At 37.3% G+C, this 1134553-nt stretch overlaps 34 protein-coding genes, 3 long non-coding RNA genes and 1 other non-coding gene across 74 annotated transcripts; 20 read left to right on the top strand and 18 right to left on the bottom strand.

Moving 5' to 3' along the window:
• Window positions 1-1579: 1579 nt before the first annotated feature.
• Window positions 1580-7659, bottom strand: LOC132905917 (uncharacterized). Its single transcript, XM_060957659.1, has 5 exons — window positions 5650-7659; window positions 4434-4706; window positions 4043-4169; window positions 3611-3769; window positions 1580-2097 (listed from the first exon to the last, which is right to left on the bottom strand). Exons 1-5 carry the CDS (start codon window positions 6739-6741, stop codon window positions 1976-1978), a joined length of 1773 nt encoding a protein of 590 aa, XP_060813642.1. The 5' UTR covers window positions 6742-7659; the 3' UTR covers window positions 1580-1975.
• A 467-nt stretch (window positions 7660-8126) lies between these two features.
• Window positions 8127-11388, top strand: LOC132905925 (protein takeout-like). Its single transcript, XM_060957677.1, has 3 exons — window positions 8127-8306; window positions 8994-9234; window positions 9836-11388. The coding sequence occupies exons 1-3, from the start codon at window positions 8231-8233 to the stop codon at window positions 10275-10277; spliced, it is 759 nt and encodes a 252-aa protein (XP_060813660.1). The 5' UTR covers window positions 8127-8230; the 3' UTR covers window positions 10278-11388.
• A 2938-nt stretch (window positions 11389-14326) lies between these two features.
• LOC132906484 (uncharacterized) lies at window positions 14327-22934 on the top strand. The gene is made up of 4 exons (XM_060958715.1): window positions 14327-14846; window positions 19728-19820; window positions 20272-20553; window positions 21628-22934. The coding sequence occupies exons 1-4, from the start codon at window positions 14729-14731 to the stop codon at window positions 21930-21932; spliced, it is 798 nt and encodes a 265-aa protein (XP_060814698.1). The 5' UTR covers window positions 14327-14728; the 3' UTR covers window positions 21933-22934.
• A 285-nt stretch (window positions 22935-23219) lies between these two features.
• On the top strand, window positions 23220-35484 carry LOC132906483 (MFS-type transporter SLC18B1-like). The gene is made up of 8 exons (XM_060958714.1): window positions 23220-24005; window positions 29860-29955; window positions 31085-31375; window positions 31800-31920; window positions 32004-32227; window positions 32394-32569; window positions 33578-33746; window positions 34558-35484. The coding sequence occupies exons 1-8, from the start codon at window positions 23895-23897 to the stop codon at window positions 34858-34860; spliced, it is 1491 nt and encodes a 496-aa protein (XP_060814697.1). The 5' UTR covers window positions 23220-23894; the 3' UTR covers window positions 34861-35484.
• Window positions 35485-40585: 5101 nt separating this feature from the next.
• Window positions 40586-97059, top strand: LOC132905916 (titin homolog). The gene is made up of 10 exons (XM_060957658.1): window positions 40586-40878; window positions 79419-79844; window positions 82314-82479; window positions 85775-85899; window positions 86045-92749; window positions 93508-93916; window positions 94449-94868; window positions 95196-95397; window positions 95485-95679; window positions 95875-97059. Exons 2-10 carry the CDS (start codon window positions 79499-79501, stop codon window positions 96052-96054), a joined length of 8748 nt encoding a protein of 2915 aa, XP_060813641.1. The 5' UTR covers window positions 40586-40878; window positions 79419-79498; the 3' UTR covers window positions 96055-97059.
• Window positions 97060-97129: 70 nt separating this feature from the next.
• Window positions 97130-98789, bottom strand: LOC132905936 (uncharacterized). Its single transcript, XM_060957688.1, has 2 exons — window positions 98126-98789; window positions 97130-97777 (listed from the first exon to the last, which is right to left on the bottom strand). The coding sequence occupies exon 2, from the start codon at window positions 97774-97776 to the stop codon at window positions 97210-97212; it is 567 nt and encodes a 188-aa protein (XP_060813671.1). The 5' UTR covers window position 97777; window positions 98126-98789; the 3' UTR covers window positions 97130-97209.
• Window positions 98790-98953: 164 nt separating this feature from the next.
• LOC132905920 (heparan-sulfate 6-O-sulfotransferase 1-B) lies at window positions 98954-106653 on the top strand. The gene is made up of 4 exons (XM_060957663.1): window positions 98954-99501; window positions 100220-100623; window positions 101017-101196; window positions 102412-106653. The coding sequence occupies exons 1-4, from the start codon at window positions 99063-99065 to the stop codon at window positions 102727-102729; spliced, it is 1341 nt and encodes a 446-aa protein (XP_060813646.1). The 5' UTR covers window positions 98954-99062; the 3' UTR covers window positions 102730-106653.
• A 142-nt stretch (window positions 106654-106795) lies between these two features.
• Window positions 106796-108224, bottom strand: LOC132905935 (SPRY domain-containing protein 7). Its single transcript, XM_060957687.1, has 4 exons — window positions 107885-108224; window positions 107352-107629; window positions 107189-107291; window positions 106796-107116 (listed from the first exon to the last, which is right to left on the bottom strand). Exons 1-4 carry the CDS (start codon window positions 107988-107990, stop codon window positions 107019-107021), a joined length of 585 nt encoding a protein of 194 aa, XP_060813670.1. The 5' UTR covers window positions 107991-108224; the 3' UTR covers window positions 106796-107018.
• A 374-nt stretch (window positions 108225-108598) lies between these two features.
• On the bottom strand, window positions 108599-109316 carry LOC132905938 (large ribosomal subunit protein eL33). Its single transcript, XM_060957690.1, has 3 exons — window positions 109029-109316; window positions 108746-108904; window positions 108599-108668 (listed from the first exon to the last, which is right to left on the bottom strand). Exons 1-3 carry the CDS (start codon window positions 109284-109286, stop codon window positions 108645-108647), a joined length of 441 nt encoding a protein of 146 aa, XP_060813673.1. The 5' UTR covers window positions 109287-109316; the 3' UTR covers window positions 108599-108644.
• A 22514-nt stretch (window positions 109317-131830) lies between these two features.
• On the top strand, window positions 131831-505844 carry LOC132906223 (neuroligin-4, Y-linked-like). 8 transcript variants are annotated; one of them, XM_060958211.1, is made up of 14 exons: window positions 131831-131926; window positions 371802-371875; window positions 406887-406963; window positions 420324-420509; window positions 462969-463379; window positions 463829-464139; window positions 476184-476481; window positions 479781-479933; window positions 481662-481862; window positions 495470-495662; window positions 497189-497633; window positions 501655-501928; window positions 502079-502225; window positions 502582-505844. In XM_060958211.1, exons 6-14 carry the CDS (start codon window positions 463945-463947, stop codon window positions 503226-503228), a joined length of 2553 nt encoding a protein of 850 aa, XP_060814194.1. In that variant the 5' UTR covers window positions 131831-131926; window positions 371802-371875; window positions 406887-406963; window positions 420324-420509; window positions 462969-463379; window positions 463829-463944; the 3' UTR covers window positions 503229-505844. The 8 variants fall into 8 exon arrangements, with proteins under 8 accessions (XP_060814194.1, XP_060814192.1, XP_060814193.1 ...); XM_060958209.1 differs by lacking the exon at window positions 131831-131926 and adding an exon at window positions 263430-263936; XM_060958210.1 differs by lacking the exons at window positions 131831-131926; window positions 406887-406963 and adding an exon at window positions 263430-263936.
• LOC132906489 (AP-1 complex subunit mu-1-like) lies at window positions 450829-452830 on the bottom strand. Its single transcript, XM_060958723.1, has one exon. The coding sequence runs from the start codon at window positions 452778-452780 to the stop codon at window positions 451512-451514; it is 1269 nt and encodes a 422-aa protein (XP_060814706.1). The 5' UTR covers window positions 452781-452830; the 3' UTR covers window positions 450829-451511.
• Window positions 456398-458901, bottom strand: LOC132906488 (AP-1 complex subunit mu-1-like). 2 transcript variants are annotated; one of them, XM_060958720.1, is made up of 2 exons: window positions 458763-458901; window positions 456398-458409 (listed from the first exon to the last, which is right to left on the bottom strand). In XM_060958720.1, exon 2 carries the CDS (start codon window positions 458390-458392, stop codon window positions 457124-457126), a length of 1269 nt encoding a protein of 422 aa, XP_060814703.1. In that variant the 5' UTR covers window positions 458393-458409; window positions 458763-458901; the 3' UTR covers window positions 456398-457123. The 2 variants fall into 2 exon arrangements, with proteins under 2 accessions (XP_060814703.1, XP_060814705.1); XM_060958722.1 differs by having other exon boundaries at window positions 456398-458426; window positions 458763-458899.
• An 89-nt stretch (window positions 505845-505933) lies between the features above and the next one.
• LOC132906224 (la protein homolog) lies at window positions 505934-508263 on the bottom strand. The gene is made up of 7 exons (XM_060958217.1): window positions 508007-508263; window positions 507458-507811; window positions 507212-507354; window positions 507032-507131; window positions 506707-506955; window positions 506499-506619; window positions 505934-506287 (listed from the first exon to the last, which is right to left on the bottom strand). Exons 1-7 carry the CDS (start codon window positions 508205-508207, stop codon window positions 506199-506201), a joined length of 1257 nt encoding a protein of 418 aa, XP_060814200.1. The 5' UTR covers window positions 508208-508263; the 3' UTR covers window positions 505934-506198.
• Window positions 506356-506440, bottom strand: LOC132906593 (small nucleolar RNA U6-53/MBII-28). Its single transcript, XR_009658008.1, has one exon. It is a non-coding gene; the product is annotated as a small nucleolar RNA U6-53/MBII-28 (small nucleolar RNA).
• Window positions 508264-509329: 1066 nt separating the features above from the next.
• Window positions 509330-511540, top strand: LOC132906172 (translationally-controlled tumor protein homolog). Its single transcript, XM_060958090.1, has 5 exons — window positions 509330-509467; window positions 510018-510088; window positions 510220-510407; window positions 510494-510764; window positions 511081-511540. Exons 1-4 carry the CDS (start codon window positions 509440-509442, stop codon window positions 510723-510725), a joined length of 519 nt encoding a protein of 172 aa, XP_060814073.1. The 5' UTR covers window positions 509330-509439; the 3' UTR covers window positions 510726-510764; window positions 511081-511540.
• An 81-nt stretch (window positions 511541-511621) lies between these two features.
• LOC132906171 (retinoic acid receptor RXR-alpha-B) lies at window positions 511622-580582 on the bottom strand. 8 transcript variants are annotated; one of them, XM_060958087.1, is made up of 7 exons: window positions 557413-557813; window positions 549764-550130; window positions 527698-527827; window positions 526996-527157; window positions 518932-519238; window positions 517571-517857; window positions 511622-517075 (listed from the first exon to the last, which is right to left on the bottom strand). In XM_060958087.1, exons 2-7 carry the CDS (start codon window positions 549846-549848, stop codon window positions 516802-516804), a joined length of 1245 nt encoding a protein of 414 aa, XP_060814070.1. In that variant the 5' UTR covers window positions 549849-550130; window positions 557413-557813; the 3' UTR covers window positions 511622-516801. The 8 variants fall into 8 exon arrangements, with proteins under 8 accessions (XP_060814070.1, XP_060814066.1, XP_060814069.1 ...); XM_060958083.1 differs by having other exon boundaries at window positions 517571-517896; window positions 557446-557809; XM_060958086.1 differs by having other exon boundaries at window positions 517571-517896; window positions 526996-527133; window positions 557413-557809.
• Window positions 559894-562243, top strand: LOC132906173 (uncharacterized). Its single transcript, XR_009657945.1, has 2 exons — window positions 559894-560646; window positions 560795-562243. It is a non-coding gene; the product is annotated as an uncharacterized LOC132906173 (long non-coding RNA).
• Window positions 580583-581147: 565 nt separating the features above from the next.
• LOC132906542 (integrator complex subunit 15) lies at window positions 581148-582867 on the top strand. The gene is made up of 4 exons (XM_060958827.1): window positions 581148-581484; window positions 581568-582189; window positions 582261-582562; window positions 582636-582867. The coding sequence occupies exons 1-4, from the start codon at window positions 581406-581408 to the stop codon at window positions 582722-582724; spliced, it is 1092 nt and encodes a 363-aa protein (XP_060814810.1). The 5' UTR covers window positions 581148-581405; the 3' UTR covers window positions 582725-582867.
• On the bottom strand, window positions 582739-589461 carry LOC132906544 (ribosomal RNA-processing protein 7 homolog A). 4 transcript variants are annotated; one of them, XM_060958832.1, is made up of 5 exons: window positions 589344-589461; window positions 583863-583920; window positions 583451-583783; window positions 583062-583364; window positions 582739-582982 (listed from the first exon to the last, which is right to left on the bottom strand). In XM_060958832.1, the coding sequence occupies exons 2-5, from the start codon at window positions 583915-583917 to the stop codon at window positions 582897-582899; spliced, it is 777 nt and encodes a 258-aa protein (XP_060814815.1). In that variant the 5' UTR covers window positions 583918-583920; window positions 589344-589461; the 3' UTR covers window positions 582739-582896. The 4 variants fall into 4 exon arrangements, with proteins under 4 accessions (XP_060814815.1, XP_060814816.1, XP_060814814.1 ...); XM_060958833.1 differs by lacking the exon at window positions 589344-589461 and adding an exon at window positions 588161-588170; XM_060958831.1 differs by lacking the exon at window positions 589344-589461 and adding an exon at window positions 587525-587607.
• LOC132906539 (transmembrane protein 145-like) lies at window positions 585622-588301 on the top strand. Of its 2 annotated transcripts, XM_060958825.1 has the most exons (5): window positions 585622-585788; window positions 586157-586583; window positions 586649-587238; window positions 587359-587630; window positions 588186-588301. In XM_060958825.1, exons 1-4 carry the CDS (start codon window positions 585693-585695, stop codon window positions 587626-587628), a joined length of 1383 nt encoding a protein of 460 aa, XP_060814808.1. In that variant the 5' UTR covers window positions 585622-585692; the 3' UTR covers window positions 587629-587630; window positions 588186-588301. The 2 variants fall into 2 exon arrangements, with proteins under 2 accessions (XP_060814808.1, XP_060814807.1); XM_060958824.1 differs by lacking the exon at window positions 588186-588301 and having other exon boundaries at window positions 587359-587816.
• Window positions 586623-589348, bottom strand: LOC132906545 (FAD-linked sulfhydryl oxidase ALR). Of its 3 annotated transcripts, none has more exons than XM_060958835.1 (3): window positions 589278-589348; window positions 588788-588973; window positions 586623-588615 (listed from the first exon to the last, which is right to left on the bottom strand). In XM_060958835.1, exons 2-3 carry the CDS (start codon window positions 588869-588871, stop codon window positions 588223-588225), a joined length of 477 nt encoding a protein of 158 aa, XP_060814818.1. In that variant the 5' UTR covers window positions 588872-588973; window positions 589278-589348; the 3' UTR covers window positions 586623-588222. The 3 variants fall into 3 exon arrangements, with proteins under 3 accessions (XP_060814818.1, XP_060814817.1, XP_060814819.1); XM_060958834.1 differs by having other exon boundaries at window positions 589170-589308; XM_060958836.1 differs by lacking the exon at window positions 589278-589348 and having other exon boundaries at window positions 588788-589045.
• On the top strand, window positions 588374-588668 carry LOC132906555 (uncharacterized). Its single transcript, XR_009657996.1, has 2 exons — window positions 588374-588505; window positions 588585-588668. It is a non-coding gene; the product is annotated as an uncharacterized LOC132906555 (long non-coding RNA).
• LOC132906537 (uncharacterized) lies at window positions 589449-591952 on the top strand. The gene is made up of 8 exons (XM_060958822.1): window positions 589449-589641; window positions 589719-590213; window positions 590300-590508; window positions 590588-590661; window positions 590736-590847; window positions 590908-590970; window positions 591050-591207; window positions 591281-591952. Exons 1-8 carry the CDS (start codon window positions 589449-589451, stop codon window positions 591411-591413), a joined length of 1437 nt encoding a protein of 478 aa, XP_060814805.1. The 3' UTR covers window positions 591414-591952.
• Window positions 591873-596115, bottom strand: LOC132906531 (uncharacterized). 2 transcript variants are annotated; one of them, XM_060958808.1, is made up of 4 exons: window positions 595387-596115; window positions 594547-594899; window positions 594242-594453; window positions 591873-594143 (listed from the first exon to the last, which is right to left on the bottom strand). In XM_060958808.1, exons 2-4 carry the CDS (start codon window positions 594826-594828, stop codon window positions 592985-592987), a joined length of 1653 nt encoding a protein of 550 aa, XP_060814791.1. In that variant the 5' UTR covers window positions 594829-594899; window positions 595387-596115; the 3' UTR covers window positions 591873-592984. The 2 variants fall into 2 exon arrangements, with proteins under 2 accessions (XP_060814791.1, XP_060814790.1); XM_060958807.1 differs by lacking the exon at window positions 595387-596115 and having other exon boundaries at window positions 594547-595003.
• Window positions 596116-596286: 171 nt separating this feature from the next.
• LOC132906527 (calcium-transporting ATPase type 2C member 1) lies at window positions 596287-607498 on the top strand. The gene is made up of 17 exons (XM_060958800.1): window positions 596287-596546; window positions 598150-598480; window positions 600401-600601; window positions 600689-600778; window positions 600867-600964; window positions 601355-601613; window positions 601695-602031; window positions 602114-602502; window positions 602592-602748; window positions 602815-602985; window positions 603069-603384; window positions 603461-603646; window positions 603735-603882; window positions 603956-604051; window positions 604129-604270; window positions 604355-604447; window positions 607263-607498. Exons 2-17 carry the CDS (start codon window positions 598370-598372, stop codon window positions 607316-607318), a joined length of 2850 nt encoding a protein of 949 aa, XP_060814783.1. The 5' UTR covers window positions 596287-596546; window positions 598150-598369; the 3' UTR covers window positions 607319-607498.
• On the bottom strand, window positions 604072-606613 carry LOC132906552 (uncharacterized). Its single transcript, XM_060958846.1, has 3 exons — window positions 606274-606613; window positions 605782-605894; window positions 604072-605527 (listed from the first exon to the last, which is right to left on the bottom strand). The coding sequence occupies exons 1-3, from the start codon at window positions 606289-606291 to the stop codon at window positions 605410-605412; spliced, it is 249 nt and encodes an 82-aa protein (XP_060814829.1). The 5' UTR covers window positions 606292-606613; the 3' UTR covers window positions 604072-605409.
• Window positions 606965-608220, bottom strand: LOC132906554 (uncharacterized). Its single transcript, XM_060958847.1, has 3 exons — window positions 608086-608220; window positions 607277-607408; window positions 606965-607155 (listed from the first exon to the last, which is right to left on the bottom strand). Exons 1-3 carry the CDS (start codon window positions 608104-608106, stop codon window positions 606991-606993), a joined length of 318 nt encoding a protein of 105 aa, XP_060814830.1. The 5' UTR covers window positions 608107-608220; the 3' UTR covers window positions 606965-606990.
• Window positions 608221-608336: 116 nt separating this feature from the next.
• LOC132906551 (uncharacterized) lies at window positions 608337-609010 on the top strand. The gene is made up of 2 exons (XM_060958845.1): window positions 608337-608521; window positions 608613-609010. The coding sequence occupies exons 1-2, from the start codon at window positions 608486-608488 to the stop codon at window positions 608982-608984; spliced, it is 408 nt and encodes a 135-aa protein (XP_060814828.1). The 5' UTR covers window positions 608337-608485; the 3' UTR covers window positions 608985-609010.
• On the bottom strand, window positions 608581-613706 carry LOC132906538 (beta-1,3-glucan-binding protein 1). The gene is made up of 8 exons (XM_060958823.1): window positions 613486-613706; window positions 611790-612017; window positions 611496-611707; window positions 611199-611335; window positions 610953-611119; window positions 609930-610264; window positions 609268-609369; window positions 608581-609195 (listed from the first exon to the last, which is right to left on the bottom strand). Exons 1-8 carry the CDS (start codon window positions 613628-613630, stop codon window positions 609094-609096), a joined length of 1428 nt encoding a protein of 475 aa, XP_060814806.1. The 5' UTR covers window positions 613631-613706; the 3' UTR covers window positions 608581-609093.
• Window positions 613707-615803: 2097 nt separating this feature from the next.
• On the top strand, window positions 615804-628240 carry LOC132906525 (uncharacterized). Of its 3 annotated transcripts, none has more exons than XM_060958787.1 (17): window positions 615804-615915; window positions 616059-616230; window positions 618194-618410; window positions 618649-618762; window positions 618831-619325; window positions 619451-623864; window positions 624028-624097; window positions 624234-624305; window positions 625328-625517; window positions 625595-625711; window positions 625801-625977; window positions 626062-626229; window positions 626300-626392; window positions 626525-626567; window positions 626659-626771; window positions 626844-626974; window positions 627841-628240. In XM_060958787.1, exons 3-17 carry the CDS (start codon window positions 618273-618275, stop codon window positions 627857-627859), a joined length of 6354 nt encoding a protein of 2117 aa, XP_060814770.1. In that variant the 5' UTR covers window positions 615804-615915; window positions 616059-616230; window positions 618194-618272; the 3' UTR covers window positions 627860-628240. The 3 variants fall into 3 exon arrangements, with proteins under 3 accessions (XP_060814770.1, XP_060814771.1, XP_060814769.1); XM_060958788.1 differs by having other exon boundaries at window positions 615860-616230; window positions 619451-622106; window positions 622167-623864; XM_060958786.1 differs by having other exon boundaries at window positions 615860-616230.
• Window positions 628241-628775: 535 nt separating this feature from the next.
• LOC132906529 (signal recognition particle receptor subunit alpha homolog) lies at window positions 628776-632619 on the top strand. Of its 2 annotated transcripts, XM_060958801.1 has the most exons (8): window positions 628777-629051; window positions 629242-629611; window positions 630039-630080; window positions 630345-630486; window positions 630566-630704; window positions 630792-631324; window positions 631412-631826; window positions 631908-632619. In XM_060958801.1, the coding sequence occupies exons 1-8, from the start codon at window positions 628935-628937 to the stop codon at window positions 632031-632033; spliced, it is 1884 nt and encodes a 627-aa protein (XP_060814784.1). In that variant the 5' UTR covers window positions 628777-628934; the 3' UTR covers window positions 632034-632619. The 2 variants fall into 2 exon arrangements, with proteins under 2 accessions (XP_060814785.1, XP_060814784.1); XM_060958802.1 differs by lacking the exon at window positions 630039-630080 and having other exon boundaries at window positions 628776-629051.
• Window positions 632170-676273, bottom strand: LOC132906536 (ammonium transporter Rh type B). Of its 4 annotated transcripts, none has more exons than XM_060958819.1 (11): window positions 676084-676273; window positions 663273-663411; window positions 661773-661832; window positions 646750-646936; window positions 641871-642021; window positions 640282-640429; window positions 639207-639425; window positions 639034-639116; window positions 634571-634714; window positions 633209-633374; window positions 632170-632847 (listed from the first exon to the last, which is right to left on the bottom strand). In XM_060958819.1, exons 2-11 carry the CDS (start codon window positions 663406-663408, stop codon window positions 632702-632704), a joined length of 1440 nt encoding a protein of 479 aa, XP_060814802.1. In that variant the 5' UTR covers window positions 663409-663411; window positions 676084-676273; the 3' UTR covers window positions 632170-632701. The 4 variants fall into 4 exon arrangements, with proteins under 4 accessions (XP_060814802.1, XP_060814801.1, XP_060814804.1 ...); XM_060958818.1 differs by lacking the exon at window positions 676084-676273 and adding an exon at window positions 665902-666092; XM_060958821.1 differs by lacking the exons at window positions 661773-661832; window positions 663273-663411 and having other exon boundaries at window positions 676084-676271.
• On the top strand, window positions 634671-639426 carry LOC132906556 (uncharacterized). The gene is made up of 2 exons (XR_009657997.1): window positions 634671-634783; window positions 639195-639426. It is a non-coding gene; the product is annotated as an uncharacterized LOC132906556 (long non-coding RNA).
• Window positions 676274-689088: 12815 nt separating the features above from the next.
• On the bottom strand, window positions 689089-873680 carry LOC132906533 (connectin). The gene is made up of 6 exons (XM_060958810.1): window positions 873179-873680; window positions 847369-847445; window positions 815200-815768; window positions 809908-810401; window positions 691768-691953; window positions 689089-689394 (listed from the first exon to the last, which is right to left on the bottom strand). Exons 3-6 carry the CDS (start codon window positions 815742-815744, stop codon window positions 689150-689152), a joined length of 1470 nt encoding a protein of 489 aa, XP_060814793.1. The 5' UTR covers window positions 815745-815768; window positions 847369-847445; window positions 873179-873680; the 3' UTR covers window positions 689089-689149.
• A 166941-nt stretch (window positions 873681-1040621) lies between these two features.
• LOC132906435 (myotubularin-related protein 9) lies at window positions 1040622-1043851 on the top strand. 2 transcript variants are annotated; one of them, XM_060958612.1, is made up of 7 exons: window positions 1040625-1041134; window positions 1041228-1041393; window positions 1041480-1041772; window positions 1041852-1041955; window positions 1042108-1042412; window positions 1042500-1042823; window positions 1042919-1043851. In XM_060958612.1, the coding sequence occupies exons 1-7, from the start codon at window positions 1040979-1040981 to the stop codon at window positions 1043317-1043319; spliced, it is 1749 nt and encodes a 582-aa protein (XP_060814595.1). In that variant the 5' UTR covers window positions 1040625-1040978; the 3' UTR covers window positions 1043320-1043851. The 2 variants fall into 2 exon arrangements, with proteins under 2 accessions (XP_060814596.1, XP_060814595.1); XM_060958613.1 differs by lacking the exon at window positions 1042500-1042823 and having other exon boundaries at window positions 1040622-1041134.
• A 4462-nt stretch (window positions 1043852-1048313) lies between these two features.
• On the top strand, window positions 1048314-1106689 carry LOC132906534 (glycogen synthase kinase-3 beta-like). Of its 7 annotated transcripts, none has more exons than XM_060958814.1 (9): window positions 1048314-1050191; window positions 1068067-1068099; window positions 1098061-1098251; window positions 1099166-1099249; window positions 1099966-1100004; window positions 1101118-1101228; window positions 1101653-1101890; window positions 1102813-1103006; window positions 1104990-1106689. In XM_060958814.1, the coding sequence occupies exons 1-9, from the start codon at window positions 1050107-1050109 to the stop codon at window positions 1105359-1105361; spliced, it is 1347 nt and encodes a 448-aa protein (XP_060814797.1). In that variant the 5' UTR covers window positions 1048314-1050106; the 3' UTR covers window positions 1105362-1106689. The 7 variants fall into 7 exon arrangements, with proteins under 7 accessions (XP_060814797.1, XP_060814796.1, XP_060814798.1 ...); XM_060958813.1 differs by having other exon boundaries at window positions 1068067-1068098; window positions 1098039-1098251; XM_060958816.1 differs by lacking the exon at window positions 1048314-1050191 and adding an exon at window positions 1050476-1050493.
• An 8244-nt stretch (window positions 1106690-1114933) lies between these two features.
• On the bottom strand, window positions 1114934-1120116 carry LOC132906543 (leucine-rich repeat-containing protein 58). Of its 2 annotated transcripts, none has more exons than XM_060958828.1 (5): window positions 1119951-1120116; window positions 1117456-1117969; window positions 1116826-1117042; window positions 1116406-1116595; window positions 1114934-1115523 (listed from the first exon to the last, which is right to left on the bottom strand). In XM_060958828.1, exons 2-5 carry the CDS (start codon window positions 1117926-1117928, stop codon window positions 1115360-1115362), a joined length of 1044 nt encoding a protein of 347 aa, XP_060814811.1. In that variant the 5' UTR covers window positions 1117929-1117969; window positions 1119951-1120116; the 3' UTR covers window positions 1114934-1115359. The 2 variants fall into 2 exon arrangements, with proteins under 2 accessions (XP_060814811.1, XP_060814812.1); XM_060958829.1 differs by lacking the exon at window positions 1119951-1120116 and adding an exon at window positions 1118891-1119044.
• Window positions 1120117-1121547: 1431 nt separating this feature from the next.
• Window positions 1121548-1124305, top strand: LOC132906532 (mitochondrial ribonuclease P catalytic subunit). The gene is made up of 4 exons (XM_060958809.1): window positions 1121548-1122956; window positions 1123038-1123284; window positions 1123413-1123540; window positions 1123621-1124305. Exons 1-4 carry the CDS (start codon window positions 1122118-1122120, stop codon window positions 1123937-1123939), a joined length of 1533 nt encoding a protein of 510 aa, XP_060814792.1. The 5' UTR covers window positions 1121548-1122117; the 3' UTR covers window positions 1123940-1124305.
• Window positions 1124306-1134553: the final 10248 nt, after the last annotated feature.

The raw sequence follows: 1134553 nt of genomic DNA on the forward strand, positions 1-1134553 counted from the left end.
ATTATATGCATTTTGTTAAGAGTATATATTTCTATTTCGTAATGTAGATTCTACATTTCCTTTACTCTATCACTATTACCATCATTGTACGTAACAGTGTAACCATATTCCGCAATTCAGTTCTAGCTTTATAACGTATTCACCGTATAAATATTATCTATATTAATTGTATTAACCCTTTTAAATGTATATTGCACAATCCAAGTTAGATCGTTGTGCGATCAATAAACGCACGAGCCACTGTCTTGGTACGAGTTACATTTAATTCATTCTTTTTTGCATCGTTCATGTTCCGTTGTTCAAATACCTAACGATCTAACGATCTACATATCCGTATAACGCATAATTGCTATTTGGTCGACACGGTTTTGACCAGCGATCAAAAAGAGAACGAGAGCTTGAAAAAATTTAGCACGTATGACGTGTGCCACATTCTAATGCAATTACTTGTCTCTCGAAAGGAAACCATTTCCAAGTCCCTGAATATTATATTTCCATTTTAACGCTAAAACTACCAGACTAAGGAGAAACGACTAATTCGTAATCTTCAGAAACTTTATAAATTTACTACGATGCATTTTTTGAAGATTCGAACGATCCTTTATAAAGTATATGCATATTGGCTTATTAATTTAATTTTTTAATTACTCTTTACTCACTTAAAAATTACTCTTTAATTTTTTATTTACTACTGGTATATTACTTTTTATATTATCAAGCGTCACGCTAATGTTTCTCGCGTTAAAAGGTCCAAAAACGTAGCCATCATTTCTCTTGATTTACAGCATTGCAAAAATCAATAGCTAATCGATATTACTTCGTGTTATTCGGCTATGCGTCATAAGGAAAGCGTTGAGACATTATTTACCACTCACTATACCCTAATTACGTGTAATAATTCTCTGCAACGATATTCTAATATTCTGTTAAAAATGATATTGATATTCTAAAGTTAACAGTATAACACTAAAATCTAATTCTAAGGAAACTTAGGAAATGCAGACCAGCGATAAAATTGCACGATCGATTAAAAAACGAAAAGCGTAAAGAAAAATCGCTGCAGCCTCCAGATTTTGTGAAATTTCTACACGTTTCACAACTACTTTCCCCGAGTCGATGAACGTTATTGCAACTCGTTGAATTTTCCAAATGCGATTATGTAAAATCCGACGGATCCCAACTGGTTTCGCGATGGTGCCGCGTATGGTGTAAACGGCACGTAACGTTCGGGAACCCGTTTGCAAATCGCACCACTGCAATCACACGGTGACACAACTCGGGGAACGTGATCGGCTATGCAGAGGAGTTTTCGGTTTCTGCGGCTAAAGGTCGTGAGATAACGCGTGAACCGGGTCGTTTCCATATTGAACGAGCTGACAGTTTTGTTTTTTAGCAACGAAGGGACATGATGATTTAACAGTCTAAGTACAAACTCTACGAACTAAGCTAGATTGACTTGTGGTATATAAATTATAAGGTATTTCTAATACGCGTATGTAATGTAAAACATGTGTGTAATAAATATACGTATAAACTCGAATATAACGTTAAAACAAGAGCTACGTTGTAAAAGATAAAATAGAATATAACGTTACTAATAAATTAATCGGCTCTGTAACTATGAACGGAAACAAATAAATAAGTAAATAAATAGAAGCATGCAATTATCGATTAATATCTCGAACGATTATTTAAGAAACCTAACGTTGAAGGAAATAAAAATATTTGCCTAAGTGGAGTCTGTAAATCTTTCGGTAATTCGATGCTAAAAATTCATAGGAAATTCCTTAAACCTGTGCTATCTTTTTGAACCTGTGTGTGCTTTTTTCTTTCTCTTTTTCTTTTTTTTTTTTTTTTTTACACAATCATCTTGAAACAATTGTTTTGAGCATTATGCATTAAGGTATTTTATACGATATAAACCTGTAAGAATGACAAAAGTCCAATTGAATGGTAGAATGTCCTCGACACCGCTTTAATTGACCGGAAGGTTTTTGTACATCCTATAAATCATCGCGTCCGCCGTTTTGTCGTTGAGGGCCTTGGTAGCCAGGTCATCGGCAAGCATGGCGGCTACCGCTTCTGCAGCCATCAAACCTATGGTCGAAAGTCAATCGTGAATCTATGATTAAGCGAGTTAATACGCTGGATGTCGCGCATGGATGGTCATGGGGTGCATTAAGACGTCCATTGAAAGTGGACACACTTTTACTTCGCTCGATCGATGTCAATACACCCAACCACTTTTACTTTCTTCCATTGTTTCCTAGTAACGTGCGCGAAATGTGCATTTCTTTCGATAGCGAGCGAAATAATCCATCGCGACAACGGAATTAGTGAAATCGATTAGTTCTCGTGGAATAGTTGATCCATAATAATTATGAAAATGTTTGTCGGATATTTATACAAGCTATGTTTTATGCATTTATGGGAGACTTGAAGATATAATCCATAGAAGGCACATGATATGGGAAACTATATAAAATATCTAAATTAGAGTATTGATCGTAATATCTAAAGAATTTTTTTTTTTTTATTTTTATTTTGGTTTTTTTAAGAATTTGTCCTGAAGGACATTTGGTAAAGTGTTATATCTTATTGGTGAAAAAAAATAAGATAAAAATAAATATAGCATGTGGGTGGCTACCCCCAGCGGGGTGCCAGCTTCGTTTTTTCTAAGTTATATCTTTTATGATATCTAAAGAGTGCAACAAATTCTTCTATAGGTTTCTTATGTATACGTCGATCTCGTTTTTCTTACATGTAAGAATACTAATTTGCATAATTGTCCACAGGCTACCTACGAAAGATTATGAGGATATTTTTAATAATTAGACGCGAAGATGTTTGTGAATTTATGGTTTACGGAAATTTAAATATTTGTTAATTGACCGAATAAAGCTACAATTTAAAATAGATCGATTGTAAGAAGAATTCAATGAACGTATTTTTACGTTGATTCCTTTCAAAGGAAACGTTTTTCTTTCTATGATTCTCATATTTTATGTAATTATACGCATGCCTGCCACGTTCCACGATTTTAACATGCAGCATACATCTTCGGTCGTCGATATTCAACCGCAACTTTTTAGATCTATTCACGTTGTTTTCCTCTATAAAGTCCCACTTTTTCCGGCGTTTTTCACGACGTCTGCTAATTAAGGAAGAATACCGGTTGTATGACGTAACGAGGACAGATGAAAAGCTTTTACGTAATGTTCCGTAATTGCTTTGTTCCCACCGTTTGCCACTTACAGGCAAAATAAATATTTGCTCGAGTACGTAATACGTTACTGTTATTAATTCCATCTTTGATCTAATAATCATTTTTAATCAATAATTTGTGGCAATAATTTTTTAACGACCAATTTTATTTCTACTTTCGCGTTATATATTTACTTCGAGTTGAAATTTAATTTGCGACGCGTTATATTTTTGTGGCTGTTTTAGATCTATCACTTTGGTTTATTTATTATTTATTTTTGTTTATTAAAATCTTCCTTCAAAGAAATGCTATATTTAGTATGACATGTTAATATAATATATTATGCGAGTCAGATTTAATTAGAAGAGTCAATGATTAGACAAGATATAAACACAAAAAACTCACTGTGACTGAGAATGGACTTTACTGGTCCCTCTTCGTTCATTCCTTGAAGAGAGACATTTTGCTTCCTGGAAATCAATTTGCTTCTTGCTGCGCGAACAATTAACGCATCCTGTCCACTGGCTTTTTTCAGTTCGATCGTGAAGTCGCCAACAACATCGGCTGCACTCGTTCGAATCAACAAATATTATTTTAAAAACATCGACTAACTTTTCTAATTATCCTTCTCCGCTTAGAGTAGTTCTTTTAATTCTTTCTTAATCTTTAACATTATCGTCATTCTCGTTGTAACTATAAATTTCCTATCATAAAACTTGTTTTTCACGAGAAAATTTCCATCATAACTAAAAATATTACGTACTAGGAGAAAGTAACGATCAAGAACCAAGACTTTTTTCCCGCAACCAATAAACTTGACACAAAGAACACACTCACTGAAGTTGCCATTCAGCTGCCCGTTTCCTCTCACTAGTTCCTGGCCAACTTTACCCATCAGATGATAATCGGATTTCACGCGAAGCAGAGGAATTCTGATTTTCATGATGACGTGCATAACATCGTCCTTGGAAATCGGTAGAAAAGAAATTGAAAGATAATTAAAGACGTTACTGAGAATGATAATAAATAGAATGATAGAATTCGGTAGAATAACAATTCGGATTAATTATTTAAAATAAGAAAGGACCATGTCGATTTGAAAATCCGTAAGAAATCCTTCTCAAGTTCTAATTAACGACAAAAAAGTAAAAAGAAAGGAAAATAACGCCATGACCAAAGCAAGCAGAGATACGAATTGCACACTAAGAAGAACATAGCGTGTACTTACATCGGTATCGTTCCCTCTATGAGCACGCTTGTATCTAGCCCCTTGAGCAAGTTTCTCTTCCCCAGGATTCTTTCGATCCATTCCACCATAATGATAGACCAATTGCATCCCTTCTTCGAAGTATCCTTGCTTCTCCTGATAGTTTTTCGCGTATCTAGACAAACCATCCAATCTCTTCGCCTCTATGGCCGCCTTAACCGCGTCGTTCCTCTTCGTCAAGGATTCTCCCTCGGTACAGTTGCGACTAATAACTCGTTTATTCTCGAGGATATCCTGTTTACATCGGTTAACTACTTTACTGCAGCTTAGCAACAAGATGAAGGTATATATACATAGCAATATCTATTTATAATAGTAAATTGCTATTACGGCGTTTACGAATAATGAGGCTGACGTTAAATTGTTGGTTCGAGTACCTGATAATTTTCTGATGATTAAATGCTGACTCTGATAAACGTACGTATTATTACCCTTTTCTAAAGTCTTTTCGACCAGCTTCCCAGAAAGAAAATTTTAAGATTTCACAGAGTTTAAAAATTTGTCTAGCGGTTTATTTCAGAAATTTTGCTGTTCTTAACAGTTTAAGAATTTTCTACTATTTCTTAGGAACTTTTAACGCTTCCGTAGGATTTTTCAAAATGTCCTGTAAATTACATTCGAGAGTTTCTCGATACCGTTTCGAAGATTTTCCGCGCAACTTTTACAAATTTCCATAGAATGTTTCTACAAATCATCATACGTTTTCATAGATTTCTGGCTGGATTTTTAACGTATTAAAAAATTCGTTTCATCGTGATGGTAATTTTACTTGTTTACGAGACGTTGGTCCTAACATAATCGCAGGGAAAATAATTCTGCAATTCTACCTACTATTTGAAATTAACGTATCTACGACAGTAGGTTCACACGTATCTTCAAACGCTGCTATTTAACGTAGAATTGTTATACTATCTCTCTACCTAATCGCATTAGTATAGCGGCATACTATTTATTAAATACCAGGAAGTTATAGAAAAATGAATGTTATCCCTTTTTATTTGACTTTCTAGCGGAAGCTTGCAACATCAAAGGCAGGAAGAGGAGTCGATTAACTTACAGGAAACACGTAGGAAAATCGTTATCATCGACTTTTCTACGAAATTAGCAAATCAAACATCTCTTCGAAAGAATATTACAAAAATCTTCGTTCCCTCAACGGGTAAAATCATTTCGTTACCTTTGAAGCATCCTTCGTACCAAACACTCTTGCATCCCCCTTAGACTTCATTCTGTCGTTTCCAAAACGCCTCACGCCGCCATTGCGGTTCTCATCTGCGTAAACTATATCGATATAACCTGGCTGTTCCTCTAGACGTTTCGATTCTTTACCATGCGCCTGTTCTCTGCTAATTTGTCCAGGAACAAATCTCTGACCCGTCACTGTACTCTCCACGTTCTCCGATGCCGAAGTCTCAACATCCTCGTGACGTTGCTCGGTTCTTCCCCTAGCGAAATTCTCTCTTCTATGACTCTGTCCGCCGTGTTCTTTGTTCCGACCATCATAAGGACCCGATCTGGATCTATCGTAATCCTCTTTCTGCTCGGAATTCTTTGAGTTGAAACCAGAATTTATTGCGCTCATCGCATAAATCATTTGAACGTCCGAAGGATACCTCAGGTTCTCTATAATTCGACTGGTGTCCGATTTTGAGAGAACCTTTGCGTCTTCCATGCTGTAAGTCCCAAATCCAGATTCTTGATGCAGTTTGTGATTATTCCGAGGACGATCAGTCGCTGGTTCCTTCATCTTCTCCGCTTGAATCTTCATCAAGAAGGGATCGTATTGTCTGAGTCTTTCGAAACGACTCTCTTGCTCCCTGGCACTAGCCACGAACTTGTTCTCTTGATTAGTGGCAGAGACAATGGCCTCGAAGCTTTCATTTTGCTCTTTAGGTTCTTTGATTAATGTATGGAATCTGTATCTGACGGAGTCCAGATCTCTCAGGTCGCTGTAGCTCACGTAGCCAGCTTCTAGCTCGCTGAGGTTCGATTTCAATCGACCTCGAGCTATGTGGATGCTGTCCAGTGTGGATCCGTTTAGTCCAGCGATCTCCACGTTCCGAAGAATTATTCTATAACTGGTATTTCCTTCGGATTGATCCACTTTGATTACCGGCACCTTTAGAGGATCTAGCTTGCCAGCTTTAGAGAATCCTCCTGATAAAAGCTTCGCCCACAGTTGTTGAGACATTTCCAGCAAGGATCCCTGACAGTTCGCCAGGGTCAGCAGACCCAGAGCTAGGAACGTGATAGCTATAACCTTCGTCATCGCGTGTATTTATTTCTTGAACCCTTTCTCGCTACCGTATATTCAGTTCTTTAGCACTCGAGTACTTCTAAGTATCTTTAAATACTATTTTTTAAATATTTCAATCGAATATTTCGAAATAGCTCTTCAGAAGCAAAGAATCTTCAAAGGAAGCGCACCAAAGTATCATAGGAGTTTTATATCATAACATTTCTAAGCGTTATGATTGAACGTTTAGAATCTCATAGCTGAAGAATCAGAAGTCTTCGGAGAAGTTTCTATTCCACGCTTTTCACCTCCCAGACGTAGACAGGCTTAAACACCAAGAGAACAACGATGGCAACCACGATGAAGACCAGAAGGAAGCAGAAGAGGGCGGCGCACATCAACACTTTGGCACCTGAACCGATGATTCGTTCTTCTTCCAGGCTGTTCTCGATTAATCCAAGACTAAAGTCAAGTCAACAAGATCCTTCACGATCATTACTATCACTGGTTAGTGTCGTCCGACGGTTGTCCTTAAGGCGTGTGCTCGTGCAAAAGCAGCAATCGCGTGTGGATGATGCGTTTTATACAGCAGCGTGGAAGGGCATCGGATCTGGGCCATGGACCACTCTGATTCTTCTGATACTCGTTAACTAGGTGTTCTTTCTAGTTGTCTATACAACTTCTTTTCTTTCTTCTTCTAGCGACTCGAACATCGCGTTTCGCCCTCGATGCGACGTAATAGGGGGCAAGGTCTTTCCCCGACCTTAAGTGGAAGACATTATGGCCGCAAATAGCGCACCACCGGAGTTGTTCGCTGTTGCGTAATAGCTTGTTCTTAAATGTACATCGCAGTATGTGGTAGCCGCGACATGACGCTTAATGGGGAGCGTAGTTATGCTTTGTTCAATGATTCGGTGGGAAGGTTGGGAAAAATATGGGGGGCAGGGAAATGGGGAGGTGCGACGAACTTGGTTTTTGGGTGAAGGTGAGGCTAAGTTTTATAATAAATATACCATCGAAGGTTTCCTTCGAATTTTTATCTAGATTCCAACATGCTGATCTATTTTCGTGTATTTTGTTACGCCTGGGTGAAAATTTGTTAGATTTAGGTATTTTTATGAGCGCGATGTAACAATCGTATTATTATCGCAAAGAAATAAAGGTCAAATAAAAATGTATCTTATTATTTCAAGTCGGTGTAAAAGCTTGGTACTTTGATGGAAAATTAATATCCGATTAAAAACATTCGCAAGGGAACGTTCGTTAAGAAGATTCGAAAAAATATTTTTTATTTCTCGAGTCAATGAATTAATTTGCGAGGAAATTCAGTGGACACGAAGGAATAACAAGTGCGATAAAATTGACACAAGACCAATATCGGAACATTAAATTGCGTAACCCGTAAAAGGAACTGCAGGTGTAATAGAAATGACGATGTCAGCGGATTGGCAATCAATAACACGTTGGCAATTTTCGATGGCACAAAATTATTTCGCGATCGAACATCGTCGTGACAACAACAATGCGGTTCTACGGATTTTTCTTAATACTTTTGGTGACAAGTCGCTTGTCGATTTCTTTACTTGTTCCAGAAATCCGTAAGTACCCTATTTTTCTTATAAATGTCGCTACACAATTTTTACTGTATCTTCTTTTTTTTTTTTTCATGCCATAGTAATATTTACACTATTTGACTGAAACTATATATTTTCTAAGATTAATCCAGAGCAATTTTATTCGCCAAAGCAATTTATGGCGGTATTTTAAATTAAAACGAAATATTTGCTTCTTAAATATTTCACTGCGACATGACATAACGACATATTTTGCCGCGATAAATTCTTAAAACACCCGGTATGCAGGCGTTATCATTGCAAACTGGAACACTTGCATTTAATTCACGATGAATCGTACAGAAAATCATGCGATCTAAGTGTACAAAGAATTCAGGTCTAACTTGAATTCTGGACGAGATCGAAGGCTAATAAACAGCGAACATAATACTTGGATTTTTCTTGTAACGAAGGGAAAACACCTGCTTTATTTATAATCGATGAAAATGAAATATTTCGTGCGAATTTTTATATATAGTATGATATAAATTTATAATATAAATAAATTAATTATAATTAAATTTATTATTTTATGTATAGTATAATTCGAATCGTTTCTTTTTCGCACATTTTATATAAGTAACGCATAAAAATGGAGTATTTATCGAATAAGACATCGAATTTTATTTTTCATTTTGAATCAATGAAATAAAACAATGCGGTTCCTTTTAGCATCGTTCTTGAAGATATGTCATCAAAGTGATCCATTCCTCGACGACTGTATAATGCAAAGTGTCGTTTCCTTGAAACCGTATTTAAGAAATGGAATAACAGCTCTTGGGATTCCAGCGTGTGAACCGCTTCGCTTAGAAGAGGTCCGAATTGACCAAAGTTCCGGTCCAATCTATATTCACGCGAGGTATAACAACGTGTCCATTTATGGTGGCACTAACTTCATACCTAAGAGCATCAGGTATGTCCTTGCATTTCAATCGATATCTCTATGTATTTTTCTTCCTTTCTATAACTCACACATCGCTCGAAAGACGTACAATATATTGGGTCCACAAAAGATATAACCTAGCAAACATGAAGATGGTACCCCGCTGGGGGTAGCCACCCACATGCTATATTTTATTTTTATTTTTTTTTTTTTTTACCAAGAAGATATAATACTTTACCAAATGTCCTGAAGGATAAATTGTAAAAACCAAAATAAACTAAAAAAATATATATATTGGGTTGGCAACTAAGTGATTGCGGATTTTATCAATAGGTGGTATTGGCAAAATCCGCAACCACTTGATTGCCAATACAATAGTTTGTAATTCCTCGTATATCGATTTTTCCGGCTTTGATCATTCGTCGGTGAACTTCATATTTAATTGCAATAATTTTCATCATCTTTCGCCTGTACCGTGTCATACCTGGATTAATGAAAAACTAACGAACCATGCGTCACTAATCCCCTAAAAAATTAAAATAACAAAGAATAAACCATTTTCTTAAAAAACGAATAATTCTCGTAATCTTAAGCATTTAGATTAACTGCACGAATAATATCTTTTTACCAGCTTCGACTTAGACAAAAATATAGTACACCTGGAACTCTACATTCCACGACTGGAAATGGTAGCGAATTACATCATGGGTGGTAGAATTATAATGCTACCAATCACAGGAAATGGTATCGGATATGGAAACTTCACAGACATCGATGCCATTGTCGTTCTACAGTTGGAACGTTATCGTAACGAGAGAACAGGGTTGATTCATCAGAAGGTGGAGGACATTTATGTCGATTTTGAGATCGGCCATGCCACTGTGCGCTTAGATAATTTGTTCAACGGCGACAAAACGCTTTCAGCCGCCATGAATCTTTTCCTCAACGAGAACTGGAGCACGGTGATAACGGAAATAAGGCCGAAATTGGAGGAAACCGTTGCCATGTTGGTCACGAATTTCACGAATACGATTTTCTCGGTGTTTCCGGAGGATGTATTATTGCCACCTTGAAGTAAAATATATATTTTTTTCTCCTGTAAACATGTTAATGCGATGTATCGATTGATTTTGTAAGTTTTTCTAAATTTTTATATTTTGTTTTTAAATACTGTTTTCGAAGTTGTGATAAAATTACAAATTGCAGTTATTTCTATTTTCTCTTAAAAATTTCTAAACATTTTTTCAAGGTAGTTTTCAAATTTCTTTCAACGCTTCTCTGGTTATTTGAAAATACGTAATTAGTATTCGATAATTAATTTTACAGTTTCCTACAACTCGTGAGCCTAAACGAAGATAACCACACGACGAGCGTGTAAATCGTAGAACAGCATTGTAGGCGCTAATAAAAGTCCTCGCTCAATTTTATACCGAAGGCAAATCGTTATATCACATTCTACTTGTATTCTTATTAGAGTTCTATAATAAATAGGAAATAAAACTATCTCGTTTCTAGATTATAAATTTTCTTACTTCGAAACTTCAATTTTTGAAAGATATATTAACAGTAGATTCTCAAATGGTGTCGGAAAATAAAAGCAATTACATATGTACGATATTATTTTAGTACACGATAAATAAGACTTGAATGTTGATCTTTCTGATTAATTTCTGATTGAATTTTACAACGATACAAGTTCGTTTAACTTACATTTGTTATTTCAGGAATTTAAATAGATACATATGTATGGTTTTATAAATACGAACGAGGCTCTTTGTTTAAATAATATTTTGTCCGCGGCAGATTTGAATTACGAATCGAGGGTCGTAATTCTTTGCTGCTCAACTATTGTCGACTATAGTAACGATACCATTGCGAAAGACGCTGCGAAGAAATTAAAGACTGAGAAATCAACGGGTCTGTTGATGTAATTTTAGGTCAGCGATCGGTTGCTTTTAAAAATTATTAATTCACGAGACATTTATATTATCCTGTTTCCTTTCAGCGTCGATCATTGCCATTGGTATTACCGAAAAGATCATAACTGCACGAATGATTATGTGCGTGAGAACTGTTTTTGTTGCTGCAATGTTCCAATGCATTTGCTTCGTTTTCTTTGCTCGAGATAAGAAATTATTTAGAAAATTCAGACATTAGAAAATTAAGAAAAACATAGTTTTATAAAACTTTTATTTTATTTAATTTATTTTATTTTATTTAATAAAGTTTACGAAATATTGACCTTTCTAAACAGTCCACGAGAATCAGTAATTCCCTTTGCAGTTGTGTACCGGTGTCTCAAAAAAATAGCCTTTAAAAGCCTTTCGTTCATCTTCGCGAAAATATGTATAGTCACGTTCGAGCGAATGTACCGCGGCCGACTACAATGTGACGCATTTCTAAGTGATCCTCGGTGGGAATTTGCATATATTTCGAAACACCTTTGGAATTCTTATAATACGTTTGACATTTTCAATAATCGATGCACGATGCTATTACCAAGCAATGGTCGAAACAGTTTCATGAATATCACAGGGTATAGTACTCGTTATTGCAATTGTATAGTTGAATAATCGTTACGAGATCTGTTTGCATTTAATTTAATTATTGGTAGTAGATAATTAATACTCCTGTCTTCTTTTCCATTATAATCTTCTTTTGAATTTGAAATTCGTAATTTTTTATTATTACTATTGCTTGTTTTATTACATGTTTCCTTTTGTCGTTCGTATCGTACACTTATACTGAGAAACTTTAGAAAAATTACCATTTCCATATCCTTCTCAATGTTGCTTATTTCCAATAGCAGAGCTGTTCTTCCGTTTCTAAAGTATTTATGTATATTTATAAAAATCTCGTATTACAAAGCATCGATGTCGACATTTGGTTTCTTACGAGTTACAAATTGGGCAACAGCGACAAGTTCTTTCGGAATTTCTTCAAACACCGTGAAACATCCGAAAGTTTCAAGGTGCCCAAGCGACTAGCTGGATCATTAAAACCGGAATGGGTTCGTGAAATATTTGCTCATATAACGTTTATGTCTTCCTTTGCTAAAAGTGGAAAATTCAACAAATTAAATCTTGTTTCTGATATTTAAAAGGAAAATATTTGCGTAATATTTCCTTAATATTTTTTATCAAAGATATTTACTTAAAACTGTATTTGAATAATTTAAATTATCCAAACTAACGAAAGTTAATAATTAGGGACGAATTAAATAAAAGACCGTGTTCACTTAGTTAACTAAATTCTTTCAATTTTTCAAACAAAATCTTACATTTTCTAGCGGTAAGTATATCCATTTAAGGCAGATTCGTAAAGTAAAAAATTAAATTATTCCTTTCTAATATCTCTATCTACGCAATTTAATTAAATTTAATTAAGGATCATACGTGAAATATGAATTTCTGATCGTAAACTTCTGAAAATAAATTGCTGGCTCGGATATATATTTATTCTATCAGATTGGAAGAAGTCTTGCAAAATGTAGCTTTCCTCGTTGCTTATTTCCGAGTAATTTGTCAAGCATGCAGCGCACGATCCCTATCAAGGACCAATTCGAAAAGACAATGCCGCATTATATATTCATGGCCAGCTATGCAACGAACATCGTGACTTACTATTATCAGCCATTAATACTTCTCGCCAGAGGCTTAAAATAAACTATCAATTTTTACATAATACTTTCAACCATTAAATTTCTGTTTCTTTTCTAATTTTATCCCAATCCATTTATTACACATAATTCATATTCAAGCATTTTCTGTTCAATCACTCTGGCAGTAAAATTAGTTCGACGAGTTAAAATTTAGTTCAATTTAATCTTATCGCATCCTGCCTAATTTAATCGATGCTAAGAAAGGAAACAACGACAATTTTATTAAATTTTATTAAGAAGAATCACACGTCGAAGAAATTAGGATTTACGAAGACAATATTTATCGATATAAAAGAAAAGAAAATTCGTAAACAATTGGTTTAAGGATAAGAACGGTTAAGAAGGACTTCATAGAAAATTTCAATGTTCGTCGTCCTTGCAATCTCGAAGAAACAAACGATGATGTATGTTTCTCAATAAAATTTCGCTTGCTATAACCTCGATCCCTCTCCTATAGAAGCCAACCTAAACGTTTCATTTATTACACAATATTTCACGCACTGAACAATTACTCGCACGAACATCTATTTTTCCTCTAATTTCGACGATTCTCCAAAACTGACTTTCGTCATTTATGAAAACGTAGAAGACAATGGCGCGGAACAAAATGAGCGAAATTACAAAGAAGAGCAGGAGTAAGCGAAACAAGGTGGTTTCACAATGAGCATTCTCCATCTGTTTGAATTAATATCATTAAAATACTCGTAATAGGTCGTTCGGATGATGTGGAGCTCTCGCAATGATCCAACGAAACGCGATTACGCAAATTATACTGTTCATTCGGCAGTGCATAGGTATATGCTTCTCTGGGTCCGACTGTTATGTTTCCTCGACACCATGTTGCGTAACGTTAAACTCCTAAAATTAAATGTCGTTTATAACAGGTAAATTCGATTAGAAAATTGCACGGTTCCGATAATTCTAATATAACGAAGGTTCACGGTTTATCGAACCACATAAGCGTGTAATAATAGACTTGCGACAGAAATGTGTGACGGTAAATTGCAGACAAATTTCTTTCTTATTCACAGTATCGCAATAGCGCTGTTAGTCGTACGACAGACGAATATTATGACTTTTTAAATAACGCGACAGGATAATTAATTTAAATTGAAAATATGTTATAGACACGGTATTCGTTGATATTCAGACGATGTTAATCGTTACTTTAACCTATGATCGATGCTGTAATTAATTCCATTTCATTAACGATATTTCAATTACCAACCAGGTAAAATATTGTTTTACTTCGGGTAAGATATTCGTACGAAATGGAAATAAAAGGAATACGAAAACACGGGAGCATCCGATGAATTATGTTTCAATTTTGATCAGAAACTTATTTTTCTAGTTACAAAATAAAAAGTATCGATTACACCTGTGAGAAATAAAAAGTAGAGTCGAATACGATGGCGTTTAAAGCCGAACAGAAGTCAGAGTAGGGGAACCCTCGCATATAAGACAGAATACGAAGAGAACGCGTGTTTAGTTTACGAGAATCGATCCATTCAGCTACCACCCTGATCCCTCGCTTCCATTCACCATTTTTCTTTAGACATCTCGTGTTTCTTTTAGAAAAAGATTAAAAGATCCCTAAATTATCGAAAATTAAAACAAAGAAACAAATTGATCAAAAGAACAGTGAATTGGTGTACCGAAACGGTTAATAAAACTTACAAAGTGTATTCGTCGACAAATTAAAAAGAGACCATCGACTATTGGATATTTAAAATAGAATTTTTAAGTCGCACCTTAACGTTCGAAGTTACTGCACAAATTTAGAAATATTTCAAAATACGTACAACGTGCAGGACCAATTGAAAATCTACCAGGGGACCTCGATCGAGGTCGAAGTTCTCCAGAATGTTACAACAGCGAGGGATAATCTGTGCGGTGATATTTGGACTGTTCTCTGGAAAATTCGCGTCCTCTGACAAGGAGCGAAACAATCCTGCGCCGAACGAGCCGGACTTCGAGATACGTAAGCCTCTTTAGTGCCTCTTTTACGCTACGGTGGAACTTTGTTCACGCAAACTCCGTTTACCGAGGATGTACGCGAATTTAACGAAATCTTCGTTGAATCTCCTCGTTCGAACGTGCGTTTCTACGATATAAAGGAAAAGTCACAAGTGCGTGGAGGATCAGTGAATTCCCATTACGAACTGCAATTCGAATAAGTAGAATTCTAATTTTGTGAGGCGCACGTGTCTCGATCACTTTCTTATCAACTCTGTAAAGTAATCTGTTAACGAAATTCATTTTTGATATAATTTAACGGTAACAATCGATCGATAAAATAATTAATTGGCGACTAAAAATCGACGGACGTTTGAGAGTTAATGAAACAAATGTCGTTATGCAATCACTTTCCACGATATTACGATGACTCAAGAGTCGACTCTTATTTAGACGAACGTTGGGTAATAATTAGAGGGTGTTGGAAATTCCGGAATTGTATGAAAGATGACAGGCGTTATTCTCGATTAGTTGGCAGCTACGTTTAACAAGAGCGTACGTAACTAGCGTAGAATGAAGTTAAATCACGTTACGAACGAGTAATTATTACTCGTATTTTCCTTCTACGACCATTGAGCGTATCTACCTTTCTCTTTCCACGCGGATGGCAATTGTGGGAAACGATTATATCGCGAAAGCGTATTGCATCGCACGCGTTTCCCTTTGTTATCAAATCCTTTCGTTTTCTCGAGGAATCGAGGCTTCTGTGCAACACTTTGACCGTGTCGGTTGTCCGATTATTTTCATTTCCTCTTGGATGTTTATTGGAGACAGCTTAAATTAGAGAATTTCGCTGAGAGGATTTAAAGCGAGATTGAAGAAACGCGTGGGTAGTATAGGTGTACGTGTGTGAAAATTGCTACGTAATTTTGACTGACAGTGAGTTGATTATTCGATTATTTAACGTTTCGTTAGTTCGAGAATAAAATTGCAGATTTTCATAAGATTTTTAACGAAACTGAAGAATTCTCACTAACTATAGCACGCGATTATTTATCTTCTCCATAGAAAATTCTTTTTAAAACTGTAATTGAGGAACTGTGATTTTCACGTAGAATTTTCGACGAGTCTATCGTTTGTTGCTCCTTGAGGAAGTTTCTTTTGAAAATCAAATCGAAGAATTGCGAGGTCTGTTATAGAGTTTTAATCGATGGCGTATCGATTGTTCGATTATTTTCGTTTCTTTTCCAAGACTTTTCTTCGCCGTGGAATTAGAGATTCTTATTGCGATAAGAAACGTAAGACGAACGAATACCTACAAATTGAATCGGACATTTTTCTTGACATATTCCTGGCATGATACTTTCTCTTTCTACGTAGGTAGAGCACGAGGAAATTGCACATTAGTTGTGGAATGCTAGCGAATTTTCTAGTTGCGTCGTTCCATCGAACGAAGGTCGAGCTTTCAAACTCGTTTCGAAAACCACCGACGCTTCATCGTCGAATTTACGACGCCAATTCACAGTACGCTGTTCAATGTATTCCTTTGAAAAACCGGTAAAATATTGTTTCATTTGATTCTTTCGAGCAAACAGAAGCGCATATTCGTAAAATGAACGAAAAATCAATTCCGTTAACCATTTAGTCCTACGAAATCACTCGACGGTTTAAAATTCTTGTCGCAATTGTGTTGTTCGCAAAAATTGTAAAAGCTCCTCTTGGTCCTAAACCGAACTCTGTCAAAAATTCGATCGCACGAAACTGTCGAAAAGCCTCGGTCTCTACCCTCCAACCCCTCTCGCGGTCCTTAAGAATTACCTGTTGCTGTTAAACGCAACGTCGTCGTTCTACTTCGATAAGAGTTGCAATTTAAAATTCCTGGATCGTAGAGAGGCCAGCTGAACCGGACAAGCGAACGTTTGAAAACGTCAAAGGTATCGTTGGTCAGCGCGTCCGACGTAATGGTAGCGAGCATGGCGTAACGGCTCTCGATGGCGTGGCGAAGGTTATGTCAGAGATTGCATAACGGGTCCGTGGATCGACGGTAATCGGCCGGAGAAAGTGGCGACGCGGTCGACGCTTACGTAGAGCCGGTCTTACGATGGCGTATCTTCGACCAACCGCTTACACGCTCGTCTTCGCGCCAGTCCGACCCTTCCTGCGATTCCTCGAGAGTGAAAGCCTATACACGCAACCGGGACGGTGCATCGAACGGTCCAGATTGTTTCTTTGGTCGTGGACCTTGTATGGCACGTTGCCGATTTTGTTGATTTTCGCTGTTCCTCAAAAAGGTGACATCGATCGTCCATTTTTCTAGACTTTCGTATGACACGTACGAATAAATATTTTGAATAGAGTACGAGTTTAGATCTGAGTGTGCTTAGTCGACGTAGCAAACAATTGTTGGAATATTAGCTTTTCTATGTTCGCGATAAAATTTACAGGTACGATGCTAAGGTAACGTGATAATTTATGGGAAGTTTTAGTATAAATTAATCTTGGTATTTATCGGTTATATTGTTCGAAGGTAATTAATATATGCTCATTGTATCACAGTTTCTCCGGGCGCTAAGTATCGATGATTTCCTACTATTGCATTCGTGACGCTGTATATTAGGTTGTCCGAAAAGTTTCCTTCGTTTTATGAGGAAATAATAGACGCACAACGTTTCTTGTTTTATATTATTTTGTCGAATTACGATCTATTTTGTTATGTTAAGATAAACACCGTGACATTTCACAGACTTGGCTTCACGTTTGTATAAAGGTACGCTGTTGTAAGAAATACGTTTGCGAAAGAAAGACACTTTTCATACAACACACTTTTTGAACTATTAACATATTCGGTGTTATACCAGCGTGCATGGATTTTGGTTCAAATATGTCGAAGACTAAAACTGACTTACCTCTATTTACATTTAATTCCATCGCTTCAAACTGGTTAAAGCTTCGGATATTTCTTAACGATGGACGAACAATGTTGCGTCGAAAGTGACCTAAGAACGTAACAGGATTAAAGTATTCCATAAAATTCCAAATGTTACAACATCGGGCCATTGCGCGTTATTCTCGACCATTACAGCAATGCGTCAAACGAATCTAACGTAAGAACCGATACGTTTGTATTTAATGGCGTAAATTTCTAGCCAATATAGAGCATTTTATGATTTAACGATTATTCAACGAGTAAACGAACTATTCTCGAGCCAAATGAGAATAAAAGTAAGGAAACTAGTAAATCTCAATATAAACGTTAAGTCTATCAGCTCTTTGTATCCTTTTGTAACGTGTAGCGAAAAAGAAAATAGTGAAAACCAAGCGTCGTAAATTTTCTCCACTGATGTAACGTATAATCATTGTGATTGGTTCTCGTTCGATGTTTTAAAGAATTTGTTGGCATAAACGCAGTTCCTACGTTAGAGGGAAATACATCACGTCATGTATTCAGGCAAATTGTTCGATCTCATAAAAGATATAACTTAGAAAAAACGAAGCTGGCACCTCACTGAGGGTAGCCACCCACATGCTATATTTATTTTTATTTTATTTTTTTTTTTCACCAATAAGATATAACACTTTAAATCACAAATGTCCTTCAGGACAAACTGTAAAAAAACCAAAATAAAATAAAAAAAAAAATTGTTCGATGACGAAACGAGGAAAAATTCCAATATAAAAAGACGTTTTTAAATGAAGTAACTCCTTATAATTTTTTTTTTTTTTATTTTATTTTGGTTATTTTACAATTTGTCCTTGCGGACATTTGGTAAAGTGTTATATCTTGTTGGTGAAGAAAAAAAAATATAAATAAAAAATAATATAGCATGTGGGCGACTACCCCCAGCGGGGTGCCAGCTTCGTTTTTTTTTCTAAGTTATATATTTTATGAACTCCTTATAATGCTACGTAATAGGTTGTCCGAAAAGTTTCTTTCGTTTTATGAGGAAATAATAAACGCGCAACGTTTTTTGCTTTATATTATTTTGTCGAATTACGTACGATCGATTTTGTTCCGTTGAGATAAACACCGCGGCATTTCACAGACTTGGTTTCGCGTTTGTACGAAGCTGCATTGTTGTAAAATACACGTTTGCGAAAGAAAGACACTTTCCGGACAACCTAATGATTTCAAGGTTGTGCGTATTCAAGTACCTATATCTTATACATTTTATCTCCTTGGTTGATATTGTACCATTGCGTCATTGCTTCAATATTAGTGCGTAGAAATTAAAATTCTACAAGTTCTCCGTTACGCATAGAAAATTTACATTTATTTATCTATAAGAATCGATTTAAGAACTTTTAAGGAATTCTCTGAGCGTCGAATTGGATTGTATGTCAAGATCGACCGTAGGTGCTTTGCATTTCTACGAGGAAAAAGCACATGGTTAGCGTCATTTGTAAAATGAATAACAAGAAAGATAACAAAATCTCTACAAATTTCCAGGATAGACGCAAAATTGAAAGGATGAAAAGTTTGGAATACATGTAATTCACGTACGCTTCGTCGATTATCTTTTCCGCCAACATGCGTTTCTAAAACAAACGGAAAGTTCTTCGAGCATTAAACAAAGAGCTTCGTAATTAAATTAAAAGCCTGGAAACGCAAAAGCCAAATTAAACGCTTTCAGAGGCATACATAGTGGTTAAATAATTATAAAACGCCTGATAACAGCTCGGTGAATGATTAGCTAGCAAATTGGCGCACTAGAAAAATTAGGTTCGTTTGCCGAGAAGATCGGAAGTGAGAGTGGTTGCATAAAGGTACCGGAAGTAGGAAGACACGCGATAATTTAACAACCGAAGTTAGGATCGCGTGACTGAAAATTTCACGGGTCTGCCGTCGTGTAAAAATAATTGTTCGATTTTCTGAATTTATTCTTCCAAAATTTGTCCTTTTCCACAGCCGAGTACATATTACCGTGCAGTAGGTCAGATCCGAAGATAGACGCATGCTTTCAGAAAACTTTGAACCATCTGCAGCCGTATTTACTTAAGGGTAAGTGGAAGATCAAGTTTCAAGACTGAACTCTTTGCGTTGAATCGAAGCGAGTATTACCATTGCACGTCGAGGTGAATCGACTCTTTCAAAAATGAAGAGTACGCTACTGAATTGCATTAGAGCGAAGGTGTGTTGTGTAATAGATTTCTGTACATCGGTTTAATCGCTACGTACAATATTTTAGTATTTATATAATCTGCGATTAATAAGCGCGTGTAATTTGAAGTTCTTATATAAACTAGCGGCCTTTCCATCACTTTGAAAGCTCGCCTCATTCGTGTCCTTTTCCCAAATATCTCTTCGTACATCGGTCGTACTAAAACGCTAATCGATTAGAAGCTTCGTTATACCTTTTTACAGACAAACAGAATTGCTATTATAATATATCCATAAAAAGAAAGAGAGAAAGAGTTAATTATTTTCATTACACGGAATTCCACTTTCTTAGGTATTCCTGATCTGGATTTACCTCCGATCGAACCACTGATCATCCCGGAATTAGGAATGGAGAACGGCCAAGGAGCTGTTCGTATTAAAGCGCTGTTCTCTAATATCACCGTCATAGGAGCGGGAAATTATACGATTTCGAAAACACGAATCGACATACAGACATATAGACTCGATCTTCATTTGGCATTCCCAAAGATCGAACTTGAAGGCCGCTACGAAGTGGTAGGAAACGTGCTGCTCTTCCCTATTCAAAGCCATGGGGAATTTTGGGCGCTTTTTGGTGAGTCGATTACATTTCTAAAACTCTGCTCGAGAGTTTTCGAAAATTTTCTACCCAAGTTCTATTAACGCTGGAACTACCGATAGTTAACGCGAAGCTATTTCTACCAAAACCAGTGAAAATGATTGGTCTTTAAAAAATACGTAATAGTAGAATATTTTTATATTTATTGATTTATTACTTCCTTGCGGAAGGAATTCCATATTGTATAGTACATTTTATTACATATTATTAGTACATATTATTAATCCATCTGGGACCATGATCTCTAAACGAGGGTTGACACGTTTATAAAATTGTCGAACCAGTCATTTTCACTGCTGTGGTATTTCTAATATTAGTATGTAGCGATCCAGCGATCGATTTGGAATAACTGACATCATCATCTTGAATGATAAAATAAAAATAAAAATAAATTTTTGATAAAAAATTGAAAAACGAAAATTAATAAAATTAAAATTAAAATAAGCAATAAAAATTTGAAAAACGTGTTGCAAGTTGTAGAAGACGAGAAAACTGGTTAATTGGGCTTCGACATAAAAGATATAACTTAGAAAAAACGAAGCTGGCACCCCGCTGGGGGTAGCCGCCCACATGCTATATTTATTTTTTATTTTTATTTTTTTTTCTTCACCAACAAGATATAACACTTTACCAAATGTCCGTAAGGACAAATTGTAAAATAACCAAAATAAAATAAAAAAAAAAAAAAATTGGGACGTACCAGTCATTCAGGCTGGTATTGGTATAAGTAGCCTTGATATAAAATTATTTTCAGCTTGGATACATAAAAAAGAAAATAGAATTCGTTACATTATTCTTTTAGTTATCGTTGCGAAAGTCATTACATCAGCGTGGAAGAAAATATAATAACGCGAAGTATGAATTTTAAAATAAAATTGTCAAACCGGTCAATTTGACTTGGTGTGGTAGTTCTAGTGTTAAACACACACGCACACACATATATATATATCCGCAAAATATTTGTTTCTCCCGTATACCCTTGGAGGACAAAGTTTGAAAAATCTGGTTCTCGGATAATGCTAGAAAAATCCAGGGAAATGTGTTTTCCAGGCGACGTTCAAGCCATCGCTCGTGTCCAAGGAGCAGAGGTGATCCGCGATGGGATTCGTTACTTGGAAGTGGCACGAATGCTGATCGATTTCAGCCTGGGTCGAGCACGATTCCGCGTGGTCGATCAGTTAAACGGTGACAACGTGATCGGTCAGGCGATGAATCAGTTCCTGAACCAGAACGCGAAGGAAATCATCGAAGAAATGAGACCAGCCGCCAGTGCCAGCATCGCCAAACACTTTAAGAATTTCCTTGGCAAAGCCTTGACCAAGATCCCGTTAAAAGTTTGGCTTCGTGACACGTAGTTTCTTCAAATCGTTCCTTTCTATGAACGTTATAGAAGAAAGTCGCGCTTTTTCATTATTTTCAAGCGCGATTTAAACGTGGAACGGACGAACCGTGTTGAACGTGAAACAGAAGAACGATCGAAAGTCGAAGATGGATTTCGCTGGACTAAATTCGTATGTATCGTGCATTTCTGTGCATTTTATCGTCGATGGTAGGTAAGAAGATCAACGGAGAGAAATTTTTTGTGGGAATTATCGAGTTGTGAATACTGTTGTTGTTCGGTTAGTGTTAGGGTGGAACTTTGATTGCTTGAACCGTAGTTGAAGGATAATTTATTCCAAATGTATTGTAGCGTATAGAATATAGAAAAAGTTTACGAGTCGTCATCGTAATTTTGATTCGTTTATTCTGATCAGTTTGATATTCTCGTTACTTTTTACTTTCCTTTATATTTTTTTCTTTTTTTTTTTTTTTTGTAAGTTTTAAGTACTTTTCAAGGTACTTTCAATGTTTTACTGCTTTTTCGTAATTTTTAAATTTTCTGTTCAAACAATCTTCGTTACACCGTATTACTTTCTGCTGCTTTTAATAAGAAAGCAAACTTATAGCGTAATATACTTATCGTTAATTTCAATATGCAATGATCTCTCGCTTAACTTTTGCGTTGTCTTATTTCCTGCTTTATAAGGAGAAAGGAAAATAAAAGAACTCTATCAGCGTGTTTGGGTAAATAATTTATCACGCGACTGACTAGGACATTCTAGATAAGTTGTGAAGACGAGTCTCGAGATTTCAAGATAATTAAATTTTCTGTGTACATTGTATAATATAGCTGCCAATTTTCTGACAGTTTCTTATTTACAAAGGTATATTATGAAAATAAGTTGACGGTATTCGTCGCGTCTTAGTTATATGGAAATATTTGTGAATCGTATATTTTCATCGTGACTGTCGCGTTTACGTTTATGAAACATATTATACTTGGTTTATATACACGTTAATACATCCTACGAACGAAACTTTTTATAGAATTTCAATACACTAGCTAACCAGAATTTCCTTTCCATACGTTCCATAAATCGATCGAGGGGGTAATTTTTGATCGAACGGCCAATCGAATTTTCTTTCCCGATACTTTACAAATCATCACGAAAGATAAACATCTCCAAATTTCTTCTATAGATTCGAACACCAACCAATCATGTGTATTTTCCAAAGGTTTCTTAAATTAATAAGACAACAATTCTTAGATATAAATCAAAATAAAAATCGTCAAAGCCTCCGCTACTTTCCTTTATCCGTACATTGAACTAATATTTTCTTACAAAATATAATCAATCATCGTTGTCGTCGCTATATCAAATGAATCATATTTCCTTAGAATTCTCACAAATCTTCGATAAAAAAGAAAAAAGAAAAACTAAAAAATTCCCTTATTGCGTCCACGAACGATCCCCGAAGGAAGAGAGAAAAAAGGAAGAAAATTCCTTCATACGTCGACCAACGATCCATTAGCACGATCACGAAGCAATTGAAACAAGAAACGAAACGTAGAGGTTGTTTAACGTTGGCTGATAATGGAAATTAGAATCGTGGTAGGCTGGTAGAATGCGTATCGTTCGACCTCTAACCCTGCTTCGTTCTCCCTCTTTGTCTCTTCTGTCGCTTGCCAAAGATTCCCCTGTTGAAAAGTAACTGGTTTCTTGGATAGTCGAGTCACAAGCGTTTCGAGATCAAACCGGGAACGAGCGTGTGCCGCTGTTACACGTTCGCGTACGTTCGTCGTTTGCAACGACAAATCGGTGATAAGGGTGAGCCGAACGATCAACGGTCAGTCGAGGACCGATCGATTCCGGTGTTGGTGGATTCTGATGCAACGCGACGAAGACGATTTGTAACGCGGGAACCGTCGAGACAGAGGATCGTGAAAGCCATTGGTGTTGTCTTTCGAAGGAAGTTGTTGGGAAAGGAAGGACAAGATGATGGCTCAATTCACCAAGAGGCAATGGCTCACACTGATCGTCATCAGCATCGCCGATTTCGCGAACGCGATCTGTGTATCGCTACAGGCGCCGTTTTATCCGCAGGAGGTGAGTAGAAAGACCGTAGGAAATCGAGGGAATTTCTACTTTCGTTCGAGTTGAACATGCGTGAACGCAGATGTTGATCATTGTAGTTTAGTATTGTTTGTAAACAATTTGCTTGGACGCCATCTTTAAGTAAATTAAAGGCCTTCGTGGGTCAAAGTCAACCTTGTTGACCTTATTATCAGCGAACGAATTGAAAACAACTGTTCCTTCAAGTTAGTAATTAGTTTCTTCTTACAAAATGCTCTTCCTAATCTTTTTCGATTTCTATCGTTATTGTTAATTGGAAGAACAAGTAATAAAAGATCGTAGTATAGTTATTGATTGCAATTTGATATCTTGTAGAAACTCGAGTAACCTCGTAAACGCAATATAATTTCAATGATTCCTAGCGAAACGATAACACCGCGATCACGTTCGATGCTATTTGTGGAAGGAAGAATGCTATGATAAATGAAAATTATCGTTACAACGATACAGTTCAATTCGTTCAACTTGTTGACGAGCAACCTAAAACTCGATGTTTCGTCGCTATCGGATTTGTTTTATCAAACCGTGTCGACAAAAGCGGATCGGATGCTGGAAAAACACATTTGAGAAAATGTGTCGAGAAAACGCTGAAAAGATACGAACGAGGAAAAGAAATCACATACGTTGATAAGTTGTTTTGTCACGGAGAGAACGTTTTCCATAATAATCACCGCTTATCGATCTGTCTGGCTAAGGGTTAAATATCGATGCTCGAGTACGAGTTATCAATTTACGTGGTTCATTAAGAAACATAAACGCGATGCACGCGACGTTTGCTGAAAAATCTACGATAATTCTGCAAACAAGAATCACGTTGTCGAGGAACATTCAGGGGCATGGTGCAAAAAAATGAAAAATATCATCGTTCCTTGCCGAGATTTACCTCTATATATTTCGTTGTTTATGCAGAATCGTTCTACGTAGTTAATTAATCATATAAAAATAAAGAAATCCATAATCCATAATCCATAAAGAGCTACAAGGATGGTCCTTGGGAATTCGCGATCGTTTGTCCGACGGTACAAAATTCAGTGAAGAAATTATCCCGATAATACACGAAGTTTGTTCGATCCGATTGAAGCGTTTGGGGGAAATTAATCGCATCGTCAGTGACAGGCTAACATAAATCGGGACGCAATTACCAATTAATGCAGCACGCATGATCTGTCGAGTCATTAATTTAATCAGCTGTGTTTGAAAAATGCGAAGAAAGAGTCCCAGTTTTTGGCATCGATGTTTATTCGACGAATTTTTATTATGATAATATTGTTTGCGCGTTTAGGCATCGTTTAATAAAATTACAATTTTTCTTTAAATAATTTTGCGCGTACGATTCATGGAGATACAACATTTGTACATTCGTAAATTCGTACAAATTGTGCAATGTAGACGTAAAAATGTCTCGTTGTGGCGTCGTTTACGTCAGTCAGATTTGAAAGTTTATCGATACTACAATTTCTTTTTTTTTTAATATTTATAAATAAATCTGTAATTCTGCTCGAAAACAAGTAATCTTTCTTTTACAAAGACGAACGATGGCTTAAGTCTCGTAAATTATATTACATTCTTCGTATGCTTGGTAAAAAAGATTGTAAGGGAAATATGCAAAATAACAAATTGCGTGGAATATAGCGGAAGTTTCTCTTTTGCTACGCGGAAATTGTAACGTTATCTAAATTATTGAAATTGTTTTTTGAGCTCATTGATCTATTAAAATTGCATCGTCGACAGTTAAAATGTTGAAAAAAAAAAAATACTGTATTGCGTATTGTTAACATTTTGATACATCATATATTCCCGTAACTGTTAAATTTAAATGGCTACGATTCTATTCGAAAATAATATTAATTAAGAAAGATCGAAATATCACGAAGTATTCAATTTTACAAACTTAGATACAAAAGCTTCTTTTTGTGTCCAGGTATTAAATTCAAGTACTTTAATCCGAGGTTTACGCTCTAAACATATTTGGCTTAACAAAATGAGACCCTTCGATATTAAAAACAAACAAATTCCGCCAATCAAGGAAAAAGTATTAAGAAAACCCTGATGAAACTGATCACAACCATTACCAATGCTTGCGTGATGTTACTTTTTCTAAATTCTTCCACATATCTCGTCGTTTGTTGTTTATATATAATAAAATTAAAGAAAATACAAATTTTAGATGTGAAAGTTCAAGAGATACGACGCGAATTAAAATGTTGCCTTTGATAATCACTGATAACTTAAAATCCATGATTTATCTCTTAACTTGCTTGCTTCTTGGTTGAATATCATTCCAAGTATAGAACTAAATAATACAAATACAGTAATTCAACTTATAAAAAAGAATTCATTTTTGTTCTCTGTTCTCAATGATTCAAACTGAATAGCAGCAAACGTAATTTTTGAGCAAACTTTGTGTATTATCAGGATAATTTCTTCGCTGAATTTTGTATCGTCGGACAAAATTCAAAATAGAACAACAACTTCCCAGTATGTAAATTGAAATGGATCATCCAGTAAACGAATTGTGTAATGCATAAATATATCGCACTGTAATCTCAGAAATACAAAACGTAAACGATAAACGTTTAAATCTCTTTAACTATAGATGCTAATGACATTTTCCGATGATAAACTAATGTACGAACTTTTGTATCGCTGCTGATTTTCTGCTTAGAAATTTCGATTCGAACAAAGCTATCGTCTGTTCTCATTTTCTTCTTTGAAATCAATGAATCACCTTTATACGTTTATATAACGCTAATTAGAGGAAATAATTTCAAATTGGCTTAGGAAATTTCGAAGATTAAAACGTTGAATCTGATATTAAGAAATTTCACAGGATTAAAACGTAGAAATTGATTAAATTAAAATCCACGTACCCATTAAAATCTTCGTAGATGATGTAAGATAGTTTGAAGTAAACAAGTTAGTTCAAAGTAACTGTAAAAAGGATGTTCGCGATGAAACACGCGAAGCTTACGTGTAAATGATAATTCTGGAACGATAATCGGTCGTGCCACAAATGAATTAGCCATGAGTTAGACGTTGCTAATTATGGAATACTGAAATAACAGTATTTTCTCGATGATTCACATCTCAGACAGGGCGAGAGTTATCGATGACGCATACTCGTATACTAAGCATTTTATGTATGATTCTAGATTGACATTATCTAATGATGTTACGCACCAAGGAATAGAACAGAATGTTGCGTTTCCTACGAAACTATCCTAATTTGTTTTCTAATTGTATTTGTAGAAAAAAAAATTTTTTCTTTAACGAACTTTCTTTTCGGTCTTTCTTACATTTCTAACTCTTCGTTTTCACATCTTAGGAACTGATTAAATTCGTTTATCGTGTAAAATCCTACTTTCATTTTATTACTTTCGTAAATATACTTGCTTGTATGAAAATACATCGTAAACATCAGCATATCACAGTGATGTGACTTTTGGATATTTAACCAAAGATAAAGATTTACTTGTCCGCTTTTCGAGATTTCTAGTCTTGTATCGATCTCTCAACTGCTTTCCCAGTCCTCTTTTAAACGATATTTACGTACCGAAAAATGATCTTAGATTGGATGTTCCGATAACTACCATAAAAAGTAATTTATAAATATTGAAAGGAAAATAATAAATACCTTTTTAAATTAAATAATTTGTAGACTAAAAAGTTACGTTATTTATACGTGATATATATAACATATATCTTCCTGCTACGTATCTTTGTAATTATGCTATCCTCTGTAAGTAAGAATTACTTCTCTTTGTTATCTCTTGTTATTGTTAGAGTTCTATTTTAGAATACACTGCCACTCATAATGAAGGCAGATAATTCATGTTTCGATCTCTATTCCAGATTTTCAGGAAGTCTTCATTATAGTACTACACATATGTGCGCATAATCCCATTGTACGTGTGCTAAACACTTTAATTAGAATACAATTGGATGTACACAACGCAGCACGTGCAGATTCTAATTATCTCTTGCAAAGATATTAGAGAAATATGAATGGTAATTTAGATACAAGGAAGCAACTAACAACGAGCCTCGTTTTAACGACGATTAAAACATAGATACAAACGAATACAAGTCAATTCTGTCTCTAACGACGATGATGTTTCTTCGCGTGTTTATAGGAATTTTATTAAAAGAGAAAATAAAATAACGTTTTGCAAGTGCGCCGTTGCCTTAAGGATAAAGTTAAAGAATAGGGAAAAGTAAATTTATGAAATGGGTAAATAACATTGGATCGAAATAATAATTTTTGCAAGAAATTCTATATTTTTCATGAAGATTAAAAATGAAAATTACGCATCGTACGAGGACTTGAAAATTTTGAAATGGTTGAATGCCAGGGAAAGCTTCCAAGCTCCTCGAAAAATAATAAATTTTAAATTATTCTAATAAATCTCAAAGTATTATATGTATATAACATTACGTATCGTATAATATGAAATAGGAAAATATCTATTTGTAGATGTAATTTTCAATTTATAAAAGCAATATCCTTTTCACGATCTCCTGTCTACGTTTCTAAGTCAAACCAAGGATTTAACGCATCCTAATCACGTTATTTACTCCTGTAACACGAAATACATGATTCTTGTCGATCAACGAGTCTTTTCATTGTCAGAACCTGCTATCGCAACGATTAACACTCTGCAAGCGAGGATTTCACGAATGAAAGAGCAACGGAGCAACGTACACGCGTTTAAAAATTAACTTTGATCATTTTCATCGACTGATACACCGTTTCTGCGATTTATAATTTGTCTGTGGCAGACAAGACACCGTGTGATATGATTACACGCGTATAACAGATGATTATTCGTCGGAGTGGAGCACAAACATTCGACTAAAAGTCAAACGGACCAATCCAAGCGCGAATTCTCATCAGCTTTTATAACCATAGCAAAATTCTCCTCGTAAATTTCATTGAACACTGTTCCTTATCTTATTCCGATTAAATTAATAGCTACATCGTTTAGAGTACAAATTTCTTTAAGCTAATCATCCAATTTAAATATATTTATGCACTTACATATATTCTAAATTTGTTAATCTTAACTTTGAAGCATAAAGATTATATGCTTTTTCTGAATATTTTATCAAGCTATATTTAGGTAAAGATGATTTGGTCTGAGAAGATGTCAAAAAAGCGTAACACAAAATCGTGCACGTTATACATATATAATTTTGAAATGTTATATACGTATAATACTTTGAGATTTATTAGAATAATTTAAAATTTATTATTTTTCGAGGAGCTTGGAAGCTTTCCCTGGCATTCAACCATTTCAAAATTTTCAAGTCTTCGTACGATACGTAATGTTATATACATATAATACTTTGAGATTTATTAGAATAATTTAAAATTTATTATTTTTCGAGGAGCTTGGAAGCCTTTCCTGGCATTCAACCATTTCAAAATTTTCAAGTCTTCGTACGATGCGTAATTTTCATTTTCAATCTTCATGAAAAATATAGAATTTCTTGCAAAAATTATTATTTCGATCCAAGCATCAGCAACAACGAGCCTACTGTTAAGAACCCAATGGCAGAAGATTTCCTTGCTTTCTGAAATCGTTTCCTATCCACGTTCGTGATTCTCTGCTGCTGTGAAGTGTCTAAAGTTTATCGGCATTTATCATGGCCAGCGTTAATTGCAGTCGAACGCGTGATAATGCGACGAAATGCGTAGTAATAACACGGAATCGTCTAACATTTCGTATTCCTTGACGTAAAATCAAAAATTTGTATGAAAAATTGCACCCGTTTATTATACTTTGATCGATTGTAATTGATCATTTTCTTATCTGTTTATTTGCAGGCTGAGAAAAAGGGAGCATCCCCATCAGAATATGGATTGGTCTTTGGAATTTTCGAGTTCATCGTCTTTATCATCAGTCCCGTTTATGGACAATACGTGAGTAAAATAATTATTATACCATAATTTTTTATTGATCCTTGGATAATATTTATAACAGTTAATTATTATACACGAACATATATAAAAAAATCTTCATTCCATTATATTTAGAATTTTAAAATTTACTCGTCAAATATATTACTTTCTTTATTTTGAAATCTTTTTTTTTAGTTAGCAACAGAAAGTTTAGTCAAATTTTTGAGAATTTTTGAGAAATTTTACACTGATTTTATTTTTGCTATGACAAAGAGAAAGAAACCAGATATAAATATAAATTATACTTATAGTTGAAAAAGCATATTCAAAATGTATGTGTATAAGAGAGACGTTGGTTCAAAAAATTGACAAGGATTGAAAAAAAAACAATTAAGTGACCAATTCTGTTTCTTTCAAATCCTAAAGTCTTAAAGATGTAGGAAGAAACGAGACCCTAAACGACGACAGTTTCGTTTACTTAGATGTCGGAGATTGCCTACTTTTAGGCGGTCACTTTTATCAGCGCTGTTTTTCCCTTTACTCTGATGAAATACTGGGGCAATCACGTTCATGAGTCTAAATAAAGCTATTAAATTAAAATGAACGAAAGAAAGAAAGCGTCTAAAATTAATCAATCGTTTGATCTGTGCACTCAACTATAAATCCTTAAACTTTCTTCTTATTATTATTTACGGGGAAAAAAATCCCTTTTTCAATAAAAGGGTATCTTTATCGGTAAGAAAGAAGAGAATAACGCGATCAAAAGGTCTGAACGATAAAATATCGCCCGTCAGCTATCAAAACACATCCACCATAGCTACTCGTATTTCTACTCATAACAAATCTATTTTTCGCTTTGAACTATGCTTGGTTCAGTGTTGAAATCAGAGAAACGCGTAACTACTGATTTATAATTTGTTTTGACGAACAAGGAAATCAAGTTTTAGAATTCTAAATGTAGAGATATAATTTTAGACTTTTGTTATTCGTCAGGTTTTCTATTTTTACGATTTAAAAGGAAGTTAGAGGAAATGGATTTTACTTACATTACCTACATACTAGAATATTTGTCTAACTTTTTATCTATTTTCATCTACTTTTCTCCAAGTACTTCAACGTTCATTGCATTCACTGCCGTTCACGTGCTTAGTTACATCGAATCGGACCAAAACTATTGTTCAACGGCGGCATCCTGACGACAGGAACCTGCGCCATCGTCTTCGGTCTGCTGGACAAGGTGAACGGCCATTATCCCTTTATAGTCCTTTCGTTCGTGATTAGAATCGTCGAGGCTATAGGAAATGCGGCATTTCTCACTGCCAGCTTCGCCATTATCGCCAAGGAATTCCCGGATAACGTCGCTACCACCTTTGCCAGCTTGGAAACATTTTTTGGCCTGGGTCTCATTGTCGGACCAACTGTTGGCGGTGCTCTTTATCAGGTAGACCAATGAGCTTCCAAATATTTTTTGTGTCGATCTACTGTTTTTCTTGAAATCCATTAAGGGTAGTACCTCGTGAATTATTCGAAGATGTTTGATCCTTTTTACTCGGAATGGTTAAGGTTAAGACCTTGGGTTACTAGCCTTAAATAAAATCTAGCTGTTCCAACTTAAAATAGCGAGCCTTTTACGATTTACTCGGAGAAAGAAGTCGACCATACAGAACCTTTTCTATGTTAGGATGATTTTTTTGTCCTTTTAACGAATGAGTATCGTTGTAACGACTAATCGGATATCAGAATTTTCTCTTATTCAAGAAATTTAATAAATTTAATAGAATACACATGGATTATTAAATTGGATAATTAAAAATCGATATATGAATACAGGATGTGTAATCTGTTTGTCAATATTTTCAATACAGGTCGGTGGATATACGACGCCATTTGTTGTCTTAGGATCAGCCCTCTTTACGACTGCAGTTATGACCATTTTTATCCTACCGGTTCACACTAACAGCAGCGAAGCAGCTCACAGTACAATAGGTAAGGTTTTAACAATTAATTATTATAGAAGAGAAAATAGCAGAGATACAGATAAATATTGTGAATTTAAAATATCTTTACAGGCGTGACGAAGGCGTTGAGAATTCCAGGCGTATTGATCGCCACATCATCCATAATCGCGACAAGCATGAGCATAGGATTTTTACAAGCTACCCTTGAACCACATTTAAGGCAATTTAACTTGAGCCCTATCGTTCTGGGCTTAATGTTTGTCATTAACGGTGGCATTTATGCCATTACCGCTCCTGCGTGGGGTTGGCTCTGCGATAAGCATTCACATCCAAAAGTAACTATCGAAATGTTGCACTAATTAATCATTAATCACCCTACTAATGCTACTCGATCTTTGCTAATTTAAAAGTCCTTGTATTTTACGATTTTCTACATCAATTTATCTCATTCGCAATTTTCAATCATATGTGATTTAATTTCAATTTAAATTAAATTTTCAGGTGGCCACCGTAGCCGGATGCATTCTCGTGGTTGTAGGATTTTGTTTAGTAGGTCCAGCACCTTTCATACCGTGTTCGACTATGCTTTGGATGACAATTTGTGGTCTGGTAGTTCACGGCTTAGGCATGGCTGCACAACTGGTTGCCAGTTTCACGGATGCATTGAGAACATCGATGTACGTTAACATAACAAATTATTAATTCTCTATCATGTCTGTTTGCATTTAGATATATTTACAGCTATTTTTAATAATGGACATTAACCCTACATGGCTGAACTCGTTCTTGTGCATAAAGAACCACAATAAAAATTCTGCTTTTTTAGAATACACAAATTTAAAAGTGTAAACTCAAGTGCTTGTAACTTTGAAATTGGAAAGGGAATTGTGAAAAATACATTGAGATTAGTAAAAAGTGTTAGAATTAACAAATTGGTAATGAATTACGCGTATTAAGATTTGTAGTTCAAGTTTTTAACAGAAGTTTTTGATGTACGTTAACATAACAAATTATTAATTCTCTATCTTGTCTGTTTGCATTTAGATATATTTACAGCTATTTTTAATAATGGACATTAACCCTACATAGCTGAACTCGTTCTTGTGCATAAAGAACCACAATAAAAATTCTGCTTTTTTAGAATACACAAATTTAAAGATGTAAACTCAAGTGCTTGTAACTTTGAAATTGAAAAGGGAATTGTGAAAAATACATTGAGATTAGTAAAAAGCGTTAGAATTAACAAATTGGTAATGAATTACGTGTATTAAAATTTGTAGTTCAAGTTTTTAACAGAAGTTTTTGATGTACGTTAACATAACAAATTATTAATTCTCTATCTTGTCTGTTTGCATTTAGATATATTTACAGCTATTTTTAATAACGAACATTAACCCTATATAGCTGAACTCTTTCTTGTACATAAAGAACCACAATTAAAATTTAGAATGAATTTCAAAATACACAAATTTAAAAATGTAAACTCAAGTGCTTGTAACTTTGAAATTGAAAAGGGAGTTGTGAAAAATACATTGAGATTAGTAAAAAGTGTTAGAATTAACAAATTGGTAATGAATTACGTGTATTAAAATTTGTAGTTCAAGTTTTTAACAGAAGTTTTTGAACAGAAATTATAACTACTTGATTGTGGTTTGATTATTGGAAATGATGTTTGTAATGTTTAGACAATACGGATTTTCAAATAATCTGGAGACCTATGGCCTGATCAGTGGACTATGGACCAGCACGTTTGCTCTTGGAGCATTTATTGGTCCAAGCGTAGCAGGAATTTTACTGGACAATATTGGATTTCGAAATGCTACTATGTTCATCGTGTTTCTTCACATGCTTGTGGTAAGATATCATTTCTCTAATGGCAACGATTAAATTTAAACCCTTCCTCTCTAGTAATAAAAATTAAATTTAAAACTTTCCTCCTCCCCCTAGTAACAAAAATTAATTTTGGAGCTTCTTAATTATTCGATAACGATCTCTCATAGCTGAATTTTAATATCGATATTTGAGATCCTTGTGAAAAGAGTTCCAAAGTGATCAAAATAATCGCACCAATCAAATTCCCATCAAATTCAACGCTTAACGACACGTTCCAAGAAATTCTATAGACACCCGACTGTTATACACTCGGATCTTCATTACGATGTTGCGAACACAGAGCAGACTTCTGAGAAATAGGTCCCAGATGAAAAAGATAAAAATTGCGCGGCCTTGCCGGCCGGAATTACACTCTAAAAGGAGGAATGTGAATGAAAGTCGTAGAAAACGATTTCACTAGGTAGAATGATTTAGAACGACGCATCGTTTGAAAGAGTGTGCGTGTCTCTTCCCAAAGCCAACACATCTTAACGATTTAAAGGCCAATTCCATTCTTTTGAAAAATAAAAATATACGTATCTTAATACATCGTGCATATCTTAATTAACAATCGTAATCCTTACAGATTAAACATACAATTATATTCTGGAATATTCTTAACGTGTTCTCACTGTCTTACTCAAAATGTTTCTTCTTTACATTCGAAGGCAGAGATCACAGGTTTTATTTACCTATCGTAAAAGATGGTCGCGATTGAAGGAAGGATAGAAAACACTGCCTTGCAACGATCTTCAGATCGATTTTAAATAAAAATTCACGGGTTATCTTTCAGGGCGTGATGGCGGCTGTGTTCTTGAGCGTTTGCACACAAAGACATAAACCATACACAGAGATCAGCACGACGGAAGACTTAAGGATACCGTTGACGGACAGCGAGCGTTCGCGGAGCGGAAGTCATCGTCATGTTCGCGGTCAGGGCGTGCCGATCGATAGGCCCAGCGGCATGAACTCCCTGATCGTGTGCAACAGTTATTCGAACAGAGCCGGTGCTTGGTCCCGAGCATCGTACAGCGGCCGTTATTCCCATAGTTATGGTTCTATCGAGACGAAAAGGTATCTAGAGTTGACTACGTGATGGCTGCAGCCATTCAATGACACACGGACAGGAAAATCTCGGACAGGGTCGTGCCCGGCAGTATTGTCATGCTTCGTGAGTCTAACTCAACGTTTGGGAAAGCCTCTTCGGTCGTATTTACGAGGGTCGAAAGATTTATAACGGAATACGTTTTGATTCTCTCGTTTAGTAACAGATAGTAACTAATGAATAAAAATGATTAAAAAGAAACGCAAGGTTATCGATGCCGAGGAACAAAATTATTGAAAAATGCTTAAATTGAAATAATTTTAATAATCGAAATAATTTTATACATTACCAGTCGAAACTTTGAAACTGATACGAGTTTTATTATTTTAGAAAACTTTTTGATAAAAAATTGTACGCGGTAGAAATGGGTTCACGTGTGAAATATAATTCTTATTTATTTAACTTGTGTTTACATGATAAATACATTGAATAGAATTAATTTGCTTAGCAGAAACTTTTAACTATTCTTATGCGGGTGAAATTGCCTTACGAATTCATCTAACTCGATTATTGAGTAACCTAAAAGAATTTATCGTCACAAGGAAAGTGTCAAAAACATTTTTATCGAACGATCGAATTTAGGATGTGTCGTTTCTTTATGAGGAAGTAAAGAAAACACGCTTCTGCCTTCCGTCACTCATCTCCAATCGAAGAAATGGCAGATTTGAAGGGATACGAGGATTACTAAAGACACAGAGTTATGCCTCAGACGTCTCAAACAGTATTCTCAGGATGCAGATGCAGGACACATTTCTACGCTTGAAGTGTCAAGTGTGATCGATCGAGAACAGCTATTTTTAACGAAACGGAAAATTTTGAAAAGAAGTGAAATCACTTATATTTCACTGATAAATAAAGCAATAGATTAGAAGATAATTATTTTCCTAACAAAGAATTTAATTTTTATCGTCGTTGATGAACTTTTACTCGCAGTTAATAAGAGGCACGACCCTAAAACGGAAATCTCATGTACAAACAAAATCTTTTTGATGAAGAACATGTTAATATCGACGAAAGTTTGTTCCTATCGAATTTTCATTGCATTAAAACCACCAAAGACAAATTACGAAAGGATTGTACTTACATACACTCGCGCATAATTTTAATTGTTATCGCCATTAATGTACTACGTCGATGATATCTTTTCGGTTATGTTAGATATCATAGAATAATTATATTTCAACGTATCTTTAATAAAAACAACATTTTTATTTAATATTCTGTGTATCGCTGTCATTGATGAATCTTCTACTTAACATAAAACGTTAAGTTTCATAAAAAGTAGCCGTTCACGCAACTCGAGTCGTGACTTACATCCAACATAGATTTTCACTCTCGATCGCGAGTAACGCGTCGCGTTTTCTACATACCCTTAAAATTCCAAGGCATTTGCGCATTCGCGACACACCCACGCACGTATGTGAATTCTTTTGGAACAATAGCGATCCTGGTCTGACGCCGCTTGCGCGACGCTGCGTGCACGTGCATGTGCAACGACACCCATGGAAATCGATAGTTTCTCTGTCGATGATTCACCTCACCAGCACTGGTCATCCAGAGTTCCAAGTAAAACTAGTTCCCTGTTCTCATCTTATTTTACTTTTACAACTAAATTGAAAACTTACTACAACATATAGATAAGGCTTTATAAAACGATATTGTTACATTAAACAGCGTTCCTTGCTATCGAATATATTTATAGAAGTCAAACTATTTTGTATTTCATTCTATTGAATGATATTTTTATATTGAATAATAACTTTATAGACGGACGTTTCTTTTAGTCAGGTTTTTAGCCAGTTCTACATTTTTAAACCACTTACGTAATGATGTTACCTCGCTCAATGACTATCAACCTTTGATAGAAAATTTGAAAGAGAGACAGTTTTTTGGCGTGGCATCCACCAATTGCCAGACAGGTGGGAAAAATGTATAGCTAGCGATGGGCAATATTTCGGATAAAATATTTTTAATCATTTTCATACAACAAACGTGTATTTTCTTATATAAAAATTCCGGTTTCATATTTACATACCTGGTATGGTATACAGATTTTTTTTTATTTGGTAGAATTTTTTTCTTTATTATAATTCTCATTGAGAATTATAAGTAAATTATTCTGGCGTGGTACTATAACTTGGATAACAAGTGTTTATAGTATGTTTGTTCTAGTTCAATCTAATGCTTAAATCTAAGGGCTAATGTCTTTTCAGTCTGCGGATCTGATCCGTCGTGTCAAGTAATTGGGTAACTGATGGGTTTTAGTGGTTGTTAACTCCTTTATTATATCTGTTACTGAATCTGGATATTTCTTCTTTAACTATGGGTATCTTAATGGTATACAAATGATTACGATTAAATCGACACGACGAAAAGGAAAGTAATGTTTCTACCTAATAATAGAAATTTTCCCAAAAATGCCCAAGACTAATTTTCTTCTTCTAATCTAATCGCGAAAACGTCACTTTGACAGGTTTGATAGCTTTGTTTTAAGAGTAAGTATCGACAAGATACGTACAATTCTTGATCAACAGTAATTTTATCCAACGTTCAAAGTCTACTGTACTGGATCCACTCTGGTATTATCGAAGCGTGTGCACCGGTAGTTTCTGATTTAAGACGACAGCGAACGCGTCGCGTCCCGCTACTTCCGGTTCGACGTCCGATAACCCGATCGTAAATTTCGCCAGCGAGTCACCCCCGCGCGAATTCGCAGCTCGTAAAGCAACACGTACGCGCTTATAATCGTGACTGTATTCCCTCTTACGTATTCCACTCGGTTCTGTTTTGTTCTCTTCTATTCGCCGGTGTGCATCGACTCGCCCGGAAATTACTCTGTTCTCCGTGTGACGCGGCGTTTCTCCCGAGGCACGTGCGAATTTATCCCGCCATTAAATACTGCAGACGCTCGTTGAATCGTGTGTCACGATTCTGTCACCGATCTGTCACCAAGTTCAGTCAAAGTTTAGTCTACTGAACTACTCTACCACGTTAGAAGATAAACGTGGAAGTAATAAATATGGAAGTGATAAACGATCAAGCCTGAGAGATCGATAAGACGAAAAAGGAATGTCAAAGAAAACGGTAGATACAAATTAGAAAAGGCAAATTAACAGACGCATACAGAAGGAGGGTTTGAAGACGATGAACGCTGCACGAGGCGATCGTAATTATTTTTTCAACACACAAACGAGCACGAAAGCGAACCGAAGGTACGAAAGGAAGAGGAATGAATTATTAACGTACGGTGAGGTCAACGATGTGCATCCAACTGTCCGTTGATGCAGCTTAGTCCCTTTTCCTCTCGGTTTCTTCTCCTTTCCCCTCGCTTTTTTCAACGAACAAATGCGAAATTCTTTCAGATAGAACGTATCGTCTAAGAATCGAGGAAGAAGCAGCACGGTCGAGGGCACAGCTACCGAGATGATCATCTGATCGATGATTCTTTTTTCTCTTTCCTTTGTTTGCACATTTGTAACCACACAGTTTCCTCTACTTTGATATTTATTATATCATTAGCGTTAAGAATATCAGAATTTCCTCCAATCCAATAACACACCTCTTTATATCATAAAAACATTTTTCACATCTTGCGAACAATTGCTAAAATACAATCTAGTTTAACTATTATACTTTTATTTTAATTGCCTATTTGTGTAGTTTCTATTTCTATTATTCGCGTATTAGCATAGTGAATTCGTTAGCCGAGGACAATTAAAGTTAATGGTAGCGACTTTATGTAATCAGACGTTACACGCTGTCCAACGGTGAAACAATTACGTAAGCATCGACAAAATGTTTCGAAAATTTATAACGACGATCAAGAGCTCGCGTATGCGGGGAAAGCTAGCGACAAAAGTACGAATTTATTGTTCCATTATGTCCAATATATATCGTCCAATTATGTCTGAAAATGTATTACTATTATGCTTAACCACGTAATTACCGGGCGGACGCAAACGAAACGTAATGGGCCGTACGATTAACTTGCGTAATGCGAAGAAAAATTTGCAAAAAAAGTGAATGATTTACGCAAACCATGTAACAGTTCTGAGTTTTTCTTGGAACAACGATCGTAGAACATTTCCATGTTATGTTTAATTCCTTATTCATCAACTTTTTATTTAGAATGAAAAACAAAAGTGGCGCCGCATAAGAGAAAATTGCTGGCAGAATTCAACACCGAGGAGTATGTTTGTCTCTGCGCAGTGAATTGGGACTTTTATGAGATTCAAAAGATTTATTACAGTGGAGATTACACCAAGTATCGGGTATTTTAAGCACATTAAAAACCGCTTTATGATTTATATTATTTTACTGAAATTAAGGAATAATCTTGACGATAACTTTTCATACGACGATCATATCGATTCTTCGTAGCAACATTTTCATTCAAAGGAAAGTAAGCTAGTTAAAATATCGTAGAATCAAGTTCTCCAAGACCCGAGAAACCAGAAATCATAAACAAGCGGAAGAGATCATTCTTACGCCAATGCGGCGCCAGGATTAGGCGAACGAGAATATCCACAGGTGAATAGTGTTCAGAATGAAAAGGAACAGGTTCACGAAGGGGGTTGGCCGGTAATCCTGTACGTCCTCGATAATAATTTTGAGTGCTCCGGAGATTATTATACACTGTACACTGTACTAGTTTCAAGGAACACTTCCAAATTACACCTCGAGATAGTAAATTATGAAAGGGAAACGTAATAAAATCGTGGTCAGGATGTCCCGATGTCGTGATGTTTAAAATATCGTAGAGAAAAAGAGCGGAAATAATTACATAAGACATTGCAAGGGTAGTAATCAAAATTACATAGTAATTTCGAGTAAACATATTTCAATATACTTCATTAGGTAAACAATATATTTGTTTTTACGTTAAGTTGCATCTGATTCATAATAAATAATTTGTTAGAAGATTGTGCAACAGACTAAAGCTAACAGATAATATTCATATATTCAGCTTAATTACATTTTAAATATGTAAACTACTACTTTAGAAACAAATTGCAGCATATAGAAATTGCATTGAATCTTTATAGACACTTTAACCTTTTGAAAGATACGAACACATATAGGAAAACCTAATACATGTTCCTTCGATTCAAGCGTCATTTCAAAAAATACAAAACAATAATATACGAGCACTACGTTTTTCAGAGATTTCAAAATATATACCAAATATTGTCTATCCTGTTTAATATCTGAAACTATACTTTAAATAAAAACGACCGAGAGATAAGAAACTCCCTTCAGCTTTGATAAATTCGTTCCTAAAAGAATTAAACCCTCGGAACAATAGAAATAAACGATATAAATAAATAAAATAAAATAAATAAAGAACCATGAATGAAATTAGACCAAAGGAACATCGATCCTCCTTCTGCAATTTCCTCCAAACATTCAAATAAATTCCACAGCTTCCACCGTCGCAATTCACTGAATTCGACGTAAAAGCCCTGCTTATTGAAAAAAAATCCCTTCTTACGCCACTGTAATAAACACCGGCTGAATCGGGTGTCAGATGAAGTGCTGCCACCTGAGCAGGAAAATCCGCAGGTGGACGAATCGGGTGTGCATGGGACGTCGTGAAAACAAGCAGGTCCACGTAAGAGGGTTGCCGGTTGGTTCCCCCACCATGAGACCCAATTCTCCATGGTGGGGGTTTCTCGACGCATGCGCACGCTGTCCTGGGTCCTGTGACCGAGAGCAGCGGCCAGTTCGGGGGCCCAAAGTCTGTTTCCATCGCGAGGGAAGGCCTCGGATCGCGCTCGTCTCGTCAGCGTCCGGTCAGTCCGTGTTTTCCCGCGTTTCTTTCGTCACGTCGCGATTTTTCACCCCGAAATTGGTCGTCGTAAACTGCTCGCGCGAGTGTACACGTGATCCAAAGGATATCAGAGAGACACTCACGGTGGAACTTGTTCAATACGTTTCAAAGGATCCAGAAACGATCGTTGTGTTTACCAGTGTGCCAAGTGTCATGGGGATCTAGGAACGCCGGCGAGGGTGAGTCTGTTCGCGCTACTGGAAATTTTGCGTTCTACGGTAAATTCTCGGATACTCTGCAATTGAGATTGAGAACGTTTAACGAGTGATCGATATTGGTGATCGTTGATTTTATCGAAACAGGAAGACGTGTGTTTTTCTGTCATGTCGAAGGTAGATCCTTTGAGAAAAATCACTCGTGGTACAAGTTGGTCGATGTTTGTACATATATACATTAATTATAAGGATGTTCGTATCAGATAGTAGGATGAGAGTAGGTGTTGCCGTTATGCTCGTAACAGCAGGCACCCTACGGAAACGAGTTAAGGTCTAGGAATTAATTTCATTGAGTTCCCTGCTGCAAATGAGCTGCGCTGTAACAAAGAAAGTGGCTGGCAGGAGCACTGACCGGTTATTCGAATGCACGATACGGTGATAAAGTCGACGATCTTTCGCTTCTAAACGCCCTTTGTTCAGTCTGTGTTGCATAAAAATGCAAAGTGCGTTAGATCGAACAGACTATATAGAGACGCAGAAGTCTCTTTACACGGAATGATTATAGCGTAGCTAAAAATAGACAGTCTCGTGTCATGGAAAATCTTAATTAGGGTCGTAATGTCAAACCAAACGATGCGAGTTGCTGTTGCGATTAGTATTTATAAGAAAATCGGAAAGTTGCTGGAGACAATTTTCTCTCTCGCGATACTTTTAATGATACCTCAAATCTAATAATTATCTGCATAATTACACTACGTGGTCTGATAATCGTAAGTTCCATTTAATTAGGTGCTATAGTAGGATTTAAAAAAAAATCCTAGCCATAAGAATTACTATCACGATGCTCGTAAACTTAAATAATTAAAGAACATTTTTTAAAGCAATATATAGGAATGTAACGAAAATATGAGATGTTCTTAAATGTTACTGTTTCCCCAGTAATTTAATTTAAGACGAAGGTCTATAAAATTTACTTTCAAGCTTACCGGGCGTCATCATCTGGCCTTAACTAACTGCTTATAAGCCTCTTCAATGATCAACGATCCAAGACGACTCTTACTACTTCCTTAAGATTCTCAAGGATACTTGGAGTAGAATTTCACGATGTAGAACAGATGCTGAAAATCATTTCAATTACATTTCAAGATTATTTCATTGATCTTTCCAACGTTAATAAACAAGTCCAATGACAAATCTTTTTAAGCTGATCGATAAAATTGCCCGTATTGTTCGGTAAACAACTATGGCGAAGTTATGGCTTTGCATGGGTTAGGCAAACGATCGGAGGATCGGTTAGGACATTTGAAATTGTGATTCCAGGCGTGTCCGGGAAGGGGAGGTTAGGCCGAACGGACGGACGTGTTCCTTTCTACGTGCGTCTCTGTATAGATGGAGTCGTGCTAGGCTAATACGCCGAACGAATGCGTTGCGGCTAGATGGTGGAATCTTAAGTGTCTTCTAAGTGTCCTGAGATCTCTTTCGTAGGATAAAGAACCCAACAGTGCATAGGCTCTAGAGGAATTATCGTATGTGTGCCATGGCTAGGGGAAGCAATTACTGGAATCGAATGCTTATATCTTCTTATACTTTCTTCAATTTGCTTCATTTGTTTGAATGCGTAGAATTTTTAGACGGTGGGAACATTTACGTAATCTCCTCTTTTTGAACTTAAGGGCGTGTTATGAAATTTTTAGAGATATGTAAAAATTCATTTGCAAAAGTTGTATAATACTTGATCCTGTTGAATTCCTTCAGCTACTTCCAATTCAATCGCATGTTTCTGTGGCTAAAATGTTCCCTTAAATTTGAAGATAAAACAGAGGAATCGTTACCGATACGCGCAATCTCGCGTTGCATAAAAATGTTCTCAAAACGTTAAAAGTTTTTATTTGCTGAAACAGTAATGAGATCGAGGCTTAAAAATTCGAGAAATACAACGCGGTTAACGACGTTGTCAATTTCGTTAGAAAAGTTTCAGCGAATTTTAGGCTAATTTGGAAAAAAGTTTTCTTGGCTATTAACAGTTACACCCGTTAAGTAGAGTCTAAATCGATGGCAATTAGCAGAAAACCAGGATTTTCTTAAATATTAATAATTATCTGCTTGTAAAGGAATCGCAGGTATAGGGTAATACGTTGAAAATTAAGATTTTCTTGGCTATGGTAATTATCTGTCAGAGTGAGTTGTAAGTTGTTACCCAGTTTGTACATTAACTTTGTATATCCCTATCTACAGATCTACGTATATAGTAGATACACGCAGTAAATTTAACTTGTATATCTTATCAGAAGGAAAAGATAATTTTCACATGGAATTGGTCGACGAAATGAATTTAAATATTCCACTTCTATAAAAGATAGAAAATATATCTTCTTATAGCGTTTGGCATCTGTGATCTTCGTAACAGAGAAATCGATCAAAAATTTATCCGTCTTGTCTCACTGCATGTTCCAACCACCCACTGAATATCCGTCGCACTACATCACGAGCCGATCCTGCAGAAACAAAAATTTCCTCGCCATTCACGCCGACACCATTATTCATCAATCGTGTTCCTGGCGAAATTTCGCCAGGCTTTGGACTTCGAGGCCGGTCCGTGGCTCGCTCAATCGTTTCCATGTGTTTTGCATATGAGATCGAAAGTGTGTACGTGGTGCACACGGAACGTGGGGAAACGCTTTGTTGTATTGGTGACGTGCTCGTGTGTGTAGAGTAGCCATGAAATGCAGTCGAACCGGCTGTAGAAGACGCGTGCATCGTGGCCCAGGCAGAGCTGTGAGCTTCGTGGGTCCAGTGTTCACGGGATACGCTGGTTGCGGATTTTTTAAAGATCTTCCTTGTTACGGATCGGAAACGGGGGTTCGAACGTAAATAAAAGATCCGCGGTTCGCCTTGATGTCTGAAATTCCATCGACCTCCGCGTCAACTCGCGCGCGCGGGCGTACATGGTGAAAAGGCTTTCGTCGAATTCATTAGGAAAAGGAAATACCCTGGCGAATCTGTGGTTTGCTCACGATGTTTGCGCTTCTCCTTTTTTTCCGTTTATTCCGAGCCTTTTTCATTTTTCTTCTTGGTCCCTTGAAAATGATTTTGACTCTTAAAGAAATGTCATTGAAGCAGTTTCTCGACTTGAAAACAACCACTGCTTCTAACAAAATCTCTCGTTCGACCGATTTCTCGACGTTTCAACGAATTCTACCTGTAACGAAGCTCCGTCGAGCCAATTCTTCGAACAGAAGCTGGCCTTTTTACCTTCAAAGAAATCTCATTCGATCTTTGCTTTTCAGCTCCAAAATGACTTCTACCTACGGCGAAATTTTATTCGACAAATTTTACCAATTTCAACGATTGCAGACTTTTCACAATTGTTCGAATTTAAAATCCCTTTTTCCGAACGATTCGCTTTACACACATACGTAAGATGGCAGTCTTTGTGCGTTGTTTTGGCGTATGGTCGAAACGCCACGAAGCAGCAAAGAAAACGAGAAGAGAAGGGAGTGAAAAGAAAGAAAGAAGAGAACGAACCGACTAAGAAAGCCGACGTAGGAAAGTCGTTGCACTGCGAACAGCTCAAGATCCATGATGCTGCGCCACGCGGCGAACAATGGACTCTGACGTCACTTCGAGGCTACACCTGCGGCGCTACACTTGTATGTGCAACGAGCCACCGACAAACCACCCCGCGGAGCGTGCTCCGATTCACAGCGGCCTGTTCGATTTCAAAACGGCCACCGGATCGAAAATAGCCGGCTACGTGCGTATGTGCCTTGCCACGGTTATGCTTCGCTGTTTATCGAACACCGCGGGTAATACGAGCTTCGTTCTTGCCTCGAAGGAGAAAACGAGACTCGATCTTACAATCTTAGAACGTTACGATGGGTCTGTCGAGATGTTAGAAACGAACATTTTAATTGTACGTAGATTTTTTAAAGAGGAGAATTCAATTTTAGGTCCGTTTGATATTAGAAGTTGAAATTCTAATTACCCAAAAAGGTACTTGAACGTTAATTTTCACAAATACAATACGAATGATTCTTCAACGGGAACTGTAAATGGAAAATGTTCCAAGAAACCCTTTGTATTTGCTAGTTTTTTTCCTCGAAAATAAGTATCCATTATATCGATCCAGAACGATTTACGGTACACTTTTGCGAGTGAAGCAATCAAACTTCATTTCGTCTGTTATGTTGGCTAAAAGAGCGAACCGACTTGCGTCCGTAGGCTAACGAGGAAAATCATTTCTGTGGGGACTTTCATAACGATGAAACGATTTGAACGAATATAATGATCGGTCACAATCGTGGCTCGTACCGTTCGATTATGTAAAAGTTCGTATAAAGACCGTGTCGAATTGTGATCTGAAACGTGTTCCATACGCAATAGTATTTACGTAAGCACGCACGTACGACGATCAATCGCAAAAGGAACATTTATTAACATCGATGCATCTGAAAATGGAAAGCGTTCATCCAAACGCGTTGCACGTAATGTTTTATAACAAACGTTATCACGTTTGTTATGTCATGAGATAGTTGGTTGACGCGAATTATTTGTAACTACGATAAACGTTTCTTTTCCGTTAGAGATATTTCTAGTTGCAAATGGTTACGGGTAAATTGTAATTTAAAATAAACGATTCTCATTTACTTTATGTAATGTATGCACATATATATGCATTTACAATTTCGACGATTCGATAAATGTCTCATTTTTTCTTTCATTTTTCACTCGAAAGACGTACATTTTTTAGTAATTTCAATCTACTGTTTTTACTAATACTTTTTAGAAGTAGATACTAATACTTTTAATTACTAATATACTAATACTTTTACTAGTAGATATTAATTTATTAATACCTCTTAAATAGGTCTCCTGTTTTTACTAATACTTTTTAGAAGTAGATACTAATACTTTTAATTACTAATATACTAATACTTTTACTAGTAGATATTAATTTATTAATACTTCTTAAATAGGTCTCCTGTTTTTACTAATACTTTTTAGAAGTAGAATAGAGAATATTTTTGAGCTATTTTAATTCCAAAAGTTCAGTCTAATTTAATCTTGAAATTGTTTAAACGACCACCATTTCTGAATCACACGATATTATATTTTCAACCAGTACAGGTATCTAATCTTTCGAGCTTCTTGAATACGTTCTATCCGCATTCTTCATCCTGTTTGGTATGCTGTTCATATCCTGTTCGACAATACGCAAGTAATCAAACCGATAAACGTTCAGTCATTTATAACGCGTTACTTTATCTCGCAATTATGGCTGATTCGCAAGATTTTCCTCTAAAAAACGCAGTAAAAGGGGCCGAGCGAATAACGAAGGACTTTCAAGTAAGACACGAATCGATTCATTGTAGTTCTAAAATATTCATCAACTATCATATGTTTTCACCTATGTGGAGAAATATCCAACGATCGAGTAAGAAGACTTTCATTTAATCTCCGATCTTAAATTTTTAATTTCTAATTTTATATTGATTATTTTTAATCGATAATTTGACAGATTCATCAAAGTAGAGATATCCTCAAAAAAATATTATTCGAAACACGAAATGATTTTCTACTATTTCACAGGGAGATCCGCTCAATCGGTTTCATTTTACACGTAAACCGTTGAACTCGAAAGATCGTCCTCCTTTTTCGAAAAGAGGTCTTGTCCAACTCAAATTCCAGATGTTCTTTTTTTATCAAATTCTACGCAAACAACTTTTCAAAGTCAAAACTATTCCTACGTAGAAAGAAATGTTAATCCAAACGATAGGTGAACGAAGGCGGTCCGAAAGCATACGATCACATTTTTCGCGTATCGTTGTAGGACACGACGTTTTTCGTACGCATCGATCGAGTAAGGGGAGACTTTCACCATTTAAAATTCGTCTGGTTGGCAGAGGCGAGTCATCGTTCAGCCAGTTCCACCGACCGGATCGAGAAGGAGGCCTCGCTAAATACCTTATTACTTTTGAATTAACATATCGGTACCAAGGTAACAGGACTTCTTCGAGAGCTCGGTCGCGGATTCTTCGGCGATCGTTGGACCGGCAGGAGCCGCTATTTTTTGGGTCACCAGAGAGCTTCCCCTTGTTTGACGTTTACACTTTTAACAGGTTGACCGCCACGTGAATTTTAGGTGCATGTACATTTTGCCCTGCGAGAAAATCTAACAGATTGAAACATACTGCGGAGTAACGTTTAATTTGTGCACTCGTTTTCACGCAAAGTTACCTAAGCTGTTATCGAACCATCGTTGAAAATTTCTTACACGCAACAATTTCTCTATTTGAGAATATCTTCGCGTGTCGCTTCATTTTGTCTTTTAACGAAATAAACGACGTGTTTGAAATGAAGTGGAAATGAAATCCACTTGAAATCGCACAAGTAAGACAAGCGATCGCTGTCAAGTCAGTGACGGAGAAAAGGTACGCGGCTGAAAAGAAATCCGCGGAAATCGGGACGAGTCGAATCGAGAACACGCGTTCCAAGAATACTCGGACACCTTCGGTATCGTTAGAACAAACTGTTGACTTGGTGGATTCAACTCATTTCTAATTATCGGTTACCTTACTACGGTGGGAAATTATACCTGTTGTTAATATTTCAAGCTTTTGCACAAATTTCAATGTGAAGTCGTAAAAGATATCCAAAGAATGGAAATTCGGATCGATTAAATTGTGTGATATTTTCGCTAAGTATTTTCAGAAAATAAAGGTATTAGAAAAAACAAAAAAACCTGATGCTAGGGTTAAACTTTAATTCTGAAATATTAGACATTCTCTCGATTACAGAAAAATACCAGCGGCTTATCGAACTCACTTTCATCGAAGACACGCTAAATGGACTGAAAGAAAAATCTTGTTCCATTCCATTGTCTCATCGAGACAATGAAAAAAAAAAAAAAAAAAACGGCTCGTCGAAACGAGACAAGGATGGAATATACGCAGAAACGAATATCCATCGCGCATCACGAAACGAAACGGCAATTACCATAGTCGGATAGGGGAGACACTAACTGAAAAACGGCGAGTCGTACTCGAAAGTAACCAGCTGCGTTGATAGAAACTCAAATGAAAGCTGCTAAGTGAGTAATCAAGCAACAGGAGGATTTCTTCTGTCCATCCATGGGGCGCAACAGGTTTTTCTCCCGCCTAGAAATCCCCCAGTCACGAGGTCTAATCGTGATCGATCCTTTTAGTCGTAATATTCGAGAAGACAAGGGAAACGTTCGTTTAGCTATATTGTCTATCATGAATAATTTTAAATTTTACACAGATGCCGCGTACGAAGGGTTTGCGACATATATAACAATTTACGCTCGAGAACGTTCGTTCCTTCGAAGAAGAAACGTTTGAGGATTCAGCATAATTACATTCGATGGTTTTATCGCTTTAGTTTATTTGGCAATATCGTTGGAATTGAAATAATCGTTTCGTTCGTATAACTTTCAATTAAATTCGTTCGTAGAATTTTTCCAAAATATTTCAACTCGTACTGAAACGGTTCGACCACGTAAAGCCACAAGAACAGGTTGTGAAAGGCCGAAGGATCTCATTCCACAACCGCGACCTCCGATAACTATACAGTATATAGCAACTAGACCAGCGGACAATCGTTGTCCTCGAACGGTTCCATTAGACGAAGAGACAGTTAGGTTGCGTTGTCGGTTGATTACGATTGCATCAACATCTTCCTGTCTGCACGCGTTGTGGAGCTCTCGTTTCCATCTGGTTCCGTGACGTTCCAGTTTCCGTGGAAACGGTAATCGTTGTTCGACGCGAGGGGTGTCAGGAAGAAGACGAGAAGGAAGAAGAAAAACAAAGGGAAACGTCCTTGACGTTACCGTTAGGGCAAAAAAAGGTTGATCAAGTCGCGTTCACACTTGCCACGAGTCGAAATGGGAATGTTAATGGCTGCGTTTCAGCTTCCGGTTGAGTTAGCGCTTCCACGGAATCGTGTTTTCCGCATTCAGATCGAACGATGTAGAAATAAATGGAGAAATAAACGAATAATTATATAAAACATCAGCGGTAATAAAATTTTGCCATTAAATTTATCGCTGGATTATCATCAATTGATCTATACGATTCGAACATCTAATAATCACGTTTTACGCAAATATTAATCACTTTGGCGAGATAATTACCATACAATTGTCAACATTTTCAAGAGTCAACGAAACCACCAATAAGTAGCACGACACAAAAGCACGATCCCTCAGATAACATAGAACATAATTACGTGGTTTAAGTAACGAAATTATCATTAAGAGTAATTTAACAATGAAAGATACTTAGCGAGTAATGAACGTTTAATCGCCAAGGAAAAATGGTCACTGAATTTTGCTGCAAATTACTTTTGATTAATTAGAATCTGATAAGTATACTGCCAACTACGACTCTCGTCTCTAATTATACTGATCATTGAGTGACTTCCAAGTCTCTCGTTTCCTTCCTCTCTTAATTTTACCTGTTTGCTTGTCTAACGATGAAGAATGTCGTTGATCGTCCGACTAATCGTATCTAACCGGATTGTACGAATCGTTTGATCGAACAACACGAAGAAACTGACCTCGATGATGTCATGGAAACTACGTAGAGAAAGATGTTCAGCTTTCCTCGCGATAATACGCGACTGTTTCTGATTAATCGACGATTTCTTGTTCTCGTATCCTTCTTCTGGCATCAATGTCGTCGTACATGATCGAACGTTTCACATAAGAAAGAGCTAATGAAATACGAGGAAAGTATAGAACATTTGATCGTGAAATATCCTCCTTATCTGTTTTAAATATCTACTCTGTAAAAAATTGATCTATGTTCTACCAAACGAAAGAGAATAAAACTGATCGAACGAATTAAATTAACCTTTCCATAGTGGAATTGTCGCGGTTACATCGATGTAGCCGTCCTTGATGATGCAGCCGAGATTCCATTAAAGGTTGAGCCGAGCTTTCTCCGAGTATAAGTCATTCCGAATTCCTGGCAATCGCGAACGAGCACGGTAACCACAACTCGAAAGTGCATTCGAATTCCTGCTTTTCCCCTTGCACGCGAAAATTATCGAGAATTTTCCTTTTACCACATAAACTGTTTCTCTTTCTTTTTCTAACGAAGAAAGTTTCGCTTTTACGTATACAGTTCCCAGGATGATTAAAATCAATCGAACTTCGTAGTCGCTTTCGTACAGAGTTACTTTCGATTATTTATTTCCTGTATTATTCATAAAAGAGAATAAAGATATCGGATAGGTAAAATAATACGTTTCACGAAACATCGATAGGTATAAGAAATTTACCATTGCGGATAATTGGCGTGAAATTTAATGGTGTGGTACTTTTAGTTGCTTTATTATCTACCCAGTGACTCTGTGTTTTCATGTGTAAATCATTTTTCTGTGGGTGAACGCCGATGGTAGTAAATAATACGATTCGGTATTGTTGTAAAAGAAATTTATTAGGAAATGATTAATAAGCTAGTTAATGCCAAATTTATGAAGCGTCAAACAACAGGCGTTGCAGAATTATAAACGGATCACTTTGGTTTTGTCTAATCATCGTTACGTCAGATCATCGCTTCATTTTTTAATTCTATCCCACCTCTTTAAAATTATGTCGCGATATGTATATTTTCCATATTTTATTTTATTTATTTATCACCGTGTTGCTATGTGATTCTAAAACTAGTACCGTAGAAAGTGGTCTATTTAACTTTCAATTTTCAAATTAACGCAAAATACTGCGACTGTTTTCTTATCGTCTTTTTCCATAAGAGGATTAACTTAAGAAAACTAAATTTAAATCTCTTGTTGGTATAATAATTGACTTATATAAAAAGTTAGTCAATCTATAGGCAAAATGATAGTTACAATTTATTATCGTTAATTTACGTAACGGTTACGATGTTATAATTTATATATATTTTTCTTGTCACTTATTATACGGACAATCCATCACAGCTGTCTTCCTACTTTCAAAATATCTTTCTATTTTTAATTCGCGTAACTGTAATTGCCCGCATGTTCTTATTTCCCTAACAGGTCAACCGTTGATGACGGAAGTTCAACAAACGTGCACGACGCACCTAGTTATTTCGATTGTATAACCTACTCTCGTCTTTCGCGACCACCTCTCGTGCAGGCATTCAAGATCGTTCCACATATTCCCACAGGAATTCCCTCGAAATGCCATTCTTTCCTTTACAATACGTTATCACAGAAGAGACCTCGATTATAGTACCAAACCAGCCTATTTTACCCTCTCAAGGAACGCCAGATAACCAAATTGCTTTCCCAGCGATAAAACCAACGTTCGTTGCTTTCAACTCTTTACAACAGCCGACCGATATTCGTCCTGGCGGGATTACCCGGATTACTAATCTCCTTCGACGTTAGTAATTAAAATTTTATATATAGAATCCGCGTAAGAAACCGCGGTTTAACATTGCAAAATTAATATACTCGTAAAAGTTCGCACAGGTATCTCGTAGTCTAATAGCGAACATTCTAAACGTATCGAGTACAAGGATTCGCCACTTGCGAAGAAGCTGACGCGCAAAGTCCATAGACCGTCGCACCTTCGAGACGGATCCAATTCATAGAAACCATCGTCGAAGGTGATCTTTCGCATCTTGGAACTTTTTACTCTCTCGAATCTTGACGCGATCTCTCCTCTTTCTCTCGACCAACGGCTCGAGCAACCTGGACGAGAGATCTATTGTCCGATCGGCTGAGATCGTATTGTCAGTCGTGGGGAACTGAATTCTCTGGCCAGTGGAACGAAACTGTAACGCCAGCTCGGTTGTTGGACCGCATGCCTACAGCCGATCGGACATTGGCAGCATGCAAGTGAAAGTGTCGCCCGGGTCCCATTCTCTGTACGCTGAAACGCGCACGGTTCGCGTGTACACACGCCTGCCTGTTGCTAGAAATCCGCCATGCCTGTCTCTGTTGCCATAGCGAGCTAGTCGAGCACTATGATACCATCCTGTATTCCTGTTCCTGTTCTCGCGTTCCGCCCGGTATCGCGTGTCCATATGCAACTATGGTGAGAAAAGTGGACCCGGCTCGACGAAAAGGTGTTGATCTTCTCCCATAAAAGCGGTCGGGTTCGATGCACCGATGGTGTACGTGTGCTGCTTTAACCCCTTAACGTACGTGCAATTTTCTCGAGCCAACCAGTTGAAATTTTATTCTAAGCGGGATTATTTCTTGGTTAAATAATACATCAATAGTATACAATAATACAATACTGTAGCTTGCGTTGTTAATAGAATAGAACGCAAGCTACGAAGTGAAAGAAAGCAAGTGTTTCTATAAATACGGAAACGCTATCGTTTATTAGTACAAAGAATGGTTTGCTGCTCCTGTGCGCACGTTAAAGGATGAGGTAGCTTCTTGCAGGAATATTAGAGGTAGTGTATGGTTTTCAAGAACGCGATAGGAAGATTGGGTTTTGTAGGATCATAGGGCTTCTTGGATGAAGTTTCTTTCTTCGTTTTAGGGGGCGATTTTGGTTAGATGGAATTATTGGACGGGAGTGTAATTTTAGATCCATACTTGAGGTACGATTCATACTTAATTTCATAGCTATTAAATATCACGAAGGAATCCGGAGAACAGTAAAGAACAAAATTACTAGTATTCGGAATTTCGTATCGACCCCTGCGTTAGGATGATCGATTCGTTGAAATGATCGTGTCCAAACTTGGACAATATGTTACACTAATCTATAGCAATTTCACCTCCAACTCCGTTTCACAATCTCTCCTTTCGCAATATCCATCGTATGACCACACAGTCGTACGAACCAGTTTCAGACCAACGTTTGCTTGTTCCATCGAATACGAAAGGATTAGGATAGCTTAACGATAACGGAAGCAAAATTACTCGTACTGAAGAAGACGCAAAATTAATTCTGTCGATCACCGTTATATCGTACAAAGTTTGTGGAAGTAAGAGGAGAAGGGCGGCGATTCGAAAGCCTGTTCGACATCGAGTCATAAATTCTAAACGATCGCTTTCCATAATAGTAGCGCAGTTTTGCCGATCTTAGATGAATATGGCGGCAATGATAAATGATCCAATCCGAATTGCATTAAATTACTTTCTATCGAGGAAAAAATATTTTTCTCCTTATATTTGGATTTGTAGTAATTGGCAAATTACTGATGTTCATGCATCTACGAGAAATTGGAAAATATAGAAAATGCGCATGATACGATGTAAAAATATATAAAATATCCAAGCTACGATGTTTTTTTGTAATATTCGGTAGAGACGGTAATTTTCTATCCAGATAATTTCCATTTTTTTTTTAAGCGATTCCTACAAATACGAATTTGCATAATTATCTACGGTCTAGTAATTAGAAATGAAAGATATGCCGTATAAATAGCGTAGTTATCTTACTAAATAAATGGAAATTTCTTTTACCGAAGGTTTCGTCGTCGAATTCTAACGTAGAAACTGGTTCAAAAAAAAAAAAAAAAAAAAAGAAAAAACGTTAAGGAAGTCGGAAATCAGTGATTCGAGTCGCAGATTTAATTCCAGACGCGACCGATGCAACTCGAATCGAATTCCAAGTGTAATCCACTTAAGAAACACCCTGCGAGACGACGTTCTCCGAGCGATTTGCAGAATATGCAAGCGGCATAACGCCTACAACCGTGCTGGATTGCACGCTCACGGACGGCCTTGAAAATTGCGAAACCGCTCGAAGCGGAAACCGAAAGCGCAACCTCGAGGCTCCATAGAACGGTTTCTAAACTCTCGGCGTCGTGAGCGACTCCCTGTCTCCTACGAACGTGTTGCACTCTTGTATCGTTAGGAGCTATTTTATTACGACAAAAGGACGTGCAAAACGGTTAACGATCTTCGATCTGGAAGAAATAATTGGATGAGCCGGTATTATTAACGTGCAAACGTAATACTCGTGAGAGCTATTGTTTTATGTTGAGACCGGATCCCGATGGCTATTTCAGATTCTTATAATAGACTACATAATATAACGAGGTTACTGCATCGATTGATGCGGTTACGTACAGGGCCGTGTGCATTTGAGATGCTTTTCAAATTAAATTGAGAATAAAGTATCGGATTGTCCGCAATATTTGTAACGTGAGTTGCAACAACGATGGAAAGAAATAAATGCGACAAAGAGAAATGATTAGTTCAACGATAAAAATAGTAACAGACAGGAAGAAAAAAAGTAACAGAGTAACTATGAAGACGATGAAAATGTGAAAGCACAAAAAATAAATAAATACTCGACCAGCAGATTACGAAGCTATTCTCGAATGTGAACGTCCTTCGAATTCCTAGGATAATCTCAGAAAAATTGAACCAGATCACAAAGATTAGATAATGTTACTGTTATGTACGAGAATAATTATTGTAAATCAAGGCAGTGCACTCCGATGGAACGGTGCCAGGAATCCTGACACGCAGTTATAATGGAAAATTCATTCGTCGAGAGAGGAAAAGAACGAAGCTGGATCTCAGATGCGAATAGCCGATAGGAAGACAAATTGTTTCCACGTGAATCAGCCATGAATCCAATGTGGACATATGGAATCCAGTCGTGGGTAGTGCGTGTGTAAACCCTGGCACACCATCCGCAATATTCTAATAGGTTTTATTCGAAGCGTAAAATAATATATAATAATATTATCTCAATCATGCGAAAGGTTCCAGTTTTGATTTATCTATAAAGTTGTTCGAAACTTGGTAGCAGCCAGCATCAGGTATAGTTTCGTATTGGCGAGCAAAAGTTAGCTATTGAACTCGAGGAAGCCTTCGTTATTCATGAAGCTAGGTCGCCTTGTGCGGGCACGACGATTAATTAACACCGGTGATTACTAATTAGAGAGCATACTGTGTGTGAGATGGCGTTTAATATTAACAATGCTAACGATTCCCAACGACTCGTACACATTTAAATACAAAATCCTCTTCTGTTCGTTAAACACGAACGAATCGAACGTAAAAAACAAATTTATGCGGTACGCTGGAACATTCGCCTATTATTCTCGATGGTTGAAATTCTATGGAAAAACCATGCTCGATTCATTGGGCTTATGGTCGCTACCATTCGTAATCGAGATGGTCATGAATATTGAGTAGATAACAGGGAATTGTTTCTCGCGTGCACGCGCGTTTTAATTTCGTTCCATTTATTTATGAGCTAACTGTGTTTCGTAATAGTTTATTAGCTGAGTTCGTGCATTTTGTGTTTTATATTGCCCTCGTATTTGGTGGAAATTAATTATTCTGTATAGAAATTGTTCGAGATAATATCGCGAAAATATTAATTGGGAAATTTAGGTAGTGGGATTACAAATGACGAAATTTTCTGACGATTATAGTTACGACGATATCAGTTACGATTTGATTTGATTTTCTCTACCAGAAACAATTTTCTTTATCAAATCAATAAACTTTCTTCTAATAAGACTTTTTTTATTATTATTATTTAATTTGTACTTTACAATTTGTTCAGGTGGACATTTGGTAAATTTTTCTGACTTAATTGCTAAATAGCACGTGGGTGGCTACCCCCAGCGGGATACCATCTTCGAGTTTGACTATTTTATTTCTTCAGCGAGGTCAGTGGGGTGTTTTCTTTTTGATCTTCTTTCTATCAGAGTAATAAGACTTGGACAACGTAATTACAAAGAATTTACGTACAAGTACAGGTTTAAAGAAAATTCCATTACTTAGAAACGGATTTCATTACATAGAAACAGATTTCATTAGTGAATGAAGGCGTAGCGGCGATTTCAAGGCCGCTTTCACCTTCCTCAACGAAATACCATATTTTTCTACCCTCTGGTTAATGAAGAGTCGATTCAAGGTCATTAAGTAAAAGGCACTTAACAGTTCACGGTTCTTACCAACTGCAGGCGGAAAATGTGACGAAGCACTGTTACACATGAATCAAACATGTTAATGAAATAGCTTCGACCGAGCTTACGGAGAATATCTGATAAATTCTAAAATGGGAAGATAATTACCTAGAAGATAAATAATACTGCAATGGCAATGAACGTTTCGTTCATTCGCAAACCGATTGTAAGTTTGTTTAATCGAACGTGTAACGCAATCTTTCCTTCGGACGACATTTGTGGAAGCTCGTTAAATATTTGTACAGATGTAATTGATACAACAAAACCACGATACACTGAACAAGGAAACTGGTAAAAAGATAGTTGAAATCCCTAGAACATTTCCTCTTAGAATACTAAAATAAAATAAAACTAATAATAAAATAAAACTAAATAAAATAAAACAAGTAATAAACAATAAATTTCGAGAGAAACATAGCTCGACAGCTACAATTTTTTCATTTCTACAACCGATAAATCATTAACCAAATAATTTCTCCTTATTATACCTACTTCCTTGTGAACATACAATTCCCAAATGTATATCACGTTTATTAATCAACGAATATTAACCGTTTACCTATCGATATTCTGTAAGAACAAAATTAGATAGTTCAGACAGTTTCAATCCATCGTAAACTGAAATTCGCTTGACATTTCGTAGCTGTTCCGTCTTACTGTTCGCGTTTTGACCAAGCCATTGAATTGGTCACGTTCATTTTTAAAATACCCCTCTGTGTTCATCGGTGGCCGACTTTGGTCTAGCAGAGAGAAAGGTCAGTTCCAAGAACCGTAAATTCTATACCTAATACCAGAATCCCTAAATATATCGGTTACATTCTTTCAGAATCGCCCTAACACGTACCCTACTTCTCGTTATTGCCATGTGCTCGCCATCACAGCTTGTTTATGGTGTCAAGTGTTTCTTTTACCGTGACGACGTCTTAATTTCTGGCAGGACCCTACTTTGGAATTAGTTGGAAAACTTAAATGCTGACGGACGAAACGAGTGCCTTTTTCTTAAATATATAGATATAGTTTACTTATTAGAAGTTTCCTTTGGATATATCGAAAGATATGAGGATTTACCGCCGGATAAAAACGCAGATTGCGATCCATCGGTGAGTCACGCGCCGATTTAAACGTGTTAAGTATCAATGCCTGTTTGTTTTGAAAAGACCGCTAGAAATGGTTAATATTTAATCGATACTGTGAAAAAAGAAAGCTCATTAAAGGACCCTATCCTTTAGCTTTTTACTCAAAACGCAGCCTGATGCGTCAAACTTTAAATAAGATCAGAATAATCTCTATGTTTCTCCTATCGCTTTCCCTGTAATACGTGCCTTTCAAAGTGCTAAGTATGCCTGGCATCGAGATCTTTGTTAAGTTACACGCTAATTTTCTACGGTATTGGCATGGTAACCGCCCGTATTATCGCAGAGCTACCGCGATTCTATGTGGTACACCGGTTACATAACCCTGGCATTCGTGCGATGAAAACGAAGGAAACGATGAACCGCGGCGCGGGAGAAGAAGTTAATTGAAAATGGCAAAGTACGTTCGTTTGGACTGATCGCGAGGCAGCAGGTTACGAGCCGTTTCTCATACGTCAACGAACTTCTATCGTTCATAACTTAACGGTAAATTATTAGTCCTTCGTTTCTGAAGAACTGCTTGCTCTGCCGGAACAGAAGCGTGGCTAACAATAAGAAAGGTGCAGGATATTTCACGCGTCGTCATGCTACACAAAGAGCTGGAAAGATGATTAGATAAAGGAATGCGGGTTATTTCTGGATTGATTATTTCTGATGGATCGAACGCAAAACAGTATTGTACGTAATAGAAGCATGATCGTCGAGTCTCATATGGAATTTTGAAATGTATTACAACGAATATCATAAATAAAAAGGAAAATCAACTTAACCGTAACATTTACTTCCATTCTTCTCTAAGAGATAACGTTTACTCCTCTAGATAGAATATGCTTTTTTCAACCGACTCTCTCTTTCTCACGCATGAACGACCTTTCAGTGGCATTTCCACGACATTTTTCCGTGCATATTTCGCGCGTGCAGTATCCAACGACGCAAGAATGTTGCATCGACGGCTATGAACGAACGCGGAAGCGTTTTCTGGAAAGTACGTCGAATCGTGTAGCGGTGTGACGAACGGTGCTCGCGTTCAATCATCGCCGGGGCAACAGGCCGCAAGAAAGATAATTCCTCGATTAGGAATCGACCGTTTGTCTCGTGTTACCTCGACCGTGAAATGGCAATTTTCAAGGCTACCATGGGTGTTCCAGTCCCGATGATACGTTCCTGGGCAAAAAGAACCCTCATGTAAATTGTGTGTCGTTCGCTTGCGGTATACCTCGAGGAACGTTGATCTCTTAATATCGACGTTGATGCACCAACAGATACAGATTTATGATGGAAAAACATGGTGGAAACGTCGTTATTCAAATTGGTTTTTCGAACCGATGGTATACGAGAGATTCTGGAAAATTTTATAACGCGACAACTCGAAACAAGAAGACAACGCACGTGTTTTCTTTTCGTGCGTGTGTATGTATCAGAGTGTGTCTATACGCTTCAACATATTTACGATTTACGACGAGATCGGAGAGAATGCAAATTTTTTTTTTTATTTGAAAGTATTTTACAATCAATTCTCATTGAGAATTATAAGTAAATTATTTTGGCGTGGTGCTGTAACTTGGATTATAAGAATTTATAGTATCTTTGATTCCAGTTGAATCTAATGCTTCAATCTAAAGGGTAATGTCTTTTTAGTCTGCGAATCTGATCCGTCGTGTCAAGTAATTGGATAACTAATGGGTTTTGATGGTTGTTAACTCTTGTATTATATCTGTTACTGAATTTGGATATTTCTTCTTTAACCGTGGGTATCTTAAGGTCGCGACCTGATTCCTCGTTGAAAGGAGTCCGTTTCCACTGCCTGAAGCACTATCGTCGTCTATTACCTTGTCAGGTTCAAAATAATGCTCGTCGTCGCTACTATCGCTATCGGGCATGTACTTTCTGCGTATTTTAGGCATCGTGTATGAGGTATTATAAAAAATATATAAAACATAAAAAACTTGCCGATTCGTCTGGTATTGCCAATGAAAAATTCCTTTTTTTTTTTATTTGGAAGTATTTTACAATCAATTCTCATTGAGAATTATAAGTAAGTTACTTTGGCGTGGTACTGTAACTTGGATTATAAGAGTTTATAGTATGTTTGATTCTAGTTGAATCTAATGCTTCAATCTAAAGGGTATTGTCTTTTTAGTCTACGGATCTGATCCGTAGTGTCAAGTAACTGGGTAACTAATGGGTTTTGATGGTTGTTAACTCTTGTATTACATCTGTTGAGAATACAATGGAAACGTTATTATTAAAGGCGATCTTTTTTTAACACGATGAATACGTAAAAGGTTCCAGAGAGAGTTGTACAGAGTGTCAACTTGAAAGCGTCGCGACAAAGATGATGTAAAAAATGTTTTTAGAGCGCTTGGAGCGTGTAATACCCGTAAAAAACGAAGGTATGTAAATTGTTCCTTTTTTTAACGTAATGGTTTTAAGCAGTTCTAAAGAGTTTCGTTGCGTTTCAATTTTTAAAACCGTCACGCCGAAGACGATGTAAAAACCGTTGTTTTTTTTTTTTTTTTTTAAAGGATCGGAGCGTGTAACGTGGGAACGAAAGAGTAGAAGCGCGAAAAAGGAGTCTTTACGAGTCGCTGGTTCTTCTCATTTTGCGAGAGACGAGAATGAGACGAGAACTGAATGAAGAGAGGTTCCCTGTTGCACTTGAAGCATGGACTTCTCGGCGTAATTAAAGATTGTCTTTTGCATAAAACGAGCGAGGAAACGTTAGAATTAACAGTTATAACCTGTATCGTCCGTTTCAATGGATTTACCGCTTGGATCGCAACAACGATCGCTTCCAAAACGTTTCTGTTATTTCTTTTCGATGTTTATCGCTTTGACATTTTTATGGAATTTTTAAATGTGAAATGAAATTCGAAATTTTTGACGGGTTCATATACAGAATAGCAAAATGACGATTTTAAATGGCAGACGTACTTTAAGGAGGCTTAACGAGTCGGCAGAACTTTAACGAAGCGTAATTGAACAGGAAGACTACGTTTAATTATGCCGAATATTTATCAGCTAGACGTCGCAGTCGACGATATGCCTTCGCCAGTTTAGAATTATCTAAAAAAAAAAAAAATTATAAATTGAAAAATTTGTTGTACCCGCGTAGCTATTCTCGTTATTCAAACACATTTACAATCGATAGAACGTATAGAGCTATGCTTAACAGCTCCTATGCATTTTAAATAAGAAATCTGATGCTTTCACTATTCGAATTCCTATAAGCAAGTACCTAATACGATTCTCAATTTCCAATTACGAGTTACGTTTCATAGAACATTGATAAAATATAAATATATAGCCGAATGTTGAGAAACAACGGAGATTTTTTGTAATTCTTAAGAAGAATGACATTTTTAGGAAGATATAAACGTATTATTATTAAGTTTTACAAGTAGTTTCAATAAATTTTTGTCACATTATTGACTCGTAGCCTGGCAAGAATATAAAATTCTGACTAACAGCTGTTCCGATATTTATGAATATTGATAAACCTTTGTCGTGAGAATTTTTTCGAAACTCCAACGATGTGATAGGACTCTGTTCGATTAATAAGCGAAGGAGACGTTACACCTTCATCCTGAATGAAATCGAAAACGATCGTCAAGAGCCCCGCCTATCTAGCATTCGCGCGCTAGACTCGTCCAGCATGCAGCAAGGTCGTTTTGTCTTTTCCTCTCTCTCTCTGCTTTAGTCAGTGTGCACTTTCATTTCGAGGCAAACCGTCGGTGTCTTTCGCGACCGTTTATGGCTATTAAATTAAATTCCACGTCCGTCAGCCAGTTGGAGTCGTAGCCGGTCGAACTGCAGAATGCAGAATGCACGTACGAGAGCGTATGCGCGCCTGGCCATTAGTCAAGTTTTATCGGAATCGCGGCTGAACTACTGTCCAGACCTCGGAAGAGAAATTCTCGGCTGTTTCGCGCGACCACAGCGTTCACTTTACGTTCAGAAGCTCTATTAGGTTGTCCGAAAAGTTTCTTTCGTTTCGTAAGGTGATAATAGACGAACAACAATTTCTGTTTTATATTATTTTATCGAATTAGGTATGATCCATTTCGTTCTATTTCTATTATTACGTTCGTGCATAGATCAATAAACTAATATAAAAAAAAAACATTGTGTGTGTATTATTTCCTTATAAAACGAAAGAAACTTTTAAGACAAGCTAATATTTTGACTCGATAATAATTCGAACGATAACAATCCTCTGGGATTTTGAACTGGTATCATCGGGCAATGAAATATTACAAGTTATAGATGCTAATAAATTTTCTTACACGAAAGTAGGAAGTTTGGGAATAAAGCGAGTAAAATTTCACAGGATTCGCAAATTGCGAGTTACAAGTCGAACGATCGTTCTATTTAATTTAAAATTGGAAAATTGTAGAAGCTGTTTGCATGACGGAAGTTTGTAATTTACAACTTATCGTTGGTGAATTATTATTGCTAATATTAGTTAGTATAGTCTGTAATTTAAAGTGGCCAATTATTATGGAGAAAGAAACGATAGAAAATATGGGATATAAATCGGAGGAATTTATGACTTCTTTGAACAGGTTTTGGATGGAGTAGCCATGGCCGAGCATTTGGACTTTCACAAGTCGAATAATTTCATACTCGTTGCGTGATCGATTTCGCCAATATTATCTCCGGAACTTTCAATAGAATGTTTTTCGTTGTTCGAACTATTCGTACAGCTTCTAAGAAACTTTAAACTTTTGTAGCTTTTACCATCGAACTTAAGATGCTGCTTTCGACTGCTATTTTACGCGTTTTAATAATATTCGTGTATTATATTAAAGACGAGCAAAAGTGTCCTCATATTTGTAAGCAGCAACGTAAGTATATTTCTAGAAGAGAAGGGAATCGAACTTGGAATTGCATAGCTTATCGCAATGTTGTGACGTACAGTTGTGATTTCTCGTTGAATTATTTATTACGAAAGTTTGTAGCCGCGTGTAGCGAATCTAAGGACCCAAAGTCGATTGCGCTGCATAGTTTTTTATGCAATATGCTCGCGTATTTGATATCGATCTAATTATTATTCCCATACACGCGGAAAACGCAGTATTTTTTTCGATCAACGGTGAAAGTCGTATTGTTACGAAATTTGGTCGATACGTTTGCGCAAATGAGTTTGATATTCGAAAACTGACAGGCGATAGATGGGCGAAAGACTATAGAAAGGTGAGGTTTAATCCTTCGCTAGGTGAGTAATATTCGAGTTCACTCTTATTGATTCGTATCTGTTAAGTTGTTTTCTAGTTGAGCTATCAATCAAATTTCAATGAGAAAATGGATATGTTTAAACTGACATAAATGTTGTACGCGAAATAAACAACCATTTTTCGTAATTCTTATTAAATAATAATTCTACGAGTAATAATTTTTGTTATAACAGACTACGGATGATGTGGTACTCAAATATGAAATTTGAATAACAATAAATTTTGATGTATCTTTTTATAACAACGAGAAAGGTTTACATTTATCTACCTTTCATGTATGCGGTGCATACTGTTCTAGTATCGAATAGGTTACAAAATTCTGGACTTTAGATGTATTTCTAGAGGAACTATAGCAAGTAGTAGTTTCATCTTTACATAGTGCATATAGCGTATGACTCGGTGACAAATAGAGTTTAAATTCTAGCCGCAGTATGTTCCACCCACACTCGAACACACGCAGGACATATTTACATATCCGCTGTATCATACTGTTCGACGACGAATGGTTCTTAGATCCCAGATACGGTATACCTCTTGGGACACTGTACGATTTCTGTACACCCCTGATGTATATTGTAGAATCTAAAGATCTATGTACTTCTAAAAGTATTACACAAAGAAAGAGTATAAAAGAAATGTAAAAAGAGAGCGAATAGAAATCTAAAGTGGTCGAAACCTACGCGCATTAATAAACAAATAAGACAAACTTCCAAACAACTGGTACATTTATATGAGATCGTATAAAATTAAATCTACCTTCAAAGCTGTTTAAAGAAGAACGATCAGCCTAGAAATATCTCTATCTCTACCTATTTATCAAACAACTGAAAGACATCTCGAGAGAAACGTACACATCTTAATGACAAAAGAGATCGGAAGCAAGTGGTATTATATGTTTGAAAAACCACACCTGGTACGTGACGCTTGCATATTTACTCCGCATATTACGCACCGCCATGTTATGGACGAACACGAACGCATACAAACGGGTACCCACGCGTGTTCCTGAAGCATGCAAGGGAGATCTTTGACGTGTGTGGGTTGGCAAGGCCCCTGGAGGCTGTACAACGAGCTACCGGCACCGCGAGTCTACCTGTCCCACTTTCTAATCAAACTGATCCAGCCTGGTCCAGCTTGCTCGGTTTCTGTCTACAGATCGGATGTTCTTTCGAATATCTCCCTTGGCTCCAGACGACCGAACCGCTCCAATTCTATCCGCGAATCGTATTTCCAGCTGTTTACGCTTTCCGTGTGAGAATATTCGATAAAGCGTATATTCTTGGAAGAGAGAAACGGTCGATTAAAGTGAACGCGAATCAAGTTGGGAATGTACTTTGGTACACGGGGCTTTAGTAGCTTCTAAATAACTTTGTGTTGATATCAATCTCCTCGGTAATTTGCAACTTTAAAGGCATCCTTTGAACGAAGATTCTCCGGATATATAAATTTCCGGGCGATTACGAAGAATTAGACTCACCAAGATAGATATTAGTCATTGGGATTTCTTTATGAAACAACAATCCTTATTCCTTCCGTCATGCAAGTACAAACGACTGGCAGAATCATAGCAAGGAAACTAGCTGACTAGATTGGAATTTCCAATAAAAAGGATGGATTGTATCCTGATAATTAATTGGCGCGTAACCAACGGTTTCGAGAAACGAACGAATTACATACAAATTGCATTAGAAAATAAAAAATTTCTTGAAATAGACGCAGCGTGTTTTTTCGAATCGTTGAACAGGATATCTCTGATCGATGTAACTAATTGCCCATTTAAGCATAACTTCTTCGCATGCTGCTTCTTTATCGCAGCGGGAAACTGTGAAGATATATTTAACGGCAAACGCAAAACATCCTCCGTGAAAAAGGTCGTCCGTTATGAATTTTGTTTAAGCACGAGCGAAACGTAAGTGGAATCGTCGGAACGGTGATTTACTTGCAGACAGGGAAAGAATTATTCTAGAATTAATCTTTATTCTCGATTCGACTGATGAGTTTGAGGAATGTTAAAAACGGTTCCTTATTCTTTGTTTGCGATTAGAAGGTAGGTTTTTATGCGTTTTCATGAATTAATTTACAATCAACGATGGTGTATCCTATAACGAATTTCAGTATGAGTTTCCTATTACGTATGTATTTGTAATTTTGTCGTAGAAATTTAGAACTGGGAAATCAACAAACGCAAGCATTTAGACATTTAGAAATTCGGGAATCAAGAAATTCCGAAATTTAAAAATTCGATAAGTCAATAATGTAGAGGTTCAGAAGTATTACACGAATTCAAGCATTTAAAAATTTAGAAACTGGAGAAATAAAGAGTTTGGAATTAAGAAAATGAGGAATTGGCCGGTTAAAAGTTAAAACTCCGTAAACTAAAAATCTGCAATCTTTTACTAAACATTGACAATATGATCAAAGTACGGTCGATATGCATGCGTTCCGACACGCCACAGCTCATAATTCTTTCCAAGGAGAAAGGGATTGGTTAACTAAACTCGCTTTCCATGTACAATACCGACGATTTAATTAAAATTATAGACTATCGCAACTCGTTGACTTCCTGTGTATTTTACGAACACCTTTCCAGAGTTGTTAATTTTTAACTAAAAACCCATTGCAACGAATCCTTGCAACAATCTACTACGTCAGTTAAAAACAGATGGAAGCTGGTAAGTGAGCAGTTTGAAAATAATTTCGCTTATAGACTACTATTTCCTACTAAACGGTAATTTATCTCTCAAGTTCAATTAGTCTTGAAGATCTTTTATGACTTTAAATTAATCGTTTCACTTCATTATGATTAATACGAAGATAACGGATATTAAGTCGACAAAATGTTCTTTGAAAATTTAAATTGAAGACATTACATTTATCGGAAGAATCTTTCCCACTGCTAATACATTCAAGACAATTAAGATATGTATTTTTTAATTTGCTCGCCGTATTACAAATTATGCACGGCTACTGAAATGTCTTAAGTTGTTCGTGCCTATTTTTATCGCTCCGTGTTTCCTCCACGATTGGTATTTCTGATTAGCGAGGAGGAATGTTTATCTTTGTACACGTGTCTCGATACTTTTCGCTGTTCGTTTCGAAAGGTTCGAATGTTTAAAATATTGGCAGGATGGATCTACGAATGCCACTTCCATCGGCGAAAAGATTATCCGGCCGAAGAGGAAAAGAATTTTGATAAAAACAAAATAAGAACTCGTTTAAAAGAAAAATCGGAGATAGGGTTCGAGTACCGAGCCCAAAACGATCGAAGGACTTTAATGGCGAAAAATTGGCCGCAAATTAGCGTCATTTTGATATCGTGACACCGGTGTGCGTGTGCAACGAACCTAACAGAACCTAACGAAATAATGAGTATGCGCATAATTATTGATTTCAGTGAAGCAGCGAGGCTGATTCCATCAAAGCATTCAACCTTCATTACACTTAGCCACGCACATCGCTTCGAAAGTAACGCGAACAGTGTTGCAATTAGAAACGTAATTTGAAAGGGAAACTGCTATTTTGAAAACGAAAACGACACTACAAATGAGATCCCTTCGCCTCTGCATACCAATCTATGTTCAATTCAAACATTTCTATTCGCTCGAGATCGCGATACTAACATGACAGCCAAGGTAAGGGAAAATAAAGCTGTGATTCAACTTTTGACAAAGATACAAAGTTTACAAATTTCTACATTTTACAGAAAAAATTTAATCTGCCATAACAGTTTCGTTTATCGTTGCGTATTCGACAGATCGAGCTAATTCGTCGCTAGAATTGCGAACACTAATAACGATAATATTATTAATGATATATTTGGAAACGTTCATTTGTATATTAAATCTCGATTTGATAGCTCGTGTCTTTAGTTGAGAAACGACCAGTTGCTACGGTAAATAACCAGGTTCAGTGATCTATTTCAACGTTGATTCGCTATTTCCAGGATTCTAGATGAACAGAGTTACATAATTATTCCGGCAAAGATATTTAACAACTCGGCCATTTGCGATAGCCGACAATAATAAAGAACAAGTTCTGTTACCAAGCGCCATATCGGCACAGGTTGTTCGGAACTTTTCCCTTGGCAAATACAGTTCTACTCTAGACGCGTGTGCATAACCGGCCGGAATGCGAATACCTTTTTTCTTCTTTCGTCCTTTTTTATTTCATCGCAAAACGACCAACATGCCGGTGTTTTATTTATACGCTCGAAAGGCTACGCACGTCCATGCTTATGAGCAGCGTATATTGTTCATGCGTGGCATGTAGGTAGACACCGACGTAGATATGTAAAAATTCAGGGCGATCATGCGTAACAATGATTCAATGTGATTTCTTCCACCGTATAGGTGTAAATAACGAAGATGCAGGAAATTCTATTCTCGTCCATTCCATTTCAATATATAAAATTACCTTTCTTATTAAAATTAGAGTGTAACACTTGAGAAAAGGTTAATCGTTTTAACGTGCAATTGAACGAAGGAATTTTAACGTATAATTTCATAAACTACCACGGTATTTTAGAGTAGGCGTATGAAACAGAGCCTCGATCACTTCCTACCGCGGTAACGTAATGTATCATTGTTCTTTGTCGGATCGATGGTATTCGCGCGTCAACGTTCTTCGGAGACTTCAACGCGTGGTAGACGAGTAACCAGTGATTTCAATGACGAGTTCATTACAGACCGCGACAATAGATTGTCAACGTTGTTTAACACGACAGGGAAGCTACCATTTTTCACAACTCCAAGGCATATTTATTCTCTTATTTTTATAAAATTTCTTTTACTTTCATATTTTTTTTTTTTTTTTTTTTTAATAAGCGTTGCAAATACAAGTATGTACAATATTTATATAGACGAAGAACATATAATCAGAGTACTTTTCACATACATTTTGTTTGTTTTACTCTTTGCCCCGAACAATCGAGTGAGCGGAAGTTGCTTAATTCGATCTGAACGAACAATCGGAAATATTTTACTGTATGATCAACTATCGTCACGTAAATTTTGACCTTATTCATAAGGAAATTTCCTTTCTGCTTTTACTAACCAAGTTATCCACACTGCAGTTCATTAACGCTTCATTGTAAATTTATCCTGCAATTTAAAATAAATTTCACCTGGACATCGCCTGCCATTGAATACTGCGTTCAGTGTGCCATCGGTGACCCACGACACTTTCCACAAGCAAAACTTTCATCGTATGAACTCAATTTGAATTCTCCTATCCGACAACGGAATGTAATAAAGTAAACAGAATAAAACGAAATAAATCATACGTTATAACACAACTTTCCTAATTCTAAAATCTTACCCATTTTCTAGATATTTTATCATTAAAACGTAAATCATTAATATGATATAGCATAAACAAAAAGCCAATTTTGTTTTCTACCAATAATCTTAAATAATATCATTTTTTAAATCCTCTATATGTAAAATATTTTACAATAACGATATTCTCATCCGTAGTATTTTATAAAATCTAAAAATAAATATTTTATACAATGCTGAATAACGTCTATTCGCAAGTTATAATTTTCATTTCACGCTTGTCTATTTATTTACAACATGTCGATACAAAGACGTTTTCATCGCTATATACGTGGATCATTAGACGTTTTCGGAAACATTCGAAAAGTATCGAGGATTTAACGCAGCTGCTAGAGACAAGATTTGAACCGACTGACAAATAAACGCGATAGACTCGACGAGAGAGAAAAGAATGTCGCTCGATGTAAATTAATCGTTCATCCATGAAGTTTACCTTGTTGATGCTAGTTTATAGATACGTAATTACGAGCAAACGTGACCTCGTAAATTCGGATTATTTCTAGTTCGATGTTGTCGTATGCTAATTCGAACGAGAGATTGCAATTCTGCTAGTAGACTCGATCGAATGCCATGATAGTTCGAGCTACTTTTACTCTTTGCTATTAAATTTGTCGAACGTGTATCGAGTTAGTTAAACAGGTTGCTTTCGAGTTTTATTAAATTATTGATTTAAACTTATATATCAACAACACATCATAGAGCCATCCTATATGTTAATGTATATGGTAGAAATTTTCTGTTTTAGAATATACGAAAAATTAAGTAGCTATCGAAGCTGATGGAAATTTGATATTTGTTGCAATATCAGATAAGGGCTATTGAAATTTATTGTTTATTGTAAAATTATCATTTGCCATTTACTACGCATAGATATTTTTAACAACCTTTGTATGAATGATTTATAATTTCGGTACTCGTGGAAATTGGATCTAAGATAATAGAATAGATAAATATTTCTTAATTTCGATTCATCACACATCGATCACTCTGAGACTCACCTCTATTTGTGTCACTCATTTTCAGTCAACCACGATTCACGCTTGCAGCATACGCACGGAATTCTCTCGACTTCTAAAACGAAGCAATCGTTCTTTTTAAAATTTCTTTCATTCATAAAAGAATATTTTTTAGTAAGTAATTTTTATTAAGATACGTAAAATAACGATGTATAATATTAGTAATATAGAGGATTTAAAAAATGATATTATTTAAGATTATTGGTACAAAACAAAATTGGCTTTTTGTTTATGCTATATCATATTAATGATTTACGTTTTAATGATAAAATATTCAAGGCTGAAATCAAGTTTATCGTTATCGATAGTTCAACGTTGTTAACTCGACTCATAAAACCGGAACTTCGAGTCCTTGCATCTATCTGTTGACTGTTAGACTTGACCATGCTACGATATGTGTCATTTTATAAGAATATACGTACAAATATATACCCGGAATATTAAAGTTCAATAGCACGTTACTTTGCTGTAAAAATAATGTAGATTAATTATAGATTGGAGTAAATTATTACTTGAATAACCTGATTTAATATGTTTTGCGAAGGAGAAGAACTTACTTTATTCTCATTCGATAATTAACAGCCTGTACTACTCTATAGTAATTTATAATTTAAAATGGAAATATACGATATTATAATATCGTTGCCTCGAGAAAATTCGCCGCGAGACCTGTTTTTATTTACACGGTATTACTTTAACAGCGTATAATACAAGTACGGTGATGATACAATGCGCATCCACACTCGTCGGTGGTTGGGCAGCGACTCTCTTTTTAAATATTCGCGGACATTGACAAAATGTGTGGTAACTTCATATCGTCGTAACAATACGTTGGAATATTTTCCACTTTTCTACAATATGTCGCTGCTGTTCGTTTATAGGCACGATTTGATTATGTCACTGAGGCGAAACTTTATACTGATCCGTCCTCTTGCAAACCAGATGATGGAGATTATTGGAGTACTGTTACATCGGACGTATCCAACTGCGTTCTACGAAAAACATATTTGTATCGAAAGAATGAAAAATAATTGCATCGGAGTACTTAGTCGGAGCTTCGATTCTGCCCTTTGCTTCATTTTCTATAATCTCATACGTTTCATCACGTCAATTCAGATTCTAGGCATCGATTAAAACCAAAATTTCTACTTGAAATTCTAACGAAAATTAGATCCTATTTTCTACAATGACAGCCCCAAGCAAGAATAATGCTGCTTCGATCACGAGCACGATATTAATTCTGAAATTGCTAAACGGTACCAAACAGATTAAAGTTCCCCAGAAAATGAAGCGCGATCTCGGTCAGAGAGCAATTCCATTGCACAGAGACAGGTACACGAGCACGTTGCGTGGGTGTACGTATTGTCTCGCGAGGAATGTAGAAAGTAAAGTATCTTGGGTAACACAAGACCCCTTCCTTCTTTGTAGAAGCAAGAGTATAGGTTGTCGAGTGGCGAGGATGCGCCTTGCAGAGTCCAACACTATCATCATCATCATCATCATCATCCAGGCTGTCGACCGGCTTCGTGCGGTAGAAAGGTCATTCGGAACGGCTGACTGCGAGTACAGCCGGTGCATTCATTAGAAAACAACATTTACTTAGGCTAATTCCAAATTTTCTTACGTTTATTATGAAACTTTTCAGAAATATCGTATTTCTTTGTCAGAGAGTCACGTGTATGCGTGAGAGAGAAAGAGAGAGAGAGAAGTGGTTTTTAGATGTAGGAAGTGGAATAAATGTCAGAGGGCAAAATTGAATAATTTTACGATCGCTGTTCTTTGTAGATTAATGTTACGAAAGTGTCTGTGTATCAGATACAGAAACTTTCGTTTAAGAATCCATTGTAAAAATTATTCCGAAATCTGAGCGTGTCTAGAAATGAAATTTCGTCATTTCGACATTTTTTTAACAATTCCAGTTTACCAGTTAAGAATGAAACTAGAGTCAAAGGATAACCATTGGCTAAAATTGAAGACAATTCGTAGACGTCTTGTTTTATTTAAGAACTTTAACATACACGCTTTAACAGAAATAAAATCAAACATAAATGAAACATAATTTGCAAGCCTATAATTAACTGGAATTCACGAAGAAAACAGATTCAATTGAAAATTAAATTTCAGCGATGTAGCATCAGTGTCTTGGACATAAATATACCTATAGTTCGCAGGAACTTATTATTTAAAATTAGAAGCGACCCAGCAGTGGATATCGTAAAATATTTGAAGAAAATCAAAAATTTAATTTCACTTTAATACAAAAATTTTGGAGACGACAGATATATTCAAATTACAAAATGCAATACTCTCGTTGAATTAATAACGTACCTCAGAATGTACTATAGACGAAATAAATTTCAAGTAGAAAATATAAAATTAGTCGGTGATTTTGAGGATGATCAGATCGATGCGCCGTAAAGTAAACCTCTGACATTTAGGAAATCCTGGAGAGCATCGTTGCACAATACATGCATCGACAAGCGCATAGAACGTAGCTCTGTCTTTTGTGGCACGTGTAATTTATGCGTTCGCAGACTAGTTTTTAACACGTTCTTTCTTTTTCCAAAGTTTCACTCGTAGCCAAACTTCCATGGTACTGTGCATCGAATCTATTAGAATGACTGTTATTTACAAGCTTTCACCGCTTTTACTTTCCTCCTATGCATCGAAATCGTCGATTAAAAATCGATATTCTTACCATCGTGAAATTATATTCAACCATCAATCGAATATCCTAAAATTTTCTCTATAAAACTTTTTTACTACATAACGTTACATTAGAATTCTTTGTTTCATCAGACTGTCAATCTTTTCCCAAAATTTATATGAAAAATGTAGCTTCTCTCTCTCTCTCAAATAATTATCTCGACAGTCAATTTGAAACCGGTAGAACACCTTTTTGAGACCTTGACTATCCCCGAATTTTTTATTTTGATTTTATTCCTAGACTGTGTATGTGTATGCAAATGCATATTTGTATGAACGCAACTAAAGAAATAGAATCTATGGAGAGATTCGCTTCGTCCATTAAATATTATATTTCGGATACTCGATCAAAGATCGAGAATGATAAATTGGCATTGACGATCTCATTTTTGAGGAAATAAAATTCGGAAAAATTTGACTAATTGTAATTTTTTTATTCCTCGGTTTCTCGTTTTAAGCTCTAGAGTTTCTCTCTGACTTCACTTTTTACACGTTTAAATTTCTGATAAATAAATAGAAGTCTCCGCATTGTCGAATAATACGATATCGCATCAACGAATAATAAATAAATAGTTGCAAATATAAAGTAAAGTAGAAAAAGAGCGGGCAATTATAAACTCTCGTTGTTTAAACGGTGGAAAATTGCATTTAAAAGTTAATTACCGGTTGGTCTAGGCAGCTTGTTAAGCAACGATTACCGTGCAGTCGCGTGTAATTAAAAAGCACGACTGTTGGCACACTTTTGACGCACACTTCAAAAAATGGCCAGTTTTTCATTGTTATCCTCGTTCGAGGGTAACGTACAATAGGGTGGTTATGTTATCGGGAAGCATGAAATTGAACGGTTACGACGGTTGTAATTAAGCATACAATAGTTTGTAACCGGTCGTTCGTTTGCCTTTCAGACACTATGAAATTTTGCGCTTGAACAATGCCAGTAATTACGGATTCCTATGGATTTTCTTCCTGTGTTTATCCTTCTGAGATCGGTTAAACTGACGAACGGCTTTGATATTATCTTTCAAGAGGATATCGTGGTTTATAATTTTAGGATCGTACGATTATTTTTGATCAAAATATTTTCACTGATTGGCTGCCAGGTATTTTATCAGCGGAGGAATTGTCGAACGATGATATTATTTTATAGGCATTTCTACAAAGATAAATTTAATATTCGCAAACGCCTGATAATGTAACTTTTTATTTTATCACTTCGCTTTCACTCTCTATGTAGCGGTGGTATTTACGATGCAAAATTAAATACGTTCGAATCTACCGATCGCTGTTGACCCAGTCACCGTACTTCACAGTCCGTATTCCAAGGATAAAAAAATCGCTACGATCGTATCAAAATGGCGCGAGTGACGGGGAGCAGCGGTTCCGGCTGTTTTCTCACTGTCCAGATTCCTTCGAAATCAGTAGAACGTCGTAGGCGCCTGAAACAACCGTCTAAAACAGAATCTTCTTGGAATCGTTTCCAATCTCCGAGGAACGTTTTGCACGCGGCTTGTACCAAAAGACGGATCGTGTAATTGCGTGTGAAACGATCGTAGGAACTCGCATGGAAGTAAAGGAACTTGGAACGGTGGGCGTGCGGCCAGGAAAAGGGTGGATAGTTACAGTCGCGTTTCAACGTTTCTCTAATGGTCATTCTCTACGGTACTGGCTTTGTCTAATAATACCGACGCTGGTGTATAGATTCACGTAAGATAATATCCTCTTCTCGAATGACGAGAATTCCACGCGAGGAAAACTCGTCGAGATCACGGAACCCGCTGTAATGAAACGTTCGCTTCTCCAAGCCGGAATCGCGCTCGCTTTCCTCCCACTTTGCCTTCCTATTCTTTTTTCTCTTTCGTTTACATACAGTGACCGACACGAATATTTCCACAATTACTATAAAATCTTTCATGCGTACTCTGCCGATCATAATCTTCAAATTATCCATTCGCGATCTTCATCTTCAAGTTACTTCTGACTGTTGATAAAAAAAGAAAAAAAGTCAGACGGTAATTATGTGAAAACTAATATTGTACTTTTAACGTATTTGCTTCGGTAATATTCCTGAAATTTCCAAAAACTCGTTACCAAACGTCGGAAAATTTTCCAATTACTGTAATAACAAGCCATCGTTGTTTTAACAATTATCGCTATTAAATTTCCAGACAAAAGGCTGGTTTCACGAAAATATCTCGTTTTAGTAGTTTCACTCATCTGCATGCCAGTTTCTTTCGTTTCACTTGGGACGAAGACCAGGCTCGTACATAGATCGTTCGCATTCGAGTAATTATCAGCGGTCGATCGACTCGCGATCTTTCAGGTACGTCGAGATCTCAGTTTCTCTCTTCGCCTCTGGCGTACTCGCACGCGAGACAATACGGCCCAGCATTTTTGCACGCGCGTGCATGTGCGACGCTCGAACGCCTTCGCGCTTTCTTTCGTCGCGCTCTTCGTTACGTCATTGCTCGTCGCTTAACATCGCTAGGATTCCTCTTCTATGAGGCGTGTCTCCTATTCACTCGCCATTTACAACGTCGACCGTAAAAAAAAAAAGGAAGAAGGAAAAGTAGGATGAATATTTTAAGAATTCGCTAGGAGGATGCGAACGTTTCGAAGGAATTATTAAATATCAAGAACTTTCTACGACGAGTATAACCAAGATGGAAAATTTAAATAACCTACGATCTAAAGAAAAAAAAAAAAAAAAAAAAGGAAGAAGATAGAAAAAGCTAATATGAATGAGTCTCTGAAATACATTCGATGTTCGTAATTATTCGATAATAACTACGAAACAAAAGATCGTGCGAATGTATAACAATTACAATTACCAAAAGAAGCGATCATAATGAGAACGAACTGGTTTGTAAAAGGAAGCATTATCCTCGACTAACGATTTCCAAGTTGCAGAAAGGGTTTCGAGATTCGTCGTTAAAGGACATTCTCGGAGTGGACATTGATTACAATTTACGAGGTTCGCCTGCTGATAATGTTTCGCTCTGGCGAGTCCAAAGACTTTCACCTTGATCGTAATCGACAGGAAACCTTGCGCAACTTTTCTGCATTATCTATGCATACCAACCGTCCGATCAAAAACGAAATTCAACCACGCTCTATTAGCACACCCTCTTTGTCTGCTGTACGATAGCGTTCGGTATTTTTCACGCGTCGATCGTTCGCGGAAATTCGGCGCGTTTCGACAGGCGATCGCTCGTGCGTGCAGCGAATTCACGAATAGTTACGTCGATCCGTTTTCTTCTTATTTCATTCGTGTTTTGTAGTTTGCCAGATTCGAATACAACATACACACATATATATCTATATCTATATATATAAAGAGAAAAAAAAAAATATATATATATATACACCAACCAGCATCAAGAGATTCGAAAGAATCACATTCTCCATCAACGATACAACCTACCTAACCAACCGAAACAACGAAGCAAGATTTCGATTTCTCTTTTCACAAGCTTCTTCCATCAGAAAGTCACAAAACATTTCCAACTGTGGGACCTGGCCGGACCTCTAACCCGTGGAATCGTGATCCGCGATTACGTTACCAATTACGATGAGCCGGCAGTTAAATGGAAAACGGCGACCAAACCAGTGGGATTATGTCACTTGAGAAGAGCGGAGCTTTGGCGAAGTCGACCTGGGTGGACGCTGAACGCGAGCTCTCCGAGGAGAGGACTCCACTCTGGCCCCGGGGTGAATCAGTCCTTTGTGCTTGCCTCTCTCAGGGTCAACCGCTTTCGGTGCAGTATATGCCTGCAACGTTTACACGTACACGCGCGAACACGGCCGTCCGTCTGACCGTGGTATATAGGGTGTGCCGTAAGTTCCAATCAAAATTTCTACCCCTCAGAGGTGAAGAAATTTCAATTTAAATTCTCGCCATTTAATATTTAATTCATCGAAACGACTATCTACGAAACGTAACAGAGTTGCGATTTTACTCAAGCAATTGGTAAATTTTAAATTTCGCCGTGTATATGGTACCTCGTCCTCGGTAACGTTGATCCTACGCTTTCTTCTGTGTTTCGCCACTTTCGATCTCGTTTTTTAAGTTCCCAGGCGGAACTCCAACCTTTCGTCGGAGGATGAAAAAGAAATCGTCCGGTATATTCCGAAAAACCTTTATGTATCTTCCAGCTAAAGATACTATTGCCTGAGATTGAGCGAGTAATTTAGCGAAAATAAAATAGCAATGTAGCTTTTTAGGTTTATTCGATTCGCGCTGTGTACTAGGTTGTCCGAAAAGTATCTTTCTATCGCAAACGTGTTTTCTGCGACAGTGCACCTTAGTATAAACGCGAAAGCAAGTCTGTGAAATGTCGCGGTGTTTATCTCAACAGAACAAAATCGATCGTGCGTAATTCGACAAAATAATATAAAATAAAAAACGTTGTGCGTCTATTGTTTCCTCATAAAATGAAAGAAACTTTTCGGACAACCTAATATATCCTAGTGGCAAGGATTTGTTAACCTTCCCTTATCGCCGGAGGAAGTACCAGCGTCGTAGCACCTTTTTCGCTCAACACAAAGGGCTTCTGCGTTGTTGGGTCAAATTTGACTCAGACTACACGAAATAGCTAACAGCAAACGATTATACTGTAGAATTTTCAGCTGCAGTTATATAGCTTCTCTTTAAAGATGGTAGAGTAATATGTACTTTTTTGTAAGTGTAGCTTAAATCAATTGTATGAGTTTCTTTCTTAGATTGGTTTGTATCAAATTATGAGGTTTAATTCTTGGTGATTTTCAAATTGTCATAATGAAAGGGTTCCCGACAGAGACAAAGATCGTGCCGCTCGAGAGCGGCTTTTTAGGAGCCGTAACTTATTCTGCTCCCTTTTTTGTCTCGAGCCTTTTCGTTGGCGCGACGTTTCAGCAAAATCGAGGAAAAAAAAAGACCGGAGGAGACCGTGACTCCCGCTAAAGGGCGCTGGGAGGTTCGCAGGAAACGAAACGGTGGCGAAGAAGGAATACCGAGAGCTTAGACGAGGGACTGATACAGTATATTCTTAAAAATATCGCAAATTTTCAAATTACAACTTTTGGTTCAGGCTACGAGGAATTCCAAATCTTCTGCTTGAAAATTTTTATTTCAAATTCTTTTGTTTCAAATCTTCCATTCAAAATTGAAAATCTTCGTTTTGTTATTTAATATTCCTGAGTGAAACGTAAAAAGTGAAAGACATATTTGATACGGGAAGAAAAACATGTAATTCGACCTTGAAACAAGATTTTGCTTTTACCACAAAAAGTCTCTCAGTCTTCTTGCAACGAAAAGACGAGATTATACAAATTATAAAAAATCGTGGAAAGATAAATCCTACTGAAAAACGAAGTCGTTTAAAAGATAAGGATATGTAGAGTGTAAGACGCAAGAAACGTGTGGACAGGATGTCTCACGGTTCTCACGTCCGTCTCGTTCATCTTGTGCGAAGTTTTGAAAATTGCTTCACCACTGACGTCATCACACCGGACTGACGTTAGCGACTGCAAGCATTTGGCGTGTTTCTTGCGCGGATGCAATTTGATGCACTTTAACCCTTTGCAACCAGAATTTTCTTTGATTATGGGAAAAAGGAATCACAATTTGAAAAGTAATCAGAAAACAGTTGCTCTCGTAAGAAATGAGCTATTGAAATCCAAACTCGCGATCGTTTCAACTGGTTAGGATTGTAAGTTTATGTAATAGTTTTCTTAACTTTATGTTATGAAATATATATATATATATATATATATATATATGAAATTCACGATGTGTTACACTCTGGTTATTTACAATATTTTAATCTCAGGTAAAAGTGTTTCCGAATTATTCGTTCGTCTAAGATCTATTTCTGTTACATAATTCTAAAGTCATCAATTCAGACAATTACACGTGCACCGATTACCATATTGCAATTACTACCAAACATCTAGAATAGTTTTGCATAATATCGTTATAATTATGCGAATACAAAGAGCTTGAAAATAATTCACGAAGCAAACCTAACCTTAAATGGCCTTATCCTTTAACGATTCCCTCTTCTAACGCGATGGCTGATAAACAAGCGCCTGTCCGTAGTTAGAAAGCCCTATCCGCCGCGATCGCAATATATATATAGGAAAGAAAAGAATTATGGGATTTAATTAAACTGCAGTACAGACACCGTGACCATTATACGACGGTGTAATTGGTATCACGTCCAGGTTGATACGAGCAGCAGTTGCGAGCCTGCGATAATAATAAACGCGATTCTACGATCCGCCTAAGGCTACTTAGCGATAACTTGAAAACACGTTGATCGATGTTGTATATATAGAATAAAAAATAAAAAAAAAGGAAGAAAAACGATTGAATATTCACGGAACGATAAAAACTGTTTTTCTCGACCATTTAACCGTAGGCCGCGTCGATAAAATAGGAAATTAACAAGTAAACAGAACGGCGGATGATATTACAGAATGTTTCTCTTTTAATTGAAAAGTTTAATCGTAACATCGATTTATCGAGTAATTGAAGCGCGCGTGAATCCGAAAAATTTCGGTCACTGTAGTTCGTTGTTTATTGAATTTAGTATTATTTAGAATTTCCAAGTAACAACTTAAATACACGACCGCGTTAATGAATGACGTATAAAGTGAGAAATAAACGAGTAAACAATCAGAGAATGATGAATAATGCTGGAGAATATATTATCTTTAATTGAAAGTCGAAAGGAATTTATTATAACATTTAACATTTTCAATCGCATTGAGCGATCGAAACGCAACGAACGTGGAAAATTCGGTCTCTTTCTTTCATCGACTGTACATTGAATTTCGTCAGCAAAAAAGATCGGATCGACTTACGTCCAGTTTCTCCGACGATAAATTACACACCACAATCCGAAATCGGTCATCGAGAAGCTGCTTACTCAACGAAGAGACGGAAACTACGAAATGCGTTTCCGATATCGATTACAATGCTCGTTGAAGGGCGCAGCGATTTTTCTGCGTGAAGTGACATAGCAGATTATTTTTTAAGAGAATTTAACAGCGAACAAAATAGATTTCGCTGTTAAAATATTTAAATTAGAAAAATTGTATAGCATTTTGTTTATTTGATATTATACAAATTAGAGAATATTATTTGGTATATTATAATATAAATAATCGTATATCATAAATTTTAAGATACTTGGTTAATATTAATAGCTATACTTTAGAGAACACGCGAGTCGACAATTTTTAATGATACCAGTTAAAAGATTGTATCACCTTGACATAAAAAGAGAAATTAATTGAAATCAAAACAGAAATCTCATTATAACTCGAAAATAAAATAAATAATTTACGACTGACTCTGTACGTTTTCCAGCAACTGCACTTCATTCTCCATCTTTCAAAACGGAACACTCTACATCACTGCCATTCCCTAATGGATTTCCTTATGTAACTCGATTTCTTTCTATGCATCATCAGCAGATCCGAAAAAAATCAACTCAATCAGATGAAACAGACATTTTTCACATATAACGCAGCATCAATCTTCTTCCTCGACCGTACCTTAACTAAAACAGTCTGACAATGCTAGAATAAAATCTCCAAACTCTTTTAGATACAAAGGTCATGAAACGTTTTAACTACTATACAAGATGAAACAGTGGTCATAATAATAGCCAGGCAGAAGATGATTCTATGTGAAGAAACGAATAAAACACGTGGAATAAAATTCTTCCGTTCAAGGCCTCAATTTCAAGAGAACAAAGTTTAAACCTGTCTAACTACGAACTGGTCTGCTACGTACTTCCACGCGCACGATACGTTTTCGAATTTATTTTTCTCGAAAATAGGAGCGTCTTACGAAAACATTGTATTCTACATTTTTTACTTATTTTCATATTGATAATTTCTGACTTTTGTTCGTCGGTCTGGAATTTGCCAAATTTAAGTTTGCTCGTCAAATCTGCAAAGTCGAGTTTTCAGAAAACGTAACTTCCGATGAACAAACATCAAATCTTTTTCTTACATTTTCACGTGGAATCACCCTCTGACCGATTGTTCCACGATTACGATCCCATCCTGTATATGCAAGAAATCTTTGAGTCTTTTGTTTTACACGTTTGACAATTAAGAAGTAAAAACAGATTTGCCATCATTTTGCAGACTACTTATATTTACGATATAACGTTGGCAATGCAAATTCTCGTATTTCAACGGTATTCTTATTTCTTAAAATTTGCCTATTTCACAGAATCGAGACGCATGAGAGTCGATACCGGGTGATCGTGATCACCTGAGGGCCCAGCAGTTTTCGGCGAGGCATATCACGAGATGGCGGACGATGGTATAGATAATCCGGCGTTCGCCAACGAGGATGATCGCGCGACCGATTTGAAACAGGACAATGACCAACATCAAGTGACCTTGGATCAGGATCACAAGACGGAGGACGGTCCTGTGGAGAATGGGCATCATCGGACGCAATTCGTGTCGCAGCAATACGTGGAGGCCGGAAGGACCAGCCCTGATCCACATTACAGAACCGAGACAAAGATCGAGCTGCCCGACAGCAACGACAAGACCGTCGTCGAGCCGAAAATGAACGGCGTTCATGGGAATGGAAATAACAATGACGCTAGTTTCTTGAATAACAGCGCGACCAGCGTGCAGATCAATGGTAAGTTTCTTATTAATAACTGTTAATTGTTCCCAGACTTCCTTGCGTGTTAATTTACTAATAATATTAGTGAACAGATTTTTATATTTGTACAATTGCATCGTTGAGTATATCTTAAATCTTCCATTGGACTCAGGTTTGGTATTAAACGTTTTAATGTGAAATTTTAAAATTTCATTATTATCTGAAACCTACTGAAAACAAACTCCATACTTCATCCAATTCACACGGAAAAACTAATCGACGATGAAAAGCCTGGTAAACGATCGTTGCCACGGTTCGTTCAATTCCATTTTCTTTTTTTCTCCACTTCTGCAACATGTTTCAAGAGAGATCGTTTAAGAAGCAACAAAACGAGAGAAGGGAAAAGAACGAAAAAGGAGCGGACTTTACGTAAGCGGAGACCGCAGGCTCTACGTCCAACACGGAGAAAATTCTTCGCGACAAAAAGCGAACACGTGGCGACCTGCGTTGCATTTTTCCTCTCGTTTTGCACGCAGAAAGAGCCGCGTGCAATCCGCGTGACGCAAAGCGTAACCGCGATCGACCGCTTTTCTACGACCAACTTCTGTCCACGATTAGGAAAACGGTCGCTCGAGAATCACATAAATTTCGTTTACATGCGTTCGATGAATAAAACATTAGCTGGAAGTAAACGATGAGACATAGACAACAATTGTTAGACTGCAACGTAGTCGCTTCGATCGAATCAGAATTATTTATTCTAAGCACGAAATTCTACATTTTAAGACTAGAATTATTTAATGCGATTGCAGTAAGTTGATTAATTGAATTCCTTTACGAAAGTTTGAACTCTTCAATTTATTACGTTTAAGTTATTCTAAGTCTATTGAACGAATTAAGAAATTTGCATTTGATTCCTCAAGTAAAATTCAACGTTAAAATAATACATATAATGATCGGTATGATATGAATGGAGTATTAGGCTGAGCAAAATGTTCTTTGACTGTCCTTAGGAAAATTTAGAGTCTTGCGTATAAGTATAAAAAAAACTTTATTGCATAATAAATGGAATATTCTTTAGTAATTTATATTTGAAGGATGTATAATTCATATAAAATAAACCAGTTGTTGGAAATTTTGTAATATCTGTAGAAAATGATAAAGTTGTTCTTTATCAGATCGAACAGCAATATCTATTTCAAGTTTCAAACATACATAAAACTTGAAAACAAAGAAGAGCGTTATAGAAATGGTGGTCGCTGTTACTGAAATCTGCGTTGATCGCTCGATTTTACCAGATATGATCAGGACGAGCCGAACTTTCGATCGTTAATTACTACCACCACCACCAACAATACGGACAGTTCTCGAAGAAAAAGTTGTTCGAGGTCGGTGAAACGCAGAAAGTATATGAAAGGTCTCCTACATAATTGTTAAAGCTTGTAAAATACGTAAAATAATTGTAAAAAAAAACGTACATTTACGTTTGAGACAATGGGTCCCTAAATCGTTTGTTAAAAATGGCTGGATAAAGTAGCATGGCAAACAAAGGAATTGTTATCTGTGATGAAAATCTTCCAAACATTGTCATAGATTTAGAGCCTTCTCGAATTAACTTTCACTCGATAAATGAATTATTGTGTTCTGTGTAATATTTGTCTTGAAACGTGAAACAAGCCGCTAAAACCAACTTTTCCGTTATATAATTGTTAGTATAAAAAGTTAAAGGATATGTCAACTATTCCCAGGATATGTCAATTATTTTCTGCTCATATAATGGAACATACTTTCTTTGCTACGCAAAGTTATGATCGAAGGACGTTACTCAATAAAAGTATATTGACTTTTGAACCACGTCCGAGTAAACATGTAATTAACCAACTTCTTTCTCTATAAACAACGACTTTGCAGCACGCGAGGTTCCGCCCCATAAATAAATACTTTAATGCCACGTGTAATTTCCACACCTGTAAATTACATAACCCCTAAGGCACTATACGCATGCGTGTGATTGAGTATAAGTTTGAGATCACTATACTCGCAGTTGTACTAGAAAAAAGGGGAAGAAATCTATTTGAAGAATGACTGATAGCCATGAATGTGTAATATATTATTACTTACTAATTACATAAAATAATGTCTAGTTAGGTTACACAAATGATACTTCATGCCTTGGAACTGTGACTTAATGATCATTTTATAACACCATTGAATAATTGTTAGTAGCTCTTAAATACTAAAGTTTCACAAATCTAATAATGAAACGGGCTTTTCCGGCCTTTTTCACTGATTTTTCCGTGATATACGAGGAAGAGTAGAATATTCACATGGATAAAGGCTCGCCTTTTCCGTTGCGTTAGGATATATTTCTTCAATTTGACTTCTTTGGTACATCTGAACACCTTGAAATTGGACAAGCCACTGATTGAAATTTCTTTCAATGAAAATTCTACGCTGATCTCAATTTCTACAATCGATATTTTAATAATTTTCTATTATCGATAGACACTGGAAAAAAGGAGCAAATCGAAGCAGTAAACTTGGAACTGGTCTCGATGAGGCCTTACGCGGGCAACAATCTACAGACGAAGGGTCAAGAAGCTTGCGAGGTACCAGCTGATCCCTACGAGGAGTACTTCGTTCCAGTGAACGAGCATCGAAAGTACATCAGGTAACGAACGGCTGAAAAATATTCTTCTACTCTCTGTGTTCTCTTCCTGGCTACTGTTTAACATTCGATCGTGTTCACCAGTCCGGGGCGTTGCGAGATCGCTCGATTTTTTTTAGCGAAAAAATATAATAAACGAATATCAAGAGGATTGGGCAGAATAGAATAACCAGGCGGATGTATTAATCTTTTTGAAAATAATCCTCTAGTTCGCATAAACATGAAACCTGATTTCGTTGACATTTTAATATTCATCTCGCGTCTTTTACGCGTCCTCCATTTCTCCGTCTGCTACACACGTTAACGTATTCCTAGATTTTACGCGTTTACAGTGGAATCTAAATTAAGCAAGCAGGAATTTAAAGCGTTTCGGAAACAAGCGCCTCAAATAAGAATTTACAAAACTCGTCGTTGTTTCAACAATCGAGAAGTAGCACCATTAATTTTCCGTATTAATAGACACCAATAGAATTAAACAATTAATTAATTATTCTCATAATTAGTAAAATAGAAATCGATAATTATTTTAATATCGCATAATTCGTTCCAAGTAAGAAAATGATTCAAATGATTGCAAATATATAGTAATAAAGAAAATGCAATTGCATCGATTAAAAAAGAAACAAAAATATCGCGGATACTGGCGGAGCGAACGGAGGTCCTCGGATGTTGCGGATTACATTCACCCACGGAGTTTGCGAAACGAACGTGTCACAATGTTTCATAGCAGAACGCAGGAGTGATGACCGTCTTTCGTCAGAAATAGATCCATGCATTGACCACGAATTATCTTATACTCCGTTATGAATCATTTTTATTCCGATTACCTTAGTGATAACAACAATGATAATAATTTTTGGCGATGTTCCCATGACGGCAACAAAAATAAAAAGATTTACGATATAAGAAGGCAGCCACAAAACTATTCACAGCATAACAAAACATCAAATATTTCCGTATCTTTGTGTCTGACACCAAATTATTAATGAAATATTACAAGTTATCGATATTGATACATTTTCTTGTATATATAACAAATAAGAAATAAAATTTTACAAATTCCGGGTTGTATAATCATCCTATACGACGTAAAATTGTAAAATTATGGGAATGAATCTGAAATACAAGAAATTTTTGCGCCAAAGATATAAATGTTTCTTAAATTGTTTATTCTGAATTCTTCGTTATTTTATTACACAATTTTTTAAACGATATTTTGGTCTGCAAGAACTGAGTAGTGTTGCGTAGTTGTTCCTTTCTTTCTTTGTCTTTTATTGCTCGCTTCTCGTTTGAGATTAGCATCGAGATGATTTAAAAAGCATATGTATTTCGAAGATCTTTTTACAAAAAATTACAACAAGTTGATTTATGTTGTTTGCCCGTTTAGCACGGTCATATGAAATACCTTCGCGAGGCTACGAGTTATATGCGAATGTTATCAACTTGCTAGAAAAGCAAGAGTAGTGTGTTGGTAACAGAGAAGTGCACGGAGAAATAGTTGGAGCATTATTTTTCGTACGGAGCATATACGAACGATGTTTATTAATTGTGATTTTCATAAATAACACTTTTGCTAGTCTTTCTATCATCTTCCTTTCTCGTAATGCATTGCATCACTAGAGACGAACGAACCACAATCAGTATAAGAATGATACAAATGCGAGATAAAAGTATTATGTAGGATATCTAATTTATCTCGAGGAAAAATAGTACAAATACTTTTGTTTATAATAGTCAGAACACCTAATGTTGTAGCAATAATATCTAATACAAATTTTAGTCACTTATATCACTCCTCCTATGACGTTCTCAAATATGAACATATCAAATCTCACATTATCACCTATGCGAAATCCCAGCTCACAAAACCCGATAAAAGGACAAAAACCAAAGATGGAATTACTCTTACAACAATACCTTCACCCATTAATACACATCAAAATTAATCAAAATTTCTCCCAATAAATCAAGATTAACGATAAAAGATGATGAAAGATATAGAGAAACAAAGTCTTCGAAGCTGCATCTGATCGCACAAACCATGAAACAGAGTACATGCTCCATGCGAGATCGTTCGCCTAGCGGCCTAGCGTAACGTTAGAGCCACAGCATTCAGCTTCACCGCCGCTGACCGCGAGGTTACAGCTCACACGAAACAAACACATACATATATACACAGATACAGGCACACAGAGACATACGTACATATACGTATACATAGAGGCCAGCAGCAAGCTGAGTAGAGAGTTAGAGACGGTGTTTTCTGTTGTCACGATACCTAGCAGGGGTCCCGAGGCCGAGGTTGAAACAACCGTGGCTGGAGTGCGTTTTGATTTGGGCCCCGGCGTCGGCCGTGAGGGACTCAGCCTGAGAGACCCTGCCGCCGGACTGGTCGACTATTCCCACTGGCTGACAGCCCTCAGGTACATTGAAGGATGCTTACGAGGATGAGGAACGGGGGAGAGAGAGGCTGCTGATCGATGAACGAAATGGTGGATGCGCACGATTCGCGAACTAACCCGCTTACACCCCTGCTACTCGCCCTATTTTTCTTGTATTTTTCCCTTTTTTTAATCAGCGATAGCAATGGCTGAGCCTGATGATACATATATATGTATAAGCGACAGAATGCCACAAGCAATTCACAAATTTCCACCTTGCAAAATGCACCGGGATGATATACTAGAAAACAGTTACGATGAATAAGCTGAAGAATGTCAGTCTGTTATACTTTTCTTTCTTTTCTTTTTTTTTTTTTTTGTATGCGTGTGACAGGTGCTTCAGGATTCACGAATCTTGTAATTGCTACACACAGCATCATCATCATCATCATCATTATCATCATCATCCTCATCATCATCATCAAAGAGTCGATACACTCTAATAGGCATTTACTCGCAAAGAAACGATTACAACACTACGTCAGAAGCAGACTCCCCACGCGTGGACACTGACCGCTAATATTCGATCGTGGCGATAAAACGGACCGATTGATTCGAAAACCGAAAATGATTTTTGAATCAAAGTTTAAGAGTCGAGAGGGTTGATAGAACACGATGGATTATGGGTATGGAAGAACTTTAGTTTCGGAATAAAGATTAGATGATCGCGATGAGTCATTTAGAATATGGTGTCCGTTCGTCTAGGGAAGCTTCTAATACCATGGTCGCTGAAGAAGGTCTCGAAACATTGACAAGCACAGTGCTGTATAAAATACGCTTCTTTTGGGTCTAGGATGGGGGTGAATCGATAAAGTTAGTAACTATTGTTGTTAACTATGGATGAAACTGTGTTACAGAGGCGAGAAACTTTATGTAACGAAGGACAAGAGATCGAGAAGTTCGTATTGGAGAAGGATGGCTTGCTGGGGATGTGGACTGATGGTTCTATTGGTAGCGGTCATCATTGCCATTTTGGCCGGAAGTAAGTGTCTTTTGAAGCATATAGTTTCTCTAAACTCTGTTAGATTGTTTATTTTTGAAGATACGGAATGTAATATATAGTTAGAAACAATTTTTTAAGCAGTTGAAACCCTACATAACTAAATAATGGATTGATTCTGCCCTAGCTGGAGTAATCCTAACGCAAGAAGTCTCAGAACCCTTGGAAAATCTCCAGCAAACCAATTCCCGGCAATTTGGTGACGTACGAACTGCAGGAAGTCAAGAGTACGTGAAAGATCCGCCATCGAGTCCACCACCTGCGACTTCAAGCTTCCCACCCTGGCCAACTACCGATGAAACCATTTACAACACCGTTCCAAGTGCTTTAGACGGTGTATTAAAGCTAGACGACTTCCACTGGGACAATGATTTCAGCAATCCAAAGTCGAGAGTGTACAGACAAGTCAGCTCAGAGATAGAGGAATATTTGAAGAATATGTTACAACAACCCCCAAACAATACAATAGTCATCAAGGTATACGACATAAACAGGGATGGTGAAGTGAGGTTTAGGATAAGCTACCCGCCACGTTCAATGCCCGAAGAAATGCAACAGCTGATCGAGCAAACGTTACAGAAGAGTGACAACATAATTGGACAATATCATTTGAATAGTTTAAGAGTGAATAAATTGGTTGATCAGTGTCAGAGTGGAAATCTTCAGTGTTCAGAAAGGTGCGAATACGATTACTCTAAAGCTCTGTTTGTTTGCTCCTGTGGAGTTGGAAAGATATTGGACAGTGATCAAAAGAACTGCATTGATGAAAATGATTTGAGCAATGTAGAAATGGATGATGAGATACCGGAATCTAATACGGAAGTGGTGCATGATTATGTTCAAGGAAGGAGTAGAGGCCCTGGTACTGTATTTGAACCTAGAAGGCCTGATGATTGGGATCATTTGGACTTTAGTACCGAGTCAACGCATAATAGACATGCCTCGCCGCAAGGTAATGAACATGAGTTTCATGTACAACCACATGATTCTTCGTCAGGACCAGAGCCTACACAGATGACTACGACGGAACAGAATCGTGAGTTTAATGGGGAATCTGATCCAATAAACTGGATGCATGATCATTCAGCACATGGTCACTCGACTCCTGACCATTCAACGCATGATCACTCAAATCATGATCATTCAGTACATGAGCAATCGGAATACGATTATTCTACTCATGATCATTCAGCACATGACCACTCGATGCATGACCAATCAGAAGATGACCATTCGATGCGCGAATATTCGAGTCAGAACCCTACTGAATCAAAAATTGAACCAGAATCTAGTTTTAAACCGGAACCTTCTGTGGAACCAGAACCTTCTTCTAAGCCTGAAGCTTCGACAGAACCTTCTTCTAAGCCTGAAGCTTCGACAGAACCTGAACCTTCTGCGGAACCAGAACCATCTGTGGAACCGGAACCTTCTGCGGAACCAGAACCTTCTGCGGAACCAGAACCATCTGTGGAACCGGAACCTTCTGCGGAACCCGAACCTTCTGCGGAACCGGAACCTTCTGCGGAACCGGAACCTTCTGCGGAACCCGAACCTTCTGTGGAACCCGAACCTTCTGCGGAACCGGAACCTTCTGCGGAACCAGAACCTTCTGCGGAACCAGAACCATCTCCGGAATCAGAACCTTCTGCGGAACCAGAACCTTCTGTGGAACCAGAACCATCTACGGAAGCAGGACCATCTGCTGAGTCTGAACCTTCTGCGGAATCAAAACCATCTCCGGAATCTGAACCTTCTGCGGAACCAAAACCATCTCCGGAATCTGAACCTTCTACGGAACCAGAACCATCTGCTGAGTCTGAATCTTCTGCGGAACTAAAGCCATCTGCTGAGCCTGAACCTTCTGCCGAGCTAAGGCCAAATGTTGAACCCGAATTTTCTGTTGAGCCAGAGCCTTCCACAGAACCAGAACCATCTGCAGAGCCAGAGCCTTCTGTACAGCCAGAGTCTACCTCTCAACCAGAATCTCCTGCAGAGGCAGAGCCTTCTTCTCAATCAGGATCTCCTGCAGAAACACAGCCCTCTTCTCAACCAGAACCTTCTGCAACACCAAAGTTTTCTTCTGAATCAGAGTCTTCCACGGAGCCAATGCCTTCTCAACCAGAGTCTCCCGCAGAAGCAGAACTTCCTTCTCAATCAGAGCCTCCTACAGAGCCAGAACCTGCTGCGGAGCCAGAGTCCTCTTCTCAACCAGAACCTTCTGCAGAACCAGAGCCCTCTTCTCAACCAGAGCCTGCTGCAGAGCCAGAGCCCTCTTCTCAACCAGAACCTTCTGCAGAACCAGAGCCCTCTTCTCAACCAGAACTTTCTGCAGAACCAGTTCTTTCTTCTGAAACAGAATCTCCTGCGGTGCCAGAATCTACTTCTCAACCAGAACCTCCCACTAAACCAAAGTCTCCAACTAATTTAGAAGTAAACAATATCGAATCTCCTAACACAGAAACTATGGCCAATATCGAACCAGAGTCTTCTACTGAATCCAAACCTTCAATTGAAGTGGAATCTTCTCTTAAACACCAGCCATCAGCTGAAGCAGAATCTTCAACTGAAGTAACGCCAATTGCTGAACCAAACCCTACTAATGACTCAGAATCTTCAACAAAATCTGTAGTAACTGAACATCCTGAATTATCTTCTCAGTTAGACTTTACTGCCAGACCTGAAAAACTTGGAACTGAAACTGCTATAGAACATGAATTACCAATTTCATCAACCACAGAACCCGAATTTCCCATCGATGAAGAGTCTCATCAAAATATACCTGCTGTTATAGAACATTCTACCGAAATGCAAAACACAATGGGACCAATAGAGTCCGCAGAAGAAACTTCTGGTAAAACAGAATCCTCTACTGAATCTACGACTACGAATAAAATGTCTGTTGAAACAATTACCGAGTCAACTAACACTGAATTACCTAGTATGACGAAGGAAGCAGAATCTCCAGTTGAATTTGCGACTACAATATCTATGACTGAGAAAGAAATGGTAAATACTTTTACATCTAACGCTCCTATAAATATAGGGTCAGAAACTACAATATCAATGATGCCTGAAGAAACCACATTGCCAAGTAATGAGAAATCTGTCGATGAAATAGCAAGTAACGATACACCCTTACCAGTGATACCTTTGATGCCTAATACCGAAGAGGCTGTAATGTCAAATCATTCCGAGGATCATTTCGAATCAACTGTTACGACAATGGATACTGCAATGGTGAAGGATGATAGTAAAGATAAAACAACAACAATGACCTCTATTAAGATGGATATAGAAGAAACAGAGAAGGTTGAACACGGCACTGAGACCAACATGTCACAGGATGAAGCAACTGAAGCTACTACAATGAATATAAGTAAGGAGGAGTCTGAAATTATGAACTCTTCGTCCGAATCTAATTCTGTTTCTCTGTCTAGCACACAGTCCTCAGTTTCTGCGGAATTCACTCTAAAACCTGAAACGACTCCTCTTGTAGTAGATAACAAATCAGAAAACGTCACTGAAATAAATACCATCGTAGAGAACAGTAGTACAGAAGCAAGTAACGAAGTACCTAAATCAATATCATCTGGCGAATCTTCAGTTGTGCCAGAATCATTTATGCATGAAACCAACGAAACTAACATTATTGAGCACATGCCAACGACTGTCTTTCCTAAATTACCAAAAAATTTTGGTCACAATGTAGAACCATTGTTAGAACCTCTTAAAAACAATACAGGAGAGGAACACATTATGTTAATTCCAAAAACTGAATATACAGCAGAAATACATGATCCTCATGCGATCATTCCTCAACTAATTCCTGAACAAAGCGTCCAATCTTCTAATACATCCTCAAGCGGTGTTCCTGAAGGTTCAATCGTAGAAAATAAAATTCAATCTTCTACAGAAGCTATTCAAACAGTTCTACACCGTTCCACGATTCATCCTGAACAGAATGTAGTTTCCTCGGGTGATTCCCTTCGTTATGACGACAATTTAGATCATTCGACCAATCATCCTCTCCATCCAGCAATGTTCCCTGAAAACGCAATTGAACAAACTACAGAGAAATTTGATCCAGCTTATGATAAACACGTAGACGATATGTCTCCCTTCTTGCCAGATATTCAAAAGGAAAAAGAAGTGAAGAAAGCTCCCAGCTTGGATAAAGATGAGCAGGATGTACCCAATCCTTTCGAAGGACACGTTGAAGATGTTGTTACTTACAAATCCACGGAACAAAGTATGAATGAAACTAACGCGAAGGATTCTCTGAATGATGTTCACGTAGAAACACATGATGTCAAAATACCCGAAGAACAGGAAGAGGAAAAGAATAATGTGAAAAATGTGATGACTGGAAATGAAGTGGGTCGTGGTTTCAAGAGTGATGGCTTGGACGTTGTTGAAATTAATAACACGGACTCTGGAATTCAAAATGGGCTACAAAATTATGATATTATCAAGCCAACTAAGGATGAAGAGTATGCTATAAATGAGAAGGAGAGTAGAGAAAGTTCCAAGGAAGATGAAGAGGCGTTAAGAGTAATACCATTGGAAGAACAGCTCAAGGAAACTGAAGCCACTGCGAATAATGCAGATAAGAATAAATCAGGAACCACAACAGAATCTAACGTAGTTACCACTATTCCAACGGAAGAAAATGAAAAACAATCAAAAGATTCTATGAATAATGTTACTGCTTCTGAGAAACCTGAAGAAAACGCTGTAGAAGATCAATACAACGATATAAACGACGATACTTTGTCCAAAGGGTATCAACAGGATGAATCAGAGATACGAGAGAAAGTTCAGGATGGATCTGATAAATTAACAGCAAATGATGACGAGAAATCATCCAGGGTGACAGATATACCTTACACAAACGATAACATGAATGTTACAACGAATGATACTGAAAGTGTTCCGGATAACCATACAGAGGATGCTAAATTAACCACGCAAATACCAGTGTTACCATTGGAGATACAGCAAGAAATGTCTACAACTGAAAAAATCGAAAGCACAACTGTAACCGAAGAGAATCCTCGAAAAGACAATAATACAGAACATGAGAATAGCGTTCAGGTTAGTATGGAGGATACCACGACAGTTCAGGTACCGACAACTCACATGATGCCAGTAGAAACCAAAACCACTGCTCAGGTACCAATATTGCCAGAAGAACTGCAAACTACTGAAAGCGACGTATTGTTAACCACCTCCACAACGAAACCAGACGCTGAAGTGAAAGCTAGTGATTTAGAAAATGTACGTTCTAATAATACGGAAGTTGAACAGAAGGACTCTTCAAAAACTAATACTGATGAGATGAATAATAATTCGACTGAGGATTTGGTAACTAGTGGTGATGAAAAAGTGAATGCTCAGAATGGCACTGACGATCTGATGACCAGTGCAGTGGAACATGTAGGCAACACAAGTATTAATAACACATTGTTAGAACCAAATATTTCAGTACTAAATAATACAAGTGAGGAAAATGTGACTACAGTGAACGTAGAGAAAAATATGCAGAAGAATTTAACAGATGATTCAACAGAATTACATAAACAGACGTCCGAGAGTTCCAATAGGACAGAGGATATCAGACCAGTTACTGAGATATTGGAAGATGACACAGAGCCTATAGGATTCGATTATAAAATACATTTTATCACTACTACACCTAAGGCTATGTTACCTAACTTGGATGCGGACGAATTGTCGGAAGAAAACTTACGAGTGATTCCATTGGAGAAGAGTTTGGAAGTGAAGAAAAAGTCAGTGGACAAGAAAGTTACTGATAAGTACAAGTACAAGAAGGAGAAGGAATTGAACTTGGAAGAGGGCGAGGGTGAAAATACATTAACAGAGATTCCGGAATCGGCTACGATATTTTCTACTGAAATACCACAAATATTTGCTGAAAAGGAAAAAGCTCAAGAAGAGAACCATACTGCAACTAATACAGACATCCACGTAGAAGAAAATTCTGCACCTGTTCCACAATTGAAGATCATCGAAACGACCAGCGGATCAAATCAAATAAATGTACAAACGTCCGAAACCTCTTCTAATGAAAAAGAGAATCTGAATGATAAAACAAGCATAACAGTCCCAGACAGTTCAAAGAAATATCCTAGCTTCATACCGGTTTCGGAGAAGATAGAAGAGCCAGAACCGGTTACAGAGCCGTTCGTAGTTTTCCGAAACTTCAATTTCCATCGACCAGGTGTAGACTTTACAACAGAAAATCCAGTAATCGGTGAACCGTCTAACGAAGGCCATACAGCTATAGAACCAGGACAAGTGATCGAAATAAATGGAGAACCGAACCAGACAGGTTCACAGCCTTCGGTGTTTCCTTCGAATCAATCGTCGATAGCGTCGATTGCACAGGAAGCAAATCACGTTGCGAAAGAGAGCACTGATACGACAGTCCCACCGTCCGCGCAAACTAAATTACCGGATGCAGTTGTGGAAAGTACTAGCCATATTGATGTTTCTTTCCTCAATATCCCTCCAAGTACTGTTTTCTCGAAATGTACAACTGGCCAGTTCCAATGTGTCAATGGAACATCCAGGGATGGCGCATACTGCGTGAAACTATCAGCGAAATGCGACTCTGAGAATGATTGTTCCGATGGTTCGGATGAATTAAATTGTAAGGAGGAAGGTTGTCCAGGGAACTTTCAGTGCGCAAGCGGTCAATGTCTAAAGCGAGACCTGGTGTGCAATAAAATTGTCGACTGCGACGATGGAAGCGATGAAAAGAATTGCGAAGAATGGAAGTGCCAATTCGATGAATTTAGATGTCCCAGTGGTAAGTTTTTGGAATGTATACTATCATGTGTATTCGAGTGAAATACTGAAACGCTACGACTTCATAACTAGAAAATAGAAGTAATGAAAAACATACAATTTATGCTAAATATCAATAACTATCTTAATACTTATGGACCGTGATATTTTTATATGAGGGATCATTAAATGCAAATTAGAAGGACAATTATCGGTGGAAAAAAGTGAAAGGAAAAACTTGGTATAATATACGATCGATTTAATGACTTGTAGTTTAATATTCAATACAGGTTTCGTAATAATTTGAACGAAGAATGTTCAAATATCGGACGAGATGTTTCTTTCCTAGCACGGGTTATCGGTGTCACTAGTTATCATTCGAGAAAATTGCTTCATCTTTTAGAGTATTTGGAACTACCGGATGCTTCTCGAAATTGTAAAAATAGATTGAAAGAAGCTCTGTCTGTTCTGTAATAAATTGTGGCTATTTGTTTTATCTGCTCGACTGACAACCCATTTAATTTGTTTCGCAAGTATCGTGTTTACTCTGAGATATATTTTTAAATCCACGATAGACTAATCTAGGACAAAAGTTGTTCTTATTTAAAGCAGGATCAAATTCATCGTCAATTTCGCGTTCAAAATTAATTTGTTATTTTTATTCCTGAGTTATATATAGAACTTGAAATTAAGTTGAATCACCAAAAAATAACAAATAAATAATAATACAATAGAACACGAATTTTTTAAAACTTATATTATAATTATTTCTAATTTTAGGAAGATGCATCCCAGGCATCTGGCAATGCGATGGTCGACCAGACTGCGAGGATCACCGAGATGAATACAACTGTGCCGAAAGTTGTGGAAACAACGAGTATCTTTGCCCAACAGAAAAATGGTGCATACCATTAACGTGGCACTGCAACGGAATTGAAGAATGTGCTAATGGAGAGGACGAAAAATTATGCGATTGCGCTCTTGATCAGTTCAAGTGTCAAACAGGCGGATGTGTACCTGAAAATCAAGTCTGTGATGGGATAGAACATTGTCCTGATCATTCTGACGAATGGAACTGTTTAATGACAAATATGACTATGGAGAAAAAGTCATCGGATGGACAAGAAGAAGATAACATCGAGAATAGTGGTGTTCAAGAATTTGGTGAAAGTTCTTTATTAAAAATAAGGTAAAAAAATATTGAAATTGGAATTACAAATCTTGGATTAAAAATCAAATAATCAAAAAAAAAGTTCGAAGAATTTTTAGTTGAGACTGGAATTCATTACTTTCCTGTTGAGAAAGTATAAAAATGGCATAGTGATTTTTTTAATATTCTGACGTATTTTATTCCGCTTCAATATTAGAAGTAATCTGTCGTAGTCGAACAAGACCAGATCATCTCCTCTTTTCACGTTTCAAACCACTCCATTCATAAAGTATATCTAGTCTTATCAAATATCAGTGTTTAACTAACTCCAAGGGCAGTCTGTATATTTTTTAATCTACCGCTATCGACAAGTAAAACATTTAGCTTAATGAAATTTCATTTCGCAATTCTATTCCAAGGCTTAATTCAATAATTTTAAACTTAATTAGATTTCTAATCATCTGATTAAACAAATAATATTTATCCATCTGTATCAGTTGAAGTTACAAAGCTATTATTGTTAATTAAATTAAGAAAATAACAAATCAACTAGGACGTTATATTTTTTCAGACAATACAACGGCGAATATCGTCTTGTGTGCTCCGACGGATGGAGCGAAGAATTTAGCAACTCTTACTGCCAATCTCTAGGATTCGCTGGTTCTGAGAGCACAGAGCTCCAGACATGGGATAAAATCCAGAAGATACTCAGACTAAAGTTGAATCCCAACCATCGTGCGCCATTAGTCACAAATTTGGAACAAGTAGAATTCTGCATCTCTGACAAGGTCGTGCAGATATCCTGCCAAGAATTTTCTTGCGGTTCTGACTATGGCGAGGGACCAACTGCCAGATTGGTTGGCGGAACACCAGCCAGTGAAGGACAATGGTCCAGCGTGGCCTTGCTAAAGGAACCTAAACACGGTGCTGCTTGCACGGCAAGCATACTGGGACCTATGCATGTGCTTGCCAGTTATTCCTGTATTCACAGGTAAATCATTCGATTAAGAGATTCATAATCTAAAAAAAAATCAAGGAAATCATTTCCTTTTTATTGTCAACTCTAGCAATAATAATAATAAGTTTTTTCGACTAATTTCATATATCACATTTATCACTTTTTAGAAATACAAATTAAAGATTTGGAAAACTTACAGTTAATTCCATTAACACTTATTTTGAAGATTTCTTGCTTCAATGGTTTAACAGAAAGTGGATGAAATTCAGAATTTTTCTACGAAGATGTACTAGATTGTCGATCCGAAGTCGAATCTCGAACGAAATTTAATTACAAAGATATATTTTTTATTTTGTTTAGATATAAGCAAAGTAGTGGGTGGCAACTTTTCACCGGTGAAAACCTATTAAAAGCACATCCCGTGAGGAACATCATTCCCTACCCGCAAGTGAAATACAATCAATTTTTATACAACAATGACATCGCGTTAGTTGAACTCGAGAAGCCTCTAACTTTCTCAAGGAACGTTAGCGCCGTTTGCCTTCCGAAACATCCTATTCAAGTTCGTATTACGAATATTTGGTATCAAGAATATTTGAAAATATAGACAAAGCGTTTAAAATATATGTGTCTTTTTTATTAATTTTAGCCGAGACAGATATGCGTCATGGCAGGATGGGGATTCTCTGCGAATGGCGAAGTGGATTTACAAAAATATTTGAACTTCCTACCATTGCCAACGTTAGACTCTGAGAAGTGCAATGCAACTAGCCATTATGCAGGGTTCATCACAAAGGACAATATATGTGCTGGATTCACTGATACGAATAAAGGACCTTGCTACGTAAGATTTCTAATTTTCTCATATTAAAAGGAGTATAACGAAAATAACGATATCTATCAGCCTATGAAGTTCCTTTTAAATTATTAACCCAAGTGTCTTGTACTTTCCTAACTTGCATTTTCTAACTCTACCTTTTAACAAACTGAATAATTCATTTATGTTTATATCTATATTTGTATTTTGTTTTTCTCTCAGAACGACGAAGGAGCACCTCTAATGTGTGAAACTGGCGGAGGATCGGTCAGATGGGAAATTCAAGGGCTACTGAGTCACCACAGCAGATGCTCGAGAGGTCATCCGGCAATTTACTCTAGCGTGGAGCCAGCATTATTTTGGTTACGAAACTCCGTACCCGCTTTGCAAACGCAAAGTTAAAGTGCTATAAACGTGATTACGTTCTTTTCACGAGGATGCGCGAGCATTAGATGAATTTTAATTTGATTTAAAACGAATCGACGACAACGATACACTGGAACGAACGAACAGTAGAAACGAAATAAAGAAATTCATTGGAAGGGGAACTATCAGGTTGAATGTTGAAGTTCCTGTTAAAATTCACGAGAGATAAAAGCTATGTACTTAATTTATATCCGTCTGTATTTTTCAAACGGTATGTTCCTATTTAAATGCGAAGAACGCGTTCAACAGATAATAATACAATTGCGGCCATAATTGATTCTGCATGAGAAAAAGGTGTTCTGAATCGTGATCTTTTTTTCTGTCTCTATAATACCGATTAGGTAGTGCAATATTCCGTGACGAGTTTTTGCGCTATATATAAGAAATAAAAATTATGACGGAGGTACATATAATTGGCGATACATGATATTTACAATTAAGACATTTGTAAATACTGTATAAAGTGACTGTTTAATATGCTTAACATTGTAAGAGAATTTTTTACAAGTTAGCGAAATAGGTCTCTTAAGAATGCTGTTCTATACATATGAAAAGATGTGGAACGTTTAATACACTCGTTTACTCTGCTGAATAATCAAGGTTTCATGTAACAACTATTTCTAATGGATTCTTGCTGACATACACTTTGCAGTTTACTATGTCAGAGAGATATTAACAAAGGTCTAGTGTTACTGATTAGTGTAATGTCCATGCGAATCATTTAAATCCCTTATTAGATTCAAAAGAGTAACAGCAATATGAAAATATTTATTGGAAAGGAGAGACCATCAGATAAATACACCCAATTATTCAATCAACAGTTTGTCTCAGAGATCCTAAAGAAGGATTCCTGAAATGAACGACGGTATAGGTTAAGAAATAGATAGGGTTATATAAATGTATATAATATATAAGTGTTTTAATAAAATACATTGTTACGAAGAGATACAATAATAAAATATGTTTATGTATGCATAGTCATTGATGAATGCGTAAGTATTTTTACATGCTAAGATAAAAAATAAATGTATTTTAAATGAATACAAAGCTGTTTTATTTTAAATATAAATAATTTTATTCGTGAAATAATAAATAACAACTTTTCTTACGAATTATTTATGCAATCCTTTCTTAATCTAATTGTTTTTTGGGTATTTTTGCTATTTCAGCTGCTGTCACGATAGCATCTATAGTAATTAATGATTTTGAAATACTAGTTATCACTTCATTGTACTTGGAAAAAACTTCATTTATATGGTTATTTAATCCTTGAGTATCTTCATATAATTTAAGATATGACAAATTCAAATCATTGAGTTTATTTGTCAATTCTGGAACATTTTTTAAACGATCAGTTTCTAACACGGGCACTAGTTCTTGCACCTGTTTCAACATTTCATAATTCTGCTTGATTTCTGGTGCCATTGCTAGTAACAATTGAACTTTAGCCTCTATTGGTATTTCAGAACTTTCAATTATCGGATCTAGATAATTATTTAATTCTGGTAATCGTTTTATCATTAGATTTGCTTTTTCTCGTCCCGACATTGCAGATGAGATCAGCATATTCACATGTATAATATTATCGATTACAGGATTCTCCAATGTAATATCATTAGTTTCATTTTTCTTTGCAAGTCCATATATCTGTTTTTCTAATTCCATAATTCTATCCTCGAGCAATTCGATGGTTGTCATTCTAAATGTCAAACAAAAAACCACTATGAATTGCTTATGCATATATTTCCACTAATGATCCATGAATTAAGAAATAAATACAAGGTTAACATAATGGACTATAAATTTCTAAAAAATACTTATCTGTATGTGTCTTGTCAGAAAAATAGAAAGAATAAAATGGAATCAAGAGTGAAACTTTGTACTCATAACTATTTCCACTGTATTTTTAACTATAACAATTAGTATATAAGCAACAATTAAATCGAATATTGCTTCAGATATTTATTAACAAGTCACCAACGTATCACTTCCTAATTAATTTAAAAAAGCTTGCAATAAATATAAATTTATATAACAAAATACTTACTTGTAAAAATTTCAGAGTTCCAAAAATATAACCAATTTACACAACAAACTTGTATGATGTGACAGTAACTCAAGATAAAAATTTTGACAGATGAAATTAGGTTATAACAGATTATAGGCTAAGTATGTAAGTGTAGACTCGACTACAGTCTGAAGTGATGCAATATGTGGTCGCTTCCGTTTGTATTGCAACATACTTCACAGCGATCGAAAAAAGGCGCTAAGCTGAATGTATTGATAATTTTGAATTTTTATGTAATTAAACCCTATTAACCTCATTACCTTCTAATATTATTTAAACACAATAAACGATTAAATGTATATCATAGCTTTCATATAAATAATATATGCAACGACCAAATTTCTTTAAAATCAAACATCGATATGATCATTTCGTCGCGCAGATATCAACAATTTCTTACAAATAAATTCGGATAAAAACTATCATACATTCAATATGTAAAGAATAAAACATATTCATATATCTTAATTTTCCCTATAGAAAGGAGATATTCATAAGAAAAGAATCATAATCATTATCGTCTCCGAAAATGATCATTCATAGCACGCAGCTGTGAAACTTACCCGAAACCCTCGATGCAAAAAGACAAAAGATATTGCTTTAAATAGACGCACGGTGGTAGAGTGCATAATGTGTATATAGGCGGCTGCAGCCGTGTACACTCGGTAAGTTTGCACTTTTAAATAAACTCACGATCTCCCCTCTTCACTTAGAGAAACTGTTACAGACGAATACCAGACAATGTCCATAAGAGAATCGCGGCGGGGCGACGCGACGATTGTATGACGAAGGCGCGTGGTAGGGATACGGAGTATCTGTCATGGCCGACGTTCTCTGGGAGAGTAGTTTTAGTCAGGCCGCATCGGCGAGCGGTACGCGGTGTGTTTAGTGGTGAAAAAAAACATGGGGCGCGATAATGGGCAGACGGTCAAGCGAAGAAGGCGTTAGCGTACTCTCGGTCCTGGTAAAGGACGATTTATGCGAGAGGTCCGCGACGATGGAGTCACGAGCACGGAGGACTCGGTTACGTAGCGTTGTAGGGATATGTTTGTTTCTCGCGCTCACGGGCATCATTTATCTCGGCTACTTCTGTCCCGATCACGTCTGTGCTCTCACGAGCCGCGAGATCAAGGAGTCCGTGAGATTGTCCGAGGGTCTGTCCGCTGGTCCCGGCTCCGGTTTGTCTTCCGTTTCCGTCGAATTCGACAAAAATGGCCTGCTCTCGGTACATCCTGCCTTTAGATTGCAGAGTATTCAAGGGAGCCTTGGTTACGACGATGTGTTTACCAATGATACCTTTCAGTTTGACATCAATGGTCACGATGTCATCGTTTTCTTGCACATTCAGAAAACTGGTAAGTTGAGTTTGCATTGTTGTTTAATTCGTTTCTTTTTTTGTCTTAGGTGTCCATGTGTGTCAATCCTCCCCATTTTATTTTTGTTGAATGCACTTTATGAAAAATGTGCAATTGAAATTTTTATGAAAATAAAATTTTGTTATATGCAAAGATATTTATTTCAGTCAAGATATAAATTTTTTTTCCATGACTGTTATGTTTATTTATATGTTTAACAAAGTTTGATTATCTGTAAATTTGCTGACAACAGAAAAATTGGATACAATTACATAGACCAGCTATTGCAGAGATTATAGACTGCATAAACATATTTTTTATTGATTTTTCAATTTTCTTTGAACTAATGGTAACCAATCCTATGGCTTAATAAAAACAATGCAACATCCCTTCTGACCATTGTACAACTGAATCTTTGCATTATTCATTAGACACTGTGAAACCTTCAAGCTGTATCTTAGAAGGAGAAAGAACAATTCAGGGATGTTGCCCTGTTTAATATGCTATGCATGTATATCTGTGTTTCCTTTTTGTTTTCCATGTGCATACCTCCCATAAGCTTCTCTTTATCAACATACAGAATAATAGGATATGCATGTCATGAACATTTGTTTAAATTATTAATATACATATATATATAAAGTAATAAAAGTACTAAGAAAGTTAAAATATTTGAAAATTATGTTTGTTAATTTTTTGATGTTTCTTTATGTTACAGGAGGTACATTGTTTGGAAAGCACTTAGTTAGAGATTTAGATCTGCAAAAACCATGTTCTTGTCAAAGAAGACGCAAGCGTTGTTTTTGTTTCCGTCCAAATCGCAATGAAAATTGGCTTTTTTCACGATATTCTACCGGTTGGAAGTGTGGTCTACATGCTGACTGGACAGAATTGACTAGCTGTGTTGATACAGAATTAAATAAAATCGAAGGGGATGGCATAAAACGTAGATACTTTTATATAACTATAATAAGGGATCCTGTTGCACGGTATCTGTCTGAGTTTAGACACGTACAAAGAGGTGCAACATGGAGAGGAGCTCGACATTGGTGTGGAGGAACTCAAGCAAATATACCACAGTGTTATCCTGGATCTAGTTGGCAAGGGGTATCTTTGGAACAGGTAATATTACATTTATTGATTTTATTGATATTTGGTAATCTGTAAGCATTTTATATATTAGTATTCTTATGAATTCATCATAGTGATCTCTTTCATAAGTAAAACGTTAAGTATGTTATCTGAAAGGCTTTCACATTTAGAAACACATTAAGATAAAGTATTTCTCCTTATCTTTATTTTTCTTTCTCTAAATAGATACAATTTTTCCTTCTTGTATAGATATGTTCTCTGCTATAAAAGCAGTAATTATTTCATTGTTATAATATTTTAAAACATAAGAATTTATTTACATTGATTCTGGACAATAAATATCATAAACGTAAAAAAGCTATATAACGATAATGGGACAAAATTTTATTTAAAATTTAAACCTTTTTGACAACATTTATGTAGTTTATGGCGTGTCCATATAATTTGGCAAGTAACCGTCAAACAAGAATGTTGGCTGATCTATCAATTGTTGGTTGTTACAATTCTACGCTCAGCAGCTTGGAGAGAGATCGTCTCATGTTGGCTAGTGCTAAGCACAATTTGCAATTCATGCCTTTCTTCATGTTGACTGAATACCAGAAAGTAAGAACTAATTTTTTTGTTGATAATTAAATGCATGTTCATATATGTTGTACTGATTGTATGTTCATATATTTTAGCATTGCCATTTTGTTAGTACTGTAATAATCTTTATAAATATCGTTAAGAAATTATTTTTAATTTTAGTTGTTGTCTTGCAATATAAGAAAATTTAAACCAATCTATCGATTAAAATTTTTTTAATATTTTATTTTATCATATTAATACTTATTATATCGTTTTTAATTTATTTGTAAATTTTCGTACGTCAACTATTTAAATTTTGGAAGTTATTTATTTTGGCTACTAAATTGCTTGGACCGCCTGTATTAATAAGAGATTCTATGTTTTACCTAACAATTATCTCTTGGAAAGTAGTTCTTAATGTAAATATTTGTCTTACCTACCCGTACATGAACGATAAATATGCTTATAAATATTCCACGCTTTTAACGTTCCGGTCTTAAAAAGATATTTTCTCGTCTAAAATGCATGTTGATGAAAATTATATTTTTATCTCATTGTTATTTAATGCATCTGACATATTCATAATATTTAATATCGGAAAAAGTATAGAGAGATTTTGAAAATCGACTTAATACGAAAAACACGAAACGAAGCGATTATATAAGTTCTGCTTTATGTAAGTTAATGCGTTTTTAGCACTATTTGTACTATCAAACTCTGATCTTCTAATACGTCGTAATTTTTAAATTGTCACGCTATTGTGAACTTAATACTAACTAATATGTATGCATTTTATTAAAACGCATTTAAATTGTGTTAGATCATTACGCTACTACTTAATAGGAGAAAATTGTATGTCACGGATTTTCGCTTATCATACAAAAAGAATAATGCTTTATTTTAAAAAAACATTAAAAAATGTTCTATTTGTATATGCTTCTTTTAACAAAAAAAAAATTAAAAATTAGTACAATTGCTAAACTACGCGGAAATCTTTAAAATCCTCTTTAATTTTTTAAACTTAGTTATATCGATGTATATATATTTCTAGAAATGACTTTTGAAAAAATTAAAAAATTTAAAAGAAATTAGTATATAAGTATAAGATTCTGTATTATCGATTTGCTTTTATACGACGAGTTGAAATTTTTAATTTCTTCGCGAAATTCGTTGCACGCTATATAAAAAATTCGCATTTTATACGTTTACCTAGGTGCGTACATATTATAAAATTAAATTAAAATCGAATAGGTGGGACAGTATTCCTTTGAAGAAACATTCGGAATGAGATTTGCCGTTGCGTTTGAACAACATAACGCGACGTTAAGCGCTGCCACAATGGCTACCCTAAGCACGGAGCAGTTAGATGCTGTGCGTAGATTAAACAGACTGGATCTGGAACTGTATGATTTCGCAAAAAATCTTGCGTTCCAAAGGTTCAAACGACTTAGAGATCGCGATCCATACTTTGTACAACGATTTCAACACCTTGGAGAATTACCTTCTAGGCAAAGTGCAACGGAATTCAATTGGGATTCTGTCATAGAAGATACTACAGATGTTGAATGATATGTAAGTATGTTGCTGATAGATAATGATCGATGCTTTGTATTCATGGCCGAGCGAGAAAAATGTTGCTCTGAATCTGAGTATCTCAGGGAATCATCCTTGAAAGAAAAAAGAAATTTTACATAGAATTATTATATGCGGCAGTGGTCTGCATAGAACTTACCAAAAGTGTTTATAGAAAATAATGTGGATAAGACCAAAGAGAGCCCAGAGAGGATCTTGGAATATATCCTTGGAATCCTCTTTCGGTAGCTATATATGAAATGAAATATATAATCACACAAATTTTTTTATGATTTATATAATGTTCATAATTTTTTTTAAAGAGTTCTTCCATTTAATGCAACTTTTGCTGCTTAAAATATATCACATTTAAACTTGGATTTTGTTAACGTTTTTACTTCGTATAAGGTGAAAGCTTGCAAACAGATTTTTTTAATGCGTGTTACGAAGTCAATTCTAGGGAAAAGATACTATAATTATTTCTTGAATGCATTCTTACTACTTACATGAAAAAATCTAATAAGATTAGGAAAAAATGTTAACTTTAATATGTTTTGCAAAGATATAAATGTCTAGTATTTCATATGATACTCAATATTTTATATGTATTTGTTTTAGTATTCTTCACAAGTGATAAAAATTAGTTCTATTATTTAATAATAAAAATTGAAGCCGTGAATTCCAAAATAGCACAAGTCCATCAATCAATATCTCGAGAAAATCAATCTTTTTTAATTCATTATCGATTTTGTTGATTTTTTGCTGTAAGTATCAATTGCGCATACATTTTCATTATATATATGTACATATATATATATATTTTTTTAATCGTTATTAGATAATCGTGTTCTTTGTAAGAATTTTCGTAAAACCGTAAACTTGTGCTGTTTTGGAAATTATCGAGTAATTTATTATTGTACTTTCAGCCAACTTATTAAAAAAATGGTATTTAACAAAAAAACATGTTTATTCGCTGACCCAAATTTTACTGCGTGAGTCATCATTCTAGATTTCTCGGTAAATCTATATTTCTGTAATAAGGTTTCGAAGCATGTGCGATGATTTGAGTTCACCGGCCGGCACTTTGCAAGTTTTAATGACATCTTATCATTGTAAGCATTTTACGCACTAAAAGTTGAAACTGGTGTTTTCTTTAAATTAGAATAACTGCGTGATTAGTTGTCTCATCGATGTGTCATTGTCGTTGAAAATTGTCGTGCTGGATGACATATTTGCATTATTTTAAAATGTTATTAGATAGATTTGAGTAAATTAAAAACAATTATGTCAATGACTCATATAGTGTGAAACAGTGGACTTGTGCTGCTTTGGAATCCATGGCTTCAATTACTAATATGAATCGATACATAATCTTGTTGCTTTATTTTTTCGTTTCTACGATTAAATTTACTTTCGACACATACCGTATATGATGTAAATTCTACAATAGTGGTATCTTTAATCGTTATTCTATGGCAAATTAAAAGTATCGTTTAAGAAATGTAATTATGCCTGCTTCTGTTTAAAAAGAATTTAAAAGAAATGAAATATTTCTTACTTAAAAATTACATCTGAGGTTATAAATTACATTACGATGGATATTCCTAATTAACACGTGAAAGAGATAATAAAAGTGACATAATATACAGCATGTATAAAAATCTCTATTTATAGCGGTTTTCAATGGAAGGATAAATATTACAAATTAATTTTGTAAATATATCTAAAAGTCTATATTTTTTAATAGAATCATTTGCAGTGTTATTTGAATAAAGTGGTAATAGGATTAATAAAAGCGATTTATATAGCTTAAGTGATAAACTGTTCATGTGAATGTTGGAATGAATGATCATTGGATAAACGTGTTTAATATTAGATGCTGATTATTTGACGGTGTAACTGTTCACAAAGATCATGTTGTTTTAGCACACATTCCTTTCAGTTAAATTGTTTTAATTTGTTACTTACATGCAAACATTGAAAGAATCGTATTTACAGCTTAATCAATCCTTCGTTCAAAGGTAATAATTATTGCATTACAAAATTAAGTAAATCACGTTAAGTTGAAAAGATCATGTACTTGTTTAATGTGTTAGAATCACACGTGCAATAAGACTCAATGGGTTACCATTATAAATATTTCATCCAGTCATCAAATAAATGTAATATATTCTATGTACATTAGATATATTTAGATAACTAGCATTAAATCATTGCGAAGCAAGATGCAAAAGCTCTCTTTAGCAGCGTATTCGTCGATTACGTAAGTGATCCACGAACGTTTCCAAACTTGTTCAGCGATTAATAGAAATGCGTGGCACACGTAAACTTTCACAAATGTTCAGAAACGTTCGTGAGCGTTGCCGATGTCGTCGTATAATTACATTTCAAATGAAATTCGTTATCATTTGTGTCTAGTGGAAAAAAAGAGAACATCATCGACGAAAAAAGTTCACGGATGTTGTTGTTGTTCGTTAGCATTTATGTAGACCAGTGTTCGTCATAAATGCTATGTAATATAATGCTTATGTAATATCTTCAAATGCTCACAAACATTTATGAACATTGTATGCGTCCGGTGAATACGTGGGTTTTAACGTGTACTATTAGTCTTCTGTACGATTACCACCTTTATTTGTAAGTTGAATCATAAAATGAGTGCCATGAGTGATGTAAAACAAATGGATCTGTTCTTTTAGCTTTGCTATTAGAAATGGTTTATATTAACTAGAAAAGCATATCGTCTTTTCCAACGTTCTTAAATTTCAGGCTTTCTGTGGCCTATGTTAAATGTGTTTCTTTTTTGTTGACTTGTGGTTGATAATAGTATCAATTTAATTTTTGACAAAACGAAGTATATTGTCTTTGGAGTATTATTTAAAAGTGTAGACAAGAATTAATTTGGTACTATTATCATTCAGGCGTGAACAACTTATGGGCAATCTATTTATAAATATATATATATAATATTAAGCATGTAATATGATTAACGATAATGATCATTTAAAAGTAACGTTAAGGACCAAAGATTTAATAAGTTTTTACAAAAATGCAGAGAGCTTGTTAAAAGCAATTGTAAAAAGGAAACTTTTATATGTTCTTAAACAAAGTGATCATTATAATTGCAATAAGTGAAAAGATGTATTTCAAGATCTTTCCACTTGATACATAGGTACAATAATATAATTAGGAGGTATCTACTTGGATGAAAACACAAATGATTGTTTAAGCAACTGATGCACAGAAACAGATTTTTAGCAATATATCGCTATTTTCGCGTACTTGCCTTCGCTATACGCTAACATCTTCGAAATAATTCAGAAATGATCGAACTTAAATCACACAGGGTGTGCAGTATTTTAAAATTAACATCACATATTTAAGAACGTCGTGTATTATTTTATCGAATCTTTTAAGTTTCACTAATTACATGTATCTCTGCCATTTTTTCATCGTGTTAGTATGTTTATCTCATTACGTGTGCAACAGGATGCTTGTGACTATAACATTTATGGGATTGATAGTTACTTGCATTATCAGCATTGTAAAAATGAACTCATACTTGTCAGATTAGCGTGAATGAAAGGCTAGCTTTAATATGTAATATGAAATTTTTAGCATGAATTTAAGTTGTAATAAAAAAAAAAAAAAAGAATAATAAGAACAAAAATCCATGACAGTAGCCTAATAAAGCAAAATATAGGCCTAAGCCAATGGTACCTTATGTAAGCCAGCCAGTGTACATACCATACCATTAAATCATTAAGGAACAATAAATTGTTGTGTACACAATATTATATACAATCTTATACAGACATATAAATATATATATATATATATTATATAAAAATATTATATGTAAGTTGTACACATATTTAAAATTATGTTATTTGATTATTAAACAATTATACAAAAACTATATATATATGTAGTTATATTAAAATATACCAAATTCAAATTAGCTTAGGTTACATTTGTTAATATTATCATTATAGTATTATAAGCATTAATTCTTATAGATATCATTCTACAGGAATAATAAAAAAGAAAGATAAAGGCAAGATATAAATTAAAATGTTTATTTTGCAATTGTTAATTAAATATATTTGTACATTATTAAGAGAAATATTTCTTATTCATAATGCTATATTTCAAGAATTTCTGTCTAGATTAGAATAATTTTTGATTCCATATTTTAATGTTAGACAGATATAGGATGGACATACAATGCTTTGAGTGCCAAGGTATAAAGAGATTGACACTTATAATAAGTAGGAATGTCTTTGCTAGAGTAATGATTGCTCTAGCATAATTTTTTCAAAACCTGTGGGTGGGGGATGAATAAAGTTATCCAAAATTAAGTCTAAAATGGCCCCATCATCCACTATAAAGAAAGATTTTTTTTTTTTTAACTTGTTAAAACATTACTATATTCTTTTAGTTTGAAAATAATTACCATAGAGTACTGGATACACGGTTCCCTTTATACCCATTACTGGAGCACCTATCGGTTTTCCATTTAAGTAGAAATTAAGTTCTATGTGGTCATAAGACACACCCTGATGAACAAAAGGTTATTAATTTATGAACTGATATATCCCCCTGTAATTTGTACTTACGATAATATCTCCTTCTTGGACTGGACTTTGAATCTTATGTATTTCTTGCTGATTATGCCTTACGATAGAATCAAAATTGAGAGCCCAACTTTCTTTATCATTTCCTCCAGTTGTAACGTTCAGATCTGTAGATCTAGTGGCTAATCCAATGGCCCATATACCACCTTGTTGTATTTTAATTTCAAAATAACTTTTACTTTGGACAAGAGGAGCATTTGTTAAGGCACCACCACGACCACACACTCTTAGACCATTTTTTACTATCACAACTTCATGTCCTACACCAATTGGATAATATTTTGCTTAAGCACTGCTATTTCTCGTAAAATTTCTTATCGTTAGTATAGATTACGTAAAAACAGAACTCTCGTTATGACCGGAATACATAAATATCATCAGTGACACTAAGTGCACATCCTTATCTTGCGGAACGGTTAAAAACGTAAATTTTATGCAAATACAATGATATGAGTACTGTTAACGTCTCAAACACTATTATTAACGTTATTTTAGTAATAGAAGGTAAAAATTACCCATGTAGGATGTATCTAAAGATATAGGATTTGGTCCTCTCTTCTGTGTTTGAGTTGCGGCGAAGCCAAGGCCGTCAAAACAGTTTCTCAAACAGCAAAACATCATCTTTGTCCTCTTTCCTTTTCGGTTTGTTTAGATGAAAGCACAAAGCATTGTGACACTGTTAGGAGAAAAATCCTCTTTTCTCCCGTATAATGAAACGAACGAATCGCGTTATTTACTTCGATTACGCCGAAAATATTACACACCATACAGCACGCAGATATGATAGTAAGTTAGTGCTGTGCGTGTTTCAACGTAGAGATTGCACTTTAAGCTTCAGTGTGTAGGTAGATGCGTAGATGACAGAAAATGGCTTCCTCCCAAATTTATGCAATCAATATTAATTTTTTATTTACCTTTTACAGGTATGTTTCATTTTTTATTTAATGTAATATCAGGAACTGCTTTTAATTTTAAATATTGTCGTATTAACTAAAATATGCTACATATATTATATGTATGAAATTTAAGGTTATATCAAACCATCTCATAATTTATGACTCTGTTGGAATCAAATTCAAGCATTAAATTTTTAGTTAAAATTGTAATTACAATTGAAACTTGATTTAATATTAAAATTTGAGTAGGTTTAATATTTATTAAATATCATAGATAGTAATAAAAGATAAAGGAGAAAACAAGAAAAGAGAGAAAAACACTATATTTAGTACCAAACTGGTTATTTATTTACTTATTTTATACAACATAAAAATTTATTTAAATCCGACTGGGATAAAGCATCTGTAATAAAATAACGATATTAGCAAATTCATATTTATATATTACATAACTAGTTAACTAATCATTAAATAACTTACAATTCTAATACGGTGGCCCATAGCTTTAGCTGGCAGATTCTTCTTAAACTTAGCACGCACTGAACCACTGGTTCCATGTGGCCGGGTTACTTTACCCCAAATAGCCCTAATTTTTGTTTTCCTACTTTTCTTGCCAGGAACAGGTGTCTTATTCTTTGCCTATGAACAATTAACATATCACGATTGTTTGACTTGTATCCATGACTATATATCGATCCATATTCTCATGTACCACGGTACGAAATTGAAATAAAAGAATTAATGCAAACATAATAGAAGTTACCTTATATACATAAACACATCGTTTTCCTACATAAAAGTCTGAATCCCCTTTAGTCCTCGCTCCTTCGACTTTAAGTAACGCTGTGTGTTCATGTTGATTACGAAGCCCTCGTTTATATCCAGTGAAAATGGCCTTTGCATAAAGACGTCCGTGTCTTTTGAAAGGTCTCTTTTTTAAAGGAGGAGGCTCTACTGGCTTCTCCTTTGGTTTCTTGACTGCTTTTGTTTTCGCCTTTGATTCAGTAGGTGCGTCTGCCATCTCTAACAGAAGAAATCACATTTGTAAAATTTGGAATTATATTGCAATAATAAATTTTATTGCGCAAAAATCCATCTTTGATTAAAATAATCACACGTTATGACATGATTATTAAATAAGATCTAAAATTAATGCACTACTATAGGTTATGTTAAAGTAATATTTGAATTCTAGACAAGAAACAAAATAATATTTCACTTTAGTATTGAAACAAAATATTTGTAACGCGGTCATTTTATAGAATTCATGGAAAAGTATCTAGCGTTAAAATATTGGAATTTCACAACAAAGTACACGCTTTTGTTGTTGTACGACTGGAAATACCATGCAGAGATAGATACTCTTAATCCATTGAGATCAATACGAAATAAGCCGAATATCACACTGAGAATAATTATATGGCTTTACGAAACAATTAACAACAGTTTGTAACTATTATTAATCTGTCAATTTCATTAATTATATATATTTTAAATAATAAATACGAGAGTCTGACACTACAAAACGTACCGTACGGTATATCGTGAACTAAAAGAAACAGGAAGCTGAAGCCCTCTTACGACAAGAGTATAAAACACTCTGCTCGATTAGGGGCCATGTGGTATTATCAATCGAGTACTAGCTTTGTGCAGAAACAGCAGATGCCGTTGAGTGTTCCATAACGTGGCAAACGGTGTAAATTAATGAAGATTTAAATCGGATTTAATCATGATTTAATACTCGATTATTGTTTGAAATTATATAGTAATTATAACAGACGAGAATCGGATTGTCCAGCAATTAAGAATAGCTACGATGCAGGTAAACATTCAAGTTTGTGTGAAATTAAGAACGTAGGAAATCTTCATATATTATTATTTTAGTATGTAATAACCTATAAATTTTTAAATTTTATTACGAGCTATACATTTAGAGACTTTTTAAATATTTTTCTCTTAACTTGTTTCCCAGTTCAACAATTTATTATTTGTTGAATTATAGCTGATTATACATATGTACATGATACATTATATATAATATACTATATCATGAATGGAACGAATATGTATATAAAATTTTACAAGATACTAGATTTGTGCTACATGTACGTCGTTGGTACGATTACCATACAAGTTTAATAATTTAAGTTTTAATTTTGAATATTAACGATTTATGTTAAGAATGATAACTTATATTACATATCTAACAAGCTCTAGTCATACTCGGTATTTTTATGAAAATAATAAGCATTTCAATGCATATATATATGTCGGAGATGAAAGTACACCGGGCCCCCCCCCATTGGAATTATTTGGAAAAGCCCGAATACTGTAGCATTTACGAAATAACCCAGACACAGTCATTCGAAATTTGAGACAATGAGTTTAGGCTCGAGGCGACATCCGGTCGCCGAGCGTAGCCACGGTCACGGGATGAACGTTTCACATAACAGAGACATAAAATAACATAGCTTTCCTTTAAAGAATTGGCAGTACAGACACTTGACAATAAGACATTCCAGCGGCCCCGCAGCTCGCCACGCACAGACCCCATTCTTTGGGCCAGATGATCGCCAGATGCCGATGCATCGTTTACAGTTTATGTTCAGATAGCCTGAGGAACCGTTATAAATCTTAGGACCTAGTTAACTAAAGTCCTTCAGATTGACAAACAGTCTTTGTTCCATCAGCCTGTAAATCTGTCACCTATTGCGAGAAGTTACGGGAAAGCCTGATTTGGTCACGTACGGCGTTGCCTGCTAGGAACTCTCTCTCTAGGGCGGCTAGCATCCTTTTCCAACCGCCAACATAGAAATTGACCAATTAACAGCAGCGCCTATTTCCCTCACCCTCCGAGTGGAGGCTTTCTTTGACGAATCCGATGATCTCGTGCCCTTAGGCACACCCCGTCATAGTTTTCCTCTGCAGCGTCGTCGCGACGGAAATTCATTCTTTTCTGGCAATCCGATTAGCTAAGAGTCAATCAAGCGTTCCTAGTATCACGAGTAGTAAGTTGAGTACGACTTAGACTTTGAAGCAAAGTATATTCGTTATCCCGTTGACCGTGGATTCGCTATATCGAACCTAGGGCCATTGTCATTAGCGTCCAGTTACCGCGTCCGATTGTCAATCTTGTATCAGCCATACTTGTGTAATAAATATCTGTGCGACAACCATGAACAACACTGGTGAAGACTCATTAAACGCCCCTAACGTCAACCCGACATCAGAAGTGGGATCACCACCGTCTACAATTAAGGAGCAGCTTCTGGCCATCGCAAGTGAATTGAAAAAGCAAGAGGCGGGTGCGGAACCTAAGGAAGTATCACCACCGTCTACAATTTCGAAGCGGCTTCTGGCTGTCTTGAGTCAATGGGAGGAGCCAGGGGTGAGTGTGGAACATAAGGACATATCATTACCGACGTTCAATCCCGATATCGCGGGTACCGACCCTGTCGCATGGTGCTCACTTGCCAGTTGTCTCATGGAAGGAAGGCCCATGCGATATAATGAGTTACTTCGCACCGTGAGTCAAGCGCTGAAGGGCACTGCCGCGGGGTGGCTCGCGCAGGTGCCGGTCAATGCAAGCCTTACTTGGTCAAAATTTAAAGAACTTTTTCTTACGCGCTTTGGTGGTATCGAAACGACAACCGAAGCTCTAATGAAGATGGTAGCCGAACCTCGGCTGGAAGTTGAATCCATAGGGACCTATGGTGTTCGTCTCTGTTCCCTCCTTGGGGCAAGGTGGGATCATCTGGATGCGATCGAGATAGTCCACGCCACCGTTCTTTATCACCTGAGTCTGCTCGATGAACGTGTCGAGAAACTAGCGCTTACAAGCGACATCAAGACTCGGGATCAATTTTTGATGGAAATGAAAGCTTTCCACTACGCGAAGAAGAGGCCGGCGCCTTCGTCAGGAAATCCGTCGACGGGCCCCGAAGTTAAACGGCAGAAGATACCTGACCCCCGGATCAGGTGTCGTCACTGTGGTATTCCCGGGCATAAGATAGCGGAGTGTCGTACGAGAATGAGAACCGAGAGACAGGAGAAAAGCCGACCGGCTGGATCGTCCAAGGTGTCATGCTTCAAGTGTCGCGGAGAGGGCCACATCGCATCCAACTGCCCGCTGCTGCAGAAAACAAATCGCAACCCCGTTAACGAACGTCGAGTCAACTCCTGCGTGGTTGAGTCTTCAACTGGTAACTTAAGCCATCTGGGTGAGTCGTTCTCGTTTTATTTCGATTCTGGAGCCGAATGTTCGCTAATCAAAGAGTCCATAGCCTCGAAGTTTTCCGGCAAAAGAACGACCGACGTAGTAGTAATGCGAGGGATAGGAAATCACCGTATTAATTGCACGTCTCAAATTGCATCCATAGTACGTATTAATGGTTTTGCGTTGGAGATAATTTTTCACATCCTTGCCGACGGCTATCTAAATTACGACATCATGATAGGCCGCGAAATTTTGAGCCAGGGTTTTAACGTCAATATTACCCAAAATAGCCTCAGTATTTGCAGGGCAAAAGCTGTCAATGTTTACAATATAACCGCCGAAAGTAAAATCGATATTAATGGGGTCGACACCGAGGTGTTCGGTAAAGACAAAGACCGATTGATCTCCATCCTCGAAGAATTCAAAAGTTCATTTATTACGGGTTTCCCGCGTGCACGAGTAAATACGGGACAGTTAGAGATACGTCTGATCGATCCTAATATCACCGTACAAAGAAGCCCCTACAGGCTTAGCGAGGCAGAGCGAAGCATAGTGCGCGAACGAATAAGCGAATTAATTAAGGCAGAAATTATAAGGCCTAGTAACTCACCGTTCGCGAGCCCTATGTTACTCGTAAAGAAGAAGGACGGCTCGGATATGTTGTGCGTAGATTTTCGAGAGCTAAACAAAAATACGGTCGCGGACCGATATCCTCTACCTCTTATCGCGGATCAAATCGCGAGATTGCAAAGGGCGAAGTACTTCATTAGCCTCGACATGGCCAGCGGGTTCCATCAAATCCCCATTCATCCCAATTCGACAGAATATACAGCGTTTGTCACCCCCGACGGGCAGTACGAGTATACGACGATGCCGTTTGGATTGAAAAACGCACCGTCCGTTTTCCAGAGGGCTATCCTCAATGCCTTGGGCGGCCTCGCCCACTCGTACGTTGTTGTCTACCTGGATGACGTCCTAATCATCGCTGAATCGGTAGACCAGGCTCTAGAAAGATTACCCATCGTACTAGGTACCCTCGTAAACGCCGGGTTCTCCTTCAATTTTTCGAAGTGTTCCTTTCTCAAGACGTCTGTACTTTATCTCGGGTACGTAGTTCATAACGGAGAAGTTCGCCCAAATCCGGGTAAAATACAAGCCTTGAGTTCTCTACCGGCACCAACGACCGTCGCTCAACTTAGGCAGTTCATAGGTTTAGCCTCCTATTTCCGAAAATTCGTCCCTAAATTTTCGCAGGTAATGAAACCATTGTACGCACTTACCTCCGGTATTAAAAACCTAACTTGGACAGATAGACACGAAACCATAAGGCAAAAGATAATTTCCATCCTGACCAACGAGCCGGTGTTGATGATATTTGACCCGAATTACCCGATAGAATTACATACTGACGCTAGTTCGGACGGATACGGCGCTATTTTAATGCACAAAATCGACGGCAGAAACCGAGTAATAGAATATTACAGTAAGAGAACGAGCCCCGCGGAATCCAGATATCATTCATATGAACTAGAGACCCTGGCAGTTGTAAACGCCGTTAAACAGTTTCGCCACTATTTACACGGACGGGAATTTCTCGTTGTCACTGATTGTAACTCGTTAAAAGCAGCTCGTAATAAAGTAAGTCTAAGTGACAGGGTTCATAGGTGGTGGGCTTACTTGCAAACTTTCACTTTCGACATTATGTATCGAGAAGGCAAACGAATGGCCCACGTAGATTTCTTCTCGCGTAATCTTGTAGACACCGACCGCGCCCCCACCAACAAGATCGAAGAAAAGAAAATTAATCTGGCCGAAATCTCGGAAGATTGGCTACTAGCGGAACAACGTCGCGACCCTCAAATTTCTGAAATCGTCAACAAACTGCGAAACGACGAGCTCGCGGAAGACATTGCGATTACTTACGAGTTACGATCCGGTACCCTTTACCGTAAAATACAAAGGAGAGGCAAGACCCTCTGCCTGCCCATCGTACCAAGAGGGTTTAGGTGGTCCGTCATTAACCACATACACCAGTCAATTATGCACTTAGGTTGGGATAAAACGCTCGAGAAACTGTACGAGTATTACTGGTTCGAAGGGATGGCGAAATATGTTCGCAAATTCGTAGAGAACTGTCATGCTTGTCAGATTTCTAAGGCGAATTCAGGCAAAGTGCAAGTTGAATTACATCCCATACCTAAGACTAGCATACCTTGGCATACCATTCACGTAGACATAACGGGAAAGCTGAGCGGCAAGAACGACTCGAAAGAATACGTCATTGTCCTGATCGATGCCTTTACCAAATTTGTATACTTACACCACACTCGTAAAATAGACTCACTTAGCACCGTTAAGGCACTTAAGTCCGCCATATTTCTATTCGGCAGTCCCTCTCGGATAATAGCGGATCAAGGGCGATGTTTTACCGGCAAAGAATTTCAAGATTTTTGTCGGGATAAACAAATTAAACTCCACCTAATAGCAACCGGTGCTAGTAGAGCGAATGGACAGGTAGAGCGTACTATGGGTACATTAAAGAATATGTTTACAACGGTAGAAACGACCGGGCGATCATGGCAAGACGCAATCGGCGAAATACAGTTAGCTTTAAATTGCACCACTCATCGTGTGACTAAATCGAGTCCGCTAGAATTATTAATTGGTAAAACAGCGAGACCCTACGGGTTACTACTATTTGAAAATACCGAAGAAAAGGAAATAGATATCTGCAACGTAAGACAACAGGCCATACGAAATATGGAAGATAGCGCTAAGTACGATAAGGAAAGATTCGATAAAACGAAAGCCAAAGTAGTTAAATTCAATCTCGGTGACTTTGTATTAAAGAAAAACGAGGAAAGGAACCAAACGAAACTAGATCCGAAATTTAGCGGTCCATTTGTGATAGCGGAAATTTTGGAAGGAGATAGGTACATTTTAAAAACACTAGACGGCAAACGGTCATATAAATACAGTCATGATAGGTTAAAGAAAATGCCAGATAGTCGCGTTCCTACTGAGTTGGACGTCTGCGGTGATGACGAGAACAGTGACCATGACGATGCGAGTACCTTGGTCTCAGAGGATCATTCTGACCACAGCACTTAGCAGAAAGAGTTTGCATATGCCAGTGTGGCGATATGGCAAAGGACAATGTCTTCATACATGTCCAGTGCGGTAATCAGGTGTCGGATCGAACATAGTGGCTCACATACGCCTTACGGGGGGCATACGGCTCAAACAAAGTAAGTGCGGGATCAACACACCGTTACCGAATTCGATTCAAGTATCATGGAAATAACATCTAACGCAGTGTGGCGATATGGCAAAGGACAATGTCTTCATACATGTCCAGTGCGGTAATCAGGTGTCGGATCGAACATAGTGGCTCACATACGCCTTACGGGGGGCATACGGCTCAAACAAAGTAAGTGCGGGATCAACACACCGTTACCGAATTCAATTCAAGTATCGTTAACACTACGGAGATAACATCTAACATAGTGTTTGAATAAAAGCTCAGTGTGGTATCATGATCCAGAGAACTGAGGGTCGTCCAGGTGCGAGATCGAGAATGGTCCATCATGTCATTACGCCCAGACTGATGATTCACAAAATGCGACTAGCGCTTCGAATATCAATCGTAACGTTACGGGTTTCCACTCTCTTTTAACTCTTTCGTTATCAAACGTCCGACCAGAATTTTTGCTGTCGAACTGGACCCTTGACCTATTTTGACACTTAACTAAATTGTAAATAACGACAGTTATATCGAGTCTAACATTGGGAAAATCCAATATTCTAGATACACCCGAGGACGTGTGATAGTCAGGATGGCCGTGTCGGAGATGAAAGTACACCGGGCCCCCCCCCATTGGAATTATTTGGAAAAGCCCGAATACTGTAGCATTTACGAAATAACCCAGACACAGTCATTCGAAATTTGAGACAATGAGTTTAGGCTCGAGGCGACATCCGGTCGCCGAGCGTAGCCACGGTCACGGGATGAACGTTTCACATAACAGAGACATAAAATAACATAGCTTTCCTTTAAAGAATTGGCAGTACAGACACTTGACAATAAGACATTCCAGCGGCCCCGCAGCTCGCCACGCACAGACCCCATTCTTTGGGCCAGATGATCGCCAGATGCCGATGCATCGTTTACAGTTTATGTTCAGATAGCCTGAGGAACCGTTATAAATCTTAGGACCTAGTTAACTAAAGTCCTTCAGATTGACAAACAGTCTTTGTTCCATCAGCCTGTAAATCTGTCACCTATTGCGAGAAGTTACGGGAAAGCCTGATTTGGTCACGTACGGCGTTGCCTGCTAGGAACTCTCTCTCTAGGGCGGCTAGCATCCTTTTCCAACCGCCAACATAGAAATTGACCAATTAACAGCAGCGCCTATTTCCCTCACCCTCCGAGTGGAGGCTTTCTTTGACGAATCCGATGATCTCGTGCCCTTAGGCACACCCCGTCATAGTTTTCCTCTGCAGCGTCGTCGCGACGGAAATTCATTCTTTTCTGGCAATCCGATTAGCTAAGAGTCAATCAAGCGTTCCTAGTATCACGAGTAGTAAGTTGAGTACGACTTAGACTTTGAAGCAAAGTATATTCGTTATCCCGTTGACCGTGGATTCGCTATATCGAACCTAGGGCCATTGTCATTAGCGTCCAGTTACCGCGTCCGATTGTCAATCTTGTATCAGCCATACTTGTGTAATAAATATCTGTGCGACAACCATGAACAACACTGGTGAAGACTCATTAAACGCCCCTAACGTCAACCCGACATATATAATTATATATAAAAAGATTGATCATCCATTGTTTGAACTCGCTTTCATTTAAATCGGTATGCTACCGTAATATTTCTTATATTTTTTTTAAATCATGCTAATATTTTTTAGAATAAAAGATATTTCAATTCTTTACATCTACCTAGAATTTCCGATTCGATCAAGAAATTAAAATTCGGGGTTCACTTGGAAGTGAGTGTTTTGGAATTAATGATTAATATCTTGCAACATACATAGAGTATGTCTAAAATACACGAATAGAATTTAGACGTTTGTTTTACAATATATTCAAGGTATGTAAAAACGATGCAGAAGATCACAGATGAAGTTTCTCACCGTGGCAATGAGAATACTATCCCTTCCATAACCATTTGAAAATTACTCCTTTGTAGTTTCCATTTTTTCCGTTGAATGCTCGTGTCGCTTCGCCAAGCACAAAGCGCGAATGAGATATCGCACGACGCTCTTTGCTCGCATTTTTCTACGTGATTAAAGTCAAGAATATTGTGTACAGTCCAAATAACGGACGCTTTGTTCCGCGAAATTAGCACGTACTGGCGAGCCAATTCAGCGACATGGACACGTCCCGCGGAAACCGGGGAGGGAATGGTATGAAAGCAACGATTCATCGATTTTATAGTACGACCCTTTTTGCTCTCGCTGAGATCGAATATATCGTAGCGCAAGTAACTCGTTTGTTATTTCGCAATACGCAGTACACAGTTCCGAGCGATACCAAAATCGCAATGAAAAACGAGGGAGGGTAAATTTTGTGAAAATCTGCAGTTCGTTTTAAAAATCGTTGCAAGGCTACAAATCTCTAATTAATCACCGAGAAGAGAAGCTCTCGAACTTTATTCCATCTTACAGGAATCATTAAACTAAAGCAAACCACTCGACACTTTGCAAACATTCGCACGAACCTCGCTCCGAAACAACGAAAAATTCCACTTTGCCTGCGCAAGCCAGTGGAAAAAAGCGCGAAGAACAAGAACAACATAAAAGCGGAGAATATTTCGTTTCCAATGAGAGTCCGCTCTTTACGATCCGCATTGTTCGCAGACGTGCTCGAGCGTTTTACGCCGATGGAGCGTACTTAAAACCACCGATATAAAAGCGTACGTTTATTTTTTGCGTTAAATCTGGCAGGCGAGCCCTTCGTCAGTCCTGCGAGCCCGTCCAATTCAATTCACGCGAACTTTCGATTCCTTTCGTTACGTCCTTTCGGTCTTAGGCTGGGATTTCTCGTAAGCGCGAGCGTCTAGACGCTTACATTCGCTGTTTTCGATTACATGCAGCGTTCTTGGCCGAAGAGAATTTTTTAACCTAAACATCCAAAGACCGGCTAATGCGTATGCGCGTAAGAATTTGCATATTTGATTACTTGGACGTGTTCGCGTTCGGAACGACAGTTCGTCGGAACACGTATACACTGTAACGGTATTTTAACGCATAGACAAACGCGTCTGACGTTTATGGGAAATCCTAGCTTTATTTCTTCGCGACGACAGTTTCTTCGCGTCGCGACAGCCTAACCCCCTCAGATATAATATTTTAGGATAAAAGCCGGCCAGGGAAGAAGTAAAATCGCAGAACAACGCCAGGTCGGTGGATTTATGTGGTTCGTGCGCGGGTCAAGAACAAGATTTACGATCGAAGGGACGCCCATTGCGGCGATCTCGAGGATGGCATTCAGAATCGCGAGAATTATCGGGCAATGTTCATCATGCTCACCGTTTCTCTAAATTTCTTTGATACATAAGACAGGATTCTATGAACTTCGTGGTTTCCCGAGGAGGAGAAATAGTTTTGGCGTAGTAAGTTTGGAACTCGGATTTTTGTCGAGCATCTTGCGATCTCTGGATTACTTCCGGTTGGTTACGTCGTTGCATTGTGGTAAAAGCGGGTTGCACGTGTTCGAAATGGCGCAAGTAGCTTAAGAAGATACATACGTTGAAGGCACGTATGTGTAAGTAATGGTGCTGGTAATGGGAATTTGTTGTGTAATATAGTTGCGTGGGCGTATGGAAGAATGGAAGCGTAGAATGTGATAGTTTGGGTGAAAGATGAAGGTTGATGCGTTAAGGTCTACTTTGTTACTACCGTGAGATTCAAACTTGGTTTACATGGAAATAATTTTCACTTACGATATATCTTATCTTAAATGGGTTATTCGTTTATTACATATAATTGTAAATTATGTATTAACAATTAACAATTATAACAATTCTTTGGTCCGTCATTTGAGAAATTGTTCGTTCATTTCTGTCACTGATACATACAATTTTCATCTGTACGAGTAACATCAACTCTTTCTTTTAATCTATATATCTTTAATTTCTTTCACGATAATTCACGATCTACTTGTAAATTGAAAAACTATCGTTCCGCAATCTACATACACGTGGCGTGCCAGAGATCTCTTAAAATACACGTCTGACGATCCGAAAACTCACGAGAATCGTTTAAAAACATCTCTCAAAATAAAAGAATCGGCAATAACGAAAGAAATCCAGATATTTCTATTACTTATATTTACAATCAATACCAATATTCCATTCTATTTCGCGAACAATTTTAAACTATAATCACTACCACAGACACCCTGTGAATTACATTCATAAGTTATTCCGTTCAATGTCCAATACTGTCAATATTCCCGATTCATCGCGGAACCTGTACACTAAACAGAAAGCCAGCTAGCTCAAACGACCTGATACAATGGCGCTTCTATTACGATTAAACAATATAAGCGCATCTTTCTCTGCTCCAAGACTCCGCTGCGATGGCAGCCTTCAATTTCACGCGTCGAACGTGTCAACGCTTGGATCGATCAATACAATCGCTGGCGATCTCGTTCCATCGGGAAGCATATCGAAGTCTCGCGTGATCGTCGCGGCAGCGGCGAACTGTTTGCTGAAATTCTCGTTTCTCGTCAGGCTGAATCAAAGAGTGAGAAATATATACAGGGTGTCTCATATTCGTGGCTCTTCAGCTTTCCAGGGGAGAGGTGAAAAAGCGAACTGAAGCGTTTACGAAAGGTCGGAACAAGATGCTACTGACAACACGTTTGAAATTCGAAGAATCGCGAACATATAAACGTTGATTACAGACAAAAGTGTTTTGCACGTATTTTGCGACAACCTGTAGAAAGAGAGAGGGAGAGACGAGCATCAAGACGCGGATACACGCGTATCAGATTCGGCGCTCGTTTTATGCGTTACACAGTGGCGAATAATCGGAGCGGAAATTCAGCAGGCATTGTTTCTGCTGGCGCAGTTCACTCGATGCCGCAGACTCTGTCATTCGAGCCGGTCGTTGCTGCTCGTCATCGTCATTATCATTGTTATCAACCCCCTCCGGTCGACGTCGTCGTCGTCTGCGCCCGCTAGATACGCGACAAATGACGATTTCACCGGCTGAAACAGAGAGAACCTATTTCATTTTTCTTCTGGGAGTTGTTCTCTTCTTCTTTCGGTTTCTATCTCCCTGCGGTGATCGTTTTCTCCTCGATATCTCGTCTTCCCGTCGATCGTCTTTATCTCGCTCGCCGCAAGAGAACTTTTTGCGGTTGCTCTTGGATCACACGTCGTTAGGTTAAGGTTTAAGCACGATCCTCGCTGATTTTCGGGTGATTTTTAAAGTCGATTTTCGGTCGATTCGAAAGCCATTTCTGATTGCTAGAGGAACAAGTTCGTAGGTACAGTTATATCTCGTGTTTCGAGGGATCGCGCGGTAATTCGGCGAAAGAAGCAGCAGAACGATCGTGAATCGTAGGAGTTTTTATTCCGCTTTCCTCGGTGAAAGTTAAGAACAGGGTTATCACGCGATCCCGATACTAAAAATGTAAAATTTGTAAAAGCAGATCTTAGTACGAGGCAATGTAATTCTATACGATCCTATTCAACTATAGGAAACTAATTTAATTACTATTATGTAACGATTACCGTGCACCGGCATCTTCCATTTAATTAACTAACACACGCTCTTACGTCGTCTCCGAACATTTGATCTAACATTGCTACTAAATTATTACGTCCAATAGCCATCGTAAATGTTTCAAATCTAAAAGGTACACCGTCTTTCAAAGTATGCAACCGTGGCGGCACTCGACGACAAATACCGCCACTCGACACCAACTAGAACCGGACGACGATAGCGCTCCTGTGTTTGCGACCAAGTTTTCAGGGCAGAGATAGGAAGAAAAAAAATAATATCATATATAAGCACCGCTCTACAGCGATTTAAATGCAAATTATAAATTGTTATGCCAAAAAAAGAAAAAAAAAAAAATGTAATTCCGACACACATAACATCGTATGGCTATGTCGTACCGACACGTATCGGTACTTTTGCCTAATCCACCTCACAACCGATATTCATCGTTTATTATGAATACCATACATATGTAATAATCATTTTTCTGGGTCAGTACACATTATGAAAAAAAAGACGACGATAGCGCAGTGGTTAGCGCCTTTGGTTACGAACATTCGGGACCCGGGGTTCGAATCCCGGCGCCCCATAATCTTGTGGTATTTTCTTCCACGATACAATAATTAGAAGAAAATACAGCCAACACCCCAGACAAGCGACATCAACAGCCACCAACAACTACTACAACTATTACAGCCTTATACACCTCACAACTATTTCGATCTTCGAATTCACGTTCTAAATTCCTCCTTACTTCTAACACCATCGACAACCTCGTTCTCCTACAATCGTAGTCCCCAGCCCTGTTCGATTCATTGAACCTGTCTTCGTCGCTCTTCGATCGTCCCATCTTCGTCGGGATGCTTTTGTGCGTCTCCGTCCCACCCTCTCGAGGGACGCAGGAAACAATGTCATCTATCTTCCGCTGTGATCCACGTCCGGTGCATCGTGGCGAAATTACCGGTACTAATACACAGTACCGTCGTGTCGCCGGGCCACGTGCATTCACGGCATTCACACACGTAGCCGGTCCAACTGGTCCAGATGTACCTACTTATCTGCGTGTATCCTCCCCCGGCGCCGCTTTTCCGGAACCACGAGGTGACGCCAGCAGGACGCCATGTTGTCGCGAGACACCTGATAGCGTTGCATTTCCGCGGAGACGTACCTGTGCTTCTGGATCGCGTCTCTTTTTCTTTTTTTCGTCGATGCGACGTTGTGGTCGTGCGATTGTTTGCGATCCGAGAGTGATTTATGGTGTTTGATAGAGGAGGGAGGAGAGGTGAAAGGAACGTCATGAGATAGGGACAGAAGTTTGGTTACAGGATATTGGGTTTGTCCGTACATCGAGTTGAAGTATTTTAGTTGGAACTCGTAGTTGAAGTTTGAAATTAAATGCACGCGCTGTATAAAATAATACGCGATACACGTGTTTCGTTTATTTCAGATGAATGAAAATTTATAGCCAATAAATTCAATGATTCTTCGATATAGTCGATCAATTTCGACCGTACGATTCGTTGATGATTCTTCGATGTTTCAGTGTGATTTATGACGTTTAATGAGAGGATGAGAGGGATTTGCAGGGTAAAAGGGATGGATCGAATATCGGTAAGCGATTTGAAAATCTGAGCAAATTGCAGTCCACTGTATATCGTATTGAAATATTTCGTATACACGAGTTCACATGATATTAGCATCCAGGCAACTTTCGAATAAGTTGTCTCGCGCAAAGTTTCGAGAATGTAGTTTTTCGAGTAGAAGTGCCCTAAAAGTAACTAACTGCACGCTCTAGAAGGAACTAACCTAATTTCTCCTTTGAAGAGGCAGGAGTAGAATTCTTTAGGCACTCCTGTTGAATTTATCGTCGAATGTAATGTCCCGGCATTATATATACGACACGGAAGGGCTTCGTACGTTCACAATTTTATCTATCCATCTTTATGGGCACTTCTCCTTGTCTTAAAAGCACCTGAGAGAAGTTCGTAAAGGCCGTGCACGTAAAGTTTCCACTAAGATAATGGCCATGATATGACTTTATCATGAAGCAGTTGTGTTACTTAAAAATTCTCATATTGCAGACAAGTGTTTCCTTGCTGTTGTCATGGCCTAACGTTTCGCGATTGCGGTTATTTCGACAAGAATTCGTGAAGAAATATTATCGTCTATATAGTTCATGCAGGAGAAATAGAATTTCCTTGAATTTTACTAAACAGTCTTAGTAATAAACTTAGAATAAAAATCGAAAGAAGACGAAACGATAGTATTTTGTAATCAACCGTTAAGCAGTGACAGTCTTCTGAAAGTTCTCCTTTAGTAGCTCAAAGTATAGAGTCGAGAATAATAATTGTTAATGGGTTGTTTTATGCAGGTGCTTAATTTCCTCTAGCAACTTTCTCGACTAGCTTTACTGTCGTTATAATTTTTAATTTAATTAATCAGGAACTTCTTGCACGAAACGCGGGTAATGCTCTTTTGATTTTTAGACTAACTGTGACCTGAAATTACAGATGGCAAGAAACAGCCATAGTTATCATTAACACGAACCTCGAAACTTAATATTTATCGAAAAAGAGAAATAGTCATCTTATCCATATGATTTAACCAAATTCCCTGCTTTACTGATACAGCGTATAATCGACTGTTTAAATTTTGTAGGCTTCGAGTACAGTAAAAAATAATAAATCTACGTCTCTTTGGCTGCAGTCAAGTTTCAGGGGTGAAATTACAGTGTCAGAGGGTTAAACATCGATAACAAACGTTCGTACGATAAATATCTTACCAAAACCATAGCCATTTCGCGTTCAGTTCTGCAAACGGTATCCAGAAACGAGTCGCATCGAAATAAAACGTATATACTTAAAAGCAAAGGGAAAGGGATAAAGATATAAATCGGTCGGAAGGATGTAGAACCGACGATGCCAGCCAAGATAGATTCAAGGGACGAATCCCTCTAACATTGCATTTCCGCTCGCCTGCTCCTTGTGGACAGTTCGAAACGGGATCCATCAGCCAGATCAGAGCCAGGATCGATAATACCATCCGCGGATACAAGGACGAGCTGTCATAAACTTAAAAAGAGTATGTCGGGCACGTATGACGAGAACCATCGGGATCCATATGCGGCTATACTTCTTCGTACGTGCCAGAAGGTAGATAGTAGTGTGTATGGCGGAAGTGGAAGGCACCGCAGGCCTCGAGAAAGCTCGAAAAAGAAAATGCGAGTTACATTTCTTTTCTGTACCCCCGAGAGATTCAATATTTCACCCCTTAGCGTCGGTAAAAGATCCTTACGCTCGAACTTTCCACGAGAAATTCACCCTTTTCCATCTCAGTTTCTTCGTGTTCGCCCTTCCGGTACTCGCGTACATGCACACGTACGTTCGCAAATGTGTGCACGTTTGTAGCGATCGAAAGTTTGAACAGAAGTCTCGTTCGCGCTAGTAACTTCCGGTTGATTCGTTTCGTGACCCAGATAGGCGCGAGACGATGATTTAATTTGTACGTTCGGACGGTACTCGCGTGCTTTTCAATGAATTTGGAAATTACGACGGTGGTCTTAGGAGATTGGTCGGGCGTTTCTTCATCTTACGTAGCGTTTAAACGGGTCCTTTTTTTTTTGTAAATTGATAAAAAGAGTTCGGTGATTCTACTTGTATATAATTCAACGAAGGGTAAAAATTCACGCACACGTTCTTACTACGCTACAAACGCGAAAGAGCGAAGGAAACTTCGCGAAACATTTCCACCGTCTGAACAACGATTCATGAATACCACTTACTCGTTCAACCCCCAACAAAACAACACGCGAAGCAACATTTCACCCCTATAAACCGAAACTTCTTCCCGGTATATACCGTGTATCTATATCGCTTTGCAGCGCCATTTTGCTCGCCGTAATCGTTACAGGTTGATTTATCGACACGTGGCTTCAAATGCGATTATATCGCCGTTCAACTCTTCCGGTTGTAAGAAACGTTCTACAGTGGTACGAGGAAACGGATGAACCTAGTGCCACGTATTCCGGTCTCGTGCAACCGTTTAACGTTCTTACCACACTAGGTGCAGGCTACAGCTGTAGCTTGCTTATTCGGCTAGGAATTATAGGAATTTCGGCGCACCCTTTCGCCCTGTGTTCCCTACCATTCATTCGCAGTCAGTCCATTGGCGAATAAGTACGAGTTTCCAACAACCAGCTCTCACGGTTCAACGTCGAAATTAATAGTGGACCGTTGTTAAAAATGAAGGGGCGAGCATGCGATCAATTCTAGAATTCCACTGATAAGAATAACGTTTGCGAGCATCTGTAATCGCGTTGTACGGCCCATCCTCTGATTTTTCAGGATTTTGAGGATATCGCGTGTATAGGCTTATCGCGTTGCAATTTGTCGTTGTTCGTTAGCGGAGTTTCGTTGAAAGAGATTCGATCGAAGAATTTTTATACAGCTTATTAGTATTGATCGAGAGATTCGCGTTTACTAAATAATATTAGAATTTAATCTTAAAGTTAAGATTAATAATCTGTGGAAGACACAATGTTTATGTTCAAATAATATTCAGTGATGTTTATTAAACAGAACTACGGAACCTGATGTATATAAGTGAGTAATATAATTAACAAAGTATGCAAGAATTGTTGATCGTTGGCCAGTTACTCTCAGACTAGACGTTTTTTTTTTTTTTTTTTTTAAATAGTTTATTTAGCCAATATTTGATTTTTTGTACATTTTTGAGATTCACAATAAACAATGAATTGAGTATAGTGTGTTTAGGCAAAAGTACCGATACGCGTCGGTACGACGTAGCCATGGTCTAATATGTGTCGTGGATTTTCGGTTTTTGCGTTTATTTTTTTGTTTTTTTGGGTTTAAGTCGCATTGGTGCGTGATTTTTGTGTATTCTTGTGTGTGTTGTATTTTGTCCTGAAACTTGGCCGCAAAACAGGACTCCTCGGTGTATTACTTTTATGCGTTGTGGGATTTTGGGGGGGGGGGTGATGAGAGGAAAGGGGAGGGGGGTGTTAAATTATATTATTTACAATGATTACAGTATTTACATATTTACAGTACTTACATCTAGGTTACACGGTGGTAGTAATGGTTTTTTGTAGAATTGGTAGTTTTCACTTATATTTTCTTATGGGTTTGGAATCCACCAATATTTTTTTGTGTTTCTTCTGTGTTTGTCTTTAGTGTCTTTTTGGGGGAGGGCCATGTTGTACCTCCACCTGGTGTCTGCAGTCAGTCCGTTTAAGTTTTCTCTCAGACTAGACGTAGGTAGTGACCCATGATCCCTTAAATATTTTGAACGCCACTCTCTACAGTAATGAGTATGACCTGTGTAAGTGTCCTGTTCAAATGCATGTGTGGGTGCTGTGTAAGAATATTTGTGTAAGAATATTTCCAACAAATAATATTTTCCAAGCGACAAATAATAAATAATAATACTTACCTTAAATCCTGTTTGTCTATTATTCTTTCGTCTATTTCTATGGATGTTGTGTAAAAATTGATACTGCGACCATAGATAAAAGTTATTGTATTCCCTGGATATACCGTGATCTATGACGAACTTTTTGGAACTACGACCTCCGCAACGCGAGGTTAAAGCATATTGTTGTAGGGTAATGTTTCTTTTTAAGAGAAGGGAAGTAGTTCTTGGCAAACGGAGACATCGCGAGGCAAAAGCAAGTGTCTGGCTCGGATCGAGTTAAGAGGAGGATAGACTCGTTGGTTGCTCCAGGCATGACATTATAAAGGAACGATAAAACGTCGCTGAAATAGGTAGATATGTTTTCAGTCGACTCGTATGCTTTATTAAACGGAAGGACGATCTTTTTTGCTTCTTATTGTTCGAATATAGAACACTTCTTGAGATTATCCTCTCTCAATCTGCTCGAAAGAATCGAAAATAGCATGTTACAAGCATTTCACGATCGTCTCAACTTCATCAACTTAACTTTTTAACGCTCGAACTGCGTCAAGGTCTCCTTTATTTCTTTTCTATTCTTCAAACGGTAGAAATGTAAGTAGTTTGCTAGTTCGCTGTGTTTTAACTTCCACTCTTTACACGCTTCATAGTGATTTCAATCGATCAGACAGCGTTGTCCAAGTTGTCGTCCAAGTACTGGTTCGCTTCCTGGAAGCTCAAAGAGCCGTTCGAATAATACGATCCTCCGTTTCCGCCGCGGGAAATGGAACATATTGTCGTTGCAAGCATAATATTTGGCGTGGTGGCCATAATAAGATCAGAATAGGTTACCTCGAGGACATTGAGGGCAACTTGCGCCTTCCGTTGCTACCTTACATAATAGCGAACCTCTACCTTCTGACGTAATTAGCGCAGTAACAGTAGCAATTGAAACGAGCATTAAAATTAAAATAGGATATTCTAAAGATTATCAGACGAACGAAGGTATTCGACATATTCGAAGGATTAAACGAAAAGAATTTGGACTTTCGCGGACCTTTGATGAGAACTTTCACGCGGTACTCCGTCGAACTCTGAACTTTGAACGTCGATCGACGATTCATTAATTTTTCCTATTCGTTCTTTTCTCCTGATAAATCAAATGTCTTTCTTTTTAACAGTTAAACTTACCTTTGAACTCGTTTTTTTTATCTTTTTCTCTATGCTCGTTCTCTCAACTCGTTCATATCCCCGTTGCTAGACAGTATGCTCGTTTCTCCGTAAATCCTTTTCTTCTTTTTTCTTCTTACGGTTCTATCGTTTGTACTTGTCCTTTTCTTTTTAATTCGAAAGCATAGCAGAGGATGGCCACGGAATAAAAAAAAATGGCCGGTAATTTACGACGGTTCTCCCGTGACACTTTACGCGCGTAGCATTGCTCGTCCGTTCTATTTATAAAGCGAATATCATACATCACGATTTCTTCAATTACCGAGCGGATTTTATGGCTGCCGCGCTGCTTTGTGGCGATTCGAACCACCGGATGTTCGTGCAGCTTTCATGGCCACGCGATGTTGCACGACATCGCCCGAAAAATCTTTGAAATCCTTCGAAGGGTTACAGTGCGCTGTACGTCATACTTTCGAAAGATTGATGATTTCCTGCAAACTATCTAGTTTATCCGGTTTCCGGACGATGTCGCAATTAGTTACGATACTAAGATCGCGTGTATCGAGAAAAATCGACGACGCCTTGACAAATTCTTCTCCCTCCGTTGTTTTATCTTCGGAGCTTGGATTCTCAAAAATCTGTAAAATCGACAAAGAATTTTCCCTTTTTAAAATTCTCCGTCTCCTCCGAAGACGATAGACGTAAAACGAAGTACGAAAGAAGAGAATTGCTTTGTTGGGCATTCTACCTTTCTTTTGTTTTTTAAAATCTTTTGTTGGATGTCTGACCTTTCTCTAAAGCATCTTGATCTCATCTATATTTCTGTAACTTCAAACTGTCCTCTTCCCAAATCCAGGATTTCAGCCCCAAGTTTCCGAGATCGTAACTTACGAGCTGCGACGGTAGTCAGGGATCGCGTCAACGCTAGTTACAAGCATAAAAGCAACTTCCTCGCTAGTAACGCGAACAGGTTGTCGCGTGGCGAAATCTGAGGAACGAGCGTGCCGGTTGTGCGTCCAAACTCTCAACGAAAATGCCATAACGGACGAAGAAACGGGTATGCTCGATGCACATTGTTTCGACGGCGTGTGAAACGCGTCGAGGTATCTTTTCGACGCGGTGAAACTCGGTTCAGGGACCGGTAACATTGATAAAATTCTGCCCTGTGATCATCGTTGTTCGTGGCGACGACGGCTGGCTATTTTGCATATGCAGCTCGCTCGCGTTTTACGACTCGGCCCGAATTACGTCTGACAATGTGTCTCCTGGAGTGGAACGATGTCGTCGTGACGTTGTTCGTGTAATTTGCAGATGTGTTGCCGCGTTACACCAACAATGGAGAACGGCTGGTTATGGTGGCAAGTAGTTTCGAAGAAGAACGAACCGGTTGCTCGTGTGCATTCCATTTTCCTTCGAAATTACTATTGTTAGTCCCTTGGCTTACAAATATATTTCTCTGTGTTCAACGTACCGAATTGTTACATTTTATCAATCGACATAATCTAACACCTGTTCAGTGACGGTGTATCTTCGATGGCCGTTGAAGGTTTTCGAGTCTTTTTTTAATTTCTGGAAAGAAAGGAGCAAGAAGACTAAATAAATTCATAGATATTTACGATCTTTTTCCTTTCCAGACATAACTCGTGGTTTCAGAAAGCTCTATCCTAAAAGGTCAAGCTTTTAAGCTTTTGTACAATTTATGAGTCTTGTTAGCTTGAGCGTGACCAGAGAGAATGCTTGCGAGGACCAGATACCAGAATCGCTTGTATCGTAGCTTTAGAGGATGAAATTGGTCTTTTCCCAGGAATTCGTCCAGATTCTTTTCGCCGGATTTTGTTTGATCTTGTATGGAGACAACGTTTCATTGATTTTTAACATACGACGTATAAGTTCGTTTTGTCACCACCGTCGTATCATTTACGTTTCATATCGATCGAAGATGAAGCTTCTCCTCGATTTTTATCGTCATGAATTTTCCTATTATCAAAAGGTTACGATATGAAAATCGTCTCTCCTTTGAATTTAAAAAATCAAGGCGTTGAATTTTCATCGACTTTGTCATACTTTTTATTTCGCTACATTTTCCTCTCAACGTGAAAGTTCCGCTACATGATCTTTTTCTGCTTTAAATTAAAAAATATTGAATCCTTGAATTATCACGATAACTCAAAGTAATCGCGTGAAATGGTATTTCAAGCTTCGAGCCGTCAAACAAACAATCCAGATCGCGGTGAACAAAAATCACTGGAGGGTAAAGGAAACAGGTTGAAGTGTGACGCGCCTCCACCAAGCATGCTAAACCATTTTTCCCGTTGAGTTATCGTTGCATCGCGTCGAGTGACGGTCATGATTGTTGTTCGGGGGGACAATATGTTACCGCGTGTCCATTTGTAACGATATTTTCCAGGTCTCCACCGCGTGACATTTCTCTCAACGCGTCTACGCGAGTATTTTTAGTATAGGCAACCAGTAGGCTATCCGTCCTTCCTTCGAGTCTCCTCTCGAAAATTTACTTTCTTGTTAGAATCTTTCTGTTGGAGACTTAGGTTACTATATATATAAGAATCATATTTATTCATTTATACGATTAAAATTCTCCATTTGATGAACGTTCGTCGATTCAAAGACGTAGAATCATCGTATGACATCATCGTGACGTGTCATTTTTACACACATGGAACGTTAATTTATATCAGATCGTCCGAAAAGTGTCTTTCTTTTACAGATACGTCTTTCACAACGACGCATCTTTACGCAAACATGAAACCTAATCTGTCGAACGTGTGATCTTTATTTTGATAGAACAAAATGGATCATAGGTAATTCGACAAAATAATATAAAACGTAAACGTCGTGCATCTATTATTTTCTTATAAAACGAAAGAAACTTTTCGAACGTCCTAGTAGTAATGTTCGAGTACATTTACTTTGCTCGACGAATATTACAATTTTTTTTTTATTTTATTTTGGTTATTTTACAATTTGTCCTTATGGACATTTGGTAAAGTGTTATATCTTGTTGGTGAAGAAAAAAAAAAAAAAAAATAAAAAATAAATATAGCATGTGGGCGGCTACCCCCAGCGGGGTGCCAGCTTCGTTTTTTCTAAGTTATATCTTTTATGAGGTCTATTGGGTGTTTCTTTTTTAGTCTTCTTGCGATATTTGTTGTGTTGCACGTTTCAGCTGCCAGCTGATTCGAGTGTGTTTCTATTCTTAAGATTCACAACAAGATACAGAGTAAGAATAAGAATATTACAATTTTTCTTTCTTTTTTTTTTATTTTGGTTATTTTACAATTTGTCCTTGCGGACATTTGGTAAAGTGTTATATCTTGTTGGTGAAAAAAAAAAATATAAATAAAAAATAAATATAGCATGTGGGCGGCTACTCCCAGCGGGGTGCCAGCTTCGTTTTTTTTTCTAAGTTATATCTTTTATGTATATTACAATTTGAAGTAAATTTAGTTGGAGAATATTTTGTAGCGCGGTATCATATTGTATCGATAATACTAATCGATATGAATAAATAAATCAGACAAATTATTAGTAACGAGGATTTTTTGATTTCTAATTTATTGACTTTTTGCGAATTTACAAATTTGCAATGTTTCGTGACTGTGTATTCATTTTGATTGACAAATATTATAATTTCACGTAGAATTGTTTGGAGAGTATTCTGCGATGTAATATTATATTCCAATATTATTTGAAGTGTTCTTTGATTTTCAACGTGTTGATAAGCTATGCAACTGATTTCAATTTGATCGAGGAATATTGTAATTCGACATGAAATTATTTGGGCAATATTCTGTACAATATTATACCGCGATAATTATTCCAAGTTCTCTTTGGATTTTTAATTGATCGATATTTTCAAGGTTTATTGATTTAGGATATTTCACTATTTAGAAATATTAATATTCAGTTAAGTGAGTATCTAGGGAGGAATTTATGTTTTAAAATTTATCCTTAATCACGCGGAGAAAAAATATTGGCATTGAACAATTTTTCTGTTACTTTTGTTCCAGTTTGCCAGAATTTTACGTAGAAGCTCGTTACAGAAGATTTAATACCACGATTACCTCAAGAACTTATCTGGAACGGTGTTATCTTTACTGCAACTGGTAAGAGCAATAATAAAATGATCCTCCTTTTTTCTTATATATCTACTCTACTAACAAAGAATTTGGAATCACCTTCTCTATCCAAATGCTATTAACCGAAATTACTGGTATTAACGATATTAATTAATCATTCAAAATTGATACTACAGATATGGAGATACTAATTTCTCTTTGAAAATGATATTAACGTTATCACTCGTTAATTCGAAATTAAAGCACATATTAATAGCATTCTCTGAAATTGGCTAAATTCGTGGTTGCACATAAAAGATATAACTTGGAAAAAACGAAGCTGGCACCCCGCTGGGGGTAGCCACCCACATGCTATATTTATTTTTATTTTATTTTTTATTTTCACCAATAAGATATAACACTTTACCAAATGTCCATAAGGACAAATTGTAAAAAAAACCAAAATAAAATAAAAAAAAAAATTCGTGGTTGCTTGTTCTTAAATACTCGTTTCTCAAATAGATCTTGTTGAAGTAATTACTTCAAGAAAAACTCTACATCTTTATTTTTAGCTAGAAAAAATTACCGAATGTCCAGCTGGACAAATTGTAAAGTACAAATTAATTTAATAAAAAAAAATCTTTATTTCTGTATACCCGTATTTTGTATATCCACCTGGAGACCGGTGTTAAGAAGAGGATAGAATTTAGTGAAATAAAAAATTCAGAAAACAAGAAGAGGTGCATATTATTGTGCCCTTGAATATAAATGTTGTTTTGGGTTACAAGTGCTAGAAACAAAGGAGCTATAAGTAAATTTCTATTGCTGTTTCTTGTAGCCTTCAGCTACAGCTACACACCAAGGTTAACTTTTTGGTAATGTCCTTTGCTATAAATATACGAACGTGCTCCTTATCGTCCTTCCTGTTGTATTGTAACATTGAAAGAGTGAGGATCTGGATCAGCATACACTATACCTGTACTTATACCTTTATTTATTTCGATATATTTTTCTATTACAAATTCATCCACTCGTTCCTCTATCGGTGAACCTCAACAGATCTAAAAGTTGTCCAATCGCAATTATTTATATGTATAAAAAGATACGCATTGAAACCCGATTGTTCTACCGTTGATGAAAAATGCTGCATCGTTAAAATATTAGTTTATCTCTCTATCGATTTTTTAAAATTCTCCGGTTACGAAATAATTCGATGGCTCGTTATCGACGTAACGAAGAATCTGCATTAATAAATAAACGCACACAGTCGCAAAGTTGTACGAAATGCCCAGGGACGAAGGGGCATCAATTAGGATTCAATGAAACTAATTGTCCAGCTTCAGTTTCGTCCTTGATTTTTCGCGTTTTCCATCGGCTATCGACTTTCTCGAGAGCGGTCGCTCATTCCTAACCGATCACGATGTGGATTAACAAGACGAACGTGATGAATGGAGAGCTTTATTCGTTACGGGCAGTGAAACTTTTTTTCCCCTTTGCCGCCTGCGAATCGATTTGTCGACCGGCACAGACATCGTCACCGCGAAACTAGATTTATTGCAGCTTCCTGTCGGTTGCGTTTGTTTCTCGTCTTCTTCCTCATTCTGGTTTTTTAATACTCTTTCTTTGTCACCAATCGATGGTGGAAATAGTTCGGGGACAACGGCTGTAATGTCCCTACTGATTTACAAGTTTCTTGAAATTACGCCTCACAGATCGCTCGAATGCGAAATTGCGATTATCGTGCAACCTGTAAATACTAATTTCTGTTTTTGCGAATATTTCGGACACCAAGGCCGGGCGGCGGTAACGCGCATAGAGAAAAATTGCGCGGAATGATAATATGTTTCATAATATTAGGTTGTCCGAAAAGTTTCTTTCGTTTCACCTAAGGTGATAGTAGATGAACAACGATTTCTGTTTTATATTATTTTATTGAATTAGGTATGATCCATTTCGTTATATTTCTATTATTATGTTCGTGCATAATTCAATAAAATAATATAAAACAGAAAACACTGTGCGTCTACTATTTCCTTATAGAACGAAAGAAACTTTTCGGACAACCTGATATACTCGAAGGTCATGAAAATGGGCGAGATGCAACCCGATGTAAATAATTAGCATAAAATACACTAATAATATTAATGACCGAATTTGTAACTCGTGAAATTCTAAAGACTGTTAACGCAACTAAAATTTTGCAACTTACAACTCGCAACTAATCGCTTTGCTACTGTTATTTTGTTAAATTATAGTGCAATAAAGTACAGTTAATAGAGGAAATTAAATATACCAACAAGATAACATGTTTGAAGTACACTGTAGAAAACAAAGGAATAAGAAATTCCGGTAGTCTTTGTTATTTGAAATAATGGAACATCCTGTTGCATTTATTTGGTAAATTGTTGCAGTTTCGTATTTTTCATCCGCGCATCTCGACGTCTCCGTTTTATTGTACACGCGAAGAAAAAATATCTGTATCTTCTTGAATAGAGGAACCGTCCTCTGGCGCGATACAGAGTTTTTATGAGTCCTGAACGGAATAAAAATAAAATTTAACGAAGAAGCGACGTAGGTTATTAATTGAACAGCATTTTTCCCTTGTTCTCTGGTAGTGAGCAATATTTCCTCAACCGAATAACCAGTACAATAAAACAAAATTGGTTTAATAAAAAATGGCAGGAAGAGCAAATCGAGAAAGAATTATTCGTTGTCTCTTTTGGTAATAAAGGCGAAATTTAATATCGTATGCAACAAACATACAACAAGGCAAACATAGTTATTAATTGAAAAATTTTATTTCGTTTTGTAAATCGACTATTGTATTTTCGGCGCAACAAAATTCGAACACCCTTGTCATTCGTAATATTCGGTCAAGAGCGAAAAGTGGCACGAGTTCCTTAAACGTTTTAAATGAAAACTTGTAAATTGTAAAGGAACGTTAAATTGTAAATATTTCTTCGATCTACCAGCGGAGATAATCGAGATTGTTTATATTCCTTCGAGAGAAAAATTTCCAAATGGAGTTTCACCTTTGAGTATCTTCGAACGGAGTATTTAATTTTTATCGAAACAACTTTGATACGCCGGAAATAAAAAAAAGAATTTTTCGAAAGCCTGAGACGATAAAAAATTCGCCCTTGGAACAGGTGATTCGGTTCACCTGTTAAAAATTGCGATAAAGAAGGACTAGCAGTGGAAATACCTGCGACGTGTCTTTCGCAAGATGTACATTTTACCTATAAGCTTTTTATCCGCGATCTTGAACCCACGAAGACGACAGGATAAAATAAGTTGTTAAGCTAAACTTTCATAGCTTGATATGGCAGTTTGAAAATGGCTAATATAATCTATCAAGCGTGACGAAGATCTACAGCTAGAGGAAAGGATAGTCCATGATAAAGGAGAAAAATAAATTGACGAAACGTAGTTGAAATTTTAGCCACGAGGTGAAAGTGTGCTTGAAATTGAAAATTGTTGACCTGTCTTGCAACGCGCGTGCTTATTTTGTTTCTCTTTTCAACCTTTCTCACGTGGAACGTGCACCCTGGACAGCTCGAAAAGCCATCGTCGTCGTATCTTCGACGTTACGCTCGTTGAAAACTCGTTTGACGAGAGGTAGGTCGAAACAAAAATGGAGCGTTTTTCGAGGATAGAAGATTTTCAGACGCTTTGTTCCTCGATAGTAGGACTTTTCATAGAAGTGCTGCGAACACTTTTTTCCCATGGTATGTATCGACTCGTTCGTTGTTAAAAAATTCGAGATAGATAGCTGCGAATAACCGAGAAAATATTTCTAATGCGAAGATAGACATCTCGATCGAGCTATTTTCTTTTATTTATCTCACGTACCTTGATTCCATTAATCACGACCGTCTCGTAAATCTAATCAACCAACGGAGAAACAATTTTACCGCGACAAAATTTATCAAAGCACGAATATCTCTGCGTATAACGATAGCCCAAAACAATTAATTCGGAATGCGAAGCAAAACTGTACAGTGGCAAGAGCAACAAGAACCTAACCCTTTACCTTAAACGTGGAATCCGAACTTTCTTCTTGAAGCGTAAAACACTATGGCGCAGCTTCGATGTAGTCGCGTTTGCAGCCGCGACAGAGATGAATATCGTCGTCTTATCGGTGCAGCGGGACACGTGTATCATCCCTGAGCAAGCTCGGAGTGGTCGCGATGCCTGCAGATGGCCCGGCATGATAAGTGACCCTAGTGTCGCGGGACTTGGGCTACTTATTTTCCCCGGAGGGGATGACATTACAACGACTACGGCTACGACGAAACGAACGAGGCCGCGGCCAGAGGGGCTTGCAACCTGGCGAGAAACAGAGAGAGAGAGAGAGGGTGTCGGTGGAAAAAGCGTGGGAAGAAAAAGGGGGAAGTTGAAAAGAGGAAGGGAAAAAGAGGCACGCCGATGTTTCCGTACGAATGGAAACGGGCACGCGATAGAAAAGGCCGGGTCTCTCCAATTTGCTGAGAGCTCTCCATCTCCCCGTGGCTCGTTCTCTGTTTCACTCCTCACCCTGGCTTCTCCTCGAGTTTCCCTTTCTCTCTCACGTTTGTTCGTTCGTTCGTTCTTTCGCCTACTTCGGCCCACGTTCACCTTTCTTTCGTTCGTGTGCGTTCACACTTCATCTCCTCGGCTATCTTATTACGCCTGTACCACCACCTTGCCTCCTCCAGGATTTCTCTTCGGTTTTTCGTTTTCTTGCGCACCGTTCGACCGAGTTGGCAAACTAAATACTCCGACCGGTTCACTGGCGCCTGCTGACATGTTTGCGAGATACTTCCTTCAAACTATTTCATCGAACATAGCCCGTGATTGCGACGTGTTTCGAAGATCCGCGGACGAGCAGTATGGGATACTTTTCGTAAATGCGACAGATAGTACTCGGCATTGCTTGAATATCGCAGCTAGTATCGCGGATACTTTGTAACGTTGGTGCCACCTGACCGCAGGATTTCTATGGCGAGTGGCAGAGTGGTTGTTAGGATACTGCGGATATTTATGTAAATTCCTATTTCTATAAACGTAATTGAATGTAAACTGAAATAGAGATTTATTGTTTCGCCTGCTAAATATCGTAACACGCGATTTACGATGGATATTTCGTATATCTTTCGATGGTATTGCGCGTGTCTTGCAAATTTTTGTATCTTCGCCATAAATGCATAAATATCAGTGTGATTATCAGGAAAAATTAGATCTCGATTTATTTTTGGAAAATTTGTAGATTTAAGAAATCTCAACTGTGTTAACCGACTGAAGGAAGATCTCAAATAAGATGCAGTCTTAACGCAACGTTGTTCCTTAATGGGATAAAAGAAACTATTTTTTATTAAATTTTCACGACCTTCCAGGCTATAGTGTTTCACTGAATCTCCTCTAACGCGGTTGAAGTTTTAATTTACGGACAGCTTCTACTAACAAGCAAAACATGCTTGATGACGCCAGGCAATAAAATTTAACGTCGTCCAGGTGTCGACGCGAACAGTAGCTCGAATTACTTAAATTGCTAAATTACGCCCGAGGATAGGAACAATAAAGATCTACAACAATAAGAATCTAATTCCGTTTTAACAGCTCGAATTATGCAATTTGCGTTCGACTAACTAGGTTGAAGCGTTCGTGCAAGATTACGTCGACGATACAAAGTGTCTTCTATCCATTTTGTCGCTTCTATCGCGTGTTAGATGTTACAACGGATAGGAAAGGATCGCCAATAAGGTTTATCGGAGTTTGATTCGACCTTTTTCCTTCAGCCTGGTATCCAAGTGCTCGTCCATATCACAAAACACGAGGTGGAGAGACCATAAACGAAGCAAATCCCATTTCTGACGACTAGGCCGAGAGAAGAATAGATCGTGAGGTTTATTGGACCAAGATTCGAAGGTTTGTCCATCGTTTGTTCGACGACTCCATTTTTAGATCGCTTGATAGAGTTGTTCAGACAGTTGGATATCTTTTTTCTTCTTATTTCGGTATACGAGTGATTGATTTCTTTAATATCGTCCACTCTATGGTCTTTAAGTGTTTTTGTGCCCTTCATAGTGTTCGGAATTTTGAGTGGCCGTCCGTTTATGGCTCGGACGACCTCTATTCCTTCTATAGAAAATTCCGAATTACATGTCCTCCCTGAGCTGTAAACCTAATGACTCCGAGGTCAGATAAAAATCCCCGGGGGAAGCCCAGCCGGAAAGGCACGATGAACAGACGAAACCCAACGGCTGGTAGGGAGGATCAGCAACGTAGGAGGACAGTTCATCAACAGACATCGTATCGTGCGGGTGAAATATTCCACTCTCAACAAGATCTTACCACCGCCGTGTTCATAACATCACACTTTACTTTTATACAAGTGCAAATACAGTGTCAGATTACTCCAACATTCGATCTATTAAACCTCCTCCGCCTTGAGCGTTAATTCATTCGAGGTACGCGATATCGACCGATCGGTTTGACCTGACCGGTTGCTCGTTAGTCGAGAATTCGCAATACATAGAATATTTTGAAGCTCGTATCCTAAAACTTTTTTTTTATGAAGAAATACCTCGATATCGCGGATAATTTTAATAGCCATTGGTACAGCTGAAATGTATTACTGTCGAGGTTATTAGATGTACGAACAGAGGAACGCGTGGATAAATTGTAAAGTAGAAAATATATTTTAATACAGAAGTGTAAGTACAAGTAGGAATATAATTCGAGCTGGTCCAGATCCGCACGCTAGTGTAACGTCAAGCACATCAGCTACCAGGCCGCACGCCGAAAGCAAGATTGCAAACAGGATGTCTACACATTCTTGCTGTTTACCCTCAATATTCTTAATGACCCATCATTTTTTATTTTTTTTTTTTATTTGCGTTTATTTTACAATCAATTCTCGTTAGAGAATTTTAAGTAAATTTATCTGACGTGGTACTATGACGTGATTAATAGGTGTTTATAGTATGTTTGATTCTATTTGAATCTAGTGCTTAGGTCTAAGGTGTAATGTCCTTTTAGCCTGCGGATCTGTTCCGACGTGTTGAGTAGTTGAGTAATTAGAGGGTTTTGGTGGTTGTTAACTCTTGAGCTGTGTCTATTGCTGAATTTGGATAATTGTTCTTTGACTGTGGGTATCTTGAGATCGTGATGTGTCGTTTCGTTGGTGACGTGCCAAGGTGCGTCTATCAGGGATCTTGAGGTTTTCGATTGGAATCGTTGAAGAATTTCTATGTTGGAATTACTCGCTGTTCCCCATAGTTGGATTCCATAGGTCCAAACAGGTTTCAATATGGCTTTGTATAATGTAATTTTACTTTGCGCGTTCAAGTTGGAACGTCGGCCGATGAGCCATGTCAATCTTCTGTCCAGAGTCATGCCCAGATATCTGACTGACTCTCTATCTGGAATAGGTATGTTGTTTATCGTCACCTGTGGGCAAGTTTGTTTCGTAGCGTGAAAGTTATGTGGCTAGATCTGTTTTCGTTGACTTAATGATCCACCATAAAACCATTTTCATAGTTAAGGTCCTTCAGACCAAAAACAAGCGCTCTTTATAGTTTTGCCTATTACGGGAAAGTCAGTTTTTCTCACGTTCAGGTATCTTCCGTTAGCAACTTCCTCTCAAGGGCGATTACCACCCTCCCTCACCCACCAACTCAGAAAATCAGCCAATTGACATCGAAGTCTATCTCCCTCACTCTCCTACTGAAAATTTATCCTTAACAAATCAGCTCTTTTCGTGTCCTTAGACCCACCCATCGCTAGCTTTCCTCTGCCACAACATCGTCACTAAACTTCACTGATTCTCCAACTTTCGAACAGTCAACTTCTTAGTGTAATTTATACGTGCCAATTTAATTGTAATTATTAAGTACATAATAAAGTGCGATAAAAAAAAAGATAGTTAATAGTTGTGTTTCGGCTCAATCTTCTTATATTTTATAATCTGAGTTGTGACTTGTGATTTTACGTGACACTAGCAGTGTTACGCTGTGACCGAAAGCCCCGAAGCCATCGTCGCCTGTCTACTGTCTATGGTCTGCCTTCGTCCCAGTCTATTGTCTATACGCTGTCGATGGCTCCAGTGCTCGAGAAAACTAAAAAGACCAGATGTAGAGTTTTCTTAGAAGTGGTGATCACTTCAACAATATCACACAGTTGAAGATTACTGTTGAGGTTATTAGGTGTGTGAACAGAGGAACGTGTGGATAAATTGTAAAGTAGAAAACATATTTTAATACAGAAGTAAGTACAAGTAGGAATATAATTTGAGCTGGTCCAGATCCGCATGCTAGCAGTGTTACCCTATGACCGAAAGCTCTGAGACCTTCGTCGCCTGTCTACAGTTTACGGTCTGCCTTCGTCCCAGTCTATTGTCTATACGCTGTCGATGGCTCCAGTGCTCGAGAAAACTAAAAAGACCAGATGTAGAGTTTTCTTAGAAGTGGTGATCACTTCAACAATATCACACAGTTGAAGATTACTGTTGAGGTTATTAGGTGTGTGAAGAGAGGAACGTGTGGATAAATTGTAAAGTAGAAAACATATTTTAATACAGAAGTAAGTACAAGTAGGAATATAATTTGAGCTGGTGTAGATTCGCAGACTAGCAGTGTTACCCTTTGACTGAAAGCCCCGTCGCCTGTCTACTGTCTATGATCTGCCTTCGTCCCAGTCTTTTGTATACAACGCTGTCGATGGCTTCAATGCTTGAGAAAACTAAAAAGACCAGATGTAGAGTTTTCTTAGAAGTGGTGATCACTTCAACAATATCACACAGTTGAAGATTACTGTTGAGGTTATTAGGTGTGTGAAGAGAGGAACGTGTGGATAAATTGTAAAGTAGAAAACATATTTTAATACAGAAGTAAGTACAAGTAGGAATATAATTTGAGCTGGTGTAGATTCGCAGACTAGCAGTGTTACCCTTTGACTGAAAGCCCCGTCGCCTGTCTACTGTCTATGATCTGCCTTCGTCCCAGTCTTTTGTATACAACGCTGTCGATGGCTTCAATGCTTGAGAAAACTAAAAAGACCAGATGTAGAGTTTTCTTAGAAGTGGTGATCACTTCAACAATATCACACAGTTGAAGATTACTGTTGAGGTTATTAGGTGTGTGAACAGAGGAACGTGTGGATAAATTGTAAAGTAGAAAACATATTTTAATACAGAAGTAAGTACAAGTAGGAATATAATTTGAGCTGGTCCATGCTAGTAGTGTTACCCTATGACTGAAAGCCCCGTCGCCTGACTACTGTCTATGGTCTACCTTCGTTCCAGTCTAGTGTCTATACGCTGTCGATGGCTCCAGTGCTCGAGAAAACTAAAAGGACCAGATGTAGAGTTTTCTCAGAAGTGGTGACCACTTCAATAATTACGAATGTGAATTTAAACGGAATTAACATTTGATCGTATTCGTTGAATTTTCGTAACGCGGCGTTAAATTTGTAGAAAAATGCTAGGTTTAGATTCTCAGAAGCAGATAGGTGGTGGTTTTATCGGATATTGCTTAGAGACGTGGTCCATGGGTAGCATGAGCGAGATAACAATAGCGTTCGTTTTAAGCGTGTTCCTTAGAATCTCACGAGGACGAGGAAAGAAGCCGGGGTTCGGCAGAAATTTCTGTAAAAGCCACTCAAGGCGCCGGAAGTGAAGCACGTTAAGCGATGTTTCCTCACGATTCTTCAATTTTCCCCTTGTTTTTCATCGAGTGCTCTCGAAAAGGCACGGAACGTGGATGGAAAATTAAGTTGCGATTTTACAATCGATAAAACGATTCGGTGGGACGCGTGACCGAAAGATTTTCCAATTTTCCTCACCTTTCAATTTTTTCCTTTATCTTGTTTCTTTTATCAGTTTGATTTACCGATAAATAAATCGAGTTTAAATTTAATATTGACGTAATTATCGTTTCTCTCACAATGGAGTTTGAATGGAAAGCTCGAGTTACATCGAAAATTGAAATTGAAAGAAGGAAGATGTTAAAGGAAGACCATAGTGGAAAAGTCACGTTTGCGCTTTTAACACGGGAACAAATTTCAAATTCTGAACATCTAAATAAGATCGGGAAACGTCAAAGAATCGTTGCAAGCATCGCCATCCTAATCCCTGTGGCGTTGCTTCGTGCCACTTGCTTTATTTAAAAGCTCTCTTCTCCCGGTGAAAGCAGTTCGCGAAAGCTACCCTTATTCCATTCCTTTCCTCGATTCAAGCTGTTCCTCCCAAGAGACGAACAGTTAATTTGTAAATCTCCGCTAAGTGCACGATCGAATGGCTCCGTTCGTCTGGCGAGACTCGAGACGATCGTCTCTCGCTTTTGAGGGCGAACGGAAGCCTCTCTTTGCCGTGATTTCACCGTATCAATAGGCAGTAACTACGAAGTTGGTCCTTTGACCATCAGTTTCGTCTCGTTACGGGCGAAATTCGAGCTGGTCAAGCGACTTGTTTTGAGAAATCCTCGAGGAAAACGAAGCAGTTGCCTTGCCAGCCAACTAGAGTCATCGAATTTTCAATTACGTGGCTGGTTTGCGTGGTTGCAAACGATTAGCGATACGCGTGAGTGAAGCTTCGCGTAACAAAACTTTGCTAAACAGAATTTTGTAAACGGAGAATCAAGAATTTAATCCGCTGCTGCACGAAACTATTTCAGACTTATGAGAACCAGGGTAATATTTTTTTATTACCTTGGGTTGGATAAATTCAAGCTTGTTTCGACGAGACACTGTTCGTCGTATGATTTACAATTAAATTTGATAGAAATAAACAATCAGAAGCGAAAAGAGTTTTATTTGAACGAACTGGTTGCACAATTCGTTGGGAATTCAAAGGGCACGTTTCCTGTTTTTCTCGCTCATTCATTGGTTTGGCTTCAAAGTGAAAAGGTAGCTCCTGCGACGACAAAACATTTCAGAAAATTTCATTGAAATTTACAATGCGAACTTTGAAGCACCGTTGCCAAGAAATATCGCGAATAAAGCGAAATCTTAATAAAAAATCTTTTCTACATCATCGAATAACAACGTGACTGTGCTCTAACAAAAGAGGAAGAAATTGAATAATTGAAGATCTTTATCATAGTTCACTCCCTCCGTTATCTTGAAAATTGTTTTTGTTTCGTTTTAATATTATTAAATATCATTTAAGTATAATGAGAAATTTTTAGTTTAAAAAAAGTCTAGTATACCTGCTTGTAAATCGAAAACGAAATTAACTCGATTCACCGAAATTGATCTGAAAATATTCTATGTTTCTTTATGCCGAAACACTGCACCAAAATTGCAATTAAATAACAATCGCCCAAACAAGGATTAGATCCAGCCAGAAGAGCGACCGACTTAATTGATTAATTTCTACCGCATCCATCCATTCTAAAGATTCTAGTTTCGCCCATAACGTTCCCTTGTTCGAGTGGAAACTTCTCGACGTTGTGTAAGAAGTCGTTCATCATCCTGACACATAATTGACCTTTCACCTAAAGAATTATAGCTCGATGTCGGCTATAGTTACAATCGAGATTGGTTGCGGTTACATCGAACCTCCATTTTTACGATCTAATCTAGCGATTCTAATCCACAGTTTCCGCCTAATCGACCTGTATTTTTATCATACGTTTGCTAACTTTTAATTTCTCGTTGACAGATGACTCTTTCAACCGCTCGTTTAAACCAGAAAATAATAACGAAACAATAAAGTCTAAAGCAAAAATTCTTTTCTACGAAACGTTGCACCATATAATCACAGAGGACGTCCGTAAGCTTCTGGTTTCGAGCGAACTAACGTTCGAAGGGAGAAAGAAACTGCGAGTTGAAAGGAGAAAGTGACCTCGTAAAGAGAAACTGTTATCATAGTTATGGAGATGCTGCATCAACCTTTTCCAACATCTTTTGCGCCTGTAACGAATGCAATCGCTGCGCTTTCTATGCGTTGATACGGGGTGGCAGAAGACAAACACACGGCCGGGATCCGGAGGTAAGAAAATTGAGAACGACGCGACGTCCTCGAGGAAAGAAGGTCGTCTCGCCAGCGTCTGCATACGCTTACGGCTGGTTACGCTGTGTTTACTCGAGACCGTGTCCCCCGGGAATACAGGATATGAGGAGTCGCGGTTCAGCCTGCCAACGATTTCTATATCGATTCCGCCCTTCTCTGCCAGCCGGCGTATACCTGTTTCGTAGCTGAAAGAGAGAAGTTTGCATGGAGATGGCGAAGAGGCAAAGGTGGATCGCGCGGAGCGGAAACTTTGCTGTTCTGCCCTTCGAATGGAATATCTTTTGAGGGGTTGTGGGCTGGCGCGCACCATGTTCAAGTAGCTGATCGATGGAAGTTGGAATTTTATGGGTATACTGGGTGATTGATAGGTATCGGTTAACAAAAGAAAAAAGAAAAAGACAAAAGACAAAAGTTCGTTAGTTCTGAACGGGGAAGCAATTAGTACAATCGAAGGGTCGATAACTACGCTATACGCATAATTTTCCTTTATGAGGTGCTATCGTTGTGTATTTTTTAAATAGCGTCACGGGTATTCTTTTATCGGTGTTCTCGTAACGTGTAACGATTCATTGGTTGCGTCATTGTCATTAAGATTTTGATAAAGAGGATCGTTTTATCAGCAACGGTAACAAGAGAAATAGAAGTAACAGGAAAACCAAAAGAGTCCGTGACACTCTCTGTGACTATCTCTAGGCGCCGTCGGGCGGAAGGAATTAAATTGAAAAATCACAGCCGCGGGGTTGGCTCGCTTTGTCAGGTCAGATTACGCGGCTGTCTGGTCGAGATTATTCCCTCGATACGAGAGAGAAAGAGAGGAGACTGAGCGTTGCCTCGTTCACGAGGAATAAACCAAGCTCGATTAAGAAGATCGGAACGGAATTGCACTCTTCCGATGCAACGTCCTGGAGAAGGTCGTCGAGTTGACGCGGTGAAGTGGCTTTCCTAGGGGGGAACAGGAAGGTCAGGTTTTATCTTCGCTTGGAATTCCATCGCCTCGCCGCCCTTATCCATTCCGTAGCCACCCTTTCGTTCGAATTCTCGTTCTTCCGAGTACGTAGGCGAACGGTTTTTCCGTTCGAAATTCGGTCGGCGCTCCGCAATCTCGAATTTGCATCTCGTTCCAGCGACGCGGTCGGATCTGAGAATCGGCCGGGGGAATACGACGAGCTCTTTTCCGCGGATCGACGCACAGAGGGGGTGGTTAGAGGGGCGAAAGTTGACGGAAAGAAGGAGATTAGAATTGGTACGGGCCAACGGGGCTCGATCGAACGGTATAAGAAATAGACTTTTATTATCAGTTTTACTAAAAAGTAAGGAGATTTGGTAGCGCGGAAATTTTCAAAAAGCGTAGCTTCACCGAAAGTGACGTGACTTATCGACGATTAAAAAGTACCAGTCGATGGGCGAAAAGACGTTTAAGAAATTAGGATAAACGATAGTTGGAACAGGCTACTTTATCCGTTTAGATTTTTATCAGCTTTTCTATTCGTATGTCATCTTTCTGCGTTTAATTATTGTATCAAGTATCAACGAACGTTGTATGATGTAAACTCAACAAATGAGTCTTTTTTATCATTCTCTCTTTTTTCTAATTTTTCACAAATACACAGTGCGCGTACAATTTCTGCGCGGTTAAATAGCGTATAAGTAACGATGATTTTCTTGCGAGGAAGTTGATAGAAATTTTTATCGCGCACCGTCTTAAGAGAGCTGAGCTAAGAGCCTTAAATGTATGTAGTCTTTAAGACTGAATAATATAGTGAGTTAAATTTGCACTTTGTCATCTACTTCTAAGGCTTATTACGATGCCAGGTGATAAAACGCAGCTTTTCTTGATTAATTAGAAGATTTGCAGTTATTAAATGTGCAGATCCACGAACAGATCCACGAGTTCTTAAGTATGAAGTATTTCTGCTGTAGAAGTAATTGCATTAAAGTTTATTTCGCGATTTTTCTTCGATATCTTACGGAGGAGAAACGTATACTTGAAAATATTCTAAACCGTAAATATACTTCAATTATTACTCAGCCAATAAATCGTCTGAATTATTATCGAACGTAAAAAGAAAAAACACTCGAGGATCTTACTTTTAATTGTTGCTTATCACGATTAGCTTCTTCCAATAATTTTACAAACTATAAATATTCACAATTGTATTAATTGATAATTTTGTTATGAATAAATAAATATATTTTATAAATAATCGTAAAGGAACGCGACTTTGGCTAATATTTTGTTAAATAATATTTCAATTTTCACAACTCTTCGTACCAACATCTCATCGATCAAAATTTCATTTAACTGTATCCTTTCGTTTCGTCCCGGAAACGGAAGACCGTGGTTCTTAGTTCGATGCACGTCATGAAATTCAGAACGAAAGGCGGAGTGGCACACCGGCATGAAAATATTTCAAACTATGCGAAACATTTCTCAATAACAGGCCGCCTTTGCCAGCACGCGAGTCGAGTGTTCTCGTGTCCAGGCTGGTTTCGCCTGTATGATGATCGTACGACGTGCAACACGAAGGAAACATAGTGCTTGTTTCGTGTGTCGTTCTTCAGGTACTTCCCTTACGGCTGCATATACGTCTTTGTGACGATATTACTTTAGGAACGACGCGGATGTAATGAAAATTTTGGTAATTTATGATAATAGGAATATCTAAAGTATCATTGGTTAAAAGCTTCCACTTATTCAGTAACAAGATACATTTAGAGCTGGTTCTTTCAGACAAACTGTCATTGATGACGGGTATGTGCATGTAAGTAAATAAATAAGCAATTAGAGTATTTTTGACACCAACTACTATGCCGTGGACTGACTTTTTATCGAAGTTAATACACGTGTAAACTCACTAGAGTTCACGTGGGATAGGGACTCTTTTTGTTTTACGGATAGCACGACTTTCTTTGTTTCACGGACAGAGCGACCCTCTTTTGCTTTACGGACAACCATTTTGAGAGACACTCGTTTCCCAAACGGACGGACAGAGAACAACATCGGAGATAGACAAGATCACAGAATAATTATTTAAAATATTGAAGATCGACGGAGAAAGATCAGTAGCTCAGGACGTTGAAAATCGATTCTCGATTTTCAGGTAAACATTGTACAGAACTTGTTATTTCTCGTTTATGTAATTTATCGTTATTTATTGTTATAGATTCATATCAATTGTTGTTCACTTCTGTATTTTATTTAAATACTTTCACGATAAATCTCGATTTTCAGACTTCAGAATCGATCACCTGAATTATCCCGAGAGTTACGATCTTACATACGTATTATATTTTAAATTATGTATAAAAAGATATTCAATACTCTTAAACACAAAAATAAATCTACCTTTTGTTTTATAAATAAGATCTTGTACTCTGATGCAGTACAATTTTATTTAAAGTCAAAATCGATCTGCTCTAATAAATATTTCGTATACTTCTAATAAGTTTGAAATTAAGAAATAGAATTATTTTGTAGGTTTAAGAAAACACCATTTTTAGAATTCTAATTAATCCGATTGTAACGTAGATTGATCTTAAGATGGGACGAAGAAGTAACGAGGTTCAATTTACCAGCGATCAAGATTCAGCTAGGATCTAATTTCGAATTAACTTGATTCTTGTGTAGATTTAAGCAAGGTCCAATTGCGATGATAGTAGAATAGCCGAATCGTCATAATCGAAATCCCGCGACTCCTGAATCAACATAATTACGATCCAACTCAAACGTAACCAAATTCTAATCTAAACAGAGATCCAACCCAGGTCTAATTCGTGTTTAATACTTCGATCGAAATCTTGATCGTAACTTTGCGAAGTTGAGTTTAGACCAAGTCTGAGCGTGCCTGGGAATTTAATCCAATTTTCACGTTTCACTAATTCGAATCTGCTTTAAATTCATTAAACACGGAGTTAACTCCATAATATGACATATCGGTAGATTTTCTGTTTCCATAAGTATGATTAATTAATAATAATAATAATAATAATAATAATAATAATAATAATAATAATAATAATAATAATAATAATAATAATAATAATATTGTTATTAATATTGGCTTATGATCGCTGTTATTTTCATTGAAATATCCTTTGAAATTAAAAATTTCAAGCAAGACTATCCATCAATAACTATATTTGGCGCGATATAAAACAATTATTTGGCAATTAGGTAAATTCGCTGTAATTTGAAGAGTCTGTTTCAGTGAGTAGATACGAACATGAATTTGCTATTTCCATATTATTTAATGTCTTTATCCGGTATAACAGTATTTTCTCATGACATCGTCGCGAGTGCTTTCAATATACGGCTTATCCGTGAAATGTTTGCCTTTCATCTTGGCCTTGCCGCAACAAGCCTGGATCTTTTAACACGAAATTAATCCACGTTAGCATATCGATCAGTAATTTTCACGATGTCAATATTTTAATATTATTACACGTTATAAATTTGGTTGAAATAGATCGTTCGAGTCATCGAAAATTTCTCGACGAGACAAATTTTATTTGGTAAAATTTTACTTTATCCTACGCTATACAGCATCTTGATTTTTGGAGATACCTATAATTTATCCGAAAGTCGTTTTCACTCGGACTAATTAGCAGAATTACCAGGTTACGCGGCTGTGTAATTAAATTAAATTAATCGCCAGTGAATATTATAAGCTTGTTGGACGTACCAGTCGATTTGAAAACGAGTCTGCAAACTTATCGCTTATCTGCTATCAAATCGTTTAATGCCGTTTCGGTAAATGACGGACACTGATCCAGAAGGATACGTTTATGCACAGTCGTTTGAGTAGGAAACGAGATTTTCTTTCTTTAATGTTTGTACTCTCACGATTTTATCTTTGTTTTGTTCTACCGCGTGAATTTTCTCTTTTATTTCCATCAACTGTGACTTTGCACGAAATCTTATCTATAAGATGTAATTAATTTTTACTATTAAACAGCTTTTCAAATCGTCTCTCTCGCGTCATAAAGTCTTATATAAGAAATTCCTCTTTTTGTCTTTGTCCTATTTGTGCTGTACGCTGCAATATTAATGTGCACGTTATAAAAACATAATTATTTTCAAATTACTCGTGGTGTACAAGCTGGATGATTATTAAAAAGTGGCGTTTCTAGTCTGTGACATATAATCGGTGCACCAAAGTAGCCCTGGAACCTTGTCTCTGCGAAATATATTGCATAACGTATTTCGTAGGTTGCATATTTTGCATAATTCGCGTTTTGCATATTCCACTTAGATGCTGTATGCACGAATGATATCGCATATTTCGGACGATGTTAAGCATATGCATCTCGCGGAATCAGTTTTGTCGTTCATCTCCAACGCGATAACACGCGTCCACCATTAACCGCGTAACGGGTGTTCCGTAACTATCGATTCAGGAATATCCTGAAAAGTAGAGAAATTGATGAAAATTTCGCAGAAATCAAATTATTTTGATTCTCTCTTTAGTTTTTCTCCGTATCCTTCAAGCATAATATTTTTCGATGCGAATAGTAGCTGCGTCGTTTTAAATTAATTTTTAGTAGCTTTTCAACTATTTGCAATTCAATCGTGAACAGGAGAATGTTCTATTTGCTATATGTTAGATATGTAAATTAATTTAATGCTTCCAGACCGATTTTACGTAATTTTTCACATAAGTTAGTGCTTTTAATTTAAATATTCCCTCGCCCTATGAGTTTTGCCATAATTCGGCTTACAGTAATACTACAGTAATGATATTATTAACTTTTAATTATTATTTCTATTTTTCATTTAATATTCCGTAAAAACTTGAATTTTCTTTTATATATTTAATAAGTAGATCGTTTGAAATTGTTATAGGCAATCCAAAATGATATTAAATTCAATATTGCACATTTACATATGACATATAACCGAGTATTACATTTTTTTTCTTTTTTTTTTATAAATTGATAACAAAGTTACAAGAATACTGCAAATATTCAGTTAGGAGAAATTGTTACAATTTTTGGGACAAATCTATGCGATATACGATCAAACAACAGCGGAAACGAAAGAAAGACACAGGCTTCATTGCGTAGTGAGTTTTGGCCTATCACGGATGTGGAGTTCGACAATTAGTCCCTGTTATTCGCATTCGCGTCGAATGATCGTTTTAACGGGCATTTCGATAAAATCGCCAGGGCGATCCTTTTGATTAGAGAGACGCCATTCAACGCGGCATAACCGTCGAATTTCCTGACTCTGTCTACAATTTTAGCGCGGTCAGGGAATTACAGAGGCCGCGGACGCGTGTTAAATTAACAAAGGCCGCGTCATAACGAAGTGACAGTGCCGCCATGCAGGAAACAATCGGCAAATTGTGTGGTTCAAAATGTTTCATCGGACCCACGAAAACATTCTGAGGGCAGCAAGATGAATATTCCGTAGCACCAAGTCACGACAATGTATAATAATTTCGGTAAGCTTTGTCGTGCAGCGGATAACTCGGATGAAAGGGATGGTTCCATATTTGTTACGATATTTACACAGTAGGTAAAACAAATCTCTCTCCGTCTATTCATTTTTTAATTTTAATTCTATTTCGTAACAACACGAACATGCGTAAATGTACGCGCGATGTAATATTCTACTAATAATCACGTTCTAATAATAATATCGTCCTTTCAAATTTCTTCAAAACGACCTTGCAATCGTTCCAAATTAATCGAATAATAAGTCAAACTGATAGGAAATCGGCAATTCATCGATCGACAAGTCGTGTCACATTATTGGTCCGTATCCAGCGAAAGTCACGCGTGCAAGGCCGACACACGCACGAAAGGGGAGGGGGTGGGGTTAACGGGATCGATATCGAACTTTCCGCAACGTGACGGCAACGCGTAACGAGGCCCGACGTAACACGACTACGACGACCAACGACGACGGGACGACGACGGCAAAGTGGATTGTCCGTGATTCATGCATCGATGATTGGCGCAATTGTCATGTCAACGAGCAGCCCCGTGGCCGCTTTGATTCACTCATCGCGACCGTTCCACGTGAAACTACGGAATTCCATTAACGACGTCGCTTGTCACCATTTCGTCATGGCCAGTCTGACCCACTCCAAGCGGCCTGGCCTGTCCACTTGTTTTACGTCGTTGTAAAACAATTTCCTCGCAGTTTCTATCTTTTATTATTCTTCGAACGAACGAGTTTCTTTACTTTTCGCTTCCTTTTTATTCGATTCGGTCGTATCGTCGTACCTACGTCCAGCTCATTAACGACAAGCTTCACTCGGTTTTCTTTAGATTTCAGACTTTGTCTGTAGCTTGTGCGACGTTGAGTACTCGTACGCTGTGGACTGCAGATTTTTTTAAGCTGAAGAGAAAGCGCACGCTGAATAAATTTGAATATTTTTGCTATCGAACGTATATATGCGTCCGTAGTTGAAATCGAATGATTTTGTGAAACTACATATACGCGAAAATCCCTTCGATCAATTTATGCGAAACTTGGATATTATATACTATTTACATTTACGATTCTATTTACCTAAACCCAAGGAACCTGAATTCTCCGCGATCCCTTTGAGACTGTAGCAATATTTCGTTCGGTATATTTGTCCACTGCAGCTAAAATAACCAATATTTTAATAAAGCGATATTCCTCGGAATGTACTTACTGTCGAAAGGTAAAGGTAAAGAACCTGATACGAGTCTATCGTTATCGTCGATATTAACGAAAATTCTTGATTTCGTTTCCAATCAGGAAAAAAGAATTTAACCTTATCATTGACTGTCTGTAATTATAGAATTAATATAAAATGGTGAGCATATAAATAGGAGAAAGACAACTGAACTTATTTAGCAATTATCGTGCGAAATAAATAATCGAAAGCGAATATAAAGCGAACACAAAATATAAATTCTTAAATTCTTTATTATACAAAATCATGAAAACACGAAACTGACTTACGAAGGGTAGATTGTTGGAAGTTCAGAAGTTCTACAAGTTCTACGAGCAACGTGTTCACAGATAACAAGTTAAAAGCAACAAGATTTGCGTGTAGGATATGCGGAAAATTCAGAAATTGCCTATGCCTCGCAGTTTGTCTAAACTTTTCTGAAAATTTGTAACGACGTTCCTGTCAAGTGTGAATTATTAAAACGTTTAAAGCGATTAAAATTAAGATTTCCTTAAGAGATCGAATCTTACAATTATGTGGAAATTCAGTGTTTTACGCAAGTCTAATATTAGACGGTAATCCATTGTATTTTTTCTATTCGAATTATTCGTTATTCGAAATACGTTTGAAGTGAAAATAAAATATTTTCAAAGAGAGATTTTATAATGGACTCGTGTCTTTTGAAAGTGCCAATGTCTTTAACATTTTAAAGCAACCTTTGTATTGTTTAATGGAACTATATATACGTAAATTTTCCTATAATTTATTCGATAGAACGATGACTATCTTGGAATCGTAGAAAGAATTTCCATCCTCGAAGAATGTTCGTTGTAAGACGTATTCCTCGAAGCGTGAAACAACATATTTCTAAATAACAACTAGTTATTTAGAATCTAACTCTGACAATGAAGTAATTCTATCGAAACAGGGCAATGATCGGCCTGTAATATATTCATTCGTGAAATGTTTAAATTTACTACAATAAATTTTATTTCAAACAACCTTTGAAATAACAAATATTCAGGAATCCATTCTGATAAGGAAATAATTTTGTACTCACGTTTTTACGTCACGAGTCACTCCACAATACAGGGTGAACCACGCAACCGAGCCGAGTTAGTAGCTGCGATTTCGTCGAAGATAAAGAAAAATCAGAGAAAATTGAAATATCTTTCAAACCAAGCATTTCTCGACCAAGCACCTTAATACTTTTTTGCAGAGAATTTTGTAGACAGAGAAAAATACATCGTTAGTGCGTGGTTAATAAAAAATGATAAAGTTCCACTTAAAAAATGAGTGGAATTACACCTTTTCCATGTGTTAATTTTTTTTTTTTTTTTATTTTATTTTGGTTATTTTACAATTTGTCCTTGCTGACATTTGGTAAAGTGTTATATCTTGTTGGTGAAGAATAAAAAAAAAATATAAATAAAAAAATAATATAGCATGTGGGCGGCTACCCCCAGCGGGGTGCCAGCCTCGTTTCTTTTTTCTAAGTTATATCTTTTATGAGGTCTATTGGGTGTTTCCTTTTTAGTCTTCTTGCGATATTTGTTGTGTTGCACGTTTCAGCTGCCAGCTGGTTCGGGTGTGTTTCTATTCTTGTTCTGTATCTTGTTGCGAATCTGGTAATCTCCTCCTTGACCGTTGGTATTCCGAGGTCTTTCCTTATGTCCTCGTTTCTAACGTACCACGGGGATGTGTTAATGTACACTAAAAAAGAAAAGAGTACCTGCGAACATAGACTTATCGTGCCATTCAATTTTTCTTTCCACGATTTTCCTCTATCTTCAACGAAATCGAAGCTACAGCCGAGCCCAGTTGCTCGGTTCACCCTATATATTCAACGAATTCTTTAACTTCATAACCCTTCCGACCTCAAATTTACTTAAACGCCACTTTATCGAAAAGATCGATAAAAATTCTCGAGTTCTGTAGATTACCAATTTTCTCCTTGCGTCGAAGAGAAAACTACACTCGTCTATATCTCTGCTTCGCAAATTTTTAATCTCAGATTTTTCTGAAAATGTCCCTTCACCCTCTCCTACCACCTGTTCACATAGAAATCAAGCTCGATCCCGAAATCCATAGCTTCTTACCCATACACTCGACGCGCGGCTCAGAATCCAACATCCAAATCGCATCCGCCTCGTTCTTAAGCGACCATCGCGCTCCATTATACTCGCGATGCCCGACGAAGATTGCTTCAAGCGGTCTCGTCATCGGTCCTGGAGCTTTCCTAATAGCTTCTCCCTCTGCTGAATCTCGTTCGGGGATTACTCGAGCCGTTGGTGCCGGAAGATTCGACGGTTTCTCGAACGCCGTATTTCCGGCCTTGGCTCGATTTCTTCGATCCTGCAATCATCGGGAAAACAGCGCGCGATCGACTTTGTTAAGGACCCGGACACACGTGTATAACACGTGTCTAGAGCCATTTTGTGCAGTCGATCCTCTAGATTTTTGTAGTTGATGAAAAGATCAAAGGATCATTTAATGTAATGATTTATCAATGTTTATAAATTCTTTGGGCATGAATTTATCAAAGTTGGAAAATGGTAACTTTTCCTTTTATCGTGTTTTTTTACAGATATATCGTACATATACGTATAAACGCTACAAATAAGACAAATATACCGCTTTTCGGTTAAGACGTCGAATCTACTAAAGCTGAAGCGTCGATTTGTCGAAGTGTCCATTCCGGAAATAATTTCGAAGCGACGATTTGTAATAAACATAAGACAAAGAAACTCAGAGTAATAGTTTCGGTATATTGCCACGATGGATACCGGTATCACAGTGTTGCGATACTATAGCATTGTAGTATTGTGCCATTAGATTGTAACAGTATTGTAGCATTATGGCGTTATGGCATTGTACCATTGTAGCGTTATACCATGTAGAAGGCCACGTCCATAATCCTTGTACTACCATGTTTAGATCATAATATTGAAGGCTTTAGATATATGCTATGAATATAATCGCATGAACCACAATTTCGGTAAATTGTAGCAAAATATCTCTCTAAATAGAGATATAATATCCATTAAAATCAAACGTGGTACGTCTTATCTAGTAATATTCTGTATTCTTAAAGATAAAATGGAAATTGAGGTGAAATTTATCAAGTCGCTATAATTTAGTCATCGACGAACGAATATGAGAAACGTTCTTTCTGTGTTTTCAAAATTTAATAAAAGATCGAACAAATAATTAAAATTAAAAATGTACTTCGGTATTCTCCATCCTTCAATTTTAACTCTCCATCCACGTATTTGGTTGTTTCTCATCAGTAACGTTAAATAATTTTTCATTTTTTCCATATTCCTTTTAAATGTTGCTTTGCTTCGAAAAATCAAGGTAACGTGTAACACAGAAAAACGATTGGATATTCTAGAAACTCGAAAGAGTATTTAAGAATTTTGGAGGAATTTTCTAAAACGCAAATATCTAAAACAAAATTGCATGAATTTAAACGACTACAGAGGACGTCGCGAAAAGATAAGGTTGCAGACGGTGGATTAAAAAGGCAATTAATAAAATTTGACACGTTACAATATTTCGATCATAAATATCCTACTTACATAAAATACTATTCATATACATATTACATATATGTAATTTGATTATTTGCCAGTAGTATGTCTGAATGATACAAAAAATAATGTTGTCCATCGTTTTTTTTTTTTATTATTTTATTTTGGTTATTTTACAATTTGTCCTTATGGACATTTGGTAAAGTGTTATATCTTATTGGTGAAGAAAAAAAAAAAAAAAATAAAAATAAATATAGCATGTGGGTGGCTACCCCCAACGGGGTGCCAGCTTCGTTTTTTCTAAGTTATATCTTTTATGATGTTGTCCATCGTGTATAATATTATCGTACGAATAAATACATACAGACGGCATGCGGCATTCAAGCATCGTTATTCCTCTGTGCTGCGAAACCGACGCGACGTGTTCCATTTGTTTTCGTGCACGTGAGTTACCTACAAACTTTCGATATACATCGGATATATTGTTTATGCCAGAATTGATCGGTAGAAGTTGCGTTTAAATCGTCGGTTAAAGGATTCCGAGTTCCTTCCATATTCGAGCAATCTTTTTCATAACTCTTCATATATGAAAACTTACTACTGCACTTTGTAATATCGCAAAATTTGAGATTCAGTAGTTGCACGGTATTTTTAATATCTGGTATTCATTGTTGAAAACGTTTAGTAGCTTTTTATTTATCACTTACGTATTTTATAATATGGTAAAATTAACAATTTACAATTTTCATGTTATTAACGCTTTTTAATATGTGAATTTCACTGTCGAAAACGTTTAATAAGCCTTTGTTATTCCTTTATATATATCACAATATTGCAATATTTAATTTACAACTTCCATATTATTTGTATGAATTACATGAATTTTAATTGTTGAACATTTTCATTAACTCTTTATTTATCTAAACCCGTGTTATGTCATAATAATATAAAATATGAAATCCACGATGTTTCGTATTATCGTCACTGTGTGAATTTTTGATTTTGAACGTTTTATTTTTCAACGTATGTCTTCCAAAATTTGTTCGATTTTGGAAATTTTGTGAACGTTATAGTATCGAATAAAATGGAAGAACTATCTAAAGTATAATCGGCTTTAGAGAGGATTTAATGCATTGTAATCGCTGTTAATTACTCTTATCGAATTGACAGAATAATTTACAGTAATCTAAGTGTAGTCCCAATTCCCCTGACGCATGGCTGCGTATCTGTTATCACGCTAAGATATCGGCAAAACCAGAATCCTTTTGTGATTTGTGATCCATGATCTTGTCGTTCGATAAGTAGTTTGCAACCGTTGATAATAATTAGGAAAAATTATTTGGTAAAATCCCTTGCTCCTGTGTAGTTGCTATTCCGATGTTTTACAATTCGATGAATTTATTTCCTACAGTCGAGAAAATACCTCCAGGTCGAATTATATTCCTCTGCTGCTATAACGACCATCTAACGTTATTATACATTCTTTTTTCTTTAGAATTGGCAAAGAAATTATACTTCTTTGTGTCGTAATCGATATTCGATATTGTCCAATATTCTGAAAAATTCTTTTGAAAGAATGATCGAGATGCGTAACACGCGTCTTCATATCGCGATAAATACTCGATATTTTGAAAAATCTCTTCGGTTTCTAATAATAGCGAAAGAATCATTATTTTTCTTCTTAAGAAAAAAAAAGAAAAAAAAAGAAAAGAAGTAAAAGTAATAGAGAAATTTAAGACAGTAAATATTTTAATAAACATTTTATTGTTGAATATTTTTCTATTTAAAAAGTGAGTAATTAAAAGTCCTATGCCAACAAGACGTCTTCAGTTTATGGGTTTCTCAAGAAATAAAAAAAAATTTGTTAATTTTGGCGAGGGACCAAACGAGGAGCTTGGATAGAGGTGTCTGTTCCAGCTTGAATCCTGCACTTTCTAACTTTTAAAACGCTCCATCCTGTACGCGCTATCTCGATGAATCCATTGTCTAACGCTTTCAAGCTTCCCGTGTAAACAATCGTTGTTTACTTCCGGAACTTTGGAAACTAGAATCCCCGGCTGGTTGGCATTTAAACTTCGCAAAGACAGATTGAAAGTTGCTGTCGATCTATGAGCTTACGTGCACTTCGATCTACATACTCGATACGAGGGCCATCTAATGCGCAGCCTGTTAAAGATCAGATTTAATATAATCGTTATTTTAGAAGCTTAATATAATCGCGAAAAATTATAAAGAAGAGCTCGATATATTTTTATTTTCTTGATTTCAATTTTTTATTTCAATGTTACGTCGACTGGTGTTTACTTCTTTTTGCTCAAGTGGATAATGTGAAAGTTATTATTTACTTTTATTTTCATTAATACAAAATAGAAAGAAATATGATTATCGATGATGAAAGAAATTTTGTTCGCCGAAACGTGACGCGTAACGATCTCCTATCGCGATAAAATATAAAATTTATTTCCTAACTTTAATATCGATTATTACGTGGACTAATGTACGCAGAAAAGATTTGTCGGAAATTGTATCGAAAACAGGGAAGATACGAAAGTCTTTTCCTTAAAATGCTGAAACAGGTACTCGATAAAGCAGGATCGAAAGCAGTCAACCGAAATTTATATCTAGTCTCCTGAATCGATTCAATCGAGTCATGAATGTCAATTTCTCTGTAAAATTCCAGCGTAAGGGCTGCTTAAGCGATATAGCTACTTCTATTTTTCGTGCCTCGTATCAGGGTATACTATCCATTCTCCGATATTACAACGTGTATTAATCAAAGAACAATTTTTTTCCGAATAAAGTCGCAGAATCGTTATTTTCCAATGGTTTGCACGTTTCTTCGTTTCGATATTCTTTCGCTCGTCGCTCTAAAACGTCCTAAATCACAGCACAGGGATTTTCGAACGTGTTCTTTTTTCTTTGTTATTAAACATTTGAAACGAGGAAGCCGGGCGAGGTTCACGTTATTTCTTATTCCAATACTTCCCACATCATACGCTATTATTTAGAAATATAATTGAAATTTGCATTCTGTCACCGTATTATATTGCAATTGTTCTTACATTTATTACAGTTCTTACAATTTTCCTTTTTTTTCTATTGCTAAAAGTCCTCCTATGATACTCTTACGATATTTTCTAGATTGCTGTAACTCCATTTTTTAATTTTTCGCGTTAAAAAAAAAGATAGATAATCTTTAAATCTGATGCTGCTGCTTGACGTTTTTATTCAGATTCTCGCTATAAAAATCACTTTCGACCACAGACCTCTTCAGTTGACAGTGCATACTGTATGTGCACTATACGCTGGAAAGTTGGGATGAAATGACACGAAGCTTTTGCATAATAAAATCCAGCGGAACTTTTATCCTTTCGTTTCACGAAATATTGATACATCGTCACGGAGAGACGCTGTCCGAGTTTCGTTGAGCGCACCGCGCGATAATCGAGCATCGACCAGATTCAGTCGATCCATTGACTGGTTCGATCGGCCTTCGCGAATCGACAGGATCATGATAATTTATAGCAGTGGGCCGCGTTTAATCCTGCCGACACGTATCCGGCTCCTGGATTCGCACGCGGCTACGTTCTCGAGGGGCTGGGCCCTCGTGTCACTTACAAATTACGAGCTGCTTTTACACGGCCGCTGCTAGAAACTTCCTAGCGGATTAACGCGAACGTGTAAACCGTTCGGCCACGTTCGACAGATTAACGGATTAAGCCGAATTCCGCTACAATGACGAGCAATTACTGGCCGTGTAACTCTCTTTCTCATTCTAGTCGCTCCTACGTTACTACTTGGCTCTGTGGCTGTCATCGCGTTTGCGTTTTCTCGATTCTTCACCGGCAATTCCTGACTGCTCGGATCTCTTATCTCTTTGGATTATCTAAACACATATCTCGTCATACATGTAATAATAAATTAGGTAATAAAATTCATAGAATAACCAACGAATTAATAGAACGAATAAAATTCAATCTAGAGATATTACAGAACGAACAATTTAGAATATTCTAATGAATCTCGTAAATAGGAAATTACATTGAAGATGTTGGAAATAAACTAGCGATGCGAGATCAAACGACTGCAGTCATTAAATCTAGAAATTGTGAAAGATTAATCCTCACTGTTTCCTACTTTGCCTTTGTGATAATTTATACATGGATTAGTGAATTTTAATGGAAGCACGTGACCAAGGGCAGAAGCACGTGGCGGAAGAGCTTCGTTCGAACGTTATTGGATCTGGCCGTAATCTGGTCGGTGGATTTCGCGCGGCTTCCGGTTTGGCGCGGTTCCCGCGACTTCCTCATAGAAGCTGTTAGTCGAATTATCCGGCTATACCATCGTCGAACTTTCGCCATGAAACTCTTGGCCACGTACAGTAACAAGACACGAGGAAAGATCGAACGATCGAACATCTTCTACGTGATATTCTTTCTCTTTTCTTTTCTTTCTTGTAAACGCTTTGCAAATTGCTGACGGCGCTTTCTAAAGACTTGGAAAATTCCGCGGAACCTTCTCGACTATCGAGGATCGACTTAACCTAATTGGGAACAGCGCGAAAGGATGGAATAACGGAAGAGATTGCAGAGTATAAGAGGATTTCTAAACGATTTCTCGTTACTTGCAAGAAGGGAACTTTGTAAAATGACTTAAGCTACTGTGGATATTGATTTTTTCCAACGTCGAAACTACCGGCGAATTCTTTATACGTATCATTTGTATTTGGAGAAAAGATTTGTCGTGCACAGTTTCGTTGATAAAATCGTCGATCGTTCCACTTTATTAATGATTCAAACAGATTTAGAATTTTATTTCCAGAGAATGAATTACGATTTACAAATATCCTGAACGATAACCCGAACCAACCCCCGTTGCGAACTCGCTATTCTTCTATTAAGAAGTAGAAGAAGTATAGCCCCACTAATCCCCGCAAACTAAACAAAGTCAAGGACGAGTTAAAAGAGGCAGCAAGCAAATAGACAAAAATCATCGGACAAAATCCAGAGGAATCGCATGGAACCTATCGAAAGCAGCCCGGAATCTCCGTAAAGCCAGTCCCTCTATCCCAACGCAAACATCTTCGTTCCATGGTACTCGATCTCTTCCACCCCTAAAGCGACGTCTTCCGGTTCGATTCTTTAGCTACACTTCTACCATTCCCCGACCGCTTCCGGTTCGACACGTGTACACGAAAGGCTGCAAGAGGGTGGACGACGAAGTTGACCATCGACGACAGAGTTAAACGGGAAGTTCCGAAAGTTTACGAGACGGTGGCGTATTTGTCGAGGGATTCGGGGGCTCGACGATGCAAGACAGGTTAAACCGAGAGAGGCCAGAATCCAACCTCCGCCGTATCTCTGGCGGAAGTTATCCGGCTCCCCGGGGGAGGCGAACGGTAACTACCGCGAAATTGCATCGTCTCGATGATCGGTGAACGGAAACTCGACCCCGTGTACACTTCGGTTTAGGGCAAACTATCTTCGATGCTTGGCTATCGTTGACGTACTCCCTGTACCGCGAACGTATGGCCGACATTGTCGTCGAAATCGTGACCGTTTGGGTGTCGTAGGAGGTTTGTCAGTGGCACGGTGTGGACACTGGTGGTTGAGTTATGGTCGTTTTGTCCCATGCTTGATGAATTTATAGAGGTATGCGGCGCGCTGGTATTTGCAGGATGGAAATTTGTCCGGGTAAGGTGTATCGTTGAAGTGTTTGGTTACCGTTAGTACCGTGACTTGTCGTTAGAAACTGATGAGCTTGAAGATTGTCAAAATTCGTATCTCTAGCGAGCGTGAGCGTGAGTGTGTGTAGTGAGTGTGTGAGGAAAAATTGAATTTCACAGATGAAATTATAATTGAATCGCAGGGGACGTTGTATCATTAGGGTGTTTGGTCACCCTTAGTACCGCGACTTGGTGGTTGATGGGCTTCGAGATCGTCAAAATTCGTTTCTTCCAGATATGTATGAGCGGGAGAGATATTGATTACGTGTGAGAAATAATTGCATCGCGATAGATTTTTTGATTAAACAAATAAGAACGAATATAGAAGTTCTAACGTATGTTTGTTTTGAATTAGCACGAGAAAATTAAATTTCAATTGTCGGCTTATCATAAAAGATATAACTTAGAAAAAACGAAGCTGGCACCCCGCTGGGGGTAGCCACCCACATGCTACATTTATTTTTATTTTATTTTTTTTTTCTTCACCAATAAGATATAACACTTTACCAAATGTCCATAAGGACAAATTGTAAAAAATCAAAATAAAATAAAAAAAAAAGAAAATTCTCGGCTTAGATCCGTTTCAAATGTTTTAACGATTTTGTTGTTAACGCAACACTGTTAATTTATTTATACAGACAAAAATCGAGTAGCACGAAAGATTGATCACCTAATAACGACTTGGAGTAAAATTTACTTTTTGAAATTATTATACGAATACGATGTATAAGAAATGATGATTTATACGTATAAGGAGTCGTGTTTTATTATTTTATCCGGTTATTGCAAATGGAAATTGCTGGTATACCGATCTATTTCCCACCGATTAATCATTGTCAACCGCGATTCGTTTCCTGTCTCCGCCCAGCTCACTAAATTCGAACCAGACACTGTCAATGAAAAGCAAATTGACGACCACGGTATAACTTTGACTCTCGGCGACCTGCTCGCGATTAATGGGTCACTGGCTTCATTTTCAGATTTGTCGAATAAACTATCCGTTTGTGTACAGAGCTTACGATCTTTATTTTCTCCATAAATTCGTCGAATCTATGCAGTTAGACAATCTTATTTTTCAATCCATTTTTGACACCAGATACATACCTTAATCGTATCTAATTTACTTTGATTTCTAAACGTTCAATTAATTTAAGTTCTCGTTGAAATTTTAATCAGATTTTTTAACCAGAAGCTTTTACGACGGAGAATTAAAAATTAATAAAAATAATGTAATATTTGCCTTGTCTGAAAACCGGTTAATAGTTACGGTAATAATAATTTTACATTATTCTTTTCTGTTTCCTCTCTCTTCACCTTTCCCATTTTGAAGAGAGAGAACAAATTCTAGGTTAAATATTTTCGTTTTTCCGGAAACTTTGCTGGTTCAAGGAATTAGGTATATGCTAATTTTAAGAGAGTAGAACAGCGTTTTATGTAAGCAGCGGTTACTTAAATATTCTGGATCTTTTAAAACTTTAAGCTAACTGATTTGTGGCTCTTGTTATAGACGTTATACGCAGAAGTTGCAATTTTTTGTTTATGCTATTGCCAACTTCGTTAATATTCTTCTGGATATTTCTAGCAAATTCAAATACACGAATACACACAGAGTACTATCTCTCCACGTACTGTACGTAAATATATAAAATACCTTAAGTATACACGCTAGAATATTCAGTGGACTACGCGAATCTTTATTTCAGTTCCATTTTTTTAGTCGCATTTGCACAAATACGAATTTGCATAAGATAACGCAAATTACATATCGAAAATGTTCTATCCGTGGCAACTTCGATATGCACCGAAAATAAGAGTCGACTCGTATTTGCATGAAAATTTCAAAATTAGAAAATTTTCTAGGAAAGATATAGGCTAGCCGTGAAAGAACGTTAGCCCTGAATTTTAAAAAATGTAAAAATTCATATAAAGAGAGAACGAAAAGAATATTGCTTAGTGTAATTTTCTCTTGAAAAGTTTTGGATATACTGCGTGAAAGTTAAAAATTCCTATGCCATGATTACCACTGCTTTAATGAACGACACAGGGTTGGATGGAAGGGAAATCAGCTGACAGTCGGTTAACAAAACGTGGATGCAAATGAAATCGACCCGCGAGTCAATATCGAACCACAGCGAATCCACCAAGCTTTCTGCGAAATTTTTACAAATTGCATTGCATCGCGTTCCTACGAATTCCACTCTATGAAAAGTTTTCTCTTTTTTCTAGTAAATTTCAGTGGAATTGGATTGTAGCTATATTCGGTTAATTGCCTCGTTTTCGTGGAAAAATTACAAAAGGAACGAAAGCCACGTGGAAAAAATATATTAAGTCCATTTTTGTGTTTCACTTACAATTAATCAATGGCTATAAGGAAAAGCTAATTTTCATACGGAATTGGTCGGCAACGTATTAAATTTTAAAATTGCTCCGCTATGAAAGACGAGAATTATCATGTTTTTCACGTGCGATTTTCAAACGAGGAAGATTATTTCGCTAGTAAAGGAATGCACATTTTTTGATTTTTTTCTTTTCAAACGGATGAATTCGCGAAAAACAAAACAGAATTTGGAGATGTTTCGTGCAGTTTCATGCGGAGATAGCAAATCGGAGTAACGCATGGAAAACATTGGAATTACCGCAGGCCTTTGAAGTTTGAAAATTTTCGGAAATACCAATTTTCAAGTGACGTACTTTGATCAAATTGTGAAATTCTGTACACCATCGTTCCGGAATATTGAAGTTTGATAGCATTAAAACAGAATACTGCGATTTTTGACGTTTCAATTAAGTGAAATATGTAATCCTGACTAGACAACATTACGGTAAAATAGTAATTTTTCTTTCTTCTTCCTTTTTAATTTTCTCTTACTACGTTCAAAATAGATTTGTCGTGATTCTCTTTGCATTTCATAATTTCTCGTTACAATCTCTTAATGAACAACTTATTTAAATTTACGTGACATTCTCGTCTCGCAGAACCGTTACCGAAGCTCTTATAGAAACCTATGAATTACCTTATAGAAATGTATTACATCTTAGAAATACTATAAAAATTCAATCTCCAAAACACCTAAAAAAAAAAAGAAAAAAAAATAAAAAATTCATCTCGCATTTTGCCATAAAATCTCGTCACGGTATCAATAAGTCTTCCATCACGCAACGACATCGATTTTAACGAAAACAATTTACTTCGTGCCACTGTTACAAGATTCGCCAGTTTACAGGACACGTTATTTATAGTCTATGGAGCCGTCTACGCGAGTTCGAACGAACTTTCGTAAGAATTAGACGGCCGATGGGAGAGCAGGGAAAACTGTCGATGTCACGCGCTCAACTTCTTGGCAAATAAGTTTCGCGACGCGTTAAACGGCGAGTTTAGGACAGGCTGCCGGCCCCGTCTCAACTCAATTTCACCGATCGTTAGGAAGTTTCGTAAGAATTCCCGTCCGGCTTAACCGCGTCAACGAATCAAGGGAAATCGCGTTAGTTAAAAGTTGCTGCCCCTTCCTTCTTGTCTTCTTTCTCGATACATAGTTCCCTGGTCAATGTCGAGGGGACGGGTTTTCTATGAAGGAAGTTCAATTTAGATAAATCTTCCGGTTTCTTCGATGAGTTTCCTTAACGCTGCGATACTCTTTCTTTACTTACTATTTTCTTTAGAAAAATTTTACGTTAGCGGTTCGATGCTCGCTTCTTTTTCTTTGACTTCTCTTGGGAAAACGGAACTTCTTTCAGAGATCCTATCGTTGTGATAAAAATGCTGGCAATATTTGGGAAAGAAAGCAGAGGAAATGGAGTAGACGAGGGGAAAAAATATATAGAACGAGAAAAACTATGTTGGAATTCTTTTTTTTCAGGAAGAATCGTGTAGATAGAATCTTTTTAGGATAAAATATCTCGCCTCTTCTGCTTCCCCTACACCGTCCAATTCTTCGGCAGGAAATTTACAAGTACAGATGAGAGAAAATTTAAATAATTGATCGTCAATTTGCATTCTATGGTAGTTCAATGAACGCAATGCAGCAAAGGTAAATAGAATTTTCAAAGTATCGTTATGCGGCAGTTTCGAGATATGCGCATTGAGCCAATAATAAAAATACATTCCTGCATTGTGGATCATTGCCTTTTATTTTTGCGACGAACGCTACTACGGACCAATAACGGGATCGATCGTATCCTTGTTTTTACCAATCGGAATTTTGAAATTCACGCTGCTGGAAATCGTTTAAAGAACAGCATTTCCCAACGATGCAATTAAAATTCCCCAGTCGACACCCAATGCCACGTTAACTTTTTACTATCGCGATTGACAAACCACGTTTCAACATCTCAACCAAGTCAACGCGTGGTTGCTCGAATAATAATCTGCTGGAAATAATGGAACACGCATCTGGTAGGTACAGAGCGATATTTTGGAAATTTAGTGCAAATGCAAGTCGTTTTTTCGATGTTGCAACGTTAGATAGAATTTTGATATCAGATTTTAATCAATTTGGCACGTGGGCGACGAACATGCGGATCCTGATTTTGTACAAATATGACGCTGAACGTCAAGTTGTTGAATTAATAACAGAGTTTTTATTTTATTGCCACTTATTACTAATATAGTTAATGGAGAATTCAATTTACTAGAAAAATCTTTGTGTTTCCGAACATTGAATTTGATTGCATCGCTGACCGTTACAATGGTCGATCGATAAATCGCGTATCGAGTGTTCTGTTCCGGTGAACGTACGGTAATTCGCATGAAGTAATTAAACATACATCGATGTAAATAATATTTCGCGCTGAACAAGAGTCGCCGATGAGCGTAAATAAACATTACGTTCCGCGTAATTTCAAGTAATTTCATCGTTTAGTTATTCGCTAGTCCTGTTGCGAGCGCGTGCATATGCACACAAACGCACACACAGACAGAGGGAATTTAACGATAAATCCCGCGATAAATTACAGTCAGCCAGCTTGCAAAATAACGCAGTTTATGTATATAAATTCATTGAGGAACGCGACGACGTAATGACCGCTGGGAAAACTAGAACGTATCGGTGTAACGCGATAATCGACCCATCGAACTTACGAAAATTCGATCGCGCCAGTTCGATGCTTCGATAAGTTAATACGCGGGGATTGTTTGTAAATCCGATGGTTATGAATCGGCTCGATGGAATATCGAACGTGTTTCGTTGAATTTACCTTCCGATTCCAGCTGTGCCGATACTTTCTATCCATTTCTAGATTTTTATTCCATGTATATATGTTTGCCAGATTGGGCTCGAAACAGAGTTCGCACTATTTTTGTTTTCAGCCGCTTTCATTCCGTGTCTATTGTTACAAGATTGCGTTTGATATAGAGTTTCGCATTATTTTCGTTTTCACTGCTTTTTATTTGACATTTATGGCTATTATTCTGCGCTATATTTTTTCGCCTTTTGTGCCTTGCCTTGCTTTCCAGCTACCTTAACTTTCCCTAAGTTGGACAATATCAAATTTTGTTACTGAACGTCGTTGGTATATTCAATTCATTAAATTTTCTTTCAGCGATTTCAGCCTTCAAAACGAAGAACCGAGTGCAACAGGAAAGTTAAACGAACGATTGCCAATAATAGCGTTGAGAGTCGTGGATCTTAATCGTCGAAATAAATGTATAGGAACGCTTAGATTACGCTTAGAATTGATATGGAAATAGTTTCAGATTTGTTTGATATGTGATTTACAAGATATTCGTCGATACATATTTGCACGCGTCTCAGCATCTCTTTGTCTCACCATCTTCATTACCACACTACCAGCGGAACAGTTGCATTCGCCTGTTTCACGAGACGTTGCGCATACTCGTATATATATGTGACTACTACGCGGCTAATGTAGCGTAGCACACAAAATTACACATATCTCGATAAATAGTTTCAGATATTATATTTCAATAGCAAAAGCATAGGTGTTTCAACGACATCGTAGTATTTGCAGGAATAAATTGCAGCGACGAGTGAAAGCGTATTTATTTCAAGCGAAAAGGTTGACGTATACGACGTATATTGCGATCTAGTCATTTATTATTCTCTTTTCTCAATAGTAGGAATGTAAATCTCTCTTTAAGATGGGAAAATTTCTATGAGACGAGTACACGTTTGATATTGCAATGCGTGTAGGTTGTCTTGGAGAATAATCGGCAACCGGTCAGCTCAGGTTGGATTAGCCGTAACTTAACGTAGTAAAATCGAGTTAACGAAGGCCGTTAACATTATCCGATGGCCATCGGATGAACGAGCACAGCTCTAGAGCGCGGCCTAACACACTTAAACCTGCTAATTACTTAACACACCTGTTCTGCACGCCGCGCAACCCTTTATCGCGTAGCTTATCCAGAATCGATCGATTATTCTGTCTCTCGGTACGGATCCTTTGGGAATGAAATTTTCTTTCGTCGCTAAATACTGCCCCGTTTGAACTGTGCACTCTGATTCGAGATAACATCGTGGACTATAATTATAAGCTTCAACCGCGAGAAATTTTTACCACCCACGCCGAATGGAATCGATGATTTTTTCTTCCATCTACAAAATAGATAGATATTTGTGCATTTATGGAGAATGTGAAGGCCTACAAACGTACAGAAATTATACGATATTTGTTCCAAGCGTACATTTCACAGCAATTCGGCGAGTATTTGAACGATCAGTTACATTAATAAGTTACGATATTTAATCATCTTTAGTACTAGTTATTATACGTTTAATGCAGCCACTCGTCTTTGAGCGGTTTCACATTTTATCCATTTTCATTGTAATTATATCGTGGCCATCAAATTTCAAAGAAATTTCACACGTACTAATGTATTACGAAATATTTTCTATGGTAAGTGTGGGATATCTTTGTGAACCAGCGTATCGTTCAAACTATTTCGAACGAAAGATGGCACGTGAAAGCAAAATTGACTTGACATCGGAACACGATAATGATCCGAGGGACATAATCCTTGTCGACAAGTTCTCGGTGGTTTTAAACATCAAACAATGCAGTCAGCGACGAGCGTTGGCCGACTGTAACCATTTAGCGTTACCTGGTCAACCGTTTAATTGATTAACCGGTTACACTATTAACGGCGACACCATCGATTGTCCCCTCTAGTGGCATCATCGCAATCTATCCCGATGAAACGGTTCATTGATGCTTAGCTGCGATACTACTCGTTATATTCCGTGAAATCGATCCCATTTCACGTCATGATGTGTTCCATAATTGCCACTGCGATCGGTATTTGCACTTGCGAGCAAGTATGCAAGTATAGAAGTATAGAAACAAGAGAGTCTTTTCTCTGTTTCTTTCTTATCAATGGCGTAATCTACGTACATATCTACGAAAGATATTTAGATTCGGTAGGTATATCATTTAGAGGAGGAATATTGTGAGAAAATGCGCTGAAATATTTGACTTTTGGTTATCTTGAGTAACCAAACGTTTCATGAAATAATGATTTTGTTAAAAATCCTGAAATATATTTGGTAATTACAGAAATCCCATATCGGTCATTCTCACGGATTTCGTAGTTAAAAAGGTAAAAAAAAGGAGCGAAGTTTTCGTGAATTGCGATGTTCTTCTTGCTAATTAATAAAATTTTAACTTTTAAAAATTAGAACATCTCCATTCCAATAATCAATTTTTACAGATATCTTAAAATTAACAATTTTTAACATATGATATTCTTGTAGCGAAATGTATAAACAGAAAACGTAAAAATATAAACCGCCCTCCAATGATTACTGTTTTATTTTATTCGAAGCGAATATTGGAGGATCTGCGCGTTTATATCGACTCGAAAGGAGCATCGAGAACCGTGGAAGCTCGTTCCAATTTCCATTACCCGAAGATCTCTCTGGAGCTTGACCTAATACATATCCTCGATATACCGGATGTACCTTTAGATGTAAACACGTAGTTGATCTGGTAGGCTGCGCAAATTAAACTTTGATTAGATCGAATATAATCGAGCTTCTGTCGGATTCTCTGCGTCTCTGCTGTTCGTTGACAATGCTATTTGTCTCTCGTTTATGCGAAATATAATTCATGCGATATATAACGAATATGTTTTGAACGTGAAACATGTCGAGCTCAAAATTTTGATCTATATCAATACGAAGAAACGACCAACACTTTGTCTAGAAGATTAGTATTATCATTACTATTATATTACTATTATATAGTATTATCATTACTGTTATATAAAATTAGTACTATTAATATAACAATTCTTTTTATATTAACAAAGTATCCGCTCAGGCATTTAACATTAAGAAAAATTCGCTTCAAACTTCAATCCCTTCGACCTATTTAAGAAAATTTTATCTTCCCTATCCTTTTCTACCTCTAAATCACTTTCAATCATCTCCTCGATCAATTTACATTTACATTCGATAAATACAAATTATATCCACCACAATTGCCTGCAACCCAAATTGAATTTCAAATACTCAGAAGTAATGGAAAAGCCAATTTATCTATGTATCTTCTCGTTTAATAACACGAACGTTTCAAACATAGCGTTTCAAACCCATCAAAATTCCCCTATCTTCATTTCTTTCCCTAAATCACTTATAAACTCGACGATCGATCCAATCACGACCACTTTCCCATTTACCACTCACTCATTGGTTCCAATAAAATTTCATGGAGATTCGCGTGAAGGAGGCCTCCACAACGATCGTTCCCTTGACCAGTTAGGAACTCGAGGCTCGTTCCAGCCTATCAAGCGAATAGGCGATCGTACGCGCGTAACACGTCCAGCATACGTCTAGTGAACGGTGTTGGTGCAACGTCGAGAGGATTATGTCCTGTTCGAGAAACGACCGGGTAGCGCACACACTAGGCCCCTTCATCCTCTTCGCGTTTTGCTTCTCTGTGTTTCATGCAAATGCGGCCTGATGCCGTTTAATGCCTCCGACAACCGGTAAAATAGTTTTCCAATATGATCAACCCCTTTTGCGGTTGCACTTCATCGTTTCGCTGTTTTACTCTCTAAAACGAGTATGAGTAGCAAACGTCGAACGAGGCTTCGGTGTTGAATTCGCAAAGAAGCCGGCCGAACTGGTTGCAGAATATCGGATACGACGTCGGCAAGCCGCAGTACATAGCCGGTATTTGATATCCAAGCTATTATCAGATAATATCGTGATACTGATACGCGTTAGAAATTCTATGGTCTAATGATATTGATTAATTTTGAAAGGAAACTTTGACGGTCGGCGAAGAAGGTTTGCGTTGAAACAAACGTGTTGGTTCGGAGTTTGATAGATTTGCGCGTAAAGTGAACCGAGCTACACTCTTTCCGAGTTTGTATTTATTGCATTCATTTATTCCAATAAGCTGCGTTAATCATAGAAAAATAGAGGAGTCCTTTCCAAATCAAATTCAAATAACGAAATTGGACGATGCGGTGAGAATATTCCGTGCTCGCATTAAACGACGAATTACGCATTAGGTTTGTCGAATCCATTTTTGTTCTTGTTGAAGTGATCGTTACTTCTAAGAAAACATAAAAGATATAACTTAGAAAAAACGAAGCTGGCACCCCGCTGGGGGTAGCCACCCACATGCTATATTTATTTTTATTTTTATTTCTTTTTTTTTCACTAATAAGATATAATACTTTACCAAATGTCCATAAGGACAAATTGTAAAAAACCAAAATAAAATAAAAAAAAAAAACTTCTAAGAAAACTACATCTGGTCTTCGATCATAAAAGATATAACTTAGAAAAAACGAAGCTGGCACCCCGCTGGGGGTAGCCACCCACATGCTATATTTATTTTTTATTTTATTTTTCTTCACCAATAAGATATAACACTTTACCAAATGTCCATAAGGACAAATTGTAAAAAACCAAAATAAAATAAAAAAAAGAAAAAAAAAACTTCTAAGAAAACTCTACATCTGATCTTCGATCATAAAAGATATAACTTAGAAAAAACGAAGCTGGCACCCCGCTGGGGGTAGCCACCCACATGCTATATTTATTTTTATTTTATTTTATTTTTTTTCACCAATAAGATATAATACTTTACCAAATGTCCATAAGGACAAATTGTAAAATAACCAAATTAAAAAAAAAAAAAAATCTGGTCTTCGGTTTTCTCAAGCGCTAAGGTCATCGATAGCGCATAGACAAAAGAATGCGTCGATGACAGACCATAAGCGGTACACGCGCGACGTTGGCTTCAGGGTTCTTTTAGTCTCAGGGTAACATTGCTAGATCTGGACCAGCTTACATTGTATTCCACACTTTGTACTTTAATATTCACAATATATATATACTTACAATACCTTTCAATTTACCCACGCGTTTCTTTAATTTCACATACATCGAATAACCTTAACAGTTCCCAATGCGTCGAACATGATTCTGACTCAATGTTATTCTTCTCTTACCTTCTCTCTAGTTTTTCATCGTATAAATTCCATAATCTCTCCCTTAATCATTTTCTCAGTTACACTCGATACATATGCTTTATTATTTCCATAATTTCGCCAGATCATCGCAGTTACAAACAATTATCCCCGAGAATACTAACTGTCACCCTTATTTTCGAGTTAGATACAACGCTCGTCGAAAGCAATTAAAAAATTCGAAAGAGTAGCAAGCGTTTTACGCCGTAATAAGCGTGCTTTTCGTATTTTGTAAGTATGCAATCATAAGTCTTCGGTATTACGCGTCATGCACTCGCTCTTTGCTATTCATGTATGCGCAAAGACGATCACGTAAACGAGTTGGTAGTTTGCGCACGGTGAAGTTCAGTTAGGCAACTAGCTCGTAAATCTCCGTTCGCTCAGAACTCGGGATTACCTTCGAGGACTCATTAGAGCCGGAATTGCCTCCTTATTTGGGATCATCCTTCTTCGCGTGAAACTGCCAACGCGCGACTTTCTCATCGAGATATAATGAAACTTTAACTAATGAGCGAACAGCGGAATAGAGTCGTCAATTCTGTTAGTCACTCGGTTAGTCGTAATTCTTAAGTCACCTAACGTTTCTTGCATATCGATACTTTAGAGGCGTCGTTGAAAATTGTATGGAAACAAACAGCAGCTGAGATTTACCGAAAGCAAATTGCCTTTATTACGGTGTTCCAGTTTTCTGATAGATTTCAGGCAGGCAAGGGAAAGGTTACTTGCTTGAAAAATTATCTGCGTGGAATATAATTGTAATTGATTTAATGAGGCAAGAAAGAAGTAGGAGTTTCGAAGAAAAAGGAAAAAGCCGTGGTAATGGGAATACTTGAGGAAAATTGATTTTATTCGCCAAGCTGATCTTTGTTTGATGGCTTTAAATGGGGGCTTTTTATTTGGAAATTAATGGCGAGATGGTGAACGGAAGTTTAAGCAGAGAGAAAGAGAGAATTATTGATATCAGAGTTGAATTATAAGAAGTAAACGCGAAGTTTCCGGAAAGTATTGCTTCACGATCGGAGGAAAGTGAGAGTATAAAGTTCGTTAAATGCGAATACACACGCTATTCGAAAGAAATTAACTGTAATATAAACGTAGAATAGAATGAATCAAATGGAATGAAAACTTAGCGTAACCCAAAGGTAATTAACCTCTGTAACTTGAGTGTAACACATATACCGTATACTATGCGTCTTAGCATGTTTTAGGTAGATTAGGATAAATAAATCGTCATCCTGTTTTTGGGTACATAACTGACTTGTTTTAACTTACAATTAGATTTATTTGTATATAATTTATCTTACCAGATCTAATTTACCCTATTCCTATTTCAGTACATACCTAGCTAGATTTAGCAAAGATTAATTGAAATTTAACTCGTGTTCGTCTAATTTAAAGTTAATTTAGATTTACAGGAGAACATACTTCATTGTTGCCAAGCTGTTTAATTACTTCCCTTAACGTTTCCGCTGCTACCGACGCGCGAGTTTCTTTACATAAAATTTTAATAACAATAATATTTCAATAAGAATAGATGCTCCTTTATCAAAAATTAGAAAATATTTTACAAAAATCGTTTCCAGTAAGAATGAAAATAACGGCAGAATATATTCTACGAATAGAGAATATATTTAATACTTGTTAAATGTTTTATCGGTTTTGTAAGAGAGAACGGAGAAAGAAATTGGAGTTCCGGAATGGCTGAAAAGAATAGAAAAAACAATAAGGAATGGACCGGAAAGATAATACAGTACTAGAAAGGAAATAGAAAAGGGGAAAAAATATTTTACTATCCTTGCGTAACATCGAACTATAACTTTAATAAAATACTTAATTATAATTTTTCCCTCCGTTAATAGCATTTCAAAGTTACGTATTCGCGTGTTTGTCAATTCTCGCGTTACATCATGCAGACAACCAAGCAAATAAACCCATCAAACTTCTCACAAACCGGAGTAGATCATCTGCAAGGCTCACAACTTGCCTCCATCCTCTCAGAACTCAGAAATTGGTTCAGTTGGCAGGAATTGCCAACTTCCGACAGACCAGGTTATTCTCCGGATAAACCGAGATTTTTGATTTTCCACCGCATTGAGACTCCCTTCTTCATCTACCTTTTCCAATTCTCTTCCTCCTCTTTCTTGCCTTGTTAACTCGTAAACAGCAATAAGTTTTAAGCACAAAGACCAAAGTTTTAAACACATATCTGGAACAGTTTCTATCTCCCTTCCATTTGCAAACAGATAATACATCCAATTGTTATTTAGCTTTTTCTCGTTAGAAACTTCAGAGAATAGAAAATTATTTAAATTCGCGTGTAGTTACATATACTACGCAAAAGCGATTCTCGTTGCTTTTTATGTTTATTTATTCCTCGAGCGAAAGATCTCTATATTACGATGGATCTTCAGAGAAACTCGGTTACCGATATTCAATCATCCCCTAAGATCTCCAATAATTTTCCTTCGGATTTCTCCTGAAAGTTACGGTTTATTGGAACTTCGTATCGTTTTCATATTTTTAAAAAATCTTTTTCGAGAAAGTAACTGTTGGCGTCATGGTACTAGAACGTTCTTCTTAAAGGAACCTCTTCCTCGACGTTGATTTGCTACGTTTACGATTCTGTCACGATATCACGTAAACAGGAAGATATCAACAGACGTTCGCAAGATGGTTCCCTGTATGGAAAGGTTTGGTAAATTTGGATCGAGAATCGAGGGCAACATACCTGATGTCACTGTGTTGAAAACACGATGATGTACGTGTAATAACGTCGTCTGTCTCGATTCTTCGTCTTTCTTTCTTGTTATCGGCTATGTTTGACGGGATTTCTCGATTCGATGACATGGACATCGATAACGAAAAATATTATGGGACTGATCGACTTCCTTCGAGAAATTTAAGGATTCCTTTTGCTAGAAAAATTGTGGGTTTGTCGAGTCGTATTATGTGCTTTTGATGCAGGACGAATTAATATTATATTAATTACGAAGAGTGTAAATGTATTATACTTTGCAAGATGAATTTACAAAGTTTCAATTTATAATAACTTTTATCGTCATCGAAGAACAGGACAGATTCTTTTCTAATTTTGTCATGAATTTATCATTTGCTCGTGTCGTGAATTTATCATTTTCATCGTTTAATTCGTTATTAGAAGGAAAAACAGAAACGAGAAGATGTGAAACAGCCTACACATTTCTTCGTACAACGTATTTTGCCAACAGCATTTGTTACGATAATCTGAAAAGTTAAAAATCAGTACGTCGCGTCGTCGTGCGCCATCGAAAGAACTTGTAACGTAAGTTTAATCATTTTAACGTGGAGGGGAACGTGTAATAAGGACGCACAATTACGCAACGGCGGCGTCCTGTTCTCAAGCTGCTTTCCATCGCGTTCTCCACGATTCCACGAAGTTTTAATTGTTTCTAATCTTAACGCGGATCACGGCTTTTGCGGTGAACTTAATTTTCTGGCCGCGTTACAAACGAGAACGGGAGAATTCGAGGATCCTCCGGACAAATTCTTCGGAATTTCTCACGAAACAACCGTTCTTTAATCACGTCCGCGATTATTTTCATCGTTGGACCACGAAATTCGCCGAGTTACCTCTGGAACGCTCTTCAGACTCGTTTCGAATTTTCAATTGTTTTCCATTTAAGATGTTCGAGCCGAGATTGTAAAGGGCAAAAATCAAACGATATCTTCCAAAAATAATCGGACTGCTTACGAAATTGTCTAAAATAGAAAAGATTCAAATGAATTGAAAAATTAAATTCTGACGTTTCATGTACATTGTCTTTTTTATTTTTCTCTTCCGTTGTTCTCTTCTTCCATTTACGATGTTTTATGTCTTCTCAAGGATGGAGCCTAGGAATTAAATCTCCGAAGTTCAATTATACATTTTTTTATATTTTTGAATTTGCTCTTTTTTATTTTTATCACGGCGGAAATGGTTTTTGAAATTGCAGTTTCAAAGTTTTTTATTTGTTTCGATATTGGAGTTCATATCGCGAGGATTGAAGCGTTTAATGAAATTTTTTTTAATCCTGCAGGCTATTTTTTCGTGTGCCGAAGTTTTGAGAATTTTTTAAATCGCTGCTTGAACATTTGAAAATGTGACCTCCTGCGACTGTGCATGTACAACGAAAACGAAGATGAGTTTCTAAAGCGTTTTGGTCCCAAGTTTCGACCAACGAATCTTGAAATAACTGTACAGTTATCGGAAACCAGTTATAGAAAATTCTTTCCAACATAAAATAGCAGGACATTTCCGAAAAATTACTTTTGGAAAAATCGAACAATTCTCAATTTGCTATTTTGAAAGTTTCATCAAAATTATTTCTTTCGCTTTGGAATTCAATAGACTATACCAATCGTCGATTAAGCATGATCGCTCGAGTTTTTAGAAAATGTTGCAAATGTTGTAATAAAATACAACAGCGCGTTAGCACTTTTCGCAGCCGCTGTAATTTCGTCTTACTTCGGAAGACTATGACAACTAACCTGTCCCGTTGTTTTATATCGTCGGCCGGAGAATCGTGGCGAAGAAAACGTTCGGTGACGCGTTTACGTTGCACGTGTACGCCCGACGTTTCGTCGTTGAATCTCTCAAGCCTGGCTCGACAAAGGCGGAGACATCAAGCGGTGCAAGCTTTGCAGCTGGGCGTATAAAAGCAAGAAACAGCCGGCAGAAGAAAAAGTCTGTGACAAAACGAAAGAAACGAAGAAAAAGGGAAGAAGGCGGTGAAGGGATAAAGGAGGATGGAGGACGAGCAGGCTCACCTATCTCTTCTTTCAATAAGATTCCGCGTGAACGGTAGCTCATGCCAGACGCGGAGTCATGCCGGCATATTGAGTATTCGAGCTGCCTCCTTTTCCCCGATTTTTTCTCTTATTTTCTTTTCTCTTTTCCTTCGATCTCCTCCCGCCTTCTGTTACTTTTCTATTCTTCGGTATATTCGGCGAGAAAAGGATCGCCACGGTGATCCTCGTCGATTTGCCAAAACGGCACATCTGGCCTACTATTTTCGCAAGTTAGCGGCCTCGAGCGTATAGCGCATCTTGCTTTCAAGAAAACGATTTCTCCTTTTCGTTGATTTATCGCGTTGTCGTGGAATTTTCCGCTATTGTATCGCTATTGAAATTTCCCTCTCCTACTCGGTGTTCGAAAGTACAGTTACTTCAAAATTCTTTGTTCGAAAGCCAACATATTTCAGATATAAATCGTTCGATTCAGTTGGTGCTGATTTCAAAGTGGTTCATAGTATCAAATAAATATTTCTATTTGTAGATAGAATATACGAGCTTGGCACAATGATTTTTTTTTTTTTTTAATTACAAATCTTGGAAACGTTACTAGAAATTCGATGGCAACTTTATTTGTAACAATTTTTTTTTAAAGGATCGATAGGGTTGGAACGTAAGATTTGGAGTTGCTGAGATGCAGTTCGGCGCACGAGAGGATTCTTTCCTTTGATTTTGGATGTAGCTCTTTCTGGAGGTTTGGTTTTGAGGATTTTGTAGCTCTTTCGATTCTAAAGGTAGCTTCTGTGGCTGTGCTTCTGCGATTCTATAGTAATGATCGAAGTTGAGATTCTATACATCAAAGTAATGAATTAGAAATAGAAAAGTGTTCGTCGTAAGGTACAATAGAACATTTTTACGATATATTTAACATTTCGAAGAATAAATAAATGAAATGGTGGGATAAGAAAAGAAGAGATTGCCAAGGGATTTAATAGGAAGCTTAGAAATCAAATTAATTTTAGATACACGAAACATCTAGCGATTGTTGTTAAAATCCAGTTAACTGTATTTCCTATAAAACGTATTTTTCATCGACTAGCAGAAATTCATCTTTCAAATTAATAGCCCGTTGCACTTGGAAACTTGAAATCAATTTTTCTCACGTGCCAACCTTCTTCCCTTTTCTACACACAGTTTCGTTTATCTTTGATTAACGGCAACGCATCTGTGGCTTTTATTTCAATCTTACTTACCGGCGTACAGGTTATTACTTCCTATCGAATACCCAACATCGATCTTTGATTAAATCTCTAATTAATTTCACGTGCATTCTTAAAAACAAGGTATTAGTTTGTCCAAAAAATTTCTTTCGTTTTATGAGGAAACAATAGACGCACATCGTTTTGTGTTTTATATTATTCTGTCAAATTACGTACAATCCGTTTTCTTCTGTCGAGATGAACACCGTGACATTTCACAGACTTGCTTTCACGTTTGTACGAAACTGCACTGTTGTAAAAAACACGTTTGCGACCGAAACAACCTAATATATATGTCTCCTCTGCTTTCTTTTCTCCCAAGCAAATAACTCAAAGTATTATCCTAAGTATAAAGTTGTATAGCGTTAGAATTTAATCTGGAAGTTAAGGTTAATAACCTTGTGGAAGACACAATGTTTGTGATGAAATAATATTCAGTGATGTTTATTAAACAGAATCTACAGAACCTGATGTATACAAGCGTGTGATACAACAACGTGTGCAAGAATCGTTGATCGTTGGCCAGTTACTTTCAGACTAGACCAGGTAGTGACCCATGATCCCTTAAATACTTTGAGCCCCACTCTCTATACGGTAATGAACATGACCTGTGTAAGTGTCCTGTTCAAATACCTGAGTGGGTGTCTGTGTATGGGTACTTATCCCTAAGCGTGAAATATCGTTGTATTCCAACATATAGAAATACAAAAAATACGCCCTTTATTTCCCTAAATGTATAAATTTAGATAAGAAGGCAAAGATATGTCTCAATCGTACAACTCTATTCAGATCGGTCAGAATCTTTCAAATAATTCGCCCAACCCCGTTTACATTCTTATCTCTTTGAATTTCAAACGAATCAGCAAACGACACCAAAGATACATTATCTACAAACTCCAAAGCCTTCTCTGGCCTTTTGATCCATCTGAACGTTTCACTCGCAACCCCAATCAGTTCCATGTCATATATCTTCGTCGATAATCTCTCTTCGCCGATTGTAAGAGCACAGTACGAAATCTTATCAAACCACGTTATCCTAGACACGGAGGATCAATGATAGCAGAAAGATCGGTTCACGAAGAAGTATCGTAAATGATACGTTGCGGGGTTGTCTTACGGGTCGTTCCACGCCAAATCGATCACTTCGTATTCGATGTCTGGGATTTTATCGTAATCCGTACGAAAATAGGGTGGCTGCGAGTCATCAAAATAAAGACATCAAAATAAATTCTCTGTATCAATAGAGATAGAAAGCTCCAATCCGTGGCATTTTTTCTTCTTTTTTTTTTTTTTTTTTTTTTTTTGGATATAAAGTATCTTCGCAAGAGAATTTGTTAGCTTGTGAATGCGTTTTGCTCGTGATAAGGGTGGCATTATTCGTTCGACGATGAATGATTGGCCGGCGGAGATCGAAAGACTGTTACAAATTCGTCGCTAAACACGCGTCACCGTTAGACATTTTTCGAGAAAATTCAATATGTTCAAGCATGTTCAATCCATCAACCGACTCGGCTGTCGCCCCCTCGTGTTCTGCGTGAAATATTTCTGGCCGCGACGTTATCAGGTGCTTTTTCTCGTTATTAAGGATTGTCACGTCAGGAAGGAAGGACGGGAAGAGGTATTGATTTGGGTAGAGAGTTGTCACGGATGTTTTTGGCGAGGGAAGAAAGATGGAACGATTATTTGCATTATTTCGTTAGATACGTCTGTTCCAAACGAGTTCGACCTTCAGATTCCTAACAATCTAATAAATCAGTTATACATCTTCCACTTATTCTTATCATCGTTCTCTTCTGCCCTAGATTCTTTTCTTCTCTGTATTCTCCCAGTTTAGTAGATTTTATCTTTACGTCATTTTCTTCCTCTACAGATTCCCAATAATCGTCTCTGTGATTTTCTAACTGTCTTTCTCTAATTTGTCAGCTGTGTATGGTTCAATCTTCTTAGAAATTTGACACGTAAATGTAAACATACATCGGAACTTTACATTTACGTAATCATTTCGTGGAATTAATATTACATAAAATTATTTGAAATTACTTAATCAGAATAATTATTTAAAATTATTAAAGAAAGTGCAATTTAGCATTCGGAATTTGGCGAGGGATTAACGTTGAGCTGATAAACTTTATGAGCAGGTTAATGTCGGAGGAAGTAAACTGTGCATTATATCGCGTGGTGTACAAACGATGTTGCGGGGTGGTCAAGTTTGGGGGCAGAGGTAAACGTTGGCAAGCAACATTTTGCGAACCGTCAGAATCGTCGTGTCCACGATCATCGTCCATGGTAAGCGTGCTGCGAACAGATAATGTCGAGGAAATTAGCTATCGGTACACCTGACCGATCCTCTATGTCGCGCCTGGATCACCGTAATTCTGCTGAATCCCGTTACAACGTATCGATCTACGATCTCACGGTGAACGAGCTAGTCGTGAGCTGGAAGTTAGATAAGAGCGTGAACGATCACCGAATAATGTCCGGAACTATATATTTTACGACATTGCCACTACTCGTGGACAGAGGCTGAGACAAAGCCTATAGAAAAGCTCGCCTGTGAGATCGCATTGAGTACGTTCTGTAGTATGTAATTCTTGGTGCATCGAATTCAAAGGAGCTTCACGCATTGTTCTATGTTACATTTTTTACAATTTTAGTCGTAAACATTTGCCTGACAAGGAAGTAGAAAATGGTAGATACGTAGGTATTTTATTTAGCAGCGGTAACTCAAGTTTGAGGAATCATAAAAGATATAACTTAGAAAAAAAACGAAGCTGGTACCCCGTTGGGGGTAGCCGCCCACATGCTATATTATTTTTTATTTATATTTTTTTTTCTTCACCAACAAGATATAACACTTTACCAAATGTCCGCAAGGACAAATTGTAAAATAACCAAAATAAAATAAAAAAAAAAAAAAAGTTTGAGGATTGAAATCGTCGTGAAAAGTACGGTCTCTTAAGAGCTAACTGGAAATGGGTAACGATTAATATTTATTTGAATCTAGAAATATTCTGTAGCAAATGTAAACGAACCGATGGGAAGGTATTGCTCGGAGACAGAATTCGTTTATTGTATATTTTATAATTTCACGTTGGGGGTGAACCGGAAACTTTCAGGTCCCGTAGCAACGTTTACGCGCGGCAGACGATAAAAATTCGAGGGAAACTTTTAATTTACAACTTCCGAAAGGGACAACACGGGTTTGCCCGAAACTTTTCAACTCGAACTTGCTAACTTTCTCTTTTTCTCTTTCTTCGTTGCTTTTTTCTTTTTTTACCCCCTCACCGTCCCTGGTGTGTAAAAGTATTTTCGAACTACACTCGTGAAATTGTCCTTCGACGCAGTTACGAGGATTTTTCGAAACCGAGACTTCCAAGGTGAAACAAAATTTTAAGCGAGAACTTTAAATGGAATTCCCTTGTTATCGCCTGCTCGGGGTAAGTTTTCCTTCGGACCATCGTTTCATCGATTTAGTAGATCGTTCAGTTTTTCGTTTCCCACTAATTCGCAGGCTAAATTTGACGAAACTTCTCTATGGAGACTGGCTCGATTGTAAGTCAAATCTCGAGGAACACGCGCAGAAAAGGTATCTTCGCGGTGATGTTGTTCTTAAGGCATGCTTCATTAGCCTCTGTCTGGCTAGACGAACGTGATTTCAAGCTCTTTGCTTCAATATTGTTTTGCAGCGTACGATGATAGCAATTTCGAAGAGGTAAATCTAAAACGTGAATTAAACCGGAAAATTTAGAATCAATGAAAAGCGTGAAACCAGCGACCAGATATTCATAAAAATGTAATCAAATAACGAAATTCCGAATCGATTAAAAACACGAATCACAGAAAAATATTTTGAGTCGCGTAATTGCGAATTAATTGAAAATTAATAAATTTGGAATTCATCAAAACTGTAAATCGGATCATAAAATTTCGAATTAATTACGGGTATGAATCAAATCGGAAAATATCGAGAAGATGAAAAATGGGAATCGTTCTTTGAGGAATCTGGCGATCGTGTCGAATTGAATTCGTACATTTAATTGCATCGCGATCGATAGTATCCTTGAATTTTTAATTTTTTAAAGATTTAACTAGATTTCACAGTTCTTTTGCTTCGTCTATTTCAAAGTCAGCAGTATATCGTACTACGTTTTGAAATTGTATCTTTTTTTCGACGGGGGCGTTTGTTTCATCAATCTGCGTTCTTTCTATTTTTATCCGTGGTTTTTGCGTTATAGACCAATCTTTGGGGATTTTCTATTTTTTCTTCTTTCAAGTTTGTTTCTATTTTTGAGGTTGAATTTTTCCGTCGTCTGGGGATTGTTTTCTCCTTTATTTGCGCTGCTTTTTGAGAGAGTATCGTTTAAATTCATCGGTAAACTTAATTCGTATGCCTTGTCACCTGCATAACCTGACAAATTATATCGCATAAAATACGAAGAAACCACACAAAGGCAACAACAGCGTTTACTATACTAATGTCGTGTCCATCCCTGTTTTGCACCGTGCACGGAACCATAAAGGATTCACGAAACGCAGTTAACTGCTTGGAAACGGCCGTTGCGCCGACTCGTTAAGAGGCTTTGCTCGACAAAGCAGCTTTCTATTTTGCGACCATCCCTGGAAAATGTATTGTTTTCCACCGGACGAGATTCTCTTTTCCAACCCCCACTGGAAATCCGTCTAATGGGTTCCTGGACGAGCGTTCCGCACGGAAGAAATCAGTCTGGTTGATCGAAGTCCTTTGGCGTTCAGTGAAATTCTCTGAACGAATCGTGGATCGTTGATCGCTACGGTTAATGAAAAACATGGAATCGAGGCTACGAATATGGTAGAGAAATCAAGAAGCTAAAATGCCAAGAAATGTAAATCTTAAAAGCGAAGAATTTTAATTGTCTTAAGAAAATAATTTATCGCTTAAGTGCTATAAATTTTCGCAGTTTATCGTCTTTGTCACGGTTATCTCGGAATATAGCGATAGGATAATTATATTTTGCGTATCAATTCGCATACCATAGCCATCAAAACTATAACTAAGCAGTAGCAACATACCTGTGAGACGGCATCTAGCGATAACCCCTCCATAGGAACCAAACCCTTGATATAAAAAGCTCTCCCAAGTCAACACTCGACATTCCCATTCCTATTCTGTTCTGTTAATGTAACATTCTGTATCGTTACTCTGTCAGTTTATAATAAATTTTGAAACAACTATCATAATTGGAGTACGAATCCCTCACCTTACGTGCGGAACGTGAAATAATCTCGAACCGGCGCGACATCTTCAGATTTAGGGGAAATAAATAAATAAATAAATAAATAATAGTGAAATAGTAAATAATAATAAAAATAAAAATAAATAATAATAAAATAAAAATAAATAGTAAAACATCTGAATTTTTACGCATTACATAAACAACGTACATACTTGTTACGTTAAATTTAAGTTACGCGATGCATCGCAGAATTTAAATTCGGTTATTTTTGTTATTAACACGGTAGTTCCATGTTCTTCAGATAGTTTAGTATAATTTTGTCAGTAGATAAATATTTCGTATGGATTATTAAAATTGCTACGAGTGAAGTTATTACACGATTCGGTAGAAAAGTATCGAATTGTTCGTTGTTCATTTTTATATGTATAATCCGACTTTATATGCACACATTTTTATTCCCTTGAAATTACGGTTTATACATGAAATTATCATGCGACTGAATGAGAGAAGATTTTACTATATTGCAAGCATACATCGTTAATTGACATTTACATAATACGATTTGGGGATATGTGGGAATTTTTATCTCTCTAGAATCATGATTTATGGATGGGCTTGCTGAACAGCTAAATTACTCATGCTATGCTACAAGCACTAACATTTGCTATATTTTTTATATTACACTATTAAACACTTCAAACACCACACTGGATACATCTTTGGCCTTTGATCCTATATATTCATAGTTTTCTCTTTTGCTTCTATAAATTAATATCCTGAACTTTTTTCCAATTCTGGACACAGTCACATGGTACTTTATGGTATCCTGCTGGAGGTAGCTATCCACGTGTTATTTAGCAATTAAGTTAGAAAAATTTACCCAATGTCCAGCTGGATAAATTGTGAAGTACAAATTAAATAATAAAAAAATAGAAATTTTCTTATGTTCAATTTTCGAAGTGAGAAATAAAATAGTCAAACTCAAAGATGGTATTCCTGTGAAGGTAGCTATCCACATGTTATTTAGCAATTAAGTTAGAAAAATTTACCGAATGTCCAGCTGGACAAATTGTAAAGTACAAATTAAATAATAAAAAAATAGAAATTTTCTTATGTTCAATTTTCTAAGCAAGAAATAAAATAGTCAAACTCAAAGATGGTATTCCGCTGGGGGTAGTCATCCACATGTAATTTAGCAATTAAGTTAGAAAAATTTACCGAATGTCCAGCTGGATAAATTGTAAAGTACAAATTAAATAATAAAAAAATAGAAATTTTCTTATATTCAATTTTCTAAGTGAGAAATAAAATAGTCAAACTTAAAGATGGTATTCCGCTGGGGGTAGTCATCCACATGTAATTTAGCAATTAAGTTAGAAAAATTTACCGAATGTCCAGCTGGACAAATTGTGAAGTACAAATTAAATAATAATAAAAAAAAATAATACTTACGAACTAACGATCGTATGAGTTAATTCCAGACATCTAATAATTCCCGTAACGATTAAACCATTAACCCTTCACACTCCGAATTTTATTTCAATTTCCTCACCAGCAGCTCCCAACGCTTTTAATGAAATTTTACGTGTTTTAATTGAAATTTACTTTAACTAAACGATAAGGCAATTTAAATAAATAAAGGAAGAAACGAATTCGCTTAAATACCAGTTTCATTCACACTACTGTTGTATTTTGTAATTTTGATGTGTATGATAATCTTGAAACAATTTCAGGGATACAATCCTGGTTTTCTTTCGCACAAAAAAAGATGGGACTCAAAGAATATCGAGTGAGACTCCCTCCTTAAAGGAGCTCCTGAGGTAAAAACTGATGTCGAGTCACATAAGACAAAAGAGTGCAAAGGGTTGGCCATTTCGATATCTCTTCGTGCGTATACCTTGAAAACACACAGAATTGGCAAAATATACTCAGGTAGACGATAATATACACGATAGCTACGTAATTCACAACGACTCATTTTTATATTGTATAATTGTGTCTCGACTATCGTCGCTATGAAAGACAACGAGAAAGGTGAACAGGAAGATCGCAACATCGAAAACAGAGCATCCACTGTACCGTAAACTGATCTCGTACTTGCAATTCCTTTCAGGCGAGTTCTTACGCAGAAGCAACGTTTGAATGCTCGGTAATTCTAAACGCCCAGCTACCGACCTGATTACATATTCCGATATTCGCATCGAATGGCACAAGTATCGGCCGTTTTGGCCTGTGTGCTGACTAATAGCGGCGTTTACAAGCCGTTTGGAATATTATCAATCGACGCGACGTCCTCCGTAATTCGTGGCGAACACGGCTTCCGAGTTAATCGAACGCAGCCGTTCCTGGTAATTGATCGGGCAGCAAACGTGGTTCCCAGAAAATATAGTTTCATGTTTGTAGATTTTAACGATTCGGGTGAATTTGTTGCACTTGTTCGAAGTTTCGATCGAACTCGAATCTTTGGTGAATCGAATTGCGTCCCATGTTCGTTTCTATTAAATTGTATAATATGTGGATATTTATGAATTTTTGGCAAACTTGAGATTTCGAAAATTTAGGAAATACATACAACATAGTGTGAGAATATGTAACATATACAAAGGGCAGTTATCGTAATATTTATCGGATGAAACGAATTTCTATTTGGAATTTATTTTTTCAGTCGTGTTTGTAAAAATGCGATATTGTAAAGCAATTTGTATGAAGGATTTACGACAGAGAGGAAACCGCGATATCGACGAGGCCGTAGCGCGTGAAAATTCCTTCATAATGAGACGTTTGCATGGATCAGCCGCTCGAAATTAATATCAACTCCTTTAACACGGGATTTAATGAAGTGTATTTAAACAGAGATTGAATTTTAAATTAAACCGGCGAGCCTTTCATTCAACGGCTGGCATTTTTGTTCGATGAAAGCGCGTTTAACGAGAATTTCGAGGCGTGAACCCTAGCGAAACTTTGAGTTCAGTACGAACGGCCGCCGAGTAATCGATTCTGAGAAGTTCAACGGCGATAATAATTGAAGGAGAATATAGCGATTCATTGGCGCGATTGAAGTAATTCTCAATCGTGTTGTCTGTTGTTTCGCTTTGTAACTTAATTATTGAAAAATTAATCGTTTAATTGTTATTTAAATTCACTGCCTGCTTCCTTTTCAAAAGGTATTTTCTAATTAATTCTCTGGGTTAGGTAAACGATCGAAGTTGGAAATATTTATTTCTTAGGTGCGCAAAATATCTTTGACTTTTTATCGATTGTTTATCCAATCATTTGACTTTCTGTGCGTTAATACAGCTTCAACGAATTTTATATCGAGTGACATAAATCAGTAGGAAGTAAAAACTGGTGGACGATCATAGAATACCGAATTAGATTCAAGCTGAATTACTTAACTAATATATCAACTATTTCAATTGCAAACTGTTAATTGAATTGCCAAAATCAGAGTGGACTATCTGTCGAATGGAACTGGCAGGTCTAACGAAATTGTCCAAAATCATTGCCTCGGTTCATCGAGCTCAACAAAAATATTAGCGCTTTATCAAACGATCTTCTTTTTTGTGTTTATTTATGCCAAGATAGTCTTTTATATATTGAATGTAATTCACTTAAACTATGAATTAGCATAAGGTGTGTGAGGCAAAGGTACCGATACTCGACGGTACGACGTAGCCATGCTATATTATGTGTCGCAGTTCTTACAGTTTTTTGTGTTTTTCATTCTTGTGTTTTTGGATTTAAGCCGTTGGGGAGCGGAGCTTTTGTGTATTCTTGTCTATGTTGTATTTTTCGTCCTGAAACTTGGCCGCAAAACAGGACTATCAAACGATCGTTTCTTTTTCTTCTCCAAAAAAAAAAAAAAAAAAAAAAAAAAGGAAAAATTAATCGAAAATAGGAAACGATTATTTCTTATCTTCGTAAAACTGCTGCAATTGTACAAGATTTTACACAATTGCTAGAATTTTACATCGCCGTTGTTGAAGTGATCGTCACTTCTGAGAAAACTCTACATCTGGTCTTCGGTTTCTCAAGCGCCTAAGGTCTTCGAAAGCGCATAGACAAAAGAATGCGTCGAGGAAAGACCATAAGCGGTACACGTCCGACGTTGGTTTCGGCAGTTGTTTCAGTCTCAGGGTAACGTTGCTAGCGAGAGGATCTGGATCGGCTTACATAGTACCACATATTTTGTAATTTACTATTCGCAATATATATACTTTCAATACCTTGCAGTTTGCCCACGCATTTCTTTAATTCCATCCACTGAATAACCTTAACAGCCGTTAATCAAGAAGTACCAATATAAAAATAAAACTCGAACTAAAGAAATAGAAATGGAAAATATATGAAGAAATACGTAACATAAAGAGAAATAAAAACTTTTGTGTACATGGAGATTTAAATTTCCAAATATTGCACCGTCGTAAATTTATAAAATTCGTCAGAAAAATTACGATTTTGATTATTTCGTCCATTCTAGAATCTCTAATGTTAAATAAGATGAAATTTTACGAGATAAATTAGTTTACGCTTTTCTTAACTACGGTTTTTCGCTTTCACAGGACTATTAATAAAATATAGATCATTATCTCACCGGTGATCGACTAATTTCACAGTAATTTTTCATCGGCCATGTTTCCGCGATGCCAAGATATCATCGTCACGTTATTCTCCATTGAATAATATCTATCCTCTGGCTGGGCGAGCGCGAGGAAGATGTATCGATATAATAATCGATCAGAACGTCCCACTGAGTTTATAAATATCGTACTTGAAACGTATCGCGATTTTTATCGTCCTAGTCCATCGAAAGAATAATTTTTTAGGAATATAGGGTGGTTCATTATCGAGAAGCTTGTTAGTTGTTTTAATTAAGTATTAATAAAAAGCAGACATCCCTTAAAAGACGCATACTGTCTTGGGCTTTGAAATTAAACTGACCAATAAATAATTAAATTAAATCGATAAAATTCATTGTTTCAGGTTTATGAACATTACCAGTTGTAGAATTTAAAGTTTCTTGGAATTGAGCTTCTTTTGAAAGTAATTTACGCATTAAAAAATGTCTAGATAGAATGGAGGATCTTCTCAATTTTCCTAAAATATTACGTATGTTAAATTTGTTAAATTTGTTAAATTTTTATGGCATTCTATTTGTAAATAATAAAGTTTACATTTTTCGTAATATTAGTAGTGGGATATTGATACAGTGTAGATGGTTCACGTCTCGTAGATCTATTCATTTTAATTAAAATTTCAATGAGTATGCGTCATTTGTACTCTCTTGATGAAATAAGCTACGAAAATTTCGAGAATCTGGTGTCCTACAAATGAAACAAACATTGTAACAACAATTTGTAACTTTACAAATTTTTCTCCCGTGTATTGCCTTTTGTTTTATTATTTATTTCTTTTCATGTATGCACGATAAATTTCTGTTTTTATTCTTTCTCTGCGTTACGCCTTTGACAGGATACACTGTGCTTTTAAGGATTTCTGACACATTTATCCAAATTCTTTGAGATTATTATCTCTATCCAGGAAAAGACGCGTAGCTACGATAATTAGCGATAAACGTTTCGCATGATCTAAAGCCAATAGCAAACCTAAACCGTTACGCCGTTACGTAATTAACAGTAAATTCAAATTAGCGCGCATTATTGTGCGATTAATATGGACATTGACAGATGTCCATGCATGACAAATAGCACGCCTTTCAATTAAACCTGCAACATCACTTACCACAGATCCTGAAGTGGCATTAGAAGCACAATTTTAGAATTCTTAGTTATTCGTTATTTGATATTCGAGTTTTATAATTGAATAGTTAGAAGAATTTTACTGCTGCAGAAGTAGTTCACGAAAATACTTTTTGGGAGAACTTCTTTACTGACATCTGGCTTGAAAGGAAAAGAAGAAGATTAGAAAAAGTTCGTAGAGTATGTCATTTAAAATTGCTAGCAAATTATTAAAAATAATTTTCTATAGAAATTTTGCGAAGAACGAAAGAAATTAAAAAATGTCTATTATTTTTTATTATTTATTACTCGTAATCCTCTTGTCTTGCTGCCCGTGAGTTTACTTTTAAATTATTTATTTGAGCAAATTATTTGAATAAATAAAATGCAAGTGAACAATGATATTTGCTTTTGTAATATTTGGATAGTATTGTTGTTGTCCATTGGACAATAGAGTGTAAAAACCCATTGTTTAATCACGATCTCGTTAATTTAATACACGCAAACCGTTTGCAATAAATTTCGCGTTCTCGAAATTAACATTTCCTATCTCTCTGGTAGAGTTGAAATACCATAGATAAAACGTGTTTTATCGTACACGATATAATATCTGTAACAAATAACAGCAAGTTTATTCTGCTTTTGAAATTAGCAAAAAGCACTTACTTTTTATTTCCGAAGACTTTATTTGCACAACAGTGATGATTTATAATAGTACTTGACAATTAATTATCTTTATTTTGAAAAAGAAGGATATTTTAGGTTTACGTATCTTTTTTTCGTTTTTTGCTTATCCTCCGTAGCTTTCCCATCATTTTTCACGAAAGTGTCACTCCTATGCCGTCCTCGTCTTAATTGATCGATAAAAACTGGATGTCAAGGCACACGATACTTCAAAACGTTTCGATGGTAGGGTTGGTTCTAAGACTTTAAGAACCGAAGGTTCACAAATGTATATATATAATATATATAATAAAAAGATATATAGTATATAAATATGAATATTAAATATATATGTCGGAGATGAAAGGACATCGGGGGCTTTCTTTTGGAATGATTGGGAGGGCCCCCGATACTTTACTCCAGACTTTTTATCATAGCTGTACTTAAATAATAAAACCTGAGAAATAGTTGTTTACGACTGAAACTGAGTATGGGAGATTAATGACAGTGGGCTTAGGCTCGAAGTGACATAATGGATCGCTAAACTTAGTCACGGTCACGGGAGGGACGTGTACCTAACAGAGGTATGGAGTAATTAAATAGCTCTCTTTAAAAACAAAGATTGACTCGAGGGGTACAGAGAGGTACGGAGGGGAGTATATAAGGGTAGTTCCACTTGGACTGAGATTCAGTCAGACAAGTTCTACTTGTACCGTGGACAAGTACGTTGAGTCACACCCGAATCGTGAATCAGTAAGTTGAGTGCGACTTAGATTGTGGAAGAAATCGCATTCGTCATTCCGTTGACCGAGGATTCGTTATCGAGTCTAAGATCATTGCCATTCACATCTCGAATTTTTAATTACCACGGTTACTTGTCAAATTCTGTCACAATCATAATCGTACTAGTAAATATCTTCGCTCTTGCATGACAACAATGTCTAATCCGAAGAAAGATTCGTTACACGCTCCTAACTCTAGTGATAATCCGACAGGTATATATTTATATTTATTTATAACAGATAATTTCATTTTCTTTTTATTCGTGCGTATTTGAACTGGTGTTCTTTGTGCTGTTTCTTTTAATTTTCATAAGCTCCAAGTACATTTGTTATTGTTATTGAAGTTTTCGTTTTATTCTATCCGAGTGTATGATTATCTTCTCGCTAATGTATTTTCCACAATTCAAAATCGAGCAACAATAGAGCGATCGAGAAACGTTTTCACGTAACAACAACTCGATACACGATGCGATTTGTAATTAATGTCGCAATCTCGTGTCGACGAGGTAACTACGTCGAGTGGAGCGAGATTCCGTTTGAAATTACTCTTGTTTCAAGAACGGAACAAAGCAATAGTTGCCGCGATTCCGCGATGTCCGCTTCGATGCATCCCTCTTGCTCTGATTCGTCGTGGTTTTACATTTTTAATAATGTTTCCGGTGCCCGTGATATTAAATTGCGAACATTAACTCTTATAACGCCGTCCTGTTTCTACCTACCATCCTCATTTCGTCGGTTGTTTCATAATTTGCCGGTTATTCCCTTTGAAATCGCCACAATTTGCTTTGTCTCGCGGATATTGACTTTTAGATTTCGCCGAGCGAAAAAATACGAAACCGTCGGACGTGATTCTTGGATATTGCGAAGAGAATGTCACGATGACGCGTTTATTTTTCCTTCGTGATCGAGAAAGTAGTTTGTAACTCGTTTAGTCGTAGTTACGATCGATCGGTGATCATTTCTGACTGGTCACCTTCGTTTCATCGTCAAATCAACTTTGGCAATATTATAATTATAAGATAATTGCATCGTGTGATTTAATTATTAATTTACTTACATATAATTATATTTCTCATAAAGTGACTTTTAATATAGTTTAACACAGTTCTAAGTCCGAAACTAATACCGTAGAAACGTAGATTTAATTTCAGCTTGTAAAAATGATAAAAGTTATAAAAGCGATTGTTACAATTAATTGTTAAAATTCTCAGTTGATAATAAAAATGCACAAATTATCGTTTTTGATCGTATTGCAATAGAAAAATTACGATAATTTTCATTACGTCTGCATAGATCGTCTTTCGGCCAACCTCGTTAACAGTATGTTTATTTAGCTATATGTACGTCTGTTTTTGATATCTATCTTTAGTTTAGCCTTATTTTTAAGTAGATTTTAGATCCAAGATCTAGATTAACTTAATTTGGAGTCTCACCTTTGGACACCTTTGGAACTTAGTCTTCGCTTCGAGCTTCAGTTTTAAACCTTAATCTCGTGGCTTAATTTTAAGTCCTATGTTACTTTCAAGCTTTACCTTCGAGTCTTAATTTTTAGTCACATTGTTAGATCTTAGTTTTGGTACGCTTGTGGAGATATTGGGTTGGAAACTAAGTGATTGCGGATTTTGTCAATACCACCTAATGACAAAACCCGCAATCTTTTAGTTGCCAACTTAGATATGTTTATTCACAGAAGCAACATTTTGCTAATCTTTCTGCTCTTTTCGTTGGTCTGTATAAATTTGAAATTCTTTGAAATTTGTTAGAAGCAAAAGGGAAACAGCTATTAGCGTTGCTACTGAATTTAAACAGGAGAAGAAATGAAATCTTTCTTATAAATTCGAAGGATTCCGATCAAATGCTAATAAAATAGACGGAAGTTTCTTACATTTCTCGCAAGCGTTTAAAAAAAGTCAAACCATTCTCATCGAATACGCGATCGAGCAAAGGAGATTAATTGGACGAATTATTGGCAAACTCTGGCCGAGTTGGAATCGTTAATATCTCGAACGGCGCAACTAGGCACGTTTTCATGTGATTAAAGCGTCTGGTTGGCGTGTTCTGGCGTAGAAACGAGTGTGATTAGAAACGCGATAATGACGCGTGGCGCGGACCGCGTGACGTGTTCACCACTGGCAGGGGCTGATCGTGAACCGGCGATAGACAAACACGATGACGAATAACTAAAATTACACGATTGTCGTCACGCTGTTCGTTACATTAACGATTTACGGTCGCACACGTTCCATGACGACTATTTATAACGATGCCGGCCACACCGGAATGTATGGATCATTGTTACCCACGTGAATACATTATGATAATCACCGGGACCGCTTGGTATATGCTAAACAACTGCTCGAACCGATAAACGTGCCTTCGCGCCAAAACGGCATCTATAATCCGGTTTATTTGACTCGACTGATAATCGCGATCGAGATTGTTAAGTTGGGATTCGATTCGAGGAAGTTGTACGATGCCGCTGTGCGGTAGTTTCCGTATTGATTATTGATTGTTGTAGTTGCTGCACAGTCGGTATAGTTTAATGTTACCGGTATGGATGCTTGGTAGCAGGAACTCGTTGATTTTCGACCGATAGGCCGCGAGTGAAATCGCTGGCAGATATTGTTCGTAGCGATGGGCTTAACCCTTTGAGCGCCGCGTTGTTCGACGTTACTCTTTACGAAGAAGCACACCGTGGGCTGCGTATTTTTTACGAAAGTGCGTAAGTTGAGCAGACTGAATTTTCATTGGAAAATTATTCATGTTGGAATACAACGATATTACACGCATAGGCACAAATACTTTTATGCAGACACCCACACAGGCATTTGAACAGGACACTTACACAGGTCATACTCGTTACTGTATAGAGAGTGGGGTTCAAAGTATTTAAGGGATCATGGGTCACTACCCAAGTCTAGTCTGAAAGTCACTGGCCAACAATCAACAATTCTTGCATACTTTGTTAATTATATCACTCGCTTATATACATCTGGTTCTGTAGTTCTGTTTAATAAATATCACTGAATATTATTTTAACATAAACATTGTGTCTTCCACGGATTATTAATCTTAACTTTAAGATTAAATTCTAACAATTGATTGTAACTAAAATAAATTATGTAGTGACCTGAAAAGCCTTAACAACTATTTATTTCATTAAGCAATAATGACAGGAACAATACAAAAGTTTTCAATTATATCTTTTAAATTGAAAATTTAATAATTTTGTATATCTCAAAGCAGAGTTCAATGCAGTCAGTCCTGTGATTATGTTTAGCGCAAACAGCGCATCTTCGTCGTGAAGAATGTTTATTATTTTCTTTAGTTATGCAGGATGTAGGGAAATGCTTCTCCGTTAACCGAAATGGAAGCTCGTCCGAATGAACTCTTCCTCCTTTAGCCTCTACTTTGCGTGCTGAGTATTTTTGTAAAATATCTTTTACGAGAAGCAGATGTAAATTTTCAAATGTTCCAGTTTTATTATTGGTACTTTTATAAAGAATATATCCAATATATATAGCGAGGTCTAAGAGGTGGAAAGAATGTTTTTATACCTAAATTGAATGGTTATGTGAGAACGCATATATGCGTCCATAGCCTAAATTGATGGGTTGTGTGAGAACGCACATATGCGTTCATAGCGCTAGAATTGAAGCGACGCATGAGTTGACGGAAGATTTGAATCGGGAGAGACTCATATTATCGTACCTTGGGATACCAACGTTATTTGGTTTGTAAAGGTAAACGAACGAATATTTGTAATCGGAGTTACATTTCAACTTTTTATATTAGGTTGTCCGAAAAGTGTATTTCTTTTACAGACACGTCTGTATTACATTATTACGACTGTATTAATATTACACATGGCAACATTTTGTTGTTAGAGATTTTACTTATCGATAATAAATAACTATGTTACTATTTATTAAATACGATGGTACGAAACCATATTAATAATAATTCATTAAAAGTAATGAATGACAGCCTCAAAAATAGCACGCGCCCCCTTAAATAATTTAAACATTGTTGTTGATTATTGATTATTTCGTTGGATTAAATTCGAACTATATACTTTACACATTGCGTGCGTCCTGTGATGTATTTTTGCACCTTCAAATTTCTCACAATATAAAAGATATAACTTAGAAAAAAAACGAAGCTGGCACCCTGCTGGGGGTAGCCACCCACATGCTATATTTATTTTTATTTTTTTTTTTTTCTTCACCAATAAGATATAACACTTTACCAAATGTCCATAAGGACAAATTGTAAAATAACCAAAATAAAATAAAAAAAAAAAAGAAAATTTCTCACAAATACATGAAAGTTCACAGTATACTTATAAATGATATTAACTCCCAAGATATTAGGTTGTCCGAAAAGTGTCTTTCTTTTACAGACACGTCTGTATTACATTATTACGTCTGTATTAATATTACACATGGCAACATTTTGTTGTTAGAGATTTTACTTATCGATAATAAATAACTATGTTACTATTTATTAAATACGATGGTACGAAACCATATTAATAATAATTCATTAAAAATAATGAATGACAGCCTCAAAAATAGCACGCGCCACCTTAAATAATTTAAACATTGTTGTTGATTATTGATTATTTCGTTGGCTTAAATTCGAACTATATACTTTACACATTGCGTGCGTCCTGTGATGTATTTTTGCACCTTCAAATTTCTCACAAATACATAAAAGTTCACAGTATACTTATAAATGATATTAACTGCCAAGATATTAGGTTGTCCGAAAAGTGTCTTTCCTTTACAGACACGTCTTTTACAACGATTCATCTTCATATAAACATGAAACCTAATCTATCAAACGTTGTGATCTTTATCTTGATAGAACAAAATGGATCGTGTGTATGGATCAGATAATATAAAACGGATAATGTTGAGCATCAATTATTTCCTTCTAAAGCGAAAGAAACTTTTCGGACGACCTAATAATAACACCGGTCGATACAAATAAATAAACGAACGTGCTCTCTAGGACAGTCGTTACAGCGAGTCATTATAGAGAGTTATACAATCGAATAGCGAGCGTAGAATTGAACGGTAACATTGAGCAACGATTACGACCGACATACTATCTCTGTACTTGTACTTGCAGTGATTTTAATATACACTTACTATTACAATTTTATCACTCGTCTCTTAATTAATCCAACCAAGACGTTTAATATCCACCTCAGAATGAATTGGAAAAATGAATCTTTTAATAGAAAAAAAAAAAAAAACAATTATAGTAAAGTCTAACGAAGTGTCTAACTAATACGAACGAAACAGGAAATGTATATATATATTTTTTGGAGGAATCGATTAAAGGTGTTCGTAATTATTTCTTGAGTACGAAGAGAAGTAGAAATAGTTAAATAAATCAGAAGCTTCATATAGGATTCTAGATGAAGAGGTGTCGCATCGTTTGTGGTCACTCTGGCTGCGGTTCCAGAGATATTGGTTCCCATTTGCATTTCAGTAGACGATGCGGGGACCTGCTAATGCTATTTGCGGTTGTTTTAGCTGGTGGTTGCTAGTTAAAAATGTATTGTAAATGTAAAAGCGTAATTGATAAATCTTTTGAAACAAAACTTTCTTACTAATCCAATATTTAACATACGAGTACATTATTATTGACATATGTATAATTTTCTGTGCTAGACTAGATTAGCTGTGCAGTAGTGATACTTGTATGTGAATATCAGTGTGTGGAAGCATGTGGCGTCTCGAAAACAAATGAATGTAAACTGTTCAGTCGGGTATGGGAGAAAATGCTGAGACGCGTGCAAGTGTGTATCGATAAATATCTTTGAAATCGCTTATCAAATAGATATATAATTATTGTAATATAAATTCTAAGTGTAAATTTAGCGTTCCTATACCATTATTTCGGCTATTAAGATCGAAATTTCTCAACAATAATAATTCGATTTTTAAACAAGATATATTCGTAAAGGACTCTTTATATCGCGAGTAACAGACTATTTTCATTTGACTTATAGGTGGAATTTGTGTGCGGGACAAATTTGTTATGATCGAACAAATGCGTCACATTTCAATGCGCGGCGCCTCGAAAACAAAGGAATGTAAACTATTCAGTCGGTTCAGTCGGGTATGGAAGAAAATGCCGAGACGCGTGCAATGTGTATCGATAAATATCTTTGAAATCGCTTATCAAATAAATATATAATTATTCTAATATAAATTCTAAGTGTAAATTTAGCGTTCCTATACCATTATTTCGGCTATTAAGATCCAAAATTCTCAACAATTATATGTATAATATACTATTGTAGTATCGTGGACAGATTGTCTAAGAAATATCGAATGAACTATAAACAATGTTGCGAGAAAGCCTAAGTGCCGACAGGCCGAAAAGGTCTGCAAACTTCAATGGACCAAGCGGTACATCAATGTGTTGTCGGTCCTTTGGTCGATCAAAGCAGAAAGACGAATTAACAGGCAGTCGTGAGTTGAGAAGTTAGCGTTGTCAGTGTCACGTAAAATAAAAAAGAGAAATCAAAGATGAAAAATAAAAGATAAAAGTAAAGAAATAAAAAGAGAGAATTTATTTCTTAACACTTGGTTTACGCTAACTACAATTTACTTCTGAACTCCAGTCGCGACTTTTCAAGACTGAAGCTCTTACAGCTTGACTTTCGGCGGAATCCGATTCTTTTTCTTCGTCATCCCTCAATATCCCCGCTATCCACGCGTTTGTTAGGCGTTCTCGAACATTCGGCGAAAGAACCGTTGGGACATCGAGGGTTCATTAGGCACCTCGCCACATCTTTATTTCCGTCATCAGCCCATCGGCCCATCGATATGATGGTCTCTGATATGGATTGTGATGTGGTTGACGTTACATCGGCGTTGTCAAGGAGAGTGGTCAGCGTGAAAAAGGAGCGTTGGAACCGTTGTAACGAGAGGAGTGAGTAACGAATGATGACTGCGTGTATACAGACTGACGGAGCATCGTACTTGATTTTGTGTTGGTGTGAACGATATTGAAACAAATCGTACCGTTACCAAACCTACTAACACTATACTTTCTCACATTATGCAATGTAAAGTATATACAGTCTATGCACTCTACGTGCGCTTTTCGTTATCTCTGGTTCATCTAGTCGTTCGCGCGCTTTTTGTCAAGCGCATTATTCGCGACTCGTGAAGAATACAGAGAGGCAAATACGCGTCGATTGTTTATCCGTGAACTCGCTCGAGTGAAAAGCTTGCACCCGGAGATACAAGAGCGCCTGGTATTCTTCGACAAACAATGAACTTTCTCTCCGCTTTTACTTATTCTCTTTCTCTGTTCGTCGATCGTCGTCGAAATCGAGTCGAAGTAGATTTGGACGATGCCGGGTCGGACGTAATTGGCGCAACATTGTTGTGCAAATAACAGAAGCTACAAAACGCCTCGACTACAAATCGCATTAGCGGGCCTTCTCTGGCCTCCGTCGATCGAGTCAGTCGAGTCGACCGATCGAATCAATATTCAAATTCGTTCCTGTTGACAAACGGATTTACATACAAACCTCGTCTGGTCGCGGCCTTCAATCGATTAGCGTACGTCCATCGTTGGTTCGCTATTGTCAGCGTTCCTGTTTTCGTTTCAGAACGTTAGGATCTTTAAAGGATTAAAAGAAATTGCAGCCAAATTGTGCAAGGAAAATTAACGCGTTATCGACGAGAAACGTTTTTGTCCACGTTCTCAGATTTGTTAACGCGGAGGGAGAGAGACACAAATCGATGTTTTCCATTTGATTTGATTTGACGTGTCTTCAAAAAATATGCGAAAATTGAGGTAAAATATATTTCACAATACGTCACCAACAATGTGCTAACATGCTTGTTCACGAGATCGACTAAGTCCAAAAAAGTTGAAAAATACAGGAATGTAGTGATGTCACGAACAGTGTTTTATTTATTTTTTTTTTAAATGTATCTTGGTTTATGTCATCTTTTTGCGACGAATAAACTTACAGAAGTATACGAGTTATTTATTCTTTGAGAATTGTATATTAACTCGCGTGCTCATCAATCAAGTTATCAAGCGAATAAAGAGTGTCAGTTTGGTTTCTGAGAAGCTCATATTGCGAACCAAATATTTTGTTGCTGATCGATAGTATTCAGCAACGTATTATTCACCGTTATAGCCAATAATATTTTTTAAACGTACAGGTAGAAATAAAAGAAACTTTAAGAAACGACGATGATTCTATAATGAAATTTATTGTTAAATTTGATTATTATACAAAAGCAATTACACAAGAAGTGATCATTTACACATGTGGTCATGGAAATTTAATAGTCCAGTGAAATTCAGCGAGTTGAAACGAGAATCGGGTGAAATCACGCGTCTGCCTTTGAAGGACCGCAAATTAATCATAGCACGGTTTCAAACAACGCAGCGAGCACAAATTAATATTAATTTAATGGCCGTATATATATGTTATATATATATACATGTATATGCATCCGTATATCTACCTGTTCCATTTACTTTTATTAATACTAAATTAACAAATTATTTTTCCCACTCGATTACAACAGATTAAGCATTTTTCTTTTTACAAAAAAAAGGGAACATTTTTATTTAATTTTACCGTTTGCATTGCGTAATCGATTTATTGAATTACTCTGCTTTTAAGTTCATAGAACATGATTTGGTTCGTAGAACATTTTTTGAAAATGAATGCTCGCGAAGCTTGGAAATTCGATCGATTCCGCGGAACAATATAAATTCATTTGCATCTCCGCGTTTAATTTAATCTGTATTCTAGCGAAGATAAATCAGTCTTCACTGTGGTCTCGCCAGGAATTTCTGTAATGAACAACCGGATAAAATTCGAACGATTTGCATCGAGAACGCTCGAAACGAATGCTACCACAAACTTCCCAGATTTTAATTTATTTCGTTGCTCATTGGTTTCGTTTTGTTCCTTCTGTTTCTGAAAGTTCCGCGTCGAATCACGTTGTTTGATTAATTTCAGAAGTTCTTGTTTGATGCTTATAATTGCGTGTAATATCCAGTATGTTTAATTTTAACTCTTACGCGATTAACAGAATATACGTGGTTCGTGTACCTTTCAGAAATTACTAAATTGACAATAATTTGTGAAACAGACATTTAAACAAACTTTATTTTTTTAAACGTACGAATCGGTCAAGTGACTCTAAAGCTTTAGTTTTTGCCGATGAAGCGTTATGTTTGCATTGGATTTATGTCACAGTTGAAGTAGCTAAAAGATTTGGAAAAATCTATCGGTTGATCGAAAATTCCTAATAAGAATCTAAGTGTAGAGTTTCAATTCGACATTTACTTTATTGCTTCATGTTTTCTTGTTTTATCTTTATTTCAATCTTCTATAGTCTTTTTACTTAGAGCTAGGTACTTCTACATACACACTCTCTATATAAATATTTATATTTCTAACAGGGAACCTAAAACTATTGTTTATAGCGTTATTATATTTTTTATAATTTTATTTAATCTATATTTAATTGTATATTTTTCGACTATATTTTTGAACTTGTTTCGTAGCTTGTAAGAAATAGTTGACACGAAACAGATATTATAAACGTGGAATATGCGTAAGCTATTCTTGTTATTTGTTAGCTAACGATATATTTCAATATTTTAGTATTCTACAAAGTATGGGTTTTAAAAAATAAATCCGAAGAAATAACTCTCTGGTGAAAGGACGTAGAACATTTTTACGAGGTTATATGCTTATCCATGCATTTTTATCAAAGGCTACCAACAACTATACACAAATTATTAGCAGGTGCATGTGTGCACGTGTGCTAATTAAAATGCATATTATGCATTCTATCGCATGCTATCGTTGAAACCTCAAATAAATGCATAAAATTAATGGGATTTACATTCTTACTATAAGGTAACATGCATACCGCAGCTTGGGTCTTTGGTCTTGGAGCATATAAATCTTTCATGTATAATTAATCAAAATTACACACAAAATATTTAACTGCTGTCGTTTCATCTAATTTAAGAAAAATCATGAAAACCGAAGTCGATATTCGCAGATGTCCAATAGAAAGAAGTTCGTAAAACTTTCTCCAGCAACTCTAAACGTTTTAATCACGCGACCTGATCGTATCTGGTAACAATGCACGAGATCTTCACGCTCGAATTTCATCGGCCGTGTATTCGGTTTAGAAGCATCGCGAGGAATCGTCGCAGGGGTTAATCTTGCTACGAAAGCGGATAATCCACGCGCTACGCATAAATTTCAGCTGCTTACGTGCCGGAAACGCAACGATGGGGCCGTCGTAAATCTCCAGGCATCGCACTTTAATGGACTGTTTAACAAAGTCGGTGGTACGCGCGAGGAAAGAGCGTGCGAGCTGAAAAAGCTCGTTTCGAAAGGCTCGTTCGAGCCGGTTCAACGTGCACACTCACACGCGCATACATAGAAATTACGTATAGACGGTATAACACACAAGTGTATGTTGGAAAGTAACTTTGCCGGAACTCATGTCGTGTGTATCGACGTTGGACGCGATCGAGTTAAGGAAAGTTCGGTCGACGCGATATTTAAGGTGAACGCAAGGTTAACGAGCCGGAAAGATGGATCTGTCTTCGAAGATAACGGATGCTCTGCTTCCGGGCTGAAGTGGATTTCGAAAGTGTGCTTCCAATGAACGCCACTTTCTTGAGAAGTCGATGGTTAATTGAGTGAGAATGGATGGAACACGAAATGTTCACACGCAAGGAAGATCTTCGTTTTGAACGAGAAAAACATTCTTTTGATGTAAATGGTCTTGCAAAAATAAAAGAAGAGATTATACTGCTGGTGTTGGTTGATGTTTGCTTATTTTAGAGCCTGAATTCTTATTAGCTTAAGGATTAATGTTGTCATTATACTTAAGGACCAATGGTTAAACCTGATCGTTAAGTAGTTTCGAGCTGAAATTAGAGTAGTTAGCTATAGGTGGTAGAGAGTAGTGCACGTGTCTGACTGGTGACTGATTAGTGCTACTTAAAAGGCAGAAATCTAGATTCCTTGTTCGTTTACAATCTCTAGTTACACTTTGACGTTTAATTAGGTTTATCTGTCTTCTTACGCTTACTTCGTACACTACTGATATATTGTTTTATGCTAGCATAAACATTCATAATGATCTAATAATAATAATAAAAATCCAATTTAAGTTTACTCCTGTTTCACTTAATCCATCCAAGCTAATTATTACAAAGAGAACAGCGCAGATACAGCAAAATATTAAAATTCGAGTTGAGTCGTTTAAGTATGAAATATCCGTTTGATAAAATCTCCAACGAAACAGTTACACATTTAACTCGACAAATCGATTCAATGAACCACAGAAATTCACCATTTCGCTCGTCTTATTCCCGATCAATATTTCCGTTTTGAAACTTTTCATTCGAAAGCTGTTTCGTCAAAAGACCTCAACCACCCCGAAACACCGTCCACATTCAACTCCGATTTACCAAACAAATTATCAGCTTAACGACGCCACTCAACAGTATCAGACCGACGAGTTCTTAGTGTCCAGTCGTTGGACGATCCCGAGAGATAAGTTTCGCGGTAAGTTTTGTTAAGCTGTTCGCTCGCAGGTGGACCGTAAGGGCGGCCCGAGTTATTGGGTTACGCTAACTTCCGGTAACTTGGTTCGGTCGAGACGGGTCACGTTCTGACCAGGGTTCAGACATGATTGAGCCAATCACGGTCTCGGTCTGAAGCAGCTTGATTTTTCGCCTGGACAGATCCGTTGAAATGCTTTCGCTTGCAGATCGGCCGTGTTCAGTGACACGAATCTGCCCCAGGCGAGAGTTCCCCCATGGAAAATCGCCTACCGAACGATTCGGTGACCGTAAGACTTTATGGGCATTATTCCGACCCTCTCGCTTGTTCAACCTGTTCAAAGAATATTTCGATGTTTCGAGAGAAGATTTTCCTGCACAGTTGTATCGTATAAAGGACGAAGGATATAAAGGAGATGGAAGGACGACGATTTGTAAGTGAAAATCGTGGATTCCTTTGCGAGTACATAAATATAATAGTATTTTAGACGATTGAGAAGGTAAGATGGTAATACCAACGACTTTTTTTCCGTCTATTTCGAGAAATTGGAATTTTTTCAATTATTAGAAAGGATACAGGGACGGAATAAGGTACAACGCTTAACTTTGCATTGTAATGACAAAAACTTAGGGGACGAAAGAAGCACAGCGCTTCGTTAGGAGTCTTAACTAGAGGTTAGACTATAAAGAAACGAAATACTTTGTTAGGAAGAGTATTTGCATGCGAAGGAAAATTAGATTTTCCGGAAGTATCGAAGTATCCGTTTCGCTCGAGTGGTGGAGTATATAGATAAGGAAAAATAGGAGATATGACGAAAAGTGGGGAAAAAGTAGAATTCTCAGCACTCTTGGCATTCCATGCATTTTATCCAACTTTCCTCTGATACGAAGTAAACGTGCGTTTTTACAAGAATAAATAAAATTAATTCCATTAAATAATTATCTTATTCCGTATAATTTAAACTAACACTTTGATCGAAACGCGTACCTCAAACGTCATAATTTTCCATACAAAATTAATTCTCCGTGAAACCAGTACAGTAGCTCGTTATAATTGTATTCTACAATTTAATAATTGCAAAAAGAGTCCTGTCTGTTTTCGAATTGTCACGTTATATGAACCAGTATAGTTAACAATTATTCCAACATATGTAGTAGCGTGTATATGTAGTATCGTGGACGAAAGGCCTAAGAGATATCGCGCGAACTATAAACAATGTCGCGAGAAAGCCGAAGTGCCGACAGGCACAACGATGTATCGTCCTTCGATCGAATAGTTTCGCGGAAAAGGTCTGCGTGATCCTGGCCATGAGCGGTTGCGGAACACGTGTGTGGTGGGGCTAAGACAAAAGACAAAGGGATGCTACGGGAGAATAACGAATTAAGAGTCAGTGTCAGTGGAGAAGTCAGAGAGTGTGAATCGAGAATTCAGGGAGTGCGAGTTGTGTTGTCGATATAGAGTTGCTGGTGTAGTCGAGAGAGTGTGGTCCGCACGAGAGAGATATCGTTGGATCCGAGAGTTGCAAATTAATCATTGCATTGTCTAGTAACACTATGGATCTGAATCAGCATAAACTTATACATTATACTTATACCTTTAATTATTTCAATTTACTTTTCTATTATTTACATCGCGACCTTAAGATATCCACAGTTAAAGAAGAAATATCCAAATTCAGTAACAGATATAATATAAGAGTTAACAACCACCAAAACCCATTAGTTACCCAATTACTTGACACGACGGATCAGATTCGCAGACTAAAAAGAGATTACCTTTAGATTAAAGCATTGGATTCAACTAGAATCAAACATACTATAAACTCTTATAATCCAAGATACAGTATCACGCCAAAGTAATTTACTTATAATTCTCAATGAGAATTGATTGTAAAATACTTTTAAATAAAAAAAGAAGAAATTTTTCATTGGCAATACCAGACGAATCGGCAAGTTTTTTATGTTTTATATATTTTTTATAATACCTTATACACGATGCCTAAAATATGCAGAAAGGACATGTCCGATAGCGATAGTAGCGACGACGAACATTATTTTGAACCTGACAAGGTAATAGACGACGATAGTGCTTCAGGCAGTGGAAACGGACTCCCTTCAACGAGGAATCGGATCGCGATCTTAAGATACCCACGGTTAAAGAAGAAATATCCAAATTCAGTAACAGATATAATATAAGAGTTAACAACCACCAAAACCCATTAGTTACCCAATTACTTGACACGACGGATCAGATCTGCAGACTAAAAAGAGACTACCTTTAGATTTAAGCATTGGATTCAACTAGAATCAAACATACTATAAACTCTTATAATCCAAGATACAGTACCACGCCAAAATAATTTACTTAAAATTCTGTATGAGAATTTGTTGAAGTAGTCATCACTTTTAAGAAAACTCTACATCTGGTCTTTAGTTTTCTCAAGCACTGAATCCATCGACAGCATATAGACAAAAGACTGTGTCGCAGGCAAACCATAAACAGTAGACAGGCGACGATGGCTTCAGGGTTTTCAGTCATAGGGTAACACTGCTAGCGTGCGGATCTGGACCAGCTCAATTATATTCCGAACTTTGTATTTGCACTTCGGTATTTAAAATATATATTTTCTACCTTACAATTTATCTAATAACCTCAACAGAATTGATTGTAAATAGTCTACTAAATTAAATTAAAAAAGTGTCAATGGAGAAGCCAGAGAATGTGAATCGAGGAGTTAGGGAGATAGTGTTGCTAACCTTGTCGAGAGAGTGTGGTCCGCGTGATAGTTGGATCCGTGTTGACGAGAGTTGCAAATTAACTATCTAATTGTCCTAATTATAATACGTTATAAACAATCATCGTTTCCTGTTTAACCAACGTCTGTTTAATTCATTTATTGTAAATAAACTAATTGTAGTAAAGATCCTACATATATTTATTTATATCTTCGTTGTATCTTCCGTCTTATAATCCATTGCTTGGTATCTGGTCAGAAACAGCCGGTATAAAAATCTCTGTAATACGTTGTCTACGTATAAAACTAATAATATCGCAAACACTATCGGTGGTAAAAAAACTCGAAGCACCGAGGGGAAAAGTTCAGCAGTGGCCATACTTTCTGTACTTTCTCTTTTCTCGTTTCGTGCAAATAACGAGGTCACTGTTATTCGTGGTACTTTACGTTGGTGGCGAAGGAGAAAGAGGCTGAAACTTTCCGTCCGCGAATAACTGTCCGGGCAATCTTACTTCCTCCCCTTGTGCCCTATGGTGGATGGGCGGCGGTATTATCGCGAAGTTTTCGTGGCGAAATAACTCGGTGTGGACGCGTCGCGGGACAAAAGTGTCAACGAAATAATAAAGAGCGGTGGGCAGACGGGTTGAAGTGGCCGACAGTCGGCGAATGGAGGTCAAAAGCTTGCCTTAATAAAAATAGACGCGTCCGAGATTGAAACAGCTACCGCGAACGAGCACAAGGAACATGGGAAACAGCGAGTTTATAATTGAAACTCTACCATGTTGCTTTTTGGCGCGGATGGTTTCCGTGGTATGTCCATTCTATTTTTCTTAGTTAATTCTTTCAGCGTTGAAATGTGTGATGTCGCCCGTTTATTATACGTTATCCACTTATTAGGATGAATCATAACCTGGACCAAATGCTTTCTCTCTTTTTATACAAATAAATATATATCTATTTCTCATGATAATTCAAGCCACTTCGCGTTATCGCTTCTGAATGAATTCTCAAACCACACATTTTTTCTGTCCGTTTGTTAAAACTAAAATTTTTAGAAACCTATAAAGTGCGTTTTAAATCAAGTATGTATTAGGTTGCACGAAAAGTGTCTTCCTTTTACAGACCCATCTTTTATAACGATGCATCTTTATACAAACATGAAACCTAATCTGTCGAACGTTGTGATCTTTATTTTGATAGAACAAAATGGATCATAGGTAATTCGATAAAATAATATAAAACGAATAATGTTGTGCATCCATTATTTCCTTATAAAACGAAAGAAACTTTTCGGACGACCTAATAAATATTTTTTATTTTTACAAGCGTTGGAAAGAACTGCATTTAATCCTTTTAGAAGAGTGGAAGAATTGTAAAAATTTTGTCCGGTTTTAGACGAAGTAATTATCAAAATCTATCCGAGTAGCATAAAGCAACACTGTTCGTTTCCACGCTGCTTTCTACTCGCTTATTAATTAACGTGGCTGACTCGGCGTTTAAGAAGAAAGCAGTAGTTGTAATTTACGGGCAACGAAAGATTGCAAAAAGCCATGGTACACGTATTGTCGTCGAGTTTGATCATCTTTGTAATTGAACGACGCAAGAAGCGTGTAACGTAGAATAGAAACCGGGAAAAATCAATATTTCGTTAGTTTTATTCTTTTTATTCGTCGTTTCTGGATCAAAGGTTTAAATCGATTTAGGCGTATTCGATCGGGAGCAAGTTATTATACGTAGTATTGAATTTTTCTTTTTTAAAGAATATTTTTCATGAAAATATCGAATAAAACTTTAGGTGTACTTTACATTGCAATAATCCAGGAAATGATATTCGTTCGTTTTTTCGAAATAACTTGGGCGAGTGCAAACATTCATTGAAAACGCGTTTCAAATAAAAATATTTCAAAACAAGCTATGAGATATTGCGCAAATATTTCAACCCATTTTTTTAAAGGTTTTTCGTAACTATATTAAATCATGTTAAACGAAGGGTTTGATTCGTATTCAGAGAAGTATATACGTGTTATACAAACGTGTGAAACAATCGAGGGGTTTTAAGTAAACGGTTTTACTGTATTTCGACTTTGCTTCTTTACCAACATTTTTTAATTAATTGCAAAAATCATGCGACGTAATAGCACTTGCTGATTCAAGAATGCTATTTTATAACTAAGAAAGCATCTAAAGATTCCTTATCTGCCTCCTTAAATTTTTAAATCTACTAATAGTTAATACATACTATGTTGAAACGAAACTAAACATTTCAAACAAGAAACTAAAAATAAAATTATCACTAAACAGTTTGGACGCGTTCGTTTCCTATAATTTTTTGTTCTATTGCGATATATAACATAAACATATTATTTGGAATAATAAAAAGAACAATCAAAATGTTTATTGTATCATAGAATATTCGGTTACCGCATCAACACGTTGGTTAATTAGAATTGCATTTCTGGTGCATGAAATGCAACTTGCATGAAGCGCAACTTGCACGAAGCACAAACAAACGATCATTTATTGTGTGGCAACTTTGGGCGCAGTTTATGGTGGTGGATGTCTAATGATTACCAGTTACGTAATTACGTTCCATGAAGCTGGAAAACATGCCTCAATTATTGCTGCTAATATCACCGCTATTAACGTTAATATTACACATGGCAATATTTTATTGTTAGAGATTTTACTTATCGATAATAAATAATTATGTTATTATTTATTAAATACGATAGTACGAAACCATATTAATGGGAAATTCGATGAACGACAGCCTCGGAAATAGCACGCGTCCCTTAAATAATTTAAACGTTGTTGTCGATTATTGATTATTTCGTTGAATTAAATTCGACGTATATATTAGGTTGTCCGAAAAGGGTTTTTCTTTTACAGACACGTCTTTTACAACGACGCATGTTTATACAAACATAAAACTTAATCTGTCGAACGTTGTAATCTTTATCTTGATATAACAAAATGTATCATGGGTAATTCGATAAAATAATATAAAACGCAAAATGTTGTGCATCCACTATTTTCTTATAAAACGAAAGAAACTTTTCGGACGACCTAATACATATGGCTTCGATTAACATTGGGTATTATATAAAAATATGGTACTGTATAGCGTAAATTAATTTATTGGAATAATATACAACAAAAAATCAATATATTATACTATTTTACTCAATGTAGTTTTATCGAACAATATAAAATAAAACTAAGGTACCTTTACGTTTCGCCCCCAATTTTTAGACGTCCATTGTTCCCTCTGGATGTTCTATTAGATTATACACAGCTTCACTCGAAGCCACTTCTCGAAGAAGCTCGGTTCATATCGAAAAATCCAGGTGAATTGAGCGAGTGGAGTTTCGTTGCGCGAACTTCTCGAAGCGGTTTAATAATCTTGCTAATAGCCACGAGATAATAGCCATTTCTTCTCCGACAACTTATTTTAACAAAGTGAAGTTTCTTCTTTCATCGCGCATATAGGTGGCGTCGAGAATAACGCCAACGGCACAACGAAATAATTTAGTATAATACGCTAAGTGCAGGGAAGAAAATTTTTCGCGAGAGTTTATTGCTTTAAAAATGTCTGAAAAATATTTTTTGTAGCTTCTTCCTTAGTAACGATAATTGGATTATTAGAATGTGAACGTTTTCAATTTTCGTAGATTTTTTAAATTAAGGGATTCAAAGTTTCCCGGCGCCTTTCTCGCCCATGAGTTTTTCAAAGAAAACTTTTCTTCTAACCGTTTCCTATGTACCAATCGGATTATTGCAGTATGAAAATTTCCAACTTTTGTGATTCTTTTAAATTAAAAAATTTGCATTCTCTCAAATTCTTTTTCCTTCAGAAATAACTTAATATAGTCATTACTTGCAATTACGTTATTTTAAGGTGATCATCGTATCCAAATTTGCAGACTTTTTCTTGCAATTGGAACTTCTTTTAATTAGAAATTATCTACTTTATTACTGCGTCTAATAATTGTACGATCGCATGCTAAAAATGTAAGACTTTGTCGATATCTTTGTTAATTAACGAATGTGTGTTCTTATACACAAAACTTCTTTTTTTACAAAATTATCAAAAACTGTTTATCGTTTAAAATATTGTTCATTTTATAGAATACACGACAGCGATGTAAAAAAATAAGAGCAAGCGAATGAAATACGTTACTTTTAAATACCGATGAAAAATATTGCAATAAATTATGAATATTATAAACTCCAATCTGACTAAGCTTTCTACTGCAAATCATAAACTTCTTTAATAAAGCCAAACTTCTTTGCCAAATATTCAAAACGCTAACCAATTTTTCGCTCGCCGTACGTGCTTAGTTCTTATATCCCGGGGAAAATAATAGAGCGAGGATAAGAAAGGAAAATCACGATAGACAGGAACAGCTTTAGAGAATGGAGACGATTTAACGTGGATAGAAAGAAAGTAGAAGGTGGAGAGCATGGATACAGGTGGATAAATAAATGTCTTTATTGGACGTAGATGAGGTAGTAATATGTTTCGCTCGTAGATTTTCCAGATGAGAAAAGTATTTCTCGGTATATATCGTGATCCGGAAACTGCTTGCTTGGAAACATCGTTATATATAGAAAAATTTATCTCGTAAGCGTTTCAGAACTACGATATAGAGACACCGTTCGATCGAACTTATTTCAATTTTTAAAATAAATCGCGAAAATGTGACGAGTAGTCCAATATAGGTATCCAGGTAATTTAATTTGTTTTATCACCCGTTTAATATTCCATTTCTCGCGACTTATATTTGATTCGTATAAATTTATAATTACGGAAAACGAAATCGTTTTTCCAACGAGTCGAAACAACCATTCCGAATACGATTATAACTGTACGAAATTAGATATCGTGAATTAATTCTGGTCATTTGTAACATGATACTTAATAACGCAACTCTGGCGTAAGAATAAATAAGGGAAAAGAAGGTAGAGATGATCGAAGCAAACGAAATTGTAGGAACGAAACGTTGATGGGAAGCGAGTAAACGCGAAACGATCGACTCGCTTCCCATTACGGTTTATTTATCCACGTAAATTTTATTTCGCCAGGGGCATCTTCGTCATTCCCGTATTTTTCCGTCATCGTGTTCAACGACTCTTCCTTCCATCCCTCCAGTCAAGTCTTTTTTTTCATTCATTTTTCTCCTCTTGTCCTGTCGTTTTCCTCCATCGTTACATTTTTATCGCTCGCGTAGGATTTACGGTCGATGAAATTTTTTGCGTCCGGCCATTACTAAGAGATTTGTTCCAGAAGGGCAATTAGAAGCGGAAAACACCGTTCTCTGCTGACTATTAAACGTTTCCACGTCCAAACACGGATGGTTTTAATTAAGCGGCTAAGATATACGCGATCCTGTACGAATTTACGCGCACTTGTCTGTTTGGCCTTCCCTCTTCCGGTTCGTTTTTCGTTCCCGCAGCTCTTGCAGTATGAGGTAATCCATGGAAATTTACAGAGGTCTTTAAGTCATGGCTTCGCTTAGTCCGCGTTTCTTTAGAAGATACAGGGCTTTGCATCGATCGAAGCTGAACAAATCAATTATATTTATATTTGTTGGAGGACTAAAAAGTACGTAACGCGAGATCGATGTGTAATTTATTAACTTTTAATTTCGTGATGATTACCAGATTTCAGATATTTATGCATCTATGGCAAATGGAAATATGCTCTTCACAGTATTAATGATATTGCAAAATACTTGGTGAGATACTTGACACGTATAATTTTATGCATAAAGAATATTAATCGAACATGTATGGAATATAAAATATAAAAAGTTAAAAAGGAAATAGTAAACGACGCAAATAATCGCGAATAAAAATCGTAAAAATGAAATTCGTCGATTTGTTTGTTCGTCTTTTCCTCCTTGTTTTTACATTTTGACTAGGAAATAGGGAATTTTCGCGATACGAGCGAACGGTTAGGAAATAAAAAAAAAAAAAAGGAAAAAGGAGAAAAAAACGAAGGATCATCGGTAGCGCGCGGTTATCGCGAAGAAAACTGTCTGGAAAGTAATTTCCGCGGAGGACGCGACGTAATGTAATCCCGAAGTTCCATCGCTGGTTTTATCGCCGTTCGTACAGCGCTGTCATAAATAACGTCGAGAACGGACATTTTAAAACAGGCTTGTCGGAGACCGCCACTGGAGAAATTGAAACGAAACGGGTGAGGGGATCGAGTAACGCACGTGTTTTTATTATTATAATAAATCATTTGAACGAGCCTCGTGTTCCGCGATTAATCGTTCCAAGCTTCCTCAATTTCGAATCTTCGCGATTAAACGTCTTGCTACATTTTTAGACGAAATCTTTTATATGTCGAGATCACTTTTATATATCAATTTTTTTTTTATTTTTATTTTGATTTTTACAATTTGTCCTGAAGTACATTTGGTAAAGTGTTATATCTCATTGGTAAATAAAAAAAATAAAATAAAATAAATATAGCATGTGGGTGGCTACCCCCAGCGGGGTGCCAGCTTCGTGTTTTCTAAGTTATATCTTTTGTGAAAAAATATTAACTATATAAGTTGAATCTGAAAACGATTAATTAAAAAAAAACTATTTTAAGTTTAATTTTAAAAATTAATACGATAAGAGATGCTTCGCTTTCGATCATCGAAATGTCACGCGCCAAAGCTACACATTTTTCGCGTTTTATGGTCTTTCAAATTCGAAAGTCGTCAAAATTTACCGTCTCTAAAAGAGAAATTTCCACGAAACGGTGTCGTATTCTGTTTCCTAGATCTTCGTACGATGCGACGCCGTTCCATGGAAAACGGAAGTGGGCGGTTGGTCGTTCCCAGGCGTTACGGAATCGCTGTTTTCCTCTTTCCGCGTACAATTTCGGGGATTCTAAAGGTTTGTGAAAACAACGCGTACCCGTTAGACCGAGGAAGACATAAATTAGCGTGGCCAGGAGCGCGCTCGACTAACGTTGTTATGCGACCACTGGCAGGAACGCGGACCTGACAACTTTCGCCATTAATCGCCGCCCGGAACGCTCGTCGTCCACTGCTCTCGACTAATTAATAATTACTGAATCATATCGTCGCCATGCTTCACGCGGTTCAGGCAGCGACAAATCGCCCTGGCTTCGTTCTGTTTTCGTTATTTCGTTGAAATAGGATATTTCGATCGATTAGAAGATTATCCATTGAAGTTTTCATCTTCGAAGGAAAAAAAGACTTCTTAAAGATTCTTATTTATATTCATTTGTTTATGTCGTCAGGACTCGTAAAGATATTGGTATACATTTCTCGAACGTTCTAAATTAGAGATATTGTTACGTCGCGTGAGATGGTCCATGCGACGTCCCTCATGGTCTGGCCGCCAAGGCCTACACATCGTTACACTGACCCGCGATAAACCTAAGGAACCACCATAAACTGAACCTTTTTAGCTTAATTTCTATTCATATAAGTATTTTCGGTTTATGCATGGTCCTTAAAACAGTCCTTATGTTTGTTGCACGCTCTTACAAATTACGGAGAAAGCGTATGTTCGTCTAGCGAGATAGCAGGTTTTTCCCATGAACAAGGACACCCATGAACCACATCTGCAGGAGACTTTCTCCTCGTATTTTTATTTATTAACGTTGGCTATAACCAATGGGCATCGCGGTTCATTACCCTCGCTTTTTTACCGAAAAGTCTGAACAACGAATCGGCGTTCTTAGTTCAAAAAGGCACACCCACACCGAGCTTTCCTCCTTAATAGTACGAGACGGGTCTTCTACCCTTCTTCCAATCTTCGTGCAGTCGAGTCAACGGTCTTATCCTTAGAGCAGTCATCTACTGTTTTTTCCATCTCAGCGCAGTCATCCACTATTGCTACACATTTAGATCAGTCGAATCTATCGTTCTTTCAATCTCGACGTAGTCATCTACCGTTGCTGCAAACTTAGGCCTCGCTACGGTCTACGCGACATTGACTTAATCTACTTTTTGCTTATACGAAGCAACTAGCAAGTATATCTTCCGACACGACGCAATAATAAGTGTAATAAATTGTTGAAAATATAAATCTTATAAAACTGTTGATTACAGTTTTATTACGCAACAAACACCCCTATTATCCCTCGAGAAATAAGGGGATCGACCTGTTCGTGGTGTCGATCGTTATAATCGTAACGGGAATTTGCGACTCCCGTTGACGCGCTTCAACGCGATCGGACGAAAAATATAATCGTTGGAAAGTTCCTATTCCATAGAACTTCAACATTTCCTAGTATCATAAAGTATATTATAATCGTGAGGATCTATAATCACGAAGGTTTATTCAAAATATCCTTATCGAAATTTCCTCTTCCGCGTTATTCACTTATAGCTCGATCTATTCCGTTTAAATTCACCGCGTGTAATTCCCTGTAAACGCTGAAGGAGCATTAACAAACACCATGAAACGGAACGAGAGGTCGACAGATGAAAAGGGCAGAGGGAGGTTCAAGTAGCGAATCCATCGCGACGCGTATTACCTAAATCCTTCGTTCGTTCAAAATTTCGACCTGATTTAATGGTCCAATTAGCATGGATAGTCATGCATCGATATCTTTGTAAATACGCACTTCACTCATTAACGATGCAAAATCCCTTCGGTGGCCGCGATATTACGAACGAAAATCAGCGATTCGTCCTCCCCGCTGAGCCAAGCCGCCACTTGATTCGGATTTAACCGAAAGTGGAACGACGTAATTTTCATAATAAAGCACGTGATTCCGCCCTACACTATCGAGAGATCGCGTTACACTCGGTTACATCGAGCAATTAGTTTAACGAATTCGTTGTCTTTTCGATGCATGGGAGGCAGAGTTTCGATTGCGGTTGTTGCGTAACGCGAATGAATTACAGTTCTCGTATCTCGATCGGCAAATTCAGTTCGTTTTTCCTTTACTTTTAACGCTCAGACGTTATTATGTTAATAATTACGGCGGTGAAGAAGCAGTGGAAAGAAGATTTCTTATGATTAAAATTATTCGTTAGAAATAAAACGACGAAAATAAGTTGTAAGGCACGGTATTATTCGTTACACTCATCGAAAAGAGACTTCGTGTATTTTTAAGCCTAATTTGTTATTGTTAACTTTCGTTAGCTGTTTTATATGTTTAACAGATTTATCGAATTTGAGGAAAGCACGAAAGAATTCTTGCTGATATGATCTCTCGCCTTAAGAGTGTTATTTATAGAAACAAGAGTGAGATTGCAAATAACAAATTCGAGGATCACAGCAGAATCATATTATGATATCTTTATTGTTAGACTCGGCAGCCTCGATTCAACCTGAATTTCGTACACCATTTTTCCAATTGTTTTTGTCACATTCGTCTGCGAAACTTGTGACATTGATGAAATTAGAGCAATAGTAATGATAATAATAATGTTGAACTACAGAGGTGTTTCCATTCCAAAGGTTATTATTACTCAACAGAATGTTATTATGCAAATTTGTATGCTATTAATTACAGCTCTATGCTGTGGTCACAGGTTGTTCCGTAATTGATTCGATTAAACATAAATCTATTAGCGGTTTGCGGCGGGAGCTTGTAATTGATTTATGTATAATAAGAAAAACACAATACATTGCGCGACGTGTATTTCGCAGTCAATTGCTTTATCATAGCAGTTCTAATATAAATACGAGTATATATATTATATTCGATATATTCGATCGAATAGGCATAGCTATTTATGTTGTATATTAATTTTTTACTAGATATATGTCGGCAATAAATATTTTGAAATTTCTATATACATTTTCAGATTGGTTTGAAATTTTACCCGTATAATCATGACGATCATTTTTCACTGCAGTGCTAACGAAAATTTTAAATGTTTTATACAACGCGACACGATATAGACACAAAAGTTTTTTATAAAGTGAAAAGCGAAGAGGCGTCGAAATACCTTTCGATCAACACCAGTGTAGAAGAAGGAGTTTTGTAATTTCAACCGTCATCGTTTTAATTATCTACGAATGGCATTATATTTCACAGTCATTTTTCAAATTATTCGTAGTACGAACGGGCCGAGTTCATTTTTCAAGGTAGCACAGTGGAAGAGCACAATGGAACCGATACAATCAAGGATTTTACGCTTTCATTGCGTGGATTTATCAAATTTTCATTCCCAATCCGCCGTAGCCGGACTTAATGTCACCGTACCGCTATAAAACGGCTCGAACTATTATTTTTCACGTTTCACGAACAGACCGCTCGTCGACGTGAAATGCCTCTCTATTCGAGTGGAACATCGAATCTCGTCTTTCCGGATTATGATAGAATCGCCGTGCCGTGGCGATTATATTTGTCGTTTAATCTCTTAAAAAATGGCCAAAGCGCCATCTAATAGTGATTAATCGCAGAATCATGCAAATATAAATCCTGCGGCTCGTTCCTTTAACGTTGTAGCTGTACGGTATTTCCTGACGCAAGAGTGGACAACTATATAGAATTAGCATTTTTTGAACGGGGATTAGAATCTCACAGAATCAATAATATGAGTTAATATTTACCGCCTTTCCAATATCTAAAATACAATATTTTGAGATTTAGTTTGAATCTGACAACGGGCAATATTTTCTAAGAAAACTAGCGGACAGTTGTTCGCTTTTTACAAGATGTAATTTAATTATAAAATTCGAGATAGTTATCGTAGTATATTTTCAAGAGCCATTAAGTAATATAAAAGTTGCTGTTCGTACTTTTATAGAATCGTTTAAACATTTCAAAGTTTCTTGTCCTTAAGTTACTTAATTATCGAGTTATATGTCAAATAAGAAAGCCTCTTAGAAACTTTTAATATATAATTGGACGACCAAACGAACTTATCTGTAAGCAATGTTCGATGTTAATTACACGAACAGCCTCGTTCGAAGAGATTACAATCTTCGCGCCTTCCCCATAATATCTCCCAATCCGTGTAAAATTTTAGGAATTTTAACACGCTCCGAAAATATGAAATTGAAGCTTTTGCTCTTTTTCGTCTGTTGCATCTACGATAGAACGTCTGGCAAGAATACGACACCTGTCATCTTGAGAACGAGACAAATAAAATATAATTATCATAGATGTACTTAATTGAGCTGGTGGATATGTGAGTTGAAGTATTTAATGCGCGATTTATATACGATCTAAATTTAACGTATAATTTAGATTAATAAATTTAAATTAATAACATGTGTGATTAATCTAAACAGATATTGCATCTAGTCGTTAATTTACTATTGATATATATCCAAGTATAGCAATCATTATTGTAATACAATTCCATATTTATACAATATTATTACTATCAATCTAGATAGAGGAAAGGAAAAGAGTTTAGAGTTTAGTTAGATAGATATAAGGGAGGAGACAATAAGGTGATAACGCCATAAGAAGGAGAAAATGTAAAAAGCATGATTAAGTAAAAAAAAAAAATGTAAAACCGAAAATTCGTCCAAAGCCGAAAGGCACGGACAAAATAAAAATACATAATAAATAAATTATTACTATCAATCTAGAGAGAGAAAAGGAAAAGAGTTTAGAGTTTAGTTAGATAGATATAAGGGAGGAGTCAATAAGGTGATAACGTCACAACAAGGAGAAAATGTAAAAAGTATGATTAAGTAAAAAAAAAGATGTAAAACCGAAAATTCGTCCAAAGCCAAAAGATACGGACTAAATAAAAATACATAATAAATAAATCATTACTATCAATCTAGATAGAGAAAAGGAAAAGAGTTTAGAGTCTAGTTAGATAGATATAAGGGAGGAGTCAATAAGGTGATAACGCCATAAGAAGGAGAAAATGTAAAACGCATGATTAAGTAAAAAAAAAAAAGATGTAAAACCGAAAATTCGTCCAAAGCCGAAAGACACGGACTAAATAAAAATACATAACAAATAAATCATTACTATCAATCTAGAGAGAGAAAAGAAAAAGAGTTTAGAGTTTAGTTAGATAGATATAAGGGAGGAGTCAATAAGGTGATAACGCCATAAGAAGGAGAAAATGTAAAGAGCGTGATTAGGCAAAAAAAAAGATGTAAAACCGAAAATTCGTCCAAAGCCGAAAGGCACGGACAAAATAAAAATACATAATAAATAAATTATTACTATCAATCTAGAGAGAGAAAAGGAAAAGAGTTTAGAGTTTAGTTAGATAGATATAAGGGAGGAGTCAATAAGGTGATAACGCCATAAGAAGGAGAAAATGTAAAAAGTATGATTAAGTAAAAAAAAAGATGTAAAACCGAAAATTCGTCCAAAGCCAAAAGATACGGACTAAATAAAAATACATAATAAATAAATCATTACTATCAATCTAGATAGAGAAAAGGAAAAGAGTTTAGAGTCTAGTTAGATAGATATAAGGGAGGAGTCAATAAGGTGATAACGCCATAAGAAGGAGAAAATGTAAAAAGCACGATTAAGCAAAAAATAAAAGATGTAAAACCGAAAATTCGTCCAAAGCCGAAAGATACGGACTAAATAAAAATACATAATAAATAAATCATTACTATCAATCTAGATAGAGAAAAGGAAAAGAGTTTAGAGTTTAGTTAGATAGATATAAGGGAGGAGGCAATAAAGTGTGATAACGCCATAAGAAGGAGAAAATGTAAAGAGCGTGATTAGGCAAAAAAAAAAAGATGTAAAACCGAAAATTCGTCCAAAGTCGAAAGGCACGGACCAAGTAAAAATACATAAGAAATAAATTATTACTATCAATCTAGATAGAGAAAAGGAAAAGAGTTTAGAGTTTAGTTAGATAGATATAAGGGAGGAGTCAATAAGGTGATAACGCCATAAGAAGGAGAAAATGTAAAAAGCACGATTAAGCAAAAAATAAAAGATGTAAAACCGAAAATTCGTCCAAAGTCGAAAGGCACGGACCAAGTAAAAATAAATAATAAATATATTATTACTATCAATCTATCCAAACGTTTGAACATCCCGTAGAACAACCTACACAATTCTCGCTTCACCTTCGTTGCTGACAATAATATTTTTAGAATTAAAATCCATTGCAATGCAATGTTGTTTTATTTGGTAGGAAATCGCGAAGCAATTTCCACCATCATCCAGACATCATCGAATACACAGCTGGTAAATTCATATATCATCTCTGACCATATCTCTTCTTCGCTATCATTTACTCTATCACATCGTGTACCTGCGCAAACAGAGAATTCCGTAGAAATTACAGGGCGAAACAAGCAGAAATTCACCGCCTGGCTGATATTTCGTTTTCCTTCGATATTAAACGCAACTCGTTGCAACCCTCATCCGTCTTCGTTATTCGAATTTTCTAGCGCGTTACGTCGGCGCATTTTTCGTTCGTCCACGTCCACCTCTTTGTTCGTGACACGCACCGGACATTCGGCTAAATGGGACGCAACGACGGGACCGGGACGGTTAGACCGAAGAAATTGCATTCTTCCATGGACTTTCTTCCCAGGGAAAAGTTGGCCCTTTGGATCCGTGGTCGTCCCAGCTGCGGTTTCGTAAATTGCTTCGACAATAACTCACCGAGTTTCGCCGTTAGAGCACCGAGGAAATTCCATCCCTTCGTCGGTGTTCCGCACGATTGTAATTTATGCCGGGTCGTCCGACGTCTCTCTGATCCGTACGGTATTTTAACGACGCGATTACGTTCGCGTTCCTTGCCGCCCACTTGCCCTATCGCTTTATGACTCGTCTTCCAGCAGCTCTAGAAGCTTGTTAAAATGTTTTCGAAATGGAGGCTTCTTGCTTCGGCAGCTGGACGATATAGTCTGATAAATTTCTACCAATATCGAGCTATAATAGTCGACTCTTAGGCAAAGCAAAGACGGCTATAATTCATTTGCGGAATTATTGAATCGATGAAATTGATTCTCTCGCTAATAATCTATCGTCGTAATAATTATAAGTCTCAAGGATTTATAGTTTTCGATGTGTTCGTACGACACACGAGCTGCACGATGAAACGGTCAATTTATATATTTAAACACAGGTAGATTTTCACAAATGCGAATAAAATGACAAAGTTGAATATAATATGAAATGGAGACGTCGATAAACGATTGCCGCGTCTCAAACTCAATTAAAATTTTGATACGGTTGATCGATTCGACAGCGGTGTTTCATAAAATTTTCGTTTTGGCATCTATCGACAGCAATCGTATTTAGTGTTCAATTAATTGGCTATAAAATACGAAACATTAAAAGTTGATCCTAAAAAGCAACCTCGTGGATTGTTTCTCGTTTGTTTTATAAACGTCTACTTGCCCCTTTTTTCAGGGCAAGTCGGCAGGGCATTAAATTTCAAGTTGGATCCATAGCATTAGCTCTTGAGATTGCGCTGGAAAGACGGGCTAACGAAAGGTGATTAAAAAGAATTTAATCTGCTCCCGTGGATGAGGGATTTAGCGCTCCGCTGTTGGTGGAACTTGTTAGCCGGATATCGTTGAGATAGGTAGGCAAGAAGATTGGTTATTTCGTAAAGCTCGAAGATCGTTCGTATCGATGTTTTTAAATGTAGATATCGTGGCTCCTTTTACAGATGTTTCGCTGATCATCGAGCTACCAAGACTATCAAGAACGTACGAGGACCTCGGGCAAATAACGCTTCGACGTCGAATTTTTAGTTAGATAAAACAACGAATATCTTTATAACTCTAACGCTAATAAATGTTTTCAAAAACTAAATCGCATTATGGACGATTCAAGAAATTTGCAACAAACTCTTCTAAATAAAAGCGGATCTTGCGCGTCGTTTTCTCCGCTTTTCGCATCTTAAAAAACAACGTGACTGTATCACTCTCTTCGTTTATTTCGTTTAGATTTTTATGTTTTCTGTTTACATTGTTTCATTGTTTGCTCTTTGATTAATCGCTAAAATATTTGTTTAGTAACCGTCGATAAAAATGATTAAAGGGAAGAGAAGAAAAACAAGAAACGAACCCTTATAATTCGGTGGTACTAAGATGCGCTTTTAAATCTAAATTAAGGATCGCAAAATAAAAAAAAAAAATTTCTAGCCGGTGGGAGTGGCGGTCAGAATGGAATTGGTGGTATGTATACAGGGGTTGCTGTAGAACAAGGGTTTGTCACTCGAATCGGTGCGGACGAATAACTCTGCTCGTAAGGGCTCACCCTTCCAAGAGAAGATTAAGAGGGATGATAGGTGGAAAGGGGGTGCTTCTGTAAGCACGTTTCGTGTGCTTCCCTTTGGGTTACTTTACGATGAAAATGGGAGTGTTTTCATGGAAGAATAGGTTAAGTTTCGATGGTCACGTTAATGCGAATGACTTTTTCCGAGGGTATTTTTTAGGGGATGTTTTTTGGTACGGATGACGAGGGTTCGTTGGAGATTGGATTTTACGTTTATGATTCTATAGAGATCATTATACAGTTTTATACGGAACGACGTTTGTTTTGAAATACGATTAAAATGATAAACGCGAGTTTGGAAGAACATAAAGGGATTTGCGACGATAAAATTTGCAATGTTCGAGTCTGCTTAGTATAATTTTCAATTTTATATACTTTTTCTGATTGATTCTTCTTTGTTTTCCAATCTGAGAGATAAAACTTGTATGGAAGAGATCGGAGCGAGAATTGTATGAAAAAAGGTCTTAAGAAATTCTAAATCTCCTTTTTTTAACCAAAGCAACCGCTCCAAACGTAATATGAAATAAAATAAATTTGATAGTTAAGATGGACGAATTAATGTCAAGATCGATATTGCTACTTTATGATAATTAATTTGAAACGACGATTACTCGAACCAGAGACCAGACAGCCATTAATTAATCGTCATTCGTAATTGATCGTCGTCTAATTGAAGTGGACTAATCGTCATACATCGTTCTGAGATATATCCATTTGGCCGACGAATTTCAAAATCCGTCACTGTGGCAGAATCGAATTTCGATTTCACGCTCAACTGGCAGCTTCTTGCGCGGTTGCCTTGGCGAACATTTGCAAAGGCCGTTTCCAATGCGTGCAGCTATATCGCGGATGCATCCGTCGCAGACACGTAAAGGCGATACAAGAGGATCTCGGCTAACGGAGTTTCAGTTTCCGGATTTTCGATTATCCGAACGTCTATTATCCGCGCTCTTCAATTATCCCCTATGTGCTCACCCACAAGTATATAATATCCTTGCCAGTCGATATTTGGCCCACTTTTCGCGCCCCCTTCGTAATATATTACGTTTATACAGTCGTCTCTAAAAATCTTAGACTATTTACCGTATAAATATGTTTTGTTTGAATGAATGAACGTTGTTGAGGTGATTACTTCGAGAAAAACTCTATATCTTTATTTTTGTATATCCGTGACATGGAGACAGCTGTTACGCAGAAAATAGAATTTAGTGAAACAAAAAATATTCTAAATAAGGAGAGGTGCACATTATTGTGCCCTTGAATATAAATTGTGTTTTGGGTTACAAGGTCTAGAAACAAAAGAGCTATAAGTAGATTTCTATTTATGTTTCTTAGTTAGAGCTACAAGGTTAACTTTTTTGGTAATGTCCTTTGCTATAAATATATGAACGTGTTTCCTTCTATTGTATTGTATTATATGTATTGCATAATCTAATGTTTCTTAGCTAGAGCTACAAGGTTAACTTCTTGGTAATGTCCTTTGCTATAAATATATGACCGTGTTCCCTTCTATTGTATTGTATTATATTGTATAATCTAATGTTTCTTAACTAGAGCTACAAGGTTAACTTTTTTGGTAATGTCCATTGCTATAAATATATGAACGCGTTCCTTTCTATTGTATTGTATAATCTAATGTTTCTTAGCTAGAGTTACAAGGTTAACTTTTTTGGTAATGCCCTTTGCTATAAATATATGAACGTGTTTCCTTCTATTGTATTGTATTGTATTGCATAATCTAATGTTTCTTAACTAGAGCTACAAGGTTAACTTTGTTGGTAATGTCCTTTGCTGTAAATATATGAACGTGTTCCCTTCTATTGTATTGTATTGTATTGTATAATCTAATGTTTTTTATCTAGAGCTACAGGGTTAACTTTTTTGGTAATGTCTTTTGCTATAAATATATGAACGTGTTCCCTATCGATTCTATTGTATTGTAACACTATGAGAGTAAGGATCTGGATCAGCATAAACTTATACATTTATTTATTTATTTATTTCAATATATCTTTCTATTACAAATTCATCCACTAGTTCTTCTATCAGTCAACATCAACAACTGTAAAAACGCGTGCCTGTGAAATTTTGCTTAAAAATTACAAGAATATTCATTTGTGAGATTTTACATCGATTGTCAATTCCAACTGTCAATTCCGCATCATCCAAATTAACGTTGTAATTAACATTGTTTTATTCATAGACGTTGGAGAATTTTATTTTAGCCGTTGGTCTTTTTCCCCGAAAAGTTCTTTCGAACGTGAACGATCGATTCCCAAGGCAGCCGGGTGAAAGTTACGAGACCGGAATCAAGCTCGTCATCCGGAAGTCGATGGGTGCAGCGTTTCCCGAGGGAAAAGCTCGTCGCGATACGACCGAGCGTCGCGTCGATTAAACCGGCTAATCGAGACTCGACTAAACCGATTAAATCTAAGTCCATCGTCTAAACGAAGCTTAAACATCGCACAGCGTAGAAATCTCGGGCTATCCACGTTAGTGATCTTATAATAGCGTCGAAACATGTACAATACTTTCACAAAACACTTGCACGTGTTGGAACTTTATCGATATTGAGATACGTATAATTTTGTGTGCTGTACTAGATTAGCCACGTAGTAGTAACACACGTATGTGAGTATGAGTGTATGGAAGTATGTGTGTGCACAGTGTCTCGAAAAACAGACGAATGCAACTGTTCCGTTAGTAGCGTAGTATAGAAGATAGCGAGACAAAGAGAGCGCTGAGACGCGTGCAAATGTATATCCACGAAGATTCTGGAAATCGTTTATTAAATAAATCTGAAACTATTTTAATATAAATTCTAAGTGTAATCGAAGTGTTCCTTTACTGTTATTTCGGCGATTAAGATCCACGATTCTCAACAATCGATCGTACGTGTGTTACATGGAAATGAACTTCTAGATAACCGTTCTTGTGTGTTCATAGAGAAACGTTTGCTCGTTTATGATTCTTCCTTGTTAGCAAATTTTTTGAAACGACTACCATCGCATGAGGTCGTTTGGGTGAAACTGGCAGAGAAAAGGAACTCGAAAATGCAGATTAGTTTTGCTTAATGCGAAAAAGAGAATGAGAGAAAGTACTGAATTAGTTTCTTAAAAAATTATTCGACGATGTCCACGATGATGGTGTTGAGAAAATGTTATGTAAAATGTAAATGATTTTCGAATAATCAGTAAGAACGTTCTAAAGTTCAGACAGGTTTTATTTCACTGTGGCAATAAAATAAAATACATTCTCTGAATTCCATTCAAATTACGAAGGTATGATAGACCTAGACTCTTAAGCGTACAGTTTTCTATGGATCTCCCATGCCAAAAATTCGAAATAATAGTTTACCCTAATAATGTCAATGAAAGTAAAAAAGAAACAAATATACACGAGAGGAACTGGAAAAATATTGTTTCGTCGATGAGAAATTGCACTAAGTAGAAATAAAATAAAGTTTCCTCTATGCATATAAATTCTGAAGTGAAAATTAAACGAATTTTTCTCGATAACATATAAATTCGAAAATATTGGTAAAATTTCCAAAAAGTTCGCCAGACACAGCGAAACAAGCGTAGAAATGTCTCGAATCGCAATTTCTTTCAAAGTTAACACCTCGATAAACGCGAGCGTTGGGTTTTGGGATAAAAGTTTCGTTCGTGGTCACATTTTCGCGGGGCATATCATGTTCGTCTTTGTTCGACGATTCTGCAGTTCGCGACCAACTTTTCGCGTATTCCCACCACGTGTTCTCCTGCATTTCACTTTCTCTCTCCCTTTCTTTCTCTCTGACACGATCGTTCGTCCATGTAGCTCGTATTCTTTCATCTAAAAGAGAAAAGTATTTACGAAAGCTACCCGCTACACGACGAAGGCAAAGCTTGGTCGAAAAACAAAAATTGTCTAACGGCGCGGAATTTATGCGCGATTTATGCGCGATTTAACGAAAACTAGAAAAAATAAACGTCGATAAGGGACAACGTGGTTTTTTTCTCGATTAAAAGACGGAAACTGAAGCGCGGGATTCTTGGTTTTTGTTATTATAAGATATTATTACATTACAGAGATTTTTGACAAGGAATTCATGTTATACGAGATGTGAATTTTTAAGACTGATCGATTTAGGGGCTATTCTTTTGTATTTAGCATTTTTACTATATTCTACAATTTCTATTAAATTTTCTCAATTAAGATATCCTATTTTTTAAGATTAATATTAATCTACTTGTTTTGAGCATTCGTAGTTTTAAAGCTTAAAAACTAGCGTTGCTTTTTAGAATTTTTAGCCAAGCGAGAATTAACATCGCGAAATATACAAATATTGCGACAGGTTGGTTAACTATGAAAAAGAAATGACTACGTTATTAACAAACAAAACGAGGTACGCTTTAAACACCTTATAAAAATGTAAGTAAACACCACATGTTGCCTAATACACACGAAGAGGAGAAGACACCTAAAACGGTTCTCTTTCTTCAAGAGAAAAGACACGTTTACGTATGTATATATCTACGTGTATGTTTAAAAATGCATAAAACTACAACAAACGCACTCCACCCATAAGTCAACAAGCATTAACAGCGAAATCAGTTCTATCAGCCACCTTCCACTATCAAATTCGTCCCTAACGAAACGTTGATCGCACTGCATTCGGTTAACAGGCGCCATTGGATGGCAAATATTTATCATTGCGAAAAGTTAATTGTTGCTCAGGATAAACAGTGACGTTCCATTGATAACGATCGATTGCCAATGATCGATGGCCGACGAATAATCGCGTGCACGAATAAACACCATAGCATGGTTCACCGTCAGTGCTGCACCTTTTGCACGTGTCGCGACCTCGACGCGTGTTTTACGAGCAAGATGAAACCGATAACGCGGAGGAGCTTTTTCCGCTTGGCGCTTTGCCCGCGACATAGCGTTAATCTTTCCAGGGAAAAAGTTAACAATGATTTAAACGGTGCATGGAACGAAACGACGAGGAGAAATGGGGTTGCAACGGGGTGGATGATGATAGGGGACGCTCAGGTGCGAACGACGAAGAGGAAACGAGCCACGAAGCGAGTTTTTATTCCACGTCGATTTTATTACGCTTGCTTGTTGCTGGTCTTGCTGGTTTTACTGGTTTCATGGTGGAAGCAGGCTTGTGCCAGACTATTTTAAATTATTCGTGCGGGTGAAGCAGGTAATTCGTGTTCCGCGGTGGTTTATGCAGATTTCGAAGACTTTGGAGATTTTTCTTGGTTACGTCTTTTTTCCCCAAGTTTTCTTTTCTATCGGACCAGTTTTAATCTCTACCGAGGTTATTTTGTATTACATTATGGAATTTCTTGGTAACCTTCCAAAGATTTTTCTTTTTTTTTTTTGCTACTTATTTTGTATTTTATTATAGAAGATGCAACGCGGGATGAGCTATAAATTACAAATCGGTGTGTTCGTGTTTTCAATCGATAGGAACGACTGTGATATTTTTCTACTCGACTCTTCCATCGAACATAATTTCCTTTGCAGGAAATTAGAAGATGTTGGGCCAGTTACCATCGATTCTATAACGTGAGCCCTGTAATCGAGTAATATGTTTCGAGGGGAAGCACCGCAAGCGAATCTTGGGTGATACAGAAGCAAAGTTTTGTGACAAAGGTTGCTGGTATCTTGAACGGAACCTCTGCTGGATGTAAGAGATTCGGAAAAGGAGAAGAACGGCAATAACCAGCGTTATCTCCTTACACTCGTGCGAACATGGCGGTATCTTTCGAAGCTTTTATCGTTCGACGTAAGAATCGAAATTTCTCTGGAGTCGCGGTAGGAATTTAAATTAAAATGGGCCCGTGGTAATGGCAGTGGCATATTCGAGCAGCGTAATCTCTCGCTCAGACGTTATTCGAACACGGAAGAAGCTTTCCTGGTATCTCGGAAATTTCTTGATAAGACGAAGGTAGGGATGAAGATCTTTCGCTACTAAAACTCAAGGTCCATGTGGTTTCTTGTCACAATTCTTTGACGATACGTTCCAAAATATGAGAGATTCGAAAGCGAAGAGATTAAAAAGTATCACCATATCGCTTGAAACTGTGGAATAAGTCCAGCCTTAAAATGGAATTTTTTAAATTAACGTCTCCATTTATTATTTATAAGCTGCGATGCATTTCCATTTTTATATCGGAGGATCGAAGAAACGGGACGAAATATCTGCAGAATAACAGCTAGCGACTTCTTTTCGCCCGATTGCTCATCCGCTTTTCCTCATTAGAGAAGCTTGCTGGCGGGTGCTATCATCTTCGTAATACTCCTCGATATCATGAAAATAAGCTCCTATAAGTTCCGTTTCTTCCTTTTTTCAATCGGAACGGTTTTAATAATCCCATTAAAATTCAATGACGATTCGTCGCGAAAGCCACGATTTCCCTCGCAGCGTCTTGAAATTCTTACTTCCGTGACACACGGTACGTTGTATTTCAAATAAACAAAATATAATACGCGTAATATAATAAAAAAAAATGTTCTTCTTATCCAAATCATCTGCATCTTCTCATCGAAAATTCTTCGCAAAATCCACTAAAATCCTCCAATTCTCCTATAAAATTCCGGAACTTCATTTCAAACCATGCCGACAATAAGAAGTCGAGGGCAACCCCTCCGTATCCATCGAAACTTCTTTCCATCCGAAGAGCACAACAAAAGCATCATGCGAACGCATTATCCGCCATCTGGTTCATCCTTCCTGAGCCAATCGAAACCTCCTCTCGGAGATCTCGCGGTCGTAGCTCAGCAACGGGAATCGCGCGAACCTAATTTCGCGGGTATTGAGGCTCAATCGACGGGAAGATTCTCGGCAGCGTTTCGAGTCGGACGAAAATAAAGAATGTGCCGAAGCCAGGCCAGCGTTGGATAAGCGTGGACGGTTGTTTTTGTTGCGTCCGTTGACGTGGTCGGCCGTCGTTCCACTTGCGATCGTGTTTCTACCAGAAGCCACACCAGGGTTAACGACAGCTTGCACGGGACAAAAGCGTCCTATGCGCCGTATTTTCATGTACAGCCATCCTCCTTTATCACGGAACCCGTTATAAAGTGTAGTCGCGACGCCTTTGCCGCTGTCTCGACGAGCAACGATCGTTTGTTCGTCGTTTGCTCGTCGCGAGTGTTATCGAAGGATTTATGATTCTTCCGTATAATGGAGAATTCGTGGAAAATGCGTGGGCTTCCATTCCTTTTTTCCCTACATTCTTTACCTTTAATACGATCTCGTATTGTGTTGCTGGAGAATCCGCGCTTCTGAATGGAATTGTATGGAACTTAAGGGTACGCGAAAGGGTCGTTTGCAGAGTTCTGTTCGGTCGATAAAATCGTAGATTAGCGCTAGGTAAATGTATTATCGTAATGGTTCTTGTTAAAAAAATTTTAAAATGTTAAAAAAAGACGCGAGAGATCGAAGGAAGTTTTAATATAAGATTGACGATATAAAGGGTTAAAGGTAATGTTAATGTTAAAGTAATTACTTCAAAAAAAAACTCTACACCTTTTCCTGAACATGAACTGCGCTGTTACGAAGAGAATAGAATTTAGTGAAACAAAAAATCCAAAAGGTGCATATTATCGTGCCCTTGACATTACAAGGTCTAGAAACAAAAGAGCTGTAAGTAGATTCCTATTGCTGTTTCTTGTAGCCTTCAGCTACAGCTACACACCAAGGTGACTTTTTGGTAATGTCCTTCGTTATAAATATATGAACGTGCTCCCTATCCTTCTTTCTATTGTATCGTAACACTGTAAGAGTGAGGATCTGGATCAACATACGCTATACCTGTAATTATTTCAATATATTTTTCTATTACAAATTCATCCACTCGTTCCTCTATGAGTCAACCTCGATAGTTAATTTTAAAAATTATTAATCGACAGGCTGGAGGATTGAAAAAATGTCGGAGTTGGAAGCGAGTTAAATCTTTGTTTAAATCCTTCCGAAGTCTTAGATATACGGAAACTTGTTCCCGTAGTATTAGTAAGTAGTAGTAGTAAGGTGTAAAAGTTGGACTTTGTTATAAGTATCTAAGTGTCTGATATATCGTAATATATTATACATAAATTATAATTATTATTACGGTATTATAATTATTATAGCTACTAATATTTTAATTATAATATATTTGAATATATTAAATTTTAATATATGTATTTTAAAATTACGAAACTGTCCTTTCCTTATGACTTTATTCGCAATCGAACTGACATATTATTAAATTCTTATCGTTGAAATTCCAATTATCCTTCCGAATGGAATTCAATATACCGATCATTGTCATTTTCCTCTTTCTTCGTCCGAGTAAATTATAATGTCCGTTATTTCTGTTTATTCACAACGTTCCCCTCTCCTTGCAAGCTTCATTATCTCTCCACTGAAAGATGTCGTCCTTCGTTTTGACTGATATTTACGAACACCGGCTTATCATCGGCTCGACCTGTGAAATTCTATCCTGCTAGTAGAATCGGACGTTAAAAGTCAGACGGGTTGAGTTACGGAATTTAATAAGCATTCGGGCACGTAATACGCGTTTATTTGACTGAACGACGATCGTCGTAAATAAGAAAAAAGGAAACTGTACCTGTAGTGCATGGTATGCATTTAAGAACAAGAATTTATGGTCTTGAACGAAGAAATTTTATTTCCATTGGAAATTCTTATATCAGAATTGTATCGTAACCGGTATATCTTACGAATTCTTCTGAGATTCTTATGACAATGAATTGTTTAAAATAACAATATCCTCTAGTCATATTCGTTATCCAAAAATACAGAACTTTCCCGTTCATATTCTCGCTCAAATTGTACTCACCAAATCGTATACTATTACTACCACTTCTATAGTTGTAATAATTTTCCGGGTATTAGACATTATTAAAATATATTTACTATTCTGAAGTTATTATAAATTTAGGAAAGTATTAGTCTTTCAATTTTGTCACTCTCTCAAACAGCGTAGTAAGCACCCCTACGATTCACTTTTTCTTCTTACTTTTTTTTTACCAAATTAAATATTTATAAAATAATTATAACGTCTTATTATAAAGTGGAATATCTCAAATTTGTCAATCTTCAATCTGAATGTAACCTTCGTCATCGCTCCAATATTTCTTCCCATATTCATTAGCATTTCCTTCGAGAAATATGCCAGTAAATATAATAATCTCTTGATATTAATTTCGAACAAACAACTTGATCGATAACGTTTTCCGTATTCCAGCAGCCGTAAATATGCGAACAGATCCGCGCTCAGATTATGCAAATCGTTTAGCCGACCGGGTTACACTCGTAAAGCCCATTACAAGAAAAATCAAATTGCTCTCGCGTACTCTCCAGCGGTTTCCTCTCCTCCACTCGTCTCTTTCACGCCATGCATCGTGGATATTAAACATTCATATTCTCCTGGGCGTGAACTTTAAAAATTCTCTCATGAATGTCAAACTTTCTACTAACGCCACGCGAGAGAAACTCCTTTTTTCGTTTTCTCTCTCTCTCTCTCTCTCTTTCTCTCTCCCTCTTTCTTTCCACCTATTTGATTTAAGTATCATAAAACCCGGTCCAGATACGTTCGAATCGAGAAACGTCGTTCTTTTTCCAACGCGAAATGACGCTATTTATACGAGATGTTGATAATTTATGGAACATTGAAATCTTCTAATTAGTTGCAATCACTACTAAATGCAAATTTGCTGTCGATTTTTCATTCGGAGATTTACAAAGAAACATCGTAAACTGATAATCACCAATCACGGTGAAACTTTGGTGTCCGGTAGTTTTTGAAAAAACAGTTCAGCATATATTTTTTATTAACAAATTGCTTCCAATTTTTTCGGTATAAAATTGTTATTTTCTATGTTGCTTTAGACAATATTGATTTTAGGATACAAAATATTTATACATTTATTTACCGCTGAAACACTGTTCTTTTACTACTCAAATGTAGCAGAGGAAAAATACGAACACGGTTCCATAAAAAGAAATATTTTTAAAAACATGTATTAAAAGTGCAACGAACGAAAAAGAAAAATAAAAAAAATACACATGCGAAGAAATCCATTTTATTAACACACGAAAAAAGAGAAGATAAAACGATACGAATTTTTCACAAACGCATGTACAAAGAAATACATATAAAACATAAAACACATTTTTCTTAATACTAAAACTGTCTAAAGATGCATATACGTTATCGCATTAATTTTGTCCTGCCACCTATGTGTTTTTATCACTTGGAAATTTCGTTATTTGCCAAATGTAATCGTCAGATTTTTCATTGAAAAAATTCGAGACTTGTAACGGTAACAAACTAAATAATTCTAACGTTTGATGGTTCATTGCTTAAGGAACATCCGAAACTTGGAATCAAAAGATTCATTCGCATCATCTCGTGCAATAGAAATAGAACTTTTCACTCAAGTTTTCCAAACAGTCTGTAAAAAATAGATGGAAAGTAACGTTCCTGAAGCTTCTCGTACCGAGTTCTCGCATTAAAGTTAAAATTGCCTCGGTCCCTTTCCTCTTGCAAAGTGAACAATTCCACGACAAGGAATATAATGGAAGAATCGTTAATTTACAATTAAACGAGGGCATCGATCGTTTCGTGGTCGAAAGAACGATGGGTCAAGAGGATATACCGCGACGAACACGGCGCGTAAATCTCACACAGCTTTTAAATTGTTGAAATTTGAGACCCGGTAATGTTTGCGAGGATCGTTGAAAATAATTAATCGGTTACGTTCGGCTGCGAAGAAGGTTCGATCGAATTGACGAATCCGCGAAAGGCGATCCAAACCAGAGAATAGATTTATTCGGCGTGAAATTAATCGGCGGAACAGCTGGGGAAGAACTGGGATTTATTTAGCGTTCGCTTGATCCGTTCTAAGGCTCTTACGTGTCTGCGAATCGAGTAACGACGACAAAAGGGATGGAGGAAACAAGAAGATTGTTTTAGGTATTGAATTATTATTCCTCCTGAGAAACAGTTATACAATCTATGTACGTGTAATAAATTAGCTCTTTCTTATTTCTTCTTTTTACTGAGATTATCTGAAATAACGAACAGTTATGTATATGAACTATTGTTGAAGTGATCACCACTTCTAAGAAAACTCTACATCTGGTCTTTTTAGTTTTCTCAAGCATTGAAGCCATCGACAGCGTTGTAGACAAAAGACTGGGACGAAGGCAGACCATAGACAGTAGACAGGTGATGATGGCATCAGGGCTTTGGGTCATAGGGTAACACTGCTAACTTGCGAATCTGGACCAGCTCAAATTATATTCCTATTTGTACTTACACTTCTGTATTAAAATATGTTTTCTACTTTACAATTTATTCACACGTTCCTCTGTTCACACATCTAATAACCTCAACAGTAATCTTCGACTGTGTGATATTGTTGAAGTGATCACCATTTCTAAGAAAGCTCTACATCTGGTCTTTTTAGTTTCCTCAAACACTGAAGCCATCAACAGCTTATAGAAAAAAGACTGGGACGAAGGCAGACCATAAAAAGTAGATAGGCGACGTTGGCTTCAGGGCTTTCAGTCATAGGGTAACACTACTAGCATGCGGATCTGGACCAGCTCAAATTATATTCCTATTTGTATTTACACTTCTGTATTAAAATATGTTTTCTACTTTACAATTTATCCACGCGTTCCTCTGTTCACACATCTAATAACCTCAAGAGTAATCTTCGACTGTGTGACATTGTTGAAGTGATCACCACTTCTAAGAAAACTCTACATCTGGTCTTTTTAGTTTTCTCAAACACTGAAGCCATCGACAGTGTCACGTCGGAGACACAAGAAATCACGAAATCTATAGATCGCCGGTAATCTCCTCTCGTCGCAGTTCGAACGTTTCACGAATAAGGTGAAGAAATTGAACTTCGTATACGATAATGGAATTTATTATATAAATCCACTAGTGTGACGGTTGAAAGTGCTACAACAGAATAATGCGTCGAGCGCTAATTTAAGAGGGTTTTTATATTGAGGTTTTAGTCCCTTTGAAGGGTTTATCGTCGGCTGTGTATCAGAGGCGGCTATTTCGTTACTGTCTGGTTATTGTTTCGATAGCTGTGGTATGCAGGATGTTTCGTCTACCCGATTACTGAGCGGGTGGCCTTCTTGAGCGTGTGACAACAGCGTATAGACAAAAGGCAGACCATAGACAGTAGACAAGCGACGATGGCTTCGGGGCTTTCGGTCATAGGGTAACACTACTAGCGTGCGGATCTGGACCAGCTCAAATTATATTCCTACTTGTACTTACACTTCTGCATTAAAATATAGTTTTTGCTTTACAATTTATCTACGCGTTCCTCTGTTCATACATCTAATAACTTGAACAAAAATGAATTTAAAGTTAAATAAAAATGTAGCGAGAATGACAACGGTAATTCGAACTTGAGGAAATAAGACAGCAGAGACTTAGAAACTAGAAGAAACAGAAAGTTTATGGATCGTATTGTTCGTAATATTATTAGTCACCGTGATATAATAATTGTCACGGTATTGTGGTTTCTTTCGTTTGAAAAATATTTTTGTTTCAGTATAATTTAGATTTTGCTAAAAAGTTACAGGTAAGTGTTTCACAGGTAACAGGTGTAAAATATTAGCTTTTTTTAAGAGAATTACTGTTTCTTTAAGTAAAATTATTGGTTCGTGCTAGAAACAGGAATAAAGACGCGACAGATATAAGTTGACGACGTAAATGTTAAGGTGGCAATTAGTTTCTTGTTTTCGAAGGGCTAGCGTAGAAATTTGTTAATTTTCTATCCTTGGTCAGTCTAGCGAAAAGAGCAACCGTGTTCAATCGGACTGCTACTAACTGCTACTTAATTACAGGCAACGGTAATTTGCGAGGCAACTTAATTAGATCCATCCACCGCTTCGAGTTTCATCAGATCTGTCCTCCTATATAAGGTTAATTTCCACAAATTAATCAGTCTCGAAATCCTTATCTTATTTCATAAAACTAACTTCACCATTACGGATCGAATTTTCAACGTTTTACATAAAGTTAATAATATTCTATAAAATTATGCAATGATAATATTGTCTAATAAATATTTTAAACAAGAAGGATAGGTTTTTCTAAGACCTAAAAAAAAAAAAAAAAGAAAAAGAAAAAGAGGAAAATCAAATTAAGATTTGCCTGAAGCCACAATTATTGTTTCAAAAATTACACAACACTCCAATTCAAACGGAAGATTTAAAATTATTCTTTAAAAAATCGGATCTTCAAAGATTAATACAAAGAGAATACAAAACTTAAGAAATGTAAGCAAAACTCTACGTATTAAAATTACGTAAAAATAATAAAATTGTATTCAAGATCACAAAATAAAATTCAACTTTATTCAAAATTTTACAAAGTTTCTGCTACTCGGTTTTACAATAGAGGAAGAATTTTTATCTGAAGCACAAAGACGATAAAGTAACGTGAAATAGTTCAATCCTGGAAGCAGTTGAAGCTCGAAAAATTTTTTTAGTACGCGCGATTCCACGTGTTCGTTCAACAAGCAACGATGAGACTTAACTTCGCTTTTGAAGGGGAAGGGAAAAAGAACTCTTACGGACAGGAACATAATTTCCTACGTGTTATCGCGATAACGAGAACCCAGAAGAAAAGTAACGAGGACAGAATTGAGAATCAGTCAATGTTGAACCCGTTCGACTTAAAATAAGATTAAGTTCTTTAAGAGGACTTATCTTAATGCGTTCCATTGCTGTTCGAACCGGTTGCAAATGATTAAGAAAATCCTATTAGAAGAATGGGAAAACTTGTCGAAGCTAATTCACGTAATTATAAAACGAAGTTTTTCAAAGGAAAAATTTTAATTTCCTATTAGTTACGTGACTTGGGAATATCTCTTAAATATAAGTTGAAATTCACGTAGTATTATTATACTAAGAAAGAATGATATTTCTTGTCTGTGAAAAATTCAAAATTTGTCGGAAATGCAAGAAATCCTGACAAAATATTAATAATTTTTTTTTATATATTTTTTTGCATATTCCTCCAGAAAAATTTTATTACGTTGTAAAAGCATTCGGCAATAAAAAGAGCACTTTTGCCAGGACAAAGAAGATAACACGTTATTCCGGCGATTGCTGTGCAATAAATGCACGGATAAACGATCCAACTAGAGTTAAGCTGCTCAGGGAATTTCGCGGATTACTTTTCATTCAACTTAATGGCCGAAGGGGCTAGCAGAAAATGAGAACTATGTAACATCGTTCATAAGATTAATCAGATTCGCGTATCGAGCAATAGTTAACGATCCACGTTGAGAGTAAGTAACATGCTAAACGCTAAGCAAGTAAAACCTAATTTCGTCTTTCATTCGCTATCTTTCTTTGCGAATGGATCGGGTACGATAACGTTTATATCGCGCTGGTGTATCGAAACATTGGTACAAAGAAAAAAGAGCACAAAGAAAAGATATTAATCGTTGATTATATTCCTTAAGCTTTTAATGGAATTATTATTAAAAATATCGAATTCGTCCAATTGTGGAATCCAAAATGAATTATCAGAAATTAATTTTGTTCAGATCTTGTTAGCTTCGGGTTAATCAGAACGGATTAATTTTGAGTAAAATTTTGATGAATTCGAACGAAAAATTAATTACCACGAATTAATTTTAATTAAGATGATTTCAATTCTAATGAATATAAATTTAATATTGAACATTTCGAATGTACAAATATAACGATTAAATTAAAATCAGGAATCGATGTTTCAACGAATTGATATGTTTAAGCTATTGATTATATTAATGACGAGTTAATTCGCATTTCCCAGTGAACCGCTTGTAGAGATTTAAAGGAAATTAGTATCGCGAGCGAGTGGAAGATTTTGTGAGAATGAAATTTTAGGCAAACAAGATACCCAGACACGAAGGAAATTTTCTAATTGTAACAGGAAACATTTTACTTAAGTGAAAACTTTTATCAGGAGAGAAATTTCAAGCGTTCCATCGTATTTTAACGAGGGTTCCCGTTGCCTTTTTTATCTGTTCCCCTTACGTTTAAAAAAGCACTAAGCCCTACCGTATTACCATGTTATATTATAATATATTCGAATTTTGATTTGTCATAATTTATTATCTATCTTATTATACTACATTATGACATATTTTTTTATCACAGTCTACTTTATGCTCCCCTACACCTATTGTTATTTACTGCCCCTGTGTCACCATATTCCGACGTAATTCTATTGGTTTGCGGTTACTTTGGTATTTGGTTTCTTCAGGGATCTCGTTATTGCTTGCGGGTCTACTCTCCTAGGTATAGTGACCTTATTTTCATGCTTCCCTTTTACGAAATTTGTCGGTTCCATATTTGCTCCTCCGTGTTTTTGTTCTTTCTGTTTGTGTCCACTTTCTGTTTTTTGAGCATCTTCGGCTCGACCTTTCTGTACACGAGACATTTGATTAATATATGGGTCGTATTTTCCAGTTCCCCTGTGTCACACATCCTGCATGGCAAGTTTTCTTCTACTCTGTGCCTTAACCCGGTTTCTCGTGTTGTTGTCCACCTTAATTTTCCTAACACTCTTAGTCGTGTCGTTCTATGCTTAGCCAATAGAGAAGCGCTCGTCGTTACGTACTCGGCCCTTTCGAATATTTCCATATCTTCGATACTTTTGTAAGTTTCGATATACGCGGATCCTAGTATTCTATTCTTATCCTTCTCGATTAGTTTTTCCACGCTTTCTTCCAGTATTTCCTGTTGAATTTCTTCCTGCACCATTGTTTCTGGAGTGTTATTGAGTTCACAGCCGTAGCGTTGTAGTTTCTTTCTTACTTGTGTGACCTAGTTTCCGTTTTTTGTCCGGTGATTTTCTGTCCACTTCTTTTAGTATTTCCCCACATCTTTTGGGGAATATTTTCCCCGAGGAATTTTCAAACTTACATTTTAAAGGAAAAGATTTATGTAAATGAAAATTTTACGAGGAACAAATCCTACATGAATAGAAAATTCGGGGAAGGAAAAAGGATTTCTGTGTCGACCAACGGTGGATCTTACGGTAAAGTTAACAATCTTTTGAAGGAATAAAAAATGGGGAAATATTTCGTATAAAAATTTGACAATTTGCTTTCCATGGAAACAAAAGTATAAAATATCGATGAACTTCAGAAGCTGCAACTGATCTATACTTTACTTCTCTCATTACATCCTGAATAATTTTACCTGGAGTCTCTCTAATTTCTGAAAAGGACCAACTTCGCTTCGTAGAAGGTAAAAAAGCTCCGTTGATTGAAAAATTAATCAGCTTCGGCTACATCGACTGAAAGTAGCTGTTTTTCTTCGTGGCCAACGACCATTAGTTATTAACAGTGGTACTTTGTGGTTGAAACTTGGACGTAGAACTTTTTGCTGTATATCTGTTTTTACTATTTGTCTTCTTCATATTATCGACTTCGTCGGTCCAATTTACTTTCTTATTAAACTCGTACTTGGTTGGCGAACCAGGTGAGAAGTCGTTTAATCAGATAATCAAATTACCTTTTGGGAACTATGATTCAAGATTTATCCACGATCGAAATAACAAGAAATTCGTTGATTAAAAATTTTCCTTTATACGCATCCCAAGAGAAAATCCTATCCCTGCAGGAAATCTCAAATTCGATCAAACTTTCTTCCAAATATCCGAACGAACCTTATCCAACCAATGAAATTAAACTCAAAACCAATAAGAGTACCTCTCGCTCTAACTTTACGATATCTCATTTTTAAATAAAATTCCTGCCTTGTGAAATGAAGAGAATAAAATCGACAGGATATCTGAGAGATAGCAGGAGGTGTGCTTTTGACAACGCACTTTGTTTCGTGTCGATCGGTTGATTGGTTCCGGAGATAGCTCCGTTAGAATCACAGCGTGTCCGAGCACCAGGGAGGGTGAATGACAGCGGAATTTCAGGAAGACGCCGTGACCTACATTTTTTCCGCGAATCGCGTACGATGCGCCGATGGTGGGGAAAAGCGTAGACTCAGCGTCTGTCGCTGACCAGCGTACACGTGGCGAGCGTTAAGGCAGGTTAGGGAGGAGCAGCGAGCGAAAGGCTGAAGCGAGCAACGAGGGTGGCGATAGAGAAACGCTTGAAATTGTATCTCGCTAGAGAAGAGAATATCTCCGGAATTGAAAGTCATATCGAAACGAGGTAAACGGCATTTTAAAGGGAATGATATGCTCTTGCTAGAAGCGTAAAAAATATTTCGATTACATCGTGGCAAGTTAAAGTAATATTGGGGTAAAAAGAATGAAAGAATAATTTGACTTCTTCGATATTTAGTGTTAGTAAATTGGCATATGTCGGGATTCTATTTACAATATAACCGAAATTCGATTAGGTGGATCGTTTGTTTTAATTAGAAATGTCTCCAGTGTTTCGAGACGAGAAAACGCTTCTGCGTTAAACACACCATTAAATGTTCAGAGTCGACGAAATTGAGATAAGTAGCTTTATGTGTATATTATGTTTAAAAAGCGAATGGAAATATCGTAAATTCAGAAATTTTCATATTAAACACGACTGTATACCATACTCCGATACGAGTAGAATTGCAGTGGATGGAACCACCGGTGATTTTACCAGAACTAATTCGAAATCTTCCTCTGAAACGTAAAAGGAAGAATATCGTTTCGTCAAAATCTGGAAAGCTTGTAAAGCCCAGGCTACGCTGTCTACCTTGGCAGAATTTCCTAATGCTTCGTTACACAGCTCCAGGAGACACGAGTATTCCAACTGTCATGCGTGTCTGAGGAATCATCGTTCTTGCGTAAGAGGATTTCTCCTGTTTCGTTTTACATCCGACTGCTTTCCTCGTTTTGCCCACGTGTTCATGGAAAATTGCGTTAGAAATGGAAAATGGTAAGAAACGCCGTGGATGGATTACACGGGGGTTTTCCGCGCAAAGCATGGATAGTATAGAGAAAATGGATTTGCCGCGGGCCATGCGAGTGCTTATTCTTCCAACATGGGGCGTGGCCGTGTAATCGTTGGGATTTTTACCGGAAGGCGGCATGTCGTAAGGCTATGTATGTTCAAAAAATATTGACCCTTCGCACCGTTCCTTTCGTCCGTCGTTCCAAGGGGGAACGTAAAAGCCAAGTCTCGGACGATATCGAAGAAAATTGTCAACTGTTTCTATCGTTGCAGCTGTCCGTATTTTGCTGCCCTTTTCCAATGAATTGCGTTTAGCTTCGTATAACGTTTACGTTACGAAAATCTCAGATATATCGGTGACGGTGAAATATGCCTGCAGTTCATCGTTAACGTATTTAGATCAATGGAAACGACGTTTCTATGTTTCTTTTTTTACGTGCTTATCCACGTATGTGTAGAGTCGCGTGCAATACGAAGAAATAATTTGGGAAAATTGAACGTTTTTTGAATTTAGATAAAATAAAAGAGAAAGATTTGGGAAGATACGTAACGTTGGTGTCCACCGGTTAGCTAAATATCAATTAACGCATTCGGCAACATAATTGGGACGCGCGTACGACTGGCTTTTGTCCCGTCACCTTGAAAGCCCCTGTTCCTCTACGACAATTCCGTCTCTTTCTCTTTGCTCACCACCCGTTATACGATGCACCGGGTATCGTTATCAGAATCGCGGAATATGCATTCGCGGACGTTCTGTTTCCGCGCGTCTACCCGTATATTCGCATACATCCGAGAGACAATGGGGTTCGCGAAGTGGCGACTGAATGAGAATCGCGACCGCCATAGTCTCGCTTTTCAATTTTCCTGCTGCTGCTTGCCTCGAAACACGTGGTCACGTGTTTTTAATATTCCCCATGCTTCATTTTCTTCTCATTTCCATCGATGAGTTTCGGAAAGTTGCGCATGAGAGATATTTTGGATATTCTAATTAACTATCGATTTTTATCCATATAATGGCTAATCGTCTATTCGAATACTTTTGCAATTTTTGCAAAATACATGCTGCCAATAAATATCTTGTATACGTATGCGTATTTCTTCTTTCCTTTTTTCCGTTTCAAACTTTAACGATATAATTATGATAATTGCATCTCATCGCGACACTAGTGAAATTTCAAAACGTTTCGCATAACGCTTATACTTATAGCGTATAATAATACTTTAGCGAGCCACTGTAGACACAAAAGAGATTTCAAACGTTTTCATTAACATATTTCCCTTTCGAACATTTTCTTCCCTCGTCGTTTTCCACCTGTTCATCTCGTCCTACTTATTTCTTTTTCGTTGTTTGTGCTGGCGATTGATGGAAAGAAGGACTCTGGAAATTTATAAAGAAAAGTCGGATATCGGCCTTACGCCGCGAGGCGTCGAGAGTCTTTTCGACGAAATATTCGACGAGATGGCTTTCCATCGGATCAAGTTCAATATGTACTCTCGAATCTGAATTGATTCCAACCCATCCTTGTGCCAACGTAGCCGTTGTTTCGACGGAATCGAGTGATACTCGTGAACGCGGGGCATCTCGTTTGATGCACCCACGGAGAGAAGTTTGCTTGATGCGGCGTCGAAGTTTCCATCGATCACCTCTAGCGTCTGAAAATGATAAAATGGAGAGAAAGTTTCGACTTTACTCGAAAGGGAAAAGTTGCAGGTTTCTTATTCCTTTTTCTAATGAGAAGAGTAGGTTCGTAATCGTTTATGCGAATAATTCTGTCGATGATATTAATAATATAATAGATAATTAATGACAGAAAAGGAAGAAAAATCTGTCAATATGATATGAAAACTCTAACTTATTAAAAGAGATTTTTTTGTCGCGAATCTCTAAATCTTTATCGGTATGTGCATATGCATACAGTAATCTATTTTGTAACGTTGTATTTTAAAATTAAAGTTAAAAGATTTCATATCTGCAAGTTGCAAAGAATATACGTTATTAAGGTTTAATTTAAACCACAGTTTTATCAAATTAAAAATTTTGCCATTTGCATTATTTTTCTTTTGAATTTTCCTTTCTCATTCTCTCTAATTGTAATGTTATTATGGTTCAGTGAAATTTTATTAAATGATATTGTAAAACAATCTCGCATAAGGTAGTCAGAATTACGCGAATTATATTTTAGCTCAACTTTTATCATCAAAGTATAAAATATAACATGAATCGAAACTATATAAAATAAATCTTAAAAGCAAAACAAACAAATATTTGCATAAAACGGATGGATCAATTTCCTCTGCGAGATCCTTTCTTAGTCTTCGATAACTGTACTAATATTTCTCTTTTCCTCTCATCGATATGCATCACATCGTGTTTCTTATTTCGTGCTTCGCACTTTCTTCCTACTTTTCGAACTTTCTCTTCATCTATTTTTCTCTCGTTCCTAAGTCGTTGCTTCTTTCCCGTAATGCTTTCACAGTTCACCGTTTCCCTTATTTTCGTCACGATCTCGGTACTTTTGTTCGAACTACCTTCTTTCCTCTTACCTACTCAGCTTAACTCTTGATTCTTATCTTCTCAATTCTTTCTACATGTACCCTGTACTTTGTTTTATTCGCAGATCGCGTGTTACCGTGTCCATTTACCGACATAACTCACTTTTTTCTCTCTAGGCTTGGAAACACCGCTACCTCGATTGTTTCATTTGAATTCACTTAAATTGTCGTGTTCCAAGTTTAAAAAGCCAATTTTTCTACCTTCGAGCCGAATATGAAACTTTGCTTCAACTTCGAGTTTAATAGCCAGCAGTTTGATGGAATTAAAATTATTTTCCACCAGAGTCGGCGAATTATTTTTGCATTAATATTCAACGCCGCGCTTCATTACGAATGTCGTTGTTTTTAGCTCCGAAGCGAACAAAAACCTACGCTTAAATTTGAAGTTTCGTAGGATTAAAATAATATTCTGTATTTTATTCAGTGTTCTGAATTCTGTATCATAAACTAACAGAGTTCGATTGTTTAGTTTCGACAAGCAACAAAACCAGCTCTTTTCAGAGTTTCCACATTTACATAACATTTACGTAACACACACATAATGAGATAGCATTCGAGATGTTCCATCGAATATGTTTTGGTAGCTACTACTTTGCTGGATGCTTTCATCTCTTCGAAATACGCGTGAAATATTTTTGCAGAAAGAACATTGTACGTAGGTTTCGTCAAAACTTGCGTTTCAAATTCGCAGATGTTCTCTTGTCGGTATAAATCTCGCTAAAAAGACCTTTCAAAGGATTAATAACGATGGTGCCACAGTACCAAGCGCGAACACGATCAACCATACTGAACTCTTCCTCCGCCATTGAAAAAACATCCCGAGTAAAAAGACCACCCTTTAATTCTTGTTAAATCTCCGTGCACGACTAGCATGTTACTAGTAGGAACTTAAAACAAACAAACAAACAAAAAAAGAATAGAAACTCGACCATGCACCGATGACACGCGTTCGCAGATTACACGAACTCGCTGTGAAGTTGGCGCGACAAATTCGTTGGAAATTCGTGCACCCAACCCTCGCACCCACGGCTCGTCTCTCTGTTGAAACGTCCGTCTGAAACGCACGAAGAGGTCGCGGAGAGCATGTAAAACGTCAGAAGCCATCAATATGCATAACCTGCAGAACGACCAAACATACACGAGGATATCGAAGCGCGAGTTTCTCTCGTGCGATAGCGAAGGGTTGAAAAGGGGCGAGAGCCGTTCGTTCGGTGTCGAGGTAACGCGTTTTGCATTTCCTTTGACCCTTAAATTTGGCACCGGCAAACTTGACGACGTGGCCGTCGAAAGTGTTTCCTCGTCGCAGCTTTCCCCGGGCATTTCCCCTTCGTTTTTCTCGTTTCAACCGTCGAGTTGGCTGCTTCCTTTGCAACCCTATTTTTCACCGATCACGCTCCAAGGTAAGTGGAATTACGAGGCTTCTGATCATCTTGGATAACCACGGAGGTTTCTTCCGTGGATCTTTTCTTCTATGCTAGATTCGTGAAATTCGAGTTTGTGGGTTGGAATGGATGGCGCGGGGTTGGGGAATTGGCCTTTGTCGGAGAATTTGTTCCGACTCCGGTTTTATTCGGTTTCGTCGAAGCGATGGATGGTTAGGTTGTGTTACGTTGATTTCTCTCGATGCTCAAATACGTTTTTTCTTATTGTTAAGTAAATATCGTATTGTTAAGTACGTCGGCTTGATAGAAGTGACATTTTCAAAAAATTCTTACTTTCGACGTATCCGTGTAACCGTGCAAGAAGCCACCCTAAAAGTGAACTTTTTACTTGCACAAGAGTGTTACAATTATTTAGCGAAATTGTAGTAGTTAGTCTTCTTTCGCGGTAGGAAGCAACACACGAGCCTGTCATAAGCCACCAGCCATTAATCAAGTGAATCAGTTGAAAGGCAGAAAATACGATGATGGCGCAAACGCTATATTTTTTAATTTACCTTGAAATCTCCTACCATTTACGTCATTTTCTACGAATAAACGAAGTCACGGAAGTAAGTCGTTTATGAGATCAGATAAGTCATTAATGAAATTGAAAAGTTGACCAAAAGTGAAGTTGATCCTTGAGAGAATTGGGAGGAAGGTGAACGAAGTTGAAGTTTGGCAAGAGGCGCACGTATAAGTAGGTAATATCTAATTTAATAATTTAATAATTAATAATCCTCATTTTCAAGCTTATTATTAAATAAGTACTTTGAACAGGAGAGGAAAGGAAACATCCAGGAATGTAATTTGTAATTAATTTGACTTTATTTGTTCTGTTTTTCTTTTTCCAAAGCTAATGGGAAATAACAAGGAGTGATATTGATCGGACAGTGAATGTTTCTCGGAGAAAAAGCAAAGTTTTGTGCATTTATGGCGATTGGAAATGGAAAAGGTTCTTTCGTTATTCAATTAAGAGATTGGAAAGTTTCGACTGGTTTCTTAAAGCAAAGAGAGAGCCGTTACTTTCTTTCGCTTGATTATTTGTTAAACAGTTAACTTCGATGCATTGTCAGATTATTATTTAGTCCATTACGTTAATTTAATGAAACGGATACCGAGGAGACTAGTTTCTAACATTCTGTTACAAGGAAACAATTTTTTACAGCCAGTGCAATCTTCGAATGCTTTACTCGCAATAAAATTTCGATTCGTCACTGAAATGAAAATTGTAAAAATTAAAACGTGATTGTTCCGACCATAGAAAAATTCCGAAGCTCGCGAAAGCCAAGCCAACCGTCTAAAGCTCCTCTGTATTCACGGAATTAAATTACTGTGCAACTCACAAGCTGACTATTTCGAATTCCACAACAAATTCTTTCGACAGAAGGAATAATAAATGAAAAACTGTTTTTTAAAAACATTCGATTATTACATTTGAGTAAAATTTACAGCCATTTGTACAGCTAATCTCCAGACTAGTTGATACAATTTTTTAAATTTCTACATAATAATATTCTCTTAAAAAATAGCTGACAGTGAAACGTAAATGAAACGTATTCGTAGAAATACAGAGTGGAATCGTAGCGTGTAAACGCTAGCAACGTAAATTGTACATAAATTACAGGATTCTCAGGACAACGATATCTCTGGAATACATTTATTCGCAGATGACAGCTCCACGTAATTGCATCGACGCCCTTACGTGGATTTTAGCCGCGCTTTCCTTAAGGGTGCTTTTCATTAATCACGCTGCACCGTTCCCTTATCTTCGTTGCCGGTTGCACGTTAAAAGCGTTCGCCCGATAATTTCATTCCATCGCAATTACGTATCTACGTATAATGTGTGGCCGTGTTCGAAAACGAAAAACGTTGACGTCGCTTTCGGCTAAACCGCGATTTTCGTCTCTAGAACAGGTTGCTCCTTTTTGCCTCGTCGTTCGAACGTCGAACAATTTCGTATTTCCAGGAAACGAACTATGTGCTCGATAAACCGAGAACTGTTTCTGAATTTTAATGCTAATGAGCGGACAGACGTGCGGTATTGATATTAACGGTATAAAACAGGAATTCGATAGTAATTTCAGGTACGTATACTTTTGGTCGCATCACGCTTTACGCTTTGATAGAATTTGTGAAAGTGTTTGGATTCTTTTTGTATTGGAACGTGAAATTTCGAATGTTTCGGTGCTGGAATTTTTGAAATTTAAAAAATTTCAAACGTTCCAGTGTATTTGCGTTCCTCGACTTTTAAATATTTGTATTTTTCTATCATTCTGTGGACATCGGAATGTTTGAATTTTTGAAATGTTGGTTCCAAACTTTTAGAATTTTAAATGTATCTTTCATCTAACTTGTAAATATTTGACATTTTTTTACCTTTAACTTTTATCTTCGATGTTTGAATTTTTACGATATTTCTTTAGAATTTCCGTAAAATTCGAAACGTTCCAATATCTTAATATCTATTATCTTTGTCTTTTAAGCGTTTCAACATTTTCTTAACTTTAAACACACAAATTTTTGAAACAGTACTTCCGAACGTTTTAATTTTCGAACCATCGACTATCTCGCTTTGAAATGTCGATTGTTACGTTCGAGTTTCTTCTAATATTTGAATTATATTGTCTTCTGTAAATGTAGTTTGCCTCAATTAAAAAAATTACTTCGATACAGATGGGAAGATGTGCCCCGAAGCACCCTGTGAGCTTTCTTCGTGCTTCTTTTACGACAAATTGAGGTCGACTGATTCGAATAAGTTAACTTCTTTACTCGAAGGTATTAAGTGGAAAGCTCTTCCCTTTCTTGAGTAGAAAAAATTCAATAAAGTGGTTGAAAACGCCTCGTTTCACTGAGAAACTCTGTTTTATTCTTGATTTAATACAGAACATATACAGCTTATTATGTTCGTTAATATCGTAAATTAATCGTCAATTTACAAACCGAGAATCGGAGTACAAAATTCTGCTCCTTGCACAGATTGAAATAGTAGAAGCGTTGTAAATTGAAAGTTTCCTTCTTTTTTTTAAGAATAAATACAAGTAAAGTGAAGAATTCAAGAACAATCTATAAAAAAATATATGTTTAAAATTAAGACAAAATAAAGATTATTTTCATTGCACGTTGCAATAATGGAAGAAATTTTGTTAATTCTGTTTGAATCGTGGATTTAATTTTAATGACTTAATTTTAAGTTTTAATCAAATTTCGACTAATTTATCGCAAATTCGATCATATTTGAATTTCGCTACTCGAAGTTTTAATCAATTTTCACCGACTCCACACCAAATTTTAATCAAATTTTAAATTTAATTGAAATTTTAATCAAGCTTTAATAACAGTGTCCCAAATTTTAACCCTGTTTTAATAATTCCATTGCAAATTCCAATGATTGTACTCCCAGTGAGTGCCAGTCGAGATTAAAAATTAAAATTATACATCACCGTCATCTAATCCACGTATCAACACATTTAATAATTTTGCTTTAAACTTTCATCCATGTTTAACAACTCCACCACAAATTTCAACTCAGATTTTAATCCAAACAAACAGATTTTTCACTAAAGTGAAAAATTTACTTTGGATTTCGAGCTTTAGCAATTCCATTTTACATTCTAATTCATTTCCAGCAATTCTATTTCATATCCTGACAATCGGCAACGTTAAAGCGATGATTAAACACTGCCAACGTTTGTCCTAAGCTCTTAATATCAGTTTATTCTAACGATTCTATTCCAAACGTCGATAATCCACTTTCAAGCATTAACCAGAATTTAAAATAACAATTAAACACCGTCGATATTTCTAGATAAAAAAAGTCTATTAAAACTCTATTAGAAAAAAAATCCCTTGATTTTTTAATTTCACCATCTACCACGATCGTGCTCCAAGCAAATTGTCGGAATAGGGGAAACTGAAAAAATCCCTTTAAGTCTATTTTATCTGCATCTCTTTCTTCGGATGATCGAAAGATCGAGGAGCCAGCGTGGAGCCGGCAACCGGACGAGCTCAATGGTCCGCGATAGGAAAATGGCGCGACGGAAAGTAACGATCTCTCGAATCCATTCTCGTTACAGCGTGAAACGAGGCTGACGTGACGTCGACCAAGGCTAGTTTCGTCCGGAAGAAGCGCTCCTTAGGGACCAGCTATTTCGACGGAGCCAATCGGCCTGTCTCCTTGCGTGAAGCTTGACGATCCATAACGCAATTTTTCCAGCAACCGGTGACTTTCTCTATCTACAGAAACGTGTTGTTCTTTATATAGAAAAATGTCTTCTTTCTTTCTATACTTTTATCGAAATTCAAGTTTAATATCAAAGATAATAATAGTTTCGATACGACAATCCATCGACGACGTATTGAACTTTAAAATTACTCTTCTACAAAAGGCGAGAAACGTAGTGTAGCATCGGGAAATACTAATAATTGACGATGGTTTGTTTACGAATATATGGATTGTACAGATGTCGATTAAACAGAAGAAACGATGGTTATTTAACGTACTATACTTTATACAACTCAATAATTAATTTGCAATTCTCGTCACAACGGATACAACGCTCTCTCTCTATCTCACGCGGACCACACTCTCTCGATAACGATAGTGTTACGTAAAATAAAAAAAGGAAATCGAAGATGAAAATAAAAAAATAAAAAAAGAATTTGTTTCTCAACACTTGTTTTACACTAATTATAATTTACTTTTGAACTCTAGGCGCGACTGAGATTCTCACAACTTGACTCTCGATGGAATCCGGTTCCCTTTTCTTTGTCACCCTTCAATATCCACACTATCCACGCGTTTGTTAGGCGTCCGCGGCCTTTGCCACGCACGTGTAACATCAACCACATCTCAATCCGCGTCAGAGACCAGGCCGCGCTTCGGAACCGATGGGCTGATGACGGCAATAAAGAAGAACAATGTATGTCGCCGCAGCGAGGTGCCTAACGAACCCTCGATATCCCGACGATCCTTTCGCCGAATGTTCGAGAACGCCTAACAAACGCGTGGATAGTGGGGATATTGAGGGATGACGGAGAAAAAGTATCGGATTCCGCCGAAAGTCAAATAGCTGTAAGAGCTTCAGTCTTGAAAAGTTGCGGCTGGAGTTCAGAAGTGAATCGTAGTTAGTGTAAACCAAGTGCTAAGAAATAAATTCTCTCTTTTTATTTCTTCATTTTTATCTTTTATTTTTCGTCTTCGATTTCTCTTTTTTATTTTACGTGACACACGTCTTCTTCTCGGAGATTCGGCGAAAGGACCGTTGGGATATAGAAGGTTCGTCAGGCACTTCGCTTCGGCGACATACATCGTCGCCGAGTGCCACCACATCTTTATTTCCGTCATCATCCCATCGGTTCCGAAGCGCGGCCTGGTCTCTGATGTGGTTGGCGTCACACTAGCAATTGTCGCGTAATTTTAAATGATAATCAATTCATTCAGTAAATGGCTGCCTTTATTGGTAACACAGTTAGGTTTTTCGTACAAAAAGATTACACGAACTGTCGCAGACCCGTCTCGTACCATCAGGGAGGAAAGCTCGGTGTGGGTGTGCCCTTTTTAACTAAGAACGCGGATTCGTCGTTCACACTTTTCGGTGGAAAAATGAGGGTAACGATCCGCGATGCCCATTGGTTAATAAATGAAACTATGAAGACAAAGAAAAGCAGATGTAGCTCATGGGCATCCTTGTTCATGGGAAAAGCCTGCTATTTCGCTAGACACCTGCTTTCTCCGTAATTGGTAAGAGCGTGCAAAAACATAAGGACCATCCGTAAACCGAAAATACTTATATGAATAGAAATGAAACTAAACAGATTCGGTTTATGGCATTTTCTTAGGTTTGTTGCGGGTCAGTGTAACAATGTGTAGGTCTTGGTGGCCAGACCGCGAGGAACCTCGCAAGGACCATCGCGTTTGGCGTAACACGTGGCAAGCAGAACTCGATCCGTGACACTACCTCGACAACGCAACTCGCACTCTCTAACTTCTCGATTCACACTCTCTGGACATAAAAGATATAACTTAGAAAAAACGAAGCTGGCACTCCGCTGGGATAACACTTTACCAAATGTCCATAAGGACAAATTGTAAAATAACCAAAATAAAAAAAAAAAAAAAACACTCTCTGGCTTCTCCACTAACACTGACTGTGAATTTGTCTTTTTGCATTAGCATCCCTTGGGCCTGTCGGCACCTCGGCTCGCGACGATATTTATGGTTTACTCGATATTTTTTCGGGATTTTTGTCCACTACTACAGTAGCTTGTGACAATTTTTAGCTGCGATCTCGGATCGTGTATCTGGATAAGGAAATTTGACAAATTTATAAACACGAAATCGATCGATTTGACTTGTGAGAGGCTCGTACGATATCTTCGCGTAAAAGATTCTTCTTCTCGTTTGAAGATAAACGAAAATAGAAAATTATGGAGGATAGGAATGTGACGAGTTCTATGGTGGTCGTGAAAATGTGAACGGGTGATGAGAAACGTCAAGGTAATATGCTAGCATTTTATGACAGGTGTAAACGCATTCCTTCGTGCCTTTGGTACATCTACGACGTAGTTTGAAACGGGGACAGAGATCTGTGCGGCAAACTGCTCGTTCGATGGTTTACGGGCGTGCCGTGGTCGCGGTTCTGCGGATGGCTATGGGAGATTAAATGGACGACAGCTGCAGGTGGAAGAGGTTCGCGGTTGAATTTACGCGAGGGCAGCGCTCACTGCTTTTTGGGATAAAAGGAATTCCGAGTTTCAGTATTTTGGATATTTGCGTTAGAAGGATTCGTAGAAAATAGATAAGAATTGCGAGATAATGTCGATCTCGTCGTGAGATCTGTGAATACAATTTGGAATTCTCTGAATTATCTAAAGAAATTTCAGTATCTTTGTTTTACCTTTATTTAAGCCTATATGAATTTCTCTCTTCCAAAGCCAAACTGATCAATTTCACTTTTCGTAAGTATTTGAATTTTATTATTTTGATACGCTCATTTCAATTATTTAGATTCATCGAGTCATTTCATACGATATGTTAGAAATAGACTGTGGATATTAATACAAAGTCATATTTTTGTGAATATAATTTAAAAAATGAAAGCCAAACGATTCTTTCACTTACTAATTATCGTGACAAGAACTATATACTTTACACATTGCGTGCGTCCTGTGATGTATTTTTGCACCTTCAAATTTCTCACAAATTCATAAAAGTCCACAGTATACGTATAAATGATATTAACTCCCAAGATATTAGGTTGTCCGGAAAGTGGCTTTCTTTTACAGACACGTCTTTTACAACGATGCATTTTTATACAAACGTGAAACCTAATCCGTCGGACGTTGTGATCTTTATTTTGATAGAGTAAAATGGATCATACGTAATTCGATAAAATAATATAAAACGGAAAATGTGTATCCCTTATTTCCTTATAAAACGAAAGAAACTTGTTGAGAATTGTGGATCTTAATAAAAGTAAAGGAACATTAAGGTTACACTTAGAATTCATATTAAAATAGTTTTAGATTTATTCAATAAACGATTTCCAGGATCTTCGTCGATATTCATTTGCACGCCTCTCGGCACTCTGTTTGTCTCACCATCTTTCATACCACACTGCCAATTAAACAGTTACATTCGTCTGTTTTTCTTCTGTAGTGACACACTCATATTCACAACTTAGAAAACACGAAGTTGGCACCCCGCTGGGGGTAGCCACCCACATGCTATATTTATTTTTATTTTATTTTTTTTTATTACCAATGAGATATAACACTTTACCAAATGTCCTTCAGGACAAATTGTAAAAAACCAAAATAATTTAATCTAGCACACAAAATTATACATATTTCAATAAAACTTTTAATAAATTGAAAAGAAACGATACCTGTAACATCACCACGTCCCTATTTTCCAATTTAACCACTTAATCAAAGTGTTTTCTCAGCTGTTCGTAATAAGCCTGATCACCATCGATGAAAGCAAAACGTGTCTTAATATATTCATATAAGCTAGTAGACGATCGTAGTCCTCGATAATGGTCGTTCTTCGTGGCAGACGATTTTGTAATTCGAGTAATTAGTCGCGGAACAACGGCTACAGACGAGAGCCGAGTCGACTCGTTGGAGATGGAACTCGAGAGAGGCAGGAGAACGCAGGACATCCGGTCTTAGCTAGGAAGGGTGGGAATGTACGAAAGAAGAGGATGAAGAAACAGCGAGTTTAAGAGCAACGGGAGAAGTTAAGTCGAAGTATCATTAGGTAACCTGGTGGAGGTTGTTTCGGTTAATGAGGTACACCTGGCGCAGCCAAACGAACGTGTAAGCTGCTTCTTATTCTTTCATCTTGTCGTTTTTTCTTCCTTTCCTTTTTTTCTTTTACGTTTAACGTTACGCCAATGTACAAGAACTACATATGTACGCTGCTGGGTAGATTGAATTTTTCTTCCGGTTTACCGTGCAAGTTCTTGTTTCAGCGACGTTGTTTACTGTTCGTCGGAAGATCGAAGATTAAATCCATTCAAAAATCGTCTTATAATAAGGGATGAAAATGTACGGACAAGGAGGGGTGGAACGTTTATATTTAGATTCCTTAGTTACGTTAGAAAAAATATGAAACTGCGTAAATATTCTCGGGCTACTAGGAAATTTCTAGAATGCACAGTTATTGCAAATCGACCAAAGTGTCCGGATACTTCCGAAACGGTGGTAACGTAGCAAACGCGTTAACCCCTGTTGGGAAGCTTACTTTTGCTCTAGTAGAGCTATATACATAATTTTCTTGCCTACCTCGCTATATACGATACACACGTGCCTCTAGAACGAAATCGAGACGATACGGGCAGGCTGTGAGCGTGTAGGCGAGTTACTGGAGATTGCATTTACCAATTACCAGGGAAACTGTATCGGATTATTATTCATTGGTTGGCTAGCCAACGTTAAATAATAAAATTCACTCGAATCGGCGATGTTTTCGCGGCGAAACGCCAGCGTTTAGGCTTTCGTTTTTCGACCTCGAATTTTTCCAATCGCCGGCTAACTCGATTAACATGAAATACAAATAATTCAGCGACCATGAAACGACCGGTTTAAAACGATTTTCAATGGCTTTTGAAATTGTTTTACCAGCGAAACGAAGAACGACGTTAAAATATTTCAAAGGATCTCATTATTATTTGACGTTTATTTGTAAGCGAATTGTAACTACTTTACAAATTATATCGAGCAATACAGCTTCGCCAAGTCGTACTTTCTTTTCATGCTTTGCGTCATTGTTTCCTCCTTTATTTTATCGCTTTTTCCATAGCCGATGTTCGTTCTTGGAAAATTCATTGTTCATTAATCATTGTTCATTAATCTTTCTTCATTAACGTTTGGAAATAATTTCTTCGCTTTCGGTGAACTTCATTGACGATACTTTTCGGTAAAATTGACGATTTAATAATGGATCGCCACTTTTGGAGAATCTTTAGTTCAGTGATCATCGTAAGTGGATCGCGTTTTTTTCTTTTTTGCATTTATAGAAAATTTGAAACTGCAAACCTGCATGGAATACTCTGCGTAATATGAAAAAGCATATAAAATATCCAAAGCGTACCGCCTTTTGTAATATTTGATGGGTAAAACAATTTTCCATTCCGAGGTTCTACTTTTTTTTTTTATTATATTCTCAAAAATATGAGTGTGCATAAAAATCTGCCATTTAGTTACAGTCCATCAATTACAACGAGTAGACGAATAATACTACGTTCGAAGAGAATAACGAAAGTTAGACTAAAAGACTCTCGATTGGGAAAGATTTAAGCGAGGTAACCAGCAGGTCAACCAAGGTTGCCCGTTCGTTTTGGCGCAACAAGTGCCTTTTTCGCAGCGTCTCGTAAAATCGTCGTGCGAGCCCGATCGTTATCCAGAAAATTAATCAACCACGTCTGGCGTGGCGGAAGGGCTCGCGGTAACCCTAGAAGCTAACGAGGTGAAACTTCGTTAGCCTTAAAGCGCGAACCTCGAGATTCCTGGTATCACGAGCCTCGTGCCTCTTCTACGTTGTAATAACGACACCGCCTCGTTAACTGGCAACAGTCAAAGAAACGTCACTTCTTTGGATTTCCATAAATTCGATCATCCGAAGGAAGGAAAAAGAAGACGATGGCGATAACCGATTTAGACGTAGACAATTTTTCCACATCCTGAATATCGTTTATAATTTTTTAACTTGTCCGAAATTTTTCGTGATTGACGTTTACGTGCTACGCTTTTCGTTATTTTTCCGTGAAGTTTAAAACGAAATTGCACATCATCGAAAGCTACGAACGCTTGCCAATTTGACTTCGGCGCAGAACGCGAGACTCACTTGCTATTTTGTGACAGCAGTCGTAGAAACGAGCAGCTCAGTGACGAATTAACGAGAGTACTTTGCGGCAATTGGATCTTCGTAATCGATTCTACAGCGACTAGTTTAATCGATCGTGAGTCGCGTAACTCACGATTGCGTAGGCTAATGGATCGAAACTTCCTTAACTCTGTAGCATCGAAACCCGTTTCTGATGATTTCTAATTTCGTGTAAATGTCTGCGAAAGTCGATATTCGGCTTATCGTCGATCTTGTCGAGAATTGTGCATCTTAATCAGAACTTATATTTTATACATTGCGTGCGTCCTGTGATGTATTTTTGCACCTTCAAATTTCTCACAAATACATAAAAGTTCACAGTATACTCATAAATGATATTAACTCCCAAGATATTAGGTTATCCGGAAAGTGGCTTTCTTTTACAGACACATCTTTTACAGCGATGCATTTTTATACAAACGTGAAACCTAATCCGTCGGACGTTGCGATCTTTATTTTGATAGAGTAAAATGGATCATACGTAATTCGATAAAATAATATAAAACGGAAAATGTGTATCCATAATTTCCTTATAAAACGAAAGAAACTTGTTGAAAATTGTGCATCTTAATCGCCGAAATAAATGTATAGAAACACTTAGATTACACTTAGAATTGATACCAAAATAGTTTCAGATTTATTTAATATGTGATTTGCAAGATATTCATCGATACATATTTGCATGCCTCTCAGTATTCTCTTTGTCTCGTCATCTTCTTTACCACACTGCCAACGGGACAGTTGCATTCTTGTGTTCTACGAGACGCTGTGCACGCACATACTCCCACACACTCATACTCACATATGTGTGTCACTAATATGCTACATAAAAGATATAACTTAGAAAAAACGAAGCTGGCACCCCGCTGGGGGTAGCCGCCCACACGCTATATTTATTTTTTAGTTTTATTTTTTTTTTTCTTCACCAACAAGATATAACACTTTACCAAATGTCCATAAGGACAAACTGTAAAATAACCAAAATAAAATTAAAAAAAAAAAACTACTACGCTACTACAAAATTACACATATCTCAATAGATCTGTTTGAATATCTCCGAATATCTTTGGAATTGTAACATTTCTCGAAAAAATTCTCTCTAAGTGTGTCAACATCGGCCAATGTAGTTATTAATTTACATCAACACAATCTTTCGAGCGAACAGGTTTGCATGCGTTGTTGGGTAGACACTTGATAGAGGCATCGGAGTGGATCCACTGGGCCAGCAGAATGTCGATCAGAGTCTGTAGATATTTTGATGAGATTCCTTTTGAAGCGACGTATCCTTAACCCATGCCGCTTTCGAGGCCTATCAAAGCGGAATGTAATAATTTGCGTGCGCGGAACAGCTGCATACATACGCGTCTAGCTACACCCGCCACGATATGCATAATATACTACAGACTCTCGTATGTATAGATATCATTGATATCACACAGGCCACCTATATATGCACGTCAACCCCTAAACACGTGATTAACCCCTTTACCTCATCGAGCATAGTAGCTAGCGACAAAAGATAAATCCACAAACCACTGTACTTACTTTCGCTTTCGTGCTAATCAACTGCGTATAACACGTTTAGATAGACGTTGAAAGGCGATAGTTTCAGCGCTAATAAAAATCTGAATATTTCAACAAATTCTAAATTAAACGGTCTAGTCTTCTCGCACAAACTTACGTTCGTCAAATTCGTAAACTGCAAACTCAAGTTTCGTCTGGAACGTAAATTCACACGCAGTATCCTCAACTTTCATCCGATTGTTACGTTAGTAAATAGTACAAGTGTTCTTGATTTGTGCATAAAGAAAGCAGGAACAAAGGGATGGAAAAAGCGCGGAATACGCTTGTTCGAGTGTAAAACTACTATGCCCCACCTACGGAGGATGCAAATACGGTCTCGTATAATTCAGCCGACGAAGAAGCGTCCAACGGTTTATGTGCACTTCTGCGAGGTTGGCAACAAATCGCGAGCAGACTCGCGTATTTTCCATGTAACGTGAAATTACTCTGCCAGCAAGTTGCACACTCCGGCCTCGATAGCGCTCGCTGCCCGCGTCCGACGATATTGCGAAACGCGAGTTACGCACGGAGCTTCTGTAAATCTCGACGTACAGGCCGATTAAAACGTAACAACGGGGCTCCTTGCGTTTGTGTGAGGAGACGTGTGACTCTAGCAAGTAAATGCCGAGATTTGTAGCTCATTCGTTTGCCAAAGGAAAACGAAGATACAAGTCTCAGAGTTTACACCCTTAATTGAAGTTTCGGCTGATTGTAACGAGAAGCAGTATCGTTATAATCGGTTATACATTTTTGGTATAACGAGATTAAATAGCCTCATAGCTTATAATTATAAATTATAGCGATACGTATGTACTTGGTCACGAGAGTATTTCAATATTCACTGTAGAAAACTTTTACGTGTATGTCGTGTTTGTTAGGTGAAACATTTGAAAATTTCATTAGCGTCGTTATGAGACAGAACTGTCGCGACTATAAATATTTTAAACATTTATAATTAGCGATCGAGTTTAAACACTTTTGTCATCTGTCGGAAATACGTACTTGTGTCAAATATTTTATAATTTTTATAGAAATGGCTGTCTCGTTACAGTGCTATTGAAAGCCATTGTAGATATAGTAGATGTAAGTGTGTCAATGACGAAGGATCGTCACAGAAGTAATGCAAATTCGTGGCACATGAGTGTTAGTCGAGATCCTATGAAACGTACGTAGTTAATATGCACGTGCCAAAGTGTGAACGTGCGACAGTCATTCACGGGAAACACCGTGTGTTGTGCATCGCGTACAACTTGTTTATAGGATGGTACGTGTACGTTACAGACTGTACTCAAGAACCTATTGCAAGGTTCGAATTACAAATTTTACAATTTTCTAAAATATTTTTATAATAATTCATGCGAAGCGTATATAAAATTTTATTCTACAATTCCAGATCTTTGGCCGGTAGTGCGTTAAAATCGTGTTTTTGACGCGACACCCTATATTTTATGTAGTTGTGGGAAATTTAAAAGTGCAAAAGTATCCAGAATATATATAATATGCAAAAATGCAAAAGGTTCTATTTATTTTCGATCATACATTTTCTAAAATATTTTTATAATAATTCATGCGAAGCGTATGTAAAATTTTGTTCTATAATTCCAGATCTTTGGCCGGTAGTGCGTTAAAATCGTGTCTTTGACGCGACACCCTATATTTTATGTAGTTGTGGGAAATTTGAAAGTGCAAAAGTATCCAGAATATATATAATATGCAAAAATGCAAAAGGTTCTGTTTATTTTAGATCATACATTTTCTAAAATATTTTTATAATAATTCATGCGAAGCGTATGTAAAATTTTGTTCTATAATTCCAGATCTTTGGCCGGTAGTGCGTTAAAATCGTATCTTTGACGCGACACCCTATATTTTATGTAGTTGTGGAAAATTTAGAAGTGCGAAAGTATCCAGAATATATATAATGTGCAAAAATGCAAAAGGTTCTATTTATTTTCGATCATACATTTTCTAAAATATTTTTATAATAATTCATGCGAAGCGTATGTAAAATTTTGTTCTATAATTCCAGATCTTTGGCCGGTAGTGCGTTAAAATCGTGTTTTTGACGCGACACCCTATATTTTATGTAGTTGTGGGAAATTTGTAAGTGCAAAAGTATCCAGAATATATATAATGTGCAAAAATGCAAAAGGTTCTATTTATTTTCGATCATACTCAAAAAAAGCATGAATTTGCATAAAGCATCCACAGTTTGTTGATACGTATATAATTCATCTACACGAGAGTCAATGTAGATTTATTTTACATCAAGGATGATTTATTTTCACTCTGAACTACATTAGCCAACCCAGCAGTTACTCAATTTACTAGACACTTCACCAACTCATTAAATCTACTCTATATATATGTATACGTTTTGGAATGTTTGGGCAGGTACCCGATACTTTAGTCCAGACTTTTCATTATAGCTGTACTTAAGTAATGAAAACTGGAAAATAGTTGTTTACGATTGAATCTGAGTATGTGTGCCTGAGATTAATAACAGTGGGCTTACGGGTAGCTAAACGTAGCCACGGTCACGGGAGGGACGTGTACCTAACAGAGGTATGGAGTAATTAAATAGCTCTCCTTAAAAACAAAGATTGACCCGAGGCTTACAGAGAGGTACGGAGAAGAGTATATAAGTGCAGTTCCACTTGGACTGAGATTCAGTCAGACAAGTTCTACTTGTACCGTGGACAACTACGTTGAGTCACATCCGAATCGTAGATCAGTAAGTTGAGTGCGACTTAGATTGTGGAAGAAATCGCATTCGTCATCCCGTTGACCGTGGATTCGTTATCGAGTCTAAGATCATTGCCATTTACATCTCAAATTTTTAATTACCACGGTTACTTGTCAAATTCTGTCACAATCATAATCGTACTAGTAAATATCTTCGCTCTTGCATGACAACAATGTCTAATCCGAAGAAAGATTCGTTACACATCCTTAACCCTAATGATAACCCGACATATAACTTCTTTTGTCTGATAACGATCAAATAACGTGTTAGTACAAATCCGTAACAAAAGAAGGACGAAATAGTAGATCAGCAGTTTGAAATAAATACGAAGAGGGTCATTTTCTTGCAGCGGAGCCAAGCTGACAAGTAAGGACGATAGCCAACAGCTCATAAGCTGCCGGGTTCGTCACTTCTTTGCTTCACACCATAGTCATTAACTTATAATATTACAGTTTTTATATTAACCTTCTCTGTCTTATAATTATATCATGTAATAAAGTCTTATCATTATTGCTATTACCATGTACAGCTCATAAACTGTGCAATACCTTATAAAGCGTGCTCTTAAATATATCATTCGCGACATGTTCGCCGTCACATTTTTTACGACACACTAATGAGCGGCGTCCAGATTCCAATTCTTTTTATAACTCGGGTCAGTATAATGAAAACAGGGTCAACGAGTTCCAAATGAGGACTTTAAACTATTTTAGAAATTGTAAAAAAAGAAAATAGTGGGAGGAAATATACAATTAAAAAAATATATATTAATATAAAAATAGACGAATAGTTCTCAGCACAGCAAAAAGAATTATGCAAAGAGTAAACCATTAAAGACCAACACCATGTTCGTGTAATATTTCATTTGCAAATTGTTTTTGGTCGATTGACTCGAATGAATTCAGCTTTCTAATATTAGAAAAAGAATTCCAAGAATTTTACTACATTTTTATCAGCACTTCCCCTTTCGTCAAGACAAATCAACCTGTGTTAACTGTTGGAATACAACGATATTACACGCATAGACATAAATACTCTTACATAGACACCCACACAGGCATTTGAACAGGACCTTACACAGGTCATACTCATTACTGTATAGAGAGTGGGGTTCAAAATATTTAAGGAATCGTGGGTCACTACCTACGTCTAGTCTGAGAGTAACTGGCCAACGATCAACAATTCTTGCATGCATTGTTAATTATATCACTCGCTTATATACATTTGGTTCTGTAGTTCTGTTTAATAAACATCACTGAATATTATTTTAACATAAACGTTGTGTCTTCCACAGATTATTAATCTTAACTTCAAGATTAAATTCTAACATTAACCAATTTCTACTTATGCACTAGCGACGAAATAACTCTTTGAAAACGGAATTATCGGTTGCAAAAAAGACAGCAAAGCAGACAGCAAGCAAACATTCAAAGAGACAATAACATGGTTACTCCCTCTCACGAAGCAATCACTCGACAGCAGAGAAGAACTATTCAGCCACTTTGACTTTCGTTCTTCGCTTTCTCCATTCACTTCACGCTTTTCAATTCACAATTTCGCAAGGTTGCAACGGTAGAGTCGAAGTGCACTCGAGTTCCAGCTGGTTAACGCGGCAAGCGGCTGACGAAAGACGCGACAACATGCCAATGCGTGTGGCGGAATCGCGAGCGCTGCACCGGAAACGTCGAATGGAACACAGGTCGCGTCGTTTGGACATGGGGAACGAAGCGGAAGTTCTTCCTACGGCACGACAGTCTCTTAGACGCGTGCACGCTACTTTCTAGAAAAGAGTAAACACCTGTACGCGTGGCTGGCAACAGCATCGAATTAGGGAGAGACGGTTCGACGATTGTTGCAGTTACCGTTTCACTGAGAATTCAGATTGACAGTGTCCCTTTTCGATCCTTAAACAGCATCTTTTCGCTGAAGGAGCTTTATGTTGTGTATGTCGGTGATTCGTCGTTAATGGTCGTGTACATATGAGCAAACTTTGATCTTGTAGAGCATTAGAAGTTCACTTCAAATTACTTTAATTTAAGAAATGCAATAACTCATACATATACAAGATAATAGAGCACGTGAACTTCCTTGAAATTATTCTACTGTGTTTGAAGAAGCTCCATTGTACAACTTCCTTGCTCATTAAACGTAGGAACTTTCTTCGTGCTATTTAACAGACACGGTTTAGTTTCCTCTTAGAATTCTAAGGTGTCCCGTTTGAAAAGTTTCGTCGCAAAGCTTTCAAATTTTGATTTAATTCGAAGGATTGCATCGTGCAATCTCGAAAATCGAAAGCTCGCAAAATCCTTCTGGGGTATTCGGAAAATAACTCACGAATATAACGATAACTATCGTCGTATTAAATGTTAAACATTTATGAGAAATTAAAAAATGCAAAAATGCGTAGAATGCGCATAATATGCAAAAGTATATAAAATATAAATTTATAATATTTGCCGGGTGAAAAAAATCTCTACCTAGATCTTATTCTTTTAGTAACGTTTGTAAAGATGTAGGCTTGCGCGAATATCTACGATCTAGTATTACAATAATAACTAAAATGATTTAATAAAAAATGAAACTCTATGTGCGAGGTCGAAGAATATCGTTTAGTTACAAGAATGAACAGGCGAAGTAACGATAAAGCATTTACACGTAGTCCAAAGAATTTCATAATGGAGCATAACATGGAGTATCGAGGGAAGTATGTGCATGAAAAATACCTGTGAAATCAGATTCTTTGTAGAAAGAGATAGGCACGCGAGACGTGCTCTGTTCGCAATATACGACGTACAAAGTATACTAGTGCACATCCTCTTTGAAACAGTATCATCGGTTGCTTCCTCATCTTCTGATATCAGAACGTTGTTCTTTTTATCTGCAGAAGTTATTTACTCCAATTCTTTTTTATTACATATATATTGGTAAGGATACGAGATATTCTTTTGGTTTATGACTAACTAAAGCTACAACTATTTCACACACACACACAATATTTTCAAGGGATAAGAGTATTCTATGTCGTTATATATGTATAGGTTATTATTTAAAAAACGGAAAATTTGATAAGGTTTATTTTTATCACGAGTCTTTCAATTTTAGTGCATAATTTTATGAACTTCGTACCAAGATGATAGCGTGGAGATTATGTGGCGATGTAGATAGTAAAATTTTCAAGAATATCGTCCAGCTTGGAAGTACCGTGCTTTGTGAGCGTCGATCCGGGGTGTAATTTTGGTTATCATAAACGGATGACGATCATAAAGCATCGACTGGTATCTGTGTCATCTTTAGATCCTTGATCAACCTGGCTTCTGCGATAGTATACTATTCTGTTAAAGGAAGATCGTTTGTTGAAGGATAATATTACTACATGTCTATCCTTTAATATTGAATGTGCAAAATATAATTATTCGTTGTTTGTACAGCGTTCATTTTAAGTAATATGGTATAAAAGAACGATACATATATAAAATTAAATATCTTTAATTAAATAATCTAATTTTCTATGAAAACTGTCGAGAGTGTGGGTTTCGTATATTCTTTTCGCATCACACTTTTAGTACGACCTTGTTACTTTGAAACATTTTGGACACGTGTCACGTCGCGTGTAGATACTCATTACTGTTGGTAAAAGTATAAGGTAGATGGCGTAACTGAAAATCTAATGAAATATTTTAATTATTCCATTCTAGTTTTCCAGAATTCCAAAATTTCAATCTCGGAAACAACGGCGCCTAAAATATTCCTCCATTTATATTCTCTAAAATTTCAATTTGATCTTCGAATTTTCTTATCGTAGAGGGCAATCTTCCAATTCTAATCCAATACTTTAATTAAAAGAATCGCTTTCTTCCAATTTCTTGTTCGATAGACTCTACCTTGAATTCTAGAAAAAATATTGCTTCGCGAAGTTGAAAATCACGTTTCGTTGCGAGAACGTGGAAATTCAAATTAACATATGACCAAAGGAGTCACGTACTGTGCTCTAAATCCGAGTCGAGTCCAAGCAAGAACTCGCGAACAACCTCGTACTTCACGCGTGCCACTTTAAGTCCCTACACGCCTGCAGAATTCACGACGGGGCTGCACGATTGCGTGACATGCACATATACGCAGCGGGTAAACGCTCGTGGCTGCGCTAATCCGATGGTTTCTTCCCGCTAAGTTCGAATCCTGCTGCGAACTCGTAATCTTAGCCCTACACGAGTTCCCAATACGCTTCCCGATGCAGTTTCCTTCTCAGCGCTGAGGTATCACGCTGTTTTCGCTTCTTTTCTTATTCCTACTCTGTTTTATCTCAGTCTTAATTTTACCCAAACTGCGATTCTTTAGAAACTCCGTGTTGTAATGGAAGATAACGCGAAACATAGCTTATATCGTATTTAGTATAACTTTGTATCTTTTTATTGGATGGCGAGGAGAGGGCGAATGAATTTTACCTGTTAGAGGAACTCTATCTATTATCAATGAAATATTTCGGATTATTTGTGACGCGATAAATGTTTTGATTCAAGATTGGTTTGCATTGAAGAGATTTTTGGTAGAAAGATAAAGTAGAACGTAGCTTACATTGGATTTTATATAACTTCGTACCTTCATTTTTAGTGGAGTAAGTTGCCGGATGTTAGGATACCACGAAGGAAGTTCTCAGAGTCTACGTACAGCTAGTAAAATATTTGTTATTATTTATGGCAGATGCATTTCGAAAGTGGTTGGTGGTTTTGACGTGCATCCAGAAGTATTTTGGTAGAAAGATAAGGTGGAATATAGCTGATATCGTATTTTATGTAACTCTGTATCCTTTTCTTTTACGATAAGGGTAGACTATGCAGGTGCGTGAACACTGTGAGCACATTGCGACGATTTTTTTGACGTTACTTGTAAAATACTTTTGATTATGAACGATACCGGGCACCGTGAACATTTTTGGGAAGTAATTAGTGGTTTTGATGTTAATCTACACGTAGTTGGACGTAGCACATATACTCCGTAGATATTGATGATAATAGTTGAAGTACCTACTAAGCTGAATCAGTGGCAGAACTGTAGACGCTGGTGCAACTAGAGAAGTACATGCATAATTTCAAAGTTGTTGCATTTGTGTATACAATATACATACACATATACGTTAGACGTGCATAGTGGATCTGAAATTTAGACTAGACTTTGGGATCCACTTTATTCGAGAATAATTTGATATTGTACTAATATTCTTAAAAAGTAACTATTAATAGTGGCACAAAAGCATGGTCTCTAGATATTTTTATAAAACATTAAAAACTTCCCGGTCTAAAAAGTTCTATCGAAACTTTATCAGTTTGACCAAACAGCAAACACCTCGTCACAGTAATCATACAATAGCCTGTTATCTAATTTATGTATGATAATATCATCACGATCAACCTAATAAATAAGGCAATTTTAGTTTTCTCTATAATTCAGCTCCAGAGTCAAGTAATAATCTTTAACTAAAATCCTGAACCTATCTGTTTCTTAATTAAACTTGGAAATCACAGATATCATCTCACCAGCATTTACCAATAGATTATCTAAGCATCGTTGCAATGGTTAAATATTCCATTCTTCCTTTCTCAATGATTTAAAGAAGAAATCGATCGATCAACTAATCTCATCCAGCTGAATCTGCTCATCGATCAACTCGCCCATCACCGCGCCTGACACTTATCAATACCCCATACAAATTCATCATCAACAACCAAACATCGCACCCCCTGTCCCTTCAGCCTGTCCAAAGAAATCGACCCATCGTAGCGATCACGCTGCAATAGAATGTTTATGTCTATAAATCTCGCCATCGGCCTGTATGACACTCGGTAACACGGCATATACAAATCTACCACCAATAATCAAACAACCACCCCCATACCTGTCTCTCTTTACCCAATTGAACCAAGTCCGTTTCTACATCCTCTCGACGAACCTCATCCCCTTCCGATTTCTATACGCTTCTGTATCGGCGCGAGTTAACCCGATGGATTCCGGCACGGTCGCACGGCGTGGCGCGTACGCGCGAGCATAAGCCGCGTTGTCGGCGAGGCGTACGGACGGACGTACGGACGGACGTCGGATCGATCCGGTGGCAGAGGGGTTGTGGAGGCGGAGGGGCAGTTGGCGCGTTCAAGGGGTGGGCTAGCACACACAGTAAGAGGAATGGAGGGAGTGGTGGTCTGGTGAAGAAGGACGGAGATCCTTGGAAGCGGTGCGCCGTCGCAACGGCAGGACCGTCGTCGTCGGGACCAGGCGAGAGCTTCGCCTGGTGGGGGTGAGACGAATGTTCCGTCTCGTTCCCACGAGCGTTTCCCCTCTGCAACCTAGCAGGTTGTGTTCTCGTGTCGCGTTGCACAGTCAGTTCATTCTTTCCTGTGTTTTCGCCCCTCTACTTTCAGCTGTTCAACCAAGTGTCTCTCTTTAGCTTAGATCTTAGGCTCGTCTCTCTTCCTCGTTGACCACCACCACCACCACGTCCATTTCCCCTACGCGCGATCCTCTTTGTCCCTCTCGCAGGTCGACCATCTCTTCGTATCCCTGTTCCTCGCCGATCTTCATCCCCGTCGCGCTCGCTAACCGTCGATCTCGGTTCGTTTCACGTGTCCCTGCTCCTCTCGCCACAGACAGACTCTTCCTATCTCTCTCGTCCACCCCCACTGACGAGGTCTCGCTCGCGCGCCGCTGGCAGCCCTGCAAAAACAAGCATACGGCAATCCCCAGTAGCACCCTGGTACACAGACCAGGCCAGAACGTCACACCGGGTGGCACTGGCAGCAGGTGTAACGTGGCCGTTATCCTCCGCGTCTCCACGTCACACACGGCCACGTCGTGTCACGTGCTAGCCAACCGTCACGCGACTCGTCGAATACACTTTCACCTGGACCACTCGATTTATCCCGAAATCGGCCACGATCACCGTTGTCCGTTCTCCATTCAGGATTCTTTGGATGGTCTAGCTCGGTTTTGCTTGGCTTGGTCTGACCTGGCTTCGCTTGAACTAAGATCGAATTGCCTGAGGCCTTGAGATACGTTCAAGATGTTTCTGTCTCTAAAATCTGTGGTTCCTTTCCAACCTTTGTGACACGATTGTGAAACGCGAACGAACGTGAATGAACGATCATCTTATGGATCGTTTGGCCAGTTGATACGCGAGTCTCGTGTATGAGAAACTCGTGACTGGTTGGTGGGACGTCCAAGCATTGTGGTTCCGAGTGATAGCAGTTGGTTTACGACGTGAGTTGCAGACGTGTTTGGTGGGACGATTTGTGAGGGATGTTTGATGATACTCGGGGGTCTGACTCGGGACTCCGTTTCGAGAAGTTGGCGAGGAACTGTAGGGAACGTTCGACGTCTATTGGGAACCATAGTATGTTATCAAAGACAAGAATATTTAATATTTATTGAATTATTCTCCGGTACCATAAGTAGCAGTACTGTATGTTCTTCTGTGAATGACTGATTTCTCCAGTGATTCCAGTCGACTAAATTATGTTTACCAAGAAATAACAACTATTAAACGCTGTAGATAAAAGGTAAGAAGACTCTCGTAAAAGAGACAATTATACATATACAAAAACAGAAGAGAAACTCAAGTTGCCATTGAATTTCGGCAACCATATCCATCGAAAATATTTAACAAGAGAACGTTGCAAGTGTAAAATAATAACTAAATAACTAACGAAAGTAGTTAAGAGAGGAATTGGTCAGACCTGAATACAAGCTTAAACGGTTTCCATCTTCCCTGAAAAGAAATCTCATCACCTGCGCGGTTAATCCCCCATAAAGTGTACACGTGTTTGAGGGAAATTGACGCATGTGGATAGAGCGACGATACATGGAGTAGTTTTCGAGTGATCGAGCCGATTGGATGATATTTTCGCGAGGTACGCAGGTCAGGGAAAATTAAGTGGCGGACGAACGTGCGGCGAGGTGTTGGTTTCAGTTGGTCGGCGGACGTCGCAAGCCACGGTTCTCGAAGAAAAAAAGGAACGAGAGATGTAGTGTGTGTAGGTGCGTGGTGGTGCAATTTGTTTACCCGGGGGCGTGTGTTGACGGGAAGTGGCGGTGTTTGTCACGTTTCCGGATGTGAATAGAAACGGGACCCTGTCTCGTTTTGGACAACAGATTATCGCGAGCATGAGGAACGGATACGTTCGACTGAGACGATCTGTTTGCGATACTCGATCGGTAAGATTCCTCTTTGCAGAGTTAATTTCTACTTTCATTGATGTTTTCGTGGTTAATTTGTCGTTACAGGTAATTGGAAAATTTTGTGTTTTATAATAATTTTGACTGTTGGTTCAAATATCGAATGTGAATCTTTTGACGGGTAGAGAAATTGTTAGAAATGTTGGAATTGTTACAGAATGAGATGTAGATTGAATATTAAAATGATAATTTACTATTTCAGACTGATGTTTCGTTGATTAATCTGTCATCGAAGGTATTTGAATAAGTTTGCTCTTCGTGATATTAATTTACGTTTGAAAAGAGTTGCACTTTTAAATGAAGGGAGAGAATGCTTAAGATCGAACCTTTAAATGATTTTCGTTCCTTGATTGGTTTAAATATCAGAAATGGATTTATCAATGAAAAAAGACATTTGTTGGAAATGTATTAAGCTGAATTTTTAAAAAAGCAATTTTAAATCATTTTATATAAATTAAGAGATAAATTAAAAACGAATTTGATATGAATCGAATTTCATAATTTTATAATATTTAACTTACACATCTAGTATCATCTATACAGGTGTATATATTCATAAATAAATTTGTAATTTTAAAATTTCTTTAATTTTAATATATTTCAGCTCTTGAAACAATCTTCTGTATCAATTATCCTATTATTATTATTACTATTCACGAGTATTTGATTTCTTAACAGAAATATATAACAGTAGAGATAGAAACCTTTCTTGAAATTCCATATCGCAAATTACATTTTCCGTTATCGAATTATTTAACCCACCCTCCATCCAGCAATACGAATCTCCAAAATTTTAATTATCTTTCGAGAATTGTAATTCAATCTAGTAATTTCCATCGTTGCTAACGATCGTGTTTCAATTTTGGAAATATCAAAATCTAACCTTCTCCACTGGTGTAAATAACTAAAACAATTTTAATTAATTTTAAACGATCTACTGCAAATAATTCACGGTAATTCTACGATGTATTAGCAATCGTAATTAATATGATTAAAACGTTGGTCCTTTCCCACCCAGTGAAAATTAATCATTTACAAAGTGCTGGTGCGACACGATTTGCTTGATTCGCTTCATTTATTTAAAATTAGTCGCATCAAAACTCCACCATATTACAAACAACTCTATGTCATTTCCAATTGCACCGATATTCATCAACGTGGATTCGCCGAAACACTCCAAGTTCCTGCGAATTTTACGGTTTTGCAGATATGTCGATGGGTCCACGATTATTTAAATACTAAAATCTGGTAAATCGACGTCCATTCCAATTTCAGTTTAGAACGATCCGAATAAAATATAAAATGCATATACCCAGCTGTGGAATAATCAAACAGTGAATTTTATATAAAACAGTAATTGGCCATTCTGTATAGTTGTTTCAGTTTATTTTTCGTATTTCCAAATAGTAATCGTTTTTGTTCTGTGCTGAATAAATCGTACGAAGGGTTGACTTTTTGCGATTAGAATTTCGTTGAACTATGTATAAAGGAATTGCAATCGATAACAGCTTTTTAACTTGGTTGGCAAATATAAATTGCCATAGACAAATTAGTTGCTTGATTGATAAATTCAGTTTAATTGGAATATCAATAAAATAATACAATCTATGGAGAATTTAAAAGTTTATTTATACTGGCTTTCTCCAAATTGTTTGGAATATTAAAATTTATGAATGATACCTGTTTAATGCATAAAATAAAGATATTAATTTATATTTTATTCCAAGAATCAGAAATAATTTCAAAAAGATGAAAGATTCAAGATAATAGCCGGTAATAACTATTAGGTCGCAACTTTTTCATACCTCCACATAATTATATTTAAATTAATGGAAATTAATATGCTTCCTTTGACAGATAAAGATGAAAGGATGATATTTAATTATATTTTAATGAAAATTCATTGCTACGAAATTTTTCTACAAACGAGATTCACGTATGTATATCTGAAATTAAATATGAATAAAAATAGCATGCATTCATACGTATGTACAGAAGAGTGCTCTTACAAATGTAATGAACTTTTCCTAGAAATTGCAAGTCAGCTACTTTTATTATTTCATTCTTTTCCTAATAACAAAACCCTTTTAAATTTAGATTCGTTTACATCTGAACATGATCACTAAAGGAAACATCGTTTATTCAAACTCTGATATTTTTATAAATTCGCGGAATTTTTACAAGAAATTATGCGTTGATCCTTTGTGTTGCTTCGTTGCTTCCCAACGGCGAAATTATTAATTGCGTCGTATGAGCAAGAAAATTAGAAAATATTGTCCATTCATGTGCTCACAGAAATACACTTTTATAAAATTACAAAGCCGTCCATTTCGCTATCTTATTAATATCCATAGTACGCTATGCTCTTCGTGGACACGAAAATGGAAATGACAAATTTTGATACGTTTATAACCACATGCATTTGCAAACAAAAATGTAGGAGCAGTTTTGTTTACCAGTCGAGTCGCTCCCAAAATCGGTGAATACTTTTCTACTCTCCTAATTTTCTCTTCAATTTCTATTGGCCTCGTAAGGAAGTTTCTTGAACGGGGTTGACTTTGTTCACGACTGATCAGCAGTGGGATGCTTCTTACCACGGTAACGATAAAGAAAGGTCATATTTCCCTATTATTCTTTCAACGTGAAGGAGTAACAGGTAGAAGTTGGGAAACTACGTCGATTCTAATCGAAGTCGAGTTTCTCGTTCAATTTGTATAGAGTGGTTTACGTGTGACAACGGGGATAGCAGAAATTCGTAGTTGTTTCTTGACAAAAATTGAATTTATAGACAAGAAAGAGATGTGTCGTAATAATAGTGTCACTTTTATTATTGTTGTTATTTCTGTATTTAGAGGTAGGATCGCAATAGCAATTATTTTATTCTTTGGATAAATCTATCACACCGTTTTGAGTCGAAAAACCTTTATTACTGTTGAGGTTATTAGACATGTGAACAGAGAAACGCGTGGATAAATTGTAAAGTAGAAAACATATTTTAATACAGAAGTAAGTACAAGTAGAAATATAATTTGAGCTGGTCCAGATCCGCACGCTAGCAGGTTACCCTATGACTGAAAGCCCCGTTGCCTGTCTACTGTTTATAGTCTGCCTTCGTCCCAGTCTTTTGTCTATACGCTGTCGATGGCTTCAGTGCTTGAGAAAACTAAAAAGACCAAATGTAGAGTTTTCTTAGAAGTGGTGACCACTTCAACAATATCACACAGTTAAAGATTACTGCTGAGGTTATTAGGTGTGTGAACAGAGGAACGCGTGGATAAATTGTAAAGTAGAAAACATATTTTAATACAGAAGTGTAAGTACAAGTAGAAATATAATTTGAGCTGATCCAGATCCGCATGCTAGTAGTGTTACCCTATGATTGAAAGCCCCGTCGCCTGACTACTGTCTATGGTCTGCCTTCGTTCCAGTCTTTTGTCTATACGCTGTCGATGGCTTCAGTGTTTGAGAAAACTAAACAGACCAGATGTAGAGTTTTCTTAGAAGTGGTGATCACTTCAACAATATCACACAGTTGAAGATTACTGCTGAGGTTATTAGGTGTGTGAACAGAGGAACGCGTGGATAAATTGTAAAGTAGAAAACATATTTTAATACAGAAGTGTAAGTACAAGTAGAAATATAATTTGAGCTGGTCCAGATCCGCACACTAGTAGTGTTACCCTATGATTGAAAGCCCCGTCGCCTGACTACTGTCTATAGTCTGCCTTCGTCCCAGTCTTTTGTCTATACGCTGTCGATGGCTTCAGTGCTTGAGAAAACTGAAAAGACCAGATGTAGAGTTTTCTTAGAGGCGGCAATTACACTTTCTTACATGGACTAGGGATAAAAAACAAAAGAATATTTTAAACCTATCGATTAAATCTATCGATTATATCTAGAACTATGTTCTAGTTACTATTTATCGTAATTAGTGCATCTGCATATGGATGGCGAACGCGAACTCACATTGTCATTTTCAACAATTATCTTTTATTCTTTTCTGTTTTTATCTTGCAATACTACACTTACATACTGGTGGACCGTCGTTGAATCGATCCGATCGGTCGATCGGAAAAACTGGCCGACTGGCTAAGTTCGTTCGTCTCTGAATACAAAATCCAGCAATTCAATTTCCGTGACTGCTTATCGATTGCATGTATCCGCCGTTTCGCTTTTATTCCGTTTAACGCTTGAACAGTGGCGTTCCTCGTCGCGCACGCTCTTTGAAATTATCGTGGCTTAGAGCGAGACTGGTCTTAATGAAACTGGTTGAGGATGTTTGTGATCGTGCGTGTCTCGCGAATCGAGAGAAATCGAGCTGTGCTTCCAGCTAGTATCGGTTTGATTTTCGCGAGATAATATGGGAACTCGATACAGCGAGTGATTTCGTTTATTATCACACTTCGTTTAATTCTTCAAGAACAAGATATACCGATACAACTTACGACAGCAAATCGTTTGTTTTCGAAACTACGACCACGTAACCCGCGTCGATATAAATGTAAAAAATTGAAAAATCAACGAACAGAAAATTCAACGAGCTTTCACCGCACCTAGATCCAGCTAAGAGCTTCTTAACACATTGCGTACGGTATTCTGCGCGCTCAACGCGCTCCCAGGGCCCGCATATTTTTCATCGGCACAGATCTATCGATGTACCGGCTATACTGACTGATTGTTTTTACATGCTTGGAATATCAACATTCAGTTTTTTCGCTAACCGTCTGTCACAAGAGTGTGCAAGGCTTCATTACTCTGGTAACATAACGAAAACATTTGTCTCTGGTTGCTCGAGTCACAGATTCAGTGGAAAAAACATAAAAACGAGATATCTCGTGACCCGGCCATAACGGTCGATTTGCTAAAAACGAGATATCTCTTGACCCGTACGTAACGTGTTAATACGCAAATAAAATTTCTCCAATCGTCTAAAACCGTATTATCAACGTGAAAAATTGATCCTGCCTCCGTCTCTCGTTTTCGGCAAAAAATCCCAGGAAAAGTTCGGTTCTGCTTGTCTCGAAACAAGATTTCGAGAGCCGACAGACCGAGGCAGCGGTGGCTGGCAGGTGTCATCGATCGACAAAGGGAAAGTTCAACGAGCTGCAGCGTGAAGTTCGCGGCCAATTTCCCGGCGATCCCGGGCTCACGAGCGAGCTGCGATCTTGCCGTGGCTCGAACACGAAGCTGATATCGCTGCCACCAGTCAGCTTTTCATTATCGTCGCACAGACGTCAACTGCTTCACTATGGGATCGAGTGTTCCCTAATTAAGCCGGCCGGATACCGCACTCTTCTTCGTTCCATGTCAACCGCGAGCTTGCCACGTGGCTGCTCGCTCGTTGAACAAACGTCGTCGTTTAACCTCGTGGGAAACCAGCCTTTTCGTCGCCGAAGAATCCTATTTTCTTTATGCAAACATCGCTGTCATGTGTCTTCAGAGACACGTTGCGTCTTACACGTCAGATTATTCGATATTTTCTTGGATTTTTAGCGAAGGATACAGGCGATTACTAGATCGCGGATTTTTCTGCAAATTCATATTTCTGAGAAAATAATTAGAAAGCTCGGACCCGGGCTGTGATTAGTTTCATCCTATCAAATATTATAGCAGTCGTTGTATTTTGAATATTTTATACATTTCTGTGTATTGCATTCTGCGTATTCTACGAATTTTTTGTCGTTAAAATATGCACAAAAATCCGCGGTTCAATGATTACGGACCTTCTTAAACAATAATTTAGTAACTGATGGTACTAGAGTATTGATAAATGGTAAGTTGTGAATCGTAAATACGAACACTTTTCGGAATTTTACAATTTTGTAATTTGTAATTGAAAATCGGTGGAGTGTACAAAGTGGAACATTGTAAACTAATGATATTACATGGAATTAAATTGTACACGTTCGGTTGATAAATTTCTGAACAAAGTTTAAAGTTTAATTCGACACGGGTGAAACAGACTATCGTGCACTTACTCGTGTGCAATTGTACATCGATTTATATATATTCACGCGCTTGATCCGTGCATACGTTATACCGATTAAACGGAGAATAATAAACCGTGGATACGTGATCTAATTACCATAATTGTCGATTTGATTATGCCGAATAAAGATTTATTGTGTACGAATTAGTTCCTATGTACGAGACAGTATAAATTAGTGAATTAATTATGTAGATAAACCCGAATCGTTGTTGTTTTTCATTAAAACACATCAATTTCGTTTTAGCTCCATCTACGTTCTCCTGGCGTCCAGGAAAATTATCCGTTTGCTCATTCCAAGTATTGAAAAGAGCTATTAAAATTATAACAAATCAGAATTTCTTTATTCCCTGTAAGTAACTCGAGTCATATAATTTAAGGGTTGGCTTTCGTAGGATTAAATATTTTAATTGAATTAGTCTCCATTCGAGATACAAGTTTTAAATAGATATTTTACTTATTTCTTTTTAAAGAAGATTTTCTGTAAAGAACGCCTACAATGTCACTCATAATTAATATCCATTTATAATTAAAATACACGGACAAATCGTAAAAGTTTTAAGATAAGATTCTAAGATTTAAATCTATGATTTGAATAAACTCCAAACTGTTTCACCCTAATAACTGACAAATTATCTAATATAGGCAAATTATAAAATTATAAAATTACACAAATTTTTAGGTATTTCACTAAAATAATAGGGAAATTAAAATATGTTTTCCAGCGATACTCCGTCTCGACATTATATAAGAAATATCCATAAGCGGTGGCAATGATTTACGAAAATTCGATAAAGAATCCGGCCAATTGCACCGCAACGCGTTACGTAAAATTTCCAAGCATCGCAATTTATTCGTACGTCTCACTTTCGCCCACCTCTGCCTTCAAAATTCCACAAATCCCCAACCACGGTCAAACGTTGCCGGAGAAGACCAAAGAACATCCCATTTACTCGACGGAATCACAGAACTCGTTTACCTCGCTGTATCCACGAAACGTCTCCGCGAAATGTAGCAGGTGTCGCCGAGAGGCGGAAAAACGAGTCCGTCTCTTGTATCCGGGCCTGTTCTCCTCGTGATCAAAATGGATATGGACGTGGAAAAACGGCGTCGAGACGCTTGGACCGTTCGTACCGGGAAACATCAGGTGCGGAGTTTATGTAAGATAATTTCCACGAGACGAACATTCGTCAGTGTCGCACAACGGAAGAAGAAGCTTTATAATAGGTTTTCGATTCGAGAAATTCGACGAATTTCAACGACAAAGATATCCTTGAAATATGAGCAGAATTAGAAACTTGAACGATGTGCGAGGGTTGCGTAAAATATTATGCTAGAAGTGTTCCTTTCTGGCATTTTTAATTTCTTTTTTATTACATTTCTTTACTTACCGTCTTAATTCTTTGTTTCTTTCGATGCTTTATTTGGTGTTCTTGTTGGAATTCGATGTTCTTTCTTGAAGTTTCTAGGTGGTTAAATTCTTGTTGAGAAAAATGATCGTGGAAAGTCTTAAGAATTCTTTGATTCGTGTCTCCTCTTAAATTTTATTTTTGGTAATTTGCGACAATACAGCGAAGAAGATACTGTCCTCTATTCTTCCACAAAAATTTGTCTAGCATGCATAAGCAGTTAGAAATTACGTAGACTTTGGGAGTCTACTACTCCGATCATAAGATATTTTCAATTACTTCGTCGTTTTGTTCGTTTATTCCAAAACATTTTCTTCCAGGAAGCTTCATATTCTCTGGTCTGTTGTTTCATAGAACTACCCTTCTTTCGTCCATATCCTTTGTTTGGCGATATTTCTGCCCCAACAGAAATTAGCAGATTTGATTTTTACAGGTAGTTCATTAAAAATCCGATCGTAAAATTTCTTTTATTTTCTGGATACTAAATTACGAATAATAAATTTTTCATTAAAATTTTTAAGAACAACTTGGGTCGAACTAACAAAAATTGTAATTAATTTCATTAAAATTGACTTGATTCTAAACTCGACAGATTTCGACCAAAAACGAACCCTCGATCACGCGTCTAATCTACTTTTCACCCCTGTCACAGTCTAAAATACTCCGACCATTTAATTTCCACGCCATTAAAACTTCATTATTATTAAAACGTTGAAAACACAGGACTCGATCGTTCAGCATATTCAAACCTGTTCTCAAACCTTTTTTCCCCCTGTGCGTAGCACGCTGCTTTGGTCAACGTTCGACAAAGGGGGAGAAAAATGGGGATTACAAATTGCAGCGATCTCTGACTATAGGTTCGCCGCGTTCCCAGAAATGGAAGGGAAATTGATTTTTTATCGCTGACTGAATAACTGCGTTTCCACGGAATCCTGGTGTTGTCGGTTTTGCGAAATAGAGAATAGGTATTGTTGCCTTTTTCCAGAGGGTGTGAACCGCTGGGGTACTGGGGTGTGTCGGGGGAAATTGCGTTAGGGAATATTTTAAAGCCACCAAGGCTATTACACCAAGACCTATCGCGATGAAATATTTACGATTTTCTATACCGACTTAATTTCAAAACGTTGAGTCACTTTTCTCTGTAGATTGTTTCTTATTCGTACATAGATTATATTTGATTTATCATTCTCTTTCGTTTATTCTCACAGATTAATCGCAATTGATTATTATTTGTCGTTATTTTTATATTACAGTTTTGTCATCTCGTTCATTTTCATTCTACCCCTCTTCGCTGTAAAGATTAATTATTAATTAAAGGACTTGTTTGAATAATTAATGAACTACCTGTAAAAATCAAATCTGCTAATTTCTGTTGGGGCAGAAATATCGTAGTTCTATGAAACAACAGACCAGAGAATATGAAGCTTCCTGGAAGAAAATGTTTTGGAATAAACGAACAAAACGACGAAGTAATTGAAAATATCTTCGCTCCAACACGGCCGATCAGCAAAATCCTCCTCTTAAAATACAAAATCGAGGGAAATGAAATTTCTCGTGCGAACATTGGCACGCGTCAATACGACAGAGTATGGACGATGGACGGAAAATCCTTTCAAGATTCAAATTTAATCCAGAATTCTCGGTAATCACGAAAAATGAATTAAAACGTATTTTTCGAGTGCGCTCTAATCCCCGAAGAAAATCCTGTCGTGCAATAAATATCGTCGGGACAGTTCGAAATCGACGTCTCGACAGGCGGCCCTTGACCGCTCGTTAAACGAATTTTTTGCGCGTTTTTCGTAGTCTCAATTAAGGGAGGCAGTTCCACGTGATAGCCACGCTTTATCTCGCGTTCCTTCGACCAGAGGAAACCACGAGCAAAAGCTCGGAAAGACGCGTTTAACCGCGCGGACTTTAGCTGCGAGTAGGATTTTCCTGGCTTAACAACGTGACTCGGTTAGTTGCTTCGCTGCACTCTGTCCAGCTAGTTAAACGAGCTACACCTTTGTCTTAACGCAAAGATATATTTATTTAGACGTACGAGTGAAATTAGTCGATCTCCTCCGTTCTTCCCTTCCGAATTTCTAGAATTTTTTTTAATCTGTTTCTTTAGAATCTTTTTTTTTAATTGCAATGGAGAAAATTGTGATGGTTTTTGATATTTTAATACGGTCTGAGGTGTGACAAGAATAATTTCATTAATATCACAATTTAATGGTTAGAGACTTTATTTATTGTAATGGGAACTATATTCGTAGAATTTGGATACAAGGTGATTTTTTTTTTTTTTTTTTTTTTTTTAGATAGGAAGAAGTATTTTGTAATTCGTAAAATTACATTTCGTAACACTACGCTCTTTGCCTTTGAATCTTCCAAATCTCGTTTCTGTAACTGCATACTCTGTAGCTGTAACATCTATAACTTTGAACTCGAAGGCTTTAAATTTCATAACCTGAACCTTATAATTCTGGTCCTGCGAGTATAGCTCTATAACTTTTAACCCTATAACCCTAAACTCCGTAACTGTAAACCCTATAACCCTAAACGCTGTAACTTGTAACCCTATAATCCTAACTCTGTAACTCGGAATCCTGTAACCTATGAACTTTCAAATTCCAGGTCGTGAATTTACAATCAGAAACTTTTGAACCCAATAAATACAACATACGATACCCTTTGTACCGCTTAAAAAATTCGTGAAATAGTTTTGAAGATAATATCAATTTTCTTATCATCAATGAAAATAGTTCTCTCGAGAAAAAAGGAGAAGAAGAAAAAAAAAACAGAAAAGAAGATGGATTATGGGTAAAGTTTTATCTTTGGTCTTGCTGGACGAAAACTCGAAAAAGTCAATGCACGAACCTGATTTATATGCTGACAAAAGTCGCGTTTATTCGGCAACGTCTACTTTCAACAAACAAAAAAGTTGTTTCATTCCGGCAGGCGATGGATCACGAAGTTCCGAAAGTATTTTATAATGACAACTTAAGGGTTGCGTGCTGCAATATTCAAGCCGCAATTTCTGTAAGAGCTCCGGCACACGATATCGTGTTACTCGGTGGTTGCGATCGCGTTGGCACAGCCTGCCTGATGGTGTTTCATTATCGAGTTTCAGATAGAGTGATATTTCAAGGATATTATGACCATAAATTAAGACTTGTTCTCTTCATACTTCGAAATTTTCCCGTTACTTTCCATCGCAGCCTCGTCGGGGGAGAACCGTGTGTAAATCAGCAGATTGAACATTATTTTCTTCGTGGTTTCTTTTTGAAAATTATTAACCTACAAGTAACGTACAGTGGCTACGGTATGAAAGACATTACGGTACAAATCGCTGCTAATAAAAATCTGAGGAAGAAATAAAGCGTTTCTTTTAAAAGAATTCCATCGACAGAAAAAGAGTTTGTGTGTAAATAATTTAGTATTCTATGCATAGTCATAAACAGGGAGTGGCGACAAAATAAAAGCATTTTTGCTTGAAAGTTTACTTCAAAATACACGATATATACTTTTAACTTGGTGAAATTTTATTCTTCACCACGATTTATGCTTTCATTCATTTGTGACAGATTTATAAATAGATATATATCCTGAGATTAGTTTGATATTTTGATATTGGAATCAATTTCGTGTATCAAGCGACAGTTCTATGGCATATTTTTATAAGAAATAACTTTTACTCGATATCGATCATTAAAGATTTTTCCGAATTATTTATATTATATCTCATAGAGTTTCAAAAACATGGAAAATTGTATAAAATACCATTGAAAGATATTAAATATAAAATGTACGACTGAAAACAAAAGCCTAATATCACGTTCAGGAAAGCTTTCGAAAAATTTCCTGGCTTTTAATTTTCATGGCTAATTTTCATGGCTGAGAGAGGCTTATCCGTGGCGCTGGCAAATATATTTATGCATCCACGTAACCATAACTCATCACGGTCATCGAGAAACCTGAAAATTTCCAGATATTAAAACTTGCGCTTTAATTTACCGCTTTGTTCGATGCTTTCGAGTAGCGGAGGCGTAATAGCAACGATGTTTTCGAGCGTAACAGTTTCTTCTTTGGTAATTATGGTTAATTGCGAGTTGAATGAATTGCGATAATATTCCAACGGCTAGGAATAGACGTTTATACTATTTTAGAGAGATACGCTTGAATTATGTACAGGTATCTCTTCGTGTTGTACTTTCAGGCATTTGCATTTATCTTAAATTTTTACTTTATTTTCTAAAATTTGTATGACCTTTCTCACCCTCTAATTCTTATTTCTTTTTTAACATTTTCACGTTTATCGTACGTCTAAATAACGAAAGCTACAATGTTATACAGAGAACGAAGTTGGCGGTACAGTGATAAAATTATTCGCAGCAAAGGCTACATAAAGAGAAAGTTTCTAGGATCAGCATCGTCAATTCTATAAAACACATCTAGGAAACAGTTTGTTTAATTTGCTATAAATACGTGATTTAGTTCGTACGACCGACCCATGCGTCATTAGCCACGTCGCTACTGAATCGAATAAAACAAATAAATTTGCATGAAAACAGGCAAGTTATCGTACTCGACAATGTCGAAATTAATACAATACATAAGAAACAGAAGAATCGTAAACTTTGAAAAAAGAATACAAACATAAAATACTTCCAAATACTAAAATAAACTAATCAAATTTAATCCATACGTATGTGTACATATAACTCTTGATATTCCCAGCAAATGCTATTAATTTCCGACAAATATCGTAAAGCACAAAGATAAAGAAGAGATCTCACGGGACGCTAATCCTCCCTAACAAGTATCCGTAAGCCCGTAGAAACCGCGCAAGGTGTCCCCGGGAAAGTTGAAGACACCTTGCGGGGCGTGTAAAATCCTTGGCAGCGAGTTACGAAGATAGCATCGGCGCGGAGAATATAATTGAACGTCGAGTGTAAAGGGGTTCCGCGTGTGCAAAGGCACGATGATGGAAAAAGAAGAAAATATAGCGTAAAAGAGACAGCGACAGAGACAGCGGGAAGGAGAGGAGCGAAGAGGAGACGAGGGACTCGCCTTTTAAAAGGGGCACGAAAACGATGTCTCGTTGCTCTCGAAAAAGCCGAGTGAGTGGCAACCTCGACGACGACGATAATGATTTATTAATAAGGCCGGGATGGCCGGGGACAAGTATAAGATCTCAAAGAGGGAAAAAAAGCCTGTCTCCTTCCCCTTCATCTATCTTTCTCTCTCTCCTCGAGGGGCAAAGTTGTCTTTGTGCCCGGTCGCTGGCACGTTTCCTTCCTTTTTGCCGCGACGACACGGCGCACTAGGTCGATGGAACAGGACGGCGAAGAGGAGATAAAAGAGGACGAGGAACGCCCCGAGCTTTCTGATTCCCTGCTGCACACTCGACAGACGTCTTACACGCCCCCGTCAACGGTTAACTTCATATTTGTTGACGGCACGGACGGATAATGCGAGTAGTCTGGCCGCGGCTCAACACTCACCCCAGTCGGGACTACTTGCTCGGATGAGCGTAGTTTTTAGCCAATCTTGATTATGTCGTTCAGACACGCTTCGCTGATTTCAGACTCAATTTGCAGCATCTTGTCGTCTTGACGCTTTTAAGCGGTTCAAATTTTTGGATAATTCATCGTTCGAACGTGAGATAGGTCATCGTTTGTATGTAAGTTCTTATTTCCTTTATGGTGCCCACTTGGTCCTGGATCAAGAACGATGTTCGTCGATTTGGATTTTAATTTTTGTTAATGCTTCAAGCTGTGGGATAATTTATCGTTTAAACAGATAAACGACGTACGTAGATTGCGTGAGATTTGTAATTCCTTGACGAAGATGTTTGATCGTGGTTGAAAAACATGGTCGATTACGTCGATTAGATTCGTTGAGTGGTTGAACGTTTCGTAGATAATATATCGTTTAAGTACGAAGCGAATATTTCAATATTTTAATAATCCGTTAGAAGATGATACTTTGAAATATGCTATAGATTACCAGGTTAAATATTGGACTCTTTGGAGTTTAAAAATTGAACTCCTTAGAGTTTAAAGCGACTGAATTTTGTTTCTTAAAAGTAGGATGAGTAGACTAAGGACACTTGCTGCATACGAGAGACTAATTATTAACCAGTTCGGTACAGCTTTTAGCGACCCTCGACACGAACAGCGCAGTTTTTTTAGAAATTCTTGACTCACTTTCCGAGACCAAGTGACTCGGTTATTGTTGCGGAACAAGTGGCATCTTAAGATGTTATTGATCCATACAAATTGAGCGCTCTTCTCATCGAGATATCTGAATTTAGTTCGTATAAATACTTTCATGTTCGGATTTAAGTAGAGTTTCTCGAATCTTGAAATACCATTTGTTATACTTTTACTTAAAAAAAGACGCTTCGCGTGAAATTGCTCTCTCGACAGAAATTAGAAGCTCCGCGTTATCTGTCTCGGGTACGATCGATCACTGAAAGCCGCATTTTCTGCTTCGTGGCGTATTTAAATTTAGCTTTTTAAGCTCGAACGACGAACACAGGAAACCACATTATCCCAGAGTAATTATTTTACACAACACCTAAACATAAAATCAATCCTTAAATATTCTTGTTTGTTAATAGAACTCGCAGCTATAAACTGAATGAACGTTTTCAAAAATTGTTCACCACGAGAGAAGCGAAGAAAATTTCCAACGTAATATATACAAGCTATTTATCTTCACATTTTTAGACATCCTCATATTTCATCTGGCGTGTATTCTTTCTTCTCAAACGTTGTCTCGAATATTGACAAAATCGAAATCGAGTTGATCAACAAACCAGTGTTAATACCAAAAAATAAAAACTCTCACCTAAATGGTGGACTTTATTCTCGCAGCAGAGTCCTAATCACTTCATCGCCCGCTAAAATATTAAACGGAGTTTTCAACAGAGCAGCGTGGAATTTTCACCGGTTTTGAAATATACATTGAAATTGAAAGGCAGTCGGCTAGTTTGCGTGCAGTTCCGCCTCGGCACCACAAAGACTTTTAATAAAGAGGCACACGTTAGAAGCGGGTCTGCGTTCTCTCTTGCCACGAGAGCTTCGTTTTTCACAACTAATTGACTCGCGCCACTTCGCTTTTAATTATCTCGACTCAATCTCCCTTTTTCGTCGTAAACACCGTGCGTGCGAGCACGCGGCCATTTCTCTCGAATTAAATATGAATGCGTCAGAGCACAGGACTGAACACGTGAATAACTATGATCGCGAAGAGTACGTGGTTCAGAGTTACTTAATTTTCTATAATATTTTCCATGGATATCGAGTCAATGTGTTTTACATACGACATCTCGAGCCGACTGTCAGCTTCACGAGTCTTTGATGTTACGAATGTTTGTGAAATTCGTGAAAGTTGTCGCTCGTGAGATGGCACCAAAGGGATATTGTTCTTCGAGAGTGGTGAAGTGCTCGACGAGTTCGCCTTATTCTCCTGCCATCTCGACCAACTTACATGTAGAGTGGCGGTAAATCTTACGACCTCGTTGATCGATTTCATCTGAAATTCGCCTGCAGATATGGAACAAGGATCTGGGAATTTGTCGAAATTCGATGATTTTGAAAAATTGAGAGAACAATTTGCAGGTGAACATATACGATCGGTTTACGGTGTACGAAGATTCTTCGAAGACGAAAGGAACCCACAGGAATTAGAGACGAAGAAAAGATATTGATGCAAAATTATATAAAAGAAATTGTAATATATTGAAATAGAAAGTTGGGAATTAAAAACTGGAAAAGTTAGATATCGAAAGTTAGAAACATAGTGAATTGGAAATTATAGTAAGCGTAAAATGGGAGGTAAAAATTGGGAATTGGGAATTGAGAATTCTAACACTGAGTTGAAAAATTGCGAAAGTTGGGAATTACAAAAATTCTGAATTGAAAATGCTAAAAATTATGAATCGCAAATTATAAAAGTTGTAAAATACAGCGATAATTATATCATTGAAGCTTCATAACTGTTACAAATTTTTTTACAATCTTTTATTACCGATAATTTCCTTTCCGAATAATTTAAAATACCACAATTTTTCCAAATGAAAATTCATGTTCCATAAACGTCGAAGAAAGATACGTAATTAACAAGCTGATATACCATTTTCGATACTTTTCGCTTACAAAACCAGAATAAAAGAAGCAAAAGGAAAGAAGTGGGAGAGAAAGAAAAAATTGTACGGTCAGGATAAAGAAAGGCATTTTAATATACGGCTACGAAAATATGCAAAGGGTGGAGATACAACGAATAAAAGTGCGGTGTTTCCTGAACAAACGGAAATTAATTAGCAAAAATACACCAAGAGAATTCGCGCTGTGGATAGGAATATCGCATGAACGGAGCTGCGGGGCGACGATAACGTCGATCTGGTTCACGTGCAATTAAACCATATGCGTGAAAATAAATTTAACGATTCATATTATGGCCGATGCCTGATTAAACGCATCATCGGTGAGAAAAAGATAAATTCTGATGTCGTGTACGAACGCCGGATGAATTTATCGAGAAGGAATTACGCGCTCCCTGGAGAAATACTCGAATAAAATATGTTCATTTCGTTGGCATTATTTATCGTACTTTAATTGCGTTATTATTCTGTTTATACGAGTGAAATTAATCATTGAGGTTTCTTTGTTAGCTGTTGAGAATTGTTGGAAATTGTAATAGTTGGATTGCGACCAACACAATGGTACATTACTTGTAATAGCGTAGCAGTTGATCAAGTAATAATAGCATGGTAGTTGACGAAAGTTCAAACAGAATAGCGATTATGTTCATTTGCGGTGAGAATAGTTCGAATTGTCTTTAAATAGAACGATTAAAATTCTACCAATATGTAAGAAGAGAGATACGTTTCTTTCGCGTAAATTGACTTTAGACGTTTTTGGAGAAATATACAACTGTCACAGAAATTTATATCAAAAGGCTAAGAAACATAGAATACGATTTTATGAGAATTTATATTCTTGGTAATTTTGTTGGATCATGGAGTTACACGAGGGTTGGATAAGTGAGATTAATTTATGGCTCGGATCGCGAGATCAAGCGGCGGAAATATCGACACGCGTTACCGGTGAAAAGCACGCGAGGCTATATCATGCAAGACAAGACCCCCTATTATACGTCTATGATAGCTCTGTGTGACACCCGGTAATTTGAGTGTCCATTCTCTGTGAAACTCGAACCGTATTGTTTAGGACATCAAGCGGAAATGAGATTCTAATACCGACTGATCACTTTTTCCGCCTCTGGCGATATCTCGTTTCGGTGTTTAAACGTAACTACTTGATCATAAACAACAGTCAAACACAGTTACGTCGGATCGTATGTGTTCGCAGGAAACGCCCGTATAAACGTTGATTAGAATTTTTATCGCGGAGCTTGCTATTTTCTAAGGAAGTCAATTTCGTTCTTTTTATTTTCGTTCTCAGAACTTAGCCTGGAAATTTCCGAAAAATTAACTTCCATATTTCTCTGTATATTGTTCGCGGTTTTTACCCTTGAAGTTTGGCTTTTTTAAAACTAGGATCCTTGTCCTTTTTACAGTTTGTAGGATTTTCGTTTTAAAACTTGAAACTTTTTCAAAAATTGCTTTCGATGTTTTCGTACAATCTTTATGATTTCTAGTTTGACGTTTGATAATCCATGGAACTTGATATTTTGCATTTTCCATGGAGAAAATTCTTTTTAGCACTTGTAATCAACAATATATAGGATGTCCGGGGTGAAAAAGCGGCGGAAGAGACCGATAGAAGTAGAACAGTCGATTCGTTGCTGCTGATACCGCAAATTGAGTTCATCTGCCATCGCTTCTGGATGGTTTTCAACCAAGGGGAACGCTAGAATTACAATGTCCTCGCGATCCATGGTCGCAGGAATAACTTCCGCGAAACGAGAAAGTTGCGTTTCACTCGATTTCTACTGGCGTTGTTAGAATGTTTGTCCTGCGATAGTCGTCCAACTATCTTCGATGCTCTCGACGAACGTGAATTGACTTTTTCCTCGTGAAACTTATGCGAAGTCATTGAAACGATTCGGATAGATATCCATAGGAAAAGAAACAATTCGAGTACTTGGAAAGGAATTTCTAATATACGAATAATTTATACGAATAATTATAATAAATAATAGTAAAAGAAGCGAGTTTCGAGATACTTGAATCACACTGTCGCATCGTCTGCATTCGACAGAATCTTTAACGCACGTCACAGAAATGAAAATACACGGAAACCTGACAAGACAACCGCGATGACAGCGCGAAGAGATACCGAGAATGGAAAAAATGAGTTTGAAGCCAGCCAGGGAAACCAGCTGATTTTTTCTGAGAGAGAAGCCACTCGGTGAGGGCAATTAGCATAATAAACGAAGTCGCGAATAAAAGAAGGCCGTGACCAACGACGTGGTCGGTCTCGTGATTAGGACAACAAAGAGTGGCGGGGGTGGCTTATCTGCTGGGCGAAATGTCAATTAACGCCGAGTCAGTGGTAGCTTGTGAAGCGTCGGTCGACGATAGAGAAGCTGGTTTTCGTGCCAGGAAGCTTCGAACTCGCGCCACGTCTCGTTTTTTTACAGTCGTTCGTTAGCTACTGGCTGCCTCGACTCGCGTCCAGAGTCGAAACGTATCCCTTTCCTATTTCCTTTTCCTCTTCCCTGTTTTCTTCATTTTTCTATTTCTCGAATCTACTCGAAATTAGCTTAATTTCGTTTGCTCCGCCTGATTTTGACGGATGGCTAAGTTTATTCCAGGCGAGAACTGGGTTGCGTATCGCGAACTTGCGAATGTCGCTAGAGGAAGTGCTTAGAAGATTTCGGGGGGCGTGTTGAAGGAGCTCTTGCACTCTGAGAATCGTATGTTAGAAACAGGGTAGACGTTGAATTTGGATGGTAGGGAAACGCGATGGGAAGGTTTGTAGGGATTAGAGGAAGTATAGCGAAAGTGGTCGTTGTGATTAAAGTGGCTGTTTGCAGGTTGTGTTATGCAGGTGTCGAAAATAGTTCGATTTACAAGCGATAAAATTCTGAGATTGAATTGCAAAATCACTTCGCAGCAAACTTTTTACGAAATTTCAAATCATTTGACGAAACAAAAGCGTTCTTTTATTGTTTAATTATAACTAAGAACTGTCTTTCATTTTCCGATCCAAATCTTCCGTCGAAATAAAATCATGTAAAGTAATGTTTAAATTATGTGTTATAAGGAAGCATGGAAAGGACGATGTTCTTTCAAACGAAAGATTTATTTGATCTACTTCATCAATTAAAGTACTCATTTACGTGGGTATTGGTGAACTATACCTTTCAGTCCATTGACGCTTCTCCTTGATGTGGTGGCGGCCCTAGCAGTCGCCACCAAAGGATTTCCCTTTGAAATTCCTGTTAAGTTAGCTTCAGACTGGTAATCGATTCCTTCACTTACAGGGTGTCTTATTGTACTCGGTGAATAATCGAATAGAAAGTCCTTTACGGAACGCGATTATGAAAAATAATGTACCTTCTAATTTCGCTTAACATTCATTTTTCAAATTAATTAACATTTTCATTAATAACTTAATAGAAAAACCTAAAAATGTTATATAGAAAAGTATATATATAAATAAATGATAATATAGTCTCGTAAATAATCGAAATTTTTTTCATTTTATTCTCCAACTACTTCGCTCCGCCATTTTCTTCGCCTCGTATGTTTCAACCTCCATCATTTCCTTCCTACACGACTTATAGCATTATTTCTTGCATTTTTATTTATTTCCCAAGTGAACCATCTACCATGCCAAGATTCAGAAGGAATCCTTTACGACAAGAGAATTCGAATTAATTTTCTCGGCAGTCAGTGACAACGGGGTCAGCGCCGCTTGGTTCCCATGTATCGTTCCCTATGCAATAAAATAATTTCAATTGCAAATACACGACGCGGTCGCGTCGTATGAAATTTAAATAGGACAATTAGCCCGCGCGTTACGCTTTTCTTTTTCTTCACGGTACGGGTAACGCTTCTTCTCGCCCTGGAGGATGCGCATCCCCGAACGAACACACCGCATTAATTATTCATATCAGTTGCACGCCTGAGAATAACGCTCTCCTGGACCGTGCCTTTTCCTTTTTCTTTCTTTTTGTGCCTCCAGTTTCGTCGTTTCTCTTTGCCGCGGTATAACGTATTTCTCAGCGGAGGTCGTTTCGTGAACGGACGCTTAATAAGGATGATCTTTCGAGAATTTCGTTCATGGATGCATAAATCGACGGCATAATTAGTGTATTAATAGTAAAGAGCGCTCGAGCATAGTTGAAAAGACTAGAGTTCCTGCGGAGAAATTTTTCCTTCCTTTCTGAAAAAAATTCTAGAGATAGCTGGAAGAGGGGTTTAATATATCATGAAATCACAAATAGAGAGATTAAGAATATGGTATATTCAAATCGGGCACGTAATTGGACAGAAAGGAACTTCGTTATTCAATTTGAAAAATTCATCGTTTATAGTATTATATTCGAGAAAAGTTGGGGGATATTGAATTCGCAAAAGATTCGCGAAACCAGTATACGGATCGACCACTTGACGGCAAAATATATGAGATAAGTTAAAGATGAATCCAGGAAGTACATGAATGTCTGCCTTCTCCTAATTGCACGGTTCAAAGGGTCTGCTTCTAATGTCGAGCTACTTACGTCCATGAAACGCTCTATATGGAAGTAATAAGGAGCTTACGGATCAGTGAGTCTTCGGTTACAAAAGCCATATCGATCAAACGGACGGGAAAAGTCGAATGGTTCTTCGTTGGATTCGGATCGTGGAATCGTCGGATTCTTGGATGTGATTCAATCCCAAAGTAGCCAGATATTTTTCACTGGAGGGAGAATATGGAAACTTCAAAGCAAAATATGAACGGACACAAGGAATATTGATGAATGGCTATGGAACGCGTTTGATACAGAACGGGTGTTAGAGAAACAAAAAGAATTTTTGATAGAAAGGATCGATGGAATATTTCGAAGCTTTTTGACGAGTCGAATATTGAAAATTTTATTTGATTCATCGATTTTTAAGATGTAATTGACACTTCATATTTTACTTTATACGGTTTATATAATTTATTTATTGTACTATCTATAATATTATACGGGACATCCGATTTTATGTGTCTCTTGTCAATGATTTTTATTCTTGTTTATAAATGTAATAAAAATGAAATTTTATTCATAAGTTTCAGAAAATGTAGCACTTTAATTTCATTATAAAGCTACGGAAACTGTACGAATTCAAGACATGTTAATATACAAAATTTATTCTTACAGGAAATTCAAATACATGTTCTTCGACTACTCTGAAATTAAAAACATCCTTATGCAGCATCTCTAAGCTACTGTATTTCTTCGCCTTACTTTCACATTTAAACTCATTATTCCTTTAAAAGCAACCATAAAAGGCAGAGATCGTTGAAAGTAGCTATGAAAGGCAGAGAAACCCATCGCAACTTAATTAAACGTCCTCGCGATGAAACAACTTACAGCCACCGATATCTATAAATCGACAAAGTAAAATTTAACGTTTTTCTTCAGTGAGATGTCTAAAGGTTTTGCAGGATCTCCAATCCGCGATATCAAAAGCCACGGACGGTAAACAAGAAACAAGAACAGACAGAATCCATCTATCCAGCGAACCGAGTGTCTCTTTGAATTCCGGGTCAAAAGTTGACCCTTCAAACCCAAAAAGGCGCAAAGGGCGGCTTTGATCGCAAGAACTACTCCTGTTTCTTATCGTTTTTGCGTTTACCAGCGGCTGAAACTGCTGTCGAGCATCGTTTCTCAGTCGCTTCGACTGGCTCCTGTAAACCGACCAACGAGACGTTCTCTCCGCGACGGAAAAAGATACGCTTGCAAGAAAATTTTATTTAATTTTAAAGCTAGGCAATATTTTTTAACAAATTCGTCAAAGCGCATAAATTGAAATCTTTCTCTTAAAACGATCGCGTGATTTTCAGAAATAAAAATGTTTACCTTCGTCGTAATATCCTTATTCCTAATTACCTCCCTTCCAGTTTCTCGATTAAAATAAATTTCTCGAATTGTCGCTGCAAATCCATCAAAATATCCGAATACTCGCGGAACGTTAATCCCTTCTACAATCCACACTTTTTCTTGATGATTCTCAACTTCTCGTACAATATATTTATTACGTCGTAAACACTTGTTTTATGAACATGCAATGCTGATCCTGTGCATTATCTTCAAGCAATTACGTAAATGTCTCTTGTATCATATTTTTCGTCTTATTCTAGGATCTTGTAAATAATATCACTCTGAACTACATGCTTTCTTCACGAAGCTTCCCTCCGTTGTTTTCTTCGTCCACAATCATTTTTCTCTTTCTCTTTAAACGAACCGCCCTAAAAGCGGGCGTCGCCCTCGGCTGTTTTTCGCGGGCCACCCTCTAATTGACCCAGTTCGCGGGATAAGTATCTTTACCATATATAGTTGGCATGGAAAGTTGACTTTCCGCAGTCTTCTTGTTTTCTTCATACTTGTCAGAGTTTTAGGCGGATAGAATTTTTGGAGATTAAAAGATGAAATTGTTTCTGCAAGATACGCGTTGTATACAGCTGCTACGAAAGGTATTGACACATCTCTTATTTTCCAATACAGCATTTTTCCTCGATATTACTAAATGATAGAAAATTTTTAATGTGTCTCTTCCTGTTTTCTGGCTATTCGCTAAAATTGTAATTTTATTCGTTTTAGTCCTGAAAGAGATTTTGTTAGAATTTAATCTTAAAGTTAAGATAAATAATGTGTGAAAGACACAATGTTTATGTTAAAATAATATTCGGTGATATTTATCAAACAGAACTACGGAACCAAATGTATACAAGCGAATGATATAATTAACAACGTATGCAAGAATTGTTGATTGTTGGCCAGTTACGTTCAGACTAGACTTAGGTAATGACCCATGATCCCTTAAATATTTTGAACCCCACTCTCTATACAGCAATAAGTATGACCTGTGTAAGTGTCCTGTTCAAATGCCTGTGTAGGTGTCTGTATAAGAGTATTTGTGTCCATGTGTGTAATATCGTTGTATTCCAACAGATTTGATGATTCTGATTCTGTAATATTCCTTTACGATACTTTCTTCTGTCACATAGTTCCGAATGGAAAGTATTAATTTTAATTAAAAATTTCTCTGCGAACGTAAACGAATTTCTATCGATTGAATATTTTATTCATTTTTGTTGAAACTCTACTATCTCGTAGGAGGCAGGTCGAGAATCTCGTGCTCTCAAAATTCACTTAAAGAACACCTAACTAAACAGAAATAAACGAACTGATCAACACACTGGTCAACCTGTGCAAAGTGTACATAAAGACAATCTGAGGTAGTCGGTTTAACTTTAACTATAGTTGCATCTAAGTCAACCGTAGTTCAAATTATCTGGAATTGGTTTCGCTCTTCATTGATCGTCGACAGTTTAAACGAATAATTATCGAAATTTAGCAACTTCGTATTAAAATTCAAAATAAGTTGTCCGAAAAGTGTCTTTCTTTCGCAAACGTATTTTTTACAATAGTGCACCTTCGTACGAACGTGAAAGCAAGTCTGTGAAATGTCGCGGTGTTTATCTCAACAGAACAAAATCGATCGTACGTAATTCGACAAAATAATATAAAACAAAAATCCTTGTGCGTCTATTATTTCCTCGCACAACGAAAGAAACTTTTCGGACAACCTAATGCATAACGACGATTTTACATTACAGGTATTATTAACACAGTAGAGGAATTTACATTTCCAACAGGAAATATTTCTATCTTCTTGTAAATCATTCTACGTATCGTTTTAAAACGAAGAATTTTCTCTTTCGTATACGATCTTTGTTCCCGATTTATTGATGATATTTAAGAATCATGTAACATATCTATAGGAAATTCGATCCCAATTATAATTTTTCCAAAACTTTTAGGAAATAAAAAAGCTTGTTCTATTATTCTATATACGTTCGAACATTCGTCTCGGAATAACGATGTTCCTCGCAACTGTCCATATAATCCCAGACGAAGAATAACGAGACAAGACAGAAGCATGGACCGTTACGCGCGATAATTAACGTCGAATTCGTACATATGTAGAGAATTGTGTGCGCGAGCCGAATGCCGGCTCGAATAAAACAACGAGGAGAAAGGTAGGAGGAAAAGAGAATAATTCGTTTGCTTTTGAAACCGACGTGGCTTTTCCCCGTGGCCCGATGGTAACGGAGGGTTAAGTAAAGTAATAACCGAGTAACCGTTTAACTCGCAGTGTGTACAAGTATAGCAGAGAGAATGAAAGAGAGTAAGAGAAGGCGTCGTCTCAGTTTCTATTTTATCCGTGAACGAAACACGAGTCTAAAGAGATGAAACGCGTCCCGCGAATTAGAATGCAAATTAACGACGTCGTGTAACTGGGAATTTAAATCATTTTTTGTTGGACATCTTTTATGGAATTCCTGCCGCTATTTTATATAATAATATTGCCATTGTGAATGATAATTCCATGAGAGTAGTTGGTGCGTGAAAATTAACAGCGGATTCGGATAGGAGGGAGGAACTGGCAAGTGAATAAAATGAAATTTTTATAATGTAAATGATGAAATGTAAAAGTGGTACAAAGCACGTATAATTGAAAAACGTGAGAATATAGAGGGATAGTACTTTTTGTATTTATTCTTCGTAATTATGGTAAAACGAAGGGATTGGACGTAACGTGAAACGTGGTGCGAAAGGTGTCGTTAATATGGTATTTCGAATGAGTGTATAATATGGAATAGATGCCGTTTAGGATAAAATAATAATAACCCTAAGAATCCGTCTACAAGGTTACAACGATTCAAGTATCTCTTATTTTTTAGAAAAATTAAAAGAACAATTCTTCGATAAAAATCCTTCTTTAAAGTTCGATCTAAATGAAACACAAAATCAACCATTCGCTTAGAAAAGTTTCTCATTCACTCTACATATAAATATTCAATGTTCTCTTTCAAAAAAAAAAAAAAAACAACATCCCTAAAATCCTGCTATTGCCCAAACGATCGATTCTCGTAAGAGAAAAGACAAACTCGCAGGTCGTCTTTAAGCTCGTTCACACCGGATTCTCTGGTACTTTTTTCCCCGTAGGAGACAAAAAGGAGCGAAGGAAGAAGGGTCCTGCCCATATCGATCGACAAGGTTCCTCGACGATGGAAATTCTAAGCTGACCCTGATCGATACCCAGCCGTCTACGAGCCGCACGGCGTTCGTTCCATCGCAGATTTATTCGTCGCTGTTGGCCGCTTTATTCTCTTCTCCGCAATGCAACCGATTATTTCTTCGCCTAGCGACAAAGCAGCCACCATTTCCCAAGGATTACGCGTTCTTTTCGGATTAAACAGTGGATTTATCGACATGTTTTTTCGTTGGTTGAAAACAGGCTTAGTAAGTTCAAGTTGGATTGAATTGGCTATCTTTGGTTTAGGCTGGTCGACGATGGATTCTGTGTGAAATCACCACACATATCTAGTTGATATTCTGAAGTATTTCCAAGGTCTTGTGGAAATTATGACGGTCTTATGACCGAGAGTCGAGTTAAATGGAGTTTTGACAGAGTGATAGAATGATTCTTTTTTGAAGCTTCGAAGAGAAGTTTGTTTTTAAGCCGCAGAAGAAGAAAACGTTTCTAAGCTGCAGTTTAAAATAAACGTATTTGGATAGTTCTTAGATTATTTGTATTTTTTCAATATATTCATTGGTATGTTTAATACTGTTTTACTACAATATATTTACATGACGATATTTTCTTGTTTTATTTTTGTATTACTTCTTGAAGCCATTCTCAAGCTATTTCTTTAAACCATTTATTGGAACATTTACTTGCTGTATTTTTAGATTTCTATCTAAACAGATTACCTCTTAAGCCATTGACTCGGCCCATTCTGAAGCTACCTATGAACTGAAAATATCGATAATTTATTTTTACACGCGATCAAACACGCTCTAAATAATCTAATACAACATCGCCGCTTTAAGCTTCCAAAAGGAATATTTTTAATCTTTGCCAGGCACCAGAGAACCTTACCGATCTTCCTGCAATATTTTCTTAACGATTTTCTATCGCCGCGTGATCCTGTGTCGAACGATTTCTCCTCGAGTAGAAAAATTCAACTATAAAATGGGAAATTCCATGGTGCCAGTTAATACGAAAACAAAAGCTTACGAAGACACGAGAGCATATATCGCTGCCGGTTTTCTAATTTAAAGAAATTAATAGGTTGGACGTTATCTAAACGAGGGCCAGGACAAAAGCTCGTGGAAGCTGGTAACCGAGGTGAATTCCAGCCACCACAATTCAGCTTCTTGGCTCAATAAAAGAAACGCTGGCAGATACGTTCTTTATGTGCTCGTCAGATAAGTCGTGCTCGATGGAGGGTTAACAAAACAAAGCGTGGGAGGGAACCCGAGCTCAGTCAACATGTTTAGGAAATAGAAGAAGTTGGCCGTGACATCGGGACACCCGATATATCTGTCGATTTTTCACCCGCAGCCGTGACGTCGAACGAATGACGACAAGCTTCTTTCAAATCGCACGAATCCAGATTTTACCATTGTCTTTCTTTCTTCCTTTTTGTCAGCAGTTACACGATAAAAATAAAATAACGATTAATAGAAGAATATAAGTTAGAATTGTAGTACAGTGTAGTTGTCAGTTTGAAAAAAATTGAATTGTAATGGAACGTGCTGCAAACAACTTATTTCATCAATAAAATCGCCATCCTTTTTCAAGATGTACACAGGCAAAGTTTATAATAAACATCGTTTATTCTTTCCACATTTACGCGTACATTCTATGAAAATTAAATCAATGCCTCGAATAGATCGATCGTTCCGATTGTAACGATCTAAATGTGAATATTAAAGAAGAATAAAAAATAGGAATTTTTAAATTAAATAATTTTTTAATTTTACATCTTTCTACCTTCTGCGTAATGTATTTTTATGCTGGAAATACTTGTGCTGGAAGCAAGGAGATTAAAAAGATACACGGGAAATTATAAACGTCAGTGTAAATTTAACTTTTTCGATTATTTCAATGGAGCTGTTTAAGTTGGATAGGTTCTCTACAGTTAGTTTTAGTTATATATTTGTTGCAAGCTCGCTCGTGCTTAAGGAAGAAACTTCAAACTTGAGGGAGATAGGATTTTTATATTTTAAATGTTTCCTTTGAGAAGTTTTATAAGCTAATCGGTTTAGAAGAATTTTTTCCCCACTTTTTAACCTCTTTTGATAACTTTACAATTTACATGGGAAACCGTTAACTCGAATCAGCCTTTGGATTAATTATGAAAGTCGAAATGAATCCGAGGGATTCTGGGATGTACAGACGTTCTGTGATAATAAATTGGTGAATTTGTCGTAATGTCGTTACATTTATTACATTTGTGTCACATTTGCGTTGTTTGACATATTTATTTTCCCTTATGAATGGATTTATATTTTACGTGCATTTTACATTTTCAATTTCATGCCATTATTTCCCTTTATTGTTTCATTTTATTCTTCTTTAAACCATATCCATAATTTCAAAAAAGGTAATCTTTTTTTACTTAAAAAGATAATCAGATTGTCCATCGTGTCAATCTAAAAACGTAATAAATTTTCTATAAATGTATAAATAAATAAATAAAAGTGAACATCAATCGAAGAACGCGTTAAACGTTCTATAACATATTCTATGATACTTCCTGCAATGAAAACTAAAACCAACTGAAAAACTATATTTTTAACGTATGTATCTATAGCTAATTATTAAAAAAATTCTTCAATTATCTCATGTTTTTTAAATGACCAATCAGCGCTGCATCTATCAAAATGAAAGAGCCTGAAAAACGATTTACTTTTCCGTGATAAAACAAAAGTGGGAAAAGGGAAGATGATTAGTAAAACATCTCCGATACTTCGTAGAGAATAAGGCAAGCTCTGAAACTATCGATTATCTCGTTCGAGCGGAGCCGATCCTTCAATTACATCGACCGAACGTAATTTCCTCTCTCCTTACATTTAACGAGTGAAAGTTACAGGCACCACCCACTCCCTTGATCAGACACAATTTCCTTCCCCTGTCTTCTCCACCCGTTGTTCCAGTTCGCGACATCCCTTCGATTGTCCATTACCATCCACGTCATTCACGGTGTTCATACAATTAGATCGAAATTCCCGGTTATACATCGGGCGAGGTCGACACGGTTTGGAGAATCAGTAACCAATCGATGACCAAAGTTGCTGCTCAGCGTTCTGCAACACTCTGCAAATTGCTCGACTGGGACGCGGAACATCAACAAAGAGCTAATCTCGTGCGATACGTGGTACTGACGATTAGAATTTCATTGTGGAGCAAGGGATATTGATCTGTATTATTTCGATTGGCAAGGGCAGAGAAAATTTGGTACAAAGAGACGGATGATCTAGAAAGAAGCGAACAGTTTCTGCGCTTTTTTATATTTTCAGATTCGGACACATCGATTTTTCTATATTTACGTAAAACTTGTTGGCTGCTAGAATTCATTCACGGTATTCGCACGATGTTCGTTCCCAGCTTCTGAAGAATCAAACAAAATTAAAACCTCGAACATCCTCAACAGAGAGGAAAAGAAAAACATCTCTGAAATAACGCCATACATAAAGCGACATCCGAGAAAGACCAACAAAACCTTCGCCAAAGCGAAACCGCAGAAAAGTTGAAGCGAATCAAACGCGTCGAAGAAAAAGAGGATCTCTGACCGTGAACAAGATGAAGTAAAAAGTAAAAAAATCAAACAAGAAGAATGGAAGGGTGGACAGTTGCGGTGGCATTGGCGAACGATCGATCGAATATTCCTCTCTCGTCAGGCGAAATACCTGAATTAATGTTCGAACTCGTCCCTTGGCGCATGGTCCTTCCGTTTCATAGCTGGTCGGCGAGCTCTCACGTGTCGAGGTGACAAAGGCTCGTGGTGCGCCGTTCTTCTCTTGCAGTCGAGCTTTCAATTACCCGGCAATTCCCGACGACGTCCGTTTAATTTCTCCTCTCTCGCGCACGCAGTTTCCCCGCAGTTTGCCGTCTTCGTTCCGTTCCAACCGTCTCTCCCCTGTTTTCGTTCTACTACCTCTCGGCTCTGTCTCCGCCTCGTGGCACAATGTTGAACGATAAATTTTCAAACATCAGACTCAAGCCTGTTTTAACCCTTCCCACTATTCAATTTTCGTGTGTCCTTTTTGGCTCGAGATTCGACGTACGTCTCTCTGCGCTGTTTTTATCAGTTCCTGCGCTTAGGTGGATTTCATGGTGTAGGGTTTGATTTTAAACGTTAGTTGGGACGGATTAATCGTAGACGAGTTAAAGAGACATTTTTCATGGATTTAGAGTCGAAGAAGCTTCGTTTCGGCGCAATGGAATGGCGAAAGCGTCTAGATAGATGGAAAAGCAAACGTTTGAGTAAGTTACGACGGGTGAATTGTCTTCGTAAATTCATTTAGATTAGATAAGTTTCTTCGTTCTACTCTGAAAATAACAACGCGCGATAGTTCTAGTTTAAAACAGTCAGTCGACATTGTCGTCGATCAGATTGCTACTCTGCTAAAGATTGGAATGAGAATCTAGTAGTAATAGTGGTAGTAGTATAGAAGAAGAATCGAGAGTTCACAAGATTACTAGCGTAAATGATAAAATCTTTAATTTGCGAAAATTGTGGGTATGATAAACCCTTCGATTTATGATATCGAATCACACTCGTGGCTTTGTTCGAGGATCAAATATAACGAAGACAAACGATATTTTTGTACAAAAATTTCAGTTTATTTCCAAATTACAAACTGTATAATTACGAATTGATAGATTATGTATAATATTTCGATGTTTTGCGTCAGATATAGCGATAAACCGATGGCTAACATGGGCAAACGTTTGAAGAGAAGAAAGTTACATAGATAAATATTTTAAATGAAGATAAATTCTATATATCCGTAGTTATACCTGTCCTTATCTAATTCTTAAAACAAGCATTTCGATAAATAGAGATTGTTAATATTATTCCAGAATTCTCGTACGTTTCATTTATGTCACTCTCGTACTACTTACATGTCATCCTTTTAAATATTTTTATAAGTTGAATTACGATTACAAATATCTGCAACCTGTCGACTCTTTGAAATTAAGGTTGCTTCTGTGTGTCTGACTTACACGCGTTTCTACTACTTAAACATCAACTTTTTCAATATTTCTCTATAATTTGCAGTAAGATTTAATGAAAACGCACCAGGTACACGATAACTACAAACGTCCGAGACTCGTCAATTCTTCGAAAGTGCATTCACTTTTACGCGTCTCGGTTATACTACTTTTGTACTACTTAAACATAAACTTTTATATTTCTTTATAACGTGCGAGGAAATTTCATGAAAACGCATTGAGCGCTCGATGTTGGACATATCTGTGATTTATTTGTTTACTGGAACACGAAAATACGATTGTCAACGAAACGCTGGCAGCGGTGCAGTAGTAACGAGCCGCGTATAGTCAGACATGGAATTTTGGAAGGGCCTTGGCTACATTGATTATGCATGAAACACACGTTGAACCTATAACGTCTGGCAGCGAAATATCAATCTAAAGTTTGCCAATAAACGTCGGTTTACATCCTGGCCGTTGTTTGAAATTTGTTGCAAAATAAATTTATCGGGAATGTGCGGCGCGAATTTATGCTTCGCGTTTGTCGCGCCTGATGGTGTGTGACTGCTCGAGGTAAACTGCCATCCAGTCGAATATCAATAGCTTTTTATATTTACATGCTAATGCGAAAATATAATCGAGAAACTCGATATTTAGCAATAAAATTTGATGCAACATTCGTTACGAGGTATTAATCGTTTGTAAAATAGGTACGTTTTATCGGAACACGATCGCGAGCAAGTATCGGAAGATTAATATATTCTAATAGAACTTAACGGAGGACTTGGCGAGTTAATACCAAGCCTTCAATAAACTGAAGTTCACGAAATATCAAGTTCTCAGCCTCTAATCTTAAGCTTGTGCTCGAGTAACAAACACACCGGAAGCAATCAAACTACAGTCACTTAGCCAACACTGCGAAATCACATAAGCTCCTACTAGACTCCCTAATCAGTGCAACGTAGCAGCTTCTACCTAAAACTATCGAGGCTTCTTCATCGCTTATCCTTTTACGATCCAGCAAATTTTCGCTAGGCAATTTCGATTAGATATTACGTGACAGACAATGTACTATCATTCTCATCGATCCTTAGACTATCTTTAGCACAAATTATACGTGTATTATCATTGTACGTTTAATAGTACTGTTCTTCGCTTATACTAACGTTTTACTAAACGTATATTTGCAATAATAATCTCTATACGTTTCTCTATACATTTTCGGATTAATTTCAAATGTGATTAATATAATCGCGACGATGGTGTGCTGTTACTAGCGAAATTTTAGAAGATTTCCCATAATATACGATGTACTATATCACTATGTGATATTCGAACACTTTCGTGTAGCTGATTCATCAACAGCAGTTTCTCTAGAGTCGACAAAGAATATGACTTTTCCTTCCAATCTCAATTACGTCCAGCTTCGATTCGCCGAATTGTACCAAACCCTATAACGAGAGAGAGAGAGAGAGAGAGAGAGAGAGAGAGAGAGAGAGAGAGAGGAAATCGTAATGGTAGGTTCTCAAAAACAGAGAACCAGCCTCGTATCGTAAACTTGGTCCACTTTGGCGTGCTCCCGACAAAAACATCGTCTGCGAGGGCGCGACGTCGCGCAATAAAACAACCCGTCTACGAACTGGTTCGTGTACCCAAAACAATTCAGAGATACCAGACGTTGCTGGACCGAGAGAGAAAATAAAGGGGAAATAGAGGGGAAATAGAGAGGAAATAGCGAGGGAAGGTGATACATTCGTAAATAATAGTAGTCGCAGAGGTTTAGCCGTGCGTTCATAAATATTTCCTACTGCGTGGGCATATCTAAATCCGCAACGACTCGCGTGCAACTGGAACGGTCCTTGTATCTCCGCGTCACGATCCTTTTTGCCGCTCAGGATCACGAGATAATTTTATTTATCGTTGTTTCGAAGACTGTTTTTTGAAAACATTTGCAAACTGATAACTGTAACGTTACGTAAATTTGGCGAATCTGTGTAATCGAGCGGATGATCGAGGTAGAAGACGAATCCTGATCCAGCTTTAGAAGATCGACGAATAATCGAAGAATTAAAAGAATTTTGATCAAACTCGTTTTCATATCTTTTACCAGCTTTGTCCTTCGTAATATTGAAACGCATTCGCAAGATTTGCAACATCGTATCGACAATACATTGATCGGCTAGAAGGCCTCTTACGTACGATAACGTTGAGAACCTGAAATATCGAGAATAATATCGATCGTCCGAACGCTCCTTAATACGAAACGTGGAGCAAACACAACGAAAGCAGCTTGTACTTCTATCGAAGCTCCGTTTTGCTTTTAGATGACTTCATCTTCAAATTGCACGACATTCTAGTAATTGCTACGATCTTTAAAGGCTAAGTGTACTTCAAATTTTTCCAATTACCTATTTCAGAGAGAATTTTTCAGCACAAAGTTAGCAGTGTGCCAAATGAGAAACATGAGTGAATTGCTCATAACAGTCACGCAGCTACTTCTCATTTCCATTAGCGCAACGCTGTATCTAACGTACGTGTAAGATATTTATTCCAGTGTTTAAAACTACGTATCTCGCTACATTTCCATATTTTTATCGGAATTCAACTTCGTTTCGTTCATTTCTTCATTTATATTTCAAAATTAATCAAAATCGTAAAGAAATTATAAGGTGGATTTCGCAGGGTCTGTTGCTCTTCCATCGTTAATTTTCTATGAATTATTTTTACTTTTACCACCTTTAAATATTAATCAAGAACATTTGTAAGTTTTGAGAGTAATTTCATCCATTTGTTTAACTAGCATTTAATTTGAACTTGATAAAAGTTTTTAAAAAATTGACAGGGTGAAGGAATGACGACTGGAAGCTTAGCTCAAAACATTTAGGACATATGGTATACTCTATGTATTTTTTTAAACAGAAAATAAAGCAACAATGGTAACAGAAAGTATTTACTTCGGTTTATCTGCAAGGTCTAATGCAAAAATTTCAACCAAATTCTAAATCACAGAAATTGTATAAATTAAGAATAAACAAATTTAATTTCTAAATAGGGAAGATGGTACAGAAAACAAGAGAGAATACGTGATAACATATCCATTGTTTGATAAAAAAGAAAACGAAACGAGTTGTAAAACGACCTAATAAATCCATTCATTTTTTTTTTTTTAAATTTCCTGCTGCACCATTCAACCAACCAAGACGTTATACGCTCACGCAGCCGTATGGCGAAAAATTAACTCATTTCGCTTTTTTCCACCGTCCAGAACGTTCCGACAAACGCACAACCGAAACGAAAAACGCTGAACAGAGCGAAAAAGCAAAAACAAAGTGACGATCAGTGGCGCGTGTGAAAGGCTCGTCAAAAGCGAAAAGAACGTATCCACCGCACCGGCGGCGTTGTTCGCGATATCGTGCGCGTGGAATCGAACGTCGATCGCCGGGAGAAAAAAGCAACAAAGAGAAAAGGAAACTGTCATCGACTGCTCGCCGTTTTCCGAAGGCTTTTCGACGGCTGTCGTCGCCGTCATCGTTTGACGTCCGTCCGATCTTCGGATCAGAACTCGCTGAATTTCAGACAAGGCACACGCGAAGGGATGGAAGAAGAGAACACGAGAACGAAGAAGAAAATAAAGGAGGGATCGTCGATCGAACGAACGAAACAGAGGCTCGCCTTTGGCACAGTTTTAGCGATCCTCGACGAGATACACCCTTGGACAAAAAGATAGCACATGTGTGCTATCATTAATTTCTCATAGATAGAGTCCGAATTTCCCAAGTTTGACGAATGGCATATAAACAGTACCTTGTAGTAATAAGGTATATGAGCTTGAAACTGTATCTTCGCTATTCCTCTTGTATTTATCAACAATGATTGTGAAATCCGGTCGGCGAAATGATAGCACACCAAGCATTTTGTTTCCATTCCTTAGTATTTCTGTGTATTCTGAGTGGTGTAGACGTAGTGAAAAGTAGAAGAATTTCATTAGAAACCTTACAAATTTCGATTCAAACAATGGGACGTGGAAAACAGCTAAATAGTGAAGAGATTCAAACAGTTTTGAAATTAAAGAAAGAAAACTTTACTATTTCTAAAATTGCAAAAGTTCTCAGTAGAAGTCGGAAAGTCATTTATAATTTACTGAAAGATGTAAATAATTATGGAACAAAAAAAAGCAGTGGGAGACCTTCCGCGATTAGTACTCGTGAAAAACGTGCAATTTTACGTGCCGCGTCAAATTCGCTTCTCACGTCACGTGAAATTGCAGAAAAAGTTGGCGTAAAAACTAATCCTCGGAATGTCAGACGTGTACTACAACAATCCGCGCACATAAAGCGGATGAAATTAAAACGAAGACCAGCTCTAAAGCAGATTCACAAGGAGCATCGATTATATTTTGCAAAAGAACATATACGGTGGAACAAGAAGTGGAGGAAAGTTATATTTACAGATAAAAAAAGATTTAATTTAGATGGCCCAGATGGATTCAATTTTTACTATCATGATGTAAGAAAAAAAAAATTGTCACAAATACGGCGTCAAATGGGTGGAGGTAGCATTATGCTTTGGGCAGGTATTGGGTATAACGGAAAGACTGATTTAATATCAATTCGCAGCAAGATGAATGCTATAACCTATCGTAATTTGATACAAAATCAAATTGCAAAGTACGCAACACATATTGCGAGACAAGATTTTATTTTTCAGCAAGATAATGCTGCAGTTCACACCGCTAAGGTTGTGAAAGAATATTTTTCAACAGAAAATATTGCAGTTTTGGACTGGCCTGCATGCTCCCCCGATTTAAACATAATCGAAAACTGTTGGAGTAAATTAAGCAATGCCGTTTATAGAGAAAATAGGCAATTTGAAAGTATTAATCAGTTAAAAAAGTGCCTTGAAGAGGAATGGAGAAATATATCGCTGGATTATATTAGAAAACTATATCGTTCTTTGCCGAAACGAATGCTGGAGGTGGTGGAGAATAAGGGAGGATCCACACATTATTAAATTTTAAAAGGTTTTTTATTTTTGTACAATTTAGTAGATAATAAACACTACAACTTTTGAAAGTGTGCTATCATTTCGCCGACCGGATTTCACAATCATTGTTGATAAATACAAGAGGAATAGCGAAGATACAGTTTCAAGCTCATATACCTTATTACTACAAGGTACTGTTTATATGCCATTCGTCAAACTTGGGAAATTCGGACTCTATCTATGAGAAATTAATGATAGCACACATGTGCTATCTTTTTGTCCAAGGGTGTAAACGGAATGGCGAAGTGAGAGCAAAAGTGCAGAGGAGAGCTCGACGAGTCGAGGGATCGATAGGATGATGCGTGTGGATGGTCGAGTAGTCGTAAAAGCGAATTTATTTTGTGTGCTGTGTTTCGTTGGCTGTCTCTCTCTCTCCCTTTCTCTTCCTCTGACTGTTATAGTTTGCTGCAGAATTTGTTTTTACATACAGTGGTTCGCGAAAGTATTTAAACACTTACCATAGAAAACTTTTATGTATACAGGGTGGCTCGCTTGATATTACCACCTTTATTTTTGAGATTATTGTCGAAGTAACTATTTCAAGAAAAACTCTACATCTTTATTTATGTATATCCGTGACCTGGAGATTGTTATTACGCAGAAATTGTAAATAAGGAGAGGTGCATATTATTGTACCCTTGAATATACATTATGTTTTGGGTTGCAAGGTCTAGGGACAAAGGAACTAATAAATAAATTTCTATTTATGTTCCTTGTAGCCTCTAGCCAAAGCTGTAAGGTTAACTTTTTTGGTAATGTCGTTTTGCCATAAATATATGAACGTGCTCTCTATTTTTCCATTGTATTGTAACACTAAGAAAGTAAGGATCTGAATCAGCATAAACTTATACCTTGAATTATTTCAATATACTTTTCCATTACAAAGTCACCACTCGTTCCTCAATCAGTCAACCTCAACCTCAACAATTATTATCATTCCCAACGAGAAATGTTTGAATGGATGTTGAATGGTTTCGAGAGATGCATATTTTGATGTTATTGGTTTCTTCGTGGATGGACTTACGAAGGTCAGCTTTGAATTTTAAATAGAGTTGTATATTTGTTAATACGCCAATCGATGCAGTTCATCTTCCCCTACACAAAGGTGTTTATATCTGTTTATATCGAAAAATCATTAGTTTAAGAGATACCCTAACTTTAATTTGTCAAATTCAATGTATGAAAGGTAAGAAAAAATGCGAAACGTAGTGCCGAGTGTACGTTGTCTTCGAAACCATCCAACTTCCACCCAAACGTTTCTCTCTGCGAAGAACAATAATGACAGAAGGCAAGATGGTAATGTCAGGTGAGACATTCCGTACATCGTGTGTGTTGTGTAAAACACTTTGAAATTTCACTGGCACTGTGACAAGGCAAGACTACGTATCGCAATTATATTGGTAAAGTTGAAAACAAATCTGGAAAAATATGCATAGAAATTGGAAGATATTTAGTACAAGTAAAAATCGCAAAAGTATGTAAACAGTCAATTTTTAGAAGCGTTCTTTTCATACCATTTACAGTCGAATACATTCTACGACTCAACTATCATTCTCATAACTATCGTTTCACTTAATCCTGGCATTGCTGCCAATTTCATCCATTTGACAAGTTTCCAATTATAGTTGCTAACGACATTACTCTAAAATTCACAGATAGCGTAGTACAGGTTTCTAAAATAAAATTTTCAATTTGAAGAAATCAAATCTTTAGGACAATTCTAATGCCTCGACCGTCGTAATAATTCAATTTAATCCCATTCTCGCTATCAATTTCATTTATATAACAAGTTTCAACTGTCCCATAATCAAACGGTTACATCGACCGGTGTGATTTATATAAAACTCTGTCTAGAAGCTTTCATTGTTACGCGATCCTTGCAGTAGGTCCTCTCATCGTCGATTCATCGAACAATCGAAACGTTGTTTACTATGCGGAAACGGCGGCCGCGAATTTCTTTGAATAACGCGGCCGTTCCCTAGTCCTTTCGCCATTGTCACACATGTGCCCATTGTTTCCGGTTATGGAAATGTCGATCGCATCGCCGCGGTCATAAAATCGCTCGAGAATAACCTTTGTTTGCCATGGGGCTGTTATATTTTTTTCTCTCCAACGTTTGTTTCGCACAGTCCTCGCGTGAATTGCAAACTAAGGCACCGCGCCGATGCCAGTACCTGCAACGTTTCGTTTTCCCGCTAGTGGATTTCGAAAGCTACCTTCGGAAGAAAGTAACTTCGGGAGCAAACTGTTGGAAATGCAAGGGAAATATTTATCGGTGTCCCAAAATTAAAGGAGAAAGAGATAAAATGAAATCAGATAGAGATCCGAACGAGTGAATTTGAGACAGGCTAGTTGAAAATGATACTTTGATCTTAGAGAAACAAGAAGCTCGTGGTAAGCTTGTGAGTTACTCAGAAAGCATAGAAACTGTTGAGAATTGTGGATCGTAATTGTTAAGGTTATTCGATGTATGTGGAATTAAAGAAACGCGTGGGTAAATTGTAATGTATTGTAAGTATATATATATTGTGAATATTAAAGTACAAAGTTTTTCTTTTTTACTTTATTTTGGTTTTTACAATTTGTCCTGAAGGACATTTGATTTGGTAAAGTGTTATATCTCATTGGTAAATAAAAAAAATAAAATAAAATAAATATAGCATGTGGGTGGCTACCCCCAGCGGGGTGCCAGCTTCGTGTTTTCTAAGTTATACCTTTTATGTAAAGTACAAAGTGTAGAATACAACGTAAGCTGGTTCAGATCCGCACGCTAGTGTCACACACTCAAGGAAACCATCCGCTCGGTAACCAGATAGACCGAACACCCTGCATGCCACATCTGTTGAAACAATAACTAAAAAGGCCCCTCCAAAGGGACTAGACCCTCGGTAGAGGGAGCTTCCTAAACCAGCGCTAAAACAGTCCGTTGTAGCATCTCGAGTCAGTCTGTCCTAACATTCCGAACCACGCTGTTGCAACCGTGACTCTGTCAGATTTCTGCAATAAATCTCATTGTCGCGTACGAAGTTCTATTTTCTTCACCCTATTCGTGGAAGAATCATTTTGTTCGAACCGCGACGCGAGGAGATCACCGGCGATCCGTTAATTTCGCGATCTTTTGTGTCTCCGACGTGACACTAGCAATGTTACCTTGAGACTAAAAGAACCCTGAAGCCAACGTCGCACGTTACCGCTTATGGTCTGTCATCGACGCATTCTTTTGTCTATGCGCTATCGATGACCTTAGCGCTTGAGAAAACCGAAGACCAGATGTAGAGTTTTCTTAGAAGTTTTTTTTTTTATAGTTTATTTTGGTTTTTACAATTTGTCCTGAAGGACATTTGGTTTGATAAAGTGTTATATCTCATTGGTAAATAAAAAAAATAAAATAAAATAAATATAGCATGTGGGTGGCTACCCCCAGCGGGGTGCCAGTTTCGTGTTTTCTAAGTTATATCTTTTATGACTTTTCTTAGAAGTGGCGATCACTTCAACAGTAATCACTGAAATAAATATGTAGGAACATTTCCGTTACATATAGGGATGATAATAAAATAGTTTTGCATTTATTTAATATGTGATTTACAAGATGCTCGTGGATATCCATTACACGTTTTCCAACGCTCTTCTAGTCTCTCTTTTTACCCTGCGTACGGAACAGACATTCTTTTGTTCTACGGAACGCTGCGCACGCACATACTCAAACACATATATGCGTATTACTACTACACGGCTGATTCGACGTAGCGCACAAAATTACATATATTTCAATAGAAACCATTGAAATGCACATCACGAGTTGAAAAAACGCCACGAGAGAGAAAATATTAGGTTGTTCCAAAAGTATCTTTCGTTTTACAAGGAAACAATAGACAGATCCATTTTCTTCTATCACAAAATGGATCACACAAAATTCGATAAAATAATATATATAAAAAAACGTTCTCCATCTATCATTTCCTTATAAAACGAAAGAAACCTAATATTATACGTCGATGCATATTTGTACTTTAGAAAGTCTTTAGAAAATGTTATAATCGTTTCAGTTGTTTCCTTCCATAGATACTTTGTCCTTTAAATACTCTCTATATTACGTAAACCATTGAAATCTATTGCGAATTTAAAGAAATATACCTAATTGAAGAAAGAATTACCATTTCTACATAGAATCGTGCAGTTAGCTCTACATGCGAATTTACCTTACACGTTTATAAAACTATTCACCAAAACCGCTTTGTAACACGTAACGAGTGTCAGCCCAACGAAAGCAAAACGCGGAACGGGAGAATTTCAGTGGAATCGGCGGTCGAACGAAGGTTTCGCCGTCCCTGGCCACTCTTCGAACCATTTAAAGGTTAATTACGCTGCATCAAGATCTAATTGGGAGCAGTTCTGTCGAGACCAGGTTGAATCTCGCTGCCATGGAAATAGACAATGACGTGAATGCGTTTGCGGTCATGGCACGTGTTGCACGCAGCGTAACTCCGTTTCAGGAACCTTTTTCACGATCAAAGCGGCTGATTCCTTGCATTTCGTGATACCGTTAGATACCCGTTCGTCTGGCGATCTATCAACGATTACCAAATTTTGGTTGTCAATTGGCAAAAGCTAATAACCATTTAATGGAGGATTAATTTCCTCTTTGATATTAGCGCAAAGCGAGGTTAATTTGCGCCTGAACAAAGATAAAGAGACGTCGATTCTAATGGTTGTTCATGGCGGAATTGCGAAGGAATTTTAAGAATTGTCCTATTGGCAATCTCCGATTTTATTCTATACGCGATAGTTTTCAAGATTTTATAAAAATACGCAAAGAAAGTTTGAATTAGTTGAATCTGAAGACCACGAGGAAAATACGCGATAAGCACGTCCCTGTTTATTTTCTGACTCGACGTGATGTAAAAAGAAGGATAGTTAACAAAGCTTGTTAATTAATAAGAATCTACATAATCGTAATTTGAATATTTAGTAAGATTCGAATATTCGAATCCGACGTAGCTAATTTAAAAAGTCCATCGTTTCGCGAGCGTCGAAAATATTTCTACAAAAACAACCTACATACACACAAAGTGCAAATTAAATTGGATAGTTCCATTTTCAGATGAATCCAACTTTTTCCACCCCATTTACCAAACGATAAAGATACGAAATGAGCAAGCGTAAACGTAATCAAATAAATCGAAAAGCCGTGGCTATAGAATAACCTCATAAATAAATAAAACGAGTCATAAATGAATTACCAGTCTCTGTTTCACACGATCGAGAATCCATTCTACTTTCTTTCAGTTTCAAGGCGAACAACCTAGATGTTTCATCTTCCGTTGCATCTTCTTTTTCTCTCCTTTTTTTCTTTTCGTCTCGTCGTTCTTTTTATTTTATATGAAAACCGAATCTTCGGTAAATAACGTACAACTCGGAAATGTGCAGTATTCTCTCATATATGATAATATATCGTTCAGTAAAGTCAAAGTTGTCAACGCAGGCAGACAACCGATTGAATTATTTCCCGTTTCCCAATGACGTTCTTCGCATTCGAAGCGAATTAAATTCAATCAAATGTAAAATAGGTCGTAAATCAACGGGACGCGTGGTTCGGGTTAAATTCGTTATATCGATATGTTTAAAAAAGGTCACACGATAGATAAAAGTCGAAACAAAGGGGAAAAGGCTAAGCAATCGCTCCGCACGGCCGTATTGATTGGTATTCCAGACTCGATTATGCTCTATTGAAATACAATTGCGAAATAAAGGATTTACCGAGTGAGTATTACGATTCTTCTTTTCCTTTTGTATCGCGTGAACACACGATTATAATTGTTATTACAACTAATGACAATTTCGTAATCCATTGTAATCCGTAATCGACACGTAGTATAATACATTAAATATAAACGAACCGCTAATTTGAAGATTTATGAAATCTACGATAACAGGATTGTTAAAATAATATTTCGCATGTGTTTTTCTCCCGCAATTCTTCTGCGTGTAATGTAGTAAAAAAAATATACTTATTTTCGTAGTTTTTATGATATTCGCCTGTTTCAAAAATTCCCAATTCCGTTCTCTTCCAGATCATTTAACTTCGAATCACGCGATTTTCTCTCTTTTTCGAACGATTTATTTCGAAAAGCCGCGGGACGGAATGGCAAATACTGCGATCAACACGTTCCTAAATTTCTAACGAAATCAACGGAAATTCATCGTCGTCCGAAAGTCGGCGCCATTTCCGGCTATCCAGTTTTCTCGCTGTGGCGCAAAAAAGAATACGAGATTGTCGTTCGACATCGATACGCAAATCGGAGAAATTATTCACGACCTACATTTCTTTACGTCCACGTTTATTCGCAGCGTTTCAGATATCGATTATCGCGTGAGCAAATATTCAGGCCGAATCCACCACTTGCCAAAGCGTAATCTTTCCTTTTGATTCGTTGTCGAGTGTCTCATCCCATTCCCCTCTCCTTTGAATCTACCAGACTTGAATATTATTTCGATAAAATGTTTGGACATGATTATTTACATAAATGATGTATTATCTTGTTTTTGTTCGATGCTATTCCGAAATAATTGTACGGTAATTTATTTGCATAAATAAATGAGCCTTCTTGGAGTTATTTGATTATTTAATTATCGAATAAAATAATTTCTTGTTTTACAGTGGAATCTCGAATATCAGAATAACAATTATTATACGATTATTAAAATCGTATCAAGATCACAGGAGAAAAATACGACAGGCACGTTTTATTTATTATATGTTTAATTTTATGATTAAATTATACATTTTATTTTGAAACTCTACGAGCAAAAAGCAGTATTTTAGTATAAGATAAGAAAGAAGTGGAAAGAAGTTGTTAGATACAAAGATATAATTAATACGGTTATTTATGAGACAAAGGTATAACTGTGTTTTAATATCTCTGATATTCTATTATCTTCCAAAATTTTAAAGCTACGACAAGCGACATCGTAAAAATGACGAAGTGGGTGGAAAAATACACGTTTATTCCTCTTTCCCAATTTTTGCTACATGCGATTAATGAACATACTGAATTGTAAAATTGCTCCTCTATAAAAGATAGAAAATATGATTTATCGTATTCTCGTCCCATAGTTTTCGTGTATGAACAAGAAAATTACCAATTCTAAAACGTTATATGAAACAATCTGTACAAATAAAAGTGTTTATTGAAAAATGAAAAGATTTAGAAAATTGATAAAACGAAATCCGACATTTCATATCTCTGATATAATAAAGCCTCGATTATCGATAAGTTATCGATTATTTGAACGTTCATTGATGGGAAATTTGAAGATGAGCGTTTACATAAAAAGAGTATAAAGAGCTTGGGTATAATAGTAGAAACGTTTAATTGTATTAAAATCTCGGAAGAATTAAAAACTTCAAGTTATATCATACTTTACGTAAAAGAATTGATTAAAGTAATTTGAGAACGATTTATTTGATTTTATCGTAAGGTTATTTCTATAGTAAAAATAATAAAGTATTTGAAATGGTTTTATTTCAATTCGAAATAAACTTTACCCAAGCATATCATTAACGCCATCCCTTATTTACAGTAGCGGACAAAAGTTTAAGACGAAATGGAAGAAATAAATAATTGATTTACTTTCCATAAAAAATATAAATACGGTGTTCTACTTTTGGTATTAACTAATTGTACATTTGTTTGTACACTTAGAAAAAAAATTTCATTTTGATATTTTGCTCAATAGCTAAGTTATAAAAAAGGAACGAAATCTGTATAATATTTCGTCGGTCAAAAGTTTAAGACTATACAAAAAATATTAATTTTTGGTTAAAAAATATACACAATTTTTGTTTAAATTCAATATTTTGTTCAATATCCGTTATTTCTTATCCCTTCGGTACATCTTCTTGGCATAGAATCTATTAATTTTTTATATTAATCTACCGTAATATTATTCCAGGCTGTTTCAATCGTAGAGTAAAGTTCATTTAAATTTTTCGGTTTATAACCTTGTACTGTCTTTTTTATGATGCTTCACAAATTCTCGATTGGGTTAATGTCTGGTGATTGCGACGGCCACGGCAGCACGGTGATATTTTCTTCTTGAAAAAACTGTTTCACAACCCGAGCCGTGTGCTTCGGATCATTATCATTTTGAAAAATAAAATCATCACTCATATTGTTGCGTGCAAAAGGTAACATTGTGTTCTTGAGTATGTCCTTGTATTGAAAACGGTCCATAATTCCATTGATACGACATATCGGACCAGGGCCGCTTCGAGAAAAACACGCCCACACCATAACGTTGCCACCACCATGTTTAAGAGTTTTTAAAACGCACTGTGTTTTCAAACTTTCGCCAATTCGACGTCTAACGTACCGTATCCCGTCAGAACAGACGCGATTGAATTTCGATTCGTCAGAAAACAATACCTTTTGCCAATCTTCACTTGTCCAATGCTTATGAGCTTTAGCAAATGCAAGTCGTCTTTTTCGATTCCTAGAACTCAGCAGTGGTTTCTTTTGGGGTTTTCGTCCTCTTAAGTTAAAGTCTTCTAATCTTCTCCTAACAGTTCTAGCACTAATTTGTGTATCGTTTTCATAGTTTATCTCCGCAGCAATATTATTTGCACTACGAAAACGATCCTTTTCGCTCAATCGATGAATCCGGCGATCCATTTTCGGTGTTGTTTTCCGTGGTCTTCCGTTTTTCGGTTGATCGCAATACATGCCTGTCTTTAAACATTTATACCAAGCTTGTTTACAAGCTGTTTCTGACCTGTTCACTATATTTGCTATTTCGGTGAAGGTTTTACTTTGCTTTCGCAGCCTTACGATTTGTTCCCTTTCGTTTTCAAGTAAATTCTTTGATTTACCCATAGTCTGTTCCTACCTAAATGAATTTTAAGCAATAAAAGGTACACTAAACAATGATTTTGACATTCCAGAATCAAAATGTTCAAAAACTGTACTCGTACTCACGTTTTACACAGATCGTCTTAAACTAATGTCCACTGTTTCCAAGTGCTAGGCGGTAACTAACTGTTGTAACTCCTACATTGTTTGTATTTAACAACTGACTGTCTGAGGTTACGAAGGTCAAACATACAGCTACGTTATTCCAAAGAGACAAACCGAATAGAAGAACAATATGCGTATAAGATGTTTGTAATCCGGTTTACAAATCATCGTCTTAAACTTTTGTCCGCTACTGTATATCTGTGTCTCGTTAACCTGCAATTTCATTTTATTTCGTTTGCCAATCTTGTTTCTTTTCTTCGTTATTATTCGGGCGATCGTCGATTTCTTTCCTGGCTTTTTACCTATTGTTCGTATGTTTTTATGCTTTATGTAGGAATAATTCTGATAATTCTAAATAAGATGAAAAAATTCGTAAAAATATTTGTACAAGGATGAACGTAATGTAACGAAGAGGGAAGAATATCTCTTTGTTCAAAGCGTGAATGTATGAAAAGTGTAATTCTGATCGATTTATCAGAAATCCAAATGAGGAGAAAGGAATGATAAAAGAGGTTTGACGGTTGAATTCGGCATATGTGAGGTAAATTTGTTATTAACTTTTATACTAAAGCAATCGAGGGTACGCGGTGAATGTTATATTATTGTTTACAAAGTCAGTCGATTCTTGGTTGAAGAGAGAAACCGAGCGAAGATGGAAGAACAATAGAAGCAGATTAATTAAGAGTAGGGAGTAAACTATAGTATCGAAGTGTAGTAAAGCTCGTGTTACGATTCACACCTGAACAAAGCTTTTGTTGACGCAGCCAAATGAATTACACGAATAGATCGTATTATTCCGAATGAGGGAGATGAAGAAACAATAAGAAGAAATAAATATTTTTAATGTTCGTAGCTGAATTATAACAAACAATAAAACAATGATTACAAAACGCGTAAGAGAAGACAAATATTACAACTAAACAAAAATGCTACGCGGATGAAAACATAAAATGACGCAAAAGGATTGACTCCAAAAAATAAATAAATAAATAAATAAATAAATACTAAATACAAGTGAATACTTTTTACGAATTTCTAACGAATCAAACCGTAAATAAATGTGATTAAATAATGAAAATGTATGAACATTCGCAGTGCAAAAATAGCCTGCGTATCCGAAGCGTTCCTTTATACCTTTTTAGGATTATTTACAATTAGTTAGATACTAATTAATATAAAATATATGATGCAACGCAACACAAGGTTCAAAGAATAATTATTCCGATTCAAAACGAGGAAAACAAACGTCCAATAAATTTTCCTTCTGCGAGTATACCTTCCAACTATATTTTACCTTAATGATTGAAGCTTATCACGGAATCGTATAATTAATGAATCGTGTTACACAACACGCAGCCGTTATGACGGGTTTGTTAATCACTGAAAATACGTACGCTTAATCACGATCGATAACGCCATAGGAAACAAGGTTGTTTTTCACGTTCGACGCTAAAGGCATGCAAAATAAATGCCTCCATCGATTACCAAAGATGGTGGGGTTAAGAGTGATTTAAAAAAGAAAAGAAAAAAAGAAGAAAAATCGATGAAGCAAACGATAAATAACGTTTACTTTATCAGTGTACTATTTTTACGAAATATATGTGTCGATTATACATTAGACGTGACATGAAAAAGATATATTTTGTCAAACCGTGTCTATGGAACGAAAAAAATTGATAGAGCTGCTCAAAAACCATAGCCAATCGTTTTCTCGCGATTGTTATATCGTTGATATAATCCGACAAGATTTACTGGGTATTTTTTGAAAGATTTTTTGCATCCGTTGAATATAAATCAATGTCGAATACGTGATAAGCTTTTCGTCAGATTTGTAAAGATTTTAAGCAGTTGGAAAATTTATTTTTCTGATTTAGTCTTGATTAAGGTAATCTATTATTATTTGTCCGAATAATATTAGCGATAGTAAATTTAATTTAATTTTGATTTATTTAGCTGTTTTAATTAATCGCTGTTACTGGTATTCTAAGAGAAATAAATTTTGAAAATATTATAGAGGACAAGTTTTTTCGTTTGATATTTACGACTCTGTGCCTTTCTCATTCTGTCGATGCTTTTTTCATTTTTATACTCAGGTAATGTATATTACCATCGAAAAGCGAAGCATATTCGTTTCGAGGTTTTAACAAATTTCTGGTAAAGTGCCTTTGAAATTTCATAGGAATGAAAAAAATTTCACCTAAAAGATATTATTATATCTTTTCTAATAAAAAGGATCTTGCATCGCTTCAAAAAGTACTATAAAGGAGACACTTCTGAAAGGCTCAAGTGTTCCACGTTTGCCAACGAAAGTCAGAACGAAAAGTCTAAAAAGATTACTGGCAAACGCAACTTCGTTTTAAAGATATTCATCTTATTTTTTTGTAAATCTATCGAATTCTTAACAATTCAATCTCACATTTGAGCTCTTCCGCTTTGGCTTATTTTTAGCCGAATCGTACATTTCTATAGTCCGGCAATTTTTTAAATTTGAAAAAAATATGAAAGAATCATTGTCGATATGCGTGATTGTACATTTCAATTTTATACCAGAGGTTTTTTAAAAAAATATGAAAAGTTCTTTTATCGACTGAAAGGAAAGCGAGATTGAAACATAAAAAATTGAAGGATCGTAGTAACATTAACACATTGTTGACGATGTGCGGCGAAATAAATTTCCCCTCAGTTCCCGCATATTTTTGAAAAATACGTTAACGTTTATAAAACGAGAAACGTTTATTCGCGTCTCACGTTCTCGACGTTTAACAAACTAAAAACGTCGATTCATGTTTTCCGTTAACAATGCGTTGCAATAATTCATACTGAACGATCACGTATAAATTCAAATATATATATAAAGAAACAAAGAAAAACTTCTCCTTCTGCCACTTTTGAATCACGAGTTCATCGTTGAAGAGGCGTATACATTTCAGAGCACATTCTGCATAAAATAAGAAGCCTGATCGTGGCACATCACTTGCTTGGCGTTATTTCTACTTATCTGTAGCAAGATCTACGTACAGTCTGCGAGTAACGACCTGGCGAGGAGACTAGTGCGTCGCTCTAGCTGCTCGAGCAAGACTTTTAGAGGTTCGCGAGACGTTCACGATGGAGAAGTCTGCTTAATGAATTCGTCGTTCCTTTGTGCGTTGAACTGGCGCAACGAAAAGGACTTGACCAACGAAATTTGTGGTTTGGCTTGAGATTTATCTTCTCGTTGCCGCACGCCAAAGTCGAATGTTGTACAAGAGTGATTGAAGAGGAAATTTGTTTCTATTTAAGGTAAATATTAAAGTGGTATCGTTGGCAGATCGTTGGGAAAATTGAAACGGACGAGATCGGTAAAAGTTTGCAGACGTTTCCTAGAGAAGCTATCGTTTAGAATTTTGAAAATTAGAGCAGTAAAGGATCACCGAAAGTGGAATTAATTGATTCAAAGGAAAATATGCTTTATTTTACGACTATAACGAGTAATTCACTGGCCCATTGCAAGAAAGATAAATGAAGCTGTCTCTTAACAAATTTCAAATATAACTTATTAACAAATATAACTATTTCGTATTAGAAACTGATAGAGGAACGAGTGGATGAATTTGTACTAGAAAAATATATTGAAGTAAGTATAGGTATAAATATAAGTACAAGTATAGTGTATGCTGATCCAGATCCCCTCTCTTACAGTGTTACAATACAATAGGAAGAAGGAGATCTAGGGAGCACGTTTATATATTTATAGCAAAGGACATTACCAAAAAGTCACCTTGGCGTGTAGCTGTAGCTGAAGGCTACAAGAAACAGCAATAGAAATCTACTTACAGCTCTTTTGTTTCTAGACCTTGCAATCGAAAACAAAATCTATATTCAAGGGCACAATAATATGCATCTCTTATTTTGAATCTTTTCACGAAATTTTGTTCTCTTCTTAACACGTCAAGGATATACAAAAGAAAAGGTGTAGAGTTGTTCTTGAAGTAATTACTTCAACAATAAAAATTTATTTTTGCAGTGCGAAGGGTCGATAATCCCAGGTCTGATAAAACTTTAATCCGCTCTTAATTTGAGCTCATCGCTACTGACGATCAGCACGCTCTATCCCATTATCCTATAGCCTTGTAACGCAAAGATAATTATTGGTCTTGATGCGAAGACTGGTATTAGGTTCGATTCCATCGGCGGAACGATGTTTACAAAGGTGTCGGTTGATGACTGCAAGGTCCCGAGTGATTTTATCCGCGTCACGAACGACGTCGATAGAGGAAAGTATCCCTGTTCCTAAACTTGCACGCAATCTCGGCGAAATTAGCGTCGTTTGGAAGTCAGGCGCCGCAAACGATCCAGAAATCGGTAGAACTTGGAAAATTGTCGTTTAAGTTTAAAGAGTGTTTGTTGCTATAGCTTCGGTCTGGTGGTGTAATTGTACGTACTTTTAATGGAAAGGATCGCGTCGAGTCACCGAATTACGGAATTAATGGAACGTTTCGTAGATTTGTAAATTAGTGAATTTGAAACGGAGTGATGGAGTAGATACGCAGATGAGAAAATTGGTTAATGGAATATGATGTATGTAGGATTTTGTTAGTGGTGTAAATGGAATATATATAAGTAATCGATACAATTTGAATGGTTTTGGAAAGTTAGAAGGATCGAGTAGGAATTAAGGAAATGAACGTAGCTGAAGAACAAAATTATACGGCCAGAAGGAATAAAAAGATAAAGCAGTAGAGGAATAAACTAGGAAGAAAGTAGTTACACGAACAATGATTAAAACGTGTTTGCTTTGTCATAGAAATTTCGTGTTTATTTTCATCGACTACGTAAATTACGAGTATGTTCGTTTCTGGCGCTTATTATTTCATTAATCCAATAATCGATTCTAGAACACCTGCCGGGCACAAATGTAACAAAGCTGCGGAACACTCGGAAAATCAATTCTACCTCGAATTTATCAGAGCGCTAACGTGAATGTTCGTCGATCCTTTTCGGCCGTTCCCTTCGTTTCGCAAAATGAGCGAACGCGGTCGAACGAAGAACGATTCGTACAATTATTCCCGAGAACGTTTAATAATTCATAATTATGACAGTCATAACAATCAACGGTGGGAATTACTTATTTTAATGCGTGACAAACAATCGGTAATTCGTATACGTAACAACCATGTACAGTTAGTGAAATACCAAATATTATCATCAGGCTGGAAATTTGCTATATTGATATATTGCAAATGATTAATTTCCGGGTAGTAACAGGACTAACGCTAACGACGAGTGTTTGATATTATAATGTACAAGAAAAGTACAGTAAAGTAAAATTTCGCTCAGATTAATTAAATTATTTAGAATACGTTCAATTTTTCGCACATTTTCCCGACCTATTTATAAACAGCCGTGTTCGTTTCGTGTCCGAACAGTGTCCGAGCGTTTATTTCGTTAATATCTATATACTACTGCTGGCCATCGGAGATATAATCGAGGTAAACGTGCCAGTCAGTTTGAAGTCAGACGCGATATAGATTCGTACAACAAAATATCGTTTTCGATTGAAGATCGAGCTGTAATAACTTTTGAACGAAGAGGAGGGAACAGAAGTAAAGCAACAAGGGAAGAAAAGACGATTTAGTGTGCATCCGTTATGGCAAATCCGTAAAAAGAAGGAAAATTTCGTATTTGGATTGGCAATTAAGCGATTGCCTAATGACAAAATCCGCAATCACTTCTTTTTACGGATTTGCCATAGCGGATACACACTAAATCGTCTTTTCTTCCTTTGTTGCTTTGCTTCTACTGCTTTCTCTTCGTTCAAAAGTTATTACAGCTCAGTCTTCAATTGAAAACGATATTTTGTTGTACGAATCTATGTCACGTGTTACTTCAAACTGACTAACAATACAAGCAATTAATAATATAAACAAGAGTTTTATGAATATTTCAGAATGACACAATATTTTTAGAACATTTCACTGCGTAATATCAATTTTGTAGCGTCACACACAAGCGAGATATATTTAGATACGTTTATATAAGTTTGTGCTGTGACCATTGCCTTTCGTGATCAGGTCGGCAAACGGAAAAAATATCGCAGACAACCAAATGCGATCGAGAGACGTCTGGCTCACTGTTACGTATAAAACTATGGTAACCGAATCGAATCTGGCGCACGACCGGACACGGCACAGTTGTATATAAATGGATCTTTATATGCGCGATGATAAATCGTCATATGATCATGTGAGATTTATTCTTCTGACGTGTGACCCACCGGTGATGTACGCTGCCTGATGGAAGAATAGAATGTGACCTACCGGTGGATCACGCTGCGCCGGGTCGAACATGTTAAATTTAAGTGACTTGGCTTCAGAATAAAATAAAATTGTAATAAAAAAATATAAGGTCGAAGGAGATAGTTACGCACAGTGAGGGACAGAAGTAAATATATTCGTACGTTATACGTACGTTCTTATGGAGATACAGGGGGTTATGAACGCGTTTGAACACTTAAGACAGAAAATTTGTATGTATTGGGTTGTCTCAAAAGTTCCTTTCGTTTTATAAGGAAGTAGTAGATGCACAACGTTTTTTGTTTTATGTTACTTTATTGAATTATGTTCCATCCATTTTATTCTATTGCCACAAAATGGATCATACATAAATCCATAAAATAACATAAAATAAAAAATGTTGTGCATCTATTATTTCACGTATGAAACGAAAGGAACTTTTCGAACAATCTAATATATGTATGTTACATAAAGCATTTCGACATTTCACCTATGTGTCTATAAATTTCGTACTACATTGTGCTGTTTCTAGAATTATTTTTAACGTTATTCAGAATTTCGTATTTTAATACTTTTTTTAATTTTAATACTTTTTTAATTTTAATACTTAGAACGATATAATGTTCTAAACCATAATCTTATTCGGTGTTGAAACTGTTTTGTGCCTCCAGCTCTTCACTCTTCCGGAGATAGCGGAAGAAAAATTCCTGCATTATCCATGCGATATCCGCATTCTACGAGAGTTATCGTAAAATTCTGGTGGAGGATCGATGATTTTATGGAACGTATGTCGCTTTAAAAAATCGTCGTCACGATAACTTAAGGAAGCTGTCGTCTGCGTTCGATAACCGGGTTAGATATCGACACGCGTGATATATACCGCGAGAAATCGTTGCGCACAGAGTCCCACTTAAATTCAATCGAACGAACCATATCCCCGAGGAGCTGGCAAAGAATAATACTTCCGTGGGGAAGTGCATTTGTATTCCAACCTAGCAACCAGTACTTCTAAAAGGTTCGAAGAAGAGGCGGTCAACCCTTGTCAAATGATCGTATAAATTTTACTTTTCAAACGAGTTTGCGAATCATGATAATAACGTAGTCGAATAACGAAAATGACGGAAACTCGAACATAATTGATAGATATTTATGCATTCATGGTGACTTTCAAGGTGTTCAAATGTACAGAACGCACATAATGTGCAAAAATATACGCAATCGGTTAAAAAAGTCTATATGCCTCCTGTAGATTTGACGTGTCGTAATTAACACGTTAGCAAACATTTTTGGCAATAAATTTTATATTAATTGAACTTTTCATTATAATATAATGATCGCCAGGATGCGAGTTTTTATGAATCGATGTGAAATTTCAGGATGCAAAATTAATAATAACCGTTCTAAATGACAACAATTTTATGAATCACCGGTAACCATCATCAATGACGGAATCTACTTGGAAACTTGGTGTCTTGAAAGGGTTGAGAGCTAAGAATATAATTCAGGCATGTATCGCGTTTGGGTATCATTTTGACGATGAACAATTCATTACGCGTATTCAAAAAGGTAGCAATTATACACTGAGCAGCTACATACTTTAATATTAGGTCCTTGCTTCAGAAAGCTTCTCAATTATCACTAAGGACAAGAGAAACAAATTAATAGTTTATTTAACAATTTGTCGATCTTTGTATTTTAATTATGTGCTTTGATTGAATTCGACTAACCGACTGAGTATATGGGAATATTGTAGTTGTAATTTGTGGAATTGATTTCATTGATCCCTCGAGGCTATTCTTGGCTATAGATGTTCGATTTTCTCCAGAGCTCTGGTTTAACTAGGTTTGGATCTTCCTGGCTTTCCCTTCCTCTTTTTCGTTCTTGGGTTTCTTCGACGTTTTCTAATTGTTCCTAGTACCTCCTGACTATTTTGAAATTTCGTTTATCATTTGCTATCTTGCTTCCTTTTTATTTGTCCTGGCCTTTCTTTCGATTTTCCCCGATTTTTCATTTTTATCGATTTTCTTTAACTTTTAACTACTTTTATAATTTTAACCATTACGGTACGACCTCTTTTAGATCTCCACCTCTACCTAAATCTCTTTCGTTTCCCTCGTCGTTTCTCAGCTCTTTCCAATCCCCCTAAGCTTCATTTCCTAGCTCTTCCTACCCTTCTCATTCTCTCTTATAGCTCCATCCAAACTCTACTTTCTTTTCGCACCCTCTCCTCTTTTCACTTAAATACAGCTTCTCTGGCTATTCTTGGATTTTATTTCCTCCTTTCCTTAATTCAAAAAATTTCCCGGGAACAATTGTTGAAAAATGTCAATTTCCATTCAAGCGAGGATAATCGATAGGTGAAAGATAATGATCGCCAGGATGCGAGTTTTTATGAATCGATGTGAAATTTCAGGATGCAAAATTACGAATAACCGTTCTAAATGACAACAATTTTATGGATCACCGGTAACCATTATCAATGAGGGAATTTACTTGGAAACTTGGTGTCTTGAAAGGGTTGAGAGCTCAGGATATAATTCAGGCATGTATCGCGTTTGGGTATCATTTTGGCGATGAAACAAGGATCGACGACGATTCCAATGGAAACAGTAAACTAGTTACTGGATCAGTTCGGCGAGAGAAGATTAATTAAACGAACCACTTAGTCGGAATTAGAGATCGCAATTCTGGAAGTTTTGCAATGCAAATAGATACAGGAATCGGACGAGGTGTGACGTTGAATCAACGGTTAACACTCTCACGGGATAAAAGCAGAAACTGTTATCCCTACATCTCTGTGATCTTCCGAAGCGACGATTTACTCGCGCTGCTGCTTAAATCAAATGATCTGTATTAATTAGTTATCGATCAGAGCGAGTGATATGCGACGTGATACACTCGGTGTACTATGTTGGTGTATTCCCTACCAGAGAGAGAGAGAGAGAGAGAGAGAGAGAGAGAGAGAGAGGGAGAAAGGGAGAGAGTAATTTGGGCAAATTAATAATTTGCGAGTTTTACTAATTTTTGTACTACACATTTCTTTATCTCGTCAACAACAGCTGACTATATTGTACGGTACACACCATGGGCTATATAGGGTGTACAGAGTATATATTTATTTTGTTGCACTGCTTTACCACTTAAACCGTTCTTTGTCCGCGTCTGCAATTGTACGTAGCGAACGTGTTAGATCCTTGTTCGAGGTTCTCATTCGATTAAACAAAAACACGATACAAATCCATGGGGGTTGAGTATTAAGAAAACAAGGAAGTTACCGCAGGAATGGGATACAGACCAGAATGCGGCGAAAGATTCGAAAATGGGACAACGCTGGGGGCTTGTCGTCCGGGTGAATTCCTGTGGCTAGCGTTCGCTGTGGCGCTGGTAAAAGACGAGGCGAGAAACGACGACGAGGAATGTCTGCGGTGCCAGCTGCGGAAACGTAATTTCTCGGTACGTTGCCATCGGCGAAGCTTCTTCGTGGCAGCGCACCGCTCTCTGCCACACCGAACTAGCTCTTTCAACGCGAACCGAAAGTGTCAAGCGGAGGGAATCGTTGGAACACGTCGTCTACCTTCCCTTTTCCATTCCTCGTTTTTCTCCCTACCGCCTCTAACCCCTCGTTCTCCGACCCCAACCCTCCTCTTTCTTTCCACGCTTCTATGAATTCTTCCTTTTTTATTTCTCCGCCCTTCCTTCCACCTTCCTTCCTTCGTTTTCTGTTTTTGGTTCGTTTGCTTGCTTCATTTTCCGCACGTTTTGCTCGTTTTCTGCACAGTTTTCTTGCGTTTCTTCGATTTCCCTCTTGACTTTTACAGTCTCTGGTTTCCTCACCGTCCCTTTTTCTCTTTGCGAGGAAGTTCTCGTTGCGGTTCTTCCGCGTTGTTTGCAAGGCTGTTTATTCCAATTTGCTCGCGTTGGTTCTTTTAAATTTCTCGCTTGAAATTGGCTTTATCTTTCATGTTGATTACCAATAATAGCTTGCGCACTTGCGAGTGTCAAATAGTCGTTGCTTATGCAAATCGTGAAATTTTAAGAGCGTTTGAACGTAAGAAACCTGATTTTAAGTATATCTGTGGTGAGTATCACGACGCGCTATCTCTACACCTCAGAATTAAAGTAGTATACAGTTAAAAGGAAATTTAATTTACCGTTTGTTTCTATTTCTATCTGATTATTTGTATATATACTATATATATATTTATAAATTAATATTATAAATATTTATATATATTTATATTATTTGCATACAGGAAAACGTTGATCGCTCAAGGATCGATTACTAAGGTTCCGATTATTTGAACTCTCGATTAAGCAGGAATTGATTTTCCCATTGTCGATTACCCGAGTGTATACTTAGCTACTTACAATTACAAATAAGACACAGAACGTTTGCGTTAGAATCATGGCGAAACCATTAAAGTGGAAAGCATCTAAAATAAATCTGAAAATTTTCTTATATCTTTATCTATTAATATTTCCATTAAAACAATATTATTTATAAATTACTGAAACGGTTTAAAAAATTCCACTTGGCTTATTACAACATTGCAACCTGTGAGATGCGCGAAGAACATATGATTTTTTGAACGAACACTTCGTAGATGGCACGCGAAGAACGTTGAAAAATTCAGACCCATGTCTCATGGAGACGTCAGGTCATCGTAAAGCGAATGTCGTCAACGAATGCAAAGTCGGCGAAAGAAACGCGTCTTCTTCGAGTGTCGTAAATAGCAGACGTTCCCAGAACATTTTACATTTTCTTTTCTTCGCCGACGAAATATATCTCGAATGCAAACCTTTGTATTTTTAAATACCGTTATTCGAAACGATTACAAAAAAGTATTTCAACAAACCAAGGTTTTTTTTTTTTTTTTTTTATTTTATTTTATTTTGGTTATTTTACAATTTGTCCTTGCGGACATTTGGTAAAGTGTTATATCTTGTTGGTGAAGAAAAAAAAAATATAAATAAAAAATAATATAGCATGTGGGCGGCTACCCCCAGCGGGGTACCAGCTTCGTTTTTTTTCTAAGTTATATCTTTTATGAGGTCTATTGGGTAACAAACCAAGGTAAAACCAAGATTAAAATGCATTTCCAATTTTTATTTCGCCTTGTATTTCGTTCAAATAGGTTTTTGTCTGATAGCGAGGCACGTACTCGTTACATCGAGAAGAAAGACGAACAACTTGGAAATAAGTCGTCCGCCCATAGATTCAACGAATACGCGCGATCCAAACAGCGAAGAGCATCGACGAATTTTGCGCTTGCGAAAGGCTTTTCAACGATTGATAGATACCTGTGGTAGATGGTGGTTGCAGGTGCGAGGTAATGGATATATCGGTTTGTCAGTGTGGTACGATTAATCGGCAGAATCGTGACAAGGCCGCGCAACATTTGTAACCTGCTTAGAAAAATTGCCCGCTGTAAATTGTATCGTTTCGTTGTTTCGTGAATTTTTATGCAAACCAGTAATATCTCCTCGATTATCGAATAACCATGAAGTTGCTCGAATTGGAATAAAATACATCTTATTACTTATCTTCTTCTCTTCTCTTTCATTTTCTTGTTTGTATATATTTATTCAAAGAATAAAATTATATTAATAAATATCGAGTTTGTAAAGTTTTCGTAGCTTCATAATGCTACTGACAGGTATTATATGCCTAGGAAAATATTCAGAAATTTTCATGATTTAGAAGAAGATAGTTTATCGTAATGCTGTAGGCACTTCAATTTCTTCAAATTTTGTGAAAACGCAGAATCTACGTAAAAGAAGAAATAACGAAGAAAGAGGTATAGAGCAAATGTTTGAAATACTTTTAACCGCGATATCAAATAATAGAATTCTATCGTGTAAAATGACTGAAAAGAAAATGTGAATGAAATGTTGTGTTAACATAATGTTAGTCCTGAATGTGCGAAGATAGACCTAACAAAAATTCACTTGATTCTATTAACTTTCAATTGCGCGATCGTAAAGTTTTCTGCTTAAGTTTAATACTAAATCGTCCGTAGATACAATTTAATCCATAAAATATAATATTTAATTTTCAGGAAGCCGAGCGAAGTAAACTTGAAAGATAAACAGCAATTATTAATTAGAAGTGGTAGCATAATATTAGGGTGAACGCTATATCGACTGTACTGGATGGTCTACCAATTAATACTAATTAATAGAATACCGATAGTCTGGACATGCAACCAAAGGGTCAACTCAAACAGGTTGTTAATAACCACATGAACCAAGCATGCAGTTATAACACTTTGTATAATACAATTTCGAAGTTTCATATTCTCTGTTCTATTCTTTGACAACGAATTATCAATAAATGCAGAACCAGGTGTATCGAATAACGTTGCTCGTTAAACCTGCATTTTGGAACTTCAAAGTTACATTCCTCAAATATCTATATAATATTTTATTTCATCTTACTTTACTGTTTTTTAACGTAACACACTGCTATAACTCACCTGTACTAAACAATTTTTTCCTAACAATATATTTTTCATATACTCAGCGTCTACATGCATTTAGATATTTGTATGTTTAGACTTCATTCATTCTTGTCTTATTAGATAATTACACGATCCCATTTAAACTATCGTACCCTGTATATCTACGTTTACTGGTTATGCACCGTAGCAACCGATACACGTAATTGCGGTATTCACGCTGAAAAAATAATAACGTTGCTACCAAGACTACCGTAATGGATCAACGTTTTCAACTCGTAGTTGGCTTCTTATTCATCGCAGACGTATTGTATGCACACAGAGGAAATTATCCGGTAAAATAATCAGACCGCCATCCCGTGAATCACAACGTAGGAACGCAGGATATACGCCGCATTAAAACTTAATTAAAGTCCAGTACAGGCGGCTGAGTGGGATTTTTAATGGTCGTAATCAACGGCCACCTAATTTCCTTCGCGGCGAACGAGGCTCGGTAATCGATACCGGAAGCTGGCGGGCGAATTCGTCTCGTTCGCTGAGAAATATCGCGATGCAATTTGGAAAGCGCCGCGCGAAATGCCCGGAGACAAATCGTCGTGGTGGCCATTTTTCTATGGCGAGAGACGCGCCATGGCCCCCACGGAGGCAGTTTCGAGAAACATTGATTAATTCGAACCGAGTGGCTGCTTTTTCTCCACGAGATACTGGTGTATACATTAAACCAGGCATTCGGTTTCCTGTCCCTTGAAATTATACGTATCGATATTATGGAGATTGAAATTACAGCGACTAAAATAAAATTTTTAATGTGAAAAGAGTTTTTATCAATTAGACTAGTGGACTGAATAACTGATTAACTGATTAAAGTTTCGTTTTTCCGGAGAATTTATTAATTTCGAGAATTTTTGCGTTTTACCCCCTTGTAGGTACTCCGAAGGTTTTCATATTACAAAATGGCTAATTAATAAATAATCAACCCCATTAGCTTCGTTACATTACCTGGAAGCATCTAAAAGCTTCCTGCGTTATACTCGAAGAACATCTTGCACGCATATGCGAACAAAACAATAAACGAAGGAAAACTTCGATCTGTCTAATGTGTGTAAAGATGTCGTATCACAAATACACACAAATTACTACGTAAAAGTTAGAACGTATCAACAATCCGATGCCAAGGCATGCTAACAAAAAGTTCTTATTAAGTTTGAACTCCGAGGGCAAAAAGAATTGAAAAACGAAGGAAGAGGACTTTGAGACGCCGAGAAGGAAATCACCGAGAAACGAGCGCACCTCTTTATTACGCGTTGTCGAAGAGCACGGTAAACGTCTATGGCATGTGTTCAAATATTTTGCCACGGAGCTGCTTGCAGGCACCGCAAGCTCGAAGCAGGGCCTAGTTACTGGCCGCGTAACGCGGCCACGTGTATTTCTAGCTTGAAACGAGTGGCTCTACCGTTCTTGTAATCCCGTATACTGACGGAAAAATTTGCATCGTGACACACGGTTCAGCTGCCCGCTTACTTTCGCTGCAGGGAACGAGACTGCCACGAGAGGGAAAAGGGAAAGGGAGAACTGGGTCGACGATTGGGTTTTTCCGACCTCGGGCAAGGATTGGGAACGTGCGATTTTAGAACAAGATGGCTGGATTTGCTCGTGCAACGGAAATATAGACGTTGCTTGTACAATGTTATATTAAAGAATTTTTTTCTTTCTCATAATATTCATATATCGTGCTGTTTCTCTTTTCCGGCTAGGAATGATTTTATTAAATATATTATTGTTATAGATTGTTTAATAAGAGGATATAAGCTTCTGGTTATGCGATATTACGCAAAGTGAAGTGGATGTTTAAAGAGAAAGAATTTATGAAACAATCGAGAACGCGTAGGTGTAGATACGGGATATATTATTTGAAAGTAAATCAGACGATATTGCATCAATTGAAAATATTCATCCGTATTATTTAATTTCATACATTTATTTAATACATCTCTTTAACGATCTGCCATTGTCGTTCACTCTGAGATTTTATGATTAAAAGTTAAGAACTTCTCACGCAATTCTGTAATAAAGAATTCTCAAATTATTTGTAAAAAGAGAGTCGCAATTTTCAGCTTCTACTCTCATAGTCTAGGATCGATAGAAACCATCGCTTCGGTCAAATAGATGGGAACTTCTATATCGGATGCTATTACCACCTGACGATCACGGTATAAACGTTCTTATAATTGGAAGCTGATCAGCCGTAAAATTGCGTCTTACGTACGGTTTCAAAAACGACCTATACTATTGCATGCCTGAAATCTATCCGCGAAAACGGGATGTTCATTATGAAAATTACTGGTGTTAGTTTTATCTACAGTTTCCATTTTTATCGCGCCACTAATTACGAGCTGCTAGAACGATGGAAGAGAAAGCAAAAGCCGAGGTGGAGTTCGCGCGAAAGAGGTTTTCGTTTTCCTAGAAAAGAATTACCACGTAACAGAAATCCCCTTCAACGATACAGATGTCCTCGCAAGCTTTTTTCCACTCGCGCAGATCCACGAAGACGAAAGTATGTCGAGAGGATGTCGCGGTTGAAAACAACGCAACAATTATTTTCACTTTTATTTTACCAGCGTATCTCGTTTCGGTCGTTGCGAACAATTCCTTTAAACGTTATTTGAAGACAGAAATCTACGTGATAGTAAATGAATTTCCTGGATATATTCGAAGTAATTCCACTCGAGTATTAACACATATTCGACATATTCTACACTTACGAAGTCTCATACCAAAACAAAGTCTACGTAATCTCTCGGTAAACAGAAAATGAACATAAATATAATAAACAGAAAGACGAAGATTATACTAAAAAGCATCGTCTGTTCCTCGCCCTACGTCCCGTGCTTAAGATATTTCAGCTGAAAGACCGCTAGAGAAATATTTTGGTTGCTTTGCGTTAAAAACAGCGAACGCGGCCTCGCTTACTGTACATAATGCATCTACACGTGGAAATTGTACAAACACATAGAACTAGGGACAGAGAAGAGAACTCAAAACGAGTATTGCGACTCTTCTTGTAATCTCCGGCGTGATGGGGACGGGGATGCTGGCGGGGTGGTGGAGAAATTTGCATCGCGAGACAATAGCGATGCTAGAAGTTCCCGTGTACTTTCCGTTTGCGTACACGGCCAAAAAGTAGGCCGTCCGGCAAAAATGAATGGCCTCTTTGTCATTTAAATACGATCGTTTCCAGTTCCTTTTTCGGGGTTGCACGCGTTCACTCGCCTACTTGCTGCAAAGAAATCATATCGTTGATCGTCGCTAAGTACAGTTTGGAGTACTGTGACTTTTTTATTTTGCTTATTTAGGATACATAGGATACACTTCTCATCTTTCTGATCGATTCATCATCTTTGAATATTTTGTCAGAGTCATGATTCTGCGTAACATTTTCCTATGCATATAGTTGTAGTTTAGTTTTCGTTTTAAAATATGAAATAATTTATCTTGTTCAGTAGTATGAAAGATTTAAATTACGTTTGGGTTTTTCAATGTCAGCAACTATACGTATTTATCCCATTTCTCAGCAGTTGAAGAGAAGATTAAGAAAGAATGATACAGTATTTGTGATCCATGGAAAGAATGATACAGTATTTGTTGATATTTGATGAGAAATAAATGATTTGATAAAGGAAATGAGGCTTTTTTACATACTGCTTTTGAATATTTCAGTTCTTGCATTATACGTATTGATTAATTCAAGCTATACGTGCGATGCAATTTAAAAGCAGAAAATTCTGAAAAAGAATAATCTGAATTATTTCCGAGTTTTAATCAAAATGCACTATACACTACACAATGTACATGGACGAATAAACGAGAACACGTGAAATATTTTAAAACATTTTAAGCGTGTAGAAGGTAAATATTTTAAACACGTAAAACATTTCAGAACACGTAAAACACGACTTTACCAGAAAATTAGTTAATTTTACCTCCATAATGTTCTAGTTTAGATATACAGATTAATTCAAAATACAGAAACCATATCACGAATAGGAAATTAATCTGAAAAGAATTTATCTTTTAATACGCTTAATTACAAAACTCGAAATTGTACATTTAATTCTTATATTTGTACCAGTTTATCTTATATTCTACCTATGATGATCTTTTTAACAAAACGTGATATAATCAAAGAGAAACACGTGGTTTAAAATTCTTTCGCATCAGACTTTACATAAGAGAAGATCAATTTAGGTGGTGCATGGAACATTCCAGATATTAATTCACAGCGACTCACCCTGTATGTTAGATAAATATAATTATTCGTGTTCAGTGAACTGTTTCGTTCAGTGGGGTAACCAATTCATTCGAGTCAGTCGCTCATGAAATTTATGCATTCGCGTTTGCGCGAGTGTTAGAACCACCGGTTCTGGGTTATTCTCTTATTCCCTGAAAATTCTTCCCTTTATTCATTCCTTCTTCCCTGGGGGATGATTAAATTTACTCGCAAACACCGGCAAATGAAAAGCTCCATAATTAACGATACTTCGAAATATTTCCATTAACAAAATATTACGAAATTACCAAACGATATAACCGCGAAATTTTACATATTTTTGTACAACGTTTTGTATTTAACATTTGAGTATCACGGGTGTAGATATCGTTTCTTTCAAAGATTTAATCTTCCCACAAACGATTATTTTTATTATACTATTATTTTATATTTTCATATGTACTGTATTTTGATGTTAACTCGAATGCCTGAATATTAAAAAAAATCTCAAAATATCCAATCATTGCTTGTCTTAGAAGCCACATAGAAGTCAAGAATTTGAAAAAGTCAACTTACAATTAGAAATAAAATAGAGATCTGAGAAATACTTTCGAAACGAAAGGAAGCCAAGGAAATTGACGTATTGAAATATTAGGTCGTCCAGAAAGTGTCTTTCTTTCACAAACGTGTTTTTTACGATAATGAACCTTCGTACAAACTCGAAACGGAGTCTGTGAAATGTCGCGGTGTTTATCTCAACGGAACAAAATGATTCGTACGTAATTCGACAAAATAATATAAAACAAAAAACGTGGTGCGTTTATTATTTCCTTGTAAAACGAAAGAAGCTTTTCGGACAAGCATTTTCCAATTAACGACACGATTAGCATAGATTTCGGTATTGTCGTAATTAAAAAACAAACGAGTGTAAACTTTTATGCAACAATTTTTAGAATACTTGATAGATTTAACTAATTCAACGATAAGCGTAACAAAAGCATTTTTCTTAATATCCACGTCTGACCAACGATACTTCACGATTACCTTGCCCGTTAGAAAAGATTCAGTGCATCTATGGGGGTGAATTTACGCGTTGGCCAGGACAGGGGAAATTAAATGTCGATAGAAATGCTGATTTAGTCGGTGGAACGTTTCTACGGTCGCGTATGAAACCGTGTCTGGACTCTGGTAGATAACTAAAATTCAACGTTTATTCAAGCATCAATTTGAAAGGGTTCGACGTGCTCCTCGATCACTCGTCTCCGAGGAGCTGGCTGCCAGAAATCATCTTCACGAGATCGAACATACGTCAAAATCCACATAATTTCCTTCGCAAAATGACGGCCGAAGATATTTGAGTTTCCAGGAAAAATTGCTTCAAGTCTTTCTATTAACTCGGTAATTTAATTTTTAATTTCTTATCGGTTCATTGGCGACTGCAAGTAAAGAATATTGGTATTGTTATACATTTTCGACTTTGGATCATTTCGGATTTGGATTTCGAAAATGGATCATTACGGATTATCGAGTATTATAACGCGATATACGGGGATTGCGTTAAGTCTTCCAGCACTCAGACGGTATCCGAGTAATTTAACGGATTTGCAAGGCCATGTATTTTTTTCATAAACCTTAGAATTTCCAAACTGTCATGCGACCAACCCAACTTTAGATTCCTGCGACATAACCCGGATCCTCTCGAATATTCCACAGGGTTGTACGTTCCACTACCTCGACGTATCCAGTCTCGGGTCCTCGTCCAACTGCACAACGTGCAATGGAAGGGTGGCTGCGAGGTATTAAAAATGTTGAAAGAGCGTATTTTCAGCAGAATATCAATCCTAACTCGGTAGAATCTCGATCGTAGCTCGGAAAAGTCAAGTTAAATCGCTATCTCTCTGCAAATCTTTTTAACGTCGCGAAATCGTTTAAGTATCGCGGTAACATCACAATCGCTCCAAACATACGCGTATCCCTAACTAGCTCGAAGATAATTCTAAATTATGAAGCTGGCCACGAAGTTCAGTTTCTCTGTCAAAATTCTAATTCTCATAAATATCACGACCGCTCAGTTTTAATTCCCGATTAGCCATCCGATCTCAACAAATAGCAAACGTACGGCAAAAGATCGTGTACCTGTTCTGCGACGTTTTGTACATCAAATCCTAAAAAGATAAAAACAAACGAGAAGTTATCTTAGAGAACGACGACCAAGTCTTGGCTGAAACTGTATATTACGATCCATACTTCGACAGTAAATCGTTTGTTTCAAAAATATAAAATTCTCTATTCGAGTTTTACTCTTAATAAAAACAGATGTAGAAAAATATTTTTTAAATAATCTACGATGCATGCAGTCCATCGATGTGTATTCTAAATATACCAAGCGTACGTCCATCGATCGTTCGTTGCACAAGTCATTTAACGCGTTCCATTTGCAGTAGAAATCATGGAAAAAAGAATCGAAAGAATGGTCGAATTAGAAGAAACGTCCGATTCGGCCGATCCATTAAGAAAAATTAGCATACGCTCGGCGTGAGTCGCGCGCTATCGCGAGCAATGATACGGAAGCGGGAATTATTTTCTCTAATCCAATTAGCGGCACGATAAAAGCTTACGCCCTAGTTACTGTCCGGCAATCGGTCTTCATTAGCCAGACCAACTTTTCCTCGAGCTTAGCTGAAATTAAGCTCGCACGCTGCGTGCTAATCGCGCGATAACGAATCGCTTTGGAAACGGGATCTGGCCGGTTCGAACGACCAAACGAAAATCGTTTTTGTTGCTTTCCAGCTGTTCTCGTTAATCCTCGAACGATGGGAACGAAGTTTGAACTTAGCGCACCGGATTTTCGAAGTGACGCGTTTCGAGCTGGTCAGATTGATGCACTGTTGGGAGATCAAGCTCGTAGTTTGGTCGGAAAGGTGGTTTAAGGTGTGAATAAATGTAATTTGCCCGGTGTGTTGAAAACCGTGACGAAGTCTGAAGATCTGTTTGCTTCAGGATAATAACAAGGAATTTTAATATTAATCGTTTCACTGCGCGATAAAGTAATGGAACGATGAATTTCAATTCTCCTCCTTTCTTATAGTTATTAGGAAGATGTTGGTACTTTGGGCAAAATTAATGTTAACTTTTATTCTATCGAATATATTATGCTATACTGTTGGACTCCAATTTTACATATAATACGTTTAAGAACACACGGACGCATTTAAGAATACACGTACAGGTGTCAGTACATTTTTTAGGTGATTGAAAAACGAAGCTTCGTCGTAAAATGCTTGGTAACAGTAATGAGTACTTCTGCTGTTTTTAAATTTGCCTACTACATAGACGCGCGAAATGAAATCAAATCACTAAATTCAATCGCTCATAAAGTTTCGAAGTTCATATAAATGGAAGATGAATTTATTTGCACGTTGAAATGAGAAATCATTTTGTGTGAATATATGAAGATAGATAGACAGACGTGTAGATGTGTAAATATCGTATCCACGCAGAATTCATTGTTCGATATTAAATAGCAAACGGGAGATATAAACGTAAAACATTGACGACTGATACAGATTAATCACATCCAATTACATACATATATGCCAGTTCAATGGACACCAGCCTGCATATTCGAGGAATCTAAATTTCAATTTGAATTGTATCCTTTATTAGATTAGCTGGAAATTACGCGTAGTTGAACTACAAATAAATTTTCAATTCGGTAATATAAAGTCAAATAACCTTCCTCCAGTCGTGCATAATGAAGCATAAATTTTAGAAAATTTTTTAATTTATTACATATAGATATAAACTCTTAACTTATACATATAAATAAACTCAAGACAGGACTGTGGAATGCTAATAACCGTAATAAAACAATTGGGTATTTTAACGATATACCAAAAATCGTTACCAAATCTACTATATATTAAAAAACGATTAAATGAATTTTTCTTCTGCTTGTCTTCTTTTGTTTATTTTCCCATTTTTCATCCACATATACGTATGGACTTTTATTTTCTATGTACACATATATTGGTTTTATATCCGTCCTATGAATAATGCTAATGAACAATACTTTTATACTCTTCTAAATGTGAACATTTTGAAAAATATTAAATATCCCTGAATTTGTTGTAAAATATCTTATTGCACGAAGTATTCATAGAATATTTTATACTTTTATATAATACGATAAAATTTTTATAAAATTCGATCGAAACAAGTCCCTAAACGTTATTTACATCGTAGAACTAATTTTATTAAATATTTTTTAATAATTTTTAATGACATAAAAATGTCAAGAGACGCTTTCTACATTCAAAAATAATATCTTGGTAAATTCGAGGATCGTAAAATTAAGCGAGCAACGCGATCGTAGATGAATATTGAAAAATTCTTCCTTCTTGCTGTATACCATCCTAACCATTCTTTAGCCAATCCCCATGAACTATCTGCCGAGACGTACTTCACGTTCAATTAAATCCCTCGAAGTTTATGACCAACATATTCGTTCTGAATAAGTTCTCGAAATACGATCATTGATGATAATAAATCGTAAGAATATGATAGTTCAAGATGGAATGGTAGAGACATAAGTTATTATTACCATTATACTAACGTCATAAATGAAATACTGAGAAAGTCTTAAACATTTTATATTCGAGAAATTACCGATTTTAATAGACACAAGAAGAATATATTTCAAATAGGAGAGCTTTGTGATATCTACTGTCGTCGTCGTCTTGAAACATTTATAATATGCTAGCTGCGTGTAACCTTTTGAATCTTTCGAATCTTGAAGTTGGGGGATTGGATCCTTTTCTAACGGACTGGATCTCTACAAAATTATTTTTTTTTTTTTCAGTATTCATATTTTAATTTGGTCGAAGCCCTCGCATATTCAAATTTCACTTTCGAATCGTTTCAGTTCTGCTATATAAATCAAGTTACAAGTACACTCGCTGTATAATAATTACCAAACAATTACTACTCATAGACGATGAGTTTCAAAATGTAAGTGATTTATAGATTAACGAGGTATTTAAAAGTTTATAAAACATTTCAGTTTTGAAGGGTAAACACAATTTGATGTAACGACTTGATAACCAAGATTCTACGAAATTATCAGGAAACCGAAACTTTGTCTTAAAGTTAACCGAAGAATCCGTTAATAAAGCAATATCTCCTCCCTACTTCGAAACATCTCACGGTAACAACTATGTATTCGGATAGTTTCCACGGGAAATTTATTCACGCTTCGTCAAGCTAAACAATGCAGATGCAATTAAGTCGCGACACTCTTTACGTTGTTTACCGCGCGCTTAACGATCTCACTAAATGCCCGGATCTTTTTATTACGCTCAATAAAAGTTGCTTCAGCCGTGAGAACTTCGGCTAACGTTTCAGCACTTAATTTACAAAGGTGCCATGAATTCTTATGGTTCCACGCGATTCACCCGTAAAATTCAAAGTATTAACGGCCGTGGACGAGGTCATAAATGCCATTTCAGCAGCAATGTTTCGATAACCCGCGTTAATTGAACGAAAGTTTTAATGTCATTGCAAAACGGTTGCTATGAATTATGAGAGTATAGCACGATATTTTATACGTGGAACCGTAGGGACTCCAAGTTATTGGCCAGCAATTTATATAGATCATATTAAGCAGAACGGTCGCAAATTATTTTTTCTTGTAGAAACTTTTACCGCCTATTTAAAGTTTCATCTTCCATTTTCTTTCTTTTTCCTGCATTTTTCATTACCGACGAAACAAGTTATATCTCTCGTCTTCAGCAGCCTGCTCAGCAGGAAATATGCGAAGAAATTTCGATTTCGAAAATCCTACAGAAGTCGAAGCACGAGGAGTCGATGCAATTTCTCACAAACACGCACAATGCGAAGGGTGAGAAGGAGGAAGAAGGATCCTTGTCTGCATTTTAAACGTGGATTTCAATTACGTCGGCTGGTTCGTGACATAATCTTCGCGGGCAGGACACGACAGGGTTCAAGGAAAAAAGCTCGCCATCGCTTACTGTCGTGCTCCCACGACGATTCCGTATCCTGAATACTTAAAAGGAGTCGCGAACCCACTTTGAATTGTAAAACAAACCAAAGCGATACCGCCGAACTGCTTTCCCCCCTCTTCTTCTCCTACTTTTCCGATGCTTTCTTCTTCCTCGTTGTACGAAGTATCGCAACGGAAAACAAAATCTCCGCTTGGATTTTAATGGTCCTCTCGACGACGACGACGACGACGAGAATGATCTTCGAGAGTGATCTCGTCGAAGCTCTGGATCGGAGAATATTTTGCTGTTACTGAATAGAGTGTTCAGCGAGGAGGTCAGTAGGGATTGTACCTCGAGTTCGAGATGTTCGTTCGTACGTTCTTGCACCGGATCGAGCGCTAGGGTGAAGTAAGAGAGTTTGTTAGGAGATTTGGCTTTTTCTGGATGTGGGTGAAAGAGTTTGGGGTGTTAAATTTGCAAGTTTCAATGTACTTGTTAAACGGATGGTACGTTTATACTGTACGTGTGAAAGTGTATGCGAGCGTCGAAGGACGTCCAGGTCTCAGTTGAGACAAAGGGGATTAAAAGCGGTTAAAAGTGATTAGAAGCGATCAGAAAAAAATAAACAAACCAAGCGGGTAGGTTATCGAGTCCTTCAGAGAGTTACGTACATGTAGAACTGAATAATCTGTAAATAAATTTTAAACTATTTACTTATTTGTTTTTCCAAATCCTCTCTATACCTTAACAATACTTTTCGAGGGTAATTCAGGAACAATTGATATTTCGAAGCGAGAACATTTTTGGAGCGTTTCTTTCGCGTTCTCAGGAACCTTTGTATCTTTAAGACTTTCTAGAAAGCTCGCGTTTGTTATTTGGAACATGATAGTTTATAATTGTTGAAATACGTATAATTGTATGTGCTAGACTAGATTGACCGCGTAGTGGTGATACATGTATGTGAATATGAGTGTATGGAATTATGTGCGTGCGCGGCGCCTCGAAAACAAAGGAATGTAAACTGTTCAGTTAATAGTCTGGTACGGAAGAAATTGCTGAGACGCGTGCAAGTGTGTATCGATAAATATCTTTGAAATCGCTTATCAAATAAATATATAATTATTCTAATATAAATTCTAAGTGCAAATTTAGCGTTCCTATACCATTATTTCGGCTACTAAGATCGAAAATTCTCAACAATAATAATTCGATTTTTAAACAAGATATATTCGTAGAGGACTCTTTATATCACGAGTAACAGACTATTTTCATTTGACTTATAGGTGGAATTTGTGTGCGGGACAAATTTGTTATGATCGAACAAATGCGTCACATTTCGATGCGCGGTGTCTCGAAAACAAAGGAATGTAAACTGTTCAGTTAATAGTCTGGTACGGAAGAAATTGCTGAGACGCGTACAAGTGTGTATCGATAAATATCTTTGAAATCCTTTATCATATAAATATATAATTATTGTAATATAAATTCTAAGTGTAAATTTAGCGTTCCTATACCATTATTTCGGCTATTAGATCGAAAATTCTCAACAATAATAATTCGATTTTTAAACAAGATACATTCGTAGAAGACTCTTTATATCGCGAGTAACAGATTATTTTCATTTGACTTATAGGTGGAATTTGTGTGCGGGACAAATTTGTTATGATCGAACAAATGCGTCACATTTCGATGCGCGGCGCTTCAAAAACAAAGGAATGTAAACTGTTCAGTTAACAGTCTGGTACGGAAGAAATCGCTGAGACGCGTGCAAGTGTGTATCGATGAATATCTTTGAAATCGCTTATCAATTAAATATATAATTATTGTAATATAAATTCTAAGTGTAAATTTAGCGTTCCTATACCATTATTTCGGCTATTAAGATCGAAAATTCTCAACAATAATAATTCGATTTTTAAACAAGATGTATTCGTAGAGGACTCTTTATATCGCGACTAACAGACTATTTTCATTTAACTTATAGGTGGAATTTGTGTGCGGGACAAATTTGTTATGATCAAACAAATGTGTCACATTTCGGTGCGCGGCGTCTCGAAAACAAAGGAATGTAAACTGTTCAGTTAATAGTCTGGTATGGAAGAAATTGCTGAGACGCGTGCAAGTGTGTATCGATGAATATCTTTGAAATCGCTTATCAAATAAATATATAATTATTGTAATATAAATTCTAAGTGTAAATTTAGCGTTCCTATACCATTATTTCAGTTATTAAGATCGAAAATTCTCAACAATAATAATTCGATTTTTAAACAAGATACATTCGTAGAAGACTCTTTATATCGCGAGTAGCAGATTATTTTCATTTGACTTATAGGTGGAATTTGTGTGCGGAACAAATTTGTTATGATCAAACAAATGTGTCACATTTCGGTGCGCGGTGTCTCGAAAACAAAGGAATGTAAACTGTTCAGTTAATAGTCTGGTACGGAAGAAATTGCTGAGACGCGTACAAGTGTGTATCGATAAATATCTTTGAAATCGTTTATCATATAAATATATAATTATTGTAATATAAATTCTAAGTGTAAATTTAGCGTTCCTGTACCATTATTTCAGCTATTAAGATCGAAAATTCTCAACAATAATAATTCGATTTTTAAACAAGATATATTCGTAGAAGACTCTTTATATCGCGAGTAACAGACTATTTTCATTTGACTTATAGGTGGAATTTGTGTGCGGGACAAATTTGTTATGATCGAACAAATGCGTCACATTTCGATGCGCGGCAAACGATGCGGGTGTACAGAAATCCCGCGGGAATCTCTGTGTAGCTATCCGGCTATGTAGCTGCACGGTTTTTCGCAGTTGATGAGCTTCGCCGACAAATGACTCTCAGGTTCGTCTTTATTATACGGTTGTACCGTGGCGATGAGAACGCCGCGGATGGTCGATTTGCTTTCCGAGGGAAAAGGAGGATCGATCGAGCGCAGACCAGAGGTCCGCCGCATGCGTGTCGCGATCGCCGAAACTTCATAAACTATGCGAAGTCTCGTCACGTTTGAGGAACATGGGATCGATCCAAGGAGTTGCAGACTAGCGATAACCGCAACGTGGCCACGAAACAGTTTCAAATGTATGAAGTTTCCTGTATATCTGAATTCCGGCCCGCTTTTTGCCGATCGCCCAGAGTTATGCGGTATTCCGCCTGACTTTCCGCTTTTTACACGAATTCTTTTATCAGTTTCTGTCGTCTGTTCGTGCGGAAGGACTAGGACACGATCTTGTTTGCTCTTCATTCGAATACAGTTACAAATCAGTTTTCTTATTTTTATAAACATATCAAGATTTTGTTTTCAACCTTCACTTCTTCTATTGATCGTTTATTTACTTTTGTAATGTCTGCGAGATATATACTTGTACTAAAAATATCTTGTGATCTTTATATATATTTTCCGATTCGTTTCAAACGAATAAAATCGCGATGGTGGAATCTCATAACAGTGACGATGAAATTTCGAAACGTTTCATATAACACATACAGTATAGTTACAAAAAGTATCTAGAACTGTTGCAATACTATCGCGAGCCCGTATACGAAATAAATTTAACAAAATTCGAGGAAAAGTCTTCCCAAAAGGCCAGTACCAGCTTTCGCGTCTCTGTTCTCGGGTTACATCAATCCCTGTGTCTGATTGTATTCCGGTTGAACGTGGTTTTCCATTGACGGAAACGAAGAAAACCAACGTTTGGAAAGGGGTGTGGCGAAGTTAAAAAGATGAAAGAAAACGAGGCGAAGAGAACGAAGACATTAATCATTGGAACAATATGTTATGCTTCAAAGTCAAATGCAATATTTCCTGTCGTACAGATGGAAACAGAACCGTGTGTCTCTTGTCTCGTGTAAAATAAACTATCCGACTGTTTTTCCTCCAAGCCGAACCTGCCCAGTCACGCTACCTGATAGCAAATATTCACGTTTCGACGGTTTGCGTGAAATGCGATTTATAAGTTCTATTTATTATGACCTCGCTAAAAGTTCTACGTACGAATTGCAAATCAGAATCCTTGATATCATTCAACATGGCGAATTTGACTTCTTACGATCGGTAAAAAGGGTCTTTAAGAGTCGCAGTGATCGATCAGTGTCAAGAAAGTTTATTGGTTAGTTTCGGATCAATCGCAAGGTATAAATTTGAATTGTAAAGTAGCAAATAAAATGGAATAATAAATATTATAAGCAATTGTTAATCAATTTATAATTTCACTAATTTTGTACGATCCTGCTATAGTTTTAGGCTTCTCAGAAATCTTTTTAATTTTCCAAAAATTACTTTTCCTGATAAACGATAAACATCATTTCCTTTCAAGCACGTTTCTTAATTTTCAGCTTTCTTATCTTTGGTAGATTTGCGAATGTTCTACGTGTTGCTCGACGCAGCTCCCTAATTAATGAAACTTGTCGTTGGTATACAACTTGGAGAATCCATCTTAACGCCACACAACACTCGCGTCGCTTCAAATGGAATACGAAACAACGTAACCACACAAGACCATCTCTACGCTCCAAGTCATACTGCAAAAGATTCACAATTAACTCTAATTAATTTCCAACTCGATCATACGCGAAGGGAACTGAAAATTAAAAGGGAGAAACGCTCTGACATACCGTAAGCAAGCTGCGGTCAGACACTTGCTAGAATTGCAATTACTCACGCGTCTCATTTGCGTAAAACAAAGTTGCCACACCCTTCGTATCGTGTCGCTACTTTACCACAATATTACTGTTTACTAACTATACCGGCATACATTTACGCTATACAGTTAGTGTGACACAAAGATACAAGCAAGATATTCCATAAGTTTTGCATAAGCCTTTAAAATTATTATTATCTGAACCATTAGGAAGGTTTCGCGTGGACAAGTCTGAATCTATGTGTTTTTCGAGAAGTTCGACGCTACTTATGTAAAACAGCCCGGTTTTCACCAAGCAGATAAAAACAAAAAGTATCCAAGTTTGATAAAAAGAATTTTGGGTTCTCAGAAGTTCATATACAAAAATGTGATTCGCGATCTTATTAGTATTTTCATGCTATTTATTTTCAGTAATATAATCTCACTATCCTATATAGTAGTATCGTATATAGATAATGTATGAACAACAGTTTCTGTTTTATATTATTTTATTGAATTACGTATGATACATTTCGTTATATTTCTATTATTATGTTCGTGCATAATTCAATAAACTAATATAAAACAAAAAACATCATGCGACTATTATTTCCTTATTAAACGAAAGAAACTTTCCGAACAACCTAATACGTCTATTAGCGACGCTATTACATCCACACTGCACACTGTACGCAACTATTTGTGTCAAATACACCCTTCTTCCTTATTTGTTAATTATCCGTCGTTACCGCACGGATTCTCAGAGAACGACTTGCATTCACGGAAATTCCAATTTAATACGCGACCCTTGGTCGCGGTTACTCAAGTAATTTCAATTTAACTTTTTAATTATAAGTCGACACTCGGAGATAGGTCGTCGCAAGGCTTGTACATTTTGTTGCCTACGGCCGACAACGTCCTGTAATTTACCGCGAACCAAATTTAATACCGAAAAGCCATCTGTTCGTGATTTCAGAGTCCCTTGGCTACGAAGAATGGGAACCGAGGGTGAGTTTCGTTCTAGTTTCTCGCCACGTACCACGGGAAATTTGAAAAATTTTAATCTTTCAAAGCTGTCCTTCTTACCACGATGAACGATCTATAAGGAGGAAGCTTAGGACTCTGTTTCAACGTCGTCAATTTTTCTCTCACAGTCAAGTATAAAATGTAATGGTATACAATTTTTAAGTATCGTCGCTGAATAACGTGAAAGCAAACAGATTTGTCACGCGTTTGTCAGAGAAAAGCTAAAACACCGTCCCCTATCGACTTATTAAATGATATTTTTATTAGGCTGAGTAGATATTGAGAAATTGTATAGCTACGTGTGTAGAACGGACCTGTTTAATTAATAAAGTTAGTGTTTGCTCGGTGGGTGTGATAACTAGCATTCTGCTGGTTTTGTGTCAATACGGCGTTTAGGCTGATCGTTGATTTATGGTAGCGATATATTCGTTACTTCAGTTTCTGTTTCGAAACTGTAACAAGTTTGCACGAAGAATAATTTGCCTTGTTCGTTCACTCGACTCCAGACTTATTAAGTTACTTCGAATGTACGTTTCGAAAATTGTATCCCTGTGGCAAGCCAGAGTTTCGCTTTAACGTTCACCAAATTAAGTTTACTTTTAATCGAAATGCGAAATACAGCCACTCTATGTACCAAGACCACTTCGTACCAAGATATCAAAAATCTTACTGTTTTAAAGTTTCTCAAGCTAAAGGGAAGATGGAAAAATCGACGTCGAGAAATGTAGAATTTCATAATTGAAAATAGTGGCAATCGATGTTTGGCTCGCGCGAAGATTTCTTCCCACGTATCGAGATGCAAATTGCAGTTAATACGAATTCACCAGAGTAGAAACCAAGCAATGTCAGGGAAAATTTGTTTTGCCGCTTTAACGCGTTGTTTCGTGGCTCAGGGAGAAGAGTTCAAGGTGGTTGGTCGCGGAAAAAAGGATGCACTTTTGAGGGAACATAGTGTAACGATGTTAAAAAGGGCAATACTTTTTCGTGGCCAAGCAACGTGGACCGTCGCGGTGTGTAACATTATTCCAAGGACGTTGTTTTGCGCGTGTCTCGGTGCTGTTTCAAAAGTGTCGCAATTATGAAATCGTAACCTCTTTTGCGCGTGTCCGGAACTTTTCTTTTTCGTAATACCAACTTCCTTTCTACTTCAATCAGCAAATAAAATATTTCGACGATTGAATGCATGGACAAAGGAAATGCAAACGCGTACGTTTCGGCGAAATTTATTTTTGAAGAAAGCGTTTCCGGTATTTTACTGCACAGTAACATTAGACGATTTTGAAAGGATTGGGCGTGAAAGAGAAAATTCGTGATATTTTCGTATACAGACTGGAGCACAAAAATATTTGGACACTTATCGTAGGAAAATTTTGTGAACATATTATACGTGTGTGTTACACATTTTTTTGAAATTTTACTGGTGGGACCATCAGGATCGTATTGGTAAAACTTGAAACTAATCTGAAAATGTATTACATTAAAATATCTTGTAGATTTTATATATATTTTTAGTTTTGTTTCAAACTTTGATGTAGTAAAATCTGCCCACTTTAATTCGCTTAATCTTCCATAATCTAAACGATACAAAGTGTGTTTTATTATAGTACCAACAAATTTCGAAATGTTTCGTATATCACACACGATACTATTCGCTAAACAATTCTCTTTTTTTTATTGTTCAGTGAACAATACTTCCGTGAACCATGTGTTGCGATATTTCGCTTCTTTCCTTTTATCATACATACTGGAGTGATAAATATTCATGATGCTAGTATGTCTGTGTCATTCAGTGGAAAACAAGACATCGATGTGCATAAACGAGGATATATGTATAGGCGAATTTCAAAAATTACTGAACCGAAAAAAAAAACAGAAACGTGAAAAAAGTGTTATCGTTGAAATGATACACCGATCGGGCGTCGAACAATGATAAAAAAAAAGAGGAAAAAATTTGAAAAGGAAGGAGGACTCAATTGTCCATGACGAACGTGAAAAAGCGTGAAACGTAATGGCGTCGATACAGCCGAAATAACGTTTCGAGAACGTAACTGAAAATTGTTAGCCGGGATGAGCGGCGTTTCATAAAGTTTCTCTACCCTGATGGGGTTGCTAGTTTTCAGAAAGTTTTACATAAAAGTTGAAAAAACGAAGAGCAAAAATAATTTCGTAAAAAATTTCACAATTTTACTATATCGATTATTACGCTCGATTTTTTCTTGTAATTCTAACAATACATTTGCATAGAATATCGGTAAAATAGTTGGAAAAATTTATTCTACCGTTCCCTTTCCTTATTTTATTATCCTTCTCTTTATCTGTTTTCATTAAACAATTTTATTTTGACACGTTTCTTTTCCCGGTGGAAACTAAAGCGAGATTGAGACATAAAAAATTCAAGCACCGCGGCACCGTTAAAACAGACATCACGATAAATCCTCACGTCCAATCGACAAATCCACCATTCACGTTTTAACCTCGCAAACTTGAGGCTATCAGATGTGAAATCGCGATAAGACGCGGTGACAATCGATAGTTCGCTCAGGATTCACTCAACGGCCAATGTTTCAATATTTGACGCGGTTTGCAGCTGTTGAATAAATAGCGGCTCTTCGTAGCGGCTAAGTGCGCTCGTGTTTTATCTACATCTTGCATCAAGTTGGCTAAACGGTTTTCGTATTCGAAACGGAGTAACATCGTGGTACAGCGAAGATGTATTGTCACCTGTGTATGCAGGTGTTCGTACGGTGAATGGTTCGCGATTAGAATCAAGTTTGAGGGAGTAACGTGTCGTAACGCTCCACTGTTGACAGGGTTAATTGCGTAGGTTGTGCGTAAATGTTTATTCGTGGACGCGAAGATATCAACTGGTTTAAGCTCTTGACATTTACAGCGTGAATCGTTTAAATACCTCGCTCTGCTATCTCTCATAAGCTACGTAAAATAGAAAATCAGGCGTTTCAGAAGACGCGTCGAGCAGATCTTTTATCTTCCTAAAGTTTTCTGCTTCATCGTACAGTAGAATACAGTAGATTGGGAAACATTCTGCGTAGGATCAAAGTTAGAAAAGTGGGGTCACTGGAATGGAATTCGAGGGAAGATTCGATATAAAACATTGTACGAAAGATCGTAGAAAAAGACGCGATATTATAAGATGAAACAGTGTGATTGTTAGGATCGTGTCATAAACACTGGATGTAAGTATTGGGTTGGCAACTAAGTGATTGAGGATTTTGTCATTAGCTGATATTGCCAAAGTCCGCAATCACTTAGTTGTCAACCCAATGCATATGTGGCTGCATTCAACGACGGAACTTGCCGATGGCTTTGCGACACAAAGTGCTATACCATCAAAGCGTAAGGCTGACATGCCCGATGTACCATCGATATCCCTACGGTCCTTCCGCCCAATATTCGGAAGAATGCATACGCGGCAACGGTCGCGGACGTCTAACAAACGCGTGCATAGTGAGGATATCGAGGAGCAACAAAGAAAAGAATCCGTTTAAGAAACAAAAGATTCCCTCCGTTTCGAACAGCAAAGTGTCAAGGGTCTAGCGTTACAGCAAAGTGCGAAGGGTCTAGCGTAACAGCGAAGCAAACACATTGGAGAAGCGTGATTGTTGATTGTTAATTGTTAAATAAACTATATTGTTGAACATCAAGAGTATTTCTTGGTCACTTGCATCTAAAACCACTTCACATATACAAAATATCGTTGAGGGTGTATTAAACTTGCATAAAGTTCCAGTTCCGATCTCGCATTACCTCGATGCCTAAATCTCTATCTAACGCAGATAAAGGAACATTCTATGCACCTCTGTATTTGTTTATAATTTGTTATATATGTCGGAGATGAAGGGACGCCGGAGCCTCTCTTTCGGAATATATGGGAAGGTCCCCGATACTTTAGTCCAGACTTTCTATCATAATAGTACATAAACAATAAAACTGAGAAATAGCTGTTTATGAGTCAAGTCAATTATGATTATCCGAGATTAATGACAGTGGGCTTGGACTCGAAGTGACATAATGGGTCACTGAACGTAGCCACGGTCACGGGAGGGACGTGTACCTAACAGAGATATAAAGTAATTAAATAACTCTCCTTAAAAACAGGGATTGACATGAGGAATACGGAGAGGAGTATATAAGGGCAGTTTCACTTGGACCGAGGTGCAATCCGATAAGTTCGACTAGCCCAGTGAACGCGTACATCGAGTTCCTAATCGCGACCGTCATCCCGTTGATTGTATTCGTTATTGTAAGAAATGTGGATCTTTGGTGCCGAAATAATGTTGAAGGAACATTGAATATACACTGGGGTGTAATATTAGAATAATAATATATTTATTACAAGAAGGATTTCTCACTTATTCTTCGATTCACACTTGCATGCGTCTCCGCACTTTCTCTACACTCGACAGCTGACCGACCCTTCCTAACAGTTATCGAACCTAAATTCATCGTCATAGGCATCTCGATCACTCTATCGTCGATATCACTTGTTAACCTTTGTAATACATTCCCATAAACAAACATGATCTGGTATGAGACAACTATGGACAATTCGCAGCAAAACTCATCACACGCCCCGTTTTCCAAAGATGATCCGACATATATAATATTTATATTTATATTACGTTAGATTATTCATTATATGTAACAGTATGACGGTAGAATTCTGCTCAGTCTGAATTTGATTATAGTTGGCCAATGGACGCGTGACAGTAACGAAAGGAATCAATAAATGAAACGGTCTGGTTTAACATCACCTTTGCGATGGTATAAACGTCGAAAATTTTGAACGTCGACGGATGTGATTTCCAACGGCCACGGACCATTTGCCGTGAAGTGGCCGAAATAAAAACGGAATTGCGCGGCATCGAAAACGTGTCCCGGAAATTTTATAACCGATAGCGCGCCGGTTTCTTTATGCTGGCCGTAAAATCCTCCATTGGAAGTGGGATGAACGCGTCGACGGAATGTTAAGAGCTACGATGCCCGAGGAATTGTTTAATTAAACTAAACGCGGCCCGTTACTGGGTAAAAGTACGGGCCTCGTTAATTTCAACCGCCGCTACGCGGCAACTTGAAATTCTACGTTGTCTACTTTATCGCCGGGACATTCTGGGAATTATTAGAGGGGAATTTAGCGCGATCTTGATGAAAGTTTAATTGTCCGGATTGCACAAGCGAGTGCAAGAAGGATTTCATCGTTGATGTAATCGTGGAAACAAGCTTGCAAGTGATTTGTTTCGAAGGGTGAATTTTGTCTGAAGCCCGCGAAGCGAAGTTCCAGCTTTTGCGAACGGAACGTTAGAGCTCTGAGAATCGTTATCAAAATTCCGCGAATAGGATACTAAATATAGTTCGTTTGGATTTCGAAGAACATGGTTTGCGGCATTACCTGTGCTTTCAAAAGCAACTGTAGGGGAAAGGAATTTCGATTTGATAACTACATCGTCCTTCGTTCTTTTGCAGCGATTAAAAAACTGAAAAAATCCATTTCTACCTGAAACAAACGGTCTGAAATTAACCAAAATTGAGATTATAAAGCAAAAATATAGCGAATATTGCGAAGGATTTAAATAGAACTTCAAATCTGAAACATCGTGCATCGAATAACGAACAAAATCACCTCTAGCACTAGCAAACTGTCCCTGAAACAGTTCCGTTCGAATCTAACCACAATGTGGCAGTGTCCTCCAATCAAGACCAGTAGTCGACCAAAAAGTCCCGCCATTATCAACCACTCATTCGTCAGCCATAAAGGGTAACCAACCCTCGGTAGAGGAATTAACGAACTCCGACAAACTCTGCTGAGAGGATCCAACGTGTTCCACTTCCTCTATCCTTCTGCTCTGCTCTTGATGCACGTCTAAAGGATCGTGACCAGCTTCGAAACGCAAAAATCAAACTAGCAGAAGATCAAATAGGACAGCTACGTTCTCCGATGTAAAGACCAGACAGATGTCCAGCTACAAACGTACATCAAACACGCAAAATCCAATGTAAGTTGGCACGTGACATGTGTATGAATGTGTACTTGTAACTGCAGGTTCGTGCTCCGTGCTGTCTTTGACGCGTAAGAAGTCTCAATATCGTGAGTATAGTGGAATTCATGTAGTCCAGCTATATATTGAATGTTTCCTTTCTTTTATAAGAAGATTTTTTTTGTTATAAGCGTGGAAAATTTATCGAATAAATGTTTAAAATGTTTTAGGTAAAACCAATAAGTATTTCAGATAGTACTTCTTATTGGATTACTCTGTATGTATTGTAGTATGGTGGACAAAAAGGCCTAAAAATATCGGGTGAACCATAAACATTGTCGCGAGCCGAGGTGCCGAGGCCCAACAATGTGTCACGTAAAATAAAAAAGAGAAATCGAAGACGAAAAATAAAAGATAAAAATAAAGAAATAAAAAGAGAGAATTTATTTCTTAGCACTTGGTTTACGCTAACTACGATTCACTTCCGAACTCCAGACGCGACTTTTCCAGACCGAAGCTCTTACAACTACTTGGCTTTCGGCGGAATCCCATTCTTTTTCTCCGTCATCCCTCGATATCCCCACTATCCACACGTTTGTTAGACGTTCTCGAACATTCGGCGAAAGGACCGTTGGGATATCGAGGGTTCGTTAGGCACCTCACTTCGGCGACATACATTGTCGCCGTCACGTCTTTATTTCCGTCATCAGCTCATCGGTTCCGAAGCGCGGCTTGGTCCCCGATGCGGACTAAGATGTGGTTGATGTTACGAATGTGTCGTCGGTCCTTCGGTTGAATAATTTCGTAGAAAAAGGCCTACGTGATTCTGGCCACGAGCGGTTGCGTAACACGTGCGTGGTGAGACTAAAACAAAGGGACAAAAGGGATGCTAAGGCAGAAAGAGAAATTCACAGGCAGCGTCAGTGGAGAAGTCAGAGAGCGCGAGTTGCGTTGTCGAGAGAGTATGGTCCGCGAGAGAGAAAGAGAGAGAGAGAGCGTTGGATCCGTTGCGAGGAGAGTTGCAAATTAATTATTGAATTGTCTAAAGTATAGCGCGTTATTGTGATTAGTTCACGTTAAATAACCATCGTTTCCTGTCTAATCAACATGTCCAGCTACAAACGTACATCAAACACGCAAAATCCAATGTAAGTTGGCACGTGACATGTGTATGAATGTGTACTTGTAACTGCAGGTTCGTGCTCCGTGCTGTCTTTGACGCGTAAGAAGTCTCAATATCGTGAGTATAGTGGAATTCATGTAGTCCAGCTATATATTGAATGTTTCCTTTCTTTTATAAGATTTTTTTTTTTTATAAGCGTGGAAAATTTATCGAATAAACGTTTAAAATGTTTTAGTTAAAACCAATAAGTATTTCAGATAGCATCAATCCATATGTTCTTAAATAAACCGTCATTTATTATTAAGTAGTATCCTCCGATATTATAGTATGTAACTTTGCAAAAAAGTAAAGCAGTCGAACAAACAACCGTAGGTTCATCAATTACGAATGTCTGCCGTAAAATATACCTGAAAACGTTTCAGAAATCTCAACGAGCGAATTTGCATTCCAATTAATTTCGCCGTTGCTCGGGTATAATATTTTAACGCTGGTAAAAACCTGCATTACGCGAACTTGCCCCGGCGTTATAATCGATATCAGGAATCAACCTATTAGATCGTTGAAATGGCCAAAGTTTTTGCTTCTATCGGTAATTTCAGAACGGCGAAAACTTTCGAGAGCTACGATCCAATTTGAATCTTGTGTTTTTGAACGTAACTATAACCATCGGAACGTATATACCAGTAGCAGAAAAAACAACTCCTAGATTTGTTACAGAAAGAAGAAAAGAGAGGACTTTATACTTAAATTTCCAATTTTTCTCCATTTTCTTTCTCTTTCTTTCACTCTATATATATATAGATATATATATATATCTTTTTCTCTCTCGCTCTTTTTTATTCATGACAATAACAGTAGCGGAACAGGAATTTCATAGACGTCGAAAAACCGAGCGCTGGAAAACGAACTATTCACCATCGTTCGTACGTTCGGTTTGATCCATTTCATTCTATTGTTCCATACGTGAGGCATAAGATATTAAAGGGAAAAAGGAAAGGGAAAAATTAGTCCGTTTCTACGTTTCCTTTGTGAAAGAAAAAAAAAATTACCAGTAGATTTTCGAATTTCATTGGACCATCAAACTGTTAAATATCAATATCTAGGTATTCTCGATCGTACATGCTACCTTAGCAAGGTATTCAGAGATTAAACCGAATTTCTACTATATCGTACTTTATCGTATTTTATAAACTCGGAGCTTTACATTGTAAAAACATTTTCTTGAATAAATCCCTGCTTGAAATTTGAACCGACGATAAAGAGCTCTCTGAAGCTGGAATGTACGAAAAGTTATAATAAATCTCTGGCTTCAACGCATCGTAACATGTCTATATTTCGGTTTATCGTTGCTTCTATCGTTATGAGATTTCTCCTAATGAAAATCAATCATTTAGAATCTGTTAAATACATTATAGTAGTTCGATTATTTTTAGATACTAGGAAAACTTCAGGTACAGAAGATTCAGAGTTAAAATCGAACTTCTACTCCCATTTTATCGCATTCTATCGTGAATCCATATCGTAAAAAAATTCCCGAGAATAAATTCCCAACTGAAATCCAATTCAACGGCGAATAGAATTTCTAAAACGCGACACACGGATGCGAAAACCCATTCAAATTCTCTCCGCCATTTGCTCTTTAAAACTAAATCGTCTAAAGACCACCGTATAGCGTTGGCTGTATCATTGCCGTTTAGAGTTGTGTGTAGAAAAAAAAAAAAAAGAAAAAGACACTTCGATAACCAGCTGCAGTTCGAAATATAAAAAATATTTCCACTTCCCGTGGGAGGATGACCCACGGTCGTGGGTGATAGAAAACGAACTGGAGGACGAAATGAACGCAGCGACCGTAGTTTCTCCTTTGAATTCGCTCGATTGCGCGCGGATTAACGTTGGCCGGGGCGAAAAAGAAACGCGTCGCCGCGGGAAAATGTCAATATCAACGGTGGTGGCGAAAGAGGATGGCGAACGTAAAGGTAGAAAAAAAGAAGAGAAATGAGGAGAAATGAAAAGAAAAGGAGGAAGGAAAAGGAAGGGGGAGAAAAACGACGAAGGAAAACGAGACGCGGAGCGAGAGTGAATAATTCTCGCGTTTCACGGCGCGGCGTGGCGTGTCTCGACGAACACCGCATTTTCTCGAGGCTGGTTCGCTCGCGAGTTCGCTGCTCCTTCAGAGCGGAGGCGTTTAAGCGGCTTAATTCCCAATAAGCTGCAAAGCTGATCTCCGCTGAATTCGCCATCCTCGCGTCACCACGCCGGTCAGCTCAGCCTCTCGTTGTTTCGCGTGATTTTTAACGATTTAATTCTGGACAGTGCGAAATAAACGAATTTGAAAATTATACCTCTTCTTCTTTATTCCTGTTTCTGTTGCCATTCAAGTAAAGGCGTCTTTGTATTCAGGAGAAATTTGGAAGTGCACAATACACGAGCTGCATGTTTAAAGCTGATATACTATTGTAGTATCATAAATAATTATGATTTATTTGCAATGAATAGATTGTACAAATGTTGATTAAACAGGAAGACGATGGTTGTTTAACTTGAACTAATCACGATAACGTACTACAATTTAGACAACTAAATAGTTAATTTGCAACTCTCGTCACCATTGATCCAACGCTCTCGACAACTGGCTCCTCTGGCTTTTCCACTAACACTGACTGTTAATTTGTCTTTCTGCCTTAGCATCCCTTTTATCCCTTTGTCTTAGCCCCACCACGCGCGTGTTCCGCAACCGCTCGTGGTCAGGGTCACAGTCTTCTTCTACGAAACTATTCAATTGAAGGACCAACGACGCATTGATAGGCCTGTGGGCACCTCGGCTTTCTCGCGACAATGTTTATGGTTTACCCGATATCTCTTAGGCCTTTTGTTCGCGATACTACACTATGAATTTTAGGAACTTTTGTATTAACGTCGCTTACCATAATGGCAATACTTCTTATATTTCTTATTAAACGTATCAGATGTATAGAACTAAAGATCGATATAAAATTCTAAAGACGTCCAGCAAGCTTAAGTTTCGCTACTACCATTCGGAATATTGATACGTTGAAACTTGAAAGTAGAGACAACTTCGGTAGACGCGACCGGTGCTGGAACATTATCTGGAACAGGCGCGTTTGCGAGGAAACTTGGCCAAGAACAACACACAGAAAAGATATCTCCCGAACCAGCCTGATCTCCGTCTGAAGCATTCCGAACATTCTTCTGGTTGCTTTGTCTTCGATTCGTAGCTACGAACCTCGTATAATGACGAAAAAACATTGTACCGACGAAAACGAAAGAAGAACCACGAAAGGCAACAAAAGTTGCCTCTCGTTTGAATCCAGCCTACCCGCAACATTTTAAGACTAATAAACGAGCGAATCAGCAGTCCTGCTCCTACTCCGAGCCTGCGTTATCTTTCCATTCAACGTGGAGAACTGAAGATCTGAAATCGTCTGGTTAATGTTTCCCTGCTCGATAACGTAGCATGTAATGTGTCTTCTTCGATTTAAAAGTTGTTCTACATTGGCTCGCGAAGGTATTCGGAAACTTGTAACGATAAGCGAGTGTGGATATTTATGCAAATTCATATTTTTGTGAATATAATTTAAAAAATGGAACCTAAATATTTTCCATATTTTTCGACATTATATGAATTTTTGTACCGTCAAATTTCCCATAAATACAAATAGAAATCCGCGCTTTATTTATGACAGAATATACGAAACGAAACAATTTCTATGTACGTAGAATTATTAATTATCGATGTTTGTAATAATTGTGGAATTTTATCTTAACTACTGCTCTTTTAATTCATTTCTTCATTACTCTCGCAATTATCCTTTAATTATCTTTTAATTTCGATATCTGAACTTCTCCCTTTGACGAACTCTTTTTACTTCACAAAATCGGAATGAGACAATTTACCTGTAATTATTATTGCGATATTCTTTCAGTTATTTACGCTTCCATTTCTCATTCTAATATATTTTTCCTGGTCTTTGCGATTTACACGGATATCAATCTAATATACGTGTAAAATATTATCCAAACTCGACGTGATATAAAATTATTTTTATTCCTGTACAAATAATTATACAACATCAACAAAACGTATATTCTCTCTAAATTACATTTTTTCCATAAATATCGTGCCGACCTTGATCTTTTAATAACACCGAACCGAAAGAGTAGAAGTTGAGATCTCGTTTATCATAAATCGCACGGTGAAAAATGATAGCGAAAAGCATCGGAAAAATAAAAGCACGACAGATACACGAAACATATTGCTTCTGAAAGTAAGAAATGGGTTAACTTGTGGCTACCAGAGAAACTAGTAGTCTGCCGTGTTTTTCAGCCGGACCTCGAGGGTAATTGACTTGCGGAGAACTCAAAATCTTGTCGAGAAGTTTCCACTGGCTTCTTTTCGGTCGTGTGAGCGAGGATTCTTAAACAGTCGAAAGTATTATGACGCTGTTCGGGATAAGAGTTATGAAGTTTCCCGTACATCCAACCAGTCGGTATTCGTCGAACTTCTGTACAGCGTTCTCGCGAACCAAGAAGAGAAAACGTAAAATCACGAGGAGTGAATGGAACGTTAGTGTTAGCTTCTAGGGAAGAGAAAGTGAGTACGCTGGGTTACCGAACACGACGTAATCGTGGAAAGTTGCTGGGAACACGGATAAGTCGATTAACGGAACGAAGCTTTTGGATTATTCCGATAGCGCAGCTACGGTCCGTTTAACTGAATGATCGTGTTCTTCAAGAATAGTATTGTGAATCTTAGCTTTGCGAAAGAAAACCTTGTCTTATTCAGCTACAGACGTTTACATTTGCTTACAGTTTCCAATGAAATTTCTCTAGAAACTTTCTAAACCTAGACATTTTCCGCATTAAATTAGTCGCCTTTCTCTGGGCAAGAATTTAACGCGCTAAATTAAAGAATAAAGTAAATGGAGGAACCATTCGACGTATAAGCCAGTGTTAGTCGAACGATTCGATGGAAAACTCGGAGGAAAATCCGTTGGAAGTGTCGCGTATAGCGAACATCGATTGCACCGGTGTTCGGCGAAGATAACGACGGGCCAGCGAAAAATAATATTAATCCATTGAGTATGCATTATTCATAAGACGACACACGCTGTGTGCAGATAGAATGTCGGTTTATCTGAAACACGTGCACACGTACGCACACGCGAGCCAACCAGCTAGCGAAATGAACGTTAGCGAAGGAAAAAGGAACAGGCAGAAACAGAGGTAGGAACGGCGGAAAAGACTGTTCCTCGTCACGTAACAGAGTTTCGAGAGTTTTAACTCGATCATGCCCGCTGCTGATGGATCGGATAAGTTGGCAGGGTCCGCGATTTATTTTCCTCCGCGGGAAAAGAAGGCGAATTAGGTATTCGACGAAGGTGACTCGTGGAACGAGCTAGCTATTCATTCTTTTCCTCGAACCCCGTGCACGAAAAACTCTACCATCCTCGCGAGTTACGTTTCCACGCGGCGAGATTTATTATACGAGGAAACTTCGTCCAAAACCGTGGATTTTATTTCGTTGTTACCTCACGCAGCAACGAGCTATGTGTGTAAGAGCTATGTATATATATAGGTGTGCAGAAGAGTGGAAGAAAACGAATTGTTAAAGTTTGTTAAGTCCAGTTTACAGCATGGAACGATCGATGTTTGTGATTTAAAGCGATTTAAAAGCTACGACGTAAGCTTCGGCTTCCGTACATTTCGTTGGAATATTTAGAACGAAACGAACGTTACGAATGTTCGATGATTCATTGTTCGAGTCATTGTTCGTTTTATCGTATCGTATCGTGTTAGAGGAGAAAAGAATTTCTCGATGAACGTAAGAAACGTAATCGAGTCTGTGGAACAGTGTAGAGCGGGTAGTTCGTATTAATCGACGTTGTAATTAAACCATGCACCAGCCGCCCTTTAATATCCAGCCTTTGAGTACTCGATCGAGAGACTGGTTCTTGGTTTTGTCCGTAAGGGTTGATTAAGCCTGCAGATTGAGTTGAATATTTCAAAGAGTGAATTTGGAAATTCAAAAAGGGCCACGTAAACGTGTAATCTGAAAGGAAATATTAGATTTCGCGAGTCCGACGATGTGCAGATTAAAAATTCGAAAACTTCCAGATTCGAAGTTTCTAAAATTCAAAAGATCATTTACTACACTTTTCACATCCTTTACCATTTGTACGAACCAACCAAATTTATGCACACCAATTATATACATATTATTAAAATATACTATATATATATATATATATATATATATATATTTATTTACACTTATAAAATCTCATAGTACAACATATATGTCGGATTATAGTTAGATTTAGGGGCCTGTAATAAATTTTCATTCGGACTGGCCATCGTTGCTGTACAATAGAGATTATATTTACTGGTATAAATATGATTTTTTACAAAGTTTGACAAATAATCGTGCTGATTAGACACTCGAGATGTTAATGACAAAGTTCTTAGGTTCAATAACGAATCCACGATCAACGGGGTAACTCTCTGTTAAACGTAGAATGTATTTCGAAGCACAAAATGACGTTCGCTGTGACGCTCGGTATATACTGCACGTAAAGACGATGTGAAAACTCTCCAAGGTTTTTTTTTATTTTATTTTGGTTATTTTACAATTTGTCCTTATGGACATTTGGTAAGGTGTTATATCTTATTGGTGAAGAAAAAAAAATAAAATAAAAATAAATATAGCATGTGGGTGGCTACCCCCAGCGGGGTGCCAGCTTCGTTTTTTCTAAATTATATCTTTTAAGGTGATCGCAAGAATAAAAGATCGATGAAAACTTTCCTTTGCTTACGATCGCGTTCGTTTTGCTGAATATTGGCCGAGGATAGCAACAAAATTCCAGCCGCCGTTGCTAGCCAGACCTGCGTAGCAGCGGCATTGTTAATTGTTAATACAACGTGTGTCTCATAATATTGGCATTTCTCTGTCAGTAAAAACGTGCATCCCGTGACCGTGGCTACGTTCAGCGACCAGTTGTATCACTCGAGTCCAAGCCCACTGTCACAAATCTCGGGCAAACATAATCGAATTGAACCATAACAACTACTTCTAAGTTTTATTATTTACGTACAGCTATAATAAGTAGTCTAGACTATAATATTGGGGATCTTCGCAAAAGTTCCACAAGAAAGGCCCCGATGTCCTTTCATCTCTGACATATATAACATATATTTGTTGAAACAAATTTCTGTTTCTATTGATTTATAGTTATTCCACGTTCTCGGTTACGTCCATAGACATACGAGTTTGCGTACGATTCTTTGTATTTACTTAAAAAATTAATACTTTCGAGCTATATCGAAAGAAAGATTCGCAACTACTTTGGAAACTCGTAAAATGGAAATACAGTGCGTAGAAGGACAAGGACATACTACGAGAAGCCTTGCTTTTTCATCCAAGTAACAAAATTTCAATTTTTTTTTTAAATTCATCACTGGACATCCCTTTCTTCGAGACGAACGAGAGAAAATTTCTCCCGTCATAATCGATTTTACCAAAAAGTGCGGAAGATACAGGCTGACTGGCACGAGACGACGCGGTTGGCAAATTCGATAAGAGAAACTTCAGCTCGGACGTGGCTGGAATAATTTTCCGAAGCACCGTGAAACCATCCCTAACAAGATCTCTCCCAACGAGAGAAAAAAATACGTCAAGCAAGGGAATGGGTGTTTAGGAAGATCTCGTTGACATAATCGAACGTATTCTCTGGAGATGTGTAACCTCGGAAGATCTGTCAGGTAAACAGGATGTCGGTACACACGTTTGTTATGCATGCACCGGATATGCATACGATGGTTGAAGGATGCATATGTAATCTCGCGTGAATATGCAGCGTGACGCGATTACTGGTGGCAGCCAGAGCTCGAATTTGCCGCGACAGTGCATTTTTGCGATTGTTCCGTCATGATATGCGCGAAAGAATATCGTGCAATGTCCGTTAGTAAAATTTGTTGTGTGTGTGTGTCTGGTTGACAGAAAGTTGACGCAAGATGCTCGTTATATAGACAATGACCACATGCTACCTTATCTTCTTGCGAGATATTTCAGTGATCGAAGAAGACAATGTTTCCAAGGATAATGATATGCTCTGTGAATACACGTAGATACAGTACACGTAGATAATTTTATCACGTGGATAAGAACTGCTCAGAAATGTATAAAATGTGATGCTGTGAGTTATTGACACACATTGACATAAGTCTTTAAATTACCTATGCATATATCCACGTTAACGGTGCAACATCTCGCGATACATTCCAAGTATTATGGAATAATATGCACGTGTATTTTCCAAATTGTAGAAATAGAAATTCCTAGGATTTCGTCGAACTCGCCTCCCCATTTATGGGTTAATAACGCTATTTATTTGATATTAGGTTGTCCGAAAAGTCTTTTACAACGATGCATCTTTATACAAACGTGAAACCTAATCCGTCGAACGTTGTGATCTTTATTTTGATAGAACAAAATGGACCACACGTAATTCGATAAAATATAAAACGGAAAATATTGTGTATCCATTATTTCCTTATAAAACGAAAGAAGCTTTTCGGACGGCCTAATATTTGTTCCTGGGGGTATGAAACGCCTGATCCTTAAATTTCCCCTCTTTTCCGAAGCTACCCTTCCCGAAATACAAATCAGTCGTACCAAAGTTTGCTGTTTCACAGAATCTGTACTCTAGCCTCGTACATTACCCCTTCGATATTTTTGTCGCGCTCGGAACGAACGATATAACGCGACGCACGTGACAAGTTCTCCTAATTAAACTATATCGTTGTTGAATAATTTTCCGATCGTATTCGATACGAGCTCGTTTCACGGTGAAAAATTAGCAGGGACAAACAACGACAATCTCGACCAAGGCGATCCTGATATTAAATTTTCCTCGAAGCAATTTTGAAGAAGAGAGAAGCTTCTACGTAAATTTCGAAGGAGAACGAATTCCGCTGAAGAAATTTTTCAGCTGCCTCTCTACGTCTCTTTCGCTACCATGTCGAGTTGAAGGAGACGTACCGTTTGATGAATGGTTCTGATGGATAGTAGGATTACGATCATCCTTCATCGAAATTGTTCGTTACTCTGAAACTGCACCAGCTTCTTGACTGGATCGTGTTACTAATTCCTTGGTGATTCCAGGATTTTTCACCTCGACGGTTTTTATTGATTCGAATGGTGAGTAATCGAGAGGATTCTCGATTTATCGGGTTAGTTCGTTTCGTGTTTGATGAAGTTCTTCGTTCCGTGCAAGATTTTTTCTTGATAGATTTTTCCAAAGTCCGTCGTCCGGCGATAGAGTTTTCTATTCTAATGGATTTATTACCCGATAGACGATTATATAAATTAAGCGAGAGATTAAAAAACTGAAGAATATTATCACATATATAAAATATAATACGAGTATAATAAAAATAGAAACTAAGTAAACGTATCACTTTTAAATTTGAATAGAATACCATCTGATAAAATAACTGATAAAACTAAAAATCTTCCTTCTACCGTGCTTAAAATTTACGTAGAAGCTCTTTGCAAGAGTAGAGGAGATTTAATATTGCGATCGCGCAGCTGGCTCATCGCAGGAGTGCATTATCGTTGATGCAATTCGTGAGAGTGATAATAAAACAAACACCCCTTTCGTTATTATACGCCGTTTTCTTATACACCTCTGATAAGAAATTCTGCCATGAACCTTGTAAAAAGTAATTTTTTATTCGATCGGTCCTCGATGTCCGTAAATACAAAAACAATAATGAAATATAATTGTGAGATATTTATTTAATAGTAAAAACGAGTCAATAGAGTGTTATTTTATTTCGTTATTTATATCATTCTGTAACATTGAATATACTTCTTATCATTTTATTTAATATTTCACGATTTAATAATTCACACGAAAGTCCATCTGCGATCCAATATCCCCGTAAAATGATAAAAAAGTTGGCATTCGAGCGTTTTAGCGTTAACCACTGAAAAGTTTTCATCGATGAATCAGCCCATTCAATTCCCTATTAACTCTCTGCATCGTTACAAACGTTTCGTCCTCTCCTTCGCATCCTTCGCGAAAAGCTTGCTCGTATTTTTCCAAAAAAAGACCTATTTTGTTCAATATCGCGTTTCATTTGCCGCGTATAAAGCACAGCTCTACAGAGATGTAGAGACAAAAGGTATCTCGGCAAGTGGCGAAATTTCACCGAATTCCAAATCGACGATTGATTAATCGTTAAATAATCGTGCTAGACTGCCTGCAATTTTAACGCGTTCAGGAAGCTTTAAAGCGGAGGATGTGGGCCGAGAATTTTCCGGAATTTACGACTCCCTTTCATGACCCCATTCTTGAGCAGCGGCGCTCTCTTCGTGCATCCTGCAGCTGCATCCTAACCAGAACCTTTTCTCTGCCTGTGAAAATGCATCAAAGGGACGTCTGGTCTCTCTGCGATCCACTCTACCGAAGATTCGCCGAGAATCTTCCTTAGCTATTCGCTAAATCTCACGATCGTCCTGCGATTCTTCCGTTTGCTCTTTCGCGCCCTCGTCTTCCCTTGCTTCGTTACAATTCCCTTTTCTTCCTTATTTTCGCCCGATATCTGTTATTAACGTAAATTATTAACTTGTCCACAAGCCAATTCTTTGCTCGAGGAATTTATAAGTCGTACTGTGTTCCGTAAATTTTCAAACTTTGCGCAACGAACTTAAATCGTCAAATCTCCGTCTGTAGCCGAGCTTATCGATCGTATTTTCTGCTTAAGAAATTCTTCGCCGTGGCAAAGCTCTGGTAAATATTGAAAAAAATTCAAGGCATTGTAACGAAAACGATAAATCCTCTGTCCAATTAACGACCTGAAAATTCCGGCGTCTCTGAGGTCGGTTCATTAAAAATTACAACAAAAACCACGAAATTTTTCCTTTTTCTTTTTTCCATCTTCTTTCTTTCTGCAATCATTAACTGGCTCGAATCTACACGGTCTCCCGTATAGTTATACGGGGAACCTCCGCATTCAAGTCACGCGAACACGCAATATTCACGCTGCGATACTCATTCTGTTTCTATTTCTCTCTCATCAAGAATGATTGATGCGAAACAATATTAAATGTAATAATGTTGCACGCAAAAATTATTTGTTAGAATCAAAGGAACGGTCGAGTCTCGCGTTCCTCCATACGCGCCCGGTAAAACGAAGAATCAGATATCGAATTTGTTTCTGTCGTGTCTCGATGTTCAACAAATCGTTCGATAAAAAGGACAATTTCTTTAACGCTGCTATGTTTCTACGTATCAGTACCGTTACGAATATTGTTCATATATTTAGGTATATCGCGTGTGAACGTATGTTATCCTTTTATACGAAATCCAGTTGTGGGCCACTTGTTCGTTAGAGTAACTTACAGCTCGCGTGCTACGGAATGCAAATCGTCGCGTTATCGTCCGGTATTTCCAGCGCGCTAACAAGCCGCTGGCCTGATAGTACGACCGTTTGATAACGCGTTTGTATCGGCTAATTGAACGATAACAGAGAGGTCCAAGCGTATTACAACATTTTAGCGACGTGCTCCGGACTGCTAATCGCCGGCTTTGTGAAATGTAACCGGCTATTTTGCCAGAAATCGCAGTATCGAGTTAAATGCAACGATTAAGGGTACGAGAGATCGCGGCTTGTCTTTCGTTTCGATGCTGCACTATCTGTTTCTTAAGGTAAATTATTTCGATAGATAAGGGAACTGTGCATTAAAGACTTCCGAATAGTTACAGGAAGATAAGATTTCGAAATTAAGAAAAGCAATGTTTCTTTTACTTTATTTGCGTTTATTTTACAATCAATTCTCGTTGGAGAATTTTAAGTAAATTTATCTGACGTGGTACTATGACACGATTAATAAGTGTTTATAGTATGTTTGATTCTATTTGAATCTAGTGCTTAGGTCTAAAGTGTAATGTCTTTTCAGCCTGCGGATCTGTTCCGACGTGTCGAGTATTTGAGTAATTAGAGGGTTTTGGTGGTTGTTAACTCTTGTGTTACGTCTATTGCTGAATTTTGATATTTCTTCTTTGACTGTGGGTATCTCGAGGTCGTGATGTACCGTTTCATTGGTGACGTGCCAAGGTGCGTCTATCAGGGATCTTGAGGTTTTCGATTGGAATCGTTGGAGAATTTCTATGTTGGAATTACTCGCTGTTCCCCATAGTTGGATTCCATAGGTCCAAACAGGTTTCAGTATGACCTTGTATAATGTAATTTTACCTTGCGTGTTTAAGTTGGAACGTCGGCCGATGAGCCAGTAGAATTTTTTAAATTTTGCTTTGAGTCGCTTGGTTTTATCTAAGATCTATGTTGTTTCCATGTCAATCTTCTGTCCAGTTCTGGTAGAAATTCGCGAGAGAACCCGGGGCACCCCTCCAAAACGTAAGGCTGGCCACCGTGGAGTTTTTAGTCGGTAAGAGTCTGACACTACTCGACCGGTGCGATGCAACGGCGAGTGTCCATGAGGATTTCTCCACGTACAAAAAAAAAAAAAAAAAAAAAAAATCTTCTGTCCAGAGTCATGCCCGGATATCTGACCGAAAGAAAGGCTCTAGGCAGAAAATCATTTCCGATAAAAAAAATTATCAACTTATTGAAATTATATCGTATCGTCGTCGGAAATGAGCGTATGTTGGAAATTTCAGCTTTCTAACTGGTCGAGAAATGGGTGAAATTCCGCTTACGAGATTCCATCCAAAGAGACTCGTTAGTACAATGACGTTAATACAAATCTATTAAGGTATATTTCAAAAACACATAATTTTAGGTAACAGGTCGTTAAGCAATTTTTGAAAGAGCACGAGAATTTTCCAGACCAACTTGTCAATATACTCTGTTCTTGCTAAGCAAAGTCGACAAACATATTAAGACTATAACTCGCGGATTTTTTTCGATCCGTAAAATCGTCGGAACGATTACAACGACGCTGTACCGGTGACATGGAACGATATTAAATTTACAGAATGTTCGACGTCGTCGTTATAACAGGCTAGATTTACGTCGTTCCAGCGCGCCACATTTACGTCGAAATAAAATGTCACCCGGAAAACGTAACTCGTCCGACGCGACACCGTAACGTACAAGCGTTTTTTCTTTCCCTTTGTTTAGTCTGCTCTTTTATTTCCGTTACTCTTTTACTTCCTTTTTTCTATCCTTTTCTTTATGTTTCTTTTTTTTTTTTCATTTATTACTGCAGAACTTTTAATAGTCAGTCGGACGAACGATAATTTATCTCGATGCGTAAAATACGCGATACAACCGTGATAACTAATTATGAGTTATTAACCGCCAAGTAATATCGTTAGCAGGATCGTGAAGGTAGAAAAGTTGGCCAGCTATTGTTCGTGAAATATAATTGACTCAGAAACTGCATTACTCCGCAATATTTAATTCCTTCCTGTGTATATTGTATTTCGTTACGTCGATATAATTCGGGTCACCGATTCCTTTCAACCTTCCTGTTACCTTTTACCTCTTTTTTTTTTTTCGTTTCTTAATTGTCTATTTCGTAGAGAGGTAGAAATAGTTTTAGGAATATGCGTATGTATGTCGAATTTTATATTTAAATAAAAAGTAAGAGAATTTGTCCAACGTCGATAGGCAGAGTCTTTCTTAATCAAAGTCCGAGCAGTGAAATAACATGTATGGAGAATTTACGTAAAGCGAACATTATCAAAGGAACGTAGGTAAAGTGAGTCACAGGTCGAGGAAAAAGTTCTATAATTTGAAAAGAGGATAGTTGATCGCTCGGTCTCTTCAAACTTTACAACATTGCAAGATTTAAATGGAAAAACAGCAACGAAAGTCGAGCAAGAAGAAATGATTAGATTGTCCTAAAAGTTTCTTTCGTTTTATAAGGAAATAATAGACGCACATTGTTTTCTGTCTTGTATTATTTTATTGAATTATGCACGAACATAATAATAGAGATATAACGAAATGGATCACACGTAATTCAATAAAATAATATAAAACAAAAATTGTTGTTCATCTATTATCACTTTATGAAACGAAAGAAACTTCCCGGACAATCTAATACACACGTTAGGTATATGCTGCGTTTACGAGACGTCGACCCTTTAAACAACTTTCGAAAATGTCTCGTTCGAAATATCCTTAACGAAATTACTTGTGCTATTACTCAGGATGGCGATCGTATTTGACAGAGAAAATGATGAACTTTTGTAACTGGAAACGAGAGATGTCGCGCCTTCAAACTCGAGTCGATTACCGGAAACTGTTACAAGTCGATGACTTTCTCGTTAAACGAACTGTAACCAGGATCGCCTGTAACCGTATCTCAAATAGCAATCTTAGTTGCGAAGCTGGATCTTCGCTTTCAAATCCCAACATCGAGAAAAACATATTCTCTCGTCGTTCAACTTACACACAAGCTCATTTACACTGCGAACGTTTCCGTAATTAATTTTCTGTGCCGTGAGTCGCGTATTACCAGTCATAAACTCGCGACCTATCCAAACTATCTAGCCCACGTTTCCGAGGAAAACGCTTTTCCCACCCTTTCTCCACGCGAGATTCGTTAATCATCCCCTTGGCTCTCTCGGTGAATCCACCGTAAGGAAGCTGAGTATATCGAGGACTGATCGATAATTCGCAGCGGTTGGGGCGTTCCGTGACGATCCTTCAAAAGTTTCGTGCACGAAATTGAGAAATTAAACCGACAGGATGGTGAGAACGGAGGGATGGGGTTTATAAGCGGGCCATGGGGGTTGGATGTTCCAGCGAAGAAGCCACGACATCTCCGGATGCGAAGTCGGTAATTTATTTCGTATCGCGGCATCTGAATCGCAAATTGTCCGGGCTTATGTGGACCTCGTTAATTCCATTAAACAAATTAGATTTTTTATCATATAATTTCAAAGTAGCAATTGAGTTAATCGAAAACCAAAGTGATTCTAATCCATTTTCTGGAATTTTTTTAATGTCAGTGATAGAAGAGATAATTGGTGTCTGATTTTTCAAAGATCAAAGAATTAATTCTTGGATGGAATTGAACAAATATCTTCGATAACTTTGATAAACTTGACGATTTTTTCAAATAACGATTTTTTCTCTAACGAATAAAAGAGAGTTTGTTAATAAATTTCAGAATTCCAGAATATTTGCTCTTTCGGAGAACGACAAAAATTGACAGGGATTGTCTTTTATACGAAACCTTAGATTATTATATAAAATATTTTTTAATATAGCGGGGATGGATCTCGAACGGCTTAGCTTATGAATTTCAGAATAATAATTCAAATAAATTTCAGATCGAATATAGAATAAATTTAATTAATGAATTTGACGTAGAATTGTGTCGTTAATTCCAAAAGACGATATTGTTCTCGAATGAATTATATTTCACGATGATAAAGTTAAACGTACAGAAATTTTTATTCATCTAATTATCCGATTATCAGTTTCTAATAAATGAAATTAATTTATATCCCCATGAATCAAATTCGGTATTATTAAATGCCATATATAATCGACATCATTGATTTCGACTTTATCGAAGAGAATAATTGATAATTGCAGCAACAAGATTTGTATACAATTTTTAACGAAGGGAAACAAAACATAATAGTAAACGCTAGACGGAGAACGTGATCGAGAGATCAAGCGGTAAGCGATATTTAATGGAAAAATCGGCTTTATGTTGAATTTTAATAACGTTGGAATAATCGAGAAAGGTTAATTAGCACGAAGTGAATTTTAGACCTTTGATTAAACTTTGGATCGTACTTCGCTTCTTTTGACGTAATCTGTATGGTCTTTTGTTGGTACTTTTTGAAGTTAGAATAGCGCGAGGTAATAAAGAGGAGCGTATTGTGGAACCAATGTGACTATAATATAAGGCGAATTTAGAAGTTTTAATTATGGCTTAAGATACTTATTAATCTTATCAAAAAATTGTATGCAAATTTACTCGAGGATTATAGGAGAGATTTTGAGTTCTTAATTACGGCTTGAATCGCTATATGCTACTTCATGAAGCGAATAGTATGACGTTTAATTAAAAAGTAGACACGACCAAAAAAGTAAATAGATCGAGTTTTCATTTTTCATTAAACCACGAAGCTCGCGCAAAATAGACAAAACTCTTTTACAACGATTGACATATTGTAAAGTCTTAAAGTAAGAATATTAATTTTTATTCGATCTGGTAGCTTCTAAAAATAAAATATACCGTTGTTGCGTTACACGCGTTAATGGCAAACTAGCAATTGTTCAGTTGTTGATTCAAAAAATTATTTACGTGGCAGCTGGCCAATTAACTCGAAGTTTAACGTTGCGAAAATAAATGCGAATCGGCGAAAATTTATCGTTACTGTTTTATACAGCCGTGTAATCACCGCGATAATTACATTATAATTGCACGGAAAGTCGGTCGCGTATTTCGTTAAAAAATAAACCGTGCAATTTCCACTCAATGAACTAATTTTCGGTTATTTCGAGCACGACTGTGATGAAATTTTGTTTATAGACTATCGTTCTATTCTTTTGTAAACGTTATTCGAAAATCCACTCTCGCGGTAACAAACAACGTATTGTATTACGATTCGGTATGTTACACCAATATGCTACACGTGCTGGTTGCTTATTGAAAAGATGTGTACTTTAAAGTTTGGCAATTATGTAGATACTACGGTTATTACGTCTAGGAAGAGGATTATGAGATATTCGGAACTTGAAAAGACACTTATCCCTTCAGCATCCTCGGTTATGACTCTTGTTACATTGTTACTTACAATTAGCTTCAACTCACTGTACAATGAAAAATTATTGTCGTTCCTAAACATTTACGGTACGATGGTTATCAGAAAATGGACAAAGTATCTTTTCTTATATAGGGAATAATTACGATACTTTGCAAATATCGTAAAATTCCAAAGGCGAAGGATTAAAGTTCCTAACCGAGGTATTACAAAACAAAATGAAATTCATAACCAAAGAAAACATGGCGTAGTTAATTTTGAACAAATTTCAATCTGGAAGAAAATTAAATTTTCTCGCTTGCAGATTAAATCCAAGTATAAAGCGGAACTCCGTTTATCATTCGCGAAATATATAATCAATTTGTAAAATCGTTCCAAAACCTTGCGTTACGTGTACGAAACCGTCGTTTCGACTCATTTCTTTCGAAAAAAGTTCAGTAAAATGATTAGGAAATCGATGCACGAGCGAAATCGAACGAAACATATTTGTAATACGGCCAAAAACGAAACAAGAGCTTTCGTAAACCGCGTTCTTGAAATATTTACCGAAACGTCGCCGCAATTGCGCTAGTTCCAACAGCAAGTTCCATTGTGGTTGCAGTGCAAATTTACTTTTAACGGGGGGTTACAGCTGCCGGATGGACAGACAACTTTTAACGACATGGTTATCGCCATTATTGGTTACATATTGGCCGTTAAACCCGATCAGTTATAAAGCAGATTGAACTGGTGCCAGTATTTTGACGCTTGCTAATCCCTCCGCCGCGTTTCGAATAATTTAAGCGCTTAAGAGACGCGAGTTCGTTGTATCGCGCCGTTTCAACGCCATTTCGACCGTCGACCCGCCCTTTCAACTCGAACCGGAATTACGTGATGCGTATACACTCGCGGGAAACTCTGGTCCCTTTTCCGGTCCCTGGCAATTCAACGCTAGGCGCCATTCAATCTCGAAACGTTTGCGTTTCGCACTTCGGGGCGCGACGTTTCGTTAAATGTCTCAACGTCTTTCTGTATGCTCGTAGCTTTTTCTATTTCCTTTTGGCAAAGTACGGAAAAGGGAGTGAAAAGTTGAGAAAGTTCGCGTTAATGAGAAATAATTGGAAAAATGTTGTTCCGCGATGTTTTCCTTCCAAGAAATTTAATTAAAATACGTTGCTAGTGAATCGTAATTCGTGAATTTTGAAGTAATATTCATTTGACTTGGACAGTTTATTTCGCAAATGTTTCAAGAATATAGAATATTTCGCAAATATTACGGCGTTTCGTATTTCTCGAAAAATTATTTTCCCACTTAGAGTTTTCTCAATTTCCCAGGTTTTATGGCGGACAGGAAAGTTAAACGCAAGTAAAAATTAACTGCAACTAACGATTTATGGGAATAACGAACGTTTTGTTTGACACAAAAATAGTAAAAAGTACGAGACGAAGATTAAACGGCGAAGTATCGGGAGGGAAATACGCGAACGATTGTATTTGACTCGGAAATCCGTCAAAATCAACCGAAGCAACGAAGCAGAAGGGAAATTCGATTTGAATTTGGCCAAGTTTAGATTCGCTTGGCCTAACCTGCTATAACGAGGTCGTCGAATCTGAAAGGCACGTGAAACGATCTATACTTTCGATGGAAAATCGATATGCTTGTGAAACAGCCGGCCCAAGAGAACTCTCGAGTTTATAATACAGGCTGTTTCAGCCGTTACAAGTGCCGGTTAACGAGTTCTCCGTTAAGAAACGTTTTGCTCCTTCCTTTGTTGCAAAGAAACCGTACAGCCTTCGTTTCTTTCAAGGACGTGATAAAAATATTCGATTTTAACGTGCTTTACATTTACCGGCGGTTAAAATTCTGTAATATACGAAAGATATATACGTGCAACGCGATATCATAAGTACACTGTGAATATTTATGCATTTATAGGTTTAGACGTGCAAAAATGTAGAAAATTCGTATAATACGAGAAAATATGTAAAATATTTAAAATTTATTACGCCATTTAGTGAATAAAACGAACATTACCGGCCAGAATTTTTACAATTTATATTGCTACAGGTTTGTTCGAGGCGTTTCATTAATTTTGTAATCTTTTTTATCCTTTCCTCGGTTATTTAATTTATTTTATCATTTATTTTTAAGCACTCGCCATTCTCGTTTACCCGTAAGAAGTCCACGCTCGTTTTACACATAGCAGAGTAATACACGTGCTTTGTCGCTGAAAATACGATAAACCGAGGTTAACTGGTCGATTCGATGTTCGAGCGGAAATTTCGCGGAACCACGTTCGGTTACATTAACTTCGATAATGGGTTGCGCGTAATTTTTACGGAAAATTTTTATGAAAATTTCCAAGTTGCCTGAAAGTTAAACACCAGCCGCTTGATTTTTTTCATTACGACTTGGGCGAAGTCTTGCCTGAAACTAAACCACTCGACCATACCGACCAGTTACCAACGGCAGTTCAACATTTTTTGAACTTTCTTCTCTGGCCGTACTTGCATCGCTTTATCATATTATCTGCTTAACGTTTGTTTTTCTACATTACGCGATAAGCACGTCATCCTTGTTTCGTTTATCGTTCGCGAGGCCTAAGGTTCTACGCGATTGGCAACTGTATATACGTAAGTGTTATATATATATGTCGGATCATCTTTGGAAAACGGTGCGTGTGATGAGTCTTGCTGCGAGTTGTCCATGGTTGTCTCATACCGGATGATGTTTATTTATGGGAATGTATTACAAAAGTTAACAAGTGATATCGACGATTGTGTCACAGGTGAAATTCGAGCAGCTATATGATAAACCAAAATTCCTTATCACGTGTGACCGTCCGGTCAGCATCCGTTCTCAGCCGCCTGGGTGGTCACTCTAACCCTTCTCCGAAATACATGATAAGTACGACCAAAGACTTCTCCCACTCCAACGAATAAAAGAATATAAAATATGCTCCCTTCAAAATCATCCAGCTAGTCTAAAAAAAATTCTTAACTAACTCAAGTACCAAAATTGTATCATCGCGAACCGAAAATAATACTGTACAAATTGAGAAAAAAATAAAAAACTCGATCTCCTGTTCGGAAATTGACAAGTTTCTTGTTTTATCTTAATTTTTACGCGACAATTGCGTGGTCGAGGTGTCTATGACGATGAATTTAGGTTCGGTAACGAATACACGGTCAACGGGATGACGGTCGCGATTAGGAACTCGATACACGCGTTCACTGGGCTAGTCGAACTTATCGGATTGCACCTCGGTCCAAGTGGAACTGCCCTTATACACTCCTCTTCGTATTCCTCATGTCAATCTCTGTTTTTAAGGAAAGTTATTTAATTACTTTATACCTCTGTTAGGTACACGTCCCTCCCGTGACCGTGGCTACGTTCAGTGACCCATTATGTCACTCGAGTCCAAGCCCACTGTCATAAATCTCGGATAATCATAATTGACATGACTCATAAACAGCTATTTCTCAGTTTTACTGTTTAAGTACGGTTATAATAAAAAGTCTGGACTAAAGTATCGGGGACCTTCGCAAATATTCCGAAAGAAAGGCTGAGGTGTCCTTTCATCTCCGACATATTTATTTATAAATTTATGGGAAATTGGAAGATGCAAAGATATAAAAGTCCTCGTTCCGATATATTTATACCTTTCAGTAATTTAAATATTTATAATGTTTACGCTACTATACTTCTCGATTCGCCCAACAACGAAAATGCTAATTTCGGCGATACTTTAAGTCGCCAAACCCCTCTTTTTCATTCTAACATGACTTTTAGCGAGGTAACCGAGCAACGCCTATAATGTCTGGCCTAAACGAGAGCGAGGAATTCGCGTTCCTTTTCAAAAGGACTCTTTCTTCTGGATTATGGCGTCACTTCTTAAAGAAAGAAAGAGGGGAAGAGAGCAAAAGGAAGGAAGAGTCGGCTCTAAGAACGACGTGGTCGCTCTATAGTTGAACGAGATCCGCAAAAGGAACCGCATTCATCAAGATTCTTTTCTCCGTTGGTTATGTGGGAACGGCTGAACAAAAGCCTGGAAAATATTAATTTAATGCCAGGACGAAAATTATGCGTCGTAGTGAATCAACCTCCTCTCTCTTCTTTTGTCCAAAAAGTACCTCTCCTGGATGCGTGGTCTTCTTCTGTTACCGGTCAACCAGATCGACGTGACCGTCGATAAAATTTCTGCTCGACTTTCGCACAAGCAACGAACGAACCGCGAAATTAAACGCTAACAGACTATTGTCCACGTCCAAGAGAAAGAAATATTTGTAGAAACATCAAAGAGTTTGAGAGCGTTAAACGAAATGCAGATTGAGAAATGTTTACGAGTGAAAAACGATTATTCTGAAACAAACGTGGTTTCTTTGAGCGTCGAATAATTTCTTCGAATTCAGTTTAAAAATGAGACAGAAGCATCGAAATTGGATCGAAGCGGAGTTTATGACTTGCAGACCCGTTCGATGAAGCCAACGAACCTCGTTCCTCGATACGTTTAATTTGTGTAGGAGAGTCGTCGAACGATATTTTCTGATAAATAAAAGGAAATCTTGTCGTTGTCTAGCCCCAAGTCTCGTCTGCTCTCGTTAAATGGCACAAAAGATAGCATTCCGTTTCTGATTTATAATACTTCCACGGCATAATTTCAATTCGTTTGCAATAAAACACGACCGAACTTTTTAACCCTGGCATTCAACGGCTGAAACGCGGCGTTCAATTCAAAAGGGAACAAAAGAGAAACGTGTTTATAAATTTTCCAACGAGACGCGTTAGCGCGTACAATATGCCTGTTCCTCTTGCTTTCGGATCGACACTTTTGTTTCCCCTGATTTAAACCAGTTCGAACAGACCTTGCGAAACCAACCTTTAAAATTCATTATACTCTTTTATTCAAGCGTTTCTTTATACCAGTCCTGAGTACTGGTTGAGATTGAAAATTACAGTACCAATACGTTCTCCGCGATCGTGCGACTTACGCTTATAAAATATTCTACTCGCGTAAATCAAGGAAGTTTTCATTTTCCAATTAAAGTTGGACGACTCACGCGGAACCATATGGAAGACTTACATCCTATTCGCGCGAGAATATGAAAATTGTCGAGGAAAGTTCTGCCATTTCTACATTTGCAGCTTCTTAAGAATACCTTGCAGAAGTCAAATTTTCGCGTCGAGATCAGAAGGAGCCGGGAAGTTCGCAGTTATCGTTAGAAGCGCGACATCCAGGTGAAACTGTGTACGTGCCAAGTATACTTACGAACTTCTGGCAAAGTCGAATCGGCCAAATTAACTCGTTACCAAACCATGACATAATAAAATCTATTCCGAACCGTCATCTCTCTGGTATCGTATACAACGTCTAGATTAAAGTCAAAATTGTTACCAAGGAATAAAGGGAACCAGCAAATATTCCATTCCCTAGTGATACTTCTTGAGAATTGTGGATCTTAATTGCTGAAATAAAAGTAAAGGAACATTAAGACTACACTTAGAATTTATATTAAAATAGTTTTAGATTTATTCATTAAACGATTTCCAGGATCTTCGTGGATATTCATTTGCACGCCTCTCGGCACTCTCTTTGTCTCACCATCTTCCATACCACACTACCAACGGGACAGTTACGTTCGTCTGTTTTTCGAGACGCCGCGCACACACATACTTCCACACACTTGTGACGGCACTCGACAGAAAATAATACCTCCTCAAATTGGGGATCTCAACGTGATCGACAGCAAAAAGAGGTGTGATCGTGATAGCGCTACAGAGACTTACTTCCATCATCGCGAATCTACGACTGTGGCTGGACCTACATCGCTACGACGAACACGGAACGGCCCTTTTATCTTCAGCGAACCTCGACTCTTCACCTCCGATCGACGCGCAAAACAGGTGACAGGATACGAGACGATGACCAAGCCAGGAGTAATGAGACCAGTGCAAAGTCCATGCAATCACCACCAGCACGTCATACTAAAAAAGAGGAGCAAATGCCTACAACCGCACGCGGAACGCCTCGCAACCTACCAACAGGTATCCACCGCCACATCGAAGACTTTGCGCAACATCTGCATGGGTTTGACAACAAACAGCTGACGCTTTACAATACATAAGAAAAGAAACGTTATCACTGGTAAAGGGGTACTGTGGCGGCACTCGACAGCAAATAATACCTCACACTCATATTCACATACGTGTGTCACTACTAAACGGCCAATGTAATCTAGCACACAAAATTATACATATCTCAACAATACTAATTCAAATCGCCGTAACGTCGTCGAAATCAGAGTAATCCTTCTCTTTCGCAGAGAGTGGGGAAAGAAATACGATCGTGCGTCACTGAAAAGTGTTATCGAATTAGAATCGTTATCGAGAACAAATGGCTAGAAACTAGACTAACGATCATCGCAGCCTATCCTCTGGTCTATCCTTATTGGCCCATTCTGCGCTACCTCGACGATTTTGGCTGCATGACTCGCATACTTCAACCAGATCGTATCAAGCATCGATATATCGAGTCGGTCTTTATCTCGAGGATGGATGTTTGTTCTTTGTCCATATCGAGGAAACTAGAGTCGTTGGAAAGATGTGAGAAACATTGTGTGGTAACGAGAAAAGTGGAGTTGAAGAGCGATTAAGATGCTTTCAGGGAAATTCAGTGATGAAGATGCAAGAAACACGTCGTTAAGGAGGTGAAAATTTAAGAAAATTCGAAGCTAAGGTCACCGGGAACATTATGCAGGAAGAGAAGTGGAACGATTGTAAATGAGAAGAACTTTCGAGATAAAAATGTTTTCGAAGATACTTGAGGGATGTAAAGTAGGCGATTAAGGTGATATATGATTTTGTGTATCCGCTAATAAAGTTGAAATTTCAAAGAAACTTAACGAGAAAATTACTTGAAATTATATTTTCAGTGATGTTACAGCCCGGAAGAATGTGAAGATTGTAAAGATAAAACGTGTTTCTAACGTTATTTTATAATTTACAAACTTAATTATGAAATAAAGGGAAGAAGACGGAATAAGATAAAAATTTGAATAAATTTTCTATAAGTAGAAAATAGTGGAACCAAGAGGTGTTTTAGATATCCTGAATATGGAAACAGTGGAATTACGAAGCAGCGAAAGGAAGTCTGCATAAAACCAACGTTTAACTACATCCAGTTGCGCGATAAAGAAATAAATACCGAATGATATGAAAATTTAAATTAATGTTGCTACTATTAGTATTAATATTAAATTTAATTTAAAAATATTTATAATACTAAATCGTCATTACTATTAATATATTAGTATTAAATAACTAATAATTTTGAATTGGAATCAATTAGTAATTTCCAAATGATGGAATCTCTGTGCTATTCCATAAATCTCTGTGAATAAAATAGTCGCACAAAACATTTCTTGGTAGAAGATTACGCTTGTAGAACTCACCAACGAACGAAAATTCTAATTAAGTATCTGGAACTGGGTTAAGGTGCTAAGGTTTTTCTTTGCCATTTTATGCAACTATAACACAAACTTCGCAATTTCTCGTATCTTCTAACTTTAATTACAAAATAGATCTTGGCAACCGGCTGCCGCCGGTCCCTGCAAACTTATAAACTCGCCTAACTCGATAATTACATAAGTTTCAACATTCATTACGCAACTTTTAACGTGTACCTTTGTGTTTCATAATGTTATCAAATTTGTCGGTAATTTAATTACGCGATATCTGCTACAATTTTGTGGCGCGTTAGCGTGCGTCAACGTTGTTGTTTAACAATGTCTCGTCCACATTCAAAAACATATACATCTACGACGAGATGGAACTAGGAAACGTTAAATATTCGTGCTACGCTCGAGTGCAAAGATAACTTGCGCCAACGATACAACTTTTTACTATTGTTCTTAACTTTTATACCGTAAATATCACGTTACTTTCATAATTATAATTCAACTCGAAAAAATTCTTCTGTTTTTCCTTCGTCGGTTCGATACGTCGCGACACCCGCGGCGAACTATTAGCAATCAAATTCTTAATTGGTTTCACTCGCTATGAATTAATTATGAAATGCGATGTACGTGCTGCAATACTCGTTAACGAGCTATTTCGTACGCTAATAACGAACTACAAGCCGTCGAAGTGGTCGCGAATTTAATTCGAAAACGGGTTAAGGAATTACGATACAAACTAATTCCGATGGAGATGTTCTCCGATGCAAACTTGCAACAACACCGATCGAAATACCAAATACGTTAGCACTTGACGTGGTATTCGACAAATATTAGGCTATCCGATGTTACCGTATGTCGAAAGTATCGCATATGGCGCGAGTCACATTTCCATAATGGGAATGGCGACAGAGGTTGTGGCAGAAGAACGAACGATTAATCATATCACACAGCTGGAAAATGTCGGATAACTTTGATCCCCTTTGAATACGCCTGATTTACCGCCGGGGATGATACGTGTCGATACATTTCGCCCGCGTTATCACTTGCTGCAATTCATAGCGAGATGCGTGACAAAAAGATGAGAAAGTGGAACATACGATTCTAAACAATTTCTTGATTAATTTTATAAAATATTTTCCTACGTGTTACGTAGAAATTTTGTAATTAATCTGTTTGAGATCAAGAAACAAAATTATATAACAAAATTATACGATTCAATTGTAATTTATATATTGCTTCGACAAGATATAAAAAATATATTATTAGAATACTAGATACAGTAGTATATTACAAAGCTGTTACATGTAATGTTACAATAATCAAAGATTAAACAAAATTTCTATAATTTAAGAAAGTGGATTTTTTATCGCTCAGGCACGTTCGCGTTATAACGTAAGATATAATACAAGAATCTCAGATATGCATAGATGTAGCAATTCTTAGCTATTCTACAACGATTTCAGACGTAATTTGCTAATCTAACCATACACCATCCAATTCTACATGCTCAATCGCGTAATTCCTCTATGCCACTTGCCAGACTACATATCATTCCCGTTCTTCTCATCTGACTGCGGACGTATTCTGTTCTACTATGCTGACGAGATATACCAGCATTATTCTACTCGTTTGACTATATAAGATTATGATGCTATTTATCTAACTAAACACGATCCTCGCTCTGCTTGGCCCGCCACGTAACGTCTTCGTGCTAGTTGCCTGGCTACGTATATCCATGCCATCGTCTGATCAAATACCGCGCATAATCTACTTGTCTGACCACATACTAGCTGTAACACGCTAGTTTGGTTACACACTGTATATAATCTAGTTGTTTGATCGTACGCCGAAATACGGTACTTGTTTCAAAGTTTCGTGCACCTCTGGTTGCTTGTTCGACCGTGCACACACCTGTTCTATTCGATTCTAAAGTTCTCTGTCGCGCCATAAACGTTTCTGTTCTACACGTCTTGCCACATACAATTCTGCACCGCTTACCTGACCGCGTACGCTCCCGTAAATGACTTACCAAATATTAGTTCCAAATAAACTTTTTATTAAATCTGATCGGTATTACGTTCTAACTTTCTCTGTTTCGTGAGTCTTTTGTTTAAAATATTTGTCAAAAATTAAAGATTAAAAATTAACCGATAGTTTTATACAGATTTTATAAAATTCGGAATAAACGTATTTCAAATGAAAATCTTGTACCTCGACAGAAAGAAGAAGAAGAAGAAGAAGGATATTTATTTTCAACCGTAGCAGAGTATTTAACGCTAGATAAGGTTTCAGAAATAGCACGTAATTCAGCTTTCTTTTCCTAATCTAAATAAAAACTGATAAGTGCCGACTTCATTTCACTGCAACATTACTTTATCATTATCCTAAATACACTACACGTTCCATTCGTTCGTACTTGCCTACCCATACATCGTTCAACTCTATCTCGCGATAACTCAGGCTCGTACGTCAAGCGGCTGACAAGATATCGCCTCGTACTACTTGCCTGACAAAACGTAATTCATTACTATTTTACAAGGATAAAATCTAACATTATCGTTACCTTCAAATAGAATTTTAAACATAGTATACACTCGTATTGCGCGTCGTAATTTCTTTTGCTTTTAATTTTTAATTGCACACGCGCCTCTCGTAATACGCGAAGCATAAAACGCAAAACGTAAGGAAGTTTGGATAAATACGAAATAGTCGTTGAGGCTCGGTTACGAGGACATACACGCGGCATGCAATGGCCAGGCTGACGTGCTTCTGAAAATTATAAATTCCAGCTCATATTTTATTGCGCGAGGGATGAAAAGTCGTGCAGACGCATCTGGCGTGAACGGTCGGGTCCGCAGTGGCAAAAGGCATAATTTGTCGGACGACAAGGGCGGTGCGCGTCGGGCCAGTGAAATTTTTAATTCCTTGCGAGGAAACGCGGAGAAAAGCCGGGGCTCGTTTGTTGCCGGGCAATTACTCCTGTGCAATACGGCATAATGGATGCGTGGAGACGTAGAAAAACGACTAGACAGAAAGAACAGTTACGCTACCGCTCCGGAGTATCTGCACATTTGCTTGCTTCTCTTAAGATGTACTTTAATTACGAGATTACGGACGAATCAAACTACGATACTTTCGTCGTTTACGACCATCGCATCTACGGTGTAGTAGACAAAAGTGTTCGAATACTTTTCGCAGGAGACTTTTATGCATAGTTTTGCTCATAAGCGTTAGAACAGCTACCGATTGGTCATTAATTTGTACACTTTGGTAAAATTCACATACTATTGCTATGAATCGTTTAAATGTCCGAATACTTAAGAGTGCAGCCTTTTCGCATAAGAAACTTGAATATTTTTCTCGTATCAAACGAGGGAACACGATGATATTTTTCCACGATTTTCGTGAAAGAGGGTTAACAAATCTGATTTAACAAAATTAAGCCAGCGCACCGTACGGAGCTTAGAGTTTAAGGAAGAAATGAACTTATGGAACAGGATTTTACTCTGCAAAGCGGTGCAAGTGGCTGGGAGTTAAAAAATTAATTTTTTCCCCGGTAGGATTAAAGCAAATGTCTACGCCTTTCGTTGGATAAAATCTTGGTCTCTTTTTCCTTTCCATACAAAAGTTCTTTTTTAATATTTACGTTATTCGCGTTGTTTCAGCAACTCTTTACCCGTTTCTCGTTGCCGGCACGGGTTTCCGTAATTACTTCCACCAATAGATTTTCATTTGACGGGACGCTAGCCGCAAATTGAGCAGCTGATTCGTTGCGGTGGCTTTAATGAAAACATATTTCGCATATTTCAAATTTTCTATGTAAATATTTTTCGGCTATCGATCGAAGACCACACGGACAATGTACGACAAGTTCGTTCTCGTTGATTTTCTGACATTTGTGTCGCTTGTTAATTAAAAAGAATTACTTTTTAATTCGTATAAAATAATCGAAACTGAATGAATATTAACATAGATATATACGTAACAGTTGATGTTAGTAATACTTTTTAAATGTTCAATTTAAATGTAAACGATAACGACGCATATTTGACCTCGAAATCAAACTGAAAGATATTTTGTACGTGAAATTCAAACACAAATGAAATATTTGTTAATAAAATATGGTAGTAAATATTTGTTAAAGATAACTTTGTGGCTTTATTGCAGAAATAGCGAGTAAAATTCCAGGAGAAACGAAGATAGCAAAAGAAAAGGGGGATTTATCGTGCGTTTCCAACCTGGTAAGTTTCAATGCCAGCCATATATCATTCTACAATAGCAAAATAATATTTTTCGACACAATACGTTAACATTGTTAACAAAATGAAAAATTCTAAACATTATCTGCATCTACCTTTTCCTTTCTGTCTGCTTAAAACTTCTCTGTAACGTTTCAAAGTATTACACAGAACTTGAAAGAAGTTACGAAAAAATTGTCGCGCTCGTACATCACCCTATTCTATCTATTGTTTCGCTAACAAAAGTTTTCCTACGTTGACACGTAGGATTCCATTACATTTCCCTCGAAACGTATCCAACGTGAGAAAGGAACAATCCTGTATGATGTACGACGAGAATATTCCGATTTCGAGCGTTACGTACGCGACCAAGGAAAACTCGTGTCCCGTTTCACATCTGCGGCCCTCGAATTTCACCGAAATTCTCGCACCTATGTCTCCGAGCCTCGAAACAACCTTCTATCGTCCGTTGTTCGTCTACGACTCGATTACGACGCGATAAAAGTGGACTAGCCGAGGAAAATTTACGCCATCGCGTCGCTATTAAGAAGCTGTCGAAGTTAATAGCGGCAATTCGTTTTTGGCTACAGTCGACTCCCAACTTTCTCGTTCACTTCCTCCTACCCCTCGCTTCCCTTTGACTTTAACTCCGCCAGAAACCAGCCAGTTACCGTAACAGCTTCTCTCGAGAAGTCGGACGACACACTTGCCTTTTCCACTTGCCGCCACTGTGACTGCTTCAACTACTGAAATACTCTCGTCGCAGTTCCTCGGGTACAGGACAAATACGATTGAATAATATTGTTTACGTTTGAGCATAGTTAATTTTTTGCCGATTACAGAAGCATGGAATTCTGAAGGATATTCGAATATGTAAAAAGTGATTTTTTTAATAATTCTTGCAGAATAAATACGAACAACGAATACACAATCCTGTTAACGAACGAGTATATTTGATTCTTTAGTGGTTAAAGAAGGAGTAGAATTCTGAAGAAGGAAGTGGAAGATCCGATGTATGAGATATTGAATAAAGCAATGTCAATTATATTTCATGACTAGAGGCTAAGAACGAAGACTGGCGTTACATTTAAAGCCTTTTCCAAGCTATGGTTAACTTTAATTGTAAATTCTCTCTGTCAAGCTCTCTCTAAAATTCCATTTCCCAAATATGTTCTTACAACTTTTTACTCTTTGACATCAACAATTATTTATTCTTCCTTTACCCCTTGCACTCGACCAAGACTATTCCTACACCATGATATCGTAGTATTAACTAATTTTGTATATCGCAGTATATTCAACTAATTTTGAAAGATTTACATCTTCAAACCCAACAGATTGTTTCCATTTTCCATTTGTTTATATCGAAAATCGCCTTATTTATATTCAACAGCGCAATTGATAAGTAAAATTTGTCAGCCTGTAGATCACGATGAAATAATTTAATGAAAGGTTCGAAAGTGATTCGCGTCACATGGACGTGGAATTTTATACCGCTGGAAGGATCCAACTCACATAAACTGCGAACAATTTCATCGTGATCTCGATTAATTCGGTCGTTTCTAGATTTCCGGGATTCTCAAGGATGAAGAGACGGGAGGGGCTTGTAATTGAACAGAGTCCAATGCATGTCGGATAGCCAGAATTTTCAGGCGGCCACCTAATTCAACGCGAATCGATGTCTCGAGTTGAAACCGATGCCAGGAGGCCGGCACAATCCAGGAAACGGGTTTCCCTGCATTTCAGACACTCCTACGTGCTTCCCGCTAACAGATTGCCTGTGTTCTCCGAATCGACGCGCTTAGCTTAGGATTATTTAGCTTTGGGATTGAATGCTGATTTGGCGCAATGGTATCGGTGAGCAGTTTCGTTCGAACGAACGTTTCGTGGATGACGCTATAGCTTATGTGGTTTCGTTTTACGACGAAAGATAAATCGTTTGGACTTGTAATTTAAAGTGACAGGGTACAGATTCTATGGAAATTTTATAGAATAATATACACTGTAAAAATACCATTATCATTGCCAATGTGTTGGTCGCCGTATTTCTTCGTTTTTCGTTGAAACAATTATTTACGTAAACTGGAACAATATATTCGAATGTGATAATCCATCGACACGCAATAATACCGCAACGAATGAAAGCGATATACAATTCGTAAAAAAACGAAATTTTAATTTCTTTATCCGTAGATAACGATCGTTCTATAGAAAATTGGAAAGCAGCATCGGCGTTATCCAATTTTTGGAAGTTTAAACGTTTCCAATGGCAAGAGTGATCTCCTTTAATAGCACCAGAGGGAAATTGCACGTGCTCGTCCCCGTTGAAAATTTCGAGCGCAGCAAAGTGTAATACAATGCGCGTGTTAAAATGAACGCTCACGTTCCGTATAAATCCGGCCAATTTTTCCCAGGATCGCGTACGCAATAAACATTGATCAGGCTCGTTCTTTAGCCCGTGACGCTATAAAATACCGTGAAAACGAATACGAAAATCGGTCGTTCGATCGATCGTCGTTTTGCATTCTCCGTTCGAAAGCCTATGCTTTAAGACGCGCACGTGCTGTGGAAACACATGTGTTTTGGCAGATTTTCCCCTTTTCAAGAATTCAATATTTGGTAGATATAACAGTAGGAAGGACATTGTTCGAATAAAATCCAATGGTACAAAAATCCAATGCGATAATGTACGGTGTCATTGTATTTTCCTTTGCAACGTCCCGAAAAACCTTCCTAATTTCTTCAAACGGACGAAACTTTAAGATGAAACGTTAGGACCCGAAGAAGAGCGAAAAAGAACACTCGTTAAACGGACGAAAGGGTGGCGCCAAAACAGAAGCAATCGTAAAGTCGTCAACGTGAAATAGGAAATGCTCTTTCTCCATCGATCTGCATAAAATGGAATTTCAGTTGCGTGTTATTGAAACGAACGAAGAACTGTGATCGGCGCAGGTTATTCAGAAGTTTATACGTCTCGATGGCATTGTATCTGGCATCTATTATTTCGAACCGGCACCGATAGGCCATGCCAAAGTGGCCTGGCAGCATTGAAAGATCAACACACGTTATTATGTATCATGTACACGTATTATGTATGTAGTCCTTACGGCTAACTCGCACAGGGTCGTACTACTAGCTAGCTGACTACGAGGTAACTTCGGTTTTCTCCAGTTGGCGATCAGCTCCGGCCACTGTACCAGGACTCTTACAATTCCCAGCTAGGACAACACAATGCATACAGAGAAGGGAAACTACTTTATGCGGAACTCGAGGTACGCGGGGAAATTGCATTTATAGCGGAGCACCGAGGAACTGCACGTATGTCTCTGTTGTGGACAGTTGTTGTAATTGTTTGATTTATATGAAAATTGGAAACACAGCATGAGCTGACCTCTCCGGTGACTGACGTAATAAGTCTGGGTTTGTTGTACGCTGATTCTACTTAAGGGAATCTCGATGGCTGTCCGATTTAGTCGAATTTATTTCTATACCATTATCGATTTCCGTGAAAAGAATTGCGAATGATCGTGTTGCAAAATTTTATTCACAAAGTACGATCATCTTAAAAATCGTTTAAAGTAAAATGAAAGAAGAAAAGATTCGTCGATTCAATTACGAATATCTCATTCCTGTCTTTGATTTACCACATCTGTACCGTTTTATTCGAATTTGATTTCATTAGTATCGCGAAATAAGATTTTAAACACGGAGAAAATACAAAAAAAAGGCTACAGAAACTTGCATAGAATTTTTACATAAAGGTTACTGGAATAGAATTTTTTTTGCATAGAATTTTCCTAAAAATTTTCTATTCACGCAACGAATATAAAGCGAAATACTATAGAAACTTCAATAAAATTTCCATATAAAGGGATTTTTTTATATTTCATATTCTCTTCGTGGTTGTTTCCCCGTTGAAACTATTTTATCTGGAATTAGTATTGGAAATGGTATTATCGAAATCAATAACGTCAATGTCAATATGACGTTAGAATGGTGAACGTTGAGAAACACGAACGATACGACTACTCGGCTTACGGCCGACGAAAACGCGGGATTTCGACCATGCGCGGTTTTCAAGCCAGCAAATCATTGCGGGGAAACGTAGGACAGTGTGCAATTACATCAAGCTTTAGTGAACTAACCCATGGTTGCCCGGACGATTGGAAATCCCCGGGTCAGGTACGTGGCGTCGACCACCTACGTACTATTAGGTGCTCACCTAGCTGGATCGTGCACACGCGATTTAGCCGGACGTTGTAGATAAATTTCTGCAGACGCCTGACCATTCCCCCAGACCCGTAATCCTCCGATTACACGATCAAATCGGCAGCAACATAAAAAGTAAGGGCCTCTTGTTCGCTTTTAATGAGTTAGCCCGAAAGAACGATCGCTTTCCGATTTTCCCTGAGATTTCCTTGGAAACACACCATTGCGAACAAAATATAACTCCGTTTTATTCATACGGTTTTGTTTCACTGACGGTGACGTTGTTCGCTCTTTAAATTAATCCATTGTGTATCACGGGAGGAGCACGCGCAGGTTGTCAGACATAGTAACGTAAATTTCAAAGCTTAAACGTTATCACACAGAACGTGGTTTGAAATATTTGTCTCGTATAAAAAGATTTAGAGATTGGGCCGGAAGGCATAATCGTTATACCGTTGGATCGAGCTACTTGTCGCGTTAAGTTCATGGTACGCGTATTGATTAATTTATATCGTCTAGAGACATCCTGCTTTAGACTAAGAACTTCTAATCTCAATGGAAGCCTGTAACACAGCTGAAGATAATTCCTATAATTAATCTTCTTACGTGGGATTTGCTTCGAGATGCAACAAATAATTTAGAAATAATATTCGGAATTCCTATGGAGGGAAAGTCAAAAATACGCCTATTGTTTCGTATTAAACGCAGATTTCTAATATCATTAAGAAAATATACAATATATATAATAGACATTATAATACAATAGACATACAGACAGGAGATTGTCTCTCAAACGAAAGAAGAATCTTTTAAAAGCTTCATCCATACGACCCGAACCAAAGCTGCCCTTACAGGAAAAAGAACAAAATATCTTTCTCTCGCATATAGCATAAGCACCAGCGATATATGTATAGCGAATAAACACGAAGACAAGCCAACTGCGATTTTTTCCAAGCGTGATATCAACTTGCCGGACAATCGTACCATACGAGGCAGCGTTTCCAGACGGCGGACGTCGACAATAAGCACACGCGCGCAACGGTATAAAAACGCGATTAACCCCGGGTCGAGCCGTAATCGCGAGTCATAAATAAAATCGCATCACGCGTAATATCTGCTCGTACGAATCGCTGGCCGTGACTAATGTCCTGCCTCGTTAGATGCAAAGCCGGCTCGTTTGCGGATTACTGGCGTCTTTTGTGTTGGCACGAATCGGCCAGCGCCGTAACCAAAGGGAGAACTAAAAAAAAAAAAAAAGAAAAAAAAGAAAATGGAGCGAAACGAAGGAAAGAAGGGAACACTCCGTTAACCTAAGTCTACATCCTTCAGCGTGGCAATAAAGACGGCTAAGCGAATAACGAAACAGAAACCACGAGAACATTTCGCAGGGAACCTTAGCCAACGTTTGCCGGATGCTAGAATGCCAAAGGACCTTGGAATGCGTACAAACTGCTTGGATAAGGAGAGCACACGTTGGTGCTGGTGTCATGGAAGCTTCTCTTTGAGCTGCTGATGCGTTACGGAGTTCCGTATTGCGAAAGTATAACGGAGAAGAACAATAGAAAAGCTTCTCGAAAATAGAAGAAATAGGGGAGCATACGGGTAGCAAAGGCGCTTCCAATGAAAACTGGGAGAAATGTGTCGTGTTTGGTGAATAACTCCGAAATGAAACATCAAACACATTGAACGAAACTATCGGTATATGCTGAATCGCGTATTGTATTTCTATTTGTATCCGCTATATTTTGCTGCCGAGTATGCACGCTTAAAATAGATACATTTGTACGTTGGATAGATACGAGGTTCCTACGTCTTTGCATTTGGCGCGTTGCGTCATCATCGATGATGAGACGAATTATTATCCGTATATCGTATATTCATCGAACTTTGTCTCTGTGTCGCGATTAATTCTTTTATCAAATATATTCAGTCTCAAGATTGTATATAGTGGTGTTATTACTTATTCCAAATCGATGAGCAAGGACGCTTGTGTCTGTACCAAACGAATTGATCGCTGCCGATATCCCTGCAAACCTCCTAAACCAGTTCCTCCGAACACGAAAACATTCGAAAACGATCGAAACTCGCAGCTTACCGAAGTAAATCGAAGCCGACAAACAATGTGTCAAAACATCAAACAGCCGCCTGGACCGGAACGATAACAATTAACCGTCGTTAATTCCCGCTAACGAGGGACAATATTGGCGAACAGGCGGCTAGAAGTTCGCCGGAGAGTCAATCCAATTAGCGAACGCTGCGATCTCGTCTTGGAGGTCGCGTAGCGACGCAATGCCATCCAACATCCGTCGTATAAATTCGAGCTTCCCACTCGAACGTCGCTCGAGGCCGTGGTAGTTCACCGTCGCGTCGTTTTCGCTTGCATCCGGTGCGATTCGCCTCGAGGCAGCGAAGAGTCTCGGAACTTGCATTGTAAACCAAAGGGGAATTGGCCAGGAAGCTCCGAATTTCTGTCTTTAGTCACGTAGTCGAAGGACGATCCGTAGCTTTGTTAAGCAGCCTGTCCTTGGCTCCTGCGAAATCTTCCTCCGAAGCGGATACAAACAATACCTTGTGGGGATTTGTCTCGATTGCCCCCGTAATAGTTCGCTACTACCCTCTGTGATCGTTTATGCGAACCGTTTGGCTTAAATTTGATAGTTTATTTGGTAGTTTATTAGACTGGCTGTTGGCGTAGAGTGTTTGCATTCGGATTATAGGATAGTTGGCGTTGTATCGCAGCATTATGGAATAATGTAAATTATTATTTATCAAAAGACACAATATATGTGCTTAGTATAGATTCTCACGTTATAAATTATCCTAAACCAATAGTATCATGAGTTTCCAATGATCTCCAAAAGCTGTATTATATATTTACTGCCTATCGTTTGTTGAGTCTCGTCCAATAATTAATAGAACAGAATAACGCGAACCAATGGTACTATAAATTCCCAGCGTGTTTCGAAATTTATCGAAGGATATTTCGAAGGACGCAGGATATTCGTCCTTAATAGATTCTCGCGTTAGAAGTTTTACTGCAACCGTCATCTTAATATCATTAGCAAGAGATTCGGTACATCTACGAAACGACGTTTGGGAAAGTCTGATTACAAGCGAACGATTCTCAAGCTTTCGGCTATTGACGAACGAGATTCCACGGGATATTTAAATTTAGTTCTTTGAGTACGTAATTGAAATTTACCGAATTCACAGACTCAATGAGACCATGACTGAAACAGTTCGTTGGCGAATAGTATGACAGTGCGTAAATGATATTAAGTAAAGGAAGTTCCTCCACGAATTTGTACTTTAACTGCGTGATATTAGATAAGAGCAAGTGGAATCTTCATAACTGACGTTTAGTTCGAAGCACTGAATATCTCAGAATGGATATTGAATTTCAGTTCGTTTCAGGCACGTCGGAACCGTGGAAATCTGATTAGAAGAATTACAGAAACACTCTGTATGCATCTTGAAATAGTAATCGAGGAAACGTGGAAAAGCGGCTTGAACAATTATTAATACATGTAATGAGCACATACGTGTAATACAGCCGAATAAAATCTATTAAGAGAAGAAGACTAGAAAAATAAAGATAAATGGAGAAATATAAACCTTCGTCCCTCGAAATGGCAAATAAGGTGAATTAATTTAAAGAGGAAGTTTAAAAAATTATTTATTCTTATTTCGCGCACGATCGTTATTTGTTCCAGAATATACCTCTTTTAATGGAGGAAAAAATTGTGAAGCTAGATAAAAACGAAAAAAAAAGATGAAAACTGCTATTCGCTATAACAGGAGGTAGCAAAACGCGTTCGTCGAAGGTATTCGTCATATTCTCGATGGAACTGTTGATTGACGAGGAAAGTCACTTCTGATGGTGAATTTTCTGGGATGCATTTCAATCTATCTGCCTTTTCCGGCTGTCTATTATTCCGAATAGAAGGAATCCTTCAGCGGTAAATGGATGGTATACATAAGTCTCGGTCGAAAGGAAATTCCACGGATGAGAGCGGTTACGTGACTAAAAACTGGCTGTCCGTATGCACGGTATCGAGAAAAAGTTTCCGATAATTTTCCCTATTCCTTGTAGAAGCTACCTTTACGAGCTATTTTTATGACGTGTCTTCCTCTTTATCAAAATCGGGGCCCATCGACGATACGTAATTTTTTAAGTTGGAACTCTTCAGATGCGTTTGGATTATTTTATCCGTTAACTAATTTTTATTACAACAGCGTTAGACTCTTTTACCTCGCATTTTTACTAGCGTAAATTAGTTAATAAATGTAAAATTACTTTCCACGTTGATCTTTTCTAAAACAAGAAGGTAGGCTAACGAAAAAATTTTATATCGATCAGGCATTAAGTTTATAAGACACGCTCGACTTTACGTGTACTTTAACGAGTGATTGACCAATTAAACGATAAATGTATTTATTTTTTATAAATATTTTTATACAAAAAACCTGACCTACAACTTTAGCGGAACGAGTTCAAACGAATATTTCGATGTAGGAATAATCTGGCTTGATTTATATGCGATTTTCTCTGTATGAACAAACAGGAAGATTGAACGTCGCTAAGAGTATTCACAGCAAAAGTGGATGCACCTAAGCGAACAGCGTATAGTACGTGCAGAATTAACTGCTAGCTACCGATAACTTCATGCTCGTGCGCATGACTAACGTCATTACACCGTGGATGAGCAACGAAGACGCGATCAAAAGAGATAACGCCCGTAGACCTCGATCCCGCTGGAAGATTTTGTCGTTACGATAAACGCAACCGATGCACAGTCAGCTGGTGCATGAAGCTAATGCTGCATACACGATGTCCCATTTTAGTCCGTAAATAGATGTATACCATCGTTAGAAGCCATTCTACGAGAGGCACGATTATCAAACGATTGAAATAAAAGCAAGACTTCTTTTAAGGCATACGGAAATACGGAAAGCAACTTGGATAATTTAAGATCGCGAAATTGTTTAAACTTTCTTAGTAGAGAAAAAGGAATAAGTATGTACAGTTGCGATAAAATGTAGAACTTGCTCCATTCTCTTAATGTCTAGAATTAAACTTTATAAATGCCTTTCTAAGGTCTTGTTTGAGCGATTCACAAAGAAAAGAATATTTATTCGTGTTGAGAATTGTGGGTCTTAATTGCCGAAATAAAAGTAGAGGAACACTAAGGTTACACTTAGAGTTCATATTAAAATAGTTTTAGATTTATTTAATAAACGATTTCCAGGATCTTCGTCGATATACATTCGCACGCGACTCGGCACTCTTTTTGTCTCACCATCTTCTATACAACACTGCCAACGGAACAGTTGCATTCTTCTGTTTTACGAGACGCTGTGCACGTACATATTTCCACTCATATTCACATACGTGTGTCACTACTACGCGGCCAATCTAGTCTAGCGCATAAAATTATACGTATCTGAGTACTTTTTTTTTTTTTTTTTTTTTTTTTTTAACGTTTATTGTCCAAGAAGATGAGTATTACATGTGTATGTTATTCACAATAAACAATGAATTTCGGTTGTAGGGTGGATTAGGCAAAAGTACCGATACGCGTCGGTACGACGTAGCCATGGTCTAATATGTGTCGTGGGTTTTCGGTTTTTGCGTTTATTTTTTTGTTTTTTTGGGTTTAAGTCGCATTGGTGCGTGATTTTTGAGTATTCTTGTGTGTGTTGTATTTTGTCCTGAAACTTGGCCGCAAAACAGGACTCCTCGGTGTATTACTTTTATGCGTTGTGGGATTTTGGGGGGGGGTGAGTGGGAAGGGGAGGGGGGAACGTATCTGAGTACAATTCTGTTAAAGTGAGCGTCACTTCTGAGAAGTTTTCTCAAGCGCTGAGGCCATCGATAGCGCATGGACAAAAAAATGCGTCGAGGACAGACCATAAGCGGTACGTATGCGACGTTGGCTTCAGGGTTCTTTCAGTCTCAGGGTAACATTGCTAGCGAGAGGATTTGGATCGGCTTACATTGTATTTCACATTTTGTACTTTATTATTCACAATATATATATATGCTTACAATACCTTACAATTTACACACGCATTTCTTTAATTCCACATACACCGAATAACCTTAACAAATTCAATAATAAGATCTAGAAAATATCGATACAACGAAATCGTACACTCACACCGTAAAATAGTCTTCCTGTTAAATGTGACATCCGCGATGCAAGACTATCGATCACCCACATAATCATAGAGCGTCCTATATACAACGAGGGAAGGTAGAGGTATAACGTGGACGATAATCTTAAGGATATCCCCTCATCGATCCCGTTCCAACAAAAGACCGTCGGATTTCGTAAAATTACGATATTGAAGAGAATTTAGTAATCCATCGAATATAAAAATAAACGCTAATCGCGATAAGTAGACGATATCACTTCAAACAGAATAAATTTTTTTTTTTTATTTTATTTTGGTTATTTTACAATTTGTCCTTGTGGACATTTGGTAAAGTGTTATATCTTGTTGGTGAAGAAAAAAAAATATAAATAAAAAATAAATATAGCATGTGGGCGGCTACCCCCAGCGGGGTGCCAGCTTCGTTTTTTCTAAGTTATATCTTTTATGAAAACAGAATAAATGTAATTAATAATTTCTTAGAAATTCTACAAAGTATCTACGATATCGCTATGATAAATATCAATAAGTATGCAGAATAGAAGACAAATATCCAGCCCATCCATTAACAAAATTCCACGCGAAATCGACGCATAATGCTCTGCAGGTTCCCCTGGAGTCCTATTCAAGCACTCAGCGAGAGGCGTTCATTCAAAACTCTAACAAGTCTCGCAGGCCGAGCACGTAGCGCGTAATTCACTATACTTTTCTCGTGGTAGTTTCCACGAAGCTCGTCCCGACTCGCGGCCAGTTGCCCCATTGTCTTCTACCATCGTCGATGATCTCCTCCCACCGTTTCCTTTATCTTTTAACCGTGGAGGGAAAACTTCTTGGCGCGTTTATCAGCGCAACAATGACGGCGAATATCGGCGAGTGGATGCGTTTTCATAAGTTGCTGGGCGCTGATATTAAGAGGAGAGGCTTCCGGTAAATTTATAGGTAACCGGTTAACGACCGCGTGAAACGCATCGGATCGCTGACGGAACGTTCCTTCGCGCTTGCGGAACGTTAACGTTTATTATCGTCGTGGACGTCGCGTTTGAACGTTTCCTCGAAATGGACGATCATTAGCGATAAGGCACGATGAGAGAAGCTTTCGAGAAAATGAACTAAGCCTCGTGCTGGCATTTCTTTTTTCTCCGAAGGTGTTTTTCTCTCTGGTTAATGCAAGTGCTTTGGATGGCGCTGGCTTATGGTTTCGGCTATTGTATAGAGTGCTTGAGATGCGATAACAGGGCGATCTTGTGGATCGAAACACCAAGAACTGTGTATCGTAGATGTTTTATAATATTACGGTTTCAGGTGAAAACATCTTGATAAAGGTAGAATGGCGGATGAAAAAAGAACCGGAAGTAGAGTTTTTTTAACGAGGAAAATACAATAGTAGTGTGATAAAGGTAGGTAGCGAGTCCATGAATCGTTATTGGAGTTACATGTTCCACTGTTGCGTTATAAATGTACATGGCGCGGATGTAAACGAGCTATTAAAAATCCGCCTGATGCATTCGACGAAGCGTTTGAGATCGCGATTCTGCCAGTAATCGAATATCGCTGTAATTTAACGACAATTCGATCGTTGCGAAAGGGAGCTTGAACCGTGGGAAAAAATGCAGAATATTCAAGGAGTTGAAGATCGTTACGAAATCGACCTTTCTCCAACTGCTTACTGTTCGCTTGAAAATGTTGCCATTTTCATTTCAATCTCTCGCAGGGACTCAACGATGTATTTCTAGACGGATCCAATTTCCAACGCGAAATCTGCTTTAAAAAATGCACATTTTCCGTCCCTTCGCTGTTATCATGCAACGAAATAAATCTTTCTGTTTACGTATAAATTTGTAATAATTACTACCTCATCTCGTTTCACCAAAATTTCATAGAAAGGATAGAAAGCGACGAAAATTCTCGATGAAAGTTCGCGCGTCGACAAAAGCAAAACCTTTTTTCTAGCAAAATTACAAGGGACTGGAATCGAAGCTTTGCACGAAACGACGTTCCACGAGAAAAGAAAGAAACAGTGTAGCAAAATATTGCGAAACACCGGCAGCAGAATGCTGGATTTGCAAACGTCGCGTAATTACAAAACAGTCTGATGCAGTGGCTATTATTAGAGGCAAAGTAGAGGCACGGTCATTCGTTTCGCTTCAATTATCACGGTTTTCGATAGAAGGAATGTGAGAACCGACGAACCTCGTTGAAGATCGTACGAGTTGGCACGCTTTCGTAAATTGCTTCCTCTTACGGGTATTAGACGAGAGCTTCCGGCGAATTTCAGAGAATCCCGATGAACTGAATCTTGATTACGCTCACAATTTCGATCATTCCGTCGTCGTCCGAGCCGCGGAATATTTCGCCGAGCGAATGAGCTCGTTACTCGCGAGTCACGATACCGAGCGAATTCGTGTACAATCGTGCAATGGATACAGAATTGGTCGCAGAATATTTGTACAAAGAGAGAATCGTTTGTTCAGGAACCCGCCGTCTCGTTTTCCCAATGTTTCTTCCAGAGAAAAGCAAATAACGTTCGAAAGGAAACGTGAATTTTAGTTTTTATTGTCGGTTCTGCGACGCTTCGAATCAACTTTGGTTGAATCGTGCTTTTCTGTCGTTAACAATTTTTTTAATTTTCAGAAAAATACTGAAAGATCGTTATCGATGTGCGTTACTTTTCGTTACAACGTTATGCCCAAGATTTTCACGAGGCGAGATCGAGGCGTACATTTTTGAGGACACGAGAGTTAAAAATGATGAAAAATAATTTTACTTCGTACGAGAGAATCATTTCCTTCGACCTATGTTTCGAGTCTTTGAAGTTTCTATAGGAATTGGATGAGTGGTTTTTAGAAACTCGATGCAACAGAAAGTTTATCGACTTTATCCTTTTTATTATAGCATATCAAGAGCACCGAGAAGAGACACGATAAGACAATTTTTGTCAGCCTTTTTATTATAAAGACATCCACCGTCGTTACCTTGATGTAACGTCGTTGAAGAGAAAAATAACCCGAGGCTAGAGAAACACGCCTTTTAACGGTAGCTCATAAGTCCATGCAGTTTTGTAAAATGCCAAAGATGCGTTTAATATCACCGCGATCGATATGTTTCGACGAAATGATAAATTACAGATTTAATTCTCATAATGAACAGTTGAAAATCAAAGTTCCACTATTTCGCGTGTAAAGCGTATTTGTTAAATTTGATCCAAAAAGGAACGATATATTAAAACGAACGTTACCAACGTAAATCCGTTAATCAGACAAGTCTAAAAGAGCCGACTAAACGACACGAAACTGCAGAAGCTTCGTTTCATCGAAACATTTTCCACGACGTTGATCATGAAAATTGTTTACTTTTCAAGCTTGCGATTTCCATGAAAATCGTCAGATTAATTTTACCAGACGCCTGGAGGGTTGCAGCCAGAGGGTGGAAACGAATAGAGGGAGAAACGAGAGGAAATTTCACGATTCCCACCGTGAAATTCTCTCGCTGGTTCGTGTTGCGCGAAAGGAACGCGTCTCCTTATTTCGAGGTTCTAGCGGAGTAATGGTGTTTTCCGTGTAGTTGGCCTGAAATTTTCGCTAGTCAAAAATTTCACGCTACGACGAGGTAACAGCCGCGAATAAAAGCTCGACGATGCTTTGACAAACCATCTCTGCCTGTCTCGATCGATATCGAGGTCGAAAACTGGCTTCAATAATTGGCCGCCTACCCTGAAACCCTTTAATTGACACCGAAAAAATAGAATCTGATACTTGGAATTTGGTTTCTGGCCATTTATTGCTGCACTCTGACTGTTTGGGGCTGAACCTACACAACTGTACAAAACGCGCATAACGTCTGGAAATATATATATATATAAAATATTCAAAATAGAGAATTCGTTGTTCCGTTAATTCTGTAAAAATTAAAAAAATCATCCGAACGATCATCATCTCCATGCGATTAAAAATAATCGAAACTTGACCGACTAATTAGGAATTATTAGTTAATTAGGAATGCTTCCCAAGAGATATAATTTGTAAGTAATCTCTCCGATTCTGAAAATGCAAAAATCTTCTTTTCGTCTAATTCCTTGAATATTCCAATCTTTACGAATGAAATGCTATTATTTTTCACACAGATCACCTAAATATTTCGCTTCGTTTCATTTGAGAGTAACATCAATACACGTCACATCCATGAGAGAAAATCCATAAGGGCAAATTAAAACAGAATGCCTGCAATGTTAAAAATAACCGAGCTGCAAAAGCATGTCAAAACAATTCCATGAATCCTCAGTAAAATATCACCGTGCGCCATTCTACCTTCCAACGCTGTATTCGTCATCAATTTCCTGCATAACATTGTTCAAAATTTGTTTTTATCCAGAAAGTAGAACAACAAAAGAACGAAGGAAACAGCAAAAAATTTCACAAGTAAATATACACTACTCGTCGTATAGTTCATCGATGAAAAAATTGAATTCGTCAAATTTATCTAACGATCGCCGAAAAAATTGTTAGATAAAATGTAAAGTGGTGGACATTTCGGTAGAACTGCGTTCTCTCCGGCGATATTAAGCGGGTACTTTGCTTCTCGATTTATACTGGCATGTTTAACACGATTGTTGCATCACGCTGCAATAACAAAAGCGCGACTGCATCAGAAAGTTGTGATAAACATTTATGATATTTCACATAATACGCCGAGAGGGAGAGAGAGAGAGAGATTCACCGTGTTTTATTGCAAAACAACGTCGCGTTTACGCGGCTACGCTTTGTTTTCGAGAAAACACGTGAAATATCGTACCTTCTCTCACCTTTCGTAGTGAAAAATTAATAAATATTAATAACACAGGCGAGAAAGGTATCGAAGGGTAGCTTGGTGCTAGTAAAAAGCAAAAAGTAAAATACAAGGATGCATAATTATAAAGATTACTCGGAAAGCGTAAAAAATATGCATAGTAAATCTATATGTTACTTTTGTCGTGAAAATCGACAAATGCGAAGCTGAGTGGATTTTGATGGATTTATTGTTCCTAAAGGGATGCAAATGGACTCCCTTTCGAATAGAAATCTGAATGTTTTTATGCATTACCTGGTACTGTTTTGTTGTCGATGAAACAGAATAAATAATATGAAATGTGAAAATGTAATACGAATTCGACGGATATTACATTTTCCCGATGTACGTGATGCCTGTTTTATGAAACTGGAATATTTCTACAAGAATAGTTTTAAATAATGGATTACTATTCTTTCCTTGTTTTATAGCGACAGGCTGTGTGACAAATCTGTGTCTTCGCGAAAGATCAAAATTCTCCTTGTTACAAATCGTAATCGTTTCTTGTTAATGTATATTAACAAGCAAGTGAGTACTTGTTAGTAGTAAATGCCAAAAATATATGAAGATTATTATGCGGAGAAAAATCCCTTGATTTAATGGAAATACTTCGCTTAGCAATATTTTCAGTTCGATTTTCTAATTTTACTATTTACAGAAATATGTGTTTGCATGAACATGCACAGTCTGATAATAGCATTCCACTGGCTTGTTTACGCGACTTCTCATACTTTGCACATCGTTCGAACGACAAAGCGAACAGAGAGAACACTCGACGTTCGCGTACGAGAACGACTCATACTGGGAATTGGATGCACTTTGAACCTTCGAAAACGTCTTGTCGACGATCCCGGGCAGCGTGAAATTCGGCCGCGTCTCAAAGAAGCACAACGAACGTCGAAGAATTTAATACGACAGCTGGACCATCGAGATAGAGAGAGGAGAGACTACCGTCTCCTGAGTTTCTTCGATCTTTCTCGGCGGATTTTCGATACCGTGGCGAGTGCACTTCAGTTTCCGGGGAAACGGCGATTTTCCTTTCGATTTCCTGGCCAGCCCATAATGTCAGCGTAGATCGCAGTTAGAAGTGGCGGCACGATTGGAAATTGAACCCGGTGAAAGGGTGGAAGCGGTACGCGAGGTCACCGTGCGTATAATATGGCAAGCGAGAATCCAACGATTCGATTTGTTAAACAACGAATTTATTTGTGATAACAATTTTACAGTTCAAATGTCTTGAAATTAGATTACGACAGATACATTTGCTTTTTAATGGTATAACGTTTTACCTTCTATACGAAGATAGCGATATTTAAAAATGTTCACGTAGAACTAAATATTCGCAGAGTTATTTCATTGGTTAAAAATACAAGTTGGTTCGTGTGAAATTACGAGGAAAGGAAAAAAAGGATTTTTATAGGCTCAACAGGTTCTTCGAAATTTACGAAAGAATGGGCAAAATGGTTGGCAGAGATGGGAAATAAAACAGGCATTGAAAAATTCATGCACGAGTCGAGCGAACGTTTAAAAATAACGTTGCGAACTGGTCTCTACCGGAACGACAAGCTGATTTTTCGGCGAATGGATGGAAGACAGAATTATTAACCGGCCGCGGAATATTGATGCGGCCATGTGTTACTTCGTTTCACGAACTACGATTTGCGTTTCGAAAAACTAATTTCGCCTCGTGCACGGCAGGCGTGATGAACAGCGAGGACTTCATTCCGGCTAGTAAATTTACGAGGAACACGGCGCGTGTGACGTGGTGATCTTCCACTTCCGGCTATCGTTCTCCAAACCTTCCGCGAATAATCCAACAAAATGGATGTTGCAAGAAAATTCATCGTACTATAAATTTTCTTTAAATTTCCCTTCAGAATGTAAAACTTTATCCAGTTGAATATACCACCGATAAAGTATAAAATAATATTCAACAAGTTCGAAATGTTAAAAGTTATTTTATTGTTCGGAATTCTTTCTTTTTTTTTTTTTTTTATTTTAATTTTGAACGAAAATGTATATTCGGAGGAAATAGAGCATCGTTGAAATTTGACGTAAATTCTTCAACGTCTTCGTATTCTATACTTTCGTTTACCGTGATAATGTATTGCGAGGACATGAATCATAATTAGTCAAAACAATAGGCCCGAGGACATAATAACGTATAAATTATCGTGGTTATGAGAAGCCCTAGGGGTTCCAGGGCAATCTGTTAACCAGCAGGGACTTAATTTAATGGACTCCCAGTATCGTCATAGTTTGCACGCTTGATATTTCCTAACGAGCTGACACAGAGTCTCGGTCTCGAGCTAATACCCAGAGTCGAAAATGTCTGAGCCGCTATAGCTAATGTCGCGAACTATTCACGGTGTCTGAAAGTATGTACGCGTCCATGGGATAAAATTCCAGTCACGGAATGTACCATGGTATCGGGTAACCCTTACCATGTATGCGACGTTAATACCTTTGTAATTCTCATGGAAAACCATGTGATAGATATGAGTAAGAGAAAATCGAATTTTCGAGGAACCAGGTACCGTTTTAAACAAATTTGACTGCTTGATGTAGCGGTTAATATTCGAGAATAGCGCTTTTGATTGGAAATATGACTATCTGGTATGAAATTGTACAATTATAAAATTTCTTCCGCGGTAATATTATTCTATCAATCAGAATTTTCATTGGCGAAAAGTATAACGTAGCTAATTCATTGATGTAATAATAAGAATATAATGAAAATAAAATGGCATAATAAAATTAATTTGGCGGTGTTCCTCTAACATTCTGTTAATTATAATTTTCAGAAATTAGTAGAAAATTATGGAGTAGGAAAATTTGATGTAGTAATCAGAAGATGATGAATATTAAATAACACGATGAAATAGAATTCTCAGTGCAATGATGATATTTCATTAATTATAATTTCATCTATTTAGAGAAAATTTTGACGTAGAAATGTTTGACGAAATAACGATAATTCGATGAATAGTAATAAGAAATATTAATAATTAACATAAATATTAATAAACGTTATTAGCTGATATGTACGTGCTAACTGGCGAAGAACATGGCTTCCAGCGTAAAATACCAAACTCAAGGTGAACGTAACAAAGGAGGATAGGAAGTTTACACAAGTTCGTGAACTAGTCCCCATTTACAGATCCATCTTCCGGTCGTAGTTTGTTCCCAGAGCAAATGTTCGTTTAAACTGGCAACCAGTCCTGCTAGTTTTCCTACATTTCGATGTCAGTTTAAATGAGCACCAACCCTGGAACACTGTTAAACGCGCGGTACATAATTTATCTTCTCGCTGCCTTATGCGTTCCTTTCCAAATGTACCTATATTCCTGTGTCCCTCAAATTGCACGCTGAATTTTTTTTTACCGAAACGTCAAGCCAACGTAACGTACTGCAACGAAAAAATGCCGCACTTTTCATGAAATTTAACTCTTATTAGCTACGGGCGAATAAAAATTTATACCGAGAAAATTAAAATATAAAATATACGTAAACATATATGTAGAGCGCAAGGCATATTTTACACAAAGTCTGAGATTCCCATAAACGCAGCGTTGTAGATCTATAAAATTCTTATGAAAAATTACAAATTGATCGGTTCGATTACTCTTGTACGAAACTTTTCTGAAAAACTACGAATCTGTCATTTCGTCCAATTTTGAAGCAAAGCGTATGACTTTCCATTTATATTTTCATTCGTATCTTCGTTCGTTTCTATTTCCTTGGAATAAAATTAGCGGCCTGTTTGAAAATTCTTTTTGATCCCGTTTGAAGAAAATCTTAGAGTGGGTGAAACTTAAGTAGACCCGCAGAGTTCTAATCGGAAAAGATTTTCACGATCTCATAAACAACTTGGTCCTCGGCTCGCTGAAGCACGAGTTAAAATTAATGGTCACCGGCAAAAACTCGAATCCTCTAATCTCCGTGACTCTACATTATTCATCGGCTTTTCGTAGCGTCCTTTATTTTCTATTAAAAGCCATGCCACTGGTCGGCTTTATTCGGTCACATAGACTTACGTATAATCGTTCAGATGTCATCCTACGTAGATAGATCGATACGTTGAAAAATTGTCACGTGGCGAATTTAAAGATAACGCTTTACACTTTCATCGTGTAACGACGTTAAACTGAAAGATTATTGAATGAAAAATGGACGGATTTTGTTCGCATTATCTCGCAACACGTAGCATTACATCTTTCATACTGTAATACCATTTTCATATATGGAAGTATAGTAGTAATAAGTTTTACGGCGATTTATGAGTAAAAGGGAAAGGAATTCGATCGTAAAAATATGAAAAAATGTAGGAATATTAATTTATATTAGTACGGAAAAATATTTATATAATATCCTGTTTGAACATCGTGTTTTTCTATGTTAAAAAAAACAAGATAAAGCCCTATCTACGATAAATTCTCCTAGAAGCAATTCATTAACCTTAAGCTACCTTATCAATTTTATCAACGTCGCTTGTAATTCACAAATTTTCATAATGTAACGTCTATCTTCGCTGTTTCGTATATTCGCGATAAACAATCCCGAAATCTTCTTCGAAAAGAAATACTCGGTAAGACTATCGTGGTATTAATCCAATTATAACTAAATTCTCCCAAGATCAATACACAAATCTCAAACTGCCCTCAACTTAACTAAATCACTCGCGAGCTCACGAATTTTCTTCAAGCCTTTGCACAAACAGCAACGCTGCTGATAAATTTGCCCCAATCGTCGGTAAACCTGAACTTAGTGACCAATAATCCAGTTCACAGACATTTTCGCTTATTTAAAGAACAATAAGAAGGATTTATTCGACGCGATTTCCAACCGATTCTCTGAAAAACAGGTTGAACTTACGGCGCGAACGATGGAAAGGAAGAAAAAAAAAAAGCGTGGTACAGATGGTAAATAGAACAAAAGAGCTGGTTCCGAGGGCTTCGTAAACCGCTTTCCCGCGAACGATATTAACGACTGGCCGGTGTGCCGCAGAATTTATAGCGCTAAAGCAGCCTGCAGGCCTCCAAGAACCGCTAATACTAAAGATAAACTCGTGCACACGAGCTGGTGCTCTCTCGTTACCTGGAAAACGCGACCAGTTCTTCCGTCCAGGGGTTAACTTGGTTTTGATATTTGCACCCATCCAAGTCAGAGCACGTGAAAGTTGCATTGAAATTTATCGGGCAGATCCAGTCGTTACACTGGAAACTATGGAATCGCGTTTAAGATATACTGACATTGTTTGATAGAACAAGCGATTTGGTTAAAGTAGGGATAGTTTGCGTTTTACGGGTTTGTTCGAGGAGCATGTGACTATAGCTCGGTATAAAAGTAGTTTTAATGACGGTGAGTATTATTTGTTCTCCTTCTTCCTTTAATTCTCTTTTTAAATATACTTTCATGCACTATGAAAGTGTCTTTCTTTCGCAAACGTGTTTCTTACAACAATGCACCTTCGTACAAACGCGAAACGGAGTCTGTGAAATGTCGCGGTGTTTATCTCAACGGAACAAAATGGATCGTACGTAATTGGACAAAATGATATAAAACAAAAAAAGTAGTGCGTCTATTATTTTGTCATACAACGAAAGAAACTTCTCGGACGACCTAATACATAGATCTCGCATACTGATATTTATAAAAAGACTCTAAGGACGTAGCAGCACACCGGAACGTAAATACTGAAAACTAGATCCTTTTAATATTTTAATAACGTAATCCGCTTTGCAATCCTTTACGAGCAAATTCGTTCTTCGCGCAACAAAATTACATTCTTTTTTTCGCTGGTATCGCGGTGCAACTCGATGAACTGGAAGTCACACATTTTAATTTTAAAATGGACCACGCTTCGCGTCCAACTTCCGGCGGTGAAAAGTTGAGAGGTTTCGGCAGTAATCCCCGTTAGTCGTGTTCGGGTTTAATGTCACGGGGGTAGGGAAGGGTAACCGACGTGTTCTATTCGATCTTTCGAACTGAATTCACCGTGATCGAAATGGCCGCGATCGTTCGTTATTTCGTCGATGAATATGCAAGCAGTAGCTCGAAGGATTAAATTCCCAACGAACGAAGAGTGCCCCGAGGACTCGTACAACAGAAACAGTTTCGACAAACGTTGTCGACGATCAGCGATGAAGGTTGATTGACGATTGGAGGGGAAGGTATTATGAAAAATGTTCAACCACAGACACATTCGATTCGTTCGTGTCGATGATTTACTGTTTTACCAGACATGATTATTTCCTATATCAAAGTCTCTCATTTTTTAACAAATAGTATGGTAGAAATGGCCGAGTGAGACTTTTGGGTGGTCGAGTGAAAAATTATTCGGTTGTCGAATTTTATAGTAATATTTAAGTAAACTCTGTGATGCGATACAATACGCGTATGTTGATAAATATTCAAATTAACGACGAGTTCACGAGTAGGAATATATCATATTCTTCAAATTAAATTGTTTACGCAATGATCTATATTGCAGTTTCTATTCTATCTATTCTATCCATTTACAAATTAAATTTACAGTTCATGTAACTACATTTCATTATTTACATTTACTAATAAATTATTATTATAGAACACTAGATGAAAATAAGAGAAAATATTTCAATTTGCCCCATCGATAACCCAATTGCCAGTTACACGAGTCACGTGAGTCACATCGGTCACGTTTCAACTAATAAATAAATTCCGAGGGATGGCAGATCGAACGGTAGTGCTGTACGACATCGAGAACTGATTTGCTCATCGATATCGCCAAAAAACCAGCTCCATTCGATTGTTTATTTTAATCTTTCTCTTATCTCTTTTCCCCTTAAAACTTACCATCCAACCTTCTCGTTTCATTTCCACTATTTCATTTTCACTCATCGAACATTCCACGACCGATGTTTTATTATTTACGAGGAAACTGGCGTACGTACACTATGCAAAAGTCACTTTTAAACATGCAATTCGACGACCTGAATCCATCTATTATTCGAGGTAATCACGAGCAATTCACTCGCTCCAAGGATTTACTTTCAATCGTGTTGAATATTTTAAAACTTCGTACCGATAGACCGACAGCAATCGTATCCAGCTAATTAATGATTCGTTAAACGATCATTGAGTTGGAATCGAAAGCTCAGGAGCTTACATTTCTCTTTCGAAAATAAATTTCCATGTTTGCTATTATCTATCATTGTTTCAATCACAGGTGCAGCTGTGGAAAAGTTGGAACGAACCAGCTCGATCGAAGGGTCTTTCTCCGTAATTTTTCTATAGCCTGAAGTTTCTGTCTGACTTGTTAGTTGGATAATAAGTAAGATAGCTATTTTTCTGCCGACTTTACATTGTTGCGAGTTGTTAGATAATTTTACAAACTCGAGGGAAGTTTAAATTTTACAATAATCTTTGTTACGTTTCGTTGCACGGAATTGATTTACTTAGCGATACTTGAGAAGCGTTAATTTCAATCAAAAAACATTTTTTTTTAAATTTGCAAAAAGTACATATAACATCTTCGAATATTCCGAGTTATGCTTATGATTATCGTACAATTTTTGATAAATAGTTTCTTCAAAAATATTGTACAGTAAATAGTATAGCGAAAGTAGAGTGGAAATTTATAAAATATCGCATTGACCTGTCGTTTTTTATTTTCTTTAATCGCACAATTAAAATGTGGGAAATAATCGAGACACAAATAAACAGTTTTTCCTCTCATATTTGTCCACAAGATTGTATATAAATTCAACGAATGATACTCGAAATAATTCTCTGAAGATTTGCAATTATTTTATAAACTACTCTAACAATAAGTTCTTATTTCTATTGAAAATTATAAGACTTGCCTTAAGACTTTATTCATTCTCAGACAAAAGCCGATGCCTGGTATAAGTCCTAATTCCTGAACTAAAGATGGCTCGCTCGCAATTTAATCCCTGAAACAATCATTATTTGATCGTTAACGTGGAAGAGAGGCGTAGTATCAGGAAACAATCCTAAACGAGCAACACCATCTGCCTGGATTCTCATCATCGATCGCCATTTTGCCAGCATATTCGTTCTCACACAGCTGGAAGAAGTTACGAGGAACACTTGTAACTTCTGTTTCGATCCAACTTGCTCAACAGCCAGATATTGCCGCTATCATCCTCCGACCGAGAACATTACTAAGGAAAACAAATTCCTCAAATCCTGAAGTTGACACTTTATTTACAGTATACAGTAGAATTTCCAAGAAATTGACCAACAGAATTTTTTCAAACAAACTTTTCCATTTCGAATTTTTCTTACTCCTATCTACTTTTTGAATTTATCATCCAGTTTTAATATATACTTTACTTTAACATACTTGCACGTAGTACAGGTCGTTTTCTTTTTTTCAACTACTTGTACGTCGTATGGAAATATCCTCTTTTTAGTCATTGAGTGGCATAAAAGTCAGAAAATCAGCAAATATGGACGTATCGTGCTTTTTTTCTCTGCGTGGCCTTCGTATAGAGAGTTCCGTTTATCGAAACCGAATGAACGTATGTGAAATATGAATAAACTATAACGAGTAATTGAATTAAATTGTGAAAGGTGGTAGCGAGCAACGAAAAATATGGCAAACCGGAAGATTCGAAAAATCAGATTGAGATTAAATGAAAACTGACAAACACCGTTATATTTACTCGGTTCGACAGGCATCGGCGCTTTTAATCGCGAAATCGACGTTTATCGAAGGAACCAGCCGGGTAATATGTCCACGGCAATTTGCTCGAAAATCGGATATTTTAATCCCCATTAGTCCCTATGACACGAGGTATCGATGATTTATCGGAGCGTACATTTTTCACGATACCCTTAATTAGCCCCGGCCCAATCGATACGTCCGCGTTTTAACATATTTGGCTGGATCTCGCGATCCGGCTGGCTAGCTCGCCAGCCAATGCTCTCTCGAACTAATTACGCGTGCACGCGCGCGATCGTTTCGCTCCGATGATACTCGCGGCCAGATAAATTTGTCAGCGAAACGACCGATTGTGCGCCACCCCGGCCAAGATTTTATAAGCGTCGCCTCGTTGCTGCCCGATTATCGCACGCGTTCCGACAATGACAAATGTTTCCACGCTTTTCCACCGAGCTTTGTCGGCCGCTGTGCATATCCTGAAAGCGTTACAGCTACGTTCGGATTACCTGCATTCCAATCGACTTAAATTTAAATCCTACGAAACTACTTTACTCCTTTGCACGCGGATTAATCGAATCGGCAGATCGAGCAAACGTTACAATCTCAAAAATGTTTCGTAATATAATTAGTAATTTCTAGCTTTAATCGTTTCTAGACACGCGTGAAAATTATCGAGCGATTCTCTAGCTTCTCTCGGAGAAACCTTAAGTTTTCCAAGATTCAAGCACAGCGAGAATCTGATCTTCCATTCGTTCATCTAGAATTTATTCTATATACCCATAGTGATTCGTGAAGGTATTTGAACACTGATAAAAACATTTTACGTACTGTACGAAACATTTTGGAACTTCGTTAGATGGAAATTAGCTAATTGAATTAACCGTAACGAGATTCTACTATCACGGCAAAGTTTAAAACAAACCTGTAAAACGTACGTAGACGTTACAAGATATCTGCTGCAAGCATGTATTTCGCAGGGATTGGAAAAATACTTAAATAACCGATCGTCCATTATATTAACGATACGTGATACGTCAGCTACTTTGAATTCGCAGCGATGAAACAGACACGAAAAAAAAAGTATAGAAGAAAGATTAAAAGCTTTTGAAGGAGAAGAAGACGCCCACTTACGTGGATAGATTAACAATGTTCTGTCGAATCTCACGGTATTTGATCTTGAATGGTTCGCCACAAAGATAACCAGACTAGCCGTAATTGCAGTCTTACGAGGGGATCCGCCATAAGGTGTGCTAGGATAGCTGGCACTCGTCATCTCTCGACATTCTCCGCGTCACGAATCATTAATAATTCCCCCTGCCATTAGCTGACACTTTAAGCTGTTTAATCGTGCAGCACAGCCGGCTTTCCACGACGTTTCTCAACGTGAATTAATTAAGACACCGACCGACTGTGTAATAATTAAAATTTCCATACGAAAATCAAGAGACATCAGAAAGTGTGGAAAGAGGCGAGGATGACGAGGCAGCACGAGCTGTCGAGTCGAGAGACAGCCGTTATGCGAAGATTGTGAGAAGAAAAAGAAACAAGGCATCGCCGAAGGGTGATACCGACAGGTCGAACAGGAGCCTACAGACATTATTCACCCTCCATTGCATAAAAATAATAGGTCGCGTGAAATCTCAGGCGATGATGAAGGAGAACTTACGTTGGGTGATTTTCAAATGATGACTTGCACGATTATTATGAAAGTGTTTGGGTTGTAATAATATTCGAAGAGAGTTGCGCGTTTTTTTCAAATATTTTTCAGATTAAATTATAATAGAATGAAATTAACCCTTCAGTGATATTATCATTGGGTCGCAACTGGCACATTACCAAGTTCACTTTCGGATTGAATCGGGGTATTTCATTTTGCAGTAATTAACCTTCGTTTGGATTCTAATCTTTTAACCGTAAATACCATTGGTTGACTATAATATTATGTAGAGAATCTAATCTCGAGCTCAAACGACCAACTATATCGGAGTATCGGTTAAAAGTTGATAATTAATCTCGCAAGAAATATATTTGTAAGGTCAATGATCTTAGATCATAGATATTTGATCAGCTAAAAAAATGCCATTCTTTCACAGCAAATTTTTGCTCGGAAACAATTTGAGATAGATCTACCGTATTAATTACGTCCAACGATTCTTCGTTTATCACGTGACTCGGTCATTCGAGTGTTTATTTTTCCTTTTTCTTAGCGATGGTCACGTGACGGTGTCCATTATACCCCGTGAAAACGAAGGTGGATTCCGTGTATTTCACATGGGAAAATACGACGTACGTGAAAAAAGGGCCATAAAGAAAGGGAAGAAGCTTTCAGGATTTTAGACGATCCAACGTCTTTTAGAGGATCCACATGATTAATTATCCGCAAGATTTGATTAACCTCCAGGATAGAGTGTTGATTACGGCGTTCTCCGCCAAGTCAGTCCTCCGCCATAAAATTCTTTACTGGAAGAAGTTTAAGCATTAATTAGTCATATAAAAGTTCATCGTCCCATTATATCCTTTGACTCTAACAAGAATAAGATATCCCGCTGATAATTTTATCGCTTTCATTGCAAGTAAAAATTTGTATCAACGTCTTCTGGGTTTCGCTTGTTAGAAAAAACGAATTCCTTCGCTTTTGTGTGAACAGTACAACCATGTAAGTTAAGAGTCATGGTAATCGAGCAAGATGAAATATTTCTACCTGATAAATTAACAATTTCTTAAATACGGTGTTCAAATAAAAGACGAATAAATTCACAATATTCAAATAGATGTGATTTCTGGAATTCAAAGTCGTTCAGACAATACTTAATCACGATTTTACGTTCATTTGATGACGGTTTTTCTATGTTCGATCTATACCACTGAACGATTTTTATGGAGCACAGACGGAAAAGACTGAAATAACGACTTTTCTTAAATTTATTCATTAGCGAAACGATCGAACTAAAATTGAAATAACCAATTCATCATTAGGTAACGTGCTTTGTTTTTCGCAATGTAGACGGACAAATTATTTGGCAACACTATCGATTAGCAATCGTCACATTTGCAACTCTTACTGTGGATCTCTATTCAGATAAATGATTATCATAAATTACGATCTCATCGAGTATCAATTAATCTCTCGTTCAAAGGGTGTATTTTCGATGATCAACAAACATCAGATTACTGGGAAATAGCCGGTGATTGGTTAAAAACAAACAGTTTGAAATTAATCCTTACCGTTTAATTGCGTTTGTATAAGCTTAAAGGGTTGTTAGAAATTCCAGGAAATAATTATAGAATCAAACTAATCGTGTTATTTAAGGTTTAATATTCGTTAAAATATTTATTAAGATCGACAAGTATTTGTCTGGAACATTTTCGTCTCATCGTACCGAATATAATACTTAAAAAATTACTTACATAGACTCGTTGTAGTGAACAACCTGTATGCTTTAATAACAATAAAAACATAATACCATTGACAACAACAAGCTACTGAGAGCTGCGTTAGCAATAAACCCTTGCAGTCATTGCAAACAGACAGTCCTTTTCCCGGTAAATAAATGCGGACGACCGATTCGAACGCATGGACGCGTGCACGGCACGCAGATTGCGCGAACACAAGATTTTAATTGCGTTCCCGACCCAATCGGCGTGGATCTAATTACGACAATTATCGCGTGTACAGGCATACAGAAAGTGGAGAGAGAGAGAGAGAGAGAGAGATGAAAAGAGGTCACTTGGATCGCTTTGTTGGCGTCGCGTTCGATCGCAAAAATACCATGTTATTTAAATTATACACGGCCATTGGCTTGATTTCTCTCTTCCTCTTTCTCACTACGATCGATCGATAAGCGATTTCACCATCGTCGCCAAACTATTGGCCGTTTAGACGACCACTTTATTGCAATCGTGGGAAAAATGACGGGCATGGTAGGCCTCTAATCAATCCGACTCTACGCTTGTCTATGTCTACCTACAGATGTTTATGAAAATAATCGAATATTAATTGAAAACTTTTATGTGTATATTACAAGAAACATTCTGAAATTTCATAGCGCAGTGACTCGATTATCGTGATTACAACTTGGTAAGGTTTTCAACTATTGAAAGGGTCGCCACTTCTAAGAAAACTCTACATCTGGTCTTTAGTTTTCTCAAGCACCGAAGCCATCGACAGCGCATAGACAAAAGTCTGCGTCGAAGACCATAAGCGGTACATACGCAACGTTGGCTTCAGGGGTTTTCAGTCATAGGGTAACGCTGCTAGCGTGCGGATCTGGACCAGCTCACATTGTATTCCAAACTTTGTACTTTCACTTTAATATTCAATATATATTTTTCTTCTACCTTACAATTTATCCACGCTTTCCTTTGTATCCAAATACATCCAATAACCTTAACATCAACGAATCTGAAAATACGTGTAAAAATTGTGAGAAACTCGGTACAAGCACGTACGTACGTACAATCGGTTAGGAAAAGTGGAATACGACGTCAAACTTTGGTCTCTTGTTTCTGGAACACCCTGTATACCATATCTGTAAGCGTATGTGTTTGAAAAGATGCGTGTTCGTGAGAGGTCACGATTCGTCATATTATAGAAAACAGATTAAACCATGGCTTCGATGTCACGCGGATCGTTCTTTCACGTTCCCTCTGGTGTTTCGTATTTTTTCCTTTTTCTCTTCGTTTTATTCCTTTCTTTTTTCGTTTTTACTTTTTTGCAACAAGTGAACGCGAACGCCTGCAGTGTTTATGGAACGGATTATGCGTACGGGTAATATGGATTGCTCCAGGGTTGCGGGAGTTTTTCTACGGGACAGAAATTCGGTTGATACTTTCTCTCCTACTAGTGTATCCAATATTTTTTCGACAAAGTATCGCAGAACCGTTTTTGTCCTCGGAATTATCGCAGACACCGTCGATGGTTTTTGATATTTTTGGACACAATGGGATTGAACGGCACTGGTGTCGATCAAATACCGCTGCAGCTATGCGTTTTTTTTTTTGAGAGGGGGGGGGGATGGAATTGCGTATGAATTTACGCATGAACTTCTGTGCAGCTTTTTCTATGTAGTGGAAGGAAGTTCTCGATTTTTCCACGTAGACCGTTTTGAAATATTTCTATTTTTGTAATTACCTTGAAAACATAAAAAAACATTTGTAAAGTATGCTTTGGTTAACCATGCATGTGCTAACGGTATTTTGTACTTTGTGCCTCGAATAAAACTAGCGACAGAAAATCAGTATAACACAATTCAGAACCGAAACGATTAAAATGCAATGACAAAATAGCGCAACGGTAAAATAAACGAAACGATGGAATTATTCGCTATCGGACGGTGGATTTCCTTGTTGAAAAAGCTTCGTTCCAATCTTCATTAGTATACGTAGGTTGAAACTCGGTTGCTTAACGAATGCGCATATTTCCCAGGATTTAGGATTCGCGCGACAAGAAGCACCGAGAGAAAAACTCGTTAGATCGCCCGGCAACAACAGTTTCTCGAGTGCAATCGGTTTTGGGCTGGAGAATTTCGACCCGGACCGGTTGATTAAATTTTTCCACGACTAAATAAAATATCAGGCCGGTCTTCTTGGCCGACTGACTGGACAGGAAATGCAGATTAAGCCAACGGTCGATCCCAGATTGTTCGCTATTGGAAATTGAACGACCGATACCTCCTCCGAGGTCGATTCGTTTATCCGGTAAAACCGTTGCACAGTCAACAAAAAGGAAGTATTTCTCTCTCCCTCTCTCCCTATATATATAGTTCGTTTATTCTACAAACATTTTATCGGACCGTATATAAGGATATTGACTCGTCTGCCACCGATTAATCAGAGTTTCGGGGTTATATCGTTGATCGAAAATGTTAAAAAGATAAAATCTTGAAAAGTTGATTTCTAAAGGTGGAAAATTTGGTGGAAGTTTGGAGAATAGTTGCTCTCTTTAGGTTTCGTGAATGAAGGTAGACAGAATTTTTTGGGAAATTACTTTCTTAATAAAGTTACTTTCTTATAAAAGTGACGAATTTCGAGCTTTCTTCTCGCGATTAATAAAAAAATGCTAATGTTTCTGAAAATAATGACGTTGATTTTTATTGAAACTAATTCAGAATTAGAAGTAGACTTCCGCTACTATTTTTAGGCTGAAAATAACTTTTAATTCTAATCTTGGCATCACTCCGAGGTACATTTGATCGCTTGTCGAAGACGAATAAACGTCGTTGCGAAATAAGACGTGACACTGAAAATCTTCGTACTTCTCGTAAAATTATTTTTCAATCGTCTGAAAAACCTTTCGAAGAAAGGAACGTTTTCCAAGGAAACGAATAGATATCATAAAATAAAGCGCAAAATCGACGGAATAAGCTTCCTTGACCCTATTCCAAGGTAAATTTGCTCGATTATCGAAGAATGAACGACACTTGAAAATGAGGCACGACCCTGAAAATCGGCGGTCTTTTCGGCATCGCTTCCGGTTGCATTACCGCAACCAAGCGCATCCCCTCGGGATTACAGGAACTGCCGGCAGTGGCAGATTGCTCGGCAAATAGGATTGTGCAGCCAAACAACTAGCAGCAGTTACGAGAGAGATTGGTATCGCGAAACGATGCCGGAGTGTATGTATACGAGTGTGGATGGCGAGAGGGGTTGGGGATAGTTAAATCGACTGGAGTTTTTCCGTATTTGCATTCGCCTCGAAACCAGCGAAAAGACATTCGTGGAACACGAGGCCACGAACTGTCGGAAGCGCGAATAACTTTCGCCCGGAGGGCAGCCCTCGCGGAATTGTTTCCCCTTCCGGTTAACCTTACGCGATACGGTGGTCCAATTCTCGTTCGTTTACGACGAGCACGTGCTTCCCATGGAGTACCTCGGAACGACTACAAATGCCACCCCTTTATGCGAATACGAGCATTATTCTTCCCCAACTTTTTTTCCTTTTTTTTTTCTTTTTTTTTTTAATAATAATCCCGAGCAAGTGTTTTTACGATTTTTTAAAAGTGTAGCCAAATGGTTAAGAACGGAGAAATGTAAAAACAGAGAGGTGCTTCCGAATTTAATTAAAAGGAACAATTCAAAAATGTTCAAATTTAATAAATATTGTTAATGAATTTTCGTGGAGAATTGATACAATCGCTGAAATGGAAACACCAATCGTGCAGATGTGAATAATAAAAAGGGAAACAGAGAGAATAATCATCGAGATATTCTGTTGCAGTTTCCATGGCAAGTGTTTCTATGCAGACTAATTTGCAGGGAAATAAAGTTTTAATGCGTATAACGATAATCGACTGCGTACAAAATGTGCAACGACAAGCTATTCTTATCTTCTCCTTTATTATTGCTCTTCTTATTTGATGCACTTGATCTTTCTTCCCTAGAGAAATAGCAGCTGTCTTGGTGAAAAGTGCTCGTTAAAAGCATCACGCGCTTGATATATTTTTTTAAATTACAGATACATCTCGCGAAGTAGCATGAACGTCATGGGACGGGCGTGATACATTTGCCGTTCCCTACGCGATTCTTTTTAATTCTAATTTTTCCCAGACAGAAGAAGATTTAGCATCCACTTCCTCGGAGGAACAGAATGAAATGGGACGCAATAATTTATAACGGCATTTGTTGATATAAACAAGGAGAAAGAAAAACAGAAACGAGATATGTCATCGGCCATTAAAATCGATTTTATATGTCGTATAATAAATATAAGCGTGAAATTTGTGTTTCATATTTGCTTCGCGAAAATTTCATCGTTTCGTCGCCATTCAAATTTGGAAAACCGGTGAAAAAGTTACGGATTATAAATTCAAAACGTAAAATATAATACATGTTAATGAAATCTATTGAAAGAATATGAAAACATTGATAAATTTTACAGATTCTGTATGCACAGATTGTTACAGGATCGCAATGCTAAATTCATAAAGCTAACATCGTATCACCGTTCCGTTACAACAGCGATGTAATTGCTGCAAATTGCCAAATAAATGCTATACTATAAATGCTACTCTCGTAAAGCTTCGTAATTTTAGATGACAGTGACATTGTTCACTATCCGCTTCGGTGAGTGTTGGTCGCGTCGCGGACATACTTAAATCTAACTAGAAAAATAAACAACGTTGTATAACCCAAGATAAAATAGATAAAAGCACAATATGTAGCACTGTGTATCTTGCAACTATTGTCGAAAACGTTTTTCATATCATTCGTACTTTTCCAAATATTTGAACGCAATTTTTCCAGTTAAACAGGATATGCCATATGTATTTTGAAACGTTAAAACTAACGGACAAAATTCTAAAAGCTAAAATCTAACGAAACTTTAAATTGATCCCACGTTTACGAAACTGTTGAAGTGATCGCCACTTCTAAGAAAACTCTACATTTGGTCTTCGGTTTTCCCAAGCGCCGAAGCCATCGATAGCGCATAGACAAAAGAATGCGTCGATGACAGACAATAAGCGGTACATGTGCGACGTTGGCTTCGGGGTTCTTTTAACATTGCTAGCGTGCGGATCTGAACCAGCTTACATTGTATTCCACACTTTGTACTTTAATATTCACAATATATATATATATATACTTACAATACCTTACAATTTACCTACGCGTTTCTTTGACATCAAATAACCTTAACAGAAACAAAGCTTCCCGCACAGGAAACCGAAATTACCCAAAATAAAGACGACACATCGTTCAATTATTACGGCAGCTCGATTCATCATCGTGTCAAGGTGTTCGCCGCACAGTCGCGTAACAAACCTCGAAGACGGTCCCATTCTCGTCTATATTCCTCCCTCGCGGCGAACCGCCCCATAACGTCTAAGAACGTTAATCTTCGTGCCAGAATACCGTAACCGGTGATCAGATAGCGTCGTTGCACAAAGGGACACGAACGAGAATGGCGGTGATCGTGAGGAGGTGTAGCTTATGTCCATCGGCTGGCCTACCTCGTTTCTACGATCCGGCCAAGTCGCCTAGCTTCGAGGATGCCCATAATGCATGAGATTGTCAGCGTACAGAGACATCGCGTCGCGTCGGTGTCGGACGAGCCAACCAGTCGCGTGTAGCCGAATGTTGGCGGGCTGACCGTGCCAAGCCAGGAAGGAAATATCGATCGATTGTGCCCACTTACTTCCGTTGTCCTGGACGATGCTTCCGAACGGGGCTGGACGCGAATGCACAGTGTGAAATGCGGCCTCCGTCAGAACCGGACGTTTGGATTTCACGGGGTCGGAAACGTACTGTCGCTTCGGCAAATGCTTCCCGTATTCATCAAGATACGATCCTTTCGTTAACACGGTTCTTCTTTTACATAGGTTCGATGCATTGTCTTTGGTGGATTTACAAGGAAAATGTGTAGACCATTTTCGGATATCATCGATATTGTCTGTTGTCATCGAGTTCTTCTGTTTGGTAGTTTAAGCGTTCGTTATTTACTATTCGGATACTGTCTTCGGGTTCTTTTTAATATCGCAGATCGACCTTTAGATAGAATAATTAGATAGAACAGCATTAAATAGAATATTACCTTTATTATTGTTGAGGTTATTAGATGTATGAACAGAGGAACGCGTGGATAAATTGTAAAGTAGAAAATAATTTTTAATACAGAAGTGTAAATACAAGTAGGAATATAATTTGAACTGGTCCAGATGCGCATGCTAACAGTGTTACCCTATGACCGAAAGCCCCGAAGCCATCGTCGCCTGTCTACTGTCTATGGTCTCCCTTCGTTCCAGTCTATCGTTTATACGCTGTCGATGGCTTCAGTGCTTGAGAAAACTAAAAAGACCAGATGTAGAGTTTTCTTAGAAGTGGTGACTACTTTGACAATTATTAAAATATTATCATTTAGTTTTTCTTCTTTAATTTTCGGTACTGAGATACGAGAAAATATTCATGGAACATATAAAGTACATTTAAATAAAAAGAAACGAATATAACTCGTAATTTTACGCGCGTACTATCGCATAAACTCGTTTATTTCGAAATTTATCATACTTTCAAAGAATATGACACTGCGTAGTACATCTTTACTTTCACGCATTTCATACAAGTCATGCAAAGTTTAAGATAATCGTTATTTTATTGCTTAAAGCTGCTAGCTCGCTTCATGGGCGCTTAAATTTAGAAATGTAATTGCACGTTGCCTACTAAAGATGCGCTGTGGTCAGCGTATATTATATTAAGAAAGTAAAAGTTGGTCTTAGCGCTGGTATCCTGAGTATGGAATTTAATAGACGGTAGTAGCTCTGATAACTCTCTCAGCACACTTTGTAACAACATTGAAATTTTTAGAAATTTTTTATCGACGAATATTATACTGTAAAGTTCGAAAGTTTATATATTATATATAATATTATTAACTGGAAAGTTTGAAACCTTCGAAACTTCCATGAAACAAAACTTTGATCCTTGGCTACTATCTATAATATAATAGAATTTATTTCCACATTGCTATATTCTGGTACATACACTTTGTTCTTTACTTATGTCTGACCAAACCTATCCTGCATTCCCTTTAATCTTCCAAGGGAAACAATCAATTTCCCCCCGTATAAAATCACTCTCGAATCACGTCAACTTCCTAAGTGTTTACTCTGGAACTGAATTAAGACAGAGGAGAATAAGATCGTTTGATCGCGCACAACTTTGATGAAAGTATTGTTATACGGTAAAAAGGATATAATTTGCTGAAAACGAAAAGTAAATTACGAAAGAGATGAAAACAATATTTTTTTTCAGTAGCTCGCGGCATTTCAACAAATTTATTAAACAAATTCAAATTCCAACAGCTTTGTGTTCATGAACAAGGAATAAATGTTGCTCCTATATTTCCCATATAATGGACGGCGTTCGCGTGTTCGGGTTACTGCAAACCGCAGTTAGTGTCTTTATTCGATATTGGCGCATCGAAAGCACCAAGAAATTGTGGGAACAATTTTGACGCCATTACGCTGTCCCGTAGTCCATCTTAATTTCCTTCGAGGCCCTTCGAGGTGATTCCGAGTGGACTACGAGCCACTCGTAACTTCTCCAAGTGTCTCCCTTTACGACGCATCGTAACGTTTCCTCGCAATTCTCCTCCGCATCGACCATTTTCTTAGTTCTCCGAGTGGATTCAGTTGTATTCAAGACAGTTACTTCTCGTTTCAGTGATTAATTGTTGCGGCGTGTAATTGGATGTATTCGATGGCAGTCCATGCGAGTATCTTATACCAATTCGACACAAAGTGAGTTATGAAAACATTCACAGTATACATTTGCTAATTTCCGTGATAATTCAAAACGGTAATTTGTACGTTTGTATTCCGTTCTCGCCACGAGACAGTTATAGAGTATGGAAAGATTCTATAGAATTAAACGAGTAGTATAGATAACCCGTTTGGCGGATAAGTAGTATAAAACCGTATATGATCAGACGTACTTAAGGTTGTTCGTTCGCGATTTTTTAATAGAAATGTCATGTGTTCTTACTTTGATATATCATACAATCCTCGCAATGCGATGAATACCATGTATATAACGTAACAGGTTCTTCTATTACTTTTTATAAACATATCAAGTAAACATATTTCGCTGTACGAAACATTGACAATATATTTGATCATTTCTGTGTGATTCATTTACATAACATGAAGTTACATTCCATGAAACGCGTACATTACTTAACGAACTCGTTACACAACCTAATAATCTGAGAGTTATAACTAATTAGTTCATTGGTATACGAACCAGCCCTATGCCACAAGTAATACAGGAACCACGCCTCGTCAGACAAACAATACAGGAACCATATCAAGACAGACAATTAATATAGGGCCTGTGCCTTGTCACATAAACACTGTCACACGGCGTACCTTGTCAGACAAGTAGCGAATAGTAATCATATCCTGTCACGCAAGTACCGTAGGCCATACGTGGTCAGATAAACAATATATACGTATGTATCAGGACAGATAATTAGTATAGGAATCATAGCCCATCGCGTAAATGATACAGTCTCTATCTGTTTATAAAAGTGCAAATACCACAAGTATAGATACCTAAATATTTTTTATAAAAGATGTTGAAGTAATTACTTAAAAAAAAAAAAAAAAAAAAAACTACACTTTTCTTTTGTATATTCGTGACCTGGAGACCATTGTTACGAAGGAAACAGAAAGATACAAAACAAGGAGAGGTGCATATTATTGTGCCCTTGAATATAAATTTTGTTTTGGGTTACAAGGTCTAGAAACGAAAGAGCTATAAGTAGATTTCTATCGCTGCTTCTTGTAACCTTTATGTTGAGGTTATTAGATGTATGTAAATACAAAGGAAAACGTGGATAAATTGTAACGTAGGAAATATATATTTTAAAACTAAAGTGTAAATACAAAGTTCAGAATATAATATGAGCTGATCCCGATCCGCACGCTAGCAGTGTTACCCTATGACTGAAAACCCTGAAGCCAACGTCGCCTATCTACTGTTTATGGTTTACCTTCGACCCAGTCTTTTGTTTAATTAAAAGGCCAGATGTAGAGTTTTCTTAGAAGTGGTGACCACTTCAACACTTTAGCTAGACCTACACACCAAGGTTAACTTTTTGGTAATGTCCTTTGCTATAAATATACGAACGTGCTCCCTATCGTCCTTCCTATTGAATTGTAACACTGAAAGAGTGAAGATCTGGATCAGCATACACCATACTTATACTTATACCTATACTTATTTCAATATATCTTTCTATCACAAATTCATCCACGCGTTCCTCTATCAATCAACTTCAACAAAAGACCGTAACTCAAATTTAAACAGCTCCGATCTTCTATGACCTAACGACGCTTGTGTCACATTAGGAGATTAAAATAGCTTCGATTGTACAAAGGCAAGGCGTGAAAATTTCCAGTATCACGACAAGAGTTTCCACTTCCCTATTTTTTCTTTCACGAACGAGATTTCGTAATTTCTCTTACGTATCCCGATGTCGCGTCGAAAGAAAGGCTTTTCGTGTAATTCACAGTGCAATACCGGGGACTGTTTCGCGCGAATTACGCCAGTGAATTCGAGACGCGTGCAATTTTAACGCGTTCACGAAGCGTAGTCGGCTGGCATAACAAACTACCAAGCCGCCGTTACTCTTACACCGTCGTCCTGACGACGCGACGAAAAGCTCCGACCGAAAGTTCGCTCGACGACAAAGGAGCCAGCCACTCGCTAGAATCGGAACGCGCTTATAATGGGAATTCGGAAACAATGCCACCCGCTATCGAACCGGTCGCATTCATGCAACGGGTGCTCGAAAACTTCCGGCCGAATTTAATATTCCGTCAACACGCTCGACGTCCGAGTTTCGTACTCGAAAATGATCGTTGAATACTTTATCGTGACAGAAATATCGTTCATAATTCGAAAACATCAGAAACCTCTTGCATAATAATTTATCAGCTGGCGGTATTGACGAATCGATAAGTTTAATTAGATCGTAGATTATAGACTTTTCTTTTACAATTTTTTTAATTTCTCGTTAGCTAATTGTAAGATAATCAAGTGACATTTAATTCGTAAAATCTATTTCAAAATTTCATTCCATTAGAAATACGCGTTACTCTCTTTCATGATTTTATTATTTTAATTATAATTTATAATAATTGTAATTTATAAAATTTACCTATCGCTGACAATATTAGTTCATTTGTATCAAATGCCTAAAGAGCTGTCCAGAAATTTTCCACGTGATACTGGTATTTTGATTTGATAACATTAATATAGTTATGTAAGACGACTAAAAAGTTGTTTAGAAACTTTCGGAAATCTTTCCCATTGGATTGTTCGTTAATTAATAGCAGAAGAATGTAAACGGCGACTCGAAATTATTGAACAGTCAAATTAGAAACTGTACAAAATTTACACGATTCTGTATAGATCGAAGCTTTCTAGCTTGCTACGTGAATCATTTTCAATATATAGGGTGACCCAAGTTTAATCAAACTTCACCAGTGTATTCTATGAGTAGAAACAAGAAAACAAAATGTAACATAAACATAGGTTCACAAACGTTTTATTATCACGCTTTATTCTACAGAAACAATGCTGAGTTGTGTTTAAATTTCAAAATACAATGCCGCGTTTCGAATGCAAGCTTGACATCGTAAAGAGATTGAGTTTATCACTCTCCGAATTTCATGTTTATCTTGCTTCGGTCCAGTGAATTCATCGTTAATCCCTTCTATCAGTTCTTGTCACGAATTGACTCTTGTACGATACACAATCGTTTTCACCGTTCCCCACAAATAAAAGTGAGGTATAAAATCTGGCGATCTCGCGAGCCAAACAATGTATCTTCCCAGACCAATCAATCTTCCATGATAATGTTTGTCTAGTCGTTCGTACGTCTCGTCTCTCTATTAATTTTAACTTTCGTCCTTTTGTTATAACCTTTTTATTAAATGTTTGCAGGCCTGTGTTTATATAAAGTCTTCAACTTACTCTTACTCATAGAACATATTGGTGACGTTTGATCGTTTAAATCTAGGACACCCTGTGTATAGAAAAGCATCATATAACCATCGTAAAATATATAAAGATCGTATAACCATCGTCTATTTGTATGTATAACGTCTACCATCAATATGCTGCAATGAAAATATATTTACTAATGGATACAAAATCGAATATGAAAACATTCCCCATTTTCATTCATTCAAAATACACATGAACCTGATACCTATCAAACCATACGCTATTTATTTATCCACCCAACGAAGCGCCGAAGCACAGTTATTACTCGTAAACGTGCACATTTGCTGTAGGTAGAGCTTTCAACGTATCATGTACGCAAAACAACCCAGTCCAAATTTCCACTAATAAATCCAATTCCTTGTCATTCAAAAATTAGAGAAAAATCTTGCCAGATAACATTTAACTTTCGACAACTCTCTCGCGTATTAGAACGCGATATTAAATCGCATATATGTTATTAAATCGCAAAATTAAACAAATCACAGATATACATATATCGTAAATACTTTCACGAGTAGATTGGGAATCTCTATGCAAATTTATATTTTTGCGAATATAATATAAAAAGCCAGTCTAATTACAACGTAATTATAATTCTACGTATTCTAGTATCTTCAAATTTTCCATAAATCCATAGAAATTAGAAGAGCATTCGCGAGCACCGTACGTATTGGGTAATAATTTGAACAGCCTGTGACGATATTCTTCATTTTAATGATTGATTTTAATAATATCGATGACAGGAGCGTCGCAGTCGTAGAAGGGAAATTAGAGAGATTGAACAGTTTCGCCTCCTCCTGGAATTGAAATAAATTTCCTTGTTGAAAGTTTCGATACGGGGTCGAAACAATTTGGAAAGCCGGTTGTCGGCATCCGATAATCCAGAATCTCGTTCCGGGGAACGTTCTATCGACGACACAGAACTCTCGGGCGGAAGTTCGCGCGCCAATAATCCGTGCGTTACGCGAACTCGGCCGCGCAGATACGTACACGGTTCACGGTTTTCGTGCACGCCATAAAGGAAGCTTATGCGGCACGAAACTTTCCGACGACGGCCGATATCAATTTGCTTAACGATAGCCAAGTTTTCGTTCGCTCGAGATACGCTTCTGGAACGGCGATGGTCGGCGATACTGCAGGAAAATCGGCCATCGTGTGCGGACGTGCCTAACTTGTACAGTCCGCGTGAGCATAACTTTCACGGAGAGGGGGGGAAAATTTGCGATGGGATGCCATTGCTAGCCTTTTCGCCATCACTCGACTAGTTGTGGAATTGCGAGCTCTTTTCGAAATACACGAGCAATGGAGCAAGAAATGAAAGGGATTGTGGAAAATGATCGACAAAGGGACGTTCGAGAAACGTTAGGACAAAATTGATACGTATGAAATGTCTCTTTTTTATTTAAATAAAATTTTAACGTGTAAAGAGTACAGAGTAGTGCTGGAAACAGCGAATATTTTTGGTCATTTATCTTTTTTCATGTGCATGTTTTATACGTTGTTTCATCCCCTACAAAGTTTTCTAAATATTACTGGTCTTAACTATACCTTTGGCTTCCAGAAAACTTTAACAATTTGCTACCGCATCATATTAGAGTTGCTCGTATTTCGTTAGAAGGTCACGTTTCAATCAGAAAATATTATTCTCCTGTAATCTTCATGTATTCTTCAAAACATCATTATTAAAAGAATAATGTAAGTAAGAAAAGGTAATTATTCGTGAAACAGATCTCAAGAAGATTATTAATTGATCTCTATCATCTTGACAATAAACAAGATATCCTTGTTATAATTTAATGGGTAACCCTGAGGTTCTAAATGTCTGAATGTACAAGTTCGTATAATATTAAAACAGAAAAAAGCAAACTGTTGTTAAAAAATATCGAGAAGAATATCGAGGAATTTTCAAATCATTCAACTCTGTTATTAAAAAGTTCACTTTTCTCTCCGTTTCACTAAAAAGGTAACGATCGATAGTTAGCAATATAAACACGAATAATTTCTGAATCAATTTTCATACATTTTAACGACTTTGAAAATTTATACAACTTCCCTAAGTACTTTTTATAATTTAAAAGTAGCTAAATTTTGTGTTGAATAACTATAAGTAACCGGTAAAAATACATCTCCATTATTATACTGTTTAATATACAAAACATCTGTCTATCATTGCTATACTATAAAATGTATAAATAACATGTTTAATATTAGGTTTTCCCAAAAGTTTCTCTCCTTTTATATGAAAATAATTGATGCACAACATTTCCTGTTTTATATTATGTTATTGAATTATATATGACGCATTTTGTTCTACTACGTATATTACGTCGCGTGAGATGGTCCGTGCGACGTCCCTCATAGTCTGGCCGGCAAGGCCTACACATCGTTACACTGATCCGCGATAAACCTAAGGAATCACCATAAACCGAATCTTTCCACCTTAATCTTTATTCATATAAGTATTTTCGGTTTATGGATGGTCCTTAAAACAGTCCTTATGTTTATTGCACGCTTTTACAAATTACGGAGAAAGCGGATATTTGTCTAGCGGAATAGCAGGTTTCTCCCATGAACAAGGACACCCATGAGCCATATCTGCAGGAGACTTTCTCCTCGTATTTTTATTTATTAACGTTGGCTATAACCAATGGGCATCGCGGATCGTTACCCTCGCTTTTTTACCGAAAAGTCTGAACAACGAATCCGCGTTCTTAGTTCAAAAAGGCACATCCACACCGAGCTTTCCTCCCTAATAGTACGAGAAGGGTCTACTACTGTTCTTCCAATCTTCGTGCAGTCGAGTCAACGGTCTTATCCTTAGAGCAGTCATCTACTGTTTTTTCCATCTCAGCGCAGTCATCTACTATTGCTACACATTTACATCAGTCGAATCTATCGTTCTTTCAATCTCGACGTAATCATCTACCGTTGCTGCAAACTTAGGCCTCGCTACGGTCTACGCGACATTGACTTAATCTACTTTTTGCTTATACGAAGCAACTAGCAAGTATATCTTCCGACACGACGCAATAATAAGTGTAATAAATTGTTGAAAATATAAATCTTATAAAACTGTTGATTACAGTTTTATTACACAACAAACACCACTATTATCCCACGAGAAATAAGGGGATTGACATGTTCGTGGTGTCGATTGTTATAATCGTAACAGGAATTTACGACTCCCGTTGACGCGCTTCAACGCGATCACGTCTCCCCACGGCTGGACGAAAAAGCAACGTTGTTCTATTTACATTTGACTGATTAGGTTTCATGTTTGTGTAAACATTGCCAGATAAAGCAGCTGCGTACAGATGACGAAAGACGCTTTCGGGACAACCTAATACGTGCATACATAATCACACAATAATCATACTATAGTCTACATCATAGACAATATAAAAGTTTTTATAGACTATGATCTTAAACAGAAAAGTTAGTTTGCCGAATCGTCAAAGAGATTACTGTAATTCACGAGCTTGAAAAATTCGGCAGTCGCTTTTATCGCAACTGCGAACGAAGGACGCGAGAGTTTATGCTCCACTCGAACTTGATATTTTATTATTTTCGTTTTATTCGGAAAGTTACGCGCGAGAAAAATCTGCTGCGCGACGTTGTTCGACGTACGCGCGTCGAACTGTACAATAAAATTTTACGGTGTACCAACCGTGCAATGCGACTGACAGCAGTTACATCTACTATTTGATTTAAGACAGCGAAATAGGTCATCAGAGATCATTCGATTTATTATTTAGTGCGTATAATTCAATGTATACTGTGTTATCTATTATCTATAGTAAATTTATTCATTTATAGTCGTAAAATATACTATCTAGAACTGCTTACTATTAATTTAGTAATAATTTTCATTCATTAGAAGCATTTACAGAAACAGAAATTTCAGTATACACGCTTAAATAAAATATGCAATAAAAGTTTAAGATCACTTTTATATCGATAACTCGACGAGTAACTATAATTTTAGAAGATCTATAATAATTTTCGTAATACTTTTCGCTTATATCTGCGGAGATGAATGTTTTACGATAAGCGCTTCGGAAGTAAAATAATTTTGTAGTATCGGGAATAATAAATAATGATTTATGATTTATTCACGAACGAATGAATTGATACAGATGTTGATTAGATAGGAAACGATGGTTGTTTAACGCGAACTAATCACAATAACGTACTATACTTTAGAGACCTCAATAATTAATTTGCAACTCTCGTCACAACGGGTCCAACGCTCACTCTCTCACGCGGACCATACTCTTTCGACAACACTAGCAGCACTGTCCCGACAACGCTAGCAACACTGTCTCGACAACGCTAGCAACACTGTCTCGACAACGCTAGCAACACTGTCTCGACAACGCAACTCGCATTCTTTGACTTCTCGATTCACACCCTCTGACTTCTCCACTGACACTGACTGTGAATTTGTCTTTCTGCCTTAGCATCCCTTTTGTCCCTTTGTCTTAGTCTCACCACGCACGTGTTACGCAACCGTTCGTGACCAGACTCGCGTAGGCCTTTTTTTCTACGAAACTCGTCGACTGGATGACCGAGGACACATTGATGGGCCTGTCGGCATCTCGGCTCGCGACAATGTTTATGGCTTACCTGATATTTCTTTTACCTTTTGTCCACGATACTACAATTTTCGTATCGATAATTGAATGACTCTGAAGGTTAATTAACACTTGAGAGAATCCAGCGATACTACAACTGCTTTTTGGGTCGCAATATCTATTTAATTCTAGGTACTCTGCGTTTATACGTATGCGTAGTATGTGAAAGACAGTATGTACGCAATTTGGTGTGTGCGCGTGAACGTAACCAAATATATAGAGAGCAAACGTATGCATCTACTTATACTTGCGCGTGCAAACACGCGCAGCAGCTACGATATAGCTGCGAACACTTGGATATGCGTTACCAATATTTGTATGCACAAACAGGCTGGCATTGTTACGGAAGCAATTCTAGCAAATGAAGAATTTTACTTCAAAGAGATTGAAACGATGTACCATGCGAACGAGGAAATCAAATTTTTCTTTCAACTGAAACCTGCTTCCGTTGATGGGAATATGAAAGAAATATAGCTACAAAGGATACGAATAATCTTTCTGTCTCTCGATCTTCCAAATGTATCCGTAGAAGTGAATGAAATTCGTAACGAAAGTTCTGTTCTCAGTTTAGAAACGCCCTGTATACGGATACAGTTCCACACGGATACTAACTACATTTTCATGAACGACATACACATTCGTACGCATAACCGCAGGTGTAATTCATGCATGTGCGCATTCACATGGACGTGTTGTAACCGCATGATTTATCGTCTTACGTGCCCGGACGAACTCTCGGTCCACTTCTATCATCGGTTTCCCCCGATCGTTGCCTCCAACCGTTTTCGTTCTCCTCCCCAGTGGCGTGGCCGGAAAAGATGACTGATTTCCACTACTATCGAAATTCCTCGTGGGGAACAGGTAACACGAAGTATGAGATAAAAAAGCAACGAAAATGATTAACTTGTGGCGATTCTGGAACATGAGCTGATTCGACGATGAATTCAATCGAACTTACAGTATCATTCGAACCTGACCTTTCTCGTTTTTAACGACGTGTATTCCAACTACGAAATAAAGGCAAAACGTACTCGTTTCAGTCGAAGGGAACCGATACGATATCGCGTAACGATATCATATCACCTAATATCAAACAAATACGAAACAAACGAAACACTCGACGATCGATCGTCGATTAATACCTAAACCCAAGGATCCATTCATCTTCGATAGCTATCGTCACGACATCGATCTCAAACGTCCTTATGTATCCATGATACTACTATAATGACCAACCATAACCACCAAGTGACCTTAAGTATCAGAAACGTGCCTTCGATCACCTACGTGATCCGACCGAATGACAAGATGATCATTGTACGGTTCTCGAGCGATCTCGAGTGCGAAGAATACGATTTTCAAGGCCTCAAAGCTTCGATTGCTGGACTTAAAGTACACGATATTTTTTCATTTTTTCGTTATCATATTAAATACCGGTGGCGTCTCATAATATACAACAAGTTTGATTATTCTGTCGAAAATTCAAGAAAGAATTCGAAGACGTTGAACCTTGGGTATCTGAGATAGCTCTCGGCGTCACCAGGCAAACATATTTTTGACAAAGTACCTTGAGTTTTCACCTTCGTTCGGATGAGACGTTATGTAAAAGTGGAAGTTGTTCCGAGCATTCTCGAATATCTTTCCTTTCGCGTAAGCCTTAACGCGGAGGAAGACTCCGTTGAATCTACCGTGAAAGATTCTGGCCACGTTTTACAGCTTCAGTTTTACGCCATTCTTTCCCCCATGCCATTTCTCCCTTTTCCTTTTATTCTCTCCCTCTCTTTCTCTCTATCGTTGCGACCTGAAATTCCGAAGTCCTACTCGAGATGCCTTTTCATTTAGAATTTAATGTTTCAAATGTCCCCCCTTGCCCTGGCCTCGGTTTCAGTCACGGGTTCTACGAACCCTTCGAGAAAACGAGGTCGTGGTATAAAAGATATTGTAGTAGAACAAAGGGGAGAGGGAAAGATGTGAAGTAGAAGGTAGGACTGGAGAGAGTCGTTGAGAAAGTTTTTATCGGGCAAACGAATGGACGTTCTCTTGATCGATTTTCCCGATCGATGAAGTGCCGCCCCTCCTCCTTCGTACTATCCCTGTCACTTCCGTGTCCTTTTAACGGCTGTGGACTTATCTGATATTTTACTTTACTGTTTGAGCGTTCACTGAATTTATATATCCTCTTTCACTTTACTTCTTTTTCTTGTTATTCTTTTCGAAAAATCACGTAACTCCGTAAAAATACCACTGTACAACACTCTAGGATTTGTGAAACAGTTACGACTCTATCGTGTGAGATAACAGATTTCTATCGCGAAACATCGAAATTTATACGGGAAATTTAAAATACTACGAACATGATCTCTAAGTGCGAACTTGTTGATTTCACCATTTCGTAATTGATAAGATGCCAATGAAAAATAATAAATTCTAAATATGCAGTTTGAGACACGAAAATTTACATAAATAATTCAAAATTCCAGGCAACAATATCTCAAACTTCCTGATTTCGTAACTAATTAATCCTCGCCTGTAATATCTAATTCCCATCTCCCCTACTTAGCTAATCGTATAATCTATAACTAATCATAATACTCGAGCGACTCTATAATTTAGTACATACAGTCTCGAAGACAGTCTTGCCTTGAAACTAACATCGGAATGCATATTGGCGATACTTGAGTCGTTAATCAGTTAATCCAGGACGAGGTAGACACGAGAATTGTATAATTATATCGATTACTCGGCGATTATACACGCTGCAAGGAAATAGGCGTTCGAATGTAATCAAATTCGAAATCGATATGATAATTGATTGGCGAACGTGTAATAGAATTGTCAGTGTGTCGCGATGTGCATAGAAATCTAGATTGCCGAGCCATAATAGCTGATACACACTCAAGAAGTATTTTTATATACACTTTTTAGCCACGGTCAACGAATCGCGACAACGACTACTTTCGCGACAAAGATATACCAATAATCGTAGCTTTTATTTAGCCGAAATGGCTCGTCCATGGCGAACACACTGGTCTCATGTTGGAAAATGATTCTCCGATACTGTTACGAGCAGATTTCACACATACACCCTCGCGTTTGTTCTGCCTGATGCGAATTTTAAAATAATACCGCCACCCCGCTTCAAATTCTTGCTAATAAACGAACTGTACTTTGATCATACTCGCTGTGGACTCGCTATATAGGAAATACTTGCACCGAGAAATATACCTGTACCGAATAATATAACAATTTTTGATCAACCATGGATTCTTCGTAAAAGGCGAATGAAATTTCTTTAATTTTTACGTTTAAGAGAGAAGGTGCAATTGCTCCCCAACAGCATATATAACTGTAATTTATTCATATTAGGTTGTCTGGGAAGTTTCTTTCGTTTTGTAGAGAAATAATAGACGCACGATGCTGTTTGTTTTACATTAATTTATTGAATTATGTAGGAACATAATAATAGAGATATAACGAAATGGATCATACCTGATTCAATAAAATGATATAAAACAGAAATTGTTGTTCATCTATTATCACCTTACGAAACGAAAGAAACTTTTTGGACAATCTGATATAAACGGAATCTGAACGCATATATATCTATGTACTTATTATACAATCTCGAGTAGACAAAATTTTTGGAAAGAGGAAATTAGGAGGATAACGTTAAATTTTCTAAATTGTATGAAATTTCTTATAAACGCAGAAGAAATAACGAATTATGGTAATAACGAATATGATTAAAGGAAGACTGAAAAAAAATATTGAAAGTCGAGTAAGAATAATTCTCTGAAATGCTTTCGTCTGGTGATCGAGGAGAGCATCGTTGATCACTGGCTTCGTTTCCCCTTGCGTCGTCAACGTTCCTTCGATGCTTTTATTCGATGTCGTAAAGCAAGCTTAACATGTCACTTGGCCCGATATAGGGCCGGGTAGGAATGCGCCGAATGAATTGTGGCTTGATCCAACATCAATATTGATTAAGTACACAACGAAGGAGAAGTGTAACTTTTCTCTCGAGGCAACACCCTTACGATGCCTGACACATAATACTCGGATTAAATCTGCAGTGTCTTTAGGTGTAACTGATGAGACTGGCTCAAGGAATCGCGCGAAACATTACTTCTCAGACTGAAAGAAGCTCCTAATACTCTTCGATCAAAGTCTAGATTAAAAGAACAAGCTCTACTAGCTACGGAAAATACGAGGGAACAAGGAATATTGACAAGTCGTAGTACTCTCTTATATCTTAAATTCACGTTAAACCGAAATACCACTTATTTCCAAATATTAAACTTTAAAATATGATAACCTTTTTATTAAAATTCACTATAAGACTCGCGAAGTTCCTCGTTCTTTTACAATTGCAAATGAGATTTTTCGTGAGAGAATTTCGTTCACAGAAAGCTTTAAAAGAGATATTTTACGTGTATGTCTAATTTTCATAACGTAAATTCATCCCGTTCATATATGTGTTATATATACATCATGACATACATAAAAACTCATTTCGTGAAATATTTCACGAACTATATTTTCCCTCGAATCTATGAATATATTTGTGTTTTTCAGTATGAATATTCTTTCGTGTAAAAATATTTAAAAAAATGGTGTGTTTCAAGATACAGAATGTCCTCCGTTTAGCGTGCCCGTAGATGACATGTCTCACGAACAGATTTTTATCTGAATTTATGGCCGAGATATCTCGCACCTTAATGAAAAGACACGCGAGATGTCTCGTCCATAACTCCACATGAACAACGCTACGTAGCAAGATATCTCATCCAACACATCGCATGAACGACATTGCGCCACGAAATATCTCCTCCTTAGATGCAAAACAGCTTAATTTATTGCTACGTCATCTCTCCAAAGAAATGCTTGCGAATATAACTTTTAATTAAATAGAGAAATAAAATTTTAGTCTCTAAATTTCTTCGGCATTTCTCTTGATCTTCAAAGCTGTTGTATGTTCAAGTAAGTAAGACGAAACCTAGTCTTACTGTTACCTAAAAATTGGTTTCAGTTTTAAAAGATGTTAGAACGAAAGTCACCCATCAAACATTGAAACTGAAATCTTCGTGTTCGTTCGTTTTGCATATTTTAAATAATATATTCTATACATCTTTTGCAATAGCTTGCAAAAAGTATTTACACGCGACTGTATTTATTATTGAGATATAGATGAATATAGAAGATGATCGAACGCAACATAGATAAACAAAGCTAGAGCAATTCCCTCAGAAATAATTTATGTTTCTAAATATGTTGCTATTGTTTATCCCATTGCTACTACTTATTATAATTTATGTTGCTAAATTCGTAACGATCTCTCTACGATCGAATCGTAGTCGGTCCTCTTTTCCTGAACGCAAATGGTTGCGCAACGATTCGGCCAATCCCCATGCCGGTTTGCCAAGAATAACGGGGCCGTTTCATTTTGTTGCAGCGACGACATGCTTCACGCCGAGAATCGTGTCGAGTAGATAGTGAAAGGACATTTAATTCCACGTCGTGGCACGTAGCAGAGTCGGTGCAGGACACTGTCGGTAGCGAAGGGAAATCCACGGATCTCGTGCCTAGCATGTCTGGGGAATGGACACTTAGAGAGCTTTATGAATCGTGCGCGACGCCGGTAAGTGAAGCGTTTATTTCTGCCTTAATCGCTGCGTTTGTCTCTGGTGATAAACAACCGAAGCCTTGTCTTTTCCCGCAAGCTTACATCGTTCCCAGACAAGTGTCCATTTATTCCGAGAGAGCGAAATGAGTCGAGCAGTAAATTTCTCTCGGTCCCCCTCGTTGCCTCTCAATCTGTCCTGCCTTGCGATTTTACTTGGTTTCGCCGGAGCCTAGCCTTCGACCACCATGGAAAATTGCGTCCCCGATCCTTCAGACACAACTACGATGGATCGTTTCTCAAGCATTCTGTTCACCGTTTAAGAAAGAATCTACGTTGGATTAAAGATTATTCTCTCGTTTTCAAGATGCTTGTTTTATGTGATTAACGATAAAGTGGCTGACTCAAGTGTTTCATCACGTACCGCAGAATAGTGTTAAGCATATTGTAAGATCTTTGCTACAATTAGTTTATTTACAATAAATGGATTAAACGGATGTTGATTAAGCAGGAAACAATGGTTGTTTAACGCGAACTAATCACAATAACGTATTAGAATTAAGACAACTAGATAGTTCATTTGCAACTCTCGTCACCACGGATCCAACGCTCTCTCTTACGCGGACCATACTCTTTCGACAACGCATCAACACTCTCTTGACAACGCAATTCCCACTCTCTGACTTCTCTATTTACACTCTTTGACTTCTCAACTAACACTGACTGTTAATTCGTCCTTTTCCCCTAGCATCGCTTTGTCCTTTGACTTTGTTGAGAATTTCGGATCTTAATAGCCGAAATAATGATATAGGAACACTAAATTTACACTTGGAATTTATATTAGAATAATTATATGTCGGGTTATCGTTAAGACTTGGGTTAGAGGTGTGTAATGAATCTTCACCGGAATTATTCATCGCTTTCACACAATCGAGGTAGCGTTTATTAACACAAGTATGAAGGTTACAAGATTGGCAAGTGGCCGCGGTAATTAGACATTAATGACAATGACCTTAGGTTCGATAACGAATCCGCGGTCAACGGGATAACAGATGTACTTTGCTCCAAAGTCTAGGTCGGACACAACTTACTTCTCGCGATACAAGGATTACTTGACTAACTCTTTTGTTGAGATATGTATAATTTTCTGTGCTGGACTGGGTTAAATGCGTATTAGAGTTACTTGTGTGTGAGTATCAGTGTGTGGATACATGTGTGTAAGCGTCAGAGGGCGTCCAGGCCTTTGATAGGACAAAACACGATTGGCAGTGATATAGAAGCATCTGGAAGAGTCGGTTAGCAGTCGAGTGTAGAGAAAGTGCTGAGACGCATGCAAGTGTGAATCGATGAATATATGAGAAATCGTCCATGAAATAAATACATTATTATTTTAATATTAATCCCCAGTGTATATTCAGTATTCCTATAACATTATTTCGGCACCAAAGATCCACAATTCTCAACATCTTTATTGAAACGTTTATTCACCGATAGTAGATAACTGACACTAGATAACTGACTAACGAGACTGCAAGAAAGGGAATGACTTTACGTCACGATGACGCTACAGAGGAAAACTACGATGGGGTGTGCCTAAGGGCACGAGATCATCGGATTCGTCGAGGAAAGCCTCCGCTCGGAAGGTGAGGGAAATGGACGTTGCTGTTAATTGGTTAATTTCTATGTTGGTGGTTAGAAAAGGATGCTAGCCGCCCTTGAGAGAAAGTTCCTAGGGGGAAGCGTCGTACGTAAGGAAAGCAGATCTCCCGTATCTTCCCGTAATAGGAGACAGATTTACGGGCTGATGGAATAAATTTGAAGGACCTTAGTTAACTAAATCCTAAGATTTGTAGCGGGTTCTCAGGCTAGCTGAACATATACTGCGAATGTGGCGAATCTGGCGATCATCTTGCCCGAAGAATAGGTTCTGTGTGTGACGAGCCACGGGGCCGTTGGAATGTTTACTGTTAAGTGTCGGTACGGCTAATTCATTAAAGGAGAGCTACGCAATTCTATACCTCTGTTAGGTGAAACGTTCTTCCCGTGACCGCGGTTACGTTCGGCGACTAGTTGTCGCCTCGAGCTTAAGCTCATTATCTCAAGACTCGAACAATTGTGTTTGGGTTATTTTGTAAAGGCCACAGTATTGGGGGTTTTCCAAGGAATTCCAAGGGGGGACCCGGTGTTCTTTCATCTCCGACATATATATTTATTTGATAAATGATTTCAAAGATATTCATCGATACATACTTGCACGCGTCTCAGCACTTTCTTCCATATCGGACTGTCAACCGACTGAACAGTTTACATTCGTTTGTTTTCGAGACGCCGCGCACACACATGCTTCTACACACTGATATTCACATACAAGTAATACTACTACGCATCTAACCTAATCTAGCACATAAAATTATACATATCTCGATAGTCTTAGCCCCACCACGCAGGTGTTCCGTAACCGCTTGTCACGTAAAATCACAAGTCACAACTCAGATTATAAAAATATAAGAAGGTTGAGCCGAAACACAACTATCAACTTTCTTTTTATCGCACTTTATTATGCACTTAATAACTGCAGTTTAGTATATACTGAGTTAGCACGTATAAATTACACTAAGGGTAGAAACACGGTAAAAAGATGTTGACTGTTCGAAAGTTAGAGAATCAGTAAAGTTTAGTGACGATGTTGTGGCGGAGGAAAGCTAGCGATGGGTGGGTCTAAGGACACGAAAAGAGCTGATTTGTTAAGGATAAGTTTTCATTAATAGACTTCGCTGTCAATTGGCTGATTTTCTAAGTTGGTGAGTGAGGAAAGATGCTAACCGCCCTTGAGAGAAAGTTGCTAACGGTAGATACCGAACGTGAGAAAAACTGACCTTCCCGTATCTTCTCGTAGTAGGCAAAAATATAAAGAACGCTTGTTTTTGGCCTGAAGGACTTTAACTATGAAAATGGTTTTATGCTGGGTCCTTAAGAATATTGAGAGTACGCGGCAAGGATGTGTAGACATCTGGTTGTCATCTTGCTCTCGGCGTGCGGCCTGGTCCCTGATATGTGCTTGACGTTACACGCTCGTGGCCAGGGTCACGCAGGTCTTTTCCGCGAAACTATTCGATCGAAGGACGATACATCGTTGGGCCTGTCGACACTTTAGTTTTCTCGCGACATTGTTTATAGTTCGCCCGATATCTCTTAGGCTTTTCGTTCACGATACTACAATATATAACGAGAGTTGATGGATCAATCTAAAGATACGACTAAATTATGTCGAACTACGTTCACATAGAATGGAAGAAAAGAAAAATTCGATATTTACTGTTGTCTACAATTACCAAAACAGCATCGTTAAGGATAAAATACAGATATCCGTCACAAGTAGTATAGCTAATGGTTGAAGTAGTTTGTACCGCTTCAAGGCGGCTGCGTGTGTCTGACTTATGCTATACATTTCTACTGTACAGTTATCTATTGTCACCGGCTACGTGGAAACACATTTAGCCCGTTCTCTATTATCTCTGCACAGCACCAAGTTTCCATTATTTATGCGTTTTACTACCAGCAAAGTTTACAGTCGATGCAGTTAACAGTTGTTGTAGTTTGCGCCCGCGGCTGACTTATCCCGTACCATTCTACCGGCGCCTTCTCTGATTATATCTATGATCGCGAAGGCGAAAATGTATCAGAAACTATTTGTTTCGTCCTCGTAGAAATTCTTACGCGAAACAATCTCGATGAGTGCCGATTCATTTAATCACAATAGACGTTTTATCAAAATTCGTATTAAACGAGGTTCGATCGATCGAAGGGAAAGCAAGCTGAAAAGAAATTTTCGTATTATCCGATTTCTAAAGTTTCTACCGTTTTACTGCTCGACGCTTAATAATAAATCGAAGTACTTTATACTTAACGTAAACTGCAACGGCGCAACAGCCGTTTTCATTTCGTTCGAGGCGTGAAACAAAACGCGTATGATCTACGCGAGCAACAGGTTACCATAGAATTTTTCGAGAAAGTCTAAAATTGGAATTTTCTCGCTACAAATCTCTCTACTCCGACAATGTTGATTTCAAGTTTCTCGGCAAATAACAAGGATTTAAAATCCCCGCATCTTTTCATATTGTATTGCGCGTTTCGACTTATCTCGTTTTCCATAACGTCGTCGATAACGATAATCAGAAAGAGAATACGAAAAAACCACGTAACCGGATTACCGATAACGAATACAGGCTTCACAATAAGGATACGATAAGGAAAGTTCCAAAAGAAGGTTTAACGTTACTTCATAAAGCGGTGAGTGTTTCTCCACTATTCAGTTAAAGGCATAAAAGCCAAGAGAAAAGGGGCGTGGCTGAATACCTCCGTAAATGAAGGATTATTCTTCCTGCTTGATAAACCAGCGAGGGCCCCGCAATGAAACTCGGTCGCGTTTATTAAAACAAAGTTAAGTCCCGTAAGCATAGCCCGGCTAAGAGAATCGAAAACAAGCGGACAGTAAATTTGCGTTATCTCCTCATCTCCTTGAAAATCCTCTTTCCCATCCCGGGGACGGATTTCCCGTTAGTTTGCCGAGGAGAACGCGGATAGGAAATTACGTCTGTAATATTACCTGTTACAGACTATTGGCTCTTATTCCGGTCTGAACGATAACTTTGTACGGCCTCAAATGCCATTCGCCGCAAGAAATATGGAAGGTCTTTCGGGAATAAAGCACCTTCAGCATTTTCGGTCTCCACCGATGCAACAGTGGCTCTCAAACTATTCTCAAACTTTCATTTGTAAATATTCCAAGAAATATTGTATAAAAAATATCTCGAGGAGAAAATTGTTTAAAGTGGAATTTTGTTAAGGATAAGATAGTATTTTTTATCTTTTCTTAATTCGTGGCTTGTTAACCCCTTCTTTGACAAATTCAAATTGTTAACGAATTTTTTTAAAAAGAATTTCACGCTATCGACTCAATGAAGAATCGTATAACATGGTAAAAGCTTTGGAAAGTATTTAAGAATTTTGTCAAACTTTTTTAAAGTCTAAGACAATTGAATACTCAAGCTTGGGTCGTAAACGAATCAGTTCATCTACGGATTATGTAAATTTATATCTATTTGCCTACGAAGTTAATGGAGAATATCGTAACAGAATTCCTTAAATCTTTTTATACCGATACATTTTCAATTTAAAGATATAAGATACTTGTATTTATATAATTTTTAAGATACTCGAATACGATTTACGCTCTTCCAATTTGGATGATAATCGATAAAAAGATTCGTACGTAAGAGATGTACTAACAAATACATTTTAGCAAAATTCTTGCTATAATTCTTTATTGCTTTTTTCCTCCTCGAAATTGTCGTTCAAGAAAAAATTACAAGCACGTTGAATTACTTGTTACAGCAGCTTTATTAGTTATCGAAGCTCGAAGTAAATGAAGTAAACCGAGGGAAAAAAGAAAACGGAAAGAGCCGTTGGTGTAATCTAATTTGCTGATGCGACAAGAAGAAGAGTCTAAATTGGTGGGAATGGGGTAAAAAGCGGCATCGATCGATTCACGCGGGAAAATTGGAAATACCTTGGTCCAATCTCGAATCAAACTGTTCTGCGGTGAATCAAGATAAGGAGGATCTCTCCTTACTCCACTCGGAAATGTCGACGTTTAAGATCGTTCGGAAGGATCTCTTAAAATTTCTCAGAGTGTCACCGTAAATTCATCGATTGTACTGCACAGTGAAGACACGAATCATCCGCATTCCCTTTTTCAATCGGCTGCATTTTTACGAGCTCTTTTACGGATAAATAAGCTTTCGGAGATATTCGATAGAAAGTCTTAGATTAATTTAGCAAACTTACGAATACTTGTGAGATAAGAGAAAGAAGATTTGGAGTTTTGCACTTCTTAATTCGACCATTACGAAATGGATAAAATTCCACAGTTCTTTCTTTTTTCTTTTTCTACGCCTCCAAAGCAAACCTTCTTTTGACGAGGAGAAAAAAAAACGGATTCCAACCAAGGATTCGTATTTCAGTATTTCACAATGGCAAGGAAAAAACCGAGACGAAAGTACTGAGGGAAAATACGAGGATATGTTAGAGGATTTTCTTTATGCTTGTACGTCTGATAGAAGGATACAAGACAGCGTGTGGATCGAAAAGATCCAAGATATATATAACGTATGGTATATTAATATTTAATAATCGGAAAGGAGAAAAGCTCAGCGGGATACATATCGCACCGCATGCATATTGAACATATAGAGACGCGAACTATAGAAGAGGAGAAGAGATGTACAAATGGCAGAAATGTGATAGCAAAGTTGAAAATATGAACCTTTTACTTTCGTGGCATAGCTAGATCGAAATATACGTGCTTGAATAACTCACACGTTCTGTCTCCGAGAAGAATACAATTTTGTACTTGTACACATACCACAATGAAAAATCTTGCTTGTTAAATAAAAATGGTAACGAAAAGAATATTTGCATATATAGTACCTCGGAAAAATTAGATAAAGAAAAACTTAAAGAAAAAAGCACAGATAATTATTAATAGAAATTGGTATACAACATAAACGTATAATTAGTACTCACCCTACAATACATATTCGTATCGTGGTTTTCTAATATAACGAATAATTAATTGTGAATAATTGACAAAATACTTTGACGATATTTACCAAGTTTATGTTTGCAACAAATATCTCGCAACTTCTCTATGCATTTTCAGACTCATTTCAAATTTTATCGATACAATCATGATATCGTACAAAATGCTAATGAAATTTCAAAAGGTTTTATACAACGCATAATGATATATTCGTCACAAGCTTCTACAAGTTTTAAATAGTTTCGCGAACAAATGCACCGTATACATTATAAAACGATGCAGGTCATAATATTTTTCTCGACTTTATCGTAATCGCTAATTGATTCATTGAAAACATAATTATTTAAACCAATGGGATTGAAACGGTTCAGAATTCAAAATTATCTTTCCATTAACATTTTTCACCCTTTTCCTTCTGTCGATGCAATTAATTACTACATTTTATATTTATGAAATTATCAACGATATCCATTGCTCGTCGATTGTCAAGTTGTCATTGAGTACGATAACAATTAAGATAATTAATTGCCGTTCCGTTATTCATGCAATTTTCCAGTTCCTTCCCTCCTCTGTTTCCACTTTGTTCGATCAATGTGCGAGAACTCTCAGAGAGAATCGATATATTCATCCTGTTTCAGTTCTTCAATGCGAAAAATGAATTAACTCGTTATTCGAATCTCGTCGATTCGTATCGACATAATAAATAAAATCGTGCTTTATTTTCTTTTTAACTAATACCCGGACACTTGTTTATTTTCGACAAGATTTATTTTAACAAATCAGAATGCAATGATTTTACTCTTCAAAATCGTTACTATTATGCATAATAGCATACTAATAGCTATATACAGATAAAAGAAAATTTTCACAATTCCTATGAAGACACATCGTTCCAGTTCTTACCTCGCAACACTCACATTTTCTGTCGGATCATTGGATTTTCATTAAAATCCAACTCGAATCATAGCTATGCATTACGACGCACGAGACGACTACAATCATCCTGATTCATTTCTAAGATTCATTTCCCAAGAAATTCCTTAAGTTACACGTTACAATCCGGCTCGAAAGTGGCACTGTAAAATGGTAAACATCCTGAACAATTCACCAGGCGTTGTTCCAGAATTGGAAACCAGAAATCCTCTGTTTACGCTCCGAGATTCTCGGGTCTGTGAATTTCCCGCCGTATAGCCCCACCCCGATCGCCCTACTATCGTCCCTTTCGGATAAGAATTCTAATATCGCGCCGCCCACCCGGGACTTTTAGCTCAGTCTTGTTTTTGCGTTCGACTTTGGTGCCTCGTAGTATAATTCTTCCATGTCTTTTTTTTTAATATTTCATTCAGTGGATTTATTTAGTGGTATAATTAGTGTATCATTAATATATTAGTGTACCGGTGTACATGTTACGTCTTCGTACAATCAACGACATGGTGAGTTTTACTTTATATTGTTTGTAACTATCTCTTTCATGAGAAAATACTGTCTTGTATATTAAACGAATTTCAAATTTAAGGAGACATTCGTTTAAATAAATTAAAAAATATTTCTCTATTGATTAATATATAAAAGTAATATTGAACATTGTGATTGATCAGGTATATTTCTTATACAGAATTATTAATATACTTAATATATATTAGTGTGACGTTTAAAATTACGTAATTTTCATAAGCAGAATAAGTAATTTAATAAGGCGGCATGTGAAAATTTTGCAATTGGAAATACGCAGAAAATCGTAAGACCTCTTGCAATGCCGGCAGCTAATAAAATATACTACTACTATTAGTATTCTTAGTAAAATTATTAATAGCATGAATATTGTTTTGTATCATAAATAAGTTTCAAATATCACAGGAAATTTATTCAAGTGATCAATGATTAATACACATGTACGTAAAATAAAAATGAAACATTTCTTCATATTCCAAATTGATCGTATCTTATGCTAATATTAAATTATTAACATTTTTTACAATTATTGACAGTTTAACGTAATAACGGAATTCTTGATATGGAAATGTACAATGTCAAATATCGCTATACAAATTTATGACATCGGATATTACTTGTTGCGTTCGAACGTTACACACGCGACCTAAACACGTTCTCGCGTGATTCCCTCATAACCGAATCTCTGTTTATCTATCGATCGAGAGCCCAACGACATTGCACGCGCGCGAACAATACAAAACACAAAACAAATTCAATCAGTAGATGACATAAGGAAAGCGAACAGGCTGGACATAAACGTTATCGTAAATTCATCAAACCTCGAACAGCAACGAGAAGAAAAGCCGGAGAAAGCGAGGCTAGTCTGCGTCTGGCAGTCTCACAATCAATCTCCAACCCCTGTCTCACCCTCTGCAATCCTTTTTCCTGATCCCAAAAGCTCGAGGAGTTCGCGAGTGGACAATGAATACACTCCTTTCGTGCAGAACACGAGTGGGTTTGAAAAAAAAAATAGAGAAAAGGAGTGTATAAAAAGGGAAGAGGGATTGGTTGAAAATAAAAAGAAAATCGAAGTGGCCGGATTTCGTGTTGCCATTCTTTGACACGAAATCATTGACAGGTCTCGCGCCGAATCGACACAACTTTTCCTTCGGTCAAACAAGTCAATGTTTACAGGGAACAACAAAGGGAAGGCCGATATACGGAGGGATGTATGTAAGTAGTTTTGAGACGTCTAGCTACATTTACACTGGGAACACGGTGTCTCTTTAACTACCATCGCCTCGTATAATCGACGTTCAACCCCTCTTCCTTCATCTTGTTCAACCTGCTCTCGTAGAAAGCTTGGCAACCTAAATGAGATGCCGCCCGATCCCGGTTTCACTCGGAGCACTTTCACCATCCTCCTGGCTTGTGCCAACGAATATATTCTCGTATGCATTCTCAGAAGGATACATCGAGGGATTGGAACGAGAGGCAGGCGGAGATAATGAGTACAGGGTAATTTATATGAGCATTGATTTTGAATGGAGCGTGTGGAGAGAACTGAACAGTATTATGTAAGACAGTGATATTTAGGCTACTGAATTGGGTGAAAGTTGTTTCTGAAATCGAATGAATTCGATTTTTTAATGCTATGCTGCTAATACTGATCTGATTTCGACTAGGACCAAAGATGAAACGTAAAAAATTATTTGTTTTCGTCATTCTCTATTTTCGTTGATCGTAAAGTAACGAAATTTGTTTCCTATGAAAGAAAACTTGTAGAATTGATATTTGTGTGAAGTATTACATTTCGTGCAATTTTTTCTAGAATATTTTATGATAATTAAATCTTTGAAAGATACATAGAAATATAATAATTATAATAGTAGCTAGTTATTAGATCTTATCCTGTGGATATTCCGTATCTTTAAAACATATTTTGCGCAGTGAATAAAACATCAGAAAACTATCCGATTAAAATTCGAATTCCAGTTGGAGAATGAAACTGCGATAAAACATACGAATTATTCTTCCCAACTTCCATTTGTCAAGTCTTGGACGAAATATTGTAAACATGCTCTTATAACTGTATCAGAGATGGATGGAGTATATGAAGCTTTTCTCTTACGGACGAAGTTCATTAACGATACCTTCGAGTTGCCAGTCTTTTCTTCTTGTTCCGAGTTAAAGGAGTGAAACTCGTACTGCGATTTTAATGAGATTTACCCCATCTTACCAGCGTCGAGACTAAAATCTTTAACCTTCTACATCTTTCCTTCTCCGTTAGTCAAGAAAAAGCAAAAAAGGACTGCCAGCTAATTCGTTTAACACAGAAATTTTTGTACTTTTAATTTGCATGAAACTTATCCAATCTGACGTATAAAAAGACTACGATATCCTCGACTTACAAAAACAGAAGTAATTTTACAGTCGTTTCAAAGTCTTGGAAACTACTGACACAAACCGTAGATTTTTCATAAAATTTTCATAACTTCATTGTCAAATGTGATACTATAGCTACAGTAGCGGACAAAAGTTTAAGACGATGATTTGTAAACCGGATTACAAACATCTTATACGCATATTGTTCTTCTATTCGGTTTGTCTCTTTGGAATAACGTAGCTGTATGTTTGACCTTCGTAACCTCAGACAGTCAGTTGTTAAATACAAACAATGTAGGAGTTACAACAGTTAGTTACCGCCTAGCACTTGGAAACAGTGGACATTAGTTTAAGACGATCTGTGTAAAACGTGAGTACGAGTACAGTTTTTGAACATTTTGATTCTGGAATGTCAAAATCATTGTTTAGTGTACCTTTTATTGCTTAAAATTCATTTAGGTAGGAACAGACTATGGGTAAATCAAAGAATTTACTTGAAAACGAAAGGGAACAAATCGTAAGGCTGCGAAAGCAAAGTAAAACCTTCACCGAAATAGCAAATATAGTGAACAGGTCAGAAACAGCTTGTAAACAAGCTTGGTATAAATGTTTAAAGACAGGCATGTATTGCGATCAACCGAAAAACGGAAGACCACGGAAAACAACACCGAAAATGGATCGCCGGATTCATCGATTGAGCGAAAAGGATCGTTTTCGTAGTGCAAATAATATTGCTGCGGAGATAAACTATGAAAACGATACACAAATTAGTGCTAGAACTGTTAGGAGAAGATTAGAAGACTTTAACTTAAGAGGACGAAAACCCCAAAAGAAACCACTGCTGAGTTCTAGGAATCGAAAAAGACGACTTGCATTTGCTAAAGCTCATAAGCATTGGACAAGTGAAGATTGGCAAAAGGTATTGTTTTCTGACGAATCGAAATTCAATCGCGTCTGTTCTGACGGGATACGGTACGTTAGACGTCGAATTGGCGAAAGTTTGAAAACACAGTGCGTTTTAAAAACTCTTAAACATGGTGGTGGCAACGTTATGGTGTGGGCGTGTTTTTCTCGAAGCGGCCCTGGTCCGATATGTCGTATCAATGGAATTATGGACCGTTTTCAATACAAGGACATACTCAAGAACACAATGTTACCTTTTGCACGCAACAATATGAGTGATGATTTTATTTTTCAAAATGATAATGATCCGAAGCACACGGCTCGGGTTGTGAAACAGTTTTTTCAAGAAGAAAATATCACCGTGCTGCCGTGGCCGTCGCAATCACCAGACATTAACCCAATCGAGAATTTGTGAAGCATCATAAAAAAGACAGTACAAGGTTATAAACCGAAAAATTTAAATGAACTTTACTCTACGATTGAAACAGCCTGGAATAATATTACGGTAGATTAATATAAAAAATTAATAGATTCTATGCCAAGAAGATGTACCGAAGGGATAAGAAATAACGGATATTGAACAAAATATTGAATTTAAACAAAAATTGTGTATATTTTTTAACCAAAAATTAATATTTTTTGTATAGTCTTAAACTTTTGACCGACGAAATATTATACAGATTTCGTTCCTTTTTTATAACTTAGCTATTGAGCAAAATATCAAAATGAAATTTTTTTTCTAAGTGTACAAACAAATGTACAATTAGTTAATACCAAAAGTAGAACACCGTATTTATATTTTTTATGGAAAGTAAATCAATTATTTATTTCTTCCATTTCGTCTTAAACTTTTGTCCGCTACTGTACATAGGTACTTACAAAGATATACATGTACATGTATAGGTAACCACGTAATCCAAAGAGAAACTAGAATCGAGATAATAAAAATCTCCAATCATCGAAAGAAACGCTTCTTACTAATGACTTGAAAAGATATGAAAATTTCAGATTAGAAACAAGCATACAGATAAAACAGACTATAGTTATTACTGTGAAGATAAAAGCAACGAATACGCCTTCGTTATCACGAATCTTCTGTGGCATTAAAACGGATTAGCGTCGAAGTATGCAAAGCTGAATCTGTCTTTTACGTCAAAGGGCATCGTTTTTCCAGACGGAAAATTCTGTTCATTTACCATGGACAAGAAAAGAAAGTTACTACTCGTATAGTCGTCTTAATATAATTTAAACCTTAAAGGATTATGAAAATATTTAATATCATGAGGATTTAAATGGTATTGCGTAAAAATTATTTTCAAACGAATTATAACAGCTTGTATCACGCTTAATGATTTTGATGAGTAAAAGAAACATAAATCCTTGGGGAATTACTAAGACAAAATCTCTTTGAAAATATTCAAAGAAGTAAAACGATCATCTTTTGCAATATTTTGCAACGTCTTTCTGTTGAAGAATTCATTTTTCCTACAAAGTTTTTTCTATTTAACTCTCTCGATTAACTTTTTCCCTCGTTATTAGTGGCTTGTTCCAGATAGACCAGAGACGTTTATCGTAAAATGTATAATTCCAAGAAACCAATATTCTGTATTAATTTCTAGCAATATCCCATGAAAATCAGTGATTTAACTAAAAGCCTTGCTGCGATAATGAAGCCTTTCGTAATATTAAAAATTTCCATGTGTTTTCCTCTTATACATAGATACGCGGTATTAAAAATTGTTCAAAGCGAAAATCATTGAATACAGTGAACGGTAGATCTCGATTCTTCCCGATTTCCATTCTCGGAAACTGGTTATTTAAAAAATCGAACGACAGATATTGGCGACGTGACATCTCGGATCCTTTTCTTTGAACGAAGTGAAACGTTATTAATGTCGTACTGAATTCGAGGCCACCTCGAAAGCATTTGCATGAACTGGAAATGGGGAACTCTCGTTTACGAGTACGATCGCATCATACGCCGATATTAAAAAGTACCATCTCTTCAAAATTATTTCTAAATTATTAAAAATAACCAAGATACGAGCATATACGACGACTCACGAAAGTTACTTGAACATTTATTATTGACAATTTTTATAAATTTATTATCATACAAAACTTTTTGAAATTTACTTAGCGATACAGTGTAATGGTAGAGTAATTAACTATTTAATAATTTTGTGACTTTTTTTAAATGTACCTTTACAATAAATATCTTTAACTTTTATGTATATTTTCGAATTTGTTTCAAACTCTCTCAATGTGAGTGACCATGATGGTTATATCATGTCGCAACTCGTGCAAAATATTTTATATAATATACATACTCACAAAAAGTTTCTACAAGTGTTGAAATATTTTTGTGGGTCGCCGTATATGTATAATCCTGATCAAATATATGAAATTACGAGTTCTAGATTAAAAATAAATTTTATTCTGTATCTAGAAATAGGGAGAATCGAACGACCGAACTCGCGGAGCGTATTTAATATTTGAGTTATTGAAATTACACGGAATAGAGATCGCTTTGGGCTCGTTCTCTCGTATCTATTTCGCTGCAAAAGCAGGATTACGAGCGATGGGGAATATTATTTTCTCTATAATAATCATCAATCTATTCTGGCGCACTTTGTCGAGTCTATTAAAAGATATACAGGGTGCTTGTCGCATTGTTATCCAATATTCTTTAACGCAAATGTCATGACCAATAAAAAAATCTTTAAATGTAATCGAATATTCAAAATTTCCAGACTTTCCATATTTTCAATTCTCGGTTTATTAAAAATTCCCAAATTTCTAAATATTCATATTAAATTTTAAATATTATGCTATTTCTTAAAAATTGAAATCTAGAATCATACATTATTTTTCTAAGAACTGTATTTCTTTATTCTTATAACTTCCAACTGTGGTAAATTTAAAAATGAGGTACTTATATATTCCATTTTTTACAAATCACCCTGTATATATAGTTTACAGCATCGAGTTCCGATAAAAACTCGAGAATTAAAGCCACGCGTTTTTCCTCGTTTGCTTGTAATGAAGAACGGTGATATTTTTCTTGTTCCCATTTTTTTCCCTTCTCTTCTGTTTGTTCGTTTTCTTTATCGTTCGCGTTTAATTAGAATCAACGATCGAAAAAAATGCAGAGAATGTGAATTCTTACCGTGAAATATATATCGCCTGATATTTTAAACCCCGTTGCTCCCTCGAATGTCTCGAAATTGCAGCGAAGATGGTGATTCAAGTTGACGTCTTAATAACACAATTTTCCCCTCGCTTGAAAATAAGCGGCGTAAAATCGTTCTCCGTCAACACGAGTGGCAGCCATTAAAATGTTTCTGCTGAAAGGATAGCGAATTAATAAAAGCAAAACATCGACAGTAAAATATAAAAACTGTCCTTCTTCTTCCCTACTCTTTTTCAAAGGGGGAAGTGTAAGCCAATTTACTCTAAAAAGTAACCTCTATTATGTTTGCGAAATAAACAAAGTTAAGTTGTAAGATTAGATTGTGACAAAAGTTAACCTCTTACAGTTTTATTTTTTAAAAACACTTTTATATTATTTCTATGGATTCTGTAAAACGTCAAGTAACGTTAATTAATTAATTAATCATTAGTAGAATTAATTAATAGAATTAATTATTAGAATTAATTAATAATACTTGTCAGAAATGAAACAGAAATCTCTGATAAACGGAAGAAAAACGGTATATTTGTAACAAATTGGGATAACCTTAGTTTTATATTTAAGAATCTATCTTCAAACTATTCTTAACACGTCAGTATATCGATACTGATATGCATAATTTATCAACTTTGATTAAAGCAAATCTTTGATATACATACCTAACCGTATACGTTTTTGATGACAGTTTCTCGAACGAAAAACTATGGTCATCACATATATGCTTCATACTTGCATTTACACTGTATTTACACGTACCACACTATATCCTACCTATCACATTTCAATTAAATTATTACTTTCTCGCGAATTTTTATGAAAAATAACATTTAGTCTAAGGAAAATTTGATCAAATTATGGAAAGCAAACCGTGCTTGCCTTGCAATCCGACGTAACTTTCCCGCGCTTTTAGCGTCACTTTAGCAAATTTGAGTCGGCTTTGCTCCTTTCGGGTATCTTCGGAAACTTTCGATTTCCGTAGGACGCTGCAGTAGCCATGTAATATCCAATTCGCGTAGTTTGTTCTGTCGGTTGCAATACTTGTGATGTTTTTTTGGAAAATCACGCATTAATTATGATTGAATTCTCGTAATTCATAAAGCATCAGTGTTTTTCTGTATGTACTAACTCATTTTACCGTGTTTAAACGCGTATAAACCGTGGTTTAATACATAAAATAATATGTAGTAACAAAAGTTGTGTTTTGTATGACATTACAAGAAGCATCTCTCGTTCCACAATATTTCAACAAAATGACGATAACATAGCCAGTGAATCTTCACAATCTTCAGCTCCTAGTTTATTCCAGGTACATACATTCATTTTCCTCGCTTAATCAGTTCCACTATATATACGTATATATGTGCGTGTGCTATCCGAAAGAGGTTAGTTTGATAAGCAAATTTTAAAAGATATTTTTGTGACATTTCATTGACATTATTTTGTCTCAAATTTATAAAGATCAGTTTGAAAAATTCTAACTACCAATACTTAACGACTGCGACATTATTTCAACACTCAGCTTTTAGCTGATTTAGGATATATTAATTTTTTTCGCTTCATCATTTCGATTAAACATACGTACTGCACATATATATAATTATCATATAGAAGAGGTTAGTTTGATGATTCAACTTTAGAAAGTAAGTATCTTTAATAAACAAAAGCATAAACAAAACAGATATTTCTATTACGTATTGTATCATTCACATTATTTTCTTTCAAAATTATAGAGCCATACTCAGAAATACAAACAAACATTCATTAAAAAGTTCTTTTATACAAACATTCGCGTTCGTTCATATTATCTAAAAAAAAACTAACTCCTTTCTAACTTTCCCAACCACCCAAGAGCAAGAAAGGATAATCCCAACGCTCTTTACTATGCATTACATTTAGTCTTCCACGCAAGTTTCATAATCCCTTGGTTTTTCCGTGGCGAATCAGAGGTCCGTAAATCAAAATTTTACGGGTGCGAGAATAAAGTGGTTGACTTTAAAAGGGAGGCCAGACTTTGTTGAACGTGACAGTATATACGTGTTCGCAAGTTTTGTCGAAAGCGACAAAGATCTCTGGAAGAGGGTGGTCTAGGACATGCGCGTGCTCGCGCCCTCGCGCCCCCGCAATGATTCGTAACTAAATGCAAATGCGTGTGGGCACTGCAGTAAATGCAAATGCAATGAGACGTAGTCGTCGCCATCTCGACTTTAAGCTGAGCTAATGCATTCAAGTGCAACGAAAGCAACGCGGTTCGTCGACCCTCCGGTCTTGGTAAGCTGCAACCTTCGTGCAAAGTCCCAACTACGTCACTCTATTTAATTACCACTGCTTCCGAGTGCCTCTGATAACGCGTTTAAGGGGCGTATTTTCTCTCGTGAAACTTTAGCAGAGATCACGGATACCTGTTACGATACGTCGATCGAAGGAGGATCTCCTTTTTTCTTCTTACTTCGAGCGAAAGAACTTTTACACGTGACCCATCGTCCCAGAAATTTCCAAGAGAAAACACGGCAACGTGATTACTCCTTGATAAATGAGATTAAGGAAGCGAAGGATTATTTAGTATGTTATTTTGACAAATTTTTTATGTAATATTTTTCAACATCGTGTTGAATTTCGTTACTCGTACGAATCCATTAATCGTAGAAAACTTCGTGTGGCAAAGAAAATATACGTTTATTTATGAAAGTTCGAAAGTATAATCATGTTTTTGATAAATAAGGTCGAAAAAGGAAGGTATTGCGCAAGATTTTAAGTAAAGTGAATCACAACTTTTTGTATTCTTCAATAGCCACGCTGTTAAGTTCTGGAAAAATTTCAGAAATTTTGATGGCAGGATTTCATTAATAGATTTCATCGATCAGAAAAAACTTAATTTAGATCATGAAAACTTTTGCCTGTTAATAAGTTAATTAAATTCCTGAATACATGACTAACCAGAACGAGTTAGAGATATCAATCATTTGGGATAGAAATATGGTCATAACTTAGTGTTTCAATCTACATCGACCTAAACCACTTCAACTTATTCCATCTCTAATAATCTCCACTTTAAGTTTGTAACTTTATAATCTACCTGCCTAAAATGATTATTGTAACTCATCAATAAATTCCTCTTTAAAACAACATATTATATTATGCTTTATTTAGAATTTTATATATTTCGTTTATATCGAAGAAATAAAAATTCCATAAGAAAGGATTCCATAGGAAAAATCAAAATCTCTCGCTTTTTGATTGGTTTACTTTAAATTCTCTCGGTTAATCGCTCGTCGGACGAATCAGTTCGAAAACTAACAGTCAACAATTTTCGACGTTGGTCAGAGGCGTATTATTTTGTACCTCTTTTTTCACCATTCTCTGCCATCCTATCGACGAGAGAGAAAAAAACCAAAGCGTGAACCAATAAATCGAAGTGTCCATAGAATACTGATGGTTATTAGCAAATTTAGTGCAAGCTAGATCCCGCCGCAATTCCCATGTTTAACGTGGACCGACACATTATTCGAGCGTAGGTAATTTGTCGACGTTTACACGCATGCAAATATACGTGGTACGTCCGTACGTACATAGCAGGCCGCCGCAGCATTTATCTGAAGTTCGATTATCTGACAGCGTTCCTGTAATAACTAACCTGGCCTGGATGGAATTTCCACTAATCGACCGTGACGGTAATGGAAATAAATGAATCCCTCCAACATTGCAACCTTTATTAGATTCGGGACGCGAGACTTTGCAACATGAACAGGATCCACAGTTTACATATTTTTCTTTTATAATATCATCCAGTCTGGTAGCTCGAACAACCTATTTTTAACTTTTCGTCGCAATATTGATTTTTATCAACCACTTAATGATATATACAGACATGAATTGTTCTTAGTTTAGCCGATTATTTTAGTCCTTGACTTGTATGAGTATGATAGCTACGATATCTTATGTACATATTAAAATATCTAAATATTTTATACAAAATATATGTACATACATTTGCATTATAAAATTTTTTATTATAAAATATCGATCATTTTCGATTTCGACCTTAATTACGAGGTTGGGCCGAATCGATGAATATATAATTACACTTCTTAAACTCTTATACATATTAAAAATTTGAGATTTTGCAGTTGAACGTCTATACCGAATCTCTTGCTATTTTTGTTAGTAATCTTCTTTACTTGCGCAGACTCGTGAAAGAGTTTTAAAATTCATAGAGTATTCTTGGAAAATATTCAAAATTCCGATAAACTTGGTAAGGAAACAGGTTTATGTTTCTTCGGCACTTTAATTATACCCGAAAGCATCGTCGATTCATCGTCGCGCAGCCGGAAATTATTATCGGCCCATCTAATTCGTAATATCATCGTATCCGGCTGGCGTCGCGTTTATTTCCATAACGCGCGTCGCGACGTCGACAATCGACGCCGCGCCGCTACGTTGCCCGTGTGCTGTGCTGCTGCGGCCTCTTTGCCGCGTATTTGCATACGCCGCGATACTCGAATGCATTAACTCTCGAGTTTAACGTCGAAGAGCCTCCGACGTCTCCAAACTGCTCTCTATTTGCATTTCCCAATGTCCGTGGTCGCGTTGCAACGACAAAACGAGCTGACGTAATGAGCATCCCTTCTTTCCTTCATGGTTACCACGAACGAACAAAATCGTCTCCCTTTCTTGGAAATTTTAACATTTTTCTTTTCTTTTTTTTTTTCTTGCAAATTAATGAGAATTTTCGTATGTATTTAATTTCTCACTTCTCTTAAATTATATATATCAACGCGTACTTTAATTTGGAAATATTCGTTGAAATTCTACTGTTCTGCTGATTTTCCTTTAATGTCGTCGAGATTTAAAGATCGCCCGATGTAAACTTCTTATCCATTAGTGGTTTAAAAGTTGGAGGATAACGAAAGAATAAAGGCTAAGGTAGATTAATAAAGGAAATAAATAGATCGATGCTTTTACGTTAAAGGAACTGCAAGATTTTATGAATGTTTCAATGTGGTTTGGTTGGTGGCAAATTGAGTCTGGCTCGCAGACACTTGATATTTTGTGAAAGTTAGGATAAGTTCGTTAAGTTGGAGAGTTGATCTAGTTGAAGCTCAGGTGCTTGAAACCCTGAAGTGCTTTGTCGAGTATGGTATTAACTATCAAAGTACGGCAATTTAATGAAATTTTCGCGGTACGATAAGGGGAAGTGAAAGATTTGAAAGATTCAATACGCTCTGAATCCAAACGCACTTCGTACTTCGGTATACACCCGTCCCTCGATTTACGCAAAGTATCCGTTCCACGTGGATTCGTTTTACGCGAATGAAAATCACGTAAATAAAGTCTGTCAGTAGCAGAAAAGAAATGTGTACACGTACGATGACTAGCGAAACGTAGTGTACCTTTATTCTTATCTCATACAGCACTGACGCGACCGACCGCGTACATTAAGATCGCGCGTAAAAACTACCTCGTAAATCGTGTTATAATCTACCGCGTAACACAAGTGCCGCATAGATCGAGGGATCAGTGTAATTACACGTTGATAAGTAAATAACAACGTCGAGTGTCGTATTATCGAGAAATAATTACACGTAGCTATGAGAGTAAAAAACGTCAGGCGATCTTATTCGAAGGACAATGATTATTTTATTTATTCTAACTCTGTAATAAATCATTTTCTTCTGTATAATCTGCGGAATTCGCTGTACCAATTTGGCGTCGTTTTATTGAGCCGCCCGTACAATAAAAGTCATTCATTCGCGTTTGATATTCCAGAATTTTAATAACTCTGAATAGAGAACGACTTTAAGCATCGTTGTAACAGTCGAATGAAAGGTTGGAGATGTTACAGAGAACGAAAAGGGATGACGAATAATGCGAAAGATGGTCGTATTAAGAGTGGAAAGGGTGGAAATGGAGTTCGTGGTACCGTTGCAACGTCACAAAGCGTCATTGTGCAACGTTTTCTTTCCCTTCGTCGAATGTAAATGCCACGGAACGGTATCTATAAATATTTGCTGGCGTTTCTCTTACTAATGAGAACCGCCGTGAAAGCTATCTGATTCAGAAGGTTTCCAAGGGAAATGAAGAATAGACGGGGGTGGTGAGGCACCGACAGATTTTTATCGCCACCATAACGCCCACGGAGAGAAGAACACGCCGTCCTCGCGATCATAATGTCATTTGCATGGCAAAATTGAAATGTTAAAATGCAAATGGACGCGTGCAAATCACCGACCGAAATGCAACACATTTTTCGACTCCGAGGTACCGTGCAGATCTCGCGAAACATTTTCGAGCCGTCGTTTATCCCTCGAGAGGGAATTAGAAGAAACTAAATATATTATGATTGCATTTCTAAGTAAGATGGAATTTTGTTACGGACAAAGACTATTGTATATTTCTTAATTAAGAAAGAAGCTCGTGGTGGAGAATATTTTTCCTTCTTACGCAGAAAATCTTACAAATTTTTGCGCAATTTGTCAGTTGTGTTCTCGATCATCGTGATTCTTATAAACAGAAACAACTGTGTCTTTCTACTGCTTCTTTTTAATTTAGCAAAGAGGATTGCGGTAAATATTTGCCAGCCAAATACCTATAACGTTATATTTATACAACGGTATTATTCGCCTGCATAATGCACCGCCAACAATACATAAACTTGCAAACAGTACATAAACTTGTAAAACACCCCCTATACAAACATATTTGAAATTCCTGCCTGTTCTTGCTACTCTATCGCGCGACCTCTGTCTTTGATCCCCCGACTTCTCTTTATTCTCCATTGTAATCTCCAATTGTCACTAAATTATACCAACAATTACCAAAGCGCTTTACACGAACCAACCATCATAGTTTCAATTCACCAACTCTCGTTAACAGCCTCCCTCCCAACGTTCAAAACCCGAGCGTAACTTCTCGCGTGATTGCTCTGCAGTCACAAATGACTGTACGATAGCTAAAAACAGCGCAGACAGGCAGAGTCTAGGAAATCTCTGGCAGACTTCGCAGGAATCCCCGAATTAAGCGATCCCAACGTGACAGATACGTTGGAGATTATTTCACGAGGTCCAGGGGCTTACGAAGAAAAACGAAGCGCCTTCGAGAGGCATCGATCCGGTATGGCAGAACAGCGGAAACAACTCGTAACCCCGAGAACGTAATTTGCAATCAGATGTCGAAGCTCCAAGCACGGGGGGGCGAAAACAAGGAAGCTCGATTGGCTGGGAGCCAGTGACGGATCCCGCGGTCTTCCCGAAGGGGTGGCGTTTTGTCACTCTTGTCAGTCCGTGGAACAGACACGAGCTCGTCTATCGTGGATGCTTAACACCCATCCACCTGAAATTCTCTTCTTCTCCCGCGTTCTTCTTCTTCTTTCTCTTTTCCCCTTTTTTCTCTCTTTCTCTTCCCCTTTCGGTCTTTTTTTCGCTTTTTCCTCCGAAAGAACGTTGGAGGATAAATCACAGCGGGGCACGCGATTTGCGGCCTCGCCTTTTCCCAAATGACTCGGGTAAATGCCGGTTTTTCCGAGAAATCCGGGTAATTCGGGAATCTCGTTTCGAAGCTAGGCCACCGACTCGCTTTTCTTCGGTTTTACGTAGCCACCACGGTGCACTGCCTCTTGCCGAGTCCTATCGATCGATAACGAGCTAGAGAATCTCTTCGTGTCATTCGCATACATTTTTACCCAACCAGTCCTCTCTCTGGGGAGGATTGCAACGGTAAAGGGTAAATTGCGAGTGATTCTATCCCTTCCTTTTCCCATCCTACGAAATTGCCTGGCCATTTTTGGCAAAAAGCTTGTATCTAAATCGTATTTTGTCAGGGACTATCGTCGCGCAGTATACTAACGCGTTTATAAGCTCGCTATCTCGAAACGTTCCATAACGTGTCACGCGTGAAAATATAGACGGAATTTTATCCTCGAGAATTGCTGAAAAAGAACGTCTACTTCCTCGAAAGGACAAGATTAAAATTTTCAAACTGCAGCTTGACTCAGCCTTTAGCTAAGCTTAACAACCCTTTGACAGCTTAACGCGTAAAAATCTACCTTTCGCCGATAGAACGTACAAGTTTTCAGCCGAAAAACAGGTCCGAAGCAGAAACGCAACACGCGAGATATAATACAGAAATTGCTATAAAGCGTAGTTACGGTATAGTTGAAACGAGACACATTCGCGAGGTTAATTAGACGCGGGAAACAGCGTAGGGTAGTACAGGGATTCGACAAAAACTGCAACTTCCGCCGGATCTCGGCTGTAATCGAGTGGCAGAAAATTAGGGAGTTCGTTTCTTTGGACCGGTTTGCCAGGGGATAGAAGGGAAAAGGGTAGCGTTTTTTCGAGCACTTTTAAGGCGGTTGTCCCGGTTCTCTCCACAGTCACGAACCACCGCGGCCAGCAGGGAAGGGAATTTTTTTCGGCCGGATCCCCGTAATTCAAGGTAGTATCTCCACAGTGAGGGAAACCGCGGCCCGTTTCTCTACGATTTTATACGCCCAAGCACGCATATATAAACTCCTTTCATGGCGCGACGGGCAACGGCAACAAGCCAGAGCCTCGTTTTCAACGCCAACATTTGAGACTTAAACGTACATATACTTTTATTTATCACGGGGCCGTGGCAAGCGTGTCTCTCGAGAACCGCGAAATGAACGTCACTTAATTTACGCGCTGTCTGACGTTTTCATACATGCTCAACCACCGCTCAACTGTCCCAGTTCGTCGAGCTTCCTCTGAAAGCGGCTTAGCTCCGCGTTTAAAACGCCACCCTTTTGCTCACCTAGTCTTTCCCGAGCCTTTGAACAGGTTTTCGATAGAACGGTGAATTCCTTGTGAAATTCGTGTTTTTTGAATTTGATGGAAAGGCGAAAGAGAGCTAGAAAGAGAAAGAGAGAGAGGAAGAGTGGTACGAGCGAACTCACAGGTTTTCAAAACCGGGGGTGCATTGAAGTCTGACGCATCGCCATTAATCACCGGTTGTTTTGCCGAGGCCGTCTTAACGCGCTATCAGGAACTCTAAAATGGCGTGGCGTTATGACGTCGAATTTTGTGCAAAGCACCGGGAAAACAGGATATTAAGGCGCTTAACTGCGCGAGAGAAAAGGCGCGGAGGTTGGCTTCGTGTTATTAAGAGAAAAAGTTTACACACTGGTGAAATATTGTTTGCGTTTGCGAAACGAAAAGAAACGTGTAGGCGGAATGGGAAAAATTTCATAACCGAATCCGTGGAATCCTTTAGGTATCTTGGACATTTGTTTCTCTTTCAAGATCCTTCGTTGTCCGACTACTTTGCACTTAAGTTACTTTCAAACGCTGGCTGATTAGTTTCCATTTGTAACATCGTAAGAGACGTTTAGTAGGAAAGTTTCGAAGCATGATTTTCTATTCAATTTCATCAGAATCTTCGTAAATCTGAATTATCTTGAATTTTTTACCTCATAATCCAGGAGAGCAGCGTTTCTACCTACCTTCGTCAAATCTCGCTTCTAACCCAAGGATACAGAAATGAATAAACAAGCAATGTCTGGCAAAGTTTTGACACTTTTAGATTCGCGAGACGCTGCCACGTGTCACTTACCACCGGGACCAGGCAGCGTGCATCCACTTCCGCCATGGAAACGGATGACTTTCGGGATTCAAAAGCGGAGTATTTCTAGCGCTGTAACTTCGCGCCAACACTTTGTACACAAGGTACATAAACTCGGCTTGAATTACGAATAGCAAACTCCTCTGGAACGTATTTCTGTGAATGTACACCAAACAGCTCGGAAGTTATCCACGGGTTTTGCGATTCATATTCCTGTAATTCAATGGATCCCTCGGAATTTAAGCGACATCGCGAGATACCGTTCCCCAGGAATCGCTGAAATTAAGTCCAAATTGCAGTGCTAATTCGTTTTACGACAAAACAATTTTCGCTCTACGTTACTCGTGCATATAGAAATGTATAAATTCGATTTGACGTACTACTTTTCATACGGAGAAGCGCTTACAGCAAAGACTTTAAGATGAAAAAGCCGGTCGCTCGACGAACCTGGCCGAGCGAAGAATTCAAAAGATTTCCAACGAATTTAATTCCATTTTTGCTCATGTTTCGGTAACAATGGGCCATTAACAAAATTTAAAAAGAACTTTCTTCCAATCCATTCGACTCGATATACTTTTTCAAAAATCACGTAGACCCTAAACACCGCCATAAGTCCTCTCAAATTTAAGACCAAAAAGCCGGTCGCTCGACGAACCTGGCCGAGCGAAGAATTCAAAAGATTTCCAACGAATTTAATTCCATTTTTGCTCTTGTTTCGGTAACAAGGGGCTATTAACAAAATTTAAAAAGAACTTTCTTCCAATCCATTCGACTCGATATACTTTTTCCAAAATCACGTAGACCCTAAACACCGCCATAAGTCCTCTCAAATTTAAGATGAAAAAGCCGGTCGCTCGACGAACCTGGCCGAGCGAAGAATTCAAAAGATTTCCAACGAATTTAATTCCATTTTTGCTCATGTTTCGATAACAAAGAGCTATTAACAAAATTTAAAAAGAACTCTCTTCCAATCCATTCGACTCGATATACTTTTCCCAAAATCACGTAGACCCTAAACACCGTCATAAGTCCTATCAAATTTAAGATCAAAAAGCTGGTCGCTCGACGAACCTGGCCGAGCGAAGAATTCAAAAGATTTCCAACGAATTTAATTCCATTTTTGCTCTTGTTTCGGTAACAAGGAGCTATTAACAGAATTTAAAAAAAACTTTCTTCCAATCCATTCGATTCGATATACTTTTCCCAAAATCACGTAGACCCTAAACACCGCCATAAGTCTTCTCAAATTTAAGATCAAAAAGCCGGTCACTCGACGAACCTGGCCGAGCGAAGAATTCAAAAGATTTCCAACGAATTTAATTCCATTTTTGCTCATGTTTCGGTAACAATGGGCCATTAACAAAATTTAAAAAGATCTTTCTTCCAATCCATTCGACTCGATATACTCTTTCAAAAATCACGTAGACCATAAACACCGCCATAAGTCCTCTCAAATTTAAGATCAAAAAGCCGGTCACTAGACGAACCTGGCCGAGCGAAGAATTCAAAAGATTTCCAACGAATTTAATTCCATTTTTGCTCATGTTTCGGTAACAATGGGCCATTAACAAAATTTAAAAAGATCTTTCTTCCAATCCATTCGACTCGATATACTCTTTCAAAAATCACGTAGACCATAAACACCGCCATAAGTCCTCTCAAATTTAAGATCAAAAAGCCGGTCACTAGACGAACCTGGCCGAGCGAAGAATTCAAAAGATTTCCAACGAATTTAATTCCATCTTTGCTCTTGTTTCGGTAACAAGGAGCTATTAACAGAATTTAAAAAAAACTTTCTTCCAATCCATTCGACTCGATATACTTTTTCCAAAATCACGTAGACCCTAAACACCGCCATAAGTCCTCTCAAGTTAATCATCGCGATGTCAAGTATTTCCATTTACTAACGTAATATCTCTCGTATCGTTACGCGATCGAGTCCTCGGAGTAGCAGCATCCTCAATCCCAACAACGACACCGTCTAAATCTCCGTTTCCGGCGAGTTTTGCAGTCGTAGCCGCAAGTCCCTCGAGAAAAACGCAACTTTGGGCGTCCTTTTTTTTCCCCTTATTCTCCAGCCTGTACTATAAGTCGCATTTTTATTCGTCCCCCGATGTATCCAGTCGACCTGACAACCGCTATATATTTCCCCGCGAAGTTTTAATATCCTGCGGCGGAGACGACCAGACGTCTGCCATGGATCTCGCGACAGGATCTCGGATGCAACTTTTAAATCGGCCTCGCTAGAATTCCCGTAGAATCCCAGGGCAATTCCGGGGCCGATCGAGAGGCCGATGCTCCACGAGACGTGTGCAACCGATCCCCTAAGGGGTTGCACGCGTACCTCGTACCTCGTTCACCGCCACTTTCCAGTCTGATTTCCTCGGTGAATTTGCTTTTTCTATTAAAGGAACGTTAAGGGTGAAAGGGGAACCATGAAATTGAGCCTCAACCTCTATCTCCTCTGTAAGATCGATCGAGCGACGAGTGGCACGCGTCACCGCTCAAAGGGAGATTACAGATTCTTAATTCGAATCGATTTCCTTCGTTTTCACGCTGATAATGATATGGCCTAAGTGTTTGGTCGTGGCTTACGTGAGATTGCTTGCGTGTACTTGAGGATTACGCTCGTACATTTCGGATTTGTTTGATGCTCGTTGTTCTTATCGGACAAATCCCTGAATAAATAATAGATGGTTTTTGGTGCTGTTGGTATGATTTTAATTGAGAAACGCGATCGAGATACGGTATTTACGTAAGTGTATTTTTAGTAAAGATAAATGTAGAGAATAATATAGGATAAATTATAATATATAGTGTTAGTAAGTTTGGTAACGGTATGATTTATTTCAATATCGTTGACGCCATTAGTTTATATGCACGCAGTCATCATTAGTCACTAACTCGTCTCGTCACAACGGCTCTCTTTCACACCGACCACACTCCTTGACGTCGCTAACGACACTCTTCGACAAAGCTGGCAACACTATAGGAACTTGCTGGCAACACTAAAGCCCGCTGGCAACACTAAAGCTCGCTGGCAACACTAAAGCTCGCTGGCAACACTAAAGCCCCGCTGGCAACACTATAGGAGCTCACTGGCAACACTATAGGAGCTCACTGGCAACACTAAAGCCCGCTGGTAACACTATAGGAGCTCGCTGGCAACACTATAGGAGCTCGCTGGCAACACTAAAGCCCCGCTGGCAACACTATAGGAGCTCACTGGCAACACTATAGGAGCTCACTGGCAACACTATAGCAGCTCACTGGCAACACTAAAGCCCGCTGGCAACACTATAGGAGCTCGCTGGCAACACTATAGGAGCTCGCTGGCAACACTATAGGAGCTCGCTGGCAACACTATAGGAGCTCGCTGGCAACACTATAGGAGCTCGCTGGCAACACTATAGGAGCTCGCTGGCAACACTATAGGAGCTCGCTGGCAACACTAAAGCCCGCTGGTAACACTAAAGCCCCGCTGGCAACACTAAAGCCCCTCAACTCACTAACGGCTGCCTTTTAACCTGGTGGCCCGCACATATCCCATAGTCAAGTAGAGTTGAGAGTCTTAATTACTCATGGTTTTCGCCCGATACTACAATAATATATATCTGTATTCGTTTAATGAATTTTGTTTGGAGAAAATCATGATGATTAATTTTGTATTTCTAATAGTTTACGAATATATACGTATAGTAATTTGTCTTAATATCTACACGGTATATTTAATTATATACAGATATATTACAAGCCTAGTAGCTCTAACGATAAAGGAAATAATAATCCTCCAATTGAAAAACAATTTCACGAAATAACTTCGCGAGGCCACACTTCCATTTAAGAAACAAAAAAGAAACGAAAAAGGGTTAAGGGAAAGAAACGAAAGAATCATTTCGCTCCAATAATTTGCAATCCTTAATGGGTTTCGGATGGCTCGCCGGCTTTGCATGCTTTCTCTCAACCTTTTTCAAGATACACAATATGAACAACGTGTACGAAACAGGTAATATCATCTTCCAAATGAAAATATCGACATGTTTTATCCCCCTTAGTTAAACCCTGCTATTCACTATTTTTTCGTATTTTTTCCTTCGTCAAGATATGTTAGAACATTTATAATTTCCCATGTTCTTTGCCTTTTAACCAAAGGAAAGGGATAAACTCTTTCTCTTCGAACAGCTAAAAGCGCCTTTGAAGTTTTCTTCAATTTGACAATCGTAGATAAGATAGATATTTTAATTAAGGAGAGTAGGAGATTCCTCAAGACTCGTTCAGAATAGTCAAATTACTTGAATCCAAGCTGTATGAGTTCGAGTGACTTGATTTCAAGAAGATACTTAATATACATTTTCTAAAGAGTAATTAATTATAACATTAACAAAACGTCCAATAGAAGTGTTATACATTACGAAACGTGACTGATCATAAAATTTAAAAAAGCTCGAGTTACGACAAACTCGTTGTAATTCGTAACTTGTTACTTGTAAAATTTCGCTAATAAATCGTTAATTGGTAATAATTGCGCAAGATGGTCCACCTATCCATCCGTATCACGAACACCACGATAAAGGATCTCGACTATAAATTACCCTTCTTTGTGGTATAATAAAGAATTTATATATAGATTTCTCTTTCGAAGCATCACCGTGCGAACCGATAAGCTGAAAATTGCAGTTCCCCATGGAAAACTCGTGGAGTATACATTAACCTTTATTGATCACATCTCTGCCTGAAGACTGCGATATAATACAGCTGCATACTCGTACTATTATAAATATCTATGTACGTGTGAGTATATAAACGCGCATACCGTAGGAGGAAATTTCGAATAAACGCGTTGTCGTAAATATCCTTCGATGTGCTAGCCGATGTTGCGAATTGATACACAAATTCCAGATGCAAAGCGATGAAAAAAGAGAAAAGGGAAATAACTGACATACCCCAGGAACATTTATTGTGTTGTCTAGTGAGAATTACGTTTAGGGCGTAAACCATAGGTCGTAGATAATGTTAAGATACGTAAAATAATTAGATTAATCGGGAAATTTTGATGCTTTCGTTCTTTGGAAGAGAAGATATCGATTGAAGATTACGGAAGAGAAACGTCACTGCAAGTACGTTTTTGTTAATTTTCTGATTTTAATACCATGTTACGGTTAAAGAATGATATTTTAACGTTTAATACTTTGCGTTAATATCGTTGTTAACAAAAAGTGAACTTCGCGTTCAAAAGACCAGTCTATAAGAATTCTCATGTACACAAAGAGCTACGTAATACACGGTAAAATTATTCAAAAATACTTTATCCCGCGATAACGGAGAGTCGTTATCAGTTCCTCGCACGTATCTAATACATAACACAAACCACGTAACGAAACCATTGTAGAACTTGTTCAACATTCTAGTCACGATAGCCAAGCTAAGAGAAGAATTCTTAAAAATTGCCAAATAAATATAAAGAATCCCTTTAAGATGTAGAACGGGTCGATCTGGTTGTTCTCGATGATCTTTTTTTTTTTATTTTCTTCATCTTCTTCTGATACGTTTGCGCACGTATATACTCTGGCGAGATGCGTTTCGAAATTCCTTGCAGGATCAGCAATTTCCATAAAATTATTACACAGCGTGCACACCACCGAAATTTGCATAGCGTGACCGTGTCGCGGCCGCGCGAATAAAAAAGACTCGCTGCGTTTCGCTCTAATCGGGTTTCCGTGTCCTACCGTCTGTTCGCGCGATTCAACGTAGTCCACAGTAGAATATTTACAGATTTTCCAAGGGAAACCACATCGAGCGTAATGTTTTCACGATTTTTCTATACCACCGTCTTTGATTCCCTTCGAAGCTATCAAACGAATTCACGATATAATCTTTTTGCGAATAGAAGTATCATAGGTAGGCAGCCTTTTAACTTCGAATGACTTCCGTTCAACTCGATAGTCAGGTTTATTCGAGACCTTGCGAATGTAGATTTTATCGAAGTTGAATTAAACAAGTAAATAGGAGGAAATGATTCTGTTTATTAGGATGTTTCTTTTAGAACGTGATGTGTTCTTTTTTTTCTGGATTATAAGAAAGTAAAATTGATGAGCGAGTCAGGTCAGTTTTAAAGGAAATATCGAATATGTACTTGATAATAAATAATAGAAAAAACTTTTGAACTGAAATTTTGCTTCTCATAAAACTGTTTATTTTTAAACCAATAAAAGATGGATTTTTCGAGATAATAAAAAGAGCATAGATAGATTTTGTTAAAAATTTAATAAATCTTCTGTGTATCTTAAATTATTATTATAATAAAAACAATATTATTATTCGTTGTCATACTGACATACAATAATAAGTCTATAATACTATTACAGATTATGTTAGTACAGGAAAACGCCTATTAATTCGTTAACAATTCCATGAAAACATTCAAATACAATTATTTTCTATATATTTACAATTTTTCTTTTTCTTTTTTACATTGGATAATTTCGTTGGAATACACATTTATAACATAGGATCAAAACGTATTACAACTAGTAAATTAAGTACATACTTTGCATTTGCATAGTTTATAGTACTATGAGAGGAAATTATTGCAAGTGTTCCTAAAAAATTATATACAGAACATGAAGAACACGAAAAAAATGTTAAAGTGTCAAAACTGCAAAAGGAATTGAAATCATACTAAGTGTGTCAGATAAAGATCAATGACGATAAATTACTAGTCAATATCGCAAACACTAGTTTTACATTCTATAAAATCTCAGTTTTTATACGGATCATAATCGTTTCCGAAACTTGCCATAAATTTCATTGTAAATGTGTTCGGAAGCGTACCAAGCGTAGCAAACCGACTAGTTTTCACTTTTATATCTACGATTAACATTGGCGTAACATGTTAAAAATGTCTTTTCCCTTCAAAAATTTCTTACGTTTAATTTGTCCTCAGCTGGTAATCTCCATTTTGCGTGATATACCGCACCCATGGTAGTGCCTGATACCCGCTCTTTTCTATAATTTTCAAATAACGCACTTGGATTCCAGAAGTAGTGAAATACGGAATTTCAAATTTTACTTGAATCGGTGGCTTTCCTTCCACGTCTTCCCCAATGACAGATGGTAGACCAAAGTGTGCCCTCATCAGATATTCTTTACCACCAGGAAACGACTTAATGAACCAAGTTATTGCACTCTGCTCTGGTGAATATTTAACACTACCAATGGTAGTCCTAAATTTGGGAGAGTCTGCATCGTTGGGTACTGGGATTACTATTTCTACATTGTTGGCCGTAGAACGCCTCTTAAATTGCGATCTCGCTTTTATCATGTATTCTACCCTACTGTGGGCATGCCTCTCAATGACAGATTCGATCCATATCAGAGGTTTTACGTGTGTATTCAGTCTGTAAGACATTAATTCAAACTCTCCATCCGGAGGAATGAATGAAATTGTTCTGTCGTTCTCGAATCTAGACAATCTGACACACTGATGGAATTTCACATCTTCCAATTCGACAGATTTGGACTTTCCACGGCCTGTAGATTCGAATAATACTTTGTCATTAAGACCAAGTCTTAATTCCGGCATTCCAGACAAATAAACTCTCATCTTTATCGCACCCACAATTTCAGAACTTAAAACATTTCCATTAGCATTTGCAAGAAGATTCACGGACTCTATCACGTCTAGAAACACTTCATTTTTACGGTATTTTATACCTTCTGATCTCCAGGATACAGCATTAGTCACAGCCATGGGAATGCGCGGTTGAATTTCAAGTTTATGACCTTCCTGCGTAATGTACTCTTGTAATATCTTACTATCGGTGGTTTGCGGATAACCAAAGTCTATTAATTCATCTAGAAGTTCATAAATGACTACAAAATTATCTCGTATGCTTTCTTCTTCCAATTCCTTGAAATATTCTTGCATCACTTGCACCAGTTTATGCAGGAATACAAATACTAAAGAAATATTTGCATTCTTCTTCGTAGTGGATACAATATACAAATTATTGTACTTTATATATGCATATGTGCATTCTGCGGTTTGTATAATCGGAGTAAGGTTGCCCTCCTCCTCGCGTTCCATTACGAGAGGCATGAACTTTTCTATAACACCCGTTTCTATGTCTCCACGATAATTTCGTGAGATCAAAACCTTTCCCTTCACGTCTAAAATATATATCGCAGACGTCGACATCTTGAAAATTTGTTATACTGCAATTAAAAAAAAAACCTAACCGTTATCCTAATAAGCCAATCTTTACTAAAAATGTCAAATGCGAACGTTCGATAAACCGAGTATGAAAAATACGTGATAGAGGTTATGTTATCAAACAAAAGTACACAAATTAAAGGAAGAGTTCAGTGCAAAATTTACAATACGATGCGCAAACTTTATATTAAAATCGTAATGTAAAGAACTACTAGAAGAACGAATGAGAAATATATCCATGAAAAGTTTTAGTTTGACATCTATGGTACGTCAAAAACACTATGAATTTCAGGGAAAAATTTGTCATATATATAGGTACTTACTACGTGTCCCTGCAATTCCTGAAGAAATGTTAACCTTTAGATTATTTACATCGAAGATAATTTCTCTTATAAATGAATAACAGAAGAGATGTTATTGACAAAAAAGAGGCAGCCCCTCCCAGTTGCTTGAGTGCCACTGTGGCACTACCTGAAGTTGCTGGCTACGAATGTAGGAGGTGCGAGCCGTAATCGAGGCGCATGCGTTGCTAACTTCTATTTCTATTACTGCTATCTTTACTCTCTTCCCTTATTTTCATTTAAAAATTGTCCGATCGTTATCTTTCCAACTTTATTGGTTTTATTGATAAAAAGACATAATTTGTAATACTCTCAGAAAGAAAGCATTGATAATTATTGCTAAATTGACGAATTAAGAAATTCATATCGACCTTAAATCAAATTATTGATACTTTCGCTCAGTTTCGCATTACATTTCGTGGTTTAACATTTTTGCATAAAATTACAATAGAATTTTTCTAAGGTAATGCCCGTTGGTTCATTATCATAATTATTGTAATTTTATTCTAAGCATTTTATCTTATCTTCGACTAAAAAGATGTTGTTAACCTTATCATTCCTTATAGCCTATTTAGTCATTTTTATCTAAAAAATTCTTCACAAATATGAAAACGGTATACCGCCATCATAAATTAATAGCTATGACTACGAGTTTCGTAAGAACACTTTAAATCTTGGATTATAAAAGTTACTAGTAAATTGATATTCTGTTTATGTATAACTTTTCATTAAAATCGTATTAATCCAAATATATATACCTATTATTCTGCGGAAAGAACAATTGGAAAATAGTTTTGTTTACATACTGCGCAGCATATACTCGTCAGTATTTTCTGGAAACTAAATAAATAGTAATATAAAAATTTAAATATTATTATATCTCCTAACAATACGAACATTTAATTATTAGACTCAAATAAACAAACAATGGCATCATTTTGACCCATTTAAACAAAAATCACATTTGACAATAACATTTTTCACAAAACCTTACAAAATGACTGTTACTTTTGATCCCTGACTATTGTAATCTTCTAATTCTTCAGATTTCATTAATTTTTTTAAATTCAAGACGTAATTTACGAACATACAGCAAAGTAAAGGAGGTATAAGCTTGACGCGATGTTTCAAGAAAAAATCTACCAGGTTCGCGAATTCCAACGTTACATAGGAGCACAATGGCCATCGGTGTTACGTAATAAAAGTGTAGTGCACCGAAGTAGGCAATTGTTCGGCACAAAAGCGCATCGATGACCCCACGGTGCGGTGCGCTCGCTATAAAATATAAAAGGACGAGGGAGAGGTAACTGAACCTCGTTTGACTACGTGAGCTTTGAAAGGAGAACGGAAAGTAGAAGATGGCGCGGGAACCGACCGACCAGTCGCTGTTACCCCTTCCTCTCCATGAAACTGCGTACAACGATCGAAGCCTTTCAATTTTAATTAAAATGTAATTTACGATGTCGTTCTACCGATAAAGTATAAAACCGTGACTTAAACCGTGAAGAGGGCTTCCGAGAAAAAAGTTCTATCGATCGAATCCTCTTCGTCCTTCCTTTCATTGCATTTTATTGAAATTTGATATTTAACGTTATGAAAATCTGGCGATGTAGTCACTAGTGTATCGCACATGTACTTTTCACGATTAAAAATGTAAGCTACAAAGTCATCCTGGGATCTTTAATTTTTATACAAGTACAAGGTGCAAGATACAACGCGACAAAGTCTGGCTAGAAGTTAAAATTTCGAGCAGTTAAAATTTCAAACCAAATTAACCAAATGGTAGTTTATAAAGTCTATTTTTGTAAGTACATTTTATTATATTTTGAATTTCATTTTTATATAATAAAACGATAACACAAATCTTGCGTTATTTCGTCTAGAAAATTTTCCACTCTAAAAACTGAATAAAAAAGGAAAAAATAATGTCTGGCTTCTGGAACAGTGCAGTGTAAAGATACTAAATAGAGGATTCCAGCAATAAAAGAAATAACAAGAGTAATAAAAAAAGTATATTTTTCATACATCAATAATAGGAACAAACCAGTGGTAGCATAAACGAGAATATACTTGAGATCAAAAACTGACGATGTCGTAAATAATAAAAATAATAAAAGAAATATATCATATGTAATATCCGCAATAAAAGTAAAACAGTAGCATCACAGACAAAAATATTATATAACAGAAGTTCAGAAACGATGACTTCAACGAATTAATAAAAGTGATACAAAAATATATAAACCATGACACTAACATTACTAGTATAGAAAATCTCATAAAGAACGCGTAATATCGTTAGTTTGATTTTACTATTTAAAAAAACACTGCTCGAAACAAGCGAGTAAATAGATTAAATCGAAAAACAATGTGTTTACATTTAAAAATCCGTGCAGCCAGCTTGTTTCCACGATAACACAATTACGCTGCATCAAGTGTTTTCGCACGTTAACCAATCTCTTTCGCTATTTTATCCGAGAGGGAAAAATAGAGGAAGCAGCCAACGTATGGAGAACCGGGAAACTGCTGACCGAGTCTCATCAACGAAATCAGAAATTTCACCGTAAGAGAGAACGTAACCGATCGTGGCAAACGGCACAAATGTATTTGCCGTATAGATGGACAAATATTGTTTCCTCCTTCCGTAATAATCGTTAACTTGGAGATGGTTTATTTGATTGACTCTAGATCGTCTGCATCCCGCCCGAATCCAACTACGAGAAAGATATTTACTAGGGCGATCGACTCGTCCTGAATCCCAGCACTGTTTGCACGAAATTCCGCGAGAAATTCCATCGTAATTGAACGAGACCGTCTCGATTATAAAGTCAAATCATCAATGAAGTAGAGGATAGCAACTCTTCCACCGCTAGGGAATGCATTTTCTTTCCTCCTTCTTGTCCCTCCATTCTAATTTTCTCTCTGTTCCTCTACAAATCTTCTACAGTTTTCTTCAGACGTGATTTCCTTCAACTGAGTAAATAGTCGGTCGTGGACAGAGATGGTAAATAAACGGTCTATATGTTAAGGTACGAAATGAAAGAGTGAAATGTGCACAAAAGGAATGTAGCTCCATCGAATTAAATCTAACAAAAATTTGAAATGATTTAGCAGATAAAAGGATTTCGAACTTACAAATCTTTAATAAAATCATATTTAGTTTCATGATGAACTTTGATTAGTGTGGATACTGTATCTAAAACTTAATGAAAAATTGGGATTTATAATAAGAAAATTGGGGATAATAAGAAAAAACATAGATAGTTTCTATTAAAAATTTAATACATCTCAATGTCTTAAATAACTAATACATTGTTTACAATAATAACAACATTATTATCTCTTGTCATACTGATATACAATAATAAACTTGTAATACTATTGGAACTTACACATATATTAATACCGGAAAATGCTTATAATTCATTAACAATTCCATGAAGACGTTCAAATACTATGGTTTCCTACATATTTACAATTCTTCTCTTTTTTTATACTGGGTAATTTAATGTATACTATAGTTGCCCCTGTATGTGGAAAATACTATTTGTAGTACATATTTGCAATATGGAATGGGAAAAACGTACAGTAAATAAATTAAGTACATCGCCTTTGCGATTTCTGGTAGTATAAGAGGAGAATATTGAAAATGTTCCTAAGAAATTATATACAAAACATGAAGAAAATGTACAAAATATTAGCGCGTATTAAAATTGCAAAAATGATTAAAATTACAATAAATCCGACAAATAAAGATCAATGACGATAAATTATTGGTCAATATCGCAAACTCTAGTTTTACATTCTAGAAGATCTTAATTTCTATACAGATCACGATCGTTTCCGAAAATTACCATAAAATTAATTGTAAACATTCGGAAGCATACTAAGCGTAGCAAACCGACTAGTTTTCACCTTTGCATTTCTGATTAACATTAACGTAACGTGTAAAAAATTCTGCCTTTTTCCTTCACAAATTTCTTACGTTTAATTCGTTCTCAGCTGGTAATCTCCATTTTGCGTGATATACCGCACCCATGGTAGTGCCTGATACCCGCTCTTTTCTATAATTTTCAAATAACGCACTTGGATTCCAGAAGTAGTGAAATACGGAATCTCAAATTTTACTTGAATCGGTGGTTTCCCTTCCACGTCTTCCCCAATGACAGATGGTAGACCAAAGTGTGCCCTCATCAGATATTCTTTACCACCAGGAAACGACTTAATGAACCAAGTTATTGCACTCTGCTCTGGTGAATATTTAACACTACCAATGGTAGTCTTAAATTTGGGAGAATCTGCATCGTTGGGTACTGGGATTACTATTTCTACATTGTTGGCCGTAGAACGTCTCTTAAATTGCGATCTCGCTTTTACCATGTATTCTACCCTGCTGTGAGCATGCCTTTCAATGACAGATTCGATCCATATCAGAGGTTTTACGTGTGTATTCAGTCTGTAAGACATTAATTCAAACTCTCCATCCGGAGGAATAAAAGAAATTGTTCTGTCGTTCTCGAATCTAGACAATCTGACACACTGATGGAATTTCACATCTTCCAATTCGACAGATTTGGACTTTCCACGGCCTGTAGATTCGAATAATACTTTGTCGTTAAGACCAAGTCTTAATTCCGGCATTCCAGACAAATAAACTCTCATCTTTATCGCACCCACAATTTCAGAACTTAAAACATTTCCATTAGCATTTGCAAGAAGATTCACGGACTCTATCACGTCTAGAAACACTTCATTTTTACGATATTTTATACCTTCTGATCTCCAGGATACAGCATTAGTCACAGCCATGGGAATGCGCGGTTGAATTTCAAGTTTATGACCTTCCTGCGTAATGTACTCTTGTAATATCTTACTATCGGTGGTTTGCGGATAACCAAAGTCTATTAATTCATCTAGAAGTTCATAAATGACTACAAAATTATCTCGTATGCTTTCTTCTTCCAATTCCTTGAAATATTCTTGCATCACTTGCACCAGTTTATGCAAGAATACGAATACTAAGGAAATGTTTGCATTCTTCTTTGTAGTGGATACAATATACAAATTATTGTACTTTATATATGCATATGTGCATTCTGCGGTTTGTATAATCGGAGTAAGGTTGCCCTCCTCCTCGCGTTCCATTACGAGAGGCATGAACTTTTCTATAACACCCGTTTCTATGTCTCCACGATAATTTCGTGAGATCAAAACCTTTCCCTTCACGTCTAAAATATATATCGCAGACGTCGACATCTTGAAAATTTGTTATACTGCAATTAAAAAAAACCTAACCGTTATCCTAATAAGCCAATCTTTACTAAAAATGTGAAATTGCGAAGAGGAAGGAAAAGGAATGTCAAATGCGAACGTTCGATAAACCGAGTGTGGAAAATATGTGCTAGAGGTTATGTTATTAAACAAAAGTACACAAATTAAAGGAAGAATTCCGTGCAGAATTTAAAATACGATGCACAAAATTTATACCAAAATCATAATGTAAAAAACTACTAGAAGAACGGATGAGAAGTGTATCCATGGAAAGTTTTAATTTGACATCTATGGTACGGTAATAACACTGGATATGAATTTCAGGGAAAAATTTATCACATATATAAGTACTTACATATTCTGGCAATTCGTTCAGGAATGTTAGCGTTTCGATTATTTACATAAAAAAGAATTTCTCTTATAGAAGATTCACAGACGAAGTTTTATTGACAGAAAAACCCTCCCCTCCCAATTGCTTCAGTAACACTGCGGAGTGCCAGTGCTCTGAAGTTGCTCGATACGAAACATAATCGAGGCGCATGCGTTGCTAACTTCGTGCTAAATATCGACCCGCTCCTCTTCCGAATCATTCAAACACTTTATAGACGGCAATATTTAGTAGGAAGTATTTTGTTCGAATAGTAAAACGCGCTATCATTTCAACTTTATTGCCACAATAAAAAAGATAATTTGATAGTCTCGCTAAAGAGAAAAGCACCAGTGAGACTACTGAATTGACGAATTAAAATTTATGTCGATCGTAAATCAAATTACCAATACTTCCACTTTGTTGGTGGCATTGGTCACGTTGCACACGTTTTAACGTTTTTTCGTAAAATTGCAATAGAATTTTTCCAGGGTGTTACACGTTGTCTTATTCTCATAATCATTATCAATTTTTAAATAATAATTACATCAGCTTTCCTTAATTACCTTCAGCTAAATATATATCTTGTTATAAACCTTATCTTTCAATAAATTGGAACTTTATTTTTCGAAACCCTTACATTATCATAAAGATAACCTATTTAGTAATTTATCAAATTTCATCATTAAAATTTCCAAATGTTTTCTATAACGCACATAATATATTCTTTATAAATAAATCTTTTGTAGTAAAAGTTCAAATACTACTTTAAGCCAGTGTACATAAACATCGGCAGTTAATCACGAACATGAAATTCGTTTTGCACGAAGACGTCAGCCAAGAATCTTGTCACAAGTATTCTTCCTCAGCCATATCCCATCACTCTTTCCTTCGAGTCAGCTTCAAATTTCCCCGCAGAACAACAATCTTCCCGCTCCCATTCGCCTTGCTTCCGCTGTTTCCCCGGGTTTTGCACCATTTTGTTGCTGTTTCTCTCGCCTTTATTCCCCGGCGAGCATGCGGTCGCAAAGCAATCCCGTCGGTTCTCGGGCTGTCGATTTCCGTGGATGAAACGTCAATCCCAAGATAAAGTGGCGGAATACAGGGGCAGGATCTCGCGGCTGTATTACGCGCGCTCGAACCAACCCCCTCTATTCGGGGATGCAGAGGCTTGAAAGTTAGAGCCGCTCAGGGAATCCGACGCGACCGATAATTGAGACTCGGAATTAAATTAGCGGAACTTCGAATCCTCGACCGGCGGGCTCGTCCCTTCGGTGACTTGGCCGGAAATGCGTTCAGCTGCCTCAATCCTGTTTCCCTCGATCAAATCGTTAGGCGAACTGCTTTCCCTTTCTGATAGCCCGTCAACGCGCCAATGGGAGTGCAATTGAATTAAAAGGGCGCGATGGAGAGTTGGACGGAGATCGTTTATTGACCCATTCGAAACCAACGACACATCATGCGCGTTCTACGTTATTTCATTAATACAACTGATAATACGTTATATACATTGGTTCATGAAAGTATTTAAACACTTGTAACAGAACATTTTTAGGTCCATGTTGTATATGCTATACGAAACATTTTGCAATTTCTCTAAACAATTTTCATTTCACTCAATTCATACCGTAGACTAGCTTTTTTATCGAGTAGGTACATATATGTTTGTAATGAGCACCTTGTAATCTAATAAATTTTGAGATCGTCTTTAAAATTAAATAATATCACGATGACAATCGATTCGAAATATTTTAAAGAAATTAATATTATCGTTAACATTTATATATTCGCATTATATGTAAAAATTTGCAAATTAACGCACCAGTCTGATGGGAAATTCTATTTAATACGTATTAACTTCCGGAAAACAGGTGTTCTCCATAAAGATTTGCTTTGAAGAGCTAAAAACCTCGCTTACCAGTGCAATATCCCGCCGTACTTATGTACAACTTTTCAGTATGAATTCCCTTAAACCCTGAAACACCATCAAAGCTTTGAGAGTCGTGTCCGTTTTATACGCGCTTTTCCACATATTTTTCAAGAAAACCAGAATCATTAGCCCGATCTCACCGGGAAAGAGATTGTTTTCTCGAGCATCAAAGAGATTTTTCCATTCTGCGGCTAGCTGAGAACGTTGCTGGTCCTTTAGAAGAAAATCCATTAGGATTCTCAAAGAGTCTTCCTCCGTTAACGCGAAACACTCCAGGTATTTGCATGCGTTCCAGCTTAATTTTTCATGGTACAAATGAAAAAAGTTCGAGTTCGATTAATAATAAATTTCTCCCAGGGTGGTATCGTGTTCGAAGGGACCATAGTAAATGTTAATCTACGAGAAGGAGACACGCGACGTTTCTTTTTATCACTGGACGAAGCCTGAAAGCTTTATGAAACTCGCGAGGAGTTACATTAACGATAAAGTTGACAAATCGTTTTGTTAGCGGCATGAATAAATCGTTCCAAATCGTGTTCTCGTGGGCTCGCTCATTCTTTACACTCGAATGCACCCTTAACTACGTAGGTACGCCCTTATCTGGAATTTTCGATGAACACGCGAATACCACGTAATCGAGGATCAGTGAATTTCGGAAGAATTTTCTTAGAATTAAAAAAGGAGAATCTCTCACGACGAATAAATAAAAATAAATGTTTTATCGACTAATTTGGAACGTATTTAAAACGCAATAATGCTAAATATAAATAATAAGTATGTAATAAAATAATACAAGGAATAATACGTATCAAAAGTTTTATTCTCGTGAAAAATTACAAGCGAGGATAAAGGGAAAGAAATTACCTCCTGGATGTAAAAAGACCTATCGACGCCCGTGGGAGAGTTAATTATTTAATTAGAGGAAAATAATGAAAAGAAGGTAAGGTGCCTGATTGTTACATCCTTTCTCTTTTAACTCTATAACTCTTTATTTGGATCGCATTGTATTAATTTAATTATGTAATGACAGGCTTGCAAAGGTAACAAGAAAAAGCTCGAACGAAAGCTTTTACGGAATCGCCTGTAAATCTATCTGGCTCGAAGCATTCTAATAATTGAAATTACGATCCAGTTAAAATTCGCCTCCTGTTCAAACACTGACATTTAAAGCAATTAACAATTGTTGTACTGTGAAACGTAGAATTCAGTTCTCATTTACCGATACGCAACTAATGAATACGTACGGATATTATTTATTACGTACGCTCACTTCTCGTTTGCCCACTTTTTAATTCCTACTTTCCTCTCGTCTGCCAAAGGAAAATATTACAGAGGCTTAAAAACGTCCAATTTAAATTTTCCAAATTACCATAGAATAATTAAGTTTATTTATTCATATGTACGAAATCCAAATTTACAAAGAAACAACCACGAATGAAAATAAGCACATTATAATACATACACAGGATTCTACGTAGTTATCATTAGACTATGGAGTTTTGTGCATTTATGGAAAAGTTAAAGGCGCAAGACTGCACTAAATGTACGCGATGTACGAACGTATATAAAATACATAAAATGTAATTTACGTATTACGTTCTAAGTAAAAGTATTTAGTAAGTGTAAATGTTCCAATTATATTTATCACGATTTGCATAAATATTCTCGGTCTATTTGTCGCGAAAATTGAAAATTGAAACATTTGAAATCGCTACTTATGAGAAGACGAAGCATCCGGTACGGGCTAATCTTGCTCTTTTCGCTCGAAGCTCGTCCAATCTTCCACCACGATCCGGCGCAGCTTGTCAGCCTTAAAGATTTATCTCGCAGCGCGAAAGATTGCTCGTTGCAAGCCTACGTACAGTCGATAGGAGCGATATAGCGAAATTGTGAACTTGAGCGTTTAGTAACGACATCCACCGATGATGTAACCGCGTCTAACATCTGTAGTTACCAGAATCTTCGACTTTCATTGAAAATTCGAACACGCGTTGTTCCGAATCTCAAATTATCAAGATTTATTTAAAAAGAAATAGAGAAATGCAGCTTGGAGAAGAGGAAGTAACATAGTGCAGATATGTACAGCTAGTTGAGAATGAGAATGGCGGTCCAATGGAAAAGACAGGCATGGAGTGGCACTGATTGCTCCGAGAAAACTTGCTTTCCCTCAGGGCATCCCTCTGATCAAGCTTCTCACCTCTCTCCCCCTAACATCCCTTCTTCTACATACAACTGGACTCACGTTCGCCTTCTCTTGGTTTCAGATCGCCGCTCGGTTTTAGCGATTCAGAAACAGCCACGTCGATTTCGGAAAGAACCACGACCAGGGTCGTGCAGCCAGGAGAATTCTCATGGAAACGGGAAAAAAGTATTCAGGCTGGGCCATGTTCTTCCCTCCTGTGTTCGGGGGATGTTTTGAGTGCAATTTAACTTGCACAGCGGAAAGAGTGGGTTAGGAAAGGAAGGTAGGAACAGGCAAAAAAGAAGCAGAAGTGGCTGGCTGAATCTCAGCCGCGGGCCACGCGAGCTGCAACTACTCAAAGACGTTTTGCATAACGAAGTTACGAAGCGATTCGTTGGCGAAGAACGTTGTATGGCCTACGAAATAACTCGAGACTCGTCCCGCTGATTGAAAGTACCTCTAGAACATTGTATCGCTTCCGGTGACGGCTGAGGTAAGTCTCTCGATGCAATCTTGACGGAGTTATAAGACGCGTGGAGAAAATTGCCGCGGGTTATTTTTTCAAATAAATCGAGCATCTCGTGGAACGAAGATGATCTTGGTTAATTGTTGACGTAAATGCAGTTGGAAGTATATTTATGGGAAAAATTTATGAAAAAGTAGCCCTTTCGTTTTACTGATAGTGCTTTTATTGGGAACGTTATTACGTTAGGCTTTATGATATACTATATGAAACAATTTTATATTGTACATTAGATCGTTATTACTGCAGGTAACTAATTCTAGTAATTAGTTCACGTGTGTCATGACGCGAAAAAGGTCGAATATCGTTGGTACAGAGTCACAATTACGCTGTAGCCTGTGCGAATAAAAAAGAATCGATACGACAACCGATACGCAACAAAATATTTGTTGAAAAGCGAAATTATTTCTAATGTTTAGAATTAAGCGAAGGTGATCTCGGCGAGCGGTCGGCAGACCTTCGAGGCCGTGGCTGAAGTCGTGTTCGACGGTTATGCTGCTGGCGTCGCTTCGAGTGGCCGCCAGCAAATGCTGTCATGCTCTTGCCATGCCAGCCGGCGGCCAGGAAGAGGCCGCTGGTCACGAGGTCCTTGAGCAAATCGAAAAGCTGCCTCGTGTTGATTATTATCCTCGTGTTGATCGGTCGCGAGGTATCGCGAGCTGCCACGCAGATCCGCTACGCTTCGCGCATCGTCGAGACCAAGAGCGGACAGATACGTGGGATTCTTCAGGTATGTATCGATTTTCTTCTCTTCGAAAGTCATTCGTCCGAACAAACGAGCCTGTGGCTCAGCCGAATATCGATTTCAAGGGTTGCCAAACGGATGGGCAATGTTTTAAGCAATACGATCCTATTATACGATAATCCACCGTTTAATTATTTTTTGGAGCTATCGAATATTTGTATCGTTATTAAGTTTAAACATATATTATCGAAAGTGTATCTTTATAAAATTTTGGAAGATTGTTTGAATTTGTTAAAGTACGGAAAACAGAAGGCTTTGAAATTAACGATGAAATCACGTTTCGTCGCAATTTAAGGCCAATTAAAGACACAGGCAACTATTAATATTCTTGTTACCGAAGGTTTTGGTACTGAATATTCTTCATTATTGTACTTATTGTTATTATTAAAGTTGTTATTATATAGTTTTTATGATCTCAGAACATGGAGTTCCTTTTGTAAGATAATAACAGATCGATAAATATAAAAATATTCTACCATTACGTATTTTTTAAAGACCAGTCATTTTAGCTTTGGTGGAGATAGCTACATCTCAAATGCCGGTAGTTCTAGTGTTAAAACGTGCAAAAGATATGTGACATATTTGCTTCGGTTCTAACAGCTTGATTTTAAAACCAGGTTTATTCTCAAAATTCGAGTTGTCGCAGAGGTAAGAATCTTTCCTCTGCGTTATTCTTTGACTCCATCTTTTTGGACAGATCCAAGTATCCAAACAACAGTAACATCACCCTCTCGATGCTATCAAGTAGGAGATAAAAAGCAACGTATTCGAAGTTTTCTCAACTCGTACGTCCGAAGAATGAAAATAAAACAGAAAAGGAGGAAGGATCGATCATACTATCAGATGGTTTACATATTGAATACATAACCCTTGTGCACGTAGGGAGCCTGAAAGAGTCCGTTGTAACGCAGATTGCGTCACGAAAACTGGATCAGTCGGCGAATAAAATTCCCGTTAAAGCGTTAAAAATCTGTGTGAAGGTGGTGGATTCTCGATAAAGAGAGCAGATTCACTGTGTCCTGGTTGTAAAGCATGCGATCGTATAAATAATTTCCCAACGCGATAACTATGTATCGCATCGCGTTTAAGCTCAGAAATCTTTGCCGCGGTATTCATGGAATATTTGAGTACATCGATTTCTGCCATTTTAGCGGCGCGGCGAAGCACACTGGCCCCAAAGGGTGGGAGAGACTATCGAACGAAATGGTTACCTGGGCTAGGAATAGAGTTTGAATATCCGATGCAGTGGAAATATGAATCCGAGACCGCGAATATGGATACTGGAAAAATTCTCTCCACCGCCAAACGTCTTACTTTCTTGCAGCTAGTTTTTAGTCGTTTTTGTTCGTTCTCGTAGCTCTGATCCTGTGGAACGAACCGTGATGGAAATTAAGATTATAGTTCCGATCTTGAAAATGATTTTTTGGAATCTTCGAAGATGATACGGATGCTTGGTTTATCGTAGGACATCGTGTGTGATTATTGTATAAATCAGTAGAATGCAACGTGCAGCGTAGCTACTAGTCTTCTACGTTCCTTGTATGTATATTATAGTACTGATTAGTATAGGAAACCATATAAAATAGTATACTTAAGATTCTAGATCTATAACTTCTTTATTCGTGAAACAAATTAATTTATTAAACACCTTAACAATGAAAATAAAATTTCCACGTCGTTTTTCTGATCAAGAAATACACGCGTAGATTAAATAGTTTCCCTAAATCAGTCTTTTACATCGATTTTATGATTTTGACGCGATAATTGGCATACGTATTTGAAATGCTCTTTTACTAAAATACTTTGAGAAGTTTCCCTGCTATTTCCCCTTTTTCGAGATCCTGTCCAATCGCTGTTTCGAATTACAATAAAAATTCCACGTGACATAATTCCATTACCTAACAAATTTATTCTCGTACAAATCGTCTATCGATTTCAGCCAAATATTTATCACAGTTCGCCAATTGGATTGCAATGACACGCAATAACTACGTTCGCTAGCACAATAGAACGTCGGTAACTTCTAATTGCATTTGTAGAGTTTTCAAAATTTTTCATATAGAAAACATAAAACGTAAATAACATACCGAATACGGGTGTCATACATATCCATAGACAGCAGCGCTGCAATAAATATTTTCTATAATTTAGTTCACCAATATTACTTCCATCATCCAGACAAACTCATCGGTTCATTTCAATTATCCTCCATTCAGTTCCTTTCTTTGTTTTTCTTTTTTCTTTTCACTCGAACGACACTTCATCGCTCTGCTTGTATACAAAATAAAAGGTGTGCTTTTCAGAGAATTGTTTTTTTTAAACATCGGTGTCGTCGCGTCTATCATTTGAAAAGGAAATATTCGTGTCGGATTTTTACGACGTCAATCAACCGGCAAAAACGACGCCAACTTGACGTTTACTGCGACAATCGCCACGTCGCGTCGCGCTGCGAGACGTGAATTGCGTTTAATAGATATTCATATCGACAAGGGAAAGGATCGATGGACGTCGAATGATTTTATAGGCAATCCAGTACTGTGACGAAAGCGGACAGCCAATTTCGCGAGCGTGAAAAGTATCCGCCGATTGTCGAGCACCTTTTATTCAATCTTTTATCCGACCCTCTTTCCGCCAGTTTAAGCAATTCAAGCGATAGCAAGCATCGTCGTTTTTGAATTTTAAATCTTTCTCTTTTATATCGGGTAACGTAGAGCACTCGAACGCTTGCTCGATAATACTTGAGATCGTTGATAGAAAATCAGTATATCGGCCATTGAAGTTTCAAGCTATTGGATATTTTTAGACCAACTGATTTACGAACTCGAGATTATAAACCGAATCTGAATTTTATATATCACCGAGCAAAAGTTTAAAGTCGCTACGTGTCCCATAAAGTCAAACAATTTTTAATCCTGCAACACTCTTTAACTTATTTCCCATCCAATTATATTTTTTCTGGCAATAAAAAATATCTTCGGTTACAACTAAATAAAAATTATTATTATCGATATGTATATTCTCGCTTCAATTTTACGTTAAACATCTTTTTGAAACGTACAAATTCAAAGATCGTAGCAGAGTCAAGAGCCAATTCAGAATTTCGCTACCTCGGAACACTCGTTTGAAATTAGAATTCTGACGAACAAACGTATCGCTCTACTACCTTTTCTTTTTCAACCGCGGAAGAATGACGATCGTGGAATGAATAACGAATAACGGGTCAAGCTCGTTCTCGCAAATCTTCCCTTAGAAACGATCGTATTTACAGATCGGTAGGGCAACGCGCTACGCCGACGTAGCGAAACGATTGACATTGCGACGTTTCTCTCTTGTAGCACTCAATCGCGCGAAATGGAGCGAGCCAGGCGAACGAGAAACGAGCGAGTTGCAGCGCGTAATGTAAAGACCAGCAGGCGTCCCGGGCGAAAAACTTTTCTCGTTATCCATCCATCCAACGGGACTGGCCAGGCTAAAAACGCTCGGTAAATTACGGGTCCGCAGTTCAGCCGGAACGACCGCGCGCTCCCTCGTTTCCGTTCCGCGCGGAATCGCGCAAGATTTGACACCGTTCTCGTTGATTCTTTTTGCTCGAAACCGCCCTAACCTTCTGACGGCTATCGTTGGTTTTGCACGGTGAATTTCAGACACGAAGAATAAGAATTTTCTACGTGTCTTCGACAAATAGCTTGGTAAGCTTTTTTTTAGATGTAAGCCAAAGAATATGATCGTAAGGGAAGCGAATAATACGTGACAGATTTAGAATTTACTCTGGATTTTTGTATCGTACCAAACAGTGTTTTCGTACTATGATGTTGTTTTACCATAAATACGATGGATTTTCTTTGAAAATTTAATATTATTGATCATCGCAGTTAAAAATTCTGTTTACCAATTCCTTTCAGAAGCTTTTTAAAAGCACTCGTATTAAGTATTAATATTGAACATCCCATAGACGTTTATAGTGTGAAATATTGGAATATTAAAAATTTATACAACGGAAAGATCCTACTAAAACGTTGAAATTTTCCGTTTAAACCCATTTTTAAATCGATTATTAAATTTTTACGTATATATCGCCTAAAATAGTAAACAATTCTCTTTGATACCTCGACCGTGTACATAATTTTTTCGGTTGGAAAATTAAACGCCTAAGCGCAAACACAAGGAACGAACATTTCATTGGTCTAAAGTAGTCGAAGGAAGGACTAAGGACATACGTGCTAAAACTGACCGTATATTCAAGCTAAATAACACGTTCTGCTATTTAACAAGTCCCTCTTCATACTCTGAAGACTCTATTATAGCTCGTAGGCTATTTTTCTTTCTTCATCGGCTACCCCTCGTTTAAATACGCTCTTCTCTTTTACCCGATCTATTACGGGACGAAGCAATTTTTTTGCCAGTCAGTCCTGGCCAGTAGGAATTGTTCGAATTCCACTTGACGGGGTTAAAACTTTTCCATGCGCCACCGCGATAATGAGAATTACGATCACGTCTGCACGCGGATGGTTTCGAGGCAAAATTGCCGCCTGCAAAAAGGAATTATAATGATTCGCCGATTAGGCAGTCGCCTCACGTATACACCGGATTGCGTATCTCTCTTTCCTACGATGCTCGAAAGGACAAAGAGTGTAATAAGTGTGTTGTCTGGATCTTGATTCGGCTACGCTATACAAACTTAAGGTACATACCGTTGTCCTAAATTCGATGTATAGCGAACAAGGAAATTCTATAGGTCGAAACGAAAATCAAGAATAACAAAATTACTTTGCAGATAGCACTTTCGACAAAATCAAGTTTAAAAACTTGTCACGTATAGACGAATTTGCATAATCGCAACTAGAGAGAACAGATAATCGATAGGAGATTATTCTAATACGACCCCACTGAATATCCAGGTTTATTAACTTGATGGATAATTAACTGTTGAAGTACTTTTTTGATCTCTGCCAAGTACGTACTTGCATCTATAATACTATATAGCTTGTAGTTTCAATATGTCGTTATAGTCTCATAACAATGCTAATGTAATTTCAAAATATTTCCTATAACACGCCCGATATATTCGTAAAAGGTATTTTCAAGTACGTAGTCGAATTTTTCCGTGAACCTTTGCGCACGTACCTGTGTATATTCACAAAATATAATACTTAAAATGATTCGGTTGGCAACTAAATGATTGCGGATTTTGTCATTGCCACCTAACATTTCACTAGTCTAAAGTAGCTGAAAGAAGGACTAAGAATATGCGTACTAAAACTGATAGTATATTCAAGCTAAATAACACGTTTTACTATTAGGTGATAATTACAAAATCCGCTATCACTTCGTTGCCAAGCCAATATATCATATATATTAATATATATATATATATATTAGAGAACAACCTTGCTACATATACCAACCACTCTAGTTCTCTCAAAACAGTACAATTTATAAATAAAAACGAACTCTTATCAACCGTTCAATAAATTCACACTTTCTAAACACCTTATTATACCATGCTTCGTAATTCACGATAAAAATTGTTCATAATTTCATGGCGAATAACGCTTTTCGTTACTATCGATCGTATTACGTTAATCACGGGGTAATTACGGAGTTACGTTAGTCCGTCGCTCAAACAGTCTAATATGTGCACGGTGCACATGCCGCAGTCTGACAATAATAATGGTCGGCCGGTAATACCAACATAATTACGGAACGATGACATTACGTTAGCTACCCGGAACGATGGACATCGTATACACGTTGAACGTTGCTTGCCAGTAACTATGACCTACTAATAAAATATTTAACAGTTTACATGTCAATTGCTGATGACACGCGGTACAGTCGAGGCAGCTGTCGCATCGCTGAGATTTTATGCATGATAAACTGACTTGCAAGTGGAAATGAAAATGTCTCGTCGAATTTTCCGTAGCGACGCGTTCAAAACTCGTGGCTACTTCGCGTGGATTTTTATGCTTCGGTGGAAAATTTGCAACGAATGACGATCGTATCGTGAATGAGTTACGAAAGGATTTACGTCTTTCAAGAAATTTAAGAGCCAAGTTATCGATGATCGTTAATAAAGGAAAGAACAATTAAGAGGTACGAAAGATCGGTATCAACAGATTGTTAGAATAGGAGAGAATTTTTAAAGTTTAGCAATCGTAAATTGAATTTTAAGACGTAAAGAGAGTAAAAGAAGAGAAACAGGGTACACTTTTTAAAGGATTTTGTTTTAAATTAGGTAATTAGAATGTTTGGAAAAGATGATATTAAAGGATCGTTGAAATAAGAAAGAATTTTTAGAGTTGGAAGATTATAAGCTTAATCAAAATAATAAAAAGATGGGAGAATGGTCAGACAGAAAGAAAAGTAGATTTTTAAGGGATCTTACGTTAAGGTCACCTAGCGCTACTTACCGTTTCCTTAACGCAAAATCATTCTGCTCCTCCCAAGGTATTCGAGCTTTTTTTCTAACCGTCTCCAATTTCCATTAGACTCACGAAGTTCGACTTTCCCTCCCCAACGAATTAAATTTACGAGAATTCGAGGGTAATACGGCCGGAACCATATCTCGAGGAACAGTGTAATTTCACAGGATACGGGCCGTGTGTACGAGATCTTTCTTTCTTTCATGAGGGCATTAGCGGAAAATTGCTCGGCTCGAAGCGGGGCAGCATAAGTACAGCTTCTCCATAAACTAAGAAAGCATCGTCTCGGATTTTCTAGTCGATCTATTTATCGCCGTAGCCCAGATCTGCTCTTTAATTCTTAAGCACGACCTTTCGACGCGTTCGTGCGTCTATGAACGCATTACGCAGTCCAAGTTGCACTAAGCGCGCGCTATTTTTTTTTTTTTTTTACTCTCGCGCTTTAATACGAGCTTTCAGCGTTATTCTTCTTTTCCTTTTTCCACTTCCTCTTTCTTTTTCTACCATTTTTTCCCCTCTCGAGGACAATGAAATATTTTTGTCCGGAGCACAACAGCGCGCAAATATTTGTGGTTTTCCTGCGGGCTCGCGAGATATTGGCGCGAAAATATATTTCGAAAATTATTTTAATGTCGTTGGTACTCGAGCGCGACGACATCTCTTTTCACTGGGAAATTGCCATGGAAATATGCATTTTTTCAAATTGACGTAATAAAGAGGCTGTCCATTGCGATTGTTTGAACGTTTTAGAAAGATAGTTCACGCGTTGTTGTATGGTCGTTTCGAGGGGATTTTTCACGGGTCTCTCTCGTCTCGTCACCACAAAATGGAATTTTTTCATTCAACACCGCGAGAGTTGGCGTCAATTTTTGCTCCCAACGGTTTTCAAAAATTATTCGCGGATTAAAAAGTATAGAAGGAAGCGCTTTTATATCACATGTAAGGGCTATCCGAATGAAGGCAAACTCGTATCACTAATAGTGTTTCAGTTTTTCGTGCCAACGCGAGCGTATAATTTATTTTACCGTATATACATACAAATCCCTTTAATTTTCTGATCTTTATGAAATTTTAGTATAAAACGTATTCGAAATTTTAATTACGCGCCAAATTTATAAAAGTTTCCAGTAATTATATTTAACGTTACCGTTGGTCCGTTCGTTTTTCTATTTAATTTTCAATTTCGTTTGACAATGAGTGCGTTTTAATAAACGTTTCTATAAAATTACAATAATTTATTTTTATAATAGATTGTAGAAAATATAAGAATAATAAACAAATAATAAAAGAACGAAGTAAATTGAAATACATTAAACGAGGAAATAGTGCAACAATATTGTAACAGTGATATAAGTCCATCTACGATCAGACGTATCACTAGCAGAGTAAGTGATACAAATATCGTTCTAAAGCATCTTATTTTTCGCGTGTTCGTAAAATATTTTAATCGACCATTTTTACAACACGTTCTTCCGCGTTTTATGCGTTTCAAGTGTCGCAGCGATGGTAAACCAGAGCACGGAGCACACATCGGAATCCGACTCGTTACAAACTTCAAAATCAACGCATCGAGCGCTCGATTTTCCTGGAATCAAAGTCTCGCAACAAACCGACATGAAAGCGAAAAAAGGGCCAGAAAGAGCACAGGCAGAGCCAAGATAAAAGAATAAACAGAGAGAGATGATAATTGCGTGGGTGTACCAACAGAAATCAATCGCGCGACGACGAGGGAAATCAATGACCCCGCGGGAATAAATAACGCATCAACAACGTTGCTTCATAGACGTTTTCGCCAGCACGAACGCTGATTGTCGACGCTGCAACGCCAGGTGAAGGTCGTTAATTTTTTACGGACTCGAAAACACAAGCGCGAACGAGGTCGAATCGAATCGTCAGGACGCTTTTTTTCATTTAAATATTTTCTCCATCCTCGTCGATTTTTCCCCGCAATCGAACATTCGCTCCCGTTACAATTACCTTTTTCTCTCTTCTTTGCGTGCTTTCTTTTCTCTTTTTTAAATAAAATCGCGAACCGAACTTAATCGGTGCTCGTGGTTTCAAAATTAACGCGAAGTCGTCAGTTTCCGAGCATTGGTACGCGTGGTATATTTTTGCTCATCGAGCTCTCGTTGTTTCCGAACGTCATGGAAAAGCGTTACTTTTTGATGGACCTGTTTGATTACCGGGCTTATAGAATTTCCGCACACGAATATTTTCACAATCGGAAAAACCGGAGGGAAGAGCGGCGAAGAAAGAACAGAAGCAGCGGCTGAATAAAAGCGGAAGATAAAAGAGAAGCGACAAAGGATAAAAGTGGAATAAAGAAACAAGGAAAGAAAGGGAGAAAATTAAGACGACAAAGAAAGAAAGCATTTGATTCGTTTGAACTTAATTTATTTTGGGACGTCAAATTGACAATGGTGAAAAATCCAAGCATTGAAATGTCCTACTTAAGTAGAAAATGGAAAGTGGACAGGAATGATGTAAAAATAATTTTAAACGAATTTATCATTTTTCATTTTTTCGTAGTATATTACATTCTTATCAATATCAGTTCCATGACACTGATATTATAAATCCTCGATAAAAACTTATCTTCCATTATAAAATTCCTTTCGACGGCGTTCAAGATAGAAAATGCCATAATTATAGAGGGCTGGAGGGTAGAAACAAGGCCGAGGGGCAAGAATTTTTTTCACGTCTTTCCAACATTGTCAGCTTGCTCTCTTTATCATTCTCCGGGTAACATCGCGAATCCTCCAGTTAATGGGAATTCGTGATTTTGAACTCGATGCAGCTCCATCGTCCTTCTCAATAGGGGTGGAAGAGAAGAGGCGAAAGTTCGCCTCTCACGGCCACCAACCGGAGGTGCAATTAACGTCGACGCGCACCAAACGAGATTTATTAGCCCTTCTGGTATAATTGCTTCCAAGAATGTCAATGTTTTCTCCATCCCTTTTCTCTTCTTCTTCTTTTTTCTTTCTCTCCCATTCTCCTTCTCTCTCTCTCTCTCTCTCTCTCTCTCTCTCTCTCTCTCTGTCTCTGCGCAATTACATCTAGCGAAAGCAATTATCGAGTTTCGTTAACGGCCACACGCAAACGTCTCGCGAATTTATACCGTTCTCTGAAGCGATTGATTGGAAATAAAAATGTTTGTACCTCAACTTTGTATCCATAGTTTCATGTATCCACGATAAATATACATAGGCGTTTAGAAACATGCGGAGAGTGTGAAAAAAGCGGTGGAAACAGCATCGAATATGCATATATGTATGCGAGTACAATTGCTCGCAAAAGTATTCGAACACTCGCCGTAGAAAATTTTTATAAATTGCATGTGTCATTTGAATTTCAACTTCGATACGACATTGTAATTATATTGGTCGAAGCGAAGCAAAAGTCACGGTACATAGCGCGGAGAAAAGCTTAATAGCGCATAGTGTAATGGTAAAATAGTCTGTCAAAGTTCGAAAATCTTTAAATTACTATTAGTTATTAAATTAAAAAATCTTTTCTACGATAATTCTTGTCTTTTTTTCGTCAAATTTCTGCCTTCCTAAAAGAAAGCTTCGGTTGTTCGAAAGGAGAGACAGAAATCGATCGTTCGATGAGACAAACTGCGATGCCCGTGGATTGCCGGGAATCCAGCAGATCTTCTCGTCAAGCAGAGATAATCGAAACGCAGGGGGTAATTAGGTAATTAGTTTTCGGAACAGGAACATCCGAGCCACGTTTATGTACATAAAATAGAGGATTTACATCTAACTGTGTGTTCCCGGGCAGAGATATTACCGCTAGAGATCTCGCTATCTGGTCTGCGCACACCGAATTCAAGTAACGAGGTACTTTTGTGGTTATTAGTGTCTGTCGAAATTCATATAGCTAATCGAAAATCCCATCTATCGGCGAATGTGATTTCAGGATCGTATCTATGAATTATTAGAAACTTATGTATACAGTGGCGAATAAAAGACAGTTTCAAATTATCGCTACTTTTCTTTACTAGTTTTACTAACTTTTCTACTAGACATTTTTTACTATTTTCATAAGCTATCTACAAATTTTTAAATACTTTCTTCGATTACCGAACATCTCATACATTACAGACGTCTCGTGCGTGAAGTTGATAAAATCATCCAAGCTTTCATTTCTTTGATATATATTTTTTGGCAATACATAGTACCTCGTGTATCTGTCGCAGGATTTGAACAGCAGACACTTTTTACTACTTTCATAAGCTATCTACAAATTTTTAAATACTTTCTTCGATTACCGAACATCTCATACGTTACAGACGTCTCGTGCGTGAAGTTGATAAAATCATCCAAGTTTTTATTCCTTTGATATATATTTTTTGGCAATACATAGTACCTCGTGTATCTGTCGCAGGATTTGAACAGCAGACACTTTTCTACTAGACATTTTTTACTATTGTCATAAGCTATCTACAAATTTTTAAATTCTTTCTTCGATTACCGAACATCTCATACGTTACAGACGTCTCGTGCGTGAAGTTGATAAAATCATCCAAGTTTTCATTCCTTTGATATATATTTTTTGGCAATACATAGAATCTCGTGTATCTGTCGCAGGATTTGAACAGCAGACACTTTTCTACTAGACATTTTTTACTACTTTCATAAGCTATCTACAAATTTTTAAATACTTTCTTCGATTACCGAACATCTCATACGTTACAGACGTCTCGTGCGTGAAGTTGATAAAATCATCCAAGTTTTTATTCCTTTGATATATATTTTTTGGCAATACATAGTACCTCGTGTATCTGTCGCAGGATTTGAACAGCAGACACTTTTCTACTAGACATTTTTTACTATTGTCATAAGCTATCTACAAATTTTTAAATTCTTTCTTCGATTACCGAACATCTCATACGTTACAGACGTTTCGTGCGTGAAGTTGATAAAATCATCCAAGCTTTCATTCCTTTGATATATATTTTTTGGCAATACATAGTACCTCGTGTATCTGTCGCAGGATTTGAACAGCAGACACTTTTCTACTAGGCATTTTTTACTATTTTCTTAAGCTATCTACAAATTTTTAAATACTTTCTTCGATTACCGAACATCTCATACGTTACAGACGTTCCGTACGTGAAGTTGATAAAATCGTCCAAGCTTTCATTCCTTTGATATATATTTTTTGGCAATACATAGTACCTCGTGTATCTGTCGCAGGATTTGAACAGCAGACACTTTTCTACTAGGCATTTTTTACTATTTTCTTAAGCTATCTACAAATTTTTAAATACTTTCTTCGATTACCGAACATCTCATACGTTACAGACGTCTCGTGCGTGAAGTTGATAAAATCATCCAAGTTTTTATTCCTTTGATATATATTTTTTGGCAATACATAGTACCTCGTGTATCTGTCGCAGGATTTGAACAGCAGACACTTTTCTACTAGACATTTTTTACTACTTTCATAAGCTATCTACAAATTTTTAAATACTTTCTTCGATTACCCAACATCTCATACGTTACAGACGTTTCGTGCGTGAAGTTGATAAAATCATCCAAGCTTTCATTCCTTTGATATATATTTTTTGGCAATACATAGTACCTCGTGTATCTGTCGCAGGATTTGAACAGCAGACACTTAGATCCCGTAGAAGTGTTCCGGGGTATACCGTACGCGGCACCTCCCGTAGGAGATTTACGTTTTCGACCACCGATATCGCCGATCCCCTGGGACGGTATCAAACTGGCGGATTCCTTCGGCGCGGTTTGCCCCCAGCACTTTCCGGACATCAGCAATGACACAGCTGCTTTGTTGCAAATGCCTCTAGGCAGATACCAACAGCTGAAACGTTTGTACATGTTCCTGACCAACCAGAGCGAGGACTGCCTGTTTTTGAACCTGTACATACCCGGCAGTGGTAAGTAGAAGAAAACTCTGTGTTACGTTTCTCCTTTCCTTTCTTCTTGTTTTTACTTGTGTAACAAGCCTACTTTAATCATTTTTATATTTTATTACTTTCTAGATGTTGAGAAAGAAATATCAACATCTAGAATATACAGCGGAAACAGTGCTTTTGCAACTAATCGTGAAACGCATTGTTTGAATAACCGAATAATTTTACTTTTATATAGAAAAAGGACAATTCACGTTTTTATCACAGTTGAAAATAAATCACAGGAAAGCGCTTTATTACATTGGAACAAAAAAATTGTCTCTTTTTCATAAGTAACACTGTGGAACTCCTCTTTCCATTTTTCCTCTCCTTTCTGTCTGCTCCTTTTTTTCTTTTTTCTTTTTTTTTGGTTCATTGCGTAATTAACAAACTTATATCCAACATTCGCGGAAAAACGCCAGGGAAACGTCACGAGTTGCTGACATAACGTTAATGAGGGAGAATAAAAGGAAAGACGAGGGAATATGTGTCGCGCATTAAGTATCTAATTAAACGCGCGAATCTCGCCTTTATATTCGCAAGATTCCAGGTGTAATGCTCGTAATTAATTAGCACGCGTTAATAACACACGGCCAGGAAATTTCGAGCCTGCCACCTATCGTCTGTTTATGGAATAATACGATATTACGAAACAAGTTACTTCCTCGAGTAATTAGTTCCCAAGTAATTACGACCTTTATGCCTGGTATTGTCGCGAAAGTAAAAGCCGCCTCGTATATCATTCGATGAACGTCGTAGTCGAATTTACGAGAGCAAATTCACGTCGGTCGAATTTACATCAGCGTTGAAAATTCACTGCGATCTACTAATTTTTTAATAAATTTCTATCGACGAATACTTGGATATATGGTGAAAAATAATTTTCATATGGTCAGCAAATTTTTTTAATTAATTATAACGTACGGTTCTTGTACGAGCTTCCCCTAAACTCCAAAGAGTTTGCACCTGCTTACATTTAGACGTGTTTCTGAACGAACGACTACTCTTGTTCCGCATCTATAGATTACTCGATGGGAAGAAAAAAAGAGAAATAACGTGTGAACACGGAGGACGAAATTGCACGATGAAAAGTTGAGATTGGAATTAAAAGTTTGCCTTTCGTGGTCTTCCCCGGGAATTTGATGGCAGGGAAATACGCATTTGTTATGTAATAACGTGTTTCAACATGGGATAAAGTAGATTGCAAATGAAGTAATAATAAACAAGAGAAAAGTATAAAGAAGAGAAAATAAGAATTAGTAACAAGATACAATGGAAATACTCGAAATTACAAGAACACTTTTTTTTCACACGAAATGCAATTTCTATGCAAACACGCGTATAACGTATATGACTCTCGTTGGAATTATACATCGTAAATAGATATAGAGTAACGGTATATCTTAGTCGTGGCCAATTCTGGTCTTAATCAACCACGCATTACCGCGCCAGGTCTTCTCTCCATTCGGAAAAAAAGCCGGTTCACGATAACGAGCGAAATACTCGTTTTATTTTCCCTCTGTTTCACCACACAAACCGTGTATCATCCCAATCAACGATTTAGCCGAATTTTTTCCACCGGTGTCTCTCCCTCGTACACGATGCAACACAAGTTGGGGTGGAAAGGGGGATGGTTGTTACGTAATCGAGGAAATCGCGAGGGAGCTTCACCGTTGTTGTTTCGCCGTTTTCGATCAGGCGAGCCGCTGCCAATTAAATCGGTCGAGCGGATTGTAACGCGATAGAGAAATTGAATTTTCGACGAAACCAATAAAACCGTCGTCGCCCGCTAATCGCTTCGCGTCCGTTTCCGCTATAGCAACCGGTTAAAGAGCGATTTGGCCGTGATTGGAGCGCGATTAACGATACCTGACCAACGTGATATTACGGTGACAAGTAAACGGATAACAGGCGGAATTAATCGTGCAGAAAATCGATTTCGATCGACCATTGAATCTCTTCTAGTGTTCTAAAAATTCCTAAAAGAAAGAAACCAGAATACAGTTGATTTATATTTTTCGCGCGAAACAGAGTGGAATTTTCGTTATGGAATTTTTTTTATGACGTGATAATGATTTTTGAGTTCGAAGGTATATACGATGCTTCAGTTTAGTTTGCCTGGAAGTTTTATTTTACATACTCGTCAGAGTTTATTTTACGATGTACTTGATGGTAGTTTTTATGATACGGTTTGCGGTTATGGAAGGAATTTATTATCTGCATAAACTTCGTACAGGTTCCTGTAAGCGTGAACAAATCGATATACGTATGTACACGGGGATAATGTAATATTTGAATTTGTCATAAATTTCTCTTCGTTTATTACGACAAAACAGATTTTGATTATTGGGTATTGAAAATTATCGTAGTACTCTAAATCAAATAGACGAAATAATTCTTGGCATAAAGTGAAAATGTTTGCTTGTTTCAAGGAAGAAAACTATTCTTTCCTGTAGTACTTCGATTTCTTTACAAAAAGAGGAACACGTAAAATTGCAATAAAACCATATAATCTAAGATAGACAAATATGAATAATATTTCTTAATAATGAAAATGTGTTAAAGGATACATGCAAAATGTAACGTAATAAAATTATATTTTCCAAGTTAATAAACACAAGCTCTACGCGTGGAGAAATGCAGAAGTTATTGCAACGTAACTCACCATTACTAGGGGTAACAAGCCGTGCACTTGGAGCAAACTGACACCACGCTGTTCCGGACGTAAAACCACCCCTTGCGTCTAATGAATTTAAATCCAGCCAATTCAACCTGCTCGTCGTTCTTCCTCGGTCTGAGAGTTTCCCTTATGAAATCGCCCAACGATCTCTTATCATTTAATTACGCGTTGTTTCACGGTAGAAGGACACTTTTGGAGGTGGCGTTAATGATGAACGACGTGTTTTCGAAATATATGGGCTACGTGAATGCAGGCCGGATTATTACCATGGTAATAAATCATTGTAAGATCGATTGATCTCGATAACGAGGTAATGGCTTGAGTTGTCAAGGTAAATCGAATGTTACGTTACGTATTAAAGATCTGACTCGCGCATCTCTTCGACGAATCAGCTTGTGATTCGTTAATTAAAATGACATCGTTAAATGGAAATATTATATCGCTTCGTCAAAAATATTTCTTCAAAATATATTAATATAGGGAGGAGATACCGAGATTTTGTGAAATACTATTAGAACAGATTACGATATTTTAATAATGATACACATATAATCGCGATATTAATAATAGTAGATTTCAGAATTGAAATTATGAAATTCCATAGGGTCTCGAGGACTAGAAGCACCATACGCCGTGATGGTGTACGTTCACGGTGAAAGTTTCGAATGGGGAACGGGAAACATCTACGATGGGTCCGTTTTGGCAAGCGCTGGACACGTCATAGTAATCACCCTTAATTATCGTCTTGGAATCTTAGGTATGTATCATTTTTATACATATAACGAGAATTATAATTTTTAACCAACGAATAAATCGCTTCTTTCCACGGTGATATTATTACAGTTATGATAAATAGCCAAGACAATATTTTTGAGATTCAGATACGTGTACACGTAATATCAAAATTACGCAACGACGACATATAGACGCATTCAAGTTGCAGGCTTTGCCATTATTTTCCTTAATCGATCGCACATAAAATCCGAAGAAAAAAGCACGTGTATTCGCGTAACGCCATTTTTATTCGCGAAAACTGAAAACGTAAAATGAAAGTAAAAAACTGTAAGTTCTCATGAATAATGCAGGGTAAATAAGAAAACACAAATAAAGCAGGAACACCGAATAAATAATTCATCCAACTCGGATGAATTCTTATTCCCCAAAAGCTTGCTCATTATTCATTTGCCGCGTTAAACTCTGTCCAAACGAAACGTACACACGTGCACGGTTCTATGGCAGAAACACAAACGACACAGTCGCATTATTTAACGTTATAATTGCGCGCGTCCAACGGTCGTATAAATCCATCCGATAGCGGATTAATATTTTACGGTTCCTTTAGTATATTCAATTACGGTATCCGCGAATGTAGAAACGAACTGTTCCCTATGGTATCCGTTTTCCTGTAATCGAACGGCACTCAGATATCCGGCATAACTTTGTCGTGGAATTAAGCACGATAAAAAAAAGATAGATCTCATTTGCGATATAAATTGTATTTTAATTGTATATCATTTTATGATATGAAACCGAATAACGATAAATTACGATAACGATAGAAATAATAAATAAGAGAAGATTTATTTTTAGTATGTAATTGACCGGATTATTATTGTATCTGTTGAGATTATTAGATGTATGTCAACAAAGGACCGCCTTACAATGGATAAATTGTAAGGTAGAAAATATATCTTAAATACTGAAGTGTAAATATAAGTCGGAATATAATTGAGCTGGTCCAGATCCACAGGTTAGCAGTGTTACCCTGTGACCGAAAACCCTGAAGCCATCGTCGCCTGTCTACAGTTTATGGTCTGCCTTCTTCCCAGTCTTTTGTCTATGCGCTGTCGATGGCTTCAGTGCTTGAGAAAACTAAAAAGACCAAATGTAGAGGTTTCTTAGAAGTGGTAATCACTTCAACAATATCACACAGTCGAAGATTACTGTTGAGGTTATTAGATGTGTGAACAGAGGGACGCGTGGATAAATTGTAAGGTAGAAAATATATCTTAAATACTGAAGTGTAAATACAAGTCGGAATATAATTGAGCTGGTCCAGATCCACAGGCTAGCAGTGTTACCCTGTGACCGAAAACCCTGAAGCCATCGTCGCCTGTCTACAGTTTATGGTTTGCCTTCGTCCCAGTCTTTTGTCTATGCGCTGTCGATAGCTTCAGTGCTTGAGAAAACTAAAAAGGTGTAGAGTTTTCTTGGAAGTGGTGACCACTTCAACGATATCGAATATAGATCCTTTATCGTATAAGGTTTCAAATTAGTTAATAAGTTCCTAATGATTCATCAGATACACATAACTTTCGTAAATGTATTAATATCTACGAATAAATAGTAAGAGAATCGAGGAATATTCAAAGATAGAAATAAGAGTAAATTTTTACTCAAATGGAAAAGAAAATTAACATAATATTGTACATATTTTTTTGAAAAAAAAATAAGGTAGAGTCAAGTATGGTTGGCCATGTTCCAGGTTTCTTGAGGACTCGTCCGTATCCAGACAGAACGCCAGGATCTGGTGGAAATCTGGCCTTGAAGGATATCGCTATGGGATTACGCTGGGTACGTGAAAATATCGCTGCTTTTGGAGGCGATCCGACAAAAATCACGTTGATTGGACACGATACTGGAGCTGCGCTTGTGAACCTCCTTCTACTTGCTCCTTATGGCAAGGGTGAGCGAATTGAATTTTATTCTGTGCAATACTCGCAGCAAGATAAAAAGACACACGAACGCGTTATTTCTAAAGAAACGCCTCGTCTTTCCTCTCCTCTATCCTACGCGTTATCAAACACGCGAAGGCGACGTCAAAAATTAAACTTTCTGCCTCGTATTAGAGAGAAACTGCAAGAGTTGAGAGTTAGACTTAATGTATGATATATTCCTGAACATCTTTTATATAATATTTCTTCATAATTCTTGATAAAATAGGATCTTTACTCGCTCATTTAACCCTCCTACTATCCTCCAACTTTTCTATTTCAATCTTGCTCTCATTCTGGCAAACAAACAAGATTTGCAATGTTTCAGCAAGATGTCTAACGTGTACAATTGAAACAAGAAATCACGCGTATCGGTAAGAGTATTTTAAGAGCTTGAGATACTTATTAACATTAGAAAATTATAATTGGACTGAAAATGAAAGAACGCGGAAAGATAAAACAAAAACACACACATTTTTCCTAATTCGTTTTTTCAAAGAAAGGCTTTCTCTCCGATAAAATATTCATTTTTCTTCTGCCTCGTATTAGAGAGAAATTGCAAGAGTTGAGAGTTAGACTTAATGTATGATATATTCCTGAACATCTTTTATATAATATTTCCTCATAATTCTTGATAAAATAGGATCTTTACTCGCTCATTTAACCCTCCTACTATCCTCCAACTTTTCTATTTCAATCTTGCTCTCATTCTGACAAACAAACAAGATTTGCAATGTTTCAGCAAGATGTCTAACGTGTACAATTGAAACAAGAAATCACGCGTATCGGTAAGAGTATTTTAAGAGTTTGAGATACTTGTTAACATTAGAAAATTATAATTGGACTGAAAATGAAAGAACGCGGGAAGATAAAAAAACACACACACACACATTTTTCCTAATTCGTTTTTTCAGAGAAAGGCTTTCTCTCCGATAAAATATTCGTTTCTCTTCTGCCTTGTGTTACACATTACAGAATACAGCAACACAGTGATATAATCTGGAATTCCGATGAGCATTAAACGCTTGTTTTCCAAAAACTAAACACATTCGGCCGTGTCGAAGACAAATTGCGAGAGTCGGAAAGCCGACCACGATGACGAAGGACCGTACAATAACAAGCGGCATGGATGAAAATCGATTCGAAATAGAGCAGAAATATCGCGTGTCGGTCGCGATTAGGCGAAATCCTGGCTAGCCGACACTCGATAGATTAATCGGCAAGAGATTAGTCTGGCAAACCCGACCGGATCGACGATCGAGATAGTACGACATCTCACGTGGGATGGGAGCAGGGGACAAAGGGAAGAGGGATGAAAAAAATCGTGCGTATTGATCTCGCGTGGATAGTGACAAATTACGTGGCTTCGTTTTATTCCTCGAGAACCGAAAATGTATTTTTTATTGCACTCTCTCTCTGTAGTACAGATTGGACGTTCCACTTTTTGGCTTTAACTACTGGAATTTGGTTTTTCATAGTTGGTGGGATTTACCCGATGGGATCGCGATATTCCTGGTATTTTTTCATTCGCTTTGCTTTGTGCGATTAGTGTACAGTTAAGAAGAGAAAATGGGTTTCAATGAAAAGAAATGATGTTTCGTTTGCCATTTTTGGAAAATGGTGAAACCGGTACTGTCAGTTGATGAAATGGTTCGTTAATTGTTGGTTAAGTTAGACTACGTTCCTGAAGCTAATTCAATTTGTCCGGAGATTGGTTTAATTTGGATTTCGATTATCGATGAAAGGTTTATCAAACCTTTACAATTTTTATGTTAAATATCATTTAGATAGAACAGTTGGTTCTTGTTATAATTAATTCACTGAGAATTGTCCGACGTTGAAGGATTTGAACAAAATGAGAACAGATAACCACAGAAACGTCGACGTGCTTCTAAGAAAAATATACATGCTCAGCTGAAGTGCAACGTAAATGTTCGTAAAGTATAATATTCCTATAGAAACTCAAGCAACGCGTAGCAACGTTAATTATACTTTGAAACTGCGCTGACCCGCGAAATAAAGCACGTTTATTTATCAACGAATAATTAAAAGCACACCACGTGTGCTCCTGTTATTACTTTATTTTCTGCCTGGCAAGAACATTGACACTTCCTCTCGAAGTTCTCGTTCATATTAAGACGCACTAGAGATCGATTATTCCCCTTGTTTGTTGTCGATGGAAAATAATCTATCATCGCACCTGTTTCTCTTTAATGATAGTTTGCGAAAATATTCTCTAACATAATGAAATACTAGAATGTGAATAACTGAAAACAGAATTTCAGTAACAACAATAAACCCAAAGGAAAGAAATATCAAAAAGAAAGGGATTCCAGAAATAAAATATAATAGCCAAAGGAATTCTGACAAAGAAGAAATACCGAAAACGCTGAAGCAGAAATACCGATAAAATAAAAGACCTCTGAGCAATAGTCGCAGCAGTAAGAAAAATACCAACGATAAAAGGACCGTTCAAAACTAACAAAAGATACCATTTTCGCAATTAATAATACGACGAGTTACGTTTAAAGACTTCTCAGGGAAAGAAGGATATTCAAATCTCGAAGATTTTCTAAGAGACCGAGATATATGCGGGGGAAATCCGTGAAGAGCAGCATTAGCGTATTCAATAGCAGGTAAACCATCAGGCACTCGATACCGCATTAGTTTCAACTACAAGATCCACCCGAAAGGAACGACGAAATTTAAAACCGAAATCCACTCGGTGAATACCGTGGAGCTGTAGCACTGTAACAGGACTAAACCGTACGTACCACTACCGTGGCACTCGAGGATGCATTTTGTTACAAGTCGATATCCGAATCGGTTTTCGAGATACGAAGCACGAAAATCGGAGCACGTCGAGTGCACGGAGAGCGTTGAATGGTGGGTGAAATTTCGTGACCCACTTCTTTCCTTTGGAAATGCGTACGCGTCGCCCTTATAATAGTAGGGAAAAAAAGCGCTGACTCGGCGGCTGTCACCGACCACTGCATACGTGCCAGGCTTGGGACAGGTCAGTAAGCGCGAGAGAGGACAGCCGTAAAGGAACAGCAAAAATGATGTTTCCTTCGACAATATCTTCGGGACAAGAAATCGTATCATCGTGAAACGGAGAGCATTTTAAAAAGTACGGTTTCGAAGGAGAATGCAGCAGAGGTTTTAATGTCTTCGATGGCTTCACAAAATATCGTTAGGATTACAGCGAAGAATTTTTTCCTCCATAAAAGGAGATTTTCATAGCTCGGTGTATTTTTCTAGGTTACTCAAAGTATATCTATTTTCCTCTCAAATTCCAAGTCGAAAAGTGTTCGAGTGAAACTCTCGGTAATTATAAATAAACATTAAAAGTGTTCGCATTCGTAAGGGGTTCGACGCTCCATAATTATGTACATCGCAGCTGGTTATGCAAATTCCTATTTCTAAGGGGTACTGCTTGATATTATAACGAGTACTATACGAATACCTTTGCGTATTGGGTGTACTTTTGCACCATTAAATTTGTCATATAAGCAAAATTATCCAAAGTAATAACTTTAACAACCACACGCTCGATACGACGATAAAACTTCTCGGCAAGAAAAAGATACAGAAGAATGGTAAATTCTCTTCGTTTTTGTTCGATTACGAAGAAAGCCCTTGAAATCGCGTATACAAAATACACGAAAAACGTCCGTAAGAAACGAATGTTTCGTAGCCTCGGCAACAGGCCGTAATTTCCTGGAACTTCCTCGAAATTCACCAGTTGGAAATGGCGTCAACGGGAGCGAGACAGAAGCATAAAAGTCGAGGCGCGCATCAGCTTGATTCCTCGATTTCCAGCATCACCATCGGCCGAGTGGATTTTTACCCGCGTTTCCACGACGCGTCGGAAGAGCCTCGTTGCCTCGTTTTATTCACAGGAAGTCGCTCGTTGCTGGCGTATCGAGGTCGAAAAAGCGAGCAAAGAAAGAAAGAGAAATAGGAACGGCGGTTGAAGAGTTGCCGTGTTGCAACCTTGGGCAACGAAGGAAAAGCTGTTTTCCTCCTTTTCCTGCCAGCTTCTGGAACGGAGACAGCGTGTTCCCGGAGCTGCAAAGGCCAGGCCGAAGATGTAAACTGTTTGGTAACATTTCCGGTGCAACCGGAACCCGGCTGGAAATGGCCGAGAAGCGGCATGGATCCTGTTCAGACAGCCGCAAGCATTCGAAGCAACTCTCTCTCGCGTCTGTCCTGTCTGTTTGTTTTATCCCGTTCCGACCGCCGTGGCGTCTGGTTCTCTGAACACGAGAACGCTTCATACAGTGCTAGGACTTGAAGCATCTCTCGCTTTGTTGCTCGGTATATAATGGCCGTTTGTATTGACGAAGGAATGTGCTTTTCAGCGGTTTCAAAGTATACGTGCAATTTGCATAACACGGTCCTTTCGCAGCTTTTCTAACGCTAATACTATCAACACAATGGTGGTTAGAATGGTTGATTTGTAATTAAAAATTCGTCATAGCAATTTTATACACTCGCAACGGTGTATTTTTGAGAATTCAAACGATATTTCACTTTAGAAGCTTATATCGTGTCGCATTCAAGTTGTACAATTTTAACACCATTGCGGTATCGAATATAACGATAATTTTTAAATAATCGCATTTGTATAATCGCGTAAATGCTTCATTCTCTATATTACTCCGATTATCGTTGATCTCGCAAAATACAGCATCGTAAACGCTCTTGCAAGAAAATTTCTACTAGAGTTACGTTAAAACGGGAATTACTGGTCTAAAAACTTCAGCAGCCACTATACATGATATAATACGCTGAAATACCAATACCACTTCTTTGAACAAAAATCGACCAGCAAAAACTCTTTTAAGATAAAATACATGTTAATAGAATTCTCTTAGACTTACAACTTTTTTTTTAAATAGATACAATATTCTTCAAAGATCTAACAAAAGTGATCAATCGATCCAAGTGGATTTCAGTCTCTTCTGGCCTCACTTTTCCACCATGCAAAGTCGTTTAAGTCGTGTGTCCACCTAATATTTCGCTGGTTTGTCACGAATTTCTTTAATTGCTCGCGTACTGTACAGTCAGGTCGATTCGAAAGCAGAAGAACTGATGCAACTGGCGCGTATTGAGTCAGCCAATTGCCAGGAATCACGGTCCACTGCTCCCGTCATTACTCGCGAAACCAATCGTTCGTGCACACGAAGTATAGGCGAGAAACAGCACTGGAATAGCGACGGACTAATCGATAAAAAAGAAAAACGAACGAAGGACTCGTGAGTAACTCTTAACAGAGGCGATAGCCTTCCTTTAAAAACCAATCGAGTTGGTAAAAAGAGAATCTCATATACCGCTTATCAAAGCTTTAAAACTGGCTAACAATAAGAACTTTTTACTCTCATACACTACCATCTGCGAAGTATTTGAACGTTTTAGTGAATCTGTGTAAGTAATATTACGCGAACTTCAGCAAAGTGTTGGTAAAACGTTTTATCAAACTAAAGGTGAATCGATAATGAGAGTCAACGTTGGCTATCTTTTTATAGAATCGCCAGAGTATAAATCTAAATTATCTACCGAGAAGACGAAAGTATTTGGACCAGTTACCATAAAAAGTATCACGTTCCCATTGTCTTGTCGAATTGCAAAGATAAATTTTTAATTAAACGATCAAAGTCAATAGCTAAGATATCCATCGTCATCAGTTTCAATCTGCGTCCTCTGCTCTCGTCCCAATTAACTTGGTACGCTTACGAACTCTCTACTCTCTCAAGATCTGCAATCGTATGCTCCACATTGCTTCGTTATCGTCGATAGTAATAAATCCCTTGTAAAATTCATCGATATTGTTAAAATCCGCCACTTCCGTTCCATTTAATAGACAAAATCGCAAATCGTTTTATACAACACATACAATATGCATATAAAAGTTTTCTACGACAGGACTTTGAATACTTTCGTGAACTTAGCGAAATGATATAATATAGCGGAAGAAAATTTCATAAATTTTATCCCAATAACTTCTATTAAAGTAGAACGTACTAAAATCCGCGGTTATCCAACCAACTTCAAATTACTCCATCGCAGTTTACGAAACCTCGTGTCTCCGCTGACGTACCAATCAGAAACGTTTTAACTTGAGGCTTAAATTACCCCATTTCGTATCTCGAGGGTAAAATCAGTTCTCCATCGGGAAAGGTTTAACGCATCTTTTAATCCACTTGAAAAACTAGCAGCGCCAACTCATAATGAACCCTTCTCGGTCCAATTAACAGCACGACACGAAGAGCTTGGTAATTTCGCCAGCAGGATCGAAAGTAAATCAAAGTTTGAGCACGATAGCAACGCGGTATCAGGTGGGTCTAATTTATCGCGGTTATTCGCGCTATATAATATTATACGCGGTTTTCTGAATCGGAAATTCCATCGTCGTCGACATCTCTGCCTCGATTCTATTCGCGACAGCTTCGTTTCTTATCGTTTTCGTCCTCGACCTTATGAAACGCTGCATCTTGCATACAAATCGGCTGATTCCTGAAGATTTCAGAGTCTCCGGCGTTCGACACCTCGTACAGATTATTTCGACCGTTTTCTTCGGTCTCAAGATCGCGTACGATCTACAAACTTTGCGACTCGCTCGAGATGCGAGTCATAAACGCGCGTTACAACTGCATTTTGCGATTATACGTTCAGAAAATTTTTCAAGTTTTCGATATTTAACTTTGAAAATTTCAGGGTTATTTCGCGACGAGTAATTGGTTACGTTTTATAAAATCGAAGTACGAAACGGTGATATCGATCGTAAATGTCGGTTATCAGTTAATTAAACGTACAAAGTATTCGATTGGTCAAAGAATCTTGATGAGAGAGTAAAAGAGCCTTAAAAACATCTGTTTCCTTCTTTTTTCCTCCTATAAATCGATGATTGGTCGCAGAGAGAAAAGGGTAGTAGCGATATTCCGATAGGTTATCAAAGATTATTAATTAATTGGGGAACAGCAGCAGCCGATAATGGGGCAAGGTGTTCTTCGTTCGAGTTCCAACACTTTGAAATTAACGATTCGGTCTATTGTAATTCATAAACCGCCTTCCGCGTGCACCAATTGTAAAGTAAGAAGTTCCGATATTTAGGGGTGGAGCGTGATTGAAATAATCGCTGTGATCCGGTGTCTCCGAGTTGGCTATGCGCCACGGAATATCAAGGAAGTTTCGAATGCTCGGTATTTGAGAAGATTTTTGGAATAACACGCCGAAGAAAGTTTCGAGGAAGTTGGAATATTCGATAACCGAACGAGATTTCGAACAGCTTATGTACCGTAAGACGAATGGCAATGGAGACGAGTTAAATTGTTCGGCGAATATCGTCCAATACGATGCTAATTTGCTATTTATTCGCGTATTTAGATCAGCCTCCTTTCGATTGCGATTATACCGATTTGAAAACGCTAAAGACATTGATAAACATTGAACGTAAATGTCCTATGTTTTAACTCTTTATACTTTGAAATATCATTAATCGTCTTCGTAGAATTACGAATTTATCTAAACATCCGCAGTGTATACGTCTTTTTCATCTTCCAGTTTTCATCTTCTTCGAGGTACCATCTTCAAGTTTGACTATTTTATTTCTTTAGTGGGGTCAGTGGGGTGTTCTTTTTAGTCTTCTTTCTATAAGAGTTTTGCTCGCTCCAGCAGCCAGCTGGTTTGGATGTGTTGCCCTTCTTTTCTTGTATTTTTCCGCGTACCTGCCGATTTCTTCTTTGACCGTTGGTATTTTTAAGTCTCTGCGTATATCCTCGTTTCTGGCATACCATAGGGCGTTGACTATTGTTCTCAGTATCTTCGATTGTAGCGACTCTAGTTTATTTATGTTGCTCATTGCTGCCGTACCCCATAGCGGTATTCCATAATTGGTTTTATCATCCTTTTGTAGATTTTTAGTTTATTTTCTATGCCGAGTTTAGAGTTTCGACTAATTAGCCAGTACATCTGCCTTCTTTTTATCCGTATTTTGTCTATAATTGATTTAGTATGTTGTTTCCATGTAAGTTGTGTGTCTAAGTGGACTGCTAGGTATTCAACTTGCCTTGTTTGTGTTATGTGCGTGCCATTCAATTGTACATTTGGTGGTTTCCGTTTTCTTAGTGTAAGCGTAATATGGTTGCATTTACTGGGGTTTGCTTTTGTTTGTTTATCTTGTAGCAATTTTTCTATTCTTGTGATGTACTCTTGTAGTAACGCGACTGCTGTTTAACTCTTTATACTTCGAAATATCATTAATCGTCTTCGTAGAATTACGAATTTATCTAAACATCCGCAGTGTATACGTTTTTTTCATCTTCCAGTTTTCATCTTCTTCGAGGTACCATCTTCAAGTCTGACTATTTTATTTCTTTAGTGAGATCAGTGGGGTGTTCTTTTTAGTCTTCTTTCTATAAGAGTTTCTGGATTAATGTACCTCACTAGACAGCCGTGTCGTCCACGAACGTCAGTATTTTGCTGTTGGTAGTTGTTGGTATATCGGCCGTGTATAGTGTGTATGATATTGGTCCTAAGACTCTTCCTTGCGGTGCCTCTGCCTTGAAGTCTTTTACTTCAGAATATACATCCTTTATTTTAGTGTATACGTGCAACTATAAAATAAGATACCAGTTATATGAAATCGTAGATCCACTTTGAAGATTCTCTCGGATTTCGCCCCAACAAACATCCTGAAGCTTTCGTCATGAATCAGATACAGACGGGATCGCAAGTTAGAGGAAAATATCGCTTTTTTGTTCGCAGTTGTCTCGCGCAAATGCCGTCTGCCCGAAAATTATAGCGATAGTTGCGCAGCATTAGACAGAGAGCGAGTAGGATACAAAATTGTAAAAGGCAAATATTTGCGTTCGACGAGGCGAAGGATATTTACATTGGACATGTATTGCATCGTATTTCCCTTCGGCATAGCACCGGGATTAATCCGAATACGCTTCTCTCTGCAACATTTCCGCGTGAAGTACTCGATGCTTTAAAGGACGTTTGTTTGGATATTCCTCCGGCTTACGATCTTTACGAGGCGACCTCGTGAAGCCACACTAAAACGTAGTGTAACGATGCCGGACCGAAGCGAGCGAGGTTTTTTCAGCTGAATCTCCTTCCCTTCATCCTATTTCTCTTTATTTCTTTTCTCCTTCTTCCTTTAATTCTTTATCGAGAATTCCTTCGTATTCCTCTTCCCCGCGAAGAGAATTTTCAATCTGATAAATTTAGTGTAAAAGGTAGCAAAGAAAATGACGAACTAATAAATCGAACGAAAACTACGGAGGAAAAAGAGCTGCTTGAAAATTTAGTATCGCGTTACCGAAATTGTCTTTTCATTTCTTTCTTTTCGTAAGCCTTTTCTTCGTCCTTTTCAATATTTTCGAAATATTGCAGACACATCGCTTGACTTGTCGATAATTGCGTTAAATATTCAGAATTTTCCAGCGAGAAACGGTTGATAATATTCGCTCGATCGTTGTTATCGCGTTAGTTCCACGTTAGACACAGTTCTCTATGTCGTATTTGTTGTTTCACATAATCGAAAACCTATCTGTAATTTTTAATATTTTACAGCAGTCGATACAAATTTTCTCTATCGTTTTGAATCTGGGAGTTGTTTAAACGTCACATAGTTTACAATGCCTCGTATTGGATTATTAAAACGGATATAGAAACGTGAGGAACGGATACGAATATAGGTCGAACGAGTAGGTTCCAATTGCAATTAATTGTAACCTAAATAATGGGGACAATGGATATCTGTAAATTAAAATCGATACGTGTATTTGCGAATGGAGAACAGATAATTGTAGGCACGAAATTTGTTTGCGTATAGCAGAGCAATAACTGTATTGTACTGTAAATAAAAATAACTACAATATTTTCTCGTTATACATATGCAATACATATATACAGGGTATGCCAGGGTTTAACAGCCAAGTTTCGTCGGTATATGTCAGGCTCTTTCAACTCTCATCATCGTTCTACTAAAATAACAATGATTTAAGGATGGCCTTCAAGATTTTTGCTTTTTTTTTTATTATTAGACATTTACAGTTTGCCATTACTGGTGGGAGTAGTGAGTAAATAAAACTCGGTTCGGAAACAATCCATCGATGATTTAATCGAATTTGTATAGAGAGGTCGTTTGGGCAGATCCTCTCAGCCTCGAATGTTCTTACGACGCGATGGTTGGATCTCAGCAGGTCGCTGACGAGATTATTTTGGTGGTTCAAGTTGCGATCTCTGTATCTTGTCGAATGAGAGTCGATCACGTCCTTGACCAGGGGTACTCGTAGATCGTTGCGTAGAATCCGATCGAAGACATACCAGACCCATATCACGCAGCATATTTTGTGATCAAATAATATCTGTACTTACTGTTACAATTATACCGCTGTGATCCAAGCTTAAATCGTAATTTGCCTCAATTTGTGCGTGGGTATGAGATACATCTCCGGTGAAGGAATTTAAGAAGTCAGAAAGTTTATTCGGGTCAGTTGACCAGCAAGTTAGCTGACCTGTAGACATAAAATCTAAGTTTCTAGATGAAATTGCTTGTGGCGGACCGCGTCCTTTCGATGTGACGATCCTAGGTCCCCAGACATCGCATTTCTCGGATAGTCCTACGAATGCCGATCCAATTTTCAATCAAATATCAAAGTATTCTACACGTTCTTCAGCGGTGATAGTACGTCGCGGTGGAGAATAGACGGAGGCTATTGTCAAGGCCTATGGTAACTGTTGAGAATTGTGGATCTTTGGAGCCAAAATAATGTTATAGGAACACTGAATATACACTGAGGATTAATATTAAAGTAATAATATATTACGTCTCAGCACATTTTTCTACACTCGACTGTTAACCGACTCTTCCAGATGCTCCAATCGTCTTTTGTCCTAATCAAGGCCTGAACGCCCTCTGACGCTTACACACACGTATCCACACACTGATACTCACATACAAGTATCTCTAATACGCATTTAACCCAGTCCAGCACAGAAAATTATACATGTCTCAACAGTAACGTTTGAATTTTTACCAATTTTTATTTTGAAGAGATTCCATGTCTCCTCCTTTTTTCCTTTTTAACACGCTGCCAATGATTTGTATTTACACGAGGCTCTTGGCTATTTAGCATTATTACATCGTCGTTATACGCAGCATGATCATCGCGGTCTGCATTTTCTCTGATATACCTTGTACCGACGTTCTCGTTCGTGTAAGTAGGAGTTATAGGCAATGAGGGATATGGGTTGGAGAGTGACAGAAATATAGATTGTTATGTCTCTGCTGGGGAAGCATTATGGTCGCTCGTCATCAGGCCCGGTTCAGACGAATTCCGATGTTGAAACATCAGGAGCGATTGCCAAGCTGTTATTACTCGATGATTTTCTGCGTTTCTCGAGTGTATCGATGAATCGTCTAATATCCAATGTGCAAGTTCACTGGTTTACCGTTTCGTGTAGATCACGTTAACCGAGCCGATTTCCTGCCGGTAACATTTTTATTTTACTGCCACTTAGCCAGATCCGACAGAAGGATAACGCTTATTGCGCGTTATTAAGTCTGCTTACGATATCTCAACGATCGTCGTACGTATGAACGAACAATGATAACACGCACGTGTCACGTCGGAGACACAAAAGATCGCGGAATTAACGGATCGCCGGTGATCTCCTCGCGTCGCGGTTCGAACGAAACGATTCTTTCACAAACAGAGTGAAGAAAATAGAACTTCGTACGCGACAATGAGATTTATTGCAGAAATCTGACAGAGCGACGGTTACAACAGCGTGGTTCGGAATATTAAGACAGACTGACTCGAGATGCTAGAACGGACTGACTTAACGCTAGTTTAGGAAGGTCCTTCTAGTCCCTTTGGAGGGGGCTCTTTTAGTTATTGTTTCAACAGACGTGATATGCGGGGTGTTCGGCCTATCTGGTTACTGAGCGATTGGTCCTCTTAAGTGTGTGACACACGCACTGTCGACGTCAACGATCATCTCGAGAGTCGATGAACATTCTTCGAGATGGATGTAAAATTGTTAGAATTTAATCTTGAAGTTAAGGTTAATAATATGTGGAAGACACAATGTTTATGTTGAAATAATATTCGGTGATGTTTATTAAACAGAATTACAGAACCTGATGTATACAAGCGAGTGATATAACAACGTTTTTTTTTTTTTTTTTTTTTTTTTAAATAGTTTATTTAGCCAATATTTGATTTTTTGTACATTTTTGAGATTCACAATAAACAATGAATTGAGTATAGTGTGTTTAGGCAAAAGTACCGATACGCGTCGGTACGACGTAGCCATAGTCTAATATGTGTCGTGGATTTTCGGTTTTTGCGTTTATTTTTTTGTTTTTTTGGGTTTAAGTCGCATTGGTGCGTGATTTTTGTGTGTTCTTGTGTGTGTTGTATTTTGTCCTGAAACTTGGCCGCAAAACAGGACTCCTTGGTGTATTACTTTTATGCGTAGTGGGATTTTGGGGGGGGGGATGAGAGGAAAGGGGAGGGGGGTGTTAAATTATATTATTTACAATGATTACAGTATTTACATATTTACAGTACTTACATCTAGGTTACACGGTGGTAGGAATGGTTTTTTGTCGAATTGGTAGTTTTCACTTATATTTTCTTATGGGTTTGGAATCCACCAATATTTTTTTGTGTTTTTTCTGTGTTTGTCTTTAGTGTCTTTTTGGGGGATTGATATAACAACGTGTGCAAGAATCGTTGATCGTTGGCCAGTTACCTTCAGACTAGACTTAGGTAGTAACCCATGATCCTTATATACTTTGAACCCCACTCTCTATACAGTAACGAGTATGACCTGTGTATGTGTCCTGTTCAAATACCTGTGTGGGTGTCTGAGTAAGGGTACTATGCCTATGCGTGAAATATTGTTGTATTCCAACAAAAATATATCATTTTGCACAAGATAAATATCAAGGGGAGTCGCATTTTAAATTTAATATTCGTTAACGCGAAGGAAACTGTTTCATGGAAAATATTCGTCTCGTAAAAGGCGCGATAAATTGGCGTTCTATTCGCTGCAGGTAGATGACGGCTTTACCTATGTACGTCGCAGCCGGTCACAATTCGTCGCCGCTGTCGTTTCGTTCTCCCCTCTGAATATCTTTTATTATCACGTAAATCTCTTTGAGATATCGTGAATCGTGAATAACGACTTTACGGTGTTGATGTAATAACTTCGATATATCCGGTGGCCCTTTTCGTCTGGACTTTAACGCGTTTCTTCTTCGGAGCAGTATTATCTACTACTGTGACGCTTGAGACGATCGTGAAGAAAGCGCTTCGTTTCCTATTTTCAACGTAATTTATCGCGATTTCCTTACGATCCGTTTTACGTTTCATTTTCCACGAAATATCGAGAATGGAAATGAAAATTACTGTCGCGTAGTAACAGTAGATTTTAACCAGACGTAGCTCGAGAATACAATATTTGAAAACACACGATTCGCCTTGTTTATTGATTTCTCGATGCCGCTGAGAGATCGTTAAATTTGTTAACAAAGTATGTCGACCAATGTTTGCAGGTCTTTTTCATCGAGTCGTGTTATCGAGTGGCTCGGCGTTAAGCCCGTGGGCGTCTGTTCACGATCCGAACGACTTACGATCGAAAGTAGCAAAGCAAATAGGATGTTCCACCGAGGACGACGAAGATATTGCCAACTGTCTACGCGGCATTCCTCTGCGTGAGCTCATGGCCGTTGAACTGCCGGAAATCCGGTAAGATAGTAACTCTTTACGATCTGGATTCGAGGCTGATGCAAGATCCGTGAATAGCTGCCCGTAAATTCCATGTAAAAATTCCTCGTGCGTTACCTGCGCGAAATAAAAAGCTCCGAGTCGCCGATATTATTGTTCTCCGCACGAAAGAATCCAATAAAGTTCCCGTGATCTTGAACGAAACGTATCTTTTAAAATCTGACTCTACTTTATCGCGTATTTTATTACGTTTACCGGCGTAAAAAAATCGTGGCCCGTCCATAACGCGAATCAAATTATCGATCATCTACAATTTACAATATCAATCGTCAACTTAAAAGAGACGTTATGCATCTATACGTGTAAATTGCTCGATCTAAAAAAAAAAAAAAGTTAATCGCAGGAAATCATAAACATATATTTGTATAGTGATTCGTATAGTTGAAATAATCAAATGTTGAACAATTATGCGCAACTTATTTCATTAACCATTTATAGAAAACTTAATGAGAGCAACGAACTTTAGCTGGAAAAATTAATTATACGATCATTCTTAACGCAAACATACTGTAAAACATCCTGAAAAGTATACTACGAAATTGTAGGATCAAGCCAATGTGCAATTACACCAACGCGAGTATGAAAACTACGCGTAAGCTCTCACCATAGTATCTCGTAATCATAGCCCTAAAATCCCATGCTGTATCGAGCTCTATAACGAACAACCCATAATCATAGTACCGTTTATTCCAGATCAGTGTAAAGTATAAGTGTAGTTGCTAATCGGTTAGCGCAAGTTTTCGCGATTCGGATCACGCTATTGTTGGCGTCCGATTTACTTGGTCGTCTTATCGATCGACACGGGGAACATCGTGTGTTACGCCACGAGGCTTAGTATAGATCGTATTTCTAATCGCCGCTCGCGGTCCTACAGCGTCGCAGACGGATCGTCTTATCTGCTCGACGAAAAACATACAACGTATCGACGAGCGCATAGTTGTCACCAAGCAGCGAGTTCTAAAAACGTCGATTTCGGTTCGTTATTTCATTCTCACAAAGAAATCGGCCTACGTGATCATCGGCGCGAGCGTAGTAGGGGTTGTCTCCCTGAAAGACAAAGAATCGGTCTAAGGGCAATCAGTCTCTTTTGAAGATTCATACGGCGTACATCAAGAGCTCTGACGAATAAAGTCGCTAAGTCTAACGAATATCGAGAGATATCAAAAGTTGAGTCGAATTTCTGTAACGCGTTAACTGTATTCGTCGCTGAATAATTTGTGGCGCTTTTATTATCATTTAATTTATTGTTGAATATACGCGCTATATTAACCTGTTAACACGGTGTTAAATTCGTTGAACCACCCCTGTTATCTTAATCGAAACAAGGGGAACGACTATTTCGCGTACGAATCGTAGCGAGAATTTACGCCTCTCGCTGACGCGTTTTCCTCGCGACCGCGTCTCTCCGCGAACGGTCGTAACACCATGCCAATTCGGTATCCTGACGAGCAATGAATCGCACTAATTCGTCTTGTCTTTCGCTTCAGATTCGTGCCACGGATCGGACCAGGCTTACCAGTGGACCAAAACAATCCCGATCCAGGGCTGGATATGGAACGAGTCAGTGACACGTTCATCAAAGTACCTCTTATCCTTGGCGTGTCTACCACGGAGTCGAATTTAGATTTTAACGCGAACGATATTCAATACGGATTCGAGGAGGATCATCGAAATCGAATTTTACGAACGTTCATTAGGAACGCTTATGTATATCATTTGAACGAGATCTTCTCCGCGGTGAGGAACGAGTATACGGACTGGGACAAGCCTATCCTTCATCCTATCATTATAAGGGATTCGACGATGGAGGCGTTGAGCGATGGTCACACCGTAGCTCCACTCATGAGGATTGCCTTTTATCACGCCAGAAGGGGAGCCAAAACCTTCTTCTACCACTTCAGCCATCAAACCAAAGACAACAGCCTTTTGCAGGTTTGTGGAAAAGATTGCACGTTTTACAGGAAATCGAGCGTGCGTTTCACGTATCCGATGATGAAGAAAATGATTGGTGCGTTGGATTAGAATTTTTACGGTGGAATTATTCTTGAAATTTATTTGGCTGATCTTCTTATACAGTGAGTGAAGTCAGTTTTAAAACTTGTTTGTATTTTTCTAGTTTGCAGATAAATTAGTTTTAGCTGCGCGTAGGTAAACTTACAAAATGTACAGTTCCAACGTATTTTTATTATTTTTGAGTTTCGTTGGAACTTCCATTTACTTTACTTGTACCACGAATTTTGGAACACAGGGTATACACGTAGGAAATAATTTATAGTCTTTTATACGAATTACTTGCGACCTACGGTACTCGATCCCTTTTCCATTCGTAAATACAAGAACGCGACAGATGTTGAAAGTAATTTAAAAGGAACCGGGTCTTTTAACGATTGAAACGCCCGCATGAAGTGTCGACAGTAAACCGTGGCTCTTTGAACCACTTCAGTCGTAAACTTATTTCTCGACGAAAGCTGTTTTTTCTTTTTTTTTTTTTCTTTCTTCCTTTGGTCGTCGTCGTCGACGCCATTTTATTCGCAACCTCTTTGATTCTTCGCGAAATTTTTTAAGTACACACACTACCAATGCCCTTCCTCTCGTTCTCGCCAAACACAGCGAAATATTAAAGATGGTATGGTAGTTTTTCATACAGCTCTTGACTCGACTGAAAGTGGAAAGTGGAACGCGCGAGCCAGAGAACCGGCTTAACTTCGAGTTAATTTTACATAAAATTATACATGTAGGATGAACGAGACCCTCGAGTGTCTTCGTTATTTTTGTTAAAGAAGCATACAGAAGTTGATCACAATTACATTGTGGTAAGAGATGGAAAAAAGATAAAAGGAAGAATTTTTACTGCGAGAGCTACCTTGCAGGGTTGCGCTGATGTTATTAACGAAATTGTATGTTATGTTGGTTAATTCATATCAAGGGTTAATAAATCGTAGAGCTTTTCTACCACTTTAACCTCTGTGTTATTCGTCTGGCCAATCAAACGTATATTCTACTTGCTCGCTTGTACGTTGACCGTCGCTACTGGTAAGGAGAATACGTCGATATGAAGTCAGACTCGTTGTACGCGTAAATTAATACATAATTGGTTAAATAGTACAGATTAATACATAATTCTACAAGTAGAATATCGATAGAAATAAAAAGATAATTTAAATAAACTGTACTATCCATCGACTCTTAAGAAACAACGAATTTTCAAGTTGACGAATCATTACCGTTTGAAAACTCACGCATCACACGGCTTAATTAACCAACTACCCGATAGATTAATAGACTTAATAACGCAAACTTCCAAGAGTCTAACGTCGAGGCAAAGTTCCAACATAGAGTCACGCTTAATTTACATCGTCGTAGTCTTCTGGGATAACGCAAACGTCCTTCCACTGGTCCCGTGAGACGTTTGATTAGGTCACAGTAGCTTCATCGTGAAATCATGGGCAGCGGTTAGTCGGAAGACAAGCACGAGCATAAAGCTCCGAGAAGTCCAAGATCGGAATGGATTCCAGGAAAACGGAAGATTAAAGAGGCAATCCGAACGAGCTGCGAGCTCGAATGCTGTTCTTGGTCTTTCGCTCTGTCTGTTTCTTACTTTAAAATGGAAGAAAATATTTTCGGTGTTTGTACAGATCGAACGGTAACGCGTTGCTCCTTTTTGTGTCTTTTATTCATTTTGAATCGCCGCACTTTCAAAATGTAATTTTGTTGCTTACGTAAATGTAAAATTGTTGTTCTACGCATTTGATTGGCAAATTTATGTACGTCGGCAATTTGATGATTTTAACTAGTTCATTGTGTAATCACGACGCGCTCATAAGACTGGTAGTTGTCCATACGTCAAGAGGCAGAGAGGCAGGAACTTGGAGTTAACGAGTTTCGTTCTCGGGTCACGGTTAATAGCGATTTAGTGCGTTTAGCTGCCACGCTATGGCCAACTGTGGACGTACAAAGCGAAATTTTAATTAAACGGAAGTCGAGTCGCGTGCACGCCCGTGAAAGGCCACTTCGCTTAATAAGTTTCAGTGTCGTGACTGAAACTCGAAACGCGAGCCTAATCAATGCGTCGTCCGTGCATTTAGAAACGTTAGGAAAAAATATCGTTGGCTAATTCGAATAAAATTCAGCATAGAAGAGGGAAGAAAGAGGAAGGAAACTGTAAATTTCTAGTAAAAAGATAACGAAATGTAAATTATATTTATGAATATATATTTCGGATTTGCACGTAATATCTTGTAATTACAATTTCAGCAATGGAATTCGAATCTGAGAACTCGACAATTTGCAAACTGACAAAATGAAAATTGAATATCGTGTAATTGGAAATATGACTTATAAAAATAATATAATGGAATATTCAGTATAATTTAGTGTGTATGACGTAATAGGAAAACTTTCGAGCCAAAAAGGAATTCTTTTTATCGAAGTCGCATACTTTTCTCGATAAACTGTATGGACTGCATTTGTTGTTGTAATTTTTGTTATTGTCTGTTATTTAGTAAGCTACAGTACAGTCTGTTCTATCAAATTCATTAAATGGCCGAACAGTTAAATTTCTATGATTATAATAATTCATAATAGCAGTTACCAATCTTATCTATTTACCTAACCATGTACTGTGTACATTCTGGCTGACTATACACTGACCTACACTACTTGTTAACTGAGATTAATACTCTTGGCATATTATATCAATAAAATTAGTACATGATAAATAATAATAAAATAATAATAATAATAATAAATACACTAAATATTTGACAAGGAACAAATGTTTCTCTCTATGTTGGTATTCTAAAAATATCATCAATAGTAAGATTAATACGCACACCCGTTCTTGGGTCTCTTCTTTGCAAGTAAAATCCCTGAAAAAATCTAAAAACAGGAATTAAGATAACAACACACGCTGGAACCTACTGCGTCGAAGAACAAGCCGAATGTCATTGACCCGAGCGTTACTTTAAACTCGAAAATTAAGCTTCTTCGCCGGTAAATTGAGTATCTTGAAGAAGCCACGCTTAGGTAAACCACATTAACGAAATTCACTTGGGACTCGTTCAACAAGCTACAACGTATTTAACAGAACAAAGCTAAACGGTTCATCCGTTAAACGATCCGACTGTATGGGTGCCAAGAGACGAGACGGTAGATCCTCCAGCAATATGCTAATTCGCTGTTCGTTTCTTCGGCGCGTCTTCGAAATGTATGCACATGCATATACCGATCTACAGCCCATCCACGAGCTTCCAGTAGATCCAGGCGACATTTAAGTCGGCAGGCAGCTGTAAATCCCATTTGCTTGCGCTGTGAATTAACAGGATTTGCATCGCGACCCAGACATTCTGTCGAACGCACAAATAGAATTGGCTGTGTCTCCGCGTGATTCACGCTGCTTTCCAATTAAAATTATTGAATCGAATTACAATAATTAATCGTCGAACAGCTGGGCCGATAGGAATTTTTGTTTCGTTATCATCGAGCTGTCCTCGAAAGGAAAACGTGATAATGAAATTTTGTATATTAAATGAAAGAATCGCTGTTTCTGAGAATTATCTGGGTAGTGTTGTAATTGTTCAAGGAGTAAGATAGTTTGAAAGGGTAGTGTGAGACGTTCGTTTGAATCTTCAAGTGTTTAGATGTTGAAATTTCTAAATCTTTTAGTCTTCGAGTTTGCGCGTATTTGATTTTCGAATCGTGGAATTTCCACGTTTATTTCTTTCTTCTAATTGCAATTACCGATTATGAGTAATATTAATGAAAAGTCGTAGTGGACGAAAATGGACGAAAAAGAATTCCTTCGTCAAAAAAAGAGTTCGCTCGTCGATAATGGTTATCTGTAGCTGAAAATAATTTCCGACGTCGATATTGAATACCGTTTCGAGCAGCATTTACCGCAGGTTTCAAACGTTACACGTACATTCCACCAACGAACGAAATAATTTTGTTTCAGCGTCTGGGCAGCATTCGTGGCGAGGATATACCGTATATCTTCGGGTTGCCACTGGTAGCTGGAGGAGCTTTCTTTCCCCGGAATTATTCCCGACAGGATCAGGGCGTCGCCGAGGCAGTTCTCACGTTTTTCACGAATTTCGCGAAAACCGGCAATCCGAACGAGCCACACAAAATCGAATCGGTGGATTATGGGACACCGAAGGAGAAAACGCGATACCGTGGTCTCACATGGGAACAATACGAGACTGGTACTCAACAGTATCTCACAATTGGTGAGTTTCTTCCTGCTACGTATCTTTTCTTTTCCTCCCATCATCCTCTTTCTTTTTCATTTATTTAAATTAAATTAAATTACTTGTGTCGTATATATACAATGTATTTGTATGTAATTAGAGAACGATATCGCTGATTAATCGTTTCAGCGATGAAACCGAAAATGAAGAGCCACTACCGTGGCCATAAAATGGCAGTTTGGCTAAATCTGATACCACAACTGCATCGACCCGGAGACGACGATGTCTCAATGCGGCATCATCATTTTCGAGAAAGAGGTGACCACTTTTATGCAGGTAAGAAACCAAAAACTTCTTCTTCGAATAATTTAAATTTAAAAAGCAATACATTTTGTTCTCGATTCGCGTGAAATATATATACCATCTACTAACTAAGTTAATATTATTAACTAGTACTTTGTATAAGAAGATTAGGAACGAAAAATTTCAATTATACTGGCACGAATACCTGTATCTATTTTGCTCTCGCAATATTACATTTTATACTGAAATTATATCTGTGTATTATAAAAAAAATTCAATTATGTAATTATTACGATTAAAAGAAACCTGCCCCTGTTATACACGATGTAAGTAACGTTAAATTCATCCAACGAATCGAGTAATTAGAACGCAAGTATTGAATCTTCCAGGACCAGTTCGAGACGAGTGGTACACTCCTCTGCCTCTTGTAGCGACAACCAAGATGAGCGCCTCATCGACAACAGCGTGTAGCACATCTACAGGTGACGACAGTATTACCGAAGACATTACTCCTATTCTGGACGATTCGGAAGATGACGCTGAACTTTTACAAAGATTAGCTTCTCGTCACTACTACAGTACTACTACAGCCCTAGCAATCACCGTAGGAGTCGGTTGCATTTTATTGGTGCTCAACATGTTGATATTCGCCGGCATTTACTATCAGAGGGATCGTGACAAAAAGAGAGCCGCAATGGACTGCACGCCAAATGGGCAAGAATCACTACCGATGACTACCAGGTCGTCTATGAAAGCTCCAGAAAGTCCTAGGCCAGCGCAAGAACCTCCGCCATCGTATACTACCCTTGCAAGAAGCCCTTCGATCCAGGAACATCAACAGATTGCTCAGAGTCAATCGACGGATGTCGATGAACAGCCTAAAAGTGAACAGAAACCTAGCCACGGGACCAGCAACGCCATCCACAAGGATCCCATTCCTCCAAAACCTCCTACGAGAACGACCAGCTCCTTGAGTACTACTAGTGGCACCAATACTATTAAAAAACGTGTGCAAATACAAGAGATATCCGTATAGCATTAGGGGTTGCCCCAAGAGGGCAACATGAAAACCAAGAAGGTGACTTTCATAGATTTTGCGGCGACTGGCGAGTCTAAGTTTTGAAAAAGTTTACAGGGATATGGATTAACAAGTGTCTGGTTATGGCACAGATTGGCAAAGAAAATTATCTGTTCGAGTTGCAGTGAGATATCGACGAAGAGCGAAGACTATTGGTGTTACTTTCAACAATCGTTGGAGAAAACTCTAAAGAACAATGAGTTTTAAAGCGACGTTCAATTGTACGTTAAGTATTCTCTAATTATTCTGATGTATAAACAGCGATAACTGCCATATGTCACTGAAAAGACAAAGTGCTTTAAAGGAAGGCTTAGCAGACTACGAGTGTTCCTCTATCATGCACGTAAAACTTTATGAGCATTTTGAGTGTATTTCTTTGCAGGATACAGTGTGTTTCTTCTATGGTATGCTATCAAAGTTGTGTTACAAAGCGATTCGAAATGAGTTCATCAAATCTCAACTAATTAATTTCTTGTCAAGAAATGCTTAGCTTGACTACAAGAACTGTATCGTTAACTAAGAATGAAACATTTACGAAATCAAGTGTCTAGGAAGCCGATTTCGTTTTTCTACAAATATACTATCGAATAATTAAAATCTAACAGATATATCTTTTCTTTTTATTCGTTCTTTATTTTACACTTAAAAAGTAAAGTAAATTCTAAACTATGATATTTATCTCACATATTGGAATAGACAAAAGTTGAAAAAAAGGACGTATCTCTAAAATTGTTTAATTTGACAGTATATTTGACGAAGAATAGAATCGATGATAAAAATCCATAAGTCGACACTGTTCGCGATCAGTGTTCTTTCAAGTGTTCTTCTCGTAGCTGACATAATGATCATGTAATTAGAGTAACTCCTGGTATAACTGACGCTGAGCTCATGAAAAATTTCTATTTGCGTTTGTGTATACAACTTAAAAGTGGTTACGTGTCTTTCCTATTCCAGGTATTGGAAACCGTGCACAAACTCGCACAGAGATAATAAATTAAACAATGTCTATATAACACGATCCGTAGAAAATTGTATGAGAGAATGGTCGTCTGAAATGATTTCTAAAATTTAAACGATGATAATTGTACTTCGTAGTGTCACTGTGATCGATATTAATATTTTTTAAAAATCAAAAACAAAATTTATAGATAAAAGTCATTATGTTAGCTTCATTTGTGGTTGAAAATTATTCGTCTTTGTTTATTAAAAGATAAGAATTATTATTTATTTCTGTTTGTTATTTATACTATGAATATACACATTCTACTTTATTATGTGACATATAAATAGTATAAAACGGAAGTTGAAGAACTCTGTCAATTTTGCGTTGCCTCCTCGTTATCTTGATATCATCGCTCACTATTTAAAATAATTTAAGGGGAAAAAGAGAAACAAAACCTAAAAAAATGTATATTTAAGCACTCGATACTGAAAGAGACCAGTTCTCGTATTCGCATTAGAATCTCATGCGAATGTTGTGTGAAAGTTCTGGGTTAAAGTAAACGAAAGGAAATTACATGTTTAATGGTTCAATTTAAGTGGAACTCGCACTGCACTTGCGGAAGTATCGATGGTTCTCTAGTGACAACATGTGCTCAAAACGTAATCATAAAGTGGAACACAATTTCCTTTAAATTAAATATTATCTACACCTCTTCGACCAAGTAATCTAAGGCGAGATTACGCCCACGTTTATGCAAATATCATTCGTCTTTATAGGATTTTTTAAGCTGAATCTGATGTCTGTGTTATACATACATTAAAAATTAACGAAGAAATTGGACTTATAATGTTATAAAGGGATTTATCTCTTTTTCAGGTACTTTAAGTCTATAACATTTTCATAATTTTAATTATTCTACATTATATTACGCATGTTTTAACATTATTTCTTAACTAAATTAAAAGCAAAGCTTATTTAATCATAATTTTCGTACAAATAAATTGGTAATGGTTCTTCCATTAGTTGATAAAATTAAATGTTGCTGATACTATATATGTACATACATTTTATTTTAAAGATACTATTAATTTTTTATAAATTTGTTCTCTGACATACTTCGTAATCCAGACTGATTATCAAAAACATATTACATAATACAATCATTCTACTAAGAGACAAGTTTTTCTCCGGAAGAAGAAAAGCATCACGAATAACAGCAAATGACATTTCAATCGTCGTGTAAAAAGATAAAAACACCTGTTTAAAATATAGTCGAATTTATCTAATCGATTGTACGCAGTTTCTGAGGCACATGAAGTAATGAAAGCGTATTGGTATGATTAAGGACATAACGTTGTACTTTAGATAGCAATCATACTATGCACGGTGTCGCGTAATTGTACTATCGATTTCGATTATTTTCAATACACCGTTTCACAAAGAAAAGATTAGAAAAGGAATACTCATCAAGTATTGTTTGCGAATGGTATGAATCATCAGCACATTGTGACTATTCGTTAAATTGTGTGAACGGGTTTATTGAACACATAACAGTGAAATTTAAGTAGCAGAATAGACGAAACATCTTTGTAAATTTCACTGTAAAACAATAAAATGCTGATTTCTAAATACATTTCCATCTCCAATTAATATAATTACTCATATCCTTATAAACTAAGAATGTATTAAGTTACACGTGAGACTATAAAATAATGTACAATTTACAAATATAAACGTGTTGTACTTTTATCTTTTTAAATAATACATACTGCTCGAAGCATAACGAAAGAATATGCGCTAAAATAGTTTTATCTATCTTGAATATATAGTAGTGTAACATCTATCTTGAATATATAGTAGTGTAACATCTATCTTTTCTTATTTTATACGATAAGTATCTGTATAATAAAAATATGATTAATATACATGTTTAGTTGAATAATTATACAAATTTTGGTTTCTCCGAGATAAATGGTATCTCCGAATTATTCAAACGAATTATTCCCTTTTTTAGCAGGAACCGCATCACTGCTGTCACTCATATGTCTCTTAGTTGCTACTTGTGTGTTACGGCCTGCAACGTAATTATCACAAATTTTACATATGCTTCATTTTGATGACACGTAAAATTTGTAATCATGAAATGTTCAGTGATATTTGTAAGTTTAACTCATTGAGATCCAGAAAACTGATCTCTCGGTATTAGCATGGCAAAGCATCATTACGGAGCAAGCAAGAATAGTACTATTTTAAAAAAAGTTATTTATGTACACCATTCTACTAACCTTTTTTGCTTCTCTTTCTTAGATTAGCAATTGTCATATGTTTTTTCACTTTCAAAAAATATTTTTCTTCTTCTTCACCCTCAAGCACACAACAGGTTACATCTTTACCACGTACAGATAGCTTATAAAATAAACGACAAAAATGTTCACAAAATAAAATATAATATTACGAACTTAAAAATAACAGAAAATAATTTGAAATACTCACTTTACTTTCATGCATTTTGTCGATTACTGTTTTTGCGTCATTTTCTCCTTCCAATCGAGCATATCCCGCAGCATTACCTTTATGAAAGTCAACATATGCAACATTCGCACCTAATTCACCTAGACTTTCCTTAATATCTTCTCTTAGACATTCATCAGGTACATTAGTAAAATAAATCATACAACCCTTTGGAAATTGATTTATCTTGGCGGCGCTTTCTTGCTCTTTAGTTTCAAATATTATTTTCTTCTAAAAATAATTGAACATTTTGTTATTATGTTTAATTATGAAAATAAATGCATAAAATAACAAATTCTATACTAACATATTCCATAACAATAGATGCACTTCTGTTTGGTTTCTTTTCTGATCTTTTTTGTCTCCTATCCTCCCTTTCCTGTATTTTAGATTCATAATAGTCAGATCTAAAATTTCAAAGTATTAAATTAAGTATATAATATTACTAAAATTTTTATAACACAGATATATAATCTGATTAACTTACGACCACATCTTAATTAATTCAGTGTCTCCATATTTTACAGATTCTCTAGCCATAAAGGCTTTTGCATCCTCTAGAGTTTTGAACTGCACGAAAATAGAACCTTTAAACTGTAACTTCTTCTCTTTATCCATATACTTCCTCATCTATTAAACAAGAAAATGGTCTGAAGATCTAAGCATTATTTGCAAATTTTTTCCAGTCTGATCTGAAAATAATACATCCATTGCACAACAGTCAGATACTTACAACGATATTAACAAATGGTTCATAAGCACTGAAAAATGTTATAAGCTTTTCAATAGTGGTGTCCTGCATAGGAAATCCTTTTAAGTAAACTGTCTTGGCCTCCCGTGCCTTCCTATATTCTTCATCATATACTGGCAAAGGATGCTTTGGAGAACGACGAATCTTTTTTCTATCTTCGGATATCTCCATAAGTTCACTTGATTTTATGGCTTCTAATATAACATCGATATCTTGACTCATAGAGGCCAACAATTTGAAATTTAACATAATAGTCATAGGAACCCATCCTTCGTCCAAATTTGTTTGCTCATTAAGATATTTATCTCTTTGCATATTCACATCTCCAAAGTAAAACTAAAAATATCGAAATTTTTATTAATTAAATTGTATTATTGCCATTTATGTCATAAGAAAGCTATGAAAATTAAACTGTTTAATTACGTTGAAGAATATCTACATATATCAATACCTATGCATACATTGAATCTTGAGATATAAATGAATGGATATCTTATTTCTATAATAATTGGTTAATTAATAAAATACTACCTCGATTTGATTTTTTATTTTTTCTAACAGTTCGCTAGATGGTTCCTCAGATTTTACTTTTGGGGAATGTTCCTCAGAAACCGGCTTCTCGTCTTTAACCTCGACATTGGCATCATTTATTTTAGTTTCGTCTACAACCTCTGTTTTATTTTCTGTTTGAGTCTCTGTTTTAAGAACTGTCTCTCCTTGCCCGTTCTCCATGTTTATTGTTACTATGAGATACGAACTTTCTGACCTGAAACCTGAAACTGAGACCTGAAAAAGAAATCAATGTGGTGCAGTTGCACTTGAACTAATAGCCAAACGTGCTCTGTTTTCTCAGCAACCGGAAGTAACCGTTAGGAATGAAAACGATAATCGCATCAATATGAAATTTGAAAATGGCTGCTTGTTATAATTTCATAGTTTATTGCAACATAAAATTCTCCTCTTTTTATTATTCTTATCTCCGATTAAAGTAATAAATTGGGTACATTTGATAATTATATAAGTTATATGATAAATAGGAGAAATAATTACAATGTTAAGTATTAAAATAAACTTTTTTTAATTGCAATATATAATTTTTTGAAATAAAGTAAAAATTAAAGATAAACGTAAAGATAATTTTTCTAAAATATCCAATAATTTATAAACCGGAACTAAGAAAAAAACACTCGCTAGGGGAAACCGTCTATCCCCTTTAAGTTGAAAAAATCAAGATACAGGACAAGAAAAGATCCCGTTCTACGAGATAGAAATAGGTAGAATGTCTCTGATTCTGTCCGAACCATGTAACATACATTATTGTATTTTTATATTAACAAATTTTATATTAGCAAAATGTCCCTAAATATTTCTTTACACTATTAACAGGGGTAGCAAAGCAAAACGAAACAAAATTATGTAAAACACTTATAATTTCTAGTGAAGCCTTATTTGAAAATTGATGTTCCTTACGTTTTTTTGAATCCTTACAATTTCTTTTAACTTAGTTTATAACTGATATTCATGCATTTTATTTATATATACTAAACAGATAACGTATAAATTAATTAATATTTAGTTATTAATTATAAATTTTTATTACATTACATTATTAGTATATTTTAAAAACTAAAAGCATAAAAAATATAAATCAAAGATTTATTTTCGAAAGATTAAAATGATACATTTATTTTTAATGCGTCTACATTTAATTACAATAAAATAAATATATAATCTGTATAATTGATAAACTACTTCTTTTGTATATACAAAATAACCGGATATGCCTTGTTCTGGAATATGCATAATGATTTTAGATCCTTGTGTTGGCAAACAGGTGAAATATAAAAGAATGCAACGAAGTTGGCTGCAGTCTTTCGATACTGCTCTCCCTTCCGGTTCGTTCTTTCGGGGAGAGTGAGTCTTGTTTAGTTTAGCTGTAATTAAATTTTTCTCCATCTTCCAACATGAAGATTTACAAGGATATTTTTACTGGTACGTAAGTTTGGAATATCATTAAATAATACGTGTAACGAATATTTTTTCAAACTTTTTAATATATTAAGAAATAAAATATTACGCTTGATTGCAAACGGACTTCCAGTGACGTATCTATCACGAGGACCAAAATTTTAAGAGTAATAACTATAAAATGCTTTCGTGGCTACGGTTTTAATTGTGTAAATGTAAAAATATGTCGTTAAACGTGTTTCCAATGGTTTCTCATATTATAGAAACATTATACTGCTTAAATATTTAATATTCTAATTTATAACCTCTCCATATGTTCGAAATGACTCATTTCAATAGGAAAATGATACATTTCACACTAATCACATATTTTAAGGAAGGGTAGAGATTATTATTCTAAATTAACTCTTTTTTAAACTAATTCTGGTGCATTAAAATGATTATTTTAAAGGTTTGATAATTACTTTATACAAAATTTATAAAATTAAATTTTACGAAATAATATTAGTTTTATATAATTAATTTATTTTACTACATTAAAGGTCATATTTTTATTTTAAAATTTATATTTCAGGTGATGAAATGTTTTCTGATACCTACAAAATAAAGTTGATTGATAATGTTGTATATGAAGTATATGGCAAGGTACCTATCTTTTTACTCTTATTTTCAAATTGTATTTGGATAACATGTATTAAACTTATATAGTTGTCCGAATACTTATTTATATTATATTCATTGTATTAATATCTTTACTTGAATCTTTTTATAACTAGGTAGTCACTCGTAAATCAGGTGACATCGATATTGCTGGATTCAACCCATCTGCTGAAGAAGCTGATGAAGGAACAGAAGAAACGGTGGAATCCGGTGTGGATGTAGTTATGAATCATCGGCTGCAAGAAACTTTTGCATTTACAGACAAAAAATCCTATACCTTGTACTTGAAGGATTATATGAAAAAGTAATTATTCTTTCTATATAGCAATGTAAACTATTCTATATAGCAGTGTAATTTTAAAGCAATATTAATAATGCGATTTTCATTAGATTGGTAGCAAAATTGGAAGAGGAATCCCCTGATCAAGTGGAAGTTTTCAAAACAAACACAAATAAAGTAATGAAAGAAATATTAAGTCGTTTTAAAGACCTACAATTTTTCACTGGCGAATCTATGGATATCGATGGTATTGTCGCATTAATGGAATACCGCGAGATTGACGGTGAATCTGTGCCTGTACTCATGTTATTCAAGCATGGTCTTGAGGAACAAAAGTTCTAAATAATTTTAGGTATCGAAGAAATTGTGGGAAAAAATATTGTGAGTTTTACATTTACTACTTGTATTTAGTTAATATCGTAATCACTTAATGTACGTGTAACTGTGTTAATAATATTCAAAAATAGACTTAAATATATAAACATGTTAATTCATGCCTATACTTCAGTTATTTGTATTTGGCATTGCACAAACATGTAAAAGAAAGATGGTGATCAAATTCCCGCTGTGGTTCGTTTTCTCGACATAGCGTCTATTATAGCCATACACTAATACACTATAGCCATAAACAAAGTTTCGTTACTAAACGAATTAGATACACAGCAAAAATAAAATTAATTTTCGTACATTTTTCCAGATAAACTCAAACGAAGACTGTACACACGCTGAAAAGCTTGTGAAATTTAGTTAAAAGGAAAACACGATTTTACTTCCAATTTCATTTTATAATGCAGTTAACTTATTCGTTTCAACAACAATCAATGACTCGAAGTCTCACAGGAGTTAATAATTGTACATATGACTTTACCGAAGGGAAGATATACGAGACATACAATTTCTTCGATTGTATTATCTGGGTCTGATTTCCCTGTAGACTTGTAATATTTTCTACTTTTTTTATTGGTCACTTATTAGAGAATTTAATTTATGATACAAAAATGGAAGATGGGGAAAGAAGTTTGCAGCAATTAAAATATCAAAACATACGTCTAATTATTGTTAACACAAAAAGAAATGTCCTTGGATAACAATTAAATCTGAAACATACTCTGTATAATGTCCATCAAATAAAAAGGTGTTTTCATAAGTACTGCTTACGAGCCGTGTTCTTATTATGATTATCTTAATTGTTTAAATTAACTTTGCGTAATAATACAGGTACATAGTAAAACAAACAATTATTAATTTGCTTCATAAAAATATTATATTTAGACAAGTCAGAATAGACGATTTATCTCTTGGCGCAAGACCATACATTATATTTTTTTACTAAAGGACTGTTATTAGCCATACTGTTTTACAAGTATATTCATAATATGACTTGTTCGCGTATCTTCCATTAACAACCTCGCTCTCACTATCGCATTCTCTCTTGCACTCTTTGTTTTCTATATTTATATAATTTGTATACCCATCGTTATCGTCATCATATTTATTACGCATATTCTTTTATGAATATATTACTCTCGTTCGTTATAAAACAGTTACCGATCCAATATAGAACTCTTCACATTCCAAATACGTTTTCATGTGCCATTACCTGAAAAAGTGTTATGTTAACACATAGAAAAGCGTATTTTAATAATGTAATAATAATTCATATGTATGTACGTATGTACACAGCCGTAAATGTATACATATACATACACGTACGTTTAGTAAATGAACGTTCAATAGGTATATACGAATTAATTTATCGCTTCAGAGTAAGTCGAAAACTGACATTTACAGCTTAAAGATAGTAAAATTGAACTCCAAAAAATATACGTACGTACAATTATATATTTATGTACGTACGCATTCGTCGTTCATAAATATGCACATATAGACATTGCTTTAATTATCGAGCACAACCATAGTGCCATTAGTTACTAAGCACTAAGATGAATTAGTATCTCAATTTCAAACAATGTATTGAAAATAATGTGATACAATTTGACATGCTTGATCTCGTTATAATAAATTGTGTTAGCCATATAGAAATAAAAATTGTTATTCACAAGTACCTTTAAGCTGTTAATACAATAATGATTTCTCAAGTGGAATATTATGTTAGATGTTAGATATTATGTTATTATGTTAGATATTATATGTGGAATAAATGTTTTGTTCACTAACCTTCTTAACATTACAAATTTTGCGCATAATTCCACGATGTACATTCAAATTATAAAAATCCACTTAATAAAATGGTACGACAATTTCATAAGAATCGTTCCTTTTTTTCTCATTGTTTCAATTTAAAGGAAGAAAGATGAAACATGAAATATCGGATCATGCTAATGTTCCAAAAAATAGTTAATCACAATGGCAGTTGTGTAAGTTAATTTGTTATTAATATATAGCATTCATATTGATACACGAAAGTTTCTGACATTTATACACACAGAAGGATTTGCTTTTAGTACTCTGGCTTTTTAGTTTAGTTCGTCAAAGGTACAGTATTTAGTAGGACACCTGCTACTTTTTTAAGTGGGATGCACCTTACGATTCAGTAAGGTCAAACAATTATTTTATTCGTTATTACTATTAGTATTAAACTTATTTGTACTGGTCTATGCAGAATGGGTGCGTGTGGAACCTCTTTGATACTATCATAATATAACATGATTTGATATTCTAAAATTCTAATTTTTAATAATAACATCCATCTTGATTTTAGTATAAGAAAAATATAAAAATATAAAATACAGAGCATGGACGTATATCGTTGACCATCTAAACAATTAGGTACATAGAAAGTATTCCTAAGTACCAAATGACGACGAAAAATATACATACTTAATTTAACGTAAGGATTTATTCTCCAATTATTTTAATATTCATGATGGTACAGAAGGTTTTCAACGCACCGCATTCGTTCGTTCTAGGACACTGTTACTAAGTAAAACATCACTACATACAATTTGAGCATCGTACGATTTCTATAATAGTTCAAAGAAGTATGGCAAAAGCATCGAGTGTTTACATTGATTACAATCATGTACACGATTTGCGTATAGCACTTCATTAGAGAAGCATGCTATTATTTGATAGATTTTTTGCTCCGATACATTCCAAGATTCACCGTGTCGAATCTCTTACCTTTAATACGTCTAATCATAGGACATTAAAAATTCTGCCATTATCTTTGTTATTCTACTGACCGCTACTGAGGTTCTCAATTATTATTTGTGAAAGAGTTCTGTTTATATGTTCATATATTATTATACGTATGTATAGATATCATCATTTTAACATTTATATATTTATATGAAACTTCATTCACAGGTAGCTTCATTCACGCCCGCCAATCCTAATGGTCTTTCACTTGCTTATCTTCTTTTATTATTACTATTTATTATTACTATTATTACACGTATCGAGGAATTAGATGAGGTGACCGCAAAACGCGTTTCATTCAGAGGTAATTTTGGTCGAGATGTATATTTCCAGTATGGATGTAAAGAAACAGAACGTTACATCCTGGATTATAAAACACCAAGAAAATTGACATTACAGAGATTGTAATACGATTTTCTTACTATCTTATACAAAACATATAAATATAAGTGATTTGGTTTGAATTTATTCTTGGAAATTATTTGAAATCGTCGAAATTGGATCGAGTAACTATGAGAAAAGTTTATCCTGTGTTTGTGTGTCGCACGAGAGAATTATAGAAAAAGAAAAAGAAACAATTAGATATAACAGGCGTTTGAAATGAATAGCAACTCCAGTAATATTAAAAAAAAAAATCGGGAATTTAATAATGTGTTTCTTTTTTCTCATGGTATGCATAACATTAAAAACTCTCATCAAATAGATAACAATAACCAACAACTAACAATCGTAAGCATTCACGCAAAAATAGAAATATGTTTAATAATTTTTTAATATTATCGTAATTATATTATCGAAGTAAGTGTGATCATTCCTTACGATTTCTAGAGTACTATAGTAATTTATGTAGATGACTAAAACTGAAGGACACTAAGAAGATAAACCTTTTTCACTCATCTAAAATCTTAAAATCGAATTACAATCTAGAAAGAACAAATCTTTCGAAATATCTTACAAAAGAAAAATATAAATAAACGTTTATTTATAGATTTTTCGAATAATGCACCAAGATTCCTTCGATATATATTATAAAATATATATTTATATTTTTAAAAATTCTTTCTTAACTTACCGATAGAGGAATAAAATATATAAAAATTTGGATTCTTTATTGCCATAAATTTAGATCGATCACAATTCATATCATTTTTTTTTTTATCTATTTAAAAGTAGAAAATTAGTAAAATTCAAAATCTAGAAAACTAAAATATGGATTTTTTCGTTAAAAAATCCTGTTATTTTCTTACATCCTTCAGCTCAAATCATAAAAAGTGTTTTGTGAATTACTAACAACGACGGTAAGGTTCTTATCATAGTCCTGTCACTGATCAATTAATTCTTATATATCTAGGTTTAAATGATAAACTATACATTGACAGCATCGTATCTCTTGAATGTTTTTTTCTTTTTCTTTTTTTAACATCTTACATCTCATAATGCATTGAATTCAAAGGAAAAAACTGAAAATTTTCATTAATTAGTAAATTTTAGTACATTATCGATATACTATCGTATTACTTATACTGTTCGCTATTATGCGATCACGTAATGAGAAATTGTTATCGAACGAAACGAACGCTATCAAGTAAAGTCGACAAAATATTAATAAACGAGTTATGTGAAAAATTCCACGGAATTCGCTGTATACCAAAAGTAAAAATCGTCCTTAATAAGAAATCCTCTTTCGCATTTCAGTTTATTTTTCAACAGTATGTATGAATCGATGATTCTTGATATATCGAGCGCACTATTCGTTCACCGGTTTTGTAACAGCATATGTTACAATTTCAATATTTCATGTTACAGACATAAGCTGCATATATATACATATAATATATATATATATATATATATAAAGAAATATTATAATATATATAATCATATATAATTAATAATTATAATAATAATAATAATAATAATAATTAGTAAGTTTTATTTTCTTTCTTCTATACTCTAAAATACAAAACAATAAATTATCGTATTATAGTGCACACACGTCTAAAACGTTTCCGTTTTATGCAAGTATGTATAATAATAATAATAATAATAATGATAATAATAATAATGACAATAATAATAATAATAATAATGACAATAATAATAATAATAATTACAATAATAATAATAATGACAATAATAATAATGACGATAATAATAATAATAATAATAATAATAATAATAATAATAATAATAATAATAATAATAATAATAATAATAATAATAATAATAATATATCTAGATACGATCGTGGCTCTTTCAAATGACGATCCGAATCGAGGCAGCGTTGGAATGTAAAAATACCCGATAAGCTTACGCTTATTACGGATTGCACCCACGTCGAGGACCGCAATCCATACAAAACTGGAGGAGATCGTTGGAGAATCGTGTCGTCTGTACAACTATATATGTATTGTGAAAGACTGGCGAAGCAGATTGAAACTGACACGTCAACGATGACAAGAGATAGCACAGGTTGTAACAGAGGATGTAACAAAAAGGTAAGAAGAAACATGAGAAAACAGCGTCTTAGGAACTTCCACGTGGTTGCAGAGAGTAAACAGTTCGACGTGAGCGCAATCGAAGCCCAGACTAAATCAAGGATCGGCAATATCCGGTAGGAAATCGTCACGCGTGAGAACTTTGCTCGGACATACGATGGCATGACACGCATACTCGACGTGTGTCATAGACTAAAGAATGCAAAGAGAGATCGTTCCAAGGTATAAATAAGCGACTTCGAGAGCTTGGAAATTTCATTGAATCGATCGTTGAAAAAAGCGCTGGGTCTCTTTGTTCTCCGGGAGTGTATTATCCGTTGCTCGACTTCCGGCATACTCTCGATACGAATCGAAGAAAAGGATCGTCTCGAACATCAAATATAATGCGCTATCGAACAGATATAAATAAAATGGTGAAGAAGGAGAAACGTAAGTAAATTCCACCTTACTCGACTTCTGTAAGAGTATCAATTTTTCTTTTTGTTTTTTTTTTTTCTTTTTTCGTTTTTTAACCACCGTGAGAGGCGTATTAGAGTTACCAACGGGAATTTCTTTTCTTACACACGCATATATATATATATATATATATCTTGAGTGCTCTTCTTTGTTTTTCTTTTCTTGTTGATATATATCTATGTATATATATCTATGTATACATACATATATATTATATATATATATGTGTTCTTTTTTATGTTCCGTTATTTTTTTCTCCTTTATAAATCGGTGTGCCCCAAGACGCGGCACACCTTTTGCTCCTAAGGGTCCGATCGCGATTCTAGCATCTCCACGAGGAAATCGTCGATCGGCACGTCGCCGATCATTTTGAAGAAGAACAGGTACTCCAGACACTTTAATCCGATGGATCGGATGGCCGGCAGACGTAACAGTAATTTCGCGAATCTTCCAGCGTCGTCGGGCCAGGCTACGCGACAATATCCTTCCAGCGCTGCGTAGATCTTCTCGCGGAGCAGGGTCACTTCCTGGATGGATTTTAGTCCTCGGACTTCGGGGTTGAAGAGTATTATAGATCTGTTTGTAATTAATTGCTCGATAAATGAACGTAAACTCGAGAAAATTGAGAACAAAGTTTAATCATACGCGTAATAAAAACGATACTTTTCAATTCCTTCGATCCTCTATAGTTATGCTTAATACAAATCGAAAGACACGATCCATAAGAATATTAACTAGTAACAAGAATAATACTAACGATTGATCGAGGAACTTGAATAGTATCTCTTCTTAGTGTTCTCTATTTTTATCCTATCTCGCATTCTTACAACAACAAAGCATCTTCCGAGTATACGGTAGAACTCCATTTACCGCGATTAACTGAGCTTTTGAAATCAAATCTGTGACCGAACGTGAGCTCTTAATTACGCGAACGAAAAGTAGTGGACTGAAAAAAGTCAGAGAATATCAGAGGAACGCAATTATACGAACTGTTGGTCCTCGATCGATGTTCGGATAAATGGAGTTCTACTAAAATCTATCGTAATCGATATAAAAGTAAGGATTACCGACCTCAGGCAACCAAGCTCCGTCCTGTCCATCTTCATTTCGCGCATTTTCGATACAAGCTCGGAAAGTACCCGGTCGAATATCGTGCCCACGCCAGCCTGCTGCGCGGAGTTTCGGTGCACCGTGATCCCTGTCGCCAGCACGATACCGTCCTTCACGTCGATCGAACGGTGGGAAAAGGATGCTATCAGCAACTCGTTCCAGCCGGCCCTGAGCAGAAGTACCTGATCCTCCAGCGGCAACGACGTAAAATGCGGGATGTGTTTCGCCCATGCTACCAGCTGGAACAGCTGTTTGTTCGTGGCGTTGCAAATGTGCGACACTGCATTCTGTGCATTGCAAGAGATGCCGAATTAATCGGAGGAGCGTTTCGTGGAACAGTTACGCGCAACCATTCCACGAAAATCAGTTCACAACGTCGTTGTTCATACAGTGGCCGGAGAAAAACTGGGGACAGTTTCCGGTCCGCGTTCGAGTTGCAAAGTCAAATATTCTGATCTTTATTTAAGTTTTCACAGTCGACTAACAAGTTGATTAACAAATCCGAAATTTCACCATGTCTCGTAAACCAATACGTATCTTGCCAGAAGCAAAAGTCCAAAAAAAGCATTTGCCGAATGAAAATTATTGATCGAAATCAAAGTTGCTACTAACCGGTATCGACGATAGTCGTCCGTTTGATTCGCAAGGAATTAAACCGTTGTTTTATCCTCTGTCCGTATAAATGACGGTAACGAATTGATGGAATCGTACTAATTAAAACGAGTCGGAACGAGTCTGTAAAAAGATACTAGTAAAGTTGAAAAAACAGAAGACTTTGAAGTTACATCGATTCATTTCAATGAGATAAATACTGCTGTACCGTTATATGTCCTCGATTATTTCGACCAGCTTATTCATCGATGCATACACGACTCGATCAATTTTTTAATTCGCATTACACGACGAAACGATCATATCGGATCGCCAATAAAGGACACCTCAAACGAGATTAATTCGATCACCAGTCCAGGGTCCAATGACGAACAAATTGATTTCGTCCCGGGAGAGCTGTACATCGCATAAAACTGACGTTCCAATCTTACGAGCTTCTCCGTCACGTTCATTTTCAATAAATTGCTGAATGAAACGCAACCACGATTTTTATCTAACTACTAGTTGAGAACTTCTTAATTAAAAAAAAAAAAAAAGAAGATAAAGAAAGAAAAAAGATAGAAAAATAGGACGAGTCGTATATATCGAAAGTCGAGTGTGTTTAAACGAAAAATAAAATTTCTCAACCGGACAATCGACGTGGTGAACTGTTCCAATTCTACTCTTACTATTTTCGCTTTTTCTCTGCGTCCTTCCTCGTTAATATTTACCTCGTAATTTCCTTGCTGTTCCATTTTGCACTCGACTCGTTTCTCGGCTTCCAGAATACGCTCGATCGGCATGTCCGAGTGCAGGCTACTGGTGCTCTCCACCTCGCTCTGATCCCTTTCCTTGGTACGTTGACGCTCTTCCTGTACTGCCTCTCTTTTCATGCCCATCGCCAAGCATTTCTGGTATCTACAATACTGACATCGATTTCTCTGTCGTTTGTCGATGATGCAGGACTTTTCCTCGCGACACGCGTACGACAGGTCCTTGCGTACGGTCCTCTTGAAGAAGCCCTTGCAACCCTCGCAGCTGCGAACGAAAGAAGAGAAACGTTACTACAGTAAGACGTACTGCAACGAACGATTTTTCTAACTAACATCAAACCGCTGTAACAACGTACCAAGATGTTACAACGAACAGGAAGAACTATCGGACGCTCTGCCGATTTTTTTAATTCGCTTTCGTTACGACGGTAAACAGCAAACGTTAATGGACGATGCGAACCTGTTTCAAGCTCGCTTGCTTGCACTCTCGTTTAGCGATATCTACCGCGTAGAAGATAGCTAAGCAGCGTAAGAACTGGCGAACAGCGCTATAAACTAACGTGATCCAAGATGAACGAGTACCGGATGTCATAGTCAAGGGGCGAGATTTGTTTATGCATAGATAACGGAGACCGAAGAAGGCTGGCAAACACGATTGCCTCGTCGTTTTATGATCGCTGAATAAGCGAATTTCATATTGTTTTTACCATTTATTTTTTAGCTTGTATTACATCTCTCCAGCGTTTAAATGGTCGTAGCGGTGATAACTTTGCTATTAACCGTGGGCTTGGGACGTGTCACTTCTAAATACGTACGCGTCGATGTACGTTACAACGAACAGATGCTGCAACGTACGTGGTTCGAGCGTATCTTGTATCGTAATCGATTATGTTCGTAAAAAATTGTGATTTCGCTTTACGATTTCTGTCTGCTGAAGAGGATACACGTGCGTCTTATTTTATTTCATTGTGATTCGGTTCCTAGGAGATACGGGAGAAACCCTTGCAACCCTCGCAGCAACGAAAGAAAAGAAAGAAAGAATCTTATTAGGTTGTCCGAAAAGTTTCTTTCGTTTTACGAAGAAATAATAGACGCACAACGTTTTTGTTTCATATTATTTTGTCGAATTACGTACGATCCGTTTCGTTCTGTCGAAATAAACACAGCGACATTTCACACACTTGCTTTCACGTTTGTACGAAGGTGCATTGTTGTGAAAGACACGTTTGCGAAGGAAAGACATTTTTCCGTTCCGTGTTCCTTAATAAATTTCGAATAACGCATCCTATTCGTCTTCCCAATCTGTTATTACGTAAAATGTACAGTATAAAGATCCGCGTGACTTTTTTAAATTTCCTTTGTTATACGAACTGCGACGATCGACTCACTTGCTCCCAGGAGACGTATCGTTTCATTAAAATACCGTGGAAAATTATTGGATCGTAATGATCACGTTGTAAATCCTCAAAGTCCAAACACCCGGTAACATTACTTTCGTCGAGGTAACTTATTCGTACAGGTTGCAACTTTCGATTGTCTGGTGGCGACGATGTTCTCTGCGAGACAGCGGATTACGCGAAAGAAATCGTAAACCCGGGATACTTTATTCAAAGAATCCTTGGATCAGTCGAGCGAAGCAGAGCGAAGGAGCCGGATAAGAAGACGCGCCAACGAATTCCAACTCTTTTTACGACACGCGAGTCGGTGTTGTCTGGGTTTTGGGCTGATTCACACACCGAAACCGTGAATTCCTCTTGATCGTGTCGAAATTTATTCGAAAGTATTTTCTAACAGTGCACTTGGGAAGATGCAACGCGGGAAAACGCAATTTATGTCGTTTCCTAGATAATTTTATACCTCTGCAACGTGTTTGATGTAATCGATGGAATGTTTGCGATAATTTGCTTGCGAGTTAACTAAGACTTCTAAGATCTAGGAATTTGGTCAACGAATTTGAATTTTAAGAAACTTTAATTGGAAGAACATCGAAACGGTCAGAGGGGAATTTCGAGGGCTGAGAATGGATAATTCGAAGGATCACCATTGTTCCTATTTCTTCCCTTTTTTTATTTGCCAATATCGTGTATTTAATAAATATCTTTTTATTTAAAAAGCTTGTTCGAGTCGTGCCACGTTCGAAACACACGTCCGATACCTTAGCCGATAGAAATCTTCTTACAATTAATTTAGCTTTTTGTATCTTATAGAAAAAGTTAGAGAAAAATAAATATCTCTTTGAAATTCGGCGTTTCATTTTGTGACAAAGAAATTCGTAATTTAAAAATCTTGCGTAATGGTAGCTTTAATTGCCACGAGATTTCAAACGAAATTAACGATCCGAAGACACGAAGGAAAGAGGTGCATCCACTTGTCGTCGCTATTAAAAGTGAAAACAAGAGAAAGGCACGCTAAACCGTGTCGAAAATACGCGCGATGTTTTGTGGCCGGCTGGAGCAAAAATAAATTCTTACTCGCGGAATGTCGCCACTGTTACTGGAGAGGTTCCAATTTTAAAAACGAGTCTCGGCTATGGTTGGCCATCATCGAGATCTTAACGACAACGGAAAGTGGAAAGGTTGTTTGCAATACTAAAAATTTAGACGGTCCTCGAAAATACGTTCCACGAGTTTATCATCAAAATTTATCATCCTCGTTAGCTTCGAGGAAGACAGACATATTAGAAGCTCGCGACAAACCGACATGAATTAAGGTCTTTTTTAATTAACGTCTACGTACGTTTCATCTTCATAGTACACATTACATTTTCGTATTTGTATGCGAAGGTACATGATATGAGATTTAATATATTCGCGCATACTTTTTTTCTAGCCACTCTGCACCGTAGAAAAATTGTACGTGCACGTTGTATTTGTTGTAGAAAACATTTTGCAATTTCAGTAACATTGGAACCAGGCACCGCAGTGTCGCGATATTGGTCAGGTTTGAAACCAATTTGAATCCTAATGTCAGTAAACGAAAAGGGAAGAGATTTGGAGTGACAATAAAATGGAAAGAAGAAGGTAAAATAGAAGAAAATATCCGATCATAAAATGTTTCGTTCGTTCGGATCATGCGATTCTTATCGAACGCTTTTGCTTTCTTCGGTTCGTAAATTCGATCAACGCTAAAGAAGAACAATACGGAATAGTAATCCTATGGATCTCGACGAATGTCAAAACGCTCTCGCGACCTTCGCTAGGAATAGCACGACAATACGCGACTTATCGAGGATTTATTCGTGTTTTCGGCTATGAAATCCGCTAAAAGCAACGCGGCAGCGACCAATGGAACAATTTTCTGCTTTCTGTCCATCCGTTTTCACTGTCACGAGGGCGAAACAACGCTTATTCGTTAGCAATGAATCTGAACGAGCGGTAAGTTTCAATGGCTGATAAAACACGTTGAACCGTTTAAAAAAATTCAGAAAGATTTTGGAGTAATTACAAACGACACATACTTCTGAAAAGTAATAAGAAATTAATAATAATAATAAAAAAAAATACCGTATAAATCAATTTACATCGTTCGAATTTTTATCACTTCATATTCTACATTTTTATCTTATTTAGACTTCTTTCTAATCGTAAACGCTGTAGGTACATAGAAAATGAAATGTGCGAAAGACACGCAAGAAAATTTCTGGACCACCGTGAAAGTCGTTTGATCTCGTTGAGTTTACACGAAAGACAAATAAGTCTGACGCGGGACACGCGTGGAGAAGCTCGATCCATGGAGCGAAGTTCCGCCATAGGAAACGTGCAAAGGCCTCCGGCATTTGCCTATGAATAACATCGATATTGAATAGCGCCACACGATTTTCTTTGATGTACTATCGTTTAATGTTTTTCTACGAGTAAAGTAACTCGTAATCTCGCGTAATCTCCTTGAAGACCTACTTAATTCGCGCTGTGAAAATAAAGAAAGCTTCGACAGCTATCGTACGTAATAGTCATCGATTAAGAAGGATTTAGGTCTCTTTACGAGATTCAGTTCACTTTGTCAAAACATTACATGGTTTATTTCAATCTATTTAGATAATTTTTAAGTTTCAAAACTAAATATCTCAAGGAAATTAAATTAAACTTTGCTATACTGGTACTAATGACACAGGAGAAATGGTTCTGTCTGTACACAAGCTCGATGGTCAAAGTGTGGAGAACTCGTTTCCACGAGCTCGGTATACCATTAATTCCGTCGAGTATAATTTCTCGTTTAATTATACAGTCTCGATCACGTTTTATCAGCCTAATCGCTTTATTAATTATTGAACTACTTTGCGACCAGTCTTGGACTTATGCTGTAAAACGCAGCTGTGCATCTAATGCACAAGGGAAAAAGGAGATTTCTAGAGATTAAGAAAAAACAAATTGCGTCTATCGAGTTTCTTGCCGTAATTCATGGCTAATTGGCAGAATCGGTAAGATTTGATTAATTTTGAGAGACTTGTATAAAAATAATCTCTCTTTAGCTTTACAATATTCCTTATCTTCGTTACAATTTTAGCATTTATTGATCCATTGTTCTCGATTTTTCAATCTTCTTTCCTTTTTAACGCGCCTTGTTTTCCACCTATCGATATCGTTAGCCCAATTTATTCTTCCATTTGCTAGTACCGTTGTATTAAAAATTGAAAAGCGTTAACAGAAACATTCCTCGGCAGAAGGTAATCGAAGACGGATAAAAAAAACTGTAGCACGCTTTGACTACGTTAAATAAAAAAATTAAAAATCCATCGCTGGGAGGAAGTGATAAAGTGCATAGAAAGTACCAGTCAGCCAATTGATCAACGAAGTGCAGGAAGAAACGAAGGAAGAAAGGATTGTTGTTTCTTACGGACCGGCGATATATCTGACACGGGCCCTGATAATGGCCGTGATTGCTTAATTAGCTGCCACTGGAGCAAAGTGGCTGCACGAACAGCAGAAGACAAGGCTCGTCGTCCTCCCTTGCCCCGTAGGAACTACGGCTGGCTAGTCGTCCTAACCACGCGAGCAAGTCCAAGGTTGTCGAGACTCTGATGCAACGCGAACCATCATCATCGGCCGTAGTCACTGATCACACACGCGCAATACCCAAAGTGGGGAGGCGGATGACGATCAGAGTGGAGCACGTTGATACGCTCTGTGTACGACTTGAAAACGATTGGAATTTCGAGAAGAGTTCCAAAGAATTGGTAATTTAAATGGGCGAGTTTGAGTTTAAATAAAGAAATTTGGAATGTTTAACCGGAGCGAGGAAAATTAGGATTTCGGATTTAAATACAGAAAATTGGAGGTTTCGGTTTACATAAAAGAAATCGAGACTTTGAAATTTGGAATCTTTTACTTTATTTTAATTTCAAACGAACGTCGTACGAAAAAGAAAAAAAAAAGACAGAAGAAATAAAGGAAGCGAAATACCAGTAGCTTGTAGCTTTCAAGATCGTTTTATCGTGCGTTTACGACACATCGATGATCTCGAGTTTTTCGAGCGACTCACGTGCAACGCACGACGCTTAATCGGTCGATGACGTTTATTACGTGGAACATCGGTTGGTTCTTAATCAATTAAAAGCGAGATAGCGAGCGATACGTGGTAGAAATGGTTCAGAAACTCGATAGCCAACGCTCGATCGTTTCTTCTTGCATACAGACACGTTCCATCCAATTAAATGAAAAAAGAGAGAAACGAAGAACTTTATTAACTCGAGTTTTCGTCGAGTATTACAAAATTTCCACGGTGTGTGCATCTATAAATATACTTGTTCTTAACATCGTTTTTCAAAAAGAAAACGATAAACGCGTTGACGAGAAGTCCTCGACGTTAAAGTTTAATTTTTCGTCGCGTTACGGAAGAGAGTCATCATCAACTTCTTCGTCCGACAGATTCATCCGTTAGGAACGTACGAATTTCCTGTGCGTTACAATATTTCTCTTATTTACATTGATTCTTTGCAAACCTTGACGGAATGATATTGGACTTGAAGTCGAAGCAGTAAGACTTGCATCAAGGTTAAAAGAATTAAAAAAGAAAAAAAATGAATAAATAAATAAAAAAGTACTTCGTCTAAACTACAAATCTTCATGAAGGTTGTTCTCTGACCAACAGATTACCGATGTTTGCCATGTATACAGATAATATTCTTATCTTCGGTAGGTGTCTCGAAACAAAAGCGTCTAATCCCGTTTCTAGCGCTACAAACTTATCCAATTAAAGCTTTTATCAACTTCCTAATTTCGTGTGAATTCTACACGCCTTAACGAGTAGGGACGAGAATGAAGAAAGAAGGTGGCCTACTCAAGAAACTAGTCGAAGGTGTGTCGAAGGAATTGTTTCTTCGATATCTGGCGCGCGAATGAAGATGCCTGTACATTTCACAGCGTACGCTCGTTTGTGCAAGATGATATATTTCACTAAATGGATATTTATATCCGTCTCTTGATGTCGTTATTAATGTTATTAATTTAACCCTCATCCATCTCTTCTTACAGTAGATATAAAAAGATTGTACGTCCTCTGTATTATTTTTTATCGTACTTTTTAGCTTCTAGAACTCGTAAAGCCACGACGAATCTTTTTTGCATCATAAATTCTCAGAAATTTTGTTTCCATCGTACGTCACTTTGTGAAAATTTTAAAGTAAAAGAAATTTATTAAGTTTTTAATAAATTTTACTTCCTTTGACTCGAGAATAAGGTGTCGATAAAAGTATATATGCAACCTGTCATTAAAAAAAATTGCTGGTTTATTATCCATCCATCACGGTCTCGTGTTCTTCGTTTCGAGACAAGTGGTTTTTCGTAAAAAAGGGTGATTTACGAGCGATTTATTTATCATATTCTATATACAGGATTATTAAAAAATACGTCACCATTCATGGGATATTTTAGTATCCAGGTGTTACATAATTTTATAAGAGATGAATTATTCCTAAGTCACCTGGTATCGATCGGTTTAATATGGGACGTGGACTATTCTACTTTCTATTTCAGTCTTCGGATAAATCCATCCTATGTCTCAACCTCTTCTTTCTTAATTCTTTTAACGGTTTTTTATCTGCAAGTTACATTCGTCGATTCGATTCCAAAGCTAAAATGAAACAAATATTTTTCATTTTTCTCCTTTCTTATCATTCGATAGCCGTTCAGTCTGCATTTTCTCAATAATCAACGTTGGAAAAATGTCGTAACTCTTTGCATCTGATTGTACCGCGTTATTGGCGTAAACACCTTGTTGTCGTTACGAGTATCACCGCGGTAAGAATGATCTCTTTGTAATGACATTCAGTGCGATTCGATAAACGGTCCCGGTTGTAAGTCTGACAACAAACGAGAAGAGATACATACAGAACGAAGACAGTGGAAGGTCGAAGGTGACGATAATTAAAAAAAACAAGCATTTATCGTTGCATCCAAGACGACGTTATCGTGACCACTACGTTATAGGTAAATCAACGAAATTTATTAATACGTTCGGAAGCCACCCCCCTCCCCCTGACTATCCAGAGGTCAAGGTTATCAAAGTGAATTCATCGATCTTGAAGCGACCGTCACGACTGATGAAAAAATCGTCCGATATCCGGAATGAGACCGATTTGTATTCATTGCTGAAAACCCTGACAAATTGGTCCCATAAAACAAGGAATCCTACGAGAATCCCTAAGCTTTTTCTTTTTTTATTTTAGTTTTTTTTTACAATTTGTCCTGAAGGACATTTGGTAAAGTGTTGTATTTTATTGGTGAAAAAAAAATAAAATAAAAATAAATATAGCATGTGGGTGGCTACCCCCAGCGGGGTGCCAGCTTCGTTTTTTCTAAGTTGTATCTTTTATGCCCTAAGCTTGTACAGTAAATTCGTAAAAATAATAGAAAAGTAAGGTATTTTCTCGAAAATTCTTATTTCGCACAGTCTTGAAATTTAATAGCTCGATCAACGCACTCGCAAGGAAATTAATTCAGAAAGTTTGCAAATTTGCTTCGCATACGATCGTCGTTAGTTTATTAAGCTCGTTCGTGAACTTGTAAATGTTAATGTCTGACTTACCTATAGACACCATAATGCTTGCCACTGGCACGGTCACCGCAGATCGAGCAGAGATGCTTGCTTCCGGAAAGAGGGTGGTTCGGCGGATAGGGTGCGGCTGCTTTGTTCTGTCCACTCGGCGACGTACTCAGAAGGTTGCTGTGACAACCAGCGGTGAAGGATCTTACATGCAAAGAAGAGAGTAACAAAAACTCCAGCTACGAAACTACTGACCCGGATCGAGCAAAATACTGTAAAACTTTTTTTTAAATAATCACCTCCGTATACGGAGTGGATTTTGCAACGTATTTTCTACTAATAATGGGCCGTTAGTGAAATTTGGAACAACTTTTTAAATTACCGTGTATATATGTTATCGTTATCAAATTAAGATAACTTTTATTACTACAAAAACATTCGGAAGATTTCGTTTTACAGCTTCCATAAGCAAAGGTTCTTAGCTTTAAATATCCCAACGACGCTGTCTATGTGTTACGTGGCAATAAAATGGTAAAAGGAAAATAAGAAGAGGAATAGTATGTTGCTCGATTTCTATAAGGGCGCGACTACGTTCGCGATAAACTCTCTATTTACGATATCTTCGCCAGAATGCCGTTTTTTTCGATATTTGTCGAACCGAATTCAATTGTACCTCCGTGCCATCGATACAATGATAATCGTTAAATCGTTAAAAATTATCGAGAAAATGGTAGTGCCACTTACCCAGGGCTATTGGGACCGGAAGGACTGAAGTTCCCTGGATTGATGAGGCTCGCTGTGTCAGGTTTCATGTCCAGTGGACTTTGTGGACCCACCGAGGACATGGACATGTTGCTGTTGTCCAGACTCAACCCTGGAACAAACAAATTTTACGTCATTAAAGGAATATGTTTCTTTTCTTTTTTCCTCTTTTTTTGTAAAACCACAGGATTGGTTTTTGTTTTTAAGAAAATCGTTTAAGAATAGCAAAATACTGTTTGCATTAGGTTCGTTAAATTATATTATATTAAACGTGGATTTAGTAAGTATAACTTGTTTTAAATCAAATCTATCGAACGGTGTTCGGATAATTCCTTAGCCAATGACTAATTTTTAATCTTTGTAAACGTTGCTCGTAACGTACGTGTCCCAAATAACGTTACTTTCTATCGCGTCACAGAATTACACTTTTACTCCATTAATATTCACGAGACAGCGTCCTTTTACTTTCAACCTCGACTGACCGAGATTCCCATTTGCCGACCCATCGAGGACGACTCGTCTTGTCCAAGACGCAGCCACGTTAACTACCGCCACGAGACTCGGAGTCGTGATTTACAGCTACAGGAAGAACCGATACGAGTTATTAATCAGCGTCATCGTTGCAATTTCTATATACGTACGCGTATAACGTAATATACAAATGTAACGCTATTAAGTATATTACATGTGAAATGTATTTCTCTTTACATCGTATCGTGCATGATACAAAATGTTTTGCATAAAACACAGTATATTCGGAATAAATTCTCGCAAGTGTTGAAATAATTTGGCGACCTCGTGTACGTGAAACTACCTTAAAATCCATCTTATAATAGGTCGAGTAACTTTACTCGCAAATGTACTCAACGTGCAGCATAAATTTTCGCGAAAGCTTTGCTTCATTCGGTGACAAAAACGTAACAGTTCTAACGAGGCGAGAAAATGGATAAAATGGATTCCGACTTGCGATTGCAAAACATCGCATCGCAGCTTTATGTCTCGATAGAAGAAGCAACGTCGAGTAAGTCGCGGTACAAATTGCTTGTTTCACCATATCGTCCCTCGTAATTCGCCTGGTTCCATCATCGTGCTCCGTTCTCTACCGTAACTGTCTCGATGCTTTTTTTCCACGCTCTATTTCGAGCGCGATTTACGATGAACCATGCACAAGTCGAACAGACACTCGCATATACCTACACGTCGTGGATTTTCTGTCGTGGCGTACGGAGTATCGGAAGATAAACGACGTTTTAACAGGGTTTGGACGAACATCGTGGCCGTCTGCTGTTATTTAACCAAGGGGAGAGGGATGTAATCGTTGAAAATGACAAAGAGGAGAGCGGAGAGGCAAGTGCAACTGTGTAAAACGACGGAGAGCCAGGGCGAGTTAGGGAGAGACAGGGAGAGACAGGGAGAGACAGGGAGAGACAGGGAGATCTCCGAACCCCTAAGGATGCTAGCAAGTGCACCAATAATTGTAAATTCGACGTCATAATTCCTTCCTCTCTGTTTTATTTTTCCTTTTGTTCTTTTATTTTATAGCACGTTCGTTCCATTATTTTATTTTTCTTTTCTCTTTTTTTTGTTTTTGTTGTACTTTACGCAAGAGAAACCCCTTCTCTTAAATCTCTTTTATTTTCATTTATGCTTAAACAGACAAAATCCTTCACGCTCAAAGCCAACCATATAGCTTCAAGGTTAAAATGATCAACGAACTATGTTTCGAAAACCTCTACATCCAACGACGTAACGAAATAATTCAAGAAAAAACAGTTAGAATTCAAGACAAAACGCGATTCAGTGGGTTAATCGTTGGCATTCGAGGCTAGTAATAATTAAAAGGTTAAACGACACGCCACTGTCCGATATCGGCTGTTCGTCAGCCGCGCGTTTCCGCGGAATATATAATTACAACGAGGTCGCAACTCTCATCGGTGACTTCTATTTCGAGTGTTAGGGTCGTCGATTGCGCGTTGCTAATCACGGTCGTTTATTAGGCGCCGTTACGCCGTTTGCTTTAATTACGCAATCGACGTGCGTGCAAAACGGAGCGAAGGTCGCCGACAGACGGCGAAACGAAAGCACTTTTCGTGTCTGCGTTTAACGAATGTGTCTCCTCTTTACGCTAGTGGGTGTAGAAATTAATTATTTCTTTTAGACAGATTTATTGTTTGTTTATAAATGTTACTTTTGACTCAGTTATATCTTGTTCGAACGATGGCGAATTATTTCTTGCACCAATCTAATTCGTGAAACAAATTTCTGTTAACAAGCTAAAACTTGCATTACGCAACGCTTCATTTATATTTTCTTCAACTAACAGTTTACATTATCCTTTTGCAATTTTTTAAATGGGGAGTTGTTTAAATTTAAAATAATTTTCTGATCGATTCGATATAAAGCGGATGGATTAATCTTCAGATTTAATAGTTCCAACGTTATAATTCCAAGTGATTCGAGAAAGACGTTGAACAAGACGTTTGAATGCTCAAACGCAGATCGTCGCAGATTTTTACGCTTCTATAGGTGTGTTGCAGGGTGTTCCGCTCATCGATTATTAGATCGATTTTCAAGAAGATTCGGGTAATCTGACCCTTTTCGGGCTAGTGTGTCAAGGGCGACTTGTGTGCTCGATGGTGACGCAAGAGGTTCCGTGGAAATTACCTGTTGCAAGGTTAGTGAAGACCAAACTGGTGAAAAACGACGCTTTCAAATTTCGGGGGATGTTGTAACCACAACGCCCCGATAAAATTCTTCTTTTTTCAGAGAGACGATAGTAGGAGAGAATACTAATCGACAGATCCAATAACAAAAATGGTCTAAATACATAATTTAAGAAAATGCAAGGTAACTATAGGAAACCATACGTAAAATTCGCTTTCAAATTTCGGGAAATGTTGTAACCACAGCGCCCCGTAAAATTCTTTTTTTTTTTTCAGAGAGACGATAGTAGGAGAGAATACTAATCGACAGATCCAATAACAAAAATGATCCAAATACATAATTTAAGAAAATGCAAGGTAACTACAGGAAACTATACGCAAAATTCGCTTTCAAATTTCGGGGAATGTTGTAACCACAGCGGCCCGATAAAATTCTTTTTTTTTTTCAGAGAGACGATAGTAGCAGGGAATACTAATCGGCAGATCCAATAACAAAAATGGCCTAAATCCATAATTTTAAAAAATGCAAGGTAACTATAGGAAACCATACGCAAAATTCGCTTTCAAATTTCGGGAAATGTTGTAACCACAGCGCCCCGATAAAATTCTTTTTTTTTTCAGAGAGACGATAGTAGCAGGGAATACTAATCGACAGATCCAATAACAAAAATGGCCCAAATACATAATTTAAAAAAATGCAAGGTAACTACAGGAAACTATACGCAAAATTCGCTTTCAAATTTCGGGGAATGTTGTAACCACAGCGTCCCGATAAAATTCTTTTTTTTTCTGAGAGACGATAGTAGCAGGGAATACTAATCGACAGATCCAATAACAAAAATGGCCTAAATACATAATTTTAAAAAATGCAAGGTAACTACAGGAAACTATACGCAAGATTCGCTTTCATTTAAAAAATCGTATTGAGTTTCCAAGCGTTTAACGCTGGGTCGTAACATGGTACGTCGTTTATTGGAAAGAAATTTTAATTAATACTAAAAATATAAAATAATAATAGTAATAATAATATGATAAGATATAATAACAAGAATATTAAAAATGTAGATATAAACGGTTCTCGTGGAAGAAAGAGGCAGTGAGACAGGAGGGTCAAAGGTCTATAGCCGCATCTATAGCAACTTGAAACAACGTTCGAGGAAACGTTCAGGTTACGAGAGCTGTGAACACGGCTTTAAGCGTAGCAAAGAGGGTGGGAGACGAGGACGCGCGAGAGTGGCTGCAAGGCCAAGTCCGGTGACGGTATATTATACCGGGGCAGTGTCGGGCACCTTGACCAGGCGCAAACACACCCGGTGCAACGCTCGAAAACGTCTTGCATATGGCTGTACCGAAATGCACAAAAATGCCAACGATTGTAGTTTTACGAATACATTATGCACTTTACAGGAAACATTTTGAAACTTCATTAGCAATCGTACTTAACGTCGTACGTAACATTAGGTTCTCTCGAAAGTTTCATTCGTTTTATAAGAAAATAATATATGCACGACATTTTTCGTTTGATATTATTTTATTGAATTATCGCAATGGAAGAAAATGGATCGTACGTAATTCAATAGAATGATATAATGCTTTGCACTGGTACAGTTAACGGTGCTCCATGCTCCACGCTGTTTGAGATTTCTAAGCGAAAGCCTATGAGATTCGTCTATCGTGGTTGCATTGGGAAAATTTGTGATTTCTACGTATGTATATCTTAAGATTAGGTTCGACGTTGTGGAAACGCAACTGCCCTTTTAAACTAGACAGTGGATGTTACGCGTTTGTGGAAAATTTGAAAGTTACAAATATACAAGATATTCTAGACACCCTGTTTGTTATAATATTCGTATTAGACGTTCACACGACCCAAGCAAAAGAATAAGAAAAAAGAGCTGAATGAAAAGGGATAACCGAGTACTTTCGCAACGAGTCGTGTGTATTTTTCATCGGCAACGAGCGAAAGGAAAAGAATAAATTACAGCAAAGTGACATGGGAAGAGGAAGCCGGCGAAACGGGAAGAAAGGGGAGGCAAAACGCAAGACGTCGGAAACAGGTCGAAAGAGAGGGAAAGCAGACCGACCTACGCCAACAATGAGTCAAGTGCGTTGGCTTTTGAATATTTAAGACATATATTCCCCTTTAAAGGCGCATCGACCGACCGAATCGAGCATGGCTTTTCGAACAACCTGATTTTCAAGGGCGGTATAAGCAAAACGCGAATTTGAGAATGGTCATGTTCCTCGCGTGGCCGTCGAGCATCGATCATGTTCTCTACCCTGACGACTAAATGTGTCCAGGCTTCTCTTGTTCCGCACTATCATCCACCGAAATGTAATCGCGTGCCCCTCTGTGAGCGGGCAACACGTTCGAGTGGGATGAAAGCGTCGCGGTTCGTAATTCCACGTGATGGATGAAAATTTGAAGGAAGATGGACCATCGATACGATGGAACTTGCAATCGATTTGAAACGAAATAGTTACCTCTTGGTAACTTTGATGGTTTCATGATTTATGATTTTGGCACGTTGAGAAGAGGAGGCCCAAGGTATTAGGGTGACATCTGTGACGTACGGGGGGTCTTTTGACGAATTTTTCGTCAACGAAAGCCCAGACAAGGGAAGAATGGACGAACCGAGGGAGGTAATAGCACGGATATAACGGAGATAAGAGGAACGCGAGCCTGACGAGGCGTGACAAAAGGGAACCGTTATTAAAAAAGAGGCATAATAGACGACGTCGTGTGTCGCAACCATTCTCCTATCGATAACGAATGACTGAGGAAAATTCTTGCTAAAAACACGAATCGTTTCTGCGATAAAAAATAAATAAAAGGAAAATAACCTGTTAAATTGAATAAAAATACTAGGAAAAATGGTATGGAAAATAATTAAAAACTTGTAACGAACATCAAAGAATTAGTGATACATGAAAGAACAATGGAAGAAGAGAGAAACGATTAATCTTCGGTATAATCTAGAGTTGAATCCTGTTATATGTCCACGGAACAATAATTATTAACGTTTCAACGTGATGAGATATTGCGAAACTATCCTCGGTCCATAGAGGAAGATGAATATTTATGTTCCAAGAAGCGTCGGAAGCCTTGAAAACAGCAATAAACCGTTTCACTGCACCGTTTCGTTGCATTCCACGTTCCAGTGGGATGGAAACTCGAAGAAAAGCCTGCCACGTTTAACCATAACGCAGTATAGTAACCTACAAAATACGATTGTTTTACTGTTTTTCGCGTTTCAGTTTCGGAGAAACAGATTCTGTAACTGACTTTACGCGAAACGATCGAGTTTATTGTGCTACGCTTTGTTACGATCCCCCTCTTCTGCTTTCCTTTAAATAATTTTACGATTCACCTCACGAGTGAAATTATATTTCAAAACACGTGATTTCTTAATTAATTGCGATTAATCGTTTCACTGTAGCTATTCCGAAGGAGTGACAAATTATTATTTATCGACCGTCACACAGCTATCTACGATCGTACGATTTTGTCGAGTGGAGAAAATGAGCTTTGCCTGATCTGACGAAGCTCGTGACGTATTAACGAGAAATCAGCGATTTCGTTTAAACACGTCCATTACCGGATGGATATTAAAAGCGCAAATTCCTTCCTTTTCAATTCCCAGAGAGCGGGACCGTTTAAGTCGATCCATTTTCTTCCTTAATTTACTCGGGACATTATTTCGCCAGCGAAAGCTTTAGAGAACTTATCTAACAACCGTAGCAGCGCTTCGAACCAGAAAACAGAACAAATGTTCCAAGAGACAACTAATTACGTAAGTTCTTTTAACGAACAGAATCAACCTCACAGAACAATATACATAACGATATTATTTATAAGAGTGTAATTGGAGCTGAACTTTAAACGAACTCTAAACTTCTTCAGAACATTTAATTACTTCGTGAAATTCGAACCGAACGATCAGCCATTAATTAAACCGAATCGATACGCTCCTTTTAGCCTCCAATTATGTAATTGTTTATTCATATCCAGTCTCTATCGAATTAGAACCACTCGAAATTTTCAACGTATTTGATTCTTTTTTTTTTTTTTTTTTTAATTTTTACATTTTTATTTCGTAATTGAGAGGCTTGAGCGAATTTTAACGGCAAAGTTTGTCGATTAGTAAGGTGGAAATCTCATTTATTACACGTAATAAGGTTAAACGCTTTCTTTACTCATATCCATCGTATTCCTCGACTGTTATTACCTGTTGTATGCGTTGGACGATTTAATTCATTATTTGATCTCATGTCATAAATAGAAATATAAAAAAAGGAAGAATAATATTTAATCCGTATTTTTATGATAACTGTAAGTTTATTAACACGTGTGTTAGAACAGAAATAGTCTCTCGTCGAACAATCGTTGCATTTAGGAACAAAAAGTCAGCATAACATCATGATATTTCGATATCTTATCAATGTCACCGAGCTCTTCATTTTGCTTCGAGCTGCATTTTGTTACTATTTTCGGTGCACTGTGTCGTTTAGATGTATATGTATATTTAAACGCGTCCCGTGTAATCTAGCGCTAAAGATAACACCAATGTAATGGCGTACACGAGGGCAGATAAATTCTGATAAAAAACGGCGAGGGAATAGAAAACATAGACGCCTTAAAATCCTATCTATTCCATTCGTAGCTGCATTGGTCATCGTGACCGATTATGTCCCAAAATGTTCGAAAATTACGATTTTATTAATACGATATGACGTCATTTTTTAAAACCTAGGGCGAACCGTTAAAACGTAATTTCTTTCGCGTCAAAATTTTTCAGTAATATTGAGAAACGTTTTCTAATTGTATAATTTTAAAGGGACACCCCTTTTGCAAATATGAAACTATTTTTACTAAAAAAAAAAAAAAAAAAAGATGATACATATCAAACAGACTGCTTCAATTTTATAATTTTAAAAAAGGTCACTTAATTAAAAAAAACTTGGTTAAAAAATACGAAATATCACATTAAGAAGACCGAGCCACATATTCTACGTAAGAAAGGCAACATTTTTATTGCAATGATCCACAGCTAAGTTAGTGGATTTTACGAGTTTTGGTGAACTTTGGTTTATCATTTGCGGCGATCAACGTTCACAAACGTGAAATATGCGTATCAACGCGACTGTCGGTCTCGCCGCGAGTCTCTTTAATCCGCACGGCATTGAGCTCGAGAGGCATCCTGAAATGAGTAATGCAAAACACGAAGCAGCGGCGTTCGTTGGTCGTCGCTAACTTTAGATCTATGTAAACGGACGTATAAGCGCTGAATTAAGCAAATAACTTGGCGCACGCGGCACACGTTACATACTGCTGATAAGTATCGCGACACTTTAGTCGATTTCAAATAACGAAATACGAACGTCTTTAACACGTTTAAGTTAATTAAAGGAATACGGATATCAGGCGTGTAAATTAATACATTTTTTAACAGGATACAAATTTTATTCGCGAATCACGTAATATGAATTTGATGAACAAAATTGTTTCCATCATTTAATCGATTGAAATTATATGGAGGATGTGGATGGAATTTTTGTTTAATTACTATGAATTTGAAATTATTGTCATCAGAAGTAAGTTAGTCGAAAGGTACTGAATTAATTTATATATTTTATAAACGTTTTTATGTTTCAATGTAGATTACCAACGAAAATAACGAAAGAGGTGTTATCGATGAATTTCTCAGCTCTACAGGAAATTGTCCATGTCGCTTGTCTGTTAATTTTATTAACGAAAAATCAATAGTAATCTAAACCAATACGAACGTAATATTCATCGTTCGTTTCGTTCGTATTACATTCCTGAAAACAAGCGGTAATTCATTAACGTTCAAATTTTTATTTAACGTCGTTTCGAAACGAACCGATTCGATGAACATTACCAGAATTTACATGAAAACTAGAAGAAACATTTGAGTCAATTTTTTACAAATCCTGACAACTCTGTACCTAGAGTAGTACAATAGCCGGATAATAAATTCCCAAATGAAGCTCATAACAGAAAATAAATCGAGGACACGAGTCATCGGTACGTCTACGACGACCCGCGTCGTAACAAATCTTAAAAATGATACACTTTACGCAGATTTGTTACCTTTCAGCGAGCAAGAAACTATATCTTTAGTTGTATAATGTTCGCACGAATATCAATGATCCAGGAATAGTATCCATTGAGAAATGAAAATAGAACAGTCGAACAATCCAATAGATCCGAAAATATCATCCTTTGGAAAACTTTTGCGATAAATCTACGGCCTTTTAACGACAAGCGTTTGAAAGAATTACAAAACCAGATATATCGTTTCAAGATCAAATGGAAAAGTAATTTTAACATGGAATAGGTCGACGATGTATCGAATTTTAAAATTGCCCTCTCATAAAGCAGCCTCGTAAAACATTGACAAAACGAAGCAAACAAATCACCGACCAGTTTCCTATTCGTATCATCCACCTCGTCCAATTCGTATTGAGAATAGGCGTTTGAAAAACTGCGCGAGAAACGCACAGCACGATCGTTCGTACATCGATCGTAAATGGATCAGAGAGTAGAATAGGCGAAGACCAACGATCGGTGTATCTAAAGAATCATTTTTCAGTGATTATTCCATGAGGAGGGCCGACCGTTTATGACGGTGACGTCACCGTCTGACAATTTGAACGCTCTTCCGAAACTGAAAACCAGTTTCCCGCGCTGCAGACCTCTTCTGCAAACGCCTTAGGCGCATCGAGGATGCTGCAGCTCCTCTCGCGCCAGCTACCACCGAGATCGTAAATTCAGTGTAAATCCACCTCTTTCTTCTGTCAGATATAATATATACATTGGCGGTCGCGTGTGCTACGCGTATATTGTGTCATGTTTTCAAATTGGCAACTTTGTAGCTTTCACATTCCAAGTTCATCCTCGTTTAAAGATGCCATCATCGGATTTCTGGCATCTGCACTTTAGAATGCGAAAGTATCCTAGGAATTTCAAGGCATCGCGGAATTTATCCACGAGTTTTCACTTGGGAAACGTTGCTTTTTCCCGAGTCTTACGTTCGACTTTCTATGGATCACGTTTCTCAGTTTTTCACTTTCTTATTTTTACGATTTTTGCTTGGGCCAATTACTCCGGAGAAACGTATCGAACGAAATATACCTCGGCTCTTCCTCCTTGTTCTATATCGCGAGCGAAACTGTGAAAACATAGATGGAAAATAGATCGGGAAACGTTGATCTCGTCGAAGGAAAACGTATCGATTTACCCGAATGCGAGGCAAGTTGACGCTGCTTTGAAGCGGCAGAGACACGCGAAACGAAACGGAGCAAATAAAATAAAAAAAGACGCGGGTTTTCGACGATGCTGCCACGGAAAAGAAGAGAAAGAGAGAGAGGGGGAGAGTTTTTAACAGTTTCCTGCACGCAGCTGCGACCGGATGCCGCTCCCACACCAGGATAGCGTTATGACGTTGCACATGCAACCCACGCGAACCTACATGTGCACGAACGTACCGAAAATAGTGGCGCTGCCCGTGACGTTAGTCCTTGAACCCGTGAAAAAACTCACTGGATTAATGGCTCGACCGCCGCTGATTTATTTTGTAGAAGAGTAGCGATGCGCGTGCGAGCTACTTGCGACGACAGTTTGCGAATTTTCTCGTATTTATTGCCTGTAAACTCATATATTTATGGAGACCATTAAACTAGTAACCTAAATCATTAACGATCGCTTTTTCTCCAAATTTATAGAATTTTATATGTAAATCCTGGTTGTGGTTTTCATTGACTAAAATATTACTTTCTTCGATAAACGTATTATCGTAAATTATAATTTTCGGCAAATATAATTGGAGATTGTAAATTTCGAGATTTAAAAAATCTTGATACGAATTAATGTTTTAATGTTTAATTAATATTTATATAATTATGATTATAATATCGATAAACGTATTATCGTAAATTATAATTTTCGGCAAATATAATTGGAGATTGTAAATTTCGAGATTTAAAAAATCTTGATACGAATTAATGTTTTAATGTTTAATTAATATTTATATAATTATGATTATAATATCGATAAACGTATTATCGTAAATTATAATTTTCGGCAAATATAATTAGAGATTGTAAATTTCGAGATTTAAAAAATCTTGATACGAATTAATGTTTTAATCGCCAGAGACAGCGTGATATATTTTTTTCCAATTCGCTTCTGTATATTATGTTCTGTTCCCAAAGATTTCCAGGTTACTTTTAGTCTTTTAAGTGGAACTTTATTATTTATTCAGCTTATCTCCTACCCAATAGAGAGGCATAAATTCAAGCGCGTGATTTCTTTTTTTTTTTTTTTTTTTTTTGCCGTTATAGACATCCTGTTACGTTATTCTACCGAGAGAGATATATTACGGAATGAATAAAAAAGCATTGTCCCAAATTCAATTTTACGTACAAAATTGTACATCGTACAGGAATCGATAGACTTCGGTAATAAAATATTCGTGGCTTCGCGAAATAGGCTTTTCCTTAACAACAGCCAGAGATCAATCGCGAGCACAGGATGATCAATCGTGGAACGAATTTATTTTCCTTCGAAACAGCAACGATTTACGACGAACGCGCAGCTCGAAATACCCTTAATACCTGAACAAACGCGCCAGTATAAATTCCATTGTACAACGTGCAAGGTTCGCGTTCAATGGTTCACAATGCATGAACGCGATAAGCGTGCGATTTTTGCTTTATCTTGTCAAGGTCGCCTGCGATTCTACGCAACACCCGCACAATTCTCCTATCGTGTCTGGTACAATTGTGCGATAATTATAATTCTGTATATTTCAGGTTGTTATATTCACAATTTTCCCAGTTATCGATGATTCGGCTGACAGACGAAAATCTTATTGTTGAAGTGATCGCCGCTTCTAAGAAAACTCTACATCTGGTTTTCGGTTTTCTCAAGCGCTAAGGTCATCGATAGCGCATAGACAAAAGAATGCGTCGATGACAGACCATAAGCGGTACACGTGCGACGTTGGCTTCGGGCTTCTTTCAGTCTCAGGGTAACATTGCTAGTGTGCGGATCTGGACCAGCTTACATTGTATTCCACACTTTGTACTTTAATATTCACAATATATATACTTACAATACCTTACAATTTACCCACGCGTTTCTTTAATTCCACATACACCGAATAACCTTAACACTTATAATTCCACTATCCAAATTATATCACCCGATATATAAAGTCGAACAATGAAAGTTTCCACCAGTTCGATGCAACGTATCGATGCAAGGTCGAAGGAAATTAGTTTCCCAATGCATTGAGAACACGTTACAAGACCGTCTGGCGGATTCTTAAACGCGTGGCGTTCCCGTTTTCTTTTATGGATGTAAAACGTCTCTGCTGGACATTTTCGATCTCGCACGTGTGTTTCGTCGACGATGAAAGTCAAAGTACGATGCATCTAGAGCGACACTGAATACGGATCGAAGTGTACGCGTGGAAAAAAGGCGTACGAGCCGCGTGGCTCATGCATAAGGCCATTTCTTATGTCGGCAGGCGGCGTCGACTCTCGCCGAGAGGAGGACGCGAATCTCGGTCACATAGACGAATAATTCATATTCGTTCGTGGCTTTCTTGATAGATCCGAGGGGTCGTCAAATTGTGAACTCTGTGAGAAATCAACTTTTGAGGTTGAAACGAAATTATAGGAATTTTAGATGCCCAATTTTTTAGACGTTAAAATTGCAGTAGTTGATGAGTGGGTGGCCAATCCTTTACGTACCGAAGAAACACTTCGAACCTTTTTAAATGTTTCTTTACAAGTATTTATTATTATCTCAAAATTGTCAATATTATTCCAACAATATGTACTTCCTTTTATTACGTACTATCGTTATTAGTATTAGCGTCGTGCGTTAATTGATCTTTCCCAGAATATTTGAACATCGGCATACCCTCCTCGTTTACCTATTTTAGGAAAAATAATTTTAACTATACAAAATATATTTAGAATTGTGAATATTTTATCGTAATACAAATATCGTAATAAAAATAGAAAAGATATTCCACTTTTTCTTTAAAGTATATATAATTACGTACTTGAAACGTTATGACATTTGAAAACGGTTATCGATTTCGATCTTTCTTAAGCAGGATAATTATTTTATGATAATGAACTCCCAGTACCGATTATCTCAATCTCGTTACGACTATTTCAGTTATCGTACATATGTAATAGTTTTTTCTTCCACATTGTCTCGGGACCTCCATTCCCGCTACGCTATTTAGAACATGGTAAACAGTCACAATTACCATTTAACCGTGTCTTGCTATATGTAATTCGCAATTCACATGCATGCAAAACAATGGTTTATTGCACCATTAAATTGCACGAATGCGTCTCTCGTGCAGGTTTCCGGTGGGCACATCCGATTGAAAAATTGTATATAACAATAGAAATACGAGGAAAAGAAGCAAGCAGAAGTTGACGAACCTTTCACAAATTATCTTTGACACATAAATCACACATTATAGTCGATTATTATAATTACCATTGAAATTATACTAATTGCGAGTAATTAACTAACAAATGCATGAACAACGATGTAGGAAAAACAGGTTTAACGTGCAAAGGAACAATTCAAGATCTCAAGATTCGCAGATAAAAGTCAAGAGAAGATTCCTGGCGAGGAAAGTAAGTAGTCTCTTGCGTCTGACTAGCCACGACCCGAATCTCCTTAATCCTAACCGAGTTACACTCGCACTTTACCTACTGCACAAAAAAAAAAAAAAAAAAAAAAACGTAATGTCGTAAAAAGTTATTACTCTTAATGCTTTCTAACTTGTCGGAATTACGTCCTGAACTTTCAGTATTTTCACATTGTTGTTCGTGCATTTGGAAATTATTTATTAATAACTTGTGCATGAAACTAAATTGTATTAACTGCAGAGTATATCATTTGAACTTGTTAACAGGTGAGTTTAGTTTCAAAAATCCCTTAGGGGTTGCGCAGGTAAAATCAAGCAACGACGAGTATACACGTTAACGCAGTTAACCGGTGAATTCTTTTTGAAATGGTTGATGGATTCTGAAATTAAAATAGAGCGAATTGGAAAGTTTAAATGGTAATTTTTGTTATAGGACAAAAAATAGGATTTGTTTTAATTTGCGACATTTTATTCCTACGCAATCCGATTTTTCGAGCTTAAAAATCCGAAAGAATATGGAACACGAACTGTGGACGGTAGCGGATGCAACATGCACCTGCAACGAGTCGCGGTTACACGCCCACACGGCTGAAATCCATGCACCTAGGTTGAAATCTCGACCCCGTAACCTTCTCCCGGTGACCCAGGTACCAAGTTGCCCTGCACGTGGCGTTTGCTGCTATATAAAGTATGACTGCATATAGATCGGTCTGTTGTGCACTCGCAGGAGCGTAGCCACGACCCCCACGCACCCTGCTTTATCGATCGCGACAACCTCGACCGTCGTGCTCTTATTCCACGTCATAAATAAAACTGGCTCGATCTCTTTAACCTCCTCAGGGACGAATTTATTAACGCCAAAAAAAGCTTCGTTCTCTTCGTAATCTTCGTCATCGATTTTGATCATTTCGTAATATGGAATTTTGTAAGAGCCATCAGATTTTTACCTTTTTTTTAGTCGCGATTGTTTCGATATACGGAACTTGCAAAGAGATTAAATACCAACAGCCAAGAATGTATCAATTTCTCGATTCACGCGTAACATTGACGCCACATAGACGTCCAATCTTCATAAAATCGAATCAGAAACCTTTCCATAACTTGGCGTCTTTTCATTCCAATTGTATATACCTTGTCTGTCTGATAAATGTAAAATAAAAAATCTTGTATAACAATTGAAAGATATGTTACAAAGGAAAAGGAGAAGAACGCGAAGGTAAGAGCGGTCTCTCGTTGTCTAATAGCGCACCGTTCCAATGCGACTCGTATCTAACGAAGAAATCGAGCTACCGCTGCCGCGTGGTATATCAGCGAATAAGAGTATGTCGAGCTTGAATTGGCCTTGTACGCGAATACCATGGCGAAGGTCAGGGGTTCACGATTTCAAGCAGGTGAGCTAGCATATACTTACGCGCTCGTGGAACCGCGTGTATACGCCTCGTTGTCACAGGTGCAACGAGGCGTGTCGTTCTTGCATGCTTCCATTTACTCCCTCCTACTACCGGTGTACACGATAAAGAAATATATTTACAACGTGTTATATATCCGCAGGTAACTAGTGGACGCTATACCAGGACGAAAGAGGAGTGCGTTACGCAAAAATGTGTCTCCGTTAAAGCGGATGCAGCGTTATTGACGGAAACAAGGGAACGACAAACAAATTTTGCTTTTTATTTTCTTAGGTTTTTTGAAAGATTTCTCGACGGAGATGCTCAAATAAATATGTACGTTCTAAATATCTAAGTATTTACGTTGCTAATTGACATATCAGGAAATTTCAAAGCACGTTTGCGCGGACACCTCGACATTAGGATTATCATACGTATTTGTTTGAAACGACGTGTTTCCATCTTCTTTTTCTAATAATTTCTGAAACTTATATCGGTCTCTTAATATCTTCCTGATCGACTGTAAATATTTGTGCTAGCATGTGGTAAACGAACGTAGTAAAAACACGTTTAATAACAGTACTAGTGGAATATAGCAGTAACAGTAACCCTCCATTATAAAGTGATTATTAAACGGTGAGTTTCGACGCAATCATAATGTAATTTGTTGGACGTGGCGAACGACGAACCCAGATATATTCGTGTTATTCGGGCTAATATGTGGCACTTTCCTCCTCTCCTATCAAGATACATTCGCAAATTTTTACTTGAATTTGTAGAAAATATTTATAACGATGAAAATCTTTCGTATCTACATAAATTTTATAGGAATCTAATCCAAATCTTTTTTCTATCCAAACGTTTCCAGGAAAATATCATTTTGCAGAGGAATACTAAATAAATTCTGAATTTTTTTAATCAACTGATCTAATGTGTCTGATCAAGAAGAGTAGGAGCTTCGTTGTGGGAAAAATATACAAAGCACGAAGCTATGCAAAATGTAAAAATAATAATAATAATTCAATTAATCCAACAGAAACACCAAAACCAACATAAAATTCTTTATATCGATATCACATCCCTAAAAATATCGTATCACCGACTAATCTTTCTGGAACGAATTACGTCGATTCGCGATCAAGTCGAACATAGGATCGGAACGAACGTCGGTCCCAAGACCCTTGTTTTATCGTGAACAGAAACAGAGTCGACAGTTTTGTTCGTTTGTTCATCGACAAACGCTAACAAAGTTAGTCAACGAACGTCAACCAGGTTACATAATGGCGATGTATATAAGGTAAAAAGGTCGTTAATCACGAGACGGGACGATCCCTGTTGACCTTCCTTCCACCAGTAGAACGATTAAGAAGACGGATTTCGATTGTTTCCAAAGTGAAGATCATTGTACCTACTTTCGAGCCTTCGTGGATTCTCGTTTCTACCGGTAGAAAGAAACTGCTTGTTAAATCGACCTCCGATCGGAGATACCGATCTTATTGTACTTACACTCGCACGTTCGACTATACAGAATGTTCCATTTAAGACGATACCATAGATGAGAAAAAAGATAGCGTCACTTGAATCTAGTGAAATCCAATTAACAGTCATTTTCACCAATGAGATTTTAAATCCTCGTATTTAACGTAAACTCTTTCGAAATTGTCAAAAATTCCCCAAAAATTTCCTCGTAAAAACCATCTCTAAAAATTCCTATACTTATACGTCCAAATGAAAAACAATAAAAAAATCCGCAAATTTCAAATCGATGGATTAATTCTGAAATTAAGTTGAACACCCTGAAGAGTAATTTGTGGATGCACGTTCTCAGAATTACCCAGCCATCGAACGGGCTATATCAAGCATGTGCATGATTCAGATCACTGTCATCTATAATCAATGTTCGTAACAAAATGATGGAGATCGTTGCTGCTCGAGATGGTCAGAAAATTTGCAGTTCCAACGTCGACTGGGTAGAACCGATCGCCTGCAGGACACGTCGAGCCTCTAGAACTCGAAAGGTCTTTGCGACATCGGGGATTTCACGTTCGATAAGAGCAACCGGATGTCTGGCAGATACGTAGATAAATGGCAGGGGGATGAGCGAAGACAAAGTCGAGTTTCCATGGACGAGGTAAAAATAGCTAGATCACGGATGAAAGAGATCGCTTATGAGGAAACGGAATAAATCCGCATGGACAGTTACCTGAGGCAACGCGAGATTCGTATCGTTTCGTTCGATTTCCTGTGTGTCATTCGCGAAACTTCGCGATGCGTTGTCGAACACTTTTATCATATCGTTTCTGTAGGGAGGAAGGAACTTTAGCAGGCTATTTGCATATTACGGACGAAATAAATAGAATACTGGGAGAATTTCGTTTCTAGCGATAGTTCGACGTTTGTATGGAAATGAAACGTTGGAAGTTTAACGAATTAACGAAGTTTTACATTTGTTAACGATGCATCGTGTGACGCAAAAGTTTCTCCGCGCTTTATAAAAAATACTTTATCTTTTATTTGCATTTTATTTTAATAAAATATGAACTTTCTGTAGGAATCTTCGTATGAGAAACGTATAGGAGATTTGTAATTCTGCTTGGTTGCTGACTATTATCCTACATGCACGTTTATTTTTCCAGTTAATGTAGCGGAGGCAACGGTATACATACACCATGGGGAATAACAATGGAGGCGTGCATCCAACGTGCCCGACTAGCGCCGCGTATGGAAATTTTCTGCGTGTGTCACGGTATAAAACGTCATCTTTCCCATGGCGCATCCAATAATCAACCGTCATAAACGCGACTACTCGAGCACGTGCTTACATCGTGCCTTTCGTCGTTACGCGTGTTCATCTCTTTGCTGCGCGTTAGGTTTTATTATCGAACTTCGTCGAACTTCATTTAAATCCTTGACCTAAAGCGATGAAACGAATAACGTAATTTAGATATAAAAAAAAAAAATTGCGTATTTCGTCTAAAATAAATTTGGACGTATCACGTAATACATCGAAGAAGGAAGCGTGCCAAGAATATTTTTCCATACAATTTTGTGAGAATTCGCGATATCCGTATGAAGAATTAAATCTGATTAAAAATTCCTCGTCTCTGCGTTTTCCCCAATTCGAAGATTCTCGGGAGTTCGTTGCGTGTCGAGTAAAGCAAATCTATTTGAGAAAATTATTTCCAATGTTAAAGGTTGCCACGCACCGAAGGAACTTTCAGCGGTGTCGCTTTTCAAAATTTTATTTTATTTTTAAAGAATCGCACTTGGTCACAGAACGACGAGAGAATTTAAACGAAAAGGGAATATGCGTTCAAAGTATCCGGGCGATTTCTGGTATTCGTTATTGCGTCAACGATAAAACAAAGCAGATAGATACCGCGACTTTCACGGTGAAACTCGATGGCGACACAAGAACTATGCGTTCCATATAACGCGAATACGTGCTCGAAACGCTTATTAACGCTATGATCGTCCCGCTACGATTGCGTATGCCGATACGTACACGTAATAGATACATCTAATCGGTCACTATCCACGTTACGAAGACTGCCAACGTGACTACAATGAATGATCGCTTCCTGTACAAAGCCTTGCTGTATCTCGTTGTCTCGCGGGATTTCGATGATTAACCTCGTGCGATCCAGTCTTCTTCGAAGATCAAAAAACGATGATAAAATCTTGTTTGAGTTTATTAAACGTCGGTGAAATCGACGTAGATGTACGATCGTGCATCTGGTTCTATTTTTAGCGAAGAGAAATTTCACGAATTTTTCACGAATTGAACGATCGTCACTTCGCAGAATATTCCGAATAATATAAAGCAGCTGCAGGTTTAAAATTGAAATATACCGTAAATTTCGGAAATTAATTTCAGGCATTATGTACAGCAAAATTGAGAGCAAATATCTCGTTTAATTTAAAACGCATAGATACGAATATTCGTACGTTTTCCAAAGAACCATTTCTCGAAAGAGATTGGGATTTTGCATATATCGGTCGATTATGCGCCAACTACGTGAATCATCAAGACTATCTGACGTTACTTTCGTTGTAAACATCGACGCCTGTAACACTGAACTCAAATCGGATGAACGAACAGAGGGAATCAACGCGGTACTTTCGCTCCTACATCGATGGAACGCTGTCGTCCACAGCTTGGTACGCGAACGATATAAGCTTTACGATTTATCCCTAATCCCTCTTCTCCTATTTTCTCTTTCTCTTCCCTTTTTTTTCCCATCTGTTCACTTTCCTTTCCTTCCAGACATTACCATAACTCGCATCGATATTTCAGCCACGAAAGAAGGTAATTTTCGACGTATTCTTGTACGACGTACGTGGTCCCCGCGGTAAAAGGATTAAACCTACTTCGGTGCCTGATGCAGTCACTCGAATCGTTAATTAAACGCGCGCGTCTGGTCAGAATTGCTCAAACTCGAGCGACTACCACCCACGTACCGTTACGAGCCGCACGAACCTAATCAAACACGATAGGTGTAGCGTTGGTGCACACGTGTGCAACCGCGAGGTTGCACTTCACGGCTGGTTCGCATCGGTGCCAAGGTTGCGTTCGTGCTGGTGCGTGGATTAATCGAACCAGCACAAACCGCTCTACCGATCGTCTCGTGCTCTTATCGCGCGTTGTTGCACGTGTACGTAGCATAACCTAGGGGTGGACACGTGTGTACAACGGAGATTGGGCCAGGGCTCTAAGCTAAGCAAATAAAGCCGCGGAAATTACGTAGAGGAGGCGAAGTTCAGTTTCTATGAACACTCAACGAGGTGAGGTCTGTAAATATTAGGAACGAGAGCGTAGATAGAGGTTATTTTGTTAAAAGAACCCTTTCACTTATATATCGAGAGTTTCCGTGGTTTTGTAGATCAAGCAACGAGAGTTACGTCTCGTTTCGTTAATTTTACGACTATATTTTTAGAAATTGTTATATTCCCGTGTAAACAAATTTGCTTAATTTTATGATTCCGTAGCTTTGGATAGGACGTTTGGTTTTATTAATTTTCTCACGCAGATGGTGGTAACTTTTCATTTGGATCTCTTTGAAAAAGAAATGTTTCTCGTGCTGTCATTCCGATACGTAGACGGCGGATTTTTACGCATTCGTGGGAAATTTGAAAGTATAAAACGCGTACGATACGTGCAATATGCAAAACTATATAGAATATTCAAAGTGCAGTACGCCTTATAATACTTAGTAGATAAATCAAATTTTTACGCATTTCTAAGTCTAATCTCTACGCATGAATTTGCATAAATATCAGCAAACTACCGATAAGACGAATACTTTTACGAATGACTATATATGCTTACCACTGTAGATATTCGGAATTTAACTGTTGTAATCTACGTTATTCTACGTAACAGCCAGCGTATCGTTTTCCCATCTACGATCTACCAACGTATTTCATCTTCGTATAAAAGCTTTGAAAGAAAAGGAAGAATCCAACGACAAAAAAAAAAAAAAAAAAAAGGAAGAGAACGACGAAGAGATCGTGTAAAGCTTGAAATGCGTCACTCCGCGTGTTGGCCGGCAATAGGGGCACGCGATAATGCTCGAAAAGCCTCGTAAATTGCGGCAGGGGCGTAGATAACGAGGCGCATTGGCGTGACCTTCTCGCTGCGAGCGTCTGCGGACCGCTTTAAGGCCACTTTTAAAACCGCGACTGATAACGATGTGCTCGCGAGACCGCCGCGAGCGCATGCGTTTTCGCTCGCGAATTCTACACGCCATTCAAGTTTCAATAGCCGACCTTCACCCTATGCTATGCTTAATAGCAGACGAGCGCGCGTTAAACGCCGCAGTCCGCGAGCGGGTATCGAGAAGAATCGGCGCGAGTCACTCGGGCATCGAGATATCGATGCTTCGGCGATAAAAATCGCGTTTCTCTCGGCGATGAAAATTTCCTGATTCTATAGCTTTTCGCGCGTTCAAGCGAGAAAAGGTATAGCGAGAATGAAATGTTAAAAATTGGATTGATTCGATTTCTAATGATCTAGACACGACAACATCCTTCCCTGAGCAATGCAAAATATCCAAGAAGAATTTTAATTTACTGGTTTGCTGTGAAAATTCGCAAGAATATTTCTTTCGCGATTTGTTAAACCATTCGTAAAAGTATAAATTCGAATTTAAAATAAACAGAGAACCTAATATATTATATTATTATCGGATATATTTATTGCGAAACTATAACAAGGATAATATCGAGCACAGATAAGAGCAAGCCTTGACACAGGTGCTAATTGACCGTCTACCAGCAGTATGCTAATTACCATTCGCACATTTCAACAGTCGGTTTCGTTTAGGTACCATTAGAGCTTGAAATTCATGGCGCGAGGAGTTTCCAGTGACATCAATTTTAATCGTTAAGAGTGATCGCGAAGGCTATAATTCGCGGTGCATTTGCCAAACGATGTGTATCGTTTCGAGTGAAATTATAGCTCTTAAATGGAACAGCTAAATTAATCACCTATGTTCGTCTAACTAAAAAAGAATATCTAATAGTCCTCGTACAATAATAGACCGAACCAATGACGAAACCAACGATAATATAAACGGCTAAAACGGTATATAAAAATATATCAAAGAAAGAAAGAAAAAGGAAAACTTTACACGTATGGATCGTAGATTAATTAAAAAAGACCAAAGTATCTAGGCCAGCGTACAAAGTGTAAAATGAAACACAGTACAGTACAAAGAGTACTTTATGAGAAACAAATACGTCTTGCATACGCGAGCAATTAATGGCGCATATGCAATCTTTCAAGAAAGTTTAACGCGACTCGGTATTTTATTAGCCTGGTCATATAATTCTTGCGAAACATGCGTAAACTAATGACTCGGGAATGCAATAAATGGTATTACGTGTCCGACGGCACAAAGAATAGGACCTTTCTTTCCCGCTTTCGCGAATAACTTGAAATGTTATATCGCATTCCACGTGCATGTACAGGATGATCCATACATATGGGATTATATCGCAAAAATGAATTATATTCGACTGTATCGTAGGAGTAGTATGTTTCGTGTTGCGTACTTCGATCAAATAATTGAAATATTCTACGACAAGAAATTATTCTATTACCGTCGATAGTTTCCGATTAAAAAAGTTACAAACAACTTTGGAAAAAAAAAGTTACTTGTCGAGAACTTTCTTATTCGTTTTCAGCGAAGATTATTATTCTTGATAAATGGAACATCCTGTATAAAACAATTTAAACGATTAATTATAATAGTTATACATATATGTGGTATCAGAATATACATACAAGTGTTCCCACGGGACCAATGCCGGGCCTGGGTCCCCTGGATGATGGCGGTCACCGACATCATCGGTTTCTCCTTCTTCATCATCTTGGCCGTCTTGATCTTCCTGTTTTCACTCGTCACTTTTATCTTCTTTCTTTTTTCGTCGATACTTCACCGAACCCGAGGGATCCTACTCTCAAGCGAAACTCGCGCGATACCCTGGTCGCTTCATCTCGAAAAACGAAAAAACGACTAGCCGCCACCACCCCCTCCTCCGTCTTCCCCTAGATCGAGCTAACTTCCCCGCCTCTTTTGGTATCGATTTGGTTTCGTTCAATGCACTTCTCTTTGGCTGTTTTGCGCTCAACCGGTCAACTCTCGATCGTTCTACGATTAGGAACAAGAATGGATTTATTGAACGAACGGACTGGTTTTTCAAGTCGCGATTCGATTCACAATTTGGTTCACGATACAAAGATTTATCGTACTTGTTAATTACTGCTTCAATGTCTTCTTTTTCTTTTTTTTTTAATTCGGTAAATTTAAATTTTGAAATGAAGAATTGTTTGATATTTTTAATAAAAATATATATGTAACATGGAAGATTGATGGGAGAAAATATCGTTGAAATACTGCATTCCAGAGAAAAATTTTCATTGTCGGCTTCTCTGTTCTTTTTAATTGCCGGGCATAAAAAGGGAAATATCTTCACGTTTTTAAAAAGTACGAACTACGTAAAGCACACGAGTAAAATAGAATAGCGAAATTCGATTGGAAGTTTGAAGTACGGTATGGGTGTTACACGTAGAACTTTAAATAGCTTTCCGAAATTGGATATCATGATATGTCAAGAAGTAATTGACCAATTTGCGCGGAAGTTTCTACATACATATATTGTATGAAATATAGAATTTCTGTATTACTCCCGTTGAAGTTTACTCGATACCAATATTTTATATCGTGGTTTCTTTATGAAAAAGTATACGATGGAATTTTAGAAAAAATCGGTAGGACCCTGGAATTTTTCAAAAAAAATCTGTTTATCATAAACTTGAAACAAGAATTCCTCCATACATTCGTCAAACTTAAGACAGTTTTCAACGTTAGTAAAACGCAAGTGGCACGAAGACTGCCATAAGAGCGCAGTAGGATTAATGACAACGCGAAGCAAATTTTCATCCAAACCAAGAACCGATCCTATCCATAGCACAGTTACTTGGAATCATATAACCAAACAATTCTACGATCAAGTTATCGTAAATTCACAAGAAGCACCTAGGCTTCGTTCGCTTGATTAACCCATTTGCATCATGGCCCTAATTAAGAGGGCTGGTCCTTATCATCGCGCGCAGTCGGTCGTAGGTGCAGTAAATGACATCCGAATTCTTCATGGAGCTTATCGAAAATTTACCGTCCAAAACGATTGGTAGACGATGTTACTTCGCATCTTACGTTCTTTATAACAGAGGAAAAAAGTAAGAATTGTTTATTTAAAAAAAAATTATTGGTGATAGAAGACAGTCGCAGCGCGCAAATTAATCCGCGCTTAGATGCAAATGGGTTAACTGGGACAACTTAAAAATGATTCAATAAGCCGCGATAAAACAAGGACGTAAATTGTATCTGCGTACGCTATGGCTTTATAATTAATAATTAGTCGCGACAATTGTTATCGTGATATCAAATTGCGAAACGATCCTTTCCGATTCTCTCGTTGTGTTCTTTTCTTTCTGATCGAGCTTATTATTCAAAAATGTAGAAAAAAAGAAACCTAAGATAAACGTATCGCGGTGTGGTAAATAGAGCGGGACGTTAATCCAAGCTAGATAGAGTTTCTGCTGGAACCGAGCTGCACGATACGAGTTTCGCTGGCGTAACGTGAGCGGAAGTTCGACTTGGCAAAAATGACAGCCATCCCCTTGAGAAACAGTCTTTAGTACGTAATGAAAGAAGAGCACTCGCTGCAGAATAAAAACATTACGTTTATAGTATGCATAGAAAATATTTCTCAAAGTCGTGAACTTGAGAGTAAAGTAACTTCGGACACAGTGATAACTTCCGGTCATGAGTCATATGTTCAATTAGATATCGCTATATTACGCGCGAGATACGGTGAGTTTCGAAGAAACACGTTCCGTTACATCGTCGGGTAGATAATTTTTTTTTTATGTTAAAAAGCATTGTTTCGTCAAGTGGGTTGTAGCGTATATCGTTAACGATATGCAAACGTTACTAGAATAATCTGATATTAATCGTCATAGTTGACTCGGAATAATTGAATTTGCTAAGATAATCCGATTCAAAATATAGCGAATAGAAATTGAAAGCCGAAGATACTCGGTGATCATCGATTCTTCGGAAACACGTTCAAAGTCGTAGAGGATTAAAATACGTACGTAAACCGAGAATAAACCAGCGAGATTCGGGGAGGACGAGAGAGCGAAAGCGAACGAAAATGAAAAGTTGGAATGCGTCATCGGCGAGATCAAAAGAATCCCGCGACCGACTGTCACGGACGGCGATATTTCACGCTTTTTACGCGTTCGAGAACCGACGAAGAAAAGCGAGAGTCCCTGGTCGTCCTCGACAAAAATTCGCACAAGATATCTGTACCATTTCTCGGACCAACTGTTTATCATTTAACACTAACTACAACTGTAATTAGAAAAACGATCGAATTTTCGCGTTCGATCAATATTCATGAGTTCCAACGTACGTATTTTTGCGATGAATCGTGCCGAATTTATTCGCGGAGTATCTCAAACGTTTACTGCTGTAGACCCTTCGATTTTCTCATTCGAATCAAAGAGATTCGCGTGGATATAAATAATTCGAATCGGCAAAAATTCGTTGAATCCGGAACCGAGTAAAATCTCGTTGGGATGAATAGAGTGCCGATGTAAATGGAATTCCTGCAGTCGGTGTTACAAACGATGACCTTGACCACAGCATGTAGGCAGCAAAATGCGATTGCCTTGGCTGTGCAACGGCGACAATCGCCGCCGGTGGAGAAACAATGCTTACGTAACGCAGCCAATTATGCAAAATGCAACGTATGTCCACGTGCATCGCAGCGGTGCATCTTCTATTCTCTTAGCGTCGCGTGTATCCGCCTGGCGACTCCGCTTCCTAACGTCGCTGAACGATAATGCTCGTCCAAACATACCGCGAGTCTGTGACCATTGTTATGTAAAACCTGTCCAACAGGGAAACGGAATTGTCTTCGTTAACTAAGGTAAAAACGAATTTCGTCTGCTGGTTCCTCGGTTTTGTAATTTTTCTTTTTCGATCGATCAATTTTTTTTTTTCGCGACGATCAATCTCGACGATGAATGAAAGGGAGGACGTATTTCTAATGGCGGCTCCCGGAGTCGAGGTTGAAGTTCAAGGTTACAGACGAAGAGGCTACGTCAAACCCTGTCTACTAAGAAAGACGAATCGATATGTACCCGGTGCTCCGCAAGTAGAATCAGACGGCGAGTCTGACTTGAATGCAGGTGGTTGGAATACTCGAGTTTCTACGACGAACATTTCGACGCAAGATTCAACCTTTTGTGACGTATTTTTATTAGCGATCGATTTTTCATAATCGCACAATTTTCTCCTGATTGATTCTCTGTAACGATCCTTGGTAAAAATTGAGAAAATGCTTTAAAAATAATTGATAAAGGGATGAGAAAACAACGATGCAGAACGTGTTTTCGACGTTTCGAGCTAGCTTTCACGGATTTTTGAAGCGGTATTGGCAGCTCGAGTACAATGCCATCGATCTGTCTTCTAAAATAAAGACGAGTAGCACAGAAACAAAGGAGACCCGAACATACGTGATTTATTTATTCCAGAACGACCGAACTCGATATGTTATTGTCATTTGCAGCGTGAAAGTTAATCGATAACACACGCTTCACCCGTTATCCATTTCTCACATGTTGGACGCGTAAGCTATTCTTCGGATGGCCTCGAGCCACTAGACACGACGTAGACTGAATTTGGCGAATCATTTAGCGACCTGTGAAATCCTCACCTACATACTTATCAAACGTTTCTCTCGCCATTTGCCACGCTCTAAGTATTTCTAGACGTTGAAAAAAATTATCTTTGAATTCGTTTTATCGACGATTTCAATCGTTCGATCGATTGATTTTTACCAAAGGATTAAAAGAAAATAAATCCACGTAAAAAGCTATTAAAATTAACAAAGTGGAAGGTTTCAAGTATAAGGAAACTCGAACGAATAAAAGACAAATATATAAAATTTTCAACTTTGTCAAGGTAACAAAGTAGCAGATAGAAAGATCGATACGTGTGTCATCGAGCAACCTCGAGTAACTATGCAGAGAACCAAACAGAAGGGTGCACGCAAACTTGTTTACAAACCGAAGAAACGATGAAACAGGAACTCGGTGTGTGCAACGTATTTGAACGACAAGAAAAAGTTGACCGCTGCGATGTTGCAGTCGCAGCAAAGATCAGCCGGGACCTTAATACTGCGTAGAAGATTGAAGAGAGGGAGAAGAGTACGTTCAAACTGCGTACTTTCGTAGTTAGGGAACGATGATTCACGAATACACCAGCCAATGCACCCGTGGAAAAATACGCAAACATAATAAATTCGTTGAAGCTTCGTTTCATAATCAGCCTATCTGCGCCGATACGCACGTATATGAAAATAATTCGTTGATAAGACACGGGTTTCGTAATTTTATCCAAAATAATCTTGTATCGCGAATTGTCACAATTTTTGCAACTGAAGTAGCAACGCTTTAAAAATCCTTGGAATAAATAAAACGGACGAACGACGATAAAATTATTTTCTATCGCGAAACATTATATTCTAACGTGGCGATTAAAATTACAAATATTAGAAATAAATCCTCTGCCGCTATAACTTTTGCGATTAGAGACACAGATGTTAAAAAATAATTAAAAGATTTGTGGAAAGTAATTGTTAAATTGCACGAAGGTATTGATTCTCAAATTTGCATGGCGTACGCTTTCTTGAAAAATATGTTTGTAACATCGTTTTGTTCACGGTAGAACGTTTCAAGCGAGAAGAATTCGTTATGTGTTGCGCAAATCTATCCGCGTCGTCGAATACGTACGGCGGTATTTTTCAGGGAAGAAGAAAGTAGTCGAAAGTATGAGACAACTAGTTCGACCAACAACTACAGTACGCGTGTGTACATCGTAGGAGAAACAAACGGAATAACACGAGTCTCTCGGAAGCCAAACTGATCCACCTCCATTTTCAAATCTGAGGTAATTATTCGTTATTAACAAAATGCGAATGTTCATACAATTTCATATTTTTATTAATATAACTGAAATCCAAATAGCAATCTCTTTGGATGTCTCGCGTTTTTGTACATTTTTACGCTCTGAAAGCTATTAATCATCGATTCGCTACGAATTCCTAAACACGACGAACAAAATAAAATTGAAACGGATATTTGCGTCAGCCTCTACATATTACAAGTATTTTAAATTAGATATTTGTATGTATTTAAATCTCCTACAACTACTATTGATTATTACTATTTAACTTTCCGAAAAATACGACTCATGGTCGCGAGTTTACTCGGCGCAGGAAAATGATATAAATAGTTATAAATTACACAGGAAATTTTCAAAGGTAATGTTTAGAAAAGACAATGTCAGAGTGCCTTCCAAGCGGCTCGTATGTCGTACTGTGAACTTATTACAATGCGTTTAAAACGCTCGTGAAACTCGTCGAATTTCGAGCGATCGAGGCCAAAGATTGCTCGCTTGGCACGTGCGCTTCGACGGGCATAATGATCGTACCCATGCTGCCGCAAAAGTCGTTGCAGCAAAAGTCACGTTTGATTACGACACACTGTGACAATATGCTTTGCACGATCGATAATGTTTGTGGCATCCAGCGACAGTTTTAGCGTCGCGCGTTCTAGGTCTTTGGCACCGAAAAGAAAATGCAAAACATTCGTCGCGTTGCTCGGAACACAGCGCGAGCTTCGTTTTCGATATTCAAATCATTCTCCTATTCTAATTACCTCGTTATTCTACCACAAAGTCGTATCATCTTAAACCTAAACTTCGTCGTTAGAAAACCAAAGACTATTTTATTATTATATTATTCTCGTCAGATTTTGTCGCGTTCGATCTCGTACCTGTATACGAGTTGAACATTTTAAAAAGCTTTCGCGGTTACGAGACACGGTGTATTAGTTAAAATTCTTTTAAATATTTTTCAATACGAAGCGAAAGACCTGTCCGACCAGAAACTTTGCGCATCTCTGTACGATCCTAGGAAAGGACAGACGAATGGTATTATAAAATAAAACTTTGTTTATCTAATTTTGCGTAACTTTTCATACTGCGTATAATACGAGTTCGATTAAATGGATTCAGACGGAAATTTATTTCATCGGGCATTAACTGGAACTGTACACGCTCGAAGCCTCGCTTCGAAGATGTTTCATCGACGCGACGTTTAGGAGCTGCAACTGTACGCGAAGAAGAAGCACAACAGGTACGACATTCCCTTTTTGCTAATCCACGAAGGTCGAGTTGCATTGTTACCGCAAGAAGCAGAACACAACGGGCCGCAATTGCGCGTTAGAAGCACGGTGCACTTTTTATGCACCATAAACGCAACCAAGGATCGGAGACGCTTATCTACGTATGTCGACAAACATGCTCGTGCTTCGACGAAACACCGATAAACACTTCGCGTTCGATCGTTTGTCGAACAACACTGCTACTTTGACAAATATCTTCGAATACGAAACCACGGACAAAGATTTTGCACCTATCCCAAAAAGGTAAAAAATTTACATCGTTAGTCTTATTATTATCGTCATAGACGAAAGAAATTCTCTTTTTACTAAGAGTCGTTTGATAATTGACCTGTATGAACTTCAAACGTAGGAAAATGTAGCGAGATATAGGAGCGTGGTATAGCGGTGTTAATATTCAACGCGTACCGAGAAGAAAAAAGGAGAAAACAAGCATGCGAATTTCTGACATTGAACTTCACTGTTGCACTCGTTTGCATATAGACGCACAGTCGAATCTTTCCCACTGGGCAAAGGAGGACACGACGATGATCCTCGCAACATTCGGGATTCCAAAAGCAATCCTTTGGCTGTAGCGCGCGTGAACGGAATACCGTTCACAGATCACTGTTGCACCGCTCTGTCGAAGAAACAACGACGAAAATACGAGCGCGCTTCACAAACGTGACTACGTACTACGCATTCCCTATGACCGTTCCTCGACGGGACATACGAGCACAGTTATTGCACCTTGTACAGTTGACGTGGAAATTTCCTAACGCACTGGAGTTCGGTTTGTTTGTTCGTTCGATATCGTACTTACGCACGTGTCGCGATACACGTTTCCAACTTCCTAGAAACGGGCAAGTTGGCTCGGTTCGACGAGACGTAGGCAGCGCACGCGACGAGGGCTACGGGCGCACATATTCCACCGCGTCTAGTGCGTTACACACGTGCCGCGAATAGAGAAGCACGCGGCCAGCAACACACGACACGACCGAATGACCCGCGACGCGAATAAATTTCGCAAGATAGAACGACAAAGAACACAACGAGAAAGGGAGAAAGGGAGAAGGGGAGGGGAAGAACGTTACGGGCGAAAAGAGAGTGTAAGTAGTTTAGAGGAGAGACGATACCTCCGTCGCGCGTGTATCGTCGACCCGACTCACCGACTAACTGACTCAATGACTGACTGACTGACTGACTAACTGACTCGGAGATGCACGGCGCTAAAGGCAACTGAGTGCCAGCCGGCCGGTCTCGCTCGTTGCATGTGAGCGTGCAGCCGGTAGGGCGGCGGGGTGGGGGCAGGGAGGACGGAGGAAGGGTGCAGGAGGAGGGAGAGCCACGGGAGAAGCGAGAGAGGGACAATAGAGGATCGAGAGGAGGTGAAGGACGAGGAGAAGGCGATGGAGGACGAAAAGGTGGCAGCGGACCGCGTAGAGGGGCGGGAAGGGGAGAACGCTGAAGAAGGAAGGAGCGCGAGCGAGCCCCGTCTGACAAGTAACGTTCCGTCTCTACTTGCACTTTTCTTCGTAGGAAAATGTCGAGCACGGGACGACGAGCGATTTTCGATCATCGATCGAACACCTAAGTTTTTCATATATTCCAATGAGTAATCGTAATTGTACCTTTGAAATTTTTTCTTCGTGGAACATTGTCGATTAACCTATCGGCGATCGCGCGAAGTAGGTCACAGCCTGATTCGTCGGCTCGTAAAATAAAAACCGCGTGTGAAAGCGAAATCCGAACTTTCCATTCTACGTAACGCGAATGCGAGGAAAACATAGCCAGTGCGACGATATACGGCTATCCATAATCGATAAAAACGTGTAATACTTGACGATAGAAATGTAACCTTACCGCTCGAGGTCTTGGAGCGAGTTTGGTGCGATGCGAGCGTGGTAGGGGAAAGGAGGAGATATTAGAACGAGGGAGATAGGAAGAAACGACGTATGCGAATAAGAGCAGAAAGGAAATGAAGAGGGACAGAGAAACGCAGATAGAGCTTGCGCCGTCACTGTCGAGCTTAGGAGTCAAGTTCTAGTGCACGGCCGAAACGGGAGAATCGACCTCCCCTCTTCGTCCCCCTCTACCGTCGCGAGCTGGCTCGTCCAATGGCACGGTAGTGAGGGAAATCGTCGAAAGCGAAGGGGAAGGGAGCGGTTCGCAATGTCGAGCGTGCGCGACGGCGAGCCTTGCATGGGGATTTCTACCAGGTGACCGAAATATACACCTCCGGCACCGAACATGTAACAACGAATCTGATAAGGGAAATAAGCCGCAGCTAGGTACCTTTAACGAAGATTTACGTTACGCTCGTAACGAATGCCCGACCAAGATGCTGCATCAGATACGCGCCTTTTCGTAAAGGCGTGTTTAAAACGTGCCGCGACGAAAGGAGTTGCCGAGCCGCGAGAAGCTATTCTTAGCCGCGCGACGGCGGAACGAGCGCGAATCGGAACGTACGAAATACCGAAGAATCGCGCCGAAACGATTATAATTAACGATCAGCCGGTTCTCCATCGACGCAGACACGCTCGATACCAGGTACAAATCAACAACGCGGCCAGATCGCTGACAAAGATAAAGCCGAGTGTCGCGAACCATCGTTTCCCTTTTCTGTATCGCGAGTCGATAAAGCTCGTTCGCGACATGCCAATAGCGACGAGCAGACCACTCGTGCAGATACGTGATCGACGATACAAACGATCCAGTACCAGTTTCGCGCTAAACATCGACGTTCGTCTATCGATAGACATCGTTCCGATTATTTTTATTTATTCGCTGCTGCAACATATTTTTCATGCGCAATCCGTATCGGCAATCCTTTTTTAAATAATCGCGGATAAATTTTCTTCGGAATACGGAATTTGCGTTTGGAACGAAAATCACGTCACCGGCATAGCGCGATATTACACGACAAGAGGTTAATCGTCTCGCTTTTAACTCTGAACTTGTTCATCATCCTGGCAGCCTCCGCTTTCTTTGTTAACAACGTAATGCACGGAAACAACTATCCTTGCAGCGGCCTTTCGTGGAACGGAACATGTCCACGAACGATCTGCCGCACCTGCTCCGATACCTCCTTCATTCACAGCAACATACTAGACACACCCGTTTCGTTGTCCTCGCAGCGATCAAACTCGCTCTTTGAGGAAGTTCCACGATACTTCCCCTTTTCTTTTTCTTTCTATCTTTTTTCTTTTTCGCTCTTTTCGAAACCGTTTGGCCCATATGCCAGCTAACCGACTCCCTATGTAGACGCACGATAATCAGCCGTGTGTGCGTGCGTGCGTGCGTGTGTGTACACGGCTGACTATCGCGTTCATAGGAGTAGCATCGCGTGTCTGCGTTCGCTGCTGCAACTCGTGCGTGCTCGACTATGTGTCGACTATGTGTGTGCATGCGTGGACGCGCGAACGCGAGCGTCGATCGCATAAGTGGTCGTCAAGGTTAGCCACCTACTCGCTATCGCGGGATTCGTGCACACTCTCCGCGGATGCATTTGAGTCGTCTTGCCAGCTTTAAAGTTTATTACGTGCTCGCCACGGAGGATCGAGGAAACGAATCTCAGCGCGCGCGCTGCCTCAGCCTTGTCCCGTTGCGTTCTGCGACTTCGCAGTTTTATGGCGCGTTTCGTGCGTCCATCGCGGTTGTGCAACACCCGCTCGCGGTGTACGCTAGCTTCGCGAGCGGTTTCCTCGGCTTTTTGCGCTTTAAAAGTTGTTTACGATTGCTCCGACTGGAATCGATGAGATACTGTTTCAAAGAACGGTTCTTTTAATAAAACGGAGGTCGTTAACTTTAATAACACGACAGCCTTCTTTATGGCACGTCTTAACGATTCGCGCGAAATCTTTTTAGTCGTTGGTCTACTACACGTAGAAGCAGAATTAACAAGATTAACATACTCTTATTCGAAGGTGCAATGGAAAATTATTTGGCTAATTGAAGAATATGTAATTGATTTACGATATCGTAAAAGAATTAGATTTCAAAATTTGTTATCTAGTGAAGAGATAATTTTTGTAAATAACACCGAGAGATTCAAGTTCTTTGACACTGGTATAGAACGGAGCAAAAGTATCCTTGCTTGTTTTTACGAACAGGTGAGTAGGACGAGGAAAGGTTAACAGGACTCGAGGATATTCCGTTTACATTCTTCGTCGAAACTGGTTTCTCCCTCGTTCGATCGTCAGGGATGCTGTATGGTCTTTTGGACCTTAGAAAGGTTGCAAAACGCGCGAGAAAAATTGACGAAATTAATTCCTTTCGTCTGAAATCAAATCCTTTTAGCCGAAGGAATTTTAATGAAAAAGGGCAATTCTAGATAACTATAATCTAGATTCCATTTTACAACAATATTCGTAAGCCATTGCATTATTAAATACTCAAAAACTGTAGTTTTTATGAATTTAATCGACGTCATTGATATCACTAGCTCAACTTACATCCTATCAAGATATAAATACCATGAGCCTTCCTGTCTTAAAATACAACATATTAACCATACAGCGATATAACGTAAAAAACTGCGTGTCAATAACGAATCGCCCTTTATTAAATTTGCATCCGAACAAAATATAAAGAAAAAAGATTTTCCTCCTCTGCAATATGATACGTGAACAGTACGAAGGCAAAAAGGCAAAAGCGCGATGTCATCGATGAGTTGCACCTGAGCAATCTCATCTCCATCAAACGTCGCAAACGGACAAGGTAAAAAAGACACAGTACTAACGTCCATTCGATTAAGATACGACGGAAGCGTAACTCGAATGCGGAGGAAGTTGAAGCGAGGCAAGGAAGGAGAAAGAGAAAAAAAAAGAATCGAAAAGAAAAAAGAAAGAAAGAAAGAAGTAAAAAAAGGAGTGTCGGTTCGATGCAAGCCAGAAGAAAGCAACGGCGGTGCAGCTGTTTCGCTGTTGGTCCGGTTGCACAATGCAAAATTCGGGTTCTAATTCTAAAGCGAGTACCAATCAGCCCGGGCATTGTTCACCCATGAAAGCTCGCAATTTTTCAGGGTTAATCGTTCCTTGAAACCTAATAAGCGACGAGCTAACGCCGTTGGATGTCGTTTTCTTAGGAGGAAAAAAAAACACATCCCCGTTCAGGAGTGGACACACGTCCCCCGAAAAAATCACCAAGGGGATGCCGAGAGAAGGTTCGAAAAGTTTGACGCTCGAACACGCCTCGAATACGTCACGATCGAGACCGGTTAACAGTCGAGGTAATTGGCCATTGTGAATTCGCTGTGTGTCGCCAAAGAGTACCGTGCAAGTGGAGGAATATAGATATTCTAGCTCGTTTGAGTAATCTGACTTTCAATGGATAGCTAATAAGAAGTGTCGAAGAAAATCAATTAAGAAAGTACGTCAATGTAAATGGGACAGGTAATCGATAGAAATCGCCTTGGGATTCCTCGTTCGATGTCCAAGAAAGTTTGTAACACGAATACCAACAAAGAATCTAAACTACGGAAGAGAATAAATCATGCTACGTGTTATACAATCGCACCGTTTGAAGATAGGATACCACGGTTAAATTCTATGTACCAAGACGAAAAAAGAAGTTATATAATGGAGTTCTACTCTGGAAGCTTCGCGTGATTCGTCCTATTCTGAAATTAACAATTGGAATACCAAAATTGAAACTCCTATCGAAAATCAATAAGATTCGAATAATTAACAAGCTGAGCGTCACGAGTCTTAAGAAATTATTTTACATATCTTATACTGACAATTTTTGAAAGTAAATTAGATTCATTACAGGTGATATTTATGTAGTCGATACATCTTACGTCACGATAAACCTCCAATTATACTACATAAACTGCAGAGATAAATTGTTTCTTCGAAATTACGATTCACATATACGTTTCTTATTGCATAGAATATTCAAATCTAAGAAACTACATCGTAAATTCGTGTATTACGTTTCTTGAAATAAAAAGATTCTCGTAAATAATCATCCACGTTTAAAAAATTCCAAGTGTTAAACCATTCTCAAAAAATTTCCGATAATAATCTTCGTTACCACTTTCTTCGTTCTGTACGAAGAATTCTCGGAACTCAGCCAGTCGCTTGGACGCCTATGAACTTCAGCAGCCGGTCCAAAAGCGTGATGCGTCCAAAGCGATCCATCAAATCGGTCGACACGTTTGGTCTTGGGTGCACTGGATCGGTCACACCGTGGCGATTGCATATGCACTTATATCCCGCTATAAATAATGCTCGTTGACGGGGAACGAGAGGAAGGATGACCAATCAGGTATGGGTGGAAGGGATTCACCGAAGCAAGTTGCCAGAAAGACGGAGAGAGAACAGTCAAGGACAACTTACGTGACCACCGCATTGCGACGCAGGAATCAACAACGATCCTAAAATTTTCCTCTTTTCTCTGTCCGAACTGTCCGTTCATAGACGATCGTATAAATAGTTCGTTCACCCAATACGTTTGAGAGCGATCCAAAGGTTGTAAATTCGCGGAAGAACGACAACACGCCGACCGATTCTTGAGACACCGGAAGAGAAACGACGGGACGCGACGTGTGAAACAGAAAGGAGCGTCTGGTATGTCAGGACGCTTATCAAAGCGAACGAGGAAGCGTCAATAAAAGCGTTCTCGAGTCAATTCCTGTTGAGTTATGGCCGATTTAGCGTGTTGCCCGTGTGACGGATGCTCTCTGCGCTTCTTCTTGCATCGCTGTTGCTTTTCGCTGTCATGTCTGTATTTCGTTTGAAGTAAACAGATCTACACCTGTTTTGAGACAGACATGGGATAGACGTTACGTTATAAATCTTGCGAGTCGACTTCCTTTAGCGCTGGATATTTTACAACGATTATATATCTTTGCAAAGATTGTCGGGTAACGTGGTATCCTGGTGTAAGGACGTCGGTAATAATTTTACTTGGACGTGATATTATACATTCTTCGGCAATGGACACCTTCGTAAAGATCGAATAAAATAATAACTCACCTTGCTCTAAGCATGCACGGAAAATGGACGATTAAGATTCTTCGATTCAACGCGGACTTGGACAAAAGATGAAGCAAGCAGGAACATGGAACAAAGTTCTTGGAAGTGGACAAAAAATACCCAAGGTACAGAAAGATCCACACAGATGCATCGAAAAGAAACTCAAAAATCGCTATCACGCCTGAGGATCAGACGATCAAGACACATCCATGTCAATTGTCTCAGCTGAGACAAACGCACTCTCGGACAACATGAAACTTGCATACTGAACTACGCTATACAGACGACACCCATAATCTAGACGTATACTCGAGCTCCATAAGTGCGATTAAAGCTGTTAGAATTTAATCTTGAAGTTAAGATTAATAACCTGTGGAAGACACAATGTTTGCGTTGAAATAATATTCGGTGATGTTTATTAAACAGAAACTACAGAACCTGATGTATATAAGCGAGTGGTATAATTAACAACGTATACAAGAATCGTTGATTGTTGGCCAATTATTCTCAGACTAGACTTAGGTAGTAACCCATGATCCCTTAAATACTTTTGAGCCCCTCTCTCTATACAGTAATGAGTATAAAGTCCTGTTCAAATGCCTGTGTGGGCGTCTGTGTAAGGGTATTGTGCCTATGCGTGAAATATCGTTGTATTCGAACAAAAGCCCCATCAAAATCAACTGAAAAACGCGCAATACATATAGATATAACTTAGAAAACACGAAGCTGGCTCCCCGCTGGGGGTAGCCACCCACATGCTATATTTATTTTATTTTATTTTCTTATTTACCAATGAGATATAACACTTTACCAAATGTCATTCAGGACAAATTGTAAAAAACAAAATAAAAATAAAAAAAAAACGCGCAATTATCAAAAGGTACAAGAAAAACGAGGTCGCCGAAACTATATCATCGTCTACCGAATCTCCGATCCAAATTCTTCGCTAGGACCTCACCAATCACGCAAGAAGAAGAAAAAGGAAAACGGACGATAAAAGAACCTACATCCGTAACATAACTCGGGACTTCTACCTGCCAATACATGAAAAATTCATGGACAAGAAAGATAAATCCCCTTATTGTCCCGATTACGAACCGGCCACGCTGAAATCATCCAGGACTACATCATCGGCAAAACAGACCGACCATACCGTCACCATCTACGAAAATCAGCCGCTAACGAGTCACCGCGAACGATACGAATGTACAAAATTTGAACAACAGAGACGAAAAGATTGCATCGAATCTAGCACAGCGTCAACATCCAAGGAACATTTAAGAAATACGATTCAGTTCGTTAAAGATTCCGAGCTATATGACAGAATCTGAATCAGAATCAGAAAAAGTGGATGCGTGGGAAAAAGAGAATAGTACGTTAATAATAGTATTCCGTTAGAAATATCTAGTTTATTCTCGTGACAAGTATCGTTTATACGTATACGATATCGTAAATTTTACGAATTAATCTTCTTTAACGATGCACTCGTTGGATCGACACGGCATTAACGGTGCTCGTTGAAAGAAACAGTTAAAGGAGCTTGATCGTTTCTCCTTCGTCTTCCGTTTCTTCTTTTATTTTTGTATTTTATATCAGCTTGTACGCTCCCTTCGGACCGTGAGATAAACCTTGACCAAGTTAAGGATAACCGCATTAAGGTAGCACTCTCTCGTAAGCCAATCAACCGAGGAAAGTGCTTAACGGAAAGTGAATTATTGTTTGTTCTTACGTCGAGCAAGTGTGACGAGAGAGTATAAAAAAATAGAACGACGCCTTTCGAGCCCATTCACCGGACAGTGTTGATCTATTCGCGTTAAAATACCTTTGTTTCGTCGTTCTTTATCGAGTGCGTGGTGACGTACTCTTCTATGGCATAGATAGTTGAGAAAGTTTAAAAAAAAAACAACGAGTTTAATATGTAAAAACTTGTGAATTATTAAAATTGCAAGGCTGTGGTTTCTCAGACAAATTCTATGACATATCATACAAGAAACATAAGATAGCGGACGTAGAGAATGAACAGGTATTATTAAATTACCGATTAATGCACGTTATCGTCCTGTTTCGTTTGACCTAAATTCGCATATTTCGTTCATATTTCGTTAATAACTTACTTACGTAACGAAGCATCGCTATTCTATTCGAACAAGAACGTCGTAACTCACCTGCAACAAAAAATGAGATAATTTGTTAGTGACGACTTTATATAAAATACATAAATATTCTTTTACATAAATATATTATCCATTCCGATAGTCTCATCGTATATTATCGATTATAAAATTATACGAATATAAATTAACGACTGATGAGACTATTCTCTACTACTTCACTACCGAAGGACAATGTGCCACTAATTTTTATCGATTCGTTATTCGTCCGTTTTGGAAGACATTACGCGTTTTTTTCTTTTTTTTTTTTAAGTATATAAACGATCAAAGACTCGATCGATCAAAAAAATTATTCTCTCGGAGAATCGCCGGTAATTGTTCCCGACGAGCAACGAAATCTTCGTAACGGTTCCTCCAACTTGTTACATCCGGAGCAACTCGTGGCAACCAACCGAAACCGCGTCCGTTCAGCAACGAGAAACTTTACGGATGCTTCTGGAGAGAGCTTCGTCGGTGGTTTCCCGATACATAGTCCCCGCGGAAGTGCGCTTTACGTGACGAGCTTCCATTTGCCGATCTCACGGGAATGTCAAGGTTCCCGTTGCAATTTCACGCTGAAACACGATTCGTGCGTCCAACCTTTCCTCCCCTGAGCGCCTGGCGTGGAAACTTCGCGGGACCATCGGCTATCGAACGAGCTGAAATTGGGTCAAGTACGGATTTCCCGTGGAAACACGTACAACGTGTTCGTGAAAAGAGAATAGAACGGTGGGAAATGACGGTTGGAATCCTTTCGTCGAAATGGAATCTAAACTTAATAGTAGAACTATCTGTCTATAATGTATTACGAGATATATACACGGCAAAGTTGGCTGGCAGAGGTTTCCCACTGGAGTGTAGTCTCATCTCGGTTTTGTACATCTTCCGATTACTCGTCCTGCAACTGATATTTCGAAAAGAGAAGAACAGACCGATAGAACGTGTTATCGTTTCGCGGGCTGTCGAGGAAAACGCATAAATAGGAGAACGATACGTGTGTCTGGAAAGACGAGGACAATAAAAGCCGCGCTCGCCGTTGAAAGCGAATATAGGTCAACCAAACGAGTCAGGATTACGAAGGATGCGCGTACCCGACACGTATAACGGAGATATTTCCCGCTACCCGTTCCTCGGTGCGTATTTTTTCAACAGCGATGTCTTTGAAAAAATAAATTACGTACAGCGAACACGCGTGGATTAAACACACCACAACAACCATAGTAATTAGAGTGAAATTCGTTATCCTGTAATATCGCTGGCCTCGTGATAATTGACCCAGATTATCAGGTAGACGATTAATCAGATAGAATTTTGTATTCGTGTAATATTATGACGTAAAATATACGGCGAACGTTAGTTTTGTCAAAATTATTCGTAACAATTTTTGGCAAATCGCACCTAAGAAACTGCTCGACTTTCTAAATTTGAAAAGAAAAATTAAAAAAAAATAAAAAAAAAAGAAATTAAAATTTGTAAGCAAGATAATTCTCCTGGCTATTCGTCGCAGGTGATTCAGATGCTTTAATCGCGTCGCTTCGTAAACATTCATGATTTTTAATTGGCCGTTATACAGCTCGTTACGAAATGTGTCGGAAAGCCGACGATGTCGCGTTGGCGAGAGTAACCGCGTTTACCTTCGTCGATTTCTTCGACTAACGAGTTCCAGGTAATCGCGTCAGTTTTTCTCCCAACGATCCTTCGATCTTGATCCGATCGTCACGCTATTCTTTGAAAAAATCTTTTTACACGCGATCGTGTGAAACGTCTCGTTAGTGGCTTTCCGATCGCATTAATATTCTCAATCGCGTAAGAGTATTATTTCCCGACTATTTTCCATATTCCTATTTTTTCTTATTTAAAATTCCAATCCCAACTTGACGTACGTTCGTCTATGGGTTTGTAGAAAAATGTCGACCACACCCTGTATAACACCTGTGTCTCGGCGTCTGGAACCGTGAGAGACCGGGAACCTAGGAGAGGAGCTGGTCAGAGTACGCAAAAGGAGGAGGCAAGTAGGTCAGTAGGTGAGTCGTGCTAAACAGTGCACGGGAGTGTCCCGACATTGACCTATATGTCTACTTTGTGTGTGCACTTGCCTTCCCCTTCCGTGACCCCTCTCTTTTCTCGCACACCTCTCGTTCTCCCTTTCGCCCGGTCTCTCTTTTACACGACAGCATCCCCTCCAGCGATGCGCTTTCCAGCCAATTGCATATAGGGTCTGCTCGTGCACTCCGAGTGCACTTTCCCCACCATAGCGACGCCAACCCCGGCGCCGGACCGTCCCGCCACCCTGGAGCAGACGCGATCGATGGCCTGACGCGACCGACCACCGCCAACAATTCGCGATTCCCCGCTTATCCGTCCTCTGGTAAATCCCTTTACAACGATTCTTGATCCTCGTGGTCGAAGAATGCAGGACAATACGATAGGGGAAAAGGAACGTTGGAGTTTCGCATTGAGATTCACATTGTATGGGATGGGTGGGAAAGTTCGTTCCAATTTTTCCGGAATTTTGCCGACATAAAAAAACACATTGAGAAGTTTCTCGTCGAAACAGCTGAAAGGTACTGGAAGGATGGGATATTCGAGTTGCGTGGAGGACGCAGAAACTGGAATAAAAGATGACACCTATATAATTCATAAAAGATATAACCTAGCAAACACGAAGATGGCACCCCGCTGGGGGTAGCCACTCACATGCTATATTTATTTTTATTTTATTTTTTTTTACCAATAAGATATAACGCTTTACCAAATGTCCTTCAGGACAAATTGCAAAAGACCAAAATAAACTAAAAAAAAAAACCTATATAATTCGATAAATTATTAGGTTGTCCGAAAAGTGTCTTTCTTTTACAGACCCATCTTTTACAACGATGCATCTTTGTACAAACGTGAAACCTAATCCGTCGAACGTGGCGATCTCTATTTTGATAGAACAAAATGTAATTCGATAAAATAATATAAAACGAGAAATATCGCGCGTCCATTACTTCCTTATAAAACGAAAGAAACTTTTCGGACGACCTAATACATGCGATCGAAATGTAAATAAATCGGGACGAACTTCCCAATGACGCGAACTGTTGATCCTCCGAAAAGTTCGAATAGACGAATTTGTATCGTCTTTCCTTGAAAAAAGGAAAGATTTTGTTTTAGTCTTTAGTATCGTATAACGTGGACCTGGTGTCTGTTTGCAACGGATCATACCGTATATACGTTTCATTCTCCTGACGTATTCGCTGTAGAACGTATATACACCGTTAACCCGAGTCTAAATCAAAGCGATGAATCTTTTTGCAATTCACGCGATCGACGAACGCGCACCTGAACGCGTGCTCGCAGCCTTGCGGAAATATAAATAGCGATCGCGATAGAAAAGGAAGGAAACTTGAACGAGTCAGTCACACTCCGCGTGTTTTCCTCACGGCGTGCACCGAGCTTCAGTACCGCGACTAACAACGACGACGACCCTGGTCTAGCCGTGTTACGTAAAGCCTGGCACCGCTGTGGAGAGCCGTTCCCTCTCGTTTTATCGCCAATACGACCGCCACTTTCGATCGCGTCGAATAACACGTTCCGGCCGAATCGTAAATAAACGATCTTTTCCTCGACGAAGCGAAGGAAATCATCGTTTTGTCGTTGATTCTGCTTGAATTAACGCTTTAACGATAGCACTCGTAAATCGGCGTTGCACGCGAAATTATTGTATCGCTGTCTGTAAGGTATTTTATCTTTTTCCTTTTGTTCGCACGAATCGAATCCTTACGAGTCTACTCGAGAGCGAAGGAAATTGTTGCGATAAAAAGACGAGATTAGATAAAAGGTAATCCGAGGAACGCGGCAAGTTTAACGAAGACAAAAATTCCCGCCAACGATTCCATTATTCTCATCGGCAAGTAAACCTCGCGGTTGCTCTGCCATCGAGCAATTTCGACGGAGAAAAATGAAAAAAAGAAAAAAAGTGGAAACCGTAGAGAGAGAGAGAAACGTTCGGATAAAAAATTTCCGCTGAAAACAAATACGTCGCGAAGCAACGTCTTATCATCGAAACGAAGCGTAACGCATCGTTCCTTTATCGTGCTTCGAACATACTTTGCAATATCTCGTTATTTTGCTTTTTTTTCTTTTTTTTTTTTTTCGATATGACGCACGTATCGAGGCGTTGCGCTGGTCATGCACGAGAATCGACGCAATCGCGACAAAGAAATTCGGTGAGAGCGATCGCGCAGAAAAGCAAACGCGTTTTAATCGTACGTTTTTAACAGCGAAACATTAACAAAAACGAATATACGATTTACCAAAAAGAAATTCGTTAAGTATAAATTATGTAAGCAACCTCGTTCCTACGACAGTCTACGCTTCGATTCGTATCTTTGTCTCGAATAGTCGTTAAAAAGTCTGGTTTACCGATTCCGATGTTTAAATTGCTCCGTGGCAAATGTATTCGCGCATTGATTTATATTACAAATGGTATTTACATCTTTCGTGTTTTTCAAACGAAGCCTCTCAAGAAACGTCGCGATGATCATTAGTTCCGGTGACTTTTAATGATCAGACGGGTCATGTTCTCGCTCGAGACGCGAACAAGAAACGACGATCGCAAAAGCGATACCAGTCGGCCATGCAACCCGATAAAAATTACAACGATGACGCAACCTGCAAGCAAAAAGATAATTTCATTGAAATCTGAAAAGCTGTATGCGAGGACAGTCGGAAGGCCGTGTTTTTTTCCGCGCCCTTTAATTCACCTTGAAGATTATCCTCTCTTTTTATCGAAATATTGGATCTAACTGTTGAAAATTGATGCCGAAAGCAACCTTGAATTTTCAAAAGCGAAAAAAGTGAAAAAGATCGTGGGAATTTCCTACGACTGTGGTCGATCGTAATCGTAGGCAATTTTCTTATGAACGTTGAAAGTTACTTGGTAGATGTATTAGAATAATCGTAAATGAATAAGGAATAAGAGTAATGCAATATGCGGTTAATATACTTACGTAAATTATTTTCTTCTTATGTGATAAAAAGCTACATTATATATTACGTATTTACATTGATAATTTGAATGTTTCGCCAATTGAGAAACATTTTTCTTCTGTAGCATGCGATTTCAATTATTCAGGAAGAAATCAATTATAACAATTATCCTAATAATAAAATTACACCGCAACATGGAAAATGCAGCTTGTTACTGTAACGATGGGATCGTCTGATCTTAACGACACGAACTGTACTGATTAAAACTCCTTCTGCAAGATAATTTGAAAGAAAACTAATATCAAGGAAACCAAAGCAAATTACTCGATAAATTTATATATATAAATATGTAAGGTCGCAAATCTTGGGATAATTCAGGTGATCGATTCTGAAGTCTGAAGATTGAGTTTTATTGCGAAAGAAATTAGATAAAATACAAAAATAAACAACAACTGATATCCGTCTATAACAATAAATTACATAAACGAGAAATAGCAAGTTCTGTACAATGTTTACCTGAAAATGGAGAATCGATTTTCAACGTCCTGAGCTACCAATCTTTCTCCGTCGATCTTCAATATTTTAAATAATCAATAATTATTAATTAATAAATAATATTTAATTATCAGAGCAGATCGATTTTGACTTGAAATAAAATTGTACTGCATCAGAGTACAAGATCTTATTTATGAAACAAAAGGTAGATTTATTTTTGTGTTTAAGAGTATTTAATATCTTTTTAAACATAATTTAAAATATAATGCGTATGTAAGATCGTAAATGTTAGGATAATTCAGGTGATCGATTCTGAAGTCTGAAAATCGAGTTTTATTGCGAAAGTAATTAGATAAAATACAAAAATAAACAACAATTGATATCCGTCTATAACAATAAATTACATAGACGCGAAATAACAAGTTCTGTACAACGTTTACCTGAAAATCGAGAATCGATTTTCAACGTCCTGAGCTACCGATCTTTCTCCGTCGATCTTCAATATTTTAAATAATCAATAATTATGAATTAATAAATAATATTTAATTATATTTCTTAATTTCAAACTTATTATAAGCATACAAAATATTTATTACAGCAGATCGACTATGACTTGAAATAAAATTGTACTGCATCAGAGTACAAGATCTTATTTATGAAACAAAAGGTAGATTTATTTTTGTGTTTAAGAGTATTTAATATCTTTTTAAACATAATTTAAAATATAATGCGTATGTAAGATCGTAAATCTTGGGATAATTCAGGTGATCGATTCTCAAGTCTGAAAATCGAGTTTTATTGCGAAAGTAATTAGATAAAATACAAAAATAAACAACAATTGATATCCGTCTATAACAATAAATTACATAAACGAGAAATAGCAAGTTCTGTACGAGAATCGATTTTCAACGTCCTGAGCTACCGATTTTTCTCCGTCGGTCTTCAAAATTTTAAATAGTTATTCTGTGGTCTTGTCTGTCTCTGATGTTGCTCTCTGTCCGTCCGTTTGGGAAAAGAGTGTCTCTCAAAAATGATTGTCCGTAAAACCCTAAGAGGGTCGCTCTGTCCGTGAAAGAAAGAAAGTCGTGCTACCCGTGAAACAAAGAGCCCCTATCCCACGTGAACTCTAGGGAGTTTCCATATATATATTAGATATAAATTATATATATTCTCCTATACCTCGTATAATTAGTAACATTGAATTTGATGCAACCATAAATTTTAAAAAGATACTGTCCTACGACTCTAGTTTTTGTTTGACTTTTTTCATCCCTTCTTGTTTGATCCCATTAAGAAGGAACAGATGTATCGTTGTAAAATGAAGCTTTTTGAAAATCAGGCTGACAATATTGAAGAAAATTGTCTGTTTAACCAGTGTCTTTTATCAGTTTTATCGCTCGATCTCCAATTACGCCCAGTGTTCCCAAGTAAAACTGCTTTGCTCGAGCGAGGAACCCACTTGTCCTAATTATAAAAACGTGCATCGAAGGTTGATATCTTAAATAAGAAGATAAAAAGCCTAAAAAGATGACAGCCTTGTCAATGAGATTTAACCTTCGACCAAAAAGGCGATAAACCACCTCGTTACCTTACCTCGTTATAATTCACCCTTTTTCTTCATTTTCCATCCTCTCGAATTAATTTCGTATCGACAGAAAATACCAAACCGAAAATCAATTGATTCAGACACCTTGACACATTCGTTTCTAATCTCGGATTTGCCTTATCCGCTATACGTCTACTATCTACTATATGGCAATAAATCGTTTTTACACGATTCGTGCAATGTAAAATCCTATGTAATATAGAAATGTATGTAATCTAGCTATGTGGCGCAGAAATTTCATCAAAACTCCACACAGCGAGAAGCAACCACGTTGTTCCTTTCGTTGAAAAGATCGACCAACTCCTTTCCTATCGAAACCGACAAACCTTCAAAACCTTCGAATCTTCAAAAACCTCGCACAAAAGATTCCATAAAGATTCCACCCAAAACGACAAATAAATTATCCCTCTTCTTAAAAAAATGTACGAAATCTTCCACCATATCATAAAGACAAGATCGTCTGCAGAATGCCGACGTAAGAATCCCATAAAAATTGCGCGATAAGGAATCATAAGCCGTCTAAGAATTTCCACAAACAATTTAACTCTTTCCTTCTCTCTTCGTCTCTGTCTTTCGCAGCTTGGAAAAAACGGATGGAAAAAATTCAGAAAGAAGAGCAGCGTTCCGCGTCGAAGCGACGTCACCCTATCGGAAACAGGCACTTGGCCGTAGGGCAAACGTCTGAACCGCGACGCAACGCAATAATTGCACGTGCTGCTTACATAATCGCGCTCCGCCGTTGCAAAACCTTGGATGCATCGCGATCAATAAACTCTTCGTAGCCGTCTATTTATATTTGCCGCGAACGAACCGCGACAGAGAGACAAACTCGTGCATATTTATCGAAAACGCGCAAAGCGGATTATCCAGGAGAAACGAGCAACGGAGACTTGGACGATGACACGATCTATCCGGGGGACGACTATTTTCCGCCGTTGAATCCGCGTTTCGATCACGAGAAATTCGTTAAACAGCCAGATACGACGAGTAACTTGTTTTTTTTGTATCTTTTCCTTCGCGCTCCTTCTTTTTCCTTTCTTCTTCGATCACGAGCTACATATCGCTATTTACATATGCGAGTTCCTCGCGGGACAATCTTATCGACTATATCGAAGAGCAAACAGGTCGGGTCAAAAATCTTGAGGCCTTTTAGACGTTGTTAACGATCGGACGTTAGCTATGCGCTTGGAATAAAAATGAAAGACGACTTGCTCGGCCAAATTCGAAGCAGTCGTGCGTTTATATTTTCGGGGAAAATACCGTTCACTTGCTACGAGAACGATGCAGCTAGGAAAAGTAATATTTTTACTAGATCGGTTTAAGGTAAAAATCTTGAAAAATTATTAATCGCTCGGTCATTTAGCGACGACAAACCTTTGCACGACGGTGATCTTTCTGTAAACGGTATATCTACTATAGAGGTACGTACAGGGTGCGCCGTTAGAATTCGGACAGAATTCAATTTGTAGTTCCCACCATATTAGAATTCAGATGTTTGTGCTGATTGACTCTGAAGTTAGTTAAATATGTCAATAAGTCTTCTATAACCTCAAAATGACAGAACTCGTTAAGCAAAACCCGGAATACGATAGAAGAGCGGCGATTATAGAAAGTCTTCGCGCCGGGAGAACGCCGGTCGAAATTATAAAATTCTTTAGCTACCCAAGATCGACGGTAATTTAATTTTGTTGTGGGCAAAACCAAATTTCCAGCAAGTGTTCACGTTTTGAGCGTTGTCTCAAGTGAGGGCGACGTCATGCCTCCGCACTTCTTCCAAAAAGGCGAAAGAATCACAAAGGAGGTTTATTTGGAGGTCCTGAAGACAGTAATAAAGCCGTGGATGGAAATTACGGCTTCTGGAAGGCCGTATTTATTTCAACAAGATGGCGCACCTGCTCACACAAGTCATCTTGTTCAAAATTGGCTCTCTGACAATGTGGACATGTTTTGGTCGAAAGATTTCTGGCCTCCTAACAGTCCCGACCTAAACCCATTGGACTATTACGTGTGGGGCGTTATCGAGAGACAAACTAATAAATGCAGGCACCCCAACGTCAACTCCCTACGAGCTGCTATCGAGTCAGAATTCGCGACAATTAAACGCGACCAGTTGAAGTCAGCGTGCTCGCGCTTTAGAGCAAGAATAGAGCAGGTCATAGAGGCAGAGGGTGGTTACATAGAATAAAAGTTCTCAGCAAGGACCCTTTAAATGAGATATAACAACATTTTCATGTGTTTTTGTGTATTGACTTAAATAAACAACTTTCTGCACAAAACTTCTTTTGTCCGGATTCTAACGGCGCACCCTGTAAATACCCACGTGTTTCTCGTAAATGCAATCTCGTTAATCCAAAAAGAATACAGTTACCGTATTCTTTAAGTCATTTTCGACACGGTCGTGTTCTTCTGCTGCTAAGAGCTTCTCTAGTCTCGGAAAAACACAAGAAATATGTACGATACGAGATACACTCGTTATTCGTACCCATAATCTCTTCTTTCAATTTTCCATTGTAGTTTCTCTGGAAACGTTGGAACTTCCTTTGTTCGTTGAAAGAAACGTCGCGTCAGAGTATGAAAACTCGATCGCGGTAGAGTCCAGAAATATATTTAACGCGAGCGGCCGATTTTTTAAAAGGAAAACTTCAAGAAACGCGGTAGTTTCGTGCGATTACGATAGATCGAACGAACCACAAACCCAAACCGGGTTTTTCGTCGCAGGATATCGTCGCAGTAGCCAATTCCGTTTCACGTTTCCCGCATAAACGGTACTGGAAATTACCATTTGCCTGCGATATACGATACTTGGTGGATTGTACGAGTTCGTTCATGGAAATAATCCCTGAAATTGCACGTTTCAGGGGACGGGTTGCAACTGCAGGATGTCCTGACCCGATACGACGAGCGAGAGATCGACCGAGCTATCTAAACGAGCGAACGTGAATGTCCTACGCCCACACGATGAAATTCTATCTCGTTAATTAGCATAAAAACGTAGAACGGATCGTTGCGTTGGCCAATGTTCGTTTGGAATTAAAAGCAACGGGCACCGGTTACGCCATAAACTGCCGAAACTCGCGCTTCAGAAACTCACGCCTTCGTTTAAGCTACTCGAAACAACTTGGAGATGGTGTTTCAAAACCATGGCGAACTTGACGCTACATGTTTGGCTCGACATCGATACTCGGCGACGAGCGAGTTGAATTCGACGCGAATTTTTCAAACGTCCTCTTTCGGGGTGCGTTTGATAAATCGCAACGTTGTCGGGAATAAAATAAACATACGTGCAATGAAGAAACAACACAAGTAATCGGAGGTGGATGAAAATTGATCCTACGAAGACACCGGTAATACTTGCTTACGTATTTCTAGCCACATTCTGAAAGTTTATATAGACTTTATCAAGTGCCAACTACGTGGAACTTTAGCGACGCGGGTGTATTCCCTGATTCGATTTAACACGTTCGTCGCCCAGCGTGATTCGGCTAAGTTTCCTGCGGGGCCCAAATCCGTACGCAGAACGTAAATACAGCGACAAGCAGCAATTCGTCGTTTATCGCCTTCGATTCATTATGAAGAAAAGATTACTTATTTCTGAAATGGAGAAAGCGATAAGCTATCCAGCTAGAGTATTCCGAGGGATCTCATGGCAGATATCTCGGATCTTTCATTTAGTCGAGAAGCATATCGTGAGACGTACATCGGTGATTTTTTCATCCTCAAAATGTTGAGTAAACAGCGTGAAAATATATTTGAAAGTGAGGAGAGTAGTGATAACGGAGTCTAACTATTTTTCAAAGTGCCCAAAATCACCCCAAATGTGTTTGGAATGTTTTAACGAATACCATACGATATAGGGTAATGTAATATATTATCCAGTATATAAATTAATAAAAAGTACGGTATAATGTGTTTTTAATATTTTTATGTTGTATATCCTATATATAATATCGTATATTTAATTAATTAACTCGAACAAGAAGAGCATCACCGTCATTTGGTGACGGGGCCCCCACGGAAGTATACCCATCGCATAGATATGTGCGACGTGGCGACGAACGTGTTTTAAATAGTTTTGATTTCAGCTATGGCAAAAGATAAAGAATTCGTAATGAAGAAACGTTCGATCGTGACTTTGAAACGATAACAAAAATATTAACATTTTCATCGAATTGCACCGAGTGTTCAAATACTTGTGGACGATCAGCGATCATCTACCGATCAGCTTTTACTTAATCGACCAGACCTAAAAGCGAATTTTTGAAAAACACCCGATATATGTATAAGTATACGGTATACGAACTGCCAGTCGGAGCAAAGAAAAACGATTCTTTGTGGCAGATGTTAGAGCAGCTTGCTAATTGACTCGTTCAACGAGGTTCAAATATAAGAGTTAGTCGAATGATAGGGAAAATATATCTACACCCAACAAGGCCACTCGCGGATAAACAAACTAATTCTAACTTATTTTTGTATTCCTGAAAAGTTTACTCCTGAAAATGAATAAAAAGAAAATCGTAATTTTTAAGATAAGAGAAGAGATAAAATTATTGCAAAAAATATCGATTTGGAAAGTTACGCCTAATTGGTCGTGCATGTAATTCCCTTTGACGAGGCAGTTCGTGCAATCCCATCGCCGAGGACGCGAAATCGTACGATACCCGGTGGACGAGTATAATCTCGCGCAAGGCCGTCGATTATCCATCCTTCTAGTTCGCGTTCAACGCTACAAATCAATACCATTCAATTGTCGCGAACGATAGTCTAATGAAACGCGACGATCGTCACGCATTTGCATTCTATTTATCGTCGATATAGTTACTTATGCAATTCGCATTACTTCTGCTTCTCCTAGTTAATAATTCAGGATGTACGAATTATTAGCGGAATAATTAAGAGAAATATTCTAAAGTTAAAAAATCTTTTAATATATTTTTAAATTTGTTCGCGGAATGAAAACTTTGAAGTTGCTTATCTTTATCCGTTTAATTCTGTTAGAAAAGAAACTTTCTTTCCTCGAGATTATGTTATACATTTTCAATCGAACTCTACGTAAGTAAGCTAGGATCGTTTATTTCTAAATCGTTAAAACTTTCTCATTTGTGATGAATTATTAAACTTTGCTCGTGAATTTTCTCGAAGCAAATTTTTTAACATTTTACTTAGGGAAGCTTTACGTATTTGATGTAATAACTGATCGTACAGCGTAGTAGAGACTTTGTTAAATGTCCTACAACTTTTTTTTTATTTTATTTTGGTTTTTTACAATTTGTCCTTATGGACATTTGGTAAAGTGTTATATCTTATTGGTGAAGAAAAAAAATAAAATGAAAATAAATATAGCATGTGGGTGGCTACCCCCAGCGGGGTGATGTCCTCCAACTTCTTCAAATTTTTCGCAAGACTAGAACAGTACACATTGGAGGTGGCCATAAACGATCCCGTTTGCGCAAGGCACGTACGAAAATAAACTTGTACACGAATAGCGAAACACGCTAACCCCTTTCTGATTTGATTCTTTTAAAAAACCGACTTAATACATAAAAATACATAAAAATTCCAATAGAAATATAATTCAGCTAGCTTAAGCACACACTATATAAAAATTCATATAAAATGAAATTTGAGTAAAAATGCGATATAATCTTGCACGAGGAAGGGAAGAAATAATTGAGTTCAAAGTTTTAGGCCCGGTTGAGTATCTCTGCAGTTAGTCCTTGATTACGCAACTACTGCTCAGTCATGACCTTGAAGCAATTCAAGGTTAGGATGTATAGTCTAAATCCATCCGAGTTCATTTCGAATAATACTCTGTTTACGAGAACTATGTGGTTGACCTTGAAATGAGTATTGAAAAATTAGACAGAAGAGATCCGACAACAAAAAGCATGATCTTTCTTTCAAAAGCGGGTAGCACGTTTTTCATAAATTATTCAACCGAGGACGCGTGTTAATAGTACACCGGTTTTAACAAAGAACGGCATCCAATCATAATGCAAATCGAAGCACAATGAGAGAAAGAAGGAGAGGGATGCACAACATGCACAGGCCAATATAATAAAGCAACAGTGAAGCAATGAATAGAGAAGTACGTATATCGAGAGGAAGGGAGAAAGAACGACAATGCAACACACCGGAAGAATAAAGAGGAAAAGAGAAAGAGGGACAACAGAAAACAGGTTAGAAAAGGAAAGAAAAAGGCGGCGTTACTAGTATAGAGAGAGAGAGAGAGAGAGAGAGAGAGAGAGAGAGAGAGAGAGAGCAGAAAAAACCGACAAGGGAGAGAGATGCAGAAATGGACAGAAACAATACGATCGCATAGTTCGTCCTTGGACTTATATAACAAGGAAGAGTCTGGCAGAGAAAGAGGAGAAGGATCTCGGTAGAAGAATGAAAAAAGGATGAAAAGAGAAGGAATTAAAAATAAAAGGGAAAACAATGGCGCACGCCTGCCCTCTAGTAGCGACCGAAAGGTTCTGGAAATTTCGCGAAACAGCGTACTCCTAGAAAATTCAAACTACGTTCTATGTTTTATAAATTGTACACCTATATAAAAAAATGGTTTTATAGGAAAAGAATCACTGACACACGATCGTAAAAAGTTCGATGAAAAAGATAAATTGTATATTAAATCTTTGCAAAATGATGCAAGATAATTAGTTGCTCGATTTAAATATACTTTTACTACGCTATTAAACGTCTTCTAACCTCATCCTTTGTCAATAAACATTGTGTATAAAATAGAATATAACTTTTCCTAACATCTTCATTCTGTTTAACATCATTGCCTCGATAGATTGCTAATAAAAAGCTAAAAAACAATTGGATATTATTATTCGAATATTCGCTTCCTTGCGCTATTTGAAACTTAACCTCCAATTAGTTTTTAATTCAACTATATTCATTTATTTAGCACAATAACTTTCTTCAACGTTATTAACCCAACATAGATTTTCATTAAATGACAAAATAGTTTCTAAAAGAATTCACTTTTATTTACTTTACTACATCGCTCCTTTCGTCTCTGCCTTTCATAGAACGAAAGGGTTGAACGGCAACAAACACAGGGAGGGTTAATTCGCACTAGCTTGAGGTAGGACGTGCACGAACGGTCGGCAGGTGTCGCCACATTGCAACAGATGCCGGACTCGGTCAAGCGATAATAATTCTCACGTGTCTCTGTCAAGCGGTACCCTGGCTTCAATTCACTATACGCGAGAGATTATCTAGGTTAGAGACACGCCGTTATGTTATTGCGTAATACAAAACGTAGCCGTCTGACCGATCAGCTTTCTTTACTATCTCAGAGTAAAACGTCAAAGAAACACGAAATACAAGCTACACTTATTCGAACAAATCGTTCGTTTATGACACAGACGATTAAAAGAAAAATATATTACACTGAAATATAAAATGCTTCTTTTTTATGTGTCATTTTTATGTTCATAAATGTGTATAAAAGAGATACGCGTAAGAATTGAACCAAGAGAGAGTACAGTCAAGATCAAAAGTGAGATGCGTGACATAGATTTGGTCTCGAGAGGAATTTTCACAGGAAGGCTATTCTAAAGAGAAACGCCGTATTCATAGAGAGTTCGAGATGAATAAGGGATAGATTCGAAAAGAAATTCTCCGGTAATATCGCGGTCAAATGCCGCGAATGCGGTCACTGAACTAGTTCCGTTTCGACCCTGACACTGCCATTGCCCCCAGGTCGCGATTTGTGTCAGAGGCTCAATATTGTCGTGATTTTATTTCTATTGTGGATTTACTCACCCCTTTCGCTAGACTCCATCTCGGAAAGGCCTTAGACACCGTGCTGGACGTACGGTAGACGACACGAGTATCGAACAAGTACACGTGGAAAATTACTTAGTAGATTACGGGTCGCTGGCTCAAAATTCACCACGGTATAAACATGGCCGGTCGATCTCTTGTCACAATTACCGTGAGGTCGTTGAACCTTTCCGAAATCGAAAGACAATTACACGAAACACTGTAAGCGTCTGTCCCTTTTTTCGACGCACACGAAAATTAGTAAAGTACCGTAGCTTAGTGAGTACCGCCTAAAAATAGATCCTGAATTCGGCGATTGTTTTGACTAACAGTGTAGTTCGCAACCTACTCAAAGGTGGCGCTATGCATTGGATACCCGATTTCATTGTGATACATGTGAAACAAAAGATAAATTTTATTAAAATCGTAAAAAAAGATATATTTCTATTAACATATGTACATATTACAAATGTAAAATAGAATTTCAATAAATCATTTATACAAATTTAAAAGAAACGAGTAGAAAATTTATGTAAAATATGCCACAAATATTTTTGCACTTTTTGTAAATAAATTGAATTTTTTTATATATATCATAATTTTCCTATATCTTCTTTATAATAAAAAATTACTATTCTTTGTATCATGTATGTTTTAAAACATAAAAATATTAAGCTTCAATGTATAATATTATTTTAAATAATATATTGTGTTATTCGGTTTTAAAAATTCGGTATCACATTGTATATCCTGCATATCGATTACGAATAAAAATTATATTATTTATAATTGAATGTATAAAAAGTATGTACAGTAAAATTTTAATTCATAATCTAACGTAATTAAATGAAGGATACAGGCATATGAAATAAATTGCAGAAATATTTTTCTTCCTCGCGCGTTTATACCAGCAGACTTAACTACGTATTTATTGGATATTTAGTGGCAGAAATTTAAAAAAATATCACCGTACCAATCAATATGCAGTCTTCGTTAGCTACCAAAACCATATCGCTTTCATAAAAATCCGGAATTATAGCTTTAGAAAATATATTCAATGTTTTGGTAAAGCGCTTATTAAATATCACGCAAAGACTGAATAGTTTATTTTAAATGTATTTAGATATTATAGTGGCACGTATACATTAATGGCAGGGAATGATATAAAACAAAATCTGCGAAAATTAGATTTTCCTTACTGCGCTAGAGAGGCATTATGCAGAATCGGTAAGACATTGGTTGAAATAGGTTAAGTTAGCAGACAATCTTATATTTTTTAACATTTTTCAATTTTATTACTATTTTTAAAGAAATATTATGCAGCAGACCTGGGAAACAAATGGATCTACAACTAGATTTAATATCAGAGTTTGTATTCGGAGAAATAGAGAAACGAAAAAAGCGCAGCTTGACAACAGCGATACAGGAGTTGCAATTAATAGAAGTTCTAAGCGATTTTTTTCAAAGTCCTGGAGGAAGTGCCGCTGTACGCAACGCAGTATTTTTATCCCTTTTTCCTGCAGATAGTCCTAGATACAAAATCTTAGGCAATTTAGTATCTTTAGCCATTGCCACTCAAAATAAAGCAGTCTTAAATGCGACTGGAATTTGGATGCAGCAATTAGGCTCTACTTCATCACAGAGCGTTGGATTAGCAAGGCATGTACTTAATGACTATTTTGTCCTTACTCCAAAATCTATTGACAAATTGAAGCAGCTTCCTGTTCTTGCACCACATTTCACTGCCAACTTACTAACGGCAATAGGTGAAGTCTATGAGGACAAATATCCACCTGCAGAACTGCTCAGTTTGGTAGGAGAATGGATAGATGAAAACCCAAGTCTCTTATTGACTCCTTTGATGGATAATCCTGCTTTACCAACCGGTGGCATTCCAATGACACCAATAACTCCAATAGCAGGTTTATTCAGGTAACTCAAAAGAAAAATTTTGCATAAAATTAAGTATAAAGTATTCATAATTGTATAACTCTCTGTCTTAGGTGGTGTATTTTATCACCTATACGTTCAGTTGGTACAGAAAATACAGAATATTCTGAGGAGCAGAAGAAATTGTATTCTAAAATTCAACAACTGCTTATGGATTCGGTATTACGATTAAAAAATAGCGGAAATAATAAACATGCTATATCTGCACAGCATTTTGCTGCTACCACTCGAACTTTAACAACTAGTTTACAATCTCAAACAAATATTAATTCTATTTCGCGTGAGTTAGCTATGGAACGCCTTGCACAAGCTGTTAGTGCAGCTATGTCTGCAAATTGTATTTATGGAAACAAACGTACATATCATAATCATTTAACGTATAAAATTAGTCCTTAATTAAAGATTAATTTGCGTTTTTTGTTTTACAGAAGAGTTACTGGCTTTGTTACAGCCTTTATCGTATCAACACTTCTTAATTGAATGGACTTTACAGACATATGCATCTAAAGCTGCTTAATTACATTATTGACCTTCTATTATAATTATTTTTATTTTGTGAAACTGTATATAAATTCAAGTACAATTATATACATACAAAACCATACTTGTAAATGTAAAAAAAATTTTTTTACAATATAATAAATATATATTTCACGTTGATATGATTAATCTATGTTATACACACAATCTTAAAATGGCTTAAACGTTCTCTTAGATTTTAGTTCTTGCAATCTCTTTTTGTCTAATTCAAACTTCTTTCTTAACTCTGCTAAATCTGTAAAAAAAATTTAATAAGACCCCCAATATCAAAATTCTGTATATATTTATTAAGACCAATCTGACATAAAACTTACTCTGTCTTTTACTTTCCCGAATTTGGAAAGTATAGAAGTTAAGTAATTGCTTTTTCTTATTTTTTTGTTCTTCTTTGCGTTGTACTTTATTAATAGTAGATTCTTTCCTGGAAAGTGCAAACTGTCCTCTTTTCTTTCGTCCTGTTACTGTTGTCCAACCATCATTTTCTGCTTCTTCCGCCATAGCTTTTTCTTTTGCTATTTTCTCAGAAATTTTTTGATCATAGTTCTGCATATAAGTTTCAATTTTCTTTTTCATTTCCTTCTCATTACATACTGAACGATTATAGTTTAAGCACCATTCTGTTAAATTTATTAAAATGAATTAAGAGGTATTTTACATAGAGAGATATCCAATAAATCCATGCATAAATGTTTAGATAACTTACTTTCCACTCCTGTAAAACAAATCTTTTTCTCTTTATTTAATGTTATTACATAGTTTTCAGAAATTTCTAATGCTCTCTCTAAAGCAGATTCTTTTTCAAAAACTATATATGCTGTTCTAAATCCTTTAGGGGTTGCAAAATAAACTTTAGAAACAGTTCCACACAAATCACTGAATATTTTATTTAATGCTTTATGTGTAATATAAGGAGGAATATTTAACATAAATAGTGTTCTTCCTTTAGGATGTATAGGTTCTTGATTTCTAATTGAATGCTCTTTAAAAAATAGTTGGTGTTTATCTGTAGCTTCTTCGTCAAATTGAATCCATAATGCTACAAGTTGAATAATTGAATAAAAATTTATTCAGATAGATAAATAAGCTGATTATTGTATTTAACAAAGAATACCTACTTTTAAAACCCTTAAGATTTCCTGTTTTACTTTTCATGATCGCTTCGTTGTGCATAACCTCTATTGAAATTAATAACAGAAATTAATAGTAATTTTTAATTTAGATTTAGGAATGTTATTACAACACATAATATAAAGATTACAAATGACTTTTAGAGATACTAGGAATTTTCTTAGAGTTAATATGAATTATCATTGCACTGTAAAACACAAAATACGTGTTTACGTTTCAATTAGTACGAGACGACACGCATGGCTAAAGCATGAAACTAATTTAGCATTTTTAACAAAAAGACTTCTTTGTCATCGTTTTATATATATTTTCTTAGTAATGGTTACAAATTTAAGTTAAAATAAAATATTGATATTTAATAAAAAATGTCCAAGAAATTGATTTATATATAATAATTTATTAATTATAAAATAACATTATTTTTTATATCCATATGTATCATTTACTAAATTTAAGTAGACTCGTAAGTTTCTAATTACACTTTCTATTGTAAAATATTAATTCCAACAATATAATTTAAATACAATCTTTAATATTTCCTGTTACACTCAATACATATACGTATACATATTACTTTGTTATACAGGGTGCGCCGTTAGAATTCGGACAGAATTCAATTTGTAGTTCCCACCATATTAGAATTCAGATGTTTGTGCTGATTGACTCTGAAGTTAGTTAAATATGTCAATAAGTCTTCTATAACCTCAAAATGACAGAACTCGTTAAGCAAAACCCGGAATACGATAGAAGAGCGGCGATTATAGAAAGTCTTCGCGCCGGGAGAACGCCGGTCGAAATTATAAAATTCTTTAGCTACCCAAGATCGACGGTATACGACATTGCTAAGAGATACGCAGCCTCAGAGTGGTTCGAGAAGGGTTCTCCTTCTCCGGCGAGAAAAGTTCAGCGTTGTCTCAAGTGAGGGCGACGTCATGCCTCCGCACTTCTTCCAAAAAGGCGAAAGAATCACAAAGGAGGTTTATTTGGAGGTCCTGAAGACAGTAATAAAGCCGTGGATGGAAATTACGGCTTCTGGAAGGCCGTATTTATTTCAACAAGATGGCGCACCTGCTCACACAAGTCATCTTGTTCAAAATTGGCTCTCTGACAATGTGGACATGTTTTGGTCGAAAGATTTCTGGCCTCCTAACAGTCCCGACCTAAACCCATTGGACTATTACGTGTGGGGCGTTATCGAGAGACAAACTAATAAATGCAGGCACCCCAACGTCAACTCCCTACGAGCTGCTATCGAGTCAGAATTCGCGACAATTAAACGCGACCAGTTGAAGTCAGCGTGCTCGCGCTTTAGAGCAAGAATAGAGCAGGTCATAGAGGCAGAGGGTGGTTACATAGAATAAAAGTTCTCAGCAAGGACCCTTTAAATGAGATATAACAACATTTTCATGTGTTTTTGTGTATTGACTTAAATAAACAACTTTCTGCACAAAACTTCTTTTGTCCGGATTCTAACGGCGCACCCTGTATATTATTATGGTATTATCGTGAAGAAAGGTCAAGGTCATAAAAAATATACACTAAACAATAAAACGATTCTAAAGCTCTAAATTACGATTAAAAAATATAAAATTTATATATTTACCATTGGTTATTGTTTTTTCACATGCAATATTTTTTATTTTATATGTAAAATATTTATTATCACAACATAAATCAATACACTAATTGAAATGCATACATAGCTCTAAATAGCAGGGAAATATTGATCATGAGAAAAACAGCAGGTAGCAGGTAACATATTACAGATATGTAGATATCATTTCAGTTCAGGAAAATTGTACGGTCGTGTATTAACTATGTTTAACACATTGTCATTCTTTTTTATGTTATTTAATTTTTTATTAACATACTCAGAGACCAAAATTCTTCGAGGACACCTTGTAACACGTGAAGTAATAAGCATTTTTTTCGAATTTCTAAGTGTATTTTGAAACAATAATATTAATACTAAATTTTGAAAAATAACGCGTAAAAGTAAATTAATAAAAATATGCTATTTCTAAAAATATATGTTAATTATTACCACATTTAATTTCAATCAAATAGAGATAGTAAATATAAACTGTATTGTTACATTGTATATAATGTTTCTATATATTACGTAGTATTATCAAGTATCATTAGTATCATTAATTATCAAGAATTATATTTCGTAATTATATATACTATATATTTCATAATTTTCATAATTTTCTTAATAGTTATTAATCTAAACATTTGTTGATTTCTTTCCATTCTATATCGCTGTAATTTTTTTCAGAATTGGGCATTTTTAGCAAGATTTTGCTTCTTAACGGAACAAGGCACGTTTCGGTACGAATTCGAATTGGGAGGCAAAGAACAAGATTTAAAAATACTATTATATTATGATGCGCCTGATCAATGGCCAAGCGTTTACCCTTCGAATAAAACATGCATAGAAAAAGAAGCTATACTTTGGGACGGAATTGGTCAAATAGTACCATTATCTACATTAACATCTGAACAATCAGGATGCGTCGAAGAAGAAGAAACAACAGTACGATGTTCTAGTTATCGAAGATTTCGATCATCTCGACCGAGATGGTGGTTCATCGCACTAGCAGATTGTTCATCAAAAACTGGACTAAATGTGTCGTATTGGATATCGCTAACAAATGCGCCGCATGGTCATTTTTGGAAAGAACATTTTTCAGCAGACGAATTCTGCAAGTAACGTTGTATTGATTTAAAATTACTCAATGCTATTTAATTAAATCCATTTTCATTTCAGATATACTGCCAGAACTGATAATAATTGCTTGTATTTACGTGATACTTGTAATACTCAGTTTTTACATAGCCATACAACTAAGGGCAAGAAGACTACTACATGTTTCTTACAAAATATTTATAGCCTCGCTACTTTGTCAATTAGTAGGAATATTATTTGAGATTTATAGTTACATAAATCTTGGTTTAAGAGGAATACCAACAGAAAATGCTTATTTATTAGGTCAACTTCTAGAAGCATGTTCAGACATTTTGTACACTGTACTTATGTTATTACTGGCTCTTGGTTTTACAGTGACTAAGAGCGTTTTAACAGCCAGACAAACTCGATGGCTTATATGTTTTATTTGTCTGATTTCTTTCTGTCAGTTTTCATTGTATATTTACCAATCCGATGTCTTTGATCCTGGATTGGTATTGTATATTTATGAGTCACCACCAGGCTATGGATTAATAATACTGAAATTGATTGCATGGATTATATTTTCTCTTCGATGTTTTAAGACTGTTAGAAAAATGTCAACAAAACTTCATTTTTATGGTTCATTATTTTCATTGGGATCAGCATGGTTTTTATGTCATCCATTAACGGTATATGAAAGATTATGCATTTAATTGCATTTACAATGTTAGATATTATATAACAAAACATTTGTAAAAAATTTATTTATTCTTTTTACAATGTGTAAAAAGATATTTATAATTTTATAGGTACTCTGCATTACTTTATTAGTAGATGAGTGGGTACGAGAAAGCGTTGCTAAAGGATCTTTATTATGGACTATTTTCATGGGACACATAATATTTTTATACATCACTAGACCATCTATGGCTAACAAACGTTTTCCATTTCATATTAGAACATGTCAGGTCATGCCTGTTGGTGGTGAAGGACAAGATCATAGTTATGAACCTCATGTTAGAACAACAAGCTCTGCATTCACTATTTCACACTTAACGCCATCTACTTTGCAACATTAATAGTAAGGATACTTCAAAACACCTAATAACCTGTATAACTGCAATTGTATGAGTCTACTTCGACTTTTTTTTTCTTTTTTAATGTTCATAATTAAGAAAGGACATTATGTTTAACAATTATTTAACAAAGATAAATATTAACCGTTTGAGTCCCAAGCAGCGTGATCGCGCTGTTTAGATTTTGCCTCGAGAAGACCCAGTACATTTGAACGCTACGGACGACCAACTATATTTTGTATTTCATTCTTATCTTCTCAATAATGTTTATTGAAAAAAAACTTGATATATATATAAACTAATAGTACGCCCATATAATAATAAAGATGTATTTCATAAAACTAACAAATATGACGAGCGCTATTGCGCCGCTTGGTTCTCTTCGCAATCGATTAAGACAAGAGCTATCGCGCTATTCGGGATTTTGTTAACTTTGTTTTTCCAAAGACCCATGGGACTCAAACGGTTAATTTATATGTGATACTAATATTTTTAACTATTATAGCATTCCTACAAGTATTTACAAAAAACTTACATGGTGCTTTTTATATCACATATAGGTTTCATTACAAAATTTACAATCACAACTAATAATCATCAGTCACATGAACCATCAAGCCAGCCATCTCTCCACCTTTGGTCAACTAATTTACAGTCAAATTCAGGTTTTCCAAGTTTTTTATTTACTTCGTTATGTATCATACAAAGCCATTGACTCAATTGTGACTGTGAATTGGTTTGTGGTGGAATTTTTTTTAATTGCTCTTGTAAATCTTCTGCACATACAGAACAAGGATAAAACTTGGAAAATGTGTGAAAGAACTTTGACATATCCAACTTTTGTTCATCAGTTGGATTATCAGGGTAATATGCTGCCATGGTATGTAAAAATGACCATGTTCTTGAACCTAATTCATCTTTATCTAATGGGCAATCATCACGTTTAACTTTATTTACAGGTGGACTTTTCTTCTCTATTTTCTCAGTTTCCTGACATAATAAAATATATATGTGAGAATAAATAATCTATTTCACAACATAAAGTGTAATACTATTTTTCACGTTTTAGAAACTAATCGGTATTAGTTTTTGACATTACTATTAAAAAGAATGATAATTTATGTATCGTACACAGCTTTATTTAAAAAATCCTTGTTTATACCTTTTCGGAATCGAAAGCCTTCTTTTGATTCTTTGCCCATGATTTAAAATCCATGCATGCACGACAAGGTTTTTCGTGAGACATTTTGTATTTAAAATCGCAGTATACATTCGTTTAAAAATTGCCGCAATTAACGATATTTCCACGTGGAAGATAACCTCTATCACAAAATTATAATTCACGCACCTATTACATTGAAAAATTAACATATAAATATTTCATATTACCGTATCACATTTCGACATAATAACAAATATTTACTAAATCAATCATTTAAAATTATATTTATCATCAATTATTTCAATTCACGATAAGTATTTTATTAGCTAATTTTCTTTGAATATATATTGATATAAGCATGTATGTATATACATATGTATACCTTTATATATACATGATCACTTGCAACTCATTTCAGATAAGGAACTGAATATAAGAATAACTTTATATTACGAAACAGAAGATGCAGATAGAAAAGTTTAAAACATACGCCGCTCCTACGTTCACATTGAGTTCTTGAGTGATGAAAAAGAAGAAAATGTTACATATGACTAACCTGACCCGACCTGCAGACAGCGAGTGACAAATGTTAAGTGCAGTTTTGACTGTTTGAATGCACCGCAAATGATACGGTCGTCGGTAAAGTTGATCTTCTACATAGATGATGGCGAGTCGTAAAAAAAGTAATGATTCGTCTCGATCCGTATCTAAAAATGCGAGGCGTCACGTCGGAGAGGTCATGTTTTCGTCATCTTCATCTTCCGAAGAAGAGGTAACAACGGGATGTCGGAGTTGTAGAAATACATCGAAAGAGTACTTTGCTAGGAATCGTACTGAGACAGAGCCTCAAACAGGTTAGATTTAACCTGGTATTTGTCAAACAATTTAGCTGATAATTAGCTTAATATTTGTTGTTTCTTATTTTCTACAGGACAAAATACGTCGAGAATTGAAGAGAATCCTTTTAGCTTTAAGCATTTTTTAAAAAATGGTTCACAAATAAATTATCAAAATGCTGGAGCTCGTCCAAAAGTTTATTCATCTCCAACACAGTATAATTTAGAGAAAAGTTCGGCTGTTTATTCTCGTAATCCAACAGAATTACCAGACTTTGTGCAAGATCATTTGGTCATAGAACAATATTATCTAAATCATGAGCCCAAACAACAGACAATTTCAGATGTGGATAATCTTCCTGATTTTGCATTAAACAGTGTAGAACAGAGGCAAGCTCGACTTAGAAATGAATCAAAGAAGAACGGATCTAGTGCTTCATGTGATCTTTCGTTTGATCTAACTGGAAATTTGGACAAAGCAATACCTCAGAGGAATCAATCTTTACCAAATACAAGTTGTTTCACCCATTTAAATTTACCTGTTTTTGCTAGATCTAGTATAGGATCTACTGAAACTTCAGAACCATTAGGTATTTATAAAGTGATATGTTAAAACTAATTATTAATTATAGCATGATTTATGTAGGTTGTTTATTTATAGTATCTCATTATTTAGGGTTTCCATTAGATTTACCAATATCTACAGTTGAGCCTGATCCTGAGTCGAATGTGATTATAAGAGATTGTTCTCACTCAGGGGCAAGTGAACCAAATGTTCCAAAATCTTTACCAGACTTTTTAAATGATGGTCCTATTCATAATAGGACAACATTATCAACAGAGTCTGGATCTATTCCAAATAGTGCAGAGACTACAGAAAGGAGGGTATGAATAATCTTGGATTTTAAATTATGATATATTTATTATAATTTTTATAATTATAAAATATCAATTCTTTTTGTAGTTACTGCTGGAAAATGAAAGATTGCGGCAGGAATTAGAATTAGCTCAAAAACAGATTAACGAGAAATCGGAAAAGTAAATTTTCAAAATTCTTTTAACTCTAATAATAGAATATATTCTCTAATTTATTTATACAATGTCTGTTACAGGATTCAATTATTAGAATCAGAATTGGTATCTAGAAAAGAAGTAGATCATGAAGAGACAATCCATCTTGAAAAAGCAATGGAACAAGTTGAAGATAATCTAAAACGTAGTACAGTGAGTACAAGAATGTTCTACATATCTAATTTATATCTATAATATATCTTGTTTCTATAGAGGAGAGCGGTAAATGCAGAAAGTACTATTTCGGCATTGAAAAAAGAGATTAAATCTTTAACGGTTGGTATAGATTTTCGTCTCTTTTTAAATATCTTATAGCGCACCTGATTATTAAATGAAAAACATAATGTTAATGCAGACAGAGATATCGTTACTCCGTTTAGAAAACAAAGAGCTTAGAGCTGGGATTGCGGCGGGAAATACAAGCGAATATGGTTCTTCAAACATGAATCAGACAGCAAAAAGACTAGCAGGTGATTTGAGACATGCTGCCTCATCAGCAGAAGTGTCTTTAAGGTAAAAAATTACATTTCAACGAGATTTCTAAATTAAGTTGTTCAAATAATAATATATATTGGAATCGTTATAGACAACTAATGTCTGGCGTGGACAATTTAAGAGTACTAGCTTCAGTACTTGAAAATATGAATAGGATAGAAGACCGGACCAAAGATTTTCTACCAGATTTTGATGAAGATAATGCTGCTGGTCCTGCACTTTAATACATTCTTGTGTACATCTTTTTCTGCATACTACCCTTGTTTCACTTTTATGGCATGTATCCCAACCTGTGTTAATAAGTTCCTTGAACTCACGTAATTGCGTTGAGTACCCGTTTTGGAGTCGATTAGTGATTTGATTCGATTAAAAAGCATGATATTCATATCATGTTTGTTGTATCTTTATGTGTTAATAATAGCTCTTGAATTTCGACTTATATAATTCTAGGTGTATGACAATTATATATCGTCCCTACTTGGCAAAGCATGACCTTTTAAGTGTAATTTTAAACCTTAGCAACAAACATGAATAAAACAATAGCTTAACCGTGATCTGTCACCATGCGGCTCCGAGCAAAGAAAAAGCTAAAGATTTTAACTTTTATATGTACGTTTTGACGTGAAGCTATAACGGAAGACACTGGTTGGGATTCAATGCATAATTCCAACGCAATTGTTAAAAAAAAAAAACAATATTTTAATAGTTATTGTAACAATGTTACGTGTACAGTTTCAAATTACATGTTCCGTTTCTTTGTAAATGTTGAAACTATCAGTTAAACAATTACACCTCAAGCAGACAAGATTCTTTATGTATTTTTCTATTTAAGGGGGTATATGACTCTTGAGTCCCAGAAGCATGAATCTCCTTTCAAATAAGGTTGTAATTATGCGAATTGACAAATGTTTTTCTAAGCAATGTATAGTAATAATACAATATATACAAAAAAATTAAATTTTTAAAAATTATCTTTGTACATGACACACGAACGATTGCAAATATTTCGATCTAAAGATCATACTTCTATTTACATGTATTAGAAAATTAATTAAATTAAAAACTTCAAAACCATATGTTGTATTATAACAAAATGTCTTATCTTTATAATACATGACATGAAAACGTCTTAAAACTTATGAATTAATATTTATAAATGAAAAGTGTTTTTTTTAACATAGGTATGTTGTAATAATAATTTTATATTTTACATCCGTAGATTATTTTGAAATGCAATAATTTGAGTCTATTATTATACACCTTCAAATTTCTTAATTCAATTTATTTGTCATATATTATTTGTGTGTGTAAATGACATTATATTTTAGTTAAAAAACAGATTTTAATTCAAGGCTTATTTGCCCCCTTAAAACTTGAATTGAACATTAATAATACTTTTCATAATGCAAGTTTTAAATTAATAGCTTTAACAATAAGTTATATGTATAAAAATTACATTGCCTGCAATGTGTATGTTTTTATTCTGGAAACACATGTATAAACAAATCATGGCAGTGGCTAATGTGTAATACAGTAAATTCAAAACATTTTCTTTTTAAAGAAATACAGTTCTTGATCAATGCACGTAATATTCCATCATCAAATTGCACACATACAGAAACTTAAATAATTAATTTGTAACAAGATATAAAAAATACCAAAGTACTAAATAACAATACGAAAAATTAGTCTTATTTTACAATACCAAATGCAAATTATTTTCACTTTATACATAAAGTATTTTTTCTAAATATCTATTATTATACTGCCATATGCATAAAGATTGAATATCTTATTATTGAAGACCTTCAAAAATACTAAGTAAGTCAGTTTGTGTTTCAGTGTGACTAGTTTGAGTACTTAACCAGGAACGACATGCACCTATTGATATATTGCAACCTGTTTCACATATCAAGGATTTTGTTTGTGTTTCGGCAGAAACAGTAGTATCCTCGAGTTGAGTCCAGGGTGTTTGTGTTTGAATATTAGATAATCCTAAATCAGTCGGTAGCATTTCATTACATGTTTGTGTGCATGTATTACTATATAATAGTTCCATATTGTCAAGATTATTTGTAGTTTGTGTTTCAATGGTAGAACTTAAAGCGAATGATCTAGTTAATGGATCTGAATCAAAAAATGATTGTGAATAAGCTTGTTCCGTTTGAGTTTCTATGCTGCTAAACTTATCATCAAAAGTTTTGTCTGTAAGCATGGGATCTGATCGTGATATGCTATTTGAGGATACAAAGGAATATCCTTCAACAACAGTCGACGTTTCTTCAACATAAGGTAAAGTCATTAAAGCAACTGTACTCTTCGGAGTACATTGTATCAATGGATTTGTACTATGGTTATAAAATGTTTCGAACTCTGTCTGAGTAACATTATCATTAAGAACTTCAAACATGTCTTTTTCAGGTATTGTTTGAGTACCCGATGTACTCTTATCTTCCCAAAAATCTTGTAACCCATCATCATGGCGAAGTGGTAATGGACTGCTAGGAAATAGATTTGAAGCTGTAAAGTTGCCAAGATTAAGGTCTTCCTTTAACAATGTATAATCAGAATTTTGAGATACAGAATTTTTTCCATGTTTCTGAAGCTTCAGCGAATTCTTAAATGCTTGTGAAGCTTGTATTGTTTGTGTTTCCATGGACATTACATTTTGTCTAATTCTTTGAGGGATACTTGTCTGTGTCTGTTTAGATATTCCACACTTTCCATTATGATAGCAACTATTGTTAACATACTTTAATGGACTTGATATTCTTTTATTCTTTTTGCATTCATCAGTTTGTATACCAATATCTGATGTAAGTTTCTGCATTGTATTATTATTAGGATTGGATATTTTATTTTCATTTTGATTTATTGGTAGTATTGTAACTAGTTTATTTATTTCTGTTTGATTACTGGATAGAATTAATCTCACTGTTTTAGAATTTGTGCGCCTGTGAAAATGTTAATAATTAATATAAATTGATGATATTGTATTTAAATATGTCAAACAATAGAACATTAAAATATTTATCTTTCATGATCAGCTTACCTTAAAGAATTTTTATATTTATCATTTATTGTATGTAAAGATCGTTTTGCATGTGTGAGCAAGGCTTCATAGGAGCTGTAAATTTTTGAACAAGAACATACAAATTCAATTCCACATACTCTCATATGGCCTTCTTTTGCTGACTCGGTAGAGAAACCTTTTTCGCAACGAGTACATGCATACGTTTTTTTCGCATGTACTTTAAGGTAATGCTAAATATATGTCAGAATATTAAATTTCATGTCGTAATTGAAACATTGATCAATTTCATTAAAAAAGCATTGTTTTACGATGACAACACTAACCTGTTTAAGATATTTCATAGTACTAAAATGTCTTTCGGCTTTTAGAGCATAAATACAAGACTCTACCGGACAATGATATTGTACATTTTCTTTTATTGTTTTATCTAAATTTTTACGTTGATGTACTTTAAGGTCGTGTAACCGATATCTCGGCCCATTTTTAAATACGAGTCCACATTTATCACATTTTACGTTATTCGTTATGACACTAAGTTCCTCCGGCGATGGACAGATAGTTTTGATACATTTCGAAACGTTTTCTACCGGTTTTATCCTCTCCATTAGAGGTTATTTTTCTGCGGCACTTAACATGTATACAAACTACCGCCATTTAAGTGACTGATCCAATCGATCTGAAGAGATATTTGTTTGTATTTTTCGTAATACAGCGTCACTGTATTTTATTAAATTATTATCAAAATTTTTATGTAAATTGAAACTTAAAATCCAAATTTTACTAATTAATTTTTTCTACTTTGGAAGTAATGAACATATATATATATATATATATATATATATATATATATGTATATTATACAGAATATAATAGTAATAATAATAATGTATACATGAGTTTTATAAGCAATTAATAGACACTAACATATAGAAATGATATACGTATAAAAATATTTCGAAATTTTAATATAATATCACTCTAACAAATTTCATTGTCAATCCCAATGTGTTGAAACATTTAATAAATTGATAAATTTAATGACGAAATTCTTATATGTTTAGATGTAAAATCGTAATTATATAGTTTGTTAATGTTTAAAGATTATAATTGTATTATTTAGAAATATTATAAGGTGAGTATTTCAATTTTTAATCTTTTGGTACCTTAGTATCTAAATGGAATTCACATCTTCAAACTCGTAAATTAATGAAATAAAAATTTGACCAATTAGGTAATAACATAATAATAAAGTATGATTTATTATGTTTTATGATATTTCAGTAAGATGAATTGTATTTGTGCATTGTACAGAATTTTGTACAACAGGTTAAAAAAGGCATATTACACATATTATTACACATCGTTGAATGCTTCCAATAAACTGCAATATGATACAATTAAATACATACAACTATTCTACGTACTATACCAACGTGATAAGCGCGAAAATTGAATAAGCAATAATTCCAGTGTTTCTCCATCTTTACATTCTACATTTTCGTTTATCAAACGTATGTCACCAATTATACTTCGAAGTGTGTTTAGACTACTCAATCAATCAATTTCCGTCATTTTGATTTGGAATTAATTACTTATAGTAAATTATCATAAATCATAATTAAATTTTCAAATGTTTTTATTCAGATTTTTAAAAAAATCTGGGGAACGGGACAGAAAGCCTCCAACTTCTATTACCGCGCGTACGCCTGATATCGATTTTTTAATTCACACGAATAATATTGAATATATCCTTATATATAACATTAAAGGTAATCATCGCTTATACATCATGTTCTTATAATCTATCTTATTTTATCTGTTAAAAGATATAAATGCATTGCAGTATAATAAAATACTGGTCAGAAAGAAACGATGCGCGAATTTGGAAGTGCAGCAGCTTAAGGTCGTCGTACGCTGGATCGACACAGTCTGCTCTACTTCTACCACATAGCAGGCCGTGCTATATATATGCACGACACACATGCACATTCATATAGCTGCTTTCTCAGCCCAACCAGCAGGGTATAAGCGGCGCTGCTCGCAACATCGTCAGCTACTTGTCATTCGGTCTTCGGTAGTCATACGTTAACTGAACATCGTATTCGCAGTGCTTTTTTATTGTATGAGTGTATACGTAGAATTTCTCGTCGAAGACAAAGCCGCTTAATTAATTCTCGTCGAGACGAAGCCACGAAAGCAATATAAATCACACGGAATTTGCGATTTGTGAGCAATTTTATTGTGCGTGTTTTACTTACGAGCACATCGAGACTAGATCCTTCGACGTGCCTCGGATATTAAAAGGGTTTCGCGATCCTTGAGGGTAGGATATTTTTCTCAGAGATTCTGTACAAGTGTGCGTTCACTTCCTTATTCATATTTTGGAAAATGTAGAGATTGATGTAGGTTCATATGCATTTACCGAAAAAACCTCCATTATTGATTTGGAGTAATAAGTACCGCGTAGTTGTATGCCCGTGTTTGATTATAAATTGCTCGAGTACATTACATCGCTGATACTAAACAATACAATAATTGTGTTTTCGATTAATTAACTATTTATCTCAATAACAGATAACAATCGTATGTAATATATGGTTCACTTTTTATCTGATTTTTATTATCGTTTATTAAATAGGAAGCTTTTCCTTTGATATTCCTTGTCTTTTTCCTTTTGTGATAACACGTGTAAAGTATTTGTTGTAGGTACCTTGGTATATCTTCCATCAAAATTAAAATGTCGTTTTTCCATATAAAGTAACAGACTACTTCGACTAGTGTAATGTAGTAGTATACGTATGTATGTAAGTAATGCTATTAATTTCAATGAGCGTCATTTAAATTTAAGTCAAAGTATTTTGCAATTTCGATTAAACTAGACGAATAATTATTTCATTTAAGGTAATCTTCGGGATATTTACTATCTGTACATGCTTCTTTAGGAAATCGATGAAGCTCTTTTGTTTAATTTAAAAGTAGGTTAGTAGCAGTCGTAAGCATTATCCGGTTAAGTGTCTTTGCCGGTTCTTCTTTCCAGATTCTATTAAACTTGACTGAAAAAATATCTTCTTAAAATAATCGATACGTTACATGTCGATTGTTTATTAGAAATAAGTATGCACTTTCTATTATATGATCTATTAAGTTAAATATTTATAGATATCGTAAACAATAAGTGTTGCAAGACCATTTAAAGAGGACAATATTTATTCATCTCTACTGAATACAATATCGTTCTACTCACTATCAGGTGTCGAAATTCTTCGAATCTTCTAGCAAGCGTGCCAACTTGTACATTCCAATGAATCTACTAAAATTATTATTGTCTTTTTTGCCGTTGGTTATTTGACAATAATTAAATTACGAAAGATCTTCAGAAATGCATTCGTTTGACCTTCGCGTGACTGGGAATCAGCAGATATTTAATTTCCTCACACATACACATACAACTATAATATAAATACTTTATCGACGGTGTGCTAGAAGAGTGACACATTTAAAAAGTCGTCAATCGAAATATTTGCAAAAATTAATTTTAAAAATAAATTATTTTCTATGATTAGGTAAAATTATTTCGTAAGTTTATTTAATCAAATTATATCATTTAAAGTCATAATTAAGTTTCAAAAAGCTATCTTAATTCTTTCTTTAATAGTAAAATATATACAGGAACAATATTTTATGAAAAAGTCATAAAATCCACGGAAAATTTTTTATTATCAAATGATTCAGTAATTAATAATCTTTTATTTCAAAGTTCTTGTTTCAAACCAATTTTGTAATTTTACTTATTTTATGACTCAATTTTAGATATCGGTCATTTTGGTACCACTCTTCTACTAACTTTTAGTAGAAATCAATGATATGCAATACATGAGTACATATATAATATTCGGTATATATTCAATGCCAACACGTTTTGACAGGAATTCATTCGGACCATGAGCTGTGTGTTTCCTTTTTTCGAAACCGTAAAACCGGACTGACGGATAGTAACGTACATTGTTAAAGAGATATTGCGAAATCCTGTCTCCAATAAGGATTTTGACTTTAAAATAAGCGACGTACAAAATCATCGTGGCATATATCGTCGATAATTAACGAGCTAAGAAACAAGAAAGAAAAATAGAACGTGGCTTAGAAGAGATGAAAGACACAGCGAGTAAGAAATACGAAAAACTTTTCGAAGATAATGAACTTGATGCTGCCGCCGCAGCTACTGACAAGGAACGCAACGAAAATGTACCGGTGAAAGAGGTAAGAATTATCTTAAATTATAATAATATCGCATTATCGAATTTACAGCATTGTTAAACATTTCCATGCAATTTTTTATTTATCTATTTAATATTAATTATTCTTTATAATGTATTTTTTCCTTTAACTATATTAGACGGCATTATGTACGCTATTTTATTTTATAATAAACAAGGTTTAGTCTTCAATGTCATAGCTCTTCTTTATTAAAAAAAGGAACAGTTATCAGTGACATTCTTTATATTTTATTATTAGAAGCATAAGAAAGAATTAAAATGAATTGTAAACTTAGAGTGTGAAATGAAGAATTGTTTAAAATACGTTAACATGAAAAGTTCATTGCAACCATTATGTCTTCAAATGTTTCGCTATCGATCGAATATTTAGCCTGCCAACAGCACCTTCAGGAGCTCCTATTGTTACCTCTGATTTCATCTACGAGCAATCTTTTTCTCATTTCGTTGTGGAGATATGTCATTTTCATGTTTGTTAAAAAAGTTCATTGAAAATAATTGTATCTATAACGTATGTATAAATTTTTTCTTGGATGGATTATCTAATACATTGAAGATAATGAGAATTACCTAACCATTAGTGTGAAACAGGTGGTATTGATTGTGAATTGTAATTTTCTAACGTTTAAACACAGGCATAATACAGCGTTTTGAAATATTTGCAATGATAGTGTAGGCAGCAAATATTCTGAACATGTTGACCTAAGGTAATAAGTGTAGCAATGTGGCCTTGCGCATTCTATGGAAAACGGATCGATAATTGCTGGAATGGAAAATCGAATATTTACAATTTGTACGATATTTTAAAGTTGATGTTGCATGGAATTCTTTTACAGCCAACAATTAAAATTCTATTTCCTGTTATTTTGTAAATTGAATATTCGAAATGAGTACGTATAAAATTATAGGTATAATTATATGTTATATAAATGTTAGTTCCTGGAAAAGTAATTCCCCCTTTCGTAATCTAGGAATCAGTTCTTACAGTCGAAAGTATTGGAACATTATTTCAGGCATAAGTTGCGTAGTACAATACTTTTAAATACGATAATGGAAAATACATATAATAGGTATATATATTAATTAGTTATCGTAAAGAGGTTATTATATCTATATATAATAGATAAAACATATATATTGAGTACAACCATCTGTAATATTCAGTAAATTCGTAATACTTGATAGAGTCATTAATTTTTTACTAATATCCTTGGATCATATTTGAAGTAAAGTAATAATAATATATAAATTATATATTTGTCAATAGTTTCGTGAATTTTTTAAGGTTAGAAATTGCGGTTAATCATATTTCAATGTCTTTACCTTAAAAGATAACATTATTTTTAAAAAAATTTATCGTAAAATATGCTTATTGTATAAATGTTTTATTATTTTTGCAAATATATTGCACCCATTTCTGTGTTAGATTGATACGCCCTATAATACAAACAGAATACAAGGTACACGTGTCACCTTATTAAACGTCGGTTTGACACTGACGATTTATTTTACATTTTTCAAGTGCAAATAAATTAAATGCAGTTGCAACTTAATTATGTACATATATTTATAAACAAAATATTATTTATGTTTACACTTTTTGTATAAAGATATTTTGTAATTCCTTTGATGTATACTGTAAAATGTGGAAAACCCTTAATGGGTTTAACAATGCGTCATCAATATCGGCGATATATATCTCGGAGTAGCAAGTGTTTTGATAGCAAAGAAGATACAAATTTTTGTCAAAAGGACAATGTGTCCAGTTTTATTAAATTTGTTATCTGTTACTTTAAAATGAACGAAAGTTCGTGATAAAGGTTAGAAAATCGTTTTCATGTCTGTTAAAGTTGGGCGAACATTTGAAAAATATTGAATAGAAAACATTTAGTTTTCATTTTTTAAGGGGAAAGACCAAACATCAGAAATGTGGTTAACAACAGCTGAAGCAGCCAGCCTTGGTGCTGAGGAAGTAGCAGCTAGATTACATGTTGACATAAGAACAGGTCTTTGGTGGCAGGAGGCTGATCATCGAAGACAATTAGTTGGATTCAATGAGTTCAGTGTTAAAGAGGAGGAACCAACATGGAAAAAGTATCTTGAACAGGTACCTGGAGGGTTTTTAGTGTATTATTTAATTTTAAATTAATATGAATAATAGAATATAAAATTTATTATATCCTTTTTTTTGCAGTTTAAAAATCCTCTAATTCTGTTACTTCTTGGTTCTGCCTTCGTCAGTGTATGTATGAGGCAATTTGATGATGCAGTCAGTATTACAGTGGTAAGTTTATCATAGTTCCTGTCACGGTGATATTTCTCAAATTACGTTTTAATTAATATTCACATTAATAAAGTATATCTTTTCTTAGGCTATCATAATAGTAGTGACAGTTGCTTTTGTACAAGAATATCGTTCTGAAAAATCTTTAGAAGAATTAAATAAACTGGTGCCACCAACTTGTCACTGGTAAGAAAATGTGTATTATTTATCAAATATTTGTCCAATAAAAATTATGTAACATTATATTAAGTATAGTAAAGATAAAAATTGTTGATAAAATTTATTTAAATTAACGTTTCCTCTAGAAATATGGTCTTTGGAGGATATATTAACCCTTTGTATGGAGTAGTACTTTGCTTTCTTAAAACAGAAGATATAGTATCCAAATTCCAATCAATAGATTAATAAGGTGAAATTCCCTCCCCTTTATTTAGAGTGTCCAATTTTAAAGATGCACAATTCTAGGTTGAGAATGGAAGTTAAACTTTTTAATTTAATTTTATAATATACAACAATGTTTTAAAAGGTGTTAGAAAATTTTAATATCAAAATAATTCTTTGAATATTTTTTTACAGCTTAAGAGAAGGCTGCGTAGAAACATTTCTCGCTCGCAATTTAGTTCCTGGTGATGTAGTTTACTTAAATATTGGTGATAGAGTACCTGCAGATATCAGGATATTTGAAGCAATAGATTTAGCAATCGATGAGAGTAGTTTTACCGGAGAAACTGAACCAGCACAAAAATCAACAGCTCCATTACTTAAAACTAATGGATTAACAACAAAGAGAAATATTGCGTTTATGGGTACATTAGTGCGTTGTGGCAATGGAAAAGTAAGTTCTACTAAATTTCAATGGGTTCATAATGTAGCAATTACGTACAATTAATTTAAATGTATAAAAAATATTCTATAGGGTGTAGTAGTGAATACAGGAGAAAAAAGTGAATTTGGAGAAGTTTTCTCAATGATGCAGGCCGAAGAAGCTCCAAAAACACCACTTCAAAGAAGTATGGATATTTTGGGTACTCAATTATCCTTTTACTCATTCTGCATTATTGGTATTATTATGCTTCTTGGCTGGATCCAAGGCAAAGCTATACTCGAAATGTTTACCATCAGTGTGAGTTTAGCAGTAGCAGCTATACCAGAAGGTTTGCCTATTGTTGTAACTGTGACCTTAGCATTGGGTGTTATGAGGATGGCTAAAAGAAAAGCCATTGTGAAGAAATTACCAACAGTGGAAACATTGGGTAAATATGTGCAACAGAGTTTCATAAATCATTTATCAAAGCTGGACAAAGATATATAGGTATTATGTCGTCAAATGCGTAGGTTGTGTAAACGTGATATGTTCTGATAAAACTGGTACTATTACGAAGAATGAAATGACTGTAACCATTCTGATGACACCGGAAGGGTACACAGCTGATGTTACTGGAGCTGGTTATAATGATAAAGGAGAAGTACGAATTCGAAAATGTGACAACATGGACCTTGCACGTACCGCTATCAGCAACATGTTGGAAGTAGGATGTGTTTGCAACAATGCTATACTGCAAAATGATACTTTACTTGGTCAACCAACGGAAGGTGCTTTGATAGCAGTGGCAATGAAATATGGAATGTACGGAGTTGCTGATAGATATCTACGATTACAAGAATATCCATTTTCATCCGAACAGAAAATGATGGCTGTAAAATGTACTCCCAAATACGGAGAGGTAAATAATAATTTGTTAAATAATTCTTTAATTATTAATGCCATTTATATTAAATATTTTTATTATATTTTTGTAAATATATGTTGCAGAATAAGCAAGAAATATATTTTGTAAAAGGTGCTTTGGATAAGATTTTACCGTTATGTACCAAGTACTCTATCAATGGTCAAGTACATTCTCTGAATCAAAAGAAAGATGAAGAATTTTTAACAGAAGCTTATGATGTTGGGCAACAAGGATTAAGAGGTACGTTTTAACGACGATAATAATTTTAATTTTTTTTTTACTTAATATTTTTTAATATATTTACAGTAATTGGATTGGCACGTGGTACATCGTTGCAAGATCTAATGTATGTTGGTTTCGTTGGTATATGCGATCCTCCACGACCACACGTTCGTGAATCTATAACGACTCTTATAAATAGTGGTGTTAAGGTAAAAATGGTTACTGGCGATGCCAAAGAAACTGCATCCGCAATAGGTACAACATAGATTTATTGAATTTTTTATAGTTTGTAAAGATATTGCAAGAATAATGCATTGTAACATATTTTTTTATTTTAGCAAGTATGATTGGGTTAGATGTACTTCATTCGCGGCTAATCTCTGGAGATGAGATTGATTTAATGTCCGAACACCAGCTAGAGCAATGTATCAATAGCGTTAGTGTATTTTACCGGGTTACGCCTAAACACAAATTGTGTATCGTGAAAGCCTTGCAGAGAGAAGGAAATATAGTGGGCATGACAGGGGATGGTGTGAATGATGGAGTTGCTTTGAAAAAAGCAGATATAGGCATAGCCATGGGTAAAAATGGTACTGATGTTTGTAAAGAAGCTGCGGACATGATTTTGGTGGATGATGATTTTGAAACTATTATGTACATATTAGTTTCTTCCTTAATAATTCTCAACATTTTTTACATTCACTTTACTTTAATTGTATATATCTTTTAGTGCTGCAATTGAGGAAGGAAAAGGAATTTTTCATAATATACGAAATTTTGTAAGATTTCAATTAAGTACTAGCATAGCTGCTCTATCTTTAATTGCACTTGCTACTTTGATGGGTATACCAAATCCATTAAATGCCATGCAAATTCTATGGATTAATATTATTATGGATGGACCACCTGCTCAAAGGTAATGTAGAAATCAAAAGAGTTCTCTATGATACATTAGATGGTTCTAGATACATTATTATATTTATATATTTAATTATTTGTTATAGTCTTGGCGTTGAACCAGTTGATAAGGATGTTTTAAAACAAAAACCACGCAACACAAAAGAACCAATGATCACTCGACAGCTTATTATTAATGTATTGTTATCGGCTACTATTATTATTATTGGTACTTTGTGGGTATATAATAACGAGGTACGAAATTTATTGTAAAGAAAATTCGTGTTTTATAAACTTCATAACTTTTTTCGTGTCTTGTTTTCATTAGATGACGACTGATGGTAATACTGCAAGGGATACAACCATGACATTTACATGTTTTGTTTTCTTCGATATGTTTAATGCTCTAAGCTGTAGATCACAGGTAAAAAACAAATAACGAAATTGTTTAACATTGTAATATATATTTTCCATGAATTAAACATGTCATAAACATTTCAGACCAAATCAATATTTACTATTGGTTTATTTAGTAACAAAATGTTCCTGGTAGCCGTAACATTATCAGTAATAGGACAGATGCTAGTGATCTACTTTCCACCGTTACAACGAGTTTTCCAAACCGAAGCTCTTTCGGCAGTAGGTGCGTATTTTAAACGAAGCTTTTATAATATTTCATCTTTATTTTTGAACTTTTGAAGGAAATATTTGTTTCTGTTTTCAACAGATATCTTGGTTCTTGTTGGAATCACGTCAAGCGTTTTCATAATTAGCGAGATAAAGAAATTAATAGAAAGGCAGCTGTATAACCTACGAGCAGGTACACGATATTATAATAAATCCGAGATGGATTTTGTATGACAGTTACAGTCTGCCGAAGATAAGGCGGACAAGGATCATTTGGAATAAAATACCCAATACACATCGTACGGGTAGTAGTCATTCGTTTATCAATAATATCTCGCTATACACTCGACTATGCTTGCACATTTGTAAACTTGTATGTGCACTTGTCACGGAACGAACATTTTCTGCGTCTAACTAAACGCGTTTAACTAAGATTTAAAATGACTGCGTTTTTTAATCTTTACAAATTTTTCTGTCTTTCTGATGTACGATACCCGATTTCTGGGCGCTAGAATCTAACCGTTTCTCGTCTTCACGGTGATTATATTGGACACGTCATAGACTCTAGAAATGCTATGCACATTCCACAAATTTTTCATAGACGATCAATTTTAACGATATTACTCGTAATTGTATTTGTAGTAATTTCTGCATCGATTTATCATAATATTCTAATGTCTAATACATTTTTTCATTCATCTGACTAACGAAGTAATTTGTCTTTTGAGATAAATACATAGACTCGTTTCTACTTTCGAGAACTCGTATTGTCGAACAAAAAGATTCATAACCCGCGGCGAAGAAACATAATGTTTACATGTTTACGACGTAATTAAGCATATCGATTGATTGCATTTAAAAATACAATTGGTTATGATTGGGAGAATAAATGATCTTGTAATGTTCCTTAATTCCATAGCGTGACTCGATGTGTTTCTGATAACAAGAAAAGATGTAAGGATATAATGCAAAGTATTGAAAGTTATATCGTATGTTATTATTATGCAACATAGAATATATGTAATCATTTTCTTGTAATCCGAAGCAAAATCGTGTATGTACTATATGTCATTTCACAAAGGATCACCCTATATGATAATAATCACAACTCATAGAATGATTATTAACTAGATGTCTTAATAGCGTAATTTCATCCTAATGGATTCCCTCAAGGGCACTGAAAGTTTTGTATTGATACAGATCTGGTCCTCCATAACCATAGAGTAATTTTCCCCTGCCATTTTCATCATAGTATGGGTAGCGATATTTAGGCCTATAAATAATCATTTAATAATTAATAAAATTTTATGATTGCATTTATTTTTAAACAAAAATCGATGCATATGTATTTTACACCTTTAGACGATTATTTCCTTAATAGTATGTATGTAATATTACAAATTGTAATTTAGCATGAGATCATTGTAATCCTTTTTACAACTTTGTAACAGCGAACCATCGTTTACCTCCTTTTAATATGTTTAAAACATGAATTTATCCTCTTTGTATGTTTTTTTAATCTCTTACCGTTCGAAATACTGGAAATTAGGTGCCTTTGGTTGAGCTATCGTCGCCGCGGTTTCGACGATTAATCCAAGTAAACAGGCAACGATTATTGTCGCAAAGATCATGGTCGTCCACTGAAAGTAGGTCAGTTCGTATTAGCGTGTCGAAACGAAAATATGCGAAAAGGTATCCTACATTTAGCGTATACATATATCTTAGATGAATCTATTAAATGTTTCATAATAAATAGTACGAAAAAGAAAAAGAAATGAGCATCGTTTTATGTGGCACGTGCACCGTAAACAGGTCAAGAAATACCTACTTTAGACCTACTTTAACCAAAGATTACATATTCCTTGAATCCTTTTTAGTTTACTGTAAATCTTTACACAGTACATAATTTTATTGTAAATGTTTACATAATTTTATTTACGTATGTTTCTTTACTTGCACATTTATCTTTATTTTTACTTTGAAGTTTTATTTCGTTCGTTTTTTAGTTCGTTTACTTACGGGAGCGTGTCTTGCCATTTCGGTGACCGCAAGGTAATACTTTCAATTTGCAGAACGAAAAGCAAGTTCGTCACAAAGCGTAACACTAGATATGCGAGTGTCTTTATTCCAATGTATCGTTTTTCATCGAAATATAAATAATGTGAATTATTTTAATTGAGAAAGAACGAGAGGAATACGATACTACGGCCCGTACGATCGGTCTGTTTCTGTTTTTCTGATTCTACTTTTAGTTTGCCTTATTCCGAAGTCCGTTACTTTGCTTCATTCCGTCCCCACTTCGTTTTTTCTTCGTATGAAGTGAAAGTCGTACATTTTACATACGCGCACCTGCTAAGATTGCGATGAATTGAATTTTTACGCACTCCTGTTATTTAGAATTCGTCGAAAGTCGATTATACAATTGACAATTGACGAAATTCCTTGAAAAAATCATGTCCTTCAAATCTAAATAAATATACATACTTTTAAAATAGAATATATTTTTTTAAATAAAAAGGAGGACGAAGAAGAATTGTATTTAAGTATAAAGTATAATATATTTAAAAATATTATATACAAAATAGAATACTATTTATCCAAGTTAAATACTTGAAAGACTTTAAAAATGTTTATTTTTGTTTTACTAAAATACACTTGATTTTTTACAACAATTAGCGTAATCAATTCTACTTATAAGACAGTTTTTATTAATTTTTGATATATTCTTTTTGCAGATTAGCGATTTCCTATTAGTTTTTGCGCAGATCTTGTCGATGGCTCCTGGATTCCGACTCCCATACCGATCTTTGCTATTGCGATCTCTCCGTGACGACCATTTTCCTTCTCGTATCTGATTCTTCTCTGTTTCCCATCTTCTGGATCAAAGTCCCATTGTGTTTGCTGCGCAATGATTAGTATAGGATTATTCACTTAATGCAAGTAATCGTACCATTCTTAATTAGATTTTCTCAGAACTTTTATTTTAACCTTGATTTTCTGTTTCACAGAATCTTATACTTGCCTCATGGATGAGCGGTATCCCCGCTATGTTATACTGAATTAGATCGTGAATAAATGAGAAAATGCTGATGCCTTCGGCGACCGATACGATTCTATCAGCGTTAAGCAGCAAGACAAGAAAAATCGAAATTGTCTAAAATGTCCAAAAATTTATCGATGTAATTTAATTCTAGTTCTATATGCATAGAATAGTATATAATAAACGCGTATTCTCGCATGATTATTTTGTAAATTATTATTCTTTATTTGAGCATGTTCAATCAGTATAAGAATGCTTTATACGAAATTGTTATGTAAATGTAAAATTCACAGTTTTTATTTTAGTATATTATTAGTTATTATTTAGTATATTATCTTTGAGCTATAATTTTATATCTTCTTCTATGTATCCTATTATATTTATTAAATTTCTCAATGTTTTATTCATATTTCTTTTGTGCCTACAAAAAATTAGAAAGAAAATTAGCAATTTAATCTATTTATACAAATGTGTCATCTTTTTCAAGCTATTGCGAAATTTATTATTCTGCGAATTCACCCGTATCGATTATACGACTTAATTAATTTTGAAATACGTCATGCATGAATGTAACTTATGCCTCTTATTAAGTAATAGCGACACTGCGTTCAAATATAAAATAATTCCAATAATTTCTCTTATTTCTTCCCTTGTAAGTAACCACGAAACACAAGTTTTACATCTCTACTACTCATTCTAACTGATTACTAGCTTCAAAACTATTTCAGAGAAGGAACTACGAAAAAGATCGAAAAATCGTTGTTTGCAATTGTGTAGTAAATTGTAACTACCAAACTACGAGGGAAATCCATGTTGTTCCTCTTAGAGGTGGTCACGTAGGATCACGTTGACGACAGCCTGATTGATGATATCGGAATGAGTGCGGAATACCAACTAACTCTGCTCAGAAGGACACCGTGGAAAAGAAATCAGTTGGTATATCGTGGCAGTCTGGCGCAATACAATCAGTGAAAGTAAAGAAAACCGATGTCGAGGAAGGAGGCGCGAATCGTTTGAAGAACAACGCTGCTGCTCAACGCTTCGACGATTGACAATTCTATCACGAAAAAATCACAATGTATTCTATGCACGAAATTTTCACCCACTCGAAAGACATAAAGGTGAGTGGGCACCATGAATGATGGGATATTGCTTTCCCTGTCTTCCTACCTGCAGGTTCGATAAAAGAAAATGCGCGCGAGCCACGCGTTAATATTAATCTGCGCGGTAAGTGGGTCTACGCTCGGATATATCGGTCGTGATCTACAGTAAAAACTTATCAGAAAATCGTTTCATGATTGTTTTATTGCATGTACAGTTGTGCATAGTAGTCCAGTGCGATGGGACTGTTTCACCTCGAGTCGCTAGGACACTTTCGTTTGGCTTGTCTCCCTCGAGATGGATGGCTATGATTCGTTCGCTATGGTCTACTGGAAGATTTTGGGAATGGCCAAGAAACGGTGTGGATGGTTTTCTGAGACTGGTAGCTTCTCCGGACACTAGGAAGAAGATGATGTTTGAATTCAGACCAGAAGATGGACCTCGTGCCTCGTTTGATTATCAGAGACGCTATGGCTATCGAGGACAACGACTGATTGAATTGCTTGGTTCTGGTTTTCATCCGGATGACGTGCCCTATCAAGAACCGTTGCCTGCTTCCGTGTTGGTACCTCCACCGCTTCCCTTCTAATTGCTGTATATTTTATCTATTTATATGGATTTATATGAAGGAATACAAAAGCAATAGAAAATAGAAAGGAGTGATTAAATGTGTTTCTCGATCAAAGTGAAAAATGGAATTAGACAGCCAGGATTTTAATGTAGTCTATATGAAGACCGGTGTCACTGTTCCTCCAGGTTGCTTGCCATTTGTCTGCTGCTGTATAGAAGTTGAGGAGTGCCTGAAATCGACGATATTGTGTTTTAAATGTCCTGTTTTTGCAATGGAAGTCTAATTTTTTAAGTAGATGTACCTTCGATTCGACGTCTCTCCAGGGCTTTGCGTAATCGCTGCTGATACAGCCGTCTGGGAAGGCCAAGTGACCTCCTACGGCTAGACCGATGTTTATATAAGCCTGTTAAAACGTGGAAAATGTTAAATGAACTATTTAGAATTAAAGATTATAGAAAAGGCATAAGTCATATTCTTCTTCTGTAAGGAATCAATTTTTAAATTCAACTCTTCAACTACTTAATGCAGATGCTCGTGACATGTACGATATACTATTCTAAGTATTTTCTAATTTAATTAAATCCAGGTACTACGATATTTTATATTAAAATATGTATGTATTTTAGCCATTTTTTTATTATAAAAAGATTTAATTGTTTACGTTACTAAGCCAAAGAAAGAATGTGAGTGAAGGAGTTAGTTTACTGTTCTTTTTTCTACAAAAATTGTGCATTTGTTGCCAAGTCTTACATTTTTTAAGGTTGTTCTACGTTTCAGCTATGTATTTCTTCCAGCTACCAAATAGTATAAACAGAAAATTACTAAAAATAGACTTGTCATATTTCTTCCTTGTGATCTTACATTGTTAGCAATATTACAAGACGAACAGGTAAAGAAAGATGGTGAAATAGACACGGGAAGAAACATAAAAGTAGTTACATATTTGCAGTTTAAAGTACTAACCGGATTATTGAACAAACTTGGTGGAACTTCTTGATCGCCATATTGTTCTTCATCAACCTTGAGCGTGATTCGATCGCTTTTCCATTCCAAATCGTACACATGATAATCATCTGACCATAAATTCCTCGAAGTCTTTTTAGGAAGCATTAATCGATTATCACGTGGAGAATGTTGGTTTATGGTCGTCGCATGAGCTCCAGCTCGAAGAATGTTCCCGCTAATGTCGTCTCCTCCTTGCGTTTTGAGGAATGGATTTCCGTTTGAATGAGCCACTATGATGTCAGAATAGAGCGGCGAATTTGGTGTATATTCGTTTATGTTCTCTAGAGTGAGTACTAAAATATAACAATGAATTATACACCATTTATTAAATTAAATAATCAATCTTGATAACTGAATTTTTTAAAATAGTGATCAAAGTACAGTACAGAGCCTCCCATATCCGTACTAATAAGGAGACAAAATTGTCCGGATAATGAAATCTTCGACAAAAGAAAGAAAAATCGGCTTTCTCAAAATAGAGATAAAAAAAAATGTTAATTTGTTTCAATATTTAAGGATTTCGTATTTCTCTGGCTGCTAGAAGCCATCGAGGTCTTTTATTGAATTATTTATCATTTATTTGTACATAATCCTTGCCCCGCGGCTTATGATAGTTTCCAGTTTGTACAATACATCCCGCTTTTTCTACAATACATTCTGGTATCTATATTAAGATATATCTATAACTGTCTATATCTATTTGTTCAATTTTCAGTATGTATCTCAATTTTTATATGTTTATGACCCATTTGTCACTCATAAACTATATATCGTATTTTGGCAAGTATTCTTTGTAGATGTGAAAATAAGTCATATAATAATATACACGTTCGATAACATATATCTACGTACATAGTACGTAACGAGAGTTCGGATGCAAGAGGCTCTACTGTTTATTAATTGGTATATTTAGCAGTTAACAATTAATTAGCGAAATATCATGACTATATAAAGAACCATAAAATGTACGATAGAACTCACAAGGATATAACCAGTCACCACGAGGCAATTTGGCACGGATTTGAATGCGTCCGTACTGGAAAGCGAACGATGACTTGGTATTTAGTCGTCCTGATATAATAGGCGGTAAAATGTATGCTGCAAATGCATTTCGTTTACAATCATCGGTGTTAGCTACGCCTGTACAGCTAAAGAGACATTCAAGATTTTTAACATGACGATTATGACTTACGAGTGCGATTGACTTTGTGATAATTAAATTTTTACCTCGTCAAAGTCAGATTTCCGTTTGTAACGAAGTTAGGACCAAACTTATCATTGATGAAAGTTGGTTTAATATGCAAAATACCATCTTTGACTTCCACGTTGTCGCTATCCTTCATATATACGACAAATTCATAATTCTAAAATAAAACAATAAATTTTTAATTGGCTTAATTCGATTTTATCTATGTTATTCCTTAACGTATTAGATTTATTATTTCTAGAGAGAACAGAATACATGTTACATGTCTTCTCCTATCTTCTTTGATAATTTAAGTCTAACGTGGCTAACATATTTACCGGAATGCCTGAAAAACGCTCGAGGCTCGTCCAAAGATTCGTATTAAGAAAATCGAAATTTTCTTCGAAGATCGTTTGTCCGGGACAGGTAGCTTTTCCTTTCGTCTGCTGATTTATAGAACCTTCGAAGATTTTAGTCTGCGATGGTGTCGAACAGGTGTTGTTATTTGCGGAACCTCCGTTCACTGCAGTTCCATCGTAATTGTAAAATTCTAAAGACAAAAGGAGTAAAATGAACAATCAAAGTTTTACAGAGAAACAGTACCAAAATCGTTTCTTTTATTTTCAACAAACCTTTGACTTCATATTGTTGGTCAATTAAATTATAACCAAGACCATTGTAAACGACATGGAGCCAATAATAAATCTTGTCTCCTCGTTTTAATCTCGTGCTTCTATCTTCATACGTCCAACGGCCATTTCTTTTTTTTATGATATCCCTGGCAATAGTACCCGCTTCGAGGCTGTAGAAATCGTCGTTAAATTTTACGTGGAATGCGACCAAACTGATACCATCCTCATCTGAGTGAAAAAAGTATTTTCTTCGTCAAAAATTGTCAGTGTTTTTAGAGATACATTACAATTATAAAAGATATAATTTAGAAAAAACGAAGCTAGCACCCCGCTGAGGGTAGCCACCCACATGCTATATTTATTTTTATTTTATTTTTTTTTCTTCACCAAGAAGATATAACACTTTACCAAATGTCCATAAGGACAAATTGTAAAATAACCAAAATTAAAAAAAAGAAAAACATTACAAACTCGCGATATACAATTTAAAATAGTAGAACTTTGTAAGTATGTATAAATATAGGTCTAAAAATTTAAATAAAGGACTAATTCGTGCACAGAGGTTTGTTTTATCTACAATAATTTACATGATAATGAGTACTATACTTTGGATACTTATTTACATATTTTTGCCTACTATGTACGTTATAATGGTAAAATGAATCATTGTAAAAACCTATTCAGAGTACAATACAAATTTTTTCGTAGTAATTGAATTCAAAATTATCATAATTCAATTATTATTCAATATTATTCAAAATTATTATAATTCAAAAAATCTTTTCTTTATATAAGCACAATCTTGTTTATTGTTTGATATATCGTAATGAGGAAATTTCAAGTGCATTACCATTGTATCAATGTGCGTTCAATGTACAAATTAAAATACGCAAATTCTCTATTGAGCCATCAATAAAAGATTATCGCTGGAACTATGCAATTGCGCAATTCGATGCGCGAGTAATTTCTTTTCCGAATTAAAATATTACACTTACAATCGCTATATCAAACGTAAAAAGGGTATCGCGAGATATTTTATACGTGTTTTTCGTGCATGTACAATTTTCGTATTCTTCCTTTAAACAAACACATTCCTTTCGTTAAGCTGTAAAATATTTCCTTGTTCCTGTTCACCTTCAACGGTTACCTTCATCAATCATTTCATTTGAATAATTTTTAGAGATGCACGGACTAAGTCGCCTAACCGATAAATCGGCTTTCAAGGCTATCGCCGATTATTTTCAGACTCGTTTAAACCCAAACAGAAAATTGTTTAACTTTCTTTTTAAATTTTATTCTGTTATAAAATTAAGAAATAATGACCAAAGTTTCTAGTTAATCGGGATTTATTTAGTTTATGTATCCGTAAGTATATTTAATTACTTAGGTTATTTAATTAATTTAATTAATTAGGCTAATTATTAACCTGTGTTAATTATGTACCTGCAAGTAAATATACTATGTTACTACATACTGGAAAATATTAAAATTATACTAATGACAAAAAAGAGAGAACATTGTATTTTTATCTCTATGCTTTAGCAAAATAACTTAGCACTTAAGCCGGATAATCAGCTTCAAGTTGGTACATATCTGATAATTTTAAAAAATAGCAGAACACTAAAGTTGCACAAAGATACTGGTACCAAGCAAATATACATATAGATTGACACCAAAAATAAGGAATCCTACTCACCTGGAATAGACATTCGTAATCCTTTTGGATAAAGAGGTTCTACGCTCGCTGCTGGAGGAACATATTGTGCTGAATTTTCTTGAATTACTACGTTAAACAATAAAATGACATTAAGAAGTAGCCACTTCGTTCCGAGAACACTCATGATGACCACGTTCGATGATGCTGCCGGTTCAAGCGGTACTGAGGAGTAGAACGCTGCTGTGGCGTTTTATTAGAAACAGGTTTTTTATATAAATACATACGTATAAACGTATGTTTATCTCTATGAAGCTTCCCATCACGGAAATGATCTTTCACTCTTTTGCAGATTGGCGATTCTCCGACAGACGCTAAAAAACTCCATTCAGTTAATCGAACAACGTAAAAATCATGAACTACAGAAATGATTAATAATTGGTTTGATTCATTTCGTTGATTGCCAATACATACGTATATTCTTTACATCGTTGCTTCGGTGAAACAGTCCAAAAATTGAAGTTAAAATTCCAACTAGTTTATATATATTATTAATTTTTAAATATAATGCAAAATTTACTTTTTAATCGATTTTTTGTTCCAATAATTTTGATTTTAAATTGTTATTTTAATTACAGACAGCAAAATTCAGTAGGAATATATAATTACGTAAAAATGATTAATTATTGCTTTTTGAAATATTATAATTGTTGTAAATTATTAATCGTCGCTCAATTTCTTTTAATCGAGTAAAGAGAATATTTGGCTGAAGTAAGGGAATAAATTAATTAGTTTATATCACACAATATTCTCGGTTTTCCCAGGATTTTGTAAGAGTTGAAGAATTTCTCCGATAGATAAAACATTTCTCGATTACGATATGTATTGATACTAATATATGTTTCTTGTCTCTATCATGTAGTAGTAAATGATTGTTGATATCATTTCTTAATTTATGTATTCGTTTCTTTTTGATGGCAATAACATAAGAACGCTGATAAAACAGATTTAATCCGCACAAGTGAGATATTTTTATTAATTTTGCTGGTTTACTTTTTTTGTAATAATAATTCATTTCGTAAAAGGTAGAGAAGGACTAAAAATTAATAATTTTAATTATAGAAAATACATTCCTTATGAAAACAATATTGTCAACTTTAACCTTTCTCCTCAACTTCACTTTTTTTATTTTATTAAATTTTTTCTTAATTGAATCAACCTAAAATACTGATATTTGAAACATTATTAAAGAAATAACAAAAAGTACCAGAGAGAAGAATTATTGATATTCCTGTTATTTAACAATGCTTTAAAACGACCTATGGTCGACATTACGTCTAGTTGTTTAACGTGAAGAAATGTATAAAGAAAGTAAAAATATATTTTTGTAGCTCGTTATATAAACCGCGTAAAGCGCAAGAATTAAACGGCATTTAGGGACTTCTTTTTGTCGTTTAGTGCCTAAAATTAATAGACCCACCCACGATCATATAAACAGATCTCGACCATATTCATATAAACAGATCTCTCGACACTCATATACCTACATGATTATCCAAGCAGATCTTGATGATTATATACCAAAGCCTAGGAAATATCGTCCGAAAATTGAGTCGTAAAATATCAATATGGAAGGTTCTCGTTTTGCGCATGCGTAAAGTACTATGAATGCTTTAGACAGAAACGGGAACATTCTATTTATCTTTATCTGCCTCGCAAGAACGTGGACTTTATTGGCTCTTCGTGTTGATTTTTTATGATTAGACACAATTTTCGGATGGTTTTCTCTAACGAATATCGAGACCTGTTTATATATTTGTTTATATTGATTTATCTCCAGTATGTCTCCGGATCTCCAGTACGATCATATTACGCTATCGCGAAAACTTGCCTTCAATATAGTCACATAAATTTAAATTTAAATTTAAAACTGACTGATTGTATATACGGATAGAAAAGTCTGCATTGTTCACATATTTACCAAGAATGGCTAAATAAGAAAAAGCCAGAGCTCGAGAAATAAGAAGCACTTCATCAAGTAACGTCCAGTTGAGAGCCGCATTGACAATTGTGGAACAAGTCATCTATAATCTGTAAAGAAGTTTGGATTTTCTCGAGATCTTCTTCTTTAATAATCCATGTAAAGTTTTCTAAACGTTTCACCATCTCTCATGAGATATTTTTTTCGCACGTGCTAGTTTCTAAATACATACAATCTTGGAAAAAATCTTAGATTTGAACTACAAAAGTTCTTTCAATTTTCACGGACTCTGGCGAACAGAACGGTTTAGCGCACCATGTGCACCAATCCACTCACGCTTTTACCCTAAAATTACAAACGTTACCAGTAACGCTCATATGAAACAGGTCTGGACACTCACTAGGGAAAACCGTTCATCTTTTGATTCAAAAAATATCAAGATGGAGGGTAAGGAAAAGCCTCGTTCTGTGAAACAAACAGAAATAGATAGAGTGAGTCTGTCATTGTGTGAAATATTCATAATATCTATGCATATGTATATACGCGTTACGCTTGCGTAAAATGGGACCTTTTCTTGCTTTACATCTTGATTTTTTTCGACTCAAAAGATGAATGGTTCTATCAATGCTTTCAGTATCGAAGTGTCTATACTCCAGACGTGTTTATACGACCGTAGTCTCCAGTCGCCATAAGTTCCGATCAGTTTCGACGTTTTCGTGCCAAGTTTCGATTTAGTTGCTGTACAATAAAAAAAGCTTTCCGTGAATTGCATTTCAAAAGTGCAGCCGCTTCCTGGACATCCAGCCGTGAGTACTATCTTATTTCAACTACTTACGTTGACATTCTTATTTTCGTTCTATACTTTCGGAAAAATGTTGGATATTGCCGAGTGAGTTTTTCGGATTAATGTGTTTAATATATACAAACTTCTTCTATAGTTATTATGTTATCTTATCAGAAATTACTGTATTATCATAAATACAATTTTGAAGGATATATTCTAACTAAATTTAAATTTATACGTCTTCAATAATCATGGCGATCACATTTGGATGCTTATGAGAACGTTCTCCTGGAGTTTACAAACTTCTATATTTAATGAAGGCATTTTGAAGTTTTCGTCAGCATCATTAACCTATTTAAGGAAAAATCATTTAATCCCTGTCTTTTTCTTTATTATTGTGTTTAATCTCGGATAGATTAATGCATTTTATTTGGTCCAATTCGACTTCTTACAAACTTAATATATTCTCTCTTTTTATATACAAGTTTATATAGCACAATACTTTTGTGCACTATTTATATATTATGTAATAAGATGTATTTTCGATCACTCTGTATTTCATTTTGTGAAATATAATAAATATTGCAGTATGTTTGTTTTGGCTCTAGGTTATTTCCAACAACTACAGTTTTGATGTTTAAAACACATATCTGTTTTATATCATATGTTTTGTTGGATGTAATATCTTGGTATATTATAATACTGTTTATATTCTTCTAAGTTAATGAATTTGAATGTTTATAAAAACATATTAATTATACATATTCAAAACATATTTTTATATATTCTGAATGATATTTAATATAATAATTTTAATTCGATCTATTTCAAATCTACTTCTTTGTCCTTTAAATAATTTTACCATACATCTATTGAAAAATATAACGTAATTTTGGTTTTATATACAATTATTTTACATAACTTCAACTTTTAAAAGGTTTTATTTATACTTGATAGAGGGGACAGCATAAATATTGGCTAAATGTGAAAAATATTTATATATATTCAGTCTCAATATGAACCTAAATTTTTTAGAGTCTAATTATTACAGTAAATCTTTTTATCTATAGCTTCTTTTTACATATTACTGTGTATTAATGTTATATCGCATTTGTATTATCAGATATTTATTAATTTTCATATATTATTTCATACGTATTACTTATAAATGTGTTACTGATTTTAGATTCTTTTGCAAGATATTTTGTGAATGAGTGTACTTTATCTATCAAAGAAATATAGTATACATATATCAGTATATAAGCAAATAATTGCATAATTATAAAATTTACGTTGTTTGTATTTTAGCAATGTATCTTATATCTACAAAATTTGTAATGTTTTGCATTTAGTAACTTTTTGTAGGATATAATAATCATCTTATAACAATTTAATAAGTGCAGAAGATTAATATACTGAACATTTAACTTATTATATTTTTATGTTAATGTATTTGTACAAATATTGACAAATGTGTGTTTCTGATTTATACCGAACATATTTTGTATTATTTTATTGACTTGTAAGTATTCTGATGATGTGTAGTTCTCTCTATATCCATTTTACGAGTGTTTCTATTTCTTTGATCCTCTATATTTTACCTATTATGAAACAATAAAATCACTATTGAAATTTAAGAAATAAGTTTCTACATATTTTATTATTGTGGTGATTAAGAAAATTCTAGGTAATTTGTAACACATGGTTGAAACACATTTTATATTTATATACATAGTTTTAACTTTTATATTTTTGTAAAACTGTAAACCTTAATATTGACTAAAACTTACAGATATTTTTAAACTGCTGTATGTATAATTTTTATTAATATGTTTAATTAATAATTCCTGAGACATTTTTTCATTTATGTATGATTGGTGATTGTACCATAAAAGGAAAACAAATAACTGAATAGAGATTTTTACTATATTTTATACACGTATGTGGTGGTAACTCTATAACAATTTTCTTTGAATATAAAATAGCGTCCAAACGGACTGCGGCCCTTAAAACAGTTTGGAATGCACTAGCAAACCATTTGCTAGAGTGAGAGAGATTTAAAAAATGCAAAATTGGAACCAATGGCAATTGTCAGCTGGTGCTGTTGCTACTCCAATGCCACAACCACCAGTTGGTTATGCTGTACCAGGAACAGATCCTACAGCTATGATGCAGGCATACATGCAGTATTATAATCAACCAGTAAGTATTTTATTAAATATCTCTATCTAATATATGAAAAAAATAAATCTTGCATTAATTAATATATATGAAATTTTCTTTGAAAATTTGACATGTTAATTACAATTTTGTTATAATATTGTCATATGTACTTATTTTCCATTTAACTAATGAATTTATCAATTTATTTAACATAATATATAAATATTTCTATATTATATAATATATGTAGCATATAACAATTATACTGTTTTATTAGGCACCTAGTGGGTACACAGCTGAACAATGGGCTGCAGCTCAACAACAAAACTGGGCTCAGTGGCAGCAATGGCAGCAACAATATCAGCAATGGCAAGCACAGTATGGGGAGAAGGTATGTAAAAGGCATAAATAATACAAAAATGTATTCATTCATTAATTCAATTTTGAACTTTGTTTCAGTACCAAGAAACAATGAAACACATGTCAGCCCAGAACATGAGCTTAGCTAATCAGGTGTCACAGTTACCAATCGTACAACCTCCACCACCTCTTCCAAAGGAGGATACAAAACCGCCATTACCTCCTAATAATATGAACACATATCAATTTACAAGCATGCCTCCTCCACATCAAAACAATCTTCCATTATTTCCCGTCAAACAAAACGCGAATACACCAATGCAACAAACAAATATACAAAACTGTCCTCAAAACCCCCCTTTACCTCCAAATCAGCCACCATTACCTCCTGAAAATAACAATAGTAGTAAAGAAAATAATAGTTTAAATGGTAAACGCAGTAATAGTATCGGTAGTGAATCTAATAGTGTTAAAAAGTTGAAAATCGAAGATGAAGAACTAACTGAAGCCGAGAAAACATTTGACGCTCAGTTTAAACAGTGGGAGGAGCAGTTTAATAAGTGGAAACAACAAAATGCTAATCATCCAGACAAGGTAAGTGATATTACAATTATTATCACATATCGGCTACAGAGAAAATCAAATATGATGACTGAAACATCAGTAAGTGATTTACTGCTAGTTCTAGTTTTATTCGAAAAGGGATTATTTTATTATAGACCCAGTATAAACAATATGAAGCTAAATGGACATCCTGGCGAGAGAAGCTTATCGAACGACGTGAACAAATGCGTAGGAAACGCGAGCAACAAAAGCAAACTATTGTTAAAGTAGATGTTGAAAAGAATAAAGGCTCGTCTGGTGATGATAAGATACTGAACATTCTATCCAGTACAGAAAATCAAGGATTAATCAACAATTTATTGGGTATTGGAAAAACTCTTGGCTTAACTGCAAAGCAGAGTATTAACGTACCTCCACCGCCACCACCGCCACCAGCAACAGAAACAGTAGCGTCTAACATTCAAACAGCAACTTCCTCTCAAGTATCACAGTCGTCGACAACTCAGCTACCAGTCATGAACATGATGTCTTCTAATATGACTTCGTCACCTTGGAATTCTCAACAATGGACAGCACAGTATAATGCAGGCGTGAACGTATCGAACTTCTCTAACTTCCAAGCTATGACTGGAGTACCTCCACCTCCATTCAATATGCCACCAACTCAAATGCCTCCACCAAACTTTACACAACCGCCGCCGAATTTTCCAGCTATACCAAACTTTTCACAACCACCGCCGGGATTTGTTAGCAATGACTCACGACAGAATCACAACGTACGACCGCCAGTTCCACCCAACATGCAAGGAAGACCTCCTTCATTCGGAATGAATACCGGTAAAGGTCCAGATAATAATTTGATACACAACGAACGTCAAAATCAACCTGGTTCTATGAACAACTTTGACTCAGTAGGTCATCAGGGTAATTTCGGTATAAATGATGCTGGGCATCAAAAGGAAGGCATACCAGCAGAACGTTTTGGTCCAGATAGTATAAATGATCAACAAAGTAATCAATTTCGCAATGATATGTTTGGTCAACGAAATGAAAATTATAAATTAAATGATGAACGAGTATCTGAAACCGAACAATTTAGAAGAGAAGATAGGAACTATCAAGAACACGGAAATAATCAGTTCAATCAACAGAAAATGAACTTTAACAACGAGAGATTTGCTTCTGGAAACGATCGGTTTGGGCCAGGAAACAATCGGTTCGGTCCAACGAACGATAGATTCGGACCTGGAAACGAGCGGTTTGGGATGACAAATGATCGATTTGGACCTGGAGATAACAGATTCGTCGTTGGAAATGATAGATTTGGACCAGGAGGTGACAGGGTAGGACAAGGAACTGAACCTGTTAATGATCGTTTTGGAACAAACAATAATCGATTTGGTCCAAATAATGAACCTTATGGTCCTGGGGGTGATAGGTTTAATAGGAATAGTATGGATCGTTTTGACCAAAAAGACGTAGTAGATAATAGACGTGATAGTTTTCTAAATGTTTCAAGAGGTTTCAGTAGGAATAATCAATTTGAACCACCAGATAAATTTGCACCAGAACTAAAGAAGCTTATGGAAAAAAGGAGAGCTGCGATGGACGTATTCAAACCAAGTTATTTTGATTCTGATAAAAGTAGCAGCGTTAGTTCACTGAGTGAAAGCTTTAAGAAGATTACAGGTGAGTCTCCATTCATGAAATCTGCTGGAAACCAAAATTTGGGACCTCGTGGATCTTCTAACTTTGGACCAGGCGCACCTGGTAATTACAGAATACCTGGAGATTTTAAGCTTCATGGAAATCCTGACTTTGGACCGCGTGCTCTTCTAGGAATTGTACGCAACAATTCGTTCGATTCGCGGGATTCATTCAAAGGATCGAATTCTAGTTCACAACAAATGCAAGATCTTATGCATACCGAACCTAGATCGGAAATGGTGAATATTGGAAACGACACGAATGTGAAGAACGAGGTTAAAAATGAATCTACTACTGCAGTAGAACAAATTGCGGTAAATAATTCGAAATCGACTGAACAAAACGTCGATAATGCACAAAAAGACAGTTCTGAGAATTATTCAATACAGAAAGACATTCCATTATTAGAAAAACCACCTTGGGTTAACGCTCAACTTCCTGAAGATAGCTTATTGCAGAAGGATAGTACTAAGGAAGAAGAAATTCCGTCTACAAACTATAGCTCAGAACAGGATCCACAGAATGCCTTCAAAGAACAAACAGAGGCAAAGCAAGAACTATCTAATAATGATAGTGAAAATACCGAGAAAAAACCTGAAGTGTTACCTTTTATGGGAGAAAATGATCTAAAACCTGAAGATTTAAATATGGAGCCACCGCCTGAATTACCCAATTTAGGTCCTGTTCTTACAGACACTAATGAACCTACTGATTCTGTACAAAGAACAGATGAACCATATGATGGAAAAGAGTCTTCCTTGAAATCGTTTGTAAGTAACACTGAATCTTTTGAACCAAGAGGACCGTTTGATTCTACATTTGGTCCAAGGGGAATGCCATTTAGACCAAGTACACCTTTTTTGAGTCCTAGAGGTCCTAACAATGTAAGATTTCCTATGTTTGATCCACCATTTAATTCTTCTGATCCAAATCCGTACTCATTAGGTCCTCGTGGACCCAATGATGTACAATTTGGTCCAAGAGCTTTGAATGATGGGCAGTTTGACCCAAGAGGCCCGAGCGATGGACAGTTTGGTCCAAGAGCTTCGAATAATGCGCAATTTGGTCCTCGAGGTCTTGGTGATGGACAATATGGCCCTCGAGGTACTGGTGATGGACAATACGGTCCTCGAGGTACTGGTGATGGACAATATGGCCCTCGAGGTACTGGTGATGGACAATTTGGTTCAAGAGCTCCCAATGATGGGCAGTTCGGTCAACGGGTTCCAAACGATGCACAATTTGGCCCAAGGGGACCTAATGATGGACAATTTGGCCCTAGAAGTGTCAATGATGGAATGTTTGGACCAAGAGGTCCTAATGATGGACTATTTGGGACGAGAGGTCCCGTTGAAAATCAATTCGGATTAAGAGCTCCTAATAATGCACAGTTTGGACCTAGATCTTCGAATATTGGACAATTTGGCCCCAGATATGATGCTCAGTTAAGTTTAAGCAGACCTAATGATGGACAATTCGGTCCTAGAGCGACAAACGATGGTCAATTCGGGCCCCACGGGCCTAATAATAGACCATTTGATAATCGAGCTCCTTGCGATCAGTTTATGCCCAGAGGACTTAACGAAGGACAGCCAAGATTTTCAGGACTCAACGATAGACTTTTTGGTTCACGACGCAATGATCCACCTTATCAACGAAGTCCAGGTGGTTCGAAAGGTGCAAACGACGGCCAATTTCCAAATAGATTTAATGAGAAACAATTTGATAATTCTACTGATGGATGCTTTGGTTCACAGAGTTCTAATGATGCATATTTTGGTCCACGAGGTCCAATAGGTAGCTCAAATGACACTTCTTTCTTATCTCGAGGTCAACCTGACAGATCTTTTGATAACCGACAACTTGATGTCAGAGGAATTGGAGAACTTAGATCAAAAGGACCAATTGATAATAATTCTGGTTCCAAGATACAGGGTACTTCAGAAATAAGTGGTGATGGTGGAGTATTCACTAATAATGAGCAAATATCAATTGATGAAAGTATGCAACAGAGGCAATTCGATTCTAATGATGCACAGAACTCAGTCTGGAGGCAACCATACTCTAAAAACAGCTTCGGAGATGTAGATCAAAGATCTGGAAGAGGCTATCTTGATAAATCCATGTTGCCTCAAAATGAATCATTTAATCAGAGTATAGCGAACGACATCGAACGACGATCTCCTAAGAATGGAAATAAATGTAACGTTCCTGATAAAAGATCAGAGAGAAATATAAACGATATAACGGTGAGTGATTACAAGACTGGATACACAGAATCTTCATCAGGTTCTGATTATACAAAATTCGATAACTCTAATATATACGTGAAACGACCTATGGATAACAGACAAAGCCAAGTTAGGTGTTCAGCTGTGAAAGAATTTTGTATAGAGAAACAATTTAATTATAATCATAGCGGGGCTAGCAGCGACAAGAAATTTATCGAGCATATACCTGCTAAAGTAATAGATTACGCCCACACTTCCCGATCATCGAATCAAGATCACTTAACTCCTGTGCAATGTTTCGACTATGGACATGGCAATTTAAAACCTCTAGTGCCAGAGCATGAAGTGTACCCAAAGAAAGATTTTAGAAATTGGGAGGAGAACGAACAGAATTTAAAAGATTATACAGAGAAAATCAGGAGGTACGAACGTTATGCGAACAAAACAGAATCTAGACACCCTCGAGACTACAAACAAAGAAGAAATAGCGAAGAATTCATAGACGATAGAAAACCTGAAAGGGAACGCAGAGAGAAGGAGGACTATAAAGCGAAAGAACGTGATGATAGGATATTTGATCATACGTCTGACAAAGATCAAGATAACCGCTATGATAAGAGTCCCATTAAAGGTAATTTGATGTTAAGTTGTAAAAATATACAGTTTTTCATTTCAAATATTACTATTGGGATCTCTAAAAATATATTCAGAAAAAATACATAAGTATTTATTGGTATTTAGTTATTAAATTGTATAGACAATTTTATGTTTATTATCATTTTTCCCAAATGTAGAAAGAACACGGGAAAGATGTGAACCGTCTCAAAAGGAAACGACTAAAGAGAATGACAAAGATGAAGACAGGTACAATACAACAAATATATTATTTATAAATTTATCTGCGTACTTATGTATATAAATAAAGTACCGTAAATTATTATTCATATTGTTTAACATTAATGTGAATTAATTACGTTTGAAAATATATAACTTTATTTAGATCGAAAGGAAATATAAACTGGCAGGAGAATTCAAACAAGAACGTCATAGATACAAAGCCATCAGAGACCAGGTATGCTTTTTTGATTACTAAATGCGTTCTAAATGTTTTAGTCTTTGAAATATTGTAAAATAAACGCTTTCATGACTTTTGTGTTCTTAAATTTACATTTTGATACACATTGGTGACCATCTGTAGATATAATATTTCTGATAAGTATTGCATTTTACATAAAGTATGAAGACTTATTTATGCAAATTCATACCCTTTCTCTCTCTCTCTCTCTCTCTCTATATATATATATATATATATATATATATATATATATATATATATATATATATCTGTCTCTCTCTTTCTCTGTTTTTAAACTGCTAAAATGCAGTTGCAAAATGTCATTATACATACTTTTATTCATTGTGTCAATATTATTGGCACATAAAAATATTTCGAAAACCATTGGTTTTCTTCATTAACAATGTTATATATACATATATACATGTATTTTTATGTGGCTATATTATTAATGCCACTATATTGATTAATATTATGTAACCACATATTAAACTACGAAAATTTTATTTATACGCGTAATGCAAATGAAAACTATTTCTGAAAATTATTTATGCTTCTACTATTTTATAATATATATCTTAAAATTTTTTAGAATTAAACGCACGGATCACATAGCAGCATAATACAAACACGTTTCATTTTAGTCTGTTCGTATTATGTGCAAACATGTTTCTTGTGATTTAATTCATTTACTTTAATAAGATAACATGGAAAAACATTTGCTATTTTCAGGTGATGGCTATTTTTTAAAATAGCTTCCAGAAGGTTTCACTTATTTACTATGTTTAATACAATTTTGAAACTTTTTAATATCGTAATACCTTGTGCAAGAAACATCAAATATAGCACATTTAAATTTGAATATATCAGTCCTTACTACTTACAATTATTTATCTCTATTGTTATTTCTTTTCCGTTATGTTGTACAAAAGAGTATTATATGTTCTTTATTCTATACTTAAAGATTATAAGTAGATTATATAAAAACCTTTTAAATAAGTTGACATTGTTTATTACAGTGTTACAGATGCTCAGCATAATGTGTTGGAATCTACACCAAAAACTTTGGAATTGGCAAAAACACCGAACTGCACAATGGTGGATGACTTATTATGCCCTCCAGGTCGTCAGAACAGACCACCAAAAATAGCTATAATTTTAAGGGGTCCACCAGGCAGTGGAAAATCTTTTGTGGCAAAACTTATTAAGGTAAAGTTATATTTATTAAGATATAATTTACTTTGTCTTATAAATAACGATACAATTTCGAACATATCTTTTTATAGGATAAGGAAGTTGAACAAGGAGGTTCTGCACCACGAATATTAAGTCTTGATGATTATTTCTTGGTAGAGAAGGAGATAGAATCCACAGATGATAACGGAAAGAAAGTTACGGTTAAGGTATAAAATAAATTATTACTTTTTTAATTAAATTTAAAGTTTTAAGCACAAATAAATTGCAGCACTTTTTGATTTAATAAACATTACAGGAAATGGTCTATGAGTACGAGGAAGCAATGGAGCAAAGTTACATCACATCTCTTGTTAAAGCTTTTAAAAAGAATATTATCGATGGTTTCTTTAATTTCATTATATTGGATTGTATCAACGAAAAAATATCCGATTATGAAGAAATGTGGAGTTTTGCTAAAACAAAAGGCTTCAAAGTAAGTTTTCATTGCAACATCAAAATTTGAATAAATGAGAACAGAGAACAATTCTTTGTTGATATTTTTTTAAAATATTTATAGGTGTATGTTTGTGAGATGGAAATGGATTTACAAATTTGTTTAAAAAGAAATATTCACAATCGTACAGAAGATGAAATAAATAGAATTATAGATTATTTTGAGCCAACTCCAAGTTATCATCAAAAATTGGATGTTAATTCTATGTTACAGGAACAAGCAATCGAAGAAGTATACTTTTTTTTTATTAGGTTGTATATTTATCTTTTCAGATTCATGTTAATTATTTACCTGATTTTAGGTTCATATGGAAGACACTGAAGAAACCCAGGAGAAATCTCCACAACAAAATGAAGATAGTCAAGATAGTCAAGATGATATTCAAGATACTATTGTAATTTATCAATTTCATACATATATATTTTTATAAATATTAAGTTCATGATATATATACATATACATATGTATATGTATATGTATATGTATATTTATATGTATATGTATATATACTGTTATCCATTTATAGGGGGTTAGCAAGTGGGAACGTATGGAAGCAGAGGACAAATTAGGTACGTTATTATATACTTTATAAGATATTAATATATCTTACAAACAATCTATATCTTGTCTAACGTTATTAATTATATCAATTTAAAATAGATCGTTTGGATGGGCTTGCAAAAAAGAAAAATGAAGGAAAGGTGCAAACTATGAAAGATTTCCTTCAAGTTCCTGACTATTATAATATGGAAGATACTTCTGGTAAAAAACGTGTAAGTATATTTTTGTTTGATTTATCGATAAAATATACAGATAAATTTATCATGAACTGTTGGATTTGATAGGTACGTTGGGCAGATTTGGAAGAACGTAAAGAACAAGAAAAAATGCGCGCTGTAGGATTTGTAGTCGGTCATACAAATTGGGATCGTATGATGGATCCCACAAAAGGAGGAAGCGCCTTAACACGCACAAAGTATATATGATTTAACTTTACCTCTAGGTTATCTAGAAAAAATTATAAAAATTGATATTATTCGCGTGTAAGTTCTAGTCTACAAATTTACACGATTATTTATTAAGACCCGTAAGAATGAATCTTTTTGCATTTTTACAAAGAGCGAAGAATACTTCGTATTTAGAGATAAGATGTATGTAAAAGTGGAATTATAGAATTTACGATTAATTAAAGCTTGTGTAAAAAGTTGTATTACATAACATCAGAAAGAGTGTTTATGTTGCAGTATTATTGATATCGTATAAAGACTGTTCTTTTATCATAATTGAATTAAATGTTGCAATTAAATGTTACAATTTTATAAAATTTCTTACGAATCTGTTAATGTTGTGATATCTTTGCAAAGAAATACTCTTAAAATTCGGCAAATCTTATATTATTGTATTGACAATAATTTCTAACAATTTATTTCAATGAAAAACATATACAATGCCAAAGCATTACGTTTGTATCTATGTAATTACACATATGTTTGTATATGTATCCATAAATTGTTTTTTTCTTTTCCTCTTCGGAAAAGAATATTCAAATTTCATTTTAGAAATTGCGTATAAGGTGATGTATGAGCATCATTTTAATTTTCCTATAGACTATAATGTGTATTTTTACAAATGTAAAAGATATCTTTTTGTACATTTATACATGAACAGTATTTTTTCTGATCTAATTTTTTTTAATTATATAAAAATTTCCTAAAATCATGGATGTTGTTTTATTCTAAGTATTTAGAGTGTCGTTGTTACTATAAGTGTTTTTTCTTTAATATATATCTTTATACAGATATTAAATATTCAATGCCTTATATGATCATTATTATATTGCAGGTTTTTCTCACTATCATAATGTAATTTTTATTCGACTACAGTAGTGTACAGAAGTGAACACGAGATGTCTTCGAACTTTCAAATTCTTCAGATGATGTATGGTTCTAATATAGCCTTATAGAAAATCTAGGCTAGTGTAAATCTTGTTAATTTATGTAAAGCATGCTGTAATTATTGTACATAATATTAATGAAATTGTTTTCACGATACATTTCTATATTTACTTCATGCATAATAATAATAATGTATAAGATAAACTAAATGCTTAAATATACGTGATAAACGTACACTGCCCGTTCAGGATTGTAGCATTATGAAGATATACTCATTATTCGATTCAAAGAATAATTGTATCGTTAAAGTAAAAAAAGAGAATAATAAATTGTAGAAAATTGTTTAATACTTTATAATTATTATTATAATTACATTAGATTTGTTTTTCGAAAATAGAAAAATGTTTACTTGCAAATTTATACGATGTTGAATATTTAATAGAAAAAAAATGTACAAACATGCATATATGTATATAATTATGATACTTTTCAATCATACTTTTTAAATCGATATTTTGGACAAAAATGTTAAATTAATCTTTTTTTTATATGTATATATATAATATCGTATTTAAATTATTTTTGTAAGGAATGAAACAATGTAAAAGTAATAATGATTAATTTTATGTATCTTTTATGTATTATAATAGTATCATGTTTATGAATATTAATAATACTTATTAATATTTAATAGTAGTATAATATACTTCATATTATTGTACATTTAACAATATTACATAATCAAGATTAAGAATTTTTAGTATTCTAAATTTTAGTACATCTAAAACTTCATATATGCACTTAAAATATGCCGGTCTTGCGTGTGGCGCCTCTTTGTGGCACTAACATGGCATTCCGTTGCAATGTACAGTTGCCTTAAAACTCCTCAATGTTTACGTTTCATCGTATCTTATAGTTTTTGTTCTAAGGTTTCTTTCAGTATCTGTCTGACGTGTACAAAAATCAAAGTGCACGATCACCAGTAGGTTAGATTGTAACATCAAATCAAACATTTTTTTATTACTAAGAAATCGTATAATCATGCTCGACTTATTTACTATATTCAGTAAAGGTGGTATTGTTCTATGGTGTTTCCAAAGCACCTCGCAAATATTTGCTCCTAGTGTTAACGCTCTAATACGAAGTGTCATATTGCAAGTAAGTGTTGCTGTCAATGATATTTATTTTTTTGAATTTCGTTACGTCCATATGGAATGCTATTAAAAGTTTGATCTTAATGTTGAAGAGGGGTTAAATTCGGAAAAAGGAGTAGCTTCCATATTTAAATAATCGATCAATTAAACAACTAATATTTATCATAATGACATTTTGTATGTTTTTTTTGCAGGAACGTACGGGAAATCATACTTTTGAATACGATTCCTTACGCTTACAGTATAAACTCGATAATGAGTTTGAGCTAGTATTTGTTGTTGCATATCAAAAAATACTACAATTGTCGTATGTAGACAAATTTTTAAACGACATCCATTTAGAATTTAGAGATAGATTCAAAAATGAATTGGAGAACTCTAAGTGGTTTTACAATTTCGAATTTCAAAATAATTATGAGCATGTACTTGCTATGGCTGAACAATGGGCACGGACTCAGGCTAAGGTACCTAAACAAATGCGTACTTTTGATGAAAGTCAGAAATCAAAAAAGACTGTTGCTAGTATGATTGAACGGAAAGATGACAAAGATAATAAAAAGCAGGGTATGTAATGAATGTAATTTGGAGATTTTACTCAATATCTCTTTTATTTATTTCAAATGCTTTGCCTTTAATAAGCTTAAGATATTATTAATTACTTTGTTTCTGTAGCTTAACACTATCTGTATATTCTTTTTACATTATTATTTCTTTTTTATATTGGAAGGCTTAAAATGGTTTAGGTATAATTCTTTATATAATACGAGTAGTTCTATTATTTATGATCATAACATTGCCAATGGATTTTTGGAGTAATCTAGAATTACTTTTTATTAGCCTTTTCATTTATTTTTTACTATTGAGTATTTTAAGCTGTTGAGGATATTTGTCTAGGATTTAATATAGAATCACAAGCAATTTTCATTTAGGTAGTAATATGTCCTTTCCAATGTGGGTATCACTAACAGGAAATGGGGATCTTCGCTTCTAGGTAAAAGGAAGATGGGAGTTAATACTAATAGAGATGATCAAAGTAAGTGATTTTGGATTTTACATACACACATAATCTGCTGCATAAATGAATTATATGTTACTGCTATGGATTAACAATATTAACAGTGACTGGGTCTATGAGAGAATTAATATCTTCCATGTTATGATATAAGTTAAATATCCCCAATAATGAATTATTAAATTTTAAAAAGATAATTAAATGTCTGTAACAGTTTGTCTATTCTCCTTTTTCTTTCTAGTATCTTTTAGTCTTTTATGTTCTGACCCTTATTTAATTCCACAGTGAAAATTCAAGAGATCCCTAAACAGGATTTGTCAAACAATCAAGTAAATCATAACGGAGAAATGAATGAAGAAGTTTTAATCGCAAACCGTATGAAATTGGCTCAAAAAATGAATAACCAAAAGAAAAAAGTCGATAAACAGTGAGTTTCTTACATTTAAAAACAATAAATTTTGCATTGTATGAAATAATATGCTATATACAATATTTACGTTTCATAGAAAAAGCCAAAAACCTGAGAAAGCTGGCAAGAAACCCCGTGTGTGGGAATTAGGTGGGACTATCAAAGATCTTGCTGCTTTGGAACGCACCAAAGATAAACCAGAAGAAAGTGGCGATTATGTGGGAGCTGATAAAACAGTATAAATCATTTATTTTTAATTAAATAATTATGTTTAATAATTTATTTATAATTAAAAAATGGAATCTTCAAAATTATCTTTTTAGTTAGTAGGTCAAATGAAAGGTGGCATTCGTGATATAGTAGTTGAAAGTGATTCAGAGGATGAGTCTGACGAAGAAATGGAGAATCCCAAACCCCAAGTACAAAAGAAAAGCAACAGTATGTTTTCAATGTTCAAGAGTTTGGTCGGTAACAAGTCTTTGAAACACGAGGATATGGCTCCAGTTCTGGAAAAATTAAAAGATCACTTGATTTCGAAAAACGTAGCAGCTGATATTGCTCAAAAATTGTGCGATTCTGTCGGCGTAAAGCTCGAAGGAAAGGTACTTGGTACGTTCGATAGCGTGACTAATACCGTGAAAGCCACGCTGACCGACGCATTGGTGCAAATACTGTCTCCAAAGAGACGTGTGGATATTCTGCGAGACGCAATGGAAGCAAAAAAAAATAACAGACCTTATGTTATGACCTTCTGCGGCGTAAATGGGGTGGGAAAATCCACAAATCTAGCGAAAATTTGTTTTTGGCTTATAGAGAATAATTTTCGTGTGCTAATTGCAGCGTGTGATACATTTAGGTGCCTTATTTATTTACCACAGTTCCTATTTCATTAATTTTTTATTTTAATATAGACGTGTTGTATTTTCAAATAATTTCATTTCAGAGCTGGTGCAGTTGAACAATTGAGAACTCATATGCGCCATTTGAATGCTCTTCATCCGCCAGAGAAGCATGAAAATCAATCTATGGTTCAACTGTATGAAAAAGGTTATGGAAAAGATGCTGCTGGTATTGCAATGGAAGCGATCCGTTTTGCTAAGGATATGAAAATCGATGTAGTTTTGGTGGATACCGCGGGCAGAATGCAAGATAACGAACCATTAATGAGAGCCTTGACTAAGTTGATCAAAGTAAACGAACCAGATTTAGTACTCTTTGTTGGCGAAGCTCTTGTTGGAAACGAAGCTGTTGATCAATTGGTAAAATTTAATCAAGCACTAGCCGATCATAGTCAATCCACCAATCCTCATATCATTGATGGCATCGTGTTAACTAAATTTGATACAATCGATGATAAGGTGAATAGAATCTATCAACAGGATATAATTAAATATTTATTACGATATATCGTTATACTGTTTATTGTTATTGGTTTTCAGGTAGGCGCGGCAATTTCTATGACGTATATTACTGGACAACCCATCGTTTTTGTTGGGACAGGGCAAACTTATACTGACTTGAAGTCATTAAATGCAAAAGCCGTGGTACATGCATTAATGAAGTAATTGTTGATTTGAATAATAAAAGACGATATTAAAATTATTATATAAAAAAAATTCATTAAAATTTCAATGGATTGTTGTCAACTATTTCGTGGAATTAATTATCTCTATTGTAATAATAATTACAATTATATACAAAAAGTTTAGCGAGAATAATATATTATCGTGTTTAAATACATATGTATTATTTTTGATTATCTTTCATCGATTTATATTGCTCTCATGATAAATTTTTTAATACGCTAGCGTTTAAACGATTCGGTAAATACTGCTATTCTTAGAATCGCTCGAATTCGTTATAAAAGATTTATGATATAAATTTATAGTGTTTTCTAAGAACTATAAATAATGCGATTAAAACAAGAAGATGGAATGTCATACATTCTTCGTATGCTTCGTTTTTTTTTCAACAATTATTTTATTTTGTATGCTATGTCTGTAATATTGATTTTTCACTTTTCTGCCACTTGTTGAATACGTAGCATATAAATTGACTGTTCCTCTTGCAAGAATATTGTTGCACCGGTGAAGATGTGTCGTGTATGTAATGTTTAACAAATTGTTTAATAAATTTTACAAGTTTTCCTAAGTTCAGGGTTCTATTTTTGTCATTTATTTGCGTTCAGGTGCAAGCGTAATACTTTTGCTGTTGTTGATAACAAGGACTCGTCTCAGATATGGGCCATCGGTAATGGATCACCGCCATTCTTGATTTTCGACTCCTGCGAGGCTTCCTCTTCCAATTCCCAATAGACTTTATCGTCGAACTTTTGCTTCTCGGAAATCGAACCGAAGATCGGTATTTGCATCATTAAACCTACGCAAGAATTTATTTGTCCCAGTGCGATGTCGATATGATTTTAAAGCGAGCTATGTATAAATTTACATTTCCTTTCGGCGTATCCGCTTTTAGAAGAAGAAAGAAATCAAAACAAAAAGAAGAATAACGTACAATGTCCCAGTGAATGTGATTACAATTAACATTGGAAGAAAAGAAATTTAGAAACTTTTATAAATTTGCATCCTTGATTCTGTGAAATTGAGTAAATATTTAGATGCCAATCAATATTCTAATAACTGTTTATGCTCTTTCTTTTAATTCGAGAAAGATCCAACTAGGAGTTGTGCAATTTATTATTTTCAAAATGTCACTCGGATTATCAATGAGAAACGATTACCTGTTACTAATCCTGAAACGATGGCGATTCCCATTGTAATTAGTAGTACTAATAATTGATAGCCAGCCTGTCCCCCGGCTGTTCTGTTAAAGCCAGCTGATATACCATAATTGTCTCTCATCTCGGCCAAATTTGCTTCGGAGTTTGGTGCTCGCGCGGGAAAGATCTAACAAGAAGAAGCGAGATGAATTTTCTATAAAACAATATGCGAATTAAAGATCACTCGTGATTTTTAGCAAGTAGATTGCGCAAGTAAATTGCATAATTTTAAATCTTTCAGTAATAACAATAAACTTACATACGTAAATTATATTTTATACAATAATCATTCAAGAGCCTTCAACGTGCACTTCATAATAACGACGTATTATTTTTTGAACCTTTGCCGCTATTTGACTTTGAAGACAGATTTCAAATGTCGCTACTGTAGCGACATCCATCTTTGAAGAGAAATTTAAAATTTGTCTTCAAAGTCGGATGGCGGCAGTATGCCGTCTTTAAATATTTAATGCTTCGACTAATTAATAGTGTCATCAGAAAAATATGCCGATCGCATAAAAAATTGATCAGTACTTCGAGTCAAGTTATAACAGATATTTAGATTGTATGTTTAGCCAGTGAAAATGTGAGTGAGAATGTGTAGACATCAGACGATAGTAACTTGAAGTCACGTAGCTATCGGGTATCGAGTGTGTGATTGCTTATAACGAGAGAATTTAGATGACAAGTAATGATCGTGTTGAGAAATAGGAATATCGACAAGTAATATGTCTTGAGAAATAGGAATATTGTTTCTAGAATAGCTAGTCACGGAATGGAGAACGTAATGGTGCCCTCTGGTACAGCACAGAGTGTAGCGCTTACTTCAGAACCTCCGACACATATTTATGCTTGCATACGATCTTTATACAGGCTTACAGTGATTCGATCACGCAGTATTCTATATCCTAACTTCAAAAATTTCCAATATACCAAACGAAAAGAGAAGCATAGATCGAAATGTTAAAAATCATTTCTAACCTCTCCTAACAACGTTTTGGTAGAAGATACCAAGATTCACCGACACAGAGAATATAGAGCAAAGATCACTGCAATCGTCCCCTAGGAATTAGGTCGAAAGACTAAAGTTACGTTGGCCAGCGAACAACAACAACAGCCACGAGTTTCTTACGTTCACCTACCGGGATATCCGTTTCACGACCGATAGATTAAGCGATCTCTGAGGCTTTTCGTCCTCGTAGAATGGACAGAAGTTGGCCGCTATTCACCGGTTAGTCGCGTATTTAGCGTCTCTCCGCGAACTCAATTACCCGAAAGCCAGTCGCCAATTAATCCTTCGTTAAGGAGAGGAAACTTACGTACCTCGTAAAGGGAATAATCGTAAGAGGCTTCAGTGGCGATGCCTGCCATCAGTGCGCCAAAGATACCACCTAAAACGCCGGGCATGCCGTGGAGATTGTGCACGCCGCACGTGTCATGAATCCTCAGACGTTTTTGGATCAGCGGCTGGAAGAAAAAGTGGAATCGTGACCGAAAGCCTGGAAATTGCAAGTTTGAAGGAGATTGCTGTAACTGGTGAGTCAAGCCATTCCTCATTTTTTCAATTTCTACTGATACTGCACAATGGTAAAATTTGATACGATGAGACGATAATGAATAGTTAAATTTGAAAGTTCTTTTATCTCACACGAAAAGAAGATAAAATTCGTCTTGCTTGTTGCCTTGTTCGTAAATAGGTTATGTAATAGTTGAAAGTATTGATACAATCAAGATGTTAAATTTGCAAATTCTTTTATCGAAAAGTAACGAGAAGAAGTATGATTTTTATATATTCAAGCATAAGATCGTTTATATTTTTTACAAATATGCGATATAGTAGTCAAACCGCGAACAATACCAATTTGAAATTAATCGCTTGGTTTTCGAAAAATTGAACATTGCATTAAGCATACAGTCGGTATTTTTATATTTATCGGAACGTATCAGATTAATGCGAAGAATGAACGAGGGTTAAGAAGATAAATTGCAGGATGAAGTTAAAGTGGATGACTTCCGGGGAACGGCGGTTAGAATCGTGAGGGTTGATAGTAAGGATGAAGTCGAGGCAATAATTAGGGTATTGGGGTTGATGATGGGTGTAGATGAGAGGTAATGATTGGGCACTAATGGGGACAAGTGGGGGGTTTGAACTGATTCACCGAGTAATTTGTGAATTTTTGGTGCGACAAATTGGCCGTATAGTTTTTTAAGAGATATGCACTGTAAATTTTCTATTTCTGTAAAAATTTTATTCCGTTTCGTTACTGTTTCACTGTTTTACTTTTGTTTGTTATTCACCTTTTTTTTATTAATATAAAAAATTACTTCTCTGCAAGCGATTATAATTTCTCGAAAGTTTCTCCAGTTCTCTTTTTATCTGTTTTTTAAATTTCTCTTTACGATCATTCATCATCCTTCTCCAATTTCTTTCAACATCATCTTCGATCTTGCGTCGATCTTCTTCAATGGATGTTTAAAAATAGAATTTGATATTTTTCTGTTATTAGAATACCAATAAAATGTCGAATGTCATTTTAAACATATATTTAGCACATATTTTTTTTCTGGTCACTGTTCAAAGCAATTTGACAGTGGTTGACTAAATGGTCTTACATTTCCTCGATTTTCGTTTGTCGTTCTGCTGTGTGTTATCTCTGAATAAAATGCATTCAGTTTATTGGAAAACCAATTTGTTAATTTGTTTCCTGCATCAGCTGAACGCTTCCCTCTTTTTTTTGTTTGTTACCATTCCTTGTTTTAGTTTTTTTTACTTAATATCGCTGTTTCCTTTGAACGCGATGCGAGCACTGTGTCGAAAAATGTTACTCTCGCGTAATTTTCATTTTTACAAAATTTAGGAGGACAAACTAAGAGAGAAAAAGTTGATGGAAAAAAATGTATCTCGTACGAAAATGTAGCATTCGTATATTTGTTGTTCTCGTCGTTTTTTCAATCAAAGTGAGAGACTAAAAAGAATCGCAGCTATTACGTCCTTGTTTCTTTCTCTGTGCTATTTATATTTTTTTCGCCAGAAGAACATGAAAATTTAAGTTGGCAATTTGAATAACGTTTAATTAAAATGCATTTCGTTAGAGTAATCAGTAAGGTTATTAATTTTTCCATACATATTTTTTCAATTCTCCTTTATATTTTATTATACGTTGTTAATCGCTATTAACGCTAATAATAATAACGCATTCGAAACGTACGATAATTGTTCCTCCTAAATTTCACGCAAATTCGCGACTACCTACACGTTTCCCAGATATGCTTATATTTACTGTTATGCTTTCCACTGACTGTTCTGTGGAAAGCATAGATCTACGCGAGCGTTAAACGGGCGAAAGATAACAAAACCGGAAAATCTAAGTGGATGATGCGTACCACGTTGAAAACAATTTAGTTTTAATTTTTTCTCCCTTTTTTTTTTTTTTCGTCGTTACGACTTTCGCGTACAAAATATTACTTTCATGTGCTTTATCGTTCTACTCGCAAAGACATTAGTCTCTTTTTACCTTTAATAAACGTTCATTTTATTATCATTGTTACTTTTAAATTTTATTCATTATCCTTTAACGCTCTGTATAATACTGTGATAATTTTTTGGTAGAAAATCCGCTTGTAACAAATTATTACTTTCCCTTTGATAAAGTTGGATTCTTCAAGCCGAGAAGAAATATCTTGTTAGTTTTGTATAAGTCAGAATTTCCAGATTATTTCCTCTGGATTATAATTTTCGATAAATTGGAGTTTTCGCAGAGGCGTTGAAACCTCTGTTACCTCTCTTAATTCTTCTTAGTAATATCGCACGAAAGCAGTAACTCTACTAATAACTAGACCAATTTCCAGGCAACTTTCAACGAAGAAATTTAGCATAGACACGAGGAGATTTTCGTTGTCGAAAAAAAAAAAAATCGCTGATTAATACGGTTAAACTGCGTTTGATCCGTACGTGTTCGGAAGTTCCACCGCGGAAGGAAAAGGGCGCGGAAATCAGAAGAACAAAGTACATAAAGAATATGGAATTAGCGAGCCGCGAAGGAAACCTCGCCGCATGAATCGCGCGGATGATTAAAAGAACTTCCGACGAAAGTTCTTCGCGATGATTATTCGTCTTCCGCGGATCTTCCTAAGTCAATACCGCCATCGCGCGTTTTCTCTATTCCGTTGTCGAGACCCAGGGCGAAAGGAAAGGGTTTAAACATTTTAAAGTCTGTGTTCCGCGCAAATTAAGGAACAATTGGTTAAATTACGTGGTATCGATAGTTTGACTTTTTCTTCATTATTCTTATCTTTTATTGATCTTTCCTTTATCCCCTCGTGCTATCCTTCTTTGGGACGTTTTAAGAGTATTTGAAACGTTATTTTTTAACGTTACAAATATTTATACAAAAGCGCGTATTGTTGCATAATTGTTGTAGTATCGTAGTATGATTATCAATGAGTGACAAGCACAAAACTTCATTGAAGAGTATTGTATTTATGAACGCTATCGAGATTCTAAATTATCCGTTCCATGCTAAGATTATCAGCGATACTAGTATTTTGAAGTAATTTCGCCACCTAAAAGGTCAATGTAACATCGTTTTTCTGTATTTTGTGGGAAATTAGGAGTCTAAAGTCTAAAGATAGAAGTTTAAAGAATTGCGCCTCTTTATGTTTACAACGCTTATTCGTATTTTTTTTTCCTTGCATTTACTACATCCGTAAAATAAGTGCAACTTCGGAGAAGCCAAAAGTTTTTAACTCGGTGAAAAATTGTATTTAGCGAGCAGCATGGCGAGTAAAAGAAATTCTTTTCTTCTTCTGCAAAGTATTTCACGATTTAATTTGGAGAAAAAAGATATAATCGCGGTGGGAACTTTTACGATATGAAATCACGGCATTGACACAAGATTAACGAGAATCTGGCTACTGGACGGTAACGAAATACGAAAGTAACGCGATATAGGCTGTTGGAGGTAACCATCGAGGATAACCGACGTCAGAGCCGATCACGTGCCGGTAAATTTAATTTGCTCGCGATTCATAATCGTTTCCCGGGCTTCACGTGCACGTCGTTTCATCGACGAAACCCACTTTCCGCGAAATTTATGTTGCCCACGTATATGAAGCTCGCGGGAACTTTCCCCGCCACTTTGGCAGCTTAAAAATTTCAGTCGACCTCGTCAACGCTTTGCACGGAGCTTCTACTATGATTATATCGAACGTTTCACCACTCACCTTTCCAACTTAAACTTACCTTCATTACGTAATATCACATCGTACTGTCACTTCTGATTCTTTTGTAGTTAATTGTACCTTAACAGCTTTACCTTCCGAATCGTGTAATTATTAACCGTCGTTGGTATTTTAATTTTACACACTCTACGACTTTTCATAATATCAAAAATAATATCGAATCATTTCAAATAACAAACATTAGAAGAACATCGTTCGATGAAAAATATCCAACCGATTTACGTCTTGTAACCACGTTTCTGTTTCGAAATAATTACCATCTCCCATGAAACCTCGCTACCTGTGCGCCGTCGTAGTTTCAAAAATTTTGTTTTAACATCGACCCTCTAAAAATAATTGACGTTTCATAATTCTTACCTTTACCAACAGCGAATCCTAAAATTGATCCAACCACTGCTTGTCTCCTATCGATCCATTTCTCACAATCTCAAACATTCCGCACATTCTCGTTTCTCTTTTTCTCAAACGTTCCAACCACCAGCGAAACTTTCATCGCCCATTCGATTCTTTTCACACGCGTTTAAAGCAAGAAAGGAGCCAATTACCGTGAGATATTTGTATCCTAAAACGCTGAGTACTCCAGCCAGACCACCCACGATCAAAGCACCCACCGGTTGGCACATCATGCCTGTATTTATTCAGAAAATGTCGCCTGGTTAGACGCACGGATCGAGTACCAGTCCAATGTAAATCTTCGATTAATTAGATCGTCTTGTACCTGCTGCGGTGCCGATGGCTACACCGCCGGCCAACGTCGAATTCTGCACGTGCACCATGTTGAATTTGCTATTCTCGGAGACCAGGGCGGAGGTCGCGAACGCGATCACACAGCTGGACGAGATGGACAGAAGAGTGTTTATAATGGCCCTTTGCTGATCGTCTCCTTGCAGAGCGGCGCTGTTGAACGATGGCCAGAACAACCACAGGAACACGGTGCCTGTCGAAGCAAACTATGTTCTCCTTTCCTCCATTTCCCTCAAAGATACCATCTTTGTATTCGACGTCGATGAATTTGCTTGCGATACGCGAATTTGTGGAACGTGAGTTTGTGCAACGAGGAATGGCGCGATGTTCGAAGAGATGGCTATATCTTTGATAGTAGCTTTTAGCGTAGAGGCGTGGTTAAGTTACTTCGGCTATTAGCGAAATGCAGTTTCATTTTAAGACGATATAAATCGTTCCTCCGTGATTATCGCGTGCATGAATTTTCCAACAAAATTCAATGCTATTTGTATTAGGCTGTCAGAAAAGTTTCTTTCGTTTTATGAGAAACTAATAGACGCACAATGTTTTTGTCCAATTACGTACGTAATTTCCATTTCGTTCTGTCGAGATAAACATTTCAAAGACTTGGTTTCACGTTTGTACAAAGTTGCACAGTTGTAAAAAATACGTTTGCGAAAGAAAGATACTTTTCAAACAACCTAATAATATTTCGTTTAATTTCGATCGCGCAAATGGTTAATCTACCAAAGACCAAGCAAAGGTATATCGTGTGTACTAATGATATAAATACTCCAATTACTTAAAATTTCATAAAATTGTAGAATCTAGAAGAAAGAGAAAGTTATCGAACGAATCTTTGGAATTTCCTTTCATAGTCTCCTCCGTGTTAAAAAATTGAATTTGATAGTATCGATCGATCGAAAGAGATTCAAAGATTCGATGAGTCAATGATTCTTGCGTAAGATTCTTCGAACTTAAACGATTATTTAACGTTGGAGGTATAATTTGACGAAGTTAGCGATGTTCCTCGATCGCGAAGCGGAGAGAAAAAAATGAGAGAAACAGACCAATCATGGCGAAAATGTCAGAGTTGTAGGATGCTCCCTCGAGATTATGTTCCTTAGGCTTGTGTATCATTCCAAATACGAAACTGACGGCAAGTCCAAAATACGCTCCGAACACATGGACGAACATGCTATCGCCTGCATCGACGGCCTGCGAAATGAAAATTCATTTGACGAAAAAGAGAAGAGAAGAAAGGAACAATCGACAGGACTCGTCTTTATTACGAGTTCCTCGATCTGTAGTTATGATTTTTATTTTTTAAATCATTTCCTTTAGATTTCTGTTTCGCAGAGTAACGATATTTTCATCGATAAACGTTAACACGCGTAACACAGTAGAGATTTCATTTCTGTTTCGAGGAAAATCCCAAAGTAAATTGAAAATAAAATCGATAATAGCGAAAGTAAATAAGTTCGATGCGCCAGGACAATATGGAATACCGTGGAAACATGTTTGTTCACCGGTAATACACATCGTGCTTACGACTCTTTCGAACATTCACTGCCAACAGTGATTTCAACGTGTGTTGGTCCAAGTTCTAGTAATTTTTAAAACGGAACTTTCGAAGAAATTTAATAACGAAAGTAAGGAGGAGAAACGGTTTGATTAGTACGTGTTCGTTCTACTTTTTTGGCTATCGATTACACGATAGTCGACTTTAGTTTGTTTTTTAAAATCGACCGCTTCGAATACCTTTTCGCAACTTTTCTAATTATCAGTATTCGCTAATCTTATTCCAACGTCGCGTCGTTTAAAAACTTTGAAATTTACGGAACTTTCGAAATTATACCGCACGCGATTTCTCCCTCGAAAATATCAAACTGTTTGAAACTTTGGGACGAACGGAGATCGAAGTAGATCGAAGGAAATCTATATAAATGTCTGTTTCGATCGTATGTCAGCGATGTTTCACTTTTATACGTATATCGATTATTCTGTGAAATAGAAAAAAGAAAAGGAGCAGCATACTGTCTTTAAGGAAGAGAATTTAAAAAGCCCATTTTCCCAACTTCTCTTCCCTTTTCGTTATCCAAAATTTATCATATAGAAGTCTTAAATTTAACTTCATGGATAAACGCTTCAAATGTTTTAGTAAAAACGAAGAATCTTCAACGGTACGTAAAATATTCTAAAATATTCTACTGTTCTCTAAAGATGCATTGGATAATTATAAAACAGCAGGCGCGTGATAATTTTCCGCTGTTCTTGAAAAACTATTATTTTAACTATTTTTAGATCGACTAGCGAGGCTGTACATACACTTGACAGCTTGTCCGCGCTACAAGAAATTTCCTGCTTCTATTCTTTCGAAATTAACCGACGTTTCAAATTAACCAACAACCCCGCACGCCCCTGGCAATCTCATTTTATTAGCAAAAATTCCTCTTCGATCTCTGCGCCCCATCCATCATCCAATATCCATCATTTTCTTCCGCAGAAGCCGATAACGCGCCTGGCGGAAAGCCTCTCTACGTGCCGTTGAACCGGTCGTTTCCGGTATCGAGCGGAAACTCGCGCTCTCGATGGCGGGTCGTTTGAAAATCGAGCGTGACGCTCGTAAACGCGCCCGAAGAAGGAGGAGTTGACTTACCATGAGCAGATGCTCTCCCACGTACTTGTTCACGGTGAACATGATCAGCTCGAGAATGCCCATGAACACGAGCTGCATGTAGGTCGTCTTACCCAGCAAAGCACCCATGGATATCAACGGCGTGGCCACCGCAACGTCCGCGTTCAGCAGGCTGAAAGTTGCCACGTGGGTTGATCGATACGCGCGTTATTAACCGGCTGCTAGTCGCCCCGAAAACCGGAGATCAGTATTCATAACATGGATGCGCGATCTCGACTGTTATGCAAACAGGTCGGATCACGGAACCGGAACACGGACGTGATATCCTGGTCGTTCGTTCGCGCGGACCTAGCGCGACCATTCCTCCGCGCCTCCGAGGCTCGTGTATAGCAACCAGAGTGAATCTACCTTTTACTCTTCTTTTCGTTTTCTACTTCTATTCCTTTGGAATAGTATGGAAGATGGGACGTTGCTCCTTTCGAACAAGCTTCCCAGCCTCCTTGCTCTTTATCCTTGTTTTTTAACGCTGTTCGAGATAACTGGAACAACGGTTGTCAGTGAGAGGCAAGCGAGAGGCGGTCGGGTATCACGTGGATAATTTCCGATGTTATTGTTCCAATAGTTCGTAAGAATGTAGGTAGGGAAAGATTTTTCGTAACACCGCATTTAGAAAGCGAAGATATACAGAACGAAACTTGAGATGGGAATAAATTTAAGTTTTGAATGAGTTCAAGAAACGGAAAATCCTGGCCTAAGGAAGTGGTTAAGAGATATTAACCGTTCCAACGAAGAATTTACCAGTCTATTTGGTGAATAAGGCGATGTTAGATTACCATGATGCGATGTATTATTAATGTGGTACAAGGGTAAGATCGTAGAAGATGTTGTAGGTGGAGAACATTGTGCCTATAGATATTTATCAAACGATAATTATTCTCCCGGAATATATACATTTTGAAGAACTTGTCTACAGTGTTGTAGCGTTTTATTCGTATCATATATTGAGGAACGTAGAACCCAAGGAATTCGGTGTATAAGAGAAAGTTTATTCCCAGATTAAACACAGATCAAACACTCCGTGTAAAAATTCAACGTAAAATGTCTCTTTTATTTCCTCTCGTTCAATTATCAGTTCTATATATTTTCAATGCACTTTTACACATATTTCTGTACCAATTACTTAATACGAGTAAATAAACGTTGCAACAGATACGAACGAACAACGTAGAGACTACGAAAGTAATTACACTAACAAACAGCGATACAGCGATATTCCACTTTATGATCACTTTTCGTTTGGAAATTCGAGCAGACTGTTATTCGAGGCAGACTTTTTCTCTTATTGCGATAGGCCAGCGTGAATTCGAGGCTCGACGAAGGGAAAAAAGAGGACTCGAAACACAGAGTATTCGTTGCACACTTTTTCGGCTTATCAACTATTCATGCATCAGGTAAACACAATCCTACAAGCTGGCTTTGGCATTCAATCGTGCATCAGCCAGTTCGAATATATTTTGCAGCAGTATCCGACAAAAATATCCTCGGACTTTTCTGCCAATAGGAACCTGATGTGTATATTACCGGGACTGCTATACAAATTTATTTGTTTCCAATAGCTATATATATGTACGTGGTACCATGAGTTTTTCGAATACAGTGACGCAAACGAGGCGCAAACTTCGGCCTTGTGTCACGCAAGAATTTCCAAACTTCCTCCCGATGACGATAATTTTGCGAATATTTGTAAAAATCTCGATCGAAGTAGTAGAAGTTCCGAACGGAAGATATTCTCCATGATAATTTTTTACAAAAGCGAATAGCCTATAACTTTATAGCTATTTATAAGTAGTTGTAAATATAGTGTTTTTTTTATTTCATAGTCTATTACATGTACATTTCGTTCTTCTTGTTTATTTTTTATTTTCTTTAGTCTAAAACAAATTTAACGATTCGTAATATCGTGCGCCGATCGAGAAGGACCAGCGCTATTTTACATCGTTGAATTAACATCGTCACAACGAAATTTCTTATTTCTTAAAAATATCTTGATTGTTGAAATTGTGAAATTTTACTTTCGAATCGTTTATCTTGGAGAATATCTTGCAAAAAGGAAATTCGGGTTTCCCGGATTCGCTTTAATATATTTTCTCTCGCGTATAGAAAGTAACTTGAAATATCGGAGTGTGCAATGGTATTTCGTAATTAGTCAGATTATTCAAATGGAAAAGCATCTGTAAATTATGCGCGGGAAGGTAGGAAATATGGAATTAATACATCTGTCTTAAGCAGCGAGCTTTAGAAGCTCGTGGCAAACAACTGCGCGCTTTGTTACTTTGTTCAACACTATCGTGGATCGTGAAACCACTTAGGGAAGCTATATAACATTCTGCGATATTGTTGCGGTGCTTTAGATGCTTTAGGCCCTAAGAATGCTTCAAGTTGAATACCTAGAAAACCTTTGCTGGATTAAAGAAGAAACTTTATGTAACATCGTGCAACAGACTCCGTACAGTATACTCGAAAATTGTTTTTGCAATTTAGAGTCTCGCGTGACGCGTTAGATTCGCGTTAAAATTATTCCCAACTTTCTTGCAACATAAAAGGTATAACTTAGAAAAAACGAAGCTGGCACCCCGCTGGGGGTAGCCACCCACATGCTATATTTATTTTTATTTTATTTTTTTTTCTCACCAATAAGATATAACTCTTTACCAAATGTCCATAAGGACAAATTGTAAAAAAAAACCAAAATAAAATAAAAACTTTCTTGCAAGATTGTGTAGCATCAAAGCGTGCGAAAATTGTGAGAAAATGTCGCGACGTTACGCAATAATTTTTCCATGCATTGGAAGTTTATAAAACGTTTTAAAACGTGGCCGAGTCAATTTGAAATATAGTTGCAAGAGAGATAGTTGCGGAACATTTTCACATTACACGTGCGACTATTTGCAATGTTCTAAAACGATATCGAGTACTTTCCAAGTTTATAGAGTGTTTTAGAACAGTTTGGAGTATTTCGAAATCGTATTTTCCTCTCTAAACAATTTCAACGTTACACCATACACGCTATTATTTTGACTTTGTAGCTTGTTGTGGAGTATTACAGTACACAGTAGAGCAGGTTCATACGTAGAACATTTTGGAAATAGTTTAGAATAATTTGCAACGTAGTTGCATATTGGAATTCCCTCTCTAGGGAATTGCTATGTTACTCGGAAGCATTTTTACGATACCCTTGAATATTATAGGCTATCCATAATACTGTAGGATAGTTTGTAACTTTGTTGTAGTAAATCTGTAGATCGACGACATCTTTGAAAAACTTTCAGTTGAGTTAGTAGTGTTGCAACGATGATTTAAAAGTCCGTGGAATTTGTCAGAACGTGTCTGACGATATTTTCAAGTTTTCTATGATATACCGATTATTTGGAAAAATATGTCGAAATTTGTTTCCTAGTTTTTGTTTTACCAATAACAACAGCGACTAGTCGAGCGAAATCGAAAGTCAGATTCTTCGTCAAAACGAAATATTATTAACAACGAGACAAAAGAAAAGTAGTTGATAAGACTTTTGTTAACCAGAGTACGAATGTTGGGAAAATATGAAGTCTACTATTTAATGGACGTAATGTATACGGAAAGGTGATATCGTGTCTCCTAAGATTTTAAAGTAAAATCATGGAAAGGGCTGGTGTATGAAAAGGATGCTCGAGAAGAGTTAATTTAATTCTGAGAAAAGTCGCGTAATGAATATTATATGTTTCAATTAGCTTGCTTACAACCTTAATTCCATGATAATTCCGACTCGGAATCTGGTCAAGCGAGGAAGTTTTCAACGATTCAGAATATCCTCATTGTGAATGCGACGACATAATTAGCCGCGAGAGTAATTACTTTCGCTTTCGTTAGTTTCTGCCTCTCAAAGCACCGTTCTCCGTTTCCGTGATCCTTGTGAAAATCTTACCTCCGGTAATTTCGAATCTCCTTTGACTTAAAATTTTTGAAAATTTCGTTTGCATCGTCCTTAATTAATAATATGTTTCATCTAAAACCGAAATACGTTTCTATCGTTCTATCGCGACGGATCACAAACGAATCAACGCTGTGATCGAAAAAGAATAAAATTTCCTCTGCTTTGTTCCTTGCGTAAAATTATTATTTACGAATATTTCCGTTTTAAAGCTTCTAACTGTATTATCTGCTGTACGCGTTTTTGTAACAGTTGCCGCTATTGTAAATATTCTAGTTTTGGATGTTGGACGTGAAAAATATTCAAGTCGCAGGAAATTTTTTATTCGTTGTACGTTAACGCGAAGAATCGCGGAGTTAAATAAAATACGTTTTACAATTAAATAAAATTACAGTGGATTTTATTCAACCGTCCTCTGCTTTTTCTCCCCTCGCAAATTGTTATGCAAATTCGTTAGCGTTCCCATTACATATATGTATTTGCAAAGCGCGAGAACCAATCACCATTTATAATTCCATCAGCCGTGTAATTTGTAATTCAAAATTTCGAAAGCAGCTCGTGGATTAGCGAAGCTTAGTCAAACGATCTATAATTCGTGAGGTTTGTTTGAAACTTTTAAAACTACGAGTTCCACGATGGAAGTTTTCATTTAATTATTTTAATGGAACGCTTCGTCAGCTACATATGCATTGGAAAAACTTTTCCATGGAATTAACCATAGGCTCTCCGATTTACGGCTGGACTATCCGGTTTTTTCCGTAATTTCCGGTTGGTCGTGTTACACAACTTTAGACACGACGTTAAATAACACATGTAAATATAAATTATTCGTATAAACGTAATAGGAAATTGATTATCGCGATATGGCTGAAATAATAAGAGAAATTAAAATAAAAGCGTGATAAATATCGTGATAAAAATTTCACCAACCTTTTTAACGACAAGTGAGACGCGGTGTGTATCTTGAAATTCGTCATTCCCTCGCAGACCATGGCAACCTGGATCAAAATAGCGCCGAGTAGGAACGTCAGTCCTATCGCGCTTTGTCCGTACCTTCGTAGAAACGTCATCAGGAAGCCGAATCCGATCCAGATCATCACGTGGACATCTTGATACACTGAGTGGTTTTAACGGTGGCCCGAAATCGCACGCGTGCACAAGGGGAAAACAGAAAGAGCTCTTTGTAGGCGCATGCACAGCTCGCGTGCGGTTAATCAACTTGGCTCGCTCGCTCGTTTGTTCGCCGGAGATCGGTGTTAATCGCTCGTTAATTGATCGTTGTAATTACGTGGCCCGTTCGAAGGAAGAACGCGGTTTCTCAGAAATGGCCGGGGCAATTCGAAGATGGCTGTGCGAGCTTCCTTCGCCAGGTATATCCATCTGGATAACTCGTCGATGAAACGTGTTGATAGACGAATCGTAAGGTGCAAGAAATTCAAAGAGAATCGTTTTCTTTCGTAGCAGAGAAGAATTGACATTTGGTACTTTTGTCTTTTTGATACAATTTTTTAAGAGGACGAGGGTGAGTTTCCTGCGCGTGACGGAGGATCGTTAACTCCCCCGTCTGATATATTAATAGGCGAGTAGTACGATGCAACAAATTTAAAACTAATTGGACGGCTTCTTTTAATGATAAAGAAGAGTTGGTCTTTTCTTTTTCGCGATGTAATTTTTTGAGAAGCCGGATGAACGTGTTTTGAGGGTGGAATCTGGTTCGGTTAAGTGGATAACGTAATACACGTTCAAGGTATCACTTAAAGCAGATAGGATAATTTAATGGTTTTTATACTAGAAGAGACTCGAAGCTTCCACGTGCTTCTTTTTTCAGCGGTATGAAGTACGGTTTGATTGATGAGTTCGTTTGGTTATGTGAATAATGTAATGTAATACATGTTTAAGGTTTTATGTACGGTAAATAGGGTAATCATTCTTGTAGGGAAGAAGATTTGACGTTCCTTTCATAGAGTTTTTCTTTTCTTGTCATTGCTCAAACAGCTCAAAGAGCGATTTCGATTAAATTTCATTCATTCGTATGACTCTTTTTTCATTTTCTGAAGCGCGGTTCATTTTACTTATTTGTCAGGAAATAATCGTTGAAATTTCTATTGCGTCTTCATTTAGAAATATTTAGAGTTTCTATTTTTGGAATCTTTTCAAGTATCATTTCCGGATTTTCTGTGAAAAGCGTTAATCGGCTATGTAACTTTGACCTCTTAACAATTCTTCGTTGGTTACGTCGAAGAATTGATTTAACGCGATTGATTATGTATCAGTGAGATCTACGCGAAGTGACACATTAACCGACACGTTGTCATAATTTAATTCTCCGTCGTTTAACGAACATCAAAATCGTTCCGCGTAATTGACACTGTTACATTTATCGATGTATTTAGCTATTAAAATTATCGATAATCGTCGATCTATGTAAGTAACGGTGGAATTGGATTGATTCGCAGTAAGAACTTTTACCGAAAGTAAAGAGAACTCTGCAGGCAATTGTGTTTTTTAAAATAAACGTCCTGAGATAAACGCGTCTTCGTACTTTTATATTCAGAATTCGCTATATTCTACGGAGTCTTATCACAGAAAAGTTGAACATTCCATTTGAAAAACTGAATACAACGCCGTTTGAAAAATTCCTGAATCTTTTCTCTATAGCTCTACCTGCAAAAGAATTTCTAACCATCGTATCGTACGTTATTTATTCCTAGGATTTCTATAAATATCCAAGATCTTCTCTTCTAATTCCAAATAAGAAAAATGTTTCGTACGAAGGAATAACAAGCTCTTCTAATATTATCAATTTCAATAATTCTCGTCTATGCAGCTTTCTTAATTAAAACGTGACACGGAGACCGAAATAAAAAGGCGACCGGTTGTCGCCGTTCAAGAAATCGATACTAATTTTCGCGATAAAAACCTGGTGCTTCCGGTTCGCGTGAACCTTCCGCGCGAAAGATATCCGGACGTTCTATCCCCTGACGTAGACGGTCGTGGTTGTAACTCTTCGCCGCTGCACGTAATCGATTTCACCGGTTTGAATTTTCATCCGTGGGCGAAATTAAGCGCGAATAAATCAAACACGTAAAAGAGGTTGGATTAAGAGGCGACACGCCGGCCGTTCCACTGTAAAATATGTTCGTAAATCATTGGGAAACCGGCGGACGTCTTAGGATTCGCTTCGAAACAGATAATTCGCGCCTCGCCCCGGGACTCATCCATCACCGGGTGTCGCTGCTTCACCGTGAATGCATAATAACCGGAAAATCGCGCTGATCCGGGTCACCGTTTTTGCTGGGGAAACGAGTCGGCTGATAGCGACTGGTGGCGGGATTCGAATTTTCCCTTGTAATTCCTTCGAACACCGTTGATGCAAGAAAATCGGCCTCCGTCGATTTTCGTCCTGAAGAAAGTTGCAGCTCGAAGTTGGATTTACCTGTCGTTGATCATTGGCCGAGCAAAGACGTGAAAGAATTGGTGATTATTCGACGAATGATAGATTGCTACTTGAACGTATTTGAATATCTGCTCGCTTTTGATAAGGCGGTGCTAACAAAATGGTAGAATTATTAATATTAATTATTAGTTTAATCGCCAGGTGTAAATTTCGGTAATTAGCGATTCGTTTCATCTTGGAAACTCGAAGAGCAAAAAAGAAAGAGACGACGTTAGTTATGCGACGATCAGATAATTTCTTTCTAAATCGTTCGTTTGAACGTTTTTCGCAGCTTTATCGCGTTGTCAAAGGATTAATAATATCCTCGGTGTACGTATTTCCCAGAGCGAACGGTGCAAGAATTTCTGAATGGCGGACAACTTATTCCAACATTTCCTTAAGAAGTGGAACGGTATGAAAGAAGAGGAGACTTTCCCGGTACCGGTGATCTATTTATTTATCATAGGTATTGCGGTGTCAGTGTCACCAATGTAATTTATATGCGGATAACCGATGATCGAGGAGTCAAGTCGAAATTCAAGTGGGTCGGAGGCACATTTCATAAGAGGGAGGAGCTTTTCTTCGAGCGCCTCGTTTCTCGTCGAGCGTGTGCATACATCGTATCGATACATCGAGATGTCGTCACAGATATAGCGAACGCCACAGGAAAACGAAGATTAAGAAGCTTCGAAACATGTGCAGCTGCGCTTCTACACGAAAAGAGACAAATATGAATTATTAATAGAATAAATATGAATAACTTTTGACGTTCGATCTTAAAATTTAAATATGAATTCTATCGATATCGTTAATAATTAATGAGAACTCTTCTTTCCATCTTTTCTACCAGTTGGACATTATTTTACGTTTTTTTCTTATTTTACAAATGAAATTCAATTCAATCGCGATAATACGAAAAATTCAAACATCGTGATAAATATCCTTCGCTAACGAAGATATCTCATTTTCGTCAATCCCTCGAATCTTTCTCGCCCTAAACAAGCCGTCCTGATAAAAATCCTGGATCTCACGGTTCTTTAAACGCCAGACGAATCACCATCGATATTTTTATTCAACTCGAAGCCATCGAAAAAGAAGAAAAAGTATGAGACGAAATATAAAACGCGAATTCGACTAAAATGGGGAAAAAAGGAAAACGAAGGGGATAAGACTTGGTTACGCGTTTACACCGCAGACAACCATTGGTTTCCGGTGGAAATTATTCGAGTCACGTTCGGATAATCTATTTATCACTTGAGGCATCGCTGTCGCTGTCGTGACTTTTATGAGAAACAGAGAGAGAAAGAGAGAGAGAGAGAGAGAGGGGGGGGGGGAGGGAGGAGGCGAGAAAAGGAAGGTTCGATGGTGGCCTCTCTTTTTGCTCGTTCGCATCCATCAAACGGTAATTTTGAAAAGCCAGCGAGGGAAACGGAATCGACGACGATAAAGTTGCAGCGGAATCGCATTAGCCGACTTTCAAACCAAAGATAATTGGCCCCGACGTCGACGTGACTCGATTATTCCCTCGAATGAGTAGTTAAAATCACCTAATTCCCCTCTCGAAAGTTGTTTGTTCGAAAGTTACCTGATTTCCACCTTTTTTCGCCATTATTTTTCTTCCCACTTTGATAATATCGCAATTTTCTTAGGATCATTTTTATAACGTTAAATTTTAATTGGACGAGATATGCAAATGATAAGATAAGAATTTTTAATAACATGGCTTCTTTTCAAGCACGCGTTTAAACAAAAATACACGAAATGGAAAGAAAGTATTAAAAATGAACAAGACTCTTATCGTTAGTTTCACCTTATAATACGCCTGTGCCGCCTATAAAAATAAAGCAGATACCGATAAATTGTATTTTCTGAATAGAAAAGAAAGAACAGAATATCCCTTTTAGCTAATTTGATAACTTTCTCGCTAATCCAAGGATTCTTTCGCTAGCTTTCATAATTTTATATTATCCACCGTGGTTACACCGAAAGCTTTGCGCTTTAATAATCGCGAAGTTTCGCCAAACTGTCGCGTAACACCATATTTTCTCATTCAAACGTTCCGTTAGACTTCGCTGAACTCTCAGCCAACGTTCTGATTTTTTTCAAAACCTGTGACCTTTTCACGCGCGTTCTCCAGCGTAGCATAATCCAGCTGGTATAAGTTGGCGAAACTTAAGCCTGCAACTTGTATATAAACAGGTACGTATAGCGTCAAACTTGGTCCAGCTTCGCATGGATCGCGTAAAAGTTTCTTCCGAAATGGCAAAATTTACACGTTTCGCGTCGCTGCGTATCTTTGTCGCGCGAGAAACGATTTTTCACCACGATTTCTATCACACCGTCTCTATTTAATACGTTCACGTATAAACAAAGGGTTCGCGATCCATCTACTTGCAATGGAGAAACCCGTGTCGTATTAAAAATTCGCAATTTCGATCGTTTCATCGTTAATTCCAGCTGATCGATCTCTGCCATTTCGCGCGAATTCTCGCAATAAAATAATGACGATACGAACGCTTTTATCTGTCATCATTTTTCCACAAAGATTTGGTTTTGTCGTTTTCATTTGCACGATCCCTTTATTCCAGCCGTGGATATCGTTAACGTCATAGATATCTCTCATTTATATCCAGATACGTTTATGGTTTTATTTTTTGGAATTTAATTTAAACACGTAACCGTGTAAAGAGGGTCCTCGGTGAGAATATTGGTATTTACTAATTACGCTAGATGTTGCTGTAACGTTTCTTTTTCACCGAAGAGAAGGTATTTTTTATCGCATATTTCATTGGTCCGGTATGAAAGAAATTTATTATAGGTTGTGAAAATAGTATAAATAAAAATCGCCAGTTGCGAAAACGAAAAGTGGAAAATCGTCGCTCGATTACGTAGTACAATTTTAAAGAATGCAATTTATTCGACCCTGCTGAGCACCGTTGCTCTTTCTTTTTACATTGTACGCTGTTTTGTACGTTGAACGAATAACAAAGTGGTGAAAGGGGAAGAAATTGTTCGTTACGAGTTCCTATTGGAAGGAAATTATGGTGGAAGAACCCTTTGTCGGGTCCGGTTTATAGAGGTATAAAGCTGGTTTAAGAGCTCACTATAAAAAACGTGAACTTACAAATGAATTTATAAAAAGAGACTTAAATCATTCTGCTAGAAATATCGATAATAACATTTATGAAACATTAATGTCAGAATTTCAATTACCGATCGTTATTAGCTACTCGTATTATTCAAAGGCACGCGTTACTAAATGCGTATCGATTTTTAACAAGCCTCGAATTACCCTTCGTTTCTTCGAGAAAAATTAATTTTCATCTCGTATCTTTCAGAACCCGAACTTACAGAAAAGAGAAAATACCAAGTAACTTTTCTTTCCAATTATTCTTTCGTTTTCTTAACGGACGTTTCTGAATACGATAAAAGTAACGTTGACGAATCAATAAATAAACAAATTTCTTTTACCGCATTTTCCGCCACGTTTCGTCGAACAGAGAGCGTTGTTTCTCGATGTTGCATTCAAACGGAAGACGACAATAGGACGCCGACATTTCCGTATCATTCGCAGACCATTCCCAAGCGTTTCTCCGTAACAGTCACGATTTCCATGAGAAGGAAATTTGGTGGCGCGCGCGAAAACCGATTTCCATGAGAAAACACGCGTCTGGCTGGCCGTAGACGTCTGAAAATTTATAATCTTTGAGAAGCAACGAGATTAGCCCGCCAATTATGCCGCTGCCCGCAGACCCAGTTACGTAATCTACGCAAAGTATCACTTTGAAATTCAGATTCCACCGGATAAAGTGTTGACCACGTGCTCATCCGCGTTATTCCGCCTTCGAAATTCCCCAGACATTGGCGTCTCTGTTACGTTTACGCGTGTAATAACCTCCTTAACTATGTTATTATCGTTTGCTGGAATTCGCGAATCCACACCAAATTGTCGAGTCACAGTTATATCCGAATCTCGTCGTTACCAAACTCTCTTGCTAGATTTTTCCATTTTTCTACTTCAGTGTTACATATTTATCCTGATGTTTATCGTACACTGTCTTTCCCAAAGAATATCTTAAAGTAACCGTATTCTGTATTTGATGGAATCGTTGCGCAATGATATTTTTAAGGCACACGTTGCGATAGAAATTGTTCCGCTGCTGTTCCTTGCGAGTTTAAAATTAGAGTTTAAAATTAGATTGATTTGCAATATGTAGCTTTATACGTCGCTTTGAATCCAGTTCTTTTAGACCTATACTTCTATCGGGACCTTTTGCAGAACTTTTCTCCGCGCAAGATGAAAGATACTTTAATGTTGGAATTTTTGGACCGAATGGTATTTTTAATAGGTGGATTGTTGCAGAATTTGTTGATACTGTTCCTTGCAATGTTAACGTTTTCACGCCGGTATGCTGCCGCGTGCACGTAGTCTCACCAACCGCACACGTTTACAGGGTAAATATGTAAATGGAAAATGTGGAAACGTTGGAAAAAATAAAAAGAACGTCCTTCTACGTGTGCCATCGGCGACGCTCGAGAAACTCAAGACGTGGATTCACATCTGGCGACGTCAATGTGTCAAGATTAAAATCTTCGATTACAATATCTGTATTTTTGTACTCTTTTTCAAAGCCTTTTGTTCCATTGGATCGCGCATCTCTAACCCGAGAAACGCAAGATGAAAGATACTTCGAAATTATAACTTTAGGAAGAAAGGACATTTTTGTGAACAACAAGGACGTGACTTGTCGCAAAGCATACAATAATAGAGCAGTTTGTTATTTTACGTAATACGATCCTAAAAAGGGCAGAGAAAATTTTGGGATATTTACCGACGACTACTAAATTACACTATCATTCGTTCGTAGATCGAGCGTTCGAAATATTTTCAACAAAAAATATTTTCCTTCGCCAAGTAGTAAGAATTTTTGCTCAAGTCGCGAGTTTTTAACGAATATTTAAATGTACGCGTTTGAGGAAATCGCCAGTCTAAGACGAATGGAACGGAACGTTTGAGTAACAGACTTTATAAACAATGAAACGCTTGCTTTGAAGGAATGGCACGTTTCCACCTCTGGATGCTACTGGAAGCTTCTCCTTTCATTTCCCTAAAGGCGTCTATCATAAAAAACAAGCATCCTCGTTTCCATTCTTTTTTCACGAACTCCCATCTCAACGATCAAACGCGATCTCAGCTTCAATAGAACTTCCTTCATCAACCATTTACAAACACATCCGATTTTCACAGTCTTCATACCTTGAATCTCCTAAAATCCATAAAAAAACAGCTATTTTGCGTCTCTCGGAATTCAGAAGAAAGGTTGTAAATATTTTAATAAAATCGTCAGTCGTTTGTAAACTCTATCTGTTTGCCGTAGCTTCACATTTTTTAAGGCTCGTCAGGGTTACAACGATTCGTGCGAAAAATTGACAATATTTGACTAAAGTTAAATTCGACACGATCCTGCAAGCTTGAAATTGTTTCAAACGTGCCAGAATCGCAGGCATCTCGATAGCGTTGAATTTACCAAGGAATTTAGCATTTTCACGTGCGTTTGATTCGCACAATCTCGAAAATCTTTGAAAACGTACGCAGAAAAGATACGAACGTCTAGCGAAAGAGAGACGATCGAACTAAAGAATTCGAGGCACAGCCGACACAGGAAAAGAAAAGAAGCCTATACGAAATCATGACGATTATCGTCAGCGAAGAAACCAACGATTTCGTAATCGCGGAGAGTTGGTCGTTTTCAACGACGGCGTAGGACGATTTGGCGAAACACAGTGCCGGCCATATCTTATAAAGAGGTTTCTGGTGTAGCTATACGACGTTAATATACGTACTTTATCCGACTCCATGGATAAAGTTAAGCCCTGGCGTCGACTCTTTACATCCTTCCACGGGTATACACGAGTTCCACGGAATATTACGCAAGCGTATCTGTCTCCCTGCCTCTCGTTATCTTTCACTGACTACGATTCCCTCGCCGTCTTTCGTTGCTCGTGATCTTTCACGAAACCGCACGATGAAAGAAGAGCGAAGAAAAACGCGTAGTTCTTCGTTGGAGGGGTAAAAATCGCAACGAGAAAATGAAGAAGGAAACGTATATACAGCGGAGTGGGTGGAAATTCGTGGTTGAAGCGTGCTCGGGAAGATTCCGCGATTCGAAATAAGGCAAAAATCAGGAATAAGAAAACCGCGTTTGAAGAAGAAACCGTCTTTAGTTCAAATATTCTGTCTGGCATTTGTTCGTTTCTCAAGATATAAATACATATTTGAGGTGCCTCGTGGATTTTTATCTTTTATGTAAAATTACGTTGTACAGGAATAATGGCTAAATATTTACGAAAGCGAAATACGATTAAATATTTGAAATTTAAAGGACGGGAACAGAGACGGTACAAAGAAAACGATAGGAGCTTCGGCTTTCTTTGATTATTCGAGACGACGGATAAGGATATCTGGTTCGACGAGTTTTCGCGAAACAGAAGTTTCCAAAGTAGTTCTGGTATCTTTAATTTTCATCTCGCGATTAATTAAGGCCGTGGGCGTTTCGACGCTTACACGGATGATCGTGTATTTACAGCACCGTGTATCTAATCCAGTATTATTCAGAAATATAAGAGAAAGATCGTGTTTTATTACGAACGTTCCACTTATAATACGTTGAACCAGGTAAGAGAAGAAAAATGAGAAAGAAGAAGGAAAAGGGAATAAAAATACAAAAGAGAAAGACGAATAAGGGTAGAAAACCGTGGGTGGTCCCCATCGAGAGAGACCGAGATCGTAGGACTTACGTGTGTACGTGACCGGCAAAGAGTTCGGTTTTCCATTTAGATGAGGCGAGTAGCTGTTCTGCCTGTTACTGGCGTCCGCCTCGGGGGCGTATTCGAACGTAGCCAAAAAACCGCATAGGATAAAGCCCTCGATAAAGAGGAGCACGATAGCGTGCGCTGGGTTGTACTTCAACTTCATCCTTTCCTCCGCTTTTCCCTTTACCCTCGTGAGAAAGCTTTCCTTCGCGGGCAACGCTGGCCGCGAAATTACCACGGCACTCTCTGGCACCCAGGGGGTGATTTTTCCTCTCCGCGTAGCCTCGTCACCTGCCACAGCCACGGTTTAACCATTTCTCGTTTCTATGAATCGAATCTATGAATCGAATCTATGAGTCGAACCACGATTCCAGCTCGTTCGTTCAACGTCCCCTAGGAGTTATCGTTTCCACGGAATTATATCGAACTTCTTCTTGGTTTTTAAAGAGTTCGAAGGGTTGATCGGTTGCGAGGATGTTTGATTAGTATCGGACGGTAGGGTAGCTAAGGATTTTTGCATTCCTTTTCTCTCGGCGGAGTTCAAGAAGAATCGAGTTCCCGAGATTCTGTTATCTTTTCTAGCAGGATTTTTAACCCTTTGCACTCTGAATTTTATTTCAATTTCGTTAGCAGCAGCTCTCAACGCTTTTGAATGTTTTATTTGAAATTTACTTTAACTAAAAAATAAGACAATTTAAATAAATAAAGGAAGAAACAAGTTCACTTAAATTCCAATTTCATTCACACTATTCTTGTATTTTGTAATCTTTAACTGTATTGTAGTATCGTGAACAAAAGGCCTAAGAGGTATCGAGTAAATCATAAACATTGCCGGTTCTGCAATTGAATAGTTTCGTAGAAAAGTCCTATATAACGTGGCCTATATAAATACGTAGTGGGCCTAAGGAAAGACAAAAGGATGCTAGGACAGTCAGTGTCAGTGAAGAAGCCAGAGAGTGTGAGTCGAGAAGTCAGAGAGTGCGAGTTGCGTTGTCGAAAGAGTGTGGTCCGCGTGAGAGAGAGAGAGAGAGAGAGAGAGAGAGAGAGAGAGAGAGAGAGAGAGAGAGAGAGAGAGAGAGAAAGAGAGAGAGAGAGAGGTGACGAGAGGTGACGAGAGTTGCAAATTAACTACTTAGTTGTCTAAATTATAGTACGTTATCGTGATTGGTTCACGTTAAACAACCATCGTTCTTCTATCTAATCAACATCTATACAATCCATTCATTGTAAATAAATCACATGTTGGAATACAACGATATTTCACGCTTAGGGATAAGTACCATACACAGACACCCACACAGGCATTTGAACAGGACACTTACACAGGTCATACTCATTACTGTATAGAGAGTGAGGCTCAAAGTATTTAAGGGATCATGGGTCACTACCTAAGTCTAGTCTGAGAGTAACTGGCCAACAATCAACAACTCTTGCACACGTTGTTAATTATATCACTCGCTTATATACATCAGGTTCTGTAGTTTCTGTTCGATAAACATCACTGAATATTATTTCAACACAAACATTGTGTCTTCCAAAGGTTATTGATCTTAACTTCAAGATTAAATTCTAACATCACAATTATTTTTACGATACTACAGTATGATATATGTTGAAACAATTCCCAGGATGTAATCCTGCTTTTGCACAAAAGAAGCTGGGACTGAAAAAATGTCGAGTGGGACTCGACAAAGGAGTTCCTGAGATAAAACCTGACGTCGATTCACATAGGAGTGCAAAGGGTTAATTCTCCGGCTGTGAGAATCACGATGGATCTTCGTCACTTGGATCACGCGTTTCGATTCAACGTTAAGCACTTCGAACGACGCGAATCTCTTTTGGAAAGGGAGGAAGGTCAGATTCGATAAAATTTCCTTTCTTCGTCGTTCGCGAGTCCTTTGGTTTAAACGAATCTCTTAGTAGACGGCGAATAATACGACGGTAACGCTTAGACGCTACTTTGATACATCACGCTGAACTTTGGATAGATAGCTGTCACTTCTTTCACAACGATAAAGCACTTTTCTTCCAGTTAGGACGTTTTTAACTTGATAAATCTCCGAACGTATTAATCAAGTTTTTATTCTTTTGCCTCGTAATAAAATATACGGTACGATAGTGGAAGAATTAAAAAGAAAAAAAAAAAAAAGGAAAAGAAGAAGCAACAAGACAAAAAGGGGAAGGAACGAAGACACGCGAGCTGTATCGATTTCGCGCAAAAATAAAGAGAAACAAACCTATTGAAATGGTATCCAGCTTTTTCCCCTTCGTTAACGCACGTCGAATTCGCTTAACCGTCGATTCTCGTTGCAAAGGAGGACGTTGGGTAACCGACCACCTCTTCTGTTCACTGTTTATCGGAATTCTATCTGGTAACTCTTACGATACTCGATCCGTAGCGTATCCACGGGGTTCTGGTATGCCACAGTGCATATACGAGCTACGCAGGAGAACCACGGTCTTTTGAATAAACCTGATAAAAATCTGTAGCATTTTGTAAAGCAATGAGGAAGTTGAAACCTATGGCCTCTTTCTTCGTTTTCGTCTCGGTGCGTCGCGAACTTGTATCACCTATCGACTAAACATTCCAATGAATTCGATTCCAGTCGACGCGAAAGAACAACGAAGAAGAAACTCGTGCTCTTTCTGTTTTTATGGAAGTTCGATCTCCACGAAGTCTCGAGTGCACATCTTGTTTAATATGCGATTGCCTGGCTCCACTCGCGGTGCTTTCTTTCGTTTTATAAAGAAATAATAGACGCACAATGTTTCTTGTTTTATATTATTTTATTGAATTATGCACGAACATAATAATAGAAATAGATCACACGTAATTCGATAAAATAATATAAAACAGAAATTATTGCTCATTTTTCACCTTATGAAACGAAAGAAACCTTTCGGACAACCTAATATGTGAGTTTATGTGTGAGCTTACGTGTCGTTCGATACATCTTGGTATATTCGTAATTTATGGTTTCAGTTTGGCGAGACGACGTTTTTCCTAGCAATTGGTAGAATTGAAACATTGGTAAATGGGCCCTCTCTTGTATATTTTTTTTTTTATTTCTTTATTTTATTTTGGTTTTTTACAATTTGTCCTTATGGACATTTGGTAAAGTGTTATATCTTATTGATGAAAAAAAAATGAAATAAGAATAAATATAGCATGTGGGTGGCTACCCCCAGCAGGGTGCCAGCTTCGTTTTTTTTCCAAGTTATATCTTTTATGATCTCTTGTATATTTGAAGCAATATTATTAATGAGATTAAGGAGAGCGACTGCGTAGAGCATTGTTGACTTTAGCCGACGCTCGTATCGAGAAGATTAAAGTTGCGCGAGTAAGTTAGTCGAGTCAAGTAACTGTAGTTAGTTAAGGAATAATACAGTCCGATTATAAAAGCGAATTTTTCAGAAGAAAATTTTCACAAAGTCAGTTGGTTATACTATTCAAGGTGAAACCAACATATTAGTAAAACTATAGATAGTAAATTGGTTTCGTTCGTTGAGCAATTAAACGACTAGCAATACAGTTCTATCAGAAATTCATAAATTATACAAATCGGAAGTTTACAAATCATCCTATTTAACGTAAAGTTATAAAATTGCGAAAGAGAAGTTTGCGATCCGCAACTTTCGAGCTATAGATTATGTTACATTTTGAGCTTGTTCTTCCGTTTTCAAAGTAATTCTTCGTTGATTTTCTTGACGCGATATCTACCAACTCCTTATAGTGATTTGGTTTGTTTTAGTTGGTAATTTGGTTTCAATAGAAATAGCCTCGTTATGTAACGCACAAAGACTATCGTGGCTGATTACGTGCTTTCTAAAAGAAAATACTTTTCACGCTATCTTGTAAAGTTATCGGTATGTAACTGTTTCTTACTCCAGATTCGAAAATATTAATATAACATTTATTATTTACGAGCAAAGAAAAATCTAATTATAAGACTAAACGGCACTGGTGAACACCTAAACTCGCGTTTTATACGTTTCGCTGCGCGTGAAAGCAGATCCTGGAAAGTTCTCGCCAGTCACTGTCGTTCTTCGCCGGATAATGCCGGCGCGGTTGTTAACTTCCGGCTGTGCTTACGTTTTGGTACCCAGCCTCCAATTAAACGGCCTCTACTACGATCCTAGTCTCGCAAATTCTATTATTTCGCGGCGCGAGTTGCCTCTGCTACCATTTTCACGAGTTTCATACGTTGCGAATATTTCCGGTTAGAAAGTGTTTTACATGTTGTCTTCTTTTATATTTTCTTCTTATACCTGTCAAACCAGACTAGCGGAGATATCGGTGAAACAATTCTCGTTAACTTTGTTGAAATTATTGTGTGAAATCTAGCGGAAGTTAATTGTTTTTATAATCTTTTTAATCGCAACTTCTTTCTCTTCATTTCGAATCTCAGCGTTCTTTCTAAATGAAGACACATTGGAAATTTTAAGACAAATTGCAATTAACAAACTACTTATTTTACGCATAACTATCAAAAACCAATTCACACGATAAATTGTTTTATACGCCATCGTTCTTATTATCATCACGAAGTAAACAAATACGTGGAGCTTTATATTTAGACGGAGAATATTTCCACGATCTGGACGTTAATTAAAATATTTCAATAAAATCCAAATTTCGATTTCCAAGTCTTTGTTCATCGGTTGGTTCTGATCTCGCTCGAAAATTCATCGCATTTTATATCTTGGATAAAATTATTCACGGAGACATTAGCTATGAAATCAACGTGGCATTATTCAAATTCTCCAAGCGACAAAGTAAATGGACGAATTCATACGGATTATTCGGGCCGACCTCGAATAAACGACCGGACAGAGTCAAAGAGTGAATTAAATTAATAGAGCTCGCAAAAGAGTATGACCGGAATGGATTTATTATTAAGCAGACGACCATTTTGGTCCATCGATGTCGAAATTCTGCGACGCGTTAGTCGGATTTTTTAGATTTGCAGGCAACGATCACTTGGGTTAATATTGTTTCAAGCGAAGAATTATTATACAAGAATATGTTATCAATTATTCTCATGCGGTTTAGATAATTCAGATTCCACGTATAGACGGAGTAGATCTCAACAACTTCAAACGACAAAGGAAAAGCCTTGTTTCTTTTAAGCTCAAGGTTGCCCCTTCTCTTTTTAAACGACGTCATAAACTTTCGTTTACGGATCGATACTCGTCGGTGGCTTTTTTATTTAAAATATTGTATGTGGATATTTGCGATCGTATATAATTATTTTGTAAATAACGAAAATCGTAAAGAACTCGAGAGCCATTTCAAACATCACGTCGTTTCCTTTTTCTTGGTAGAAAAGCAGATTTAACAGGCTAGTACTTGCCTTTCAGTTTTTCATAATTTCTTAATAATTATACAGAAACTAATCAGAAAGTTCTGCGTTATAAATCAAAGAACACAAAAGCTGAATATAAAACCGAGATCAGCATTTTTATGAAAGAAGATCCTATGCTACGGGGCCGTAACATAATTCTAACACTCTGCATATTCCCCGTTTGCCAAAGTATAGCGTATACAGGTGGAGGAGCCATAAACCCCGAACTTGTTACAAGCTAGACTTCAAAGTCGAGGCCGAGGTTCGTTCTCGTTAAGGCAAAGACAGAGCTCTCCGGGATTCGTTTCTCACGGGGCGAATATAAATATGGAATTAAGTAAATTCGTTCGGATACTCACTCGGATAAACTCGTAACGGGTCCGTATCCGGTTTCTTGACGTGCTTCCGGCCGTGGTCGCCTGAAAGTTTAATTACTCCTTCAGTTATATGTACGCCACGACGGTGTGGAAATTTTATGAATATCCACCGGATCCATGCCGGGGGACATCTTTCTTTTCTCGTTACTTTCCCTTCGTCGGGAACGACGGAAACGTTCTTCGCTTTTTCTCTCCTTCGATGCTCTTCGAACCTTGCTCAAGATACGTAGCTCAAGGTGGTCTACGTTAACGTTGCCAGAGGATAACGATGCTTCCAAGAGAAGTTACTTTAACGATCTTTAAAACAGTATATTTCTCGTGACACTTTGATTTAGAACGATGGAACGCGAACTGTGTGATATTCGACGTACAAGTTCCATTCGTATTTCGACTCGTCGTTCAACTGTGGATATTTATGGAAATTCGATCTATTTATTTTTTGCGATTGTGACCGAAGGAGAAAATGGGTCCAGCCATTTAAAATTACATAGGAAATATACGAAACGATATTTAAGGAAAATACGACGCGAAGATCGTTTCCTTCTCAATTTATCGCGACACGACACGGCGCAACTTTATTCGCGACCGAGTAAAGAAATAAAAAAAGAAAAGTAAAGAGAAACAGAGACGAGGGTGAGTAATTGTTTGCTTCCTGGATCTTGTTCGCTTGTCTTTTCCTTTCTTCGTTTGATTTCACCCGGTGTATCTTGTAATTTGCCTAGAGATAATGGTAGATTGATGGTAAGGGAGGAAGGAAGAAGCGACAGTTTCTTCGTCTTGGGATGCTTTCCTTCTTCCTTCACCGAGACAAAATTAGACTGATAAAGGAAACGTGTACTACCATTTATATTTAATTACCTTTTATACTTGACGCTTACAAAGGAAAGTCATTGGACTGGAAGTATCAAATTTTTGCCTATGTAAATAATAAAAAGTGGTAATCGTAACCCTTTGCGATACGATGGTTCCACAGTCCCACGATCAATTTGCCAACAAAATACGCTATACCATAAAATCACTAAAAATGAATATTCCGTGTTAGCTATTTTTACATTTTGCAAAATTTTCTACGTTATTTAACCTCGCCAACTTTTATCGATTTCTTTGCGTTTAATCGACGTTTCGATCATTACGAGAAAAAAGCTTTGTAAAGAACCAAACAAAATTATTCAAATTCCATCTGTACTATCAATTCCATTAACATTTACGAACGTCATGTGCTAGAAAAAGCAGGTTATTCGCATTTATTTACGTATTCTCGTTGTTGCACAAGATTTATTCGCGTCGTAATCATTGGATCGTAAAGAGAATCACGAATGAAAATTTTCCAAAATTAATGTACAATGACCGTGTATATTTTTTGACGCGACGTCACGAGATACATATTCAACGATAATAACGGCGTACTGGCCGCTGTGATAAGTTACATCGTCGAGTATAACTCGTTGCTCGTATGCACTCTCTTATGGAACTCATACAGACCTGTCTGTCCGTGATTTTTTAGCGAATTAGCGTCCGCCTCGGGTCCGTACGTCATCAACGCGCCCATTAGGACGATTAGGACGACTTGGACGAAGAACAGCTGGCATACTTGTTGCTTTTCACGCACGGAGAACATTCCCTAATGAAAGAAGCAAGGATTTAGCGAAAACTGGATAAATGTTTATTAACATTAGCTTTAATAACCGGCCACATCTTAAGAAGTCTTTTGTAAGCTGAACGTTATTGGCCGGGTACGTGTCTAAGCGTTTTTTTAAATCTGAACTTTGTTTATGAATAAATGTGCCATCGTTGAAGCGATTAATGTTATTTACCGTAGATCGCTTAGCTACGTGGAACAAGCGATATTCGCTATTATTATCAGACCGCGAATATCTCTGTAACTTCGATACAGGAAACTTGATTCGATTAGGACCTTTTATTTATTTATTTCACTTTAGATATTTTATATAACTTTGTATACCATATTTTTCATTTGTTCGTTTATTACGTTGCGTTCGAGTATGTTCCTGTATCTTCAAATTTGTCGTCAGTGCATAAACATGTTGCAGTGCCGTTATCACGTGTAGAAGTAGAAATGCGAGTGGTGTAGGTCGTGCTGCTGCGTAAAATAGTGTTCTGCGTTTATTGTTGTGAAGCATTCGTTACATTTCTTCGAGTCGAGAAATCATTTCGTATAAGTCACACGGTATTATAGATGTGGCAAATAGTAGAGGGATTATACGAAGGTAATTAAATGAGAGAGAGAGAGAGAATGCAAGAGTAGTATAATTGCGAAGGTTCGCAGGAAAGTTCCGGACATAATTCACGAATAATATTATGATTAATGACTAATTATTACGATCATATCTAATACGATGGCAGAGACGTTGCTGTGCGACTGCAAGTACATTTCCAACTATCTGTTGGTGAATATATTTACAGTTTCGTACTGTACGTTTTTAAAATCGATCTTTCCAACAAAGTTCTACTTCAAACAAACGTCATTCTCTATCTTTTATCAATCCGTTCAATACGAATCATTCGATAACTCAATATTGCAATCGTACTACATATTCTGCGTATCAATTATAATCTAATAGCGAAGTTCCGATACAAGACAGCAAATACACTCCATAAACATATTTACACTATTATATTACGACCAAATTAATTAGCAAATATAGATATAAACAGAAATTCCAATAAGCAAATGTTATATCCTCGACAATCTCAAACTGTTACACGTATCGCAGCTGTACACTCAGTAACAGATCGAAATTTCCTCATAATCTGTTCTTAAAAATCGTCAGGAAATATACAACGGTTCGTGAGATTGTACATAGTCGGTGTTATAAATATAAAATGTTGGTCGTCTAGGATGAAAACGAGGAAATAATGCTTGCGATTATTCGAAGGTTTAAGCAGAAAAATCACAAGCGCGGTACGATGGAAAACTCGATAATTCGTTAATCGTTTACAGAGATAATATTTGTAAGGCAAATTGCGTGCACGTGAGCGATGCAGATAGATGTTGCTCGCTTTAATGATATCATATAATGTTAAAGCTGAAATTTCAGTCGCGTCGCTCCCAGTTCTGTCACTCTCCATTCGTTTTCATCGTTTTATCTTTCGATGCTGATTTTCCGCCGATAATTGCAAGCGGGAAACGCGCAACCAGCAAGAATGAAATTAACGAACCCGATACGTACACGCAGACGTTATTTCATCGAGGATTTCGTTCCGCTTCAGGTTTTTCGCCTCTCTCAGGTAAGATACAGCTATTCGAGTCGATTTCTACGTTTTAGGAACTTTGCACGGAATAATCAAACTCGGTGCGTATTATGAGACTATACCATTAATCTTTGATACGATAATGGAAGAACGAGGAAATGATTTGTATTAGGTTGCCCGAAAAGTTTCTTCCGTTTTATAAGGAAATAATGGATGCAATATTTTCTGTTTTAGATTATTTTATCGAATTACGTATGATCCATTTTGTTCTATCAAAATAAGGGTCACAACGTTCGACAGATTAGGTTCCACGTTTGTACAAAGACGTATCGTTGTAAAAGACGTGTCTGTAAAAGAAAGACACTTTTCGGACAACCTAATATTTTAAGTTTAGCGAGAAGAAATATCGAGAACGAGGAAACGAGTACAGCTCTATGATGGCTATATGATATTTTATCGTACAATTGTTCTATTTTTCGAAGTTATTTCGTTGTTTATTCTACTCTCCGACTCCAATACTCGTATCTTGCTGTATATGGAGGAACTTGTAAACGCAAATTCGTCGACTTTTCGATTTCGAAATCGCTTGACGAATAATCTGTTAACCAAAGAGGACGAGTTAACTCGATCCTTGAATTACTTGTTCTTCTGGGTTTCTCGCGATGAAGATAATTTCTTAATTTAAATTCTCTTAAGAAGAAAGGTTTTCCACGAAGAAAATTTCCACTTTTATCACGTAACTTTACACGTAATATCACGTTGTGCACATGCTTGGAAAAAGACTGATTAACGAAGAACAAATCGATCCAAAGCTGCGATCATGCACCGAAGCAATTCGTATTCAAATTTCACGATGGCACCGTGGTTCGCGGCGACATCGTTCAGGCGATATTTTTACCATTTTGATTTAGATAGCTTTGTAACTTGCGGCCGGTTGTAAAAAGCTCGTTTCACCCTTCACTGGCCGTCGATCAACTCATAGTTCTCTCCTGACGCGACAGATATTTTATTATTTCACAATTTCGTTTCGCCAAGAACTGTTCGTCTAAATGGAGCAGATCGTGTTCCCCGACCAGGCTATCTTAATTCGAACGACGCTGACGAATGACTGTGCCGGGGCAAAGATCGATGCAACGATGACTATAAACGACGTAACGATGATAGTTAGGCGCGCGCGTTTAAAAGGACTCTCTGGTCGTTCGAATAAATTCTTGTCTCTCGAGGTTGTGAATTCTCTGAACGGTTTGGAGAAAGGATAGATTTCGCAATTTTGCGTTACATTATTTAAGGTTTATATTTTACATCACGATAATTTTATAATACTTAATATTCTATAATACAATGCCATTTGTCAATTTTATCAAGTTTTAAATTTAGAAAAGAAGAAATAGAAATTAAGATAAGTATCTATCGATTCTTTATTTGGAAATGATATTTATTACGAAACAATAGAACCTAACACAATCGCAAAAAGAAGTTCCAATTAAGATTTTTTCTTCGAATAAAACTATTTACTTTAAAAGAAATTACACCTCTATCGATACCATTTGTCCCGAAACGACGCTTATTACTGTAACAACCTAAAAATACATTGGTTTGCTATCGGTAACCCATCAAATCCTATTTCCCAATAAACACACGAACGACAGTTTCGCGATATACCAAGCGGTTTGTAGAAGAATCACACACAGAGGGACAAAAGTATCTGTCGTGAAATCAACGATTCTCGGCCGATATATCGGCTCGTTCCCGATATTGTTTATCCGTTTCTACGATGGACGATCCAATTACATCACGATTGATCCTGATTGACCTCGTCGTCTAAATCTCCCCAACGGATATACGCCATTCCCTTAATGCCGACACGTTTGACGCGCGAACAGTGTCGCGAAGCTAACGTATAGCGTTTTTCAACGGAGGCGATCCGTTCGATAGAAACGTTGTTATCCAGTCTTGCCTGGTGTTAATCGATTTCTCGTACAGTTCAGAAAGGAAGTGAGAAAGGATCGTTGGAAACGTTCACGCCTAATATTTCATCGTGGGACGTTTGACCGGCAAACGATTTCTCGAACGCGTTGTTCGTGCCGCGTACTTGCAGCTCCAGTGATTAATTAACGCGCAATGAGTAGTGAAATTAGTCTTAATTCTCCTTTAAGTCGCGTAAGACTGAAATTTGATCGAATTAAATCTTAGTTGGAATTGAACTGCGAGTGTTTGCGCGGATTCCAATACTTTGGAAAAGTTGGAAATTATTTCAAAAATGTGGAGTATCGTAAAACGTGCTATTAAATTCTTTCTGCAAAGATTCTTGAATTTTAATTTATTTTATTCTTTTCCTGCCAACCTTTTTCACGTTTCCCTCTTTTAAATCGCACGATATTGTTTTCGTTCGGCGAGCGAACAATCAATAAAACGGAAAGTCAATCGGCTATTGTTATTACGCGATTAACTCGTAACCGCAAACTAACGTTCGATTGTTCGTCGACGATTCGAGAGGCGGTTTCTCGTCGACGATGCAAAAAGTGTCACGCGAGCGTCAAACGAAATAGCAATCGAATGTATTAGGAATGAAATCGTGACTGAACGATCCTATGTGAACAACTTCATACGGAATAACGAAACGAGATGATAGATTTCTTTGTAATTTTTTGAAAACAACGAATTAAATCGTCGCGATCGAATATTTTATAGTTAAAAACATGTATAGCATATCTGGTCTATTTAATTTTTGTAACGCAACGGTGAATGGATTGAACGATAATAATTATAATTTTGTAGAAATAATTTTTAATTGACGATATTCTAATCGATATCTAATTTAACTATTCTTCCAACTACCCAATTCTTTAATTTCCTTGTTTAAACAATGTTTTAATTGTCAAACACTCAGAGCTTCGTCGCTCGTTGTTCCTTCGATAATATCACGTTTAATCAATTTCTCTGTATTATTATATTGCTGAACTCCTGATGGGTTAAAACAAGGACGAAAGAAGATATCGCGACCTATTTTTATTAAAAGTATAATAAGAACTTCTATCTTTTGAATTCTCATTATTTAAATGCATTTACTGTATAGAAGATTTTAATGGCGCTCAGAAGCGAAACGTTAGATACTGTCCTCCTTCGATCTTTCGTACAATGCGGAAAAAACAAGCAAAAAAATAAATAGAGAGAAAAGAAAAATATCGATATCTGTATGCGAGGAAGCTCTCGAATTCAATGGAAAATCGACTGGAGAGGCTGAAAAACTTGCGTGATTCCGGCCCGCCGGAAAAATATGGAACTCGTAACTCAAACCTTTACCCAAAACATTCCTTTTTCTCTTGCTATTACCATTTTGCTTTCTCTCTTCTGTTGTTCCTTTCTTTTTAAATCGCATAAAAATCAATACCCGACAAAAACAGGTATTACGTTGCTGTATGTCGAATAGAATAGAGGAACTCACCAACTCTTGATTAAATTGTCCCCTTTTTCTAAAAATTATTTTTTCCTATCTTTTATATTTTTGTACGATATACTACAAAAAATTCCACGCCTAGAAAGCACGAAAAAATGTTATTCTATCTGTGTATTCTTTCAGAAATATTCTACTGTTGCGCAGATGTTAAAAATATCAAACCACTTTACAATTAAAACGATGGAAACTAAAAAATCGACACGGACAGAGAGATCCGCAGAAATTAATCGTTGTGAATTTACAAATTTTCTATGAAAAATAATAAACTCGTAATTTTGACCACTCTAACAGCCGAAATATCGAGACTGGAGACTCACGAATTTTTCAACTCGAACATACTCATTGTTTATTCTTTCCCTAAGTCCATTAAACGCATTAATACTTCAAAGATATGCAGTATCGAAATTAGCGTTGCAGGAACTAGTATCGATGGAAAAAGAAATTTCCTCTGTAGATTCGCATAACAAACGAATGCCAGAATGTCGGAAACCAAGCCAATTCTTTTATCCCAATCAGCGCTAAAAACAATTCTCTATTAACATTAGAATTCTATTAACGACCGAAATAAAAAATTTGTATCAAATGAAAATGAAAAACACACGATAAGATAATACACGATGGAAAAGAAGAAAACAAATTATTATCCGTATACTCTAGAAAAAGATCATTCGGATCATGAAAAATTCTCTTCGAAATCATTCGATTATTCCGACTACTCTGTTAGTTCCATCGTTAATGCTCTCATTTACAAATTTCTCAAATGAATTGTTCTTCCGAGTTCTTTAAATATACTGCGGCAGGTACTTCGAGGATATTCGATACGAAAATTAGTATGAAAGGAAGCAACACCGAAGAAACACAAAATTACCTGTGTTGCTCGTTTTGCATAGCGAATAGCTGCTAACACGTGGAAGAAGCAAGCCAATCCCTTTGTCTCAATCGTCGTTCCTTTATGGCGAAAGGAGGGCAGGGCTTGATTTGTGAGCGGCACAATTATTTCCACGTGGAAAACTCTGCCAGTGGAATGGGTTTCCGATGGAAACAGAAGCAAATCACGGCTGCAGACACTGCAGAGGATTATACGGAAGCTGCTTTCATAAATTATGCGATTTATCTTAGAGCTCGCGGATGCTTTTTTAGAATAACGATGAGCTCGAGTAACTAGCATCCGCCGTCCTTCTTTCTTCATTTTTTCGCCTCTATTTTTCGCTAACCAGGACCGTTCCACGTCTTCGCAAGGGTTGGATAAGGTACACGAAAATCAATTTGCTTCTCTACGAACCTCTCGGCTCACACAAGATATTTCCTTGACCGCACAGCGAAGAAATCGAATTTCCTTTTCATCGAACGACCACACGGACTCGTTTAAATCATTCGATTTATCGTCATCCCCTTCTTCTTCTCGTCACTTTCGCGTATTACGTCGTTGATTATTTGTATTTATCTAAATCAGCTTGCTTTATCTTTGCTGGTAAGGAATTTTTACGATGAAATCTGCTAGAAAATACGCAGAACCAAGTATTTATTAAACATTTTCAAGGAAACTAAATCATTTGGTAAGATATTTGAAGACTATTTGAAACGGTGTAACATATTATGACAGACGCTATGATACTACGATAGGCTATGATACACTTTACAGTCGTCGTAAAGCACGATCCTAAAGAGTGGAAAATTTCATTGCGGAAATAGAATACAGAAAGCTAGGAAAGAAATTGCATTTTAATCCCGTTCCTTGTCTGTCAGAAAAACGTTTACAACGCTTAATTTCCTTTTATGGAGCGTTTCGTATAGCTACCTTGTTCCAAATACCTTCTCATTAATGTAACTAACGACAAAATAAATCTCAATTTAGAGGGAAAAAATTTAGCCTGAAATTTACCTTGAAAAATCTACGATACGCAACAGACTGAGAACAAAATACACAGTAATCTGCCCTTATTCGGTCATTAACTTATCCGGTCAATCGTTCTCTACGTTTAATCGAATAAACTTCTTCTACCAAACATCCAAACTACTGATCGGTTCTTTCGTTATCCATTTTGTTTCTACCCTTTCGACCAAACCGTCAAATTCACGTTGTTCAATGTAATCGATAGATTTTCTGCATATTTACATTAACGGACGCAATTAAAGAAATAGAATTTAAACAGAAATTTCACGCTCTAAGGGAAAAACGCTCTTAAAGTTAAGCTTTATAATATTCCTATTTGCCCTTTCATTCTTTACACGTTTTCACACAATAAATTTCCCATAAACGCATGAACACCCGCAGTCTACTAATCTCGAACCTCGAGTAGCCTCGTCAAGGAATCTCCGTTGATCTTCCCCAGACACAAAAAAGAAAAGAAAACGAAAAAAGGAAAACACGATTTCCGCACACAGCACAGAACACGACAATAATCCGACAAGAACGTACAACAGGTTTATATAAACTGCGTGAATTAGCGATAATTGGTCCTTTTACATAATTCTGCGTGGATGACCACGTTTAGTTCTCCAGAAATAGGCGGGCAGCAAGGATCCCACGACGTTGCGTTGAATTCCTCAAGTTGAAACGCGAAACCACTCGGGCGACTGTATCATCGCCGACAATTAGCCTTACTAATTGAAAGTAGGCCGGCTAAGAATGAGGATTTATTGTGTCCAGTCCTCTGGACGCTAATGACGCGCAAGACGAGTGGTTGGTTCGCTGTGTTACGCACGTAACGGCGAGGGAAGGTCAACGAGACGACGAGACGATGGACATGGTGGAAATAACATGGACGAAGTCGAGATGGAAGTTCAGGACGAGAAGATCTTTCGCTCAAGAGGAAGATTTCTTTCTTGACCGAGGAAGCGGATGTCGAAGCTATGAATGCTAGATGCAGTCGAGTTTGTACCTTTTTGGAGATTTTTGGACTCGTGTTCGACGACCGATCGTTCAATGATAAATTAATCGGCTAATCGCTCTTTCACCCAACGATTTCCTTTGCGCTATGTTATCTCTTCTCTTTTTCTTTCCTGCGAAGCTCGCGTTTCCTCCGGATCGTTAGTGCAACTTTCATCCCTGTAAACAGGAGATCGTGAAACTTTCGAAACGAAATATTTAACGTCCTTTGAATCTTCCTTATTCAACCTTTTTTAGAATTTTTCTTTTTTTTATCTGTAACCTTGTACACTTATATTTATTGTATTTTATTACAGTAATATCACGAGATTTATTTTGCATGCGAATTCATGTAATTTCGTTTATTATGTTTATTATTCTTTACGTAAGTTGATTTCTTGAAATAATACGTGGTTTTCACGGCAGAATTATTTTCCTTTGGCCGGAGCGCACCTTATTAGCATCGTATTTCCATTTCCCTTCATCGCGAGCAATTTTCCAATTTTCTCAAAATTTTCATACTTGCAGGATTTTTCAATATTCTAACATTCCAACGACGTCTTCAGATCGTAACGTTCCAATCTATCGTTCGTGATGCGATTTTTAAAATTATTTTTCTAATCCTTCTCAAATTTCTCGCATTATAACAAACACAGGAAAAAGTCTCTGTCAAAAATCGTCAAATGACATTTTTTCGCGGTCCATCTCTTTCTCGCGAATTCCAGTAGGTTTTTTTTTAAATTCTCTCCACGGATCCGCAGTCGTGGCACGATTTACCGGAAGTGAGATTGAATCGAGGCAATCGAGCGGTCGCCATCGGTCGACTCCATCGGTCTTTCATCCGCGAATCGTTCGTGGCTAATTATATTCGAACCGCGACTTCAAATGCAGCGATTCAACGGGAGAGTGTTTTCGACGTTTGTCAACGAGCCTCGAAATGAAAAAGGTGAACGCCGTTACTCGATATTTTTCATTTTGTTTCCCCCGTGCCAGATGTCTCTATCGTAATCGTGTTCTTCAATCTCATTCTACACAGGGTGTTTCTTTTGTAACTAGATACGCTGGAGGCACGTCGTAAATAGTTGAAAATATAAGAAAGGATTATTACACGTAATACGAGTTTCTTCATACGAAAAGGAATACCGTGCGGTTTAAATAATTTTTGTAGTTTTAAATGAAGTTGATGAAAAGATTTCAAAGTATTCGTTCAAATACACGGTCCTTTTAAATATTTCGAACGTAGCGCTATGCAATTTTACTCGTAATATTAATCCTCTCAAGTGGAATTTCGTGGAATCGCGAGTTTTTTTATACAATTTTATTTATAACGCAATATGTTGTTCGTTAAGATAACTTCAATTGTTATACACGCTATACAAGATTAGTCACGCGATATACATATATTTACCGAATCGGAAATTGCAGATGGAAGAAAATTTCCAAGATAAAAATTATAAGCACTGTTTAAACAGGCGCAGGTGGTACGTGTAAGCACATTTTTTGTTTCTAGTACGATGAAATTTTCCAAAATTTTTGTTCAAATATTTGTTGAAAACGTTGTTTACATTCTCTGTATTGACGCGTCAGTTTACCTCGCTGATAGTTTAATTATTTTTATACAATAATTCTTCGCTTAGTATCTCGTTGCGTTGTTGATTTTCTTAAAAAAGAAAGCAGCAAATAATTATCTTCCTCCGTTGCCTTGATAAATTTCCGTTTCTGAAGAAGTTACATCGTTTCGTTTCCAAGAGAAACGAAATGGAAGCTCGATTTCTCCAGCGTAAAAGAACGTTTGGTTGGAAAAGAAAAAAAGGGGGAAGGAAATTAATGAAATTCTTAGCGACGCAGAATGCTTTTCTAACTGCAGCGCCATTGGGAATAGGTGAATTATAAAAGGGCCCTTTTAGACGCTTTTAACAAGTGGCCGAGAAGAATGGAGTTGCATTGCGCGTGTTGCGAGAAATCCTTCCAAGAATGATTGCGAGTGAAAAGGTTTCTTGCTGCGAGACGGAGGAATTCTCGAGGCGAAAGAATACCGTTGCAAGATACTTGCGCGACGATGGCTTTTTACATATTTATCATCAACTACACGTCGAATCTAACGTTTCTGAATTTCAGAAATTCCGACATCAAGTACTTCGTGTCCTTCGTTATCCATCGACGAATAAAATTTCGTGAAATTTTTACCGTATATCCAACGAGATATCAAATATTCCTCGAATCAATTCGCAAACGTTAACTCGCTAAACGATAATTCTACGAAATCTTCTGAAATTTTATGAACGTGAAAATTTTGAACGCGACGGTTATTCAAAATAACGCGCGATATCGAAAACAACGTTACAACGTCGCTAACAGAGTTACGATTCATTTAGGAGGTGAAGATCGTTACGACGTGGAAACGTCTGGTTTGCAGTCGATGATTGCGATTTCGATACGGTTAGTTTCGAGGTATTATACTTGTATCGTTAATTGAGCAGGGGAGATCGATATGCGCAGCTGAGATAAATTAAATCGAATCTGTAAATGCGGACCAATTACCGCGGCTTTAGCTCCCTCCTGTATAACTCGCTGTAATTTACAGCCGACGTTCTGCGTGTTGATGCTTTCGAGAGTCTGGTTTCACTTAATCTCCGTAGCGCTCGATGCGTGCACAGTCTGGTCCACGAGTAATGGGGTTAAAGATCTCCTGTTATGTGGAGGTACATTTACGATTTAGGTGGATTTCAAGTTAGACAAACCAGAACCACGCGATACATAATGTAACGGTGTAATTCTGATGACCGACACGTCATTAATAATAAGAGATTAATTCAACTCCGACTAGAGTGGAGATTTATTGGAACTTTTAACGATTTAGCGTGTAAATAACGAACTTAAGGAATTTCGAGTTAAGCAAATCGCGACGATGTAATATATCAAGTAAAAGCGTAATTCTTGTAAATTTCATCTTACTATTTTGTTTTTTCTTTTACGTCATTATTATAGAATATCAATATTTATTACGAAATATAAAGATTTAATTCTATTTGCAATAGCAATTTAGCATAACAGTTTAGCGTGTAAATAACGAACTTAAGGAATTTCGAATTAAGCAAATCACGACGATGTAATATATCAAGTAAAAGCGTAATTCTTGTAAATTTCATCTTACTATCTTGTTTTTTCTCCAATACGATCTTCTTTTACGTCATTATTACGAAATATAAAGGTTTAATTCTACTTGCTATAGAAATTTAGCATAACGGTTTAGCGTGTAAATAACGAACTTAAGGAATTTCGAGTTAAGCAAATCGCGACGATGTAACATATCAAGTAAAAGCGTAATTCTTGTAAATTTTATCTTACTATCTTGTTTTTTCTTTTACGTCATTATTATGAAATATCAATATTTATTACGAAATATAAAGGTTTAATTCTACTTGCAATAGAAATTTAGCATAATGATTTAGCGTGTAAATAACGAACTTAAGGAAATTCGAGTTAAGCAAATCACGACGATGTAATATATCGAGTAAAAGTGTAATTCTTGTAAATTTTATCTTACTATCTTGTTTTTTCTTTTACGTCATTATTATGAAATATCAATATTTATTACGAAATATAAAGATTTATTTCTACTTGCAATAGAAATTTAGCATAATGATTTAGCGTATAAATAACGAACTTAAGGAATTTCGAGTTAAGCAAATCGCGATGATGCAATATATCGAGTAAAAGTATAATTCTTGTAAATTTCATCTTACTATCTTGTTTTTTCTCCAATACGATCTTCTTTTAGGTCATTATTACGAAATATAAAGATTTATTTCTACTTGCAATAGAAATTTAGCATAATGATTTAGCGTATAAATAACGAACTTAAGGAATTTCGAGTTAAGCAATAATATTATATCAAGTAAAAGCGTAATTCTTGTAAATTTCATCTTACTATCTTGTTTTTTCTCCAATACGATCTTCTTTTACGTCATTATTACGAAATATAAAGGTTTAATTCTACTTTCCATAGAAATTTAACATAACAGTTTAGCGTGTAAATAAAGAACTTAAGGAATTTCGAATTAAGCAAATCGCGACGATGTAATATATCGAGTAAAAGTATAATTCTTGTAAATTTCATCTTACTATCTTGTTTTTTCTTTTACGTCATTATTATAAAATATCAATATTTATTACGAAATATAAAGCTTTAATTCTACTTGCAATAGAAATTTAGCAGAATCTTTAATGGATAGTCGACGAGCAACGAATTTCGAGATTTCGTAATTTACAGTTTAACGAAACTTCTAGTTGATCGAGCGAGGGAAATCTCATTCAAGATTTAAGGATTACAAATATTGGAATTTTATTGGTACGATCTTCGAGTATTTTTCGCACCAAGGAGGAATTTCAACGTCTATAGAATTTTCTAGAGTTCTCGTTGAGAACTCGAAGAACTGATATAGAATAGGTTTCTGTGGAGTCGTCGATACCGGAATAATATTAGTTCCGCGTGAGAAACGTCACCGTCCATAGAAAATTTCCCAGGTTTCCCACTAGTGAGTTTTAAGATCCATAGAATTGCTTCATGGATTGTAACCGTAGAGCTATAGATGATAGAATTTCTCCCTCTATGAAGCGGAAAACAGGCAATTCACCGGAGTTGATCGATGTAGATCCATAAATTCGCGACATCGTTGGCCCGGTAATCGAACACGGAGATATTTATTATATTTATGAGCTACTTACGGGAACACATTTCCCAGCGTGCTTACCGTGTCTCTGTAGAAAAGCCTTGGATGGAAGCGAGCCACTCCGTAGTAATTTATGCCGTCATATCGGCTACTTCTCGTTCGCTCTAAATTCACGCTAAAACCGGTCCTTCGTTTGCCACTCGCGAATCGATGCCTCGGCCAATTTCACGAATTACAGTTACGAACAATTAGAATTGCTAAATTTTGTCGAATTAAAATTAAAACAACGAAGGAGAAGTCAGAAAGATGAGAGAAGCGAACGATAAAATAGATTTATGAGGGAGAATAAGTTGAAAAATTCGGGTAAATCAAGGTGTACTTTTTCTAGAGAAACTTTCGTCAAGATCGATGGTATCGCACGAAATCGTTGGGTTGTTCTCTCGAAGACGGACAAGCACGTACTCGGAGCAAACAGTCGTTCAATGCCGACGGATGACACGCGATCGATTTGCGTTGGAACACGAATCGATGGGTGATCGTGTATACTCAGACGATTATGTATTGCGACGAACAGTTGAAATTGGGACAGCTTCGCTCGAGTCTCAGGAAGTCGATTATCGCGTGCTTCAAAGTTTACCAAGTTAATGCTAAAATGTCTTTTTAACCGATAAAAAGTCTCGTATAATACACATATATTTCAATAAAATTATAAACATTACGTAGGAATCAAAAAACCAAGGGAACAAAAATAGTAATAGATAAGAACCGAGAACGAAATATTTTCAAGATATTTTAACCAGGTTAAACAAAAATGCTATGGATTTAACGCGTTAACATTATTTCGAAATTAGTCGCGTGATTCACGGAATAAATATGCCACTTAAACGCGCATCAGACATGGAATTAGCGAATGCACGTTTGTCGTAGGATAAACAGATTATAGAATCACGTGCGATTTACTAATTTCATTATTTATTGTAAGAATTTAATCTTGAAGTTGAGATTAATAATCTGTGGAAGACACAATGTTTATGTTGAAATAATAAACATAACTACAGAACCTGATGTATACAAGCGAGTGATGTAATTAACAACGTGTGCAAGAATCGTTGATCGTTGGCCAGTTACTTTCAGACTAGACTTAGGTAGTAACCCATGATCCTATAAGTAATCTATAGAGTAATGAATATGACCTGTATAAGTGTGCTGTTCAAATGCCTGTGTGGGTGTCTATGTAAGGGTACTTATCCCTAAGCATGAAATATCGTTGTATTCCAACATTTATTTATTTTCTAATGTATCTGAAATGACGGTGAAAAAAGGAGATACGCAACCCATGGTCGTCTCGTATTCCAGTTTTCCGCTTCGACTCTTATCAAGCCACTGACAACCTTTGATCTCGTTAAATTGCTTTCGTTTAATATTTGCTCGATCTTAAAAAAGAAAATTACAAAGCAGGAAATGCAATAACCAGGAAAGGCAGAATCCAGACATCTTAATCAATTTAGAGCAACAACGTATAATTGTACGAGTTAATAGTAAATTTAAAAAAGTGTAGGTTCATAGAATTTCGTGAACAACTGATTTTGCTATCGCGCGTTAAGTTTTGAAACTCGATTTTATCGTATCATAATATCGTATAATATGTATGTGTATCTATGAAGCTTTTTTAATTGTAAATAAAAATGAAAAACGTCGATGTCCCTCCTGTTCGAGACTTTCTAATAGAATGAAACAAAAGCGAAATAACAAAATAAAGTCGAGATAACAAAGGCAAGCAAAGGTACAGTAGAAAAGGTAAAAATAATATTTTGCTTCGGCTATAAGTAGCAAGGTAGTAAGTAAAGTCCATAGATAGACGGACGAAGGATAATAATTGGAAAAGTTATCGAAACATGTTTTTGGAAATGATTTTCTCATTCTCGAAGGTAATCGATATTCCAGCAGGCAAAGATATACGTTTCGCAACGTTCTTCTTTCTCGACGATTTATTTATTTATCGTTTAGATCTTACAAAAGAACATATAATACATATTACGGCTTGACAGTGAATTCATAAGTAGTACAATATTCAAAACCTTAGAACTTATATCGTAGCGCACTCACGCTCGTGTGTTAGCTTAAAAATTAGAATCACTCGATGTGAGAAAGAACCCATACGTACGTGCGTACTTACTCTCTTTGGACAGGTGTATATGATAGTACGCATGACGGCAAAAGTATCGATGACAACCTCATGTGCCGTGTATATGCACACGTACGACACGATTTGCGAGAATTCGGCGTCTGATCGTCTCCGCGTTTTATCCTCTTTTTAAATAGAAACAACGACAATCGCCGTAATTACTTACGCGTAACGAAGGAAAAAAGAAAAAAGAAAAAATACGGAAGTCACAAAATTTCGCTGTGTTTTTCGTTAAACAGTTTTCTTTTTCCTTTCTTTTTTTTTTTTTTTTTTCTTTTATCTTTACACAATACGAAACTAAACGAAACTCGCACGATTTCGATCACGAATCGTATTTTCGCTATATCTCGTCGTTGAATAATTTCTTCCTTCCGTGTTGTTAATACGAAAACCGAAATTCACACGATTTCGATCACGAATCGTAAATTTTTCGTTTTGTTTCGTCGAATAATATTTTCTTTTCTTTCTTAGTAATACGAAAACGGAAACAAGATTCGTACGATCTTACGGCTAAAAATCGGGGGACCGTATCGTCGTCGTTCGCTCGACGACGCTTAAAATGGCCCCTCCTCTCATTTAAATACAATACAAGAATCGAACGTGCTTATACTATATTCTCTTATATCTCACATTTTTTTTCTTTTCTCTCTGATCGGAGCGATTTTAGAGCGATTGGCTCTACAGCTCCTCGGTAATGACTCGAGTATTAATTCTGCTTTTAAAAGACGTGATCGATCAAAGGCGGACGATGAATATCCGGTTGTGTTAATGAGCTTTCCTAACGACTAACACCGAACTTTCCTTATCTTTGGTTTACCTACGAGCTTAATATTTTTTTCCAGAGAATTCGTATGTTTTGTGATTGTGTGTAATGTATGAATGTATATGTATGTATGTACGTGTGTCTTATATTCTTGTGAAAGAGAGCGAGAGAGGGAGAGAGAGGGAGAGACAGAGAGAGAGAGAAAGGGACAGATAGACAGACCTTTTTGTTATTTTTCTTTTAGACAGAATCGTACTTAAGCCTAGCTTAGAAGATATCGTTTTTTTTCCTTTTCTTTTATATCCTATGCTCATCGAGAATCATTGAAAAAACTCGGAACGTTTTCTAGAACATCTTTTATATCCTCGATTCGAGCGAGAACGCTCCACGCACACGTGAAACATGGGAAATCGGCTATCGGTGCGTTCATGGGATTTTCCTTTAACTTTTTCGTTACTAGTAAACTGCGGATTTTTATGCATTTATGGAAAATATAAAATTATATAAAAACCGCGTAAAGCGCACATAACATGCGTAAATATATAAAATATTCACGGTCGATTGATAATAATATTAATACGTAACGTAATTTTTAATACGTATTTGCTAGGCGAAACAAATCCCGTTAATAATTCATCTTCAATCGGACGAATATAAATATGGATTTGCATAAATATCCGCGATCTTTAATAGTTGGTAATTCCTTTCTTTTCATTTCTTTCTTTTTCTTTGTTTCTTTTTTTTTTTTTTTGAAATAACGTGGCGCACGCGACAACCCCGTTTGGTACACAATTTTATTCGTCCCTTGGTTTTTCATTTTCGTTTACTTTTGTTTGAGCTTCGTTTTGTTGTATCTCTTTTGTCTCCCTTCGTACGCGTGCGTGCGTCTCCATCGACAACAGACGTCGTGCCACAAAATGCCATCGTGCAGGACGCATGGATGACGATATACAATGAAGTCGGCGAAGAACAATGACAATGAGAAAGAATTGGATTAGGGTAAGACGACGCGGTCCAAGACGAGAAACCGGGAGACTCGTTTATGGAACTTGGTACTCTTAGGTCTTGCGACTGATGCTACGTTGGCAAGAGGATCTTGAGATTGATCGAAAATATCGAATAGAACGATCGGTTTCGTTTCACAGATACCACCACCTCTACTACTTGCTCTCGTTCACGTTTCCCAATTTTAATTATCTTCCAACGTCTAAAGATTTGACTCGCCATTGTTCAATTTTGATTCGCCCGATGCTACGTGTTGTCCTCAGGGTCGCCTTGAATTCTACCGAATCTCTATCTCAAGAAATCTCCGAGAAAACGTATTTTTCATTCGATCTTAGTCGGTCAAATCCCCCAATCCTTTCGTTACCCAGCAGCTTCGCTCGCTCGTCCCAATCTCAAGATCATCCCTAGCAAAAGAATCCAGTTCGCCTACCTCAAACTTTTTCATCTAAATCATTTGTCTTAAATTATTTTCTTCCAAGTCTGCAAAAAAAAAGAGAGAGAAAAATGGAAAAGAAGGAAGGAAAGTAAAAGAGAAAAGGAAAGAACGTTCCCCAAATTTTCTCATCTCGTCTCGCGCTCCATTTTTCCTCCTTTATAATACCGGGAAGTAGAAGAAGAATAGAAAAAATGGTTGTTCCTTCAGAATCTACGTTCCGTTTTCTACACGTTGCTCGATCAACCGATTAAGGATCAACATCGATTAAGGAACAATATCGAATGAGATCTTGAAAGAATCGAATCTTGAAATAGTCGAATAATTTAAACACTTTGTTTGACATAGACAGAGAAGCGTATTACGGTGATAGATAATTCGTAAAAATACGAAACTCGGATCTCTGTAGGTAAGTCGGGAAGATTTCTGACTTCCTCGACCCTCGTAAAGTTGTATGGCCTACATATTTCATCGTAGATAGGACGAAATAAATTTTTGGTATCTCGGTTCGCAACTTCGATGTTGAAAACACCGGAACGCAACAAGGTAAATTGACGGAAAAACGACGTTGTGTAAATGCAACGTTGTCCCTTAATGGATCGAGGCCTGTTTTCAGTGCGCGCTATAATCGAATTTTCTCCATCAACTCACCAATCCCATCCTCTGCAGCCAAGGTCATTTTGCAGTCCGACCATTCATATACTATATATCGCGATACTATATATATGATAACGCATATACTATGACAAACAATCTCAACATCATCGATAATTCTCCATTTTTCTACTTTCTTTCTCTAGATCGCGCGGGGCAAGCGATACTCCACGTTATCAATCGTTCGTCCGCCGTTATCAAGGGGTGCTCGTCGTTTCGATTGTTCCTTTCGACCCTACACGCTATTTTATCTTCGATCGTTTCGCGTTACGATAAAAGCGACGCGCGGGCTACCTTACGGGGGAAAAAATGAAAGATAATAAATACGAAGCTTTACGTTTCTTTTCAATTTCGTTTCATTCGTGCGCGTAAATGCTCCACTTTCTTGTTTGTTTCTTGGTAGACAGACGCTTGAAATTAAATCAACGCGAACGTATGATTAGAAGGAGAACTTAGACGTACGCTTATTATACCGTATCAGGCGATTCTTCCGCATTTTTGGGGAAAGTCGTTGAGATCAACTGGCGGGAGAATCGAGTTTCGACATCTTTTGTCGCTCTTAGTTTTGCGTTTTCTTAACAATGCAGCAAACGTATATCGATGGGAGAAATCGAATAAGCGATTGAATAAGCTCGGAGATGCAGAGTTTTGTAGGATCGAATTATTATTATTCGAATAGAATTAAGAATGAAAAATTAGATTTTAATTTCTGTCTGGAGAATTTTTACGATCGTACGATGGTAGATGAGTAGACGGTATTTATATTTTTATCTTTCGTTATTTATTTTTGCGATCGAAGGAAGTAAATTCTATGGTCTAACCTTCCGAAACTGTATTTCGTAAATATAGAAGCTTTTGCAAGTTTTATCGAGTGACTATTTTTATAGGTTTCGATATAAAATTGTTCGTCCGGCTTTTCTTTTTAGAACAAAGCGAAAAAGACCATCGATCCAACGAATATGGATTGGGTAAACAATGTCGATTGTGTGAGCTGGCTCCCGTTACGCAAAGCCGATTAATCCGTTGACAAAGTGCAACGCGCGTGACTCAAATTTTCGATACCATGATTGTTTACTTACGTAACTTTATTCATATAGAATTTCACGCTGATATTTTACTAACGCAGTTAAGCTACCAGCATCATCTGTTAATAATAATTTTCGCAAACCCTAAAAACATGCAGCTAAATAAGTAAAACATTAAAATAACAACGAGATAAGTCGCCAAACATTCGCTCGAACGATTTCACCACGTTATTTCCCTCCTTCGCAACGTAAATCTTTAGAAAAGCTTCATTCGAAAGCAAGGACGACGTAAATGTCGATCTCGGCGATTTTTATCTCCAGAAATGTAAAGATAAATTATTGTTCAACGTTTCTTCAACAATTTCAGTATTTCGCTGCTTCTCCAAAATTCACAACTTTCCAAGAATTTATAATTCGAAACGCGGGATGATCGAAACTCCACTGCCACCAATTTCCCTGCAATTCTCCCAAAACGCAGAAACTTGCTGATAAAATCCTAACCGAACTATCCTGCTCGTTCGAACCTCGATAAAACCTAATCTCTACGAATAATAAGTTAAGAGCTAAGGGATGGCACTGAGGGGGGTCGGTCGAGAAGCAAAACACAGGTACCTACTCGTCCAATCTAGAACACAGCTTCTCTATCGTACAATAAGAAACTATAGCCGTTTCTTTCGACCGTCGCGCGTTTCGTTCTTTTATCGTCTCGTTTGCTCTCCGCGGCTCTAAAAGAAAAGAAAAGACGATTCGCTGTGTGATATCGTCGCGAACGATCAGTTCACTCGCTCCTTCCTTCTTTCTCTCGATTGTCTGACGTTCAATTAGCGGCGTAATTAAGCTAGCTACGGAGACGAAGGATTTGCCGGATCATCCTCTGCCCTGTGATAACTCGAGACTGTGCTAATTTATTCATTGGATGTCGCGAAACCGCGCGAAGCTCTCGAAACACGATTCACTTGGGGAATTCGATTCGTCCTTGCTGCTGCGAATTATGCAGCTGGAGGAGGAATACGCGTCCTTCGAGCGCGAGACTTTCAGCTCGATCGCGAGCAACCGATGTTTCCAGATGGGCGGATTTGCGCTCGAAAGTTTCCAGAGACTGCGACCTGTTTGGAAACGTGTGACGGATTTTTCCGATTGCCGATGTTTTCAGAGATACGAATTACTTTATTAGCTTTCATCGTCGACTGATTTTTTTTTTTTTTTTAGTAAACGATAGATTAATATATCTTAAATTCGAGAGATAGGTTGGAAGTTATTAAGAAGCTAGTTCGTATTTCTCTTTGGTGAAACGCAGGTTAATGAATGAGGTTTAAATTAGGTCTGTGTTAGGTTTAGTTTTGGGGTAGAGGTGATAAATCGATAGCGAAATCTCATTTTCCGGGTCAGTTTCGGTTAATCCGAAACAGGTGGTTAGAAACTCGCACCTAAATCTCCACCAAAATCTCCATCGCTATTCGTAATTTCGCTAATATTCTACAATAGATTAAAATAATCGGACAAGTATTTTTACTTCTGTTACATCGTACGACTTTTAAATCGATTACGAAAGAAATTAACGATCAAACATCTGTTTTTTTCCTTTTCTACGCTGATTTGACCGCGTGATCTATAAATCAACCGTCGCAACTGTATTCCGTCTTTATGCCAGAAATAAATTTCCCAGTCACGATCCACTCTTTTCTAGTCTTCCTCCAGTATCGTTTGTAATTTCATACCACAAGCAATGCCGTTTTAATTAACGTCTCTTGTAAATCTATGTTTCAATTTCCAACAAATATCTTTCATCTCCTATTCGAAACCTATTTCAGCATTTCCAAAAAATGGTTGAATTTCAATCGTCCTTTTTCTCGCAGCCTGCAAATTCCATATTATAGCCAATGACGTTTTAATTAACTTCAGCATTTCTATAGACTTAAATTTCAACTAAATATCGATTCTCAGCCTATTGCAGACGTATCTCGCTACTAGAAATAAAACGACAAAATTTCACATTTGTCGCAAATGAATTTGTGAGACAATTACGAGATCAGATTGCCCCCATTCCTCCTCCAGCGTCGGTACAATTTTACATCAAAGTCCAACCTATCGCTATCGATACTAGCGTCAGTGTCTCTAAAACTATCTCTGAAGCAATCCAGAGAAACGTTAACAGTGTTCGATAATCGTTTCTACATATCGAGATGGATCTACCGTTGCGGTTTTCCAGGGGATTTTGTGCGTTTACAGAGGGAGAGAGAGAGGGAGTGAGAGGGAGAGAGGGAGAGAGAGAGAGAGGGAGTAAGAGAGTGGAGACTGATCCACAACGATAAAACCGGCGCGATTGCACGGGGAATTGACTAAGCTTTGGGGTGGATCGTCTCCTCGGTCAACTTCCGTTCCCGTCGAAGTTGCGAGAGCCTCGCGAGGACGCGGCTGGCCAGAAATTGCCAACTCGTGGAAACAATCTTACATGTGTACATGTGTCTCTGTGTGCGCACGTATATGTGTATGTAGATTTAAGCAACGATGAATCAGACTCGGTTGGAATAGTCTTCGTGCGAATCGAAAAATACATACAAGTATCAGAAACGTTCACGATATATTTAAAAAGTTTAGCTTGAGAATATTTGTGGTAATATTTTAAGCGATTGGCGATATCGGCGATTTTAGATACGTTCGATATATTTGCTTAATTGGAAATATATGGTAACTTTTTCAAAATTGGAAATTACGTGATATCGATATTTCTTACTTTCTCTTGCTCCTTTCTTTTTTTCTTTTATCCTGCTAGAATCTAATATAGGAAAAATTGCATGGCGGATAAAACGATTTTCGTGGATTTTTAATTTTAGTAAAAAAGCGTTCGGTGAAAATCTGAAAATACGACTGAATTGAAAGAGGCAGTCTCGAATTCTTTGATGATATGTAATTGAATTAATTAGTAAGAGGTACTCTGTGATTGATAAAATGAACAGATATCGGTGGAAGTTCATCAGAGGCTGTAATTTCGTCGATTGCAACCCGATCGCGGATTCCCATTTCCATTTGCGAATTTATATCCAATTAATGTTGTTAAGTTATCGCTGATTGATCATTCGATGGAAATTAGTCAAAATTAGATATCTACGTGATCGATAATGCAGTCTATAATTTACTTATTGATAGTTTCTGAAGACATTTTTCCCATTCTTCCTGAGAAAGGTTCTTCCTTCCGCGGTAAACGCGTAGAAAAAAAAAAAAGAACATTAAACGAAGTAAAATCGCTAAAGGGATTAATTAACTAAATTATAATCATCGATACTAATCCTACGTTCTACTTACATAAATTCTAGACAAGATTTATATCTACTGTTATCAATTATTAAAGAGAATAATTCTTTCTACGACCTACGAAACATCGAGGCTCGAGAGGGTTTTCTTATCGGTTAAGGGCGTTTTATCACCTGTACCAATTTTCCTCCGAATCCCTCGATTTTCCCGACACCTTCCCGACCGATAATAAATCTTGACACGAGACGCGTGTAAAAAACCGAGGAAAGGATACGAAAGATCGGCCATAAAGCACACGAAGACTATTCCCGACCAATTATGTACAAACGTTCTCTATAATCGAGCGAGCTAATGAAAAAGTCGCGCGAAAAACACGAGTTTATATTTAATAATCGATCGTTCGAAAAAGGGACTCCATTATGGAGAATAAAAGTACGTCGAAAAGTCAATAATACAAAATGGTCACTGAAAAGTGCCAGCTGGTTAAGCAGCTTGTAAACGTACGCGGCGATAACGAGTCCGTGCGTAGAAAAACGTGAATCGAACGTGTTTTTCCCCTCGAAGATACATATATTATATTCCAAGCGTATTCCGTGTCATCTCGCGAGATTGCGCTCGATAAATCCGATTCGAGTCTCGTCGACGTCCGACAGCATGCGCTTCAAAATTCTCCTCACCGTGCATAGGTGGAATTCAGTCTCGCGAACGATCCGCCGATCGTTTCGGGACGGTTTGGACGCGACTCGAACGCTTCTTCATTTACGAGAACAACCAAATTGATGTTTCGCCCGTCGTCGCCTCGGAGTTCCTATCACTCACCTCGGCTTCTTGTTGGCTGAAACTGACGATCGACGTTTCTCGAGTCGTCCGTTTCATCGTCTTCTAAGTTTCATTGGTTTAGTTAGATTTTGCGGATAGCGGTGGAAAGAAGAGATCGATGGAAGTACGTAACGTTTGGCATGCCAGATCGATTGTTTTTCTTTTCATTTTTACAAGAAGACTATGGATTATGGAGTTGTCCGAGCCTTTGTTGCAATTTAGAAACACAAAAGCTTCTTGAAATTGAAACACGTTGAAAAATGTTGGAATACGTAATTCCTAAACTCGTGGAGTAAAACCTCGCATCGATTGCCCCTTCGTTGGCCATAAATTTCCCAAGGCTTGGAACTCGCTCCGTCTCATCGAGGAACGTTGTCAAGCAGATTATTCCATCGCTAAAAATTCCAGAAACTCGATACATCGCTTGATCTCGCGCCAAAGCTCGAATTCGGCGAGATAGTAGCCTTTAGTCCACGATGCTTGCTACAACGAATTCCTTCCACCGGAAGAATACCAAATACTCTGCGAATATCCATAAAATCTATGTTGCCAAGCGACGACGGCGGAGAAAGCTTGTTCGAAGTGAGAAAATAAAAATACGTCGGCAAGAAGGATCGTTCGAGACGCGTCAAACCTTGGAGAACACCGGTGAGAACGCACGCGACGATACACACACATACACACCTCGCGCGATTCGATTATGCACGCTCTTATGTTTCGGAATAGCGAGAACCGTCCTCGTCCTCGTCCTCGTGCACGGGCCGTCTTTCCGATCTGTTTGCGGGGCCGTCCGGCGAACATAGCCGCTTCTACGTGAACAGAACCGACAGAAACAGGAGCAGAGAGCATAGGAGGACGGACAGGTCGAGACGAACGAGGTCAGGCGAAGACGAAAACCATATGGAACCCGAGGAGCCGACACGAGCATTCTCATGGCGACTCGAAGGTTGTTCGGACGCCATTAAATCCTCCCTCGAGGGCTCCGGGCACGGCAGCTCTTCTAGTTTCAAGTCGAATAGGTTCTTCACGTAGCACAGTTTACCCTCCACCATCTGCACCTGTAACAGTATGCACGAAGAAGGGTGTTTTAGTCGGGGATGGCTGCGGTTCCAGGGTGAAGTGACATTCTTGTAAGCTTAAATTAAAGCACTGTGCAGAGCTGGAAAGATGATTAGCGAGACGACACTGGGTAAGGGAATTAATGCTCTCTATCGTTCACCGTCACGCGTTGCTGTATGCCAATGGTTCAGTAACCGGTGTTCCGCGAACTTGTTCTAAGCGTTTCGCGAAATTAAGTTATTCCATCTTGACGAAAGAATTATCCAAGTTACGGTTTTTACGAACATAATATCTTCTCTTGATTAACGTTTTCTTTTTTTCTTTTTTTTTTCTTTTTTTTCTTTTTGGGGAATATTCTTACGATTAGACAATTCCGTCTACCAATAATAAAATAAAAATAAAATTCCTACGACAGTGTTAGAATTTCTATTTGTACAAATAACATTTCCTTACGACTGTATGGAATTCGAAGGATGTTGGTTGTAGTTTCTCGCCTTCTTCGAAAGGATTACTGGAAAGTATGCAAGAGACTGGTATCGAGAAAGTTGGCGCGATTGATAAAACTTTCGCCGCTTCTTGCTCTTCCTTTTTTACTTTTTGCTTATTTTATAAATACGCGAATGAACGATATTTCGACACTTCTCCTCGAATCTTATTAGACATTAAGTTTATACGTGGAACGCTGATACACACCACTCCGTTCACGATTCATAAAGCTTTTCTCATTTCGGGCGCAACTAAAAGCAACATCAGAAACATTCGATGGTTCGAACTTTTTGTCCGCTGGAAACGAACGGACGAATTAAAACTTTAGTCGCGGCATTATTTTGACAAGTGAGTCGATGCGTACGTATTTTGAGAACAAATCGAGTGGCGAGAAACGTGGCCGAGTGCTTTGGCCAGTTTTAATTGTATATAAAAATAGAATAGCGGTGTTTCGTTAAACAAATTTCACAGTTTGTTAAATTGTTCGCTTGAAACTTCATGATACATTTTTATTAAAAGAAAAAAAGAAGAACAGTACGAATAAATAAATGCCTTTCGTCACGCAGAAAAATAAGTTACGCTATTTCGAATAAAGTGTTGATTTTACTTTTTCCGAAATATCGTCGTGCCTGGTCAGCTTATCCTATGCTTCCGTTGGACGTTTAAATAAAAAATAGTCTTCGAGAAATTCCGAGCACGTCGAAAAAACCGGCGAAACCAAAGGTTCCTTCGTGATAAGAAACTTTATAACAGCGTTTCATAACCAGACAGTGTTTCGCGCCCATGTCGCCGGTACGCAGCGTTTCGTGAAATTCCAGACGATTTTTCTACATGTTTTAATTCGGTCGCGCGTCTCTTGAACATCCGATACATTTTATCGCGACACTTGGATATGCGATTCAAGCAGTTTGAAAATCTTCTCTCGCGACACTTGCACGATGCGTACGGTTTGCTTACGGTACGGATATCTGTTCGTACGTAAAATAATATAAAATAAAATAAAGATAAAATCAGGTTATTGAAATTAGAGTCGACGTTGGATCAACGTAACACTTTGTTCGCTTAAATGCACGGTCCGTAAACGGTGTGGTGAAAATTGAAGATTTCCTTAAAACATTAGCTTGTCCGAAAACCTATTGTTTCTTTCGTTTCATGAGGAAATAATAGACGCACAACGTTGTTTCTTTTACATTATTTTGTCGAATTAAGTACATTTCTTTCTGTTGAGATAAACATTTCACGGACTTGGTTTCACGTTTGTGCGAAGGTGCACTGTTGTAAAAAATACGTTTGCGAAAGAAAGACACTTTCCGGACAACCTAATGCTGGGTATCGACAGAGAAATATTCGCGAATATCAAGATTGTTCACGAAAAAAGACGTAAAAGTTGTAGACAAGTATTACATGATACGCGATATTAACATGCCAGGCGCGACGAACGTAACATAAAATATAATGGCGACAGGTTATTCGTCCCTTAATTCAGCGACAGATTCGAAGAAACGTGGTGATGGAATTGGGGCGAAATTGATCCCGTTCCCTTCGATGGCAGGAAGAAAAATATAGAAGGTAAACGTATATCTTACCTTTGGCTGAAAATCGGAATTCGAGGAAGAATCCTCGTATCCATCTTTGCTCTCGTATTCGTCGCCCAAGTAGGCGTCGTCGTCCTCGATGCTGCCGTCTCTCAAGCTCCCGGTGCGATATTCCTCTGTAACAGCAGAGAATCGAAAATTCGAACAAAATGCATATCGAACAGTCGTCGAAAATGCGTTCTAGATTGTTGCTGTTTCCTTCCTTGGTCTTCTATATCCCGAAATGAAATAGAGAGGAGAAAAGGGGTTGACATGTCGTAGATAAAGCGAAATAAAACGGAAACTTTTTGTTTCAAAAAGGACCTACAACGTGGTCCGCATAACTATCGTCGCGAGAATCTTAGGATCCCTTTCTTTGATCATTTTAGTAAAATGGAATGTCGTTGAAAGCGTAGCAAAACGAAAATTAAAGGACGATCGTGGTTCTCATTGTGAAAAAGTCGTCTACTTATTAGAAATATGAAAATTTCGATCTCAGCGATATCCTTCTTTTTTCTTTTAATTTATGCACGCCTACTGTTACGTTGATTTTTCGTATTTTCGTTTTAAGCGACATATAATTTGTCTGTCAGCTTTTAACTACATTTTCATTTGTAACCGATTGCTAGGAAATTGAAATGTTCTCGAGGAATATCGATCAATTAAACCGATACCAAATATTCCTTTTGAAGGATTCGATTATCGAACAGAGAATTTGAAATTCGAAATACCAAAGGTCTCTAACAACGAGTGGAATATCGGAAATTCTATTTTATTGGTCGGGTACTGATTAAACGTTCTAGATATCGGTAAGTCCAAGCATCGGCTGGATTATTAAAGATTTCGTACGACGGTGAATTTGATCATTGAACGGAAAACGTTGTAATTTAATTCTGAAAAATTAGATTGCACAGACGAACAACGAAACTGCAAAATTTCCCTCGATATCTCGAACGTTAATTAATTTGTTTAGCGTTCGCTTTCAACCGCAATTTTATGCCCTGGATATTAAATTTTGTCATTAATTCAATTAATTCAACTAATTATTAGCTCTCAGATGATATCGTTCAGACACAGGGAATTATTACAAAATATTTGTTTTATTAAATTTTATCCTGTGGGATGTAATGCGGGTACTAGGTGCAACGAAACAATGGAACAAAATTTAATATAATATTATTTGTCGATATGGTTTACAATGAAACGAAAGCTCCTTTGTCTCCAAGCGGTGTTCGCTCTTTTTTTTTTTTATTTCGTTTTATTTTTCGAGCCTTTATTCGTAACTGGCAGTAATAGCAAACGTGACGCACCAGCAAAATAAATGAATTTAATGGATTTGTGATTTACGTTATGGCTGGTCGTTATAAAGGTTAATATTCTAGCAGACTTTGTACCAATTGAAAGAAACTGTAACGTGAAACAGGTGTTCTTGAGATTCAATTTTGCACAAAGTGGCTAATAAACAGAAAGGATTTTTTTTTCTTTTTAAATGTATCGATTAAAAATCCATCTATACACAGTACACGTATCGCGTTCCGATAGTTTCGTAAAATAATATTCCCTTTTTTCCGTCTAACGATAAAAATATCGTACGCTTTAATCTAAAGCATCCACGAAACTAGATTCGAGTGGATGAATTTTTACTACGAATAATTAGTCGAAGTTTTTCTTTTTAATTTTTGGCGAATCGAAATAAATTTGGCCAACGAGATGGTTAAAATATCTCTTCTTCTGTATCTCGGACAATCGGAATTCGATCCAAACATTCGGTACGAAGTAACGTTTACCATGAACTGCGAAAACAATGTAGCGAAAGGAGCCATCTTAGCGGACAATGGAAGATCCCAAGAAGCAAGCCTTGTTCATTCGTTACAATGAGGGAAATACACTTGGACGAATTCGGTCCACTGTCCTCGATGCTTTCTTGTTCACGATGAAAGATAATATTTTGAACGATGAAAGATTAACACCCGAATAGGAATAATGGGATCATAAAGTGCGATTCACGCGTGTTCAATTACGTTACTATTTTCATTTATTTTCATTTCATTTTCATTTCATTTTCAGTTTCATTTTCGCGTTACTATCCGAGAAAAAGCTCACTGTTACATTTGCAAAATGCATAGGTTGTAGACTTTTCTTTTACAAATTTACTCGACTTTACCTCAACTTGTATCGACTTTGTAAAATTTACTCGCAACATCTTATCTAATTTATTAGGCGACTCGCGATTCGTAAAACTCAACTCTCCAACATTTTCTTCGTTTCGTTACTTTGCTTTATTACTCGCTGTTTTATTACAAACTTCTCGCTTTCTTGTTTCGCTATTACCGAATATCCGCATTAATACTATCAACGCGTGACTCTCAACGTCGTAAAACTTCATCAAAGCTGTTACATAGTTTTACAGAACAAGTGGGTCTAAGACGAAAATCTGACTAGCAGAATGTCCAAGAAAATTGAACGGGCAGACAGTAGAAACGAAAAGCGTGTAAGCACCTTGAACCTACCTGAGTTCCGTGCAATTTCGAGCGCTTCGTTCCATTCGAGGTCGTCGTTGTTGATCTTCAGCGTTGCGTTATTGCTCTCCAGGAAGCAAGTGAGCTCCTCCAGGGACTCCCGCAGCTTTACGTTCTTCGTCTCGTTCCTCAGGCCCCAGATCCATGCCAGCTTGCAGTCGCAGATCAGTTTATTGCCTGAAACCGAGACACCGGCGGTGGATGTTTGATTAGATGGACCCTCGTCTTAACGTGTTTCCACGTAGTCGTTCGTTGGAAAAGGACGCAGAAATGCTAGAGAAAGTTCGGGAATACTCTGATTTCATTGAGAAATTTAACAATATTACTAACGAGCTTTCACAATTATCCTACCTTTGGTAATAGTATTAGGTTGTCCGGAAAGTTTCTTTCGTTTCATAAAGTGATAACAGATGAACAACAATTTCTGTTGTATATTATTTTATTGAATTAGGTATGATCCATTTCGTTATATTCCTATTGTTATGGTCGTGCATAATTCAATAAATTAATATAAGACAAAAAACATTGCGCGTCTACTATTTTCTTATAAAACGAAAGAAACTTGTCAAATATATATTGGTTTGACAACTAAGTGATTGCGGATTTTGTCAATACCACCTAATGACAAAATCCATAATCATTTAGTTGCCAACCCAATAATAGTATCCCTCCCCTTTCCCCTCCCCCCCCCCCCCCAAAATCCCACAACGCATAAAAGTAATACACCGAGGAGTCCTGTTTTGCGGCCAAGTTTCAGGACAAAATACAACACACACAAGAATACACAAAAATCACGCACCAATGCGACTTAAACCCAAAAAAACAAAAAAATAAACGCAAAAACGGAAAATCCACGACACATATTAGACCATGGCTACGTCGTACCGACGCGTATCGGTACTTTTGCCTAAACACACTATACTCAATTCATTGTTTATTGTGAATCTCAAAAATGTACAAAAAATCAAATATTGGCTAAATAAACTATTTAAAAAAAAAAAAAAACCAATAATAGTATCCAGTGGAATGGAAAGGTTCAAGATTTCAGAGGAAAAAATACAACAAATCGAAGATATATCGATACTATCAGAAAATACAAGCACCTGAAGAATCTTGTTAGTTCTCTTAGTTGCAAATTAAAGTTGGTATAGTTATTTTTCAAAAATGAATACTACGTTAATTTTAAAAACTCGAAGAACCCTATTAGATCCATCGAATTGCAAGTGACAGTTAATTTAGATGTAAAATTTGCGTATACTTTTCCCTTTTAAGAGGATACTCAAGAAATGAAACGAAATAAACTATTCTCGGCGAAAATACCGTTCGTTATTACGTTAATTCGAATACGTGGCAACATCGTAATTCAGCGGCGAAGAGTCGCAACTGTCTGCACTGAAATAATTCAAGAATGATCTGGCTGAGCTACAAGGGATGGGAGACCGCGTGCTGACCATTGTAATTAATTGTTTAATAATACATTCCTAGCAGAGGGGAAGCTTCTCCAGAATTTTGTCCCCTGTGGTCCTCAGAAATTCATGCGATTGCGGTGTGTCGTCCATATACAACCGGACACGAGGAACGAAAAGCCGACTAGAGACCGGCTTTTCGACTTTGCACGCGTTCGTTCTACCTCTAAGAGCTTCTTTATGTTCGCCACTCTTGTGGAATTTCCATAGCGAAGTTCGGCTCGCCAGCAGTTTCGCCGATTACACGCGATTCCCTCGGCCCATTTTAATGAGTTCTATTTGTTTTCGTCCTCACGAGTGTTGGGAATGCTTTCATGTTGTCTGAGAATCGCGAGAAAACCTTGCCGATTCAGACGTCTATGAAATTTATATGAAATTAAGAGATAACAAAATCCTCCGATGAAAATAATCCTGGGAAAAATACGAGATTCGAATACAGTTTTCATCTCATTTTTTTACCTTTTATTTTCCATTTTGTTCCCTTTCGTGTGTCTATTGATTTCTCGATTTTGATAAACACAATGGAAAAATGTTCGATGCGAAAAATATACACACGAGAAATATGAAATCTGCAGTGCATCTGTATAGAGTAACAGCGTAACAAATTCCCGATACAACGTTACAAGTTATTAAAAAACAAAGGAAAGGATTAATTTTTCGGACATCCTGTACCTCCACGGAGACGCACAGAATACGCGATTCCCCCGGAGAGCAGCTACAAAATTACAGAAATTCATTGTCATTTACGGGAAAGTAGCGTGGATATCTTTTCTTCTCCGCTTTCTTTTTTCTTCTCCTCTGCCCACCGCGATGGCGAAGAGCGAAGGAAGAAAGAATGCTATTAAAGTTGGTCGTTTCATTTTCGAATTCAGTGAAGAAGGATTAGCGCAAGACAACACCTCGCTTCTGTGAATGTAATGGATACGAGCGTGGTGATTGTTGCGTGGACAATGGCGCTTAGCAATTATTTTAAAGCGGCCCTCGAAACAATGAGAGCGAGTCGCGTATATAGTAACTTGTTCCATATTCCAGCTTTGAAGCTCATAATGACTCATAATAACAGCAGAAGCGGTGACTGAAGACGAGCCAAGACAACCGTCTCTGTCCTTTCAATCTCCATTTATCGTACTTTCATTGTTACGTGGCTCGGCCTCGCGATACATCCGTTTAAATTCACGTACCTCGAACCTCGCTAACTACTCTTAACGAGACAACAGTAGAAATCATCGAACTTCATTTTTTGGAACGACGAAACCAGAGTAAGAGGAGAAACACGAAGCTATCGTTTGTTGTCTAGCAGATTTTTAAAAATTTGACACGCTACGAGATGTATTGGTATCTGTAGGAGTGAAAAAAAGAAAAAAAAAAAAAGAAAAACGTTATGATGCAATTTTTTCAAAAAGTCAGAGAGAATAGCGGAGTTGTTGGATAGAAAATAAGAGTTTTCTAATCTTTTACCAGGCTTTTTGTTTATTTCGTTCATTTCGCTTATTTTTGTACAGGGGATTAGAATGATGGAATTGCGACGAGGAAATGGCAACTTTTGTATTTTTTATTAAAGTCTCATTCCTCTGGATTACTTTTTCACAGATCAAAATAATGGAATCGTGAAAAAAAAATGGAAAATTTTTTTTTGCAAGTTTTTCACCGGCTCCCATTTTTGTGGAAATTTTTCCCAAAGATTTAAGTACACGCGTGAAAATTATCGTAACGCGATCGGATCGCAATTTTTTAGCGCATTGAAGAATCAAATTATTAGAATCGGTCGTCTTTATTTGCCGCAGATACTATAAAATTTATTTCTCAGCGATATTCCATTTTTTCATATTCTCGTGAACATTTGCCGCAGGTTTCTGAAACTTTCTACGAAGAGATAACTTTCAAGAAAAGAGGTAAAACTCCTAAGAAAACAGAACGTTCGCTAAATTTACAATGTCCACGAGCTCGTCGAAATAAAGAAGGCAATCCCGTAAATAAAAAAGTTAAGGATTCCATGAAAATAAAGTGTTCGAAGAGGCACAGCTTCGAACCTATTTATCAAGATTTTGTAAACGAAAGAATGATTTATGTAGAGTGTTACGCAAACGAATCTTAGCTTCCACGGTGAAACAAGCGCCGTATCTACATAAGATCTTTCAACAAATAGAAAAAACGCATAGAAATATTTCCATCAATTGGTAAAACAGTTCGATCATCGAGTATAGAGAACCTTGCTGTTAAAAGAAGATATAAGCTATATAAGAAGATAAAATGGTGAAAATTCTAGTTTTAGTATTTTAATATCAGCAACCTTTGGATTGATAATTATAACGCCTCTTAAGAGGCTTTATACTTTTTCTATACTTACGAAATAGGAACTTTTATAGAAAGGAAAAACGAGCTGTATCTTTCAAACGTTTCGTATCTTCCACAAAGGACATAAATTGAAGAAGAGACAAGATCAAGAAAACTATAGAAAGAACTGACAATGCCAAGAAAAGAGCGCGCCTAGGAACGTTTAAAAAATGCAAGCGATCGAAATTCGCTGGGTGGAGGGGGAATTAGCATGGAAATTCGTCTCGAGGCAGGTGAAATGATATTATCGTCGCTGATTGCTTCCGTTGGCTCGTCCAGCGACGAGTTACAAACGAGGAGTAGAACGGCAGAGCTCGTTGCTCTCTACTCGTTCTTCCTGCATCTTTCATAGCCGACATTTTCTAGTACCTCGCGTTGTGTTAGCGGGATAGTGCGCTGAAAATTGAAAGGCCAACCTGGCGAAACAAGCGGACTCGTGGGCTCGACTCGCGAAAGAATAACGAAATAATATAAAGAGATCTGGAGGACGGATCTCGTTTGCTGGAACGCGATCCTGCCTGATTCATCGCGGAATCAAGGAAAATACAGGTCAGAATAGGGACGTGCTGTTTCCGGATGAGCGACAAAATTGAATAAGTTGTCTCCCTTCGAGCATGAACTTGTATAGGGTTAAATCTCGTGGCTCGTTTTCGTGTTTTCTTCGTACGGCCAACGTTGCTTCCCTGCTTGACGGTTATTGCCTGCATTCTAAGTATTTTTGCCGTGATTTGTCTGTTGTGCGCTGCCGATGAAATTGCTACAGCGTAGGTTCGCCTTTTGTGCGAAGAATTTATTAAGAACGAAGAGAGATAGCTTTTAGTTTTTAGTTTTTACTTTTTCTCGTAAATATTCCTATCGTACATTATTTTATCACCTTTATAATCAGTCTTTTTCCCCAGTGCTCGATCTTTACTTTTAATCAAATTGTTAAATTTTATTAAAATTCGAATCGGCAAGCAAGAAATCGAAGTTGAATTTTTCTATTATTTCAAAATCCACGGGTACGCGTTCTTCTCAATTTCCTTCGTCGGTGAAGAGGAAAATTCTGCCGACTCGTTTCATCGCCGATTATCGGTAGCCACGCGTTCCATACCGAGACGTGGCAATCAAAATTTATTCAACGGTTTCAAACGAGCCGAAAATGAAACAGGATAGCCGTTTGAACGCGACCACTTCATCGTTGCGTGCAGATTTAATAGCGACATTTAACAGCATGCCTATCGAATAATTTTCCGTCGGAAGCCGCGTCGATTATACACAGGAAATTTACGGTATCAAACGAGTCAATCTTTCGATTTTCAACGTTTTCGCTTGGTTCGCATACAGAGTGCAATTATGCTCGAATCACCGTTCGAATTTTCGAATTGGAAGAAAGTTAGAGAAACGACGCGCGTCCTCCGCTATTTTTACTTATTAAAGCGAACGTTTTCGCCGGAAATCGTTCGAATGAAGAAGAAAAAGAGGGAAAGAGGGTGATAATTTTCGATAGGCTGCACGAATTGTTTCACTATTTCATTATTGTTATTAAAAGACAACGGATAATTCCTAGCGACGTCTTAGAATTCTTTCACCCGCTGTTCGAGCGATCTTCGACGAGAACCATTTTCAATCGAGTTGACAATGTCCAGACGAAATTCTGAGACGAGGGGCGAAGGATCAAAAGGGTGCAGAGTAGCTACTTTTTCCTCCTTTGAACTGTCGCAAATATTTTCTCCGTGGGTTGTGTGTATTTTCCCGCGCGATAGACGCAGACAAAGTAAGCGGAAAAAGGAAAGCAGAGAAAATGAGTGGCTTATTGAGAAATTATTCGTAAGACTGGGCGAATGCCTGACAGCATTTCGTTTTCAAATATCGATTGTTCAAAAGATTAAACTTCAATCTTGTAAACCATTCCCAAACAGGTGTATTTCTAAAAGCAATTTCAAAGCATTGACTCGATAATAATCCCGGAAGATAAAGCATGCTTAGAAAAAAAAAAAAAAAAGAAAGAAAAAAGGAAAGGAAATGGAACAAACAAAGCTACTACTCGGAAAATTACTTCTTTCAGTAGCACCTGTGAACCGTTCGAAAAATTCTTTTAAAAGTCCTAGCGATCCGACAAAATCCCAATAAACTGTTCGCTCCTGAGAACATCTCCAAAAGTAATTCTAAAGCTATCACGAAAAACCTTTGAAATATTCCTGCGCTGGCTAGAAATTCTCATTGACCAAACACCGAAATACGGAATTCATAAACGTATTAAAAATCGAAGAAAACGGGGAAACAAAAGAAAGGAAGAATATCGTTGAGATTTTCCTAAGATCTACGATTTTTCCATGCTTTTATTCGTTTCGGTGTACTTTACTTTAGCTTGAATCTTTACTTGCCAATGCTTGTACTCGTTCTAGACGGTTTTGTAGTGCATCGAACGGCACAAACCGCTTTCAATCAGCGATATCATCCAGTAGAAGAGTCTTCCACTACGCAAGATGCCGTAGAGAAAGAGAAGACAAGGCGAGCGAGCAGCGTTTCCCTTTTTCGAGCGTGCTACGAGTGTTTTCTCATCGCAGTCTTGCCCGATTGAGATAGAGGGCAATATCGAGAACCGATCGTCGATTCTATCGAGATGAAAGCGAATGAATACTCCTCCCTCTACCTTGGAAGAACGTGCTCGCGCCAAGTACAGCGAAAAGTTATATACGTTATAGAAGAATTTTTCTCAGCGATATTGTAATAATTAAACGGTGGATTTTTATGCCAGCTCGTTTCTTTCGCTAACGCGATTAAAGAAGTGGAAGTTATACCAGAGATTTGCTTCGTTCGCTAAATATTAAACCAGTATTTTACTTTGGATAATTTATATTATATTTGTATTTATTATCGCTTGCGTTTCGGCTTCACGCAGCTTCCTATTTTCCATGTAATTTCATCCAAATTTTACACATCTGCTTCCCTTACATTTATTCGATTTAAGGTTCTTCTTTACTCTTCATTATGTGAACTATGGATTAATTACTTAAATTTAGTGCAAGATCAGTCTTAAACTCTTAGCAATCTTCCAGTAATTATACTTTGGTCTGATTCTGATTAGGTCGTCCGAAAAGTTTCTTTCGTTTTATGAGGAAATAATAAACCCACGATGTTCTCTGTTTTATATTATTTTCTCGAATTACGTATGATCCATTTTATTCTATCAAGCTTAAGATCACAACGTTTGACAGATTAGGATTCGTGTTTGTATAAGGAAAGACAACCTAATAATTTCGCTTTATTTTTGTATTTTGATATTTTATGTATTTTTGTATATTACACGCCTGTCTACAGCTTCAAATTTTTCAAAAACGCATAAATATTCGCGCACAAGTAAGAATAAAGTAGCAATTATTCTCAGAGTTGTTTTTCTAAATAAAATTTACTTTAGTTGCTTTCTATTTTTCTTTCACCAATGTTTTGGTTAAGATTCACCTTTCGCGATGAAAATTTGTACGCGTGCAGAATTATCGAAAGCGGAACGAAAGATCAGAGACGTTTCACCGGCGGTAATCAATCAACGTGTTTCAAGCTGATGAAAACTCGGTTCACAAAAGATGTTTGGAAAAGCTGGTAGCTCGTTGCGATTATAAAGAACGCGTTACGACCTCTCTTTGATACACGGCAAGAACTTTGACGGTGCAGAGGATTTCAATCAGATTTTGATTTCTAGTTGGCGGATGAAACTGCCGTAAGCAGACACGGTTCTGGAAAAGATAGTTCTTACGGATGATCTAGTGAAAGCCTTCGAGCGATCCGCGCTGCGATGAGACGGAACAAACGATCGTCAAACCGATCGTCGAGTTTTCGCGTAAAGATTATTATCAGAGTTGCGGGAGAAACCACGAGGAACTTGTTCTTCAAAGAGAATGAACGGTATCGTTCCACCTCTTTCGTTTCGACGTGGCCAACTTTGAAAATGTTATATAATTGAAAATGATTAAAATCGTGAGGAAATTCGATATACCGCCAAGGAGTGGAAAAATTATGAAATTATGTATAAAAGCGATTAAAATTGTGAACGAAATTGGACGAGATATCGCAAAGTATGAAGTATCAGAGTAAAAAGCGATTACAATTATGGAAAAATTGTGGAAAGAGTAAAGAAGAACTGAAAGTTACGAAATTATGGACTGAGAAACGATTGGCTCTTGGTATTCTAAAAGAGTCACAAGAGTACCAACGAATGGTAAATGTAAAGCAAAGAATAAGAGGAACAAGCGAACGAGAATAACAAAATTGTAAAGCGAAGAATAATCCAAGCTCGGAGAAAATTCAAAAGGGAATGTACCTGGCAATTAGAAACTATAAGATTGAAAAATGGGAGATGATAAAAAACGTGGAAGAAGGATAACGAATAATTGGAAGTTAATAAAATTGCAAAATGGAAAACGATCGAAATGATTTATGAGAAGAAAGTAGAGATGAAAAAGATTGTAGCGAGACGCGAAGATTACGAACTTGTAAAGCGAATAGTAAAATGAAGTAAAACTAAAGCTATTTGGTAAAGTAAATAGTAAATTGAACTAGTAAATTAAATAGTAAATAGTAAAAGTAGTAGGACAAATAAAATGAAATTAAATGGATATTAGATGAAAACTTGAAAAATATAGCGTCGTACGATTCATGTGAGAAGTTGCTCCTAGAATGGTAACTTTTGCGAATCGGGTAATATCCGGTCCTTCCGTGCATTTACTTCCTTCGGATTCGATATAAGGTCAGGAGAGGATAAGGGATTTGGGAAACTTCAGTTGCAGTATCTGGATAATAATGACTGCGACTCTATTATATACTTTGCACCTGATACTGGCACGTTTAACACGAGCGCGGAGGTCTATAAACTGCAGCAAACTAACTTCAATTATAACGGCGATGTTAATCCGAGATTCTTAATGACTTCCTGTTCAGTTGCCACTTGGCAAGCTCAAAATGGTTTGCGACGTGTTAAGAGAGAGAACTGTATGTTACAACATAGTACAACTAATCGCATTCGTTTCCTGTTTTTGGGTTATCCATTCGAATATCCTATGGAATGTACGAAGTGATTAACCCTTCGAAGACCAATTCTTTTTATCCCGTCAGAAGAAGAATTTATAAAATTTTGACATCGTCTGTCGTTCAGTTCATTAGCGTCGTATCAAAGGTACGTTTATTCGGTACAAAGCGACGTATTCAGAATGTAGCTCTTTCATTGCTATGATTTTGCTTTTTACCAATGATTAATTTCACTTTTAAACCGGGTTTCATTTGGCGAAAGGGAACGTGATATCGATCCTTTCTAAAAAATTTATATGTTAAATATGATTCTTCGTTGAAGGTTTCAGCCAAAGTAATTATTTTTAACGGCGATCTGTCATTTACCGTTCGCTCGTCGCTGTGATTTTTCCAAAAAACGAAGAACGAAGACCAATCGTGTCCGTTCAACGTCTCTAGCACCGAAGAGATTGCAACGAATGAACTCGTCAAAACCCTCGTCAAACTACGAGGATAAATCATCTTAGCAACGCTTTACTGCTAACAAGCATAAGCAAACGTTTTACGCTTACGTTTGTATCTCTTGATCGCTTTCGTCGTATGAAATTCTCGCTTTCCGTTGCTATCGAACTTTATTTCCCACGGGGTGGGACTCTCCCCGCGGTATTTGATTATTGTTACGCACACCATCTTGGAGAACACGTCTCGTCGTCTCGTCTCTTCGCTCAACGGTGATACGCTCCTTCTTCGTTTTCCTTTCTTTCCAGAGCTCTTCGTGGTCCTTTTGATCCTTCCAGGCCAGGCAGAAGGCATCGAGGATCGATCTTCCGGAATGAAAAACGGCAGAGTCCTCTCCTCGCGGAGGGAAATAGAGAAAGGAGGGAAACGTTTCACTTCTTCCCCTAGATCCACCCTTTCAGGCCGGCTCTCCTTATCCTCGGTCGTTCCTCTCTTGACTTTGGAATTTTCATCTACGTACGTCCAGCGAATCTTTAACCGGATCCCTCTTTATTGCACGATTCTCGTTTCTCCTCTCTGTCATTTCTCTTTTTCCTATCTTCTACTTCGTCTCCTTTTTCCTTGTTTTTTCCTCTTTCTTCCGGTTGGTTTCGTCGGGCGTTTTTCGAAGATCTGTGGAGGTTCTGGGTCAGACTGGAACAGAGAAACGGCTAGGCTCGAACAGAGGGAACGATGGCGGATGATTTCGTTTGCCGGGTGGTTCCGTGTGTTTCCTTTGAGGCTTTCGGTTAGCAGAGATGGAATCTAATTCCGGGCTTCTTTCTCACAAATATTCTTCCAATCGTGAATGTTCTAACGTTCACACTGGCAAAAGAGAAAGAACATCTTTAGAGCGATTTAGTTAAATTAAATTGCGTTCCACTTTTAGCGACGATTAGATCATCCGAGGGTAATAATAAATAAATGCAGTGCATTTCGCTATGAATAATCGTTGGTGGCTGATTAAATTGGAATATTAAGCTCTTCCGAGAGATTGGAACGTGGTAAAACTAAAAAATAACGAGCGAATAAGTGGGGCAATTTTGGAAGAATAAAATTATTGCCTGAAGATAGATAATTCATAAGATTGCGAAACTTATGAAAGTCGAGCAATTTTTATTTCATAATATTTATTTCGCAATATTTCTTTCTGAATTCATCGTTAGTTGCCTCTTCTGCACTTCGAGTAACTTTAATTTCCCCCATTAGGATATACCCTACTTTATTACGACTACGAAAATCCTAAACAAAACTGGAAGATCGACCCATATAAAAAAGTAAACCATGGAAGCTGAATGGTCGAGGCCAATCGCCATTACATCGACGTCCAACGATTTCTGTTCACGTAATTACAGGCACCGTTGTATTTCAACCGGATGGTACAACAGCTAAGTGGAATAATTGTGATTGCAGGGTGGCTAGCTTTCGTTCCGGGTTGCTAGTCCACAAATTTCGGTCAGCGACGCAACGGTGTTTATTAAAGTTCAACGAATCCTATTTTTGCGAAATAATCGCGCTCGGCGTCGGCTAACGAGGGTTAATCGTGTCAACTTCGACAAAACGTTCGTTAATTTCAGAATTAAAGTCTACCCATGTACATTGTTCGCGCCTTGAATATTTATCGAAAGGGGTGTATCTTCTGTTTCTCCGCGTATTTCTTCTTTTTTTTTTTACTCGCATTTTTATTCTTGCTCCCCATTAAATTACTGTTTCCTCGGGAACGTCGTTAACGCGTGATTACTTATTTCAAATAATTCGAAATACGATATTTATCGATTTTATTGGATTATGAATATTCTTTGCTTTTGATTTTATAGAATCTTTTATATAGGTTTCTTTCTTTTTTCTTTTTTATTAAAACTAGCAAAAAATTCATTAGAATTGGAAAAGTGGAATAAAAGATCTCATCCCATGAATATTTCTACTTCTATTCGCTACAAGCACACATTAATTCACTGTTTCAAGCCGCGAGTTTCCAAGATGAAAAATTTACAGAAGCAAACAGCGATAGGTCCGAGATGTCGAATGGTTCGAGATCTTTCTACATACTTTGGGACATTTGCACGCCATGAATCGTGAATGTCCTCCGTGCTCCTTCAAAGTGCCCTCGTTCTCTCTCTTTCTCTCTCTCTGTATCAGTCTCCCAGTGCCTCCAACCACTTACTCCTCCAATTCTTTTCAGCAGCTTTTCTTTGTTTTACGATACTCGTGCGCCCTTCTTCGTGCTTCCAGTGGTGTTGGATAGTATCAATTAAACAATTAAACAGCTTGCTCAGCTGGCCGAGATGAATCGTTAACGATGACTCAGTTTGCGACAATTGTTTCAATTCTGGTTTCGTTAAAGCTTCGAAATAACTCGACTAACGAATAAAATACAAAAATTAGATTACGCCATGATGATTTTTATTCCATGGCCTCGTGGCTTCGAGGCATCACAATTTTATATAATATCGTCGAGAATATCGTCTTCTCGACGAACGATCTCTTAATCGTCACGGCATATTGCGAATTACATTTGTTTTAGTTATGTTCCTTAAGTATTTTACATATTTGTGGCTTATCTCCAGAAACAATTTCACGCAGCGAAAACGTATCGATGGATTTGTTGGCCGCAAAAAAGGAATCGGAAAAATAGTAAGCAAATCTTCGCACAACGTTGACACACGCTCGTATCTGGAGATACTGCAAATCGAGTCTGCAAATGAACCTAACAATTCAAGAGAAGACTCGTGGACAATGCAACGTTCCAATAAATGGGAAACGAAAATAGTGGGAAGAAAAAGCGACCAAACGAAAAGGAAATCGAAATAGGAAATGCGAACCGTTGGGGAATCCTCGATTGAAACTCCCGAAATTTCATCGGCGCTCTGTTCCCTGTTTTCTCTTCGTTATACCCCCAGTTGCATCGGTTCCTCCATTATCGGTCTCGTACACAAAGTGTTCGAGGCGATGAAATAAAACGTAGGGTGCACGACAACGAATGGAAAGTTGCGGGTAGCGCGCGTAAACTACGCAGCTTGCACGGACGCGGATTAATTCGGGAATTAGCCACGGTCGACGTCGATATCGGACCAGCGACAGGGAAAATAGATTAATAAAATGAATCTTGACCGGTTTCGGATTGTCGGTCGGTTCTCCGGGCCAATGGATTCGCCGGATAAGAGAAACGATTATATTCTGGAAAATAGAAGCGCAGCTATTTCAAGCGAATCTTCTACCTTAGTTTAGATATTTCTAGCGAAAGACACATAACGACAAGCTTTTCATTGGAACATTGTAGCAGTTGATTTAACCAGACCCAGGATCGAACGAATTTTACGCAGCATCTTAAATCTCAGGCTGGAAAATCGTGATCCTGGCTTGATATTAGGTGGTCCCAATAGTTTCTATCGTTTGTGAAAGTGAAATAATAGATGCACAACATTTTTTATTTTGTGTTATTTTATGGATTTATGCATGATGCATTTTGTAGTAATAGAATAAAATGGATCAAACATACGAAACGAAAGGAATCTACTACTTTCTTATAAAACGAAAGAAACTTTTCGGACAACCTAATACATCGAATCTCTTCGTAACTTGACGACATTTTATAAAAAATAGTAAACCGTGTGCTTCTAAAATTCGCTTTTTTACGTACGATCGAAAACAAGATTTTACGCTGAAACTAAAATATCCATAAAAATGCCGAGACTCACTTTTTCTTTCTCTTACGTAATATACCTGCTATTAGGAAAGCGAGCTTTCGGAAAAATTAATACTCTGTACCTTTTACTCGGATCGAATACATATTAACGTTACGTTACTGAAAATTCTACCACGTTGAAGGAGACAAGTTTATTTGTCGCTGTATTTTATTAATTGAAAATTGAGAGAAAAAAGAGGATAAGAAAAACGAGGCGACCGTAGTAACCATATTTACTGGAAGGCGTGTCGGCTTTTCGTTTGTTATTAGGGGAAACATACCCGCGTGCAGAGAATACGAGCGGTACAAGATTCCTCGAGAGGAGTTCCCCTTTCATAAGAATATCTCCTGGACGAGTCTACTGTAATAACAACGCATCTCCCTTGTGTTTCCTTTCGTATTGTTCGCGTTGCTTCTGTGTTACGGTAATAATTGTCGTGTAGCAGGATATTATCAGCTGTCTCTTTCTTGTTCAGATTATTTGAAGAACGAGTCCTTGAAATTCTTCGTTTTTCATCTATTTGTTTATTTATATTTTTGAAATAAATTTTTAGAAAGCTCCTTTTTTTGGATTTTCTGGTAAATCGAAATTTAATAAGAATTATATTAGATTAGATTAAATAATTTTTACAAGATTCTTAAAGAATAAATATCGCTTCTCGACGAGCGTTTCGTTTCACTAATTCTAAAATTATAAAATATTTGACAATTTGTATATCGTTTCATACAGGAGAGGCTTTCGCGTATTTCTTTTTCTTCTAAAAGTTTAAATCATCGCCGAAGTAAGAAGAATCAACAACCGGTAGATCCGTATGATTTATCAAACTTATGTTTATATAAAGTTGTACGATTTTATAGTCGACAAAATTTTCACTATTGAAATAGTTTTCACGTTGATTGAAAAATTTCATTATCCAAGCGATTTATATTTATCGAAATCTTTCGTCTCTGTCGAAGATGTCCATTATGCAACCACCGCTCCAGTACAGGAAACGTGGTCAAGCATATTTTTCATATTTTTCCTATTTTCTAAGGAAGAAATTGAAAAACTTAATACACTGTCAATCATTTTATATTATAGAAATTATCTTTTTATTTGGATTTCGAACGAAATACGTATTTTCGTTATAACGTCGAGTATTTAATTAAAAATATCAATCGTCACAAAAATGGCTATTCCGTGTTCCATTGGCTTTTTATGGAACATCGTGGATTTATTTCGCCCTAATAAAAGATTTAAAGGATTCTTGAATTTCATAGATGCTTCGCTTTTTCAAGTATCTCGTACTAAAATATTCCTTTTTAGTCACCAAGAGGCATTAAAATAAAAGGAAAAGATGGAATTTCGTGGCTTTTTCATATAGCTTTCAATCAAATGATTCTGATTTTCTGCAATATTTTACCTGCCCACGTTATTAAAATTAAAACATTCCCTTTCAGTCGCCGGGTGACATTAAAATAAAAAACCTAAGAAAGTTTAATTTATTCTGTTTTTTTCACACAACCTACCAGTGATTTCTATTTCCTTTGAAATTTTATCTACTTAGATTTTTATTTTATCATCTACTTATTTCGCAGCTTTATGTTCCATTTTTCGTTAATGCGCTCGCATTACCTTTTCGTTAGAAACCATAGATGCAACGTGCCGCTTACGAACGGCGATTTTGTTTCGGTAAAAGCGATACTTTCGATACCTTGAGGGACAATTTCTGCAACAAGGGACATGCAGGTCCGTATTCATGCTCACGCGTACACTCTATGACAAGCGTCGTAAAAACGAATCGCTCAAGAATCCACGAAGTCTGTATCATGTGTAAATATCGAAAATCGATCGACCTGAATTTCAGTTACACTTGCTGTGCATTATACGACCGTCAGAGAATTGGAAAAAATTTAAATTATTTAAACCGTTGTTGCCCATACGCGTGTCACATATTTCAGCCTGTTATCGATGTCGCTATACTTTAAAGGTATCATTTATAGAGCGGAAAATTTATATTATTCGCGCGGTTAATTTTCTTCGTAAACCAGATCGAAAAATTCGCAGCCGAAGACTAACGTTCATCCAGATTCCTTCGATCGAACAAATTTTTATTCTTTCCAATTTTTCCAACGTTACCTGGCTTCTATACAAACGTAGCCGGTTTCCAAAATTATCAAGTACGAACTTTTGTATGAAAAATTATCAACGACAACGATAGGGGTGCCGTTCTACAGCTTACGAGAAAATTCCAAATATCCAACACGATACGCGAGACAACAGAATTCGCGATAAATTTGTCGACGAAAACAAGAATAACCAAGCGCTCAGCCTCCAGCGTATCCTGCATAGTCCGCCAACTTTCAATCAAACTTCCATTTAAACTTGAAACCTGTGCCTTCGTTTCGAGATGAACAACGCCTCATCCACGTTGCAGAGAGCGACGTATATTCGACTGCAGCCTCGAAACCTACTGCGTTTCACAAAGCAACCCCTATTGGCAGGTCAGTCAGCTATTCGAGTGCCGTCAGAGGTTTCGGCTCGGTGCTTGCAGAAGACAACGTAGACGGCGCGATATCGTGAACGCGTGCTCGCCGGAAAAATTGAATACGTGGTCCGCGTGTTAGGACACCGAATGCCTGGAAACCCGTTTCCTCTTTGATCGCCGATATTGGTAACCGGATCGACTCGTTTCCCGCCAGAAACGATACCCTTGACCGAGCTGGCAGCTTCGATTTCCCTCCACCTCCGTCTATTTCTCTTACACGTCTTTTCGTTCGTCGTTCCAGCCTGTGGAGAACCGTGTGGATAGGAGATAGAGATCGGGAGAAAGACAGGTTTTTGCGCTACGACTCGTCGGCGATTTCCACCCGCCAAGAATTATTTAACGATCGGTATTTCCTGTCGTATGGTGGAGAGATAGTATTGGCAGCGGAGCAACGCGATATCCGTATCGAATTTTAATCCGGTACTCCGCTTTGACGTAAGCGAATATTCTGCCGATGGAATGTCGTCGCAAATCATTTTCTTCTTTTGGGCGAGGCGAGGCGAGCTTTTTCTGGTTGCTCGTTTCGTGGAATTTGGCGGTTTCTGAGGTCGGTTCTACGCATTCTTTGTTCTGGGAGGAAGTTCGAGAAAAATTCTCAAACTCCATAGTGATTTCATTTCTGATTTTCAAAAATTGTTGTAATTATAGGAAATTATAGGATAATTTCGCAAATCGTACAAGTTTGATTTGAAATTTGTTTGATCGTAGGAGCGAGTCGTAGGACGTGTTTTTAAACGCGAAACGCCCGCGAAACTATTCCTTCGGGAATATCTATCTCTCGTTGTTGAAGGAATTTTGTGAAAAGAAGAGATTTAGAAGAATAAAAATGAAACGTGATTTACATACGTATCTTGGAAGCTTGTCGCACCGTATGTTAAAATTTGTTATTCTTGTGAATGAAATTTATCTATATATTTTTTCTCTTTATAAAAATATCGTATCGTAACGTTTATAGCGCGTAGTTCGTTGATAAAGGTTTAAAAAAGATATAGCGCCACGCAAGAAGCACAAGTAAATCGTTTTCTGGTATTTTTCTTATTATCCTCGGTTCTCCTTTATTCTGTTTCTCTCTTGTACCTATTCACCACCATTCCTTTCTTATCTTTCTCTCAACTTTTGTTCCGACTATGTAGTTCATCTCTTTCCACTCGTTTTTTACTTCGATCGTTACTTTGATCCGTCTTGTTTCTCCTTTATTTATATCTCTCTTCCGCCTGTCTTTCACCCGTCCTCGCTTTTTTTTCTTCCTTCCGTTTCACTTGTTTTTCCACTCTTCTGGTCGTTACTTTGTCCCCCATCTCCCTTTCTCACCCCTCCAACTCCTGTTTTTTCCCTCTTTTTCCCTCCGTATGAGCTGCTTTTACTGGCCCTCGCTCATTAATTCGATATACTCCTCTTTTTTTCTCTCGTCATCTACATTTACTCCACGCGTTCCGTATTTCTTTGCGTTACCTCGTTTCTTCTTTCGATATTCAACTTCCTTCCCGTCAATTGATTGAGAATAATTATTCTCTCCTTTTCTTCGATATTTTTATTCGTTTGCTCTTACAATTATTTTCAGGTTCTTGTAAAATATACTTTGATTCGATTCTTATCTTTTTATACTTTTTGTTTTTCTTCCTTATATTTCACTTCCTTTTCTCGGTCAATTTTTATATTTTTCCGCACGTTTCTTTTTCTCTTCTTTTGTTTTCAATTTTTTTCTGCGGAGTTTCCTGCGACTCGTTTCTTTTAATTGCCTGTCATTAGTATTTTTTTTCCAGGAATATATCGAAAGTTTCCTTTTTTTAGTCCGTTGTACTTCTTACGTTCGACCTTTTTTATTGTTTAAGGAAAGGGAAACTTCGAGTCTTAGCGTGGTTTCTTCTTTTATTTTTTTATCCTATTTATAGTATGTTGGACTTTCTTTCATTGCCTTAATTTACGCCTCCCTTGTATTCCTTCCTCACCACCTCTTGGTTTTTCATTCTTTTCTTCTTCTTTTTTTTCCCTTTCGTCTCAATCGAGTTTCTTTCTCACGTTCTTTGTTCCTACATACACTCATTTAGCTCTTTGCTTCATTTAATTCCCTTCCTCGTCTCGCTACATTTCCCTTCTTTTATTTATTTAGCTCTCCTTTCTTTTACGGCATTTCGCTAGTTCTTGTTACAACAATTTACATTAACTTCTGGCGTACTGTGTACACTAAGACACTAAGATACCGATTCAATTTTTTATTCAAACTGAATTATACGAAACTTGTACTTTCTTAATTATTCTTTCTAAAGCGCTTTCTTTCTTAATTATCCTCTAAAATTATTCCTTGAAATATTCTTAAATTATTCTCTATTATCCTCCAGCAATATCACGAAATCACGATACTATCTCAAATGAAAAATTTTCTAAATTAACAAATATAATGAAAAATATATTCAAATAAAATCGTGCAATTAATCTAACCGATAGATTTATTAAATTTTATGATAAAATAATGGATCGCGAACTAATTGTTCAGAAATTCTATCCTATAAAAAAAGAAAAGAAGAAAAGAACAAAATTGCGGAAGCAAATGAAAATCTATAAAACGGTTCGTTCACCCTCTTCCCTTGCCATTTCTCCTTCTGCTTACATCGATCCTCTCCTTTCTCCCTGTGGCTCGCCTTTTTCTCTCTTTTTTCCTTTCATCCACGTCGTTTCTTTCGCTCTCGAAGACGATGTTAAAACATTTGCACATTTTTATCGCGGACGAAGGAGCAGGCCGACGAAAGGGAGACAACTAAATCGATAAGGCTCGTGGTGGCTAGCCCTGTTGCGTGATATCGCGAAATATTGCTACGGCACGCGCTGCAGACAGATATTTCACGCGAATGTGCACCGTCGAAGCGAGGGTATACCTTATCCGCGTTTCATGTAACCACCACCGTCGCGTAAAGTGGAGGAATTAGTTGGCCCTCGAACGTTTCTTCGGAGCCGCATTAAAGTTGAAACTCGAGTCACCCGATTTCCTCTAGCAAAGTTTCCAGTAAAATGTACGAGTCATCGTGAAGGAAGAATTTCAATGGAACTTTCGTAATTCTTGTGGATTACGTGGCTTTACATCGTATAATTCTAATCTTATTTTAATACGAGATTTCGGTGTATTTAAATGGAAATACTGAAACATCCTTGTTCCGAGCTATTCTACCGTTATGGTTAAATTTGTCGCTTTATTCTCTACGACAGTATGAAAGAGAGTGAGTATACGTATGGTATCGCGTATAAAGAAGCATCGAAATCCTTGAAATTTCACGCAAACATCTTGCAATTAGCGAACTCGATTTAAAAAGAATTTGCGATAGAGCGCCTCGCGAATAAAACGATCGAAGAGAAGGCAAGAGGATAATTATATCGTCGCGAAAAGAAACTTTCCACCGCGGTCGTTTACCAACCAGTTAGAAGCTACTTTTTATTCGATTTCTGACAGAGCAGACCGGTTTTTAATTCGAAACTTTTTACCTTTTAGTTTTGATGCAGCGCCTCGACGGAATAACAGCGCGCTGTTTTATTTTATTGAATTTCCAGAGTCACTTGCGCCGATGCGGCGCGAAGTTGAAGCGTGTACCACGGGGATGTTTCAGTTTGTTTAATCCGCGGCAACATTTTAGTCGATTCAACTGGCTGCATCCCGCGGATTTTAGTTTTCCCGTGCTGACGAAAGTCGAAGGCGATACTTTCGTTCGTCGTACGCTTTCATCGTGCTTCCTTATTCCCCCAACGAGCAACTGCAATTTATTTTTTCCTTCTGTCCGGCTCAAGTAAGCGATCGAAGGATTTTCGAGCAAATGAAACGAAAATATTTGACGTTAGATCAGTGGCCCCTGTCATCCTCTCGAAGGAGAATGGAAATTGCAACGAGAAACGGCATGTTGGACGAATGTAAATGGTGTCCGACAGCACGATAATTTGCAATTAAATAAACTTTTACCGTTGGCTCGACGAAGGAATAAAACTTTTTTTTTTATAGTAGAAAATCTTTGAACCAACACAAATGGAATTTGTTGGTTCGTTCTTGGAGTTTGATGAGTTATTTCAGTTCAAAAGAGAACTTCATTGTGGCCCATGGAAAATGAAGTTAGATTTATAATTTAAGTTTCCGTTCCCTTACTGTCCTACTTCTTCGTATTTCGATGTTAAAAACTCAAACTACGTTGCAATTTGACCGCCAGGAACTTCGATTCGTAAAAGACGATTTATCGTCTCTTTTTCCTTTCCTTTCGTTTGAACGATCTGCACGAGGAAAGTCAGTTCTCAAACTTGATCGGTATCGTTCATTTTTTTCTTTCTTTCGATCTAACGAGTCTTTTTCATCTTCGATTATGTTGTATCGAAATTCTCATCAGTTCGTTCATAGATACAGACGTTAAAAACCAAAAAATCTGATCGTATACAATTTTTGCGCAGTTACCATTTTCGTTTTGTCGTAGTAATGTGACATGCTGAAAATCTCGTAGAAAAATATCCAGAATCCATGACGAACATCCGACCGATATAACTTTCTGATCAGCTTCGAAACTCCTATCAAATTGTTCCGAGGAATTATCTCTGGCTATGCAAGTTCTCACCCTGTGCCATATATCAACAACAACAACAAGAACAACAACAACAACAACAACAACAACAAGTGAACAACTTAAATTTCATACAGTAAAGTCGTTTCGACTTCGATGAACCGGTCACAGTACGAACTAGCACTGGACGGATCACGTTTCCCCTCAACTTTCGAGTAAATGCAAGATATTCGCGGTTCGGCGCTAGAAATTAATAATTGCGTTTTGATGAATCGTACATATTACAGGTCCTGTTACGCGCTAAGAGTTCTCTGGATCTCGCACAACCACCGGGACGTATTAATCCTCGCGGTAACGAGGATTTAACGGTGGCCAAACTTCCGGAAGTTGAGCGCCATCCTCCGGGTCGTCGCCAGTCACGCGCACTCTCGGCCTGGGTCACCGGGCTTTCACGCCTGTTTAATTAATCGAAAATGGACGATCGGGATCGGTAGTGTCGACGGAGAGCCGGAAGGTTCTCGAGGAAATTTGTCGTCGATGGCGGAAATTGGCAAGTCGAGGAACGCTTCGAATCGATGAATTGATAAACCGACTTTCAACCAGTTGTTTTATACTTTTTCCTCGGTTATGGTTGATTGGCAAATTGCACAATTCCATGATTGAATATCATTGTGGCGCTTTATCATTAAGGACTAAATTATAGCGCTGATTACGTTGGCGCTTTTTTTATATTTAGGTAAATTCTCGTACCGTTTGATTAAATTCTGAATTTTATTGGTGTATTGGCCTCTTCGAGATTACTTTAGATTTTAATTAGAGTTCTTCAGGTAGAATTTCAAGGAATAGGAAACAAATGAATTTGTACTAGTTGCCTATAAGTTGGAAAATAAGTTTGAACCGGTAGTTTTGTATATCGACTTCTGGCACCTGCTTCGGTATTTAGAAGCGATTATGCCAATGTATCTCACGTATTTATTAGTGCGTATAACTATCGTGTCTGATTAAAAATCAATCTCAGACATAAAAGTACATCGTATCATTAAATATATCGTAGAAAAATGGGAGAAACTCCGTTACGTGCTAAATAATCATATCGGCATTTCCGCGTCTCGTCATCGTGTTTTCTTAGCGCACGTAAAACCTAATGCACCGGTACGCGAACGACGAAGACGCGCAGCCGTAGCTATTTTAAAGGCGAAGAAACGATTCGTTGCTGCTTGTCCGTTCGCAAAAAAAGAATGCATTATGGAGAGAAACGTTGAATTTCTCGAAAGCTTGTATAAACGCGAAGCACCGTCCGTCCGTTGGACGATGGTAGAACAACGTTTGAAGACGAGCGTCCTGTCGCGGCGAATGTAACTTTACGTCAGGCGGTCCCTCTTAAATCCAGAATTTCAATTTACCCGGCAAGTTCGTGCGAATACTGAAGGAGGGTTATGTTAGACGTTCCCGTAAGACGGTCTCGCGTTTTGTTACTGAAATCTCTCGTACTAAACTTCTGAGAAGGATATCCGACGCTAAGAAGGGGTAGTTCAAGGTTTAAGTGTTTGTCTCATGGGATCCTGTAAGTTCGCCTTAATTAATATTTCAAATTTTCCTCGAGCTCGTACAATAATTACCGAATTAATTTTTCATTGTAGAAATTAACGAGTTCTAGAACAGCTTAATCGTTACGTGGCCTTTTTTCACTCTTGCTTTTAAATTACTTTTAAACTATATCTTCATTAACGCAGAAGGTAAACGTCGTTTTAAAGATGGCCAAAGAGATATTCGATCGTTATTATCGAACTAACAATTTCCAACGACGATAAGAATCAAATAACCGTAAAATCTTCTCGAACGATACGATGTGTATAAGTGGACCGAGTATCCGAAAGGAAGCCATTTCACGAGCGATTCGACGATAGCGTTGTCGAGCCAGAAAATGCATTGAAATAGATCGAAGATGCAACAGAGGATCGGTAGAGACGCCTCATTGGCCGCGACGTCTGGCGTCGTGTACCAGTAGTCTATGCACTTTGTCAGTCGGACCATAACTTAGCGCGACAGGCTTCTTGCTACGCGAACTCCCATTGTCGCAGCTGCTGCACGTATTATTTGGTTGGTGACGCAAATCGAAGTCCACTGCCGAATCGTGTCGAAGGAAACAAAGGATAGCGAAATAGGTAGAACGGAGAACGCCCGTTTCCTGCACGGTATTATCGTACCCCTATTGTATAATATATGAATTTTTAAGCAAGAACACTTTATTCCGAGCTCTGTCGATGTTTCTCGATGTATCGATATTACACCACTTTCTAAACATTGTATGCATATTTAATAATTAGACTGCGAATATTTATGCAAATTCAGACTTTTACGAATACCATTGAATAAACGAAACGTAAATGGAAATTTGTTTCGTTCCTTGAATATTATAATTTTAGTTATTTTATTTTGGATATTTCCTCTATATATTTGCATATTATGCGCATTCTGTATATTTTAGCATTTGAAATATAATTCAATATCAAAATTCTCATAAATGCATAAACGTCCACGGTCTACTAAAATCATGAAACGTTAATAATATTGATGATATTAGTAGTAATAATTAGTACTAATCAAACTATCGATTAACGTTAATAATGTTCTAAATGTTATTATTAACACTCTGTGCCATTCTAATTCCACTGGAATAAAATTCCACTCAAGCGAAACCTTCCATTCCATCAATTCCAAATTTCGCTTTAAATTTCTCTCCACGAAGCAACACGTACATGGACAAAACCAAAGATATCGAACTGGCAACGAAGAAATTCTATCGAAGAGTCGAGTCTCAACGTCGCGCATCCTCTACGCTCTAAATGGCGTTTCCGCGTAAATTTTGAGGAAATTTTCAGATTATAAATCGCAGGCAGAGATCGCGAGATAACGCGAACCCATGGAGCGGCTTACACAGTAGCGCGGAACCATCGCACTGCGGAGAAATTTACTGCAGATTACATGCAACTCGCAGCCTTACAGACTTTTTCCAATGTCGGGCCATCTCCGTATTGTACTTCGCGACGAGCTACGAGCTCGTGTTTACTCCCGGAGATGACTGCTATAGCAATAATTATTGTATTAGGTTGTCCGAAAAGTATCTTTATTTTACAGAAACGTCTTTTACAACGACGCATCTTTATACAAACATGAAAGTTAATTCGTCGAACGTTGTGATCTTTATCTTGATAGAACAAAATGTGTTTCTGTCACTCGCGGAGAGACGCGATCGCGAGGAAGCACGTCAATAGGAGTCGTAAATTCCCGTTGCGATTAGACAATTTTTTTTTTTTTTTAAATAGTTTATTTAGCCAATATTTGATTTTTTGTACATTTTTGAGATTCACAATAAACAATGAATTGAGTATAGTGTGTTTAGGCAAAAGTACCGATACGCGTCGGTACGACGTAGCCATGGTCTAATATGTGTCGTGGATTTTCGGTTTTTGCGTTTATTTTTTTGTTTTTTTGGGTTTAAGTCGCATTGGTGCGTGATTTTTGTGTATTCTTGTGTGTGTTGTATTTTGTCCTGAAACTTGGCCGCAAAACAGGACTCCTCGGTGTATTACTTTTATGCGTTGTGGGATTTTGGGGGGGGTGAGAGGAAAGGGGAGGGGGATGAGAGGAAAGGGGAGGGTGCGATTAGACAATCAACGCCGCGAAATGATCGATCCCCTGTTTCGGTTAGGATAACAGAGGTAGTTAAATCGAATATGACGCTGATCTAACAAATTATAAGTTACAGTTTACTCCAACAACTTTGTAACGAATATAGTTACACTGGTGCGTATGTATAAGTTAAGTAGATTGATCTAAAGGTGGAAACCCGGTCAAAGGCCATGACCGTTCGAAAGATGGAAAATCAGTGCCGTTCGGTGACGATGCTGTGGCGCACGGAACCATCGGATTTGTTGATGACAATTTTGGCTAGGAAAGCGAGGGCAATAGACGTTGCTTCTGATTGGATAATAGACGGCTGGTGAACTAGGAAGGGTCTTAGCCGCCCTCCAGAGAAAGTCGCTAACGGAAGATACTGAACGTAAGAGAAACCAACTTTTCCGTATCTTCTCGTAGTAGACAATAAACTATTCGGTGAAAGAATATTTGGTCGGTCTGAAGGATTCTATTTTAAATAGAAAATGCCTGGGATTTATGGAGGGTACTTGGGACTATCGGGGGTACTGCCTGCGACGCGTGGCCCGGTCTAGGCAGAGAGTCGGCCGACGTAACAAAATGGATCATGCGTAATTCGATAAAATAATTGTTGGCTAAGCTAAAAGTTGGTCATTGAAGAAAAAGGAAGCAATACGCGTGGAATTAAAAGTTAAGGAACTAAAAAATCCGAACTTTTGTATTAGGTCGTCCGAAAAGTTTCTTTCGTTTTTGTTGAAGTAGTCGTCGCTTCTATGAAAACTCTACATCCGGTCCTTTAGTTTTCTCAAGCACTGAAGCCATCGACAGCGTATAGACGAGAGACTGCGTCCAAGGCAAACCATAAACGGTAGATAGATGACGATGGCTTCAGGGTTTTCAGTCACAGGGTAACACTGCTAGCGTGCGGATCTGGATCGGCTCAATTATATTCCGAACCTTGTATTTACACTTCAGTATTTTAAAATATATATTTCCTACCTTACAATTTATCCACGCGTTTCTTTGTACTCACGTACATCTAATAACCTCAACAATAATATAAAACGGAAAATGTTGCGCATCCACTATTTTCTTATAAAACGAAAGAAACTTTTCGGACGACCTAATATCACGATATCGATCGAAAGTCAATTTTTAACACTAGTCGTGGATATAGCGTACCATAAATACTTTCGTCTTTCACGAATTTCCGTGGCTCAAAATTTCGTCCATCGTAGATTTCAATTGTCCTTTTAATGCATTTTATATGATTGGTTGGCGATGAAGATTTGTGATGGACGTTATTACCATTTTATATGCGACGTTGCGTAAAATTATAACGTTCAATTTAACTTTGTTAGTTTGATTATACAGTATGCATTCGCGTAATCAACTAAATGAATTAATAATGTGATAGGTACACAAAGCGCACCACCGAAATACGAAACGCTACCCATTTCGTTCATTCCAATAATTTGAACGTTACGAAACGCTAAAATACGTTTCCATCCGAAATTACGAATAAAGTCAGGAAGCTAGCAATTACCTGCGGTCGTAAACTAATTAATTAAAAAAAATGCAAAAGCTACAGCGAGATCAGAAAACGAGCGTCACGACGATAGCAAATAGTCAAAAATCGCAAGTCAGAGAGAATCGAAAAATATAAGATACGTTCAAAGTATTTTCTTATAACGCTCTAAACGAAAAGAATGATTCGAAAGGAAAGAACAGTGTGCCGTATGTTACTAGAATGTTGGCCGCACGATTCTCAATAACAGCTGACAGACAAAGTTCTAGGAACTCGTGAAACAGGAACCTCTAAAAGTATTCTATCGCTCGCTAACCGGTCTAAACACTTGCCGCAAGTGGTTAAAGGGAACTCGGACGAAAGAAAGTTTGGATGTCGAGATGCGTCCATTCCTACTATATACGAGCAAGAATTTTAGTTTCCGTTTTAAAGCGAAGAAGTTGGAATAGATTGCAGTTTATTCAGAGCGAGAAACGCCGCAAAATGAAGCACAGAGTCGAGTCGTTGCACACGCGATGTCTCCCTTAACCCTCGATTTTCGCCCCTCGAACCAACCTCCGTTCTGCGGAGAGTGCGTCGAAATGCGGATACATTCGCGACGAATTTGACGATGAGTCTGCAGAAAGGGGGTTGTACCCGGCAGAAGAGCAGACTACCACGCCTACGCGCCTAAAATTTCATCCCCTGAATGATTAAAACCTAATACAGAGACACGCCTACCGGCGAGCAGTTTCGCGCCCCTCTATTTCCATTTGCAACCCTCCTGGCTCGCTCCATATTCGCTTTCGATGTTCCTCTCACTTTCGTACGGGCTCTCACTTTCAACGATTCCATTGCTTCCCCTCCGCCACGTTCAAGCCACCCTCGTTCGTTGCCTGGTTTTTTTCCACCCCTTCGTCGTGTTTTTCGTACGCTGGAAGGAAGAAGGGTCGAGACGCCCTCCGTGAAAATCCGTGGCTGAAAATTTTCACGGTCACTGGCTCCAATTTCGTCGACCGCCTCGCCATGGCGGCGGAAAGAGAGGGGAAAAGCGGACGTCTTTATTATAGGAGCGGCGCAGCCGAGCAACAGCCCCGCGGTGATACGTATAATTATAGCATGGTGAAATTACAAGGTAGCGTGATCCGGGACTGCTGGTAATTGCGAGCTCTTCCTCGCGAAATCGATACGCCTTAATGAGACACGTTCGGCTCTGTTCAACGTCACGGGGACGATTCACGACCAAAGATCTCTGCATGGCATTAGACGCGCGTTAAGAGACCTTTCCGCACAGGTTTGAGGATTTCGCGACGATCGGCGACATTCCTCGTGGATTTATGATTCGTTCGTAGTGAAATCACGGTACTATTCTGCTTTCGAGATTCCGATCGCGCGATATTTTGATAGTTTTAGCGCGACGGAATGGTAATATAGTAGCTTCAGGGGTTACGTGCAAATACATGATGTTGAGATATGTATAATCTTTCGTGCTGGACTGGGTTAAATGCGCGTAGAGTTACTTGTATGTGAGTATCAGTGTGTGGATACATGTGTGTAAGCGTCGATGAGCGTCCAGGCTTTTGTCAGGACAAATGACGATCGGCGAGAGTTTGGAAGCATCTGGAAGAGGAGTCGGTTAGCAGTCGAGTGTAGAGAAAGTGAGGAGACGCGTCCAAGTATGTATCGAAGAATATGTGAGAAATCCTTCTAGTAATAAATATATTATTATTTAAATATTACATCCTAGTGTATAGTCAATGTTCCTTCAACATTATTTCGGCACCAAAGATCCACAATTCTTAACACATGAAAATCATTCTTAACGCCAAATTTAATTTACCCTAACGAAGAATTAAAGTCGGTACTTACGTGTCAAGTTATTGGCTTAATGGAAGAATGGAGATTCGGACGTTTGATAGATCGTGCGAACGAACGAAAAACTATATTGCTATATTTCTGGTAAAAATCTGCATCTGAATTTCAGGCAACCAACCAGCTGACATTCCAATACGTTACAAAGCTCGTTCGAACTTACTATCGCCATTCGCGAGGCATTTTTTTATCATCATACGGTCGTAGAAAAGTTGTAACGGTACTTGAAAATGTACTTTTCAGCTTAACTAGAAACCACGATTACTCGAGCAGAACGTTGCATACGAGTTCAGAATCCGTTTAATTAAGAAACTTCCCTTCGAACGATCCGTGTTCTCGCAGGCTTAAATTCAATTGCAACGTTTCACAAAATCGTGGGTCGTTAATCCGTCCTCAGGAAATTCCAAAAAGAACTAAAACACACACATGGACGGACATGGACGAAAAAGGAGGAACGTTAGTTTGGTTAGAAAGTTACCAAACTTCCTGCCGAACATCGTGTCCAAAAATATTCCAATTACAATGATTACCGTCTCTGTGACAGAGTCCCTCGTCCCCTTTAAATCAACCGCGTATGCATCAAACTAACGAACCATGTTCAACTCGTTAAGCGAGAAACCAAGCAATGTAACTCGATGTAAAGCGCGTTATTGCGTATATCCTTTGGTTTGTCTTGAAAAAATCTACAGGAACATGTTAGAATTTAATTTTGAAATTAAAATTAATAATCTTTGGAAGACACAATGTTTCTGTTGAAATAATATTCAGTGATGTTTATTAAACAGAACTACAGAACCTGATGTATACAAACGAGTGATATAATTAACAACGTATGGAAATTGTTGATTGTTGGCCAGTTAATCTCAGACTAGACGTAGGTAGTGACCCATGATTTTTTAAATACTTTGAGCTCCACTCTCTATACAGTAATGAGCATGACCTGTGTAAGTGTCCTGATCAAATGCCTGTGTGAATGTGTGTGTAAGGATATTGTGCCTACGCGTGAAATATCGTTGCATTCCAACAGAAAATCTCTAGTCTTTCAACTTACACCTATGAAATTCGTATTTCGTTGATTGTTAATTAAAAGTCGTAGAAAATGTAGCAAGAATACACGGTGGCTTGAGAAACATGGGAGATTAAAGTTGCTATAGGAAATTAAAGTTACGTTTATTTTTCAATAGTTAGTAATAGTAATAAAAATCTCAGATACACAGCCGACTGGGGTTCGTTATATGACGTAATTAAATTTGTTCTTCGATATCGAATAACGATACTTTGCTGCTATATTATTTTATTCTTCTTCTGTTTCGTTGTTACTTTAAACAGTCTCCGATATATGGTACTTTGTAAATTGAAGAAAAATAAAGATTTAACTTTGGAAAACTCGCATTCGATATATAACAAAACACGAGAAATCATTTACGGAGAACATTTGAAATTAAAATTGTGTTTTGTTTCGTTTCGTAAAATTCCTGTCGTACTGGTATATTTAACAGAAAAAGTAAAAGTAAATTGCGATAAAACAAAACACGACATTTTACGTTATCTTCTATTATTTCGATACTTTATACTATGATACTTCAAGCTAACTTTGCTAACCAGTTACGAAAGAAAGAACATTTAAATACTCTCTCCAAGGAGAAATCTACGTGATCATGGCTGTTGAGGTTAACCATTAAAGAGAAAAATACAGTCTTGATAAAAGATAAAAAGTTTCTGTTTTCGTCCTTTTATAAGTAAAATATTCGATAGAATATACACTGTTTGCCACGTACCACGTACCTAAACGAGGTCGCGAAGATAGTTCCAAGTCACGAATTAATGGTATTCCGTAGTAGTCTATAGGACGAGGATGAAAGGGCAAGGGGAAATGTGTCTCGAGCCGATACGCCGCTTTTTCAACGGGGAAATTGGGTTCTCAATTATTCAGCGCGACGCATCCTTTGGTATCCCCGAAGGAGCAAGAACGATATTTGGGAAGAAAGCGTTGGAAAGTGGTGGTTCCCGCGTTTCACCCGGTGCCTTTTGTTTGCTGCTCCTTTTGCGTTCCTTTGCTTAGCCCGGTACTCGCCTCCAAGCGTTTCCAACACGAAAATCGATAGCCCATATCGGGAAACATTTTGCAAAAATGCCGTCTTTGTTTCTTTCGACGATGAAAATTGTCAGAACTTTCCATCGATCGCCGATTTCCATAACTTTTCGTTTGGGGTTCTAATACGATTCATAGAAGAAGCTACTTTTTGATATTGCTCATAAAAATATGAATTTGCATCCGTGATACCCTTACATGATTTCAGTCGTATATATTATGATATATATGTAGCATCGTGGACAGATTGTCTAAGAAATATCGGGTGAACCATAAACGATGTTGCGACAAAGCCTAAGTGCGGACAGGCCAAAAGGGTCTGGAGGCCTCAATGGGATGAGCGACCCATCGATGTGTCGTTGGTTCTTCGATCGAATAGTTACGCGAAAAAAAGACCTACGTGACCATGGCAGCGGACGAATGCGGAACGCGTACGTGGTGAGACTATGAGAAAAGACAAAGGGATGCTTAAGGGAGAAGGACGAATTAACAGAGAGCCGTCAACTGAGAGTCGAGTTGTGAGGAGTCGTCAACTAAGAGTCGAGTTGTTATGAGTTGTAAATTATTAGTTGTGAGTTGTAAATTATCCTTTTGGTTGTCTTAATTACAGCACATTACTGTATTTAGTTCACGTCAAATAACCATCGTTTTCTGTTTAATCCATTGTAAACTTATCATATAGGATAGAAATCATTGGAAACCCTAATTTCTAATATTTCTGAATAAATAAAATGCTATATATATGTAAACTCCCTAGAGTTCACGTGGGATAGGGACTCTTTTTGTTTTACGGGTAGCACGACTTTCTTTGTTTCACGGACAGAGCGACCCTCTTATGTTCTACGGACAACTATTTTTGAGAGACACTCATTTCCCAAACGGACGGACAGAGAGCAACATCAGAGACAGACAAGATCACAGAATAATTATTTAAAATTTTGAAGACCGACGGAGAAAGATCGGTAGCCCAGGACGTTGAAAATCGATTCTCGATTTTCAGGTAAACATTGTACAGAACTTGCTATTTCTCGTTTATGTAATTTATTGTTATAGACGGATATCAATTGTTGTTTATTTTTGTATTTTATCTAATTTCTTTCGCAATAAAACTCGATCTTCAGACTTCAGAATCGATCACCTGAATTATCCCAAGATTTATGATGTTACATATTGATAATATGTTTTACTCTTTTGCGTTTTGCTACACTATTAAAGACAGTTTAATCAGTAAATTATTGCACAAGAGGAACCAGATGCAAAGTTCGTCTTTTTGAAAGAAATATCTCAACTCGTAGCAGACATCGTAACTGAATTAATCAGAGACTCAATGGGTGCACGGCTGCTAAGAAAATTGAGATAAATCCGAGCAATTGTTGAGCAACGTTCGAACTGAGCAAGTTGTTGCATTCAATTGTCGCGAAAATTTCAGCAGCATCTTCGGCCGTTGTTTCGCAAATTTTTTCCAACGGAAGTTCGACTCGGGCAGACTCGCTTAACAGGTCGTTTCCGAGTCGTCTGAAATACTCTTCTTAATTAAGAAGCAGCCAGACCTAGAGAACTCGCCAACAGCCGTGAAACGAGCACGGCTCGATTATTCGCTCGTGATTCCCCGAGTCTTTCGAGAACATGGTGCCCCCCGTTCCTCTCCCGGTCGCGATAACAATGAAAGTTCCCATTACATTTAAGTTGGCGAGACCGCGGCTGCCTCGAATTTAGAATCGTAATTTGAATTCGTGTGAATTCGGCCGTGAACGAAACGAAGATCTGCCCCGTTTCGATAAGTCGCTTCTCAGATTCTGAGACTTTGTACGGCCGCGTTAATCGATCTAAGAAATCTCTTGCCGACGATGAGTATTTCGGAAGGTAATTCCACGTTCGATTCGTGATTCGTTCGTTGCTCGAGAAATTAACACGTTGACGGGGAGAAAGTATCGGAGAGGACAGTGTTGCGTTGTAAGGAGTAATTTAAATTCAGCGAAAGAAAGTAGAATTACTCGTAATCCCTTAGGCGTTTGAGTAAAATTAGAAGAAATTGGTGGAAACGGTACACCGAACTTTCCAATTTCAAAAACATTCCCATTTTGTTCATGGTACTTCGATCGAAGCATATAAATGCAATTGGCGGGAAACAGCGACGAGAGCAGGTAAAAACAGAATAACTCGCGTACAGACACGCTGGTTCTACGCAAAACATCGAAACCAACGTGGGAACAATAGAAAAGTGCCATTTATTTCGTGTTGCAGCGTGGAAAAGTAGAAAAAATTGGGTACGTTCGGCCGTTCCCTACTCTCTGAAACGGTTGAAATCGCGAGGCGCGATTCGAATTCGCGGAATTGTCCCGTCGCATTTGCGTGGCACCCAGGCTTCGTTTAGAGCTTCGCCGGGATTCATCCCTCGACCGGGCAACAATTTCGCTTTGAAGAGATATGTGACGAGCCCCGACGATTATCTCGTCGCGCAGCGGTGATTTCTATCCGATGGCCTTGTCCGGGCGCAATATTTTCACCGGCGCGATTTTGCTTTCTCGCTTCTACGAGAACAATGGACAAATAATTCCACGCAGCATCTAGCGATTTTCTCCTTTTCTCTATGGCTAAACGATGTCAGGATGCTGACAGAATTCTCAATTTGTTAAAAGTTTTTATCTTTTTCCGGGAAAATTCGTTCGATCGTGCGAACTTTTATGAAATATTCTATTAAATATTATTAAATATCGTTATGAAATATTTTATGAAAAATTCAATAGAATGTTAAAATTCTACGGGAGATCCCAGAATTACCAATTGTTCGAAACTCTATGGAATATACAAGATTCTACCAGAGATTCTATGAAATATTCAAATGCTCTGTATAGGTTCTACGAAATATCAAAGCTATCACGCTTCTTCGAGCATTCGGAATTTCGATAAACACGTTGTTTAAACTTTTCTATGTTTGCCATTTGTTATTAAATCATGGTTTCTCTACGAAATGTGATATAAATTATGAAACGTAATAAAATTCCCAACGTTCGCATACATGTATAAAAATCCTACCGTTATACCTGTCTTTTTATACCTACTGTTATTTATACGAAATTATTTTACATTGTAACGGTTGCTTTTAAAGTAGCCCCATTCGGTAGCTATGCACCGTTGCCATTCGCCTTTTCCACCTCTGAAAGCTCTCCTTTCCTTATAGGTACTTTTAGGAATCGATTTTAGATCAACTTCCTTTTATTTCTTCCATTGCTTTAAAACAGTGTTCTTTCAACGACTCGCTGTACGAAACAAAAAAGAAAAGTCGCAGCAAGCTAGAGCAGAATAGAAATGGCAACGAGGAATTTTATTTTTGCTAAAAAATTATCGAATTAGAATGAGAAACCTTTCGACTCGGATAAGTAGATATTCTCAGTCGTAAAACGATCATTTTTTCACTATCAATTGTATCGTTAGACGCAAGAAGAGCATCGAAAGAATCAGGTCCATTCGTATAAATTTCTCTGTCGATTTCCTCGTCTGCTATTCGTCCGTCTATGCAAAGTAAATCGATCTTCGTATATGAGGGGACATTAGCGGAAAACACATCTCGAGGCATTAGCTATAATTCAATGTTGCAAGTCGCAGCAGTGACGTATCGAAAGCTGCATAAATCAACTCGTCGAAACTTTTACGTCATTATTCCGAGATTCTGATCCGCGATAATCTCATTATTTACGGGCTTCTTTGGCTCGCATGGAAACGCGATTTATTATAATTCTCGTAATGTGTTTCGCTTTGACAATGAGTAGCTTTCAGCGCGTGTCTGCCTTCGTTGGCTTTCGTCTCTATCTTAATTTATGCTTGTCAAGTTAACAACGCGTAAATTCAGCGAGCGCGTCGAGACGGTCATTTTCGCCAGTTCATTAAATAAAAGCGCTAATACTCGATCCTTGTTCGACAATCCGGTCCGTAATTCAGCGAAGGACTTTTTACTTTATCGATCCACTTTTCATCTATCGCTTTAATTTATATAATTTGTCCTAATTTACACATACACTTATAACATACACATAGCAGAATTGTTAATTTCACTGCAAAGGAACAAATTGATTCCAGAGCTTCTTAATTTTCCCAAAGTGGTTTCCTTGAATCGATCGTTAAATTTTATTGCAGTGGGATCGATTAATGTCCCGTCGATTGCAATTTTCTTCGACGTGTAATTTCCCACGTAAACACATCGTGGATTGATCGCGATTTTATACGAAGATTACAGGGCAAATGCACGATATATAAATCCATTTTTGTTGGTTTTTTAATTTTCATCCTACTTGGCGTGTAGAAGGATGCATTTTGGAATAGTTGCGCAGTTGGGAAGAATACCTTTGTTAAATTCAAAGATACGAGCTTTTTAGAAATAGCTGACGAATCTAGAAAGTTTAGTAACAAACGAATGCCGCGATAAGTTGAGACGAAGTTAAATAAAAGAGCAGAATTTGATAACGTAAAATAGCTTGACAGCACAAGTACTAATTTTAATATCGTTGCTCTGTAAATTCTGAAAAATACGACGTATTACGTTTCTCCATTGCGATTTTCGTAGGAAAAAGCAAGAATGTGATTCATCGTGACTTTCCTCCTCTTCATATATCGTCTGCTCGAGTGAACTGTGACTTTAAAAATGTTCATTCCGGCTAAAAATTGCAAGCGATGTTGGTTGTAAAAATCCATGTAACATTTATCAACGCGTGTTTGCATGTATAGCTTTTATTCACATTTATGTGGCGAATTTTTCACCGAAACGAGCTATTATCGACCGCGTTTTCTCTTATGCAATTTACACACACCGAAGTTAAATGGTCGTTGACTGATAGTTGGGACAACACAGTCGCCACCGATCAAACTTGCGCCCGGTACAAAGCACCGATTGTCCGATGACGATTGTCCCCGCAAATCCGATTCGGTTCAATAACTGCGCCAGGGTATGAATTGATTGAACGTCGACGAGATTTACACGACGCGGACACTGGATATTCTAACTGAAAGCGAAAGGAGACGAAACGGACGTTTTATAAGGACGCTTTTAATATATTTATACGACAAGATTGTTGTTGAAAATGACAAGATGAGTTCACGCTCGCCATTCATTTGCAGATGCGCTAGTTACAATAAATGGCAACTGGAAGATAGTTCTAGATATAATCGATGGATTTAATCGATAGGTTTAAGATATTTTTTTTTTCATTCCTAGTCCATGTAAAAAAGTGCAATAAAGGTTTCTTGGCCCAGAACAGTGTGATAGATTTATCCAAAGAATAAAATAATAGCTATTGTGATCCTACCTTTAAATACAGAAATAACAACAATTGTAATACACCTATATTACTTTAATACAACGTGTGTGCATGGCGTGACCGAATAATATGTCAAACGAGTAGGAAGTGATTTCCTGTGAAAAAATAAGAAGAAAATATAAAGCATAATTTTCTTGGTCGAGGCTTTGTTTTCGGGGAGATTCAGTTTGAAAATTGTGTACAAAATGTACATAAAATGCAAAAGTGACTGATATACTTATCAACGCTCAGCTGAAACGGCTGTACGTAGAATCGTGAAGTATGGATAGTATACTACTTTTTATGGGGTAGTCGTGGGACGTAAAACGAATTTTAAAAAGAGGGTGCAATTTTTTTTAAGAGTTAGTCATATTCGACGAGTTGCTGAAGTTAGGGCTGTGAAATGCAGCGTACGAACTCCTAATTAAAAGTAAACAAACGCTTGTTTGGGCGTTTTTTGAAATTCAACATATAAACGGTGTTCGAACAGAGGCTAATAAAGGTAAATTGTTATAAAAGTTGGTGGCCAGTTGTTAATACAAACTTAGGTTATTTTTCGTTCTTTTTATTTTTTTAACGAAAATATATTTATATTTGTTGTTGTGTGTATCTATATCTATGAAATATTCACCTATGTAATTGAAAGCATTTTGTTTCTTTTACGAGTGCACGTTTAATATAATTAAGTTAATATAATCAGAACGATTTAATCTTCTGAATGATTAAATATTCGAAATAATTGCGAATATTAAATTAGCAGAAATCGAAGATGAAACAAGTACCTGCCTCGTGACAATTTTTATACTCGTGTCGACGAAAATTACTACGCTCGATTAAACTTAGTTTTTCCATTTCAATTCCTTTTAATGGGTCGAATGTTCAATGCAAGTTGCAATGTTTGATGTTGTACCGTTTCATCTTAAACGTAACTACGAATCGTGTACCTAGTATCGCGCAAAATATATCGTTATTTACAGTACGCTTTGTTCGATGCACGAACGTCAAACAAAAGCGTAACTCGAAAATTTCATTATTTCCTTTCGTCACCTGACAACGCATCCATCGTGCGTTTTATATTGTTCACCAAATCGTTCAAATATTTGCACCCAAGTACAGTTCCACTCTCATTGCTCTCTTTCCTTTGTTCCTCTTTATTTCCATTATCGCATTTTATTTCGATAACACCTCGCAGTTCGATCGCAGACTCGGAAGTGCGCAATCGAATTAATTCGAATTTCTGAAACGTTAAGTTCAAAGTTTTAGTAACTTCAAGTGCGTTTTAATGCATTTTCAAACACAGAATCAATCGCAACAATCGCGAAGATTATCGAGCAATTAAAACAATTTGAAGAAACTCGAAAATTTCAATGGAAAGTTCAATTATTCCAAAATGTGGGAATGAAATGGCAAAGATTCAGTTCGTACAGCTGTTGCAATGTCCCGGTGCATTGGCAAAACCGAGATTCTCTAACGAAGCCGAAATGTTATTTTTCCTCCGAAATTCTCGTCATCCCAGTGAATCACATCGGTCGTGACACAGATGCTGGTCGAATGTCGATCGTCAAAGAGAAATTTGCAAGACCAACGCGTATTACCTTTCGCGAAACGCTGCTTTCTCATTTTTCTATTTCGAATCGGCATCGTTATGCAACGGGATCGGGTTCTGTTTCGAAATCCTTTGTAACTTTTTCCTTTCGAACGAAACACCGGAACCCGGTCTCCTTCGCGATTTTCCAAACCGACAAAGCTGGCCTACTCTCTTTTCTCGTTCTACTTGTAACTCGCGTCTGGCGCATTCTCGTCGATTGCAAGGGGAAACGTGTCGCGTGACGGACTTCATTTAACGTTGAACATTAGTTCGAAAAAATTGTACTTGATGTACGGATCTTGTGTAAGCAGATCTCTTCGTATATTTGTCGTTACCAGCAAAAAATATGGAGTGTTGTAACTAACTTTTAGCAACTAGATATGTCAAGTAATGGAACAAAATATTCTTAAATTGTCAATATATACTGTATGCAAGCAAAGAAGTTATATAAAAAATTCATCGACATGTTTTACCTTTTTGCATTTGGCAAATCTGATTGTTGTTTATTCGTTCGTGTGTAGGGCAAATAATGAAGTAGCAAACTAATTATTAAGAGGGTACAACAAACTACGTATCCTGTTGGGTGTATGGCACAATTTCTAAAATATTCCAGCTTAATAACACTTTAAGTATAGCGTAGAAAAATGATAAAACAAAAGGTAGTTTACTTACAAATACAAACGTGTTAACACCAGTATCAATTATATCAATAACGTTTGTTTTAACATCGTTGCTCGCTGTTTTCTACATACGTACACAGGGTGTCTTAGCATTGATAGTACAACCGGCAATGAGGCGAAAAAGTAGATCAAAGATATGGAATAAGATTTTCTCATATGACGTTTCAAGCAAACTATAAGAAAACGCTCTTATCGCGCAGTACATAAATCCGCTCTCACTGTTCCCTTATTTTCGCGAAATCAAGAGCAACTTTTCCACATTCTTGCAAACCAATCCCAATCTGCATAGGCAGCCAGCCAGTCACTTCGCCCTCCATCGATTATCCGTTGCTCTCTTTCCCACGGCTGCCTCATCCCATCGAAACTCTTTTTCCATCCAATAAAGACCAGCTTCCAAACTTACACGTTTTTTGCTCGAGTTCCACAGCTCCGTTGTTCGTTACCGAACGAGAGCGCAAGGAGAAGAGAATCGACGAAAAGAGAAGAAAAAAAGGAACAAGTCGATCTAGAATGGAAAAAGAAAGGTATCCTATACGGGGGATCGATGGAATGCTGGAACGCGTTAAAAATTTATACAAAAGCATGAAGAGAGTAAAAAATAAAAAAAAAAAATAAAAATACGGGAGAAGGATGGTTGGAAAAAACACAAACAATTCGGTAGCCGAGCAATCAGCATACGGTTAAACGGGAGTGGTGGCGGTGATTTGAATGCGTGGTGGATTCGGGGTCTCGACGCTTTCGCCGATTTCCAGGGAACAATTTGCTCGACAAACAGCCGAGCGAACCACGAAATCAGCAGTGATTAAAATTAGTCGACGAAACGGCCGTTTCGGTCGTCCCTCGTTTCCGTTTTCGCCGCGATTTGGCGTCCGCGAAACACCATCCGCAAACCACAAATTGCGTCCGAGTTTTAGTTTTGTAAATGCACGCTCTCACGATTTTCCAGCTGTTCTTCCTCGTGGGAGAGAGCTTGTCCTCTGCGTTTGGTTCGGGGAATTTCCAGTTCTATGTTCTTCCGACGATTTGGAAACACCAGTGGTGGTTTGAGTTAAAGCGGTTTTTGGGAAATTTCTTTTCTTTTTTCGAGAATTTTGCTAACCCATCGATCCAGAAATACTCTTACTTGGATCATATAGAAGTTGAGAACTGATCGATCGTAACAAAAGAGATGATTTGTTACGTGGAAAATGAACGTGTCTATAGATGTCAGGTTGATACTAAAATTAAGAATTTTTCAGGAACTAGAGTCGATCGATTTGGCTTACGAATGAGTCATACGCGTTTTGAAAGTTTCGATGATTTAAGAACTGGAAGCGACGTTTCATGGCGAATTAAAAATTATATTTCGCGTTACAACGTTTTGTGAATATTATGGGTTCTATGATCTTCGATGAGTACATTTTTTAGTTTGCTTTCGACAAAGTTAAAATGAAATTCGATTAAGAGATAACTTTCGTTCTATCCTGTATTTGCGAATACGAAATGGAGTTTAGATGATAAAGTATGTTCAAATTGCTCTTAAGTTCGTGCTAGGATATACGAATATCGTAATTTTGCAAAGTAAATTTGTCAAATGTTTTAGAACAAGAAAATTGAATAGAGTATTTGAGCATTAAAAATGGAACGTACGAAACGAAGAGAGTAGATAAATTTTAAGGAGTGAAAAAGTTTCTAGAACATAAGGAAAATTAAAATCTAAATGCAGATCCACGTACTAATTATTTTTAAAATATGGAATTAACTCTGTCGCATATTTCGAGGCTGTTGGTTTCACTCGCAATTTGTTTCATAAAATTTCCGAAAGCTTTAGTCATAATACGCAAGAAGTATAATTAATTACTCCTCTGTCATGAATATGGAAATAATGAATCTACAAATATATAATTACAAAGTAATGATATACTTTGTTTTATTGTTTTCTAATGAGATTTTATCAGTAATCATTATCGGATTCACGAGCGGAAGTTTATAAATGATTACGATCATTACTGTTGAGATAATTAAATCGGCCAATTTTCCAATTAGTACTGTGCTCGTTTAATATTATAATATTTCCGGATACTTTTTACGATCCGATTGTGGGGATTTTAATTAATTTATTTCTATATATCGTTTATTGAATAATTTCATTTTGTCAAGGAGAATATCATATTATCAGTTATTACACACAAATACATATAATGTTTTGTTATAATTAAAGTAATATTTGTATTAAAATAAGGATATGTAATACAAAATAACGAACAATGTCTCTCCTGGTCGTTGATTAATTAAACAATATAAGGAGAAAGAAACCGTTTATATCTCCGTTCGAAATTATAATTGATTCACGTTTTAAATAATTAAATCGAAAAATAAGAAAAACGAAATGAAACAATTTCTGGAAATTTTAAATAACGTTACAATAATTGTTTCTCCTTCGCATTAAGACGTTTTTAATTCGAAATCTAACTTTTTTATAATGTATATCTTCGATTTCCAAATAATATTATTCATCTATATCATTTTCCCGTTATTAATTATTATCCTAGTTCTTTTACATTTCATAACTTTTTGTTATATCCAAAAATATCTTGCAAATTTTAACTTTCGCGATGTTTTCAAGTTCAAACAACATCGTGCGAAAATTTTCAATCAACGTGCTATCCCATAATTAATTGAACCAAATTCGAGGTTCCTATATCAATTCCCCTATAATTCATCCGCAGTCGATTACGTTTATGTTTCACTCTTGTAACGCATGTAGCGTCGCCAATAAAACCAGTGGAACGGATGCTCGAACAAGTGTATCTTATTTTACGATCACCGTCCCAGTGATCGTTATCCGAAAACGAGCGGTGATTTTCAACGAGGATAATAATAGCTCGGCACCCATGGCCTGCTAATGAGCTTTCCGATATAGTTATTATCGATGACAATAATGTTATCATAGTATTTTCATCCGTGGATATCTCGGTTAAGGTAAATAAAGAGGAACCAGCGTTTAAAACGCTATACGCTTTTCGTTTCATTGAATTTTCCAGCACCATCTTCGAAATTATCGTCTCGTTTGCAATTTTTCCAATGTTCCTTTCTCGTCGAAATAATAGTGATTGAAAAGCTTTGTAATTACGTTCAACGCTATAATTTATCGGAGGGATATCAAATAATCGGGAATAACGTTATCGGAGAGAATCGTGGAATTGTAATTAGAGAAAAGAAAGTTGATATTGTCCAAAAGATTTATCACTTTCTACGATGATTTTGGAAATAAGATACGTTCTGGAATGATCATAGAAAATAACATTTTTCAGTGAGAAATATTTGAAATATTTCCTTGTTCGGTATTTTCTCGCAATCTGTATATTCGCGTATAAATACAAACAAATGTAAAATACAAATTGGAAAACATCAGGCTGAAAAGTTATTAAAGCTCGAGGTAATTACGACTATCGAAAAGCGTTCTGTCCAGTATTCTCCCACAGTTGAATTCCTTTGCCGCTTTAAATGAAAATCGCGAGGCACGATTTCACGATGCTACACATACAGCAAATTAAAACGCGTGTACCAAATGGCTAACGATTTGTTTAAACGTCGAGAAGTGACCATTTGCCTCGTTCAAAAGATGCAACAAGTGCAATTATCCTCTGTCGCTTTCTCTCTGAACAAAATTTTCAGTTAAACGCATACTTTGTATTTAGGCGACACGATAGCGGCTATTAAAATAACATTCCTTATGAAAATATACATATTTAATAAAGTTCGATATGTTTTCTCCGGATTTTAGACTAATTTATACTAATTGTTTTATCTGCTTGCTAATTATTTGGTAATTAATAATCGGCATTAGAGAGAATTAAATTTCTACGTTTTAATTTATTTCGTTCTCGTATCTTCTCGCTGTATCATTAATTATTCGTCGAGAAAGAAGAAGAGTAAGTTTAGGGTTAATAAAGAAGATGTCGATTAATCATTTCATCGAATATCCACTAAACATGAATTTCTTTGCTTCGTTTTTATAAACAGAGTGGCTTTGCGTTGGATATTTCAGCACCGTTTGCCATATTGTATCACTGTTGCAAGAATTTTCAATACGAGCGACGAAGAATGATGAATTGTCGAGAAGATCGATAAAAGTATTGATATCAATTCGCAACGATGCTACAGCGTTTGATGTATCTCGTTCGATACAGTATACTACATTATGAAAGAAAATCGATGTCATTTGTCGTGAAGAAAAATCTAATTTTATGTCATTGAAAGTTTGTTAATGCCACTTAAAGAAGCTTTAAACAGCCAGAGCATTCAGAAATGTTTAATTATAGAACAAATACGAGTAAATAAAATTTTAACACAGGGTTGTATATAAATATTTGTTGGAATACAACGATATTTCACGCGTAGGCACAATATCCTTACACAGATACCCACACAGGCATTTGATCAGGACACTTACACAGGTCATACCCATTACTGTGTAGAGAGTGGGGCTCAAAGTATTTAAGGGATCATGGGTCACTACCTAAGTCTAGTCTGAGAGTAACTGGCCAACAATCAACGATTCTTGTATACGTTGTTAATTATATCACTCGCTTATATACATCAGGTTCTTTAGTTTCTGTTTAATACACTGAATATTATTTCAACACAAACATTGTATCTTCCAAATATTATTAGTCTTCAAGATTAAATTCTAACAATATTTAAACAATTTATTCCAATGATCGATAGAAGACAGTTCTTCTTACGGATTAAAAAAAGTTCGAGCCTAAAAGAATTAACTAAACGAATGATACGTTTGAGAGTCAAGAAACAATATTAAAATAAAAATTTGTAATTTCCTATTTACAATATTACGATTCTTATTTTATCATAAACGAAAATACTATTTTTTTGTTAAATTACATACTTCTATCATGAGAATCGATTAATCTCGCAATTACTGTGTCAAGACATGGCAATATTCTCTTTTGTACTTCAAAATTACTCCGTGAAGCAGCTATGCAGGATGCACACCACCGCATTGCATCCAATTTTTCCATCGGTTCAATGGGCGTCCCTCTTCGAAGCGTTAATGAGCTCGTCGCCGAGACAATCATCCCAACGAACGCGTCCTCGTGGCCGATAATACAAATCATCCAACAGCAACATCTATCCCGTAGAACAATCTTCACGCATCGACCCGTTTTCCATTAACCCATTAAAGATCTACCAGCGAAACAATTCGTACAAGTTGGAATATTGTATAAACGCAAAAAATATAAAGAAACATAGGGAAAACGTAGAAAGAGTAAATTACATACTGTTTTATCGAAGTACAAAAATGTTGGAATATAACGATATTACACACATAGACGCAAATACTTTTATACAGACACCTACACAGGTATTTGAACGGGACAATCACATAGTTCATACTCGTTACTGTATAGAGAGTGGGGTTCAAAATATTTAAGGGATCATGGGTCACTACCTACAGTCGATCTGAGAGTAACTGGCCAACTGTCAACAATCCATAAATTCTTTACCTGCATACTTTGTTAATACCATATCACTCGCTTATATACATTTGCTTCTCTAGTTCTGTTTAATAAATATTAAATTATATTAAATAAATATTAAATATACAGATTATTTATCTTAATTTTAAGATTAAATTTTAACAAAAAAACGTATAAAATTAATAGAACCTGGATAGAAGAGTATCGTATAAATAAAAGAAGTGATCAAGTTTTCGTGATTTAAAGAAAAGCAGATTACCATAGCGTTAAAAATACAGTAGAATCTTAATTATCCGTATTAATCGTGCGTAACTTTAACTTCACAGCAGAGAACATCGTTTTGTTCCGAGTTTATTCTTTATCTCATAAATAGGAAATAGTTTCTTTATTTTATAGATATTAACACCAAGCAAACGAATAGAAACGCGATATTCTCTTTTATAAATATCGTTGCTCGTTGTCGGCTGTGAATTTTTCCATTGTAAATTTCCCAGAAACGAACTAAAAATCGGAGGCAAATGTTTCGAGGAGATATACGATAGAAAAAAAGTTATGTAACTTTTAAAAGGGAAAGCGGCTCGCGCACCACTCGTATATTTAAAAATATATCGTCGCCTATTTATTTATCGATTTTTCAAATAGTAATCTTTTTATGAGCGTCTTTCTCCAACTGAAAGGGCGCGTCATCTCTTAAATAAACCAGCCTGTAACCACGTAGCAATCTCCTGTCACTTGTCTGATACGTTATTCAGCCCCCGTTGCCTAAAACTCGCCGGTCTGAAAGGCAAACTCGGTTACGAGTCGCAATCCTGCGCGCGTTTTATTTCCTTCCGACTTCCATCTCTCGTTCCATCCGTCCTTCTGCCATCCTCTCTCGACTTACCTGGTCCCCGTTGAAATAAAAGAGAAGCTCGCGCAAGATATTAAGAGCGGCATCGTGTAAGAAAAATGGACCTTTATGAATTTCTCTCGACCGATTTTCTCCACGCGGATGAATCTTCGCGACAGATCGCGCAAGAACGTCTCCTGGTCGCATCGCGTGACGTCTGTCCCGGATCTTGTGCCATGGTCTTTAAGAATAACTCTGCCGCTTGAATTTTTGCTACGGATCGAGACGAAGAATTATGGCAACGTTGACGGGCTAGCTTGCGAATCGCTGTTTCATCATTTCTTGGTTAGTAACACTTTTAGTCGATGGAACTTGGTCGATCGTTGAGAATAAACGTTTCGTGTATTTGTTTGGATTTTTATAAATCTCATAGGAGAGCTTTCCTAATTATTATTGGCCATTTGGACGAAATATTGCAACTACGTAATATCGTTATTCATAGGAAATACACAGGTAGAAAGTTTCTGCTCAAACTTCTTGCTGAACGTTTTAGCGAAATTAATTTACGGGGAAATATGGCAGCTACGTGAATCTGTTAAAAATGCATAATTTCTGCTTAAACAGCTGTTGATGAAACTTCTGAACAAAGTATCACAGTTTTCTAAATGATACGTGAAACATCGATGAAAACAATTTTTGACGAAACTTTTGCAGAGAAATATTTTTTGCCAAAATATTGAAACTAATTTTTTTTTCTAGTCCGGATAGTTTTCAATATATCGAAAGAAACATTTTTTTCGTCCGTAACATCGAGGGCTATTTTTGCTATTTAAAATGGCAAACGATCGCCAAAAAAAACATATTGGCCAAATATTTTTTAGAACGCTATTCCGACTAGAAGTTTCATTAAAATTGGCAATTGACAGTTTCGTCAAACCTCTCGTATCGTAAGTACGATACAATGTGCTCTAACGTTCTTGTCGACGTTGAAATTTATCAAATTTCAAAGTATCTTTCTTCGTTGTGAAACCTTTGACCGCTAAACTTGTCGCTAAAAATTTGTAATTGTCTGTACGAAATTTCAATGTCGATCGTTTGTTTGTCCTTCCTCTTGAAAATTACCGTGCAACTAAGCAATGACGCGACCGTTTCTAGACGGTAGCCTTCTCGGCATCGCGTACCATCGTTCCTTCGATCGAACGACGTGGACTTTGCTTCGTTTGCAAGACGAAATGGACGCTCGACAGTTTCCAGCACAGCGGCTAGAACCAGCTTTGTTTATAGTAGACAAGCCAGTGAACTCGACCAATTTCGCGGCACAAAGGGATTCCCCGAATCGGCTGACGAGGGCCGTAGCTAGCTCGCTTTGGAACGACGAGGATACGCCATCTTCTACCTTGAGGCGATGCTCCTTGGTTGCTCTCGCTCCCTCTTCCTCTTTTACATATATTCCACATATACATGTATATCTCTTTGCTGTTCTGATTTGCATTTTCCGAGTTATCTTTACCAAACATGTTCGCCGAGAGGCGGCAAGCCACGATGGACAACGCGAAACTTGCTGTATCGAGGACTGTCGTGACAAAGTCCCTTCGATGAATCGTCTATGAGTTTGTGAAATTAGGAAGAAGCTCTTCAAAGAAGTCGTTCTGTTTCAACGGTAAATTACATCGTCACAAAAAGACGAATTTTCCTCTGACTCGTCTGTTTTCCTTTAAGTGGATGGAATTTGATTTGAACTTGATTTGAATTTCAGGATGCAGATCAGCGTGAACGGGGCAATTTCTTGAGTTAGAATGGCTTGAGAATAGAATAGAAACTCTTCTGTTTATAAAACCATAAACTCGTCCTGATAATATCGAATCGACTCGCCATTGAGATTTTTTAACAAACGACGCGACAAGTGGCGATGCGTGTACGAGAAATCAGGGGAAGATCAACGAATACACCTACCTATCACATTCTTCTTAATTTTTTTTTATTATTATTTAATTTGTATTTTACAATTTGTCCAGCTGGACATTTGGTAAACTTTTCTAACTTAATTGCTAAATAACACGTGGGATACCACCTTCGAGTTTGACTATTTTATCTCTTCAGTGAGATGTTTTCTTTTTAATCTTCAATTGTTCTTAGTTTACTCTGTCCTTGGCCTCATCGCCCGTTTTCAGGTTTGATTCTTCTTGATGAGAAATCGCGAATGTATTAGGTTGTCCGAAAAGTTTCTTTCGTTTTATGAGGAAATAATAGACACACAACGTTTTTGAGTTTATATTACTTTGTCGAATCACGTACGATCCATTTTGTTCCGTTGAGACATCGCGACATTTCACAGACTTGCTTTCACGTTTGTACGAAGGTACATTGTAGTAAAAAACATGTTTGCGAAAGAAAGACACTTTTCGGACAATCTAATATGTCCGAACTTGGCGCAACGTTGGCTTTTCGAACACCAGCCTTTCCTTTTACTTTTATGACGTTATTTAGAACTATTATATGTTCTATATATCTCGAAAATTACGGTGTCTGAATATTGAGTGACCGTGGCATACGTACGCATTAATATAATTTGTTCAATTACCTGATGTGACTTCTCCATTTGATATATTTAATACTCGATACGAGTTTTGTCTTAATTTAATATTTAGAAATAACGAAGCAGAGGTGCAATTTAAAATAAAAAAAACCGCTTTACCTCTTGGCAAGTTAATTGCAGCGTATCTACGCCCGTGGTAATTTAATTAACGTATTCAACGTGCAACACAAAAATAGGTTATTGCCGTGAACACCTCTCTTAATATAATTTCATTAAAAGCAACACGGCATTCGAGTCACTTTGATCGTAATAAACGGAAAGCGAGAACGAGTACTTTTAAACAGAAGATTCGTAGAAATTATTTTAACCATGCGTCTAGAAAAGAGACACGTAATAAGAATCGTGGTCAGGTTTACAGAATACCGTGCGTGTTTTCTCTGATAAAACGTTCCTTATCGTTTAACCGTGATTTATTATCGAAGCGAATGAATTTCGATAGTTCAAAGTTTTCACATCGGTATTCACGAACAGCTATAACGCGACTAATTAATTTCAACGATAGCACTAATTTGTCGGATAATTAATATTTGTACGATTTATGATCTTTCTGATATTTCGCGAACAATGGACGTTGATATTAAGAATTACGCGTTGAGTAGAGTTAATGTAAAATATGCACGTGGAACACATATACTCCGTACATTCCAAGATCTTCGGTATTATTTTTGCAGGATATTCATCGTGCAAATGCTTAATTAATTTCTCTGAGCCAGAGATTGATTAATTAAATGATCAATTTCCATTGCGATATGTATCAATTATGGCGTTTTAATTTTTTCATAATGTATCATCGTTTATCCCCACTTTGGGTTAATTAAATTTCTTCGCCAAACATGAATATTTACTTTGAAATTTACCGACTAGATAGAATCGTTTAAACTATAATAATGCAGTAAAGTTATTAATATGTATCGTTACAAAAGTAAACCAGAAATATGTACAGCCAATTAAAATATCGTGTATTAAATTTCCATAATTAATTCCATATTCGTATCGAAATATAATAATACTCCAATGCATCGGAAGATTACAATTTTTACAACCCGATGAAGTTTCCAATTCGAACTGCTTATCATTTTCCTACTCGCGTTTATCAGTCTCTCTCTAACGCTAAAATACGACTTTAATCAATTACAGGCTCACATAGGCTTCGATTTAATCGCTTCGTAAATATACATTCTATCTCTCTCTTTCTAACGTTTAATTTAATGCAATATTTCGTTTCTTGCACAATTTCAGCCTTAAACGTCTTTAAAAAAAAAAAAAAAAAAAAAAAAAAAAAAAAAAAAGAAGGAAGAAAAGAAAGAAAAAGATCGCCATAATGTAATATTCCACAAAAGCTTGCTCCATGGTGGCAAGAAACCTAGGAAGCTACGAAAACCCATTCACTTCCAATAGCGAAAGGGTAACGAGAAACAGACCGAGCGATCTTCGCAAAATCGAAGAAGCTGCTCTACGAGGAACGCATCCCCGCAGCTTCCGGTAACATCGTCTAAGAGGTGCTGGCCATACAACGCGTTCAATCCCATCGGAATATTTTAAACATAAAGAAGCTCTCGCTTGCTCGTTTAACCGACGTAACTGCTAGTATCTCTGTTTCGACCGTTCGTTTCAGCGACGAAGAGAAACGGCTGGTATTTGTTTCGCGAGATATCGGGCGAAGAGGCGCGGTGATCGCGAAAAATGGAACCGGAAATAATTAAGCCAATGGTAACGAAGGCACTTTGCATAATTGCTGGCCAGGGAAAGTACAGTTTTCTGGAGCGACGGTGATGGAAGAGATGGAGAATGCGAGTCGAAATTCGTTGCATCGCGTCGTGGTAAAATCTGTTGGTGAAAATACGTGCAAAAGCGTTCGACCGAGGGCTGAGTTATGAGTAGCGTGTGCCGGTGAAAAGAAAGTAGGAAGGGTAGAAGTGTGGTTTGGTCTCGGTGTTTGGAAATAGGGGGCGATGTTGAATCGGTTGGAAGATTCTTTCGTCGGAGTTTTGAAGATTCTACGGGGCTATTGTGTCGAAACGCGGCCGTGTGCTAGACCGGAAGGCTCTTTTACCTGTTTCTCGCGAAAGATTTGTTAAGCTGCTACGAAGTTACTTCTAAAGTAGAAATCGTTGAGACAGCGTCGAGTTATCTTTCAAGTAAATAACGGTGCTTTGTAAATAAAGATAAGTTTTTGTCACGTTATTTATTAAGAAAAAAAAAAGTATATGTAGCATCGTGGACGAAAGGCCTAAGAGATACCAGGCGAACCATAAACGATGTCGCGAGAAAGCTCGCGGTGGTGGGGCTAAGAGAAGAGACAAAGGGATGTTAAGGGAGAAAGACGAATTAATCGTCGGTGTTAGTTGAGAAGTCAGAGAGTGCGAACTGCGTTGTCGGGAGAGTGTGGTCCGCGTGAGAGAGAGCGTTGGAACCGTGGTGACGAGAGATGCAAATTAACTATTTAGTCTTAATTGTAAGTCCGTTATTGTATTTAGTTCGCGTTAAACAGCCATCGTTTCCTGTTTAACCAACACCTGTTTGATCCATTTTAAATAAACTAATTGTAGTAAGATCTTACATACATATATGAAAGTACATCGAGCCTTCTCTTTGGAATTTTTTTGGAATCCGATGATCTTTCCTCTGCAGCATCATCGCGACGGATAATACATTCTCGTCAGCGAATACTTCGCATCTTTTTAACCACGAATCCGACTTAGACTTTGGAAGAAAGTATATTTGTATCCCCTCGACCCAAGACCATTGTCATTAGCGTCTAATCACCGCGGTTACTCGTCGATTCTGTAATACTCACATTTGTGCTAATCGACATTACCTCGATTGCGTAACAACGATGGCCAATTCCAGTGAAGTTTCATTATACGCCCCTACCCTTAATCTAACCCGACATGTATATCACGCGCGTTTCGAAGGTGTTACAGCCTTGTGTTAGAAGGAGAGATTTCAAAAGTGTTAAACGAGAAAAAGATAACAATGTAAAATTACAGAAATCATATTTGATCACCGTTTATACTGTAGATTCTACAAGATCGTAATAGAATGATACGATGTAGTACCGCGTGGCCTGAAATTCCTAAGTTGACAATCTATACGATGATATAGACTGGACGGACAGAGTGATATAGTATCATAAAGGCGTGTATATGCTTTAGGCTGAATCTACATATCGATCCGTGGAGAATCGTACGATCCGAGAGTGTGCATATTGTACTCTCCGAAGCATGGATTATTGTAGATGAGATTCGTATTGTTTTCTCTTCTAGCGTGCTATAATCGATATATAGAGAATATTTATATCGTTTCGATCTGTAAATTTTAAAAATAAATTATTCTAACCACCCACGGTGCCGCAATGCTATTCTGTCGTTGGAGAATAAGCGCGTTAATATCGTTACCCAAATTCTCCACAAATATTTCACGTTTCCCTCTCAAACTCTGATCCCCAATTTCAAAGCCACGTCGTGCTTCAAATTCCGAAGCAAGACAGAACAATCTCGCTCGGTCGATGACAACTATTTTTCCTCGCGTGATTCCTCTGGCGTGTTCGATCGATGACATCTTTCTTTTTTTCTAATCCTTTGTTCGCTATCTTTGCCATCTCGCAAAAAGAAACTAAGGAAACGACCGAACCAACGATTTGGTGAATAATCCGTGTATTTCCTCGGAATGCACGCAGGCGATCGAAAAGTGCGGGTTGCAGGATGGAAAAACGAATAAACAGAGCAGAGACACGGAGAGAGAGGGAGAGGGAGAGAGAGTTTTCGCGCACGTGCATTAGCGACAAATTGAAACCGACGATGTCAAAGGGAAAATAAAAGGAGAAGAAAAGGAAAAAGAAACGTTCGACGCGATATTAATAAAGTCGTCGCGTCGTCGTTTCTTCTTCTCCTCGTTTCACGCGTTGCTTTTTCATCGAGCGTTTGCTCGTTTTTCGATCGAGGATTGCAAGCTCTCAGCCAGCGAGCGCCAGCAGACACGCGATTCCACTACGTCTCCCGGAAGTCTTCCGGCGGAACTCATCGTCGTCGCGTCTCGCCAACGCCACTCTTCTCCGTGTTTTACGTACTTGCGATTCAGCACGGCTCGCCCCTTTCGCGTAATGAGCCTCGTTAAGGGAACGAGCATCGCGAAAGAACGGTTTAATCCTCGATATCCCCGAACCACGTTAGAAATCCTGTCGATTTTTTCTCATTTTTGTGAATCGGCGCCGATTCTGTTGGAATTTCCACGAGTTGGAAGAAATTCAAAGTTGTGTAACACTGAAAACTTTGCTTAGAGTCGTCTTGTTCGAGCTCGTCGTTTCTATAAATCTGGTTCTCGCGAGTATCGTACGAAAGATGTTCGTTGTTCCATTGGTTTTTGAGCGACAAATAAGTCTCTTCTTTAATGAACGGTAGGTTTTCACGCAGGGCCACGAATAATCTAGATTTGGAAATTATCCAGTAATTTTGTTTCGCACCGAAGCGTATAATAAATTTCCATAAAAAACATTATACGAGTGATATATGTATAACACTCTAGGACAAGTTTTCGTTCCTTAATTTACATATTTCACGAATATTCGGACATTTTATTCTACGCGGTGATGCGGATTCGGCCAGGCGTGATAATGTATCTTTATTTGTTGGCTAAGCGTGAAATATTTCCATCTTAAATCTTTACGTCGCGTTAGATTCATTTCCCGGGAATGTTTTAAGTTCGCCGAATTCATGGCCACTCTCTGCTTCTGGAAACTTTATCGTCCGGAAATATAGTCTCCGGGTGAAAAGACAATCTCTGCCTCTCCACGTTTCGCTACTTTATCACGGTTAATAAAATTAAAATTCTACGTTATTTTTAATTTTCATGCTTGGACGATCCGGAATAAGTCGATGAATATTTACTAAATCTCGTACTTGCTTAAAATAAAGCAGTTTCCTCTGGAGATAATAATTTTGTATAAAGTAGAACAACGTATAAATATATAAACCGATAAAAATGTATAAATCTGTACTCCGTAAGTACTTCTATAAGTTGATTCTCTACGTTTATTTAATGTCGTAAGAATATTTCATTTTCCTGCTTAAATAATTCAAAATAAATTGACGAAGATCGATCAAACTCCGTGTTTCGTTAAAATACAGCAACTTTGATAAACATAGATTCCGAACGTTAACTCGATAGAGTGAAAAGTCAGAGGCGCAAGAAACGTAACTTTATGCCGTGTAAATAAAGAAAAATGGCACGAAGAACGTTTGACGTCTCTTCTTGTCCCTAGTATCGAGCTACGTGATTATTTTGCATTTTTTTTTAGACAAAATAACGTAGCAACTCGGAGGTAAATTCGCTGTAACTTTTTTACGTGTTGCATTTTGAAACCGCGGCTGGTGGAAGTTAAAGCGTAAAAGGACGGGATAAGATTATACGGTCTCATAAAAGAATTTTAATTCGCGCTAACGGCCAGATTCAAGCCGTACGAAGAAGCAGAACGAAGCTGTGATATCGACTCGGTGGAACGAAGAAGCACGATTCGGTTACAGCGTCTGTTAAAATTCAGATAAAGAATGGTCCGAGTTTCAGAATCTATTACCGGAAAGAATGATTCGGATTTAAAAATTAGGCAGAAGATAAAGAATTATTCAGGTCACAGGATACGTCGAAGAAAAGAGAGGAAAATAATGGTTTCGATCGCGGATGATATTAGTAAAGAGACAAAAACAATTTAAACGAGCAAATACATTAGATAGAGAAATAAAGAAGAAAAGGAAGAATCTAGACGATTTGTGGTAGAAGAAAGAATTTGTGGTTGTATTTTATCTTTTCAGCTGTGTTAAATTATTAGAAATATGAATTTGCGCAAACACGAAACAAAAAGTAGCAACGTAAGACCAGAAATTCTATTTTCGTTGAAATTAGCCACGTTCTTTCTCTGTTCATTCTCTGTCCGTTCTTTTTCCTGTCAAACAAAAATTCTCAACTCTTTCGCCAAATCATCCAACCAACTCCGCTTCGCTCGATGTCGATAGAAGTCAATAGAAGACAGACGAGAGTCCCTTCGAAATCAGTATGATGTAATAGAAAATGGACCGGTGATCGATTCGTTTGACCTAAAAGTGTCACTTGGAAATTACTTGTCAGTCTCCTGTCTCTTTTACGTTCTACCTTTTCCCATCAGACAGAAACAGAGAGCAGACGTCCTCTTTCTTCGCCAGACGCTTGTAATTTTCTCCTCAAGTTCCACACTCCAACCACCGGTTTTTGCTCCCGTGCTTTGCATAATTCACGGTTACCCTGTTCGCGTATAAAAGTGGCGGCCATTGACAGCTGTGAAACGAAGAGGATGAAATATCGTTTTGGCCTCTTCCTGTTCAGGCAAAGCTTCGTTCCTTCCGGGATCACCGCCCTTCGAAGACAACTTGATCCAACGCGATTTCATTCCCTAGCTGCTTTCGTCACGCTGTTGCTCCATTTCTCGGTTATGCAAACGATGCCCACGAGAACTTGGATCGATGTCCTTTTCGCTGCCGTGATTTTGTTCTTTTTCTTTTCTCCTCTTTCTTTTTTTTTTTTTTCTTTTTTGTGACGATGGACGTGTACGTTGTTTTCATATAAATGGGATTAGATTAAAATTTACAGAAGTGCGTTATATAATTATTGAATTTACTAATAAAAAAATACGATCTAACGAAGAGGAAGCAATTTTTTTCTATAATTTGTTTCTTCGAGGTTCGTTTCTCCTGGTTACAGGATATTCAAATATTCCGGACATGTTTCGGGAATATAATTTCTATTTATTTTGATCCATCCTGAAAATGCTTTTCCCGCTATATCATATTTCAATCATATCCTTTTCGCCATTCTTTTTCCGTTTCGACCGTGTACTTCGTTTTTATATATCCAACAAATATTAATTACAGTCTGCGTTCCATCCAGCGCAGCGCCGTGCTATCTAATCCGCTAGGATTCGCCAGATAAACTGTATCATTTTCCACTAGCCCGGCGAGAAATTAAAATCCCCAGAATCATATTTCCATCCTTAAAGCCTGCCTCTGTACATATAATAAGCCGCGGCCAGTTTTATTTATCTTTAAGTCAGCATCCAGTGGCGAATCGCGTTCGTGGAAACGATAACTATCGGAAAATGAGAAAAGATGATAAAGCTATATTACGTCCTGATAAAAAATTCGCTATTATCCTTTCCTTACTTACATTCGCCTTTATCCTGTGAATCCGGTTTAATACCGAATCAATTACTCCAAGTTAATAACGAAAAATAAACTTCTCTATCTTTATGTTCGTTTCAAGCATCCAAGATCTGTTACCATATTACAACACCAAGAAGCATTCTCGAAATGGAGTTCTTTCGCTCTCACTATTTTTTACTGTTAGCTGTACAAACAATATGAGCCCCAATAACGACTATTCGATATACATATTCAATGAACAATTACTCGATGCAATTATTAAACAACAGCTACTCAAAACTACCATACTTCCATATATATGTATGTCGAGTTGTCATTAAGGTTAGGGGCGTATAACGAATCTTCACGTGAATTGGCCATCGTTGTTATGTACTATCGATGATAATTGTTGATACAAACGTGATTATTACAGAGTTTAACAAGCGATAGCGGCGATTGAATAATCGAGATGTCAATTGTTGAAGTGATCGTCACTTCTAAGAAAATTCTACATCTGGTCTTCGGTTTTCTCAAGCGCAGAGGCCATCGATAGCGCATAGACAAAAGAATGCGTCGATGACAGACCATAAATGGTACATGTGCGACGTTGGCTTCGGGGGTTCTTTTAGTCTCAGGGTAACATTGCTAGCGTGTGGATCTGGACCAGCCTGCATTGTATTCCACACTTTGTACTTTAATATTCACAATATATATATACTTACAATACCTTACAATTTATCCACGCGTTTCTTTGATTCCATATACCGTAATATCAATGACAATGAATTTAGGTTCGATAACGAATACACGGTCAACGGGATGACGATTGCGATTTGATCCACGATTCTGACCTGACTCAACGTACTTGTCCACGGTACAAGTAGAACTTATCCGACTGCCTCTCTGTCCAAGTGAAACTGATCTTATATGCTCCTCTCTACTTCTCTGTATCCCTCGGGTCAATCTTTGTTTTTAAGGAGAGCTATTTAATTAGTCCATACCTCTGTTAGGGACACGTCCCTCCCGTGACCGTGGCTACGTTCAATGGCCCGTTATGTCACTTTGAGCCCAAGCTTACTGTCATGAATCTCGGGCAAACATAATCGGATTCAATCATAAACAACTACTTCCAAGTTTTATTATTTAAGGAGAGCTTTAATTAGTCCATACCTCAGTTAGGTACACGTCCTTCCCGTGACCGTGGCTACGTTCAATGACCCGTTATGTCACTTTGGGCCCAAGCCTACGGTCATGAATCTCGGGCAAACATAATCGGATTGAATCATAAACAACTACTTCTAAGTTTTATTATTTAAGGAGAGCTATTTAATTAGTCCATACTTCTGTTAGGTACACGTCCTTCCCGTGACCGTGGCTACGTTCAATGACCCGTCACTTTGAGCCCAAGCCTACTGTCATGAATCTCGGGCAAACATAATTGGATTCAATCATAAACAACTACTTCTAAGTTTTATTATTTAAGTACAGCTATAATAAATAGTCTAGACTAAAGTATCGGGGATCTTCCCAAAAATTCCAAAAGAGAGGCCCCGATGTCCTTTCAGCTCCGACATATATACGTCAAGTTCTCATTAGGGTTAGGGGCGTATAACGAATCTTCATTTGGATTAGACATCGTTGTCGTGCGATGGAGATAATAGTTACTGGTGTAAATATGGTTATTACAGAATTTGACAAATAACCGTGGTGATTAGACACTCGAGACGCTAATGACAATGACCTTAGGTTCAATAACGAATCCACGGACAACGGGATAACTCTTTGATAAAACGTAGAGTATATTTTGAAATACAAAAACGTTCGCTAGGACGCTCGGTACATTAACTGCTCGTCAAGACGATGCGTAACTCTCCAAGGAAATCGCACGAAGTAAAAGACCGATGAAACTCCTCTCCTTACGATCGCGTTAGTTTATTGTATATTGGTCGGCAGATACCAACAAAATTCCAATCGCCGTTGCTAGGCAGTCCCGCGTATCATCGTTTCTGCCCGGAGTTTGATTATTAATACAACGTGTGTCCCATGATATCGACACTTCTGAGGCAAAACCACACGTGGCTTGATTTATCCTCGAGCCCGTGTGCCATTACAACTATATTCTTTTAAGCAGAACTATACAATTACTTCATACCTCTGTTAGGTAAAAACATCCATCCCGTGACCGTGGCTACGTTCAGCGACCAGTTGTGTCACTTCGAGCCCAAGCCTACTGTCATGAATCTCGGGCAAACATAACTGGATTGAATCATAAACAACTACTTCTAAGTTTTATTATTTAAGTACAGCTATAATAAATAGTCTAGACTAAAGCATTGGGAATCTTCCCAAAAATTCCAAAAGGAAGGCCCCGATGTCCTTTCAACTCCGACATATATACATACATACGCCATATAAACAAGTCTCACTGTAATCTCAAAAACTATGGGATGAAATATTAGAGAAGAATTACATCCACGAAACAAATATACGGATCATCGTATACAGCGTTACAGACAAGGTATTCGAGAAAATTTCATGCAGAGCTCTTTAAAAGATGGAAGGAAGCGTGCCCTGGAGACTTCATTTTGTTTCATCTTCGTATCTCGATCGGTTCTTGAGATACAATCGTTTGAATATAGCGTGGAAGGCGCGAAGCATAGTGAATGGCGGCCGAAATTCCCGGAAACGCCGTGACCCACTTTTTTTCCTGGAAATGCGTACGTTGCGGGAGACGCGACGATAGTAAAAAAGCGCTGACTCAGCGGCTGTCACTGACCACCGCACTCGAGGTAGGTCAGTGAACGAACGTGCGAGAGAGAAAGAGGAACAGAGGGAGGGAGAAAGATGCGAGCGTGCGACAAGGACAGCGACAGCGAAAATTAACGTTCCTTTCGAACGACGATATCTGGAGAACGGTACATCGTATCGACACGAGGTAAAAACGGTTTTGAAGAGGAGGATTTTTTGTCTTTAACGAGCTAAGAAGATGTACGATTTTGCTGCGGGAAAGCGTTTTATTTTTTCCATTAAAGTTTCAGCTACTTTAATTAGGTTTTGGAGTCAGGTGCTGTTGATCGTGAAATACATCGATGAATTTGATTAGATTAGGCGATGGAACGAGATTGCGGGCGTTTTTTATAATTGTGTGCATTGAGAAAATTTTATTTTCTAACGATTGAGATTTGGCGAAGTATGATTCGTGTTATAAAATTCCGCGTGTCTTCGACTGATTGTTAGAAAGGACTCTCCAATTGTTTCAGGTAACGTGATCGTGTTATAGCAAGTAGCGAAATTCAAGTTTCAACGGTGGAAATTATGCAAACGTCATAACGTACGCTTTTCGTTGCAAGAGTTCTTAGAAGTTGCACACGGTGTACAAGCATTGTTTAAGAATCTTTGCAGGGTAGAATTTCAAGTTGAAAACGACATGAATTTCCGAATTACAGAAACGAGAAACGAGGAGAGTGAGAAGATCCGAGCACCGTCTAGTTAATAGAATTGAAAGAACAATTGACTCGTAGTCCCTCCGAAAATTTCCTGGAATATTTCAGTCCTGCGGAAAATGTAATTTTTCAAGCCGCCACGCATTGTCGAAAAATCGATCGTCGAGTAACGCGTTCTGCAAATTCACCCTTTGTTTTTGCGTGTGAGCGCGTGGCGTTCGTGAAAAGGTTGGAAAAAGCGAACGGGAATACGGCGATTAATTAATTAACGAACGTAGCCGTTGATTTCCGCTAAGCGTAGGGGATACAGGATCAATGCAATTAGACAGATTGCCGGCAGACTTGCGAGCTCATCAAATTTTAAGATCACCATCGCAATTTCATTAAGCCAGGTACGCGAATATCTGGCAGGATTTAATATTTTTAGCACGAATGTAATAATAATGACTGCCGGAGATCGTTTCTCATTAATAGCGCAACTAACATTCTCTCTAATTTTAGATGAGAAATTTATCTCATTTTTTAACGTGGTTATCGCGATTAATTTTTTTCTGCCGATATAATTTTACAATTTTCATCGTTTTTAAAAATTCTTTCTATTTTATATTATTCTGCTTGTTTTAGTTATCGCTCTATGGTATTTTACTTTGTTTTACGAGTTCGTTCAGCGTTCATTACGCTTCTTTCTTTGCGTTCTCTTCCTATATTCGCTTAATTGTTACTTTAAATTAGTTAATTAATCGGTTGATTTTTTAAATTTTCCTTGCGTCGATTAATATTCAGAAAATTTTCAATTTTTTCAGAATAATTGTATTACCTCCTTTTTAATAATTTTAATAAGTTTAATAATATAAATACATGAAAGTGCAATACACATAATCTATTCTCTTCGATCGATTCAATTTTGATAATTTCTGTTTACAATCTCAATCCTGCTGCGCCGAAAGCAGGGAATAAAATATTTTCGGAGGCCAAGTAAATAGTTATTGCATATTCCGTTGTTAATCAGTGAAGTATTATTCAAGGAGTTTGATAAACCATATTTTCTGGCTCTACTTGCTGCGAGTTCAATTCTTATTGTTCCAATCGCTCAAGAATAATATTTTACAACGATCTATCGGTAATTAGTGCACGATAAATAACTAGATGCGTTATGAAAATAAAGGGAAAGAGCATTTGATAAACGCTTGAATAGAAAGATATAAAATAGAATTCTTATACAGTAATTTTCTTTCCATATTTAATGATTCCTTGAGCTAGAATCATTTGCGAATATTTGTAGATAGATACAAAGTGAACGATAATCTAATTCTCCATAGAAAACTTATAGATTTACAATCTCATACTAAGGGTGTACCAAAGATCGTTGTGCAATTGTGGGCGATTGCAAAATCGCCTATGCGAAAACAAGTCGAAAATCTAGAATGACAGTTATTGGTACGAGACTTTGCTTTCGAGAAAATCAATTAATTTTCTTTCCAAGTACTCGCGTGTCTGTACGATCGAATTTCGTGGTTCATTTTCTCGAAAACGAGGCCAGGCAAAATTTTTACAAATCCGAACGCACGCATACGAATACCATTTATTTCCACACACATTCGTATGTTCTGTTTTAGTATTTTCCTGTAAAACAACGTCGAACAACGTACTCGTTTGAGAACTTCGTGTGGTGTCGGCTTTCCTTTTCATTCTTCCAATCCTTTTTACTTTTCTTAATGATCTATCGATGATCGTATACATCGAGAAAACAATATATCTATAGATATATTACATATCCTTTTCTCATGCAAGTACAAATAAATTAGCACGTGTTTTAAAATTTTTAAAATTGAAAGAAGTCACGTTTCTCGACACGCGGAGATTTTATGGTAACGGACTAATATCAAAAATTGTTATTCTACATTTTCCATTTCCACTGTACGGGAAATCGCACCCATTCGGTCTGTACCACCGAACATAGTGCCTAAGCGCGGGGAAATTCGTTCGATAGATCGTCGTTACCTCTCAAGTGCAGGCATATTTGACGGAACTTTATCGTCGATTTTATGGAGAAAAAGCCCTGTATCAAAAATTTTCATTCCACATTTTCCATTTACTTTCACATAGGAGTCACCTTTTTTTGACGTGTACCACGATTTTCGGTACACCGTGTATAAAAAGTAGATTCTCTCGTATCGTACATTTTTTCTTGTACCTTTCATTTTAATTTCTTTGGTACAAGTTACGTTTTATTCGTCTGTAGTATTAACATACACTTTAAACTTCAAACAAGTTCAAACTTACTCTGCCTTTCTATACCAGAAGGCTAACGGAGAGCATAAATAGGAAAGAATTAGCATCTTTTAGGAATAGCTGAAACAAAAATAAATTCCGAATACAGTGCTATAATATTTCTTCAATTAGAATTCCTCCAATTGGAATTTGATTTAATTTATTTCACGATTATTAATTCAAACCAAAAAATTTGCAAGCTGTTTGACGCTTACGAGGCTTCAAAATAGAACGAATGCGTTTTTGAATGTTATATTAAAATTATTATAGACAAAAAAATACGTTTAATTAAATTTACGAGCAAGCGTTTCCTCACTGAGAAACGTAACAAAGGAGACAAAAATAATTTACATTCGCAAAACATAAAATTAGACCTGCATCGAGCATTAAATGTTCACGACAAGCAGTAAAATTTTATTATTAAACACGGCGAAGGTAATAAAAAATAATCGTGCTAGAGAATCGTAATACACGTTTACCCTGTCTTTCCTCTTTCCACGCTCGAAACAATTTGAGAGCCATAGAATCTCGATCGTGGGATCGACCAGAAACATTGTAACAAATATTTTAATTCGCCAACCCGATTGAAAACGTTTTCCACAGTCGATACAAAAATGTCCTCGTAAATTCGGAGCCGGCTCTCTCTGGGCGAAATTTCCGTTTAATGGAATTAAAAAGCCGCTCGATGCCGCTCGATCCCACAGTCGAAATCCAGACGATGTCGCGTTAAATAATGACCAATTCTGCCCTTGTCGCATTTATTAATGTTTTTACGGATTCGAAATTCGGCCCCGATGTCTGCTGGAAAATCATACGGAAAACCGTTCAATTTTTCGCTTCACAGGGGATGAATTAATTGCTTTGAAAAATCATTCCGTACGTTATCCGAAAATCGCTGAAATATTCCAATCGAATGGCTGTAAGATCTCTAAAAAAAAAAAAAAAAAAAAAAAAAAAAAACCAAAAAAAAAAAAAAAAAAAAAAAAAAACCCAAATTAACATACAATCGTTAAAAATTCTAAATTATCCTAAAAATCCTAAAAACGTCCAAATCAACTTAAGCTTGGTAAAAAATTTCAAATCGTTAAAGTTCCTAAGAAAGCAGCCTCTTTTACGCGACTCTGTACACTGCGTCCCCGTTGTACCCTTAAACCCTCTATTCTACCCTTCCAAAATCGATCGAAAGATCAACATAAAGTCGTGCAACCCCTTCCAGAGCTTACCGGGTTGGTCCAGTAGCGCGATCGGCGCTCTGACAAAACGTCCCCCGCCGGGCGAACAGCTAGTCCGAACTTTCTTCTGGCGGCGTGTACAGGGCGAGAATGATCGACGACAAAAGTACAAAGGCCACGGGGCGTAATTTATGTGTTTGTCCCGTGTAGTCGACCGACGCTATTCGTTCTCGTGTATCGCGCGCGTCATTGGCGATGATAAAGCCCCTTTCTCTGGCTTCGCTCGAGGTGAGCTTCGAGGACTGCCACGGGTGGGATAGGATTTTGTTAAATAGCTGCAACTACTATTTTTCATCATCCTGTCTTCGACGACATTGTTCCTGATGTTTCTCGTTGTTCGAGGCGGAAAGATATTTTCCAACGCCTGTACGTTGCGTGGGGTGGGTGTTAGTTTCAACCGGTTTCTCTGCTTTCTTTACGAAGCCCTTGATTAATGTTGTTACGAGTTTTCGAGCAGTCTGATCAACCTTTGCTTTTCTTCGAGTCGCTGAATTTATTTGTTTAACTTTGAAACAACACAGCGAGGTATTGTATTATCTACTCATTTTTCTTCTAGATATCTCTAAGGGATGATCGATGTTGCTTTTCGATAATTTATATTACCATCACGACCCTGTACCTTGGCCCTTACCTACCCACTACAATACAGTCATCCGTACTTTTTCCTAATTTTCTAACGTACAAACAGCAAGAGTATTCAGTCACCGGGTGGAATTTATTGGAAACAATTTTTATCTTAGTTATTCTAGGTAGAATTCAGATTCATTAATTTTTATGGTTGGAGTAGGTTTGCCTGATTCGAGGCATCGTAGATATATTTATTACTGGGGGATTAAAAAATCGTGCAAGTTCTATAACGAAAGAAACTTTTGATGGAATGTCAGGGAGGAATTGGATAAAATGGTTAAAAATCATTGTACTCGCGAATTTTGCAAGGGATGTCAGTCGGAGGACAATGTCGAAATTATGACGTATTTATAATCTCAGAATTGGGAGGAGACCGCAATTTTATCGCAAGGATGCGAATATATCTCGACAGTTCTGCGTTGGAAGTAAGAATCGTAGGTCCCATAGCGACCGACCCGTTTCCCTTTTTCTCCAAGTTGTAACTCGCTAGGGTGATTCACGGCGATTACGCACGACACGGACTGCGCCCTCGTTGTAATCCATTAAAAGCACTTTAATAAATTGACAAATATATGAAATATCATACCGACGGTCCATTGTCACTGCCCTCTTTGCATACACGCCGTAGATACGGTTACAGAGCGGCAATCTCGAATTTCTTACAGATCGCATCTGCTTGAGCCAACGAGAGGGAAAGAAACGCGCTGCGCCATCCTTGTTGATACAGTCGGCGGAACGTGTTATTCTCTCAACGTTGGGGGAGTTTTTGATTAAATAATAGAAAACTCTGAGTCAAGCTGTTTGCGTTTCAAGAGACGCAGACTATCAAATTATGTTATCTATTATCAAGATTGAATTGGATAATTTATTATTGACGCAACAGACAGTTTAGGGGTGTATAATCAAATATCTGACGTATCTTTGAAATATTTAGCAGGTTAATATTTTAGCAGCCGATATGTCGAATTCTATATTGCGAGCGATTGAATATTTCTATCGTTGCTATTCTATCCTTCTTTATCGGTATATTGTTCTGAATTATTACAATCATCAAAAAGCTGCGTATCTTTGGACGAAAGTTTATTCAGGATATTGTCAATTTTTCCTCGAGTCGTGTTCGTTTTTCAACATCTCCACGTAAATTTAACGGATTTGTACGTTTGCACTCTCGGATGCAACCCCTGCGGGTTGGCAACTAAGTGATTCCGGATTTTGTCATTAGATGGTAATTAGGTGGTAACACATTACGCACGACGAAACAATTAATTGACGCTAAAAGCTACGCTCTGCCAAGGATAAAATCCAGAAATATCGATTGCAACTATTCGAATCCTAATGTTGAAAATTCTGTAACGCGATATGAAGTAAGCGCCAAATACGAACAATTCCTCCGAACCCATACGAAAATACACGTCGTTCAAATCGAAACCTCGCCGGTTTGAAAACGATGCGACGGTAGCCCGAGGGTGTAGGCAGCTCTATAGAACCCCTCCGTTTCCCTCTCGACTGTGTTCTTCCCGCGGAGCGTGCAGAATCCGCTGGAAAACGCACGTATGCCCCGAGAATCCTGCGGCGCTGGGCGCGAAACGCGGCAACTGGAAGAAAGCGAATGAAAAAAAAGCAGGATGGCCGCAACAGCGCTTTCTGGTTATTAGCAGAACCCCGGTCTGTGTACCTTCGTGATGGGGAGTCGAAATATAATTAAAGGTTCGGCGGTGGCCGGCCTAAGGGATGTTTTGGTTCCATTATAACGTGCGTCGCGGCCCCTCGAAGCCCGTGCCGGCTCTACAATTACGATTTGCCCTCTGGCCGGCTATAAATTTCGACGCATGCATATTCACAGAGAGAGACGGAACACCTTTGGTCTCGTTTTTCCTCGTTTATCTTACCGTTTGTACCTATACAATGTGTCTAATAATTGTAAAAAAAATTTGCTAAATAATTCCTGTATGGCTACGGGACTCACGATATATAAATGTGGCGGCACATGAGTCATAGGACGAGGCGAAGCGAGAGCGACTCATGTTGTTGTTGCTGTGTCTCGGATCTCGGATACCGGCTCCATATACGAAATTAGCGCGAGATCATCTCCAGGCAAAAACAATGTCGCCGTTCCAAGTCGAATCTTCCGACTCCCCCCGATCAGTATAAATAGACACGATCGCGAGTGAAGCAATTATCAATAATCAATCGTTGAGCGATCATCGAGTATATACCGAGTTATCATCGAGTTATCCGCCAGCGTCTATTCTATTTGTTAAACGCTTTGTACGAACGTCTATCGACGGTATCTTATTTAATTATTTGTTCTAAATATATTTGCCGGTTGCAGCAGCAATTATTCTCGTCATTTCGTAATACCGATCCATTCATCATCCGCCACATAAATAGCTAATAAATAAATAATATTTTATTTTGTTCGGCATTTCTCAAATCCTATACGCAATTCGTCGTCTTATTCGGAAACTGACTTTTCATGATATTCATAGTTTTCGCTACGTACATAGATATTGCGTCGTTTTAGATAGACATAACTCTACGAAAGAGTAATTTAAAATTAGCTTTCCATTCCTTGGACGGATATTTCTCTAAAAACTTGTACAACGTAACAGAATGCTATGTCGAGTCTTGCTTTTAAATTATTCGATTCCATACTTTTGACCAGTATTGTACGCGTGTTGCTTTTACTTTCTTCCTACCCTCTCTCCGTTCCTCTTTACACATCTCCTTGCTTGTTTCCGACTACCCTCTGCTCTGTGTTTTCTGTTCGTGAAATAATCATGGAATTATTACCCCACGGCCACGTCGAAATGCTGGCGTGCAGGGTGGCTGGATTTATGGCAGCGTAGCTCAAAAGGTAGCTTTCTCTTTCACCCCCTCTTCCAGTATATACATATATGCGTATCTGTGTTTGCGCATACGTGTTCTTTCTTTGAAATTGCCGTGGGGATGCGGTGTCGAAAATAATTCGAGAGGTCGTACCCGTGATCTACGTGTCAATTATACGAGATTAATTCTCGCTTCAATGTTAATTTCTTTCGGCTTTGCGAGGGTAACGTTTGAGGGATGGCTGATAAAGGAGAACGTTCGAAGCTGAGATTCCTTTTAGGAAGTTGCTTCGCAAGAACTATCGTGTTTACATTTTAATTCAATACACGGAATGTAACAACAGCGTGTGTGCGAAAATAATACTATAAAAGTAATTAACGAAATGCAAGCTGAATGGAGATTCGTGTTTCATTGATTAAAAAAATATTTCGTTTTGCTGGAATATTTTACTATGGCACCCTTTACGGATATTCGTAAATTAATATTTAATTTTCCATCGAATTTTGACCAACTATTTTTGTCGTTTTCCACGTGAATGCAAAGTAACTCTCTTTTGTTAATTTACGTTGACTGGTTTATCGTCACATTTCCCTATCAAACTACGTAGGTCTATTTTTTAAACCCACCGCTTAACGGCTGCTTTTATATGCGAGATGAAATTACTAACCACTATTATCAATAAACATGCGGCGAATATAATTTGCATCGGCGGATTAGAAGCGCAGCATGTGTTATTCTACATTCTCCAGGTAATAATCCGCATATCTATATTGTACATACATATTGATGTTCTTCGATAAATATCGGTAGTAGTTTGATACGATTGACATAATATACAACACGTATTTACTCGACAAGCACGAATATGTCAAACGATCATCGCGTAAGTTTACAATCCGAAAAATGTCGCTTTTTCATCCGAGGAATTTTTATTAACAACGTAAATAGGTACAGCCGGAGACAAAAACAGCGAAGATAGCACACGTCGATAACGTTTTCATTGAACGTACGGTTTATTCGCACAAAAAGATGTAAATTAATTTCACTTACTCATTAAACGAGCCACGGGTCCGTGTCAAATGGATTGCACGAGTCCACAGGTGGAAACGGTGAACTCCACCTTTCAAAATTTTCCTTCCAAAACGTTCCAAAATCTCAGCTTCCAGCCCCGCCCTCTAAAGGTTCCTCGCCCGCCTAGCAGTTACGATTTCCCTCTCGATTCGCCATCCAACCCCCGAAAGACAAACAAACGGGAGAAAACGAAAGTTCCAGGAAAGAATAAACGAACGTGTTCCCTGAACGCGAGCTCCCGGTAATTAATTTCGCGGCAAGGGAGGAAAGGAAAGGAAAGGAAAACGGGCCATTAAGGTGGCTCCCCGCGCGATACCAAGCGAATTGCCAGCAATTAACTTCTCCGTTAGTGCGGCCAGAGGGTCACTCCTTTTCTCTGTAGGCCCGGTGAACGCAAACGGCTCTAATCACAGCGTGGCCGGGGCCATTAGAATTTTTAGGTCATCGCCGGAGAGTCGCGTGCCTCTGAAAATATTATGCGCTGACCAACGAGGCCGCGAGGAAAGGCAAAGGGGTGGAAAAGGGAGGAAAGAAGAGGGTGAGACGCGTAGTAATAATAACGACGGGGAATAATTGCGTGCGTGCGTCGGATGCTTTTACGTACATGGCATCCTGCGTCCACCTACCAAGGTATTTCAACTTTTTAAAGAGGGTGATCTGCGAATATGGTTGTTTGTTAGTGATTAATCGAGTATACCGTGCACGTGGGTAGAGGAATGCGAGGCTCGGAGGAAGTTTCGAGGGATTGATTCGTTCAGTGGTATTTATCGAAGTGGGTCTCGCTTCAAGGAAAACTCTACCATTTTCTCTAGTGTTTAGTTCTTGCCACGACTCTTGGGGATGCTCTTTCCAGCGGCTTCTTTGGTCTCTATTATAGTATCGCGGATAAAACGCAAATGCCGACAAGCCGAAAGGGTCGGAAAACTTCGATAGACCCAACGGCCATCAATATATTTCGGCATCGCAGTCGTTGATCGTCAGTTAGCCGCCGGAGAGTCAAGAGTTGTTAATCGAGAGTTGTAATGTCACACTAATGTTACACTGCATTAAGTTCAAGTCAAATAATCATCGTTTTCTGTTTAATTCGCTGCAATAAATTCATCTATCAATACATTATCGCACAGGATAGAAACCACTGGAAATTTTAATTTCTAACATTTCTGAATAAAAAATTTCTACAATACACTCATCCAGCGTCTGCTCTCTCTATTCCCAGATATAAAACCTCAGTGGGATTTGTCGAAGTAATTACTTCGAGAAAAACTCCACATCTTTATTTATGTATATCCGTGACCTGGACACTGCTACTACGTAGAAATGTTCTAAATAAGGAGCGATGCATATTATTGTATCCTTGAATATACATTATATTTTGGGTTGCAAGACCAAGCAACGAAGGAATTAATTAACAGATTTCCATTTATGTTCCTGTAGCCTCTAGCCCAAGCTATAAGGTTAACTTTTTTTAACTAATGTCTTTTGTTATAAATATATGAACGTGCTCTCAATCATTCCTGTTGAGATATGTATAATTTTCTGTGCTGGACTGGGTTAAATGAGTATTAAAGTTACTTGTATGTGAGTATCAGTGTGTGGATACATGTGTCTAAGCGTCAGAGGGCGTCCAGGCCTTAGTTAGGACAAAAGACGATTGGCAGTAGTTTAGAAGCATCGTGGAAGAGTCGGTTAACAGTCGAGCGTAGAAGAAAGTGCTGAGACGCGTGCAAGTGTGTATCGATGAATATATGAGAAATCGTCCATGAAATAAATATATTATTATTTTAATATTAATCCTCAGTGTATATTCAGTGTTCCTATAACATTATTTCTGTTCCAAAGATCCACAATTCTCAACAATTCCATTGTCTAGTAACACTAAGAGAGTAAGGATCTGAATCAGCATAAACTTATAGATTGTACTTATACCCTTAATTATTTCAATATACTTTTCAATTAGAAATTCATCCACTCGTTCTTCGATCAGTCAACCTCAACCTCAACAGGATTTATTTGCGTTCTTTTGCGTTAGGTCTGAAAGAAAACGATGTCAGTGTGATTCGAGGTTCGTAGCATCTGCGTGGTAAAAGTAGCTTTCGTGGAATTCCTCCACTGTAATTCACCTTCTTATCGATCCATTATATCTTTTCGTCCTTATTATCAATTCGTTCTTTTCTTGCGAAACACATGGCGATCGGAAACTTTCGACCCGCGAGAGATGTAATATTTCCGTGGGACGTACGTATGAATGGAAAGGTGGAAGAAGGCAGGAAACGAGGAGCCAAGGGGGACAGTTTGGACAAAGTTCTGACCCCTCCTAACCTCGATAGGGGGTCGTCACATCGAGTGGTAATGCGATTCACGCGCGTTAATGAGGTCTATGGCGCGATTGTGTAGGGCGAACTGATTCGTTTTGGAAGAACGATGATTAATGCTGTAACGGCGGTAGAGAGGCGGTTGTCGTCCGATTATTTCGACGCGTGCTTCTATTTGAGTGGAAGAAGGATGTTTCTGCGGATATTTGTGATACTCTGGACAAGCTCTTTTAGGGTGTTTAATGGTTTATTGGCTGAACATCACACTTCTATAGGGTTTGATCAATAGAGCGTAAATATTAACTGACGTGAATCGAATATTTTGATTTATTACTTTCCCCTATGTACATTTTCAGTTTTTAATCCCATCGTTTTATTTATCGTCGTAAAATTGTTCCGTTAAATATAATCGTAACAATTCTTACTAAATAAATGGAATAATATAATTAAATGCAAAAGAAATCTAAACGTATAATCTCATTGTAAAATTGCAAAATACAACGATCCGTAATAATTCAAAGAAAAATAATTGGCAGCTCTGTAGATCTTACTCGATTTACGTTTAAGCGCACACGTTTGAGCGTACAGACAATCATCAATCTTTGGAATATTTATTACACAGGCTCTTCTAACGCTTGCAGTTGAAGTTGGAACTTGCAGGTATTCAAATACCCAACAAATTATATCGAGCTTCGAAAGTTTCAAGTTTCTCGGTCCGACACACGAAGCTTGTCTACGATTATCTGTGAGCATTTCTAAACTTGCCAGACTACAGAGCAGTCGTTTAATTCTACGAACTTTCATCTTTTACGTCTCGGTGAAGAACGAAACGTACTTTGGAAATTTCTACGAATCGTTCGCACGATACGTGGTTGATCGCGGAGTTACATTATCCGATGCAAACGCGGTATCGATTATTGTTGAGGTTGTTAGATGTATGCGAATGCAAAGGAACGCGTGGATAAATTGTAAGGTAGAAAATATAAAATATTTTAAACACAAAGTGTAAATACAAAGTTGGGAATATAATATGAGCCGATCCAGATCCGCACGCTAGCAGCGTTACCCTATGACTGAAAAACCCTCAAGCCAACGTTGCATGTGCACCGTTTATGGTTTGCCTTCGACGCGGTCTTTTGTCTATGCGCTGTCGATGACTTCAGTGCTCGAGAAAACTAAAGAGCAGATGTTTTATTAGAAGTGATAACCACTTCAACGATTATTTTAAGCAATCGTGAAAGCAAGAATTCCTAGCAGTCCGTTAATCGTAATTTTCAAGAGTTAATCAAGTGAACGTATTGGCGCGAAACTACGTGGTCTCGATGAAGAAAATCGATGAATGGATATGATGGAAGGTGTCGAAAAATTCTTTACATTTAACGTCTAAATCCACTTGCGATATCATAACATGTATGATATTTAAATCTACGTTGCGATACTTGAACTCACATCGAAACGAAATTTCTATTTAGTCGCGTTCATAGAAATACGAATTTACTCGCAGCCAAGTAATCGATATACGAGCGAGAAAATCGTTATTCGATCGTTTCGAACTTCTGGTTTCCACGCACACCACTTTCGAGGAGGCTCGTCGTAATCGAGCACCGTTTTGATTTACGCGCATTAATAAACGTTTACGCGTGGTCGATGGCGCGGCCCCTTTGGCACAAAGAGGCGGATAAATCGAGAAACGGGGGGTCGATGTCCCGTCACGAGGGTTGTGTGTGGTGTCCCGACGCCGATGCAAAGACGAATGGAACGATCAAATTGAATTCCAGCCAGACACCCGTCGCGGTCCTTTCGCTTCTCCACTCGACGCGCTTTCGAGATTCACCTGCTCGATCGAGATACAATCTGTATACGTTCCACTGACGAAAGTTTCGTGCTCTTCGATCAGTATCGATAGAATTTGCAGAATTTCTGCCGACCTCCATTCGTATTACCGTATCTTTAAAGCTTTCGAAAGCTTATCATCGCCTACGGAAAGAAATTCCTTACTTTCTATCTTCTAGAAAGAAAATTTCATCGTTTACAGTACCACGCACGCAGCTGCATAAAATTAAATTGTCACAAAGTGAAAGTAGAACGCTGAATTGAGTTATCCACGTCCGGGCGAATTACCGGCACGCTTTTTACGAGCTTTGGCTCGCGTGCGTTTCTTCGAGTACGAGATGTCTATCTTCCATCCAGTGGCGATAAGCGGCCGTGCAAACATCCTTTAAAGCCGCTCGCTAATAGCCTGCAACCGAACGAATCCCTTCGTAACGAACGATAAAAGAAAACCGGAGCCCTCGCTCTATCGTTTATGTACATTTTTACGGACTCGCGTAAATTCCACGGACGACAAGCGTGAAGAAGTTGGACGAGTGGCGCAGGAGAAACCAAGCGGTAGTCGTAATTCAGCGTTGCACGATCCGCGGAAGTGGAGGTCGTACATCGACCCGGAGATGTCCTTTTAAGATTTTACAAGATGTGGATAAACGAGCTGCGATGGATGAATTTTGTATAACAGCGAATAATAGATCGGAGGCATATGTTTTCTCGATTTATGGGACAGCGATGGTCGGAAATAAACAATTGTAAATCGCGTGCAATGGACGTAACTAACAATATCGATTAATATTATACAATGGACGGTAATTTTGCGAATTTTCAGCGTCGCTCCGTAGCCGAAATTTCCCTCTCGATAATAATCCGTAACAGGAACGTAACGTGGCCGTCTGGTCGGACGTAATATGACGTATTCAAATGGAACGTAATATCCATGGTGACACGCGTGTCGCGTGTCCAGACGTCGATCGTGCTCGACGCGCGATGCATCTGCATCGATCAGCGTGTCAGAGTAAATTGAAAGGACCTTTGCAACGAAATTCTCTCCGCGACAGTTTTTTTCAGACCAAAAGAATTATCCGATAAAATAATCGTGCAGTTATTATCGAACGATCGCGCCATTTATAATCCTTCGTTCTCTGCCAATTCAATCAGTTCGTTCGTTTCAATTCGGAACATTGATTAATACGATCAACGATAAAATAAGGAAAATCAAGTGGCCGTCTCATCGGTGATTTATTCGCAAGAGCGGCGTATCCACTGTACGATATCCAACACCTCTTGGCCGCCACGTTGCTGAAAATTCGACAAGAATGGTGCGAAGACGTACACGATTTACGCGCTTGTATCGTGCCCGATGGCACGGATTTCGCCTAGAAGAAACATCGAGCAGGCGAGTCTTGCTAACGGGACGACGATGGCGTTCCTTTTTCGTTGTCGTCGGTGGCTCGAAATAAATCGACGATAAATCAACGTGGTCATCCCCACCGGTGGTTCGCTTGGCGGAAGGAAGTAGCGTCGCGCCAAACCATGCCAGACGAAACTGAATAAAACCCGTAGCAGCAAGGCTTCTCGCAACTCGTAGACTTCCGTTTTAGACGCCTTGTCGAGTCGATAAAACCTGCTCCCGCCGATTTATCTTTATCCGCCTTCCGTTAAAACGTGTAGCTCGTGACCAGATTCCCGCGGACAAATCGTACCGAATCACGATTTTTCTATTCCGGATTCCTTCGCTTTTTCGACAGAAATTTGCCGAAAGATGAATTACTTTCAAAAATATTTCTAGGATTCGTGATCGTTACAAGGGTTGATGATGGATAATCTGGTAAGAGCGTGGTAAAATTAGAAGGTTTTGGTGGAACGTGCAAGATGATTTGAAACTGCAAGTGAATTATTCTTTCAGTGAGATTATAAAGAGCTTTCTGTTTCTTTTATGTCAGGTGTCAGCTGTGTGTGAACGTTCAAAATAACGATACCGATTATAATTTAATAATTTGTTAATATTTAAAGTTTCCTGTTTAATTGCAAGATTTAATGTTAAATGATACTACTCTTTGAATATTATATAACATCTACCTGTTCTTTCTGTGTTGAATTTTAATCGTTCATGTATATTAAAATTTTATAATTAAATGCTATAGAATGTTTTTATTATACGAATGTTAAATATAGTGGTAGCATTTAATATCTAATATTTACTATTCAGTTAAACGATTTAATATTATACAGGAATATTATTTTGTACATTGTGTCTTTCTTACATTACAATACGATAAATTAAGCAGACGAAAGGAGAGAATAATAAAACAAATTATTATTAACCTCTATTGTTACAAAAGATATACTTTTATACGTATGCCTATTTCATTTTCGTTGAACTATTTTTATATAATCCTACGATACAACGTACTTTTAATACAAATCTAACAATGTATTAAAATATACCTATGACCTATGTTAAATAAATCATTACTTTCAAAATGTTTCTAACTCGACTAAAGATTAGCTTCTCCTTCTTAGAACGTTAATTCACCTCAATTTCATTCTGCAACTTCTTGATAGTCAATTTCTCCTAAAAAAAATTCAACCCTGTACTAATTACTTACAAAATGCCAAGCCAAAGTCTCGGATAATCCCGCGCCATGGCACACAATTCAGCCTAATCTTTTAACTTAACGCTTTCCGCAAGAACAAGAGCAACGGTAGCAACCAGAAAGGCTGCTGCACTCCGTAAATCTTCGCAGCGTTGCACAGGATATATCTTCCCGGCGAAATTCCCGGAGAGAACGGGTCACGGTGCGGAAATTTAGTAAGCAGAAGATCAAACAAGAGGTCCAACGTTGTTTCCTTTTTCCGCTCGTTACTTACGATGTGACGGATAAAACACGCTAACGCTATCTCAGACACTTACATACACAGACTGGTAAGGATTAAGTAGCGTATGTGACAGAGAATCGAGCGAATCAGTACGGTTAATCGACCAAGCAAGTCAATTTCAATGATTTTTACATCCAACGATGGAAGCTTCCATTTAGCGATATTTTACGTTCGTGCAGTTTGTTTTTTTTTCGTAATTATTTACAGACCGAAAATTTTTACGCGCGGGAAATTTGAAGACGCAGAAATGCACACAATACGTATAGTATTCAAAAGTACATAAAATATCAGAAATAGAGCATCTATTATAATATTTCGATGAAACTTTCTATTTAGATGGCATTTCTTTAGTTACGTCTATAACAATATGCAAATGTATAAAAATACACAGTCGAATTATTTAACGCGATCTAATCAACTACATATTTTTCGTCGTTATTTACAAATTCTTCTGCAGATTTTGAGAGTTCTGAAATTCGTTGCTTTCAACGCAACAAACTATTACTGCAGATATTTTTGCAGTTCGACGTCGTTACGGACAACAACTATGTTTGAAGCGTTTTGAAGGGAACAAAAGGGAACGAAATCATGTGAAATTTCTGTTGTACGTTTCTCGTATTTATGCTGAAAATTATGTAATATTTTAGACAACTTTTTGCAACATAAAAGGCGCTTCTTTGATGCGATTGTAATATTTTAAAAAAGAGGCGAATAAACAATGTAGAGGAATTTTCTTCTATCAATAGCTCGGATTCTTTGGTCACCAGTTTCTAACAACGATAAATTTCTTCAATGCGAATCTATGAATGAAGCTTTTTGACAAAAAAGTTATCGCACAGACCATTCAGCGCGATAAATTCTTAGTAAATAAAACTGTATCCACGGTATTTAAAATCTTGTAATATTGTTATAACAATGCGTACAATAGAGTTTAAGAATATTATATTCATCATTATATAGCTGTCTAGTGAATGCATGCTCGTTTCTTTTTAAAAAGGGGCAAAAATTTTCAGAGACGTCAATTAATGCGCAATTGTTTCCCGCTTGAAATCGAAACGATCCTCGAGCGAAACAATGAATGAAAGTTCGAATGAGAGAATAGAATATATCTGAATGCACCGAAAACGTCAATAAGAATTCAGAACGAGCCGCAGAAAAACAAAGAAAAAAGAAAAAATAAAAAATGCTGATGTGGTTTGCGTTTTCGTTAAAAGAATCGCTTTAGATCGATGAATAATTTCGGGTCACTGTATTGGAATAATTACGAAGTTTTTTTTCGAAAGATAAGCGGTATTAAGTATAAAAAAACGTATAATACGATCTTCAACTTCTTATCTAACCTTATCTTTTATTTCTTATCTTCAACCCCTTATCTTTGAACGTGATACGTTATATCGTGTCCTATCGAATTACTGTAATACCCAAAGCACCATATTACAACCTTCAGAAAATTATGCAGCGAGATAGAATCTTCCCTTGCTAAATATTCTTCACGATCGAACGAAACACATCGTACGTTTCGATATTCTTAGGTCGAGCTTATCAGGTTGTCCGAAAAGTTTCTTTCGTTTTATAAGGAAATAGTAGACGCGCAATGTTGTTTGTTTTATATTAGTTTATTGAATTATGCACGAACGTAATAATAGAGATATAACGAAATGGATCATACCTAATTCGATAAAATAACATAAAACAGAAATTGTTGTTCGTCTATTGTCATTTAATGAAACGAAAGAAACTTTTCGGACAACCTAATAGAATGTAGTACAGAGTTAAACATTTTAAATATGTACATAGTGAAATACCATAACAGATGATAAGGTTTAAAAAATTAGGATTAAAAAATTAAAAGGTGAAATCTTTTGAATTTTTGCCAATATATTTAATGAATCGCGTACAGGTCAAACAAGTACCGGTTTCACAGTTACCAGAGAACCCACCCCCAGGAGACGATACAAAACGCCACAAACCCTCGACTATAGTTTCGCCATTGAGAAGGGGGAGAAGAAAGTGCGGGACATCGATCCCAGTCACGAAATCTCTCGGACGACTCGTTCAATCTCGATAATTTATTTACAATAGACCCCCGCCAGCCCTCGATTTCATCGAAACGGGGATTAAGCAACCCATCCAGCCTGCGAAAACCTGCCCCCGCCCCTCCGTCGTATCAAACAAACACATAAAGCATCGACGATCCTCCATAAGCCATTCCACGGATTCGTTAAGCCTTTCTCACCATATATTATGTAGACTGGTTATATCGTTCGAGGGATTATTATAAAATACACTGTATAAAGCATGCGTTGAAATAGTATTTAGATGATTTTAAGGACGAATGGAGGCAAGCGATCTTGTGGGAATTTTATTTTCGAAAGAAATTTTACAGACTGAGAAATTTTCGTGACACTCGTCGAAGCAGGTTTTGAAAATTGAGTTTTCAATTTAATTAGAAGGATTAAATAGCGAGACGTTAGGGGTAGTTTGAAACGTGGATTTGAAATGTCTGGTTTGATGATTTTTGTTGAAGTTCTTCAGACATTCTAACGTTCCACGGTTACACGAAAATTTTCAAGGCTCTGGAGGAAAGTTGGAGGCCTTTTAAATTCATTGGGATAGTTAACGAACTATTCGAGGATCTTAAGCGATTGCAATGCTTAAGAACTTTCGCAACTCTCGGGTTCTTGGCTTTTCTAATTCAAGGCCAGCAGATGATTTCAAGATCTCGGGGAGTTTTCGGCATTCCTAAAAGTAATCGTACTCCTTAAAGCGATCGAAAAGGATCCTTCTCTTGCGCGAAGAACTTCAACGATTAATTAGTCATCGATATTTAAAAATTTTCGCTAACCATTAACCCGTTAAAAAGTACAAAACGCAAAAGATTAAATACATTAAATTCTGTCATATTTTATACCGTTCCAAATACTTCTCCGCTCGATTCCCAGAACCCCCTGCAAATGGAAGCTCCTGCATCTCGAACATCTCACATCTTCACCATCTAAATATACAAATTCACATCGATACCAAAATCAACGCGCAATTCCGTCACTCTCGACGTTATACCGATACTCAAACCTTCAACCTTCGCTCGCACATCCACTCGAAAGCCCAGACTAAAAAAAAAAGAAAAAAGGAAGAAGAAAGAAAAGATTAAACAAAAAGGGAAAACGAAACTCTACGATATCGTACAATTTCCACGAGTCCCATAAACAGAATCGAAACGTCGCGTGAACGTAAAAGAACGGGATACCATGCAGCCAGATACAGAACTCGTTCCCACCGGTGTCGGTGCGTGGCAACGTTTTGGCAATTAACTGGCCGGACGCACCCCTGTCTATGGACCGCGTATCGGTTACCAACCCTCAGTGGCCGAACGGCTATTTACACAAGAATAACGCGCTTTATGGGATTACGTCAAAACATCGACGCTAGGAATCACCGGCCACGATCACAATGAACGTAGAAATAGAGAAGAAAACCGTAGAGGGACCGATAACGGAGGGGAGGGTTTAGTTTAGTGGAAAGGGTGCAGACGCATGATGGGGTCGAGGCAAACCCTCTCCGTAGCGAATGCAAAATCAACGAACCATTGTTGTTTCGTCTAGGGACACGCCGTGTTTTTCTGCCTACCGGGTGCGCGTGCAGCCTCCGCTTCGCTTTCGCGCTAGTGGCGCGATTCGAGCGCGCTAATTGGAACGCGATGCGATCCAGGGGTAGCGATCGAGGGATGCGATTCGACGAAACGAACGTAGCGTCGACCGTTCCTCTTAGAAATGACGCGCGTGTGTATCACAGGGTTGGAAGAATTGGTGGGATGGTTTGCGGTACGGCGATGGTGGAGGCTGAATTTTTATGGTAGGTTAGATAAAGCGAGCGCGTGAACCGATTTGGTTTCTTGGATTGTGATAGGTATCGTATACTAATTACCTTGTTTGCAGGTGGTTATTGCGTTGGGAAAGAATTAAGAAAGATGTATTACGTTTTTGCCGTGGTATTGTTAGATTGACTTTTGTTACGTCTTTCTGTTGAATATTCTTTAAGATTTAAATTAGATTTTTATATTGTAATGATATATTACAGGTACTTGTATTATACGCATTACATCGCACCATATTCAAATACTTTAGCTCATGTACGTTGTTTTCAACATCTTCGTTTATCAAATATTTTTAATTATATCCACTTCAATAGGATTTCTATATTGTGCTATATTATTATGATACGAAATTATATTATCAAAAATTTTAGTTTCACGAATTATTTTTGAAACTTTTCTATATAGAACCTACTTATAGATCGATCGAAGGTGGATCAACAGCTAGTTTGTTCAACAAATTTCGAATACTACCTTCTTCCATCGTCTTCTGCGATCTAGTCGTTTTCGATCCCCTACAACATAAATCCACCATCTTCCGAGTGCGTGATATTAAAAAGATGTTAAAGGATGTTGGCTGCTTCTCGAGGATCTTTTAATAGTTGGTTTTGTTAGAAAATAGATGTGCGTACGTCTGTATTGTACGAACGGTGAATGAAAGAGAGGAAGACAAAAGAAAAACACCATGAGACGACCGCATCGCCTATGTGTTGGACGAACGAATGCGTAATAAAACAAATTCATTGTTGTTTGAGATGCGCAAGAGAATAGAGCGGTGTACGTTAATACTTCAAGTTATTCTGTTACATATAAATTTTGTATTTAATAAAACGTTATATGTTATTACTTTAACAGGTTTCAATTCATCGGCGTCGTTCGTTGAACGTGTCTTTTAGATTGATCAAAAATGTATACGCTCCATCTTATTGACAGATTGACGTTTTAATGTGTTAATGCAATAGCGTCGTTGCTCGTCGCTGTCTCCACGAACGATATCGATTAAAACGAGATGGATGATCGTTCGTCAAGCACGTCATTAGCTTATATCAAACTCTCGATCACGGGAAACTACCCTTAACCGATCGCGGAAAAATGATCAACATCGAGGGACTGCCATCGTGAAAGTCACTTATGCTCGTGGTAAAAATTTCCATTTGAAGCGTATTCACTCATCCATCGTTATTTATTATTCGACATTGTGTACTGTGTAAAAAATATCTAAAGCTAGTGAAAAGTACAAAAAGTATAAAAATGATAGGAAAATGAAGTGAAAGATGGAACGATATATGTGAAATCTTTTGTATAAAATGCAACATGGAATAAAATACGTAGATGTAGCGTTATAATTGTAAAACACCATCGCGTGTTGAAATTACGATCGATCAAAATTCTAAAATAAATTTAGAAATCCTGAAACAAACTTACGATTTTTTAATTGGAAATAAAGTAAATAAAATAGTAGGAAAAAGATAATAGAACGTAATCGTTTTTGCATTAAAATTATAATCGATCAATCTTAAGCTTCGGTAAATACCGCTGTGCTGAATATTTCACGATCGACCAAATTTTTCAGTGCGTTTTCACGTTGATTTTTCCTGCCACATGTGTTTGATCGCCTTTTCCGACAGCACGGAACAAAAAGTACAGGAAAACCGTTTCCCTCTCGATTTTCAGATAGTTTTCCTTGACAGGGGAAACAATCGGCGGGATAGTTTCTCTTTGCTCGGCTGAATTTCGAGCTGTCATGATCAGCGATCGATTTTTAGCCACCGAATGATGCGCTTTAGCTTGACCTGTTCGAAAATCATCCATCAATCGTCGAAACAGCGAAGCAAGGGGTGAATCAGAAAGAGAAACGAGGCTCTGTCATCTACAGTGGTACGCTCGAGCTAGCCTTTACACGCTAGAATATCCTGGTCACATCGAAATCTTTGAAATTCCACAGAAAAATATCAGAATCTTCTCCTCTTAAAATTTTCCTTCGGAGAAGAAGCATTTCTTTAAAGAGATACAATTTTTGGAAGATATTCGTTTACAAACTCTTCAGGATAGAAAATTGATGTTTTTAAGATACTTTTGCGAAGAATAGTCGAGAAACATCGTCATCGTGTTTACGTTAAAGTTGCTGCTGTTAACAACAAATTGCTGTAGCCTGTCTTCACGGTTGTATGGAAGAAGATAGACAGACCTATTGCGCTATGATCGATCGGACTATCGGTTAACAAATTACTCACTTTTCCGCTCATACGCTGCTTCTACCGATATAACAGTTTCGACTAATGTACAAAATTTGTATGCCCCATCCGCTTCGCAATTGTGTAAAAAAAAAATAGATCAGGAACTCCACGATCAATCTGGTCAGCATTCCTTCCGCTTCTTATCTTTCCACTTACACGGTGATCGTACATTAGAAATTTGCGGTTGGCGTACGCCGTCAAGGGAATATCGATCGAGGCGTCGTGATACTCGAGCTGCGACGAGACCACTTGAATCTCGATGAGTGCCTTTTCCTTCGTTTGGCCGGTCGTTTCGTTCTTTCGCCTAGTCATCTGGGACAACTCCTCCGAGGAGGCGGCTGAAATTATCGTGTCGCTGATATTACGGTCGAACGCGTCCACAGGAAGCTTCTGCGTGTCGGATGGCCGACGTTCGAGATGCGGACTCAACGGATGAATCGATAGCACAGCTTGTGGAGTTGTTAATTCCATGTGAATGGACGAGTAAGAGAGATTTCTGGGCTTGAGCGGATAGATTAGGGTAGGAGGATATTCGGCAAATCGTTGGATCTACAGGAGATACGCAAAGAGCGACGATATTTGTCGATGAAAATTGTGGATGGCTTCGGTGGTTGTGGAACGTTGAAGGTTTCTATGATCTTTAATGTGTGACATTATGTTCTTCGTGTTAATTATTTTGAAATGAAAATACTCTCCAAGCGAAAATCGGAAATAATTAAATTAGCTACGAATATATTATTCCATTCGACTACAGACGAATCAGCAATTGAAATATTCATACTTCTCAGCTATAGCTAAATATTCATAAGGCTAAGCTGGTTCGAAGACCTTGATGATTTTTCTACCGGAAGAGCGGCCGCCAAACCCTCAGGCCCAGGAACACCGCGAATAAATTAACCGTTGGTTTTAAAGCGATTACGAAGGTCAGATTCTAATCCGACCAGATGCGTCTTCTACCCCCTTTTTTGAGCCAGTCTGGTTACGTTATTGTTAGAAAAGGATTGAGCAGAGTTTAACGAGGTTACCTGAGCGTGGTGGTTTCGTTGGTCTAATATATACCGAAGCAGTGAGCTAGATAAAAGTGGACGTCGAGAAGGGTGAAGTGATGCGAGGGTGAGTTGTGGGGGATATTGTTGTTGGGTGGTTGATGGATAGACGAAGGTATTGATGTATTGAAAAGTAGGGAAATGGGAAGGTTGTGAAGAGAGAATAGGTCATCGGTTGAATCCTTGCGGTCTAGCAGGATGCAGTTTGTGGTTGATTAATCTCTTATACAACGTTTGTATTCTAAAATCTTGGTATTGGTCGTGAATTAATAAAAATGTATAGTAATCGAAACTTATAGCAAGTATAATCTCTCTTTTAAGTTTCTTATGGTATTGAAAGAAACTGCGATGTTAAATATTTTTTACCATAAGGTGCATTCGAAAATTCAGCTTATTATAAACTTAAGTTTTAATATTCGTCGTAGTAAACTAATAAAACTGAAATGAAAAGCGAATAAAATATGAATTTTTTCGATTTTATTTGCACTGTAATGTTGAAAATGTTAAAATATTAAATATTCTCCGTTCGAAGATCAATCTCATTCGCGTATTGTAATTTTAAATACTTTTTAACTCCATTAAACAATTACCCTTCAATTAGGCAGATATAAAATTTGCTATGCCTGTTTAATATTTTGATTACAAATTTCTATAGATAGAATAAGTGACTTTCAACAAAGTGCAATTTTTGGGATTATTGTTTTTTTATTTAATGCCAGTGTCGGTTCAATGGATCCGTGAATTCGTATCAAAAAACCGCAGGAACACATGAAACGCGTTTGTCAACGCATAAGCCTGGCCCAGCCCATTCGTTAACAAATAAAAGGGAGCAAGACGAGCGCAGACGCGCATTGTTTCGTCGCGATAAATCGAATCGTCGCTATAAATCGCGGCTCTTTAAAACGCGGTCTGCATACCTCGTGGTGGAGTTTAAAGGGGTCTTGACACGGCGCGTTTCAGCTTTTAATTGAACGTTTCGAAACTCGTCAAATTTTCCCCTTCCTTTGCGTTTTACAAGTGACAATGTCGATGGAAAATTTAAACACTTCGATTTCAGGCAAAAGACATTTCTCCGATGAATTAATCGCCAATTTCAAACTTTAAACTCTCGATACCGGTAGCAAAAATGAGGAAATTCTCTCGAGGAAAAGTTTTACCAAATAAATTAAACAATGCCAAATATAATATTTTCCACCTCCCGGTACAATTCCCTGTCATAAAAAAAAAAAGCAAACACGACTCCCCTTTTTGTTCGTTTATACGTTCATCTTCCTTTCGTTTTTTCCTCTGTAAAACAAAATATACTGGTTTAACCAAGATGTGCACAATAATTGAAGGTCGATTCGTCGAATTCTCGCCGAGAAATAATTTACGTTTCCTGCGTGTTTCGAATACTTCTAACGCGATCCGCTGCGTTTTCGACGTGCCAAAAGAACGCAAAGCTGAACTAGTTGAACGTTGGCAGATCCATCTAAATTGAAACGAAGCCGCAGCGAACGAAAACGCGGATCTTTGGTGTTAATTCGGTGTTAATTCGATTAATCGCGTTGACTCGCGGCGATGTGTTTGTTTTTGAAAATAAATTAATTTAAAACGATTCTACGAAACGACGGCGGTAATTTCGTTGTTGATCGCCAGGTTTCGCAACCTTTTGCACGATTTTCTAGCCGTCGATTCGAGGATTTCATCATAGATCGATCAGTGTAGATTTCGGATAATTAAGCGTTGGAGGTTTGGCAGATTTTCAAAGCTTTTGGAACTTGTGGAAAATCATCAGACGTAGGAAGAGAATTTTCTGCCGTTAGTTCTATATTGAATTTTGCTCGATTGTTCTACAATATATTTCTTAAATTTCATGATTTGGCAGAGTTTGAATTTTACTAATTGCTCGAAGGGCGTGATAAACATTTTAATTCAGAAATTCGCGATACGAATCATTGATTTTTACGTCAATCGTAGAAAAAATACGAAGGCTGGATCGATTTCGTGGCGACAGAACGTAAGGTCCGTTTATTGGATACTTATGTTTAATGTACCTACGATTTTATTGTTTCTCTCGCATTTTTGTTACGCTGGAAATGTTCGTGATTGGAAAAGGTTCGAGAAGCTATCCTTTTCATGGCACTTGAGATTTTATTTTTTTATAGAAAAAATTCGAATCAAACGTGGCTAAAATTATGCGATACTTTTTACTCTACATTAACCAACCAAATAACTGATTGATCAACTCCGGGTTATTTTGCGTCTCGTGGATAAAGGTTCGTTTAAATTACGTGTATTTGGAAACAAAATAGCAACGTTAATTAAAAACTAAAATACGTTTGGCAACGCAAGTTCGTACACACTCTCGATATTTCCATGCAGAAAATTCAATATTTGCACAATATTGTAACTGAAATTTCACGGTTTTCTGATGCTGTTAAATATGTTCTCAGCTTTACGACAGAATTCAAATATACGCCACGTTTTCATAAATATCTCCTATTCGACGCATCATTAGCATTTTCGGTGATTAATAAGCGTGATTAATAGGTATCATCTAAAAAAAAAGTCTTCTGTTAAAACATACCATAACTTCCTTATTTTATTGTTTTTAAAAACGAATTAGATGTTTTTAACGAAATAAATATGTAACTGAAATAAAAATACAAAACTAGTGAAAACTTTCTTACGGTTCTCTTATAAAAATTCTTAAAATGAATTTTTTTTTTCGTTTCCTTCGTAAAGTATTCGCGGATCTTTAGCAAAATTAAAAATTTTATCATTCAAGACACAAACGTACGAAACCAACCTTTGGAATTGTATCTTCGAATCGACACAAAATAAGAAATAACCGTTTCTGAAGAAAAAAGAACTATCAGTTTCTGATATGATCCAGAGTAGAGGAACAATGGAATCGCAATGTCGTTGAAATGTTCCCATTTGGCCAATGCTGCGACGCCATCGTGTCACGTAGCCCTCGAATAATTTCATTCTCGCGATCCCAGGTGTCATTATCATCTTCGATACCGTGGCAGGAGTCTTCCAGTGGATTTGAAATTCAGATCTCGATCATCTAGTAACATTCCCATCCCGTTTATCGCGTGCGTGGTCGAGATGTTATTGAAATCGGTCCAGAACGCAAAAGGCCACGATTCTTTAGCGATCGTTATTACCTACGCTCTGACGGTTATCTCAGAGTTTGGTCATTTTGATTGAAAGGAAACGTTGTTTTCGAACATCACGAATACCAAGGAGGATCGAAATATTCTTTCTTAAATCGATCGCTTAAACCGATTAATAAAACTCTATTAGGAACGAGCCACTATATCGAGTTATTCTGTAGTGTTGAAGTAATTACTTCAAGAAAAACTCTACACCTTTTCTTTTACGAAGAGGATAGAATTTAGTAAAAAAGAATTCAAAATAAGGGGAGGTGCATATTATTGTGCCCTCGAATATAAATTTTGTTTTGGGTTACAAGGTCTAGAAACGAAAGAGCTGTAAGTAGATTTCTATTTCTGTTTCTCGTAGTCTTCAGCTACAGCTACACACCAAGGTTAGCTTTTTGGGAATGTCCTTTGCTGTAAATATAGTTGAAAAACTCTACACCTTTTCTTTTGTATATCCGTGACCTGGAGATCGAATGTTAAGAGAACAGAATTTAGTTAAACAAAAATTCAAAATAAGGGGAGCTGCATATTATTGTGCCCTTGAATATAAATTTTGTTTTGGGTTACAAGGTCTAGAAACGAAAGAGCTGTAAGTAGATTTCTATTTCTGTTTCTCGTAGTCTTCAGCTACAGCTACACACCAAGATTAACTTTTTGGGAATGTCCTTTGCTATAAATATAGTTGAAAAACTCTACACCTTTTCTTTTGTATATCCGTGATCTGGAAACCGCTGTTACACAGAGAATAAAATTTAGTAAAAAAAGATTCAAAATAAGGGGAGATCCATATTGATGTTCCTTTGAATATAAATTTGGTTTTGGTCTATTGCTGTTTCTTATAGACTTCAGCTAGAGCTACACACCAACTTAACTTGTTGTTAATGTCCTTTGTTATAAATAAATGAACTTGCTCCCTATCGTCCTTCCTATTGTATTGTAACACTGAAAGTGTGAAGATCTGGATCAGTATACACTATACCTGTACTTATTTCAATATATTTTTCTATTACAAATTCATCCACTCGTTCCTCTATCGGTCGACCTCAACATGTACCACTATATCGCGAGGACAACTTTGGATCTTTCGTTTGAAATATGTTGTAAGCACGGAATAAATAAAACGAAGTTGTTTGAAAGCAAAATTGCAAAAAACGTAGTTATTCATATTTCGCTATAATTATCCATCGAAACTTCTTTCTACAGCGATTAAAGTAACGCTCACTCCATTGAAACTCAGAAATCTCTCGTTAAACCCTCGGTATTCCATCGCTACGTTTCTCTTCGTTCGGTTCGATTTTTCGGTCGACACTCGCCAGTTTTCCCATTTCAATTATTAACGACCGCGACTGTCGCAGGATTTACAACGTGTCCCACGGAGGGCAGCGTCCCGGGTGTGCATCGCGACGCGACGCTTCGCTATCCTCTTTCAACCCTTTCCTGAAAGTACACACCGTATCTACCGTGTGTATGCAAAAACGCTTCTCGGTACATTGTGTTTCCGTCGAAAAAGTCCGAATTCTCGAGCGGATCCCGCTTAACGTCCGCTCGAATCGTTCGACCCTCTCGGCAACCGACTTGTCTCAACCCCTTCGCGCGTTTCGCAGCCGAACGCAGACAGACAACAGGCGAAAAGAGAGGGAATGCGTATTTCCCACGAGATCGTGTGGCGTATGCAAGCACGCGTACACACAGAAAACTGTGTGTAAGCCGATCGACGACGCCATGTGGCTCGCATCGAGACGCATTGTGTCGCCTCGCGACTCACCGTGAAACAATGGGGGATCGCCTCTTAATAAATGGAACGGATTACGTCATACAGGGACACGGCCGGACGCCTATTCTCGCCATGAACTACCATACCGCCACGGAACCTCTCTGTCTGTGTTTTTTCATGTTTTATTTTATTTTGTTCTCTACTTTCCCCCCCCCCTCTCTCTCTCTCTCTCTGTACGCGTGTCCGCTGCTTTTTGACTTCCCTCGCAAACGAGAGCTCGTTCGTTGTTTGAGCTGATTATGCTCTTGCGCAACAGCGAGGGCGAAAATGTTCTATTTTCCTCGATTCTTCGTCTTCTGTCTGCTCGATCGGGTTTTGTTTTGCTTTTTACACGAACAATGCGAAACTCGGCAAAGGTGAGGCTTTTCTTTCTTCCGAGGATGGTTGTGGGGGTGCTCGTTCGGAACGAGAATTCCTTTTACCCAGTTTATTTGGCACTAGTTCGAGCGTATCAACGTAGAATTTTGTTAATTGATTCTTTGTTCTTAATGCGATTAGTTTGCTAATTTTATTCGTATCTGTAGGAAACTCTTTGGCGATGTAAGTAAAGAATCGAGAATACCTTCAAATATTTTCGACTAGTCTTTTAGTTGTTTCAAAATTACCTTATTTGGAAAATATCTTATTTGGAAAATTTGCAATCATTCGATCCGTTATACTAATGTGCGTTTTGTTTCATCGTTCGTCGTACTAGAACATTTCTAATTTTCCGCTTTCTTGTGCGTTGAACTTTTTGGTTTTATTTACAAGTAAAAATGTTATCACAGTAGCGTAATTAAAACATTTTCAAGAAATTCAGTATCGATTTTAGACAAACGTTAGACAAGCTTCGACAATTTCGATTTATCCGACGACATAGCGGAAATTTTGGAAATTGCTACGCTCGCTGGAATGTAAATCGGTTCTAAATATTTGGTGGAAAAAAAAAATGGGCAGCTTAATCGAATTACATTAATGGTGTTCCTGCGTCTATATGTGTAACTCATGTAGTATATTTGTACGAGCGAGTATGCAACGAGCTTTCCACGCGGGAAATTTATTAAAGTCACGCTTAAAATCAGAATGTTTCATTTCGCGTAATGGACGCTCGAAATGATGTTCCATTTGTCAACGACGGGCTTGTAAATATTTGTCGAAACGGCTATAATGCACGCGTTGTTAATAAACAGCAAACGTGTAAGCTAATGAATGAGAACTGGTCCGGATGAACGGGTTTGGTCGGAAAAAACACTCTAAAAACGACAGTATTGATAAATCATGCATAAGTGACAGGGCTCATCGACAGGCAGGAAAACTCGATAACCAAATTTTCATAAATTTACGTGTACGAACGTTCAATTTTAACAGGAAATTCGAGAAAGAATTTCAAAAGGGTTTCAAATATTTGTCATTTAATTATTCAGAGTCGAGTGTACGAAGAGAATTCTGCCCTACGATAAAATTTCAAGCTTAACACATTCTCCATATAATTTATTAGTTTAATTTATAAATGTAACATTTATGTTTTATTAATGCAACTTATTTCGTCTCTTACTTCGTTAAATATCCACAGCCATCGTTAAAAAGACATTCAGTGGCGTAAGCTCTCAGACTATGGTCTCGGAACGAAAGTGCATCGATACAAAGCAGCGGGTTCATTAAACATAAAAACAAAACCTAGACAACGTCTACAACAGAGAAAGGGACACACAAGGGAGATTCGTATATCTTGCAGGGTGGAAACGTTGCTTCGTGAATCTTTTAAGCAACCTCGTTTACATTCCGCACCGTAATGCTCGACTTCGTGACGGTTGTTCGACCGATCCCCCGAAAATGGATAGTTTCTGTGCCTTTTACGAGCGCGTAAATCTTCCGGTCACCGTCGAAAACGCGTTCGTAATTCAAGGGCAAGGAATTAACCCTCCGTGATCGCCGATATAGGGTAGGGATCAGAACCACGCGCGTGCCATCGTGATCGCTCTGTTTGCGGATTATTTTACAGGGGGCACGCGACTTGTCGTTTCGTCCCCTGGTTCGATTCCGCTTCAACTTTTATTTTCCCTTTCCATTTTTCTTTTTTTTTTCTTTCGTCGTCCTTTGTTTAACCGTTTCGTTTACCGACGAAAGATGCAACCCTAAGCACGAATAACGACGACGAAGCAACGTTCGACCTTTATGAAAATAGGTTTTCGGAGCCGCTCTTTGAGAAACGATACCGCAGTGTGTACATAATGCTACGTGTTTGGCATTTGTGGGGATGTGACGGAGTCAAAGGTAACGAGAGAGTTCTTCGATATGGGCTGAAACGTATTTGTTTACGATGTTGGCAGATGGAGCACGTTTTCGGGAAATTTATGATAGCTTTTGACGTTTTACGGATAATAGCTGGTAATATTTATCAGATCTATGCGAAAATTCTACTCGTTCTTTTCCTCTTTTAAAGAATGCGAGGAGTTTTCTGAACAAAAGAATCTGTTAGACGAAATAATGAGTTATATAAATTATAATTTGTAATTATAATTTGTAAATTGTAGTTCAATATTTTTAATATTAGGTACATAGGTTTGAGATTATCATTGAAACGAGTCTTAACGAACTTGGTTCTTTTTATATATATAAATCTCATAGAATTTCGTAAGTTTAACTGAAATTTGAATTTATTAAATTCTTAAATTAAATTCAATTAATTAAATTCTCTAGAGTTTATTCAATTCTTCTATTCAATAACTTGATGCACGGATATAGTGCATAGTATTTTACACCTGACGTATTTACGACTAATAAACGATTGGCAAGTTTATTCAATTCTTCTACTCAATAAAGTAATACTTGATGTAGGGATATATAGCGCATGGTATTTTATATCTGACGTATTTACGACTAATAAACGATTGGCAAGTTTATTCAATTCTTCTACCCAATAAAGTAATACCTGATGTAGGGATATATAGTGCATGGTATTTTACATCTGACGTATTTATGACTAATAAACGATTGGCAAGTTTATTCAATTCTACTACTCAATAAAGTAATACTTGATGTAGGGATATATAGTGCATGGTATTTTACATCTGACGTATTTACGACTAATAAACGATTGGCAAGTTTATTCAATTCTTCTACTCAGTAACATAATACCTGATGTACGGATATATAGTGCATAATATTTTACACCTGACGTATTTACGACTAATACACGATTGACAAGTTTATTCAATTCTTCTACTCAATAACGTAATACCTGATGTACGGATATATATATTGCATGGTATTTTATATCTGACGTATTTACGACTAATAAACGATTGGCAAGTTTATTCAATTCTTCTACTCAATAACGTAATAGCTGATGTACGGATATATAGTGCATAGTATTTTACACCTGACGTATTTACGACTAATAAACGATTGGCAAGTTTATTCAATTCTTCTACTCAATAAAGTAATACTTGATGTAGGCATATATATAGTGCATGGTATTTTACATCTGACGTATTTACGACTAATAAACGATTGGCAAGTTTATTCAATTCTTCTACTCAATAACGTAATACCTGATGTAGGGATATATAGTGCATAGTATTTTACATCTGACGTATTTACGACTAATAAACGATTGGCAAGTTTATTCAATTCTTCTATTCAATAACGTAATACTTGATGTACGGATATATAGTGCATAGTATTTTACATTTGACGTATTTATAACTAATAAATGATTGGCAATCCGTAGAATAAAACAGTCGATCGTTTCGTCGAATTAATAATGCCACGTGCGATAACAATACATCGAGTTTTAAGAACTGCACGGTGGTTTAAAAAATGTGTCTAGGAAAGCACATTGGTGTAGCCATGAATACTGGTAGGAGGTTGAATTCGTTGGCGATATTTTATAAAATTTCCAGCTTCACTTTGTAATGTGACGGATGCATATAAGCATAATTCCAGCGGCTTTATGGGGACTTGGATTGAAGCTGAGCCGAGCCCAAGATCCGACGATTTATGGCACTTCTACGTACGACATATGGTTACGATTCCTTTCTTTTCATTCGCCAAGTTCAGGACGTTTATTGTACTTTGTATGTACGCCTATCGTGCACGAATACGAATTTCATACACGTACTGCGTGTACAGGGAAGTGCCTGCCTATGCTGTTTGTTAAATCCCATTCGTTTGATATTATCCATCCAGTAATCTTTTTCCATTTCACCGAATAATAACCAAACAGTCGATGTAATTTAAATACCAAAAAGAGAAAAATACTTTTGTGTACTTTTTAATATTTTTCTAAATGTAGGTGTATATTAGACACATGAATATATCTTTAAACGTCAAATGTAAACGTAAAAGTACGAAAGTGTATTTTTTCGATTATTTCGATTATTAATTCCTATTGATATTGTAATTATTTAATAACCACTTACTTTAATTTTATAGGTTGCGAAGTATCCGGAACGAAACGCGATCTATTATTAATTTTCAAGCTATCGTTTTACAATTTCCAGTCTTTTCTCACAATCTTTCAAGAATCAACTGCTTCCTCGTTAATAGCTTGAAAATTCTCGAAACAAAACACGCAACATCTTTCTATTTACCAATTACCTCAATTTTCCATCTCTTCTCGTACTCTTTCGAGAACAAATTATTACTTTCACTACCGTAATATACAGGGTGCGCCGTTAGAATTCGGACAGAATTCAATTTGTAGTTCCCACCATATTAGAATTCAGATGTTTGTGCTGATTGACTCTGAAGTTAGTTAAATATGTCAATAAGTCTTCTATAACCTCAAAATGACAGAACTCGTTAAGCAAAACCCGGAATACGATAGAAGAGCGGCGATTATAGAAAGTCTTCGCGCCGGGAGAACGCCGGTCGAAATTATAAAATTCGGAGGAACGACCGTTGGCTGGCCCACAATCTCGAAGATGTTCCTGTTGTGGGCAAAACCAAATTTCCAGCAAGTGTTCACGTTTTGAGCGTTGTCTCAAGTGAGGGCGACGTCATGCCTCCGCACTTCTTCCAAAAAGGCGAAAGAATCACAAAGGAGGTTTATTTGGAGGTCCTGAAGACAGTAATAAAGCCGTGGATGGAAATTACGGCTTCTGGAAGGCCGTATTTATTTCAACAAGATGGCGCACCTGCTCACACAAGTCATCTTGTTCAAAATTGGCTCTCTGACAATGTGGACATGTTTTGGTCGAAAGATTTCTGGCCTCCTAACAGTCCCGACCTAAACCCATTGGACTATTACGTGTGGGGCGTTATCGAGAGACAAACTAATAAATGCAGGCACCCCAACGTCAACTCCCTACGAGCTGCTATCGAGTCAGAATTCGCGACAATTAAACGCGACCAGTTGAAGTCAGCGTGCTCGCGCTTTAGAGCAAGAATAGAGCAGGTCATAGAGGCAGAGGGTGGTTACATAGAATAAAAGTTCTCAGCAAGGACCCTTTAAATGAGATATAACAACATTTTCATGTGTTTTTGTGTATTGACTTAAATAAACAACTTTCTGCACAAAACTTCTTTTGTCCGGATTCTAACGGCGCACCCTGTAGAAACTCTCCAAAGAGAAAAATAAGAGAAAAATAGTACCGATCATGGCTCTTCAATTATCATTATCACTTTACGAACCAATCACAGATATATATATATATATATATACACCTACGTTACTTCATTTTTAAATATTATATCTAAAACATTATAACTACCCAATTACGAAAAAAAGACGTGTTTCTCTGCATGCGTTATACGCTTCGGTTTAGCTTTCACGAAAGAAAGACGAGCACGAACAAGAGTCGTTTTATGAGAAGTATAAATATCAAAGAGCTTTTTAAAGACACAACGATAATTATCGTAGAAAATGAGACGACAGCCAGACGAACGGAACGGTACAAGAGTCTTCTCAATTTAACTTATACTCTCGTTTCATTATCGGAACGGTCTGGCCCGTTCAAAGAGAGCTTTTGCGCAGCTTGTGCGCGAAACTTCCGCTTCTGACGGTGTCAAAGGACGGGTCGGAAGTTTCGACTATCGCGCAAAGAAGGCTAAGGACTTTTTAATAGAGCGCCACGACGAAGAAAAAAAGGAAAACATTCTACGGGACAAAGTGTCTGACGGATTAATCGAGATAGGCCGCGTAAGATATTTTTCGTTTTTAAACATTCTCTCGCGCGTCCACGAATATTGCAATAAAGAAAGGTAGCCACGCGCTGGCGCAAACTTCCTTTTTTCTCGAGCTCGTTAAAATCATTACTCTTTCTTCCGCTTGTTTTATTTCCTGTTCCTTTATTTATTTTTCCGCCCTTTTTTGTTTTTAAGCTAACAAGCGCGCAACTTTCGCTTACCAAGCAAATTAGATCGCGTGCTGCTTTAGACCTCTTATCTCGGTTCTTTCCTCTCGTTTTCGTTTTTCGATACACGGATTCGACGTGGAAAATGCGTTACGTATTTTCCTTGATAAATATTTCGTACGAGTTTAATCATAGGCGGCTGTAATTTTTCTTATTATCATCATAAACGCTTAATACTTCAGATTGCTTATTAATTTTATTTATTATATTACCACGCTATAAAGATCAATACAGTACGTAATGTAATTAATGCTGTACATAGATATACGGCATATAATATTCTAGATTATTTATCGTTTTATTTGAAACCACCGATTAAAATGAGAAATTGTTTTTAAAGCAGAAACAATAAATTAATTTTATCAATTTCTCAGCAACGAATAATCTACGGTCAAGCGTTCAGTGTATTTAACGTGATGTTTAATTTTATTTTTTCCCCGCTTTGCTCAACCTGCTGGTGTTTGATTGTGTTTCTGACCGTTTTTAAGAAGCGGCATCAATTGTTCAAGGTGACGGACGCGTAAAAGACAAATTGAAAAAACGCGACATCGTGTAAAAGTCTTGCGATTTCGTCAGAATAAGCCGCCACGGAAGTTTCTTTCAAAAGAAAAAAAGAAGCAATGAATATATTTTCCTTTCCATAAACCAGACTTCATGCATTTTTCCTTTTCAAGCTGCTCTCCGCTTCTTTTCTAGTTGAGATTCTCTTCAACTCGCGCATTCGTGTCTGCCAGGTTTCGCAGACTCTCTTTCTAGATTAATCGACCATATTCTGTTTTAACTTTCCTCGTTATAAGCATAACTTAACTTTAGGTTTTTCAACATTTTTCAGCCTTTAGTTAAGCGATAAAGCTGGCTGTAAATCAATCGTTTTACGCTCATATTCGTTGTAAAACTGAAGATATTTATGCATTTATGAGAAATTTGGATGGTGTATATAATTTACGAAGATCTGTCAAGCATCCAAGACAAAAACAGATATATCAAATCTATTATATATTACAAATCTTTGATTTCATTCTTTTAGTTGCGTTAATAGAAATGCGAATTTACATAAACGTCGGCATTGCCACTTATGAATCTCTGCGCAGATATAAAAATACGTAAAATATGATAAATTGTTTTTGTTACAATGTCAAAAATCAACATGTCGGTTTATCCGTATTTCATAAAATTGCTCGAAGTTTGTACATGCAAATGTTCCTGAAAATGGATTAACGTTCTTCCAATAAAAATATAATAACTTTTGCTGTTAAAAAAAATCAATAAAAATTAAACAAAACATTTTATGAATATGTTTAACGTTTACGAGTGACATATGAATTATATGGATCGTTTTTTCTTTTTGCTAGTGGCATAAGTTGATATTTTGAAAAAATTGAGAAAGCGAAAAATTTACATATACCTACCTGAATCCGAAACTTTTATTTCCAAACGATTTATAATTCGAACCTTAAACTATACCCTTGTTTTAATCACTTGAAATTTCCTTGATAAATGGAATTACATAATCATTTATTTTGGAAGCGGTGTAAGTCCACTTGTTGTAATCTGTAGCCTGATCAAACAGTCGAGGCACGGATAATTAAAAGCAAATGATAGCCAATACGATCTTAGCCTTTGTAGCTTTGTAACATAACAATGCATACATGAAATGCGAACAAATTGCTTAAATACCATTCAGCAACATACTCGCAAATTATTACATTTATTAAATTATTATTATTACAATCAAGTTAAATTGTTATAATTCAGTGCTATTTATACGATGAATTTAATCTGCTTAAACATACAGAGAAGTGAACAAACAAAGTAGACGTTATCAGGATTTTTTAATCGATAAACGCAAGCACTTCAATATTTCAAAACGAAGAAAAATGGACTTTCGAAGCAAATGGCTAACATACAGATGGAATATGCGATTTAAACAATTTTGCCAGTATTTTCAACTTTTTCCGTTGTCTATTTACTGGAAAAAACACCGTCGATCGACTCATAACTGGAAAAACGAAAGGCAAAACGAATCGTTAAAAAGCTAATTTCCTCGATCGAGGTAATATTCTGTGCAGTTTCGCAATTTCCAAGCACACACGCAACCAGAAAATGGTCTGCTGACGTGTAAACAAATCCATATTCGTTCTTGCGCACCGATTTCGTTTAAAAACTCTATCCGAATTTCGTTACTTTGTTCGTATTTCTTCTCGTTTCCCGCTTTTTTTTTCCCCCTCTCGTTTAATACGCGTAATTCTTGCGGTAAATCGTTATTGGCGGTCGTTAACGGTGAACATTTTTTACGAAACGCAACTCCAAAGTAATAAATCCAAGCGGAATGGACTGCGAGTTGTTTCTCGTGTTCGATTCGATTTCACGTGTATCGGTAGTCCATCGTGCAACTTTCATTTCCCGTTCAACGCTCGACGTTCTCCTATTTTTCAAAATTTAGCAGTTAAATTACCAAGCTTTTCGAAAGGTCCATGTTCTGACGTGTGATGAATTTGTTTGCCAAATGGTTGGACAGTGTATCACGCGATTTAATTAATCCTCTAATATTTTTGTCTGCATTTTCAATTACAACGAACATCTTCTTCTCGCTGGTAATTTACGACACATCAAACTTTCAATAAATTATACTAGCTTTTATGTATAAGCGATCATGACGTTATCGTTTCTTGAAGCCGAGGCGAGATACGAAGGACATTTTCCATAGGATTAGCGATAAAACATTTTCTCTGGAATCGATACAGTAGTATCGAACCATGTTTATATTATTAGAACGATATATGTTTTTTTTCAATTATTAAATACAAAACGTAGCGAAGAATCAACATCGTAATTGATACGCCGTAGACGGTCGATACCTTTGAAATATTCAAGAGGAAAAAATGTATATTTGACCTGAACATCGAGCGAAAAGAGAATTTTGCGATTAATATAGGACTCGTCGGCAACGCATTGAATTTCAGGATTGTTCCCGTGGAAAGCACGAATAATAATAATTTAACGTGATATTCTCATCTGATATCCGTTTGACAAATTCCAGAAAACTCTGACAATCCTCGTACAAGCAAATACATGAACTAAAAACGTGGGGAAATAAAAATCAGCGAACGAGGTGGAAACCACGCAGACACCACAGTCCTAAATTTATTCCCGTTATATTTTTAATTGTTTCATATATCGCTTGACCCGCGGACCCATCAACTTTCCGTTGGTCACCGGTTCGCGGAAATTTTTCATGTTACACCCGCTCGTTTCGATCCATCCTTCTACCGCTAAGAATCAAAAAGAATTCAATTTGCATGAGAAAGAATCTCCGTTGCTCAAACGCGGTTTTACAGCCGCTCGTAAAGGTTGAGAGGGGAAAAAGTGGCGGAGAACGCAAGAAAATAGAAAGTAGGAAAGGAAAAGGAGAGGGAAAACGAATAAAGGGGACACGGTGGCTGCGGTGTAGGGAAGAAAAAACGACGAAGAAATACAAGTACAAAAAAGCCGAGCATCCCTGGCGGCATAAAATTACGCGGAATTACGTGTGTCCCGGAACTTGTTCCGGAATTCCAGCAACTCCCTCTGTTTCTCGTCGCTCTTTCCAACACGACGATGGTCTCCGTGCGGTTTCCGTAAATATTAATGCCATTCGTTCGACCATGGGATGCGGTAATTATTTACAAATCCAGCAGCAGACACGGCCAGCACATCTCTTCCTTCGGCTTCTTTATGCTACTTCTAGTCAGGTTGGCTGTCGTAAAGCGTTCGATCGTAAAAACGTGAAATTCTATGGTCGGTCGGGGTGAAATCAGGTACGCTTATCGGACCAATTTCAACCCACCTCTGCTATATATTCAATCGAGCTGCTTTATGGCAAAGTGTATCTTTGTGTCTTGCCTGGTTCGCGATAAGCTGCTTTACGAGCCGATCGTTCGATGGACGATCCTATGCCCGTTATCAGCCGCTTCGAACGATCCTTCAAGGGCGGTTTGCGTGGTTGAATTTGATATTGCCGAATTCGCGATATAGACGCCTTGTTGACTGAAGCTCGCTTTCAACGATAGTCGTTTTCGACTGCATTTCGCTCTTCACATAGGCGCTAAGTTTTCCGAATTGAGTTGTGGTTCTGCATTTCGAAACGAGTACCGTGTATAGAGAATTATAGTAAGGAAACATTTGCTAATAGTATAGCAGCAAACAATAGCGGCGAGTAAAATATCGTGTTTTTCGGTATCATTGGTAGATCAAAGGTTGAATGTAATTAATTGGTAAGAAGATTTGTATCGGTCGATATGATTTAATACGACTTGTACGAGAGAAGAATTGAAAGAGGATCTCGCGTGAATGTTCGCCGAACGCAGAGGAAAATAATTCCAGGAAAGAATGTAATTGGAAACTGTGAACAATTTTTAACCGTGGTTTAAAGTAAATATATCGTGTGAGTTAAAAGCGTCGTGATACTAGTAACCCTGTGGAAGTTGCTCCTCTCGGAATTTTCGTTGAATAACAAAACGATTAATCAATGACCGGGTGCAGATGTTTAGCTGGGAGATTCTTAGCTTCGCCTGGGAGGAATATGATTCAAAGGAATTAAAACTCTCGGTATACGTGCAGTTACTCTTAGTAGAGAGAGAGAAAAAAAAAGAAGAAAGAATAAATAGGATAGAAAGATACGTTCCCGAGGGATGTTTAAAAAAGTAAGGAATTCTCTGCGGTGGCAGTAATAAGAACGAAGTCTGTTATTCCAAGTATGCTTTAAAATTAAACAACATAAATCAAGACGAAATAAAAAATTGAAAAACGCGCGCGGCAAACATTTTAAGAGATTAAGAAGTTGCTCGGTCTCGCCGCGCTTAAAATTACTGTTCGCAAAATATTCGCTACAAAATAATATATAAAATTAATATATTTTTATGCGACAGAATTAAACGACTTTCCAAAATTATTAATAATTAAAATACATTCGAATTCGAACGACTGCTTATTTATTAATTTTAACTATTTTATTCGCTTTTTATTCAAACGGTATACGTATTATCTACCTCTCTGAATCATTTATCTGTGAGCAAAATTTCGGAAAAGATATTGTGAAACTTTTCGACAAATCTAAAAGAACTGTCGTCAGAACACCACCATTACGGTTGAAACATTTATGGCGATGAAACAATGCTTTGTACACTGGAAAAGAAACCATTCTGGCTTTCGCGACACAAAGGGGCACAAGGAGCACCCTGGAAAGCATTCCGCCAAGGAAACTTTCAAACCTGTTACAAAGAACCAGAAACGAGACGAAAAACTCACGGCCATCCGTATTACTTCGAGAACCAGAGACATCCTTCGAATCTCGTAATTTTTCAATGATAAAACTTTTACCACGATGTTTCCATACTTGTTCCATTCTTCCTTTTTTACACGTTGTTCTCTCGCTCCTTGGCAAGCGTAGGACATGCCACAAAAATATAAGTAACAGGGATGGCAATAAAAAGAATGTTTCACCAATCTTAACGTAAATGAATCTTGTTCTCTCTATTTTTTCTTTTTTTTTTTTTTTTTAACGACTGACTTTCTATGGTACTAGATTTTAACTTATTTGATATCTCTTGATATTCTGCTATTCAAATTTCCACTGTATCAAATACTATGGTATTCCTCCTATTACAAATTCTGTACTATTGCTATTATCAGTACGTGTCTTTCTACGTGCAATTACTATTCCATTGATGACCGTACATACCAGTCATGTTCCATATATCTTCTTGCACAACACGTTCCTCAGCGCCTTAATCACGACGCGACGTCGAATTTACAACCCGATCACCATAAAATCGATCGAATTATGGGGAATCGATGGAGCAATAAATCGACGCTGCCTCCAAAGTCTCGCATAACATCCTCGCGATCGATTCATTTAAATAAAGAATGTGTCAGCGGGGGATGCAATCAGCTCGGGACGAATGAAAGATGGAGCTCCTTCGTAACGTCCATTTTAAACGTCCAATCACGCGCCATTTTGCCGTTCAACTTGCCATTTGTTACGAACGATCCAGAAAATAGCACGTAATAATCACCGTCGATAAAACAAAGAGAAAAAAAGGTAGCAAAACAATGAAATGAAAACGAAAACGCTCGGTTCGTTTCTGTTAAGGTAACATACGTCATCGTGTTCGATCAAGCGTAAATCATGGAAGAACGTCGGATACATCGAATGATGTAAATGATGAAGCGTTCACGTGGCATTCTGCGTTCATGATTATTCATAAACTGATGATGTTTGATTTTCATGGACTTTCGATCGGTTGCTTTAATCTCCCGACGAAAATACATATGGGGAATTATTATGAAACAAATTCTTCGAAAATGTTATTAAAAGTGCAGTAGGTATATACTAATACATTGATAACGACGATAACAAACAACGATTGCATGAAGATTTCATGGCTAAATAAATGTTCGGAAGTCAGTGTTACTTTATGCGCGTGTAATTGTTCACGAGGCAACGATTGCGCGCGATTTTCATGAATTTTCAGTTTACCATCGTTTCATTGTTAATATCGTTAACAGAACGGAAGATATGATAAACAATATATAATCATCCATAGCTATATTCGAACGGCGAGATAATTTATAATTTATAACGTTACAAGTAAAAATCAGTTATTTAATTGTCATAGGTTCTTATTACACGTTTTATCATCGAAACAAATTATCTATGGAAACAAATTATACAAGAATAACCTCAGCTGATATACCGGCGGCATTATGTTGCCTGTTATATTACTATTGTTCTACCTGTAAATTCAATGAATTGAATTTATTATGTCGTTTATTATGTTAGATTTATTACACCAGATATATTCAATTTTTAACATTAAAGTTTTGCTACCGTATTGGTTTAGGTTAAATTCTATCGCGTCTATTAATATTGAACGACATGTTCATGATTATGTGAAATGGGTCATATTCGCCATTGTATTAACCATTACATCGAGAGTGGTAATAACATGTTAATAGTTGTGGCAAACGAACCATGTTAATCATTATATTAAGTCTACTACATAGTTTACTGCGTATAATTTCAATGCTACATCGAATCATATTAAACATTACAATGAATCTGCTAGATTAACTATTATATTAAATCCAATATGCTATCTATTATTTTGAGAATTTGGAGTATTGAATATTGACAACACTTTTTCCAGCTACCGTAAATCATCATATTAAATTTCCTACGTTTACTATTATATCGAGCCTACTACATCAATCATCGTATAGAGTTCATCGCATCGATCCCTATCTATATAGGGATTCTACCACATACAAGAATATATCCTTAGCATATTCGTCATAGCGACTCGTTCTTCAGGATTCCTTATACTCGACCATCTTTCAACATGCTCCAGTTCGAATTCGCCGTAGAATTCATGGGGCCATCAGCGCTTGTACAAACGAAAGCGTGTCGCGATGGTGCAAGCGCTGTAAATGGCGTGGCTTATCGGCCGTTCCGTGGCAAACAGACCTTTTCTGATCCCGCTTCTCGGCCCGCCGCGTCGATGAATGATTTATGTCTCTGCCTACGTATACCACTGGCCAAGTGTCGACGAGAGGGAAATTTGTCGTCCCTTGAGCCAGCTTCAGAGCGAACGAGAAAAGGGAGGCGAAAGGGTGGAATAGAACGACACTGCTCCCATGCGTTCAACCCTTATTTGCCGGACATTATTTTTCAACCAGTTGGATCTCGCAAAAATACACCGAAACCGTGATGAATTTTCACTGGGTCGGGAGGAGCTCGAAGACCTCTAAATACACGAGATATTCTTTCTCAGTATGGCTTTTACATCGTGCTATTTTTTGACGATAATTAACATACGTACGTGATTTTAATAATTTGATAGCAGATCATATATTTTATTTGTATAGAATAGAAAGAAGGGTTAATAACAGAAGCGACGATCCCGAGAGTGTTAAAGTTAAATATAGAAATTAGTAGTCGGGTAAATTAGCCGCTCAAACAAATTTTCAGAAAAGTTACTGATCAAATTTACGAAAAGTTTTGAGACATCTTGCTTCGAAACAGTAATACACCGTCTATGTAGCTCGTTTTCCAAAGAAGCCATTGTCAGGTCAGTGAAACTGCGTCCGGGACGTTTAATCAGAATTTCCAACTAATTGGGACGCAGGTGGTGCGGATTAACTTGCGTCAAGTGGATTTTAAAACTACCAGGAAAAGGGTTCTCTGGCGTTCGATGTTGTTCGAAACTAGTACGGTTTATTTTAATCACGACCATCGGACCACGTATCGTCGATAAATTCTGTATTTACAAACACATGTAATACGACATTACCAAAAATAAAAAGCAAAAAAATTATACGAAAGCGCATGAAAGTTCCTAGTAGGCACTGACGAATCCTAAATTTCCTCGTTAAAGCTAAAACCGCGATCCAATTAGAAGTAAAATAGATTCTCCAATTTCTTTTTATACGGACAAAGAATTTTCTATACAAAAATAAGAGAAAATAACACAATTGTCGATAGGATTTTCTCGATATAAGAATCGATATATTGTATCTTTAAATTTTTTAAAATACATTCGTTGTTTTTTTATTAAACTCGCTTTGTATTTTCTACGATTCCGTTCCCGTCACGTATATACTTCGAAAATTTGATTTACATTCTTAAAAGAAAAATTAAAGAATATCACGACTTTATTCGCTCGATCGTGTAAAAAGTTCTACGAATAGAGAGAATCATCTCTCCACAATTAAATTATCCCGTAAATGATTAATTTCTATAATTGAGACCCTACTGATAATCCAATATAATCCTTAATTTTTCGGATAAACACGTTAAACACATTCGCGAACCACGGTTCTCGACTGAGTAATCCTTAATTAAAAGCTGGTCAAACGGGCCGGTGCAGTGGGTTGCAGATCGTTCTACCGTGAAAAATCAATTGCCGTCCGATAAATCATTTTTGTTCATTATTCGGTTCACTCGGTTTCGCTGATTTTTATTCATTAACGGAGAAACGCCGAAACGATTCGATTATTGCGACCGATTATTGGTGGGACGCGAATCGGGTTCATCTCGTGGTCGAGATCGATTCACGAGTCATTGTGCACGTTAGCGGAAAACGTTCGGTTCCACGTTGGCTGAAGTCAATATTGTAATTTAAAATGCGCACGTGCACATCGTGTTTGAATTCGCAAGCTCGATATATGACCGACAGTTTCATCTTTCGCATGAAAATGACGAATATACGAGTTCCGAATCGGGCTATGGTAATTATTCCGAATGGCAGGATTATGTTTTATGTAAAAAAAAATACGAAGACTTATTTTTGATAGTCGTAGAATTTATGCTTGTATCAAACTCGAGTAATAGGACACTTTAGCTTTCATACGTCCGATAAGTTCGCTTTTACGGACACATACGTTGCATCGATTCGATTACCTTGTTCATCGTTAGGTTTTGATCGTTAGCAGCATCGATGACGTAACTATTGTATTTTGTCTACCTTTTTCTCAATAAAAATAAGAGAGTGTAAGTTTCGTGAAGCCAGTTGACGATTTATTGAAATAAGATGTCACGCGGGTATCTCTCGTTATGAGATAATTGGGAACGAATTAATATAAAACGAAGAGGTGTAAAATATATAAAAAAATAGTGATACAAAAATTTGAGCGAAAAATTGTCGATAGAATTTTGTAAGAAATATTCCACGATTTAAGAAATCCTCGGTTACGATATTGAAAATTCTTCTGCTTTCCTTCTTATCCGTTGCGTTTCGATTAATTTTTCTAAAGCAACATACGTATGTATATAGTGGAAGAAAAAAGTAAAGAAATCAGTAAATTCTAAGACGAAACTTCTAACAACGGTAATCTATCTTTGGACGTACAATTACTAAGATTAGTTCTCGGAACTGGTAGCTTTAATTTCTCTCATTTTCCACGCTCAATTCTCATCAAATGTACTAACAAACCATTCATTTTCTCCGCGATGAACCTCTTTCGCCACACCTCGTTGAAAATTCACCGCCCAATCGGGATTTCAACTGTTAATTAAATTTTTGAATTACGAGAACGAAATTCTATCATATTCTATAATTCTCTGTAATAACTTCTAGAATATTTTTATTCCAAAAATTTGCAATGTTCTTCGCAAATATTTGCACGCTTGATATAAACTTCGCATAACGTCTAACCGCTTAACGCATACAATTTCATTCCACTTAACCGACGATGCACAATTTTTGTCTTAGCGGAATTGTCTCTTGTCTGTACTACATCCAAAATAATGCAAAACACAAAGTGGGAAGTAAAGCGATTGTATTCTCACAAATACATCGATGCAGAAAATGATCGACCGAGAGTGCGCGTGTTTCACACTCGATCATGATCGTTAAGGGACTAAAACGAAGAGTCAAATTTCTACATCGTCCTGCGTTAAAAAAAATACGATATTCGACGTTTTGTTTCGACTTCTCGAAAACATCGAACGAAAGTGGCCCACATTGCGGAGGAGAGCGATGCTCCGGCTAAGCAGTTAGTTTAAAGTATCGGTAGCACTTAATTCGCGGTGTGCGCGTTGGCAAAGTGCTCTCTTGGTCCCTGAAGACTTTTGGCGCGACGTTTTAAGCGTAATGCTTGGCGATATAGTATACCGACTGAAGCGACACGTGACTTCCTGTGAGTCATTATAGGCGGGCCACGTTGAAATATTGCCGCTTTTACCGGCTGACGTAGCTCCGCGACCTGCGTGATATTCCACCCGGAAAAGGAACTAGTCTACCCTTTACATATCGCGTGCTTCGATGGCTGAAATGATTATGAGTAACAGTACCATTCGTGGCTTTTGTCTCTTGTCGTTTTCGTTCGGTGGACTGAACGTTCGTGTGCTGCGATTGTCACGGACTATATATGTATAGGTAGCTCGATGTTTTACCGTACAGGATGTCCGGTTTAAGTTGAAATGATTAATACTTGAAACGTTAATGGAATCGTTAAAAACAGTGATTTTAAATTTTATTTCAACGGCAACGATCTCGGGTACTCGAAATATAATTTGAATGGCAGAAAATAATTTTATCGCGTCTAACAATAGAAATCGCACAACTCTGTCATCGTTTTCATCGTCCTCGTCGAAGATCGTATTCTATGAAAAAAGTTTCCACCGATAAGAACTGGAACACGGGTGAGTTTTTGAAAAACTTCGCTTACCTTCCACGGGAGATTAACTTTCAACCATTTACGTTTCAGTCGTTTTGGGCAGCTGGACTCGCCGCGACGCGACAACAAACGTGCAAACCAGAGATCAGGAAAAAATGCCGATGGTAACGGTTTACCGCGTTCAATCACACTTGCGTCGCGATGAAACCTGACTTTACGCCGTCGAATCGGAATCATCCTGGTCTCGATTCATTTCGTTCGTCCTAGGGTGTCCCATTACGGGACTCCGTCGTGAAATTCGCCATAAAGAGCCACAGGCGCATCTTCTCCTTCTTTTTCATTCCTCCGTTTATTCATCTCTTGTCTGTTACTTTCGTTCGTTGTACGCGAAGGATTATGTACAGATAGTCGATCATAATGATATGGAATTTACTGGTGGAAGAAACAAAAATTTGCTATATTCAGGCGTAACGTAATTCTTTTACACTTTGATTTTTTACTAGTCAATGATACAAAAAGAAAAAAAAAACGATTTTGTTTTCCTCTAACTTTCCTCATTTCACTAGTTTACTATTTAAAGCAACAGTTTAAATAATAGCGGATGTAGCGTGGATCGTTTACCGGAAGAAACGTAGGTACCGAATATATCCAAAGTTAATGGTAACATATCAAATTGAAGTTTTCCATTTTCATTTTCTCTTAAAGCCCGCGTTTCAAAGGAAAACATCGTTAAGAATGTTTTTCTTGAATTATACATTTTTCTTACCACAGTGTACACTACGCGCCGGTATTCAGCAGCGTTTCGCGTTATTCTAAATATTGAATTACTACGTCCGAGCAGGGCTCTTTACGAGATAAAATAAATCTTGCTTCTGCTCGTGGCATTACCTCGACTTTATACGGCTAATGGCGAAGATAAACGTGAAATATTAAGAATGACGTTATCTGGTTTCTTAAAAACCAGGCTCCTCGAGATCGTAATTATTTGCCCGGGGCGAGAGGGATCGCGTTGCAGCCGCTGTTAGCCGCCACTGACCCAATCTCGTTCGAATTATTCTCATTAAATTATTGTTGCAACAACGAACCATGAAACTACGTCGATAGAGAACAATCATCGACTTAGCTTGAAATCGATCGTCGACCGAAATCGAGAAGTTGATCACACGCGTTGGAGAACCAAGAGAAAACATACGAAGATACATTTTTCTTCATTTTTTCTTTTTTTTTTATTTTTAACTTTGAATTTTAAGAGAATTTCATTTAATATGAATTGCATTAAAATAACTGAAAAATTTAATCCTGAAACTACGTCGATAGACAACAATCATCGACTTAGCTTGAAATCGATCGTCGACCGAAATCGAGAAGTTGATCACACGCGTTGGAGAACCAGGAGAAAACATACAAAGATACATTTTTCTTCAGTTTTTCTTTTTTTTTTATTTTTAACTCTTTGAATTTTAAGAGAATTTCATTTAATAACAATTGCATTAAAATAACTGAAAAATTTAATCCTGAAACTACGTCGATAGACAACAATCATCGACTTAGCTTGAAATCGATCGTCGACCGAAATCGAGAAATCGATCACACGCGTTGGAGAACCAAGAGAAAACATACGAAGATACATTTTTCTTCATTTTTTCTTTTTTTTATTTTTAACTCTTTGAATTTTAAGAGAATTTCATTTAATATCAATTGCATTAAAATAACTGAAAAATTTAATCCTGAAACTACGTCGATAGACAACAATCATCGACTTAGCTTGAAATCGATAGTCGACCGAAATCGAGAAATTGATCACACGCGTTGGAAAACCAAGAGAAAACATACAAAGATACATTTTTCTTCATTTCTTCTTTTTTTTAATTTTTAACTCTTTGAATTTTAAGAGAATTTTATTTAATAACAATTGCATTAAAATAACTGAAAAATTTAATCCTGAAACTCGATGTCGTTTATTTTCTTAATTACAATAAACGAAGCGAATCTTCAGACATTTCATAATTTATCGTATTGCGTTTCACATTTTCTTACGTTCTCGATCCTTGGAACCGTAGTTATATTTACGGCTCGTAGATTTTGTGAAATTGAAAAAAGAATGAAACGTAAATTTAAAAATGTTTCTCTTAATCATATTACTTGCACCAAGTATTCCGCGCAAGCATCGTTGTAAAACAAACCAAGCTGTTTCCAATGCCGTAGTCGTACAAAGCAGGCGTCCATTAACCGCCACCGTCTCCTTCGAACTTTTCTGCTCGAGCACGCGTTCGTGTTTTTGACGACGGCCCCGTCTAACAAGACGCTTCGAAATCGACACGTGCGCCCTTCCCGAACCCCCGTTCAAATCGAACGTGTGGCGCGAGCAACTTTGACGCGGTGGTTCTCGAGTGTGCGCTGGCGCAAGAATTAAAACGTGTCAAAGGGTTGAACTCGCTGCCGCGCTCTTTGAACGCCGACGCGCTTTGTGACGGCGTGAACACAGTCGATATACTTCGTACGCTGTTCTGCTCTTCGCTAACTTTGATTAGAATCGCTTTTATTTGTTGCCCGCTTTCGAGTACGAGCCGCGAGGCGGAGGATTTCGCTGGTAGATTTAAGGCTCGCTTTTGATAAGGATTTGTTTTACACCGTTTTTGTTCTGGTCGTTTTACATGGCGAGAAAAAGATTTCTCTATGCGCGTTTGCAGTAAACTATACTCATCTTCTCTTTGTTTCGTTAAAATTTTGGTAATTTCTTACAGTTCATATTGAAATTTTTACCACGTAATTTAATACTATTTAATGTAATCTTGGTTCCTGGTTTTATCGTACTTCGCTGCTAGAAATATTTAGTAGACGTCGATGAAAAAATTTGATAACGCTAATTATTGCGAATAAAACTGTACTAATTGAAATTGGACGATAATTATTGACCTTTCGTACAGATACCAGAATTAATTGACTTTGAATCTTTCTCTCAAACAGGATGAGCTTCTTCCAAATTTAACGAATATTTATCTCTCTTAATTGCTACGATCATTCCCTTCGCCTCTAAAAGAAATATTAGAAAAAGACAAAGAAATCTACTCTAAACTCTTGATATCTCACTTAAAATTTCCAATCATTCTCGCTGCAGTTGCCGCGCAAATAGACGAACGTAGCAAAACCCGCAAATTCCACCTATAAAAAGTAACGAAGCAATAAACTGCGCTCTCACATTGTCAACTTTTGACACACGATATCTCGTCGCAATATCCCTCTCTGGTATGTACCTGTGTATTTCCGAAAAGCTTTCCCAGCGATCGGACAGGGGTGGCGAGGCCACGAGGCAATTATTTCGCAAATCGGCTCGATCACGCGGTGGTTGTCGTTTCGTCGTTTTACGATCATCCACGCCGACTCTCCATCGAGTACAGTCGACAAAGTAAAAACAGAATTTGCTGATAATTTACAGGCGAATATCGTCGGCTCGTAAACATATCCTTCCTGTTCGAGCGTGGCGGAAAGTCAAACTCGATATCGCGATATTAGCAAATAACGCGGCCGCCAGAATTGACTGCCGGCTATAGCGAATCCATTAGACGCGATCGATGCCCTCGTGTTTAATAGATTTCGATTGACGCTCGATGGAGAACCGTCGAAATGTTGTTTGAGATCGATGGTATTGGAAAAATGCGCCCACCAACGCGCAAATATTTGATACTGATAGGTGTTTCGCCAGAGGATAAGTTGGAAAATGTAGTACAGACTGGTTCAAGTATTCCAACACCCATAGACACCTTTTATTAATATATTTATATACGTAACGGGTAACGTTACGAAGATTCGATAGCAGCGTTTACGAAGCTCGTAGCGATTCTCGCGATTTCAAGGAAAACCAAGGATACCTCGAATTCGACGAAAGTATGAGAAAATCGTTAGAATATATCAACGATGAAAGAACTTCCTTCAACGAAAGGCAAGCAAAATTCGCTCGTAATTGATCTAAAAGCGTATCAAAATTAAATGGCATAATACGTTTACTCCTTTGAAGAATTACGTAACATTCGTCTTAAATTCGATGAAAAATAGAAAGGAAGCTGTTTTTCCTCTAGTCTGTAGGTTTCAAGCAGCACGGAAAACACGTGTAAATTAGCAGTGGAATTTCGGGATAATTTTATTTAAACGGAGTGAGTAATAAAGCGAAGTTCAAACAAAGTGGAAGGCACGCGGCATGGCTACAAACACGTACAAATGAAATATACGGTGACTTTGATTTACCGTCCAATGTTTTTTCCTCGACTTTATTTTGAGGTCGGGACACTCGCCATCGCGAGATCGTTCTCCATTCCCTTTAAATTGTCATTGTTTTAATCCGATTAATCCTAATATCACGGTGACTGCGTTCACGAGCATTACTAATCCCTTGGATCACAGGAATTATTTACGAAGACTGCAGACAATTACGCTGTATCGATTATTATAATGCATTGCATACAGCGCATTTTATGCACAGGAATAATCATATTCGATTTTCATCAGCTTAGAAACAGTTTACAAGAATTCGAAAGTGGTAATAATTAATTGTAGTAATAATAGATAAGTAACGAACTATTATTACGATCCTTTGTTCGAATTTGACAGAACGAAAGCAATCTAAATTAAGTGGAAAAATATCATTCGATTGGCAAGACAGATCGCGTGGTAAAATTTAAAGAATAATTATAGTTTCTGTAAGACTGTTTACAGAATGTATAAAATAATAAAATATAATTAATACTTTAAGATGAAAATCGGCGGAAAGAAATATCGCATTTGGACAGTTTTTAATAACAACTCCGATTTCTCAAGGAAATTAAGAAAAGAAAGCGTCGACGTCTCGTAAAACGGTACGAAATGTATTATCAACATTTTTCTAGCTTACGCCGTGGAAAGGAGCGCAACAAAAGGTTGAAAGAAATCGTAAATCAAAGCTTGTCTATCCTTTGCTCGTTTCTCGGCCGCGTGCCGCCTATAAAGCGTATTTAAGACGTTCCTCGAGACGGTTGTTCGTGTTTCAGCTCGTGAAATATCGTGAAACAAGCTGATCGCTGCCGCAAGAAGGGTCGAATCGGGGAATAAACAGCGGAAAAGCACCGATACGATCTTAAGAGGCTCCGTGAAAGTCCTTTGTTTCTGCTTCTATTTTCATCATGGCATAACAGAAACGTCTAATTTTTGCTAAAAATGCATCTAAACCAGCCAGTTTACAAACGTATCGTGTACGTGCCGTAGCTTTTTAATGGATTTTTTATTACAACGTTAAACAGGAAGTTGGAAAGTAGTAGCAACCTAAATGCAAGAACTATCAAAGCGATCAAAATAACCGGTTCCTAATTTTTCATAGTAATTTTATCTTCTTACCGCATCCAGTAACTTCGTAGTATTCTGCAAGCAACGATATTATCCGAAATATTCTTCTTTTATTTTACTAACGATTCGGATACTGCAGCTGGACCCATCGACTAATTACCGAAATATCGGAAACAAATTAGTGCGTCAGTTTCAAGAGAATCTTCGAAATGAATTATCCGCTGAACGAGTCACGAGTGCGAATAAATAACAGCTGATTGATAGTTACTAATCTGCGATTATAGCAACTACGTCAATCTGATCTTTTTTTTTTATAAATTGAAAATCTGTCGGCAATCAATCAAAAATCAACGCTTAATTATTTCGAAGAAACGTTCTTTGAAGATAGAGCTGAATAGGATTCTTAACGACTAATCGACTGTTTGATAAGCGCTATTTTTTTAGATAACATGTTATGCCATTATATTTGAATTTTTAATATGGATTCAAAGGAAATGCACGAAATGCATGAAATGCAGGTCGGTCGATATACACTGCATGCCTTTCGTTCCACACATTTGAATCACTCAATTATTTACATAAAATATCTCTCAAGCATAAAAGCGTGACATTAATGATCACCGTGTAATGTTTAAATGTCAATTGACAGCTACTCGATATCCGTTCAGAGCGAATAACCAACGTTCGACAAATATAACTACATATCGTAACTGGCTTGCTAAAACACTCATTCTATTCTTCCACTCTACGTCACGACTATACGAATCATTCTTATTTTTCAAAGACTTTCAATTGCACAGCCTGAGAAACGAAAGTATAATTTATAAAACACATTCAAACAGAAGCACGCGAGAATTTTGTTTTGTATTGGATTTTATATTACGTACAGAGCGAACAAAATTCACAAATAATTTTTTCATATAGCATTACGTACGCGTTTTATCTCTTTCGTAAATTATTGTTATACAAATACCATAAATTACTTGGAGTAAAATAAAGAAAAATCTAAAATTAGTCGGTTCCTTAGAAAACGATCCGGAATCCTTCGATTTCTTAAAAATGAGATCGAAAATTCGTCGAGGGAATTTCTTAAAAAAACGTCTGAAGTATTTCAATTGTTTAAAAGACAAAAAGATGTAAAATTTTTTAGTTTCCTTGGATAAGATCTAAAATTCCTCAATTTTTAAAAAGGAAACGTACAGAGCGAACAAAATTCACAAATGATTTTTTCATACATTATTACGTACGCGTTTTATCTCTTTCGTAAATTATTGTTACACAAATACCATAAATTACCTGGAGTAAAACAAAGAAAAATCTAAAATTAGTCGGTTCCTTAGAAAACGATCCGGGATCCTTCGATTTCTTAAAAGCGAGATCGGAAATTCGTCGAGGGAATTTCTTAAAACGACGTCTCAAGGATTTCAATTTTTTAAAAAACAAAAAGATGTAAAATTCTTTAGTTTTTTCGGATAAGATCTAAAATTCCTCAATTTTAAAAAAAGAAATGTGACATTCTCCACGAACGTAAGGAAAAGCGAAAGATCTAAAATACTACAATTTCTTAGCTAAAAAAAGTACTATGGAAAAGAAGACAGTTTATCAAGCGAAACGTACAGTCGAACGCGTGTGCGCGATTAGCCAGGATCATCGTGTAAAATGGCAGCCGTACGTTTTATTAATCGGGCAGCAACGAGCCGCGCCACCTGGTCGAGAAGCTATTTCGATATACATATATCGCAGAGCGGCCGCGATAAGGTGATAAATTTCCAGCAATTACTCTTGCAGCTAGCTTAGCTGGCGATGATGCATCCCTCGTGCCTCTCGTTGCCTTTCAGAACCCTCTATCGTCGAACGGATGCGCATTTTACGCCGCAGAGTCGCTTTTCTATTACGCGACGGCTAGCTGTTTGAAGAGAGGCCGGGGATTTATGGGCCTGGGACACGAGAGATCTATTAGGGATCGATAAAGAGAGGTAGAGATGCTGGAGATGCCATTAGGGCTTTTGAACTCGTTGGTCAATGACAGTTTCCAGGGGGAAGAACGAACGAATGCGAAAGAAATACGTGAGTTTGAAGAGCGGTTATTCCGAAATAAAGATTAACGAGAATATCGAGAAAGTTATTTAACCATTTTCCTTTGCTTTATACTTTCGTTTTCGTCGTAGATATTTTCGTTATTCGTTCGTGACCAAAGATTTCGTACGAATAAGTTTGCTTATTTATTCTTAAATTTTCCCGTTGCTTATTCATAGCCGATGCTTCTAGAATCCTAAAACACAATTCGTATTCTGAAAATGGAATATCGCAACGAAGGAGAAAGGCAAACGAGGCGCGTGCCAGTGAGAAATGTTTTTCCCATATTCGAGAATATTCAATGTTAAAATAGTGAAATTGAGGATTATCGGCGAAAAGTCGTAAAAATTGCGGAGGAAATAAACGAAGAAGCAGATAGAACGTGACTATTTATCAGATTTTGCCAGGTATAGATATTCCTATTTTCGAGACGATAAAACTGCATGTTACGAACGTCTCAGCTATTGATTTGAAATCAGAAAAGATCAGCAAAGTCTCTTAGCTAAATAGCAAAGTCTTGTTCCAAAGTAAATCTCGTTTCGAAATTCCTGTCTTCACAGCTTCGAAACAACGAAGTCGTGTTCTCCAAACCACACGAGTCTCGTTTCGAAAAATCTCAACCCTTTCGTGATCGAGAGAGCGAAAGATTCTACTTAAACAAATTCTCAGTTTTATCGAACTAAATTAATCGTTGATCGAAATACCGAGTCGCTATTGTGTCATAAGGGTTTCATTAATTTCGGTATTTTCTGCCCTCGGCCCAGGCGTTATTAAACGTGATATATTAACGATAATTGCCACTTTACGTTGTATTGTCGTTATTAACTCTATTATTATTACAATATTGCACGAGTATCGTTTTATGTATTCAAATAATCGTCTCGCCCAATGTACACACAGAGCGTCCCACGATGAAACAAACTTGAAATCTTAGGACACTTTGTATATATATTTACGTATATGTAATTGGTCTACCGCTGGACCAATTATATATGTACGTATCTGTGTCGATTGCTCGTCCTAAAAGTAATAATTCTTCCTCTTTGCTTGGCTTCTTATAACGGTACCACGAGAAACAACAAGGAATGGAGATTGATATTTCATGTCTTTTCTTTTCACTTCCACGGTTACGATAAATCTTTTGCTCAAAGTTGAGGAATGCTCGATGGATTATAAGCAGGATGATAAGTACTTGGTGAGAGAGATTTGAAGAAATTCGGTTTGTTTGCTATGTTTTTCGCGAACGAACACGAGAAAGATATTTAGCTGGGTGGATTATTCCTGGGAATTCTTTAGAACGCATATTTTTACACAGAGGAGAATTCTTCTGTTTATTTTAAAGTGAAAGGAAATTACAATTACGTTTTAAATTGTTCAAAGTAACGTAAATGCTAATTATCACAGTAAACGTGGAGAGTATGTATGATCATTTATTATCCTATTATCACGTATCGTTCTATTCATAAAATTTCATTTTATTTTATATATTTTATATTGTTACAGGTGTGTTTCAACGTCGTAAGCATAATTAAAAACTCTTTTAATTTACTACATTCCCATTCCTAACTTTCTTTAATCATTCTACGTATAATAATACCTTTCTCATTTTTTTCTTAAAATAATACGATTTTCCAAGCTCTAAAATTAAGATTTACAAATTTCTATTATTCAACCGGCAAAGTCGAGTTCCTTGTGACACGATATTTTGCAATACTTATTAACAGATAAAATTTACAACGGCAATTATTCTCCTTTCTCGGCGGTAGTTCTATAATTTAAGGAAAGTCGTTCAACCTGCACGTGAACACGCGTAAATACCTCGCGGCGAATGCAATATCGCGCGACTTTAAGGAACAATATCGGGGTTAAATATTGAAGCATCTGTGTGCCACCTGTGGCGCACATATTCAAGTACGTATTTCCTATAATCGGTTGCTTCACCTGCCCGATATCCAATGCTCGAGAATAGCGTTCACGATAAGTTGCCTCGAGAATCGTGAAATTTATGCGTGCAAATTCGAACGTCGCGGAACAGCAAGCTGTTGAGAGAATAAAAATGGTTCTCCAAAAATCTGTTCTAACGCCGTCTAATGGAACACGCTGGAAATAATACTTCAGATATTATAATAGAGAAACTATTATCGGGCAATCTTAAATCATCTATTCCAGTTTCATCACTCCATAAAAGATTTTTTATTGGATATTTTTTATCCCCTGTTTTATCAGTATATTCGATACATTTAAGCTGCCTCTCTTAATCGAACTGCGACGTATCCTTTTTCAATATGTTCGATAGATTCAAGAATTTAATATTCCATGTACATGAACTTTTAGGAAAGGGTATTTGCTCTTTTTATAACCTTATCGATTCTTAAATTTCCTTGGTAATCTCAAATTGATGTTCGATTATCTGATAAAGGTAAGAAGACGAAGTTTATTAAATTTTTACAAAATACAGTCCCGAGGAAACGGTAGTCTAGCCACAGTCCTACATTCTCAATACCATCTAACCGAATTATGTAGCAATTAAATTAAAATACGTTTGTTAATACGTTAATCACGTGGCTGTTGAAGAATAAGGCAAAGAAATAACTGTTTGGAATGTAAATTCATCTTTCGAGGAATCGTCCTATCGAGAGGAAGGAAAATAAACGTGAGCCATCGAACGAGAAGATGAGGATATAGAACCCGATGGAATCGATGTGCTGACATCGGTCTCGTTATCGAACTTTTCTTCGATATCTGACCGAATGTTCCGCTCGAGTATCTCTCATCGGACGTGTGTATGCCACCTAATGCGATCGAGCGTGTTTGGCGAACGAATTTATAAATTGACAGGTATAAGCTTCGTCGAACGAACGAGAGAACGAAGAAAAATAAAATCGCGTGCGAAAGAGAGAAATCGAGTTACATATTATATCGATCGCGAGAACTGTAATCCTCTGTGGAAGATTCATGAAATCGAATTGCGTTTTAAGCATAATAGCGGTTTAGTACTGACTAATAGCGCCCGATCGATCATTTTGAGGTTAATCGATCGGTTGCTATTAATCGGATATAGTTTGAAGTTATGGTTGATTTAATTGATACTAATATCCGCATTTCGTTGGCCATTGCGTACACTTGTGGCTCAGATAATTATTAATGCTACCGAAGTTTATTAGATTCGACGTTGGCAGTTTTTAAGCTTGCAAAGCGAAATTTCAATCGACGCGAATTTTCTTTTAATATTACGCGCCGTAATAAAATGTTAAAATAACGCTAAAATATTTCATTTCAATTGGTTCACTTTATACACCGTATAGCTGTACTCGATTCTCTTTGTTTCAATTTCGGCTGAGTTTCGACCTGGAAAAAGACTTTTAACGTTTTTGGAGAATCTTTACATTTTCTTGAAATTTATTAAGGAATTTGTTAACGACAGTAGGACTTTGTAATTTGGAAAAGATATTCTGCTGTAAACACCGATTCGATGTCGCATAAAAGTTGTGTTCGCTTCTCTTTAAGCGTAAATTTAATCGAACGATTCGCTGCACTCTGTGGATTTGGGTTAGCTGAATTTTGTATTTAACGTCAGCGAAAATCTATCCGTCGTTGATCTTTTGCGCAAAATAACACGAATGTCAGAATATGCTGCATTGTAATAAAATTACAATCGATGTTATATAATAGAACGAATTATCTCAACTATGCTACGAAAATAAACAAATTCGATGTATTGCAAGGTATCCAAGTGAAATCGGGGCATGAATTATTAATGAATCATTTTATCTACGTGGCATATACTGTACTGGTTCTTGAATACAATTTAACCCACGACCATGTTAAATAACGATTTTACATTTATCTTAGATTACTCGAAATTTTTCTAGTCATGCTCGTTAAATTCTTCGTTAAATACTTTTCAATTGCTGCTGTTCTCAAATTTACAAATTTACCAATTTCTACCTTAAATATTTGAGAATATACATACATATATCTAAATAATTCGCAACAAATAACCACTAATGGAATGTAAAAATAATGTATATTGGATCATGCATATATAATGTATTCATAAAAGCTTCCTATTCTAAATATACTTTTGTGAACCACTGTATCTATGTATAGACCTTCTGTGGAATTTATATATAAAAGCACACACTTGTATTAATTCGTAATCGAAACACGACAACGCGAATAGCGTAGTACAGAGATAGCCTTTTTAATAGAATCCTCCGCAGGTTCGTTCGAATTTAATGCGCCATGTATATTTGATGACTCTATATCAGCGGAAATCCGCTTCAAACATGATTCATTCGTAAATGGAACGTGATTTGTCGTGGTGATACGAGAAGATGCGCTTTAAAGTCGAAATTCTCAGATCACTTTCTAATTTATTTCATGAAACAACGATAACCATTAAGCTGCGCAACTCGAATCTAACATCCACCGGTGTAAATTTTGCAAAATTGACTGGCTAGACGGCTGTTTCGTAACATATTTGTAACGTACTCATTATATCTTTAGGAACGATGAAATCGTAATTGGAGTTTCTGAAACGAAATTAATTTTTCATTGAAGAATCGATCGAGAGATTTCGAATATGTGAGATATCTGGGATATCGATATCTGCAAGTTTTAATAAATTAGCGAATTAGAGAACTTTATATGAATTTTATATCCGTGCGTGATAGTTATTTTAAATTAGATAATAATATATGCATGTTACCGGCTGTCGAATAAACTGAACGAACCCCTGAATACTTTCAATCGAATCGTTTCTCCTTTTTCATATATATTTCCCACTACATTCTATCTCTTTTATATTTTTCCACATACAGCTTGAAAAAAAAAAAAAAGAAATGTGCATCTAAGAAGCGTGAAAAATTAATTTTCCATTTTTTTCTAAAAGATATTGGGATAGTGTTTTGAATCATACGAAAATTACTTTTATTAAATATATGATATTTGGAAGAAATTATTAAGATTTGAAGCTATTAATTAAGGATTAATTAAGCTATTAATTATGTATTTGAAGATATGACATTGCATATGTGTACCAATGTAATAATAATATATAATAATTTTGTTATATAAGGAAGAAGATTTTATCCGCGTGTAATGATGTTCGATTCGATTCTACCTGTTAATATTAATTAATGATCGCTACATTGCCGAAATTAGACGAGGCGAGTCAATATTAAAGCCGTTTAATTCAATATACGTTTCCGGTGTACTGCTTCAGCGAAATGATCATCCTTAATTAAATTCGCTGTTCAAACATTGATTAAAAGTATTATCATTATCATCAAGGTATTTCGTTTGGCAATATAATACCAAAATTATCATTGTTACTTTCGACTCCATTTGTTTCATAATCGTTTTATCGGCTCGTGAAGTCCGTGCTCTTTAAAATTGCATGCAAGCGATATTGAAAAGTCATACGTTTCGTCTATTATCTGATTTTAAAATTAGATTGATAATAATCAGAATGTTGCTTTAAATACCTGAAAAATTGAGCGAAGAATACATCTGTTATTCTGTGTTAACACAAAGAATCTTTGGCTTCGAATTATTTCGGTATTTATTATTAACCACAAACTTGAAACGCGTCAGTATAAATAAAGATCACTTTCTATCTTTTACAGGAGAACAACTGTAAAATTCGATACACTGTTAACTAATATTATTGTTTTTTATTTGTTGCACCTTTTTAACGATTAAATATATTTTTTTTATTCACGCATTGCTGAATATTACCAAAATATCGATTGCCAAAAAATTGATTATTCCATTGGTATCGTACAAAACTTCTTGGATTTACTTCCCGTTTTTGAAAGGTAAGATATTTTTGCACATAACAGGCCATTCTTCTTTTCAACAAATTGCAAGTCATATAAATCCATTAATGACGAAACAATGAAATAACAGGTAAAAAATGTAACATCACTGGGGAACGGAGTAATTCAAACCATCGAGTGATATCAAAATCGCGAACTCGACGAATCTAAACTTCGTCTCAAGTCGTGTCATATGTCTTTTTAGACGTTGTACAAATAAAGCTGGAAGCATAACCAAATAAACCAACCAATCAAAGAAGAAAAAAGAACCAAATAAAGAATTTCCACGATTATAGATTCGTTAATTGGAACATTAAAAATAAAAATACTCGAACGTTCTACCAAGTGTCATCATGAATATGCAAGTTCCATCAGGAAGTTCTTGCCTTCCTTAGAAACTTCGTTCTGAAAATCGTCTCGTTTTACCTCTTCCTTCCTATCCCCAAACCTTACGGTACCCGCATTCGAAGCTGTCAAGTGCTTGAGGGTCGACGACCCACTGTCTGACGTCCATCGGTTCTCTTATTAAAGTTATGCTTTTCGAAATTTCTTGCCGCGAAATCGTCGTCCTGGACAGGATTTGCCAGGAAGTTGGTCAGCTTTTCGGCCTGTCTCGTCCAATTCAATTAACTCGTTCGGTACGAAAGCAAGTTTTGCAGCCCCGTAAAACGTTTTGACACTTGAAACTCCCCTGGCCTGCTTGTAGTTCGAACATGTATTTTGGCTATTTCTGAGGATACCAAAAGAAGTAGACGGATGTTTTTTAAAGCTCGATATACGTAGAATATCACAGTGTATCCTAGAATTTTATGCGTTTCGGCGATTCTCTATCAGTTTTTCATGATTAGAATTTTCGTGATATTTCTTTCGATATTTTTTTTTATAGAAAAATATTGAATTTTAGAGTCCCACCACTTCAGTGAATGTTCATCGCTGAATACACATTCGATGTTTTTACAACCGTCAATAATAGACGAATCAATTATTTATATCGTTGAATTCTCGCAGATGAGATGGACAAAATTTAGATGTACAGTTTCGTTGAAGATACGTAATGTTAATCAAAATATGATGCATCAAATTTGCTATATCTCGATCACAGTAACGTGAGGTTGGTTACAATTGCACGAAAGAATCTTCAAATGCTCGTTATCGACAACTTTCTAGTCCATCTTTCTGAATGTTTCGACATGCAAAATATTTGTATCAACGACACGTTGTCTGTTCTCTCAACTTGGTTCGCACGACATTTCTGAGAGTCGTATTTAATGCCAAATTACCATAAGAACCTGTGACGTCTACGCGACGAGATTCTAAAAGCTGAAGAACAACCGTGATACAACTGATACAGTTCGCGCAGTGAAGCTAGTGGTCTCGAGAAGACAAAATTTTCGGAGCTATACGAGTCTTATCGTTAGTGTCGAGCGATCGAAAGCAGACCACAGTTATCGTTGCGCTTCTCAAAAGACAGACAATGGTCAGAGGCGGCCTTTTTGCCGCTCTATGGTAATTTCAGGATGGATAGAACGCGCTGCGAGAGACAGACCAACCTCTGCGATATCGGAAACTGCACGCCGCTTGGAAATATTTTGCCAGGGATTATTTACATTTCAAACTAGAGGGGTCGGCTCCGATGGGAAATAATCCTTTTTTTTTGTTTTTGTTTTTTTATCTTTTTATCGTTCGTCAGGCCACGAGATGAAGGATTGCGGAGGTATTTCATTGAGGTTTGATCGCGATGCACGTGCGCCTACGACGAGTCGATGGAAACTTGTAGGTTTTGTTCCATGTACACGTCTGTTCGTGACTATCGGAACATCTAGAGAAAAACGAGGTAAACCTGACAAATTATTAAACCTCGTTTGAAATATTAGCCTGTAAGGGTCTCGTACGTGTCTTTTACAGCAGAACAATTTAAAAATCCATTTTACCCATCAACTTTATATTACCGCAATTTCTCTAGTTTTATATGATCTTAGAATTAATCGTGTGTATTTTGAAAGGAAATTGGACAATCAACAAAAATGGATTTCTCGTGAATTTCTTTTACGGAATTCTTCGTGCGAAATCCTGATTGATGCAGGATGTTCGATTCGAAAATAGGAGATCAAAGAAAATTGCGATTGTGGTTCCATAACAATCAACGATTGATCAACTATGACGTTTTGCGCGAGGACAACAGGATTTCTTGATACTTATGAATAGGTTGTATCGTGCACGAGCGTCTTATCTCTTTTTCTCGCGAGATTTTCGAAGAAGAATTTTCCTTCGGTAAAGAAACTTCCTTCTACTTACCTTTTTCTTTTTCTCCTATATTCTGTTTAGTTTGAACATGCCGTAATTGCAACGGAATTAATCATACATGATTTACTCGCGGAGATTTTTTCTTTTTCGTGAGCCGCACAAATTTACCTAAGTGAAACTCGAGTAAATCTAAATTTACGAAAGCGAAGCGAAACTCATTAGAACTCCTCCTAAACTTGCCTCCCATTAACCCCACGATTACCAAGATGAAACACACGACATATATTTACTAAAATAGTCTCGAATCTTTCTTAATTAGAGAACAGATAACGAACCAACCGAATACTTCTATTATATCCACACACGAATATATTTTCTGCAAATATTTCATAGAAATACGCGGGATATTCTAAGGACAATAGAAATTGATCCAATTCTGACAAGACACATGTACATTTACATTAGAAGCAGTTGAGAAGTACTTGTAAAATGTATAAAAAAATTATTAACATTTTCTAGTTCCTTTTTTAAAATAATCATTCAGTAATTAATCATACAATATAACTGTTGAGATATGTATAATTTTCTGTGCTGGACTGGGTTAAATGCGTATTAGAGATACTTGTATGTGAGTATCAGTGTGTGGATATATGTGTGTAAGCGTCAGAGGGCGTCCAGGCCTTAGTTAGGACAAAAGACGATTGGCAGTGGTTTAGAAGCATCGTGGAAGAGTCGGTTAACAGTCTAGTATAGAAGAAAGTGCTGAGACGCGTGCAAGTGTGTATCGATGAATATATGAGAAATCGCCCATGAAATAAATATATTATTATTTTAATATTAATCCTCAGTGCATATTCAGTGTTCCTATAACATTATTTCGGCTCCAAAGATCCACGATTCTCAACAATAACATTATCGATTTCAAAATAAACAGCACGTATTTCACGCGAATTGTAAAATGAAGTAAAAGCTAAAAAGAGAAATGAAAGCAATTGTCAAGAATCCAGAAGAAGACATAGTTTTGCGACATATTCACGGATAAGTCGGCCAGTAAAATAGCAGATAATCGTTAGAATGGAGAAGGTACCGTGGCAGGGGGGTTGCAACCCTCGAGTGGTCACAAAATTGGCACGCATCGCTCGTTTAACCATGAAAATTGAAGATTTCCAGGCACGATAACATCGTATCCCGATCGCTCGGCTAAAGGGCAATTACCGGCCGCGTAAGTCGACCGAAGAGATTTCAGATATTCGCGTGGGACATCCCTTAACGGCGGCCATTATAGGATCGTTAGAAAATTATCTATTAAGCGTCAACGAGAAGAAAGTTGCAGCGTTTTCATCAACCAATTACGAACGATGAATCTCAATTTCCTGACCGGCGATTTTATAGGTGTATTAGGTGTTAAGTATTCGACCTGGAGGGTCTCCATAAAATTGTTATGGGCTTTTCGTCAGAGTTCCGCTGAGAGCTGAATTTTTGCCGATCGTAAAATTGCGGTCACCAAAGTCGATCGCCGTTTCGTAATCTCCGGTTCTCGTTATTTTTATGGAATTTCTATCCTGGATTATTCTAGCTCAGAATTTTAATACTTTCTTCGTGACGTTCAGCAATTTCGGTTTTCTAATTGAGTATGTAATTGACACGCTTTATAGGATTATTGCTTGAGCTCGTGGATGTCCGGCAAATTATTCTAAACTCATAGTTTGTTAAAACGATGTGCGCAATTTTTAACACACTTCCTACTATTCTTTATATTCAGTCAACGAATCAACAGGAATTTCAAAATCAGACAACTTTCTCGAAAACGTAGAACGAAAACGTCACTCACCGCTCAGGTAGAATTGGCTGCTGCTGTTGTATAAATTCGTCACGATTGGCTTGATATTATCGAAGGTCAAGGTCTTCAGCGAATTATCCCTCAAGTCCAGCACGTATACTCCCGGTGCACCGGCCAGGAAATCCGGTTCCAGAGTGACCAACTTGTTGTCGCTGAGCTTCAACTTCTTCAAATTCCTCATTCCGTCCAACGCCTTCTCCGAAATATACTCAATCTCATTTTGATCGAGGTCCAGCTGTCTTAACGAGGGCATCTCGATGAACGTTCTATCGCCAATCATGGCGATCAAATTGTTACGCATGTCCAGCTTGAGCAGACTTCTCAAACCGTGGAAACTGTCCGCGGTGATGACTTTGATCTGATTGTCGACCAGCTGCAGTTCTTCTAGAGTAGTCAGATGTTTGAACGCCTTGTCGTGCAATGTGCTGATGTTGTTCCCGTTCAGGGAGAGTATCTTTAGCGATGGTAGATTGACGAACGTGTCTCTGGAAATTGAACGAGCAGAATTAACAACTTCCTAAAATAATTAATTCGAAAAGTCCTAAATGATCAATTCGTTTCTATGCAAATTACCGGAACGGGTAATTTCAACATTTTGACTGGGTCTCGAATGAAGCAGCCATCGTGTCTCTTGGGTTAAACGAAGATGACAAGACGTGCTGCGAGAATGATGGAAGAGACAGAGGTTCCGGGAAGAAGTTGCACGAGGAGGATGCTTTATGACCGTGTTAATGGCGCCGCGCAAGACGAACGACATACTTGGTGTATCGAACGATGTCGGAGCTTCGACGTTGATAGGAATGCACTCCTTAAGGAGCAGTTGTTTTGTTTCAAGAAGAATGACGTTGCTGACTTTTGACGATTGTTCTTTTGGAGTTGCTGCTGTGGTTCGGTTCGAACGATTCCGAGTGGTTTATTGCGAGGAACTTGGAACTTTTGGAGAAAGATGATTCGCATTGGATCAAACGCAGTAGTTACGTAAAGTAAAAAATGGAATTTGATATGTTTGTATTTTAATGTTTAATATTTTTTATTTTTAACTACAGCGCAATTCGGAGAATCGATGCGATAGAAGTGCCGAGGGAAATAACAGGAGAAAGAATTCTGTAAAATAGTAGGGCAAGTGATAGAAGAGATACAATAGCGAATATTGTTCCAGATACTGGATAAAATAAAGCAGAAAACATTTTTCAAAGCTTATAAGTTCCAGAAAGAATATTACACGGAAGAATAATCTATTTTTTGAAATAACGACTTTAGAATAGTAATTGTATTTATTCATAAATAAGGTATATGAATTATTTTTACATCATGAAGTATGTTCTTACGAAGTTTCATAGATAGATAAAAGAAGTGAATCACGTTGAAATTTTGTACGGACACGTCGCGATTTCTAAAATATTTGTCAATAAGAAGTACTATGCTTTTTATCGAAATATATAAATTGTATCTTTAACGGGAGTGATATTGAACGTAAAGAAAGAATATACGTAATGCTCCTACAGGAATATAAATCTATTACTACAGCTATTCGGTCCATATCTTTCCTTGAAGCAGCAGTAAAGTCACGAATGCTTCGTGTATCGGCACATAAAACGCGATCCTCATTATTAAGCATCTCGTAAACTATTACGTATAGAACCAACTCGATACGGGTCAAACGTCTCCATTCTACAAAATTCGCTCGATAAATATACAGAAAAATCGTAGAAAATTTTCAGTCGTTCCTTCGAAAATAAAAATATAATCACATCGTAATTTCCAATTCCTATCTTACCTCGCATCGATCCTGAGAAAATTTAAAACCTACGGATTATTTATTTCTATGCTCTTTATCAATCTATAAAATTCCAGTAGATTTACATAAATTCGTTCCTCCCCTTTATATATAAAAATACAATCACACGTTGATGTTTAACCCCTGCTTTATCTCAAGCCAATCTTAAGAAGGCTAAAAAGTAATCTGAAATCAATTTAAAACACGTCACTCACCGCGAGATAAAAAATCAATCAACCTAAGTACTTCTAAAACACTCTCGAGACACTTCCAACGATTAATCCAACCCTTCGATCAATTAAACCCGCATATTCTCCGCTTCGGTACCTTTCAACCCTTCGGAATATTCTCGAGAAATCTACACAGAGGCAGGATACTCCCCCATCGAGTAATCTTTTGTCGTCTATCCGCGTTTACCCTAAGCGACCGCGTTTAGACGAAAGTCGAGCGATCGAGATTCCCCGCCTTATTGTCCGCGTTTCTATCGCGTGACTGCATTCATATCGAGCGTCAACGATTATTTATGATGTTACAGGGCGCGGCGCGATGCAGAGATTGCAAGTACTCGCGCGATCACGCGCGCGACACCCTCAGACTTTTCGTCGATAACGAGCCGCCAGTTGCAACTTTCGACGCCTGATAATGCGTTCGGTATGCACCCCAAGTCGCGTTTTGCACGCCAGATAGGAAATCATAATGCATATACCGTTACGAATGCTGGCAACGTTGTTCGCTTTCTAGATTTCTCATTCGTTTAATCAGAATCTTGAAAGTACGTTAAGTATGACGATATACGAACTTTGACCATCGAATTAAGACTACGCTCGTTTAATTACAGCGTGTATATGCGTAAACTTTATCAGATAAATGGAAAACCGTCGTTGGTTGTCCAAATAGTATAATTTCATTTGTTTAAATAATTATCTAGTCTGTAATTAAAAAACATACTTTTTTCAATTGCAATACCTTCTGTACACACACGCAATGTATCACGTAAATTGTCGTTGGTTGTTCAGATATAGCGATTTAATTAATTGAACTCGTAATTACTGTAATTTATTATATCGCAAAATATATTCGAAAGATTCGATTATGTTGACAATAAAGATAGGTAGGTAGATGTAAGTAGAATCTGTTTCTAGCGTGTTACCCGGTACGTACAAGCAGTATTTTCTTTTGCTTTCACATCAGTCATATTTGCGTTCCATTAATTTCATCGGCAAGCTAAACTTGGATTGTTTGATTCAATTGTTTATTAACGACTTCGATAAGTTTGCTCTGATCACGTTAATGTGGTTGGTATACACGAATGGAGCTGTGTTAACCGGTTAACCGGTTAACTGTGTTTTATCGATTAACTCTTAATTGCCAGGTACACTTTATAAACTCTGTTCACTTTGTCGTGCAAATGTAATTGATCAATTCGCATAGTACACATTGCTCGACTTAATCTCTGTTATTAACTTGTCATTAAGTTATTTCATGAAGAACAACTTTAACTTTAATCGAAAGCTATGAGTACAATTTTTAACTTGTACTTACACACATACAAGAGAAAATGCAGTGAAGAGGACCGAAGCGTGTAAGTGAAACAGGTCAAGGTTTAGTCAGACATCGTGTTCCTATCTTCTAACAAATATTCTATTTGAAGCTTTGTTCGTTAACTAATCGCATGTATTTTATTTTATGAATTTATATCGTTTCAAATAATACCTAGTATAATTTGTCCAAATTTATCAAAAAATATATTACCTGCTAATATCTATGTTAATATTTGCTATATCATCTTTCATAACTTAATGTATTTAATTAATGGGCACTGAAAATATCTCTAGCGTTGAATTACGCGTTCTCTGTTATAAAATATATCGTATAAAATTTATCTATGAATTAAACGAAGAAAAAGTAAAAAAGACGAAATACATATCTAATGACTCGTCCTTTGTCACTTTTAATGTATCGTTGTGGAATTAAATACTTCGTAATTCTTCGTCGCTTCCATCATTCTTTAACACTTTAACATACAGCCCCCAAGAGACGAACAAGATAATAATTTAATCTAACAAACTACCACAAGCTTCTATCTGTTTATGACAATCAACCACTTTGTTCGGTTATTCATTTTTACCCCATCAATTACCACGGGAAAAACAGACAATTACAGATGTACATATATCGCTTTGCTCCATCTTTATAAAGAATTTTGATAGGAAGAAAATATTAGATTATAATTAGATTATGAACGCGTTAGAAAAATATTAAAAAAAATAAAGCAAAGACTTTGTAGGAATGATAGAATGAATACATTGTCGCATATATAAAAGACGTAAGTAACGATGAAAATTACATTAGAAATTGACGAATAAAATATTCCTTAGGACAAGAACTAAAATCAGGCTGCTGGAGCATATCGATCGGCCCAATAACGGACAATCTAACGAATCTCTCGAAAATAACGTTTTATAACTCCACTAATGAATAACTAATCAAATTATTCGTATATTTATAGCGTATATTTGATCGCACACTATATGTAGTCAGTAATCGCCTAATCGACGATTAATGAAGCGAACACATCGCGTACTCCGTATTTCGAGACATTCTAACGCGAGGAGTCGATTCGATTTGCTAGAGGAGTCCTCTGATTCTCCGAAACGCGAATTCTCGGCGCATCGCGAAATTCCACGGCAATTTATGCAGTCAGCTCGTAAAACGCTCCCTTCGAGGAAGACATTTTCACTTTACTCGAGCTCAGACTCCGTAATAGAGCGTAATTGAACGAATCAGCCGGAATTACAAAGGGTGAGGAAAGGAGATATTCGAACATCATCGAACGACGTTTATATGTGGTAGATCGCACCAGCGATTCTTGTTTAATCAATTCAGGTAACTGTTTAGCTAACAGCGGAGTAACCTCGAATTATTAAATTTATTTCAATTATAGTAACTTTTACTATTTATCACGAATATTTTTGCAAACGTGAACTTTGATAATTATCTAGCCAGAATTATTGAAATTATCTCTTATCGAGTACCATTTCAGTACTATACGTTATCGGTAGACTCTGAAATCTGATGCACTTATGGAAGATTCAAAGGAGATTTAAATAAAAAATTGCAGAGAATAATGCAGCTAATATGCAAAAATATATAAAATATTCAAAGTATAGTATCTCGTGTAATATTTTGTAAGCGAAACAAATGACTGTCTGGTGTCTACTATTTTAGTTGTATTCGTAAGAATATGAATTATAAGATAAAGTGGTCTAATTGTCGGTGCTTTCTCAAATAAAATAAAGGGTCTAGCTAATTACTAACGTTATTCCTCGGTAGCTGTTTATCTACGATAACTTTGATTATTCATCACAGATATTCTCTCAAATATAAAACCATTAAAATTACTTCTCAATGACTGCCATTCTAAAAAATTCCTACTCGAAACGTGCCAAATATAAATGTGCGAAGAAATTTAAAAGAGAGCGTAACAAAATAAAGAGCGATCCTACCTATTGATCTCGGTGATCCGGTTCGAGTTCAAGAAGATCGCAGTTAGATTCTTCAAGTTCTCAAACGCGTGCGTCCTCAACGTCGAAATGGAATTTGTGCTCAAATCGATTTCTGTAATCGTAGGAAGGTTCGAGAACGCGGATTCCTTCAGCTCCTCGATGCTGGCATCTTGGAACGTGATCTTCTGCAAGTTCTTCAGCTGTCTCAGCAGTTGAACCGGTATGTATTCCAATCCGTTTGGCGTTCGAACCACGAACTTTAGCTTCTGTAAGTAGATCTGCGAGGTGAAGTAATTCCACGTTGGATCGTTAATGCTGAACGGGCTCAACACGACGCAAGTGGCTTCCGTGGCGTTTCTTATGGTATTGTTATCGCAGTAACAGTACATAGGAGCCTGTATGCCTTCGATCGCGCAGATGTTCACTTCTTTCGTCTCTTTGGCGACCTTCTTCTTGCCTCGTGACCTCGTCGAGACTGACAGGCTCGAAGGAAATATCGAGGTCAGAAACAACAGCTGAAGAAAGATCCAGGATAATTGTTTCATCTTGATCGTCGCACTACAACGAATCTGGAAGCAGAGAAGTTACTCGTTGGAAATTGTTTCTGGCTGTGATCGATCGATTATGTATGGATTATCGATAGAGATATGGAGGTTGTGCCGCTGGCATATTAACGATAATAGAATTATTAAGCGCTGATGAAATATACAGCGGAAGATACATGGGATGCTTTGTGTTGTCGTTGGACACGGTACACATCGCGCTTTCGGATTAATTACTGCGGATATCGGCGATTGGATTCTGTAAATGGAACGGCGTAAAATGTAGATTCTAGAAATTTGATAGTGCGATTAATCGATTATTGTATCGTAATAGAGTAATCTACGATTGAATCGTTCGTTGGTACGATTTTTATAACAACAGCGAACTACAATTTCGATTAAATTCGGAAACTTTGGGAATTCCTTTGTGAATGGAAAAAGAGTATGTAATTTTCTGTGGCTTGTTTTATTATGGTTGTTGTGATCAATTTTTGTACGGTTATTATATTATACTTTTAGTAATCATCTATCTCTCCACAATATCTATCTATCCACATAAATTTCTTCCATTCTCGTATGACGATTCAGCCTATTCTTTGGTACCTTCCTCAAACCACACGTTATCGCCCTAACAGTGAACGCGATCATGCTTCATCGGCCCAGAAAGATCTAGTGGAGAGCCAACGAAACAAAGGGGGAATAGCTTAGGACCGTAGAAAGTGGAAAGAAAAAAGTACAGAAAGGTGGAAGAAGGCTGGGCGCTCGGGGGCGTAAAGGCCGTGAAAAAGGTAAACGAAAGGGAACAGGAAGAGGGAAAGGAAGGCGAGTTCACGGCCGCGTGGACATGTGTGAGAGAACCTTTCACTTGTCGACGCCACGCTTTTTTCTCTCCACTTTCTCCATCGCAAAACGAAGACGACCCGAAAAGGACAGCGGCTCGCGAGAAACTCTTTGAAAAATTATCATTCCGAGCGGAACGCTCGCATAATACCTCGTTTCGTTTGACTTTATTTTTCAAACCGGCGTCCGTCGACGTCCGGCGTCGCCTCGTCTCGCAAGCCGCTCCCGCGTGGGTGTATTCTCGCGGTCATCTTCGCTTCACGAGCGTGGAAAATACTCGCAAGTTCTTTTTCCGTGTCTGGATTTGATCTTCTGTCTCTTCCTTTGACGACCACGTGTTCTTGTTTTGTACAGGATGCTTCAAAGTGGCGGGATCAAACCGATGGATACACACCGCGCTTCTTATTAGGTTGTCCGAAAAGTTTCTTTCGTTTTGTACGGAAATAATAGACGCACAATGTTTTTCGTTTTATATTAGTTTACTGAATTATGCGCGAACGTAATAATAGTAATATAACGAAATGGATCACAGCTAATTCAATAAAATAATATAAAACGGAAATTGTTGTTCATGTATTTTCTTATGGAACGAAAGAAACGCTATTCGATTGACGACAAATATTTTCAGACACGAATATTGGGAAATGAAGTTATCAAAGTATTTTGATCCACGTGTAATCGAGTCTTTGGGTAACCTAACAATAAGTATCTTGATCGATGAATAATCGAGTAAATATAGTCATTTATAATCATTTATTTGCTAATTTCAAGCTCTAGTTCCTCTTTCTGATCAAACGATGCATCCAAACACAGAAATAAAAAAGCGTATAATAATCGAAAAATAATAAACTCTACCCGTTTTTCAGACCAGCAGGAGATTTGTTAGCTCGTAAGGTGCATCGAATATATCGCCTGGGTCAAGCACGGTCGACTTACTGCATCGCGTTTTTATCCACGCCCGTTTTTTTCATTATTCCCGCGACAACGGGGAAAGGGGCGAAGCTCCCACTTGCTCAGCCTCTGTTTGCACCCATCTATTTTATAATTGAAAATTCACGTTGAATACCTGTGGCTCGGTCGCATCCCGCGCAGCGCGAAAATAAAAACATTAACCGCTATGTCGCCATACGTTACACAAGACGGTCCATTAAACAGAATCGTTAAGCCGAGTCTGGTCTCTTTTTCCCAGTTGAGTTTGCGTGCACGAAAAAAGGCGACGCTGTTGCACGTTTCCGTCCTCGCGATTACCATTTTACACAGCGTATAAATAATAACGCGTTTAAAAACGCTGCTTCGCGTACAACGAACGATCTCTGCGTTTCATTTCAACCCCTGCATTATGCTTTTTATAGTGTGCCAACCGACTAACTGGACACGTGGCGCACGTTCAAAGCGTTTATGCCAACGAACTATTCATAAACGTCTGAGGATTCAGAGAATACGTATTTTCGTGTCGTGGCTCGCTGTAGAGAAAGGAATAAAGCAGCTGGATGAAAATCGAGCGATCACGAAACCTGTACGGGACCTTTAATTTTTGATCGTGCAATCAGCCGCCGGCTATCGATTTCACGCACACGCTCGTTCTTGCGAGTTCTCCAATTAACACGCGACGCACCAACAATACGGTAGATGGTCGGTTTTTGATTGAACGCTCGAGTTTCCCGAATTAAGCTCGATTCAAACTCGGTACGGTCAAATCGCATCAAGTCAGACATCGGTCGAGAGATTTTCATTTGGATTGATCGAAATGCTTATTACGAATGCTCTCATTGGATCACGTGTAAGCGAGTTTTTGTGTGTAAGATTTGTAGATGAATTTAGCTCCGGAATACTATAATCAGGTACTGTGGTTAAAGCTTGATGGTCGTAGGTAATTTGCAGATATTATTTTAAAAATACTGAACCGAGTTTCACCTAGATATTATAACAAGTATACCGTATTTTGGATGTTTTATACATTTTTGCACATTATATGCATTCTATGTTGTTGTTATTATTATTATTATTACTTAGTTCGTGCTTTTCGGCTTTGGACGAGCTTTCGGTTTTATATCTCGTTTACCTATCACGCTTTTTACATTCTATCAGTCTTATGGCGTTATCACCTTATTGCCTCCTCCCGTATATCTATCTAAACTCTTTTCTTATATATCTACCTCCCCCTTTATCCACTCTGTTATATTGCACTCCACTAAAAATTATGGCAACTTTTGAGCGTTTGCCTCCTTGCTGTGCTTCCTTATTGTCGTTCCTCCCCGTCCTGTATTGCCCTACTCTTCTCCATTATTGTTTCCAATGCATTCTATGTATTTCGCAGCTTTAAATTTCGCAGTCGATTTAAAAATAACGTGTCTCGTAAGCATTCTCATAACATATCGTTTATGTAACCTGTTATTTTTATTTTTCCTACTTACATAAGATATTGTGCAGGTATATCGTGTCGTATTTTTATTCGCGTGTAAAATTCTCTTCGAACTTCAATTTTCTATCGTAATACAGATAGCCAATAAATAAAATGCCATCGATATCAATCAATTTCAAGGAATCTGTGTTACAGACAGATATAGCACTGAGCAAGAAACTCGGAACGAAAAAGTCGAATCGAATACAGTCAACAAGCTTCTCCGATATAAGATCGGAGAATCTTTCTGACCGATTAACCTCCGCAACGACTCCCCTAACATAGTTTCAAGGGACACAATTTAAGGATGGAAACTGGTTGCTTCGCCAGCACTTAGGCAAGAAGCGAGAGACCCAGGATTTATCGTCGGCATTACGCGAGAATCTAGGAAAGAGAACGGAGAGGAGACAAGCTCGAAGCAGACGTAGGCGGAGCCGAGCTTTCGAGGTCTTCGAAACAAGGAAAATCCCTCTCTTCCCTTCGCTAGCCTCTAACCAGGATACCAATGGAAATCGCAATTGTGCAGACAGCATGATGCATGAGGGACACTTTCGAGATTTTGTTTACGTTATACCGCGTCTTGGTACTGCATTCTCTGTGGTTCATTGAACTGTTGACACTTGAGAGGAGACGATCAATTTTATATCCGTTGAAGTGGTCACCAATTCTAAGAAAACTCTACATCTGGTCATTTTAGTTTTCTCAAGCACCGAAGCCATAAACGATAGACTGGAACGAAGGCAGACCATAGACGGTAGACAGGCAACGATGGCTTCGGAGCTTTCGGTCATAGGGTAGCACTGCTAGCGTAGCTCAAATTATATTTCTACTTGTACTTACACTTCTGTATTAAAATATATTCTCTACTTTACAATTTATCCACGCGTTCCTCTGTTCATACGTCTAATAACCATAACAATATCAATTTAGGGTTCTCAGATATCTGGGCATGATTCTGGACAGAAGAATGACACGGAAACAACATGTCGTAGATAAATCCAAGCACCTTAAATGAAAATCTAAAAAATTCTACTGGCTCATTGGCAAACGTTCCAACTTAAGCGCGCAGAGTGAAATAATGCTACATAAGGCCATATTAAAACCTGTTTGGACCTATGGAATCCAACTATGGGAAACAGCAAGTAATTCCAACGAAACAATACCTCAAGATACCCACAGTCAAAGAAGAAATATCCAAATTCAGTAATAGATATAACACAAGAGTTAACAACCACCAAAACTCACTAATTATTCAATTACTTGACACGTCGGATCAGACCCGCAGGCTAAAGACATTACCCTTTAGACTTAAGCGCTAGATTCGACTAGAATTAAACACACGATAAACACTTATTAAACACGACATAGTACCACAACAGAAAAATTTACTTGTAATTCTTAATGAGAATTGATTGTAAAATTCATCCAAATAAAAAAAATTTAGGGTTCAATTTCCCATTATAACCAACTCTGTTTTTGTTTAGGAATAATATTTCATAAAAGATATAACTTAGAAAAAAAAACGAAGCTGGCACCCCGCTGGGGGTAGCCGCCCACATGCTATATTTATTTTTTATTTTTATTTTTTTTTTCTTCACCAACAAGATATAACACTTTACCAAATGTCCATAAGGACAAATTGTAAAATAACCAAAATAAAAAAAAAAAAAAAAAAGGAATAATATTGATGTTACCAACAAAATACATAATGACTTCCCTGAAATCAAGTCATTGCCCTGTATGACGTTTATCGTGTCTTTTGTATAGCTCAATTGCTCTCATTGTATGATTCAGTGGAATGGAACGCCTACCTGGAACGAAATCTTGTAATATTCTTTTTTTTCTTTTGAGAAAGAACAAAGGGAAGATGGAATTTTGTAAACAGAAAATAAAAAATATCATAGTATAATTATATAACAGGTACATCATATAATTTTGTAACGTAAGTATAATACAATTCTTCTTCTGTCAATTTTCTTCCCCGATCGTTTCTAGGTCTGTCGTTCTCGAAATTTTCCAAAAATATTTGATACGTATAATCCTAATTATAGCGACGATATAAATAAGAAATACGACTCAGGAAGGAGATCGATTTCACAATGAAATAAATATAGCTGCGGATATAGATTATAAAGGAAAGTAAATATATTTGTGTTAACAACATATTAAAAATTTAATATCTCTAGCATCCTTCAGAAAATAAATGTGATACGAATGAAGAATTAAAAATGTACAAGTGAGAAATAAAATACGTCCTCATTTATTGCTTACAAAGCAAGTACGCTAAAAATAAATTTATCGCTGGTTCGCTAAATAAAAAATAAAGGATTATAGATTAATCCCCAAAGCGGTAAAACAATTTGAATATTTATAAACTTCCTGATGAAAATATTCTCGCGAAAACGGGAAGTCGCATTTTAATTTTAATGCAGTTTGGCACTATTTTGTCGAAAGACGACACAGAAATAGGCGACAACAACCCTTCTAGTTGAACAAATCCATCGCGTACAACGAGTAAGAGAAAGTAAGAGCGCGCGAGTTCTGCTTTAAAACGCATTTACCGATCGATCATCGTTTCTCCCTCTTCCTGGCCAACTTTCGAGCATTATACACTTTATAAATGGCAACGAAGTTAACAAGCGAGCGACAAAATGAAAATCAAGCTCCCGGTTTATAAAACGGGGCCGAGCTAACGATCCCTGTCACGATAAATAAATAAATAAATAAATCCCTTTCGGCAACGAACAGAGAAAAGTATCTCGGTGGAATTCCTCCATGACGCGCGTTATCGTACAATTCAATTTATTAATTCGCCGATTCACCGTCAGATTTCATGATTTCGGAACCGAAACCACGGGAATCTCGCTGGCAATATTCGCCACCTGGAAAAATTCCTCGACTGGCAAAAATTCCGCGCTCAAAGAATCACGATTTCGTGGGTTGCCGTTGAAATCGATTTATGCCCAGAGAGGGATGATCGACTAATCGAAATGCTTTTAAAGTTGCTTGTAATCTCGATACAGAGGGGGTGACGGATCGAAGAACGGCCGGAAATCAGAAGAAATCCATCTTCACCGGCAACTTCGACGTGTTATCTGATTCGATTCAATAATGTTAATCCTGAAATTCTCATAATTCAAATTGTGATACGATATGGCGAATTTTGTTAATTTCTACTTTCGTTAAAAAATATTTATGAAACATTTGTCGTCCTCGTTCGATGCAAGAAATATTCGAGTAAACGCTATACGTTTTTAGCTGAAAAAATTTTACAGCATCCCACGTACAAAATTGAATATCAAGAAAATCTTTTCAGACAATTTTCCGTTGATTTCTTTCACGAGGAGAATAGAAAATTTTCTAAAACTCGTGGCACATTATCCGCCAAATTGGTACAACGAGAGTAGATAACGAGAAGAGTTGGAGATGGTTCGAAGCTATAAAACACTACTGTACGTTTGAAACGAATATACAAAGTTTCCAGTGTAGCTAATAGATCAAGTTGACGTCGAAACGTGCTTAATTAGAAGCTACGTCGATGAATGGTACTCCAAAGAAGTTATAATACAAACATAATTGAATGAAGAGATCGTTTCACAAAATTAAAAGTTTAGTTGAAATAAAAGAAAAATTCTACTTGTTATGTTACAATCAGGTTGATGTTTTTAAAAGTTAAAGCAATTCTACCTGAAACGTGTATGATTGTAGAGTGGGACAGACCTTACAGCGAGAAGTCTTGTTTATCGCTAGAATCACAGTTGTATTTCGTTGAAATCGCCGTGAAAATGTATCAGGCAAAGGAACAGGTGCAAAGAAAATGAAGAACCAAGAAAGCTTACTTTGAAAAGAAGCACGAATGAATGAGAAGATCTCCTAGCAGGTCTTATACGTAAAGGAGTCGAACGTTAAATGTAAAAATGTAACAAAATGAGGCAAACTAAACGTAAAGCCAACGAAAGCAATGGAAATACGAGAACTACACGTAAGAGTATAAAACGACGCAAAATCGTAGAACACAATACAGAAATTGAAACTACAGTGTAAAAACAACTGTACAGAACTACTGCAAGTTTACAGAGAGACGAACGAAAAATCATTGAGAAACAAAAATCGAAACTAAACCGAAACTAAAGGAACAAACATTGAAACATAAAAATGAAAGCTTGCGAAGGACATACCAACCACTCATAGCAATTTCCGAAACAGGAAGAGAAAGAAAAGAAAAATACACAGAGATTTTTACTCAAATATTTCATACGCTATGTAAATGTAAACTTTTCTTTATTTTTCCACTTTTAAATTTCCTACGAATGCATAAAAATCCGCGGTCTAATTATTAGTTATATCGTAAAAGAAATCTACTATAAACGGAATTGGAAATACTCGAATACCTATGAACGACATTTCGTCTTCAACTTTAAGTATTATTCTCGTATCAGAGAAAAAGTAACAAATACGAACATGATTCTAAAAAGAAAAAAAAAAGAAAGAAAGAGAACTAGAAAGAAAAGAGAAACGTAGGAAAAGCTGTACTAAAACAGTTCGTATACTAAACGTGAAAGAAGAACTGAAAGAAGAAGGGAGAAGGGCCCCGCAGCCGGGGCATGTGCCGTCGAAACTTTTAAATGAAATTCCTCGAGAATAACCAGGACGCGTTCATCCCTTTATACCCAACCGTAGAGCAGAAAAGGTGTGTCGACGAGCCTGCGTGTCGATTTGCACACACATTCGCCATCCCATACAACAGAGGGATTCCTGTTTAGAAAGCGGCAGAGTTCGCGTTTCGCTACCTCGACATGAGGCGAAAACGTCGTCTGTGGAATGTTAAAACGGCGTTGGCGGACTAAGACGACTCAAGATAGGGAGGAAACTAGGAGGAATCGGGAGTAAAATGTTCCACTGTATTCCTTAATATTTTTTACCCTTGGACCTGCTGCTGTTCCACGTCTTCTACTGATATTCTCTTATCTGGCCTCGTTTCCGGTTCTAAGGAGTACTCTCACTGACTTCCGTTTCAACGAAGATGCTCGGTGTAGTTCGAGCGTTCGAATTCCGACGAGGATCGTATAATTTTATGAAGGGATCGATGGTCTGCGAGTTTATTAGTATTCCAGGTACGTTTCCACCCTGTTCGATAAGACTTTAATGATTCGAAGGGCGATGGTGAATGGAAGAGGATGGTCTTGCTCGCGATTGATTCGTTTTCAGGCAAAGTTATGAAGATTTCTTGTCCAAGATTTTCAGTTCCTGCGGATCAATCTCTTCAATTTTTCTAGTATATGAATACTGCGATAGATACAATGCTGTGCTAATGTCTTTTACATCTACCGTATATACGCAAAAAGAGTAGAAAAATGAAAACGTCATAGCGATTATCAAAGCGATTATCAACCATCTTGCATCCAGCAATTCCACGGACGAGCTCAACTTCCAGTAACCTCGTTTGCTCGAAATTCATCCACGGAGAATCGAAACCTTCGTGATCTTTCAAGATACTCGGGGGATCTTTAAGTTCGCGGAAGCTAGTCACAGAACACTGCCACGTCTCGGGCCTATAAATCCCCCGTCGCACTATGGAGCGTGCAAAGTCACGCGAATCCTCTGCGGCAATTTCGTCGTCCGCATCTCGGAAACAGATCGATCCAAGCGTCGATGAAACGTCTCTAGTCCAATCACGATGGTACCGCGTAAGTCACGCTGTCAACGGTCCCGTTAAGAGATCGATACGTCTTGCCAGCTAGTCGTTCCGTCCTGCACGTTGGAAAAACTTGCGCTTATCCGGAAGTCAGGCACGCTCCAAAGGTTGCAACGGAATAGGAAATCGGATGGAGGCAGAGACGGGAGGAATCGTAGGTATTCGACACGGAGCCACGGTCGCAGACGACCCACGATAAGTCTCCTTAATTAGAATCTTATCGGAATAAGCCCCAGACGCGCTTGAATGCCGGCTGTGCCGGAAGTAGCCTCTTAGAGATCGGTGACGAACGAAATGCGATTTCGGTGCTTAATTTGTTAGCAGACGCTGGGTTATTTGTTCGTTGCGCTTCAAAGTATTCTAGTAATGCCAATATTTTAGCTGTTCTTATTTATCGTTAAATATACGTCTGCAGTAAATATATCATCGTAATATCTGTATACGTTTTCAAATTGATTTCAAATTTTGTCAATGTAATCACGACACTGCTGTCTTGTTACGATGCTCGTTACAGGCTAATAAAATTCCCAAACTTTTCGTCTAACACCATAATATACATATTCGTAAGTATTCAAAGACTCGCGTGTACCATTGTACCTTAAACGATCGAAATATACCGGAAGAGTGACATCGGATCTTCAACGAGGCGAGTCGCGTTCCAAAGCATCGATTTAACGCGATCGTGTTTCTCAAACAAAATTTGCATACTCCCTCTGCGCCCCGGCAAAATTTCTGTTTTCCACGAACATTAATCTCTGTACAGTTAGGTGATCGCTATTCAAAATTCTGTTCTACGTAGTTCGTGTTTCAGCGTCGAGCGTGCACTTAAATCGCGAACACCCTGCTGTGAAATTTTCCTAGATGTACGTCGTTTCCCGATCTTTGCCGACCGTGAACGCGTATGTATTTAAACCACCGACCACGATGTTTCTCAAACACGATTTGCATACTCCACTTACGCAAAATATGTATTTCCCAGAGAACGTTAACGTCCCTATAGCAACACTGTCCCGTGAATTTCATCGTAATCTCTAACCTTCACACGAGTACCTGCTTCACACTTTCGGAAACGTTTTTACTCAAAATGGTAATTTTAGTATTTTTGAAAATTGATTTTTTTTAGAAAGAGGAGTCTCGCTTTTTTAAAATAGGTTCGGATGATGCATCAAGAAAATGAACATCTGCCCGAGAACGTTGAAGAAAATGATCAAATGTTTTTCTCTAAGAAAGTTATTAAAATCCGAATTAAAAAAATGTTTGATTGCAAATTAAATTTTTGTCACCTAATTACAATGGATAAAAATAATCACCGACACGTACTTTTCACCAGAAAATATTTACCCGAAAATACCAATGCAATTAAATTTTATTTATCGATCGATCGTCCATCTAATTTGTCCATCTAAATGTCTTTATTCTGTGATAAATTTTCAATTTTTGTTTGGTGCAGCGACTTAATCTGATGATATACGCGTTTCTAGGAAACTACTATGGTTTCGTTGCACGAAGTTTTTAATCTTATATTATTCATCAACTCTGTTGCATCGCGATTACAATTTCACTTGAAGCACTGTTTTTTTACAGAACCGAAACTCGTGTAATAATTTTCTCTTTAACAAGCATGTATTTCAAAGCTTACATGCTTTGAGATTTTCAATCTTTTAAAAAGTTATTTTATTGTATATGTAGTACCGTGTCGCCAGGAAACTCATATAATGCTCTGTCACAAGGTCTTTATTTTACAGCCTCGAAGCAATGGTACGACATGATTCCCCTTTGAAAAGGGCTTTCCATGTATTTCAATAAAATTTCTATCTTTTAATCTCCATGCAAATACACGTATTTTACAAAGTTACATTCCCCAAAGGGAATTTCCATACTTCGTTCATGGTTACCTCTCTTCGAAGTACATCAGCCTCTTCGTATGTAAATAAAGTAAATCTTACAACGTCAAACAACAAATTTTTACTAATTTATGTTTTCGATAAAACAGACCTAAATACTGAATACTCAGGTCATTAATTTTCAGAGGATAATGTTCTCCAACGAGCCAGCTTTCGACCAGCAAGGAAAATAATTAAAAAATATGTTGATACATAGTCTCCCTTCCTCAAACATTAAATATTTTCACTGTTCTTGACTCTGTTACTGTCCTCGGATGTTTTATGTCCCAATTTCAGTCCTGATTCAATAAGAGACAACGAAAAGGATTTTGAATGTTTTACGAAAAATTTGTATAGAAAATTGAAACGGGAATTTAAACGTATCGATAACCATTCTTTCATATTTTGCCCAAACTATAGACATTAATGGGGAGATGGATGTTTTCAGAATAAATTTTCATAATAGGTATTTTTATAATAGGCAGACATACCTGACACACGTGATACGTCAGTAACAAGCATTATAACGTCATATTATTAGGTATTATAATGTATGTTTAATGTACATATTTCCATGATAGGTATTATCGTGTAATTTTCATAACAGATACTTCCATAATAGGAAGATAGATATTTTTATCATACACTAAAAAGATACTTCCCTCGGTCTTAAGAAATTTTTCCATATAAAGTCTAGAACTAGAAGTTTATGGTCGTGGGTCGAACATAAATAACGTTCAAGATCAAAATCTCTACTTTTCTAGGAAATGTTAATTTTCGTCGATATGCAAGGAACAACGATTCCTCGAAAAAAGAAAAGAAAAAATAAAATTCCTCGAAGTTTGGCTCGCGAACGTGTACTTTCGCGTTATTAACTTTAATATGTAGTTTGAAGCATGTGAACCCGCATTTACGGATAAGAACCGATAATCCGGCCGGAAGACGAAGGAACGAGCGTGAAATACGGTGATCCCTTGGCCGACAGTCGTGAAAATTTTCCGGGATACCGAGTCGATCGTTTCCCGGGACAACCCACGAAATTTCCGGATATCGCCTGTGATATTTTCGTCGCTTTTGTTCGTTCTCGCGATCCACTTCGCGCTATGTTTTTTTCCTCTTCTTCCATCTTCTTTTTTTAAAGTGAATGGAGGCGACAGGGGAGGGAAAAATACGTGGAAATATATTTTTCAAGCGATGATTCGTGTTTTTCTAGAGAAAAGGACTAAAAGTAAAAAGTGTCGCTATATTTGTTGAAACGTTGAAGGTAACACGAAGAGTTCATTATGAAAACCAGACAACTTTTTGCCTCTTGGAATTGGACATCTATTTTCTGAAATTTGCTGTTTTCAGAACAACAGATTCTTTTCGTGAGATGTGAAGTATTAATCGGTTCGTTAACAGTTTGTAATTTGAAAACGATCAATAATAAAGCAAAATGATAAATAATAACATAAAAGAGACGTGTTTAAGAGAACTCGACGAAATAAAATATCCTGGTAGCTTTAACATCAATGAGAAATACCTTCGAGGCAGTGTGAAATAATTTCAGAATAGAAGAAATATTTTAGCGAGATTTGAAACTTCGCCACATCAGTGATTAAAATATGGCTGGCTGGCTGCGCGATAGCTTCGAACGAATGTTAATTCTATATTTTTCAATCAAGCGGGATGGATCTCGTCAAAGGATACGCAGGTGCTGAAACTTTCATATAGATTAATTACGAACATTAATATTTAAATAATTAATACTGAACTTGGTATTAGTACGTACGATGTAGTTATTACATTATATGAAACGGATTGTTTGCAGTGAAAGAAGAAAGATCAACCTCGAGGAATTAGAGCCATATGCATAATTCAATCTGTACATGTAAACATCAACCAAGAAGCGAAAATAATACACATTGATATAAAACAAATATAGAGAATTTCACAGTAAATTCAAACATTAAATATAATTTTAAATAGATTTTCAAATTTTCAAATATTAAGTAGATTTTTGCTTATGGGTTTCCTTTAAATCTTAGATGCCACTGATTTCTAGCTGTAAAATTAATCACTCGCGATTTCTCGAATCTCGAAACAGATCGTTCTGGCTGCTGTGTCGATTTAAAAATAATAACGACGACGAAGCTGAGAGTTTCTTTCAAGCGACGCGTGGTTCCACGAACATTAGAAAATTTCCCCAGACAAAACCGGGTATCGTTTCCTTTTTATGTATCTCGTTGACCAAGTTTCCAGCGTAAGGTAGTGCGACGTATCGTACGATCCTTCCTCGACTTCGCTTCCTCTTGCGACGCTACAACCCTCGAACAAGCCCATCGACCGTATGCATCTCGACCAGAGCAAGAAAACGATCCTGCTTCGTTAATTATAGATGCACCTCGGTCAATGCATCGAGCGTGTGCACACGCCACAAGAGGCTGCGTGCGATTATCGAGATTTCAGAAGTGGCTCGAGGGGATCTTGTTGCGGTAAAGTCTGCCGTGAGTTTTGTGGAGCTGGCGTTTTCTGATTTATTAAAGAGATGCTCGATCATTTGTTCATTTTACGTCTCACCATCTTCGTTCTTGTTTTATTTCTCTTTCGTAGAATTTTGTTGTTTACGTCGAAAGTTTCTCCGTGATCATTATCGAGAGTAACTGAGATTTTACACTCGTAGTATACGAAATTTTCTCTTCGTTTAGAAGAATGTCTTTGAACTTAAAATTTCTTCTTGCAAAGATGCAACCTTTCTGAATTAAAAATGTACAGTATCTGTGAATTGTGGATTTTTTAAAACTGTAATCCTCTTTTTCTTAAATTTACCATTCTTCTGGTCGATATTAAAAGCAACTGGTATTTTATAATCTGTTGTAAAAAGAATTTTATTTTCTTGAATGTTTTTGCAATTAGCATCCTCTCCTTTAGGATTTATAAATCAGAATTTTTCCTCTTATTTAGAATTACCCGCACGACCAGATATTTAGAATTACCCATACTTATACCTAGACGACAAGTTTATTACCATTTTCTATTCCAATTATTATCAAGAACCGCGATTGAAGGAAACTCTGGAAAATTGAAAGAACTCTGTGCAATCTGCCTCTATCATCATTCATGCCTATCCTGGATGATTCAGAAACAAACAATAATGCACCTTACTTGAAAATTCCTTTGAAAAAGAAACCGGCGCAGACGCGAACAATCGGGAGAAAATCTGAAAATAACACACGGCCATTACGCTGGTTTCTCGTAAACGGGCGCATTTATTCCACGGAAGCAAAAGAGTCTTCTATTGGCTTCCTCGAGATGAATTCAAGCGAAACGCGGCGTACTCGAGCGGATCTACGGCGACACAAAGCCTTATATGCGGCTTTCAGTTAACGATACGTGCGTTAAAGCGGGCTGGAAATGTAAATATCGCGTGTCGCGCATTGATGTCCCCCGTAAAACCAGCTGGCAGAATTTCTGGTTCCATTTGGCCGGTGTCGAGAACGATGGAAAATGGAAGGTCGCGTACGAGAATTTAACGTCAGAGATCGCGGAATACTTGGCTCTACGAAAATTGAATTACGACGCCGTTTCATACGAGAAAGGGATGCAGTTAAGGTGTCCACTTTGTGTTTAATATCGTGTCCCTGCGGCTGTTCAAAGTGTGGTACTACAACTTTAGGAAACAGATTTTTATGCCCCGAGTTTGAATAATAAATTCTGCGGTAAATTCCGGAAATTCGTTGCCGCCAACGTGAAAATTCAATTTTTTTATTTTTCAGCTCGGTGAAAAATTTTTGTCACCTTTGTATTTTCCATAATGATAACAAGGTTTTATTTGGTGAAACACGCATCTTTAATTCTTTATCGTTACGAGAAATTTTTGTTAATTTCGTATTTTTGTAAAAAAATTCAGATTTAATTCCGCAATAAAATTCCGAGAAGTTATTGTCATTAGTCCGTGTGAGAATTATTTTTATCGAGCGACTTGAAACACCAGTTTTGAATTTTTAATCGTGAAAAATTTTAGATCTCCGAGAAATCCTCGTATTTAATTATTCGACACCGCTACTTTCTAATTAAACTCTTTTCGGAATAAGTTTAGAATTAAACGGCACGATGAATGTGTTTAAACGAATAATATTATCTAACGCTTCTGCACAGGATTGGTTCTTTCTATTTTAAGTTTCATCTCGTTTAAAAGATCCGTAATATACGAAATGGCAGATTATTTTTTGAGATCTGTTCTCTTTGCGACAGATAGAGTCGAGACAACTTCTTTTCGAGCGTTTTTTTGCCTGTCTCTTAGGTGAGCGACACATATTTCCCGAGTAAAGAATGAATTCGTCGCGAAAATAGCTGGGGACCCGCTGGATGACGACCGTTGGTGAAGAGAATTTTTGAAACGTGACGAGAGACTCTATGAGTTGGAGGAATCAGAGGGAATTTTTCATCTAATATCTCCTGTTAGACTGTAAAAATATTTCGGTACGATGAAGCGTACTTTGTTTCATACTTAATTTGCACGATAATAATTAATGCTAATGATAGGATAAATCGGGAGAGAATAATTCGATCGATACGAATGAAAATTAATTTAGATTTACCTTAACGATTTTATGTCTGGTCAGGTAATTTTATCTCCTTAATTTTTTATTGATAATTACTAATGGAATCAGTGATATTACTATTTTTATCGATTTAATTTAAAATTAATATTATTAAATCACTAATTCACTACGAATTAAACAAATTTTAAATTAAGTTTAACCATTTACTATCGGAAGTTGTATCGTTGTTTCCATTTTATAACCTTTTACTATATAATATAGTTTACTAATTAAGTTTCCTAGGGTTAACATTATCTCGCGCGCGAAAACAGACGAGAAAAAGGCTCAAAGGAGCCTGTAATTATTTCAATACTTTCATAGCTCCTGCGACAAACCGTGTCATCTTGAAAACTCCCAAACTATTAAGCAATCGTTCAGAAGGTTCTAATTATCGGGAAGTCGGATAGAAGTGCTCAGGTTCGGCCATAATTAATAGAGAAGCATCTTAGATTACCGGACGAAGCCTGAACTCCTCTAAATTCTCGCGGAACTAATAAGCAGACTGTGGGTTTTTATGCAAATTCATATTCTTGGGGATATAATGTAAAAAAAGAACAAAATAAAATCCCAATAGAAAATTGTTTTTGTTGAGGTTGACTGATAGAGGAACGAGTGGATGAATTTGTAATAGAAAAATATATTGAAATAAGTATAGCTACAAGTATAAGTACAGGTATAGTTTATGCCGATCCAGATCCTCACTCTTTCAGTGTTACAATACAATAGGAAGGATGATAAAGAGCACGTTCATTTATTTATAGCAAAGGACATTCCCAAAAAGTTAACCTTGGTGTGTAGCTCTAACTGAAGGCTACAAGAAACAGCAATAGATATCTACTTATTGCTCTTTTGTTTCTTAACCTTGTAACCCAAAACAAAATTTATATTCGAGGGCACAATAATATGCAGTTCCCCTTATTTTGAATTTTTCTTTAACCAAATTCTATTCTCTTAACATTCAATTTTCAGGTCACGGATATACAAAAGAAAAGGTGTGGAGTTTTTCAACTATATTTACAGCAAAGGACATTCCCAAAAAGTTAACCTTGGTGTGTAGCTCTAGCTAAAGGCTACAAGAAACATAAATAGAAATCTACTTACAGCTCTTTCGTTTCTAGACCTTGTAACCCAAAACAAAATTTATATTCAAGGGCATAATAATATGCAGCTCCCCTTATTTTGAACTTTTGTTTAACTAAATTCTATTCTCTTAACATTCAATCTCCAGGTCACGGATATACAAAAGAAAAGGTGTGGAGTTTTTCAATTATATTTACAGCAAAGGACATTCCCAAAAAGTTAACCTTGGTGTGTAGCTCTAACTGAAGGCTACAAGAAACAGCAATAGATATCTACTTATTGCTCTTTTGTTTCTTAACCTTGTAACCCAAAACAAAATTTATATTCAAGGGCACAATAATATGTACCTCCCCTTATTTTGAACTTTTGTTTAACTAAATTCTATTCTCGTAACATTCGATCTCCAGGTCACGGATATACAAAAGAAAACGTGTAGAGTATTTCAACAGTTTTCCCTATCAATTATTGTAGAAAATAAAAATTATTAACAAAAGTATATCGATAAGGGGAGGACTTTTCGATTAATTACACACCTTTGCGAGTTCCGTGCCGCATTTCGAGTGATTTCCATTCCGTAAGACCTGTGCAGGTTTGTCAAGACGCCTCCGCGTGCGTTTTGCGTCCATTAATTACTCGGCCGCTTTTGTTCTGGCGGAAGTTCGTCGCGCGAAACGGGTCTTAATCACCCTTACGACGCCGACCGTGAATAATTAACGCGTCGTTGCGGCAAGGTAAACTGCTTTCTCCTTTCTCTTTTCTTCGCCAACTGCTGTTTTTTCTTTTTTCATCGTCTTCCTTCGTACGCTGATAATAGCTTACTTTTCTGGCCGTCGGCTAATCCAATTTGCCCCCGCGAGAAGCTTCGGGTTAACATCGTGTAGCCCGAGCGATTTATGAACGTCACGGTGGAAGGAAACGTAAACGAGCGTGTATGGCGCGCATGTGGGACACCTTGGGGTGAGAGCTTGACCAGCAAAGCGTCTAACGAGACAGCGGTGTTTATGCGATACGGCTTTTTTTTGAAGAATAGAAGGATTTACGGAGGAGGAGGAGGTTTTGTTTAGTCATCTTGGCATTAACTATACTTGCTTTTCTCTTCTGTTTTATCTTCATTTTTAACGTAAAATAGCAATATCGTCAGTAGAATTATGCAACCAGTGAAAACGACGAGTATCAGCTTTCTTTTCATCGCGATTACTAAAGTCGCGATTACTAAAGTACTTGTCTTTGGCAAAGTTGAATTACGTATACCGTATGCTTATTTTAATTTCATCGTACCATTTTAATTCTTTTTCAATTCGCATTTCTCTTAGCTATCGAACGCTGTTTAATGCAAATCCCACAAACTATTATTTCCCGCCACGACCCCAAAGAATTAACGCTAACCCTAATAATCCCTTCGTCATTATACGAAACAGCTGGAAAGGTATTTCTGCGCGCTCCAACTAGTTCAACTATTTTCTATCGTCGTTTCTGATCCCGTAGCCAGCCCCCTGTTTTCCAGCCGCGGTATTTTGTGGTTTCTAACGACTACGATTAACGCGTTATTGCGCGATTCTCGTGAGATTGTACATGCCGTTCTGCCACGAATCACGATGGTTCGATCGATATCCGCTTCCGGTTCAGACGGAAGAGTCACAGGCGCTGTTCACGATCGCTACAGCGACGCTCTCGCTTACGGTGGTTTACGCCAATTTCGAGATACACACGCCACAGCGATATTGGAACGTTGCTAATATAGCGACCAGTCGTCGTGCACACGCCTTGGAGAACGTGCTGTCGCGGTTCCCAATGGAAGATCGGTGTATCTGTAGAGAAATCGGGAACGGAGCACGCGTTTCGTCGGGTATGCTCGATTTAATCGAATTTGTTTCAAATGGAAAGCAATAGAGGCGTATAAAGTGGCATAAGTTATAGTCTTATAAATTTACGAGAAATTTGATGTTGCATAGAATGCATATAACACGCAAATATGTACGCGAGTGTCCTGGCTGAAGTACATTTCGCAATATCTAGGATTATATTTTGGGGGGAAAATAACTTTCCAAGTTCTATCTTTCAATTATATTCTTTCTTCCTGTTTCGTTCTATTAATAACACGATATTTATAAAAGTTATATCAAAATTATAATTTATATCGATAAACAGGACTCTATTGGAACACGCATGATCACGTGCATAGTTAAGAAGAAAGTAAGGAAAGAAAACAGAGAAAACATAAAGAGCGGAATGAAGATGCATCACGAGGAGCGAGGAATTTCATTTTGCCTTATCATTCGCGAAAGAACGTAATAATGGTCAGCGAGCCAGGAAACCGCATTTAAGAATTTATCTTGTTACACTCCAAGTGTGAACCGTCGTAATCACGCGAAAATTATGCAGCGCGATTCTTGAGACGTATTCGTTCGACCTGGTATACTCGAAATTTTCTCTGGTTAATCAACGTGTTGCCAGAGATACTTTAAAATGTTGTTTTAAACTGGAAACAAAGTTACGAATATTTTCCAACAATCTCTCGGAATAGATCGAGTAAAAGTAGTTCGTCTTTCGGTTCTCCTTTCTTCGAAAAACTTCGAAATATTTGCCCCTCCACAAAACGATTCCTCAAACTTCTAAAATACTAACTCTTTCATTTCTGTATGTAGATCGATTTTTTTTTTTAAACAAAGTTGATACATTATCGGAATTAAGTTAGAAAAATTTACCAAATGTCCAGCTGGACAAATTGTAAAGTTCAAATCTTCGGGCAGTCAAGTCAAATATTGTTCTTCAACATATGAAATCGAGTCAAATATTGTTCTATTCTTTTAACATTCGAGTAGTCAGCTACTGTACTTTCCATCACGACGAAATCAATCAATCCTGATCCAATGACAGGATATCGTCGTCGCTACAGTCTACGCGACAATAAGTGTTACAAGTTATTTTAAATATATATATTATAGAACTGTAAATTACAGATTTATTACATAACAAACACCCCTATTATCCCATACAAGAAATAAGGGGATCGACCTGTTCGTGGTGTCGATTATTATAATCGTAACGGGAATTTCCGACTCCCGTTGACGCGCTTCAACGCGATCGCGTCTCCCCGCGACTGGAAAAAACATAAATAGCAATAAAAAGAAAAATTATCAGGCGTTCAAAGAAGCTCTACTTTAAGCGCTTCGTTCTTCGAGAATCTTCGAAAAATATTTGCTTCCAAAGAGAGTAAATTTTTCTCAAAGAAATTGCTTTCCTAATTTGTCGCAATTTATAACATAAATATTAATCTCTATATATCTGGATAGACTATAATATTTTAAGTAAAGTTAACATTTTTACTTTCGCATAGATCACAATATCTTTAAACAAGATTTATACACTATGAAGTTTCTGAAGGAATATCATCATTATCATCATCGTCACTCTTGTTCTACCTTCAAGAATTTTCCAAATATTTTTCTCAAACAAATTTAAACAAATTTAAAAAGAGCGGCGTTATTTTCACACGGTTTTCTTTACCAAGTTTGTTTTAGTACCAACGTTTAGAGATTAAACGTCATCACGCTGTTTGTACGATATTTCTTCGTTATTTCAAACACGCAGGAGCGTCATTTCCTATTCACGCGCTGTGCCGCTTCGTGATTTATCCATGGTTCTCGGCGACACGCTAATTCCTCTGTTTAAACCCGCGTTCGATCATTTATACACCCCCTTGCTACGTGTTTGCTGTATAACGACAGGAAAATCTTCGATTCTGGTCTTAATCGATGTTCGTCAGTACGTTTATGATGATGCTACGGATTATCGAGTGAAATCACATAGGAAAGTTATGTAATCCTTTAGGACGTTGCAAAATTGAATTCTCAATCAATATCGCTACGTCAAACTCAATCGCAACAGTTTCAAACAAATTTCAGATACTTGCATAGATCGTTTCGTTTCAAACTGGCGAATATTAATTCAATTACTCTAGTTTCTGATCTTCATTTGTGTCGTATAGATCGTGTATTCGATCCTTGTCACAGTATTATAGTATCGTGGACAGATTGTCTAAGGTACGCAGAAAAATACAAGGGAAGAACGGCGACACGTCCAAACCAGCTGGCTGCTGAAGCGAGCAAAACTCTCATAGAAAGAAGACTAAAAAGAAAACACCCCACTGACTTTACTAAAGAAATAAAATTTTTTTTTATTATTTGCGTTTATTTTACAATCAATTTTCGTTAGAGAATTTTATTTAAATTTATCTGGCGTGATACTATGACATGGCTAATAAGTGTTTATAGTATGTTTGATTCTATTTGAATCTAGTGCTTAGGTCTAAGGTGTAATGTTTTTTTAGCCTGCGGATCTGTTGCGACGTATCGAGTAGTTGAGTAATTAGACGGTTTTGGTGGTTGTTAACTCTTGTGCTATGTCTATTGCTGAATTTGGATAATTCTTCTTTGACTGTGGGTATCTTAAGGTCGTGATGTATCGTTTCATTGATGACGTATCAAAGTGCATCTATTAGGGATCTTAAGGTTTTCGATTGAAATCGTTGAAGAATTTCTATGTTGGAATTACTCGCTGTTCCCCATAGCTGGATTCCATAGGTCCAAACAGGTTTTAATATGGCTTTGTATAGGTAATTTTACTTTGCGTGTTTAAGGAGAAATAAAATAGTCAAACTCGAAGATGGTATCCCGCTGGGGGTAGCCATCCACGTGTTATTTAGCAATTAAGTTAGAAAAATTTACCAAGTGTGCAGCTGGACAAATTGTAAAGTACAAATTAAATAATAATAATAATAATAAAAAAGATTGTCCAAGAAATAAACAATATTGCGAGAAATCCTACGCGCGGACAAGTCAAAAGGGTCTGGGAACTTCAATGCGGCCAATCAATGTGTCGTCGAACCTTCGGTCGAATAGTTACGCGAAAAAAAGGCCTACGTGGCCATGGCCATGGCGATCGCTGAACGCATACGCGGTGAGACTATGAGAAAAGACAAAGGGATGCTTAAGGGAGAAATTAACAGTCGTGAGTTGAGAAGTCAGAGTGTGGTCAGCGTTGTCAGAGGGTGTTGCCAGCGTTGTCGAGGAGGGTGGTCGGCGTGAAAGAGAGAACCATTGTGGCGAGAGTTGTAAATTAACTATTTACCTGTCTTAGTCATAGCACATTACTGTATTTAGTTCACGTTAAATAACCATCGTTTCCTGTTTAATCCATTCTAAATTGTTAAGGTTATTCGGTGTATGTGGAATTAAAGAAACGCGTGGGTAAATCGTAAGGTATTGTAAGTATATATATATTGTGAATATTAAAGTACAAAGTGTGGAATACAATGTAAGCTGGTCCAGATCCTCACGCTAGCAATGTTACCCTGAGAATAACAGAATCGCCGAAACCAACGTCGCACGTGTACCGCTTATGGTCTGTCATCGACGCATTCTTTTGTCTGTGCGCTATCGATGACCTTAGCGCTTGAGAAAACCGAAGACCAGATGTAGAGTTTTCTTAGAGGTGGCAATCACTTCAACATAGATAAATAAAAAAGTCCCACAGTATTGAATTCTGCTTTTCAATATCGTAGCTATGTAGACGTTATAATTTCGCTTATTCTCTTTCCTGGTGTATATAACTCTCAATACAATTCGATATAAGTAATACAGCATTGCGTATAGATATACATCGTATCGCAGGGAGAGGCACAGAAAGATCTTTCAATCGAATTACACAGATAAATAAACTCCGGTATCTGAAAAAGTAACACATCCTCTATAACTTCCCGACGTATGTATATGACATTCGAATTAATCCAAAATGATCCAGCACGCTCGATAAATCATCGTACACGCTTGCGCAAACCTCAAATACACATCGTTTCCTGCGGTAGATCCATTCATCCTTCCATCGTTATCCCCCGGGCATCTCTCCTTCTCCACGCATTCATCAACGTTTCTATAGTACACGTTTCTCAGAATCGACGAGTTCTACGCAGCAGTCGAAATTAGTACGAGAGTACCATTGGACGTGCGATCAACAAAATAAACGCGGTTTGCACGCGTAACTCCTTTTCCGGCTGGTCGCACCTTCTGTCTAACCCTCGTTCGCCTTCGTCGCCGAAACGATAACGTAACAACGTATTACGACGTGTAAACACAGAACGACAGAGATCCGGCGGGTGGAAATGAGCGAAATAATCCCCACGGCTTACGTTGCTCTAAGATTTCGCGAAGCCACCGGTCGTCAGTCTCGTAAATTTCCGCGGCTCAGCACATAAATTACACCGTTTCGCTATCTTCTTTATTCTCCCGTCGTATTTCCGTCTATTCCGAGACTCGTTATACGACTTACGTCGTCTCGCGACATCGATCGAAAAGATGCGACGCTAATTCAGTACGTTCAGTACGACTAGAGGAATTTAGAGGGGAATCATAATTGATTATTCTGATTTTGCTTCCAAGATTTTGAAATATCTATTTCTATTTAAGAGTGGGTATTTAGTATCTCGTTCGTAAAAACTCGTGTAAGTGAATTTTGTAGTTGAGAGGTATTTCAAGCGTTTTATTCGAAGAACTCTTTTGGCATCGATGAATTTTTCTATGTATTTGTAGATTTTTAAAAAAATACTTAAACAGTCGAAGAACAGATTTACAGTTACGATTATATTTTCCAATATAGTAGCAGCTTGAATCTAAATTAATGTTTCATTTCTGTAGCATTACTGCAATTGATTGGGAATTATAGTGGTAACGGATAATTCGTTGCTATTTCGTGTAAAATAGTGTTTCGCATATATTATCGTAAAAAGCTCGATACATTTCTTGTAGAAATAACAAGCGTGCCTGGAAATAGGGAAGAATTACAATTTACAGATTAGCTAGTTCATTATGTACCAATCAAACGATGACACACATTATTATACAATATTTAACAGAGTATTAAATACTCGTAGATGATATAGGATTGATGAATGATATAAAACGATATAAACGACATTTGACATTGTCTTGCTGTTTCAGGAATAGAAAAGACGAACAAAATGGCTTTGAATTCTTCTAGAGGAGGTGCTATCTTTTGAATGCACAATGAAATCACATGGCACGAAATAGAACTGCTAGCCCAGAACACCCAACAATCTCACCCCCAAACCATCTCTGTGAAATCGCCGCAACAACCTTGCCTTCTTGCCAAGCTGAACCATCGCCGCGTAAATTGTCCCATCTTCCCATACTCCTTTGCATATAGCGTTTGCCTGCAAAAACTGACAAACGCTTGCCAGCAAGTGCGGGAGACGCGTCAAATTGCCAGACTAAGTTACAATTGCAGCGCTCTTTGCGTCAGAATTCTCCTTTTGAATCAAAAGCCTCGAATTAATGGCACCAACAACTCGATTGCACCTGCAATTTTTCTCTCTTTCCGTCCTTTTCCTTGAAATACGCGAAAAATTCGCGATCATCGTTTAACCATCGTAATTAACTCGTAGCAACTGCGAGAATATCCAATTTTTTTTATCACTGACCAAGTTGAACAAAAAAAGAAGTGATAAAAATTCGGTGGCAAAAATGTAATGAAACGATTCGCTGCAATATCGCCGTGGCTATCGGCGGATATTGAAAGAGAGGAGATGAAATAAACTCGTTTCCTATCTTCTTTTCTTTTTTCACAAAAAGTTATGGAGAAATTAAAGCGCGAAAGTGATCCAGAGTAACGATGCTAACTCGATTTCCCCATTTGTTAATGATCAGTTCTGTTCCGTTATTTACATCGATTACGATGATTACAATCCGGATGTACGCTATGTTCTTCGATGAAAGTTTCGATTTTTAATCTCGAATTTTTATGCTTGGCTTGGTATAACCGAGTAGCAAAATCGATTTATCTGATAGACGATATGTAGGATACACCTTTTTCTAGGGAAATTTAATTATGAGAAAAACGAAACATTGTTATATCAAACTGGAAGCAGAATCGTATCTACTGTTTTCAATATTAGATAAATACCTTTTTAATAAAAATGAAACGTAATCGAATCAGAATCGGCCAAAAAACGTTAATATAATAAGAGCGAACAAATAAATGGTAATAAAATAATTGTCTGGAACAGAGAGAAAATTATAGAGAGAACAAATTTTTTATCAAAAAAGTACAATATAAATTAATTTTAAACGTTTATAGAATAAACTGCACAGAAACGAATAAACGCGTTAACAAATATTATATATAGCTCGTCGATTTTTTTATGACGCATAAACATTATAAAAGATCGTAAATCGAATGTATCGAAAGGTTGAAAGGGATTAATTTCGGTTTGTGCTTGTGTGTAGGTTTGCAGAATTTGAACGCAGGAAATGTGTAATTGCGCTCCAACATACGGAACGTATCGCTGAAGCGTTAAATTGTATTCTCAAACTGCATTTCCACGCAAATTACACGGGCATGCGATATCATCTTTCGGGTGACTTTCTTGCGGAGACAAAACACGGCACACTCCGCGCTTGGGAACACCAACAAAACCTTTTATAATTCACGGATTCTATGATGGAAAGCAAATCTCTGTACCGTTTGAGAGATGGCAATCCTCGATACGAAAACTACTCAAGAATTCGTAATATCTGGTACCTTTATTATTCTCGAAACCTAATTAAGGAACTCTTAGTCATTTATATCTCGAATTTGAGGTATAATAATATATGTTAGATATCACGTTATTATAATATTTGAAGTTCCTAAGTACTAAAATCTTCAGAATTAATAGTTTTTAAGAGATAGAAAATGTTCGTGAATGTTCAGAATTCATGATATTTAATAGCGTAATGCTAGAAATACCAGAAACTCTGAAATTCTAATGTTGAGAATAAATTCAGAGCAAGCTATAAATTGTAGTATCTGTGAATTAAACGCGTCAATAATCGTGAAAAATTACTTGAAAGTTAATTTTAATTATATCGATTCCAATTCTTGTGCAAAAATGTAACTTTATTACAAGCATGATGTTTATTTTTAGAAAAATTATTCAGAGTTAACAAAAATGCATAATAAACAAGTTATATCGTGCTAGGATACAAATGAAATAAAAGTCCAACTCCAGACTACTCCCTTGAAAGGCTGATTCGATTAACCCGAAGCACAAGGAAATCATCAGAATCTTAAAACCATCCCCTGACGACACTCTTACGTCTCGTGTTTCCTTCTCATTTCTCTGCATCGACGTCAAATTACCACGTAATTTACGTCGAGCGAATCGACCAACATCCCACCGACGAACCATGTGAAATGCAACGCAAATCTCTGCAGGATGGTACCCGGCAAGATTCGCAGCTTCGACTTTCGCCGAAGGCAGGTTAATTAAGCGAGCGAAAGACGCGCTCGAGTGGCGTTATCGAGGCGTTAGGTTTGTGTCTGCAACGCGAACAATAAACCACGACAGAGTCTAGTCTCGAGTCAGTGTATCGCGTGGCATACTGTTATTTCCCTGGTACTATATTGATTCCGGTGAGTTCACAATTACGCGACCCAGCCGTTGGCTTTCAGTATCTTCCTCTCGACGGCGACCTTTCTTTCTCATGTTCCAGCCAGCCCCATCTCTTCGCTAACTTGTCGCTTTTGTGGCCACGACCTCAACGATGTGACGCTCGATTTCAGTTTTCGAGCTGCTCTGTTTATGAATATACATCACTTGCAGCGATGAATTTCCCGGCAAAGTACACCGAGGCACGTCTAATTATGCGGCCAGCCTTATCGTCTGGCTGGCTGCTCACAGTGGGTGGGATTAATTACGATCATCGTTTGCATCTTACTCTACGTGTCTTATAACACGTGTGTTTTAAACGAGCGAATTTTGGATCTCGGAGATCGCAAAATCGTTAGTCAGATTGAAATTCCTTATTACTTTCGGGGCAAACTGGAACAGCTGGAAAATTCCCAAGAAAATTTAATTCATCGCGATACAACGTGACGTGGTATTCCGAGGATTTGATTTTTCTTTTACTCGATTACTATTCCTACGTCACTGTGTCGTTCGAATGGACCAAGAATTGGTAAATTTGTATAAATACAAAATGATAAGGAAAATGAAACTGTGTGAATGAATGCTGAATTTAAATGGATAGAATGTTGGGACTCTGCTAGCGAAAAAAGCTGCCTGTCTGCTGAAATGCGCGATTTTATCTGAACTAGGGTTACTTCCGTTCGATGATGTGTCCTGGTGGATGTGGCGATTGCATTATTTTTTTCTACTAATTGTGCTTGAAGCGCTGGGCGTGTCGATGCAGGTGAAGAAACGTGTTCGTAGGTGTGAAAGTTTTGGAAGAAGTGTCGAGAAAAACGGCTAGAGTTCTCCCTTGTCTGATTATTCGCTGATTGGCTTTGAGTGCGTGAGATGCATGGGTTAAAGAAGCTAAATCCACATAGGCGTCTGCCTGTCCGCTGATCGTCTGATTGTCCGCTTATAGATCAATTATTATCTACGATGAAATTTTCAACCAAGTCAACGTACTTTGACACGTGGTACAACGACAACGTTAGAATTTCTATCTGATTTTATCCTCAATGATAAAAATCGGAAAAGGGAAAATGGTTATTGTACGTATAAATTTACAGAGGTTCATAACCATTCTTCTCTTAAAACGAAACATTTGGTTTCAAAAATATTCACTGTAAAATTACTCTACGGTCATTGGTTGATCATATCATAAGAATTGTCCAAGTTGTTCATCGGTTTGACATGCATCATACCAGCAACATCATCGTATCGCGAGATCAGCTTAGTGTACGAGTATAGAAGTAGCAAGCAAACTTTGGCGTTTGCTTTGGTAACGGTGGTAGTGCTTGGTTTCGGATACTTCCGGTTTCGAAAGATACAACAAGGATGGATAGAAGTTGCTGAAAGGAAAATATAATACAAGTTCGTAGTCAGATAAGTATGGAGTTTAGAAGGTTCGTTAGTCAGTCTATATGAAACATAATCTTCGCAAATGGAGTAAAAATTATGAAGAATTGTAACGATGTTTACGTAAAAGCTGAATTTTAACGAAGTTGGAAATCGTGTTCTCGCTTTATAGCAGATGATAAATGTTACGTGCTCCGTGATGAAAAATGGGAATAAACAACTAATCACTTATATATATATCAAACTATCTTTCGTTCTTTATTTTGAATATTCTAAACAAATTGATAAAAATCACGTATAAATTTACTTCTTCGTATTACGATTTCTAAATTTATACTTTTCGCAAGTTTAAATATATCAAAAATTAATACGAAATTGATAAATCCAAAAGCGGGTGGCGTACTTTTGTATTTTTTCTTTCGTAAATAAATTTTACATTTTAAATATATTTTTAAGTGTATTTGTTAGGTGTGTAAATGACATTGATTTATTAGTTGGAAGAAAAAGATGAATGATACGACGAGTACTACATTTGTACCATTTATTTTCAAACAATACTACGGTCATGTATATTTAACAATTGCGTTACTATTTTTAATGGAAATGTACAATTGTTTTAGATAGACTTTTTCAAAACATTGTCACGAAGCATCCTCTATAAACCTCCATTGAGCTGTCCCTTTCAAATACTTAATAACAAAAAAGTATTATTTTTTTATTTTTTTCAGTCATTTATATATTGTAATGGACTCAGTTGCCTGCTAGAATCTTTGGTTTAGTATTGAACACATATTTTATTTATTTTTCTTATATGTCTAATGTTTGTTATATGTAAACTACTGTCTTATGACCTATATATGTCTTCTTGTCTTTAACCTGTATTTGTTATTATAATACATCAACTTATATATATATATAATTTATGTTGTACATTATGTAGTATATGTATATATCCATTTTGTGTATTTAGAAGGACGTATTTGTTAGACTTGCTTGACTATGGAGTCTGTGTCTGTTTAGTTCTACTCTTTCATGCAGAAGGCTCTTTAGGGTTGCTTTGATGAAGTTTGCCAATTCCCATACTGGTTTCTCTGTATCCGCTGTTAGGATTTGCGTCAGCTCTCTGTTCTCCAACCACCTCGGTCTAATTTCTTTTGTAGATTTGGGCATTTAGTTAGAACGTGACTCCTACTCTACCTCTTTCTACAGTCTGCATTCGTAGATTTCTTCTATTTCGTGTTTGCACTCTTTTTCGGTTCTTGTAACCCAGTCTAACTTTTCGAGTAATCTTGCTCGTTCGATAATTTGTTTCACTGCAAGTAGGATGTTCATATTCGGCTAATTAAATTTCTCCGGTTCATTTTTACTAATGTCTTTATACATTTTGCTATAGAACGAGTTTAGCACTCTCTTTCCATTCTTATCGGGGAACTTTTTGGAGATTTGTTCCGATAGTCCTTTTTGTGTTTCTACTTGCACCTTTATATTTAATAAGTTTACATTTTCTCTACCGCTGTAACTTAGCTTTCAGCTGGCTGGCCTAATTTCTCCTTTCGTCTGGTGACTTTCCGTTTAATAGTAGCAGTTTTTCCCAACATCCTCTTGGGTAGCTTTGTTCTGTCGTATTTGATATTTTTGTCCGCTATTTTGTTAGCAAGAAAAACGTAAGTCATTAGCGAAAGCTCATAGAAGACTTTCACGATAATAAAACCGAAGAACGCACTGTAAACGCGCCATCTCATTCCACGTTCCACTGTCATCGTTTCCATTATCGCGCGAATTCGGTTCTCTTTTGTGAAAAACAAGCAACCGCTCCAACAAACCAGCGAACTGCCGTGAACTCGATAATCAACGACATCTACTAGCCAAGTTTCATTAAATTCAATTCCATTAGAAGCGCCATACGCGCCAAGTAATCGACTGTATTGTCGAAAACGATCGGTAGATGTTTACGCCTCGAATCGCGCGCAACACGACGAAATCGATAATCCAGGTCGTAAGAGAACAGATACGGAAGATCATCCTTAACCAGTCCCTTCCATTCCTCCCTTTAACCCAGCGCGAGGTCGCTATGCAAATGTAATCATATTGTTTCGCGAAATGGCACGCCAAGATTATCCTCAATAGCAGCCCGGCGTACAATGCTTAAGTGATGTAGCTGTTTATGAAGTGCCTTCCAAGATTTGCATATCGACCAAGTGTGTGCGGATTACGCGTTTCTCTCCCCGCCTTCTATATTCCACGAGACTCGCGCTCTTGCGCCGTGTGAATTTGCATCCCTCAGAAGCAGGTAGGTTAAGGCAAGTACATTTACGAGAAGATGACTAGGCAAAGTAATGCACGTCTGATTGGTTATTTCACACTGATCACTGGATACAATTATACAACGATGAATCTAATACTAATTACGAGAGAATATGATAATTATTGTTAGCTATTATAAAAACAATTAATTATGCGTGTATCTACGATCGTTGCTTTGATCGAACGAGAGATATTTATAGAGAAACTCCTTGTATATTCTATAGAGATATAGCGTAATTTGATTTGTAATTACTATAGCAAGATAAAATTTAAAAATCGTTTATAATTAGTCCACGCAACACAATTAGATATATTTGCGAGCAAGCATTTCCCTGGTTATACGCTCGTTACTTTATGTATTATACTAATGAGAGGCGTTTCACTTTTATCCTCCATATATTTCACGAAATTTATATGGAATAACATTGCATTCAAATATAGCACAACAAAACTAGCGAAAATTATTTTTCATTGAAATATTCGACGATAAAAGTACCAGAAATCATTTTCAATTCATATCCACAGCTATATAATACGCAGCCACGACGTGATTTTATCAAACAGCCACAAATCTACGGCACAGACAGCATCATTGTGGCGCACAACAATGTGGCTCCATTATATTGTCAACACTGGCATTAGCTTCATCAAGTACAAATATATCTCAACACCTGTCTATTCAGCTCAACAGCAATTCGTAACTTACGACGCACATTGTTAAATTTGAGCTTCTATTAATTGACATAATTATCGTCTAATTTTCCATATATTCTTTAATGTACCAAGATTCTTATTTAGTTAGCGCACTAACAATAAGAGGATTTAATGATCGTGGAAATGAAAAACAAAGTGTATTTGAATATTCATTTCGAAATAAACTAGCTCGAATGTAAAATAGCGAAATTATATTTGTATTGTTTTATAGAGTCATTTCGAATTGAAGAGCTTTCTGGCGTCACAAAACAAAGTGGATTGAATAAATTACGTTGCAACTTCTACTACAGTTTTACTATTCTAGTATCAACTACTTTTGAAGTGATAATCATAATGTCTTTTTTTTTAATTTATTCTTCTTCTATTAACAAATATAAATCGATCGTTTCAATCACTTTGGTAGTTAGAATATTAAATGCAAAATCGAATAAAATAAAAACATGACACGATTTATTAACATAAATTTTTCAGTTACCAAATGCTAAGCGATTAAAAAATTCCTTCCTCACATCCCAAAGGAAGATAACAAATATTCCTTGTAATTACCGTTTCGTGTTAAAAATAACAAACGTAATAAAATATTTCGTAATAAAAATAATATAAATAATTCTCCACTTGAGCATTTTTCGGATTCACGCAAAAGTACAATTTTTCGATGAAAAACGGAATCAATGTACATTTTTGCGAGACGTACGGCTACGTCTTGGGTTATTCATCGGAGAAGTTCGATACGGAACCGAGTGCAAGAAGTTTAAACGTGGCGAGCTTATCGCGCCGCGGTTCCCTTCTTATAGTATTTTTCCGTGACTTATGCGAACACATATCGGCCGGTGATCCAGCATTTTCGCGCCGAGTGTCTGTAAACCACGCTATCCCTGGCAACTTTATAAAATATCGGCCATTTCAACTTCTCCTACGTACTTGTAGCACCGCGGTTTCCAGGTATTAATCGCGTTATAAAATTGATCACTGCTACGCTCAGGCCGCGAAAATCAACTGCGAACGAGCATCCCTTACTTTGGAAAATTTTATTAAACCTTGTACGATTATGTTCGGATCTAGCAATATTCCGCTCTTTCTTAATATTTTATTCCGCGCCTTTTGAGGTCGTTCGGAAATATTGCAAATTAAAATGTATTATTTATATTCGCTGCTGTACAATACGACGTCCAATCACTGATTATCTATTTCATCGAATTAGTAATATTCTGTAATGAGTCTATAGTTAAGAAACTTTAATTAACAAATCTTTATACTATTTACCTAGTTTGAAGATGGAACGTTCGCTCGAGGAACTTCCGGAGAAGACAGTAGGATCACGGTACCAATGGTATTTCAATCTGTAACAAAAATTAATCCATAATTAACGACAAGAAACAGTTATATAGAAAAGATCAGAATGAAGTGTCGATACATTTTTACAGCCACTGTAATTCCCACATCTCGATCTTCCTAATCAACAAAATATTAGAAAAAATGTACAAGAAATCACAGAACATTTACAAACGCTATGTTCCATCAATCGCTGTTCTTGTGACGAAAATCCACGGAAAACCAAAATGTCATAGATGGAACGTGTACGCGAAAGCGCTTGTATCTTAATCGCTGCTACAAAGTGCGGATTTCAATCGACAGAGAAGGTACCGATACCCTGCCGTACCTAATTGGTTCTGATCGATCCGACCCTCGTACTAATTAGTAAGGACGAGTTGTTAACGAGCCTGCCCCGTCGTTTGGCTACGGAGTAGTACCAGGTACAGCCGGCGCGTATGAGAGCAGAGGAAAACGACGAGGAAAAGAAGGAAACGCGGCTGGGCGGAAGCGGGTGTCGCTTCGGGCGAGAAGATGATTCTACAGAGCGATTCACGTGGTTGGAACAAGCGTTTTTCGCTTCCTTTTTTTCCCCTTTCTATCTTTTATTCCCTTTATGTTGTCAGCGGAGAAGAAAGTTTAGAAGAATATGTTTGGAAGGAAGGGATGATCTCTGTTTCTCTCTTTTGCAATGTCTGTTCGTATATTTTTGTAGGTTACACTTTTCATAAAAATTTCTCTTTTGGTACTTTGTATATATTCCGTTTTTAGTTTTACGTAAGTGGAAAAAAAATTTTTGTGGAAGAAAACGTTAAGATGATTTGAAATATTCCTTTTCTGATGCTTCCTGGTAGTCTGAGTTAAATTACATTTCTCGCAAAAACTTCATTTTTGTGTTGCGCGTTCTTTGCTCTCGCGCGTGCATAAATGGAGAAGAAATGGTAAAAAAATGGCGAGAGGGGAAAGAGCGAGTCAAAAATCTTTTTACAGGTTAAACTTTTCACAAAAATGTCTTCCCCGTGCTTTATACGTATTTTGGGTTTATTTTTGCGTAAATAGATGAAGATCGTAGAAGAAAATATTAGATAGAAGCAGTGACTCGACAATGTTTTAATAGCGTAAATTTTTCGTAAAAATTTCTGTTTGCCCTTTTGTGTCCTTTCCTTTTTCCAATTCTACGTACACGAAAAATATCTCCTTCGCTAATCTTTATTTACGTGCTTGTAGTTCCTTACAGATCGAATCTTTTCATTCAAAAATTTCTTTCTTTTATTACGTGTCCTAAATGGCATTATAATTTCTATGCTAAACTCGACAAATACTACAGGGTGCGCCGTTAGAATCCGGACAAAAGAAGTTTTGTGCAGAAAGTTGTTTATTTAAGTCAATACACAAAAACACATGAAAATGTTGTTATATCTCATTTAAAGGGTCCTTGCTGAGAACTTTTATTCTATGTAACCACCCTCTGCCTCTATGACCTGCTCTATTCTTGCTCTAAAGCGCGAGCACGCTGACTTCAACTGGTCGCGTTTAATTGTCGCGAATTCTGACTCGATAGCAGCTCGTAGGGAGTTGACGTTGGGGTGCCTGCATTTATTAGTTTGTCTCTCGATAACGCCCCACACGTAATAGTCCAATGGGTTTAGGTCGGGACTGTTAGGAGGCCAGAAATCTTTCGACCAAAACATGTCCACATTGTCAGAGAGCCAATTTTGAACAAGATGACTTGTGTGAGCAGGTGCGCCATCTTGTTGAAATAAATACGGCCTTCCAGAAGCCGTAATTTCCATCCACGGCTTTATTACTGTCTTCAGGACCTCCAAATAAACCTCCTTTGTGATTCTTTCGCCTTTTTGGAAGAAGTGCGGAGGCATGACGTCGCCCTCACTTGAGACAACGCTGAACTTTTCTCGCCGGAGAAGGAGAACCCTTCTCGAACCACTCTGAGGCTGCGTATCTCTTAGCAATGTCGTATACCGTTGATCTTGGGTAGCTAAAGAATTTTATAATTTCGACCGGCGTTCTCCCGGCGCGAAGACTTTCTATAATCGCCGCTCTTCTATCGTATTCCGGGTTTTGCTTAACGAGTTCTGTCACTTTGAGGTTATAGAAGACTTATTGACATATTTAACTAACTTCAGAGTCAATCAGCACAAACATCTGAATTCTAATATGGTGGGAACTACAAATTGAATTCTGTCCGAATTCTAACGGCGCACCCTGTATTTTTCCGGAGATTTTAAGAATGGATGGAAATGCGTATGTATAACGTCGAGAAATGAAACATTCGAACGTTTCGTGATTTACACTTTCTTTTTTTCTCATTTACATCGGCAAAGTAGATTTGTAATTTATTATAGTTTTTTAGTTATTGCATTTACGCGTTCGTTTAAGTATCCATCGCAATAACATTGTCGTATCTTGAATAAAAGATGAGGTGTTACCACTTTGAAAGGTACTCATTACCTCACTATTCTACCCTAATATCTTTACACGCAGAAGGGTAAAAGGAATCGATATATGGAAAAAAGGGATACATCAATCAAACTAAAGGAGTAATTTTTCGAGATTTTTCCTCGCGGTGTTACGAAGAAAATGGGGTTAAAGGAAGTGGAATTTCCTTAAACTATTCGGTTGTTTAATACGCTACCAAAAATGACGTACGACTCGTCTAGTCGCTGCGTGACTGCGGCTATATACACAACGAAGTGCAATTTTTCATAACAAATATAATATAAACCACGAGAATATATCTTACGAGTCTGACTTATGGCTTCAAGTCGCAGCAATGCATTCGTGAAATATAATAATTACACATTCCTGCTTTAAGTAAAAGAAATCCAATTTTTTTTCACCACTTACGTACACCAACTTTCAGTAATTTTCTGCAATCTCGACTTATATTAATAATCATTGATATTGCAAGGTGAAAAATAAAAGAAATACAGCAAGGTTGAACGTAGATAATATCCTACATATTATAAAACAGAAATTATGATTACGTTTCTTCAAATTTTAGCTCGAGATAGAGAGTTGAAGAAAATGTTGAAATATTTTGATGAAGAAAGGAAAGTTGAAGGATGGATTTTTATCCGTGAAGCGATAAAGAAAAGCTTGTGAAGAGAAAAGAAGGTCAATCTAATCGCTGGCAATATAATTTCTATTAAGATCGATGTCTCGCTGGACAATTAATACGAGGCTATTTTCTCAGTGCTATCTGACGCATAAATCACAGCCCAACGTACTTGCAGATCTTAACGTTCGATTAAACCGAGGGCACGCAACTAAGTACACCGAGAAAGTTTGTTTAACGTGAAAGTGTCCCAGGTCTTTAACGATAAAACCGGCCGACGTGGAAATTGTTTTCGGGCAAATTTGTTTTTATGGACGTGAAAAATCGCTACTAAAATTGTATATTATAGCCCATTGTATATTATAAAACAATTAAGTATTCATAATCGTAGAACAATACAGTTAACGCATCAAGGATATTAAATCTTTAGTATTTCGAACAATGAAATTGAAATGGTCGAAAAATTCAAATCTCTAGATATTCTATTATATGTTTGTTAAAATCGTGGAATTAATTTATCGAAAAATTGGGATATTTAAAATTTCGACCACGGTATTCATATTAAATCGGGATATTTAAATCGGAAAAATATGTTCGTAGACCTGCGACACGACTATTTGTTTCGTTAATTGCGAACAAGTAATTACCAGTCAGCAACACACTTGTCAAGATAATTCGAGAGGACTCGTTGTGCGTTTAATGCTAGCAAATGGGATCAGCCGCTTCAATTATCCTGGCGACACGAGTCGAAAAAGCTTGGCTTGCTGCTCATTAACAGGAATTAATTATTCGATGGAACATAAACCGATTACCGATGACGAGAAAGTTACTTTACGAGGGTTGTACAACATTTTCATTCTTTTCAAATTAAACTGTTTGTAAAAACTGACCGATTTCGTGATCGAAAATCAACGAGCGAATGTATAATGAGCGAATGAAAGAGATTTAGCGATTAAATAGTTAATTTACAATATTTCCATTTAAGCAGAAATCAGAGGTAACTGGAGAAATGTATGGACGAAAATTACGAAGGTTACGAAGAGAATTGATGGAGGAATAATCAATATTAATGAATCTCAAATTCTGTTTCACCGTGACAATATTCGATCGCAAACAATGAAGAAATATTAGATAGAATAAAAAAGTGTAATTGGAAATTATTATGGATATTATTACATCATCCATTCTATTCTCTGTATTTGTTGATAGTATCGGCAAACTTTCATTTATTTCGATCGTTATAGAACGATACGTGTAATAAGTTATTGTCAGCACTGAAGTTGTAAAATTGATCAGGTAATAACGATCGATTATCTATGTTTAGAATGTATACATATATATAGCGTGCTCGCTGAAATAGTATATTTAAGTTTTCTTTTCATATACCTATGAATATTCGGTACAAGTGCATCCATTATATCTTTTTTTAACGGTAGGAATTTTACAAAGACGCAGAAAATATGAAAAAAATATTCATTTTTATGGAATAGGAATTAGTAAATTATCAACGTTATAAAACATTGGACGGATATGTCGGAATATTTCAGAAGTGAGAAGGTTATGTTTAAATGAAATGTTAGCACGACTTCAATGTTAAAATTAAATTGTCATGGTACAAAATACACTTGGAAATTTTCAAGTAATTTGAAAAATCAATTTGTTCGATTGGTTCGGCTAATAAACAACCGGCAACTCGATCGAAAACTTTCGCCAACTATTTGGCTTCTTTACGGTAACTTCGAGCACGCTCGTGATTTTTCTTCTTTAAAAGCCACGAGTCGGCTTCGTAACCGCTGCCAATGCGCCGTTTAATGCTTTTTCCTCCTTTTTCCTCCCGTTCCTTTACCGGAAATAAACGGAACACGTAATAAGAAGCTTTCCTCGTGCAGCTTGCGGCTCACACGTCGTAGTTTTTCCGCGGTCGGTGGCGCAGTTACTTGGGGATTTTGGTAATTAGCCAGGACGATATTTCACTAACTGTTACCCGAAGGAAAGTTTAATAACTGGGGCTCAGTTCGAAATCTCTCTAAACGGTTTTTCAACTTTCAATAACACTTCCGCACATTTCCACATCTATATATCCAACATTTTCTCCGCATTAATTATTTGCGATCTAATTGAAACAACATTTCGATGGATAATTTTGATCTTTTATTTACGTAATTTATTATTTTATTACGCGCATTCGATGATTTTCGAACTGGTTTAAACTTTCAATCACATTCCCGAATATCGTGAAACCTGTGGATTAAAAATTCTTTTAATATCCTTCGTGAACTGATTGACAAACATTTCGGTGGATAATTTGCATTTTTCATATATAGTACTATATAACGTGTAGTACTGTATGCCCATAAATTGTCAACCTAAATTAAATTAAATTAAATTAAATTAAATTAAATTAAATTAAATTAAATTAAATTTCTCTAGTCACTTTGTACTTTTATAAATTATTAATTGACTAAACAATAAATATATTTGCTTTTGATAAAGCTGCTCTCAAATTTTAGCATGTACATCGCATCTTTAACAACCAACCGAGAATACTGCTATTAATAATTAATAAAGAAGATCGTTTCTTTCACAGACGAAAGTATTCTATTCTGAGTAAATGGACTCGCGTTCACGAAAATTGATAGATATTATTCGACTATTATTGCATCGATGTTACTTTTTCGGGGATGCATAGAAATAATTCAAGAGGTGACAAACCGTCGGCAGTTGCGTTTGAAAATAGACGTGACTAAATGCAGAGAGAAAAAGACAAGCGAGCAATGGATTCTGGTCGATTTGTCGACCGGCAGTTTCCCGTGGACGTTCGTCAACCTCGAGGATAATTGCTGTCAAGTAAAAGGGGCGCGATGTTAAACTATATCTCGTCGAAACAACCGCAATTAAGGTCGAGCGTCCCTCGAAATGGCTCTAATGGCTCGCATTACATGCAGGTTACATGATCGTGTAAAACGTCACTACGAGGCTAAGCATTGACCTACATGGATCTATGATTTTTTTAATGCTTTCTCTTTACTAGTGTGTGTCGAATTTCAAAATACACTGGGTGACCTAGCAATTTTGCTAAGAAGTAAATTTATATTTTAGAATAAAGTTTTCGCATAGGAAGATTCATTTATCGAGAGAAATACACTGGGTGACCTGGCAATTTTGCTAAGAAGTAAATTTATATTTTAGAATAAAGTTTTCGCATAGGAAGATTCATTTATCGAGAGAAATATATTCGAAGGTTCATAAGTTTCGCGTTTAATAAAAGGATACCTGTACGTATGCCGAGATATGTTTAAATAACGATAAACTTGCATATAATTTTGTTAACGAAAGAAGAAGGGAAACTAGAAAGTATCGATAGACAAATTATTCAATTCCATTAACTGCTAAAATAAATAGAGTATTTCTTCTTAGTTTAGTTTCTATTTTTAAACACCATCCCTTCTGGAGTTCCATAAATTATAATATTAGGTCGTCCGGATAGTGTCTTTCTTTCGCAAACGTGTTTTTTACAACAACGTAGCTTCGTACAGAAGTGAAACCAAGTCTGTGAAATGCCTCGGTGTTTATCTCAACCGAACAAAATGCACGTAATTCGACAAAATAATATAAACCAGCAAACGTTGTGCGTCAATTACTTCCTCATAAAACGAAAGAAACTTTTCGGACAACCTAATATATTTTCTGTCAATCGTTTATTTTATATTTTCTGTCGATCGTTCATTTTATATTTTCTGTCAATCGTTCATTTTCTATCTTCAGTCGACAAAAATATTCCATCCTAATCAGAATAAATATAACAGTAAGGTATTTGATCCTACTAACTACCAAATATTCTCTTCGAGTTTAGTCTTCGCCGTGTATGTTATTTCACGTTTCCGATTTCCTCCTGCGTGTAAGACCCTTTTCAAGTTTCACCTCCTGTTGCATGTCACCTTATACGTGCAATGAAGTATGATCATGCTCGCAGGTAATTTAATTTAAGCGAAGAGACACTTACGCGAAGTTGCTTCGTAAAGACACTTAAACGAAGCTTTATAACTCATTGATAAAAACTACCTGTTGCATTTCATAGTAGTTGATAATTGGTAAATGAAAAAGTTTCATTACACATAATGCTACTATTTGTTCGGGTATTAATTCACGAGATATAATAACCTAAGCTAAATTTGACATTAATCGATAGAAGTGGTTGGAAACTAAAATAGGAGGAAATATATGTGTACTTTTAGCTATGTTTTTCTAGTAGATAGCTATTTAAATATAGATTGTTCGATACATTTGTAAAACAGCCGCGAGAGATCTATAAACCTGAGCGGTCAAGTATTTCCAAGACTGAAATATTTCTGAAAAAGGAAGCGTCCAGATTTGATAAGCGAATATTTTAAGAGAATTCCACTTAATGAAATTTCGCTTAACTCCACTCAAACAAACAGACAAAGAGGAAAGTAGGCTGAATAGAGAAACCACTAAAAATGAAATGTTATAAAAATGCATTTTCTTGAATCGAGGTAAACATGCTGAAGGTTTGCTATTGAGAACCAAACAAACAATTTTATCAACCAAGATGGTCTTTGTTTCAGTCGAGATATTTTTATATTATTCCTTTTTTTAAAGAGCTAAAACCATCCTCTTTTTTTTTTTTGTTGAAACGATTTCTCTAGCTTCAGTTTTGGAAGATGTTATAATTGGCTTCTTATAGAAATTTAGATAACTTTTCAAATACTGACTATGACATTTTCTCGTCAAATTCACTTTTTTAATAATTTTCCAAACGAAAACTAAAATAGCGTTTGGTCTCGCTGATTATTCTCGTCGTGATAATAATAACGAAAAGTACACGTGACGTTAATGTCATAATTAAAAAAGAAAGGTAGCACCTCGTTACGAACAAAGAATTTTGATTTTTAAAATACAACTACATTTAAAAAAAAAGCATATCTCAGTGATATACACTTTAAAATAATAAAAAAAGCAATCTCTGAAATGCGATTACCATAAAAATGAAGTATATCGATAAAAGCATATATTCCATAAAAAAGCATATATTTCCACGTCCTAGTTACACGGATACTGAATCTACTGTCAATTTTTTCGCATAACTTCAAACTAATTTTTAATTGATTAATTTTAATATAAAGTTAATACTATATAATACATCGGTAGCCAAAAGCCTCAACGTACAACCTCTGTCACATAATCATACCCCAAAAATTTCACTTTCTAAACCGCAATCATCCACGTCCAATGACATCATGAATTCACACCCACAATGCCACGAGCAATTAAAAGGGGACCGAGTCTCGTTTAACACGACACGTGTTACGCCAGTCAAGAGGAATGTCCATCGAGCATGGCAATGTCCTCCGCATGAGATGAGTCATCGGATCATTGAGATCTCTGCTTGGATCAGCCGGTTTATTGGGTTGAAGTGTAGCCGAGGAAACCGCTGCACTGTTGCACCCGGATCCGCCGATTCGAAATTAATGAGATTCGTTCGATCAATTTTTCTATTCAAACTTCAATCGATGCTTCGAAAATTTAATGTTAAAAATATAATTCTTGTTTATTCGTTATCTGTTACAAAGGATAAGTCCTTCATCCGATAAACGAATTATTCCCTTAACGAGAATAATTCTAGTTATATAATCTTTTTAGTCACATCTACCTCGACCAATTATCAATATCCGCCTGTTATTTCCCATTAATGTAGTTTACCATTAATGTTTCCATTAATGTTTTCCATTAGTGTTGTGTCGATGAAAATTTTTCATTCGCAAAGTTCGTTTTCAGGAAAACTGATTAGAAAAAGTGAAGAATGTACTTCGTTTTTTCGATTAACGTAAGTGCTGAAAATTTAATTATACCTTCAACGTGTTGTTAATCGAGGAACAGTTACAGATACAGTTATCGAATTCCAGTTCTGCAAACTTCGCACCATGAAATTTCTAATCCTTTAGACTCTCTTAACTAAGCACCCAGCTAACTTCTAATTAGTTCAGACACTTGCTAATAGCAGTACAATAAGTTTACTATTTTTATTTTAATCATAATGCTCGTCGTTGTTAACCAACTAACTTTCCACTGACAATTTGTTTCATCGGTAACAACAGTTAAAAGATCTATGATGCGTCTGATCTGTGGAAAATTCCAAAAGCGACTGATCCTTCTCTCAATTTAACGAATATTCCGGATATCTGTAAACATCAACTATTTTCTTAATCTTTCCAGCAGAGGCATAAGTGTTCGTGACAGTACGTTTCTTCGTATCAACTGTGTAACAGACTCGTCATTCAATTTTTATTCTATTCATTACTTGCAGATCCCTTCGTCTTATTAAATTTCCCCAACGTCTTTATCCGATATTTCCTTTCTATCTGCCGCCCTATCCTTCATCCCCTGGATATTTCTTTACTGACTCGTCGCCAAAAGATCGTCCCAATAAGTCGTCGAAATGGTGTCACATTTCAAACTGGCAGCTACTAAGCAGCAGACTGCGCGGAGACTTGCCAAACAAGGTTCTCGAGCAACGGGCAAGTGTTAGACAAAATCGACGAAAGTTTCCAACAAGTGTGGAACAAACGTAACTTTCTGCGACTTTCTTCTTGGCCCGATCACCCGTGGATTTGACTGGGAACACTTTGGAGGACAGAGCGAAGTAATTTGTAAAATTTCAACTTTCCACCAAGCCATATGAATGTCATTTCTGTTTCCATTTCTATTTCTTATTACTTGCTTTATTACGTATCGGTGATCAATATTCCTTGACAGAGCAATTAAATTAATTAAATTCCTTGAGAAATTACCTTGACAACTGACTGTCTTCGATGCTACCTATAGTCTGTATTATATTTTTCTAATGATGTTGTCATTATTGTAATTATAATTTTGTTGCTAACGTAGGAACCTTTCAGATTCGAATTGTCTCAATGCAGAAGAAGTATTTCGGAGTAATCTCTTAGGTCGCACGGAAAGTTTCTTTCGTTTTATAAGGAAATAATAAATGCACAATATTTTCCGTTTTATATTATTTTATCGAATTACGTATGATCCATTTTGCTCTATAAAAATAAAGATCATAACGTTCGACAGATTAGGTCTCAAGTTTGTATAAAGATGCATCGTTGTAAAAGACGTGTCTGTAAAAGAAAGACACTTTTCGGACAACCTAATATTAAAAAGGTACGACATCTCGAAAAATACTTACGCAATTATTGAAAATGTTTATAAATTTCTATAAATCGAGCAACCTTTTCAATTCTTTCCTATTTTATTTAATTAAATCGCGAACTTAAGCTACTTATTCGACATTCCACGGACTCTTAACTAACTTCACAACTACGTTTGTTTTTAGGCACGCATCGAGAAAGGCGAACACTTCGTCCGATCAGGCCGAAAAAGCGGCAACAGAAGCGAGCAAGTTTCCTTTGAACCTGGCTCTGTTCTTGCTTCATTTTTCTTGCATTCAGCCAGTCTGTTCATTAAATTCGCATTTTCGCGCAGGAAATATCGAGGCTCGATCGAAAACCATAACCACCGACAAACTATGCATCGAGTCGCGAAGAGAAACAAATATTTTCCATTCCGATAATTTAGTATTATCTGCTCGTTATATACCACAAATATGTTTTAGAAATGGCGCCGCTATCAATTATCGGTAAATATTCATAATACCGAAATGTTGTCCGTAATTCAATATATTGATGATATCGTTAACATGCCGACAAATTCCACTTAATTAACAAATATGCTATTACATGCTACATTCTGGGAACTCTCGTATTATCGACTTCTAAGCAATATTATTAATGTTTCGATAAATATCATTGAACGTGGATAATATGAATATCAAGAAATATCGATGATCTTTAATAACCTCTCAGGTATAATTTTTATTTGTCCATCACGTTGCTCACTTTTCTTCGTTTCATCCACGAAAAGAACGTCGGCCTGTCTTTGCGAATCGGCGAAAGCTCACAGCCATCAGGTTTGTTTGCCCATTTCCGAAGCGGTTTGCTCGCTCATCGACGTTTTAACGATTAAAAGCTACCCACTCCTACGCTCTTACTCGTGGTAACGTGAATCTTCGCCGAGATTTATCCGTTTATTGACATCTACGCGATTAGAGGAGCTCTTCGCGCCGGTGGCGGAGCAACGATTTCCACGGGATCTTTGACCAGGATAATCTTTTCACCGAGAAAAATTGTTACATCGCCGCTTAAGAGCGGTAAACGTCGACCGACGTTTCATCTTGGGATGTTCGATCTCGCGTGATAGTTTCCAGCGATATTCGTGTCTTACAAATAATTCGAAAACTTTCTGAATAAGGGATCTATAAGGTTTCTTTTAATTAATAAATATCAGTTTGCTGCATAGGTTCTGTTCGCTACACATATTTTATAAATTCGATATATAATATTCATTTGTACGGATGTCTTTCTTTATCAAAATCTGCGTATTTATTGTTAAAGGAACACTGAGTTTTTTACGACCTGCGAATTATTTAATCTCCTTCGTTGAAACTGTTTCGCTCGAAGAAGATGAAAATCTACAGACATAAAAATGTTTCTGAATTATTAAGAAACCGATCAGAATATCCAGAATATCCTTCTGAATACTTTTATAAATATTACTATGGAAGAGGAACAAAAACTTTTGAAAAAATGTAACAAATTTCTTTTAGTTTCTATTTTTGTTTTTTTTTTTTCATTCGAATTTTTCATTCCACACATATAAAATATCTTTTTCTCGCATTTATACAACAAAATAACACCGGTTTTTACAATACTCCATTATTTCAATACGCAGCAAAAAGGTTTAATTCCACGAAAAAATGGTGATCGAGGTAATACAGAAAGGAACGTACTACAATAGATTTACAGCAACAGTATTGCATCATGCAGGGAAATTTGGTTTCGAATGTAGGTCGATATACGTACGTATAATAGAATATTCTATCCAATAATTTTTCTACAGTTCTGTGCTTGAATAATGCATGGAATAGAACGTAGAACGATAACGTAGCGTTAATCAGTATTATTTAGTAGCTGACTACACGATACGCGTAACTATCGAGATATCGTTCTATTACGCTCGTAAATCTCACTTTTACAATGCGAAAAAATGTTCAAAGAGCAAATATTCCCAGCGAGCAAGACAGCCAGTAACAAATCACTTGTCATTGTACCTTATGCTAATGCTGAAATGTTCCAGCTAAAAATGCGACTGGCTCGAGTATCAAAAATTCAAGCGACGACCTTTAAAAATGGAAACGCGTGGATTCTTCCTAAATCAATGCAATTTCGAATGGACAGCTGTAATTTTGCACACGGAGAAAAAAAATGAGAATAAATCATTTTTCATCTATGTTTTATAAAACGACTACGTATTGATTCAACATTCAAGAAAATACAATATTAATTTTGGTAAAAAAAGGTATCCTAAAATATTGGAAAACAGAGTTTTAATTTGATACAAAATTATTGAAACTTCAGTAAAATACGATATTGATATAACGTGAAAAAAGATTAAAGGGAAATATACAAATTTCTATACAAAGCCAGAGAGTGACAGGATTTTAATAATGAAAAAAATTGAATAGTATGATTAATAACATAGACTTTTAAAGATATATAAAAACACGGTTATAAAAGCTGCACAATATAGGTGTTTCAATATTTAATGACGGATATTTAGTAACGTAAACGTTCGAAAATACAATTTTAATATAGAAAAAATAATATAGAAAAATGATTCCAACGACACACGAATATTGGCACTATTAATTTAACAATATAAAAAGTTTAATAAATGGAGCATATTGAATAATACAGTTACAAAATATAATAAAAAGTTCGCAATTTTTATTTAACGTGGAGAAATAATTCAAAGGTCACAGGGATACAATTTTATATTAAAGTATCGTACAATATGAGAGATCCCTCTCCCTAACAATTTATACGAAACGCGATAAAACGTAGTTCCAATTTAATAGAAGAGTATTCCAACAAACCACCCCAAGACCCAATTAACCGTGCAATACGCCATAAAATTTAGTCCTCGTGGACGTTTCAAGCGATATATCGTCACAGGCGGATAAAAATCCTTGGTGATGTTCTTCGCGAAATTTGAATCTACTACGCTGCAGGGTCCTCTACCCTTCAGGTTGTCACGCTTTCAGCCACGTACGTAGCACCCGACGACGAGGACGTGGCATCGTCGTGGCGTGGAAGACGGAAGCAGGAAGAGGCAGGAGGACGACAATAATTTACCACAAAGGCGAAACGTGGGAGCAACGAGGCAGGGGAACGGAAAGAAATAAATAACGAAGAGTAGCTGAACGCTCCAAGAATCACAACTGCGCTAAAAGGAGGTTCGCGCGTTTCCACTAACTTTTACCGCTTTTTTTCGAAAAAGAGGGAGTTAAGGGTGGAAAAGAGCGAGGGAGAGAGAGAGAGAGAGAGAGAGAGAACTGTGCGCCTAGAGTTTGTAAAGCAGACTCGAATTTTTCTGCCGGATTAACGCGGTGCTCTTTGATGTGCTACTAAAATGAATTCTATTATTCGAAGCAAAAGGATTTTTTCAAGAAAGTGTCAGTGTAATCTCAAAAGAACGGCATTCTCGGAGAAACGAGAGGTACGAAATGCAATCGTGATTAAAGCAAGAATTTCGTATCCCTTCTCTTTCTAATTGAATTCTATTCTTAATTCATTCTGCAATTGAATTGGATTGGTTTGATCTATGGCCGAGAAGCTCGGCCAGTATCTATTTAATTTATTTCATTGATGCGCCGTGGAAATAAATTCCATTTTGTGATATTGAAAGATGCTGAAAGATGGGAAATGTAAGTTTAATGTCGAAAAACTGTCTCCTTTCTCTTTAAACGTGATATTTGTATCGCGATGTAAACACAAAGTTCTTCAAGAAGGAATAACGAAATTTCCTTAAACATGACAAATAATTGTAAATTATTTTCTACAAGAAGAAAAGAAAAAGACAGACGATAAATTATACGTATAATAAAGTGATTTTATACGTGATAGGTTTTATGATGAAACTTGTCTTTAAAATTCCTTAGAAGCAATAAACCAACTTAATAATCTTGTGGTCCTAAATGTTTGGTTTCAATTAACTTTGCTTTAATACTATTATATAGGGGTGTGTGTATAAACTGAGAGTTGTTTGTTGAAGAGTTTCTTCTATGATTTTTGGAGTGAATTTTAAAGTTACATTTTACTACGTGATTTCGAGTTGGATAACTTATTAACGCAGTGGAGCCTTTGAGTTGAAGTACTGATGTTTTTGACTAACTGTCTATGACTAAATTTCTGCTTTCATAACTCTCTTTGAAGTTCTCCTGAAGGTTCTTATTTACTCGGTAGCAGTTTTTAAACGACTCTTTCAAGGAAATATTTTGTTTAAAAGCGCAACGTAGCAATGTCCTAATTAACATTTATATAGGACTAAAGTTTGAATAGAATCTTAAAACATCTTGAATCTTTTATTTTTTTTTTTTTTTTTTTTTTCGATAATAAGAATTTTACAGTCGATCTAACGCTTTAATTGCTCAACAATTTCGATAACAGTCATCAACCACTCTAATCGCTGCTAACGTGGAAAATTTTTTTCCCAAAGAATCACTCTTTCTTCAATCTTTTAATATTTTCTGCAAATTTATTACTTCGCAATTTTATTAAAATTTATTACAGCGCAATTCATCCTGCTGTCAAATGACCTCCCTAATTACCATTTTCTTTCACTTCAATAGCAGTCAATCTAACAGAATCTCTAGACAGTTGCTTTAAAGTTTCAACAATATTTCGTTACAACGTGACTCATCCTCCTGTCAAACCCAAACCATCTCCCTAGTCATAATGTTTCTTCGCCCAAACTTCCCCAACAAACGTTACCAACCACCCAAATCCACTTTTCCAAACCAGTTTCCGCGATGCATCGTCGATAGCTCTGATCCAATTGGTGCGAGTAATTTTAATATTTCACAGACCGGCAGAAAATCTTGGAAGTTGGCCACGTGAGTCAAACGAGCCACTCTCGACTGAGGGGATAGTCTAACGCGTAAGCTTCGCGAAGCGACGACACAGCGACAAAAAGGAAATGCTTCTACCGAGTTGGCCGGCTAAATCTCGAGCAAGCGAAGCGGAATACGCGCGAGGAAGCACGAGATGATGAAATTCAACTGAACGTACGATCGACGCGGTCGTGAACACGTTTATAAACAAATATACCAAACTTTCGGTTCCTCAAACCGAAACAGCAAGTTTCGAGTAGCGTATTTCCATCGTCTTTTTCAATTTCCTTTTTCTCGTTAGATCGAGTTCAGGAAAGACCATCGATGAACCAAGAGCCTTTCTTCGTTACTGTTCCCTCGATTTTTCCACGTTTGTCGGTACATCAAAAAGTATCGAAAAGGAGAGAAGCAAATGTTCGTTGCGTAACGGAGAAGTTGGAATAGATCGGCTGCGGTTCGAAGAAATGTAACGTAAGTGTAAGTTGATTAGTTGCTGCAGAGTTTCTAACGCAAGTTTGAAATCAGCTGAGAATACGCAGAGTGTTTCCGCTGTGAAAACGATCTTTGATGTACAATGTGTCCGTTTTATGCGGAAACACGAAAATATAAATATAATAAAACAGGAAACTATGATACAAAAAAGGTTTGAGACGACTGTTGCACGACATCGTGTCGATATTTGTTTAGATACGAGTGTAAAAATATCGTACGTAGCATAACAAAAATAAAATATTGCGATATATTGTAAGTTCTAAATACCAATCGTTATGCACATAGGATATGAACTTTGCTAAAAAATGAATACAAATAATAATAAAAATTCAATTAGAAAACAAGAAATACGAACGGCAAGAAACCAAGCTACAAGAAACCGAACAACGATTTCAAATCTTCTCGCATGAAATCTTGAAACGATAAATGTACAAAATATCTCTAAATATCAATAATCCAGAAAATCGAAACTATACCACGAAATCTAAACTCTCTATACAGAAAACCAATCTGAACGGCGCTATAAAGAGCCAAACTAAAATCTGAAATTTAATTTAACGAAATCCCTAAGCTATACAGCGTCACATTTCGAATTTGCAGTTCGCGCAAACTCACGAAACCTAAAGCTCAAACTCTATTTGCCCGGTTTTCAATTAAGTCGTCCATTTTTGCGTCGCGACACGCAGAAGAAACCGCGTTGCCGCTTATGAAGTTGCAGCCTTAACGGCGCAGACCCGTTCGCAACGATGGCAACCGAAGAGACGGACGATAGTGGAAAGGGGATTGTCGGAGAAAAAGCGGAGATCGTTCCGCACGTTTGTACCGTGCAGAACCCTCGCGCCGCATTGGCTCGGAACTCGTTTGCGGGACACGAAGTTTCTACGCCGCTTACCTCAGGAAGAGGTGACTCGAAATATAAAAAGAGAACACGAGCGGTGGGCTACGTGCTCGAGAAATTAATGGCCGGCCAAGGAGAAGCAGCGACCCGCCGCTTGGACATCGAAACCTCGGAGGAAAACTGTTAAGTCTACCGGGGGTTGATTGGCGAATCTGTATTTAAAGAGCTTAAGGATCACTCGCAGGGGATTTTCTAATGAATTTTTACTGATCAATAAAGCTTACCTTTTTTGTCGATTTTGAGGTTTGAGGTTTACGGTTTTTGAGGTTTTGCGTTTGATATAGTGGGTACAGTGTTCTTTTGTTGCGTTAATGCTGTTTTATTGTTTAACACGTCCGCTGTAGATCCCAGTTTCATTTACTAGAATATCGTATGGTAACAAAGATTGTCATAGAATACGTGTCGTCAAAATAAAAATGTCGTCTTTATATTGTGAAACTTTGTATCGTTGATCAGACGTGCTTCTATAGAAACTCGATGAACCTTGGCAGTGAAAAGGGAATTTCAGTATCACTGTGATTCTCGTGTTTTTAAAATAGTTTCGACTCTTCCACCTGATAGAATTATATCGCTTCTGAAGCATTAACAATATCGAAGCGTTGTCTCTTGAATGTTGCTTAGCGGGTGCCAGCATAACTCATTGGGCCGTTTCCAGGAAAGTGGATTAGACAATATGGCCTTTTAGAGCGCTAACTCGCCGCACCGAATTAAACCCTCTGGATATCTTCGTCCCGGTTATTAATGGCGCAAGCGTATTAATTAACCAACCAGTATATTAGTCAACCAGTTGTTGGTTCGTATGGAATAGAGGATGATCACTTTAGGCGTAATACTCTGTTCCGTCATTTGAGAAATCTCAGAAGTTACGTTCCATATGCTGGTACGTAGCGAGTAAAGGTAAACGGCAATGAAAACACGGATTATCAAAAATTGCTTCGGAAGGTGAAACGAATTATTGGATAAAACATTAAAGAAGACATTTGTCGACGGTATATTATCAATGAGAGATAGTCGTAGTTTAACGGTAGAGCGTGAAATTTTGAATGTATCGTGAGAAGTTAAATATACAATCAGAGAATAAAATGTTCATAAGGCTATGGTATAAAACTAGAATAAAACTGAAATATACAGAATGTATAATAATTATTATGAGATTCCAATGTTTCGTAATTATAGATAGGTCTAAATATTTGAATATATTTTCAGATCGGTTTCAAATCTTACCAATCACGATAGTCTCGTTACGATGCTAATGAAATTTCAATATGCTTTACATATCGACACAAATACACGATAAATGGACGTAAAAGTTCACCGTTGTTAAATGTTCCAACGTTATACCTTCCTGAATTAGTGTACGAATATTTTGCTCGTGACTATGAGAAAACCGCGTTACGGGGAGTAATTAAATCGGGGAGGGCGAGGAGTTTTAAAAGTCTCCGGCATTGCCGTGACTTCTTCTCCTGTCCGAATGAATTTCAAATGAATTTCAAATGAATTTCCTACAAATGCGGCCGGCGAACTTTCGGGACGGGCTGTGTGAAAGATTTACGACGCCATGGCTGGCAATAAAACGTCGCTTCACCGAGTTATAACGCGTCGATCTCGCATGAAAAAAAATCGTGTTCAACCCCGTCGCAGCTCAACTAACATAATTTACGTCGAGTTCAGAACGGATAAGCGGTTGGGAATGCGACGAGGTGATTGTGAATATTTTTCTAATGAGGTCGGTGCGAATTGGAATCGGTGAGAAAACGCTGTGTCGTGGAAATCGGACGAGCGTAGTTTGAAATACAAAAAGAATGTAGTTCACCGGGAGATGATTAAGCGAGGAAAATTAGGTTTCAGGGAAGAAAACTGGTTGACGAATGTTAATAGCGATTATAATCGTTCGGAATAAAAGTATTCAAAGTTGATAATTCGATAAATTTTTGGCGAATTAAGAAAGAAATATGATTTAATAAAATTTCAACGAAATAAATAAAATTTTTAAAAAATTTGCTAACAAATTTGCGGAAAAATTTTATGCTTTCGTTAATGTCTCCAATCATTACCAAAATTAGGCTTGTAGCTTCATCTATAAAGTTGAGGCTGCTGAATAATAGTATAGTTATTACGTATAATAATTATATCACTGTGTACAAAGTAATAATCGCTAATATCATCCAAGTACAACTCTACGCTCTCAAATTATAAACTACTTTTCACCGATCAATCCGCGATTTATCAAATAAAAGCCCATCCCTATAATCAAAGCTAAAATAAAGGAAAATTTTCATCTACCAATGGTTTTAAGAATCTTGATCCGAACATAGTTTCAGAGCGACGTTATCGCGACTTGACAGGCCACAAACGATCAATCGGTCAGGATGGCGTGCGTCGATCATCGAGCTTTAATTACAAGCCCATATTATCGGCAGGCTAAGGGTTGGAACCGCCTGCGGGCTGTTTCACGTTCCTACACGTTCGTATCGCGTCAATGCGGCTCTCGAATCGGCCACGCCGACGCGACGGCGCAAATAGATTTCTCTATTAAATCGCGTCCTGCAAACTGCGTGCAACGAGTCACCTGTACCTATTCTCGTCGTTCGTTCGACCGATCGATCGTAATTGACGCGTTTGTCACGCGGATTTTGGTCACTGAAATTCCTAGCGAACCGCAAAGGGGAAGCAAGCGAAGGGGTGGCTTCTTGTTTGTAAACGATAGAATTTGAGACTAATAGGGGTGTTTTTCGAGTGACGGGTTGTCGGTGTTCCAGTAATTGGAGGTAATTGAAGGGTGATAGATTCGAAGCACGTTTTGCCCAAGTTTCAAAGTTCCAATCGGGGAAATGTTTGAGAAATTACTCGGCTTTGAAATTTGATATTTCAGGTACAACTTTTTCGAATTATTTTATGAAATATGGACAACGGTAGGATTGTTTGAAAAGAATTTAAATCGGTTTTTTTGCCTCGAAAACTGCAGAAACGTTATAAAAAAGGTTAACAATTTTAATCAGACATGTAGTCTATACATAGAAATTGACGGGAAAAGTTTAGCGAAACGTAATAACGTCGAATACATTATTTAAACGAATGAAAGTTCGTTGCTGCAAAAATATAAAATTCATCCATTTACACCATTTTTCTAGCTGTAACAATTTACGAGATACTGAGGGAGATATGTTTACTACCCTCAATTTGAAGAGCAATTTCCATGCGTCCAGTGTGGAAGACGATCGATAACAAATATACGTATCGAATATTTTTTGAAAGCTACCATATACCAAAGTTTTATCATCGTGATGTTTTCTTCATTTTGACCAAAAGTTTATGATATTCGGAATTGCACGAATTGTATACTACTTTACAGGAACGTCTTTAAGGGAGGTGCTAGATCTTTATGTCTGGTTAAAAAGTGTCTGAAACGGTTTCGGACAGTTTGGTTTTATGAGAGGGTTACCCGGTGGACCTTGTGAGGACGTAGCAAATTACGAGTTAGAGACGCTCTAATTACTATTAATTAGGAACTACAGTATCAAACGAGTTGATTGAATAAAGTGGTAATTATACGAAGTAGAACGATAAGTCTATCCATTACAAATAGTTAACTATATTTAATATTTATAGAAATATTAAAATATAATTATTGAGATACGTATAATTTTGTGTGCTAGACTAGATTGTGTGTGTGTAGAAATATGTGTGCGCGCGGCGTCTCGAAAAAGAGACGAATGTAACTGTCCCGTTGATAGTGTGGTATGGAAGATGATGAGACAGAGTGCTGAGACACGTGTAAATGTATATCGACGAAGATCCTGGATTTATTAAATAAATCTAAAACTATTTTAATATGAATTCCAAGTGTAACCTTAGCGTTCCTTTACTTTTATTTCGGCAACTAAGATCCACAATTCTCAACGATAACATAAAACGTGACCCTCTAAATAAATAAAATTATTACTCGATACTATAAACCAACACCTGTCCTTAAAAACAAAATATATTTATTAAAACATCTTTCAATACCATTTACGTAAACCTACATAAATCTATCTCAATAAAAATAATTTCTACGAAACATAACTCTGTTCAATTTTCAATAAAAAAATATATGGGAAGATTTAATTTTCATTACTGGTATGAATCAACTTGTATTATTAGACGGAGCTATACAATCTCCAATTCAAAAAAAAAAAAAAAGAAAAAAAAGAAAAAATCGGAATAATATATGGTTCCTGTTTCGTGGGTGGTGTTAATTGAAACCAATAAAACAATACATCATATTTTACATCAGAGACCAGAGATTCGTGTTATTGTTCGCTGTTTGATTAAATTCCCCGAGGGATTTCGAGAAGCAAAAGTTGCGTGCACCGACGAGCGAAAGTTGCACATGAAACTGCACGGCGAATCTCTTGATTTGCTGGCATCGGTTTTATTCCGTAATAAATAACCGGCTGGGATTTTGGAGAATTGGTTCGACTTCCACTCGATTTTTGTTAGACAATATAAAACGTCGATGTAATTCACTTGGCTCTTTATTTCCTGTACGAAGTTTCCTGTAACGCATTAAAAACCCATCTAGCTTTCCATTCGACCCATGTTTGTCATGCTTGCGTTTGTATCAGCGAAATTCAACCGTTTAAACGTTTCAAATGAATTAGGACAGATGCGATGTTACTATCGGTTGCTCCGTTGCGGAGAATATTTTTCTATCGGATTTTGTAGAAATAAATGTCGATAATTTAAACTGGATCATTCTACCCAGACAATTCTATTTCTTATCCTTTTGATAATTGAACGAGTAATGTAATTTTAGGTCTTCTTTAGTTCTACGTTTATAAAGAACTTCTTAGCTGATACGAATTTGCAGTTGAAACACGATAAAAGTAAAATTTTCTGCACGATATATAACGACGCGATGTTTAATAAGTACGAAATATCAAATAAAATGACAATATTGCAAAACGATCCACGAAATTCTATTATATCATAGGCAAGATGTTACGCTGAAGAGATAAAAACGAGAAAGAAGAAATCGTAAGGAAACCATCGAAGGAAGAAAGGTATTGACATGGATATCGGGTATACGATTAAATCGTTGGATAAGATGATACAGTAAGGAAATAGAAAAGGGAAAAACGAGGTCGAAGACTTTCGATGGAGGGTCACGTCAGGAAACGTAACTTCGACCCGTAAAATCGCGGAAGTTTCGACGTGTGACGATGATGCTGGAAACAGGGGTTGCGCGTGGCAGTGATCCTGAGGCCGCGGGGAAGCCTGCATGACGTCTAAATCATATGTCACGGCCTGGAAATACGCATATCAGGAAACGTAAACTTGATTCCTGGTAATGCTTCCGGCGCTGCGAGTTAACCCCACGAACCTCGCAAACATACATAGCCGATATCCGCTTTCTCGCATGGACGCGGACTGCGTGTACAGGGTGGTTCGGGAATTACGTCACAGTCGAGTATCCTATGGGACTATTTCCACGAGGAAATCTCGGCTGCGCGGACGATGCGTGGTTTATAGGATATTTCGTGTTAATTTTTTTATTCAAAAAAAGAAGATTGATTTTTCCGCTCAATTTGTCCGATATTATAAAAATATATCGTGATGCGTGAAGTATTGCAAAATATATTATAAATGGATTGGATGGTGCGTGGCGGTTCTAACTATATTTTGAGAAATGGTGGTTATATCGGATTATAAAGTTTAAATTCGGTTTTTACGACGGTGTAATTTTTTGTTAATAGAAAAACGTTTGACTTGTATTATTCGTTTAAAGAATGGAGTTTCAGTTGATACGTATACTAGTCCAATAATGATAATAGAAAACAAATGATAAATTGCCTCTTTAGAGATGAAATTACGAGAGACCGACTGAAACTGTATACGGAGACAGCGTATTATATCGTGACCCGTAATTGTTTCATAATTCCATAAAAATAGTATTCTATTCGTAGTCGAGAAAGTTAAGGAAATTAAGAAGACTCTTTTATAAGGTAGCGTAAGATCGATGTCTAATATTTGTCTCGGGGTAATTAAGCCAGAGTATGATTTTCTGTGGAAGTAATTTATCTTCTGGGGAAAAACATGATACTTTCGTGTTTGATGTTCGTTTAAGGATAATTGCGAAAAGATGAGTCTTCTTAAATGAAGCACAGCGCAGTTTCAAACATTAAACTTGCCTTCTCTGTCAAGACAATATCTATATATCATTTACGAATTCGTAAAAATTCGATTTCTTGTTATATATTATGTTAACAGAAATAATTTATTATAATACGAATGACAAATTCGTCTAAGAATTTTAACAGATGTTCGAAGAATTCGTACAACGAGGGTGACATTTTTTAAAAATATTTATATTTCTTGTCCTTCCTATAGAACAATCAAAACTTCGATTCTTCTGTAGCAAAATCCTTTAAGTGTCCCCTTAAACAATCAACGATATAGTCAATATTTCAAGATCCTCGCAATGTGGTTTGTCAATGAATATTAACAATATTGTCCGAACGATACATATTGATCCTATTAATTAAGAACCTTGAAATACCGACGACATACTTAAATTGATAGTGTGAGCGGTCCTTATAGGCGACATTACTGAAAAATGTCCCCGTATCTAGTATAAATTAAAAGCGAAGGACCGAAAGAATCTCGTAAATAGTTGGTCTCGGGAATGCATAGTGAAAAAATGAAGAAGCAGCAATGAACTTAATATCTCATTTTTATCGCGCGGTTTCTCGCTACGAGTTTAGAAACTTTTATCTGAAACACTCCACCTTATCTGCAAGAAGTCAGGAAGTTATTTGGGTGGCCTGTTTCAAGTGCCTCGCCCTGTGTACTCGAAACTTTTCCAGCCACCCAAATCTGAACGTCTGAACACTGGATGCAGACAATAATCTGCCTTACGAAGGATAATACCATCGTTTCTCTCTGACACACCATACTTTGAAAGTACCGAGCGAATTTGCAGCAGGATTTATGAATTCATACTTAGGTAGGTAGGTAGAAGATTATCATCTTCCTCTTATGTTCCTCTCTTTTCAGATTTACATGATCGTCGCAGTTATATAATTATATCATTTTTATTTTCTTAATAACATCGAACAATTCTTTGTCTGTACACTGTATCATGGATATTTCAAAATCTACGATAATAAACGAGATAAACACCGCCTACCACCTTGAAATATCCAATCATTATCTCGTTAATCTAGCAATTAAGGTTTCCAATAAACCTTGAATCAACAGATTCGTAATAAAAATATTCGAAATCTCCAACTAAAAATACCAAATTCCCGATCAATATCAAACTAAAGTAATTCCATCAGAGTAATTTGCAGCATCCTATTCTAGTTCTCGCGCATTATGAAATTATCGTATTACGATGAGTCTAGACGTCTTTGCTAGGAAACGATATCTATTATATACATCTAAAATTGAATCTATATTTGGATTTAATACCAAGAATAGAATAAATAGCAAATTTTTTTATTAAATCTTGTCAATTCACCGACTGAAAAACAGATGACTAAACATCGAATAAAACAAAGAAGATAATAAAACAAAAGTTTCTTAAAATAATTAAAAAATAATTCCCGAGGCTGTATTATGCACCCTAAGAGACGAAAAGGACGAGTCGAACGTATCCCCTTGACGATCTCACCCTGTAGATAGAGTACGGTCAGATCGTGGTCAGTTCGCGCGTGTTTACGATGCGTCGGTTCAGAATATATATTTGATATAGGGTGGTTGGGCTGGATAGCTGTTTCGAGCATGCAGTTTCGTTACACCGATACCCAATATTTACTAGCTGAATCGCAAATTTAACGGCCGATTTTCCCATGCAACTTCAACGGAATCGACTCGCACATTAAGGGCGCGGTTAAGGGTCGTGATGTGTCACCGTTTCTACGTGCCCAACGTACTGCAAAGTGGGGGATTATTGGAAATATTCATCGAGTACTTTACCAGTGACTTTCTACTTTGAAGACTTTAAAACGTTTATTACACTCGGGGGGATATTCTGCTTTACGATATTTTTATTTAAGTTACAGAAAATTTTTTGTTTGAAATCTTTTCCCTTTGCCTTGCCATTTGACGGGTGACTGATTACACGTTTGAGCAAAGAATTTCGATTTCTTCAAATTATTCGATCCTTGCAGAGTTTCAGAGGATTTATCGCCAGAATCGGGTTATTAAATTCGAGAATAATTAAAATATTTAAGAAGTTAGCGTGCAGTCTTTTTTTGTCAAGTCTTGCGGAACTCTTCTCGCTGCCTATTTTACGAGAAAGTTTACGAAAACAACGCGACAGCGGCTAAACAGAGCTGCGCTTTTCTCCATGAAATTTCCTTTGTAAAAGAAACTTTTCACGCGCATCAATAAAACCGCCGACATTATCATAGAACCAAATTAAAAATTCATTTTCATAAAATGGAAACCTGCACCAATTGATCTCTATTCTTTAAATATTTTGTACAACTTTTATATATTGCGCCATAATACTTTGTTGCCGAAATGCTAATTCTTTCCTCTATTCTTTGTTATGATTATTTGACACCTGTAACCAAAGTAATCAAAGCTCAGGCTATTTTTGTGCACCTTGTCTGAACGGTATTTCGTTGCATTATTTGCCAGAGAACTTTTAGGAAACCTTAAACTGAGAAACGAATGCAAGAAATAGAACAAATTCTGTCAAGTGTTTGCATCTCACGCCCTAAGGCTATTTCTTCCAAAACAAAATTCCAAAACGGAATCGATACAACCTCTGCGTATGTACATAATACGGCGCTCGCGTATATCTGAGTGTTCTTTAAAGCGGAATAACTTTTTTAATATTTGACCAAAAGATCTGACCTCTTTATTTTAGAAATTAAATAGTTCACTAGATGTTAGACGATGTGTAAAAAAATATCGAAAAAATTGTAATTGATCGAAATCACGAAGAAAGTGAGAAAGATCGCGGTTACAATTTTTTTTATCCGTGGCTAGCAAACATTAAAAAAATACTTTATCGATTTATCGATTTATGTTGGTTACACGCATGCTGAAAATTTCATCGAAGTCGGTTAACGTTATTGTAAGCTACAAATGGTTAAAAATACTAGAAATAGCAGTTTTTCACCAGTTTGGGCCTATAACCGGTCGAGCTTCTGCGTATAATATTCGTAAAATTTTCCTGAAGTTCATTCGTCGGTCGAAATATCCTAATAAGTCAACTCCTGAGAGAAATCAACGCGGATATCGACTAGTGATAGATAAATCGCCTTACCTTTTGCCAGCTAAATTCACGCCGACGTTCTCCAAGTCGACAAGGCCCAAGGGTTTTCTAAAACATTCGTCCAGCCAAACAGTGGATGATAAATCAAACTGTCCGTCTTCCACTATTGAAACTATTTTCTCTCTAATCGGCACGGGAACACTCACTTTCTTCCTAACGTTCGCGATATTCAAAAACTCGAGAAATTTCAAAATACTGTTTCGACAGTCCACTATATTAATCGAAAGTCACTGTACCAGTTCAATAGTCCACTATGTTGTTTCAAAATTTAATAAAATTCAATATTCGAAGACGTCGTTAAAGATTTAATAACGTTCGAAGATATCTCGCGAAATATTTTTAAAAACTTCGTTAATGAACGTTAAGAAAAGAAATACAGAGAAAGTCGCGCACACACGTATGGAAACACTAACAATATGTTGGTGTGTATAAGTTACGCTTCGAATGGGACGGCACGCGTTAACGAGCAGAACGACAACGATGCTTCCGAAGCGAAAGGCAAAGCACGACTGACTCGTTCCGAACAAAGTACAAAGTCGTCCCCGAGGTCAGGTATAACGAAAATGCCCGCCCCACTCTATCCCCCCTCCTCGCAACATCCCCCCTGCGTAAATAGGGGGATGCTAGTCGGAGGGAAAGGTCCCGCGCGATCAAATGATATCCACTTAAGTCGATGACGTCCACCGTGAATTGTGCAACTCTCGCCCTCTTCTCCTTTTTCTCGCTCTCTCTTTCTCTCTCTGCCTCTCTCTCTCTCTCTCTCGTTCTCTCTCGTACTCTCTTTACAAGTTGGACAATTAACTCGCTCCTTCGAACAGCTCCCGACGCGACGCCTTTCTACGCTTGGCTGGAAGTTGAGCTTCGAATTATCGCCGGGATGTTCGGCGACGTTTCCGCCCTTTCAACATGCGTTTAACTGGTGATTTTGATGTTTGAGGGTGGATAATTAGCGTGCAAGAGATTTACGATTAGTCGTCCTGTAAACGGAGAGTTTGATCGAGGGTGTAACTTGGGTTTACGAATTGGGGAATGGAAAGTTGACGATTGATACTTGTCAACTTTTTCTTTGTAACTGATCCGTGGACGATTTGCGAATTAAAGACAATTAATTTTTCAGTTTTTACTTTACAGAACAGGAAATAAATATCTCTGAATTTTTATTTTTTTATTTCTTTTATTTATAAGTATCTTTACGAGAGTAATATTCTTTTAGATCCTCTTCTTTTTGTTTCCTTTGTCTTGTTTCATTTTCCTTTCGGAAAATGAGACAATTTGCACGTGATGGTATTTTGGAGTATTGGAACTTTTTATGCATTGAACATATAAAATATTGAATATAAAGGAATATTTCCTTACGCCATCGAAACGACACTTGTTTGCGAAACTGTTACCTCGAGCCTTAAGCGATATTCAACACCTAATATTGTTACATAGCGAAATAATATTGGTGAGAATTGGATCGATCAAAATGATATTTGTTTGTAAAATTGTTATCGCAACGACTACAAGTATTTAACGACTCGACAATTTATCATCCTTGGTGCGTTACGTTTTTACCTCGCTGAAAAATTATTTTAATTGCGATGATTAAATCAGATTTTCACGCTCGTAAAACGACAGCTTTTCTGCCGCGTTGTATGTCGCGGTTACTAATTAAAAAAGTTAACGCTTTCACTGTCCTTTGTGTTCATCCGCGTGTCTCATTCGCGGGCCCGAAATAAAAAATTTATTAAACGATTGCGAAGGACCGTCGGCCTTTTAGTTTAACGCGTAACACAATTGTTCTCAACATGTGCTAACGAATTAATATAAAGCATGTGCCTACCTCGTCCAATATACTAAGACTCTAATCCTGAAATTTCATATTTATTTTTCTGCGAATATACGCACAGCGACATAAAGCAGAAAAATTTCCAACGAAACAGTAGTTTAAAGCGAAAAGATAATTAATTCCTATTAAATTTGAAAAATATCAAATGAATAAAATTAACAAATGTCGTGCATTCGCTTCCATAGCTTTTCGGCGGATTCATGTATTTAGCATACTAAAATACTAATCCTGTAACTTTGTATTTAGTTTTGAACAAGGACTTTACACAGACAGACACATAAATATAAAATACAAAAATTTATAACGATGCAGTTGTTTAAAGCGGAAAGATAATTGGTTCGTACGAAGCTCGGAGAAAATAATACAAGTAGATTTTTGTTGATTTTTAAATTTTAATGTCGTTTTCTGATTAAGTATGACAAGGTATATTTCGATATGAAATGGTTAAAAATGGAACTTGTTAGGTCCAGCCAAATGTAGAATTATTAAAACTCGGAAAAATACAAATTTAACCCTAAGATGGAATAAAAAGGCAATTTTGAATAAAGCAATGTAAAATGAGATATGTCGTGTTATTTCTCTACAGCCTTTGTATTAAATTCCGATAATATTAAATAAATATTAAATAATCGACGAACGTAGTAACATTATATCCCATAATTTCTGGGAAAATTGTTAGAGAATCAATTTGAAAACGATTTTGGTTGATCGTATGATGATCTATGAATAACGTGAAAACCATAGACCAAACATTCGATTCGTTTTACCGACAATTTACACTATCAACAATTATACGAATTACCGCCAGTTTCCGATAAATTTCCCGTTAACAGTGCCGCTCGATAAAGCGACAGCCAATCGCCAATATAATTACAAATCATCAGGATGCGCGTGTACATTAGCTGCAGTGGGTGTATTCGAGAAATGATCAATTATACCGTGCGGCAGGATGCCGTAGCGATCTCCATTTATCGAAGGAACGGTGACCCGGTTTAGGGAATTAACCAATAGATCATAAATCTCTGTATCGACGTATAACGACCTACAAACCATTCTTGTTTGCTATAAGTAAATTATAATTTCTTTACTGTAATTAAATCGTGACAGAAAAACACTATGGATATTTAATCGGTTTCTGTGTTCCTATTTCTGCAAATTTTAAGTCTTTCATAGAAAATCCAGTTTTAGTTAATGTAAATACATTGTCGAATTCTATTAAATTAATATTGCGATGGTGAAAAGAATTTTTGTTTTTTTTTTAAGAATTTACTCCATATTTTTTTATTACTATTTCTGCTTCCACGTAGAATCTAAATTCTAAAGGAAAGTCAATTCAGCGAACTGAAGGTAGAAACTTTGCTCTTTAAAATAACGTCAAGCAAATACTTGTACGATTTTTCTTCACAAAGTTATAATAGCTTAAATTTTACAGCGAAAATTTCGAGATTCTCTAATTTTACTTCTAATTCGTGAAATATCCAGAAAAGAACCGTAATAAGTAAAACAATTTCTCCCATATGAAGACAAAGTTACTCGATGTTTCTGCAAATTTCTATTTTTATCAACACCATTCAAGATAACGAAGAAAGAAATTAAATTTTCGCATCAATTTTTCTCATCTATCGAACAATACATTTTTACACGTTTACATATTTAATTTTCTCTTAAATGCATAAAAATCTGCGTTTAAAGTCCAGTTACATTCAATTCGGATGATAACTAATAACAAATAAAAAGATTCTATTATAGTTAGATCTCATGTTTACACATTGCAATGTGATTATTTCACACCGAACATTAATCGTCCGCCTTCGCTGTAAAAGTGTTGAGAAAAGCCATAAACAAGCGCATCGCATCTTGTCAGAGCCTTATATCGATGGACCAGCCACGGAGATCGATGTCGTTATCGCAATTTTCTTTTCTTACCGCGAAGGTATTCAGCTCCATTTCAGTAGACGGAGCTGGTGGGAAGTCGGCTGGATGGTTCAATAACGTATGTTATTGAGGAGCCACTCGTGCGTTACCCACCATTAAATGCGCATGAGGAACGTTCCCAGGACTTCGATGCGATGCGCCACGCATACCTTGCACTCTTGAACTTTACGAGGAGATAACTCATAATTGAGTCGACTCGATAATAGGTTATGCCCAGACCGTTTCAATCGGTTCCACCGGATGGCTGAAATCGATTTCTATGAAAATTATGCCTGCGATCTAAATAGAAAAACTTCCAAGAGAAAGATCATTCGCACGAGTTATACCGCGTCATTTTCTCTCGTTAAACACGTTGACTGTCGCGTTGGACATCGGTTACCCACGTACTAAATTTTTGAGGACGATTAAAATAAGATAAATTGCACGAACTAAAAAGATTTTCATTTATCATTGTTTCTAATTCCTTCTCCTTTTCTCTGTTTCTCTCGTTCAATGCGATCATTTCTTAGAAATTCTGTCGCATCTAATCAAAGCCTCTTAAAGGCTTCGAGAAGTCCGAACGTTCTTCTTTCGCATCTGCGACATCATACGTTAATTTTAGACTGACTCTCTGTCTCTGTGATCGTTCCAGACTTCGGACAAATAATTGATGGACTTTCTTCAAAATTGCCAATGCGCGAGCGAGTGTCGCAAGCACTGGCAAACCGTTCGAATAAATCGAATACCAACCGTGTAGTGTAGGACAGAAGTTAAATTAACACAAGTTCTGTAAACATGGTGGCATTAAAGGGGTTTCGCTTCGATTTTCTTCAAACGCGGTGAGTGCGCGCGGTACTAAGTTGCTCGACGAATTTCCGTGGATCAGTTCCGCAAGCACTGACTCTCGCCTGAGAGAGAGAGAGAGAGAGAGAGAGAGAAAGAGAGATAGAAACATCGTACAATTTAACAGGAAGCCTTAGAAACGTGAGCAGAATCGTTTGCCCGATACGTTTCATGTTCCATCTATTTCATAGTCGAATAAATAATTTCGTCGAGGTTCATGTTTCTCTTGATCTCAGGCGCGGATTAAGAGGAGGAGAGGGAGTGTCTATAGCCGCGGGCCTAGCTGTTCGAGAAAAATACGTTTTATCTCGCGAGTATAACGAGAGAATTACCTTAAGAAAAATTAAAAAAAGGCAAATGTATTCTAAGAATGGGTACTAAAAAGTTTTTAATACAATTTATTATAGAATAAAATAAAAATTTCATTTTAACTCCCTTCCTCGCTCATCCTTGAAGGGATCCTCCGCTAGGTGAATAATCGCAGGCCTCGTGAACTTTAATTCGGCCCTGCCACACCTTATCCAATTTGAAATCGATCGAATGCGTGAGGATGTGTATACGACTTTCTTAAGGGAGGTCAGTGCTCCGCTTTCGAAATGGAACCAAAACGATTGGTTCTGGGGTAGAAAACAGAGGTGGAAGTTACGTTGATTAAATGATAGAAATTGGTGTTTAAACGTGGGAATCTTCGATCGATGGTAAATGAGGAATTTCGCACGAAATTTTCGATTATATTCATTCATCGTATGGAAACATTACGCTTTAAATACATGCTTTCTAAAAGTAGCTAATTTCACACAAAATCAATCATATAACTAACATTTTCAAGACTTCGATAGAGTAGCAAGGATACGTATTTTATTGTAGAATCGGCTAATCGATGTCGTGTAACGTAGGATTATTTTAATAGCTCGTGTTTAGTTCACGGTATATCAAACATAAGAATTGCTGTTCTATAAAGAATAGAAAATATAACTTCTTATATTTTTCCTCCGCAGCCTTTGTTCCTTCAGCCTTAGAATTTTTCGTCGATAATTAGACGAACGTTCTAGTTACAGGGAGTTAGAAACCAATCTACAGATCGCGTGCTTTCATAAAATCGCGGAGGTTTCTGTACCAAACAAGAAAGCTATTCTCGTCAGAACCAATAAGTATGAAACGGAAATACAGATTTATCTTGAGAAAGATCGTGTTTCCCGCACGAGATTTGCATTCGAATCCTGCGTATCCATAAAACTTAAACTGCATAGAAACTTAATCACTGGTCCGATGAACGACTTGAGACTAACGAGAAGTCTGAAGTGAAATCTGACAAGGAAGGTCCAAAGTTGGCGGCATAACCGTGTTTTCGAACAGCATGGTTCAGTTCTTGCGAGCTAACTATCGCAAAGATAAATACTTGCTGTGGCAACTATGCGAAAGTTAGCCCTCGCCGACACCACGTGACTCGATTGCATTTACAGTCCGCCAGTGCGGCCAGATAAGCCGTTTCGGAACAAATTAATCAACACTATCGTGGCGAAAGCACAGGGACCAAGTTTCGGCTGGAAGGTAACTAACCATCAGATTAAAGCAGCCCGTAACCGAATTTGAAAATCGGCCGTGAAAAACGCGTGCCTCGTTAAGGGAAACATAGGCTTGTTGTCAAAATTGGAGGATTGGAAGATTAGCTTATTTCATAATTATTACCACACAGGCTGCGTTTTTCGAGAATTCAAGGGTGTAAAAGTCCACAGACTGCGTTATTAATATTAACGCATTATTATGATATTTCATGGAATTTAGTAGATCTTAGTAAATTAGTATTTATTAGATTAGATCTTAGTAAAGTAGTAGAATTTAGTAAATTTTTGTTCTAAAGAAGTTCAATTTCTTTATTTATGTTCGTACGAATATAAGAATGCTTACACATCTGCAGCTTGGTAGCGTTGTTTCTTTGACAATCGCAGGTTTTTTACGTTAGCCGGACGTCAGATTATTTCTGTCTGAGCTTTAATATCAGGATAATATTATTAAGGCAAATACTATAATAGGACTAATAGCATTATTCAGGCAAAGGCTGGTACCGTTTGTTGTTCAAAAGATGATATCGAAGATTGTAAAAGGACAAAGATACTCGAGTGGTTCGCAACGTAACTAAAGGAACACGATTATCAATTAAAAATCTCGTGTTATTAATGTAACAAGATTATCGAAGGAATAATTCGATAGACATTTTTAAGACCAATACGCAGATGGGATATCGAGAGGGACTAGAAAAGGGATCGGATTAAGTTCCACTTTGACACGTTACTAAAGTAATTGGAAGATAATAATAGTCCTATCGTACGTCATTTATCATTGGCATCGATTGCTCAAGGATCGCGCAAAGATTTAAAAGCAGTTCTGTGACGTTTGGATAAAAGTTACAATTGTCTTTAAGGGATGGAACTTCCAGATTGGAGTTTCCGTCCGAGCTCGTGAACTTTAAGGGTTCCCGCGTAGTCACCTGTTGAAACACACTGTCCCTAGGTATATACTCGTAGTTATCTATTAAAATTGATGTATCTACCAGAACTTATTGATTATGAAATGAAATATTCGTGGATCGAAGCTTATGTAAATTTATGTAAATTTTTTGAACTGGATCGATAATTCGCGTTATGTCGAACTTTTTGGCGGAATAATGAATTTTGATTGGGTAATTTTTACGCTTCTGTGACATTTTGTTTTGGTTTAAATTAAAGACGAGTACTATAAAATATGGTGTCGAAACGAGCTTTAATAAAACCACGAAGTGTTAATCGACGACCACACGCGCCGCGATTCAGTTTCCAGTTTTTTTCCCTTTCATTTTATTTCACCCTTTTTTTTTCACGAACTGTGGTACAGCTCTGGTTTAACAAGACCGTTGCTCGACAATTCGGCTCGCTGTAACTGTAAACTCGCGCTGGTAACCAACGTTATTTGCAAATGAGTACTATTTTATCCTATGACCGTCGATACGTTCGGTTTTAATAATTTACCTGGCGCAAACGTTTTAATTTAAAACAAATAAATTCTACGTTTCAGTTGCAACTAAGAACAAAATTAGAAGAATTAAAAGTACTTTAAGAATAGAAGAGTTATAGATCGTTTTCGAGATTCGAGATTCTGTTGAGATTCGCTACACACTACTCGATTATATTTCCTCTCTGCGATTGATTGAAAATAAAATCAGTGAAAAATCAAAGTACAACTACCATACTAATTTGCACCATTTTTCGTATTTCGACAATGAATTGTTAAGTTTTCATAAAATAATAAACGTTAATTCGAAGCAATCTCCTAAAGCAGGTACATCACAAGTCCCTTAAATCCAAGTTCCTTTCAACTTCTTCGATCTTAAGATAGTATCAACGTGAACAACACAGCCTTGAAGTATTGCAAATTGACGAATTTCCATAAATACGTCGTGCAAATTTCAAATCTATCTCGATATGTCACTCAAAGGTAACAGTCTTCCTATGTCTGATTAAAACTATAAAATAAAAAGCAAGAAACCACTTCAGAGAAACCACCGTGCTTACACTGTGCTCCACCAACCAACCACCATTTTCCAACGGCCTGATGACACATATCCATTAAAGAGATTCACATTCACGAACTCTCGGCAAACTTGACTCTGGCCCGGCAACTTCTGTTAACCGGAGCATTATCTTAACGAAACGTCACTGCAGAGTGTCCAAAAGTCCGATCTTCAGCCGCTCTGATAATGAACAAGCGTTCTGCAATGACGTGGACCATGTTTCATCGGTTTAAGCTCTATGCAGACCAGGGATAGCGATCGTGGCAATTTCACAGCGGTGGTTGTCCTCGTTACTCTGCTGGGAAACTTGCGAAAAAGATGAAATAAAAGACAAACTGTTCATTTATTCGTTAACAGACTTCGAATATTTATACAATATACATATTTTTATAAATGTAGCTAAAGAAACGGAATTTAAATAGAAATTTACAGCTACTATCTACCTAAATATTCGGACGACGAAGTATGCGCTATGGGTCAAAATGTTGCAATCAACTTTTCCAATTGCGTCTCTAACAAATCTCTCGCTACTTTTCTTATTGATTACAAATTAACGTTATAGATGGTGATAATTTTCTTTCTTCGTTAGTGTTGAAATGATCGCAACTTCTAAGAAAACTCTACATCTGGTCTTCGGTTTTCCCAAGCGCTAAGGTCATCGATAGCGCATAGACAAAAGAATGCGTCGATGATGTTTCTTTTAGTCTCAGGGTAACATTGCTAGCGTGCGGATCTGGACCAGCTCACATTTTATTCCACACTTTGTACTTTAATATTCACAATATATATATATACTTACAATACCTTACAATTTACCCACGCGTTTATTTAATTCCACGTACATCGAATAACCTTAACAGTTAGAAATCATTCTAGAGGAATAAAATCGCGAGCCGACATTTCCTGCAAATTCTCGAGTTTAACGGAATTCGTAGAAGCGCGAAACTTATGGCCGACAGCGTAGTCCCATGAAAGCGTAATAGCGATGTAAGCTTGGAACATGGAATGGATTCTTAATTTCTAAACGTTCGCCAGAAATCTGCTTTGGGTGGAAATCGAGCTTTATAATGCTGCCTTTCGCAAGAGGAGAATCTGCATCCACCAGAGAGGACGCAAAAAAGAAACTAAGCGAACCGCTAACGTGACTACTCGAAAAGGCAGTGCATAACTGGCAGAGCGTCTTGAGATTATGCCTAGACATGATCCCATATAGATCGTCGGGCTAGTCTATGCAAATCCCCGTAGCAAACTGCTAGGCATTTGCATAAGCTCGCAGATAAGGACGCGTTAGAAGTATGCCCTCCGTTCGAATTCGTTTTTCCGCGACACTGTTCCAAGAGAACTCGTCGAATCGATCTCCTCGTCGCATCGCGAACCTGGTATTCAACCTGGCGTTTTTCTGATCCTTCTTTCTCTCCGTTCCGTATTTTCTCACCTTTCCTCCCTTCTCGTGACCATGGAACACCCATGGGAAAAAAATGGGGATGCTCCTTATCGATAATGGTACGCGTTGGCAGCCGAGAGTTCGTTTATCGGAAAGATGGGAAAGATTCGAGCCAAGTGGAACAGTTGGCAAACCCTGGCCACGCTGCTTCAGGCTATGGTTGGAAATGTCTAGCGAACTTGTATGGACGGTGATAACTATCGATACGAGAGTTCGTCGATTGTCTTTTGTACGGCAAGTTCCATTCGAGAATCTACGATATGTTGTTATAACTTGTATTGTATTTTTCCTAAGATAAAGACACGATTAATAGCTTTCATTGTATGAAATATAGGGTAGAAATTAAAATGAAGCTCGCTCTAAAATTAATTAATCTAATCGAAATCGTTGTGCACGCTTATGAATCAACTATACCAGGACATGAATTTTTAGTGAATTATGTTGCAAGATATAAGTTTCTTTGGACAGAAGCTTTTTAGAAAACTGCACTATTGCATACGCTGATGTTGAAGTCACGAATATTAGCATAATAGTAAATTTATAAAAGGTTTAAGTCTTCTTGACGGAGTCTGACTACAGACTGACTTATACTACTTGAAATTTCACAAGCATACCGTCCTTTAATGGCTCGGATATATTTCAAGAAAAATTTAAATTCACAGGGTACTATCAGAATTGCTTTAAGATGTTACTCGTGGGTTATAAATTATATCTTCCTCGGGATTGTATGAATTTTTCAAATGATAAATTATTAAAAATTATAGAATCCGATACTTCGATTTTATTTGATATCTTTGACAACATTTTTTATGAAATAAAAGGCAATAGAAGAAAATAACTTTTTGGCTAAAATAGGAATGCACCCTCTGAAACCATAAAAGCATTGATATTTGATTTTACAATATCTACTTCCATTTGAAAACTACTGACTCGTACTTCGTCTTCTAGAATATTCAATCTTCGAGCTTTCTATCTTCCATTTGCATGATACAAAGCTCAACAAAATTTTTCAAATCTCTTTCAAAGAACTAATCCAGAGCTCTTTCGTTACCGAAACACTTTCCATATAATTCACGATTCAATGGCTGAAGACAAAAGACATCAAAAGTTTCACACAGATATCATAAAAACAATTTTAAGATCCCTTCGAAATTTTCGATGTAAAAATAATTTTTCACAGAATATTAAACATAAATAATTTCCATGTCCGAAATACTTCCTAGAGAAGTTATAAAATTCGTCGAAAATTTCCCCTCAAACAACCTCCATCAGGAAATTGTCTTCCACAAAGGACACTTTATGCAATTGTGGAAGAACTTTACTCAGTTTATTTACATAAAAGTGGGTATCCATCTTTTTAAAAAATTTCAAAAACTTTCAAATAAACTGTACTAATCAATTTACCTGTCAGAAGGGAAACTCTAGCCAGTTACTAAAAAATTCAATACAACATAAAAGAATAACAAAATAATACAACTACCAGAAATTTTCTCTCAAATTGATATTATCAAACGGCTTCAAACTTCCCTTTACAAAGGATACTTTATTCTATTGTCAGAAAATTTCACAATCGCTATGTTCCTGTAAAAGTGTCGGCCTACATCGACAAAATGTTAACCCAATTTCAAAAATTTGCAGAATTACTAGAAATTTCCTCTCAAATCGATATTATCAAACAGCGTCAAACTTCCCTTTGCAAAGGATACTTTATTCTATTGTCAAAAAATTTCACAATCGCTATGTTCCTGTAAAAGTGTCGGTCTACATCGACAAAATGTTAACCCAATTTCAAAAATTTGCAGAATTACTAGAAATTTCCTCTCAAATCGATATTATCAAACAGCGTCAAACTTCCCTTTGCAAAGGATACTTTATTCTATTGTCAAAAAATTTCACAATCGCTATGTTCCTGTAAAAGTGTCGGCCTACATCGACAAAATGTTAATCCAATTTCAAAAATTCGCAAAATTACTAGAAATTTCCTCTCAAATTGATATTATCAAACAGCGTCAAACTTCCCTTTGCAAAGGATACTTTATTCTATTGTCAAAAAATTTCACAATCGCTATGTTCCTGTAAAAGTGTCGGCCTACATCGACAAAATGTTAACCCAATTTCAAAAATTTGCAGAATTACTAGAAATTTCCTCTCAAATTGATATTATCAAACAGCGTCAAACTTCCCTTTGCAAAGGATACTTTATTCTATTGTCAAAAAATTTCACAATCGCTATGTTCCTGTAAAAGTGTCGGCCTACATCGACAAAATGTTAACCAAATTTCAAAAATTTGCAAAATTACTAGAAATTTCCTCTCAAATTGATATTATCAAACAGCGTCAAACTTCCCTTTGCAAAGGATACTTTATTCTATTGTCAACAAAATTTCACAATCGCTATGTTCGCGTAAAAGTATCGGCCTCCATGCACAAAGGAATGACCCAATTCCAAACATTTGCACAGTTACTAGAAATTTTCTCTCAAACTGACGTTATGAAACGTCGTCAAACTTCCCTTTACAATGGATACTCTATTCAATTATCAAAAAAGCGTCACAACGGCTATGTACGCGTTAAAGTATCGATCTCCATTGACAAAAGATCAGTCGAATCCCAAGTTTAACAGGTCGATTATTTACGAGTTTCTCTACTAACCGGGGATCCGACTCGCTTCCGTCTTCGGCGGCGTCTTATTCAGCGAGAGCCGTTTAGATTCCCTTGGGTTGAAAAGACCGACCTCGTAGCCCGTACATTAACCTGACCCTCTTCCTTCCTGACTCTCCTTGTATCCACCGCGACGTATCCAGACCAAGAACGAAATTCGCAAAATTAAATGCACCCCTTTGCATGTGTACGTTGGTCTGTGCGTGTGCGTGTGTGAAGGTATCGCGAACACGAGACGACCGGTAACAGGCCACCACCCTCGTAATTCTATCCATGTTGGAAACAAAAGGCAGTAGCTCACCTGTGCCTCACGAAGGAACTTGAAAGGGTGACAACGGTGTTGCAGTCTGGAATGGTAAGAGGCAAGGAAAGTGATTCAAGAGTGAAACAATTTAAGATCGATTGCTAGGACTCGCGAGGATTAGCGAGGATGGCGGAAGAATTTAGAATCGAAGAACGAAGAGGATCGAAGAGGTAGATTAGGGCCGAGGGATTTGTGTTCAGAGTTTTCAAATAACTGCGGTTTTCGAGATAGAAAAATATAGAAATTTAGAGAGTAGGGAATAAAGTTTGAAGAGAAAGTTTTAAAATATCGAATTGCAGGTCTGAGTCTCTTAATTTACATTTCAGAAGTGGATTTAATTTAAATTTTGGAATCTTTCCAATAAAATCTTCCTCCAATGTATTTCATAATTCATGCGGATCATCATTTATCCAAACTCTAAAAATTCCACTCGATCGCGAGAAACAGCACGGCCAACATCGAAACCCATTACCAGGCTTTTCTCGCGAAAGCTCTCTTCAACGAGCCGCCGTGTAATCGTCGGATTACCGAAAACGTACGAACTTCATCCACCCTTACGCTTTCCCACGGAATAGCATACGCACTGCTAAAGTCGACCAGAGTCTGTTAACGTTCTATGCGTCGATTAGCGTGTATAAATACTGTGTTTGTGTAAGGATAATTCGCATGAACGTGGTTGAGAGACTTTCTGGAAATCGTGAATGTACCTACGCATTAGGATATCAACTGACCATTAGAGCTTCTGCAAAATAAACTGGACGAAGTAATGATAATTTTTCCCAGATTTTGGAGACTCAATGGTTTTAGTATGATAATTTGATTAAACATGGTTCAAAGAAGCAAAATTTCAGGGATTAAAAATTGAGGAAGTTGCATAAATAATGGAATTGAAACATGCGGTGGTTAAATTTCTCGACGATGAATATTATTTTTTATTAATATTAAAAATTCATTTTCTTAATGAACAATATTATTCTACAGTGAAAAAATATATTATTTATAATTTATTCATAGGATTTATACCGCAAGTACTTTAACCTTTTTGATGTCGCAGGAAAGCAAAATACAATCAACAGAGACTTTTTTAAATATTTAATCAAAATTGTTAAAGAAGCGACGATGATCGAAAAATGAGAAGGATTATAAATCTGTAGAATTTAATATAGATCGTAATCGAGTGATCCATTCTTTGAATCTTCGTTCAACATCTATTTCAAATGCAAAAATTAAAAATCTCAAAATTTATATTTACGAAAAGACAGAAGAAGGATTAAGCAACAACGTAACGAGTTTGGCGAGATCGAGCGAACAAAAACGGGTCACATTAAAAATTTCCATAAATCAGATTAGGAAATGTCCTAGCAAAAATCAAAATACGTGAAAGAAAATAGAGGGTGTCCGAAAAAACGCGAGAAGAAAGGAAGAATGGCGAGATAGGGGTAACCATAAGAAGAGGGTGCGTACGCTGCAACGATATAAACCAGAAGAGACTGAACAAAATGAAAACGAGCGAGGATTGGCGGAGGGCGTGCGTGAAAAAGAGTGGTCGAGTACGTGCAGAAAGCAGAAGCGTGAAAAGGCGCGAGGCGTGAAGGAAAAAGGGCAAAAAAGCGGAAGAAATGGTAAAAGGAAGACGAAAACGATGTAGAAAGAAAGAAGACGCATGTGGAACAGAATAGCGTGAAAATAAAAGGAAATTAAGAGCCAAAAGCAGAGAAATACTGCTGCTGAAAGATCTTGAACGGACTTAGCTATGAAAATAAAACGAAATAAAGGAGAAACAAGTGCTTGTTTGCTATCGTCGAGACTAGTGTTTCAAAATATTTGAAAAATTATTATTTAACTGATGTATCGTCTTGTTTGACGTGTGTAATTATTCTGATGTAACCGTTGGTCGGTTTACTCCGATAAAAAGTATCATAAAGCCTGTCCATGATACTAATATACGTATATAATAACGTATAAAAATTAATTCTCTGAAATTAAGCAACCTAATTCAAATCTAACTAAAATTGTTCTAGCTACGTACAATTCTGAGCCCTGTACCGATCACTCGTACCAATAGAGGGTGAAGTATGTAACACGAGTGACAACGTGTACATTTCACAATGCAAACATTTCACATAGATTTTCCAGTGAAATTGGTAAAAACATAGGCTAGCGATGCTAATTAGAGATTAAGCAACAACAATTTGGTCTTCGGTTAAACTCGCAATAATCCTTGGATAACTTTCACCTTAATCTTCGGCCGGATTTAAGGGGCCGGTTGTTAAGCGTTCGCCTAATCTGCGGATTAATGTGTTCGCGTTAAGGGAGAAAGAACGAGCGTCGAGAATCGGAAAATTCAACTCGAAAAAAACGTTACGCTCGCTTGTTTCTATTTTTTTCGATCTTTTATTTCTTTCTATTTTTGTTTTACATCGGTGAGCGTGCATTCGCGATTAAATGGCTATTCTGTGATTTACAAGAGACTGCGAAACGTGGAAATTGGTTTAACCGGACGCAGGTTCGATTTTAAACGTTGCGGAAGATTTTCCATAGTTGTAACAGTCGTGAAACGAGAAAATCGTTTTGCGAAATAAAAGTACATTCAGCAGCCGCGAAATTAACATGCTCAAGTTCCTTTCGGTTTCGTGGATTGCGTGAGAAGTTCAAAAGCTGTTTTAACCGAGCCCTTCCAACACCGAAGTAGAGGAAACTTGAAACAGGCCGGACGTCGGCTGAGTGTAAAGCGGTTCGCACCTTGGAAAATCTGGATTTCTCTTTCGGTCTCCACTACGCTACTTGAATTAACCGAATTACGTTACATCTGACGGAAAGTATGCAATTAATTGCGACTTGAAATTAGCAGTTGTTATCAAAGCAATTGTGATAAAGTTTAACGAAATCAAAAAGAAGTTTTTGCTTCAAAAATCCTCTCCATGTTCTCAATATTTAAGAATATCTTTGTAATCGTATTTCTTATTGTTAGTCGAGCGGATTGCTATTCAATTATTCTATCAAACGAAGAAGGAAAACAAATCAATTCCTTCGACAATAAACAGATTTTAGAAACGCGAGGCGCGGTAAGCTTTATTTAGAGAAATGAACATTTTTGCTGTCACGTGTATGTATTTAATTTAATTACTTTAATAACAAAAATTCTTTCGCGCTTTTTCATCTAACTTCTGCCCGTATAACTCTCGATTAAATACTAACAATATATAGTGTACCAATAGCATCTGGCAACATCTTTGGTATAATTCGAACGTGAAACAAATCTTCATAACAGAAACCTATTTGCTAAAAGGTTCGAGCTTCCTTCCAATCCGATATGAATCCTTTAAAATCCTCGCAAAACGTGGATCTCCGTTACTCGAAAGAAGAACATGTCAGAAGGATAGGGAAGGGAAAGGAAGAAGAAAATCACGCGTGTCGCGGCCACGATTTACGAACACTTTATCACTCACGGAGCTGTACAGTAATTCGGTGACAAACGAGTTAGCCGGAGTGCATAGCGAGCTCCCCTACGAGGCTGATGCTAAATGCTTGGTTACGACTTCGTCCTCTATCCTCTACTGAGACAGCTCGCGCGAAACTCTCGTTCGAGCCTCGATTCGTCCTCTGAGCCGTGCAACGAGCCAACTTTATTGCTTTGGGTGACGTGCGCGGTTTAGATGCTTCGATGTTAAACGTTCAGTGACTCGGGTATTAGTGGTCGTTCCGAAGATTGTTGTGATTTAGTTTGAAAATTAATATCTGACAAGGGAATTTAGAAATTTAGCAAAGTAGTTTGCGGTGATATTGTGAGTAGATCGTGGATGTTTATTCAAATCTTTTTTATTCTTGCAGAAATGGAATATTGGAGAATTTGTTTTATTCGATGATTATTTTAAAGTACTTTAAGTATTCTAAAGCATTATATTTTATCGCAAAATCAAATGCAAAGAGAGTCTTGATGTGGAAGTGGTTAACGACATATTAGCTTGTCGTGAAATGTTTCTTTCGTTTTATAAGGAAATAATAGATGCACAACATTTTTTGTTTTATACTATTTTGCTGAATATTATATTATTCTATCGGAAGAAAATGGATCGTACGTAATTCAGGAAAATAATATAAAACAGAAGATGCGTCTATTATTTTCTCACGAAACGAAAGAAACTTCTGGGACGATGTAATATTTGTAAATTTGTAAATTGTCCTTCTATAAGAGAGATCATCATCTATCATTCTTCGTACGTAACGATAATTTTCTAAATTCTACCAATTATCCATAAATATAAATTCATTATTTTTCAGACGTTTATCGTTTGCGTACGAATCTATTTAAATTCATAACGCGTTAGTTGGTATGTAGTTTGTTTGCGCGTATAGTTCACTGGTTTGCAGAATATTAGTGTGTGTAGTTTATCAGTTCATAGTCCATTACTGCTTCTAGTTTATTAATTTGCGGACTACTAGTTTTGCTACAGGCTACTAGAGTTTACAGTTTATTCGTGCACATATGTAGCTCGCGGATTCGTTTATTAGTAGATGCAATTTATTAATTTATATTGAATCGGTGTTTTCAGTTTATCACTTTGTAAATTACAATACTATAATACTATAATCAAATTAGTTTGCGGTCTATCGGAGTGCAGTCTATTAGATCATAGTCTGTTAACTTGTGATCTATTATTTTACGGTTCATTAGCACGTGCGGTGAGCAACGTTGTGACGTAAAGGGTTCTGTGTATAAGTCTAGCGTGAAATTTAATAATACCAATAGTAATAATAATATTAATAAGTTACAGTAATAACATTAATAGTTTAACAATGGTAAATCCTAGACTGCGGATGTTTATGCATTTATGGGAAACTGGAATGTGCAAAAATGTATAAAAATATATAAAATATCCAACATAAAATTCTCATTACGATATTCCATAAAATATACACCTATACTTGAAATACATTATGTATATTTGTTTAAAAAATGTTTTGATTTTTAAGTTCTACTTATACATAGACCGATATTCGATTGGTAAGAAAGTATGGATATACCAATAACATCATCCCCGTAATATATTCTTTGTGAAATAATTCAAATCCTTCGACTATCATAATACGAATTTACGAGTCTCTATAGTCTGTTCCTTTTTCGTTGAAATACAATTTATCGAACGTAGATCGTAGCACTGTTACTCGCCCACAAAATTTCTATCAATTTCGAGGAATTATTGAACTTAGAAAGGTGAAACCTACTCACGAACAGGATGGCTCGATTGGCTAGAACAGTCAGTCGAGAAAAGGAAAGATCTAGATTCGAATCACGGATTGGTAAACCGCGCGAGACTCATCCCCTTTTCTTCTACGGGATAGAAAGTAAAAGACTTTATAGTGTCTTTTATTTCTCCATAAGACCCGTCCCTTTCTTGTACCTAACGTAAGCAAAACGGAGCTCTCTGGTACTGCGCGCCATGCTCGCGGAAACAATCATATTATTCGTATTCTCATCCGTGATATCCTGTCGTCTAGAATACGACGTATTTTAAACTGATATTTCTGTTTGACTGTAATAATATTCAAGCCACGCTGTGGCGTTGTGTATTTCAAAGACGACAATGTTTCTTTTAAGTAATATAAAAACTTGTTGAATAAAATGTAAAATTGAAAAAAGTTAAAAAAAATATAAATAAGAAAAGTTACACATTTTAAATTCTGTAATTCGTTTGTTCGTGTTTTAAAATCATGTTTAAAATCGAATGTTTTTTCTTAGATCAAATCTTTACCATTCAAAGCTTCAATTTAGTTTAGCGTTGGGTTAAACTCGAGGAATTCTCTTTTTAAATTTCGCACGGTCTAGCTAGTTTAAGAAAGTATAGTTATTGTAGAAATATTATCAGAGTTAGGTTACTGTGCGAGTATTCCCACGGGAAATGTTATCCCTAAAATGTAAAAAATTCTTAGTAGACGCACTCCGAAACCAAAAATATGAAATACCTGTTGACCGAATTTACCACGGATTCGATAAAAGAGGACAATGTTAAGCTTACAGCGGCTAAGGACACGACGTTATTTCGTAATTACGTTGATAGTGCATCCCAGGCATCAACGTTGTTACGTAGTTAAATATTGCACTGTTAACTGTGTAAATTTGGATAGCAGCGGCAAACGGATGCGTCTGGTTTCTCGTTAAATAAGTTTAGCACCGATTCCATCCTGCGGACCCGCAGTTCCCGTTAATACAACACAAACAAGCTCTTTCTACGACTTTTCGATGATGCACCACGAACTTCCAGCCTTAAGAGCGATTTAATTCGCCTCATTTCCAGGCACGACGTTCATAAAACTGATTTTCACTCTGTTAAAGCTAAAACGTACGTTCGAAATATCGACTGGAGGAAATTTTCCATAGAAAATAGACTCACCGATATTTGTCGCTTTTGCCAGAGAATATAATTGTATTTCTATTAAAAAGAAATCATTCAGTTGAGATGCCTAAAGTAAATAAATTAAACTCAAACGTCTTACATGCTCGTAAATGTGTTCGTTGTTAACAGTACATGCTTCTTGATACATACACCAATATGTTTGCCAATATTTCGCAAAATCTCTTTTACCATCATTAAACGTTAAAACACATTTAACACCATGAAACAAAGAAACAGAGATTTGCATCTCGAGTAAATGAAAGGTAAATGCGCGACGCGCAGATCCGCTTTGCTACGAGGAGGAAGAAAGGGGTGAAAAAGAAAAAGAAGGGAAGTCCTCGCCAGAAGTTTCGACAGTATGTCCTTTCCCCGACATCGTAGAAAAATAAATAATCCTAATTGCGGCTGAATGGACTCGCCATGATGAGAAAGAAGGAAATAAGAGCAACGAAGCCGCGACGGTCTATGCTTCGAGACAATGGCCGTCTGCTGCTCTGTTCCTGGTTTTTTTTTTCCTCTCTCGACCGCGGCTTTTTTCTTCCAACCTTTCAGTCGGCCATCGTGATAATTTCACTAATTATTTATTCACATGCTACGAGACTAAGCAGTCGTTGATACTTTCCTCCCAGTGTCACGTGCCACGAAGGATATACGGTGAGTATACACGGTACTTTGACGCGATGATTAGTTGATCTTCTCGGAAAAATATACGAAAGAAAAAGAATGGAAAATATGAATAAAATGGCACGAGATCGTCTTATTAAAATTCTATATCCATTTTATCGTTTAAGAGATGTTCGAGTAAGTGGTGAAAGCAAAGTTTTGGAAATCGACGAGTTTCGTTGCCACACGTTTCAAAAAGCAATTGTATGGGATCGCCAATAATAAAATAGTATTAAAATGTTCGAAATTGCGATACGCCTGGTGATAGCTTTATTCGGGAATGGAAAACACGAAACTGTGAATACAGGATTTATTCCACTCTTGGCAAAATTCTATATCTGCTTTTGCTTCGAATAATATTTTTGATGGGAACAAAAGTTCGTTTGTAGAATTGATTTCAAAAAGCAATTTTGCTAGACTGAATGATAAAACGTTCAGAACTGTGATATTGGTGGCTTTTTCTCGACGGGTGAAAAAGCATTAAGCCAAGAGCGAAGGATTTATTAAACTCTATCATCCGTAAACTCGTTTAAATTAGATATACTCTATGTATATGTACGTATACAAAATTAATTAATCATTCTTTTCAGTATCAAAACTAACATTGAAGATCATGATAATTCACTTACTTACGTACACGTGAAAACATTCGTTTTTTCAATTACTCAAACCACAGAGAAAAAATAATATCCACCGTACTCGGTAAGAAACTAGCTGTAGGTATTACACGCGGAAAATTAAACATACTTTTGCCTACATTTACCCAACATAGGCCTATACTTCCTCGCTATAAACATGCATGATAATAGCCATGAACTGACTAGTCGCAGGCTGGTTCAAGGGTTAAAAAGAGCCGGCACTCCAATTATTCCGTGGAATCCTCGAATCCCACGGTCACAGTTCTACCGTCTCTTTCCGCGACGTCTCTTGGCGGCCTGGTCGAAGGCTTAATTAAAGCAAATTCAATTAAAACGGACACGGAGTATTAAAAATTCGTTGAAAATCTTAATTAACCCTAAGCATACTCCGTCTTTCGGAGACGGTGCACCCCACCATCGTCGACTTCATTTGTTAATAGATCTTTAAATCGCACGAACGTTTCTCCTGATCGTCTCACCCTTCTTTCTATAGTTTCTCTAAGCTGCTTTTGCTCTCAAAAAAACAAAAAGATTGTTCCAGTTCTTTCTTCGCTTTATACGCTTGTTTCTGTTCAATCGAAAAAATCATCTTAGCTTCCTCTTTGGTTTCCGCATTAGTGGATTTTTAATCTACGAAAGCGCTCGTTTTTAGTGATACGTCGAGTCGAAAGAATTCGAGGGAATCGAGTACCGTCGAAAAACACGGTGATTTTTCAGGTCAACGACACGCCCGCATACGTTAATGTTGGTAATGTCAAGCCTGTGGTTTGAGGCTATTGAAAGGGGAGCGAAAGGGCATGGAAAGCTTCGGTAGGGAAAAGTAGGGCGATTTGGAAAGAAGAGAATGAGTGACAGACGGGTGGAGTGTCTTTCTTTTTTTTTCTTCTTCATTTTTTTACTGCGGCTAAAAAAAGCGGGAATAAATGGTGATCGATGGGGGAAAGGAGAGGAACTGAGAGGAGGTAGGAGGAAATGGAGAATAGATGAAGAACTATGGGGATGGATAGAAATAGGTTGTAAAATTATGGCGATGATACTAATGATAATATGTAACGGTAAAGAGAACAAAGACTCTACAAAGAGTTGAAAAGAGTAAGGAAGCTTATGAATAGCGACAGACTACCTAGAAAATAATAAAGGTAATAACAGTAGAAAAATAAATAGGAGAGAGAGAGAGAGAAGAAGAGAAACGATACTGAAATTGTTAACAAGAGAAGAGAGAAATTTAGACGTATCACGATTAATTAGAATCGAAGCAATAAGTATAGAACGTAATGTTCCTGAAAGAAACGCGTTTCTCGTGTCGTTGGATTTTATCGTTTTCGTGTAACCATCGTTCGGTTTGGATTAAGTTTGTCCGAAGATTGCTTCCGAGAAACTAGAAGAAATATAGGAAGTTGGACGATCGTAGGTGATTTGGGTGTTCGATGAAATCAGCGCGACGTTTCTAAGAGAAGTTTGCGGATTTTGGTGCTGGCTCATCGGGACAATTCCACTTTCTTCGGAAGAATGATGAAGAGGAAGTTTATGAGCTACGTTTCTACGATGTGTGGAAACCTCTTTGTTGGATTAAACTTTCTTGCAACAGTAAAAACTTAGGAAATGAGCGATGGAAGAAGTTTATGGTTTTGGATTTTTATGGTGTAAAGAAGGCTCGTAAGATAAATGATGCACGCTTTCATGATGTATCTTTTCTGTCAATAATTTATTTTTCTATCGTATATTGCATCCAACAGAAATTTCTAAAGCTTCTAATGCACGAGTTTCGTTAAATTTATAACATCACTTAAATGTGGAAATATTATGGACATACTATGGACGTTGATGCAAATTCATATTTTTATGAACTCAATTAAAGGTATACCTAATTATAGAGCACTCTACATTAGATATTTTACATAGTTTTGCATATCTTGTGCGTTCTATACGCTTTCCCTGTAAATATTAGCAGCCTAATCGTGAACGATAGTGTTGGAATACAACGATATTACACGCATATGCACAAATACTCTTACGCAGACACCTACACACGCATTTGAACAGGACGCTTACACAGGTCATACTCATTACTTATAGAGAGTGAGGTTCAAAGTATTTAAGGGATCATGGGTCAACAATCTGTGTACTTTGTTAATTATAACATATCACTCGCTTATATACATCTGGTTCTGCAATTGTGTTTAATAAATATCACTGAATATTATTTTGACATAAACATTGTGTCTTCCACAGATTATTAATCTTAGCTTCAAGATGAAATTCTAACAGATAGTTCATTAAATTTATTACGAGCATTAATAACAAACGATAGAATAGAAAAGCAACGATTAAACGATGAGCGAGTATAATCTCGAACTTTGAAGATTTTTTCGACTCATGATGCTTGAAAGACTTTCAACTGATCTTAACGAATTGTCGTCTATCGATCTCGATACCGTCTCGATGACTTGCACCAAATATTTACAACTACGAAAAGAATTTCTTTCGATATTCTCATGTCACTAATTTCTTCCTAGCTTTCCATTTAAAACTACGACACTACATAAATTAATTTAAGAAGGTATAAAACTTGAAAATCCTAATAACGATACCATCGTGTTTCTTACAAACCAATAAATTGTAAAGACATGACGAAAAAGTTTGGACTCTATATCATAAACCAGAAGGCCTATTAGAACTTATTCGACAACAAAATACCTTACTTAAACTTCCAAACTGTCGATAAAAAGCTATTAAATAAATCTACTATTCTTTTCTATCGCGTTATGAACGTCTATGGTAAAACAATTTAGATGACAAGCGTTTGTTATAATTCCAGCTGCAGCTTAACAACACGACGTCAACTATTTTCATCATCAACGGAAGTTGTTTTTAATTAAAAGACCGCTCAACTCTGGCAAAATCTGACCGACAGCTAGAAGTTTTTCCTGTGGCTCGTTTCGATCCGAGTTCCCATTTCTCTGGCCCTCAAGCACTTCAATTAGATTTCTCGACGAACCGTTGCATGTCCGCGAGACGCACGTGCGTGTGACGTGCATCTCAACTTTAATTAAACCTGAAAACCACCGTTTCTTTAATTGGACTTCGAATAATGTCCGTGCTACCTGTATAAGTTGCTCGGCATCAAGTTTTACGAGCAAGATTTATAAGATGATCCGCGTTATTACGTTACCGCGTTATTACGATAATCGAATATCGCAGGTGAGGCGAGGTAGATCTTTCTACGTGTAGCGCTGGTCGCTCGAGCGACAACCGGCATAAAACAAAAAAGACACTTCGATATTGCGAGTTATTATAATCCGCTTTTAGAGTAAATCATCGAAGACGTTTATAAATCGACGATTTCCTCGAAATAATAATAAATGACACACCAGGATGACTTTTATATCGATATTCTATGTTTGTTGAAGTTTTCATTTAGGATTAGAAGCTCTGGGTGAATCGCGTTCTCGTTAAGAAAAGCAACTTTACGCGGGGGAATAATGGAAAACTGGAACGACTCGAAGAAGAAACAAGCGGCTACACGCCGATAGATAAGTTTCGTAAGAAGCTTCTTCGCGTTAGCCATTCGATTACATCGGAGAAATGACCGGAAAAGGCGGCACGGGGACGGGGAAGAATCTCGAAGGTATTCAAGCGTGGTTAATTAAAGGGGACCATTAAAACTGGCCGTTTTCGTTTCCTCTAACAGGAACAAAGTTCTTCCTCCAACCCTCTTTCGCATCGGTTCTTTCCATTAACTTTTTCGAAGCGGCATTGCCCCGGAGAATCCACCAACGTTCGACTAGAAATCGGCTTATAAGTTGGTGCGTCGAGTTGTTGTGCTTCAGCCATCGTTGAAAGCCACGGTCGTGCAAATAATTGATCGACTTTTTCAACGATCCGGCTATCGATCGATTCGATGAAAAATCGAAAATCGACTGAAACGACGTTATCTGGAATTTCTACACACAATGTGACACCATAATTGGTCAGATGAAAGATTGATTGATCGAGACATCGACGTTTCCGCAACTTACCGTCGAACAATGGGCCCACCGTGAGGCGTTACAGATCGTTTACGGAAGGATTTTGAATAATTATCGCGTGGAACAATTAACGGAGCCGGAAGAGAACAGATTGGATTGTGTAGATCGAATAGATGTTTGATTTACTTTATGTTCGCAAAGTTGGTCGCTTCGGTTTCTCGAAGATAGAAGTGCTTTATTAGGGATCATTATTAGGTTGAGTAGTTTTCCAGAGCGGATTAGACGCGATTACGTTAAGAGGCGTGTCGCAGTTATCGGTCGATTTTATTCTCCTGTTAAAGATCCTAATTGAAAAGACAAGAGACGACGGTTTTTATGAAATAACCTAATAACACGTATATCTGATCATCTGCCACTGATCAAATAACACGTTACTATATTAACCAAAGAGGAGACACACGATATTGTACGAAAGTGGAAAAATCGTAAACTGTATGCAAGCTATACTATAGTGCTTTATTAGGGATCATTATTAGGTTGAGTAGTTTTCCAGAGCGGATTAGACGCGATTACCTTAAGAGGCGTGTCGCAGTTATCGGTCGATTTTATTCTCCTGTTAAAGATCCTAATTGAAAAGACAAGAGACGACAGTTTTTATGAAATAACCTAATAACACGCATATCTGATCATCTGCCACTGATCAAATAACACGTTACTCTATTAACCAAAGATGAGACACACGATATTGTACGAAAATGGAAAAATCGTAAACTGTATGCAAGCTATACTATAGTGCTTTATTAGAGATCATTATTAGGTTGAGTAGTTTTCCAGAGCGGATTAGACGCGATTACGTTAAGAGGCGTGTCGCAGTTATCGGTCGATTTTATTCTCCTGTTAAAGATCCGAACTGAAAAGACAAGAGACGACAGTTTTTATGAAATAACCTAATAACACGTATATCTGATCATCTGCCACTGATCAAATAACACGTTACTCTATTAACCAAAGATGAGACACACGATATTGTACGAAAATGGAAAAATCGTAAACTGTATGCAAGCTATACTATAGTGCTTTATTAGAGATCATTATTAGGTTGAGTAGTTTTCCAGAGCGGATTAGACGCGATTACGTTAAGAGGCGTGTCGCAGTTATCGGTCGATTTTATTCTCCTGTTAAAGATCCGAACTGAAAAGACAAGAGACGACAGTTTTTATGAAATAACCTAATAACACGTATATCTGATCATCTGCCACTGATCAAATAACACGTTACTCTATTAATTAAAGAGGAGACACACGATATTGTACGAAAATGGAAAAATCGTAAACTGTATGCAAGCTATGCTATAGTGCTTTATTAGGGATCATTATTAGGTTGAGTAGTTTTCTAGAGCGAATTAGACGCGATTACGTTAAGAGGCGTGTCGCAGTTATCGGTCGATTTTATTCTCCTGTTAAAGATCCTAATTGAAAAGACAAGAGACGACGGTTTTTATGAAATAACCTAATAACACGTATTTCTAATCATCTGTTACTAATCATACGTTACTATATTAACCAAAGAGGAGACACACGATATTGTACGAAAATGGAAAAATCGTAAACTGTGTGCAAGCTATACTGTCCACGTAAATTAGATAAGATGTTGCGACTCGTTCTATAACTGGGTCATTGAGCTTCAAGTGTGCCGTTCCATGGTTCCCTTTTCAATTTGCCAGGAGTAGCAGACACGTGGGGAGCTTGCAGGAAAATCAGTAGAGTCCCAGAGACTCACGAGCGACATGGTCCTATCAACAGTTCGCCTCTTCAGACAATTCCTGTAGGCTACGTGCTTAGCAATTTCACGAGTAGCTAATCCTACGAAGACCTGATGGGGGACCGTCGGCTTTGTTTCCGGTTGAAAACGCTCGCGAGCTCGTCGAACGACGTGCCGGGAACGCTTCCATTTAGAAGGATCAATTCCGCGGATTAAAGTACACGCGTGTCCCCCGACCAGAGGTCTAATAAACGTTTACGTTCGTACGTGAGAACCGTATTTGCTCGGAAATCCAAAGGTAAACGACGGAATTTCCAGCAAGCGTCTTGCAGACGCCACTCTGCCGGGAAGTCTCCTCGAATAGACAGAAACACGTTGGATGGACATCTCGTGGAGCCCGTTTGTCCTATTTTTACGCATGAAGACTTTACTTTTTCTCTCTCGTGTCTTTTAGCCTTTTTATGGTGCTTTTATTGTGAATTGTTTCCAGGTGTCCTTGAGCCATTTCTTTTATCCTTAAAATTTTTTTTTGGAATCTTCCTAATTTTCTGCTGCACTTGCTGTAATCTGGCTTTTTTATCGATGCAATTCCTTTACTTATGTACTTATATTTTTATCGCAAAAATTCTATTTATCTTCTACTAATTATTTTTTTCTGCCGGTGTCCCGTTGTCCTATTTTTAGAAAATTCTTTACTCGAACCTTTATTTTAAACTACATTTTATTGCTGAAATTTTATTTTGTATCGATATACTAGTTTTTCTCTTTTCGTTTATTTTTTCCTTCGATCGAAATTTAAGTCGAGGCACATCACCTCGTCTGAGCTTAAAATTCACCTCTACTCTTACCAAATTACATCGACTCTTACCAAAAGAGTCTACACGATGGTGTTCAAAGTGGAACTTGTTATCAACGATGGATCGCCTGATTAAAATATATTATTTTATAGAAATGGAAAAGATGATAAATCGTATAGACGCTTGTATCAAAAAAATATCGAATGACATTTATATTCCGCTTAATCGTTATTCGTATACGCTTTAATTTAGGACCTCGTTATTGCCATAGAGATTACTATATCGTTCGATTAAGTGCTCTTAGTTCGCTATATCTCGAAAAGTCAGCAAAATAAAAAATTCCTCGTCGCGAGAAATATCACCGTCGGATGACAGCTGTGATCAGGTCGACTATAAAACATTGGTATGAAATAACCTGTCGGCTAATGCGCACAGGTGAAAATATTTGGAACTGTCGGATATTAGAGCGCGGTACATCGTGATTTACGTAGAATTTTTTGCACGGGTGATTGGCGAGCTCCAGCTCACTTCGACTGTATGAAATTTATTTAAACGGCCAAAAAAACGCTTATGCGCTAAATTGGACGGCCGTTTCGCAGTTTAAAGTATCGGCGCCGCGAGTGTAATCGTTACAGAACGTCAAAAAACGTTTTTAATACCTTTTACACACACACACAAATCGGTGTCGGCGCTACACTCCCGACGCAGCATTTCAATCGCCTTTGCCCGACCAGTTGGAATTTTGTTTGCCGAACTACTCGTACTAGCGCGACTAGAAATCTTTTAATATTCAACGAATTTAAATTTTTGAAATCAGCGTGGCAGTGAAGGTAAAAGGAACTCTGTCAATTTTTATCAATTCTTAGTATTTTCCAGGGAGAATTTATGATTCTCCGAGTGAGAGAAGAAAAAGGTCTTAATGTTAAATTCCAAATATAATGTTCACACATTTAGTCATTTTAACTATGTACCTTTTATGGAATCGTAATTGAATTAGAATGAAAATGAAACGCACGATATTTTTTATAAAAGTTCAACTCTTTTAATTTCCGATAAACATTGATCTAATTAATTTAACAATAATCGATTATAGAAACGTTCGTAAAACGATTCATTGAAAATTTTGATGAACAGAGGAAGAGGAACATAAATAATAAGACGGATGATTTTTATATTTCATGCAAGTGTTACATACATTTCGACATTTCCGCTTGAAAATTCTTTTCCGCAACTTAATGTAATTTTAATATCAATTTTCGATAGAATATTTAATGACTTTTTAAAATAGTATTTTACTTTAAAATAGTATTTTAATTTCAATAAAGTTTCAATTTTCGTTATACGTTATATAAAAATAATATTCCTAGTTATATAGAAGTTACGCTCGATATTTGAAGAACAAGAGCAGAAGGAAGAATCGTACGGCGAATCGGTTAATTTCTGCACCGTTCTCGAATTAGACGCTATTAATTATAATTCCGTGCCATGAGCGTTCATGTAAATCGCGATTAAAGAACTAAACGACCGAAAATCCTGGCGATATCTCGATGTTCTTTTTACGTTTCTCCCGATACGTGACAAAATTTGAGAGGACGAACGATGTTGGCAACAATAGAGATTCCTGACGATTCTCTGTTGTAATGGCGAACGTAAAATTCTTGATTCGCATTTTAAACGGAGCGTATTGCATCGAAGAGCATTTAAGTTAAAAACAAATATGACGTAAATTTAAAACGTCCTTGCCAAAGTACGAAATAAATTCGGATAAGAAATTTCTAAAATAATTTATTTCTAATTCGAACGAATAGTAATAAAGTTTTTTAACAATTTCGAATTTTCGTAATATCTTCATTAACGATTTTTCTATTTTATACCACAGCAAAATTGAGAATTCGATGAAATAGATCTAGAGTAAGGTCAGTTAGCTGAGCTTTAACATACGCTGTAGGTACAAGATACTGTTAGCCTTTAATAAGAAAAAATGAGAAAAAAATGTCGTGTATTTTAGATACAACGATCAAAAATACAAAATATTAAATACAAAGTATTTAAGGTAAAGTGTCGACAATGCCAAACGTCTATATTCTTTCAAAGTGAACGCTTCGAAGCTGCAAAAGCTTGCAGGATGACCGAATAACGTCACTCAATCGCGTGAAATAAAAGAGGGCTGATAGCTGTCTAACCCAGGTTGTACATATTTTCCTTTCGTATCTTCGAAATAATTTCAAATTCCTGTTTTCCTTCTGAATTCCTTAACAAAACTTCGTCCCATTCACCACAATATCAGAACATGGTCGCGTAAAGTATACCAGTTGTTCATTAGCGAATCATATTAAAGGATTACGAATTGTATACCTCATTAAAATGCCACATCGCGACAAGCCAACAAGACGCTGAATTTCGAAGAAGGGATTCAATTGAACCCGATAAATTATGGGACGACGTTCAGCTGGCTAACAGTCTCGTCAAAGGGGAATTATTCATAAGCAAGTACAATTACAATAATTGCATAAAGCTGAGCGCTTCTATGCACCGTGATTAAGGAATCCGAGACCTTCACGGCAGAGAAGAGGATGGAATCTGTCCGACTATTGCCTTGTACTTGTCTCTTGAATACACCAGGATGTTCTGTCCGTGGCGGAGAATTGCTGGGAACTTGAATTTGCGTAAACAAAGAGGGAAAGGGATCCAAGAGGGTAGAGGGTGGAAACTGAGAAAATGAACGGAGAGAAGAGAGACGAAACAGAGGCAGGAAATGGACAAAAAGGAGAATCGGTGGAGATGAAAGCGGAAGGCAGAGGCAAAATAGACCTACGAGCGAATAGAATAATAAGGTAATTGGGAATGATAATAAAAAGTATAATAGAAAAGCTAAGGAAGAGAATTTATGGATAAAATGTCAGGAATTTTTTAAAAAAATGGGGGCATGGCTAATGGAAGAACGGAACGGTTAATAAAAATATGAAGATAGTTAAAAGGAAAAGGTGGAGAATACGACAGGGTAAAAGGTAAAGGAAAATTAATAGAAATTATAAAACGCTAATAGGGTAGATAATAATTTTTACGAATGAAACGTAGAGAATCTTTCTACAATTGAAAACAAGGAATGAAACGGTTAATAAGGATATTAAAATGGAAAAAACGGTGGTAAAAAATACGAAAAGATAGAAACAGGAGTAAAGAAAAATTAATAGAAATTATAAGACGCTTACTACAACCGAGAAAGGACATTTACGAATACAGAGTGTACAGATTTTTTTTAATTTGGCTAGTTGCTTATTATTCCATATTTATTTATAATAAATTTATACAAAATAACTAAGCTAGAAAACTAAAATAACAATAAGGCAATTAACCGCTAATGACCCACCTACGAAGAAGGTAAAGAACAGAATACATAATTAATAAAACATGAAGAAGAAGTAGCACAGGGAAAGAAGGGGTTGCGGAAAACAACCGGCAGGGAGGCCAAGGCAAACCTTCCGGAACGTGTGTACCTTAGGAGACCGTAGCTGACATAAGGGGTTGCCAAATTAAACAAGGGCCTAAGGGCCGCTCCTAATTTGCGCACTCAAGTAATTCAACCCTTAACTCGTCTCGTTCGTTTTCTGCTTAAGCAAGGATTACCTTTATCCTACACAGACAGCGAAAGACAAGACTGATGAGAATATTGGAGGATTTTCATGTCGGAAGCCGCTTATGTTTAACTGTGGCAGCTTCGTGATCCAACTTTTCCCACGTGGAATAATCGAATCGTTCATCCGCCGATGATTGTCCTTCCTGAATCGTTCTGTATTGATTCTCGGTCGATACGTTGCTCTTCGTTTTCAAGCTTCTATGAGAAAATTTCATAGATTGGATTTTAAGAGACGAATAACGCAGTCTGGCAATTTATCATGCTATGAGAGACGTTATCGGAATTACATCTAATTATTTCAAGGTCTGAAAGAGGATGAATCAGACGCGTTGAAACGTTACACCTTCGATTTATATCGGCGATAAAACGTTGGGTGGGTAACGTGAACGTTGAAAGATTCCAAGAGAAAAGGAAAAATGTGATTTTGAGAAAATTAATAAAATTATTTGATCGTGATTCTGTTCACGTGACAGGTTGTTTGAAATGGAACTGTGAAGAAAAAGAAGAAAATATTGGTCAGAGAGTTGGACTGCTTTTCTCATTATCTTCATTTACTATTCGTGTTGAAAGAAGAATGAGATTGAAATAAAAAATCAAAGACTGCAACAGGATTAAAGAATATAATAAAAGAAGCTGTCAGAGATAAATTTAACAAATCTCGTTTCTTGAATCCTGACGAGATACACAAACCTATTCATTTAGACAAACATTCCAAAAAACACAAATTACAATTACTTTTTTCTTAATTTATTTTAATACCCAAACTTTTGCACGACGATGTACTTACTGGAATGGAGAGAAACAATAGAGAACGATGCTGATTTAAAGTCTACATTTTAACTGGCTCCGGCCATTCCGAGGAAGTAACCGTGAGAAGAGCGAGCTTAAAGAAAATGAAAATTCTCCGTGCAATTTTCTCAAACTGACGGTCCAACGGAGCGGGCGTGAGCGATGCGTAGATGCATCCTTTTCTTCGCGAACAACGAGATTTTCTGAATCGTGAGAGCGAACTCTCGGAAAATGGCGTTTTCTCTTCTCTCCTATTCCTTCATACTTTTTCACAGAAAGAAGCTGCGACGAGAAAAGGGGGAAAATACTGCGAGCGAACTGACGAAATTCCATAATGCGTCTTTGAAGCGAGCGACGTTGCAATTCGGCGAATTCGAATTCTCCCTTTCGTGCGCCTATTTCTTTCTTTTCCTTCTCCTTTCTTTTCTCTTTTTTTTTTTTTTTTTTTTTTTTTTTTAGATCTACAGATTATTTACAGATCTGGAGAATGGATTACGTGTTCGTAGTATCTTTGAGAAATTGGTGAAACTTAACAAAGGTTACAAAGTAAGAGAGTCCATATATACTCGAGTAATTAAGTTAAATTACGTTAAATTTAAGTAAAATTGTAAAATTAATACGTAAAGAGGCTCTGGAAATTAAGAATATTAGCAAACTTCGAGTCCTAATTGTCTTCGAAATTTGATAAATTCAAGTTCCTCGCAACACGGCATGATAATTGAATGTTGTAACGTATCTCTGTTATTTTCACACCAGATATATGACTACGCCTTACTCTGAACCAGCCCGTAAGGAAGTTAGCCGAGTCAGTGAAGCTGTTTACTCGAGGGTATACTATATTTGTCAGGATCTTACTTCAGTGAGTGCTTTCTGTCTTACGGTGTCTTAGCTTGTAAGCAGTTATACACCTATCGCTGTAGCTGTTGCTCTGCAAAAACAACATGGACGAAGCTTTCGTTTGTCGCTCACATGTAACTGCTTGGACAAGAACTCTTTCTCTTTCATCTATCTCTGACAATGAATAGAATGGCGCAACTTTTTTCTTTCCTTGATTTATTACTATCGTAGTGGTAAGATACGTAGAGAAAAGACTTTCTTACACGTATTTCTACGTAAGAAGTAAAAGAATATAAAGTCAAGTCTTCAGCTTCATCGTGTTATATACTGTAGTTCGTAATGCCATAAAGTTCATTATAGGATCATATAATGACACGTATACTCTAAGAATAGACCAATCAATATCAATTACCAATAATTCCTCTTATTACCGTCGCGTCGCCCACGCTAAAACACATTCAGTGCTTCCATCGTATCGCAACAAAATATTTAGTATCTCTGGAATGACCAAAGATGATAAAAGGACCTCGTCATAATAGAATTTCTCGTATGAAAATTAAATCGTAAATCACAGAAATCGAATATAATCGGTGTGCTTGGTAAAAAATTATTTGTTGTAACGCCCTATAAAGCGTAAAAGAATCATCGATATCAAACAAAGATAATGGACGAAGGACGCTTTTTCATATATCAAACTTTTTCGTTTATGAAATTTCTACTATCGCAATTAAATCATAAATTACTCCATATAAAAACCGATTATAACAAAAAACTTTCAGCGAAGGCTATTTCACGTGATACTCTATGAAACAAACGAACCATTGTTCTCTTTCATCTATCACTGACAATGAGTAGAATGGTATGAGATTTTTTTTGTTCTTGATTTATCGCTATCGTGGTGAAAGGGTACATCTGTCGATTTTGGAAGAAAGGATCAAATTAAGGATGTTTCTCATGGACAAAACATTCCCGTCTCAAAGATATCCCGTGTCCCAAACTAAATTCTAAACAACGCCAAATAAAAACCGATTATCCAACATCCTCCGCGATAGATTATCTCGTTTGATACGGAATAAAACAACAAGATTATCGGCCTTATTGAATTATTAAAAAACTATTAGAAAGGGAAGAATCAATTTCGTGATCCACATCCACGGAACGCACAATTTCCGTTCTTCCGGCAATAGGAGGCGGGTTATCTTCGATCCGCAGCAGCACGTGACTTGGACCATCGCTCGAAACATCCGGTTGTAAAGCTGTTGGCGAGATAACAGATCGCAGGGCAAACGCAAGTCCGTATAAATTCATATTAGCGCCGGTTGTACGGTCTTTTTGCGCCTTCGACTAGCCATGCTTCGAACTTTTCTTCGCGCTCCTCCTCCGTGACTCGAATTATACGCGAGGTTTTTTCCGGTTTCGCCTAGCCGACGTCTTCTCTCCTTCCACGTCTCGGTCGACGACCGATGGAAATTATGCGAAGAAGCTTCCTACTCGACGGAACTCGACGGGAGCCGCTCTCAAATGGAATCCAGACGGATGGAAAACTTCCCGATCGAACCGGAAAGGTCGTCTCCGCGCCCGGTAAGTGTTCTGATTACGGCCGCTGGACGACACTTAGACATCGAATGGTGAAACTGAGTTACCTGGGGCGGCACTTTTATCGGAAAAGAACCGAGAGGTCGAGGTTGCAAGCGAAGTTGAGTACACGAAGGTATGCTCATGTTAGGCAGTCGATGGACGAACGAGGGTTGCCTCCTGTTTGATGTTAAAGCGTCGACTGTTATACGTTGCTGCGTTTTGCTTGGCTCTTTTGAAGTGTAAATATATTTTTGTGGAAATATGGGTAGAACGTGTACCAATTATTATACGATCAAAGGAATTTTGAAAAATGAATTGACAACTTAAAGATGGCGCTTAATAAGTATTATGTGTTCTAAGAAATTTGTAGAAAAAGATTAAGAATGTTTGAAGACGATTTGATGCGATGCATAGTGTTGCAATTTGACCAATTAATCGTCGATCGCTTTGTTAGAAGACGAGTCCTTTCCTGTGAACCAGATATCGGCGATGTTTCAAGATATTCTCGTAATAACAGCGAGTAATAAAATGCTAAATGAGGATAATGGAATCAAAGAACTACAATAACACCACTAAATACAACATTACTATGCTTGAGATCCCATTGGAAATGCAAAATCTTCTCTTTCAACGCGATAAACTAATATTTTTAAGAGTTGAAAGATTTCAAGATTGCATATATCAGTAAAACGTTTCAACTTTGTTATTCGTTGTACGACGTTATACTAGTTATGCGAAATGGATGTTTCAAACGAAAGCATTTCCACAGCTTCAGTCTGATTTTCGCGATGTGTTACTTTCAACGCGGCATTGATATCGTGCCTCTGTATCTAGGTTACTAGTCGAGTTAATTTCCTGACGTAGATGGCCATCGCTGATATGTCGCGTTTGTATTCTGTTTCAGTTATTGCGTGAGGAAATTCGAGGTTCAAGCACGCGTGTCATACGCAATGCTACGAGAGAGAGAGAGGGAGAGAGGGGGGCCACAATGCGTTCGACAATTCCCCTGGTGTCGAGAAACCGATCGAACCCCCTAGGTAATCCGTCGAAACCAATTCCTCCCTGAATGTTCCATGCAATTCAGTCATAGTAAATTTAACAAAACACTGAAACCTCCTATTCGTTCGATTTACTTTTATTTTCTCCTACCGCTTGCAAAGAGTATGAGAAGTTCTCTAGTATTTGATCGATGACAATTATTTTAACACATTACGAATGGAATTTTGACAGAAATTGTAATTTGTAACAAGCGTTTCTCGACGGTTTGATACGATGCTTGATACCTTACTGATTTTGTATCGTTTGATAATTCGTAAAATAACTTACTCTTTGTAGAGATTCTTTGTAAAAGCTGCAAATTACGATGAGATTTGTCTCTATCTCTTCCTTTTCAAAAAATACTCAATTTTAATTCCACGACATAGAGATAGTGATCGTTAAAGAAGATATTCTTCCTTTATTAAGCTGTTAAATAAAAAATGAGCTAGTTCTGTTAAAGATACATCACATATATGTTAATTTATTAAACAATTTTTAAAGGACAGTGATCGACTAGATAAATTAATAATTTAGAACGTACATCGAATAAAGAGAGGTAGAAATATCTCATTCTGAAATTGAGTACCAGTCATAATCGGACAATGAAACTATATTTTCTCGACCTATTGATTCCAAGTTCAGACTTTATTCTTTATCGTTTAATTGCCGACAACATGTACATCGGATACTGCCACCTTCGTAGAAAGGCTTATGATTTCTCGTAAAATCTTTTATTTCTGACTCGAGTGACTGTCATCCGACAGTAGCGTAACCTCCTTTGAAATTTCCCTTTTATATACTCGATAAACGAGAGATGTAGCGATAAGGAAGTCCGTCGACATTGCTAGATCCGTGAAAGTAAATGCGCGATCTGAGGACCTGTTTCAGGAATCGATGTCGATCCTCTTCGATCTTCGAAGATGCTGTCAAAACGTTATCTTCCGTGTCATCGACATTTCTGTTCGTCGACAGGTTTTATTGGTTAACGAACGCTAAAATATTTCTGAAAGAATTTCAAGACGTTCGAGAGAATTTTAAGATACGTGTAAAATTGGGAAGAAAATTTATTCCGGAACGTTTCAGAAAGAGAAATACTTGAAGTAACTGTATACTTTGGAGAACAAATAATATTTGGAAGTTGGGATCTGGACAAAGAATCTAAAATGTACTTTCGCGAAAGACGATACAAGTCCTGTTGCACAAAAGGTTTCGAAATACTTGATATACTGTTTCAGGAATCGAATTCACATGTTTCCAAGGTACGAAAGTGCTGCCTCGTTCAAAGTGCTGTACAGTACACTATGTCTGATCTGTATCAGATCTTTCTAGCTTTCTCGCAACTTAAATACTTTTTCGAGTAAGAAAAGCAGGTATCAGGATCTTTAGTTCGAGTAACACGTTAAAATCAAATATTGTATTTTGCGAACAGAGAGGAAGATCTCATTTCCTTTCTTCTCTTTACATTCTACCTATCTTTCCTATCGCTTATTTCCAAAATTAAGCTATTTGCTTCTAAAATTGTCAATCATAAATTCCACTGTTTGCTCGAATAATTAACAATGTCCCTTGGCTCGGAACATGTGTCGTTAAAATCCACGTATTACGAACAGAAGCTTCGTTACTGCGTTTGTTTCGACAATTTCTCGCGGGACATTCCTTTCTGAGCCTCGCGTATCTTCCGTTCTCATGTTCTCGTGTATGATGATTACTAAGAGGTATTTGAAAACGTTGATTTAGCTGTGGGGAAGTCGACGAAAGCACGTCGCAGCTCGTCTCTATATACTTTATCCAATGGGAGGGGTGCTGCTTGTTCCACGATAAATAAGAGAAACGCAAAGAAGAGAAAGAAAAAGCGACAATGCCGGCGGCAGTGCATTTGCAATTCCACGCGGCCATTAAAAATGTCTGCACGCAACACCGCCTCTACGTGGAATCGTAACATGACAGTCCGTTTCATGCTACGCGTTCAGATTATCATCTCGATTCTCCATTGACACGCTACATCTTGTAATCAGCGAACTAAACGATAATCAGCGGCATTTACAATTGAATTTTTTAATGTTCGAGAATTTCATTGAAAAGAAATGGATTCGTCAGTGAGGCGAAAGAAAATCGTTTCAGTTGATACGCGTTTGATCAGCTTTGGGGGAACTATGAATAACTTTAAATTTCAGATCGAATTGAATGGACAAAGATAACAGCGAATGTGTAAATATGAATGTGCTTACATATAAATTCAATGAATTATATCGTAACAAATTTCCTTTCTTTTCTCGTATTTTGAATCTATCGATTCCTCTTCTAAGAAAGATAGTTTACAAATCTTTTGAACAAACGAATCTTTTCTATTATTAATCATCGAAACTTGTGCGAGACGTTTACACGCCAGATCAAAATAGCTGCCAGATACTAGCGTTAAATTAAATGTCTGTTTCAAGTAAAATCGACGACGAGAATAGGAACGCTTATTGTTCCGGGTTTATCTTGGCTAAGCAACAAGAATTGCGGCTTTACGAACATGTTTCCGCAGTGCATGTACGGTGAAATGTCTCTGTCTCTTTGTGCTTGATAGTTAGAATCTTTCCTCCCTTTTGCGCCAGAACGTCGATAAAATAAATTCGAAACAGTAATGAACCAGTCGGAGGAAAATACGAAGAAAAATCCTGTAGACGATCTTCTTATTATCTTAAGTATCTTAAGTATATAAGCTGACCAGCATAACGTGGTTAACCGACTAAGGAGTGATTCTACGTGCAAAAATAAGTCGAAAATGTGAAATAACGTTTCTTTTGTTCCAACCTTTGTTCTACCGAAAATTGAGTTTTCGCGTAATGTAAATTTTGAAACATTTCTGAACGAAGTTTTCTTCTGAACAAAAAAATTACTACGTTAAATATGATCGGAGACTCGTGTAATAGGTAGCCCAACTAGCAGAATGAATTTAAACCTCTTACGTAGACCAAGGAGAGGCAAGTTTGCGTAATTAACGAGTGGTAAGTACAGATTCGTTTTCATGCTTGTATGTGCTTTGGAGGACCATCCAGACTCTGAGATTAACTCGCGGAAAATTAGGGTTGCCAGTGGAATAGACTTAGAGGTTCGTGTCTTGAATCGTCGCGTGGTTGTTATTTTGGAACATTGCATGCAATTTTGATCTTGATCTAATTTAACATCGTTTGATTGTTGCCTCCGTTCAGGTAAAATTACATTTCCATCACATTCTTTTCTCCTCTTCTCTTGTTTTCTCTTTGAGGAATTCAAATTGCAAATCTGTCCTATAAAAGAAACAAAATCGTCTCTTGCTCTTTAACTTCTCTATAAAAGAGACATGATCATCAAATATTCCTTGAACCCAACAATCCCAAAAATTCAGATTTTACGAAATTCGACGAAACATCAAATTCTTTCCTCGTTTAAGAGGCTCAAGTTGGGAATCTTTCAATTGGAAGCAGCGAAGTCACCGTTAAAAATTTTTTAATCCCAACAATTCTTGGTCCGTTCATTTTTATATTATTTGTCAATGACCTTGGAACGACGTTCCACAGTTTCAAATTTTTGCTTTACGCCGATGGAAATTTTCAAGCTGATAACATCCTTTCGTAACTACATTTTACTTCAACTGCACGCGGATAACTTTGAAATGGAGCAAACGGTACATCGTTTAATTTAAATGAACGTTACTTTATGGGCCAACTCGTGAGATATGTCCGGTCGAATTAGTACGAGTCGTACCCGCTTTAAACCTGCAAAACACTGATACGAGTTTACGATAACGAATAAATAAATAAACGAAAAATAAATAAAGGAAGTCAATTTAGAGGAAATGTACGTTGGACGCAAATAAGTCGGAAGTGAAAGTAACAAAGGGGAAACACGTGGGCGTGATCGAGTAACGCGTAGAGATCGTTGTCGGGGGTTCCAGTTGGGTGGTAAGTACTAATCAATTGCACTGACAATGGCTATAGGTACATCGGTTTAATTAATTGACTAATTGTTATGCTAATTAGCTTTGCTAAGTTGGACAGCGTCCGTCCGATGGGAATCGACGGCGACCATCGGGAATCACTTTGGTAATCGACTAGCCTGGAAATTTCCATGCGGCCCACCAGAATGTCCAGAGTTGCATGAATATTCCAGCGATTCGCGGCAAACATCAAACTTCAATTACTGGCTCATTAAAACATGCAACGATCTTTTTCCAACGGGATCGAACTTCAGACTGTCGGGACGAGCATAGAACCCTCGAAGGAAACCAGAGGTTCCTTAACAACGTCCCTAAATAGTTCGTTTACTTTGACCTCGAGTTTCGTATTTATTTTATTCCTGGCTTTCAGAAATACAGAAGATACCTAGTCACGGGGACCGTTTCTGATTTTCATCGAGGAGGGACTTTTTATCGTCGCATTTATAGGAAATCTGTTCTTTGGACAAATTCTTATCCCGTACTGTATTTTCTGCAAATTTAAAATTGACCATTTAACAAACGTGATCTTCTCCTGTTTTTAACTGTGTTTTGTTCAATTTTTATTTATTGCGTATATCGGGTGTGTCTAATAAGTTTTCGCGAAAAGATCATAAAATCCGAAGATTTTTTGTCGGAAACACTAAACTCGTAGATGTCTGTAAATTTATATATGTACAATCGCTTTTAGCATCTTTTATCAATGGAAACGATACAACAATCAATTTCCACGTTATTGATGTCGTTATAGCGACACTAAGGAAAGTTCGAAGAGTTGAAACGACATTCAATTCCAAACAATAATTCCTACCCACTTCTCGGAATTCTCGCTGCACCTGTCTCCAAGTTTTCAAGTCTTGACAGAGGGTTTCGCATAATTTCCCACCATCTAATCGCTGCGGCTGCTGCACGCATCATCAGCTCGCATTTCGCGCCACAGAACCGCCCCATCAGTTCACCTCGTTCAACAAATCATCCAGGACCGGGTATCAGTTTCGCGAGTTCGCGGGCCTCGTTCCTTTGTTCGTTCGACTTCCTCAGGGGCGTCATTTCTGCAATTCAATCTCCAAGTGCTTGAACGCTGGAGTGGAACAGAGACAAAGAGAAGCGTGCGCGCGTGAGAGAGAGAGAGAGTTTAGGCGAGCACGGGCGGTTCTGTAAATCACGCGGGACGCGACTGCCATTTCGGATTCCCGGCGTGGCCCTTTGTCGGCGTATAATTCACACTCGGTCACGTATTACAACGGCCGTTACAACGTGCATTACACTAATGTCAAACAACGGTCCTGGACTGCGCGACGACCTGGCGTTAATTTCGAGAACGCTTCGTTTCACAAAATCGATCGCCATGCGAAATCCTTCGGTGTGTGTTCGTGGGTCTTGCGCATCTTTAAAGGACAGAGGTTTGAGACACGATGACCGATACATTCGATACGTTATATGCGAAAGATATAGTGGCCATAAATATGTATCGTCGATACGATATTGTCAATGTTTGCCGACAAACAGCCGGCATCTTCGTTGAGAACCTTGAAATATCGACGACACCGTTGATGGCACCCTCAGAGTTACAGAATTTTTAATTCTCTTCGGACAAACATCGCAACGATTTTCTTCTTTCTACGTGATAGAGCATTGGAATTTAATCATACTGTATGATGACTCTGAACGGATGATAAACGAAGAAACATGGAAGAACAATTTCTTCGTCAGTTTCGCGTGGAATTCTCCAGCCTCGAAGCAAGAAAGGTCAATATCTGTAGCCGGGGGAGAAGTTCGTTCTTCGACCAGTTACTCGATCTTGATCGCTGTTATTCCATCTTTCTGCTCCACTACTTTTTCCTCTCTCCTTTTCTAACCTATCTACTTCTCAACTTCTATTATATTATCGGGATACAGGACGCCAGTTCTTGGAACTGCTCGTCGAGATCCTCGAGTAGTCGGTGCAAGTTCCACGGACAATAAAAGCCGAAGTGCTCGTTCAATCTTCCGGTACAAGCTGTCGTTCGATCGGCTAAGGACGCGTTACCTTCGAGATATCGATTCCGGCTGTGACGCGTGCCTCTAGCTAGCATGGATCACGTTTCACACCTAAAGGACACCTGTCGTACATACTTATTGTCTGCGTTTCCGTCACTAGGGGAATCCTGGCTCACGGATGTTTCGACGTTCGCGTCGATATTTCATGGATTAGATAAAAATTTGTGGACACCATCTCAGGATAGAGATAGCACATCCTTGCTCGGTCAAATTATAATTTTTACTTTTATCGTGGAAACTCGGCGGCAAAATTAATAAATTTGTATTTATCTGGTGGTATAAATTTGTAGAAAAATAAATTTACTTATTTTTGCGATTTGGGGGGGTATGTTCGATTCGAACGCTAATATTCTTCTGGTTTTGGTATCTTTAAGTAGCGGACGATTTTCGCTACTTCGAAATGTGGAAAGTTATACATGAAAATAATATTTTCTTAAGAATTACCGCGTTATATCGAGATATCGTAAAAATATTTGATAACGGAGATTGATTTATTTAATATTTATTTTAAACTAAAAACACATCTATAGGTAGTTGGTGATATTAGCCAGAATTGCCGAGAAATTCGTATTGCGAAGAGATTCGTCGGGGACAAATAAATTTCACGCGCGAGAAGTAATAAGAAAAGAATGTAATAAAAAGCTATAGTAAACGGAATGAGGAACGAATGGCGAAAAGGGACAGGTTTGACCCAGTTCGAATAAAACGACCACTAAAATACGCATAAAAACTACCTTTTCAAAAATACAAAAAGTTGCTTTCTTTGCGTGTATATACCTTACTAAATGAATAACTCGTTCGTTCTTCGTTTCCGCTACTTAATTTCTCATTTATCGTCGAATTGGCACGACGAAATCCCATTTTTACGATTTCTAATTTTTATTCGTTTCGAGAATTCCCAATTTTTCCATCTGACGATGCCTGAATTTTCAGCAAGCAACGCATTGTTTCGTTACAGAAACTAATCGATTAATGAGAATACAAAGGCTAGTAATTTTACAAGCATTCGCGTCAGAGAGACATATCGAACAAGGTTTGCGTAGTAGGGTTGTATAAAGGAAATTTGTGCGCTGAAATTGTCTCATATGACGCACGGTACGTATTCAACCCGTTTGCTCTCATACAACAAAACTAGCTGCTGATGTACGTTCGAATTTAGGAAGCTCCGCTGAATATCGTAAGCAAGTGTTTTCGCGATTTACGCGTACGACGACTGACCGCGAAACCGTGGCCCATAAATTTCTCGCTCGTCTAGCTGGTTCGTGAAACGGGAACGAGGTATTCGCCTGGCTACAAACTCTGACACGTTCCATGCTCACGTCGGAGGTATTCTTTCTTACGTCTATTAATATTGCTGTTATTACAGTTTATATCACGAGGTTTAACCTCTTGAGATTTACTGGCACGTATATGCGACGTTTGTTTCACTCAATGTATAAGTATACGAAGATACAATGACTTTAATATCTTTTCGAGCAATTTTCACATCCTCTATACCACGGGAAAGCTGGGTCATTTGTTCAAATTTAATTCTTTCGCTGCTCTAAATTTTCAGAAAGTGTAACAAGATTTTCGAATATTAATCGAGTGTCTATTGTATTATAGAATTCGTCGTTGAGTCGAATACTTGAAACTTTTATAATAAAATAAATAAAATTCGGAGGAATAAAAATTCGGAGCAAAGTAACTTGAGAGTTCGTGTCTGTTCTAGTGTTTGAAGAAATCTATAAAGTTCTAGAGCCTTTATTATTTATATCTATATTGTCAAATTCAATTTCGAGCGAAATATTCGGAATATTGTTCTATAAAAATGGAAATATAACGAAAGGCAGCCATTGGTCCTGGTCTAATTTTTTAACAAATTTAAGCATCCAACAAATCTGCGAAGGTTCGTATATTTATCGGTATCTCTGCTACATAATACGATCGTTAAATCAAATATTTGAAATCCTTAACAACAAGAATACAAATTTAATGAGAAAAAATCGAAGAAAGAAATTTGCCTGCGAAAAATTCGAAACCAAAGGCTAAAATAAAGCTACATCAAAAGAGAGTAATTAATCGCATCACAAACGAGGAAACGAGAAAAATTCAATCCCCGAGATAATTATCGACAACCGGATATCTAATGGATAATCGATAGCGAGACGCGTCCACGGCGGTGAACCACGTGCGTTAGATCATCCGTTAACGCATTCTGGGCCACCATTTAGGGCAATTTACTACTTTATGGCGATTCGTTTGGTGTGCCATGGTCTCGCACGGCAATCGAACGCGACCGCACGCTCCTGGGATGAACGATCAAAGCGAGACTCGGCCCGTTTATTTGTCCCACACGGTATAACGATCGTTATTCCCGCGCGGGCCTGCTCCATTTTCCACTGATCACACGCTTTTTCGCAAACCCACGAAACGCACGTTAAAACGCACAGGATTCTTTCAACTACACATATATTCCTCTTTTTTTGTCGATATTTCTTTTTTTCTTTTTTATTTTGGATCGAATGCTAGTCCGTGCAGTAAAAAGCGGTAGCGATGGCATGGATCGGAAACAAAATTGGGGATATTTCCAATCTTGTAGCGATTTTGAGGAATTTTTGAGCGAGGTTAAAGGAAAATTTACGTAGGTGATCTGCGAATAAATTGAGAAATTTATTCGTTTATATCGCGTTGTTATTTACGTGTCGATCGACAAACCTTCTTTATATTAAAATTCGTTCAATCGAGACTATCAACCGCCTACAAATACATTAATTTGCTACAAACCTAACACATAGATTTTCCAAAAATGGTATCTTCATCCCCAATTATTATTTCTTAATAATAGGAAATTATCGTTCATGGGTTTTACGCTGCTAGTCCATACACGGTCTAGTCACAGTCACAATTATGCGAACGTTCACTTTTCAGCCTAGCGACCCTCCAAAACTTCCCTTCGCGTCCAAACGATCTCTTCCCCCTAATAAGCACTTGTATAAAATTGAACTCACCGAGGGTGGAGTGGTAAATTAGGAAGCTCTAACTCTCCTAAACCACGTTTCAGACCTATGCTTCTGCCATTCGTCTGCTTATCTCGTTCTCGAGCAATAAATACAATATCGTATCGACGAAAGTTCTAAGAAGGTAACAGGAAACCAAGAGACGATAGAAGTAATCGGTAGAAAATGCGTGATAAGGGTCGTAATACGTGGTTGGCATCGATCGTGCTTATGAAATTCACCCTCTGTTTATGAACGTTGAGAAAAGGAAAAACAGGAGACAAGAAGGAGAGACAGAGAGTACTGTTATCGGCAACGTGTCGCCAGACCATTCGGTTAAGTAAAGCCCGCGCCTGTTTCACCGACTCTACGAACATTAATTATGCAGGTAATTAACATTCGACCGGCCCTAGCACAGGAATATCATTTTACGCCGGTTCCCCCTTTCGTCATCAATCTGAACGTGTCAGCCAGCCGACACGATGTCGCGGCTCTTGTCGAATGCGTGTATCGTGCACCCTGACACGCACAACGCTACCTGATACGCTTGGCACGCGCCCTTTTGCCTCTTAAATACCATGAATGTAATAGCTGGATGTAGATATTTAGTGTTAAGAAGGAATTTTCGGCTAACGAGGTAAACTTTCGAGAACAAGTGGAAGAAAACATTTCTTAAACTTTCGCTTTATCATCCGAAAATATTTAAATAGTAGATTTTTAAAATTTGTGGCAACAAAATCGGTCTACAGAAAGATTGATAATTGCGATTAAAATTGCTGAAAGACGACAATTTTAGAGAGAGGCATTTGGTTACCTAACGAGCAGAGCCTTGCTTTTGCAGCGCATCGCTTTCATCGCATCGTTTTCAACTTCATCACTTCCCGCCTGTCATTAGCACGGTCCGCAACAAAGTTTCCATTCCCCTTCGTGCCTTTCGTTGTACCTACTCCTAATTCGCAGCCCGAAATTCCCTTTGCCGGAAATGATTATCACGCAACTACGAATCCTTCGAGAAGCGAAATTGTTCCTCGTACTTGATACGAAAAAATGATGCGATACCTTGCGAAGTAAAATTCACCGGAATTCCTATCGAGTCGTCTCTAAACTCTAAACGATTGAATGCACCGTGGAATTCTTAATCTCAACGCAAGCAACCTTCAAACTCCGAATTATCCCAACATTCGGCTACGCAACTTCCCTAACCGAGTCAACAATCCTCGATCTTCTACATCATCAACGAACTAAACAATCTTCCTTCCCTAAAATCCAACTCGTTGGTCAGAATAAATCCCGAATGGTCCGTTTAAGCGTGATCCAGGACCCGTGGAACGATCCATCGCGGTCTCGTCGCAGTGGCACGTCTCGCGGTAACGCCTGGCCGACTAACTTCCGGGACCAGGTGAATATTCATGAGACGATCTCTGCCGGCTTAAAGCACGGTTTACGCGGCATATTGCAGGACGTCTGCTATCAGTTCGACGTCCGTCTAAAGCTCGATTCCCACTAGACTTCTGGAGCTTTCCGACTGACGTCGCGTACGGGGAAATTTTTCAATTATTTTACACCCAAGAATATAGAGAAGCGTAACGAACGTATTTCGCGATTTTCTTTCCTTCGTCATCTGCACACTGTCTTTTTACGATATATAGTTTTCTCGTTAAAAACGCTCGTTGAGATCGTTAGTTACAAAAATTATCTGCTAAGAGTATAAAAGAGTATAATTAAACTGACGATTCTTATGCTTTTTTCTCCAAGTCTGCTCTGAAGAAGTGAACCGGAGAACGATTACGAAATGTGGAGACAAAGCGCAACGTACGAAGAAAAACACGATTGAGAAACCGAAGAATCAGAAATGTGTCATTTAATCGTCGTGATAGCTTGAAATCTAAAAGCGTAACTAAACCGTGCGTCAGTTGCCACGTTTTTTTCTAGTTAGTTAGACTGGAAAATTGTTAAACTGGAAAATTGTTGTTCCGTAAAGAGGATAGTTCGTAAACCGAACTTTTAAACAAACCTTCTTAAACGCTACTACCGTGCAAGGGTTTAACACGAGGATGGAAAGAGCGCAGTCTTTGTAAATGAGGCGCATTTTGCAAGCGAATCTTTGGAAATTGTTGAACAAGAATGTCGCGTCCTTTAGAGCAAGTTGGGATTAAGGTTAAGTTTATCCAGAGGGAAACTCGACCAAGTGACTTCGTTCGAGTTGAAACAAGGTGGTTAGGGAAGATCTACCTTGTCGAGGCGACCAAGTGTGGTTACGAATTTGGAATATGAAATTAAGGGCAAAGAGTGACGATGCGGTTGTTGCTATGGTTCTGTTACCTCGTTCGGCTGACGTCACAGAATACTGGAATTTCTTGAACCTGTATTCAAGTGTCATCCGCAAACGATGACTTGCAGCGAGTTTCAAGTAGGATCTGTGGTCCGAGAAAATATAGAATCGTACGGAATTACGCTAATATTATCTATGGTAATAGATGTAGAAATTAATTCATTTTTTTAGATAAATTTCCTACCAATTATTTATCGTCCTTTAAATTTACTAATCAATTTTGATCTTTGATCGATCGGGCTTTATTTATATGACAGATAATTGTTTTTCGACTAACTCCAAGAAAACAAGTTGTTTGAAAATTTGAGCGGAATTTTCATTTGATAACCGTCGGGGTCGGTCGTTTTCTACGTCTGGTATCTCTATTTTTATCGCGAATGTCTTTTACTAAAATTAAAATTCACAGAATGGCAGTAAAGAAAGGAGCATAAGCGACAAAGGGATTAAACGTTAAAAGACATGAAATTACGATAGTTGCTTAAACGAGGGGCCGTTTCACAGTGGCTGATACGAAACGGAATGGTTAATTGGACGAAAGAAATGTATCATTACGCGATCGTAAAATGAGGCAGAATTAATTGAAGGTGGTCGTACCATCGTTGGAAGTAATCTTAACCCTGCGATAATAATATTCTCGTCCGAACCGCAGTTAATGAGGCGAGGTAAATTAATACCCTTCCGTTTAATTTCCCCCGGGGTATAAAAACTTCTTACCGATACGATCGAAGGAAAAGCAGCATTTTCTTCGAGGCCAGCTTTGAAAAAAAGAAGTAAAGGATTACTACGAGCGATGTTCCTCGTTACCTCGATAGTTGAAAACCTAGTTGCAAGATCCGATACAATAGAATCATTGTGCTTGAAAAACAACGTTAACGAATCCTAACGTGCACGAAACAATTAGAACCTTTATCATTTTCACCGCGTGCGCGGAATTAATTTTTTGAAATTTTCCTTCGTCGAACGTCTACATATTTAATACAACGATGTAACAATCGATATCCAGAATTGAATTATTAAATTTAAAAAGATCGGAAGATCTACAAAGTAGACGTTACTACGTATGTATGTGTTCTTCCACTTTTTCGAAATTCATCGGCAAAAAATTACACGCTTCCAAATGCAAACAAGATATATCTCTGTGCTTAACGAATCGAGAAACCGACGTTCAAAACCGAGTTGCTCGACCAAAGACAGGAAACGTTCAAAAGATCTGTCCGCGTTGCCAAAACTAATCTTCCTTAGCAGCAGGGAAACGCGCAGCTTGTGTAAATTCATCCTCAGCCTGTCATAACTCTTAGCCTCCAGAAACGACGACGTAAAAACGTACAAAAAAAAAAAAAAAAAGAAGAAGATGGAAGAAGAAATCTCTGTTAACGAAATCGTCTAATCCTCGCACAAAGCGATCAGAATTCCGGCACGCGGTACGACCAATGTCGACGACTGCCCCGGGCTCACGTAGCCCGAGTCCCTAGCACGGTCGGGTAACCGCGTTACAAACACCGGGCGAGCTCGCTTGAACGCGAGGCATTTCTCCGTGCACGGTCCTTTGTATGGTTGGGCAAAGAAAGGCCGGAGATAAAGATATATATTTCCAGGGCTGGCTGGATAACGAGCCAGCCAGACGCGGCGCATTGTAGTCAGGGCGAAAAAGAGCGTGTACAAAGTGTAGACAACGCGATAGAAACACGCCGGCCGGAAAAGTCGAGGTCGCTGTAACGAAGCGAGAGGTGAAGTGGCCTCGTCGCCGCGCCACCGTTGGGAGTTGGATTCGGAGCACCGCAACGATGCTGATACCCGGCGCGACACAACGGCATAAACTACAATTATTCTCGATCTCTGTCAGGATGTTCGACTGTGTCGAGTAGCAGAAAGAGTTGAAATTTTGTCGCTTTGCTTCGCTATTTTTATTTTCTTCCTTTCCTTTCTCTCTTTAAGGGTACAGTTTGAAGGGTCCTTTCGTGTAGTTTTGTTTTCTTTTTTATAGCGAGGGGTTGATCCGTGGAAAATCACAGCAAGGAGTTATCGAAGAATAGAAAGTGGCGAAATTTGTAAATTCGATATTTTTGCTCTTTTCCGTTCGCTTCTCTCAGGTACACTGAGATTATTTATGTATTTATGCTGGATTGAAAAATACAGAGACGAACATAACGTGGAAAAATAGACAAAATAACCGAAGCGGAGTACAATTTGTCATAATTTTTAACAAGCGAATTAGGTGTATTGGTAAGGATTTAAATTTGTACGAAAATGCGCGGTCTAGTTACGCGTACTTTTCTTGCAAGTGAGAGATCGATCTGTGTAAAATAGGAAAGTTGCGTCGTAGACGATAAAAGAAAGATAGGAATATTCTTTATTTCTTTCTTGGAACGTTATTTTCGTACGCTTCTTTTAAGGGCGGCTTTGACGACCGCGCAGGAGTGAAATGGTACAAGAGTTTTTAGCATCTGATTGCCTCGAAGCGTTTGAAAAGATTGTTTATTAGGATGCAGATAGCGAAAATGAGAAGATAAAACAGCGTGGGAAATTTTATTACTGTAATTGGCCTCTTTGCGCTAAGATCTTTTGCGATGCGTCGAAAAAGAATCATGCTGAATACCGATGATCGGGAAATGATTTTTATTTATTTACTTAATCTTTTGCTCAGCTACTTCGATGATTATAAATTAATTTGCATACGTACGAATATATGACAGAGAAAAAGCAGTGAAAATAATGACAGTTGCAAATTAAATAATTAAGAAGAAAAACAAGCAAAAAAAGACGTAGAAGACGAGAACAAAATTTTTTCATTATCTTTGAAGAGATTGTAAATTCATAATGAAATCTGGAAATTTTTCGAGATTGTCGCTTCGCCACTGATATGGACACGACCTGCACACGTCAATTTACTTAGCCGCACGACCCGATCTAACGAATCATATTATTAACATAAATCCTGCGGATTTCTGGTCGCGTATGCAAATTTCGTATCACCGCCAACTATCCGAAATTTCCGCTCACTGAAACTGAATCCTATTATTTCGACTGAGCACGATGCTGCTGTATACAAAGCCTCAACCGACACCTCTATATCATAATGGACCAGTTCTCTGGTAACCCTCATATTGGTGCATACGCGTTCGACGCCGTCAATTTTCAATACCGTAATTGTTTAGCGCGAAATCGGAAAGATCGATCCTCTCACGTGTTTGTATTATATTTGTCAAAATATCATCTAGCCTTAATTAATTGCTGAACTGGATCTTTGTTAACGGAAAGCTTTTCAAAAATGTTTCAGCGGTTCTAAATTAACAAAATCAATTGAATCACTGGTATCGTTATACGCTGAATAATACCATCTATTTTTTTTTTTTAAATATCACGGTATCGAAAATGTGCAATAACAACTATACACATCTACGTATTTTACCTTGGTCACCCACAGCCATATATGTTAATCTGTAGCGACACATGAGCTAGATGACAATTCGAATCATGTCGTTTTGCCTCGGAGTATGAACATCGTTAGGACATTCATAACGTAATAATAAATAAACTCGAACAAAGTCAAATTAAAATTTTCCGGTACTCCCCCGACCAGTATAAATAAACGAACGCGATCTTAAGGTGACCAGATTATCAGTCTCAGCCTCGAGCGATTTTATTAGCGATCAATACACAGTCTTTAGCGACTTAACATTCTCTGTATTTATTAATTATTTTTAAATACATTTGACGGTTTTAACATCCAGTTATCTCGTTATTTAAACCACACGACCAACTATCCTGTACAAATCCTGCAACCGTGTCGAATTCGTTTATCAACAGAATTTTTCTCATCCAACGGAGCAAACTGCCAAGCTAACAACGGTAGAACCTTCCATTCCGTCATTCGCGATATCTCGAAAAGTCCCTACACCAAAGACATACGACTCGCAGTCAGCAGCCTATTAACACATCACGCTCTTCCTCGCCCTTCGCCCAACTGCCGCACTCCAGCCAGTATCAAACTTTCACCGGCTTACAATAGCCTGCTCGCAATCGACGCTAGATCCTCGAGCAAACGGGCGTCCATTTGCATTCGTGCAAGATGCACCCTCGACCAGCAGGAGGAAACGCGATACGCGCAGACCTATGCATCTATGTCCGGGTTACGCGTGCCGTTTCACGAACAAGCGAGTACCGTCCGCGAACGATAACTTTGGCGGCACTTTTGATGCTATCGCTGTTCGCCATGGTACTGTTGTACGGGCGTAGAACGTTATAGACGAGAACGGATAGAATAGAACGGAATAGAGTACGGAACTATTCGTATGTACAGCATGATTAAAGTTATCGACGACAATGAAAATAGAAAGAGAGAGAGAGAGAGAGAAAGAGGGAGAGAGAGAGAGATGAGCTTCATAAAGTAACAACTAATTACACTGGTTGCCGCGAGGTATTACGTATTCGGTAGTTCCGGTCGGTGTCCGTCGGGGATTCGAATTTCATAAAGGCAGGCTACTCCATATTCAACAGCCCCTTGTATCGTATTGTCGCGGTAGCCTTCTAATGGACACGATGAAGAGTTTTCCCTTCGAGCGACAATGCCTGACTCGCGTTTTAACTTCATTTCCGACGGCAACGCTGGCTAATAAGCCAAGGCTAATTGGCTGCGTCGCGATTGCTTTTGCGTGGATTACCTGTTTGTTCCGTGTAATAGGTGAGAAGCTTGATTAATCGTCGCCCGATTAATTGCGATCGTCCGTGTCGCGGATAATTTAGTGTTTCGCACGTTGGTCTGTTCACGTGTTCAAGAATATCGTGCGATTCGTTTCCCGAGAGTTACGATCATCTAGTCGAATATATCGTTTTCATCGTAATATATTTACAAGTTTGTAGTAAAAAAAAAATGGCTATCAGAAGACGCGAAATTCTATCGAAAAGATTTATATGCTGTGTATCTATAGAAACGTTATATCGTAGATATCGTAGAGCTTCGAACGTAAAACGTAGGTTGAGACGTACGAAGCATCGGTTTCCAAAATTCTTCGTTGCCGAAAATCCGGCCGAAAGGAAGCTACCTTCTTGCGATTACTACGCTGCTATCTCGCGCTGCTCAGCTTGTTTGTTGGTAAAACACGACGATACAGCGACGCCAACAAACAGGGAAGAAATAATTGAACGACACGCGTGATTTACAGAAGCAGACCGTTGTACGTGTTTTGGCTTAACGGCGCCTAAGGAAAGCGTTGCGCGGAGTGTAATCTACTTAGGCAAAATTATTCCGGACCGTGCATCTCGTCGACTGTTATTGCATTTACGACACGGCGGCAGGCGAACCGGCCTCGGTGGTCGCTTACAATTTTCCGTCGCAATTACGTTTCTCATGACGCGTGGATCAGTTTTCAGGATACGAGCTTCGAACGCCAACTTCCACGCTCTGCAGAAGAACTTTGTCGAATTGTGCGCGTATGTTTCGATTGTCGGGAGCTTCGCCGAACGAGACACGTTCGAATTCGAATCACGATCGGGCGGTACTTTTTCCCTTTACGGTTTCGGGAATGGAGATCGTTCTATTGCATTTTGATTCTGTGTAGTCGGTGCTCGTAGGTGCGGAAGCTAAAATTTTCGGATGGTGCTAGGTTTAGAGCGTTGATACGGAGATATGGGCGTTTTCGACGAACGTAGAATCGATGAAAGAATTTCAAATTGTTAAAACGTTGCAACAGCTATTCGATAAATGAAATATTGTTGCAAATATTATGCGATCGTTTAGAAAATCGTAATTATCTTTGCAAATAGAATATTTTGTTCTTTTACATCGTTGTTTAATAATATTGAACCCTTTCGTATAGGTGATATCGCGTATACACACACGCCATTGTTCTTTACGATATTATCAATCGATTAAACGTTGAATGTATTTGTCTTTGGCAAGATTTAAACAGATTAAAAATGTTAGCACGTTGTGTCTTTTTAAAAAGAATGAGAAATAATTCTTCGGAATTACTTGCGATATACAAGGTATTATCGAATAAATCACTTTCTCTCGAATATTAGATCGAATGTCATCACAATAATATACATTCACGTATTCACATCTAATATTCGATATAACAGATATTCAGTAGAATGAATACATGCATCGGATTTCACACCAGTGAATTCAAAATTTGATGCATTTATATTACATCGATGGTGAAAAATTAAAATGTATATACAATAATACATTTATATCTTCTTATTAAAGGAAACAGAGATTGGAAAATTAATGGAACAAAATCTCTTTATATTCTGTTATTTTCTATATTCGATATTAATTATTATCCTATAAATAGTATTATCCTATATTTATGAATATCGTTATCCTATAAATTCTTACTTTTGAAATTGTAAGAAGGATCGTATGCCTGATTACGTTCTGATAAATCGCACCAAGAAACAGAGATTCGGATGGAAAAAACCGACCGTGCAATTTAGTTGGCGAACAAATCGCCGATGAATTTCTTATCATGGTTTGGTGATCGTTAGAAGCGCACGGAGTGACAAAACACAGTATCCAGATTTTTTCGTTCTCTGACAGTGACCAGCACAGCGCGGTTTATCAAGCCAGCTTTTTTACTCACCAACAGGTCTATATGTCGGTATCAGCGAATCTAAACTCTGCCTCTCGATCGTAAATCGACGCCCGCTTTTTCCACGATCTCTCGTAACCGAGGCTCCAACTTCAGAAAAACCTCGATATCGTAGGTATCCACTTTAATGTTTCTTTTTCCAACCGCCTACTGACGGTACATAATACCCAAACTGCGATTGTTTATGCATTTACGGGGAATTCGAAGGTGCAAAAATGTATAAAATATACCTAACACGTAGAAATATATTAAATATTCAAACAAATTGTTACGATATCCGAACGTGAGACAATACGGATGAAAATATGATAAGAATTCTCATTCAAAGTACGAAGGTAGGATCTTTCGAGTTATTTGAAATAGTGAGTCTTGTAAATTACTGAAGTTTGAATACACGCATGTGTGTGTGAGTTGGATAATATTTGAAAGAAAAAACCGCAACACCCGGCAGACAAATTTGATCAAAATTTGGACAAAAATTCGATCGAAAGAAAGAAACGAGAACGATTTTTACGAGTCAGGTTTTGCTATATTATCCTTATTTTACATTGACTTGGAAGGACTAGTAGCGTTACGTATTTTATAGTTATGGTTTCTATCGCGACGATATTTTGTCGATTCTATTCGTGTCGTCGAATACAAAAAATATTCAGAGATATTCTAGCGATCCAATCTGCTCATCTTATTTTTCACAAGGCTGTTCTTCTCATAGGCGAACGTACGAGAAGCACACAACGAGATTTCATTTCTTAAATAACGATGGCGGCGTGTAATGCGACGACTGTTTACTCGAAACGCCGGATCAGTTCGGTTTACGAGTTTGGCTATTTTAATCTGCGCATTAAACAGAAACGTTGCGTGTTACATGCAAATCGGGGACAGGATGTGCGAGTATCGATTGGAACGTGTGACTTTTGAACTGGAACGTGTAATTTTCGGCGTCGGGCATTCGATTACAAATTTAGGATATTTGACATTGGAATTTTAACCTGCGATTCTAAAAATTCGTCATTTTATAGATTTTTATAATCTCATTTTCGAATTTTCAGAAATCGCAGATGATTGAAATGTACATGTTGAGAATTGTGGATCTTTCGAGCCGAAATAATGTTATAGGAACACTGAATATACACTGAGGATTAATATTAAAATAATAATATATTTATTTCATGGACGATTTCTCATATATTCATCGATACACACTTGCACGCGTCTCAGCACTTTCTTCCACACTCGACTGTTAACCGACTCTTCCAGGTACTTCTAAACCACTGCCAATTGTCTTTTGTCCTAACTGGACGCCCTCTGACGCTTACACACATGTATCCACACACTGATACTCGCATACGAGTATCTCTAATACGCATTTAACCCAGTCCAGCACAGAAAATTATACATATCTCAACAGTACAATAGCAAGCACATGTAAATATGAAACCGGAATTTTTATATACACGTTTATTGTATGAAAATGATTAAAAATATTTTATTCGAATTCCGGTTTCATACTTACAGGTCTGATATAAACAGACATTTAATTGATGTTTCTATTAATTTAATACGTAGTACAATTAAAGATTTTTAAATCTGCTAATCTAACAATACAAAGATACATGCAATACGATAATAAAAGTTTCCGAGATCTATCGATTGAAAGTTCAGTTTTTATTAGTTAGAGGTGAAACTTTCAATCGCTTGACATCCTTGATCGAAACGCTTGATCTCAAACATCTGGCTGTCAACAAATGCTATCGATTTGCGATTCTAAACATAGGGCTTCTAATTTTGAGCAATTCCTAGAATGCGGTTATCCACTTCCAGTACGTTTCCCGAACTTTAGAAATTCCTCTCGTTCGAACAATAAGTCGAAATATATCGATTCCAATCGATGGAGGCTATTGCGATTCACCGAGATGGTAAAATTGCTGCAAAAGTGTTGGTCATTTGACACCTTTGCTGTTATCGTATCTTATTGCTAGGAGAAACACGAATCAATTTCTAATTTTAATTGGCAATAAAGAACGTTTATAATAAAGCAGGTCGGTGAAACGTTCGTTTCATTGTGAATCGAAGGTATTAAGAAGCGGTAACAAATGATCGTCGGTCTACTATAACACGGATAATTAACCAGTTAGTCGAGAAGATACAGCGAACATGTCTGCGCGTAAAGCGCATTTACGACGTCGTATATTGCAGGAGTATGTCCTAACAAGGAAATAACGCGGTTATAGCTAGCCAAAATTTCCAACTTATTTATGAGTTTGATGGCAGAGGTAATGCACGTTGGCAGCGGCACGAAGAATTCAAATTAAGAGATTTCGATCAGCGAGACAAATTTCATTCGCAAACAGACATACTAACGTATCTTTACTATTCTATGTATGTTAATATCTGTCTGTTAATCTCGAGATATAAATCTTATATATCGATGCTTACACTTGTCTCTTTAAAAATGAAAACGTGTATCAATTTTGAAATAAGTTATGAAATATAAAAGATTCTTCTCTCGTATTGACAAAAGTGTATTAAATAATTAACGAATCACTAACATCGACGAAGTATTCCTTCCAAAGACAATCCAATATACCTATACCAATATTCCTATAATCGAAGATTCCATTCAAATTGACTGGGATTCGAAGATACCGATAGGGAACCACGCTTGTTATTCTCTACGTGTATTTGCTCGTGTCCCAAATTGACTGCCAATCAGTCTTTTAGATGGCCAGCCGTGCAGTGCATTCAGCTTTTGATGAACGTAAGCACCGGCGTTGACGAACCTTGGTATAATATTTCATACAGCTTGCGATCGACAAATCTAAGATACGATAATCTCGAGAGCTTAATTCAACCAAAGAATCTAACGAATTCCAACTTGGTATTTGAGACACCACGAATGCAACGTCGTCTGTTCGTGGAAATTTTCATTAGAAAAGTATCAGAATTATGTGAAATTTTTAATAAGAGGAATATCGTATAATTTTAGGAGATCGGAAGAAAGTGTGGAATTCGCTAGAAAAGGTTTATTAGAAGATGTTATCGGTTAAATATTAATGCGATTCACGACTGGGACCGATTTCGTAAGTAGAATCCAATTTGCGACGAGAATTTCGAGATCTCAAACTAAATCGATTCGATCGAGAACGACGTCCCGCGGGCTTCGAAACTCCAAGTTTCGGAGAAATCGGAATTCGCGATGTTAATCACAGGAAGATGATTGCGTTACGACGAACCACTTCCAATTTGCGTGCTCGTAATTGTATAGCGATCGATCTCTAATTCTAAATTTTTAATTTTTCAATGCGTTTCTTTCTATATAATTACCGGACTGTGAATTTTTATTCAAACCTTATCAACTTCTACGTTCTCATAAGATTAAAGTTTCGTAGTCATACGGAAGTAATACCAAGCGATATTAAACTTAATATACTTCAATTTAATTAAGCAGCATATAAATGTTATAATAAATACAATGGTTTACAAATACTCGCTGTTGCCAATCTAACTGACGAAATTAAACAATTTTTCCACGATCCTACATCAACGTCAAGAAACTATCATTTCGAAGAACGAATCGCGAACGATCGGAATAGATCGAAATAGATCGAAGAGTCAAGGAACGAGAGCGTAATCGTTTTAAAGAAGTTGAGGCGTGGCGGCATCGTCTTATAGCGAAACTTTGAAAGACGGTTTATTTACAACGGACAGGACGGTGATGCGATTAACGAAACATCAAACTTCAATAAACGGCACGATTGAAATCCGCTTAGCAGACTTTCTCGGCGTAGTCTCTTGATGAATTTTCTCGCGTCCACTGAGAATTGAGCCGGAAATCTGTGTACGAGCACATATTCGTTGGGACGGACAGTAAATACGATATCGTTATCGAGAGCAACATCGTATCAACGAATGATAGACGCTTGTAGTAAGAACGTGATCGTCGACCAAGTGAAAATACATGGTAAATATATTTATATCGAACGACGATCGTGAGTCGAGTTGTTCGAGAATCGATCGTTATATGATAGAAATTGCTGGAAATTTCACCCTGTTCGTCAGACGTGATCAGTTTCAGTAAAAAAGTATCGATTTCGTGAAAGAGGATATAGGAAAGTGATTTTGTGAAAGTGTAGCGATGATCGCTGAAGGATCGATAGGATCTCTTTCCTGAAGGGAAACGAACCCTAGAGATTAGGTTTCCTAGGCTTTGTAAATAATGAATGCAATATCGAAGATCGAACAATGATAATACCATTCCAAAATTTATTTTTCCTAGTTTATAGTTAACGTTTATGATTGATATCCAGATTGTTATGTGTATAATAGCGATACTTGATGCTAGTGTTATACTAGGAAGCTTGTATAAGGAAAGCTTAACTGAGAAGCTTCGAAAGTTTGTGAAAATAAGTACGCGTAGCAATGTATTCTTTAAAATAGCGCAGTAAATTCTTGGATACTTATTCAAAAAAAAAAAGAACGCGTGGCCGTTTGAAAAAGATAAACAAAGTGAAACGACGCGACTCTTGGTAAACGGACATTAACTCGTAGCTTTTATTTCAACGATTATTCCGTGAAATCTTTCTCCGGCAGAGAGAGTCGAATAGCCAGAGAAAGTCACGTTGAACAAATTCACGGGTAGCCATGAACTGTAACGAGAAAAATAGGAATGTGGAATACAGCCGCTTGTAAGGGTAACCATTACCTCTTAACTGCTAACTCCTGACTCCCACGACTCATGTCCAGTGAAGATACTTCCCAGTGAAGAAATGTAAACTGTCTTCCTCGTGTTTGTTCCTCTTCTTGCTTTGCAAAGATAATCGTTAAACTTTCCAAGACGTTTATAAGAAAACTATAATTCCCGCGATACAAACTTGGAGAAAAAGCATTAAAAAATTTTTGAGAGAAAAGTTCAAACGTCTGCGATCTGGTCGTTACAGATCCGAAAGCGAAAAGAATAAAAAAATACGTAGAAGGAAACCAAGGTTTAGTAATCAAGGAAACGGTATCACCGTTGGCACAAATTTCGAAACAAGGAACTTAAAAATTTACATACGAAGACCACGATTACATAGTCAAGAAGTTGATATTAAGTTCCAAAAAGAGCCAAGAATTTAGAAACTTGTACAGGGAAACTAAGATTTGGTAATGAAGAGAATCGTATCACTGCCAGTACAAATTCGAAGGTAGAAAACGAACAAATTTGATAAGAAATTGTTTTACCGTCAGGAAGAATTCCAAAGCGAATTTCTTGAAGAATTAACTATATAATTAAATTTAGCAACCAAGAATACAGCGTAGAGATATCTAAAAATGCGCTCAAAAATATTCTGAAACAATCATCGTAGAAGGATGACGAGGGTAGCATAGCGATATTCGTATCAAAGCCGGATCGCGGATGATCGAAAGATTGCTTTCGGGTTGGAACAAACAGACGCATACACGGCTATCCGGATATCTCCCCATAGTCGCTATCAAATTAGCCGTATATAGATTCAAAAGTTTTGATCTGTGATAGAAAAATTCAGAGACTCGATTCCAAGGCTTTTTCGCGCAACGATAATCGAAGGAGGCACGGAGGATCGCGTTCCGCATGAGAACGTGTGGCTGCCACTTTTCCATCGACGAGAACATCAAAGGGCCCGCTGGTCCACGTTTCGAAAACGAACGAAAGGGAGAGAGACGGGGAGAGTTCGTATAATTTACTTTTCGCTTCGACGGATTTCAATAGTATCGGAAATCTAGCTACCCCTGGCCACGGTACTCTTGGTGCGCCCCTCTTCAGAGCCGAGTTGCCTGACGTCTGCCGTGGCGGTAATGACGTGGATCCACAAAGGCACGAAATTAGTTTCGAACGAGATTTGATTCTCCGCGAAACGACGGGGAAAAAGACGCGTGGAGAACTGCGAAGGGATGAGCCGCCGGAAACCAAACCCCGTGCCTTCCCCTCGCCGCTGTCAAGTCCGCCCCCTTTTCTTCGTAGATATGCACCCCAACATTCAACGAAACCGGCATCAGACCTGATCAGAGATGATGGAATAAGAAGAACGAAGTTACGACGGATTGACGTTAAAGAGAAACAATCCTGACAATCTCGAGATGGAGGATACCGTCTCCGGGGATGATTCGTAGAACCGAGATGGCTTCCACCTGTCCCCGCCTGTTTTTACGGGATTACGTGTTTTATCTAACTTGAGCGGCCTGATGGTCTCCGCTTTTGTTTAAGCGACGATGACACGTATTGTCTGGCGAAGTAACGCTTGGCAGAATTGTCGTGTACTTTTCATTTCTTTTACGGGGGTGCGTCTTTAGGTGGAATGTCTTTAACGAAGATTATTCGATGGTTTCTAAAATGCGTTGGTGGAATAGTAAAATAACGGACATGCTGTTATTCTACGTTAAAAATAAAATTCCTTATAATCACTAATTTGTTTGAACTTATCTAATTATCCAGTTTCATTGTCCTTATTATCAGTCGTTTTCCAAATTTTTTCAATGATTCCTTGATATTTTTACAATGCTACACGAGACTGGAGCAAGTGATCAAATATAGTATTACGTAGATGAATTTTACATATGAAATACCATCTAACATAATGTAATTATTCGTATTGATTTTGTATAAAAATTTGGGTGTACGTATCCTTGTGACATAATATCGGAGACTCAAGAAATCTTGAAACTAAAATTTGTTCTCTATATGAATCTCCCATCCCCATATAAAGATTATTTTCCAATACATCGTTCGTTATACAAAGTATAATTACGAGTAGAATACATCTGACAAAAACAAAAATAAATTCTTCTAATGAAAAACTAAAAAGTTGTCGATAATACCGTTGCTTCTACGTCCAGTACTTTTATCGCTTGATGCAAAACTCGTACATCCCATAAATTAATCCCTTTTACCAGAGTAACCTAATTAGTTATGCTCGACTCTCGCAGTGAATTTTTTTTTGGAAGTAGCTAACGAGATACCGGAAAGCAAACAAGTTTAACGTTATTGATACGCAAGGTAATTCAATAATAGCGGAGCTTGCAGAACGACCAGTGGTCAACGAGAGCGGTCAGCACGGGGGAGGCCATTAGTCCTTAAGGTCGATTTGCAAATTATGCACGTGCTCGAGAGGGACCAGGGTTGGTACGCTGATGACATAACCCAATATTTATAGAATTAAGCCGGTGGCTGGTAAGTGGGGTGGTGAAATTTCGTTAGGCTAATCGGAGCGTGAAACCATTCGCGGCTGAACCCCTGCGACAAAATGGCCCCCACTGCCGGATCAAAGATGGCGAACATCCCGACGCGACGTCTGGCTAATTTTTGCGAAAATTACGCGCAGACTCGGCCCACCATTCCAATTCGTCTGATAGTCGAAGGGTCGCAGTCTCGCCATTTTGCCCTCTTTAATTCTGACGCTTCGATTCGGACGATTTCAACCCCTCGTTCGTTTAACCTGCGACTTTATCCTGCGATTCGGTTGATCTTTTCTATGAAAATCCAAACGTTCGTATCTCTTAATTTCGTCTCTTTCGTTTATTAATTCGCACAATGAAAATTAGAACGCTGTATCGTGCTACTATAAATGGGATAATTTCTGTCTTGCTTTTTAATTTTTCAGCATGTCAGGTTTGCGTTTTAACTCATAATCGTGTAACATTACACGTGAGTAAGGATTTTAGTATGTGAAATGGAGTGGTTGTGGAGGATTTAGTAACTGTTGTTGTAGCTCCGAATGATCAGTAGAACGACGGAAATCCGCTTTAAATAGTCGCTTGTAAAGTGAGACGAACCACTGAAGTGAGCGTAGGTACAATGGAAACGACGAAGTATTATGTTAGTTCCCGACTACGGATTTCGTGGAACTGCAAGCTAGGAAACGATGCCAGAATTACGTGTTGAGTATATTGTAGGTACGATTAACGATAAATTGCTTGTTTCTACACTGTACTCTGTCAATGTTAAAACTACCTTCCATTTCCGTTTATGTTGCAAGAATCAAGAAACTCGATTCCATATAATCTCCTTTCTGTAACTCTGGAAATGTATGAAACATCGCGAGAATTTTGACTCGGTTCTTAGCGGTAAATCGTTTTATACATTTTCGAGAAAAAGCGACTAACAATTAAAGTTCCCCAGTTTAACGTCTCTTTAATATCTGATGCATAACGATATTTCTATATCGATGTTAAACAATAATTTTACAAAACAATTTTCCCAAATGAAACTGTCTTCCATCGAAGCTTTACGATAGAATCTCCATACGATTTCGCAATATTTCAAATAAATCGTAATATATGTCGACGAGTAAAAGAGAATAAGAGAGTATCAAGAGGTCGAAATCGTTTGAATTCGCAGCTATTGAAAGAAGGAAAAATATAATTCTAGCAAAATTTGTTTAACAAAGAATACTTCGGCTCGTATTATTTCGTTAATTAATGCTAAAAAAAAAAAAAAAAAAAAAAATAGCGAAACTAAGAGAGAATTCAAAGTGAAAGTTATCAACTACTCTCCAAACAAATATTCCGCATTGTTGAAAATAAAATTATCAGAGATCGTTTCGTCGAGTAAATCTTCAATTACTTCTGTCGTTAGTTCAGTAGATATTGCATAATCCTGAATGAAACTTCCACGATAATCCTCTAAATAACACACACAAATGTTCCTCATCGCTCAAATAAAATTACCACAGATGGCTGGGAAAACCAAATTTTCCCCTTAAAATTACTCAGAGCCACGAAAGGGTAGCGTGAATGTTCCATTAAATCCCGAACTGCCTCGCGACCTGGGAACACCGGTCATCGGTGACACCTGTTCCTACGAGTAAATCAGAGGACAGGTGGTGTGGTCGGTCTCTCGTCTCTTTTATAAACGACGAACTGGTGTGCGAGGGGTAGGCAACGGTGACGAAAGCGTCGGCGGGTACGTTGAATAGAACTGCAACTCCACCCACCTGTTCCATCGGTCAGCAAACTCGTTCCGGGTCCTTCTGTCGCGGATTCCCAGCGCAAGTTAAACGCGCCATGGAACCACAATCGAAGGATTAAAGGGTATTCCTTTGCATTCACGAAATCTGCCGCTTTGCGGCCACTGTCGCCACCGAGGACAATGAATCGCTCTTCTAGCCACGATACAGATCAACAAGTGGCTTCCGACCACCGATAGCGAAACAATTCGTCTCTTTCGTTTCCACTCCAACTATCCTAGCAATAATTCCTGCTTAATTTATTAATTCGTGTTTTCCTACGGCTTCCACGAATCCTCTGTAGCGTTCGATATTTCATGGACGTTTGCTTGGAATTTTAGATCAGGGTAACCTTGAATCGTTAATCTTCTTGAATCGGTGATGCATTGCGGGAATGGAATCTTGTTTGCTTTTTGGCAGGCTGTCCATTGCGAATGACGAAGCTTCGAGTAGTAGAGATACGGATGGAAGAATCGGCAGTTTAAAATTAGGGTGCGAAGGAAAGGTACATGTCCATGAAAATTTTAAAATTTTGGGCAACTCGTTAAACGGTGGTCGCAAAATCTGCTTGTGTCGCACTGTGATGCATCGTGTCGTGTTTTACGTGTAGTAGAATTGTTTTTAATATGTACACACATATATCTAACTATGAAATAATAATTTCAGTATCGAAACTGTTTTTCGATTTTTATTTTTTCACCTTCTAGTAATGGGAAGAAAAATTTATATAATATACATAGGATAATCTCCTAGTTCGACGAAATTCTAAAATAATTTTGATTTTGACTATTTTAAGCGTTTGAATATTTCTAAATACATTTTATTATTTTCTGACATTTTTATGGAAAAGTTCCATTTTTGATTCCACCGAATAAAAGAATTTCTGATATTTATAAGTCAAGCTACCTCTGTATATATTTTAGGATAGACTCGAGAGAATGAAAGACCTAGAATCCTCTCGTGCCATCTTATTAACGTTAACAATGCCCGTTGCTCTTGGTTTTACATTAATCTGCAACGGAAAGCATGCCGTTAATCCTACCTAATCCTGTTAATTCCATAAATTATCTAACAATTACCAGAATACCGTAATGCGACGAACAAAGCAGAATTTAGGTACTCTAATTAATCATTTCCAAATTCACCACAGGGAAATGCATAGCTTTCAAACAAAATTCATCAGGATTACGATTTTCTAAAAGCTACTTTCCAAGCTGTGTAACCCGTCATAGATACAACGTTATTACACTGAAAGAACGATCATATGCATATAAGCTTCAAGGAAATAAATATATAAAAAATATCCAATAAAATGTGTAACAAATATAAAAAAATCTCAAATGTTATACACACCAAACAATAAAGATATAGCGTGATACATTCCAAATTAAATTCGTCTTCGTATCATACAATAAGCAGTTTATGAATAATGTAAGGTGGTCTAATTAATAAAACTACTCCTGTTTACGCGAATTCAAATTTTTATGAATACGATTAAACAAATAAAATTTGTTTCACTCCCCCTTTAATTCTATACCAACTAAATTACTCCGAATATTATATCCTTTTGCGTATTATCTGCATTCTGTAGGTTTCCCATAAATTTATTAACAGGCACAATCGGAACGATACAGATGACATACAACGTAGATACCTCGCTCTGCGTGCGCGATTTTTGGACAAATTTTTCGCCAACGTTGCAATTGACGGATCGCGAAGAAATAAATAACCAAAGGTGTGCTAAATCAAAAATCCGTGAAAACGGATAATCCCTGTCGAAGCATCGGCGACACCGAGCTGCCGGCTAATTTCTTTCCTGTCCAAGTGCGCGAGCCGATATATATGGAAAACAAAACCGAAAGCTAAAGTCGCACGTGCGGGAAATTGACAATCCGACCGGCGTGTTTTCGATTTATTCTTCGAGGCGATTTCCACGAACAAAACGCAGTAATTTCAAAGTTGAAGTTGAACCCTCGTATGGAGCTGATATAGGGTCGACCTGCAACGAGTCTGCAAATAGTCATTCACCTGCGCCATTTTTCTGGCTCTCGCCCAGACATTTCGCACGCACTTTGCGTCCCGCTTCGTCTTATTAATGGATTCTGGCCAACGTACGAGTGTTTGCTCGTCCGGCACAATTGTTGAACCCCGCATAGGGGTTGTTTTATTCCCTGCTGAGGGTAAACGGCGAACCTCTCGCGCGGAAAAATATCGACCGACACGGGCGAACGATTCTGATCGAAATTTCGTATGCTAAGCGGCTGCCGGACACAGAGGGAGGAACGTAGAATGCCGTGGAAGGAGTACGGTGGTCGTAATGGATGTTATTTAGGGTGGTCATCGGTGGAAATCTCGTTTGTGAATCAGAAATTAGATACAGATGAAGTCGATGTTGTGCAATTGGAAATTAGATTATTCGGCTTTAAGCTGGTTTTACGAACGTATGAAACCATTCAGAATTTCGTGATTAAATGTACGGTTGGGTAATACTTATCACATATCAGTCTCAAATTTCAAGTTAATCAAATAAAATACGATAAATGTGTCTTCGCGATTGTTTTACTATAAAGCGACAAACTATGAATCGAAACTATCGAGGTATGTGTAATTTTGTGCGCTACACTAGATTAGCCGCGTAGTAATGACACATATATATGAGTATGAGTGTGTGTGTGCGTGCACAGCGTCTCGTAAAACAGAAGAATGCAACTGCTCCGTTGCTAGTGTGGTAAAGATGATGAGACAAACAGAGTGCTGAGACGCGTGCAAATGTTTATCGATGAATATCTTGCAAATCACGCATCAATTAAATCTGAAACTATTTTGATATCGATTCTAAGTGTAATCTAAGTGTTCCTATACATTTATTTCGCCAATTAAGATCCACGATTCTCGATAGAAACGAATCCTGGATCAACGTCGATTTTCTTACGCAAAGCGACATAAAATGAATACAAATTTGCTTTAGTGTAAACTAAATTTTCCTATCTGATTGTTCCGCTGTTGTAGAACCTGAGAAATTTTGAAGATACTTCAAAGATATTTTAAAACGGAATAATCGGGAAAGATGTCGAGGAGAGAATTTGCACCGCTTCTACGCCGTATGTTCCTAATTATTTAAATCGCTCGAAACGAAATGCCAGAAATTCAGCGAAGCGAGCAGCAGCAGCGAAGATAAAAAGTGGAGAAGAAGCAAAAACCGGTAGAATAAGTAGCTAAGGTTCCCCTTGGAACAAACAAACTCGTCGTGCTATTATTTCAGGACAAATAAAAATTAGGAGAAGCAAGGAATCGGGAACAAAAGATAACTGTGAGAATGAAACGAAACGGCCTGCATCCGAACGGAAACAAAAGCACAGAGGAACAGGTAGGAGGAAAACTGTGTAAATTCCGAGGTAAAAATTTTATTTTAATTCTATTTGAAAGCGGAACAGGTCCGAACTGCGAACTTTCTCTCTGAGAAGTTACACGCGAGAATTAATTCCCTTTACCGAAAGAATAGTAGGGTTGTCTAACGAAGAGAAATCATCCCCTGGAGACGGAAGGCTTCGTGTGTTTTAATACGTGTGGCTCCCTGGGCGACGCAAAGGGCAGCTCGCAAAATACGAACAACCCGTGTCTTGCGGATGTTAACATCGTAGTTTTTTAATTATTCAAACGGCGGGGGAATTAATAAATCCCATTAGCTCGTTAAGACATCGTTACAAGAACTTTCCTTCTAGCAGAGTACGAAAGAAACCGGGCGGTGTTTTAATCGTCCGGTAAATCCACCCTTGGCGGTTAACGCGCCACCGTTCAGGAAGGGAGGTTCTCCGAGGAATACTTTTTCCCCTCCGATAGGAGAAAATGGAACATTTTATATATTTTTTGGTTGTTCTATCTCGCTGAGGGAATTGAGAATCGTGGTAACGTTGTAATTTGTCTTCTGTCTCGATGAGTTTTTGCGTTTGGTGGGTTGTTCGGTTCGATGACGAGGAAAAGGTCGACAGGCTGTTAACAATAATGAAAATATTAAGACGATAAGAACGAACTTCGCTGTATACGACGACCACGTAAATCATCGATGAGATTTACGATTGTTGAGAATTTTTCGGATCTTAATAGCCGAGATAATGGTATACGAACACTAAATTTACACTTGGAATTTATATTAGAACAGTTATATATTTATTTGATAAATGATTCCAAAGATATTCATCGATACACACTTGCACGCGTCTCAGCACTTTCTACCATACCCGACTGTTAACCGACTGAACGGTTTACATTCATTTGATTTTGAGACGCCGCGCGCACACGTGCTTCTACACACTGATATTCACATACAAGTAGTACTTACTCATCTAACCTAATCTAGCAGATAAAATTATAAATATCTCAATAACGATACAACGCGTTCTATATTTTGAAGTAGCTGCAGTATTGATCGAAAGAGATCTTAAAATACAGACCTATTCGCTTACACTAGAACTATCTCCGATAATCTTTCATTCGCGAAATAAAATATACATGAAATAATTGATAAACCTCGAGCAAGAGATGATCTTGCAAATGAGTACGAAACTCATCGTCCAACAACGCTGTCCGTAAAATAACGTGAAAATCTCTTAATCCGAAACCTTTGACCGAATCTTTCAACATGACCAGGCTTTCGTTCAGCAAAGTCTATAGAAACGATAGAAAACAACGTTCCTATCGAAATATCTCGTGCATCGAACGCTATACCTCTCGGGGCACACGAGAGGCGAGATAACACAACATCTCCAAAGAGGCGGAAGAGCATTCGGTTGGTTGAAAGTGAGGATATCCTGCGCCAGCTAGAGAATTCGGTCCAACGGAACCAGTGATTCAAGCGATAACAACGAACCTTCCTATTTCTCCATTTTGCATAAGTAGACATAGCCATCGGCTTTTGCTTGTTGTTCCATTCTACGCGTTTGGAGTGCATCCAATCCCGGGGCTTCCTTCAATATCAATTGTCTCTCTTTCTCGCTTCGATCGCCGTTTCAGCCTCTTCGCTCAGATGCATACCATCTGGAGCCCTTTAATAGCACTTCAAACAACGGAGGATTGTTTGTTCGACGGCGCTCATCTTAGGCGATATGCTCGGGTCCTATATGAGCATAAACTTATCATGGTTGGGTTAGGGAATATATGGTACGCTAGGTTTGGTATCTGGGTACGTTCCGTTGGTCGGGGAAATCGTAATGCGGAAATTGTAATCTTCGTGACTAGGCGCCAAATTATTTTAGACGTGATAATTTACCTTGATAATTGTTTTAACTTTGTAATCGTTCTACAGAGTTGTTTATAGAGATAAAAAGACTAAGATGAATGGCGTGGAAATATATTCACCAGTCTTTGAATTTGGATTTCGAAGGTCATTTTTTCTAAACGCTAATAGTTAATTTTGTACTTTTGTAATCCCTTGCAATTGAAATTGCAATCTTCTGAGAATAGCTAAAGTCGAAGAGAAATTTCTCTTGGTAACAATGTCATCTAAAAGTCACAAAGAAGAAAAGTCAGAAATAAAATAAAATTTCTACGATAGGAGATTTAAAATATGCAACATGAAATAGAGGGAATATCGAAACGAAAATTGCAGTAGATAGGACGTTGTGTCGTTTGGTTCGCTCGAATGCCCATAAGCGACGATCGCTATTCGACGTTTCTTCTTCTATGCATATTCGCCATTCGCTCATCTTGAACAGATAGCGTTGCAAACGGTTTTTAAACGAAGTTCGAAGCACTTTAACGCTACAACTATTAAAATGACCAATGATATCAAAACGACCAATCGATAATATTTATAGCAATTTTGTACATTTACAACCGATGCGTTCTAGAGAATTTGAATGATTATTTAAAAGCCATATTTTACGAAACTAAAGAAGAAACGGAGTAAAAAAGTTGATATCTGCTAGAAGTTCTAGAATTAAAAAGAATTACAATCTAAGTGGACGATTATTAATCCATGGAAAAGTAAAGATTATGTTCTAAAAGGTTTAACTGATTCCATTACAGCGAGGATCCTTGAAATTCAACTTTCAACTCAATTTCCCTGGAGCCCATTTCCTAAACGTTGTTCCGTTTCCGCGACAACTTCCACAGTCATTACTAACCGGTCTCAGGAAGCATCGACTTCAACGGGAATTGAACCACGACGCCACGCTATCCTCGTGGAGTAATCCTCAGCTCAAATGTTCGTGAACAACGCTGGACCAAAGTCAAAAACCGTGAACGAGTCTATTCTAACATGCAGAAGCGAGGACAACTTTGTTTTTGTTATTCTATGTTAAAAGCATCTTATTCTTGCGATCTATTCGTTTCTTTTTAAACTGTACGTTTCAACTACCATCGCTCCACGCATACATGAAGCGCGAATAAAATCAAACGTTCGTTCTCCCCTCGTGAAGAAAAGAATTTGATACTTTTCATCGCAAAGAAAATTCCGTTTAAAATCACCTCCCGATCTTCTCAAGGGATCGTAAAGAGATCTTTCGAGGTGGAAGCCAGCGCGCGACGATATTACGCGAACAATGAAAACTTCGTCTCACGGGCCGAATTCACGTGGAATCGCTCGTGCGTGCTCCATTGTTCGCAAAAGTTATTCGTAGGACGCGACGGTTGTCTTGGACGATGGCCGTTCGTAAGTCGTGGCTAAGTGTTTGTCCAGCCAGCAGAACGCGCCGGATGGATATCTTGGCAACTGCTTACGGGCATAAATTCACTCGGAAACAAGCGAGTCAGAGAAAATAATCTCACGGTGTATTCCTCGTGCACTTGTAGTTGCTTCCGAGCCACCAGGTGTACCACGTTTCTCGCGAACCTACACGAGCCAATCCCTCTGTTTATCCGTCGCTCGATTGCCGTCAGATGTTCGCCTGAGAAGTATAGCGAACCGTGCGAGGGTCTCATCCCGTTTGGATTAACGCTTCGAGTGATGCGTCGATCTTTGTTCGCGCGTCCAACGTAGTAAATTATTATCGACGTTACGTACCAATAAATTATTCATAGTAATTTATGAATCTTCGGTGTATATGGAGTGTTATAAATAATATATGGATCTTCTCCTTTTCATAGTCTAGTATTTTCAAGGAACGTAAATATAATTGTAAAGAAATGAAAAGGACGCATGGGGTGAGATCCAACGAATAAATATCATTTGAAAAGAGTTTCGAAGTTGAACAACTTGCTCGATCGTTCAGAGGGTCCATTGACAAAGAATGAAAGATAAGAGGAAGAGTTTTCATAGGTAGCTTTGAATTTAGATTTCGAGATTTAATTCTTGAAGGTTGGTAAAGATCCATCAAATTTGGTACCCATCTGACAGCGATATATATATATTTATTTATTTAGATACGAAGTAATTTGTACTTTGTTTCGTAATTCATATATACCAAATTTGTATATACATACTAATGAAGCGTATTTTATGAACTGTTACTTACATTAAACGTCAAAGAACGGATCATCGGTGGCGTAAGACGAAAGCGGATTACTCGAGACTCACCTGAAAACAAAAAACACCACGATATCGTTAATTAACGAACTCTTGGTAATTGACGACCCTCTTGAACAGTACCCATCTATTGATTCCATTTAAACGAAAATCTTAATGTCCCGTGTCTCGTCGTCGCTATCTAAAAACGTTCTTCGTCAAGTTTTACTATCGATTTATCGAACTTATCCTCCGACTTAACCGAATGTCTATTGGCCTAGTTTACTAATAACCCAGTGACAGTAAAAAAAAAAAAAACACGACTAAAGCTGGGCAAGCAGTTAGTTTCGTTGGAAAAGTATGTCCAGGCGATGTTTTGGCCGTTGTATAATGACTTGCCAGCGTATTTCGTGCAAGCCAATATATGTACGTGCTCGACTCGACGAGGGGGCAATTAATAACCGGCACGAAGACAAATACACGGGACACGTGACAAATGAATCGGTGTGCAAACTAACGTTCGCGGGGCGGCCCTAAACGACACTCGATATTTGTTTTTTCTCAATGTCTGGATTTTCGTCTGTTGCATGCACAACGCGTATTAAATACCGCGACTCGAAATTCGGGTCGGTTTATCGCACGCGGGAAAATAGTTTAGATCGGGACCAAACGGTGTACGTATCAATCACGGTGCCAGCACCGCCACAATTTGCATGGGGAATGAGATTCAAATGGCTAACCGGCGCAAACACAGTGTAACGCGAACCGACGTAACTGCTTCGAGAGCATTTTGCCACCGATTTGTGTTCCAGATGGGAAAGAATTGTTTCTGCGGCATAATATTTTGAAGAGCGTGAGACAGCTGCGAATTCTACAGGTTGTTTTAATTTAGAGGAGAGCGACGAGCTATTTCCATTCCAAAAATTAGAGCTCTTAAGAGGAGTTCTTATTTGTTCATTTAATTAGATTTTCTTTTGAATTTAAGTTCAATTTAAGAATTGAAGTTAATTTTAATTTAATTTGCCAAAGCTTTGAACGATAATGAAAATTCGCGAGAAGAAAATTCGTGGAGCGTGTAACGTGATTTCGTTGTGTCATTTGTTCTACGTTAAAGTTCGGAAAGTACGAAAATATTTGTAAGATGTTTAACCAGAATGCTGGATCGTTTTAACTTCCAGTGAGATCTATATCGGAGATTGTTACAGCGATCAAATTCGTTTCCGTTAGCTGTACAACAACTCCGAAATTGCGCGTACGAATCTCACTCCTCCCTCCCTCCAATCAAACCGATATTTTTTTTTTTTTTGTCGTTTGTTTGGTCATCGTGTGAAAGATAGATCGGTGTCGCATATGCACATAGACGCGCGAATCGCGGACAGTGTTGAAAAAAATAAACGATTCCATAAACCTAAAACGTCTCTTTGTTCGTCACGGTTTCGTGCCAACTAACACGATGAACATTTTGTTAAAAAAATTCAGATGCGTTAAACAGAAACTAAATGCACTAGAATATTGTTTTGCTTTCCTGAGATGAAGCAAACCTTCCAATTCCTATAAGATTCGCAAAATAACGAAAGAAAATCATAATTTCTTAGATGCTAATTTACATTAAAACTAACTATCTTCGTCGTTTTTTAACGACGATTCCTAACGATGATATTAGAAAAAGGTGTGTCGAGATATCAAAATGCGATCGAAGGTGCGTTACTTACGTCGAGAATATTACGCAACAGAAAATATCATAGCGTCGTTACTACAAGCGTTTTCTTTTTTCCCTTTCTGCCTGAAACAAGTAACGTTTCAGAATACATTACGTATGCTAGGCACAGTTGCAATGCTTCTTATTGTGGGGTCTTATGAAAAATTCAATCAGTTGAAAGAACAAGTGGCAACGAGAGCACAAACCTGTACGATAATGACACGCGGCTGAAATTAAATGCGAACTCGGCCGCGGCGTGTGCATAATTACCGCAAAAACGGAAATGACTCCGCCATTGTTGGCTACTTACGACAAAGATCGATTGCGAACATAAGCTCGTAATCGGCTTAAGTGCCGGTTTTTCGAATTCACCAGATCTCGCAAGGTCAATTCAGTCGTTCCAACCTAATGGTCTTTCGTCAGATGGAAATTTGATTGTCTCAATCTGTATGCTGTGTTGACTGGTTGAAACAGACTGCAGAAAAAGGATAATGAAGGAAAAGTATGATATATCGAGGCTTGCCAAGTTACCTCGAGGCGAGATGCATTACCATTGTGATGGTTGTCTTGATTCAAGTGCGAGGGGGATATATTTATTTACGCAAATTAACGTAACAAAGATTAACGTTATCTTACAGACGCGTATAATTATCTAAAACGTGTTTACTCGTTGTAGGATCTCGCGAAAGACGAACCGATTAGTTTTAATTTATTACAACAGTGCAATTTATTGCTCGATTGGAAAGACTTTCTCGACTTGAAACGTCTCTCTGTTGCTTTCTTAAAATGAACAACTTTCGAAGATAAAGGTACGAGTGTAATATAAGTGTTCCATGTATTTCATGGAATATCGTGGCGTATTAAAATTTCTGCTAGAACAATCGTATTAGCATATAATTTAAACTGAAACAGAATTACAGTTCGTTTAAAAATGTTTCACAGCCACTGTAATTTTCTAAGAGATTAAGGCGAATGAAAGAGAATGAAGACGTAAGCTGTGATCGTTTGAGTTCTCTAAATAGATATTAATTAAGAAAATAAAAGATAAGAGAAGCGGAAGATTCGGAATTGGTAGTGGGCATTTGCAACTTGCTTTCCGATGATTTTTAGTTACCAAAATAGTTTTTCTTTTCGTAGAAAATTGCGAATAGCTCGTGATTGAAAAGTATTGATAGAAATTCAGCACGTGGAATGTAATTTTTAGCTGAGAGCTACCAATTTCCACCATTTGGAGATCGTTCACTTTCAAAATTATTTCATAGAGAAATAGAGAAAAAAGAATTGAAAAATATCGCCTGAAAACACTGTTCGCGTAAATGAATTAAAGCAAAATCGATTAGACTGAAAGTTTTTTAAGAATAGCCGCGAGTGAAAAATTATTCAACGAAAAATAACAATTTTACTCGAAGCAATAATGTAAAAGTTAGCTCAAAGGTAGATCGAATTCTACAACCTGAACACCGAACGTGTCCGTCTGAAAGTTTCAGCAATTCTAACTTCTAAAACCCGTCTTACCCTAAAATGTATATTCCTACGCTCCTCTATAGAACCTTCTTACACTCCAACGTAGGCGACACTTCAAGAATGTATACCTAGTTATACCTAGAGGGGATTTTTTAAGCGAACTCCATTTCGGGAGAACCAACCTGTAATCCTGAGAATGGAAGAAATCTCTAGGACCCTCGGTTCTAATTAGAATTTCGTACTTCCCAGTGGATAAAATAAAGACAGTTAACAAAATCCATGAACTATACGTATTAACGTGGTCTGGAACATTGCGAATCGCTTCGAATAAGTATATAATACACAATTAGAAAGTTCTCCTACATTTATATGTTTGTGCTTTAAAGTACAAGAAATATATTTTCAAATTCTGTATCATACGCGAAAAGTATGTAAATAAAATTGTTATGCGATTCCATAAGCATTTCGTTATTTATGCGTTCGCCACTGGATATACAATTTCGTTGTAAGTATCGAGAACTTATCAAAACTTCCAAGACTTTTAAAACTTATCGATACTTTAAAAAATCGAGATAAAATTAATTAAAATTTCTTAAAGAACACCTACCATCGAAAAACGTCGAGTAGCTGGAAAATTACACAAGCGTGAAACGCCCATGACTAATTACACCACAAGGAAACAATATCTTCAAAAGCAGATAATTGTCAGATTGTTCATAAGGTTTTTAATTACATCGATGGTTAAGGAAGTATAAAAAAAAGAAAAAAAAGGAAAAGATGGAAATAAAATAGATACTCGTCGTGTAGACACTGTATCGATTCTCATACTTTCTCGTCGACTACTTTCTCGTGTTTCCAGTAAAAAAATTCGTCCATATTCGTGGAATTTCGATTGGAATTATTCGTCCGCCGCGTTTACACCGGTTGTTCTTCTTTTTCATTAGAAACTTTCAGCAAGGATGTACGTTTCCCAGCGGTCGAACGAAGATCCCGTGCGATCCCTTCGACGAGAATTCGTCGATTTTTCGTAGAGCTCGCGTCTAATCGTCACGCCGAGAAATTACAACGAATTTCCCGACCGGTTGTAATTTACGCCGCTCGAGTACACGACATTCCGACCCTTTATGGCGCGCGCCATCCATTGAATGTCAAATGAGAACGGGGTCACTCACCCGGAAACGTCCTCGATTTTCCGTCTCTTCGCTGTATCCGCCGTGAATTTTTCCACCTAGCAGCCTCCCGTTGACTCCCAACGGTATTAAGACCGTGAGCTTACGGCGCTTCGTATAAAACAGCATTACCGAGACGAAACGCACGAAAGCTGGTCAAGTAGATTCGCGAGTAAGGACGAATTTTAGACGAACAGCTGCTTAAAATAGTAGCTTCGGTCGTTGGAACCTTGTTTCAACATTACGTTATTTAGGTGGCATTGAAGTTAGGCTTTTAAAGATCTTGGTGGAACCATCGGCATTATGTCAACTTCAACTTATGTCGAGCTTCGAGTCACGCAGCAACCACCGAGGTTGTCATACTAGGACTTAAGACCATCGAGGGTCCTCGAGGTCGTATTATCGACGACTAAAATTATTTCACGACGATACGTAAGGTCACGAACGTCTTCTTACAATTAACATTTGCTTCAAATAATAAATATTAGGTTGTCGGTGAAGTTTCTTTTGCGTTATAAGGAAATAATAGACGCACATCGTTCTTTGTTTTATATTATTTCGTCGAATTACGTACGATCCATCTTGTTCCGTTGAGATAAACACCGCGACATTTCATAGACTTGATTTTACGTTTGTACGAAGGTGCATTGTTGTAAAAACACTTTCCGGACAACCTAATTTTGAGATGAAAAAAAAGAAAAGAATTTATCAAAGATGTCGATCGTATTTTTCACATACATTATTAAACACTCCCTTTGAATGAAACACTTCTGGTCGTTTCGAGCGACTAGATATTAATTCAAACAACCCCTTTGTATCGTGTGTAACAGCGTATAGTGATTAATATGCGAGACCACGTCTTAAATTGAATTACAAATTCCATCCTTTCCACGAGTTAGAATAATTTTCATCAACAATAAATTAACCAACTGCAACGTTATCGACAAATTCTACCTTTCTAATTCTAATATTCTGTTAGATCGGCGAAAGGCGGGCAGAAATTAACGAGACCAGTCCGACGTTACACGAGCGAATCGATTTCTATTAATTTCCACGTTATCGGAAACGCGTTTATGGATGCAGTAGGGCAGCAAATAGTAAACGAGTTCGAAAATCGATGCACCGATCGGCCGTGCGATTTCGAGTATAATTTATCGCCATCGGTCGTGTCTGTTCCTCGACGAGGCATCCGTTCGTTCGATTCATCACCGAACGTTGAAAACTCGTTCCTTCGAAATTTTCATGGACCGTCGTGTACGCTAACTTTTACCGACCAAAGACAAAGCTCTGGAAACTATTTTTCAAAATCGTAAAACTTATCGAGACTGTGGAAACACTTTCAAAACATTTAAGACATTGATTCCAGACTAAATAATTTCTTCGCGATTTTCAACGCATCTACTTTAAGATGTCCTGTTTAATTTCACAGATGCTACAGTTTCTTGCATTTTGCTGCATTTATTTAACGTATTTCAAACTCAAAAAAATTGCGTCTTTCATGGTAAGATTGAGATATCTTAGGCAGGTCGAATTTATCACCAGGCTACGGACATTTGCGCATTTTTGGAAAATTTAAAGGTGCACAAATGCACGGAATATACGTAGTATAGAAAAATATACGAAATGTTCAAAACGTAGTATTCGTCGTGATATTTAACAGTTGAAACGAATTTCTGTCTAAATTATATTTCTTAAATCATATGCGTAAAAATATGAATTCGCATAGATATCCGCACTCTATTTGTCATTATCATTGATTTATCTATTCTGACTCTCGATCCACTCTATTCTAATGGTTCTCTCGCATATTTCCGCATTTAAACCCGCTATATCGACGCTTTCGAAACGAACCGGAACAGATCGTGCGTCTCCCGATAAATCACGGGAAACTCGTCGCGCGTAATTAACGAGGTGGCTAATTACGAAACTCCTTTCACGCTCGGCGATTCACAGGAGGCCGTTTTTCCGACCGATCGATCAGAATCGTAGAGCGCGAAACATTTCGAATCGTCTGGTTGCACCGCCTTTCCCATCCGAGCGCGACGCCCTCGGTAAAAAGCGCTTTCGAGTAGCGCCCCCGGCGCAACATTCGACCCACGAAGCCCGCACTACATCGGGGAGCAAGGATTTTTCCCTGTTCAAACTGCTAGACAACGCAGACCGGTCGAGTTCTCTCGCAACTCTGCAGAGTTCCACCTAACTCAAACCGAGTGATTCGACTTTGAGATCCGACAGATGCTGCAGAGATCTCTTTGTAGGCCGAAACTTGGGCGTAGCTTGCGCATTTAAGCCGAGACTGAATGTTAAGGATGACAAGGAACTGTGCTACAATTCAAAGAACGAAGATCTTCTTGGAGTTTGTTCGTAGTAGAGTAATCTATGTGGGAATGTTCTACTTGCCATTTCGAGATTGAAGTTTCATCGTTTTTCCATATATGTTACGAATTGTCGAAATGAAATTAAAACGATATATCCGAAAGAATATCTTCCATTGAAACTTTATTGTTTGACAATTTCACCATTGTATTTGAAAACGAGAGATTGAATGTTTTTACAAAGCCATTAACACCAAGTCTCAGGATCCATCTTTAATTCCCAGTGTCTTGGACATTTACTTTCAAATCAAGTAAAAACAGTAAAAAGCCTCTCGGAAGCTGTTAGAATCTTCGGAAGGCGGAGACGAAAACTCTAATCCTAAGTTAAGCATCGCCAATAGAAGGAAGTTCGTAAACCTGGGTGGTAACTAAGCCCTTGGCCAAACGTAAACCTAAACCCTTTCCCCTGCTTTACTAAGGGACTACTAAGTAACGACACGATTATTCAAGGAACGCAAAGAATCAGCTCTTGGAACCTTTGGTCCTCGAGACGAGGCCAAAGAGAAACAAAGTTCCAGGGCCGTTACTCTACACCGTGGAATTCACTTAACTTTATCTCCTCGGAACTTCCGAATGATCCTTTATCCCCAACGAGGTCGCGCCGCGGCGCCGAGATCACTGCTGGCAATTTGCAATTTTTCCTCCCCGGAAAGTTCGGTGCCACTTCGGTCGCAAGGAGGAACTTCCGATCTTATCGACGCCCTGCGTTAATTATAATTAATGGCCAGGATTCGCGTGGCAGACGGTACGTTTCAGCAAATTCACCGTTTAGTTAAAATATTGGAGATTGATAGATTCATCAGGTGTTTGCGTTCGACCGTGAACAGAACTAGTTTTTTCCAGCTTTTTGATCAAACTATGATTCGAGGATCGGCAGTTGTGCTTTTGCTTCAACAAACCAACTACTTTTGACGTTTCAGAGAAATCTATAGCGTAGAATAAAACGAGAAATCGTGCGTACCAATGACAATTTTGCTGAAACTTGAAATATCTTTTAACACTTTGACCGCCACGCCGAAATCACACGTTTCGCACAGGACGGAGTATTTTTATTATTCGAAGCATCTAATGGCAAAATAATAATAAATTGATGATGTAAGAACATTCTTCCCCAATGGACCTTGGCATGGTACCTTGGTAACAGTTTATAGCGACATGTTATAACAAGACTTCGTTTATTTCAACAAACCATTCGCATTCGTTATTTCGTTGTAAGCAAAACGTCCAGAATATATCGAAACGCGTAGAAGATATTAATAAACGATATTTGTTCATTCTATATATAATAATAAAGTATGTTTACACTTCTAGCTTCAATTATATGATTATAAAGCTGCATTCACGATTATTTTCTAAGCTGCGTTTAGAATAATATTCGTAGATTACCCCTCAAAGATGTGGATGCAAACACAATGCACCGTTAGATGCAAGATTTGTTCTCATTTTCTTTTTTTTTATTAATGTTCTAATAAAAATGTTTAATCGTTCAATGGGGCACTTTTTATTTCAAAGTATCTTCTATTTATCGGTCATATTCAAAATGCCCTAACTGTCAATTTTCATACAATTTTTACAATTGCAAGAAGTCGAAGCGCTCTGGTCACCAATGACCACCGTGGCGCTTTGATAACAATTGACAGCGACATATTGTAACAAGGCTTCGTTTATTTCAACAAACCATTCGTATTCGTTATTTCGTCGTAAGCAAAACGTCCAGAATATATTGTTGAAACGCGTAGAAGATATTAATAAACGGTATTTGCCCATTCTATATATAATAGTAAGGTATGTTTACACTTCTAGCTTCAATTATATGATTATAAAGCTGCATTCACGATTACTTTCTAAACTGTGTTTAGAATAATATTCGTAGATTATCCCTCAAAGATGTGGATGCAAACACAGTGCACCGTTAGATGCAAGATTTGTTCTCATTTTCTTTTTTTTTATTAATGTTCTAATAAAATTGTTTAATCGTTCAATGGGGCACTTTTTATTTCAAAGTATCTTCTATTTATCGATCATATTCAAAATGCCCTAACTGTCAATTTTCATACAATTTTTACAATTGCAAGAAGTTGAAGCGCTGCGGTCACCAATGACCAACGTGGCAGTCAAAGTGTTAACGTCGGAAAACTGTAGAACAACTAAGCGAAAATTGTTTGAAAGGATTTTTAAAGAAACTGTAAGATGATAAGTTTCTTATATGACCCTCTGTCTTTCTCTTATTAGCAACAATTGCTTTGAAAATGTTCTCCAATCATCGTTTAATCCTTCGTTCGGTTCTACCGAAAGCCAACAAATTTTCGTTCTTCGATTGCACGGATCATCACTTTCTTGTCACACGCTGTTGAACTATGTGTACGTACGCAAAAACGCGAACGTGCTTCCCAATTCCCGACAGTATTAATTTCTCTTGCAAGATAGTATCGATTCGGAACCAGGTCAGTGAATCCGCCCCGTCCAAGCTTCCCCTGGAGAGAAAGCAAAGTTTGTGCCGGCAACGTGTAGATCGAAGCGTGAGCCTAAGTCTGTCGTTTCTTACGCGCGAACGAATCCGTTGAAAAATTCCTGCCGTTACGTAAACTCGGGCATGCTTTACCCTTGCAAGAATGGTCTTCCGGAGGAACTTGGACCTTCTAATGTTTCAAAAGAGAGAGGGTATAGCGGATGGATCGAAGGAAGTTCAATGTCCCGCGGTCGATGGGTATAGCCGAGTCATCTTACGGAGAATACTGTTCCCGAAAGTGAGGATTACTCCAGAGAATGATTCATGGAAGTGTGTTTGGAAACTTTGTAGTTGCAGAGAAGGATGAAATATGATATTTAGACCTTATTGGAACATCTTTTTGGGAAGTTTAGGTAGTCGATGACGAGGGGAATTGCGCTATCGAAATATAATTTTTCCTGTTTAAAATTTCGTATTCGACGAATCGGTCGCATCGTAGCAAAGTTCTCTTTTTATTAGGTTCCTAGATCGAATATGTAATTTTCACACAAGAGCATACGTTATAATGTTCAAACAATCAACGCTTGTTGAGATGTTTATGTTTTTGATTTTTGATCAAATATTTTGATCAAATTATTTCTTAATTATTTCTCTATAGACTTTTAATATCTTTAATACGTAATATATTTTTAGAGAACTTGTACGCGCATATTTATGTTCTTGATCAAAAAATCAATAAAAATGGACTTGTCGTGTCTTCTCGGTATAGCCTTCAAATCATAATACTAGTTGGAAAATATGATAAAAGGAAAAGTTCTGCCGCGCAACTATAAAACTCTGCCTGCTGAAAAATGGAAAAGTAGAAAGTTTCCCGGTGGTTTAAATTGTTCCTCTGAATTTCTGGAATATGTACACGTGTCAAGTTCACGTTTTGAAGACCGTCATTTTGAATCAAGCACCTCTTCGCGTCCAAAACTCCAACTGTATTCCCAGAAACCATTCAGCGTAATTACTCAATCGCTACTTCAACGATTCATCGCTCACACTCAACGCACGAGAATTTCATTCATACCCAAGTCCATTCACCTCTTCGTTATACTCGTTCCTATCCATTCGGACCGGACCTTCCTCGAAAATATGGTACAAAAGAAGCAAAAATTGGAGCGAAGGTATTCTTCGTGTCATACGCGGTTCATCCTTATGATAGAAAAAGTTAATTCGTATTTCAATTACGATGACCATGGGACACATAAAGAAAGTAGTTGTAAGAGAAGAAATAAATGGGCAAAAATAAGCGACGAATCGCATCGACTGTATTGTAAATAAGCTACACATAGTAATAGTAAGATGATATCGCCTTCGACGCAAATGATAAAAATGATCAAAAGAGAGAGGAATGATGAAAAAGTAGGAAATTTCCTCGACAAAATATCGATGCAATTTCACTCGTTTCGTTTCAATTATTTTTCAACCTACAAAAATATTTTTCGCGTTCAGATGCATTCGGTTTTACGTTACACCGCGATATTTCAGCGCACCGAAAAATGTAATCGAATTAGGAAGGGACAACAAAATAGAAGAAAATAAAATTTTTTCCGAACGAAAAGTAGAGAAACGTAGTAACGAATCGTAATCGGCGTGCGTGCAAAACGCAATATCAGAATCGAAAACGGTGAAAACTGGATCTCGCGCAACGGAGAGTGGAAATTCGAGGACTACGCTTAAAAATGGTCCCGATTTTACTCCTGCGGAACCGCGAAACGCTATTTCACTGTGTGACCAGCCTTTTTCCTCTCGTTCGTTGAAAGTTATTCCCCTGTCCGCCTTTTTCCAGTTCGAGTTTCGATTTATGATTTGTCGAAGCCTGCGACCGAGCAACGCCTTCCCGCGGAACGCATCTGCATAACACGGGCGTCGCGACGCCCAGCAACCATCGAACGAGCAACAATGCGATAACGAACGACGCACGCGATCCGATAAAAACTCCATCCCACGATTACTTCTGCATTACGTTCGATTGAAACTTTCTCGGAAACGTTTACTAGGAAAATCCTACGCGGTTCTCTCGAGGATTATAGTTTTATTCGATAGCTGGAGAAACGAACGAATTGTTACGCGATTTATTCTAACGCGTTCGATACGAGATTCGTTTTTAATATTACACTTGCAATTTCATTCCGAATTTTGGTTTTCGTCCGACGGATTATTACTCCGTTGAAATATTTCGCTGTCGATTTTAATTTCGTGGAAGCGTTTATTTCTCTCTTATCGCAAACGCGATAAAAAATCTTGTCGTTTTATTTTTTATTTTAAATTGTTATTTAAATTTTATTGGGATTTTATTGGGAATATTTCGTTGAGAAAGATCGAGATTAAATGCAAAAAATTATGCCGTAAAAGATTTGGAAATATCATGAGAAATATTGTTTCTTGTCCCTATATCTTTTACTCTTTATATATAATATTGATATTTAATATTTCGATTATAGAAAATTGTAAATGTAACAAGGAAATATTATTTCTATATTTTACACATTCTGCGGAAAAATCTGGAGAAGAAAGTATTATAATTGATGTTCCGTGTTATATGAACCTGTTTGTGCTATAGAAGACCATAATTCTGAATGATCTATTCGGCGAGGAATGGCAAAGAATACGATGGCCATAATTCTACGGAGGAACAAGATTACTTTCGTTCCAACAATTTTCTTTCATACGTCGAGCATTTCACGCACAATTTCAGATCGTCAAGTCAGTCGAGTTATTTCGTATTTCGATGCTTGAAAAATTGGAACAGATATGCCACTCTGTTAAATACATCGAAGGTAAAATAAAATTCGAAGAATTTCAACGATCTACGATTCTATTGTGCCTACTCGAAAGAATTCCTAAAACGTTCCTTCGCTAATCATAACATGATCAAAGGAAAAAAAACACAGTTGTTAGTTTCTTTTACGGACCTCGAATAACGAGGCAACGATGAGACATTCTTCTAAGCGGAAATGTTTAAAAATAAAGTCACTAGTCGACCAACTGGCGAGAACAGAAATCAAAACGAACACCGTAGGAATCACAGAGACCTTCCTCCGAAGGTTCACTCAACTTGCTAGAGAAACAGGAGATCCAGAATAAAAGAATCGCAGTGCAAATATACAGTGTCTACCATACAATAGAACCGAGCGCAGGCTTTCTGACCTCGTTTCCAGATTGTCGAGGAAATCCCTTCTCACGGAAGATTTCATTGAAATCTTTCCGCGAAACGCGTATTATACAGTTTACAAATTTCCTAAGCCATTAACCAAACACCTACGCTCTTCCATCGAATTTCTTTCAATCTCTCGTTCTTCTGTCTCTTACTCGTTCACTGCGAAAAAAAAGTCGAATTAACGACGAAACTTAAACTCTTAATTGAGCCTAAAATTAGACGATCGATCGCTTACTCACGCGCCACTAAACATTTACGCGGTTTCTCGTTCTTCCACGCCCTACAAGGTTCATCTACCGCGAGGAAAGTCCATCGAAATTTACAAAAGCTGGACCAGAAATTACCAAGCACCGGAACTGCAAAATCAGGTATATCATTCCATTATACACGATCCTCCGTTCTCCAATTAACGACGAAATTCCGGCATAATCTTCTAGTGAAATCGCACGAATCCCACCGTATCCGAAACCTGTTACCAAAAACAACGTTCTCAAACTGGCGAGCTTAACTAATATCCCGAGCCATCGAGCGTCGTCTGTCGGCCATTAGCACACGGCGTGCACCGCTTCCGGCCGAGGAGTCGAGTTCGCGTGAACAAAAGCGGTTCGTCGTGGCAATATCGTTTAGTTCATTGGTCGGATGTAGCTGAGGTCTGCGCGCCACGCGAGTGATTACATTTGGCCGCCATTTCTAATTAGATAATTGCGCTCCTACACTGCCAGACAGCGCTAAAAACAGTAAGGGATGGATAATAGACAAAACTGTACTCGTCGTTCGACGTGTAGTACCTTCGCGCGTTCCCATGACGTTACATCGCATCTACGTCCATTTAAACGCGACCGACGTTTGTTATCGACGACGCGATATTCCGTGCGTATCGTGCGTCTGAAAACAGTCGTAAATCCGCGAGGGAGACGATGGAGAGCGATCATAAAGCCGACCGTGTCGCGAATTCCACGGAAAAATGCCGTCCCGTTATTGGGAATCGCTTCGTCCCTGCACCTGCTCTCGTCGGCCCTCGAGTGCCCTCCTTTGTTCGCCGGTCGAGGGTTTACCGATTCCCAAAACTCGAAGATGGAGTGCTTGGTTTCAGATACAGAAGGCTTGGATGTGTTGTTTCTTATCACTGATTCGTAGCTTCTTTTTTTTATTTTTTTTTTTTTATTTTTTTTTCAGCAGTCTTTTTAATGTTACATTTGTGAGAGTCGATTAACCGTCGTTGATTCGTAATATCGTAGTTAATTCTGCTGCGTCCTTTACGGATAGTTCCAATCCATAGTATTGTTCCATCGTTAAAAGATTCAAATAGATTATGTGAAACGAAGGGAAGAAGAGTCGATAGCAAATGAGGTAGTTAATTAATTGAGAGATCTTAATATGATGTTCCAATATGAGCAGTTCTAGATATTTCCTCGACCAATTGATGAATACGTATCGTCCTCTAATTAATTAGGAAAAACGGACGAACAGATTGGATACCTATGAACTGCACGTGTGCTACCATTGATAAAATGAAAATCACATGTACCAACTTATCTGTATGACTTTATTAAAACCAAAGACGTACTCGATTCGTATACTTTTTAATTGACGAAGTACCGGTTCTATATGGATAATATTCGCTTTCTAAGGAATATTATAAAATACAGCTTTTACTTTCAATCGTATTTTACATTCATGATGTACATATATTAAATGCACAAGTTTCTAACAATTGACTAATACATTTTTAACAAATCCATACATTTTTAATAATTTCTTCTTATTCGTACCGCTTCGTGTCCTTCCCAATATCGTTTCTGTTAAGGTTATTCGGTGTATGTGGAATTAAAGAAACGCGTGGGTAAATTGTAAGGTATTGAAAGTATATATATTGTGAATAATAAAGTACAAAATGTGGAATACAATGTAAGCCGATCCAGATCCTCTCGCTAGCAACGTTACCCTGAGACTAAAAGAACCGCCAAAACCAGCGTCGCACGTGTACCGCTTATGGTCTGTCCTCGACGCATTCTTTTGCCTACGCGCTATCGATGACCTTAGCGCTTGAGAAACCGAAGACCAGATGTAGAGTTTTTTCAGAAGTGGCGATCACTTCAACAGTTTCTAATAATTCCTTTCTATTTATATGTCGCGTAAATACTTCTCCTCCCATGTTCGTTTGTTTCCTATAAATTCATAAATTTTGAATAACTTGGTGCTTCAAAAATAGCATCATACTTCGGTCGCTTCCGGTTCCATTACCGCATCGTAGCAGCCTCCATCCGCAACCGTCGCGACGCGTCGCATCGAAATAAAAAGCAAAGCAACGCTCGACTCTTTTAAATACAAATAAGCAAACCTCGAAGACGTATTCCCGTATTCCTTCTGCTTGCATTTCGACGCGAAGCAAAGACAGACGGAAGCGGCCGATCGAAATAATATGAGAATCAATTCCACCGCTGGCTGACGCCCGTCTTGCCCGTTGAATTGAAAATCAATTTAGTCGAAGCTGATTTTATTTCACCGTCACGTTGCATTTTACCCAGTTCGATCGAGAAAAGGGGAACAAAATGCACAAACGAAACGCTCGAGAGTTCCTCTTCGATGCGGCCTTCGAACTAATTGTTCTTGTCCAATCTACCGGGAAAATTTCTTTAATGGAACGCCGATGCATAATACATAGACTGACGGCCATTTGAAAAATGCCGCACGCGTAAACATTCGATATTCCTAGGAAATAAAATTCGAAAGAAATTTGTTTATCAGATTTAACGGCACGCAACGGCGCTTAATTATCAGTCTTATCACGCTTAACCTCTGTGTACCACCATCCTCCGAGAAACTTCCTTCGAATCAACCACTTTCCAACGAATCTCGGTTCGAGTTAATCGCCGCACGATGTAACCAGCGACGTGACGACGACTTCGTCTAACTAGAGCGAAGGTTTCTGCCGATGACGGCGTTCTCGCGCGTAACGTTCATGCGGAAAAGGACGATCGAAGAAATTAAGCAGGGATACTCGGAGAGACAGAATTAAGGGAAGAGAAAGGGATGGAAGTTGAAGTGAAATGTGAAATAGCGTGTGACGCGTAGCATCGTTTCAAATAATGACAAATATAGAACACTGGAAAGACAATCTTGCCATTTTCGAATTAGAATTGATTCCAGCTTCTCGAATTTTGGACGAAGCTTGAAACTCAGAGTATCAAACCGGCGACGAAGAGATATTTCATTATTCCGTCGTTATTCGGAACTCGAGACGAAAGCTTGTTTTAACCCGCACCAGGAAATTGTTAATTCTTTGGCAAGGTAACTACGAAGTAAGAAATAACTTGGCCAATTAATACTTGACAATTCTAAGAACAGGCCGGCTGATGAAACCAGGCGAAAATTGCTGCACATTTCTTTAAGAGTAAATAGAATCAAGCACAAGAGGACGAGGCGAAGAAATCTAGATAAATGAAGAAAAAAGAAAATAGAAAGGGAGAATGAGATGGGATAAAGGGAAGATATTAAATAATACTTCGTACGAGCGCAACAGGAGTGTAATTGCGAGTACAGCATGCTGCACGCTTCGAATAACTGCAATCCTCTAATTAGAACGTAAGTACTTCCTGTAGCAGTGAGTACGGCTAACATTTACTACCAAATAATAATTATCATCCGGGAATTTTCATTTTATTAGTAGATGGAGGCTGGATGTAGTATCGAGGCTCACCGTGAATAAACGAGCTGAAATGCTAACCGAATCTACGCTAGTACTTCCAACGAGAGGAAATTCCAGCCAATTGGATGTTAATCGCGATACGTTTACGGTAAAAGAATCACACGCGGCATAATAATCACGGCTTAATGTTTCCTTATTACCACGAGTCATTAACCCGATATTAATTACTCTTTTCCATATCGCTATCTTAACCCAGTAGCCGGCATTAAATTTTTTTACAGCCCCGTCAAGATGGACCGGATAATCGCATAAAGCACCTTTATCGCACTTTACACCATTAACTTAATATTAATGACGCTCACGATATCCGATATCTAGATTAACTCACCCCGTTATTAATTATACTTTCGTGACGTGATTGATCGAGAAGAAATTCCGTGTCGATTATTAAAAGCGTAACATTAAAAACGGAATTACGTTTGTTTCTACAGTTCTGATTAAAATTATTCTACAGTTTCTGATTAAAATTACAAGATTTATAAAAAAAAAAAAAAATAGAAACTATTCTAACTATACCATTGAGAATTTCCTTTTTTCAGATAAACTAGAAAAAATATAGAAGAAGATATAAGAGAATAGCGAAGTGAATCGAACATATTTGTAAGATTTACGGGGCTGTTAATTACATCTTGATAACGTAATTAATCTAGAACAGAGATGAAGTTATATTCGTTTCGTATATCTGTAATCGTATTTGTTTTATATTTATCAGGATATTTGTTTCCACAGTTTTATTCGATTAAAGTCGAAGATCGTTATACTTCTTTTCTCATTTTCTTTTCCGCGTAGAACAAGAAATGGAAGAAGACAATGAAACGAATGGAACGCACTCGAAGAGACGATTTACGTTTCGGCACAGTAAATGAAGAGCAAGCATCTGTAATCTCCAATAATGAAGCAACCGCAAGATTACCGGACTGTATCATGATTACACAGTTTCCCCGCAACATAATGAGATGGAACCCAATTGAAGTTCCGCTATTCAAGTCGGACTGCGTATAAAGCGGATGAAACCATATTTACTGAAGAGACTATATCACTTATTAATGATCTGATTGTTAATTGCGTGACAATTAATTGATAGCGGAAACATAGTATGGAATCCCTGTTCTTCGATTATTCACGGCTAAATAGAATTATACATGGTAGAAATTTTCAATTGGAACGAACGAGTTCGTGAAATATTTTCCTTAAGTCATTTCGCAATTATTAATACCGGGTAATTAAAATTTAAAAGATTAGGAGAATGAGAATAGCTAAAGAAGTGTTTCGAATTTTCCTTCTACATCAATTTCAAGATACGTTTTCTGCTGATCAAAGAATCGGAAGCAGCTTGCAGCATTTAAGTCTTTTACAATGTAGTTCAAAAGAAGTCTAGACAATCCGTCAGGCATAGCTGTCATAAATATCATATCTTTCGTGTCATCATACGTTACTTAATTCGTATAGAAAATAAGTAATAATAAATTAAAAAGACACAGTTTTTGTGTCTAATAGCAAACGTGAAAGTAAACAAATAATTATTTTCTAAATCATAATTTTTCGTTGGAAAGCTTCTATTCTAAATTCTTCGCTATTTCATCGTACCGATCACACAGCCAGTGAATTAGAAATTCCGGTTTCTGATTGTAAAATATTCGACGAGTTCGTTGCGGTACAGTTCGGTGTACGAAAGAGATTACTATTAGGAGCGAATATGCATAAAAGTATACGTTCTACTCATCGAATTTCTCGGAACTCGAAAGAGAGAGACACTTGATGAAGACACAGATCAAAGAGTATCAGGATGCAATCAGTCAGTCAGGATGATCCGCAATCCGATAGTACTCTGTAACAAGAACGTGCTTCAGATCAACTTGTTCTCGAAACACAGGCCGACGTTGGTCAGCAGCACACAATGGTCAGGCATCCATTTAATTAGCGCAACCGAACGCGCTCTTACGCACCCAGCTGATTTCGATATCGTCGACGAGCCTGCGGACACGCAATCTCGTCCGAACAATTCATCAGGATTAATCCTGGCTTCATAGACGTGGCGTCAGTCCCAATGTCGCGACACTATTATGTTGTACAGCCTCGCGAGTGGTCGCATTACTAGAGATTCATTGTCGGCAATTACCTTGGACTAAGAAGATTGTGTGGGATAGTAGCTGAAAGACATGGTTCGTCTTGGAGACGTCGGATCTTCTTGGTGAACGAGTGAAAAGCGTCAGATAGAGAATTTCGTTATTTTATAATTCATTTCGGAGAGGATCGAATCAATGCATGTTATGCACATATAAATATATATGTCGGAGATGAAAGGACATCGGGGCCTTTCTTTTGGAATTTTTGGGAAGATCCTCGATATCCTGGACACCAATCCTGGTAAATGTGAATATCTTTAATTATACCTGCAGCTTTATATATAAAACACAGGAATTTTTCATTCTATTTGATTAAAGAAAAATTAAGGTTAAAAGTGGAGATAAACATATGGCTGATTTGACTGAGAAACGCTGATTGTACAGGCTGTTTAATCATTTCTTTTTGTATTTATATTAGCACATAAAATTATTAAATATTTATTTGGTTGGAGAAAACGAGTTGCGAGTTAAAACTTGTTTCAGACTGTCCATTTGGTACTAGCGTAGTTTCCAACCGAATTCATACACCTGATAAAGGTATAAATAGATCCTTTAGAAACAATTCAATTTCATATCGTTCCTGCACAAATGAAATAAACGGAAAAGACCGAAATTATGGCGTAGCCACTTTCATAATGATTGAAACAGTTGGACGAACTTTTCGGTTGAATAATCGAGAACATCGCGTGTCTGGCTATAAATTGTCAATACTACTGAAAGAAGCGTTTCTGCCAGTCGCTAGTAGCCAGCGAGATGTAAAGCTATTCATTTCTACAAATCGATAATTCTGTCAACGAACACTGTATAAATAAAAATAAAGGAAAATAGTAGCGAAAACACTAACGCAAGAACAGGATGTAGTTTTTCTGCTCTATGCCAGTCTCTTGACACAAATAGTCGGAAAAGACTACTGGACCTGCTCGTGGCAGAAATAAAACATTTTCAACACCAATGATTCTTCGCATAACATATTCACTACGTTATGAAGAGACACCCGGTGTTCAACGTATAAAAGTTAGCCGGTGGAAACTTCTGAACAAATTCGCGAATAAAACAAGAGAATTTCAAGACCCGCATGACTCTGACAAGAACGAATTCTCCGCAACAGCGGTAATGGACCACGTTTCCCGCACATCTAACCCTTCGAGCAAACATTTCTGGAATAGAAACATTCATAAACCAAGCCGCGTACGCACCGTTACCACCGGTGAGCAACAACAATTCCCCGCTGGTCTAAAAACCCCGTATATCCGTTTAGCCGCATTCATAACACCCCGTGCAATCTTGGAAAGTCCCTTATGGCTAACTGACGAGGCAACGCCGGCGAAAACACCAGCGGCCATCAATAAATAACACTATCCATCTCGTAAACGCGGTATCACGTGCACCGATATCAAGTCTAACGTCAACACTCGTGTTTCAACGGCGTAATTATAATACAGTCGGGTGCCGTATCGTAGTGCAGTTTGCATCCGACAAACAGTACCAGATAAACCACTCCGCAGAGCTGGAGACGAGTTTCCTACGTGGCCTCGAATCGATATTTTTGCATAATTCAGCTGTAATGTCTGGCCTAAATGAACTGGCTGCATCTCCGAAGAGTCTACGAAAATTAAGAATCGTTTCAACGTTGAAACGACCTTCGTACGATATATGACACCGTTTGCAGGTATTGGGTTATTCTCTTTTCCTTTCTTCCTTTTTTTTTTTTTTTTTTTTTTTGATGAGATATTTTTTAATTAGAAAATTATGGACAACCCGAAATGTATATCATTTTGTAATCATTGCAGCATGTAATGCAACGTTATGACGCCGTTAAATTGATTTTTGAAAGTCGATACGCGATGATAAAATTGGCGTTTTTAGTCGGTGTGTTAAATTTTAATAAAACACGGATTTACGGTACTTAAATTGTAATTAACTCTTTTATATCCATATAATGTTACCACAAATTGATCAATGTCGAACATGGTTACAAATATACAACGTGAAGCATTACAAAGGTAATATTGATAAGCTGTGATACGCTGATTTGAATATACCATACTTAATAAAGCCTCTAGAAGCTTCAAACTTAGGCATTACAGTCTTCATAAAATAATCAGGAAAATATTTTTACAACGATGTAAGCTATAATTTCTGTCGTTCGACGATACCGTGACTGAACAGTAATCATAATCTATAGGTAGAGGAAGAACACGAGGGACGCAGGACAGAAAGTTTGCGTGGTCGGAATGGCGCCAGCTTGAACAGTTTTCAACTTCTATAGAGGAAAAATAGTGGTCACGATGAGTAGTAAAAAAACGCGAAAGTTGTGCACGAACGTAATTGCAATTGCTGATCTGTCGTACGATGCGTCACCCGATTGCTGATAAAACTATTTTCTGGAATTAAAAATTACGATAACCGCGTGTTTAACGTGAAATAATAATAAATGGAAGGCTCGCAAGCCTGCATCAGACCTAAAGGATGAGATTTTAATCGTACATTCATCGGAGAAAATTTTTTCCACGAAGTTAATCGGGTTTTTAGCTACGACAAAATCAGCTTTCGTATTATATTGGTTCGGAATTCAGGGGACTCTGGAACAAGTGCACACAGATCTCATAATCGGATCTCAAGCGACTCGCAACCATTGTATTATGATTGTTAAATCATCTCAACTACGTTATTACGCGGTTTATATTTTATTGTCTGTTGGCTTCTACGATCTTTCGTACAGGAACGTAGCCACGATATTTACGAAAGTCGATAGCTAATAAGAGGGAAATTATGATAATCTAAACATGTACACTCCTCTCGAATATGCAATGGCTTGTATCTCAGTTTCGTTTCAAGTTTGAATTATTGAAAGAGCGGATTTGAAGGAACAGAGCTTTCCGCAATGAATGTGGCGTACGCTAAGCGGTTTCAAACGACCTCCCACGGTATCACTGTGTCGGACTGACCGTTCCAGTCACCCGACGCAAATCGCAAAAAAATGTTCGGTTTACTAGGAAGCACGAATTGAAAGGTATTTTAAAGTTAAGAACTTGGATAAATCGCATTTGAAAAATATGCAGATCGCTGCCTGTATTGTACGCTGCAAAATTAGTAGAGAACACGCTGAAACGTTGCTGCTAAACTATAATCGATAACGTAGGAGATTAGACCGATTATTAAGTAAGAGCGTGTTAGTGTTTTTCGATCCATATTACATTTTTTTAGAAATATACTCGTTTTGCTGAGATATCGTCGGTACGCTCTTATATAACAGGCTTTATTTTTGAAGTTGAATTGAATTGATCTACAGTCGTCTAAACAAGCTATAAACTTGCATTTCGAGGAACAGAAAGAATTTCAATTTCATCCGTGGCTTACGATAAAATTACATTTTACTTTTATCAAAGCGAACGTTTAGCGATTAAACGGAATATTGCACTAAAGATTAATGAAATTTAAAGTATGTGTAAGAGTTGTTAGAAAAATTCATAGCATTTGTTGCTGTTAATATCTATGATATTAATAAAACAGTGGAACATTGACAGTGAGATTGGAGCGTTGTTAATCGAACGCGCGAACAACTTTCCGAGCTGCTTCTTATTGAACGATATAATACGAGGAAAAATTGCTCGTGCTGTTTCTCCAAGCGAAAGCAACGTGGCGTTTGTATGCAAAATAACACGTTAAGACACTATGGAAATAGAAAGGAAGGGGAAGGGAAAAAGTAGGAGACAGACGGACGATCGTCGTCGATCACGATTGCGTGATCGTCTCCCTGGAACGTTCGCCGGCGTGGAGGGCGATGACAGGCTGTCGACGAACCAAGGGGAGAGGAGCCATGAATCTTTGAACACTTGGGCGAAGCTGCAGGGGTCGATGCCGAATTATGAAACTTTCATTCGACCGGTCGACGTATACAAACGTTTAGCGTCGAAAACGAGGCAATTTTTCTGACAGAATGACGAGATAAAGAATCCACAGATGCTCTTGATTTAGAGAATTTTTAGGTGCAATCAAATATGGAAGAGATAGAAAGTCCGATAAATTCTAGATGAAGCGATAAATGACACTTTTTATGGTTTCTTGATATTTGGAACGATAACCACTTTTTTTCGTGTCGTAAAAGCAAGTAGAATATTTGGAAGAAAATTCTAATTTAAATATTAGAAAGCTAAGAAGAGCTTTTAATTCTCCGTGTATAGAAATTAGGTAAAACATTCGGAAATCTAAAGATTTAGATAACAGTTTTTTAAAGACTACTGCAAATATTTTATTCTCTGAATTGCTTATTTTAGTTTTATTAATAAAATTTATGAAATTTTTAGAACTTTAGAAACTTATTCAAATTATAAAGTGAGAAATTTTTGTTACTTTTCTGCAAGGAATTTTATTAGAATTTAAAAACTCTGAAAAAATATTATCTTCGTAATCGTTCTGGCTTCAGCGTATGCGTAATATTTTACTTCTCTACCTTTTTCACTATGCGGCTTCGGTTCGATTATCAATATTCATATTCGAACACATTTCATTGTAAATTACTTTCCATATCGGTAGTTCAATCGATTTTTAATACGGGTAGGCTAATAATTGCAGGTTGATGAATTGGAGCAGGCGTTAAAGCGGGCTTTTAGAGAAACAAGAAAGCTAGTTGGATGAATTTAGTACAGTCATTAAGGAAGGAAAGGCTGCACTTATTAGCGGAAGAAGAATCACCCTTCATCATGGTAGCTTGCGGGCTACAAATAGCAATACTCGGTTAAAAATAGATTCCTCCATTTGGGTTAAGTAACAATCGATCGTATTCCTTAACTAAAATCATGCTCACAAAATCCAACTTAAGTAACCTGAGATCGAACCTTATTTTAAATTTGCTTACACTTTATATTTCTATTTTCTCACCCGTTATCTTGATCGATATCGCATGAAATTATTCTAAGTGCTACAAATCTCAATAAGAAGTTTTTAATTAGTTCGATGATCCAACAGTAAGCTAACCAAAATAAGAAATAATTTAGAAAGTGTAAATTTCATGAAACAACACGTATTTTATGCAAAATATGAAAGAACACGTTGAATGAATTGGAATTAGAAGTTTGAAACCTGAGATCGAACCTTATTTTAAATTTGCTTACACTTTATATTTCTATTTTCTCACCCGTTATCTTGATCGATATCGCATGAAATTATTCTAAGTGCTACAAATCCCAATAAGAAGTTTTTAATTAGTTCGATAATCCAACAGTAAGCTAACCAAAATAAGAAATAATTTAGAAAGTGTAAATTTCATGAAACAACACATATTTTATGCAAAATATGAAAGAACACGTTGAATGAATTGGAATTAAAAGTTTCAAATCTTCAAAATTAAATTCGTAATGGTCTGATAAAAATGAAAAGACACTTGGAGACTCTGAATCTCTGAAAATATTTAATGTTTTAACCGGAAGAGAAACACGTTACGAAAATCGTTACTAAGATTCCCGAGTCGGAATTTTAATGAATTTTCAGAAGTACGACAGCGTTCGTAGATTATAAATTATAAATGATAGTTTCTAGATTACAAATTCCAGAAAATATCCGATATTTTACTCAAAGGCAAAGCAAGTAATTAATAGACCAGTGATTGCCAATTCGATCTCCGCTAATAATAAGAATTAACCTTTTCACTTCTTTCTCCATATTTTCCCTCTATTTTTCCCCTTTCTTAATCTTTTGAGTAGCGTAGCAAGTTCTCTTAAACTCAGTGGGTCGATGCGCTTTTCAAGAATAAATTAAAACGAAATTTGTTGAAAAGTTCCTTTAGTGCGGCAACTGGCGCGCCACCGACCCATAAAACACCGAAGCTCCTTAATTACTTTTCTGATTTATATTATCGGTATAAATATCACTTGCAGCGTGGTATTATGAACGTTGCTTGTTAAAATAAATCATAATGCAACGAAACGGAGGACACGTGGTGTTTTGTCGAAGCCAGGACCATCGATGTCCTATCCTCGTGACACGTTGTCATGTCGCGTCAACCGGATCTAGTTAATTAAACGTGATTACCTATTTTCTAACGATCCAACCGACCTTCACGAAAATTGGCTTTTTACAGCCAGCCTCTTTCGTCTTCGTTACTCTCGATACGTGTCAATCGCCATCTTTCGCCCTCTTTCGCTATTTTCACGCTCCTCTTCCTAAAATATCTTTCATTATCTTCCTCGATCATAACTTGATAGTTGCGCTGGAAATATTCCAGCGAGTTCAATTAAGAAAGATACTCCGACAATAGAATCGCACGCCACTCATAATAGAATCTGCCACTAGTTTTGTAAGAAGACATCCTTTATCGTTTGTCTCGATCTAATAGAATAATATAGTAAAATGGTACTGATTAAAAATGGATTGAGTTTCTGCTAATTCAACCGTTTGAATCTCAGGGGCCTCTGAAAAAACAGGGTGGAAAAATCTCTAACAGCGCGATAGCGCTTGTCTTAATCGTTTGCGAAGAGAAACAAGTGACGCAATAGCGTTCGTCATATTTGTTATTTTTATGAAATACGTCTATATTATTATATATGCGTACTATTCGTTTAGAAATATTTCAAGTTTTGATCAATAAAAGTTATTCACAAGATGAAATACGAAATACCATCAGTCGTCCGTAGCGTTCAAATATACTGACATTTTTCGACACAAAACCTAAACAGCGCGATCGCGTTGCTTGCGATTCAAACGGTTAAGTAGGACTTTACGTTTAAAGCCATGCGCTAGGCAAATAAAAATTGGAAAAGTAGAACTTGCGTGTTTTTATATGCAAAAATCAAAGAAACTTGGTAGTTTCAACTTACTAATTTGGATTCTTCGAACATGTTACAACGTCTGTCCGACGCTATTATTACTATCCGATACTACTGTTTCGTACTATCTTGCAAATTTAGTTAAAAATCCTTTTATGTTTCCAGTTATTAAATTCGCGAACTCGGTGAACTTTCCTATATAAATACAGATTCTTTGGTCCAACAAAAAACATTATAAAAATTGCAAACAACAAAGGGCCAGGCGAATATACGCTAAAAAAAAGAAGAAACTCTTTTGTAAAAGCTGTTCCATTCACGAGACGCGACAAGGAAGAAGAATTAACGCCTCTGTGTTTCTCAGCCGGCTCGGAATAAATCGCAGGACGGCCGATATCGTATTGAGCATCGACTTCTATTCTCATTTCGGGAATGGAATGCATCGAAAACAGGAAAGGCGTGCGATCGGAATAAATTTCGTAGGAAGGAACGCGAGCCTTTGTCAGCGGCGTCATTTTTCTTCGAGGGGGTTCCCTCGCGAATCGTGACTATGTATTAAAACGGAAATCGATGCATTTAGATACTACCGACCAAGATTAATTGCAGCTCGATCTCCGTTCTTCTCTACGAGAATATTTTTCGCAAGATGTAGTGTATCGATCACGTTCACGAAAATTTGATTCCTTCCGATGTTTCAACAAACAGCGAGATACAGATTATGAAGATGGATAAGAGTATAGGCGAAGAAATTGGTCATTTTTAATAGGCGAGTTAACCTTTATGCTGTGATATTCGATCATTGTCGAATTTTATCGCGTGTGTATTTGGTGAAGGATTTGATCGTAATAATTTCTATCAAAATTTACTGTCACACGCTGTATCAATGAGGATAAATGGTAACGTAATAAACGCAGGAGAAGTTGGAAATAGAAAATTTTTCATTTGAAATTATTAGGTTGTCCGAAAAGTTTTTTTTTATTTTATGTTGATTATTTTACAATTTGTCCTTATGGACATTTGGTAAAGTGTTATATCTTGTTGGTGAAGAAAAAAAAATAAATATAGCATGTGGGCGGCTACCCCCAGCGGGGTGCCAGCTTCGTTTTTTCCAAGTTATATCTTTTATGTTTGTCCGAAAAGCGTCTTTCTTTTGCAAACGTGTTTCTTACGACGATGCACCTTCGTACAAACGTGAAAGCAAGTCTGTGAAACGTCACGGTGCTTATCTCAACAGAATAAAATGGATCGTACGTAATTCGACGAAATAATATAAAACAAAAAACGTTTAATTAATAACATTAAGCAATAGTTAAATGAGAATTTGACTATGTTCGTGGAAGATCGAAGCTGATTGAGAGAAAAAAGATTCGCGCGATGTGAAGCAAAAGACGATGCAGAAACCAGGTCGACGATCACTCGATAATGCCACGCGGTGAAAATTCACACAATTGTAAAATCGATACGATAGAATATTTCATTTTAATTACACATAAATTGAACTCGGAAGGTAATAACGCGAAATTGTAACAATAGCCTAATAATATGTAGGTCTGCTTTCATTTTCGATAAGTTTAACATTTTCAGTTTGCATATTTTTATAAAACATAATTGGTTGAATAGAAAGAGGAATTTGAAATGTGGAATTACGATTAGTACTAGCTGAAACTCGATAACAGTACATTTTGCCAGTTACCGAAGAGACAAACTGGCAAGAAACAAGTTTGCTCGCTCGGTGAAATAACTTAGTAGAAGCTCGAGAACGAGACGAGCTTGCAGAACCATTGCAACTACTACCACTCCGAAGAAGTTGTACGTTCGATTCGTTTGCAACTCTTGGATCTCGATGGACGTGAATGCTGAACGTAATATTTAGCGACGTTTATCGCTCTGCTCTACGTATTTCAAATACGCAACATTTACCAGAGAAAAATTGATATAGAGTTGTTCGAATAGAAACTCTAAAAATACCTTGTGAAACTGATGATTGCCATTAGCCATTAAATATGCTACGGAATCGAAGTTATAGACTGTAATTTTCTCTTTACGACATAGAGAAAGTGATGTAATACGACGGTGGGCGAAGGATCGAGTACAAAGAGATTAAAAATAGCAGCAGCAATGAACAAAATTGCGGTAGCGATATGAATTCGAAACTTCGCAAGTCTCTGCTAAATCTTTCACGGCGATTAAACTTATCTATTCTTTGGATTTTCTTCGGTTAATAATTAAGCGATTGAACAATTATGAAGCTGGTTTTCTCTAAATTACGAATCGTAAAGAGTAAACAGTTGAAGGAGCCGCGTACTTTCAGTCACGAGGCTTCCTCTTTAAATCGCAGCTTAAATCACCGATCAGGCAGCGTGTGTCACTTTAACGACCGGCGAAGGGTTGGACCAATTAATTCATTGATCCTATTTATACTAATCGGTGAACGATGCAACGATGCAGCCGACTACACAGGAAAGAAAAGTCGTCGACTGGACGATCGTGCACAGGTTAAAGGGCTTGTTTAAACGTCCGGAAGTTCCGCCCTTTGACCATGTTAAATCTGTTCGCGTTAAATTACTATTTCCAATTCACGAGCCAATGATCCAGCTTGTGTGTTTCACGTTCGACCATACGAACTCGCGAAAGTATTCAAAGCATTCGAACACTTACCACAGAAAATTTTTACGAATGTATCGTGTACGCGTATTGTACGAAACTTTTTCAAATCTCACCAGCACTGTAGCGTAGACACTACTGTCACTATTATACGCTGGCACAATTTGAAACTAATCGAAATCAATCAATAAATTAGTACAGGATATAAATAGCGGTATTAAATACGCAATCAATGTTAAAGATGATCCAACTGGATACAAATTCATTTCCGACCACTATATATGCATAAAAGGTTTCTAAGTATAAGTATTCCAATACTTTTGTAGAAATAGTAAACGCATGCGACTTTTCTGTATTTCGAGCGACGAAAAGATGGAAATGTATGAAACATTTTCTATTTCAGTTCTTATTATAAATCTAAAAATTCCGTGCGAGAGACAATGCTGGTGAATTTTTGAAAGGATTCGACTTCAAATAATCACAATTTATATCCACACAGGATATCTAACAATAACATAGTACCAAAAATCGTAACATAAACCGAAAGGGAGCGATTCACTGTGGCAAAGTCAGTCGAAAATGTAGAGTGATAATTTTTGACACGGATTCGATTTTTGAGAAAATCGATTATGGAGTTCCGCTCGCTCGACTCGTATTACTTCTCCATTAAAGTCGATTTTATCGAAAACGAAGCCCTGTATCAAAAATTGTCACTCTACATTTTCGATTTACTTTCGGTTTGCACCATAATTTTGCGTACACCGTATATGTAATCGAGTTAGAAATTTTGTACAGTTGATTATATTTCAAGTATTATACGTTCTAATTTGCATTGCGATTTAATTAGGAATTTCAGGAATTCGGTTTGTTATAATTACCCACGATTATTTCTGCCATACAAGTCTTATCTATTAATAACAATTTCATTACAAATTAACGAAGATCATAATTATCCCTGCGGCATGAAATTATTAATAATCAGATCAAAGTTTCGTGTGTCTGTACGTGAATATGTCGAGTTAAATTTTGTAAAAATATCTACTGACGGAAGTGCCAATTTAATTAGTAATTGCGTATCCTTCCGCAGACACGTTTAACTAATTTCCAAGGAGGCTGCTGTTAAACTTCGCGCCACCTGTGAATTTCTAAGAGTCGGTGTAGTTTCTTGTTAAATTAGCGGATGAATTTACTCGTAAGTAGACGTACATAAGTAGCGTGTAATATATCTAGTATGTAATACGTAATTACATACGAATTAATTAAATAAATTGCACATAAATTTCTCAAATTCACTCCTAACGTACATACGTACATAGTTCTTACATATTTCAGATATTATTGCATTAACTCAATACCAAAAATATCTGTGAAACGTTTTCGCGTGTATATTTATTTTATGAAGAATCGAATGCAGCCGTCGCAGGATTAATTGATATTATACTCATGGTTGTTAAATATTAATCACAGTTGGCGTAATTAGTTAAAATATAAGGTATTTTAATGGTTAGACATTTGTCAAACGTTCAGACGGGGCACAAGCTGTGCACTATTAAAAATCTTGATTAATTTATGGCAAGAAAAATTTAGAGTTGGAGTAGAACTTGCAGAAACAAAGACAGATAGTCTTCGTCCTATTTCCTCCTTTTGTATCCTTCTTTCTTTACTTCCTTCCGTTTTCCTTTTTCTTTCTTTTTCCACTACCCTTTCATTTTCTTTTCTTGTTTCCCACCCTTATCTTCTCTATTTCCACTTCATCTCCTTCTGTGTCTCGCTACTCGCTTCCGTTCGCTTCCCTTTCTTCCTTTCCTTTTCTTTTTTCCCGCCTCTCTTTCGCTCTATCTCTCTATCTTTATCTCCTGCCTCTTTTTCCGCCTTTTCGCATTTGTCCTTCTTTCTTTTCTATTTTTTCCTTCTTTTTGTTTTTTCACCCATCTTCTTATATAATGTACGTATGTACTATTTACGCCGATAGATGCAACCCATGCAAGCACGCTAGTTATTTGGCACAAGGTAAGCTTAGAAATGGAAACACGAAATCGTTTATAGTTTTAGTATTCTGGTAAAGCAATAAATTTCCAACGTGATGATATAACCAGAATGAGCTTAGCTACTTCTCTTCAGTTCTATACCTGGCTTTACCACGTCAGCCAATACACAGATAGGACGATAATAAATATAAAGATTGTAAAAAGATACACTTAACTACTGCGGAGCACGAAAGTCTTACAATTAGTAACACGATGATTTAGGGAATGAGTTAACATCGCTCAGTGACTAACGAACCATTTTAATTACGATTCCATCGTACGCCAGTGTTAAATTCACTTTGAACAAAATAATGCTATTTGCACTTAATGGTAAAGGCGATAAATGCTCAGTTGTCACATTTTGGAATCGTGAAATCAATTTAAATTAATCGATTTTAGTCCATATCGAATTTAATCCTTACACGTGTAAATCTGATATAATTCGTTTTCCAATAGAAATGGAACAACGAATAAGAATCAAGAAATTCCTAACTAAAAAGATTATTCGAGAAATTAACAGAAAGCGTGACGTGTTAACTCGCCTCGTCCCTTTAACGAGCTAAAAAGTCTAAATAAAAATTCTAGTAGCTTGGCGATATCAAGCCATTAGCAATCACTAAATTAGCACGTAACAAGCAAGATCAAGCAAGGGCATCTTTGGCACTCCACTTGTCCAACTGTTACCTCGACTCTCGATCAAACTCACTTTAGGATAACCCGTACGAGTTCACGAGGGACTAACGACGGCCCACTAATTACATCCTGCTCGATATCAGTTATCACGTGGAATGTCACATTCGTAATTAGTAGAACAGATTTGTGCGCGAGACATTATTCGAGCAATCCGTAATGGCTGATTACCAAATAAACATTAATTGCTACTGTCGTCCGTTACAGAATGTCGAAGCGTCGCAACGACGCCATTCGACGATCACTTTGTTATCAATGTGTAATTAAGGTTTTTTTCCATCGTTGATTTAGACCAACTCATACGAGTCAACCCGTCATTATCGCGTGATTATGCTTTCAACGTTCTCCGTTGGAGCAGAATGTGTATGGAACTTCTGAAGTTTCTTCTTATACGGTAAATAATTAATTATCCCTTCTCGAATATGCGTCGCAGCTACCTGTTCTTATACAATTCCGCGAATTTCGAACTTTCGAAACTGCCCACTTTCCTATTTCTATTTTCTCCAGTGCGTGATTCGTTTCTCAAATTTTCATGAAATATTTTCATACGTATGGGAATAATAAAAAGAAAGATTCGAGTTTTTTTTAGTCATTAAAATTACGTCCTTATTTTTTAATGAAGCATATTTTTATCAAGTTACAGATTTCATTCTCGTAGTATCAAATTTTTGTAGGTACATGAAAGCATTATTAGCGAAAGATACATATTTAATCCCCGAAATAAAGAGAACATTTTGGGAACATAAAGTTAATTAACAATGAGCTGAATTTTAAAATTACATCTCTGTAGATACGATGCATAATATTACACGTCTGAAATATTAGTCTTGAAATGGAATAAAATTCTCTAATAAATCCTGGCTCGTTCTACGAAAAAAATAATTACTTTCCACTTCTCGATGAAAGAAATAAACAAAAAGAAAGAAGTAGTGCAATGGTGGAGGAATACCGTCTGAACTGTATCCGGAACACTTTCGAAACTTTCAGACCGACAGAACGACAGCCAATAAACGATCGACCGCGAGATTCAAGTTGCGCTCGAAGCGACGTAGAAATTTAATTACCCTGCCGTTGGCAGTTGGATATTATACATAGCTTTCCTCTAAAATAGCATTTTCAGCGGCCGCGAAATCGCTCACAAAGCCGCCTTCGTTGGCGCATAATTAAGCACGCGACACCATTCTATTCCAAGTTTCTCGAACGATCGACGACGATATAACGACATAATATTTAATCGAGAAGAGAGAAAAAAGAAGTAGATTATAACTGTGAATCGACATTCGCCTGGCGACTAATTAATTCGATAGAAAGCGACAATGATTGGATATACGCTGTGATCGCGTGTGACAAGCAGAATCGTGCGTGAGTGGGCGCGACACGGAAAGAAAGGTAATAAAAACATAACTGTCCATTACACATTAAAACAGTGGGTTTAGCATGCGCGCTGGTCGAGTTGCCTCGCCTTTTTATTATTCACGATTGAATTTTGATCGTGGGTCTCGAACGCTCTACCTTCGTTTCTCTTCTTTTTCGTTTTCTGGCATCCTTTTTTGCAATGGCTATGTAATGAAAATGGATTATCGAGAGATTTGCGTGTCGCTATATTAGAAAATTAAGATGCATTCCTTTTACGAGATATTAAGTTGTTGGAAAAGTTTCTTTCGATTTATGAGAAAATAATAGAGGCACAACGTTTTTTGTTTTATATTATTTTGTCCAGTTACGCACGATCGATTTTGTTCCGTTGAGATAAACACCGCGACATTTCACAGATTTGCTTTCACGTTTGTGCAAAGGTGAATTGTCGTAAAAAAGCACGTTCGCGAAAGAAAGACACTTTCCGGACAACCTAATACGTAGTTTTTTGAAACCGATTGATTCTTTGATCAATTGTGCCAATTCTTTCCTTTTTGTTTCTCATTTATAGAGTCTTTTGCGTTGGATAAGTAAGAAAAATTATTCGAGAGACTCTTGTGTTTTTATTCTGGAAAATCTTAATGAATTTTCTTGTGAAATTTATAACTTTCAAAATTGTGTGGACTCTTCTCTTTTTGAGAGGAATAGGTTTCTTGTGTCGAACGAGTAACAAAAGATACTCGATTTTAGTGTTATCTTGGGAAATTTAGAAGGGTGCTTTTGGTAAAATTTATAATTCGGTTGAATGAAAAAATTCTTGGATCGTAACGAGCTCGAAGACCTGAGAGAAGAAGTTAGTTTTCGAGATATCTTGAGTGGCCTTCCAAACAATGTAGAACGACGTTCTTCTCTGCCTCTCTTCCTTCCTTCGGTCTAACTTTTCTTTCAACCTACAGTCTTCCGTTCCCTTTTGTGACCCATGATACCTCCTTTCTTTCTGCAATTTTTTGCTCTCTCACACTTCTCCGATCCCAAGGATCTCTTACTTTTATTCTGTTTATACTGGCTGATAAGAAGACACCGAAATTACCATTTTTAATGAACTTTTATAGAATTTCACTGGCCAGTTAACGGCCCGAACGATCTTCCATCCGAAGAATCTTCGATCGTAACTTGTGTCTTAACGTTAACGCAGAAACGATAAGCAAAAAATGAAATAAAGCTTCTTGTGAAACAAAGTTATCTTCAGCGCTGAAACGATACGTAGGATATTTTAACTAAAGGGGACGACGTGGATAATGTAGCTTAGAATTAAGACAGCAATTAGCCTCCATCGTTAAATTATTAGAAGACATCGTAGACTTTAAAGGAATTTCTCTCTTTCTCTCTCTCTTTGAAAATTGGAAAGATCAATTCAGTTTTCAGATAGCGTTCGAAAAGTACACGTTACATTCTGAAAATGTACTCGTTCGAAATTCACCATAGCCGGATATTTATATATTTAAATGGCCATTTATTTTTCACAATGCGTTTAGTTAGGAATGACAGGTGGAGATGGACAAGTGGCTTGTGAATTTTTCACGTGGCTTAAAAGACCAACGAATGGAATATCGATTGCCTGTAAGTGACCTTTACAAATAGGAATTTAGGCCTTTAAAACACCACTGGACGACCTTTTTAATGAGCCCTTTGCAAATTTTTGGAACCTGCCGAAACCTTCGTACGCGCATAGAGCAAGAAATGGAACAGAGTTTCTTTCGTTTCATAAGTTCTTTTTTTCTATTTTATTTTGTTTTTTACAATTTGTCCTTAAAGTGCTATATCTCATTGGTAAATAAAAAAATAAAATAAAATAAATATAGCATGTGGGTGGCTACCCCCAGCGGGGTGCCAGCTTCGTGTTTTCTAAGTTATATCTTTTATGAGTCGTTTCATAAGTGAAATAATATTCGCTCAACATTTTTTATTTTATATTATTTCATGGATTTATGTATAATCCATTTTGCAGTAATATAATAAAGTGGATCAAACGTAATTCCATAAAATAATATAAAACAAAAAATATTGTGCATCTAATATTTCCTTATAAAACGAAAGGAACTTTTCGGACAACCTAATACATAGAGAAATCAAAAAGTATTCGCTCGTACGAATCATATCGATACAAAGTTATACTTCAATCGAGGTTTCGTACGATTTTTCAAACGACCTGAAATTCACCGTCGCGCGATACAGAATTTTTGAAAGCTGCAGAGGAACAATGATGGCGACCAGAGGAAGGTTGTTTTACACACGAGAAACGAAAATAGCGGAGGAGTAAACGGCGCCTGGGCGTCGATACGCATCGGCTGGTGACTATACTCGCGGAAAAGCCGCGTGGAAATAGGACTGCGTCAGCTTGAAACTTGAATGAGCGGGAACGGCACTCTTTTCAGCGTTACGGCTCGTAATTCCGAGCGCTATGCGGTTTTCATCGTAAGCGTTTGCACGAGCGACGAGTTTATTAGCGGGAGATGGGTGTCTCTTATCGTGCTATCCCTGATGTAGAGAAATGTAGATACAGTAGCGTGCAAGAGTATTAGGTTATCCATGATAGTGATCTCGTAATGGCCACTAATCATATCTTTAGCACTGCATCTATCAGAGTGGTCGAAACGAGCAATTTATAATATTTCACGATGGATTGTCACGAGTCTACGATGATACATTTGTTGTTTAGAAATTTGAACGATCTTTTTAGCAAAGTATACGTATAGATCAATGCTTGCTTCTAACGCAGAATCAGAAATGGACAGTTTCGACTCTATCCAACTCATTTGTATCATTTTCCATTATGTAGGAAAATTGGAGTTTCAAACATAATATCCATGGTGCAGTCTGTTTTAGAATAATAGAGAAAGATGGACCGATGTTCGGCCAGGTGTCTAATATTGTCAGCACGCTGCACAATGCTGCGAGTGATGCACTCATTCGTGGATCCGGTGAAGTGGTTTACGACCCTCTGGCCACACATGCTACAATGTGGACGCAATATACAAAATGCGTAAATTGCTGTCACAAAGAACGTGCCGGCGAGTACATGCTAAGAGCTACGTTGCATTTATGCGCTTCGCTTCTCGTTCCATCTAATATTTCGAAACGCAACAATAATATCGTAAAGTTTAACCTACGATACTATTCGTAGCTATCTGAGCACTGTATTCGCCTAATTGTAAATATATGAAATATAATTCGAACGAATCTCTTTGATGTACTTTCGCTTTTCGATGTTTTCCGAGGCAACCATACATAGTTAACAAAAGTTTTACTCTTTCCAAGGTTAGTAGCTGCTGAAAACAGTATTCATTTAACTAATAGGGATAGAAGAGCAATAAATAAAATTAGAAGAAACGGCGTTTATCGAATGTTGTGAATCTTAGAACGATCGAAACATGCGTTTTTAATGATATTCCAAAAGTTGATATAAAAAGTTAATATTAGAATTACCAGTCAATGTGACTTTATTTTAAAATTCCTACTTCATGTTATATTTTTTCTCCGCAATGATGTAATGACTTTCGCAGGCATAGTTAAAGGAATAATATAATAAACTTTAATTTTGTTTTATTCATTTAGAATTAAAATAATTTTGTATCATGGCTACTTATACCAGCACCAATCAAATTGACTTATCGTTCTGTAGAGCACTGTCGTTGGGATATAATCTGATCTCTCATTTTATAAAGCAATATTTTACAAGCCTTGAAAATGAATAAACAATTGGAAGCATCCGAATTTTTGGAAAAACTGAAAAGAGCGATGCAGTCGTTCGTCCTTTTCCAATCCGATCTTATTCCAGTTCGTCTTATCGATAGGTGATTTGATCCTGATGACTGCTCTTGGTAAGATTCTTATTTTATTCGGATATCACAATTATTTAACGTCAAGACATCAGATCTACCATCAAATACGCGTATTGGAAATATATTCACAAGGCTCGTATTTGTTAAGAACCTTTCGTTAAGCTATTGCATTATAATTATATGGTGATCCTTGGTGTATCTCGATTGCTAATTTATTTCCTACGCAGTGAATAAAAGCAATATTCATAACGAACGAATAAGAAAAAAAATGAAGAGGAGAATCAACTGAAAATACTCGTTGTTTCTAGAACAGTACAAATCAAATTAAATTACTCGAGCAAATTAAAACGTTCCCGCCATAGCGTTGGTCTCGGGATACCTGATTCCAGGAGGAAGATAATTAAATCTACGAGGAAAGCAAAACCAAACGTCAAGGGTCGCGAGAGTAGAAGCATTTCCGGCCACTTAATCGCGCCAAATGTTTTCTTTCCAAGTTGAGACAAACCCCCGTTCTCTTCTCGTATCGCGAAAAGCTCGAACGAACCAGCTGAAAATTTCACCACGGGACTATTTTAGATTTTAATTTAGATATCACTTCGTACGTTGCCACAATGCACCTTGTGATATCACGAACGGCAAACAGATTGATCGAGCTAACAGATCACCACGTTGCGACGCTTCTGGAAATCTTATGAAACGAATCTACGCTATTGCTAATATTTATTGCATTAATCAAACGTTAAACATATCATGATACTCATCGGTGTTGAACATCGACCGTTTAAAGTTTACAAAAATCTCTGATCGATTAATTCTTATGGTTGAGAGAAATTAATCATCGAGAACTTTGATTTAATCGCCTGATTAAATTAGTCGCTGATCGGTATTAAGATAATTGCGGACGGTTGATCATTGATCGTTGATTAAAACTGGTAATTAATAAATCGAAGATCGGAGGAAATAAACGTGGTACGTTCGCGTTTGCTGATTTTTCAGAGTTTAACGTTAAATTAGATTTCAGATTTGTTGCCTTCGTGATGATTAAAAATATTTAAAATCGCTTGACAGAATTAACGTCGGTTTTTATCGAAACAGAGACACGTAGGAAATATCGATCGTGAATCACCAATTGTTTTTAATCCTGATTTGTTGAACAGCTATTCAATATACATAAATTTGCAAATTATATTACAGGTATATACGCGATATCTATCTAAATACCGTTAATGACTAAAGCTGATTAACACTAGATTTGAGGTTCGATTCATACATTAATTTCACAAGGAGAATTTTACCAGTTAATCCAATCGATCCAATTAATTGTGGTATTTTAATTGCGATTGATAATCAAATATTTCAATTGCATTCGCTAATCGTTAATTTCGTAAAATATTGTTCAACGATAACTTATATCTCTACTATTATTAGTGTTGGGAGAACATAAATCGTAACACGGAGAAATAATACGAAATTACATGTATTATTTGTACATACACATATTCCCTAGTTAGAAACTTTATGATGAAAGTTCTTGGAGTAAGTGAGAAATATTAATATCGCGTGTTTATCGAATCTAATTTAATAAAACAAAGGCTCGATTGTGTTTTTAAATATATTTAAGAAGACTAATATTTCCAAAGCGAGCAGTAAAAAAAGATTTTTTCCATCGGCTCTGGTTTCCTTTATCGTATCGAACACACTGAAAAAATATGTACGCTTTGATCAGAAATTTGTTTTAATTTTTAAGAGAACATTCGATAAATTTCATTTTCATGCTTCCCACGTGAAATTAACGAAGAACGAATAAACAGTGAAAGAAATAAGATAATTGAGATACGAATGGAATAATTTGTTAGAAGCATCGTGAAAGTTATAATATTTTCAGTTGATTTCCCAGCTTTTCCGATGCTCAGTGATACAGAAAGTTTCTCGTGCGGTTTACAAGAAACAAACATCGAGAATCGTTGACCTTATCCGCTACTAATAAATCGACCACAGGTAAAGCTCCTAGCGATCCTGTCGGTTACAGTTACGATCACATTATGAAAACTAATGTCTTGCCCTCCACACCAATCCATGTAATATGGTGCAGCTATTTTTTCTACAGCTCGAAAACATGCGTTCGTATCGATGAGTATTTACGACAGCTGTGCACTCGAATTATGGTTTATTTCGTTCGAATATCGTTGATTCGTGTTAGTCGTGATGGAAGGATCATTAACAATGTAAAATATATCGATTCGATCATTTGTAATCAAATTTGTATCATCTACTTAAACGTTAGATTATTCCATAATAAATATCGCTTCCAAATAAACAGCATAAATCTAATATCAATAAATTATCAAAACTACATGATCGATTCGATTTAAAATTGAGTAAATCATGAATCTGACGTACTAGATAGCTAGTATATAAATATATTCCAGAATACGATATGTAGTTATTAAATAAGAGATGTCTATTACAATTTCAGATATTTTATCTGGTACATTTTATGTCAGAATATTGCTTAATTCTGTCAATCAAACGAGTATAAGAGATCCGTTTTATAATTTAATATTAAACTAGAAAGTGTGATTTAATGAATAAAATAGCAAGTTACCTCGACAGAACTATTAGTTTATTAATTATCCGAAATTTTAACAGTGTTTAGTTTAAAAGCTAATTATACCTATATGTAACTAGCGCTCTATAGAATATTTAGTTGGAATAATTAGTCGACCGTACATAAAATAGTAACGAAAAAATATTTACTATGAACATTTCGTATTTACCGGGAAACCGAAACGTTATGACGAGAGGCAGGAAGTTGAAAGGAAATACAAATGAAATAACGCGAATGATACATTATATCGCTATTTGATTTCATAACATTCTCGTTAACATCGAAACAAGCAACGCAAGTTTGTTTCGGAAAGCACCCTGCAGGCAGCACAAACAACATACACGCTATTTACACGCTCCAATGCAACACGAGTCTCAACTTTTACTTGCCAGCGAGTTTCAAATTATCATTATCAAAACCACATTTCATTAAAGTACCATTTCATGAAATCAACCAAGCTGTCTAATAAATTTCATCGATTCACGTTTGCTGAAACAGCAATTATCAGAATATTACGATTAAGGAGCTAAATTATTTGTAGTATCTATTTATTTATCAGCTCACCATCCTATGTGTCAAATATGAAGATTTCTCACAGCAAAGAATGCATTTACGTTAGTTTTGCACCTATGCTATTCACTATATGAACATTATAAACGTTCGGAACTTGTCGTCTTTAAAACAAAGAGTAAGTTAACCACAGCTAAAACTTTCGAATGTATTTTGTCAATTACAGTGTCGAGTACCTTTCGTCGATCGCATCGTTTATTATTTCAACGTCACAGTTTCGCTCGTTCTTGTCAAAATTATTCACAACTGAGCCAACAAGCAGAAAATTAGAAAGTGGTGATGACGGTGGAAGTTGAAGAAGCGAAAACAGACTCGCTACTAACAACGATTTCTCCCGCCCAATGAGAATTTTCGTTGTTGTCAATGTTTCGAATAAAACCGTCATTTGTGTCATTGAAAAGCTGGACGAAACGCGATTGCCAGAAAGGAAACGACAAAACGAACGAAGATGGCCGTGTTCATCGCCGAATCTCGTGATCTTCATTCGAAGCCGTGCGATCTCGCTTTGCTCTGGCGATACGAGCAGCAGTGATTACTCTTCCTGACAACTTAGAACTGTTAATCACTCGAGATTCTTATCGAGCCGCGATTTCTAGCCTCAGTTTGCCTCTGTTTTTCGGCCACTATCGACCCCGTGCACACTCTTCGTGTTACGTTATTCCGCGAAGATGCGAATATTTTTTAATTTAGACCGAATAAATGTTTCGTATTAGGATAATTATTTATAACAAAAATTATATTAAGATCATATTTATATAAAATTCCTTGATCGTTTACCTAACTATATTCATTTGCGGTATACAATTATCTAACGATGTACTTCTTTGTAATATACATGTGAACGTCTCTTTCTTCGATTTACACAAAATGAAGATAAATGAAAAGTTGGCTAAAAAGTTATTCAGATATTCTCAAGGTTGTGGCAACGAAATCGAGATACTTTCATCGTTAGTAAGGACCCATTCCGAATAATCGACATTACTATCGTTTCAATGATCTAGAATCAACAAACAATAATTTATGATACGTCGCCATTTCACAGAGACTACGAACCACAATTTCCTCGGACGAACGATACGCAAATGAAGCAAAGTGCTTCATCAACTACGAATCATTAGTCCATTTCAGCGGCAAGACAGCCTGAAATAATCGTAGTCACAAAATAGAGCCGTAGTGCTGGATTGCCGAGGAGCACTCGGTGGATGAGCCATTTCACGGGTTTTAAACATCATCCCATCGAAAAAGAGAAAGCTGCGCTGTCCTATTCTCCGCTCTCTTGCGACCTTTCGCTGATTTCCTCCGGTCGGAGCGCAAAAATCCCAGCGGATGTGCTCGATATCCCGCTATCATTCCCCTTCTTATTCCCTCCGCTTCCTGATTTCCACCCCACGTCCCTTTCTCCGCCTCTTTTATCGCGACCAAAAACTAGTTAGCTCGTAGTGACGTAAGCCTCAGCTAGGGAAAGGTACGCGGGGGTAACGCACCCCTGGCACGCTGCAGGGCTCAGGACTGTTCAAAGGGCGATTTGTCGACAGTCAACATGACAAAGACATTAGTCGTCGGTAGCTTCACCCCGTGGCGGAAAGCAACGGAACCCTCTTGCCGCGACCCATTAAGAAGGAAAGGGGGGTGGGATCTGGTAGCGAGGCTTGACGGGATTGTCTCGCGAAATTTCGGCCAAGCGATCGTCAAAGGATATCACGTCGGGACAAATTGATTTTTTTCGCTGCCGACCCTCCGCTCTTTCCGGCATCCCCTGCGTCACCATCTCCGTTTAGAGGATAGACAAATACGATTGTCGACGGCTAACACGTGTCTGACCGGAGCATGTTTCATGGAAAATGCTTTTCCGATCCACGGTGTGCATCCTACTAGAAAAAGGAGGAAATTACAGACGGTGTTTGAGTTTTTGTCAAATTGGATAACGTGAAGATCGAAACGAATGGAGGATCAACGTGTCCTTTGGAGACCCGATTTTTGGAAAATAGTTTGACGTATGTTTTGGGGAAATGGATGAAATTAGAGAATATAGCCGAATTGTGAAAAGAAGGAAAGTCGAAGATCATGTTGCACTGTGCAGGAAAATAATGGAGGGAGGAATTAGAGACTGGTCGAGTTGTGGAAAATTGAAACAAACTGTGAAATTAACGTGTCTGCTCGGAATTCGTTTTATAGAAAACGGTTTATAATTGTAGATGTGTATTTTTCGAAAAAAAAGAATAATACATATATATTCGTAAAATTTGTTCATTCTTCTAATGAATAGTATAAGAAATAAATCGTGTATTTTTAAAAAAATCAACATACTTAGATAATATTGATTCTTCCGAGACTTTGATCCTTACAAAGGCCATGCAAAGCTATCGAAAACACACAAATCTGTCCCCCTATCGCAAAACTTTACGCTATCCAGTATCTGAATCTCGTTTTCCCGCGCTCATAACACGCACACCACCCACGCATCCCGTTTCATTCCTCCGTTTGGCATTCCAGGGACGAGTACCGATTCCTCCAGCCCGAGGGCAGAATCCTGGGATTCTCTGGCTGGAACACGTTCTCCCTTTTCGTCTTTCGTGCTCGTGCGAATGAAGGGGCTTCGAAAAGCCTGCAGGTACCTCGAGGCGGCTCGATTTCACGAGGCATGTGGAAATGATCGGTGAAAATATATACGCGTACGGTATCAAAAATGCAAATACTCTTGCGACATTTTCAGCAGACTAGAATATCGAAATGTTACGTTAAAATTGATCTTTAATTGCAGAATCGATAGTTTTGCCTTTACCACGGACGTAGTCTCTCGGATTTATTTGGTATTTTAATTTTTATACAATACAACGATTTAATAAATAATCTACGCCTTTCTGCGATTTCATATTATCAAAAGTGCGAAACTGTGAACATTGTAATAATAATTATCGATATACTTGTTTGTTAAACGTGTTTTACAATTGAAAGTACGACTATCAAAGAAGCTTCTTAGTATAAAAATTCTTATCAGACTGTGACAGTAAAATAATCATTTGGACTTATCTGAGAATAGACTGGTCTGTGATCAAAGATTGAAAGAAGAATAAGTAATTTTAAGGATAGTCGATTTCAAATGAAAAATTAATGTTATTGTAGAATATTTAACGTTGATGGTAATATTTCTATCGAAGATAAATCGTAATGGATTGTTCGTTTCGAATTATAAACTTATGATTTCTCGCACCGAGAACAATCGATGTTATCAAGCATGAAATTATTTTTTCTATTAAAAATAAATAGTTCGTTTGGTAAACGGCTTTTATATAGAACGAAAAATTGTACGAGCCAGTGTAATAGATAAATTAAAGATAATTTCGTTCAAATTTTCGAGAAATGGAAAAATAAATGACTTTGCCAATTAAATATTAAATTTGAAGGGGAGGATATTTGTTCCAAAATAAAATACGAATTCTGCTTTAGTTCCACTGAAAATCTACGTAGTACAGTCGTTTATTTATACCTCGGGCTAACCAGCCTATTACCAAGGAAATGGGTAAAAATACACAGATATTTTCCATTAAAACGCAATAATAAATATTCTTCTGAGAAGCGAACAGTAGGAAAATTATAAACTTGAAAATTGAGGTATTTTATAAATAATTGAAATCCATTAGAATAGACAAATACTATCGCAGAATTGGGATTATATTTATAAACGTGTGGATTATTTTTATCAATTAAAATGAGTATACATTTAATTTTTACAAATTATAATATAAATACGAAATCCGCGTATAGCTATTTTTTCATGGGGTCTTTCGACTTATGGAGTATCAGTAACATGCATTTAAGCTCGAATACATATAATAATTTCAGAAATGTATGAATTATTACGTTTGAATCATATCAGAGATATATAAATTACTATGTATGATTACGATAAATGTATAATATCTATCGGAAACGAGGAAATTTGTAATTAAAATTAATAACATTCATCGAGTTAATACTTGATCATAGTTTGCAATTAGTTATTCAAGAATTCGTAATCTATCTAGATGTGTCACGCAACGATAAGAATTTCTCTCCGATCTAAATACTACGATGGCAATTTGACACGCGCAAGCACGAAACGGCCCATGTTAGAATTTCTTTATATCGAGAAGTAAAATTTTTTGATGCTACGTGGCCGAATAAATCACGAGTATGAGGTAAAATTTAGTACCTATTACTGCCCCACGTCCACGAGGACCAAAATATTCCACTTTCTGACATGGAATTTTACCTCTTGGAAAGAAGTTTTATTTTCCTCGTTCGAAGCTAGACCACTGCAAAGTTAAATAATTTAGATCGCAATAAAATTTTTTATAATTTTATCGTCGTCGACGCGTATTGAATGCTCGTGTACATTTTCGTTTCTTCTTTGGTTCTTAAGGAAATCAAAAATGTTATAAAGTCGAACAAGAGCGGTTTATAAGAAAATTGATTTATCTCGTATCGACATATTATCATTCATCGCTCTAGAATCTCAAAAAAAATTTCAAAAAAAATTATATAAAGTAGTTAAGCAACCTCTCTCGATATAATAAATTTCTAAACAAATTTCTATCGTTATTCTGCAATACTGTTGCCTTCAAACACGCGTCAAACGCTATTCCCATAAATCACTGTGACATTTAGCCGTTAACACCATAATATCCGTTCTTCGAAAAACTTCGATATTCAGCGCGCGAAAAGTCTCTTAAAAATTCCTCAAAAATCTCTCAACGATTTCACGCGAACGGTAGACAAAGAATAACTCCGTTAAGTAAGTTGCACGGTCGGAGATCACTAAAAATTACCTTAACGACGCATAAACGACGTGCATCGAGCGACTTTATCACTCGCTCGCGATACTCAACGTAAAGTATGCGAGTAGAGCAAATACCATCTCATAGCAGCATCCTTGAACCACCCTCAACGCTTAGTTATTTGAATTGCAACACGGTTCAGGGATGTTTAGGCGAGGCTGCAGAGTGTTCGGTCTCGTAAAGCTCGTTTTCGATGGCTTTTATCCTCTTCGCAACGTTGCCGACGACACGTGCAAGTGTTTTCGTCGACCATTAGCGTATTAACCCATCGTTACTGACCCATTATTATATTTTTCCAGTCACCGTAACGCGCTACTAGAGAAATTGGAGCATCGGTAGAATCTAGTGCCGATTTTATGTCAATTTTCAGACACCGATAAACCCATCTTTTATGGTTCCTATCGATAATGCGTTGCCCTCGTTGCGCGTTCCGGTATTTTGTGTTTTATAGCTTTGGTTTGACTTGTAATACGGTGCCGATGGGGCAAGCAAAATTGAGAAATAACATGAACTATGATAAAAATTTTGCGATCGTCGCGTGTTCCGTGGCATTCAGCAATTTAGAGAAAAGTCTAGAAAACGTAAAAGAAATTTCTATTGTCATTTCTGTTATTTAGAGAGCCGAAAATTAATATTTGCAGTGGTTAGAAATGACAGTGACGATATTGAAACGAATATGATAATGTCGAGCGATCACGTTAAAGTAAGACAACCTCGAAGGGTTAGTGTCCAAGAAAATTAGCAAAAGATTCAACATAAATATCTAGAGTTGTGAAATGATTTCAAATGTTTGGAGGGTAGTGTAATCTCGTTCGAATACGTATATCAGCATCTGACGAAATATCGCGTGAAAATATCGGCGAAATATCTGGGATCGACGATTTTGGCAATTATGCTTCGTACTCGAGGTGGAATTCTCCTAAGGAATGCCATTTAGATCGGTGTCGAATGTGTTCGAGGATTCTCAACATATGGCAAATCGTGTCACGCTGGAATTTGGTACACGATCTGGTCTAGACATGTATAAATGAGGGAATCTAAGGTTTAAAGGATTGAAATTCAGCCAAGTACGAGTGGCTCTCGCCTGTGTTTTCGACACCAAGCGCGAACTAATATCGTCGCTTTTACGATTATGGGTTCTCGCCGAATTGACGCGATGGAAACAAAAAAGCAAGGGGTTCGGTTGGGGAAACTGTTCAAACATTTTGATGAAAGAGGCAACGAGATTTATCCTCGACACGGGCAAATTTAATTTTGCTCTGTGGAAATTGACTATCTATGAATTTGCCAAACTAATGATTTCGAATCTAACTGGAAAATGAAATTTTAAGAACGATAACAACAGGGTTAATTTGACGAAACTCTCTAAAAATGAAATTCTCGGTTGTACATGACCAGGCGAAAAGAATTTCGCAAAATCACCGGGAACATGAAGGATTATAGTTTAAAACAAGCAGAAGCAAGTTCTATCGGCCGACGAGATTAAGCCAGACGCATTTTATTATCTCTGGCCAGCGGCACGAAAAACGACGGAACTTTCCGACAGCCCTAATAATTCATTAACGTAAAGCCGCGGAATCCATGCTATCGCGTTCACCCGTTGCCCCCATTTCTTTGCCTGATTTACAACCGATGAAATTCCAGCTGCACAGGTAAAACACGATCAACTGGCCGAAATTTCGAAACACCGCGGTATGAATATGGAAATGCGGCTTACAGTAACCTCTTGTCTTTCAGAGAAGCTACGACCGACCACACGCGAGTTTCTAAATCGATTACCTAACTTGCCTGACAAACTCACCTTTTGTTGAAATAATAAACGGTAGCGCAAATGTTATAGCCGCGTTGAAAAATCCGAAATGAAACGGTCAAGTTGTTTTAACCTGTGTGTTCTCGCGATATTTTAAATTCTCGTTTTCATTAAAACGCTGAATTATATCTGTTTAAAATCTCGATCTCGATATCGAAAATTGCTGTCTCCGGGCTATTTTCATTTACGCTCTGACCACTGTAAAAGATATTTATACTAAAAATCTTGGAATATCCAGAACGAAAATAACTATAAAAGAGATATAGTTTGGAACACGAAAGGTTACCGTAAAGATTCCGATGGAATAACGTGATTCCATAGACGAAAATTGAGATCTTCGTAAGTAAGCTGCGAAAGCGTTTATGCGAATTTACGTCTTTACGAGTACAATTAATCATTAAATGTCATAATAAATTCTAGATGCCTTCTATATCTCTACGCGTTATCCGCATCTTTTAATTTTCTGTTGGGTCGTCCGAAAAGTTTCTTTCCTTTTATAAAGAAATAACAGACGCACGATATTTTCAATTTTATATTACTTTACCGAATTACGTATGATCCGTTTTGTTCTATCAAAATAAAGATCACAATGTTCGACAGATTAGGTTTCACGTTTGTACAAAGATACATCGTTGTAAAAGACGTGTCTGTAAAAGAAGGACACTTTTCGGACAACCTATAAACGCTCTCGCTCTAATCATAAGCGACGATTATAATACAAAATTGGTTTGTGATGATAAATCGAGTCGATTTGCTTGATTTTTAGGGAAACAGCGTTCACGGAACAGTGTTAGCGGAAGTTAAGGGACTCGTTTCCGGAAACGAGTCGAAAAATGTCGCTCTTCAAGCCGGAAGCAATCGAAAGTTTTGCTGCAGCTTGGCAAAGAGTACTGGGAACCGGCGTGTTTTTGCATGGAACTGGAATTTTTCCACTTTTGTGTGTGTGTGTGTGCTCATAACGGAGGTATATGAGCGTTAGCAGCTTCTGAGTACATTAACGTAATTAATTGTTTAGAAGACAAGTAACAAGTAAAGAGTTTTTAAATTTCTGTTCAACGCTAGTTATCCTCTTGGCTGTTGGAAAATTTGATTATTTGTGAATCAAAGTTTGTAGATAATGCTGATGTCAATATGTAAAGGAAGCTATTTTCGTTGTCTGGATGGTCGATGGTGAAGAATAAACTGGTTGAATGGTAGCGTGCCAAGTTGGTCAGGAAACCGAAATGTCAATCGATGAAATCACGCTCATATAAAAGAATCTTCAGAATTCTCTTCAAAATAGAAATTTATATTGACTGCAGAAAGCATTCGCATATACCCTTATTTTTCGATACAGCATTTTTTTTTTTTTTTGCCAAGATCTACGATACGTATTCGTAGTATCAAATTTTTGTAATCGTACGAAAGTACCAAGAAATAATATTTTTTAAATTTAATATATTTGGATCAAATTAATTACTATATTGTAACAAGTTCGTTGGTCTTTCAGTTACGTTTTAAGGTTACTCGGTTGTTATCTGATAGATCATTCTTATACGTAAATATTGTAATCGTTTCGGATGAATAAAAATTTGTAATAAGTTATATGTCTTATAAATTTGGAAAAATAAATGTAGCATTTAAAAACTTTCATATCTCGGATTTCTTGAAATTGTAGAAAAGTAAATAAATGTATCGTTCTCGAGACACTGATTTAAAATGATCCACGAAATTAGCCGTATGTAAATTGAAGAGAAGATTGCAAGGACAATTGGGAATGTTCGGGAAGGTAGTAAAAGCCGCGGACCCGCCGACATAACATGAATTATCGGAACAAAACTGGGCTGTGTGAAACTTCAGTCCGCAATTTATTGTCCGGCTGACAACTTCGCGCAACATTTTTGGGTCAGATGATAACAGGAGATGAAAAACCTGTCACGTGTAGCAATATTTCAAAACCAGAAAAAAAAATATAGTAAAAGCAGAAAAAATAGAAACAAACGGATGCCTGAAGCTTTTCATTCACAAATGTAAAATCAATTTGTAGAAAATGATACTACATCTTCCTGTCACAAGCCGTCCCAACATATAAATCCGTTACGTGTATAGTCATATCGTCACGATTTTTCTTTACCTCTTTAATACGCTTAAGCCAATAATCCTTCACAATTAGATTTTAATATTAACTATACCTTCGTAGTTAAATTTTTCTTCGATTGTAACGAAGAGAATCGAAATTATTCGAAGATTGATTAAATTCACGAAACATTCTGAAACAAAAATTCATTCTATAACATCCTCTGCTCTTATTCCAATTTTCCTTCTTTCTTTTTATAATTCTCAAGTCGTAAATGTTATAAGGAATCATACTCGTGAAGATATTAAACTGAAATAGTACACTATAAGCTTGAAAAAAATTTCCCGGCTCGAAAATTCACGTGTCACCCATGCAAAGACGCTAGCGACAGGTTAACCGTTCGTTTTATCGAAAACGAGCTTCCAATATCCGAGAAACTTCGCGTAGCTGCGCGTAATTGCGAGCCACGAAGACGTGTCGTTCGATCACAACCGCGTTTCAGGTCCCGAGAAAGAAGTCAAGAAAGCCTCGCGAGCACAGAACGCGGTCGGCTGGAATTCGCGCGAGAAATATTCTCGAACATCGGTGATCTTGCGATCGTTCCTGCTCTTCTCACACGTTTCGTGTTTTCTTTTCGATGGACAATTCCCTCTAAAACTTGATAGCGGAACGATCTACTCGAATATTTCCACGGCAAACATTTTTAAGCAGCCGAGAGCCTTTCAACTCGACGACCGTTCGATCACGAGACAAACATTTCCAATCAACGACGGATAGAGGAAGCCGCGTAGTTTTTTTTTCAGAAAGTGTAACCGGGTAGCTTCAGATAGCGTTCGATTTCGATACGAGTCGATAAATCGTATTTGCGACATGGTTTTCAGGTGAAAGGATAGGCGAGAGGCCGTTTGTTCGATTTTGTTGAAAGAGGGAAAGAATACGAATGAGAAGGATGAGCGAGAGTGTTTTTGTTGAAGCGTTTGTTTGAAAATGCAAGTTAAAAGGCTATCGAACATATTATTTTGTGTACGTGAACGAGTGAAGATCGATTTATTAAATGGGCCGTTTATTCTGAAAATGGGATAAGTTTATTCATTGAAAAAATTGAGAAAATAAAAAATGTATGTGTATTTTAAAGTAAACCTTTTATTTATAAACAATTTGTAATTTTCATTGTCAATTAAATGTTTGCTAATAAATGGAATTGCACGACCACTTATCTTGAATTATGTTGAATCTGTACTCTAATCAATAGTCGCTGCACCAATAATAATCAAAAACAAATGATGGCGAACAAGTTGTTTAAATGTAATTCGGCAATATGCTTGTAAATAATTATTATAATTAAATCGTTATACTTAAATTAAATAATAATAATTATTATTATTTACATTTATATCTAATTACTTCACGAAAATTAATTACCTTTTTATCCGTAATTCTGTAGTTTTCGATACGTAACATCTGAAAATGCAGGATTGAAGTTGCAGAATCCAGCGGTTCAAAAGTCACGGCTATGTAAAACCGAGCATTTTTAATATATTTTGCACGTTACACCGACGTCATATCGACTTCGCTCGATGCTTCGTCCGATGAATGGACCGCACAGTGACACCTGATCGGTGCGCACAGCTGAACAATCGCATGATTGAAATGAATTTTTACTGTTAATCTAACAATCATCCCTACCCTCTTTATTTTTGTTCAACCATCGTAAAACTAACTGCAGCAAACCATGCAGAGTGAGATTGTCCCTAATTGTGTTTTTGAACATAAACGAATAATAACGATAATAACAATAAATCGTACACAAAGTACCTATCCCATTAAAATAGATCAAATTACATACAAAGCAAAAGTATCAGAGTCACCCTACTTGCCCCCAACCATCGCGACCAAATTTACTATTCGACAAACCGTTTCATCCCCGAACTAACCCCCACGTATCTGTCAATCATCGTAACAGCTAAAACACCTTTGACATCAATGATCGAACTTCCGACAGAGAAAAAAATCACGCTGGGTCCATAACCGGGGTTAGGATCTTTCATCGTGGTGATTTTATCGAGTTACGAAAGGAGAAATTAGCAGAGAAGTCGGGCAAAGGCTCTGGAAATTTGATTTCCTCGCGACGCCAGATGTTTCGTGGCTCGTTCCTTCCTTTTTTTCCCCGATCGCTTTTCTCGCCGATGGGAAACAATAACGACGGAAGGAGAATCGAGCAATTTCGTCGCTGCGTGCAATTCTGCTCGCCCTCTCATTCGTAAAATCGTCATCGAGCGCTCGCGATAGGAAAACGAGCCGCGAAGTTATGGGCTTCTTCGTTCGACGGGCAATCGAAACGAACCGTATCGTCGAGATGAATTTGCTGTTTAAAACGGCCAGAGACACCGGCTGGTGTCGGCTCGTTAATGGGTTCGATGGTTATTGAAACGCAGGATGAATGAGACTCCACGCTGCGAATGCTTCTCGCAATGGCTAGTTCTCGCGACTGTTATCGCGAATATTGCCGGGAAATCGAGGCGTTTAGCTTTAGTGGTAGGTAGATTCTTCGCGAGCTTATAAGGGAAGGATAAAGAACTGGAGCACTGGGAAATAGAATTGAAATAGGACAGAAATAATTTCGAACGTTCCGAAGTAAAACGATGCAGAAATCGATGCTAGTTGGGAAAGTGCGAAGCTCTGTTCCAGCCGTTTAATGTTTCAGTCTACCGAAGTTTTGAGCGAAATTGTCAAAGAATAGTACGGATACTTGTAGCGATTGTTCCTGTCTTAAACATAGAACGAATTTTAGTTTCTGTAGTAATTAATTGCTATCAAGAGACGAATATTTATAATAAACGATTGTATCTTAGATATATGACGAATTTTTGTTACTCGTAGTGAAGCAATTCGATGAGAGAAATGTATAGAAATAGTATGGAACGTATGAAAACAATGAATACCCCTTAAACATTGAACAAATTGAATTGAATAATATTAATATGGTTAATTAAACAATTAAAAGAAGAAGCCAATCAAAAAACCAACGCGAATAGTCAAGTATACAATATCGTTGATTTCATTCGACTCACCGAATATTCGTCGACTCCAATGATCACCGATCCTTTCTGCCTTTGCGTAGATTCGCTCGATCTTCTGTAAAAAAAAAGAAGAAGAAATCAGAAATAAATTAAAATGAAATGTTTCATTCCGATAATTTATGGATAAAGTTGGAGGACTTCCGTTTTCCTTTCGCATCAAGATCGAACTTTCGCGCCGACTAATTATCGAACGACACGGAGGTGGAAAAATAGTGGAGTTTCGAGATTATTATCTGAGAAAAAGTTCATGCGACACGATTACAAGAGATATCGTTATACGTCTCGAAATCATGGGAATTTTATGCAATATTGCTGATTTCAACGTCGTGCGAAGGGATTGCGTGATTCTTCTATGTAAAATTCAAGCAATTTCTGCTCTGTTACCATTTTTGTTACCATTTTCATCGCGTATCGCTTATTCTACGATCTCTCGTTGCCCGGCTTTCATACGTTCAACTTTACGTCGATTTTTTAAATTTAAGTTTTGATAAAAAAAAAATACTACAGAAAACGAGAGATTCGCTTCTTCGTTTATAACGTAAATTAAAGGAGTTAAAACGAATAGAGACGGCACGTAACCTGCAATAAAATCTTCAGCAAGAACGACCCTAAAAAGTCGTTGGGAAATGTAAATTACGAAGTCTGTTTAGTACCTTCCACTGATCCTGATAATATACCGTATTTCGGTACAATCCAGACCAAAGTACCCACTTCCATGGTAATATTAAACACAACATTTCGTATAAAATTTCTTTATCCTCTCTATAATTGCTTTTCATCAAAAGAAAAAGCGCAAAAAAGGAATAAATTACTTTATAAATGCTTAAAAATCTGCTTCGATCGTTACAGTCCTTAGAAAATAAATACAATATGTACTATAAGTATACAATGCAATCTAACTGAATAACGAAATTATTAAATACACCACGTTCGAATCTGACAGGAGTCACTGGCAGACAACAAACCAGAAACACAATGCAAACGCCGTTATATCTTTCTCTAACGAAATAAGCCGCCGTAATCGTTCATTAGGATTACGAACTTTCCACGAAATATCAACTCTTGCCCAGTCACGAAACCTGTTTAATAAAACAAATACCCTGCAGAATTGGGATAAACGAATCCACCAACCGTCCTACCAAAACCGCTCCGTATTTCGTAGTCTAGAGAGAAAGAGAGAGAAAGAGAGAGAGAGAAAAAAAAAGGAAAATTCGAACGACCGAATCCCTGGAGTAAGCCTCGATTTTTCCAACTGGAAACGACCGGTTGACGCAACAGCTCTCTGACCATTTTCGAAGTTGACAAAACGACCAGGCGTTCGTTGCAACAGTCGTTTATCGCGAGACAAATCCATTTCGTCGGATCGCATCCTCCGGATGTATGGAAAGCCGTATGGTCGATTCTAAACGAAGCGATTCCCTGTCTAATTAATATTCATAGGCGTAATTCGATCCGTGGCGTGAACTCCTCGTATCGCCGGATTATAACCGGGATATAGCTCCGGAGCAAGTAAGCAAACTAAATTATCGTTCGCCGTCTTGCGGCGATTAATTGTTTTCGTCCGCTTGCGGGAAACGCAGTCGGAAGTTCTATGTGCCTGCCGCGCGATGAACAACGTTATCTGCCACGGCGGCGTTGAAAACTTGAGGAAACGATTAATAGGTCTTTAATTTCGCTTCGTTGTTCGCAGGGAAGTGGTGGGAGATCGAGGTGGGCCGTTTGAGAGTTTCGCGGGGAAATATTTCATGGCCGTGAGGTAAAAGCTTGACGTTTAAAAATAAGACTCTTTGAGCGACTGAGATTCCGCGAGAAAAAATCTAGAAATTTTAGAATCATTGAAATTAGCTTAAGTTAATCATTTTTAATCTACTCTTGTGCCTTGAAAGAGTTTTGCTATCTCTGCGTGTATGCGACATCTCTGATTAGCTATGAAGTCGTTACATTTTCTTCGTTAGTTGTGACGGTCATTCGTCGTCGCGGTATATTCACAGCTACCAATTAATTACCGATAATTAATTAGTTACCGATTATTCGCATCATTTCGAAGAACACGTGGAAGGATATGATATGTCCGATGTTATCGACTTTCTGATTTTCGTGTCAGAAACAGCGTCTGGCACGGAATTTAATGTGGAATTGGTAAAAAGTAGAACGATCTGTCAAGTTCAAAGATATACATTTTATTTAGAAATTTTATTTAATATAGAAAACGTTTCAATATATTACGATATATAAACTGACATAGAGAAAAGTTAATCCTAAAAGCAAACGAAGTAGATTAATAGCATTGAATACTAAAATTGCAAACTAGGCTACTCAGGTATCACGAATATCAGCTTCACTGCTTCTAAATCTACTTTTCCATCTTCATAACACACTGAACTTCTGCAACTGGAGAATTCGTAGTTTTCACAAACCACAACTGCGCCTATTTTTTTAAGCAATGCGTAACATTGCGTACAATGCCATTCTGGAAACATAAATCAAAATAAGCATAAAAATGTTTTAGAAAATAGGAATTTAAAGAAATTCTGCGATATTTTCATAAGAACGTAAAGAATTGTTAAAAGAGAAAGAAAAATGTGTACCAAATTGACGAGAGAGCTAAAGACCCCGAAGAAAGTAAAATTTCAACAACTTTTCCCAACTTTATTCTCTAATTATATTTCCGCCGTCGTAGCTACCGTCATACACTCGATATACTTAAATCGAGTAGCCGATAAGCGTAATCGCGTGATAATAATGTCGAAGAAAATCGCCAGGGGCGATCTAATAAATCGGCAATCCACTTTGGCCAGCGTAAAACCGACACCGTTTCATCCAAGTACGTGTACACTATCGCGCCGCTCACGTTTCATCGACACGTGTATCTCGCACACGAACAACAGTAAAAACCATTTAAACTGTCCTTTCAGTAAATAAGTTTTACGAGACTCGCGACGTTTCTACTTTTCCAACCAATCAGCAGTTTACGAAACTTCGACTATAGAAACGATGCGTCACCGTTACCAGGGACTTTCCTAATTTCTATTTCCGTTTCCCACGATGACATCGGGATTTGTCATCCCCGTCCTCCGCGTACCACAAAATTCGCTATGTTCTGTCTATCGTTAGACCTCAGAGACGCTTTTGTCAATAATAGCGAACGCCAGACGACTTCCGGGCACCGTTGTTCCGCCTTTGTCGAATTTAATAATCGTTGTTATCCAATTAATTCGATATGAAATAAGCTGGCAATATGGGTCACTTTTCTGCTTCAGCGAAATAATCCACTTGAAATTTATTTATTGCGTTAAAATTTATTAGACGCCATACGTTTCTTCTATGTGTTCTACTTCTTATGTACATATATTGTTAATTTCTAGGCTACAAAAGGGGACCATTGGAGCTACACAATGGCTCTTTTAACATCGAGCGCAAAGTTTTTAGAATATCAAGAAGTTTCTAAAACACGATCTTGCTCGATGTTAAAAAATAATAGAGACGAGTGCGAATAAGACGAAACAAAAGCACTTAATTGTTTCGCTGTTACACGAAACAGCGATATTTGTCTCTTGCATTGTGTTTCCGTTTGAGAAATACTTAACAACTATGAAGAAAATCGTCGAAAATAAGAAAAGATGCCTAAAAGTTCCCCGTCTTTCCGCTCCCGAAAACTAACCGAAACTTCAGTCCATAAAACAGCAATCACCTTTGCGTGTTATACGATTCAAACTCGATGCACGTTCCTCCCCCATTGTTGAAAATAAACCGTCCAGAAAGAAAGTTCGAAAGGCGCCCAAACCTACTACGATCTATCAAGCTCATAGTCATCAATCTGCAATCGATTCACATTTTGTTAACTCCTAATAATAGCAGGAGACCCTAACAGCCCCTGGACTATTGTATCTTAGTGCGTGTTCAGGATACAGAGGAAATTCGGATGAACCCGTCACGGACGAGCAAATGGCCAATGACAGAGAGAAACTGCGTGGCGAAACTGAGTTCCTGGGAAAAGATACACAGACGCGACATCAGCACGGACCATCGATCGACCAGTCGTCGACGGTGACTTATGACAGAGTCGCCGTTTCTGCCTTTCGTCGGGCCTGTTCAACCCTCCGGTTCGATTCGCAACTCGATTCAACGCGAAGCTTACAAGCTGCAGACTCCAGCCTGTCACGTGGAAAAACGTCAACTATCGTTCTCCTCTAGCGTTCTGGAGTATTTCATTGACTCGTTTTTCCTGTCGCCACGTGGACACCTTGCCGTGCGTCATTAATTTTAACGATCGTTAGAACACGACCAGCCGTGACGATCGTGTATCCTCGCACTCGTCTTTGGAGTAGAAACAGCACTGGTTTTTGATAGATGGCGATAGGAAATAGGGGGGAAAGACACGGCGAAAGGGTTTTGAACTTTGGAGAAGATCGAGGGGTGTTGTTTGGGACACGTAGAATTTTTGTCGCGAATACGGTAAAACTTTCGTGTTTGCTGTTATAGCAACGAATTTTACAGTGGTACAGTGGTTGTTGGTGATTGGCTACGAGGAAATTAAATAGCAAATCCCGCAGTTGAGTCTAACTTCGGTAAAGCGTGATTTGATAGAAGCTAAGTAACAAGTTCTAAACGAAGTCTGAAATTGCTGCGCTGTAATTAGCGATACCCTGTACTATCGCCATATGGAAGATTAGTAATAGTCGAATACTGTGTCGCGATCTAATACATTTAGGTAACGCGTTTTGTACGAATAAAATTAGCAAGTATCTTAATACTTAAGGATTGATTGTGATGTACAGGGAAGTGGCTTCCTATCTCGTTATATGTATATAGAGAATTATTTTTACAAGATCGTATTATGACAAGGATGCGGCAGCTTTAATAAATCTTTCGCAACATCAGCTAATAACTTCATAAAATTAACAACGAAATAGATGAGATGGAGATAATGCCAAAGTTCTAGGGTACTTATAACAGCTACTTATAACTCTGAACTAATGGTTTAAAAGGAGGAGGTGAGATAAATCCTAAAGCTTCTTGCAAAAGGCAATTATACGCGATAATATTAATTAGCGATTTTATAGAGTTTGCGAAGAAAAATAGAGATGAAAACTTGTTATAATTCGGAAAGCAAAGCTAAGAGCCCCCAAACTTACGATCTCATAATAAAATACTTTCTTGTTTTGCGTGCCAGATTTGCCATCTGCTCCACTGGAATACTGACACACAATTAGAAGAGCGAACCTTGAGAAAATCAATACGAATCCTCGGCGGAGAAGAGACGAAAACTTTTCTCCATTTAGGCGGAAGTTGACTACTTTCCGGTTCGATCATATTGATCCCGTAACTGGAATATCTAATTTAGTGAACATCCGATGTCAAAAACTTTCCAAGCCTTCGAGAAGATCTTTGCCATTCCTTAAATTTAACTTTATCTTCGGCAGAGATCTTCATCTAGGGAAATTCTAAAACCGATTCTTTCCTGATGTTTGCAAACATCCCATCCAATATTCTTCTCGGAAGCGTAGAGCAACGAGTCTTATTACAGAATAACTCGTTGTTTTAATCGAATGTACGATCGGAAAACGAAAATCGACGTGGCAATATTAAAAATTCGTATCAATCGACTATCTGCTTCCATTGTTTCCGTACTTTACCAAATATATTTACGTCGAATATTTTCGCAAAAACGTACTTTCTGCCAAACGTTGCCACAAATTTCCCAGCCAACTATCCATATGGAAACCTGCGAAACTACACATCGAACGAAAAAATCTTTAATCGTACCGCAATAACCGAAATCGAGCACGGCAATGTCCGGCAGTGCGCGTAATGTTGCCAAAATTCCTGTTAATTGCGATCCCGGCGACTGCCAGCGCGTCACACCACACGTGCCAAAAATCCTCTCATGGCTCCACCTTTTTTTTTTTCCGCCCCCGATTTCTATTGATTTTGGCACTTGAGCCCGGTGGCGACGCTCACCCACCCCCTTGCGTCTTCTTTCCTCCGTTTAATAATAATCTGCACCCTTTCACCCCCTTTCCGTTTCTTTCTGCTTGACGGAGACGCAATTATAAGCAGCCAGCTCTCGAGGATGCACTTGTAACGCACGCGCGTGTTTCTTGCGCACGCAAGCACGTGCGTGCTCCTCGAGAGTCCTGCAATTATTCATCGAGCCACGGTCGACCAGGGATGCTCGAGAATTAAAGCGGGGAGGGATGGACGCTAGCCACGGGACGATGCTAATAATTATTATTGTTCCAGTTGTCCCTCCTACGTTCCATGATGAATGGTCAGAATAGATGGGACACGGTGCAGCACGATAAATAAAGAAGACAAAGTAGCTCGCTATCGTTCGACTAATTAATGAAATCGTTCGAAGGCTGAAGCCGTCGACTCGTGCCACGCTATCCTTGGTTAATTAGATTAATGTAGTCTCTAAATTTATTCAAACGTAGTCTCTAGAGAATTTTAGCATTTTAAACGACATATCGCTGGCTATGTTCGTTCAGCGACGGAACTGGAACTGACATTCGATAATTGGAATATTACTAGATATCAATGAATTGACTGATACAATTAACGATATTTTTGACGAAGATCGAAATTAACCGTTTTAGGGGACAATTTTGCGTTATAAAATTTCAACGTATGTATAATTTGTTTCTTTCAATTAATTTACAGTATCGAACATCGTATTCTTAGCAACGTAGTCGCAAAAGTCAGCAGAAGTCGAAAAATATCGTCTACTTACAAATGAAGTATTTATCTTTCCAATAAATTTTTGTTACTTTGACGAAGAAAGAATCCGTAAATTATTCCAGATATCTAGCTAACGATTTTTAAAAATTAACATTCGAGGGATTTAATAGGGAATGGGGCAGGAAAAGCAGCAACTACTAAAACGCTCGAAAAGTTCTAACGGACAATCGTTTTAGCGGTGTTACTGGGAAAGTTTCATCGATGAGTCGCTTTATTATCTCCGATTATGGTCGATACGATCGTAAGTGTCGGAGTTAATACCACGAGTAGAAGTTAACCGACTAAAGATGACCCGGTTCGATGCCTCGCGAGCTCGAGACAGTTGGAATTTTGCTAAAATTAATATCCGCATGCCAATAGGATCGAATTATAACGCATAGAAGTTCCAACTGACGGAAATAGTTCCACGTGGTTTCAATGCAGGGATAGAGGATAATTGAAATTCGACGGAGAGATACTCGGACCAGGCGGTTAATTAAGTTCGAATTGTCAGAAGGCAGTGGCGAATCTCGTTCAGATTCGAAGTCGTAACATTCTCTCTTCCTTTTGTACGGATATTCGAGAAGAAAACCAAGTCGACTTTCGATCGTTCCTGTCATTATTCCTAACTAGAAACTCATCGGTTAAAATTACCACTTGTAATCTATTTATCGTTATTTAAAATCGCGTCAATTGCTAGAGGGATCGGCGACTAAACGTTCTGTTTGAACAACTCATATGTATATTTTCCGTTTTCTTAAAGATTCTCTATTACTCTAAATCTACTAGCGAGATTATCAAGATAATCATTGCGATACAAGGATCTACTATTCTATTGGATATCTCTGTGATGTTGTCGACATTGAAACGCTGGTACTCCAACGTCTCGTTACATACACGCGGAGTAAGCGATAATGAGTTTCCGAAAAGTTGAACTGACTTACCAGAACCGCGCCGAAATAAGCACAACACACCGATAGCTCAGGTATTAAGTACACGGTATTCGCGTAGTAAATAAGTGTAGTAAATTACTTAGTGCGCAACGTAGCAGCTCGCGTTACCCAGAGAAAAGAGCTCGTAAGCACCAAGTTACATCTGCAACTTCGGCAAACGCTCCAAAATATCCACGATCTTGACAAACACAGCCCTTTATACAGCGCAAGATAAAAGATAAGCCTACTTACATAAGCTGCTCTGATAACGTAGATACGTTACCGAATACCTCGAATTTCCACCATAAAACGAATCTCCGAATTTGAAACGAGTGCAATCTAGAACCGTCTTGCTATTTATACGAGTTGGTTTAGCCCGTTGGAAAAGGCGTCTAACGGGCCAGGTCGACGTTCCATTGAGAAAAGATCTCGGTGAGGTGGCTGAATTTTAAGTGACCTCTTAGATTTACTCGCCAACGGTTCACGGATAAGACCAGTTTATCGAGTTATCGAGTTATGCCGCGGAATAGAAGGCTTACAACCGGAGGCAGACTCGGCAAGGAAGCTTTCTGAGCGTTGAGCGTCGCGGATGATTCACCCCCTCGGTTTAAAACGTAGGCGGCAATGAAAGCGGCAGAGGGAGGCGAAGTTGAGCGGGTGGGGGTTTATCGAGGTTATTGAATCGAGGCATGTTGTTCGCTTTCGAGAGACCGCGAATGCACTCGATGGGCTTTCAGAAGGCACTCGTTTTGCTTGTTCCCGTTTTTCTGGCCTCGATTTGATAAAAAAGGCAAAATGAAGAGGAGAAAGGGAACGGCCCGTGATATTTCGCGAATGCGAATAACGTCTTTTTAAAATATCACGAGTTTTTGTTGTTTTTTAAAGCGAGAGCTAGATTAAATTCAATTTTAACGGTGTTAATTCGGGACACGTCGATATTTTATTATGGAAATTTACTTATACGAAGGTCATTACGTCCTATTGAAACGAATGCATTTATAATTCGATATTACAATAACTAAATTCCATACAAAGGGAAACTTAAACACCTCCGATATATCGAGTTTCAGAAAATCTTTTAAACTTTAAAAATTACACGCGGAAAAAATTTGAATATGCAAATCGTTCCAATCTGCACTTTTATTCCCTTACGAATTAAAATAAATCATCTGGCGTGTCCTTCTCTCGGAATGCTATATAATTTTCGCAAGTAATTTGCTTTCGTTTTCCCAAGATCCCAATTTTCCATCGCAGAATCCATTACATGGCGAATTACGAAAGGCTCCTCGAGGCTTTCTCTTCGTAATACAAATACATCTCGCGAATCGAATAAAAGTTTCCGCGAAGCCTTAATAAAAGACATTTAACAAATTATGAAGTCTCATTATGTACTTAGGCCGCGGTGCAATAATATTAATTGCAAAAGTTAGGCCACTCCCTCCTAGCGCCAAGTATAAAGCCCGCAGGCTTATTTCATTAATAAAATGCGAACTTTCAAGACCAACCGGCTTCTTCTTTTCGTAGGGCGAACAGATTTCGAGATTAAAAAACTTCCTCTTAAGCCGTTATTTAAAATGCTCCCGTTGAAGAACAATTTATAGACGCACGAAGAGTAAGCTAGTGACGATAAATCATGTGAATCTTCGCTTCATCGTTTCTCGTCAACGTCCCAGCGGCGTTCTTTCGGATGCATCGCCTTGGAAAACCACTTCTATATCGGCTTAAATAAAAACCAACCTAACCCCATTCTTATTTTAAATATTACCGACTTACGCTGCCTTGCATAAGTAGGATTACGATACTTATGAAAACTTACGTGAACTTGAAACATCGCTACGAAATTATTCAGACATTCAGGGATTATTATTCCGCTCGAAACGTTAAACGACGTGTTATAATAATATCTCGCTCATTTAGTATAATAAAACTAATTTCTTTTCTTCGTTACTTATATCTGCTACTTATATCTGTCTGCTTATCATAATTTTTCTTCGTAATTTTTTTTTTTTATTTTATTTTGGTTTTTACAATTTGTCCTAAAGGACATTTGGTAAAGTGTTGTATCTCATTGGTAAATAAAAAAAATAAAATAAATATAGCATGTGGGTGGCTACCCCCAACGGGGTGCCAGCTTCGTGTTTTCTAAGTTATATCTTTTATGAATTTTTCTTCGTAATATCATAATTTTCACAAGTTTCTAATCAATTACACTTACGACGTACAATTATATAAACGAACCGTATAAAATACATTCGTCAAAGATTTCTTCCGGTGTACGAATACCTTCTCGTTGTTGTATTAAAATAGATAATAAAATTACACGGAGAATGAGACAGTCTAACAGGAAGCAGAAGCAACGGTCGGAAACGTCATGTTGAATCGAAAGTTCCATCCCTACGACGCTCATCCATTGTCCAACCCATTTAAGATCGTCGCTTTTCATTCCAACGCACTTATCCGACCGACCAATCTATCCGGCTGATCGTTGACCACGCGATAAATCAACGTTTCGTTGTTTTAATATATCAAACACGACTTTCAATTCGGTCATGATAGCGATCTATATCCCGGAAATCTGCCAAACCAGAAGTGAATCGTAAAACTCCACTGAAAAATCCCGTCGAAATCCCGCATAACATTGTTTCCTTCGACTCGTTTTTTGTTGCTCCAACCCTATTCCGTGTATTTCGTGGTCCGAACGAGTTGCGACGAGCATCGCGCGTAATAAAATCGACATTTGCCATGCAAACGAAAACAGACGTAAAATAGAACAGCGACGCGGTTCGTTCGCGGTGTACACTTTTTCTTTTGCGAATTATATTCTTTAAAGACATACGCTACCGTTGTGAACGTCAAAGTGAAAGAATTGTGGTTCGCGTGATTGAGATTTCTAATTGCCTAGTTCGTTCAGTTCCAGTATGTCTGAGCAAGGAACGTAAGCGACGAAGTAATATGCGCAAAAATTGTATAAATGTAACGTTGTTTAAAAATATAAATTGGGAAATGCACCGATACAAGTATTTTACGGATGCTCGCGATATCAATCAGAGATACAAGAAGCTCAGCAGCGTTAAAAGGAAGAAAGATAGTTTATCACAGTGCTGTCTAGTTTCTTCAAATTCCATAAAATTTGATGTCGTTGAAGGAAGATAAGAAAGAAAAAGGTACGAAGCAAATCCTTGGCATTCGCTTTCATAATCACACAGTGAAAAGAAGAGTTAGATATAACGTGTATTAACTGAAAAAAGTTAATAAATTACGTCAAGGGAACCGACAGTTTCTCTAACTTGTAAACAATCCTGTTTTTTCCATTCTACGAATAGAGCGAAATTGTATACAAGGTTTGAAATCAAGCTTGTATGAAGCTGTATTGTGAAATGTAACTTGCTTTTCGCGAATAGGTCTCTATGGTGCCCTCTACTCTCTATAATTCTCCTTGTTTCTCTTCTACTTCCTGCGCACGAATAAACGCAGCCTGTTTCCGAGAGTATATGTTAATACGGAGGCGTGCACTGAATACGATTCTAATAAAATTTGTTATATAAATAGCAGCAATTTGCAGCTTTCAAATTTCGAGTATGGCGAAGGTAGAGGAATATATGCTTCCTAGTTTTAATGGAGAGGGAGGTTTGTTCAGTTTTCTACGGAGTGGTAATCTGCAATTCATCGTTCGCCGCAAATCATGGACGTACACGAGAGATAAAAGTCTGAAAGATTTCAGCCAAGAGACTAGAGAGGGCTGAGATAGGAGTCCGACTGCGCTCATCAATCATTCTAGCAAGACATCATCCAGCAACGTGAAAACTGTGAGAAGAAAGTGTGTCGATGAAGCTTCGTGTATGCCTCGAGTATGAATCTTGCTATTCAGAAGCGTTTCTATCGAGAACACGTCGAGTATCGTTATTTCGACGCGTTGGGCGCATTCCAGTTATCCAAAGTTTTTTATATAATTTTCGCAAAGGGAAGAAGCGAACGTGAGAAAAATTAGTAGGAAGATTTACATAATTCCAGGTTAAGTCTAAATAAAATTACGACGGTTTATATTCTTCGATTCCATGGATCTGTGGCTAATGAGAATACAATAACAATTTTCCGATAGAGATATTCTATGGTAATATTACAGGAATTAATAGGAAAAAATTGCTTAATTTTAGGTTGCATTGGGATAGAATAATTCGTTGATTCTTCGGTTTTGATTTCGTTAGGTTAAGAAAAATATTGTAAGGTTAACGAAACTGCGTTATCTGTATAGAACTTGTTTACGAAATTCATCCATCCGGACAGACCATAAAGAGTGATTTTCAATTTTTTATCGCTCATTTTTTAATTCCAGGAGGCATTCCATTTACGCGAAATTCATCGCTTTTTGACGTACATATTTAAACGACAGGGTTCTTTTTCACGATAACATCTAATATGGAGTGCAATATTTTTGACATTGGGTCGTTGAGCAACCATCTAACTACAATCGTATCACGATGATTCGTAGAACTTTATCAATCCTCTCCAAAATCCAATACCCTGGCCGTCGATGGGCTCTGCTGCTGCTGCTCATGCACTGCACGACCAACGCGGAAATCAATCGACGTCCGTCGAGTATCAGACGCACCACAGAACCCAGTCAAAAACCAGGAGCAAGTTTCAAAAAGACTGGCGCGATCCAGCATGGACAACGATCGAAAGCCCGGAACGACGTGGCTGGATCCTAAACGAGCACCGCGGAAATCCCAGCCTCTTTTCAAACGAAAACATTGCGTACGTTGTACGAATCGACCATTCTTACGTCCGAATCCCAACAAGACTGAAAAAAGGAAAACAAAAAAGGAGAAAATTCGCTAGGAACCGCTGTCACTTCTATCCGACTGTTGACTATACTCATAACAGGCCACGTAATAAAATCGAAATTTATCCATGCAAGGTTCTGGTCGACAGGAAGAAAAAGAATAACAAGGGTGAAAGGGAGCAGAAGGTAGAGCGAAGAGCAAGAGATAGATAGATAGATAGATAAAGAGAGAGAGAGCAGGGAAACGAGGATCGTGGCGGCGCAATGGCGACACAGGGTACCACGAAACTAGTCTCTGCTTTGTCCGAGAGCAAGTCGCATGTCGGACCGTGCCGTCTGCGACTATACTTCATAGCCTAGCGCGTCGCATGCAAGTTTAATCTTGTGGAAGTAACGCAAATGCAGTAGCCACATAGCGGCGGGGCAGCCCGTACCGGCTGCCTGAATAATGCATTTATGTATGTGTCCACGGATATGCTGTTCGCGCCATCGCGAATCTCTCGCGAGTGTAGTCTCCCGATATTCGAGACAGAGACAGGCTTGGCCTATTTTGAAGCTTCGATTGACTGATTAACGCTAGCGTCGTTCGTCCAACACGGTATACACCATTTACACCCTTGACTACTGCACAGAGCGAGGCGATAGTCAGACAGCCGGACGGGGATGGCCGTGCGTGAAAAACTAGGAAAGGAATTTGATGTAACATTTTTTCGTCCGAGGCTCCGTTTTCGAGAAAATCGACTTTAAAAACGTGACCAGTATACTCTAACTTGATTAATTCCGGACTGAACCGGAGAGTAAATAGCCGACAGGGGGTTCAACTGCGTTAAAAAATAAGCGGAATATGTGAAATAAAATGTTTTCATAAAATGCGTCACATTTGAAAATGTATCGTAATTAAACGTGTTTAAACTTTAGTTTCTTAATTAAGTTTCCGACTTATTTTCGCATGTATAATAACCTGCTGTTGATTGTTTACTTATACCTAGTCGCTGGTTGGCCATGTTAAAGCATACCTGACAAATGTGAGTCGCGAGACACCCTGTATATACGGTGGTTATATTTTGGATGGTCTTAGTCGTAGTTTGTAGTTTAGAACAAATTTATTTAGTACCAGATTAGATTTGCTAGGAGCGCGTATAAAGCCTGTCGTTTCTAGGACTTGGAACTCTGTCATTTTGGAATTTTGAATAAGACAACTTGTTCGTAAAATCTCTCCTTAGTAAATACACATGCACGATTTTTATCGTAAAAGTGTTTTAAGCATTTTACGACGACAACAACGACTCGAAGATCAATTCAGATTTAATTAATTTATTAAAAAAACAACGATGGAGAAAGATTACCCAATTTAATAAAAGACAAGATCTGAAAAAGGACGGAAGAGAAATTACTTTACCAGAGCCTTTAATAATACGCTGCAATATACATATATATATTACAACGTGTTTACAAAAATTCTTCCGCCGCAAACACCAGCCGATAAGAGCAATTCCGACGATGATAAAAATCAGTAGATTTCAGGCGGCCACGAGCGATGTCGATATTTGAATTTACTGCGGCTTCCGGTTGGGAGCGGCGCCCATTATTTGCGAATCGATGCTCCCACACCTCGGATATCTCTATGCGGATGTTATCCGTAACAATAAACGCGAGTACAAATATGGCTTTTACGGGACAAGAATCCTCTTTCTCCCGTGCCTGTTCAATATCGCCATTCTATAAAATCGGTTCGATTAATTCTCACCCATGTATCATTCGATCCTATTACCTCCATTCTCGTGGATAAATGCCAACGTAACATTATCAACCACTTAAGCCTAATTCGGATTAATCGAGTTGATTGGATTTGATTAAGTTCGAATAATCTAATTTTAATAGATCGATTTTTGATAAAGAAACGAATTGTCGGAAGGGCTTGCTGCGATATAAACTGATGAAACTCTGTTAAAAGTGTTAGCTATAGAGAAAGCTACAACGTAATAATGGAAATGGGGATGTTTCTGAAAGGAGGTACCATAAGACAAAATGACAAAAAGAGTATTTTGCATCGGAAGTTTAAGAGTATGTGCAATAGTATATAATACTACATGATATTCTATTAGTATAATAATGCTACATTCGGTTTATAAATAATTACACTTTCTGTTTCTTAATTCGTTAATTTTGTTTCTCGGTAAAGACAGAAAAATTGCTTTATTCTGTTCATTGATCTCGCATCGATTGATATGCGATTTTCAACGCACATAATCCTCGCACGCGAATAGCTTCCAGTTAATTAACTCGAAAAAATACTTCAAGTCGAATAAACGACAAATTCACGCTGACAAAGTAGTTTCGAATCGCTCGAATCCGGTCAATTTCGTTAATCCAAGAGCTTACAAACGATAAACGTATCCAAGAAAGAATGTGCTTTACATTACACGAAGGGATTGATCATCTCGAAACACAGAGCCGACAAAGAGAATTCATAAAAAGCTTGGTCCCCTATTCGAAAGGTTTAATCGCGACCGGCGAGTAATAGTCGTCTCATGTGCTTCAAATATCCTTTGTGCACATTTCCCTCCACGCTGTTCTTCCGAAGAAGATTAGTTTCCTCTTTTTTCTTTTCTTTTTTTTTTTTTTTTCATTTTTGCTTCGACATTCGCCGGCAGACGGGACAGTACGAGAAGACAAAGTGAACAATCTCCGTGATTATACCTCTTGGCTGCACGAATACCTCGCGAAGGAGGTCAGGAAGTCCAGGGTTCGATGACCATACTCACCCCCTATCTTCTCTCTTTATATTCATCACACGATAACCAGCCTCTTCTTCGTACTTTTTTTCGTTTCGTATAGGATACCACCGATAGTACAATCGCTGTTATTCCATTTGATCATAGTCCTCTTTACCGCAAACCTACTCGACGCAAAAATCCAGGAAAGAACAGAGGGAACGTTAAATATGGGAGATAAGAATCGGCATAAATTTCTTCCACAATCTCCGGCAATTTCTGACCGGTTGTACGATTCATACCTTGAGCAGGTCCGTGATTATCGAATAAACGCCAGGGAATAAAAAATCAGATTACAAACGATCCCGTTACGAGAACGAAAACGGCATTAATAATTAGATCGAATCGGTTGCGAGAAGAAGAGGGTGGGGATAGACTAGAGAGAGTATCAATTTTCCAAGCGGAGGGGGTGGCACCCCGACATAATTGAGATATGCTATGTACACAAGCACGAATCACTACGAGGGAGCCTCTCTCTTCTCTAGGCTAATAAATCGTGCATAATTCAAGCCCCCTTACGTAGCCTGCAATGCGCCGATACTTTTGAATAATGCAACCTGCGCCCGAACCCAAGTGAAGAGGGTTGGTCGGTCGTCGTGCGGCTCAACGTGCGCTTAAATACCCGCCGGTTTGTACTTCTGACAGCGGAGAGCCTACCAGAACGCGGATGGAATTGATTCACCACGCTTTACGCCGATTTATTCCGCTCCCGGCTGTATTCTGCACGCTCCAACCTGGTTAACGGCGAGAAGCATCGGCCCCCTTAACCGTCATCGTGAGAACTTTGACCCGCGAAAAATTTTACAAGATGTTTTCTGTTCTAGATCTACTTTCGATAGGGTCCTTTCCCTGCCAATGTTTCGAAATAAATTTAACGTGTATATTATAATTTTTAAAAACTATTTGTCGATTCTTTAATATAGATGAAGGGTTCGATTTAACAAATGTGAAATTTAAATTTATATATATGTCGGAGATGAAAGGACATTGGGGCCTTTCTTTTGGAATATTTGGGAAGGTCCCCGATACTTTAGTCCAGACTTTTTATTATATCTGTACTTAAATAATGAAACTGAGAAATAGTTGTTTATGACTGAATCTGAGTATGGGTGCTCGAAGTGACATAACGGGTCGCTGAACGTAGCCACGGTCACGGGAGGGACGTGTACCTAACAGAGATATGAAGTAATTAAATAGCTCTCCTTAGAAACAAAGATTGACCCGAGGGATGCAGAAAGATACGGAGGGGAGTATATAAGGGCAGTTCCACTTGGACTGAGATTCGGTCAGATAAGTTCGACTAGTGCCGTGCACCAGTACGTTGCGTGACATCAGAATCTTGTATCAGATCGCATTCGTCATCCCGTGGACCGTGGATTCGTTATCGAACCTAAATTCATTGTCATCGACATTTCGATTATCCGATCGCCGCTGTTACTTGTTAAACTCTGTAATAATTACATTTGTATCAATAAATATCATGTATAGTACATAACAACGATGGCCAATTCTTACGAAGATTCGTTACACGCCCCGAACTCCAATGATAACCTGACATATGTATGTGATATTTAACAAATCAATAGTCTCAGCGAACAAGCAGTATGTACTTCCTTGGAGAAAATAAAAAACTACACCGATTATTAAAGATATACGACTGTAACTTATACGATTGGTACAAATTTCCTTGTAGAGAACAAAGAGGAGTTCCATCGACGTAAGATTTCATTTAAAAGAAATATGCAATTGCATTTTCGCGATTTAAATTTAAAAATATACATCGTCCGATGGAATTTAATTTCATCGCTGGACGTTTTGCTGTAATTATAACTATTTACACCAACGCACGGCACACGCTGGCAGCGTGAAACGTCATATGGATAGAGGCGTACTGAAAACTGGCATTAATTTCGTCTAGAATGAAGCGTTCACGGTAAAGCGAAGTTTTATGGGAGCACGTGGTCAGATCAATTTCCACGGGCGCATGCAGCACGGCATGCAAATAACCGAAAAACTCCACGGTCAGCAAGAGCCAAACTTCCTTCTCGTACACGTAGGCAAACTCTCGGCTCGTTCACATAAGCTCGGTTGCGAAACTTCAAGATAGAAGGACACCGTGTCACCTTAGTCCATAGTGAAATCCTGGCTCCTCCTCTCTTGTCTCCATCTTGTTGACTTTTCTCTCATGGACCAAGGAAAACGGCGGGGATTTTTTCCAGATTCATCAAGTATACACGCGCGATCTCTCGAGTGTGCAAATTAAAGTTTCAACGTGGAAGAACCCTGAAACTGGAAGGGAGAGAGATACTATCGGATTTAGAGGAAACAGGGATCCAGAGTAGAGCGTTTCAAGGGGCGAAATTCGCTACTTCCGTCACGATCGATTGACCAAGGCCGCTACTTCCGCAAGCATCCAGCCACTCCGCGGAATTGCTGGCGCCGTTGCATAGGATTATGCAGCGAATTCCTCAACTTATGCACGGAATTAGGTTTATAAGATCGAACGATTTCTCGCGACTACCGACGATGGAATACGCCGCATAGTTGGCGTTTCGCGTGATTAGACGAGCCTGACGTTTTGGTCTATCGAGAAAGGAACCAGCCTTCCGGACGAATGGACAGTTTTCGTCGTAATTTAACGATTGGCATGTTCTTGAGGATTTCTCGAAAATTAGAAGTCGCGACTGGTAGATTCGCCTCGTTCGATTTAACAACCATTGATTTTTTCGCAATTCCAAGTTACTGAGTAATAATGACCGGAAATAATGACTATTCGTAACAGAAATTAGAAGATAGATGGCAGAGAACTATTCAAATAATCGCTAATAAGAAACGTATCGGTGTAACTCGAATTATTAATTACAAACTTTAGATTACAAGTTCTATCGTTTATGAATACCTATCTCGCAAGGTGATTCAACTCCATTACCGTGCATGATCAAATATTTGCAAGTCCATCGTAGAAAATATGCAAATATCTTTGCACGCGGAATATCCAGGATCTTCGAAAATTTTTCCATTTTGTTCGCGGGAAACATTATATCGAATAATGACGTGGTAACTGGGTCGAAACCCGTTTCCATATTTGCAAATGGCAATCGCGTATCCCGGATGAAATCATTTCGCAACATCGAAACGTTGGCGACTCGCATGCATGACAAAAATAATATCTTTGCATTGACAATCGTGGACCACGCGTGTCTCTACCACTCACGCGTTTCGACGATCGATAGATTTTAGCGAAACGGGGAGATCTGAATGGCCCAGACCGAGCAAAGTAATTAGTTATGATTTTCAATTAGTCGACCGGGGTAGAATTCATTTTCGTTTCTAGCCGCAATCGTCGGAATTGATCGTTCATCCGATGATTAATGGACCACCTGGCGTGTAAGTTAATCGTGGGACACGATAAAGTAATGTAAATACGGTTAATCCGCGCGGCTGATCGCGTCATGTAATCTTTGTTACATTAATTTTGTCGACAAGTCCGCGACAGATTTTGCGCGTTCGTTCCGCGACTCGGCCTCGTTATTAATAACATCGATCGATCCTAAATTATACCCAACGCTTTGTTCTGGTATGAATTACGTTTCGTTTGGAATTTGTCAAAATCGAAATGCGATGCGCGATTTGGACGAGCTGGCAATACGCTTTCAATTTTACAAATACTTTAACGACTCACCTGATAAATTCAAATTTCTCTTTTGATCCATAATGCCTAAAAATATCGATCGTCTAGCCTTTTTTTATGAAAATAGACGATCGATCCACCGTCAAACTATAACAAATTTCAATCAAATCGAACGGAACGCAACGAAAAACAGTTTCCTTCGCGCCATTTCGTTCGTCTAATTTCGAAAGAACGTCGATGGAACGGCAAAAAGTGGCTACTAAACAAATCGATAGGTAAGTCGAATGATAATCATGAGTTCGAAACGCGGGCGATACGGCCGCATCTGAAAGCTCGAACGTCTATGAAAACGGAGTTCTTTCATACGACGGCTACGAGGAGAAATTCGAAATGTCCGCGGCTGAGCTCACAGAGTGCTTTTAAGCCACTCCAAGGGATTGCTGCCCGCCTCTTACGGGATTACCGTATGCATACACGTGTATTTTGGATCGTATCGTGCAGCCGCTGCCTCTCGAAAAGATTATTACGTGTATTCACGTCAGCTCGCTGTTCCTTCACCGACCACGGAATTATCGAGCACTTCAACGATATTGCTAGATTTTTCGTAGCCCACAAGCGGACCAACTAGCCGATAAACCGATTTGTATTATTGCAAATTGTTACTTCTCCTTTGTAATCTTCGCGTTGTAACGCGGGTAAGAAGCTTCAGCTATTTATTTTATTTCGCGTTAAGAAGGTAGAAGATTTCTAACTGAATGGCTTTAACAGGCAGAATCGTCTCTCTATAAATTTTTAACGATATGAGAAAAATTGACGCATAGCCCGGAGTAATTACCATTTTCTAATTCGTGCGTTGGTAACAGTCAGCCTGGCGCTATTCCACTTTTGGCAACTTGGGCCGCGTGTGACCAGCGAAAGCGAAGATGTGCCGATAAATAGCGAAAGTCGCGTAACCATTAAGCTTCGATTATGCGTTCGATTGTTTAAAAAAGGGCGCCAGATATATCGAGCAACGGTAGACGGCTTGGCATTAAGAATTCGTTATATTTTGAACGTTTTCATAAAATTCTTGAAGTGTATTTCGAAGAAACCAAATAAGGAAGAAAAGGCACCTTTTTCAGAGAATATAAACGAAATCATTCTTTACATTCCTGCTCTATTTTGCTCCTTTTAAAGCGCAGCAACGCTATTTCTAAAAGAGTTAGCTACGGACTGGAGAAAGCGAGGGTGCCTTATGGTACTGCAATGGTTCAATAGAATGGCCTCCTCGATCACTTGACTCGTAGTCGCTGGATTCCTTTTTGCGAGCTGATTTAAAGACTTTAGTTTACTCATCGCCGATAAATAATATAAAAAAGTTTGTACGTCCCGTTGGTAGCAGAAAATTGGACGCGTCCGACGTTGAAATTTAGATTGCACTTAGGTTTTCAACCTGATTCAACGATTATGGTTTCCTTTCTATACAAACAGGTTATATTATAGGCAAGAAAAATTGAAAAGGAATGATTGATCACAGCGAATTTTTCACACCGTGTTACATATGTCAAGGTTTCCTACTTTTCTTCGTTTTGCAACAGCTCGTTTGTTCGTAATAAAACAACGGCTAAGGGACAAAGCTCTTTTAATTCAATATGCAAGCGACGTTCCTTACGGTGTTAGATACCTAAGACGTCGTTACCTTTCATCGCTTCCAGCGTCCGAGCACGTTCGGTACCTTTATCATTGCTCGCGTTTCATTTAATTCTTTCCTTCGCTAAGTCACTGCAGTCAACCCTTTTTTCCCTCAGAATTCTACGAAGGGAAGGAATTTATAGAAACCGTGGAAAGTTTACAAGATGCGTCTTTTCTTTCTTCTCTTTTTAACATAATAGGATTGTAACGCGTGAAATTGTCACGTTTCCCCGTTGACACGCAAGCAATAAATATTGGAAATAATATAAAACGTTTTATCTGGAAGCTGGAGAGGAAGGAGAATAATTCTAACGCTACAACGATAGAGTTTCGTAATTATTTTTAATTAAGAAACGAACCGGTTAACGGGTTAAAAAATATTTCATTAACGAAATTCTTTTTTGACGACATAATCAACTTTGACAAAAAGAAACCATAGGTTTTCGTGTATACATGTATTCAAAGAAAGGAAAAACTATAACGATATATAAAAAATGTAACTCGGCTGCTAGACGAGCAAAAATTGTCTAAGCCGTCGTGTCGGTCGTGTATCGTGAAGACGCAGATGCGCGGATCGTAACAGTTGACAATACTACGTGGGAAAGAGTTACGCGAACGAGAGACATCTTGGTCGAACATATATTTCCGAGATGCCAAACGGCCGCTACGTGTTTCGTTTTGAGCGTCAGGCCGCGACAGTTTTAGCCGTCAGGTCTGAATGAAACATCCTCCGAACGAAAATTCTGTCGTCGATCACGCTTTTTTACACTCGGGACCGGTTAAAATGGTGCAAACGCGCGACGCCTGACTTTGCAAGAAATGAAAAATATCCATATATCGTTCTATCGTCGCTCTTCTTGTCGAAACCGTAGATTCAAACATAAATTCTTGACATTTTGCAACGGTAGATATCTACGTTTTAACCCTTTCTGTACACAATTGCTCACAATTTGTTTATTTTCGTCTCACGTGTAACGAACATGTTATGAATTTAACGTGTAAGAGCTAACTTTCGTTGGCGAGATTTACATTCAGCCTGTCCAAGTACATTTTTCTTTCGACTCACAAATATTACCACCCTTCATCTTCATCTTTTCCTCCGCTTCGTACAAAGCTTTTCAACCCGTACGATTTTCCAATATCTAAAATTTCACAGTCTCGCTATCGTTCCACTCTCGCTGCAAAAAGTCAGAAGAACCGTTACGTAGGAATGATTACGTAGAACCTACGAATTCCAGTAGCGATTACATTCATAAAACAATTCGCCGTAAACGGAGTTGGAACGCAGTTGGAGAATTCCAAGATTCCAGCCACATCAATCTCACTCGCAACAAGACATTTTTCCCGTATCCTGAGATAATTCGATTCTCGAGACCCGACACTGAGGATCCGTTGTCGTAGGTCGTCGAGGGGGTAGGACAGGCGTTGAAAGGACGACACGCGACCCGTGTTCTCCAATGTCTGTGTCTCGATGCATCACAGCGAACGCGAAAGATGGAATTGGAAATACGAAGAAACGTTCGTGTCTCTTCGACCAGCCAGAAGACGAGCCCACCCCTCTTTTGTGTACGACGAACGAAAAGATGCGCGAATCGAATCAGATTCGGATTATCTCTATTCCTTTCTCCTTTCGCTGAAGAAAACGACCTAACAGGTTCGATTTGAAATGCCTTTTTGACTATCGAATCGACGCGAAACCAAAACCTAATCCGCAAGAGGGTTGCCAGCGGAATCGCGAGCCGCGACACGATCGTCATAACCATCGCCGACTTGCGGAATTTGTAATCAGCTCCACGGCGCGGGAAAAGCAGTTTTCTGTTGCTCGACTGCACGGAGTCCGCGATAAATTCTATCGGAACGCCATGGCTCCTTTATTGCGCCCTCGCAAACCCCCTTCCCGCTCGAATTTACCGTACCAAGCGTGCAGTGTACATCGATATCGTGCTCGGATGCATGCCGGGTTAATGGGACTTCGTAGCGGTAATAATTGTCACAGACCGAGAATTAACTCGTCCTATTCGAAATACCTCCGCCGTGGCTCGTTCCCTCTTTAATCGGAGATGCGAGAGGAGGTAGATACATACACAGAAAGGGTTAGAAGGAAATGTACGACACAGCGGAAGCTATGGGTTGTTTGCTTCTTTTTGCAAGTTTTCCTACATGCTTGCAGCGGAATCTGTAAATCTGTGGGATAGGGTTAAACGTTAGTCCGTAGGTATTTAGGAAACACCTGCAGTAGGATACCTCTTTGGGTAAAGCTCTTTGGGCAAAGAATGGTACCTACGCTGGTAGAAGAGGTTTCTAATGGTCTTGCGAGAGCGTGGTTTGTGGAAGAAAAGGAAGGCAAGTAAAAGCTTGTTCTCTTTAATTTAACGCAATATGGGCTGAACACTGGAAAATATAAGCGCTTTGAAACTTGAAATTCCCAACAGGTGACAGATAGAAAGAAAATAATAGAGATTTCAAAGTGTAAGAGCCAAAGAATCGCGATTTTGAAAAGGTATTTGGTCTTTGACGACGAAGAATTTGAAACATCGATTCCAAGGAAAAGATTAACAACGAAAGGATCAACGACAAGATCAGAGGAGTAATAGGAAAGCTGAACAATGGATGGCACGTTCTATTCATGAGGCTATAATTTTCCAGGCACCTGGTCTAAACGAAAATAACTTGTAAATGGAGACACGGTCGAATGTTCAGAGCCAAATAAACAGGAAAAAATTACCGTACCTTCCTATCCTCGATAATATATCCTACCTCCCACGAAACGAGATACGCGAAATACGATCGTGGCCTGTGTTGTACTTGTCAAGCGCTACCCTAAGTCCCTGGCGTTCCCCTAATCTAGCAAATCACTCGGTTCCAACACAGTGATTTCGTGATACATGGAGTTGAAATGAACCCCAGGAGGGACTGGGTAATGTATGAACGCAGGGGATTAGTAAAATTTCAGAGAAATATGACGGCCGACGAAGAATCGCAAGTGCGGCCGTCCACGTCGGGTATAAACGCAACTTCAACGTAATAATTGTATTATTTACGATAATCGCGAAAAATCGGTCGATATTTTTAGTTGTAAAATGTGAAGATTAGTTTTGCAGAGAAATGGAAAAGGGTGGGTTATTTCGACACAAAGGGGAGAACAAAGATTAACGTCCATTATTCTATTTACGAGATTGTAAAGTATCCCAGTGCCAGAGGCAGACGAATATCAGATAGAAATATGCGATAAAAGCATACGTAACGTGCTTCAATCTGTGCAGCCTCCATGTTCTTCTACTTTGTCCTTCAACAGCGATGTCTCTGAGTTTCATCTGATGCATCTATTATTGCCTTTCATATCTGTGATCTCTAAATTGATGAACATACAGGCTTTCTTTTAATGCAGTAGAATTTCGATTATTAGAAACTAATAGTGCGATAATAATCGCGATGATCAAATAATTTAATTTTTTTCTAATAATCGAACCACTTTTTTTCATACGGAAGATAACAATTCTGTTCAGTTTCGATTCTCGTTTCGCAATCCCTCTTGTAAATAACGATCCTTAAATTGTTCGTTAATTAACGTTTCGATAACAGATCGTTCACGCTTTATTGTATATTAAAAGTAAAAAAAAAAAAGAAAAAATATCACAAAGGCACGCACGCGTTTAAAATCGCTAAATCGATCGACGATTAATCCACGGCTGATAGGCAAAAATTTCCAAAACAGACAACCGTTCAAGATTTCCCTACGATTAACTATAATTAAACGGACACATTATCGTATAATTAAATAGCAGTGGAACGACCAGCCGTTGAAACAAAGGCGAAAGAACCGATGAACGGGAGAACACGGTCGATGAATTTCAGCCAAGTAACCGAGCAATGGCGATGGTTCAGGCTTGTGCATAGCTGCGTTTCGACGATAACGAACCGACGGTAATGCCATTAGGCGTTTGCACGGCGGCTCTTCCGGCCCCTAGAGGTCCTCGAAAATCCCTGGAACGGGTTTTGAGGAAAGGAGACAGAGTGATAAAGAGCACTCTTTGCGAGCAGAATTGATCGAACACGGACATTGTCCGGTTGGAATCGAGACCATAAAGAGGGAACAGTGGAAGAAGAGAAGCGAAAAAGAAGGAAAGAGGCGGGAAACGGTAGAAATAACTTTGGCCAGGAAGAAAGAAACGTGGAAGAAAGGAGGGACCGGTGCGGTGTCTAGGAGCGAGGGTATTCAAATCGTATCAACCGAGGAGTGGCTCCATTAATTAGCACGAAATTGAATTAATACGTCGATCGCGCTCGTAGAGAACAGCCAGCCGGCTGAATGACGCTCGAATTAAACATTCATTCGGTCGAAATGGGACTTGTGTAGCGGAGGACGTCGATCTGGCTCAATGAACCGGCACAGAGAGGGAAAAACTTGGTCGGTGACGGGCCTCGAACAGAGACACGAGAGGATAGTAACTGTGTTACAAAAGTCAAGTACGCGAGAACGCTCGTGGCCTACTGGACGAAACCATTGTTGCGCCAACACAGATGTCCAGAAGAGTCGAGAGTGGCCCATATGGTCGATACGTTGAAACGCGAACTGGAGAACGCGCTGCCAAGTATCATCTTCGGCTGTTAAACGCGGCGCAGTGCAAATCCGGGGGCGGGTGTAGGCTGGGTGAAGAGGATTTTTGATGCGTTCGAGGATCTCTTTTTTTTTTCAGTCGCTCGAGATGATTTATTGGGGACGGTGAAAGCGAATGACGAATACGAGACGTTTTTTTCAATTTGTACGTTTCATAGATTTAGATTTTGTTGCGGATGTTTGCGTAAATTCAAATTTTTACGAACGCAATTAGAGAAATAGAACTGAAGTAAGAATTTGTTTCATCCGCTCGATGTTACAACGATTAACGAGTAAGAAGATACAGCGTTGTGGTTGTTGTACCGGAACGGTAGGACGAGATAAAACAAGCGTTAAGCAGGTTGAAGAAATATTTAGAGATAAAGCAAACGATGTTGAGCGCAGAGGAAACGAAGATGGTGGCGGTTTGAGAAAGACAAAGCAGCGACAAGAGAGAATGAAGATGGAGAGAGGAACAGATCGAGGAAGCGAGGTAGATAAGATATTTAGAGTATATTTTGCGACGTAGTAAGAAGGTATAAATTATTCTAATAATCGATGCGGAAGTAATCAGGCTCGACTTCTCGATCGCATGGCTAGAAACTTTATTTCGTTAAACATCTTCGGTCGAAAGGCGAAAAATATCTTTTGGTAAAAAAAAAATAAAGCCCCTCAAACTTTAAGCTCCACCTACCTGATCAATAAACTTGGCTCAGTCATGAGTTTGCTTTGCCGGTGTAAAGTTCTCGATTCTCTTTCCCTTCTCAGCGATTCCGCGAGTCTCAATCGTTTACGTTAGACAAACAACCAAGGTGATGTTTGCCGAAAAATTTTTATCATACAGGGAACTCGGGAACCAAGGAAAATCCTGACCACGTTTGTCGTAAAATTTCAAGTTCCAGAATTCTAAAATATGTAACGAAATCTTCTTTGCCTCGCTTAGATAACTCCGAAGATAAACGTTCCAAGCAACTAAACGATCAGCATTCGTTTTTATAAATCATCCTCTCATAAATTCAAAGGATAAGGGGGAATTATTTACTTATGAAAATAAATTAAACCAATAAATCGATCAAATTAACAATCTTAACGATCCAAGTTTATTTCTCTAAATCTTACTAAACTTAAAAGATAAGGAGGAAAATATTCGCCAAGATTTTTCTCTGTTGAACTACCATCTCTATTATTGAAACGTAGATTTCTGAAATATTTTCTTTTTTTTTTAAATATCGATATTACATTTACAACAAGCTCTGTTGAACCAACCGGCAAATATCTTGAAATATGTAACGAAAACTCTTCGCCTCGCTTACCTAACCATTTCCAAACGTTCAAACGATCAAGATGTATTTCTGCAAACCTAAGGTCCACAAACCGCTCAAAAAAAGAAAAGAATTCAGCAGAATCCTACTCCATCGAGCTAACATTGATCTTCAAAGTAAATAGCAAAGTACGAGTGTGCTTTTCCTTGAATCTAACCATAGAACCAATGAGAAAAAGGGCCAGCCAGTGAAATGTAAAATACGAACCTGCTATAGGATTGGCGATTCTTCGAAGGGTCCGTGTCAAAGGGAAATAAGAAAGGAAACGGAAAAGAGGGTTAAGCTGTCCACCCTTTGACGCACTCTGCATAATCCTGACCAACCTTATAACCATCCCGGTACCCGTGCAAAGTGTCTTAAGATTATATACGCGACAGAAGAACGAAAAATTCTGGATTCCTTCGACAATGGAAAGGAAGAAATGGAAGGAAACGAAATGCTCGACGAAAGAATTCCGACGATAACCATTTATGGGAATTGTCGTATTCGAAGATTACTGGGATAGAAGAACGAACGCGTCGTACAGAGTAAAACGACTAATGGACGTGGATATTTATTCTTCGTATCGGAAGATTCAACGAAGTATATGCTACTTACGACTTTTTTAATTCCATTATTTTCCAGGAATTCGGTTCGCGAATATCGACTGTTAATTTTAAACCGACGATGTATCGAGTCTGATAAATATCGATGTAACATGTGCATATTTCATAGGAAACAACGATCTCCTTCCAAGTATATCGATGAATTGTCTATCGAATTACCGTATACTATTGGTCAATTTATAAACAAATAACTAAAAAATTTGTGATTCCAGGATTCTAGCGTATAAGAAGATGATAAATATTTCTTTAAGATATCAATTTCTCGTTAATTTGTACGTTTTACCGTCATCCGTGTATATTCAATGTCGCAGTCGAATCCACTAAAGTGTCCGCGTACCTACGAACGATAGTGCGATACACCGTTTGTACAGAGTTTTGCGAAAGGATTGAATGAAAATTCTTGTCTCTCGTGATATCAAATGCGTGATAACCTATAACATATAGTTAGTGGGAAACTAGCAGAAACAAAGTTGCATTTTTAATCTTCCATTTTCTCACAAAGAAGCGATACTTTAGCGGTTATACTTGTCTGGTGCTGGAAGATACAAGGTTTCCGCCCCCGCAATTTATTCCACGATTCAGCATGCATTTTTTATCGGCCGCGTTGGGGCGTAGTTTTATTAGAACGCGAATGGAAAATCGCGTCGCTATGTAACGGGTCAGGAACGCCTTCCATCTGGCGTAAAATATTAATCGGTACCGGATCGCGTCGAAACTCTCCTCTCCTTCGTCCCGTGAATAATCAATTCTGATAACTTTGAGGATGAAAAATGAAGATTTCAATTATTACATTTACAAAGCAATAAACGAATTCGATCCTTTTATTTATGTCGGAAGATTCCATACGCTACATAATACATTTTATATTCCATTTCCACGTTTCTTTCATTTTATTTGCCGATATACATCTTCTTTTACGTTTTATTTCGTTCTTCTGTTATTTCCGTTTTTATTAAGGTTAAGTAATAACAATAGAAACAACTGTGAAGAAAGGGGGCAGACCGCTTGCGAGAATTCAGTGCCGGGAAAGGTTGGAAAGTTATTTGAAAGAGCAACTACGAAGATATCTAATAAATCGTAAAATGTACAAATAAAAAGGAGCAGTTCATGCGAGTATATTATTTAAGAAGCATATACTATTTAAGAAAAGTTTCAGACGTTCTTCGTACGTGTTTATATCGTCGTTAAAATTTACAATTTCCTCTTACTAATACGAAATCTGTCTAAGAAGAATTACATCTCAACGTTACGCCAGCATTGCCATTAACTTCTTCAGGCGTCGAGTCGATATTTATGATAAGATCGTGAACTTATTAAAAATGTCAAGCTTAAATAAAAGTGTATTAATAATTATAATCTTCTAAGAATAGGTACTTTCGTGAGCCACTGTATTCTATATTTATTCAAATACAATATCGATGATCTCGTGAAATATAATGCTGTTTTGTAAAACTATAGTATTTTTTGTACTACTTGCGTTTGAAATTTCTTTTGTTCTACGTGACACCGCTTCCAGCGACTGCTTGAAACTTTCCACGGCAAAGACAAGGATCGTCTCTCGTCGGATAACCAAATTTCCACAACGAACCTGAGAAATTTGCCGGCGTTTGCCTGTCCTTCTCGCGAGGAGACTTGGTATCAGCGAACCGAGCGACTGTTAAACTCATTATCATACATCATTTCGACCGGCTGACGAGCAAAGAACGTTCAACGTGTCTCGAAACGGACGTTGTCTGTTTTTTTAACACCGAGCAACAATATCTTTTTACACGTCTGTACGCATTAATTTACTCGTCTCGCTGGTCGACGGACGCGTTCTCTTCTGAAAAATTTCAGCTAATTTTCAAGAGGAACGAGGTTTCACGGTCTCACGGTTTGCGTCAAACACGGTTAGCATTTTTAAACGGCGCTTTAAATGCAAACGAACGTCGGCAGATTTCCTCGTGCACAGATACTTAATCGAATTGCCAGGGTTTCTAAGTACTTGTACTCGATAAAAATGGCGAAATTTTGAATGGGAACGACGTTGATTGTATGATTCAAAGGTTAGAAAAATTTTCCGAAATTTTCTTCCTCCTGTTGAATAATATTTTTACAAACTAATAGCAATTTTTCGTTCAGAAGAAATTTTCCTTATACGTGGATTAGTCAAAATCAACCACGTTAGGATTTTGTGCGGGGTTGCTTGTCTGTATAGCAGAGTTTGACGCGAATTACGCGTAAACGATACAGCACTGCAGTGTGTGACGGATGATGGTGTTCTCTACGCAAGCACATTGGAACGAAGTTGTTGATAATTAAATTACTAGTTTTCTTAAAGATATGACGCATATACTTAAACTTTAATAATTTACTTTGATAATTAATAACACAATTGAGTGTGATATATTTTAAAGCACGGTACGACACACAGACCAACGTCACAATTTTCACACTCATAGCGCGACAGTGTTTTTCAAATGGCTTTTAGCTTTCTATTTTGGAGCGACATTTTCAGCTTCAAGATTCTAAACAATTATAAGAATACGGATCGACATGTTAGAAAAAGCATCTAACAATGGTATTATTTATTTGAACGGAAAGCAACAATTGATATCCTACACTGGCGTATCAAAAACAAAGACTATATATTCTATCTGCATAATGTTAACACTGTTATACAACGTTGCAAGGACAAGAAAGGTGTGAAGCAAGACAAATGAAAAAGATCGTTTGAATGAGTAGTATACTGCGCCATTGTATATCAGGGTGGTCCGACTTCCGGCAAATCCAGAGCGTCGTCTCACCTCGAGAAGTGACTAGGCAAATCAGCATAGCCAAACACTGACGTTCGACATTTTTGACCAGACTTCTGCAAGATGCAGATCTTGCAACGTACGAACGATCGGTTCCGAGAAGGAACTCCTGTGAGGGTGGTGCGAGTCGAGGCGCTTACTGCCATTTGGGTCCGTATCGAAGGATGGCCGAAAATAACCGAAACGCTCAATTGCAAGATGATGACGCGGCCCATGGAGTACTGGCCGAAGGCGAAAAGTTTGAGATTAGAAATCCTCGTCGCTGTGCTAGCAAATTTTGAGGGTGCTTGCTTTTGGGACGGAGCTATTCTCAACAAACTGCGAGGGGTTACACCGCTTTTTTAATCGACTGGGGGATAGAAACCCACCAAAACCTCAGTTCGATTCGTACGTGACCAAGCGGACCAAGCACTGAGACACCGTGTGGTCCAACTTACCATGTTGAGGTGGTCGGGATACCTGGTGAACATCGACCCTTCCCCAGGAGAAGCTATGACCGCGAGGTTGCTGTTGGACCGGGGCCGGGAGAATCCCCGAGAGACATGGGAGCACACTGGTTGGAGCTGGGATACCTCGATCCTGAATAATCGCTACTCCTGCGAGACACTTTCTTTTGTTTGTTATATGTATTGCCTTATGTATATATTTGTATTTTTGTATACATATTAGTACTGTTAGTGAATAAAAAAACTAGTAAAAGCTTAAAAACTTGTAAACGCTGAACCAACCAACTCAACGTTCAAAATTAAAATACGATTTGGTTAGAATAATTTACGATGATTTATAACGAATACTCGGACCAAAACTAAAACACGTTTAGTATTTACTCCAACAAATTTGTTTATTTTTAAAGTATCGATAAACTCATCAAAAGTTGCGTGTAACGTTCATAATATATTCGGACAAATTTTCTATGATAAATCCTCAAATACTTTCGTAAACCAAAACCAAAACACGTTTAGTATTTACTCCAACAGATTTATTTATTTTTAAAGTATCGATAAACTTATTAAAAGTTGCGTGTAACGTTCATGATATATTCGGACAAATTTTCTATGATAAATCCTCAAATACTTTCGTAAATCAAAACCAAAACACATTTAGTATTTACTCCAACAGATTTGTTTATTTTTAAAGTATCGATAAACTCATCAAAAGTTGCGTGTAACGTTCATGATATATTCGGACAAATTTTCTATGATAAATCCTCAAATACTTTCGTAAACCAAAACTAAAACACGTTTAGTATTTACTCCAACAGATTTGTTTATTTTTAAAGTATCGATAAACTCATCAAAAGTTGCGTGTAACATTCATAATATATTCGGACAAATTTTCTATGATAAATCCTCAAATACTTTCGTAAACCAAAACTAAAACACGTTTAGTATTTACTCCAACAGATTTGTTTATTTTTAAAGTATCGATAAACTTATTAAAAGTTGCGTGTAACGTTCATAATATATTCGGACAAATTTTCTATGATAAATCCTCAAATACTTTCGTAAACTAAAACTAAAACACGTTTAGTATTTACTCCAATAGATTTGTTTATTTTTAAAGTATCGATAAACTTATCAAAAGTTGCGTGTAACGTTCATAATATATTCGTATAAATTTTCTATGATAAATCCTCAAATACTTTCGTAAAGCAAAACTAAAACACGTTTAGTATTTACTCCAACAGATTTGTTTATTTTTAAAGTATCGATAAACTTATCAAAAGTTGCGTGTAACGTTCATAATATATTCGTATAAATTTTCTATGATAAATCCTCAAATACTTTCGTAAATCGCTGTATCTTGTATCTAAATAAAAATTGATGTTTTCACAAGTCCACTAACTTTCACAAGTGGGTGTAGATTCGTTTGAAATTTGTTGCCCAATAGCGTCGCGAAGGATTTCAGTTACGGAAGTGACTCGAACGTCGTGAAACTCCTAGTTCCCGGAGAAAATGTCCAGGGCACACGCGGCCTCGATTCGAAGTTGGACGAGCCGAGGTTCGATCGCGTGTCTTCCCACATTCCACTGCTCCTCAGACTTTTAAATCGAGAATACGGAATGGCAGAGGGGCTTCGATTTAAACTGGCTACCTCTGCATAAAATCGTTTCCCGTAATTTCCATGGATTTATGGATGGGGCCAGCCTCGTACACCAACCGATGTTTAACAATCGATGTTTCGGTTTAGCGTGTAAACAGCGGCGATAACATTGCCCGTTGACAATCTAATAAATACTCTACCGGGATATTTCGCATAGTAGAACTATTCAGACCCGCCGAATGAATTTCGCTGGCGCCAAATCACACGCGTTTTGTATCTAAAATTCCATTTAATTCGTACAATGATAACGATTATACATTGTAATTTTTGGTAAGATAAAATTTGTTCGTTCGTTATTCGTATTGATATTCGATATTAGCATGCACAAAAAATTATCGACAAGCTAAATACATCGAGATTAATATTCGCAAATATTTTATTTATAAAATATCTCAATGTAAACAGTCGGTCGAGCATGATGGAAAGTAATTGGCAAATAGCCGCTGCATTTCCTGAATTAGTTATGGAAATAAATACGGCACGCTGTTTTTACCGTGGTGCACGATCTTGTACAGAATTCTTCTACGTGTGATTCTGACGCCCGTTTCGAGCATTTCACACGGTTTTACGAGTTTTTGACCCTTTAATTCGGTCAGGCGCTAAAGTCACCAGCAAAAAGATATACTTTTGACAAAATTTCGGGAAACGCCCCTTTTTACACAGGAAAAAACTCGCGCGGACAGGTAAATGTACGGACACGATGCAGTTTACATATCCCCGGCCGTAAATCTTGTCTGTCTTTAGGAGAATTTACATTCCATCGGTGTCCTGCCAGTCGTAAAATTCCACTGGAACAGGTGTACCCGCGCTTTCACGATATTAAGGTCTTTTTTGCACTTTCAAAAGCGTGGTTAGAGAGCTTTTGTCAGCTGTCGCGTGGTTGAATAATTACGTGCGAGAGAAGCGGCTAAACGAAGGAACGTTCACAGAAAGGAGATTATCGGTGGAAGATGGCACGAACGTCGATATGGTTTGTCAGTTTAATAGCTATTTGCTGTATTTTGTAAACATTTATTCCGACCGTATTCCGTACACAGGGTGAGTTACATAGGAGAAGACAACTGGATATTTCCATAAATATTGGTAATATCGAAAAATGTTAATAAACGAAGTTGGAATATTTTGGCATTCAAGTTTTGGCTTGTGTATTTTTGGACCTGAAAAACGAGCATATCGCACATTGTCAAGGATACGTCAAATACGTCTGTGCTTCTCTTTTAAACACGAACGTTGGTTTTTCAATACGTACGAACCGGGCTAACAGACACTAATTCTGACGAATTCGATGATTATAAATCGAGAAATTCGCCACATTTGAACGTTTGCCACGGACGTTTGGGAAATATGGTCAAGCAGAGAGAAGAAATCGGAAAATTCATCAGATTTTGAACTATATTTAAAAAGTTTCAAACTACGTTAAAAAAAGAAAAATATATTATGTTCCTTCGTTTTGGATCGAATCTATTTTGCCGGTCGTAATTCTATCGTTAAATTCGATTTCGAGTCCCGATGCAATTTATTCAATTTCAATCTCGATGTTGCACATATTGCTTTTACGCACGCTTCAGTTGTAATCACGTTTTACAGGCGAGAAACTATGGAATCCGTCAAAAGGATCAATTTGCCCGCCTTAAAGAGCGCATTGTAGAAACCCTGTGCTTCTCGTGCATAATGCGGAATCAAATTGTCAATCATGATCCTTGCGTAGTCTGCATAATTTACTCTCGGGCAGGTCGATTGCCTGATTCGATTATTCGTGTCACATTGTACCGAATTGCACACGCATCGTCCGCCAATTTGAAACCAATGCACCGCGTTAATGTAACAGGATTCTCTTACTCCACTGATTTATATATAAACACGCAACCTTTACACAAACACTATGTACTGGCGCGGCGTATTTTAAATTATCGTATCGATTTTATCAAACTATCTCTACTGTACGTACTAGGATAATGCATAATCTTTTCTTCTCGGGTATGTATTTCTTAACTCATCCGCTTAAATCCGCAAGTGAGATTTGAAAAAAAAAAAGGATAAAAAAATTAATTTCGTTGTAATATTTAGAGACAAATGGTTGCGTAGATTCTATTTCTCTAGTTATACTCGCAAATATATGAATTTTCATAAAAATCCGCGATGGATCGCTAACGGTTAACAATCGCTTACGTTTGATACAACGTTAAAATCTAATTAAAAAAAATTCCAATTGTCGAGTTAATCGCACGTCATAATTATAACGTTTAACAGCAGTTCTGTGACCACGTTTTTCATTTTCCCTTCTGCTCTTCGTGGCTAATATTTTTCCCTCTTTTATATTTTATATTTTACTTTTTTTTTTTGTTACCGTTTTCAACGTATCCATGCGATATTCCTTCGGATATCTTTCAATGGAATATTTTCGGTAGAGTACGATTTACTTGTGAGAAAAGGGAAATATACGGAATTGGCGAAGCCGCCTTATAACAAGAACGCAAAGTGGGAAAGTTTGCAGCTTCGTCGTCGCTAGTTATTTACGCAATCTCGAGCGAACTCGAAATCAACGTTTCACAAGCAATTTTGAGATCGTACGAGGAAACTTGCTTCCGCAGAAAACTGGAATATGCTGACCCATCGACGAGTAGATAATCCGAGACGCGGAAACTTTCGTAGAAAGTATCGGACAACTGGATTAAAAAACGAGAAATCGTAAATCGAACAGACTTTTACTCTGCTTGAAAGATAGAACCTTGAATCTAATTGCCTTCGAATACGTTTACTGGTGAAATCATCGTACACGTACAACACGACCGTAACAAGTAAAATCAACACGTTCGCTGTAACGCGTACATCCAACGAAACAAGCAACGTGGGTCTTTCGCGCTGCACAGTTTAAAAATCGTGTCACATTTCCTCGACAAGTACAAAACGAAGGTATCGAACATGGTAGTATCGACTGGTGCGATACCAATGGCCATTCGTTCGCTTTCCAGGCTTTTAAGGGACGCGTTTCCCTTTCTCCGACCGCGTATTCTTCCACAACACCGTCCTATGAATCACCGTTTAAAAGCGTCGCGTGTGCCGGCGTCGAAATCATTTTTCACGTCACCGGTTGATTGATACAAACGCGATCTAACCGTGACGAAACTCGGTGCTCCCGGAGGCGAAAAAGGAAACGAGCTTTAGGTTGGAGGATGGCTAGGAAAAAGAAGATCGAAACACCGACTGACTCCTGAGGGAAGGATGGAAGCCGAAGTAAAAACGGGTAAGAAGAATAAAACGGGGGTTTGGGAGGAAAAAAAGAGAAGAGGAAGAGAGAAGCGCAACGGAGAAAAACGACGTGTCCAGCTGCTTTTTACGCCTCGTTCTTTCTCCGCGAGATCCCACGACAATGAGAACGACACCGGCGACAGCACAGACCTAATTAAGACGGTGAATTCGTTCTCGATGCTAATCACCGCGACTCGCTTCGCCCGTGTATATTTAAACGTTCATTAAACGCTTCATTGTACGAGCGTACCCTGCCGTTTTAAAGGGATTAGGAGACGTCAAAGTTACTGCGTAATAGAGGAAGAGAGAAAAAGGAATTCCCCGAGTCCGACTTCCAAGTTTAATCGCGGCTTCCACTTTTCCTCCCTTTTTCTCTCTCCTTTTCTTCCTTCGTTTTTCGTTCGCCAAGCTTTTGTACTTGTTGCGGCGATACTCGCGCACAGATAATACGTAACCGTTACGGAAGCTTTTTCTGCAAGGCAGTCGACGATATTTCATCGACGTTACCCGACCTACTCTTCGAGTATTTGACTCGCGAGTTCATCCGCATTCTGGCGCCAATTCCAACAGATATCGAGCAATTGCGTAGAGCGTTAAGGCAAAGGAGAGTGTCGTTCGTGAAATTCGACGCGTTCTCTAGAAGATTTCCGGTAGCTTTCTTTTTTCTTTCGTTTGTTCGAGAATCGTTTCGGTAGTTTGGTGCGAACGACACATACGGAAGATGAGAGACAGGTATCGGAATGTCTAAAACGAAGTACGCGGTTCCAGATCCTTCCAAGAGATACCATTGCGAATTCTCAACTAAATGGTCAGGTTCAAGTTCAACCGATCGGTCGATGTCGCGAACCTTGAACGTGATTAGCGCTCAAAGTGGAGGTAAATTAAATATATCGAGTATTAATTTGGCAATTTATTTGCACTTTTAGTATCTACGACGGTTGTACCATCTTGTTGATACTCGATACGATGTAGTATAACGCGAACAGTACGACGCTCTGATGAAGACTATGGTAGCATGTTGTTGCTACTGCTGCCAGAAGCTTCGTCTGGTCCTTATATATTGACTTTCCGTCTCCGGATTTTCCACGGTTTAACCCTTGACGCTTCAAGCGCGCCTCTCAAGCACCACCGATATGCGGCGTTATAAATATTGTAATGAAAATTATATTACTTAATTATATTACTAAGGTGAATAAAGGTTGTTTTGAATGACTTTAATATTATTATTTAAACGTCATCGTAGCGTTTAAAATCTGACACTTAAAAACTTGCAAGTCCAAGTATGATGAGAATAAGTTTTTTTTTTTTTTTTTATTTTGGTTATTTTACAATTTGTCCTTATGGACATTTGGTAAAGTGTTATATCTTGTTGGTGTAGAAAAAAATAAAAATAAAAAATAAATATAGCATGTGGGCGGCTACCCCCAGCGGGGTGCCAGCTTCGTTTTTTCTAAGTTATATCTTTTATGGAATAAGTTTAAAAGTCACAATTAAAAGTCAGAGCGTTAAGTATTCTCGTAGGCGCATATCTTCTGGTATTGTCAGCTGTTTACCTTTGACCAGACCCACGGACGCTCAGGATGTTTTTTAGCCTTTTAATGAGGTCCGCATCGTAAGGTTTACAGCTTGGGGAGGTAGGCAATTCGGACTTCCTCAAAAAGGGAGATACGTTGTCCAAGTCATGAACTGACGGCCACTCCAAATCCCGAACAGAACACCATACGATCGATTAACTGTGTACGGAAAACGATCTCGACTAAACTCAAGGACCTTTCGTTATAAAACGAGGCTAATGGAAATAATCGTCCAGTTTAAGGGATAAAATTCTTTAAAATTTACTCGCTTGGACGAAGATTGTCCGCGGATGGTAAATTAAATTGTAACTTTACAAGACGCGATACGGAAAATTTTACCGAGAGAAACATTTTTCCCATGCGTATTCGTTCCACGTAATTCGCCTAAATACGTTTATAAGCGTATTGAGATATATGTAATTTTGCGTGCTAGACTAGATTAGCCGCGTAGTAGTGGCACGCGTATGTGAGTATGAGTGTATGGAAGTATGTGTGTGCACAGCGTCTCGAAAAATAGACGAATGCAACTGTTCCGTGAGTAGCGTGATATAGAAGATGGTGAGACAAAGAAAATGCTGAGACGCGTGCAAATGTATATCCACGAAGATCCTGTAAATCACTTGTTAAATAAATCTGAAACTATTTTGATATAAGTTCCAAGTGTAATCTAAGTGTTCCTTTACTTGTATTTCAGCGATTAAGATCCACAATTCTCAACGAAGCGAATAGCTGATAATTTACATAGTAGCTCAAGGACAAGGAAAGAATGAAATAATAAGAAAGAAGCGACTTGATCGTTGATGTGGGTGTTGGTCGAGGAGAACAAGTTTCCACGCGGTGATCTATAATTTATTCATTATGCAACAAATTTCAATATAAATGCGTTCTGCGTGGACAGCCGTCAATTTCACAGACTATCCACGAACATAAAATCCATAGAAAATAATCAGCAAACGATCTACGCGGGTGCTTCGTCACTGCCATCGCGTCAGATCAAATTATTGCTACGCAAAATACTAATTTCACTGATAACGAAGATCAGATAGCGATATTCCATTAGCCTGAAGCTGTTCGTGTCCGTGTAACTCGATAAAGTCGCGAATCAAGTTTCGCGTTCATCAAATTAAAAAGCAATAAACACGTCCACTGACAATTGATCGAGTATAATCTACTCGATTTTATCCATTTCCTTTTTAATTAATAGGTGAAACTTTTATAAAAGTTAATCTAAAAAACGATAGATATTCAATTAGTGATTTAATTGACGATTCCTTTATTGTCTTCATTTCATATTTTTACAATTTATAGTACTACACCTACATAGGATCCTGTTTAAAATGCGAATAAAGTTAAAGCTAAAAAAGAAGAGAGGTTCTGAATGGATGTTGCAAAATTATTCACTTTTTTCCTGCGGACGGGGAAACTCCGATAAAACAAGTCAATTACTCTAAAAAGAAATTAATAAAAAAAATTAATATCTATGTAATTGCTTTTTCACACTTTCCAACACAACTACAAACACTTAAATTAAATTACGATCGCCCGTATCTACGTGTACGTATATTAAAAACGTAATACACGAAAAACGATTCGTTGGTGAACGAATTTTTATTCGAACATGGCTTGAAATCACGTGCCAGAAGAAGCTTTTTCTTCGTAAATGAAATTTTTATACAAATACTGCGGCTTAAAGATCGCACGATAGACGAAACGGTCGATACGAAACAGAAAACTTTAATAAAGTTAAGCAAATAAATCTCCGATCGAACGTAATAAAAATCATAACGAAGGTTATCTCGCTGCTCGTTCGTAAAATAAACCAGTTACTTTTCAAATATAGTTTTATATAGTTAGACGGTTACGTGTAATTTATATGGTATAAAAATGGCGTAATACGGACAAACTGTGTTTGATCTGATCGCGCGTCGTTCGTCGAGAGCCCGTTCGTATTAAACGTTCGTCTACGAACAGCTTCGGTTTGGAAAATTCAACGATCGACGAGCGTTAAACTGCTCCAAGTTATTCGTCGATGGCGATTATTCCGTTGTATAGCAGCCGGCACTTTGCCATGGGATTAATTCACCGTTGCATCCGTCAGTCATGAAAACAACAAGCGTGCACAACGTGTTCCGTTGGCGGATGCAGTCGGTTCAATGGTTTTGGTCGCGCGTGCTCGCCGAAATCGAGTCCACGGCCCGTTCATTTTGTCGCGTCCATTCTGCCGGGTGATTTCACCTGAACGCTGACGAAAGAAACGCGATTCACAAGACGAAAACTGAACCGATTCGTTATGCCGCGTTGAACATTTGCATTCACGATTTTGTTCCCTTTTTATTTGGATTCGTCGGCGATGGAACAATAGAGAAACAACGAAAGATAGAACGGGAGAAGAGCTGCGTGTTTCGAACTCACCGCGAACCGTCGATTTATTATGAACATCGATACGGCCGAAACAGGAAACCGTAGAATTTATCCCGTTATCGATACAAAAGCGAGAGGAATTAAAATCATTGGAGTGTTCGCTTTGTAGATATTCGTTGTAACGTTAAACGAAACAATGAGAAAATATCCACTTGGTCGAATAATGAAACACCGTGTCAATTATCCGGAACGTTTTCGACAAAAACATGTCCCAAAATTAACAACAGTTAAAATCACAGTTCCCATCTCCGTTGCAGTTGCTATCCGCGTTATTTTATATTTTTACATTTCGCATTATGAATTTTCTGTTATACCTCTATAAAATGTGGACGATAATCATGAAGCTTCAATTCCTGACAAGATCAATGATCTTCTGCATAAGAAGATGCATCATTCTAGTAAGATAAATTCCGATAACCTTCGACCATAATCACAACCTGCGATCTTTTATTTACATAAATCTCGTTTAAACTTGATACGAATGATGTTAACGCTTCTACGGTCGAACTCCGTCTCTCGCGAAATTACCTTACGCGTACCGGAAATATTCAGCCAAAATTCCCCGAACAGCCTCAACGAAGATACCTCAACCAAATCGCAAACCAAAGCAAAATACCTATTTACGCTCCTATGGAGCGAACTTCAGCCTAATTTCGCGCACTACCCAGCGTATTCAAAGCGCACCGAGAGAAAACGCACGCGAGCGACATCGCGAAATCGGTCGGTGCAACAAACGATGCGACGCGACTCGTGTCAAAGAAACTCGGTAAATTGAATATATCGCGTCAGAGGGAAAAAATTCAGGCGTCATTTACGCGAGAGCAATACTCGCGAGCCCCGCATGTCGCAACCGCGCGTTATATACACACGTTACGCTCGAAAAACAGAAACAGCTAGCGCAAGGAAGAGAGAGAGAGAGAGAGAGAGAGGGAGGGAGGGAGAGAAATTGGAACAAATAATCCGCAACTTACTGCCGCGAACCTGGTGCGGCTCGTAACTAAAAAGGATTGGCGGGCTGTTTTCACGTGTTCCACGAGCTTCCATACACCGGTTTGGAACGAGTGCAAACTGAGAGTGCACTGGGTCCACGCACGGTACAATATCGCGGCGGCGTTGACATTCGAAAGCAAAAGTGGACAAAAAGAACGTAGCAGGTGGAAATAAACGGCAACTGATGGAGTTAGGCGGCCGATGGCAATTTTTAACAAAGTTTCTACGTAACAAACAGGTCCACGGATGGAAACGGTTTATTTGATCGCGCTTCATCGCCTGCGTATACGTACTACTGCGTGGCTCTGTGATTATGGTAAAAAGTTGGTCGACGTTTCCCGTTTCCTCGATCCCTTTCATCCGACTGTTTCGTGGAGTAATTGGAACCGAAAGTCTATCCTTTTGTCTCCACTTTTCCAGTCTTTCTCACCGTATAATTCGGACGAAGATCCTCGGAATACGTAGAAGTTAATCAATATGCTTTTAATAGAAATAAAACGCTCGTTTCCGGAGAGAATTTTTCACACAGCTGGATTTTTATTTCGTTATTACGAGCGAGAAATGTTAAAACTTCAACGTATGAATATATCCACGTGTTTCGTCGTGGAAAATCGTAGAAAAAGTATAGAATGTCGTGAAATAAATGACATTTTGTTCCGTAACATTACGATTTAACGAATGAACGTGTTGCCAAGTCAAATTTGACTGCTACCTTCGGTATATTTTTACCAAATAGTTTTTCCAAAACTTTAAATTCTTTAAATAAACGAGCCGCGTTAGTAGCAACGTAACTTTTTAATTGGAGAAAAAATTCCTCACCTTTGACGTTGTATTTGCCAACGATACGGCAAGGAACGTCTCTCTTCGCTCGATGAAAGCTTTGCTTCCCTCGACTAGCACAGACACATCGACGCTGCGTACAACACGTTAAACGAAATACTTGTTTATCGAAGAAAACTTTCACGCTGATACTTCGTTTAAATTTAACATATTCGCGATTGACGTTTTAATCGATGTCCGAAAGTGATTTAGCTTTGCGGTGACACGTGAAAATCGACGAGAAATATCGACTCTGCGCGTCCCTGGCGAAAGAGACGAGGGCCGTTTACCCACAAATAAACGTGCACGATCATGCTTCGACAATTTCAAAGGGACTTACGAATCGTTTTCAAAGTTAGGGGTTGATATGAAAAGGGGTCGGCTAAGACTTTCGGGCTTTCACGGGGCCAGCGGATCGTAATCTGCCGTCCATGTATATTCAAATACCCGACACGATAAATCTTCTTGCTTTTCGTTTATTAACGAGACGACGATTTCGTATCCATCCGATCGATTTCCATTATATCTCACTGGCCAGGATTAAAGCGAGCCGTTTCATACGACGTGTTGAATAGCGGAGGAATCTTAAAAGTGTGCAAAATCAATCGCATACGTGTGTATATATATATATATATATATATGTAAATGGAATTTACAAAACGAATCGGATCTCTAAATTGCAGGATTGAAAAACGACTATCGCGTATATTACGCGGCATTTGTAGTAGCAAAAGAACGAAACACGCGCCAAGATGTTTATACAATAGATCAGAATGCTTGAATTTTTATAACGCAACAGATTCCTCTCGGAAGCGATTCTTTGAGAAAACTGTCGCAAGACCCTCGGAAACTGAAAATGAGACGAAAAGATTATCGCGAGTTTTACTCGACGCGTTAAATACTCTGGAAACAAAAACGATTCTGTAAGAGACAGATTCGCAGGCCATTCACGTTCAGATCCTCGGAAGAAACTACCCCTAAATTCAGTCAAGAGAGCACGGGGCTAAATTCGATCACCGGATCAGTCCTGATCCTATAAAATTTAGAGAACTGTAGAGGTAAAAAAAGAAAAAAGAAAAAAAGAGAGAAGAAGCGAAGGGAGAACGAACGAGGGAAGGAAATAGAGGGGAACAAATCGAATCCGTGTTCCGCGAGGCGCGGGACCAGAGATACGAAACGAAAGACAACGGCTAACAATACGCCGTTTCGAGCCCACTGAAAGGATTTTCGCGACACCCTAAAGTGGCCGTTGAAATCTTGTTAGGCTGCGAAAATGCGAGGCTCGAGACTGTGTCACCCGAAAACCCACCCGTTCGTTTTCCCTTCTCTTTCTCTCTTGCTTTTTCACAGTCCCCGGTCGTCGTTCGTTTTTCCCATTACGGGACTATGGCGCAAAGGATGCTGATACCGTTCGACGTACCGACAGGAACAGAGAGAAACAATTTTATAACGAAATAAACGCACAGTGCGGAATACAGTGGACAGAAATCGAAATAATCGTTGCTCGATTTTCATCGTATCGTTCGATGATATCGTTAGTCCGTAAGTAAGTAATAAGTAACGAACGTCAACGATAATTCGTCCAAAAATCCACAGAGGATTAATAAGAATCGTTTGTACACCACAGTCAATAATTACTTGAAAATTAGCTCGCTGGTTATACGTTCCTGTTGATTCTTGTTAAGTAACGTTTGTTACGCCTTAAATATTAAATATGGAAAATTTGAAGAAAAATACGTATAATTTCAATTGGCAATCTAAAAGATTGCTCGCTGTCAAGAACGTATTGTATTACGTTGCTACATGATCTTTTTCCGTTACGGACTAAGCGCGACTTGGCCGAGGAGTGGTTTTCTCGTCGCACTTGTTCCAAGAAAGTTGTCAAAGTTACGCAAATCATAAAAGATATAACATAGAAAAAAAAACGAAGCTGGCACCCCGCTGGGGGTAGCCGCCCACATGCTATATTATTTTTTATTTATATTTTTTTTCTTCACCAACAAGATATAACACTTTACCAAATGTCCGCAAGGACAAATTGTAAAATAACCAAAATAAAATAAAAAAAAAAAGTTACGCAAAAGCTCCGTTCTTTACCAGATGTCGGCGCAATGTCTGACGAGATGGAAGGAAGGATGAACGATTTCTGCGTGACGAAAAAACGAAACGATCGTTCTCAACATCGGCGCTATTTACTAAAACGTCACCGTGTGTGGTTAGACGAAGAAAAAAAGTATTCAAGATATATTATAACATATTTAAACGGGGCCAAAGAGCAGGAATAATCCTGACAAAGAGTCGATAAACAGACTTTTACTCGCGTCGAATCCTTTAATACCAAGTTTCAGGAAAACCGCACATTACGTACATTTTTTAGCTTTGCCCCAAATCCTTATTCAAATGCCACACCGTGGAACGTGAGAACGTTACCTGCAAACGTACGATCGCTGCCTGCGAACCTGGTCTGTGAACGTGCGAACGTGGCCTGCAAACGCGCGAACGTGGCCAACAATTTTTGCTTTTTGTCTGGAATCCTCGTTCGAATGCCGCACTGTGCTCTACTGCGGAAATTGAGAAAAAGATATTGGATACAGAGAGACGTACACTACCGGTCAGAGGCTTGGAATCCGTCAGATTCCTGGAATCAAACGTACGTACTCCGTCAAAGTTAGGGAAGAAGGAACTTAAGAAATGTAACAATTTAGAATTTCGTTATTTTAGCAAGATTTTCCCTCGATTTATCAAAGTGCAAATAATTATCATCGTGAAATTATAATAAAATTGAAATTATACTAACTGCGGTTTATTGATACATCAGCAGCAAGTATGTTAGCTTCTCGTGCTTCCTCGATTGATCTCTTACTTTAGAATAAAATAAAACTTTCGGAATGTAGAGTAATAAGTAATCAAAGTTAAGAAAAACGACTAAACTACTACTTTTCGTTCTGAAACAGCCTGTACAATTGGAACAGCGATTCGCAACTGTAAAAGAACACTCGAATTGCACGATTCGTGCACGATTAAGCATTACAGTTTCACGGTTAGTGCGTGAAACGTGAAAAAAGGTAGAAGAAAACACGATTGCAACGAAAATGGAAATCAGGCTACGGATCAGCGGGTACCGATTTCATTGTCGCGCTTTTTATCGTATCGAGCTTTCCGGTTAGTTGTCGTGCAAGCACGCTCACGCGAGCATTGCGAGATTAGCGGCGCGCCATTTTCAAATGCAGGCGCTCGGCTCGGCGAAAGGGAGCGAACGAGGAACGTGAGGGAAAAGAGGGCACACGCCGATCTACGCTCGAGAACGCGTATAATTGAATTGTCAGGAATTCGCGCGATTTACATGAAGCCGCGACCAATGCTGTTCCAACGTTCATAATCGCGTGGCGAACGAGTCTTTAACCCTCGAACGCCCGTGAGAAAAGCAACAACGTATCTACCCTCCTCCATGGAATAATTTATGTTTAAGGGTAGTCGGATATTTCGAAATTATACGGTTAGGTTAGTTTAAATTATACGTCCGAGGGAAATTGTAAATTCGTAACTCGTAAATATGTACGTACGGTGAGTCGCGGAAGCGTTTGTAATTAATTTATGAATTACTTCTTGCCACAGCTATTAGTGTAAAAGATAAATTAATGAAACTGTAAGTGTTGGCAGTAGTTGGATCAATTATCTTTTTAGTTACAATAGCGATAAACAGAAGTACGATTATTCGAAATTAAAGATAAAATTCAAACGATATTTTCGTCGTTAGCTCGATGTCTAGAACATTGGGAATATATTGGGTTGGCAACTAAGTGATTGCGAATTTTGTCATTACCATCTAACGATCCTATTAACGATACCATTAGGTGGTAATAACAAAATCCGCGATCGCTTAGTTGCCAACCGAATAATTTGCTTTTTATAATTTAAATCGCTTCTACCAACAGCCTGCGTTCGTCGTAAAATACGTTCGTATAGTTGAAACTATACTTCGACTGATAATAGAGATTCATAGATGTATAAGATCGCGGTATCTGGAAGCTGAGCATTAATTTGTTCGTGTAAACCACGTTCTACCGTATCGTACATTTCCGATGAATACGCAAAAGTTCTTTCACATTGAAATTCCCACAGGTACTCTAAATCGAGCATACATAGGCGGAAGAGACACGCGCGATCGTGATATCAGTTAATAACGCAACGGAACAGAATTCATTGGTCAACATTAGACGCATAGAACTCGCCCTCTGCCGCATTTTGACAATAGCAGCGGACCTTACGCTGCTACTGGGTAGCGTTCAATGAAAACGGCATTGTTACGATTTCCAAATAAATCGCGGCGTCGGTGCGGTAATGCCGCCGCTATGCCGTCGAAACGCGAATCAATTCGAATGGTAATTTAGTGGCGATGCTTGGGCGGATTATGCCGGTCGAATAGCATTTCAGATTCCTCGCGAGCATACATGCGAACGCACACATGCATTCGCCCACCGCGTGTTCGATATTTCGAAATACAATGTAAAAATCACGAAATAAAATATTAGATTTACGAGGAAATTGCGCCCGCTTGCCGATTCACGAAATTTCCAAACATGCAGTTATTAGTAGCTAGAGATTATAATTCCATGTTACCAACCACTTGACCCAACCATTTTTTAACCAAATGCTTCTACCATCATAGAATTATAAATTACAAATTATAAAGAAACCGAATTTCTGTTCCGCGTTAACTTGTTGAAAAACGGCACTCGATTCGGGCATTTGGTATTCTATTTGAAAACGGTACTTGTCATACGCGGTATTTAAATCTTATGAAACGTGTAGCATAGAGAACGCAGGTAACGAAACGATAATTTGCTTGTTAAATTATTTCCTTAAAATTGCTCTTCAAATTGCTTCCATCTATAAAAGATAGAAAAGAAGAGAACGCTATTAAACGAGTGTAGAAATATTTTTCTTTTCGAAACAGGTCTCTTCGGTTCGATAAAGTTTTACTGTAAAAGCGTACTGGAATTGCCAATTCGACCATAAAAATTTTCAGAACGCAAAGAGTTGAAATCAAAAAGAAGTTTCCGCTAGATCGAATAATATTTTGTTTTCATTTTTGCATCTTTCTCTCGGTCGAGTATTACTCCCGAAAAGTTGTTCGTCGCGCGACATTAATATGGCAGTGTCTTCCCGCGCCACCTTCTTCGCCGGCAGTTAACACGCGCCCTCTTAAAGTTCCGTCCAACTTTTCGCCACTAAAACAATTTGGCCGGGGCGAGAGGCGACAGCGACGCGGATAAAGCCACCGCTACGCCCCGAGAACTTCTCCGCGATGTTACCGCGCTGTCGTAATACCTTTCACACCCCGATCGTTTGATAACGTAATCGTTCAGATTAATCCTTTTTAACAAGCAAGCCGCGCGTACGCGTAGGTGACGAGCTAACGACGACTACGTGACTTTCGCGATTCGACGATCCACGGCTACCAACAACCACGCGCGCGCCACGATTTATGAATTTATACGCCTATAACCTATCTGGAATACAGAACGTTCCAGTCGATTATAAAACACGCACGGATTCGCCAATGAGGCTTCGAATAATGTCGCGACAAATTCGTGTCTTTCGCTCGAGATTCTTATTTAACAGTATGTAGTAGGTTATTGACAGGCCGAAACGATGGAAAAACGTATTCAAGCCTGTATTTCTACGTGTATACGAACGCATGTTATGTATGCAGCTAACAATGTGTTAATATCGAAAATGGTTTAATTTTTTAAAAACCGTCGATATTCGCTAAATACCGATCTAGGGGAATTTACAAAATGTATACGTGGAATAAGATGTTCATCGTTAACGAGCACATTGACTGTCACATGTAGGAGACGTAAACGTGTCGCGGTGATCAAGTACATTCGACGACTTCCGTTGACGCAGGAAAGTTGACATTAATTCGAATTACATATGATTTGACCGCTTCGGGCCAATCATGCAACGCCGGATGCGGTTCGCCTCCGTATTTCAACTCCACGTGCGATTTAACGTGGTTACGTATTAAACGAAAGTACGGCAATTTCGCTCGATAAATGCCACAGGAAACACGGTGACGAAACGTCATCGTACGACAATGCGTCAAATCACCGAAGGGAGAGAACGTTGACTCGCAACGAGAGTCGATGCACTGATAATGTCAACATTTTCTCGTGGTTAAGGAACATGGTTGAACAAACGAAGAAATGTCAGCATTGAAACTTACCGAATTCTCGATCGTAGAGTCCACAACGAGATATCACAACCTGCACCACTCGACCCTGTCCCTCTTCGCAAAAGTAGATGAGTTTCACGAAACTTAGTTCATGACCACTAACCGAAAACGATGTGCGTTCGTTCGCATCTAAAATGCAACTTGAACCTTAGCCCGCGCTTTGGTGACTGCCAAAGAACTGAGAGTGGGGATTCTCTACCCTTCGCCATTGTGTTCACGCGAGATCACCACCAGATGACTGTACGGGTTTGGTACGATTTTACAGTAGATGACGTTAAAATCGACTTCTACTATAGCAACCGCTGTTATTAGGAAATGTGAATACTACTTATTGAACACATAAAAAACACGCATAAATCTCGGAAAAACCTAAGTGTTATTAGCAAAAGGAAAAACAAAAAAGGAAAAGATAGCAGCAAATCGACGCACATTAAGACAGAAAATTATTTTATCGATGACGAATCTTCGTTTACCTTTTGTAACTCAAAAACCAGGTAAACTTTATCACAGGCGAGTACATAACGCGCTCATCGACTAAAAGGTGGTTTAAAACGAGAGTTTCACGTCATACCAATGTTTCTTCTATCAATATTGTTTCTAACGACAAAAATTATTAGTAGCTATCAATGATAATTAATAATTATGACACATAATAAATTTATTATCACAATTCCTTTGTTCGTTTCTTTGACTACATTGCTGTACGATATTCGTATTTACCGCGACAGAATCCATACTACGAGAGGTCACAAGTGTTCTCACGAAAGGCATAGACAAAAGGCGAAGGCTACCTACATAACCATGATGTTCTTAAAATTAACGCTGCGGGGAGCCACATTACGTAAACTATACATAACATAATAAGTAACAACGACTAAGGGAAGACAAATTTATTAATGAATGTCATAAAATATAAGAAACATAAACAGAAGTGCAGCCATTAACACTACATTTTTCCAACGTATACTAAAATATTAGCATACGTGATATAAGCACATTCCACAAAGATCGAAGAGTATGAAGGCTTAACAAATATTTTTTTATAAATCTATCCATAATTCTACGTTTGTAATTATTCCAAGTAACCAAATAAAATTTGTTCAGTGATGATTATATAGATAACAGTGTTAGGTTATGTAGATAGTATATTTATCTCAACAATTAAATATCAACAACGTTCGATCGAAACGTATAATGGAACTGGGCGACCTAATATTAATTCCAAAACTTGATAACGTAGCGTTGGTAGATAAAAGTGATGGCAATTACAAAAGTATAGATGGAAGACTATGTATTAGTAGTCACCATCTTCTTTGGTCCTCGCGACAAGGCGATGGACAAGAGCTCTGGGTATGATCTAATGTGAAAATTATTTTAGCATTATGATTATTTGAAATGTTAGTTTAGTCCATTTATGTTCTATCTTCTTTCAATGTTTTTCAGCTATTATATCGAAATATTGATCTTATAGAGAAAAAATTGAATACCCAAAGTCCAGGTGGTACTATTATATTAAAATGTAAAGATTTTCACATTCTTCAATTAGATATTAATTCGACAGATGACTTAACAAATGTTGCGCTATCTATAGAGATGTTAACGTCACAAGGTGAAATACATAATGTTATTTTCAGCTTTGTAAAAGCATATTTTTCCTATATTTTGTGTTAATTCTTATTTCTTTCTTTACTACAGAACAAACTTTACAGTATCCATTTTTTAATAGACCACAAGTTACTAACAATACTATAAAACAAATAGAAGATGGGTGGACTGCATTTGCTCCAGTATCGGAATGGTCCAGATTGTTAACTGCTTATGCAGATGAATGGCGTATTAGTTATTTAAATAAAGACTACAAAGTTTGCAATTCTTATCCTTCTGCTGTTATAGTACCACGTCACATAGAAGATAAGATTATAATATCATCTGCCAATTTTAGAGATGGTGGACGATTTCCAGTTTTATGTTACAGACACGAAGGAGGGGTATGTAATATCGTATTGTGCAGCAAGTGCAATGCAATAAATTAGATATATATACAGGATTGATCAACCAACGTTACAGAGTATCTTGTTAAGAAGTAGTCAACCAATGTGTGGCACTAATGGTAAAAGATGTAAAGAAGATGAAAGATTGTTAAATGCTGTGTTAGGGCCAGGAAGACGTGGGTAAATACCACATTCTTTAAAGCTTATACTTTAGCCGATCTTAGAATGTCTAACTATGATTTGATATTTAATATTAATCGCAGTGTCGTACTAATAACAAAGTAATACCTTTTCGATCTAACCAATGTAACTAATGTAAAATTTGTCAATAGTTATATAATAGATACAAGGTCCATTAGCCAAGCTCAAAGTTCCAGAGCTAAGGGTGGTGGTACAGAAATGGATGCTGCTTATCCGCAATGGCGGAAAGTACACAAAGCGGTTCCGCGACCCCATGATTTAGCAGATAGTTTTTTTAAATTGATAGAAGCTTGTAATGATATAACGTGTTCTACTTCCCAGTGGATCTCAAGACTTGATAACGGTGGATGGTTATCCGCTGTACAAAGCGCTTTAAACGCTGCTTGCGTAACTGCTCAGTGTCTTCATCAAGAAGTTGCAGCTGTATTAGTTCATGGTATATAATAATAATTAATATAATATAATATTATATTAATATTAATTATAGTATTACTAAGTAAGGATACTTGCTGCGTTTGAACAGGTAGTGCTGGCAGAGATTCTACTTTAGTGGTAACCAGCTTAGCACAAACGATATTAAATCCTGACTGTAGAACAGTACGTGGCCTTCAAGCTCTAATCGAACGTGAATGGATACAAGCTGGTCATCAATTTTTTAGCCGTACACGTCATGGACCATACCATCCATCAAATTCACAAAATCCAACGCATGCTCCGACTTTTCTTCTTTTCCTCGACTGTCTTTACCAACTCCATTATCAATTTCAATTTAGCTTTGAATATACAGTAGAATTATTGATTGAGTTGTACAATCATGCATATTACTCTAATTATGGCACATTTTTAGGTATTTACACATAATACTATTATATATTCATATAATATATTCATTCTAATACTTAATTTCCATATTTAAAATATTTGTATATATGTTGGCTCCAGGTGATTCAGAAGCAGAGAGAGTTAGACTTCGATTATCTGAACGAACGTGTAGTTTATGGTCTTATATAAATCAACCGGAAATATTGGAGAAATGGTTGAATCCTTTGTATGAACCAAATTCAGGAGTTATTTGGCCCAGCGTTGCACCAATTAGTATTCAGTTGTGGAAAGAACTTTATCTTGGCCATACAAGTGTTGCTCCATGGAAAAGTTTACCGTCATGTATAAAACAAATAAAACAAAACTATATGGCAGTACGCAAAGTTGCCAGTCAATTACAAATTCAGATTAAACAAGCGATAGAGCAAATGCGTTCAAACCCTGATATATGTTATGAAGAGGAAAATCAAGATGAGCATACTTGTATAGCACAATTAAGTCTAGAATCTCGAAATACGTGATATACATTATGGACTATGTAAAGAGGAAAAAACTTCATATACATAAGACACACAATATCGTAATTTGAACTTATTTACGACATAAAATTACCAAGTAACATAGTCGTACGTTTATCAAAAGTTCACCAAAATTTCAACAGTTATTTATATCATATATATATAGGTTTTTTTATGTTTCCTTAGGATAAAAATCATTTTTTTCATAATATAGTAATTGAAATATAAATAACACGTTCATGTGTGTGAAGACGCACATTGTTTATTCATATTATTTATTCTTAAACAATTTATTATAATATGCATAAGATTTATATTATACGTGTAGAGCAGAGAAAACAAGTATTCATTGATTCCATGCAGATATCCGGTCCCTTATATACGTCAAGTAATTGTAAATATAATATTGTACAGAGTATATATACAATGAAAGAATGAAATGTTTACAACTACTTCGTATTCAATATTGTTTTATTTTTAGATATATACAAAATATTTTGATAAAAGAAAAGAGAAAAAAGAATGAATTATAAAATTATGGTAAATTGATTCCATTCTCCAATTTTACATATAGCCAAAAGTAAAAATAATCTGGACGTAGAAAAAAGACGGTAAAGACAAGTTTTTACCGTTATATAGGAAGGACGAATGAAATATGAGAAGGAAAAGTGGATAAACAGAGACAGATAGATCAGGAGGGGAGGGTTAAGGGCAGCAGGATTATTACTGCCAATGAAAAGAGGGAGATCGTTGGAGGGGAAATACTGCAGGTGTTCATACACAAAGAAACTGAAACAAATTCTATATTCACTGGTTTGAAATTTAAGTATCTTTCATATATTCCTTACTTTTACACAAGAGTTGTATAATAGAATAATTTTAAGATAAAATCATATAGAATACAAAAAATTTGTTTTTACATGAAACGATATGAAATAAGATAGACAGAGAGAAAGAATTTCACTTTTTTTTAAATATGTTACTTACGATGATATAAAAGTATATTGTTCATCAAATATAGCAATATGAACTATTTCTTTGCTTCTTGCCTTTTCTTTACTCTCTTCATTTCTATAAATTATTTACAATAAAACAAAATTTGTTGGAAAAAACTGAAAAGTATTTTCTGTAAGTCCAACAAACAGGTTCAATCTTGAGGATCGTCTCTGAACATCAGCTCGATTTCCCTGGATGAGTGTGGATCTAGTCACGAATAAAATTAAAAAACGTGGACTGAATTCAAACCCATCCAAGGCCAGCAAGCAAATCCGTTTTCTATCCTGATTTGTGATGTTTAAACTTGCCAAAATGTAGATTGTGAATAAAAAGACGTTCCAACAAAATTTCGTTGAAAAAACAAGTGCACGATCTAAACCAACAACGGAATCACGAGGCAGAATGTGGAGAAATGATGCGTTTGAAAATGGAATTGTAGAAGTTCCAGGTAGGGGAATAAAGTAAACGGGCCTGGATTGGCGTGTCTCCCTACTCCTCCTATATTACAAGTAAGGCCCTTAAGTGGGAAAGGGACCTTCGATGGATCGAACCACGGTCGTCCGTGGATCGAACAAAACACAACAAAAGATTCCCTATAACCTGGTTTTCACTATAATCACCTCACGGTCGTGTAGACAAATCTGGACACTCACTAGGGAAAACCGCCCGTCTTTTGAGTAAAAAAAATCAAGATGGAGAAGAAGAAAAGGTCTCGTTCTGTGAGATAAACAGAAATGAGAAATGTCTGTATCTCTGTTTGAGACATTCATAATATCTATGTATATGTATACATATCTGTCACGCAGTATAATGAGAGCTTTTCTTGCCCTTCACCTTGATTTTTGTTGACTCAAAAAATGGACGATTTCGTCAATGCTTTCGGTAGAAGAGAGTTCGGACCTACTTATATGACCGTGGCTCACTTTTGCACTTAGTAAAATATGGTCGGTAAGGAAATCAACAGTGACACTGGTTATAGGGATTTTCCTACCTTTCCTATCATTTTTGTTGCGTACGCGCTTTAATATATTTCCTCTTCCTTACTATTGGCCGTAATACCTCACTAAAATTCTCTAAAGCTGGGAAGATATATGCGGGACAGTACACAGATAACTGGAAACACTGATCTCTATTCCAGTATGATACTCCGAATTACCAATACGCGTGCTTATCTTTATGATTACGTTGGGTCCATCAGAAATAACCAATCAGATTTGTATTCCTCTGCATAATCCATTCCAAGATAATCACCTTTTCCCTATTATACATATTATATGTAAATCATATAACCATCTCACTTTGTTAATGTAGCTTTCATGATTTTTATACTCATCTTATTTATTTGTATTATTTATGTCGTATACATAATGCAGTCTGGCAACTCGCTGAATTTTTTGGCTGGTGGTGAATAGCTTCATTTTGAAGTCCTATCTTTAATTCCCTTATCTCTCACGTAGCAGCGCTGCTTGAAGGAACCCAAGAATGCATATGCGCATTCGCCATTACTGACATAGCCAAGAATAATGTGTTATTTGATGCAAAATTCAAAATCTAAAATACGCTTAATAACCGAGAAAAAGTCATTATTTATTGGAGACATTTCGACAGAAATGAAATATAATTATTAGGTAAAAGAAGAACAGTACAGAAACCATTCCTTTTTTTATAAGAAAGAGCGAGATAAAAGTAATTTTATAAAAGTGAAAATGTGGGATTGCTTTTTGAAGGTAGAATGTTAATAAAAAAGTTTTCCCACATTATTTGTTATATAGTTCATCAAATATATAATTTTTCCAATAAATACAGAACTATTGGGTCAGTATACGCAAGATCACTGATATATTATCCTTAACATCAACTATACAATATAATATTTAAACTATCGCAAACTAAACAGTAAATAATGTAAAATTTTCTATATACATATCTACATTTTATTCAATATTTTGTATATAATACTACACAACATAATATATACGTACAAAATAATACTAATTATATAAAAAATTATTACAATAATCTTTTCGAACAATTCTTTTTTTTTATAAACTCCTCTTTAAAATGTTTCTCACATATTAAGTGTCTTGCCTTTAGTTCTTTTATACCAGGAATGGCTTTCTCCCATATATTTCCAAGTTTGAATTTTTTGACGTTTTAAAAAGGCAATACTACCATTGTATTTGTAAACACTTTTATAACCTGGTATAGCTTATACAAGAGCCATCTTTAATGCTAACAATAAGCTTTAGTTATGATCGTACATAGTATGTACGGCAACCGTATAATTAGTATAAGAGTAAGTGTATTAATAATAAGTATATATGTACATACTTTTCTTTTTTCTCTATTTGTCATTCTTTCCATCCTCAGTGGGATTGCACTGATGACTGATGACAAATACGCATCGTCTGTGACTTTATCAACTTTATTAATTGGATTGAATATAATTCCTACACCCACTGCTATAAAGCACAGAGGACGTAAGAAATTTTAGAATATATTTTAGAATATGGAATACAAGGATTCATAAAATGCAAGGTCTATGCTGTATATTATATGTATAGCATTTTATATTTAGTTAATTAGTTGACTATTACTTATGCTATTGATTTTATTGATATTTGTTTTCAACAATTCCAGTGAATATAATTCCTATGTTTACCAAAGCAAATAGTAAAAGGCGCAAGGAATACAGATTTATACTATATTTTGTCTGTACAGCAAGTTCCATGATTTCAAATACAGTTGTCATTGCAACAGCATGATTTGATTAAATAATCTAGCAATAATTTCTTGTCTATATATTTACCACACAGTGGCATTATTATTTGTACCTTCTATATCTATAAAGATTATAAAACGCCCTACGATATTTTTATATATCGTATTCGATATGTAGAACAATATATTAATAATGACGAGTTTAATTGCGCAAATCGTGTAATTTGATGACACTACGATTAAACGTTGGTTGTCCCATGTCATTCGCGAGGTTCGTTACATAAAACTAAGATAAGCTTTACCTATTATCGTCCATACCTTTTCTTTAGCACTATAACGCCACTTTTCATGATAATATATCATTTTTAACACAACCACCTGAAATATTCAGGTGGAAAATATATTCCACGCTTTCTGCACTTTTCACATTCAAACTAAGAAATGGTTAACTATAGCTGAAACTAGAAATCGGAAACCACGTGAGTCAAGTAACGTGTATATCAATATACAATTGACAAATGTTTATTGGTATACAATTTCAAATAATTTTAAAACGAATATTGCTTTAACAAGAAATATTTAACGTTCCTATATTATCGAACACTTCATAAACTAATCGCTTATTTATATCATTAAGAAATATTGATATAGTATTTGAATACAGTATACAATATTTAAAACTGATAATGAACGGAAAGAACTTTATAATATATGAATATTTATTCCTCAGTTAAAACTAATTTCAAGAAAATAATAGATTAATAGAGAATGTAACATATACAACATGTTAGAAATACATATTTACACATACTTTTATTATTTATCTTATCCATAAAACATAATATTCTATATGAACAATTTCGTTAAAGATATATATGTATTACTTTAGCAGCTATTCGTATACTTGTTATATATCATCCTTTAATACGATTATTGTATATTATTTGAAGTGCACATGAAAAGAATATGATAATTCCATATTAGAACTGAATTTTAAAATCGCTTTCTTGACAAAATCGAAAAACGCAACTTATCACGTTTTTCTCCTATGAATTTCGTTTGTAAGTTTTTTAAACATATACAATACACTGTTAAATTTACCGCCCAACTAATTTAGTAAGAAAAATTGTCGCAAGATGGTGGTAAAATGGACGACGAAAGCGCCATCTCACTTGCTATACGATGATCTGCAGGTCTGCAGGGTAAGAGGCAGGGCGGGGTATTACTGACGTCACTTTCGGCAATGTTCGTGGACATTCGAGTGGCCCGATCTAGCCCGAACGGGTCAATGTCTGAGGAGGCTTCGAAAAATTCGTAAGTGGTGTGGTGTTCGTGTGCACGGTGAGGAAGAGAAAACGTCGTCGTTGATTGTCGAGGAATTGGTTTTGCCGCGTAAGTCTAGCTCGCGCCTTTTACCCCTTTCCCGCCGTCAGGCTCGAGACGACGTTCGTATAGTGGTTTCACGATTATCGAAAGCAGAGGTGAACAACGACGGTGACGACGACCTCCCCTCGAGCAACGTCGACACGGACGACGACGAAGACGTCCACGTCGGCGTCAGCACGGTCGAAGCTTGTTTTTCCGTCTAGGAAAGCGGTGTTCGCGACGAAGCGTGCACAAGCCTGGCAAGTCGATAACGTCGGGCCTGACAAGTCAAGAAGCGCCAGGAGTGACGAGTAGTGACAAGATTCAAAGTATATCGAGAAAGATAGAGCGAGCGAGAAAGAGTGGTAGTGGAGGAGGTGAGGCAGTAGCGCTTCCCCCGCATACTCGAAAAGTTCGAGCGCAGAAGTGAGAGAAAACAGTCGAGAGAATAAGAGAAGCAAGAGAAAGGAAGAAAAGCGAGAGAGTGAGAGAAACGAAAAGAGACGATTGACTACGCCGTTAGACCGAAAAAGAGAGAACGATTGGAAGAAGTGTACGATGTAAGAACGACAAGAGTCGTATAGGTGTATCGTCATTGAGAGAAGAAAAATTCAAAGTGTTGCGGCTGTTGTAGAAGCCACGGTGGCGAGTTACATAGAAAGATCACCAACGACGAAGAAATCCGACCCGTCAGCCGGATCATCGTGGAGTTGTACTATATAGGAAGGCAAGCAAGTGCGGCGGTGTGCCTCCACTGGCGAACGTGTACGAACCGTTCCGAAAACGTCAACCCCTGCCTCCCCTCGCGGCATAGCTCTCCGCAACACTCCGCGCCCCCGTCAGGTTATTAGGTAGTAGAACCGCACTTCTCGGTGCGTGATACTCCCTGACAGTCAGCGGTTAATACGAAAGATTGTCGCAAATTGTGTCAATTCGTGTAGTTGGACGCTATCGACGCGGCGTATATCATATTCATTGGTGGAGAATCGACTAGATTCCCCAAGGGAAAAGAGAGCATCGAGTGAATCGCGTATCGCGACGGTCAAGTCTATCGCGCGAAGTTGCTTGTGCGAACAGAGCGTATAACCCAGTGTGCGTTGTTAACGACGAACGTTTTGATTGTGAGAGTCGCTGCCGTCACTACCATTGCCACGCTACATCGTCAGCGGTTAACAGGAGCGTGATTCGTCGAAGGAAGTGTCGAGAAAGTGATCGAAAATTTCGGCGGCCACTGTTTTCCATTTTCTTTATTTTAGTGATTCGATTAATCATCGTGAAGGAGCACACTGTTGTCCGACGTGGTTTCCGTTTTCTGGATCTTGCGCGCGCTTTGCTCGCTCGTAGCTCTTCCCTCCCATCTATCCCTCCTACTCCCTCCCACCCTTCCTCTCTTTTTCTTTCTCTCCCTCCATCCATCGATCGAGCGCGGCCGTGGCGTAATATAGAAGAACCGAACCGTGCGGACGTGCATGCGTGCGTGCGATGTAATTATCGTTCGTGCTGTCATTGATGTCCGAGGTGGTGTCGACGACGACAATAACAACGACGACGGCGACGACGACGACGCGCTGCTGGCTATCTTCACGTGAGGAAGTGCCACGGCCAGCCGAGGCGGCGACCAGCATAGGAATAACCAGAAGCGGCGTTTTATTCTAAAAAGATTTGAGTGTCAGGTGGCGGTGGAGAATCGGGTCAAGAAGATTTCAGAATGAGCAGCCGACCGAGGACCACCTCCTTTGCCGATTGCACCAACGCGCCCACGAATCCACCCCTGGGTGGCATGAGAGTCAGCAGTGAGTACCGTAGGCCGTAGGACGTGCCTTAACCTCTAGCACACATAGCTTTTACTCGGGTCTCTCGGGCTTCTCTCCCTCTTCTTTCCCTGTGTTCCCTCCCCCCACTACGTCTCTCTTCGCCGAGTCTCCCTCCCTAGGAACCCCTTCCTCACTTGTTGCCCCTCTTACCGCGCTCTTTCTCTCGCCGCTTCGCTCGTTTGCCTGTCCGTCTCCGAACTCCGAATGCAGAGCTGTGCGTCTGCGTGCCAGTGCCTGGGTTACTCTTGGGAAAACGATGGAGCGGGTGCCCGAGGAAGAGGGTAGGGGGGACCATCACTTTTTTACCCGATGCTGTTCTAAGGATGTTCCTTCGTAATTCTCGATTTTGGCGGCTTCTGCTGAATCCGATGTTTACGCGACACGCGTACCACAGTTGTGCTCGACTCTTCTTGATCGTCGCCCGTTCGATCATCGTGAAAACGCGATCTTCTCCGCGGGTGTTGTTCACGGAAACGCTGTGCCTCTCGAACGTTTTTGCCAGAAATCGCCGTTACGTATTCTCTTGAACGTTTCCTTACTGTGACATAGAGAAGTAGATGGTTATACACACTGTAGATCATAAATTGTGTAGAGACATGACAGTGAGATGTGTTGAACGGTAAACATTGTATTCGGCTGATACCGCTGCACGGATACGTTGAATTTCTTGATCATTTATTTTAATAGTACAGTACTTCCCAATGTGTGAATAACACGCGATATGTCAAGTTTTTCAAAATGAGGAGTGATAGTTGCTCGACAGTCCTAACCTATGTTCAGTCTTGGCATGAATTGTCTGTGTTCATTGCATGATTATGGGTTTTTGTAGATGGTTTTTGAAGTATTAGACGAGTAATTGTGGGTGGGAGCTTGACAATAATGTTGGATTTCTAAGCTGTACCTTTAAGTTACTATTTCCTTTATACGACGGGGAGATTCAATGTCTTTTCTTAACAAAGTGCTACAAATTCTTTTTCAGTTAATTCTTTAAGACTTAAATTGGGTAACTAAGGTAACTAGGTAACTGATAAAGAATTATCCTTTGCTTTAGTTCTGCAACTTAGTTCTTAAAGTATGAGAGAAAGTAATCGAGTACAATAATATTATATAGAACTTTATTAATTCATGGAGTTTTATGTTATTAAGACACAAAAGAATAAAATCTAAATCTACTAAGTGGTTTAAAATCATATTACAAGATATTAAAGCTGTATAATTGTTATTAAATTCATTCAGGATCTTTTCTAGTTATATCTAACTGTATCGTGTAAAACATTACTGGCAATAAAGAAGTTCAATCGACACAGTCTCTCTTCTTTGACAAGAGACTTATGCAATGTCTATGATTAAAAATAGTGTCTGCTTATATGAATGATTTTTTCATTGGTTGTATATTCAGATTCTTTTCTAATAGCTTGAGTAAGTAACTAAGAGCTCTGTGTGAAGTTCTTCAATTACACAGCCCTTACGATCAAGAACATTTACAACTTTGTACAAATACCTTTTGCCATTTTGTTCCAAATTATCATACTATGAAACTTAGTTTCTTTACAAAAGGCAGATTTCCATTATGAGTCTGTAGATTTCTAATTATGATTTCTCAGATATCAATAAACATTTTCCTTCAGATCTATCAATTGTAAACACATTAGTTTGTATTATTATGAAGAATCTAATCTTCTCAATGATGTTTCCTTATCACTTGGATATTGATAGTTACTGAAAGCTATTGTTTGAGAATTACTGGTTTCTTACAACAACTGTTCATACAACTCTAATTCTTCGTTCTTTGAACGCAAATAAGTAAAATCTTCTTTGTTATCTGTCTCGTTTTATCTCTCTAGTTTAAAGACCAAGCTTTTTCCACTATTTTTCTATTTATTTCGAGACGATTAATTATCGAACGATTAATGGATTTCAATGGCGATGTATGTAAGAAAATTCAACGAGAAATATATTTTTGAAAAAGGTCGTTACACGATGATATCATGAGAGTGAAAAATCGAGGATATCCTCTGGTTGATATTTGGGCTACGCCCTTCCAGCCCTTTTGGAAATTCAGGTATATTCCGTTCCAGCGGCACAATGAGAGAACCTATAATATCAGAGGGGAGAAGAAAATTCGCGCGTGATCCTCGCAGTGTGTTGCCAACTTGACACAGTATTCAGAAAATCGATGCTCCTTTCTCGTTTTTGCTTTGCTCTCTGTATCCTGATAGTTCAGTGTCTTCAAGCTTGCTACAATATCAGAATTTTTATATCGCGATCTCGCTCTTATCTCGACAAACAAAGAGACTCGTAATAGAGACGTTAACATAAAATTAGAAGGAGAAACCTCACATATCAAAAACCATCCTTTCGTAGTTTGTTCGAATTTTAAGAAATCTTCTAACGATATAGAAATAGCGATAGAGAAAAATTGAATTGAAAATGACGTAAAAACGTAGCAAGGCTAACAAGAAAACTTGGAAACCACGATATCGGTGCACGTAATGCACTCGTTCTTCATTAACGTCTTTATTGCCCTGTTGGATGATTAATACGCTCTTCTTCAATGTCGCACTCGAAAAAGCAATCGACGACGATGTAATTTTTAATACGTCTAACAGCTCTATGTATACGACATCGACAGGCCCGAAATAACGAGCTTTCGTTCGAGTTGTTGGTGTCAATCTCCGTCCCTATCAAATCGATATATCGAACGAGCAGACATGCGTCGCATGTATCGTATATTTTTGGCAGATCGCCTCTGTGTGAAGCTGCGTATAGAAAAAATCATTATTCCGTCGTTTCTTCGTCCAGATGCTGCTACCTTCAGGAGAATATTACGAAATAGCTAAAGGATTCGGCTTCGATCCTCCTCTACAACGTTACGTTATCTAATCAATTTGCATGATTGCATAAACGAAACGGCTGTTCGATGATTATCATTTTGCCTCGTACTCGCTGTTTATGGCTTGGATTAAGGATTAACGATATTGATCGTCGTCGCAAATCCGCTCGTGTCGCCTTGTTGCATGATTTTCAAACGAAGATCACACGGCAAATGTATGACAACTCTATCGTTGTTAATTTGTTGATCTTCGTGTCACTCGATGGCTAAGCAGCATTGGAAATAATCGAATAAGATAAGATTGCATGAAAGAAATTTTTAAATGTTGTAAACATTGTAAAAATTGACGATAAATGCGCAACATTTTGTAAGAAACGAACGGTATTAATTTAATTATTGTGTTATCTTGATTTTATTAACAATAGCCTATATATACATTTACAATTAATATTATTAAGCGATCTAAAAATCGAAATATTAAAAGCTTAGCTATCTTATTAATATCTACTTATGCTATTGCCAATATGGTCTTCGATTTTTCATTCCCTGCACCCTGACAGTGGAAACGTAACATGGATAGTTAATTAATTCTTAATTAATTGGAGTAGCTTCGTTTGGATTGCATTGTTCGTGATAGAACAAAGAGAATACATGCTTTGTGGTATTAGATGATGTAATTAGCATTGATCTAACATCATCCCAAGTTGAAGTTTAATTCTGAGATTTTCAAATAGAAATTTCCTTTCAGTCTAATCTCCTACAGAAAACACGAAGTAGCCGTGTGATCGTTAATTAATTCCATAGATAGAGTAGTTCGAGTTCGATGGAAAAGGAAATTAACACTAATTTAACATCAGTCAAACTTGATATCTACATTATCGATCTTTAATCCTGCTATGATCTTCAATCTTTTTTATATTTTTTTATCTTTAAAGGAAAAATCGCGAATATTAATAATCTTGTTTAGTTAATGTCTTTTTATATTTCTTCCTCTTAAGTGAAATGATTCAGACGACATAGTAGGGTTAATGAAATTTTGGAGATTACGATAGTTGGTAATTCAACTTCGTACGAAATGAGTTAAAATAACTGAACTTTCCTTTGGTTGGAAAATTTTTGATGTCTAAGGTTATGATAAAATAGATTTCTCTTATTCTGCTTGTTCGTCGTCCACTGGTGTAGCAACGATATATTAAGATTAAAATTGACGTCTCGATGACTCCTATGATCGATTTAGATTAAAATAAAGTTAAATGGAAAGAACTTAGACACCGAGGAACGTTAAATCATATCTCTGCGTATATTTTTAAATATAATTTTTAAAGAAATCGTGTTCTCGATGTTACGATGCCCTGATTATTTACGAGAATCTTTCAAAAACGAAAAACCCACGACCGCGAAATGTGCTATATAACTTTACAAATTTTTTCTCTACAAATTTTTCACGATATTAAGCCATTAATCAACTTGATAGATTCATTCACGTGTACATGTGATATATGGTGATCTTAAAAAGAATTTTCCAATATTTCTCAATTTTAGCAATACCGACAACTGAAAAATTTATTTTCTTTTTTTCTCGTTCACCAAAATATCTACAGTAGGTCACACGAATATTCGTACATCTTTTAAAACCAAATAACTTGTTTAGAATTGGGCTGAACGACTTGATGTTTTTCTTTTTTAGAAGTTAGGAAGACTAATCTACTAGATGAAGCTTAAAAATTTTTTGTAAAAATTGCAACTGGTCTGAACTGCGAAAGAAAGGTAATTTTACAAATTTTTATTTGGGCCTGTAATGAAAATTTAAGCTACATCTTGAAAATTTCATGGAAATCGCTTGACTTTGCTAGGAGCAACAAACAAGAGTTAAAGATGCTGAATATCGCAGTTTTTCATCGTATTCGGTCTGTAACTGTAATAAATCTAAAGATACCTGCCGCATGTTTCTTCAGAATTCAATTTCGATACAATTTTCAGTATATATAATTATTCGTTCAGTATTATCCATTTCAATATGTAATTGGCATAGGTAAAAATCTCTAAAATGTATTGTTTAAATTTTTCACTACAGGGCCAGATAAAAAAGTCGTAAAAAGCGGCTCTCACCTTCTTCTTCGCGATTTCGATCAAATGCAACTTTTTCAAAAACTTTTTCCACGCGTCCTCCAGTAGACTAACGCGTGCATCTTCTAAACGAAAATTTTAAACAAGTTATTCGGTTTTAAAAGGCGTACGAATATTCATCCGACTCAGTCTAAGTACTTTGTAAATTTCTCGAAAGCAGCACGTGATATACGATATCTTTCAATTTTAGTACATACAGTATTCAAGTTACGGACAACTGAATAATTTATTTTTCATTTTTACTGGTCCACCGGAATGTTAAGTACTTCGTAAATATCTCGAAAGCAACGCGAAATACACAAGCGTCCTTCCCTCCAATTTTCCATCCGGAACGAGGACCGCCTTCCTCGTTTCCACGAGCGCGATGAAAAAGCTGGTCGGCGTAAAAAATTCATGCAGCAGGGCTGCGAGCGCATCAGCTCGAAATGATCGCATGACACATTCATGGCAGCCCGCGGTTGCCTAGAAAAACTGGGTCAATATTATGGCGTCACAACGCCACGCGTCGGTGTCGACCGTTTTCCAGGACAAAACGCGATATACATATCCTTCTCTGGTACAATGGAAAAATTTTCAAATGGAATCGAGCCGGAGCCGGATGAACGCGTTTCCGCGATGTCGTCGCGTGCACGACGTGCAAAAATAGTGTCATCGACAGCGCATTAATCGAAGCGAATCTCTTAGAAAAGAACATATGTACGCGCGCCTGCGTGTAAGTTCGATCCTTCCTGCTAAGGATTCGCGCGCCGTGAAAAAAAGCAGAAAGCGTGTCGAGGAATCTCGGCCTGAACGAAATCGCCGTGGCCCAACTCTGTTCTTCTGGCCTTTACTTCGATTTGCTCCACTGACGATAGGTAGCACGTATTCTTACGAATACGCAGGACGCCCCAGTTGGATGTGATTTTATACCTGAGAATTCTACAGGATTATATACAGGCTGTTCTAGCAATCATTCGACCGCGGTTGTTTACGTTTATGCATTTGTGGGAAATTTAATCTTTTAATTGCCCTTTAATCAGAAAATTGTACAATTGGTAGAGTTGCTGCCATAGGTTGACAAAAATCAACAAAGTAATCAACGAGCTTATTCAAACACGGTATAAACTCGTAGTCAATTAATTAAACGTTCATAAAGATAAATCCATATTAGTTGGATTGATTTTGATTCTCACAAATGTAAATGTAATGTAATTTATTTATGATAAAAATGGATAAACGCGTTAAAAAACAGGGGATTCAACAGGTGTAGGTATATGTCATGAAAATTGAGAGAGCATCGTATTATCGTATGTTTCAAACGTGTATGCGTACTTTCGTAAGTCGTGTAATTTTTATTCCAAATACGTATTGATTTTTCATAGGAAGTTGTCGCATATTAGGACAGAGAATTTCTACTAACTTTAATCGATTATTCCTACGTAGTAGAGTGGAACCGTACTATGGAGTTTCATTGTTACCAAACTATATCACAAAAGATGAACTGACTACAGGAGACACAAACAAAAAAACGATAACTATCCTATGGAATGTTTACCAGATAGAAACTGGAACCTGAAAAGCAACTTGGTCCAAACATAAAACTAATATCAATCAATATCGGATAAATACAAATCATCGTACGAAAAGCTCAACAAATAAGAATTGTAATCTGGAAAGCGTAAGAACTTGCTACGAATATGTAACATTATTGTTTAACAACATCTATATATAATACAAGTATGCGTATTATATGCATAAAAAGAACATTAACCACTTTTTAAAAACAGCATAAAATCATATCTTTTATTCCAACATATTTAAACCTTAGATTTGAAAAACGTCCGATACCTTGACAATCATCGTAGCGCTGGGAATTTCATTTTTGTCGTATCATTAAAATGGGATACATTAAAAAAAAATATTCAAACGTATGTGTCTCTACGAAAACACCTCAACCCCTGTTTCTATCGATCAAAGAACCGCATTGAATATTCTATTTAAAGCGTTCGTGTAACTGCCCTTCGTAATTACACGAACGCACGTAACCGCATCCGCATTAAAGCCAGAAATTGCTGGCGCTTTTCCTTGCGAAAAATAATCCTTGGATATCCGCAACGTTTTCACCCCCTTGGTTCGAAAGCGTGTCGACGTTATAGACCGACCCAGTTCCGCTTCTTCCCTTCTGTTTCGAAAAATCGTGTCCCTACCCCGTGAACGCGTGTGTGCCAGCTTATCTTCGGCGACGGCGCGGCGGAGAGACGCGTTCACGTTGAAAGTTCGCGGCTGTTTGCGTTGCAAGAAGGTTGATCACGTTACCAGCTCACGTGTCGCTATCTGGGTCAATATGCCCCAATGATATTAAGCCATTCGCGACACGCGAGTTTCGCAATTGGGCGGTTCGTCTCATCTCCGATTCGTTTCCTTTCCAGTCTTTCAGCAACGATTCATCACGTAGAAATGCAAATAATCGTAAAGTGTGTAATTAAGAGAGAAGCTGCTTGTATTTCTTTCATTTAATTACCTTTTTATATTCTTCTTGGAGAATTTCTTTATCTCGTCCTTATCTGACTTTATTCGAGAAGCTTTTAAACTGTAGAAAAATGGAGAATTAGATAAATTGTAGTTTCGAAAGTGTAGAATTATTAGCTCGATGGAACGATTGGTCAAAGTTATAGTTCACGATGGTAGGAGATACCGAAGCGATTCAAAGTATCTAACAGCCAAGCTATTTTGTGAAACGACGTTCGGAATATTCTGCAATAGGCAAGAAAAAGAGTTTAAAATCGTAATATTGTAAGTCGAGATTTGGGGAAATTTGGATTTAATCACGTATTGACAGTAATATCTCTTAATTTCATAATTAGGTCATAACTCAATTCTTCGTCAGGATACGTTTTTATGACTTAAAAGAATACAATGAATTTTTTATACTAACGAAACATACATAATGAATTTGTTCTATTGATGAAACAAAACATTATTTTCCAAGAAATATTATATTATTTTATAAAAAGTGACAGTGGATTGACTTGCACCGCTGTAATTCTCAGTCCATTAACTGTAACTGTAATTGCAATTGTTCTTCAGAATCTTTCATTAGTTGACCATTGCACGACTATAACTTTAATAGCTAACGCGAAAGAAAGTATCAAGAGGTAGTTTGGTAGACTGATTTCGGCAAAATGGTTGCGTGCAGCTCGTTAAGAAACGATTAGTCAGTTCGGGGAACGATAATTGATCGATAATTTCGCGGCCCGTTGTTCGACCAGAATAACGACGTCCGATCGGATTTATAAATAATCGCGCGTGATGGCCGATTAAGTAATTACGAATATCGATATCTCGCGGTTGCCAGGCAGAACGAAGGCAGTGCTGGTACCAGTGTTCACCAGCCAAGTATCGATTATCCTCTCTGTCTCTCTTTCTCTTCAAGCTTCTTCTGACCCCGAATGAAGTTCATAGAAACATGGGCGTTGTTCATAGATCTTACGATGAACAAATATCATTCATTTATTACAAAAAAAAAAAAAAGCAAAACAAAAGTGTGTAAATATTGAAATATTAATTCTGATGTTTTTTGAGGATTCGTATGCACTGTGGAATACACAGTGACTTTATCTTTTTGGACGGTGATGCATCGTATCTAAGTATATGATTCAGAAAGTATAGAAATATTGGAAATATAAGAATAGGGAAATATAGTATGAGAATTAGAATGATTTGATACACAGTAGACGCGAATATTAATATTACAATGTGTTATAGTATGTGTATTTATTTTGTAAGATTATTTTGTAAGCCTTAACGGATATTATTAATACGGTACGATGACTCATTATCTGCTTCGATATTAGATTAATATTAGGCAAAAGTATACGATCGTTTTACATCATCCGATGTTTTCAAGTGTTCGGTCCTATGCTCGATTTCACGATCGTTGAACCACTTGAAGCAACGCGGAATTAAACGAAACGTTTTCTCAAAATTATACGATGAGACTTGCAAAGTTACACGGCAGGCAGTTAAATAATCGTTGATTAAAATACTATGGATTGGAAAAAAGGGAGAAAGAAAAAGATAATAAGAGATAAATTGTAACGCGTCTGAGACTTACGCGATAAATATTAATAATGCACTCTCTAAAAAGTATTCTCTGTGTAATCATTTCCGAGATAACATAACAAAAAGTACAAAGAAACGGTTATTCGATAAAATACATAGGTTATTCATCATCTCGACAAATCGAGCGATATTCTTCCATGTTTAAATAAACTTTCATTTCTGACCTTGGGCAATTTCAAATATCAACTTCACAGATTTACGATGTTTAATCCGCATGATTTATTTGCCGAATATCGTTCGCTTTAACGCCAGATAGAAAGCTAGAGGATAGAGCCAGAAGTAGTCGAATATTTCGTTCCCAGTGAAATTCGTTGCTATTAAAAACTAATTAGTCGCGATAATAGCTTTTGAATTGTCAGCTAATTGCTGGTCACCACGACGATCGCCTCTCGTTCGACTTGGTTCCATCGATATTACGTTTGTTTTCAACGTAAACAGATAAAAGAAAAAATATTGATCGGAGATATCGCACGAAATTCGACCAAGTGACTTTCTAATTTGTCCAAGACGACTCGCCTCGTTTCAAACGTGGATTTCTGTAGCTCTCATCGCCAAAATCGTGTTTCGAGTATGGCTGCCAACTGGTTACGCAGGAAGATCGCGAACGAGGAGATTAATTCTATCCAAAATATCGCGAAATTTTGTACGTTGAAATATTAAACTAAATCTTAACTATAAAAAAAATAATACGTAATTGTATCCAAATTCTCGACTTACATCGCTATGATTTTTAACCATGCTATGTCTCATTGCTGCGTCTAGTACCGAGAGAAAAACCAAAAAAGCAGAAACTGCGCAATCGAGGAAATTTACACGTTCAAAGAACTCAAGTTCTCTTTATCTTGGCGCCTGCCAAGAGACCAGAATTCTACAAAGTTTACCACGCAATTTACTCTTTTTACCAGCTTTTAACTCCCAGATATCGCTTGCTTTGGCCAATTCAAAGGTTATCGGGTGCTTATAAGAAATCGTCGCGATATCTTGTCAGTATGATTTTTATCCAAATCGGAGATCTCGATCCTTCTTTTAAATTCATGTTAAATCCACGATTCTACGGTAATTCGTGATATTCGTTGAAATTCCAATTTATTTTCCCTAAGCTCTTAATCGGGAAATACGGGTTAATTCACCAATTTCTTGATTTATTTATCCGCACTCCATCATTTAACGTGTCGTTCTATTTCTATTTAAAAACAAATTGTGTCATATTCATATTTCAAGAACGAAGGTTGGTTTGTTTCCTTCGATTGTCGTCGCAGAAGAGAATTTAGTCAACAAATTAACAACGACCGTGATTTGTCTTAATATTTCGACGTCTGTTTATAATATCTGAAAAAATGAGTCTAAAAATTGGAATTACATAGGCCATTATGTTAGCCACGTCAACCGTCTCGACGATATTTCTGATGGTTTTCGTGTGTTATCGAAATTATCAGCCGAAGCTTGACGATGATCGAAACCTCCGATACAAGAAAGTCACGAATTGTTACGTAGATTCGTGCCTATGGTTATTCGAGACATCGAAAGCCAAAGCGAACTAATCTCAGTGCTCGACAAATTGAGTAATTCGCTGACTAAAATAAATGCGAACACAAAATATTCAGTTGCAGAGAAATCAGTGTGATTTCGGCACGTTATTTATTTTGGAAAAAATTAATTCCTCCACTATTGATCCTATAATTTCACATTCAGTAAAAATTTGGCCCAGTCGCATTACTTTTACTCTCATTGCACTCGCTTCAAACTCACGATTTCTCATAGCTATCGTACATTATTTTGTACCAGCACGTTCGTTCACCTTTGTGATTCGTATGTTATTGGCCCCATAAAATGGCATTGAAAGTTTTATGTCGCTCATAAACCTTCTCTATCTTATATACACGGTGTTTCAGTTTCAGTATGTCGGATTAAACGATTTTAAAATAGAGATAAAAATTTTGCTGAGAAAGTTTGATAGACAAAGGCACATTTCGTTTTTAACGTTAGACAAGAACAAAGAACGTTAAGTGTAAAATTAATATTTATGTTGCTATCGGTGTAACAGGTGATTAGTGTAACATGGCTCTCGTTGAAATTTAGTTTAAGACCAACATATTTCAATTTACTAATTATAGTGCACAGGATGATATTGATTTCGAGGCGTTCACGTAGAAAAAAGCTAAACGACTCCGGGTATAAAGGAGCTTAATCTACCATGAAATTTTATTACCTGCTACCAATCCTAATGATAGTACTCGCACAGCCGGTTATAGCCGGTTTCTAATAACCAAATTAAGATTAAAAAAATCATTAAACGATCCCTGTTCCATTATTAACCGCGTAATTGCAAGTTTCTCGTCGGTTGTTACATTGTATCGTACATCATACTTATCGCCTATCGGAACTCGTGTTTTCCACGGCCTTTGAAAAACAGAACCACCTTATCTTGTTCGAGGAAGGGAAAAGAAAACGTAGTAAAAATAAACCTATCATGTGTCATGTTATATATTTAAACAGATCAAAGATGCGCAAGTTTAAACAATTCGTTAATTACATTCTAACTTTAAGTTGAACAGTAAGTTCAAAGAATGCTATCTCGTAATCGAACAAAATTATTTCTTTCACACAGTGCATTTCCTGAGGCTAATCAATCTATTAGCAATTACTAATTCTTGGGCTTAGATTTCAAATGAGAATAAAGAAACGAGTTAATCTCAAATAAGAACGCGTATAACGCTTTGTCTTCTGATGAAACAACACTTCGATTGTAGAAAATTAAAACGATTCCACCCTTTAGAATTCACCCTCTGTCAAAGTCCAACTATCGTCCCTGAAGGAATAATTATTGAAAAATTCCATTGCCCATATCTATAATAGCCAGTATCTCTGATTCAACATACTCTTCAATGTATCACGTTGATTAACATATTAAAACGAGACATCCTGTGCGTTCGTTCTTCCAAACACAGTCATCCATGCGCATCGTACTTCGTCATCAATAAATCACTTACCTTCAAGCCGGTCACTGGAGAATATATGATGGTTGAATTTTTCCCCATTAAACGACATTTGTCATCTGTGCCACGTGTACACGTTGCATAAATTCATTAAGCATTCGTTCAGCCGATTCGTTCACGTACCGTGAACGTCGCTTCGTTTCGCTCTTTGGCATATTTTTCGAGTTTCTTACGATTACTGCATTGAGAAAATGGCGTGTTCTTGCAGGAGTCTCGGTAACGATCTCGCGAATATCTCGCACGTTTTCGCGTGTCGACGCGTTTTGACCCTGAGCCAGAGCGTGGGTGAGCGTTTGTTCCAAAAGGGGCGATCCACTGCGGCGAATTGTCGTCACTTTACTTCGTTAAGCGCTAAGGAGACGAATGCTCTTGACTTGATGCATATTTTCTTTATGCTCGTTTCTCGTTTATGAACGATGGGCTGAATGAACAAGAGCGAACGACAGGTGCTTTTCTTCTTCTTTCTTCGAAAATGATAGTTGATTTTTATGGTGCGTGAAATTTAAAAAAATCGAATTTGTCAGGGAAGTGGAAATAGCGGGGATATAATATAAAATATATAAAATATAACAGCAGTTTTACGCGGATGAGATTAGTGTGGAGAAATATGTGGTTGGTCTTGACGTTAGGGAGGAATTTAGAAGAGGAAGGACTTCAGTCACTTATTCTTCGAGACTTCCTTAAAAATTTCGTAGTAGGCGCAGAAATTACTTGCATTAAATTTACATATAATTCTGTTTACGCGTGGTATGTAGATAGGTTGCTGAAGAAATCGAAAAAATGCGCGCAATGCTAAATGTGATTTAATTAAATCTGTATTTGGTTATAAAAAGCTGTTGATCATCTACCAGCAAAATGTAGAAAATTTATATTATGCTGATAAAACTTGGGAAAAAACGTAACAATTTTTTCGATTCTGCTTTACTTGAACTTTACTTTTAACTTGAAAAACGAAATGAGAGGAAGATCGACTATGTATTGAAGATAAAATTGAAAAGAATTCCACGTAATTTAATGCGATGATGGGAGTTCCCAGTGCTCCGTTTTATCATTTTATCCCAAATGAAGTAAATTTCGTTCGTTTTTTTTCCCATAAAATAGAAAACGAGATAAGAAAAGAGCTGTCGAAGGAAAAGCATGAAATAGAATCAGCGTGCACATTTAAGGAAAAAGACTAACAAAAAGACTTCGTGGCAGAAGCGTTAAATCCAAGTAAATATTTTTGAAGTGGCGTTGTTTGTCGCGTTAGATCAAATTATATCGTCTAAAAAGACAATTGGATTCTGCTTCTAAGCCATTTAAAAGAGAATCGTGCAAAAATAGAATTGTATATTTGCTTGTTTATTTAGTAAGTGAACTAATTTAAAAATGTGTTTTTACGTCGTTACAACGATTCGATGTCGATGAAACAAACTACGAAATTCAATTTTAAAACACCTCTGATTGAGAAACATGGGAGTATGCAAATACTTCTTGCGCCCATTTTATCTCCTTTCTAAACAAAAAAAAAAAAAAAAAATTAGATAAATTGCTCATCTTGAAACTCTAGTTTCTTTTCCATGTAATCCCCCGCGATGCATTTGCACGCAAACTCAATTATAATTACAATTGGCACAGACATCGGTACGAACGATCTTCCTAGCGATAATTGATCAATTGCAGGTCTTTCTTCGTCGGAACAAATCGACTTCCACGTAACGTCAAATGGGTGATACTGAAACTCGTATCCATCCACGACATTATATAACGAGCTTGTACGTATAATCGAGACCACTCTCGATAAACTAATTAACCTGCAGATAAACCGCAGAAAGGCGTCGCGATGAAAGCTTGGAGGGTTGCGTGGACATGGGACAAAAAAGATCTGCGATCGATGCAAACGGTATTTTAGTGCTTCTAAGTAGAGTCGTGATAGATTTGCGCGATGACAAGCGAGGACAAGGAAGCTGTGGACACGATCAGGGATTGTGTTTATTTCAGGATAAAAGAGAAGATCTCTTTGATTTTGAGACGAAGGTTTTGCGATTTAGTAGGAAACTTCAACCGAGACTCAGAGATTCGGTAGATCGAAAAGTTGCAAAAGCTGCATAAAAGTCGATAGAATGTCAAGTGTCGGAAGCAAAAGGTTTACTTACGAAACCAGAGGTTCAGAGTTTCGATAGAATTTCAAATATTCAAATTAGAAATCCATTTAGAAATTTTGGAAACCTCGGAGGATGATTTCACAACTTGAACTGATCGTAAGATACAAAGACTCGATTTACGTTCTAGGAACTTTGATAGAATATTCCAATCTGGAACGAAAGATTCGCAAACCGAATAAAACTTTCGATCTCCGAATGAAAATTTCCACTTACTCTGACTCTGAATCTCATCTCCGTTTGCGAAGTTTGCCTAAAAGCGATAAAGATCGCTGAGTCACCAGATTGCCAAGATCGAAAAGTAAACAAGCCCGTGACTTCATCGGTTCGTCTTCGCGTTGAGACAATCGCAGAATTAGAGAATGCAACGGTGAAGGATAATGAACGCAAATCAACCGCGCATTTTTGGATTTATTAATAACGCGAAATTCTGGTACCAGGCCAACCAACTTGTTTTTCCGGCTGCAAGGTCAGCCTCGGTGGGTTGCGTTACGAGAGTCGACGAGAGACGAGCTCGTTGACTCTTCGTCTCTCCCGCTTTTCCTTCTCTTCTCCCCGTGACACACTTTACCCCACCGAGTATTCCATGCGGGTGTAGTCGCGGGGAACTCCCGTTGCAAGTGAAAAGCGTCTCCTCCTCCGACCCCGGAAACCGACAGACGTTTCAGCAAAGTGGAAGCTGCAGCCAGAGGGTTACAAAGACTGGCCAAGAATGAGAATGCTCTGGTAAAGGGAAGCTCGCGTTTGTGAGCGTGACACTAGGCTTCTCTCGCTGGTTCCTGTACGTGTGAGGTTATTCTTTGACGGGAAAAAGGTTTCCGTGCGTTATTTCGGATCGATCACGCGAATTAGCCGGGACAAAGAGCGTAGAAGCGGAACTGGATGCTCATTCAATCGTCTAAACTCTGGGATCAACTGTGTCAAGATCTGTTTCATTTTTCAGCATCGTTCTATTCTATTCGACCACCTCATCGTCGCATCTGCACGATAGAGTCTCTTGTTTTTTACTCTTTCATATTTCTAAATGATTTTGCTTGTTTCTAAGGTAATTTATTCTATTAATTTATATATAATCATTATTATCGGCAACGGCGAATTTTTATTTTATATTTTTAATTTTTACATATGAAACAAAGAGACGGTTGTAAAGGATCGTTACCCTCAATGTGATAATTAATCTGTTAAATCAGGCAGCGAAGATATTATTCTCGTCTTAGTTTCTTAAATATAATAGCTTTGTTTGCTTACGTATCCCGTATATCGTACACACAGTTGGAAAGTATTACAACCCAAAGTCATAATTCAATCCTATATTGAAAGAATGTCAAAGCCGTTAGGATTTCAAGAATTATAAATGGATAATTATAAAAATAATATTTGAATATTGGTTCCTAATGTTTACTCTTTTTCTTAACACTATGCGTATAGTAACTAATCGTTTTGTAAGTTTCCAAATAGTATTTCGTTTTTCGTCTAACAGATTCTAATGAATGTCAAATAAGGTGACATTTCATTTGGGAATGATACAAATAATGCATTAAGCAGAACTTTTTTTATTCAAGACGATATATAATGCACAATGATGGTTGATTCGATGTTTTCACGTTTTCGAATGAAAATCCGTTGTTTGTCAAACACACACCGAACTGTTTGCTTTTCGTTAGTATCGCCTAGCGATATTAACCGTAGGGTGCTACCGTTTACCAGTTTATCTGCTTCCTCAGCAAAAATATGCGCACGCGCGCACGTGGACGTCTGTTTGTGTGCTTTGAGTGCCCAAGTGATCATTATTCTAATAGCAGGCAGGTATATCTGTGTTTTTTCTTGTCGATAAGGGTGGTAATCGTTAGCGACGTCGGTAAATATAGTTCTATGGCATGATCTAACAGGGTGCATGGGATGTGGTGGTAACACGAATCGTGTAATTACTGTGTAAATGTTGACGGTTAATAGGGTTCGATACGAGAAACAGAGAGGCTGATAGGATGTGTTTATGACATGTGTATATCGTAACTAAAGTGGGATTGTTATGCGCAAGTGAGGATAGGGGTCACCAAGACTCGAAACAGGAAGTACTATACGCGTCTTCTAGATGTGGAGCAAATTGGGTGTGGCAGCAGCTCCCGTGCTCGCCACCAGAGGACTTTCCATCAATCCCTCTTCTCGCAAGCTCCTTTAAATCATCGATTCCTTTCTGTAGATCTCGTGATAATTAAATATTCCTAGATCCGAGCCTCCAGTTCGCCGGTTAATCTTTACTATTCTTGTTGACGAATCTATCTGTGGATTTGAAATGAATCCCCTATCGTAGATACGTGTATATGCTTTAAAAACTTCCAAGTGAAAAGAATCTATGAGATCAATTCCTAGGGTTATCCATGGAAAAAATGGTACCTACGTTATTTTTATCGTTAATTGTTAAAAATATTTACAAAACAATCTTTTTTCTTCAAAATGAGACTTATTTTGTTAACCTTTGGGAAAATTTGATGATAATGTTTGTTAGAAGAAAAGGAAAGGGAGAAACGCTTGAACGACTTCGACAATTGAAAGAAGGAGAGATTTTTAGAACACGAATGGAAAAAGGAAGTTTCGTGACGGAAGTACTTTAAAAAATATATGTAGTCAACCTGATTGCTCGAAGAGTAGGCTATGCCCTTTAAGGTCGCGCAAGGTCACCGGAATTCAATACGAGATCGAAATAGGGGATTAGAGAAATCGTGCTTCTCGATCTCAATCGCATTACGCTTTAAATAGCTGCCATTAAATTTCTGTGATCAATTTCCAGAAAGTCGTAACACACCCGTTTGGTGTATACGATGCTCTCGACAGGCCGCAGACTTCGATTTAACGAAGTAACGGAAGTTATTCGGGGCGGCCGCTCGAAAACTATTGTTACGTTTACATGGTCTTCTATTTCCGCCAGCAATTGCCGACCTTGAATATAACTCGTCAAAAGCTAAAGTTGAGCGAACTATCACTGCAAAACCGATACACTTAAAAATTCAAAATTTTTAATTTGTAGTTTAAAAACATGTGTGTTCTGTATCGTGCTTTATATGTACTTAACCTATAAAACGTTTTTCGATTATTGATCGGAAGATTGGTCAAGGTTCCCGTTCGCCGAATGGCTTTGAGCGTCTTGTATTAGTCATTTGCAGAGAAAGGTAAATCATGCCTAAGAAGGAGCGGTTGATTGCTTTTCTAGTGACGCCATTTTGCTCCTACACTGATGCTTGATTAAATGACTGGCGTCCGATAGCGGCGCCACTTTCCTGCGTTAAGTGGCGCCCCCACCTTCGCGTTAACTGTAGTTCTCGGTTAGTAAAGCAGAACACACGTCCATGAATGATATCGGAGAATTTCGTGTAGCACCCTTTTCTCCTTTTTCGAGTAGAGCGATTCCCCCGTGTATTTCGAGGGCAATCGATAAATCCGCGAGGGTTTCCTCCCCGATCTACGTATTAGCGCTAATTTCCAAGACACGATCTATAATAACGGGCACGCTCCCTCAACATAAATTTTTATTGATTTGAAATTAGCGGAGCACGTCTTTGTTGTACATACGAGAACACAATATAGTTGTATAGAATTATATGATTAGATTATAATTTTGTGTTGAAATGCCGCAGTTTGGTTTATTGTTTCATTTTCAGGTCATCCGGCTGGTGGTGTAACTTTAAAAAAAGGTAATACTCCGATTGCTACTGTAGATGCTATTCGTATACCTCGCAAAGTAAGAAACTTTAAATGTGAATCATTTACAAAGACGGATAGGAGAAGAAGATTCATTTGGTCGAGTTTTTGGTACTTGGATTTCCAATATATCCTACAATGAGTTTAAAATCTTTAAATGTAAAAGAAACATGCTAGTGACATATACTCGCGGCCCTCTAGCAGCGGCTGTAAGAAGTACTTACCAATCTATATCATCGATACTTTATGATTTCTAAATTATTCCAATTTAATATCTCCAACGATAATCCAAATACTAAAAACCAATGATTTTAGCTGCCAAATCATTCATCATCCAGCACGATTATTTTAAACATTACCATCATTTTAGATATAACCATCGTATCAATATTATACCAAACCTATAAATGAATTCTACGCCAAATAAGCCTCCATGGTATTAAAGAATCGTCTCTATTTTAAGAAAGTTACCGCGATCGCGTTTATGCACCCAGATGTCGAGCACGTGTCGTTAAAAGATTTTAAACAGTTAGCAGAAAATAGACTCGACACGTAGCGAGAATGTAATCAGTAGCGCATCTCGGCGACAAGTCGTGGTTGTCTCTGTGGGTTCGTCGTGGTTGCCCTCGAAGTCGCGTGTCATTCTTACTGTGACAACAATATCACAATATTATGCGTTCGGGGGAGGATCCGAGCGCAGAGTCACTCTCCACGAACATCTGGTCCACGTTCCATTGATTTGTCATCGCGTCGAGACGGAATCAGCTGTTTGCAAGGCTGCCCTTGACGAACACGAGTTCACCTTTCTCCATTCACGCAGCGTCGAGTGGCTCGGTCGGTGCTCAGAGCCTGGTGAACTCTCTCACAGCGACAATACCATTATCAACTCTGATCTATTACCCTCGAGTGATTACGAATTATTCTCACTCTCGTGACCTCGTTCTTATTGATCCTAGTCAATAACGTGCTCGACTGTAATTCGCTAATGTCTGGCCTCGCTCGCGGGACCACCTCCGATATATATATTATGTTTCTATCGATCCCGACGATTTTCGCGAGTATTTGCTTCGAAACGATATCAATCGTGCTGCGTTGTTTCAGTCATTTTTGGTTGAAAAGTATTTTTCTATTCGTTAGAAAATTTCTTAAGTTCGAGGAATATGCGAGGAATGAAGAAACGCACTGATGCGCGTGCTTTCATGTTTTAGTATTATTCTAAAGATGTCCTTAAAGTATCAAAATTCCGTGGTTTTATTTTGCAAGTCGTAATTAATCCGTAATCGATAGTATTTTAACACGGATGATAAAGTTAACTCGAAAGACAGAAAAACAAACGATGGATACCAAATTGAAATTATTCTACACTGCAAGGAGATAGAATTACATTGTTTTGGTGTTTAACGCAGGACGTTTAGATAGCTCACAAGCAATTTGCAATTCATGATCTCGGTCTGAATTCAGGGGTTCATTCGCATAAACTCGACGCGTAAGTCGGCGCTCGGTAGTTCCTAAGCCGAACACGCTACCGGTTAGTAAATTTCGAGCACGTGATCCACGTGTCTTACTTCCAGATCGCGTGTTACTCGTGCGTCAAGGATCGGTAGACATTGTTTCATCTACCGTGTGACGAATTGTGTTAGATGTCCAATCGAGTTTCTACTAATCCCTGGAATCCTTACGTGTAGTGTCTTGACATGACGACGGCACGAGGTTAGAATTCATCCATTTACAGATGAGAAACAAGAACGGGAACTGAGGGTAGCGAGTGAATACTCTCGCAAGCCGGTTAGTGTAATAGGAGTTCGTCGTGACTCGGTCGATAACGCGTTCCGATTGGTCGGTGCAATTGGATTCCGATCGACTTCTATGGTTCTAGCGTGAATTCGATGGAGTACGTGGGATTTTTCTACGTATACAGGCCAGTGTCGGGCTTATTGGACGGGTCGATTGATTCTCTCTAGGGAAATTGTTCTGATTGTTTTTGTTTCTGATGGAATTCAGGTTATCCAAGTGATGACCTTTAACCCATCAAACACCAACGTTACGTTGATTTAACGTTTCATTTGCAATTCTTTTTTTAAGTATTTTACATCATCCTTTTTTAACATTGCGATTATGAAAGGGAATTTGAAAGATTTGTTTAATATATTTTCGTTATTTATCTTTCTTTTTATTCTACCTAGAGACTCTACAATTTTATAAAGTTGAGTGAATTGAATTGCAACGTTCATAATATCATAATTAACTGTATTCCCTAACTCGTAACTTGTAAAATTTTGCTAATAATATTAAGTTTATATATTTAAGTTTAAAATTTCGTATTTAAAGAGAAAGATTCCTCGTTCCCTTTGTATAAATGATATCACGATATTTCTGTTGAGATGATACAACGATGACATTCAACTTTTTAATACAATCTACATTTTTTTTTTTTTTTTATTATTTTACGAGCAAATCTGTTCATAAAGATTAAAAAAATGGAACGATATCCTTCGGTCCGCGTCTCTTTTCTATCTTTCACGAACGACGAAGTGTCTGCCGCGATAAGCTTATCGTGGTTACGAGACACAAAAATTCCGAACACGTTTGACCGCTCCGCTACGCGAGATCGATCTCGATTGTCTTGCTTCGATATCGAGTCACTCGATCACGGGTAAACAAAGAAAATGGTAGTGGAATAATGGATCGTTGTTTACAATTATATGCCTCGAAGTTTTCAAGCGAATAAATATTCTCGTCTAAAGATACGTGATGTAGAAAATTCGAGGTTAAATCGCTTCGAGATTATATTTGAAGAAGGAGTTTAAAAATCGTTGATTTCATCGAGAAAATTAATATTTGACAAGTTTGTTAATTAACTCATAATTCGGAAGCATTTAGTCAATTAACTTTTTACTGGACCATATTATGAAACCATTTGCTAATGGCACAAAAACAACTCTTGTTCTTGCGTTTGCAAATCAAATTCCAATAAATTATCATCAATTGATAGAGCTCGATAATATAGAAACGCTCGGATAAAACAACGAACGAAAAATCAGGGCGCTATCGATGATCTGTAGAATCGTTTAATCTCTACGGATTGTAATAATCTCGACAGCGGCGTGAATCAATTTCATTTCTCTGATATAATTAATATTCAAACAGGCCTAACGGCTTTGTTCAGTCGTCTCAGACGATAACATGGATTTATTAAAATTTTCCATTGGGCGATGTACAATCTTCGGAGCGAGACTAACCGATGCGATGGAAGCATCAAGCGAGCACTCGGCCAAATGCGACGAGGCCGCAGGTGTTCCAGCGATAACGCGGAATAATTAAAATGTAAGTAATTAAAACGGTCCAGAAAATGTCATCAAATCTCGTTATCAAGATTCGATAATCTGATATCTTTGCGATGCGTGTTTATAAAAAACATACTAGGTAGAGTAATAGTAATGATAGTTGACGAAACAGAGCCGACTGTATCGTGGTAGGCACGTCATTCGTTATCGCGATTAACGTGCTACATTGCCTATAAAACGACCAACGCGTTGTATGATAGCGATCTCTGTTGACGATCGTTGACATCGGTGTTCCCCCGTTCTTGCATTGCGTTGGTGAGATCGATACTTAAATGTTGGTCGGTAAGGTAGAGTCGTCTTATCGTCGGATTATTGGTTATTTATTAGGATGAACGAAGGCCTATTCTTTGACTCGTTCTTTAGGAAAAGGATCGGTAACTCAGTGCTAATCTAACAAGATGATTTCAAAACTGTAAGAATATGCAGAACCACTATAGTAATTAAAAATAATCGAAAATTTATCGCAATAAATTGTAAAAATTTAAAATATCGAAGAAAAGTATAACGCCGTATTAAAAAAATTTATAAAGTAAGATATATAGGGCTATGCACTGAAATCCTTTCGAGGCTGTTTTACCATCAGCCTAAAGCATCGAATGTACATACAACCAACTCGTTCGACATTTCGTAGTTCTTGCCATCGCCTCGTAAGCGACGAGTCGACATATTTGTCAGTCTTCCAAAACTTTAAACATGTTTTTCTAAAAATCAGGAATCCTCAATCCTTATCTGCTATAATACGATTATGACTCAACCGCAAGAAAGAGATTTATGACAGTTTTATTTTTGAATGAGACGACTTATCAGGAACATTCAGTATCTAAGCTATTTATCGAAATTACTCGGTTGTTATAATTTAGCCATGAATCGAAATGATCTACGAATCCTTGCTGGAATTCTACGAGTTCAGGTGCCCCTAGTTATAGAGTCGAAATGATTTATCGAGCATTCCCTGGTACATTGTGCGTTTAAATGCTTAGGTATGAATCGAAATGATCTACCTCCTGTGTCTACCAGCGGTTAGGCATAGAATCGGCATGATTTATTGAGCAGTCCCCGTACCTCGTGGCCGTACCGTTTTACCTATCTATAGGATCGAAATGACCTGCGTCTGCGGGCCATAGTACAACTTCGCCGAGTCTGAAATTCACGCGCCGACTGCTCTTTACATCCAGAACTGGATCTTATCGACTCGGTTAATCAAATTTGTAGAACTTTACTGTCGTGATTTCTTTTTTATAAAAATCCTAATGAAAATCGTAAGTGATTGGAAACTATTTTGAATCAAACCGTATCAAAACCAAGAATTAGCGATTCAGGGATAGAGGTAAAAGCCACTTTGCCAATTTTCAAACAGCAAAACGAACGGTCAAACCAATTTGATACGATCGCAAATAGCGATCTCGAGCGACGATCGTTCGCATGGAACGTCATTCGATTTCGAGTGGAACGTGGGCTATTTTTGCAGGTATTGCCGCAGGGAATACAACTGGTTCTTTCTATTAATAGTTATGGCGTTATCGCCGTTTTCGTCGGTGTTCTGTCTCTAAACAGGATCAAAAGAAAATAAAATACCTCAACTGTTGTTCTCTACTAGAACCTTTCATCTCTGTACAAAATTTATATTTGCATATTTACATTTATCATTAATTTTGTCTTCTTCTAAAAAAAGTTAACGATTATATAAAATCGAAAATGTTAATACGTCGATGATTTTTCTTAAATCTCTCTTCTATGAACTTTTCCTACACGTTCGTGTATAAAAAAAGATTCGCAGGAATGGCTAACGTATCGGAGAATTGGCAAAAGGCTCGACAACAAGCGACGTCATCGTTACAAAGAATTATTAGTTGGCTTCGGCCGAATACGTCAGAGGTGACGTCGCCGAATTTAGACGCGTTTGATTCTGGTCCAACGGATACTCGTCAGACAGAGCAGTGGCATTTTTCACTCGAGACTCATCACCTATAGGAATTCACGCCCTCGCGTTCTCAAGTGACTCAACTTTGGTATTTCTATGACTATCGAAAATTAGGAGCGTGTGAATGGTCGACTTTGGGATGGCAGTCGAATTGGTTGGAAATAAATGACAGTGTATATCGATCTTGTTACCATTTTGAATGTACATATTTTCTAAGACAGCTTCTTTAAGACGATGTTACATTCATGAATTCACGAGTAAACCTAATCATTTGCATCTAATCTTTATTCATCATCCAACACTGAAATCATTCTACCTCTTTGACGTTTCATTTTATCAAGAAACATATACATTAGGAATATATTTCTTTACTTTTTCTATCAAGATCATAATTAGAATCTTGCGTTACAACGCGATTTTCTTTCGGATCGTTGAATTCTGTGCGATCTGTTTAATCATAGCATAAAGAATCGCGTGTCGTTGCTGTCGACTTTCCCTCAGACCGATCGTTATTCAGCACGTGCTGCGAAATTTGAACTTTGCCACCGTGGTTGCGTGGCCGCGTGTTTTCTTTATCACGAGCGATTGCCCATGGAAAATCGTCTCCGCGAGAGCGACGCACTTCCGAGCTCTGAATCATCGGATCGTATCTCTACTAATCTGGATTCTGCCACGACAGTTGAATCGTATGGTGCATTATATCTTGTTTACAAAATTTACAGAAATATCTTCGCGTTGTTAGTAATCATTGAATAAATTTTTCCATAATCAAACGATAAATATTCGGCGCTGAGAAGGTTATTTATAGTATATTAACAGGGTGAAGATAAAGAATAAATAAAAGCGAAAACACTTATAGCAATAAAGAAAGAGAACGATCTATGAGATTCAGCTGTTATTTTTGCGACTAAAAGATAAAAAGAAATCGGAATTCTTTAATATCGTTGTAGAGTAACGCTCGGGTAATCTGTTTCAAGAATATCTAAAAGTTTGAAGAAAAAAGTGAGTTTCAGCTTTGTTCGAGGGCAATGCGCCACTTCTGAGTAAAGATTAAAGAAGACACAGGTTGCCGGCTGCTTTGTTTTTAAGAATTCGATCCTCACCTTGTTCTTCTGTCTTCTGGCATGGGAAAATTGCCAAATCGCTTCTTTAGAATTCGCGAAACTTGGGTCAGACGACATTACCACTACTTTTCAAATATCAACTGCCAGAATTATGCTCCTAACACGCGAAGCAATATTTAGATTGTATCTAATTTTAACAACGTCTGTTATATTGTAATACAATAGCTGTTACTCAAGCGCAGTCAATATGCTGCCAAAATTTCCAGGTTTAATGACTAACATTAAGTTCGAAATTCGTAGAAACGATATTTCATACCTGATATGTTATTGCGTCAACTTCATACATGTTTAAAGCAATGCAAAATAATTCTTTACCAATTATTCGACCCATTCCACGTGAACGATGACTTGGAAGCAGTCATTCAAAGCGTCCAAAAATTTAATATGTAACAAAGTTACGTAAACACTGTAACAGCGATTAACACGAAGCACATTATACCTATCGCGAAACACGATTCTTCGGCTACCGAATGTTCCGTTAACATCTGGTACACTGTGTATTTCTCTCGAAATACGAAGATGGATGAATCTCTTTGACGACAGCCAAAATGTGGCCTATGCAGGCTGGAAATTGTTCAGCGCGCATCGCGAAAATCGATCACGGTCGCTAGAGAAACCGAAACTGTATCGAAGTATAACACGCGAACGAAGCAAATTTTCCGTCCACGACAATCCCAACGATTCCTCGCGGTTCATCGTGTCACGCGAATTGGCAAGAATTCCATTTGACCTAGTCACGTCCCGTTCATTCGCACGATTAATCGCGAATCCTAAAACCGCTGCTGCTTCTTCTTCTGCTTCTTCGTCTTCTTAGAACCTTAATCGTGTGAAAATCTTCCGTTTCTTTGTTTCGTCGCGACGATTAAGCCCGGAATACGAAAGTAGCGTGTAGGCAATAATCATCGTGTACTTAGATTATTAATCGCTTCTTCTAGGAAAACTCAGTTTTATTTACGAGAAACAGAGATATGGAATATTATTAGGCATGGATTAAAATGTTTCTAGTATTTCTTGTCGGTTTCCTTTTTTTTTTTTTTTTTTTTTTTTTAGAGTTTTATCAAAATTCTGGTTAATGTCTGGTACGATTAAAGCTTACTAAGATTCTTAGATAATCTATTAATATATCAAGTCCGTGTCATAAGTAGATCGCGGATATTTACGCAAACTCATATCTTTGTGAATGTAATTTAAACAATGGAACTTAGATATATCGTTATTTTATCTACTAATAAATTCAGAGTATTAAATTCTGGATATTTGAATTTCCCATAAATGCGTCAAAATCCTCGGTTACAACTATACGCAGTCTACATCGATAGAGGAACAAAGACCACGAATGAAAAGCGTGATAAGATCTAATCAAGACACATACGACAATTAACTATCGATTCGTCCAATTTTAAAGACAAATAGATTTATTCTTGTATTACGCAACGATAGAAATTCCATGGAGTCCCATGGAATTATACGTCCATTCAACCTCACCTTACGAGCACGTCCAACGGATCGTATCGAGAGAGTGGTTACGAAAGTCACGTAGACAGCTCATCGGTGCATCTTGCGTCAAAGTGGTTTCCGCTGACGCGAGCTTCCGGTCATCGCATCTGAAAGCGTCCACGAATTTTAATGTCGAACGCGTTCCTATCTATCAATGTTCTCCTGTCTTTTATAGAAACGCGACGATAGCACGAAACGAGGCCGAGAATGAATTGTACTCTGATCGTATATGCACCTCGGTTAGGCAAGCCTCTTGACGTCACGATGAACGTTATGCTTGATCCAGGAGGCTCGAATGACGTCATTGTTTCCGTCGAACGTAGCTCGAACGAGAATCGTCGATTTGTTTTTGTGGAAATCGGACGGAAATCGAATTGAAATCGTCAATTTCGAGCCATTAGTAATCGGTTTGTTTGATCTTTCGTGCATGGTCTTTTATGTTTGAAAGATAGTTATCTTCTGGTTTCTAGGAATTATAGATTGTAGTTTGAAACACTTATAGTCGTTAATAGCGGATTAGTTATTTAGTTAAATATCAAAGAAGAGGAATTGATGCGATAGAACCGGAAATTTATTTACTTACAATCACATCCATCTTCCTAGTGACTACGCAACGCTGGCTGTGATACACAAACAAGTCACGTTACATTATTTAACTTGGATTACAGCATACGTAATAATAGTACGAGGATAATATAAAAGAAATATATATATATATATATTTCTATATCTTATATATATATCTAATGTACATGGTAGTTCTGAACCAAAAGACTACTGTGTTTTAAAACTTTTGTTAAATATTTTCATTCATAAAAGATATAACTTAGAAAAAAACGAAGCTGGTACCCCGCTGGGGGTAGCATGCTATATTATTTTTTATTTATATTTTTTTTTCTTCACCAACAAGATATAACACTTTACCAAATGTCCATAAGGACAAATTGTAAAATAACCAAAATAAAAAAAAAAAAAAATATTTTCATTCTCTGACGTGTAAGATAGCAATAGCTTTTACTGTCCGATACAATAAGGTAACAGTTTATTATTTGTGGTGGTATAATTTATAAACAATCTAGCGTTTAGAGGGAAATAATAATCGTAGTGTTCGATTACTATCAGGAGACAATACCCTGAAGATTCTCCAAGTGAAAATATTTAGAAAGACACAAATCTTAGATATCTTTAACGTTTCTTTTTATCCTTTGGTGATTTAAAAGCACTGTAATCGTTATTTCTCTTCCAATGATGTAAACCATCCCAAGCCGAAAGGAAAGGCTTACTTATTATTAAAATTTAATAATTATTTCACTTCTGGAGCTACATTATTTATAATTTGTAGTATAATAGCTAGCGAACTTTGATCAAAATCACTTGGCAAAAGTCAATTAATAAGAGAAGGTAGAAAAAGAAGAACTAAGAATTTCCAAAATCTCTATTCTTGTAAACAAATTTTAAGAAATATGGAACGCTATTATTAATTTGCGAATGTGTTTAAAAACACAGTGGTAATTTTTCATTCGAACTTATCTCGTTCGTAGTTTTAACGCGTACCATCATCGCCGATAGTAAACGTTCGTCATTTTTATTTATAAAAATACAAACCTTGGTTGCCATTAATCGAACAGAGCCTAATAATTACATTTCGTGTCACATGAATTCACGGAAGCCTCCGAGAAGCTAACATCGAGGAAGAGAGGATACGCGGTACACGCTCGTCGGCGACCCTGAGAGAGTCCGAGTTATTGATTATATGAAAACACCGTAATTTTGCTTTGCTCTTACTCGCAACAGCCTATTATTAAACGCGTATCCTCGAGGCACGCCGAGGGCTTTTGCGGGTACAACGGATCTGATTAAGCGGAATTTTCATGCTCGTTACGCGTGTTGTACGAGCGGAGATCTTAATCTATCCCATGATTCGTCGATTTCTTTCGAACCAGGCCTTGATCCTCTTTCCACGGAACAATTTCCGATCTTTGCTGTCAGATCGATCGACTTCTCATCGCGTAAAGTCTCTATAAGACTTATCTTATTCGATATTGTATGTCATGCAAAACGAAATAAAATTGGCTAGAGTTTTGCGATATATGTAACGAGTAGGTAATTTATTATCGTATTATTTTCAAGTCCTTGCGACTACATATATAGTGATGAGGTGTTTCTCTGTATATTTTATTACGATACTTTGTATCTGAGTATAACTGCGTCATTCATTCTGTTCCGCGACATAGTCAAACGATGTTGATTCGTTGTCGAAGCAGATCGTTTAGCAACCTGTGTACGAAAATTTTGTCGAAATAGCTAACAACGTGTTTGGAGAGGCAATCCAGAGTTGCTAGTTTTCGTTCCAAGCAAATCCGCTAATTGCCAGACGAAAATAGAACTATCGAGCTAAGGAACCGTACTATACGTTGACTACTTCACTCCGCGAACCCGCACAAGTTTCCTTTTGTCTTTAATTGCAACCAGCTAGCCACTTGCTCGGCCCGACACCAATTTTAGCAGACTCTGCTGGGGATCATCTTCGATCGTTAGTAACTAGACACGTGTTTCGCCAATCCATGATAGAATCAGTTAAGACATTCGCCATCGACTAACAAGCAAAGCGCCCGACACCTTGTGGAAAAAGTAGATCGTGGTATTCGTGTACTTTCTTTCGGAGTGAAAAAAAGTAAGGGAAAGAAAAGAGAAGAAAAATGTTGCAGTTCGTGTCGCAGAGGCGTTGCAGCATCTCGCGACTCAATTTGTATCTCGACTCGAACGTCGATTAATCGTTGGCTGTGTATAGCCTTTGAGCTAGGTTGCACGCCTCTTTCTGGTTCCTGTGAAGAGACCTGGAAGCCCGCCAGATCGGTACCAACCTGCCCGTTGACGACACCATCCCGAATCTAGATTAGTGTGAACGAACTCTGCCCTAAAATTTCGTTCCGCGTTCAGAGCAGCGTGTCTAGGTCTTTCCGTTAGTCGAAACCTCCTTATGGCAATATCGTGCGATATATTTTCAAAGTTATACCTGTCCGAAATTTTTTAATTACACGTTTCTTACTACTTTTCGGGATCTTTTGAAATTTGTTTGGAATCATTTTAGTCCAGCTAGAGACGGTTCAGATCAATGAAAGATAGATGTGCGATAGAAGATTTAATACGGTCGTACTTCATCGATAGAGTTGTGGAATTTGAATATCGTTTATTAAATATCGCAACAAGGATCGGTATTTCCAGCATTTTATATATTTTTGTATATTACGCGCAGTCCATAGATTTCTACACCCTTCGATTTCTCAAAAGTGTATAAACATCTGCAGTCTAATCACAGCCAATATTAAACTAGTCATCTTTGCAAAAATAACTTTGGCTCGCGTTAGACCGCTAATCTTACAAGTGTTAACGCACGCTCTATTACTTTAGAAAATTCATTTCTTTCCAAAGGAGGAATCAAGGGAACGACAGGTATCATCGAATGCTCCTTAGAATTTGTTTTCTATTAAACTTCTTTCAATTTCATTCGCACGGAGCATCGCATACTTGGTCGAAATATTCCCAATCAATTCTTCGAACCCATTGCCTGACTCTCAATGGAAAATAGGTTATCTATAGTCGCAGGAAATTTACAACCCTATAAAACAATATTTGAAATGCACTATACGCAGTCAGGCAGTACTTACATACGAATAAACACGGGTGAATTATAATTGCAACCCTTGCTTCGCTGTATTTCAAAATGAAACAGCAAATGGGTGGTCCGTGAAGTTTATAGCCGATGATTTAATGCCAATCATCCGCATAGTCCGTAAAATGGCCTGTACATTAGAAACTCGAGGAATCGAACTATTTCTTTATCCATTGGCAATTATTCAAATGTCGTATGATTCACGATAAACGTACGAAGCCGAGGAATTTCGTTTCACAATGTCGTTCCAAATTTCGCTTTACTAATTCTTCGATTTTCTTCCTTACCATCTTTACCGAATTCCGATATCTTCCTGGTATGTACTTATTACACCTAACATCGTCGAAATTTACATGACATATTTATGCCATAGTTTAGCAGTTACGAATCTAATTTGCATCTACTATGATTATTAGATGATATAAATGCATGTATGCATACATATCCGGTGCATTTCATCGATAAAGATAAATTATGGATGTATAGACGCGTAGAAAAAAATCTCATCGGTATAAACTATTGACGTATTTGAAGTAAAAAGAAACGCGGTTCATTTAATTCGCATTTTTTCCTCGGCGAAATGTCAAACGAGGTATATGGTTTGAATATGCACGTAGAATTTAATCGATGTTTTGTATACCAAGGATGATATTAAGTACGTAATTCTGATCATAGTAAATCATATATTGTGTCGTCTATTACGTAACGAACGCTCGTGTTTAAGCTGTTCGCTATTCAAAGGATTAATTGCTCGCTTTACCAATCGGACACTTGTTAGAAACATATCACGAACGTCGTTATCGATATCTTACATTTATATTTACTTATTATTATTATATAATATTTAGTTATTAATTTACGATAGTTTTTCCATTGAAATTCATCGGTATTCGATTATTAATTAATTAATAATAATTTCTTCACCGAGATATTAATTAAATCTTCTATAATCTGTATATCTTTTCGTACGCGTTTCTATCACTTGCATAGATATTCTTTTCTTTCTCTATCCAATTCGAACTGCAATCTATTACGCTGATAATATGTACATTGGAAACGTCTGAAAGAAGCAATTGCATTTGGGAATTGGAAAGAAGCGGTGTATAGATAAACGAACGATCGTTAAACGGTCTTGCGTCAGATGATTTTCTGCGTCCTCGTCGGTCGAAGTGTATCAGTACCGAACGAGAATAACCGTTCAATGTACGGTCGATCTATTTATATGGTCGATCAGCTGCATGGCCTGCCCATAACTCAATAGCGATGGCCTCGACGCGTGCACGGTGTTACGCGTGTTCGTCATTTTGCCTCGCTCGAAACGCACCTTTCGCTGTTTCGAAACCAACTGTCGCTTCTAAACAAGTTATACGATTGACGGAACAGGTGTCCATCATGGATTGACTTTGTTACGTACATCGGCTTACAAAAGTATTTAAACAGTCGACAATTCTTTTGTTACACCGTATACAATCAATGAATCATATCTTGCTGCGAAGGAGTTAATTAAGAATTCGAACTTTTTGGTATTTCTTATTGGAATCGTAAGATAGATAGGGAATTATAAATGGAATTTTGCACACGTCTTTGATACAGGAAAAAGAACCACTTGTTTCAAAGTATCGCGATAAGCGCAGTACAAAACAAAGTTATACAACAATTAATTGAATTGTTCGGAATATGTTTTATCCATTTAAATGTATGGGATGCGTGTTGCGTGTGTACATTTAGAAGCACTTTAAAAGATTTCTAACGAGAAACTCGGGTGATACCTTACGGGCGACAACTTCCATATCTCGCTTATCGCGACTTACCTCTTGTTTTCTCTTCTTTTTCTTTTTTCTTTTTTGACTTTATCGTGATATTCGTTGATTAAAAGGAAACATCGATATATTTTTTGTATACCTCCGGTGTTTTCATATAAAGATCGGAAAATGAATCGATCAAAGATAAACGATCGTTTCAGTTTTCCAGAAAACCCTTGAGATTATATAATGTTGTTTGAAAAATTAGTGTAAGTTCCCAGTAAAAAGATTAGTATAGGTTCCCAGTAAAAAAGATTCCGAGACACGTCGTATTTTAGGAAGCCTTCCTGTAATCACTAAAAACGAACGATCCCGGATTTTCTCCGATTACCTTTTCGTTTATCACGAGAATAGGCCAGTCACGTTTCAACGTTAAGCTATCCTCGCGAATCCTTCTTAACCGGAAACCGGACCGCGTTGAACTGTGCTTCGTGGAATTGTTTTCAACTACGACTCGTTTATTTTTGCGCCAAACTCGTTGAGCCACGGGTGTGTTACTTCGCGTTTTACAGCGTTCGGACAATCCAATGATTCGATTAATGACGTCGGTTCATTATTCATTGTCGAGAATACATCGATTCCACGATTACGTTTCGTGGAACGGTTATTCCGCAATGACCGCGATCGATAGCCATATATCGATAAAAAAAAAAATAAGAAAAATAATAATAAAAAAGAAAGAAACGCTCGATAACCCAGGCGACTGGAAAGTTGCGGATTATCTGCGACCTATTGAAATTTCTATCAGCCGATCCGCGTGACGGTAGATAAATTTAAATCGACCTTACGCTCAAGAGGTATTTCGAAGAGGTATTTTTCGAGTACTTCGGAAATCGTCTAATCGTTCGATATGGCGACATATCGATTTCTACGTAATCCAAAAGCAATCTCCGATTCCATGATCGTAGTAGAGTGAAATTTGTTAGCCAGGCATTTCAATTTCGTCGTAGTTGCGGTTCGTAGGCCGTCCAATTGAATCTGATTCGCAATATCGGCCTGTTTGCAGAGATTCGAGGCTCGTTCCTTGGCAATTAGACAGCTTGAGAATCATGGTTGTCGTTCCTTGGCATGCAGGATGCCACGTTACTCGGATTTAATTCGTTTTACGATACGATTGTTTAACCAGATCGATCTTCCATTAATTTTCATAATTATTTACTCATACGGATTAATACAGAATTAGCCTTTCGATTCTAACGTTTCTACACATCATATTATTCATTTATTTTCATTAATCGATCGAGTCAATTATAGGTAGAGCAATGTTTTGCCAATATGTTCGATCACATCATATATTCATTTTCGTAATAGTTTGATTCATACGTCACTCTAATTCTCTCTAATTTCTTAATAAATTTATTAATTCTTTTACCTTTATAATCACCTGCGATCGTCAACTCTTTCATTCGTCTTTATTTTTACAACGATTCTCTATGAATGGAGTTAATTAATCAAATCGTAATTTATGTAATTGGTCGATTCATATATTTTCATAATCGTCTGTGATCATGTACGTTAATAGACATAATTCTCGGGTCTCTCGTTTGACTCGAACATTTTCTCGACTCTTGCATTTATTTTCACTGGTTTGCCAGTGACTGGTCTAAATTATAATTAAACATAACTAACCGGTCGAACCGTGCACTTTATTAATTTTCTTGCTCCTTTCGTTAGCTCTTGAAACTCATCGAAGCTTTTAATGTCTGGACGTCGCCTAATAAGCGATATACGGACGACTGCAGTTTCTTAACACGATCGCCGGCCTTTAAGTTAGTTACAAATTCCCGTTTTGTTCTCTCGGTGTCATCGGCCTCGCTAGGTGCTATAGACGGTGAACTTGCTTTACTTCTTTCAGTCTCGCGGCTATAAATTGTCCAGTTTGTTCGCCCCGAAGCTCGAAACGCCGGCTTTCGACACACTTACCGGGAATAAACCGGCGATTCTATAGAACGAGTTCCTTATCGCGAAGCGCGCGAGCTTCATCGAAAATTAATCACGCGGCTCCTCGTTGCTTGTTTGTTACTCTTTCCCTGTTTTTTCTTCTTCTTCTTCAAAGGGAATTCTGCGATTGAGACGGATGGATGGGGATACTTTTTCAAAGAGTCGTGACAGTTACTTTGAAGGCAAAAGATAGCACGGAATGAAATAAATATTAAGAAAGAAGAAAGTAAGAAACACAAAGAAGGAAAGTGACGCGCGGAATAATTCTCTGGAGAAAGAATACTCGTTACTTTGTTAATTTTCTTCGGCCGTCTTAAGACACGGGAAAGCATTTTTTTTTTTTTTTTTTACATATCAAGCAACGATAAACAAATAAATTTTCAACGAGAGAGAACTTTCACGAAACAAACGGTTCATCGATATTCCAAGCAGCACGCTTAAAGCAACCTCATCATCTGTCCGCGTTATTGGTCACGAAAGCGAGCCTCGATTCCTTCTCGGGCGAGCTATACACTTTCGATATCGAAGACTCGGCCGCCTCATTAGCATCCAAATCATTGAAATAAGGTAACAAGGACACCCAGTAGCCTCAAGTATTTGAAACACATATATATATATATAAAAAGAAGAAAAAAAGAAAGGCAAAGAATGGCATTTAGGTCGTTCCATCGTGCATTTCTTCTAAATCTTCGTGTTTTTTCCTGTCGATGAAAAAAGTGATGTCACTGGAGAGGAATATTTAACGTCATCCTTATTTTCCCGAAGATAGAATTGTTTCTTTAAACTCGTGACAGTGTTTTGAACGCAGAACACAGGTTTCACGTGCGATTTCTGTGCTGTTGCTCGCCTGTTATCTGCTTATTACGGCTAAATATAGCGAGTGCTCTAACCAGTGTTCAAACACCAGCGATATATCAATGCGCCCGCGACTTTGTGGCGCTCGAAACAATTTATACTGGTTTTTGGAACGTTCTAAATATTATTTCCATGTATATTTTAACAGAGATTATGTTCGTACTTTAGAGTCTTAAGAAAACAACGCTGGTTACGTTAAAATGATTGACATTCACGAGGATATTGGAGTTTCGGAATATCATTCTATTGGCTAATCGTATTAAAGTGGTTTATGTTTAAAAAACAATTCTCTGCCGTTTTATCTGGAAATCGAAGATTAAACAGATCACGTTCGTTCGGCAAAAATTTATTTCAAAATCCCTGATCCTGCTAATTAAAGAACTGTAGCTTTTTGTCTTTTGCACTTGTCTCTGTTATTTTCTAAATTCTTTTATATCACGAAGAACTCTACTCTTTGATCGTTCGTAAAACTTATTTAATATCGAAAAAATGAACCTTCGAGCGAAGTTTACTTATTTCGATTAACCAGAGCTAATCTAACTTCTATTATCGATAGCTTGAGTCAACTCGACTTCAATTAATAATAATCAAAATAAAAAGCAAAGTTCTTTGGATCATACTCGTCGCTAGAAAATTTCTTCAATTTGTGGGAAATATGAAAAAATCGTTTGGTGGAAAATTTTCTGAAAAGTTGGTCGTAAGAGTTTGAAGAAAGCAGTGACGCAGGAGGAGTACGATAGCAACACGACTTTCGTGAGATTTGTTCTCGTTTCGATTATGTACGTCGTCAAATCTTTGATTCAGTTTCTCAAATTACTGGATTACCCGACAAAGTTTCATCATCAGCCTATGCGTTTAACGCGCTAGCTCCGTTACCAACGTCGACGTTAACGACTCCATTAAAATATCGTTCTTTTTATTGTTCGGCTTTCTATCGTTTCAACAATAAACATTTTATTACTTTTTGTACCAACAGTTTTTTACGATCAACACGATATCATTTCCTTCAACGAATCATCCCACTTCCGTCGCATTTTTACAGGCAGTAAAGACGCGCATACAGCCTTAAAAATAAGCGTTTCATCGCGTTCAGTCTTAAATAAAACAAAGCTTGGATCGTATGAACCGCTTTTCCTAGAGTCATAAAATTGACACTTGCAATAGAATATTCCTTACTTCTTAGCGAATTTCTTACACCGTTCTACTTTCATGACTTTTTTTTTTTTTTTAGTTATTTAAATTGGATATTTAAAAACGTATTTCGTTTATTCGTAGCATTCTTTCCAAGGTATTTTTTGTATCAATATTATTGATCTTCTTGCACAACTGAACTAATATCGATGAAATTTTACGAATAACAAGTTTCACCTTACGATCAAATTTTATAAGTTACAAATCGTCTGATCGACACGCAAGTTCGTAATCTATCGCTTCTAATCTGCCAGTTCACTCGTGTTATTACTTGCTAAAGTATTACGTAATCTTCTGTTCTGCAATTACAGTTGTTTTCTTACTTTCGTTCAAAATAAACAGATCACCTGATATATCACCTTCGTGTATGTCGATATTTATCATATTCAGATTACAACGAGAACTTTGAATGAACGAAACAAAATTTCCGCGACTGTCGCGATACGAAATGCAACGGAGACTTCTGTTAATTGATACCACGATCGAGGAACTAAAGCGTCGCCATCGAGGTGAAACCGCGGATAAAACCGAGATCGCTGCAAAGTAACGATAGCACCTTAACCTTTGATTACGCTTCGTCTGGCGCACAACTCCACGCTGAGATTGCGTTGTATTTGTTTGCTCGTTCCGCTTTCCTTTTACGATGAAATAATCTTCGAGACAAATATAGAGTGTTCCTCGGAGGGGAAGATTTTTAAACGCGCTATCAGCTTGCTTGAGCTATCTGATCGCCATCGTTTCTTCGCTCGTTTTTACCTGGTTTAAGCGATATTATATCGGTCGTTATTTTTCAGAAACGTACGTTGCGGCAAATCGTGGTAAAAAGCTCGAGCTCGATAGTTGTTTATCTACAACTTGTTTTCTCTTCTTGCTATTTATATATCTTATTTGCAATACTTATTGATATACAATAATTTCATTTGCGTCTGTTTGCATTCAGAATACCTCAGAATTTGCTAAATGATTCTGTCCTCGTTGGAATCCAGCTTTGTAGGAATTTCAATTTTGTGGTAGAAAGTGTTTGGTCATCCTGTGTATAATCTTTTTAGACGTCTTACGTGCTACTCTATTTTATTTATCTTGTTAATTTACGCTATTTTAAATTCCATGCCGTAGGTGCGAATAAACTGTCGGTGGACAATTACGTAACGGACGCTTCTGTTCGTGCATCTGTGAAATATCTGAATTATAAAAATGTTACGCTGTTGAACGATTAGTTCGACTTGGTAAATAAGAAAGAAATTCGCCGAAGCTAGGAGCATAACCATCGTTTTTATGCTGCGTGTAATTTATGTAATTGGATTTCCATTTTAATTTATGTAATTAGAGATAAGAAATAAAAAAATTCTATAGTATAGTTTAGTATAGTTCTTTAGAGAAAAAGTAAGGATAAAGAGGATGATGCGAATAATTTCAAGTAGGAATCACGTTGTAACGCTCGGTAGATGAATCAGATCTCCGTTTAAATTCTATTTCTTTGGCTATATTCAAGAAAATATGAATTGGCATGGACATCCGTAATCCGATATTATTTTCAACAGTTTCTTGTCATATTTCTAAGTTTTCAATTCGTATCGTGACGAGATTATTTCTAATTTATCACTTAGAAAATTCTGTTTACTCGCTTGATATCGCTATCTTTCTTCCAGAGGAATATCGTGATCGTTATCGAATAGAAATATTCTTTCTCGAGTAACAAAGTCTGTACCAAAGATTACGCAAAATACGATTACAAACGGCGACCTGCCAATAAACAACACCAGGTTGTAAAACTGCTCGAGTAGACGGAAAAATTCGGAGAAGAGCCGCGGTCAGCGTGATTGCTCATCAGCTGCGAAATTCTACTTTGCAAAACTGGCACGTTCTATTTAATCCGACGTAACGTCCGTCATTGACGACACGATCTACTATAAATAGATTTTATTATGAATAATCCTCTGGTGTCACGCATAGCCATGACGAGTTTACTGCTGTACGCGAATGAAATATATTGCAGACCACTTTGCTCCATGACAAATTCGTTACAGAGCCCGAGCTTTGCTCTTCGTTCGAGAAACGAGAGACTGCAGACTGTCATTAATAAGCGACCATCGAATCTTCGTTGATCCATTTTACGTGGTTGAATGGCTTCGCGGCTCTGTAACTCGTTAAGGAAATATGGGTCAGTATGGGTACATATTTCGTATTTAGGCTACGAATATGCTACCGTTTATGAGCATCCGGACGTTTCCATCGATATCGCAATAAAGATATTCAAATTTAACCAGTGCGTACGAGTTAACGACGAATTAATGATCAGAGGCAGAACTTATTACCTCCCGAATCGTCTATCGAGATATAAATTTGAATTACACGTGGAATTCTATGAAATATCGCCCTTGGACTCTGAAGCGAAAAGTTTATCTGATTAGAAAATTTTGCACGTTACTTTATATATTGTTTGCTGCTTACATACGTCGTTTACGTTAATTCTGTAGCTAAAATACATTTTATCAAAAATATACTGATATCCCGATACTTTTGAAGGATAGCGTATTTAGTAGATGATCGACCGATAAATATTTAAATCCGTATTACGTCGATTTCGTGGGTTTAATCGGTTAACGAACGACCACTCGAAGCTGATCCTGTAAGCAGCATTAATGCAAATGTTAATTATCTTATCTGCCGGAATTAAGTAAGGTCTTAATCAAGCGGAAAACATGGCGCTTGGAGTTAGCAGGTGCGATTAGCAGAAAAAGATTTTCGAGAATCGAAGGATAAAAAAGAAGGTGACTTTGATACGTCGAGTAGAGATTAAGAAACGCTTGTGCTCGAAAAATACTTTACTTTCCTATTTTAGCGCAAGATTGTGTTTTGCGGGATATGTCGTGTTGTCGCGGTCTTAAACCTGTTATGCTAAAAATAAGATCGTTCGATTCTCAAGAACCGCGAGAGAAACAACAAACGTAGCGTAAGTCGATGAAAGAGCAGTTGAACTAAATAGAGAGACCCGGTAAAAGCTTTCAGATATAACGCTATCGAGTATTTCTCGCTAAACTCTCGAAACATTCAAAGAGTCTAACGTTAGACTCGTTGGAACTCGATCTCAACGAATTAATGTAGAAAAATACATTAACCTAAAAGAAGGAATCTAGCTTAAAAGACAGAGAATTTTACGTTAGCCGTCAAAGAGACGATACTCGACCTAATTTCGATCCAAAGTGCATCACTCAAGCTAAAAGCCAATATTCGGTATAGACACGGCTGAAGAGACAACGCTCAACCTAAATTCACCCTAAAATAATAAGAAATTGTACGGTAGCGTTGAAAGAGCAGCGAGGAAAGTCGAAAAGCGACCAGGCACCGTTTATCGCTAGCTCTCGCGGCTTGTATCTGTTATACGCTGTACAACGCTCGCTCCCCCCTCCGCGACGCTCGGCGTCTTCCTCCCCCCCTCCGGGAAGCTGATTCTTCCGCGGGTAATGGCGATTGGCGACGCGTTCGGCTTAGTCGCGTGCCGAGACGCCGTGGAACGAGAACGTTTCTGGCGAGCTGGCTACGTGGAACGCGAGCGATACGCAGCGATACAAATCGGCCAGGTCTCGGATCGTCGCGCGATCTCGGCACGTAAAGCCAGTCCGTTTCGTCAAGCCGAGAACGCACTGCGATTAACCGCGCCATTCTCACCCCGTTGTCTCCTACCTCTACCGAAATACGATATTAGCCGAAAGTGTTGGAGGAAAGTTTGTGACTTGTGATCCGATCGTGCGGTTTGAAAGTTCTACGTTGCCAAAGAGGAAGAGGACCGTTTGATTAAGATCTCCACTAAGAAGATTCGATAAGAGGAATCTTCAAGTTGATTCACACGTTATACGTTCGACCAAAGATTCACACGCGCTGTGATTCGTTTTTATCCTCCGTGAGTATTATTTGGTGATAGCAAGCGGTTAGAACCGACCCAAAGTCGGCGAAATAGACTGATCACTCGACAAGCAGAAATCGCATCTCAGCGTAACTTGGTAGCTCGTAGCAAGCGAGATGATCGATGCTCAACCTGAACTATCATAACGATATACGTGCCAACGAATCTCCTCGAGTCTTCCAGCAACGACTCTGCCGAAATAAATCTCCTAAAATTGCCAAAGATCGCCGAGCGCTCGGTGAGACAAAATCCGAGTCTTGGAAACTCTTCAAAAGGGAACCTCATCTCGAAACAAGCTACAACATCTGCACGTTGCAAAGTGTCCAAAGGAGACTCGCTGAGCATTCCAAAGGATACGTGTCATCGGTGGAAGCAATCTGTCGTTCGTGCACACCGATCGATGTTACGTCGTCCGATCGAATCGTTGGAGTCGGTGGTCGGTCTTGAACCTTGTCCTCCTGTCTCGCAAATCGGCTCGGACGGAAAACGAACAATGATCGCGTGATCACGACACGTAAGCTAGATCGCGGAGTTATTGGCGATTCGTGGCACGCGGGAATTCGTGTACGACCCGGTGTGTAGGCTCGTGCGTTTCAACGCGGCATTCCCGTGCGTTGAATGGCGATCGTGTGAGTCGCCCCGAATTACCTGGTTTGGCCAGCTTCTTGTCGGAAGCATGATAAAGACAGGCAGTGAGATCACCGTGGAAAATCGCTTATTTGGCATAGTTACGATGACCCACGCTGTGCACCTTGACACGTTGTTAATATTAGTTGCTGGTGACCTTCCAAGTAGTCTCAGACTCTCGGAATATTTGTAAACTGTATGACTATAGACTAGATGCGTCAAGCTTCTGTCGCACCGAGATATTTATCGAAAACGAAGCGGTAAACCAGAGTATTTTTCACCAGGAAAAAATCCACACGCTCGAGTGTTCTTTCTTTTTCGGTGGATTTTTTTAAGTGAATTTTGTAAAGTGTAATGGCGCCAGCTGCCACGTTAGACTGGTCAGAACCGTGCCAGCATTGGCGTTATCCGAAATTCTGTCCGTCTGGACAGCAGAAGCATGAAAGGGCGAAGAGCGCGATGGAACTGAGCAGCAAGGAGGCGAACACAGCGTACAAAAAGTTCTGCAAGTTCCTGCGCCGGCTGAAGAACAGGAAACGTAAGTTGCCCGTCTGGAGGTCGGAGGATGATCGTTGTTCTGGCAGTTTGGCTCGGTTTTGTTAGCGCATAGTCGCGCGAGAATCGCGAAATAATATTTCGCGTCCAAGTTTCCCGCTTTTGAGAAGATGTTTCTCAAAGTTCCCTTTCACAGCTCCTTTTTTCGAATTTCTTTATAAACATTGATAAAAGGAAATTCGCTCCTCGAGGTTCGATATTTCTAAGTAGAACAGATTGAAAACGTTGGCGCAGCGATAGTAGCAGATCTTTTATTCCACTGAAAATAGAGGAAATCGGGGACGATAGTAACAGTTCGACTCGAGATTTCGTTTATGCAAAAGCTATTACATTTGCGACAAAAGTTCTTATACGAACTCTTGTTGGAAGTTCGAAATTTGAAAATTGTAATTACATCGTCTTCCTGCCTGGTCGTCGGTGGATTTTTCGTCGTATAAAAACGACCAAAAATTGTCAAATTTAAAGTTTCTGGTTGAAACATCTTTGGATACTTTGGTTATTGCAATTGGAAAGTAGAAGAGAGTTTTCGAATTAGAGTGCTCTTTAGCAGCTGTTCTAAACGTTGGAGTGGCCTCAATTTTATCTGAATTATTAAAATTCGCTAATTAGCCTTGAAATCATTATCGATCATTGACTTTGACGATCCGTAGGCGTAATATATATTCGCTGTTTCTACCAAGTTTGACTGCTTTTTAATCTCGGCGTGTACACTGTACTCGGAATATTTTAAAGTATAATGAACCCAGACATTATCGATAAATTATTCAACACTGGATTATTCTTGCTTTTCAAACATGTCAGTCGCCTCGAGACGAGTTGTGTTATTTCTGACTTTCGATGGAACGAGATGCATCTTAACAACCTTGAGTTCCATCTTCTATTTCTTCCGATTAATTCATAAATATATCGCAAAATTGACATTTTGAAATTTCAAGTGCTATGCAGTATTTTTCGTCTTACTGCAAAGTATTTTCTAGAGAAGGGAAATTATAATAACTCGTATTTAGCAGCTTGTCATTTTTGCAATAATCTTTCGCTTCGTTAAATGCCGAATCCCAATTCTTCCAAAGATTTCTTAGCCGTTAATCTTCGAATCTCGATTTTATCGGGAAAATTATAATGACTGAGACGAAGATGACGTAAAAAGCTTCAACGCGATGACGCTTATGAATTTGTTTATTAAACAAAATATCTAGTCACTTTTTTAAAAAGCCATCTGCCATTTGAGCGGGAAAGGTTAGAAACACAAGACAGACGAGTAAAGAAAGAAGAACTGTTCGACGAGAAGTAATACACCGACCCACTGACATTTATCCCTTGTTATTCCTATTTATTTTAGTTACACACATCGACCCACGGGAATTATTTTTTCATACATCAAAAGCTATCTACGTCGGCTTGACACGTTGTGGCAAAGAAAAAGGGGCAAAAAAGGAAAAAGAAAAAAGAAGAAAAGGTGAAACAAAAATGGTAAAGAGATTTTTTGCTTGCCGGGATGCTCGATGTATGCACCCGATCAATCCTTTTCTTCTTCGTTCGCTTACCAGAGGTTCTCAACCTTTGCAAAATTGAAATTTCTTCCTGTTGTTGAATATTTAATTCCGTCACAAGCTTTTTCTTTGTATAAAACTATAGAACGTAATATCTAACGTTCAACGACGTAGAATAACATCAGAAGAACAAAACCACACGCATCCCTTGCGTTGAATAACGTATCATATATGAAACATCCTCTCACGCGAGGATAACTGACAAGCTTTGCTTTAAAATCGAGACTTTCTGCATCGATGATGTTTTCTATAACCCTTGAAATACTTGTACAATCGATAGAACGCGCTGCGAATTATTCGATCGATCCAAGTGCATAGTATCACCTTCGATGCAAAACGAAGGAGACAATACTTGTTGCGAAAGCGTTGCCTAACGTCGCTTATAAGTAGCGGATAAGCACCGATGCAGATCTAAAGTCGCGTGAAATGTGTGTTTCGTGTGCAAATTCGATTTTGCAAGATGGCAAATTTCGTCGACGTTGCTTCTGAGATTTCATGCGATAAGAGATCGAAACCTGCGAATAAAGTGCAATTTTAACACCTTGACGCGCCAATATCGCACCGATGTTGGTGTTTCATGGAACGAAAATATCGAAATATTCAAGTTGCTACTTTGAAACTCGTTAATTCGATAAATAGGTGTGAAATTTTTAGATACAAAATAAGCCTACGATCTTTCGTTTCAAAGAAAACGATAAAGTTCGAAACGGTACTCGGAAAAATTTTTCACTGAAAATGCTTCGAACGAATCTGAGAAAAATTTCAACGCAAATAGATCGAGATACGTCGGCAAATTTGTCGTGAGATTATCTTTGTCGTATAGTATATAGTATATAGTATAGTATATAGTCGAGAGTTGATAATTACTTCCCGCGAGCTTTTTTTCGATTCGTAACACCGACCAGCGCGAACTCGGTTCATCAGCGCAAATCTGCGTGTCAAAGAAAACGCGATTATTCTACCCCATGATCCTGCAATCGCTTTAGACGATGCACCGTTGAGCCAAAGGCTGTGCATCGTCTGGTTGGCCGCAAAATGTCACACGCTTGCCAGTCCCGTGCGATACGGCCAGGAAAAAGGTCGTGAATCCTCTGATGCGCGCGTAACGCGGTAAAAGGGAGGCTGACGTGCATCCGGATCCTTGGGTTGCACTTTTTGTCGCACGCTGGATTTAGCCGGCTCCGATCCAAGCGGCACTTTTGCCAGAGATCGTTGCCGGTTGACCCACTTCTCTCGTCTCCCGCGTGTCCCTAAGGATCCTCCAATAAAAACTAGGGAATAGTAATTGCCCAACTATTTCAGAGAACTATATCCCCGAAAAAATTCAAATACATTGCTGATACTTGCACATAGTTCGTAGAGCCGAGTATAAAAATTAAAACATACGATTTAAAAGTAACGTATTATAATATACTTATTAGAAACAGGTGTATTGTTGTTATTATTATTTAGAAATTGTATATAACTATAACTATACTTTATATAATATTTAACGATATTAAAACCTAACTAATTCCATATTAGTTCCAATTTCTGTTATACATGCAGCGTTCTAATTTAATTGTCAAAAGATCCGAAAATTCTAACCCTTGCATGGTTCTCATAATTCCAAGTCCAAAGGTTTTACTTCTAAACGCATATTATCGTTCAGTTCTTTGTTATTCTTTCGCGTAATATCTTCCAAGTTCGATTCGCGCGAAACGTTGGAGCGGGATTTTTGTGCAACTGCGCGGACAGCTGCTGAATGATGCAGATCAGGATCTTGATGTACGAGCTGTCGCTATTTTCGAGCGTTAGTAATGTTTCGCACCTCTACTTGGCACTTTTCGATCAACTCGTTCGCGAGATGGAACTTCACAGTCTAATTAGGAGTTTGATCCCACTTCGAAATAACCGTTACTGTTTTGCGAACTTCGGAGATACGTTTCGTTAGAACCAAGGTCAGAATATATCTGTCTCAAGGCCTTTAAAATTCTGTCGACGCGACTAATCTTGCATCAGCTTCTGGATACTTTAACTATATTTTAAATCATGGTATTTGAGATATTTTCGGCCATCGTAGGTCCGATATAAACATTCGAGAAAAACAAAAATTTGATATAAAGCGTATAGAATTTGGAATATGTTTATTTTAGTGGAATTGTCTTTTTTTTTTCTTTTTTGTGTATTACTTCTTAGAAATTGGGACAGTAGATGCTTTCCATTGTATCAGGTTGTCCGAAAAGTTTCTTTCATTTTATGAGGAAATAATAGACGCACAATAAATAAATCGTTTCTTGTTTTATATTATTTCGTCGAATTACGTACGATCCATTTTGTTCTGTCGAGATAAACACCGCGACATTTTACAGACTTGCTTTCACGTTTGTACGAACGTGCATCGTTGTAAAAAATACGTTTGCGAAAGACAGACATTTTTTCGGACAACCTAATACATTTGGAGAAAGTCGGGGACATGCTATATATTCCGCTCAAATAATCTTCGATCTATAAATTATTTGAAAAAGAAAACCAACAGTTTCGTTTCAAGATTCTTAGAATTCAAGATAGTTCTTGTAAATTTGGAATAATGCGATTAATTTCTTCGATTAAAGACACCATATATGTACATATTTTAACGAAACTACAGATTAACGATTAATGCAGGAAGCCAACGCTTTCTATGCATCAACCTAACGATATTCCAAAGGTCACCATTTCCTCTACAACCTCGTACGCCTCGCATTCCCTAGGAAATTACCAAAATCGTTCAACCTGAAATTTCTGCAACGATAGTCGACCGGCGTCCTATTCGCCTTGAAACTGTGCGCAAACTGTTAAGAAACAAATCAGAAATGCGCCCAGTTGTCCGCCGGTTCGCGTTACTCTGCATCGAAACTTGGAAATACTCTGCGTGAAGAGGGAAAGAGGTGACGATACGGAAGAGGAAAAGGTTAACCGAAGGGAAAGATGTTGGCGAAATGTCAAGAAGTAAATCGTTGTCCACGTGGCATGTCATCGTTGGCTGCGCCCGTTTCGATTCATCCGACGACGATAAACGCGATCGCGAGACATCAACCGGGTTTCCGGTACGGTCGCGCGAGTTTTCGGACCCGGTCTCGTTACAACGCTTGAATTATGCGCGCGTGGTTATTTTCAGCCACGGTTCAATGAGAAAACCGGTCTGTAAACGCGGCCCTCGCATTATCCTACGTCGCATCTTATCAAGGTTATACCTCTCACGCGCCTGCTGCTATCGAGCAATAGAATAGAATCGCGAACCGTCTAAGAACGTAAACCGTAACAGCGTTTTAGTTTTCCTTTCTTCTGGGTGTTAAGCAGGACAAGGGTAAAGGGTGTTTATTTTCATCGATTACCGTTCGTTGGTCCATCAATGGTAACCTTTAGATTCGAAGGTAATCCTATGACAGAGCGATCTTTTCGAAGTTAAAGTAATAATTTGAAGTTCTCCAGAATCGAATAGATTAGCTCGAAGATTGATTAACTCTGCGCGGTTCAAGAACTTTGGCGCTCTGTCGCATAATTATTTATCGACTAACAATATTAACGTATTGACAAGCGACTAGTTAGAGGTTATAGATTTCTCTTCTTCTCTTTGGCTTTCACGTACAAAGGATTAAGATTGCAAGAGCTCGCGCATCGCTATACAATCTCGTTACCCTCACGTTTCTAAGATGTAGCCATCCTTTTTTGACTATAAATATTTTTGCACAATTCGTCGGTAGGTTTCTTCTTAAAAAAATGTAGGGGAATAACGTGTAATTGTGTAATTTTGTCGAGCATTTTGAGAAAAAAGAAACAAATTTAATTGATTTTTGAACCGTAGTTTGCTACTGTTCGAATACTTTTGGAATTAAGCTTTTGGATGAAAGCTTGCAGATTTTGCAACCAGTATAGGAATGTAGAGGGAGATCTCGCGGTAAGAACGCTAGAGAATTTCTATGATAAACACTAATTTTCATACATCTCCCCTCTAATTCTAGATGATTGTACGACCTTGGTGGATATAAAGCAAGAGGAAGCAGTGATTTCACTGATCTCTGTTCTTCTTCGTTAGCTGGACGCGAACTTCCTTCGAGTTACAAAACATTACGCTTCTTTTAATAGCCTTTTTTTATCATCTTATGAACTAAAAGCTTCTACGATAACCTCGTTTTCTATCGAAGATCTTGCAATATTTCTCAAGATCTCAAGGTTAAATAATCTTTCGATGAAACAAATAGATAGATAAAAAGAACAACAAGACGAATTCGATCATACCATCCGATCACCGACGATCGTATCGTCCGATTTTATTGCAAATTTAACGTTGCCTTTATAACGTTGTGTTTTATGCAGACTTTCAAATCTTTTCTTATTACGTTCCTCGATAGAACTGTACGAAAAATAATACAGTAAATTTTTAATGATCTCGATATCTCCAGATTCATCGTCGAATGCTTTTCATCGTCTATCGTCAAAGTAGAGAGTAAATATTTTGGATCTCAGCTCAAGGTTTTTTTTTTTTTTCTATATGCAACGACTCTGCTGTTTTCAACGAACATTGCTTCAATTGTTATTCGTCGAACGAAACAGCTCTATGGTTGGGCATTACAAACGTAACGAATGGTTAACGACGAGGATAAAGCTCGAAAATTCTCGGCATGATTGTTTCGTCTTCGAACAGGGAACAGTCGTTTTCGATCCTGACTTTTCCGCAATAAAACCGAATGGACGATCGCGCTATTTCGGATCGTCGCGCTATTTTCACGACGTCGCGGCTATTTCGACTGTGTGCTGCGACTCCTTCGATGTTGCGTTGTACATTCTTTCGTGTCTGACCCCGTGTTGATGCTCCCCGAAATCGTTTTCAAGTTTGAGGCCGCGCAGGATGTTGTTCGATTCGAAAACGATGCATCGAAAATCGATACAATGGGAATAGTGGAACAGGGTTCTAGAATTTCTTTTTTAAGTAGGATTTTATATTGTTTACGCTGATTAACTCGGAAATAAGAGCAACGAAACAAAACGACGATGATTTCAATTGATAAGATTCCGACGAATTCATAGTTTACATTAATCGTTATCGCTGTAGTTGAAATATTTCTATTTCGTGCTTAAATTATAGTCGAATAAATCGTAACTGTATCGCTTTCATCATTCAATCTACTTCATCTTTCTATAAATTTTCTTCCATCTTCTAGCTACACCTATTATATTGGGTTGGCAACTGAATGATCGCGGATTTTGTCAGTACCACCTCATGGCAAAATCCGCAATCACTTAGTTGCCAACTCAATACATCTAGTCTTCTAAGTATTAACACGTTGACTTCTGTTTGAAGTTCATTGACTGTGAATTTTGCTTATTGTTCATTCCCACATGACGCATAGTTTAGCTTTCGAAAATATGTTGGAAAAATATGGTGATACTCCTTTGAAAAAGTATTTTTTCTAAACTCACGTGATCAAAGTTGAATATGAATTTCATGAAATAATTGTCGTTTCATAATGGATTATTTATTTTATTAAAAATTCATCGATGATTCTTATACTTTTGAACGTAGATACATACGTTTATTAAAAAATAAAATTCTTTAACCATTTTATAACGCACTTGATACTTCGTAACGTTACCGTCACGTAGATCAAAATATTGAAAATCTCAATCCTGCAATAAAATTGTTTACGGATTTTAAATCGTTCGATTAATTTCCTCGTACGATCAGTCTCGCGTGAACTTTCGTAGCAGTGAACGTGTTAAACGATCATACCTGTTTCATAAAGTTCTTTGAATAACAAAACCTTCAAAAATGATAACACCGAGCATGAGTCCATTGCTTGAATCAATTTACTATTTCAGCTTTCCTTTATTTTTCTTTTTCTTTTTTCTATACGACTCCAAATCGTTACTATACCTTCTTTCTTTCTACTTGTACTTTACCATTCTGGTTTTCGATTGTTTCTATGGGCGGTGTGATGTATAATGCAGATAGAGATGGCAACAAAGTCACAACCGTGGTGGCTACACCTGGTGCTGGTCCAGATCGTCCCCAAGAGATCTCCTATACAGACACTAAAGTAATCGGTAACGGCAGCTTCGGCGTTGTATACCTAGCGAAACTATGTGACACGGAAGAACTGGTCGCCATCAAAAAAGTTCTCCAAGACAAACGATTTAAGGTAAGAGAAACACGAAATTCTTCGATAACTAATTTCTCAATAATTTCAATACGCCTTTAACCTCCAACCAATACGACAAACTAAACGCATATTAACCGTTGAATTAATAAAATTATTATATATATATATGTTATTAAAATTAATAAAAAATAAATTCGCAGATCCTCCGATGTTTCTGACTACGACTTGCAATTACAAAATAATATTCAACTTGAAATTGAAATTCGACCGATAGAAACTAGCCGTCGTTCGTACCTGGATTTAACGATCGGATTGACCAATTTGTATTTTTCTACAGTAAGAAATTAGCAGAAATTATAGTGCAGGGAACGGACGAAGGTCTGGATAGAACGAACAGATTCTTTTTCTGCCTATTGGAAATATATAGACTCTATGAAAGCTAGAGACCATTTGCCAACGCGTATTATAGTAATTCGTCGATTCGAGGTAGCTCCGATTCGGAAACAGAGGGTCTGCGAAGACAAGCCTATACTTAAAAGTAAATTCTCATTTTTTAATCCTGCAACGCGTTTACAAATTCTGCTGTATCTTTCTATAGTTTTTATCTTCGATCGATAGTCGTAGAGATATAAACGAAAAGGAAGGAAATTGTACGAGTAAAGATAAATTATTATTGTTCGATGGAATTGTTTAATTCGTCCGATCTGAGACGACCGAATAATATCCTCGTATTTACGTATCGATAAAATTAGATTTATATTTTGCGAGATTGCAATGTTTGAGAAACGATAATCCACGACCTCAATCTCCGTATTAAATCTCGCGAATGTAACAACAAACGTGCTTAACAACGATTCTAATCGAAGATAAGGGAAACACCGTCGTCGCGACGAAGTAAACACGAACGAGGAACTACGTGAATTAATCAGATTTTCCCTTCCTTTTATTTATAGAACAGGGAGTTACAAATCATGCGGCGTCTCGAGCACTGCAACATTGTAAAACTGAAATACTTCTTCTACTCCAGTGGCGATAAGGTAACTATTTATTATGATTCTTTTTAACGATAATTCCGTACACTCGATTGAAATTTTGAACGTTGAAGCAATTATTATTGGACGTACGATCTGCTCCACAAGAAAGTGGATTTTTCTTTTCACACAATTTTTTTTATTCAAACGTTTCTTGCGTCACGCAGATTATTTCCCTTGATTCTTTCTCTCTCTCTTTTTTTTTTCTTCTTTTTCTTCAATTATACTCACGATATACAGATATTCCCTAAAAGTATTTGGATAGTAACAAAATTTAACCGTACAATGATATATCTGAGTTAATTGTGAAAGAATTGAGGAGTGCAAAGGAAGAATATGATGTCGTATTTTGTATCTTTCTTTTTTACAGGGAAGCAGTTTTAAAATTCGATCCCGTGTTACTAAAATTGTCTTTTCAGACGATCGATCCTCGAAGCTAAACGAGATTTTTTATCCTCTTCAAAAATTTTTTAAACATTACCTATCATGGGATCAAACAATCCTTTGATTTAATAATTACGTGTAATTTTGTCGAGCATTTTGAGAAAAAAGAAACAAATTTAATTGATTTTTGAACCGTAGTTTGCTACTGTTCGAATACTTTTGGAATTAAACGCAGTAGAGCGATACTTCTGATTTCTCTCGAATGATACACAATGATACAAAACGCCAAGTATTCATTGTTAGTTTAATGCATGCGACGTTGTTGTGTTATTTTGTAGAACATCTTAAACGCAACTAATCCAGTTTTTCATGTGGACGTAAGTGAACAAGAGAGTACCCAGTAGTTTTGACGGAGAGGTCCTTTTTTTGAGAGAATTTAGGCAGTTCCGCTTACACGTAGACAGATTAACGACAAAAAAACGATAACACGTTTTTGTTGTTATGTGTCAGCCGCGAACATCGTAGAACACTAAATACGAAGTCTATAGCCTGAGTCAAAGAACTTCGTTGCTCAAGGCCGCCAGCCCCATCACCAATCATATTGGAAACTCTACCCTCACCCCTACGAATCATAGTTTGGTTCCACGTGTGTTGCACAGTGTCAATTATTTCTGGAATTTTATTTTTTCTAAATAGACTGATTTTATATAGAGATGCGGTACGATGCAAATGTTTTAGGCCATCTGTGATAGCGAGTTTTATTTATCGTTATATTTATCAATCATATTTTTAGGAAATATTTAGGGGATATTAGGAAATTAAAAAATTGTGTTCAGTTATTGCCTAGATGTTATAAAACGCGTGTTTAGATAGATTTAAGATGAGCTATCGATCAGAACGGAGGAAATGGAAAATGTGATTTATTTGAAATACTGAAAACAAAATATCGAATAGTACAAAATAAATTTCGATTATTGTTAAAAAATTATTCGACGAGATCTAAGAAACAGTGAAATACTGTTATTATCTTTTTAAACGAATGATCGATAATTCTCGAATTAAACACCTGCTTTAAGAAGTAACGACGAATCTAAAACCACATCGAGAAATAAAAAAACACAAAAGATAGTTGTTCGATGGGCGGCCTAAAACTTTCGCACGGTACTTTATAATCGTTGTTCTTGTTTTTTCTTAACTTTGAGTAGTGGAGTGTATCCTTGAGTGACTATATTTTTGATTCAAGCTGTAGTAGCTAACGCAGCTTGACTAGTTATAGAAAATAATCTTCTGGAGTTGCGTGTGCACGGTTCAAAGGCACTTCGCGTAAATCGTCATGTAAAATTCATGCTGATCGATTCCTACGACGAAACAAGCAACAAAGTCGTGCAAAAGAATTTACTCTCGAGTCGCGTGTGCTTTTGAAACGGTACACCTTCGTATGTCGATGGTGTAGATTCGTACTAACGAAAGACTTTGCGAATTTCTTTTAGAAGGACGAGGTTTATCTGAACCTAGTGTTGGAATACATACCTGAAACTGTGTATAAAGTCGCTCGGCATTATAACAAAAGCAAGCAAACCATACCGATAAATTTCATTAAGGTAAGCTGAAAATTACAATAATAATCGTTGAACTACTACCGCAAGAGGTTTTATACATGACGTAATAATTTCAAATAGTATACAGCATAATTCTCAATTTATTGAGAAATAAACAACCAAGACATCTTTAATTCAAAAATATCATTATTTTAATCAACCGTAAAAGTCCGAAGCTTATAAATATACCACAACTCGTACGTATAATACGAACTCGTTTCATTCTACAGAACGACGTGTCATTGATTGCAAAATTACTCGATCTGACATATAATCATACAATAATCATCCATAATTATTGATAGACGCAATTGAACTGTAGACTAACCGAAGCTTTCCTCGTATTCGATTCACCAGTCGCTATAATCACAACGTTTTTAATGTCATGCATAACGTACTAATATCATTTTTTATAATATATTTCCAGTTGTACATGTACCAACTGTTCCGCTCTCTGGCATACATCCACTCGCTGGGGATCTGTCACAGGGACATCAAGCCACAGAATCTACTGCTGGACCCAGAATCCGGTGTCTTGAAGCTCTGTGATTTTGGCTCTGCTAAACATCTGGTCAAAGGAGAGCCTAATGTGTCTTACATCTGTAGTCGTTATTATCGCGCACCCGAATTAATCTTTGGTGCTATCGATTATACCACGAAGATTGGTACGATTACTTGCGTATTATTTTTATTCTTAATATCATTCAATTTAAATTAATTCATTGAACGATGTACTATAGACCGTTTCATATGCCTAGCTGAATACTAATTTGGTTAATTGTAAATAAAAGGTTCTTTAACCTTCTTTGAACGTTCGAATTTTATCAGCTTAAACTACGTACTCGAAGGTATTTCAGTACATTTTTATAAATCTCTTACTTGTTCGATGCGTGCGAAAATCATTCCAAATTTGAAAAATATTGGAGCGTGTAAAAACGTAGACTATACACGATATGTACAAGCGTGCAAAATATCCAAAGTAAAGCAGATTGCTATAATAGAATTCTGGATATTTGAAAGTTTGAAAGTCACAATGTGGAACGTCAAAACTATCAGACAGCCGCAGCGTGGAACGTTGAAGGCAATGCGTATCGCAACAGAAAATCAAGAAGACGACTTTACCTATATCCGGGATATTGATTAAATAGAAAGGACAGCAGCCAGTCGTTTCCGTAGCCTCGACTCGTACGGATCTAAATACATCGTATGTGCAGAATTGTATAGAATATATATAGAATGTACGTAGCATGGACAAAGAATCATGCAAGAGGAACAGAATCGACCCCGTAACAGTATTTACGGTTCTATTTAAGTTCCGTTTTTTTAGTCATGCTTATGAAAGTATGAATTTGCATAAACATCCGCAGTCTATTTATTACGTTAAAGATTGAAAGATTGGCTGGCAATGCGTCAAGGCACTTTACTTATACGAATATGATAAACTAGAAAGAAATATGGCATACAAAATATAGATATAAAATAAATATAAAATATAAAATACAGGAAAAAGGAGGGACAGAAAATAGAAAGATTTATTTCTCTTCTTTCGTTTGTATGCCTAATTAAAAAGTTTTATCGTGTTTGCAGATGTGTGGAGCGCAGGTTGTGTGGTAGCAGAATTGTTGCTCGGCCAACCAATATTTCCCGGAGATAGTGGCGTGGATCAACTGGTCGAGATCATCAAGGTGCTCGGCACACCTACACGCGACCAGATACGTGAGATGAATCCCAACTATACCGAGTTCAAATTTCCACAGATTAAGGCGCACCCGTGGCAAAAGGTAGCCTATCATCCGATCTACTCGTTGTATTATGCGCTCTTTGTGCGCAATACGTTAGACTGTCGAGACGGTTTTTCGCGTAGCTGGTCTAATTTCGTAACTGCGTACTGCGTACATGTTTGGCGGTTTCGTGACTAACGGGGGAAACAGATGATCTGGTGTGCTCTGATTTCAATGATTTACAGAATATATAAGAATAGTAGGTCTACCGAGAAACAACATCGTTTGCATAGATATTCGGTAATTTGCCAAATTTTATTTTCGTTAGAAATTATATCTCGGAGGAGTAAAGATATTTCATTTAAAATTGAAATATTTAATGTCTATGCAAATGTAAAACTAGCGTAGAAAAAGAGAAAAACATGATATTTAAATCAGTGCACACTCTTCGCACGATCCCTTTGTAAGGGAAACGTTATAATTGGATCAATAAGGTTTCTTGTGAGCACATTGTGTGAAAAAAAAATTGTAAAGAATAGCGATGGAATCGTTGAAGGGTAAGGTCTTGTCCCGCAGTCTTGTTCCTTCTAACTAACAAATCGGCTCTAATCACATTCATCAACACATGGTTACTCGTGGTTACAGTTTATGCTTCAACGAATGAGTGGACTAAAGTGTTCCACGGAGCACCAAAAGATTAGAGTAAGTGGTCCCCTGTTCAAAAAGCAATGTGTCTTTATCATTTACTGGCTGACAAATATTCCTTTTTTTTCTCTCTGGCCCGTGATATTACTAACCAGTATAACCAACATTTTCAGCATCTGAAACGGTAAGAAATAAGCTGGATACGATGCTCAGTTACCGCTGTGTCGAACGGAGGACGACGAGCCTCGACGATTGAAAAAAACCACCTTCATTTCGATTCTTCGCATCACAAATCGCTCGACGTGCATCTTTTCTCGAACTCATGTGTAATATCCATTTTTCTATCTCATAATCATCATCATCATCATCATCATCCACGTTACTAACTTTTTAAATAGAAACAGATCTGTTCAAAATCTCGGTGTATCACTTACTCTAATGTTCTGGTGGTGAACAAAAATATTTTTCACTGACTTGAAAATGCTATGCAATTATTCTTTTCTTTTTTTTTCTTTTCTTTTCATTTCGTTTCTTTTCATTTCGTTTCTTTCTCTCTTGTACATTGTAAAGAGCGACAACAGATCGTCTGCGAAACCAAATTACTGTTTGTAAGATCTAAATTTATCGTCTCTTTCACTTTTACGCACTGCTTTTGTGCCTGCCGAGTATCTTATCGATACGATTTTAGTCACTTTTTATGGATCGTTAATTTTATGTATCGGACGATCTTCCTCTGGACGAATTATATTCTCCTGGAGTAAACACATTTTATTAGAGAACAGATAAAAGGCAGCGAATATCGAATGAATCTGACTTCGTCTCCCGAACGGTCAGTACCCTCGGGTGGATAAATTTTTATACGGGAACAAATATCAAAACCGAAGCAGTTCATCACTACTAATATCGATTGTAATACACCTGATATACGCTGATCAGATACGAAACTTCAAACGAACATGTAAGCGGAACGTATTGCTGCCGTTTTTTATTGCTTTGTGGTATAGGATCTCATTCAGTTTGTGTTGTTATGCGATTTCTTATGGTGGAGGTGAAAAGTTTTTTTTTAATTCAAGGCTACTTCCTGATCATCCACTTCTTCGCTATAAATCTTTCATAAAAATATACATTTGCATGAACATGCACAATTTAATAGCGAGTATATTATACTTAACCCTGAACAGACGAACAAAATTTCTTGCCTCTACTGTAAAATCCTCGCTACTATAAAAAATGGGCAAGTCCCGAGGAATAATTTTTTCTTTCTTAACGAACCTTCGTGCAGTAACAGAAATTAACATCGAGAAACAAGGTCATCTCGAGATTTCTCCTTGTTAGCCACAGATTAACCACGAAAATGTTACCAGGACAGATCGAAACTAACGACGACGATGATTGCAGGTGTTCAGGGCACGCACACCACCGGAAGCGATGGAGCTGGTCGCTGGACTTTTGGAGTACACGCCATCCGGCCGGATCACACCGTTGGAAGCGTGCGCTCATCCGTTTTTCGACGAACTTCGGGAGCAGGGGACGCGATTACCAAATGGGCGAGAGCTTCCCCCTTTGTTTAACTTTACAGAGTACGAGCTACGAATTCAACCGTCGCTAAACTCGATCCTAAAACCGAAGTACATGCAGACTTCGGAAAATCCTGGAGGCCAGTCGGAACCGGTCGCGGGGAGTAGCGGTAACTCTAGTGATAATAACGTGAACACCAACACGCTGTCCTCTTCAAAGAACACAGACCCCGGCCAGTCGAACATGGCTTAAGCTGCTTTCTATTTTTAACGTTTAATTAAACAACAAATGATAGAAAACACGGCGAGAGAATGAGAAAGAGAGAGGGAGAGGGAGAAAGGGGAAGAGAGGATGAGAGAAAAGGAGATAAAGAGAGATATAACGATAAAGAGAGAGAGAGAGAGAGAGAGAGAGAGCGAGAGTGAGAGTGAAAAAGAAAGGAAAAGCCAAGAATTCGCGTGTTAGAAACTAGCCTTAAAAGAAACGAAAAAAGAAAAAATTCAAGTACGGTATAGCAAGGACGAAAAAAAAAAAAAAAAAAAAGAATAGAGGGAAGATCGATATTCTTCTGAGGAGGATGTCCATAGACGATATAACATACACATAACACAAAGAATCCCCAATTGTAAATTTTTTTGAACTCGATGCAAATGGCGATACCAGTGTGGTATTTTAAGCTTTGTTCGCTTGAAACACGAACGACGAAATATTATAGGATTATTGAATAAAGAAGATGAATAGTTCCCCTCTTTATAACGATTTCGCCTGAGGACACCTCGAATTCTGAGTGGCGTGTGCGAACGCTTGATTGCCACCTTATTGCCAAAAACAGCATAGCAAACAATTCAATTCAATGTATATATATGTTATAGGAACTGGCTCGTAACCTCTTTTAATTGATAATTGCTATAAACAAAGAAAGAAAGAAACAAAACAACAAAAAAAAAAAAAAAAAAAAAAAAGATAATAACGAACGCGAACTTTTTCTAGTTGAAGAAAAACCAAACGATGTGTAATCTATTACGATACACTATGTCTAGTAGCGCGTTACGTTGCTTGCCTCGTCGTCATCTCATAATTCGACACACACACATACACACACACACAAACAAACAGATACACGATCATCGCGATTATTAAAGAGATACAAGAGCCATCTGCCTTTTAACACGGGCTTCGACAAATTTTAGTGATTCAAGGAGAAAGAAATCGCTAGATTCTCAGCTTTCGCGAAGAACAGTATGGATAGGAACCGAGACTCGAACGTTTCCTCTTGAATGCGTAACAACGAACTGGAAAAAGGGAAATGACGATTACAACACTTATCATTATATTGTATTAAAGAACACGCATGTTACATTGATAATATTCTTATTGTGTTCAAGATTCAAGCGCCGATCGATGCTGTCGTAACTGATAGGGAAATTTTCACGCGGAGAATGTCACGATTGAACACCAAACACACACACATAAACACACACGTTAGTAATTTGCGTGCACAATCTCTATTTATCGTAAGACGAATTTCCGCGACGTGAGACATGCTGCGTATACCAGTACGATTAGCAGAGAAAAAAAGGGAGAAAATTATGTTGAAATACTGTTTAATGGATGAATTAACTCGAGTACATTATTTGTTACGGATTTAATCGTCGCGCGATTATCATTATATATTTCTGTCGTTGGTCTTACCGAACCCTCGGCTTCACCGAGCGATATTTTTCATCACACGCGACAAAGCTCTGCGCATCAGAGAGCGATTTTTTTTTTTTTTTAAATGACCACGACAAGTTGTTTTTTCTTATGTCCGAAGTGCTTTAGATTTTCGACCAAATTTCGAATGTCCTCTTCTTTTTTCTGTATCAGCGTGTGAACGACAGACGATAAAAAAGTAAGAACAAGATTTGTAAGCAAATTATGAAATTATCCTTTCGTGCGCATCACCATGCATACTTTGTATGCCCGCGAGAGAGAAAGCGCAGTCGTACGAGGCCTCTGAATTTCTTCGATCGAGATCGTTGAATCTTTTTTAATATCTAGATCGCTGTCTCGTCTATGGTAGTCTTGGAGAGTCGTAAGACGAAAGAAGAGGTGTACGAAGGAAATTTGTGCATTTTGCGTGATGAATTTCAATTCTGCGGAATGGTAACGAAACGAAAGAAAAGAACCCCTGAACCTTTCCGGGCATGTCGCGCGTGACCTAGCCGCCATTTTGCACGTTTCTACATATCATATCGCGCCGCAAGAAGTCACAAAAGAGAGGCTGCCGATGAAAGTCCATACCGAACTATCATTTAGTTCCTTTCTTTTTTTTTCCTTTTAGAGAGAGAGAGAGCGAAAAGACGAACGTTGATCAAAAGAACAGAAGAAAATGAAAAGGAAAGAAAGAAAGAAAATAGAATGGTAGCAGAGTGAGAACGTGGGAGGAAGTATGAGTGAGAGAATGAAAGGGACAGCAAGCGAGTGAGAATGGGAGAGAAAGAGAAATGCTAAGACATTTGTTTCAGAGTTTTAATGAACGTTGATATGATGTAGATTACGTTTTTAAACAGTTAACACGGACGGTTTCCTTCGTTGCTAGCTGAACAGTTAGATGAATTTATCGATTTCGTTTTTCCTCTAGTCTAAACACGCGAAAACGGAGGGAAATACATGAGATTTTTGATACACGATCATGAAAATTACGAAGACGAGTCTTTGCGTTCTGATGACCGAAGGATAATTTGTCGTTTTTGCGTTGAAAAAGAAAAAAACAGGATGTTCAGACATGTGTCGATCGTGGCACTTTTAATAATGGTGGTATCTTTCCAGCACTTACTCGTACATAAATCCATACGTATTAAGTATATGCCAACGTAATGGTCGCCTCTTCATTTATCGTTTAAAATTATACATTGTATTATTTAAATAATTATATAACGATTGGTTTCTTTCAAAATTTATGAACTTCGACCTTTGATCACCAAAAATTCCAAGCGTACGCTAAAGATATTCCATAGGCGCCATTAGTTCTGCGTTTGCTTAATAATCGAGCCATCATTTTTCCGCCGTGAGACAACGGATCCCTTGAAAGAAACATTAGGCAAGCTATATAGCTGTCGAGAACAGTTCAAAGGAGCTCGAACAGATTACATAAGCATGCGATATAGTTTTCATATATGACTGAAAAGAAGAAATATGTAATTATTGTAGATTTAAATTATTTATATGTTCAGGCAGCAGCTGGCTTGATGTATCTTCGTTCTCCTTGTCGACCGACATCTTGAAAAAAAGGAGACGTGATATCCGTGCGTAAAAACAAGAGGAAGAATTATCAACCGAACAGGTTCAAACGGAGATTATTAATTTTGATCTTCCCGACCGACGAGAAACCGAAAAAATGGTCGTGAATCTAACTGTGAAAAGTAGAACGAAATAAAAATAGATAAAGAGGAAAGAAAAGTAAAAAAGACGAATGTGAAAAATTCATGGACAACCTGAAGTATAAATTGTTGGTTAATTGTCGTGATTATTCGATTAATAAAGAAATTCATCGATTTAGTTCTAATCCAGTCTTTCTCGTGTTCTGCGATTTTGCGTGCTTCGAACATTATTTCGCCACCGGTTAGAGAAGGCAGAAAGTTAATTCATAGTCTGAGAAGAAGGAAGATATGATTATCACGATATGAGAATCGTATATGATCAAAGGGATGAAATCCACGATAAATTAGGCGAATTGAATTGTATTCCGTGTAATTATTAGTGGATGGACACCGACGTTTCCTTATTTTGCCTCGTTTTCTTTTCTTTTCTTTTTTTTTTTTTTTTTTTTTTTTTTGCCTCTTTCGAGAGACTCTAGCGTTATTCGATTACAAACATACACGCAAACATACATTACACAGGCATTTGCAAAATGTAGAGAAATCATCTGGTGAGGGAAGAGCCCATGTAAAATACTGAAAGTCTATATATATAAATACTTACATATATGTGTGTGTATATAATATACATATACATACGTATAGGTATATACATATAATACGTGCATACGATTGAATTACGTATATGTGTGTACATCTATATAAATATGTAGATTAATTTTTAACGATAGCAGTTAATGATATTGCTGCATTGTTGTAAAGAGAGAAAGAGGAGTTGAATGGAAGATGCGCGTGAGAGTGTGAAAGAAATGGGAGTAAATGAGAGTGACATGGAGGGAAACACGATTTAGACGGAGAGAAAGGGAAAAAAAATGATTAATTGACTCTTCGAGAACAACTATATTCGTCGTTTGCCTGACATTTTCATCACCGTTACCACTACAGAGACCACCAGTTTTTTGTTCTTTTCTTTGTCTTCTTATTACTATCATCATGTCGCACCGTTTCGAATCACCTAGTAAATAAATTGTAATAATTGTGTAAAGAAAACAAATTAATAAAGTAATTTAAGATGTATATATATGCATATATGTATGCGTGTGTGGTGTGCATATGTATATACGTGAGAAAAAGGGAGCGAGAGAGAAAGAGAAAAAAAGAAGTTAACTCGCAAGAGGTATACGTATATTTAATCGCTGCTGTACCGATCGAGCGAGATTTAGCGATGGCTTTCTGTCGTTAATTAAAGCCACGAATTAAATATTTTGCGTTCGATTCGATGCTTTGGACGAATCATAAATATCATAAATATATGATATCCTTATCGAGTGTCTCTGTGGAACAGAAACGATTATCTGATCATGTATGAAACCTCCTTTGAGAACCACTGAACATGGAATTAGAGATTATCGTCATGGGCTATCCCTGATGCTCCGGTAGCTACTTCTATTTGCAAAAAAAAAAAGCTACTATCTTTCCGCTGATTCCACGGAAATTCCAAGATGGACCATTAATCGTTCGTATTATTCACGAGAAACAAAAAAAAGTTAAATCGAGAATTCTATTCGAATTGCACGTTTTGAACGATCGTGGCTAAAGTAGTGTAGTTAAGCACTGTATATGTCCGATATTGTACGCTTGATGAACAGCAAACGCTTGAATTGCGATGAATTGTAGTTTATTGTTACGATTAGACTGCGGATTTTTATGCATTCCTACAGAGTTTTAAAGATACAAAGAGATGCACAGAATGCATATAATATACCGAAATATATAAAGCATTCAAAGTAGTAAACTCGTTGTAATTTTTAATGGATAAAACGAATCTCTATTTAAGTTTTATTCTTTTAGTTGTGTCCAACGAAAAAAAAAAAAAAAGGAACAAGCTTGCATAAAAGTTGCAGTCTAGTTACGATCATTTCCGATTTCGTACCGTTTCGTTTTAGTTCTTCGTATCGTACGAACTATGACGGTGGTGAGTAATCGATTTAAAAGCAAAACGAGGGGAAGAAACTCTGTATCTGTAAATTCATTTCGCTGCGGAGTCTATATATATATATATATATATACATATATACGTGTGTATATATGTATATGTGTGTATATATATATTATTACGATATTTTTAAGGACAAGTATGTTTTTAAATTATAATAGTGATTAATTTAATACGAAATTCGTCAATAAATAAACGAATTATATTTGCTTCCGTTTTCGATTGGTTCGAGTGGATCGTAAACAAAAAAAAAAAACGAAAAAAAAAAAATAACTGTATTCTTTTTTTACGAGTAATTTCGTTTCTACACGAATGTAAAGTTTGAACGAACGACGCAATAAAAATTTCGTATTAAACTTCACGTGTTATAGGCTCAATGTTATCAGTACTCTTTGTAATCCTGGGAAACTAATCTCATTTTCTAACGTGTCTCTTACGTTTATCGTGTAACATCTTCATTTGTTACAAATAATTACAAGTCGAATTAAAATGGCAAACAGCTGTACGATATAATTTCCGATTATTAACAATTTCATTGATAAACGTGATAAATCGTAGCTCGAACGTTTCATCGAATCTATTTACGAGTATTTTTTATCAGTAAGCATTTTTTCGTACGATTTCCGATACATGCGACTAATTTAAGAGGCTGATCAACTAATTTACACGATTCCAAAATCCAAATTCCAATATTTGGTCGGTTCTGTAATATTTTTGAAGAAACGACAAAGTTGTACCTATCGCGCTCTAACAAGAAAATAGTCTATCGCAAGACCCGAGCTTGTACTTCATTCTAAATAGCAACTGTTCTAGACGTTCCACTTTCTCTGGTCCATCTTCGAAACGTACTCGCGTAGTCGCGTGACAACGAGTCACTATCCGTACTCCCGATTCGTAGTAGTAGAACTAAAATAGTTAAGACTTTAATCAGCACGCATCCCTTTTCCGACCTCGATCACGAACAGTCGTGCATGTACATAAGGATGAAATCGAGTCCCTATTTTACGTCGTTTAACTCTCAATTGGTATGATTGGGATATAGGTGACCAATAATAGCTTGGATCGAGTGGTTTGATTATAAAGCACTTTATCTTAATTTCTATTCTATATTTTACATGACATTTATTGCGTAAAATACGAAATATAAACGAACTCTCTGTGGATAAACTGCGTTGTTGATCGATGAGCTCTTCTCTCTAAATTTTTATTTTCATCCAACAAGATCTCGGACGTTTCGGTTAACAAACGAATGTTATACCGTAGTAGAGATATCGACGAATATTCCGGAATTTTTTCGGATTTGTTCATGGTTCGATATTACGAAACAATTAGGTTTGAATACAATAAATAAAAATTTAATTTCGTTAAGGAAAAGTGACCTAACTGAAAGATCCAAACTATTATCGGGCTCGTTCAAGAATCAACGGTATCGATCGAGAGTTAGCATAACGCTTTTCTAACGACAATCGAGCGGAAAAGGTGAACCGACGAAGCCGAGTCTTCGAGACTTTTTAGTGGAAAATTTTAAAGACGGACCTTACGACACACGATCGAATTTTTATAAGCTTTTTACTTTTGCACCACACTGGCGATTCTGTCCGTACCACTTCCACGCGTTTTACCTCCATTAAAGGTAAGAAGCGACGAATCGAGAAGGAAAAAGTCGAGGAGAGTAAAAACCATCGCAATCGATCGATATTTAAAGACACTGCTACTATTTTCGCAGTTAGGGACAGCGATTCCGAGAGATAGGGAGATATTTTTCGCGAATAGAAAAAAAAATAGCAGTGGCAATATAAGTAGCAATGTAACGATAATATCTCTCGTTTCTACGATGTATGTATAGTCAAGGATATAGTCGAAACACGTACGTGTTCTCGCGCGGTTCTTATCCCTCTGAGATCGCCCTTTGTACAAACCTTTATTTCTCCCGTGTATCCATACGCTTGAAGTACTCGCTTGTAGGAATGTAACCATAGGACATCCTCTTCAGAAGTATATATACTATAAATATGTATAATCTATATACCTTACTGACCTGCCCAGGAAAGAATCGACCATTAGTTTCTCACCTTCCACGGAGAAAAACGTTCCTTGGCGTGGATCGTCCGCGTTATTCTTGTAAAATTTTTCTTTTCCTTTACTTCCTTTTCCCATCGTATCGAACGATAGCCGAATTCCACGATACTCGGGAAAAGGCCGTTATTCGATTTTCCGAATGAGATCGGGTAATTATTCTCGCGTGGTATTCGCGCCAGAATCGAGTTCCATGCGGAAGACTCGTAGGCGATCGTCCTACGCGATTCTCTTCCCCGACTGTATCGCTCTCTATCAAGACTTCCTGTGTTTGATTCGATCACGTGGCGAAATTTTAGCGAAAGAATACGACGAACAGGTGTATAGAAAGTAGAGACTGTGTGTTAAGACGAGAACGAAACGCGAAGAAAACGACGTGAGTACGATGAGAACGGTGGGACGAGGAAGAGGAGGGACGGGTGCAAACGTACAGTCGGTCGTAGCGTGGAAAGATAATAGTCGTGCAATGCCGTCGATCAGAGATCGTACAGTCGTCTGTGAAATGAGTGCTTAACCCCTTCCGGTATGGCCATGTACTATAGTCGTACACTTAAGCCTGCGAGCCAAGTATAGTCGCGGATGTGCTTTCGACGAATGTTGACTGTAATCAGAGGTCTCGCGAGACTTCTCGTTGACTACAGTTCGCTCTTCTAGGTCTATACGTCGGCTAAGATTACCTTCTACGCTGCCGTCGTTTATAGTCACCATGATGGTCGCTTGTTTCGGCTGACTATAATCTTATCGTATCAAGTACAGAACGCGTACCGGCTACGGTGACTTGCACGTGCGACTCGAGTCCTTAAGTCGATTATAGTCGCTGATCCGTTATCGACACGGTGAGTGCAACCGTTCACTCTTACGATTATAGTACGGAATTAAAGTCTTTCATCTAAGTTAACTCGTCGACTATAGTCGACGGTCCCTGCGTACTTATATACTTTTTAACTGTAAGCCGATTATAGTCGGCCGCCATTATACGCTTACTTAAGCTGCAAGTTGAGTATAGTCAGCGGTGAAGCGCATATTTAGGACCTTGTTGACTATAGTCATACTCCCGTGCTTCGAATCTCGAGAATTGTCGCGCGCGACGATTATAGTCAGCAAGCCTGTACGCTTTTATATTCGCTTGCCGACTATAGTCGGCCAACCATCGTGAGCACTAACCAACCATTCGTCGATACTATAATAGAACTATAACGACTCGGCGAGCTGTAGAAATCTCGTTTTTACTATACATACTCTGTAAAGTAAGCAACAAGAGAAAAGAAACGTCCATAACGCACTATTAATCATCGACAGCACCGTTCATGCCAGCGACGAACCGTAAAACGCCATACCGAGAGGGTTATTCGTTACTTACGATTATAATAGGAAAAAATTGTGTTAATATATATATATATATATATCATATATATATATATATAGATAATTTGTGAAATGAAGGAAGAAGAGAATCCGCGAATGTACCAAATGTGGTTAGCGTGAGCGATTCGAGGAAACGAGGAGAAGAAAACGAAGCGGAAGAGAAAGGGAGTAGCGTAGTTATTAAAAAAATTAAGACAACTTGCCGATCCGTGAAAGATCATGGCGGGCGAGGAGAAGAGAAGAAAAATGAGAAAAAAAAAAAAGAAAAAAAACGAACGTGTGGCTGTGTGCGAGCAAAACGGAGTGCCTGATGCGTGTGAGCAAAAAGAATACTCGTTCGATGGAGAAATAGAGTGGGGGTTTTGAGGGGGGAACGAAACCCAAGCATGTACATACATATACATGTATGTAATGTATAAAATAACAGAGCGCATATATATGAATATGCATATGTATGTATAGGTAATTAAACAGAACGCGGCGACGCTATATGCGATATTAAAGAACAACAAAAGGAAAAAATGATAAAAAAAAAACCTGACAGAAAGAAAAATGAAAAAAAAACACTAGCGAACTCTTATTACGATATTGCTATTATTCACGAAGAATTGTCACTGACTTAACTTCGAGTTACAAAAAAAGATGACGAAGAAAATGGAAAAAAAGATATGATAACGATGTTCTCTATGAATCTTGAACGACTCTATACCGACGAATCACGATGATTAAGTAACATCGTTCGCTTCGCTACCGTTCACTTGTCGGATGTTTTCAGTTTTACACGGTTCACACACGAGAATAGTCGATAATCGGTAATCGTAGAAATAAATCAGTGGATGTGTTTTAAGCGAGGATCGAACGCCTCCGTTCCTACGGAGACTCTATGATACTATGATTATTATTATTGTAGATTTTGTGGTTTATTTAACAATAAAACGATAACACGGTTAACAGACACTGCGGTTTCATTCGCGACGGGGTTTCGCACGATGGACGGTGGAGTAAGTATGAAGCGAATTAAGCTCGAATCGATCTCGATGAAATATTTATTTTACGAAATATTTGTTCACGCACACGACAAATTTGTATGCGTAAGCAGACTCATACATATAAGACTTTACAAAGGCAATTCGTCATCTTTGAAAGACCTTTTATTCTTAGCGAGAGAATGTCGTTTAATCGACCCGAGCGCTCGGTCGACGAACAAAATTTCGACTTCCAACTTCGACTTTTCTCCAACTTTCGATTTTAACGTAAATTTCAATGTCAAATTTGCTTTGCGTACCTCTATGCTTTAGCCTTCGACTCTTGAACCTGATACTCGTGTTTGATCTGATTTGAGCACGGAGAGAGAATTCGTCGATGAATAGCGCGATAGTTCAGTCGTTAACGCCTTCTGAACGAAAAACGTAACAGCCTTCGGTAATATTAATACAAAATTCCAGTAATATCGATCAGCCCAGAAGAACCTTCCTTATCATCGCGCCACTGACTACTTCGTCTCCGTCTCGTGATTCTATGCACTTCCTGCTACAAAGGTACTGCAGCAGAGGTAGACGATACTTGCCACAGAAATCGACGAACTTGACGTGTTCCACTCTGTTGTTGAAGAACACACCTGGAAACAAATGATATTTTTATAGGTTGGAGACACTTGAAAAAGGAACGAGTCTCTGTATTATAAAAATCCTTGTTCGTCGGCATAAAAGATATTTTTTAGCGTTTTGCAAAAAGAGCGCATGAGATGTCTTGATTATACATTAATATATAAGGTGTTCTAAACTATTTAATCTGATCCCTGCGAATATTTCTGAAACTATTCATTAAACCGGAAAATGTTTCGAATAACAGTTACATGGTTCGATGTTACTAATTGTTTTGTAGGTAAAAACCATATTAAGATCAATTTTTCTTTAGTGGAATCATATATTTTGCAATAGATCGGTCGATCCATTTTGACATACCCTATAAAAAACATTAGTTTAGCAGCTATTTTTATTTTTATTTTGTAAAACCTGTCGTATGAAACACAGTGATCCTGAAGGAAAAAGATCACGAGTCCTGATATTCGTTGCTTTAGAACGACTGACCTTTGTCCTAACACAATCTTTTATATAGGCAAAAGTAACTAAGATATTGACACGCTGTATAAATAAATTTAATCACCAGCGAACGTACCAAGATAAAAAACGCAACGACTACGTTATCTGTACAATTGAAAGAATTTTGAACGCAATAATATCGATTGCTAATGTTAAAAGCATTAACAGACTACAACGGAACAAGTGAAAATTGCTAGCAAGCAACGCTTCGCGACGTCTTATCGCCAGGCCGATGTACTTGTTTCATGAATTGCAAACGTGAAAACAATCTCGTGGGGAAAGGCGCGATAGAACGGTATATCTATGATACTGTAAGGGATTGTAACAGAAGGAAAATCGATGTCGATGGTGGTAGAGCCGATATAACTTTGAACTTTGAATCAAGCCTAGTCACTGACCTTTACACTTCGAATTGACGCAACGATGACCGCTGTTTAGATACTCCACCAGGTTTCTTGGTATACTCTCCCCGTCATACTGGATGTTGTTAGTCATGATAACTCTGGCAGCCAACTCCAGCAGAGACGGAGGATTGTGTGTCATGTCCGACACGAATCTCACTACCAACGGATTGTCTCTCAAAGATAACTGAACAAACGAATAATTTAGCGAATAAAATTCATGTAAACTAATGTTTAAGCGATGGATATCAGGAAGCATCTTTGTCGATGTTTAACCCATCTTCTGTACTCAGTTTTTTTCCGAAACGTGGTACATATATTGACAGATTTAGAATATATATGTAGTAAAAGTAAAAACTAGAATGTAATTGTAAACGAGCTAGACTAATTTATACTTTTTATGTAATTTTATACCACCTCCGTCAGACATTTTAACGTGATGATCTCGGTAGGCAGTGTCCTCAGTCTGTTTTTGTGAAGCAGCAGTGATTTCAAGTTGGTCAACTTTGCTATGGAACTAGGTAGGCTTTCCAGCATGTTATCGCACAATACCAACGCCTGGAGAGACATCAGTTCGCCTAAGGTAGACGGTACTTCCGTCAGTCCGTTGCCTCCCATCGACAACACTTGCAATCTTGAAACAAAATTATTAATCTTTCTATATAATTCCCATACTAACACAAAATATTAACCTAGATAAGTATGTCTCTCATATTTCTGAGAAAACGATCTAATTTTGTGATTTCTTAACATTGTCCATACCGTTTAATATCCTTTTGAGAGAATGGCCCTTCTTTTGGAAAGTCAACTAACGGTAATCAAAAATTTGATCGATACGTTCAATTTAGAGGTCAAATAAAGGGAAGAATTATTTCGAAAATATCACGAAAAGATTCGGGTGTGTCTAATTTTCCTATATTTTTACCATATTTTTGAAATCTGTCCAAAGTTGGAATACTTTCATTAGGCACTGTGCTTTAAAATCGAAATATTTAATTAGACGTACGCGGTGGCTGAAATATGAGAAATAAACGAACCCAAAAATACCTTTGCAGCTTCCAAACGTCTTTACTGATCTCGGTGATTTGATTGCCACCCAAATACAGGTACTTAAGATCCGTCAAGTCAAAAACCTGCTCCGGAAAATCTGTTAACCTGTTGCCGCTGAGATTCAGTTCTCTGAGCCTCGACAGATTTTGAAAATTCTTCGGTAAGGAATCGTTCGTCAAGTTATTGTGTTTGGCTACCAAGCAGGTCAGAGGACAATCCTCGAAAAAGTCGGGCAACCGATGAAGGCCACAGTTCGATACGTCCAACGAGTTCAAGTTCGTGAACCTGACTATCGTCTGTGGAATACTGGTCAGCCGATTCTGATGAAGTAATAACGTGTCCACATGTTCCGGATTCTTGGCATTGATGAAGTGATCGTCCAGTAATTGAGGGTCGAGCATCAAATAGGACAGATCCAGTGTCTTGCTGCCGGAATCCGAGTCGCTCGAGTCCGACGTGTAGTTCTCCATAAACGAAGTTTCACGAGTTTCCGTTCAGCTGTGTAGAAAACCTTGAGAAACGGAAGAGAAAGGATGAAACAATTTTTTAGAGAAAATTGTTCATTCACTCAAAAAAAAAAAAAAAAATTGCAATATAATTATAGCTGGATTAATTTCTTTATATCTCGAAGGTTGCTTATCATTGCTCTATTTGCGTCTATTCTTTTTCCTTTTTGAGAAAAATATTAATTCTTTAACTTCTTGTATCGTCGTTTGCAAACAACTTTCAAAGAAATAGATGAGTTGCGGAATTTCTTTATCGAACAATCGCCGTTTTTTATTTTATCCTATTTATAAAGATACAACGTGTTTATGATAATTACGACGACTTTTCATATATATACACGGATATGTACATTATATATGCAAATCATTTCATACGCGAAATAAATTGCCTATCTTGCTGCGCGTGTCAATCTAAGCGTAACTACTCTCGATAAAAATTGAGAAAACTTAAGAAGGCAAATATAAACAGTGTTTTATATTCCCTTGGTTACGTACTTCGAACCAATAGAAAACATTCAAATGATAAACCGCTAATTTATATTTCACTCTGACCACGAGTGATTAACGGGTTTCCAATGGTAAACAGATATTTTTAGATGAGATATCGATGTTAATGTTTCGTTAACTACTTGATCGACCAATAGCGTTTCGTAATTTCGATGATGCGTTACTTGAAGAACGGTGACGAGAGAAGCGAATGCATTTATCGGTAATTAGCTCGATTCTTTGAGAGATAAATGTCGCTTTTTTCGAGACGGTGACTCGTTGTTTCTTTTACGAAAGCGTTAGAAATCTTTCAAGAGGAAAGTTCCCAGAGCGACTTTGTATTTTCAACGAAGAATACAATATACAGAATACGATACCACGTAAAATAAAAATATTGCGAAGCAAACGTTTTGTCTTCTGTATATAATGCACTTGCTTACCTTGAGCGATCAATAAATTTTCCAACTCGATTTTCTCGAAAACTGTTGCATGTAGAATCCGTATAATATCTCTTTTATCTTACTTTCAAAGTTATTTACTTTTCTTCCGACAAATCTCTGTACAGAATCCTTTTGTTTCGTTGTACTATTCGTCCTGACAAGCTCTAACGTCATAATATATTCAATATTACACTATCTGCTTGTACAAGTATACGTAATATCAGGCGATAACACGTTTGAAATTAACGCTAACTCTATTACTTTACTACTAATACATAATCGAATTCTATCGAAGACGAGCAGAAAACATACCGAAGGGGGTCATATCGTGAACCGTGTGAATCTGTCTTTATCTGTTGCAACCTTCATGATTTCGAAGACCGTGACGAGAGGTCGTGGAACGTTGCGATATTTTACTTCTATAATACAATGATGACAATTAAGAACAATAATTCCGTTAACTTCTGGCACGTCATCGGATGTTAGAAAATATAAAACATTAAGTAAAATTGTCTTAACGCACTTTTCTTATTTTCATCTTTGTTCGAAAAATTATTATTCGAAGAATCATAATTTATTATAAATGCTCCAGGCAAAGGCTATCGATTGTTTTGCGCGAAACAAAGTACTATCGTTAAAGTACCTATGTAAGAAACGAATTGAGAATCAAAGCTCGGTGCCATTGATTTCAAAAATCTCGCTCGTCTGTTCTTAATCTAAAACGCCTCAACGTCCACTTTGAAAATCTTCCAGTGTCAATGAAACGACGATGGTAATTTTCTTATCAGATAATTAAAATTGAAATAAATTTAATCGAGAGATTTTTCGTACTTTTAAAAGAGAAAATGGACCTGTCAGTGATCTTCGGGTATAAACGAGTTCGTATCTCGGAGTATCTTAGTCCTAAGGACTTCACGTGACTTCCGCCATTTTCGCCAAGCCATCGCATAGTTGTAGGATTAAAATTAATTAAACGCGAAGTCAAATGGTTCGCATTGCCGTGAACGTTTCGAGTATTCCTATCCCACGAAATAACCCTGTCTCGATAATATTGTCTTACCTCGGTGCAATTTCGTCTTTCGTCGAACGTCAGAAAGTTTTGCCCCTTCTACGTTGTTGCAAGATTGTCTCGGTCGTTCACTGTTGCGAGTTCCGTGCCACGCTCGGCCGCGGTTTACAGAGAAACTGGGTTTACGATCGGTTTAAGATGTGTGAGCGCCAGGCACGAGACTAAACTATATCTGGTTTTATCAGTCCTCTTTATAAGTTGTTGCAGAAGCACTTGACATCACCGACCGCGTGTTTATTCGCATGGTAGATGTCGTGGTAACAAGTGAACGACACATTTCAAGAAAATTTGAATTTTGTATTAATTATTAACTGTTTTAAGGATCAAGCAATGTTTATCATAATGTTATAAATATATAGCGGTGTAAGTAAGTCCATTTTCATTTTTCATAAAACAAGGGATTTTACGTTTATTATTATAAAAAATTATAACAAATTAACATATTACAAATTATCCATTATATTTTGTTTAATTGTGAAAACATATTTCGATCGAAAGCAAAGTAAGAATTTAATTACATACAAGAAGAAAGGGATAATACTTTTAAGAGTCGAAATGCGTGATTGGAGATTCAGATTTCCAAAACATTATTGATACTGTAGTATTGCTTCTTTTCAAGAACATATTTTTGCCAAAAAAACTCTTTATATCTATGTTTATTGTCAGAAGGTCGATAGATAGATAGATTTAATTTATTTATTAAAATTTATTCGGTATTGAAAAAATTATTTAAATGAAAATAATCATAATGGAAAATTAATCAATTTTTTATCGTTAATTTTACACTTATTACATTTAAATTAAATTATTCTCAATTATACAATACTGGTAAGAATATGGTCATCGTATTACACATTCTAGAATGTTTGAAACAATGTTTCTAAACATATAGTAATTTTTATTACTACATTATTTCAAAGGTTGAAGTAAAATTTGGAAAACGTAAATATAATTGTGCTTGCTGGAGGAACTGACGATTATTGGGTATTAAACATGATTGACACGAAAGCAAACGATTGCAGGAATCCTTTAATTAAAAATCGGAAGGCGACAGCTTTAATTAATATTGCTATCGGCTTATTGTTGAAAGCTATATAAATATATGTATACGAGTACATATATTCATCAATACAAGAAATCGTATAGCATCAAGTTTATAAGTAAGCGAGATTTTGGTGTAAAGAATGGATAAATATAAGTTTAAATTAAATTATGATTAGATTAGATCTAAAATATGCAAAGGATAGAAGCATATTGTCACCCTGTAAAAAACTAAATGCACAGGAGACGCCGGTATCATGATGATAACTTTGCCGACTGTTTGTGAATTTTTATGGTGGCGTTTCTGTGGCCAGATGGAATTGGTCCGATGGAGTCAATAATAGAAACGAAGACGTTTCACTTTTATATAACGAATGTAAATAGTTCTACGAACAAATTTCATTACTTTCTGACTAATATAAATCTGATTTTCCTAACAATTATCACTTATAGTGTATAGTACTGATTTGATTTATTCTATAGGTTTATACATAAAGCCAATATACAGTTATAATTTACAACTTATTAGTAGCGTCTAAGTAAATTTAAGATATGTATAAACTTTATACACGTATAACTTTTAAAGTAATGATCTTCATACCTTAAACCTAACATTTTTGGATTTTATTTATGAAAAGTAAAAATCATATAATATAAAAAAAGGGTCAGAAATTCGATATTTATAAAAGACAAAGTTCAGGGAAAATATATAATTCATATTCATTCATTCATAATAAAAATAATAATATAAAATTAAGACGAAATATTTGCTTTGCTTGAATGTAACTTGTAACAGCTTATAAATTGCATGTGATTACAATTTCAGCGCTGTGATTACATTAGGTTAGTGATCTTCGTATTGTAAAACTGGATTTTACTTATTAAAAACTATGAGAAGAAAATAGGTTAAAAATTTGACGCATTCCAAAATAAGTTTAACCTCAATATTTTTTTGAAGAATGTTAAAATATATCGTGCCTTTGCTGTTATATTCTGTTCAACCGTGATTGCTTTTTGAGGTTAGAAAAAGACAACAAACTCCATACATTAAAGTGAAAAATATATCAAAACATTTTGTAATTTTAGCAAAATTGAAATTAATTTAAATGATATAAAAATGTTTTCATATGTTCGTCAAACATCAGTGCAATTGTACAATTGCATACAGTATACAATTATTAGAAATGCATCTACTATTACTACTAACAAAAAGTTTAACAACTATTGGCAACATGTACTGAATAATTGTGAAAATGCATTAACACAATCTAGTACTATATCAAAAGAAACATGGGAATGTGTAAGAAAACGTATACAAATACAATGCAATTCATCCAATTATGATTTTATTATTCTAGACATGTTTCAACATATGAATTATCCAGATGCTGGAATATCTTATTATAAATTTTTAGTAGATAATAATTATAAACCTCCAGTCTCGGTTACTATTAAATATTTGGAGTTGTATAAGATAAAAGAAGATCCAATATTAGAATCAGATAAAGAATATATTTTAAGTTTGTACAATGATATTAGTAATCAGTATACTTCATTTAATGCAGAGCTCAGTACTGTTTTTATTGGCTGCTTATGTAAAATTGGCAAGTGGGAAGAAGCTATTAAAATTATAGAAAAATACGAAAAAGATGATATACTTTTGCTTCGACAGGGATATACTAGCTTAATTTCATATTTTTTTAATCATGAAAAAGAAAATTTGGGATATGAATATCTAGAGCGTAGCCTACAAAAAGGCAAAGGGCCTTTTGGCACTGCATATAATTCATATTTATATTATTGTTTAAAAGAAAAAGACACATTTAATACAAAAGTTGAGAAGTTATTTCTACTATGGAATGCATATGGTGTTAAACCTAGTGAAGTCACTGCATTTATGTATATGAATGCATGTATCGAACATGGTTGGTCTGTCAGTAAAACTGTAGTGTCAAGGTATAAGATATACGATTATTAATAATAATAGTGATTAGTTTTATTTTTTCATATCATTATTGTTTATTTTCTTTCGCATAGATCAAGGTGTCAAAAGTGTAAGAAAACCATTTCACAACAAAGATTATCTGACAAGGACTACGAGCGTTTATTGGAAGCTACAAAGGAACGTTTGATCTTCAATAAGATGTATTATGTAACTCATCCGCAAGAGATACAATCGTATATAAATTTTATTGATAAAAATAAACCATATGACCTTATCGTAGACGGATTAAATATTATGTATATTGCGAAAAACGATATCACACAGAAAAAATTACGTGAAGTAAGTAACTTTAAAACTATCATAGTAGCATAATAATTAATATTAATAAATACTAATAAATATTTTAAAGATTACTATCTTTTTATCAATTGAACATGCACGATCGATAAGTAACTGATATTTTGCAGTTCATACAGATTATTAAATCTTATAAAGAGCAGAATAAAAAAGTATTAGTCATTGGAAGAAGACATATGAAGAAGTTTGTAGCCAAAACAGGTCTGCAAGATGCAGATTGTTTCTTTGTTGAAGATGAGTATGTATTATAGCTATCTATAATATATTGTTATTTATTCCTTAAACCATAGATTATATTTATATTGTTCCGTTTTTTAGCTCAAAAGATGATTTATTTCTATTATATGCGGCATTTGCGAGTGGAGAAAATGCTAGAATTATTTCTAGGGACTTGCTGCGTCAACATGTATTTGCTTTGCACGACATTGAGTTAAATGTTCTCTTTAAAAAATGGCAGTTATCGCATCAATTTTTTGTTGATCAGTGGAAGGGTTACATTCAGTTAAATGCACTGAAACCTATTGATGCGATCGTTCAAAAGCAAAATAATACTTGGCATATACCGTATGTCACCAATGAGGAAAGTAGAAAGAGGCATACATGTAACTATAGCTGGTTGTGCTTCGAAATACGCTAATAAAATTATATGTGCATATTTCTGTAAAAATTGTTGAGATTATATTTATTTCGTAAAAATAATAGATGACTTCTTTTTTAGTACATTCACATTTACATAAATATGAAAATGTGCATATATTAAACAGGCGGAGTTATGCTTGATACTGCGTAAAATGTCATAATATATATGTATAATGCATTACGTATTTTCTTTTAAATTTATTTTATAAATATATATATTATGCGAATTTTTTACTTTTCTTATCTAATTCATTAACAGGATTACACAGTCGATAACAAAATGTTTCTGTTGTACGAAAATGTACTACCAGATGGCGCATAATGCGTCACTAGATGTACAATAAAATTCGTGTCATACATTCCAGTTTGTGCTTTTCAATGCAACAGGTGTTACGGTCCGTCGAGTTTTCGTGTGAACTTTTTATTATACGTTGTTGTACGTTTGAATAAGTGTGTACGTATTCTTTGATGTCTTCTCGTCAAAGTGACACACGCTTATTTTCGCTATTACATCCCTTGATCCAAAACGCACATCTTCAAGAAACGATCTTTAGTGCTTGAAGTATATACATATATACGATATTTATATATAGAAAAACAGTCATACTCGTTTCGAGGCAAGTATTTGTTTATTAACCATACATGAGACAAAGCACGTTAGTTTACGCATCATCATTTCGATATTACTGTTTGGTGACAACAGAACGCTAAGTATTTAGGTTATTTGTGATTTAATTGTGATTGTTAACACGTGCGTGAAGCGAATGCGATTTATTTGTAGTTGTCCGTTAACGAGATCGCTTGTTGTTCATTACGCAAAATGCGTGTTCCGTATTATACACTATAAAATACACGCACTAGTTATATTATTGCACCAACCTACTGACGAACATAATTATTGCTACTCATTTATTTTTGTTTCACAGCATCGATTGCAAAATTCTTTGTTTGGTTTGTTGTCATTACTGTATGCATCGCGATGCTGTCCGTTTGGTTACTTTATATTTTCTTTGTTATAATCATTAATTTGTATGTATACATAATATTCTATATATGGTCTTTCGTATCGAATGATGAACGAGGTAATTGTATTTGAAACGAATGTAAGGAAGTGATTTTTACAACAGATTTCGCGAAACGGTGACAGTGATAATCGATAATAGTATCCTCGGTCGTATCGTAAGAGACATCGCAAGAGAGTACCTATCTATCTTTTCCCGATGCTCGTTTCGCTGCGCCGCCATAGAATATGAAGAATCAGTCGTCTGACAGTTAAGTTTTCAAAGCGTGATCTTTTTATGGCATACGTGACACATCGGTGATACATATCATTGATACTTGGAACTTAAAATGTTTATATTCGTTTTACGTTACGCGTATTATTTTTCTTTGCATTATACAAATATGTTTCCATATCGAAAAGAAGAATATTCTCGATAATTTTGAATTACAATGAAATATTGAAAAACAGTCACGTGACTGTGATGTCGCGGTAGTCGTTCGTTTCGAAAAGGAAGTTAGGTAGCACGGTTTAAACGCATTTGCGTACAAATGAGCACGTAAATGAGTGGATTATTTAAACGAGTCAATCAATGTGGTGCATTCATCTCGAAAAAGAGGCGATCCAGCGGGAAACGAATCAGGTTTGTTACAAGTTTCCTGAACGTGTTTGTTACTTTCATTTTTTTGTCTCGATCTAAACTTGAAATGACAATTTGCTAACGACTTCTAAAGGCACGTGTTGTTCACGATTTGCTATTTGAGATACTTTCTATTAAGAGCAATTCATCTTTAAGGATTTATTTAGAAATATACATTTATTCGTTGCGTAGATTAACGTATACACGGTGTATACGTAATAACATGGCATGATATTGAATTACCACTTCAATCACGACATTTTTAATTCGATATTAAATTCTCAATTTTTGGTAATCGATGATTACGTAATGGATTCTTAGATAGGAAAAAGGGAGAGAAAAATCGGTCGACCTTGAAACCTCGATAGCGCCTCTACCTAATAGAAAATCACGAAATAGACATCGATGTAATTAACAATGTCGATAATCTCCGGTTCTAACATCGTAAAAGTGAATGGACTGGTGTTCGTATTCCGCGGAAACCCGTTTCTGCGCGTGGGTGGCGCAAAAATATTAGAACCTACGCGAGTTTCACGCATTTGGCGCGTTTCAACTTCAACGATCCAACGTCCCTTGGCTTTCGCGTTCTGTGTAGGAAAACGTAGGCACGCTGCGCACCACTGTAAGCTCGATTTCAATAATTTGATACATGTCTCGAGTTAACTCTTCCGATATTACCAGTACATTTAAACCTTTATACAAGGTGTTAAAAAAGTAAACCAATGTTTTGATATTCATACGGACGAATGAAGGTACTTTAATATCTGCCACTTTTATTACAAGCATATCCATGTACTTAAACCTTCGAAACATTTTAAATTTTCATCCTTGGAAATCGACTAGAATATTTAGTCGTAAAATATCATGTTTAAACGTAAAGCTTCAAAAACCATCGCGAAAAGTGCTAATAGCGAATTGGGTGGTCTAGGGGGTGCTGTGGGGTGCCTCTTCGAACGCAACTATGGGAGTATTTCCACGAAGAACGACTCGATATTTCGAAACGGTGACTAAAACCTTGGCTATACGACCACTTGCTTTTATTATCGTGTTTCATCGTTTCACGATACGTCGCCATTACGCGTTCCGCCCTCTACTCACGTTTGCCCTGTTCCGTTAACGCGGATCTCGAAACCGTATCAGCAAAAATGTCAGGATTCTATTGTTTTTAAATATTTGCTTGATCGATATTCGGGTTATACGTCCAAATTTACCATCAAAGAACGTTTCTCTACTGTTTTATCTCTTTATAACCGGAATAACATACTCTGTTAAGAACATATATGGTTATATACAACATCGAGAAATAAAAATTAATATGGATAGCATCGAGAAACGGGGTGAATAGAAAAAATTGGAAATAACTTTGATGTACGAGCGTTGAGACACAGAGGGTTGTTTCCTCGTATTCTCTCGAGTTTCTCGATTATAGGCGAACGTGTGTGTCGTATTTATGCATATTGGTGGGAGAAAAAGAAATGGGATTAGTAGATATCGCATTGCGGATTAGTAGATATCGCGAGGGTATATTACGCCTAAGGATTAAAGTATACCTGTAATTGTAATAAGAAATAGTGGAGTTTTCACTTGCGATAGGATATCACTTTCGCTGCTACTAAAATACGACCATTCCGTTGTATTCGTTGCATATTTTTCTCATCGAAACTATTTTGTTCGTTGCTTTTATTATTTTCTCAATATCGTTTTATCAAAACGCGTCATCAGCAGCGAAAGTAATATTATAACGATTCGACGGATGTAATAAACATAATGTAACGATATTAGATTTTATTCCAAGTAATTTATTTCAGATTCATTCAGAAATTAGCATTTAAATTTCAATTACAAATTGCAAGTTTATATTTCCACTCTTGTTCTACGTTATGCTCGCAACTTGAAGTTTCTACCATCTTGTCTTCAAAGTATAATTAACTCATTGGTGCTTGGTAACGTGTAAAGTACTACTCATTAGACATCTATATGAATAATTTACTTGAAAAATCTATAGAATGGGGAGACAAATGGTCGAATGGAGATCAACACCAGTAGGCATACATCTGGATAAGATAAATCTTATCCCACCTACCTGGTTCGTTGACATCTACTACCAACTATCTCTCTTATCAGTCGTATAACGTGTGTAGCTAGTGATAACGTATTCGCGGGCACAATTGCACTATTGTTGTCGGAAGGTTCACGTTTTTTTCACTCACGCTATTTACCACTAGTGCAGCGTGAGGTCTAATAAAACGAATCTCTAGAATCGATTATAAATAATAATAACAATGGTGATAATTCACAAATTATTTCATCGAGCTAATTAGTACCAATTATTTCTTTTCATCTCTCTGATACGGTATTTTCACTCTTCACACACGATTCTCTCGGTCGATTTCCAAAGTCGAACTCGTAGAACTTCGTTCCGCGACTTCTCTTTCCATTTCTACGATCTACCACCTACTTCCTGTGATCGCTTAGTGCCCATGAGATCGCGTTCGCGCAGTTTTCCACTCGATTAGTCGGCCCATTATCGAGATGCAGGTGAATCGGGGTTAATCGTGCGTCATTTCGGAAAAATTTATACGACTCGCGGTCGAGCGCAGACGATGGCTCGTCTCCCATCGCTTTGTGCATGGGGTGTATACGCCTATGGTGGACCACGCGCCTAAAATCGATTCAGAGAGACACAGACAGGGCATAGACCTTGGTGCGCAGGGTTCGTTCGTCGTAACTTGCCGAAACTGTGCGTATTTCCGCGTCTGAATTGTCGAGAGATCGGGAATTATACGAAGATCACTATTAGAAAAACTATTATAAATAGAGTACATTTTTTCTTTATTTTCTGATTTTACGATTTAACGATTAAACAGGAGAATTCTAATATACAATGAATGAAAATGAAAGCACCCTGATAGGTTCGAAGATGTAAGTTTCTTGAAAATAGATAATTACAAGGTAAAGGTACAATTATTAATTTGAAAATTTTGACGACGATGAGGAAACACGCGTGTAACTTTAAGATCCAGATGAAAGGGCAATTTTGAAAATATGAAATCTTTTTTCTTACAATTCACAGGTTTTTTAAAAAGAAGCGTGCGAGAAACGTACGTGGTGCAGGATCAAGTTAGGAAGAAATTTAAATTCTAAATAAATAAATTGTATTTTGAATTTAATACTTGTCTGGAATATTATATAAACTAGAATATACTACTTTCCTTCGTGAAAAGTGAGTTAAGAGGTTCTGCATATCTAATCACTTCCGTTGAGACAAAATTTACGAGTGCAAATTCCTGTTACTCGGTTGTGTAACTATTCGCGAATTGTAAAAATGCTGAGAAAAAACGGAGCGATATAGAATGTGACACGTTACCAACAGAAGTAGTTTAGATTTTTTTTAAAAAGTTTGTAAGAATATTTGTCAAGAATCTCGGATTACGAACAGATTTTCAACGTTCACGAAAATTAATATTTTTAACAACGCAAGTTAATTATATCTTACAAGTTAGTCATTCATTTTTTATGCTCTGTAATCCACTTGGACCATCCGTTTAAAATACCATGTAGACAGAAACAAAGGTCGATTCTTACGTTCAGAAACATTCAAGAAAATTAATTCCACGGAAACTCTGTTATCTTTATACTCGTAACGTCAGAGTTGGCTGCAAGTTTTCGTTCTCCTTCGCTTTCGACGGCGGAAAATTGTCCACGAGGCCGGGGTCGGGTCCAAAAAGTCGTCGTCGCGTCGTCGACGACGTGGCGTTGGCGAAATTTCGCCGGTGCACCGTCTCGAAATTTTACGATCGCTCGTAATCGTGGCACGGCCAAATTATTATGGTGGAAATTCCGTGGCACTGGGGCCACTCGACCGAGTTTTCACAATGAGCCCTGACTACGTTGGATACGCACCGTCTTTATGGCGGTTAGGTTTATTAGTCGCCGTTTTCACTCGGGGAACTCGGTCCATCTTCAGCGTCGTTTCGACGTCCCTCTGTTTTTCGTTTTAGTCGCAGACTATGTACGGGCCGCGGACGTTGTTGGAGCTCTGGCAGCGTTTATGGCGATTTATTATTTTCCACCGGCTTCGTAACAATCCTTTTTTTTCCTCGCCAACTCCGAAGAAATTAAAATCGCGCTTCTAAAAAAGACGAGTTTTCGTACGGGTGCATTCACGTTTTATTCGAGTTCTATTCGGGTTATATCGTTCGCGTATATTTAATTCTGGACGTAGAATAGAATTCAGGATACTGGCGTAGAAAATTCGAATTTTTGTAGTGTGTTTCATAATTATCTTTTAGCGGCGAGTCGTTTGCGGAAATTAGGTTTAGGATTCAAGGTAGGATACAGAATGCTTGGAATCTGAGAGGAATTCGTAATTGCGATTTAACGTCTTAGGGAGTATTCAGAATTCTCGGGGTCGTCTTTTTCTCAAACTTGTATTTGCCCGTAGACGTTCCATTAATTAGATTCTCTTTTCGCTTTTCGAACCATTTGTTCATTCGCAAGATCGACGAATAAAACGTACAGGATCGTCGCTATCTGTGCTTCCGAGCAACGAAATTACCAAATTTAGCAAAAGTGGAATCGATCGGTTTAGCCTCGCGTTTCGATCAAACGTACAATGAAATAGATCGATGTGGTTGCAACGAAACGACACGCGTGATAGCGTAGCATAAACGCCATTTAAATCGCAAGGTATCTCGCCCCTAGATACGAAAGGGTTGAACGCCTTATGAGAGCAAAACGAACGAAACCTTGAACCATTACATACGTAATCGGGATCGGTTCGGACGCGTTCTTATTTTCAGTTCATTACCACGCGCCAACGCCTCCGTCGTAGTTCACTCTCGTAGTAAATAATGCAGCGCGACACCTGGTACACCCTGTACATCATGCTGCGTATGCACGGAAGCGTCGTGTGCACACGTACCAGCGTAATATATGCATAATGTATAGGGTGGTCTGGTGTGTGCCTTGGCGAAATACCTCGATGTTACACGCTGTTCTATATATCACGGTAACCGTGCGCTCGTGAGCGCATTTTACCAGCCATGCACCCGTTGTATAGAACGTACGAGAGGCTCGAGTGGTGCGCGTGTTAGCGCATCGGGCTCTTGGAGCGCGCCTACAGCCATAGAAAGGACTCTTTCGTGGGGGCGAAATATGGGATTTCGCTATGGGTGGCTACGGAGTCTTCGCGATTACAGCCAGAAATCTATTGGACAGTTTAGTTTATGTCGATCGTTTCGTACTCGTACGTTCCTTCGTTGCCTCGTGCTTTGATCGGATAATTTAGAAAAATCGAGTGTACACGCGTGGCAGATATTATCTCGTAACTAATTGACGTAGGTTTTACAGCAATTATCCAATAAGATCTGGTGGATTTGAAGTTTTTTAAGCTTCGATCTTGATACTTTGATCGGGCACTTATAATACGTATGTTACGACTTAATATCTTGATCTTCGATTTCAAAAGAACGAGTCAGTGATATTTGCTTTGATTTCAGGACTCGAGCGTATCGTTTTATCGTCGCAAGCAATCAAGAACGAAATTATCCTGCTAAATAGACTGCATCACCTATCCGACCTTCGATCACCCTTATCATATCCACCGCGGTTACTTCTAAAAATACTCACAAGGTAAAATGCTGATACCGTTCGTCATTTCGTTTCGTTATGTTTCACATTTCTCTGAAATTGATTCATCGGAACATAAAAAGAACTACGTTTTGTAGCTAATGTACAAATGGATCATGCACGTTTATGCGTTTACGGGAGACCGAAAAGCATCCACATATACATACAAATAATGTGCAAAAATATAGAAGAAATTTAAATTAACATACTCTTTACGATATTTAATTTCTGAAACGTACCTCGTGTCTCTAGCTATATTTATACATTTCAATTTGCATAAACGTGCACATGTGAGTAACGTGTAATATCATTGATCGATTAATTTGAAAGAAAGACGAGACTAAAATTTCATAAATAAATTCACGATGAAATGAAAAATCAATCGACCTTGCCTACGCATAGCCTATACATAATTCATCTACGGTATAGGGTGTCGAATATTTTGCGATTTTCGAACGATCGAAGGCTTTGGTGTCTCGATAATAGAGATAAAACGGCGTAGTTTGGTCAGATAATTCGAGAATAATTCGCAGCCAGCGCCTTAATGGAAAGAGCCCTTGCCCGGTTCTTCGATCCCATAACTTCCGCGGCTAGGAATTCCAGCGATGCTAATTTCATCGTAGGATAGCGGAATTCCAGGGGTCCGGGTCGGACGCGGTTATCATCTGGCGCTATTTCGACCGGGGACATGCGCCGTGCAGTTATATTAACCGCATTTCCGGAAACGTTCGATTGGCCGCGTGGTATCGGAGCAATTCGTGCAATAACGACGAGAGTCGCCGCGTCGGCCAGAGATAATATCGCGAACGATAACGTTCCTCCTCGTTGCAGTTCCATCCTGTTGTTAGATCGTCGTTACATTACGCCAGTTTATCGTAATATGGTTCTGGTAGGGGTTTGGCTTGGACTCGTGACTTTTTGCGTTGATTCACGATTCGTGAGATTTCTGGAATCGAAGAGAAAGATGCAAGATAACGGTGGCGAGAAAGGAATTTGGAGGTGGATTTTTTGGCGATATCGTTTTTGAGATTCCTTTTTCTTTATCTTTCTTTTTTTTTTTTGTTAAGTTTTGGGACTCGTTTAATTGCCCAACTCTTTGGAGATAAAGTTTTTAAAACATTTAGCGCAATAATATTATAAACAACACGGAGCGAGATACACTCGAAGTCGAAGAAACGTAGATTGAAATACAGTGAAGTTCTATTCATATGGAATTCTATGTTCCGATAGGTTTTAATAGCGTTGGAAAATTATTAAAAGTTACGGATCATCGATAGTCGTAGTTTCCATCTGAGCAGAAAATCTTGAGATCGTTTCAGTGGCAAAATTATTTTCCAAAATTATTTGCAAGTAACGAAACATCATCGAATAAGATTATCACGTACGATCGTTATTTTTCGATTAGAAACATCGTATTCGTAATTCCTATCATCGATGATGTCTATAATTTGAGGATTGCGAGGAGCCATCAAGGTTCGTATCATCGACGATCGAAGCAATCCGAAGGTCCTTGGGGATCATCGACGTGTTTCTCTAGCAGTTGAAACGTTCAAGAATTATTTAGCTTATCGTGATATCGCGATGCGTACGTTATAGATGAGGTAATCATAATATTATGCAAAAGTAACGTTTAATCGTATCTCGATGTTTGCATAGGTATACCGTCTGCAAAGATGTAAGTACTCGGCTTAATCGTGCAAACAAGAAGCGACGTTGAATTTAGACGAGAAGATGCCTGGTCGGAGGAAACAGTTTGTGAAAATAGTTATTTTTAGAATGGTTAAATAATTAGTACGCTGTCCCGTGTGCTCATGACCAATTAAACTGCCTCGTTCTCCAACGAACGACCACGTTAAAGCGCAACGTAAACCATCATGATCGAGTGGAACAAAAGCACAATGGCGAACAACGACGTACACCACGGAATCATTGTACAATCGTGTGCGTCGCGACATAAGTATGCGACGTTCGCGACGTCGTCGTCGAATGTAAACTCGATTATAAAGCAAGCTATCGTTTCCATCCGTATTCTTCTCGACCACATTCTCGTTCTCGAGCTTGTGTGTACGTTCAGCGCGTCTATATTTCACGATACGCATTTGTACCACGATATCTTGTACGAGTCAATGTATACACGTACGTGTGTTCTATGGTTGGAAGCCTTTATAGAGCCAGACAAGTCGATTGAATTATAGTAACAAAGTTATCCGTCACTTCGTGCGACGCGGGCTAAGGGCTAAACACTGTGTCTCAACGGGATCTAAACTGATTTTCAGCTTATTTCGAAGAAAGGGATCGCGTCTTAAGCAAGATTGATCGAAATGGAAGAAACCTCCTTCTATCGTACAAGTATCTCGTATAGACAGTTCAGTCTACTTTTTCGTTCCAGTTTCTCCATTTTGATAGAAATTTGAAATATTTACTTTAACGTAGCTTTAGTTTAGTTAGAACTTTGAACGATGATCGGGTTGGATATGAGATAACTGTTTTATAGAGTATACACTGTCGTTCATGAGTGTTCAGACACCTGCTATTTCCATACGAAGAGCGACCTAACTGCTATTATCAAGGAAATGATAAATTAACGAGAATTCTATATTATTGGAATACCAACTAGAAAAACATGATCCTTCTCAATTTTTCTCACAAATCTAACTATATAATCTAATTAAAAGGAAAACGTTGAGAATCAAGATTATATCTCTTAAAGTCCTACTTCTTTTTTCTCACAAATTGTTCAGGCTGTTATTTCGAGTTCCATCGAGCAACGTCGAAGAATCGTTCTGCGATAATTGGGCATATTATTCGACGTGTGTTTCCGTTGTAAATTATAGCGAGGAATGTCTGGTGGGCTAAAGGGGTAGACGATTCGAACGATCGAGTGTCATCGCTGGTCGCAGTTAATTCGGCGCGTGTTAAACAAAAGGTTTAGCCGTTTTGACGACGGTCGTTTGCATTAAGTGGCTCTATCCGACGCGCACCTACCCCAATCTGCATTTGACTTTGTAATTTCATTTATGTTGAATCGCGTATTCCGGCTGGCTACGGGCAACGCGCGCAAACATTTGCAGCCAACTTTGCGTTTCGCATCTCGGAGGACCTTCTTTGACCAGCCAGCTTCCAATTGAAACTGTTGTGCTCATGAATCTCGTGATTAAACCTCGTGATAAGGACAATTCCTAATTCGGCACGAACGAAACTGATTTTTGTTAAACCTAAGCTTCGTCGAATTCCGTGAAATACAAGTTTTATCGCTTTGTTTTTAAATATTTTTTTAATGACATGAAATAGAAGGATACACTTTTTATTAATAGTTTAAGTAAGCGTTCCAATTACGCGCA

Source organism: Bombus pascuorum, chromosome 4, assembly GCF_905332965.1.
Source record: "Bombus pascuorum chromosome 4, iyBomPasc1.1, whole genome shotgun sequence".
NCBI lineage: Eukaryota > Metazoa > Arthropoda > Insecta > Hymenoptera > Apidae > Bombus > Bombus pascuorum.

What these genes read in the sequence shown, in the direction of transcription:
- LOC132905917 (XM_060957659.1), bottom strand. Translation starts at nt 6,741, where the DNA reads ATGACGAAGGTTATAGCTATCACGTTCCTAGCTCTGGGTCTGCTGACC. An exon ending in ATAGAGGGAACGATACCGAT is followed by an intron (nt 4,170 to 4,433) that starts GTAAGTACACGC and finishes CCGATTTCCAAG; the next exon opens with GACGATGTTATGCACGTCAT. An exon ending in AAAGTCCATTCTCAGTCACA is followed by an intron (nt 2,098 to 3,610) that starts GTGAGTTTTTTG and finishes TTTCGACCATAG; the next exon opens with GTTTGATGGCTGCAGAAGCG.
- LOC132905925 (XM_060957677.1), top strand. Translation starts at nt 8,231, where the DNA reads ATGCGGTTCTACGGATTTTTCTTAATACTTTTGGTGACAAGTCGCTTG. An exon ending in TTTACTTGTTCCAGAAATCC is followed by an intron (nt 8,307 to 8,993) that starts GTAAGTACCCTA and finishes GGTTCCTTTTAG; the next exon opens with CATCGTTCTTGAAGATATGT. An exon ending in TTCATACCTAAGAGCATCAG is followed by an intron (nt 9,235 to 9,835) that starts GTATGTCCTTGC and finishes TCTTTTTACCAG; the next exon opens with CTTCGACTTAGACAAAAATA.
- LOC132906484 (XM_060958715.1), top strand. Translation starts at nt 14,729, where the DNA reads ATGTTACAACAGCGAGGGATAATCTGTGCGGTGATATTTGGACTGTTC. An exon ending in CGAGCCGGACTTCGAGATAC is followed by an intron (nt 14,847 to 19,727) that starts GTAAGCCTCTTT and finishes CCTTTTCCACAG; the next exon opens with CCGAGTACATATTACCGTGC. An exon ending in GCAGCCGTATTTACTTAAGG is followed by an intron (nt 19,821 to 20,271) that starts GTAAGTGGAAGA and finishes CCACTTTCTTAG; the next exon opens with GTATTCCTGATCTGGATTTA.
- LOC132906483 (XM_060958714.1), top strand. Translation starts at nt 23,895, where the DNA reads ATGATGGCTCAATTCACCAAGAGGCAATGGCTCACACTGATCGTCATC. An exon ending in CGCCGTTTTATCCGCAGGAG is followed by an intron (nt 24,006 to 29,859) that starts GTGAGTAGAAAG and finishes GTTTATTTGCAG; the next exon opens with GCTGAGAAAAAGGGAGCATC. An exon ending in TTGGCGGTGCTCTTTATCAG is followed by an intron (nt 31,376 to 31,799) that starts GTAGACCAATGA and finishes TTTTCAATACAG; the next exon opens with GTCGGTGGATATACGACGCC.
- LOC132905916 (XM_060957658.1), top strand. Translation starts at nt 79,499, where the DNA reads ATGGCGGACGATGGTATAGATAATCCGGCGTTCGCCAACGAGGATGAT. An exon ending in AGTTATTCCTGTATTCACAG is followed by an intron (nt 94,869 to 95,195) that starts GTAAATCATTCG and finishes TATTTTGTTTAG; the next exon opens with ATATAAGCAAAGTAGTGGGT. An exon ending in TTCCGAAACATCCTATTCAA is followed by an intron (nt 95,398 to 95,484) that starts GTTCGTATTACG and finishes TATTAATTTTAG; the next exon opens with CCGAGACAGATATGCGTCAT.
- LOC132905936 (XM_060957688.1), bottom strand. Translation starts at nt 97,776, where the DNA reads ATGACAACCATCGAATTGCTCGAGGATAGAATTATGGAATTAGAAAAA.
- LOC132905920 (XM_060957663.1), top strand. Translation starts at nt 99,063, where the DNA reads ATGGGCAGACGGTCAAGCGAAGAAGGCGTTAGCGTACTCTCGGTCCTG. An exon ending in AAGGGGTATCTTTGGAACAG is followed by an intron (nt 100,624 to 101,016) that starts GTAATATTACAT and finishes ACATTTATGTAG; the next exon opens with TTTATGGCGTGTCCATATAA. An exon ending in TGTTGACTGAATACCAGAAA is followed by an intron (nt 101,197 to 102,411) that starts GTAAGAACTAAT and finishes AAAATCGAATAG; the next exon opens with GTGGGACAGTATTCCTTTGA.
- LOC132905935 (XM_060957687.1), bottom strand. Translation starts at nt 107,990, where the DNA reads ATGATGTTTTGCTGTTTGAGAAACTGTTTTGACGGCCTTGGCTTCGCC. An exon ending in TTTAGATACATCCTACATGG is followed by an intron (nt 107,630 to 107,884) that starts GTAATTTTTACC and finishes CAATTGGTGTAG; the next exon opens with GACATGAAGTTGTGATAGTA. An exon ending in CGTGTATCCAGTACTCTATG is followed by an intron (nt 107,117 to 107,188) that starts GTAATTATTTTC and finishes CTTTCTTTATAG; the next exon opens with TGGATGATGGGGCCATTTTA.
- LOC132905938 (XM_060957690.1), bottom strand. Translation starts at nt 109,286, where the DNA reads ATGGCAGACGCACCTACTGAATCAAAGGCGAAAACAAAAGCAGTCAAG. An exon ending in GATGTGTTTATGTATATAAG is followed by an intron (nt 108,905 to 109,028) that starts GTAACTTCTATT and finishes AATTGTTCATAG; the next exon opens with GCAAAGAATAAGACACCTGT. An exon ending in TGGGCCACCGTATTAGAATT is followed by an intron (nt 108,669 to 108,745) that starts GTAAGTTATTTA and finishes ATTTTATTACAG; the next exon opens with ATGCTTTATCCCAGTCGGAT.
- LOC132906489 (XM_060958723.1), bottom strand. Translation starts at nt 452,780, where the DNA reads ATGTCGACGTCTGCGATATATATTTTAGACGTGAAGGGAAAGGTTTTG.
- LOC132906488 (XM_060958720.1), bottom strand. Translation starts at nt 458,392, where the DNA reads ATGTCGACGTCTGCGATATATATTTTAGACGTGAAGGGAAAGGTTTTG.
- LOC132906223 (XM_060958211.1), top strand. Translation starts at nt 463,945, where the DNA reads ATGCTCTTGCCATGCCAGCCGGCGGCCAGGAAGAGGCCGCTGGTCACG. An exon ending in GTTGAACTGCCGGAAATCCG is followed by an intron (nt 495,663 to 497,188) that starts GTAAGATAGTAA and finishes CTTTCGCTTCAG; the next exon opens with ATTCGTGCCACGGATCGGAC. An exon ending in AGGTGACCACTTTTATGCAG is followed by an intron (nt 502,226 to 502,581) that starts GTAAGAAACCAA and finishes TGAATCTTCCAG; the next exon opens with GACCAGTTCGAGACGAGTGG.
- LOC132906224 (XM_060958217.1), bottom strand. Translation starts at nt 508,207, where the DNA reads ATGGAGAACGGGCAAGGAGAGACAGTTCTTAAAACAGAGACTCAAACA. An exon ending in AACCATTTGTTAATATCGTT is followed by an intron (nt 507,355 to 507,457) that starts GTAAGTATCTGA and finishes CTTGTTTAATAG; the next exon opens with ATGAGGAAGTATATGGATAA. An exon ending in CATCTATTGTTATGGAATAT is followed by an intron (nt 506,956 to 507,031) that starts GTTAGTATAGAA and finishes AATTATTTTTAG; the next exon opens with AAGAAAATAATATTTGAAAC.
- LOC132906172 (XM_060958090.1), top strand. Translation starts at nt 509,440, where the DNA reads ATGAAGATTTACAAGGATATTTTTACTG. An exon ending in TTACAAGGATATTTTTACTG is followed by an intron (nt 509,468 to 510,017) that starts GTACGTAAGTTT and finishes TTTATATTTCAG; the next exon opens with GTGATGAAATGTTTTCTGAT. An exon ending in TTGAAGGATTATATGAAAAA is followed by an intron (nt 510,408 to 510,493) that starts GTAATTATTCTT and finishes GATTTTCATTAG; the next exon opens with ATTGGTAGCAAAATTGGAAG.
- LOC132906171 (XM_060958083.1), bottom strand. Translation starts at nt 549,848, where the DNA reads ATGATGAAGAAGGAGAAACCGATGATGTCGGTGACCGCCATCATCCAG. An exon ending in TTGGTCCCGTGGGAACACTT is followed by an intron (nt 527,828 to 549,763) that starts GTATGTATATTC and finishes TGTTTGTTCCAG; the next exon opens with GGTTGAGTCTGGACAACAGC. An exon ending in ACGGAGCTTGGTTGCCTGAG is followed by an intron (nt 517,076 to 517,570) that starts GTCGGTAATCCT and finishes AATTACAAACAG; the next exon opens with ATCTATAATACTCTTCAACC.
- LOC132906542 (XM_060958827.1), top strand. Translation starts at nt 581,406, where the DNA reads ATGGCAGGGAATGATATAAAACAAAATCTGCGAAAATTAGATTTTCCT. An exon ending in AGAGGCATTATGCAGAATCG is followed by an intron (nt 581,485 to 581,567) that starts GTAAGACATTGG and finishes CTATTTTTAAAG; the next exon opens with AAATATTATGCAGCAGACCT. An exon ending in TTGTATTTATGGAAACAAAC is followed by an intron (nt 582,563 to 582,635) that starts GTACATATCATA and finishes TTTGTTTTACAG; the next exon opens with AAGAGTTACTGGCTTTGTTA.
- LOC132906544 (XM_060958830.1), bottom strand. An exon ending in AAATCTTAAGGGTTTTAAAA is followed by an intron (nt 583,784 to 583,862) that starts GTAGGTATTCTT and finishes TTCAACTTGTAG; the next exon opens with CATTATGGATTCAATTTGAC. An exon ending in TTGTTTTACAGGAGTGGAAA is followed by an intron (nt 583,365 to 583,450) that starts GTAAGTTATCTA and finishes TAAATTTAACAG; the next exon opens with AATGGTGCTTAAACTATAAT.
- LOC132906539 (XM_060958825.1), top strand. Translation starts at nt 585,693, where the DNA reads ATGTTTAACACATTGTCATTCTTTTTTATGTTATTTAATTTTTTATTA. An exon ending in TTTTTCAGCAGACGAATTCT is followed by an intron (nt 586,584 to 586,648) that starts GCAAGTAACGTT and finishes TTTTCATTTCAG; the next exon opens with ATATACTGCCAGAACTGATA. An exon ending in TTTTATGTCATCCATTAACG is followed by an intron (nt 587,239 to 587,358) that starts GTATATGAAAGA and finishes ATAATTTTATAG; the next exon opens with GTACTCTGCATTACTTTATT.
- LOC132906545 (XM_060958835.1), bottom strand. Translation starts at nt 588,871, where the DNA reads ATGTCTCACGAAAAACCTTGTCGTGCATGCATGGATTTTAAATCATGG. An exon ending in AGGCTTTCGATTCCGAAAAG is followed by an intron (nt 588,616 to 588,787) that starts GTATAAACAAGG and finishes TTATTATGTCAG; the next exon opens with GAAACTGAGAAAATAGAGAA.
- LOC132906537 (XM_060958822.1), top strand. Translation starts at nt 589,449, where the DNA reads ATGATGGCGAGTCGTAAAAAAAGTAATGATTCGTCTCGATCCGTATCT. An exon ending in TGAAACTTCAGAACCATTAG is followed by an intron (nt 590,214 to 590,299) that starts GTATTTATAAAG and finishes CTCATTATTTAG; the next exon opens with GGTTTCCATTAGATTTACCA. An exon ending in ATTAACGAGAAATCGGAAAA is followed by an intron (nt 590,662 to 590,735) that starts GTAAATTTTCAA and finishes TGTCTGTTACAG; the next exon opens with GATTCAATTATTAGAATCAG.
- LOC132906531 (XM_060958808.1), bottom strand. Translation starts at nt 594,828, where the DNA reads ATGGAGAGGATAAAACCGGTAGAAAACGTTTCGAAATGTATCAAAACT. An exon ending in CTATGAAATATCTTAAACAG is followed by an intron (nt 594,454 to 594,546) that starts GTTAGTGTTGTC and finishes ACATATATTTAG; the next exon opens with CATTACCTTAAAGTACATGC. An exon ending in AAATATAAAAATTCTTTAAG is followed by an intron (nt 594,144 to 594,241) that starts GTAAGCTGATCA and finishes ACATTTTCACAG; the next exon opens with GCGCACAAATTCTAAAACAG.
- LOC132906527 (XM_060958800.1), top strand. Translation starts at nt 598,370, where the DNA reads ATGAAAGACACAGCGAGTAAGAAATACGAAAAACTTTTCGAAGATAAT. An exon ending in ATGCAGTCAGTATTACAGTG is followed by an intron (nt 600,779 to 600,866) that starts GTAAGTTTATCA and finishes ATCTTTTCTTAG; the next exon opens with GCTATCATAATAGTAGTGAC. An exon ending in TGTGGGTATATAATAACGAG is followed by an intron (nt 603,883 to 603,955) that starts GTACGAAATTTA and finishes TGTTTTCATTAG; the next exon opens with ATGACGACTGATGGTAATAC.
- LOC132906552 (XM_060958846.1), bottom strand. An exon ending in AATTTCCAGTATTTCGAACG is followed by an intron (nt 605,528 to 605,781) that starts GTAAGAGATTAA and finishes GATTATTTATAG; the next exon opens with GCCTAAATATCGCTACCCAT.
- LOC132906554 (XM_060958847.1), bottom strand. Translation starts at nt 608,106, where the DNA reads ATGGATTTCCCTCGTAGTTTG. An exon ending in TGGATTTCCCTCGTAGTTTG is followed by an intron (nt 607,409 to 608,085) that starts GTAGTTACAATT and finishes TGGACATTTTAG; the next exon opens with ACAATTTCGATTTTTCTTGT. An exon ending in GGATACCGCTCATCCATGAG is followed by an intron (nt 607,156 to 607,276) that starts GCAAGTATAAGA and finishes ATCATTGCGCAG; the next exon opens with CAAACACAATGGGACTTTGA.
- LOC132906551 (XM_060958845.1), top strand. Translation starts at nt 608,486, where the DNA reads ATGCGCGCGAGCCACGCGTTAATATTAATCTGCGCG. An exon ending in CGTTAATATTAATCTGCGCG is followed by an intron (nt 608,522 to 608,612) that starts GTAAGTGGGTCT and finishes TTGCATGTACAG; the next exon opens with TTGTGCATAGTAGTCCAGTG.
- LOC132906538 (XM_060958823.1), bottom strand. Translation starts at nt 613,630, where the DNA reads ATGAGTGTTCTCGGAACGAAGTGGCTACTTCTTAATGTCATTTTATTG. An exon ending in CCAACAATATGAAGTCAAAG is followed by an intron (nt 611,708 to 611,789) that starts GTTTGTTGAAAA and finishes TTTTGTCTTTAG; the next exon opens with AATTTTACAATTACGATGGA. An exon ending in CAAGTTTGTTCAATAATCCG is followed by an intron (nt 609,370 to 609,929) that starts GTTAGTACTTTA and finishes ACGTTTTAACAG; the next exon opens with GCTTATATAAACATCGGTCT.
- LOC132906525 (XM_060958787.1), top strand. Translation starts at nt 618,273, where the DNA reads ATGCAAAATTGGAACCAATGGCAATTGTCAGCTGGTGCTGTTGCTACT. An exon ending in TGCAGTATTATAATCAACCA is followed by an intron (nt 618,411 to 618,648) that starts GTAAGTATTTTA and finishes CTGTTTTATTAG; the next exon opens with GCACCTAGTGGGTACACAGC. An exon ending in AATGACAAAGATGAAGACAG is followed by an intron (nt 624,098 to 624,233) that starts GTACAATACAAC and finishes AACTTTATTTAG; the next exon opens with ATCGAAAGGAAATATAAACT.
- LOC132906529 (XM_060958801.1), top strand. Translation starts at nt 628,935, where the DNA reads ATGCTCGACTTATTTACTATATTCAGTAAAGGTGGTATTGTTCTATGG. An exon ending in TACTAATAGAGATGATCAAA is followed by an intron (nt 630,081 to 630,344) that starts GTAAGTGATTTT and finishes TTAATTCCACAG; the next exon opens with TGAAAATTCAAGAGATCCCT. An exon ending in TTGATACAATCGATGATAAG is followed by an intron (nt 631,827 to 631,907) that starts GTGAATAGAATC and finishes ATTGGTTTTCAG; the next exon opens with GTAGGCGCGGCAATTTCTAT.
- LOC132906536 (XM_060958818.1), bottom strand. An exon ending in AAAAAATCACGGACAGACAG is followed by an intron (nt 661,833 to 663,272) that starts GTCTGTATGAGT and finishes TTAAACTTTCAG; the next exon opens with GCGACCACGGCCGGAAGCAC. An exon ending in TGGGAGAGCATCTGCTCATG is followed by an intron (nt 640,430 to 641,870) that starts GTAAGTCAACTC and finishes TTCATTTCGCAG; the next exon opens with GCCGTCGATGCAGGCGATAG.
- LOC132906533 (XM_060958810.1), bottom strand. Translation starts at nt 815,744, where the DNA reads ATGAAACAATTATCCTGGATCTTTCTTCAGCTGTTGTTTCTGACCTCG. An exon ending in CAGCCAATTCTACCTGAGCG is followed by an intron (nt 691,954 to 809,907) that starts GTGAGTGACGTT and finishes TCTCGGTTTCAG; the next exon opens with GCAATAAACTGATCTGCGAC. An exon ending in CGAAATTGCACGGAACTCAG is followed by an intron (nt 689,395 to 691,767) that starts GTAGGTTCAAGG and finishes CTGCTGTTACAG; the next exon opens with AGGAATATCGCACCGGGAGC.
- LOC132906435 (XM_060958612.1), top strand. Translation starts at nt 1,040,979, where the DNA reads ATGGAACTGGGCGACCTAATATTAATTCCAAAACTTGATAACGTAGCG. An exon ending in GCGATGGACAAGAGCTCTGG is followed by an intron (nt 1,041,135 to 1,041,227) that starts GTATGATCTAAT and finishes AATGTTTTTCAG; the next exon opens with CTATTATATCGAAATATTGA. An exon ending in TGCAGCTGTATTAGTTCATG is followed by an intron (nt 1,042,413 to 1,042,499) that starts GTATATAATAAT and finishes GCGTTTGAACAG; the next exon opens with GTAGTGCTGGCAGAGATTCT.
- LOC132906534 (XM_060958812.1), top strand. Translation starts at nt 1,090,340, where the DNA reads ATGGCGCCAGCTGCCACGTTAGACTGGTCAGAACCGTGCCAGCATTGG. An exon ending in TCCAAGACAAACGATTTAAG is followed by an intron (nt 1,098,252 to 1,099,165) that starts GTAAGAGAAACA and finishes TTTTATTTATAG; the next exon opens with AACAGGGAGTTACAAATCAT. An exon ending in AGGCGCACCCGTGGCAAAAG is followed by an intron (nt 1,103,007 to 1,104,989) that starts GTAGCCTATCAT and finishes CGATGATTGCAG; the next exon opens with GTGTTCAGGGCACGCACACC.
- LOC132906543 (XM_060958828.1), bottom strand. Translation starts at nt 1,117,928, where the DNA reads ATGGAGAACTACACGTCGGACTCGAGCGACTCGGATTCCGGCAGCAAG. An exon ending in GACGTTTGGAAGCTGCAAAG is followed by an intron (nt 1,117,043 to 1,117,455) that starts GTATTTTTGGGT and finishes TTTTGTTTCAAG; the next exon opens with ATTGCAAGTGTTGTCGATGG. An exon ending in CGTCAATTCGAAGTGTAAAG is followed by an intron (nt 1,115,524 to 1,116,405) that starts GTCAGTGACTAG and finishes ATTTGTTTCCAG; the next exon opens with GTGTGTTCTTCAACAACAGA.
- LOC132906532 (XM_060958809.1), top strand. Translation starts at nt 1,122,118, where the DNA reads ATGTTTTCATATGTTCGTCAAACATCAGTGCAATTGTACAATTGCATA. An exon ending in AGTAAAACTGTAGTGTCAAG is followed by an intron (nt 1,122,957 to 1,123,037) that starts GTATAAGATATA and finishes TCTTTCGCATAG; the next exon opens with ATCAAGGTGTCAAAAGTGTA. An exon ending in TGTTTCTTTGTTGAAGATGA is followed by an intron (nt 1,123,541 to 1,123,620) that starts GTATGTATTATA and finishes TCCGTTTTTTAG; the next exon opens with CTCAAAAGATGATTTATTTC.